Genomic DNA, 1,126,950 nt, shown 5'->3' with positions numbered 1-1,126,950 from the left:
CAAACTAACCATTTTGGGATATTACATTTCTAGTAAAGTGATAGTAAAATTCAGACCAGTATATTTTACTCAAGTAGATCAGGAAAATTCTATCAATGGAATTAGAGACAATAACTTCTTAACCTCTTGGATTGTCTACAGCCAGCTGAAAGGACTCTCCAAATGCAGCACACATGTTAAATAACATGGAGGAAATCTGAGCGTATATGCAAATGATCATAGTACAGAAGCACACATTGGCAAGGTCTGGACCTAACCACATGTGGGAAGCACATTTCAAAGATGTGTTCTCAGAAAAGATTGTGCATATTTCTCTACTCCGGTTTGTGAAGTGTTAAGACAGCTCACACCCCAAGCTGGCTCACAACTCTAACAAGCCTATATTTTATATATATTGTAGTAGCACATTCTGCATAAAATAACACCCCTTCACAACAGAAAACAGTGTGTTTGAATCAACTGATGGGTACTGAGGGTATTAAATAGCCAGAGACATAGTTTGAAGATGAAAGTGTTGTTCTTAAAAGTACCCATTTCTAGGATTGACAAACTCTGTGTTGTCTCTTTTAAACAATATACACACACATGTAACATGTTTAAAGCTTACCTGTAAAACAAAAAGCAGAACCACTTACACACAGAAAGAGAAAGCAAGTTATAAGTAACATTCAACACAGAAATCTAATAATTTACCATTAAAAAAAGAGAGTGAGCTTCTCACAAGGTCTGCTGCCATAGAAGGCCTAAAATGATGCATTTGGGGCCATAAGAAACACCAGAAAAAGCAATTGCTACATGATCACTAACCAGAGGGCCTCAGATGAGCCAGCAGGAACAGCCCTTGTGAGAACTAAACAATTTTTTCTAAACATACGTTTAAATGATTTCTGCACAAACTGGCAAGCGAGGAGACACACCCAACATGTTTCTGTGTTTAACTCCAAATGAATTTGTACTTGGAAGACCATCTTTAAGCTTGACTGAAAGGCGACAGAAGAGACATTTTATAATGTGTTTCACCATCTACTTACCTTTAGATTAATGGTGGAACTCACCAAATATATTTAATAAATAATTATTTCTGCTATTCAACTGGCCCCAATAGTAAGTTACTTTGAAAGAGACAATGACAATATGTTACAATTGAATACACTACAGAACAGACAACTTACAGCTGTTTTGTTTCTTTAAACTGCACGGGCCATGGCTTGGGAGAGAAGAGCAGAGCATGGGTGCATAGGTATTTTTCATGTGAATTAGTTGGGTGTAAGGTACATTTTTCAAGTCATGCAAATGTCATGTAAACATACACAGGCTCCACACAACCTCTAATTGTAGTGGTTTACCTATTTCAGCTAGCAGAACCTCTGCCGTGTGCCTATGAGCTGTTCCTTGATATACCAGGCCGATTCCTATCACAGCCGCCACCTGTACGTTATGAGGGACGTCCAGCTCTGTTGAAGTTGGTGGTAAGAGAGCAGGTATGTGGATGCTAAGGAGCCGCGTAATAGCCATATCCATTGTGCCTAGCTTGGCAGCAGAAACACCAAGCAGCAGCCCAATACTTGTCATCTCATGGCCCTGAAATGGGGAACAAAGACAGTGATCAAAGAGCAGTGAGAACATTAAACATAAGTGTGCTTATCTCAGCTGAAATCAAAGTCTTGAGGTCACACACTCGCAGTAGTACATGAAGGGACAAGGAGAAGATCATTTCTATGTAGTTTTGACGAGCTGTGGTTAAACACTCTCTTGGGTTGCCTCTCACTAACGGCTAAATGAGTAAAATTCTCTTCTGAGTTTACAATCACGTTACAGATTGAAATCTCCTTCAATATATCAAAGTAAAATCCTTTCGTAAATCAAATATTAAACATTGTTAGATTGAGATTTTTGGCTCCAAGTTCTATCATGGCATTGTTTTTAAAATAAATACCCTAGGTTCCCAGGTTAGCTGACTGGATATTTATAATACAAATTAGAGCAGCCCTACACTGGAAAACATTACTCTAAAGTGGTGGTTTTCGACCTGGGGTCCGCAGACCCCTGGGGGTCTGCAGGCTATGTCTAAGATTTCCAAAGGGATCTGCACCTCCATTCAAAATTATTTAGGGGTCCACAAATGAAAACCACTGCTCTAAAGGTTTCTGACAAAGAACCAAGCCTTCCATTTATCATCAGCATCTTGATCTAGGTGAGTCTAATCACATTTTTACTACTTTTTTTAATCTAAGGCTGGGTTTAAGGAATCATAGAATCATAGGGTTGGAAGGGACCTCAGGAGGTCATCTAGTCCAACCCCTTGCTCAAAGCAGGACCGATCCCAGACTAAATCATCCCAGCCAGGGCTTTGTCAAGCCTGACCTTAAAAACTTCTAGGGAAGGAGATTCCACCACCTCAAATACATTTGATTCTCTCTACCTTTTCATAGTTGCTTAAGAAAACATTGGGCACTTAGCCAACAGACATGCTCTAAGTGTGTTACATAAAAGAGAAGCATTAAACCACAATGTGTCATTCTGAAGGCTTTCTGAAATAAAAATTAAAATAATCTTAACAGACACTAATTTTATGGTCTTAAATCCAAGAGGAACATTATTCCGTACCTAACAATGCAAAAGCGAAGATCAGCAAAAGGAGCCACTTCATTAGGAATGGCCAGAACCAGCCCAAGACAATCCCACGTCGTACCCATCTGATCATCTAGGCAATGCAGAAGAACCCAGCAATCCATAGCATTTAATGCTGCCCATAACTTACCCCATGGGGCACCACAGGCCTCCACTAGTCATTGTAGTAAGCCAATCATCTTGACCAAACACCTCGCTCAGAACTATGCCCACCTTGAAACTAGATTAAAATATATGCCAATCATTGTTGTTCATGTTCCTACAGCTGTCTCACTGTCATAGAAAAGGCTAGGCCCCTTTCCATGGCTACACAGGACAGCCAGGATGTTCCAGGTGCACCAAGAAATATGTATGTCCCATACAGTGAAGTGAAACTGAACCTGTTTGTTCCTATTTAGAGAACAGAGGCAGCTTTTGACATTTGTATTTCAAGGACAGAACTGTTGGAACTAGGCTGGGGAAAAGCAAGCTCCTAAAGTATATGGCTGACAAGGGTTTCCTCAGACAAAGGAAGCCTGTAGAGACAACCCAGTGCTCCAGATAATTCATTATTAAAATGATGTGCATTTGTCACAGGAGATAAAGGGATAACAGTTATGGAACAGTGGGGAAGGTCTGAGACAGCCAAACAACTGTGCCAGCAATTAGCAGGATGAGTGATGAAAGCACTGGCCATTCCCTCACACTAAGAAATTCTCAGTCAAATATTTTAAAAGAAAAAAAAAAGTCACTTCCCCCTCTCGCTTTTGAATGAAGGTCTCACCTTGGTCAAGTAGTCGTGTATGTTGAGTGTGGCAAGCTTTGTGAGGTGTCCGTTCAGACCCAGTGCCATGAGGAAGCCAGCGTATTCATTGGCGAGTTCTGCATTTTTGGGTTTGTTATAGACAATCCAAGCTGAGTCTATCTGGGAAGCAGGTGCTATCTTCAGTCCAGCAGCCACTCCGTTGTGAAAACTGGCCCAGCATGCCATATTTGGAGGGACATCAATGTTCCCACTATTCAGGTCCACAGTAGTGTTCCTAGGCGGAGCACGGCCTGCCCAGAAGAGAATCGTTACAAAATGTACGATGACAAAAGTTAGCTCACATTTAAAATGGCTTTTTTTAGCAGAGTCTTCATCAGCTGTCAGAGAAAAAATGTGATGCTAAGCTATGTGTCACCAATTAACGTATATCAGAAATTGCTCTCACAGTGAGCACCTCACATTTAAGAGTTACTGTACCTGAAAACCTGTGGTAGCAACACAGTAAAAAATGCTCATTGTGAAGACAAGGCCATGCGTGTCAAAAGATTTGTTAGGGTACAGCAGCATGGTACAGCAGATAAAGCAATGAAGTGGAAGTCAGAGTGCCTCAGATCTAATCCTGGCTTTGACATTGCCCTGCTCTGTGACATTGGGCAAGTCATTTCACCTCTTCTGTTCTCCCAATATGCCTGTCATAATGTATCAGAGCACCATGGCATCTCTAGGCTTCCGTTCCCCATCAGTAATAAGGAGATTAATGATATTTACCTTCCTTTGCAAAGCACTTTGAGATCTAAGGATGAAAAGTGCTATAAAAGCTAAGTATTGCGACAGTTTCATCATTGACAGAAACTACCACAACTGTTAGTCATTCAAGAATCATAAAAACATAACTGTACCCAGTAGTAAGTGATCAACTAAAAACCCAGGCTTCATCGAGAAAACACTAGTCAGCCTGGAAACGCTGCCTTTCTTACTCAAAACAATAACATCTGCTTCTGGATAAATATTTATTGTACCGAACTTCCAAAAAAGCATAGTAACCTTTTGGTAAGTGTGCATGGACACAAAGACCTCACTGTTATTTTATTTCAATTAAATTAAAAGGTTCCTCATGATACAGAGGCAAGAAAACTAAAGACAGCTGTTACCTCTGAGACTTGCAAAAAATGTGACCACAACACAACTAAAAATTGTTATAAGCCCAATATTTCAATCTGGAAAAGAAATCTGAACATTCAGTGGGAGTGAGTGGATACTGTCAGTTGCTGGACCTAATGTATAAAGAGCTAGAAGAACTAATAACCTCAGTTGGAACAATTTTTTAAAAAGATCAGTCACAAAATTCTGCAGGTACAATGCCTGCATCATTAATGATAATGTAGAGTTAAAAATATCTGATTATTTTCAGATAATGTTCACTCTTCCCTGTGTTTTTTCCATAATGCTGATTAGAGGGTGCAAAAATTCCTCAAATTCAATTGGACATTAAACCAAAAGTTGAGAGTCTTTTGTTTCCCCAATAGGGCAAAGGTTAAAGAGTGCCTAGGTGACATAGGAACCTAAATACCATTGGGGACAAAAAAATCAACAGGACTTCAGCTCCTAAGTTACCAAGACACTTTTGAAAGTTTGACCACAGTTAGGCCCCCTTCCAATCAGTGACTGCGTCGGCAGAACCCTGCACCCACCTGGAGTCATTTGCAGGATAAAGGACCTTAGTGGTAAGAGACTGTATTTGGTCCCTGTTGTAGGATATTTAAATTAATGATATACAGCATCAGGATGAAATCCTGGCCCTTCTGCTGCCAATGGCAAAACTCCCATTGACTTCACTGGGGCCAGGATTTCACCCTCCAAATGTTAAAGCACAAACCCTATTCAGAGGTCTCCAAACTCACTGAATTTGTTTTAGGCTTCTTGGATTAGAAGGTAGAATAATTCTCCATCTGGCGGCAGTTCCCTTATTTTATTGATCAGCTGGGAATTTTGGAACACTATATATCTTCTGCTTTATTAACAATAATGCATAGCTGCAGTTAACAAAACACAATAATCTGCTTTAAGGTCCAATCCTGCCAACATTGCTAAGCATAGAGCTTACTACCATGAGCAGTTCTACTGACTTTATATTGGACCCTGGGAAAGCTGAGACATGCTGCATTATCTGGCGATGATGAAAAAGACACAAAGCCAAACAAAATTAACCCCGCAAGTGCTGGTTTGTGCTTCTGGTTTGAATAAATGTTACAATGCAAAGTGAAATATATATCCAGTGCACAGTGACAGCTTTTACTTTGCAGTTGGCAACTTACCGTCTGAGCAGATTTTACATCTTATCTAGCATTTCAATCTATTTGTAATTGGTGAGAACTCCTGTGTGTAGAATTGTTACTTATGATCCATTTCAAGAATCTTTACAAGTAATTATTTTGCTCATAACTTATATTTTTAATTGTAACTTTATTTTGTTTTTCTAATGATAGTTTCGTGTCTGCCACTTAATTAAAGAACACAGCTAACTGAAACTGCCTGGCCTGTCTGGAAACACCAATGTGCTAAACGTCTGGTGAGGAGAACACAAGAGCATACAGAGGAAGTATAGTAGGCTCAGGAATTCCCCCCACAGCAGAGAATATTCTTCAGTAATTGCCGAAGTCTATGAGAAACATACCTTACAAGGCATATAAAATGCTTCCTGGAGCAGTCATAGCAACTACTCCTCCTCATAAATTTGAATTTGTTTTCTACACATTCATCCTGTACATTAACCCTGGTTTAGTACACACACCAGACCTTGCTTAAAGTGGACACTGCACATAATGAAGACAATTGGGAGCACCTAAGTGGGAGTAAAGGACTAAAACCAATTTTTCCTGCGAGCTCCAATTTCGCTCAAGTCCCAGTAGCTCTTAAAGATATTAAGTCCCAACTCTGCAGAGACGTATGCCCATGCTTCACTGGACACAGTGAGCCGTGCCGCTGACTACAACGGCACTACCGAAGCACGTCTTGCGGGCTCACGGCATTCTGTGGCTAGCAAATCTAGGTCATTTTAGCTTGTATCATTTTTAACTCAAGGAAGTCAAATCATGGGGAAAATGCTGAACAACATACCAGTTAGATTCAGTTTAGGAATAGGCAACGGTTCTGTTGGCACTGGATGATATGAGAACAGAGTAAACATTCCTCGGCCTAAGGGGAGCGCCATAGTCCGTTGACACAACTGTAATAACCTGTAAAGGAAATCAAAGACAGAAAACAAAACGCTTACCATAACCATGTTCACAACATAGGATATAGGCAGATACCAGTCATAAATGGTATGATGGGACAATCCTCTCTCAGAATGAGAGTAAATAGCTCTTTTGCCAAGCCAATATTATAAACACAAACCTAACCAGAAGAGGAGGGCAAACTTAAGAAATCGACAAATCTCCGTTTCCAGGAATTAACAAGAACATCTGAGGAACGGGGGGGGAGGGAGAAGAGGAATAAACAAGGGGAAATAGTTTCACTTAGTATAATGACTCAACCACTCCCAGTCTCTATTCAAGCCTAAGTTAATTGTATCTAATTTGCAAATTAATTCCAATTCAGCAGTCTCTCTGAGTCTGTTTTCGAAGTTTTTTTGTTGAAGGATAGTCACTTAGAGATCAGAAATCGAGTGACCAGAGAGATTGAAGTGTTCTCCGACTGGTTTATGAATGTTATAATTCTTGACATCTGTTTTGTGTCCATTTATTCTTTTACGTAGAGACTGTCCAGTTTGACCAATGTACATGGCAGAGGGGCATTGCTGGCACATGATGGCATAGATCACATTGGTAGATGTGCAGGTGAACGAGCCTCTGATAGTGTGGCTGGAAATGTGCTGGAAATGGCCCACCTTGATTATCACTTCAAAAGGTTCTCTCTCCCCCACCCCACTCTCCTGCTGGTAATAGGTCATCTTAAGTGATCACTCTCCTTACAATGTATATTTTTTCATGGTCTGTGTGTATATATAAAATCTCCTCACTGTACTTTCCACTTTATGCCTCCGATGAAGTGAGCTGTAGCTCACGAAAGCTCATGCTCAAATAAATTGGTTAGTCTCTAAGGTGCCACAAGTCCTCCTTTTCTTTTTCCGGATACAGACTAACACGGCTGCTACTCCAGAACTTCTTGTGTGAACTGTTCACACAAAGGCACCTCTGTCATTGTGCTGGATTTGCTGCTGTCCGGTTAGTTAACAACGATGGTAAGATATACTGTTGTATGTGGTTACACTCATTTAAATCTAAGCCACTAAAAGCATTTGCATGGTGCGTACTACTGTACTACCCAATCACAGAGTCACCATGTTAATAGGGCACACACACTCTACCTCCCAGCCCTTCCTACTCCGTAGAAGTGCTTCATTCTCACAACAGAAGCCGCAGCATTCTAGAATCTGTCCCAAAATGCCCTCGTAGGATACCATGTCTATATTCAGCGAAGTAAAATGGAGGAAAACGTAACTTCAAGGACTAGGTCTTCCAATCTACAATGACTTTTTTTTTTTTTTTTCAAATGCACCATATAGTTTCATGACACATTTTATTACAGAAACACTCCCCAGAGGCATTTCAAATGTTGAGGTTTACAAAAATTCCCACCTAAACGAGACGTTAATGAACAGCTGCTAGAAACTTGGAGCGTTTACCGGTTTTCTTTTTCTTCTATGTATTCATGGTCACTGACTTCTGGCATCTGTACTACACTAACACGTACAGGACGGGCACTTTGAAGGAGTCTGCGCACTTCCTGCACTCTCAAATCCTCACTCCATATGAGTGACATCACTTCCTGGTTCATATCATTCATACCATCGTCATCTTCTTCTGCCTCAGCTCCTGAAGGCCCATCAGACGATAGCACCTGGGCAACAGACTAATTGAGAGGGGAAAAAACAGAGGAAGAGGGAGGGAATAATTTCTAAAAAGGCAGATTTCGAACATTTAGCTTTATTAAGCCAACCAGACACTAGCACTTTAACGTGAACATTCGAGGTGTCGCTGTCACCTGCAGCGAGGGTGCTCTGAGAATGGAGTTCACAGAGATCCCTGGGACTTCCCGACTGGGAATCAACTACAGTCATCCGCAAAGGCAGGATAAACAACTCCCAAAGATGAGAGAAAATGGTTTCTTTGGCTTCCAAAGTGAAGCAAAGGAAGTTTAATGACTAACTCCTAGAGCAAACTGACAAGTAAGGGACTATGGGGGAGAGAGAAGTGTGAGTAGCTGACTGCCAAAGCATTGCAATCTACCTTCCCAAATGAGCTCTTACTGCAGATGTGGTAGATCCTTTCAATCTTTCCCTAAATCCATCACCGCCCAATTCCCGCACACAGAGCTATTAAAGAAGCACATGTAATTGTCCTGCAAGTTGTTTATTCCCCAAGCTAAGAAATAGAAAACAGAGACCTGGACCAATTTTTTTTTTTTAAGACATAGGAGCCAAAAGTTAGGTGCTCAAATCTATAGTTAGGTTTCTTAGCAAGTGGCCTGTCTTTCAGAAGTGCTGTGCACACACTGACTTTGGGCCCATGGAATCACAGAAATGTAGGGCTGGGAGGGACCTCAAGAGGTCATCTAGCCCACCACACCCCCATGCTGAGGCAGGACCAAGTATACCTAGACTATATGCTCAAGTGTATTCCTATTCAAGCACATGCTTAAGAGCTATCCTGCATAGGGATGTTTTTCTGAAAGAGGGCCTTCATTGGGAGCTGAAGGTGCTCAGCACTTCTGAAAATCAGGCCATTTATTCAGGAGCCTAACTTTAGGTACCCATATTTTACAGGTTAGCTCCCACGGCATTTAATTCCATTGTTCATTAGCATCTAGGCAGTTGGTTACATTTTTCCAGGCTCCTCCTCTAGGTTTCCCCTCACCGTGGTATCAAAGTGCCTTCAGAGTTCACACACCAGTACCACCATATGCCTCCGAAATACGGACATTCCAGACGTTCAAGCTCAATTGTTTTCTTGAAAACTTTGTCAAATTCTCAGTTGAGTCTAGCTGTCTCCTGCTAGTCTCTAGGTGTCCACATCACCAAAGCACAACACAGTTTAGCAGCACGGGCAGGCTCAACTTAAAAATAAACCCAAGCACAAGACTTACTGGGACCATGTAGCACAGGACAGGAATGTGCTGACGGAGCAGTGTAGGTCAGCTTGCCCAGCACTTGCCTACACCATGCTTGGTTCAAACCAACCTCTCACTTTCGTGAGCACTAAATTAACTTAAAACGTAGAAAAAAAGTTCTGCAGAGGCTCTTTGCAGACCAGAAATTCTGACAAGTTCCTCACAGCCTGAAAAAATGATTTAGAAAGCATACTTCCCTTTCTCCTCTAGCTTCTGCTGTACAGAATCTGATTTAATAAATAAAGAGGTAACTGAAAAGACAAGCAGCGCAGTGTGATATAATCTAGGGGCAAACAAAACGAGAGAACCTCTAACGCAGCGCTTCTCCCCGCCCAAGTTCACTAAAATGTTGTATGATACATTAAATATCAGAAAGGGTCTTTATCCATCACAGGATCTCTCTCAGTTCCCAGCATATGACGATATGAGTAAAAATGCAGTTGATGAATGAAAAACAATTTATTTTGATCAGAAAATGTTAATATCTACCAGCACCACCCATCTAGCCAGTGCCTGCTTTGAAACAGGAAACTCCACCCTGCCCCTCTGAAAGAGGGGAAACAATTTGGCTTTTGTAGACTATTTTATCCTTTTAAGGTAACATTTATTACAATACCTCAAATAAGTCAAGTGATAAAAGTCAGATTTGATATCATTTGGAGCACAGTTACAAAAATCCCACTTGGGGTGAAAAGGTCACTGGTAAGAGCTAAAATGAATCTGTAATGAATGGTGGCTAAGGCGATGTAGGTTTGTTAGTTTGCTTAATTTCATTCAGAAGAAAAAACTGTAATTTAGATTTTTTTTTTTTTGATATGCTGTTATGAGACACCTGGGTAAAACCCAAAGCTGCTTAAGAACATTCTAAAAACCCAAGACAGCACTAAATACTTAGTGAGGAAGGATCTTTGCCAGGCTGTGCAGAGAGCAGGAACTCTTTCTTCCTGGCCTCTTGGAACAATGCACACTGCCATTAAGCAGTTTCATGCAAGCCACTGACAAACTCTCACCCTATCAAGCAGTGTTTTGGCTTGGTACAAAGGCCTCGAAAGAATGCTCAAAGGGACTGTCAACATGTGAGCCGCTGGTGATTCCAGCAATCAGATGAGAGTGTTTTTTTTAAAAAAGGAATTACTCAAAAATGCTCTAGGACTCACAGAATAGAAACATCCTTAAGGGGGAAAGAAGAAAAATATGTAGAAAAAAAACCCAGTGTGCTTTTGAAAATTGTCGCATTTCCCACAATGGACAGGAAGAGTACACTCATGTCAAGCAAAACGAGTGTCATACTAGGAAATACCTGCTTTCCTTTGCTCTGGTGTAACTTTTGTTGCCACATGCTGAGGGCAGAACACTGAAACTTCTCACTCATCTCTGAAAGTCATATCTTCTTTGGAATGCAGATACAGTTATAGAGGAAACCATGTCGAGATTTGTACTTAAAGGATTAAAACCCATCTGTTTTACACTCTAACAATTCAATTTAGTCTGCATATTTAAACAGACTCACTCTTCTGGCACCAGATGTGTTTTTTCTGTTAAAAACCTTGAATGTTTGTAAAACATATGCCGCTCTGGCTCACCGATCTGGAGTCCTACATACCATATCTCCCACACATAATGAGCTGTTTTGGCAGCTATGAAGTCAAGAGATCCTAGCTCAACTTTTTAAGCATTTAAGCACTCCCAGCTGAGCATTCAATATGATATTGATATCTGCCTTTCTGAAATCCCACTTTTATGTTGATACTCACAGATTTACCCTTTGCCAGGTTCCCTTCACATGCCTGTTTGGAAAGATCTTGACGCCCAATCAAGAGACAGACAGCTTCTGGCCAATCAGAGGCAGGCTGCTCTCGGCAGTGATATACAGCATCTCTGATAGGAAGCGCAACCCCAAAGGGGAGAGACTCCAAATCTCTTAAGGTGAAACCTTAAAATTAGAAAGCAAAAACTTACAAGGGTTTTAAAAAAATTAATATTTCTAAGCCCAGCCAAAGTGACTGCTCAAACATAAGACCATTACATAAGGCTATCGTAAGTGTGCAAAATAGTAAAAGCTTTCCTTACCCACACTAGTCATCCAGATAACCAGCTTTTCAGCTAGGTTGGAAACAGATGTGCTGTGTCTGAAACTATATCTACAAAACAATGGGAAAGCAGACCCCAAGTGAATCAGAAACATAGCAGTATCTGAGTGCAAATTCATAATGTATCAACATTAAATTTACCGATTATCATCTTGTTCTGTTTGCTGTTTTCGTTGCCCTAAAATGGAAAAAGATGATATCTTTTTGCCAGTTGAATGCAGGAACAATGTGAACTAGTGTTTACAAGCATATTCTCGTATCACCAGAATGCCTATTACAGTCCACTTACCTGAAGTTATCCTAAACAAATAATGTGATGCTTCGTTTGAAACAGCACTCTCATCGCCAAGTATGTACAGTGCAACACACTGCATAAGAGAAAGAAATTTTACATTACTATATAAATGGCTAATTAAATGACCAATAACTATCCATTTAAGCCAGCAGAAAGAAATATATTGTAAGTGATGACTTAAACAGGCTCTAAGCTCATTGTGAAGACATCAGTAGTGACTCCTCCATTGAGAGTACATTAAAATGTAAAACAAGAAGTTTTTAGTCCTCTAAGTGCAAATTTCAATGATTAATATTAGTCTCCAAATTTGGCATAATAACTCTTACAAACTAAATTTTCTGTACAAACTTTTCAAAGAAATACTTATTTAAAATGCTCCCACCTTGCATTTCCCACATTTCATTGGGTTCCTCTAGCTAAATCACATTTTCCACAAACACCAAACTTCTCTCTCAGACAAACACACCCCCGATAGCATTTCAGTCACAGGCCACTTTGTAAATGCTCTACAGAAACAAAGCTATTTCTCAGTTCACATGAACCTCACTGAGTTTCACCACGGTTAGCCAGTGCAACTGCCCTGATCTAGCAGCCACTTCCACTTTCAGACACTGCCAGCCTAGCTGACTCACAGGAGGCAAAATTTCATCTGAAAAGAATATTTGAATTTGTTTTCATCGCAAGTTTCCGAGCAGCTGTATGCCTGACTCATCCACAAGGTTTTGCACATGTTCCTGGCATGGCAGGGAGCCAGGCTAGGCAGAAGGGAACACGGAGCTGGGCTCTGGAGAGACACTGGGGTGCATACAGTGATGCAAGGGACAAGCTAACCAGGTTGGCGAGAGCACGGCTTCTTTCCAATTAACCACAGGCAGGTTGCCAGAGCAGAGCCCCTATTCCCTACACTTGTCCTCCATAACCAGCTGAAGTCCTGCATCTCTGTTCACCATCCTATACACCCCAATGGCCCTAGGCCCCACACAGATTTTCCCCCAAGGGAGAGGGTCGAGGCTCATCAGGAGGGCACAAAGGATAGCACTGAGAACTAGCCATGCAAGTAACTATAAATGTTCATATGTATTTGCTAAAAAGCTGGGAAATTCCCTCACAAGTCGAACTCTGTTAACTTTGAGTTACACTGCTCGTCTGTTTAGCCCACCAGCACAAACAGTAAAAAGCAAGGACAAAAGCAGGTAAGCCAGGAAGCACCCCACCTACACGGCACTCATCAGTTCTCCTACTCAAACCCCTCTCTTCCACCTCCTGCAGCTCAGATCTCTCCAGTCTCACTTCGCAGAAGCTTTGCACTTAAAAATACAAGAAACATAAAGCAGACCAAATAAAGATAAGCAAGGAGGAGAAACTGGGGATTTTTCCCATTTGCTAACTGCATTGTTTTTAACACTTCTATGTTCTAGTAACCTAACTTTTGGGATTAAATTGTATTCTTGGTTACGGATTTGGATCCCAGTTCTCAAAACATTTGTGTACGTGCTTAGCTTTCCACACCTGAGTAGCCCCATTAGTCAGTGGAACTATTCACACATGCATACATCTAAGCACTTGGAGGCAAGCATTTGCAGCATCAGCACCTTACTGGTGATATGCCGGTATAAAATCTGTGGTCACTACATGCGCTTTCTTCCTACAGTACATACCAGCACGACTAGTTTGCTCCTTTCACAGATTCCTGGTAAGTAAGGATAAGGCAGGGCTCCTTCTCCCTTCAAACAGGAACTCAGCCACTGAAAGATACTGGGAGGCTCAGCAGAAAAAAACGAGGGATGGTGCATGAAACCTGTTTGGGCTTAATCAGATTAACAGTAATTGTACTGAGCACATGGAAAACAAAGACACCAAGATTGCTCCACTATCCCCAAAGTACAGATCAAACCCTACAGTACATTGCTATTATTTTTTAAGTAAGCAGGTGTCGTACGTTGAACATTTCCCCAAACAATTCAATGTCTATAACCTCCAGACAGATGGAGGTCTGCAAAAGAACCTTAACATTTCAAGTATGAGACGACAATGAGCCTTTCAACAAATAATGTTATCTATCGATCCAAGGATCCCAAGAAATCTGACTGATTCTCAAACTGCACTGCTTAAAAAGCCCTGTAATGCAAGCAGCTTATATTAACCTGCTTTGGTAAGAGAGAACAACCTAGTTTGATTTCTTTTGCCTTTCCTGTTTGCAAACACCTGGTAGAAGTTTCAAAAGCCTCTTCTTGACTGGTGTTTTTGGAGGCCTTTGAATTGACCAGAGGCAGCAGCATCTTTTGCATAACTGCCTCCTGCATTTCATTTGCATTCCTGTGGGTGGAAGGGTGGACAACCAGAAATGCAAAAATCTAGGCCCTCATTTACCCTTTTTTTAAATTTCCAGATTTAAAAAAAAATACCCACAAAACGTAGTTCTTGTGAAAAGTGGATTGCCTGCCCGACAGATCATAGGCATGTCACCGCAAAACGTGGCAGCAGGACGGGTTCCTGCGCAGCCCACGCCTGAAAGGACAATATAGGGAAGAGAAGGTAATTCAGTCCCAAGTCTTTGAGCCCTCTGCTAGACCACAAGGGTGCCAGCCAGTGTCCACTGTGGCAGAGCTCTGGTGATATGGTCCATTGGTCACTGGCCTGAAATTGTCAGTCATCAACTGGTTGTAATTTCAACTCACTACCACGCTGAGGCAGGCAGAAATACTGACAAAATGGGGCTGTGAAGGCACCAACACAACAAACATCAGTAGTGAGCACACAAGGGTAAAAAAAAAAAATCAGAATATTTGGACTGATATTTACCTCATATCTGTCTCCAGTCCCTCTAACAAATCAGAACAAAATACAACTGCAAGGCACTTGACAAGCACTGGAAAACTGAAATGCTCTGGTTTTGCATTATATGAGTAATGTCACTTTCAGTTGTGGTAAGAACGGTTACCAGAAGTAATTGTACAGTTTACAGAGACACTTCTCTCATTTACACGTGACTCCTCAGTAATCACCCTGAAACTCACCTTGATCGATTATGCATGTCTGCCTGGAGGTCTTTACAAGTGCAGGATACTCTCTGTAGTAATAATCTATATATGCTTCTAATTTTAAGTCCCTAAAGTGAAAGAGATGAGAAAAGGCAGCTAGAAGATGAAAAACATTGCTTGTGCCTCCGATTTATGAACTTCGACTGTTGAGTGTTTTCTTGTTGAACGTGTCTGGGATGAGTAGACTGGGCATGAGGAGCAATGTGCTCTCTTTCCTTTCCTATCTAACCATTCCCCTGACACACATCTCCCCTTCCCCCACACACCAACTTGGGATTTTAGGCTTTTCTGAATGAGATTCTGTGGCCATGGGCTGCTCTTCCCCACAATCTTCACCACCAAGACTAATCTCAGTGGCCTAACTCCTCTGTCCCTGCAGCTTATGCTAAGTATTACTGGCAATTAGTTGTTAAGGCCAAACACACTGGGCTTGGCTCTCTGTACAAAATTCAGACAGTTTTTCCCCTGTGGGATTTGTTGGGTTGTGGGATGAGCTTGGACTATTTTTTGGGTTGCAGACCAACGACATTTGAGAACCATTAATCTAGAGAGAAGAATGGTTTAAACAGAGAACTGGAATCCAAGAACCTCTGAGTTCCATCCTGGTTGTGAGATGGACCCCTTTCTGGGGCTTTGGACAAGTCATTTAAGAACGCTTCCTCAGTTTCCCCCATTCTGTAAAATGGGACTAATGGGGTGTATCTGAATGCTAGCTCTAAGAGGCATTCACTGCAGCTAAACATTTTTTGACCCAGGAAGTTCTTGGACACGAACACACTTTCTCTGCTTGCTGAAATTTGTGAAGTTTGCTTAGTAAGGAGAAGGTTTAGGGCTGACTTGATCACAGTCCGTAAGTACCTACAAGGGGAACAAATATTTAATAATGGGCTCTTCAATTTAGCAGACAAAGATATAACACCCTCCAATGGCTGGAAGTTCAAGCTAGACAAATTCACAACGGAAGTAAGGCACCAACTTCTAATGGTGAGAGTAATTGGCACAATTTATCAAGGGTCGTGGTAGACTCTGCATCACTGAAAAGTTTTACCTCAAGATTAGATGTTTTTCCTAAAAGCTCTGCTCTAGGAATTGCTCTGGGGCAGTTCTCTGGCCTGTGTTATGAGGAGGTCAGACTAGATGATCGCAGTGGTCCCTTCTGGCCTTGGAATCTATGAATTTATGCTCCACTTTAAAGCTTATTCCCAAATTCACTCTCAAAAATAAGGTATGCATGTCATACTGTGCAGTATACGACAGCTTGAGTTAATTTCTGTGACTTATTACTGGAAGTACCTTGCCAGCTGAACGAGCAGTACAACAAGTGAACGAATGCCTTCTCCCATCAGACTGTTCAATTTAAGCTCCTCATAGATCAGATGAAGCACAAAGAAAATAGCAGGAATGTGGGTGAAGAGAAGAGTTGAGGAATCCAAGCTGAGGCTGGGTGAAAAGTCATCTTTTGGAAATGAGGTTTCCAATGGATCCAACCGCAAGGCTCTGGCCAGAGGGTGAGATTCAAGGTTTCTATGGTAGTCCGAATTGAGCAGATACTCCCAGTCCTTAGACAAACAAAGAGAGAATGATGTATAGGTCCCTAAATATATCCTCTCTCTCCAAGAGTCCTGAACTGTGATTGATTTCACTGGATATTGGCAGGGGTGGGGAGGGACTCATGTAAAATACATCAATTTACAACAGAACTGTTCAAAGTGACATGATCTATAGCAAACATGAACGACCATCATGAACACGCCAAGCTACTTGGCAGAGAGACGCACACGTAATTCCGAATTGTTGAAGAGGCTGGCAATTCTCCCAGTGAGCTGGGACCTACGGACCACCCAGCTCTCAGTCATTTCTGCGATTAATTACAAAAGCTACTAACAGTTCTCAGGCTCTACTATAGAAAATCCACTCGCTGCTACATTCTCTGCGCCATACAGTACATCATGACGTAATGCTGCAAAAGGTAGAATAGCATGCAAGGCGCCACTATCCACCCTGAAAAGTCTGTCCAAAGACAATAATCAGAAAAATCCAGATGTCAGCGTTTGGATTCTCTCTCTTCCCTATTCCAACACTTGGTTATTTTAATTAACAGATCTAGAGTAATCAGATTCCCCCTGTCCCCCATCCACCATTCTGCCCAACAACAGTGCCAGCCTTGATGTCTCATTTGTCCCACTTTCTTCCGCACTGTCCCTAGATATGGACCATGCTTCCTGAGCTGGTCCACAAAACTACTCCCTTCTATTTTAAACTCCTCTTGAAGGTCCACTTCTCCAGTAGACCTATGAGAAATTTGCCAATTATGCCTTCTGCCAATAAAATAAAAAATAAAATACAGCGTCTTTGCTCCAACACACTCTGCACAAGCCTTTACCAACTGCTTATCTTACTGATATGGCATCATCCTTCAGTGCCTACCCCCTCAGCTGCCTTATTACATCACTCATGGTGTCAAAGGTCACTCAGTTAGGTCCCTGATCCTGCAGTTTGTACTATGCAGGCAGAACATTGTACCCACATGGACCCTCAATGAAATAGTTAGGACTTTATCCAACGGCACAGAACATGTTACAGGATTGAGGCCTTAGTTTGTACACTTCTTGGCATGTTTTCCTTCTGTGCTGGAAGGTGCCCAGGACACCTTTGGCTGATGATTAAATAATAATAAAAGCAGCTGAGGCGTTAGGCTGTAAAGAACTTTTGTTTCTGTTTCGGCAGAAACTAGCTGCTTCAGCCTGAACTCTTTACCAAAATCCACAACAATACGTTCAGTTTATGAGCTGGGGAATTTTATACTGCTGGCTTGTTAAAATGTACTGAGCAGACAGGGATGGGATAGACTATTAGTAAAGGAACAGCGCATCTTGGGAAGATTTCACATGTGCTTGGGAGCAATATTTGGGCTTGCTGCTGGAATGAAGTGTGAATCAAATATGAACTACTACTTATATGTTGGTACGTCTGAGATGATTCACCCTAGTCAGGGACACACTGTGCTAGACACTGCACAGACAGCTGATGACAGTGCTTCCTCCAAAAACTTACAATCCCATGCAAACCCCAGTTGAAAGTAGCCAGAGTTTGCTTCCTCTGATCTGCCTGCATTTTAAAGGTATGATCTTTTATTCAATTGGTAACCTGCTTTTATTTTTAGTAAATGCTGACTCCATCTCTTACTTCGTCTGATCCTGTCTCAGAAGGTCTAGCCTTCTTGGGAGCAATGACAGGGGAAAGGGAACCTTCCAAATCAAGCTGCAAGAAATAAAAGGGAAAAATTAACTATTGTAAAACCCCTGAAATTACATACATGAATCACCAACAAGAACTGAAGGTGAAACGTAATGTCTGCACCAAAGTTAAGTATTGTTTCTTGGCATAGCATTAAAAATTACATCCTTTACTTTCCCATAAAATCACGTACAACAAAGAAGGGAGGCCAATTATCTACGTACAGAAGTCACAAGTGCATTTGGTTTGCGAATTTCATATTCTGACTGGCTAATTTTTAGTGTTTTGGAAGGAAAGAGAAATGCTGATATTAGTGATGGGCAAATGCATGGCTGTGGTGTGTGCCCCTGGAGTTTGCTTTCCGTAAACATACTAGCAAATGAATGTTCTGGCAGGAAGGTCCACTGACACGGAAAGCTAGCGGAATGCTCCCAAGTATTACAAGAATCTGCACCACAAATCCTGTTTTTAAAGGTGTAGGCATCCACTTGGAGAACGGAACTATGAAGTGTCACCTGTGTATTCTATCAAAACAGCATGAATATTAGCTACTCGCAAAGGAGAACTGTCACACTTTGAAAGCAGCAGCATCAGTGGTGAAAGGGAGCCTATTACCCTCATAGGCTATTGTTTATATGTGGCCTAGGTACCAGCATGATGGGCACACAATAAAAGTCACAGACACAAAATACAGTAAGAATGTTTATGTTTTTAAAAAAAGGTACATTTGGAAAAGTTCATTTTATAATTCAGAGATGCCTTGTTTAAAATAGATTAAGGCATGCCTGCTGCTGAACTGAATGTATTTGGATAAACATCTTGAACTTTGTGAAATGATTAAGTATGCAAACAATTAACTAATACTAATATAAGCCTAGAAAACAAACTACAAAGTTGTGCGTTTACTTACATTACGCGTCCATGCCAATCTGTCAGTATTGTAACCCATCATATTCATGAGGCAAGTTACAAATAAACTCCACTCAGAGTGATAACTTGGTCCTCCAGGAGCATTGTAAGCATTATACCACTTGACAAGCATTTGTACAGCAATTTCTTTGGGCAGGATAGACTTAATTCCTTGTAAACATCTTTTCACTGTTTTGGGGGGAAAAGAAAATGTTTATACTATTTTGTCACATCCACGCTTGTAGAATGGAGCCATGTCCATGACTCCACAATTACTGTTGTAAACCCATTTCAAGCCCTACTTTTGGCCCTCTGATAACTCTGTCAAAAAAAAGACCCACACACAGTTCAGCTCCCCCCCATCTATTGGCCTGAAAATTCCCATGCATAGGAAAGGAAAACTTGCTTCAAACTGCAAAGCAATCAGCCACTGTTCAGTTTTAGGACACTGGAAATGTAATTCTAAAAATTTTTTTTGCAACTTCCCTTTTTGCCCACTCCTAAAGCTGTGTTAACAGATCAAATTTCTCATGCTTTTATTCCTTAAATAACAGTGCACACACTTCTTTTAGGCCAGTTTGTCCCCAATTTACCAGAGAATACTACTGGTTCTGAATCAGTGAACCTACAGAGCATAGCTAGATATAGGTCAGCAAGTCTGCAGCTGATCACATGAACTTACAGCATTAGGTGCCGCATCATCAGGGCTCAAATATCAAACTTCACAGCTGTATAATGAAGTGTGCAGTTATGCTTTATGGGTTGGATTCTGTTCCTTACCTAGCTCTGAGGTGGCAATTTCAGGAATGGTAATCCTAACCATCGAGCTATTGCTGAGTTCCTGATAAAAAAAATAAATAAAATTGAAGTTAAATTGTGAGGGGCATCTTCAGATAAAACCAAGATCATAGTCCATCTATACAGGAAGCTTTGTACATTAAAAACTTATCCATAACACAGAGCTTTTTACTAAGCTTGAGACTTTCAAAGTCTGTGGGAGAGAACTGTTGGGCTTATAGGTACTCAAATTCCTGTAAGTGATAAGCAGCAATTTTCCTGAAAAGGACATTCTATAGGGTATGGGTGTGCACTGAACCTGTGGAAGTGCAACATCTGTGAGTCAGAAGCTCTTTGGAGAGCTTACTACATGGGAGAAACCAGGGCTCATTACACTTGGCTCGCCCTGTTTCAGAAACAATCCACAGGAAAATACCTACCAGAGTTACTCTGTTGTGAACAGGGTCTCGCACAGAGTGAATGAAAGTTCCAAGTTGTTGGAAAGTACAATCATCAATGTAAGAGGAGTCATGAAGTTTGGAAGAATCCCTCAACTCTGGAACTGGAGACAATAGCACTCCCTGCAAAGTGATAAAACAATAGTTAAAAGCTGAAATTGTGGGTGGGTGAGTTAGTAAGTCTGGGCTCTGCATATTCTGAAACCAATCCTCATCCTTCAATTTTAGGGTTTCCAGTAAGACATTAATGACTAGGTGTGACGCTAGCAGACCAAGCGCCAGCTCATGCCTGTCTCACTTGAACACTGACTAACACATAGCTGGAATCCATCTGGCTCACCTGTCTGTTAGAATTGTTTAAAACAGATATTAGAATTATAAGAATGTGTGTCGTGTTCAGATTCTATTGAATGCTTGTGAGTTGCTGCCAGCATTAATCTCACTTATAACATCTGTATCCCATATTGTAAGGTAATATTTAAGTGAGCCTCTCTGACTCTGTAAATATCCCGGCAGATGAGAGACATTGATTAGTGTGAAAGGCTGATCTTCAAAAGAAGGTGTTATACACTTCCCAACAGGGAAAATCCATTGACACTAGATGGACTATTGTGGGATGTTAAAGAGAGCAAAAGATATTTGTTGTGGATTATAGAGGCCTCTATTACCTTTTGAAGCTTAAGATTTTAATTTGTGTATCTATCTTTACCCTGTAAATCTCTAAAGTCCTTTTCCTATTTAATAAATCTGTACATAGTTTACTATAGGATTGGCTATAAGCATTGACTTCAGTGTGAGATCTACAGTGCAATTGACCTGGGGTTGGTGACTGGTCCTTTGGGATTGAGAGTAACCTGAATGCTGTGATCCTTGGCATAAGGGACCATCTAACACACAGGTAGGCTCACTTGGGTGGCGAGCCAGATCGAAGTACCCAAGGGGACCGTGTCTGACTCCATGTTAAGGCTATTATAGTGCCTGAGGAGTCTATGCTTATTAACTGTCTAGTGAAATCTAGGAACAGAACTCACAGCCAATTTGGGGTTTGTGCCCTGCTTCCTACGAATGGGTGCTCATGCTTCTGAATCACTGCAGACTGCATTACACTAGGTTTTGAGAGAGACATGAGTTTTAAATGACATTGTCAGCTACTGAAAGAGAGTCATGCCACATGCCACATACTGAAAGAGAGTCGTGCCCTCGTCTCCTACACTACCACACAACACGCATCTCCATTTTGATCGATTTACACGGACACGCATCAGCAGTGACAAGCTGAATGTGGCAGAGGAGTAAGGGACCACATGAGTGAGCCGAGCACACTGAAGAGTGAGGGCTAGCAGAGTTAGGTGTCAAGGGCAAAGGATGAAAGTGGGGATTGAGCTGCAGGAGATGGATGGGAGAAGATGAGCAGCAAGGAGTCCCTCTGAGACAAGCTGTCAGAGGCTCCTCAGAACAGAGATCTTCTCTGACACACCACGAGGGGTTCAGCCCAGTGGCTCTTCTCTCTTCCCCCACAAGCATAAAACCCATTTCCTCCCCATGCTCTCAGGGGGAGGGTGATTCGGCAGGGGGCTTCAGTGGGTTGCAGCTATAGGAATTGTGGCGAGGGGCTGGGGGAGTAAGTGGAGTTTAAGCTGGGGGGACTGAGTGGGAGAAGCACAATCACAGGCTCAATCTCCCTGTTCTCACGACATCCCCATTCACTCCCCAGCAGCACTCACAGCCCACCTCACACCCAGCCTGTGGCCCTGTCTGGACTACAGAGTTCCTTCCTTTGCCTAGCTCTGTCGGTCAGGGGTGTGGAGAGATCTGATCCCTGACCGACAGAGCTAAGGTGGCAGAGGCCCTAACGCAGACGCAGGTATGCCAGCAGAACTGCACTGTTATGGGTATGGCTTGTTTCGTTGGAGGGGGCGGGGAGATGCAGGGAATGGAGCTATACCCAAAAACATTTAATGGGGCCTAGTCCAGCAGAAAAAAGACTCCGGCGCTCAGCGACATCATGGCTTTTGAAAGCCTATAACAAACTCTTTCAATAAAACAGTTTGCTTCTCTCACCTCCTCTAAGGGCCCTAGGTGCTTATTCAAAGGCTTGGAAGGAGTATTCAGGCTATCCAGAGGGGTGCTCGGCCGAGGCATTTGGTTCGACATTGTCAGTGACGGTGCTGGCAGGCCAGGAATAAAAACCTTCCCTACCTTTTTATGAAAAGAAATGGTGAGTTTTAACATGCAGACTCCTCTAACACACATAGGTCAATGGCAGAAGCAGCAGCAGTTATTAATACTTCAAAGAAAAAGGTTAAGAAAATTGGGTATATGGTGAAATTCAAACAAACATCAACAGGCAAGTCTAAAGTTGTCCCATTTTAGCTCCTTTTTCCCCAAGCTTTGACACGTTACAGTATTTTCCAGTCCTACTTCTATACATTTCCACATGCTTGCATCATTGCTGCACATTTAAGTCAACTTAAAGTTAGGACAGTTTCAATTTAAAAAGTCTACTTTTAAACGGTATAAAAATATCTAGAAAAATCTGGTTTACGCAGTTTCCAAAGATAAAGCAAAAAGCACATTGTCTTTCTTAACTTAAAAATAGCTAACCCTATTTTAACTATAAAAGTGCAAATAAGAAAGTCCAACGTAACAATAGTCTTTTGCAAAGTAACAAGTTTTGATATTTAAAACCCATTGACACCTCATGAGAGACTGAAAGCTTTTAGCTTTGGAGAACTTCTGCTTATTTCTCATATTTTTAGGATTCTCTTTGTTCTTAACTCAAAAGCTGGACATGAAAACCACACATCAAGCAACATTATCTCCAAACCTAATGCTTTTCAAACTGTTCTGTGGTGTCAATAACTCAAGAGCAACATTTCCAGCACTGCAAAAGGCAAATCAGACAGCAGCTCCTGCTTTTGATTAGGTTTGATCCGAGGACCTGCCCACCTCCCCAGGAAGTTGATGTCAGAAGTCTCCTAAAATGGCCTAAAGCAGTAACTGTTGTAGCAGCTTACTACATATCAAACACACTTGACATGACACTGGTAACAGAAGTTACAATAGCCCTGTTGTGACATAGGAAATTTCAAACGTGTTTACCTTGGGGTACTAATAATTTTAACTTGACTACATGACGGTACGTACCCGAACCACTCCAGTATACAGCACTAAGTTTCCATTGCCTTCCAGAACCAGCAATGTGTCAATGCTCTATAAATACCAAACAGTGCGTTAAAACATCTCATATTTTAGTAAACACTATATTTAGAAACTGAAAGTACACCAAGGTTCTATATTTAACATACACACTTACCTCTACAGGGGCTGCGTCCTTTGCCTGTATATTGGTAACAGAACCAAAGATCAACTGTGACTTATCGTTACTCTCTTGAAACTTTACACAGCTAAATATTTGGGAGGGGGAAAAAAAAAAAAGATTCAACCAAAAACGTTATATACCAGAGACTCTCTCCTATGTGGCGTTATGACAGAGGGAGAGGATAGTAAACCAGTGATGTATGGGAACTAATTTTCACAGTGGTATCATTCCCTCCTTTTCAACACAAGATAATACTGTTTCTACAGAATCTCTAATATGAGGAATGCTGGTTTTTCTGCTGCTAATTAACATCATTCAAAGTAAAAATCTTTGTTCAATTACCGAGAACACTTCCAAGGGTCTAGGGTAGGAAAAACAAGCATACCATTGGCAGTACAATGAATTCTTTTTTAATCTTAGTTTTCTTCAAATGCGCAAACTTGTATAGGCTATAGTTGCAAACATTCATGGGACAGAGAGACACATACATCGCATTAATGTAACAGATTTCACTATCCCATATCTAGCTAGTTTATTTATTCAGCAATTCACAGGTACCCAGAAAAACCCACACATGCTTACCGCAACTGGAGCTGGGATTCCACTAAAAAGCACAAGAACTTTTGTCCACAAAGGTCAGTTGTAATAAACACTTTTGAGGCTTGGGAATTCTTCTCTCTGTCAATATTGAAACAAGAGGCAGTGATCAGCATAGTGCTTTGGCTCACTGCTCTAGGGTCAGTGGAAGAGTGTTACTGAAGAGAATATTAGGCACAGCAAGCTGCAACACATGGCTGGACATCAGCCGAACAGTGGACTGGACAGCCAGAGTTTGCCCACCCCAATGTGTGTCACTATTCTAGAAATTAGCATTCCTAGATCCCAACCTGCATGCTCCCTAGTTTTAGGCACTCAGGGCTCAGGCTTTACAGGCCAACCCTAGTGTCAGATTTGTTTTATCCTTACTTTACTGTTTGATTCCAAATGTTACTGCTCTACTTAGGTTTCTACCTTTGGGTCATATTTTCTCAAAGGCAGCTGTCCCCCACCAAAAGCCTGCAGTATCTGCATGAAGTCCTCTTTGAAGTGAACAGCACCAATTTCAATCACTTAATAGCATTAGAATTTGTATAGTGACCTCAACAGTAGCGTTGGCATTTGGTGTCAAGCTGGCTAAAGGACTTTAGGAGATGATCATAATGAAGGATAGTGCTGGTTTCAAAGGGAGGAAAGTTGCCTGGTCAGCAACTTTCGGGTAAAGTTTTCACCTATTACAATGTAAGCGCTGCTGCTACAGTATCTTGCACATGCCCAGCTGACTCCCTGGTGATCCTAGCACTGATCACTTCTCATGCGGGCTGGAATAAGCTCCCAGCCACCAGCTGGGCACATGTGCCCCACCACAAACTGTCGATGAATGTCATCCCTCCGAACTGGTGCTGATGGCAAAGGCAATAAGATCCATACGCTGATTTTGCTCAAGCAGGAACTGGTCCTGCACTGCCTCTCTTGCACGAGCTGTGATCCAACCCTCTAGAACAGGGGCGGGCAAACTTTTTGGCCCGAGGGCCACATCGGGTTTCCGAAATTGTATGGAGGGATGAGAGTAACAGCCGTGTTAGTCTGTATTCGCAAAAAGAAAAGGAGTACTTGTGGCACCTTAGAGACTAACTTGGTTAGTCTCTAAGGTGCCACAAGTACTCCTTTTCTTTTTATGGAGGGATGGTTAGGGGAGGCTGTGCCTCCCCAAACAGCTGGGCGTGGCACAGCCTCCACACCCTATCCAACCCCCCCGTGCTTCTCGTCCCCTGACGCCCCCCCAGGGACCCCTGCCCATCCACACACACACCCCGCTCTCTGTCCCCTAACTGCCCCCTGCCGCCCCATGCAACCCGTCCTCTCAGTCCTGACTGCCCCCCCCCAGGACCCCTGCTCCCATTCAACCCCTCTGTTCCCAGTCATCTGACCGCCCTGACCCCTATCCACACCCCCAACCACAACCCCAAACTCCCCTGCCCTCTATCTAACCCCCCCGCCCCCTTACCGTGCTGCCTGGAGCACCGGTGGCTGGTGGCGTGGCTGCACCAGGACAGGCAGCTGTGCAGCACAGAGCACCAGGTCAGGCCGGGCTCTGCAGCTGTGCTGCCCAGGAGCTCACAGTGAGCTGAGGCTGTGTGTGGAGGGGGGAGGCTAGCCTCCCAGGCCAGGCGCTCCGGGGCCGGGCAGGAGGGTCCCGCGGGCAGTAGCTTGCCCACCTCTGCTCTAGAACCACAGGATCCCCTCAGGCAGAAAGCTTCAGCCCATGGCTTGGCATTGGCTGCAATGATACCACCATTGGTAATATCTCCACTTCGGGCAGCTCACTCGGTATTCTGCCAAGTGCAACCGCAGCAGCACTCAAAGCCGCTCATGATGATGCTGTGACTTTAGCTACTTTCTTTATTTAGCATCTTCACTAATGCTCTAGGAGAAAAAGAGCATGCTAATTACATTCACAGACGATACTGAGAGGCACTGTAAACACCAGAGACAGGAAAATAATAAGAACGTGCCAAGAGACGACAATTATGGTCAGATACTAACAAAATGACATCATTTTATCACTGAGGCATGACTGCCAATAGGAAGGACTAGCTCGCACTCGACCCAATTGGAACATAACTCTCTCGGATGGGTTGCGAGCAGCAGGGATTTGAAACCAGGTCTCTATTTCCCCACGCAGGAGACAGTCATGCCTTCAGATCCAGAGCTCTTGTTCTACTGCTGATAACCCAGCCAGGGTGTCCTGTTACCAGTGGTGGCGCGTAGAGAGATTTCAGCTGCAGCACATCTCAAGCACTTGGGATGAGCTTCCCAGCCGGGGGAGCATGTAACTCACATTTACGCAGCTAGGATCTCTGTCCCCAGACTAGTGGCTGGATCAGATAATGATCAATGACCCAGCTACAGCTTTTGTGCTGACAGACCTGACTCTGAGCTGAAAGACAGTAGAGGCTCATGCTTTTAGGTTCCAGGTTCAATCCCTTTGGCTGATGACCCATCCATGAGCATTTGCATTATACAACTACCGTTACCCTTAAGGACCACAAAACTAAGGTCAAGATGTTCCACCTACCACATCAGATGGAGCCGAGACTCCAGAGTTGGAATCCTAGCGGACGCTATCTGTAAAAACTGACGATCTACTACCCCTGTTACCATATACTCAAGATCTATGGTGCCACTCCCATGCACATAGGAATTTACTCATAGTTGGGAGGGAATGCAGCGGCTATTTAACAGCAGACTACAGCTTGGGAGAAAAGTGAAGAATATTTCATCCCCTTCCAACAGGAAGAAGAATTTAGATAGGCAGAATGTAATCACCCAAATCAGAGTTTGGCTAAGACATTGTGGTTAATATGATAACTTGTTTAAAAGAGCCATGGGACCTTTAATGTCTCCAGATGGTAAAGATACAGTTTGATAGCTCATCAAACAGACAACATCTTCAAAAACAGAGTGCCCCATAACCCATGCCAACGCACTGGTTCAAATACTGACCTCCTGCGAAGAGGGATACCTACTGAACCACCCACACCACTTCTGCAGCACACTGCTACTTGAAGGTCTCACATCAAAGCAGCAATCAGACACAACCCTGCTCAGCTCATTAGATCCAGTGGGACAATAATCCAGTTCAGAAGGCTACAGGATAGAGAGGTTAACATTGAAAAGTGCCCAGTCCCATTTTCAAAAGTGAGCTGGGCACTTGGGGTAGGTCTATACTTGCAATTGCACATCTGTGGCCGGCCCATGTCAGCTGACTCTGGCTCTGGCTTGCAGGGCTTGGGCTAAGGGGCTGTTTAACCGCGGGGTAGACATTGCCCGAGCCCAAATGTCTACAGCACAGTTAAACAGCCCCCTGAGCCTGGGTCCCGGGAGCCGGAGTCTGCTGACACACGCACGCCCTGAGGTTTTAATTGTAGTGTAGACGTGGCTTGGGAGCCTGACTGTCACTGAGTCTTAGTCTCTGAAGTAGTTTTTGACAGAGGGACTTAGACACTTTTGAAAAGGTTACCCAACAATACTAAACGATCCTTCGTTATGAAACATTATGGTGTACTCAGTAGTACACACACCTGCTGTAAGAGGCAACGGCTTGCAAAAAGTTTGTACTGAGGACAATTTCACTTTAGTCTTTGTCAGTGGAAATGCAGGTCTACTTAACCCAAATATAAGCTTCCAAACCTCATGGTCATGATGGTCTCTGTCCACAGATGGTCTATGCACAGCTCTGGAACAATTGGCTCAGTTTCTGGAGCAAGGAAGGAGTCACTGGAAGCACTGTTTGGAGAATGGCTCGCACTGTGCCTCCGTGGCGACTGGGTGTTACTGGAGAAATTGAATCTCTGCACTCCGGAGAAAGATTGCACCCCTAAGGCAGGAGAGTGAGAACGGCTGCAAAGACAGACAAGGGCCATGACTGAAAACAGATCATAAAGTCGGGCATGCTCAGGTGTGGGGAGCAGAACACTTTTCCACAAGGGGAGCCAGGGAGCTTGCACACTAGCACGGAATTTTTTCTCACAGTTGCTAATTCAATACCAGCCCACTTGCTCAAAGGAACACACCAACCCTCCAAATACTTCGCTAAATACTTCTGGCAGAGGCTTCAAAAGGAGGGGGAAAATTAAAAAAAAAAAAAAAATCTCCATAATGCACAATCTGGTTAGTGAAAACCTATCCTCAGCCTGCCCAGTATGAATATTACCGACTATAAATGCGGTTCTGTGTTTATGCTAAAAGCTCTATCTTGAGCTGTGCTGCAAGTGGAGGGCCCGACCTCCATGCACGGGACTTATCTAAAGTGCAAGTGGATGATTTTTGAAGGAAATCAAGCTCTCTGGGGCTTCCTGAGGGAGACGTAAGAAAGTGGGTAACAAGACAGTAAAGCGCACAGAGGATGTTGAGCTTTTGCTCCAGAAAAATGCGGCAGAATGGCTGCTGAAGGCATATGGTGGGCATGGAGAGGACGGAATGACCTAAGGTGCATCACTCTGTGTTTCTAAAATACTTCAGGATCCCTACCAAGGCCCACAGGGCGCTGTGCGAGATATTTAAACACAATACAACTAGTTTTAAGAAGTCAGCATAAACTCAAAATGAACACAACTGACTGAGGGGAAGGGAAGGAGATCAACCACGTGAAGAGGGTTAGAAAAGAGACTGCAGGGAAGTTAGAGATGAGAACCACTGACGGGCAAGATAAAAACATATGAAAAAAGTTGAGGCAGTTACACACAAAAAACAAGAGAGAGAAATGAACCAGTGATATTGGGGGAGCAAATTCCATACCCTTGGACTAACTTCAGCAAAGGTGCCAAGCTGTGCTGCAACAGCAGGATCTCAAGGAGAAGGCTGTGATTGTAGATGGGGTCTACACCTTTACAGTACAGTTCTACTCTAAAAAAGCAACTATGTTTAAATGGCACCTTCATAGTCAGCTATCTACATGTGTCAGATCTGCTGACTTAGTGACAAAAAAATATGGCTTTGCTGCTTTTTACTCCTGAAAATCCTGTGGAGCCTACACAACCGAGATTTGATTCCAGTTTGCAACCCAGAGTTGTTTACTCAACTCCATTCAGTGACACATGTGTAGCCCGCTGAAGGCAAGGGGGCTGCAAGGAAGGACCAAATTTGGTCTGCAGAACACTTATTACTGGTGATGATGCACATAATGGAAAGAACCCAGCTTGACGCAAAGAGCACAGACTGAGTGTGCAGGGCTGGCCAGCACTCCAACACCAAGAGGAGGTTTTTCGCTTGTTTTTTTAAATGGGGTGGGCTGCTCTCTGGTCGCCCTTTCAAAGGCAAGAGCAGCAAAAATATACCATATTTATAGGCAAATATCACCAGTAATCTGGCTGAGGGAGACACTACCCAGAGAATAAAATTCTAACTACCCTAATTTTGAGATTTGTTTTTAATCCTTTGTGAAACCCTCCCTGTTAACTGGAGATATTCCAGCATGTGACAGCACAAATACCAGAGGCTTATGCAACATACTGAAGGCGGCAAGGTACAACGCATACCGATGCCAGAAACACCCAACATAGATACATTTATGTTTCTTACATGGTTCAGTATTGTCAATTCACACTTCAAATCCTTTCAGCTTGTTCCATAAAGTAAAGTCAGCCATTATCCCCTGAAGCCAGAACCTTTATTTGCAATGGCTGACAATTTGGGACAATTTTATCCCAATGGTAAAGATAAAAACATGTCAAGAATTATAAAATAAGACTTGACAATCAGCAGAACATAGGGAGAAAGCAGCGGACTCCTGAACTTTGACTGGAAGAGCTGCCACGCTGCCACTTTGGCCTGTCTACAGCACGGCGATGTGGCCAGCTTTCTCACTGAGTTAATCAGGCACCATTGCAATGATCAGCTGGAAAAATCAACAGAAAAAGGAGTGTTCAGGAGTCAAGAAGACTGTCTCCCACGCCTCAGTACTGCCATGCATATGAATTTCAATACCCGCTCCGAGGCAGCGCAGGTGAGAGGGTGGATAGCCCAGTGGCACTGGGACTCAGGAGACCGGCATTCTGCTCCCAGCTACACCACAGATTCTCTTTCTGACCTGGGACAAGTCACTTGGTCTCTCTCTGCCCCAGCTCCCCAGCTATAACATGGAGATAATAGCATCGCCCTATCTCACAGGGACACTGAGAGAAACAATACATGGAAGACTGAAAGGCACTTGGACACTGATAACGGAAGCCAAGTAAGTGAGATAGATCGGTACTGTTTTAGATGTTGTATTGAGTCTATTGCTCACCCTGCATCAGATGTGCTCATCTTTTACACTACTAGTTAACACATAATCCCATTAGCACCCACCTAAGAGCCGCCATGTTGGATATGGAAGGGGAGCGGGAGTGCACGCTGGGCGACGACAACGACCTACTCTGGCTGTGAAGAGAGGAATAATTCTGGAAAGGGGAAGCCATGGGGGAGTCTCCTTTCGAGAGACTCCTGAGGTGGGCGGTCAAAGAGCTGCTGGTGGCCATGTGTTGAGGCGTCCCCGCCTGCTCAGAGAACTTTAGGACTGTGTTTTGCTCCTGGAAGAGACAAAAGAAGCTGTACGTCATAAGGAACATGAGTGGGTCATAGCAGCCCGAGTGCCCTGGGGTCACTGACCAGCTGTTTACTTAGTCAGCGCAACTCAAGTTAGATGTCACACGCTCAGACGCATTTGCTGCTAGACTTCTCAACCCTTTAGTCTAGTCAGTAACGCTGCAGCAGATTCTGAAGATATGATCATTCTCCAGGGACACAGTCCTTTCAGTCAAGCCCTAAGTGGGGTAGCTCTCATGCAGTAGCCACACAGAATGGTGGGGAGGGCGTCTGCCTCTCCCCTAGGACTCCTGCATGGAGCAGGGAGAGGAAGACAGTAAGCAGCAAGGCTAGGTAGATTCTCCCTTTATTGGCTTTTAAAAAAAAAAATGAAGAAAATAACGCAGGAAAGGTTCAACAGGGCCACTAGACCCACAGTGGAAGGAGCACAAGGGCCATGGGGTAAACTCCTGGGACCCCTACCCGTGGCCTAGAGAGAAGCAGGTGGGGATGAAGGAAGGCAGGCAAGGGGTCAGCACTCCCTGACTCCCTTCATCTGTTTGTCTCTTTCCCACAAGTTTTCCACCTGGCTCTTAATGGCAGCCAGTTGTTTGTTGCCTTTGTTTTAAACAACAGCTGTTTGAAAGCTGAAAGGTTTGGCAGATCTTCAGTCACCAGATTGCCAGGATGACAGCCAAAGGGGCATGATGACAAATGTCGTTTCTCACCCATCATTTATGTGGCAGGTATATCTATGCCCACCCAGACACCCCAGAAACAGCCACCATTGCTTAAGGCATTTAAACATCAACAAGCATTTGGGAAACCCGGCATCCTTAATTCTGGAATGGAGAGAGAATTGAAAGAGGAATTGCTCCTCAGAAGCTCCATTGTTTTTATCAGTTTAACACTATCCATTATACGGACCGGACTGCAGGTATTATGCATTTTCACACACACACAAACCTCCATCTTTAAGTCAGCAATTATTTCTTACCTCTGGTTTTACTCTACGAAGGGCCCAGACAGCATGCAAACTCTGAACGGTGTCATAGGTCATCACAATGGAAGGCTCCTCATTGAGGAACACGATGCGCAGTGTGTAATCAGCAACATACTGTACTCTAGCCGAGCCAAACACACCTGCTAGAGAAGTAGCGCTCAGGTTAACCCCATCTAAATCAGAAGGACAGTTTCTGTAATAGTGTTATTAATTACACAAAGCTACCATTTCATGCCCCATTTCTGTTGCAACTTTGGTTCTTCCCGTATAGATTCCCACTCTGGGAGCGTTTGGCAGTTAAGGGTATATAGCTACGCAGTCAGACCCAATGGAAAAGGCCACAGTTTGTTGTACCCAAGTCATTTCAAAGTAGTGTAAATAAGAGGCATTACCACCTAATGGCTAAGGCACTGGCCTGGGACTCAGGAGACCTGGGTTCTATCTAGCCGGGAACACAGTCTAACTCAATCCAAAGGCTAGAAGTTGAAGCTAGACAAATTTAGATTGGAAATAAGGCATACATTTGTAAGTGTAACAATTAGCCATTGGAACAGCTTTACCAAGGGCAGTGGTGCATTCTCCACCACTGACAATTTTTAAATCAAGATTGGATGTTTTTCTAAAAGCTCTGCTCTAGGAATTGCTCTGGGGCAGGTCTCTGGCCTGTGTTATACAGGAGGTCAGACCAGACGATGACAATGGTCTTTCTGGCCTTGGAATCTATTAATCTTTTCCCAGCTCTGTCAATGGTTTGCTGGGTGACCTTGGACATGTCCCCGATCTCTTCCTCAGTTTCCCCTTCTGTTAAACAGGGATAATGATGCTGACTTCCTTTGTAGAGTGCTTTGAGCTATACAGCTGAAAAGCACATCACTATATCTCCATGGGGTTCCTGGCCCTCCCCAGTGCTGGGGTTTTGCTACTGGCCCATCCCTTTCCTGCCCCCTCCCTTTTTGTGGGACACAGCTCGCTCTGGCCTCTAGCTGTTACCATGAGAGATGGTGCTGTGAATGGGAGGCATCTCCTCCTACACCCCCCACTGTCCTGCCTGGAATAGAGGAGAGGGAATAGGCTGGGGATGCAACTTCAAATGGGAGTTGAATGTTGGGATGACAGGCACCCCCTCCCCACATTTCTCCCTACCACCAACCTCCCACATCCCCCACTCTGACAACTTCCTCCTGGCCTGAACCCCCTGCAAACCCCTTTCCCCTCCCTGTCCAGGGTAGGCCAGAACTCACAGTGCATGGCTGCTCAGGGATGTCTAAGGCACGGACAAACTGGGCACCTGTTCAGGACCCCCTGCAGAAAGGGAGCCCCGGCGGTGAGGTGTTTAAAAATAAAATTATCTAGTCTTGACACACATTGAACCCCATGTGCTTCAGGAAACTGAACTTTCAGATGTCATTCGCGACTTTGTGCCCACAAATCCAGACAGTGATGTTTCTAAAGCAGCCAAACACATGTAAAACTTTTTCTATTACCATTATGTTGTGTTTAAGGCAAGAATTCCTGTTTATTTCCTACCGTAATATGGTGGAGGCCCCAATTAAGATGGCCCCATGGATGCTCAAACCACCCCAAATGTAGACCACTATCCCACCCCAAGTCCCCCAAGAGGACTTGCAGCTTTCAAGGCAATCCAAGTAAGCATGTGGATTTTAAAGCACTTAGAATAATTAACCTTTGAACAACAAGCAAAACTCAATCTTAACTATAGCTACAACTCCACTATAATTTCAAGAAGGATGTAGTTAGCATGGGGAGTCAGCTGCAATGTGCGTATCATGACTCCAGACCAAGTAACATGCGGGTCAATCACCACAGCTCAATGACAGCAAGGTTTCAAATGTAACCAAGCAAGATAGCAACTCTCTCTTTCCTTTATAGAATCCCTCCTCGGTGGCCAGCCATTCAAAGAGGTCTTTTTAGATACCTTAAATATCCTAACTGACATGAAATCCTAAATTAATTAACTTAATATAAATTAATTTAATTAACATGGCTACAACAACACTGCATACATGAAATCCTAACAGATAAGCAGCTAAAATAATCCATTTCTAAATTCTTAAAAGAGATATTTGAACATTCATTAGATTGTAATTATAGACTATAAAGACAGGGAAGGTAAACAGTCAATTCTGTATTCAATAATATTGCAGCTGAATGACTCATTTCTATTTATGGATTTTCATTTTTTATATTTTTTTTTTAATTAAAAAAGATAACCTACCTCCAGACTTACAGACAAGAGGTGTTATCTCATCTAAAGGATGTAGCATACTGAACATAGTGGGCAAAGGTTCTCTGGAAAGGAAATGGAAAAATATATTTAAAAATCAAGTGTTAACAAGCTGTAAAATCTAACAGATGGATCACAAACACCCACTGCAAGTTTAACAGTCAACTCCTCAAAAACAAACAAGTGACATATATGTTCCATTAACTATAGATTGTGTGGCTCATCAATAAAACCCCCCAAGCTTTGTTTCTCTAGTACACTTTATCTCTGAGCATCTTAGAAAACTTAAACTGATATTACTATATAACTTGGAACACTTCACCCTCCACTGACATGATGCAGCTATTTAACAGCACAGAGCAATGCTTAACAGTTCAGAATAGGAAATGAGGAATCCAACAGAAATTGCAAGGGAAATTTAGACAGACATGGAGTTACCAGATAAAAATGTGGCAGAACACAAAGACTGAAGAGCCAAGAGATCCCTACTGACCACAACTAACATGAATGTCAGTTTGAAATCTCATTTGAAAGCTGAAACATTTTGTGTACGATTGCCTTTTTACTACAAAGTGTAAGGCAGGACTAGATTTCAAGTGGTGGTGTGCGTGCTCCAAAGTGCAGTTCTAAACTCTACTATTTTTGAGCTTTTTCCACCAGAAAGACTCCTCTTACACTTAGCACATGCCACAGGGGAAGTTTTCTAAAAAAACATCAATAGGATTAGAGAAAAAGGTTTTCTATTCTTATGGACTTTGATAGCCAGTAACCAAAAAGCAGCTCAGTTTTGTATGTTCAAACTGGATTAGACATGCAGTCCTTATGGAGAACACATGACTTTCACAAGTCAGAAAAAAGTGGAAGTTCTTAATTTAAAACTTTCGAAATGCAGACTGCTAAATGATGGGTCACTCCCTAGCTATTTAGAGAACACTTCTCACTGTGGTATCTCAGCATGGTTAAAAATAAGAACCCATACTCTGGGATGGATGCACACAGCTCCAAGGCAGCTAAGCAAGCCACTCCCTAGGTCCAACCAATGCCGTAACCTGGCTTTATGCCAATGTCAATCATGATTTAAACGGGCGTGCAGGAAACATTGATTTAAATAATTTATTTTAATCCTGCTTTGCATTTGGACTTCTTGTTTTTCCTAAAGAAAAGGTTGAGTCTCATTGATTGGTAATCACTAAAATAAGTTGATTGACAAGTATGATTATAGCCTTTACATGACATTCAGTATTTTTTTTGCTAAACAGGAAGGTTCACTATGTCTATACACATTTATTTAAGCAATTATGCAGCTTAACCATACATTTATTCAGATTCTTGATTTTTACTTTTTTTATGATGTTGGGAAATGGTGAACACCAGGTTTCTTACTGTGACCGGGTGCACATGGCCCTGGAAGGCCCCCTGCTGGAGGCCCCATGATACTACCACACTTTACCCCACTCCACCCAACAAAAGGAGCAGTGAAGGTCGGTTTTAGAGAGGCTGGACTAAAGCAGCCAATTCGATAAAAGGATCAGATAAAAGGAGCTGCTAGGCCTGAGCAGGTCAGTTCCTGGCTGGGACTAGAGGAGTGAGGAAGGGTGCTCCTTGCTGGTCAGAGGAGCTCGAGAGAGAACCAGGTGGCATTGGCATTCAGTGAGGAGGAAGAGGATCTGAGAACTTCTGCCCCAAGGTAAGAGGGAAGAGAAGAGGGCTACATGGGAGAAGGCCCAGGGAATAGCATTAACTAATTAAAGGCAGCAGTATGTGGATGGTGTTTATAGGGTTCCTAGGTTTGGACCTGGAACAATGGGCAGGCCCAGGTTACCCCACCGGCCACTGGGGAAGTGACCTAAGCCCTGAGAAGAGGGCAAGGCTCTGTTGGAAAGCCTAAGTGAAGAACAGGATTTAAAGGGCCCAGAGACAGGGCTGAAGACTCTAACAAGGGCACACCGATAGTCCTCGTTGGACCTTTGTTACCCCAGAAGGGGTTCATCCATTTGACTGTGTGACTTGGCCAGAGGGCTGAGCCACTGAAGACCTGCCTAGCGAAATCAGCAACCTACAAGGGACACATAGGAGTGGGAAAGCTTGCAGTACCACACCTAGCCATTAGGAGGCACCTGAGATGAGTGCCCCCACCACGCTTATTTACAAGAATGTTTTTTTATTCTTGATTTGAATCAAGCTGCATTTGGATGGAAATTTGAATTCAATTAAAACAGCACAAAAACAGCATTTTACAATTATTTTTATTAAATAAACCTACCCTAAAAGTCCTGGATACCAGCTTATTTTTTTACCATCCAAACATGTTTTGCATTTAAAACTGGTTCTTTAAATAAAAGTCGTATTACCTGTAGTTAGCGAATTGAATGGACTGTTCTGGTCACCATGTTTTTCAAGATTTTAGAACCAGATGATCTCACTCTCTCATTCAGAGATGGAAAAAGGAAAACAAGCTTCCTTGTTTTTTTAAACTCCCAATTGGTTTCTCAACTTTGAATGAGCTCGTTGAATAAAGTGAAAGGAAGAAACTATTTTCTCTGCACCTGCAGAAGAGGCAACTACTGTCAAAAGCTGTTCAGCACTTCAACAAACTCTGGTCCTGGGTGCTTAGCCAGTGACTTCCACCAGTTCAGTGGTTTGACTTCCTTTAAAAGTTCAGTAGCAAACATGTGCTACTTGAATATGGATCTTTAATCGACTATAAATGACTTTAATATACTGTAGTAAGCTTAGGCCTTAACACGGGCTATCAATTTAAAACTTAATTTTAAACAGGTTTATTTTTAGAAAGAAAAATGTATTTAATTAAAATTTAAAAATCCATTTTTTTTATTTCTGATAATTATCCGGCCTGCTTTACACCTATTGATTGGGGGCAGAATCCTAATCCATCCCTGGCTGTGTTGACGGAGGAAAGCACACACTGAGGTCAGAGAAGGGGTTCTCAGGCTGATCCCCAGTGTCTTGGAGTTAGGGAAGGAGCCAGCTGCTCTTTCTTCGTCTATTCCTGACTGAATTTCCCAACCACCACCATTACTGTGACCGCAGTCCCAGGGCAAAAGATCACAGAACCTCGTAATAATAAGGTCTGGTAAAATATTACTCTGCCTCCCCTGAAGCTATGCGAAAAGAGGCTCGGACCTTTGTCAGGCCGCAGGATCATCCCCAGCCTCTACAAGCCTCTCCCTTCAAATTCTTGATATTCCACCCAGCTTCCAAGCCCTTCTGACCAACTCCCCAAAAGCCCTGACCCCTTTCAGATGCTTAAACCCCACCTCCTGTACTGCCAAATGTCCTAATAAATAGGGTGCAGAGGCCTAAGCAGTGGTGAGAGTCCAGAAATGGTGCACAACTGGGAATGGAGAGTTGCCAGGGAGATGTATCCAGTTTACATATATGTATCCAAGGTAAATAAATGTAAGACTGTGCTGACACGTCCCATGGCATGTAGGGTACACGAAACTACACACTGCAGTGAAGGGCCCTACCATCTACATGCTATTTATACCCATGCTAGTTGTGTGTCCATTGTCTGCACCCTGCACATCGCTGTAAATGTCAATGGAACCCAAGACAGCCTTAACACCTTCGCCTGCATTTGCTTAACAGTGCTACAGTAATTGGAGCTGTACAAAACAGCTTTATCAACATTTTTATTCCCCTCACCCACCCCCGCAAGCCTTAACATGTAGCCAGATACATAGCAGTGCAGCCCTAGCCACCAGACTAAGTCATGCAGCAAGTTATCTGTGGGAGTTTTCCTTATAGACACAAGGTGGATGAAGTAATCCATTTACAATTTTTAACACCTACTTTATACACTAACATTTTTAATGCACAATTAAAGTGGAGATTTAAATATAAAGAGGCAAGAAGTGCTCGACCTTACCTCAACAAAACTACCATACCCCTACGTTCCTGCTGGCTGCTCTCTCTCCACACACACAGACCACAGACACCTTCCCATTGCCAAATAAACTCTTCCCTTGTGGTATGTGCATTACAACATAGGCTTTAATTTCATAACAGAGCCCACACTGACATGTCACCAAGGAGGGTCTCGCACCAGGAGATCAGAAGCAGAGCAAAGTCTCCAGCTCATGTAAGGAGGGATATTGCCTCCAGAAGCTGAAAGTCTAATACTGTGTTTGACGCGTGCAAAGGAGCTTGATGGCAGAGTTCAGACCAAAGTGGGCACAGTAACCGAGAATGTCTTTACTCTTTCCACACTTCCATACTAAATCTTACTTGTGCATGGAACGGGGACATAACTCAACATGTCCCAATGCCCTGATGCATTTCGTCATCACTTTGGTAGAGAGCAACACTTGTACTAAAAGGACAGTTAAAATTTTATCTCACTGCTTTAGATTAGACAACTTATTCCACAGCACAACAAAGACACTCAGCAACCACTCTCACTACATACCTGGGTGGACTCAGAGGGACTTCGTGTGAAGTGCTGCTGCGTTCAAACAACAAGCCATATTTTGTTGGCCAGACATTTGCTACCTACAAAAGACAAATATTTTAAAAACTGAATGGCTCATATTTAAAATGCTCCTGCACTTGAGCATCCAGTTACTGTAAAACCAAAACATTTAACCATTGTTTCGGGCAGAATGCAATGTTATATATGTAATACAAAATACCTTCTCAAAATACGATGACAATGTATCTGTGCTTTACCACATCCTACTTCTGAACACAACCAATATACAAATCTGACAACATACCAAGAACAAGAGTATAGCTCATTTGATTAGTGTTAGACTGACAGCTGCTCAGAAGAAATATGCAAAAAAGCCATATTTTCTGACCCATATGAAAATGTTGGCCTCCATCTATCTAAAGGTTTTGTACTGTGACCCATCATTGCAGTATCCGAGTATCTTCCATGTAAAATAGACTGGCAATAACATTGTTCATAGTGGGCTTCACAGAGTCTGGCTTTTTTTTTTTTTTTTCTTCCAGGTTAGAATAAGGAATAGAAAAAAGTCTTCCAAGTCTCAATCCAACACCCAATCCACTAAGCCATACCCACTTCTGCTTTGTCACACCCTCACTTGTTAGTACAATTATTAAAAATTCACACCAAGGATTACTAGATTATAGCTATGTTTCAAGCACCATCCACACCAAAAGACAAATGAGGAACAATTACTACAACACACACAACAACGACATGCACATTAAAATAAATGAGAACATTTAGAAAAGAAAATACTTACCTGAAAAGGTAAGGAAGCAATGTAATCCTTTCCTTCTATACTATGAACATTTATGCAGGAGCTTTGCAATATGCAGATACATTTTTCTACTATTTCCTCACTATCTGAAATTGGGGAAGAACACAAAAATAATTTTTAGCTCTACCATCAAGTTTCTCTATACACAAAGTAGGGACTTTTGTTATTAGCTGTGCAATTCTAAAATGGTTGGTTAGCTTCTGTTGTGATAAGTGGGCCTACAAATTTACCCAAATTGTGAGCGTAACTGTAAAAAGTATGTAATAGTTCATAAGACCTTACAATAACCTCTAACAATAAATGTTGATAGGAAAAAGTAAGAAGAGAGATAGAATAATTGAATTAGTCTAAACAAAAAACTCAAGTTAATAAGATTCAAGGACTGAAGTTATGCTTTTTAAAAACAGGAGATGTGGAGCCAGACGTTAATGAGTCAAACTGGTATGTTAGATATTAGATTTAATTGGTGACCAAATAATGAGAAGATGGGCTATTCCACCCATGACTCCCCTTTGGGTCCTTACGTGAAAGAGATTTTGGGGGGAAAGTATGGGGAAAAAAACCCCACAAGAACAAAAAGAAGAACAGACAGAGGCTACTGGAGTGAGCTACACCATCATAGCTATCACCCCTCCACCATTTTCTGGGACACCAGGCCTTCATCATCCTGATCCTGAGTGGTCACCTGACCAGAATGGGCCAGAGAGAGAGCGGGACCCAGACAACACTGTAACCCCTACCAGCTCCAGCTGAATCCCAAAATGCTAATTGGGATGACAGTTATAACTATCTCTGATACCGTCTAAGAGACTGTCAGACAAGGGGCTTTTCCTTCTAAAAATCGATCTACAGCCAAAGGGAAAGGAAACAAGGGATGTTGGTACAATGAAAGCCTTACTTAATACTTTACATTTCAAATGCTTTAACTGTTTTTCCCTCTTTTCTGTATCTTTAATAAAAGGATTTTAAAAGGTGTGTTTGCCATGGTGTCAAGCAGCCTGAAGTCTCCATATCAAGCCCCAGACCTTGTTTAACACCTTTGGCCCATATATCCCATCTCAATTACTACAACACTTCCCAAGTCAAGAAAATTAAACTCAGATAAAATAGTACTTTGGCAGTAAAGTAAAATATGAATGAAACTTACTGTCAACTTTCTCAGATTTTTCCTGTGGTACAGTGAAATCACACCACAAAGCCTAAAAACCAAAAATATTATGCAGTTACTTATGAAAGACAAGCTGGTATTAATACCAAATTCTCTTTTTTAATTTTATGTTGTAACGGAATATCCTCCTGCTCCAAGAGAGGTTTTAAGCCACATTTCAGTTGACTAGTATTGATTAGCTCAGTGGTTCCCAAACTCATTCTGCCGCTTGTGCAGGGAAAGCCCCTGACGGGCCGGGCTGGTTTCTTTACCTGCTGCGTCCGCATGTTCAGCCGATCGCGGCTCACAGTGGCCGCGGTTCACTGCTCCAGGCCAATGGGAGGTGCTGGAAGCGGCAGCCAGTACGTCCCTCGGCCCCCGCAGATTCCCACAGCTCCCATTGGCCTGGAGCAGCGAACCGCGGACGAACCTGCGGATCAGCCGAACCTGCGGACACGGCAGGTAAACAAACCGGCCTGGCCCGCCAGGGGCTTTCCCTGCACTAGCGGCAGAACAAGTTTGGGAACCACTGGATTAACTAATATGCAGCCATTCAATGGCTAGAATTTCAGAGTTCATACCTGTAGAACAGGGCTGTCAACAGTGAAAGCCTTATAAACAGCAGATGCTTGGCTTTTACTTCCTTTGCTCCAAATGACCATATTGCCAGCCATATACAGTTCTTCATCATATTCCACTTCTTCCCCAACATCACTGACACCTCTCCTTAAAAGCCAAGTTTCCTGAAAACCAAGAGGATTAAAAAAAGTCACAACTTCCTCTCAGTGGTGGGCTGACAGACTCAAAGCTAGTGTGATCTGAAAGGGTGGCATAACTTTATATTTTATAAATTAATCAAATCAAGATTTGGGGCGACATTGCAGAGCAGATTTTTGTTTCAACTTCTAGTTTTCCCCGTTTTAAAAAAATATTCCACACACAGAGAAAAATCTGAACTCACAACCGGATACGAGATCATATCTAGTGTGCCAGACAGAGAACACAGACAACCTTCTGTTTATCGGGGAGTGCTGTGTCTACTATCCTTGCTCCACACTACCAGAAAATCCAACCAGGAAGACACTTCAGGAACCTTCTGTCAGGAAATCCACTCAATTTTCCTGCTTTGTTCATGGTGTGCTTGGGCTGTCTTTGCATGGCTTTTTTTTTTTTTTTTTTTTTTTTTTTTTAAAGTGAGCAGGAGGGAAGTCTGCAGTCCTCAATGCATTTGCCTGAATCCTGATCAGAGTAGAACATCAATCATATCACAAACCTGTCACACAAACAATTTTTCCTGATTTGTGTGTGTGCGCTGTGACAGGATTTGAGCGGGGCTGGAACAAGCCTGGCAATGATGTGAGAAGCTCCAGTCCTCACGTGAATTAGCAGCTTAGAGCCTTACCTGGGTGGAACCCCTCTGACTGGCTGCCTTCCCCACATCCTAGGGCAGAATCACGAGAGCTGCTGATTGAAAAGCTCCCTCCCCTGCAACCTGACGCCATTTCACAGGAGGACATGGGGGAGCAGAAAAAGCCTGCAGCTCAGCCTCCTGTGAGCAACAAGGAAGGCTCCTCTGTTCCTCCCTGCAACACCCAGCCTAGGGACAGGGTGGGGTGAAGAGCCCCTGAATATGCTCCCCCTGCCTGCAAGGCTGAACAGGAACCCCAGTGCAGCACCTCCCAGACCTGGGTGAGGAGCCTCAGGAGTAAACGTGAACCTGGGGGGCTGAAGGAGGGACTGAACCGAGGTGGAGGCTGGGGGTCAGAATTGATTTGGAGGTTGAGGAGCAGAATTAGCTTCTGGGTAGGAGATGGGAAGATGTGACAGAGTTTTGTTTTTTCGGCCAATCCATGATTTTTGGGGTCTGAATCACGAATCTTGATCTCTTGAGGCTGGCAATACTGCAATGGGACTACACAGCTGCTTATAGTTAGGCAGGCATTTAACCATTTTGCTGACGTGGGGCATATAATAGCAAGTCAAAATATCAATACCTTTTTATACCCACAGAAATAGTGCATTAGAGTGTGCTCTCTCTTTTTAATTCATAAACTGCTTGAATACAATCCACTATTCCATTTTTCTCTTGGAGAGGATTGCATAAGTCTAGCATTGCCTCATTTCAGGACATATTGTGCACATAGTTTACTAAAGACATTTTGGTCCAGCTCTTTTTCTAATATTCTAATAATAAGTGTCTGTTTTAATGACTAAAATAAATGCTGAATCAGGACACACAACTTTACCTTCTGTTTTTCATGGATTGTAACCTCCTGAAGGGATCCCACCAAACCAGCAGCTCCATCAGAGGACCATAGCTCAGAGGCTGGCTGCAGCTGCCGAAGTTGAAGGTTCAGGGCATTAGGGTGGTGCTTGCAGTGGTCACGGCCAAAAGGAACAAACTCCTGCAAATCCCCTGCTGCTATCATCGTTACCCTCTCTTCATAGTTGTTCGACATGGGTTCCAAATATCAACATTATTTCTGAAGCAAAAACAGAACACTGGTCTGTCTCAATGGCCATGTATAAGCTGTAAAGCATGCAACTTACCCTTATTACATATTGCAATCAAACTTTTCTGTATAAAACTTAATTTTCATTAAAAACAAATAAATAAATATAATGGTTCAAAGTCTTTTATTGCTTGTAGTGTGTAATTCTAATAGGTAATGTTATCAGTTATTTCTATTTTAACTTGCATCTCCTTTATAATGCCAAAACTCAGTCTACTAATATTAAGGGGTGAGGACAAGAAAAGGAAAACAATGATGATTTCAGCTGATTTTAATTCTAGGGCTAGCTATGTTTCTAAGGCCTGGTCTACACTAGGAAATTAGGTCAGTGGAACTATGTCATTCAGGATGTGACAAATCCACACCCCTGAGGAACACAGTTAGCTGACCTCCCCCCGGTGTAGACAGCGCTAGGTCAACAGGAGAAAGCTACCACCTCTTGGGGAGGTGGAGTACCTACACCGAGGGGTAGACATAGGTAGTGTCCTCACTGAAGTGCTGTTGCATTTTAAGTGAAGACAAGCCCTATGTATAAGGCCCCTATCACTGCGGCATCTGAAGGCCTCTGCAAATTCCTACCCAATGATCTTGTGTTTTGCTACGTGCAGGTATTTTAAAAGCTGTGAGGTATGTAAAGTCATAGGCAAGCAACTATTCGAACACAGAAACATTCATTGGCCTAATTTTATTTTAGCTTCAGTAATGACTGAGTGTAACGTCTCCATAATTAAAGCTAGAAGGTAATTTCCATTATAAGCCAGGATTTTTGGCCCGTGCCTTTTTTCAAAGGTCTTTCTCCATTGTATTTTTCACACCAGAACTAGTTATGAGGCTTTGCAGAATGGAGTGCTTTTCTGCTTTTCAGATAAAGCGACAACACCCTTGGCCCATGCACACGCAAGTCAAAGTGACGTCTTCCAACAATTTCAGACTTGACTTAGATGGCTAATTCTCACGGAGAACTAGCACACAGGAACAAGGCTTGAGAAGTCCGTAAGGCACCTACCCAGCAGTATTCCCCCCTTACCTCTACACTAAAAGGGGAACAGTGCCAGTAAGAAGCCCAGCCCCATCTTCCCGCAGTTGCTGGGATTCCTACCAAGATGCAGTGCCTGGTTCTAGTTTGGAGGCACCATCTTTTATAGGAGACTCGGATTAATAAATATCGGGTGTGTTGTAAGCTTTCTGGGACAGGAACCACATTTTCACGTAGGTTTGTGCGGCACCTAACACAACAAGAGCCCCAAGCTACCATCCTCTTCTCCTGCAAATAGTTCCAGGGTCTGCCTCTGCTGATGCGCTGAAGGTTTCCCTCACAGCAGCAGAACGAAAGTGACACAAGTCTGATCAGGTTCGCTGCTGCTCACAGAGATAAAATATACCTTTAAAATATTCAGCAACAGCTATGAGAGTTTTTTAAAAACATGCAGGGCACAGTCTCACTCAGGGCAGGGGGGGGCACACGCGGGGCACGGTCGGTCTCTCTCGGTGGGGCAGAGTCAGTCCCTCGGGGATGGGGGGGCACGCATGGGGCACAGTCGGTCTATCTCTCTCGGGACAGGGGGGCACGGTCGCTGTCTCTCGGGACAGGGGGGGGCACGGTCGGTCTATCTCTCTCGGGGCGGGGGGGGCACGGTCGGTCTATCTCTCTCGGGGCGGGGGGGGCACGGTCGGTCTATCTCTCTCGGGGCGGGGGGGGCACGGTCGGTCTATCTCTCTCGGGGCGGGGGGGGCACGGTCGGTCTATCTCTCTCGGGGCGGGGGGGGCACGGTCGGTCTATCTCTCTCAGGACAGGGGGGCACGGTCGCTGTCTCTCGGGGCGGGGGGGGCACGGTCGGTCTATCTCTCTCAGGACAGGGGGGCACGGTCGCTGTCTCTCGGGGCGGGGGGGCACGGTCGCTGTCTCTCGGGGGGGCCGGGGGTGGGTCTGCCCCGTCTGGCTGGCAGGTCCCGGCGGGGGGGGGCACGAACCTGCGTGGCACGGGAAGGGCGGGCGGGCGGGCGGCGGCGAGTCCGGCTCCTGCGGCTCTTCCCCGTGTGTCTCCGGCAGCGCAGCGCGACGGCCCAGCAGCTCCTCACACGGGCGCGGCCATTTTGGAACTCCCATCACCCCCCGCGGCGCCCGGGCGGGCGGCCCGGCTCACGGCGGGGGGCGGGGGTAGGAGGAGCGGGTGCCGCCCCCATGGCGGCGGGGAGCTGGCCGGGGGCGGGGTTAGAATTCTGGTGCCGCCCCCATGGCGGCGGGGAGCTGGCCGGGGGCGGGGTTAGAATTCTGGTGCCGCCCCCATGGCGGCGGGGAGCCGGCCGGGGGCGGGGTTAGAATTCTGGTGGCGTCCCCATGGCAGCGGGGATGCTGCGGTCCCCATGGCGGCGGGGGTGCTGCGGTCCCCATGGCGGCGGGGAGCTGGCCGGGGGCGGGGTTAGAATTCTGGTGGCGTCCCCATGGCGGCGGGGAGCTGGCCGGGGGCGGGGTTAGAATTCTGGTGGCGTCCCCATGGCAGCGGGGATGCTGCGGTCCCCATGGCGGCGGGGATGCTGCGGTCCCCATGGCGGCGGGGATGCTGCGGTCCCCATGGCGGCGGGGGTGCTGCGGTCCCCATGGCGGCGGGGATGCTGCGGTCCCCATGGCGGCGGGGATGCTGCGGTCCCCATGGCGGCGGGGATGCTGCGGTCCCCATGGCGGCGGGGATGCTGCGGTCCCCATGGCGGCGGGGGTGCTGCGGTCCCCATGGCGGCGGGGATGCTGCGGTTCCCATGGCGGCGAGGAGCTGGCGGGGGCCGGGCGGGACCTGGACGGGCGGTGGGGAGTTCCAGGGCACAAGGGAACCTGGGCCGGCACGTCCCGCAGCAGCTCCGTGGGGACGGCGTGGGAGCTGCTGAAGCAGTCGCTGGAGATTTCCCGCGGCAGAAGGCGGTTTCCTCCCGTCACCGCCACCGGCCGTGTCTACGTACCGCGGACCAGGCTTCTGGAGCAGAGATTTGGCGTGCTGCACCACGGTCATGCCCCCAGACGGTCCCTCAGCAGGAATCTGACGGGTGGGGCTCGCGCTCCTGTCGCAAGATTTCCCTCAGATTTCACCTGTTGGTCCTGAAACCAGTGTTTCCCCCAGTTTTTGAAAGCTGATTCCCCACCCTCAGAAAAATGAAATCCATCACACACGCCCTCTAACCCCCCAGGAGTTGTGAAAGGGTTCCCTAAAATGAGCAGATACTCGCAGTAAGTCTGTCCATCTCCATGGGACTCTGCCTCTCCTTCTTCATGTGTTTTGATGGGCAGTGAAATAATTCTTTACGCTGACATTTAGAGTATCCTCACTGTCATCCGATTTAGCCCTCATTACAATGAGCAGGGCAATTCACACTCAGAGCTGTCCTCCCAGGCTCTCTCCAAACTCGCACCCGTTACACTGGATCACATTTTCCCGGTTTTTTCTGGGGCCGAAATAGCTAGCGCCGGTGCTGCCAACTCTCGGTTTTATTGTGAGTCTCATCATGCTTTGTGGTTTTCTTAAAGCCCCAGCTCCTGGAGTTCTGTGATTACAGGAGAAACTCATCTGTCATTTGAAAATAAATACAGAAGTTTCTTGCCCTCATGGCTGACAGCAGGAGGCAAATAAAAGGAATCCAAAGTTTTGTTGTTGTTTTTAAAACTCATGATTTTTTAACCCCTGTGGTCAGTAATACTGAGACACTCACTTCTTTTTTAATTGAAAGCAGGAGACTCTGAAGAACCACAGAGAGGCTTTTTCCCCTCATGTGCATTAGCACTTCTCAAAGAGGAGTCCAGACCACTGCCGCAAGGGCAGCAGCAGCAGGTCAGGATATGAGTTACGCCCCATTGGTCGCGCTGTGTGCCACCCAGGACTGCGTCTGCTGCCCGTGGATCCTTCAAATCAACTCCTTCCTGACTGCTATCAGCTGAAGGAGCTCCCCAAAGGAGCTATACCTCGCTAGCCCTCACTCAGTGTCTCACTTGCTTTGAGTATCCTTCTCCATTTGTTTCCTTCCCTGCCTTCTACAGAGCTCCTGTTCTGACTGTTTAGTTGATGTCCTCTGCCTTTCAATTGCCACTGCCCTGGGAGCACTGCTGAGGTGCTGTTCTCTGAACTCTGGAGGCCTCCAATGAAATCTGCTCCTGTGGCCAAGGCTTTATTTCTTTTGCTTTGGCATTTCTGCATCCCTTTGTTTCAGTTCATTGCCTCAAGGCATCAGCTCTCTCTGCACTTCGTTCATCTTTGAAGCTTCCTGCTTTGAGCTTTGTTTTTTGAGCAGATAAAAATGGTCAGACCATATCATAACAGGGGTCTGTCTCGTGCCATGTCTTGTCTTTGATGGGGCCAGAAGTTGTTTCAGAGCTGTCCTTGGACCACAGCCCAGACTGGGATGATAACTTTAGATAAATACATTTTCATTTCCTTGAAGATTTCTCCTCTGTTTCCTACAGTCTCAATTCCAGTCTGCTACATTAGTGTCTCCAATCTCAGTTCCCCTGTAATGTTCAAATCACTGAAAGTCTCATGAGTGTCACGATCCCTTATCACAGCCATATTGAACTACTCCTCTGTCATGCCTTTTAGGATTTCATTCATCTTCAACAGGACAAGTTGTTTTCATCAAGTGATTGATCCACAGAGTCATGATTGTGCATTCTGAACTGCTGTGTAATAGTGCCCTACATGACAACAATCATACAGTGTGCAGCCAATAAGTTCATATGCCAAGAAACAGCCACTACAAGGACTGTCTCAAATGCTGTTCCCTAGCGGCAGAAGTGGAAGCGAAGCATCTGAAGAGAAAATTTATAAGAAATCCCTGTTAAGCAAAGATCCTTCTCTAAGTTTTCCAGTTTGTTTGCCTAGTTCTCTTTCAGGCAAGCCAGCAACGTTTTCATCCATATTCCTGTCAGGCAGCTCTACAATTAAACTCCAGATAAGCAATAGCCAATCAAAAATACAATATAAACAAGGCCATTCTTATGTGTCCTGTACTTTCCACACAATAGACTCATGCCTTTCCTTGTCATGAGTGTAACCTGATCCCTTTTTAAGGTGCTGAGCCCAGCTGGACTCAGTACTATAGCTTACAGAGGCACTGCCAGCTGGGGCTCTGAAATGTCTGCTGGGATTTCAAAGAGAGAGGCAAGGTGGGTGAAGTAATAGCTTTTATTGGACCAGCTTCTGCTAATGAGAGAGACAAACTTTCAAGCTTTCACAGAGCTCTTCATACGGCTACAACAATCCTGCATACAACAATGGGACCTGAAATAACATAGTTAACTTACAAATCATACTTCTTTCTACAATTGTTTTTACCTCTAATTGCTAAAACTGACCCCTAAATTACTATAAGAGAGAGGTTTCAGAGGGGTAGCCGTGTTAGGCTGTATCAGCAAAAAAAAACCAAGGAGTCCTTGTGGCACCTTAGAGACTAACAAATTTATTTGGGGATAAGCTTTCTTGGGCTAAAACCCACTTCATCGGATGCATGCAGTGGAAAATACAGTAGAAAGATATGTTCTCTGTATATGTATATCTTTCTACTGTATTTTCCACTGCATGCATCTGATGAAGTGGGTTTTAGCCCACGAAAGCTTATGGCCAAATAAATTTGTTAGTTTCTAAGGTGCCACAAGTACTCCTCATTTGTTTTATAGGAGAGAGGTTAGAGAAATGGATTTTCTTTATTTTTCCCATTGGTTTACTTTTAGCATTTGACAGCACATTGTGTATAGTCAGTTTCATTGTCTCCCCTGTGCAGTCAGCTCAGCCTCAGAACTGCAAACAGCACTACTGAACTCTCATGTCTACACTGCAACGTAAGCCCATGGTTCGAACTCAGGCTCAGGCCTAACCCCCCTTCCATCTACACACAAATCGCATGGACCCAGAGTTCCAGGACCCACCAGGGTGGAGGGTCTAAGCCTGAGTCAGGCCAGGACCCGGATTCCAGCCCTATTGCTTTGCAGTGTGGACGCAGCCTCACTGGACTCTGCTCTGGGTGTCTGCCAACATATCCCATAATCCCACAGGCCGACTTTCATTGTCCTCTGGACAGTCAAGTGTGGTGGACAGTCCAGTTTTCCCACACTGCCCCACGAACAAAGGGCTAGAGCAGCCACATTTTGTGGGGCGCTAGGAACTCTGGGAGATGGGTGATTGGCCCCGGGCCTGCATAATACAGTGCAGATGCAGAAGCTCCAGGTTGGGACCCAGGGTTCAACAATTCCTAACTTGGGGTTACAAATGAGCGTAGACGCTCAAGTCCTAGGTTAACAAACCCAAGGTTTGCTAACTTGAGTTCTACTACCCCTGGGCTTACATTGCAGTGTAGACAAAGCCTATGGGACTAAGTCACCTGAGTATATTTCCACACTTCTGCAACAAGCTTTGTGGCGGGGGGGGGTGCTGGTGGCAGCACAGAGCCCCATTAATTGCAGCATGGCTCCGTGCATGTGCAGAAGTCCACCCATGAGAAGCTCAGCCCTGGATTGGGGCCACAGTCAGGTTCTCCCAATTGTGTGGGTCTTTTACCCTGCAATGTAGGAAGGAAAAACATTTTCCAAACAGGAAAATGTACTTGCAAATTGGCAGGGGAATTCAGAGACAGGTCTAGGACCAAAACTACTCTTACCACTTTTTTTAAAAATCTGACTAGACTTGCAGTCAAACAGAACCCCTTCAAACCGCACACACCACTATCTGGCTTCGTGGGGCTTTCCTCCATGCCCACCTCCCCAGGGCACCACTGGGGCAAGGTGACACAGGGCTGCAGGAGGCCTCCCAAACAGTGTACACCCATCAGACTCCTCTGCCAGGCAGGGGAGAACGGTAGCGTTTTCAAAGCATTTTAATGATATTCCCTAGAAGAAGCACAACACATGTCAAGAATCTCACATGCTGTAAATTAGCAAAATTCCATTGACGTCTGAGCTACTCCGATTTACACAAGTTGAAAATGTAGCCCACTATCTGGGACTAGAGATGGCTAGTCTCTTGGGTTTGGTGGGTTCTGTATTGCGTACTGAAAATTCTTCTGACTATGCACGGAGGTCTCCCGTGACCTTTCAGAAGAATAATGCTCGGAATAGTGACAACCTGATTGCATCTCCAGCTCCCAGCACTAGATGTCAGGCAGCTAACATCAGCCGCTATTCTGATGAAACTAGTCATTGTTCCAGTGAGCTCTTGGAGAATGATAGAATGGTGTGCAATTGTACTTAATTAAATGTCACAAACGCCTGCGTGTAGCACCATCCCTTCCCAAATATAGTCTTTTTCCTCTGTCTCCCCCAAAGTAGCAACCCTTAAAATCCATCCTCTCAGCACCTGTGCAAAGGGAGGAGGGAAACTGAGCTGGAATGAACTGCACTGCATTACATTTTGGTTAGGCGGGAAAGAATTGTCCACGATGCTCTTACTCGATCCCTTGCAGTGATTCTTGTGAGCACTATGCCGATGGCACTATGAAACACATGTACATTTCAGCAGTCAGACAAAGCCCAAGGGTTGCTTCTAAACCAATTTTTAACGTCTTCACTTCCAGACCTGTGTGCGCACACACCGGCATCTAACTGGAGTCCGCATTTAATGATGCAGTGACATTTCCCCCACCCATGCTCAGTATGTCATTTACAAATGTTACTGTCTTCAGGGGGTCTGTCACAGAGCGCAAAGCAAGCAGGATTGGGGCTTGTGGCCCTGACCCTGCAAACACTTACACACGAGAGCCGTCCCATGGCTTACACAGGGGAAACAGGGGAACTGATTACGCACTAAGGGTAAAAGTTTCAAAAGTACCAAGTGACTTAGGAGCCTAAGTCCCATTTTCAAAAATGATTTAGGCATTTAGGGCCAGATTAGTAAAGTATTTAAGAGCCTAAAGATCAGATAAGTGTAGGAGAGAGAACCTGGAGCGCAGGGCCTGGTGCAAGATCTGAGGCCCGAACCAGAGGCTGTGAACCAAAGTCAGGCCATGGATTAAAGCAGATGTTTATAAGTTCACTGTCCGACACATGACTTAGGCAAAAGTATTGCTAGCATAGCTAAAACACAGGCACTTCTAAGCAGCAACAGATACTGGGTGTACGTGAGAACACACTCCAGAAGATTAGCCCAGGGACATCCTGAGCTAACACTAGATAAGAGGATGTTTTGTGCAAGACACCTGGAGCATAATGCAAAGGGAGGTAATAAGCAGGTGTCCTGAAACACGTGCGGAAGTTGTTTGTCTCAGTCTATAAATATTGGGGTGCCTCACCTTAACCATTTGTGCACCTGAGGGGTCAGCAGAAATTTCTATTGCTGGCTACGCCTCTCCTTACCACTGGGCACTGATGTGTTACAGGGCCTGTAACTCCTATGGTGTGCTAGGACTGTCTTGAGGGCAATAAACCTGGCCGAGTGCCTTTGTCACCGAACTGTGCCAGTGGTCATTCTTTATGAATAACATTTAGGTCTGTTGAATTAGCAAGCTGCATTCTATGCTTTTGTTAACAACATTGGCATCTCGGACACAAGTGCGGAGCAGCTGGAAAAACTCAAAGCAGCCCCTGGACTGCGTTACCATGGCAGCAACATTCCAGCCTTCGGCACTTAACAACAGTAAGCACCTAGTGGGATTTCCAAAGCACCTAGGCACCCAGCTCTGGTTGATTTCAATGGGAATGAGGTGCCTAGGCACTTTTGAAAATCTCACAATGTGCCTATCTGCACCCTAAGGCTGCTCAATACCTTTAAAAATCTGGTCCTGAGGATCCTGAGTCCTGTTGAACTTGGCACAAAAAGTGGGAGTGTGCAAATAAAATTTGTAGATGGTGCAAAGGTGGGAGGTATGGTCAGTATGGAGGAGGACCAGATTACACAAGAAGATCTGGCTGACCTTGAAATTGGAGTAGTAGAAATGGGATGAAATTTAATAGTGCAAAGTCCAAGGTCATGCACTTAGGGACTAATGCCAAGAAGTTTTGCTATAAGCTGGGGATGTGTCAGTTGGAAGCATTTATTGGCTGACCAGACAAGACTATGAGCTGCCAATGTGATGCGACCATGAAAAAAAGTCTAATGCAGTCCTCAGGTGCATCAGGCAAGGTATTTCCAGTGGGGACAGGAAAGTGTTCGTACCATCATACAAGGCCCAGGTGAGACCTCACCTGGAATACTGTGTGAAGTTCTGGTCTCTCAAGTTTGAGAAAGATTAATTCAAATTGGAACAGGTGCAGAGAAGAGCTACTAGGATGATCAGAGCAATTGAAAACCTACCTTACAGAAGGTGATTCAAGGAACTTGACTTGTTCAGCCTAACCAAACAAAGGCTGTGGGAGATATGATTGCCAAGGAACTTGGCTTGTTCAGCCTAACCAAACAAAGGCTGTGGGAGATATGATTGCTCTCTCTAAATACAGCGGAGAGACAAACACCAGGAATGGAGAGGAGTTATGTAAGTTAATGGCCAATGCTGGCACAAGAACACATGGACATAAACCGGTCATCAACAAGTTTAGGCTTGAAATTAGATGAAGGTTTCTAACCAGCAGAGGAATGAAGTTGTGGAATAGCCTTCCAAGGGGAGTAGTGGGGGCAAAAACTCTAACTTATTAAGTTTATGGAGGCCATCATATGATCAGATTGCCTACAATGGCATGTGGCCCATCTATGACAGCCAGTAGCAAGTATCCCCAGTGACCAGAAATGGGACATTAGATGGGGAGGGCTCAGAGTTACTACCGTGAATTCTTTCCCAGGTGTCTGGCTGGTGGGTCTTGCCCGCATGCTCAGGGTCTAACTGATCACCATATTTGGGGCTGGGAAGGAATTTTCCCCAAGGTCAGATTGACAGAGACCCTGGGGTTTTTCACCTTCCTCAGCAGCATGCGGCACTTGTCAGGTGCCCAGAGAACGAGGAATTAGTGATCACCTGTGAAAAGTCTGGTTTAGGTGACCTGCCCAACATCACATAGGAACTGAATGGCAGACGCAGGGATAGAATCCAAATTTTCAGGGTAACATTCAAATTATTTAACCACAAGACCACCCTTTCTTTTCCCACAGTCCCATCTCATTCACTATACATCTTCCAACTTCTGCAACGAACTAAGGTAGAGAGAGGTCCTGTAGATTCCTTCTTCACTACAAACCCCTGATTCATCCCCAAAGAAGGTCCATCCTGTGCACCAAATGAGGTAAGGGTATTGTTGCAAAAATAGTACATGGTCATCTAATTACAAACAAACAAGGGGGCAAAGTTAAGGTTGCATGGGCAATCTTATCATGGCATTTCCTAACTCTTGGGTGCCTGAATTTGCAACCTCAATAATGTTCTTTTAACTTAGCTTTTTGTGTGTTTAAAAAAGCAAACTGAAAAAAAATAGAAATTCCATTATGTGGCATCATATTGAGACCCACCTAGGGCAGCCGTAGGGCTGGATCAGCAGTAGGGCTGGATCAGCAGTAGGCCTTTAGATCCATGGCATAGCCGCTGTCACTTGAGCTAACAGAATAACTGATAGCAATAGTAGGTTGTCATCCTCTCTATGAACCAGCACTGGAGGGGGATGACACACACTTTGCCCGTGGGTATCACAGATATTTGCTGACAGCAGAGACTCAGGGATCTTGGGTTCCCTTTCTGTAGTGCATTAAGCAATGTAACTAACATCTGTCACAGGTTCCATTGTTTATGGCACTTGCTGTTCAGGGTTCCATTCCAGACTCTGAAGGGGAGCATGCTCGAGTGGGGATGCAATTGTCTGCCCCATCCCCTCCAGCCTGTCTGAGTCCTGTCTCTTTCCCACTCCTGGCTCCATGTCTGAGTCCCATCCTCCACAGCTTGCCAGTCCCAGTCTCTACTCCTTGGACTTCTCATCCCAGTCCTAGTCTCCTTGCCCAGTCAGCTCCAGTTCCCACCTCACAATTCCCCATCTGATCTTTCGCTGCTTCCCCTCCCATGGCCTCCTGTCACTGCACACCCATGTTTCCCATCCCCCCTGCCCCACAGTCCCTGTCTTCCTGCCCAGGCTCCTTGTCCATTCTCAATACTCCCCCCAACTCTTTGTCCCAGTCTTCCTTCCCAGCCAGTCCCAGCCCCCCTGCACCTGACTTCTCATCCAATCTCAGTCTCTCCCACCCAAACACTCCGAGTCCTCCCCATTTGCCTGTATGGCTCCTAGTCACCTTGCCCAGTCAGTCCCAGTCTCCTCTGTGCATCTCCCACCCCTGGCTCCCAGTCCCTTTGTCCAACCAGTCCCAGTCTTCCCCCACCCTCCAGGTTCCATGGCACAACCTACTCCCCACCTTTCAACCCCGCTCTACCCCAGGTCTTGTTCTTTCCTCCTCTGCATTCAGGTCAGATAGCTTCCTCCTCCACTTTGCTTCAGTCCCGTGGTGGGGAGAGGTCACTGAGAGTACAGGAGAAACAGGCTCCCGGCTGTCAGTTCCACATATGCCCCACCCTGTCCTGGAGCAGCCTAGAACTGCAAACGCAGGGAAAGTCCTGCATGGAGCATGCTCAGTGTTGATGGAATTAAGCTGTGAAGCTCTAGTAAATCTCTCCCAAGTATGTGCAAACTGTGATTTTTTTTTTCTTAGAGGCTTATAACCTGGCCAAATTTGGTCAGATTTTCTGGGGACAGCAAAACAAACATCCCCGATACAAAGGCTAGCCCTTTGCAACATGTCCAGATCCTGCTCCAAAGATTGGGGGTACCAGCATTTTTTAACATGGGTAACATAATGTATTTCTCCCCGAATTCCCTCCTGGAGACACCTAACCCATTTTGCCTGAAATGTATGGGTTGCTTTATTTTAATCAGCCTGAAGCAGACACCCAGGATGGAAAATTTGAGCCCTGGCAACTGAAATAGGGCCCTACAATGGGAAGCATCAGGCATCCTTAACTGTAGGTGATGGGATCAGCCCCATCTATAATGAGCATGTCTTTCATTTTTAAATTGCCACGCACACGTATGCACCTCATAAATAAATAATGCTGAGATGAGAAAATCATGACGGCAGCGCAAAAGATGAGGATAAAAGCAGCATGTGCATGAGCATATTTATGTGTAATGTTACATAGGGGTGGTTGTTTGGGATGTGGGAGAGAGGCCGTAATTTTACATCTCTGCTTCCTTTGGCTGGTGAAGTGAGAGATCTTTTCATGTTTCCTGTGGCAACGGCCGGTGGCTGGTTAGCACAAATATTCCAGACATGCACAGGAAATGCCCAGGACAGCAACAGCGACTATGGGAACTGCAAGACTGAAAAGTGCAGCTGGGCCCCTTAAATTCACTGTATAGACAGTGAAGGTCAGCGTGGCGGATTCTGCTCTCCATTTACATCCACATAAATCCAGAGTGACTCCAGTGCAGTCAGTGACAAATTTCAGAGGCCACAGTTACACCAGTGTGGGTGAGATTAAAATTCAACCTATTTGGGTAAATGACCCAAATTCGCCAACTTAAAACCAATAGTTATCAAGGCCGCCTTTAAGCGCCCAGTGAATTTTCTTCCCTTTGACAGAAATTGGCCCTGCCTCTCTCCTAAGACAAATTAGAACTCATACAACAGCAGCAGCAGGAAGTGAAGTGAGCAGAAGCTGCACCCCTGCAGTAAAGCCGAACTGAAGACCACAGGCTTCCAATAGTAGTTTCCAGTAGCAGCCCTAAGATGACTGGAGGGAGCCGGGCTCTCTGTCTTGGTTATTCAGTGGGTTGAGATACAGTGGGAGAAACACCCCCAAAATCTCTGGGAAGCTGGAGTGCTGTGGGGATGCAGGAGGGGAAGCTGGTCCCATGGAGTAGATAAAAGATTATCAGCTTTCTTGCAATAGTTGTGTTACATTTTTCTCATTTTCTTTATTCTGGGCTGTGGGGGGACACGTGCCCTTTCTTAGCTGTTGATTATTTCAAGATGCTAGAGGTTGAACTGGACTACAAGCGAGAGAGACTGAAATTGGATCTCTGCCACTAATGGATCAGAAACTCCACTGAACAAGCTGATCCCAAAAGCAAAGACGTCTGGAATTGATTTGTTCACTTTTTTATTGAACTTTTGAATTTTCTCCTGGTTATTTTTTAAACTTTCCACTTGGAAAACATTTCAGACTAGATTACATATAGTTCTTGCCTTGGTAGTGAATTAGGTAATTTACTGTTTTTATAAGCACCTTTATAAATGGTCATACAAGACAATTGGACTGGATTTTTAGGGCTTGTCTACACCTACCGGGGGTTCGATGTGGTGATCGATGTATTGGCGGTCGATTTAGAGGGTCTTGACTAGACCTGCAAAATCGACCACAGATCGCTCTCCTGTCAACTCTTGTACTCCACTGGATCGAGAAGTGCAAGGGGAGTCGATGGGAAAGCATCTCCCATCGATATCGCGTAGTGTGGACCCTGCGGTAAGTAGATCTAAGCTACATCTACTTGAGTTATGCTATTCATGTAACACAAATTGTGTAGCTTAGATCGACTTTTCCCTGTAGTGTAGACAAGGCCTTACTGTATGACTCTTACCTGCCTAGCTCAAAAGTGCCCTGATCCTTGATTGCTTCAATATAATTAATAATCTCTTTCAGTGACTTGATTCTTCTTCAAAATTTTGGTAAACCACTGGGAAACTATGAATCCAAGAGTTTTGAAGGAGCTGGCTGAGGAGTTCACTGGACCATTAATGCTGATTTTCAGTAAGTTTCTGAACATTGGAGAAGTTCCAAATGACTGGAAGGAAGCTAATGTTGTGCCAATATTTGAAAAGGGTAGACACATGACACAAGTCATTATAGGCCTATCAGTCTGACATTGATCACGGGCAAGGTAATGGAATGGCTAATATGGGACTCAATTAACACAAAATTAAATGACAGTAATATATTTAATGCCAATCACATGGGTCTAAGGAAAACAGGTCCTGTCAAACTAACTTGGTATTTTTTTTTATGAGATTACAAGTTTAGTAAAGGGAATAGTGTTGATAATAAATTGTTATTAATAAATTTCTGTAAGGCATTTGACTTGGTACCGCATGACATTTTTATAAAGAACTAGGAAGATATAAAATTGCCATAACATACATTAAAAGGATTAAAAACTGGCTAACTAATAGGTCTCAAAATGTACTTGTAAATGGGCAGGTATGTTTCTAGAGGGATCCCACAAGAACGAGTCCTTGGCCCTGCACTATTTAACATTTATATTAACATAAAATCATCACGATGACACTGTGCAAATGACACAGACATTGGAGGGGTGGGTAAATAATGAAGAAGACAGGTCATTGACACCAATCACTTGGCAAACGGGATACCAGCAAACAATATGTGTTTTAATATGGCTAACTGTAAATGCGCCACACTTCCAGGATGGGGGACTCTATCCTGGGGAGCAGGGACTCTGAAAAAGATTTCGGTGCTGTGGATTTCATCACCTGTGCATGAGCTCCCCATGAAATGCCATGGCCAAAAGAGCTAATGTGATTCCCCATGAACAGGGGAATCTCAAGTAGGAGCAGAGAGGTTATTATACCTCTTAATTTGGAACTGGTGCAACCGCTACTGGAATTCTGTATCCAGTTCTGGTGGCCACAGTTCAAGGACTCACACGGCCAGGATGGCTCATCATGTTTTCACTGCTGGCGCCCAGGAATGGGATAGGGCAGCAGCGCACATTGGAGCTGGAGGGCATGGCTGGGCACGGACATATTTACCGTCAGCTTTCCCCACAAGGAAGGGAGCGTATCAATCTTCCCCTCACTCAAGTGGGCACAGCCGAGAGCTGGGAATAAAGTCTGTTCCCTAGATCCACGGGATTTACCATCCCTGAAGTGTTGCTGGGGCTGGATGATGCAATAGTCTGGGGCGGGCTCTGCCCTCCCCCACATCCCATGGCTGTCCCAGGTTCTGGGCACCAGGTGCCCCCGAGCTACCCTGCAGGTACCGATTCCACCTGGCAGTGGCTGGGCACCAGGAAGCCCAGAAGCCCCTGCCCCGCAAAGCCCTGTGCCTGGAACCCAGTGCCCTGCACAGGGGTGCCCAGCAGCCCCTGCTCACACGGTCCCATGCCCAGAGTCCCTGCCCGGAGCCCGCTGCCCTGCACGGCCCCGCTCCCAGAGCCCCCTGCCCCACAGAGCCCCCCGACCGGAGCCCCTACCCCGCACAGCCCCGCTCCCGGAGCCCCTACCCCGCACAGCCCCCCGACCGGAGCCCCTACCCCGCACAGCCCCCCGACCGGAGCTCCTGCCCCGCACAGCCCCTTAACCCGCACAACCCCCCGCCCCGCACAGCCCCCCGACCGGAGCTCCTGCCCCGCACAGCCCCCCGACCTGCACAACCCCCGGCCCCGCACAGCCCCTTAACCCGCACAACCCCCCGCCCCGCACAGCCCCCCAACCCGCACAAACCCCAGCCCCGCACAACCCCGCTCCCGGAGCCCCTGCCCCGCACAGCCCCGCTCCTGGAGCCCCCTGCCCCGCACAGCCCCTTAACCCGCACAACCCCCCGCCCCGCACAGCCCCCCGACCCCCACAACCCCCGGCCCCGCACAGCCCCTTAACCCGCACAAACCCCAGCCCCGCACAACCCCGCTCCCGGAGCCCCTGCCCCGCACAGCCCCGCTCCTGGAGCCCCCGCCCCGCACAGCTCCTTAACCCGCACAACCCCCCGCCCCGCACAGCCCCGCTCCTGGAGCCCCCGGCCCCGCACAGCCCCGCCCCCGGAGGGCGCTCGGCCGCAGCCGCGGGGCCGGACCAGGAGGCGGAGCCGCCCGGCCCCGCCCCGCCCCGGAGCGGAGTCTGGAGCGGCGGCGGCGGCTCGGGTCTGGCGGCGGCGGGGCAGGGGGATCCCGGCACCGCGCGGCTGCCATGGGCCGGGACCTGCTGCTGCTGCTGCTGCTCGCGGCGCTGGGTGAGTCCCGGGGCGGGGGACGTGTGTGTGTGTGTGTGTGTGTGTGTGTGTGTGTTGCGGGGGGGGCAGCGTGTGTGTGTTGCGGGGGGGCAGTGTGTGTGTGTGCGCGCTGGGGGCGCGGGGCGGTGTGAGTGTGCGTGTTGTCCGGGGGGCTCAGTGTGCGCGGGGGGGACAGTATGTTTGCGTGGGGGGGGCTGCAGTGGATGCACGGGGGGTGCAGTGTGTGTGTGTGTTGCGGGGGGTGCAGTGTGTGTGTGTGTGTTGCGGGGGGTGCAGTGTGTTTGTGTGTGTTGCGGGGGGTGCAGTGTGTTTGTGTGTGTTGCGGGGGGTGCAGTGTGTGTGTGTGTGTGCGTTGCGGGGGGGGCAGCGTATGTGTGTGCGTTGCGGGGGGGCAGTGTGCGTTGCGGGGGGGCAGTGTGTTTGTGTGCGTTGCGGGGGGGCAGTGTGTGTGTGTGCGCGCTGGGGGCGCTGGGCAGTGTGTGTGCGTGTTGTCCGGGGGGCTCAGTGTGCGCGGGGGGGACAGTATGTTTGCGTGGGGGGGGCTGCAGTGGATGCACGGGGGGGCAGCGTGTTTGTGTGTGTGTGTTGCGGGGGGGGCAGCGTGTTTGTGTGTGTGTGTTGCGGGGGGGGGGCAGCGTGTGTGTGTTGTCCGGGGGGGCAGTATGTTTGCGTGGGGGGGGCTGCAGTGGGTGCACGGGGGGTGCAGTGTGGGTGTGGGCGGGCCGGGGGGCTGTGAGTGTGCGCACAGGGCTCCCCAGCCTGTGGGGAGGGCACGGTGTGGGTGCGCGCATGGGGGGCGTAGTGGGTGTCCAGGGGGGCTGTGAGCGTGCGCACAGGGCTCCCCAGCCTGTGTGGCGGGCGCAGTGGGTGCCCAGCAGGCTGTGGGGCACAGTGTGGGGTCCCTGCGCAGCGCTGCCCTGGCAGGGCCCGGTCCCCACACACTGGCGGGTATCTGTGTGGCCTCTTGGGCAGCGGAGCCTGCCCCCCGCCCAGTGCATCTCTGGGGTAGAGGACCCACTGCAAGCCCAGGCCTGCTGTCTGCAGGGTTTAGCCTCCTGCTGCGGCCCATGGGGCCGTCTGGTCAGTGGGATGGGTGAGGGACGCTCTCGCCCCTTTAGAACAGAGTTGTCCAAGGCTCCTGGGTGGGGGGGGAGCCCGCTCCCCCGGCCCTGTTAAAGTTCTTACAGCCACCAGCCCAGCCGGAGCACCGCCTGCCGCTATCTGAGATGAGTTAGACCACGATGCTGGGATAAGCTCCCGTGTGCAGTTTTCAAATGGGCTAGTGTCTATGTTCTGGCCCCCTATCGGACATGCCAGCCTTGCTGGCCATTTCAGCACAGGCCATGGGCTCAATGGGCTGGGGTGCCTGAATTGCCCGCCCGTTCCTGGAGCAAATCCAAGAGCACTCAGGTGCAGCAGCTGGGTGAGAACAGCGGGGTCATTGCACTGTTCTGCAGATAGAGGACTTCTCTTAGTCTGCGGCCACGAATGTGCTGACCCGTCCCTCTCGAACACTAGGCTGTTTTGATCTAAGGGCTCACACGAGGGTGACCGCAGTCTCTTCCTCATATTCTGTTGTAAGCTGCTGGGAATTCTGTTCCCCCATGTGGATCAGGAGCTAGTCCTAAGTAGATGGGTCACCACTGGTTGTAACCCGTTGAAGATTCATGGTGAATACAGTGGGGTAAAAGTGTGGTACCTATAAGCCTGCAGAGAATTTGTGGAAACGTTCCTGGATTTACAACAGTGATCTGGTAATGGCTTGGCCCTCAGAAGTGAGAAAGTTACCGAAGAGACTGGATTCTTTCTGGTGTCTCTGTTCTGTTACCTGAGATGCATTCCCATGAAGCGATTTAGAAAACCGTCTTTTGGGATGGAGAGACTGAAGCTGTTGATGAGATGTAAGCTCTCTTGATGGATCCGTGTGACCCTCAATGTGAGGAACGGAGATGTGTCAACAACACGTGGGAGGGGAAAGACCCATTTGTAAACACGGCTTTTGGCCCTTAATGAGGAATATAGGGTTAGTGAAGTCATGAATTCTAATTGAATTCAGATAGCTCCTTACTAGAACTGGAGTAGAGAAGTATCATTTCAAGTGTGGGATGGCTTTCCCCATTTCCTTTTAAACCTTTGGTGAAATTTCTTGCATGTGTTAATAGACAAATATTCTTGTTTATGGCTTTATTCCCCAGTCTGGTAACCAGAAAGGAAACGGCCAAGCCCTCTGAGAGCATGGAGAGCTGGTTTGATATCTTTGGGTTTTTTCGGTCATATCTGCTTTTTTTATGGCTAGTTAGCTGGTCAGTCCGTTACACTGTAGACCACTGCGTCATTGTCTTTTGAAATGTATGAATAACAACAAAACAAAAGGTCTAAGAATAAATTGTAGCTGGCTGGGTTGTGTCAGGAAGGTTCAGTTTCAGAGGTGCTTAGCAAGCAGACAAGAAAGTTTTCTCTGAGCAATCTGTTACAGAGCTGTTAAGGCATTTTTCCTCGGATCACTTGGTCACTGGGTTTTAGTACCATGTAAGCAAACAACAAGTAGCATAGGGAAGGTTCAGCAGCGGTCACATGCTCTTTGTTTGTGTTATGGTTAAGATTATTGTGCAGACTTAAAAAGCTTAGCTATTCTTTCAGCTTAAGACAGTTGTTTTGCATCTTGAACCGGGAGAGCATTTCTGTTTACTCTGTAAGAACAGACGAGACTGGGAACCAATTTTGTGACTTTGCAAATTTCTGTCTAAAAGTATCATTTTTCATGAGTAAAAATAGCAATCACCTTAGCAAAGAAATGTATCCAGCCTCAAACTTAGGTCCTGTTTGCTGGCTCTCTCTAACGTCCCCTCGAATTGTCTGTGCTCAGCTAGTCACAATGGGGAAATTAATGAGGTAGTAAAATCTTTGAGGTGTTTGATATTCAGGAGTACCAACCAGCTAAAAACTGGACTCAGTTAAGGCATATTGAATGTTCTTGTTGGGTAAACAGGTCACAACTTTCTACTCATTCTTTGATTTACTTTATAACCGGTGAATATATTTTTGAAAGCAACAGGTTAATCAAGATGGATCAAATTCATGGTGTGACTGAAATATTGGTATAGAGGGGTGTAGAAAGAACAGGCAGGATTAAAAGGGAGGAGGTGTGGCATTATACATCATTTGTTCTGAGATCCAGAAGGAGGCCAGATGCAGACCAGCTGAGAGTCTCTGGGTAAAGGTAAAAGGGGTGAAAAAACAGGGGTGATGTGGTCAGGGTCCAGTATAGCCCACCAAATCAGGAAGAGGAGGTGGATGAGGCATTTCTGGAACAAATAACAGAAATATCCAGAACACAAGACCTGGTAGGAATGTGGGACTTTAAAACCCCCGACATCTGCTGGGAAAGTAACATGGCAAAACACAACATTTCCAGTAAGTTCTTAGAATGTATTCGGGACAGCTTTTTGTTTCAGAAAGTGGAAGAAGTAATTAGGAGGACAGCCATTTTAGAATTGATTCTGACCAAGAGGGAGGAATTGGCATCGCATCTGAAGGTGCGTGAAAGCGATCACAGAATCATGAAGTCGATTAGTTCAAGGAAAGGAAGGCATGAGAGCAGCAGAATAAGGACAATGGACTTCAAAAAAGCAGAGTTTAACATACATGGAGAACGGGTAGCTAAGGTCCCACGGGAAGAAAATCTAAGGGGAAAAGGAGTTCAGGAGAGCCAGCAGTTTCTTAAGGAGCCAGTATTAAAGGCACAACTGCAAACTATCCGAGCACAAAGGAAAGATAGGAAGACTAGTCAGAAGCCAATGTGGCAGCATCAGGAGCTCCTTACTGACCTGAAAGTCAAACAGGAATCCTACAAAAAGTGGCTACATGGGCGAATTGCAAAGGAGGCGTACAAAAGAACAGCACAAGCATGTAGGGACAAAATCAGAAAGGCAAAGGCACCCAACAAGGAACATAAAAGGCAATGAGAAGAGGTTCTTTAAATACATTAGGAGCAAGAGAAAGACAGAGGGAAGCATGGGTGCTCTACTTAGCAGGGAAGGAGAGCTACTACCTGATGAAATCAAGAAGACTGAGATGTTTGATGCCTATTTTGCTTCAATCTTCACTGAACAGGTTAATGATGACCAGATACTCAACACAATTAGTATTAACAACAAGGGGGAAGCCAAAGTTAGATGTATTCAAGTTGGCAGAGTCTGATGAAGGGTACTTGCGGATCCAGCTGCAGCAATCTATGAACCTTTAGTAGTTGTCTTCGAGAATTCCTGGAGGATATCTGGAGTCTTAGAGGACTGGAGAAAGGCAAACGTAGTACTTTTCTTTAACAAGGGGAACAAAGAGAACCCCGGGGAATTATAAACCAGTCAGCCTAACATTGATCCTTGGAAAGATACTGGAACAAATTATTAAACAATCAATGTGTAAGCACCTAGAGGATAATAGGATTGTAAGGAATAGCCGGCATGGATTTGTCAAGAACAAATCATGCTAAAGCAACCTATTTTCCTTCTTTGACAGTTACAGGCCTTACAGATGGGGGGCAAGCAGTAGACATGATTAGTTTTAGTAAGTCTTTTGACACCATTCCATGTGACACTCTCATAGGCACACTAGGGAAATGTGGTCTAGATGAATTTAACATAAGGTGGGTGCACAACTGTCTGAAAGACCCGTACTCAGAGAGTATTTATCAGTGGTTCAGTGTCAAACTGGGAGGGTGTATCTAGTGGGGGCCAGCAGGGGGTCAGTCCTGGGTCTGGTACTATTCAATTAATTTTCGTTAATGACTTGGATGATGGAGTAGAGAGTATGCCTATAACATTTGCAGATGACACCAAGCTGGAGGGGTTTCAAACACTTTGGAGGACAGGTTTAGAGTTCAAAACAGTTGTGACAAATTGGAGAATTGGTTTGAAATCAACAAGATGAAATTCAATAAAGACAGGTGCAAAGTACTTCCCTTAGGACGGAAAAATCAAATGCACAGCTACAAAATGGGGGATAACTGGCTAGGCAGTGGTATTGCTGAAAAGGATCGAGGGGTTATAGTGGATCACAAATTGAATATGAGTCAATAATGTGATGTGAAAAAGGCTAATATCATTGGGTGTATTAACAGAAGTATCATTTGTAAGACATGAGAGGTTATTGTGTCCAAATCTGGGCATCACACTTTAGGAAAGTGTGGACAAATTGGAGAGAGTCCAGAGGAGAAGCAACAAAAACGATCAAAGGTTTTAAAAAAACCTGACTCACTGAAGGTAGGGCAAGAAGCAATGGGCTTAATCTGTAGCAAGGGAGATTTAGGTTAGATAGGAGGAAAAACTTTCTAACTACAAGTGTAGATAAGTTCTGGAATAGGCTGCCAAGGGAGGCTGTGGAATCCCCACCATTGGAGGTGTTTAAGAACAGGTTGGACAAACACCTGCCAGGATGGTCTCGGGGTTACTTGGTCCTGTCTTAGTGCAGGGGGCTACTTGATGACCTCTTGGGATCCCTTCCAGCCCTGCCTTTCCATGACTTGGTGGTAAGCAGCCATAACTGTATTGCCATCAACACAGCAGATTGATCCAGCCAACAGTGTATTTTGCCTATCAAATCCAATAGAAGTTTTTAAAAATAATCTAGTAAAATGATTTGTGTGGGGAATATTCTCCAGATCTAGAATCTTAAAATACCCAACTTTGTTTCTGAGAAATTATTTTAAAATGCTACTTTTAGTTTGATGCAAGATTGGCCTCGGGAGTGCCATCAATCTAGGGAAAACTCAAATGAATAGCTCCAAAGGAGAAGTACCATGTAAGGATGGAGGGAAATGAAACCTTTATAGGAGGTTGCTATTAGCTTTCCTTGGGAAAATGTTTGAAAATCTAGTCTGGTTGATGGAATGTGCAGCTGGGAAAGACTAAACTAATTGGGTGGTCTGATTTAAATCAAGGTGATTCAAAACAGTGATTTAAATCACAAATTTTAAGCAACTTTTCCATTTGTACATGTTATTTTCTAAAGAAAGGTGCATTCTCATGGGTTGACATAACCATTAAAACATGCTTATTTACAACTCAATAGAGCCTTTACACTAGATTTGGTACATTGTTTTGCTACCCAGGAGGGTGCACTATAATTATATAAATTTGTTTAAGCAATTATATAGCTTAATAACTTCAGATTCCTATTAATTGTATATTTTTAGTATGTTAGAAAAAGGTGAATGATTGCTTATTTACTAAATAAGAAGAACAGGAGAACTTGTGGCCCCTTAGAGACTAACAAATTTATTTGAGCATAAGCTTTCGTGAGCTACAGCTCACTTCATCGGATGCATAGAACGGAACATATAGTAAGAAGATAGATATATACGCCCACATACAGAGAACATGAAAAGGTGGACTAAGAGGCTAATTAATTAAGATGCTCTGTTATCAGCAGGAGAACAAAAGTTTTGTAGTGATAGTCAAGATGGCCCATTTAGACAGTTGATAAGAAGGTGGGAGGATACTTAGCTTAGGGAAATAGATTTCAGAGGAACAGCCGTGTTAGTCTGTATTCGCAAAAAGAAAAGGAGGACTTGTGGCACCTTAGAGACTAACCAATTTATTTGAGCATGAGCTTTCGTGAGCTACAGCTCACTTCATGAAGTGAGCTGTAGCTCACGAAAGCTCATGCTCAAATAAATTGGTTAGTCTCTAAGGTGCCACAAGTCCTCCTTTTCTTTTAGGGAAATAGATTCACTATGTGTAATGACCCAGTCGCTCCCAGTCTCTGTTCAAACTCAACTTAACGGGATCTAGTTTGCATTAGGATGGTAACTGGAATTACACACAACAGCAAATACAATTTATTTTTATGAAACAAAATGACCTTAAATGTTTTGGATACATAAACTTCTCCTATCAAAACATGATTTGTATTTACACCTAAATGATTTCTTAAAGAAACAGAGGGATTTACTGTAGTCAGTGAATTAAGCTGATTATTTTAGGTCAGCCTGAGCAAATTTTCAAATACGCCTAAGTGAAAGTGACTGGCACTTAAATTCCTACTCCTGTAAGTCTCTTAAAAATGAGACAGTCTCTTAAATTTACTTACATTGACCTACGGAGCTATTTTTATAAAGCTTGACCTCAGAAGTTCCATGTTTCTCCCCCAGTTCTTTCTTTATATGGAAAAGCAGCCTTTAACTCAGAGTTTTTGATAGAGGCTCATGGATTTCCATATTTATTATTTCTGTAAAAGTTTTAAGAGATTATAAATGTAGGTGTTAACATATTTTGTATTAAATTTAGACTGTATGTTAAACAGGTTTATTTTTAAAAAGAAAAACTTAGTATAACAAACGAAATTTAAAAAATCCTATTTTAAAAAAAAATTAAAAATGGTTTTTGAAATCACCCTGAATTTTAGTAGGCGTTTACAGGCAATTCTTCATCCTAATCTTCAGTTTTTTTCTCATAAAAGGAGCTCAGGTAAGGCAGCTTTAAGTAGCAGTCAATTGTGCTGCAATTACACTGCAGTTAGCGCCCCCCCAACCCCCCAGGGGCTTGGGCTGAGGGGCTGTTTAATTGCCCTGTAATTGTCAGGACTCAAGCTCTGGGACCCTCCCTCCTCACGGGGTCCTAGAGCCCAGGCTCCAGGCCGAGCCTGAACATCTGCACTGCAATTAAACAGCTCCTTACCCCGAGTCAGCTGGCGTCTAACTGGGGTGCAGACCTACCCTGAGGTTACAAAATAGGGATTGGAATGTGCGGGCAGCATGGTTGGTCGGTGAAGGCACATGGTGAACATCACACGCGAGGTTAACTCCAGGTTAAGGGAAGTGTGTGTTTGTTTGGTCTGGGAGCTCCCATATTTCTGTGAGTGGGGGATTGGCGTTCCCACCCTGCACTGACCACTCTGGTAACACTGGACCCTGTCAGCTCCCCCATGCCCGGCTAGGGGTTTGGCTTCTGTAGCAAAGAAATGCATACCAGCAGAACAAAATCCAGCAAATACAGTCAATACCAACAAACACCAACAAAACACATTTCTGCCTGTGCTTGGCTATTCCTGGGATCTCTCCTGGTAACATTACACTGTCCCAGACCCTAGATCCCTCCCCCCACTGCACTTTATATCCCGTCTGGGATTTAGAGGCTGAACTCGCCACAAGTCAACAGGAATGAATTTGTAGCCCCTGTAGGATTCTAACCCCTGCCGAGGGGTAGCTCAGCAGAAGAACCCTGACGAAGTGCCTTCCAACCACAGATCTCTCAACCCTTTGTGATCATTAACCACTTGTGTGAGGTCTGATTTATAAAAGGGGATAAATAAGGGTACTGAGGCACACAGGCCAAAGGACTTACAGACCCCAGGTCTCAACTCCCACTCATGGGCTTTAGCCGCAAGTCCATCCTCAGTGTTGTGGTTCTCTCTGTGGCTCTACCAGAGAACTGCGGCGTCACCCTGCAGAAGTCATGGAGTTTACGATGCTGCAAGTCCTTGGGCAACTCGCAGCAGCAAGTGCAAGGCTGTCACACAAGGGTGAGCCTAGGCTATGCAGGGACCAAAGTTCATGTCAGCCCGAGGGATATGTAATCAGGTAGCATTCCCACCCTATTGCTAGCACAGTGTGCGCTCGCTCTCGTTGGTCCAAACTTCTCTACTTCCTGGGGTTTGCCTTTATTGTGAACTTAGCAACTGCAAAACGTTCACCTCAGCCCAAATGTTTTCCTGAGTTTCGCTCTCTTCCTAGGGGCTTTCACTGAAATCGCCCTGTACTGAATTCTTTCTGCCTGGGGACACTCAGATCCCTGAATGCTCCCAAACTGGAGCTCCTAGAGCCCACCTGAGCTGACCGGGTGGCTCAGTGGCAGAAATCGATTTCTCCCACCTGGCGTCAGAGAGTCCTTGTGTCCTTGAGCCTGCCATCCGGTCACGGCTAGAGCTGGGCGAAGAAATGATTTTTTTCTCCCGTTTTGGTCAGCAAACTGAAACACCAGAAAAAATCTCCAGTTCTGTTCTGAACACTTTTGGAATTTGGCAGCAAATCGGAAAAGTCTGTTTTGGGTCCTCAGGAACATTTCATTCCAGTCCTGTACAGAAAGGGGTGCGTGGTTCTGCCCGTTAGCCCGCTGGGTAGGGCAGTGCCTGGGAGACCCAGTCTGACCTCTCCATTCAGAGGAGGGATTTGCATCACATCCCCTCTCGTCCAGGTGAGTGCCTCGATCACCAGGCTGCCATTTTTTCTCTCTGGCCCAGTGAATATTTGTGTCTATACAAAGTATAACAGCTTCAGCTGGAGGGATTGACCCATCCCAGAACAACCTAGCGCCTGGTGACTAGGATGCTCACCTGGGAAAGAGAAAATTGAGGCCAAGTCCCTGCTCCAGAGTGGGGATTCAAACCTGCATCTCCCGCACCTTAAGCCAGTGCCCTAATGTTACTGGGCTAACCCCCACCCCCCTCCATGGGCATGGTTTCCGAAGCTGGCCCTGCAAAGCATTTTCCCAGCTGAAACTAATCGGGTCAAGTTGGTGGAAAGTTTCGGGTCAATTGAAGCTGCATTTTTGAGCGGCTAACCTCTTCGTCCAAAAGATGGAGCCCAGCTCTGGTGATAGCATAATCCTCTGCGCCGAGCACTAACATGCGCGGGGCAGGGTGTGGGTGGAGGAGACCTGGGTGTAAATCCTAGCAGGGCACACGTTTCCCCGTAGACCTTCCTTCTGCTACGAGGCAGGCATGACGTGGGGGCTGTACAACAGTGCTCTCAGCACTGTGGGGTCAGATCCTCTCTCTCCCACTCCTGGCTTTTTTGATCTTCCACTTAGTGCCCAGCACTCTACCCCAGGACCATGCAGGTTCAACCTTCAGTCCGTCCGTGCTTCCCCATCATTTGACATTTCTGTGGCAGAGGCACCAGAGGCCCCCCTCAGAATCACACCCCAGCTGTGTCGGGCCCTGTACAAACACCCAGGAGATGGGGTCCCTGCCTCAAGGAGCTCGAATCCATCCTGGGGCAAACTCCTGCACCGAGCCCCACTGACTTCCATGGTGCTGCGTGGTTACAAAGGCCTTGTGAGACAGGCAGGGCATAGCTCATGTCTGCAGTGCTTTGAGGCACTCTAATGGGATGTTTCAGAGTAACAGCCGTGTTAGTCTGTATTCGCAAAAAGAAAAGGAGTACTTGTGGCACCTTAGAGACTAACCAATTTATTTGAGCATAAGCTTTCGTGAGCTACAGCTCACTTCATCGGATGCGTACTGTGGAAACTGCAGAAGACGTCTTCTGCAGTAGCTCACTTCATCGGATGCGTACTGTGGAAACTGCAGAAGACATGTCTTCTGCAGTTTCCACAGTACGCATCCGATGAAGTGAGCTGTAGCTCACGAAAGCTCATGCTCAAATAAATTGGTTAGTCTCTAAGGTGCCACAAGTCCTCCTTTTCTTTTTTTTAGTGGGATGGCGTTCTGCAAAGCCAGGATCAATCGAGTGCAGCGTGATGTCTACGGCCAGGGAAATACCAGTTTTGTCTTCATTGCGGGTGTGTTGGAATCAGTACGTAGGAGATGCGGAGCCTCATGTTAATGGCAGCATCTCGGTCGGTGGGTGCTGGGAAGAGGGCCGTCCGGATGTCAGGAACATGACTCGTTGTCTAGATGACACGTGTGCATGTGGCTGTCTTTGGCTTTTTGGTGTGCGTGGACTGTTTTGGGTCAGGTTTTGTTCCGCAGTGAAGGAGACATTTGGGGACACTAGCGGGGTGTGGACAGGACTGACCATAACATCTGGGCCAGACACATCCCCCCTGTGGAAAACACCTGGGAGTATGGCGGGGGGCGAGAACGCTGAACCTCGCCTTTACAGCGCTCTCTTTGCGCCGCCCTCCTGGGGGAGGGCTTCGGGGGCACCAAGTTGTCAGGGGGTGAGGCCTTACACCCCACCAGATCTAGGGGCTGCGTGGGGAGGAGCACCCACAGATCCACAAAGGGAGGAGCCATCACTTATGGAGGCCGGTCCCTTCACACAGCTGTGCCCCTTCCCCCCCGCCCCCCAACTTGCGGTGCTCTCATTGCCTGAGCAAGGGGCTGGGCTCGGCAGTATCGGTGAAGGGGGTCTCTGTGGCCGTGGATGGTATTTCAGGCCAGTTGGTGGAGCTTCACCAGCCGAGGGTCTGGCTCATGAACACATGCTGCATAGAGACTGGGGGTCTCTGCGGAGACGCCCTGCTAGTATTGGGTCTGCTCCACTGTGGGGATGGGGTGTGCCTGGGTCCACCGTGCCCGGGGTGAGGCCGTGGAGAATAGAAGCGTTGGGACTTCGGGGCTGCTGAGATGCACAGAACGCCGAATACCGCGGCGGGCTCGCTGCTGGCAATGAACAGGGACATAAACCTGGGTCTTATTTTGCAGAGAACACTGAGGGAAAGCAGGAGAGGAGGATGTCCCACCTGTCGCCATCCACGCAAGCATTGTCGGTGGACTGGCCGGCTGCGCCTCGACACCCCCGCTCCCTTCTAACCACGATGCATGATACCCCCAAAGCCGAAGCACGAACACCCCCCACGGAGCCATATCCTGACCAGGCCAATGCATCTCTCTTGGACGGAGCCTCTGCGGCCCACTCTCTACAGCTAATTAAATTCAATCCCACAGTAGGCCATGTAGTAATTAATGAGCATAAAGATTTCACGTTTAACTGCTCAATTAAGGTACCTCATTTCTTATTCAACCAAGACTCTTCTGTCATTTCCTTGTGGAAAGACGGGAAGGAGCCGCAGGAGCCTGGCCGCATGTCCACTCGACATTACCAGGTCATGGACGATGGCGAAATAACTATGATCTCTACCTTCAGGTAAACTAGCCAGCTGTTTAAAAGGTGGTTTGCCAAGTGCCATCTTCAGTTCAAGATGCAGCTAAAAAACTCTCGCCCAGCCCAGTAGCTTAGATCTCTGCACGCAGATCCCTGCAGAACAACTGCGAAGAGTGCCCCTGGAGCTCCGCCAGCAGGGTCAGGCCCGGGATAGATTTCTACTTGGGGGGCTGTGGTGTTTGCTGATCAGTTAGGTGTTTGTGAACCAACCCTGTGGCTAGGGTAACAGTCGGGGGCTGGTGGAAGTTTGGCTGTTCCAGTCTTTGATAACAGCACAGGCTATTCATACCCTTCCTGACTTGTCAGGCAGGTAAAACTGCAGACCTGAAAAGCTAGTTTAAACCCTTTCTTGCCTGATGGAAAATAGGAATCCGGTGATGACAGAAAACACAGGCTCACCCACATGCCCTTTGCTTTAAGTCAGCTTCCCAAAGCAAACCCAGGACCCCGATCTCCCACCCCCCTGCATGACAGACCAAGGAACAGAGCGGGTGGGAGATAGAGCTCCCAGATGGTCCGGCATGAAGCAGGGGCTGGGATTGATGTAATCTGAGCCCCCAGTCATGGCTTTTTTTTAAAGAAGGCAGATCCTCAGTCCTGCTGTGGTCAGGACGGCTGGACAAGGAGGCAAGGTTTGGCTCTCAGATGGGACAGAGCTCCTCTCTGTCCTAGGGTCAGATCCACTGGTGATGGCATTCAGCAAGGACTCACACCCAGGACCATGGCATAACCTTCACTAGGCAGGAATCGGCTGCATGAAACCCACAGTGTAGGGAGGAAAAGGAAAGGAAGATCCACTAAGCCAAACATAGGTTTCAGAGTAACAGCCGTGTTAGTCTGTATTCGCAAAAAGAAAAGGAGGACTTGTGGCACCTTAGAGACTAACCCATTTATTTGAGCATGAGCTTTCGTGAGCTACAGCCCACTTCATTGGATGCATCTAGCTCACGAAAGCTTCTGCTCAAATAAATGGGTTAGTCTCTAAGGTGCCACAAGTACTCCTTTTCTTTAAGCCAAACATAGACTCCCACAGATACTGTCCCCTCCCGCACTCCTCCTCCCACACAGCTTCTGAGTCCATGGAAAAACCCAGCTTGTCCATGACTGTCATTTACAAGAGGGCCCCAGAGCTGTGTTTTTCACCATTGTGGTTTGTAACAGGACAGCTGTGAGACAATCCTGAAACAAACACATATGCTGTTCTCAAAGCAAACGTCCCAGCATGCATCAGGTTCTTCTCTTTCAAAAGCCCCTAAAGTCACCTAAGAGTACCCATTGTGAGGGGATGAGGTTATGCCCCTAAAGTGCTTTGGAAAATGTTATCCCTAGGCCTTTCCATCCCCATGCCATAGGGAGAGACTGAGACTAGGAGCTGGGAGGGTGGCGGGGGGGAATCTGCTGCATGGTTCTTGTGCAGGGGGGTCACTAAGTGTGTGTTCCTCGTTAACCAGGTGCCTGACTTGAGACCTTGGGGACTGATGTAAAAAGTGCTGAGGTTTCAGAGCACGACTGAAGTCCCCGGGAGCTGGGTTTGGAATGTATATAATGCTAAGCCCTCTGCAAAATCAGGTCCTGGGTGTCTCAAATTGTGCTCCCAGAATTAGTGGGCACTTGTGACTGTAACCTGTCTGTGCATCAGTTCCCCTCCTGTCCTGTGGGGATAATAGTGCCGTGAGAAAATAAACGTTAAGAAATGTGTGAAGCACTTAACGATGGCAGCGTGCCGATGCGCACCATAGAGAAGCCTAGAAGGACGTTAATAATTCTGTTTTCAGAGCAGGGTTTGAATAGTGGCAACCACAGACCCACACATTAAATCCTGAGGATAAAACAATCTATTCGGCAGCTGCTCAGTAAGTGAGCACCAGCCACCCTGTGGACTGAATGAAGCAGGGTCTTCTGGGGAAAAAGCAGGTGATCCAGTAATTATGGTGGGTCTTGCCCACATGCTCAGGGTCTAACTGATCACCATGTTTGGGATCAGGAAGGAATTTTCCCCTGAGTGGGTGTTTCGCCTTCTTCCACAGTATGGGACACAGGTCGTTTCCAGGTTTAAACTAGTGTAAATGGTGGATTCTCTGTAACTTGAAGTCTTTAAATCATGATTTGAGGACTTCAGAACTCAGCCAAAGGTTAGGGGTCTGTTACAGGAGTGGGTGGGTGAGGGTCGGTGGCTTGCAATGTGCAGGAGGTCAGACTGGATGATCATGACCGGCCCTTCTGGCCTTAAAGTCTTTGAGTCCAGTCAAAGACTGTATCATAATGCATATACACAAGAAGGTTGCATCTTTTGAGTGCTTGACTTTGCAACCGTAACATTCTTTTAATGCCATTTTTGTGGGTAATACCTCCTGAGATCCAGCGTAAAAGTGTTCCAGCATTTCTCGTCTTTGGTGCCAGTGCACGGAAGCTGTTGCTGTGATAAGTCTCGAGGTGAATCCTTTCCTCTCCCCTGACAGCATAACCAATGCTCAGCGCTCTGATAATGGGTCCTACAGCTGCAAACTGAAAATCCACAATGAGGAAATTGAGTCAGACCCCATCTTTGTCCAGATGGAAGGTAAGACGGGGCCTGAAAGAGGCATTTAGTAACAATGCCAGCGCACTGGCAGGAGAGCTCGTGGCAGGGGTTGTGCACGGGGCTGGGCAGTGGGGAGCGGGAGTTGGACGGGAGTGGGAATGAGCAGTCCAGGAGCAGGAGATGGTGGAGCAGGCTGGGCTACCCAGTGTGGGAGGCAGGTGCCAGGGCACACAATGCCTGTGCTGAGAGCCACCGTTGCCCTGGCAGCGATGCTGGCAGGCCTGGACCTTATTGACTAGTAGTATTATTGTTGCAAGTGTTTTTAAGGTGCCCGTCTCCTTGTCTTTCTGCGTAGGGCTCCCCCACTTCCTTTGGCAGCCCCAGAGGCTGAACGTTACCAGGAACAGACCGTTCAACCTCACATGCCAGGCCGTGGGGCCCCCGGAGCCCGTGCAGATTTACTGGTTTTGGAACAGCAGCAGGGTGAATGACCAGCCGTACATTTCCCCCTCGGTCCTGACTCTGCCAGGTGAGTGTCGCCCGGGGGCAGTTTCAGCGCACGGGGGGCCGTTGCCGCAACAGGAGCGTGGTAAGCTCCACGGCTGCCCGGCTTGGCTGGCTGGCATTCGCCGACTGAACTCACTGCCGGGCGGTTGGCTGGCTGCGCCTGGCTAATGGCTGGCACGCAGAAGCAGCCAGGAACACGGTGGCCCTTGCCTTCAGCCATCCTGCTCTGCAATAGACGTGATCTCCTCTCGCTGCAGGGCTCACTCCCGTGTCGAATTGACGGTTACATCCTTGCACTGATAGACAAAGAGTCAAACCCTGCCCTGACGGACACGTTGGCCTAACGGGGATCGTGCCACGCCCCATTCCTCCGTACCACCTTAGAATGCAGAACCTGAACTGTGACCCCCACCAGGGGCTGATGCTGCAGTGATTGTTTGCGGGCCTCTGGCGGTCAAGGCTGTGCTGATCCCGGCTGGCCTCGAAGTCTATAAATCGAGGGCTCTTCCCGCGTCATACCCTTCCCTGGTGCAGGGCTGTCTAGCAGACCGGTGAGGTGATGCCGCTGAGGTCAGGGTTCATGCTTTGTTACACGGTGGTGGTGGGGAATGTGGGGCGTACATTGTGTTACTCTGCCCATTGGAGTGCGTGGGACCTGGCTCTAGAACCCATCAGTGAAAGTGAGGAACATGGTGTGTTAAATGAGGAGCCTTAGCTGGCTGTGGAGGGTTTGTCTGGGTGCGTGCTGCCCATAAGGGTATGTCTTCATTGCAGAGTTAACCCAGGCTCTTTCTGGGGTGTCTCTCCAACCCCTGACCCATCCACACACACTGGCTGAGTGTGATGCTGTTTTCAACCTGGGCTCTCTGGCCTGTCTGGGGCTATAGGCTAGAGCCTCTGTGAGGCTGGTAACCCGCCCGCTTGGCAGCAAGGACACAGGCTAAACTCTTCCAGTGCTGGTAGTCCTCCAGTGCCCGCCTACAACACCTTCTCCCCCGACCCCCCATGTGCCCAGAAGAACAGACGAGTTTTCCCACCGTTCTCACACGAGAGCAGCTCAGCACAAAGAACCGTGGGATAAGGCCCGAGGAGTCCTGGTTAGCCCAGTGACCTGAACTGGCTTTAACCTCGGAGCACGGCATGGTTTAGTATGGGGGGGTTGTGAGCGCAGGTATATTACAGCACTTGTTAGGGATCTCCTCCCAAATTTGAACAGTGAAACCACTTCAGCTCAGCTAACTCTCTGACTCGAATGAGCTGGACCATGAATTATTTGGGAGGTAACAGGATTTTGCACATCCCTGTGAACTGGGCCTCTTGCATGGCAGCACAATGCTTTACGCTTGGAGTGAGCGCATGGAGAGGGTGTGAAGTGAGCCCTAACTCAGCTGAACTGATTGTTCCTGAGGTGAAAGTCCCTGCTTTGCCTTCCCCTCCAGGCTCAGTATGGTGAGGGTGAAAACAAAGTCATTGCTCAGGCTTGTCTGACAGTGCAGCTTGCTGCGGGCCCAGGGACCTGCGTGGGTCAGCAGACTCGATCCCCGTTCCTGAGTCAGGCAGGAACACGGAGCCGCGGAGCTGAGGCTTGCGAAGTGGAATGGACGGGGACACTCGTCATACCCCAAGTAGCTCCCAAAGGGGGGCAGAGGCTATGTCTCCCCACTGGGAGATACAGATCGGCTTTGGTCACGTGAAGCTAAAGGGCTGGTTTTGGGGCTTCGAGCCGGTTTCAGTTTAGGGTTGGAAATTTCTTCTGACGAGGAAGTTTGCAATCAAACTCCCTTCCCCGCACCTAGAAACAGACCTTTCCAGCCAGCAGCCCCAGGGAACTGCGAGCACCAAGTCTATGGAGGAGGCTGTTTCTGATAAGAAGATGCACGTCTTGGTGCAGAGAGCCCAGAATTGCAAGGGAAGTCAGCAGGTGGCTCTAGCTTTGCTATGGTGCTTCTGAGGGTCGGGTCCCCTGCCAGCCCATGCAGCAGTCCCCTTAGGGTGTGTCTACATGCCAATTAACACTGCCCCCCCTCCCCCCGCAGCTGGGCCGTGTCAGCTGACTCAGGCTCACGGGGCTGTAAAACTGCTGTGTAGGCCTCTGAGCTGGGGCGGGAGGAAATGAAGTGAAATGAGGAAGTGAAAGCGGCATTTACTGCATTGTAGCTGGGTCCTCTCCATGGCTGGGTCATTGCGTGTATTTCCTTTCCTCTAAGGGCTGGATCCTCGGGACTCCTGCTGTGAGCGTCCGTGAGAACAGGCAGGGCTGGGCGGGAGGTGGGCTCTCGGGGGGCACACGTGGGAGCTGGATGAGGTGCATTCAGTCCATCCGTGTATTGAGTGATCTGAGAGGGTTATAGTAAGTGCAGGATCCCTGGGGCTCCTGGGCTGGATTTTCCCCTGAGGCCACTGGCCGCAAATGTAGGTCAGAGCAGCTATGGGACTGCAACTCCTCTGAATTGCACCGAGCACTCCTAGGCTGGAGCCAAGGATCAGGGCCCTTGGTCGTCCCCCCTGGTTTTAGCTTTCTCCCCAGACTCATCGCTCCGTGGGGTTGAGCGTTAGCACGTGGTTTCCCGAGAGGTGCCTGCTGAGTTTCACTCTGGCCTACAGCCTGGCGTGACCCTGGTGTGAGTGTTGCTGAGATCGCACCTGGTTACGCTCTGTTGCTGCTGCCAGGGGACCCCAGGAGGGAGAACAGATGGGGATGTAGAAGAGCTTTGGATGTGCATGGAGGGTAGGGAGGGGAATGAGGCCTGGCAAACCAGGATGAGTAAGGGAGAGAGACACGCACTCTCTGCAACAGACCTTATTCCCACTGTGATGTAAAATCCAGGAGGATTTTGCCATAAAAGATCAAAGAGGGGAATTTGCTTGATTCACTTCCAGCTGTACATGTGGTATGCTATAGCTGGCATGTTTTGGGTTCCAGAGCGAGATTTTAAAAGGCAGCGAAAGCTGGAAGATCTGACTCATCCCTTCTGCATTTTCTGTCTGTTTAGCAAACTCTAGGTCGGATGGTTGGAGCAGTTTTTCTTGCACAAGTCGCCCTATTGGCGTCAAAGGGACAACTTGCATGAGCAAGGGCTGTTCGGTTGAGCAAAGGATTCAGTGTAAGACCCTGACCCCCGTGATTATGGCCTAGAAAATTAGAAGGTAAAAATAAATCCTCTTTCCAAAAGCGTTTTGAAACCATTGGAAAGAACGCTGGGAAATCCCAGCTCTGCCAGGCAGATAGGACTGAAATACAAGGATTGCCTTGTTTTTATGGGATTTTTAATTGAAAACGGGAAAACTTCAGAGATATGTAAAAGGAAGGAAGGAAGCCCGTGAATAACCCCTGCTCCCCATTAAACAATTCTGGGTTATTGTGCCAAGCGTTTCTTATCACTGTGAGAACAGGAGCGTGAATAAGGACTCGTCCATAACATCGCATCAGCTGAAAAATATATCCCCAGGAGAGAACGTTGGAAACGAAACTTGCAAAAACATGCAAAAAGCCGATTGCAAATGGTTAAGTCCCATTAGTAAAAGTCAGTGGCTAGGAAGTGAAGGCAGTTAGTTTTGACAAACACCACTGTGCAAAAGGCTTGGGAGCACTATTAGAGCTAGTCGGACCTGTCATTAATTTCAGTAGGAGGTGGGCATACTTTGTTGTCATTTAGGTGCATGCGTGCTCTCTCCGTGCGCTCTCCCAGCTCTGTGCAAACAGTTGGTTCAGCAGACCTCGACAGCACTACCAGAAAGAACAACCACTGGCATAGTTCAGTGACAAAGGCACTCGGCCAGGTTTATTGCCCTGGCTCCATGGCTACAGGTATGCTAAAACACGAGTACGCTGTGGCAAGGACTCAGCCCAGTCTGCAGCAGGACTTTCTGATGCCCCCTTGGCCACACAAAGGGTTAAGGTGAGGTACCCCAGTCTTTACAGACTGAGACAAACATCTTCCATGCCACCTCACATGTTCCAGGACACCTGCTTGTTGCCTCCCTTTGTATTATGCTCCAAGTGTCTTGGGCAAAACATCCTCTTATCTGGTGTTAGCTCAGGATGACCCTGAGCTAATCTTCTGGAGTGTGTTCTCACGTACACCCAGTATCTGTTGCTTCTTAGAAGTACCTGTGTTTTAGCCACGCTGGCAATACTTTTGCCAAGGGCGCATATCAGACGGCGCGCTTGTAAACATCTGCTTTAATCCATGGCCTGATTTTGGTTCATGGCCTCTGGTTCAGGCCTTGAATCTTGCACCAAGCCCAGTGCTCCAGGCTCTCTCTCTCCTACATACTTTATAATACTTCTAGGATAATTAAAGAGTAGCTATACTGTAGTTACAGCCCAGTTCTAATTACTGATAGCTGTCATTACCATTAATTCATATAACCAAAAGGTGTCCTTCATGTCTGCTTTACTCAGCTTTGCCCAATTGGTCTCCTGCCGAATTCCTGTCTGTCTTTTAGAATCCTGGTACATTAACTCCATGGTAACCACCCTGTAATTATTGGGAGTGAGGAAACTCCACATTTCCACCTCAGATATTTAACTTTAAGAGAAGCAGTCGGATGCTGAGAAGCATTATGAAAATCTGAATGGAAACTAGGAATTCCTCAGAAACCTGCAACATGTTTCATTTCAGACTTCTCAAGCTCTTCCCTCTGGAGATACCAGGCACAGTGCTAGAATTGGTGGTAATTAGTCTTATCAAAAGTTAGAACAGTTCTGTAACTACACGCTAGTTAATGATGTTGTAATATGATGTATATCTAATGAGAGTAATACTCCTACAATCATTTCTTGCTTGTATAATCGTAAAGGGGATCCAAGTGTGGATGAAATCTTGATATCCATCATCAAAATGTCCTTTTGAGCATTGCTCGTTTTTATTTTACATTCTGCCTCCTAGTCTGATGGGAGCGGAAACTGAATGAGCCCTTGTTTACTGAATGGATTCAATGTGTGGAACGTATATTGGGGTGTGGCGGGAATAAGGGATAATAGTGATAAATAATACAGAGAGGTTGGAAAAGGGGCGATCTGTGGATTTGGGCAGCTTGGAAGATGAGCCAGCGCTCCGGAAGATGTAAAGTGAACCAAGTTCTAACAACTCACTGGTTTGTTTCACTGTTTGCCAGACTCTGGGAAAGGGCAACAGGGGATAGATCACGTGCTAATTGCCCTGTTCTGTTCATTCCCTCTGGGGCACTTGGCACTGGCCACTGTCAGAAGACAGGATACGGGGCTGGATGGACCATTGGTCTGACCCAGTAAGGCCGCTCTTATGTGCTTATGTTCCTTACTGTACCCTTTAGCTTTGGAACCCATTGGCCCTTCTGCAGTAGTCTAGGCTCTGAATATGAATAATTCACAACATGTTAGGTCTGATTTATTAGCCCACTACACAATCGTCTACTTACAAAGGGCCAAGCTGATGGCAAAGCGTCCATTCACTTTAAAGGGTCAGGATTTGACCCATAACAAGCGCTTGTGTTTCAATGCTGCAGCAGCCTCTGGACCGAGAGACCATTTTCCCTACCTCCGGTGCGCGTCTCTGGGCAGGTGATTGATCATGGCAGTAGCAGTGCTGGGCCTGCAATAGGGCTTGTTGGCAGCTGCCGCCCCGGGAGTCCGTCTGAGAGCAGAACGCACCAGCAGTGCGATGGGAAGATTCCTTTCCCCAGCTCTCCTACTGACCAGCAAGGGCTATAGCTTCCCACCCCATCCTTGGAGTGGGCAGCAGGGGCCCTGTAAGTAGGAAAATATACCCCTCCCACTCAAATACCCTGCGGTGGACAGGGACACGGCGCCTCCAAATCGCTGCCTTAGACACAGATTGTCCATTGGCAAAAAATGTGTAGGTGGGCGGCTCTGCCCCGCTGCAGAGGGGCTGCTGGGCTCCTCCCCTCGCCGGCAGAGGTGGCTTAAAGAATTGCTGCCCCCTGGTTACTTCAAGTGAGGCACTTAAGTTTGGGCGCCCTCCCCAAACTCCTTAGGAGAGCCCTGGTCTCAGTGGCCTGTCTCTGTGTCCTGCACGCCAAGGAACAGTGTGTCCCCGGCGTCAGCGTGTAGGATCGTGCCGAGGAGGAAGTGGGCTGGGAAAGGGGACACCCAGACTCTGAGTCTGCTGTGGTACCCAGAGGATCCCACAACATGTTGTGTACATACTTTTCCTTTCCTCTTGGATTCTGGAAGCACTGCCCGGTATTCTGGCCTCTGTCCCACTGGGTAAGCCGCCCTTTCAGATAAGGGCACTGCCGACATTCCTTTGTGATCAGCAAAGGCCAACACAAAGCATAAGCAATGCCTTCATCCTAGTGTTTTAGCTAGAAGCCAGTCAGCCTTAGATTGTCTGTCCCCGCTGGAGCGCACCAGACCCCTCAGTCCAGATCCTTTCCCAGCAGGGGTCTCTCAAATCCCTTCCCTGTCGACCCCAGCATGGACCTGGGCAGGTTGAGCGGTTTCATTGGCAGGGAGAGGGCCGGAATTCTGGGCCCTTCCAAACTAGCGCTAAAATATTTGTATGAGATTTAAACTTCCCTGGCCTGACTTAAGGGCAAGTAGGGGACTAAAAACTCCCAGGATGGCCAGAGACTGAGGTCCATCTATAAAAGCCCAGGGCCGAGACCGCAGCTGGTGCGTCTCAGCAGAGCCTGTTGACTGCAGTGTACTACGTCACGTCACCCCAGCTGAGCATCTAAGCCACGGTGTTCCTCTTTGGGAGTGAGGGTACTGGCAGACAGAGGTGGACCCGATCTAAAAGTCCCGCCTGGAGATTACCATCAAAGTTCCCCTGCCTTTAGGAACAGGTGCTGCACAGGACTCGGGGGGCTTTGGTCCTGTGCCCACAGAACAGGCAGAGGGGTGGGCTAGCCAGCTCTTGTCATTGTAGGACGTGTCTTGCTCTTTGTGCCTAGGAAATGCAAAAGAAGGGAGCTCTTCAAGTGGCTCTTTAAACTGCCAGGGCAGCCACCTCTGCTGCATGTTTAGGAGGGAGCAGTGTGAGCCTCACGCAGCACAACCCCAGTGGCCACAGCAGCTGGCAGCACCAGCAGGTCCTGGGGGGAGGGGGGGTGTTAGGTCCATCCTGCGACATTCCCCAGAACGCACAGTCCCCTTGCAGCGGTCCAGGATGCTCCTTTCTGCACAAGGCTCACGTTCCCGTTGGTAAGAAGTGAGGTTTTGGGTGAGGCACAGTTATCCGGATGGGGGTCACATCTGGACCCCGGGGGGTTCCGCTGCTGTTATCACACTTGGATGACGTGAGCAATCTTTAAAAACAAACCAAAGGATGAAAGGCTATTCTCATGGGTTCTTCCTCTTTCTGCCTCTCCATTTCTCAAATGGGGCAACAGCTGCTACTGTGGGCTACAGAAGTGGGTCTTCCTCCTTGGTTTCACACTCTTACATTCTCTGCTTCTTAGTTAAAGTATTTGGGTGAAATCCTGACCCTACTGAAGTCAGCAGGAGTTCTACATAGGTTTTTATACCGCGCTCATCATGATAGTATCTGGGTGCCTGGCTTCACTGGGACCAGGGTGTCACCTTTCTCCTCCCCTGTTTCCTGGGCTGCATGTGCAGAAATGCAGCCTACGGCAAATTTGAAGTGGTTAGGGCAAAAATGGGTTATTCATGTTCATGGGGGAAAAAATAACTTTTTAAAAATAAAAGAACATAAGAACGGCCATACTGGACCAGACGAAAGGTCCATCTAGCCCAGTGTCCTGTCTTCCGACAGTGGCCAGTGCCAGGTGCCCCAGAGGGAATGAACAGAACAGGTGATCATCAAGTGACCCATCCCCTGTCACCCATTCCCAGCTTCTGACAAACAGAGGTTAGGGACACTGTTCCTGCCCATCCTGGCTAATAGCCATTGATGGACCTATCCTCCATGAATGTATCTAGTTCTTTTTTTAACCCTGTTATGGTTTTGGCCTGCACAACATCCTCTGGCAAGGAGTTTCACAGGTTGACTGTGCATTGTGTGACGAAATACTTCCTTTCATTTGTTTTAAACCTCCTGCCTATTAATTTCATTTGGTGACCCCTAGTTCTTTTGTTATGAGAAGTGGTAAACAACACTTCCTTATCTACTTTCTCTACACCAGTCGTGATTTTATAGATCTCAATCATATCTCCCCTTAGCCGTCTCTTTTCCAAGATGAAGAGTCCCAGTCTTATTAATCTCTCCTCATACGAAAGCTGCTCTGTTGCCCCTTTCTGAACCTTTTCCAATTCCAATACATCTTTTTTTGAGATGCGGTTACCACATCTGCACACAGTATTCAAGGTGTGAGCGTACCGTGGATTTATAGAGAGGCAACATGATATTTTCTGTTCTATTATCTATCCCTTTCTTAATTATTCCAAGCATTCTGTTCACTTTTTCGACTGCCGCTGCACATTGAGTGGATGTTTTCAGAGAACTATCCACAATGACTCCAAGATCTTTCTTGAGTGGTAACAACTAATTTAGACTCCATCATTTTATATGTATAGTTGGGATTATGCTTTCCAATGTGCTATGTTGCAGTTATCAACCTTGAATTTAATCTGCCATTTTGTTGCCCAGTCACCCAGTTTTGAGAGATCCTTTTGTAGCTCTTTGCAGTTTGCCTGGGTTTTAACTATCTTTAGTAATTTTATATCATCTGCAAATTTTGCCATCTCACTATTTACCCCTTTTCCCAGATCATTTATGAACATGTTGAATAGGAATGGTCCCAGAACAGACCCCTGGGGGACACCACTGTTTACCTCTCTCCATTCTGAAAACTTACCATTTATACCTACCCTTTGTTTCCTATCTTTCAACCAGTTACCAATCCATGAGAGCACCTTCCCTCTTATCCCATGGCAGCTTACTTTGCGTAAGAGCCTTTGGTGAGGGACCTTGTCAAAGGCTTTCTGAAAATCTAAGTACACTATATCCACTGGATCCCCTTGGTCCACATGCTTGTTGACCCCCTCAAAGAATTCTAGTAGGTTGGTGAGACATGATTTCCTTTTGCAAAAACCATGTTGACTTCTTCCACCAACAAATTACGTTCATCTATTTGTCTGACAATTTTCTTCTTTACTGTGGTTTCAACCAGTTTGCCTGGTACTGAAGTCAGGATTACAGGCCTGTAATTGCCAGGATCACCTCTGGAGCCCTTTTTTAAAAATTGGCGTCACATTCCTGCTTCTGATGTACTTAAAAAAATGTTTGCTGTTACTTTTTGAGTCTTTGGCTAACTGTTCCTCAAATTCTTTTTTGGCCTTCCAAATTGTATTTTTACACTTCATTTGCCAGTGTTTATGCTCCTTTCTATTTTCCTCACTAGGGTTTAACTTCCACTTTTTTGCCTCTCACTGCTTCTTTTACTTTGTTGTTTAGCCACGGTGGCTCTTTTTTGGTTCTCTTACTATGTTTTTTAATTTGGGGTATTTAAGTTGAGCCTTTATTATGGAGTCTTTAAAAAGTTTCCACGCAGCTTGCAGAGATTTCACTTTTGGCGCCGTACCCTTTAATTTCTGTTTGTTTAACCTCCTCATTTCTGTGTAGTTCCCCTTTCTGAAATTAAATGCTACCGTGTTGTGCCGCTGTGGTGGTTTTCCTGCCACAGGGATATTAAATTTAATTATATTGTGGTCACTATTACCAAGCGGTCCAGCTATATTCACCTCTTGGACCAGATCCTGTGCTCCACTTAGGACTAAATCAAGAATTGCCTCTCCTCTTGTGGGTTCCAGGACCAGCTGCTCCAAGAAGCAGTCATTTAAGGTCTCAAGAAACTTTATCTCTGCATCTCTTCCTGAGGTGACATGTACGCAGTCAATATGGGGATAATAGAAATTCCCCATTATTATTATTAATTTTTTAATTTTAATAGCCTCTCTAATCTCCCTGAGCATTTCACAGAAACTGCAAACTCTCCCCTTAAATTCTCTTCCTCATGTGTGAAGGAGTGTTGATGATCAGGCATGGTTCATAGCTAGCTGAACACCTGGGAATTAGTATCTTTGTGTGGCGAATGAAATTAAATGAGCTTGAAAGAAATGCAGGGTGGTGAAAGGACTTCCCTTTGTCCTGCTAACATTCACCACCGCCTGGCCATTGTCCTGTTATAGTGTACTCTATGTATCGTATGACTTTTAAAAAACTAACTTTGTGTTTGTGGATAATCTTAGCACTATACCCAGATGTACAGACACTCTTTTCCAATCTATGTATTATATAATTTTTTTTTAACATTAGCTTTAATAAAATCTTTAAATCTGTTTATTTTATCCGACTGCAGGTCTTAGCGAAACTGCAGTGTTCAGCTGTGAAGCTCACAATAGGAAAGGACTAACTGCATCGAATGAAGTGAAAATCAATATAAAAGGTAAGTGATGAACATGAAATCTGTCTCACTACTTCTGCCAAGGTCTCTGCCTAGTAGACTGTGTGTGGCTCCTACCTGAGCCCGCATGGCAGTGAGACCATGGAATGAGGTTATTGCTAAAGCTGGTCGGGAATTTTTGGACAACAAATTTTGCAGTAGAAGATGCCGATTCATCAAAACCAAGACTGTACGCGGAAAGGGTCAGTTTCAATCTGTTTTGGAAAAACCTTGAAAAACAAAGTTTCAGAATCATCCAATGTCCCATTTTGACATTTTACAAAACAAAGTGTGGTTGTTCAGGTCAAAATGACACTATGTCTTAAAATTTAAAATTAGATTTTTCGTTTTTAAAAAAAAAACTCTGCAAACAAAAAAATGTCAGCGTAGAAAGAATCCTTTAGAAATGATCTTAGTGTTTCACTTGACCCAATCTGATATTTTTGCATTTTTGGGTGGTGAACAGTTTCAAGACTTCAAGTTTTCATCCCAATTCGGGGTCGGAAAATATTTTCAAAAATCTCAGAAAATTCTTGCCGGACAGGAGAACTGTTTCCTGCCCAGCTCTAGTTATTGCACTGGAAGCTATGCTCCAAAGCCTGGTCTCAGAGCTCACCCAGGCCACGCAGAGATTCCTGCAGCTTGTATTGTTGGGGAGAGCAGGTATTGCCCCTAGCCCAGAGGACAAGACGCACCAAACCCACAGGTGCTCTAAGATTCTTGGAGAAGCCCCAGAGATCCTAAGGGACTGGAGAGTTGGATGGAGGCACAGCATTTCTGTGCTTTGGTCTGTCTCTCTCCCCTCCACAGCAGAGCAGGCTGCCTTCCGCTCCCTTGCTGGCCACTGCAACAACAAAACCCCCTGAGGAGTATGGCCACAAGGCGGATGCCAGTTCAGCCCGAGGGTCCCCTGCCAGGATTCTGCTAGCTGGAAAGCTGGGCGTCAGCAGGGCTGTGACTGAGGGAGGAAGCACCCGAGAGTTCGCGTGAAAGCAGAGCTGTGAAACTGAGGGGAGTTTCAGAAAGGCTGTGCCATTCCCTCCCTTCCTTCCTTCATGGTCCGAGCCAGCCTCAGTGTTTCCATGGGAAGTGCCGGGAATTCCAGGAATTCCCGAGCGGGAGTCGCCCGGCGGCCAAGGGCGTGTTTTCCCTGAGCCCACGCGCTCCCAGCCGAGGCAGAGCGCTGCTTTCAGCTCACGGGCGCAGAGTGGGTGCAGACAGCTCCAGGAAAGGTGAAGACGGTCTGTTGCGTTCTGGTTTCCACATGGAGTTTGTGTCCGGTGCTCCTGAACGAGTCCCCGCTCCCACCCCCAGCCTCTCTCGGTTTCTCTCGTCCCCGCCGGCGTGTTTAGAGTAGCCGCCCTGATCCGACCCACAAGGCTGTGAACAGCCACAGTCACTCCCTTAGGGCTTTGCCAGCAGCCTGGCTGAGCTCTTGGTGCTGCTGGCCCCACACACACACGATCGGGCTCGGCTGCCTAGCCGTGTACCTCAAAGAAGAGTGCCCGGGTGGCCTGTATTTTTAACAGTCTGCCCCATACATTAGGGCTGTAAAGGGGGCACCTGACTAACTCACCCATTTGGTGTTCGGCTCCCTGTGCTCCTCCATCCCAGCGAGGGATGGTGCTGAAGGCTCTGGGAAGTCATTTCCCCCAGTCCCAGCACCTCAGGGTGCCACATCCAGGGCCCAGATGGCAGCAACACCCAGGCTGGGGGGAACAGGGCTCAGCAGCAGCAGCTGTCCCGGAGGCCAGGGAAGGGGAGAGTGCAGGGATCAGGTATCCCGCATGGAGAGTCAGAGACCTCGTTTCTTCCTTTGGGTAACCTGGCCCCTCAAGGGACATTTAAAGAATGAGCAGGTGCTGGTCCCAGTCCGCTGCTCACCGTAGGCACAGGGGAGGCACCTGGAGACAGCAATAAACTGATGCTATGTATTGTTACATAAACATAATGGTGAGTCCTGAGCTTTGCCTCTGACCTGTCCTGTAGCATCTCCTGGGCAGCTGGGATGGGCTCAGGGAGGCAGTCCGCGGTCTAGCTGCATCGCCCTCCAAGCTCCCTCAGCAGGCAGCTTTCTCCTGGCCTTCACACACAGCACTGTGTCCCCCTTCTCTGAGAGAGCCTTCCGTTAACCCCTTTGGCACCCCTGCCCCCTCTCCCCTGCCCCGTAAGACCATCCTGTCACCCACTTCTGAGCGCCGGGCTCGTGAAAGGAGACACAGTTCTGACCCTCACAGAGGGTACGTCTGCCCAGCGCACGGCAGCCAGACTCCTGACTTGGGCTCACAGGGCTGCGGCCACTGCTCTGCTGATAGCTGTCTGCCCGGGGTTCTGACTGGCGCTCGGCTCAACCCAGCTGGGTTCCTGCCGTTCAGAGTGGGCAGTGGCCAGGGGCAGGTGATCCTTGGCCAGGGAGAGCAGCTCTCTGGGGCGAAGGGACAGAGCATGGCGTGTGAAATCAGTGCCGCCCATTGGAGACTCTCGTGCTGAGCACACGCTGCTCCTCACGGCCCGGCGGGGTCCGAGCGCACCCGAGCTCACGACCGTGCTGCGGAGAGGAGCGTGGCCCTAGGACTAGTCTGCATGGGACGGCCACGCACAGCACGGGGTGGTTTCTAACGCACGCTCACCTGCAGCACAGCAGTTACTCCGTGGAGAGGCTGCTGGTGCACACTGGAAGTTCCCGATCTGCAGGTTCGAATGGCACGAGCCTTCCAGGCAAGCTCCCAGCCCCGGGGGGCAGCCCCGGGGACCCCCACGTGCCATTGCTCCCTACCTCTCTATGTCAGGCCACTGCTTGAATATGCCTTCCACGGTGGTGCTGCTTCCCCTGGCCCCAGACAGCAGCCCTGGGACGGACCAGCTTATTTCTCTTGGGGAGGCTTCGCCCCCTCCACAGCACTGAGTTCAGTGTTCAGGTGTTTCTCCTCCAGAGCTTGCACATGCGTGTTTTTGCACCGCAGCCGGCTGGCAGCCTGCATTGTGTTCACACACATTAGTGCTGACCAGGCCTGGCTTTCTCATGTAGGAACTCCAGCCGCACCGACTGACGTGCATGTCCTGAATAGAACAGCGCACAGCCTGGTGGTGTCCTGGGTGCCAGGCTTCGACGGCTATTCGCCTCTGCACGGCTGCCGCCTCCAGGTAAGCCTTGGCGTTGTGGTTCGAGCCGCTTGTGTTTGCTGCGGCATGGTGCTTGCAGGGAGGCTGCAGGCAGCTAGTCAGCCATGCTGGGCCTGTCTCTCCTCGCGCATGCACCAGCAGAAGCTGGGGGAGCCCCATTGACGCTCGGGTAAATCACTTGGTCCACGCTGGTGGAAGAGAGAGGATATTCGGGCCGTCTCTGTATTCGAGAAATAAGAACACAGGCTGCTGTTCCCTCTGCGGGTGGGGAGGCACTGCCGGACCAGCCAAAAGATATTGGTTGTGTCTGTGCGGAGCAGCTTGCAGGCCGTGTGCTTTCAGCACGTTGCTGGTCTCTTGCTGGGCTGGTGGTCTGGGGTCTCAGAAGGGTCAAGACCCTCATGGGGTTAGGATGTCAAAGCCATGAGGTCCCTTCTGGCCAGACATCTGCAGGCTGGCAACAGGCAGTGCCAGCTTCCCCGTGGGTGCTGGGGTTGGGGGCATCTCGGATTTGAATCCTGGAGGAAGTAGAAGAAACCGCTTTTAAGATGCCTTCAGGGTGCTTGATTAGCTCTCCCCTGGTCCCAGCACCCAGCTCAGCTGTTTGGCTGGGACGCTGGGCAGAGGAAGGGTGTTGGCACCAGTAACCACTTTCACAGCGCCCCCAGGGAGACTCAAAGATACAGGACACCTCTCCACGCTCAGCATTCTGCTGGCCATCAGAAGGAAGTTGGCTTCCTGATAAATGATTGAGCAAGTGCAGATATTCGTTTCTTTATCGGTGCTTTGGGGCCAGTCCTGCAGGCAGCTCTCCCGTAGCTCTAACCTGGGAAGGCAGGGGGTGCTCCAAGGCCCAGGGCCTTTTTCTGCTCTTCGGTGATTTCGTGACTGTTTATAACGGGTTCGTTTTTACCGTAATCGGCATAATAGCTAGTTTTGCTGAATACGGACCAGCTGAGGGTAACTGAACACCACTCTGTGCCATGGCTCATTCAGAACAGCAGTACTTTCCAGCCCCGTCGTTATTAACCTGTTATTTAGTCTGCAGACGAGAAGAACGAGGGGGGATTTGATAGCTGCTCTCAACAACCTGAAAGGGGGTTCCAAAGAGGATGGCTCTAGACTGTTCTCAGTGGTAGCAGATGACAGAACAAGGAGCAATGGTCTCAAGTTGCAGTGGGGGAGGTTTAGATTGGATATTAGGAAAAACTTTTTCACTATGAGGGTGAAACTGGAATGCGTTACCTAGGGAGGTGGTAGAATCTCCTTCCTTAGAGGTTTTTAAGGTCAGGCTTGACAAAGCCCTGGCTGGGATGATTTAACTGGGAATTGGTCCTGCTTCGAGCAGGGGGTTGGACTAGATGACCTTCTGGGGTCCCTTCCAACCCTGATATTCTATGATTCTATGAACCCTTTCAGTCGGGTGCGTACATCTTAGGGCGCTCCTTTCAAAGGTTGCATCTGGTTTCAGGGAAAATGTCCTTTGGCTTAAAAGTATTGTGGTGGCAGAAATCTGCATCTTAAAAGTCGCCCGGCACAGCTGAGGGAGTACGCTAGGGTCTGGATGGCAGCAGGAGGAATGCCTGGGGCCTGGATGGAATCCGAGAGGGGTCAGGCCACATCTTTAGCGTTCCATGGCACCCCCATGAGTCACGGCTCTGATAGCACCTGGCCTGTGAATGAAGTAAAATCTTGGACAATTTACATAATAAAAATAGTGAGTGAGACCTGGCTTCCTTCCGTTTGCCCTCAGTCACATCCACTGTGTCTGCATCTGAATGACTCCTCCTCTGACACTTCCATAACCCTCGATGGATTGCATCCGCAGAGACCTTTCACTTTCACCATCCCTCATCCAATCTAATGTGAGCGTGGCCTTTAACGTTCCATTCTTACTCAAGCTCAGGAAGTAGGGTGGAGGGACAAAGAATTTCCTGTGACTTAATGTACATGACCCGTCACTAGGAAATAGCCTTTTAAATCCGAAAACACGATGTGATTCCTGGCAAGAACAACTGCAGTGACTCAGCCAGCAGTTCAGCCTGGCTCCGGTGATGCCGCCTTGCCAAAGGTAGTTAGTTTTGACCCTGTAAGTGATGATAGCGAGTGCTCTCCTGGCCCCAGCTAGCAGGAACCGAGCCCTGTGTTCCAGTTCTGAATGATCCGTGTCTGACTGCCCCTCTCTGGAAAGGTTTCAGAGTAACAGCCGTGTTAGTCTGTATTCGCAAAAAGAAAAGGAGGACTTGTGGCACCTTAGAGACTAACCAATTTATTTGAGCATGAGCTTTCGTAAGCTACAGCTCACTGTCGCTCACGAAAGCTTATGCTCAAATAAATTGGTTAGTCTCTAAGGTGCCACAAGTCCTCCTTTCCTCTCTGGAAAGAATCTACAAGGCTCAGAGGGATTTAGAATTCGTAATTGTGACCAATCCACCTGCATTTTAGGAATCCATTTGCATGTCCGGTCGCTGATCGTACGTTCTAGATATACGTATCTCAGCCTTATTCGGAGTAACATTGCTAAGGTTTTGCTTAGGATTTTGTGAACCAAATTCTACCCCTAGGCATGCACAGCCACCTCCTGCTGAGGTCAGGAGGTGTTAGGGACTTGTATCAAAGGCAGCACTGGGCCCTCTGTATTTAGCACGTGTTCACCGCTCAACAAGACGATGTAAATCACATCACTCAACCCCCTTTTAGCGATCAGTCCCTGGAAAGTGCCATGCATCGCCTTGACCAGTACTGATGGGGGGCCCCCGGTGAGCCGTCTGCAGGAAGCTAATAATAGAATATCAGTGTTGGAAGGGACCTTAGGAGGTCATCTAGTCCAACCCCCTTGCTCAAAGCAGGACCAATCCCCAATTTTTGCTATCCCTCCTCCCATGGTAACATCACTGCAGGGAGAGCACTCTGAGGGAAGATGCTGTGGGATGCAGGGTTTCCCCAAGAATATTCAGAGAATTGGGTGTCTGTCAGTGTCTGGATGCAGGGTGTCTCAGGGGATGTTCTTTCCTCCCCCTGCCATCTACTTAAAAAAGATCTGACTTGTGGTCATGCAGGTGCTTTTCAAAGATCATGTTTCTCTCTGTCACCTCCTCCCTTGACTCTTACTGTGATCTAACAGTAACGGGGCTGACTTCCGGAGGTGCTGATTGGACAAAGCCAGCAAGGGCTCAGGGCATGCAGCACCCCTGGGAATCGGGTCCATCACCGCCGGTGTTTTCTTTTGCCCCTTTGACTCTTCATAGCACATTTGACCACGTAGGGCTGAGACAAGGGGATACAGCAGCTGGAAACATACTACGATATCATGACAATACATGAGCCAGTATCAGCAGCAGATGGTTTTGGTCACTGTTCTAAACATTCTTGCCAAAGCGTCTAGCAGCATCTGATGATCTTCTGACCCTGCATTTCTGTCTGGTTTGGGAATCTGACATGAATTGTCCTCATCTCTGCTTATGAATGTTGCCCCCTGGCCACATAGTGAGCCAGTGTCAATGCTGACTCCGGGGCCCTTGTCTCCTGGTCCTGTGTACTAAGCACTAGACATGGTGGCCTTCTCTTTGTTGAATGCAGACCGGTGCTACTGGCTGTCCTGCAACAACCTATGTGGAGCACAAGGCCTCAAACTCAAGCTGAGTTGGGAACTTCCTATGCAGGTTCACTCTAAAATAGAGTGGGGAAGAGAAGAAATTGCATGCTTGCCTGAAGCTAGGAAATAGTCTCCTGGGGGAGCCATTCAAGACGAGGTCGTTCTAGTGATGATAGAACTCCAGTACTGTTGGCAAGGTTGGTGGATAGCTTGAGTTTTCTGCTGGTTAATTGCTGGTTAGATTACTTCTTCTGGTTCCTCTCATTCTTACACCCTTCAGAGGTCCTCCCACAACTCCAGCCCGTGCTGCATACGGGGTGAGAGTTTTGTTCTGTACTAGGATCTCGCTCTGCTGAATGTGTAAAGGAGGAAAGGTGGAGCGCGCATGGAGGGCTGCATAACATCCATCCCTCTTCCAGGTGTGGTTGACTGCGTTGCTGGCTTTCCATACAGCAGCGCCAGGCCCGGGGGTGGTTTTGGTGAAATCCATGCCCACGCTTTCAGACCGGACGTGTCTAAACTCTTCTTCCGTTTAAAAAGCTGCAGTCCCGGGCATGGGAATTCTGAAGCAAAGCGTGATGCATAGTGTGCTGAAGTGCTGGTTTTTAATCTCGGGGCACTAACTAGAAGATTTGGGGTACTCTGTGTGTGCAGTCTGCTCTGTATGTCAAAATTCTGGAAGACTTTTCACATTTTTAACTCTGATACTTTTCACTGGGCGGTTTCCCATCTCGTAAAAGGCAGAGCATTTTAATTCAGCTAAGGGGATAACTCACTAGCAGATTCCAGAGTGTTAATTGGCTTCATGCTTTGTTCTTCTTCAGCAGCAGCAGCATGGGGCAGCTGTTAGGAGTGCACAGTGAGAGGTGACATTTCATACGGTGTGAGGTTTGGGTTTGTTGCAAGAGTCCATCATAGACCTCACGAAGGAGCGTTCAGCCGGAGGTGGGACCCCGAAAGTCCAAGTCAGAATAGAGCTGAGTCAAATCCTTGTAGGGTCAAGATAAGATCCTGATCTTTCTGTGACTCCCATCTAATCTCACTGCATCTAGTTCTTGTTATGACTGGCTGCTTCGTCCCTTGTCATGCCTTTCACCTGACAATGTATTTTGGTTCTGAGTAATTCAGTGCAAGGAAAACGACGTGTTAAATACATTGACCTGCCACCTTCCATGGTCTTTTTCCCTCATGCTGCAGAATCCTCCTTGTTTAGGGTCTGTGTGGTTTTGGGAGATTTGTCAGTAACAAAGAAGTTTCTCGGAATAGAGCCTTGCTGAGCTTTTAGAGTGGGAATTCAGGACCAGGAGCGACGACTTCCAAGTCCTTGCATCTGCGTTACGCTTTGTGTTTATTCCTCCGTTGACATCAGGGCGCACGCAGCAGAGCAGCTGGGCATTTTACCATAGATATTTTGTGTCCTCCTCTAAAATGAGAACATGGGCAACCCCATGCTCTGGGAGTCCCTCGCCACTGTCTGCCAGAAGCTGGGAATGGGTGTCGGGATGGATCACTTGATGATGGCCTGTTCTGTTCATTCCCTCTGGGTCACCTGGCATTGGTCGCTGTTGGAAGACAGGACACTGGGCTGGATGGACCATTGGTCTGACCCAGCGTGGCCATTCTTATGGTAGGCTGTGTTTATTAGAAGTTTTAGCCTTGCTGCCTACCATGAAACTTTCCCCCCAGTCTTCTCCCCGTAAGAGTTAAGAGAGCGTGGAGGGAAGAGCAGAGGAAGGACAGAATTCTGGATCCTGTTTACAGACTTCAAATTCTTCACGTGCCTCTGGCATGGCAGATTCTTACTGACTCATCCGTGTCCCTGTTTGATTTCCGATGAAGGTCAGGGAAGCAGCTCCACTGAGCAACGGCTCATTTCTGATCTGGAACACCTCCGTGCCGCCTCACCTGTACCGAGTCCAGCAGCTGCAGCCCATGACAGAGTATAGCATCCGTGTTTCCTGCGGGAATGAAGTCGGCTGGTCTTCGTTCAGCCCCTGGATTCTGGCCAGCACAACTGAGGGAGGTAGGACGAGACGGTCCTTTGGGGGCCTGTCTGTGCTTTGGGGGCTCTCTGCTGCACTCTGGTGAGGGGTTCAGTTTGCCGAGAGGGCACTGACCGCTCCATGCCGAGGCCCAAGGGATGGGTCACCAGGAGCTCCTTCACCAGCACTGCGTGGTCGCTGGCAGTGGGAAGTGCAGGCCGGCGGGTGCATGGGCCAGCTGGCCCTCACTGCCGTATTTCCTCCGCTCTGGGGGAGGCGGCTCCCCCGTCGCTTCCATTGCCCTCAGCGTCCAGCCAGGCCTGGGGCGGCTGGGGGGAGCTGGGGGCCATGGTTGGGAGGAGTATTTGGGCTCCATTCGGTGCAGTGACTTGCACGCTTCCACACTGGTCTGTTAGCGTGTGACACCCCTGCCCCCCCCCCAACACCCGCGCTCCGCTCCCTGACTGCAGCAGGCACAGGGCTGGGGGAATCAGCCCTAGGCCAGCTGGGCTCGGGCTCTCTCCTGATCCATGGGAATCGGGGTGCAGGATGGGCCCCTTAGAGAGAAGCACTGCACCTGCCAGCCAGCGCCTGACTGTGCCCCCGACCGTGCAGATCCTGGCTCTTTGGGGCTGTGAAAGCCCAGCCGGCAGGGCAGTAGGGCACCCCCGGTGCTTGCTGTCAGGCCTGAGGGAGGGACCCAGGTGCATGAGCTGAGGGTGAGGAAAGAGGCTCCTCACACACTCTGCCCTCCCGCACCGTGCGGCTGGCTCTGGCCCTTTCCATGCCAAGCACAGCCCCCTCGGGCTGGGACCATGCTGGGCCAGCAGCGCCCGCTGCGTAGGAGAGGAGCGTCTCGGTTCACGCTGCGGGGGCCTTTGTAGGGAGACATGGCCTGGGAGTTCGCCCCCTCCCGCGTCCACGTCTTGTCTGCAGGAAATCCCAGCTAAAGCAGCCGCTGGTGTCAGCTGGTGGCTGGCATTCTGGGTCATGGGTCGCCTGGGGGTTATGAAATACGGCTGCTCCCTGCTCTCGGGGTGGGGAAGTGCGGGGTGGGGGAAGCGAGCCAGGGTCCCCCCGAAAGAGGAGAGTGTGCAGCTTCAAGATGAGGGGTTTTTCCTATTCAGTCGCTCCCCTGCCCATCCCCACAGCCGTCTGGCACGTGCGCGTGGCAGCTATTGCAGTGCCGAAAACAGCAGCTGGACGTGTGAGACTCGGGGCCTGGAAAGCCACCCTCTCCCTATGGCTCTCCTGCCACGGGGTGCGCTCAGGGAATCGGAACAATATGGCCGGTTGGACAGAGTGACTTAGAGAGGGGGTTATTTAAAGAACTAGCCTTGATCCTTCCATGAGCTCCACGTGAGTGCCAAAGTCCCTGCAGGATCAGGGCCTCCATCTGTGAGACACAGAAGGTCCCACGTTCAGCTCCGTGACCCAGGAGCCCTGCCACATCCACATGGGTTGCTGATGGGCATGTTTGCCTGGTTGTCTTAGCTCTGTATGTGATTCTGTTTGTGTCTTGTAGCCCCAACTACTCCACCTCTGAATGTCACAGTGTTCTTCAATGAGTCCAGCTCCTCCCTGGAAGTCAGATGGGTAAAGCCCCACCTTGGGCGAAAGCATGGAGAACTGCAGGCCTACAGGCTACTGCACACCTGGCAGAACTCGGAGATAACGGTGAGTATGAAAAGAAATATAAGAACTAAATGTAACGTGATGGCCACAAAAATCTCGGCAATGGCCAGGCAGCTGCGACGCTGTCTTTCTTGCTGATAGGTGTCCTCTCAATGATCCCTGATGGTCCCCCATCTGTCTGTAGCTACCAACGCTGTCTATAGCCATACACAGCGTTTATAAACTCTTTGGGGCAGCGACTGGCTCCGTGGTGTGTGTGTGTGTGTGTACAGTGCTGCCCTGGCTTACCAAATACAGTTCATAACGAAGAATATTAGCCAGTGCTGTTGTGCCACTTCTTGTCTTAAAGGGGAGCTGCAAAGCAAGAAAAAGTGTGTGTTCATTATCGCTTCTTTATGGGGTTTCTTTAAAAAAACAAATAAGATGTTGTTTGCATGTGACGTGTTAGTATTTTGAGGGGCTCTTCCCTGTGCTGGAGGGTTTGTTAAGATCTCTGGAGCAGGAATTTGGATTCGGTAGCTTTTACAGATGGAAATGGCGAGGAGGTACATGGCCGGGGAGAATCTGGCTCTTGGGTTCCAAGCTGGATCTCGTTTGCGTGGGATTTATCCCAGTGTTGCCGGCACCCAGTGCCGAGAGGCTGAACAACAGCTTGAGTGGTTCGTTACCTGGTGTGCTACACCCAATAATTACAACGGGGTGGAGAAGCAGAAAAGTTTATTTGAAGCTTCAAATAGGTACAGGGAGATTTGAATTTCAAATCCTGTACCCAGAGCAGGAAGTCACACAGGCTGCTTTATATATATATATATAAGCAAGCATATTTATTTAATAGCAAGCTGCTCTAAGTATTTATATAGTCAGCCAATTTAGTTTTCATCTAGTTTTTTGTTTTTTTTTTGTATTATTTGTTAAACTATATATAAAGCTGCTTTATTTAGCCATACCCAGAAATGCCCTGAGCCGCTTACGGTTACTTGGGGTAGGAACTTGACAGATAGCTTCCTTTTTTTTGCTTGAAAGCTGATGCTCTCCTTGCCATATGTGAAACCCGAGGTATCGTACCTCTGGGAGGGCAATTTGAGCCTTACTCCATGCTACCTGATATCTCCGGAGTCCAATAAAATTCAGGAGGCTCACGGTGGCTTTAAGGCAGGGTGTTTGACCCACAGTGGCAAATAACAAATAACAAAATTATTTACATACTGCAGAAGGAGCGCCTTCTCATTATCCTACTCCTCTAGGTCCCTGGCCAGAGCCTGGCCAAAGAGGATGGGGGAGTTTTTAAATCCCTGGGCCAACACTGTCCAGCAAAGTTGCTTTTTAACCCTTTTTTGGTCCTCCCACTCGAAGGAGAAGATCTCCTGTGACGGGATGGCAACTGGGATGGTAAAGCATCTTTCAGATCAAGGACTGAAAAATGGGTATACTGTCCCCGTATAGAAGCCAAAAAGGTATACGGGTTAGGGACAAGAGGGTGCAGAGTCTTAACCCATTCATTGACTGCCTTTAGGTCCTGTACTAGCCGATACGTGCCATCAGGCTTCTGTATGGGTAGAATGGGAGTGTTCCAGGCTGACTGACATTCCCGGAGAATACCATACATTAGGAATCGATTTATAGTTTCCTGTAAACCTTTTTTGACTTTCCTTTTGATTTGGATACTGTTTTACTTGCACTGGGCCTTTCCCTGGTATGAGCTGAATAGTAATGGGGGTCTGGTGGGTGGCCTTTCCTGGAATCCCTGATGCCCACACGAGGGGGTACACCTGGTCTTCCCATGGGCTCCATTCTGGGGCTTGCATGGCTGCGGGCTCAACTGCAAGGGTCATGATCCATGCATTTTCAGGGGGTAAGGTAAGGGTTATTTTGTCCTCAGTAAAATGCAGGGTGGCACCGAGGCGACAAAGCAGATCCCGTCCCAGCAGAGATGTTGGACACTCAGGGAGGTATACCAGCTTGTGGGATATAGTCCTGTTTCCCAAAGCGCATTCCGCTGGGCCATTCACTGGGCACTTGGTGTCCCTGCCTGTGGCTCCCACCACAGTGAGGGAATCTGCTACTGGCAACTAAAGAGGCCGATTTACGCCAGTTTGGGCCACTCCAGAGTCCACTAAAAAATCTATTTCTGAGCTTCCCACCCGCATCTTTACTCAGGGTTCCGGGGGTAGAGTGGTCCGTCTCCCCTGACACCCCTATTCCTGCTCCGCCATTGCCATCATAGGGGAACCCCCCTTTTCTTTCCTCTTTGGGCACTCATTTTTCCAGTGTCCCTCCTGTCGACACAGGGCACACTGGTTGCGACCCAGTCGTCTCTCCTGCGGGCCCGGACGGTCGCGTCCACGGCCCCTTCCTCCCCCACCACTTCTCTTAGTGCCGGCCTGTACCGCTGTTACCATCAATCTCACTTGCTTTTTTTTTTTTTCTCTGTCTCTCTCAGACTATAAGCTCGGTTTGCAGTCTTTAAAATTTGTGCCATGGTCATGCCCATTAAATCCTCCTTTTTTTGTAACTTTCTCTTAATATCAGGGGCTGCTCTGCTCGTAAAAATTTTCTTAATAATTGACTTAGTTGCCTGATTATCGGGGTCTGCATTAGTGTTCTGTAGAATGGTGTCCCAAATACGCTGTAGAAAGGCCCCTGGGCGTTCTTTTAAATCCTGCATTACTTCATATGGCTTTGCCCAATTATTATGTCGGACAGCCGAGTGACGGAGTCCATGCAAAAGCAACTCCTTATAGGAGGTAAGGCGGGTCATATCCCTTTGATCATTTGGATCCACCTGGGGTCTGCTCGGGGGACTTACAAGGTGTGGGTGTAGGGGCCGAAGGGGACACCGGCTCTGCCATTACAGTCCGGGTGGGGGTCTGGGGACTAACATTAGCTGCTACCGAACCAGTCGGAGTCAGATTACAGTGCTGTAAAATATCTGGTCGAGTACATAAAGTCAGAAACAAATGTGCATACATATGTTCATTCCATTTACCCGTTCACTGACAAAACAAAACTAATTGGAGGATCGTGTTGTAATTAATTGACTCTCCTGGTGGCCACCACTCCTGGTCCTCTAGTTGATATTGAGGCCAGTCAACTGTACAGAATCGTTTTAATTGGCTCTTAGTCATCGGATCCGCACCAAATACCTTCCAGTTTGCTAGAATGCACTCTAGGGGCGTACACAATGCCCTGAGCTCTGTATCTGTCCCATACCTACAAGGTAACTCTGGGCGTCCCCAGGTTCCAACAGAGCATACAATCCGGATTTTAAAAGGTTCCTACCTTATCCAAGGGACCGGTTCTTCACCGTGGCCTGCAGCTGCTCCTCCCCCATGTCTAAGGGACCGGTTGTTCACCGCTGTCCACAACTGCTTCTCCACTATATGAGTGCGTTGCACCATTGTGCCCTCCGGGGTCGATCAAATCGCATCTCCTCCGAGGCCCCGGTGAACTCACCGGTGCGCACTGGGCGTCGGTTCTCACCGCAATCTTCGACCTCCAGGAAGGGTCTGGGCAAGGCTAAATTGCAGCCTCGTCGCTCACCCAGGGACGCCAAAAGCTGTTGCTGACACCCAGTGCCAAGAGGCTAAACAACAGCTGAAATTGGTTCGTTACCCGGTGTGCTGCACCCAATAATCACAACGGGGTGGAGAAGCAGAAAAGTTTATTTGAAGCTTCAAATAGGTACAGGGAGATTTGAATCTCAAATCCTGTACCCAGAGCAGGAAGTCACACAGGCTTTTATATATATATATTTTTTAGCATATTTATTTAATAGCAAGCTGCCCCAAGTATCCATATAGCCAGCCAATCCAGTTCCCAGCTAGTTCCCTGGTTCTCTGTATTATTGGTTAAATTATACATAAAGCTGCTTTATTCAGCATTGTTTTTTTATATTTGCCCTGTTTGGCCTTGCTTAGTTTCAGGCAGTCTGACTCTGCAGCATATTGTTGCAGATCCTTAGCATAACTGCTGTGTGCGCCTCCAGGCGGGGGGGCCAAGGACACTTGGGCCTAGTACGCAGAGCTGCTGCGAGTGCCTCCAGGTGGGAGTGGGGGCCAAGGACACCTGGGCCTAGTGTGAGGGGGCTTCATCGACACTCGTGGTCTTCCATCCCCTCGAGTTACCTAGTGGCCATGCCCCAGGGTCCCCAACACCAGTGTGACTCCGTGGATCTCTCCCGAGTGTATGCAGGAGGGGAGTCTCTTCATTTGCAGGGCAGAATGAAGGGAGCATTTGGGATCTTGGGTAGAAGAACTTGGCAAAATAATGCAGTGAAACTTTTTTTTTTGTTGGAAAATTTCCTTTCGTCCTAACAGAAACGTTTGGAGGAAACGTGCCGATTTTGACACCGTTTCCCTAGGGACAGTTTCTCAGGTCCAGGCTGGAATTTCAGAGGATAAGTGAGGGACCCAGCAGACAGAAGAGCCTGGTGGTGAGGACACTCCCCAAGCATGTGGGAGATCAGGGTTGAAGTCCCTGCTCCAAATCTCTCTGATTTTCATGAAAGATTTCCAAAGGTCTCAGTCTTGCTCCATAGCCGAATGGAAACAAATTCCGAAGTCTCACCATTTTTTGTGGAACAGAATTATTTTCCGGCCAGCCCTAATCCTGAGCTTAAAATTCTGACTTTTTTGTTGTTGTTTTTGCTTGTTTTCTTCGGGCTACAGCAATGCCAGTTACAAAAGCCTTCAAGACCCAGAGCTACTAGCCTCTTCTTCAAGCCAGACTAGCCTGAGCTGTCCGGCTGCTCCTGGATCACCGCTGATGATGGGCAGAACAGCATGTGACCTTGGAGCGATTGCATTGTGGGAAATCCCTGCACGGGAATGAAGGGAGTTGCATAACAAATGTGAAGCAAATGGAGCCATTATAGACCAGACAAAAGGAAGCCGGCAAGCCGGACACATGTTCCCGTCCAGAAGTTGCCTGCTTACCTGCATACTTTGCTGGGCTGTTTCTTGCCCTCTGAATAATCCAAAGTTTAGAACACAAAGAGGCGCTGAATGCGTACATTTTTGAAATCTGCATGGAAATGATTCACACTCTTTTTGTAAGACACTGCGATTTCTGTTCCCCTTTAATCCTTGCACAGACATCTATATGGCCCACGCACAATGAAATTGGGAAAACAATATTATGATCTTGTGACTAACACTGGAAAAAGATGCTGACACGTTTATCTTCTCACAAGCCCGGGGAGAAGGGACTTTTTTTATTATTCTTTTTTTTGTGAATTTCCAACGTAAGACTTTTAAGCAATAAAAAAGGTGTTCTGCTTAAGGATAACTACACACCATAGCTGCTTACTGTTCCTAAGTGATCTGTATTCAGTGTGGAAAACCTGATGAGCTGAAGGAAGATATAAAACCTCTGCTAGTGGGTGAGTGGCTCCTGACTGTAGGAGATCTTGGCGAGGTGCATAAGAATGGGACTTTGCCAGACAGGGCAAAAGCTCTTTGCAGAATTGGGACTGAAGACTATTTTTGTGGTTTATGGTTGATTCGTTCCATCTACTTACAGCATTCATTGCAGGGCAAAACATCATGTTGCTGACTGTCATGTAATGCCGCAGGGTTAGAATGCAGGCAGCCCAGAACACACATTTCCTACATACACATCCCTACAAATATCCAAATGTCGGTATTCGCAAGCCGGCTTCCAGGGCGCGCACACATCAGATCAAAACCCAACCGAGCCTTGTAATCACAGAGAGTGGCGACCTGTCCCAAGCTGTCCTAGCAATCCTTGCTTTGGCCAACATTTCTCAGGCGAGGGTGGAATCATGGGGAGGGCGTTCTCAATATGCAGAGGACACCCCGTTTTACCTCTTTCTTGCCCACCCTGAACAAAGGGGTCAGGTGCCTTCTCTTGCTGGCCAGAACTGGGGCATGGATGCAAGGACCCGCAACACCTTGCAAATCAAGCCACCAAGGTAGATGTCTAAAAGTGGATGTAGGATCCCAACTTCATTCAGGACCTGTTCTGGAAAATCTTGACCATAGGGTTATCCAAATGAAGTCTCAGTCAGTCCGGACACTTCCTCCAGGCTCTGGATCAGGGACTTCAATGAACCAAGAGGGTAGGGTCAGATGAGATGGAAATAGCGGCCCCGATTCAGCAAGGTACGTAAGCATGTGTCTGGCTCACTTCAAGCATGTGAGTAGCCCATTGAAGCCAGTGGGATTCATCGTGTGCTTAAAGTTAGGTACGTGCTGAAGCACTGTGCTGGCCTGGGGCTGTGGAGCAGAGAGATACTAAATCACATATGCAGATACCTGGGCTCGCACAGGCCGTTGGCTGAGGGAACGGCTACCTGCCTGCTGGCTGGCCCACAGAGCCCTGTTTGTTTACAGCTTTTACTGTGACATGGCAGCTCTGAGCTGAGGTTTTCTTGGTTATTAAATCCAGCGGATCAGAGCCAGACGAGCTGCCTTTCTCCCTCCCCTCCCCCAACGCTGGGGCTGGGTGCAGCCTGGGGGCTGCTCTAAGTTATGCCGGTAGTCATGGAGCCCTACGGATCTCTCCAGCAGCCAAGTTATGCTGAAACCTCTCCCCTCACTAACACTCCTCCAAAAATGCAAGGGCAGGAAAGGGATCTTGCAGAGGTGGCTCTGCCCATTTTATGCCACTTGGCAACTTCCCTATGCCAGGGGATTCTCCGCTGTCCTGTTAAGTCAGCCTGAAGGGGACCAGAGGATCTGACCCAGTGGGTGTCTCACATGAGCTGAGAAGGCTTCACTTGGTGCATGTGTTGTACACGCCCAGCTGAATATCCCTCCAGGCTGAGTCCTCACATGGTGCAGCACAGCTCCACGAGCGATTAAAGAGTTCAGACGTCCTTTGCATTGACTGATACTCAGCCCCAGAAACACCGCCTTGCAGACATCCCTTTGCCCCAGGGCGCCAGGAAGCAAAGCAGGAGAAACCCGGGTATGTTGCAAAAGAGCAGGAAAGTATCCCTCTATTCATGTGCATAACTGGAGGCCAAACCTTCTTCAGTGATGTGCCATAGGACAGAGCTATTTTAGCAGCACCTACATCCATGAGGCCTGTAAGTGTGTGTGTGTTAATAAAGCAGTTTCATTTCCATTCTGGGGGTTCTTTTGTCTAATTGCAAATCAGATTTGGTTCCTGCTGACCTCGCACTTCACCTAGTTTCCTGTTGTTGCTGTATCATGGCCACGCTGTGTCTGAAAACGGTCCACAGATGTTGTAGTCAGCATTTCAGTCTGCCAGCTGTATGATCTGTCACAGAACGGTTGTTTTTCAGTAACAGGCTGTCATGGAGCAATGCCAGTCACTTTCTCAGCTGTCCAGCTGGCTCACAAGAAATGCAGGAAATAACCATGAGTTTGTGGGAAAGGGAATCACTTGTACAGTTGATCAAGAAAAACATCTGTGATAACACTGAAAGAAATCTAACGTGGTGATGGGGCCATGAAAGGAAACACAGGGTAAAACTAGAAATGTCATTAGCATGACATGAAGCCACATTGGTAGGAAACAATCGGCTACAAAGTCTGCCTTCCCCTGCTTCATTATGGTTGCACTTTGTGCATGGAAAAATGAGAGAGGCCAAATTCTCGGTGGGTGTAGATGGTCCCCGTTTCACTGACCTCGGTAGAGTTTTGCTAATTTACCCGGGCGGGGAAATTGGCTGGAGAACTCTGGCAGCGACAATGAGCCCTAAAACGAGAAGGAACAGAAGCAAGGTATCCGTGAGAGGGGAGAGAAAGCAGGCCGTGTGTGTGGCAGGCCGTATCTGAGCAGGGCAGCAGGGAGAGAGACGCCTCTCGGTCGAAAGGAGCGATAATCAGAAAACAAATCCCAAGGTGCTTCACTGCGTATTGGCATGAGGCGATGTGCCTGGGTTCCTCTAAGAAGCCCCTTCCTGACTGAGAGCTTCACGTCTGGAGTTCAGCTAGGGTGCTATGGAGGGGCCAACCTGCCCTGTGGGGAAAGCCTATTCCTCTTTGCTGGAGAGAGGAGCAGCCTAGTGAGGAAGACCAGCCCCACGCAGCACGCTCCCAGAGAGCCTGTCCCTCCCCCAGCAAGGTCAGTTTGTGGTAACATGGTCACAGGTGGGGCCAATAGGAGCCTTTGCAGCCAAACTGGTCGCCCTGCCGGGGCCAAAGTGCAGGACGCCATGTGTGACAAACCTGGTGCGAGGTGCCCAAAAAATGGTTCATGCAGAAAACTTAGACTGCTGCTGGGTTCTCTTCCCCCCCCCCCCCGCACGGTCTGGGCTAGGAGCAAAGGTGCAATAAGCTCTTTGAACTAGCAGGCCGGTGACCAGCGTGTGGCCAGATGCAGGTCCTGGCACCGTGCAGAACGCTGGGCAGGTGGCTTTGGGGGGGGTGGAATTTGCCTTCGCCCTTTCAGCATGGAGTAAAGTCTACGCTAGACTTTTCAGCCCTGGCAGCTAATACCATTAAACCCTCATCTAGACAAGGCCTCACTGTGACCAGCTCCATATGTAATTTCTGCTCGGTGAGTCTGTTTCTTGGTTGTAGGTAACTTCAACAATACAAGTAAGGGGCTACAAATCTGTGTAGGAGGTAGACTCCTTTGGCTGGGCAGAGAGTGTAGTGGGGAGCTGGGGGAGTGTTGGAGTCACTTCTGCAAGCCCTGTGGCCCCAGCAGGGGCAGATGATAGCCTGAGGACAAGAAATAGAGACCCATGAACTATATCCCTCTCCCCACCGGCCCCGTTGCATGGCTCCCTACTGCTTAGTGACTGTATTTTCTCTTGTGTAGGTTTCCCTGGCTCCTCCGGTAGGGTATTTCACCTTGCCAAGGAGGCTGCATGACGATGGCGTTGAATCATGCCTCGATCAGTGAAGTGGTTTCAAAAGGAAATCCTGTTCAGCTACTTTGTTTTCATCCGGTTCTTGAAGAACAATTATTCGCTATAAATAGCTCCCAGTCACATTACGCAGGGTCATAACTCCTGCTGGCTATTAAGGGTCGGCAACCAGAAAATTTAATCGGGAAAGAATGTTAGATTAAAATAAATCTTGAGTTTTCATTCTTTGGCGGGTCCAGCGAAAACAAGCTGTTCTTCTCCACGGTGCTAGCGTCTTTCTTTCTCTTTCTTTTCATTTTCAGCAGAATCGTTCTTCTGAAGCCCAGCAGGACGCCACCATTGCCACCATCGCGATCGTCGTCACTAACGCCACGTGTGCTGTGCGCGTAGCCGCCATCACCAAGGGGGGGACCGGGCCCTTCAGCGACCCAGTGGTAGTTTTCATTCCAGGGGACGGTGAGAACAAATAGTATGGTCGTGTCATTAAAGAGGCATTTCATTTCAAAGAGCCCACTTTGTTTGTGGCATTGCCTGGCTTTGGAACCTGGACAACTTCCTTGTAATGTACATGTTTGACGTGGAGAATCTGCCTAGCTAGCTAAATGTGTAGTTCACACACACGGCTCTGTTTGATTACCTCTGCCCCGGCAAGTCGGTGTGGAATTCGCCCCACTGCAGCTCCCGCAACGGTAGCAGTTGATCGGAACCGTAGTGTGGACAGGCTACGTGCGTTTTTCACCACCGTGTCCTCGTTAGCTTGCCCACGCCCATGTCTGCACAAAGCTTCCGTTGCTGGAGCCCTCCCCGCAAGCCAGAGCGTGCATCAGCCTCTACTTGCTCTGGTCGCTGCAACCAGCTAAAGATCAGACCTGAGGGGGTGGGGGCCTTGTGCCCCTGGCAGAGGGGCCCGTTCTCCAAGCCAGCCGCCTCTGGGAGAGGGACCAGCTTCGAGGTTTTATGAGCTTCCGAAGCCTTCTCCAAGTGGGCCCTGGCTCTGCGAAGGCCCCAGCTCGGTGGCGGTGGGGATGAGGGGCACGCGTCTCAGCTGTGATCCTCCACAGCTGGCCCTCCCTTCAGGTCCTGGCAGCTCACGCAGCTCCAGCCGGATTGCCTCTTTCCCAGAGGCCCTTGTTGCTCTTCCACAGGCCTGGCTGCTCCTCCTAATACAGCCACCCCCCTGCTCCAGCTCTTCACCCAGCCCAGTCTCCAGGCCTGGGTTCTCCCCAGCCTGCCACCACCTGGGATTCTGTTGGGGGGCAGGGTCAGAGGTCATCCAGATGCTGGTCGCTGGCGCACACACAGAGAGCCTCTCTGGGGCCCAGTCCAAAGCCCTCTGGATGCCTCCCCACCACTTCCGTGGGTTTCGGCCCAGGCTCCAGAGGGCTTCTGGGCGGGATGTGCCTGGCAGAGCCTCTCCCAGCACTCCTGTAGGGGCTGGTGACTAGCCAGAGCAGAGGGCGGGTGCAGAGCGTCCGAGGGGGGCTGCCTTCTGCGCTCGGGTCTTTCCATGCCCTGTGCAGATTGGCTGTTTGCCCCAACCCTCCCCCTGCAGCACAGTCTCTCCACCTGCCCCTCTTCGCTTCCTCTGCCCCTCACCCACTCACCTTGTCATTCCCCTCTGAACAACCCCCCTGCCCAACAGATTTCACCCGCCCACCCTGGCAGAAAACAGCCGTGCTGCTCGCAGCCGCCCCCTGCTCTGGCTACGTGTGTGGAACAGCATTTCCCCTGTCCTGTGGCTGCCTGGCAAGCTGCCCCAGGCAGGTCTCCTATTCTGTGTCTGGGCAGCACCTGGCCCAACGGGGCCCTGATCTCGGTTGGCCCCTGGTTGCTTCGGTAATAGAAATAACATGCCCAGCATTGGGAAAACACATCCCCAAATCCCCGTACACCTGGGTTTGTTGTTCAAGTAAAGCCATGCAGTGATGTATTCCATCCCCATGCAATGTTTTCCTAGTGCTTCTGTATTTCTTTCATGCCTTCTGTGGTTTGAATGCATTGTTGGCTTTTAGTTGTTTAAAAGCCCTCCACGTGTTGTTTATGTTCTTTACTTTGGGCTGTTTTAGTAGGTTTGACAGCCTCCGCGCCTTCCTCGACTCCAGCGCCGGGAAACAGCCACTCCTTTGCCATAGTCCTTGGCTTTCTCCTTGGGATCGTCGCCATTGGGTTAATCCTGTATTTCTCAGTGATGGTCAGGAAAAGACGGATGGAAACCAAGTTTGGGTAAGTCGCAGAAATAACGGCTGCGGTAGCACTGAGCGCTGGCCAAAGGGAACGCCTTGCGTGGGGCTAGCTGGTGGCCCTGGGGTGGGGCAGAAGTGGGCTGACCAAGGGGAGCAGCGGGAGGCATTCTACCTCTGGTTTTAAATAAACCTTCACCTCTCCTATTCGCCCCAGTAGCTGCCAGCGCACACAGCCTCGGCTCTGAGGGGCACGGCCAGATCTTCGTGTTGTAAGGAATGTGACATATACTCTGCTCAAGGCAAGGGTCCTATCACCACCTGCCCTGTACCTTGCGGGGCCTTTAGCTGGCTCAGCATCCCTCTGTCTGGGTGCTCATGGAAGTTACTCAGTTCCCTGGCTCCAAAGAGAACACATTGGCCTGACAGCGCTGAGATGGTTTGGGAAGAAAACAAGAATAAGGTGCATAATGAAGAACATGGGAGGGAAGTGATTTCCACAAGAGCAAGAGAGGCATCAAAGGGTTCCAAACCAACGTGCTTTCTAGTGTCCAAAATGTAATTCTAGCACAAGGTGGCCTTGCCTAGCACCGTTTCTTATTCACACCACACTGACCGTGTGCTTCAGCCCGTCTGGTGGGAGGACCACCTATTACAGACACCAAGCGCTGGCTGCTTTGTTCTCCCAGGGGGTACCAATCAGGTTTTCTCCCCTTCTTTTTATAGTCCAGTAATCCTTGGAAATGGATTATTTCAAAAGTAAGCCACTGTGAGGGCACACGGTCTGTCACTAGGGAGAAGGGGCTGCCTGGCAGGTAATCCCTGAGGATGTCCACAGCCCGCTTGCTTGCCAGAGCCGCCTTCTCAGTAACCGAATACGCTCTCTCCCTGGGGACCAGCTTTCTGCTCAGACGTGACCCTGGTGCTCCTCACCTGCAGAGCCTGCTCCCAGCCAGCGTTGCCTCAGTTCCGGGGCCAGCACCTTCAACAAAGCCCCACTGTTCTTCAGCAGCTGAATTTTCCCCACTCGTTACCCAGCACCACTGAAAAGGACAAGCCAAAAAAATAAAGGCTAAATACACTGGGTCAAATGTATCCTCGCGGTGACTCCATGGAAGGCCTGGGATGCCACCTAAGATACATCGGATCCATTTTGCCCTATGCCGCATCCCTGAGGTGGACAGAACTCCCTCTGAGGTAGTTGGGAGTCTTTCACAAGAGTGGAAGGGCCGAAACGTCCATCTCCTTCCTCAGCGTTTCTCTTTTCGTTCAAGGTTCTTTTCCTTGCTTTGGAACAGCCTGGAAGGAAAGTCGCCCCGGGGAGCCTAGTCTCTCACTGGCCCTTCAGCTCTCTCAGCTTCAGCTCAGTAGCAAGAGAGAGAATATTCAGCAGCAAGCAAAGTTTTGCAAATGGACGATGAAAGCCCCTGGCTCATCTCCTACAGCACCCATGTAACAATCTCCTAACCCTTGAGCAGCATAAGTAACTTCAGTATGTGATTGTCAACTATTATTATGCAAATATCGTTTTCTTTGCTATTTACGTTGCATCATCAGTATTGGAAATTTCTTTATAAACCCAGCATTAAGGGGCTCTGGCTAGCTACCGAGATCTAACCATGAAGAAAAGTTCTATACATCGATAAAAATGAATCAAGATTGTTTTAGCTCACTTAAAAAACAGCAAACCTAGGGATTTGGTTTGGTTATTTTGTAGGAGGAGAGGGGGGATTTTTGTGCATCTCTAAAAACCAGCTGCATTTTACATCAGAATTTGGCCTGCATATGCTCAGTGCTGTGGAATAGCGCTCTTCGCTGCATTGAAAATACTTACACTGTGAAGGAAGAATTTTGTTGTTACAAAGGCAGAGGAATACGGCCGTACTGCGGAAGAGTGAGACTAGTTCTGCCTCACGTCAGGGTTTGTGGGCTGTGCCGTTTTCTTGTGCAGCCCTGCTGCTGATACTCTTCTAGTACACTTGTTCTAATCCTTAGCCTATCTGAGCAGAGTGCCTGCCAGCACTGCATTGTGTGGTGGCTTTTAATATCGTGGACAATGGTCCCTTATTAACAGCACGCATTCTCCCTTGTGACCTTCTAAGCTGGGTTTCAAAGTAGGCCAACCCCTGCACTTTTTGTTCATAAACAATTTGATTCTTTCTAGTCAAAAACTTTTTAAATAACCAGCTCTTTACGCATGTGCAAAAACATGCTTCTGGGAATTCAGCCCCACGGGAATCTTGATGTAACGGCTGTTGTTTGTCTTCGCACGTCTGCAGTCGTGGTAAAAGCTCCTCCCCCCTGGGAATGGTCACTGCAGCTTTCAATACTGAAACCCAACTTGGGTTCCTGTGGGCGCAGAGCACTGGAGTAAAGGAGTTTGCAAAAATGGATACATGAATCCTAACTGCTCTGGCTTTCCCAAGGAGTTACACTGGATCCCAGTCTGGCAATGGGTGGTGTATCTGGATCCCATCCGCCTACTGGGCGAACATCCTGTAAATGTCTCTTCCCGCACACGTCTGTTTGGCTAACACGTGTTAAAGTCGGCACGTTGGTTTTCCCTGACGCTGCCTTCCTGCAAAAGGCCCTGTCGAGTTCAGTGTCTGCTACAGTCAAGTCAGAAAGGTTCCAGAGCACATTTCAGTCTCAGGCCTGCAGCATTTTGAGCTCTGGGATTCGCTGCTTGTTTGGCCGTAATCCACTTTTGTCTCTGAAAGAGGAAGGGGCTGAAGTTTTGAGATGACTGGCTAACGCTGAGAATGGGAATCGGCTCTGCTGACAATAGAGAAGCTCTTGGTTTCTTTGTGAGACGTGACAGTGTGGGTAAACAAATACCCAGTACACCAATATTTCACAGTGGGCTCTTCAGTCTAGCAGAGAAAGGTCTAAGACCACCCATGGCTAGTCGGTGAAACTAGACAAATTCAGACTGGAAATAAGGCATCAATTCACAGTGAGGGCAATTAGTATTGGAACAGTTTATCAAGGGTTGTGGTGAATCCTCCATCACTGACCATTTTAAAATCAAGATTGGGTGTTTTTCTTAAAAGATCTGCTCCAGGAATAATTTGCAGGTCTCTGGCTTATGTTACACAGGAGGTCAGACTAGATGATCACAATGGGGCCGTCCGGCTTTAAAATCTATGAAAGGACAGTGATCGCAGGGCAATATTATTATCAATACACACTCTGCTGTGTGATTAGGAAAATGAGCCATTCATGTGGATGAAGTGGTGTTTTTCCCCCACCATCCTTTATAGAGCGGCGTAGGACTGGTGGGCACTGCAAAGTTACATCGGCATAGCTGTGTTTCTCCGGGGTGTGAAAAATCCACATCCCTGCGAGACGTAGCTCCACCGACCTAACCCTGTTTACGCAGCGCTGGGTGGAATGCCTTCAGCCATCGGAGAACCCCTCCCATCATTGTAGTAAGTGGCTGCACCGAACCACTGGCTGTATCAAGTGTAGACGTAGCAAATGGCGATTTTGACAAGACCTTGTGAACAAGGGGATGGTAGCATGCAGCAGGAGGGAAAGGTATTGGGTGCGAGAGAAGGTGTGGTTCCTTTTCACCGTAGCCATCTCAGGGAGGCGAATGTACTAGCCTGGGCAGCTGCGGCCCTACGCTCCAGGAAGAGAGAGGAAAAGTCCTTCCCCTGGCACACGTTCTGTTTCTGTCCCCTTAGGGATGCTTTCCACAGCGATGATTCAGAGCATGCCGTCAGCTACACGGCAAAGCAGTCCTACAGCCGGAGAGCCATTGAACTGACACGTAAGCTCCGATGGATGCCGTTGTACGGGCTGTTGTGGAGAGGGCGGTGGAATACGTGGGGATTTGGGCAGAGGGTTGATGGTGAAACAGGACCACAGGGAAAGAGCCTGTGTGTGTGCGTGCAACCAAACGAGGCATCAATTAACCACAAGGGACCTGATCCTGGCCCCGCTGGAGCCTCCTTGTGCTGGTCCAACACACAAAACCGTCACAAAAATGGAGTAACTGGCTACCTGGGGATTCTCCTGGCCTCCTTGGGCCTCCCCCATTCCAGCATGCACCGGGGCTGGACCAGGCTCACACGGAGGGGCTGAGCACCTTCACGTGCCATGGGCCTCAATGGGAGCTGGGGGCTGGTACGTTGGGGGGCAGCTTGTCCCTGGAGCGCTGTGGAGAGAGCGGTTCTGCCCTCCCCCACAGGCACCAGGGCAGGATTTAGCCCTAAAGGTGCCTCTGATGTTTTGTCCACCTGTGGCGACCATCCTGGGTTTGCAGCATCCGGAGCACGTGCTGAGCTCCCCAGCTCACCAAGGGCCTCTCTTGCAGTGGCCAGCCTGGGTGTCAGCGAGGAGCTGCAGCAGAAGCTCCAGGACGTCGTGATTGACAGGGATTCCCTCACCCTGGGGAAGATTCTGGGAGAGGGTGAGTGGTGCTGAATGTCCGGAGTGCCATGGGGGGTTGGACGCAGTGCTGAATCTGCATGGTGTTAGCTGGCACCGTTGCCTCTGCCCATGTGCGGGTTTCCCTGCATCCTCCCAAGACGCAGGGCCTGGTGGGGAGGCAGGGTGGCCTAGAGGACAAGGCACTGGGCTGAGACCCACGAGACCTGGGTTCTCTTCTTGGCTCTGCCACTGACTTTGGGCAAATCCCTTCATGGCTCTGTGCCTCAGTTTCCCCTCCCACCCTTGTCTGAGTTGTGAGCCCTTTGGCACAGGGACGGCCTTTCGCTGTGTGTCTATTCGGCCCCCAGCACAAAGGGCCCTGATCTCTAGGACTATTGTAGTAGACGGGAGAACACGGAGGGCCAGTGTGTGCTCAGAATGCCTGCCCCAGACCCTCACTGCACAGGGAGCCGGACTGCTACTACATAGATAGCACACTGCCCTGCCAGGGAAGCATGGCCCCGTCTCTTCCCCATCCCCACGGGGATGATGTGTGATCCCAGCAGCTGCAGGCTGTAGCTGGGCATGGGGGTGTGGAAGACTCCAGCCCCTCCCCTTGCTAAGCACCTTGTTATTACCTAGCCCTGCTCTGCCAGAGCCGAGGCCCTGCCGCTATCCCCAGCTGCTACGTCCTTTACTCTCTGGGCTGGCCAGCACCACACTGCCTGTGTGAGTGGAGCAGAGCTGCAGTCTGACTGGTGCTTAGCCTGTCCGTGCTCCAGCCCCGTGTGCGAGTCCATCGTCCCCCCGGGCTGGGGACAGCCGGTCGCAGCAGCTGTGGTGTGTCCAGCGCAATGCACCGTCTCTCCTCTGTGTGTGGTGTGAGCCAGGCACGGCATGGGCCAGACGTGCTCTGCCCTACCAGCATCCCTGCGACAGCCTTTGGGTCTCTCGTGCAGAGGCTGGGTGTGGCTGGGTGGTGCCGTGGGGCTGTGGACAAAGGAGACTGTTCCTTCTCTCTCATGGTACAGGAGAGTTCGGGTCAGTGATGGAAGGGCACCTCAGCCAGCCCAGTGGCACTGTGCAGAAAGTCGCCGTGAAAACCATGAAGTGTAAGTAGCGGTGACGGTTGTGAGATCTAGTGCTGTTTGGGTTTTTTCACAAGATTTGCCCAGCTCGCCCAAGGCCAGGGATGAGAGTGCTTGGCGCTGCGGGTGAATGCCAGCCCAGCCCATGGGACCATTAACGTGGCTTGTTCTAGAGACTGCGTTGTCAGGCAGGGGATTGTCAGCCATAGCTAAGCAATAGCTGCTTGGATACAAGGTATTTCATGGGGATCAATGAATAACTAGGAGGAGGAGATAAGGACCCTCCTCCCCAATAATCCCCAGGAAAGGGCCCCTGGGGTCAGTGTCAGGTGATCGAATTGAGGGTAAGGGAAGACCTAGGGGAGACATCTGCTGTGCGGTGTCGCTGTGTGTGTCCATCCCTTTCTAGAGAACAATACCCGTAGCCAGATCAGCCAGTCCGATTTCTGGAAAGCGCGCTCAGTGCTCAGCCCAGAATTGCAAATCCTGAAAAATGAAAACGAAGCAAAAGGATCTGTTCTCTCTGGGGGCAGGGAGCTGCTGGATGGCGACGGGGTTTCTTCTTACCTTTCTCTATTGAGTGGAGAATTTGCTCGCTGTTCTCCAGATTTCATCGAGTTATTATTGATTATCTGCGTTACTGTAACGTCCCCCGTGTGTCTCTCTTGTTTGCTGCCCCAGACAGTTCATTCCCCAGGCACTTTGCTTTTCTGCAGAATTTTAGGTGAGTGTTTGCTCCCCACCCAAGGGAAATGTCAAAACCCACCTCGTGCTGGACCTGCTGCGCTTGCAGAATCTGCCGTGGACGTGGTGGTGTGGCCATCTCATAAAGCATTTCTGGTGTGTGCTGTGGGCAAGAATGCTGGAAAATGTCATTGGATGGGCTGCATGGTGCTGCTTCTCTTTCCAGGTCTCCTCCCCAGAGCCAACCCCTGGGCTCACGTCTGTTGTAGGTAAATTGTCCCTCCCCACATCAACAAAGGAAAGCGCAAATTGCCAGCGTTTTTATAAGCAGTGCTGTAAACTAAAGGGACCCAGTCTGGGCTGTGTGCCGCAGGATTTACAGTAGATGTCGCACACCGCCCTGGGAGAGCACCCCCTGCTGGACGCTCACCAGGCTGCTGTGTTTGGGTCCCACACTCCAGACCTTTGTGGAGTTGAACTCTTCAGGGATCCGTGCTGCTTGAAGCAGACAGACAAGCAGCTAGACTTTGCAAAGGTTTCTAAGCACATGTACTCTTTGCTTAGATAGCACAGAAGATAGACAGATCCAGACAGACCCTATAAACTGTTCCCTGACTCTGTTTCCCCACCGCTCTGGAGCGCTGTCTGGCTTAGGTCAGAGTCCACTAGGGGGTGGAGTTTCCTCCAAGGCACAGAAAAACTGGCCACTCATGCAAGAGTTGAAGAGATTCAAGGGTGGAGCTAGGGCGCTGCTTCCTGATTAGCTGGTGTCTGCTCCGGCATGCTGCATGCATGCAGAGCAGGACCAGGGTGCTGAATGGACCCTTGGGCGGCTGCGGTGCACGTCGAGCTGTGACATGCATGGCCAGCGTTACCAGATTGCTGCACACGCGGCCACCCATGTAGATAGCCAGAAATACCCAGCAACAGCAAAACACCTGGCAAACAACGTCTTTGGACCGGCAACCAACAAAGCAGTAGAAAAACCAGCCAGGCCAGTCAAAAACCAGCCAGGTGGCAACCCCATTAGGGAGTCAAGGATTCTCCTCTTGGTCATGGAGTTTCGCTCCCTCTACTTTGTGGCCAGCTTTCTTCTTTCTCGGCTGGTCCTGCAGTTAAATCAAGACCATCACACACTCTCCCACTATGAAAGCATGCCCCCTCTCCTGCCCACCTTCCCTGTGTGTCTGTGAGTCCACTGTGTTTCTCAGTTTCTCAGCCTGGGTGTTTTGAAAAAGCTGGCCCAACACCTGGTTTCTTTGTTCTGTTGTTCTGGAGATTTTCCACTCTCTTGAATTCAGGCTCCTGCAGACAACTGAGAGAAACCAGCTTCTCCCAGCTTTCAACCATCTGTCTGGGTCAACATGCCCTTAATGATTGGCTCTTTCAAAGAGACCAGGTCGGGGAGGGAATACCTTTTACTGGACCACCTTCTGTTGGGGAGGAAGACAAGCTTTCAAACTACACAGAGCTCTTCTTCAGCTTGTCTTCTGACTCGAAGAGCTGTGCGTAAGCTTGAAAGCTTGCCTCCTTCACCAGCAGAAGTTGGTCCCATAAAAGGTTTTACCTCCCCTGCCATTTCTCTCTAGGTTGTACATGGACAGCTTCCCCAAATGCCCAGAGTAGACCAGGGAGACAGAACGCAGATCAGCATTTTACAGCGGCGGGACTGGAAAAACCAGGCAGAGTTTAGAAGAGAAACTGTCTTCCTGGGCTCTCTCTGCAGCACCTGCAGATAAACTGAGCACCCCTCAGGCACTCCAAGCAGGAGTTCCACCCAGCCCTAGAGCGATGATACAGGTGATCCAGGAAATGTAATAGACAAGGTGCCCAGAGATCACACAGACCTTCATGCCTGGGCCCGGGCACGGATCTCTTCTGCTGGAGCTCAGGGTAGCCAAAGCTTTGCTGCACTCGGCTGGTGCACCGAGACAGCGGCACGCTGCATTAACACAGCCCACACCGTGCACTCTGTGGGAAGCAGGCCATGCACAAACCCTCCCACCCAGCTGTGTGAGCGCTGGACGCGATATTCCCTGCTCGCTTATGAACCCTAAACCGGAATAACCCTTTCCTCTTCCGTCACCCTCCCCCTGCTCCGACTGCTGCCCAGGAATAAAATGAAAGCCATGCAAAGCCCACGCTCGCTGCAGCAAACATCCTGATGCAGGCCTGCTACCCATCTCTTGCTTTCTGCCTGGTAATATCGTTCCTTTCTCCCTCGCCTAGGAGGGGGCTTTTCTGACAACTACCCAGAGTAGGAAGTCCTGGCAATAAGACCCATCACAACAGAAATGATTTGGGGAGTTTAATCTTTTTTTGTTTTAAGTGACCTCCCTTTTCTGGTGTTTTCAGTGGAGAACTTTTCCCAGCGAGAGATTGAAGAGTTCCTCAGCGAAGCAGCGTGCATGAAGGACTTCAATCACCTAAATGTCATCAAACTCCTAGGTACGTGGACAGCCCCCAGGGGGGAGGTAACTTTTCCATCACAAGGGAATTTTGCCATTAGCAAAAGCATAGGGTGATGCTCCTCTCCGATCTACATTGCCCATCTGCTTCCAATATTTTCCTCTCCCGAAATGCACAGGTTTCTGACTAGTGCATGTTAAATTTGACAGCACGTCTACATTCCAGCAGAGAGCAGCAGTCCAGATCCGAAGACGATTCCTGTAGGGAAAGGGCCTGGTGGTGGCAGCTGGGGAACAGTTCTGGGTTGGTGCTGTGTATTGCACCTTTACCTTTCTAGGCCTCTGCTCTCGGCAGCAGCCACTCTGTAGCTCAGAGCCTGCTCAGGGCGGGGTGACGCTGGGCTCTCGTACGGAAATCTGGCTTGGGTTCTTTCCGTCAGACTGACTGACAGTGACTGCTGCTTGCAGCTGGGTACGCCCAGCACAGGGACCCCAGGATAGTGGAGCTGAGACCTGCTGGCCCAGCATTGCCAGAGCACGTGGACACCCCTGCCCTGATGTTCCCCTGTACCCAGTGAAGGGGACAGACAGGAGTGGGTATTGAAGAGCCAGCTACATTAGCTCTACGGGACCCACAGATTGCCCAGCCAAGGGCAAGCCCCAGCTTTCTCACCAAGCCTTCCCAGGACTCAGATCCAGGATGGGTGTCAGTCTAGGCAATGGCCTGGCCTGGTGTGCGACGCTCCTCTTCCATTTGTTCCAGGTGTGTGCATAGAGCTGAGCTCCCGGCAGATCCCGAAGCCCATGGTGGTTCTCCCGTTCATGAAATACGGCGACCTGCACAGCTTCCTGCTGCGCTCGCGGTTTGAAACAGGCCCCCAGGTAACGAACTCAGCTGTTGCAAAGCACTGGCGCGCTTAACCAACAAGGCTGCTAGGAGGAGCTGATGCCAGGTTGTATTCAGCATTAATTATCAACTCAGAGCCAGATCTTCCAGTGCCTTACGTTGAACTGTGAAAAAACTCTGGCTTTATTTTTCTGAAACATAAAAAGGACTCAGGTTTCAGAGGGGTAGCTGTGTAAGTCTGTATCAGCAAAAAGAACAGGAGTACTTGTGGCACCTTAGAGACTAACCAATTTATTTGGGCATAAGCTTTCATGGGCTAAAACCCACTTCATCAGATGTATAGAATGGAACATATAGTAAGAAGATATTTATACATACAGAGTACATGAAACAATGGGTGTTGCCGTACCAACTCTTAACAGACCAATCGATTAAGGTGGGCTATTATCAGCAGGAGAAAAAAACCTTTTGTAGTGATAATCAGGATGGCCCATTTCCAACAGTTGACAAAAAGGTGTGAGTAACCGTTGGGAGGGGGGGAATTAGCATGGGGAAATAGTTTTGCTTTGTGTAATGACCCATCCACTCTCAGTCTTTATTCAAGCCTAATTTAATGGTGTCCAGTTTGCAAATTAATTCCAATTCAGCAGTCTCCTGTCTTTGCAAAACACCAGGGAAGAAATCCCACCCCAACTGAAATCAGTGGAGTTTTGCCATTCACTTCACAGGGGCCAGGACTTTGCCCTGGAGATAAAGATGGCAAAGTGTTTTTACACTCCCTTCGTACAGCTGAGAAACTGACGCATGCAGCGGCTGAGTGACTTGGCCCAGGGAGTGTCTGAGCTTTTCATGGTTTGTGAAGAATAAAACCGAGCTGCGCTTCTCCATAAGAAAAAGCAAAGGGAGGCGGGATAACGAACATCCACTGTTAGTGCAACACGGTTACATTGGCTCTTGGCTCTTCAGCCTCTGGGTCACCCTTTCCACTACTCACAACACTACCAAATAGAACAGGAGTGTTTTGCAGTCACATTGCCTGGGTGGGAACACCTGCCCCAGGGTAGGGCAATGGGGAATTGGGCCCTCCATGTCTGGCTCGCTGAGAACCAGCTTGTGAGGTGCTGCCGTGGTTTAAAGCTCAGAGATGTGTCTGTTTCTAAAAAGGGGGAATTCCTGTTTAAATTTTTTATCTATAAAATTCATTAGATGCTGACAAACGAATGAGATAAATGCCTTCGAGAGAAGAGGACAGGCACCCAAAGTGTGTCTGGAGACTATTCTGGCAATAAGATTAGTCTAAGTGCATAAGAATGCAAAAAATAGTCTGTCGGGTGCTTGTGAGGTTGTCCCATCCCCTCAGCGAGAAGGCCCTGATCCTGCCCCGCTGCAGTCAGCAGGAGCTTTGCCATGGGCTTCAGTGAGTGTAACTTCAAGCCCCGTACGAGGGAAAGCACGAGAGATCCACCTCCCAGAAGCTTTGTTAATGCCGAGTTCAGTGCCCAGACACCCCTGGTGTCCGGGGTCGCATTGCGGGGCTGGGAACGGTGGTTTGGTTTTCGTTCAGCAGAGCAGCCAGCAGTGGTATTCCGTTTCGTTGCAGTAGCCATGGTGGTAGCCTGGCAGATAATGCCTCCCATTGTTTCTACACTGCCATGCCTGGCACAGATTGTTTCCGTATCTTCCTAACTAAATAGACCCTGTTGTTTTGGTGAGTTAACCCCCGGCGGAGCACCAGTAAGACGCCACACGATGCTGAGAATCATGCAGCTGTGAGCAAGCGGAGTTGCTTGTGCTGTTCCTATTGGGCCGTGCTGAAATTGTTTCATTTACTCCTTGTGTCTGACAAAGAAGAGCTCTACACTAAACTGATATGGTTTACCAGGCCGCCCTGAACAATGAAGTATTTCAGTGCTCCCACCGCAAACAGGTCTGCCTGGGCTATGAACCACGGGAAAGCTCGCTGGTAGCTTGGCATGTAACTATGCACTAATCAAAGAGAGCCTTGTCCGACTGGCCGCTGTGTAGAAATGGAAAATGTGTTTTCTCGTTTCCCTGGGGCCCTGGCCTGTGAGTGTCTCTGCTGAGGTTTTCAAGTGGCCTTAACTCTTGTTGGGCTACATAGGAGTTGCTGGGGTCCACTTGCAGCAGTGTTTGCCGATAACGTTCCAGCCTTCGCATGCTTCCTGTACATGCTAACCTCCTCCCTCTCTTCCCAGCACGTATCACTGCAGACCTTGCTGAAGTTCATGGTCGATATTGCGCTCGGAATGGAGTACCTCAGCGCTCGGCAATTTCTCCATCGAGATTTAGCTGCTCGAAACTGCATGTGAGTTTGGTTTCTCTGTTTCATTGCAGATAGTCAAATGCCAGCCTGTGCAGGCTCTTCGTGGTGTTTCTGATGCACTCACTTTAGAAAGAAACCTTTCACTTTCCTATCAAATCTCCTCGGTCTTGAGAAACAGCCAAGTGAAAACAGCTCATGTTTTAACTCAGAACGTGGTTTGTCAGACTTTCTCTTTCACTTAGTTTTCACGGGAACGGTAGTAGGCAAAAGGAAGTCCTGTGGCCTGTGCTATGCAGGAGGTCAGACTCGATGATCACAGAGGTCCCGTCCTTAACATTTGTGATGAAGGGTGGGCAGTAGGAATAAGACCTTTGCCAGCTGTTCCACTTTAAATCTTGGCATGTTTACCCTATTAAGAAATAACATGGGGGGAGAGGTGCTTGGAGGCCCTGATCCTGGAGAAGTGTGAGTAACTTTACACCTGTGAGCAAGTAAACATAGTCTTGTTCGGCATTCATTTTAACATTTCCTTGTAAACACGGACAGGTTACGGGACGACATGACTGTGTGTGTGGCAGACTTTGGCTTGTCGAAGAAGATCTATAGCGGCGATTATTACCGTCAGGGGCGCATTGCTAAAATGCCTGTCAAGTGGATTGCAATTGAGAGCCTGGCTGATCGGGTGTACACGACCAAGAGCGACGTGGTATGTACACCAGGTGCAGGGTCCCCGACCCTACCGTCAGAACTCCAGTCCATGGTAGAAGCATGTAATACAGCCAGTCGTTGGAAATGTTGATCGCTGCGGGTGTTTCTTAGCCCTCTGATTTTCATATTTGGATTGTTTTAATCGGCCTGTGTTGTTTTTGGGGTGTCGCCTACATTAGCTTCATTTGTTTTTGTATCCTGAAAATGGAAAAGCCAAATAAATGAAAGCATGAGGATTTGACAGTAAACAGAGCCACATTGATGAGTGGTGCACAGATCTCTCTTTGCTTGTAAAGGCTCCTGGAATAGGTTTATTGAGTGAGCCACTGAGCTATTGTAGGACATAGCATGTTATTTCCAGCTTGGAAACATATTCACACTATGCATATAATTATCCACATTATGCAAGATCCTGATGGGCTTTAGGAAATGACCTTTCCCCATGAAATGACTCATTCAGTCCTTCTGGAAATGTCATCTTAATAGGCTTTCCCTTTGTTCTTTGTAGTGGGCGTTTGGGGTTACAATGTGGGAGATAGCCACTCGAGGGATGACTCCGTACCCAGGAGTGCAGAACCATGAAATCTATGACTACCTCCTTCACGGTCACAGGCTGAAACAGCCAGAGGACTGCTTGGATGAGCTGTGAGTATTGATGTGGTACATTCATACATGTGGACTCACTTTATCCACAGGAACATGTTTGCACTTGTCAATCTCAACTGTTTCAATAACACCCAGACTGTCAGCATTTACCCTCGCTCAGTGGCAGAGTCCTTGCTACGCGTCATTCTTCACGCTCTTCCCATGGTTTTGTGGCTCACTGTAGCTAATTGGACACAGCAACTAACGGCTGTCATGGATGTGTGGCTTAGCTTTCAAACGTGAACTTGGCTGAAACTTGGGGAATAAAAAGCTCTGGCTGAAAGCTTATTGACACAAATTACTTCCATCCGTTTCTCCTTTACAAAATGGCAAAAGAAACATTTGGGGCCAGACTTTCAGACATTGTAAATTGAGGTAGGCCCACTGATTTCAGTGGGATTGCACTGATTCCCACAAGCTGAAGGCCAGAGCCCACTGTCTGCAGTGGCGCTCCATGGAGTCGCACCAGCTGAGGATCCGGCCCTCTGTTTTTAGGGTTTCTGATGATTTCGGCATCCACCTCAGACAAAAATGTTTAAAAATTTGAGTTTTAAAAATTGGAAACCATGAGCCTTTAATTGTGCAGGGGTTTAGTGAACAGCTGCTTTAGAGGGACACGAGGAATGTATTATAAATTAATGTAGAGTTAATCGGCATATCAAGTCAGTCTGTAACTTAACTCTTTTAAAATTTTGCTTCAGCTTGAGGGTGTTCTGGCTGCTAACTACCTCAGGCTGGAGTTGCCAAGAACTTTGTAAAGCCCAGTCTGGGGGTGTGCACTTGGAGTTTGGCTCTCAGGAGCTGAGCTGCTGCCACGTGTAGGGCTTACCTAGCATTCCCGAAGGAGCTGCTCCTGGAGGGGATCTTCAGGGGGCGTGCTGGGTGATACTGTTCACGTGCGAAATCCTATTGCTTTAAAAGGAAACTTGGATGATAAGGGGCCAGTTCTGCTCTCGAGCTCTTGTGCACAACCCCACTGAGGCCCAAAGAGATGCTCAGCATGGGCCCTTCTGTCCTTAACATCTGTAAATCTATGGAGAAGAGACCTTACAATGTGGGTGAGCTCTGAAGGCGTTTTAAATGTCTGGGCAGCTCACAGAGGGGTTTGTATTAAAAGTTGGCTGAACTGCCAGAGTCTCTGAAGAATTCTTGTGTGCAGCTCAAAATGTTTAAAACCCACACAGGCCAAGGGGAAACCATGTCAATAAACAGGCCTCTGGAAGTTGTATAATAACCGTCCCTAAAAGGGAAGCGCTCAAAGATAGTGGCCAAAAGCCCCGACCTCGCTAAACAGGCATTCCCTTTGCAAAGGTCTCTCCTGCTCTCTCCCCTTCTCTGTGCTGCTGCAGCTTGGTAGAGAAAAGCAGCCCGTCTGCGAACTCTGCCTGGCACACAGCTAGAGCCTCCTCTCATGCTCTGGCTCTGGGCGCGCTTGTTTGAATTTAGTCGCAAGAGTAAACTGGACTGTTTCCCCACCGCTTTCAGTGCCGTTGTAACAATTGTTCGGCAAAAGAGCTGCATGGAAAGTGTGATTGCTGCCAGGTTATGGCATCTTGGCATAAATTCAAGCCCTGAAGTCGTGGTTTTGTGGGTGTGCTATTTTAAATGCCCTTCCCTGAAGCGAGTCATGAATAAACCGTTGATTTGGATCAACCTCTTAGATGGCAGATGAGGGCGAATGTCCAAGGATTAATGGTTGTAATGTGTCACTGTTAATTTCCAATTAGTTATACCCTCCAGCATAAACAAAAGGAACCTGCAACACTGTTTCTCATCAGGAGCAGATCCAGCAAAGTGCTACGTGCCCTCAACTCCCAAAGACCAGTTGGCCTGTAGCTTGGCCTGGATCGCTGCACTCTCGCTTGTGGCATCCGGCAGTACCGTTTTTAGTATTGTATTTGGGGCACTGAGGTCAGTAAGCGTCAAGTCTTAACAAACATGATATCTTCCACTGTTGTTTGCAGCTTCGCTGCAGCCATGTTGGTCCCAGGATATTGGAGGAGTGAGGTGGATGAGGGTTTCTTCACCCAGCAGGTCTTAAAAGAAACAAACGTCAACTAATAATCAATTAATGATACAGAAATCCATGTAATTGGGCCCCTGAGTGTAGTTCTCTATAAAATTTAGAGAGAGAGAAGGTGGATGAGGTAATATCTTTTACTGGACCAACTTTTGCTGAGGTACAAGCTTTTGAGCTACAAAGAGGTCGTCTTCCGCCTGGGGAAGGCAGCAGAGTGACTGAGGTAAATACAGGTTGGGGCAGATTGTTAAGCAGAAGGGGTAACGCACGTTGGTGGCAGTCATTTGAAATGAGGTGGGCAGTTGCGGGTTACGTAGCTGTGTCTAAAGGGTTTGAGCGGGACAATGCTGGCAGTGTTGTAGCTGTGTTGGGCCTGGGAAATGAGAGAGGGTGTATCTCGAAAGCTTGTCTCTTCCACCAGCCTCGCCCACCTTGTCTCTCTCAAATTTAGAGGCAGCCTGGAAAATTGTTGGTTTGGTTTGTTTTTTTTAAAGGAAAAATGACCCATAGTTAAACTTTAAGTTGTTTTCAGCTGATCAGGGAGAGAAACGAGGGTTGATTAACACACTCTTCACATTCTAGTTTATACCGAAAGAGTGAAGAGAAATGTGCAGAGCATCAGATGACCATAAAGAAGCAGAGGCATATCTTTGCTTTCGAAAAGACACCTGTCTTAGGCCCTGCCATAAGGTACTAGCTGGCAGTGTGCTGTCACTTCTGATGTCCTGGGTTCAAATCCCTCTGCCAGCCCAAAGGGGTCCGTTTCAGTTGCACTGAATGTAAAGATGTCTTCCCACCACCCCAGTGAAGGAGTTAGCTTCATTTTACAGACGGGGAGAACTGAGCTATAGAAAGGTTACAGGTCACCAGCTCAAGGCCACCCAGTGAGTTGGTGTCCGAGCTAGGATTAGACCTTCACAATTCCTGGCTCCCAGTGTTGTCCTAGACTATTCTGCTTTTCCTACCGCTGTCAACTTCTGCGACTGACCGTGCTCAAGTGGCCAGTCAGTGATTTCTCTGTGAGCAACAGAGCGCATGGCAATAGTGAATGTGACAACAGCTGCCTTTCCTTTCCAGCCCGGAGTCAGCTTTTGTTGGTCACTGTAGGTGGTGGTACCGGAAAGTCTACGCTTGCCTGTCACCTCTGAGGTAGAAGAGTTTATCTAGATTCCTCCTCAGAACACTTTACTCGGAGGACATTCCCGTCCCCATCAAGCAACAAATACTCTGCTGCCCCTGGGACTCGAGGGCGATAAGAAAGGAACTCCAGTTGCAGGAGAAAGATCTATTTATAGATGTTGGTCAGGTGCTGGGCAGAGCTCCCTAGTTGAGGTTTGCTGTTAAATTATGGAATCGACCTCTGTTGACATGTGAAGAATGCAGCGTATCTTCCCCCAAGTGACACCATTTGCTATCGGAATAGCGATGGAATATTCTGAGAATTTACAAGTAAAATAAAGTTAAAATTAATATCACAAGGACTGTTTAAGGGCTGTGTCACCTTGAACCAGATCCTTTTTGTCCTGTGTGGGCTCAGCTGAGGCATTTTCTAGCTACCCCAAAGTTGGTGACTCTGGAGTACACCTTGTCTCTCTCATAGTCTGGGCCCACGACAATACTGCATAGGCCTATAGCAGTAATTTTGGAAGATAAATGGTTAGGAGCAATGGTCATTTTTCTCATAAAGGAAAGCCTCTCCTTCAGCAGAGCCAGAAGGATGAAAGTATGTTCTCTTTCAACCACGGCTGTCCTGTGTGTCGTTCAGCACCGTTTAGTGAACAGTGCAGCTTCCTGAAGAACTGTTCTATTTCCTTGTGCTTTCAGGTATGAAGTGATGTACTCCTGCTGGAGAGCAGACCCCCGGGAGCGACCTGCATTCCCAGAGCTAAAACTCCACTTGGAGAAGCTATTGGAAAGTTTGCCCAAAGTGAGTGGGTCTGAAGACGTCATTTATATCAACACAAGCTTGCCGGAGGAGAGCGAGGAGCTGATGGAAGAGTCCGAATTCCCTCAGACAGACGTGGCTCTCAATCCCAGTTACGTAACTGTGTCCCTTTCCCCCAAGCCAGATACCACGGTTGTCACTGCAGATGTCCATGAAAGTGATCAGCAGGAGGAAAGGTATATCTTAAAGGGGGAGACAGACGAACAGACTGGCAGCACCCTGACTCTGGAACAGGGGCACGCCCCTCTTCTGCAGGGCACTGTCGCCCGGAACGGGGCCATGTGGTGTCCAGCCAGCCTGATGCTGGGCAGCTTGTTAGGAGATGAACTGCTGTATGCAGATGACTCTTCTGAGGACTCTGAAGTTCTGCTGTGAAACGAGAACTGAGCTATTCGGAGGCCAGACGTTTGCAGCAAATGTTTCACTTGGCGTATTTGTGTCTTACAGAAATAGCATTGTAAGGTGACTGGGCCATTCCAGCCGTCTAGCGAGTGGCCAAGGCAACACAAGCGATCTGAGTTTGTACAAAGTGATGTCTCTGTCGATCGACACCAGAGAGTTGGCAGGATTATGTTTTAATAAATCACAACCTGTGGTGGTCTATTTTATTTCTTCTTCCATTGCTGTCTTGGAATTGGAGTCTTTCCCTCCCCTGCAGCCATTCCCTACGTTATAGCTCAGTGTTAAAACCCTGGTGTTCATGCTCTTCTCTTTTTTATTAAATGGAGTAAGTGATAGTTCAGTCTTGGGATGTTTCTGCTGTTTAAAAACTGCATGAACAGGGGCTAACAGTGTCAGAGCTGTAGTTACACTGTCCCCTTATACACAATCTGCCCTGCCCATGGGATAGAGCTGTAGAACTGAGCTCAGGGTTTGGTATTTGGCAGGTGACTGGTGAAAGGGCTGCATTAACAGGTTACAGCCCTGGCAATGCTGTACGATGCCAGATCGGTTCACTCATGCGCCCCCTTACCTCCTGCACAAGCGCCAGGCAATGCAGGGGCTTCTCCCGCGTAGCATTTCCCTTGTAGGAGACAGCCCAAGGCGGCAGGGGTGGAGGCAGGCCGTAGCGAAGGATGTAATGTGCACCGTCCAAAGGGATTGTGTGGCAAGCTCATTCCCTGCTTGTAGGTTGCTACGGATTCCGAGGAGCCTCCCAAGTGTAGCGTTCAGTCCCGTCCTGGAGCTCATGCCATTAGAAACCCCCTGATCCCTGCCGCACCCCCAGAGCTGCTGGGTCAGAAGCAACAGAGAGCGACTGAGCAGTGCACCTTCGTGGGCTATGATCAGATGGACGTGGGACAGACTGACCTACGCTGCCCTTCGCCCCTCAGAGACAGTCAGTTGATATGTTTCTGGTAGAACGTTTGAACCGTGCCGAGGAGCCGTCCTGCTGACAACATGAGAACAGCTGAGCCGGGACCTGGGGCAACTGGAGTGGGTATTTTTCATTTATTTTTAATTTTTTTATTTTAGAGCACATAGCTAAAATTTCAAACCTGGAAATCTAGTTTGGCTCCTAAATCCATATTCAGGCACTGGAATAAGTGGCCAGTTTTCAGGCGCCCAGAGCACCTGCAGCTCCGCTCGCAGGTGGCCTGGAGTATCAGCACGTCAACAAGGGGAGTAGGGCACCCCCCGAAAAACAGGGCATTTATTTTGCATCAACCTGGGTCTGGGAGCCAGCCTAACTTCAGGCGAGTGCTGATGGTGTTGGCTGCCAGTTTTGGCCCCCGGTTCAGCAAAGCACTGTGCCATGTGCTTAATGAAAGTCCCATGCTGAGCCTCCGTGGAAATCAATAGACCTTAAACACGGGCTTAACTGCTTTGCCGAATTGGAGCCCGCACTGGTGTGGACCCAGTTCAACAAGGCCCTTTAGCATGTGCCCAACTTTACGCAGGTGAGTAGTAGCATTCATGTTACTAGGACTTCTCACTTAATCACAGTTAAGCATATGCTGAAATGCCTTGCTGCACTAGGGTCTCCGTGAGCGTCGTTCATGCTTCCTTCCCAATCTAAATTATACGTATTAGTACCAATGTCACCACAAACTTGCAATCACAGCAACATCTGTCCAGTTTCTAGAGAGTTGTTAAAGCAGAGAAAGGGATCACAGGTTTTGACGAGAATCAAAGGTCTCTTCTTTAATAAAATGCCAGCAGTGATGTTTGTTCCCTAGATTTGTCCCCAGCTGTGGAGTCATGCTCTTTGTAAATCACTAGGAGTGCTTGCCTCTGCAGGGCCAGGGTGGAGTCTGACCCAAAGTGTGAAAAAGGTGGAACTTAGGTTGGAATCTTTGCGGTGTTGCCTCCTGGTCATATTGAAACTGTACAGATGCCAGGGGGCTATTTTTAGAGCACTCTTTGTTCCTTGTTAGGAATTTGTTTGCAGCTTTGGCCTAGGTTGTCTCAGAGTGAAAGCCATCCAGATGCGTAACTCAGTACACCCTTTGAAGATGTACATTTTCACAGTTCAGCCGAAAGTCAGAGTTTACCCAGTCGCACTACCCGAGACAGTACCGTTATTTGCAGCTCCTGTGGCATCTTGGCTAGCCCAGGCTAGGAGCGCTTGGGGAATGCTGCCATGTCGCTAGCGGGGTGAGGCCGACTGGTGCAGTTCTGAGGAAGCTTTAATAGTTTTGTGCCATGCTGTATGACTTGCTGTATATACTGTATTAAACTAGGCCAGCTCCGTTATCAGAATCACTGGACTCCGAGGCACGGTGCCAACATCTGTCACCCTGCCTGCCTGGAAAAAAGGAAGAGTCCATGGGAGACTCCTAGCCCCTAGGGAGCTGTGCAGTCCTATGGATCTGTGGCGGGCAGACCTTTGACGTCCACACATGTATCCAGGTCCCAAAGCCGGCTGGCTGGCTTGCTCTAGAAGGCCAAATGGGACCCCCGCTCCTGAGTCTGACGAGAAGAGGAGCTTCACAAAGGAAGCAGAGAGTGTGTCAATTCGTTCAGCCCCGCACCCGGGTCTGCGCTTCCCTCTCCTTCCCTCATCCTGCTGGGCACCTGTCAGCCTGCAGGTGGCACTGCACTCACTCCGCACTGCCCCACTGGGTTGGGGGCAGACTGGCAGACATGCCCCCCACAGTTGCTTGAGCCTCAGAGCTAATATTCAAGGGTTGGTTCATGGCCGAAGCCGTGTGGACCAAACTGCAGTCCTGACTTCAGGAGCCGCACCACAAAGCAAAGCCCCAGGCTGTGCACAGCTGGTTGAGACGACGCTCAAAACCCTAGTGCGGCAAACTGGGGGTAGCAATTGTTGGTTATTTCCGATAGTAGCTGCCTTTTGCTGCTTCCTGGGTAAACTCCCCAAGGTGCTGTGTGGCTCTGGGCACAGCCAGATGCTCGTCACATGTGTCCGCATGGCGCCTGCCTGGACAAGGTGCGGACAGGAAACTGAAACCTCTGTGTGTCATCAGTATATCACAGGCCTGGGGGAGCTCCTGGGCGGGACACTTACTGGCTAGTGTGCTACGGTCCTGTGTGCTCTTAAGCTCCCCTTGGTCTGGGTAGGGTCCAGCGTTGTCCTTTTCTTTGGCCTCTGTGGCACACTTCCTGGACACAGACTCTCCTTGTGTTCCCCCATGGGAGTGGGACCTCCTCATGGTCCAGCTGCCCTAGGCCCCCAGGGCCAGCGCTGACTCCCCAGTACATCCCAGTAAGCTAAGCACACCCTTTCCCAGGGCTCCACCCTTGTGGGCATTCTGGCTTAAAGTTTCCCCCTCCAGGTCCAGTGTCTTGAAAGCTGTACCACATTTACAAGCTGTCACTTGAAATGTGTAGGGGGATTCCTGGTCCTGCTTGCAGGCAAGGGAGCTGTGTAGAGAAATGTGCGAGCTGCGGCTTTTGCAGTTACTCTGCAGAAGCCATCCTAGGCTAAGATGGGTGAGTTGTGCCTCTCTGCTTTACTCTCTGCTCTGTTTTGTCTTTCTGTGTTTTGGGTTATTGTGTGTTATCAATCTGAATTCAAAGCAATAGTGCAGTATTGCATTGCAACTTTCCAGCAAGAGTATTTTGTGTTTTTATCTAACTTCTTTGCCATGAATATAACACCAGGGACTCGTGATAGTTGAAGCACATAACACACGGGCTTGTGAAGGTTTCCAGCACAATCACTCTTTCTTTATTTTAGATAGCTGAAGAGAGAGACAGGTCCAGACAAATCAATGAAACACCTGTATGCATTTCCCTGCTAGGGTTTCTTCACTGCTCATGAGCATTCTCTGGGCTCAGGTCAGAATCCTGTAGGGTGTCCAGGGTCCCTCTCTAATACATGGCTTTTCTCCTAACACATGGCATCTCCTCTCCTTCCTTCAGCCAGCTTCCTTCTGCTCCTGGGCTCTTCTCCCTCTCTCTGAAATGGTCACCAGGAGCCCCTGGCTTTTATAACCTCCAGTCCCTTTTGTCAGGTGACTCTATGAGCAGCCTCATAAAATAATCAAGGTCCCCCCACCAGGTGATCCATAGCTTAGTTACCAGCCCGCCTGGGCAGACTGGTTCTTCTGGGCAGTAGCCAACTCTTTGTCCAAGGGGACTTCTCTGTGACTAGAGGGCCATCCAGGTTTAATGACCCTCCCCTGTTAGCCTGTCCCACTCCTTGTGACTTTCTGTCCAACATAGAGGTAAAAAGACAGCACAGGAGACCGGTGAGGCCCATGTTTGCCTGTAGTTTGACAAAGATACAGATATATTGAGAGTTCATAATTGCAAACTGTCATTCTTAAGCTGTCCATGGACAGATTCCCCAGATCGTCACAGGCGTGTATGTAACCCTTCTGCCCGTCAGCGTTGGCAGCAACAAGGGCCGGGTTCAATATCTAGGGGATCCATTCCAATAACACAATGCAAACCGGCTCGAGCCCCCACCCCGTGACCTGGGACAAATATATACCACCCCCGCTGGGCGCCTCCAAGAGGCAATACTTCCCCTCTTGCAAGCACCTAGTCTGAGTGTAGCAAAAAGCCTTTTAATAACCGAGAGAAACAATGTGGCATTATGTTGGGGAAACACCACCAACAGGATTCATAACACAACCCATGAGTAAAAAAAACCCACCCCAAGCAAATTGGGGCATGCCCTTTTCCCTTTGGTTCTTGAGTCCAGCAACCCCAAATCACCCAAAGTCCCAAAAGTCCAGTGACCCAAAAGTCTCTGTCCCTGGTCAGGGCAGCCCCAGAGTTCGAAAGTTTATCGGCGGAGCTTTACCTCCCAACCTGGGTGGAGATGGTGGGGGGGGGGGGAAGAGAGAGGTAAGGGCACCTTACATGATCTGAAGCTGACCACCCCACAGCTCCATAGGCCTTCGCTCTGCTCTGCCAGCCGCCCCCACGAAGTGCTTTGCTCCGCATCCCACAAGCAGCTCCGCAGTCCTGTGAACGGCTCCACCAGCCTGTCCCCGAGGCACTCCAGCCCTCCCACAAACTGCTCCACACTAGATCTTCAGGCTCCCCCACTGCTTAACACAACGCTCAGTGATTTCAGCTCTTAGTCCGTTCAGCTCTTCGGTGAATTCAGCTTGTAGTAGAGGAGCCCCAGTGCTGGTGCACCAAAGTGAGCTCAGCAGCCCACAACTAGACTTCTAATGGAATCAAAATTAGCTCTGATATTCCACAGTGGAGAGAGGAGGAAGTGCAATTAGCATGTAAGGCCCTCACCAAGAGGCCCATGCTGCCAAGTATTAATACTTGTCCCCAGCCTCTCTCCATTCACAGAGTTTTGGAACCCATGACCCTTGCCTAGCGAGTGCTGCTTAGTTGATGGTGAATCCCTCCATCATAACAAAAGGCTACGTGCAGTTCCCAGCACAGTTCCCATAATCAGGGTAATAACAATTTATTCTTCCTGCCCCAATAACAGAGACACTGGGGATCCCACAGCAGCCAAAGTGACCATTTGGGCAGCTGTGGCCTCATTCTAGGTGGGGTGGGTGTACCTATGCAAATGAGATTGGCCCCTGAAGTTCTTTTCCACAACTTGCCACACCGCACCACCAGATGTCAGGGTGGAGCTCATCCTGACACTGCTTACATCTATAAGAAACTGAAACCTATTGGGTCACTATTGGTCAACGGTTCAGAAATCTGAGGCCTGTAGCTCTCCAGACCTGCTGTGTCAGCAGGGAAATAATGTACATCAAGCGTAACTGCTGGGAAGTGCAAAGTGGACCAGCTAGGAGAGGCCTTTTCTTCTGTGAGTAGAACATGTTTGTTTTCTGTAAAGAGAGCCAGCGACTGGTCAGTCTTCTCGGCACACACTCGCTCTGCACCTGCCAGGAATGAAGTACCATTTACAAGGTCAGCATTAGCTTCTTCTGTTTGGTCGCTTCGTCACTGAGCCCAAAGCTGCAAAGGGAATAACAAAGCCTCTGGCTGGCTCTGAGATGCACCGAGCAAGCCAGGCCAGTCACTGACTGATTTATAGAAAACAGAAGCATAGTCCCCTCAATGCAAAGGGGAAAGTCCTTTCCCCAGCTTGTGTTTGCCAAGCAGTGTCCAGCAGTCAGGTTAGAGAGCTGATCCTATAGTGGGCTGCTCTCAGTTGTGCTGGGAATGCTCTGCGGGTTGGGGTGAGCAGGGCTGTAAAGTCGGCTGTGCCATCTGCTGAGGAATCCTGGGCAGCTCGGAGTCCCCTTGGCTGGAGCAGCACAAGGGACAGTCAGTGACAGGCAAGGATCAGGCCAAGAGCGAGAGAGTCCATAGCCTCTTCTGATTCCAGCTGTGTCTAGGGGCTGGACTTTGAGCAGCCCCCTCCAGCATGGCCCATGGGGCAGGAGGCATAATCCTGTTCCTGAGCTGAGGACTCTGTTGTCTTGCTTTTCTAAGGAGAGATTTACTGAGTCTGCTTGTGCATTAAACCGGGTGTTGCCCACGCACCCGGGGCCGGGAAACAGATCGGGATGGAAAATTCCTGAACTGTGACATGTTCCGAACTGCAAGTCATAGTATTTGGCTCAGAAATGTCATTGCAAAAGGTATTTCCCCATTTATTTCACATGGGCCCATGTCTGAGCAGACCCCAGTAACCCCAGGCAAATAGAAGACAGGGAAATATAAATTTTACTGGGCATGGCTTTGGGCAGTCAGCGGGTGCTCATGTCACTGCTCATAAGGAATCTGGACTCCAGGGTTTGCCTTCTGGTTAAATACAAAAAAGCCCCAGGCGTGTAATGTGGAATGTGACCCTGTTCGTTCCCCATGCAGAGACATGCACTGGACCTCATCTATGCTAGCACCAAGACCCTGGCTCCAAACCCCAGCCCCAGATGAAAACTCCAGCTCCTCATCATAAGCAGAACCCAGCTCCCAGATCTCAACACACCTGAAACACAGAATCATAGGCCTGGAAGGGACCTCGAGAGGTCATCTAATCCAGTCACCTGCACTCACAGCGGGACTAAATATTATCTAGACCATCCCTGACAGGTGTTCGTCTAACCTGCTCTTAAAAATCCCCAATGATGGAGATTCCACCACCTCCCTGGGCAATTTATTCCAGTGCTTAACCACCCTGATAGTTAGGAAGTTTTCTCGTGTCCAACCTAAACCACCCTTGCTGCAATTTAAACCTATTGCTTCTTGTGCTATGCTCAGAGGTTAAGGAGAATAATTTTTCTCCCTCCTCCTTGTAACAACCTTTTATGTATTGTAAAACTGTTCTCATGTCCCCTCTCAGCCTTGTCTTCTCCAGACTAAACAAACCCACTTTTTTTGTTTTAAACATGGCAGCCAGAGCTGGACACAATTCTGCAGTTGAGGCCTAATCAGTGCGGAGTAGAGCGGAAGATTTCTCCTGTCTTGCTTACCGCACGCCTGCTAATACAGCCCAGAACTACATTTCTTTCCCCCAGCAGTGTTACACTGTTAATACAGCGTTCCTTGCTGAGACATGGCACTCAAGTGGCTGCAATGGACACTGGCTTCCGGGAGCTGAGTGGCACCGAGGGCTGTGCCCACAGGTGGGAGCATGCAGAGAGCAAACATTTACTCTGGTCTGGGCAGTAAACACTTGGCATGGACCGAGCTATGGAATCTCCCAGCTTGCGTCAAAGGGGATGATAGCAGCTGGTGCCACCAGGCTAATGACAAGTTAAAGATGAGGAAACAGAAGGGATGCCCATTACTATCCATTTATTTTCTTTCGGATGCAAAGGAACTGTGCGCTCAGTTGTGAGAAACAGGCACCAAAACCGGGGAGTGTAAGGCAAACTTTTCAAACTCTCAGGTCTCCCTTCAGATCTCAGCCTGAGCCTGGCAGGACAGGTTTGGCCCCAGTTTCCCCTCGTCAGTGGATTGTATCACAACTCTTGCACTTTGGTGTATCAGGCCCGCGGTCAGGTCTGCTCGGGCCAGGTAGCTGAGGATCACTTTGAAAGAAGTGGTTCAATCATACCAATAGGGTCTCAATGAACCAGCTCTCCTGTGTGTTGGCCCATCACCATAGTTTGGTTAATAAGGCTGGGAAATGGAAGTTTCATGGCCTGGGCTACACAGGTCAGACTACAATGATCCCAGGGTTCCCTTTTGACCTTAGAATCCATGAATCTGAGCATTGGTGCCTAACTGTCTTGAGCAGGCTGGAGTCTCCTGGTCAGATCTAGACACATACTATGCTGCCATCCAGTTAGGGACCATGTTCCCTTGGAAATTGGGTTCTCCAGCCAGTCACTGGGTAGAAACAGAACATGGTTTGTGGGGGTGGGAATTCTTCTGCAGCTTTACGGACTGACAAGCATAAGACTGTACCACTCTCCCCCCTACAATAGCCGTGACGCACTCTTCACCGAAATGGGGATAGGTGCCAGATTTAAAGTGAGAAGTAGTTGATACCCCGTTACATTCATTGGGTCTCATACTTCCCTCATCATTTATGTGGAAGGGAAAAGATAATGGGATCTGATGATAGACATACATTCCTCCTGTCCCTCACAGGGAGGAACACACATGGAACCTGCCAGCCTTTCTTCTGCTCCACTGTTCTCTGACGAGGCGTCTTCTCATTCAGCCTCAAGTTATGTTGTCAGGACTAGAGACCCCACTGGTACAGAGCAAACCCTGTTTTGAAGTCAGCAAGCTCAGAACATTGTGGAAAGATTGTAGAAAGGAAATTTCTTGGTCGTCTTAGCCTGGCACAGAGAGTTAATGATTTAATAGGAAGAGCTATCACCTTCTGAGTTGGAGGGATGGAATTCCATAATTTGCCAGGGCTCCCTGAGCCTGTTATGATGGCCGCATAAGAGCGGAGCACAGAAGTACCAGGCGCCAGGGAAAATGAGCAAGATGTCTAGTTCATAGATTCCAAGTCCAGAAGGGACCATTGTCATCATCTAGTCTGACCTCCTGTATCGCACAGGACAGAGAACTGTCCCAAATAATTCCTGGAGCAGAGCTTTTAGAAGCACGTCCAATCTTGGTTTAAAACTTGTCAGTGATGGAGAATTTATCAGAACCCTTGGTAAGTTGTTCCAAAAGCTAGTTACTCTCACTGTTAAAAATTTACACCTCATTTCCACTCTGAATTTGTCTAGCTTCAACTTCCAGCCATTGGATGGTGTTAGGCCTTTCTTTGCTACGCTGAAGAACCCATTATTAAATATTCCTTATGTAGATACTTATAGACTGTAATCAAGTCATCCCTTAACCTTCTCTTTGCTAGACTCAAGGAGCTCAATCTATGTAATTTATTACTCTAAGGTATGTTTTCTAATCCTTTAATCATTCTCATGGCTCTTCTCTGACCCTGCTGCAATTTATCAGCATCCTCTTGTATTGTGAGCAGCAGAACTGGACACAGTATTCCACAAGCGGTTGCACCAGTGCCAAACACAGAGGTAAAATAACCTCTCTGGTCCGACTCAGGATTCCCCTGTTCAGTTGTTGTTGTTGACAGATGTTAGAGGCACTTGGAACAGGAAACACAGTTTCATGTTATCCCGTCCTGCCCAAACTGGCTGCCTTACCAGTCACTTGTTCTGTATCACTTTCAAAAACATCACTGCCCTCCCCTCCAGAGTTCTCCAACTCAAGGGGTTTGATCTGGGAGCAACATAGCAAGGAGGAGTACTCAAGAGGAGTCGAGCGAGGGTGCTGCTCTCAATCCTCGAGGCATGTGTGAGTGTGACATCCTTTTTTCCCACACTGGCAGAGGCCCGGGGATTATTAGAGGCGACAGCTATAAGAAACCAATATATTATTCAAGGGACATCGGAAGCCGATGGTGAGCCCTGAGTGGTTAGGCCCCACAGGGCTGATGGAGTCAGAGCCTTAGCAGGATTCTCGGCTCAGCCCCCAGGCACAGCCGCCGGTTCTCTAAGAATTCTGCCCTACGATATTTGCACTCTGCATTGCTGTCACTTTAGCAGTAAATCACGGGCTTGTTCTTAAAAGCTGCTGACTGCCAGATTCCCTGCCACGAGACATGCAAGGAAGTGTCTCTAACTTCCCATTCTGGAGATGGGCTAATCTGTGACAGTCCCATGTCGTTCTCTAACACCATGTACTCAAGGCTGTCTGTAATGGTGATCCGACAGCTCTGGCACATATATTCCTCTTCTGCTTTGCGTCCCTTCTTTGTAATGTGGGAACGTTTCCTATAGATATCGGGGAAGAGGGAAGCATGTTTATCAGATTTTGACATGTCTGAAAAGGTCAGATTTTGTTCTCGGGGGTCCATGGGGACAGAGCTGCAGTGGGAGTAACTCAGTAATCGGTGACTCCATGGACTCCAACACAGCGAAGTCCATTTGCACCAGCAGTGGGGAGATCAGCCTGTTCTCTTCCGAGGCACACGGCATGTGCGGAAAGCAGAATCTGCCTCAGCCGTTTTGTACTTTTCTCCATTCCTTCCTGGACTCTCCCTGTGCTGTTTCTGCTCTGTGCTGTTGCGAATGGGACTGAGCAGACGAAATCCCATAACTAAATAATAATTGGAAAAATATGATTTCCCAGAGATGAGGAGCCCAATTGCCCTTCTCCTACTGCTGTGAGGAGAGCTGCCCACCTGGCAGCTCGGAAGGAGCTGTGCTGGATTTCTGGGCCTGGATTCCGGCGGTTAGTGAGACGGAACCTGCAGAGCGCCCCAATGGCAGATACGCGGATTGTGTTGCTGGGTTTGTGCCCTGAGAATGGTTCTTGCAGAAAGGACTGGATGTTTATACAGATACTGAGAATCTCCATGTCATTATAATGAACAGCAACAAAAACCCCAGAAGGGCTATTAAACCTTGTTAGGGCTTCAGCCAGGCTCTAATTATTAGAGCTCATGGAGACCATTAATGTGCGGGCAGAATATCAGCTTCCTCTGCAGCGCCTGGTGCTGGGCACGGTGTGAGACCGACACGGGAGTGGGTGGACCCCAGGTCTGATCCAGTCTGGCAGTTCCGATGGGAACAAAACACAGGCCTGATAGTTTCCCTGGGCACATCATTGCTGTGTTCTGAGAGAGAATGATAGAGGCTGAGCAGAGGATTCAGAAAGCAAGCACACTGGGGCTCTGGGAGCTTTGAGTGGGCTGCCCAGCGTGGGAAACGGGCAGGCACGGGGCAACATGCTGGGTCTATGTAAAGCCTCCGGAAGACGCTGCTCACCCACGGGCCGGCTCCCCAGCGGTAGACGGAGCCATCAGGGCCAGCATTGGGATTCAGCGGGACGAGATTCCAGTTATGTGCACCCTCCCCAGGCCAGGGCTGACCATGCGTCTTGCTTTCTGCATCTCCTGCCCTCTGCCCTCAGTGTGAGACTCCGTTTCTATGCGGGAAACCTGGGAAATGCCCGGCCGTGGCACGGGCCCGGGAGGTTGAGATCCAGATTTGCTGGTTCTTAGAACAGCAGCTGAGCGGCCCATGTCAGAACACGGGGCTTGGGAGTGGGGGAGGGGGTTGCAATGGGGCTGTCCTTGGATGGGGTTAGTTACGTCCCGTGAGCACCACCTGCTGGATCAGATAATACAGTGCAGCGAGGTGGCTGGCTACCCTTCTTCCTCTCCTGTTTAGTGTGGGTGAAGTGTGGATGCTCCTGTCTCCTGCTGTTGATCTCACTGTGCTGCGGGGACACACATGGCTTTCCAAGAACCATCGGCGTGTTCCCGTGGTGTGGCATGCACACTGCAATTCGGGTGGGCTCCACTCCGCTGCAGAAGGCCCCAGAGCCAGCCCCGCTATGCGGCTTGTGCAGGCAGATGACGCTACTGAAACAGCTGCCCCCAGACTTACCACTTCCGCTGCTGCCCCGTGAGCATGGAGCATGGAGAGGAGTCCCATGGGGTACAGGCTGCCCAGGCCTGTATGGCCGCTCGGCATGCCAGCCCCCGGCATGACGCCATGCACACCTGGCTCTGGGAGTGCTAGAAACAGCTGCCTAAACAGATCCAATGAAGGAGAGAAGAGGGGCACCACGGAGCCAGGCACACCCTAAGCTGTTGGCCACCCTGCACACCAGGTCTGCTAGCAGGGTAACTGGGAACAGCCCCTTTGAGGCATGCGCAGCTGACGTGTGATCTTAGCAGCATGCCCTTTACACCAAGGTCTAGCAGCAACAGCCCCACCTGTGGCTCTAAGCACAGAAGAACGTGGGGGATGTGACCGGGTAGACAAACCCTGCCCTGGTCTGGCAGGTGTGGACATGCAGCCAGATGCTCTGTTAGTACCCCCCACCCCACCCCCGGTGCACCTGGACTGGCTGCTAGGCCTAGCTGCAGGACTCCAGAGTCCAGGACTGCAGAGTCCAGCAAAGGGCAACAAAAATTATTAGGGGGCTTGAGCACATGACTTACGAGGAGAGGCTGAGGGAAGTGGGCTGCTTTAGTCTGCAGAAGAGAAGAACGAGGGGGGATTTGATAGCTGCTCTCAACAACCTGAAAGGGGGTTCCAAAGAGGATGGCTCTAGACTGTTCTCAATGGTAGCAGATGACAGAACAAGGAGCAATGGTCTCAAGTTGCAGTGGGGGAGGTTTAGGTTGAATATTAGGAAAAACTTTTTCACTAGGAGGGTGGCGAAGCACTGGAATGCGTTACATGGGGAGGTGGTGGAATCTCCTTCCTTTTGAAGTTTTTAAGGTCAGGCTTGACAAAGCCCTGGCTGGGATGATTTAGTTGGGGATTGGTCCTGCTTTGAGCAGGGGGTTGGACGAGGTGACCTCCTGAGGTCCCTTTCAACCCTGATATTCTATGATTCTATGACTTAAAAGGAAGGAAGCCCAGCATTTGGGAGAGGAAGGTGAGAAGGGCAGAGAGCCTCTCTGGAAACCTGACTGGAGGCCAGGGCCCTGGGGCACTGTGGTCTGCCTGAAGCCCCCCGGCAAGCTGAGCTGTGGGCTTCAATAAGGCACAGCAGCCTCAGGTGAGCTGGGGGAATGTCATAGCGGAGGCTCTCCTGGGATGATGTTGCTGCCAGCTGAAGGTTTGGTTGTTTGTACATTTCTGTTGGACTTTGGTAAATGACTCCATGGTCCCAGTAGGGTCTGGACTCTGCACCGTGGTCTGGCTGCAAGGCCAGGACACTCCTGTGGCTGGAGTAGGCCAAAGGATGGTAGGGGAAACTGAGGCAGGGTTGGTCCAGCACTACATCTGGTCACCAGGGGGTGTATTGCAGTAGCAACTTTGCTACAGGGGTAGGACAAAGCTTCCGGGCGACTCCTGCTTCCTGCCTGTTGGGGGAAAGGTGCCAAGGTGCCATCACAGACGGAGGCAGCCCAGAGGGCACCGGGGGCTTTCTGCTGGAATGCTCACACAAAGAGAGAGGGAGCCACGCAGTTCGGGAGTAGCTGGGCTAGTCCCAAAGAGGGGTGCCCCTGACATGGCCAGTTGAGATGGGCCCACTTGAATTGCCGGAGGGGGGAGTGCCCCTTGCAATGGTTGATTGGGACGGGCACTAATTGGTTGAAGTGGGCCCACTCCAGGCAGATGAATCAACGTTGGGAACAAGGCCCTGAGCGAATGAGAGGCAGAGTAATTTTTAAAACTGCAAGCAGCTGGAAAAGGCCAGGTGGTGGTCATGCCTGGGCATGCTGCCAGGGGCAGTGGGCACAGGTACGGGTCTTTAAATCTGGAGCAGGACCAGGCTGGGGACATTTGTAGGCCGAATTTGTCCAGCCAAGAAAAAAGCGAGAGAGGGACGTTTTCGAGATAATACCCTTTCCCATGTTCTATAAAGCTCCTGGTCCGGTGTCCGAAGTGCATAAATGTAAGACGGGCTGCCTGGTGTTTCTTCTGCAAATCTCTCCCAGCTGGATGACACCTTCCAGAGAACCTAGCTGGGGTTAGCTCAGAGGATGCAGATGAAGCAGCCCAAGGTGCTTTTCCCCTCCTGGAGGCAAGTTGCTCAAGATGACGCCCAGAGAGAAGATGAGAGTGGCTGTAAGGAGGTCACTGCACATAGCACTATCTGAGCCTGCTTCCCGTTGAGAGCAGAGAAGAGTTATGCATGGTCTATCGTCCGTGTTTTTGTTCACATTACCCTTAAGCACTGTCGCAGGGAGAAGCTTTTTGAAGATTGCGATTGTGTTATAGACAGGCCAGGCCCCCAGGATCATGACGGCGTGAACTGGACCTCAGTGGATATAAACCGCGAATTTCCAGCCGTGCATGTCCACCTATGTCCGGAAAGTTTATTAAATGCTGTTATTGCCTTAGATTGTTCTATGTGATGTCTGTGCTCAACTCAGTTTAGCCGAGGGGGTGGCCTTGCGAAATGCTGTTCAAAGTACTCAAGACCCTGACAGTGTGTTAAACAAAATTACCTAACCGAAGATTAACTTGCTTAATGGTTTCTATTCCCGCCTGCCCCAGGCAAGAAATTACAAAACTCCTATGGTGTAAAATAAAATAAAATAACATGGTGTCTGTAAATAAAATATCTATCAGAAAGATGTTCGTGTCTATCTGTGTGTCTGTTACAAGGCCTTTGTGGGCCCTCGCTGAAAGAGGAAGTTTGATGGGACCCCACTGTTGCTTACATGGGGCTGGATCACTTTTCAATAAAATAGCATGTGAAAAGCCTGTTGTGTCTTTAAGAAAAGAGCCGCGTCTTACCGCAAACAGCTGAAGTGCTTGTAGTGGAATCCTTGTACCAGATACAAACGCCTTTTTCATAGCTATTTTATTTACAGATACCAAGTTTTTGTTCTATTTTACACCATAGGGTTGTCCCCTCGTCATGCTCTGTAAAAAATCTAAAAGATTTAAGTTAAACTGTCTTTTCCGTAAGCCGGGTTTAGTAACTGGATTGGAGCAGGTGGGCAACACACACCATGACCCGGTCAGCCTTCGGGCGGGTCACTTTGTTTGGCAAAGTTTGCGCAGCGTTTCGCAAGGCCACCCCCTCAGCTAAACTGAGTTGAGCCCAGACAGCGCATTGACTAATCTAAGGCAAGAACAGCATTTAATAAGCTTTCCAGACAAAGATCAACATAAAGGGCCAGAAATTCACAGTTTATAGCCACTGAGGTCCAGTTCACAGCCATGATGTCAGTGGCCTGGCGCATCTATAACACACCCCTCACAATCTTCAAAAAGCTACTCCCTGTGACAATGTTTATGGGTACTGTGACATGACGCAGACTCAGATAGCTCTATTCCTAGTGAGCTCCTTATAACTACTTGTGGCAGTTGAACCAGGCCCTGAGGCCCCCTGCTAGAGGCCTCATGGCCCTGCCACACCAGCCCCAGAAAAGGGCAATGGAGAGGGTCCTCCAAGCTGCTTAGAGTGGCTGTGTGGGATGCAGCCAATCAGAACGAGGCTGCAGGGAGCAGCCAATCAGGGCCCAGCAGGCCCATATAAATGGAGCTGCAGTGCAGCGTTCAGTTCCTTGCAGGAGCTGGAGGAGCGTGGAGGGTGTGCCTGGCTGGCTGAGGAAGCTACAGGACCTTGGACAGAGCAGTGCTGGCAGAGACCAGTAGGAGCAAGAGGGACCTCCAGATTGGCCGCTGGGACTCAACCAGGACAGGGCCCTGAGGTAAGGGTGATGAACTTGCTGGTGCCACAGGGAAGTGGCCTAGGGATTCATAGCAGCAACTCAGTTTAGTTAAAGGGACACAGTGGGTGGCTGCTATCTTTAGAGTCCCTGGGCTGGGATCCAGATTAGAGAGTGGGCCCAGGTCCCCCACCCCACTAGCCACTAGGAAAGTGGCCTGGACTTTTATGCACCCCAGAAGGAGAGCTGGGACCCAAAAGGCCCAGAGAGGGTGAAGGCATTGCCTCCAGGGAGGGAGCCCTGGAGTACGGCTCAATACCAGGGCCGAGGCCATATTGAAGACTGCTGGACTAATTAAGGCCCTGAGCACAGGGAGGGCTTTAGGGAAAGAAAGGCCAAATGAGGGGTACTGGGAGAGGCCCCCATGTCAGACTGTTTCCCCCAGAGGGGTTTTTATTTCACATACAGATAGTGTGACTTGACAGGAGGGCTGAGACACTGAAGACCCACCACAAATGGAGAGGGTGCGGGCACACACGCGCGGACAAGGGGTGCTCACGAGACGCAAGTGCAACCCCATTACACTATTCTCATCCTCGGCGTCCTCTCAAACAGCTTGTCTTGGGGAGGGGAAAAGCACTTCAGGCCTGTGTCCTCTGTTCTAAGGCCGTCCAGGTTCTCCCGGTTCTCTAGAAGATGTTGTACAGCTTTTGAGAGATTTTCCCTAAAGAATCACTGGTGAGCACCCGCTTTACATTTACACAGTCATGGTCAGTTCCTACACCCTCGCACTTCCAGCCCCTTGGTATTTTATGTCCTATTTATCTATGACTCAGCTCCGTGGCTCAAATTGTTTGAGGGAGACTCCCCAGCCTTGAATGAGGCATTGTCCTCCATAGGTTCAGACAACAGGCAGGCATCATGTATGTCCGGTGGCCTCACAATCACTCAGGTCTCCCGGTCAGGTTCCAGAGTCCCCAGCAGCAGCTGGGTCAGAGAGACCCCCTCAGTCTCCCCATGCCCCACTTCATGACTGCCACTGTTGTAGAGCTTTTCCTGCGAGTGCTCGAGCATGGTTGGAGTCCAAACACATTTGTCATTCTCACGGGGGTTGGTGAAGGAGTCCAAGTTTCCTCTCCACGTTTCCACAATTTCTGAAAATGGGCTCTTTAAACAAGATACCCTCTTTCATACGTCGAGGGCTGGTGGGTTTCCGGACTGGTGCTATCAAACAGGCAATGGCTAAGTACTAATATGTCCAGCCTAGGTACCCTCTCTGGTTGGGCTGGGCCTCAGACACCCCACCGACCCCAAGGCTCCACTGATTGGCTCTTGCTCCCACTCAGGCCTACATGGAGGCCTAGATTGAGACTGACTGTTGGAGGGGAATGTGAGCAGGCTGCAGTCAGGGTTATGGGGGCTAACTCACCCCCCAGAAGCAAAGACAAACACTCATGTTACATGCCCCTTGGGTGTGGTCTGGGGAGACACAGAAGGATAGGATTTCCCGACCCATCTCTCCGCTGACTGGTTAAGAGCAGAGGAGGCATCACCACTGGAAGTCCTGTCTGTGCCTCACATCCCATGCTTCGATTTTTAAAAAAGGCTCCAGAGTCAATCCTCGCAATTATAGGCCAGTAAGCTTGACTTCAGTACAGGGCAAACTGCTTGAAACTATAGAAAAGAACAGAATTATCAGACACAGATGAACAGGATTTGTTGGGCAAGAGTCAACACAGATTTTGTAAAGGGAAATCATGCCTCACCAGTCTACTAGAATTCTTTGAGGGGATCAACCAACATGTGGACAAGAGTGATCCTATGGACATAGTGTACTGGGACTTTCAGAAAGCCTTTGACAAGGTCCCTCGCCAAAGGCTCTTAAGGAAAGTAAGCAGTCATGGGATAAGAGGGAAGGTCCCCTCAGAGATCAGTAACTGGTTAAAAGACAGGAAACAAAGGGTAGGAAGAAATGGTCAGTTTTCACCATGGAAAGTGATATATAATGGGGTTCTCCAAGGATTTGTCCTGAGGCCAGGGCTGTTCAACATATTCATAAATGATCTGGGAAAGGGGATAAATAGTGAGGTGGCAAAGTTTGCAGAAGATAAAAAATTATTCAAGTTAGTTAAGTCCAAAGTTGACTGTGAACAGTTACAAAGGGATCTCACTAAACTAAACTCGGTGACTGGGCAACAAAATGGCAGATGAAATTCAATGTTGATAAATTCAAAGTAATGCACATTGGAAACCATAATCCCCACTATACAATGGGGTCTAAATTAGCTGTTACCACTCAAGAAAGAGATTTTGGAGTCACTGTGGATAGTTCTCTGAAAACATCCACTCAATGTGCAGCGGCCGTCAAGAAAGCTAATAGAATGTTGGAAACCATTAGGAATGGGATAGATAAGAAGACAGAAAATATCATAATGCCGCTAAAAAAAATCCAGGGTCTGCCCACACCTTGAATACTGCATGTAGTTCTGGTCACCCTATCTCAAAAAAAGATACATTAGAATTGGAAAAAGTACAGCAAAGGGCAGCAAAAATGATTAGGGGTATGGAACAACTTCCGAGTGAAGAGAGATTAAAAAGTCTGGGGCTGATGAGCTTGGAAAAGAGACAACTAAGGGGGAGGGGGGGAATGATGAAGTTCTACAAAATCATGACTGGGGTGGAGAAAGTGAATAGGGAAGTGCTCTTTACCTCTTCACATAACACAAGAATCAGGGGTCACCCATGAAATTAATATGCAGCAGGTTTAAAACAAACAAAAGGAAGTACTTCATGCAACACGCAGACATCCTGCAGAACTTGTTGCAAGGCATGTTATGCAGACCAAAAATAAGTCCCTGGTGGTCGGATAGGTCCATCAACGACTATTAGCCAAGATGGTCAGACACCTAATCCCATACACTGGGTGTCCCTAAACCTCTGACTGCCAGAAGCTGGGACTGGACGACAGGGGATGGATCACTCGATAATTGCCCTGTGCTGTTCATTCCTTCTGAAGCACCTGGCACTGGCCACTGTCGGAAGACAAGATATTGGGCTAGATGGTCCAGATCTGACCCAGTATGGCCATTTCTCTGTTCTTTAGGTAATTCCAGTGGGAGCGACCAGTTCATATCAAGGGGAGCCCACCACCGCATCAAGGTTTGCATCAGGACCAGCACAGTCTTTATTATTTAACATTTAGAGGGGGTTAGTGCCAAAAGACCTCCCTCAGGTGGCAGCCCATTGTGCTGGCCCTGTACAAGCTTATGATCAATGTCAGCTCTTGCCCCAAAGAGCTCACGTTCCCAGGTTTGGGTCCCCACCAGTCTATGTAGGACTCTCACATTTCCATATTGTCCGGTAGATGGCAGCAGAGCTCAGCAGACGTCTAGCTGCTGTTTAGAATTCTGTTGGAGAAACACCTAGTCTGGAGAAATTTTTTACCGGGCCCCGGATTGTCTGGGACACAGGTGCTGGAGGAGCTGCTGCACCCCCTGGCTTGAAGTGGTTTCCATCAAACACAGGGTTTACAGTTTGGTTCAATGGCTCTCAGGACCCCCATTATAAAAATTGTTCCAGCACCCCTAGTCTGGGACCATTGTTCTGATCATTCTGTCCATAAACGTACAACGATTGGATTGAGAGACGTGCATGGCATTACAGGAACATGGCCCTACAGCGCGAAGCACATGCAGGTAAACACTGCCGTCTTTAGAGCTGTCGTCCCAAGGTCTAGTTCAGTAAAGTCTGGTTGTACTGCCTTGGGTAACGGACGTTCTGATAGTCCTTGTCCAAAAAGAAATCTTTGGGGCAGATTCTCCACTGCCCCTCCCACTCCCCCAAATCACTGGAGCGGGCAAGTTTAATGTTTCACCACGTACCAGTAGATTGTGCATCTCACTTAGGGCATTTAAAATGACTGTTGTTCAAATTGCCGTATCCCTGTACTGTATGAATGAACATATGAATGAACACGTTTGTAACACCGCAGCATGTGTGGAGCACAGAGAGGTGAGAAAGGCACGACTCCTACACTGAGGAGTGTATGATCAAGACATTAGACATGGAACATAAGGACAACCAGGGCAGGGTTCTTCAACCTTCTTTTTTTTTATTTGCGGCCCCCTACGAGTTTTGAATGGCGGTGCAGACCACTCCAGAAATCTTAGCATGGTCTCCTGACCCCCAGGTGTCCATGGACCACACTGTTCTACGGTAACAACAACCTTTTGTGGATCCCTTAGACATAGTCTAAGAAGAGCCCCAGGCATCTGTGGGCCACCGGTTATAAACCTCTGGACTAGGGGAAGCTGGTGGGGATAAAACAAATACAAATATCAGAATGTCTACGATTGGCTCACAATATGATAGGACGTTTATGGTTTTTAATTAGTGTGAGTTTAGACACCAGCAGAGGAGCACAAGTAAATGCTGAGTGCAGACTACTGCTGTGGGATGTGGGTAAATACATATATCTTTGTCCTGTGACAAAGCTCCCCCACCTACTTGGTCCACATTTCTGCTGCTGGCATTGTTTCCCGTGGTATATTTGACAGTGATTTGTCCAGTCTAGTCTCAGTCGCGGGGCTTCCCCCACTTCCCAGGGGTGATCCCAACACAGCTCCACTTTCCTTTGCTTAATGTCCCCACATCACTCCTAGTTCTACTCCCGGGCTGCAGGTGAGCCTAGAGATGGAGAAGGGAGAGGGGACCAGCAGCCACTAGGGGAAGGGGTTGGATTGGGAGGGGGCATTCAGAGCCAGCCGTTCCATTAATCAGCCATCGGTGCAGCCCCACCTATTCACCCCAAATCAATCACAAAGCTATAGGATTTGTAATGCATCAAGGTGGACGGGGAGAGTAAATGATCCCCACTGTGTCTGTAAAGAGGCCTCCGGCTGGCTCGATCAAAGAGTCTGAAGACCACTATATTCAAGTGGCTGTTTTTCAGCGTCAAACGCGGTGCGTTGGCCATCGTGTGTCCAAGGTGGAGCTGTTGCTAGCAGGCTGCACAGTGAGGGAACCCCCGACGGTGGCTTGCAGAGAAGCTTTTCGAGATCAGCTGCCAGGTATTGCATGACAAGACCCAATCTCTCTAGGAAGGGAGCTCTCCAGCTGAGTGCACCCTGACATTCTCACTGGCTCTGCCTTTGGATATACACCCGTGTATGGGTCCACAGGCTTCAGTGGGAGCTGAAGGCAGAAGTGTGGTGACGTGCACCTGAACCCTGTGTTCCCAGGATAGCGCCCTAGAAGGCCGGGCAAGGGAGGGATGAACCTCCACCCAAATCCTCCTCTCTCCAATTGCTTTGCAGCAGATCAGCGTTGCACATGGGGCCGTTCTTCTCCATCCGAGAAGGAAGCAAGGCTAATGGAAATCAATTCAATCCTAAAGGAGTGCTCCTTTCTCAGGGGCCTTCTGGGGAAATACAGTCCCAACCTCTCCTAGAAGACAAACGGGATGAGTCTCCCCCACTTTGGCCGCTGCCCAGTGTGCGGGCTACAAGGAGATATCCACTTGGCAAGTGTTTCTCCCCTGAGACCAACACCTACTGCTAGGACCCCGCTAGCCAGCCAGCCTTCCACTGCTACCTTGAGTGGGAGGGAGAAACTAAACCCCAGCCAGACCCACACAGCTTAGGTGTTGGATTGTAAGAGCTCACACAGGCAGCAGCAGTGGCTGATTGCAGCAGCAGCAGCAGCTGTGAGGGCAGCCGGCAGATGAGGACTTGAAAACTGAGTGGTTTTCTTCAACCCTTCCGTGAGAGGAGCTGCCAGGTTGGTGCTGGCAAGCGGGAGTCAGCTGTCCCTCGGCTGCATTCCAGGCATTCCCAGGGACTTCTAAGGCAGGTTGAGAAAACACTCAGGAGGGGAAAGCATTCGAAAATAATCCGAGAAGAGATTTTACCTTGAAACTAGGACCATGGTTTCTGGATTTCAGTACAGCCTCTTTCTGTTCCTGTACTTCACAGCATGCCAGGGATCTCCAGCTTCCCAGGTAAGCCTCCGTCTCTATCATATAATTACAGTATCTGCAGCATAGAAGGTGGCTGTCTCCTGTCTCTTACCCCCTATAACCCCCACTGTCTCTTATGTCTTCCCATGGCATTTGGAGAGTCTTCCTATCCGCGGCCAGGTGTAAAAGACAAACAATGGATGTGTGGATTTTACAGGCAAATCCATGTAATGTAGGTGGGAGACTGCATGATCCCCAGTGCATAAGTAGCTTGTGAGTGCTAACCAGCTTTCTGTCACAGAACTAACTAAGCAACAACAGTTGTGCATTTGCAGGAAATTGTGGTGCTAAAAATTGGTTTATGGAACAGAATAGTTTGCACAGAACAGGACTTTATTGCTCTTCAGCTTGTTCTTTTCATGGACTCGTGATATTCCTTTCTAGACCCATCCTGTGAATAAACTTACTGGAAAACGACCCATCGCAGGCCGTTACTTCTGACTATCCTCTGTCATTGACACTTTTCTCTTTCAAAGGAAAGGTAATAGTTAAAAGTCACATTCATGAAAATACAGGTGCTGTAGTCTTCATAATTTCACCCTGCGTCATTTTCAAAATCATCTTCTTCACCACACACGGTCCAAGGTATTGGACATTTTGGACCTGTGTCCCCGGCGTAATGCTCTTCCCTTCAGCTTTTACTTGTAATATAACCTTTCTCACAGTAACACGCTGGCAGTGATTTTGGATCCTTGCATAGATGTCACTAAGTATCTGAACTCTGCAGTCCTGTGACAACCCAGTGACCGTAATGCAGTTTATAATTATCAGGGGAATCACAAAGGGTATGCACAAGCCTTTTCTCATTAGACAATAGTATGGTTAATACTTAGGTCTTTCGGTTACATACTGAATACAATGGACATGCTTAATCATGTTGACAGACTGTGCTGGCCTGTTAGGGACAAAGACTAGAACCAATTTTCTGAGAGCAGTTCCATCGTGCTGTTTATTCTGGTTACCATAAGCTAGCTGCAGTATGTCTGGTGGTTCACATTAAAAATAGCCTTTTAACAAAGACCTTGTTATAAAAGTAAACTACGTGCCAGGATTCAACTCACTTTTCTTTTCTTTTTTCAGATTTCTGTTTACCACATCCAGCTGCTATAATTTTTTACGACAGTGTTGGACAACAAATGGTCGCTGGAATAGATATCTACAGAGATATTCCATACAAAGGAAAGAACATTGGGGTTGCAAAGTTAAGTGTTCAAAAGTTAGTTGCCTATGCAACTTCAGTTCAGTCCCTGGGCGCACGTGCCTTATGATGCAGCCTTGAATTACCTATTCCTCTTTCCACCTGACCCAGCCTCTCTCAGGGCATAGGGTAGACAGGGCTTCAGTGAATGAGGCAGTTCAATAGCTGTTTTATCCCCCTCGTTCACTGGGTGGCCTTGTCCCGTATTTACTGCCCACCAGCCTAAGCCTACTCATCTGAACCCATCCCAGAAGTTAATGAACTTACCCTTATAACACCCCGGCGAGGTAACTTCATGTTATTCCAGTTTTCCGGGTGGGAAACTGCAACATGGAGGAATAAAAGGCAAAACTGGCAACTCTGGCCTCTGAAGCCTGTGATTTAAATACCTTGTCCAGCTTTACAAAAGAAGTCTGTAGCAGAAACAGGGATGCCTAGATCTCAAGGCCAGAAGGGACCATTGTGATCATCTAGTCTGACCTCCTGTATCACACAGGCCCAAGAACTGCCCCACAATAATTCCTGGAGCAGAGCTTTAGAAAAACATCCAATTTTAATTTTAAAATTGTCAGTGACGGAGAATCCACCACGACTCTTCGTTAATTGTTCCACTGCTTAATTACTCGCTGTTAAAAGTTTGCACCTTATTTCCAGTCTGAATTTGTCTAACTTCAACTTCCAGCCACTGGATGGTGTTAGACCTGTCTCTGCTAGATTGAAGATCCCATTATTAAATATTTGTTCGATACTTATAGACTGTGATCAAGTCACCCCTTAACCTTCTTTATTTAAGCTAAGATAGGACCCAGTTCTCTTGAATGCTAGGCGAGTGCCTCAATCACAAGGCAATATTTCACTTTTTACACACTCCCGCTTCATTCACTGTCTGCCCTGGGCAGCAGTCCTGTAGAACAAATAGGAGGGTATCATGAAATTAAAGACTGTTAGGTAATCTGAATCTGACTTTTCCTAACTTCTGAGTGCTTGAATTGCAACCTTAATGTTCTGTTAATATAGGGTTTTTGTTTTTTTAATGGAATCACCTAGGTTTTAAAAAAAGATTAAAAAAAAAAAAGACATTATCTTATGTACCACTGTAGTGACCCTTCTCTTGGGTCACTAGCAGGTTTTGAATGCTAGATTTTCAGCGCAGACCTCTACCAATTGAGCTAAAGAAGTGAAGTGACTGGCAGCAGTAGAAAGCTGTTATCCTCCTTGCCTGTGGGGGCAGCCCCTAGAGAGAGCTGTAAGATGCATTTTGCTAGTGGGTTACACTGCTATTTGCTGTCCAGCAGTGGAATGTAAGGAGTCAGGAGTCCTGGGTTCCATTTCTGGCTCTGGAAGAGGAGTGTGGTCTAAGGGTTAGAGCAGCAGCCTGCGGGTGAGGACTTGGTGTTCTCTGTTTATCAGTGACGCTCTGCATTGGCTTGGTGCTCATTCACGCTCTGGGAAGGAGGGTCTGCAGGAATAGCTCTGTTTGACAGGCCCTGTAACAGGGTGGCCTGCTCCTATAAGGACCAGGAGGTCTGGGTTAGCCAGCCTCTGGTCAGTTAGCCCTGGCCTGCCACAGCTGCAAGGTGTGGGACTTAAAATGGGAGGAAGCCGAGCCGCTGAGGATCAGCTGGGAAGGGACAGCCCTAGGAGTGGAGCTAGTTCTGATGGCAGGCCCTGGGGCGAGGCTAGGCTCCAGGGGGGCTGTGCTGGGCCTGGTGTTGCTGAGGAGAAGCCCCAGAGGGACGGGAGGTCTGAGCTTGCAGCAGGGCTGCGGTGGTGGCAGGTTTGTAGTGCTGAGCTCTCCTGGAGAAGTCCAGGGCCCAGCGACTCCGAAAGGAAGAGCAGGATTAGTGCAAAAGATGAGGTCGTGTGAGGAAAGACTGTTGCTGGCTCAGGTGGAGCAGGGGCCTTTGAAGAGGCCAGCTGGGGAAGCCCGCTTAGGGCCTGACCACATACCCTGCGAGGGGACTGAGCTTTTAAGTGTGACCTGGCCGGAGTCACCGATCCCGACCACTGTAGGGTCCCGCCCCGGCCGTCAGCCCTGCACCCAGCCACATGGTGGCGCTGACTGGTGAGTCGCTTCTCTGGGTGTGGGGCTTGCTGTGGGGCAGGACGCTCTGAGAGACACCAGGGGCAAAGCCCTCGGGCGTGGCAGGGCACAAGCGCGAGGTAACAAGTGCTGCGAAGGCCAGGGGACAGACGGCCCCTGGTCCTTCGCTAATAAGAGCATTGCTTCCTGGCTCCTGCCAAGTCCCGGGAGTAAGGGTGTGATGCTGTGCGGGCGTAAGCAGCTCCCCTCAGACACCCTCGCTATAGCCTGCCTCACAACTACAAACCGGGGTGAACGTGCAATAGGGGACGGAGGGATGGGGGCAGGATTAAAGCTTCACTGCCCCCCCCCCCGAGTTCTTTCTTGTGTGAAGAGACTTTTAAGAGGCGACTGGAGCTTGGCCTGTCTGTACTTTCAGCAATGGTGGAAGTGGAGGGGGGGCTAGCGCGCCCACAATGGAAATATTGGAGGGTGGGGGGCTAATGCATGTTCCCACCCCCACAATGTTTCTGCCCCTGCACATGTGTGTGGGGAGCAGAGACGAGAGCAGGACCTGGAGGAGAGGCTGGAGCAGCCTCCGTGGTGCACCAGGTCGGGCCAGTCTCTGGGGAATGGGTAGGAAACCCCCAGCCCTGGGGAAGGGAAGAACTTTGGAGCAAGGGCACCGGCATGCCGAGCTGGGGGGCTCTGAACCTGAGTAGCCCCCCGAGCCGTTCCCTCTACCCTTTCCTAGTCACAGTGAGCTTTTCCTCCCTGCCCAGAGCACCTAGATGCGGAGAAGATTTCTCACAACGAACAGAGGGCTCTTTACTCTAGCAGATGAAGGCGCGGTGAGCTCTAATGGCAGGAAGTGGAAGCTAGACACATTCAGACTGAAAAGCAGGGGCAGATCGTTAAACGGGGAGGGGAATCGAGTCTTGGAACAAAGTAATTTGGGATGTGATGGCGTCTCCATCACTTGGAATCTGTAAATCCAGGCTGGATGTCTTTCAAAGAGATTTACTGTCATTCAACCAGAAGGCAGGGACTCCAGGCAGGAATCCCAGGATGAAATTCTCTGCCCAGAGCTAGGCAGGAGGGTCAGAGAGGAGGTGATCACAATGGCTCCTTCTGGCCTTGGAGTCTCTGCAAACGTCATGCTGAGCAGCGCCAAGGCAGTGTCAAAGAGACGTTTCCCGTCTGCTGGTCCCAGCTGCCTGTGTTTGTCGGAGAGCCCGGTGTGTGCCTGGAGGCAGGGGTTTGTGTTTGAACGCTGGCCCGTGCGAACTTTCCCACCATGGTGCGCAGCATTGCCCACATTCCTGGAACCCCTCTGTCAAATGGCTCCGGGCTGCGCCCTGGTGGGAAATCCCATGTCCAAGCAGCTTCTGCGGGTGGCCCCTGGCTGCCTCAGTGAGGTGTTGGAGCGGTAGATGCAGGGGAAAGACCTTCTTTCAGATATGTTCTGTCTGTTACCTGTGATTACAGCTAGTCAAAAAACAGGATAAAACTCCCCTTCCCCTTCACCCCCAAATAATCTCTCCTTTTTGGTCAAAATTAAAAATTTCTCCCAAAATTTGAGGGTTGAAATGTTGGATTCTTAATTGTTCTGCCCTCCCTTGCCTGTGATCGAGCTGGGACACCTCATCTTCCAGACGTAGCCATCTATATTTTGTGCCTGAATTTTTGTTCCCCGCTTCTTTCAAAGAGGTGGGGGAACAGCACAGATCTTGCTGGTGCTGCTTGTCCATCTAGAAGGAAACGCCCGTGAGCTTTCTAAAGACTGAATGGCTCGTCGTGAGTCAGTCTACTCAGCAGCATGGTAGGAAATAGAATAGGTTCCCCCACCCACCCCTTACGCTTCATGGCCTCCCCAGACTTGGCTTGCCCCATTCTCAACCCTACCCCAAGAGCAGATGGCCGGGGAGTGGAGGAATGGGCAGAGCCTTGGCACATAGACGTAGAAATTCCCTGCTAGTAAGGGCCAGTAGCAAATTCCTGTCCCCGCTGGGGCAAGGGGGGCACAGCTGCCCCACAAATAGCACTTGGGATAAATCCGTAATCTAGGCCCAAAAGCAATACTCCATTGGGGGACGAAAGGAACGTGGGTCACTTCCTACCATGCTGTGGCTCTGGGCATACAGCACTGCTCCAGGGCAGCTGGTTGGAGGGTTATCAGTTGCAAGTGTATTCATAGGAAGGAAAAGGGTGGGCAGACCTGGCGGCAAGGAAGGGTCTCTTATTAATCATAACAGTCATGAGCAGGTTATTTTAAACCACGAGTGGCTGCTTAGACAGTAAAAGTAACTGGAACTGCTTCACAAGGGGGCTAGGAAAAGACTGGTGGGCCTATGGTCGGACGTTTCCCAAAAGGTCAGGTCAGTGTCATCATGATCTATTGTTTACTAGCCTTCTCTCAGGCTTGCAGCTCTGCAAATGTGTAACAGGAATTTGTATGAAATGCTGGCAGGTTCCCACTCTGTGAAATACCCTAGCAAAACTGTACAGCGATTGAAGAGGGAGCGTGGCCTGGATGGGGGGTGGGGGAAGGAGAGTCTAGTGGTCAGTGCACAGGATGGGGAGCCCAGGGTTCTGGGTATGACTCCCATCTGTCTGTCACTCACACTGCTGGGCAAACTGTTGAACTTCCCCATGCCTTCGTTGGTCCATCGTGGGACTAGGTATAAGATGCACAGCTGCTAGTGAACATCTGGCTTGTACTGCAACCCTCTGTGGAAGGGGCTATCGACGTGCACAGGATCCTTTTGTTGTTTATTTAATGACTACTCAGATAGGCTCCATTTCTCCCCTTCCCCCTCCTCTTCTCGGGCATGAGAAAGAAGTCAGGCTAGGTGATTGCACTCCACTAGGCAGACAGGTCTCTGAGAGCTGGGCTCTGCATGGGTTCCAGCCATAGGGGCGCATGAGGGTAGGGATGGGTCCAGCCAAAGATCCACAGCTAGCTGACCCATCAGCACATGCACACGCCCATCCTGCCTGTGTGGGAGGAGGCCCCGTGACCACAGAGGCCCTAGAGCATGCCCGGAGTGGAAGGAGGATTCCAGCTCCTCCTCCCTCTTGAGCTCCTCCAGAGGGTTTGGCATGCTGCGCCCCTTACTCTGCTCTTCATTGAGGTTTCTCGGGATGATTGCAGCACCGGTTGTTTATCCGGATGATCTCGCTCCCTTTGACGAAGAAGCCTCTTGAATGAATGAAACAGAATTTCCAGGCTGGATTCAATGGCACGTTGGAATGATGCCCACCACTGTTCGTTGTGCTCTTCAGTGACTAACGAATGTGCCCTTGGCAGTGATGAGTTTGCAGTTGCTAACCATGTGCTGATTATAAAATCTCCCTGAAGTCAGGGGATCTTGTTGAAAAGTTCCTTGAAGATTTCAGAAACCTTCCCTCGGTTTTCCCTGTTTAAACTGAAATTAAGTTGGGCCATTTCCCGCTTATCTGCTTCAAAGTAACCATGTGTTGGCAGCAGGACTAGTCACCTAGCAAGAATGACCATCATAGATAAACCAGCAAATGCAGCTGCTGTCCAGAGAAGTCTATGGAACAGGCTACAAGTACCAGCAGCTTTGCACAATCCTCATGATACAGTGACAGGAGATGGAGGTGCACGACTTCTACCGTGCTAGAGCAGGGCTGAAGGGGAGTTTCCACCCACCCTCTGCTGGGCTCTTCACCCAGAGACCTGGAAAAGGAAGAGGATGCCTGGTCTGAGTCTCCAAGCTGTCTCTGCTCCTTTGTCCAAGGCCATTCCTGTTGGTTCTTTCCAGGGTTCTCTGCTCAGCCCCTTGGCTTCATCCTTCTCTTAGTGCCTCCACTTGCCTGTGTCTGGATCTCCAGCCAGACTAAACCACCCCTCCGCAGGGTACCTTCCCATGGCACAATTATCCACTTAGGCTGGGTCGTTCACTCCTCTCTCTGACTCCACAGGGTTTATAGCAAAATCAGAAAGCTCCTTTCCCTTTCTCTCCCAGCATAGCGAGCTCTCTGCCGCAGTCCTGGCTCACAGACGCCCGACCAAGGCACCCTTTCTCAGCCATCTGCCTGCCTCACAGAGGTGCCAGCAAAGAAGCCTAGGACAGTTCCTGCCCCTTCCCAGGCTTGGGCCGGGGGCCTCTTTGCTCTGTGGACCCTGCAAACAGGGAGAAGTGAAGTTGCCATGCAAGTCACCCTTTGGCCCAGCAGTAGATCTGGAGCCTTGCAGGCTGGTTTCCTGTTGCAGGAGAAATCAGTGGCGTGGATCTGGGGATGTTCTTGGTGTAACTTGTTCCTTTCATCCACCAGTCCCTGAACAGAGCTGGTCCCAAATGGCATGCGGGCAAGGCCCTTTTCCAGGGAGCTCGGCCCGAACACCAGTGCCTGGCTCCCAGCAAGGGACTCTGCCCCAAGAACTGCCTCTAATTACTGAAATTAACGCAGAGAGCAAATTCTTTTGTTGATTGTATCAGCTTCCCCAAGGAATCTGCACCACACTACAGCGCCATCCGGTGATCACTCCATAACACTAGCTGGACAGGGCTTTTGGAACCCCCAGAAATAGCTCGGGGTCTAACATTGTTCCTCAGAGAGAGAGCCATGGAGAGGGTGCAGCTTACTTCCCTGCTCTCACCTAGCCAGTTACAGACAGAGATTGTAGCAGAACCAGGCTTAGAGCCCATTTCTTCTGTGTCCCGAGCTAATGCCTTAAGCACCCAAGACTATCATTCTCTTCCTTCACTGTTTGGTCTGTGCACTGACTGAAGCAGAGGCCAAGTTAAGAAAATGCTGTGTGAGCAGGTAGCTAAAGACTGTAGGACAATTCCTATGCGCCCAGTGGTCCTTCTGAAACGCTCTTGACAAGAGGCAGGAACCATATCTTCTCTCTGTTCCCATTGACAAGGGGCATTTCCCAATAGAACAGAAGTTGCTTATTTATGGGGGAAACTGAGTTTTGGTGAGCTACAGAATTGCCTGTTTGGTTCAGGCTTGTTTGGTTTTAAGTTAGTTCTGCTGCATGCTGTCACAAAGATGCATGCCTCCCGGGTGAATCAGTCCCTCCGGCTTCAAACCAGAACTGTTAGCTTCCAGACATAAATCTCACAAGTGTTCCTGGCACCCTAAGAAAGCACAAGACATCTGTTTTCCTATTATTTTGTAAAACTGAAGTGGAATATAGCTCTGGTTCCAAAAGGACTTAACATGAGCTATGGAATCCCTCCCAGGATTTCCAAAGTAATCACAGCCCTTGCTTGTCATACTCCGCATTGAATTATTCTCTTACAAGTAGTTCACAGAAAGCCATCCTTGAAGTAAGAATTTCTTTATTAGGATGAAGGACTCAAGAGTCTGGTCACATGAAAAGCAAAATCTGCAGAAAGTCTTGATCTGCACCGGACAGATCTTACAAAGAATGTTCCACCAAAGCCACTGGGAGGTTTGTCTGGAAGCAGCATCAAGGCTCAAATCTGGAGCCAGATTCAACCCGTAAGCCCAATGCTGGGCTAAGCAGGAACACATTCAATCAGCGTGAATCCCAGTAAAACTCATTTCTTTAAGTTCATGAAGATTTTTATCAAGAACTGGGAGTGCAATGTAGCTAGTAGGGTTGATTTTTAGTGTCTGCCCATTGTAATTAGAGGGCAGTGCTAACCAATGAGGACTAAAATATTGGAAAAGGAAGAAAACATGAGTGACTTCCAGCTACAACAGGAAGACTTCTTGTTCAGCTTTGTGTGAGCATGGAAAATAACTCTCCTACGACCAAGATTCCTGATCAGCAGAACAGGATCTCCAGTCTGTCCCCCAAAACACTCTCTCTGAGGAGATATTTTTTTCCACAGTAATAACCCAACCAGGAGAGACAGTTTAACAAATCAAAGGCAATCGGAACGGATTTGGGTCTGGCAGAATGAAACATCGTAACAAGTGATTGCGCAATACTCTGCAAAATACAGAATGACTCCTTTTGGGGAGGTTTGTGTCTTCTACGCCAACATGTGTTTACTGGAAAGGAGTTCTATGAGACAAGAAATTTCCACTTTGAACTCCTCTCGCACACTTAACAGGTAGATTTATTGATCACTATTGTACAGAGCATCTCCATGGAATGGTACTGGCAGGTTTGAGATCTACTGATGAAAAGTGCTACAGGTGGTATTACCCAGGTGCCGTTGCCTGTGATGAGATGATGGCTAGTACCTGTAGCCGGATTCCCAGACAGAGCAGTGTTTAATGAGCATTGCCGTGGGTCAGTATTCTGGTTGTCATTGCCTTGACTAGGAGTCAAGATAATGCCCATATTTGGAGGGCCTAATGTAGAAGTATCTCAAATGGCACACTCTTCCCTCTATGCAGCACCCATTGATGGGAACTGGGGTGGCTTTTCACCTTCTCTGCAGACACCAGGTGATCGTAGCCACCTTGTGCTCTTAAGGGGATAGCTAGCGGCCCCACTCCCCAACATCCTGCCTCTTTGCTGGCCCTCTAAATTCCCAGGGTCCAAACTCTGAAAGCTCCCACTGATTACAATGCCTCAGCACCTCTCAGGATATGGATCTGGCCAAGTTGCTACTAGCATGCAGAGGGTACTAAGTGCTAGACTGAGATGGCTGATATTCATGTGGTTCATACCTCTGAGTACACTTGGATCCCCTTTGGTTTCTTTTTCATGTGGACTGATGCACATAAGCAGTGTGCAGGGAATATGGAAGTTAGTAGCATTGAGATTCAGATGGACAAATCCCTGTTCATTGATCTGAAAATCTGCACCACCTGTCTATTCTCTAGGCTTATTCCCCAGAAATGGTCAGCTATCATCTTCACTAGTCAGTTTTTGGTGTGAGCCCATTTGGATAAAATGAGAATCGCTCTGGAACCTCAGGAACTGAACTTTTCACAAGATCTGAAATAATTGGGGTGACTTCAGTTTCCATCTTTGCAGACCCCTGCTCACCTGGGTTGTGGAAGGGAAAGCTCTTGAATCTCATAAGAGAGCCTGAGACAAGGTGGGTGAGGTAATATCTTACATTGGACCAACTTCTGTTGTACGTGACCAAACACACCAAGAAATCTCTTCTGTACAGCCAGGCAATCAGATACCACAGAATTTGCTTCAAAGAGAAAGTCCGGGAGATACATCTAAACACACATCTAACTCCCTTCACCAAACAAGAACACCCAACCAGAATAGTAGATCGCATCATGCAATGGCCCACCCAAATACCCTGAGAGAACCTTCTTTAATACAGAAATAAAACCCCCTCCAACAGCACACCCCTAGTTGTTACCTACCACCCCAAACTGGAACCTATATGGGGTATCCTCAAACAACTACAACCCATATTCAGTGGGGACCCCATCCCAAAAGAAATCTTTCCCAGTTCCGTCTTCTGGCCTTCAAACACCCCCCTGCCCCCGCAACCTCTCCAAGCTCATCTGAAGCAAGCCCCCCCACGGACCAGGACACACCAACTCAAAGCAGCACCAGACCCTGCCAGAGCAACAGATCCAAAACCCGTGGACATATTTCCACTGCCATGATGCTCAACACACCTTTCAAGATCCATGGATCCTGCACATACCTATCACAACATGTGGTGTACCTCATCCAGTGCACTAAATGCCCCCATAACAACTATGTGGGTAACACCAGACAATCACTATGTGCTCAAATGAAGTGACACAAACATGATAAAAGATAAAAACACCTTATCACCTCTGGAAACTGAATATAGTTGAGAAACCATCTTGAACAACATCTGTACCTTGCTAGATTGTTGTAGACTTTTAGATGCGCATTTTCACACTTATTTGCTTGCCACCCTTTCCAACTTTATTCCTTTTGTTTGGCATCCTTTAACCTGTGCCCTATTGTTACTACAGTTGTTTTATCTTTACTATAAACCAGCTCATGCTGTGTTTAAATAGAAGGGTGTATTTACCCCAGTTAAGTTAGTAAGCTGTGATGTGCTTTTGTCTCTTTAGAGGAACAAACAAACCTTTTTAGTTCTCTGAATTGTCCAGGAGAAGACTGGACATTGCAACGCATGTGGTTTTGGGAAAATTTGGGATGGGGAGTGTGTTGGGGTCACCTTTCTTGTTATAACCCAGGCTGGTGGAAGCCACAATAGGGTTGTGGGGCTGTACGCAGGTAGCTGGGGTCAGAATTGCAAGACCAGGGCTGTGGCTATACACAGACACCCAGGATGTGACCTGCAGGAGCCCAGGCTGAGAGCTACAGCAGCAAAGCATTGTGAGACCCCCCAGGGGTGCATGACAAGTGGTGACATAATACGTCACAGGTCAGGGCATGGCTTTTCTGCCATTTCTTTCTATAAGTTGAATTTGATACATCCTCGGCCACCTCACAAATTCACCTGGCAATTGTCTTTGCTTAGGAAAGGCTCCAGCAATGGGGTGACTGCTGGCCTAGTGCTAGATTGGCAGCGTAACGTAGCACTGGCAGTTAGCCATGCGACAATGTGCCTGGAACTTGCTGGTGATGCCACATTGACTCGGTCTTTCTGAGGGACTAAACTTCACCGGATCCCCCTTGTGTGTAAATAAAACAGGGTTACAAAATGCTGGGGACACGGGGGGATGAGGGTGGGTGAAGGGGTTGCTGATTTTGGCTGGACTTATTCCTGGAGGTTTAGTCACATGACATAATATTTAATTAACTATTAATATCTAATTCCTGGAGACTCCAGGATAGTCCCGGAGGGTTGGCAAGGAAGGGGGCACTAGGCGCATCGCTGAGCTGGGGCTGCAGGGAGGAATTGCAGAATGGGACAATGCTGGAGGGGTTGAACTTCTGTTGCTACAGTTAAAAATATGAGTGGATTTTCACAAGCTCATTGAGATTAGTGCGGCACCTCTGGCTGCTCACTCTGGTTATTGTGTTGCAGTTATTTGACAGCGTATACCTGAAAAGGCCTGGGTGTGCCAACGAAACTGCTCAGAACTGCCCTGAACATACATAGACCATGTACATAGGAGGGGAAGTGGGCGCTGGAATAATTGCTCGCTAATTGTGCTTAATGAGTGGTCCCTCCGTTGCTGGCAGCTGCAGATAAAGGGAGCTAACGCACCGTTGCGTGACGTGCATGCTCAGCGCTGAAACAGCTGTCTCTTTCTTTTTCACAGAACTGTCTCAACAAACAGCAGCTCCTGGCTGCCATCCGCCAAATGCAGCAGTTCTTAAAGGGGCAGGAAACGCGATTTGCAGAGGGAGTGCGCGTCATGAAGAACCGGCTGATAACTCTGCAGAACTCGGTGACAAAAGCTGCCCCAGACCCACAATCCGGTAAAAACCCACAGCTGGCCTTTCAGCAACAAGAGCAGCCATAGAGCATCCGGCTGTGGTGTACACTAGTACCGACAGGCTGCTTGCCCCCCACCCCCAGGCCCCGGCAGGGAGAGCGAGGGCCTGGCAAGCTAGCTCTTGGCACATCCCGCTGCCCACCATGTCACACTGAACTATGGACTGCCAAGACCTAGGGATGCGCTGCCCCCTCTCTTTCCCCCCCCCCTCATTTTTGGAAGAGAAGGGGAACATGTGTCCCACCCAAATGGCTCCATACATTGTGGGACAGCCCCAATATGCCTTTTCTCCCCAAACCAGTCCATCAGTCTCATCCCATGGTTGTACACGGCACTTTGCACACAGATCGGTAGGTCAGGAATCTGCCCCAAAGTAACTACAGTCGATCATATTCAGTGCGACATGCTCTTCCCACACAACCAACTCAAGCCTTATGACCGTATAGTAGCCCATGGTCTTAATTTTAGATCTTAAAATTAGGTCAGTATATTTATAGTGCTCTCCCGCTAAATCCTCTTTCCTGTTTCTCTCTCGGGGGGATGCTTGGTCTTCATATACAGTGGAGACACATGTAGTAATAAATATGTCTCTCCATGGTCTAGAATGATACTCAGTTTTCTCAGCACACGATAAGCAGAAAGCATATTTCATGTGGAAAACAATGGCGACTAAAAGCTTTACTTCTCATGCATGGTTTGCAGTGTCACAACACTGTAGAAACTGAAGACTTGTCTACACGGGCACTGTACAGCACTGCAACTTTCTTGCTCAGGGGTGTGAAAAACACGCCCCTGAGCGCTGCAAGTTTCAGCACTGTAAAGCGCCCGTGTAGACCGTGCACCAGCTGACAGTGCAGACGGCGCTGGGAGCTACGCCCCTCATGGAGGTGATTTTTGAAGAGCGCTGGGAGACTTCTCTCCCAGCGCTCTGCCATGACTACACAAGCCATGTTAAAGCCCTGCCACGGCTGCGCTTTAACCTTGCCAGTGTAGACAAGCCCTGAGAGATGTCAGGTGATATTTATAGAAGCATCTTAGGAAAACAAGTCCCATTGAAATTTAAGTCACTTAGGGTCTTTTGAGCCCCCGTCATTCTTACTTAATTCTCTTACGTCTATTGAAAGGAAGGTAGTTTACATATTGACTCTCAAGTTTCCAGGCCTTTTCACTGAGACACTGCGTATCATTTTACATTGCTGGCATCTAAAATTAAAAAAGTCATAGAGGAGCTTTTAAACTAAGGGGTGGGGGGAAAGCTGACAGGTACAGAGGAGAACGCAGTTTGGCTGGAGACATCCCTTAGGGGAGGAGTAAAGGGATACTCAATATACTAGTGAAGAGGAGAGGATAGAAGTTGATTAAGTACGGGTCGGAATTGAAGAGAAACAGTCAAATGAAAAAGAGTCCCATTCAATTACATCACAAGAAGGCAGACAACCAAACGCTGACAAATTTTATACGTCCTTATATACAAATGCTAGAAGTCTAAATATTAAGATGGTGAATTTGAGTGTCTGGTATTAAATGAGGATAGTGATATAATAGGTATCACAGAAATTTGGTGGAACAATTGATAATCAATGGGACACAGTAATACCAGGGTACAAAATGCATTGGAATGACAGAATAGGTCATGCTGGTGTGGGAGAGGCCCTACATGTGAAAGAGAGCATCTTAAGTGAATCAAACTGTACCATAGAATCTCTATGGAGAGAAATTCCATGCTTGAACAATAAGAGTATAGCAGTAGGAATATACTACCAACCATCTGACCAGTATGATAACGGTGATTGTGAAATGCTCAGGGAGACTAGAGAGACTACAAAACCAGAAAACCCAATAATAATGGGGAATTTCAACTATCCCGATATTGATTGGGAACATGTCGCCTCAGGACGGATGCAGAGAAAATTTCTGGACACCATTAAATGACTGCTTCTTGGAGCATTTTGTCCTGCTACCCACAAGGAGAGAGGCAATTCTTGATTTAGTCCTAACTGATGCATAGGATCGTGTCCAAGAGATGAATACAGAAACCCACTGCGATAGCATTTAACTTCAAAAAGGAGAACGACACAAAAATGAGGAAATGAGTTAAACAGAAATTAAAAGGAAGAGTCACAAGAGTGAAATGCCTGCAAGCGTCATGGAAACTACTAAAAAAACACCATAATAGAGGCTCAAACTACAGATATACCCCAAATTAAAAAAAAAGTATGATAAAAAAAGCCACCATAGCTAAACAGGTTTCAGAAGGGTAGCCATCTTAGTCTGTATCCGTAAAAACAACGAGGAGTCCTTGTGGCACCTTAAAGACTAACAAATTTATTTGGGCATAAGCTTTTGTGGGATATAGCCCATTTCATCAGATGCATGGAGTGGAACATACAGTAAGCAGGTATAAATATACAGCACATGAAAAGATGGGAGTTGCCTTACCAAGTGGGGGGTCAGTGCTAACGACGCCAATTCAGTTAGGGTTGATGTGGCCCATTCTCAACAGTTGACAAGAAGGGGTGAATATCAACAGAGGGAAAATTACTTTTTGTAGTGCTAATGAGGCCAGTTCAATCAAAGTGGATGTGGCCCATTCCCAGCCGTTGACAAGAAGATGTGAGTATCAACAGAGGGAAAATTATTTTTTGTCGTGACCCAGCCACTTACAGTCTTTATTCAGACCTAATTTGATGGTGTCAAGTTTGCAAATTATTTCCCGTTCTGCAGTTTCTCATTGGAGTCTGTTCATAGCTAAACAGCAGAGGAAGACTCAGAGGCAAAAAGGCATCCCCTAGAAATTGGAAGTCAAATCCTACTGAGGACAATAGAAAGAGGCATAAACTCTGGCAAGTTGACTATAAAAGTATAGTTAGGCAGGCCAAAAAAGAATTTGAAGAGCAACTAATTTTTGTGTCTTTTGCTAACAACAAAATTGTCTATAAGTACATCAGAAGCAAGAAGCCTGCCCAGTAGTCAGTGGAGCCACTGGATCGTCAAGGTGCTAAGGGCGCACTCATAGAAGACAAGGCTGCTGTGGAGAAGCTGAATGAATTCTTTGCATCGCTCTTCATTGCAGAAGATGTGCGGGAGATTCCCACACCTGAGCCATTCTTTTTAGGTGACAAATGTGAGGAACTGTCCCAGATTGAAGTGTCAGTAAAGGAAGTTTGGAACAAATTGATATATTAAATGGTAATAAGTCACCAGGACCAGATGCGATTCACCCCAGAGTTCTAATGGGACTCAGATATGAAATTGCAGAAAAACTAACTGTGGTATGTAACGTATTACTTAAATCAGTCTCTGTATCAGATAACTGGAGGGTAGCTAATGTACTGCCGAGTTTAAAAAAAAAAGTTCCCAAAGTAATCCCGGCAATTACAGCTCGGTAAGCCTAACTTCAGTACCAGGCAAATTAGTTGATACTATAGTAAGAAATAGAATTATAAGACACATAGATGAACACAATATGTAGGGGAAGAGTCAACACAGCTGCACCAATCTATTAGAATTCTTTGAGGGTGTCAGAAAGCATGTGGACAAGGGTGATTCAGTTGATATAATGTACTGAACTTTCAGAAAGCCTTTGACAAGGTCCCTCACCAAAGGCTCTTCAGCAAAGTAAGCTGTCATGGGATAAGAGGGAGGTCATATCATGGAACAGTAACTGTTTGAAAGTTAGGAAACAAAGGGTAGAAATAAATGATCAGTTTTCACAATGGAAAGTGGTAAATAGCAGGATCCCCCCGGGATCAGTACTGGGACCAGGGCTGTTCAACATATTCATAGATGATCTGGAAAAAGGGTGAACAGTGAGGTGGCAAAATTTGCAGATACAAAATTATTCAAGTCAAATCCAAAGCTGACTGCAAAGAATTACAAAGGGCTCTCACTAAACTGGTGACTAGGCAACAAAATGGCAGATGAAATTCAATGTGGATAAATGCAAAGTAATGCAAATTGGAAAACATAATCCCCACTATACATAGAAAATGATGGGGTCTAAATTAGCTGTACCCAGTCAAGAAAGAGATCTTGGAGACATTATGAATAGTTCTCTGAAAACATCCAGTCAATGTGCAGTGGCAGTCAAAAATGCTGATTAGGAAAGGGATAGATAATAAAACAAAAATATCAAACATCACTTGATATATCCATGGTATGCCCACACTTGAATACTGCATATAGCTTTGGTCACCCCATTGCAAAACTAAGAAGCTATACTTGAATTAGAAAAAGTACACAGAAGTGCAGCAAAAATGATGAGGGGCATGGAAGAGCTTCCATATAAGAAGCGATTAATAAGACTGGGACTGTTCACCTTAGAAAAGAGAGGAATAAGGGGGGATAGGATAGAGGTGTATTAAAATCATGAACCGGGTGGCACAAGTAATATAGGAGTGTTATTTTCCTCTTCACATAAAACCCAAACGTGGGCTCACCCAATGGAATTAGTAGATAGCAGGTTTAAAACAAACATATGGAAATACTTCTTCACACAGCACACAGTCAACCTGTGGAAGGAACTCGTTGTTGTGAAGGCCAAAAGGATAATTGAGTTAAAAGAGAATTAGATAAGTTCATGGAGGATAGGTCCATCAATGGCTATTAGCCAAGATGATCAGGGACGGAAGGTCATGCTCTGGGTGTCCCTAAACCTTTGACTGCAAGAAGCTGGGACTGGATGACAGGTGATGGATCACTCACTAATTGCCCTGTTCAGTTTGTTCCCTCTGAGCATCTGGCACTGGCCACTGTTGGAGGATGGGATACTGGGCTAGATGGACCATTGGTCTGACCCAGCATGTCTGTTCTTTTGTTCACATTCTTTTGTTATTACTTGATCTTCATGGTTGTGACTTACATCCATCCAACAAGACCTAATGGCTGGAGCTCAAGCTAAATTAAATGCGGCTAGAGATAAGGTACACATTTTTAACACAGAATGGGAATTAACCACAGGAACAACTTACGTCACCTGCAGTATGTAAATCAAACCTGGATGTCTGTCTAAAAAAATCACTGTAGCTCAGACTCAAGTTATTGGGCTGGATGCAGGAGTCACTGGGCAAACTTCTCTGGCCTGGGCGATGCTGGAGGTCAGAGTAGATTATCATAATGGACCTTCCTACCTTGAAATCTATGAGGTGCCTTGCACCTCATTTGCACAGTGCAAATGTCTCCCCAAGGAGCTAGGGAGTGGAGAATCAGGTCCTTCCAATGCAGTCTCATATGATTAAACTTTCTAGGGAAGCGTGTACAACAATTGTTCTGAGCCAGGAGACTTAGGTTCTTTTCCTAACTCACGACAATGAGATGGAATTGGAAGCTACCCTGCTACCGGATGAATAGCCTGTACCTTTTGCGTCAAAGTCTCTTTCACCTACAGAGCAGCAGTATGCACAGAATGAAAGTCTCTCACAACGGCATTTCCATGAGAGACGTGATCTGTACATGTATGGTCAAAATGTGGTCATTTTATCAACTCAGCCAACAAGCTGCTTTCAGAAGCCCTTATGGTGAGCTCTGAAACAACTCCAACATAGCACTAATTCTGATCTCCCAGACATCCATGGAAAGTCTCACATTAGGTTCAATCCAGCTCGCACTGAAATTAAACTGTCAAAGGATGTTCCTGGCAAATGTTACCCCTCTGTTCTAACTTTTGCCAGTCACTGTCCATCTCTCTTCCACTGCAGGGTTCTTTTCTGGGTGTTGTTTGGCCCAGGCACGAGCAGACAGGGCATGTCATCTATTGTAAGTAGAATGCACATCCAAATGGCAAGGTGTAAATGAAAAGCCCTATGGTTTCCTTTTCAGTTTCATGGTATCGTTTGGATGTTACTGATTCACTTTCTTATCTGACATTGCTGTAATGTAACAGAATTGATAGTGCACTAAATGGCATACCCAGAACCAAGAGCTTTGACTTAGCAGAAGTGCCTTTGGCCAAACAGCTTCACAACGCAGGTGAAGATTCGGATAGCTGGCCTTATCTCCGAGAGCTGGCTGAGTGTTATCTGGGAGCTTTGCCACTGCGGGTGAAGAGTGTCTGAGAACATTTCTGAGAATGCCGAATACAATTCACTGCTGCCCTGTGATGCTAATAAAACAATGGAACAGTGAACGAAGTCAAACTGACGGGCTGGAACGCACACTCAAGAAATCCCAGTAGCCTTTCTCCAGAGCTGACTCGCCTCTGGGAGCCTGCAAACCCCGCCCCACTCAGGTTCCCCCACCCTCTGCTCTGCTGATGGTACAACAATAGACCTTTCATTCACAGACCGCTTTACCTTCTGCGCTGCTGCCCCTCTGCCTGGAATGGCCTCCCAATGCCTGTCACCCGGCTGGGGTGGCGCCCTTGGAGAACCCCACTCCGCAGGTGCTGGGTGAGCCTTCGAAACCATCTCACCTTTTACCAGCCGTTTGAAACATTAACGGCGGTGACACAAACCAGCCCCTGCCACAGTCCCTCTTGCTGCTGCCCTGGACTTGCAACAGGGAGGCATTCAAGGGGGGGCACGTTTACATAAAGCACCGGAGCTAGGGCACTGGAATATTGAGCCGCTCCATGGGGGCTGGCGCTGTTGGCATCACCATGCATTCGGGTACGGCCCTTCATTATGGGCTCACACACTGGATCCCTGCCTCGTTCAGTGGGCAGGTTGGACACACAAGGAGGCTGAATGAAGCTTGCATGGGCCTCCGTAGATCTGACACTTGTGACTGTTGATTGCTTGACATGGCAACCTAAACTTTTCACACAGTTTGTGCAGGTGTGAGATCCCCTGCCTATTGGAGTCAGTGGCAGGAAGCATTACACCCTGTAGCGTTGGCAGGATCAGGTCCTCAAAAGTATAGGCCGCAGAGCCAGAGGGGCCTCTCAGGCCATGGGCCAACCGCTTTTTGGGCAGGCCGCATCTGAGTGGTGCTGCGACCCTGCGCTGTCATGACAGCAGTGCCGGCAGGCCAAAGTTAAGAGAGTGAGGTTGCGACCTGGCACGCAGGGTGGCAGCACCACGCGGATTTGGAGGGGGTGGGTGTAGGGCTCATGGGCCGGGGGAGTCAGACCGCTGGGGAAGAGGCACGTGAAACAGCAAGGGGAGGGTTGGGGGGAATCTCTGCCCCACCACGCTACGTGGCGCTCTACAGCCCCTGCTTAAGAGGTGCTTTTTTGGCATCTAGCAAGGGGGCGTTTTACTCACCGCACAGACGCGTTTCTCACTCTGGGGAAAGTGAAGCAGCTTCATGTAAAACAGAAAGATGGCCAGATTTGCTGCTGCTCTAAACTGACTTCAAGGGTGCGGCACCGGTTTACTCCAGCAGAAGATTTGGCCCAGAGTGTGTAACCATAAGGCAATTTTTACAATTGCGTGTTATCAAATGCTTCATCCAGCCAATGGCTACTCAGAGCAGGGACCTCCCAGACAGTACAAGTAGGGATGTCATGGAGTCTTCCGTTGCGAGGTATCAGCTCATTCTTTCTTTCCTTTCCTACATGACTAACCGTCGGGGCACTAAGATAATTCTGTCATGAAATAGGCCAGCGGGCTCTGAACGCCAATCTATTATTGATGTGCTGATTTTCTTTGCTGAGGACAGAGCATTCTTTAATGGTACAGCTATTTCACTCTCCTCGTGTGGTTTGTGGATTTTTTGTAAATGTCAATACTTCACTTTTCTTTTTTGCTTTCAGTCAGAAGACAGCATCTGGAGGAGTGGGCTCTGCCAGCTGATGTTTCATACACTTTTTCTCTGTTGATTATTTCATACCTAATGTAAAATAAACTGTGTATTTTGGGGGCAGATTCTGAGGGCCTTTGTCTAGTTGAATAATGCCTTACTTTGAGAGTAACCCTACTGAAGTCAATGGAACCACTTCCAGCCTCAAATATCGCTCGCTATGAATAAAGGTCTTAGTATCTGGCCTGTTCTTCATAAAATTCTCCTTTGTGAGGATCCATGTCAGATTCTAGGTCTTTCACTATTTAAACACAGGAGGCATGCCATGGCTTGACCAACACCCCAGGGTAACAACTACCTCAGTGATATCTCTGTTGATCCTGAAAAAGGCATCTTGCCTAACTAATCTAGAAACTATGCTGTAGGTTTCCACAATTGCTCAGGCTGTCCGAGGTGGTCGCTTTGTTACTCCATGGGAACAATACTGAGCTGAGAGGCAGAAGACTGTAAGCCAGCTGGCTGTCCGAGTACTCCAGGGGTGGTTAGCATACTGAGTATTTAACGTCAGCATTTCCCACTGTGCTTTTGCAGTGTCCTGCCCTGCACTGGATGCCCCTGTGGATGGCAGAAGATTTGGTACCAAGTACTTTGTGGACCATGAAGTCCATTTCACCTGTGAACCTGGTTTTCAGCTCACTGGTTCCAGCACCCGAGTGTGTCAGGCAAATGGCAGCTGGACTGGAGAAGCACCGCGGTGCAAAGGTACTTTGCCTTTTCATGCCCTTGGTTTGAGTGTGTGAGCCCATCTTCATGTCACTGCACAGGCCCATGCATGCCATGGTTAGAGAACAAAACCAGTATAGCTACCCTACTGTAAAGTGTCATAACTCGTTAGTGTGGATGGTTGGTGTGCAGGAAAGACTAATGCATAGCCTGGGTTCTCTTTGATGCTATTGCTTCCCCTTGGCTTGTCAGTTATCTCCCCAACTTCAGCTTCTTGCATAGTAAGAGTGGTAATGAGGGGGGGAGGGGTTGTTTTATCCATTAAGGATTCTTCTCCTGAATCTTAGCAACCTTACGCTCTTTACGGGCTGGTCCTGTGACCTCGGCATTTAGCTTAGTGATGTTCTGTTCTTTACAAATACCAACTCCCCAGGGACAGGAGATGTGGAGATGCCACAGCTGGTCCTCTCCTGCCTGCAGAACTCACAGCTGGCCTTTGCAGGTCTCAGCAAGCCCATGCATTTGGAGCTGTGCTTGGACAGTCTCCACTGAGCTGGAAAAGTCATTCAGTGTGTCCCCCTCTTCAGCATTGAATAATAATGGTTGGGGACGTTGCGTTGTGTACGAGTAGTTCGGCTGGTTTCCAGCTCTGCGTAACAGGGGTCCCAGGCTCTAACAGTGAACCTCGCATCTGTTCCACTTTTCTCGTCCTGAGTCCATGTGAGTTTCATTTATTGTGCTCAGGGCTGAAGCTCTGAGCACAAAACCAACTCCTTAATAGACAGTTTATTTCATAACAATAAATATAAGGGTCTGAAGCAGCTGGCGCATCACATTCATAATAATTCCCCTCAGATGCTTATTTGGACGGCTGCCTTTCTGTCCAACATGTGATTGATTCGAATTGGCAAACAAGAAAATTATATCTAATTACCTCTATTAAAAATAATTTCCTGGGCAGAAATATGTTTCGTGGTGGTTAGCAGGCATTTGGTTTAATGCGGTTGCACAAAAAAGGATTTTTTGTTTTTTTTTTCAAAGTATGTTTTCCAAAACCACAAGACTGATTGAAACTAGTATTCAAAGCCTACAGCGCCCACTGTGGCGCTCTGACCACCGAAGTAACTCAGCAGAAATACAATCCCCACAAATTGCCATGCAGCGCAAAGAAAGACTTTGCCCCGATGCAGCACTCCTGCGCTCAGGGGCACTGTTCTTAGTGTGGGGTCGCAGGTTCTGTTCCCAGCTCTCTGCCACTCAGTCATTTTGTGACTCTGTGCAGCTCGTTTAACGTCTCTATGGCTCTGTTCCCTCCTCTATATAATGGGGAGATGACACACCCACAGGGAGAGCCTCAGCTGAAAGACCCTCTCTACGTGCAATGGCTGGAGAATACATTTACTTTGAAACTGTTGCTCTCCCATGTATATTTCTAATTCACAGATACGTTATTGTAACGACATCTGAGCTTTCTACCAGCAGGATCCATGCTCTCGTCTTCCTTTTGAGCCAAATTCTGATCCAATTTACACCCGTTTAAAATTGGCATAATGCATTGTCATGTAACATGTCTCTCATTTCAAGGATACTGGTTATTCTTCCTGTTAAAACACTGTGTATTTCAGGGATGTGGCACAGGTGGGAGGCGCTAGTTTGCAAGGGCACTTTTATACCAGTTTGTCCTCTGGCACCAAGTGTTTTTCAAGATTGACCCTCCAAAGTAGCACGCGTGAGCCCGTGGAGCCAGGGCTGTTTGCCAGGTGGGAATGGAGAATCACTGTGGCGCTGGGGAAGGCCCACATGTAATTTATGCAAGGGCTCCTCCACTGCAGAGAACCAGATGCTCCCCTGGTTAGGGAGAAAAATTTGGAAATGCCTCCCAAGTGTCCCCCGAAGGCTCGGAAACTAGAGGTTAAATAAAAAGAACCCAAAATGTATTAGGGATTTTTTTTTTAACCTCATGATTTTTTAAACCACTCTTATGATTTTTGAAGCCCTAACTCACGATTTTTGACCACTTGGGGCACTGGGAAACACATCTCACCATCACATGCTTTGCATTGGGAAAGGCCCAGATCGCACCAAAAGGCAGCTCTTTTAAAAACCTTTCCCCTGAGGAAGATACCCAGGATTGCTCAGTGCCTCATGCATATTTCTTCTCAGCACTGCTCAGACTCTGGCACGTCAGCCTGATCACAGAGAAAGAGGGAACATTTCGGAGGGGTTCTTTGTTAAAATATTGGCAGCTCTTCACAGTAACCCACCCTGGAATCCCTCCTGAAGCAGTCAACATCGCTCCCTTGCGAGGGTGACCAGATAGCAACTGTGAAAAACTGGGTTGGGGGTAATAGGCGCCTATATAAGAAAAAGTCCCAAAAAACGGGACCGTCCCTATAAAAACGGAACATCTGGTCACCCTATCCCTTGCCCTTGTCATTCCCAGAGCTGCGCTGGGCTTTGTTCCCTTTGGAATGCAACATTTTGAATCATTCCAAAGAAACGCTGTTGAACAGCATTTCTAGAAACTGTGCACGAGTCGATCACAAGACACTGACATCTGCTTTCACTTAATGCACATGGACCTGCCAAAGATTCCCCATTAAGAAACACCTATGGGAGAAGAATGATTTATGCTAGATAAACCTCCCACTGAACCACTCCTAACATGGATGCTTCAGCCAGGAAGCCAATGAACTTACATTGGCTGCTCTATATTCAGAGTTTTAACCTAGAATGGCAGAAACATGCTTGCCCTGATTTGGATATTTCCATCTTTATACAAGGCAGCATTGCCTAATGGTTAGAGCACTGGGCTGTGACTCAGAGGACCTGCTGTTTTACTTCCAGCTCCGCCACTGACTGGCTGAGTCAATGTGGGCGAGTCACTGCATCGCCCTCTGCCTTGGTTTCCCTATCTGTAAAATGGGAATAATTATACTGATTTCCTTTGTAAAGTGTTTTGAAATCTACTGATGAGAAGTTCCAGAGAAGCACTAAGTATTACTAGTAATTATGCTCTTTTAGGCATGGGCTTAAGAGTTCTTAAAAAAAATGAAAACCCAAAACCCAAGCTCCCCAGGAACCCCAAAGATAAGCTGAGAAAGAGAGCAGAGCCTCACAGGCCTGCTAAAACCAAACTCTTGGCCAAGCGTAAAGTAAATGATCCTGATAATAAACTATCTTTAAAGCAACATGAACTGTTTAAAGTTGGAGGGCTGTGAACATGGGCACCTGCTTTGCTTATAAAGTGTTCACTGGTTTTAAAACAATCCTACAAGGCTATACACAATCAGAAGATGAATTACGGCCCAGCAACACCTATAAGCAAACACTTCAGAATCACAAAGTCACTATGACTGCACTGCTCCCCCAGCTGATCTTTAGGGATCTTTGGTGCCTCCCACTGAGAAATCTGTGTTCTCCTTTTGCTAAGAGAGCGAGCCATCTCGTATCATATAGAGCCTTTGATTTTGTCATTAAGCTTATAAGGAGTTTGTCCACCTCAGAAACTTCCCACAGAACTCACCCCGGCTGGCATGTGGAGTGGCTCGCTGGGGGAGCTCAAGCTCAGAGCAGAGTCATGGGAGAGAGTTTGAAAAATAACCCCTGCCACCTGCTATGCGTGAGTCTTTTTAGTACCAGCCCTTCCATGCCTGGCAATTCGCAGGGAAGGATTGAATTTGAGTGTTAATTTAAAGTCAGGCGTGTATTTAGGTTTGATGCCACGTGAGACACATCATGTATTTGTTCTGGATAAAGCCTATGTTTGTATCAGTCTTTTGGATCCTAAAATGGTCCCCTATGGCCAATATACTTTTTATAGCCTGGGTAGTTGACATTCACGCAATGGGGCTCACAAGGTTTAAATAGCTTGGAGCTCTGCAGGTTGAAAGTGTTGTTTGTTTAAGGAAATTCCACCACATTGTCTAAAATGCTAATGGACTATTAAGCTCCCAACATATACCCCCTGCATTGCTGAAATCACAGAGTGCTGTAGCAGTCTATTATGAAGTGTCTAAAGAGATGAACTCAGCCATACTAGATAAGCTGACAGCCTGGACTGTCTGTAGAAAGAGAATAGAATGAGCTGGGGATAAGGACAGAGAGCCATTTAATCTTCCCAGGCTTGGTATGTAGATGAGAAATAAAGGAGGCTTTATGTAGCCTTCCTTGACATGAAAATGCTTGGCAACCAATGAAACCCTGCATTCCTTTGCTGAACACCTGTGCAGCGACTGTCGTGCATTCCACTTCGGGACATGTTGTCTCCCCCCGCAGCTTGTAGGCCAGGTATTAGTGCGGCCCACTGCACACAATCACTGCAGAGAGCAAGCGAGATGAGAAATTTGGATCTCTGCTGGCAGCAAATTCAAGGAAGAGGTCGGTTAATGCTCTCTCACGTCTTGGTCAATAACTTCACGCTCTAGCAGTCCTGAAATATTTAGAATATGCTATTGATGACCAAGCAAGCTCGGCTGTTGGCATGTGCTTAGGAATTGCTAGCCATGCGGCATTCATCGCCTGCTTCTTCACTGCCACTCCTTTGAACTAATGAGTTAGGAAGAGAATATGCTGGGCAGGGATGAAAATATGGCTTAGGTGAACAGGACTTTGGGAGTATTCAGACCAAACTCAGTAAGTACTTCAGGCTGCATCTGTCCTGTTGAACTCTTTGTTGTTTCCAAAGCTGGGGGTTGTCCCAACTTAGGCCAACATGATCCTGGGGTGGAGGTGTGACTAACTGCGCGGGGTTCTGTGGTCTGTGTTGTTTGACCGTTTACGATAGCTTTTAGACTGATTCTGCAAAAGATGGGGCCAGTCATAGCAAAGGGGTTGCTTGCTAATAAAAATGATTTGAAAAGATCCTTTGGGAGGTTTCTTACTTTGGAGATACAGTTAGACAAGCTGCACCGGCAGAAATACACCTCCTGACCTGAAACAGCCGAACAAACAGAATGGTCACGGCGCTAAAGCCATCAAGCTACTCTGTGGGTAGTCATGTGGGGCACTCACAATGTGGCTTGGCAAGGAAAGGCGTGCTTAAAAATTAAGGCCAAGATTTTAAAAAATGGTGGGGGGAACCTCAACTTAAGCTCCTAAATCCCTGTTCTAGGCTCCTAAATCCTTCCTTTTCAAAAGCGCTTATCACCCAGCACCCCCCATTAACATTTATGGAGATCTTCGGAGCCTAAATGTCAGCACCCATTTTTAAAATCCTGATTCAAATGTATTATTATTATAGTTCATGCATTATTAAAATTATGGGCTTGATCGTGCAGTCCTTACTCAGGCAAAGCTCCCACTGACATCCATTGAAGGACAGCAAGGTCACGCCTTACATTAGGAAAGATAGAGCCAGTGTAGTTTGTTTTTTAAAAATGTTTTTTCCCCTTAGTGATCAGCAAATGCTCGAGCAATCCCTGCCAGAATGGTGGAACTTGTGTGGATGGAATAAACCAGTACAAGTGCATTTGTTCTCAAGGGTGGACTGGTGAGAACTGCCAGTACCAGTCACAAACAGGTATGTAACCTGGTGAGGTGTGAAAGAGAAAGAGACTCGAGCAAGGCAGACAACGAATTACAAGGCAGAAGCCCCTGCCCATTCTCAGATATCAGCCTTCCAATGTGGTAGCACTGAGAGGCCCACTCCCATTGTTCAGGGCGCTGTACAAACACTGAACAAAAGGAGAGTCCTTGCACCTGCGTTTCCAAAGACTGTGCACTTTCAAAAATCTGACCCTATCTCATCAAGGAGGAGAAAAAATGTCAAAGTATAATTCCCAGTGATTTTCAATAAGACTTAAGCTCCTCGGGGCGAGATTTTTAAAAGTATTTGGGTGCCAAAAGATGCATAGAGGCATCTAGTGGAATTTTCAAAAGGGCCTTTAAAGATCTAGGCCTAAGTGCTTAAGTTGCATTTGAAAATGGGACTGAGACTCCTAAGTGATTTAGGTACTTTTGAAAACGTTACTGCAGGCCTGTGAGCCAGGTGTCCAAGAAGCACTTTAAAGTTTCCTGTCTTCTCTCTTTTAGCCCCACCTGCATGGAGTGTTACAAACGACCCAGCTTTCAGTCGCAAGCCACGCTGTGCCAAAATCGACAGGACCCAACACTGCAGCTGCGAAGCCGGCTTCCACATGAGCGGCACGGCCGACAACAGCATATGTCAGGGTAGGAGATGAGCAGAAATATCCACCGGCAGCTTTCACCAATCTGCTGCCCAATGCACACACAGCACATCTAAGCAGCTGAATATTCATTAGCTGCAGCAGCTTTTATGGATGATTGCCATGGAGAGGGCTGCTTGGAAGAGGCTAAGGCTTTGTCTACGCTGGACTTTCGTCAGCAAAACGTTTGTCGTTTAGGAGTGTGAAAAAACACCCCCCACAAACGACAAAAGTTTTGCCGACGAAAAGCGCCTGCTTGAACAGCGCTGTGTCAGCAGGAGGGCGCTCCTGCCGACAAAGCTACTTCTGCTCTCGGGGGGTGGAAGGTTTCTGTCGGCGGGAGAGCTCTCTCCCGCTGACAAACAGCGGCTACACTGCGTGCCTGCTAGCGGCACGGCTGTCGCAGCACAGCTGTGTCGCTAAAAGGTGTGTTGTGTCGACATGGCCTGACTGTTCTGTTTGCTGATGGCTGGTATCTAGCTGGTATTGAACTGGCCTTATTGACTCTAGTTGCTCAACAGAGCTGCCTTTTTCCTTTAACTGTATAGATTGCATCATGGCAAGAATATGGCACAAGACTCTGTACATTTCTATTCAGCGCCTTATGGTAGGGGAGGAACCCATCCCTGGACCTCCTAGAAGCTCTAGAATGTCACTAGCCAGTATTCAGACGTGACTGGTGATTTGGGGTGCCTCCCTGGGGGGGTGCTGCACTCGAGACACCTTTGAGGGCCCTGGTGTTCGGAGGGCAGGTGCTCCAGCGTGTTCTGCACATCAGGCTCCTTTAAGGTGTCTCAAGATGGGTACCCAAAAATGGAGGCTCCTCCAATCCCTAGTCACTTCTGAAAGTCCTGGGTGATCTGGCTTAACAACATGTGGGCTGGATGGGCTCCATTCCCCAGTGCCTCCAGATATCCCGGCGGTGCTCTTTCACATGGCGGGAACATTTTCCCTCCTTTCTTTTTGCTCGGAGACATCTCTTTTGCCTTATTTCTATTTTTTTTTTAACATTGCACTGAGCTATGTGCTGAAGCTATGATCTCCACCTAGGTCTGTGCTCTGGTCTCATTTCATAAATGAAGGTGCTTGGAGACAGTACTTGGACAGGAGACCGCTGAGGAGAATCCAGGCGCTTCAGGAGATGACATTTTCCCTCTGAGTCAGTATGGGACCAGTGTCCCAACATGCTGTTCAGAGACTCTGTGCTTCTGGTGGTGCCATCTTTTGGCTCAGACACACAATCAAGGTCTTTGTAGCCATTTAAGATCTCCTGGCATTTTTTTGCAAGCAGAGTGGAAATTACAGTGCATTCTACCTACTGTAAATCACTGCATTGCCATTTCAATTGGCTAAGGCATGGACACCCAAACTGGGGACAGCCAGAACCTCCTGGAAACTCACCAGGAACCCAAAATACATTTTTGAGATCAAAAATAAATTACCATCGCCCTACTATTTGCTTAGAATCTGTAAATCAGTGCGTTGTGGTCTGTGGATAAAAGGGACTGGATAAATGCCAAGCATTTTAAACCCAGCTAATCTAGTTATGACTATTGCAATTGGGGGCATCCCAAGAACTCCATAACTTGCAAAACCCAGCACACTGGCCCTTTTGTTAAGGAAATACTAGTCCAGTTTGCGTGCACATTTTGCATGGCCCGTGGCCTGCGTACTGCTCGCTCGTATTGTCGTATAGTGTGGGCTAGAATCAAGCCAGCCGGCCCCAAAGCAGGGGTGAGTCAGATTTCATCCCACACACCACTAAGCACAGAAATATCTTTGCTTGGTAACATTGTGCCTTTGCAGTTTCACTAGGTTCTCCATGGTGGTCCACTCCTGGCCACTCTTGGGAGGAAACAAGCAGTTTGCTGCTATTCCCGGGTGCTCTTGTCCTGGCAAAGAGCAAAATGATTGTCAGCAGGAATTCTTTGCTGGGATGGACCCTTTTGTTCAGGGTCTGCGTTGTATGGGACAGTGTGTTTCCTCTGCAGATGTAAATGAGTGTGAGGTTTACAAGCTGGAGGGAGCCCCACGTCTGTGCATGCACGCCTGTGTCAACGTTCCTGGCTCTTACCGCTGCTCCTGCCCCAGTGGATACAAGCTCCTCGGAGACGGGAAAAGCTGTGAAGGTGAGCCAGCGCTCTCGGATAGCTAGGCATGGCAGTCCGTGGCCTGCTGCAGGAAACGAAAGTACGTTTGCAGAAGCTGTATTATTTTCTGATTTCATGTGTAACTTCCTGTCTCAAAGACCTGCTGGGTCCAGCCGAATGTGTGCAGAGATTTTATAGATAGGAAGACTCCCATTGACTTCACTGGGCTGAAATCTTCACATGGTGTAGTTGACTCCAGGATTTTACCCTGTCTGTATCCATTGTTAGAGCTGGGTGGAGAGTGGTAATTCCAGGCTGCCAAGGATCAGTGAGCCTGGGAGCTGGGGCTTCAGCCTCCAAGGCCGACTGGTGAGGAGCCAGCAGGTGAGCTGCCAGGAAACCAGGTGGAATTTCGTCAAAATGGACGCATTCCTGAATCTTGTGGAAGGTGTGTCTTTAATAAAGCTGGTCAAAAAACGTCCTTTTCGCTTCCATTTTTTACCTTTTTCTACCCTTTCCCAATGGAAAAAAGTGGGGGAGAGAGGTAAAAGGGAGTGGCAGTGGGATTTTCCCCACTCAAACTGTGCTTTGTTGAGTCAAGGCCTTGGTGCTTCCAGCTCTCCCGATTTTATCATGAGTCTTGCAATATTAGGCGTTTTTCTGAAAGCCCCAGCTCCAGGCATCAGGTGGCTTGGTGAGAATCCCCGCTGCTCTTTACACAGAAGTCAGGGTCTGGCCCTCCTTGCTGTGGAGAAAAGCGAGGGAAGCGTGATTCTAATAGCTCAAAACCCAGGAGGGTCATAAAAAGAAACCAAGTTCAAAGGAGTATTTTTGTGGTCTGGCTCATGATTTTTCAATGCTCCGGGGCCTAAGCACCGACTCTGAGGGTGCTCCAGGGCCAGAGCATCCATGGAAAAAAACAAGTGGGTGCTTAGCACCCACCGGCAGCCAAGCTGCCCTCCTCCCCTGCCAGCGCCTCCCATCTGCCGGTAGCTCCCCCGGTTAACTCCTGCCCCTCCCTCCCAGCCCCTGCCAGGACCAGCTGTTCATCCCATCACAGCAGTTGGCAGGTCAAGTGAAAGGGCTTCGCTCCACTTGAAACCCTGTAGTGTAGACGCAGCTGGTGCCGACGGGAAGGGTTCTCCCATCTGCATAGTTAACCCACCTGCCCGAGAGGAGGTAGCTAGATTGAAAGAAGGATTCTTCCATCAACCTAGCACTGTCTACACTGGGCTATAACCCCTCCTTCCAATTTCCAGCCTATATTTATTCATGGCCAGTTTATCCCCATTTGTTCTTGTGCCAACATTTTCCTTTAGCTTAAATTGCTCCTCACCCTCCCTAGTATTTACCCCCCTGGATGTGCTTATAGCGAGAGTGATCAGAACCCCTCTCAGACTCCAATTTGCTTGGCTACGTTCTTTCTGCCTCCTCTCATAAAACAGGCCCTCCATTCCACTGATCATCCACGTAGCCCTTCTCTGCACCTGTTCCAATTTGAATTCACAAGAGAAAAACATGGCTGGTTATTTTAAAAGATTTGACTCGACCTGGTTGAAATTGTTTGTGTGAACAGAGTTTCCTCAAAGAATAGCCTTTTTTCAAAAATTTATTCTGAAAAAGCATCAGTTTTGTCAAAACGTGGTGTTTTTTTGTGAAAAATTTAGTGCCTTTTAATTTTTTTTGGGGAGGGGGGAGGAGCAGTTACTGAAAACATACAATTTTTGATACTGCTTTGGTAAGATTTTCAATTAAGATATTCTATCCATATTTTTAAAAACAAAACAAAAATAGGTCAGTTTCAAACCACTCTGTAATTTTGAAATTTGTCGCAAAAATAGATTTTAATTTTTCTGCTCTAGTTTAGACCTTTCATTGATTTTCCTGGGCTAGCAAGGATTAACCTATCTACGGACAGAGGTTATAGTACAAAAAGCATCCCATGATGTGCCAGAAGAACAGAAGAAAGGAAGAGATGGAGAATGCTAGTGTTTCCATCAAGTCTGATTTTCATTAGATTTTTTTTTTAAACTCACTTTGCTGGAGACGGGGGATGTGTATTTAGAAGGTGCTGACTGCGAGGTAAAGAGAGGAAGAGGGATCAGGTGAAAATTGCTACTATCATGTTTTCTTCCTTATATTTAACCATTTAACCACTTTAGAAGCTGTTCTGATGGTAATAGGCTAAAAGGAGACAAGAGCAGCCTCTGAGCCAAAAACTCAAATCTCCCCAGTAACGAGATGAAATGTAGGTGGACAAGAGTGAGTGATAATGGAGTAAATCAGTGTTAACCCTTCCAGCTCAGTAAAACAACATTTAACGTTCATTACAATTGTTTCTAATGAGGCAGATCTAACGCGAGGGGAGTTGGAATGTCTCTGACCACGCAAACAGGGCGGAGTCGCACTGCTGCGGGAAGTCTTCCAAGGGCAAATTTACTCTAAAAAAATGACCCCTTCTTTCTCTTCGTAAAAGGGAGCATGTTTTATAGGAGTCGCTGAAGGTCGGCGGCCATGTTAGGCCCTCAGTGCCAACCGATGGTCACTTTTCTGCACTTCGAGTGGTTTCCTCTGGCGCTTTCTGTTCGAATCTCGCTGTTTTGCAGATATAGACGAATGCAGCCTGTCCCAGCACAACTGCACCAGGGGCATGACGTGCATTAACACAGGAGGAGGCTTCCAGTGCGTCAGCGCCGAGTGCCCTCGGCCCAGCGGCAATGCCAGCTATGTGAAAACGTCGCCATTGTGAGTAGTAGGGGACTGCAAGAGAATCGACCCCCTGGCAACGCCAGAGAAAACAGCCCATGGCTGAAAAGCTCGACGGGGTATTTACCTTTTTGAACGACAGTGTTAAAACAGGCCTGCTTTGGGGAGATCACTGTCACCACCGAGGACAGGGCTCCTCTGAGGAGAAAAACTCCCTTCCCAGGTTGTTCGGCTGGAAGTTAGTTCAATTCTTCATTTGGCTAAATCCAAAATTGGGGAGCATCTTGCAGAGGGGTGCACTAGTTCAAACAGGAATTCATTCAGGGAGATCCTATGGCCTGTGCTAGACAAGAAGACAACCTAGATGGTCACTCACAATGGCTCCTTCGGGCCATATCATCAATGAATATAGGGTTAAATACCATTCTCCAGGTGAAATCTTGGCCCTGCTGATGTCAATGGCAAAATTCCCATTGATTTCCCTGGTTTCCACCCTCAGCTTCACCTAGCAGATCTCAGCAGCAATACCCAGCCCTTCTTAATGCCTTGGTCTCCTCCAGGCGTGACTGAGAGATCTGTGTGTGACCCACTGGCCAACATGGGTTTCATGTCCCCTGCCGTGTCTGAGCCACACCGGATGGCTGCTACAGCCCCAGCTACAGAGCCTGGCGTTCTATCTCCCACTCTCTTCAGCTCTGTCTAAGCTACAGCTGGGAACGGGCCTCGCGCCTGGGGAGACAGACTCCTGCTAGCTCTGCTCAAGCTGGCGCACTCAGAATAGCAGCATGGCTATCGTGGTGCAAGCCTGGGCTACTCCCTGGAGCTCAGTCCCAGCAGGCAGGATGGGGGGGGCCTAAGCTCAGGTGGCTAGCCTGAGCCTCTGCTAGTACCACAATGTCCACACACCTAGCCCAAGCCCCACTAGTACAATCTGCCTCCCCAGGCTGGGAGGCTGGCTCCCACCTCTCGTGTAGACATACCCGGAGAGGCTCGTGCTTCTAGGCTGGGGGGCCCTAGTTCAGTGGCTGGCGGGCCAGTTTCTGTCTGTTACAGAGGTATAAATCCAAACTCATTTCATTGACTTCAGTGGAGATCCCATAGACTTACATTGGTGTAACTAAGAACAGAATTTGGCCCCTGGTCTGCTACTTTTCAGGAATCCAAGCCATGAAGGTGCTGCCTCAGATCACTAGGGCCGTGAGTCTCCTGGGGCTTGCGGGGTTCGTATGTGAGCGCTGCTTTATCACCAGGCTACTTTGGGGAAGGTGCTTTAGGAAATGGGTGGGCAATAAACGTGACAGTTCTTCCCATGATCGTTAATGGCGCATCAGAAACAGAACAGAACACAATGGCCCAACCACAACAACTTAAGTGCACAGGCTTTTCCCGCTTCCAGGATTACCTTAACCCTTGTTCTTTCTTTCATTGCTAGCCAATGTGAACGCAACCCCTGCCCAATGGACAGCAGATTGTGCCATCATGCCCCGAAGTCCATCTCCTTCCATTATCTCCCTCTGCCTTCCAACCTAATAACCCCCACCCCTCTCTTCCGCATGGCAACTGCCTCCGCCCCAGGACGGCCTGGGCCTGACAGCCTGCGCTTTGGGATTATTGGGGGCAACAACCGAGGGCATTTCGTGATGCAGCGCTCCGACCGTCAGACAGGAGAACTGATCCTTGTGCAAAGCCTTAAAGGACCCCAGACCATCGAGGTGGAGGTGGACATGTCTGAGTATCTGGATCGCACCTTCCAGGCGAAGCATGTCTCCAAGATCACAGTGTTCGTGTCTCCCTATGAGTTTTAAAGAGACACAATTTCTGCAAGTCAGCAAATAAACAGCCGCAAGGACTGTTCCTGTTCATCTCTCGCTTTCTTTCAGCACTGACTCGAACGAAATTCCTTCCTTTCGAAATGATGAAAGGCCACGGCACTGCAGCAGTTCTACAAAACAGGACCTTAAAAGCCCAGTGCTGAGAGACAAGACAAACCACATTACTCTGGCAATGCCAGGATGGGGCTTGCAATAATCTCAGACTCACTTGTTCTTGGGAAGTTTTGACTCCGGACACTTCTGACTTTGCTTCTCAACATCTTCTGTAGCACATGCCTCCAGGAACCCTAATCACAGTAACAGAGATGTAGCAATGAAATCCAGATTATAGCCTATATAAACCTCCATAGGGTAAATATCCTTCCATCAGATTTCAGGTTGATTTGTCCGCTCCGTCTCCTGGCTGGTTTTACACTCACGGACATGGAAAGCAGCCAGTGAAGTGTGAATGACATCATATGCGCTCCAGCAGCTGCGCCCGCCCAGAAAGCCGCCCCGCCCTGCCGTCAGACTAGCAGCAGGCCGCGTGCCCCGCAGCCATCAGTGACACCTCCCCACCAATTGAAAACCGGGCTAGTGTGACATCTTTGAACAAAGGGATGTTGCTTATTACTCCTTTGTCCTCATCCAATCCCCTTAAAAAGGCCTCCCGAAGCATTTGCCCCAATAAAGGGTTGAAGTCTGTAGATGTCAGTTAACTAAGGCCACAAACATTTTTTAGAAAACTCAGTTGAATCAGTTTGCTGAATAGGAGCGTACATAAGTACAAAGAGACAACAGCACAGGCTGGGCTTGGTACCCAGCACTGTAAGATTCTCTGCAAGACAGCTCCGGGCAAGTGGCTCCAGTTCTCCTGTCGGTCTAGTTCTGTGTGTTGCTACCGAGCGCAGTCTACCAAGGGCATGATCATGCTCCCATTCAAATCAGGGTGGGAAGCTGCCCTCAGTGCAGCGGTGTGGGATGAAGTTCCTTGAGTTCTGAATTGCACAACAATGTGTGGGAGTTCTGTGGTGTGGCTGGATCTCCAGGGGAGTAGACTAAGATGGCCAATTGCTTTCACTGGTAACATAACCAGAGTTAGAATCCAAGTCTCATGTTTGGCACAGTGTAACATGGCACCAAAATAATCCACATCAATAGCCCAACATGCTACAATTACAGATTACAGTCAGTAGGTAATAGTACCTTGACTCCCTCCCCGAAAGGGCTAAGGTATTTGTGGCTTTATTAACAGAAAACACCCATCACAGATAGCATGGAGATACCATTTGTCCTTTAAAAAAATATAAAAAGTCAAGGTCTGTTCTACTCTCTGTCATGAGCTATTTGCCTTCTTAAAGAAACATTTCAGAGTAAGAGTATTTGTTAAAATATATATTTATGAGAAAGCAATTAAGGTTCAAATTCCTCTTATGAAAATACCCTTTGAATTGTAATAGATGCTAAGCTTTCTAAATTTTGATCTCTCCCATAGAGTTTGATGGAGCCCCCAATCCCCCCCCCCCTTTTAATGGAGCCCTGCTATAGAATTCTCTTGGATGGTTCTAAAAACTATTGGAAGAAGATCATTCTGTATTAAATTCTAGGGGCCAGATCCTGAGCTAGTGTGAATCAGCATAGTTCCATTGATTTCAGTGGAGTTACTCCAGATGTGTACTGAGCTCACAATTTAGACCCAAACCGCCTCTTTTTATACATTTTTTTTCCCCCTGCGCTCACATCAGACAATGAAAATGGCCGGTTTTGTGACATCACCCCACGTCTTGCATTTGGAATGCAGAATAGCGGGTGCTATCTTACAGTGCTTGGGACACATTCTGCTCCCAGTTTCACTCCTGCAGCCCTAGAGAAGCACATAGGTCAAATTCGCCCCGGGGGTAAATCAATGGCGTTAATCCTGGGAAGAATTTGGCTCAGTGGGTTGATAAACAATGGAGCTGGCAGCAGAATGCGGTGTGTATTCAGCTGCCATCCAGCTAGGGATTTGGGTTTTTTGTTGGTTTGTTCATTTTTTAAGCCTGCTCTCATCACCTGGGTACCTCAGCACGTTACTCCAAGGGCTGCTTCTCAAGCTTCCTTCATCAACAAGACGAAATGTGTCTGTTTCTTTCCAGCATCTGCACTCTGTGGTGAGAGGTTCATGCTCCTTCCTTTTATGCTACAGTATCATCAGACAGAGGAAGGAGACTAGAGGCCATGCTCACATGTCTACATAGGAGGGTCTGACACATACCACCTACTCGTGCTGACGGCAGTTCCCCAAGGAAACCTCTTCTGCACATTCATGGGCGACTCGGACTCACAGACGTTCCCCCAAGTGGGGCTTGAGCTAATACCACTGAGGGCAATGGGAATCTTGCCTTTGGGTTCAGTGGGCTTTGGATCAGATCTCTGGTGCACAGCCCCACAAATAACCCTGTAGTGGCGTGGTTAGTATTGGACCCTGGGCATTTCTTTTCCCTGGCAAGTGGTACCAATATTGGGCTAGATTCTTCACTGGTGTAGTTGGGAGGTAGCTCCATTGAGACGCTCGCCTGCACCAGCGAAGACTCTGGCCCATTATCTTTGCGTAATCCTGAAGCAATTTACATCTGGAGTTTGCAATCCACTTGTTGTTTAAATACACATGCACTTGGGACGTTGCTTTGTAGGCTTTCTACCAGTCCGATAACATCTCTCAGGCTTAGCCCTATGCAGCTGTGTTACAGCCGGATGCAACCACCCCAGAGACAGACGACAGGCTCTCTCTCCTGTCCGTTCAAGCACAGATATCTGCAGCCAATGGGGCAGACATGCACTTCCCCTGGGGGCTCCAGGAGCACTCCAGCACAGAGAGGCCGGGAACCAGAGAACACACTGGTGCCCTGTTGCTGTGCAGGGGTATGAGGGAGCCCCTGGCGCCTCAGCCCCTGATTGACCTTTCACACCCCTTGAGCAGTAAAGCACAGCCTGGCCCTCTACAACGCCTTGTGGGCAATCATAATACCCAGTTTTCATAGTACTTTTCATCAGTGGATCTCAAAGTGCTTTACTCCCATTTTACAGATGGGGAAACTAAGTCATGGAGAGGTGAAGGGGCTTCCCCAAGATCACCCAGCAGGCCAGTGGCTGATTATCTCCTGAGTCCCAGTCTAGTGCTCTAGGCACTTCCCCTTCAAGAACTGAGTTGTGTCACATCTTCAAACCAATTCTGTGGCATTGGAGGGAGTTCATTGACTTGTCAAGTAAATGAAACTGCAGAGACAAAACAGCGCTGCTTCCCCCCACCCCCCCGGCAATCAGTGTTGCTGGATATGGAGGTCACAGATGAGCTCTCCGAAATGTTCTTAATTTACTGTACGTGTCCCATCCTGGTTCCCACTGCTGGTCAGAAGGCCACTGTCTCTCAGCTCTGTGCTGAGCAATGAATGAGGGAGAAAGAAGAAGATAAACATGTTTCCTATCAGCGCTCAGTGTGACCCTGCTGGCCAGGGCATGTGAGCTTAATCAATCAAATGCAGCCGAACCCCTCGCCCGCCTTTCAGTAAAAGACCAGTTCCCCAGAGCTACTCAGTTGTAAGTACTGTCGGCTGGACTGGGCGAACAAATGCCCTGTGGCTAAACTGGATTTCATAAACACGCTGCTTCTTTTGGCCGCTTCCCCTCAATATCCTGGTACAGCTTTTCCAGTCACTCAAACGAAATAAAACCAAGAGGCGCTCAGATTGCTGGGTGCCAATAGGAGAACCTGCATATAGAGAGGGATCCCTCCTGGCTAAGCAGCAGTCCATACAGCTCTGGGTTTAAGAGTGGCCTTGGGCTTGATTTTGAGACCTAGTCCATGACAGAAGTGAGCTGGTTGGCCCGCCCTTGGAGGACTGGGAGATTTAAACTGTGCAGCCATGTGAGCAGCCTAGAGCAGCTCTAGGACAGGCATGGCCAATGCCCGCAGCCATAGCTGGCGCACTAGGATGGCCATCAGAAGCTAGGTGGGGGGGAGGGGAAACAAGTGACAGCTTCAGAAAGAAACAGGGGAGGAGAATTGAGGTCAATGTTTCAACCAGAATTTGGATCAGGGTCAGGCCGGGGGCAGAGACACCCATGCTCAGAGGCCCATGGGCTGCTACTGCCAGGAACTTGAAAATGAATGAAACGAGCAAGCCAGAAGGTGCTGGAATGGAAATGAGATCAGCAGCACAAGCTTCTCCCGCACAGCAATAGATAAGGGGGCTGCATCAGAGCAACGGGCCAGTCTTCACACTGTAAAAAGATTCAGGCAGACAAGGGAACCACAGGACAGAATGAAAAGGCTCCCCAGAAACCCTGAAGCCTAGTGCCAGCCTGCAGCATCTGATCTCCTTCCTGCTGATCCAGGGTAGGGTCTGGAGCATCTTTAGCATTCTCAGCTCTGGGACAATAAGGAAGAGAATGCAGCCTAGAGCAGATGGTAGTAAGTTATACAGGATGGCAGCCTCAGATCCAGACTTCAGTGGCTCAGAGTCAGCCCTTTGTAGCTCAGCCACTGGGAAACTGAATTTCTGAGCTTTATAAAGTGACAACATTCAAATCATTATTGTTCTGAGGTTGTTTATCCTAGGGCCAGAGAGAGACTGGGCAGGGGAAACAGTTCTGACTGTTTAGAGTGTGTGCGTTAATTAAAATGGTTTCTAGTAAGAATGGCTAGTGACAGTTGTTGTCATCATCTTGCCCCGCAATGATCATATCAGGCCGTGAAGTTTGAGAATGAATTGGGAGACTCACACGGGGTCCTCTGGAAGGGTGTTTGATCTGAAAAGCTTCACTTTCCTTGCAATATTACATCAAACAGTGTGGGAAAGTGTTAAAGCATGCTCTGGACACAGCTTGCACAGCGGATATATCTTGGTCCCTTCTCTGTTGATTTTCATTCCTGCAGTATGCCCTATTTGCAATCTCACAAGAGCAGATGTTATTTCCCAAGTTGCTTTGTCACAAATGAGGCGATCCTGGCAAGTTGCAGCCTTGCACCAGCAGAGAACAAGATGACTGCAATGGTGAGATCATGTCCAATGTGCAGAAGAAGGTACCCTTCTGCAGAAGGTTTAAAGAGCTGAGGCTGAAGGATGTAGAGCATGAGGTCAGCCACAAATGAGCTTGGAAGATGCCATTTTTGAGGGGTTTAAGAAGCCTAAGTCCTCCCATACTGACTTGTCTTCTTTCAGCTGATATAGCAACATTTACAAGTTAATACAAAGATTAGAAATCCATTCGAGGGCTTCAGGAGATGCAGAGTGCACCTTTGCTAGACCTCCTGGGAATGAAAAGATGGGGCACTTCTTCACAATATGTTTGATGCTTTGGAGGTTTCCACATTCACACTGTGGTGAATCGTTGATTCTCCATTTGTGCACCAGGTGCACGTATCTTCCATGTGACATCCTCATATGGTTGATGGTCATCCACTGTCTTCGATGGAGAAGGAACCAGGTGGTTCAATGGTGGGATCATCTATGAGGAGCTTGTTGTTTACATCAGAGCCTGTATCCACCAGGTGTCTTCTGGGTTGAAGTTGGATGACAGAAAAGCTTCTCCAGGTGCCCTGAATGGACAGCAAGACTTACAGCGAGTGTGAGGTGTGTGAACCAGGTTGTCATGGAGTGGGAGCCTTTGGTTAGTGAGAGCTTTCTTGTACTTGTGCAACGTTGCCATCTCTCGCCAGATGGCTGGAGGAAGGATGTTTGCGAAGACTGGAAGCCAGCACAGTGGAATGGATTTCAGGGTGCCTGTTATATGTCTTCTAACCACATTTAGCTGGATATTAGTGAGGTCCATGTGTGAGCTCCTTCCCCAAACAGGTGCGCATTACTCGGCCATGGAATAAACTCAAGCTGGCGTCCTCATTTCTCACATTCGAGCATCACAACCCCAGCTAGAACCTGCTAGCTTTTGGATGATATGGATGCAAATCTTCATCGTAGGATCTTTCATCTTTTGACCATTTCAGCTAATATTTCCCTTGATAGGAAATCAGTATTCTCAATTGTTGTCACTCCAACCTGATTTTCCAGTCTTCCAGTTTGGGGCCAGATCATCAGCCACCTCACTCCCGTATGAACCAAATGGGTGATGGAATTCATTGAAAAGTCAATGTATGCCTCGCTTTCTGATCCTCCAAGTCGCCTTCTGAATTGCATTGTTGATAGCATTCTGATTTCTTAAGGAATCAAAGATCTCCACCAGTGCGTCAACAATAGTGACCGTTTCCCTTGACACCCATTACACTAGTTGACCATTTAGCAAAGACACAGAACAATTCAACCATAGCTTGTTTTAATCTACACCATATACATTTCCTACCACTGCATCATTTAGGTCATTTTTTTTAAATGCATTAACTGCTCTTTTTATCCTAACAGGTGAGTCCTAAAGAAAAACTCCATGGGACTATTAGAACAAAAATACTTTGTAGTCACTATGAATTTTATCCCTTATTGGGAAAATATATCTTGATAGTGTTTAGGGCTTGAGCGAAGGGAACGTGAGATGTGAATATTTTATTTTTGATAAACCACTGCCTAGGCTCTTAGTTCTGTTTATGCAGTTGTAGAAGGCAGCAATTCTGATTCCAAAATGTCTGCATTGTTTGCATATGTAGATATAATACTTACACATACACAGGACAGTTACAAGTTATCACTGCTTCCATTGTTAGGCACCTGTTTCTCAATTTCAGTGTGTCCAGATGTTCGCCACAAAACACTATATTGTGCATGCTTCTTTAATACACCTGCTTAATGTGGTTAAACAATGACGTAGTCTTTGGCTGCAAGAAAAGAATAAAACACTTCACCCCTTTTGGAAATTTTGGTTGAGATTTATTCCCCAAAAGGGCACGTGTGGCAGCATGAACGAGAATATTAAATCTCTTCGGGGAGTTGTGAAAGGTTGCAGTGATTGGCATTCAGACCCTGGGCCAGATCACCCAACGAGTAAAACTGTGCAAACAGGACCGAATAACCAAGCTATATCCAAGGTGTCATTCACTCTGATTGGCTTCTTCTTTAGCATGGGCCCCTCTGTGTTTCCATCGGCCTGTTTATTTGCCCGAGGAACAAGGCTGAAGCTGAAAACTGGATACGTTTATGTAAATGAGGGGCATGACCAAGGCTCCCAGGAAACACCAGGCCCTGCGTCCAAATCCAGAGCAATTTGCAGAGTAAGTCAGCCAGTAATGCCAGGCATCTCTGAGCTGCCTTAAGACTAGTCTCCACTACAGACCTAGGTCAGTATAACTATGTCACTCAGGGGTGGAAAATCCACCCCCCTACGTGATGTGGTTATACCGAGCTAACCCCCAGTGTAGACAGCGCTGTGTCGAGGGGAGGGCTTCTCCCGTCACCATAGCTACCGCCTCTTGGGGAGGTGGAGACGCTACGCCGAGAGAAGTTCTCCTGTCGGCGTAGGGAGCAAGCTCACGAAGGGAGCATGCTCAGCGCTGTAAGTGTAGACAAGCCCTTAGCCTCACAGGAAGGGGAGCTCTGCAAGCAGCACCCAAAACAACCTGTTACTGCAGCTTCTGCCCTGCTGTGCCCTGCTTCTGCTTTGACCGTGCTCAGACAAATGTCCTTATCCTTGGGAGGGGTTCAAGCAAACCCACCAACATTTGCAAACAAACAGCCAGTAGATTCTCATTGGGAGACCTGTGGCTTGTTTGTCCTACTCAGACGCACTCCATGCTTCTCAGCCAGCATTCCATCCCCTCTTACTGTCCCTCCCTCCTCGCTTTCCACCCATATGCTCAGTACAAGCACGTTCCTCCCCACGCCAAGTGCCCCACTCATTCCACCCTCGCTGCACTCCCACACTGCACACGGAGAGCCACTCATTCTGCATGCACGCTCTCACACACACACACACACACACACCGAGCCACTCGTGCACAAGCATCCCCACATTCCACACCCGCCTGTTCTGTGTGCACCCAGCCATTCATCTCCATCCAGCCACGCTGTACACATCACCCCTGCCCTCCACCCCCACTCATTCTGAGCTCTGATCCCATCACCCCCAGAGGCAGTCAGGCAGCGGTCTCCACCACGCCCACCCCCAGGCTACCCCGGGGGAGGGAAAGCACAGCCATAAGCCATATCGTTGTAGCCCACACCCAGGGGAAGATGGGGTCTATAGTCAAGGGGTTGGGTCTCCCCAATCCCAGGTGAGCGCCTGAACCACTGGGCTGAAGCTTTTAAGGGAGGCAGCAAGGGAAATAGTTCCTCCTCCTCGGCTGGTTGGGGACTCTAGTCGTCTGTTCCCTAGTTTTGGTGAAAATGGCTGCAAAGCCAAATGAAATTTTGCCTAACCAAATGAAACCTTTACACTGGACATTTACCGAAACACTTCAACTTTTCCCATTGGGTCTGAGCACCAAACCACAAATCCTTTGCATTTTCGGCAAATAAGCTATTCATCTGAAACATTTCACCCAGCTCTGCTTACGATGATCGATGCCCTTAAAACCAGAGCGAAATGAGTGTGTCACTGACAAGGGGAAGGAGGGGCAAGGAGAGCAGGGTGACGGTTATAGAATCATGAAACTACATACTTGCCTGAACAAGGAGTGTGGGGCTGGGCCCAACATTCCATGCTGAAAATGTTGCATTCCTTGGGATTATTAATAGTTTGGTGTTGCATCTGGTTTCATGGCTCCTTACAAAGCGGAGGGCGGGAGGGCTTCCATTCTTTTCAGAAATGATCTGAAAACTGAAATATTGAAGTCTTTAATTATGAAAAGCAGAAGCCCTAACGCTTCAGAAATGGCATGCCAGTCAGACTGGGCAGGAAACTGGTTGAGCTTCCTTTTCTCTTCCAGAAATCTGCAGGGAGTTATCAACCATAGGAAATCAAAAACACACCAGTTCTTTCTCCCTGCTCCACTTTTTCCAAATGGGCTGTGGGAGACAACAAAAGTCACTCTTTGTCAGAAACTAGAGTGAAACAATATCTTCATAAATAGGCCCATTAATCACGACAAGGCATAGAGCTTCAATTCAAACGGGGTGAAACACTGGAGTGGAGTTAAACTCAACCCAAGAACATTCCACTCTTAGCAAGACCAGGAGGTTTGGATGCTTCTTTAACAGACACTGTGCTCATTATTTATTGTCAATTCACAAAAAATACGTATTGTGAGGCAACATGTGTTATTTCTCTTCTTTGGGCACTGGGGATTTGTAATTAATATCAAGAAATGACACCTTAAACCCTTTCAAAGGATAGAACCTTGTGGTTTATCTGGAATTCAACCCAAAATACTAGGAATTCCATTATCCGGGAGAGAGGGAACCTTTATTTGCCAAAAGGGGGAAAAAGTAAACAACCCTATTAGACAGACCGCCTTCCAGGTGGAAAGGGTAAGCTGGCCTCTAGGTTTCCTAGTAGCCTTTCCTTAGATTAGTCTCTGTTAAATAAATTTACAGCTCTGTCTCTGGAAAGAAAATCAGTACTTACCGGATGAGTCAAATTTGGTTCCTCTCTCATGTCACCGCCATCAAAGCTTTCCCACGGGAGCAAATTCCTCGCCACTCTTCTCCGACACGCTTGTCTCAGAATGTGACTTGAAGGCTCCCCAGCTGCCATGAAAGGCTGTATGGAACCGAAATACCACAGTTCAGCACACATGGGACAGGAGTCAGTGATGTGGGGCACAGTAGGAAGAAAAGTGAATTTCCCTCCAAATTAGGCCTGACAGCAATGGAATGTGAGCTTAAATCAGACACAGAGAACGGACAGAACCTCAGCTGCAGCTTCTCGGAGCTGTTCAGCAGAGTTGGTAAATCTAGCCAAGCAAGCATTCAAATGCTTCCACTTCAGTCTGCAGGCCGCCCTTCTCCCAGTGGGTTCGGTCTCGCCTGGCATCCTGAAGGCAGCCATTATTGGGCTCACTGTAAAGAGCAAAGCCTTGACGGAAGCTGGAAATCCCACCCCTGAGCTGGAGAGGAGGGAATCAGACATTCCCCCAACCGGCGCCACCAAAGGTGCTGAGGGGCCAGGGAACATTCGGAACCAGGTCACTCCAGGAGAGTGTGACACAAGGAGCTCGCTGGGCCTGGTGTGGAGAGCCGTACAAAAGGTGTCCCAAGGAATGGGAAAGCTGTGGTCAGGCTGTGTGTCAGCCTAGGGCTGGGTCAGCTGGGCGTCAATGCAGCTGCATGCCAGCGTAACTCCACTGAAGTCACTGGCCCCTGCCTGGGGGTAAACAGGTGTAATGGGGTGGAGAATCAGAGCCTGGGTGTTCATGCCCGCATGTGTGCTCTGGGTCTGCATGTGGTGCTGTGCCCTGGGTGGGCTGTTGGCAGTAGGGACTGAACTCGGGATCCCTAGAGCTGAAAGCATGAGCCGCTCCTGCCTGAGGTAAAAGGCTCAGCTATGTTAGCACAAAGACTGTGACAGACTCATAACCTCTCCGGCCCAGCCACTAGATGGGATAGAGAGCTCTGGGTAAGCGTAAGGGACATGTGCACGGACATGCATGTTACAGACTTGTGCTACCTTAAATAGAACGTGTCCAAATATTATTACTTGTTGGTTGTTGCTAGGCAGGCTGGTCTTATGGCAGGGGCCCTGGCTTGGGACTCAGAACTGAGGTCTATTCCTGGCTAGGCCACTGACTCGCTATGTGGCTTCAGGTCTAGCGGGAAGGATAACACGCCCCGTTTCCCACCCTTTGCCCGTCATGTCCTTTTAGGTGGTGAGCTCTTTGGGGCAGGGACAGTTGTGCGTTCCAAGGCCGTCTCACCCACATCTCCCTCGGCTCGGCTCTTCAATTCCTGGAGGCTGCACGTGGCAGCAGGGGGCTGGCCACAAAAACCTTCCTCCCATCTCTGTCTTGATTGCTGTTAGTAGCCTAGCTCCTTTGGAATCCCGGGGCATCTCCAACCGATTTACACCAACACGGATCTTGTGAGTCAACAACACGTTTGACCTAAACGCTGGTCAGGGCAGCCTCATGGGCCTTCATGTAGGAGCCGAGGCTTCGTTACAGTGGGGCACCCTTTGCTCTCGGGTTATCCTTCGCTGGGACTCTAGTCGGTTCCTGTCCCAGCTGTGCCTAGCACCGTGATGTCCCAATCCCAACCTTTGGTTCACAGGGGGCCCTTTAAGGGACACACATCAAGTGACAGTTTGATTCAACGTGTTTGCCGTGCTTTAGACAACACACCAACCAAACCCAGGACAGTATCTCGGGAGTGGAGGCGGTCAAGGCATCAGTCCACTTGTCGTTGCCTGGCCTGAAATGAAATGAAAATCAAAGGAGGAAGAGATTGAGACTCATAAAGGAAAAGGCGTGAGAGAGGAGAAAGAGGCCAGGTGAGAGGAGGAGAGAGTACCAAGTGGGAGTGCGCCAGCTTGTGAGATGTGGGCCCACGCTAAGATGTGATCTCAAAGGGACTTTGATAACTTGTGTATGTCTTGCTACATCTCCCAGGACTGGGATCGGAGCTCAAAGCTGCCTTGACTGTTCTTATTGATCAGGATACTCATAGATTTTTAGTGCCAGAAGGGACCATTATGATCAGCTAGTCTGACCTGCATAGCACCAGCTTTAGAACTAATTGCTGCCTCAAGCCCAGAACCTGTGGCCATGCTAGCGTCTCTTTGAGCAAGACAAGCAATCTCGCTTTAATGACTCCAAGTGATGGAGAATTTACCACCTTCCTAGGTAAGCTGGCCCACTGATTGATTTTCTTCTGTTAAACATACGCACCTTATTTCCAGTCTGAACTCTGCTGTCTTCATCTTCAGCCACTGGATCTCATTCTGCTTTTGCCTGCTGCATTAAAAAGCCCTCTGCTACCAGATATCACTTCCCTGTGTAGGTACAGGAATGCTTTGTTTGTAGTCAGGGTAAACAGCTAGTTAATAGATAAGGTGCTAGTGGCTGGTGCTCAGGAATACATAGCATAGCTCCTGGTTTTTGTTATGCACTGCAAACAGCTTCCTGCTGGGATCAAGTTGCCTCCTAGCTGTCTACTTAAGGATGTGTCTACACTGCAATGATAACCCCATGGCACCCAGTCACAGAGCCTGGGTCAGCTGACTTGGATTCACGGGGCTCAGGCTGCAGGGTAGACATTCAGCTGCAGGTTCTGAGGTCCCCTGAGGGAGGAAGGTCTCAGAGCCCAAACTCCAGCCCAAGTCTGAATGTCTACACTGCAATTTTATAGCCCTGCAAGCCCAAATCAGCTGACCCTGGCCCGCTGCAGCCATGGTGTGGGTCTTTTATCACAGTGTAGCTGTACCCTGCTGCTCTCATTGGAAAGCAGAATATCCAGGCCCGAAGTCATTCTTGTGACCCTCATCTGAACCCTCACTAATTTTTCAATATCTTTTTTAAAGTAGGGACACAGTACTGGACACAGCGCCTAGTAATGGTCTTACCATTGTGGTATAGTGTAACCGTGCCTTCGTGGGTCACAACTGAGAATACTAAATTCAGGACAAACTGCTGAGAAGTAGGGCAGACACACCCCAAAACTGGAGGTTATTCTCCCATGACAGGTTTTGTTGCTGGTTTGGTGTATCCATGAGATACACCAAACCAGCAACAAAAGTAAACTTCTGTTTCACCACACTGGCTAACAAGAAGTCAGAAAAGCAGTTTTCTTAGATAGTCCAGTCCTTGTATCCACCAAAAACCCTAGACTTAGAGATGAGTGGTTCTTTAAAACCAATCTCCTCAAATAAAAGGTTCTTCTGATCTCAAAGGACCAGCCACACACCCAGGTCAATATATAACTCAGAACTTACCCCAAAATCACACTCTTACCCATCCTTTAGTATCTAAAATCTAAAGGTTTATGCAGAAAAAGAAAGAAAAAAAGATGAGAGTTAAAACTGGTTAAAGGAATAAAATACATACAATAAATGCAAAGTTCTTGGTTCAGGCTTGTAGCAGTGATGGAATAAACTGCTGGCTTGATAAGTCTCTCGTTGCTTCCAAATCATCAGAAGGACCTCAGACCATTGGTTAGAATGCTCCCATTAGTAAAAGTCCATAGTGCAGAGGCTTGAGCAGGAAAGAGGCAAAATGGAGGTGTTGCCAGGAGCTTTTATATCTTCTGCTATGTGGAGGGAAGAAAGGAGCAGTGAAGGTGAATCCTCCATGCATGTCTAGAAAGTCTGTACAGCAGCAGCCAATCAGAGCCCAGCAGGCTCAGATAAAAGGAACAGCAGAGGCTGACCAAAGCAGTCCCTGGCTGGGACCAGAGGAGTGGTCATGATCTGCTGTAGCCACATGAGTTTGCCTGGCTGCATTTACTGGATGTGGGGGAGTGGGGACCCCTAGCTAAGGGGTGAAAATAAAGGGGCTAGGTGGGAAGAGGCTTAGGAAAAATAGCAACAACTAATTAAAGGGAGCAGTACATGCCTGCTGTTTATAGGGTCCCTGGGCTCGAACCTGGAGCAGTGGCAGGCTCTGAGAAAATGGCCTAAACCCCAAGAAGGGTACAAGGCTTGTTTAGAAGCCAAACAAAGGGCTCAGAGATGGGACTGCAGACCCCGGTGGGGCTGACAGTTTGTTGAACCCTTTGCTACTCTGGAAGGGGGTTCTCCATTTTGAGTGTGTGACTTGGCCGGAGGACCGAGGCAGCGAAGACCGGCCTAGTGAGGCTGACAACCTCCAGGGAATGTCAGGAGCAGGGAAAGGCCTGCAGTACCAGATGCAGCCGCAAGAGGCATTCACGAGAGGTGAGTGTTCCCTTGTTACAGATACTTTTTGACAATGCTACTGTGGTGGGTTTCTTTGGTATCCCCCCATGCACACAAGGATGTTAAATGTAATTACATTATGGTTGCAGTTACCTAGCAGTTCAGCTATAGTCCTCTCTTGGACCAGACCCGGTGTGCTGTGTAGGACTAAATCAAGAATTTCATCTCCCCTTGTGGGGTCCAGTACTAGCGGCTCCATGAAGCACTCCTTTATGGTGCCTAGAAATCTTCTCTGTACATGCTGTCTTGATGTGACATGTTCCCAGTCAATAGGCAGGTAGCCGAATCCCCCTTTATTATTGTTGGGTTTTCTGGTTTTGTAGCTTCTCCAATCTCCCGGAGCATTTCACAGTTGCTGTCACCGTCCTGGTCAGGTGGTCGGCAGTTAATCCCTACTGCTATATTCTTATTGGTCAGGCATGGAATTTCTATCCAGAGAGATTCTATGGGACAGTTGGATTCATTTAAGATTTGTACTGTATTTGAGACTCTGCTTTCTGTCACACATAGTTCCACTCCCCCACCAGCATGACCAACTGTGTCATTCCTGCATATTTTGTACACTGGTATTCCCATGTCCCACTGATTATCATTGTTCCACCAGGTTTCTGCGATGCCTTTTATATCACTATCCTCATTTAATACCAGGCACTCAAGTTCACTCATCTTAGTATTTAGATTTCTAGCATTTGTATGCAAGTACTTATAAAACTTCTCAATATTTAGTCATGTGATGTAGCTGAATACAACTCTCTTTTTTTCTTTTTCTTTTTTTTTTTATTTGACTGTTTCTCTTCAGTTCCCACCTGTATTTTATCAACTTTTTCGCAGGAGTGGGTGGGTGAAATTCTGTGGCCTGCGTTGTGCAGGAGGTCAAACTAAATGATCATAATGGTCCCTTCTGACCTTAGTATCTATGAATTTATAAACTTCTATCCTCCCCTCTTCTGTAGGATATAGAGAATCTCCATTAACAGATCCTCCCCTAAGGGATGGCTCCCTCCGAACCGTGTGCTCCTCCACACCTGTTGGCTTTCTCCCAGCCCTTTGTTTAAAAACTCCTGTGACCTTTTTAATTTGACAGGCCAGCTATCTGGTTCTGTTTTGGTTTAGCTGGAGCTCATCCTCCCAGTGTTGGCTCCTCCTTTCCCAAAAGGTTTCCCAGTTCCTACTAAACCTAAACCCTCCTCCCTACACCATCGTCTCATCCACGCACTGAGACCCGCAGTCCTGCCTGTAAAACTGGCCCTGTGTGTGGAACTGGAAGCATTTCAGACAATGCTACCATGGAGGTCCTGAACTTTTATCTCTCACCTAGCAGCCTAAATTTGGCATCGAGGACCTTTCTTCTACCTTTCTCTGTAACACTGGTACCTACACAAACCACAAGCACGAGCTCATCCCCAGCACTCATATAAGCTTAACTAAATGTCTTAGGAGATCTGCAACCTGTGCACCCAGTGGGCAATTCACCAGGCAGTTCTCCCAGTCATCACAAACCCAGCTATCTGTATTTCTAATGATGGAATCCCCCATAAATATTACCTCTCTGTCTCTTCCTAATAACTGGGGTTCCCTCCCCGAGAGGGGTATCCTCAATGCTTGCGGATACCATGGCGTCATCTGGAGGGAGGGTCCCAACTATGGGATTGTTTCTCGTCACTCCAGACCGATGTTCTCCTTCCACGAGACTTTCATCATCCTCAACAGCACAGAGGCTGTCAGACCGGGGGTGGGACCGCTCTGCTGCGTCCTGGGAAGTCTCCTCTATGTACCTCTCTCTGTCTCCCTGTGCTCCTCCAGTTCGGCCTTTCTGCCCCCAAGAGCCAGTACTGGGTCTCCGAGGGCCATGAGCTACTTATACTGAATGCACACACCTGCCATCTGTCCACAAGGCAGGTAACCTTTGCCCATGCTGCATTCAGTGCAATAAACTAGATAGCCCCTATTCTGCTGCTGCTGGACTTCTGCCTGCATTCTTCTTATTCTTGCAGGGGTTTTCTGTTTGTACTTTGTTTGAGGGGGAGGATTATAGGCATAAATTTAGAGAATGTTCATTAGGTGTATCTGACTTCCTCGCAAAACTTCTCTGGTCCCTTAGGAGCTGGCTTTTTAACCCCCTGTTCTCCCTGAGTTAGCATGCCACATCGTGGCATGGACTCCAGCGCAGGCTAGGAAAGCGAGTATGTACCAAAGGCTCAAGGTGGGTTTGTACACCCCACGCTGCACCCGCATTGCTGTGTCCATTTTTAGCCATGCTCATTCGGTTAAAGCGAGCGTGGGTGTGCCCACCCAAGCTGCAATTACACCTCTGATTGCAGTGCAGCCAGACTCTGGGATTAATGAATATGGACCTAATGCAGAAAGCTAGACCCCATCCATGGAAGTCGTGGCTTTTAAAAGAAGTTGTCAGCATTTTATGGTCATTTAACCGGCAGAGATTTCCGAGGTTTCCAGTGGAGTAAATGGAGAGCGCAGGAGCTGAGTGGGAAATCACTCGGTGTCTCTGCACCTGATTTCCATGGGGGTTATCCCATGGCCTCCCCCTGGACTCGGAATTGAAAAGGGAGCTCTTCATTGCAGCACAAGGAGGGACATTCAGTCTCCGAGACAATAAAGAATTCACAAGGCGTACGCGTTCCTCTTCCATGTGCTGAAATGGCTATTTTATGTGTATTTGGCTTAAATAAGGAGCGTTACTGTTGATTCAGGGCTTACCTTGCTGAGTTCAGATACATCAGGAAGTTTGGATTGGCTGGAACTCCCCCGGCGTCTCTGAGGGTGAAAGGAGCTGGTTTGTAAATCGTGCTCGAGCCTGAATCTCAAACATATTCATGGCACTAAGCGGAACATTCATTTTACCCCATTATGTCGCCAAATAGCTGCCAGCTGACACATTAGGCCAAATAAATCTTAAATATACGTGTATCGGATGCAAGAATGGGCATTACAAAGCCGGGAATTGTTTAACAAGGATGTTAAAGATTAGCAGGCTCGCTTTCCATTGAAATTCTTTCTTTAAAAAAATGCTTTTCTGGAGTGAACTTTCTTCCTCTTGAAAGAAGAGGCTAGTGGAACTGGCCCCAGCAAAAGTGGCCTGCAATACCCTACAATATTGCCCCCTAGCTCTCCTGTAGCACTTCACATCAGTTGATCTCCAGGTCCTTTACAAAGGAGGTCAGTATCCTTCTCCCCACTTTACAGATTGGAAAACACAGCCATGGAGACTTGCCTCCTAACTGGCCGGTGGCAGACCCAGGAATAGAACCCAGGTCTGCAGAGACTGATTACTGTATTCGCCTGCTTGCCCTGCCCCATCAGTGAAATTGCTGAGGGTTACATTTAAGGGGGCAGTGTCCTTCCTTTCCAACAGAAGCCGCTTTTTGATGCTTCCCCCAATACAGTATTGGATTTCCAACTAGCCTGGAGATGATGGGCCCAGTTCTCCTCCTTGTGATGCTTGCTGGATGCTGGTGTAGCTTGTAAACTTGGTGTAACAGCATGACGAATAAGACTTGATGCCATATTAGACCTCCCTACAGGGCACTACGTCCACACTGGTATGACTCTTTTGTCTCGGGTTGAGTCACTTCTGGTTAATACTGGCGTAGCAGTTGGGAGCTTGAGTTGCATTGTGCCACCCCTAGATGTACAGCAGTCTGTACTGCAGGGCTTGAATTCTTTAGCTCTTTGTTCTATTTAGCATGCCAAACTGGGCCTTGCCTGCGAGCCTGGAGGATGCCAGGCCAATGGTTCATGCGCACAAACAGAGCCTGGCACCAGGATTCAGTGCCCTGCCCACTCCTCTTGTTGTTCAGAGCTGCCTTCTGGTGGCACATTGTGTCCTTGTCAGCTTTCACATTTATAAGGGTCTGAGTTTCTCACTCTGACCCCCACGTACACTGATATTTGCTACAGGACTCTCAGATCCACAGGTGAAGCAGAAAAAAAATTGACCTTGATACACGAGCAGACCCCATTAGAGAAGGGAAGTAAAATCTACCGATGTACTAGGGAGCATGTCAAGGGAAAAAAGTGAAAGTAGGCAGTGCTTGGTAATGTTCCGTGTTTATGCTCCTGGTACAACTTTTGGGTTTTCCCTTGTACAGTTCTAAAAATTTTAAATTATCCCTCTTAACTGAGAAGCAGAGGCAAACCAAGACATCATAGCCTAGCCGGACTACTGCACTACTTAACTTGTCTGCAGTGTTGTTGCAGCTGTGTCGGTCCCAGGTCATTAGAGGGACCCCATTGGTGAGGGAATATCTTTTATTGGACCAGCTTCTGGGAAACTAGTTTAAGCTTTAAAGCTTGTCTCTCTCACCAACAGAAGCTGGTCCAATAAAAGAGATTACCTCACCCGTCTGGTCTCCCTAGCCAGAATCCAATTGCCTATGTTTTCTTAGAACAATTTTTTGAGGAGTGCAAAAAAACCAGCTTTTCTGTTATATAAGGGATCTTACACAAGAGAAGGAAGGCAGTGTTATGTAGGTAAGTAGCAAGAAAAGCATTTTGGATTACTCCAGTAACTGACCCTGTGGTGGATGTTGTTAATTTCTTAAATCACAGGTCCCCAAGCAGTGGGGATACTGCACAAATTTGAAACTATAAAATACATGGCACCCAGTGGCCCTGAAAAGCAGCCACTACCTCAAACAAAGGAAAATGGTCCTAGAGAGAACCCCTGATAAAGTCCATGAGCAGGTGGAGAGCTGCATGAATAATTGATGGTTTGGTTCAGTGGTTGAACCAAAAAGTATTCAATTAGGGTCAAATCCAAATAATCGTTTTTAGTTTTTCTCACCCAAAATGGGAGGAAAAATATTTGGGGGTAGAACAAAATGTTTTGTTTGACCCAAAATGATTTGGTTTTCATTTTGTTTTACTTTTTTTTTAAATTTCAACAAGCCTACCGAAATTTCAGACCAAAACATTGTTTCAAAACTGAAAGTCGCAATATTTCATTTAAAATATGTCAGAACAAATGTGGCTCCAACATGGGCCTCAGCTGGTGTAGAAAGCCTTCCACCCAGTGGGGAAGGAGAGGAACTAGAGAATCTATCCCTTTTTTTTTTTTTGGACCATATACATGCAAGTCCTTTCTCAAAATCCCATCTAAGGAGGGAGGCAACACCTCTTCAGATAAATGTACAGCCCATGCCCAGCATTGGAAATGTCTACCCTGCTACTTTGTGCTTTGTGGTCAGCATACACAAGGCAGTTCTCTAGCACAGACTGTCACCAGAGCTGTGGGTGCGTGCACTTGTTTTGCGTAGCTTTGCAGACCTGCCATAGGACACTGGGGGGGTATGTTCCCCGGGAATCTCTTTAAAATACCTCCAACCTGATGCATTCCAAAGGCAAAAAATAGCTCTTTAGAGGCATGTGTGTTTAGCTCAGGGAATAAGTTACTTCTGGCAGCATCCAAAGGGTGGGTGAATGCCACCAGAACCAGGGAAGTCATCCCAAGCCTCATGTCTAGCACTGAGAGTGTCTTGTGGTGACACAGAATCTGCTCTGATCAATGGGGTGGCGTCCCCAGGAGATCGGTCCTTGCTGACGTGACAGATCTATGATGCCTGGATACTGTTGATTACTGCATACTGGTGGCTGGGCTGTGGTTTCTGGTGGACAGAACTGCTCTTCAGGGGATGAGCTCACTCTTGTGAAGGTGGTAGTGGGTTCCCAGGTCTCTAGCTCTTTTTCTCTCCAGTGCAGACCCCTCTGGTGGCATTTATACAGTTGTCATCTCTGGCTTAGATAGGCGTCATTTGACGCTCCGTGCTTGCAGCTGACCAGAAGTTGCCACCATTGGCTACTGTGGCTGCCACTCTGCTCCTTGATAGACCGGTAAGGAACCAAATACCTATCTTGTGCAATATGCACTATGTGCTTGTAAGCCAATGAATTCAGTTCAAGGTCTTGAGGGTTTGGTAATTCCTTAACAATCTAGGTGAGAGCTAGGAGTGACTGGCTCCCTCTCCTGGGCATGTGTATGTGGCAAGGAAATTTACAATACAGCAGCCTGCCGGACAGTAACTCACTGCCCTCATCCCCCTTCCCTCACACGCTCCTGCCTCATCTCCACGGACTCAGTTGTTGACTTCACTCTCTCCTCCATCTTTGACTTCTTTACTCCTTTTTCCCATCACTAAATCCATCCCAGTAACTCCCACAACACCGTATGCCTCTGGGAAAAGTCCTGAGACCATGTAGGTTCCACACAATACAAAATGGTCCTGTCCTCTCCAATTCTGGCATATTCCTTGCCAAGCAGCCATGCTTCTCAACCCTGAGACCAGGGGCACCTTGGTTTTTTACCCATGAAAGCTTATGCCCAAATAAATCTGTTAGTCTTTAAGGTGCCACCGGACTCCTTGTTGTTTTTGTGGATACAGACTAACACGGCTACCCCTCTGATACTCAACCCTGAGTGAGTCCTACACCTTCAACCCTGCCTCCTGGACCAAGCCACCAACTCAGGAACTCGGTCTTCCCGGCTAGATGGATTTCCAGTATTTAGGGTTTGCTTTGGATTCTGTTTGTTTCCCGGTGAGGGAAGGGGGATGAGGACAGTGAGGAACCTGGGATGGTGATGGATGGAACAGTATGGAAGTGTTGGGAGGAAGGCTTGGGATTGGGGCGGGAGCAGAGTTAAAGGAAATAGGATGGGAGATGGAGAGTGAACTGTATTTACCCTCATACGCCCTGGGGAGGAAGGGCAGGGCTGTTATTCCCACTGTACAGGTGGGGGCTGAGGCTCAGAGGGCTAAATCCACAAGGGAGGCTTGAAGTCAGCGTTGCAATGCCTACCTTGAGGCACCCTGGAGCCTAGTGAATCCACACCCCCATGTTGGTCACCTGGACGACATGTGGGGAGAGACAGGCCCCTAAGAATGGGATTCACAGACGCCAGCATGATGCGCAAGGAGCTGATCTCCTACTAAACTTGCCAATAGGAGATGCTGAGGAGAAGGGCCAGAATTAAGCCCCGCCCTTCAAAGGGAGTTAGGAGCTTAACGGGAGGTGCTTCCTCGGCTCAGGAGGGACAGCCGGGAACCCTCTCTGGAAGTCAGGTGCCAAGGCAGGTCAGCTCTTTCTTACGAAGAGCTCAGGAGCTGGTCACACCCACTGGCACCCAATAGCCCAGGAATTGGCATGCTCACCCAGGAGGTGGGAGATCTGGGTTCCAATCTCTCCTTTGCCTAATGGGAGCAAGCACTTAAATCCAGGTTCCCCCATAGCCTAAGAGAGCCCCCAACCCTGGGGCTATACGATATGCCGGGGGGGAGGGCCTCTCGTAATCTCTCCTGCTCAACCTGTTTTACTTTTGATAAAATAGCTAAACAGTCATTGGAGAAGGGCCTTGAACATAGGTGCCAACTGAGCACCCCCCAGCAACCCCCCCCAGCAGCACCTCCCTGTCCCTCCCAGCGCCTCCTGCCCGCCACGATCAGCTGTTCCATGGTGTGCAGGAGGTGCTGGTTGGGGGAGGAGCAAGGGCAGGCGTGCTCAGGGGAAGGGGCAGGAAGAGACAGGGCAGGGGTGGGGCCTCGGGGGAAGGGGTGGAGTGGGGGCGGAGCCGGGGAGAGCACCACCCGGCACATTTGAAAGTCGGCACCTCTGGCCTTGAACTTGGGGATCCCCCAGCCCAGGTGAGTGGCTCAACTGACAGGCTACAGACTGAGCCTCTCTCTCTCTCTTTTTAAGATAATCTCAGCGTTCACCAGGGCGTGACTTGTGCTTTTGGCGAGCTTGGCACTGGCAATGCTGAACACCTCTCAGAAGACTGTATCCTAGCAGCAGTGGTTCTGTGGCCTGCTCTACAAGTGGTGCTTGGCTTGGCGAAATGATTTCTTAGGGCCTGTTCCAGTGGGCGCGCCGACACGTGGGTCTGTAAATTCTAGCTCCGTGCTGCTACAAATATCAGGGGCACTGAAGCTGTTCACACACGATGGTCAACACGGTTACCAGAGCTTGGACCCCGTGATCACCAGGGTCCCTTCTGGCGTTGGAACCTACGAAAGGGGCTGAGGTTTTGTGCTGTGTGACCGTTTCAGGAGCGGGGACACCACCTCGGAAGGCGCAAACGAAGCTATGGAATTTCCAGCTGCGTGATGCACGAAGGAAGAGAACTGCCTTCTGTGACATGGAGGCTTTGCCAAAAGCTCAGCAGGCTACACCCCATTCTGGCTGGTGTCACAGTCTCCAGAGATGATGGACTGTTAGCAACAATTTGTCCCACCTCCACGAGTAAAATAAACTTAGAACCAGCTGCCAGATTTAATGTGTAAACAAGAAAACCATAGTCTGCATGCATTTTTCCTGGGGTGTGGTTTTACAGGGGATGATGATAGTCCTGCTTTGCACAGTGTAGTATATTTTCATCTAGTGATTCAAGTTTTTTAGTCTGTTGCACCTGGATTCATTAAAACAGAAGAGGCTTGCTTTGTTCCTACCGGCTTTGAAGACCCAGTCTGACTCCCATTAAATCTAATCAACGGCTTCATATTGTTTCAGTGGGAGTTGGCTCTGAAGTGACTGAGAAGGGACCAACATCCCCCACACCTAAACACCCCCCTGCATTGGGAAAGTTCAGCTCTGGATCTAAACTTTGCAGCTCAGGCCTACTTGTAACAATGTAGCCTGCATCTGTGTTTAATTAGCCTGGAACCAGAGCTATGCTGGAAAGCTCCTAATAAAGAGCTTTTTTGGATGCTGGTTACACTTCTATCTTTGCCCCTCTTGCTCCTTGGAAAATGTTTTCTTTGTTAAATAAAAGTTAAGCTTCTTGTTTAGGGAATCCAGAGGGGTGACTTTTGTTTCTGCAGTTGTAGTCTCCAGGGTTTCATTGCACTGTTTATAAAACCAGAGTTGGGAATGCCAATGTTCGGGCCAATTTCCAATGTAGGTAAATACATTCTGTCTCTTGCGGCCAAATTCCCCCCAGTACTTTCCCTCAGAGATGGCATTAAAGAAGAATCAAAGTGACGTCTGGTTCTGCCGCGTAGGCTCTGAACAATGGGTGTTAGGGCAATATTTCAGTCCCTGTGCAACCTGATTGCACAGTGCTGGTGCTTGGTACTGCCAAAGAAATGCACCAGAATCCCCATCTAACCCTGTCCTTGTAGTTAGCAACAAGTGTTTGAGTCAGGTTACTGTTGGGTGTCCCTCAACGAAATGTTCAAGAAGCTCTGATATTTGTATGCATGCTCCGGGATCTCACCCATCACAACAGTCAGCCTAGACTCTTCTGCAGTCTGCTGCACTGAGTCCGTGACCTGAGAATTCCATCCAGACAGCTGGGCTCAATCGTCCGTAACTGTGTGCGTGGAGCCCCTGTTGTCTTTCATGTCTCCAGCATCTAGATTTACAATTCAGCAATTAACCGATTGAATCGTTACCTAACTACCAACGTGTGCAGAGTCAGACGTTAAGGATTTTCAGGTTAATGGATCACTAAGGAATTGTTTTTAATGCAGATGATTTGCCCTTGAAAAAATTGAGAAAACCAAGCAAAGGAAACTTAAATATACTACAAAAAACACTGGGGCCAAATGCTGCTTTTTCCCCTTTATTTCCACACCAGGATAGAGCTAGCCTGCACTGGCAAAGCCATTCTGGACAAGATGAGGGACCAGTCCAGGTCCTCAGCTACAAGCCCACCCTTCCTCCTAGAAGAGATGACATGAGCCTTTGAAGCATTTGAATTTTGAAGACACCCGTATAAAAGTATTTCAGCTTCAGGAAGCTGAGGTCTATGTTTTTCTTGGAATAATTGCTCCCCCGGATGTGTTAGTAAAAGAAAAAGCAGGTTTTAGCAGCCGCAATCACATCTGCAGTGATGGTGAGCCAAGAGCATGGGGCACTGGCAGAGGACTCGGCAACCCACATCTTACTTCTCTCCGATCCTCAAGCCATAAATAGCCCGCTGCACATATTTGCACAATAAAGTAAGTTAGAGCATAAAAATTAAAGCAGTGAAAGCCTCAGGACTGGGACCCGGGCTGTGACTGTGGGCAGCAGAAGCAAATATCCAACTGGTTTGGACGGGACACCGAGGCTGGTTTAGATCTCACCGGACTGGAATTTCTTGGAGTTCACTGTGACCTGATGGAGTCATTGCATCCATATCCTACTGCTACAGATGTGCTTTTTGTAAATGGACTAAAGTAGGTAACCCAGGAGAACTCGGGGTGCCTCTATGGTGCAGGATTCTTTCGGCAGCGCGCAATGTCCAGACAGATGTTACTCTGCCCCACTGGCGTGGGTATAAATAGCAGTGTAGACAGTGAGGCGTGGATTAAGCCTGAAGCATGTGAGTAAGTACCCTACTGGCCTGGGCCATGCCGCCTGACTACACTGCTAGTTTTAGCTGTGTCGTGTCCTGCTGCCCTGCTACTGCAGCCATTCCCTTCCGCAGGAAAAGACTCCAGCACGCCAGGGGACGGGACCGTGGGAAAGGCTACCAGCTCCCCACTGCTGGAGCCCTTCTCCACTGCAGTGAAAGACTCTGCTAGTGGGAAGGCAGCAGAGAGAGTCTACCACCCCTCTGCCAGACACTTTCCTTGCCTCCGTGAAAAGCTCCAGCAATGGCAGCCGCTTAAGTCTCTCCCCTCTGCCAGAGCCTTTCACTGAGATGTGTAGCTACACACTGCAGCGTGGACTCAGTGCGCTTCCCACTGCGGACATCCCTCACCAAACGTGTGTCTAGTGTAGACATAGCCTTAGCAGGGCTGCGAGTGTGCCTCTTTTATATTCACGTCGTGTAGACAGAGACGTTAGATATATAATCTTGTTGGAAGACTGCAGTATAAGACACTTTATTTCTTAGACTTTAGAATGATGACACACCAAACCCAAAAACCGAGAGAAAACAACCTGCTCCCTAAGGCAGAGAGAAAGGCACAACTCACCCCATCTTGCTTTAAGAATAACCTTAACTGGAAAGACCCCCAAACTAAAAATAAACACCTTCAGGGTGAGGTATGGAAATTCTTAGCTAAGACAGACAAACAACCTTAACTCTGCCCTACAGTGGCAGTATGCAATAACCATGCAATCATGACAAATGCATTTCAATACATGTGGTCCCAAATTAGATTAAACTGATTTTTAAAGGCCCCCTTTGAATTTTTTTTCATATCTTTTCCTCATGGTCTCACTACAAGACAGAGGTAAGGCAGTTTCTTTTAAAAAAACTACTCATTGTGTCAGATCTACTGAAGACTTTACTTCTCGGCCAATTTTTGCGTAGATATATAGTGCCTGAGATCATTTCAGACCAAAAATTAAGTCTGACATCAGCTGTTAAATTTCTTAAAGCACCCACTTCTTAGTTCAGTTTTCATTCATAAACCAATTAACAGTTCCTTGTAAATTCTCAGAAAATTTGTTCTATCCTCAAAGTGATTGAATTCCTGTTTTAAGGGTGAAACTGAACTCAAACATAACATGAAGTTGTGACCAACACTTCCATAATTTAAAAAAAACAAACAACTTTTTCATACAAACTCACTGACATACCCTAAAGGGCAAGTTTTACCCACACTTGAATCATTTATGACTAAGTTTAAACCCCTTAATACTGGGCTTATAATGGAAATAAAATATATAAAATAATATTTTATTAAGGGTATGAATTTGCTCTCCATCCCAATGTAACCATTGACCTCTGTGCTCAGTAAAATCAGGTAGTGAGCTATGAAGTGTTTCTTCAATCACTTAGAAAGCTTACTTGAAATATACATCAAACAAATGGGATTAGTATTTAAATTCTTCAATTTGTCTGCATACCTAGCTGCTCCTTTAGAAGACATTTTGCTTAGTGGTGGTTTCTGCATTCCCCAGACACGCCCGTGAGACCAATATTCACCAGGACTAGTTTAGTGTTAACCTTCACGAAAGGTGATGCTGCTGACTGCGGATATTAATAAGGGGTGTACCAAATTAATAAGCACAAAATAATCCTGTTCACCTTGCCAGACGCTGGATCTTCTGGGAATAACACTCCAGTCCAAATGAGGGGCACTAGCTGTTCCCACTTGTGCATTGCAGAAACTCAATCAGTATGCTTTCCCCACGAAACCTTGACTGCCTAACTGTGGGCGTGTCTACACGGCAGTCAGAGGTGTGACAGTAGCACCTGTAACCATACCTGAGCTAGCTTTGATCAAGCCAGCTCCAAGAACAATAGCAGGGAAGCCATGGCAGCATAGGCAGACACTCAGGGTCCTGGGTGGGCTTGGACAACCCAGGCGGCTGCCCTTGCTACTGCAGCTTTACTGCTGCTGTTCTTGGCAGTAGCTAGGTCAAAGCTAGCTGGGGGGGCGTCAACGTGTGCTGAGTTCACATTGCTGACTGCAGCACAGCTCCAAGGAGCCCCTTAGGCGGGGAAGATCAGCCAGAGATACCCCAGAAGAGCAGATAACGGCCACATGGCCTCTCTGAAGCTGGCTAGATCCCAGCTAGTGCAAGAAGATCCCCTTCCTTGGTCCTCCTCCTGCCATTGACAATATCACACCCACAAGGCAGGGCTGAATCTGCCTGCAGACCTCAAAGGAATGTGTAATTTTTGTTTCGATATAAGTGAGCCCAATTCGGGCAAAATCAATCCAAGCAAACTATCCAGTGACATCATGAGCTAACTGATGTGGGGATTGGTACTGGCACCTCTCCACCTCCTGGCCCGGATCAGCCGTGAGTATAAGTCATCGTTCTGTGAAGGCTGGCCGGTGGCCTTTGTGAAATGAGTTGGATGATCTCAGTCTCGTGCGCTTGTGTCCAAGTCACTCAGAACACCCCCCTGACTGGCCTTCTTCATGGCATTCTCAGCAGCAGAGGTCAAGGGAGCTCTGGAGACGGAACGATTTCTAGAAGCGGCTGCTCCAGGTCAGGACTGAGACACACTGGCCAGGCATCATGTGACATTTGCACCGTCGCTGTCCAAGACGCACTGATGCTATGGATTAGCACAATAACTCACCACCTGGCCTCTGCTATCAATCTGAACTTTCCTGAGCGCTAAATTCAGTGTTAAGCACACAGCCAAGCTGTGGTCCTCATTTATAAAGTGGTTTCTTTTGCAAGCTTCCCAAGGTTGTCATTATTTATTATGTGTTAAGCACAAACAGTGTGTTCCATGGTGCACAAAAAGGACACTGCAGCCGCTCTGCTGAAACGGAGTATCAAACGTAAGAGCCTTCCCTTCCTAATCACACACCACTGCTCAGGTTAAAACACAATAATATGAGGGAGTTTCCCTCAGCTCTGGGGCTAAAGATTTCTAGACTGAAGGGCTGCTGTGGCCAGTGGCTGCTTTGTCTGTAACAGAAGAAAGGTCTTAAGAGCTGAGAAACTTGACAGCAATGTAGGAAACAGGGAGATATGACAACACCACAATCTGGACACACTAGTGAAGCCTGGGTGGTTGGTTTTTCCCCCTGTTCTTCTCCATGGTTGCACGGACCCCAGAGACCTCCATACATGCTAAAAATAGTCCTTTTCAAAGTGCACTGGAGAAACAGGGTCATAGCTGGCAAATCTCTTATTCAAAATACTTTACACACAAACGTAGACTCCCCTGAACCTACCCGTTGAGTGCTGGGCAACCCATTTATGGCTGGGGTGTTACCTGTGTTGTGTCTAAGCTACCTACCCCCTGAGTAGCTAAGCTTCAGACAAAAATCATCAAAATGTAGGGCTGGAACGAACCTCAAGCACTGAGGCCTGACCAAGTAAACCCAGACCATCCCTGGCAGGGGTTTGTCCAACCTGTTCTTTAAAACCTCCAGTGGTGGGGATTCCACGGCCTCCCTTGGAAGCCTGTTCCAGAGCTTAACTACACTTCTCATTATGTTCAAGATTAGGAAAATCTTTCTAAGTCTCCCATGCTGCAGATTGTCCTACTTTCAGTGGACATGGAGAACAACCGATCACTGTCCTCTTTATAAGAGCCCAGTCTTCAGATATCAGATCCTCCCTCAGTCTTCTTTTCTCAAGACTAAATGTGTCCAGTTTTTTTAACGTTTCCTCACAGCTCAAGTTTTCTAAACCTTTGATCATTTTTGTTACTCTTCTCTGGACTTTCTCCAATTTATCCACACCTTTCCAGTGTGGAGTGGTGCCCAGAACTGGACACAGCACTCCAGCTGAGGCCTAACCAGGGCCGAGTAGAGAGGGACAGTTACCGCCCGTGTCTTACATGCAACACTCCTGTTAACGCACGCTAGGATGATATTAGCCTTTTTTTGCAGCTGCAGCACAATGTTGACTCCTATTTAATTTGTGAGCCACTGTAACCCCACAGATCCTCTCAGCAGTACTGCTGCCTAGCCAGCTAGTCCCTGCTTTGTAGCTGTGCATTTGATTTTTCCTCTCTGAGTTAATTAATCGAAGACCACAGAGGATTATGGGGCTACAGATGGGTACCACTGTTTCCCAGCAAGAATTACTGAACTTCAAACCCTCACTGGGACCATGCAGGGCCAGATTTTCACGAGCACTTAGCACTCAGCCTCTCCCATTGAGAGCAACAGGGAGCACTGAGCTCCTGGGGAAATCTCACCCATGAATGCGACGGGAATACGCTGCTGGTGACGGCTATCTGGGCACTGCTAAGCTCTCTCTGCCTGCTCTCTTCCTTGCCACGAGGTGTCTCCTGCCTCAGGTACCTACAAGTCCCTTCTCCAAAGCCATATGCTGCTGGGAGTGTAGATTCATAATTTTCAAGGCCAGAAGGGCCCATTGTGATCATCCAGTCTGATCTTCTTGCACGGCCCGGGGCAGAGAACTCCATGCAGAGATTCCTACCTCCTCCGTATCTGCTCATAGGCAGAACACGCGTCTAACCTCAAAACACGTTCTGCTTGCTTGCTCCAGCACCAGCTCTCACCCTCATCTAGACACGCACCAAGGGCTGTGCAGAAAGGAAGTGAAAGCGTGAAAGCCCAGCAAGAGACTTTGCCGCCAGCTGGCACCAGGTGTGCGCAGCTGGTGAGTGAAGGGCAGGCTCGAGTTCCATGCCAAGCGGCCAACAAGCTCTGTCTGTCTTAATCTCAGCTGTTTGGCTAATTGACCAGATATAGAAACTCATCAGTGCAATTGTGCTCGACTATCCCATGGGACTGACTCAGTACCGTAAGGTAAATTAAACTGCCCGGGCTGTTCTTTGAGACTGGTAACCGTTAGACTCTTTGTTAATTGCACCAAGACAACAACTCCAGTTTAAACCTCCCTGTTTAGTTCAGGAAAAAAAGATACATTATGCTTGAGAGTTAAGCCACTGTATCTGTCCAATTACTACATTACAGATGAAGGTAACACACCAATGCCATCAGCTGTAGCCTTGGGAGCTGTGGTTGTACTTATGTGCACTTGGAAATTAAGATAAAAAATAACTCATGGAAAATAACAGAGCCATAAATACTCTGGATTTATTTACTGAGCATGATGTGCATCAGTTAGTTGCTCTAGCAGAAATGATTACTGTAAGCTCATCTCTATCTTCCCAATATCAGCCTCATGTGTGAATGGCTTCCATATGTGCGGCAACCAACAAGCAGCTCGCAACTGGAACTAGTCTTTCTCTGGGATCCAAATTTTATAAATGCAAAACTAAAATAATAAACAAATGTCATCTAGTAGTTTTTGGGGGATGTGGCAAGAGTACGATAAATCAGGGCTTTCATAACATACTTGGTACTTTTTGGAAGTGTATTTAAATCCATTTTATGTATTTATTTATTTATTTAGATGTTCCATTTATACAGTGCACATGTATCTCTGTAATTCCAGGAACACAAAAATAGCTTTAATAACACTCATCATAATAATGCTGTGTTACCCCTTTTAACCCAGGCCAGCAGCCAATATGCAGGGCCTTGTGGGTTGTTTCTGTTTAGAGGAGAGACTGCTGGTGGAGTCAGGTATCTCTTTGAGGCAATCCAGGGCATTCACAAAGAACATACACAGTACTGTTTCCTGGAATGCAGCAGGCATCAAACAGGAGATAGTTTCTTTCCTTGCAGTTCCAAGCCTCTGTCCAGCCAAAAGCTCTCTGTCTGTCTTAGCTTTTTTCTCGGGGTCGTGCTACCAATGCTTCTCTGGTTGTCTCTAAGGCTTCCTTGCTGCCTTCTCTGTCTGCTTCTGTGGAGTTTTGCCCCTTCTCTCTCACACCCAGCCCCCTGTGTTTGTATTCAGGCTTGAGGGGAAAACCCCTCAGACCACATGGTTCAGCTCCCACTCCAGCCTTGCATGTGGCCTGTGTCTTGGATGGTGGCTCCTATAGCTTCAGCTATTTATTCCATAAAGGAGCAAAATTTTTTCCGACATTTATCCGGAATCACAGGTGACTGGCATGCCCACCAGTTTCCACAAGGTTCCTCCCAGCCCCTCGGATAACGCCTGCATCTCCAGTGATTAGGTCTAAGCTTCCTAGTTTGGCCTTAGATAACTTCACCTCAGTATCTGCAGTACTTCTGTAGTCTGAGTCCTGCAAATACTGAAGTAACTATCTCTAGCTCCTCCACATTTCCCCAGCCACATTTACCCTGTCCTAGCCATAGAATCATAGAATATCAGGGTTGGAAGGGACCCCAGAAGGTCATCTAGTCCAACCCCCTGCTCAAAGCAGGACCAATTCCCAGTTAAATCATCCCAGCCAGGGCTTTGTCAAGCCTGACCTTAAAAACCTCTAAGGAAGGAGATTCTACCACCTCCCTAGGTAACGCATTCCAGTGTTTCACCACCCTCTTAGTGAAAAAGTTTTTCCTAATATCCAATCTAAACCTCCCCCACTGCAACTTGAGACCATTACTCCTCGTTCTGTCATCTGCTACCATTGAGAACAGTCTAGAGCCATCCTCTTTGGAACCCCCTTTCAGGTAGTTGAAAGCAGCTATCAAATCCCCCCTCATTCTTCTCTTCTGCAGACTAAACAATCCCAGCTCCCTCAGCCTCTCCTCATAACTCATGTGTTCCAGTCCCTTAATCATTTTTGTTGCCCTTCGCTGGACTCTCTCCAATTTATCCACATCCTTCTTGAAGTGTGGGGCCCAAAACTGGACACAGTACTCCAGATGAGGCCTCACCAATGTCGAATAGAGGGGAACGATCACGTCCCTCGATCTGCTCGCTATGCCCCTACTTATACATCCCAAAATGCCATTGGCCTTCTTGGCAACAAGGGCACACTGCTGACTCATATCCAGCTTCTCGTCCACTGTCACCCCTAGGTCCTTTTCCGCAGAACTGCTGCCTAGCCATTCGGTCCCTAGTCTGTAGCTGTGCATTGGGTTCTTCCGTCCTAAGTGCAGGACCCTGCACTTATCCTTATTGAACTTCATCAGATTCCTTTTGGCCCAATCTTCCAATTGGTCTAGGTCCTTCTGTATCCTATCCCTCCCCTCCAGCGTATCTACCACTCCTCCCAGTTTAGTATCATCCGCAAATTTGCTGAGAGTGCAATCCACACCATCCTCCAGATCATTTATGAAGATATTGAATAAAACCGGCCCCAGGACCGACCCTTGGGGCACTCCACTTGATACCGGCTGCCAACTAGACATGGAGCCATTGATCACTACCCGTTGAGCCCGACAATCTAGCCAGCTTTCTACCCACCTTATAGTGCATTCATCCAGCCCATACTTCCTTAACTTGCTGACAAGAATACTATGGGAGACCGTGTCAAAAGCTTTGCTAAAGCCAGGCTGAGTTAAAGCCAGCTAGCTGTCTTCCAAACCCCAATCTGAACCAGACCCCTGGAAAGCCACATGACAGGAGCATCTGGGTCCGATCAAACGGAGCTGTAGCACGAGTGCAGCATTACGATGGTGGCATTGGATCCCGGCCTGCTTCGCAGAGCACACAGCGTTTGGTCTGGCAGGCCAGAACCTAGGGGCACCCTGCACAAAAGAACCTTGGGGCAGATGAGAGACCACCCAGAGGTACTGTGAGGATCCACTCCGAGAGAAAAGAAAACCACCATTTATCCTGCAACACAGCAACAGCAACACGGGGACAGCAGAGATCTAAAGTCGCCATGGATGCTTGTAGCCCGATTCTCCATTGTTACCATGGCTTTAGGATGGTGTGACTCCATTGGCTTGGGAAATTGAGGAGACAACCCAGTCCTTGGTATTTGTGCATCACCAGGAACATCAGCCGGTGACGCTGGTAATCTCTGCAACATGCCCCGGCTTAACACCAGGCTGAAAAGGGTCCATGGAAGCTACCTCCTCACAACTCCCTCAGGAAGGGCTAGTTCGAGAGAAGACAATAACAGGTTGTGAGGGTCAAGAGATGGAAGGACACGTTCTCAGCTAGTGAGCGTTAGCACAGCTCCGCTAACTTCAGTGGAGTTGCTCCACTTTGCACCCGCTGCAAATCTGATCTGGCTCTTGGAGCAAGGGCATTCAGTTGCTTTACAATGCTTTCTACCCTTGTCTGTCCTCTTATCACACCCCTTTCTTGCCACCCCATTCATCATGTCCTTCCTTCTCTTTTCCTCCTGCTCTGTTCCTGGTCCCTTCTCTACCTCTCTTGTCAGTTTCTTTCTCCAGCATATTCTCAATGTTGCCTCTCTCCTCCTTTCACTGCTGCCTGCTACAACTCTTCCTCATCCAACTCCTCCACCTCTTACTCCCCATTACCAGTTCTGTTCCTCTTGTCCCCATTGTAGACAGATACCACCCCCACCCTCCCTTGATGTCCAGGACATTAAATCATCCATTCTCCTCTGCAATACTGCTGCCTTCATCCCTCCTTTAGGAACCTTTTCTCCTTCACTTCCGTTGTCTGTCTCTCTGACTCACATGACTTCAAGTCCCTTCAATTCCTTGCCTCCCCTTTGGATGGACACCATTGTATCTATTCAAATGCAGTCATTCTTGACTCTTTCCACTGCCCTTGTCTATTACTCTTTCCTCTGCACGCCACTAATCAGCGCGTCTTTTAAAATCCGATTGGCTATCTGTCAATGAGTGAGCTAAGGAGGGGGAGGGGATATCTTTTATTGGATTAACTTCTGTCGGGGAGAGAGACAAGCTTCTGAGCCACACAGAGCTCTTCTTCAGAGCTGGGCAAGCTACTCAGAGTGTCACAGCTAAATGCAAGGTGGAACAGATAGTGAAGCATAAGTAGTTAGCACATATTATAAGAGACCGTGCAAGGGGAAGTGGCCCCATAACACATCTGCAGTCACAGGACAACAAAGGGGAGTTAGCAGGTTACAGATTGTTGTAATAAACCATAAATCCAGCGTCTTTGTTAAGTCGATGATTTGTAAAGTCTAGCAAAGTTATGAATTTTGAAAGTGTTGTCTTTTGTCTTGTCTTTTGAAAGTGTTGTTCAGGTTTCCTTTGAGGATGAGGACTAAGAAGTCAGATTTGGAGTGATCCTGCTGTGAAAAGTGTTTGCCCACAGGTGGTTTTGTCTTTTATCATTTTTTTCTATGACTTCTTTCCAGAGCGCAGTGATTGTCTGGTTTTCCCCACATAGTTGTTATTGGGGCATTTAGAGGACTGGATGAGGTACAGCACTGATAGGCTTGTGTTGGCATCTTGGAAGATGTGTTGTGGGGTGTATTGATCATTGTATCAGGAGAGGTATGTCTATAGGTTTTCATCTGTTGCTCTGGCAGGGCCTGGTGCCGCTTTGAGTTAGTGCGTCCTGGTCTGAGAGGAGCTTGCTTCTGATGATGAGCTTGGAGAGGGTGGGGGGAGTTGTTTGAAGGCCAGAAGAGTGAGCTGTCACTCAAACATTCCCTTCCTACCGACAGCCAGCATTTCCAATGAAATTCACACCCAAGTATCCAAATCTCAAGCATCTGCACTCACCCTCCAAAAAATAATCATAAGATTGGCTTTAAAATCATGAGGTTATTTAACAAAATAACTTGCACTGTTGGAGGGTCCTGGTGTATGTGTCTTCTCATGTTTGAGCCATTGGGGAGAGCGGGTCACCCCCAATTAGAGTGTGCTCACTTCAGGTTCAAAATTCCAACTTACACATACACAAAACGCACACGCAAAAATGCTGCATCTCTACTGGCTGCTAGGCTCAGCCTTCCACTTGCCCTCTCCTAATCCCCTCTGCCATTCTGCCCTTCATTCCCCAAGTCTCATGCACTCTCCATGCTCTTTCACAGTCGCTTGTCTCTCACTTGCCCCTAACTTCACCTGCCCCTTTATTTCCCCTCCTTTCCTCTGACACTTCCCTGGGCTGCACCCATCCCTCTCCTGGACCCCATATTCCCCTCAAGCTCATCAGTATTCCTTCTGCAAATCCCAGTTCTCCTGTCCCCTCACAGTGTCCTATCCAGTTTCCCAACCATGGAGCTTAGAGGGCAGCCATCTTCCTTGAGGGCAGCCTGGCTTCAGTCCCCATGGAAATAATGGAAGATAGTGGCCATCTTTACTAGGAGAGCTTTACGGTCACCTCCAAATACTGTTGTGAAATATTGATCACCTCAGTGAAAGCAGCCTGTGGCTCCAGCCCTATGGAAAGCCATGGACGATGGAAGGCATTATGAGGTAGGGGGAATATTGCGAGAGAAGCCCCCAAATCATGAATGTCTTTAAAATGAAAACTTCCTGTCACGCGACATGTGTGTTGAAGGCTGTGTGGGTCTCTTTTGGATTTTGTACTTTTTCTTTGTATTTTGTGATTATTTAAAAACTTTTCAACAGAACATACGGAGGCCCCAGAAGGAAACCTACAAAAATGCATGCGTCCCTTCGAGGGGGCTGGACACCAGTGAGCTAGCGGGGTAACCAGACGTAGAGAGAGTGTGAACGATGCTTCTGCCACGGTGTTCAGGGCAGCACTAGGTTCTAGTCCATGTAACGTACCTGTTGAGCATCCCTTTGGGTTCCCATGTGCAGAATGTGACCAAAGCAGGCACATTCTCCCAGAGCAGAGAGCTCCCTGACTGTCTTTGTCTGACCGCTTGAAAACGTCTAGCCAGAGCACAAGCCATGTGAAGCCTTCTAGCTCTCCTGAAAAGGTGACACACTGTTAATGATAAACTCATTACGCCTTCTACTCCCATCCATATATATGGCCCCAGATCTCAGGAATCTCTTTGTTTTACTGGAGTGAGTTTAAAAGCAAGCATAGTTAACTAGCCATTGTCATCCAGGAGGCAGAAGTCATCAGTAGTCTATTAACTCGGACTAAAGGGCAGAATAACTTGTATCAAACTCCTCTGTGTCCCCGTGTCCCCCCCCCCCCGTGAAAGAGGGTTATAGTCTTGTGCAGCCTGTGGGACGGACCCCAGCCACTGCAGCTGCTGCTACCGATGGTCTGGCAACAAGAGAGCTCTTCTGGGGAATATTGTGTGTACACGGTGGCTGTGCTTTGGAGTCAGCAAGTCTGGAATCCCAGCAGCCGGAGGAAGTCATTCCCACTCCTTCGGGGAAGTCAGCATCACAGCTGTGCAGAGCTAGTCTGCTGTTTGTCTGGAGAACTGAACATGTGAACTGCTCTATAAATATTAGTCGTGGTGTTGATTTTTCCTGGACGGGAAGAAGAGAAAAGCTGCCTGAGGACAGAAGGAAGCAACACAGACTAGAGCTGTTCTGAGCCCAGGTGTCTGATCAGAAAGTAGAGACAGCTCTTCATGTGAGAGAGGAGAGAAGGTTGATGAAAGAAACCAAGGAAATCAAAAATGAGAGAGCTAAGCTGCCGAGATGCTGGAGAAAGGGACGGGGGGATGCGCTTGGGACTGAGCTGAAAAGCATCCAGGTTAATTCAAGGAAAAGAGAGACACTTTGGGCCAGGACCTGCCAGCAACGTGACATCCCTACACAGTGCTCTCAAGCCAGTGGATCCAGTGGATGATTCCCCTGGCTTAAGGGGATGCTCCAGAGGCAGCTCCTGTAGTGGCTACATTCCCGTCCTGCCCTTTCCCAGCCCTGACGCACCTTCCCCCATCTTTGCTGTGGAGGCACAAAAGGCACAGAGCTGGATTCCTCAGCTGTTAAAGGGCTCGTTAAAGTCCCTTTGGGCCACTGTGGCATTGCAAAGGGACCTTAACCAGAACCCAGGATCTGGTTCTTTTTATTGACACTGGGGAAAGGACCCTTAAAAGAGTTTCTTTCACTCATCTTAGAAACTTGAAAGGGAATAGGAACTGCCCAAGGTCCTTTCCACCCTGTTCCTGTTAAGTAAACCCAACACATTTCAGTACACTTCCACGAGCCAAGTAAAACAGATTTTAAAAATTCCACATGACACCATGCAGGAAGAGAGTTTATAGAACAGCACATTTCCCTGAAGGGCTCATAATTAGACTAATAAATGACATGATTTTATTGACCTGAGTCCTTCTATGTGCTGCATTAACGTGTCAGCAGTAGCCACTCTGGAATTTGTCCATTTTAACTCCATTTTTTACACAAATAAGTAAGTGCAGAGTAAAAGGCAGGATTCATAGACTAGAATCAGAGAATCATATGACTGGAAGGGACCTCAAGAGGTCTTCTAGTCCAGTCCCTGGCACTGAAGGTACAGGAATGGTTTGCATAGCAGACAGTTTGAAATGCTCATGCAAAATACTGATAACAATATTTTAAACAATAAACAGCCCATGATTAATGGAGGAAGTTCCTTTGCCTAGAAACCTGGACCCTGCAGGCCCCACATACACACAACTTTTACTGAACTCAGTGGGAATTCCACATGCTGAGGTCATGCAAGACTGGGCCACCAGTGATTATTAACTCAGTTTCTAAAACAACAAGCACTGACAATAGCTAACTGTGCGCAGAGCACAGAGCATGCCATGCTTCAAGTGTTTACCTTACAAAAGTGGAAAATAGCAAATCTAAATCAACCAAATGGAGAGAGAACAGATCCTGTCACTTAATCTTTAGAACCTCCTGTATTCTATGTCTCGTTTGTGATGCGTATTACTGCTGGGATAAATTAAAACAAGTCCAAGATATAAACAATGGGGTTTCCTTTGATAGTTGTTTAGTGCAAAAATGTTCAAGACCAAGGAAAGGAAAGGAAGAGAAGAGATCCCGTAATTGTACAATTACAATAGTTCAAGAAAATTCTGTTTGTTTGACAGAAAGAATGACACACTGGATTAGATTCATCCCTGGTGCAATTCCACTGAAGTCAACGAAACTACATCAGAGAAGAATTCGGCCCCTTATTTTTATGGCCTTTCCTCAACAGCCCCCGTCGGGGAGGGAACTCACATGGATGCAGGTCCTGATCGCAGAGGAATTTGAATCCTTCCTCTATATAAGGAGCATATTTCCTGCCAACAGATAATTTTGAACCAGACACATAAATGAAACCAAGATTAATGTGCCTGTGAAAATAACACATTTAAATAGTCATAGGTGCAAAATCATCTAAAAAATAACTGACCGATCTGACACAAACCTTGGGCTCGTGGGGTTTGAGCATTTTAGAAGACAGAGAATTAAGACACATGCAAGTTTAATGTAGCTCCTCTCCTGCTTGACTTTACCTCTACAGAGCCTCATGATAGCTCATGTGTACTGAGTAATATGGCCATGGACCCTTTCAGTGCCGTGATGGTGGGGCACACACATTTCCCACAAGCCCTTATTGCTCTGGGCCCAGGGTATAAACAGCCTTTCCCTACAAACAATTCCCAGCTTCTCTCTTTCCACCAGACATGGCAGGCTAGGAACTGCTCCCCTCTTTCTCTGTGCAGGGCAGTGTGTGCCGCCATTTTCCTATGCACAGCTACTGCATATAGGTAGTGTCACGTGGCCTTCGTTTTGTTTTCTTACAACGTCACCTTGACATGTAGATTATGCCTGTTCTGACCTTCTGGCAGACCTGACACTGAAAATGCAAGAGTTGAAGGAGGCAGAGTGAAAGGAGTTGGTCTCTCGCTATTCTTTTAGTGTGTTTGCCACACACTTCCCAGTCCAAGCTGAGTAGCACTGGGCAAAGAGACACGCCAGCCACCAGCTCCATTTCGGATGTTGGTAGAAGATTTTTTCTGCAAACGTTAGATGCCAGCCAAACTTTAACGGCCCCAAGTGAGTCACATTTTGCTTCAGAGGTTTGGCTGAGCAGGACACTGTGGCTAGCAAGCTAAGCCCTTGGATTGTGGTTCTTTCGGGGGAAACCAGAGCCAATGCAGAGAGATCGTTTCTGCAGCGGCAGAATCGTTTCCATCTGACGCTTTCATAGGCCAAAAAGTGTTAAAGGTTAGGATTTGAAAGGAAATTTTCTTCCCAGCACAGTCCTAGTTCCTGCGATGTGTTGAGCAGTTCAGGCAAATTTCTTGATCTGACAAAAACTTCCCAAGTTCTCCAGCCAGAATGAAGTGATTCCCCTGGTCTGGTGAGACAAGACAGCATGGCGCTTTCGTTTCCCCATAGCTGCACCTGGGTGCCCTGCGATAGCCGGAACCTGCTTACAACTCTCCAGGATGGGGACCCTTATGCTAGTCCTGGGGAGTCTCTGACAAGTCCAATAGCCTGCTTGCCCTCGGGAAACCAAAGGATGCACCTCAGCCAAATTTAGAGGCCGCAGGTCCAGGCTCAGTGTTCCACTTTGGAAGCATAGAGGGGCCATGTAAGTGATGGAACCAGCCCCAAAGAAGAATCTGATCTCCCCTCCTAGCGTGGGTTTGTTTTCGATCTCCTGGCAGATCAGGCAATGTTTACGGTTAGCTCTCCAGGGGAGAACCTCTGGTCTGGGAGAGATGATTAAAATGGACATTAGCCCATGTAGAAGCAACTCCACAGTCTAACAAACATCCCTCAGGCTAGACTGTGGAACTAGTAACTTCTCTGGAGGCTGTAAACATCCCATCGGCTAAGGATGACCACATTTTAAAACCAAAGCAATAGCTAATGGTGGGTCTGAATCTGCCACCCTTGCTCATGCTGATCACAAGCAGCCCCACTGATTTTAATGGGACTGTTTGTGGAGTAAGGTATCACCGCCTAAGGGCCAAATTCTCTGCTGGTGTAATTCAGCACAGCTCCATTGACCTCACTGGTGTTACTTCAGCTGTCCAACTTCTGAGAATCTGGCCCACTGTGAGCCAGAGTGGCAGAATCAGGCCCTAAAATAGCAAATGAACACGGGCAAAAGCCACAGCTTTCAAGCGATATCGCTCCTGAGAGAGCCCTGAAGATGGGACAGCTGTAGAAAATGTTGCTCTGGTCTCTTGGCTAGTGTGATTGGGCAAGTGGCCGTGTCTTCCATTGGGGAGGCCCTGGCTGGGGAGAGGAGTTGGACATGACTCTCCCCGTGAGGAGGAGACAGTGTCCTCAGAGCTGGCTGGAGTCTTAGTCTGTCCATGAGACCAGGGGTTCCAGTGAACATCTGTCATTAAAAACCCCACGGTTTTCAGGTCTGGGTGCTAGTTTGTGCCGGTTCCCCATTTTCTGATGAATGCTGAGAAAATACGTGGCCTACCATGCAACAGGCATTTGGATTGGCATCAGTTAATTTGCGCTAGTGTTGTCTGACAGCGGGGATGTCGGTCAGGATGCCACCGTCATCATGTCTTCACCAGTCCCAACAGTTACCCAAAATATTTGTTAATAGGGTTAGTCGCTCGGTACCACGGACCCCTCCTTTTCTTCTTCCCTCCAAACACACACATGCAATTCATGTGACCTGAGCTGTTCCTGGAGATTTCAGACTGTGGTCTTCTGAGCTACAGGTGAGTTCTTGTTGCTCTGGAACTCCTGTTGCATTGGATAGTCTGCTTGCCTCAGTGAGGCCTCAGATTGGAGTTTAAGAAAGCATCACACCACACTCTGCATTCAGCGGCATATTAACGCCAAGGCCGACAAGGCCTAGGCCTAGCGTGGCAAATTTGCAGGAGCAGCAAATTTATAATAGCAGCCAGAGGCTGCTTTCCCCCGTGCCGGTTTGTGCCCTCCACTCCCGGCCCTGCCCCAACTCCACCCCTTCCCCACCCCCTCCCTGCCCCTATTGGTCCCCTTCCCCAAACCCCCACCCTAGCCCCGCCTCCTCTCCTGAGCGTGTTGCATTCCCCCCTTCCCCTCTCCTTCGCGAAGCTGTTTCGCACACCAGCACTGGCAGGAAGTGGGGAGAAGCAGGACCCGGCAGCGCGCTCAGGGGAAGAGGCGGAGGTGAGCGGGCAGAGGTGAGCGGGTGGGGGTGGGGGGCGCGGCAATGATTTCTGGGCCTAGGGGCAGCAAAATCATTAATCCGCCACTGTCCGCATTCTGCAAAGGGCAGGAGTTTCACTACGTCCCCCACATTAAGCCATACAGGATCTTTAACGGGCCCATTCATTGTATGTTTACTGGAGATCAGACCTCTTTTATCGACAATATTTTTCATGAGCTCCTTTCCACTGCTGTCCAGTGCTCTGAACTGAGTAACGACTTATCTGCCAGGATGGGAGCCCAGTGCCCTGTGGAACCAGAGCAGAAGGAGCTTAAGGAGAAAAACAGTCATTGCAAGTCTTACCAGGAGCTCTAGAATCCTATGCAGTTTGAACCAGCTACAGAGACTTCCAGGATCTCACTCTGCTGAGCCAGGTTGGGTCGGTAACAAAAGGGCTGTGGATCTGCTACTGGCCCAGTGCCTGTTATAACACAGATAGGGTAACCATTAAACTAACAGTGGTACTTTCTGTTCCATCCGGGTCCTTACACTGCACCCGTTACCAGAGTAGCTGAGCACTTCCAGAAGAAGATTATCAGCATGATTAGCATCTGCAAGGCCTGGGTCACTCCTTTGCCCTTCCTCTTTCCAGGGAAATAATTACGTGAGATTTGTTCTCTATTTTATTTATTGTTTATTTTTTGCCTGCTGTGCTCTGAGGTTTGATTAGCAAAGGCAGGTGGAAGAACAGTGCTTTGGGGTTGGAATGGCAGGTGGTGAGGTTTGAGGTCATTCATAGATCCTGCAGGGTTTGCTCTTCAGCCTTAGCATGACCCCATGGAAAGCTTTGTCTCCTGCACAAGTGTGGCACTTATGTCAGTCAGGCCCTCGTCCTCAGTGGGAGTAAGTCAGTGTAACTCCATTAATCCAGATACAACAATTCACACCAACTGAGAGTTGGCCCTCGGAGTTTAGAAAGGGCCTTGTGCTGATTTAGGGGAAAACACAAAATTATAAACAAAAGCAAACCTCTAGTAACAGTCCATAAATGCAAGTGAAATGGCTCTCCACTACTCAGAAATTGGAGTCACTGTTTATATTGAAAATGGGATCCCTCTGTGTTAGTACCATGGGCATGATCCAAAAGCCATTACAATCAATGGAGAGACTCCTGGTAACTTGAGCAGGCTTTATACTGGACTCAGGACCTCACTTGTGGGTGTTTTCTAAGGGATGCTGTAAAATCACAAACTCCTTTAAGTCACATTCCAATTTTAAATAATAGGCTTTGGGTCTATCTGGGAGCCCTTGGATCTGACTGCAGTCCAATGGCAGCATTAGTTGTTCCTGTGTATACAGCACCCAGAGACAGCCAGTAGGGCTTTTGTTAGGTGTATTTCACAGGAAATATCCTTTCTTAAGCCTGTTAGTTTATTTTTATTGTAAAGCTTTTCAGCAACTTCATGGTGTACCTCTTGGCTGAATCACAAAATAGTAATTCCATGGAGACCAAGAAGATCTCATAGACTTACAAAGGGACTTAATAAAAGGAGATAAAGCCAAAACGCTTTCAAACACATGCTTTGGTGCTTGGAAAGAAATGTTCTCCATTGTTTCTTACCCTCTGAGGCTATAGCCAGTATTAAGAAGAATCTGTGGGCACCTGTGATGGTTAGTGATAACAAGCTTGTTTTTAATTCCTGTGTCATGAAAGAAAACGAATAGGTGTGCTAAGTGGCTCCTAATTAATGGATTGAGGTAGACAGGAACACAGTGAAAACCCATGTTTTTCCATGAAATCGTGTTAATGAATACTAGAGTATCTGGATAGCCCAGCAACTCACTACATTAGCTGTTGCCTGATCTATTGGTTAGGGATTATTTAGAGTTTCCAACGTTACATTCCGTGGTTTGGCAGGATTCATTTGTCTCAAGATGAGCCACAGTATTACAGCTAGTTTGGGAGAGAGGCCCCCAGTGTATGCAGGAGAGAGAGACGCGCTTAAGGGAGACCTTTTGAATGTGCAGTGGTTTTATTAGCGCAGTTAGCAGTATCACAAACACTACAACGCAGCGAAGCAGAGATAATCCAGGCATCCAGAACTTGTGTATACACACTGTCCCATGGCGGGAGCCCCATAACAGGCAAGATGATCCACAAGTGGTCCTTGGCCTTACAGGTTCCAGGAAATCTCCCAGGAGTGTGTGGGCCAAGTGCCACCTATAATCAGAGGTCAGCTAATGACCACTATGCCTAATGCATATACTGTAGGGAGTTCAGCCCCTTTTCCTTATGTGTATTTCCTCACTCAGGGTGTCCTTCTCCCACCGGCTAATAGGCATCTTTACTTCAAGCTTATTAGCATATACATAAATTAGTTACCATGGCATTCTTTTGTTTGGACATCTGCTAATGCACCTAACTTAAAATATCTAAAGCTGGTACAAACTGGCATCTTGCAGTTACCTGTCAGCAGTTTGGTAACACTTGCTTATAACACCATTCTGTCTTGTGTTATGTGACCATTTACTTGTTAGTTGCTTATGTTAAGTCTTTAGGCCTTGGGCCTTAGTTAGTTTTGCTAAACTATTATCTTTACAGGTTGAGACCCGTAGGCTTTTGCATTACTGCGTTAATAAATACCTATACTTTATTTAGCATATACCCATATATCTGTAGCAACATAGCAAGTTACATAGCCCACCAGGATCTTGAGCTGAATGTTCTTCGGTAAATGGAATTATTATTTATTCTTAATTACTGTTCATTCTTAATTATTCTTATTATTAATTCTTAACTACTGCTAGTAGTCGTATTATGGTCTTGTCCAAGAGTGTCTATACGGAAATGTAAACCCTGGGTTAGTGGGACTTGACTCTGCAGACCCTGGGTTTGGATGGGATCAAGCATCCATCATCATTGGAGACCCGAGGTTTACAATTTCTCCAGCATCCACACCACAGTACACAAACCCAAGTCAAACCACCATATCCCCAGCTTCCTAGCACCCACCTGTTGTAGTTATTGGATCTACAAAGTTACCCTAAGCTCAATTGTAAAAAGTATGTGAAAGATAATAAGATGTTACAATAACCATGAAAAATAGGTCAAGTTGTTTATGAAGATGAATGTTGTAATAAGTCCATGAAAACCCAAAAAAGAAGCGATATTAGTCCAAACAAAATGGCCTGCTAATGTAAGTCAAGGACTGTTGCGCGGTCATATTTGGTAAACAAGAAAATATGGGAACAAAGTTACCTCTGCCAAGTTTGGCTTTATGGAAATGGATTTAATTGGAAGACAAAATAATGAGGATAAAATGTCACCCATTTTTCCTCCTTTTGGGGGTTCTTAAAAAGAGACTTGGGGGAAAAAATCATCCTCCCCGCAGCTCATCCCCTGGGCCTGCCAGCCCTGCAACTCATCTTGATTCATCAAAAGGACTTTCTTCCTGACAGGAAGGCTGGCTGGCCTTGCTCTTCTACTGTGCTTTCATCTGTGAGGGGTGAAAGTCATCCCATTATCATGACATCCAGTCCTCAGCCTGTCAGTGGATGTAGCTAATTGCCATCACCACAAAGGCACATAAGATCCTGGGTTGTAGGCCCTTCTCTTGTTGTGGTATTTTCTGCCCCACTGTTTCTTTCCTCCTATCCTCGTTCTCTTGGCTTTTCATTGAATCGTGAAGTCAACTGCATGGCATTCATCCAAACCTGCTATGTCTAAGGAGAGAGAATCCAAGCCGATGACAGCCCTGACCAGACCATAACTAACCAGAGTCTAAATAGCACATGTCATGGTTGACTTGCCAGCCAAAGCATCCACTCATAACTAACCAGCAGTCCCGTGCTTCGGAAACATCAACAAAAGCCTCATTTCACACGTCTTCTCTTTCCTGTCTCTCCTCCGCTTTGGGTCTGTCTGTTTCTGAAAAACAAGAGATGTGAAAGCCCTTCACTCCAAGACTCAGAGTACAATTAACCTTCTGATGAAAAGGAAAAACGTTGTTCTGCAAATAAGATTCTGACATTTTGACTCCAGAAGGAGAAAGACTTTGATAAAGCCTGACTGTTTTGCATCATCACTCAACCACAGTTTCAATACAAATGTTTGTCTTCATGTCTTGTGTTTAATCTGTAAACTTCCAATTTAAATAAATGCTTTCGAGTGTTTGCCACGTAACGGAATAAAAATGAAAAGCTCTGTTTAAAAATAACCCCAAGCCCATCTCTTATTGTTTAATGTTAGACAGTAAAAGAGTTTATAAACACTTGAACTCTTTAAGCCTTTGAGGCTATATCTACACTGGGATAAAAAACCCACAGCACCGTGTCTTAGAGGTCAACTGACTCAGACCTGCAGGGCTCAGGCTACGGGGGCTAAACATAGCAGTGTAGACGTTCAGGCTCGGGCTGGAGCTTAGGGTCTGAGACCCTCCGGCTTGTGGGGGCCCTGAGAGCCTGGCTCCAGCCTGAGCCCAAACATCTACACTGCAACTTTATAGCCCTGTAGCTTGAGCCCTGTGAACCTCGGGCAGCCGCAGCCATGCCAGGGGTGTTGTGTTGCAAAGTAGCCGCACCCTAAGATCAATGTCTTTACCACACCTCCCAACTGCGGCCGCTCTAGCCCCTGGTTCATGGGGCGTCGGGGTACAACTTGACTGTCAACCCCGACCCGTTTCAGGAAGTTGTCACAGCCCACCAAGTTCCCAACACAACTCGCCGAGCTGTCTTTTGGGTCTGCGCGCTCCCGGCAACATACAGGAGTCACCAGTTCAAGAGCTTCTCTTGCTTACGCTTTCACTCCTCTTTCAGCAAACGGGCAGCGCAGCCAGGAGATGTTGGTGGACATTCTGGTGGCATTTTCTGACCTACCAAAGGTGCCTCATGGAGGAGGAGGACAACGATACAGACCTGGCAGACTCAGACTGGCTCGTGCTGTTCACGACTCTCAGTTTAGCCACCGGGGCCCCCTACATCAACCGGCATCTCTGAGCAGGTGCACAAGCACAGACTGGTGGGAGCAGATCATCACACAGACCTGCAGTGACCAGCAGTGGCTCCAGAACATTTGCAGAAAGAAACCGATGTTTCTGGAGCTTTGTGAGCAGCTTGCCCCAGCCCTGCAGTGTCAAGACATGCAAATGAATCCAGCCCACCCAGTTCAGAAGGCGGTTGCTACAGCCCTCCGGAAGCTGCCCACCCCTGACTGCTACTGCTCCGTTGCTAACCAGCTTGGTGTTGGAAAGCCAACAGTGGGTAAAAGGGTGATGGAGGTTTCTGAGGCAATCGGGTGTGTGGCTTATCCCCAGGCAGCAGGCATGAACAATAACCCTGCAGCACCTGCTGGTTTTGAGAGAGGGGAGTTTTTCCAAACTGTACCAGGGCCATTGATGGGACTCGTGCCCATGGTTTGCCCTCTTCAAGGAGCATGTGAGTATATAGACCCCAAAGGGCACTGTGACACTGTTATGCAGTCCCTCGTGGATCACAAAGGCTGATTTATGGACACCAGCGTGGTCTGCACTGGAAAAGTTCATGGTGCCAGGGTTGCAATGTTTCAGGGAGTGTCCAAAGCCTGCGATAGATGCTTCTATCCCTGAGCTGGCAGCGATGCCATTAGCTCCTAATTATAATCCCTCCCTCCTATATAGCACTTTCCATCAGCAGATCTCCAAACGCATTGCAAAAGAAGTTAAACATCGTTGTCCCCATTTTAATGATGGGGAAACAGAGGTATGGAGCAGTCATAAATACGGAGAGAAGGGTAGCATAAAATCCCTCCTTGGCAACTGTACTGAATCCCCTTACCTGTAATGAGTTAAGTAGCTCAAATAACCTAGTTGGCATCTGACCAAAATGACCAATGAGGAAAGAAGATACTTTAAAATCTGGGGGCGGTAGGATTTGTTTGTGCCTCTCTTTGTTGTTCCCTCTCCAGACGGAGGGAGAGACCAAGCACGTACAACATCTCCTGAAAATATACCTGGAATAATAGATCTAAAACCACAGAAATTGTAAGTAGGCAAGGAAATGCATTAGGTTATCTTTTGTTTTAGCTTGTGAATTTTCCTATGCTACAGAGGTAGTTTTATTCCTGAGCTAGAGGGGAATCCTCTGTGTTTTAAATCTTTTTATTTACCCTGTAAAGTTACCTTCTGTTCTGATTTTTCAGATGTGATTCTTTTACTTTTTCTTTATAAATAAAGTTATTTTAAGAACCTGATTGATTTTCAGTGTCCTGAAGACAAAGGGTCTGGTCTGTGCTCACATTGCTAACCAATTGGCTGGTATATTGTTCTCAAGCCTCCCCAAGAAAGGGGATGAAGGGGTTTGGGGGGATATTTTGGGGGGATAGGGATTCCAAGTGACCCGTCCCTGAATTTTTGTGTAAATCACTTGATGGTGGCAGCAATACCATCCAAGGACAAGGAAAGGAATTTGTGCCTTGGGGAAGTTTTAACCTAAGCTGGTAGAATATAAGCTTGTGGGGCCCCACATGAAAACCCCCCTATCTGTAACCCAGCGTTCAGAGTAGGGGGGGGAATCCTGATTGGTGCAGTCAAGTGATTTGCTCACGGTCACACAGCAGGCAGGTGACAGAGCCAGGAAGGGAACCCAGGTCTCCTGAGACCCAGTCCAGTGTTCTGTCCACTAGACAACACTGCCTCCCTCCATTGGCTAGCTGAGATCAAGGACTCATTGCACAACATATTATACAAACGCCTAGTCAGAAAGTCCTGGCCTTGCAATCTACATGGATAAAACCAAGAAAGGAATGGTTATTACTACCATTTTACATGGTGGGGGCGAGATTAAGTGACTACTACAGGGCAGGAATTGAAGCCCCAGCTCCTGAAAGGCCAGCGAGTGCATTAACCCGAAACCCGGTCTTCCCACTCATGCAGCCTCACTGAAGCAACTGCCCTGGCTGTTAGTTATCAGAAAGTGCTTCTTGTAAAAACAAGAGGCTCATCTGTCACCTGCTACCTGATTCATCATTTTAAACCCCTGGTCACAGTACACCCCTACCCTACTTGAATATGTGGTGGGGTAACTGCTTGCCAGAGCTGGGGGAGTGGAGGTGGAATCCCGAGCCAGATGCAAAGATGACGTGCTGTAAATTCTAGAATATCAGGGTTAGAAGGGACCTCAGGCGGTCATCTAGTCCAACCCCCTGCTCAAAGCAGGACCAATCCCCACCTCAAGGACCGGGCCCACCTCAAGGACTGAACTCGCAACCCTGGGTTTAGTAGGCCAATGCTCAAACCCCTGAGCTATCCTCCCCCCGCACTGTTTGCAAAGTCTCGCACTTCCTCTTTTCAATGGACTCCCAATAAAAAAAATTGCTCCTGAGGCTTAGAACTGACTGCTGGGTGCTGTTCCGAAAATGCTGTCCGAAGGAAACGCCTTCATTGGATTTTGGAACCTACAGCCCCAATCTTGCAAATAGTAATGCACGTGCTTAACTTATGCTCAATGCTTGAAAGATCAGGGCCTAAACTATTAAAGCCTGGGGCATCTGCTAAGGTGTGATGGGAGATAGAAACCCCGCACTGGTGCTGAAAGGGTTACGGGGAGGCCGAGAGCTCCGTTATTGCAGCTGGTGTCATCTGGAGGGTGCCTCAGTTTCAATTAAGGTGGGGACCGAGCTCTATGTGGCTGATTTAAGGGGGGGCCAACTGAGGCATTCAGAGTCCTGGTATCTTCTCTTAGGGAAGCTGGTCCAGGGGAGACTAGGCCTTGGGGTTTTTTCCTCAGCCAGGTGCTTTGGCAAAGGATCCAGGAACTGGAAAGCCTTGGTAAGGTTCTAGGAGGGAGTTTGCACCCTGGAACGGGTGAGAAGGGCAGCAGGGGTGAAGGAGACTCCTGTAGCCGGCCTGGGAGAAGAGAGCCTCTAAGGAAGAAGCCCCTGTGGGTCGGAGGCTTAGGAGGAGCTGGGAAAGCCCTGGGCGGAGCACTCTGCAGGACAGCAGGATGGAACGTGGCAGACCCTGGGAGAGCGGTGGTGAGTAAGCGAGGGCTGGGCCCCGGAAGCGTTTGTTTCTTTGCATTTAGTTTGGGCGTTGGGTGCCCCAGAAGGGGTGGGGCTACACGTCACCTGGCTGGAGGGCCAAGCCCCGAGAAGTGGGCCTCGCACAGGCCTGTATGGCGTCTGGGGGAGGCGACTGATGAGAAGGCCCTGCAATGCCATGCCCAGCCCCAGGGGGTAGATGTGCCAGTTGGTGACATGCTCGTCGGCATCAGGCTCGCACTCAGAGTACAAACCCCCTAATCCAGCCGCGGCCAAAAGCTGCCGGTTAACACTGTTAACACCTGGTGGGGTCAGTTGCTTCTGTAAACTAGTTCGGTGATCTCAGCGCGGGTCCCAGTGAGCGTGACCCCGCTGGCATTTAACACTGCCCGACAAGCCTCAGTAGACGGGCCAGCATGGCTGTGTCTTCACTGGCACGCAGGAATTGGGGGCTGGACTAAAGCGAGCTAGCTAAAATCCTCGACTGAGCCAGCGCCCTTGGAGCGTTGGCTGTGAGGGCAGCAGCATTGTACCCACGACCTGAGCTGACCTCTCGTACTTCACATGGCAGTGCAACCAAAGTACCCTGTTTCTACAGTGTATATACAGTGGTAGCGAGACCGCATTAGTTATCCCATGGTAAAACACCCCGTTTCTGGTCCGTGAAGACACAGCCTACGTGTGCCATGCAGACTAAGTTACCCTCTCCTTTCTGGTGGCCTTTCCCGCATCTGCTGATGAAAGCACATCCGAAGGACAGCGTGAGAAGCATTCACTGAGACTGCCGAACAGAGAGCTCACGGATTACCGTTATGGCACTTCGAATGAAAACTAAATTGAAACAGAAATGTTGAGTAAAAAAACTACTCTTAACAATTTTGCTAACACAGTGAAACATCAGGGGAGTTGAGTTTACAAGCGCATTCTGTCACTATAAATGAACAGACAAATGACTGCCCTAGAAGAAGGAATTTGCAGAGATGAGCTGTATTTAAGGATAACAAAGTGCCATTTCCTTTTGGAAATCAACTCTTTATTAGGTTATAAATAGTAGTTTGGGGTGACTGCTTTCCTGCTCCAATGGAAATGGATGTTGGATGGATGGAAATCATTTCCTCTTTTCTAACTCTTGCCCTTCTGACCTGGAAAGTGGATCTGGAAAAGCTGCCAGGAGAACTCTTACGTTGGGATTTGAGTGGCTCTCTGGCTTCTGAGATCTACTTGAACTCATTCCAAATACTAGCTCCATGCCGTAGCAATTCCTGGCTCGTTCAGCAGGGGTGGAGAAAGAAACATTAATGAAAAAATAGGAGGAGCAACATTTTTATTCTTTCCTGGGTTGGTGGTTTCTCTGAAAGGAAGTGGACTAACAAACTCCCATCAGCGCAGTTATGCCAGACACCCAAGCAGCCAGAAGCTTTGCCGGTCAGTCTGAGTTAGGGTGACCAGATGTCCCGATTTTATAGGGACAGTCCCAATTTTGGGGTCTTTTTCTTATATAGGCTCCTATTACCTCCCACCCCATCCCGATTTTTCACACTTGCTGTCTGGTCACCCTAGTCTGAGTCCTCCTTTCCTATTGCCCTAACATAACCAAGCTGCATGTTTCCCCCTCTCTTAGTTATATTTGCGTACCTGCTGATACTTCAGTCAGTCTTTGAAGAGTGGAGATAGCATCCATCCCTTTTCCAGTAAACATCCTGCAGGGGAGGTGGAATATATACTAGTATCTTCCACTCAGACATCAGGTACTGTAATTTTTCAATGAAATAGACCTTGAGACTTGGCATTTCAAATGGGTTTATGGTTTAGTCCTGTCACAGGCTGGCTGAATCTTTAAAACGAGTTGAGCTCAGCCACACCTGCACCAGATTAGCTCCCTCCTCTTCCCCAGCTGGTGCTGATCAGCTGGGTGATTTCTTTAAAAGGGCGGAGAGAACTGAAATTGAGAGAGTAACCACAGGGAGCAAGTTGGGCGTCTGGGAAAGGCCCTGAAGCCGTGTCTGGAAGGACTCCAGGGAAGGAGCCGAGTCAGTCCTCTATCTCAGAGAAGAGAGAATAGTAGGCAGCTGAGACTGCGAGGGGACTCCATGGAAGGAGCCTGGGAATCAGGACTCTACCCCAGAGCAGAGAAACTTAAAGGTAGCCCAGAACGGGCGGGGAACTGAGTACAGAGGGTGGAGCGAGGAGCCAATGAGGTGACAGTACTCGTTTGCTTGGACCTTTGTTACCCAGAGAGGGGACTGAACTTCGAGTGCAGCCCAAACTTCACTGCAAACAGCTTAAATTCATACCCACTAAACTATAAGCATTACTATGTTGGGTAGACAACATCTAGCAAAATCACCTGCTTAGCCGTAGCATCTTCTGGTAGACTATCTCCAGAAAGTGAGAGTCATAGTCTAGGACAAGTGTATAGTATTTTCCAGCCAACAGAAATAAATCTAGGCCTACTTTGCTCCAGGGGGCCAGTTCTTCCTCAAATTGATAATAGGATCTGGGAAGACCCTGTGCTCATAGCCTTCATCACTTTCTGCAGGCTCTCATTCTAAACCGTAACTGCAGCAGTCACAGGCCACATTTCATCTGAGGGGATACAGGACTTTTCTCCACTGCACTTATATCAAATGTTCTAGCGTGTATGTCTGCAACCACCCAATCTCTCCCAGGCTTATATTCAAAATCCAGTCTTTGTCAGCAGTTCATAGGATTTTATGGGACTAGTAGATCATCCAGCCTGACCTCCTATATATCACAGGCCAGAGAATTTCACCCAGTGACTGCTGCATCATACCCATACCCATGTCTGAACTTGTTTATGTTCTGTGATCTAAAGACAAAATTTCTCTGGTTGACATCTCAACCTCAGATTGCTGTTCCTACCTCTGATTCACAGATTGACAGCTTTTCCACACCTTGGAATAACTTTATCTGTGAGAGGGTTGCTCTGTTATACCTCGAGAGCTGATTGGGGTAGTTACTTTGCTGAGAGAGCTGCAGAAAAATACACTAAGTGAAGATGCCATTCTTTATAGCTCAGATGGTTTGAGATACAAGACTATCTCCTTTGAGTTGCATTCTTACAGAACAGGTGGTGCTGTCCACATCTCCACCCTGTCTAAGATGCCTGGGCTTTCCATTTCACTCAGACCACTAGAATGTCTGCATGTCCCTCCCCTCATTTATCTGCCCCCACCCCTCGAATGTATCAGACTCCTCATATTCAAAGAACTTTGCCATTTTTTTTATATGGGACCAAAGCTTATTGACAAGTCCCCCAAACAACTGGAGAGATGGAGTGGACGAGAGGAGCCGGTCCGTTATGGTCCAAAGGCTGTCCAAGGAATGCACAAAGTTTCACAGTTATCAGGGCTTCAACCTCCTGGAATTGTCTGTTCTTATCCCAGACAAAGGCAGCATCTGTCTGGATCGCACCTTGTTGCAGGATTGAGACTGCAGCAACGTGTGTCTTTTTCTGTCGTTCAGATTCGTATGGGGAGATTGGTTACCTCTTTTCACTCCTGACTTGGCATCTGGAGCTGATGCCTGTTTGGAAGTACTTGCTCATCTAGAACTCCGCAGCGCACCGTCCAGGGGTTGGACTGCTCACTAAGCTCTCACAAAGGGGAATATGCAGAGGCAACTCAAAGAAGAAATGATTCCTTACCTGTTACCAGAGTTCTTTGAGATTAGCCTCTTCCCCATTTCTTCCGAAGTCTCAGGTTAGGAATTCCTGAATTTGTGGAAGGTACTGAAGGGTGGTTTGGGCCTTGCCCCCTTTGATACCCTCTAAACCCACGAGGATGAGAGAAGACAGGAGGGGCAAGGGGCCTCAGTGAACACTGCTCTATAGAAAGCTCCAGAAGCTCACATGCCGGTGCCTTGATCCCCCCAAGTGTGACTATGCAGAGGCCACTCAAAGAATTCCAGTTGCTGGTAAGTTACCTTCATTTCTAGGCAAATCACAGACAGGATATTGTGATATTCATTAGCTTCTAATTTAGTCAAATCCAACTAGATTTCCATGTAGCCAGCTAAAGGCATTTCTCTTATCCCAGGACTATTTCCCTAAGAAATTTCAGTCATGATGCAAAGCATGCGGGTCTCAGAGAGCTTCAAAAAAGGGTCACAAGAATCATTTATGCTGGACAGTGTTCGGCAATGTTAATGAGGGGTCACTGCCTCCTTCCACCCACCCCCTATAATATAAAACTCTAATGCCATTTGTTGTAAAATACGTAAATAAACATTTAGACTAACCATAGCTGCTTTGTCTTAAACAAAAGAACAGCAATGCCTTTGTTTAGTAACAACTTCAGTTACCTGACTGAGGGGGGGAAAGATTAAATATGTAAGCAAAATTAATCAAACAAATTAATCTTGAACTGCACACTAACAAGTACATGTTGTTAATTTAATAAAGAAGCCGGCATCTTTTTAAAAATAATTATTCTCTCAGCATGGTACATGCATTAATTTTATGTTGTCTCCTCACTTTAAATAAATTCATATCACAGTTAAAGATGTTTACTAGATCCAGTAAGCAAGCACACATTCCAAAACACTTATTAATCCTGTTACAGGCTTTAATGAAACAGTGACCCATAATATTTTTATTTGTTATGGTTGCTAGGTATGTTGCTAAGCTATACACATCTTACACTGCCTCCAAGTATATTTGTGATATTTGAGAGCATATACTGGGGAATTTGTTTAGCTGATTTTTCCAAATTTAGTTATACTTTGAAAACGATGGAAGAAGAACCAGGAATATATCCTTTTTTCCTTGACAACACAAACACATGTAAATATATTTAAACAAACAGTTGAACAGCACATGTTCTTGGCACACTTTTCTGTTACTTTAGAGTTTTGTCATTGCAGAGAAAAACATGATTATACATGTGGATTTGCAGAATAGACTGACAAGGTAAAAAAGTAATCTATCTGGTACATAGTGCTTTCACAATATAAACAAAGACACCTTGGAAGCAGAATTCATAATGATGTTGAACCCCCAGGTATCAATACTCAATCCCGTGCTTTGAAGAGCAGAATAAATGTTCCACGCACCCACCTAGACAAGTAAAAGATCCATAGTGAAAAAGATAGGTTTCAGAGTAACAGCCGTGTTAGTCTGTATTCGCAAAAAGAAAAGGAGTACTTGTGGCACCTTAGAGACTAACCAATTTATTGAGCTCATGCTCAAATAAATTGGTTAGTCTCTAAGGTGCCACAAGTACTCCTTCTCTTTTTAGTGAAAAAGATGTGATGGGACATGTAAAGGAAGTCAGAATTCAGCCACCTTTCAGGTTAACATGGACTCCCCTGTGTTTCCCTTCTGAGTCATTTGTTGTGTTATAATATTACCTCTGTTTAAATGTCTTGTTTTGCACAAATGGGATTAAAATAAGGTTGAATGATGCTTTACATATGAGAGCAATGTACTTCAGTGGAGCTACTATGGATTTACCCCAGCTGAGCTGAACCTGGCCTGTTGCATCCATTGTAATGTAATCAATTCACTGATAAATGTTCTTAGCTATCCCCCTTTCTGCCCTCATATTCTACCAACAGAAGTGTCAGTGAACAATCATCTGTCAGACAATGAGTTTGACTTTTTTAATAATGAAACAAATAAATCCTGACCTGTTGCCACTGAACTCCATGATAGACAACAGACACTCATTAGTAGTTAGTTGAATAATGAGACATTTCACATCTTAGTTGTCTAAGCAGTTCCCAGAGTCTCAGTTTTAATGGTAGAAAAATGGTCTTTTTCTTCATTGCTTGAAGACGTAGAATCTGATCATGCATTCCTTGTGCATCCAGAATTTCCAGTGATTTCCATTTGGGTGCAGAGGGAATGCAGGATCGAGCCCAAATGTTGAACTGAAGTATGGCATTAAGCCATAGTCTTGTACTGGAGGTGTTGGTTTTTGTGTGCGAACATCACTATTATACTGTATGCTACATACAAAGTAGTAATTCTTACCAAGTGGAATTTTAATGATACACTGCACAGGGAGTCTGCAAACTCTTTTACGAGGCTAAGAGAGAAAATATTGTGACTATACAGGCAAAAGAAGAAGTATTCGATGCTCAGTAATAGCTGTCATTGGAATAGTTGATCTGTGGCTCTTTTTTAATGTAAATTACATGTAGGTTTTGAAAATGGGTGTTCTGACAATAGAACTGCAGTAGATTTGCAGTGAGTCAAATGCACAAAAGGGGTTTTAGCTTGGTATCCCCTGCTAAGTCATAGAGAAGCTCACCGTACACACCTAGAGTGCACTAGGATTCTCCATGCTCAGAAATATAAGACATTTGGCACTTCAATTATACAGAAAATATTTGGAAGCAAAAAACTGTCCTCAAAAGTCCTTGTATGATGTGCTCTGGTCTCCAGGAGGGCAGAGATTCCATACTAGCTGATTCAGCAGTGCACTGAAGCACATGCGGGTGCACTGCAGTCAATGGGACTGTTCACGTGCTTAAAGTTATGCATGTGCTTAAGCGTCTTGCTGAATCAGGATTTAAATGGGTAAAGAGGGTGTGTAAACCAAAAGATGTATTAACTGGCTCAGAGCAGATCTCTATTGGATGTGGCCTGATGAACTGTTTCATCGGGAGCAAACGAGTCGTGTTTTCACGTGCCAGTCAAGTCCCAGTGGCTGATCAGAGGCACACAAGACAGCCCTTGGAATATAGAGTGCTGCACAGTGCTCTGGGCTCCACCACGCTAAAGGCCATGGCTGAGATTGTCAAATGGGCCTGCGGGAATTTAGGTGCCCAAATACCAAACTCCCTTAGCTCCAGCCCCAATTCACACTGAAGACACTGCTGGAGCACGCTGTCCTTAGGACTCTGTGGCTCACCCAGGCTCTGGGGCTACTGAGGCAAACCAGCTCCTCCTGAGGCCTTGTCTCACTTGCTCTGAGGATACCCACACCTGACCCTTGCTAAATATGCAGCGAGGGCATGGGGGGAATGATGTCAGGGAGATGGATGAGAATGAATGGGCCAAGTACCTCAAGTAAACAGCTCCACTTTGGAGGTATCACCTGGGAGATACTATGCCTCATCTGGCTTCAAATCAACCACAAGGGTGATGTGGGAGAGACAGGGATAGGTGTTTTCTCAAGCTTGCTAATGAGGATGAACCCTGATAGCTAAGAAAAAAATCTCTTTTCAAAATTTCTCCAGACCTTTGTTTTCTTGCAAAGTAGATCCATGAGGATACTACTTTGCTTTGTAATTATTCACAGTGTTACTGTTTTTATATCACTGAGAAGTGTGTGAGTTACAAGGATATTTACTGCTGCTGTTTAAGTTGCCATCACCACCTCAGGGTATTCACAACTACTGAAAGTCTGCTGAGCATGGATAGTTCACAGATGCCACCTGATGGGCACAAAATGAATGTCAAGCAACGAGCAAATTCTGCCATGCAACCGTAGCACTACAGGAGAGATGCACAGATAAACTCTTTTTTACTGGAGTCTTAACGTACCATAGTCACAGTCATGTTGTAATGTAGCTTTCCAGGTTGTTGGGAAAGAATTGCAATGTGTTTGGTGTGGAGAAAAAAACTTTTGTCTGATGCTGGATCACAGGAGTTGGAGGGCTTTCCCAAAGATGAATCAAAATTTACCCGTTTTCTGCTTGTGTTTGCCAGCACCAGAAAACACCTACTCACATACCCATGATAGCTTTGGAAGCATTTGGGGCTGCTATATAACAAGAATAGGTTGACCAAATTAATTTGGATTTTCAAATAGCCTTTGACAAAGTCCTGCACAATAGGCTATTTAAGAAATAGTGGTAATGTAGCTACAACTCTCAGATAAATTTCTGTCCTGGACTAGAAACAGGCTCAAAGACAGAAAACAGATGAGGAATAAATGGTCAGTTTTTCAACATGTAAAAGCTTAACAAGTGAGGTATCCCATGGATCTGTGCTAGGATCAGTGAGGTGGTTAGGCAGAGGGATATAAATTTTAAAGAAAAGGAGGTGAGCAATGAGGTGGCAACATTTGCAGATGACACTCAATTATTTCATTCAGTCAAGAAGACTAACCTAAAATTAAGGTTCTTAATCAAAATTAAGATGATTGTGAGGAACCTCAAAGGAACCTTTCTAAGTTATGTGATATGGCAACATGGTGGCAGATGAAATCCATGGTTGAAAATGCAGAATAATGTGCACTGGAAGAAATCATTTGAACTACTCAGACACATTACTGGCTTACAAATTAACTGGAACATAGCATCTGCCAGACTGGATGAGACTTGAGGTCCATCTTGTCCTGTATCCTGTCTTGAATGATGGCCAACATGAGATACTTCAGAGGAAGGTATTAAAAACCCCCTCGGTAGCAGATGTTGGATAATCTACGCCCCACATTGGATCTCATCCTGACCTCTAATCATTAGTGATAACCTTTAAGCCCTGAAGCAGGAGGTTTAATATCCCTTGTCATCACTAATTATCATAACTCTGAATATTCTTGTTATCCATATAAATGTTCTATCTTGTTAAGTTTTTGGCCTTAGCAGTTTTCTGTAGCAGTAAGGTCCTTTTTTCAGATTTGAATTTCCCACCTTTTAATTTGATTGACTGAAAGTCCCCTTGTTCTTGTGTTGCCAGACAGAGAGAACAGATGTTTCTGATCTTCCTTCTCTAAACCAGTCATTATATTGTAGACTTTTATCATGTCCCCCTTACTCCTCTTCTTTTTCAGGTAACAATCCCAATCTTTTCAATCTCTCTTCACAGGTGATTTTCTCCAGGACCCTCTTTTCAGCTCCTCTAGATCTGCAATTTCCTGTTTGAGATGGGATGCCCCGTACTGCACACAGCATCTGGGTGAGGCATTAGAATATTGTCTGAATTATACACCATCTCTTTCCTTATGCATCCAAACCTCTTGTTTGCTTTTTTGCTCGCAGTCCCTTTCTGGAATTCATACAGTTAGCTTAAGACCTTGTAAGATGTATGAGTAGTTTAAATTTTACCCTACAATGTGCATTACTTTGCATTTATTGACATTGGATTTCATTTGCCATCATGTGGCACATTCTCCTAGCTCGTGTTGGTTTTTCTGAAATTCCACACAGTCCTCTCTGGTCCTGACTAATCTAAATAATTTTTTGTCATCTGCAGATTTTGCTCTCTCCCCTTTCCAGATCATTAATAAATATATCAAACAACATGGGACCTAGTTTGGATCCTTGAGACCCTGTTGTTCATCTTTTGCCATGATGTCAATTGACCATTTAATCCTACTCTTTGCTTTCTGTCTCCGAGCCAGGTGTGGATCCAGGACAATACTTTGCCTCTCACTCTATTACTGTTTAGCTGCTTAAGTAGCCTCTCGTGCGGGACCTTGCTGAAGGCTTTCAGGAAGTCTAAATAAACTATGTCAACCCATTCTCTTTATCCACTACTTTATTGACATGCTCAAATAATTCTGAGATTAGTGAGACACGATTTTTCTTTTCTTATATCCCCGTCTGAGGAGAGATTGATAAGACTGGGACTTTTCAGCTTGGAAAAGAGACGACTAAGGGGGGGATAGGATTGAGGTCTATAAAATCATGACTGGGGTGGAGAAAGTAAATAAAGAAGTGTTATTTACTTCTTCTCATAACACAAGAACTAGGGGCCACCAAATGAAATTAATAGGCAGCAGGTTTAAAACAAACAAAAGGAAGTATTTTTTCACACAACACACAGTCAACCTGTGGAACTCCTTGCCAGAGGATGTTGTGAAGGCCAAGACTATAACAGGGTTCAAAAAAGAACTAGATAAATTCATGGAGGATAGGCCCATCAATGGCTGTTAGCAGGATGGGCAGGAATGGTGTCCCTAGCCTCTGTTTGCCAAAAGCTGGGAATGGGTGACAGGGGATGGATCACTTGATGATTACCTGTTCTGTTCATTCCCTCTGGGGCACCTGGCACTGGTCACTGTTGGAAGACAGGATACTGGGCTAGATGGACCTTTGGTCTGACCCAGTATAGCCGTTTTTATGTTCTCATTATGTTCTCACTCTGTTGCCTTCTCAGTCTGGGCTCTCTCCTTGGTCTAGAGCCAATCAGGAGGTTCTGAAACTGTAACCAATCAGAAAAGAGATGAGCATCACTGTGGACAGCTCAATGTTTTTTTTTTAAAGGAAAGATGTATGTAAAGAATGTAATATAAAATAGCATTGTAATATTTCTATACTAATCTATAAATTGATGCTACACCCTCACCGGGAATGTGGGCACCCCATCTGGAAAGAGATGTGGCAGAAACAGAAGGGGTCCAGAAATGTACATAATACTTAGCTTTATATAGCTAGATATAGATATCCCATTCCCACTTTATAGATCCAGCTAAGTCTGTACTCTATACCTTTATATAATTACCTTTATTTACACCTATTTTCAAAATGGTATAAAATAAGAGGAAATAGATCTACTAAGAAAATAGCAAAACAAAATAATTAGTTTAGTATAGAAGTTGTCAGAAGCTAAGGGAGTTTGGTATTTGGCACCTAAATTCCCTCAGGCCTATTTGTCAGTTTGAAACATATTTCAAATGGAACTTACTTTTAGTAGCAAGCTAAATTCAAAGGACAGGTCTCAAACTACATTTCTTCCTGTTAAAGAATTCTCTTTCTCCTTAAAAACAGAACGTGGAAGATTGGCTGGACTATTGTGTCTATAAATGTGAGGCAACTCTTCTAAGAATTGACATGAGTTGCAAATCTCTTCTTGACCTTAGTTTCCACAGTTCTGGTTCCATAAGTAATTATTTCCTGGAGATGATCTGATGACATGGCGTAAGAGAGCAAGTTAAAGAAATAAAGAGGCCACTAAAGAGGGCCACTAAAAATTAAAGTTCTAAGAGTAAACCTCTCAAAGGCCAGGTTTACATTAATATCACCACTTTTCTCTTGTAAATAGTCTGATGCTCAAAGATGGGAAGATCAGCAAGATTTTTATTTTAAACATTTGTTTCTCCTATGAAATGTAACCTATTTAAATCAGATTCCCTCTCTTACAGCAGAACAAGCCTGAGAATTTTATTTTGGCAACTATTTTACCAAAATTCCAAGTGTTGTCTAGGGAAAAAGTTGTCTGTGTAAAATCTGTATTGTGGTTTTGTAACATCTTGTTCAGGGCCCCCACAAGTGTGAGCCGCTGTGTGATCCTCTGGCTTAGCAATAGTGGGAGTTTTGCTGCTGCTAAGCTGTGTCAGTTCCCTGGCACACCAACCTGTGGGCCATGCTAACAAACTCCTTGAGACTCTGCCAGTCTAAACCTTGCAGGGAACAATCAGTGAACCCCGTTCCTGAGTTCCCCAGAGCAGTGTCTCTGCAATGTCCAAAGAGACACTGCCTCCAAAGAGACTGAGCACACATCAGCCTGTTAGTTTGGCTGAAGACTCACACTTCACTTTAATATACAGCACTGGAATGGTTTTGTAATAAAACCAGAAAAAGTATGTTTAACAAAGAACAGAGATTTAAGTGGTGCTAAGCAAGGATAAAACAGACAGGTATGGTTACAAATAAAACAAAATAAAACATACTTTTTGGTAACTAAAATTAATTTTAGTAAATTGCAATCTTTGTCTAAGCAGTTTTCTTACTTACTTCCAAGTAACAGCATCCATAGCTCTCTAGATGAGGGATCCAACTTTCACAGGCTCAGAGCATTCTGTAGCCTATACGTCCCCTTAGTGATGGATCACTAAGAGGTCTTTTTGCTCCATTTATATTACTCAAAGACCATTGTATCAGCCTCAAGAACCAGGAAGGCTTCCTGGGATGCAGACTCTGTCCCCCAACATGCTTATTAAATGGTCTTCTCCCTCTCTTGTTTAGCTTGATTGCTTTGTTTATCTTCTATGTAAATGTACTTTCACTGTCCTCTGTAACCAAGCTGGTCAGAGAGGTAAATCCACATTTCTTTGTCTAGGGCAGGCTGGGTTCACATGCTGCCTTCCAAACACATTTTAAGAATGTATTTGTAGCACACATCCATAACTCTTTGTACAGAACCCATATATACATTACGCAATGATTTTGAGACCAGCGTGTCACCACTTCTCATATGATACCTTATATGACACCTTTGAGATATATAATATGACAACAGTGTGTTGGGACAACCGAGTGTGTCAGGCCTGATGTGAGTTACAGTATGGGGTGCCCTCAGTTGGCACTGAGGAGCTCCTGGCGTCTGTTTTATAGTGTTCTCAAGTCTAGTAGCACCAATAAACTCTAGGACAATTAAATCCATAGACAATCTAGTTCAATCTAGCTCTTACAGTTAATGAATATTTCATCTATTATTAAGGAAAAATACATACAGGAAGGAATTAGTGAGGGAGGGAGAAAGAGGAAAGTCATTACAGTTGGAAGCAAGATCAAAGGAAAACTACTTACAATCCCAAAAGCAAATAAAAAAGGAGGCTACGCTGAAAATATACGTATAAAGCCCCAAATCAGAAGAAGCCAAAACAACAGACAGGAGATCAAAGAAATAAGAAAATGCTGCAGGACATATTGTGCCTTTTTGTAGGAAAAATTGCAAAACCTGAAAATACTGCCAGAGTTCTGAATGCTATAAAGGTAGCTTGACTATTGTGAGATTCTGCCCTTTCGTAAGTGTAAATTTCACACTGACTGCCAGTACCAGCAATTTGCACTACACTTCAGAAATGCATTGTTAGCCTTCTGCCAACGGCAAGCACTGAATCTGGGGTATGGGTTCTTTCCTGTTAATTTAAGGTGCCGTGTTATGCTTCCAAGCATTATAGAGGCCTCCCTAATTTTGTTCCTTGAAAGTACACTGATCCTCCCTGATACTATCTAACGTAAATGTATGTTTCTGCTAAAAGGCCAGAGTTATGACACATCATCTGAAAGATTATTCCAGAATGGATTATCCTGGGAATGCTTAGCAAAAATGCCACATATCAGAGACGTGAACAGCTGGATCTTTACACTGATACCATTTGGATTATACTGCATTTATTTTTAGGAACCAATGTTTTCACAGCCATCCTCCATTTTTTAGGCCCTATTCACTTACTATTAAAATCAACTTGCTTCATTTTCCACGTTGAAATACCCTGCTACATGACAGGGTCACACTTACTGCATCATTATTCTGCAGAAATCCACTTTTAACTCATTCTGGCTGTGAGTTTTCCCTTTAACTAGAAAAGTAATTTAAAACCCTTCTTTCACTGTCAGCATATAACCATTAATCAATTCTTTATTCTCATGCTCTCTTCTGGAAACTGACTTTATGTAAAATGTCCCCTGATACTGTTCGGATAGAAATAGAATTTTTGATGCACGGTTTGCATCAGAGGGCTGGTATCGTCTTCCCTTCTGAGATCTTGTCAGTTCTTTGAGGGTTGGTAAAGGGAGAGTGCCCTCTAGATGATTAGAAGACTTTCTTGGCACACTGGAAGCCTGGCTGGAGAGGACAATACTGTAGGAAGAAGCGCTCTCTACCGTTGGTCAATTTCAGATATAAATCGTTTCTCTTTGTGCAAAGGCTTTTAAAATAAATGATCTCACTTCAGAGCCCAGACACTGAAGGTCTAGTTCAGACAGTTTAGCATACCAAGGACAAGAGCCACCTTGCGCTTTATCTCACTGAAAAACAAAGTTCGCAGAAAAGAAGCAGCCGCTGCTACCGAACCATTCATTCCTGAGACACAACATTCTCAGCGTGTATGTATCTGTTGCTCAGTGGTCTTCAGGGGAGCTTCCCCAGCTGAGAATCTGGGCCAATATTTGTACGTTTCTGAAAAGCCGGCCAGTATCCTTCTCTAGTTACCAAACAGTCCAAAATAATTCCATGCCACTGACAATGACAGCATGGAACTAACCTTCTGTTAGTTAGTAAGATGATGATTTAATTCGTTGTATTTTAGAAATTTGAAGAAATCAATAAAATCAACAAAGTTAACATATGACACAGTGAACTCTTCACATGGAGGGGGAGTGAGGGGGAAAGTACATAAGAACGGCCATACTGGGTCGGACCAAATCCTGTCTTCCAACAGTAGCCAATGCCAGGTGCTTCAGAGGGAATGGACAGAGCAGGTAATCATCAAGCACCTGAAAAAAAACAAGCACCTAACTCCAGTTAAGCAGTCTGCTCAGAGGCTGGGAGTGGGACGGGTCTGGGCCTATATAACCCAGACCCATCTCATTCCAAGGGAGGAGCAAATGAAGGTGTACTCTGGGAGGCCCAGGCAGTACCTAGGAAACAAAACAGCTGCAGAAAGGGGCAGGAGAAGAGACAAATACCAGCTGGGGGAAAGGTTCTGGATTTGGGGAGAGAAGGGCACAGGCTGGGGCCCACCTCCCAGGAAACTGTGGTCTTGATGAGAAATAAGATAAGAGGACTAGAGCCTGGGATGTAGATGATAAATTTCATACTGCTTCCCCCCTTTTATTAGAATTAGTGCATTAATGACTGTCTGCTGAACCCCAGGGGGCTGGTGAGAATCTGCCAGTTCATATAACATTTGTATTGGAGCATAAGAAGACTATATTTGTGAAGGGACAAGGTCTATATCAATTTTAGACAATACTCATTGTTCTCCTGAGTGACTCAGGAATCTTTTAAGTACTTAATAGAGCTTGTGCAGCAAGGTCTACACAGCAGATATGCAGGGTGTATCTTGAGGACATCCAGGAAAGCTTCACTGACCATCTCCATCACCCGTATGTGCGCACACAGAAAGTAAAAGACTGTCTGGGACCAATGGTCATGTCCATTTCAGCTACACATACACCAACTGTGGCTTTCATAGGTCAGTGTATGTGAAGCTGTGATTGTCTTTAACGTCCCCCAGGGTGGAGTGGTGGGGATAGTGCAGTGACCCCTGATGCCATGTAGAACGTTGAGGGGGGTATAGGAAGGTCCCAATATTGAGTTCTCAGTGGGCTGCAGAGGGAGGTGAGCCCAGGACTGTTGAACTTGCAGGTCCACCAGAACCTGCAACATCTGTGTTTTCTGCCTGACAAGACCCATTACATCCTGGTGCATCTCCCTCTCCTTTTCCTGCTGGGACTCCCGGGCCTTTCTCCTCTCCACTCTTTCCTTCTCCAGTCTGCCCTCAGCATTCATCCTCCAGGCCCTGTGCGCACTGTCCGATGCAACGTTGGCTTTCAGGATCTCATTGAACATGTCATTCCAAGTCCTCTTTTTTCTCCTTATCTGGCACAGGCGTTCTCTGGATCAGTAGGGAGAGACCCTGAAGGCCACGGTGGCAGCAGCTGCAGATAAAACACACAGAGGTACCACTGTCAGTCTATTCACTACAGAAAACGAAAGTTAAGATGCGAAACTCTCTCCTCTTGCTCCCTGAAGTTTTAAGCACTACGTTCTTACTTCTGCTTGGCATTGCTTGTGCACTGAGTCAGTCACAGTACCAGCCATGGGGAGTATGGCCTGCCAAAGGTGAGGGAAATGAGGGAATTGCTCAGTTGCATGAATGTAGTGGTATAGAGCATTGGCACTGAATACTGGCACTGTTTTCCACAGGCGGGGGTGATTTTAGATGATCTCTCACTCCAGAGGGTAACAAAGGCAGAGAGATCCCAGCTGCTGCTGGCGTCCCATATGCTGCTGGGGCTGTATGCTGCTAGCCTGTGTACTGCAATGGTGCAAGCCGAAGTGATCGCTGACTGACGTGGGAAAGTGTACTACTGCAGAGGAAGAAATAAGGCTGCCATCCCTGGAGACCTTTGGCAGAAGACTGCTGAGTGCCTTGAACCTCCATGAAAGTGTCATCGAGAGGAGGTCGGACTAGATGATCATAATGGTCCCTTCTGACCTTAGTATCTATGAATCTATGTCTCAGGAGGATTCAAGGGACATCCCTGTGCACATAAACAAACTGCTCCACATGGTCCCTCCTGCCTCTGAAAAGCAGATAAAAACCACCTGAATAAAATAAAATAGGGGGAGAATGACTGGGTGCTGAGTGCAGGAGAATATTGTGTGCAGGAATGAGACCTAGGGGACAGAGAATATCGAGAGTAAGAGATGGAGCAATAGGGATAGCAGAGAAAGACTATGTGAGGGGTAGGAGGCTTTGAGGAGAAAAGAAGGTAAACATGGGGGCAAGTGAATGTAGGGGACAGGTGGAGGACAGGAGACTCATGCGGAGCATAGAAGGAGAATAAGAGTGGAAAGACACTTCGGGCTGTATCAACAAAGAAATGTAGGCTCCGAACTGCCACTTTAGGTGCCAAAATCCCAAAATTTAGATTCTCAACCCCTCTGCTCAGCTCACCTAAGTGTATGTAGTTGTAGCCATGTTGGTCCCAGGATATTAGAGAGGCAAGGTGGGTGAGATCATATCTTCTGTTGGACCAACTTCTGTTACCTCACCCACCTTGCCTCACCCTGTTGGCACCTAAATTCCCTAGGTGCCTACGTTTCTACCAGTGAAGTCCCCTTGGCGCCTAAATTTCTGCCACTGGGCATGCCCAAAGTTGCCTAAGTCCTGACACCCAGCCCTGAGCTCACGCTGAAGCCCTGGCATGATCCTCATATGAAGGTGTGCATTCCCCTGTCTCCCACATCCTGTGTGGGTGCTCTAACCACTGAGTTATAGCATATGGGGCGGGCACCAAATCCTCCTCCTCCACTTTGGTTTTGTTGTGCAAAAAGGGCTGACGTGATCGGGGTGACTAACTCTAGGGGATGAGGTTCATGGCTGTGAAACTCAAGCAGAGAAAATCGCCTCCTTCCAGCCTAAATCTCTCTAAGGGGCGTGGCTTAGACCACACCCCTCTCCCAGATTGGCCGGGGTTGTAGCCAGTCTGGTGATGATGGGAGATGCTCCAGCCCACTAACAAATTTCAGTCCTACTGGAGGGAAAACCCCTCTGATTGGCTGCTTTCCCCACTGCCCCACCTCCTGGGGAAGAGCAGCCAATCAGGGCTGCTACAGGAAGCAGGCAGAACTCTTCCTCCCTCTCCTCATGAAGGGGAGGAGACAGGATGGGAGAGGGCAGAAAGAGCCCAGCAGCTCAGGGCATCCCTACCCCTTGCTCTGAGCAAGGTCCCCTCTGCACCTCCCCCGCTCCTGTGAGTAGGGTTGCCAACTGTCTAATCACACAAACCCAAACACCCGTGCCCCCCTGCCCTGCTCCTTCTCCGAGGCCACGCCCACTCCCCTCCCCTCCTTCCATCGCTCGCTCTCCCCCACCCTTAATCACTTTCACTGGGCTGGGGCGGGGGTTTGGGTGTGGGCTCTGGGCTGGGGCCGAGGGGTGGGGATGGAGTGTGGGAGGGTGCTCCGAGTTGAGCCTGGGACAGGAGTTTGGGGTGCAGGAGGGGGTGTGGGTTGCAAGCTCTGAAAGGGAGTTTGGATGCAGGAAGGGGTCTCAGGGCTGGGGCAGGGGGTTGGGCTGCAGGAGGGTGTAAGGGGTGCGGGCTCTGGGAGGGAGTTTGGGTGTAGGAGGGGGCTCCGGGCTGGGGTAGCAGGTTGGGGTGCAGGAGGAGGTGCGGGGTGCAGGCTCAAGTCAGGAGGCGCTTACTGCGGGCAGCTCTCAGGCGCCAGCGCAGTGGGGGTAAGGCAGGCTCCCTGCCTGCCCTGGCCCCACGCCGCTCCCAGAAGCAGCCTCCATGTCTGGCTCCTGGAAAAGGGGGCAGGGGGCTCTGCATGCTGCTTGCACCTGCAAGCGCTGGCCCTAGTTCCCGGCCAATAGGAGCTGAGGAGTTGGTGCTTGGGATACTGGCAGTGCGCGGAGACCCCTGTGCCACCCCCCAACAGGCCGAAGGGACTTGCTGGATGCTTCTGGGAGCAGCGTGGGGCCAGAGCAGGCAGGGAGCCTGCCTTAGCCCCGCTGCACTGCCAGAGTTTTAGCACCTAAAATCTCCCAGTTTGGCTTCAGTAGCCTCTGGGAGATAGGACCTGATTCCAGGAGACTCCTGGCAAAACCAGGAGGGTTGGTAACCCTACCTGTGAGCTCCCTGCACCCCAGGGCCTGGGAAAGGGCAGCAGGGGTAAAGAAACCCTGGAGCTGCCCCCACACCTGGAAGGAGGAGAGGACCCCACTGCTGCCCTCCCCAGGCCTCGGAGAGGAGCTAAAGAGCCTCAGAAAGAGCAGAGTTGGGGCTGGGGTGGCAAAACTGGTGTGTGTGGGCATAATTTAGGAGCAGCTGGTTGGGGGCTGAACTGATGGAGAGATTGGGGGCTGAACAGATGTGGGGGCTAGGGGTCAGGCAGAACTGATGTGGGGACAGAACCAATGTTGGGCCTGGGTGGGAGTGAGAACTGATGTAGGGACTGAAAAGACAGGGTTGATTTGTGGGTAGAAATAGTTGTTGGACAGAGGACGGGGAGACATGGGGTGAGAGCTCCTGCAGCAGGGTCCAAAATGGCCTTACCCAATACGTATTTGGGTGTCTGGGCAACACTCCCTGTCACCCCAATGGGCGTGGGCCAGTGCCATGATTTTGGAAGCCCTGGGGTCGGCAGGACAGGGCTATGGGAGGCTGGGGAGGGGCAGAGAGCCACAGCAGAGGAGAGGATGACCGGCCTTCCCCTTCAAGCAGCCAGCCCGAGCCCACGTCGCCATGCGCTCTGCCACAGCAGGCTGGGCTGTGGACCTGAGGGGGGCGCTCGTGCGTGGGGGCAGGTGGCTCCCCGGAGGGTCAAACGCCAGGTGCTAGTGGGTTTGTTACCGCCCCTGGGTTTGTTATTTATCTGCTGGGGTACGGGCACCACCCAGGGCTGCTGGGCACTGGCAATAAGGGGTCTGCCCCTCCCCAGCCCTGGGCCAGACCCTGCGCCCTGCCACAGGCTCGGTTCCGCCCCTCCTCCCCCTTTCGCGCCTTGAAAGGCACGTGACACGGACGGACTTTTTTTCTTCTCCCTGCCCTCAGCTATCCCTGCGCCGCGGAGGAGAACGCTATTCCTTGCCGAGACGGTCAATCTGACTGAGGGGAGGGCGGTGATCGGTAAGGCCCGCCTCCTCGTTCCAGCGATTGGCAGCGAGTTCTCCCAATCGCCGGCTTTCCGCTCCGTGACGCTAGCCGCGCGGCCCAATGGGAGCGCAGGGGCGGGGGCGCCGCGACGGCAGTGCGACGCCATCGCCCCCCGACTCCTCCTGGCGCGGAAGGAGCTGTTGTTGTTGGCCGAGGCGCTGAGCGCGTTCGGGCCGCGCCGCCGCCGCCATTTTGTGCGAGTGTCTCGGGCGGGCGGGCGCCATGTTTGTAAGGAAGAAATAACCGGGCATCTCCGGCCACCAGCACTCCCTACCCCCCGTGTGTCCTCCTCCTCCTGTGCCCCGGGCCTGCTCCTCCGGGCCGCGCCGCCGCCGCGCCGCCGGCCCCGCCTGCCCGCGCGGACTGCCAGAGCGGGCAGCGGGGCGGCCGGGCTCACCCTGTGCAGCCTCCTGCACAGAGTGACTGTTAGTGTCTCACTAAGTAACCGTGAGTGAAACCTTCATCATCTCTCCTCGCTGAGGGACCGACCCTCCTCCTCCTCCTCCTCCTGCGCCGCCGAGCGCGCGCCGCCTCCTCCTCCTCCTCACCACCACCACGGGCAGCAGCAGTGTCCTGCCTTCCTCCTCCACCTCCCTCCTCCTCCTCCTCCGCTCACCCCAGGGCCCGCACCATGGCCTTTGAAAGCCTGTTCGCCAACCCCCCAAACCCAGTCCTTGACCCAAACATGCCCGACTCTGACAGGCACCATGCGGGGGACGAAAGGTCGAGTAACATTCTTCTCTCTCCGCGTCTCATAACGGTGATGCTGTGGGTTAATGTGCCTAGCGGGGTAAGGGGGTGCGGGGCTGGGGGCCAGGTCACCTCCAGGCTGCGAAGTGGGGGGTTAATACGGCGGGGGGAGGGAAGGGGGTGGCGGGACTCCTGAGTACAGGGGCATTTTCTTGCATGCATTTGACATCTCATTTTTTGGTTCCATCTCTTTCCATACGATGCACTGTGCAGCGGGTGTCTGTTGACTGTCACCGTTGTGTTTGTTACCCCCCAACCCCGTGCTGCCCGTCAGGTGGAAGAGAATGTTTTAATCTATGCAGGGAGCCTCGCACTAGGGCCATATTTAACCTCATTTTCTCGCCAGATTACACCCGCCACATTTAACTGGATCTTTTTTTATGCAGATTAAGGTCTGACTGACGTTATGTTTGCCACCTCTCAATCCCCATGCGCGGCAAACCAGAGTCCTTTTCCTGATGTAAGGAGCTCTCTTCCGGCTCTCTCCCTTTCTTTTCTGCAGCTGTTGGTTGGCAGTCCAGATCCTATCCTCAGACAGCTCTGGCCTTCCTAGGCACTGCCCCAAAATTCTCTTCTAGCCTCACCACTCCCCGTCATTCAGGGCACGTGGACAGAAAGCACATGAGTGCCCTTGTAATGGTGATTTTCAACAGCTGCCCAACCTTCTGCAGACTTCCCCAACCATTTACAGTGCTCTTATCAGATGACTGAAAAACATGACACAACCTCTAAGTAAACCTCAAAACACCCCTGTGGGGTAAGAATTATTAATCCTATTTTTTTACTGGTAGGGAAACTGAGGCCTACATAGGTTAAATGTCTTTCCCAAAACACACAGTGAATCCCTGATCTGGAATAGCCTCTGGATCCTCTAACTTTTAGTCTCACGATTATCCCTCCCATCTTTAATTTTTAAAGTAATCTCAGTGCTACTGCATATAATAGTTAATGATGGAGAAGGCTACCTTTAAATAAATTTGAAGGGTTAAAGGGAAGACACAGTATTTTTACTTTTTAATGTATCACTAGTCTTGAACTGTTTCAGAGGAACAGCCGTGTTAGTCTGTATTCGCAAAAAGAAAAGGAGTACTTGTGGCACCTTAGAGACTAACCAATTTATTTGAGCATGAGCTTTCGTGAGCTACAGCTCACTTCATCAGATTTGCCCAAAAAACTTGCTTAAAGTATACACTTGCATACCAGTCACATATTGATGGAACATGCTCTTTTTACCATAGAACATTGTTTCAGGTTTTGTAACTGTTTGGCTCACATTTTCGTTCAAGTATTGGTGGTGATGCCGGGACCCAAGAATTCTTTCCCATTGTTTCACTAAAGACTAGTATTTCTAATTTGAAATTCTTCAGTATCAGTATTATAGCTTAAATTGTTACATGTAAAGTGCCTTTCAAAAATTATGCTCACTAGTATACTTATTCCTACACTGGGAAAACTGTTAAATTCTTATTTTATAGCTTTGTTTAAATATCTTCAATTTAATAGGTTAATTGTACTGTTAAACTTATTACATTTCTTAACATCTATTTATACTATTTTTAAATTCTGGAAGAACATGATGCCCTAACAATAAACAAATTAAGCATGCCTTATAAATAATACATTTTATAGACAATCCTACTGACTGTCTGAATTACCCCTATTAATAGTTCATAGCAAGGTGTGTTCACCATAAACTTACCATAATGAAAAGAAAAACAATAGAGATAAAATATATGCCTTCTCATTTTACAGTAGATATGCAAATTCAACCCAGTCAAAATGCATTATACATTTTAGGAAGTTTACAAATTTTCCTTATGGGTTGATTACTCTGAAACAGGCACAAACTCATCTAAACAAAAAAAAAAAATCACAGAAAACATGATTAACACTTAAGGGGTGTGGATTTCAGTTTGAACATCTTTAGGTGAAAATAGTTTTGATTGAATTGTCCCTTGTATTATCTTGTTGAAAAGAAAAATGCAGTGTTTTTAGGTTGATAGTTTGGATAAAATCTGAGTAACTGATCAGTATCCATTCCAAATTGAAGACGTTAATAGAAGCATTACTACAATATAATTTTTTTTAGTAGCATAAAATTATAGTGTGTGTAGTCTGAGCCAATTCTGCCTTGCATTCAGTGTTTTGCTACATAAGTAGATCAGTAGTATGACTTTACTATGGCAGTAGTCCCATAGATCAGTAAGGGTGGCAATATAGTAGGTAAGCAGTACACAAAAGGTTGCAGATCCTGATTTTATGTAAATCAGTGACACTTCTGTTAACATTTTAGCAATCTTGGCATTAATCTAATCTTTAGAATTACAAGAATTAAATTTTCATTACAGCTATAGATAGTTGCAAATTACCTTTCACAGTTACCCCAGTTTAATCTTGTTTGTTTTTAAGAGGAAAGTATTGCTTTGGGCTGTAACTTTTCACGGTCTTACTTTAAAGATTAATTTTTTAAAAATGAAGAAAATTAATTTAACTCTTTTGACTGAGTGAGGAAAATACTTTTCTCCCCAAAAAGCTATGTAGGACTTCTTTTTACATGCACAGATAACTAAATAGAAAAAGCTCAACTTTCACATGAAGTTAGTTCTCCTGAAGGATTACTCACAGTGTGCATTTTTTAAAAATATGGAAAAATAGAAACAACCCCTTCCTTACATAGACAAGAAACAAACAAATTGAGACTACAGCAAATAAACACTAAACACAAAAATACAGCCCTATTTACATATACAAAGAACCACAACATTTCTGCAATAAAGCAGGTGTCTTAAGAGGATTAGTGAAGAGAACAGTCTGTGAGCTCAAATAAATACATAAAAATGGGCCCTGATCTTGCAACGCATGGTGTGGACAGTTTCCTGGACTTCCCCCAAGAGCCCCACTGAAGTCAGTGAGGCTTGGCATGGGTGCAGCAGTCTACTGGTGCTCCTATCAGTTGCAGGATCAGAGCCTTGCTTTTAAACTGATCCGCAGGCATGCATATTGTTAAATCACACAGTAGATGATTTTACTAGCTATATCCCTGCATGTCTGGCATAGGAATTGAATACTTAGCTTTTACAGATACAAAAGAATATGGCACCAGTACAACTCTGACTACTTTGGTCTCCTGAATAATACTGAACTACAAGCATAAAGGGGCTTGATTGCAATAAGTAGGGCCATGTTTGAACTAGTGCCATGTTTACCGCAGCAGGAAAGTTTAAAAATATAGCTCTTTCCATGATTTGGGATGAATATTTTTATTTGAAAGTTCAGATCAGGTACTGGTTCCATTTTTGCTGTTTTGCACCTCTCTAAATATATAGTCAGACTGTAAGATTTATTTTATACCAATAACTATTGTAAAAAAATAATAATAATGACCTAATATAAGTCAGAATGGTTAGGCATTAATTATGGAGGGTTTACTAGTGATTCTTTAAGTAATTTTGTGTTTTGATATCAATTTAAAGCATGACTAAAATATACTACCTCTGTTTTATATGCTGAAGATTTAATTTAGTCTTCAAATCTGACAAAATAACTCTCCAGTGGGACAACTGAACTTCTTATGTAACTTTAGCAGTGAAATTTTACTAATTTTTGCAGAGGAAACATTTGAAAATTGTTTCTTTTTTGAAAAATTGGCTTGTTTCATGTTTTTGGTAACTTTTGCTAACAACCGCAAATCCCAGTCATCACACAAGTACGCATTCTGATATCCTATGCACATTCTGATAGTATCTTTGAGGTAGAAAATTTCTGACATTTTAAAATTAAACACACAAGATAGCCTATTTGACTGAGGTTAGCCGATGGAACAGCTCATTCTGCTACTACCATTTTCTGAAGCTGCCCCGCCTGTCTCAGCTCACCAGCTATCATCTGCGTATATCCAGGTGAGCCAGATAGGCTCATGGCTGCCCAGCCTGTCTGTCTCACAGGTTTTCTGCCTTTCCTGTTCTTTGTGGCTCCTCCAGCTATCCCAGGAATTTCCTGGTCCCTTCTGGCACCCCAGTTCCTTGGCACTTCTTCATCCACACCCTGGCAAGCATAACTTCAAGGTCTGCTACTGAAATAGTACTTGTCTGACAAACTTCCTGTGGTTTACCAGAGTGGTGCTCTGCTCTGATAAGTCATAAGGCCAGTGGGTGCTAGAGAGTAGGGATTGTGGTGGGAGAAATAGAGCTGGGGTTAGGTAGGCTGAGCAACAGTAAGCTTAAATCAGCATACAGTCTCTATCATTCTCTGCTCCACTGTAGTTTGCAAGTTTCTCGCCCCCAGCCTACTTGGGTCTCGCTGGCTCCCCAGTTGCATGGAACACTGGAGTATTTTAGTTCAGGGGAGTCAGGGAGCAAGAAAGTTGGAAAGATACCGAGCTGGAGAGCCAAAGCACGTAAAAGCTGAGGGGGCTTGAGAGGTACAGCACAAGACATCCTGCTATCCAGCATACCTGTCCTCCTAGTCCCTCTTCTCTGCTTTCTTGCTCCTCTATTCATTCATCCTGGCTCCATGTTGTTCTGTCTAATTGCTCTTCTTTTCCAGGCCCTCACTCTATACCTCTTGCAGGCCACTGCCCTCTCTCCATACACCCTCTTTTTACTCATGAGTGTTCAAAGTCTCTTCTCCCTATTGAATATGCAAATATTTGCCATGACCAGTTACTTTGAAAATTTTAAAATATGTAAATATTTATTCACCAGAGAAAAAAAATAATTAAGGTGGAGTTAAGTTTGTGGCCACATAACGTTGCCTAGGGGTAGTCATACCTTTCCTGGACATGAGTTTAAATGTCCAAGTTCAAATATTAGAAAATCAAAATGCAGAGTTAAATTCCTCCACGTGTCTCTTACTGTAAAGGAATGGCAAATGCTAGAAAACTGGGAAGTAGGGAACTAAGGTGACAGCATGCAAGATTAACTACTCAAGATAGTGTCTTGTGGCTGAAATCTTAACTCCATCTTAGCAAAGTCTTTTTTCTGCTGAATTTCCTTCATTATTTTAAATAATGATAAAATGAGACTTGAGAGCAGTGGAACCTGGGGTTATGGGGAGAGGTCCCTTCTTTTTCCCTAGCAGCTTGTCGTTGCCCTTCCTGGCAGAAACCCACTCCCATCATGTCCCCATAGCCTGTTTGACGGTAGGTTTCCCAGTGCCTTTTACCTACAAAAGGCAGACTAGAACCCAGCCAGCTCCGTGTGGCAGGAGAGCAGCAACCCTTCCACAGATGATTTCTCTGCCTGCCCTTTGATTTGAAAATCAGTGGCCAAAACTAATGGACACCTGAAAATCCTGATAAGGTACTTGCCCTGCATCACATAGGAAGTCTTTAGCATAGCTAGTTCTCCCGAGTCCTATCACCTTAACTACAACAGTGTTCAGTCAGAAGGTCTATCATGTGTGGTTATTAGCGAGGGCAAGTTTATCTGTATGTATGTTAGTTGGTTGCAGGCTTGGCTGTGTTGTGTGGACAGCTTGGCCGAGCATGTAGATTTGACCTGATCTTTGTGAGAGGTAGCATGGCTTAGTGGATGAAACTTGGCTCTGCAATAGGCTTGGCACAATTTGATTTTTATTTTTTTATAATCTCAATGGATAATATCAGTGTTCATTTTCAAGCATTTTCCCCATTTTTATTGATTTAAACTTCCATGATTGTGCAAAATTATCTGCTTCAAGTATTTTTTTTTATTGATTTACATTTTTATTGACTTACGTTTTCACAGTTGTGGGAAATAATGGGGAGTTCAGACATGGGGTCAGACAATAATTATTTAATGAAGGTAGACATTGAGATTTAAAAAGTTAAAGCTTTATAACCATTAAAACACATTGTCAACATTGTGTGTCAAAATATAAAAGTAAATATCCTTAAATCAAACTCTTAAGTTCTCAGGAAGCATTTTTCTTATTTTGCCTGTCTGTACACTTGATTATTATTGATGGTAGTATTTTTTCATCAGTTTGTGTGTGTGTGTATAGTGACATTTATATAATGGTCCTCAGTCCTCCTATCTGTAACTGTAAAAGGGGATGAATACTTGCATCCTTTCTAGTTTAAATGTATATGATGCTTTTCTCCGTGTGAGTTGCAAAGGGATTTATTAATGCCAGTTAGTGGAAGAAAGAAGTGTAGAATTATTGGCTTCCAGTGGAGTGCTTGTGTAGCAAGGGATATTGCTACACAAAAAGGGATATTTTTATGAGGGCAAGTAAGACACTCTGAACCAGCAAGTTTATGTCATGTCTCTCTCTTTACCCTATGTAAGAATAATGCAACCAGGTAAAAGAGTTATTCTGTTACATCATGTAATAGATGTCTGCTTTGTGATGTTAGAGGTCTTTGGTACAAATCCCTGCAGAGAAGCGTTTTTCCTGTCCCCTATTTGTTCTCTTTTACGTTCAAAGGGGAGCTGGTGTTGAAGCTGTGTCAGGAGTTCCATCAAAGAGTGTATGTTCCATGCTAGTAATCCATAAGAGAATTGCCAGCTCTGCCTCATCTCACTCTGTAGTTCCCAAAAGGTCTGTTAACTTCATGTTTACAATTATGGACCTTCTTTTTTGGTACCATGCACCAGATCTTGGCTACGAAAGTTGAGTGATATACATTGTATTCAGTTCTTGCCCTGTTTCTTCCATAGGTGTATATAAAAAAACACTAGGACTTGTCTACATAGGGAAATTTTCCAGCACAGCTGTACTGGTATAATTATTCTGCTACAGCTATGCCAATATAACTTCTCCAAAAGGCATGCTCTTTTGGGATTTAGAGTACCTTTTTCAGTTTAACTTGTATTGCTCTTTGGAAGTGATTTAAGCTAAAGTGAAAAAAAGGCACTCTGAAAAAGAGCATGTGCATGGGGAGTTATGCCAGCGTAGTTACAGTGGTATAATTATACTGATGTAGTTATGTCAGTAAATTTCCCTATGTAGATATCCCCTTAAAAAGCTTTTTGCAACTTTGGAAAAAGCTCATTTTAGGGTGCCCTGTCTTGGGAACCCTCTTGTTCAAATGATTTGGATTTTACCCTCCAGGTCTGCCTTGGCCCTCGACCCAACAGACCAGTTTTCGGGTTGATCTGACTTTTCTTTGGAATTTTATAGAGTGTACAAAATTTGCTTAAAAAATATAGCTTCTCCTCAGTTAAGTTGCAGTTGTATTTATCGTTTCTCCATAACTGGTGACAGTGTGAACATAAGTGAAGGAGGGATAAAAGTCCATGGAGCCATACACCTTCTGCCTGGCACTGTGCCTTCCAGGGCACATGTGGGCATGAAAGATGGGTGTGTGAAAGAAGCTTTAGGGGAGAGGGAACCCTGAATGGAAAGGTTGGGGGAGAAGGGTATTTTGGAGGACTGTTTGAAAGGGAGAGAGAGAGCACAACTTGAAGGAATGTAGAAGGCAGTTACAAGGGATGTTGACAGACATGAAAAGGGGACAGATGGGGGAGGAGGTAGTCATGGAAACAGGAAGTGTATTCACCATGTTAAACTTGACTGGTTTAAAACATTTGATATGTTCAACATTGATAAAATTTCCCATCTAAAATGCCCCCAATTGGTATTCTACCAGTTATAACCTTCCACCCTACATCCAAATGCACACACTCCGCTACATATGTCCAGACGTCTGCAGAAGGTGAGCCTAGTGCATGCTCGCTGCATTGAGTCTCTCATGACCAATTAGAGCACTGTTGTGTTCCTGCAGAATTTATATAAAAATAATTTTGTTTTCTTGCCAATTAAAAACTAGGGAAATTCCCACATGCAAATTAAGGCTAATCAAGTATATTTCCCATCAATACAATCAATAAAAACAAAGAAATCACCAGCTAAGCCAACATTTTCATCCACACCAATCACAACTCTCATACAATACTACCCAAATATACACAATCCACACATTTCAGTTCCAGCATAGAGCACTCACTATGCTGATATCCAGTTCTTCAGAGTCACATTGAAATGCAAAACCTAAACTCTGACCCCAGGCAGATAGATATCTTTCCAGTAGAATAGCTGTAACACTAAAGTCTAGATGTCATTTATACATGAGAAAATTAGGTAAATATTTATCTTTTGTGTTTGAGTGTAATTATGAGGAATTGGACATCTGCATTTGGAGTGGCTCTGTTAGAATTACAAGTGAGTTTCGTATGAAGTTGCAGAATTTGTGACTGGCAGTAAAGTTGAGACAGTAGAGATATATATGTGAATGTTGGCTTTAATTGGTGATTAACATGATATATTTTTATTATTGTGCTTGTAGGAGATGGACTTGAGCAATTTTTTAGTACAAAGTTAGCAAAGTTTTTTGTGGGGTCGGGAGGGTATTACATAAAGGGACGTCAGGAAAATGTTTAACAGTTGGCTTGAATCTTTCACTTCGTTATTGCAGGGAGTGCTTACTAATAAACTGGCTGTTCCTTGTCTGTAGCCCCCGTCCTGATCATATTGGTTAGCCTTTGCCAGTCTTGTGTAGTGGCCTGTTTTCCGTTTTTAGGTCTAATTATTTCTCTGCTGGACTTTTTGGTAAATTAAGTACTTATCACCTCCATTGCCCAGTCTGTTTTATTGCTCTTGTAAGTGGTCTGTATGATTTTAGTAACCACAACTTCTTGTCACACAAAAAGGTCCAATGTCTACAAAATATACATGTGTAAGAACTAATCTTTCCTAACAGAAAACCTCCTTTTACTCTCAACTGAAGTTTCAGATAATAGGCAAGACTGATGTTTCAACACCGAATTCTAATTTAGGAAGAAAAGGATTCAGTTTTGTTGAATGGACATATACTGGTATTACCATAATAGCTAGGTTTCTGAAATTTTATAAGAAATTGCTTAAATTGTAGGAGTTCCGTTCATGCAGTCTGTACAGATTAAGAAAGCAAGTTTGAGTAGTAAAAGCATTACTGTGTAAGGTTTTCAATTTTGTCATCTTTTTATCTTTTCCTTTTTTGATTACACATCTCTGTAAGTGATAAGTTAGATGTACAGTTTTGCAGCTTGTTAACTTGTATGTACTTGATACTTTTTCTAGTCTTAGTAATGTCCTGCAAACTATTGGTGACTGTTTCTCTTTAAGGCTTCCTCTCACTTTAAAGTTGTAAGTGGCAGCATCCTATTTTAAAGCAAAATCCTTGATAATTTGTGAATGGACTGTCTCTTTATTTCACACCACATCAGTCAAAGATGTGTTTAAACAGAGGGCACAGATGTCTATTAATAAAAAATTGATTAAAAGTTTAATAATAAAATAAAAAGGATGTGTGTGCACTGTGGTGGGTTCATGATGAAGTAATGGATGCTGGTATAGTTCACTACAAATGCTGGGAAAATGTCTGCACTCCCACAGGGAAACCGCCTTCTTTGAGAAGATACAGCCATGTATTCCACATTGGTGCGCTGGGCGTGTACACACCTGATCCAGAGAATTTTGCCTAGCAGTGCCCATACAATGGCAGTGCTTGCGACTCATGGCCATAGCCCATCCCCTTGCTACATGAGGCAGCAACACTGCTACATCTCTCAGTTCCTTCTTACCAATCCTGGCTGAAGTTGGACCTCTTTGTGGTTTTCATCTCACAGTCCCTCTATTTTTAGTGACTTTTCTAGTTGTATATAGCTATTTATTACCCTTAGTATAGTGTTAATTTAGTGTTAGTTAGGTGTAGTTTAAGTATTTCCCTGGTGATGCCTTCACAAAGGTTTAAACATTGTTCCTCATGTAGAGGAGCAGTCCCCAGCAACAATCCCAATACAGGATGCTGCCTGTGCCTGGGCGAAACCCACATCAAGGAGCAGTGTTCAGTTTGCAGATCATTCACCAAATGGACCCAAGTGCCAAGGGAGCTTCATCTGAAGCAGCATTTGTTGAACAGGCCATGCATCTGCTTCGGCACCAAGGGTCTTGTCAAATTGGAGGTTGCCCTTGAGTTCTGAGTGCTGCTGCTTCGTGTGCTGGAGTTGGTACCTCTCCGAAGAGATGGAGGAGTTCCCTTTTGAGTGCACAAAGGAAAAGGTTACATAAGATCAATTGAGGCCACTCCAGGTCATGTGGTGACTCCTCTTCTTTGTCCAGATGGAGTGTGGATCAGCACGGTGAATACCATTTTCATGGGATGGAGCAGGTCCTATCAACTGCTCCCTGGTATCAGTCAAGGAGGTCGGAGATCCTGTACCATTGACTCTGTTTCTGGCTCCAGGGCGTCTGTTGATTCTGGTACTGATAAGGGTGATGCCTGCACCAGCTGTTTCTGCACTGGCATGTGTCAGGCAGCAACATAACCTCGTCTGCCTTTCTGTCCCAACCACACCCTTGGTCCAGGACTTTGCCAGGGCTGTGTCTTTTATAGCTCCATTGGCTGTGCAGGCCGCTGAACCTGTGAGTCCGTCAGCACTGTACCCCGATGTTTCCCTTTCATAGTCAGTAGAACTGGGGCCGGTGCCAGGCTCAGCACAAGGGACCTCTCCGGTACCAGGATCATCTTTGGCACATCTGTGACCACTGTCAGCGATATTACTATGGCGGCATTCCCTGCCTTCCACTTTGGCACCATCAGTTACCTTAGTGCACTGCTGACTTCGGGGTCGACACTGCTTCCAACACTGTAAACAGCAGAGGCATATTCAGTGCTGCTGATACCGTTTCCACCATCTCCCTTGTCATTCTGGGCTACAGAAAAGTCAGTGTGGTTGCTCGCACTCTCAGGGCTGGCTTCATCTTTATCCTCTGCAGCCTGAGACTCTTCGGCATCCACAGTGGGATCTTCCTCCTCTCATTCTCCATTGCTTGACCCGCGTCAGAGGCCATTCTTGGAGCGTTCTGGGTAACAGGATTGGTGCTCGTCTTGTGGTTGGCATGTGGGTCCCTGGCCTGGCATCTACTAGCCATCAATGCCCTATCCATACCAGTGGTATCTGTGGAACACTCCTCGGTCGCAGAGGTCCCACTCCTCATCTCGCTCAAGGGTGAGATCATGAACCAGGTGTGTGGTGGTGACTATCAAGTCATCACAGGCCAGGCATTGGTGAGCCTTCCCCTAATGGAGCCTCCAGAGTCCTCATATCCAGGCCCATCAGTCCTGGACTAGGATCCAGCTCTGGCACAGTTAACCGCTTCATCCTTTTTCTCCAGACAATTCCGTGGAGTCTGGCTCTTTCTTCCCTTTGGTACTGGAGGATTTCAAGGTGTGCCTGAACTTTTGTGGTGCTTGACTGTTTCCCGAAGTACTCAAGCTGAGTTCTTGTAGGAGAACACCCATGAGTTAGTGGATACCCAGCAGCCATCTGCCCCTGGGAGAGTTGCCCTTCCTGTTCACAATGTGCTCCTTGAGCCTGCTACAGTCCTCTGCAGCATGTTGGCTTCAGAACGGCCTGTAGCAAAGCACTACTTCATTTTGGTGCAGGGATTTGCGGGTTTTTACTCCCATCTGGCCCCAGATACCCTACTTGTAATCATGGTGAATGATAGAGCCAGGCAGGGCAGGTTTAAGTCCACTCCCAAGGATAGGGACTCTAAACAAATAGACCTGTTGGACGGGAAGATTTACATCTCCTCTTCTTTGTGGATGTGGATTGCTAACCGGCAGATATTACTATCCAAGTACAACTTTGTGAACTGAACAACTATGTCTGAATTTGCAGACCAGCTGCCCAAAGCCTTGAGAGAAGAATTTCGGGCATTTGTTACCAAAGGCTGATTGGTGGCTAAGACTTCATTGCAGTCTGCACTGGACGTTGTGCATACTTTGCGCAGAGGGATGGCCTCGGCTGTGACCATGAGAAGGGCTTCCTTGCTGCAGAATTTGGATAGTGCACCCAATGCGCAGCAGCACATAGAGGATTTGCCCTTCAGTGGCCAAACACTCTTTTTGGATGAGACTCTGCACTCCTTCAAGGACTCAAAGGCTACCCTATGTTCCTTGGAGGCATACGCGCCAGTGGTGCAGAGGTGATCAACAGCAGCGGCACTAATGTCCACAGTGCACATCTAGGCAGCCTTTCCCTCCCACAGCAGGACTACCCCAGAAAAGGGCATACATTCTATAGGAGGAGGCAGTCAGATTCAGGGTTTTGCCAGCTCACATGCCCTTCCCTGGCAACCCCAAGGGACCATTTTGACTCATTAGTCCAGAGCAGTGTTCCAGTCATCGCTCCTGTTCTCCCCATTCCCTCTGTTTGGGGACAAGCTGGCTCACTTTCACAATGGCTGGGGCTTTATCACCACCGATATCTGGGTCCTAAGCACCATCAGATCGGGCTATGCCATCCATCTTTCCCCTCCACCGTCCCTCTTCAGGGACCCCTCTCATGAGAAACTGCTCCTTGAGCAGATTCTCCCTCTACTGGCTTTGAAGTGGTAGAGGAGGAGGTTCCGCCAGAACACCAGGGTCATGGATTCTATTTCTATACTTTCTGGTGCCCAAATCCAAAGAAGGGGTAAGACCTCTTCTTGATCTTTGCAGCCTCAACAAAGGTGGATCAGGCTAAGCTCATTCTCTTTGTACTTGCATGGCCCAACGCAGTGCTGGTTCTCGAATCTTCTCGTGTTGTCAGTTCAGCCTCTTGTGCTGCTTCCTCTCCATCCCAACCTAATCACTTAGAATCACGGCTGCACCTTGTGTCCCACGCTTAGTCCCGTGCATCTCACAGTGTGGCTGCTTCATGGCTAAATGAAAAGGAAGTGTGGTGTTCTGCAGCTGTTCAACAGGTCCTATTCAACAGTACAAAGTCCTCTTATTAGAATGGCCTATTCAGTAAAATGAAAGTGATTTTGGTGTGGTCAATGGCCTGTGGAATTCAGCTGACACTGGCTTGTATCCTGGACAACTCAGAATACTTGCTGCATCTTAAATTATCAGGACTTGCGCGTAGGTCATTGAGAGTGCAGTTGGCAGTGCTACCAGCATTTCATCCCCCCATTCAGGGAAGATCTGTCTTCTCCAGTACCATGATAGCAAGATTTTTTAAAGGGCTTCTTCATCTCCATCCTCTGGTCTGAGACCTGGTTCCTTTGTGGGACCTTAACACAGTCCTAGCGGCTTTAGTGGGACCACTGGTGGTGCAGTCATGAAAAAGGCAAATGTAATCCTAGGATGTATCAGGCAAGGTATTTCCAGTATTACAGTATTTCCAGAGATAGACAAGTATTAATGACACTGTGCAAGGCACTGGTAAAACCTCATCTGCAACAGTGTATGATTCTGGTAACCCATGTTCAAGAAAGATTAATTTAAAATGGAACAGATGCAGAGAAGGCCTATTAGGATGATTGGGGAATGGAGACCTTGTCTTATGAGAGGAGAGTAAAAGAAGTTGGCTTGTTTTTTAGCTTAGTAAAACTGGTTGAGAGGAAATCTGATTGTTGTCTATAAATACCCTGTAGGGTAGACATCCAGGAGAGAGAAGAGCTATTTAAGCTAAAGGATAAGGTTTGTACAAGAACAAATGGGCAATGGCCATGAATAAATTTAGACTGGAAGTTAAAAGGTTTCTAATCAGAGGAGTGAGATTCTGAAACAGGTTTACCCCCCACTCCTTCTGTTGGAAGGCTATCTAGTTCTAAGATGGAGCTTGATAAATTTATGAATGGGTTTATATGATGATGATGCCAGCAGGGGACTGGACTGGATCCATAAGATCCATTCCAGTTCTAAGTCCTATCTTCCTATTTTCTTGGGATGAGTTTTCTGAAGACCCGTGGTGGGCCCCTCAGGAAGGGACAACCTCCTTTTTGTCAGTTCAAGAACTTTATGCACAGCTCTAGGAAAGCATCTTTTAAAATCTCCTCTTTGTTCTGAAACCACTTCTTTAGTTTCCTATTCTTGGCTGGAGGCATAGATATTATTTTGGTTTTCCTACTGTTCCATTTGATCAAAACCTTGTCTTTACAGGCTACCATCATTTTTGACTTGCAATGAAACAAGACTTTCTGAAGCAGAGTTATGATCTTTTCTTCAGAAAGCCTGAAAATTTAATTCTCTTTCTTTAAAATGCATTTTAATATTTATAACCAAGAATAGTGTTGAATTCATTCTCTTTGCATTTGAAATGTAACTAGATAGGGAAATCTGATTTCCCTATCGTGTTAAGGACTGTTTTCAGAGTAGCAGCCGTGTTAATCTGTATTCGCAAAAAGATCTAAGGTGCCACAAGTACTCCTTTTCTTGTTAAGGACTGTGTTTTTCTTGTTTTTTAAGAGCTATCAAGACCTATTGTAGCTAGCTGCTCACGCCTGTGGTTTCTGGCAGAGTGGACAAGTACAGATCTCAAATTTTGTGTGATCTTGCATTTGAAAAATTAAGAAGTATTATCACACAATTGAACAATTTAAATTTAGTGGTAATTTTGTCTCCCCAAATCAACACAGATTGCATTCCAGGGATGGTAAGAAGCAGGCTTAAAAGTTTTATTTAGCTTATGCTGAGGGCTTCAGAAAGTCTAAAGATGTTCATCAGTTTTCATAAGGGAGAAGCTTCTAAAAACCATCCTTTCACTGATGGCTTAAAGACTACAGTCTATTATCCGACAGACAGCTTGAGCAGTTTTTTCTCATTGAATGGTATTCTGCTAGGGAGATACCCACGCCCTTAAACTAATTGAAATAACGAATAAAAAATATTTACGATTTTTCAGCTTAATTTTATAGAAATAATTTTTGAACAAACAGCTTTGTGTTTTACATTTTCTGTCAAGTATTGCGGTGAGTCGAATATAGAAATATCAATTATTGTTTCCAAACCTTGAGGGGCCAGTCCAGACTAGTTGAGGAGATGGGGGAAAGTGAACAACATTGGGGGTAGAAAGAAAAGGAGTACTTGTGGCATCTTAGAGACTAACAAATTTATTTGAGCATAAGCTTTCGTGAGCTACAGCTCACTTCAGATGCATATAGTGGAAAATACAGTGGGGAGATTTTATATACACAGAGAACATGAAACAATGGGTGTTACCATACACACTGTAACAAGAGTGATCAGGTAAGGTGAGCTATTACCAGCAGGAGAGAAACTTGCAGGACCCCAAATCTTATCTTTACAAATGCAAATGTGTTACAGCAGTTGGAGGTGAAGAAGTGCCCCTTAACGAACTAATGCTGCAGGAGTAGGTCAGATGCACAAGACTGCAGGCTTGAATAGTAACCTCCAGGCCAAAACTTCTGTGTTCTGTTCCCAGTGCATTCAGTTCAGCTGCAAGAGTTGGTTTTGGTTTTATGGAGTTATCAATTATTGCCCCTATCCAAGTAGCGTATAGTCCTGCTTAATGGGAAACAGAGAAGGCTTGCCACAAAACAAGAGAACATAAAATAACAAAAACTAGAAAATAAATGCAGTTGAAGAGAAAACCAAAGGACAAAGGCAGAAAAGAAAATGAACAGAAAATATGACAAACTGTGCCAGGGCAGGAGCATGGGCAGTGTGTGTGTATAATATCCCATCTCAAAGTAATTTTGCCTCAGAAGATTGGAGAACCAACAATGGATAGATACAGAAGATGTCTCAATTGGTCACTAATCCTGTACCTGAGGTAGCGCCAGTATTGAGCTATGAACTGAAGTCTTCTCAACCTGCTCCACCAAATGGTTGTAGGATTTCCACTGGGTTGTGGATGCCATAGTCCAATCTTAGTATTTTGATATGAGATGATTTAACATACCTAGGAGGAGTGAATTGTAGTAATTTTTAAAGTCTCTAGTTAATTCCAAATGTGAAGTTTTGAAATAGTAGATGTATTTTGAACTTGATATTGATAAGCACTGTCTTGAGACAGGTTTATTTGGCGATATTTCTTAACACTTTGGAATTAGGGCTTGTGTATGGAGTGGAGACTATTCTTAGAACTATGGATGAGTCTGGTATCTCTGTATATTTCAGAACCTCAATAGATTGAATTGCCTTTATTTTATATGTTTAATACATCTATTTTATGAAAAATAATCATTCTTTTAAATTTTCTCTTCCACAATTCCACATTTATAATATTTTGTTTTCTTATGTGGACTTTTTTCCAATTTTTATGTCCTTTGTAAGATCAGGTCACTAACATTAAATCCAGTATTCAAAATGAGGATTTAGCCTTGTTTTAAATAGCATATATTCCATATTGTTTGCTATCCCCTTCTTACTACGTCATAATGCCTTATTTGATTTTGACCTTTGCTGCATATTAAGAGGATGTCCTACTGAGCTGTCCATGATAATACCTAGATCTTTTCATTAAAATGTGGGGTGATATTTTCAAAAGATGCCCAACTTCCAGTGACTTTCAGTGTCTAATTCCCTTAAGCACTGCCCATCAGTGAGAGCAATTAAATTTAAATGGGTCCCTTTAGTATAGATTATTTTAATTTGTCTAGATTAAATTTGATCTATTTTCATATTGCCCAATTTTGTTCTTTTAGAGTTCCTCACAAGCCTTCCTGCTTCTCCATTCACTTCTGTTTCCTCCCTCTGCTGAGAAAAACAAGATCTTGCTCATCTTTCTATGAAGATTTTGGTCTCATTGCCTCTTCTATAGTGGTGGAACATACTCCTCTATTTCACTACAGTTAGGCTAGCAGGCCTGCTGCCTTGTGCAGAATTACTCTGGGCTCTTACACAATTTGTACCTGTCCTTGGTTTTCCATGCAGTGCTGCTCCACCTTCTGGCTCCTAACTCAAGAGACATTGGGAATGGATGGCATCTGGCAGGTCCTCTCAGGAGTAGAGGCTGCGAGGAGGGCGGAGTTTGGATGTGTGTTTGCAGTGTAGGGCATAAAGGAGAGGCAAGGGAGGTTGTGGTTTTCTCTCTGAGATTCCCGTTCACAGAGTAGTCAGCAACTGGCATCAGACTGGGTTGATAATACAGTGTGAAAGTAGGCTCAAGGTGGATGTTTCCAGCAGAAATGACAGGGCCAGTTGCTCTACCTGTCAGTGACTAAAACCACCTTTTCCTGCTATAATACTCCCAAGTGGGCCCTAAACAGAGATGAAGAACTGACCTGTCCTTAAAGTGCTTAATACCTGGGGATTAGATGATGTCCAGAGAATTAATTCTTTTGTTCCGAAGTCCAAACAAATTATCTCTTCCCTTTTTGTTTCCTTCTACTGTTTTACTGAGACTCCTCAAATAATGCTGGTATTAGAAAGGCATGATTTTCATTTCCAAATTCTTATTAATTTAATAGCTTGATAATGTCGTGATTGTTGAGCTCCATCCAGAATTCACCTGCAAACTGAAAAATCTTAAGAAATCACAAAAATTATATGTTATATAAAAAGGGTGCATTTTATTATACAGACAATAATGGATACATTGCACATTATTTGTTTTATGGTGTAGTATACGCTTTTACAACTTAAATAGTAAAACAATATGGTTAATTAGAAAAATTGAATTATGAATCCTTTTTATGTGCAATGTGACTAAATTAATGTTGGTGTTGAAAACTTAATTTTTGCATTTCCTTACATTTTATGATTTTTAATTGCAATTTTAAAGTTGTAGTAAAATCTACTTCTGCTTTATTTATTTCCAGTTAGACTTTGAAGCTTGCACTTCACTGAAGTGAATGAGATGAGTTACCATGTTAACTTCTGCTGTTTGGTTAGAAACAATTCTCTGCAAGATTGAGTCAACAGTGCAGATGCACTTCTGTTTAAGTTGGGATGTATCTTTGTAATGAAAATGTGATAGTGAAACTTTTTTTCAAATTTGCAGAACAGTGGAGAATACAAAAATATTGTGGAGATCCTAAAATTGTTAGATCTCCAATTTTTAACACTGTTTTCTTCTGAAAAAGCCGACGGGTGCGGAGGAGCACACGGTTCGGACAGAGACATCCCTTAGGGGAGGATCTATTAATGAGGATTCTCTATATCCTTGTAAGGAGGAGAGCATGGAAGATGATAAAGTACAGGTAGGATCTGTCAAGAAACAATCAAATAAAAGAATCCCATTCAATTACATCACATAGAGGCAGACAGCTAAAAAGTGACAAATTTTATAAGTGCTTATATACAAATGCTAGAAATCTAAATACTAAGATGGGTAAACTTGAATGCGTGGTATTAAATGAGGATATTAATAGGCATCACAGAAACTTGGTGGAATGATAATCAGTGGGACAAGGTAATACCAGGGTATAAAATATATAGGAATGACAGAATAGGTTGGGCTGGTGGGGGAGTGGCATTATATATGAAAGAAAGCATAGACTAAAATATAGTAAAAATCTTAAATGAACCAAACTGTACCATAGAATCCCTGTTTAAAATTCCATGCTTGAATAATAAGAATATAGCAGTAGGGATATACTACCGACTACCTGACCAGAATGGTGACTGTGAAATGCATGCTCAGAGAGATTAGAAATGCTATAAAAATAGAAAACTCAATAATAATGGGGGGTTTTAGCTATCCCCACCATGACTGGGTACATGTCACCTGAGGACGGGATGCAGAGAGTTTCTTGACACCGTAAATGAGTACTTCTTGGAACAGCTAGTCCTGGAACCCACAAGAGAGGCAGTTCTTGATTTAGTCCTCAGTGGAGCACATGATCTTATCCAAAAGGTGAATATAGCTGAACTGCTTGGTAATAGCAACCATAATATAATAAAATTTAACATCCTGGGGGTGGGGGGGGACACACCAAAGAAGCCCACCACAGTAGCATTCAACTTCAAAAATGGGAACTACACAAAAATGGGGCCATTAGTTAAACAGAAATTAAAAGGTACAGTCCCAAAAGTGAAATGCCTGCAAGCTGCATGGAAACTTTGTAAAAACACCGTAATAGAGGCTCAAATTAAATGAATGCCCCAAATTAAAAAACACAGTAAGAGGACCAAAAATGTGCCATCATGGCTAAACAACAAAGTAAAAGAAGCAGTTAAAGGCAAAAAGGCATCCTTCAAAAATTTGAAGTAAAATCCTACTGAGGAAAATAGAAAGGAGCATAAACTTTGGCAAGTCAAGTGTAAATGTATAATTAGGCAGGCCAAAAAAGAATATTAAGAGCAACTAGCCAGAGGCTCAAACTAACAGCAACAAATTTTTTTAAGTGCATCAGAAGCAGGAAGCCTGCTAAATAATCACTGGGGCCACTGAACAGTCAAGGTGGTAAAGGAGCACTCAAGGAAAATACCACTGTTGCAGGGCAGCTGAATGAATTCTTTGCACCAGTCTTCACTGCAGAGGATGTGAGGGAGGTTCACACAGCTGAGCCATTCTTTTTAGGTGACAAATCTGAGGAGCTGTCCCAGATTGAGGTGTCATTAAAGGAGGTTTTAGAACAAATTGATAAACAGTGATAAGTTGCCAGGATCAGATAGGATTCACCCAAGAGTTCTGAAGGATCTCAAATGGGAAATTGCAGAACTACTAACTGTGGTATGTAACCTATCATTTAAATCAGCTTCTGTACCGGATGACTGGAGGATAGCTAATGTGATGCCAGTTTTTTTAAAAAGGCTCCAGAGGCAATCCTGGCAATTACAGGCCAGTAAACCTAACTTCAGTAACAGGCAGATTGGTTGAAACTGTAGTAAAGAACAGAATTATCAGGCACATAGATGAACATGATTTGTTGAGGAAGAGTCAGTGTAGCTTTTGTAAAGGGAAATCATGCTTCACCAATCAATGAGAATTCTTTGAGGGGATCAACCAACGTGGAGACCAAGGTAATCCAGTGTACAGGGACTTTTGGAAAGCCTTTTGCAAGGTCTCTCACGAAAGGCTCTTAAGCAAAGTCATGAGATAAGAGGGAAGGTCCTCTCACAGATCAGTAACTGGTTAAAAGATAGTAAACAAAGCATAGGAACAAATGGTCTGCTTTCAGAATGGACTGACGTAAACAGTGGTGTCCCCAGGGGTCTGTGATGCAACCAGTGCTGTTCAACATACTCATAAATGATCTGGAAAAAGAGGTAAACAGGTAGCAAAATTTGTGGACGATACAAAATTACTCGAGATAGTTAAGTCCAAAGCAAACTGCGAAGACTTACAAAGGAATCTCACTAAACTGGGTGACTGGCAACAAAATGGCAAATGAAATTCAATGTTGATAAATGCAAACTAATGCACATTGGAAACCATAATCCCAACTATACATACAAAACGATGGGGTCTAAATTAGCTGTTACCACTCAAGAAAGAGATCTTGGAGTCATTATGGATAGTTCTCTGAAAATATCTGCTCAGTGTGCAGCAGCAGTCAAAAAAGCTAACAATGTTAGAAACCATCAGGAAAGGAATAGATAATAAGACAGAAAATGCTTTATATAAATTCAGTACTCCCACATCTTGACTACTGCCTGCAGATCTGATCGCCCCATCTCAGGAAAGATTTATTAGAATTGGAAAAGGTACAGAGACGGGCAACTAAAATGATTAGGGGTATGAAACAGTTTTTGTATGAGGAGAGATTAGAAAGACCTGGGCTGTTCATCTTGGAAAAGAGACTACTAAGAGGGGATGTGATAGAAGTCTATAAAATATTGACTGCTGTGGAGAAAGTGAATAAGGAAATGTTATTTACTCCTTCACATAACACGAGAACTAGGGGTCACTCAAATTAATAGGCAGCAGGTTTAAAATAAACAAAAGGAAGTACATCATCAGACAATGCACAGTTAACCTGTGGAACTAGTTGTCGGGATGTTGTGAAGGCCAAAACTATAACAGGGTTCAAAAACGAACTAGAAAAGTTCTTGGAGGATAGGTCTGTCAATGGTTATTAGCCAGAATGGTCAGGGATGCAATACCACGAACTGAATGTCCCTAGCCTTTGATTGCCAGACGCTGGGAGTGTATGATAGGGGATGGATCACTAGGGGTATGTCTAACTACGAAATTAGGTCAAATTTATCGAAGTCGATTTTTTAGAAAGCGATTTTATACAGTCGATTGTGTGTGTCCCCACTTAAGACTATTAAGTTGGTGGAGTGCATCCACAGTACCGAGGCTAGTGTCGACTTCCGGAGCGTTGCACTGTTGGTAGCTATCCTACAGTTCCCGCAGTCTCTGCCGCCCATTGGAATTCTGGGTTGAGATCCCAATGCCTGATGGGGCAAAAAACATTGTTGCTGGGTGGTTCTGGGTACGTCGTCAGGCCCCCGCCCGACCGCCCCGCCACCCCCATGAAAGCAACGGCAGACAATCATTTCATGCCTTTTTTGCTGGGTTACCCGTGCAGACGCTATACCACAGCAAGCATGGAGCCCGCTCAGCTCGTCACCATATGTCTCCTGAGTGCTGGCAGACATGGGACTGCATTGCTACACAGCAGCGGCTCATTGCCTTGTGGTAGCAGATGGTGCAGTACAACTGGTATCCATCCTCGTCATTTCCTGGGTGCTCTTGGCCGGCCTCGGTGAGATCGGTCGAGGTGCCTTGGCAGACATGGGTGCTCCTGGCAGACCTCGATGAGGACATAAATGGGAGTGACTCAGATCATTCTCTTCTTTAAGTTTTGTCTAATGGAGATTCTGTCCTGCTTGGAATATTGGCAGAGGGATAGTTCAGTGGTTTGAGCATTGGCCTGCTAAACCCAGGGTTGTGAGTTCAATCCTTGAGGGGGCCATTCTGCCTCAGGCTGCTCTCCCAGCCAGCAGCATGATGACCGCTAGCAGTCGTACTGCACCATCTGCTGCCAGCCTACCCCTTGCTTCCCCCTCCCTCCGTGAAAGCAACGGCCAACAATCGTTTCGTGCCTTTTTCCATGCAGGCGCCATATTGCTGTCAGCGTTGTCATCCACCCACCACTTCCACTGGCACTCTGCTCTCCTGTTCACGCCATACCATAGCAAGCATGGAGCCCACTCAAATCACCACGGCAGTTGTGACCACTCTAAAAGTCATGCTCATTATCCAGCAGTATATGCAGAACCAGAACCTGCAAAAGTAGGCGAGTAGGCGACGGCAGCGTGGTGAGGAGAGTGATGAGGACATGGACACAGACTTCTCTCAAAGTACAGGCCCCGGCAGTTTGGCCATCCTGGTGGCAATGGGGCAGGCTCATGCCATGGAATGCCTATTCTGGGCCTGGGAAACAAGCACAGACTGGTGGGACCGAATAGTGTTGCCGGTCTGGGACGATTTCCAATGGTTGCGAAACTTTTGCATGCGTAAGGGCACTTCCATGGAACTTTGTAACTTGCTTTTCTCTGCCCTGAAGCACCAGAATACCAAGATGAGAGCAGTCCTCACAATCCACAAGCGAGTGGCGATAGCCCTCTGGAAGCTTGCAACGTCAGACAGCTACCGATCAGTCGGGAATCAATTTGGAGTGGGCAAATCTACTGTGGGGGCTGCTGTGATCCAAGTAGCCAACATGATCACTGACCTGCTGCTATCAAGGGTCATGACTCTGGGAAATGTGCGGGTCATAGTGGATGGCTTTGCTGCAATGGGATTCCCTAACTGTGGTGGGGCGATAGACAGAACGCATATTGCTATCTTGGGACCGGACCACCAAGGCAGCCAGTACATAAACCAAAAGGGAGGGGTACTTTTCAATGGTGCTGCAAGCAGTGGTGGATCACAAGGGACGTTTCACCAACATCAGTGTGGGATGGCCGGGAAAGATACATGACGCTCGCATCTTTAGGAACTCTGGTCTGTGGGAATGGCTGCAGCAAGGGACTTACTTTCCAGACCAGAAAATAACTGTTGGGGATGTTGAAATGCCTATAGTTATCCTTGGGGACCCAGCCTTCCCCTTAATGCCATGGCTCTTGAAGCTATATGCAGGCACCCTGGACAGTAGTCAGGAGCTGTTCAACTACAGGTTGAGCAAGTGCAGAATGGTGGTAGAAAGTGCATTTGGATGTTTAAAAGCACGCTGGCGCAGATTACTGACTCGGTTAGACCTCAGCGAAACCAATATTCCCCTTGTTATTACTGCTGGCTGTGTGCTCCACAATATCTGTGAGAGTAAGGGGGAGACGTTTATGGCAGGGTGGGAGGTTGAGGCAAATCACCTGGCCACTGATTACGTGCAGCCAGACGCCAGGGCAGTTACAATAGCATAGCAGGGCACACTGTGCATCAGAGAAGCTTTAGTTTCATGACTGGCCAGGCTACAGTGTGAAAGTTCTGTTTGTTTCTCCTTGATGAAAATCCGCCCCCTTGGTTCACTCTACTTCCCTGTAAGCCAACGGCCCTCCCCTCCCCCCTTTGATCACGGCTTGCAGAGACAATAAAGTCATTGTTTCAAATTAATGCATTCTTTATTAATTCGTCACACAAATGGAGGAATAACTGTGAAGGTAGCCTGGGAGGGGTGGGGTAGGAGAGGAGGATGGAAGGAAAGGGCCACAGTGCACTTGAAAATTTATTGAATGCCAGCTTTCTGTTGCTTGGGCAGTCCTCTGGGGTGGAGTGGTTGGGTGCCAGGAGGCCCCCACACAGCATTCTTGGGCATCTGGTCGAGGAGGCGATGGAACTTGGGGAGGAGGGCGGTTGGTTACGCAGGGGCTGCAGCGGCGGTCTGTGCTCCTGCTGCCTTTCCTGCACCTCAGCCATACACCGGAGCATATCAGTTTGATCCTCCAGTAGCCTCAGCATTGCATCCTGCCTTCTCATTATGCTGATGCCACCTCTCCTCTCGCTTGTCCCTCCTCTCCTCGTGTTCATTTTGTGCTTTCCTGGACTCTTATATTGTCTCCCTCCATGCATTGTGCTGGGCTCTTTCAGTGTGGGAGGACTGCATGAGTTCAGAGAACATTTCATCTCGAGTGCTTTTTTTTTCGCCTTCTAATCTTTGATAGCCTCTGGGACGGAGATAATACGTGGAGCGATGAAACCATTTGCAGCTGTGGGAGGGAAAAAAGGGAGATTAGTCTTGAAAAAGAGACATTTTAGAGAACAATGGGTAGACTCTTTCACGGTGAACAAAGCTGTTAATATTACATAGCACTTATGCTTTCTCTACAAGGTCGCATTTTGCCTCTTATATCGAGGGCCTGCCGATATGGTGTGAGAAATCACACACGCAGGGCCAGCAGGCAACAGAATTTGGCTTGCAGGTAGACATGGTAAGCCACATGGCTTCTTTAACCTTCCTAACATGTGGGAATGGTTTCAAACAGCAGTGCCGTCATTTCACATACCAAGCACCTGTTGGCTTGGCCCTTTAAAATGGGTTGGCCATTTAAAAAGAGGTGCCGTGGTTTTTAGGTTAACATGCAGCACAAATCTAGCTAACCACCCCCTGCCACACCCCCCCCCCCAATTCTCTGGGATGATTGCTTCACCCCTCCCCCCACTGCGTGGCTAACAGCAGGGATGATTTCTGTTCAGCCACAGGAAAACAGCCCAGCAGGAACCTCTGAATGTTCCCTTAATAAAATTCCCCTATTTCAACCAGGTGACCACGAATTATATCACTCTCCTGAGCATAACACAGAGAGGTAAAGAACGGATGTTGCTTGAATGCCAGCAAATACTGGGACCATACGCTGCCATGCTTTGTTATGCAATGATTCCAGACTATGTGCTGCTGGCCTGCCATGGTAAAGTGTCCTACCATGGAGGACGGAATAAGGCTGCCCTCCCCAGAAACCTTTTGCAAAGGCTTTGGGAGTACATCCAGCAGAGCTTCATTGAGATGTCCCTGGAGGATTTCTGCTCCATCCCCATACATGTTAACAGACTTTTCCAGTAGCCGTACTGGCCGCGAATGCATCCCAAGTCTTCAGGGCAAATTAATCATTAAACACGCTTGCTTTTAAAGCGTGTATTATATTTACAAAGGTACACTCACCAGAGGTCCCTTCTCCGCCTTCTAGGTTCAGGAGCCTGCCTTCGGTGGGTTGGGAGGGTACTAGATCCAAGGTGAAAAACAGTTCCTGGCTGTCGGGGAAAAACGGTTTCTCCGTTTGCTTGCTGTGCTTCAGCCTCCTCCTCATCTTCCTCGTCTCCAAAATCCACATCCCTGTTGCATGAGAGTCCATTGACGGAGTCCACGCATAGGGCTGGGGTAGTTGTAGGGGCACCACCTAGAGTGGCATGCAGCTCATCATAGAAGCGGCATGTCTGGGGCTGTGACCCGGAGCGGCCGTTTGCCTCTGTGGTTCTTTGGTAAGCTTGTCTGAGCTCCTTAAGTTTCACGTGGCACTGCTGCTGGTCCTTGTGATAGCCTCTGTCCTTCATGCCCTTGGAGATATTTTCAAATATTTTGGCATTTCGTGTTTTTGAACGGAGTTCTGATAGCACGGATTGGTCTCCCCAGACAGTGATCAGGTCCAGTACCTTCCATTTGGTCCATGCTGTTCAGATCCAGTACCTTCCATTTGGTCCATGCTGGAGCTCTTTTGCGATTCTGGGATGCATGGTCACCTGTGCTGATCAGTTCGCCACTCTGGCCAAACAGGAAATGAAATTCAAAAGTTCGTGGGGCTTTTCCTGTCTACTTGGCCAGTGCATCTGAGTTGAGAGTGCTGTCCAGAGCGGTCACACTAGAGCACTCTGGGATAGCTCCCAGAGGCCAATACTGTCAAATTGCATCCACACTACCCCACACTGGACCCAGCAAGGTCGATTTCAGCACTAATCCACTCTTCGGGGAGGAGTACAGAAACTGGTTTTAAGAGCCCTTAAAGTCAGAAAAAATGGCTTTGCAGAGTGGGCAGGTGCAGGGCTAAATCGATCTAACACTGCTAAATCCGACTTAAACTCGTAGTGTAGACCAGGGCTTGGTGATTGCCTGTTCTGTTCATTCCCTCTGAAGCACCTGGCTTTGGCCGCTGTCAGAAGACAAGATACTGGGCTAGATGGACCATTGGTCTGACCCAGTATAGCCTATGTTGTCCCTGGTATTAAGCAAGTGCTTTTTATTTTAATTAAGAAAGATTTTATGTATTTTTTTTACATTTATTTTCCTCATATATATTGCTCTATCAGTAGCTCCTCTTATCTGTTAAGATGGTGAGAGAGAGCGTGCAATGATATCACGGGGGCACAGGGGCAAGGTTTTATTAGCACATGCCCTGTGGATATCCATTGGATTTTTTGCAGTCACTTATAACTTACTTTTCCCTTCCAAAACATTTTATTTACTCCTCAATGGGGACAGCAGTATATCCATACAAAGTTTCATGTTTTAAACTTGGGCTGTTGTTGCTGTAACCAATTTATTTTAAACAAAAGTGGTTAGATATTTTACTGAATTGGAAAAATGTATCTTTCACTCTCTCATAACTCAATAACAACTAAAAGGATTTTTCTTAGTCTTCCCAAAAAAAAATCATCTCTGGACAGAAACCAAGTACATGAGAATTTCAACTTCAAGGGTAAAGGTCTCAGAAAGTTATCTACATGTTACGAGAGGTTATAATACATTCCAGTCTTGGATCATTTCTCATGTTTGACCTACTATCTTGCATTAATCTTGATTTTTATTTTTTCTCTGTTCACTTTTAAAAATCTCTCTGGAAGAATATACTCAGGATCGACTGCTTCAGTCATTTCTTTAAATTGTTCATTTTGTGCTACATAGAGGAGTTGATGTGGGCATAAAAGAAGGTTGCATCTTCCTTATCAAGTTCGTCTTTGAATTTTCAGTTATTTTTATAGCCTATCTGCTGATCTTTTTATAAATCTATTTTTGTTGATTTTAATATGCAGAACAATCTTGTACAATGCCAATAACAAGTCAGAAAATCAAAAACAATCAGAAAAGATGGTGTATGTCTCTTGAGTAATTATACTATCTTTTTTTTTTTAACTTACGTATTCTGGAACAAGTTTTTTCAGTATAAAGTGCTTTAATTTAACGTTCAAAATTGTATGATCATATCCCTTTTCTTCTCAGATACTGAGTAATATACATTACTATATACATACAGTACATTAATCTGACAAGTTTTCTCCAGTTGGGCTGTTGGCTGAATTGTCCCAAAAATATAAAACTTTTCTTCATGGAGGACTTTGGAAAAAAATATTATAGCCTTAACAAACACACTCTAATCTTCTGTTTGAGGGGAAGAAATTATTTGTAGCTGTCTGGGCTATGTAATATAGATTCATGTCTGGGAATATAAAGTTTTCTCATAATGGACATCCGCTGGTCTGGAAACTATTCATGGATTAGACCTCCTCATTTCACCACAGTGAAGGCAGTTTAGGCTTGTTTTATTCCATTCATCCTTTGAGTTCAGACTCTCTGCTGGACTATTTAAGCATGACATTCCAGTCTTGTTTTATTCAGTCTCCATCTGAGCAGCTTTAGGCTCATTGCTGTTAAGAAACAGCATTTGAATGTGGGAATTTTATCTCACAAGACTGCTGAATTTCAGATTATGTGTATTTTTCAGTAATCCTAACCAGTTGACTTTCCTTTTAGAGCAGGCTGAGGATCCAGTGTGTTTAATCTTCATTCCTTCTGGTTCCCTTTCCTCAGAATGTGTCTCACAGTGGCCTAACCCTGCCTGCCATTATAGCACACATACTGTTCCAAAAATTTCTGTGGAAAAATATGTATATTTACAACAGTAATCAGCTCCTTAAAAATAGTTTGAGTTCTTGATTAAAGTGGCTGGGTGCAAATTAAAATGTCCTGCATCACCTCTGCAAAGTTACCTTGATCCAAAGTTCACCAATAAAAAGAGAAATTAAGATCCTTCACACAAATCCCATGTGTATTATGCTGTCCTTTTCAGTGGAACTAAGTTATTTGGACAGTCCCTTAGAAAGCTCTCTTGGGGTTCAGTCCAATCTGAACAACCTGCTTTCTCAGTATTGCTTTTTAATCAGGGATGAAAAAACATTGTAACGAAAATATAGATGAGCTCCTTATGGAATATGCAGTCATTCCCACCATCATGTTTTACTGAAGTTAGAAAGTATTTTTCCAGCATTACAGGATGGGAGGTCACCATAGATCTTCCTTCCTTTCTTCAACTCAAAAATTAATCTACTTGGGAATCTTAAAGCTTAAACATTTGACTTTCTCTTCTGGACCAATTCCACCTCAGATGCATTCTGTGTCATACAGAAATTGGGTATCTTGTAAAATTTAAAGAGAGTGCCCCTCTTTACCATATATGCTATATAAAATCTAGACATAAAAGCCAAAATCCCAATGTCGCCCTCAAAACATCATCCTGATATTTTTTCACATCATTTGTGGTCCCAATGAAAATAGATGAAGTCTATCTGTTTTTGACATATATCTGTAATGGAAGCAAGATTCAAAATGGAAAATATTCCATAACTCATTCAAGAAATGGCTTCACTCTATTCTTCTGTTCCATAGATCTGAAGAAATTAACTTTTGTTTTCCCATCTAATCTCATCCCCATCAGTCTCATTTCCTGTATTTAAAGGAAAATACCTGTTCATGTCCATGTTATTTGGTATTTTGTCTTTTCCTGTGATGTGCAAGGTGATGTAGCTCATTAAGATAGCATTTACATCTGTTACTTGAATGATCTGCTGCTGAAAATGTACTTAAAGGCAACTTTTCTTCATATAGTCAATTCATTATTAAACAGAATTCTTTTTGTGCATACCCTCTGGACCTTACCCATATTGGGGCTCATTTTTAAGACCATTCAACTGGGAAATCTCCCTTTATTCGAATTTCTACTCCAGATTTTAACCCTTCTCTTCCAGTGTTCTGTAGTTTCCTCCTAATATCTGCACTTAATACTCGTGTTGGCATTGTGCATATAAAAAACCTGTGGACAACACAGCATCCCTAATGTCTTCAGTTTTTCCTTTTAAACAAATGACACTAACTTATCTTAGCCTGATGTTGCCTTTAAAGCAATCATCAGTGCTATTGGAGCCCTCCATAAAATTCACAGGACCATCTCATCTCATTTCATATCAGGAGCAACAGATGAACAAACATGGCTTACATAAACTGCCAGGGAAGAATAAAAAGTATAAATCTGAACCATGTGGCCTTTCATTCATGAAGAGGCAGAGTTCATCTGTCTAATGGAGCAGTAAGCTAGCTCAGTTGCCCAAGGGTGGCAACAGACAAGTTGGGAGTCTTTGATTCATATATTCAGCAAGCCATTTTCTCTCATTAGAACTTATTTGCATCTGAGAACAACAGGAATTGTACTTGTATTTTGCTTTTGACAATGGCATCCCTAGGTATGTTACATGGATACTTTCTCCTTTCAGTGGATAGATATACTCATTGTGGCTAATTGCCAGCACTACTATGATGGGTCTCGTGCTTTCTCTTCTTGGGGGGGTTCAGGGCACCGTTCCTTGCCCCTGAACTGGGGTATTAATTGCCCCACTAGTGTCCTAGAGAAGGGGAGTGGAGAGGGAGGGACCCGGGCCCACCCTCTACTCCGGGTCCCAGCCCAGGAGCCCTAGGGATAGCAGTAAACCACTTGAACTAGCGGTTCCTTCCCTTGGGCTGCTTCCCTCTCCTGCCCTTCAGCTTGTGGGGCTTCCTGCCCTCCCTTTGCACAAACCAGGTGTCCCTTTACATAGGGGCTTGGTTGTCTTAGCCCACCGCAGCACTTCTCCAAACTCTCCTCTGCTTCCCTCCAAACTGCTCTTTGCTCCAACACCAATCCACTCTGCTTCAACTCTTCCTCTTGTCTGATTGAAGCGGGGGGGGGGGGGTTATCAGGTGACTGGCTTCAGGTGCTTTAATTAATCTATAGCAAACTTTCTTCCCTCTACAGGGAATAAGGCTCCCTTCTAACACTCTCCTGCCACCGTCTGGCCATGCTGTGTCACACTCATGTATTGACTTACCTCAGTTTCGTCTTATTTGAGAAGATAAGACTGATCATCTGTAATCAGATATAATCTATTTGTTTCATAGATCTCAGTTTTGTAGACTTATAAAGATGGCAGTCTGCTATATTTGGAAGCTTCTGGTTTTTCGCCAACCATGTTCACCTTCCCCACCATTTCCCCAGTCAGCCTCAGAATCTGCTCCTTCAACAACCTGATTATTGAGAATTTGTCAACTTTGTATTAAAATATCAGAAGTCTTCCTTACCAAGAACATACAAGACTTGGAAGACTTGTTGACCTGATTCATAAACCTGAGCCTAAATATGTTCATATTGTTTGTTAGAGACATCCTGGCCTTCGTAAGAAATTATGCTGTAGGTACTTAGGGATACAGCTACATAGTCCACAGAAGCAAGCCTCCGAGCCTGAGTTTACAGATGTGGGACTCATTGCTAGTACTCTAAAAATAGCTTTGTAGAAGTGCTTTGAAGTTGCAGCTCAGCTCTGAAGCCTAGGGATGCGGGTGGGCTTCAGAGCTCAAGCTCCAGCCCAAACTGCAACTTCAGAGTGCTGTCTACACAGCTGTTTTTAGAGCACTATCACAAGCTCCTCAAACCCAAGTCTGTTGACCTGGGCTGGGAGGTTTGCTGCTGCTGGCTGTGTAGACCTACCTACTATGTTCAATCCACTGTCCCCAAGATTCCTAGTATCAGCCTTATCCCATTTCTTCCTGGCTGGTGAACAAGAGAGACTCCAAGTGGAACTATAACACTTCAACCTCATTTTCTTAATCCTGTAGTGGAGGGCTCACTGTTTATTTCATTTTCATTCTTTATAGCAGTGTTGTAGCGGTACAGCAGAGGGTATTTGAAATCAAAGGGGGAGGGTAGGGAAAAAGCTTCCATGGTGGTGGAATGAGCAGGTCCAACCCATGAATAGTGTCCAGCCCACTGTATGCCCTCTATAATGAAACATTAAAAATTACAGGTAATGAAACGTTATTTCTTTTTGTTGCTTCGATAAATGATGTCACCTGCTATTTCAGCTGCTTTAAGGATTCTGAGTTTGTCTTTAGTATTAGTTAAGACTTTATGGATGGTGTTGCCAATGTTGTCCCTTTCAAGATTTGCACATAGGTATCCTGTAGCAAAAAAGGGTCTTGGTTGTATCAGTTTTAGGTGACTTGAAAAAGAACCTAGAAATAGAAAATTATGAGCTCTCATCTAGTTTTCTGGTTTGTGCTGTCTCTTTTTCTGTTTGGGAGTTCTTTTTCATTAAACATTTTGAGAGCCTGGACATTTCACTTCCTGCTTCTTTTTTTTGGTGGTCATCTGAGTCCACATAACTCACATGGACAATGACAAAAAATGGCTAGAGTCCATGGTTGATTATTTTCCCTGACAGACTCAACTTTTTCCTTAACTGAGGACATAGACTTTTAGAGAACATGTAAAGCTGAAATCATCTTTGTCTCTTGTAGAAAAGGTAGTGTGGGTATCCCCACTGCATAACATAGTGTTGGTATGTGAAAGTCATCCCCATCAAGTTTTGCTGTGTTCTTCCATATTTGTTTCCATTGTAACTGACCACAAGGTTCCCGAACAGGCTGACATCCCTCCCTCCCCCCATCAGAACAAAAAAGAGTGTTGCATTAATCAGATAGTAGGAATTTACAACTTCTCAGAACCAAAATTACCGTGGCCACCACCCCAAATAGATTGAATAAAGAGAATGTTGAGGAACTGCTAGAATGCCTGCAACTGGGATTTGAATTATACTATCTTTGATGTTTCAGTGGCATTAGTAGCATTAAAAATGTCTTGCCTACAGGGTCATCAGACTCATTAATGCACTTCAGTAAACAAAGTCTCATTTAGTGGTTCACTTGATCGTGAAGAGTCTGATTTTTCTGCACTGTTTGAGATAAGCATACACCCTTTCCATCTTGCTACTGTACGTTTTGAGAGAGTTGCTTATATTTTACTTTAGGAGAATTATTTATGTTCATTGTCTATTAAATCATTTGTTTCCTGCTGCTCCAACTTAGGGCATGTTGAGTCAGAAATTCATACAGTGAAGTTTGATATCACTCCATTTGCAGTATTGATTAGCAGCTTTCACCTTTACTACAGTTGAGAAACCACCACTTATTGAATTCAACACTGTGAAGACTAAAAACAAGATGAAATAGCCAGCTTCATATAGAACTGTACCCACCTCCCAAAAGTTTCTAGACTAGCACATCAAGTCCCTTAACAGTTCAGAACTTGCACGCTCTCTCTCTCTCACTCTCTCAAACACACACACACTTTTCTCAAGAACCACTGATAAATGATCCAGCCAGACACTTCTCTGAAATCACCAGTGTCTTCACTCGTCCTCTAGCTTTTGGAGAAGTTCTCTAACTTTCTTATCTCTAACTATCTTATATTTTCTTACAGGCATAACAAGTACCTTGATATTTTCATGACTTTCATTTTTTGTGAATAGTTCGTTCTTTTCCAAGTCCAGGTCCCCATGGTTATTCACTGTGCCCTGGACCAGTAATGCTTCTGTAGCAGTTACTGTTGGTCCATGCCTGCACCTCCTCATGCTCCCAAGTAAGGGCCTAAGCCGTATGGATGGACTGCCTCTCCAGTTCTTTTTCTACCTCTCGTGGTCTGGGATGGAACCTCCTGTGTCTATTTCTGCTCTTTAGCATTCTGCTTCTTCAAGTCTGTAAACAGTTGTTACATTTGGATAGTTTCGATTTTTAGTGCTACTTAATTAGTTGGTGATTGGGGGGACCCCTAGCTCCTCTACCATTTCAGGCACCTATTATGCCCAATGTTCTAGGCTTCAAGCCTTGCCCGGCCTGGCCTGCCCCGGGTCTTCCCGGTGAGCAACCCATACAAAACCTGCCTGTATTTTCTCAAAGAATCTCACATCCTTTCAAAGTACAGCATCTGCCTGTATGTGGGAGGAAAGCATGGCAATCTCGTGAATTCTGACTCCAGACACACCTTATGGAGCTCTTCATGAGGCCCATTTGGATCCTGGGCCCTCCTGCTGCACATTCACCCATCCCAGACAGTGTCCCTCCAGAGTCCAGACCTAACGGATCAAAGTCCTCAAGGACACAGAGGTACTTCATGAGGCAGAAATACAAAGAAGACAAGGGCAAACACCCCCACAAGAAGAGGGACCGGTTTCCTCTGAAAAGAAGTTCTTCTTGCCACCTGAGACTCCATGCCCCAGAATGGTTGCTCCTGGAGCTCACAGGAAGGAGTAGGAGCAGATGATACTGGGAGCTCCCAGTGCTCCAAAACCATGCACTGAAAGGATGGTGGTAGCATCTGCATGGCAGAAGGAATTGTTCTCTCTCTGTTTGACATTACTGCCCTTGCACAGGTTATCTTAGGTAGGACCTCAGTCTGCTCTTCTGGAGGGCCTATCTATACGACCTGAAATTTCAAATTTTCTCAGAACTGATCCTGCTGCAGGAAGTCCCAATGTCATCCACTTGGCATTTGCTGGTACAGGAGCCCAGCCATGTAGTGGTGGGTCAGGCTTAGTCACTGTGCCACCCAGCTGCTCCCATTACTGGTCGGTAGGGATCAGATCCCATGGCACCTTCAGCCCCATCATTGGATCTTGAAGACTCTCTTTCATCAGACAAGAATGAGCCAGTACCAACAGTCCCCCCACAGCTACCTAACTGAGAACTGTCAGTTCAGACAGGACTTCCAGATCCATTCTCTTGCTCTCATATCCTCACCAACAACATTTCTGGCCTACTGACCAATGGTACCTACTGTGAGTTCCACCTCCATACTCTTACGATTCTACTCATTGATCTTACTGGGGCCCTTGGGACCTATACTTTCAAGCCGCTGAGTACAAGTTCTCTGTATAATAAACCTAGCTGTGGCCACCACGGGGTGAAGAACCGCAATCTCCACAGGAACAGCTGGTACTCCCAAAACCTCTGGATCTGCCAGTGGCACTTTCTCTGTCCTCTCCAGATGAGGCAGTATCACCAGCCTTTCCCAAACCTCCAGATGATTTTGAGTGGTACTAGAACCTTCTCAGGAGAATTGTGGACTTTATCCAGATTCTGCTAAAGGAGGTTCAGGATCCAACCCACAAGCTCCGGACATTTTGCTAGCTATGGCTTCCTCTAAAGTAGCACTCCTGATTAATGAGGCCATTATGGAACCTACTAAAGTGGTTTGGCACCCACCTGCTGTATGTGCCCCAACCCCAAAGATGACTGAGAAATGTTACTTCATTCCTCCAAAGGAGCAAAATTTTTGTTTTTCATACCTGAGCCCAAGATGTCACAGAGTGGAGCCCAAGCCCACTCTGCTGGACAAAGGTGCCAACTGGTTAGACCTCTTTGGAAGGAAGACTTCTTTTTTTTTTGGCCAGTTTAGCATTCCAAATAGTGCATTACCAAGCACTGATGTCAAAATCTGACTTCTTGAAATACAAGTCCCTTTCGTTCTCGCACCATCTGCAAAGACACTCGCCACATGTTTCCTTACTGGGATGGGGAGCGCATCACAACCAGACAGCCCACAGCACTAGGCTCCCACACAGCAGTCCAAGCTACATATCAACCTATTTGAGTTCCTAGCAGTTCACAAAGCATGCAAGATGTTTTTACCCATCATTTGGTCCACACAAATTCAGGTCAGTTTGACCACCGTCTACTATATAAACAAGCAGGGAGGAGCAAGATCTATCCCACTCTGCAGAGAAGTGGTCCACCTCTGGAATTGGTGCATTAGACACCAGAACACCTCTCAGCACTACATCACCTTTTCAACTGTTTGCATTCCATGGGTAACGAATTCCCTGGCAGACATCTTCACCAGGCTTTCCCACACAGATCATGAGTGGGAACTCCACTCGTCAATAGTACAGCATATCTTTTAGCCGCGATGTTCCTGTCTTGGGATCTTTTTGCAACCTAGTGGAAAAGAACTGACTAGCATGCTGCTCCCAAGCCACCCATGGCCTCCGTTCCGGAGCAGATGCCTTCCTGGTGTAATGGTCGGATCCACTGACAGATACCTTCCCTCCCATTTTCCTCTTTCTTTGCATGCTTAGGAAGATCAAGCTCTACAGAGTGACAGTAATCCTGATAGCAGCATGCAGGCCAGGGCATTTTTGGTTCACCACCATCCTACAGCCAGCTTCCCATTTATGAATTCACCTACAACCATTATCGGGTGTGCTGTCCCAGAACAAGGGCAGGATGAGCCATCCCAACCTACCTTTTCTGCATCAGGTAGCGTGGTTTTTGGATGGTCAATTTACATAAAGACGAGCACATGCTCTCAGAGAGGTTTACTCCATCCTGAATAACAGCAGGAGATCCTCGACACAGAAATGTGGTGCCGCTAAATGGAAACAATTCTCCTTGGTATCAGCAGCACCACTTACCTCCTAAGGCATCAGGAACCCTCCTCATGCTGGAGTATCTTCTCTCAATGAAGATGTTGGGCTTGTCTCTCAGCTCCCTATGGGGACATTTTGCAGCCATCAATGCTTTCCACCCCCCAGTGGAGGTATGTTTAGTCTTTACCCATTCCCACTACTGCAAAGTTACTAAAGGGCATTATGAAGACGTTCCCTCCAGTCTCAAAACTGGTCCCGATCTGGGATCTAGCCCTCATCCTTTCTGCCCTCACAAGACCACCGTGTGTACCCTAGGTCTCCTGTTCCCTCCTGCACTTTTCTTTGAAAGTCGACTTCTTTACAGCTGTTACCTCTGCTACAAGGATACGGAAGCTTGTAGCTTTTATGTATACAGTTTTTCACAAGGACAAGGTTTCTTTTCAGCTGTATCCAAAATGCATACCTAAAGTGCCTTGTGAGTTTCACTTTAACCGAACTATTCGCCTTCTGCTGTTTTACCCTAAACCTCACCACAGCATGGAGGAGGCAAAACTCTATTCCCTAGGCATGCACCAGGCTCTAGCCTTGGACCTGCACAAAACAGCACCCTTTTGAAAGCCTCCAGGGTTGTTTATTACTACTGTATTGCCAGAAGATAAGTAGATTTCCTCCTGCATCCTCCTTTGCTAGGAACTTATAAAAACCCCTCCTCAAACTATAACAGAGATATGCAGAGCAGCCACTTGGGGCTTCATTCATACCTTCACCACACATTACTGTCTGGTTCAGGCTTTGGCTGGGGATGCCTCCTTTGGGCTTAGTGGTCCTCCACTCTGTAGTACAGCATATTTACTTTCACCCTCCTCTTCAACAAGCACTGTTTGGAAGTCACAGTGAATAGCCCTGGGAACCAGGACTCAAGAAAGGAATCTCTGAAACAAGAAAGGAAGGTTACTTACCTTTTAGGAACTGGACTTTTTTGAAATATGTGGTCTATATGGGTATTCACAACCCGCCCTTCTTCCCCTGTGCTCAGCTCATCATGTGATTCACGGTAGAGTCAGAACTGGAAAGGCGGTTAGTCCACACCACCCTTTCTGCCCTCACTTGGGAGCACAGGGTGGCATAGACACCCAGAGCACATGTGCACTGACAGTGAATACCCATAAGGACCATGCATCTTGAAAAAATTCAGTTACTAGAAGGTAAGTAACTTGTCCTTTTTCATTCACAGATTGAAATTACAGTTTCATGTTTCTGGGGTCAAACAGCTTTCAAATATAGCTTGTGAAAGTATTGAAGAGTGACACATTTAAAAAAAAACAAAAAACCCACAACCCTTGATAAAACCTGAAAAGAACCACTAAATTAGGGGTTTTTGCGGGGGGAGGAAAAGCAGACAGGTTTTTACACAACCACAAAATGATGTACATGACCTAGTTTATACAGTAGCCATCAATACATTCTGTGTTTTGATTCAAAACAGATTTATAACTTCATATATAGTTTGCTGCTTCAACAAAGAAGCTCTTTATTTTCTACCTATTGTAATTTGGCTGTGTATAATGTTCACCACTAGCATACCTATTAATTTATTTGGTATATGATCATAGAAATGCACACACAGAATAAATTTCCAGTAGTTGGAATTACCAAGTCAGTAGCATAGATGGCCTACAAAGTTTGAGTTTATTTAGATAGTTTTTGCATCTTTAGCAAGTTGCTAACAGTAATTTTTGTTTAAGTATATCAGAAGCAGGAAGCCTGCCAAACATGCCATGGGGCCACTAGAGACAACCAAGGTGTTAAATGAGTACTCAGGGAACACAAGGCCATTGCAGAGAAGCTAAATGAATTCTTTGCATCAATCTTCACAGCAGAGAGGTGGGGGAGATCCATCAGAGCTATTCTTTTGGCATGGCAGACCTGAAGTACTGTCACATGTTGATGTGTCAATAGAAGAGGTTTTAGAACAAATTGATAAACTAAACACTAATAAGTCACCAGAACCAAATGGTATTCATCCAAGAGTTCTGAAGGAACTCAGGTATGAAATTGCAGAACTACTAACTAGTATGTTAGATATACTAGAAATAAGCCTCTGTATCAGGTGATGGGAACGTAGCTAATGTAACACCAGTTTTTTAAAGGGGCTCCAGGGGCGATCCTGGCAATTACAGGCTGGTGAATCTAACTTCAGTATTGGATAAATTCGTATAAACGTAGTAAAGAACAAAATTATCAAACATAAATAAACATGATTTTTTGGGGAAGAGTCAATCTGGGTTTTGTAAAGGGAAAGCATGCTTTAGCAATCTATTAGACTATTTTGAGGGGAGCAACAAACGTGGACAAAGGTGATCCAGTGTACTTGGACTTTCAGAAAGTTTTTTGACAAGATCCCTCACCAAAGGCTCTTAAGAAAACTATGTAGTTGTGAGATAAGAGGGAAGATCCTCTTTCATGGATTGGTAACTGGTTAAAAGATGATAAACAAAGGGTAAGGATAATTGGCCGGTTTTCACAGTGGAGAGAGGTAAATAGTGGAGTTCTCCCAGGGTCTGTACTGGGATCTATGCTGTTCAACGTATTCATTAATCTGGAAATGGGAGTGGACAATGAAGTGGCAAAATTTAGAGATGATGCAAAATTATTAAAGTTAGGCCAAAGCTGCCTGCAAAGCTTTACAAAGGGGTCTCACTAGACTGGGTGATTTGGCAACAAAATGGCAGATGAAATTCCATGTTGATAAGTGCAAAGTAATGCATGTTGGGGAAAAAAAAAATACCAAAGAATAAAGTAAATTTGGTTTTAATTATAAAGTTTTACAAGATCTGAAAGACACAAACTACAAAGCATATATAAAATGACTGATTCTAAATGAGCTGTTACCACTCAAAAAAGAGATCTTGAGTCAGTCATCAGGGCTTGTTCTCTGAAAACTTCAGCTCAATGCACAGCAATAATCAAAAAGGCTAACCGAATGTTAGGAACTATTAGGAAAAGGATAGAAAATACTATAATGCCACTATATTAACCCATGGTGTGCTCTTGAATACTGTGTCCAGTTCTGGTTGCCCCATCTCAAAAAGGATATAGTGGAACTGGAAAAGGTTCAGAGAAGGGGAACAAAGATGGTCACGGGTATGGAATGGCTTTTATATGAGGAGAGACTAAAGATTAGGGCTATTCGTCTGACAAAAAAGATGATTAAGGGGAAATATGATAGAAATATGATAAAGTCTATAAAATCATGAATGGTATGGAAAAAGTGAACAGAGAAGAGTTATTTACCCTTTCCCACAGTACAGATGCCAGGAGGAGAAAATGGGGTGGATCGCTCCATAATTATCCTGTACTGTACATTCTCCCTGAAGCTTTGGTGCTGGCCACTGATGAAGAAAGGCTACTACATAAGAATGGCCATACTGGATCAGACTAGTTGTCCATGTAGCCCAGTATCCTGTCCGACAGTGGCCAATGCCAGGTGCCCCAGAGGGAATGTACAGAACAGGGAATCATCAAGTGATCCATCCCCTGTTGCCCATTCCCAGCTTCTGGCAAACAGTGGCTAGGGATGCTTCAGAGCATGGTTTTGCATCCCTGCTCATCCTGGCTTATACTGCCCATTGGTCTGACCCAGTATGGCAGTTCTTCAGTTTTTATGTCACAGTAGTTTTCTTTTTCTAACCTAGATAGTTAATATAGTGGAATGTATGAAATTAGTCCACCTTTAGTTGCTTTGTTTAGGACTGTTAAAACCAGCTTGCTTCTTTGAATTGCTGCTTTAACATCAGAGTTATAGGGAAAGTTCCTATAATCCTTACTTGTGAAACAGTTCCTTTTTTTTAAGGGGGATTTTTCACATGGGGTAAGCATTGCAAATCTGCTACTGTTATGGGCCCAATCTCAGTTTTATGATAAATTTTGTTCCTAAAATGAAGAAAATTCATTCATAATGAAGTGTAGTGTTTTATAAGGGTGGAAGCACTTCCACGTTTATTGTACAGTCTCACTTACTACTCAGCTTTCTAAGAGCCTGACTCATATTTAATTTATGCCCTGTCTACGCTACATACACAACACAATTAGGGCTCCTAGTAGTAATACTGTTGTTCTGTAATTCAGTGGAAAACATGATTATAGTTTGTAATGTAAACTGGACCTTAACTCTCTTTGATGATCTGGTGAAAGCTGTGGTCCAACCAAGGCTTTAGCCTGGTTATGAAAAGTAGACCCATTGTACACTACAAATCGAAACTGTAACCAAGCTAGGACACACTATGAAGTTGCTAGTGACCTGATGTGGCTGTATTTCTAATGTAGAGAGGACCTTAGTTATGAGTGGTTTAAAATTTATTATAATTTTTATTTGTATATAAACTGGTCTTGGCCTCAGTACCAGAAGTAATTTATGAATTGCATACACTATTTAAACTATGGGAAAAAACCATCGTAACTCCTTGGGTGAATGTTTAAAGATTTATTGTTTAATACATTTAGTTGAAGGAAAGAGAGAGACTTGGTAGTAAAAAGAAAAAAATTCTTTATTGGCTTTTGTTGAAAATGGGCAAATGAGCAGTTTTGTACTACCTGCCTTTAATTTAGGAAATTCATATTTAATCTAAATCATACCTTTCCCATACAGGGAAGATGGTGAGCTAGAAGATGGTGAAATAGATGATGCAGGATTTGAAGAAGTTCAGGAAGAACAGGATGCAAAAGGGGAAGATAAACAGAAAAATGAAAAAGCACATAGAAAATCACGAAAGAAACGCAAAAAAGAGAAGGAAAAGAAAAAATCAAAAAGGAGAAGACGGGATAAACATAAGGTTAGAAAATGCAAACCAAAATATTGGATATGATTACTGTACCTGCACAGTTTACTTTTTCTCATCCAGGAAATTGGACAACATATCTGAAAGTTGTTTTTTCCCTCAGCACCTAGCACTTCTTTGGACACTATATGAATGATAGAAAAAATTGAGCCACTGTATGAAAGGCCCCTCAAAAAATTTTTATCATGGAATTTTGATTTAAAATATTGGGTTGTATTCGTTCTTTATATAAACAAGTGTAACTCCACTGACTTCAGTGACAGTGAATTTGTCCAGGACAAGAGATGGTAAATCAACAATTTCTCTGGCTACTGCACTGCAAAAGTCACAGTTTCAGAAACTCAGCAGCTAGCTTTTTATAAACTCCAAATTATGAATAGAAGTATTTCAGGTAGTTCACTTTCATTATGTTACTACTATATTAGTCCCTGTTCAGGTTTAGGTGAGTTATAAATTGTTAAAAATCTCCATTTTTCTTCTATTGGTTGTGCATAGTAGGTAAACTTTGGCAGCATTCCAAAATAATAACTGAAAACAAATATTCTAAAAAGTAGGCCACTAGCTGCCAGAGCCACAGCATTCACTGGGCCTGGAAGCTGTCAGTGCAGCTGTTGCAGAAGATTGTGGTGGAACTGGGCTGGGCTCTGCTTCTCCCACACACTGCCTTTAACCACACATTCTGGACCTAGCACATGGGGACCCAGTGTCCCATCTCTCCTCTGGAGGCACCACATAGGGCACAAGCTATCCCATATCTTGGCATAAAAACTCATTGTGAGCAGAGTTAGTTGACGTGGTGATTAAATGCTGGCTGCTACCTGGAGCCTTAGGGGCGAAATCCTGGCTGACCAGCGGGACCAGGATTTCACACTAGAGCTCCCATGCTTGCTACCACTAGTGCCGCTGAACCAGTGGTAGCAATGGTGGGAAATCTTTAGTGAAAATATCTAGTGCAGGCATCCCTGAATATGCATATTACATCCACATACCACTGCAATTTAACACTGAATAACACAGAAACAAGTGGAGGCAGTGTAAACATGCCTATCCGCTCAGGACTTATTAATATTTTCATGAGCTAGAGATGGGAACATTTGAGATTGCGTAATGTTTTATTATCCATGTAAATTACAAAGATATCATAGGAGTTATATTTTATTTAATAAGTGATATGGTATTGACTGTACTTTGCACTTAATCTGGTGTAGTCATCAGAGTATAAAAGGTTGGAAAGTATACCCATTTAATAGAGGTGGAGAAGGGGGTTAAATGACTTGCTCAAGGTCATTCAGAGACAGGAGCAGAGCTGGAAACAGAGCCTAGATTTTCTGACTCCAACTCTCCTGCTTATAACTATAAGATAGCATTTCCAGCTTCACTTTATTTTATTCCTTACCTTTTTGCTTCATTTAGCAGAAGAATTTCAGGACTCTAAAGAATAAAGTAAATTTGGTTTTAATTATAAAGTTTTACAAGATCTGAAAGACACAAATTCTATTTGTGTGTTTAAAAAACAGGACTAAAACTACAAAGCAAGCCTTCCCTGACCACTATCTACACGCAGCACAGGGCACAAGAAGCATATCATCCTCACCCGTCTGCGATAAAATAGCCTTCTTCTGCTGCAACTGTGTATAGTAGAACTTGTTTTTTTTCCCCTTTAAACAACAACTAGGAAACCACATACTTCTTTGTATGTTAAATGAAAGTTACGTAGTTTGAAAAGTCAAGCACTTGAAAGTTAGAAAATGCCAGACTTACAGTTGCCTGTGTAAACTTAGTTCTGCCTCCTTATACAATATGCAGTATTATTCAGTCTTTAATTACGCAATCATACGCTATTTTTTCCGTAGGACCCCACTATATTTCACAGGTGGGATGCATGGGGGGGGGCAGAGTTAAGTTTGCATAGGCAACTGTAAATCTGTCATTTCCTAACTTTCAGGTGCTTGATTTTGCAACCTAATAACTAAATGTGATCCAGGGATGCGTAAACAGGGAAATCTCAAGTAGCAGTAGAGGTTATTTTACCTCTGTATTGGTAGTGGTGTGGATGCTGGTGGAATACTGTGTCCAGTCCTGGTGTCTACAATTTAAGAAGGATGTTGATAAATTGGAGAGGGATCAGAGAAGTACCACAAGAATGATTTTAGCTGTCCCCATTCCCTGCCTACAAGCAGGACTCCAGCAATGTCTCCCTGACTCTACTGCCTGGCTTCATGGAACAGTGTAGTTAGCATGCACTGTAGTCCCATTTAACTGCTTTTGTGTGAAGGAAACTGGAGAGAGGGGCATTTGCAGATAGGTCCCAGCTGGGTAGAGAGAGAAAACAAAATGTGAGGCACCTGTCTACAGCAGGATGATGAATTTGATGATAAAAATTCTGAATTACACGGCCTCTTGGAAAATGCTAGATGCCATGGTTGTGCAATTCCAGATTCCACAGTACCCTGATTGAAATTAATAGGATAGATTGCACGACTTGGAGTTATTATTTCAGGCTCTCTGCAGACTAAGGCATCAATTGTTTTCAGTATTGTATCATTAACCGTTAGGACAAGAAGATGAATTTAGAAATGAAACCAGAGATTCTGAAGCCAGTTATTAGAAATCTTTGATGGGGCTGCTCAAACAAAATAAATTCTCTCTTTAGTCTTCTAAATCAGTCTAAACACATACAGGTCAGCACATGAAGAGGGAACGCTGTCTTGTGTTGTCATATCCCTCACATATAAGGTTCTAGCCATAACTCAGATTTCTGTTAGTCTCCAGCAGACGGAGGACACATTCTTTTCCTGTAATAATAACCTTCTTAGGGGACAAAGAAGCAGACACTTATAAGAAGGTGTAGTGATCAATTGCCACAGCAGCACATGTGAGGCACTTTCAATGCCTGGGACTTTCAATCCCATAAGCAGCAGAGGACCCAGTACCGTCCCCTTCCCATGTGCTCCCAACCTCCTTACCAGGTTTCCAAAATGGCTGAGAAGGCGCAAGGGTCAGAATCATCCTAGCATTACCAGACATTTCTGCCTCAAGTGTAGGGGCAGCTTAGACTCAAAAGGAAAAGTTAGGGAAGAGTGTCCCCTCAGAAATCCTTTATAGGGAGGAAGCTCTGTGAAGAACACTTTCCCTCCTCCTGCCAGGGATTCAGCCTCTGTAGAGTAGGAGGGAATTCTGGAACTACCCAAATGGATTACTACCTCAGAGTCCAGCAACCTCCCTCGAGGGCAGCAGCTGCAGCCCCCAGAATAAAGGGGTGGTTATAATTCAGTTGCAGTCTCAGTTCTGCCCCTGCCCTTAGGAAAGGCATTGGTACAGGGAAGGAACACAGGGAAGACCCTCCTTCATTGATCTAAGCACCCTGGTCTGATCTGCAGTTTAAGTTCATCTCACCCCACAATCCACCCTCCTCCAGGAGGCAAGAGCAGCTCTGACAACAGAGGGTTCTCCATGGAAAGGATTCATCCTCAATGAGCAATCAGGAAGCCAGAAAAAGTACAGACTGTTCAAGCAGCAGCAGCAGCAGCACTGAGAATAAGTACCCCTGCAGTCCTCCCACCTTGAAGAGTGGAGAAGCTGCTTCAGCTCTTCTGGCAGCCCATGTAGAATGCAGCACTCCAGCCCCCTAAAAATCATGGGGGAGATTCAAGGGCATTTTATTGGATTTAGCTCTGCCTAGAGATCCTTACCAAGCATGATCAAATCTGATCCCTCATCTTCTGTTAAGACAAGGAAGAGGATTAGTGGCAATAAACCATATACCTTTCTAGGTTGCCCCTGAAAGCAGGGAGAGATAGTAGATAGTCTGATTTGATATCATGAGCTAATATTTTTATATTATATACTAATTAATATATACAGTCCTTTGTATAAGAACATTATAGAAGTAACATAGGTTTTCTCTTTCAGCATAATTCCCCCTCCAGTGATGACAGTTCAGACTATAGCCTGGATTCTGATATTGAACGTACAGAAAGACCACATAAGAAGGGAGTTGGTTTGTACAGAGATTATGATAGCTCATTCCTTCAGGTATAACTTATAAAACTGATTTTTCATTTCTTTCATTTATCCACAATTTTTAAATACTGTTCTATTTATAAATCCATATGTCCCTAATCCATGCTTAACAAAGATTTCATTCTGGCAATATATTTAGGTCTCATTTCTGTGGGGTAAGTTTCCAGATGTACTACTGTATTACTTTTTTAATGAACCTATACAATTATAGAATAACTCTGATTTTACAGTTTAACATTTCCTGAGCATGAGTCCCAATAGTACAGGCAATTGGAATGGTACAGGCAATTGGGAGTATCTTTTCCTCTGTCAGAAAAGAAGGTGCCAATGGGAATTAAATAACTTTTATTTCTGCCCATTTCCGATCCTTGTAGGCATTTTTTTTTCAGGGAGTAGTTGTAAGAGACTCCCTTCTATCCCTCCATAGTTAATATGGTGGAAATGGGCTGTGCTTCTGTGGATATGGCAGTAGTTCTCTCTAAAAGCTACCAATAAAAATATACAGCTTGCATGCTATTTTGGGGGATTTTTAGGGTAATTTGTCCTGGGTTTTTCAGTTCAGACCATCAAGTATCCTTTTAGAAGCCAATGGAAGAAATTGACTCTGCCTTTTCCCTGAAGGAGGGACAGAGGAGCTGAGGCACTGAATCTCTGACTAAGAAACTGGAGAAGGATAGAAGACTTTCATCAAGACTTGAGTCCAAACCTCTTCAAAAACCTTTTGGATAGCCTAATTTATTTATATCTCTAGTAGTCTAGTCATCAAACTCAAGAGCCTGCCTGCAGAAAGTGGGAAAAGGGTGGAACTGAGCATGCTTCATTCTAATTGGCATCACCTTGTCTGATTAACTGAGAGACAGACACACTCACTTGTTTGTATCGATATCATCATGCTATGGGAAAACATTAAGAAAGTTAAGAAATATGATTTTACTTGAATTTTCTAGATTTTTACTGTAGACACAATTCCTATTAACAATTTTTATTGGAATATCACATTTCTCCTTTTCCATCAGATTCTAAAATACATCTATAAGTATTATTTTAAATTATTATTTTATTTAGATGTTAGTTTCAGTCGTATCAGTAGCTGAAAAAAGTATGTTTTTTACTTTCTATGAATCTAATGTTTGTTTATTGATCAGTAGCCAAGACAACCTATCACTTCTCCCATGCTTCTACTGCTTTGGTAATTACAACTAAAATTCAAAGAAATATTTACATAACTGTTTCATTTTAATTCAGTGTCACAAAAAAATCTGTTAATTTATCAGAAATAGGCCAGAGCCTTTCTTTTTTTAAATACATTTGATGATCATCTCTGTGTAACTTATTTTTCAAGTAGATTGATCAATAGTAAAAAATATGATATGCTAGCAAATTTTGTATTATACAAATAAATTTAAAGTATATTTGAGCTAGGTGAAAGGTACATCGCCAAACCAGTTTAGGTATTAAATTTTTGTTTTGTGAACAGCTTTTTTTCAAAACTGAACATCAACAGACATATTTCCATGACTTTTAACTTATTTTTAAAGGAATAACATTCCCGATAGTGTGATATTACAAAGGAATTGTGGTAGCAGATCAGAGTAATGTCCATTTAGTCCATTTTTCAGTCTCAGACAGAGATTTGTATCAGAAGTCCTGAGGAAGGTGTAAAAGCTACATAATGGACAATTATAATGTAATCATTTTGTTACTGAATAATTAAATTGAACTTTACAACAATGAGGTTTGCTTGTGCAATTCGTGGAAATCATGGAAATAATGAAACACTTGACAGTAAAACAATTGTGTAGAAATAACCATCTTAATAAAGTGAGGGCAAGGGGGAGTTTGGGAGGGTGAGATGTTAAATTGCTTCTAATTGCCACTACCCCTTTCATGCAGCATGGACATTTATCAGGAAACTACATGGCTTCCCAAAAGGCACAACATAATAAAAAATTAAAAAACAAGGAATATGATGAATACACTAATTACAGTGATGACAACTTTGGTAACTATAATGAGGAAGAAAAGGAGGAGGATTTTGCTGATCAGTTAAAACAATACAGAAAAGCTAAAGAAACTTCAAATACTGATTTAGGATCTCCATTTCCTAAAGAACCAGTGAAAAAACAGGGGATGAAAGGAATCCAGAAAGGTAAGGTTTGGTTTAATAGCTAATTTAGTTCATTTCAGAAACTTTCAGAATGGGATGGTGTCCTACAAATGGTGGGGGGTGGAATTTAGACAAGGTAGGTTAGGTAATATCTTTAACCAGCTTGTCTCTTTCATCAACAGAAGTTGGGCCAATGAAAGATATTACCTCATCTACCTTGTCTCTCTCATGTCCGAGGACCAATACAGCTACAACAACACTTCAAAATTATACGTCACGCCCAATTTTTCAGTAGTTTCTCTTAGTTTGAGTCCAGTATTTCAGAAGTCTCCTATAACTCTTGCTGGTTTCTGACACCTGAACTGTTTTTCTGGTGACAGCATTTCTTATCTATAGCTGATAGGATCCATTTTTTTTTGTTTTATCTTCTCTGTTTTTTTGGTCTTCGTCTTGATGTCTGTGGGTTGTTTTTTCTTGTCTTGCTTCTCCCCTCAGTGCATCTTGCCTCTACTATCCAACTGTCGGAGCTGTACAAACAGTAGATGGGTGCTGGTAGTTTTTCTACCAGATGACATCTATGGAGGGTCATGCTAGTAATTAAATTGAAAGTGCTGATAATAACTCTCCTCTTCTTATAAACAGCTAGCAAACTCGTATCAGCAAGTATCATACTTTATCATCAAAATAAAAATTACAGTCACAGATCAGTGCTGAATATCCAGATTAATGTTCCGTGTTCTGCAATGAATAGTGTAATTTTTTTAATAAGTTAAATCTTTCCAATTGTTGTCAATTGTATAAGTATTTGAGTAGTAATACTGCTTCAGAATTATTTTCAATATGATGTACTCTATGAAAGTGTCATACGTAGAGCTGGGTGGGAAAAATTGCAAATATGTGACTTATAAAGTATATTTTGATTTAGGGCCAGGTTTGTAAAGGTATTTAAGCACCTAAACATGCAGATGGGTACCTAATGGGATTTTCAAAAGTGCTTAAGATGCCTAACTTCCATAGGCATCTAAATACATTTAAAAATCTGGTCCTTAGCCATGTTCAAGCCACTTTTTGTTCATTTTTTCATACATTTTCGTATGTTCAAAATTTTGTTGAATGCTCATGGAAAATAAATATTGAAACCATATCTGAAACAACGTACTTTATAAATTAATTATGTATGATATTGGTACAATGTAGCGTCCATTTAAGAAATTAATCTCGGGGTTTTGAGAGAGAAGGAGGGAGGGAGTAAGGTAGTTATGGAGAGAGAGGTAGGTGGAGGGGAGAGGATGACTAGCCTGAGAAGATCCATTCCTCACTAGAGGGGCCTCTGTTTCAGAAGTGTTGCGAGGGACAAGATGGTAATGAAAATAACCTCATTCTAAAGGATGGGTATCATCTAATTCATAACATTATTTTTTCACTGTTGTTGCAATTGTTTCACTGGGGGTTATTTTTAGTTTAAAATAGGTATAAAGTGTCTGTCCATAGGCTTTGATTGATCTGTCAGTTATTTAAAATCACAAAATACAAAACCAAAATGCAATTTTTTGAATTCTCTATGTAAAGTTTTTCAAGTTTCACAAAATTTCAGGAATTGGTAGTAATGGTACCTCCAATATGGTTCCCTTGACTAGCAGGTTATGGTCACTTGAGTCACGGGGTTTTGTTGATGTCATAAACAATTCTTCTTACCCAACTAAATAGGAAGTACAGTGGTTAAATTAAATGAAAAAAATATTGGATTTACCATTTTATCTTACCCAAGACTGATATTTTTTCCATCATACAGGTTGTGTTTCTAAAAATTGGACAGTTCTTGTTTTATTTCCATTGGCATAAACATGCATGACAATTTTACTGACAGGCTGGTAACTTGTCTGTATTTCCACAAGGTCTTTTACATACTTGTTACAACTCACCAGGTGTTCATTCACCTGCATAAATCAAAAGGTGTTCAATAGAATCTGAAGACAGCATATATCACAGGCCTTCAGGATTTGGGTTTTTTATAGAAGTTACAAAGCTGTTGTTTGAAGCTAGATAAGTACTTGAAGCAAGTGCTTGTCTCTCACTGGTGGGGTCTGATTTGGGGGAGTGAAATTATGAGTACTTCTAATACCTTCTTGAACTGTCATCCAGAACTGTTACTCGTTTTGGCAGTTTTGGGGTCTTTGTTCACCTAGAACTCTTCAGATCACCTTCTGGAGGTTGTACTGTTCATTAATCTCTCACAAATGGGAATATGCAGAGGACACTAGATAAAGAAAGAGAGGTTATTTACCATAGAATCATAGAATATCAGGGTTGGAAGGGACCCCTGAAGGTCATCTAGTCCAACCCCCTGCTCGAAGCAGGACCAATTCCCAGTTAAATCATCCCAGCCAGGGCTTTGTCAAGCCTGACCTTAAAAACCTCTAAGGAAGGAGATTCCACCACCTCCCTAGGTAACGCATTCCAGTGTTTCACCACCCTCTTAGTGAAAAAGTTTTTCCTAATATCCAATCTAAACCTCCCCCACTGCAACTTGAGACCATTACTCCTCGTTCTGTCATCTGCTACCATTGAGAACAGTCTAGAGCCATCCTCTTTGGAACCCCCTTTCAGGTAGTTGAAAGCAGCTATCAAATCCCCCCTCATTCTTCTCTTCTGCAGGCTAAACAATCCCAGCTCCCTCAGCCTCTCCTCATAAATCATGTGTTCTAGACCCCTAATCATTTTTGTTGCCCTTCGCTGGACTCTCTCCAATTTATCCACATCCTTCTTGTAGTGTGGGGCCCAAAACTGGACACAGTACTCCAGATGAGGCCTCACCAATGTCGAATAGAGGGGAACGATCACGTCCCTCGATCTGCTCGCTATGCCCCTACTTATACATCCCAAAATGCCATTGGCCTTCTTGGCAACAAGGGCACACTGCTGACTCATATCCAGCTTCTCGTCCACTGTCACCCCTAGGTCCTTTTCCGCAGAACTGCTGCCTAGCCATTCGATCCCTAGTCTGTAGCGGTGCATTGGATTCTTCCATCCTAAGTGGAGGACCCTGCACTTATCCTTATTGAACCTCATCAGATTTCTTTTGGCCCAATCCTCCAATTTGTCTAGGTCCTTCTGTATCCTATCCCTCCCCTCCAGCGTATCTACCACTCCTCCCAGTTTAGTATCATCCGCAAATTTGCTGAGAGTGCAATCCACACCATCCTCCAGATCATTTATGAAGATATTGAACAAAACCGGCCCCAGGACCAACCCTTGGGGCACTCCACTTGATTTACCAGTAACTGTTGTTCTTCCAAGAATGTCACCTCTGCATATTCACACTGCCTACCTACCTTCCCTACTACTTCAGAGTTTCGAGTAAAGAATTCTGAAATTAGGAAAGTAACTGAAGGGCAGCTAAGCCAGTCTAACTTTTATATCCATGGAATGCTCCACAAGAATGTGAGGATGGTGGCAATTGTTCCTAACAGACATAACTCTCTAGAATCTTCAGAGCTCAGTGCCAGGAGTGCCAACTAGTTTCTTGTTATGCCTTTTAAGAAACAATAAAAATTATAAAGCTGTCTAGAAGCCTAGAGAGAAATGGAATGGAGTAGAATTATTGATAGTTGAGAGGCGAGCATAGTAAGCGGTTGCAGTAGACTGGACGTTGGAGACTGTTAGTGGGGGGCGGAAACAGCAGTGGATTTAAACTAAAATATAGGAAACTAGATAAAAGAGAACTAGATAGCCATTAATGGACTTAATCTCCATGAAGTTATTAGCCAGAATGGGTAAGGAATGGTGTCCCTAGCCTCTGTTTGTCAGAGGGTGGAGATTCATAGATACTAAGGTCAGAAGGGACCATTATGATCATCTAGTCTGACCTCCTGCACAACGCAGGCCACAGAATTTCACCCACCCACTTCTGCGAAAAACCTCTCACCTATGTCTGAGCTATTGAAGTCCTCAAATCGTGGTTTAAAGACTTCAAGCAGCAGAGAATCCTCCAGCAAGTGAACCGTGCCCCATGCTGCAGAGGAAGGTGAAAAACCTCCAGGGCCTCTTCCAATCTGCCCTGGAGGAAAATTCCTTCCCGACCCCAAATATGGCGATCAGCTAAACCCTGAGCATATGGGCAAGATTCACCAGCCAGAGATGGATGGCAAGAGAGAGATCACTTGATCATTATCTATTAGGCTAACTCTTTCATTGGCCACTGTCGGTAGACAGGATACTGGGCTGGATGGACGTTTGGTCTGACCCAGTATGGCCGTTCTTAAGTTCTTATGTTAAACTTCAGGAAGGTGGGCAAGGCTTCTGATAACAGAGTTCCATAAAAACCAAACTAATAGGATACTTCTCAGTTTTCACACGTTGAATTTACTAGATGAGGGTTTCTCAGTCTAGCTGTAGTAAGATTGAAAGTTGTTGAGCAATATTACCTGTGGGTGATTTAATATTTGGTGAATGCCAATTTGCCATTATCAGTACGTGTTTCTCACTCAACATGTCTGAAGGTAAAGGAAGTGGTATGAAACAAGCAATTGAATAGGCTGAAATAATGAAAACAGGTAATTATTTTTATTAAAATATAAACATAGTCAGCAGTTACTGAGTAGCAAGATAAAAGCAGGCAGATACGGCCAAAAGATAAAAAGGGTTAATGCTCATTGATAAAGGTATATTTTCCTTTCAGAGTTAACCCAGGCTCTTACTCAGGTGTTGCTATGACCAGACTTCCATTAATACACAAACCTCTGACCACTTCTCACTTTCAGACACATTAAGCTATAGGTTCTCTCTCTTAATCACTGAACTGTATTGCTTATGAGTGCACAACCAAAATTTTTAAGTAGAACAGCATCTTGTCCAACTGTGCAACAAGATCCTGCTGTCCCTATGCCACAAGGTATGCATGTCTGCTGGTGTTTGCAGTGTTGGCCCTCCTTGGCCCAGTGCATTATTTTAAGGCTACTTCTTGCGTCTATACATGCTGTGCCGTGCTGTGGTCTGGGATCATAATTCACCTCCCATTCCTAGTATATATTGTGCACATCCTGCCTCTGTCTCATAAATATAAAATAGATGCACATATTTTGCACCATCTTTCAGCTGTACCCTTCTTCACTACCCTCATGCTTTACCTCCTATTTCCTCCTTTACTCTCCTTCACCTCAGTCTCTGTGCATCTGTATATTTGGTTTTTGTGTGTATAGTGAAATTGAAGTTTATTGACATTTACCAGTAAAAATCTAATCCTTACAAGCCTATTTATGATTATAGAGATTGCATCACATGTAGAAGAGAGAGATATGTGGGTGCAGAAAATAGTATTTTGTCATGTGCATATAAAGGTAGCATCAATATTTCTATGATTTTTATATGTACTCTTTAAATATTAAGGGTATTTAAAGGGAATTGATGTTATACATGGTATGTTAAGGAATTTAAAGCTGAAATATAGTATTATTTGTAGATCACCAAATCTTAAATACTTCAAACATTTGCATTCCTCACAAATACAATATACCTGCACTACAAGTTATAAAAGGCTACTTTTCACAGAATAAATTATATACTCATTTTACCAATCTATTATTCACTTTAAAAGTCACAGGTAATTTCAAAATTCTGATTGGCTGATGAAGCCAGTCATGTCAGTATATGACTCAAGATATTTAGGGATTCATTCACCCATCAATATACAGAGAGGTAAACGTAATTTCCATTACCATTCTCTTCATTTTCTGCTTGCTGACTATATCTACTCTTCCTTCTAGTTTCTCATGCAGGTTAAAGAGGAGGCCATGTTAAAGAGCTTTTTGCTTCTGAAGAATAGTTATTTTTCTTTATGAGGCATCTGAAATATATTCTAATATTTTTCAGGTATTGCACAAAGGGGTTTTGGTGTTGGTCGAGGGCGTGGAATTCAGAAGAAGTTGAAGCGTAAAGATCGTGGAAGGGGAAGAGGAGCCAATAAAGGACCTGATGGCTTTCAAGAGGTACATGGAATTGAAGTTAAAAACACATACATGTATTTGCTAATACCTGGATACTCCTTGTTAACAGAGATGTAGACAGAATTGCCTAATTATGTTTTCTGCCAATTTTGTTCTGTTCTCCAGAGATTAAGCTAACTCTTTTCTAAGAAAGGAAGTTCCTAGCCCATCCAGTTGAGAAAATAGTCTTGTTTAGTCTGCACCCAGAAAGACTGAAACAATACTAGCAAGAGAATTATAAGCTTCACTTTTTAATGGAATGTTAACTTTGAAGATTTAATATCATCTTAATTGAGGATAAATTCAGTTCTGAGGAATTGCCTTAACTGCTGGCACCAAATCACTGGGGTTTTTTTTAGCCAGCATAATTAAATTGGGAGACTTGATTCAGTTCCTAGCTGCCTACTCCTGTTGATCTTCCTCACAAGTTTTACTCATTTTCATCTAAAAGAAAATGTTAGGCTTTAGTCAGTGTCAGCTATTCATCTTCTCAGCTGTCAGGCCTCTCTTATTCTATTCTTTAGACAGCCTAAACTGTGGTTCCTTTTCAGGTGATGGTCCTTATGTATTTTCCATGTATACGCACTGTACACCTGAGTCTGGAATTTTTTAGTAAGCCGTGTCCATTGGTTCATACATGCACTATAGTCCTGCTCATGCTCTGAACTGAGGGCATAAGGGATGATGCGGACCAGTGACTACAGTTTCTTCTTACCAATGCATGGTCTGAGTCAGAGTCTTCTGCGTCCTCAGCACCTTCTGCTACTGCGTCATTTCTGTAAATACATTGAGTTTGATTTTAGTATTCTTCTTCTTTTTTAGACTCTGGTTCTACAGAACCCCATTCAACCTGGTTCTATAGATAGAATAATGAAAGGAGCATGTACTATAATCCAGTTAACTCTCCCTTGTAGAGAAGGATGCAGACAGGCCCTAGCAGGACAGGAAGAAAAAAAAGAGGAGGGAGACCCATTCTTGATCTACATCAGCTAAATTACTTTATTTGCAAATCAAAAGGAGAAAGGCACATGGTTCACATCTCTCAGTATGAAAGATGGTTGCTTTCATGTGGACATTCATTCATCCTACAGAAGGTTCGTCAGATTTCTGGTAGGACCAGAGTACTGCCAGTTCAGAGTACTTCGGTTTGGACTACTACCAGCATCCAGAGTTCTCAGGAAGGTCCTCTCTGTGACGGTGGCCCAGATGAAATGAAACAGCTATACCATCTTCCCATCTCTGGTCGATTGGCTCCTAATAGGCAGATCCAACCAGGCGGTCCAGTTGGCTGCCCTATCCTTATTCCGTCTTCTGGCATCCTTGGGGATCTGTGTAAACAGAGAGAGGTCTACTTTGGCTCCCACAAAAACCTGTATAGGAGCAACCCTAGGCTCAACCTCAGCAAAGGCCTGTCTCCATATGGACAGAGCCCAGGCCATGAATAGCCTGGTAACACAAGTCACCCTCAGACCTTGTCTCTCTTTCCCTCCTCGGTCACATGGCCTCATGTACCTATGTAACACCATTCACCAGGCTTCCCCTCCATTGCCTACAGGGCTGGGTCCAGTCTGTTTATTCACCAGAGACAACATGAATACCAAGGTAACAATCCCTGGCTTCTCTTGTATGATGGACAAACCTTCAACAGCTGCCTGCCTTTCCTTCCAACCACGTCTGACACAGCCATTATCACAGAGGCATGTATCATAGGATGGGGAGCCCATCTGAGCAGTTACACTGTGCAAGGCACATGGATTCCTCAAAAGGCTGGGATGCATATCTGTCTCCTACAGTCAGCCTAGCTTGCAATGCATTCCTTTCACTTATACTGTCCCATCATATCCAGATAATACCAGACAACTTGGTGACCATTTTCTATCTAAACAATCAGTGTGGAGCGAAATCTCTTTCTGTATAGAGGCAGTCAGTTTATGGAACTGGTGCATCAGGAACCACATATCACACTCTGCATATATCTACCAGATGTTCAGAACTCTATGGCGGACAATCTGGCACTTCACCACAGACCACGAGTGGGAGATACATAATTCATCCCTGAACAAAATCTTCATTGAGTGGGGAAAACATCATGGGACCTGTTTGCTTCCCAAGATGAACAAGAAGTTCAGTCTGTACTACTCCAGAGCAGCATTGGCCGGGATACTGGGCGCGATGCCTTTCTGTTACCCTGGACAAACCACCTGAGATGCACCTTTTCTCCCATCCCACCACTACCACATGTTCTGTAAAAGATTTGGCATAACAGAGCTCAAATCATTTTCTTTGCATCCAGTTGGGCCCAGACAGTTCTGGTTTCCGACCTTTTACAATGTCAGCCAGTCCTCCCATCAGCATCTGACCCTTCCTGGATCTGTTAACTCAGGAGAACTGCAAGATCAGACATCCCAACCCAGACCCTCTTCACCTTATGGTCTGTTATTTGGATGGGCGTCAAACCAAGAGCATTTATGTTCAGAGACTGTTCAAACTATTCTCAATCACAGTAGAAAAACTCCACCAGAAAATGCTGTGTAGCTAAATGATGGCATTTCTCTGCCTGGACTCAAGAGAAGTGTCTATCTCTGGAAGATGAAGATACTCCTGCCTTTTTTAATTACCTCCTGACCCTGAATTCATCAGGACTTGTCATTCGTTTGCTGCAAGTCCACCTACCACAGCACTCTGTGCCTTCTGTCCTCCCATAGAAGGCTCACCCAACAGTCAGATACCTAAAAGGTCTCATTAGGACCTTCCCACTGTTAGGACCTCGGTCTCGTACTCTCAATACCTACCAGACCACCCTTTGAACCTTCTCCTTAAAACATGTGACGCACGAGTCAGCCATAAACGCTGCCCCGTTCACTTACCCGTCTGGCTAATGTGATGGCGACAAATAAAGTATCCTTCATGGATAGGGACATCCTTGCACCATCCTCCTGTTTGAATACTACTTACCAATCATCCACATGTAGAATACACACAGGAACCAGTACTCAAAGAAGAAAGGGAGGTTACTTATATGTAACAGGAGATTCTTGGAGATGTGTGGTCCCTATCTGTATTCCACTATCTGCTCTCCTTCTCCTCTGCTTTGGATCATGACTGGATTTGCAGTAAGAAGAGGCATTAGAGGTGTCAGAGATTGCTGCCGCTTACACTCCTGGTACAGAGCACTGGGTTGGGGGGTGCATGCAACTGCACAGGCATGAACTTGCTGGAAATCTCTAGTCTCAGGCACGTGGAGCACATGAGTACTTATGTGTAAGTTCAAGAACTGGCTCTGGTATGGACTTTCTGTCTAACCTTGGGCAGGTCACTTTATCTCTGCGCAGCAGTTCCCCACTTGTAAAATGTAGGTGGTAATATTTCCCTTTTTCTGTTTTGTCTATTCAGATGTAAACTTTCTGGGGCAACAACATTCTTCTTCTGTTTGTACCGCACTTAACGCAGTGGGGCCCCAGTTTCAGTTGGAGCCCCCAGATGCTACTGTAATGTACTTTTTTTGTCCATTTGAACTCTGGAAGTGTGAGAGAGGTTGGGGGGTGACGTAAGGGGGTGTGCATTTATGTGGGTCTTGGGCTGTTGGTGCAGAAGCTAGGTGGAAAGCTCAGAGCTGATGCAGCAAGTTGTTGGCACTTCAAGTTTTCCCCCACCACCAGGAACAGCCCTTGATGTGGTGTGCTTAGCTGTCACCCCTTCTAGGCTCTGCCTAGTTCTCCTCACGCAGCCCTGTTTGTGCCCTTCCCTCCCACATGTGTTGGGGGATCCCTTTTTCTGTGGACATCCGTGGACCTCTTCCTGCTCATCAGTTGGGTGGAGGCAAACAGTTCTATAGTGGACCTGGTTGATTATTCTCAATCTGAGTTGGGAAGTAAAGTCCCAGCCAGAGGAGCATCCTCTCCTGAGAGGAGGGTGCTGAGACTGGGAAAGTGACTGAAGAGGGTGGTGAAGACGCCATCAGGAGCATTCTGTTGTCTTCTTTCTGATTTTCTTCCTTAAAAGTTTACTTTAAAATATATAATGGAAGGAGACGTCATATCAGGGTTAAGAGTTGACTCACGTTGCTTGGCTATTAACTGTTAGTATTCTGGCATTCCTGAGGGAACTCCTAGTTGCTGTATTTGGGCCCTCAGCTGGTGACTAATCTAACTGTAACGTTATTGTCTTGAGATCATTGAATATATGAAGTATTAGTTACTGTGTCCCATATAACAGAGGTACATTTCATTTTTTTCCTGTATACATTTGCAAAACTCAGATGTACAAATCTTTATAAAAAGAAAAGGAGTACTTGTGGCACCTTAGAGACTAACAAATTTATTTGAGCATAAGCTTTCGTGAGCTACAGCTCACTTCATCGGATGCATCCGATGAAATAAATTTGTTAGTCTCTAAGGTGCCACAAGTACTCCTTTTCTTTTTGTGGATACAGACTAACACGGCTGCTACTCTGAAACAAATCTTTATGGTAGCTGAAAGAAGATTCTAAATTTGTTGCATTTATAACAGAAAGCTTGCTATTTTCACAGAAGAATTTTACTTTACTTAGTCTTACAGAACAATATTAGAACATCCAAGAAAATGTATAATGCATATTTGGTTTTACTTTATATTTTGAGATAGAATAGCCTTTCTGTGAACTGTGTACAGAGAACACTCAAACACTCTGAAAACACTCAGGTCATGATTTACTGTCATTTTATTTTGAAATTTTATTCCACTTTCAGATAACTACTGCTTTGAATGCTGTAATTGTTGTTTTTAAATATATTTAAAATAGTAACTACACATACATAATAGTAAACACATACATTTAAAATATTTTTTTCCTTTTATATAGGAAGGCAAACCAGTGAAGAAATGGGTGAATATGAGTCAGGAATTCATAAATCAACATACAGTGGAACATAAAGGAAAACAAATTTGTAAATATTTTCTTGAGGGAAGATGTATTAAGGTAAATATATACTTTATATGCATGTATGTATCTCTAGCAGGAGTCGGGGAAAGAGTGGGCATTCTATTTCAATTTAGCTAATATAAGGAAAACTTGTTTTATGTAACTTTGTTTTTTGCCTTAGTATTTTTTGGCAAGAAGTATAAATTAAAATAAATGCAAGAGAAAATTTTGGGGGAAAACTATCAAACTACATATCCTTTCACTGTGCAATGTAAATTATATAAAAAGATATACTGTTGATCACTTATTTTATTAGCAGGTACAGTATGATAAATACACTTGTGTCCAGCAATATTAGAATCTGAAATTAATGTAATATGTCATCTGTATTTTTTTATATTTAATTTTGGACATATGTAGGGTGATTTAGTAGGTAGATTTAGTGATTCATTTCTATTTTAAAAATAATCTTTTATTGGATATTATAGATTTTGAGACACAGTGAAATGAAAAACACTGCTTTAATTATTCACGAAGAGTACTTCTCTCTCCAGCCTAAGAAAGGAAGAAAATATGCTTTCCCAAACATCCAAGAAAGGCAGACATGAAAAACCTCAGCAGCTTGGAGGGGTTGGGAAGCAGGAAGAAGAGAAATTGAATTAGAATATTAGAGCCAGACATAATCCATGGCATGCATGATAGCCTGCCATTATGTAGATTCTGGTATTGCATCATGCTGAAACAAATAATACAATGCAGCTTAATTCTCTGGTATCAAAGTTAATCTTTTAATCAATTATAAAATATAATATAGAAATTTGAAATAAATTATGAAAAATTTACATATTTGCTCTTAATCTGATGGTGTATGTCAAAAATGTTTATTATGTCACTTATTCCTAGTTCCACTGTGACTTCGGTGGTACACAATTTTCTGTCTTTTCATGATTAACAACTTTTTTTCTTCATTATTTACTTGCAAAGTAAAAATAAAATGTAATTAGGCTCTTTTGAAATTCCTGGTGGAAATATAAGGTAATAGCCATAAAATAGTCTTGAATATTTTCATGGCTTTGTCTGTTATGGTATTTAAATCCCCTGGTTCCCAATATGATGAGTATTTAGTGCCACCTACCGTTATAAAACAGCCGTAAGATAACTATTTTTTTAAAGTACTTTCAAAAATTATTGTTTTGTAAAACTTTTGATGGAACTAGTCATAATGTAAAGTAATACAGTTTATATGTTTTTTTGTATTGTCTAAATGGGCAGCTCCTATATAATAGTTTCTAATACTTTTTCATAGCATAAACAACCTTCCCCTTGCATTTGTGATCACATAATTTTCTTGCAACAACTACAGCATTTGCTTAAATTGAAAGATAATATTAGGAAGGTATTTAATGTTTCTTTGAGTAGTGTCCCTATGGGTGCTCCACTTCAAGTGCACATGCACCTCAAAGTGGAACACCCGTAAGGGGATACATCTCGAAGTTACTCCAATTACTGCATAAGGTGAATAACCTCTCCATTTTTAGCTTCTTTTAATGCCATTTACCAGATGGAATCAAGGGGGAAAAACAGTGCCATGTGACCAGCCTACTCTCCATGGACCACCAGCATATACTCTGTGGATCCTAGTCTGAGAATGTGCTAAAATGTTCTTTGTCTCCACTTCTTTTTGGAATCTCAAGAAAATTGACTCACTTGTTAAATACTTGTATTGTCAATAGAGAGAAAAGTTCAAAACTGGATAAACAGGATGAAAGCATCATTGTTAAAATATGAAGTTGAATAAATTCAGCATTTAGAATTAATAATCTCTTTGTCTCTCCTTTTCTGTCATATTTACAGGGAGACCAGTGTAAATTTGATCATGATGCAGAGATAGAGAAAAAAAAGGAAATCTGCAAGTTTTACATACAGGGTTATTGTACCAAAGGAGACAACTGCATTTATTTGCATAATATCCTTTGGAAAAAACTATATTTGAATTAAAATCCGAGTTAAGGTTTTTATATTTTAGTATAATTTGATTTTTCTTTAGACACTTCATAAACACACTGACTGATTGTGTTTTATTGTGAAATATCATTTGCAAAGTTTGTGCAATTGGTATATGGTGATATGTGCATGAAACTGAGAAGCTTTTCAAATTATAGTTAGGTACTTTCCATGGATTCTTTATAATTTTTCTTTTGAGGTTTATAACCTGATTATATATATTAAAAAAATCTAAACATTACAGTTGGTTCACAAGCTTTTATCCCATGGATTTGTTTTTATGAAGGCAACATTGGCAAGATAAAATTATAGAGTATACAATTTTTTTCATCTTTTTTACTATTGGGGTATTATTGGAAGATTAAAACTGAGAACTCTTAGAAATTAGTTTTCTTTTTACCATGTATTTTGTGTGTCTGACATCCCATAAAGACATAGATTAGGGAGTCTATAACATCATAGCCCTCTCTTGATTCCTTCAGTGGAAATAGTAAACACTGCAGCCAGCTCTCTCTGTGGTAAGAATGAGATATGACAACTTCAAGATCTCCATGTCCTTCCAGTCTGGAGCAGAAGGTGCAGTTAATTACCATTCTATACCTCCTTAGCACAGGGAGCTGGTGTACATCATTATTTGGTCATATTTCTAAATGACGGGGTGGGACAGTGGTTTGTGTGGGAGGAGAAGAGCTGGATGGGGACAGGGTGGCTTTCCCCAACACACACAAAAAACACTTTTTGGAGTTGGAGAGGGGGAATGGATTACTTGCACCTGTGTAAAATGAGTATAAAGTACTTCTTATTGAATAGCATTGTACACCTACTTTGCTCACATATTGCACTGATGTAAATGACTGCACAACTCAGTCTTCAGTCTTGAATTGTTAAAATAGCACTTGTTGTGGATTGTGCATGGTTGTACAAAGCCACAGAGTTGGTACAACTATTTCATGAACAACTATTAGGCATTAGTTTTTATGTGCGGTTGTGTGATGGATGGTTAACATTGATTTGTATTTTGTATTCGCTGGAGTTGTTTTAACTGTGCAAGCAGAGTTAATTTTTCCCTGACCTGCAATCAAACTTTTCTACTGAATTTGGATGGTGAGGGTTTTGTGTATGAGAGAGAGAACTGGATGGTATGGTTGCTGTCAATTATGTAATCTTATCTGGATTGCTTTAGTATGTGTGATGTTTTTAGGGATGCAAATAATGGCATGTCTTGTTTTGAAATGCCCTTACCAATCTAAAATAAAGTTAAAGATTTTGGGGTGGGAATTCAGAGTCAGATTAGCTTGCTTTAAAGAATAAATTAATTTTACTGCTCTTTATTCCATTTAGCAACACAACTAAGAGAGAGAAAGCAGCAGTCTCTTCTTTCATTGCTTCCTCAACAGAATTGTTTACTGAGTTTTAATCAGCTCTGCTTGTGCAAATCCTACTGAAGGCAGCTGGGTTGCATGAGTGTCACTAAGGGTATAGAGTAACAGCCGTGTTAGTCTGTATTCACAAAAAGAAAAGGAGTACTTGTGGCATCTTAGAGACTAACCAATTTATTTGAGCATAAGCTTTCGTGAGCTACAGCTTACTTCATCGGATGTATACTGTGGAAACTGCACAAGACATTATATACACAGAGACCATGAAACAATACCTCCTCCCATCCCACTCTCCTGCTGGTAATAGCTTATCTCTCCAGTGATCACTTTAGATAAGCTATTACCAGCAGGAGCGTGGGATGGGAGGAGATATTGTTTCATGGTCTCTGTGTATATAATGTCTTCTGCAGTTTCCACAGTATGCATCCGATGAAGTGAGCTGTAGCTCACGAAAGCTTATGCTCAAATAAATGGGTTAGTCTCTAAGGTGCCACAGGTACTCCTTTTCTTTTTACTAAGGGTATAATTTGTCCTGAGAGCTTTTCTACTGATGGTCCATGACAAGGAAAGATCATAGTTTAACTTTGAAAACCTAGATTAAGTTTGAAATCTGGCAGTTAGAAAAAATTTTTATTTGCAAACTGAATATATTTCAAATGTTACATGCAAACCTGGAACCTGACAGTAACGCTTGATCATTTTTTAGAGCAGAACCACACTTTATAAAGCTAAGAATATGTGTGTGTGTACACATTTTATATACACACACGCATTATACACAAACACACACATACATACACATACAGTAAAAGCTTTGTTATCTGGCAGAATGCGAGGTGCCGGTTAATCAAAAATTCCGGTTAAACATACAGTAAAAGCTTTGTTATCTGGCATGATGGGAGAATGGGGTGTGCCGGTTAATCAAAAATTCCAGTTAACTAAGAGTTATATTTACCAATGGAATACCAATTTTCAAAGAGTTAGAATACAATAAAATGAATAAAATATATTAAATAGCGTACAGGTACTCACCAATCCAGTAGTAGTCCTGCACTGCAGAGTGGTTGGTTTCTTGCAGCATGTAGGTGTATACAGGTAAAGTTTTCTATACAGTAGGTTATCTTATGACACTACATATCACTATGGGCAGCGCAATACACCCAAATCACTAAAAATACACTTAACACTAAAACTATACTGAACATAATTTAATCTTTCTTTGATGGTTCAGAAGGCACTTCAGGATCTTGCAGTGCCTCAGGGTCATTATTATTAACATCAATTATCATTGTAGATGTAGACGGTGTAGGAGCTTGGGCTGAATCTGTAATGACCCTATGACACACTCTGGAAGCTGCTTTTTCTTTTTAATAAATCCCTTGCTTGCTGATAATAATATCAGCTTGCTTACTTGTCTTCTGCCTCTTTTGAATAAAAGTAGAGGACAGAATGTGCAATTGCATAATCTCCTGGGCAGTATACTAGTCCCAGTTACTAGATTGAAGATTTGTATTGGGAGATATCAGAAAAGCCAGTTAATAGAGCTTTCCGGCTGATAAAGTGCCAGATAACATAGCTTTTACTGTATATAAAAAAACCCAAGAGCTGCTGTTTCAACCATTCCCCCCCACACACTTCAGTGAAGATTCCCTTTTCTTACACATAATCTGTCCCTAAATTTCATGGACCCGTATATGGTTTTTAATACAAATAACAGGTTTTGATTGATTTGATACTAAAATTGTACAAATTTTAATTTAAACAGATAAATACCTGGAAATTTAAAGTCCAGGATAAAACTTCATATTTAATCTCTGTTGTAAGTAATACATCATTTAAAGGATTAAATTTCCCTTGCTTCAAGAAGAGACTATACCTAATGATATATAACTTCACTATTTTGAGATGCTTACAGTAGGAAAAATTAGATAATCTAAGGATAAAAATTAGATAATCTAAGGAGGGAACTTCATCTTTTTCTGAAATTATTGGCTTTAGTTTGACAGATTATTAGGTTATTTCATATATTAAAAGATTAATAAAGACTTGAAGTTAGACTTTAGTAAGGGGCTATAGGGGGTGTGGTTTTTTGTTTGTTTTGGGGGGAGCAGGTTAAATGCATATAGTCAGTCTAGCACTGTGTCAAATAGGATTAAACAGTGAATTGCTTATTAGTCTTGTTATTAACCTTATTAATGCTTAAAATATGATTCTAGAAATGGTAAGTGTTTAGGAGCAGTGGAAGTCTAACTGAAAATTACTTTGTGAAACTGTTCCAAACTATGCAAATTAAATGTTGCTACCTGTTAGAGTCCTTAATATTTTTGCTGCTACATGAATTTCCTTGCAAGTTCTATCATACAGGAGCAAAATGTTACCAAGGGGATAAGTGCAAGTTTTCTCATGCTCCACTAACTAAAGAAACAAAAGAACTGCTAGATAAGGTGAGTAATGCTTATAGTGGTACAGTCAGTGAACATTATTTATGAGTGGCAAGCTAGTCAAGTGGAATAAATATAGGACGTGATCTTTCAAGGAGCCTAAGGGAGATAGTCACCTATCTCCCAGTGATGTTTAACATCCTAGCTCCCTGAGAAAATCTCAGCCCTGGAGTTTGGCTCTATGACCACATGCTACACAATGAATTCTCTTTTCCTTCTCTCTTATTCCAACTTCCTTATTCTTTCATTTTTACATGTATACTCATATGGCATAAAATATATTATATGTATTTTAGAACATGTTACTGCTTTCTGAAGTTACTGATCAGAGGACATGGACCTTCTAAAATCGTATGTTCCATATTGCAGAAATAGTTAAATTCCTGGCTGACCTAGAAGAAATTTTAATGGGGGATTTAGAATTCTTCTGAGTTTGATGTTAATGGCAGGAAATATATAATAGACATACTATTACAGAGCAGTTTAATTCTTTTAACATATAAAATGAAGACCTACAATGAAATGTTAAGTTCAGTGCAAATTTAGTACAAGAACTTTCACTGCGTTGCTTTGTTTTAGGTTTTGAATACTGAAGAGGAGCCACAAAATGAAGATGAAAAAGAACTGGAGGAACTCAGAAAGCGTGGCATAGTTCCTCTTCCTAAGCCACCTCCAGGAGTTGGACTTCTGCCAACGCCACCTGAGCAATTTTCATTTTCTGAGTCTGATACAGAAAATTTTCAAGATCCTTCTGGTGAATTCAAGAAAATTCCATCTCTGTTTGAGATAGTTGTGAAACCGACTGTGGATTTAGCACACAAGATTGGAAAAAAGTAGGTTTTAGATTGAAATATGGCTTTATAAACACTTGAGAAATGGACCACACTACATTTTTAGAAGAAATTGATAGCCTTGAGGATTTCCAGTGTTTGCTATCTAACAGGGGGCGGGAGGAGAATTTCCACTGTTTGCCATCATAATTATAGTATCTTTTGCATATCTAATACCCTGTACATAGGATTACTATTCTTGGGTCTTGACCTTCCCAGAAGAAACAGGCAAGGAATTCACTCCCTTCGGTGTGTTTTTCCAGTCCTCTGAGTGACTATGAACCCACCTTCCTTTGCATGGTGAACAAACCTCCCTCTCCCTCTAATCTCCCTGATAGTCAGCTCTTTCTTGACTTCAGTCAATGAAGGAACTCCCGATGAAATGGTGTGTGGGGTCTTCGTTGCTACTATTCCAGCTCTGCCGGACGTCACTACCTTTACCTGAGCTGTTCCTCTTACCCAGTTACTTCCCGTAAAACTTAAACCTAATTGTTAGATACGAAGTTTTATCTGGTCCTGTTGAGTTGGATTTTTTTCAAAGCTCTTTGAGTTCAGGTCTTGGTTGGTCGTGGGATGTTTTAAACTGTAATTTGGGCAGGTGTTGTGCAAACCTGCACATGCAGTTCTGCCAATACACCTTGCTGTTGACTGCAAAAACTGTTCTGCTGCTCCACTCTTGGGCTCCTCATGATTGCCATTTGTGATGGATTTGTGGCACACAATGTGATGTGTTTGTAATGTGGACAGACATTTACTATAAGAATTAGTTTGCCACTGCCAACCTCAGATCTACTTGGCACCAAAAAGATTTGAACAGATATCCCCAAAGGAATTTGGAATCTAAACAGCTTTTTTCTAACTCCCCCACTGCTTTTAGGCAAAAAAAGTGTTGTTTGCAGTGTTTTTCTATCCATGTTCATCCCAGGATATTAGAGAGACATGGTGGGTAAGGTAATATCTTATATTGAACCAACTTTTGTTGGTGAAAGAGACAAGCTTCCAAGCTACACAGAGCTCTTCTTCAGGGAAAAAATGGTAAGGGAAACCATTACAGTATGGAAAAACTGTAATCATTCCCTGATGGTCTAAAGAACAACTCGACTAAGAAAATACAGTTCCTAGTGCTGTTCACATCCATACATCAGTAATACTTGTGCAGGTTAAAGTCAACAGAAGATATCTTGCAGTATTAAGTGCAGTGTTTACCTTAGACCTTAGTTTCTCCTGTACAGCTGACACATCAGGTAGTCCAGTTCCTTCACTGATTACAGTTGCTTGCGAGTTGTGATACTTTGTCTCAGATGGTGCTAGTGCAGTCAATATCCTTCGTTTACTGTCTTCTTCCTTGGCCTTCCTAACTTTCTCTTTCCTTCTTCAGGTACCCAGTTCAGTGTTTGTCTAGCATGTCTCCCACCCTCCATATGGTTTACATGTCCCAATCACATGAGCTTGCTTTCTTTAATATTTTCTAACATGTTCTGCTCTGTCAGCTCCCACAATCTTGCATTTGTTACTTTATCTTTCCATGAATTATGTAATGTTTTCCTCTGCCATCTCTGATCAGCCTCCTCCAATCTCTTTTTGTTACCCACTGTCATCAGCCAAGTCTCCGCTGTGTACACTAGCATGCTCAATACAATTGCTTGATATAATCTGACCTTTAGTTTGGTGTAGAGATCTCTGTTGACCAGTTGTTGTTCATCCTTCTGAAAGTAATGTTTGCTTTTCCTCATCTCATGTGGATATCTTTATCACAGCTACGTTCAAGTGTTGTCATGTTCCCCAGAGAGCACAACTCTTCTACCTGTTCAGTTTATTTTCCATCCACGTACACATTTGCATGTATTGTCCAGTTTCCTACATTTATAATCTTTGTTTTCTCTGATTTACTTTCAATCCAATTTTTGCTGCTTCCTGTTCTTCCTCTGATGTAAAGCCAATTATTCTGTTCCACATCATGCTTAGTAAAGCAGTGACTTGTTTGCCATAGGGACAGGGTAAAATGTTGTGGAAAACAGATGTCATTCCAAACTTCTAGAAAGGTATGGCAAGGAGAGGAAAGTTGTATTTTTTAAAATGTTGCCTTTTTAAAATGTGTAAATTATATGTACTGCGATCTGGTTTTGTGTAGCATGTATGTGTGCTTGTTTTTTACTTGTCAATTTTCTACCTACAGGCCACCAACTTTCTATAACAGCACATCACCACCAAGACCACAGTTTCAGGGAAATGACCCACATCCTCAGCATATGTATAATCCAGGGTCAAGTCCAGGACCTGGTCCCAGCATACCACAAGGACATAATGGACCAGTAATGCACCCAGGTTCTCCTGGGCATCACCAATGTACAGGACCCCAAGGTCCAGCAATGCCACACAGCCCTCCTTTGCAGCCTGTTCCACCAGGCTTTTTAGGACCACAAGGTCAAACTGGCATACCGATTCAAGCACAAGCTGGTCCACCTTTAACACCACCAGGCATTGGTGCACCATACAACACTCCAGGAGTTCAAGGACATATGATGAATATGCCCAGAGAGAATCATTGCCCACCAGGCCCACTGTATCAGCAGATTCCTGGTGAACGACAGCAGAACATCAATTATGAATCTATTCAGAACCCAGCTGATTTCTATGACAATTACTATTCACATCAAGCTGTACATAGCTTTCAGCCAACTAATAACACAGGAGGTAAGTCTGTGTTCAGAATTGTTTTTGTTCCTTGGTGAGACATGTTTCTGTTTTCTGAAGTATTACTGCACCTCTAGAAGAATTGAGAGAAATATTAGAATAATTAGCCTGTTTTGAGATAATCTTTAAAGAATATTATGAAACAACCTTCTTTTAAAAAAGAAAAAAGCTATTCTAGAACTTTCAAAAAAAGAGAAGAAATCTAGCAGAGAGCCATTCTGTAGAGCTGACTGAAGTAAAGACACTAGGACTAGTACTTGTAAATTTAGCATTTACAAGAATTCTAATGCATCAGGCTAAACAAGCCAGTCAGTTTTCTTCCCTCTGACTCCTTTAGCTCTTTGTTCTATACTCACCATATGTAGTGTAGTTGTAGCTATGATGGTCCCAATGATATAAGAGGGACAAGGAGGGCGAGGTGATAACTTTTATTGGACCAACTTCTGTTGGTCAGAGAGACACGGTTTTGAGCTACATAGAGCTTTTCCTCTGGTCAGCTGGAAAGCTTGTCTCACCAACAGAAGTTGGTCCAGTAAAAGATATTACCTCACATCTTGTCTTCCCCATATAACTTTATTCATACAGGAAAAATTTGTAACAGATTTTGGAAGTATTGAATGCAGATTGTAAATCAGATGTCTAGTTCAATGATACTCAGGTGGTGGCTCTTCAGTGTGTCTCCTGCGGCTCTTTGCAGCACATGATATTAAAACACTGGTTTAATTATTAACCAATCAGGAGGCTTTTACTATGTTATTAACCAATGGTAGTTGATAAAATAATATTTGATCAATCACTAACCAATCGCCCACATGTAGAATACAGATAGGGACCAGCACTTGAAGAAGAAATAGAGGCTACTTACCTGTAACAGATTCTCCAGGATGTATTGTCCCTATCTGTATTCCACTACTTGTCCTCCGTCCCCTCTGCTCCAAATCATGACTAGATGCACAATAAAAAGGAGGAACTAGAGAGGTGTCAGTCCACACTGCCCCTTACTCTCTTGGTTCAGAACATGAGGAGAACAACTGTGCACGTGCAGGCCAGTGGATGCTACTTGCTAGACATCTCTGATCTCGGGTGCATGGTGTGTATGTAGAATACAGATAGGGATCACACGTCTCGAGGAACCTCCTGTTACAGATAAGTAACCTCACTTTCTTTGCTAGGATCAAGGTACAGTCTAACTTTTAGCCTGAAACTAGATGAATCTTTGAGAGCTTGTTTATCCTGAACAGCTGGTGGTTGTCCTTGTTCTCCTTCAGACCAACAAGTCATCTTGCATAAAAACCCTCCTATTTGGAAGATATTCAGGGTCTGGCTGTCTGAATGTAAAACTTCAAAAAGATTCAGGAGCCTCATTTTCAGTTGACTCGACACAAGGAGCCTAAATACCACTCTTTCAGTTTTACTCATAGTCTCAATGCGAACACAGCCTCCGTTAAGATATGCTTTTTCTGTTTACTGTATCTGAGTGACTGCCTTGGCACCTTATGGGTCCAATATGGCTGTTTTGTGAACCTTTCAGGTATCGTCTAGTAAAATCTGGCTTCTCACCCTCAATCTTCCTGATTTATCAAGGCAGTAGAGAAGCTCTGTCCACCTCTCAAAATTTGCAGAATTTAGTGTTACCATTTTTTTTCTATCACGCAGTTATACTCACAAAGAGACATAATTAAAGTTGCAGTGCTAACCTTAATTCTGATGTTTCCTAACTTTTTGAGTGCTAATCTTTGCAATTTTAAAAATATTTTTAATGTAACTTTTCTCCCTGTGTGTAGATACAGATAGTCCCTTTAAAAAAACAGTTCTATTCACAATAGATTTGATAAAATCCTTTCTTACTGGTGTTCTAGCCAAGGGGAGAGTATCATTTTATCGTTTATTTTAGCACACTATGTGTGCAAATCGGTGAAAAATCATCTGAAAGCTTGAGAATTGTCAGATTTTTGTTACAATTTAGGATTATTATTTTTTTGCAAATTAAACAGTTCTTTTCAATTGGGGAAAAAATCAGAGTTGACTTTGCAGTTTGTATGTCATGTTTCAGCCTGTTTCAATATGAATTAGTTGAAAGATTAACCTTTATACAGTGGGATTTATAAATATTTTCAAATTTATTTCAATTAATATTGCCTTGTAAAGTCTTCTCTGGCTATTTGTTAGCAGTAAATTAGCTGATTCTTTTTTAATATTATATATGCAGATGGAACATGGCATGGAGAATTTACTGATCACCAGGCTCACCTCATTGTTCAAGATTCACATAAGAGTGGAAATGAGTCAGATCGCGTCAGTAAAACAGGCCATAAACCTGCTATTAATGTACCGGATTTTCTTCCAGCAATGCAGAAAGCCCTTTTTGTAAGACTTAGTCAAAAACAGCAAGAAGATGGAGAACCAATCAGCAGTCAGTCTCAGAGGGCAATGAGCAAGGAAGAAGGTAATGTTGACTCTTACATTCTAAGAAAAAATTCTTTTATATTGTGTCAGGATAATAATCCCATTTTTATTTTGTGACTATTCCCATTAATTACACTATGCCTATATAAGTTCCTCCTTTAATTTCAACGGAATAACTTATTCCTTGCTTCTTTTCCTAACCTGTTTTGTAGTTTTTCTGTGGGCTCTTTAATACAGTAGAACCTCAGAGTTAGGAAAACCTCGGGAATGGAGGTTGTTCGTAACTCTGAAATGTTCCTAACTCTGAACAAATTATGGTTATTTGTTGCAAAAGTTTATAACTGAATGTTGACATAATACAGCTTTGAAACTTTACTGTGCAGAAGAAAAATGCTGCTTTTAATCCTCTTAATGTAAATGAAACAAGCACAGAAACAGTTTCCTTACCTTGTCAAATCTCTTTTTAAACTTTCCCTTTTAGTAATTTACGTTTAACACATTTTCGTTGTTGTTGTCTCTGCTGCTGCCTGATGGCATACTTATGGTTTCCAGTTAGGTATGTGGTTGACCAGTCAGTTCACAACTGGTGTTCATAACTCTGAGGTTCTACTGTATTAGTCTTGGTACCAGTCTTATTCATTATTTTTATTAATAACCATGAGACAGAAGTACAACTGTGCTAATGAAGTGTGCTGCTGATACAAAGTTGGGAGGCATCCTCAATACAGAAGGAGGATCAGAGTATTATACAGGAAGGTCTGGACGACCTTGACAACTGGAGTGACAGAAATAGGATGAAATTCAATAGTACAGAGTTCAAGGTCATGAACGTAGGGTCTAATAATAAGAATTTCAGCTACCTGCTGGGGCATGGATGGCCAATCTTATGAGAGGAGACTGAGCGTATGTCTGCACTGCAGTTAAAAACCTGCAGCTGGCGGGGCTCTAGCTGCAAGGCTGTTTCATTGCAATGTAGACTTCCAGGCTCAGGCAGCAGCCCATGCTCTGGGACCCTCCCACCTCACCGGGTCCCAGAGCTTGGGCTGCAGCCTGAACTCGGAAGTCTACACTGCAGTGAAACTGTCCCACAGCCTGAGCCCCGTGAGCTTGAGTCATCTGGCATGGGCCAGCCACGAGTTTTCATCTGCAGTGGAGACATTCCCTGAAAGGGCTTGGCTTATTTAGCCTAGCAAAAAGAAATCTGAGAAGGGGATATGATTGCTGTCTATAAATACATTAGGGGGCATACATCAGGGAGGGAGAAGGGCTATTTAAGCTAAATGACAGTGCTAGCACAAGAAAAAATTGGTATAAAGTGGCTGGAAATTGGAGCTGGAAATTAGAAGGAGGTTTCTAGCCATCAAAGCGGTGAGGTTATGGAATAGCCTCCCAAAAGGAGTTGCATGAGAAAACAGTTTAATCAAATTTGAGAGAGAGCTGCACAAATTTATGAGTGCAGTTGTATGAAGTGGTTGCTTGTCATGTTGAGGAGCAGAGCTTAGCAACCCACCCCCTCCCAGTATATTCAGGGTGGGGGAGGGTTGGTCTCCTTCCTTGGAAGCATCAGAGATGGCTGCGGTTGGAGATGGGACACTGAACGGTGTGGGCCAGTGCTCTGAGGTGACACCAAGCATTCAGATGCTTGGCTGGTTGGTTCTTGCTCACTTGCTCAGGGCCTAACTGATCGCCATATGTGGTGTTAGGAAGATATTTCCCCCCAGATCGGATGGACAGCGATCTTGGGGTTTTTTCATTTTCTGCTTCAGAGTATTGGTGCTAGTCAGTTGACAGAAATTATCTGGGTATTGCTCACTTAATCATTTCCCTACCTCAGGCATTCCTGTTCTCTCTCTGCAGTCTAGTGTCCTCTGGTCTGTAATATTTTGATCCAGTTTCGGTTGTTGGGTTTAGTGTGTGGATACTGAGTGGTATTGGTGGCCTGTGACCTACAGCAGATCAGACTAAATGATCTGGTCGTCCCTTCTGGCCCTAAATTCTGACTGTTGCTTCCTTGAAGGGAGGGCAGATTACCTGTTTCTGTTAAAGAAGGATCAGTACAGCCACTGCCCAGGAAATCATTGGCAGATGCTGACAATCTGGCCAGCTAACACCCTGTGTCCTGTCTTCCAGTTCTGTTCAAGATTATCAAAAAGGCTGTGGCAAGACAACTCTTGTAGTATCTAGTGATCTCAGACCTCCATGAGAATCTGGGTATGATCCTGGGTCTGGGACATAGACTGCATTGGTAGAGTCTCTTCCTGGCAATGGATGAAGATAGTGTGCATGCTGGCATTATTAAATCTATCAGCTGTCTTCAGTGCTGTTGATCATGAGGTGTTGCTGACTCACCTTCAAATCACAGCAGTGGCAGATGGGTTGCTTTAGCGTGACTCAGGTCTTTCCTTGTAGAGCATACTCAGGTGGTGGTAGTAGTAGTAGGAAAGTGCTCCTCCTCTCTTAAGGTGCTTACACATGGAACATCTGACTGGTCCAAAACAGTCAGTGATCATAGTCAGTGTCTGGGTGAGACTGGGGCATGGATTGAAAGTGAGTTGGTTGAAACTTAAGCTAGACGTGACTGAGGTGATGTTGATGGACTGGGAGATGATACTACAATTACAGGGCTTCCCACTAACTGCAGTAGTGGTTGATAATTTATCCTCAGTAATCTAATATTGTTTAAATACCTTCCCTTATTTCCCTTTCTGGAACCTGATTTCTCCCTGAATCCCTTACATCTTGGATTTCAAATATGAAAGGGAAATAGAGTAGCAGTTCAGCATTTCCACCTTGTCCATTTAAGACAGCAGCAAGCCATGTCTTTCCCCCTCAACCAACAATAAAGCCACTTACATCAGGATTCATGGGTTTAAAAATACATCTTTTTATGAAATTTAAATTAAACAGAATTGTTGACAGGAATAGTTATTTTCTTACACAAAAATATTGGAAGAGGTATACAAGAGAAGAGAAAGCAGCAGTTGAGTGTTTATTCTTAAGTTGTTATAACTAGTTTTTTTTACTCCCATTAACTGATTTCTGTGATCCTAATTTATAGTTGCTATTACCTTATTTTGCTAAGTCTTAACATCGGACGAAAGCCAGTTATTAAGAAATTATACTTAGATCAAAGTCTGTTGAATTTCCAATGATCATTTGTTTGACTAATCTTTGTTTTCTTTCAGATGATAATGTAAACTGGTACTCCAGTAGTGAAGAAGAAGAGGGAAGCAGTGTTAAATCAATATTAAAAACCTTAAAGAAACAAACTGAGAATATTAGGAATCGGCAACAACATTCCACAGAACAACATATGGTCGTTGTTCCTACTGACCCAAGACTTGCTAAAGAGAAATGTACAGGAAACCAGGCTGTTGATCCAAGACTGAGATCCACTCCTAGATCAAATACTAGGAAACCTACAGAGTCATCATCTTTTGACCCAAGGCTTGCACGGGATCCCAGAATGTTAAAGGTTAATGAAAGTGGGCTTGCAAGTTCTTCTGTTGGTGGTACAAAGTTAGATTTACATCATGCACCCACTGGAGTTAAGGTCAAGCAAAAAGGAATGGATGATGATGAAGAGGATGCAGAACGAGAATTAAGAGAGAGAGCTTTTCTAATACCTTTGGAACCTTTACCTGGTGTAACATTAAGGGATCCAAGATCTCAGCTTCGACAGTTTAGCCACATTAAAATGGATATTATCCTGACCAAACCAAACTTTGCTAAACATATTGTATGGGCTCCTGAAGATCTACTTCCAATACCCTTGCCTAAACCTGACCCGGTGTCTTCAATTAATTTACCTCTTCCTCCACTTATAGCTGACCAGAGGCTTAATAAATTACGTAATTTAAAAAGTGATCCCCATCCAAATGCAATGCCAGCTGACCCAAGACTGGCAGCAAAAGCAAAAAATAATATAACAAGCAGAAGTGGTTCTTTGGATCAATCTGCAGATTTGCATGCCAGTAGTTCAAGCAAATTAGGAGATCCTCGCTTACAAAAAAATGTTGATCCCAGACTCCACAGACTGTCTAGTACAGAAACTCATCATGGAATCACAAAGGATTCTCATCCTCCAAAATTTGACCCTCGTCTAGCCAGATCTGGTATTGGTTCATCCCAGCCCTCAGAAGCTGTCATTTGTAAATCTGACCCAGACGTTCTGCCTCCTTATGCACCCAAACTATCATCAACAGGTGTTAGATTGGGAACTCCAAGCTCGATACTTAGTGGTATAAGTTTGTATGATCCAAGAGACCAGAGCTCATCTTCATTAGACCCAGCTCCAGTTAATTCAGGAGAGAATGGAGAGAACCAGAAAAAAAGTATTTTGAAAAATACTAGCAAAAATGAATCTACTCTGTCAGAAGACATGTTGCCACAGAAGTCTGTCCCAAATATGGATAAAAGTACAGAAGGATCAGCAGAGGCCAATTCAGAAAAAGCAAATAGCATCAGTAAATCTCAGGCTAAGCACTCCAGTACTGCACCAGCAGTGCATAATCTTCCTATCCAAGCTTTATCAGGATTGATCAGACCACAGTACAGTGATCCAAGGCAAGTTAGACAGCCTGGACAGGTAAATCAAATGCAAGATAACGATCCAAGTGGGGAATCTGATGATAAGTCACTAAAAGATGTTTTCAAGACTTTTGATCCAACTGCTTCACCATTTTGTTAGCAATTGATTTATTAAGTCTTTTTACGGTTGTGAATATTGCAGTTTTCTGCTGTTTTGTAACTGGTTTACCTATTTGCTTTATTTATTTTTAAATTATAATTATCAACACTTTTCAGCTGCTAATCTCAGAACCACATGCAGTTTCACAGTATGCTATAGTGTTTGCAAAGCTGTGGTATTTTCTATATAATACTTTTCCAATTTCAGGGAGACTAATAATTGACATGTAGAAAAGACCCTCTATCATGTTAGATCTGATAAAAGCACTTTCATTGTAAATAAGTCATTAAGAATTCAACTCGGAAGACCTGTATATGTGTAAGCTGTCTCTTTCATAATCAACATTTAGATATAATGATTGCCACTTTTGTATGATTGTATAGATTCAAGCAATATGATGTACATTACTGTGAGAGAGACTATTTAAGACAAGGATTGTCTTACTTATCAAGCCAAACCTACTAACTGAAATATACATAAATGAAGTAAAAGGAAAATGTTGATCCTCCTTTTCAGAGCAGTTGATGTAAGGCATTGTTTTTATTCATGCAGTCAATATTCTTAGTGTAAAAGATACCTATCACATATTGAGGAGTTAAAATGTCATATCTTTTTAAAGTATTTTATTCTATACTGTATATAGAAGAAATTGTGAAGTACATAACTAGAAGAACATTACTGTTAAAGTGGAGAATACCTAAGTTGTCTAATACAAAAAAGTTTTATTTAATTTTTCATGCATACACAATTCTGAATTAGTGTGATAGCTTACATTTTGGTGTTCATGTATTTCAATGTATTTTTGTATTCAGCTGCTTAATTTGTATTGCTTTTTTTGTATTGATGTAACTGCAGTACTTGTATTCATTGTGTCTTTATGACATTTTTAACAAAAAATTAAAAGATACAATCAAAGTCTGGTAGTCGCTGTTAAATTGCAAAATACCAGATAGTTACACACATGGAAAACAGTAATGGAGCAAGTCTGAAGCAGAGATGATGATTAAATTTGCTGTATTATACTCAGTTGCCACACAAACTTGTGTCCCAATTCTGCAGTCCTTTAGTAGGCAAAACTCTCATTAATTACAAAGGGAGTGTTAGCTCCATCATGGCTTCAGGGTCGGACTTTTAGTAAGAGAGAAAGGTTGGGGTTTTTTGTGAGGTGGAGTTGGTTTGTTTATATAAACTAAAAATATCTAGATGGTTACTCACAATGACACACTCCATATGGAGTGTCCAGCAGTATCATGGCTCTCCTTTGAGCTCTCATGGAGTAGCAGGCTCAGATCACAGCTGTCCTCATTGTCTTCTTTGTTCATCTCTTTGGGCTGTTTTTGTATATAGTTCAGTTGTTATATAGCTAGTTGGATTGTTTTTTGTTTTATTTAAAAAACTAGATTTTGATGCCTGCTCTGCTGCAGGACTCGTGGCTCCAGCCCACTTGGGTTACTCCCTTTCATTATATCTCCTCTTAGTTGGGCTTTTTTTCCTTTTCCCTTTAGTGTGGTGTTTGACTAGGACATGTCATGCCTGAGATAGCACCTTAATGTTGGTCACAGATGACTATTTTAAGTGTCTGTTGTACGTATGTGAAAGCAGTATTCCATACAGTTGCTATAGCTAGCTATCTTTCCTTCATGAACAGAACCCAGAAGAATCAGGAGGGCAATCTGATAATAAATATTACATTTGTGCTATGTAGCAGAGTTAACATTGCTTATAGGAACTTCACTTTTCAATTTGACTTCCTGGTTAATTTCTGAATCTTAATGCTGTATGAATAAAGTAACACTGGAATGCGTTACCTAGGGAGGTGGTGGAATCTCCTTCCTTAGAAGTTTTTAAGGTCAGGCTTGACAAAGCCCTGGCTGGGATGATTTAATTGGGGATTGGTCCTGCTTTGAGCAGGGGGTTGGACTCGATGACCTCCTGAGGTCCCTTCCAACCCTGATATTCTATGATTCACTATTCAAAATCAAAATGGCACATATTAAATGGATAAAAAGCTGGCTTTCTCATAGATCTGAAAACAGTTGTTAATTCAGAGTTATCAACTAGTGGGGTCCTACAAGGATTGTTTGTTGGCCAAGTGCTGTTCAATACCTAATTATCTGGAAAAAAATATAAATAATACAAACTTATAAAGTTTGCAGGTGACACAAAGATTGGTGGGGTAGTTAAAAATAATTACTTGGACTGGTGAGTGACCTGGAGTTTTTGGTAAGCTCAGGGCAGTCAAGCAGTATGCATATTAATACAACCAAATGCAAGGCTTTACATCTAGGAACAAAGAATATAGGTCACACCACCTGATGGGGGCTGTATTCTGGAAAGTTATGACTCTGAAAAGAACTTATGAGTTATTGTAGGTAACTGACTGCATATGAACTTGCAGTGTAAGGCTGTAGTAAAATGGGCTAACACTATACTTGGAGAATATCTAGCAGGAATCAGGAGGTGATATTACCTCTGTGTGTGGTATTAATGAGACCATTACTGGAGTACTGTGTCCAGTTCTAGTGTCCACAGTTTTTAAAAGATGTTGAAAAACTAGAGAGGATTCAGAGAAGAGCTTCCAAAATGATTTGAGAAAAGTGCCTTAAAGTGAGAGACTTTTAAGGACCTGAGCCTATTTAACTTATTAGAGATTTAGCCATGGCTATAAATACCTCCACATGGAAAAGATATCTGATGGTTCTTTAATACCAGATAAAGGCATATCAAGAGCCAATGGCTTGAATTTGAAGATGGCAAAGTTCAAACTGGAAATAAGATGAAAAAAATGTAATGGCAAGTGTAACTAACCATCAGAACAGCTCACCTAGCAATGTGGTGGATTCGCCATCACTTGTGGTATTTAAATCAGCCAATCAGATTTGTGTTGTTTTTTTTTTAATGGAATTGTGGGTTTTGTGATAAAAGCATGAATTTTGCCACGGTTTTAGGGCATGACCTAATAAAGGTTTTCAGATATGGGGTCATTGCCAACTCTTAAAATGTCTGCCAGAGCCAACATAACATTGTCATAATTGGCAAATAATATTGCTTTACAGTTGAACATACAAAGGGTGTATTCTTGAGTTTGCTTCAACATGACCTTAAAATTGGTGGACACATTTTTTACTAATTTTGATTGTCATTGTGGTCTTAACAGAATTTAATCACATCTCCCTTTTTTCTTTCAGATGCTACCTTGGTTGTGTGAAAGCTGCTTGGTGATTGGATAATACTAACTTTACATGGTAGCTAAAAGATATTAGATTACTATTGGCTATTACTAGTGCTTCAAACATGTTAAAAAGATATACGCTTGCTCGAGAGCCAGCTCCATCACAAGAGACATCTCATGCCTCTACTGACTGTGGCAAGTATGTGTTATGCCAGAAAGAGACAGATGCAGAGTTGATTAATCCAGCAGAATCAAAAGGAGAGCATGCTGGAACTGGCTATCAAACTCTAGAAGAAAATACCAGATGTTTCCAAAAGCTGAATGCATTTCTTGTATGCATACACATATACAGATTAGATTATGCTGATGGTATTGAAAAAATACTTTGAACAAAACAAAATGGATGTTGGCACAAATCTTGCTACATGAAGTTTAACGGGACCAAATTTAAAAGGGCTGGAGGGGGGGGAACTGAGAAAGCTGTGGATCAAACTGAAAAACTGAAGAGGAAATACACATGTTGAAGAGATCAACAGGAAAAAAAAAGGCATCCTTTGTGAAATAAACATACTCTCAGAAGACCTCCATGAAGTCTGTGCCCTTGGCATTGATAGTCGGGCTAGTTGCAAGTATGTACTTCAGCTGCAAGATCAGTGCTTGTTTGCAAAACTAAGTGCAGCAGACTTAACGGCTCAAGAGGCAAAATATCATGCAACGTGTGTCTCTCTGCAACAAAGTCAGGGAGAAGAAAACCAAGCAAAGCAACACAGAGAATATGTTGCATAGAATTGCCTTTGTTGAACTGATAGCGTACTTTGAAGAGACAAGGCTGAATGAAGATGTGGCTGAAATCTTTAAATTAGCAGACCTCACAAGGTTCTGTAGAGCTAGTTTAGAACAGCTGGGGGTGACACTGGCTGGGCAGATTCACAGCTCTGAACTAAAATCCCATAGCCTTTCATGCATTGCAGATCTCTAAGCACACACAGAAGTATATGATGTGCATCATGCCTTCAGCCAGAATATTGGACAACCACTCTGAAAAGCATGTGAGGAAGACTGTGACGAAGAAGCACTTCACCTGTCCCAAACAGCAAAAATTATTCAAAGGGACATGTTTCAAATGAAAACAGTTTACTGAATCATTCGACTTAGGATGTCAAGCAAAATCTGTGCCTGAGTGATTATTGGCACTGATGTCCATGATATTGGATGGTCCAAACATTTAAAACTCAGAACAAGTTTCCAATCATCCAGCTACCCTTTTTTTGGCACAACTAGTGCAGTACAACAGCAACATCCATTGCCACAAAGGAATAGAAACTCTGTACCACAACAAAGTGGTAGAGAGACAAAGTGGATGAGCTGATATTTTATTTGGACCAACTTTTCTGTTGGTGAGAGAAACAAGGATTTGAGCTACACAAAGCTCTTCCTCAGGTCAGCTGTTGTCTCACCAACAGAAGTTGGTCCAGTAAAAGGTATTACCTTACCTACCTCATCTCTCTTAACCAGTCTACATTGGTTTTACACTTCATGCACAGCCATGAATAAGTCATCTAGTAGCTACCTTCTTTAAACTTGGATTGTCCATCTCCTAGATATCGGCCTCTTTTACCAGCATGGCAAATAGTGCATGTCAACACTTCAAGGATGAGAATGTAGTCTGTCCTCTAAAGCTTCATGATGGTCTGTTCACTACTTCTGCCACAGACAGCACAGACCACAATCCAGGCTCCACCACAGCAACAGGCTCCTCACACGGAACTGGGGGATATCACTTTTTTGAGCATCCCAGTACTCCAGTTGAGGCAATTGTCCATGGAATTCCCACCCCAGACTTTGAGACTGCAGCATCAGAGAAGAAGGTTATCTCATCACTTCCTGAGTCTCACACAGTTGTTCATTCATCTTAAAGAAACCCAATGCTTTCATCCCTGCCAAAAATGTTGAAATCAAGACTGAATGCCAACTGATTATCCAAGCCCTGCAAGAAGAGTGTAAGTGGCTTGAACAAATACGGCAAGCAGCAAATGTGGTTACCTTCAGTGGAGATCAAGACATTTCCTGGGCCACTTACCATGCTAGCAAACAGTCAGTGCCAGAGTTCACCCCAGCCATCACTGCTCATCATCCCTGTTTTTCAGATGATTCCAAGTCAGTGGCAATGATTTGTCATGCTGTAGATGTGATAAGGAATGCTGTACACCACCTAAACACATGCCAAGTTTCAGTGATCATTGTGGATCAACCCCTTTTCACCATAACCATGCAGATGCAGTGGACCTGGTCTGTTGGGTATGAAGAGGACAAACCACTTCTCATTATTCTGGGTGGACTTTACCTGGAAATGGCAAATCTAAAGCTGATTGGAGATAGTAAATGGTCAGAAAGGCCATTCTTCAGACCAAACTGGCCTCTCCAGGAATGGTTGACTCTTTCTTGAAAATCTCTCATGTCATACGTAGTAGGCATGCCTCAAGTAACAGCCACTAACCTGTACATCTTGCTCCAAAACACATAGACCACAGTATACCTAAGGTCTCAGGAAAGATGAGGCCCCCATGAGGTATGATAAATGGTGTGACGAAAGCTAGAAAAGCCAATGTTCCACTTCTGGCATACCACACTTCATCTGGAGCTTCTTGTATTGATCTATGTTTTGTCAATCCACCTGTTGTTCAAGGTGGAGCCTGGCATGCACACAGGCTTGCTTGTGTACTGGTGGTGAGGACTGTTATAATCATCAAAGTGGCCAGTGTGAATCCATATGAGTCTGCTACTGTAGATGGTTCAGGTTTAGATATGTAGCATTCAGCAAATATGTTGAAAAAGGCTAGACACATGTATACTGTCATACTGCCCATTGCTGAGGAGTGTTAGTGTTTTGCTAACGTGATGGTGTGCAATAGTATACCTGGCTTCTGTTATAATGAATACTTAAAATTTTTGTGTCAATGAATAATTATGCATTTATCAATACAAAGCACAAGGCTAACGCTCTTTAAGTAATGAGCCATGTTAATTTGTGTCAGACCATTTGTACGGGTTGAATTTTTCTTTTAAAATAGTGATAATTTGTGTCAAAGAAATCTTTTGCATTACTAAAATTTGTCTTAAAATAAATTAAACCCCATTTTATTGGTCATTTTTTCTTTCAAACTTAGCTTGACAACTTAAGTACATTTTTGTAGCCTTTTCACTTGCACAAAAGGTTGTTTTGACATGGGTACAAAAATCTTGCATTGGAATACCTTGCTACCCCTTTACAACACCACATCCACCCTAGATAAGTATCTAAGGAACACTTCTATTAAAATAACCTAGTTGTTGCTTTTTGTACAGGGGCTGCTTCATTGCCAAGAATTGACAGCCTGGGCCTCCAGATTATATATGCTAATGTCACTTATTTGTGAAGCTGTCTCTTGCTCCTGGACAGCATTGTTGGCTTCTAAGGAGGTAAGTGGCATTATTATCCCTCCCCATCAGTGATGTCATTTCCTGCAAGAGTTAGGGATCAATGACAGGGGCCCCTTCCTACTCCTGGGCAGCACCAGCCATCATGGTTGGTGGTTGAACGGGTTTGGAATTTGGGGTGGGGGAGATAGGTCTTAATTCTGAGACAGAATTTTATGGTTCCTGAACCATAGCTGTAAGGGTGGGTTCACGCCCTGCACGTGCTCTGCGAAGTCCGAATTCATCCCTATCTGGGTTTAAAGCTTCTTTGACTCTGTGCCTCAACAGCTTTTTCTTCCATTGCATACAAAAGGCAGCTGCCTCTGCTTCTTCTGAGTCAGGATCTGGCTTTCGCAAACCCTGTTTGAAGGAAGCAAAATAATTACCCACATTAATATACGTGGATAGACATGGGAGTTTAAAATTTCTTACAGTACAAAGGGGCCTAAACACACCACCTCTAGATGCCTACATGTGGGAACCAAGTTAACTTTTGGTTAGCCTGACACCTCTCCTAGCCTAAACAATGGAACAGCTGGCACAGGACTGTCAGTAAAGAGTTAAAGGATGGAAATATAATAAAAGCCAGTCCGTATGGTTTTATGGAAAAGAGGCACTTGACTTAGTATAGTGTGACATTCTGATTAACAAGCTGGTACTCTGCAAAATCATTGTCCATATTAAATAGATCAGAAGCAGGCTAAATGATAGATCTGAAAACACAGTTGTTAATGGGGAATCAGCTAGTGAGGCCCCCAGGGATTTATTTTTAGCCCAGTGCAATTCAGTATCTTCATCAATTCATTGGAAGAAAAGAAAATCATTGCTGAAAATAATTGGTAGATGACTAAGATCTGTGGGCTGGTAAATAACGAAGACAGGTCACTGATACAGAGCAAGCTGGATTGCTTAGTAAATGGGGGATAGCCAGGTAGCTGCATTTGTTTTAATGCAGCCAAATGCAAAGTCATAATCTTGGAACCAAAAATACCTGTGTCCTGGAAATCAGTGATTGAAGAGGGTTTACAGGTTATTGTAGAACATGCATTCCCAGCATGATGCTGTGGGGACAAAAGCCAGTACGATCCTTGCATGTACAAATAGGGCAATATGTAGCAAGTGTGGAGAGGTGATACTGTCTCTTCATACTGCATTGGTGAGACTGTGTCCAGTTCTGCTCTCCACACTTTGTAAAAGTATAGTTATGAGCTGGGTAAAACCTTGTTGGTTAGGTTAAACCTCATTTAAATTGCTGGGTGTGAATGTGCCCTACATTTGAGATAGCTATAAGAGACAAGTTAAGTTCCTAAATAAGGCATAGTGGAGTCTACTCAGAAACTAGCAGCACCATGTTGGCAAGGTTCAACTGGGTATTGTTTTGGGGTGAGGGGGTTGGTTTTATTTGGGGGTGGGGGGACAAGCTGGTGTGCAGACAACAAACAGACTCAGGGAAGGAAAGCCAAGCAGCAGCCTGTAAGCATGGTGTGGCCCTGGGAGAAGCTAGGGAGAGATCAGGGATGCTGGCTGAAAGAAGCTTTGGCCTGCAAGATAAGAAACTTTTAAATTTTGGTTCTTCCTGCATTTGGAAAAGCAGGACTATGTACTTAGAATCATAGAATCATAGAATATCAGGGTTGGAAGGGACCCCAGAAGGTCATCTAGTCCAACCCCCTGCTCAAAGCAGGACCAATTCCCAGTTAAATCATCCCAGCCAGGGCTTTGTCAAGCCTGACCTTAAAAACCTCTAAGGAAGGAGATTCTACCACCTCCCTAGGTAACGCATTCCAGTGTTTCACCACCCTCTTAGTGGTGAAACTTACTTCCTTGTCAATACACAATACTGCATCAAAGAATGTATCAGTCTCCATCATAAATTTCTACTCCCAACTGGAATGCCCCCAGGGCCCCAAAACGTTGATTAACCACTTGGGTTGACAAGGAGTAACGTGTTGGGAAAATGGAAAACAATTCAGAGAAGAGCTGCAAGAATGGATTTATGGTCTGGAAAAAGCACCTTATAATGAGAGACTAAAGGAACTCAATCCATTTAGTTTATCAAAGAGAGAGAGAGCCTATAAGCACCTAAATGGGAATGATTTCTGTTAGTAGAAGGCTCCTTAAACTAGTAGACCAAAGACTGGAAGTTGAAGTCAGCAAATTCAAACTGGAAACAAAATGCACATTTTTTAAGAGTGCCGATGATAACCATTGCCATTGAAACATTTTCCCTGGGGATGTGGTGGATTCCCTGTCACCTGGAGTCCTTATATCAAGGTGGATCTCTTTCTGGAAGATGCACTGTAGCTGAACCAGAAGTTACGAGTTTCTTGTGTTATACAGGTCAGGCTAGATATTCACAGTGGTCTCTTCTGGCCTTAATATTTACAACTTTTCAGAAATTATAGGTCATATCAGCAGAGCCTGGTTGAAAGAGTGCCTGTTTTCTGAGCGCGCTCAGTTAAAGATTGCTCTATTCAATTATTTAAGGTATTTAGTTATTTCTTGCTGTCATCATTAGGAAGCCCTTGGGAGTTTTAATGGAAACTTAACTGAGCCAAGACAAAGCCTAAGAGACACTTCACCTGTCTCTAAAGCCCCAGCTGAAAATCTACTTCCACGGCAGTGTGTTTCTTTTGTCTATCTGCCTTTCTGTCCAAAATCAAAAGCTGAAGGCACTTTGATGAACTTACATGGCTTTGCCTTATAGATATGGCCCAGTACTTACTGGGCAGTCCTCATCTCAGAGGGCAACTTGGAATTTGTGACAGTGAAGGTCCATTATTTGGAGGGATGATTCAATACGGTAAATACAGGGCAGGAGCAAAGGTTGCAGATCCAGGAAGCAGTTGTCTCCATTATAAGAGACTTGACCACAATAGTCACGTTGTGTGAGAAATTCTAATTATGGGTTTGCAGAACACAACAAATCCAGGCTAAGGAACATTTATGGTTCCCCCAGGAAGACAAAACTCCAGTGCAATCAGCTGCCAGGGAATGTCTGTGCTACAATTGGTACCTGGTCACCTTTGAGAGGCAAACACAGATTACAGATGGGATTTGCAGAGGCTCTTCAGGGAGTGAGTTAAGTGCCCAACTTCCAGTGAGATTTGAACACTGAACTCCCTTAAAATTCTCTGAAAGTTACAGCCTGAATCCAGAAGTGTTGGGGGTAAAAATGTGAATATATTTGAACTCACCTTCTGAAAGAATCTTGACCTATACCAATGCACACTTACTTTGACGCACGCGGTCTCTGCTGCCTTCAAGGACTGTAGGACCACTTGAAACAGATTCTGTGCATTGTTCACCAATAGTTCAGCAGAGCACTTACTCCCTGCTGTTGCTGCTTTTACCCTTAAAATATTTAAAAATGTAAAGAGAAAGCATTACACAACTTGCTAAGTGACTATACACTGTCACTCTAGAGTCACGGCTGGCTGAGGGCTTCCTGGAACTAGGAAGGTCACAGAACAAGCTGATACGTGTGGAAGGAAAGTGTTCCAATACTGCTGGCCCTTGCTCATTAAACAATTTTGACCACAGAAGAGATTTTCAGCTTAAAAAAGGCATTGTAAGGAGAGCAAAAGAATAAAAGCAGGAGCAGTAGTAGCTAAAATGGACAAGTAGCAAACGCCATGTTGAAACCTGCTGTAGCCTGAATGCCCAACAATACTGCTGCCAGTGCCTAGTTACAGACCTTTCCCTCAGTCAGCCAGCGTGAGCTGGTCCAGCAGTGGTCATTCTGGCCGAAGGGGGACAAAGGAAACCTATTGCTGCTATTTGGACTTAGCCGGTGTGCTCAGAATGTTGAGATGTGGGTGACATAAGCACTGAGACTGTGGCAAGGAGAAAGGGGGAGATGCCTCTGAGCTCTGTTTAACTAGTACAGAGAGCTATGCAGAGATATTCAGGACCCCAGAAAGCCACCAACACTCATTGGTCAAGGAGCCCAAGGGACACAGGTGCCCAACTCACACTGGGTTTCAGGGTGTCAATAGAAAATTAACCGCAAGGAGCCAGAGAATCTCCAGGCAGACGCAGCATGGCTGGAAGCCTGAAAGTGCGAGAGGTGACATAAGTGCCTCCTAGCACAAGTAGCATTAGCTCTGGAGAAAGCTGTGCAAACATTAGCTCAACGCTTATTCTAGGCTCAGCATTGCCTGCCTGGGAGCAGGATCGGGCTTTCAGGCAGGCAGAGTTTACCACTGGGCTATTTTAGAATTGGAAAGATACGAGAGCGGAACCTTCTGCACAGCAGCAAATAACACTGCATGAGGGGTTCAGATGTGCAGCTCATGAGAGGCTCCCTATTGTCTGCTATAGGAGTCGTTTCTATAGACACACCTCATGCACATGCACTGATTTTAAAGGGACACTGCTGCGGACTGTGGACCCCACCATCCCCTGTGCTGAAAAGTGGAAGTCGGTGAGGAATCTTCATGAATAGAAATATGTAACTATTTTAAAAAATCCGTAATTCAGAAACAAACTTCAAATAGGATACTTATAGTGATCTCAATGGGACTTTGGTTAAAATGCCTTCACCCTGCTGACTTGGCAGCGGCAGCCAGTAGCAGGGATCACCCTAACCAAGGATGTGGGAACAAACACCAGGGGATAAGTTGTTTTTCAGCTTGTAAGAAGATAAAACAAAGAGGAAAACTCTTAACGGCAGAAACAGTCTTCAGCCCAATAACTAAATGCCTACCACTAGCACCGTATGCAAATACGAACAAGAAAGATAGTTAGCAGTGTCCTTTAAAAATCCCTTTTTAAGAAGGAGTGAACACACACACCAGACTTGAGAGAGAATATCCTTTGAACCTGTGGCTTACCTGGAAATAATTCTGAGCTGGTTGCTGATTGTTTGGATTTGCTCGGTGACACACAGCAGTTCAGTTGCACATCTTTCATCTAGGCAGTTCTTTGCAATCAGGTGGCCAAATCTGACAAACACTTGCCCATTGGAAGCCATTTGACTAGCACAGGCAATGAGCTGCTCTTTGGTCTAAAATTAAATCAAAAGAAGTCGGGAGGGATTGGGGGTGTTTGCTCTAAAACAGATGTAAAACCTACTGCTGCCTCATTAGCCCTAGCGCATATTAGCACAACGGGACCTTTATCAGAGCCTGGCTGAGGACACTGACTGCCCAGCTGTGTCGGATTTGATGATGTCACATGCATGTATCAACGCCCAAGGGGGGCAAAGCTGGGCCTTCACAACAGGAACACCCACAAACTTCCCGATGCCCCTTATGTGAGGCCTGGAGTGGGGATATTAATGGACAAACAGACATCCTAAAGACACTTTGTGGGAATGGATGGTTCAGAGGCTGATGGAGAAAACAGGACAGGTTTAAAGTGCTTTCAACAGCCGAATTGCAGCCGCTGCAGCAGCAGGTCATGGCTCATTCCGCCACTTCTAACCTGCTCTGTGAAAGCTACATTGGGAACGGTTTGATATGCCAAACTCCGTCACAGAACAGAAGTCGCAAATAGACTTTGGGCCCCAAACTGCAGCAGCCAGCAGGCCTGTGGGGAGAAGAGGGAGGGGAATAGTTCCGAGAGCCAATAAATCGATTGAAATAGCCGGGGAAAGGGGTTGAAGAATCTCCCTTGCCTTCCTCTTCTCCTTTTTGGAGGAAATTCTTTCCAGAGCATTGCAGATACACTCACACTAATGCTATTACACCTGTTTTAAATGAAACGGACATTGATTGAGTCTTCCCGGGGGGCGGGTGTGTGCGCGCAGGGCACTAGTGGATTCTTGTGGCAGGAGTTAGTGTGTGTTCAGCCTTGTCATCATGATAACACCCCCTTTCTGACTTATTGAGGCATAGTCCTCTCTCCGCAATGTTGCTCAGACATTTGTGATGGCCACAAATGGGTGCTCGGGGGATTGAGCTGACCCTGGTCACTGAGCAAAATATTTCCTCCCATCCTATAACAACACTGGCAATACCGTTATCGGTCCCTTCCTCTTTAGAAACCGTGCCATGTGAGACATCCCAGTGGCCATTTCCTTGGTGACTTGGGGCATTTTTTTGCTGTCGTCCTGCCACTGTCCAGCATCCTCTGGCAGGGCAGCAGGAGCTGCTCCCTTACCCTGCTCGCTGCTAGTGGAATGGGAGTCGTTAGGAGAGTCACTCAGGAGCTGTGAAGACAGTGAAACAGATTCACCTCAAACAACCAACCTTCCCTTTTACCATCTCTGCATTACTGACGTCCATGGGAAAGTGCAGTCATGAAGAGGGTTGAGACGGTCTCTTTTTGACAGAAATACTTTTTTTAATGTAGGAAATGGGTAGGTTTTGGATTTTTACACACACGTGTTCTTGGGATTGTTCCACAGGCTTATTCAGTGAGCCATTTCTACTAAGCAAAACAAACAGAAACACTGCCTAGATCCATCCCACCCAGTAAGCAAGCCTCAGTCCTTGCTTTCTACTGGACTGAGTCTACCTAGCCCAGGGGCATTGTTAAACCCATATGTCCCTTTAAACAATCTCCTCGTATTATCCCCTGACTCGCTCCCCAAAGACCATCCTCATTGGAGCTGACAGCTCTAGGACAGTTAGTTGTGAGCTAAAACAATTGTATCTTGTTTATCTTGAAATGTGTGAAGGCCTGCTGCAACTGAAAGCAATAGTTTTCAGAAGCCAAAAAGGCAACAGAACCTCCCACATGGTGCCTGACTAATGCATCATATTGGTTTCACTAGCAGCAAGGTGATCGGGTGGTTTAGAAGTACTGCCGCGGCACCCAGGCCCCGTCCAATCCTCCCTCCTGCCCAAACAACTACAAACGCTCAGCAGGGCACTTGGTGGAATATTGCAGTACAAGAGAAAATGAGAGTTGATTAGCGAGTATAGGGGGTAGCAGATGTAACTGAAAGAAACCCTGCCACATAAAGAGCTGGAGAGAGAGTTCCCACAGCTGGGCAGGGATAGCCACGGGAATCCCACAGCTGTGCCCAGGTATCAGACTCTCCTTTTGTCGTATCTACAAAGGCTGAAGATTGGAAGATTTATGCAAATGACTTGATGTTCAAATTTACATGTTTTGCAGAAATGGCAGCAACCATCCTGCTTACCAGCATAGCAAGCTCCATGGTGCAGGATTCTCTGCGTACATTTATTTCACTGAAATTCAAACCGCTATTATTCAAACCATGCACAGCACCCAGCTGTCCTTTGTGAAGCCTAAAGGAAATCCTAGTCAGCTCTGCAAGACCTTCCGTATTCTTCAGAAACTGTACGTGGCCACAAGCTAATTCTAGATGCCCCTCCTGTCTTCCTGGACAGGGATTTTAAAAGCAGCTGCTGGGAGTCAGACTCCCAGCCCCTGCTGACATTCAGTGCGACTCGTGCCTAACTCCCTTGAGCCCCTTTGAAATCCCTAGCGCTCCCCCCCCCTTTTTTTTTCTTTTTACTTGACACAAGGAGGAAAATATACAAGTGGAGCTTCTGCTCTGGTAAATTCAGGCCCTCTCTTCCCCACTTCCCTCAAAGGAAAAAAAAGTCTGATCTGTACCACTGAGGTAGCCTCCAATTTCATTCTGCAAATCTGTATGTTCTCAGTAGCTCCAGTCACTAGGCATCCCCTGTGCAATTCAAAAGATCTGGCTATTTCAGCTGGAGAAGAACATGCTAGCCACTCACTAAAGGCAGGTCTACATTACCGCTTAAGTTGATCTAACTTACGTCGCTCAGGGGTGTGGAAAAGACACCTTCTGAGCAACACAAGTTACAGCAACCTAAGTGCTGTCTACACCAGTGCTGTCGGTGGGAGAGTGTCTTCACCAGATGTACAGCTGCACCGATGTCGCGCTTTTAGGGTAGACTTGCCCTAAGTGCACCAGCCTTGGCACTTTGCAGTGAATGCTGAAGTACATATTTTGCTAATTGCAATTATCTCCGTTTCAGGAAAAAGGTCTGCAAAATGTTTACATTGTGCCTAACCTCTCAGAGCTAGCTGGAAATACTGACCGATGACTAGGTGCTGATACCTTTTGTATTTGGTTTATTTTAAATGTACTCACCCATCAAAAGTGACCGCTATAAAATCTGGTTTCCAGTGAACTCCAGCTTCCAGCACAACTTTGCAGCAGAGTTAAGTAAGGCACAAGGCAATCAGCCGGTTTGCCTCGTTAACCCAGCGACTGTGGTTCTACTGCATCTAGGTAATCTTGAGCCCTGCCACAGGGGACACTCACTGCATGTGGTTCTGCGGCTCGTAGGATATGGAGGCAACATGGGCAGTGAGGAAGGGAGGAAGATGGTTCTGTGCAGCCACAACTCTAAGCCCTTTTGCATAATTTGATTTAAAAAAACCTAAAGCAATCTGAAATGATCAAGACACGGGACTGTTGGACAAGCAATGAAATGCAGTTAGCACGGTTTAGAGATTACACAGTTTAGCATTAAATAGCTAAGATCTACTATACCATGATTTCAAATGCATCCCTGGCAGCTAAGCCTTTCGATTCACTCATGGTAGGCCAGGGGTCTGCTGAAGTGGCTTGGTGTGTGTGATTCTGGTGTTTGGTGCTGGGTATCTTGGCAGGGGAGAGCTCTGTTTTGCCATGACATTGGTTTGCAACAGCATGTGACTTGCTGTTTTGTAAACACTGCTTAACGAGCTCCAAGGCGGCCTTATCAATGTCCTTCACTGATTGAAGCTGCGTCACCACATAGTGAGCATTAGCAGACCACTCCCATGCAATGTAGTCTAGCTGGACCAGCTCCTTGTCCTGATGGCTTTGAAGCTGCTCACCAGCTCTTCCTAGCAGCTCAGCAGTAAGGAGGAGAAGGTGGTCTGTCAGGGAGAGCAGGCTTTCCCGCATTTTTAGATGAGCTGTGTTCTCCAAAGTGTCTTCTATGATGGTTTTGACCAGCTGGACATTTGCCATTATCTGACCTGCCTGTTTAATCATCCCTCTATCACCTCCCTGGGCACGCGCAGGAGGCCAGGCCAGTCTGAGGATGTTTTGGATGACCCTTGTGTACTCCTGATTGGTACTGGTCAGGAGGAGCAGAAGTGCTTTCACTCTAACAGCAAGCTCTCGTTGGAGCAGCTCAGCACGAATGGACAAGTTTGTAGCAGGCACTGGGGAGACAGACAGAACATCCGCCACTTGCAGGAGAGCTTCAGTTAGTACCTTTACCTCCTCCCGGAGCGCTAGGATGTCACACTGCACACTGCGTTCAGCACAGGCGAGATAGGACAGTCGGGCTGCCTCCTGTATTCTCAAAGAGCTCTCGGATACAGCTGCCAGGACATCCTGCAAGCAAAGCTTGTGCTTCATTGTATTCCTTAATTCACCTAAGAACAAAACATCCCGTCCTATGAGCTGATCCACAGCACTCAGGAGCACCTGTATGCTGACAGACCAGAGAAGGCAGATCCCCTCGAGATGGTCCTGGTGAGAATGGAAGCAATCAGAAGACAAGGCCTTTTCAAGTAAATGCTTTGTATTAGTCTGAGCACCTGTGAATTTTGCTTGGACCCGTACAAACCTTTCCTGAATCTTAGGAACTATCGTGAGCTCCTCTTCACAATCTGTACGTGCAACATCAGCCGCTAGCTGAACAACTCTTGCTAAAGTCTGCATTATCTCATCCAAAGTTTGTTTGCTCTTCAGAAAGTCAGCTGGAGCTACTGTGCAGAATAACTGCTGGACTAGACTGTACCAAGAGCCTGCCACAGCCACCAGGCATTGGTTAGTTTCACAAATCTTCTCCGATAACAAAACAGCTGTTGGAAGAAGTCTATCTGCTCTGGAAACTGGGTTTGGACCTATCTCCCTAGCTAAGCTAATAATAGATGGTGTTAATAGAACTATCTTTCTGTAGTGGGTCAGCTTTTCCAGCAGTGGTGACTTGACAATTGGTAAGGCTTCCTGAGCTGCATCTACACAACAGTTGGAAAGTTCAAGTAAACCAAAGCAAGCAGTGTTTACAGCAGTAATGTCATGTTTCTTTGTTGCAGTGATGAGTTCATTGATCACAGGATGTACATCCACTCTTCCCGGGTGTAAGTTACCTGCTCTTGGAAGCTTCTCAAGAGGAGAGGTGGCTGATGGAAGCCGTTCACTTAAAAATTCTTCCACTAATTCGGTATTGTCAGTAGTGCTTTGTTTTATGTCATCTGGTGGTCTGAGCTCTATATGGTCATGGGCTGAAAAGTATCCCAGCTCTTTTGGAATGTCAAGGCTCCGAATTCGTTCCCGAAGTGGACTGAGAATATCTGGATGGTTAGACTCATGCAGTCCCTCTCTGACATTTCGAGTGGAGTCCATCAGATGCTTTACTCTCTTTAAAAATGCATTTCTAGATTGTAGAAAAGAGATGCCTCCTAAACAGTGGCTAGTAGCAGTTTTCACTTCCAGAATGGAGATTTCCAATTGCTTAACTAAAACTAACAAACCGTTCTTGAAAATAGGATCTCTGATTTTATCCACAAATCTGTTAGTAACTTGGATCACGCGAGCCGCTCGGCTGGTCATATGAGTGGCATGCCATGAAAACCTTCCAGAGTTCTGACTCTCTAGTTCTTGTTCACAACACTCTCTGTGATCGGCCATTTCCTGAATAGACAGATCAAGGAATTCAGGCAAGTTGATTGTTTCATCAACACATGCTAACAAGCTTTCTGTTGTCCAAGCCCATCTTTGATAGAAGGTTTGTAGTTGTTCCTGGATGTGAATCTTATTAGGATCTTTGCTCATTTCTGTAAGGAGTAGAGGCATCGTGGCAAGGAGTCTATTTAAACAGTCTACACGATCTTCAATTTCTTTAATGATTTTGACGTTGGTGCAGCTGGCCAGAACAAAATTTGCCACTTTGAGCATCTGATGAGCATGACCAAAGAAGGCAGTAATAAGGGGCTGAAGTTTTCTTAGAAATCCATCCTCTCCTGCAAGAGAATATTGCCCAGTAGTAGGTTCCAGTGCAGCCTCCATTAACCTTCTCAAGGGTTCGTTAATGTCTGTGAAAGTGTCCAGAATCTGACACAAAACAGCAGTGAGCACTGTTTGATCAAGAATCTCCACCTCAACTCTCATCGCATGACGTTTCTCTTCTAGGTTGCATTCTAGTTGGCTTTGTGCTGGCAATTCCTCCATTATGCTTCCATGGTTGGAAATGCTTTTCCTGAGCATTAGGAGATGATGGCAGTGCTTTATCAACTGCAACTTAATACTTGGCCTGGATGAGTTAGCTAAAAGCATGCAGTGGAAGACCAGTGTTTCCACAAGAAAACTGAATTCGCCCTCAGCTAGGTGAGCAGGGTTTGTGTTGGACAGGAGGCCCAGCAGCTGGCTCACGTGCTGGGAAAAGAGCCCATTTCTCTCCAGTAGTTCCTTGTTTCTGGTGGTGTTTGTCAGTAAGGAAATCAGTTCCTTTATGGTGCTATCCATCAAATTGAAAATGTAGTTTTTGGAACCATTCACATGCTGGTCCTGGGGGTGCTTCAGGTGACTGTGTTTTGCAGCATGCAACATCGGGACACACTTCCTAAGGATCTGCAGCGTCTGGGCCAAATACTTCTGAGGAGGAGAATCTCTGAGCTCTTGGATGCGTCTTTCTGTCAAATTGTTCAGCAGGAGCAAGGACTCTGAAAAGTCACGGAAAGCAGCCAGCAGAGCTGGTACGTCTCCTGCGAACTCAAGTGTGGTCAGGCAATCCCAAAGCCAATGAGCGGCCTGGATAATCCTCGTCACTACAGCGTCATCTTCAAGCTGGAGGATCTAGTTGATAAATCAGAACAAAGGTCACAAAAAAGGAACCACTGAACATTTCCCAATGTGTTGTTCTTTTTGCTACGAACGTACTTGTCATTTTCAACTTGTTGGCTTTGTTTTTAAAATGTGTGTGCATTGACAACATCTGTCATGGGGAATTAGAAAATAAAAGTTCTGCTGGTGAGCGATACCGGATCGATCGTGCTGAAACCCGAGGGTACAGAATTCTCATGACATTACGAAAAACACCCACAGAGTATCTCAGCACTTCATGAGCAGTGATGGTCACAGCTTCTCCACGCTATTGAAAGCGAGGGGAGTGTTACTAACCGCATTTTACACATGAAATTGGGGCACAGAGAGGTTAAGTGACTTGTCCAAGGTCACACCAGATTCCCAGAGTCATGCCTGAACCACGACCCCAAACTACTTCTCTTCCTTGGCTTTTATACCTCTTTATCCAGAGAGACGTGGAGCAAAGTTCTCTTATTTTCAGTTGGTTTGGGGAAAAAAGGTTAAAAGCAATGTGACGATTCAAACTGTATTACTGCTCATAGGGTGGCCCTAAACCCCCAAGCAACTGGGCACCAAATTTTGCTCTTAGTTCTGGCTGGGGGCGGGGTACAGCGTAGCTGAGGGGCTAGCACACTGGATCAAGACCTATCCCTGACCTGCTGTGGAACCGTGGGCGAATCACTTCACCTCATTGGCTCAGCTGTAGAATGGAGGTACCAACACGGGCCTTCTTTTGTAGAGTGCTCTGGGGTTTGCAGATGAAAAGGACGATATAAGAGCTACAACATACTTTGTGTGTGGCAAGTCAGAGCCCCGTTGTGCTGCACACTCATGTAACAGGACAGTCCCACCTCCAAAGAGCTTGTAATTTAAGGGCTTGTCTACACTGACGCTTAGAGCGTGGCCAGCGGGGCGGTACATCTAGAGTGCACTAGACTGCCATGCTCCACCCACTAAAAATTCTGTCATAAGCACCATTGCAGAACTTCTGGTGCACAGTAGTGGGATCCACACAGCCAGTTAATGTACTGGAGCTTCACTCTGCACCCTTTGCCACACACTCACTCTGTGTAGACAAGCTCTCAGTATCCACCTGTAACGTGGGGGTACTAGCAGTGCCTTGCCTCCCAAGAGCACGTGAGGCTATCTTTATTTATTATTTCTCCGACGCTTAGGGTTGCCAATTTTGACTGGATATATTCCTGGAGGTTTCATCACACCACATAATCTTTAATTCCTGGAGACTCCAAGCCAATCCTGGAGGTTTGGCAACCCTACCGACGCTCCTGGGTGGGCAGGGAAAACTTGTCCAGCAGCTGATCTTTATTCCCCACCATGACCTCGTCTTCCACACACTCCCCACTCTGGGAAACAGGGGCCTAGGGAATTAGCCACTGTGCAGATCTCCTCCCCTGAGAAGGCAGAACTGCTGGGAGGGAATGAAGAGTTACTGGAGGAGGAGTTACAGCAAATAACACAGCTGTATTACACTCACCTTTACAGTCTCCATTAAGACTCTCTCTGCTGAATCAATCAGTTCCTCCTGATGACTCTGAACATCTGGCTGAATATGAAGTTTCTGGGCCACCAGTAAGATGCTCTTCCCAGATGTGAGGAGCGATTCGGCAGCAGGCAGCATCTCCCCAGTCAGCAGCTCATCGTTGTACTCATGAGCCACTCTGGCGGAAGAATGCTGATCTCAGGTACACAAGGTCACGCACACGCCTTTAGTGAAACGCATCACCGTAAGCCAGCACCAGCATGGGTCTGGGAATGCTGACTCCAGGGAGGAGCCAGACGACCTGAACAGGCACAGGATACAACCAGCTCCTAAATGAACAGAACTCCGTGGAGGGTAAGCAGATGTAGATCAGGGAAGGAGGGGGCGGGGTTGTGCTTTCCCTTAATTAAATGTTCTGGTTTTTAAACAGCAGCTGCATGTAAGACGGTCACATGAGTGTGTGGTTGCGGGTAGAATGGATCTTCTGCCCAATCCGAGTAAGAGGGGAACCCCCCTCACTTGCCTGCACCCCATCCCATACTAACTCTATTACTCTGGCCTCCACTATGTGGTCAAACAACCATGAAGGTATCTCTGTGGCTAGTAAAGGAGGGGCCTGAAATTACAGCTGTACTGCAGGAGAGGAGTTAAAAATCAGAGACATCTTCCAGAAAAGCAACAGACTAGAGTTAAGCAACAGCATGGACACAGATAAAAAATAAAACCTATAACACCCGTATCCCAGTGTGTGAGGCACTTTAAATCAAAACGAAGGGAACCAGAATGCGTGGAACAGACGGATAAATTAAAAAGCAACAAGAGAAATGTGGTCTATAGGTGTCCCTGCCTGCTCCACCTATAATACATGTATGTACACACACACACAAATTAATTTTGCCCTCTTTAAAACTCAGCGTTACCTTCTTGCAACATAAGCAAGTTCTTGGGTAGCTTTGGCTAATTCTTCAGCAGCTTTCTCTAAATCAGCGAGGCGCTCGTTATTCACCCCTTCCCACTCAGCTGCGATCATTAAATGACAAAGTTGAGCTGCCATGGGTGCAATAATTCTCTCAATGGTTTTGTTGCAGGTTACAGCCCTGATGTCATACAGATAAAAAGGCTCCATGGCTTCTCGGCTACACACAGGAGAGAGACAATACAAGATTTATCTCTACAATACAGTAATATTAACTAAGAACAGAATGCACCAACCCTGCACCTTCCATCCAAACATCTCAAAGAATCTGGGGAATATTAATGAATTTAGCCTCACAACACCCTGACATTATCCCCAATTTTGCTGCAAGCTGTTTCTACAGTCAGAGATGGGGTGTGCACCCTACACTGGCTCTGGAGGGGTTAATACAGGCAAGAGAGGCCAGTTAGCTGCAGGCTGTGCCTCGAGGGGAGCTAGGACACAGTGAGGCTGAACTGGGGATGAAGCTCACCTGGGCTGGGGGGGAAAGGAGCAATGTCTATAAAGCCAAGAACTGGCAGCAGGGGGGCCGCAGTGAGGAAGCTGCAGACACACTCCCTGGTATAAGGGGGAAGTGCAAGAGCCTGTCCCAGGCATGTGTGGAGCAGTCCAAGGAAGGAGGAGTAAAGGCTGGGAGAGGAAAGACCTGAGCTGCTGGGAAAGGGTCCCAGATGGATAACATCCCAGGATGGGGGGGTCTTGATTGTGACTTGACCAGAGGGTTAAGCCACCGAGAGGAAAGCACTGCAGCTCCCAGAGCACGAGAGTGGCGGGACGAGCAACCACAGGAAGGGGTGTCAGAGCATGTGGTGAGCTAATCCCCAGATGGACCACTAGGAAGTGCCAGAGTGGTAAGAGTGCCCCCTATTGCAGGCATGGCTCTGGTATGTGGCATAATGAAGTGGTTGGGGGTCTGAAGCACGCCATTGAGGTCAGTACACATTTACACCAGTAGTGAATTTGGCCCAGCATGTTACCGTCAGCTCCTCATTAGTCAAAATGGCTCAGATGACACAAGGCAACTTGCTCCACCACTCAAAATTCAAACTAACCCCAACCAACCCTTTGAATTTGTACTATTTCCCCTTGATCAGTTTTCACTTTCTTGTGCTGCTGCACTTCCTACTCACAGACAAGTCTAGAAGCAGAAAAGATCAAACATTTCACAGCTGCTCCTGCAGTCTGACCAGACACAAGCACGCCAAAAAGCTTGTGGGAAAACCCTAGCTAGGCTCAGAAGAGCTCCAGCTTAATTCTGCAGCCTCAGGTTTCTACTCCACCTAATCTTCTCATCACAAACCACGCAAATCATGCTAGTGCATAGCAGTGAAATGCTCCAGCAAGTGGCTAAAGTTAGAGTTTGCACTAAGACCCTTACAATTAGCTAAGATAAATGGGGGAAATATTCATCAGCTGCCTGTCTCATTGTTTCAGACCACCTCAAACTCACCTCCAAAACTGTACTCACTAATTTTGCATACACTGGTTGCACACAGGCAAGCATTTGCACATGACAGTTCAGATGTTCATCTACCCAATCTGTATGTGCAAAGGTTAGTTTTGAATGCAGCTGTAGGTGATCATTTTAAAAATCTGACTCTTGGAGTCAGTTACAATTATTTTATTTCTATTGAATCTTCTAGTTTAAATAGAGAATATTCAGAATCAACCCTTTCCCTTTTTTTAAAAAAAATAACAGTACTACATGTGCCTTAAATAACTGAATAGCAAAGTGAAATTTACAGGGGATTAGAAATGTCATTTTTAAAATAAACGTTGTGGAGAATGAGCTTGTTACCTCTGCCCAGTGCAGACTCTCAGGTTGATGATCGTGCATAATACACAAAACCAGCTTGAGTGACAATCAAGTTAATCAATAAAAAAACCCAAGTGTTTTATTCTAGTAACACCGTTACAGTGGCGACGGACAGTCTTTGATAGTGATCTACCAGGTACTATACCGTTAAAATGTTTTTAATACAGCTTAGTGCAATTTTACTTTGCTTATCTCAGGTGATCTTATCATTTGAACAGCTTTCCGCTGTAAATTATAAATACAAAAAAGCTATGATAATTGCAAGAACCACATCAAGAACAATACCCACCTGAAAGCACTCTCTACAATCAACAGTAAAGGTTACTAGACACCTGTGAGACCTTATTATTAGCCAGCCACACAACTCCTAACACATAATTGACAGAAAATCTTCAATGTCATTTTACCTTGTGGTGAAATGTTTCCACTGGTTTTCCAACTGCAGGTTAATTAAGATAATAAGCTCAAATTCAATACATGGTGTATGCTTGTTTACAAGTAACAAGAAGCTCGCATTACTGTGTGGTCTCATAGCTATGGGCAGTCAGCTGATGGAGGTGCTGACATCAGAGGCAGTAGTGTTAACTAGCCCTCCTATCGATTTTAAGCACGGAGCTAGTAGAAACTCCACAGCCCCCTGCAATGAGCACAGCACTGGCCAGAGAGCTGCTATGGTGGGGAATATCTCGTGTTCTAATTTCACTCCCCTCCTCTCCATGAGAGAACCATGTTTCTAAATGCAGGGGGAACAATGCCCCCGTTTATAAATTCAACCCAATTCCTATTGTAGCTGACATGAAAAATGAAGCAGGCACCTGTTCAGCAACGGGGACGCTCCCGATAGCCATTGGTCGTGGCCAGATTGGGCCTGGCCCTGATGCAGACTTGCCAGGGAATAAGCCCCCCGCAGTAAACACCCACCCTCCTAGCACACGGGGGGAGAGCTCCCCTGACTTTGGTTCCAGAGATGGGGGGAGCTCAGGGGCTGTGTACCTGCTTTTATCCCACCCAGCTAGGTGGAGAGGATGGGGCAGTGAGGCTGAGCAGCGCTGGCAGCACCAGAGACGGGTGCTGTAGAGGGTGGTCTGGGAGATCAGAGACCTGCTGCAAGGGAACAAGAGAGAGCCACAAAGATCCCAGTGAAAGAAAGTGCATGGAGCAGCAGGGAGGGGCTGAGCTGTGGGAGCCCAGTAACCCCCCTACTGTGCTGCTCTGAGACCAGCCATGCAGGGAGCTGTCACTAGCCCCAGCCTGGGGGAATTCGTGCCAGCCCATGTCCAGGGAGGAGGTGGAGAGCCCTGAGGGGTGATGGCTGCCTGTCTGCCAAAGCGTTCCCAGGCCAGTCCTGAGGACAAAGCCCTGTCTGAGCTGTGCACAACCCCAGACTAGGCCACCCCACCTCACAGCAGCCAGTGGAGGGCTGAACTCAGACAAGGCCAGGGGTTATTCTTTTCTCTTTCCTTTTCAGTTGACCCTTGACTACAGGCAGCTGAGAGGCCCATTTCCCTCCATTCCCCCTGCCATACTCGACTGGTGCATTCACGCACTTGGGAGATGGGTCTTCATTCTCTAAAGCCTCTTGGGAAACAACATCCAGTGGCCTTTTGAACCAGGGCCTCTGTTGTAGGGGAAGATTTGGGGCTTGTATAAAAAGGTGGGGGGGGAGGGTGTGGACACGGCTGGGATAATTGTGTGTGGCACTCTGACACCATCACTCAGCGGGCAGGGCAGTATCCTAATCACACCCGCTGTCTGGGGCTATCAAACAGAAGAGCCTGGCTTCACCGCCCCCAAGAAGCAACTATTTAGAGTGGGGGTTTGTATGTATACGTAGCAAGGAAATAGGTCCGTATATTTTCAAACCTTTCAACTGTTCAGCATATTTCAAAACCTTCTCACAAGTTTTCAGGCTGTTCCTGAGAGAGAGAAATCGGTTTGGTTTGGTGTTGTGTGTGTGCCTTTTTTAACAGTGTAACTCAAGATGCAGCTTGGACCCTGGTTAGGGTGTTAATTGTTTCTGACTCTATCTAATGGGGGTGGGGGAGCACTCTACCTCAGAGACGGATCTGATATGGGCAAGAGCAGCAGCTGGGGAGGAGTACTGGGACAAGGGCCCATGGCAATTTGGAAGTTCCTTCACCCTTGTCTCCAGGTGAATCTTACCCTGGGTATCCCATACCCTTCTCTCCCTCAGAAGCAGCGTAGCTCGCAGAGCAGAGTGAGAGTTTGGAAAACCCAAGTCTCTGGTAGGTATTTGCCCAGCCCTTTCCCAGTTCTCTCTCTAACCTTTCTGAGCAGGAATATCAGGTGCGCAACTATTCCTTAATCAATCATGTCTTTTGTAGCCCATCTCACAGGGGGATTTTGTTTGCAGGGGGCCAGGATACCCTACGAGGGGGAGAGCTTTATGCTTATAGCTGAGTGGAAAGCGTGGGGCACAGCCAGTGACCGTGCTACATTTGAAGCCGCATTGATTTTTAGGGTTTCTTCCCGTTTTTGGATGCCTGAACTTCCCCGGGCCGGCGGGCACGCAGGGCAGGAGGAACACCAGGCGCCAGTCTCGGGGCGGGTCGCTCGCAGGGTAACTGGGGCGCTGCCCAGGACGGGCCGCGCCCGGAGCGAGGCGTCCCGCCACTTTCAGCGCGGCCGCAACCCGCCGGCGGCAGCGCTGGGCGAGGCAGGACCGAGAGGCCGGAGGGGTCGGACCCGAGCCCCGGGGCGTCTCCTAGCCAGGGGCGGGCGAGGGCACTGACGGCTCTGAGAGCGGCTCCCCGGCCGGGCAGGCCAGCGCCGCGGCGGGAGGCCTTCGGGGGCTCGCTGGGGGCGGCGCCCCGCGGGTTCTCCGGCCGCTGTCCCGGGCCCGGCTTCCTCCGGCCTCCCCCGCACGTCTCCGAGCAGCGGGGCCCGAGTCCTCTCCGCGCCCGGCCCGGCCCGGCCCGGCGCCGCGCGCTTACCACGGGGCTCCGCCGGGTCCCCCCCGCTGCGGCCTCGCGCCCGGGGGAGCTGGGGCCGGTCCCGCGAGGCGCGGGGGGGGGGGGGGCGTGGAGAACCGGCGGCTCCCCACCCACAAGCGTCACTTCCGGCCGCGCGGCCTGGAGGAAACCCTTCCGGATCCGGGGGCCCGGCTCGCGGCCGCAGCGCGCGCGCGCGCGGGGCCGGTCGGGTCACGCGCCGCAGCGACGCGCCGCAGCGACACCCCCCCTCCCCCCACACACACAGCGCGCGCGCTGCCGACGTGCCCCGCCAACTGGGCCCGGCCGGCAGCTGAGTGCCAGCGCCCCTCCCCCCCCACCGGGCACCTTGTGCAGCGCCGAGCACAGCCGGAGCCTGCGGGCGCCGCCACCCCCACTTCGCACCCCCGCCCCTCAGCGCCCCCCCGCGGCTGCTGCCGCGGCCCCGCGCCGGAGCCGGGCCTGGGGGCCGGCGGGGGCGTCCCCCCCCCCGGGGAGCGCGGCCCCGGGCTGGGCGCTGGTCCCCCCGAAACTCGCCCCTCGGGGCTCCGGCCCGCCCCCGGGCCCGCGAGCTGCGCCGCCAAGCGCGGGGGCGGAGCTCGCCAGGGGCATGGCCGGGCTCGCTGCTCCCGTGCCGCTCCCTTGCCCGTGAGCCGGGCGGGGGCCGGGAAGGTCCCGGGGCGGGCCTGGCTCTGCCTGATCCCGGGGACCAGGGAGGCGGCGCTGGCGGGTTCGGGGAGCGCCCCAGGCTCTGCCCGGCGGCGGCTGGCCCACGTCCACCGCCGCAGAAGGGAGCTCGCCGGCGGCTGGGGCAGGCCCGTGCTCCCCTATGGGCTTGCCTGGGGGTCCGTGTTTTGATCTTCCCGAGCGGATTGTAACCCTGAGCCTGGAGGCGCCTGGCCGAGAGGCAGGCCTTGCGGCGCCGGTGTCCTTCTCTGACTCCTGCGGCTTGGGCGGTGGCCGGGGTCGAGGAGACCCGCGTTAGCTCGCTGCAAACCGCGCTGCCTCCCGGCTCGGGCCTGAGGCCGCTCGTGTCGCGTGGAACCATGTACACCTTCGTGGCACGAGATGAAAACAGCAGCATCTATGCTGAAGTGTCCAAAATACTCCTGTCCACCGGCCAGTGGAAGAGGCTGAAAAGAGACAACCCCAGATTTAACCTGATGCTGGGGGAGAGGAACAGGCTGCCCTTCGGGAGACTGGGTAAGAGGAAGAGCGGCACTGGCAGGACAAGGCCAATGAGCAACCCACCAAGACAGCTGGTTTTTATCGGCCAGTGTTCAATGCCACATGCTAATGCTTGTTTGTGTGGAGGGGGCCGGAACCTGTGCTTTTTATTGTCTAATCACTAGTGCGCAGTAATTCCTTTCCGTTAGGGGATGTTCTCTGATGTTTCTGGGGATGTACGTTTATGTGCTTTTGCATACTGGGAAATGTAAACTAATATCAAAAAGAAAAGGAGGCCTTGTGGCACCTTAGAGACTAACCAATTTATTTGAGCATGAGCTTTCGTGAGCTACAGCTCACTTCATCAGATGCATACCGTGGAAACTGCAGCAGACTTTATATACACACAGAAATCATGAAACAATACCTCCTCCCACCCCACTGATTCATGATTTCTGTGTGTATATAAAGTCTGCTGCAGTTTCCACGGTAAACATCCGATGAAGTGAGCTGTAGCTCACGAAAGCTCATGCTCAAATAAATTGGTTAGTCTCTAAGGTGCCACAAGTCCTCCTTTTCTTTTTGCGAATACAGACTAACACGGCTGTTCCTCTGAAACCTGTAAACTAATATGTGACTAGCGTGTGCTGCAGAGTAATGTGGCTTTGGGTGTTGTCTGCTGCAACAGGGGAGGGACTTGGCCATTGGCATGGCAGCGGCAGGAGCAGGGGGGTCGCCGTCGGGAAGTACAACAGCATAGCTGAAGAGATATTATGGTGATGGCTCTTATTTTTAAAGTTAGCCTTCCTTAAAATATAGCATTTTTATGACCTAAAGGTTAACTTGCCCAATTGTAGAAAGAAAAGGAGGACTTGTGGCGCCTTAGAGACTAACCAATTTATTTGAGCATGAGCATACATGAGCTCACTTCATCGGATGCATACAGTATGCATCCGATGAAGTGAGCTGTAGCTCACGAAAGCTCACGCTCAAATAAATAGGTTAGTCTCTGAGGTGCCACAAGTCCTCCTGTTGTTTTTGCGAATACAGACTAACACGGCTGTTGTTCTGAAACCAATTGTAGAAATTAGTTATTTGGGGCTGTGTTAACGTTTTTGGTCACATCGATGTTGCATTAAACATTTTAGTTTTTACGGTTCTGTTCCATTATACTGTGGAATCTTAGAGGAATTTTAGAACTGCTGTCTGCTTATAGCAGTACCTTATATTAGAAAACAGGAACAAAGGAATGCTTCGAATCAGAGACCTCAGCAACATGATGCTATATTATGAGAGAGCTGCAATTTTCAGCTGGAGACGAGTATTTTAAATTCAACCAGTATTTTAAATTAAAATTGGTATTTGAAATATTACCTAGTCTGATATGGAAGTAAGGCCAACTAGCTCTTACAAAATGTAACCCCCCTTTCTTGAATGATTTCAGGGGGCCCCTTGCCCCAGCCCCCAAAGTGTGAAAGGGTGGAGACCCTCACTCTGCTTTTATCTTTAATCCCCACATGTTCCCTTCTCCAGGAAGCCCTCTGACCCTTAAAGAAATAGCTAACATTTCTTTATCTTGAGGTGTTTTTCACCTGTTTGAACTTCCATGGTTGGTATCGTTTGGTGAGAACTTCTTCACCCTTTTCTGAAATCTTGACAGTGGGGCTGGGATCAGGATTGACTCAAACATGGCTCAAGGGGGGGGAAATTTAACATAAAATGTAACTCTCTCTGCTTGTATGACAAACCTATGCCCATAGTTTATCATTCAACTCCCCATATGATCACAAGTTTTCTCACAGGAGAAAATGAGTTCTGTTTAGTTGTGGGAGAAAAGTAATTTAATAATGTACAGTGGTATCAAAATGGGATCTGCAGTGTATTTTGTTGAGGATTTATTTTATATATATATATATATCCTAATGTAAAAAAGATGAGTCATTTGTAAAGGGGGACACTGGGAAATTCTCTAAGTGGTACTAAGTGGTTTGATCCGTTTTTAGATCCTCTTATACATTAGATTTGGGCAGATTGTTATATGAAAGTTTGTCCCTTTATTATTGCTGTTTGAGTTAATTTATGATTTTGCATGAATTTATTTTGAAATTAGCCCAATGAACAGAGAGATGACTCATTGTAAAACTTCTATGTGGAATTTGGCATGGTTGTCTGCTTCTTTTCAGGAGATGGTCAGAATTGAATTAAGCCAGCCAGGATGTATTCAGATACAAGTATCTTGCTCTCAGAAGGTCTGGTTCATCCAGGGCTGCCCTTTGTGTTTGCTAACAGCACTAGAAGAATACTGTAACACTCTGCAGAAAACACTGCCTGGGATCAAAGAGAACTAAGGGACTGACTCAGTGAAGACAGCTAAAACAGGGTTGTGTAAGCATTGGGGAAACGGAAAGAATCAAACTTCTCACTTTGGTGTGAACCAAAGAAATAAAGGCCCTTAAACACTTCTCACTCAGAACTGGCCTTTCAGAGTCTATCGGCTGGCTGATGTGGAACTCAGCGGTGCTCCTGTGGAAAACTTTCCATAACTTTTTCTTGAGCGGGCGACAGATCTGTGCTTGCTTTGTTTAGTGCCCAGGCTCATGTACTCCATCCATTAATGTGAGAGGCAGGAAAATAAACACCATGGAAATTGGCCTGGGGACATAATAGCTCTGTGACAGGCTGCCCCTTGGCCCCCAAGTCCATGTGGTTTTGCTCTGCAGGTCTAGAAATGGACATGCTAAGGGAGGGAGGTGGTGGGGCCTGTGGGAGGGCTGCTCCTCACTCCCTCAAGCTCTCACCTACTGGGAGGTTTATTTTTTTTTTTTGTTTATTGAAAGCGGATTGTTGTTTGATTTTATTTAACGCATCCTTAGTGGTGACCCAAACTGTGGTAAGCTGCGCTGTTACTCTGTAAGCTGGTGCAGCACATCTACACTAGGTGCAAATAGATAAGCTTTAACACCATTGACAAAATTCTCCTAGGAGATTTACCAACCTGGGTACAAAATGTAGGCACCCACCCTTTACCATGAGGGCTTGTGGCAAGGTCACAGCTAATTATAGTTACTGGCCAACTGCAGTCTAAACTCCCCTTGAGCTGTTGTGGCAATTAGAATTGTGCTGGGATGATCTACAGAATTATTGGTAATACAAGTTAAAAAAATATGTTTTACCAAACTAGAATCTGTAACCTGATGGTGTCCCATTTTAAAAAGAAATGGAGACTGATTTGTGGTGTTTGATATTGGTAGTCATACACCTGATAGGACATATTACTATGTTTCACTAATATGTATCCACCAGCATAAGCCCCCAAAATGACAATTTTAGATACAGAAGGGGGAGGGGGATTTTTACAAATTTGAAGAAAATGTTGAAATTGCCAAAATTGTTGAGGAAGTCACCTTTGATTGCATAGCAATAGAATTATGAGCTGGGAGAATACAGCAAAACTGAGGCAGTGTGTAGGCTACTACCAAACTCACGGGGTGGATGGTTTATTTTTAACCAGTTTGTCTTACTTGCTGTGTTTTTCCTCTGAGAGTTCAGTTGTTAATGCAGTGCTCGCAGTAGGTCATTCTTTTATTTTTGCCAGCCACGTTTCTATAGGAGCTATTTGTTTTGCAGTCATATGGGCAGATCTGTCTTCGTCCATGTGCCACCACTCCCATTCTCTGTCCCCCTCCCCCCGGAAAACTAGGTGGGGAGCAAACTCCACAAGCTTCTTACAGATTTCCTGTAGACTAGGGTTCATCACCTCTCCCTCTCTAGATCTCAGGGGATCTTCTGAAGATAACAGGGTCATCTGCATGGAGGTCCTTTGCATCTGCACCAGCTCAAGGCCTCCCTACCCTCTCTTACAGCCTTGCATTTCTGCCAGGGACCCATGCTACTGCCCCTAGAACTTCCTTCCCCTCTTGAAGGGGGTCATTCCGTAGCACAGAGGGAGTGTTCCACTGAAAAATAATCATTACCTACATGGAGTGAAGATATCTGATAGTAGAGGGCTCTTTAATATAGCAGGCAAAGGCTGAAACTAGCCAGAATCAGAGGGACATATTAGTAAATGATGGTACAATTTACCAAGGCAAGTGGTAGATTTTCAGTTATCTGGAGTCTTGAAATTAAGATTGGCCTCTCTACAAATATGCTCTAGCTCCACCGCAAGTCATTGAGCTGGATGCAGGAATCAGTGGGTGAAATTCTCTGGCCTGTGTTAAGCAGGAGGTCAGACTGGATGATCTCAGAGATCCCTTCTGGCCTTAAAACTACAGGGGAGAGGGAGGGAAATTATGGCAGACCTAGGCTGCATTCACTGTTGTACGGGATCCCTGGGGAGGTTGAAGAACCATGAGAACAGTTTGCAGTGTCATTGCTGATCCTGTGGAGAGCCTTCTACTGGGGAGAGCAGCACACAGAAGTTGAGAGATCTGCATGTGCTTGGTGAGAAGGATCTGTCCCATTGCAATGAAATGTGTTTCCTGGCTGCCGTCAGGAGGATTATTCTGCACTGGAATCTCTCTTTCATTTCAGTAAATCGTGACAGCTCCCTAATCCTGTAATAAGAATGTGGGGCTCTGTTCCTGAAATAGCTCCTGCGTCTGTTCCCTACCAGTAGGACTAGTTCCCCTTGCCATGACATTCCCGCCAGCATGTTGCTGTGTATTTTCCTCTTTCCCCCACCACTTTTTTGCCTGTATCTGTTCTTTTAACTGAAGGATCTTAAAGTGTGTATGTATAAATACAGTGGCAAAAAAAGAATACTAGAATAACCTCTTCTAGTAGTAACACAATAAAATGTGCATAATGGAGTCCTCTTTTCAAGAAAATACAGTAATAAGATTAGAACATAATATCCAGTTCTTCCAACAGTAGCTCCTATTGAATGACCATCCAACAGAGCCAATATCCCAGGCATTCACTTTTCCTTTTCTATTATTTTTTGCTGCAGGGCAACCAGTTAGTAAAGATTAAAAAGCTACTCATGTATGTCAGTCACTCATTGGTTTTTCGGATGGCCATTAGAACAACTAGAGTGTGGCCTGCAGACCCCTGGCGGTCCGCAGACAGTCTCTAATATTTCCAAAGGGATCCGCACCTCCATTGGAAGTTTTTCAGGGTCCGGCAAATGAAAAAAGGTTGAAAACTGTGGAATTAGAGTAACCAGTAAACCAGTATTTCCCTTTCTTATTTTGCGAGTGCTGTGTGAGTTTGTCTAGTTCCCATGCATGGAACTAACGTGCGTCTTATACTCTTCCTTTTAAAGCACATCCAGCTGGAGTGTGCCTCATGGTTTTTATTGAATTACCTGCCCACCCCTGCCCCTTCCCAATCTCTCCTCGTCCATCCAGCTGGTTTGGGTGCCATTTCTGTTCAGGACAGTCTCTAATTTGTGGAGTAACTTAGGGGCAAACCCTTAGCCCAGTCTGGTCGGGTGTGCTATGTGGGTGGAATCTGTGCCCTGCCCCTGGAGCCAGTTTGGATTCTGTTCCAGTCCAATGGCTACTAGCCCTGAAGTAACAGCCCCTTCCCCACAGGGTTGGGTTGGAGGAAGATGGAAGTGTCTGTGTAACAACTGATCCTGTGCTTCTGCTCCCAGCCCCTGCGCCCTGTCATAGGGAGCTTATGCGGAGCAGGCCACTGCCAGTGGGTGACCTGCTGTCTGTCTGGCCACCCAAAATCCATCCCTTGCCCCTTCTGTGTGCAGCAGATTCTTCTTTTTCTGAATCAGATAGAAAAGGTGCCAACAAAGAGCGGTCTTCAGTGCAGGGAGCCTCTCTTCAGCTGTATCCGCTGTGGGTTGGGCACCCTTGAGTCATGATGACAGGGCAGCAATGGGGAAAGGGCACGCTTCCACTGAATCTGGGCATTTTCAATATTTCAGCTTTGTCCTGAGCTCTCAGGCTGGCTCTCGTGCCGGGAGAGGAGTCAGGGGCATCTGTGGGCTTTTGAGGATGGGTTCAGCCACCTGAGAAAGACTTTTGGCTGGGTGGTTTCTTGTGGAAGAGGGGACAAGTTTAGAAGCTGGGGTGGGCAATTAGATTCTTAGATGGTAGATTGTAAACTGTTCAGGACAGACTGTTGGCTACCCTGTGTTTGTACAGTGTCTCTCACAATGAGGCCCTGTCCTTGGTTGGTCCATAGGCACTGCCCTAATAAACATGATGGATTAATAATGTGTAGTCATTTGGTGACTGTTTGACACTGAATCTGCCTTCGACCCTTGTCATTGTTCATCACCTCTTTACTTCTAGCCAAGACAGATAAAGCAAGGTTGCCTAGCCAATAAATGAAAGATTCTGCACATTTCTTAGAAGTAATCATTTGACATTTGATTTCAATTGTCAAGACACACAAGGTAGAGTTGCTGCATTATTTCTTGAGTCCAAATGCTCAAACAATGTCTCCCACCATCTGTGGCCAGGAGGGAGGTGGATAATGCTTACAGACACTTGTCTAGCTAGTGAACCTCAGGGGACTAAGGATTTTTAGGTATTCTAAGCAAATAGCACATCGCTACTCTCTGTCGTAAGAACGAGGTGGGGTCACATTGGGGGGAGATTTGGTTCGTTGCAGATATTTGAGTAATAGGCCTATTTGTGGAATACTAAGTATGTACGAATGACAACCAGCACTAGAATATGGAAGTATATAAGGCATATATGACTTACCACCACAAATAGTAAAACCTAACTTAGAATGGTCAAGCCTAAGAAAGGTGCTCTTCAGGATGCAACCTGGGCCCAATATCGGCATCATGCAGTTGACTGTATAACAGAGAAGTCTAATTTTTCTCCTTTTTCCTAGGATTCTTTAGCAATCTGTCCCCTCTTCCCCCCCCCTTTTTTTTTAATTGATAAGTTTTGTTTCTTAACTCTCCCTTTCCTCTTGTAGGTCATGAACCTGGACTTGTGCAGCTGGTAAATTACTACAGGGGAGCTGACAAGCTTTGTCGCAAAGCTTCGTTAGTGAAGTAAGGATTCCATTTAAACCTTTTAGTGTGTTTGAAGAAATGTTTTTTCTAATGCAACTAAATATTAAGTGTGTTTTGTATGATGCTTGAGAAAAAGCACCAAAATTTGCCTTTAAAGGCCTTCTGTTCAGGGGCCCTTCAGCAATCTTCAGAAGCTGCATCTGCTTTTTTTCTTCACAATCATTTGTGTGCCCAAATAGCATTTCAGTTTCTAGATACTGGACCTGATTTTCATAGGCAAGCAGCATTTGTATGTGTAATTCTGTTGTTTGCGCTTGCAAATGGTGCTGCATGTCAAGTTGGGAATGCAAGAGCAGCAGATGTTGTTGTTTCCTAAAATGTGGACCTAAAGAAACAACCACTACAACATTATCTGTTTCTCCTGGTAGATATATTTTTAAAGCTTGGTTCCACTCTGCTATTTCTGTTGTTCATTTTTATAGAGACTTGCAGTACTAATGTGCTTCTAGCTAAGCAGATCCTTTGGTCAAGTGAATGCCAGGAGACATCTCTTTCACAAGAGATGACTCAGAGATGGAGTTTCATAATAATCAGCAATGCCAATGTCTCCTGCAAGGAGTGGTGCATGTGCTTCTATTTGTTAAAGAGATGGAGTATTGAGTTGGTTTATTAAAATATGACTTGGGACTGAACTCTGCTTCTGTTAGAGCGTGTTCATTTCAAAGCTGCTGGTCTGGCCAAACTGTTTTAAGACATCACTGTCATACAACAAGAGACAGGCTGCAGGGCCTACATTAACTTACATAATGTATAGTATCATTCTGTAGCCCGCCCATCGTAGTCATTTGTATACAATAGTGCACCTTGGGCCTGCATGGCTTACGTTCCTTAAAAAATCCCTTCTAGAAATCCCAGGCCCTTCTATGTAGATATGATGTAAACAATCACCCAGTGCCAGAGAGCAGATTACTTAAGACCATTCATTGAGATTCACAAAATTATTTCTATGTAGCTTGTACTTTGGGGTCAGTGCCTGTCTTTTCTAAAGCTGTAGCTGCCTTTCCCTTTTAATCCCGGGGGTCACCAACACTACTAATTGCTTAAAAATCCCCTGAGACTCTGAATAAAGCCATTTTGACAAAGGACCTGATCCAAAGCCCACTGAAGTCAATGGGAAATTTCCCTTTAATATCAGTGGGTTTGGCTTGGATACATAGCTCCCATTTGGAGACAATTACGTTTCTGAATAGCCTAGTTCACCATTCTGTTCCCCTCATCTTTCCCAATCAAGTTCCACCGCACAGCAACTTTTGCAGGGGCTTCAGTGTTAGCACACAGGATTCCCAATGAAAAGTCTTTGCTGGTTTCTCAGAAAGCTTTGTGTGGATGCTGTGCAATATCTAGCTATGTGGAACCATTTGTTTATTGATCATTTCAGAATATTTGACTCCAGTTCATGATAAAAGGCAAAAATATTAAAGACAAAATAGAAAGATCTAGATCAATTATTTGTAACAATGTTTATTTAGAAAGGTAAGTGCTCAAAAACATCTTTAGGGGAGAGAGGAATTTACCCAATTCTCAGTCTTATAGTATTACAATATTTGCTGGTTTTTAAAAAATATTTTGTCCTACTGTTTTTTTCCTCTAGCAGCTTTAAAGAGAAGACTGTTTTCAGCAAGTTAATAGAAATGTATACAGTACAGTATTATTATTGTTGAATATGCATTAACCATATTCACTAGCAGGAAAAAGGCTCATGTTAATGATAACCTGCATTTAATACGTATAAATTATTTTGGGAGCTGGCATGTTCTAGGATTAGCAAGGCTAATGGGCTGATTTATCTTCTCCAACTAGGCTAATCAAGACGAGCCCTGAGTTATCAGAATCTTGCACATGGTTCCCAGAATCATATATGATTTATCCAACTAACCTAAAGACTCCAGTGGCTCCAGCGCAGAATGGAATTCGCCATCTTATAAACAACTCCAGGACGGATGAAAGGGAAGTGTTCCTGGCCTCCTACAACAAGAGGAAGGAGAATGGGGAGGGGAACGTGTGGATAGCTAAATCCTCGGCCGGTGCCAAAGGTTTGTTTCCTGCTGAGATGCTCCAACTCTTTTCTGTTCTTGTTGTTTGATTTTTGTTATTTAAAAAAAATAGAAGGATGATTATTTTCTCTGCATCGTGTCTAGCCGTGGTTGCAATATGCCTGTTTAATAGCAGTGTGTGCTCTGCACTGCAGGCCTTTACATAAGTACCACATAGAACTCTGTTCTCTCAACCGACTGGGGTATTTTATGGTCTCCTCTCTGCTCCTAGGGAACCGTCAGCACTGATTAAAAGTACAAACCTTCACACTCTGTCTGATATTTGGGGGGATGAATAAGTGACCAGCAATGATCGACCCTGACGCCATAAACACCCAGTTCTGCTCCCCAGCAGAGCTCTTTGTGTGGGGAAGACCCCAGCAAGAGACAAGGCACAAGAGGTGTGTCCTGTAACAAAGCCAGTGCAATGTGGGGTGCGGCGATGAGGGAATGTGGGGGGCAGGGGGAGAGTGATGGGGGTGGAAATGTGCGGGGGAGTAGGAGAGGTGCAGGGAAATATGAGTGGCGGGGAAAATAAGGGTTACAGAGAGGACAGATGATCATAGGGGCAGGTGGAGGACAGGAGACTGGGGAGAATGTGAGTTGAACCAGAAGGGAGGCAGGATAGTGATAGGGTCTGTTGTACTGCTGTCTCTCAGGCCAGTGATACGGAAGGTGGAAGGAGAGGAATCGACTGGTAGCTTCCCATTCCAGAGGATTTGGGAGGATAATGGGGCAGAGGGGTCGCCCTCCAAGCAGCCACTGGGGAGGCACCTGTATTCCTGGTTGAACTTTGAACCTGAAACGAACATACAGGGAGTTCCCTGCAAGGCTCAGACACTGGAAGGCAGCTCTCTCCCCACCGGCTCGTGATGTCTGGGTGCTCATGGCTGGCAATAGGGGATGCTGGAGCGCAGACCAAAGGGAGGCAAGAACAGAAACAAGGAAAGGAGAGAGGACAGAGACTGAAATCACGTACAGGAGGGGAAGGAGAAAAGAAGAGGGACGCAGACGCTCTCAGACGTGCGTGTGCTGGAGTAGGAGACATGAAACCAAGTCCTCCCCCTCCTTAAAATCACTACGGCTTGTGTTTAGAGGGAAGCTAAAAATCTCAGCCCTTGTGGTTCCCTGGGGGACCCGCTCACCTCGGGTACAGAGCTGGCCAGACTGTCAGCTGATGTCAGTCAGTCCGTAACACCATCAAACAGTGCAGTTATGCCAACTCATGGCATCCCGGGTCCAGCCCAGAGGCCTTTCGGCCACCCACAATAGCCAGCCACTTCGTTTTGCAGAAATCCCCATCACAAAAATCAAGTCTGAGGAAAATCTCAGTACTTTAAATAAAAATCATATTGATTGACTGTTAATAAAGACAAGTAATTACTCTGGACAATCATAATTTGTCACGTACAAGACCTCAAATGATTTTTGATCCAGTATTAGGAAAAAAGCTATCAAGTAATGCTACAAGGAAGCTTTAAAACTGTATACATTCCAGCGCAAGGTGTCTGTAAAATATATTCTTATTAATGGACAGTGAAATTCCAAAGTATATCAAAACATCTCGCTGAAAATCAGTGTGGATGCATTCTTCCAGAAGATTGTCCTTTAGACCATCTGTTCCCCTATCACTATGTCCTGTCATTCATATCCCTCAGACGTGACCTAAGAGAAGGCTTGGTTTCATCAAAATGAAATAAAAGGACATGTTTCTTCCCATCTAATCTTTGTAGGAAAAAGTACTCCTGTAGTCTCACTAGCTGATTTTAAAACTCTGATTTAAGCAATAACTAAATCGTCTCCTGTATCCGGGGAGTAGCTATGACAGGGAAAATTATAAAGCTTTTTACTTAAATATGATACATTTTTCCTGCTACAGACATGACCCCATCTTGTCAGTTATTGCAACAAATGTAATTGTAAGTGTTTGACGCACAGAAGCAGAACCCAGAGCAGAAAATTAAAACGGAATACAGAGCACTCTTATAATCTTCAAAAATGGTTCATATCTTCTCCCAGAATTGTTCTATACAATAAAAGAAAGTTTATCACAGAGATCATAGTCCTCTAAATGCTTAGGAAAACCCAATCTCCTAACATTACGCAATTTAAGAAGAAGAAGAAACGTAGTATTTAATAACTAATTTAATAACCTCAGTCTCCTATTATTAAAAGGAAAATTGCTGTTTTAAAAACCCAAACAAAACCAGAAAATACTAAATTTAGAGCAAACATTTGGGATTTTTTTTCAAGAACAATGGATATGGACAGTTAAAGGGATCCCAAGGAGCCTTACTTCTGTCCTGCTTAATCCCCACCTAGCTCAGCCACAATGCAGGTGACAAGTTCAGCTAACCACCTGCCTTGTTTACCATCCATCCTGTGCACTCAGTGGAGCAGGAGTCCTGGGGGGGAATAGCATGGGATCATGTAATTAAAGACTAGCATAATGCATATGGACCAGGGAACCAAATTAAGATTACACAGGCAATCGTAAATCTGGCATTTTCTAACTTTTCAGTGCTTGACTTAGCAACGTTGCCCTTATTTTAATAGGGGTTATTTTGCATGGAATTTCCTTGATCTTTTTTAAAAGAAAAATGAAAAAAAAAAAAAAAAGTTCCATTATGTATAATCATATTGCTCCTCTCCACTCTCTCCAAAGGCTAAGTTTGAATCTAGAACCTCAGCACATATCTCTGCCCCTTGAGCTAAGAAAGTAACAGTAGTAGGCCGCTACTCTGTTTGAACGAGTCACTAGGTGGGGATGTGATAGCACATTGCTACTAGTGGGTGGTGGTGATTGATTATAATTTGTATTGCTGTAGTGTTTAAGGATCCCAGTCATAAATCAGGACCCCCACTGTGTGAGGTAATGTACAAACATATAACAAAAAGTCATTCCTTGCCCTGAGAGGCTTACAACGTACGTAAACTGCACAGCGATTTGCTAGACAGCAATGGAATGCTGTGGATCAGGGTTCCTGGGTTCTGTTCCTGGCTCTGGGCAAGGAGTGTTGTCTGGTTGGTTAGAGCAGTGGATTCAGACAACCTAACCAAACACATAAATTCAGCAAATTCATTCTGAAAAGCAGTGCAGGTAAGATTCTCATCTACCATATTGAAGAAATCCCAGTTCTGCTAGAAGTGATCCTGTGCAAACTTTTACTGTATCTGTAAAACGAGAGGAATTATATTTCTTTTCCTCCTGGCATAATGCGGCCTGGCTCAATAGTAAGCATTGTGCATTGCACAGAAGTAAATATCAGTCACTGAAAGAGGTGAGTCTGGAACTCATGGTCTCCTGGCTTTCAGCCCAATATACTTTTCCCCCGATGCAAGGGTATTTTTGGTGGAGGAAGGCTTGCAAACACAGGAAGTTTGGCAGAGCCTGGGAGTTTGCTCAGTATAATTGGGAAATAGGTGAAACGAGTATAGAAAAAATCCTACCGTGGATGTGCTAATGGGGACTTTAAAAGCTTATAACTCAGCTAGAACTGGGGGGATTTTCATGGGGAAAGCAAAAGGAACCTCCCTGACTGCAAGCCTACCCCCTCCACTGAATCTCAGACTTCTGCTCCAAATCATGGAGCTGTTGAAAATAGTAGTCTGGAATTTTTGTTAGCCGTGGCAAAACTACCTGTTTTCCCCTAGCCTCCTCCTTGGAAATGGCTGCCCTGCGCTCAGATTTTTCAAAAATTCAATGCGAGACAGAGACCAAAACAGAGAAGATTTCAGCTGGAAGAGTTAAAGTTTGGCAAAGCTTAAAACAACCAAGAATCAGGGGTTCTCTGGGGAGTGTTAGGCAACTGTAACTGTGAGTGTTGCTTCCCAGTAATGCCAAATTCTGGAAAGACTGTGTTCTGTTTCCAATACTCTGCCACTGCAAGTGGACGTTTGTATTGAAATTATATGGGGGAAGGGATAATTGCCAACTTCAACCGTAAATTGGAGGGAATTTGAAGATAGATTTGAACTTTCTCAATGGGGGACTTTCATACCAGGGAAAATATTGATATTAGCCTTATCCTTTTTTATAACCATTTCTTTTTGCACTCTTGCTAATTTAGCAATGACTTTCACATTGAACTAAATGGGACTGCAATGAATAAAGTTACTCCTGTGACTGTTTGTAGAATTATGTTTGTCAGAAGAAGAAGCTGGAACAAAAACCTTACTAGAAGAAATAGCTTCAATAAACTGAGGAGCCACATAGAAAATATGGGCAACTTGAATTGCTTCATGTTTAAATTCAAAGTCACCTGGTGGAAGGTGTGTCATTGTGCTGTTTCTGTGCCATCTTTCAGATGAGACATAAACCAAAAGAGGAAAGTTGCTTAGTTAAAACACTCAAGTGGGACTAAGATCTGGGTTTCAGTCCCGGATATTCCGTAGACTCTGCATGTGACTTGGGCAAGCCACATATTCCCTCCTTGCTTCAGTTTCCCATCTGTAAAACGGAGATTATCGTCTACCTCACAGGTGTTAGGAGGTTAAATTCATTAATGTGTGATACGCACCCAGATGGTACAGTGCAGGGAACAGTATCTTACTGTCTTAGACAGATTTATGGTACTTCACTGGGGGCAAATACTGAACCGAAACAGACTATGGGAGAAAACTAGTTATACAGCCCCGCTGTGGAAAGAGACGTGGCACGTTAAACATGGGTGTGTGGGCTGAGTTGGGAGGAGATAATTATTACTCTCTGATGTCTTTTCTGAAATGAACAGGATGATGATTCCTCTTTGTTCGGTCTTAGACCACAACTTGCTCCAAGAAATGACATTGATCAAGCAGCAGAGCGTCTAAAAGTAACTGTCAAAATGATTTAAAGTGTTAGAGAGCATGTCCTATAAGAGGAGACTGGATAAGATGAAAAAGACCTAAATATCTATAAAAAGCCAAAGAGGATTTATTTTTAGGGTTACAGGATTACATAAAATAAGGAGTAATGTTTTAAAGCAGGGGCGGGGAGGGGCCTGTCCTGCAGATATTTACATACATAACCTAACTCATGCATGTAGCACTCCTGCACTCAGTGTGACTACATCTGAGTAAAGGTATTCAGGTGTGCAGGATAGGCCCGCTAGATGATAGGAAAATAATTGGGGGTAGGGGAGACCAGTCAGGCAATGGAATAATCGCCATCAGGAAGTAGTGACATGATTGCAAGAAGTATTTGAAAAATCTCTAACTGGATTCAACACAAAAAGCCTGGAGGTCACATCAGGCCTGACATTTCTAACTACATGATGATGATGTGTTCCTGTGATTCTTGTGTATTGGAGGTTCCCTGATAAGTGTGTTGTAGAGTTGAAGTTCCCATCTCTCTGCTCCATAGAAATGTCTTAATTACTGTCAATTGGAATGGTGTATTGCATCTGAGAAAAGTTCTCTGAAACACACCAAAAGTACATGATAAACATCTTTTGTTTGTTAATTTGTCTCTTGGAATAATTCTATGTGGTAGTTAAAGAACTTGAGGAAAAACAGTAGAAGCCACAAAGCACAAATTTTAGACAAGACTCAGCCACACAGACAATCCGGACTCTTAAGTACATAGATGTCCCAAGATCTAAATGTGTATTTTCAATTGTAACTCTTATAGCTGAAACTCTTCCTTTGTCTTGATGCCTAGACATCTCTGAGAACCTTAGCCAGAGAGGTTTTTACCTCCATATTCTCAAGCATGGTCATAATGCCAAATCTGCTGCAATAAGAGACCCAATAACATATGCCATTACATATATTTTGGTGTACTTCAAAATCCTTTTAAAAAAAAAAATAATTTCCATCGATCATATCTGTGAAATCTGCTATATTTTACCTTTGTTTTTTTCATGTTAGGTGAAGGAATTCTTATTTCTTCAGAGGCTACTGAACTTCTGAACTTTATAGATGATCAAGGACAAGTGCATGTGATTCAGAAATACCTTGAAAAGCCTATGCTATTAGAGCCAGGCCATCGCAAGTTTGATATTAGGTAATGTTTTCTATTGATTGCCTGTCAATTCTTACTCAAAAAGATTAGAGAAAATGCATTGGGGTGAGCGAAGTGTTGTTAATAAATCTGATTACATGCATATGCTGGCTTAAAAAACAAAACAAAAAACCCTATTTAGTGTTCTTCTAATTTTCAGAAGCTGGGTTCTAGTGGATCACCAATATAATATCTACCTCTACAGAGAAGGCGTTCTGCGGACCTCTTCAGAACCATACAATAGTGCTAATTTCCAAGACAAAACCTGCCATTTGACCAATCACTGCATACAGAAGGAATATTCTAAAAACTATGGGAAGTATGAAGAAGGGAATGAAATGTTTTTTGAGGAGTTCAATCAGTATCTGATGAGTTCTTTGAACATTACACTGGAAAGTAGCCTGTTATTGCAGATCAAACAAATAATAAGGTAACTTGTTGATCATTATTTGTGTTACAGTAGCACCCAGAGGCACCAACCAGAACTGGGGACCCATTGTGGTAGGGACTGTACATTCACACAATACGGGACAGACCTTGCTCCAAAGAGCTCGCAGTCTAAACAGACGAGACAGACAAAAGTATCAATATTCCCATGTTACAGACAAGGAACTGAGGCTCAAAGAAGTTAGGTGACTTGCCCAAGGTCACATAGGAAGTGTGGGGCAAAGCACAAAATTGACCCTATGGGCTTGTCTAGTCTAGGGAATTTCCACAAGGTGAATGGAGCTACTTTTGTTTCTTGTTCAACATATTAATAGATGTACATATATTTATAGAGATATGTAAGCCAAAATTCACCAAAGTTTCCACTAATTTCAGGTGTCTTACTGATTAGGTAAACGCATGAGACAAGTGGGGCCTGATTTTCAGAGGTGCTGAGCATTCACAACTCACAGATATCATCAGGAGCTACAGGTGCTAAGCACTTCTGTTAATAGGGTGGAGATGATGCAAAGAACTAACAAAGAGTTGCTTCGTTCACTCAGTGCTCTATCCTGTGTACTGAATGAAACAGGGTCCTGTGGGAAAAATGTGATCATGTTAATTACAGACTGTATTGTAGAATCATAGAAGATTAGGGTTGGAAGAGACCTCAGGAGGTCATCTAGTCCAACCCCCTGCTCAAAGCAGGACCAACCCCAACTAAATCATCCCAGCCAGGGCTTTGTCAAGCCGGGCCTTAAAACCTCTAAGGATGGAGATTCCACCACCTCCCCAGAACCCATTCCAGTGCTTCACCACCCTCCTAGTGAAATAGTTTTTCCTAATATCCAACCTAGACCTCCCCCATTGCAACTTGAAACCATTGCTCCTTGTTCTATCATCTGCCACCACTGAGAACAGCTGAGCTCCATCCTCTTTGGAACCCCCCTTTAGGTAGTTGAAGGCTGCTATCAAATCTCCCCCTCACTCTTCTCTTCTCTTCTTCAGACTAAATAAACCCAGTTCCCTCAGCCTCTCCTCATAAGTCATGTGCCCCAACCCCATAATAATTTTTGTTGCCCTCCACTGGACTTTCTCTCTCCACAGCCTATCTGTAATGTGGGGGGCCCAAAACTGGATGCAATACTCCAGATGTGGCCTCACCAGTGCTGAATAGAGAGGAATAATAACTTCCCTCAATCTGCTGGAAACACTCCTACTAAAGCGGCCCAATATGCCGTTAGCCTTCTTGGCAACAAGGGCAAACTGGTGCCTCATATCCAGGTTCTCGTCCACTGTATTCCCCAGGTCCTTTTCTGCAGAACTGCTGCTTATCCAGTCGGTCCCCAGCCTGTAGCAGTGCATGGGATTCTTCCGTCCTAAGTGCAGGACTCTGCATTTGTCCTGTTGAACCTCATCAGATTTCTTTTAGTCCAGTCCTCCAATTCGTCTAGGTCGCTCTGGACCCTATCCCTACTGTCTGGCATATCTACCTCTCCCCCCATCTTAGTGTCATCCACAAACTTGTTGAGGGTGCAATCTGTCCCATCATCCAGATCATTAATGAAGATGTTGAACAAAACCAGCCCCAGGACAGACCTCTGGGGCACTCCACTTGCTACCAGCTGCTAATTAGACATTGAGCCATTGATCACTGCTCGTTGAGCCAACGATCTAGTTAGCTTTCTATCCACCTTATAGTCCATTCATCCAATCCATACTTTTTTAACTTGCTGGCAAGAATACTGTGGGAGACGCTATCAAAAGCTTTGCTAAAGTCAAGGTACATCATGTCCACTGCTTTCCCCATATCCACAGAGCCAGTTATCAGGTTGGTCAGGCATGACTTGCCCTTGATGAATCCATGTTGATTGTTCCTGATCATGTGCACAGGAGGGCTGAATGAGGGTTGCATGGGCAACCTTAATATTGGCATTTCCTAACTTTTGAGGGTTTCACATTGCAAATGGAGTGTCCTTTTGACTAGTTTTTTTAAATGGATGTAATATTGGCTTATTGGTGGATTCCCCTCGTTACATCATTGCTGGCCCCAGGTTATTCCATAATTTGCTCAAAATGTGGTTTCTTGCCCCTTTCTCCAGAGAAGCTGGTCCTGGACTTCCTAAGCCTGTGTGCTCTCAGAGGAACAAAGATACAACAGAAGGGTTGGGATGATGTCATAGCCGGGAAGGAAAGTCATTCCAACTGGAAGCAGAAGGCTGTACTGTGATCTCAGGCTTTTATATTGATTTTGTAATCTAAAATGTTTCACTGTTTAGAACGCTCCAGTAATGTGCCTAGGAATAAGGATGCAGGCTCATTATAACATCCTATTTAAACCCATTCCCTCAGAAATGATAGGAGCTATTTCAAGACATTCCTCTCTGTATGGTTTCCTGTTACAACAAGTTGGTTCCTGTCCTACAGCTGCTGAACCATGGCATGACATTCCATCGTGAGCTGACATTTCTGGACACCTGCTCAAGCGGATAATCAGCTGAGCTCTTTCAAACTGCTGCATTTCTGTGGGCTGGTTCACCCTTCGCTCTGTTTCAGTGCTCTTAGACTGATTTGTGAAGCCATGTGTTGTACACTTGGGTTGGATTCACTATGACTTGGCACTAAGGTGCAAGTCTGTAGCCCAGCAGCTGGAGTAGGGTCTGCAGTGCTTTCTGCATTTGTTCCATCCCATGGGGAGAGGAGATGCACAGAGCTGGATCTCCCAACTTGTCTACGTGCTGTCCTTGCACATTGCTGTGCATGGGAATCCTAGGGAGCTGAAATCTTGGTAGGAGCTGTGCATACCTCTTGCACAGCCAGCTGACAACACACTCCCCTTTTATACATCAGACCCACCCCAGTCCTCTGCCATGAGAGCCTCCGCTGACTCTGGGTACTAACTGGCTGGAACTGGCTCTGCAGCAGTGAGGTACAGTAGAAAGGAATGAGGTAGATAACAGGCACTTCCCCCATCCTTACCTCTTTGTGCTGCTTATGTGGACAAAGGGGCTAGAATCTGGCCCTAACTTTCCTTGGTGGGGGAAGCTCTCAGTGGCACAAAGCTGTCCTAGTCCGCTCCTGCGTCACCTGCCCCTCCCGCCAGCATTGGGGTGGGCTGAGCGTAGCTGTGCTCCCCCAGTTCTCAGTTGGCATGTGATCTCGTGTCCCTAGGCAGCTCTAACGTCCAGGCTGAAGGACTTGTGACTTGTGGATCAGGGAACTGTAACTGGCCCCCTCATACCTCCTTTCTTTCTTGAAATGGGGGCATCGCTCTAGAGAAGCACTTGAGCCAATGTGTGATATTGCATCAGGCATGCTTCTCCCCCAGCTGATGCAGCTAGTCCTGGTCCCACAAATCCTTGCTCAAACGAGTAGCCTTGGAGAGCAGCCCAGTGGAAGTCATTGGGACTGCTCAATTGTAAGGGTTTACAGTATTGGCTCCAGTTTTGTTGCATATATTGGGCCCTGCTTCCTTCAGACCTAATGTAAACTTTAATTAGATTTATGGCAATTTAACAATACCACCCTCATTGATGTTAGTTGGGGCCCCCTGCATTGCTGACTTATGCCACACTTACAAAATATGCTTTTGCTTTGCCTTGATGAAAACCCAGAATGCTTATCATGTGCACAATGTTTATTCTTTAGTCAAGAAATGCAGGTGTGTGTGGAGTTTATGTATACATACACATATACTGGGTAGGTACATATATACATATATTTGTATTCTCTACACTTGATAGTTTGTCAAAGCATCCTGTGTGGTGAATAATAATCGTGATTGTCTACTTGAAAGAGAAATCCTGTTTTAATGGATAAAGGTTGTTAATTAGGTCACACCCATGTTGCTGGGAGGTCACTCTTGCATGTCTAGTGTCCATAGTCGTTCTGTTGTTCTAAATGCAGATAACAAGAGAGCACGTCTCGGGCTCGTGATTAGTAGTCTGTTGTGCATCATTCCTTGAACCAATTTTGGCTTTATGCCATTCCGTGTTGTTGGAGAACACAGAAAACGTGTTGAATGTCACAGGAACACGTTGAGCTGCTTCAGAGATGTGCTAAATGATAGATTTTGTAAAGAGTTGTTTTAAAATCTTCTTTGTGCTCTTGTGCATTTCTTTCTTGTTCTAAAGCCTGTGGTATTATGATGTGTCCCTGCCATATTCAATCCTGGTCCAACTCTCAATAAAATCAGTGGTACGGCTTCAATGGGGTTTGGATCAGGCCTTTAGTTAGTGCAATCAGATATATTTTTGCATGAGTCAGATTTTTTTTACTATCTCTTTTTATTTTTGACTGGGCACAATAGCAAAAAGTAATAATAGTATGAGGAACAAGTCTGTTCCTGATCCACTTTTTCCATTTGCTTTTCCCACTGCACAGTGCCCTTCTGATCGCTGTGCTGTGTGTCTGCCTGCTCCAGGAATCTAGAATTATTGCTCTTACATGTTTATTGGCTGCTAAGTCAGATTTTGCATTTTTTCCTTTCCGCAGAAGCTGCCTTATGTGTATAGAGCCTGCAATCAGCACCAAACACCTTCACTACCAGAGTTTCCAGCTCTTCGGCTTTGACTTCATGGTAGATGAGGAACTGAAGGTCTGGCTAATCGAAGTCAATGGGGCCCCTGCCTGTGCCCAGTGAGCATCCTCTTCCTGTAATAAAATGGTAGCTCCCGTGTACCAACAGCACGGCACACCTGGTCTCTTGCTGCTGTAGTTCTGAAGAAGGTGTTGGCTTTCCTCTCTGCTTGGTGGAAAGCTATCATTCCTGAAACTGAGACCAGATACTTGCCTCCAACACGTAGCCTGCTGCTCCGTAAGCTTGGCGATCTAGGTGACCCTGCCTTGAATGTGCTCCAGAAGGAGGCCCCTCGCTCTTGTGTGGGGCTGGAGAAAGCTCTCCCTGGCTGCAGTGCTCCAGTAGCTACAGCCACATGGCACGCCAGAGTTTTGCCTCTGTGCCAGAAGGCACATTTCCGCTCAGCTGAATTTCTGTAACTTACACTATTTCTCAGCAGGAATTTGTCGTTATCCCTCTCTCCAAGCCCAGCAGCAGCATGGTCAGGGGAGGGACTTACTGGGAGAGGCCCTTCGTACCGGTGGCTTTTCCCCAGCAGTAGTGTGGGCCAGTCCAAAGGCTGAGATGCCCACTCCTGGACTTGTCATATGAAAAAAGCTCTGCTGTTCAAGTATCTAGCTCCAGTTTCAATCTGTGAATGAAAACTCTATTTGTGAAAATGTAAATGGAACTGAGAAGAGTTTTTTTGGTTCTTTTTATACCTGTGGGAAACAGGCAGAAATTGTGGAACTGAAGATTAGTGGGGGAAGGGGAATGGGCAGAGTCATTGGTGATTAAGACGGGTGTGGCTAGTGGGTGGTACTGACTGCCTCTGGATGGTGGAGAGGTTAGTGGATGGAGATGTAAATAGAGACTTGGTTTACTAAGGACTGGCCTTGACTTTCAAGTTAGGTCAACATAGATACGGTGCTCAGGGGTGTGAAAAATCTACACCCCTGAGCACCATAGCTATGCACACCTAGCCCCAGGTGTAGAGACAAGTAGGTCAATGGAAGACTGCCTCTGTTGACCTAGCTACCATTGCTTGTGGAGGTGGAGTTCCCACAGCAACGCAAAAACCCCTTCCATCACTGTAGGAAGCACATACACCGTGGCACTACAGTGTCACAGCTACAATGCCATAGTTTGCCCCAGTAGTGCCCTGGTCTAGATGTGGCATAAATCTAGGAACTTCTGGAAGGTTGGCAGAGCATCTGATAACCTGGCTTTATATAAAAGCTGGCTAGCTTTTCAGCTGTTTGTCAGCTTTACCAGCCTTGTTTGTAGTGTGCAGTAGGTGGTGGTTTCTCATTTCAGCTATAACAAGTGTGAAAGCTGCTGGTCAATACTACGAATGCGGTGATTAGAATTTACTGAGTTCACGCACTGATACTTGGTATATATCCAACTTAAGATGTATAATGTTGAAAGAGGTGGTAGGGAAACAATCAATTGAATGAATTGAAATAATAAGAACAGATTATTCTTCTAAAGCAAAATATTAACATTGTCAACAATTGTGAAGTAGAAGGATAGAAATCATTTGTGCTCATCTCTAACCATGCAGAAAATCAGTTTCTTCAGACTCTTCAAGAGCAAATGTACCATTGAATGAAACTTTGTCTGTTGAAGTGTAAGAGAGGAACACCGATGAGTATGATCCTGGAAGTGAGACTTTTTTGATGCTGTCACCAAAAGGTAGGTGCAGTGATCATTTAAGTCTCTGTCCCAGGCCTTCCAGCAGCTCTTCACTATTGGTTCCGTTCAGGAGCAATTTCTCCTCTTCTGACAGCCAATAAATAGCAAAGAGCAATTGATGGTTGTGCATTAAAAACAACCTGAAATGCAAATACTTTAACTTGATAAGAAGGCAGGATGCTTCCTTCATGCCAATAACAGAATCCCCTTCAGTGGTGCACAACATGAGCACTTTACTTAAATTCTAACAAACTGAATTCCTTTATTGAGCATGTGCCAGAGGAACATCATGACCAGTTTAAAGGCTCTATTTAAGAGGGTCAGCTTCTAGCAAAGAAAATGCTCCAGGCCTCCTCAGACGTGGCAGCCACTGCAGAATGGTCTAGTTCCACTGCGGTGGTCATGAGAAGAGTGTCTTGGCTGCAGATGTTGGGCTTTCCGAGAGAGGTTCAGAGTGCCATTGAAGAACTCCCCTTTGACCGTTGTAAACCCTTTGTGGATTTGACAGATGCTTCTCTACACAATTTAAAGAAGTCGAGAGCCCCACTGAGATCTCTTGGAATTTATACTACTGAAAATAAGAGGAGATTTAGTAGGTCTCTATCACAGACCATCTGAACCTCTGGCCAAGAGACCAAGATACTCAATAAAGAAACCTCCGTCAGCTATGATTACATCTTCCCAGCCATTCACTTCTTCTAAGCAACAGTGCTGATGGCTCAGTCAAGAGTCTCAAGCATCCAGTCAATAGGTATTTACAGCTGCAAAGAAAAAAACAAATAATATTGTGTCCATGTGGGTGAAGATGCCATCCAAGGAAGGGGTGAAATATGGGAGAGAAATCTTTGCCATTTCCTTGGACTGAGCATAAAAAGATGATAATTTTCAGAGATGCAGTCATCCTAAACTTCTTATGTACAGTGTGGGCATTCAGCACACTGCTTATACCTCACTGAGAAAGAAGTAAGGCCCAACACAGTTCTAGTGCATATTGTGGTTCAAATCTTCTTCCACAGACACCATTATCCTCTTGGTTGGTTGAAAAAGGAGGATGGATGCAATAGTAGTGGAACAATCAGGAAGACTGTATCTCTACACGTGCATCCAACTCCTAAAAGTGTTGGAACTTGAAAATGAGAAGAACTTTGATCAAAATACAGCTTGGCTTCTGCACCACAAGGGTTCTACAAAGAGGCATTAAACTTACAAAAGCAATTGAGGATTGTTTTGAAAGGACTTGACAGATTACAGGTTGCTGACACTGTCATGGTATCCTGGGAAATTTGGTTTGACCTAATTTAACAAAGAACGGCAATCACACGAGGACCAGATTTTAAAATGATTCAGAGAAGCTACAGAATCAGTCATGCTGGCTAAGCAATAGACAGATCTCAAACACAAGGGCATAGGTGGAGCCCAGAACAGGAAGAAGTGCCTGCATCATGCTGGTTGGAATATAATCCTGAGTTCCTTCCCTGTCGCATTTTAAGATGAAGATCCAGATTTCTACCCCAAATATGTTTGTGAAGGAGGATTTGCTCCATAGTTCATTCCACCATTTTGATGCAAAAACTGTAGAAGCAAAATCACAGATGACAGAACAGTCAGCTTTTAAAGGACCTGAATCAAATCAGCAACAATTGAATGTCTGTTTAATCCTATAAAAGAAAAGGAGTACTTGTGGCACCTTAGAGACTAACCAATTTATTTTGAGCTGTAGCTCACAAAAGCTTATGCTCAAATAAATTGTTTAGTCTCTAAGGTGCCACAAGTACTCCTTTTCTTTTTGCGAATACAGACTAACACGGCTGTTAATCTGAAACCTGTTTAATCCTATGGGACTGGTTTGGTCATAAGTGTAACAGGCTAAGTGCTGGAAAAGCAAACAATTTGGGGAAATGTATTGGCTTCTGCAGAAAGCTGCAAAATCGTTGTGGGCCTACCTAGTAGACTAGGGACAGACTCAATGATTGTTCTTACATTTTGGTGAATTATAGAATTGGAAGGGTGGGGTATTTTTGGACAATAGCTGAGGGTTTATATTCAAATAATACACGTGCTTTGGTTTCATTTCATAAAACCTTTCCTGGGTTTTTTCACTGGTGTGTTTTGTGTTTGAGAGAAATTGCTAAAACTTAAAATCCAATGGCAGGTTTCAGAGTAACAGCCGTGTTAGTCTGTATTCGCAAAAAGAAAAGGAGGACTTGTGGCACCTTAGCGACTAACCAATTTATTTGAGCGTAAGCTTTCGTGAGCTACAGCTCAAAATAAATTGGTTAGTCTCTAAGGTGCCACGAGTACTCCTTTTTTTAAAATCCAATGTTTGTTTTTAAAAAAAAAAAGAGAGAGAGAGAGAAACTTGGGTAAAAGGCACTTTTGGGTGACATTCTATTGTCCAAGTAATTTAACTATCCAAATATTAAGCAATATATTTCATGAACAAATCAGCAATCTCTGTCAGTGGAACAGTGGATAGGAACAGGTTTAATTTAATGTTGCGTAGAGAACTCTATCACCTCACTCTGCTCCCAGTGGTGCTTCTGGAGCACCTGCCCATTCCCTGTTGTTGCTGCAGCTGTATGCTCTTGACCTTTTGGTCCCAGTGCTCAAAAACAAGTGTTGCATGCCAAGATGAGGAAAATCCAATTGTAAACCTTCAAAAGAGTGTGTTGCTGATGCAGTAGGCCTGCAAATGCTAGCAGTTGCTCTGTGGGAATGTGGTTTTGAAGAGCAATTTAAAGAATGTGTTCTTCATACTTCAGACAAGACAGTGTATTTCACCCCTACCCTGCTGTACTATGAACAAAATATAGGGGAGCCTAAACCCATGTAAATGTGGGATTGGTTTATCATTGGCTATAATAAATATCTCAAATAGACCTGGAAAGTATATAATTTGTGTAGAGCTGCATCTCAGATTTTGAAGACAGATCCATGTTGCATCAATGCCTGCAAAGGTGTTCAAGAACCATTCACCCTAGTGAAAAGATGCCCTTGTAATGCCACCAACTAGATCTGCCAGGAGTTGGTTGAACTTGCGCACGTGAGTTTCTGGAAAGAAGTGTAAATATTTTGCATGTGAGGAGTGTGGCCTGGCGTGGTGGTAGAGGAGCAGCTGTGTTGGGCTCCTGACTTAGGCGCTCTCCTTCAGAAACTGCCTGTGACAGGCTGCCCAGCTCTTGGGTGGCCCCTGGGCAGCCTCGCTCTGGTGGTGACTCTGGAGGAAAGCTCACTGAGCCAGACAACAGCCTGTGGCTTTGGGAGTGAATTCCCTGCCGGGGCTCAGAGGCAGCTCAGGAAAGCACACTCCAATGGAAACTAGGTGCAGATGGGGAGCTTATTTAGACTCAACGTTGTATCAGAGAGGTGTGTTACTCCCAGAGCAGGGGGAGAGAGAAGGAGTTTAGGCTGACCAGGGCAGGGAGCTCTGGGGAAACAAGTTCAGTTTATTCAGTGCATTCCATCTATGCACTCTGAGACTCTTTGGCGAGTTGGTGTCAAATTGGCTTAAATTAGAAGCCCTATGATAAAACCCTAATGGAGAGGGTGATCTGGGTTCAAACATGAACCTCTGGAGAATCTCTCTTGTCATTGCACCCAACTGCAGAACCCTTTCCAAGGAAGTTCATCTTTCCTTTCTGGTTTGAGAGGCCATATCCAGAAAGGAGCAGCGCAACTAGGGTTTGGCGGTCAGCCTTTTCACTTGCTAAGGGCTTCTGTTTTTGCTGATAGCACTGCATAAGGCCCAGCCACAGAGACAGGTTTACAGGAAATGATTCTTGACAGCTAAGGAAATCAACACAAAGGTCCCCCAACTAGAGACAACACTGGGCATTCTGCATTAAAACAGAGAACTTGTATTAATATTGACAGGTTTCAGAGTAACAGCCGTGTTAGTCTGTATTCGCAAAAAGAAAAGGAGGACTTGTGGCACCTTAGAGACTAACCAATTTATTAGAGCATGAGCTTTCGTGAGCTACAGCTCACTTCCTCAGATGCATATCGTGGAAACTGCAGCAGGCTTTATATATACACAGAGAATATGAAACAATACCTATTCCCACCCCACTGTCCTGCTGGTAATAGCTTATCTAAAGTGATTTCCAGCACAAATCCAGGTTTTCTCACCCTCCACCCCCCCACACAAATTCACTCTCCTGCTGGTGATAGCCCATCCAAAGTGACAACTCTTTACACAATGTGCATGACAATCAAGCTGGGCTATTTCCTGCATAAATCCAGGTTCTCACATCCCCCCCACCCCCATACACACACAAACTCACTCTCCTGCTGGTAATAGCTCATCCAAACTGACCACTCTTCAAGTTAAAATCCAAGTTAAACCAGAACATCTGGGGGGGGGGGTAGGAAAAAACAAGAGGAAACAGGCTACCTTGCATAATGACTTAGCCACTCCAAGTCTCTATTTAAGCCTAAATTAATAGTATCCAATTTGCAAATGAATTCCAATTCAGCAGTTTCTCGCTGGAGTCTGGATTTGAAGTTTTTTTGTTTTAAGATAGCGACCTTCATGTCTGTGATCGCGTGACCAGAGAGATTGAAGTGTTCTCCGACTGGTTTATGAATGTTATAATTCTTGACATCTGATTTGTGTCCATTTATTCTTTTACGTAGAGACTGTCCAGTTTGACCAATGTACATGGCAGAGGGGCATTGCTGGCACATGATGGCATATATCACATTGGTGGATGTGCAGGTGAACGAGCCTCTGATAGTGTGGCTGATGTTATTAGGCCCTGTGATGGTGTCCCCTGAATAGATATGTGGGCACAGTTGGCAACGGGCTTTGTTGCAAGGATAAGTTCCTGGGTTAGTGGTTCTGTTGTGTGGTATGTGGTTGTTGGTGAGTATTTGCTTCAGGTTGCGGGGCTGTCTGTAGGCAAGGACTGGCCTGTCTCCCAAGATTTGTGAGAGTGTTGGGTCATCCTTTAGGATAGGTTGTAGATCCTTAATAATGCGTTGGAGGGGTTTTAGTTGGGGGCTGAAGGTGACGGCTAGTGGCGTTCTGTTATTTTCTTTGTTAGGCCTGTCCTGTAGTAGGTAACTTCTGGGAACTCTTCTGGCTCTATCAATCTGTTTCTTTACTTCTGCAGGTGGGTATTGTAGTTGTAAGAAAGCTTGACAGAGATCTTGTAGGTGTTTGTCTCTGTCTGAGGGGTTGGAGCAAATGCGGTTGTATCGCAGAGCTTGGCTGTAGATGATGGATCGTGTGGTGTGGTCAGGGTGAAAGCTGGAGGCATGCAGGTAGGAATAGCGGTCAGTAGGTTTCCGGTATAGGGTGGTGTTTATGTGACCATTGTTTATTAGCACTGTAGTGTCCAGGAAGTGGATCTCTTGTGTGGACTGGACCAGGCTGAGGTTGGTGGTGGGATGGAAATTGTTGAAATCATGGTGGAATTCCTCAAGGGCTTCTTTTCCATGGGTCCAGATGATGAAGATGTCATCAATATAGCGCAAGTAGAGTAGGGGCTTTAGGGGACGAGAGCTGAGGAAGCGTTGTTCTAAATCAGCCATAAAAATGTTGGCATACTGTGGGGCCATGCGGGTACCCATAGCAGTGCCGCTGATCTGAAGGTATACATTGTCCCCAAATGTGAAGTAGTTATGGGTAAGGACAAAGTCACAAAGTTCAGCCACCAGGTTAGCCGTGACATTATCGGGGATAGTGTTCTTGACGGCTTGTAGTCCATCTTTGTGTGGAATGTTGGTGTAGAGGGCTTCTACATCCATAGTGGCCAGGATGGTGTTATCAGGAAGATCACCGATGGATTGTAGTTTCCTCAGGAAGTCAGTGGTGTCTCGAAGGTAGCTGGGAGTGCTGGTAGCGTAGGGCCTGAGGAGGGAGTCTACATAGCCAGACAATCCTGCTGTCAGGGTGCCAATGCCTGAGATGATGGGGCGCCCAGGATTTCCAGGTTTATGGATCTTGGGTAGTAGATAGAATATCCCAGGTCGGGGTTCCAGGGGTGTGTCTGTGCGGATTTGATCTTGTGCTTTTTCAGGAAGTTTCTTGAGCAAATGCTGTAGTTGCTTTTGGTAACTCTCAGTGGGATCAGAGGGTAATGGCTTGTAGAAACTCGTGTTGGAGAGCTGCCGAGCAGCCTCTTGTTCATATTCCGACCTATTCATGACGACAACAGCACCTCCTTTGTCAGCCTTTTTGATTATGATGTCAGAGTTGTTTCTGAGGCTGTGGATGGCATTGCGTTCCGCATGGCTGAGGTTATGGGGCAAGTGATGCTGCTTTTCCACAATTTCAGCCCGTGCACGTCGGCGGAAGCACTCTATGTAGAAGTCCAGTCTGCTGTTTCGACCTTCAGGAGGAGTCCACCTAGAATCCCTCTTTCTGTAGTGTTGGTAGGGAGACCTCTGTGGATTAGTATGCTGTTCAGAGGTATTTTGGAAATATTCCTTGAGTCGGAGACGTCGAAAATAGGATTCTAGGTCACCACAGAACTGTATCATGTTCGTGGGGGTGGAGGGGCAGAAGGAGAGGCCCCGAGATAGAACAGCTGCTTCTGCTGGGCTGAGAGTATAGTTGGATAGGTTAACAATATTGCTAGGTGGGTTGAGGGAACCATTGCTGTGGCCCCTTGTAGCATGTAGTAGTTTAGAAAGTTTAGTGTCTTTTTTCTTTTGTAGAGAAGCAAAGTGTGCGTTGTAAATGGCTTGTCTAGTTTTAGTAAAATCCAGCCACGAGGAAGTTTGTGTGGAAGGTTGGTTTTTTATGAGAGTATCCATTTTTGGGAGCTCATTCTTAATCTTTCCCTGTTTGCTGTAGAGGATGTTGATCAGGTGATTCCGCAGTTTCTTTGAGAGCGTGTGGCACAAGCTGTCAGCATAGTCTGTGTGGTATGTAGATTGTAATGGATTTTTTACCTTCAGTCCTTTTGGTACGATGTCCATCTGTTTGCATTTGGAAAGGAAGATGATGTCTGTCTGTGTCTGTACAAGTTTTTTCATGCAGTTGATAGATTTCCACTCCATACGGCTAAATGCAGTGCCTTGCATAATGACAGGTTTCAGAGTAACAGCCGTGTTAGTCTGTATTCGCAAAAAGAAAAGGAGGACTTGTGGCACCTTAGAGACTAACCAATTTATTAGAGCATGAGCTTTCGTGAGCTACAGCTCACTTCCTCAGATGCATATCGTGGAAGAACCGATGCTATTCAGAAACGGATGCAGGACGTGGAATTGACACAGAAGCCAAAAAAGTGAGAGAATGTACAGGTGTGGGGTGTGGAACCTTTAATTTAAAAAATGAAATACTTAACCAAAGGCATGTTTTGTGTTTTAATTTACAACTATCAAGATGACTTAAAAAGGAGAATGTTCTCTTCTCCTAGCATTCTTTAAAAACTGGTACCCGGAGGTCTAAGGATCCATTAGAAATGAAAGAGAACACAGAATGCTTGCCAGACATCCATCTAACACCATGGTTGGGAGAAAGACACTGACTTTCATAAATTGTCAGATTTGATACAGAAATAGTCTACTGAAAGCAGTGCAGGAGAAACCTTCAGCTTCCAGATCCTATGCTGAGACAGTTGCACAGGTGAAAAGACCTTGTTAATCCTGGTAAAGAAGGCCTTGGTAGGGAAAAAACATATCCGCCTCTGTTATCTCCAGCCCCATTACAGTACATCTTCAACAGAAATTGCCTTGTTTGTTTTAGGACAGTGACAGTCACCAGAGATGAAGAAGAACATCTGCATCATTGAAACAGATAATATTCCATCAACATGGAACTCGTTCGTCAGTCCTTGTATGCAATCTATAAAATCCAGGAATGTCACTCTGTCACCCTGAAGCCTGTTATCTTTGTAGAGTCAGTGTGAAGCGATGGGCACAGCTACAAGCATGGATGAGAGCTCTTTTTGTTCAGAATATAACCAGGTTCCGTCGTCACCGGATTTTGCAGTCTATCACTGTCCAATTTTTATGTTCTCAGACACTCTCTGCTTTTTTACACATGCGACTTTACGAATTACACCCATCCAGCAGCCCAGACTTTCAGCTACTAATATTGTGACTCACTGACACTACATGTATTGATAGTGCCATACCATCCCATGTCAGTAAATGTAGGAAGGTCTAGAGTTGTCTAAGCTGGGCAGTCTTAGCTGTGTAGCTCTTGCTGAGTTAAAATACCTTATCAAATATTGATGCTGTTTACTAGACTGAAGTTTGTCTGGTCGTTCTGTCTCACGTTGCCCCACAAATAAGGCTTCTCCTCTCATCAGAAGGTAGGCCTAGTTGAACAAAGTCCATTGTTGCTATGCCAGAGATTAATTTGTCCCTTCTTTAATTTTTGTGTGTGTAAAAACATCAAAACACTGCTCAGAATATCATTGATTTTGAGTTTGATGCTTGGAGAAATTGTGTGTGTTTCATAACCTGTGTGTGTGTGTGAGAGAGAGAGAACGAACAATTATACTAGACTGATCTTAGGTTGATTTGTTTTTCCATTATTGTCTAGCCCCTTTGGAATGAGCCTACCTTGATCTCTGTTGACAGTGCCCCTTGGCTGGTGCTGATAATACCAGCTTCATGAAACTTACTGTGATGAAGCACAATTAACTCTGCCAAACCATTGAAATCCCTGTGCAGTGCCACACAAGCAAACCTCATTTGCTGTTGCATCCTACTGCCGTGTTTCTTTGCAATACTGAAGCATCAAAATTACATGACTGCGATGGGGGGGAGGCGCACCTGCTGTGGACTCTTCCACAAATGTGCTAAGTATCTTCTGCAGCATTGACATGGTCCCTGAATTGGGGTTTCCATTTGGCAGCAGAGATCTCCACCAAGTTGGCTTTACTCTTCTCTGCCCATTTTGTATCAGATAAGGAAACCTGAATGCATATGACATGGAGCTCTTTTTGCTAGGTTTTCTTACTACTGCAGAATTAGTGGAGTCTACGCATCTCATGATTTAGGGTGGAATTCCGCTCTCAGGTGAACATGAGAAAGTTCACTGGCTTCAATTTGAGCTGCACGTCTGTATCTAAGTCCAGGATTAATACCTACCATAGGAATGGTTTGGTAGGAACGTTTTCTATTATAAATAGGATTAATTCAGTGTGCTAAACAGTAATTTGAATCTCACGTAATTGTGAAGATCAGAAATTTTCTTTTTTTCCCCAAAAAATGTCTTGTGCTTCAGTTTAATGTTTCAAGTTAAGTCCCTACTGCTTTTGTTCTATAATCTGTTCTGACAGTAAATAAATGTAGAACTACCCACTGTGATCTTGTAGTCCATTGCAATAGCTACTAGAAGGCATGGATTTACGATTCCATCTTTGCTTAGATGGAGAGAGAAATATAGTAAAAGGGATGAGCAGCCTCCCGGGTAGTGAGAGAAGAAGCTAGAAGGGAAAGGGGTATTTATACTAATGCCAAGATAGTATAACTGCTGCTAGGAAAACTTGAATGAGGGTAAAGAATGTTCAGTGTGTCTCTCTTTTCCTGTTAAAATATCTCATTCTGATTTTTCTCTCTTTTCTTCTAGGAAACTTTATGCAGAGCTTTGCCAAGGTATAGTGGATGTAGCCATCTCTAGTGTCTTTCCCCTCAGTGACATAGTGCAAAAGCAGAGCCAGCCATCAATATTTATGAAGCTGTGATGACAAGACCATCTTAGCGAGACACATGGGAGAGTTGCCATCTGTCGATTCTGAGGGAAGGCTGTTGGATCATTGACTTTAGTATCATGCCAAAAAGGAGGAAAGAGAGACAACTTTTTGGAAATTCACGAGGAAAATATAAATAAAAGAAGGCTTCCAAGGAGAGTCCAGGATGAGCCAAAGTTGTTCAGACAACTCTGCCTGTGTTTCACCAAACTATGCTTTGGAAACAGCTCATGTGACTTTAATAACTGAAGCAAATCTCTCTGGGAGAACAGCAAAATAATGTTTAAAAAAAACAGGAATACAATAATATTGTATTATCTCGTCCTTTTCTAAAAAGAAACCTTTTTTCCTTTTTTTTAAATAAGGCAATTTAATGAAGAGTACCATTGATGTGGGTTTCTTGGTTCATCACCTGCTGCAGTTTTAGTGCCTTAGCTCAGTCCCCAATAGGTAACCCCTTTTTGTTCCTGCTCCATTTGTGTAGAGGTGAAAAGCGGTCTTGTTTTGTGGGATGTGTAAAAGAAGAAAAAGTTAATTTTAAGTCTGTTTTAAAATCAGCTAGCGGAACACCCAGTAACGATATGGCAAAGGTGGCACCACTGAGGGTACTGTATCTAATGTGATGAAGTAGCCTAGGGGTTTAAGGAGGTTTTATTTACTTGTATCCATTGTCTAATGAGATTTGAATCGGTTGTCTGTCAGTCTGATGCAGTTGGAACCCCTAGAAAACAAGTACTCAGCCCCTCCCTCACCAATCTGCAGTTTTTAGGGAGCCTAGGTTGACATTCTTGTTGAGAGCGTTGCTGTAACAGTCTGACTTTCCTGGAAGGCTTGTTCAGAGGGGCATTCAAATTATCTTAGTTCAGCTCTTCTTTCAGTTTTTATGCTTTTAATACCTTCGTTTTTGTTAACCAAAACAACACCAAGGGACCCTGGCAGCCTCTTTAAGATGCATCTGAGGCTTGAAAAAAGAATCCTTTCAACCCCACCAGTTGTTTCCCTTTCAACCCAACCAATTTTATCTCTCTCCATTGGACAAACATTGCATTTTTTAGCACTTACAAGTCAGCACCACCGAAACATGGCTGTGCTTTGTGCCCCAAGCATCATCAGTCAGTAGAAATAGGCTCACCTCTTGGGGAAAGCATTTGATGATCAGCTGGTGCTGCTGTAGAACAGCAAGGAAACTCTTGTTCCATATTGTGTTATATTGTGATAACCTTTTAAAAAAAAAAATGTTAGGTCAGTGAATGTAGAAACTCACATTTTTTAAGTATAACCTAAATAGATATATGAAATCCTGGGAACATTCCCCACATCATAAACAGCCCTTTTAAGTTACAATTTTTAACCTAAATAGGTTGGCTGTGTTTCTTTGTAGAACACAGTGGGGTCCCTAATAGCAAACTGGGTACTATAGATCATAAGTGTGTTCCGTATTGCAATGCAATGTGTTGGAAATTTTCAGTAGGAATAGAGAGGTGGAATTTTAGATTTAATCTTAGTGTTTAAGAAGTAATAATCTGTGTCTGCAAATGACTAATACTAACAAGATCCCCTTTTTCAAGGAAACCAGTAAGATTTCTATAAGCTATTACGCGTTTTCAATACTGAGCTGCTGCAGTTCTCCTACATGCATTGCATGTTGCATCCTAGCATATTTTAGTTCTATGATTAGATTTTTTTTTCTACATATTTTAAAAGGTCAGTGAAATGAGGCAGCTTCCTACCAAACAAGTGTGCATGACTGAATGAGAAGCAGAGTCTGATACAGAAAAGCATGAGAGACTTGTTTAGAAGAAGGATCTCTCTTGTGTGGTGCACAATCCCCATAGGATGCTGTTGCGGAACACTGACATCTGCACCTGAATCAAATCCAGCAAGAGTTCTGGCTCTGCTGGTCGGATCAGAACTACATTCTGTTGTCTCTGACAGTTGCTTTGGGTTGAGGATACTTACATTAAGGGTGACCCAAGCAAAAGAAAAGTGGCTCCTGCTACCAAAAAAAAAACACATTTAGGAGGTTCCAAGCTTCTGATTGGCTGAGTTTAATAAGCATTGAGTTACGTAGTCTAATTTTTCCCTCCAGTGAAATGTCTGAGCACTCTTACACACTTACCTCGACTTAGGGTTGAGATTTCCCATCTCTGAATTGTTACCAGGGTAGAGCTCTGTGAATGAATGAAACTGTCACACTTTGCCAGGTCACTGGTGTTCATAAATCTTGGCTCTATAGCAAAGGGAGAGACAGAAGCATTTCTGAGAGGTGTACGGAACTTTAAATCTCATTGCTGGGGCGCACTGGGGGAGTTTCTGTTCCATACCTAATTATTTCGATCCAGAACAGCTAGATTTGGGGACGGACTCAGCCACTCATCTTAAAAGTCTGTCTATTTGAAAACTTTGGCCAGGTGGCTATCAGATTGTCACTTCTGCCAAAGCGCTTCATACTCTTGCTGGCTTCATTTATTTACAGCAAGTAAATAACTTACTTCACAACTCTTCACACCATTGCTGCTTTTCTGCAGATCTCTGGGATCTAGCATTGAAGCTGCAGAGGTCGTTCCATTGGTGTGAGTTTTCTGCTGTAACGCCAGTTGAACATCATCTGTACATCAAGCCAGACTGCAGGTGAGACAGGAAACATCAGTGAAGCAGGTTAAGATTCCTTAGCTGACTAGCATTCTTTCCTTATATCAGATGGCAAAGAACAGGCCTTATTCTAGGGCTTGTATGGGGCTGCCTGAGCTCACTGTCAAGAGCCCAATTACCTTGCTTGGCAGAGGGGCAGTGTAAGGCCAGGAATTTTGTTTTGCAAAGGGAGTAGCCAGTTGGTTTTCACGGCTGCAGGGAAAAAAAAGGAAAACTAATTTTAAAAATTAACTTGAAGTCTCCATTACTGTGGAGGCCAGGAAGCCTATGAGGGGGACAGACGGGGTTTGTACTGAAATGAACCCACAGAAAGCCTCAGTGGGGAATGTTGGATAATCCTAACTCATGTGACTACAAGCCTAATAAGGACACGGGCGCTATCATTAAAACATCAGTCAATATTTGAAGCGTATGCCCCCTTTAGTGTAATCTGTCATGAATTCCCAGGTACTGGAGTTATATATAGGGCTGTCAAAATCCAATGGCTAGCAGATTGCCACCATCACCATAAGAGGCTGCCCCTCTGATACTTGATAACATAAGTGTGTTGCTGCTGTGCAAACTTAAGCAGTAAGTGTGAAATGAGCTCAAGTATTGTATATAAATATCTGTGAAAATTTGATGGCAGATGTAACGTGCATTTGAACTATAAAGTGGTTGAAATATTGTATTCCAGAAGTTGACAAGACAGACTGCTCTCACTGTGTGTACAGTGAGCTCACGTGTGAATGGTGGGGTAGAAGTTCCAAAAATTGATGTCTAAGTTAGGGTCCTGTGTCCATAAGGGGCCTGATTTTTCAATAGAGCTGAGCTCCCAACAGCTCTCATTGATTTCATGAAGAAGCAAAAAAAGGCACAAGCCCAAATTTAAAAAAATTCTTTTTAGGTCACCTTTTATTTCCATTTCACTGATAGCAGTAGTAGCTAGATAGTGAAGTGCAAATGAAAAGCCATCTGGCTAATACCAGTCAGTCAAATGGAAATCAAAGGTGACTTTAATTGAAAGTGATGAATTTAAAACCTGGGTTTGCCCCCCTGGTTTCTTCCTGATGTGTATGAAGTGAGCCTGGAACCTGTGGTGAGGTTTGGCTTTGCACATATTTTTACCTTTAGAAGTAGCAGGAATGTCAGTCTGGTCTCATTGGTCTTGCTGGATGTTGGAGGACGTGTATTGTGAGCTCTCATTCATTTAACTCATTACTGGAAGAGGGAAGGTGGTGTGGACTATTTAAGGCCATGGCTACAGTAGAAAAAAGGTGGGGAAGTGATAAGCTCATGTTAGCTACCCTGTGTTAAAATCCTAGTACAGACAAAGTAAGTTGTAGCTTTACCACATGTTAGCTGGTCAGAGTAACCCCCAGGTTACCCCCCCGAATTTACCTGACCAGAATGTATTAAAACCACACCGTGCTTTGCCTGCACTCAGATTTTAATGTGTTAGCTAACATGTTTCAACACCCTTTTTCCCGGTGAAGACAAGGGCTGGCAAAGATGTCCTTTATTGAGAATGTGTATCAGACATGGAAGTAAAATAGGTATGAACCAAAAAAAGAGTTTAAACTAAAACTCTCTCCCCTCTCAGCTTTCGCTCTTGTGATACCCTCATTTTACTAGCTGGTTAGCCAGTTAAGACTGGGCTGGAATGTGTAAAATAAATTAGGGGAGGGGGGGATCTTAAAGGTCTTAGGCCTTTTTTACCTCATAAAGAAGTGAAGAAAAGGCACAAGCCCTGAGGCAGTTGACATTTTCTTCCTTTGCAGGTCGCCTTTAAGAATTAATAAAGGTTCAGCAGCTGTTCCTCTAGTGTGTTCAGTGTGTCCCTATAGGGAACTTGTTGTATAGGATAGAGAGAGAGGAGAACATCTGCTTAGTGTGAGTCCAGCTACGTGGGGCAGTAGAACCCTTCTCCAAACATGCTCTTGTAAGCATCTTGTTTGTGTGCTGTGCTCCTAGGGGAGACTGATAGAGCAAAGCCGTTAGCATAGTGTGCGAGATGGATCATGCTTAAGTGACTCCAGGCAGCCTCCTCCCACCCTGGTTTGATGGTCCCTGGATGAGCCTTGCAATCCTGTAACAGTAATCATGGGACTATTGTCATTCAGGTGTGGGAAAGTCAGAGAGAGAGATCTTACTTGTTCTCAGGATGTGCAATTTCAGTGGAGTGACCTGCTGAGCAGGTAGGGACTGTCATCTGTGCCCATCATTTTACAGTGGGAGGAAAGCCACACAGACTCCCCCGCTGTCAAGCTACCTGACAGAACCATCCCAGTGCAGTTAGCTGGGATGCGATTGGGATAATCTTAATCCTTGACAGCCCCAGTGTTTATTGGAGAGATTAACTGAACGAACAGGCCACACACACACATACACAAACAAATGAAGAACTGCTCCCCCTTGTTATACAGTAATGACCAAGTACTGCATTTACAATGGCACTGTACGGCAGTGTTCTGGACCATTTCTGTATCAGTCTGTAGTCCTGTCATTGATAGGTACTGGGTGATGACAAGCTCCCTTGTTTATGTTCTCACTGCACAGATTCCCTGTCTTGGAAAGATGACCAATTGATGTTATTTGATGGTATTGACAAACTTCAGTCTATCAGCCCACCTCACCTTGAATGTTACCGTTGACCTTGTCCTGTTTTCAAGTTAGGCTCCTTAGATTTCTTGAGTCTAGGAGGAAATAAAAGTTGGAACATATGTTGCAGTGTACGTAATGCCCTGCCATTTTAGAGCACCTGCTTGCTGCCTTTGGGACAAATTCTGCCACTGTAGAGCCACAATTAACTCTGGACATCAGAATGGGGAGCCCCGCATTTACAGTAAAATCTGCACCAACTTTTGTTTTAAGCAACCAATTTAATGTATTCATGTGTAGAGTTTCAGGTACATGTTTGTTTGACCTTGAGGTTGGTTATAATAGACCTCCAGTTGATGATCTCTTGCATCATCAATCAAAAGTCTTTAAACTAAGGCGTTTCACTGTATTCCAAACTAACTGAATTCTGTTTAGTAAGGATCTGATTATTCGCACAATACCTGTTTAACTTTTCTCACCATTTTTAAAGATGTTTATCAGGTTGTCAAATTACTGGCTTCTTTGCCATATTCTTCGAAAGGCCTTTTCTCAGAATTCTACAAGGTTAATTGACAATAATACTTGGAGGGAAGAGGGGGGAAGGCATTTGTTACAGCAGAAGAGCAGTGTGTAACCAATTTCCCCATCCTTTATACCCTACTTATATCTGAAATATAAAATATTTTTCTGTCTTCCACGGTGGTAGTCATTGCCAAGAGAAAACATCAGAAAGGTAACTGTGGTTTCTAAAATTCTGGGTGCTCACACTAAGGAAAATGAGTTTTGTCCAATTACCAAAATGTCTTTATCTGTAAGGGACTTGTTTTTGATTGAAGAGTTAGAATATTGTATGCTTGTGTGTAATTTTAAGTTAAGATCATGAACTTTTTTAAAGAAATTGCAAAAATAACATTTTCTAACTGAAGTCCTATAAAAGTTTAATTGAAAAGGCCTTACTCGTTAATGAGCTCTTGAAAGAGATGGATGCTGCTTTTCAAGAAGACGCATATCATCCTACAGAATGTGATTGGTGTCTAGGCTGATACATTGTATCCTTTTTTGTGTCTGTCATTGAGAAGGATTTCAGACATGGGCTCTCTGAATAAGGGCCTCATGGAACTGGAATCCTGGAAGTCCCGTTTTCAGTTTGTCTGTGGCTTGTCTCATACAGGATAGGGGGAAATCCTATTTTAAAATTCATTGTGATTTTTGTGCTGCAACTGTAATGTGCTCCCAGTCCATTTCAGAGGCTGACCACAACAGCCAAACAATTATGAAAATGCTGATGCTGTCTAAGAAACCAGCTTTGTTAAGGAGGTCAGTCTTCTGTATCGCATTGTAATCAAGACCCTTCAGGACTGCATGCATGTGTATGGTCAATGCATTTCTTGTTCTCTAAGCATTGTTCTCTGCTAAGAGGAAAACACTGTGCAATAAGTAAGATTTAATAATAATGTTTCATTATCAATGTCAGCTAAAAGTGTCTGTGGAAAACAGTAATGTTGAAAGGATCTGAAATGATCACTGTAGCGTACATAAAGAGCTCTTGAAGTTACATCCTATAGATCTTTAGTTTGTGTTTTCAAATTACTATCATGATGTGAGTGTGTATGTATGTGTCTCACAGGATTTGTGAGCAGTGCATGGTTCTCTGACATTTGTATTCATCTCTGTCCTGAATAACAATTAAAGAGAGAAAATCTTATTACCTGTTGTCTTTTTCTTTGTGAATAACTATACAAAGAGGCAACCACAGATGGGCGGGGAGTCTAGCTAAGCAAGCTGCTCGCCTTTACATTCACAAGTAAGCTTTTCAAGTCTTCCAAGTGGATATTGTGTCGAGGGGTAAATAGAGGGGAAACACATCAAAATAGATATGCTCACTAGCAGCTCTACTGCTGCTGGGAAATAGCCTAGCCAAGGGCACAAAGCCTTGGAGGGTAACATTTTCCAAAGCCTCTTGGGGATTTTGATGTTGGGGGGAGCCCTCAATCTCTCCTGGTGAAGCTGTGCTGCTCTGTATAAATAAATGGAGCGGGGGCCTGGACCTTGGGGGTCTCCCACCTCCCAGAGGGGTACCCATACCACCAGGCTATAGTCATGCTCTTGCTAGCCTGTCTTTTTATTTATACAGTGGTGTCTGCACGGGTGGGGGGTGTTCTGAGGGCCATGCCATGGAGTGGGTCTGAGTGTGGGGGAGAGGGGGGAGATGGGTGTTGCTCTGAGGGCCATGTGTGTGGATAGGGAGGTTCTTTTGAGGGCCCTGTGGGCCTGGGTGGCTGGGGATTGCTCTGAAGGTGGGAATGGATAGGGGGTGGGGAGGGGTTACGCTGAGGGCCCTGTGGGGGGTGGATGGAGCTTATGGGGAGGCTGCACTGAGAGCTCTGTGGGGGCCTGGGGGCGTTGCGCTGAAGCAGTTCGCCTGTGGCTGGGGGATGGCAAGGCGGGGCTGCTCTGAGAGCCGGTGGGGGGGGTCGTGCTGAAGACCCTGGGGGTGGTGGATGGAGGTGGGGGGGAGGGGGGTTGCACTGAAGCCCCTGCGGCAGGGAGATGGCAAAGCGGGGTTGCTCTGAGGGCAGAGGGGGCATTGCACTGAGCATCCTGTCGGGGGTGGATGGAGGTGGGAGCTCCGAGACCTCGGGGGGGAAGGGCGAGGAGGGGTTGCTCTGAGGGCCCTGTGGGGGGGTGGACAGAGGTGGTGAGGGGTCGCGCTGAGGGCCCTGGGAGGGTGGACGGAGGTGGAGAGGGGTCGCACGGAGGGCCCGGGGGGGGGCAGTGGACGGGAGGAGAAGGGGGGTCGCGCTGAGGGCCCGGGGGGGGGGGCAGTGGATGGGAGGAGGAGGGGGGTCGCGCTGAGGGCCCGGGGGGGGGGCAGTGGACGGGAGGAGGAGGGGGGTCGCGCTGAGGGCCCGGGGGGGGCAGAGGACGGAAGGACGGGAGGAGGGGGTCGCGCTGAGGGCCCGGGGGGGGCAGTGGACGGGAGGAGGAGGGGGTCACGCTGAGGGCCCGGGGGGGGCAGTGGACGGGAGGAGCGGAGGAGGGGGGTCGCGCTGAGGGCCCGGGGGGGGGGCCAGAGGACGGGAGGAGGAGGGGCGTCGCGCTGAGGGCCCGGGGGGGGGGCAGAGGACGGGAGGAGGAGGGGCGTCGCGCTGAGGGCCCGGGGGGGGGGCAGTGGACGGGAGGAGGGGGGTCGCGCTGAGGGCCCGGGGGGGGGCAGTGGACTGGAGGAGGGGGGTCGCGCTGAGGGCCCGGGGGGGGCACTGAGGGCCGGGGGGGCAGTGGACCGGAGGAGCGGAGGAGGGGGGTCATGCTGAGGGCCTGGGGGGGGGGCAGTGGACGGGAGGAGCAGAGGAGGGGGGTCGCGCTGAGGGCCCGGGGGGGGGCAGTGGACGGGAGGAGGGGGGTCGCGCTGAGGGCCCGGGGGGGGCAGTGGACGGGAGGAGGGGGGTCGCGCTGAGGGCCCGGGGGGGGGCAGAGGACGGGAGGAGGGGGTCGCGCTGAGGGCCCGGGGGGGGGCAGTGGACGGGAGGAGGGGGTCGCGCTGAGGGCCCGGGGGGGGGCAGTGGACGGGAGGAGGGGGTCCGCGCTGAGGGCCCGGGGGGGGGCAGAGTACGGGAGGAGGGGGGTCGCGCTGAGGGCCCGGGGGGGGGCAGAGGACGGGAGGAGGAGGGGGGTCGCGCTGAGGGCCCGGGGGGGGGGGGCAGAGGACGGGAGGAGGGGGTCGCGCTGAGGGCCCGGGGGGGGCAGTGGACAGGAGGAGGGGGGTCGCGCTGAGGGCCCGGGGGGGGGCAGAGGACGGGAGGAGGGGGGTCGCGCTGAGGGCCCGGGGGGGGGCAGAGGACGGGAGGAGGGGGTCGCGCTGAGGGCCCGGGGGGGGCAGTGGACGGGAGGAGGGGGGTCGCGCTGAGGGCCCGGGGGGGGGCAGAGGACGGGAGGAGGGGGGGGGCAGAGGACGGGAGGAGGGGGGTCGCGCTGAGGGCCCGGGGTGGGGGGCAGAGGACGGGAGGAGGGGGGTCGCGTTGAGGGCCCGGGGGGGGCAGTGGACGGGAGGAGGGGGGTCGCGTTGAGGGCCCGGGGGGGGGGCAGTGGACGGGAGGAGGGGGGTCGCGCTGAGGGCCGGGGGGGGGGGCAGTGGACGGGAGGATGGGGGTCGCGCTGAGGGCCCGGGGGGGGGGCAGAGGACGGGAGGAGGAGGGGGTCGCGCTGAGGGCCCGGGGGGGGGCAGTGGACGGGAGGAGGAGGGGGTCGCGCTGAGGGCCCGGGGGGGGGCAGTGGACGGGAGGAGGAGGGGGTCGCGCTGAGGGCCCGGGGGGGGGCAGTGGACGGGAGATGGGGGGTCGCGTTGAGGGCCCGGGGGGGGGCAGTGGACGGGAGGAGGGGGGTCGCGTTGAGGGCCCGGGGGGGGGCAGTGGACGGGAGGAGGGGGTCGCGCTGAGGGCCCGGGGGGGGGCAGTGGACGGGAGGAGGGGGTCGCGCTGAGGGCCCGGGGGGGGGGCAGTGGACGGGAGGAGGGGGGTCGCGCTGAGGGCCCGGGGGGGGGCAGTGGACGGGAGGAGGAGGGGGTCGCGTTGAGGGCCCGGGGGGGGGGCAGTGGACGGGAGGAGGGGGTCGCGCTGAGGGCCCGGGGGGGGGGCAGTGGACGGGAGGAGGGGGGTCGCGCTGAGGGCCCGGGGGGGGCAGTGGACGGGAGGAGGAGGGGGTCGCGCTGAGGGCCCGGGGGGGGGCAGAGGACGGGAGGAGGGGGTCGCGCTGAGGGCCCGGGGGGGGGGCAGTGGACGGGAGGAGGGGGTCGCGCTGAGGGCCCGGGGGGGGGGCAGAGGACGGGAGGAGGGGGGTCGCGCTGAGGACGGGAGGAGCGGAGGAGGGGGGTCGCGCTGAGGGCCCGGGGGGGGGCAGAGGACGGGAGGAGGGGGGTCGCACTGAGGGCCCGGGGGGGGGCAGTGGACGGGAGGAGGAGGGTCGCGCTGAGGGCCCGGGGGGGGGGCAGAGGACGGGAGGAGGGGGGTCGCGCTGAGGGCCCGGGGGGGGGCAGAGGACGGGAGGAGGAGGGGGGTCGCGCTGAGGGCCCGGGGGGGGCAGAGGACGGGAGGAGGAGGGGGTCGCGCTGAGGGCCCGGGGGGGGGCAGTGGACGGGAGGAGGAGGGGGTCGCGCTGAGGGCCCGGGGGGGGGGCAGTGGACGGGAGGAGGGGGGTCGCGTTGAGGGCCCGGGGGGGGGGCAGTGGACGGGAGGAGGGGGTCGCGCTGAGGGCCCGGGGGGGGGGCAGTGGACGGGAGGAGGGGGGTCGCGCTGAGGGCCCGGGGGGGGGCAGTGGACGGGAGGAGGAGGGGGTCGTGCTGAGGGCCCGGGGGGGGGGCAGAGGACGGGAGGAGGGGGTCGCGCTGAGGGCCCGGGGGGGGGGCAGAGGACGGGAGGAGGGGGGTCGCGCTGAGGGCCCGGGGGGGGGCAGAAGACGGGAGGAGGGGGGTCGCGCTGAGGGCCCGGGGGGGGGCAGTGGACGGGAGGAGCGGAGGAGGGGGGTCGCGCTGAGGGCCCGGGGGGGGGGCAGAGGACGGGAGGAGGGGGGTCGCGCTGAGGGCCCGGGGGGGGGCAGTGGACGGGAGGAGGGGGTCGCGCTGAGGGCCCGGGGGGGGGCAGAGGACGGGAGGAGGAGGGGGTCGCGCTGAGGGCCCGGGGGGGGGGGCAGTGGACGGGAGGAGGGGGGTCGCGCTGAGGGCCCGGGGGGGGGCAGAGGACGGGAGGAGCGGAGGAGGGGGGTCGCGCTGAGGGCCCGGGGGGGGCGGAGGACGGGAGGAGGGGGGTCGCGCTGAGGGCCCGGGGGGGGGCAGTGGACGGGAGGAGGGGGTCGCGCTGAGGGCCCGGGGGGGGGCAGAGGACGGGAGGAGGAGGGGGTCGCGCTGAGGGCCCGGGGGGGGGGCAGAGGACGGGAGGAGGGGGGTCGCGCTGAGGGCCCGGGGGGGGGCAGAGGACGGGAGGAGGAGGGGGTCGCGCTGAGGGCCCGGGGGGGGGGCAGAGGACGGGAGGAGGAGGGGGTCGCGCTGAGGGCCCGGGGGGGGGGGGCAGAGGACGGGAGGAGGGGGGTCGCGCTGAGGGCCCGGGGGGGGGCAGAGGACGGGAGGAGGCGGGTCGCGCTGAGGGCCCGGGGGGGGGGCAGAGGACGGGAGGAGGAGGGGGGTCGCGCTGAGGGCCCGGGGGGGGGCAGAGGACGGGAGGAGGAGGGGGGTCGCGCTGAGGGCCGGGGGGGGGGGCAGTGGACGGGAGGAGGGGGTCGCGCTGAGGGCCCGGGGGGGGGCAGTGGACGGGAGGAGGAGGGGGGTCGCGCTGAGGGCCCGGGGGGGGGCAGAGGACGGGAGGAGGAGGGGGGTCGCGCTGAGGGCCCGGGGGGGGGCAGAGGACGGGAGGAGGGGGTCGCGCTGAGGGCCCGGGGGGGGGCAGAGGACGGGAGGAGGAGGGGGGTCGCGCTGAGGGCCGGGGGGGGGGGCAGTGGACGGGAGGAGGGGGTCGCGCTGAGGGCCCGGGGGGGGGCAGTGGACGGGAGGAGGGGGTCGCGCTGAGGGCCCGGGGGGGGGCAGAGGACGGGAGGAGGAGGGGGGTCGCGCTGAGGGCCCGGGGGGGGGGCAGAGGACGGGAGGAGGGGGTCGCGCTGAGGGCCCGGGGGGGGGCAGAGGACGGGAGGAGGGGGTCGCGCTGAGGGCCCGGGGGGGGGGGCAGTGGACGGGAGGAGGGGGTCGCGCTGAGGGCCCGGGGGGGGGCAGAGGACGGGAGGAGGGGGGTCGCGCTGAGGGCCCGGGGGGGGGGCAGAGGACGGGAGGAGGGGGTCGCGCTGAGGGCCCGGGGGGGGGCAGTGGACGGGAGGAGGAGGGGGGTCGCGCTGAGGGCCCGGGGGGGGCAGTGGACGGGAGGAGGGGGGTCGCGCGGCGGACAGGGGGTGGTTCCGCGGCGCGCGCGGCCCGGGGGGCGGGGCCGGGTTCCGGAAGCGGCGAGCGCGTGGAGCGGCCGGGTCGGTTGGGCCGCGCGGGGCACGCCGGGAGCTGTCGGAGCCGCGCGGCGCAGCATGGAGGCGGCGGCGGCGGCGGCGAGGTGGCGGGGCCTGCCCGAGCGGCCCAACCTCGCGCCCCTGACGGCGCCGGGCTATGGGCGGCCCCGCGAGCGGCAGCACCCGGCCCTGCAGGAGCTGACCCGGGCCCACGTCGAGTCCTTCAACCTGGCCGTGGGCGAGGGGCTGCACCGGGCCGTGCAGGTGGGGAGAGAGCGGAGGGGCGCGGGGGGGAGTGCAGGGGGGGCGCGGGAGAGAGCGGGGGGGCGCGGGCGGGAGCGGAGGGGTTGCGGGGGGGTGCGGGAGAGAGCGGGGGGGCGCGGGGGGGAGTGCAGGGGGGGCGTGGGAGAGAGCGGGGGGGCGCGGGGGGGAGTGCAGGGGGGGCGCGGGAGAGAGCGGAGGGGTTGTGGGGGGGGTGCGGGAGAGAGCGGGGGGGAGTACGGGGGGGGCGCGGGAGAGAGCGGGGGGAGTACGGGGGGGGCGCGGGAGAGAGCGGGGGGGAGTACGGGGGGGGCGCGGGAGAGAGCGGGGGGAGTGCAGGGGGGGCGCGGGAGAGAGCGGGGGGGAGTGCAGGGGGGCGCGGGAGAGAGCGGGGGGGGAGTGCAGGGGGGCGCGGGAGAGAGCGGGGGGAGTGCAGGGGGGGCGTGGGAGAGAGCCGAGGGGTTGCGGGGGGGGTGCGGGAGAGAGCGGGGAATTCCTCAAGGGCTTCTTTTCCATGGGTCCAGATGATGAAGATGTCATCAACGTAGCGCAAGTAGAGTAGGGGCGTTAGGGGACGAGAGCTGAGGAAGCGTTGTTCTAAGTCAGCCATAAAAATGTCGGCATCCTGTGGGGCCAGGCGGGTACCCATAGCAGTGCCGCTGATCTGAAGGTATACATTGTCCCCAAATGTGAAGTAGTTATGGGTAAGGACAAAGTCACAAAGTTCAGCCACCGGGTTGGCCGTGACATTATCGGGGATCGTGTTCCTGACGGCTTGGAGTCCATCTGTGTGTGGAATGTTGGTGTAGAGGGCTTCTACAGCCATAGTGGCCAGGATCCATCGGTGATCTTCCTGATAACACCATCCTGGTTATAACACCATGGAAAAGAAGCCCTTGAGGAATTCCACCATGATTTCAACAACTTCCATCCCACCACCAACCTCAGCCTGGTCCAGTCCACACAAGAGATCCACTTCCTGGACACTACAGTGCTAATAAACAATGGTCACATAAACACCACCCTATACCGGAAACCTACTGACCGCTATTCCTACCTACATGCCTCCAGCTTTCACCCTGACCACACCACACGATCCATCGTCTACAGCCAAGCTCTGCGATACAACCGCATTTGCTCCAACCCCTCAGACAGAGACAAACACCTAGCTTGACAGAGATCTTGTTTCTTACAACTACAGTACCCACCTGCGGAAGTGAAGAAACAGATTGATAGAGCCAGAAGAGTTCCCAGAAGTCACCTACTACAGGATAGGCCTAACAAAGAAAATAACAGAACGCCACTAGCCGTCACCTTCAGCCCCCAACTAAAACCCCTCCAACGCATTATTAAGGATCTACAACCTATCCTGAAGGATGACCCAACACTCTCACAAATCTTGGGAGACAGGCCACTCCTTGCCTACAGACAGCCCCCCAACCTGAAGCAAATACTCACCAACAACCACATACCACACAACAGAACCACTAACCCAGGAACCTATCCTTGCAACAAAGCCCGTTGCCAACTGTGCCCACATATCTATTCAGGGGACACCATCACAGGGCCTAATCACATCAGCCACGCTATCAGAGGCTCATTCACCTGCACATCCACCAATGTGATATATGCCATCATGTGCCAGCAATGCCCCTCTGCCATGTACATTGGTCAAACTGGACAGTCTCTACGTAAAAGAATAAATGGACACAAATCAGATGTCAAGAATTATAACATTCATAAACCAGTCGGAGAACACTTCAATCTCTCTGGTCATGCAATCACAGACATGAAGGTCGCTCTCTTAAAACAAAAAAACTTCAAATCCAGACTCCAGTGGGAAACTGCTGAATTGGAATTCATTTGCAAATTGGATACTATTAATTTAGGCTTAAATAGAGACTGGGAGTGGCTAAGTCATTATGCAAGGTAGCCTATTTCCCCTTGTTTTTTCCTACCCCCCCCCCCAGACGTTCTGGTTAAACTTGGATTTAAACTTGGAGAGTGGTCAGTTTGGATGAGCTATTGCCAGCAGGAGAGTGAGTTTGTGTGTGTGTGTGTGTGTGTGTCCCTGGGAAAAGGGGGGGGGTGAGAGAGCCTGGATTTGTGCTGGACATGGCCCACCTTGATTACCATGCACATTGTAGGGAGAGTGGTCAGTTTGGATGAGCTATTGCCAGCAGGAGAGTGAGTTTGTGTGTGTGTGTGTGTGTGTGTCCCTGGGAAAAGGGGGGGGGGTGAGAGAGCCTGGATTTGTGCTGGACATGGCCCACCTTGATTACCATGCACATTGTAGGGAGAGTGGTCACTTTGGATGAGCTATTACCAGCAGGAGAGTGAGTTTGTGTGTGTATGGGGGTGGGGGGGTGAGAAAACCTGGATTTGTGCTGGAAATGGCCCACCTTGATTATCATGCACATTGTAGGGAGAATGGTCACTTTGGATGAGCTATTACCAGCAGAAGAGTGAATTTGTGTGTGTATGGGGGTGGGGGGGTGAGAAAACCTGGATTTGTGCTGGAAATGGCCAACCTTGATTATCATGCACATTGTGTAGAGAGTTGTCACTTTGGATGGACTATTACCAGCAGGAGAGTGAGTTTGTGCATGGGGGGGTGGAGGGTGAAAAAACCTGGATTTGTGCTGGAAATGGCCCAACTTGATGATCACTTTAGATAAGGTATTACCAGCAGGACAGTGGGGTGGGAGGAGGTATTGTTTCATGATCTCTGTGTGTATATAAAGTCTGCTGCAGTTTCCACGGTATGCATCCGATTAAGTGAGCTGTAGCTCATGAAAGCTCATGCTCAAATAAATTGGTTAGTCTGTAAGGTGCCAGAAGTACTCCTTTTCTTTCTCCAGTCATAGGAACTGGGGTAAAGCTGGAGGTGAGGCACAGTTAATGGGTTATATAGATTGTTGTAATAAGCCATAAATCCAGTGTTCCTGTTCAGTCCATGATTTTTAGTGTCTGGCAATGTTATGACTTTAGGCTCCCACAGTCGTCTTTTGAAAGCGTTGTGCAGATTTCCTTTGAGGATGACGACTGAGAGGTCAGGTATAGAGTGATCGTTGTGAAAAGTATTCACCCACAGGTGATGTGGAGTTGTCGTCTTTTGTCATTTTTCTGAGTAAGTTCATTTGAGAGCGTAGTGATTCTCATTTCACCTGCAAGAACCCAGTTCAATATAGAAATAATCTCCCTTGACCGTACACCCCTAGTTGTCACCTACTATCCCACACTGGAACCCGTATGGAGTATCATCAAACAGATACAACCCATACTCTGGTTGTATGGGGACCACATCCTGAAATAAATCTTTCCTGAACCCCCTCTTCTAGCTTTCAAACAACCCCCCAACCTCTCCCAAGTTCATCAGAATCAAGATCCACACAGATCAGGACACTAGCTCAAAGTGGCACCAGATCCTGCCAGAACAACAGGTGCAAAACCTATGATCTACCTGCACTACCACAATGATCAACAACCCTCACAACACACCTTTCAAGATCCATGATTCCTACACACACCTATCACAACAAGTGGTGTACCTCATCCAGTGCACTAAATGCCCCAATAATAAATATGTGGGTGAAACACAGAACTGACCCCTGCAGGACCCTACTAGATATGCCCTCCCAGTTTGACAGTGAGTCATTCATACTATGTTTGCCCTTCTACAGTTGTCTAGGACCTCACCTGTCCTCCATAAGTGCTTGAATCGCTAATGGGTCTGAGATTACTTCCACTAGTTCCTTAAACACCCTAGTATGAATTTCATCAGGCTCTGCTGGCTTGAATACATCTACCTGAGTTAAATATTCTTTAGCCTGTTCTTTCCCTATTTTGGCTTATATTCTTTGCTGTTAATTTGAATTGTGTTGAGTATCTGGCCGTTATTAACCTTTTCAGTGAAGACTGAAGCAAATTAGGCATTAAACACTGTCTTCTTGATGCCATCAGGTATTAGTTCTCCTTCCCTGCTAAGTAGAAGACCTACACTTTCCTTTCTTTCTTTTGCTCATAATGTATTTAAAGAACCTCTATTGCCTTTTATATCCTTTGCTAGGTGTAACTCTTTTTGTGGCTTAGCTTTTCTGACTTTTGTCCCTACATACCTGTGCTATTCTTTTGTACTTCTCCTTAGCAATTCATCCATGTTTCTGCTTTTTGTAGGATTCCTTTCTGATTTTCAGGTCATTAAAGAGCTCCTGGTGGAACCATATTGGCCTCTTACTATTCTTCCTTTCTTTCATTCATATGGGAATAGTTGGTAGTTGTGCATTTAATATTGTCTCCTTGAGAAACTACCTTGTCTCCCGAATTCTTTTATCCCTTGGAGTTTATTCCCATAAGAGCTTACCTGCCAGTTCCCTTTGTTTATTAAAGTGTGCTTCTTGAAATACATTGTCCTTATTCTGCTGCTCTCACTCCTTTCTTGCCTTACAATCATGATATCTATCATTTCATGATCACTTTCACCTAAATTGCTTTCCACTTTTAGATTCTCAACCAATTCCTCTTTGTTGGTCAGAATCAAATCTAAAATGGCTGCCCCAGGTCACTTCTTCCTCTTTCTGAAACAATAGGTTGTCCCCAGTACATTCCAGGAACTTATTGGAAACATTGTATTTTGCCATATTACCGTATATACTTGTTCATAAGCCGAATATTTTTGGTAAAAAAGTGACACATCAAAGAGTGGGGGTCGGCTTATAAACAGGTCTACACCAAAATTTGATGATTTTAAACTCTATGAAATCATTGAATTGAATATCTAATACATTGTCGTTTTGTTTACCCAGAGTGTCTGCAGGCATGGAGCCCCTCAGCCCCCTGCGGCCGCGGTTCGCCGTTCCAGACAATGTATAAACAAAATGTCCCAACCCGGCTTACCCTGACCGGCCGGGAGCCAAAGTTTGCCGACCCATTTATTGATGTCAATACTGCAGCCTTTTAAAGTTGCAAAGGCTTTGTTTAGTGGACTAGTTTGGCTTGAAAGGAATACTAAAAGAGCAGTGCTGCAGATCTGCATGACATTTGACCCATGCAGTTCACAAAATATAACGTGCAGAATCGATGGACTCTCTAATAAAATTGAAATAGCCTGTTATCCCCACAGAAATGCCAATCTACAGGGCTGCTTTGAAATAAAAAAAGAACAATAATAATTTGCCAGTGATAAAGCAGGTGACATTCCTATATAAAGTCCTACAAAATTTGTAACTACAATAATAATAATAATCTATTTTCATACTAGTATTTAAAATGAACAACAGTAAAATCAAAAGCAAAAGGTCTGCTTATCACACAGCATTCAAACTTAAAGTTGTTGAATATGCAGAAGCAAACAATAAATGCGCCGCTGCTCGTGAATTCTGTATCAATGAGAAGCAAGTAAGAGAATGGCAAAAAAATAAAACAACACTAAAAGACATGCCAAGAAGCAAAAAAAAATGTCCAATGAGGTGTGCTTCATTTCCTGAGCTGGAGAAAGATGTCAATAATTGGGTTGTTGAATGTCGACAAAATGGGTACGTTGTCACTAGAACTGGAATTCGTCTGCGTGCTCTGCAAATGTCGAAAGATGACAAATACAAGTCAGTAAAGCCATCAATGTTTGTCGCATCAGCGGGTTGGTATACTCGCTTCATGAACCGTCATAGTCTCTGTCTTCGTCAGCAAACAAAGCGCAAAAGCTGCCGAGAGATCTGGAAGAAAAAATTGAATCTTTCCAAAGGTTTATTATAAAATGTCAGAAGGAATATGCATTTGAACTGTCACAAATAGGAAATATGGAAGAAACACTGATGACATTCGATCTCCAGAGCAAGCAACAGAATGGTAACCGGCATTGGTGGAAAAAACAGTTTTAATTAAAATCAATGGCCATGAAAAAATCCATTTTAGGGTGGTTTTATCATGTTTGGCAAATGGATCAAAGCTTTTTCTTGTTGTTGTTTTTAAAAGAAAAACCTTACCGAAAAACATGAAATTTCCTGCTGGTGTCATCGAAAAGGGATGGATGGATGAAAGTGGGACTATTGAATGACTGGAAAAAGTGTGAAATAAGAGACCAGGAGCACTTATCAAGGGACCTGCTGTGCTCGTTTGGGACATGTTCAGAGCACACAAGACAGATGAGGTGAAAAATGTGGCCAAAAATAGGACAACTACTTTGGCTGTAATACCTTGAGGCTTAACTTCAGTTCTACAACCACCTGATGTCTACCTGAACAAACCCTTTAAAGACTGGCTACGTAAAATGTGGTCTGAATGGATGTGCTCAGGCATGGTGAAGTTGACAAAAGGCAAGAATCTTATGAAGCCCGAAATCCATCTGGTCACCCAGTGGATCAAGGACGTGTGGGTGTCCATTCGCTCAGAAATTATAGAAAAATCGTTTAGGAATTGCTGTATCAGCAATGCACTCAACAGGTCAGAAATTATAGAAAAATCATTTAGGAATTGCTGTATCAGCAATGCACTCAACAGGTCAGAAGATGATGCCATATTTGATGATGACACAGCAGAGGCTGATGATGAGAAGGAATCTGAGTCTGAAGACAAAACTGCCGAAATCGACGATGACAATGCAGGTGCAGCTGTGACTGAAGCTGAGTTTAATTAACTGTTTGGTGAATCAGAGATTGATTCAGACTTTGAAGGATTTTAAGACTTTTTAAAGTCTCATATTGTTCTAAGTTACTTGTTTTAAATATCCATTTACTGATTTCAAATACTGACTGTAATTTTGAAGATGAATACATTTGTTCAATGATTATTATAACAGGTTTTTCGTTAGATTACATTAAAATAATTCTAGCAAAACTTTTGAGTGTTTCTTGTGACGCCAGCTTTTAAAATATAGCAGGGGTTGGCAAACTTTGGCTCCCCGCCTGTCAGGGTAAGTCGCTGGCAGGTCGGGACGTTTTGTTTACTTAGAGCGTCTGCAGGCACAGGCTGGGAATGGCAAACGGCGGCCACTGGGAGCTGAGGGGCTCCTTGCCTGCGAATGCTCCAGGTAAACAAAATGTCCCAACCCGCCAGCGGCTTACCCTGACGAGCTGGGAGCCAAAGTTTGCCAACCCCTGAAATATAGTGTCGGCTTATGAAAGGGTCATACAGTTTTTACTGTTTTTCCCTATTCATCTTGGGGGGTCGGCTTATAAACGAATGGGCTAATGAATGAGTATATATGGTACTTTTTCTACCGATAACTGGATAGATCAAGTCTCCTGTTACTGTTGTTTGTATATGTACACATACAGAGTTTCTTTTGGGTTTCAGGCTGTTCCTGCTCTGGAGTTTGCTTTCAAAAATGAACGCATCACTCTGGCAGTTGTGGGCGCTGTCATCAGTCCTCCTATGGTACCAAAAGGGAGTATCTGTAAAGAGCTGAAAGTATACCCAGCAGAATGTAGAGGACGCAGAAGCACCTATCGTGGGAAACTGACTGTAAGTAGTAATGGCTAGAATAGTACTTTCAGGGAATGAAAACTCCACTTTTCCACTGTCTGGTATGTGCTATATTTGCTTATAAACCATTAGCTTGTAAATAAATACCTTTTCCCACATGTTCTCCAGCTGTTCTGTGGATCACCAGTAGTACTTGAAATGAAACATTTTGGGAACCACACTGTGGGGAACTGGGATGTTAGTAGAAGAGGTACATCCACGAGAAGATCTTTCTTTTACAAAATGGCCTACAGAATGGAAAAAGTTGGAGGACCATTGCCTTATGCTGCTGGAAAGTCATGAGTCTCACCTTTGCAATGATGTCTGGCATTTGTTTCTACACTTGAAAACGCCAGAGATATTGATAGCCATTAAAGAAATATTTGTATATGTCACAATTCAGGGTAACTGTACCCATATTTCCCCTTCATTGTCCCTCAAGGACACCCACCCTAGGATCTTGGCTCTTCATCCCTCACCTCTCTTTGGCAGAGACCCATGTCACTCTCCCTCCTGACCTGGGTTTTTCCAGGCTGTGCAGATGCCTGCCTACCCTGTGATATCTCAGCAAGCCAGACCACATAAAATGGCCAGTATCTGCACTTTACTGAAATCTGAGATTTTTTTCTTCACTTTATTGGTATGCTTTAGCTTCTTTACGTTACAGGAGCAGGAATTCCATTATGACTTTGACGGTAGTAAGAGACTTGAACAGGCAATCTGGTTTTGCTGGGAGAGGGAGCCATCGCATTAATACAAAATAATTCTTCAATTTTTTGTGAAACTGTTCTGAAGTTTTACATAGTTAACATTGCATAACAGATTAAAAATACCAGTACTCCAATGCTGTGAAGTCTATTATTCTGCCTCCTGCCAGGCTATAAACATCATAAGCACTAATACTCAATTTGGGGCTTCGAGGGGGGGTTGTAAATAACAGTAGGACTTAGTTCTCACTGAAATATCAAACTACTTCAGTTGTTGTGTAAGAGAAAAAATAATTTTAATTCCACCATTGTAAGAGTTTTGTTCATCCTTGCATAACTTTTGTAATTTTGTTTAAACTTTCCAAAGAAAAACAACCCCAAAGCCATAATCCTTCCTTCAGGCAGAGATGAAACATAGGAAATTTTTATTCACATTATAATTGAATAAAAATGGAATTATAAAGAAAGTCCCAATATAACCTGAACTACAGTAGATGTGACCATGCATCCACTATAATATATTTGTTTGTCTTTATTCTTATAATTGATGTATAATAAATTGTAACTAATTGCTGCTGTTTTTCTTTGCAGACAGTATAATTTTTTTGCTATTTATGGTTTTGTATTGAATATACAATGCTGTAACGTAGCTCATTCTCTAACGAGAGCATGCTATATTTATTGTTGTCTGTTATTTTAACTTTCCTAATAATTTGATGTATTTGTTTCTCTATAGGCTGACATCAGCTGGTCAGTGAATGGCATTCCTAAAGGGATTATTAAACAGTCCCTGGGATATGTTCCAATCATGGTGAAATCTAAACTTTGCAATTTACATAGTCTTCCTCCCAGAGCTCTGATTGAACACCATGAGGAAGAAGAGGTAACAGTAGATTTTGGTGGGACAAGAATATCTTCTTTACCATGTGACAAGGGAAGTGGGTTTTACATTAGCTTGAAGGATTTGGCACCTCTATTTAGAAGCACAATGTGGCATATTTTCTGAGTTTACACCTTTCTTAAAGCTTCTGTGTGGTTTCTCTGGGGTCATAAGTCTCAGCTCTCGAGGTGGCTTCAGGTTACTTGCCCTTCAGAATACCTATAGCCCTCATCTTGAGAAGGTAAGAGCTCATGGGGTACCTCATGTTCATGCAGGCAGTGACCATTACTGGTACTAGATGTTACTTTCCAGATGTGCAGCTGCCTCCGGAAAACTATCCTTCCCCTCCTCTGGAGGCATGCAGGGCTGCTTCTGTTCTCGGTGTTAGAGTTTAAGGCTTGAGCACACTCTGCCCCCGGCTGCCAGCTACTGCTAAGCCATGGTACTGGGGCTCCTGGCTGATGGTGAGACTCATACAGTACGGCTCTTTGGACGTGATACATATCCCCTTCATAGCCATAGATTTTACTTCTCAATTACTTTTGGGTTCACTTTTGCTGTTTTGGCTTTTTTATCTGCTCTGTCTGATAACAAGTTGAATATGTGAATACAGAGTCATATAGTGCTATCATTTTTCATTAAAAGTGTAATAATTTCTTTTCAGTTTACAAAGTAAATAACCAATTAGTCTGCTTTCAGTCCGTGTAATCTGCAATGATACTCTCTTATTGCCAGGCCCATAGCCACGTATCATGCATCTTTATAATTAACTTTGATTGCACACTCGTAATTTGAACAAACATGTAAAGGTGAAGAAAATTTTCTCTGGAATTAATTTTTGTATTGGATGTTAGCACCACACACATGCTAAATTGCAAAGCCATGCAATAAATGTGCATGTATCATGTGTATTTGGCCACTTTACGTGTACTTTGCACACTAATGCATCTCACCCGAGGCTTTGTCTAGTATTTCAGATGGCTTCAAAGAGCGGCCATTTTTAAAAAAATCAGTTGGAGACACAGTCATGTTCTTTTCTCCAAGTGTGGAATAGAGCTTTTCTTCCTCCCAGTTTTCTACGCAGAGACCTCGTGTGGGGAGAGGGAACATTCAGATCAGTGAAAAGTTTTAAATCCAATATTTTATATCACTCAAAACAGGAACTTTACTCTTGGAAAGGGGAGCTTCTTAGTAGATAGTACTTGCTAGTAGCTCTGAAAGGGCCCAAGGTATGGTATTTTAAAGTTGTGATATTTCTATGTATACTAAAGTTATTATAGGTCATTTTAGAGGTTTCTTTAGTTTTCAGTCTTGTCTTCTCATTTTCTCTGCATCTTCTACAGTTGGACTTAGTGTAACTAGTGCGCCTGGCTTTACACGTGGACGGATACAAAAAATAGTCCCAATAACTCCTTTAAACACCACTAAAATAGTTATTTTTGTAAAATGCATGGAATTATACAGAGCGTATAATAGTATAGCAGGTTTATTGGCACTTGTTTGGGATGACCTCCATAATGCACTCTTACCTGTTGTGTGAGTAATGCATGCATCCCAAGCACATGCCAATGCAACTTGCCATGTATTCCATACATATAAAAAAGATGGTGTGTATTTTATTGTCCAGTAAGAGCTAATTTTTCTCACTTCCATTTTGTTTCTTGTATAATAGATACTCTGTTCAGATCTTTGAACTCTGGTGTATTAATTTTTAAAGCACTTCTTTCTCTTGTCAGGAAATGGGAGGCTATTTTATAGTTAACGGTATAGAAAAAGTTATCAGAATGCTGATTATGCCTAGACGAAACTTCCCCATTGCAATGATAAGACCCAAATGGAAAAGCCGAGGCCCTGGTTACACAGAGTATGGTAAGTGTAGTGATTTCATTAGGGGCATCACCTTAGTAAGACAGTTGTTTGAGAATAAACAAAAGAAAAAGAGCAGGTGACTTACTGTATTTAGTTATTGCTTTCTGTTTTGTTCATGCACTTGTGCTATACCATAAACATGGCAGCCTGCTCAGATGAGGGGAAATTCAATTCTTTGAAAAGGGAGAAGCCCAGTGCTGGAAAAAGCAATTCTTTTAACATTTGGATGAATTTTAGTGCTTGTGAAAATAAAAGGCTAATTACATTATAAAAGGCATAAGAAAGGTTGATGGCTTTTGATTGTTGTAATCTGAACCATCAATATCAGGTGATACTGGATTGTATTCTGTCTGATTCTGGGTGATCCATCTTACATTGTGAGCAGGGTGTGATGGAAACGAACCTGAGTCCATCAATCCAATAGCCACAGAAGTCTGTTGATGCTGTAGGCAACACTGAATTTCCTTTCCCTACACTAAGTTAAGGTAGTAAAGAGATTTATCCACAGTTAAAATAGAATCTACACTACCTCCATCGTAAGGCTCAGTGTCATAATTGGTAATGGCTCTCCTTTGAATCCTGCCTGTTACTTATATTAAAACTCACTATCAGCGCTCCCTGTTTTTAATGAAAATCCTGTCGGTGCATTGTGTTCTGCCTCATTAAAAATGCATTGTTTATATTTATTCACAGAACAGGTACGTTTTTGACAGTGAGCTTGAAGCTGCTGTGTAAGACACACAATATACTCCTTGTTCCATATGATCTAGAAGGATGGTGGTACAGGATCTGCGTTTGTTTCCCTAATTTGTCCCACCAGTGTATCTGAACTCCTTTTGTCATGCTGCTACATCTAGTAATAAAAGAATAGTTCAGTCACCATGGGCCTGATTCCCCACTGCCTGACACATTGCAGAGTCATGTACACTGTACAGTGAGTCTAAAATGATATCAGATCACAACAATAGCATTTTGCACCCACTTTGCACTAGTGTAAAAGGTAATGACCTGATTCAGCACGTGCTTAATTTTAAGATCGTGGATAGCCCGTGAAGTCAGTGGGACGACTAATGCTGAAATACCTTGCAAATCAGACCGAAGGCAGTGGCGAATCAGACCCTGTTTTTGATTAATCCTTGATCTCTCTCTTGAGACTGCTAGCAAGCGGGCCAGCTGTGATCTCAATACCCATCCTGTGGGAACTGAAGTGAGACCTCTAATTAATTTCTAAGCAGTTATCTACAAGTGTGACATGGTGTCTCAGTACGACGCCTTTGAGCATACAGTGCCCCGACCCAAGGAAATCTAACCTGTATCCAGAGCAATCGAGAACAATGCTTGTTTTGTAGTGCCGATAGAATGCAGTCAATAGTTTCTATGTTGTAGAAGTGAATCTTTGCTTATGTTCGTTTTGGCAGGTATATCGATGCACTGTGTTAGGGATGAGCACACTGCTATAAACATGAACCTTCACTACCTGGAGAATGGTACAGTGATGCTGAACTTCATTTTTCAGAAAGAGTTGTTCTTCCTCCCACTGGGATTTGCACTGAAGGTAAACTATCATCTAGTCTTAGGTTTTCTGGTGAATGGAAGGTTGATTGAAGAATTGCTGTGGAAAGTGTAGCAGCCTGTTTCTTGCTTGGAAAAATGACTTACTCAATAACTAATTCCACATGAAGTATTTCATTAAATGATACTTGTCATCTTGATTATCAAGGATTGTAGTCCAAGCCAGACCTGCCTATGTCGGTAGTATCATATTTAGGGCTGAAGTATGAGAATGTGTACACAGCTGAAGAAGGTGAAATAAGGTTTTGTATAAAAGTTTCTTGGCTTTTTGCTATAAGACAGTACTGATGAGATGTTTTTAAAAGGTAATGGTGGGGAGTTTTCCATCTGAACTCAAGGATAAAACTGTTTTAAAACAAAACTTGTTGTGCAGAATACATCCTCCAGCACAATATTGGCAGAATGTTTTCAGTCCGTATCCCAGTTATTGGCAGTATTGTCCAGTGAAAGATTTTGGGAGCACGTGAATCTTTGTTCTCCTCAGATAAGTCATGTCATCCCAATTGAAAATCAAGCAAAATAGTATAAAAACAAAATGCTGCTTCTGTACAGAACTTTCCTGGATAAACAATGTTAGAAGTGGTTGCAAAAATACAGGGTTTTTTTTAAAGTGATTGTGAAACCACCAATGTGTGCAGTGTTGTACAGGACACAAAGGAAGTCAGCCCTTTGCCCCATCGGGCTTAAAATATGAGGGCCCAATCCTGTAAACCTCCGTAGGTGTAATAGTTATTACCATGACCTGTCCTGTTGCTCACCAATCTTACAGAAGGGTCCTTGGCGCCTTTGGGATTTTGCTGTCTTCCAAGTCTTCCTTCCTGGTGGTTACCTTTGCTGCCAGGAGGATCTCAAAGACACAGACACTGATGCACTGTCGTCCATGATAAAAGTGTCTGCCCGTTCTCCTCCCTAGATTACAGAGACATTTGGGGAAGAGGAGGCTACCCATGTTGAACTGGAGAGCTGCTAGTTGTTGTTTAGACAGGACCAATTTCTTAGGAAATCTTCTGGTGGTGAACTTTGGGCAAAAAGTCCAAAGCCCTGACATCCTGTCTCAAAGGCATTTCGAATGAATTCGACTGTGCATCCAAACCTGATTTCACCTACAGTACCTTATAGCCCTGCTCCAGAACCTCTTAGAGCTCATTCCCTATAGGGGGATGGCAACAGCCATGGTGTCTGTCTGTAACATGGCCTCAAGGGAACGCTGTGGTGCTGCTATCCTGAGCTCAGCCCGCACCTTCAGATGCTGGGTTCAGGAGGGTGGCGTTTCAGCCTTGAACTAGCAGGGTTCCTTAGCTGACCCCTACAGCAAGGCCACTGCCAGCTATTCTCCTACAGTGGGCTCTGTGGAGGCAGATTCATGAAGGAAGACCTGGGGGGGTTACTATCGTAACTCCAGTTCTTGTTATGTTGCTTCCACAGAACCACCCTGCCCCATTTGCTCCCTTCTGCTTCCGAGCCGAGCTCCTTTTCACATTTACTGTGGTAGAGAGGAGACGGTTAGAGGGTCCAAGGGTGGTTATGTCCTCAGCCCAAAGGTGGAAGTCTGTTCAAGGGACATGCGCAGGCCCCCAACTGACACCAATCTAAACAGTTCTATGACCACTGCCTCAGGTATGCAACTCCTACCATGTGAGTGCGTCTTCGTAGCACAGTTAACTTGAATTATAACTTGAGCATTACTGCAACTAGAGTTCCCTCCATGACCACAAATATTTAGCTTCGGTTAAATGGTGCTTTAAATTCAAGCTAACTGGGGTGGACGGGCTGTTTGAAGGACAGGGATGCTGATGCTCGAGCTCATAATGCTGTGGGATTGCAACAGCACAAGGTACCCCCTACTCAACAGCAGCTAATCCATTCATTCTGTGCTGCAAATCAAATAACTGTGTAACTCTAGTGTTGTTTTGAAGTGTGGTTGCTCTCACTTGAGCTGGGCTAACTCCGGTGTGCTAACTCGAGCTAACTGGTGCTGTGAGGATAAGCCCAGTGCCTCTATAGAGGCAATGAGTGCATTTAGAGAGCACAAGTTACGGAAGGCAAGCAACAACTGGATAATGAACTTTCAAAAAAGCTCATAACTCTAGAATACAATTTAGTAAGCACAGTGCATGAATTTTGCTAAGCAAGACAGTGGAAGTTTTCAAAATATCTGTCTCTGGACAGAATAGAATGATTTAAATTGTGCTTTAAATAGGTAGTAGTAAAGACTTGACTTCAATTAATTATTTTCATCTTTCTTTTCCTGAAAAGAAAGCACATTCTTTCTGGTAGTAATGTCAGACTGCTTTTGTAATCTAGTTGATGTATTTGATTTATCAACCCACCAGGATGTGTCCATTGTCAGACGACATGCACATGCTTTGTTGAAATGGCAGCTTAGTTTGACAAATTACATTTCTTCACAGGCTTTATTTTTGTTTTAGTAAACAAGTGAAAGTTATTTCTGATTTTTCTATTTATAAAACCTCAGTCTGTGTGAGCTGTTTTGTTTAAATACGATCACTGCCCAGTTTAGAATGTTGGATTTAAATCTAGGGATTGCAAACTTGAGCATTGTGGCTGAACTCAGGGTACACTACAGCTGCAACAGCGGCCCAGCTATGGCACTGCAATTATGTTGCTAGAGCACCATATTCTAGATGCTTCCTACAGCAATGGAAGGGCTTTTTCCATCAGTGTAGTTAAAGCACCTCTCGCGGTGGATGAATTCTTCCATTGATCTAGCTGCGTCTCTTCAGGGATTAGGTCAATCTAACTACGTCGCACAGGGTGTGAAATTTTTCACAGTCCTATGCAACATAGCTAAATCAATCTAATTTTTAAGCCATCCATTCCATTATAAAAACCACTTATTTTCAATTTACTTAAATGTCAATAATTAGTGATTTGAGACAAATTGGGAATTAAATTTATATTGTAAGCAAGGTCTGTCTATAAAAATATAAAAAAATCTTATTTAAATGAAGAAAAACTATTTTTATTCATCATTGTCTGTATTAACCCAGCTTTTGCTTTTCCAGGGGCTTCATTAGGGGTATTAGTGGTGATCATCAGATTGTGTATACCCAGGGTCTTTCTCCACAGCTAATCGAACCTCAGAAAACTGTTTTCATTTTAGGGGAAGGGTATTAGGACACAAGAGCATAAACCAGCATAAGTGACTGGAGTGACCTGGTCCCATTCTATAATTTAATTAGACATGGTGATTTATTACTCTTGGTTTTTCTTTGTTCTCTGATCTGGTGCCTTTCTCTCCTCCAGGCATTAGCTGGTTTCTCAGATTACCAGATTTTTCAAGAGTTGATCAAAGGAAGAGAAAACAACTCCTTCTATAAGAACTGCATCTCTCAGATGCTGAGAATGGTAATGGAGGAGGGCTGTGCCACGCAGAAGCAGGTCCTTAACTACATTGGGAAATGCTTCCGAGTGAAACTCAACCTTCCTGAGTGGTACCCAAATGAGCAAGCTGCAGAATTCCTTTTGGAGTACGTATTCCTATAGCAATATATAAGTAAATGATTGAACTACAGAGGTTGTCACATTTCACTGCCTGACCTTACTGTATCATGACCAGCCTTTCAGTAAACTCAGGGACAAAAATTTAGAGAGACATCCACCCCCGAATAACATTATGGGGACAGTTTTCAGCTAGTTTCTGGAAACTTTGCATTTACCTTAATCTGTCTGCAAATACATATCCACCAAATATGTGAGCATGATTTCGGAGGATAGCTGCAGACTTGGTCCTTCGTGCATTTTGCCATATGGCTTTGTAGTGGGTTTTATAAAAGATCTAAATATCCTCAACACTGAGAGATAGATGTTAGGAAATTGAACAGTGAGCACTGCCTTAACTCTGAATCTACTGTACCACAGCCTGCTTGGCATTTAACCCATTGTTTGAAGTCCTTTGCACTTGAGCATAACAGGGTGAGTGAAGTTTACCTTAAAAGGTTTTTGGGCAGTATATCTTTAGGTAGAGGAGAGAAAATAAATGCTTCCTCCGTGGAATAACATAGGACACCGCATTCCATTCCAGTTTTTACTTTGAATATTTTTAAGGGGTGGGGGGGAAGGAGGAAGTGGTATTAGGGAATCCCTGGTTCATGATACAGGTGTTTTGAGTTGAGGAGCTCTTGCTGCTAGCCCTTGAAAGGAACTGATTAGAAGGCTCCAGAGTCCTTGAGATACCTGTAGTTAGAGCATGGTCAGTGCGGTAGAGACCTCAAGCCAGCCTACTGGTGACTCAAAGGGTTAAAAATGTTAAGAGTCAGAGTCATCTGGAAGGACAAGAGTCAGGAGTAAGAATCCTTCATGATGATCTTCAAAGAATCGGAATTTCAAGGTTAAACTATCTATTTTTTTCCTTTCAAAATATCCTGGGGCTCTTCGTCCATATGGACTAAACTGAACATTTTGTTCATCAGAAAGAGTTTTCAGTTGAAGTGGGAGTTGAGACAGGAGGAAGCTGAAGGCACTAGATACGGTGTGCACGTCGTTCAATTGGGCTTTGGTAATTATAACTTGCATATTTTGAAAAAGAATTTTCCTGCCAAGTTTTGGCCCAGAGTGGACCTTTATAGTTGAGTCATAAACACTTGAATACAAGGGAGGACAGAATGGAAACAATCATGGCAATGCTAAGATAAGCAAGGGCGATAGGTGCTACCTAATCATGGCACTTGCCTCTGGGAAAGTAAGCTTGTAGCTGATCTGCTTTGACAGGAATTTAGGAAGTCTGTACTTCGTCTTGCCCATGTTAAGCTGTATTCAGACCAAAATTTTATAACCGAGTGCTCTGCTGGGACATGATAGGAGGTTTGATTGTGATGTTGCATGGCAGTAACAGAGTGTTAGTGAGTACATTTTCTATTTACCATTTATTTAGAGGGAGACAAAGTAGGTGAGGTAATACCTTTTATTGAACCAGCTTCTGTTGCTGGAAGGGACAAGTTCGAAAGCTGTGTCCCTTCACCAACAGAAGCTGATCAAGTAAAAGATATAACCTTTCCTACCGTGTCTCTCTCCTATCCTGGGACCAGCATGGGTACGGTAGCACTGAAAACATTTATTTTGAGTGCATTTTGTGTTTACTATTTCTCTGTGGAACAGAGTTAGTGATGCACATATATGATTGCATCACATTTTATCTGAAATCCGTGTACGAAATTTAGCCTTCATGTGGATCTGTCTCAAAATAATTTTGTGCTTTTAAGTCAATTTGGTGCTTAAAAAGGTGTAGAATTAACATTCCAGGAGTCTCTCTTCATCCAAATAACAGGCACAGTACTGGGAGCAGCAGTGCGGGCTCATCTGCTTATGTGCCTCAGTCATGTTCTGGAAGATTTGCATCTCTAAGGATGATGAGAGGGATGTCTCTCAACCCTTTCAGGCCGTGGTCTGCGTTGAAATTTTTGAAAAACCCCCAGACGTGTGTGGGGGAAACTGTTATGCAGCTTAACTTTTGAGTTAGTGAATAAGAGTTTGGTCAAGGGCTGTTCAGGCGGGAGCTTGGACCATAAATTCTGTTAGAGATGGAGTTAATTGGCCCTTTTTCTTCCTATTCCTACAGTCAGTGCATCTGTATACACTTGAAAACCAAAACTGAGAAGTTCTACTTGCTTTGTCTGATGACCCGGAAGCTGTTTGCTTTTGCCAAAGAAGAGTGCATGGAGGAGAATCCAGATAGCCTTATGAATCAGGAGGTGCTTACCCCAGGGCAGCTTTACCTCATGTTCTTAAAGGTAATGCCTTAAAGTGTTTAAAGCTGTGAGTGGCAGGAGAACCTCTAGATATTCAGAAAAGAGAGCAAATCTGAATCCAGCATGTGGCGTATTTGAATGGCTCGTATAAGAGGAGTTTGTGAGGAGGCAGCTGGGCTCTGGTGGATCATGCTGAGGATTGAGATTCAAAAGATCTAGATGGTGTTTCTGACTCTGCCCCTGGTTTGCTGTGTGACCTTGGATATGTCACTTAACCTTTCTGTGCCTGCTAGCCTGTCTGTGGAATAGGGATGGTGCTTTTTGCTCATCCTCGTTTGTTAGAGCACTATAACATCTACAGCGAGAGCGAAGTATTATCCACTAAGCACTCCACACACAGGATTCTCACTCCTGAATTAGCATCTCAGCTTCTCAGTATAAAGCTGGCATCACTCCCTCAGTCAACACTGTGCCGAATGCTGTCGACAGACCCCTGTGCGGAATGCTGTTGGCAGACCCCCAGCTCAGGCCTGCACTCTGAGGATTTCACTTTTGAGTCACTCCAGGCCAACCTTGTGTCAGCTGTAGGACAGCAGGTATGTTCTTCATTTCCCAAGTGTTCAGGGAGACATCTGTAGGCAGGTTTCACACCCATGTACATCACATGAGACACTCAAGCAGCACTGACCTTGGCTATGACCATTTGTACAGGACATCTTTCTACCACAAGCCTGCTTCATCCTTCTTCAAAACCATCTCTAGAAAGGAAAGGTCAGAAACCCCTAAGTATGCTAAGATGCATGGAGGCACCAGGCATCATAGGACACTGAGTAGGATGTGCTGAGATAAGTCCTCTGAGGTGGAGCAGCTAAGAGTGTATTTGGCTGCGTTGATACAGTGCAGCTGATCTAATGCACCAAAGATAACAAGGAAGAGTTTGCGTCAGGGTTGCAGTAAAGTGCACCGAATGATTGGAGAGCAAATGACTGCACCAGGGGCCCGAACTGCTGCCAGTTCTGGGAAGCAAGCGCCAAAGGGTGCCGTGATGTCTGAACATGTTGGGAGAGTGCTTTGAGATACTGTTTGAATCAAGTGACCAAAGCACCAATGGATGGCGTTTTGGGACAAGAGTATTAAGACACCAGGTCCAAGACAGACAAATTTTTATTTGTTTTTTTTTTAAGTTTGATTGGCAAGGAAGGGTTAGAAATATCAGAAAGGATATACTTTGGGTAGATCTGTAGGGAACACCTTCCCCGAACTAGATAAAGAAGGAATTGGCTTGGAATGCATGGGCAGCAATACAAGAGTGAGTGTCTTGGCATAGGACACCCACTGGGGGTTGTGATAGAGGGAGTTCTGCGGGCTTCATGCTCAGGGACACTGACCCAGGAGTGAGAACCCTCTGTGGGGAAGTCTTTAGAGAAGCAGGATAACTTTGTTCCTACTGAGGAAACGGTCTCAATACAGTTGTAGTGAAGCATCAGGAAGACCTTTTTGTTCAACTGCCCCGTGTTAGTTCTTTTTTTCCATTATAGAGGGAGCTGGTCACAACCCCTCTATTTAGATTGGCTAACACTTTGCTTTATGAAAGATCCTTATAACCTTTTCGGAGAAACTGATACCTTCATTGTTTGTAGCGTCTAGGTATAAAGTTGAAAGAACAAGGAGTACTTGTGCTACCATAGAGACTAACAAATTTATTTGAGCATAAGCTTTCGTGGGCTAAAGCCCACTTCATCAGATGCATACAGGGAAAATTCAGTAGGAAGATATAGATAGATATAGATATATGCACAGAGAACATGAAAAAATGGGGGTTGCCATACCAACTCTTAACAGACCAATCGATTAAGGTGGGCTATTATCAGCAAGAGGAAAAAAAAACTTTTGTGATGATAATCAGGATGGCCCATTTCAAACAATTGACAAGAAGGTGTGAGTAACAGTAGGGGGAAAATTAGAATGGGGAAATAGTTTTGTTAGTGTAATGACTCATCCACTCCCAGTCTTTATTCAAGCCTAATTTAATAGTGTCCAGTTTGCAGATTAATTCCAGTTCTGTTGTTTCTCATTGGAGTCTGTTTTTGAAGTTTTTTTGTTGAATAATTGCGACTTTTAGGTCTGTAATTGAGTGTCCAGGGAGGTTGAAGTGTTTCTCTGGCTGGTTTTTGAATGTTACAATTCTTAAACATCTGATTTGTGTCCATTTATTCTTTTGCATAGAGTCTATCCGGTTTAGCCAATGTACATGGCAGAGGGGCATTGTTAATTGATCAGTTTAGTCCCTTAAATCTCCATGATGCTCTGGTTTGCTGCCTGTCACATGGTGCATTGCCTGGCTTATGAATCTTGAATGCAAAAGAGGGAGGAAAGCTGTTGTGGCTCATATATACTAACCTGAACTTGGCCCCAGTCTTATTTGGACAGCATGTAACTTTGTGCTGCTGTCCTCATCCTGTCCCTTAGCTAGCCATGGGCCTTTGTGCTGAGAATGCACAGTCAGGGGGCACAACAAAGCTCATTCCTTGCTTGTGCTAGGAAAGCCATTCTTTTCAGGTCTGCCCATTGGTGCCTGAGCTGAAGTGCTTTCAGTAACCACAACTGTAGGAGTTGCAGATGGCAGAAGCTATGCGTGCATTTGCTCAACACTAATAATCACTGGGGATTGCAAATTAGAATAACTGTAGCTGCAAATACTCATTTTGTGCCTTTCTCTTGTATAGGATGTGGTTCTCAACCAGGGGTCCGAGCCCCCTGGGGGCCCGCAAGCAAGTTTCAGGGGGTCGGCCAAGCAGGGCCAGCATTAGATTTGCTGGGGCCCAAGGCAGAAAGCCGAAGCCCCACTACCTGAGGCTGAAGCCAAAGCCTGAGCAACTTAGCCTCACGGGGCCCTCTGTGGAGTGGGGCCTGCTTGCTACCACCTAACACTGGCCCTGGCTTTTATATGCAGAAAAACAGTTTTTGTGGCACAGACGGGCCATGGAATTTTTATAGCATGTTGGGGGGGTGGGGGGAGGGTCTCAGAAAGAGAAAGGTTGAGAGCCCCTAGTATAGGAGATCTTTGTGCTATGTCTGTTCAGAGCCCTGTACTCCAAAAGACTAAGCTAGAACTGAGGCATTTGTAATACTGGTCTGCGTTCTGAAACAAAGACTATCAGTTTAAATGTTAATGAGCTAGTTCAGAAAGGAGTAGCAACACAGTGCATCACGACAAGGAGTAAAATTTTCACAAATTGTGATCGTTGGTCTCTTTTAAAAGACAAGGAAGGGAAGGGCTTGTGGTTAAGGCATTGTGCTGGGACTTGGGAGATCTGGGCTCAATTTCTGGTTTTGCCACTGATTTCCTATGTGACCTTGATTTGTCATTTAATATCTCTGCACCTTGATTTTCCAATCAGTAAAATACACCTCACATCGTGTGGCTCTAATGTCAGGTTTAGTGCCCCACTCTATCTACCAGCACAACTGATACCAATAATTCATAAAATTGGTTAAACTGAAGATTCAAATTAGTCTAGCTTTGTATTTTATTTCTGTAGTGCTTTTTATGTGATCTCAGAGCATTTTAGGGAACAATTAAGTATGTGAAGAAGCAACAGCATTCTGGCAAATTTAGTCGTAATTTTAGAATCTTCACGTGTGCTGTTGAATAACAGATGTAAATTAACAGAGATGGAATTGGATATATGTCACCAGGCTGGTGTCATCTGGGAGCAAGATTTGCCTAAAACAGCAGTTGGTTCACTTACTCTTTTTTCATATTTTTTATGCCCTTCTTGCAATGATGATTCAGAAATAAAAAACGAATCTTGACTATCTGCATAGGAGTAAAATATCAACAGTAATTAAGGAAATCAAGTCAAAATAAAATGCATTAATTTTTGGAGCCGTTTACAGACTTAATAGGAGTAAATCAGTTCAGGGTGGGGAAAAATCCTCCATTACTATAAATCATTTAGTTATCAAGGGCAGCAATGAAGTCAGGTAAGAGCCTTTTCAGACTCTTTAGGTTAGGCAAGGAGTTCTCTTGTGCTGCTGAGTTCACCTGGAGACAATCCAACGAGCATACTGACATCCTTCACTTCAAGCTCAGTCTCTGGCTTCTTAGATATACCATCTTCCTTTCCAAAAAGCGTTATTTCTCAGTAATCAGTTACAGTGTACCATCAAACCCTGCAGACTTTTGTACCTTCAATTCTCTCCTGAAACCCTGCTTCACCACACTTATTTGTGCACGAGATCTGACTAACAGCTTCATCAACAAAACTAATGGAGGATTTGTGGCACCTTAGAGACTAACACATTTATTTGAGCATAAGCTTTTGTGAGCTACAGCTCACTTCATCGGATGCATTCAGTGAAAAATACAGTGGGGAGATTTATATACACAGAGAACATGAAACAATGGGTATTACCATACACACTGTAACGAGAGTGGTCAGGTAAGGTGAGCTATTACCAGCAGGAGAGTGGGCGGGGGGGGGGGGGGCCTTTTGTAGTGATAATCAAGGAGGGCGGGCGGGGGGGATAAACATGGGGAAATACATTTACTTTGTGTAATGACCCATCCACTCCCAGTCTTTATTCAAGCCTAAATTAATTGTATCCAGTTTGCAAATTAATTCCGATTCAGCAGTCTCTCGTTGGAGTCTGTTTTTGAATTTTTTTTGTTGAATTGCCACTTTTAGGTCTGTAATCAAGTGACCAAAGAGATTGAACTGGGGTTCCAGGAGTGTGTCTGTGTGGATTTGTTCTCGTGCTTTTTCAGGGAGTTTCTTGAGCAAATGCTGTAGTTTCTTTTGGTAGCCCTCAGTGGGATCAGAGGGTAATGGCTTGTAGAAAGTGGTGTTGGAGAGCTGCCTAGCAGGATTGTCTGGCTATGTAGACTCCCTCCTCAGGCCTAATCACATCAGCCACACTATCAGAGCCTCATTCACCTGCGCATCTACCAATGTGACATATGCCAGCAGTGCCCCTCTGCCATGTACATTGGCCAAACTGGACAGTCTCTATGTAAAAGAATAAATGGACACAAATCAGATGTCAAGAATTATAACATTCAATAACCAGTTGGAGAACACTTTAATCTCTTTGGTCACTCAATTACAGACATAAAAGTGGCAATTCTTCAACAAAAAAAATTCAGAAACAGACTCCAACGAGAGACTGCTGAATCGGAATTAATTTGCAAACTGGATACAATTAATTTAGGCTTGAATAAAGACTGGGAGTGGATGGGTCATTACACAAAGTAAATGTATTTCCCCATGTTTATCCCCCCCCGCCCGCCCTCCTTGATTATCACTACAAAAGGCCCCCCCCCCCCCGCCCACTCTCCTGCTGGTAATAGCTCACCTTACCTGACCACTCTCTTTACAGTGTGTATGGTAACACCCATTGTTTCATGTTCTTTCTGTATATAAATCTCCCCACTGTATTTTCCACTGAATGCATCCGATGAAGTGAGCTGTAGCTCACGAAAGCTTATGCTCAAATAAATTTGTTAGTCTCTAAGGTGCCACAAGTCCTCCTGTTCTTTTTGCGGTTACAGACTAACATGGCTGCTACTCTGAAACCTATCAACAAAACTGACATTCTCCAGCAATACATGTCCTCAGTTTTAACATGTCTCGTTTTTAAATCTTAGGAGAGGATGGAAGCTTGGTTGCTTTCTGTTAAAGTAGCCTTGGACAAAAGATCTCAAAAGACCAATATAACCATAAATTCAGAAAATATGATGAAGCTATTCAGCATGGGAATTGATGTTACAAGGCCATTTGAATATCTCCTTGCTACTGGTAACCTGCGCTCTAAAACAGGTAAATTTTATCTTGCACCTCATTCCATTCCTGCGATACAATTTTAGCCCTCCACAGAGAGGTGCTGATGGATATAAATTTTTAAACCTCTTCTCTTAAAGTATCATTTTGTCTACTGAATATTTGCTCAAGTTGAATTCATGAAGCTCCATATGAACAAGAAGCTTTTTCACAAAAGGATTAGATTTTTCCTCAGACTTTGGATCATATGTATATTAAAATATATACATTATTTATATTCAGATACAGGATTATATATCTTTACATTTAGCATTGCTAAAAGAAGCCGCATTGATTGCTTTGAAAATAATGTCCGTTCTGGAAAAGGCATAGCATGGTGTATGGAAGTGCTGGCTACTTCTCTGTACTCCCTCCCCTCTGAGTTAAACTATCCAAGTGCAGTAGTTTCTATCATCAGAGCCCATTCAATCTTTGGCCTGTGCACTGAGGCTACAAACATCATGTCTAATATGATACTGTTTTATGTCCACTGGAGACTGGGCTGAGCCTACAATAGACGACTGGAAATTTTCTGAAGTGAAACTTCAATGAAAAATAGGGAAACAAATTGATAAAATTTTCATGGAACAAACTTAGTTTTGCAGTCAGCTTTGAGACTGTTAACTCATTTCACATAGAGCGCCGAACAGATGTGAGTAACTTTTGGTTGCTACCAATTTGAGCTGGATTTGATCCAGTGACCTTGAGTGTAAAGGCTGTATAGCCCATTACCAGTCCACTGAACCCCTCAAATGTAGAGATAGCTTAATAAGCTGAGAATCTCTCCTTTGATGTCAGTCTTTTAGAATTCTATGCATGAGTCTAATGAAGATGATTTATAGAATTGTATTTTGCAAATGTCCTTCATTAATATCAGCTCACACATTAAATCTGGCTTTTGTTTTTTAAAGGTCTGGGTATGCTACAAGATTCTGGTCTGTGTGTGGTGGCAGACAAGCTGAATTTTATTCGTTACCTGTCCCATTTTCGCTGCGTACACAGAGGTGCTGCATTTGCCAAGATGAGAACCACCACAGTGCGCAAACTGCTGCCAGAATCCTGGGGCTTCCTGTGCCCTGTGCACACCCCCGACGGAGAGCCCTGTGGGCTGATGAACCATATTACGACTGTCTGCGAAATAGTGACGAAGTCAGCCTACACCTTGTCCCTGCCACCTTTGCTCTGCTCCTTAGGTAGGTTCCGTTGAGTTAATAACTTAAGAAAAACTTACAGAGAAAACAGCTGATGATGTTCTCGGCAGGACCCCGCAGACCCGTGTCTTCACTGGATATCATTAAAACAAAAACACTTCAATGTGGCTAAACCTGCATTTTGGTTAATGACCAAAAATACTGTATCGCGTACACAGCACTGATGTTTTTAAAATGTTGATTGAGTATCAATACAATTAATTGGGGGTACTGATCTAATAAAAGCTGCATACTGTAGAATGAGCAGGTTCATGTGTACAGAGAGATAAATGCATAGAAATGTCTCCAAAAAGCATCATTATTTGTGCCTTTATAAGGTCACCAATGACTATTTAGTAAAAGAACTCAGCTAAGAGTTTTATTTTCTTGTGGTCATCAGACCACTTTTTATTGTTTTAAATCTGGATATAATTCAGGCAGCATATGGAAAAATAGTGTATACTTGATATTTAGATTCTTAATATATGTAGTGGGCAAAGCAAATATAAAGCATTTCCTATATGCTGCTCTAGAATGTTTCTAAGATCCTGAAGAATGATTGGTGTGGATCACTACTTTTGGCATTAATGACTTCCTTGGTTCTTTCCCAGGTGTCACTCCAGTTGATGGGACTCCAAGCCAACCCTATGCAGAGTGTTACCCAGTTACACTGGATGGCTCGTTAGTGGGCTGGGTAGAAAAAGATATGGCTCCTAGGATTGCAGATACTCTCCGGCACTTTAAGGTTGCCTTGTTTGATGTGATGTGACTTAAAAGAAGCAGTCTGAATCTACTGTGCTAGACAATATGCAATGTGGTGCACCTTGAGGCTTGCCTCAGATTCTGAAATAATTTTTAACACTTCCCAAACGTTTCCTCCCTTCATTTTTGTGTCTGACCATTCATTTGGTTTTATTTGAATTTTATCATGTTTTTATTTAATTTTATGCCTATTTATCAGGCATTGCCACCAAAGCATTGCAGCATCAAGGTGTGTGTTGGTCGTAGCAATTTAAAATGCAATTGTTTTTCTCCAGTTCTGTAGAGATTTTGATGCAAATATTTTTTTTTTTAAATATATGAAACAGTGAATTTGTGTAGCTACTTATGTGACTAAGATTTTCATTTGCAGGGGAAAATAGGCTATTGGATGCAAAAAAATCTTCATTTATTACAAGTTTTCTAACTGACTTTTTTTCTGTATATGTGAGAACAGGTAATGCAAGAAAAGAAAATTCCAGCCTGGACTGAGGTAGTCCTTATTCCAATGACAGGAAAACCCAGTCTGTATCCAGGATTATTCATTTTTACTACCCCTTGCAGGATGGTTCGGCCTGTGAGAAATTTGGCCTTGGGAAAGGAAGAATTGATCGGTACTCTGGAACAGGTACTGTGCATGGGTCTGTCTAACGTGTTTGTTTATTACAAAGCAGTGGCCATTAGAGAAAAGTCTTTGATCCAAAAATAACACACACCTTACAAAAATATCTATGAAAGGAACAATGAAGGGGAGTGGGAAGCTGATGTTGTCAACGGGGCAATTAAGTTTGCTTGGGTGACCTTAGAGTTTTCTAGCTTTTTACTGGTGTGTACTTTGATAACCACTTTGTGCTTCTAAGGGTTTTTACCCTTCAATTACTGATATGTGCTCTCAATATTAACTGTGCCTGAATGAAGGCTTTTGTGTGGATTACTTCCTTGTGTTCACCTACCCTGTCTTCTGGCATGACACTTAGCTTTCAGAAAGAATGCTTACGTAGTGACTTAAAACCATGGAAAGGCTGGAGTGACGTTCCCCTTCCCAGTTTTACTTCCCCTCCTCAGGGCTGGGAATGTGGTGTATGAGAAGGGTCGTTTACATCTACACTGGGGGTGGGGGTGACGGGTGACGACTCCCAGCTCACACTACAACAGTGGGGTCGCTCTGGTGGCAATGACGGCACCATGCTAGCCGTCCCAAATACAATGAACCTGAACCCTGTGGGCACGTCCTTGGGGCTGCTAGCACATGCTGCCGCTGCTTGTGGTACTGCAACCACGTTACTGTGTGTAGTACGCTAGCGCAGATGAGAACTAGCGTGAATATGTCTACGCAAGCTGAGAATCACATCCCTAGCTCAGGGTAGAAGTAGCCATAGTTGTGTTTGGTTTTTGCATAGTCCTCTTTACACACTAATACACTAAGTTACCAAATAGAGCAGCTGGAGCTATGTAAGAGAATGAAAGTGATTGGAGACAGCTTTATTTACCCTTAAAAAGATCAGTTTGGTAATTAAATTGGACTTTGCTTATCTCAGGTGTTCATGAACATTGCTGTCCTTGAGGATGAAATTGTGCCTGGCGTGACCACTCACCAGGAGCTCTTTCCTCATAGCATGCTGAGTGTGGTGGCCAACTTCATTCCGTTCTCTGATCACAACCAGAGTCCCAGAAACATGTACCAATGCCAGATGGGTAAGTACTGTGCTAAATATTGCCATCAAACAATGCCCCAAGTTTCCACATGCAAGAGGAAGGAAAAAAATCAGATCCAAGACTCCTTCATTCCCCTTTCCTTTGTATCCTCATGTGCTTTGCAGGAGGGGAGAACCTCCAACAAACCTTAGAGGGGACTGTTGGTTCCCCTCACAACCCCATGGGACTTGGGAGGCTCATCAGTATCCCTTGCAAGCCTTTCAAAGGAAAAGTTGTCCGCCCCCCCTCCCTCCCCCATGACAAACTTCCCCAGCAGTCAGGCTCAGTTACTGCTCAAGAGAAAGGGCTTAAGAGTCCTCGTTTCTCATGTGCAGTGCTGAGCTCTCTGGAGCAGTCGTTCTCTAACATGAATTTTTGGTAGAGGAAGTTACTGTTTCAAAGTATGGTCAAAGGCACAGGACCTCAGCAGAATTCAAGGAAATTGGGTTTATTTCTTTTTTTGCCAATAAGTGGCAAATAAGTTGAGTGTTGAGAGTGTGTGGGTCTGCCTGCCTGCTGTATTTTCAGGGATCCTAATTCAAGAACCCATCCTCCACTTCACTTCAAATTTTGAAGAAAATGTCTACAAAGAAATGTCTTAACCCCATCAGATAGAAGCGACTCATGCCTGAAAGCATGAGAATTTATATCCTTTCTAAACATTGGGGGTTTATTACTGTCTGATGAAATTGTGTATGTTCTCATTAAACTATGCAAATTCCTAACCCTTTTCTAATCCTACTAAGTTCTTGGTCTCTGTGATATCTATTGGCAATGAGTTCTAAAGCTGAGTGATGCTTGATATGTCTATGCGCACCTCCAAGGCTAAGTGGCTAAGCTCCAGGGATGGCACATGAATGGCCATACTGGACTTGTGCCCCCCAGCTGTCCTCAAGGTACGGTTCTCGCAGTATCTAGTGACCTTAGAGTGGTATCCTTGCTGATGGTATTAGCTCTATTAACCACCTTTGATACCATTGACCATGAGGTGTGTGGACTTGTTTCTGATCCATGGCAAGGATGGGTGGGATGCTCTGAATGGTCCTGGTCTTGCCTTGCTGACTGCTCTCAAAGCATGGTGTGGGGTAACTACTCCTCCCTGAGGCGCTCTTTTGTTAAACAAGCAGGGTGATATGTATGTGAGGCCATTGGGAGGCTTAGTGATGAGGCATGGGTTCCAGTATGCGGCTAACAGACAGCTCTACATCTCCATATCCATTGACCTGGCCAGAGCTGTCCATTGTGGTGCTCCGTGTCTGGGGGAGACTGGCACAGCTATGAGGGCGAACTGGCTGAGACTCCATCCCAGACAAGATGGAGGTGGTGCAGATTGGTTGGGGGAAGCAATCGGAAGATATAACAGGAATAATATTGGCCATCTTGAGGTGTGTCGGCGCCATCTGTGGATCAGGTTTTCAGTCTGGGCTCCGGTAACACTCAAATGCTATTAGAAGAGCAGGTAGCTGCCACAGCAAGATCACCTCTTTCCCCCTCCCCAAAGCTTCACATGGCTAAGAGATTTGAATCCATTTCCTTTGGATGCAGACCATGCAACTGTCATCCATACCTTTGTCACTTTGCAGGGTGCTCACTGGGAGGCTATATCTTAAATCTATCTGGAAACCGCATCTGGTACAGAACTTAGCCACCTCTGTGTTAAGCAGTATGTATTTCATGGTCATATTAAACTGGATCTCCATGATCTGCAAGGTTGGCCTGTTGGTTTCTGGGTTGACTTTGTGTTGATTTAGACCTATCAAGCCCTAAAATGGCCTGTCTTTTCTTCAAGGCCCCTTCTCTCCCCGTGACATACTACCACAGTTGTGGTTAGTGAAGACACTTGAGCTGAAGTGTCAATGGTATAAAAGAGAGAGTGCAGCTGGCAGATGTTGAGCGAAGAGTGAGGCTGGGGACTCTAGGGTGGCTTTTGTTGGTGGAGTTTATTAAATGTTTGTTAAATCCCTGTTGCTGCTGGCACAGTGCTATTGATGGGTGATTGCCAGAGTCCGTACGGTGTGTATTTTAAGAGTTTACCAAGGGCACTTACTCCTTGGAATGGGTGCTCTTTTCCATACAACCCTAAGTGAAACCCTAATACACCCTAAGTGAAAAAGTGCTTCAAGAGCTCAGAATTCCACCTTACTCCTGCTAGGAAGCAAAGACCAAGGAGTAGAGAATCCTATTGGAAAGGTTTTGAAGGAGCAGATTTGTAGTTCAGTCATTTTCCCATGGTTGTCTGAAAATAGTAAACTGAATAAAATAGCAACCCATTGTTCAGAAGTTGTATCGCTTATCAATATTCAGACCAGGAGTTAAAAAATATTTTATAGTATGAAAATGTAGGACAGAAGAGACATAAGTGAAATATCACATACAGAAAACCTTGATTTTAATTTTTTATGGTAAGTATGAAAGTGACATTCCATCTGTATATTTTAGAATTACTGTAAGAGGGAGAATATTAAAAATAAACCTTATTAAATGATAGGAATGAATTACTACAGGAGTTTAAGTAGTAGTTTGCAATTTGTGATTGAGGAGCAGGAAGGGAAGTTCTTATCTGCATCAGTGCTGTCTTAAAGTGAAAGCTTAGGAGAACTTTTTGGATTTGGGGAAAACATCAACTTTTTCTCTATACACAAGAAGAGACTCTGCAGGCTGGATCAGTTTTATCCCTATCAAAGCTATGACAGAACATTGTGATTTTTTTGCCACTGGTTTTAATCCATCTCTACTTTGTTCTAGGCAAGCAAACTATGGGCTTTCCACTTCTGACTTATAAGGAACGCTCAGATAATAAACTGTACCGACTTCAGACCCCGCAAAGCCCCTTGGTGCGGCCATCCATGTATGATTACTATGACATGGACAACTATCCAATTGGCACCAATGCAATCGTTGCTGTCATCTCCTACACTGGCTATGACATGGAAGATGCAATGGTAAGTTATTGAAAAGGAAATGGAATATACTGCCTTGACTGTGTCACATGAGGAACTGGCTATGTTGATTCCCAGTTAAGTCATGAATTAAACATGTTTGAGTAATTGGCAAAAAAAACCCAAACAATCTTAGTTTGCCACACAGCGGGTGTGCGCACAAAAGCAAGGAAATGAAAAGCCACCTAACAGTATGTGCCTTCTACTTTTCCACCTGTTTACAGGCTGCACCCCACAGCTTAGACTCTGCTGTGGAGTGTCTGGGGAGCAGATCTCCCCCATGATGTGCTCTCCTCTGCCATTCCCTCCCTGGCTCTGCTGTCCAGTCTGCCTTCCTACTTGTCTGGGGAATGCTGAGAGAGAGGCTGTGCAGCGGGGCCAGAGGGCAACATCAAAGGATGGAAGTAGCAGTTGGTAAGAGTTTACTTGCCTGCTTTTGCTGGCGCACAAATTTCCCCGTCTGATAAAGAAGGGGGAAATAAATCACTTCTCACATTTCTGATCTGTATTGCTGTAGCACACTGGGACCTGCGACTGGCAATCGGCCCCATTGTGCTGGGTGCTGGACTTGCAACATTTGAGAAGTGGGTCATGTCAGTGGGAAGTGTGGTGTTTATGGGATTGTGATTATTTTGGCAGGGGTGTGATTATTTAGCTAGAGGGATGTTTTTTAAAAAAAAAAAAGTGAGTCACAGTAATATGTACATTTTTTTCTCTGCCGAGGTTCAGAAAGCATTTGTGGGCAGAGGAAGGGGAATATAGAAGCCTAGGGAGAGTGAATGTGTAAAATGGAGAGACTGAAATCAGACAAGAAGTGATTTCATCTTGTTTAAAAACTATTGTTTTGGGTAAATCAGCTTTGAAGAAGCCTTGCTGAAGGGACTCTTCTAAGATTCTGGTTTATTGGGTTTTTTTGTTCAGATTGTAAGTAAGGCTTCGTGGGAGAGAGGATTTGCACATGGCAGCGTTTACAAGACGGAGAGCATAGATCTTGCTGAAAAAATCAAACAAGGAGATGACAGTCTGGTGTTTGGAGTCAAGCCTGGTGATCCAAGGGTTATACAGAATCTAGACGCTGACGGACTGCCGCACATTGGATCCATACTGCAGTATGGGGATCCTTACTACAGCTACCTGAACCTCAGTACCGGGGAGAGTTTCATAACCTATTACAAGTGAGTTCAGAGCTCAGCTGTTCTAGTTACTGTCTCAAATGCAGAGTTCTGAAAAATCCTCTGATGTGCAGACAGCCCTGTAGGGTTTAGGAGTCCTTTATTCATTCCCTGATGATTCCAGAGAATGAAAGCATCTGTGTATCTTTTTATAAAGCATCTCTCACTGGATGCATGCACTCTAGGGAAGAGTAATTAATATTGCAGATGGATTTCACACCTGTATGTTGGCTTTCCTCTGAGCCCTGCAAGTGTTGAAAAGCTGCAGATGCTTCTTCACAAAGCCAGGGAAAGACACACACAAAAGGTGGGCTTATCACAAAGTAAAACTGGAGACAGTTCTGGTGAGAAGAGCTTGTGCATATGAGATTCCTCCCCTCCCATTCTCCACTACTCCTGAACTTCAGCTCATCTTTGTTCCGCTCCCCTTCCCCTGCAGCCATTCCGTGTGGTGTACCACACTGCTTTCGTACTCTATAGCTTCTTTCACAAGGATTTCTTAAGGCACTCTGGGTAAAATTTTTACAGGTGCTTAAGCAACTGAGGAGCCTAAGTTCTGGTGACTTCCAGTGAGAGGTGTGTAGGACCTAAGTCACTTTGGAAAATGGGAGCTAGGCTTCTACATCGCTCAGGCAGTTTGAAAATTGTACCCATTATGAACAAACGTTACCCCGTTGCTGGGAGGTAGGCGGTATCCCTGTCTTACTCGCGGAGAAACCAAGGCACAGGGTCTGCGGCGGAACGAGGAATAGAACCCACTTGTCAGGATACCTTGTCAGTGCACTAGCTAGACAAGCACACCCCTCTCCATGTCGGATCAGTGACCTTCCTCTGGGTGGGTGGGGGGTGGCCGCCTCCATCTGCTGATCTTCAGGCCCAGAATGTTAAAGATGACACGAAAAGGATATTTTAAAAATTGGGCTTATAAAGAAAGGCCTAATGGTTGGTGGTTTTGGGGGGACTGGGCTGGTTCTGCTGTTTTTATTATACATTAGAACGGGGTGGCCAACTTGAGCCTGAGAAGGAGCCAGAACTTAGCAATGTACATTGCCAAAGAGCCACAGTAATACATCAGCAGCCCCCCATCAGCTCCCCAACCCTGTTTCCAGAGCCTCCCATCCACCAGCAGCCCTGCCGATCAGCGCCTCCCGCTCCCTCCCAATCAGCTGTGGCGTGCAGGAAGCTCTGGGGGGGAGAGGGAGGAGCGAGGGCACTGCAGGTTCAGGGGGTGGGAAGGGGTGGAGTGGGGGCAGGGCCTGTGGCAGAGCCGGGGGGGAGCAGTGAGCACCCCCTAGCACATTGGAAAGTTGGCGCCTGTCGCTCCAGCCCCGGAGTTGGGGCCTAGACAAGGAGCCGCATATTAACTCCTGAAGGGCCGCATGTGGCTCCGGAGCCACAGGCTGGCCACCACGCCTGCCTTAGAAATATCAGGAATCTCAAGGTTTGTCTTTCTTTTTTTCCCCCTGGAGGATCCCAGAGATATCTGTGAGATTTGACACCTTAAACTAAGAGGACAAAGATGGTGAATCTTTTACCAACAAGAGCAACCTTCCTTTTACTAAAGTATTAGTTGCTGACAATAAGTAGGCATTAACAAAAACATTTTTGAATATTCTGACTAAAAATTCCTACCCCTTTCAGATCATCAGCTCTCTCTCTCTGTGGGCACTTGTGATCTCACTGTTTCACTAATTCTCTAGTCCTCTTAGTCTGCAGTCAAGACTAGACATGAATTTCTAATGGAAAGGGGAAGAGAGGGTAAAAGGAAAAGCCTTTTTTTAAAAAACACACACAACTTTCAGGTCGTCTATATAGCTCATGATGATTTAAATAAAAATTAAAAAGGGGGCACAAGTCCACTTTTTCTTGTTTGCAGGTCACATTTAAAGTGTAAAGAAACTTACCAGATATTGAAACTCGGCTTGACCATCAATTCCCAGAGTGCAAAGATTAATCAGTTTTAATTGCTTCTTACTCTACATTGTTCATGGTGCATAAATCAAAAATCTTTTAGAAATCATAGTTTTGATTATTGTATTAGAAATGACTCCAGCAGCCTTTGAGGAACCCGTTTTTCAAGCGTAATGCTTTCTAAAACCAACCTGAATGTAGTTTTGATCTCCATGCTTACAAAATGGCTTCTTCCTTGAGGAAATGCTGAGTTTCCCAAGACAACCAGTTCATTTCACATAGCTTGGCTGTACTACTTATAAAGTCTCTTTCTAAAAGCAGTCTGAGATTATATCTCTTTCCAGACAAAAGTTCCTGGCACAAAGCTGCCAAGTTAACGACTCTGAAACTTTCATTGACTTTCTTTATTTTCCCCTTCCCAGGAGTAAGGAAAGTTGCATTGTGGATAACATCAAAGTGTGCAGCAATGACAGTGGAAATGGAAAATTTAAAAGTGTTTGCATCACTATGAGAATCCCTCGTAATCCAACTATTGGGGACAAATTTGCCAGCCGACATGGACAGAAGGGTATTTTGAGCAGACTCTGGCCAGTTGAGGACATGCCATTTACAGAGAGTGGAATGGTTCCCGATATTCTCTTCAATCCTCATGGCTTTCCATCCCGAATGACCATTGGAATGCTGATTGAGAGCATGGCAGGGAAGTCTGCAGCGTTGCATGGCCTCTGCCACGATGCCACCCCCTTCACGTTTTCAGAGGAGAACTCTGCCTTGGAATACTTTGGCAAGATGTTGAAGGCTGCTGGCTATAACCACTATGGAACGGAGAGGATGTACAGCGGAATCAGTGGGGTGGAACTGGAGGCAGATATCTTTATTGGACTTGTATACTACCAACGCCTGCGCCACATGGTCTCGGACAAGTTCCAAGTGAGGACGACAGGAGCCAGAGATAAAGTCACCAACCAGCCCATCGGTGGGAGGAATGTCCAGGGCGGGATTCGCTTTGGAGAGATGGAACGCGATGCCTTGTTGGCTCACGGCACGTCCTTCTTGCTGCATGACCGTCTCTTCAACTGTTCCGATCGGTCTGTGGCCCACGTCTGTGTCAAGTGTGGCAGTTTGCTTTCTCCTTTGTTGGAGAAGCCTCCGCCTTCCTGGTCCACCACGCGCAATAGGAAATGCTACTGTACTGTGTGCAATCAGAGCGACACAATCGACACGGTTTCTGTGCCTTATGTCTTCCGGTATTTTGTGGCTGAGTTGGCAGCCATGAACATAAAAGTGAAACTCGATGTGAACTAACTGTGGACGTGAACAGCCAGTCAACTACTCTGGAAAAACTAATTTTTAAATGCCCAGATTTTTCTGTTGAAGGATTTAAAAGGACTATTAACTCATAGCTTAAAATCCTGCAACAGCTGTGGGATTAGTTTGATTTGTGTACTTAAAGTGGGGAGATAATCTGCTAAATTACTTAGCAATCAAATGGAGAAGAGGTGCAGACCCCTTAATAGTCACTGTTAGCTCTGTAACAATCCTCTGCATTTGTTTCATATTCGCCAAAAATCGCTTTAGACCGGGGTGGGCAAACTTTTTTTGGCCTGAGGGCCACGTCAGGCTGTGCCTCCCCAAATAGCCTGGCTTTCGCCCCCTCCCACTTCCCGCCCCCTGACTGCCCCCCTCAGAATCCCTGACCCATCCAACCCCCCCAGCTCCTTGTGCCCTGACCACCCCCTCCTAGAACTCCACCCCCTATCCAACCCCCGCCCGCTCCCTGTCCTCTGACTGCCCCACCCCCTATCCAAACCCCCGCCTCCTGACAGGCCCCCCCAGGACTCCCATGCCTATCCAACCCCCCCATCCCCTGACTGCCCCCCCCAACCTCCATCCCATCCAACTGTCCCCTACCCATCCCCCGACCCCCCTGCCCCTTATCCAACCCCCTTGCTCCCCACCCCCTTACATGCCACTCAGATCAGCAGGACTGGCAGCTGGGCCGCCCAGCTGGAGCCAGCTGCGCAGCCCAGAGGGCTGGCGGCACAACAAGCTGAGGCTGCGGGAGAGGGGGACAGCAGGGGAGGGGCCGGGGGCTAGGCTCCCTGGCCGGGCGCTGAAGGGCCGGGCAGGACAGTCCCACAGGCCGTAGTTTGCCCACCGCTGCTTTCGACAGTCGGGTATGAAAACTAAGCAGTGCCAATGATTTACTGGACGAGTGGGCTGGGAATTAAAGCGTTAACTCCTTTCCCCAGGTACTGCGTCTTGTAACTGTGCGATGACTGTTCCAGGTGGTGGATGCACTGCAGTCGTGCTGAAGAGATTAAATAAAGGGGAATGTCCTTTGAACACTGGAAGACCACCAAAAGTCTCTTTGTAAAAGAATCAAACCTAATGCCTTAATGGTTGGCACAGTGTCACTGTCATGTGCAGCCAGCCAGGAAAAATCATGTCTTTGCCGATGTGAGAAATACATCTGTGATGATTAAAAGGGGAAAACGCTTGTGGTGATCTGAAGGCACAGCCCGAAGTCAGGACATGGTAGAGTGGCTCTGCTCAAGGAGGAGCTCTGGAAAGAGCCTGCCTCAGAGAGGCACAGTCTGTCATAAGGGCCAACAGTCTGCCCCATTCCTTGGGGGGAGCAGATTGCTGCTTCCACTGTGTCAGCCCCATTCTGCCAGCTGGCTGTTAGCCCCAGGGCAGCAGCACAACTGGGATGGAGGGGGCAAAGTTCTTGCTCACCCTGCAGCAGCCTCTTGGGCCATTCACAATCTCGGCTTTAAGTCTAATGACTTCCTGCTATCTGTGCTTCTCTGTGTGTGAACAATTAACACAGACTAGTTACTGTCAGGTTCTAGTCAGTGTCACTTCCTGGCATAATCTGGGCTGCAAACACTGCAGCAGCAACATTTACGTCATATCCCTTGTTTAATTTTATATTTTATTCCATGGAAACGTGACTCTGGTTTTGTAAAAGTTCATTTTTAACTAACTTAAACTTGTGGCAAAATAAATCTTTTTATATTACGGATGAGAGAAATAGAACTTTATTCAGATTTTGGAAAAACAGCATGATACCCTGTGGTATTAAATATAAGTAATAACAAACAAATGAGGTGTTTTAGATAAATATTGAGCAGTGCTTCAAAAATGTTGATCAGTTGCAAGTCCACGATGTATTTCTAGCAATTATAAAACTAAAGATGGAAAAATCATTAGTTATAGTTGCAACATGGTTTCTGTTTAAAGCTGAAATTTGTGACCTCTCTAAAATCCAAGTCCATCATTAGATGGACTTGGAAACTGGCATGCCAATTCAGGGCCCAGGGCAGAATATGCTGCACCCTGGCGGACATTTGATCAAAGGGTTCCTGAAACACTGGTTGCCTTCCCCGAATGATAGGTTTTCAGAATTCCACAATTTTTAACTCTCATCTCTGCACAAAAAAGGTGGATTTTTTTTTGAATGGGGGCAAGCTCCACCAGACAGCAGAGATACCAGCCCTCCCTGATTTTGCATAATCCTCCCAGTGTTTAAATGTAATTATGACATTGCTTAAATCTACACATTTTGCAATTACATTTTAAAAACCAGAATGACTGTGTGTGTTGTGTGTCACCACCTCTCAGGACTTCTCCACTGGTGCCCCTGTGCAGATCAGTGTCGCCTGCAGCCCAGCCCTGTACATGGTGTGTACTATTTTGTCAGCCACCTGGAGGAGGCTCACAGGGTGGGGCTCCTGAGTCACACTGGTGAGATCCCCTGATGGGGATCCCATCCCAGGCTGGTGCACCTAGTTGGGGCCTGAACACATGGCTGGCTGCCACTGACTAAATGATCCAGATACACCAAAAAACCACATGAAGTGGTTTCAGAAGTGTGTGCACACAAGTGAGGATGTGGCCGAAGTCATGGTCAGACCTGGTCATGGCTAATGATGTTACTAAATAGAAAAGGAGGACTTGTGGCACCTTAGAGACTAACCAATTTATTTGAGCATAAAATTGGTTAGTCTCTAAGGTGCCCCAAGAACTCCTTTTCTTTTTGCGAATACAGACTAACACGGCTGTTACTCTGAAACCTGATGTTACTAAATGTTACTTCAGCTTATTACCACTGTTATTACTGTAACACACACAGAAGTGAATCTGAAATGCACCACAAGTGTTTAAGGCGCTACCCCAGACTCTCTCTCTGTATTTAAATGGCTTTGCACTTTTCCCACTACTCCAAGCTGCCTCCCTATAAGTCTCAGAGGAAGGTCAATATCTCTGGCGCTATGATTGCCAGGACCCCTCTCTGAGATCTAGTGTCTGGCACCAAGAACAAGCTCCAAAACCTAATTATTACAAAGTTACTCAATTCTGGGGATCCCGAAACAGAAGGCCAGCGCTGTGCACAGTCTCCAGAGACAGCAAGAGCAATCTTCCCCAATAAAATTCCCTGGAGTCAAGTAGGGTGCTCAGGGCAACAAGCCAGGAGACTGAGTTAAAGTTCCCTCTTCCACTAACTGAGATTTTCGTGCTCTTGACAAACCATATCAATGGCCAAGGCCTCTTACCCCTACCCATCAGGGAGGCAGCGTAGCCTAGTATAGCGTACAGGCCTGGGACGTGGAAAACTTCCAACAGAGTCCGAAATAGAATCCTATTATCTCTTCTAACAGAACTACCTTTTGCTACTTAGCCACTTTCCTTCTGAGAAAAATTAGGTCAAATCCATGTACTTGAGTGTGCTGTTTGTACAATGGGCTTCTTCCTGCACCCCACCACTTCAGAGCTCTGCAGCTCATGGCTGAATTGGCCCAGCAAATAGCAGCACCTGCAGCGTCTGTATAGTGAGTGCTGGAAGGGAAGGTACTGGGGTTAAGGTCTGAGCCAGGAGAATTGAGTGAAGCAGTGTGGGGCAATGCAATCAGGAACTGCCATCTGCAAATATCCGTGCCTACACACAGCACGGTGGTTTCTAGCCTCCCCCAGTCTGCACAGAACCCAGGGAGACTACCCCTGAAATGGTGGCTCTGTCATTTAACAGCGCCAGTGTGGACATAGGTATACGGTGTTACACCCACATCCTGCACTGTATAATGTAGAGACACTGTGTGGGCAAGGGGAATATGCACAAGCACAGACACAGTTCAGTACTTGTATATGCATGCCACTACAGACCTAACCTAAAGCTCTAATCCCTCCCTCCCTGGAGCCACAATCTGACCTGGTTCCTGGCACTCCCCTCCTGGGGCCAGGATCCCACACACAGCTTCCCCGTCTCTTATCGCTGCCTCCCGGCCGTGTGCTGTACTTGGGCTGACGTTTTGTCACCCTGGTAAAAAGGATCATGGAGAATTCAGGGATCTCCTAACTTTGCTGGGAATGATGGTGCATTGCATTGAGCTTTTCCCTTGCACCCCCAGTGAATAAGGGAATGGCATCATTTTCTACTCAGAGTGGAGCCAGAGCCACTCCTGTACAGAAGATACAGTTTCAATACCCAAATCAGTCTTAGATTCCATCCATTTAGGAATGAATATTCCAAGGGAGGTTCTATCCGGAAGTACTGCTCATGAGTCCCCCAGCCTTCTTCCCATGAGATGGTGGCTCTTCAGAGCTGTTGTATGCAGGTCCCTCTGTGAGCAGCTACGCGTACCTGTTCCCCAGGTCTTTCGGTGTCCTGAAAGAGACAGAGCCTTTTAATTCCTGTATCTAGTCTCTGGTTTCTCTCACCAGATAAAATTTGGCAGCCAGTAGATGGCATTATTGAGATTAAGATTTGACACACAAACACAAAAAGACCCAACAAATCTCTCTCTGAGCGGAGCAGGTTTGGGCAAGTGCCACTTACAGCTAAAGAACTGAAAAGCAGGTCAGTGACCTTCAGCTGTCATGATCCCAGCTGCTTAAGGAGGAACTGGCAGCCCGCGAAGGTTAGCTCTGTTTGCTACTACATAGATCAAAGTTAAACTGTTCTACTTTGTGGCTGGCTTTACTTGCCAAAGTTTGTTTAGTGATCTCTTACGCCACACGCAAAATTACAGTAAGATGTGGCTTCTATTTTATTCAGCAATAGAAAATTAATTTACTAGGAAAACAGATGAACTTGTAGGCTCTAAATAACTGAATTAGCTTTCTTTTACCTTGTAATTTTTTGCACTCTTATAGAAAAATTCAGTATCAGTAAAAACAATGCCGAGCCATCTGCTGCTTAGTATTGACTCTGAAGAATGGCTGAACTCCATCCAGCTCTTACTGAAGTCAGTGAGACTTGCAGTTAGCAGGATCAAGCTGCCTTCTACTAATGCTGAGAAGTTAAGGGCCAAACCCTGAGAGGTGCTGAGCACCTTCAACTGCTATTGGCTTCAATAAGTGGCACGGGCCCAGCCCCCTTCAGAATCTAGTCCTAATTTATTATTTTTAAACATAACTTCTTTGTACGTTTCGTTTTGTCAGTCTTAATTCAGAACTGTTCAACTCTGCTTACCCCTTCCTAAATGGCATAGCAGAAAGGCTACAGAGAAGAGCAGCAACCATTCCCGGTAGCAGGCAGGGCCAATGGCTAACTGATAGGTCTCAAAATTGGAGACAAGGTGGGTGAGGAAATATCTTTTATTGGACCAACTTTTGTTGGTGAAAAAGCCAAACTTCCGAGCCACATAGAGCTCTTGGTCAGCTCCAAAGCTTGTGTCTCACCAACAGAAGTTGGTCCAACAGTAAATGTACCCACCTTGTCATATCCTGGGACCAACAGGGCTACAGCTATACTGCAAACAACAATGGAAGTTATCCATCCTAGGTACTTATCTGGTCCCCGTTACTGTAATATCTAATCACCTCACAATCTCTAAGGCTGTGGTTCTCGACCAGGGGTCTGCGGCCCCTTGCGGGGGGGCCGCAAGCAGGCTTCAGGGGGTCTGCCAAAATAAACCAGAGACCAGGGCCAGCATTAAACTCGCAGAAAGGGCGCAGGGCAGAAAGACAAAGCTCGAGCCCCACCGCACTGGGGCGGGTAAGGTGGGCTGTGGCCGAGCAGGTTGTCCAGCCAGCTGGCTGGTGGAGAGGGTGGAGCTGTGCAGGTTGGCCGTGACATCAATTAACACATGGCACCAAGCCAGGATTAACACTCACCATGACACGTGCATGTGCTTGTCAAAGACACCCCCACGTCTGGACAGAATTGTTGATCAGCAACAAGTTTCACACTGAGTAAGGAAAACAAAAATAATCAGTTTATTTTTGTACCTGTATTTCCTTTTGTGTATTACAGGTGTGTGTGTGTGTTTAGCTGTATAACTACCCATTTAATACAACTTTTCATCTACTGGCTATCCAGAAAACCAGTTGTGGCACAGGTGGGCTGTGGCATCTTTATAGCATATTGTGGGGGCTCAGAAAGAAAGGTTGAGAACCCCCGCTCTAATGCATTTATCCTCTAAACCCCCTGTGAGGCAGGGCAGGGCTGTTATGTCCCCACTGGACAGATGGGGCATTAAGGGGGACAGGAACACCCCGGAAGCGTGTCTGAATCACTGCCACCGTGGGTTGATTTGGGGGAGGATTCTAGCTTGTAAGTGACTGGTGGAACGTAGGTCCCTGACGCTCCATCCCCTGTGGTGTTCCCTGCACACCTAGAGGAGAGTCTCTGGGGAGGGAGAAGCCTGTTTAGTTTGTGGTGGTTTGACCAAGAACCCTCCACCGATGCTGCCGGTCAGCCATTTCACTTGGGTGTGAATGTCCCCATCTGCTGCTAGAGCCAGTTGAGACAGGTCCTGTTGTATCATTTCAGGCAATGAGCAGTACCTTACAAGGCCTCTCTGCTCTAGCTGGCCCCTTCTCCACAGTCAGAATAGGCTTTAGTCTGAGTGGGGGTCTGCCTTCCCCAGCCCGACACCCAGCGGCTTCTTATTAGGCACCTTCTGCCCCAACAAAGGGGTGCTGCTGTGAGGGGGGGCGAGAGGCCATTAGCCTGTCAGGTTCTTCCCTTAAAAAAACAAACCCGAGAGGCCTGGGTGACAGGCCTGGGTGACAAGGAGCAGCAGGGCCGAACAGCCGCTCCTCGTCTGTGGTTGCAGCCAAAGCAGGCTGCGCACCCGTTCGGCTACCCTGACCAGGGGCACGGCAAGCCGGGCTCCCTGCGGGGTGCAGCCGGCTGGGGCACGAATGCTGTGTGCCGGCGAGGCCGAGGGGCGCTGCCCCCCGAGAGCCAGCTCGCCGCCCCTCGGGAGAGTAGCTCGCTGTCCTTACAGCTGTTTCTAGACTCTACTGAGCAAGGGCCGCTGCCACACCCCACTGTCCCCGGGTTTCCTGGGAACTGCTTCACTGTTTGTCATTTCTCCCAACTGCCCTCTCTCGCAGGGCGCTGCTTATTACCGGCTGGGCGCGGCTCGGGAGGGACGGGGCGCGGCTCGGGGTGGACGGGGCGGCCGGGGCGCGGCTCGGGGTGGACGGGGCGGCCGGGGCGCGGCTCGGGGTGGACGGGGCAGCCGGGGCTCGGCTCGGGAGGGCCGGGGCGCGGCTCGGGAGGGCCGGGGCTCGGGGTGGACGGGGCGCGGCTCGGGGTGGACGGGGCGCGGCTCGGGGTGGACGGGGCGGCCGGGGCGCGGCTCGGGAGGGCCGGGGCGCGGCTCGGGGTGGACGGGGCGGCCGGGGCGCGGCTCGGGAGGGCCGGGGCGCGGCTCGGGAGGGACGGGGCGGACGGGGCGCGGCTCGGGAGGGACGGGGCGGACGGGGCGCGGCTCGGGGTGGACGGGGCTCGGCTCGGGAGGGCCGGGGCTCGGCTCGGGAGGGCCGGGGCGGCCGGGGCGCGGCACGTTTCGAGGGAGCGGTGAGGGACCTGCGCCCAGGGCCGGCTTCCACGGCACCGCTGGGCCTCCGCCTCCTCGCCGGGCCCTCGGGCTGCGCCCGGCCGGCTGCAGGCCGGTCCCATGCGGCCCTGTAACGCCCGCCGCAGGTCGCCCCTCCCGCGGCTCCAGCCCGGCCAGGCGCCCCGCACGAGGCCGAGGCCGGAGAGCTCCGCTCCCGCCGGGCTCGCGTCAGGGCTGCGGGGGCTCGGCCGGGCGCGCCCCCTCCCAGGGCTTGGGCCTGCGGGCCAGGCGCGAGGGGGTGGGGCTCGCCAGGCTCGCCGCGACGTGGGGCCTGTGGAGGCCGGGCAGCTCCCGGCCGCTCCGCACCAGGCGGAGGATCTCGGAGAAGGAGGCCGGGGGCGCCGGGGCCGGGCCGGGGCCCCCCTGGCTCCGCGGCTCCGCGCCGGGCTCCATGGGCGGCGAGGGGCAGGCTCGGGCCCCGCCCGGCAGCGGCCGGTACCACTCCAGGCGCACGGGGGGGGGCGGCTGGGAGGTACCACCTCAGCCGGGGGACCGCTGGCTCGGCTGCTGTGACCAGTCTGTGCACTGCGCGGGCCACGGCGCCGCCCCCGGCCGCCCCCCTGCACCGGACTGCGCGGGCCACGGCGCCGCCCCGGCCGCCCCCCTGGCCATAGCCCTGCACTCAGCTATCACATACAGAGCCTGGAGCAAATGGGCTCCGTCCCCCACGTCCCGCACCTTGGCCTCTGGTGGGGCGGGGAGGTTGTCCCAGTGATTGCCCCACATACACACCATGGCAGCGACTCTCCCCTACACACCCCACGAGCTGCAGGGGAACCTCACAGCAATTCCCCCTACGCACCATGAGCCCTGGAGAGAGCCTCACGGTGACACCCCCGACCTACACACAACCCCCTCCCCAGAGGGAGCCTTGCAGAGACTCCCCCACCCAGAAGTGACCTGAGTCTGCACCCTGGATTCACAGCCACAAGGAGGCAAACGGTGCAGCTCCTGCTTGCACCCATCACTGAGACCCCTGCCCAGGCACACTCTGTGCCAAGCCACCCAGCCCCATCCATGGGACCCTTTGGCACACTGCATGGCCATTTGTCATGTTCCCCTCCCCTCAGCCGGGTACCGGATAAGAACAGGGAAAGGCTCTCCTCTCCTGTTCTCGCCTCCCTCCAGCCCTGGGCCTGAGTCTCCCTCAGGACTGATGTCAGCAGGGGGTGCTCACCGCCAGCAGGGGCAGGATCCAGCACCTGGCTGCCTGGAGGGGCCAGCAGGGGTCATAGACTCCAGGCTGTAGGCACTGGCTGCCCAGCACTGCAGGCAAGGGGAAATGGAGTTTACCCAGTTTATAGCATTTAGGTTAGATTAGCTGACCCAGTTCTTTTACCACCACTATATCACTGGGGCAACCTCTGGATGCCCCCTCCCCAATGCCACACCCGCATGCCAGCCAGTGTTGGGGGCACTCCTCCACTCAGCCCCATGCTCTCTGGGCCTGATCCCCACAGCCTGCCCCCCTTTGCACCAGGTAAATCCAGTGCCATGTGGTGTGTAGCACTGCCCAGACCCAGCGGGTGGGTATGACCCCCCAAGGAGCAGGGAATGGCTGACCCTGGTCTTGCCGTTGCCTTGGCTCATGGAAACCTGCTGGGGCATCTCCACAAGAGCCATCTGCTGTGCCCCGTGGAACTGCAAACTGGGGTCTCTGTACTCCCCTTTGCCTGTGGGATTCTGCAGTTGGGGGGACCCAGTCAGGTCAGTTTGTGCTCCCACAGGGCTGGGCTCAGGGCCATTAGGGTGGTTTTAGGCTCTCACTGCCTATAGCCATGTGAGCAAGCAAACGGTTAAAAGGTGCATGGGTTTGTTTGCCAGGAAGCACAGCAGCTGGTTAGGCAGCTGGCAAGAGACCGTTAGAAAGGGGCAGGGACAGCAGAGGGGAGGGAAAGGTGCTGAGAGACAGGCTGGGGTCCTTCTGCCTGCTGCGTTGTTCATCCCTGGCTCAGATGCTGCAGCTTCTCACCATGGGCCTGCCCTTGTGGCTGCTTGGACAGCTCCTGGCCCCCACAGTACTTCAGCTTCTGAGCTGTGAGTATGCCTGTCCCCTTGGGCAGGTGCCTCTTGCTTCACTCAGCTCCACACTCTCCTCCTTGGCAGCACGCTTGCCTGCTCCCCAGGGTGGGCTGCATCCTCCCCCCGCCCTGACACCCAGGAGAACCATGCTGGGCCGGGTGGGTTCTGCAGGCAGCGTGTAGCTAGAGGCCCAAGACTGTAGATACCGTGGGAGGGGAGGAAAGGAGTGGCCAGTGAGTACCCCTGTTAAAGGGTTAGCTACACCCTGCAAAGGAGCAGCAAGGCCTGGGGGTTTTGTTCCAACAAACAGTGGTGGGGCTGGGGCAGCCAGACAAGGACCCAACCCCCAGTTGGGCACTCGTAGCTGGCCAAGCAGAGATACTCGCTCCACAAGGCAATCCTTCCCGAGAGGTTGGAAACCAGCTTTAGCCTTGCTGCTCCTGGTCAACAGGGCTCCAGGGTCAGCGAGGCCTTGTGGCTGAGACCTGCCCTGTGCATTGCTAACTGGCTGTCTGTTCTCCCGCCAGGCAGCACTGCAGCCCCTTTCCCTACCTTGGCGCCCCCACTTACCATGGTCGTGAACGGCGAGAGGAAGACCCTAGTGGTTTGTGTGGTGAACGACCTCTCCCAGGACATGGCAGATGCTATCTGGTTTTCAAATCAGAATGGGAGTGCTCTGGACTCCTTCACCTACGGAGTTTCCAGGGAGGAAGACGGCACATTCAGCACAGTCTCTCACCTCTCCGTCCACACCGCAGAACTGGAGTCCTGGGAATCCCTCGCCTGCCACGTGAGACAGAACAGAACTGCCCAGGTGTGGAGTGCCAGGTCCCTGCTGATCTCTGGTAGGTACCGAGCGAAGAGAATATCCAACACACAAACCCCATGTCTTTTCTGTCACTTCCCTGCCCCCATCTCCCTCCACCTCCAGTCCCCTGGGAGCCCCACATTCCTCTCCATTTCCCTGTGACTCCTTCCTCCCCTCAGTCACATTGTGTTAGCCCTGAATGACCTGGGCGAGAAAGTGAGGGTGCAGTGGCAGCTGCAGTGGCTCCCACTGCCCATTTGCAACAATGCAGACAAAGTACAAATGCCAGACAGTTCATTCAAATGCAACACCCCAGGGAAAAATAAAGGGTGACACTGTCACCCAAGGGGAGCTTAATTAATAGCAAATATGGCACAAAAGTGTCAAGAAGGCTCTAGCCTCAACAGACCTGGCAGGGCTGACATAATTCCTGCAACTATGGAATAGAGATGTAGGAGAGTGGAGACTCATGGGAAGGAGACACACACACAGCTCTCTGCATTGAAGAGATCTCTACAGGGAAATAAATGCACCATGGTCAGGTTGAAGCTAACCTTCCAGTATAAGCCCAATTTTGACACATAAACACCTTCTCTCAAAACTAAACCAGCTGCATTTTCATAAATAAGCATGGGCTCCAAATCTTTCTTCAAAGGTTGAGGGAAACTGGATCAAGTGTTTGAGAGCCAATACTTTGAAACAACATTTGCAAAAATATGGATGAGGCAAAAAGCTGTGTTGAGCTAAGATTCTAAATATGCTTCAATTACATAAGGGGAAAACTTGAGAACACTGTAGTTGCTTTTCCTCAGGCATGTAGCTATTAATTACTTAACTCCAGTTTGCTGATGCGTTTTGCCTGGATCTAACACAGTACATATATAGCCGTGACTCTTTAATGCCTGGGCTTGCCACTTTTCTATATAAAGATAAGATCAGATTCCTGATACTCCATATGTCTGGGAAATTGTTTTGTTCAGCAATGTTTTTATATGGTGGTTTTCAGTCTAATGAATATAAGTGCACAGATGCAATGTGATGGCTGCACAGTTAAATATCACAAAGGCGGGAAATGAACAAGTCAGTTGTAGCCACAACCTTAGCATCCATATTTTACCCATCCTGCAGGATTTGGGTATTGGGGGTAAGAGGACTTTCAAAGGCTCAAAGAGGGGTCAGGCACCTGACTCCCATGGAGAGTCAATGTGAGTTGGGCAGCTACCTCCCAGCTCTTGTTTGTGCCTTGGAAAATCATCTCCGCAGTTGCTTAGCTCAATGTGTTACCCCCACCACAAAATGCATTTATGTTGCTTTTGTTTTGCCCAACTTTTAGTGGCATGCCTGTGCAGCGATGCAATTTTCTGCATTTAATATCCTAGTACCATGACTATTTTAAGACAAAGCGCGAAGCCGGTGTGTGACCTTTCCAAGCTTTGTCAAGTTCACCAGCAGAGCTTGTGAGCTAACTGATCCAGAGGCACTTGGTGTGTGCATCCCTTCTATCAGCTAGTTGCACATCTATAGGTATACCCCCAATAAAATGTTTTCAGCTAAATTAATTTATTATGCATGCTCAGTCCCACTTCTCCTGTCTCATTTTAAAACTTGGCAAAGTAGAGAATCTTTATGAAGAGGCATTTACACATAAAATGTGAAGTTTTTAAAGTTGAGTTGTTTGCATTATCAGTGCAAAAATAAAAGGGAGGGGTGGGGGGTAGCTTGTTTTAAAGCAGGAAAAGTATGTATTTTACATAATTATCTCAGAAAACCCTCATGAGAATGCACTCAGGCTTTCCAAAACTCCACCCCTTTGAGCAGAGACCAAGAAAGATATCAACCCAAAAGGTGAATGAATTGGTAAGTTATGAGAACGGTGTTAGAAGGAGGTTATGGTGGGAACCGTTCTGAGCTTTAACCATGCAGTCAGTACTGTTACAACTAGTATAATTCCTCCTACTAATAGTTATAACTCTGTCTTGTAGAAGACCATGTGGAAGAGCCCTGTCTGGATGAAGACCGAAGTGGTAAGCAATAACTCTGCATTCCTCCCAGCACATTCATACTGCCTATTTGAATCCAACTGATTCTTTGAGGAAACAGAAGGGCTGTGGAAAGAAGCATGTGGATACCACCTCCAGTTTAAGCCTTTTCTGAAAATGAACATCAGAAGAAACGGGGATAAATTCTGGCCTCACTTACACAGGTCCAAGTCTAGAGTAGTAAAGTTATTCCAGATTTGCAGCAGTGTAAATTAAAGCAGAATTTTGCCCACTGTTTCCAAGAGCTTTAGTCATTGGATGAAAGATGCAGGTCATGAATTGACTAACCTTTTCCACCTAGACATCTGTATGTCAGAGGTTATATCTTAGCCTCAAAGAAAGAAGCTGTCAGCAGCATTGCTCTTAGAGCCTTTCTGCTATGCAACCCCTGGATCTGCGCTGGCAGCAGCAGACATCCGTGCAGGATCTCCACATCGCCACTCAAAGGCAAACAGCCACAGAGCTGGCTCTTGTGAATTTGACCTGGTCTGGAAGAGCAGTTGATCTCAGAGTTGAGAAGTCAGCTCCCCCATAGAGCAGGTCAGGAATTTTGCAATGAAACATTATTTTATCTAAAAATGTCGATTCCTCAAAATTAAAATCACTTGCAGACCAGGGTCGGTTTTCACGAATCTCCTGACCTGAAACGTTTTTGAAAAAAAAAGTTTCGAAGTTGGCAAAACATTGTGTTCTGATGTTTTCTAAACACTAAATGTTGGTTGTGTGGTTTGAAACAGCTTTTCATTTTGAAATTTAAGTTAACTGGGGGAAAAAGTCAAGGAAAGAGGTTGAAATCAAAAGGAAATGTTTTGAAAATATTGCAACAAAATGTTTCAATTGATCTGAACTGAAAATGTTTTGGTTTGTGAAAATTTTAATTGACTTTTTGTCCTGATTCAGGACAAGGAAAAAAAATGGAACTCTCAGAACTATTTGCGGGATGGGAAAACCATTTATGGATGTGGTCCTTGAGGCTATAAAATGCCACAAAACAAGATGCTAAACCCGCACTTCACTGTGAGATGCTGTTCAGTGCAGGGGCTGGAGAGAGATCCTCCAATATTACCTATGAACACTACAAAGTTCCAGTGATGCTGTCCTGGCCCTAGTGTCAAGAAAGGAACAACTCCATAAACACTTATTACCTATACAATGTGGCTTGCCAGGATCATCTGGGAATATCTCACTTTAATCCATTTCCTTGCCACTGCAGGGACCTGGGGCACATCAGTCCCTCCTAGTCTCTGCCAGTGGCACATAATAGTCTAGTCTCCTGTGAGCTGTAATACTTTGGTCTAATTTCAGTTGTTGAGCTTAATGTGCAGGTGCTGGGTGTGGTTAATGGCCTGTGATCTACAGGCAGTCAGGCTAGAATTCTGGTGGTTCCTTTTGGCCTTAAACTCTATCTCCTCTGTCTGTTACATAGACATTAATAGGCGGGTGGGGTGGGGTGACAGGATAACAAATGGAATAGGAGGTGTGTGATTCTTAGCAATGGTCCCAGCACACCACCTGTCCAGCCATTATCACAGTGTAGTTTGTGATGTACATCATGGCAAAAGTGAGTCTGGGGAAGGGACATGGAAGAGGATACAATGGTGGCTTTACGGATTTCAACTGAGAGCTTTTCCCCCTGGTAAGGGACAGCGTAGGACAGAGTGTCAGAATGCTTGTCAGAGATGGGGGTGATCAAAACGGGCACTGGTGGAATGAAGGGCAGAACTGACTGTGCATACAGTAACAGACTGGATAGGTGGGGAGGGCTAAATTATGGAAGGTTTTGTAAGTACGGACAAGAAGTATGTGTTTGTGATGGGAGAAGGTGAGCCAGTGGATGGACTTTAAAAGGGGAGTGATATAGTCAGAACATGGAAGATGATCTTGGCAGCTGCGTTTTGAATGGGTTTGAGAAGGAGAGGGGGCAAGTACTGAGCCAGAGAGAAGGAGGAAAGAGCAGTGGTCAATGCATGAGACGATTAAGGCTCAGAAAACGGTTTCGGCTGTGTGGGCAGAGAGGGAAGGACAGATGTTGTACAGGAAGAAGTGGTTAGATTTAGGCACAGCTTGGATATAGGGGTGAAAAGAGACAGTGAAATCCAAGATGAAGCCACATCTACCATTTTACAGAAGGGGAAATTGAGGCACAGAGTCAGCAACAAATTATTTATATAATAGCATAAGAGTATGGTCTGAAGTAAGTACTCCACTTTGGAAGAAACAATCAATTGCACATACAAAATGGGAAAGGACTGCCTAGGAAGGAGTACTGTGGAAAGGGATCTGGCTGTCACAGTGTAACACTGTTGCAAAAAAGCAAATATAATTCTGGGATATTTCAGCAGGAGTGTTGTACACAAGAAGTAACTCTTCCACTCTAGTCCATGCAGATTTAAGCCTCGGCTGGAGTACTGTGTCCAGTTCTGGGTGTCATATTTCAGGAAAGATGTGGACAAATTGGAGAAAGTCTAGAGCATCAAAAATTATGAAAGGTCTAGAAAACATGACCTATGAGGGAAGACTGAAAAGAACTGGGTTTCTTTAGTCTGGAAAAGAACAGACCATGGGGCGGGGGGCGGGGAGGGAAGAGGAGAACAGTTTTCCAATACATAAAAGGTTGTTACAAGAAGGAAGGTGATAAATGGTTCTCCATAACCTCTGAGGATAGGACAAAAAGCAACAGGCTTAAATTGCAGCAAGGGAGCTTTAGGTTGGACATTAGGAAGCACTTCCTATCAGGGTAGTTAAGCACTGGAACAAAACTGCCTAGGGAGGTTGTGGAATCCCCATCATTGGAGGTTTTTAAGAACAGGTTAGACAAACACCTGTAAGGAATGGTCCAGTTATTAGGAGTCCTGTCTTGAGTGCAGGGGACTGGACTAGCTGACCTACTGAGGTCCCTTCCAGTCCTACACTTTTATAATTCTGTGACTTGCCCAAGGTCACACTGAGTGGGTGGCAGAGCTGATAAGTCACCAGAGTTCCAAGCGCCCAACTCAGAGCTGCATCCTCTAGGCCAATTGTTCTTGTACCATTGGACATAGGAGGGGTAGAAGTACAATAGCAGTAAGATTTCATTATAACGACACTGATGATAGCAACGAATGTGCTACACTAAGTACCTGAGTTCTAGAGGAGGTGCATTAGGTCTTTCAGACTGACTCCTATTGCTCAGGCCAAGGGTGCCCAACCTCCAGCCCACCAGAGCATTTCATACGACCCGTGGCCTGCCTCAACACAATTTACTAATGGCAGATTTATTAGCATTTTGGCATCATGTTTACATCTTTTTAGTTTACACGAGAGTGTGAATAGACAATACCGTACATAGAAACAACCTATCTAAATATATATGAAACAAGAGAACTTAAAAAAATATAAATCAATACAGGTTACTTTAAATCTTATTAAAATATGTGGAAGCTGTTTGGCCCGAACAAGGTTGTGCTTAGGTTTATGTGGCCCTCTTGTGTAATAAGGTTGGGCACTGCGGCCATACACAGTCCCAATAGGGACCACTGGTAATTTTTCTGTGTGGCACCCCAGGTTCTGATCAGGTACATGATCCCATCTGTTTCAGCTCTGCCCGTCCATTCACAAATCCTGCTTCTCTTGGCCATCAGAGTGTTGTTGCTGAAGTTCCTCCTGTTTGACATACTGATCACCTGCAGCTTCCTCTTCAAAGGGTAAGACTCCATAATGCAGGGAAACTGTGGAGCACAAGGGGTTTCTAGTCATGGCATCTAGTCGCTAGGAAGCTGAAATAACTTCAGAAGTTATTAAACTGTCAACGACAATTAATAAAAATAATGAAGTGACTTAGAAGGCCGCCATTTTGCAGAACACCATTCTGGGAATGCAACTCCGAGCTGAATGTATGGGTAAGGAAGAGACTTTCAGAGATGTGCTTTGGGTTCATTCAGAAACTGGTTTGATCGCTGCTAGGTCCTGGTTCCTATTCTGACTTTCCTTTAATCTTGGAATGGCTCCTTCCCCTGGAGTAGGAATTGCACCAACCTGGGTCTCCAGGTGGGAAGTACCAATAAAATGGGCAAGATGCTAGAAGGAGAAAAACAGGCAGAGGCAGAGCTGGTCAGGATGTGTGAATTGCCTCAGGGAGGCCAGTCCCTCCACAAGATCTTCTGCAGCCTCAGTCACTGCATCACCTCCATAACTACATGGACATGCTGGTCCGCACTAGTTAATTCCCCTTCCTCCTTCACCCCCCACCTGTCTCCAGCTTCCCTTCACCCAACCCAGCTCTCCTCCTGTCTCCATCTTCTGTCTCTTCTTCCCAATCTTTGTCTGCCCCTCCTCCTTGTATGCAGTGTAGATGTAGCTGTGTAGGTCCTAGGATATTAGAGAGACAAGGTGAGTAAAGTTTTAGATCTTTGAGGTGCTATACCCCATTTGGTGGAACTTAATGCAGCATTGGATCGGAACTGTTGTCCCCTAGAAGTCAGAGGAGGGTTGCTGGGCAACCACTTCTCTCAGAAGACATAGGGGATGCTGTTGCCAGAGCTGCTCCGAGCTCACTAGCGGAACCAGGGGCTGCCGTATGTGCCTGCAGCATTGATTGCACTGCAGTTTCCACACTCCAGCACTGGCTCTGCACCCAGTGGTTATGAATGCTAATTTATTAGCCAATCCCACAAACCACAGAGAGCCTGATTTGCAGAGGTGCTGAGCCCACAACAGGGTTTGTGGGTGCTCTGCACATCTAAAAGCCAAGTCATCCTGTGCATTATCCTCTTGCTAGGGTGAGAGCTCTCTGCTGAATGTTGTAGCTTGGCAAGACATCATCCATCCTGGGCAGTGATGATTTGCTGCTGCTCTCCACAGCACATTCTCAGGTCAGCCAGCCTTATAAAGCAGCAGACCTGAGAAGAGCAAGTAAAGACTGGAAAGCAGAGACACGATGGAAAGTGTTCCCTGCCCTCTACTATCCTCACCTCCTCACACCGTTTCATCTCCTTTCAGGGGACGCCAAGCCCTACCGCTGAATTCTGCAAATAGTTCATCTGCTCAGGCTTGGTTCAGCAACGGAGAATCAGCCTCGCTTGTCAGCATGGAGAGCAGACCGAGGCAGAGACTGAGTTGGACAGAGTTAGTGACTGGAGCCAGCCATCCCAGGGGTAGCAGAGACAGAGCTTCCCACACCATTTCCTTCCACCTTCCACCCATCTGAGCTAGAGCAAATCAAATGACCCACTAGCAACTGTCCGCACAGTGGGACTTGGGGCAGTTTACAAGGTGTTGCGCTTGGTTTGCTCACCTCTCTGTCCGCTATGCTGATGTCAGCCAGGACACGACCCATGATAGGCATGTACCATGTGCAGAACAGATGGTCCCAAGCTGGACCAAAGTGTAGAACAGAAGACAACAAACCTAGGCTAATGGCATACCAGCCCAAGTGTTGAGTTGGGCGTGGACCCAGGTTTCCCTCTTGGTCACCTGTTCTAATTTTTATTTGTTTGTTTTTTATTGATGTCTTACTGGGTAAACTGCACAGTTTGCAGAGGAGTATGGCGTTCACAGGCTGCAGCAATGTACTTCATCTACTAGCAACAGTGATACAGGGCTCATCTCCAGCACCCTACTTGTGAGCGCCAGGAAACACCTTGTTGGTAAAGAAAATCCTTTTCTGGGCAAAGAGATCAGTTTGCTCTCAGAGTCAGCACCCAGGGAAATTCACTTCAGAAGAAGTCCTGTGGCTTTTTGGGTCTACAATTTTTTTAAAAAACAGAACATTTTGACTTTTGACATTTTTTTAAACCAGATAAACTATTTGTTGAATTCAGCCTGAATTCAGCAAATAGTTTTGGACCCCCAAAAATGCATTTTGTGGTGAAAAAACAGTATGTTGAAAAAAAATGTGCCCAGCTCTACCCTTCACACAGAACTAAAATCAGATCATGACCAGAACCACATACAGTCTGAAACTCTTCCAATCCCGGAGTGGAGTTGTTTCTCTCTAGATCAGCAACTTCTTCCTGCGCGGTTTCCTTTTTTGTATCCGAGTGAAGCTGCTCCAGTTCCAACACCTGAGGGAGCTGCTCAAAGGCTCCCCCTTCTCAGGTAGGCACTGCCTATTTTTATAAGGGAAATCAGAACTTGGGAAAACCCTTTTGGGTCCAAAGGGATCTATTCTGCCTGTTGAAGAGGAATTTGCTCAGCATGTAGAGGAATGAGGAGAAAGAAAACCCTAGCCTATTTTATAAACAATTATAATAAATTCAAACCCATACAGTATGGCCTCATGTATGTGTGTCTGAGTGTTTCTGTAGGTGTGTGCACAGACTGCAGTGACAGCACACCCCAACCCAGCCCTCTGTCCATAACTCTTGCAGCCAGCATTTCTGGCTCTCTCAGGCACTTTTGGGCACTGAAAAGAGAATAATACATTCACAGGCTCCGGCAGCCCCAGAGAAGGGTGCCTTGGGCATGGAATGAGGTTGAGGACTGGACATGGAGAGGGCAGGGGCAAAAGGTGTGGAGAGGGGAATGAGATGGGGAGGAAGAGGGGCAGATGGCTCAAGCACTCAGGCCACTCAGAAGCCACCTACAACCTTTTAAGGTTGAATGGACAGAAAGCTGGAATTGTTATGCAAATTTAATAATTGCATATTTAATTGGTATAATTTGCATACATGAGACCAAGCACTATATTTGCAAATAAAAGAACTGCACAGACTATCCCCACTACCTCCTAGATCATTCTAGGAGAGAGGTGGATAGGAGCAGAGGGTTGGGCAGGCTGTCTAGGGTCAGGGCAGATAGGAGCAGAGGTGTGGGGGTGGGGTGTCAAGATGGATGGGCAGAAGGGACAGGGGCTGGGCAAAGGGGTGGACTGGGCAGGCTGCGGGGGTGGGGGGGAAGGGTTGTACCCACTGTGCTCTCTTGCCTCTACACTGGACATGCCCTAGGCTCTGTGAGTCCCAACTGGCTAGTCTGTGACTATCCTAGGGCAGTGGTTTATAAATTTTCTAGGTTATGTACCCCCTTTCCAAATAATGTAGTCTATCACGTACCGCTATCTGAGATAGGGTCATAATATACTTATGAAAACAGAAAAAAGTCTGTAAGGGATAACATGATGCAAAAATGCACAAGCCCTGGAGTGTGTTGTCCCGGATAAAATTGTTCGTTATAATAACTGTATCATATATACCTTCACTTTGGATCAAAGTAGTCCCTCAAACAAGTTTCTAGTTGTTCTAAACATTAAACTGGAAGTTTCCATGGTCATTTTATTGTAATTAATTAAAATTAATGAAGCCTCCATGCTGGTCTCAATCACTCAGACATAACCCATGTTAGCCTGTTTGTGACTAAGCATTTAAAAATGCCAATCATGTATTTTTGTTGATAATAAAAAGATACAGAAAAGGAGGCAAAGAAAAGTTCACTATCCATACATTTCTACAGCTAACCTCAATAATACGAAAATATATTATTGGCATTTTTAAATTCTTGATGACTAATGTACAGTACTTATTGATGTTAAGAAAAAAAAATATAATGCTTACCTATCAGTGTGATGGATGTCCTTGCTTTTTATCACACAAATCACTGATGGCAGGGAAAATTGGAGAGAGCTTCACTCACAAGTCATTTTCAGCATTTAATCTCTGAGGATACTTTGTCTCGATCGCTATGAGGGCAGAGAATCCAGTCTCACAAAAGTATGTTGTGGAGAAGGGCATCAGAAACTTGACAGCTCGTTTTGACAGGTATGGGTAATCTTTCATCCTTTGCACCCAGAAGTCTGCCAAAGGTTTGCATGCAAATTCTAATTTAAGACCACTGTCACGAGAGATCTAAAAGTTTCTCCTGCTCATGCACTGGCAGAGGAGGAACTGGGAGAGATTCAGGCACCTTAAAGGGATTGCATATCCAGGAATTTGCATTGTCCATTTTGGGGAAATACTTTCTTAGTTGTTTGGTAAGTTGTTGCAAGTGTTCCATAATGTCAGCTTTCACACTCTCATGTAACAGCATATTGTAATTTGTTGCAAGAAATTCTTGCAGTGTTGGAAAGCAGTCAATCACATTTCTCTTTAAGCAACTATCCCAAAATAGTAGTTTCTTAATCATGGATTCGATTTTGTCTTGTGTTTAGAAAATAGTGGTGCTTAAGCCCTGAAGGCCAAAATTGAGCTCGTTGAGGCAAGAAAAAATGTCTGCCAAGTAGGCTAATCGCTGAAGCCAGGCAGCATCTTCCAAACAAGATGACAGTGCAAAGGGGTAGTGATCAGTGAAAAAAAATTGAAGCTCGCTGTGCAGCTCAAAGAGTCATGTCAGCACTTTGCCACACGACAGCCAGCGAAGCTCAGTGTGCATTAGTAGCGGCAAATGGTCATTTCCCGTTTTCATTACAGGGTAGCAAAAATTCTTGAATTTAGACACTGACCCTTAATGAAGTTAACCATTTTGACAGCATCAGACAACACTGACATTAAGTTTTCAGGCATTTTTTGGGAAGCTAGGGCCTCTCTATGGATGCTGCAGTGCACCCATGTGGCTTCTGTTGCTACAGCCTTGATGTGAACCACGACTCCACTGTGCTTTCCTATAATTGATTTTGTCCCATCAGTAGAAATCCCTACACAGTGGGACCAGTCAATTCTATTCTCACTCATGAAGTTATCAAGCAGTAGAAAAAATCTCTTCTCCTGTTGTTTGGATAGGCAGGGAATGACAAAAGAGAAAGTCTTCATGTATGGTACTTTCATACATATAAGGAACATAAAGCAAAAGATTAGCTAGGCTGTCTAAATCCGTGGACTTGTCTAATTGCAAAGAATAATAGTCACTGTTCCTAACCCAATTCACAAGCTGAGAAAGAACATTTTCAGCCATATCGGCAATGCAGTGTGACAGTGTCATTGGAGAGGGGTATGGAATCAAGCTTTTTTTTTTTCTGCTTTTTCACTGAGCATGCACTTCCCCACGGCCTTCACAGCAGGTATAAGGAAATCTTCTGTAATAGCGTGTGGTTCTCCAGTTTTAGCCACTCTGTAACTCATGAAGTGTGAAGCTCGAAGTGCATTCACATTTTCCACGCAAGAATTCGATGGCAGGATTTTATTGCTTTTTAGCGCTTCCAGTTTGCGATTGAAAAACTGAGCTGGTTTGTCTTTAAATTGATTGTGTTTAGTCTCTAGATGCTGGCGAAGAAGGGACGGTTTAAGAGTGCTGTTTGCACCGCACAGGACACGCTGTGGCTGAGGATATCCAGCGGCCCCAGTCCACGTAAATCCAAGGTCAACGTAGCTTTCATCAAACTTGCATTTTTTGACGCCCTTTCTGTGCCCTGCTCTTGCTTCCCAGGCTGCACTTGTACCTCACGCCTGGCCTGCGTGGGCACAGCCAACAGCCGTGGGGGAATCAGCTGAAACTGCGGTGGCGCGGGGCTGGTGCCGGTGTGTTGCCCGTTTTGCTGGTGTCCCAGGCGTGGGCCAGCGAGCCACGTTTTCTCTCGGAACCGGGAGCCTCACACCCCGGCCTCGGCCCCCCGAGGGCGGCCCCAGCGGGTGAGGAGGCGGCCAAGGCGGCGTGCCTGGCGCTACCCAGGCAGGAAGGACCTGCGTGCCAGGGCGGCTGCCGGTTCAGCGGGCAGGAGAGTAAAGAAAACAGAACAGGAGGCCTCGCGGCACCTCGGAGACGAACACTTTTATTTGAGCATCAGCTTTCGTGGGCTACAGCCCGCTTCGTGGGCGACTAAAGCTGCCCGAGCGGGCTCAGTGAAACGCGCTGCCCGCCATTACAGGGGTTTCCTCCTCCTCCACCCCCTGACTGGAGCTGGGGGTACACAGCCCGAGACGCCATTTCGGGAGAGCGGGGGAGGGGCACCCTGGAGCCCCCCCCTCACCGGCCCGGAGCCCGCCCCCGCCCGGAAGTCGCCCCGCCCCGCCCCGCCCCGCCCCGGCGCGGACCCCGGTCCGCAGCTCTGAGGAGACCGCGACGCTCTGACTCCCGCCGCTCCTGGAGACAGAGACGCCGAAGCAGTTAGAAGCCTCCTCATTGGTTGAGCTGGCAGCGGAGCTTCCTGCCTCCCCCATTGGCTGGCCGAACCCGGGCTGGTCGCTCCTCGCCTGGCCATTGGCCGGACTTTGACACGCTCGGCGCTGTGATTGGGCGCGCTGCTGTCGTTATAGTGACGCTATGCGGGGGGGGGGGAGAAAGGAACGTTCGCGGAAGTGAGTGTGGCGGGGCCGCCTGTCCAAAGCGCGCGCGCGTCCCTCGTGGGGCTCCCCCAGCGCGGCTGCCCCCCCCCGCCCCGCCGCCATGGCCGAGGCGGGCCCCGCCGCCTGCCTGCTGCTGCTGCTGCTCCCGCTGCTGCTGAGCCCGGCCCCGGCCGCTGGGGCCGCCGCCGACGACACCGAGTGGGTCCGGCTGCCCAGCAAGTGCGAGGGTGAGAGACTGGCGGGGGGGGTGGAAGGAGGTCGGGGGCGCTGACGGCGGAGGTGCGGGAAGTCGGGGGGTCTGGGGGAGGTCAGGGGGCTGAGGGTGGGGGAAGTCACGGGCACTGAGGGGTCTGGGAGGGGGTTGAGGAGGAGAGTGGGGCACTGAGGGGTCTGGGGGAGGTCGGGGGGGTCTGGGGGAGGTCAGGGGGCTGAGGGTGGGGGAAGTCGGGGGGGTCTGGGGGAGGTCGGGGGGCTGAGGGTGGGGGAAGTCGGGGGGGTCTGGGGGAGGTCGGGGGCACTGAGGGGTCTGGGAGGGGGTTGAGGAGGAGAGTGGGGCACTGAGGGGTCTGGGGGAGGTCAGGGGGCTGAGGGTGGGGGAAGTCGGGGGGTCTGGGGGAGGTCGGGGGGCTGAGGGTGGGGGAAGTCGGGGGGGTCTGGGGGAGGTCGGGGGCACTGAGGGGTCTGGGAGGGGGTTGAGGAGGAGAGTGGGGCACTGAGGACTCTGGGGGAGGTAAGGGGGCTGAGGGTGGGGGAAGTCGGGGGGGTCTGGGGGAGGTCGGGGGCACTGAGGGGTCTGGGAGGGGGTGAGGAGGAGAGTGGGGCACTGAGGGGTCTGGGAGGGGGTCAGGGGGCTGAGGGTGGGGGAAGTCGGGGGGGTCTGGGGAGGTCAGGGGGCTGAGGGTGGGGGAAGTCGGGGGGGTCTGGGGAGGTCAGGGGGCTGAGGGTGGGGGAAGTCGGGGGGTCTGGGGGAGGTCGGGGGCACTGAGGGGTCTGGGAGGGTGTTGAGGGGGAGGAGGAGAGTGAGGTACTGAGGGCTCTGGGGGAGGTCAGGGGGCTGAGGGTGGGGGAAGTCGGGGGGGTCTGGGGGAGGTCGGGGGGCTGAGGGTGGGGGAAGTCGGGGGGGTCTGGGGGAGGTCGGGGGCACTGAGGGGTCTGGGAGGGGGTCAGGGGGCTGAGGGTGGGGGAAGTCGGGGGGGTCTGGGGAGGTCAGGGGGCTGAGGGTGGGGGAAGTCGGGGGGTCTGGGGGAGGTCGGGGGCACTGAGGGGTCTGGGAGGGTGTTGAGGGGGAGGAGGAGAGTGAGGTACTGAGGGCTCTGGGGGAGGTCAGGGGGCTGAGGGTGGGGGAAGTCGGGGGGGGTCTGGGGGAGGTCGGGGGCACTGAGGGGTCTGGGAGGGGGTGAGGAGGAGAGTGGGGCACTGAGGGGTCTGGGAGGGGGGTGAGGAGGAGAGTGGGGTACTGAGGGGTCTGGGGGAGGTCAGGGGGCTGAGGGTGGGGGAAGTCGGGGGGGTCTGGGGGAGGTCGGGGGCACTGAGGGGTCTGGGAGGGGGTGAGGAGGAGAGTGGGGCACTGAGGGGTCTGGGAGGGGGGTCAGGGGGCTGAGGGTGGGGGAAGTCGGGGGGGTCTGGGGAGGTCAGGGGGCTGAGGGTGGGGGAAGTCGGGGGGGTCTGGGGAGGTCAGGGGGCTGAGGGTGGGGGAAGTCGGGGGGTCTGGGGGAGGTCGGGGGCACTGAGGGGTCTGGGAGGGTGTTGAGGGGGAGGAGGAGAGTGAGGTACTGAGGGCTCTGGGGGAGGTCAGGGGGCTGAGGGTGGGGGAAGTCGGGGGGGGTCTGGGGGAGGTCGGGGGCACTGAGGGGTCTGGGAGGGGGTGAGGAGGAGAGTGGGGCACTGAGGGGTCTGGGAGGGGGGTGAGGAGGAGAGTGGGGTACTGAGGGGTCTGGGGGAGGTCAGGGGGCTGAGGGTGGGGGAAGTCGGGGGCACGGAGGGATCTGGGAGGGGGCTTAGGGGTGTGGTGCTGAGGGGGAGGAGGGTGGGGGGGCTGAGGGGCACTGGGGGGACTGGGGGAGGTCGGGGGGCTGAGAATGGGGGAAGTCACGGGCACTGAGGGGTCTGGGAGGGGGTTGAGGGGGAGGAGGAGAGTGGGGTACTGAAGGGTCTGGGGGAAGTCGGGGGCACGGAGGGATGGGGTGTTGAGTGGGACCGAAGGGTCTGGGGGAGGTTGGGGTGCTGACGGTGGGGATGGGGAAGTCTGGGCATCTGGGGGGTGGAGGAGGTTGAGGGATCTGGGGGAGGTCAGGGAAGGAGGGTGGGAGAAGTTGGGGACACTGAGGGATCTGGGAGGGGGTGCTGAGGGATCTGGGGGAGGTCAGGGGGCTGAGGGGTGGGGTGCTCAGGAGGAGGCTAAGGGTGGGGCTGGGGGAGGCAGGGCGAGTGATAGGAGGTAGCAGAGCACGGATAATGGACCCATGTAGATGCTGTAGAGGCAGGACAAGCAATCTGATAGGGTGAAGGGGTCCATGGTATCCCAGGCAGCCCTGGAGGAAAGGAGGACAGCAGTTTCCATGCTGACAGTTGTGGCTTCTGGTGATTTCTCCAAGTTTCTCTCACTGTGGTTCATAGAGGCACGTTTCCTGTGGTGGGTGGGGAGAAGGCCCAGTGAGAAAAGGGAACTGCTACTTCTTGTTCCAGTGGTCATGGCTCACATTGTCAGATGTTTGGGGGCGGGGGGGTGTTCTACCATGCAAGGCATTTAAGCAAGAAAGTAAAGGAGAGACCTAACTATTGAAAAAATCCCATGCCTCTGCTGGTGATTGAGGAGAGGGACAAATAGGAATAATAGATTCTGGGGGGTAAGTGTGTGGGGGAGAAGCAGGCCAAAGTATGTATGGTGATGGGGGAAGCAGTGGAGGATGTGGTGTGAAATATCTAGAGATGGGTGAACTGCTTGCTCTGGGTGATGCAGCAGTTCTGGTGCCCCCACTGACTTGAGTGTCTCTTGGTTAGTAGTTGCACAATAGTTCACTAATTTCTCAACCAAAAAACTCTGGAATAAAAACTCCTTCTCCCAAATACAGTAGCTGGGGTGTCTGGTTTTGTGTGTTGTCTTGTCTATTAAATAATTATAGCGTGTGTTCCCTGAAAACAAGCTCCACGAGGACCCTTTAGTTAGTCATACTTAACTCCAAGCATCTGCTTTTAAAATAGCCCTGCTTGCTGGAAATGGCCTATTCATACCTAAAGCAGGCAAGACCCTTAGGAGGGCAGTACAGTTCAGTGCACCCACTAACCTGCTTCTCTTCTCCAGTGTGCAAGTATGTGGCAGTAGAACTGAAATCTGCCTTTGAGGAAACCGGGAAGACAAAGGAGGTGATTGACACACAGTATGGCTTTTTGGGCGGAAAGGGGTCTGGAATCAAGTACACGCAATCGTAAGTGAATCAATCAGTGACATCCGCTCAGTGGCCCTCTTTGCTGCTCCTCTGGATTAATAAATATCTCCACAAAGAGCACTCACAAGCAGGGGGTGACCTGGCCACCTACCACACTTGGGGGCAAAGGTTGCTTATCCCTTCTCCAGAGTTATTCGTGTTGGCAAGATATGATGGATGTTGAGTCCCTAGCAGGGTTTGATGCAGTGGTACCGCTCCACTAGTTACCAAGAATTGCAGATCCAAAGCGAAGTCACGGGGGGTGGTTTGAGCGTAGCCTTGCTGCCCAGTCCTAACTCGGGACCTCTGTCACCTGCAGCAAGCTGTACGGAGATTCTGCTTCTAGCTTTCTCCAGCACTCTGACAATTCTGTGGCAGCTTCATTTACATTTTGAAAGTAGGTTTTTAATTAATTTTAATACATGTATCAGTCCAATGAGCTTGGGTCACTGCTGCTAAATTCCATTTATCTTGTGCTCTCCCAACACGCTCAGTTGTCAGTGCGCCTCAGATATCTGCATTGTAGAAATTGTCATACAAAAGTGGGGTTTCTGTAAGCTGAGGAGGGGACAATTGTGGCTTTGGGCACCTGGGATTGTAGGATAACCATATGAGCTGGATTTTTTTGCTATTGTGGTCAAGGATGAAGTAGTAGCCTAAATTGGAATTTAAATAATTGTCATTCAACTCCAGAGTTAACATGTCACCGTGAGATCAGTGGTGTGCTCCCTTAGACCTGCTTCAGACTCTGCCCGCTTGGGCAAACCTCACTGCACCAGTTACATTCAGTTCACGTTTTCAAGTTTTTCTAGCCCTCACAGTTGAGAAGGAAAGAGAGCCTTTCATGGACCCTCTTCTGTCAGAGGTAGGGCGGTGCCAGTCATCATTGCTGTTAATCTCAATTTTTGTCAAGGCAGTTAGCTCCTCTTGGGGCTGTGCACAGAGACAGTTTGAGTTGAGGCTTAAGCAAGATATCTGCCTGCTTCTTAGGTGTTGTGCACAGGGAACCCACTACGCTGCTGCTCAGGGATCTGTACTGGCTGGCAGTATGTTTCTGGGTGTGGTTCAAAGTAGTGACTCTAACCTACAGAGCCCTGAATGACGTGGGCCACCTGTCTCACCCTCTGTGACCTTGTTGTGCCACAATCAGCAGACATGGAACCCCTGAAGTGTAAATGGGGAAGAGGCTCTTCAAAGGATGCTCTCTGAGGGCCTGTTGACTTTGGAAATAGCTTCCCCACAGCCTGGCTTTGTGAACTTCCAGTCATGCTGCAAAACCCACCTGTCTCGGAGGGGGTGGGGATGCTGATAAATGGACCGGGTTTGTCCAATGTGGGCAGTCATTGCTTCAGGATCACTTGGCAGCTTATATTCCTGTTGGAGGAGGCAGTTCAATTAGTGTGGGAAGGTATTCATTTTTTAATTGAATGTAATTGTTTTTCAAGACACAGTTAGCTCAATCTAGTCACTTTAAGAACTCCAGGGACATTACCTGCCCCTGAAGTATGTCTGCATTGGAGCTAACTCTGATCAAGCTAGCGTGCTAAAAACAGCTGCCCCAAAGATGATCCTGTCCGAGACCCTAGGTGTGTACTCAGGGCAGCTAGCCTGCCGCTGCCATCATGGCTACACTTCTATTTTTACTATGCTAGCTCAATCAGAGCTATCGAGCTTGACATTACATTTCCAGCTGCAGTACAGACAGACCCTGAATCCCCCTTGCCTACTTCTGATGGTTTTACAACTGCACTCTTCTCTTTAAATGTTTTTCTCCCTGGCCATTATGAGGAAATACAGACACAAAGAGAAGAAACTGGCTATGGTGAAACAGTAAGGCTGCTGTGTACACATGGTGTGTGCTGCACACAAAGGAAACAGTTTTCATTTGCCCTGGTTACAGGTTTTACAAATAACAATAGTGGGTAAACAACTTCAGGCACCAGTGAGATATTGTAAGTTGATGGGGCCCTTTAATTTGTGTCTGGTACCTAGAGTATAAGATTAGGGATGTACGTTAAGTTTGAGCCCTCAAGATTGCAAAGATGATCTGCCAAACATGAATTGCTTGAGTCTACAGCAGGCAGCTCCAGCCTGTTGCTCAGAGCTTTCCCGTGCACTGGATGAGACACTGGTGGTTTCACAGCTACTATTCAGACCTTTGATGGCAAAAATGCCCCTTCTAATGTTAGTTCCGTTCTGCTGCTGCTTGGCAAAGCTCTGGGCAGGAGTAGAGGCTGGCGCTAGCAACATGGGATATGGACCAGAAAGTGAAGGCTGTGATGGGGGTTATGCAGCAGACACACCTTCTCCCCGCACCTCCCTTGCAGTAGCCAGGAGTCTCGGGGAGAGGAGTGAAGTAGTGTAGACCCCTTGCAGTTGCCAGGAAGCCGTGATGGAGGAGCCCATCCCTCTTTCAATAGCCAGGTGGAGGTAGGGGGAGCTCAGGGGTGGAGCCCCCACCCCTTTACAGTAGCCAGGGGCTGTGGAGGTAAGAGGCGGCATCTTTTCCCTTCTGGCACTTGGAGGGAGGCAGGCAGTGGAGTTCCAGTTGATTAGACACCTATCCTCAAGAGGCTGATACCTTCTGAAAGGTGGGGCCTCTAAGCTGGCCCAGGGTCAGCAAGCTGGTGGAAATCCCAGCAGCTGCAGAGACTAGCCATTGCCCCAGCCCCTTCATCTTGTTCCCATCTCTAGCCAGTGGGCTTAGTCCTCGAACTAGAATTTTTCTAGCCCTGTTAATGGACTGTAGCCTTTCTCAGGGAGCAGTACTAAATCCTTCCCCGTTTCACCAGCTTCTCCTCTGGGCAGGGATATCCGATTGATCGAGGTGACAGAGACCATCTGCAAGAGGCTGTTGGACTATAACCTGCACAAAGAGAGAACTGGCAGTAACAGGTTTGCAAAGGTTTGTACTGTTGCTTGTTCCCTTTCACTGGAGCTTTAGTCAGATGCCCCTAGGCCTTGCCTTGCCAAGAGCATCCATGTTTGCGTCCTTGGTCTGCATCTGCAAAACAGACTTCCCAGGTATAGAAGTAGCCTCTCTCCCTCCCTCAACTTGTTAGTGTAACCTTCTCTCCATGGCCTTGCTGGTGGGTTGCATGCAACCCAGAATCCTGGTGGGGAGGTGTAGCAGACCTGTTCTCATGGGTGGAGTGGGGAGGTGCTCAGGAAGCCTCCTAGTGTAATGGGTATGTACTGAGTGGCTTCTTCCGCCTCTGGTTTGGGATCAGGTACAGATTAACAATTCCATTTTAAAAGTGTAGGTCGAGATCGCTAACTGCCCAGGTAAACGTGCTGCTCCAGTAATGTTAAAGCTAAGGATAGTCCCATCCTCTTGACTGCCCCTTGTGTGTTTGCGTTGTGGCTTTGCACCTGCCACGGTTTCAAGGGAAACAGTGTGATCTGCTATCAGTGTGGCAGGGAAAGCTGTGAAACCATGACTCTTGGAAGGTCTGTGCACAAGGGGGCAGAGCGTCCCAGAGAACCCTTTGGGTTTGGTTGAGTTTGCCTTTCACAAAGACACTTTGTGCAGTCTCAGGGCTGGGCCCAGGGATCATGCCTGTGATGGAAGAGGCAGGGTTCTGTAGAGACTATATCAGTCCAGAGAATGAGCTGGGGCTTTAGCAATGGGAAAGCAAGGCTTCCCTTTCCAAAGGACTGTGGTACTGCTATGCCCTAGAGTCAATCCCCACTGTGACTTTAGGCGTTTACAGTCAGGCCTGTCCCTTTAGCGTTCCCCTCTCCCTCTCCGCTCACATCTGAGTCCTGCTACTGCTTCCTCTGGAACGCTGCTGGAATCCAGCCTTTTCTGCCTATTCGGACAGCCAAGCCTCATCATGGGCTGCCATGGACTGCATCCTCCTTGCTACCCACATTGCACCAGCCATTTGAAACAGGGCTGCTTGGACCATCTTCCCTGGCCATCACTCACACTGTCACCCTTCTATGAGTCCCTCCCCTGACTCCACATCAAGAGCAAGCTGCTTGACCCTTTAGGCCCTCCCACCTCCACTTCGCCAGGGATGTGGCCTCTTCCTCTGGCTTGTCTGCTCCTCATGCATAGAATGCCCTCCCCAAACTGAACCAGACAGCCACTGTCCTCTCCTCCTTCAAGTCCTGCATCTAGAACCACTCGCACCAGGACGCTGACAAGGAATCCGCCACCGTGTTTGGCGCCTCGGGGGCAGATGAGGAAAGTCCATGTTCATTCAGTCATGGAAGCACAAACTTTGAACAAGTATCATAGCCTTCCCCCTGCCCACCTCCTCCTCAGGCTGGTCATCTTTGGTGGCATGTTCTTCATGGCCGGGACTGTCTGTCAAGCAACAAGCGTGTTGGGGTCCCAGTCCAGCTGGAGCTGCTGGATGCCATAGAGAGGGATGTGCGGGGGGCAGCAGATAAGGCCAGGCTTTCACACCCTCCTGAGAAGTGAGCAGGCTGCTCAGCCACTTGCCCCTGAGGCTTCTCCCTTCATGCTGCCCTGGTGCCATGACTCCTGGTGCTGCACCCCCTCTTCTGCAGGGCTCTGAGCTGGCTCCCATGTAGGGGAGCTGTATGAGAGTTCCCCTCTCTCCCTGAGTACAAGCGTCGTGCGTGTGGAACTGGGATTCTGCCTCTTCCCGAAGGTGGGATCACTCACATTACTGTGTCTCCTTAGGGAATGTCGGAGACGTTTGAAACCCTGCACAACCTGGTGCACAAGGGGGTGAAAGTGGTGATGGACATCCCCTATGAGCTGTGGAACGAGACCTCTGCTGAAGTGGCTGACCTCAAGAAGCAGGTACTGCCCGTGCGGTAGCACAATGTCGCTGGGGGCACTAGCGTGGAGGGCAGTAATGGCTGGGAGGCCTGGGATGCAGAGTGGGGGAGATCTGGGAAGACTGGCTCAGGCTGGGTGTGGGTATCGTACTCCAAGAGTTCACTGCAGAGTATGAGCTGCCCCTCTTTGGCAAGCTCGTCCTGGAGCTGCGCTTGCTCCTCATGTTGGAAGGGGCCCTGGGAGTGGGGTTAGTAGGGAAGGTCTCCTGGTGCTGGACTGTGCTTTCTCTCTGCACTAGTGTGATGTGCTGGTGGAGGAATTCGAAGACGTGATCGAGGACTGGTACAGGCATCACCAGAAGGAGGACCTGGCTCAGTTTCTCTGTGCGAACCATGTGCTGAAAGGGAAAGACACAAGTGAGTTTGACCTCTGCTTGGAGGCCAATGCCCCCTTGTATTTGCTGAGGCAGCACACGTGCTCCAGTGCCAGAGTGATGGGTGCAGCAGAGGAGCATTGAAATGCCGTCTCTGTGTGAGCAGGAAGGGGGCGTGGGGTGGGGAGAGGAAACCTGACCGCCTCACTGCTCCCTTTTCTCCATGATGTCATACCTGCAGGCTGCCTGGCAGAGCAGTGGGCCAGCAAGAAGGGAGATGTAGCAACCACAGGGGAGAATAAGACAAAGAAAAAGGGTGGCAAGAACAAGAAGGCAGCAGAGAAGAAAAAGAAAAACAAGGAGAAGGTCGAGGAAGCAAAAAGCCACCTGGCCCCAAATGTTCAAAGGAGCCCTGAGGAGGAGGGGGATATCCAGCCAAAGGCTCCCCTTGCGCACAGCCCAGCTGATGAGCTATAGTCTCTCGGACTCTGCATGCCAATTTGCAGCCCATGGTAGGGACAGCGGACGCTCTGGACAGGTGGGATATTGGATGCGCTCTGGGCATTGCAACAGCCAGTTGCCTCACAAGATGGTGACCCCTTATTTACTGAAGGGAAATAAATGAGAACTCTTCCAACTTATTGCTCCAAGGGCAGCAGCCTGTTCCTGCTGGGTGGAGATCTCAGCCAGTCACGCCGTAGCTAGTCAGCATTACCATGAGCAGTGGTACCACGTGGATCACAGCAGCTGGCAGAGACCCCTGCACACGCAGGGCAGCTGGGCTGGACAGGAGATGCCTCCTGAGTACATGGAGCTTGTTAAACTCCCCTTAGTGCTCCCTAGACAATACAGATCCTGCCTTCAGCGGGAGAGACCTGCTGCCTCTTGCCCAGCGTGGTATGGAAGTGGGAGAAAGGAGGCTGGTTTGCTCACAGAGGAGCCTCTGGCTTTTGCCTACAGCTGCCCTTGGGGCAGGGAACTTGGCAGTGGCTTGGAAGGAGAGTGGCTTCTGCGTGGCCAGCCTGGTGGGTTTCCCACTGAGCGTGCTGGGGTCCCACAATGAGTTATCCTCCTGCTCTGCAAGCGTGCTGTCCACTCCTCTCCTGTAATACCATTCCACTCAGGAGCAGCCACTCCAGCTTCCTGGAAGCCTGTGGCTCCTGCTGTTGCTGCAGAGAGGACCCTTCCCCCCTCTGCTAATGTCCTGTTTCATTTGGTCTAGCGTGTGCTCTCTGTACTAGCTTTCACTCTCCCTGCTGCACTGTGGACAGCAGCTCCTTGCTTTGCAAGGAGAGGATCACTTGTATTTTATGCAGTTCTTTGCTACCTGTTGGTGGTTTCTCTTAAAGTGCCAGTAGATATTAACACTCTCCCTGTGGGGTGCGGGAGCAAGACCCACTACGGCCTGCAGTGACACCCGGATAACTCTGAATGCAGTCTTCGTTCCTCTTGCACGTGCCCAAGAGCCTCCCATCAGCTCTAACACTCATCAAAGCATGTGGGGACCCCAGCCTGGGAGTGGGGTTAGGTCTGGTCCAGTCCAGCCGGGCTGACCTGTGATCTCGGCACTGCAGCTCAGTGAGTCAGATGTCAGTGCACTGAGGTGGCTGCTCTGCTAGAATTAGGTATGTTCCTGAGTGCTCTTTCGTCTCACCGGCTCCGTCATGTGTCATGGAATATTCCTAGGTAGTGAGAGACTCATCGGTCTTACGTTGCTTTTCAGGCTAGTGAGCAACTGTTGGTTCCCCAGGCAGGTCACCATACTCCAGGCACCAGCAATTCCAACTCTTGCCACTTTATCACAGGTCTCCTGGTATTTGTGTGTGTGTGTGTTTTGTGTTTTGTATTTTTTTTACAACCTCCGCTCGTGGCGTCATGGGATTATGTGAGAATCTCAGCTTTAGAATGAAGCTGTTTCTAGCCCTCTTGGCTACAGGGGACAGCTTGAAAGTGTCACCAGAGTGTTACCTAAAAGGCTCAGAAGTCAGAGAGAACCCCAAATGTGTGGTTTAAAAAAAAAATAAATAAATTCTTGTGGGGCTGTTGGGGGCTAGACCCTGGGTTCTGAATGTAGGGGGTTGGCCCTGCCATTTAGACGCAGCACAAGAGGCACAATTGGAAGGAAGCTTAGAATTATTTTTAAGCAAGGCAGTTTTACACCACTTCCTGCTGTGGAGTAATGCAATAGAGTGACTTCAGTGGGAGGGGGGTGGGTCGGTATGACTGGGCATGGGTGACGGAGAGGAATGAATGAGACTATCTGGCGTGACAAGTTTTTGTCCTTTCAGTTTTGTTCTATTGTAACTGCTGGAGTTGCCGCAACTATACGTTGGAATCTTTGTTACTGCAAGCAAGGGACTTGGCATTTTTGGCATTCCAGTTAGCGAAACTGGCCTGAAGCAGCTAAGAGCCTCATGGCCTCCAGCCCTTGCTCTTCTGGAAGGTTATCCTCTGATCACCTTTGTCCTTCTCTCTTCCCCATACAGTCCTCCTTTACAGGTAGTAATGAGCTCTGCAATGGCAGAACCTCTGCCTTTCACCTACTGGGACAGCTGCTACGCCTGTTAATGCTGCCCCTACCAGGCCTACACTAGACGCTTCCAGCACCGACTTCAGCTCTGGGAGTGCTAGCAGAGGCTAGAGCCCTCCTGGAGATGGGCCCAAGGCGGCCAGTGGCCTTGATTAGACTTTCTGAGCAGGCTTAGACAGGGCATTATGTGACAGTGTTAAAAACACCAGCGGGCTATCAACATGAGGGCTCCTAACCCCTGTGGAATCTGTCCTGAGTGTAAACAGCTCCTTGGAGACAGGAGCACCTCCCAGATCACCAGCACCATTCCTCCAGCACAGCGAGAGGGGCTGGGTATGCCATACAGACCCCGGCATGTACACAGCAGTGAGATGCGGCAAAGCAACCCTTGCCTCTACATTTCCCAGCTCTTCTCCCACTCCGTGGCAATGTAAGACAGTGAAGTGCAGCACCCACGCAGTGAGAAGCAGAGAGATCAGAAGAAAATGCTCTGTGGGCCTTCAGTAGATACAACCCTCCAGTAAAGCTGCTGCTGGAACATCCTAACAAGAGACTCCAGCTCTTCCACAGATACTGGCTTATTGCTTTGTTTCTGACCCAAGCCTTTCACCCCTGTGTTCTAGGTACTTGTCTGGCCTTGAGCCCAGTTCCAGGTGAGGTTGCTGAGCCCAAGGTGAGGCTCCTGGTGTTTGTTTGCACATTGTGTTTGATTCCCCTAGTGCTTTGCACTGGAAGGAGTGTTTGCTGCTTTGGCCAAGATACAGCAGAAGTCTAGTGTTCTTCCCTGCCTGCTGCTTAGCAGGGGTGATCGACCAGTTCTGCTCTGCTGCTGTTGTTCCTGAGTCCACATAGTTGTTTACGTAATTGCAGCTGAAGCCTTTCTGTATGGGTTTGTGCCAATGAGTGTGGCGCAATAGGGCAGGCCCTTGCCAGGTGCAGCTCAATGACCCAATGACTGAGGGGGAGACAAAGCCCAGGTCCAAGCCAGAGTGACTGCAACCATTGAGATGTCCAGAGATTGCATGCAGAGGTCTGGAATAGGAGCATGGGAGTTTCTCAAATGAACAGGAATATTAAGACTCCTTATCAAGAGCACTGCAGTAGACTGGGTCTGCCCCAGGAACGATGCAGAGATAGCATCTAGCTGACTTCAGAGCAAACCCCAAGGAATACAAACCCCTGTGCTGAACAGAGGGAACCTGCCTTTGACAGAGACCCAAATCCGTCTGTTACACGGTGGCAGCATTGAGATAGCTCAGAGAGGCTGCAGGGTTTCCATATGTGGGCATGGCAGTGAGCTGGTGCATGCACAGGGCAGGGAAGGTGCAGAAGCTTTTTTATGTCCTACCCGACACAGGACAGTCAGGCCCTATTTGCAGTTGAGAACAGTGAGGTGCTGAGCCAAAGAGGGTGATGGTACCATCCTAGTCCTCTCCGGGCTGGGCTGGATTACAGAACCCAGCCAGTGGGGACAGAGCAGTAGCTGATAGCCCTTCCCTATGGTGCTCTTATTAACCTCTCATTTTTCTTCCCTGCCTCCCCAGAGGGCTAGGTTTTAGATGAGCAGTTGTATCTTAAATGTCTAGGGCCCTGTTGGCTCAATAGCCAATGGTCTTGTGTAGACAGTGGCCTGTGATCCTATGTGAATCTGGTTAATGGTCACATAGTTTCACCCTGAATTCACTCTTGTGTGCTATTTGCAGTTATTTTTTAAATAAACTCCAAGTCTGTTAACGGTTTGTTTGTCCTGTTTCCTAAGTATATTAACCCATCCCACCTTCTCTTTCTCTCTCCTCCCAGCTGGAATTTAACCTTAATCCATGTTTATCTCAAACATTAGGCAGCTACAGTTGTGATGCCAAGAGAACAAAGGTCTGAACTTCAGGTCAGAAAGGGGCACCTACTCTGAATTATGGGGATGAAGAGGTGCAGTGGTCAGATGCCAGAATCCTCTGTGTTTCTGGAGTCAAACCCCTTCTTTCTAGATCTGTGGACAGTAGCATTGTGTATAGGAATCTGACTCGTAGTTTCCTGTGGGGTGTACGAATTGACACTGATCTAGCGAATTGATTGTAGGGTCAGTGTGAGATACTTGCTAAATCTTCCCCTCATACAACATAATGAAGAACGCTAATGTGAATTGGACAACTGGGAGATAATGTGCAAACAGAAGTTTCCAGAAGTGGGACTCTCTGAAGTGTGAGTCTGAGTTGGCTGAAAGCTGTAAACACAAAGAATGGCAAATTAAAAGGGAAAAGCAAAATTGACCAGCCCTCCTCCTGATGATCTATATCTCAGGGGAGTAACCCCTGTGTACTTCACACCTTGCTACAGTGGGCCAAGAAATGGAAATCTCTTCCCAGGGGAAATGGTATTTTGGGAGAAAAGTCTGAAATAGGGACACAAAGTTCCTCCCCCCGTGTGTGTGACACCCTGTATAGCACACACACACCCTGTATTCCCCTCCACTTGTTCCCGGTCCCTTGGCTGTTGTCAGGTCTAAATCATGCCCCTGCGTTCCCTAGCAGAGTGTTAATTAACTTGTCTTCACTCCCTCCCTGCCCCTGACAGCGAGGGCCTGGACTGAGCTGGACACAGCTGGAGGAACTGGGCAGCGAGGGGCCCGGGGGCTCACGCTTGCCCGTGCAGCGTCGGGTAGCTGCCACCAGTCCCAGCTTGGCTCAGCTGCCTGTGACAACCCAGGCCCGGGAAATTTCCAGCCCCCGTCCTGGGAGTGAGAACTTGCCCTTTTCTGGGTCCTTCATGGCTCCTTCGCTACGGAGACGAGCCCAGCCAGCCGAGGAGGGAATCCCGGTGCTCGGAGAGCCGTGAGCAGGCTGCTGGCTTCATACCCCCCCCAGCCCGCGCCCTGCCAGGGGTCTCCGGGGCGGGGCCCGGGGGCGGGGACGGGGCGGCCCGGGGGCGGGAGCCGGGGGCGGGGCGGCCCCGGGGCCCGGGGCGGGAGCCGGCGGGGCCCGGCAGAGCGCGGGCAGGCGGCGGCATGGTGGACAGCATCTACCGGACGCGCTCGCTGGGGGTGGCGGCCGAGGGGCTGCCGGACCAGTACGCGGACGGGCGGGCGGCCCGCGTCTGGCAGCTCTACATCGGGGACACGCGGGGCCGCACGGCCGAGTACCGCAGCTGGCTCCTGGCGCTGCTCCGCCGCCACCGCTGCCGCGCCGTGCTCGACGTGGCCTGCGGCACCGGGTGAGCGGCCGGGGAGCGGGGCCGGGGCCGGGGAGCGGGGGGCCGGGGAGCCCGGAACGCCCACCCGCTCTAGGGGGGGGTGTGTGAGAGAGAGAGAGACACCCCCCGTGTGAGAGACACCCTGTGCGGCCCCCCCCGTGTGTGACACCCCGTACGCCCCCCCCCGTGTCCCCCGTGTGTGAGAGACACCCTGTGCAGGCCCCCCCGTGTGTGGTACAGCCCCCCCTGTGTGTGTGACACCCCGTACGGCCCCACCGTGTGTGTGACACCCCGTACGGCCCCACCGTGTGTGTGACACCCCGTACAGTCCCCCCCGTGTGTGAGAGACACCCTGTGCAGGCCCCCACCGTGTGTGTGACACCCCGTACAGCCCCCCATGTGTGGTACAGCCCCCCCTGTGTGTGTGACACCCCGTACGGCCCCCCCTGTGTGTGAGAGACACCCTGTGCGGCCCCCCCCGTGTGAGAGACACCCTGTGCTGCCCCCCCCCGTGTGTGAGAGACACCCTGTGCAGGCCCCCCCGTGTGTGGTACAGCCCCCCCTGTGTGTGTGACACCCCGTACGGCCCCCCCGTGTGTGAGAGACACCCTGTGCAGGCCCCCCCGTGTGTGTGACACCCCGTACAGCCCCCCCATGTGTGACACCCCGTACAGGCCCCCACCGTGTGTGAGAGACACCCTGTACAGCCCCCCTGTGTGTGACACCCCGTACAGTCCCCCCCCGTGTGTGAGAGACACCCTGTGCAGGCCCCCCCGTGTGTGAGAGACACCCCGTTCAGCCCCCCCCATGTGAGAGACACCCTGTGCAGGCCCCCCCCATGTGTGACACCCCGTTCAGCCCCCCCCCGTGTGAGAGACACCCTGTACAGGCCCCCCCATGTGTGTGACACCCTGTACAGCCCCCCCCCATGTGTGAGAGACACCCCGTACGGCCCCCCCGTGTGTGTCACACCCCCTGTACAGCCCCCACTGTGTGTGTGTCACACCACATACAGCCCCCCCGTGTCTGAGACCCCCCCGTCTGTGAAATCCCCGTACAGCCCCACTGTGTGTTTGTGTGTGTGTCACATCCCCGAAGAGCCCCCAGTCTGTCGGATCCCCCTGTGTCTGAGACCCCCCCCCCAGTCTGTGCAATCCCCATACAGCCCCCTGTGTCTGAGACACCCCTGTGAGTGAGATCCTTAACCCCCCCGCCCCTGTGTGTGGGAGCCGCCCATCCCACTCTGTGAGAGAGCCCCGTACAGAGGGGGAACCCGCAACATGTGTGTGTGAAATTGCTGTATAGCCCCACCATGTGTGTGACCCCCCTACCTGTGTGTGTGAACCCTCCCCTACCCTGTAGGTGTGACCCTCCCACCCCCACCCTTCCCTCCATTGTGTGTTTGTAGGAACTCCCCCTACCCTGTGTGTGTGAGATTCCCCATACAGCCCCATCCCTGTGTGCGCCCCCCCCATACATCCCTGTGGTATGTGTGGGAAAACCCCTCCCCACACACATGCAGGAACCCCTACTGCCCCATGTGTGTGTGTGAGACCCCCCCCATACAGCCTCCATCCTGTGTGTGAGTGGAAACCCCTGCCTTGTGTGTGTGACCCCCCCTGTACAGCCCCACCCCATGTGTGTATGAACCCCTGAGATCGAGGGGACCCCCCCCCCCGGTGCATGTGAGACCCCTCTTCAACCCCCCAGGGCCTGAGGGGAACCTCTACACCCATGGAGCCTTATGGGATACCCCGTCTCACGCCATCTGTGTGATGCCCCCAGCTCTGGCGCGCACCCAGGCACCCCGCTCATGTGCCCTGCGGGTGTGTGTCACACTCTTCCTGCCCTCGGCAGGGTGGACTCCATCATGCTGGTGGAGGACGGGTTCAGCGTGACCAGCGTTGATGCCAGTGACAAGATGCTCAAGTACGCCCTGAAGGAGCGGTGGAACCGGCGGAAGGAAGAGGCCTTTGACAATTGGGGTAGGCACAGTGCCCCGGGGGCGCACACTTGGCCACATGCCATGGAGCAGTGTGCCTGCCCCTGGATTGCCTTGGCGGGGGGAGGCCCCAGGTCCTGTCTTTTAGCCCGATGCAACATGTACGCCTTTGATTTCCCCTTGGCAATGAGCCGCTCAGGCTCTGAACCCTTCCTGCTTTGTCTCTGGCTGGCAATGAGCGCGGTTGGGGCTGAACAGGAGAACAGCTTCCTGCTGGCACTGAGGGTGATGATGCCTCTGTAGGGGGAGCTCAGAATCCACGGGACTCCTGCTGCTGCTCATCCCGGCATTGAAACGCCTACTGCCGGCTCTGCCAGGCTTCCCCTGCCCCAGGGGATCAACGTCCAGTCCCCAGGTGCTGTCAGCTGCATGTCCAAGGCAGACCCCCCTCATGGTACCCTGTCTCTCAGAGACCTACTGGAACGTTTCCCTGGCATAGGGTCATCAGCAAGTGTAACAACGTGCTCTGTGCCCCTCTTCCCTGGAAGTCATTAAGGAAGACACTTGGATATCACACCCCGTTCGCCCGCCTCGCATGGTGCAGCGCTAGCTTCCCTGGGCCTGGCTTTGAAATGGGAATGATGCCCCGTCCCGCCTCCCCAGGGTAGTGAGTGTCTGAGTGTTGCGGCTGTTGTCTTTGGCCATGGCAGTGCCTCTCTGAGCCGAGCTGGTCAGTTAGCACCACTCTGTGTGGTGCGTGCTGGGGGTCGGCAGTGCTTTCTGGGATGCAGTGGAAATGGGTGCTGAGGCAGGAGGAGTGGGGATCTGTGTGCAGGAGGGAAGGCCCCCTAGCCCAGGGAAGGCAAGGCACGCGTGTGTGTGTGTGTAACCAGCTCTCGTGTGGTGCAGTCATTGAGGAGGCCAACTGGCTCACCCTGGACAAGGACCTGCAGAAGCCTGGAGATGGGTTTGATGCTGTCATCTGCCTGGGAAACTCCTTTGCGCATCTGCCCGATTTCAAAGGTGAGCCTGGTGAACGGGGTCTGCTTCCGGGGACCAGCCCTGCAGCCAGAGCCCTGAGGGCCGGGGGCAGGTGCGCACGCAGGGTTCTCATCTCCAAAGCACCAGCCCTCGGCAGCTGCCAGGCGAGACAGGCCCACCGTCCCATTTACTGCTGCAGGGGGTTGCTGAGACTTGCTCCAGCCCACGCTGGGATGGCAGCAGGATTCGAACTCCCAGCCCATGCTCAGTCCGTGTCCAGAATACAACCAAGGTCCCAACTCCCTGTGTGGTGCAGGAATGAGGGAGAGAAGAGAAGGTTGCTCGGCTCCACCTAGGAGCGTCCTGGATTCTGGGGCTGCTCTAACTTACACTGTGCTGCAGCGGCTCTGTATGAGCTGTCTGTGCAGTGCACACCAGCCGCCCTGTCCTACCCTAGCCCCTCTCCCTGCCCTGAGGGCACTGGGCTGGTCCTCTGGCTGTACCTGCTCCAGGGGCCCTCTAATGCTAGGGCGTTCCTGGATGGCCAGTGTGGGCCATGCTAGGGCCTGCTTATCTCCAGCCAGGAAATGGGGCTCTTGGGGAGGCAGACTAGCTGGCTGTGGCCAGTAAAGCATTGCTTAGCTGAGGCCCGCAGGGCCCCAGAGCCCCCTACATGTCCTCTGCTCTCTGTCAGCGCCACTGTAGGACAGAGCGAGATGCCGTGGGCAGCTGGGGTGGGGGATGGGCTCTGGTGTGTTGCAGACGGGGGTAGCTGAATCCCACCCCTTTGCCTAGGTGACCAGAGTGACCATAAACTGGCCCTTAAGAACATTGCGAGCATGGTGCGACCAGGCGGCCTCATGGTCATCGACCATCGCAACTATGACTACATCCTGGCCACGGGCTGCGCCCCCCCTGGCAAGAACATCTACTACAAGGTCACTGCCCTTCAGGCCTCCCTGGTGGAGGGGGAGGTCACTGGGGGGGGGAGGGGAGGGAGCTGCTCTGTTTGTCTTGTCCCATTGCGGGATAGGGAGAGAGCTGACTGACACTCAGTGATGGAGAGATAGAATCCTCCCGCCACCCCACACGTCCTCCCTGGCCACACGACCTGGCTCTGGCAGTCCCCCAGCCATGCCATGGGCTCTGATGCCCTGGTGGCATGAATCCTCAGCTGGCCTGATAGGAGGGGGCAGCTCTGGCTAATGATGGACAGGGCTTAGGGAGGTAATGGGGGAGCCTGAACCGACTGGAGTCACAGGTGAGGACGGAGCAGAGGAAGGAGAGTGTAGCAGCCCCCTATGTGCCCTCGGGGGTAGCCGTGGCCAGAGGCATCACTGGGTGCTGTGCAGACCACACCAGGAGAGCAGGCTGTGTTGGGGGTTGGGATTGGAGCATTGGGCAGGCTCCATCCCAGAACGAGCAGGCAGGGGGAGGCAAATGCCACCCCAGCAGACCTGGGGCAACTCCCCCCATTGTGCCTGGGGGCTGACTCATGGGAGGGGAGGAGGTAACAGGAAGCTCTTGGCCTTGTGCCCCTTCCAGAGTGACCTGACGAAGGACATCACCACATCCGTGCTGCTAGTGAACAACAAAGCCCATATGGTGACCCTGGACTACACCCTGCAGGTCCCAGCCCAGGAGCCAGAGGAAGCCACGGAACTGAGGTATGTGCTGGCCGGCACAGTCACTGGTGGTGAGAGCAGGGGTGGGCCCCAATCCACATGCACACGAGGTGTCTGGACACAGGGCGCACGCCACAGGGGCCTGTCCTGCTTTGCCCAGCTGGGGACTCCTGCAGGCTGAAGAGAAGCACAAGCCCTGGGCGGCTTGGCTGCATCCCTGCCAGCCCGACTCCCCCACTCACGGCAGGCTCCTGGCAGGGTCACGTTGGCACAGGCCAGAGGCCCCCCCACCCCAGGCGCCTGCCCCAGCCCCTCACTGTGGTCTCTCTCCTGTGTTCCAGCAAATTCCGTCTCTCCTACTACCCTCACTGCCTGGAGGCCTTCACGGAGCTGCTGAAGAACGCCTTCCATGGGCAGTGTCAGCACAGTGTCCTGGGTGACTTCCAGCCCTACCAGCCCGGCCAGGCCTACACCCCCTGCTACTTCATCCACGTGGTGAAGAAGACTGGCTGAGGCACCGCCTGGCGTTGCTGGCTGGACTGCGCCCCCGGCCCTGTGGCAACGGACGAGGACGTGGAACGCTTCTCCATCTTCCTGTCTGAACAGCTCTGCTTGGGCGGCTGATGGGACGCTCCACCATCCGGCCGCTTCAGGGGAAGGCCCCAGGCTTTGCCTGTGAGGCCTCCGTAAGGCTATGTGGCTGGCTAGACTGGCCTGTATGGCTGCTGCTTGTCCCTCTCTGCTTCTCGCATTTGCCAGGCTGCACCGGGGTGGGGGGCGTTTGTCCAGATCTCAGGGCTGTCGAGGGCTCTCCAGAAGGCTGTTGCGGGGAAAGTGAAACAACGCTCATGGAGAGTTACCAGTGCACGTGGTCCTGCGTGTCTGTTCTGCGCCTGGGCTGGGGATGCAACGCTCCGAGGAGGCTGGAGTTGGTGTGAGCAGGACTCTGCTGGTGCCGGTCATGGGGATCTCTCTGCACCCACGAGGGGGGGCAGTGCCTTTGTGCCCTTTGTACGGATGAGTGACAGGGCCGGCTCACGCTGGTTGCTGCGGGTAAGGCCCAGGCCCACTGGCTCGGGTACTCGTAGCGGCGGCAGCTGGAGAACATCCCCAGCCAGTGGCCTGGCTGCAGTGTCAGCAGCTGTCGAACTCCCCAGCTGGACTAAGCTGCCAAGGCTCCAGCCCGGAGGGGCCCGAGCAAGGGTTGCTGAGCGCGGCCCAGGACCGGCGGGGTGCAGCTGGTGGCCTGCTGCCCGGTAGCAGCAGCGTGAGCCTGACCCGAGGGCAAGGAAAGGAGTTGAGAGAGAAAAGCAGGTGGCACAAGCCTCGCAGCAGGGAAAACCACTGCCAGCTGGTGCAGCTGCTCAAGGCTGGGAGTGGGGGGCAGAGGTCCTCGTCTTGTCTGCCAACAGCTAGTACCCGCCTCCCTCCCAGCGCAGGGCGCAACCTGGCTGGGGAAGGTGGCTGCTGTCCAGAGCCAGGCTCCTGGCCCTGAGCTAGCTTCCTCCAGGTGTTGTCAGCATTCAGCCGGTGAGCGGGGGCTAAGCACCTAGCTGCATGGCCGAGGGTGCAGGGAGAGCGACGAAGGGGTAGACCAGCCAGGCTGGAGGCACTTGGCAGCACTGGGAGGGGTCAGCCCCAGCGCCCTGCTGCTGAAAAGGGCAGCGAGAACGAGAAGGTGCTCGTGGGGGCTGGCAAGGCGAGGTGGCTGCTCGAGGCAGCAGCAGGTCTCTCTGGCCCCAGAGGGGAGGTGGCAGCCTAACCCCGAAAGGCTGGGGGGTGCAACACAGCCAACCACTAGTGGGGCAGCTTCGGGGCCTGTGCTCAGAAGCGCTGTGCCTAGCACTGGTGCCCGTGCCTCAGCCCAGCTCCGGGCCAGCATCCTACTCAGCACCTCCTCACCCACCCCCCATCAGCGTGCCCATTGCTGGGCTGCTCTCCCAGCAGCAGAGGAGGGTAAGTGTCCATTGGTGGCTGGAAAGAGGCACTCTGCTGCTCCAGCCGGCTCAGTCCCTCCCCGGGGGAGAATGCCAGGCGTGACCACAGGCTGCGAGAACTGCTACTAATCGCTGGCACTGCTGAGGACAGGCTGTTGCGATTCCCCTGGGAGAGGAAGCTGGGGCCAGGCAATGCGAGAGAAAAGCTGAAGCCAGTATCACTGACCAAGTCTTACTGCCCCACAGTGTCTCCTTGTCCCCAAAGAGCCAGCCACACAGATAGGGGCCAGGGCACTGCTACAGCCCAGGCAGCCTTTGCAGGCTCAGCACTGCTGGGCACAGCTGCCTGGCATAGACCCAAACTCCCTGCCAGGCTCACGTGAGGCCCCAGCTGGCTCAGCTCCGCCCCTGCAAGCCCCCCGACAGAAGCTGGTAAGTGGGTACAATGACACCAAGCCAGGCTTGACAGGAGCCCACACTCTGCTTCTTGCGACCTGCGCGCCTGGTGAGTCAATGCCCCTCTGTGTGCTCAGACTGTAATGACCTCTGGCAGCTCTCTGTGAATGCCTGACCCCAGATGAAGCCAGAAGCTGCAGAGGGGGCAATAAATCCCCAGACACAGCCAAAAACTAGACCAGAAACTCCCCCTTTATTGAGAAAGCCTATGTACAGTACATACCCCTGCCCCCAGCCCGTGCAGCCAGCCGCATCCTCACACAAGTCAGGTGCTCCGGGCCTCTTCCCTGTGTACTGCCCATGTGCTAGGAGCTGGCCAGGGGGATTCAGAAACTTCTCAGGTGACCCACGCTTCCTCCCTGCCGCTTTGGCGCCCCTCCTGTCTTGATGGTGGCTGCCTGAGTGATCAGAAGCACCATCCCTAGCTGAGGTGCATAAGCCAGGAGGGAAAGCAGCAGGGGACCCTCCCACCACAGGTGGCTAAAGCTCCACCAGGAAGTTCTCTCTCATTCAGGATGAGATTCCCCTCCATGCCAAGGGCCAGCACGAGACCACCCTTCAGTGGTGCCAGGTTTTATGCTAGCCCTGTACCCAGGGAGAAGAGTTGTGGGTGTGAATTCCCCTCTCGCCAGGAGAAAAGTCCGAGACCTACTCCCAGAGCCCCCAGCTGTCTACAACCACCCTGGCCCCGTTCCTTGGCACAGCACCATGATAGCTTTGGAGAATCAGACATATCTGCTTGAAACAGTGCATTTCTGACACTTACAAATCTGCACCAACCCCCATTCCTACCTCACCTCCTCCCAGAACTGTCTTGCTCTCAGGGTCTCCCCCGCTACACCCCCTGTCACCTGAGCTGGGACAGTGCCCCGCTGCATCCCCCAGCTATGGAACTGCCGAGAGAAGCTCTCCTTTAATTTAGTGAAACAGACCAAGCCCAGTTTCTCTCCAACTCAGATCTCAGCGCACAGAGACTGACCCTGCCATGCTGCACCATGGCACACAGCGCGGGAGAAGCAGCTGCTGTGCTTCCTGGCAGCCCATCAGAGAGATGAGAAGGAGCCCTAGAAGGGCATGAGTTGGAGCTTATCCACAGCATGGAACGCAGCCCCCAGCCCAGCAGTAGGGAAGCCATTTCCTGCACTGACCACAACACTGATCCCGAGAAGGCGGCGTCTGCTAATTCACTCACATCCCAGGGAGGTTGTGGGAGGGGGAAGAGACAATCCACCCCCAAGCCCAGGATCTCTGCTTACTCCAGGGGGAAGGCACAGGGTCATGGGACATCCATGACTAGTGCAGGGTCTCACAGGGGCTTTGGTTGCACTCCTTTCCCTTGAGATCCACAACTCAGCTTAAAGCCCCTTCCTCACACACCAGGTCATGAGGGCGGGATGGCGGCTGTGGGAGTTGGGTGCACCACAGCCTGGCCATAAGACGTGAGGTTGGAGGAGGGGGCCTGGGACAGAAGAGGAACATGAACCCCAGCTGTGCTGCCCAAAGCCTGAGATCCACCCCACGTCCATGAACGGTGGCCAGGCTTGGCCAGGAGTCAGCAGGTGATGACACCTCCACCTCTCCACATCACCAGCCCACACAGCTGTCCCGAATCCTCTTGGACTTCTCTGTATTAGTGCTTCGTGAGCACCTTCCCTTCCCTTTCCACTGCAGGCTAGCAGGCAGCAAACTTCCGCTGGATCACTCTGTATTTAAGCAGCTCCTGCTCCGAAACGGATGGCTGCAGCCTTGCAGCAGCTTGTTCAAAATCCTCCATGCTCAGAACTAGAGCTGAACTCTCCGTGTCCAGCCCTGGGGGAAAGAGTTACACAGGCACCTGAATGCACATGGCACAGGGAGTTGGTCTTCCCCACCCCCAGTCCAGGAATCTGCCCCCAGCCAGGCAAGACTTGACAGCCCCCACTCTAGACTCTGCATGAGTTTTTGAACAGCCACATGAGGCTCTGATTTCACCCTGCCCCCACCCCCTGCCTCCAGCCCCTCCTCTGACATTCTCTCGCATTCAGAATCATGGCTTAACAAAAGCTGCCCAAGCCTAGGCAAATAAGAACCTGCCTTGTGGGAAGGCAGATGCGTGAACTCAATTTGGGCAGAATGGCTGGGCTTGGCGAACGCCTCCACGCCAGCTCCCCAGAGGGCGAAGGGCACCCTGCCGCGTCTTGCAGTGGAGAATGTTCTTTAGCCCCATATTCTAGAATCGTGATTACGGGTGACTCTCAGCTCTTGGTTTTGTAATGAAGTTTCTAACCATCATGGTTGCGGAGAAAAGCTTGAAACCGTGGTCCAGGTGCCACCTAAGAGCTCCAAAATCAGAAATGAAAGAGAACCCACAGTCTATTCTCTTCTTAAATCCCAGGACTTTAGGGGTCCTGCTTGGTGACTGTGGAATGTTCTGGGCTGGCAAACCTCTAAACCCCGCTCTGCCTCGTGCACATGGGAGCTGTCTGCCTGTCAGTGACCAGAGGGGACAGCTCATGCCTTTCTCCGCAGCCACTCCCTTTCCCTTTAACCTTTCACGGAGAGAAGCTGCAGAGCAGCTGGTGAGAAGAAGAAAGGGGGGCAACAACAGAGAGCAGAGGAGACCTCCTTGCTCCAGCAGCGAGCGTGCCTACAGACTTTTTGGGGTTACACCGGGGCGGGGGGGTGGGGATCGTAGTCCCTGAGCCAAGCTGCACGTACTCGGCACTCAGACTCTCCCCTCCTGTGTCAACCTCACCAGCCCTTGGTCACTTTTGGGCCGTGAGGCTCCCTGCTCAGATCAGATTGAACAAGCCCTGGTGGGACTGTTCTCAGAGCCTGGTGCCAGACCCATCACTATGCAGCTGCCTTGTGCCGAGAGCAGGGGGACAAACAACCCAGCTGGAAGTGGCTGACCGCCAGGATGGCAGAGCAGAGTCCACTTCAAGCCCATTTATATAATGTTTGTTTACCTAGCTTAAGGCACATGTACAAGAGAGAGTGGCTGGAGCGAGAAAAGGTTGCCACACCACTTGGTGACCAAACACAGCCAATGACAAGTCCCCTTTCAGTCGCTGTTCACTACCCCAGCTTTGGCCAGGCAGGAAGGCTGGGTCCCAGGGCTCTCCCTGCTGCCTGACACATGGTTCACTCGTCCCTGGACAGAGCATTTTTTAAGTCTGACTCTCCATTTATTTTGCCTCGCTCGGACCCTTCTTAATACTGCAAAATTAGACAGCATGCTGAGGAGCCAAACCCGGAGAGGGAAGCCAGGATCATGACCCTATTCTACAGATGGGGAGCTCCGTACAGAGACATACCAATGCCCATCACACAGGCTGATTCATGCAGACGGACCCCACCGTGCGGAGCCTCAAAGAGCCCCGTGACAGAGCTAGGACTTGGACAGTGGGGTTCCTAGCTCCAGCCCACCGCTCTAACTAACGGACAATGCTGCCTCTCCATTGCTTTCATCTGCCTTCATGTGTGCATGCCTCCCAGTTTAGTTACAATCCCTTGTGAATGTTCCCAAAATGCCCAGATCATTGGTGAACATGACCTGACCTAGCCTGAATCCCCATGGTAATCCCCGGAGGAGCCTCCTCCCGACTTGGCTTGGCCACTTGGCATTCCCCTTTGTCCCAACCCCCAACAGAGTCTAGTCCAAGCCAGTGTGAATTGATGAGGGAAGATTTCACAAGACACTGTATCAAATGCTTCACTAAAACCCAATTCACTGCCCTTAAACCCTATCAGGGGAAACCCCCATGTCTGCCTGGCGTAATTTGTTCTGCATCACTCCCCTCCCAGTAGCTGGGGGTCCAGCTTGTCTCTAGAGATTTTAACCTCTGCACAGTGCACAAGGGGAAAGGGCTGGGCTCCTACCTTCCTCAATCCAATCCACCTTCCTTTTGACGGCACACATCATGGCGTCTGCACAGAGCGCATACAGATCTGCTCCCGTCAGCTGTGCAGGGCACTGATCCAGGACACTGTTGAGGCTCACTGAAGGGTCCAGTTTGAACCTGCCAGGAAGGGAAATGCTAGATCCACAGACAGCTGGAGACTGAATCCAGCCACACAGAATTCAGCCAGAAGGCTGTGGGCAGGAGGACTCGGATCCCCAGGTCAGCTCCTCCCTGTGCAGCCCCCCTGGGCTCTGCACTTGGTTCTCCATAATCACAGGCTCCACCACTTGATTAACCTACTCGTTCATTTCCCTCCTCCAAGAACACTGCTGGCCCGCATCACAAGTGGAGTCTCACTCCCGCAGGGTAGATTCAAAGGCAATTCAGATCTGTCAATCAGGGAAGACCAGACGTCTGCAGGTCTGGCTCCTGGCTGCAGACTCCTCCCAGAAGAGAGCTTCCGTACCTACCTATATCAAAGTGGTCTCGATATCAAAAATTCCTGTGCAAACCCCACACCCCAGAGGTTCGGTCTCCCCTAACAGGAAGGGCTCTGGCAGACGAGCCAGCCACACAGCCAGACCGGAGAGCATACGACACAGATTTCAGCAACGCACATGTTCATTTCTCCAACCAGGATATGCCTGGCCTGAGCTGGAAGAAACAGCAGTGATCGTCCACAAGCCAGATGGGGAAACTAAACCACCTCCAAACAGGTTAAAGCACAGCTGTACACCATGGATAATCCCTAGGACAGGGATGGGAGACTCCCTGGGGCCCTGCAGTGTGGGCAGGGTAAAAACACTGGCAGATCACAATGGGACCCCTGGCACCACAACCTCTATAGTGCAGGGCCAGCTCCTCAGCTGGTGTCAAGCAACAGTGACTTCAACAAAGCAGCACATAACTCCCCTGCTGAGGGTCTGTCCCCTTGTGTGCAGACACAGCTCTGTTACAGCGCTCCACATCTCTTTGGCTGAGGCCAGGCCTCTTGCAGCCCAGGAAGGGCCTGTGGGTGTGAAGGTCGAGCCCGGAGCTGAAGAGGTGGTGTGAGCTCATGTAGGCCTGGAGGGAGCCCGGTACAGCCCTGCTCCTGCCCACAGCTGCAGGGCTTTCCTTCTCTCCTGGGCAGCAGGCCTGTCTGCCTGGCCTGACACCTCACACACCCTGCTGCCAGCCAGCATGGCCAGAACAAATCCCCAGGCCAGGACAGAGTCTAGGGAGCAGTGCTGCGGCAGCGAGGCCTGCACACCAATGCTACCTCCAGCTCCGAGCTAGGGGCAGCCCACAGAGCTCTGGGCACCATGACCGGCACCTCTGAACTGCCTTCCACTCTGCCAGCCGCCCCCACCCATGCTTAGCCCAGCCCCCGAGCCACACGGCGCATGCACAGCTAAGCAAGAAAGCGGCTTGTTCGGAGCTAGGCATCTGGGCAAACACTCACTTCCTGGTGATGGCGCTCAGCACCCGCAGCTGAGACTCACGGTCCTCATTCATGCCGACGTAGACCAGCTTGTCAAACCTGGCAGTGGAGAGAAAGAGCCAGTCAAGGACAGATCAAGAAAAACCTGCTTCAACAGGCAAGTCACATGCTCCCAGCGTCAGCACAACAGCCCTGCCCCCAGCACCAGGGCAGTTGGTGGCTCCCTGGCACCCGCGTTACCAGGCTCCACTCTCACGCTGAGCCCAGGGACTGGGGAGACAGAGGTGGCCTCACGTCACCCGATTCTCAGCCTGTCCCACCCCAGGGTAAATCAGAGGAGCATGAGGGCTGCTCTAGCTTATGTTCGGGTTGCAATGATCCCCACAGGCTGAGGGCCAGCCCGGGTAGCCAGAATCAACATGTTTCAGCCCTGCCTCAGCCCTCCTCCAGCTCATGCCCGACGAGAGGCGCTGAGTGGGAAGCCAGCACAGACCCTTTGCAGGAGCTCTGCAGAGGCTGGGGAGCCCCGTACACCAGGGCTAATGCCCAGGACTGTTTCCGTTCCCAGTACGCCGCCAGACTGGAATAAAGAGGCTGGAGGGCAACAGGAAATCCATCGCCCCCATTGTCTCCACTGTGGTAGCTTTCAAAGGCTGCAATCAGCACCAGGGCTGTGTCACGCTCTGTCCTGCACACAAACATAGGCAGAGACGGGCCCAGCCCAGAAAAGCTTGCAGGGTAAAAGAGACGAGTGAACATACCACACCACAGGAGGGAAAGGGGACTGGGGTGGGCAAAGTGATAAGGTAACATGGTGATGCAGGCTGCACTGGGCACAACGTGATCTCTTTGAAGCCCGACAGCCACTTGCCCCGTGGGCCCAGAGGCCGAGGCACTGCCCAAGGAGCCTCTCCCCACATATGGACAAGAACAGTACCCATGTGCCCAAGCAAGCCCAGAGCAGCGAGCAATGTACCTGCCAGGCCGGAGCAGTGCTGGGTCCAGGAGGTCAGGTCTGTTGGTGGCACCGATCACAAACACGTCTCTGGTGGAATGAAGTCCATCAAGCTCTGCTAGCAGCTGGGAGACAACTCTACCAAGGGCAAGAGAGGAACGACAAAGGTACGGACCCTCTGGAGTTACTGCTAATCCAACCTTAAGCTGTGAACAAACCCACTCCCCAGATCCATAGACACTTAGCAGTATTATCATCACCAGATCACCCACAAGCCCCAGCTCAGACCAGGGCCCCATTGTACCGGGCATGGTGGAGACACACCATAAGAGACAGTCACTACCCCAAGCAGCTTATAAGCTCAACAGACAAGACCAAGAAATAGAGAGGGAGACAGAGTGTGTGTGTGTGGAGCATCTTGGCTCACTCAGCAGGTCACAAGACCCAAGTCTTTTGACTTCCTGTCCAGTCCCCAGTCCCTGAGACCATGCCACCCACAGCACGCCTACACACACACCCCGCCCCCCCGAAAAGCACTTCACACACACACAGCCCTTGAGACCCATAGGCCTCTCTAACAGGGAACTACATGGGCACAGCCCAAGACCCCTGCCTTGGGACAAGAACACAAATGGCCTTGTGGTTAAGGCAAGTTCCCAGCTCTGCCAGACTCTCTGTGTGATCTCAGGCAAGCCCGTTCATCTCCGAGGCTCCGTTCCCAACGCTGCCCTGCCCCCCCGGCACCTGATGAGGATACACACACTAATGTCTGAGAAGCGCTCCGATGCTCTGGTGACAGGAACCATATATAGACAGACACACATCTCTGTGGATCATGTTCCCTACAGAGACATTTGCTAACCACAGCTCAGACCTGGAAAAAAGTAATGTCGTGCCAACATTTAAAAAGGGTAAACACGATGACCTGGGTAATTATAGGCCTGTCAGTCTGACATCGATCCTGGCCAAGACAGTGGAGTGGCTGATATGGGATTCCATTAATAAAGAATTAAAGCAGGGTAAGATAATTCACGCCAATCAACATGGCTTTATGGAAAATAGATTCTGTCACACTAATTTGGTTTTGATGAGATTATAAATTTGATAAAAATAATAACGTTGATGTAATATACTTAGACTTCTGTAAGGGATTTCACTTGGTACCACAGGACATTTTGATTAACAAGCTAGAATGATATAACATTACCATGGCACTCATTAAATGGATTAAAAGCTGGCTAACTGATAGGTCTCACAATGTAATTGTAAATGGGGAATCATCATCGAGTGGGTGTGTTTCCAGTGGGGTCCCGCAGGGATTGGTTTTTGGCCCTAGGCTATTTAAAATTTTTATCAATGACCTGGAAGAAAACATAAAATCATCCCTGATAAAGTTTGCAAACATAAAAATTGGGGGAGTGCTAAATAACGAAGACGACAGATCACTGATACAAAGCAATCTGGATCACTTGGTGAACTGGGAGCAAGCAAACGGTATACATTTTAAATTGGCTAAACGTAAATGTGTACATCTGGGAACAAAGGCGGCAGGCCAAACTTACAGGATGAGGGACTCTATGCTGGGAAGCAGTGACTCTGAAAAAGATTTTGGGGGTTGTAGTGGATAATCAGCTGAACGCCATGCGACACCGTGACCAGAAGAGCGGACGTGACCCTGGGATGTGTGAACAGGGGAAGCTCCAGTAGGAACAGAGAGGTTGTTTTACCTCTGCATGGGGCACTGGTCCGACTGCTGCTGGAATCCTGCAGCCAGGTGTGGGGTCCAAAATTCAAGAAGGATGTTGATAAATCGGAGAGAGGTCAGAGAAGAGACACAAGAATGATTAAAGGATTAGAAAACCTGCCTTAGAGTGGTAGACTCCAGGAGCTCAATGTGTTTAGCTTTCCAAAGAGAAAGTTAAAGGGTGAACTGATCACAGTTTACAAATATCTACTTGTGGAACAATTATGTAATAATGGGCTCTTCAACCTCGGAGAGAAAGGTCGAACATGATCCAGTGGCTGGAAGTTGAAGCTGGCCAAATCCAGACGGGAAATAAGGCATAAATTTAACAATGAGAGTAATTAACCATTGGAACAACTTACCCAGGGCCATGGTGGATTCTCCATCACTGACAATTTTTAAACCAAGACTGGATGTGTTTCTAAAAGCTCTGCTCCAGGAATTACTTTGGGGCAGTCTCTGGCCTGGGCTATACAGCAGGTCAGACTAGACGACCATAATGCACCCTTCTGGCCGTGGAATCTAGGAACCTGCCCCGTAGTGTACTCTTGCGTAACGAGCTCACCTGCAAGGCACTGCTGGCAGTCAGACCGGTGTGCACCCTCTGCACCCAACAGCCACCCCACAGGGAGTCAGGTGAACTGTGAATGGCAGACACTGCAGCGTCAGGCCTCTGGATACCCTGCTGTGTCTAGTCTAGTCAACAGACTCTATTCCTAGGCCCACAAACACGAGAAGCTACCCTCAAGCCTGTGGATGCCTTGTCAGGCTCAGCCGAGCACAGCCACACCACCTTCATAACGCTTCAGGTTACAACTCACTGTGCTCAGCTGAGCCTTGCACATAGTCACCGTCAGAGGCATGTGCTCCCAAAAATCCCACCTACAGGCCGGCTGGGCTGCAGGAACGTGACTGAGATTCTGCTGACACGTGAAAGGTGTGCGGTGCTTCACACAGCACTCCCTGCCCTGAAGCGCTTCCCAGCCGACAGAGGGAAAGAAACAAGACATGGGTTATGATTTCAGCAGTGATGGCTCTTCGTGGGCAAGGACTGTGTCTTCATATACGTTTGCACAGCAGCCTGAATGCTGATCCTGACCGAGGCCTCTCCGGTCATTTTCGTAAGTGTTTGCCCCACGCCCAGCAACAGGAGGGCCTGATCTCAGCCAGAGGCCCTTAGGACTTACTACAGTCAGCAACAGATAATGACAACGCCCCACGTGTGAGGCAGTGCGAAAGCAGGTGTCAAGCCCACTGCAGCAAAGGAGAGGACTGGGAGGAGCAGGGAGGCAATGAGGGAAGAACTAGGGTGAGATTCTGCCACCAACCTATGTGTGCCTGGCCCTGCCATGCAATCTCACACATGCCTGGCGTGTATCAAATCACCCAGAATCCTAATGTAGCTGCCAAAACAGAAGGGCGCAGCAAGCACTCACCTGTCCATAACTCCACCTGAGTCTCCGCTCCGTCCACGGTTGGGTGCCAAGGAATCCAGTTCATCGAAGAAGATAATGCAGGGGGCAGCTGCCCTGGCTCTGGTAAACACTGGGAGGAAAGACACACGCAGAGCATGGGCACCCAAGAAAGGGCTGCACAGAGAGAGCTGGCACAGTGGGGAGCCCCCATCGAGCAAGCAGTCCAGAGTGGGAGGAAAAGAGAGTTCTCTCTTCCATAACTGGTGTTCTTCGAGACGTGTTGCTCAAGTCCAGTCAAGGGGGCGCCGGAGCCAGTCCCCTGCGGATACTGCTGAGGGGAAAAACTACTGGCACCATGCATGTGGCGAGCACACATGTAAGTTGAATGGACATGAGCAATCACCAGAAAATGACTGGGTCCTGCTTTGCAGACACATACTCCTCAGCCCAGAGCTCTGCCATCTCTCCTGGGACGTGACAGAACATGCCCACAGCTGTTCAGGGAGGAGGCTGCTTGGCAGACAGGAACAGGGCATGTACTCCAGGCACAGGGGTGCATGAGGCAAGGCAGAAAGCACAAAGAAGAGGGCGGCTATGCAGGTGGCATCCTGGGACGGCTACTCACCATTACTGTTATTTATTGGGTGTATTACGGTAGCATCTAGCAGCCCACCGTGGAGCAGCCCCACTGCGCTAGGTGCTGTACAAACACAAGACAGAGAGACAGCCCCTGCCCCAAGGCGCTTACAGTCAAAGTATAAGACACGAGACAACAGATGGGGACAGACAGGGGCATGCAAGGAAACAATGAGGCACGATTGTGTAAATAGATGACACAGACACGGGGAAGGGGGGATGCAGTAGCACCCACAGGCAGAGTGACCAATGGGATGGCAGCAGATGGCACGTTAGCGCCATGATTTTTTGTTCTTTTCTCTTTTTTTGGTGGGTTTAGTTAGCAGGGGATCAGCTAAACGGGAGCGGGAGAGGGCCGGGGAGTAGGAGCAGTGCGGTGTGAAGCCATGCCCCAGCCCTCCCTCACACAGCCATTCAGCACAGGGTGGAGAAAGTCAGAGAAATCTCAGCCCTTTTGCCTGGACTGTCCAGAGGGCCCTGCTTTGCCAGCTCTCATCCCCACCGGCTGGAGTCACTAGCTGTCTCCAGGGGGGAAAGGAGGCACCATCTGTCTGCTACAGCAAAAAGGCTCCTTTCACCACTCCCTCAGCCACCCCTGTTTGTCCATTTTGTCCACCTGTTGGGTCTTATCATAGAGCCAGTCTGCGAGCTCTGCAGCAGCGACTGGCTTCCCATGACATGTCTGGACACACCCAGACACTGGGGCCCTGAGCCTGGTCTGTGGCCCGAAGGGACGGACGTAACACAAACAGCAGCAATAACGGCGAAGGACCTGGAAAGAGCATGGAGCACAGTAGGGGAGAGATGCAGCTGGGTGTGATTACAGAGGTGTGACAATCAGAGTCCAGACCACCCAAAGGGAGAACAGCAGAATGAGCAATTGAAGCAACTGGTCGTATACAATATGACAGATATGGCAAGTCAGGTCTTTTTTGAAACCTTGTGATGTTCATAACTTGATGGTCATTATGAGATATGTCGGCAGATGGTGGTTATGAATCTATGTCTTTAAGTATATAAAAAACGTGCTCATAACCTGTACTACAATTCAGATCCACCTCACAGCAGGGAGGGGTGCTGGCCATGAAATGCTGGATCCCCTCTATGATGGGGGTACACAAGGGAACTGTTCAGGAAATACCTTATCTTAGAAAAGGGAACTGAGCTAATAGAGAAGTGTGAAACCTGCAGTGGCGTCTTTATGTTTATTTTCTGTGTCTTGTGTGTGTGTTTACTTTCCCTATTTCACCTTCCAATCGGTGGCTTTCCCATTAATTCAACCTTGTTTATTTTTAGCCCATGCAGGTCTCTGGCATGCAAACAGCATGGAATATGCATGCCAAAGTGAGCTGATAACTGGGGGCAGGTTCCACTCCTTCAGGGGTGACAAACCAGGGGTGAAAAGTCCAAGTGTCTGGTAGTTAAGAACATGGGGGAGAGGGACTTCGGGAAACTGGGGACCAGAAGGGTTGTTGGGGTCACCCTGCCAGGAGTAACGAGGCTGGTGGAATCTTGGGTGAGACTTTTGTGCTTGTGGGCTGGCTCCTGGTGTCCACGCTCTGAGCCAGAGCAACACAGCATTAAGGCCCCCAAAGTTACAAGGCAGGCGGCAACGGAATCCCTCACTGGTCTGGGTGATCCCCAAACAGCATAGGAGGGCTCTGCAAAGGATGTTGTGATAATTGGGCCAACAAATTTACCCTAGTGTGAGCTCAACTTGTAGTGAGTGAAAATTCACAGAGCATGATAATAACCTGTAATAGTCCATGTTGATGGAAAAAGGTGCCAAAGGAAGACAGAAAGAACAAAAAGTCCTACTGATAAAATTCAAGGACTGTGTTCAAATCATGCCAGGTAAACAAGAGAAGTGTGGGACCAGCAATCAATGGCCCAAAATTGGTGTGTTGGAAGTGAGACCCGATAGGTGGACAAAATTATGTGGGAGGGCTACTCCCCTTTGGGGGCCTTAAAAAGAGACTTGGGGGTGAAAATTAGCAGAGGCGAAGCAAACTCAACAAGTGCTGACGGGAAAAAAAGTAGCAGCTGTCTGCCAACAGCTGCTCCGAAAAGCTTCACCATCATAATTCAGAGGGGTAACCGTGTTAGTCTGTATCCACAAAAACAACAAGGAGTCTGGTGGCACCTTAAAGACTAACAGATTTATTTGGGCATAAGCTCTCGTGGGTAAAAAACCACTTTTGTGCCACCGGGCTCCGTGTTGTTTTTGTACCATCATGATTGCCATCCCAGACTGTCTCCTGGGACTCCAGGATCCAGCATGACACTGCGGTGCCTCCTTTGTCCTAATCCTGAGATGTCCTGATCAGACCAGGCTAGAGAGAGGGAGCCAGATGACATCACCATCTCCACTGGCTCTGACTAGATCTCAAACACCACCTGGGATGTGAGACTGTCACCCCCCCCACTCCCCTTGTGTGTTCTTTTCCTTCCCCACCTTATTTCTTCTCTTTCCTATCTCTCTCCTTTGCCATCTGCCTAAGGAGCATCTGGCTTAGTTGGCCAAGTGTTGCTGCATATTTTGCAACACTTCAGCAAGCCCGTGACCAGAAAGAGGCAGCTAAAAGCAATGCCCTAAACAGCTCAATGCTGATCAGACCAGGTGCTGGGCCTGAGTTTTTCCAGCAGCAAGGCTGCAAGTGAGAGTCAGCACCAGAGACAGAAGCTGCATTTTCTGTATTTGCTGCTCTTTTCCCTCCCCTCTTGGGTGCGTGTCTTGTTTTGTCTTCTAGGAAACGGGATCAGACTTTAACCATTACAGCACCAGTGCATCTCAACAAACTGGTTCTGTTTTCCCCAAGGACAGTGAGACAGCCAAACAAGGGAGACACTCTCTCTCCAGCCAAAGGGAAGGGGAACAAGGTACGTCGTTAAAACGAGAGCCTGACTTAATACTTGACATTTCAAATGCTTGAACGTTTTTCCATCTTTTCTGTCTCTTTAATAGATGGTCATAAGGCTGTTTGATGGTGTGTTTGCCGTGGCACTAAGCAGGCGGAGGTCTCTGTATGCCAAAGCCCTGACCTTGTTTAGTGTGGCTTAACACTGGACAGTTTCAGGGTCACGTTAGCACCTTTGACTCTCTGGGTCCATTTAGTCCACATGAATTAATACAGCAGGGACGTCAGGCAGCTGGGAGCAGGAGCAGGCATGGAGCCAATGGAGGGATTCAAGGAAGAGATGTGATGACTGCAGCGGCAGATTAGAGGAGAGGCAAGGAGCAGGGAGGCCCAGACAAGAGCCATTATGGGCCTCAAGGCTAGAGATGGCCACAGTATGGAGCTGGGACAATGAAGAGAGAGCAGACGGGAAGAGAGGGAGAAGTGGGGTGTTGCACAGAGGATTTAGTAAACCTGATACAGGGGGGACGAGGGAGGCTGAGCCAGTTGGCCCAGGACACAGGCCAGATTGGTCCACTGTCCCCAGCAGCCTCGCTGTGAGCAGAAGTTTGTTGGACGAGCAATAGGGTCAAATTCTATCCCCTTCCTCCTACGCCAAGGAGGAGAAGAAGACTCCCGGGGCGCACAGCCATCCTGCCAGCCACGCTCACAACTATGAGCCAAAAGCGCACAGAGCCCCAGGAGCCAGAGCTGCTACTCACCTTCACGCACATTCCCTTCACTCTGCCCCACGTACATGTTAATGAGCTCCGGCCCTTTCACACTGCAATGGAGAGAGCAGGGACCCAGTTATACCAACCCTGCGCAAAGGAGCCCTGCACACACAGCACAGGACCAGCACCCCACCCCAAGAAAGGCCAACCCCTCCTCACCTGAGGAAAGTCATGGTGCACTCAGTGGCCACAGCTTTGGCAAGCAAGGTCTTTCCTGTCCCAGGAGGCCCGTAGAGCAAAAGGCCAGAGCGGCACAGCCCCACAGACAGCAGCTCCGGGTGCTCCAGAGGCAGCTGGATGGTGTCCAGGATCTCCTTCTTCACTTCCTGGAGCCCGCCGATGTCCTGCCAGGTGACCGTGGGGATCTGCAGCGAGACCAACAGCCCAGTCACCCACTTCGTCCCCAGCCCAGAGCAGGTTTGCTCCAGTCCCCAGCTCCAAGACTGACTGGCAGCTGCGCGAATAGGGCACTCTGACACCCCCGCTCCATGTGCTCCCTGCCCAGTGTGTATGTTGTACATCCCTGATCTGATTGCACCCCCTTCTCTCACACCTTCCCTGCCCCCAAACTCCAGCCCATCATCTCAGACTCCTCCGCAGCTCTCAGCCCCCTCCTCAAAGGTCACACCGCCCTCCTTCACACAGAGTGCCTTCTCTGCTGCTCTGCCTTGTCCTCGAAAACCCAGCCTCCCACACCAGTCTCACGGCCAAACCCGGGGCACGGGGTGTCTGAATGGCAAGCTCCCAGAGACAGGGGCCGTTCTGCACAGTGCCAAGCACGCTGCCTGCTTTCCATACACACAGCTGGAACAGTAACTGGAGGGAGAGAACTTTGGGGATGGGACCAAAATGTTGCATGACAAACACATCAATAATGGGCATGGCTGCAGGAACGACTGCCTATTCCCATCAGGGTCTGCAGTGTCCTTGTAGCTTTGTTGGTCCCAGGAGATTAGAGAGACAAGGTGAGGGAGGTAATATCTTGTACTGGACCAACTTCTGTCGGTGAGAGAGACAAGCTTTCGAGCTTACACTGAGCTCTTGTTCTGGTCTGGGAAACTAACTCAGAGTGTCACTGCTAAACTCAAGGTGGAACAGATTGTTTAGTATAAGTGGTTAACATAAATTTCAAGAGACCATTCAAGGTGAAGTGGCCCATTAACACTCCTCCAGTCACATAGGAGAAGTAGTAGGTTATAGATTGTTGTAATAGGCCATAAGCCCAGTGGCTCTGCTCAATCCATGGTTTTTAGTGCCTAGCAAAGTTACATATTTAAGCTCCCAAGCCCCTCTTTGGAAGGTGTTGTGCAGATTTCCTTTGAGGATGAGGACTGGGAGGTCGGGTATAGAGCGATCCCTCTGTGAAAAGTGTTCATCCACCGGTGAGAGGGAGTTTTTGTCACTTTCCTGCGTGAGTTCATTCGAGAGCGTACACTCCAGGCAGTCAGGGAGTGGAAATCCCAGCATGGCACCCAGCCTGCTGGTCTCTGAGTGGGGAGTGCCGTGAGGGACAGACCCCCGCGTGGCTGTTGCTAATCAAATGTTTTTCAGACGTCCGGCTCTGCGAGTGACCATCAGGTGCCTATCTACTGTAGTGTGGCTTCATGTCCTGAGGGATGGGGTGAGGGCCATTCAAACGGACCTGGCAAGTGGCACAGATACCGGAGCCTTGTATCCTTCCTCCCCGCTCAGTGGTTCATACCTTTGGGGCTCCAACTGCCTGCGAATGAGCCTCATGCAGCTGATCCAAAGCAACGTTAAAATCCTCCGCGAGAACAGGGAACCCAGCAGCACAAAAATCTCTTTCCTCGTCCTCACTCAGCCCCCCTGGGAAACTGGCCACAGAGAAGGAGAAAAGTCTAAGTCTGTTCTCTTCACACGCTCAATTCACCACCAACAGCACATCTCTCCCTGAGCCGTCCCCACCACCCCTGCCCCTTTCTGCTAGCCCCTGCACGGTCCCCACTGCCCCAGACCTGGCACTGTCCCAGCCTCACTCCTGCTAGTCACTGCATCTCCCTCACTGTGCTGTCTCAACCATGGCCACAATCACTGCACATAGTCACTGCATCTCCCTCGCTGCACTTTGTCCCCACCGCCATGTAGTCTTTGCCATGTCTCCACCATGGGTTTGTCTGGATCACAGCCACATTCACTGCATGTGCTCCCACCTCCCACAGAAAAGAGGATGAAATACTGTATCTTTCCACCCGCGGAAATGGAGCTTTTCATTCCCAGTAATTAATGTTCTGGATACAAGCAGGCACTCTGCAAGTCCATGGATGATCACTCACAGGCCCATCTACTTACCTTGAGGTTAAGATCCTGGTGCAAGCTGCCTGGCCTCCTTGGGCCAGCAAAGCACAGAAATCTCCCAGCACAAACCCCTGTGAACACAGAAACAAAACCCATGTCCAATGGTGAAGAGCATCCGTGCCACTGTGCACACTGGAACCAAGCGCAGCCTCCTTCTCAGACAAGGAGGGTAGAGGTACCTGCACAGATGTGTTGTGTGCAACTGGGTGCTTAGCCTGACCTAGGTAATCACCCCATTTCCTCACACCAATCACACCTAACAAGCCAGGTGAGCACACATCTTTAGTGCCCGCAAAGGCAAGTCTGGGTGCACAATTCTGCAAGCACCTCTGCACGGCAGTCTACAAACATCCCCCTCTGAAAGTTTGCCCCAGAGAGATTTAATATAAAAAACCCAAATGACTGCAACACTGAAGCTGCATGGTTAAAAACTGCAAACATGAATGACAGGCCAAGGACATTCAGGCTCCAGGAGCAACACAGACCCAGCCATGCTGCACAGCCTGCATGCTACACGGACAGACTGCTCCCATAATGCAGCACCCCGACCCACAAGCCAGTGCATGGGGTGGGGCCTGCCTCCTCCCCAGCTGTCCTCACCCCTGTGTGGGCGATCTGCCTGCCTGCCGGGGGGAGAAGGGCAGCTCCTGCCCAGGCCCCATGACATGTGGGGAGACCTCCCCCGCAGAGGCTACTCTATCAAGGCTTCCTGAGGACCATCACCTATGTCCATTTTCAAGGCTCAAGCTGCCGTCATTTTTGCAGCGTAGTAACTGAAGGACTAGTCAGAGGGGCTCAGAACAGCCTCCTTTGCCTAGTCACACGACAGGGCTGCCACCCCCTCCCCGGGCCACAGGCAGGCTGCACTCACCGCACTTCTCCGCGCTAGTTTGGCCAAGCTCACTTCCTTGCCCAATGGAAGGCTGGCAGTGAGCGTGCTCAGAATGGCCTTCCGCTGCTCTTCCGATGGGGCTTGGACTGTCACCTCGTGGAGGAAAGCTGTCTGCACGTCAGCCAGGACGTCCTGAGGCTTGCACGTGGTGGCAACCACCAGGACTGGGTAACCGCTGAGACACAAACACACCAGAGAAACAAGAGCTGTCAGGCACACAGCAGAGAACCTGCAAACAACATCCATGGCGGCCACACGGCCACCATCCCCACACAAAACTCCTCTGCCATGCACTGGCATGTTTGCATGTCAGCACAATCGGCTGCAAGAGGTGCTGGGCAGAGCTGCAGTTCCGAGAGCAGCTTGGGAGACTATCCCTACTCCACCTGCCCTGTTCAATCCTACGCCACTCTGCCCCCAGGCGCCTGCAAGCTCGCCCCACAAGCCACAGGGACCCCCACCAGTGACATCACATCTTCCCTCCCCATGTCTCCCAGCCCTCTGTTCTTGTGTCATCCCCACAGCTCCTGTTACCTGCTGTCAATCTCACAAGTATGCCATTGCTCCTGCTTTCCATGATATCCTGCAGCTCAGCCTCACCCCAGATATGCTACATCTGCTTTAATGTCTCATCGGAGCCAACCCAGGGAACTAAAACAAGAATCCTCTCGGCCCCAGAGGCCAAATCTTCTAATTCCCCACACTTCAGGGCTGCTCTGCTGGCAAACCCCGGAGGCTTTTTGAAATAAACTGAGCAAGCCTGGAAAATTACTCCAAAGCCCAATGGGATGCTCTGGAAGCTAATGCCTAGACTCTACAGTGATTGTTGCCCTAGGGATTCCCGAGACAGAGAAGGGAAGGGCCTCAGGTGCAAGCTGGCAGTGTCCAGGGAGGGTCCATACCTAGATCCAGCATCTCGGTCCAGGAGGAGTTGCCTTAGTGTAGCAGTGACTCTGGAGTCCTCTCCCAGCCCGTCCCGGTCTCGTCCCAACAGCTCGATGTCCTTCAGCAGGAGCACACATGGCCGGAAGAGCTCAGCCCGCACAAAGGCAGACTGCAGCTTCATCTCTGTAGCTCCACTCGTGTCTCCACACAAACTAACGCAATCCACCTGCAGGAAACCAACCAAGAACACAGAGACTTTAGGGGTTGCTCTGCTGAGGCGAGGGGGGCAGACCCTGCAGAGAGGAACAAAGGGGCAAACACGAGTTCTCCATACGAAATTCACAGTGAGGCGCCGACAGAGCTGGATGCTCGCAGGGTAAGCCCAGGGCCAGCCCCAGAGAGAAGGGGCAGCAGCTGGGACACAGAGCGGCCACTGAGGCCAAGGCAGAAGATGTGCGGAGGGGAGAGCTGTGGGGGAGGCCCAGGAGGGTGGAGAAACATGGCAGCTGGGAGAGGCAGTAAGAAGAGCAAAGGGAAAGGCACCCAGAGCCATTTGGCCAACACGCCCACAACCGGTCGGGGGAAAGGAGAAGGAGCAGGCAGAAAAGACAAGAGGTGTACAGAGGCCCAGCCACTGACCCAGCGGCAAACCCTGAAAGGAGCCGCCAGGGAGGGAGAGGAAACCAGTGACCTCGGTGCGGGACTCTAAGGTCTGAGACCTTTTTCAGCAGTAAGCAGTAGCAGCCAGATTAGGGAAGCAGCAGTCATGAGCTAAGAAAGAGTCACATCCTCACATTCCCTCTAAATTGCATCAAAACAGTGTCATATCGGGCAGCTACAAAGGGTCCTGTCCTAACTGCACCCACCATCACCAGATAAAGGAACCGGGGCTTAAGATGGTTAAAGAAAACTTCATTTGACAGCATTCTGCCTGGCAAGGAACCACTTATCAACCCCTGTGATTGTGAAATCTCTACGTCTCTTGTTTGGCCTTTACGGTCCCCAGGTCTCTATGGTTTAGCTGTAGGGTCTGTGCAGTTCTTTAATTGTTTCTGTCTGTTGTGTAACTAATTCTACAAGATTTAAATCAACTAAGATGATGGGATGTGATTGGTTGAAGGATTGTTTCATAATAGGCTAGGACTGGTGAAAAATACTGTACTTTAGTTTACAATGGCTGGTGACGGTAGAGTTAAGCGGGACCCAAATTTAATGATATGAACTGGGGTCCAAAGGGAAGTTCTTTGGCACCAACTCCAGGACACAGCCCAAGATCAGAGCTGCCAGACCTCAACACCCTGCCAATCACACAGTGCAGAAACTGGAGCCCAGGACGACCTGATCCTGACTGGCCACCAGGAAAGGTTCATCTGCCTTATTGGGAGTGGTGCATATTGTACACTTAGCATGTGTATTCTGTCTGGTAACTGTTAATAGAGATTAAGGATATTACTGTGTAAGGCTCGTTCACTGGTAAAAGGCCCTGCAAACTCGCAAAAGATTACGCCCTGAGCCCTAAGAACTGGATGAGAGTGGCGCTGAGCCTTAGGAACTAGGAAAGGGTAGGGGTGCCTAAATTTACGGGGTTATGCCTTGAGCCCACGGAAGGGTAAAGGTGGAGTGCCCTAGAGTGTGCAGGTAACAGCTTCACAGTGGGAAATGCAGCTTGAAGGTGCCAAGAGAAAGGGTGCGCAAGAAGGACCCAGCATGCCCTGAAGAATACTGGAAATTTCCACTAACCCTATTCACATCGGAAAAAACAGTGTAAGTGAAGGATATTCAACAGATCTCCTGGGACCTGGGAAAAAGCTGAAGAAGGAGGCTGATTCAGGCGATCCTCTCAGACCTCGTTCTCCATTCGTGAGTGGAACCCAGCTGCTCGTGTTGGGAGCAGGGGGTCCAATTCATGCAGCATAGAAGAAACTCAACAGATCAGGCAGTCTCCACTTACAGAGATTGGGTTATGCAAGTCTGGGTTCAGCGCTAACAGGCTGCAGTTCTGAGTGCTGGGCAGGCTCCGGGTAGGGACAGGGGAGCTTCCATTTAACGCAAGTTACCTGGGACGTACTTCCCATTTAAAGAGAAAATGGAGCTGTTCTGCAAGAGAAGAGGCGGACTAGGGGTGTGTGGAGGGGTACGACACAGAAATGCACTACAGATCGTGGAGGAGAAATTATTGTTGCTAAATTACTGTGATTATGGCCAAGTGGGCGTAACTGAATTCCACTGGGATGACTCAGAACTGGAGTGTCAGTGTAAAGGGGTGCATTCTCTCTAGGAGAGAGAAGGGAGGAAGCGGGGGGGTAACTAAGCTGACTTTGTACAATGGGGCAGTGAAGGAGGTGCTGGTGAAACCCTGGGTGACAAGGAGAGAGATCAAACCCTCCCTGCACCAGCTGTCTTTGAACGTGGAGTACTCCCACAATCTGACTCGTGGGACAGGGAGAGCACAAATCTAGGCCTAATCACATTGCCTGGGTAGTGCCAGGAGGCACCTGAGTCCCACCACTACATTCTACAGTTTCTGGACCAAGAGCTCTGAAGCACTGTGCACCAGACTCGGGGTCTAGGACATTTCAATCTAATTTGCCAGAGAAACTGCAGAACCCTAGCCCAGGTTGCTTCGTCTGTGCACGTGGGGTGTGTGTCCCGTTATCTCCCTCCCAGCCTCTTCGCCAGCACTGCTTCCAAGGACAGGCCTCTGCCTGCACTTCTCCCAGAGAACTGCACAAGTCACCCTGCTTTAGATTGGATCACCAGACTACACCAACCCATTTCACCATGGTTACAGGGCGGGCTGTGCCTCAGGCCCTTCACTGTGAAAAGCAGCATTTTCTTATGCATAGTAAAGTTTCAAAGCTGTATGAAGTCAATGTTCAGTTGTAAACTTTTAAAAGAACCAGAACGTTTTATTCAGTTACAAACATTTCAGAGTTACAAACAACCTTCATTCCCGAGCCATTCGTAACTCTGAGGTTCTACTGTTCTATGAAAATATACCGAGTAAGGTCTTCCATGAAAGCTTGCAATGTTTTGAACTTGATGGTCATTACAAGATACATATACGGACTGGGGTTATGAATGTATGTGTTTGTGTATATAGAAAACTGTACTCAAATTGCAGAACGACTTCAGCATCACCTCACAACAGGGCGGTGAAGCAGACAGCAGGGTGGGCTACCACCCCAACCAGGGGAGACTGGCTATGAGCAAGCAGCCATTGTGCATGCCAGGAAAAAATGAGGAACCATCAAAACGATGGGAACAGCTTGAAACTGAAAAGAAAAACCCCAGTCTTCGAAAACTAAGGAAGGAGAGAGTTTTCCCTGCTTTGACTATCTACAGTGACTGAAAAAAAAATTGTAACTCCATTTAAAATGGAAGGCGTTTGAACTTAAGTTTATCCAGAAGTAGTGGATGGTCTCGAGGCAGAGAGAGAAGAGAGAGCAAGATTAATAAAATGTTCAGGCACCTAGAGTTTGGAACAGGAGCTTTTACCAACACAAAATAAAACACAAATTTTGGTGACATACCAAACTCAGCCAAATTACAATGGAAACTTTGTTGCAATCTCAGTTCCAGAGATGAAGTGGGGCGAGGGTGATGGGCACACATCCATGGAGTGGGGGGTAGGGCACAAAGGAAACCAGCTGCGCAGGAAATAGAGAGAAGGGAGATAAAGTGGGGTGGAGTTGCTAGAACCAAGGGCAGAGGAGACAGCCTTTGGGGGAGAGGAAGTAGCTCTTTGGTGTTATTTCACTTGCTTATTCGTAGTTCAACACCTGTGTTGGAGAAAACTCCTGGAATTCTCTACACATGGTAAGTCCCCCAACCAAGTGATCCCCAACATGCAACTCAACTAAAGGAATTACCTTGAACAAGTGGAGATTGAGGCAGCTACATACAGCTCTGACTGCCGTCAGTTTCCCCCCACCACTGGGTCCCGCCAGTAGAATGCTGCCTGTTCCACGTAGCGCGGTCCCCCTGGAACACAAAGGTAGCTATCCTCATCACCATGGAGCGCGTGGGCCCCCACTCACTCACTGGCACCTTACTATCACTGCAGTGAGACTCCAGCACCAGAGAGAGTCTATGCCAAGCTCCAGCACCTCTCCAAGCAAAGACCCCTCAGAAATCATGGAATCCAAACACCTGCAGCTCTTGCCAAAGACAACCAGTGTCCTGGGTAACGCCGCAGAGCAAAAACCAACCCACAACACAAAACAGCCCCATGCTACACCTTCCTCATAGCAGATGGAACCCCCCAGTACAAGGGGGCTGTATCAGTGTGACCTTACCTACTGTTCAGATGAGGCCGGAGAGCATCACAGAGCTGCTTCACCACATCAGAGAGCCCGGCGGGAGACAGACTGCTCCAAAACCCATGGCCACCACGGCTTGGGGAAGATGGCACAGCGCTGTTTGTTGAACCCATCTGCAAGGCAGGAAATAACTCTTTCCAACCATACCTCAGAAGGGACATCTTCTCAAGTCACCCTGCATCCCCTAAAGCAGCGGTTCTCACACTTCATTGCACCGTGACCCTCTTCTGACAACAAAAATTACTACCCGACCCCAGGAGCGGGGACTGAAGCCTTAGCCTGCCAAAGCCCCACCGCCCCAGATGGGGGGGCCAAAGCCGAACCCCATGGGCTTCAGTCCCAGCTAGGAGGCCTGTACCCTGAGCCGCGCCACCCTGGGCAGAGGGTCTCGGGCTTCAGCTTCAGTCCTGGGCCCCAGCAGGTCTAACTCCAGCCCTGGTGACCCCATTAAAACAAGGTCCCAACCCAAAGTTTGAGAACAGCTTCCCTAAAGCACCTATCTTGGGTGTAGAGCCATGAACCTCTTCCATACCAATTCAGTGTTCCTATGTCATAGAATCATAGAGTATCAGAGTTGGAAGGGACCTCAGGAGGTCATCTAGTCCAACCCCCTGCTCAAAGCAGGATCAATCCCCAATTTTTGCCCCAGATCCCTAAACGGCCCTCTCAAGGATTGAACTCACAACCCTGGGTTTAGCAGGACGATGCTCAAACCACTGAGCTATCCCTCCCCCTCCATCCTGGCCAAGCGATCTTAGCCTCACACATCTCCTATACACCCTCTTCGGCCTCCCGCTGACACCTTACCAGATACAGAGACGTGTTCTGGATGTCAGCCAGGTACCCCACAGACTGCTCTCCTTCCACCACTCCTACAATCGTCTTCACCTTGAAGTACAGCTCTGGCCAGCTGCAGGAACAGAAGCAACCTGAATCCCAGCAGCCGAGGCCTCAGAAGCAAGTTGAGCTTTTCCTCACCAGGAGGCAATTGGGGCCTCTAGGCCCACTGGTTACACACATCATAAACCAGAACAGGAGGGGGCATGATGAGACTGTGCCCCCTCCCCTCCCAGCTGGCAGACAGTGAGAAAGTATCTGTCCGTAAGTGTTTTGTATTATTTTTGAGCCTTTTGCACATTCTGTTGCTTAATAATCCCGCTGTCAACATGGGGGTTAGGTTGGTATAACTACATTGCTCCGGGGTGTGGCTATTTCACACCCCTGAGTGACGCAGTTATACTGATATAGGTGTGCAGTGTAGACCAGACCTGAGAAACAACTCTGCTCCGAGAATATGTATCTTTTGCATAAAAAACCCCACCAAAGACTTGTTTTGTTTTGTCCACATTTTAAAAAAAATGTCTTTTGGCTGGCCTGAAAAGCACTCCACCACACCCACACAAACAATCAACTGTAACTGTAGTCAGAACCACCTTCTCTGCACAAAACTGTGTACGTGCTAAGGCAACGAAGGCTGTGGTAACCCATGCACTCTCGACAGAGAGTGTGATGAGCAAGATGATAACGATGCTGTCAGCAACACTATGACATTTCAGTGATATCTGTACCCATTTATTACCAGATTTTGTTTTACCTGTTAGATAGTTGTGATGCTTTGAAGTCAAAAAGAAATCCATCTTTATGTCTTGAAATAATATACAGAGTCACTAAACTAACACAAACTAATGCAAATATTTCCAAGTGGTCATTTTAATGTTTTGATGATGGCATTGTTTATCCCTGTTTCTATGGTAACAGAACCATTTGAGCGCTTCACATCAGACTTCATCTTAAAGTAGACATAATAATGCTTTCAAACGTGCTATAATGTGCATATGTATAGACAGGATACATTTAGTCAAACAAATTGGTATCTGCCACTCAGCTATATAAATTAAACCCCCTAAAAGGCCCTCTTACAGCAGAATAAGAATGTTCACGTGGGGAAATATACCAGTATAACTCCAGAGGTTTAAATTCACACCTTAGTTTATACCATTATAACATTCCCACTTAGACAAGGCCAAACATCTACTTTAATCTGCTTTTCTGTCATTGAACAGCTGCAGTGCACTCCTCCCTCTCCTTCACTTCTCTCCCTCTTGCCTTCTCTTTTCCCCACCAATTTCTCTCTGAGGGCTGCTTTGCTGAACTGATGTGCAACTGCATACCCACCTAAAATCCAACACAAACATTTAATCCAAAAAAACCCCAAGCCCCACAACAGACCAACTCTGAGCTCCAGGGATGGATCAGAAAAGACTATAACCTGGCTTCAACTGGGCCAGAAGGGAAAAGTAGCTCTTTTAACAGCTACCTGAAAAAGCACAGGATGATCACCGCATACCTAAGAAATTTCTCTGAATTTCCTTCCAAGAACTCAGGATGTCCAGCTGTTGGAATACACAGGATATCACCCTCCTGGACCAACCTGCAACAAAGCAATAGTCATGGTGAATGATCCACTCTCTTAGGTTGTACAGTCATCCACATCCTCAGAATATTAAACCAGTGAGAAACAGTAAATCAATCCATCAGCTTTACCTCAGCAAGAGGGGGGAAAGCCATTCAAACCCCTCAAGTGCGTCTCTGTGCTCTAAAAGTTCAGACAACTTGTTTAAAACGCTAGATTTCGCACTCCCAGGTTCCTGAGTGGACAGCAAATGGCCAGACACATCTGGACTCCTGTACGGGGAATGGAGCTTTACCATGTTTGAAGAATTTGGTGTGGAAATAGAGATATTGTTGGTATTTTAAGAACAGGTTAGACAAACATATGTCCGGGATGATCTACATAAACTTAATCCTGCCTCAGAGCAGAGGGCTGGACGAGATGACCTCCTGAAGTCTCTTTCAGCCTGACATTTCTATGATTCTATTTTTTTTTATTCAGCATCATAGGGGTGCATAGCACCTTACAGATAAAGTGAGAGCTCCTGCCCTCATGAACTTACAGTCTAACATAGACATCCTATAACAGGGCATGATGACAAAGTTACGGATCGGGGGGAGGGAAGTGTTACGTAAGAGAAAGAGCATGAGAGATCATGAGAGCTAGTGAACAGAGCAGCAAACAGGGAAGTATTATGAGGGAGTTCTCCAGATACACAGAGAGACTACTGGGACCTGTGCTGTTCAACATATTCATAAATGATCTGGAAAAGGGAGTGACTAGTGAGGTGGCAAAATCTGCAGATGATACAAATTACTACAGATAGTTAAGTCCAAAGCTGGCTGTGAAGAGTTACAAAGAGGTCTCATTAAACTGGGTGACTGGGCAACAAAATAGCAGATGAAATTCAATGCTGATAAGTGCAAAGTAATGCACATCAGAAATCACAATCCCAACTATACATACAAAATGATGGGTCTAAATTAGCTGTTCCCACTCAAGAAAGAGATCTTGGCATCATTGTGGATAGCTCTCTGAAAACATCCACTCAATGTGCAGCAGCCATCAAAAACACTAACAACGTTAGACACCAATAATGGATAACTAATAAAACAGAAAATATCATAATGCCACTATGCAAACCCATGGTACATCCATATCTTGAATACTGCATGTAGTGCTGGTTGCCGCATCTCATAAAAGAGATATTAGAATTGAAAAAGATTCAGAGAAGGGCCACAAAACTGATCTAGGGTATAGAACAGTGTCCATATGAAGAGAGATTACAGAGGCTGGGACTGTTCAGTCTTAGAAAAGGGACAGCTAAAGGGGAATATGTTAGAGGTCTATACAATCATGAATGGGGAAGAGAAAATGAACAGAGAAGCATTATTTACCCTTTTGCATAACACAAGAACCAGAGATCATGTGATGAAATTAACAGGCAGCATGTTTAAAATAAACATAAAGAAGTACTTGTTCATACAATGCACAGTCAACTTGTGGAACTTGTTGCCAAAGGATGCTGTGAAGGTCAAAAGTATAACCAGGTTCAAAAAAGAATTCATGGAAGATATGTCCATCAACGGCTATTAGTTAAAATGGTCAGAGACAGAACCCCATGGTCTGGGTATCCCTAAATCTTTGACTGCCAGAAGCTCGGACTGGACAAGAAGGGATGAATCACTCCATAACTGCCCTGTTCTACTCATTGCATCCAAAGCACCTGGCACTGGCCACATCCAGAAGACAGGATACTGGGCCATTCTGATAACAAACTCTGTTACTCATCAGATTTTTTTTAAATTAAGTTTAATACTGGTTTTACAAACAGTGCCCAGAATGAAGATGTTTGGAAAGGGCCAGCAATGGAAGTTTCTACCTTCAGTGGACATGGAGAACAATCAATAACAGCCCTTAGCATATTTGAAGACTGTTATCAGGTTCCCATTCAGTCTTCTTTTCTCAAGACCAGACATGCCCAATTTTTTTTTAACCTTTCCTCATTTCATTTTTGTTGCTCTTCTCTGGACTCTCTCCAGTACGTTCACATCTTTCCTAAAGGGTGGTGCCCAGAACTGGACACAGGACTCCAGCTACGGCCTCACCAGTGCCCAGCAGAGTGGGACAATGACCTCCCATGTATTACAGACAACACTCCAGCCAAAGGGAGTACTGAGGAATGATCTGGAGGAGGAGATTGAGGAAGCTTAGCACAAGGTTAGGGGATATCCCAGGGGGAGGAGGTAGGGTGGATCCATAGTGCAAAACAGTTCTCAGTATGTGCCCTAAGCTATTTTGCTGAGTTAAGCAGGCACCGCAGTGGGATGTCCCAAATATCCCGAAGTTAGTTTGTGATCATTCTCAGTGAGTATTAATGGGTTTAGTCAACTGTGCTATGGGTACTTTGGAGGTGCATTGCTCATTGTGTACTTAAGAAGCAGCGACGAAGCATGGCATTGAGATGCTCCCTTCTTCCTAGGGCTATGAAAGAAACAAAAATAACATGTCATCATTATCAAAAGGCTAACCTGGGAGTTTGGAAGTGTTGGTGGAGAATACTGTCATAGACTCCTCTGGTACTGTAGGCTGGTGAGGAGACAATCTCGATGTGCAGTTCCTTCGCAAAGGGTGGTGTGAATAGCAAGGAACGACTTCCTTGTCTCTCTTCCATACCAGAAGCTTCCCCACACCTCTGCAAAGGAAATAATGGTCCTATAGAGCCTTAATGGAGCTGTATCACCACTAGGAAGTTATGACCCACTTGTCCTCAACTTCCAGATGGCAACAACCTACAGAGCAAGCCCTCTTCCCCCCAACACACTGCTGAAAACCTGCTCTACCTTCTCCATTGAGGGGGAGGAAGACAACAGCAGCTCCTCCCCAAGGCAGCTGGGCTGGTGCCACTGCCCGCCTTGCCCAGGGCTTCCCCAGCGAGCCAGCCGCCAGCTCATTCCTTTCCCACAGAGGTACCTCGTCTTCCTCCGCCCTCCCAAACGCTTCTCCATCAATGCCATCCCTGGGAGATCTCTGGCCACCAACCCCCGCCTCGGGCCAGCCGCCTCCACCCAACACGCGGGCGGAGGCCTCTCCCCCACCCCGCTGGCCCCCCGGGGATCCCCCTGGCCCCCCGGGGATCCCCCTGGCCCCCCATCTCCGCCAAGCCCCGGAGGGCGAGGCCCAGCGCGGTACCTGGATGAGCAGGTGGCTCCCGCCCAGCGGGTCGCAGGCCAGGTTGAAGGCCAGCGCGGCCGGGAGGACGGCCGCGCCCTCCGGGGGCTGCCGGGGCTCCTGCGGGAAGTCCCAGCGGGGATGCAGGGCCAGCACGGCCGCCAGGTGCGCCCCGCCGGGCCCGGCCTCGCCCTCCCGCCGCAGCCGCACCCACTCGCCCTGGAAGAGGCCGAGGCCGCGCAGGCAGCGCCGGGTCACCCACAGCGCCGCGCCCGCCCCGGCCCCGGCCCCGGCCCCGGCCGCCTGCCCCCAGGGCGCCGGGTCCCCGCGCAGCGCCCGCAGCCGGGCCGGGGCCCCCGCCCCCCGCGCGAACCGGGACACCAGCGGCGGCGGCGGCGGCCCCGGCCCGGGGGCCCCGCGCTCCGGCCGCAGCTCGGTCAGCGCCAGCCGCGTCCCCGCGCCCAGCAGCCCCTGCAGCGCCGGCCGCGCCTCCAGCACCAGCGGCCCCGCGCCCGGCAGCGCCTCGCCCCGCCGCGCCAGCCCCGGCCCCGGCGGCCCCGGCCCCGCAGCGCCCAGCAGCGCCCAGCCCAGCGCCGGCGGCCGCCGCACCGGCCACAGCGCCACCCGCCGCCCCGCCGCCAGCCCCAGCCGCCGCCGCCAGCCGCCGCGCAGCCACAGCTCGGCGCCGCGGCCCGGCCCGCCCGCCACCGCCGCGCTCAGCAGCGCCGGCTGGGCCCCGGGCCGGCCCGCGGGCCGCACCGCCAGCACCAGCGCCGGCCCGCCCGCCCCGCGCAGCCGCGCCGCCAGCGGGGCCGGGGCCAGCAGCACCGCCACGCCCGGGGGCAGCTCCGCGGGCAGGGCCTCCAGCGGCCGCACCACCGCCAGCGCCATAGAGCCCGCCCAGAGCGGCGCCTCGGCACCACAGAGAGCGAGCGCAGAGCGGCCCCTCAGAGCCAGGACCATAGAGGAGGAGCGCAGAGCGGCGCCTCGCACCATAGAGAGCGAGCGCAGAGCGGCGCCTCGGCACCACAGAGAGCGAGCGCAGAGCGCCCCGCCAGAGCCAGGACCATAGAGGAAGAGCGTAGAGCGGCGCCTCGCACCATAGAGAGCGAGCGCAAAACGGCCCTTCAGAGCCAGGACCAGGGAGAGCGACCCGTTATCTACCATAGAGAGCGAGCGCAGAGCGGCCCCTCGGCACCACAGAGAGCGAGCTCAGAGCGCCCCGCCAGAGCCAGGACCATAGAGGAGGAGCGTAGAGCGGCGCCTCGCACCATAGAGAGCGAGCGCAGAGCGGCCCTTCAGAGCCAGGACCATGGCGGGTGAGTGCAGAGCGGGGCACCATAGAGAGCAAACGCAGAGTGCCCCGCCAGACCCCAGACAACGGCGAGCGACCACCGAGCGGCCCCTGTGTACCATAGAGAGGGAGCACAGAGCGGCCCCTCTCTACCATAGAGAGCAAGAGCAGAGCGCCCTGCCAGATCCAGGACAATGGAGAACGAGCGCAGAGCAACCCGTTATCTACCATAGGGAGCGAGCGCTGAGCGGCCCTTCAGAGCCACGACCATAGAGACCAAGTGCAGAGCGGCGCCCCGGCACCATGGAGAGCCAGCGCAGAGCGGCGCATTGGGGCCATAGAGAGCGAGCGCAGAGCGCCGCGCCAGACCCAAGATGATGGCGAGCAATCACAGAGCGGCCCTTCTCTACCATAGAGAGCGAGCACAGAGCGCCCTACCATACCCAGGACCATGGAGAGCGAGCACAGAGTGGTGCCTTAACACTGTAGAGAGCGAGCGCAGAGCGGCGCGCCAGAGCCGGGACATGGAGAGCGAGCGCAGAGCGGTGCCTCTCTACCATGGAGAGCGAGCGCAGAGCGCCTCGCTAGAGCCAGGACCATAGAGAGCGAGCGCAGAGCGGTGTCTCTGTACCATAGAGAGCGAGCGCAGAGCGCCTCGCTAGAGCCAGGACCATAGAGAGCGAGCGCAGAGCGGTGCCTCTCTACCATAGAGAGCGAGCGCAGAGCGCCTCGCTAGAGCCAGGACCATAGAGAGCGAGCGCAGAGCGGTGCCTCTCTACCATAGAGAGCGAGCTCAGAGCGCCTCGCTAGAGCCAGGACCATAGAGAGCGAGCGCAGAGCGGTGCCTCTCTACCATAGAGAGCGAGCGCAGAGCAGTGCTTCTCTACCATAGAGAGCGAGCGCAGAGCGCCGCGCCAGGGCCGGGAGCACGGAGAGCGAGCGGAGCCAGAGCCAGGACCATGGAGAGCGCGTGCAGAGCGCTGCCTCGGCACCATAGAGAGCGAGAGCAGGGCGGCCCTTCAGAGCCAGGATCACGAAGAGCGAGCACAGAGCGGCGCCTGTCTACCGTAGAGAGCGAGCGCAGAGCATGTCAGCAGTGTCTGGTCAGGGACCAGGGCCCCATTGCGCTAGGCGCTGCACAGACACAGGGCAAAGACACAGGTCCCATTGCGCTAGGCGCTGCACAGACACAGGGCAAAGACACAGGTCCCATTGCGCTAGGCGCTGCACAGACACAGAGGGAAGACACAGGTCCCATTGCGCTAGGCGCTGCACAGACGCTGGATGAAGACACAGGTCCCATTGCGCTAGGCGCTGCACAGACACAGAGGGAAGACACAGGTTCCGTTGCGCTAGGCGCTGCACAGACACAGAGGGAAGACACAGGTTCCGTTGCGCTAGGCGCTGCACAGACGCTGGACGAAGACACAGGCCCCATTGCGCTAGGCGCTGCACAGACACAGAGGGAAGACACAGGTTCCGTTGCGCTAGGCGCTGCACAGACACAGGGCAAAGACACGAGCCCCATTGCGCTAGGCGCTGCACAGACACTGGACGAAGACACAGGCCCCATTGCGCTAGGCGCTGCACAGACACAGAGGGAAGACACAGGTTCCGTTGCGCTAGGCGCTGCACAGATGCTGGACGAAGACACAGGCCCCATTGCGCTAGGCGCTGCACAGACACAGAGGGAAGACAGGTTCCGTTGCGCTAGGCGCTGCACAGACGCTGGACGAAGACACAGGTCCCATTGCGCTAGGCGCTGCACAGACACAGAGGGAAGACACAGGTCCCGTTGCGCTAGGCGCTGCACAGACACAGAGGGAAGACACAGGTTCCGTTGCGCTAGGCGCTGCACAGACGCTGGACGAAGACACAGGCCCCATTGCGCTAGGCGCTGCACAGACGCTGGACGAAGACACAGGCCCCATTGCGCTAGGCGCTGCACAGACACAGAGGGAAGACACAGGTCCCGTTGCGCTAGGCGCTGGACAGACACAGAGGGAAGACACAGGTTCCGTTGCGCTAGGCGCTGCACAGACGCTGGACGAAGACACAGGCCCCATTGCGCTAGGCGCTGCACAGACGCTGGACGAAGACACAGGCCCCATTGCGCTAGGCGCTGCACAGACACAGAGGGAAGACACAGGTTCCGTTGCGCTAGGCGCTGCACAGACGCTGGACGAAGACACAGGTCCCGTTGTGCTGTGCGTGGCCCTAACACAGCAGCCAGTCTAGTGGGAATCAGGATGACAGAGGGATGTAATAGACACATGGGGTGAGTCAGTGGAAGGAAATAGTGAGGCATAAGAAGCAGCTGTCCCAACTCACTAGCTGCCAAGCCGGTTACGCCTTTGTCTGTAGCACCAACTGCAGAAAAGAGTTTGAATGAGGAGGCCTTGTGCAAGTGATGGGGTGCTAAGCTAGGCTTTATAATGGAAGCTAGTTGCTATCCTATTTATGCTAGGTGCATGCAGAGAATCTTTCTCCTCTGCCAGCCACCCTGATAGGTGAGACGTACTGGTTCTCTGACTCCTGCAGAGTGAGACCGCATTTTCATGGGTTTCCTTCTCCGCCCTAGCACTCCAACATCCCCAAATCTGTTTACTCATCGTCACTGCCTGCTCTTTCAGATTAAGTAGCTGCTTGGCTTCCCAAGCTGGCCTCAAGCAGATGTGATGCAGCACTGGCCAGTGGCTGCTTGTGTCCAGGGGGAGAGATGCCTGTGGAACCCAAAGCATCTCTTCTTTGTTTTGGAGAAAGTAATCAGAGACTGATATGGTGGGGTCAGCAGTTTGCCTGAAACACCCACCCAATTAGCAGATATTGGTCCAACTGGGCATTGTTAAGTGGGTTCTGCTGATTCCCTGAGACAGGGGGACTCATTAACCCACAAAGATATAAAGGGGAAGGGTGTGGCTCTGTTAACCTCCCCCAAATATTTTCCCTCCCTTCTCTTCAGTCAGCCAGCCTCATACTCCCCTTCTCTCTTTGTGAAAAGTGTTCTTCCATGAGTGATAGGGTGTTTGTGTCTTTTATCACTTTTCTGTGTGAGTTAATTCAAGGGCATACTATCTGAGTGAAACCAGACAACCACTACGCTCACCAATGAACTCACACAGAAAATAGTTCTTTATTATAAAATATTTTAATGAATTGAGCAGTTGTTGCTGTGTCTTTAGTGCTGAACAGCGGCAACACCTGAATTAAAGCATTCCTACAGATCTGCATGATCAGATGCTGTTTTGCCTGCAATTTAGTTTCTTTATGGCCTAGAATTCCTGAATAATTTGCTGCTGCCTGCCTTTCCATAAGGAAATCTATATGGTCAGTAATCCTGACACAACCAACTCATATACCAAACATTCCATGGACATCAGATTCTCTCTCAAGACATTAAAGCCCTGTCTTCACTAAGGAAAAAAGTTAAGTTTTTACTACATGCTAGCATGCTACATGCTACATGGTAATTGACACATGGAAAAATCCTAGAGAATTCAAGCCAGTGGTAGGTTTTGTGGTTTGCTTGTTTTACTAATTATTTAGGAAATGTTAATGGATTTTAAAATAAACTTTTGTTTCAAGAAACATTATACTGTAATATAATCATGAGGTCTCTCTGTTTAACAGGGTGTTACCATATTACAAAGTGAGCATCTTTACACTTCACATAACATGTTGTTTCTGGGGATTTTATTAATTCAAGTGAAATCCCTGATTGCACTCATTTAACAAATCAGGCATGTCTATCAGATATTAATACTAAAAAAGATTGGACAGGTGTGTTTTTGGGGCAGGTGAATGTACGGCAATTGTAGCTTTAACATGTTAGCAAATCAAAATTCCTAGTCTTTACCTCAATCTGCTAATGTGTGTTAAAGCCACAGCTGCCTTGATTTCACTAGGATTGTACTTGTATTAGTTAATACGTGGTTTTAAAAAAACCACCTTTCCTTCATGCAGCAGGAGACTACCAGTGCGATCCTACTTGTGATGGACATTGGTGGGCAGCTAAATGGACATATAAAGGTGCCCTCTTACAGCAGTAAAAACAAGTCAAAATGTATCTGATTCAGAATAAAGGTAGGTGAGGTTACCCAGCCTGTCTTGGGGGAGCCTGTCAGATGTGGATGACTATTCTAGGGAAAAAGGTGAGTTTGGAACAAGTGTTGGCAAACATACATGACAATCCTAGTGTGGATAAGGCCAGCTGTGGCTTTCACACATTTGCTGCTCAAGGTAAACATGGAGGCCAGTGATCCTGCGGCACCAAGGTATAAGTCACCTAATGCTGCTGGCTCGTGATCCCACACCGGCAGCTGAGCCCCTGTCTGCACTACCAACATATGTGGGGATAACCGTGGGAAAATCCACCTCCCTGAGCAATGCAGTGACAGTGACCTAACCACCGGTGTGGACAGCACCAGGTGGATGGGAGAGCTTCCCCCATGGACCCAACCACAGACCCGTGGGGAGGGGGAGCACCTAGCTGGTAGGTAGCTTTCAGAGTAGCAGCCGTCTTAGTCTGTATCCGCAAAAAGAACAGGAGGACGTGTGGCACCTTAGAGATTAACCCATTTATTTGAGCATAAGCTGTCATGACCTACAGCTACAGCTCACGACAGCTTATGGTCAAGTAAATGGGTTAGTCTCTAAGGTGCCACACGTCTTCCTCGCGTAGGTAGCGTGGTCACTCAGCCCTGCCAAGGGTCAGCAGCCATGTGGCGGGCAGAATAGGCTGGGGCTGCAAAGGGGGCCGTGCTGTGCCCTGCCAGCGCCCCCCTGCCTCCTGGAGGTCTGTCCCTGCCACCTGGGTAGAGCCAGGCCTGCTCGCCTGGGAGAGCCTGTCCCCTTCCCTGCGGGCCCAGCCACAGATCTGTTCCCCTCCCGCCCGCTAGGCGGCGCGGCTGGGCGCCTCCTCCCATGGCGCCACGTGGCCCAGCCCGGGAGGTGTGGCGGGCTGTTCTGGGCCCCTCTCCGTGCCCCGGCCCCGCCCTTCCAGCGCCAGGGAGGGGGGGCCAGGATGGGCCCGCGGGGGGCGGGGTCGCGCTCCAGCCAATCGGCCGCGGCGGCTGCTGGCGTAGGCAGCGCGGCAGAGGACCAATGAGGAAATTCCGTGCCGGCGGCGCCGGCCAGTGACGCGCAGCCGGCGAGGCTGTTGCTAGGCAGGTTTGGGCCGGGGAGGCGGCTGGGCCCGGCTGAGGCGGCGGCGGCGAGCGGGCCGAGCGGAGCCGGGATGCCCTACAAGCTGAAGAAGGAGAAGGTGGGGCTGGCGGGCAGCGCGACTCCCTCCCTCCAGGCCCCCCGCGGCCTGCCCCCGGCCCGGCCTCCCGCCAGGACAGGGAAAGGGGCCGGCCGTGCGCCGGGGCCTGGGCTGCAGCCTCCGGGGGCGGAGGGGCACGGGCTGTGGGGCTGGAGGGGCACGGGGGCTATGGGGCACGGGCTGTGGGGCTGGAGGGGCACGGGGGCTATGGGGCACGGGCTGTGGGGCTATGGGGCACGGGCTGTGGGGCTGGAGGGGCACGGGGGCTATGGGGCACGGGCTGTGGGGCTGGAGGGGCACGGGGGCTATGGGGCACGGGCTGTGGGGCTGGAGGGGCACGGGGGCTATGGGGCACGGGCTGTGGGGCTGGAGGGGCACGGGGGCGGAGGGGCACGGGCTGTGGGGCTGGAGGGGCACGGGGGCGGAGGGGCACGGGCTGTGGGGCTGGAGGGGCACGGGGGCTATGGGGCACGGGCTGTGGGGCTGGAGGGGCACGGGGGCGGAGGGGCACGGGCTGTGGGGCTGGAGGGGCACGGGGGCTATGGGGCACGGGCTGTGGGGCTGGAGGGGCACGGGGGCGGAGGGGCACGGGCTGTGGGGCTGGAGGGGCACGGGGGCGGAGGGGCACGGGCTGTGGGGCTGGAGGGGCACGGGGGCGGAGGGGCACGGGCTGTGGGGCTGGAGGGGCACGGGGGCGGAGGGGCACGGGCTGTGGGGGCGGAGGGGCACGGGGGCTATGGGGCACGGGCTGTGGGGCTGGAGGGGCACGGGGGCGGAGGGGCACGGGCTGTGGGGGCGGAGGGGCATGGGGGCTATGGGGCATGGGCTGGAGGGGGCTATGGGGCTGGGGGCGGAGGGGCGCATGGGCTGTGGGGGGCTATTGGGCAGAGGGGTGGAGAGTGTGGGGGCAGAGGAGCCTGTGGGGCGGGTAGGTGGAGGTGCCAGGGCGGAGGGGCACGGGGGTTATGGGGTATGAGTTGTGTGGCTGGAGGGGACTATGGGGTGAAGGGGCACGGGGTTTATGGGGCATGGGCTATGGGGGGCTATGGAGTAGAAGGGTGGAGAATGTGGGAGCAGAGGGGCCTATGGAGCAGGTAGGCAGAGGGGGTGGAGGGGCACGGGCTGTGGGGCTGGAGGGGGCTATGGGGCCGAGGAGTGGAGAATGCGGGGGCAGAGGGGCCTATGGGGCTGTGGGACAGAGGTCCCAGGGGCAGAGGGGTCTGTGGGGCTGGAGCCTGGAGTGAGCTATGGGGTAGGAGGGTGGAGAGTGCCGGGGCAGAGGGGTCTGTGGGTAAAGAAGTATGGAGGCTGTAGTCCAGGGAGAAGAGAGGGTGGGGGGCAGTGGGTCCCGCAGTGCTGCCCCGACAGGGGGTCAGTAACAAGGTGCCATGGTGCGGGGGGGGGCAGCGGTGCCCCAGGCAGGAGTACGTGGGCAATAGCATAGCACTATGGCGCAGACATGAGGGGCCCCAGGCCTGCAGTGCAGGTATAAATCAGCACCTGCCTGTGAACTCTGACACAGTCCAGGCACATTTGGTGCAAAAAGAGGCAACAGCTCCAGCGGCATGGTGCAATTCCTGCATCGTGCAAACACACACGTGGCCTCGATGCTAGTGGTGACAAGGCTCAGGCACTTGTCGGGCTGCAGCATTGCATGCAGTGCCATAGCAAGCAGTGTGTGGGCAGGACATGTTCGGTGAACATGTTGCCGTAACCCAGGGTTATATCACCCACACCGTGCTCACTCACAGGTCATGGTGTGGAAACCCACCTGGAACATGCTGCCATGGCCTGTGCATACACGATGCATCTGATACATACATTGCCATGGACCACAGCACAGATTGGTCACACACAGTGAAAACACTGTCCATGCATGTTGCACTGGTGTCTGCAGGCAGCAGGCTAGAGTGCTGCACTCTAAGCCCGTCCTCTGGGTGCACTAGCCTCGCTCACATTCCTGGCTGCTGCACGTCTGTTGTTTATCTGGCTCTGGCTTCTCTCTCCCCCCTACTTCCTGTTTCTCCCACTTCTCTCCAACCCCAGCTCTCCCACCTCTTTTCCTGTCCCCCACCCTCTTCTCCCCAGTGCTCTGTTTCTTCCCCCACAAGCACTCTTTAGTCCCTTTCCTTCCCATTGTACCTGGTGCGCTCATGGCTTAATTGCAACCCTTTTGTGAGTCCCGTGTTGACTAATTCTTTGTACCTTTTTTGCTGTTAGATGCCCTCTCGTAGGGCTGGTGTTTTAGCCACATGTTGTATCAGGAACGTTTGTTCTGTAACCATCTAAACTAATTCCCCAGCTGCTGTCCTGTCCTGGCATTGCATTCCCCATCATCCATCTGTGGTGGGCCATGGACAGGCCCCAGGTCTTCTGAGGGAATCTTTGGGAGTGTGATAGCATTCTTGTAGCCTGATTCTGTTTGGGAGGTTAACTGCCAGCTTTCCACACTGCAGGGGGTGGGTTACCGAGTCAAATTGGCTGGGAAGAGGATATGATGTATGTAATGGTTGGACAGTTGGGATGCCCCAGCCTTAGTTGGGTGCAGAGTTCTCCAATGTGAAGGGGAGGAAGTATCTCTGGGAGCCCCCATTTTAAGAACATGGATCATTGCTGGGGTGGTGTCTCCGTGGCAGTCTGTGAAAGAGTGAAGCAGATATAGGCAATATCTACACTGCCCTGCCGTTCAGACTGTGGGAGTGTGAATAGCAGTGCCTTGTGCACTGAAGTACTGCGCTATAGCTCTTCTGTGTGGATGTAGCAGGTGCAAATTAAGAGGTTCCTAGTTCGCCTTAACGTAGCCCTGTTTGAAGAGGACTATGTTAAAGTGAACTAGGAACCTTTTAGTTTGCCCCCGCAAAGTCCATGCAGGGGATTTATAGGGCAGCACTTTGGTGCACAAGACACTGCTCTTTGCACCCCTGTGGTCTGAACAGTGGGGCAGTGTAGCCAAGCCCACAGAAACTTGTGTCTAACTGAACAGAATTAAATCTTTTCCAAGCCCAGTGCAACTGAATATGCTCTCTTCTCATTGTCCCAGGAGCCTCCAAAGTCTGCTAAAAGCACCACAAAGCCCAGCAGCAGCAGTGGTGGTGGGAAGGATGGCGGGGCAGAGAATTCAGAGGAGGTAAGGCATTCATCTTGCAAAGCATCACACCTATACAACTCTCTCTTGTATGGCATCTTTCTTTCAAATTGTCTCTTCAACAGCTTTTCTGAATAAGGAACTTAATGCGCTTAAACGTGGTAGTGAATGTCAAAGGTAAAGAGAGGCTGATTGAGGTGGGAAGGTAGTTGGAAAAGACAGAGGGTGAGAACTGAACCCTGTGGCGCTCTGTAGAAATAGAGACTTGAGGGGGAGCGCAGTTAGATATGCCAGAGCCACCTATGCAGATGGGCTAGATTACACTAGTGAAGCCTGCATTGAGAGCAAGGACAGTGGAGAGGAGAAGACATAGCTAGCAGAAAGAAGGAAGCCTGAATGGAACAGAAGTTTCCTTGGCATGGTCCAAAATGTTATTAAGAGGTGAACTGAGTGGTGGAAGAGAGCTTGCAGTTTGCCTGGGGGAGAGAGGCAAGAGCTGGGATAAATTGACATTGGAGTTCAATTAAGCATGGGGAGAAGAGTGGTGGATTTGAGAGATATGGAGAAGGTACTAGAGGAAGTTTGAGTTTCTCACTATTGTAACACCTTTACTGGCAGCAGGGGAAGATCTAACATATGCAAACACACATTCTATATTAAAAGTGCTACTCAGAGCGTCCTTTGCCCTGGGTGCTGGTGCTGCTAAGAAAGACACATCTGGAGTAGTGTCAATACAGAGTAACTTGCTATAACAAATAATGTAGCATATTAACACACAGTGTTTCTGGAATGAGCAGGAACTCAGGCAGATATGAATGTTTTGGTAAGACTGATCTCATTCGGTGTTCAAACAGTGTGGTTGTCTTGGGCTCTGGAGATAGAGATTCAGCCTCCAGGAAGCATTTTACTTGCCGTCTAAGGAGGCATGCTTATTTTTTCCATTAATTTACTTTTTCAGGCAAGACTCTCCCCACTTCCATCTCAATCTAATACAGTCTGATTAGGAGAGTGTGTGCTTAAGTCTTTGCTATGTGCTGTTCTTGAGAAAATTGAAATGTGTTGTACTATAGCTCTAGCCTGGGAATTAGAGGTTGTTAACTTGTTTAAAGTTAGAGAGAGGAGGAAGGGTAAAAAGTCAGCAATTCAGTGGGGCAGTATGTCATCAAAACAGAGTATTAATTTATAAGCTTCCCCACCCCCAAAGATAAACACATTAAATTTATAAACGGCTCAAGCAACATCTGTACTGATAGTAGTTGTTCTTTCTGAAGACCCCGTGTTACCACTACTTATGCCTAAACGAAGGTGTAATTGAAACAGAGTCTGAAGCTGGAGTAGTCTGAAGCTGGGAGCCTTGGGGACTCCCATTTAGTGATCCGTGGACTCCACTCCATTTTAGTCTCAGCCTGTTGGTCCCCACTCCTTTCCCATGCTGGATTTTCCCCCTTTTTTGGTGTGTTCAGTTTTAAAAATAATTTCCCACCTTAGTTCCTCCTGGCTAGAAGGAAGCAAGGGGACACCAACACCAGTCACATGAGTTAATCATTGCCTCTTGTACAGCAGTCTTGATCCTTGGATCCCACAGTGCTGTACAGAAGAACACAAGTCTCATGTCTTCAAACACAAAGGTGGCCATCAACAATCGGAAGCAACCAAATTAATATTGAGCAGTTCCCCAGTCAGGTTGGTGAGAAGCTGCAGTCCTGCATTCCTAGGACCAAGTGATGAAGTATGAGAGCATAAATAGCATCGCTCGCAAGCTTCCTTCAGTGACCCAAAATGGCAAATAATGTTGGTTGCTACGGATGTAGAAGAAACCTAGAATGGTTTTAAAAAAACAACAAAACAAACCCCAAACAACCACCCCGCTCCTTGTTGAGGTAGAACGTCAGCTCTCTTTTGGTGATACAGCCAGGAGGAGGGAGAAGCCAGCTCTACAATGTGCTCTCTACTGTGTGTTTCTTCTCCTTCTTTCCCATTAGGGTTACCTGTAAGGCTCTGTTCAAGGCTGTTCTTCCTCTTGTGCTCTCTCCCCCTTAGTGGTGGACCGCTCTGTTATGGAATGGATGAGTACATCCATTCTTGCCACGTAACCATTTTTTTTCTTAATTTGGATTAAATTCTTCCAGGAGACAAAGTGACTAATCGTAATGCTCAGAAACATTCATACAGAACTATCAGCAGACATACTTGTAAGTCAGCAATCCATCACATGTTGTTACTACCTGAATATTTGGAGGATGGATTAGTTGGTGAATGGAACAAGAGACGTGCATTGTGTGTGATCCTTTTTGTGGAAGGCAAAAGAGAGTTTGGGTTAGTGATGCATCCATGAATGTGTTTGAGGGGTAAGGCGTGTAGGCTGAAGTTGGACTGGATTCGAATGTTGCCCTAACTGGGGATTTCATAGTTTGTCACTGATTGCTTTGAGAGAGGTGAGGTTGCTCAGGTGCATTTCTTAAGAGAAGTTTTGTTTCCTCTGGGGGGTTTTTTGGTGGGGGGGGAGAGAGTTTTCCTGTTTTGAAGTTATCAATAGATATTTAAATGAGTACTGTATAGAGCAAGAGGGCAACCCTGCTCCAGCACATCTCCCTGTTCCCTCCCACCACATCACAGGAAGAAGCAGGCGACTTGCAGCCAAACTTGCCTCTCAAACAGAGTTTCAAATTCTGCTTCCAGAACAAAGCACTTTTCCAATGGGCTAAGGCTCTCCATAGAGAAGCCCTGCTCTGGCAGACTTTACAGGTGCAGCAGATTGGGACTTCTTTCTGTGAATTTTAGCAGGTCTACAGGCGGGTGAGGCGATAAATCAGAGTGAGTGTGAAGCAGGTGAGGGGCTGGGCAGCAGGCTTGGGAACCTGCAGTAAGCCCTTAGTTTCAGCACTTTGATGCCTGTGCTGTAAGCTAGTGGTGAATTCCGCTATTGTGGACGAGCAAATAAAAATACCATGCAAGCCAATCATGGATCTGTACTGGAGAAAGGAAACCTTTAAATCCATGCGCGAGTGCAGAGACCCGCCAGCCCTTCAAAACATTCAGCAATGCCAGTGATGGGGGAAAGCGGAGGATGCAGGATTAATGCCTATAAGATGTACACTCATTTCTACCTGGTCAAGAGGTCCCTGAGCTAAGGTGAAAGTATCAACGGTCAAGTGGCAGCAGCATCTCGTAGCTAGGCACGGGGCTTTTAAGGTACCTACTTTGCTCCAGAAGAGAAGTTACCAGTGCTAGGAATCTCAGGAGTAAATCTGTGGAGATGGGGGAGAAAGGGACCTCTGGGGAAGTGGTTTCCTTAAGAAACTGGATGATAATGGAAGAAGTGTCAGTGTAGATCTTGGAGGAGGAGATGCTGCTGCAAATCATTTCAGTATTAGCTGGGGGAATGAGGAGGAGGAGAGTTACTCATCTCTAGCCAGAGAGAGACTGGGAGGGGCAGGTGAAGTGGGTGGGTGGAAGAGAGTTAATGGCCTGGAAGAGGGAGTGAGGCTTGCCAGCACATGGGGAGGGAGGAAGGGTGGAGAAGTTGCTCTGCAGTCTGGAAAGTGGATCAGGAGAGGCAGGGATGAGACTCCCAACTCATGGGGGATAGGGACATGCCTGTTGTTCTTTGAGTTGCTGTCTCATGGGCAGCATTTCTTGGGACTTGTCACTTCAGTATACTGGGATGTCTGCAGGTGATTGAACTAGGGTTGCTTCAGGTGTGGGGAGGTGTATTTTAATAGAGGCAGTTGGCTAGAGGCGGTAGAAGAGACACTTACATGTATCGGCTCCAGGGGCTGGAGAAGAAGAGTCAGCAAAGAAGGGGCTGACAGCAAATCTGGGCTGAAAAGCCTGGTGAGCTTAGGAGCTTGAGACAGCAGTGAGGCAGGACTGTGAGGCAGCGGAGAGAGCATTCAGCCACAAATAGGAGTGGCTGGAATATGTGAGAGCACAGAGAGGAGAACCTGTGAGCTCAAGGGTATGTGTGGAAGAATGACACACAGGCTCTGGGAGTCCAGGATGAAGAGTAGGTCAAGGGCCTGGGGCTTATCTGAGGACACAGCGAAGTCCCCAGGGAGGAGGAGGAGAGTGTCTGGCTATGGGGAGGAAGAGTCTGTGAGAGTGGAGAACCAGAACTTAGCTTTGGTAGTGGCTGGCATGTCCTCTGGGCCTGAGCAAGGGGGCTGCTCCAGGAGGAGGTAGCTTCCACACTCCTTGTGCATCAAATGTTGACATTAGTTTTTAAAGCAGCCTCTTTCAGAGGGGAATAGTGTAGCAGCCTCCCTGAGCTGCCTTGCCTTGGCATAGTGTGAAGGCGTCTAAGTCTGTCTTATCCGGATAGGAGATGAGTGCCCAGCCTCATTCTTCTCAGAGACCAGCCAGCCGCTGAGCAGTGTTAATCTGGAGAGAAGGGCTTTTAAGGTGGACATCTCTGTGCATTAAGTGACAAGCTTTCAGCTTCAGTGATCCATTTATGTCTGCTGCATTTTCAAGGCTAGAAACTCTTTAGAAGAAAATGCAAAATCGTCTTCTGAGTTTGCATTTCTCCCCTCGCCCAGTCAGGAGTGGGTGGGGGACCCCAATGGGCTGGCTCTGCCAGCAAACCTGTGGGACAACAAACCTACCACGGGTAGTGCATGATGAGAGTAAGAAGTCCGCCTGGTACCAGTTTCCACTAAAATCTTTCGGAGCACAGCAGTGTGAAGGAATAATTATAAACCCCCCATCCCTAGCCTGAGCTGGGAGTGTACAGAGCCCCTCCCTGTGCAGAGAGGAGTTCTGTGTTATCAGGATTTCTCTGTTGGGCTTTTCTCTAGCCAGCAAATCTTCGCTATTCTTTTGACTCTCCAGCTGTTAAAACTTTACACAGTGCTTCCGTCCGTCTACAGCAGCTATTCAAGGCTCTTCAAAAACAGGAGTAGTAAAGTACCAAGGCCCTTCCCAGACTCCCAGTGAAGTGCCTGCAGCCAGACCCTGTTAGTATGCAGCGTGGTCTCTGAGCTGGTAGAGTTCCCTGTCACCTCTCCAGGTGAGAAGGGGGGACCAGGAGAAGGGAGATCTCATCAGTTTCAGATGTCTTTTGAAAGTATTGTTTCCTGCCATGCTTCCCGCAGGGTGTTTCCAGGTTTAAGGCCATCTGAGTTCCTCCTTGTTTCTGGCTGTAACGTCTCTCCCTCAGGCTGGCCCGTCCTGTGGACTCTCTGCCTTTTCTTTTGCCCTGTGCGAAGGGCATAAACTAGCTCGGAGAGCTCCCTTCTTTTTAAGTTCCTTAGCGGTGTTTGAACAAACCTGTCAGTTGCTAAGGATATTCCAAAGGCTGAATAGTCAGGGGAGGAACAGAACTTTGAGACTCTAGAAAGTGTCCAGTGGAAATCCTGCCAAATGGAGTCAGTGGCCTAAGGCATCAAATGAGAGATCAATATTCAGGAATACCCTAGTACTGGAATAGCATCCCCAGTAGCTTCATAGCACCTGTTGCAAGTGTCTTATCTCCAGCCTTCATCATTACATGGGCCAGCTCACCTCCCACAAGCAAACAAGCAGCCACTGAGACAGCTACAGCAATGGCCTATGTGGAAATCTGTTAGGAAAGTAACATTTTCACTGACTTGAAATGTAATTTATCAGGTAGGAGTGAAGGGGAAGTGCTGGTGTCTTGTGAGCCGCCACTGGCCTACATGAGCATCCTGTTTAGTAATTCTTTCCCCTGCCCACTCACCCCATGTGTCCGCTACGACTCCCCTGCACCACTGAGTGCCTGGGAAGGCCTCTTTGGCGAGACCTCTGTTCTTCGCCCTCTTCCTTGCTAAACGGCTCAGCCTCTCCTTGCTGAACACCTCCTGTGCCTTGTGTGGATCATCTCTTCTCTGCTGCTGGCTTACCTCTGCCCTGCAACACACTGACATTGTCAGGAAGTCTAGCCAGCTTGTGCTGTGTGCCCACCTGGCATCTGTCCCTCCCTCCCTCAGGCTCAGTCTTCAAGGGCCTCTCTAACCTTTAATCCTCTGGCATGTCCCCTGCACCCTTCCCTTCTGCTACTCCCACTATCTCCGACACCCATTCCTCTCTCTCTCTCTCTCTCTCTCATAGGATTTGTTTTCTTGAGCAGTCAGGTGTGCCCTGGTCTCCAAACCTTCCTTTTACCTCTACCTGCATCTCATCTCCCTCCTCCCCTTTGCTCCAAGCTTCTGGAGGATGCAGGTGATTCCTGTCTCTGCAGTTATTCTTTCAGGATCTCCTTTTGGCTACTTCTCCACCATGTTTCTCTTCCATCTACATCTTATTCCTAGGATTTCATCTGCTATGGGGGAGGGAGGTCAGTTACCGCCTTTGCCCCGATGACTCTCAGATCTTCCTTGTTCAGCCTTGCACCCAAGTGCCTCTAAAATCTTTCCCTGGATGTCCTGCTGTTAGCTCTTCTTCGTTCCCCTTGTCCTTTCTCCAGCACTTCCTCTGTCACCCACCTCTCCTCTCCCTGTAGCTAGGTTGCCAGCCCTCACTCAGGAATCTCCTATAACCAGGCTGGAAAGGATGGGTTTTAAGAGCCTTTGTGCTCTGGTCATCTCCCACTCCAGTTACTGCCATTGCTTCCTCGTGGGTGCCTGCTTTCCACCTACATTGCTGACATCCCACTGCTCTGATCATGTCAGTCCCCCAGCTCCCTCCATTAGTTTCCTTTCTCCTTCCACTAAAACTCATGGTCCCTGTTCTGCACAACTCTACCTTGTCCTGCATCTCTGCTGTCATTTCATCCTGCTTCACTGCTCCCCACAAACTTCTTGCATACCTGCCCCCTTTGTATCCTCCCTTCTCATGGCTGAGCTGTGGAAATGGTATATCCTCGCTCTTCTCTTTTCTCTTTCTTCAGGCTATCCCTCCCTGTGCCAAGTGCACCCCTCTAAACCTCATTCTTGAAAGGTCTTTTGACATTAATCCACCAAAGAAACAAGTCTGAAAAAGAGTTGCCACACCGTTTCTGAGCTGAGCCTTTCTCTGCATGGGCAGCGCCATACACATCTGCTCTGTGGTGCGTGAGAGCTGCTTGGACAGCCGTGCTCTGTGCATTGCCAGACAGCCCCCAATATATGAGAGTCCAGTGGCAAGTTAACATTAGGCCTGCGTTCTCTGTGCTCATTGCATAGCTGTCCCAGGCAGACCAGTCTCCATTGCCTTTGAGGGCTGGTTAGTCCCAGGGTTGTGTCCCTGGTGGAGTTCTAAAGCCTGGTGTCCTGTTCTGTGTCAACTTCAGGAATCCTGTGTTTTCCATCCCTTGCTCCCACGCACGGAGACTTAAACTTCACTGTGGAAAGAGGTTAATGATGGGGTACCCCACATCCAGCCTGGCCTGCCTCACACCCTCTGCCCCTTGAGTCCACGTGCTGGGCAGCACCTCTGAGCATCAGGGATGGGGTAGCTTACTGGGGCCTCAGGGGACAAGGACTCACAGGAGAGGCAGAAGTGGTGTGATGGAGGTTTGGTGCGGTGGAGCAGCTCCTCATCCTGGCACATCCTCTGGTGCTATTGCATGTGATGTTGTGCTCGGTAGATACTGTAGATGGCCGGGGTCTCCCTAGGCGGGGGGGCTGGAACAATGTGTATAGTGGGGGGGCTGAGAGCCATTGAACCAAACTGTAAACCCTAGATATGATGGAAACTACTTCAAACCAGGGGGTGCTGCACCATCTTCTGCACCCCTAGTTCCAGCACTTATGTCCCTAGGTGCTTCCAGCAGGCCCTAGTGGAGTAGGGGGCAGAAGATGGAGAGGGGTGTACAGGTGGCTTGCACAGAATGAGGCTCTCAGCTGCAAGGCCGGCCATGGAAGAGGGCACAAAGAGCAAAGCTGCGGAAGAGAGCAGTGTCTGGGTTGGGCAGAGTGAGGCCAAGTAGGCAATGACTGTACAGCATGGAGGAATGGCTGCTGGCTCGGGGGCAGTTCCTTTGCTCTCACAACAAAGGAGCAGAACAAAGCAGGTTTTAGATTGACCCGGTCTCCATCCCATTCTGTCTCTGGAGCATTCGCCTTGGTATCCAGGCCGCTCTGTACCACCTTTTGGGCTCCTTCTCCAAGTCCCTTCACACTGTCTCCCCAGCTACCATCTCATGGTTCTAAGGGGTTCCTTGTGCTGTCATGCACACAGGACTCTGGCAATAGCTGGGTGATTGCTACTGGTGGCACAGAAAGTTCTCGTGCCCCCTCTCTGACAAGATACAAGAGACATAAACCTAGGCTGTGAGCTCTGCAGCAGAGGCTGCTATCCCGTGGTATGTCTGGACACACCCAGCGAGTGAGTTTTATTTTGCATGGGTGCTGTAAATACAACACACTGGCCGGGAGGGATGCAGGGATTTGTAGGATGTGCTCAAGAGCAGGGACAACAGAGAAATCTCAGTGCTCGAATTACAGGGGGCTGGGCTGGCCTTGCGATGTTTAGGGGCTACCTCACTTGTGCCTGATTCAAAGGCACCGGTGGCGGGGAGGTGTTTTGGCTGCCCTCTTACAAGTGTTCCATTTACCACACATGTCACACACTGTGCCTCTCCCCCGGAGCGGGCGCTGCCAGGGCCAGGCTGGTGACTCAGGCTGGGCAGGGCTGAGTGGCTGCTGTGAGGGTGGGAGTGGGACACAGAGGAGCTGGAGTGGCCACTGCAGTGCCTGCGATTGGGCCAGGGAGAAAGTAGGAACTGCGGGGATCAGGCAGAGACTGAGAGCAGCAGCCTCTGGGGAGAGAGGCACGAATGGCCAGGACCCCTCTTCCCAGCCTGGACCCAGCTGCTCCTCCCCACTCCCCATGCAGGGCACCCACCCTGCCCCCCTTCTATCCCTGACACCCCAACCTCCCCCCGTTCCTCATGCAGGGCACCCACCCTGCCCCCCTTCTATCCCTGACACCCTGACCTCACCCTGCCCCATTCTAGCCCTGACACCTCGACCTCCCGCCGCTCCCCATGCAGGGCACCCACCCTGCCCCCTTGTAGCCCTGACCTCCTCTTGCTCCCCATGCAGAGCACCCAACCCCTTATATCCCTGACCTCCCCCCCACTCTCCATGCAGAGCACCCACCCTGTCCCCTCTATCCCTGACCCCTTCTAGCCCTGACACCCTGACCTTACCCTGCTCCTTCTATCCATGACACCCAGACCTCCCCCCGTTCTCCATGCAGGGCACCCACCCTGCCCGCACTGTCCCTGGCCCCCAACTGTCCCTGCTCCCCTGCAGAGCACCCATTCTGCCTCCTTCTATCCCTGACACCCCGGCCTCCCCCCAGTCCTCATGCAGAGCACCCACCCTGATGCCCCCTCTTCTCCCTGGGGTGGCATTGTTTGGCCCCCCTCGAGTGGAGTCCTGTCCTCCTGCAGGGGTCCAACCCCTGTCTGTGTCCTTCCTCCTCCTGGCTCACCTGGACTGGGTTCAGTCTGGGATGTGGGGGGTGGCGGCGAGCCCAGTGTTGGGAGCAAGACAGTGAGAGAAAGCACCCCACAAACAACTGTGGGGGTGACCAGACAGGTTGCTTTTATGCAGTTAGGGCATCAGCATAAGAGCCTGAGGTTGGAGTTGGAGTAAAGGCATACAGAGGCATACAGAGGGCCTGATCCTGACACAAGTAGTCCTTACCCACCCAGTCCCCTCACTGCAGTCAGTGGCAATACTCAGGTGAGGAAGAGTTTTCAGGATTGGGCTCAGGAATAGAAAAATGAGGAAAATGCATTCCAGGGTCAGGTGCATGTAAATGAGGGCAGAACCTGGACCACAGTGGGCCAGATTTTCCTAAAAGATAAGCTCTTAAATGAAGTGTCCAGAGTCCCATTGAGCACTCCTGGGTTCTGAGCTCTTTGGAAAATCTGGTCCCTTCCCTTAGGTGCTTCAATGGTAGGGGTTGGGCACTGGCTCTTGGAAAATCTGGGCCAGAATATTCATCAGGAGGGGAAACCCATTGCACTCTTTTTGACGTTTGTTTTGTGACATCAAAAATGTGGACACTTCAGAACTGAAATAACCCACACCCCGTCAGCTGGTGGGGGAAATGAGTTACAAAAGTTTATGCAAGCAGGGAGAGGAGACAGAAGAAAGTTAGCTATTAATGACAAGTCAGGATTGATAAAATACAGAGGGTAGCACGATTTGGTTTCTGACTCCTCCTCCCCCTGCAATTTACACTGCTAGTTTTGATTTTACTGCTAGAAATGTACAAAGGAATGTCAGAAAGAGGCATCCTCCAGATCGTGAATACTGCAGAAATTAATCACTGACTGTAGCTCTGCCTGCAGTTCAGTGTGGGGCAGCTTTAACTCTTTATTTTCTAAATGAATTCAGAATAGATTAATTGGAAAAGTAGGACATGCTGCACTTTAAAATTAGACATGGAAATGTTAAGGGAAAAAGAAGCACTCCAAGATTAGAATTGTCGACTGAATGCTCCCAGCGGCAGATATCAAGAGGGACATTCAACGCAGAATTGACGCAAACTTGCTGTAGTTGCCATGCATACGTGGCATGGTTGCTGGACCCTGCCCTGAGTTATTGTGTAGGCCCCCCTGTTTCTTCCCCATAATTCGAGCTGCTAGATTCTTCAGTTCAAGAGGAGGCTGACAGTGTCTTGTCTTGGTAAACAACCTGTGAAACTGTAGCCCACCACATGCTTGTGTATCAGGTTACTAGAGCTGAGATCTGGGGTTCTGGATTGTCCTATTCTCTTCTTGATCTCCCCTGTCAGGTCCAGCAGCAGCAGCCGCCACCACCGACTTCAAATAAGCGCCCCAGTAACAGCACCCCACCACCAACGCAGCTGAATAAGATCAAGTATTCTGGAGGACCCCAGATTGTAAAGAAGGAGCGACGGCACAGCTCCTCCCGCTTCAACCTGAGCAAAAACAGGGAACTGCAAAAGCTCCCTGCACTCAAAGGTAAGGACAGGGGGTTGGACTAGATGACCTCCTGAGGTCCCTTCCAACCCTGATATTCTATGACATGGCAGGTTTGTGGGTGTGTATGTCTGCTAAGTCTCAGGTCTGCCCGGCTCACTGGAACCCGTCTCGAGGCAGAACAGCCACAGTCCAGTCGTCACTTTGGAGACAGCCCAGCAATAGTCATGCTAGCCTTGATGCCTACAGTACCATAGTGAAAGCAGCTGCCACTTCCTCAGCCATTGGGGGCTGAGAGCTTCCAGTGAGGAGCCACAACTGAGGTTCCAGGGTTCCTTGCCCATTGCTGTCTGGCTGCAGCTATGTCCTTACGCTGCTTCAGTCCCCCTCTGGTGATAGGGTAGCTTGTTGTTTGTATTCCCATAGGGCCTAGGGCCCTCCCTGTGCTAGGTGCTGTACAAACACAGAACAAAAAGAGAGTCCCTGCCCCAGGACAAGAGACGACAAATGGGAAGTACAAGCAAACAATGAGACAATACTGGTCGGTGTGATAGGCGGTAGCTGAGCCCTGCAACCACAGTAAGAGCCCTCCCCTTTCAGAGTAAGCAAAAGGAACCCCGTGAGTGTTCTCCCAGTGGGACAGGGGCTCCAGCAGGTCCAGCCACAGCCCTCTCTTTAGCATCAGTGTGCGAGTGCTGCTTCTCCCAGGAGTTTTCAGAGCATTTCCCCTTGGTACTAGGTGTTTACAGAGCTCCTCCCCTGGACTGTGGGGCATATCTACATTCCCCCTTCAAAGGTGGTACAGCTGAGGAGTAGGACAGTCTACGTCCTAACTCTACCCTGGGGTCCAAACCTGGGCCCCTATGCAGCAAAAGGGCTGACCACTCTAGCCTCCACATTCTATCCGGTTGTTCCTCCAGAGCTGCTTCCCAGCCTGGCTCACCTGCTTTCTCAGCTCCCTCTCAACTGGGAACCCCAGTGTAGAGACCACCCAGACCACCTCTTGCTCATCCCTCACCCTGCAGCGGGCTGTTGTACTCTCCAGATCCCGCTGCTTATTGGGGAGCAGGGACCTGCCTTTTATTTCCTGCTTGCTGCCTCGCTCACAGCCACTAGTTGCATGTTCTGAGAAGAACACAGATGCAGGTAAGAGGTGAGTTCAGTTCACGTTGTGACGTGGGACTATCACAGGGCGTGTCTATGTTGCAATCCCAGGGGGTGATTGTGACTCGAGTGGACATACTGAGCTGGCTTTAATCTAACTATCTCAGGGACCAGCGCAGCGAAGTCGTGGCAGTACGTGCTTCAGTGTAGGCTGGCCGAGCCTGCCAGAATCCTGGTAATTAGTCATGGGGCTAGCTCGTGGCAGTCCTGCAGCTAGCTAGATTAAAGCCAGCTCAGTGTGTCTACTTGAGGTGCAGTCACACCCCTTGATAGCCGTATAGACATATCCTAAGAGGAGGTGAAAGCTACACAGACTACAGTAAATGAGAGCCCTCATGTGGACACTCTTATTCCAATATAAGAGAGCCTCTTTTCAGTTTAAATTACATTGCTTGGGAAGCCACTCATATACCAGAATACAAGTGTCTGCTCTGTGTGTGTGTGTATAACTAGATCTGTATAACTGGTAACACTTTCCAGGGTAGACAAAGCCTTAATCTGTCTGCCTCAGTTCCCCATCTGTATAAAGGGGATAACAGCATTTCCCTGCCTCCCGTGAGGATAAATACAGTTACACATTGACGCTCTTGAATACCACAGTACTGGAGGCCGTGTAAGTACCATAGTTAAGAGTTGTTAGCATAGGAGTGGAACGTGCTTTGCTGTCCCTGCCAGATGCTCCTGCTCATGAACGAGAAGAGCTCTTCATACAGAAGCTGCGACAATGCTGTGTTCTCTTTGACTTCATCTCCGACCCGCTCAGTGACTTGAAGTTCAAGGAGGTGAAGCGAGCTGGTCTCAATGAGATGGTGGAGTACATCACGCACAACCGGGATGTCGTCACCGAGGCCATCTACCCTGAAGCTGTCATCATGGTAGGACTAGCAGGGCTATGGCCGGTTTTCTGTGATCACCCCCCAGCAGGTGCCAGGGCAGTCAGGACTGGAAGAGGCTTCTGTCTGCATGCCTAGAAATTGGACGTAGTGAGAGGCATAAATGGGGGCAGCTGGAGAGAGGAAGAACAACTTGCTTGGGAGGAACATGACTGTGACATCTTTAAACCCTTATTAGCCATCCAGAGAATGACTGGGGTGTGTGCGTGAAGGATCGGGGAATAGGTCGGGTATAGGGCAGCGTAAAGCATTTGTCCGCAGCACAGACACCCCTGGAGGTGTTTGACGTCAGCATGGCAGCTGTAACCCTTTGGCCTCCAGAGCGGGAGGTGTTTGGGAACAGTTATAAAGAGCCTCAGCTCTCGGCACTGCAAGAATGTCAGTCCATGGGCCAAAGGGAAGGCGTGGAAAGGTCACTCATCTGCCTTCTCACTTCAGTTTTCAGTGAACCTCTTCCGGACCCTCCCCCCCTCGTCCAATCCAACAGGAGCAGAGTTTGACCCCGAGGAGGATGAACCCACACTAGAAGCTGCCTGGCCACATCTCCAGGTAAGAGAGTCTGCCAGCCTCATCTCCAGGTCATGGTGGGTGAATGGAGTGCAAGGGGCCGCCTGGCCAGGTGACAGACACCAAGAGGTAGGAGTGGGAAGGAAGGTACTGAGTTTTCAAAGCACAGATTTCAAATATCTTCTCTCTGTGGATACTTTTACTTTTCTTTGGGGGTCAGCACAGGAAATGAGGCCTTGGATTCTGCAGCCTCCCAGAAGCGAGTGTTGCTTAGCCCCAGGGATGTTGGTGCGGACTGGGAATGAATGGCTAGTCTAAGGAGCTTAGGGCGTCTTGTGTTTTTGAAGTTAGGACCCTTAGGACTCCCCCCTTTATTTTTTCTCTCTCTCTCAGAAGCCCCAAGCCTCTGCTCCCCTGCCTCTGGCCCAGGAGGGTGAGAGAGAGCTCCCATGAGAGGAACCAGTGCTGCTGCTGCTTCTTCCCTCTGGCACAAAGCCTGCTGGCCAGGAGCCTCAGGCCCTCCACAGTGGGTGGGGCCTATTAGGTCCCCATAAGAGCCGTACTTGGACACCCAGACCATTTACTTCACACTTTAACCGGCAAAAATAATTATGTGCAAAACTGATAGGGAGCAAACATTTCAGCAGAGACGTGTGAGCACAAACTGGGAGGTGCTCAAGGACTCCCTTCTACATGCACACAGAGCCACTGTTCCTCAGGCATGGACACAGATAGGAATTGAAAACTGAGTAGCATTCTGGGGAAAGGGGGATGTTGTGGAAGCAGCAAAAAAAAAAAAATAAATCAATCAATCTAGGGACAGAGCTCTGAGAGAAGGTTAAGAAAACTTGATCAGATCAGGTTCTGCAAGTACCTACGCACAGAGATGGTATCTGTTAGCAGAGGGCTGTTTGATCTAGCAGACAAAGGCAGAAGATGAGCCAGTGGCTGCAAGCTGAAGTGAGAAATACAGTGGAAATGAGATACAATTTTGTAACCATGTGGGGTAATTACCCGTTGGTGCAGCGTACCTAGGGATGTATGTTGTGTTGGTAAAGGGGGTGCGGCTCGGGTCAGATGCTAACAAAACTCTTCTCAACTGTTAATTATTTCCTGGCACATTAGCGCTGGTGACGCCTGCTGTAACAAGCCACCATTAAAAATCTTTAGCCTTTTACTAATCAGATGGGAAAAGGAACATTGTTGACGCGTGTAAAGCATGAAGAATTAAGTAAAGCTTTTCTTTTTTTAAAAAGCCCCCTCTTGCTCTCCTCAGCTGGTGTACGAATTCTTCCTGCGGTTTCTGGAGTCGCCCGACTTTCAGCCAAATATAGCCAAGAAATACATTGACCAGAAGTTTGTATTGTCAGTAAGTAGTTCCAGCTTCCCCCCACCTCAGACCCCTGTGAAGGGGTGCTTAGCAGGCACCCTGCATATCACTACCCAAGCAGCCCCCATAGCTTCCTCAGAGAGGATGGGTAATAGGCTCAGTTCAGAGAAGGACAACAAAAATGATTAGGGGTATGGAACTGGTGCCAGATGAGGGGAGATTAGTAAGACTGGGACTTTTCAGCTTGAAAAAGAAATGACTAAGGGGGGATATGATAGAGAACTATAAAATCATGACTGGTGTGGAGAAAGTAAATGAGGAAGTGTTGTTTACTCCTCAAAACACAAGAACTAGGGGTCACCGAATGAAATTAATAGGCAGCAGGTTTAAAACAAACAAAGGAAGTATTTTTTTTCACACAACGCACAGTCAACCTGTGGAACTCTTTGCCAGAGGATGTTGTGAAGGCCAAGACTTAACAGGGTTCAAAAAAGAACTAGATAAATTCATGGAGGATAGGTCCTTCAATGGCTATTAGCCAGGAATGGTGTCCCTAGCCTCTGTTTGCCAGAAGCTGGAATGGGAGACAGGAAATAGATCTCTTGAGGATTCCCTGTTCTGTTCATTCCCTCTGAAGCACCAGGCATTGGCCACTGTCGGAAGACAGAATACTGGGCTTGATGGACCTTTGGTCTGACCCAGGAGGGCCGTTCTTAGGCAGTGCCTGGGCAGCTCCACCTTCCTTCATGCCCTCACTGGAGGAGCTCTTGGGGATGCTCAGTGCTGGGGGAACCTGCAGGGTTGCCACCATTGAAACTCACTCTAGAAGCTGCTTCCAAAGAGAAGGTCCCTGATGAACTGGGAGAGCAGCAAGGGTTTCCCTGCCCTAGAGCTGGGCTGCGTAAGGAGAGGTGGACTCAGGACTCGGGAGCCTGCACTGGCATAGCCTTTGCTCTGCTACAGGAGTCTGAGCAGCTGCTAGCGACAATAGACATGGCTGACCGTGCGGAGGCAGCAGTGTGCACTGCGTGCAGAGGGGTGTGCTCCAAACTGGAACATACTTACACTGATGAGCAGAAGCTTTCCCCTGTGCAATCAGCAGCCCATGTCCAGGGGAGAGAGCCTCAGGACTAACTGAATCCCTCTTTCCACAGCTGCTGGATTTGTTCGACAGTGAAGATCCCAGAGAGCGAGACTTCCTGAAGACCATCTTACACCGAATTTACGGGAAGTTCCTGGGCCTGCGAGCGTATGTGAGGCGGCAGATCAACAACATATTTTACAGGTGAGGGGCTCTGCCAGGCCCAGCAATGCTGGGAACGGGCTGGAGGACCTGGGGAAAGCAAAGCCGGAGCATTCCTTCTGTTCCCAGCCCCGCCAGTGACTGGGCTAGTCAGGTCATGTCTCTGGACAGGGGAATAGTACTTGCCTGTGCTACAGGGATATTGAGGATTCAGTAGTGCAGAATGCCTCTGACTAATGTGGGAAGTGGTAGGGCTTTCTTCCCCCTGCCATGCCCCACAGCAGCCCTCTGCTGATCTGGGAGCCTGGGCTGATCCCTTACCCACTCTTGTGTAGCACGTCCTGGAGTGCGGACAATACTGTCTCTTCCTGAATCCTCTGTCATCTCTTTCTGGGAGGATTCTCCTTACTGAGCTGTGTCCTGTGCTTGGCAATGACTCCTCTCCTCTCCTCTCCCATCCCCAACCCTTCTTCTCAGGTTTATCTATGAAACAGAGCATCACAATGGGATTGCAGAGCTGCTGGAGATCTTGGGCAGGTAAGGGCATTTCTCCCTTTCTATGTTTCTTCTGCCACATCTAGGAGCTCCAGGGCTTCTGAGCCAGGTGGGACCTCACGGCCTAGTGTATTGTGTGGTGTAGCAGGGATCTACCAATCTGCTTTCAGGCCCATCTGCCTCAGTTTCCCCTCAGACATGTTGATCCTCTCAGCCTTCCAGCACAGTTGGGTTGCTGAGCTGACTTAGCTCTCCAGCTTATTTACAAAAGTCTTCTCCTTCTCGGGTATCAGAGTCCAAACACACGCACAAGTAAAGAGTGCCCCTCCCCAGTCTGGGCACAGCCCTTCCTTCCCAAGGGCCTGTCGTCTCATCCCCAGGCACTCTTCTGCTGGGCTCTGCACAGTCTCTCCATATCCCTTCTGTTTAGAGGTCACTGCATCCCCACGCCAAGTGGCAGCATAGGAGGGACCCACACCTGCCCACCTATGTGGAATCCCAGCCCAGGAACTCTGAACAGCTGGGCTTTCTGCCCCATAGCCTCAACCACGCTCTGCATCTCCTTCCCAGGGTCTCTTCCAACACTCCAGTCCTCCTACTCTTCTGTAGAGCATAACTGCCAGGGCTTCTCACCCCGGAGTCCATCTCGGTTCGGTTCCCCAGCAGGCCTGGCTTAATCATGTGATCCTTGACATATTACTGCAGAACTCCTCTCTTCCACCTGGAGCTAAGTGTGGCATGGGGGCAGCTGAGCCCCAACCCTCTTAAAGGACCAGCTCACCCTGTGGTGTGGGGTTTCCCACCCTGCATGTGATGGGGCCTTCATTGGAGGGAATGTGCTTTTCAGGACACATTTTCAGGATCCCCTGGGGCTGGGGCCTTAGTGACTGCAGCCCTGAAGCCAGGTGCTTCCTGGAGATGTTAATATGGTATGGTAGGGCTTGGGGCTGGTTTTATACTGTGATTGTTCTGGTACATACTCAGTAATACCTGACCCCGTAATGCCTCTCTCCCTTCTCCTACTCAGTATAATCAATGGGTTCGCTTTGCCTCTGAAGGAAGAGCACAAGATGTTCCTCATTCGGGTCTTGCTACCTTTGCACAAGGTGAAATCGCTGAGTGTCTACCACCCACAGGTGAGAGGCTCTGTCAGTTACCGGAGAGGTCAAACAGTCAGGCTTATTTACAGGCACCACCAGGCTTTACTTATCAAAATCTTGCTGCAGGGGTTCTCGCCTCTGTACGTTCACCCCCTCTGACGCCTGACTGTACCGCTCATCCCTCAGCATGTGCTTTGAGCTGTCAGTCCCCAGCCTCCTTCACCCTTGTCTGTTAACTTGCTTCCTCTTGCTCCTGGGCAGTGTGAGAATGTTCCATTGTCCTCTGCTGGTTTGAACGTCAGGCCGACTCATCCTCGACTCAACGCTGAGTGCAGAACGCCTAACTACCTGTAACTATTTGGGCCTTATCCTTAAATATCTGCTACTCACTGCTTCCCTTGTATTCAGAGAGTTGAAGTCCCTGAGTTCCATTGCCCAGCCCCTGTGTGTGTGTGCTGTGTACTTAGACAGATATGGAGACAAGGTCCTTACCTATGTAGCAATTGATCTAGGGAGAAGATGGGACAAAAGCCCGGATCTGAATGGTGAAGCTCTCTTGCATCCTGTTACTTCCCTGACCATGAGAGGGGGAGGGCTTTTCAGTTGCCCAATTTGTCACTGGCAATTTTTAAATGGAGATGGGATGTTTTTCTAAGAAATCTGCTCGAGTTCACCCAGGAATTAATTCTGGGAAGTCCTGTGGCCTGTGTTATACAGGAGGTCAGACTAAATGATCACAGTGGTCCCTTCCAGCCCTAGAATCTATTAATCTACCTGTCTGTAGCCACAGATTCGCTAGTGTGCTGCCTGCTTGTTGTGAACATGTGGCCACAAACGACACCTAGTGCAACATGAGGGACAGAACTCTGGGCTTCTGGCTCCCAAAGCCCAGGGTTCTTCTGCTTGGCCTAACGGAGACAAGCTCACCATTTGCTATGAGTCACTGGGGCTTATACACTCTTTGAGCTGCTGCAGGTTGTCAGGCACACCAGCTGGAGCAGGTCTGACCTGGCACGCAGCCAAGGGCCGTGGTAAGTGCTGATGCCTTGTGTGCTTGTTGCTTGCCGTCTGCTTAGCCAAGAGAGGAGCTCTAACTGGGCTGTGTTTTCCTTGCAGTTGGCATACTGTGTTGTGCAGTTCTTGGAGAAAGACAGCAGCCTGACAGAACCGGTGAGTGCCCTTGCTTGGCTTTGTCATGTCAGCCATGGCCCCAGTTCACAACACAAGATCATTTCTGGACACTTCAGCAGCTAAGTTACTCTGACCCCACTCCAGAGAGACCTGGCATAAGTTGGATTTGTTCGCTCACTGGAACTGGCCTGCAGAGGAGTATTGGTCATCTGACATGTCACAAGCACAGGGCAGGACTAGATAGTCTCATCATGCACAGCCAGGCAGGCTTTGGGGGTCTGAGCAGGCTCAGTTTGGAAACGAGACATGAGCAAGTGTAGCACAGCTTGGAGTGAGTCTGTCTTGTGTGATTCCAGTCCTGCTATAGCAGAATGCAGAGCATGCAAAGACCCTCTCTCCCGTGGCAGCTCCCCTTCTGGCTACACAGCTTCTGCCATGAGAAGATGGTTGGGAATTGGACATCCGAAGAAACCAGCAAGAGTTGATAGAGAAGTGCAGGTGTTTGAGATCTCAATCCAAACCCCCTAGAGCTGGTCGGAAGACTACGGGCGAGGGTGTGGAAACTGGAGACCAGAAAGGTCTGTTTAGCCTGGGTGAGCTGTCCCTTGTGGAGGGGCTGGGCTTTGTTTTACTGAACTGTTGGAGCCTCAGTATCATATCCCCTCCAGCCAGTTCACCTCCGGGACATTGAATCCTGACAGCTGTGTTTGCCGTCAAGTTGTAATGCTGCTGAAGACTAAATTTTCACAAGATGGTGCTCTAGTGCAAACAGGGCCCAGATGTGTTTCCTGCATTGTGGCTCTGCAGACCCAAACTAAGTAACACTAAGCAGAACAATGCTGGCGGGACAGAGGGCGTGAGAGGACGATCAAGGGCTCCACTCCTCAGGGCAGAGTGCGGAGAAATGCCTCACATGGGTCTGTTCTACACAGGCTCAGCTCTGGCAGACAGCTACTGGCTCATGCATGGAAATGGCATTTTAATTACTAATATTTACAACTTGGGTTGTTTTGCACCTGAGCTGGCAAAGCTGCACACTGACAATGAGCCTGTCTGTGTTCAACCATTTGCACATTCTAGCTCCAGCATTCCCATACTGCATGTTCTGGAAATAGGCCTCCTCCTGCCCTCCCACTCACTCCCCCAAGTCATCCATATTCTCATTGCCAGGCGAATCATATGTCTCCTGTGCCAGGTAATTCACCGCCCTGCTGATCCCAGGCAAGAGAGATCTAGCTGAGCCTGCCACTCAAAGTATTGGAGCTGCTGAGATGGGGGAGGGAAGCAGAGAATTTCTGCAGGGTTTTCGCTGTGCATTCACACAGCGAAGCTCGGTAGATCCTTACCGATGACTCAAACACTCATTACTGAATTTTGCAAATCAGTGAGCAGAGGCCTGATTCAGTGCCCGTGGTAGGACTCCCACTCACTGCAAGGTGCATTGTATCAGGCACTGACCAAACAGATTCTGTGAAGACAAGGCAGCGTCCTCACAGAACGCACTGTGTTTGTGTGAAAGTGTCCAAGCCTTAGTAACCAGGGGCCTCGTGGTGCTTGTTTGCTTGATCCCTGCCTTGTTTGTCCTTCGTTCAGCCATAATGCAAGAGCTGCCATACCAAATCTTGCTGAATAAAACATGCTCCAGAATGGCAGTATTAGTGATAACCAAACAAAGCAAAGACCAGCTCCTGTGCATCTCGCCCAACCTTAGCTCTAGGGAAAACTGTCTTTGGAGTCGCTGAAACGAATTATTGATTGCATGGCAAAACTACCAGTGCTGTGGACACCGAGCTGTCCCTGCATAGCTGACCCCTTGGAATGGTGGAAACATCATGCAAGCAGCCTTCCTCTTGCTGCTGCTTCTGTGCCCACTACTGTTCCCTCCGGCTGCTTGCCTGGGCTACGCTCAGCATTTCAGGCTTCTCCTAGGAATTGCTGAAAGACTGGTGTTTCCAAAATGTTTTCAGTTGTGCAGCACCAACCAGGCACTGCAGCCATGAGTGTTGTGTTCAGCTTTAACCAGTGCTATCTGAACAGCCTGTAAGCTCTCTCTGAACATCCACTGACACTTCGGCTTCATAACCCCGGTTGTTGAACTACAAACAATGTTAGTTAGGAGAACTGCTCTTGCAAAGCATTCTGTTTGAAGCCAGCATGTACAGTTTTCATGCAATGCATCTCTCCCAAATCAGTGTTCAAATTGCAGACTCTGCAGCGTGTGGCTGTATCTGTTTCAGAAAGAGATTTGATTTGGAAGTGACTGGCTAAAACTTTCACTCAGTGTATTCTGGATTCTGACTTTAAAGGTACCAAGTGTTGGTATTTGGCATTCAATGGATTTGTCACATCCCTCTTGGGACAATAGGTTAGCCAGATCATGGTACGTTGAGTCCAGTATCCCTCCCCTGCCAATACCTGATGCCTCAGGTGACAGTGGACACCACCCCTGCCCCTCCCCTCCCCCCATATTACACTCAGTAAATGGTACACTCCTGCATGTGGAAGAGAACTTCCGTTCTGACCCCATGGTGATTAGTTTACACCCAGAAGCATCAGTTTGGATCATCCGAGTCTCAGCATCCCTATAACAAACATGACTGTTTGTAAAAGTCTCCAGTCCCTGTCATGAGTCTCCTGCAGCCGTGAGCACCACATGGCAGCTGCATTCCCCTGGAAGCAGAATTTCTCTCTGTTGCTCTCTATTCACCAGCATGTCACTTTGAGTAGCCCCTTGTTTTCATGGGGACAGAGTGAAAAGCAGGTGATGATCACTTTTCCCTGTATAGTCTGAACCCTTAGGACATGGGCTAGTCCCAAAATGGGTAAAGCTGGGGTCAGAAGGAACTTTTTAGTCCAAATTACCAGAAAACCCACTCATTACCCATGCAGCTTTCCTCTGGGAAGGAGCAGGGGACGGGGGAAGTAGTCTCCCTGCTTAGTGCCCTAGCTTGAGAAGGCTGTCAGCCGCCACGCTGGTGGGAATGATGAGAAGCTGAGCAGAACAAAGAGGGTGTAGCCAGGGAAGAAGGATCTATGGCTGCTGCTAGGTGGCACTCCTGGTCACAGCCAGCATCTATGCACTCCACCTCTCTGTGCAGCCAGATCCTGTCCAGGCTGCCTGCAGGGAAACGTGGGGATAGGCACCGGATGGTATAGGTGCCTTCAGCTTCTGGGTCTGCAGCCCAGAGGATCCGTGTGCTGGAGAGGTAGTCAGTGGCTCTGGCAAGGTAGGGAGAGGAGAGAGGAGCAGCAAGGGAAGCTGTGCTCCTTCCGAGTTGAGGAGGAGAGTCCAGAAGAGAGTTCACCCAGTGCCTGTCCTGTCTCGTATAGTTCAAAGGACTGCCCTGGACACTGGTATTCTGAGGGACAAATACCTTGATGGAGCCCTCTTTAGTGCCTCCTAAGGTCTGGGAGGACAGAGCAGTTCGAGACCTCTGTGCTGGTGGAGGCTCTCTGGATGCAGAGCTATGTGGGAGGGGGTGGGGTTCAGAGGCATGAAGGAGCTGGTGTTTTGTGTGCCTAACCTGAATGAGTCAGAGACTGAGTCCATATGTACAGGCACTGCGTGCTGCGTCTGCTGCTGTGTGTGGGACGTGGCTGTGCTGGGTTTCTGTGGTCGGGGGTGCTAGACAGTACTGCCAGTAGGTTTGCACTCTGCTCCTAAGCTCCTTTCTTTACCTGCTCAGGTGATCGTGGGCTTGCTGAAGTTTTGGCCGAAAACGCACAGTCCCAAGGAGGTGATGTTTCTGAATGAGCTGGAGGAAATACTGGATGTGATCGAGCCCTCCGAGTTTGTGAAGGTCATGGAGCCCCTGTTCAGGCAGCTGGCCAAGTGTGTGTCCAGCCCACACTTCCAGGTAGGTTCCAGGCTCAGCAAGACCATCTGGCTTTGCTTTGCACTCAGGTCCTGTTTTTAGGGTGAATCTGAGACTCTGGAGCATGTTTCTGTGATCACTGCTGCCACAAAATTTACCATAGACTCCTCTAGTGATCAGGATAACTCCTGAGGATGGCACAAAATTAGGAGGCATTAGTGAGCCACCAGACCAATAGTTTAGGAAAAGTAGGACTATGAATGTCATCCCAAGCTACCGATCGTGTTTTCCCCAGCTCTGAGTGTTACAATGTTGAGGAGCTAACGCAGGTATGTTGTGCTGCCTCTTGTAAGTGGCCGATCTGATGCGGGGGGTGGGGAGATGGGCCCCATTCAGCTTCCTCATGTCCTTGAGTACTGTGCCCAGGCCCTTTTGAGATCAAATTATCTACTTGTCTACCGCACTGGAGGATGATCAGCCAATGAGACTCTCTGTTCTTATGAGTGTTCCCAGTGTTGCACGCCCGCAGAAAGGATACCTTGCACTGCACTGGCCTGGTTCTGGGGGCAGCAGATCATCCATTGTGGAGATCGAAGAGGGAGAGAGCAGAAAGGATGGAAGATCTTCATGGTCACTTGATGGTTCCATTTTAGGGACACCCAAGGGGAGCTGGGGAAGGTGGAAATGTTAACACCATGATACAGTGCTGAGAGGCAGGCCTGGTATTTTTGGGATAGAGCCATTCAGCAGCTGCTCCTCTCCACACCCTTCCGCTGCATTGCCTCTTGTTGTTTATCAGTGTGACATGTGGTTCACAGATACATACAAAGTGGTGGTCTGTTCCCCACACAACTCACAGTGTAGGTAGACACCACACAAAAGAAGGCATGCATCAAGAAAGTCAGGAATTAAAGGATGGCAAAATAATGCCTATCAACATGGGTTTTGTGGAAAATAGGTCTTCTTGAATTAATGTGATACAGGGTTTTTTTTATGATATTACAAGTTTAGTTGACAAAGGTAATTGTGTTGACATAAATTGCTTAGATATTTGTGAGACATTTGATTTAGTCCCACATGATCATCTGAAGATTGACACAGTACAAAGTCACTGTGGCCCATGTTAAATGGATTAAAAATTGGCTAACTGATAGATCTCGACAAGCAATTGTAAATGGAATCATCAGCTGGGGTTCCACACCAGTCAGTTCTCTTCCCAGTGCTATTCAACATCTTTATCAACAATCTGGAAGAAAACATAAAATCATTTCTGGTAAAGCTGGCTGGTGACCTAAAAATTGGTGGGGTGGTAACTAAAGAAAAGGACAGGTCAATTGTATAGAATGATCTGGACCAGTTGGTCACCTGAATAACATGCATTTTAATACAGCCAAATGCTGGGTACAAAGACTGTAGGCCACACTGACAGGATGGGGCCTGTATCCTGGAAAGCATGGACTCTGAAAAGGACTTAGGGACATGATGGAAATCCATCTGAACATGGGCTTCCAGTGCAGTGCTGTGGGCTAAGAGGGGTAATACAATTCTCGGCTGTATTAGCAGGGGATATTGAGGAGGGGTAGGAAGGTGGTTTTACCTCTGCATATGGACAGAATTAGTGAGACCATTCCAGGATATAGTGTCCCATTCTGGTGTCCAGTAATATTGAAAAAATGAAGAGGGCTCAGAAAAGAACTATGAAAATAAAGATCTGTGAGGAAAACACTGCCTTACAGCGAGAGACTACCTTATCAGAGAGTTTGAGGTGACTTGGTCATAGTCTAGTGCCTCTGTGGGGAAGAGGTGTCTGATAGCTGGCTTGTTAATCTATCAGACAAAGGCATAACAAGATATAATGGCTCAAAAGTGAAGTTGGATAAATTCAGATCAGAAATAAGGCTCTTTTTTTTCTTCTTTTCTTTCTCTCTTTTTTTTTTTTAACTGTGAGGGTAATTAACCATTGGAACAACTTACCTAAGGGTGTGGTAGATTCCTCATCATTTGGAGTCTTAAGGCTAGATGTCTTTCTAAAAGATATACTCCAGCTCAACCACAGAGCAGGAATTACTGGATGCTATGGCCTGTATTCTACAGGAGGTCAGGCCCAATGATCACAATGTTGCCTTTTGGCCTTAAATCTATGATGCTGCAGCTGAGCAGGGACGTGCAGGGAGAATGGGCAGGGACCTGGCGTGATAGAGCCACAGGCTTGCTTTGTTTTTCATTTGGGGTTTTTTGAGAGAGAAGGTTTCTTCTCTCTTCCCTGAAGGAAGGGTGAGGACTGTTGCTGAAGTGCCCTCATAGGATAAATTTTTACTGCACAGTTAACCCAGGCCCTTATGTGACTTTTAGCCCAGAGTCCCCATACAGCCACACAGGGTTTGGAGGTGCTTTAACCCTGGGCTTAGCTTACCCACCTCCGGGGGGGGTTAGAACCTGAGCTCTGCTTTAACTCAAGCTGGAACATAGTCCTCCAGTCCATTCCCACAGTCCCACTGAAGGACCAACAGGTTCTCCCACAGTTGACAGAATCATAGAGTGTCTCCGATAAAGAACCATGGGATATCTCCCCAGACACACACGGGCGAGTGCAGAAATAATGGGGACACAGTAACACAGATGGGCCTTTGCAGTGGGGATCCTCAGACTCAGGGTAGGCTAACCAAGTGCTGAGACCTAAGTGCCAGTCACCAGGGTTAAGTGTGCAGTAAAGGCATAGCATAAGGGGGAGAGGGTAAAGGAACTGGAGAGCGGGTCAGGGAGGAGTCTTAGCCTCGGGAGCTATATGGAAGGTGGTCCGGGGAGCAGAGAGAGACAAGAACATTAAGGTGGGAGCCAATTTGTGCAAGAACCCAAAGGTGAAGACAAGGGACTTGAGTTTTGTACGGAGAGCAAAGGGGAGTCTTGGGAGAGATTTGCGGAAGGGTCTTATGTGGTCAGAGAAGCAGGCAGGGGAAAAGGTTTTGACAGCATTTTTGGTTGAAGAGAGTGAGGTTGAAGGGAAGGAAGTTGCCGTGAGGGAGGTGAAACATGGTGAGGACAAGAAGTTGGGGACAGACAGTAGTGGAGAGAAACTGACCAGGCTTAGCAGTGATGTCAGTTTGGAGGGTCAGGAGGAAGAGGGAACACAGAGGGATGCCCCTGTTGGACGGGGAGGGGAGGGGAGATTCCAGGGAGGAAAGAACTCCATTTTTAGCCCTTGTTGAGCTTTGGCTGGAGGCTGGACAGTATGAGGAAGAGTTGTTGGAGATGTGACTGAAAAGAGAGTCATCAATATAACAATAGTAGCTGAAGTCATGTGACCAAATGAGGCTACCCAAGGCATAGCCCTGAGGACCCGACCTGCACACGGAGAGGAGGAGCTCTTGGTGTAAATGCAGCAGAATGTAAACTAGGAAAGACCAGAAACCAAGGGATGGGTCTCTCCAGGCAGAGGACCATTGCCAGAGGTGGCAAAGACAAGCTCCTCAGCCGGAGCACTGTCGAGTCTGATTTCTTGGCTGGGTAATGCCAGAACTTTTGCCTGGTTGGTGATGAGTGGAATTCTCACATGCACCCTATGACCTGTCTGCAAGGAGCCGGTACAGAGATCTGCTTCCCTCCTCCTGCAGGTGGCAGAGCGAGCGCTGTACTACTGGAACAACGAGTACATCATGAGCCTGATCAGCGACAACGCAGCCAAAATTCTCCCGATCATGTTCCCGGCACTCTACAAGAATTCCAAGAGTCACTGGAACAAGTAAGTCCTTTCTGTGTGTCCGGGGGCCATTAGGAATGAGTGAGTGGGCATCCAGGATCGCGCAAGCCTGCTGCTGGCTGCAGGGGTGCTGTTAGCACACGGCTGCGGTGGCACGTTGTGGTGCTGCCGATGGCTTTGGGACAGAGAGGAGGCGTGGAGCTCAGATACCACGGGGACGGGTAGACTAGATCTGAAAGACCCAAGGAGACGACAGCAGCCTGGGCCTGAACATGTCATTTTGGGTGGCTGTTCAGCCAACCCAGTCCGTTAGATGACTGATATCTCTAGCCCTTGGAGTCTGACTGGTAGGTGTGTCGGGATTGTCTAGCCCAGTTTCACAAGCCACGGAGCGCTGCGGCCTGCAGGGCTGAACAGAGGCACTGGTGAATGTGCTGGTCTGGTGTCTCCAGCTGCCAGGTAACAGAGAGAGCACTAAGACAGCACAACCCGCAGGACAGTTGTACTGCTGCAAATGTCTTCACACTGGTGCTTGGCACCAGATCCTCATGTGACCCTCCCACCACTCAGCTCTTCCTCCAACTGTTGTTAGCTGTTTCAGTTAAATAGGGGTTAAGAGAGTTAAAAGACTGAACCCCCTGTTGCTTGGGTGAATGACTTAGGAAGCTCACACCACACATCTGAGACCCCTGAGGGTACGTTTGCAGGGCCAGCAGAAACTTGCGGCAGCAAGTCTCAGAGCTTAGGCTTGCCCTACAGCGCTTAAAATAGCTGTGCAAATGTTCAGGCTTGGGCTCTGAAGCCTGGGGAGGGGGCATTTCCTGATATTTCTGTGGGGGGAGAGAAGGCAGGAAAGCCCTCCCTCCCCCTGCCCCTGGGCCTTCTCTGTACACTGGAAAGAGGCAAAACTGGGGAACTTTTAATACAATTTAGGGGGAGCTTGATGGAGCTGGAATTCAGTGTGTCTGTAATACAGAGAAATTGGCTGCAGAATAAAAACTGTTTGCAAACTATTGCACCATTGTCTGTTTCTGCTTTTGCTCGCCTCTTCACCATAAAGAATCAGAAAGAGGTACAAACCTAACTGTTCCCTTTGCAGCTCACCTTAAGGGGCAGGGTAAATGTTAAGCTCACCAACAGGAAAGGAAATAGTAACTGTGGCCTTGGTTTTCACACCAGTACTTCTCACGCATGCACTTCTTCATGTAGTTTGGCCCACCTTTCTCCCATCATGATTCAGAAATGTGCTTTGCACCACTTGACAGAGCCATTTCCAGGGGTTCTGAGGTTTCTTTTCTCATTTGTCTAATCTTCCCCCTCCTTTGTCTGCCTTTCTCTCCTGGTACTTTCCCAGGAGCAGCACAGGACAGCTCTTGTACTTTTTCTGCCTCTTTCCAGTTTGTGATGGTATTTTTCTACTAGTCCTGCTTTCTCTCAGAGCTTTCTCACTGCCACCCTTGCTTTCCCGGAATGGGCTGAGGGACCCAGAAGTTCTCCCCTTCCTTCCCCCAACTCAGTCACTTTGTGTGTCAAAAAATAACACTGAGGAGCTATCCCTTTATTGCACTCTGTTCCCAAAGGCAATTAGCATCCTGAGTCCTCTTTCCTGGCTGAGGAGGGAGCACAGAGAGGTGAGGTGAGGTGACTTACAGGAGCCAGACTGCATCCCTTGTGTTACTAGCCCATGCTGCTTCTGGGCATGATTCCAATCTGTGTTCTGATTTCCCAGCACCATAAACAGGCAGGGCACTTTCAGACAAGACACAGTCCCTGCCCCAGGAGCTTACGGTGTAGTGTGAATAAGGCGTGACACAATGCAAGCATCGTTGACACCAGAGGAGGAGGTGGCTTGCTCTCTCAGTGCACAGAGCACTAGTTCCCGGTTCCAAATTGCTATTAAGTACCCCTCCTTCAGAGGTGGTGTACGTTCCAGTTTGCTGCAGCAGCTGCTGTACACAGTAACTGAGCTAATGGAGTGAAGCCATGTGGGGAAATCAAACAATCCGGCTGGTACGTTGCAAACCCCCGTCACATGCAGCTTTAAAACTGTGTTGAACAAAGCCCTGTAGGGAAAATCCCCAAGCTGTCCCCCAGCTTCTTCCATCTCTAGCTACTTCGACTATGTGATGCCCAATAGGAAAGGCCCTGGAGGCTTGAATGCTGATTTCTTGCTGACATCTGTGTTGGGAACTACCAACGCAGCAGCATTACTAGTTACGGCTCCATTGAACTGAGCCCCAGTCACTGTGACGAGAGGTCCCTCGCCCTGTGGAATAATCAAATGGATTCAGGTCTCAGTTCTTTTCACACTGAGTACAGGGACCACAGGAAGGGCTCTGGTCAAGCTCTCACAAGCAGAAGTGATGTCTGTCTCCCTCCCAACAGGATAAGGGACAGGCACCTTGATGTTACCTGTGACCCAGTATCCCTCTTCCATCTTTGCAGGACGATCCATGGCTTGATCTACAATGCCCTGAAGCTGTTCATGGAGATGAACCAGAAGCTGTTTGATGACTGCACGCAGCAATACAAGGCAGAGAAGCAGAAGTGAGTAGCTTGGGCAGGTGCCTCCCCACAGCTGATTTAAACTAATATCTGAGTCTCCTTGACCATGTGGTGAAAGTCCTGGAGGCAAGTTAAAAGCCAGTACGGTTAGCAGTCAGGTTTAAGTGGTTGCTCAGGTCAAACAGGGACTGTTCAGAATCTAGGGAAGCCAAAGGGAAGGAGTATAAATGAAAGCAGGAAAAACAAGATGGAAATTAGGATGGCAGAGCAAAAAGCTAAAAACAACTGAGAAATCCTGTCAGTCTATCAGAAGCAGGAAGCCTGTGGCAGAACTGGTGGGTTTGCTGGGCCATCACAGAACAAAGGGATAAGTGGAGGAGGAGAAGGACGCTGCAGAGAAACGAAGGCCCTGATTCGGCAGTGCATTTAAGCACCTTCTCGTCTCCCATTGACTTCAATGGAACCTAAGCACATGCTTAAAAATTAAGTCTCTGCTTAAGCGTTTTGCTGAATTGGGGCCATAATGATTTCTTTGCAGCCTTCCCTACAGAGGACGTTTGGGGAGGTATCTGCTGTTCTCATATTATAAAGAATTGTCTGGGATTAGTTGTCAAAAAAGGAGGTGCTGGAATAAATTGATCAGTTAAAGGGGCTCTGGTCCCCAGCCCCTAGTGATACATCCAAGAGTTGTGAAGGAATGTAGGAATGAAGTGGCTGAGCTGCTAATACGTACATGCTTGTTAAAGTCAGGTACTGTACCAAGGACTGGAGGGTAACAAATATTGTACCTATTTTTAAAATGTCTCTGGGGGTAGTTACAGCCCTGCGAGCCTTACTTTGGTACTTGGTAAGTAGGTTGAAACTAGAATAAAAAATACCTAGTAAAACAGGATAGGCTGAGGAAAGGCCTGCATGGCATCTGCCAAGGAAAGTTCTTCCTCACTGACCTAGCAGAGCCCTTTGAAGGTATCAGAAGAACAGTGGATAAAGAACAGGATGGCATCATTTATTTTGCGTTTCAAGTCGCTCACAGGAGGCTAGTAAGGAAACAAAGTAGCCCTGGGCTGAGAGGTAAAGTTCCGTCATGGATCAGAAAGTGGTTAAGAGAGAGAAAACGAAGAGCTGGGATAAATGAACTTTGTCACACTGAAAGCTGATGACAGTGAGGGTTTCCCAAGGGTCCATACTAGGGCTGTTGCTGTAAGAAGGAATATATCTGTAATGTAGGTGGGGTTGCCCAGCACTTTGCATTAAGGGTATGTCTGCACTGCAGCTGGGAGGTGCTTTCCAGTGCAGATAGACAGACTTGTTTGCTCTGCTCCAGCTAGTAACTCAAAACAGCAGCGTGGCCGCAGCTCAGGCAAGCCACCCAAGTACAAACCCGCCCAGCCACCTGCATGGAGGTACTTGGGTGGGAGTCTGAGCTGCAGTAGTAGACATACCCTAAAACACCTTGTTTTCATTAACTTATGACTTTTCCACACTTTAACTGTTCCAGCTGACATTTTCCATGCAGGGGGTCTGGCTCTGACTGCATGGTTTTAGAAAATTTCAGCCAAAATTGGTCAGAGAACATAAAATGTATGGAAGCATGGAACTACGTTGTTTTGCTCATGTTAAAAATTTCTGACAGCCTGGTCTGTGAAAAGCTGTATTCTTCTGCCCCCCCCCCCCCCCCCGAACCTCCCGCTTTGGAGCAGTGATTTGAAATGTGGCAGGAGGTGACTTTTGTGGCAGGGATATGCCTCTTGAGATCCCATGTGAAAATCTGCCCAAATTTTACCCAGTAGAGATGTGCGAGAGTTTCGCAGCTAAATTCCCCAAGGATTCGATCTACACTGGGCATGCTTCAGCCCAGGGCTGAGCAGGACTTTCCCTGCAGTTGCAGCTCTGGGCTGTGCTGGGTCCAGGCACTGGTCTGAGAGCAGGGAGATTCTTTCCTGTGCTCTTAATGATCCCCTGGCTGCTGGGCCCAGGCAGTGTGGAGATGAGAGCTGGCTGACTCCAATGCAGAAGGGACAAGAGCCAGACCAGCAAAGTAGTGGGGAGAGTAGATTGGGACAAGGAGCCTGAGGGGGAGGCTGGGACTGGAGCCTGGCAGGGGTGGGGAGAGGGACACTGGGCCTGGAAGTTAGGGTGAGGGAAACTGGGGCTGGCTGGGCAAGGAGACCAGTACTTAGAGCCGGGGAAGACTGGCACTGGGATTCTGGGAAGCAGTATCAGGGGGGATTGAGACTGAATGAGGAACCAGGGGGAGACTGGGGCTGAGGACCCATGAGGGAGTTGGAGCAGAGAGAGACCTGACAAAGAGCCGGGCTGCAAGGGGAGAACTGGCACTAGCTGGGCAAAGAGATTGGGACAAAGAGACAAGGCAACGGACACGGGGGACACTGAAATTGGAGCCCAGGGAAGAAGATTGGGACTGTGAGTGAGTGGGGAAGGAGCCTGGATGAGGAGCCAGGAGGAAGGAGAACCGGGATATGCTGGGCTAGGAGACTGGGACTGGTTGTGGGGGAACCTGGGATGGAGAGTCCAGAGGGGTGAAACTCGGACTGGTTAGGTGAGGCATACAGGGACCAGGGCATGGGCAGTCATGCCTAATGGTTAGAGTCAGGTGCCTAGAACTGGAACCAGGACCAGAGCCAGGCACCAAGCCAGGGGCCAGGGCTAGATCTGGAGCCAGGTGCCAAGCTGAGGGCTGGAGCCGGAGTCAGCATCAGCGGTAGAGTCTAGGAACAGGGACCTGGAGTGAGGTAGGAAAGCAGGAACGGGGAGCAGATGGGAACTTGGATAAAGAGGGCAGAAATCAGGAACAGGCTGGGAGGCAGGAAGACAGGGCTCAGGAATCAGGCAAGTAGACAGTGTCCATAGTACAGTAGTAGCCAGCCCAGGATTTACCTTGGACAACCTCCTATGCCTCTTTTGGGTTTAAGTAGTGCCTCCCAGCCAATGAATGAGGCTGGATATTCTCCCCAGTTAGGAGCTTTGTGGAGGGGACTTTGTGAACTAGAGCTTTGCTAGCACCCTTCTCTACTGGTTTGGGTTTTCCGCTGGGTGGTAGCTACGGCAGAGCACTGTCTGCGGGCCTCGGTTCAAGACCTGTGATTCTTCACAAGGAGAATGGGACTGGGATGAAGAGCTGAGGTAGGGAAGAAACAGGACTGGGGCCAAGCAGGTTGTAGGGGACAGGGCAGAAGAGTCTGTGCCCATTAGAAATACTCCCCTCCAGAGCCTGAAACGGAGTCCACGATTCCTGAGACTCACCGTTCCTCTGCTGTCAGTAAATACCTGTGAAATCGACTGGGGAAGTGTGTGTCTCATTCTCTAGTGCTGGCCCACATAGAGGAGGATAATCTACTAATGCTGTCAGTTATTCTGTTAGCTCAAGTTGCAGAGGTCAGTGGGGTGGTTCTAAAATTTCCAACCCAGCTGATGACCATTTGGGGGTCAATTTGATGCCACATGATGGAATTTGTGTGTTTTCAGCTTGCTTTTTTCAAAGTTAGCAAGTTACATGCACAAAACTGTGTTCAAAGAACATTATTAACATTGCAAAGTCAAGCGCTTAGAAGATAGGAAATGCCAGTGTAAAGGTTGCCTGTGCAATATTAATTCGTCCCTCTTGTGCATATGTATTATAATAGTGTCTGTAATTACATGATCACGTGCTGTTTTTTCCATAGGACCCTGCCCCATTCAGTGAGAGACTGAGGAGAGGAGAGATTGAGAAGGATGAGGACTGTTTAGGTTAGAAAGAAGAGGGCACATAGGAGGTATACAAAATAATTACAGGGATAGGGAAGGTATGTTGGATGTTCCTGTTCACCTTGTGTCATAGCACAAGAACAAGGGGTTGTCGCATAAGGCTGATAGCCAACCAATGTGCAACGGATAAAAAGAAACTTATTTTTACACCAGGCATAGTTAGCCGTGGAACTCACTGCCACAAGGTATCACTGAGGCCAAGAGTTTAGGACGATTCAAAAAAGGATTAGACATTTTTCCCCCAGGGCAGATTGGCAGAAGCCCTGGTGGTTTTTCACCTTCCTCTGCAGCATGGGGCGCAGGTCACTTACTGTAGGAGTCTCTGCACCTTGGAGTCTTTAAGCCATGATTTGAGGACTTCAGTAGCTCAGACATAAGTTAGGGGTTTGTTACAGGAGTTGGTGGGTGAGATTCCATGGCCTGCGTTGTGCAGGAGGTCAGACTAGATGATCATAATGGTCCCTTCTGACCTTAAAGTCTATGATTTAAATGGTTAATGACCACCCACAGTGCCTGCCTCTGCAGAACTGATCACTTCCCGCACCTTGCAGCCGTGCAGCCACACAACCTTTGTGAGCAGCACTGGGCAGTTCAAGGCATGCCCATTTCCCCTGGGCCATACACTGAGTGAGTTGATAGCAATGCTGGTATCCTTTTCTAGAGCCCCATAGCCCTTCGGGAGAAATGAGGCCATGCACCTTGATGTCCAAAGAGCGATTAGTTACTCCTTAAACAGGGTTAAGCTGCTCAGAAGGCCAGACCTTTGGAGAAAAATCAGAAGGTCAAGCCCTATAAGATGGTGCATCTGGTCCTCCTATGAACTAGCTGATCGTCTGTACCTCAGTAGCTTGGGCCTGGTGCATCTATAGGGATGGCAGGCTCAGGAGCATGTGTCCACACTGCCTTGTGTGAAAGCTGAGGGGCGGCTGGGTGGAGTTGTGGACACGCCTTCATGATCACTGTCTGGAGCCTCTCGCAACTGTGAGTGCCAACCTCAGGGCAGATGGTGAGAAAACAGGGCCAACACCCCAAGTTGGTAGTGTGTTCTACAATTAGATTTCACCAAGCCAGTAGCAAATGTGAACTCCTGGATCACTGTACCAGTCTTACCATGAAGTCACAGGCAGTCCCCTTAGACCAGAGGTGGGCAAACTACAGCCCGCGGGACCCTCCTGCCCGGCCCCTGAGCTCCTGGCCCAGGAGGCTAGTCCCCCGCCCCTCCCCGTTGTTCCCCCTCCCCCGCAGCCTCAGCACACCGCGGGCACAATGCTTTGGGCGGCAGGGCTGCAGGCTCCTGGGGCACCACAGTTGCAGAGCCCGACCTGACCCGGTGCTCTGTGCTGTGTGGTTGTAGCACCGCCAGCCACCGGTGCTCCAGGCAGCGCGGTAAGGGGGCGGGGGGTTGGATAGAGGGCAGGGAAGTTCGAGGGGGTGGTCAGGGGCTGGGGGTGTGGAAAGGGGGCGGGGCGGTCAGAGAGCTGGAAACATGGGTTGAATGGGGCCAGGGGTCCCGGGAGGGCAGTCAGGAAGGAGAGGGGGGTTGGATGGGGCAGCGGGGGGCAGTTACGGGTGGTGGATGGGGCAGGAGTCCCGGGGTGGCCGTCAGGCGGCGAGAAGCAGGTGGGGTCGGGGGCCGGGCCACGCCTGGCTGTTTGGGGAGGCACAGCCTCCCCTAACTGACCCTCCATACAATTTTGGAAACCTGATGTGGCCCTCAGGCCAAAAAGTTTGCCTGCCCCTGCCTTAGACTCTCAATCTATCTTGCCACGCAGGCAAACTGAACTTAGTGATAATGGTCACCTAAACCAAAAATCACACATCAGATTGCTCCCAGTCCCAAGAGACCAGATCTTACCCCAAAGACTACACTGGCAACCAATTCTACAGTAAACTAAGTACAGGTTTATTAGCTCACTCTTGTAGCTGGTTGTGGAGCGGAGGGAACTGAGGGGGTAGGGTATCTCTACCCTCCGTTTGTAGAACGCAGGGCTTTCCCAGCCACCGACTGCTCAGAAAGGCTTTGTGCATTCTGGCTGGGCAGGCCACTCCCACAGTGTGTCTGTACAGGCAATATAGTGGGAGAGTGAGTAAAGGCTGGTACGTGGCCTCTTGTAACATCAGATGGAATTAAAAAATGTCCTGCTGCAGGGCATAAAACCAGTCTCTGACTGATGGGAGTAGGAAGAAACTTCCCTTATGGAATGGCGTTGCACATGTATATCATAGGACTGTAATGCCAGTCAGCGTGGGTTTATGGGAAATAGGTCTGGGTAAAGAATCGCAATTTTGTTCTTTGGTGAGATTACAAATTGGTCAATAAAGGCATCTGCATAGATGTAACCTACCGAGACTTTTGTCAGCATTTGACTTAGTTGCGCACTGTACAATATCGGCAAGAGCGCACATTAAGTGAATTAACTAGCTAACTGACAGGTGTCAGAAAGTAGCCCTCAACGGGGAATCATCATAGAACAAGGGTATTTGTAGTGGGGTCCTGCAGTGATTGGTACTAGGGAGGCACTAGTCAGCATTTTCAAGCGTGATGTGGTAGTAAGGATGAAATTACTGCTGACGCAAAGAATGATGGAGTAGTAAATAACACTGAGGAAAGGGCTCAGTGACACACAGCAATCAGGATCTCTTGGTAATCTGGGCCCAGTCAAACAAAATGCATTTTAATGAAGCCCAAATGCAAGGTCATACATCTTGGAACAAGAAATGCTGCCAGTCCCTTCAGAATGGGAGACTGTATCCTGGAAAGTAGGGACTGAAAAAAAAATACAGGGGTTCCATTCTGGATAATCAACTGAACGTGAGCTCCCAATATAATCCTGTGGCAAACAGGGCTAATACGGTCCTTGGATGTAGAAATAGGGGAATAGTGAGTAGGAGCAGGGAGGAGTGATTTTTACCTCTGCGTACTGCATTGGTGATCCCAATATTGGAATATTGCTGTGACAGGTTCGGTCACAGAGATTCCCTTGGGACTGTCACCTGACGTTCTGAAATTACCTCTGAGTCCATTTTCCCTGCCAGCTTAGGACTCCAGAACCCTGCCTTGTTGAGCCAGACATGCCAGCCTGCTGCAACACAGACCCAGGTCTGGTCCATGCCCACAAAGCTACAGACTTAACTGAAAACAGCTCAGCAGGTTACCTATCTCCAGCACCCAGACACCCAGTTCCCAATGGGATCCAAACCCCAAATAAATCCGTTTTACTCTGTGTATAAAGCATACACAGGGTAAATTCATAAATGGTCCACCCTCTATATCACTGATAGAGAGAGATGCAGAGCTGCTTGCTCCCCCAGGTATTAATCACTTACTCTGGGTTTGTTAATAAACAAAAGTGATTTTATTAAGTATAAAAAGTAGGATTTAAGTGGTTTCAAGTAATAATAGACAGAACAAAGTAAGTCATAAAGCAAAAACACACAAGTCTAAGCCTAATACATTAAGAAACTGATTACAGGAAATATCTCACCCTCAGAGATGTTCCAATAAGCTTCTTTCACAGACTAGACTCCTTCCTAGTCTGGAGCCAATCCTTTCCCCTGGTACAGTCCTTGTTAGTTCCAGCAGACATGTTAGGTGATAACTAGGCGTTTTCTCATGACTGGCAGCCCCTTTTGTCCTGCTCCACCCCCTTTTCTAGCTTTGGCACAAGGCAGGAATCTTTTGTCTCTCTGGGTCCCCACCCCTCCTTCTAAATGGAAAAGTCCCAGATTTAAGATGGATTCCAGTATCAGGTGACATGGTCACATGTCCTGAGACACCCCAGCCTCCATTCTTCCTGGGCTGGCCCACACGTACACAGGAAGGCCTGCAGATAAACAGAGCCACGTACAGGTCACTGATTCTGAAGCACCCTTAATGGCTTCCACTTAATATGTTTACTTCAGTAAGAGCCATTTACATCTTATTCTCCTAACTCCAGACATAGAAATAACACATGCGACCAATCGGGTGAACACACTCAATAAATTTAAACTTTGTTATGATACCTTACAAGAGACCTTTTGCATAAAGCCTACATCATAGTCACATTTATAAGCATCTTTTCATAAAGCATATGGAGTGCAACTTCACAAGTGCTTCCAGTTGTGGTGTCCACATGTTAAAAAGGATGTTGTAAATTTGAAGAAGATGCAGAAAAGAGCCACAAGCTGGAGAAAACTCCGTGGAGTGAGGGACTCAAAAGAGCTCGATCTGTTCAGTTTATCAGAAGAAGATTGAGAGGTGACTTGATTACAGTATGTACATGCCTTCATGGGGAGAAAGTACAAGGTACTAAAGGGCTCTTTAGTCTAGCAGGGATGGGCAGACCAACAACCAGCACCTGGAAGCTGAAGCCAGACAAAATGTATTTAGAAATAAGGTGCAGATTTTTATCAGTGAGGGTGATTAGCCCTCGGAACAAACTCCCATGGGCACTGGTGAATTCTCCATCTCTTGATGCCTTCAGGCCCAGCCTGGAGCCTTTCTGGAAGATCTGCCAAACCCAAGTTGTTTGGCTCAATGCAGAGGTAACTGGGTGACATTCTCTGGCCTGTGTTATACAGGAGATCAGACTAGATGATCAGATGGTCCCTTCTGGACTTAAACTGTATGAAAAATCTGTGATTTGCTCACCTGAGGCTTTCTTGTGCCATCCTCTGAAGCTTCTGGTCCTGGCCAGTGTTGGAGAGGGACCTTGAGTTAGATGGACCCTCGCTTGGATCTGGTAGGGCAGTTGCAGTGTTCCTGTGCCTTGCCTGGGGAACGAGAGTGGTAACTCCAAACTAGCCTCAGTATGAAATCCTGGGGACAGATCCACATGCTTCCCTCCTCCAAACTCAAACACATGAACTGATCATTCAGACAACCCACTTCCAAGTGCTTTACCCTCCAACTATCCCCCAGCTAGCAATCTGATACCCCCCAAAGACAGACAGCCATTCTGTGCGCACCCAAAATCTTCCCAGGCACACTGAATGGAATGCATCCTCCTCCAGCTGCCAGGTGTTCCCAGTTTCCAGGTGTTACCCTCACCCAGAAATTGTTTTGTTGTAAAGGACAAAATTAGTGACCCCCTTTTCACTTCCCCTCCCCCCAAGTCTCCTGCTGTCTCCAGGCCCCCCATCGGATTTCCATCTCTGCCACGTTTCCCTAGAGTTTAACTTCTTCCCTTTCTCGGCAGAGGGAGGTTCAGGCTGAGGGAGCGAGAAGAGATGTGGCACAAGGTTGAGGAGCTGGCCCGGCAGAACCCCCAGGTAATGTCGTCACTCGGAATGGGATGGACGGGAGAGAGCATTGGGGTTCCAAACGCCTGCTGCCTTGGCCTGCAAAGAGCAGAACCTGTCACTGGGCTCCTCCTCGCAGAAGGTCCTGACCAGCCATGGAGCCCCAGTGGCAGCCTGAGTCTCAGTCCCCTATTGTTGTCATGAAATGCAGTTACCTGAGGATGTTGCCAAGCTAGTGGAGATTCTTCCAGTCTCCCAGCTGGCCTCTTACTTCAGTGGCATTGACCATCTGATACGGGAGGAGCAACTGTCCCCTGGAAAGCCTAGGTGTGTTCCAGGTTATCAAGTAGGGAGTGTGCCAGTGGCCGGCACTCTCCTGCTGTGCCAGCCTAGGCATTGTGCATGGCACACCACCACTGCTCAGCAGGCAGAGTGGGAACAGCGAAGGGCAGGAGTCTCCCTGGCTCAGGAATACTGTCTAACCCCTTTGTGCTGGCTTGAGGTGTAGAAGGTGCTTTGCAGTATTAGGTTGGGAGCATGTGAAATTCCCCTGGGGCCCAGCCAGACATGGGGGATTCTGGTGCGGGAGTGCTGTGTGCCTGCATGCTGAACTAACCTCCCGGATTGTTCGGATTGTCTGCAGTACCCCATGTATTACGCGCCCCCACCTTTGCCTCCTGTTTACTGCATGGAGACAGAGACCCCAACTGCCGAGGACATTCAGCTACTGAAGAAAACAGTGGAAACAGAGGCTGTGCAGGTGAGTCATGGTCCAGCACCCTAGGCAGAGTTCCTCAGAGGCCGTCCCTCCACTATAGGTGGTTCCATTAGAACAAAGATATTGCCAGTCCAGTATCCAGGGGCCAGCACCAGATGCTTCAGAGGAAACGTTAAAAACTCCACAGTAGGAAGAGGTGAGACAGTTAGAGATTCTTAAACCCTGAAGGAGGAGGATTTATCGCCCTTCAAAAATTTAGCATTGGCTGTTATACTTCTGCATAGTCTTGCGCTCCATATGAATGTCCAGCTCCCCTTTGAGTCGTGCTGAGGTCACATGTGAGCCCAGGAGTGTGCCTATAGTTAGGACCCTACCAAATTCACGCCCATGAAAAACGTGTCACAGACCGTGAAATCTGGTGTTTTGTGTGCTTTTACCTGATACTATACAGATTTCATGGGGGAGACCAGCGAAATCAGGAGTCCTGACCCAAAAGGGAATTGCAGGAGGTCACAAGGTTATTTTAGGTGGGTTGTAGTATTGTCACCCTTACTTCTGCGCTGCCTTCAGAGCTGGGCAAGCGGAGAGTGGCGCTCTGACAGGCTAGGGAGCTGCCCTGGGAGGCCTGGCCCCCATTCCCTCCCCCCAGCTCTGAAGGCAGCACCCTGCCAGGAGCAGTGCAGAAGTAAGGGTGGCAAGACCACACCATGCCGTCCTGACTTCTGCATTGCTGCCTTCCAAGCCGAGTGGCCGGAGAGTGGCCGCTGCTGACTGAGGTCCCAGCTCTGCAGGCAGCAGCGCAGAAGGGTAGCAACACCATACCAAGCCATCCTTACAGCAGCTCTGCCTTCAGAGCTGGGTCCCGGCCAGCTGCCCAGCTCCGAAGGCAGCGCCGCCACCAGCAGCCGTGCAGAAGTAAGGATGGCCGTACTGCAGCCCCCTCACTCCCACAATAACCTTGTGACCCCCCCCCCCCCTTTCGGGTCAGGATCCTAAAATTACAAGACCCTGACATTTCAGATTTAAATAGCTGAAATCATGAAATTTGTGATTTTCAAAATCCTATGACTGTGAAATTGACCAAAATGGACCATGAATTTGGTAGGGCCGCGTGTGGCTTTGGGTAGTAGGCAGAATCCCTCCCCAGCCAGCGGGGCCTCCTTAAACATAGGCAGCTGGGTGGAGCCCTGCTGTTACTGCTCAGCTTTGTTTCTTCTCACAGGGTGAGGCAAGGGGCACATGAGCAAGAGCCTCCTCTGTTCCCTCTGGGCTCGGGGAAGGGGAGATGATCAAAGTTGATCTGGGTGAGAGTGAGGGGCATGGGGCTCTCGCTGGGTGGGAGGTTAGTTCATCTCCAGAAGCTGAGCGCTGACCATGGACTTTATCTCTAGATGCTGAAAGACATCAAGAAGGAGAAGGTTTTGCTGCGTCGGAAATCTGAGCTTCCTCAGGATGTCTACACTATAAAAGCCCTGGAGGCCCACAAGAGAGCAGAAGAATTCCTCACCTCAAGCCAAGAGGCGCTCTGACGGGTTAGGGAGCTGCCCTGGGAGGCCTGGCCCCCATTCCCTCCCCACCAGGGGTACCCAGAAATGCACTTGGTTCTAATGTATAACTAGGGAATGAACATGGTGAGCTGTGCCTGTCCACGCCATTCTCATTCTTTCAGGGTAGATTTGGTTTTACATTGTACCTCGTATCTCATTGCATTGTCACATCCTCCTGCTTTTTCCTTTAACGCTGTTTTGTGTGTGCGTTTGCAAAGGGAGCCCAACCAGTCCATTTCTGCATCATTCCAGGCAGGATTCATTCCATTCCCTGCTGCTTACTGACGCAGGACCAAAGCCTCCCGAATGCTCAGTGTCTGGATGGGATTTCTCAGCCAGAGACTACATCACATGGTTCTGCACACAGCCCAAGGCCCTGTGCATGGACCATCCTCCACACCCACACCCTGCTCCATCTGTGCATCAGAGAACTGTAGCCATAACAGCGGAGAGAGGCTCAGCTGGTTGAATCAAGTCCATCCACAGGGCAGGTTTGTTCACTACAGTGAATTCTCAAGGGCCTTTTCCAGTCGAATTGTAACTGTTCTTGATGGGAGGTGATTCCACTGGTTAATAATCTGGCTTGGCAGGAAAACAGATATTTACCTTAACTTTTTCTTTACTTAATTGAATCTCCCCAGTCTGTTCTCTCCTCCTCTCCCCCCCTCCCCCCATAAGGTGGGCTAATCCTTTGCTGGGTGAAGTGCTCTGCAGTCTCTGAATGTAAGCCCATTATTACTTGTATTCCTTTGTACCACCCTCAACTAATTACCCTCTCCCTTCTTCGTTTAGCATGATTTCCCCCCCCCCACCCCCGAAAGGTTTTTATTGGCCAAGCTCTAATGAGGAAAGATTGTCACTTCCTCCAACCATTGTTGCTCCTGTCTTGAGTTCCCTCAAACTTGTCACTGTATTTCCAGTAATGAAGTGCCCGAATTCAACATGCTATTTCAGGGGCACGTGACCAATGTGTCCCTGCTCTGTGATGTGTCTGCATACTCAACCCGAAGTTGTGCTAGCCGTGGTTTGTTGCCATATCACGGGGGCATCTGCTGCTCCATCGCTACACCCGCTGTCGTGTCCAGGAAGCTTGTGCGGATAGCCTCACTCCTGTAAGCCACTGGCAGTAAAGTGATAGGCGTGTCTTGGTCCACTTTAAGTTTGGGAGCATTCTGTTGCCTCTGCATTTTGGAATCTGTAGCTGCTGCAGGCGTTGAGTGAGGCTCGCCTTATGCTGGCCATGTAGGAGGCTAGTTCTCTTGTCTGTTGTGCAGCTGTTAGTTCTCTTGTAGCATAGAAGGGATAGTTATACTACTTCATCATTAGGAATGTATTTGTCAGTAGCCCAGGGCCTTCATCCTGGCAGGTAATCTGTGGGTGCTATTGGCCGGGGTGCTGCAGTGTTTTGGTGGTTCTCTCCTGAACACTATTTTGTATCACAGCTCTCCCAGTTGTCACCCTGGGGAGACTAGTTTTTAAAGGGCATGAGTGGGTTCGCTATTCTATGCTACCTTTAAACAAATACTGGCCTCACTCATAACACAGATTGACAGCACTGACCAACCCACTCAAGCCCTAACTGCATTTCCAAATCATGGAAAATTACAAAAGGAAAAGCCCTAGAGTATCAGGTCTGCTCTTCATATCTAAGGGTATTCCCTGCTCCATCTCTGTGTTGTCTGTCTTCTGGGGTTTCCTCTTGGGAGACAGTGCTCTAGCCTCATACTTCTCACTCCTGACCTTCAGCCTGTTTTCTCTTCCTTAACTTCACCCCCTTGCCCCTACTTTTAATTCTGACCCCTAACTCATATTAAATTCCTCTCCTTGTTTAGACCCTTCACAGATATCTCCTTTCCCCTGCCCATCCCTTCCCCCTCCCCGTTTACCTTTTTCCTAAGTCATTCCTTCTACACCCTGGCTCATTCATGTTCTTTTGAATTCCCTCATGCTAGATGTGCCTGTCTCCCCCAGCAGAGGTGGGGGGGATGGTAATTTACATAGTAGGTTCTTTAATCCTTTGGAGATCTTTCTCTCTTCCCTCCCAGCCCCAAACAGAATGGCCTCTCTATCTGCTTCACCCTGTGGGCTACTTAAAGTCTCTTCTGGATCCATGAATCACAGATTGGGGCAATGACTGCTTATTTTGAATGTGATTGTTAGCATGGAGCCAGGTGCTAAACACTTACCGCATGCCTGGCCCAGCACCTCCATTGGCTACATAGCAGCTGTTATCCTGGAGTAGGGGCAAGGAAGGTATGCAGGAGTCTGTGGGGATGGGTTCCTGAGCCCTTTGTAACACAGGTGGAGCAGAAAGGGGCACTGGGCTGAGGAAATGGAAGGGGTTTGCAAGGGAATGGGAAGAACGAAGAAGTGATTTGGCCTTAGGGTTGTAACACACATTAGCAAGAGCCTTCAATGAAGCAAGCTGCCTGTCAGCCCACCTCTGAAATGCTCCAGAAGGTTCCAGGGAGCAGGCACCTGCCCCAGTGGAGAGTGCACAGGGAGTAGATGGCCTGAATCCTGTAGAGAAGTGGTTTGGCAGTAGAAGAGATGGAGGATGTAGCTGCATTTCAGGCTGGGATTTTCCTGGGGGGCCGGCTCTGGGGCCTGTCCTGAAGGGAGTAGCAGTGAAACTTTCCGCCTCCATTTCTAACCAGGCCAGCACTACTACCTGGTCGGGTTGCACACTGCAGCATAGTGATGGAGCATTGTGGGCTGGATGACATGGATGTATACAGAGCCCTCTTTTTAATCTTCTTGTGGGGCAGGGAATTTTGTGTTTAGTACTTTAAATTTTGTTTGCTGCCTATTCATTCCCATGTCCTAGATATGTAAGGTGGGGCAGTGTGAGAAAGGGGTGAGTGCGTGTGGCACCTCTGCAGAATTATCATCCAACAGAATTACAGCTAGTACTTGGCCGCTGGTAACTGTCTGCTATGCCACAGTTGTCTTCTGTACAAAATTTATTTCCTAGCGTTCTGCCTGTGCCCTCCCCACTCACACAGACAGAGATGGAGCTGCCTCTGCCACTTCTCACCTAGCCCCTCCCCTCATGAGGGAAAAGCAAAACTAAACAATGCAGTCACCCCCTGGACACAAGTATTAAACTGCTTACAGGTCATATGTACATATGGTGTACTTTATTTTCAGTAGAGCATTATAGTATGAAAGTGTTGGATTTTGTACAGATGTCCCTGTATGTACAGAACTAAATAAAATGGATCTCTTGAAAAGACAACACCCTGGACTCCACCTCCTGTGACATAGTATAGCACAGCTGTTTGCCCTCAACAGCACATGCATGGGTGAGGAGGGAAATACCCTTTCCCTCATTGTGATCCATGGCACCTAGTGCAGATCTGTTGTTCCTCACAGACAGACCTGGCTAGAGCCAATAAACGCTCTGCCCTTGGAGGTTACGAAGGCAGTCTGGTTCCTTAGGGGCGGAGAACTACTACTGGGCTAGCATGAGGACACCACAATAACTGACATCAAGCTATCCAAGAGCTGGGAGTGGGAAAGGAAGAGACAAGGAAACAGATTTCCTCAGTGGGAGACAAACTGAACATCTTAGCGCTTCAGCACCGTGGGGAGGTATAGTCACATTGTTGACCCGTCCAGAGAAGGATGGCAGTGGTCGACCTCCCATACATAACCGGAGATTAAAGTGCACAGGGTAACACTTTCAGGAGAGCTGATGTAGCTGAGTACAGAGGGACCTGACCCTGGCTCTGCACTTCATTTCCATTCCGGCTTAGAGGTGCTGAGACTCTGCCTGGCCTGCAGCGTTCGCTGCACCATAGCCGTCCACTGATCATCTGAGATCTCGCTGGCCCACGTGGGGATTCCCAGGGTCGGGAGCTTCACACCAGCCATTGTCTTTTTCACCAACTCCACATGTGCTAGAGCCAAACAAAGTCAGAGCATGATACCAAATGCTGCTGCTGAGACAGCACCCAGGCCCAAAGCCTTCAGACAGACAGACAGACTCTGGGAGCTCTGCTCCACCTCCAAGCAGCCAGGTACTGGTGTTGATACCACGCCCAGCATGAGAGACCTGCCTCTTTCTCTAGCCCCAACAAATGCCACTTCAGTCTAGAATAGAGGGAAGGGGATTCTCTTACCTGGATCCATAGGGATGGAACTTCGGCTGCTCTGAGCTGCAGCTCCGTCGTCCTCCTCCTCCTCGCTATCCACAGGGGGGTCTGGCAGATGCAGCCTCAGCATCTGCAGTGCACAACAAAATCCTCATAAGTTTCAGCAAAGCCTGGGGCAGAAACATAGTCTCCCTCTGCATCCATCCTCCTGTACAGCCCCTCATTACACTTCTGCCTCAGCATGCTCCCCAGTGTTGCCAACCCAAAGAGTCATGAGTCAGATCCCCCAAAATCATGAGATTTAATACAAGACTAGGTCAGGATTTTTGGTCTGTCTTAATTTAACTTCCCCTCCTCCCTCACTCAGTGTACCACAAGCAGTGCTGCCAACGCTGACAAATTTAGAGTGCGTAATGCATTTCTGGGCCCTGTTGAAAGAGCTGTCACTGAAGAACACAACTGAGCTCAGGGCCCCATAAGAGACAGGCCTGGCTCTGAAAAGCCTTGAAACTAGTGCAAGCATAATAATGTGTCTGTAACACACTCCTCCCCCCCCCCCCCACACACATCTTATCTATACACTAAACAAACATCCATTAGATGGGAACTTTTAACACTTGCAATTTCCAGAAAGCCTTTGACAAGGTCCCTCACCAAAGGCTCTTACATAAATTAAGTTGTCATGGCATAAGAGGGAAGATCCTTTCATGGATTAAGAACTGGTTAAAAGACAGGGAACAAAGGGGAGGAATAAATGGTACATTTTCAGAATGGAGAGGGGTAACTAGTGGTGATCCTTAAGGGTCAGTCCCTAGGACCAATCCTATTCAATTTATTCATAAATGATCTGGAGAAAGTGGTAAACAGTGAAGTGGCAAAGTTTGCAGATGATACTAAACTGCTCACAATAGTTAAGACCAAAGCAGACTGTGAAGAACTTCAAAAAGATCTCACAAAACTAAGTGATTGGGCAACAAAATTTAATGTGGATAGATGTAAAGTAATGCACAATGGAAAAGATAACCCCAACTATACATACAATATGATGGGGGCTAATTTAGCTACAACTAATCAGGAGAAAGATCTTGGAGTCATCATGGATAGTTCTCTGAAGACGTCCACACAGCGTGCAGCGGCAGTCAAAAAAGCAAACGGGATGTTAGGAATCATTAAAAAAGGGATAGAGAATATCTTATTGCCCTTATATAAATTCATGGTACGCCCACATCTTGAATACTGCATACAGATGTGGTCCCCTCATGGCATTAGAAAAGGTTCAGAAAAGGGCAACAAATGATTAGGGGTTTGGAACAGGTCCCATATGAGGAGAGATTAAAGAGACTAGGACTTTTCATCTTGGAAAAGAGGAGACTAAGGGTGGGGATGTGATAGAGATCTATGAGATCATGTGATAAGAGGTCTATAAAATCATGTGCAAAGAACAAGCTCTCTTAGCATGGAGCCATAAACATCTATGGGGCCCAGCTGCTAAAAGGTGACTGAGCCATACTGTGACAGGGTGGGTCACAGACTATTATTTCTGAAAGACAGGGTGAAGGAGACACACAAAGTATATAAAGTAACAGAGCCAAGTTGCAGAGATCTGAGCTCTACTTCCAGCTTTGCCAGAAGGGACTTTGTATAAGCTCTCATTTACTCTGTCTGTGGAAAGGGTGATCGATATGTTAGCCCCCAAGGCAGCAGTATGAGCCTCTGGCTGATACGAGATGTGAAGTGCAAGGAATAGTTACAGCAGTTAGTGGAAGAGCTGGGACTAGGACTCATGATCTCCAGTGATGCAGTTTAGTGCCCCTAGGCTTACAGGGCATTGTGAGGGGAGTCAGGTGCTTTCAAATTCTGCTTCCGCAAAAACACGTGAGGGACAGAGCTCCTCGTGTCATCGTGAGACAGCGCCCAGCAAGGGCCTAAATCACTTTACTCACAATAAGTTCACAAGATGGCAGCAGAGCACCCCATCTGCCCTGCGCACTCCCCCCACATGCCAGACACCCCCACGTGACCTGCAATCGCTCCTGGATGCCAGGGGCTGTCTCTGCAGGGGCTGTCTCAGCTGCCAGCGAACCCGTGTCCCACGACCCCAGCTCTGGATCCTGGCTCAGGGGCTGGTAGAAGTAGCCATCGCCGCCCTCCTCCTCCTCCTCCTCCGGCTCCTCACTGCTCCAGTCTCCAGGGGGGTCCAGGGCTCCCTCAGGCACCTCCTGCGGCCCCAGCTCCTCATGCTCGTTGGGACAGATCCGTTCAGGGCCCATTGTCCGTGCAGCCACCAGCTCCGCAGCCATGCACCAGCGCCTCAGCCTATGGGGAACCGGGTCAAAGAAGCTCCAGCCCCCACGCAGACTTCCAGCAGTGGGCCTCACCCCCCATGCCAACCAGCCTCCCCTCCGCATCCCTCGAACTGGCCCCCGCTCCACACCCCCACCCCGCGCTGGGCTCCCCCCGCCCTCGAACCGGCCCCCGCTCCACGCCCCCACCCCGCGCTGGGCTCCCCCCGCCCTCGAACCGGCCCCCGCTCCACGCCCCCACCCCGTGCTGGGCTCCCCCCCCCCTCCCGAACCGGCCCCCGCTCCACACCCCCACCCCGTGCTGGGCTCCCCCCCCCGCCCTCGAACCGGCCCCCGCTCCACACCCCCACCCCGCGCTGGGCTCCCCCCGCCCTCGAACCGGCCCCCGCTCCACGCCCCCACCCCGTGCAGGGCTCCCCCCCCCCGTCCTCGAACCGGCCCCCGCTCCACACCCCCACCCCGCGCTGGGCTCCCCCCGCCCTCGAACCGGCCCCCGCTCCACGCCCCCACCCCGTGCAGGGCTCCCCCCCCCGTCCTCGAACCGGCCCCCGCTCCACGCCCCCACCCCGTGCAGGGCTCCCCCCCCCGTCCTCGAACCGGCCCCCGCTCCACACCCCCACCCCGCGCTGGGCTCCCCCCGCCCTCGAACCGGCCCCCGCTCCACACCCCCACCCCGCGCTGGGCTCCCCCCCCCGCCCTCGAACCGGCCCCCGCTCCACACCCCCACCCCGCGCTGGGCTCCCCCCCCCGCCCTCGAACCGGCCCCCGCTCCACGCCCCCACCCCGTGCAGGGCTCCCCCCCCCGTCCTCGAACCGGCCCCCGCTCCACACCCCCACCCCGCGCTGGGCTCCCCCCCCCGCCCTCGAACCGGCCCCCGCTCCACACCCCCACCCCGCGCTGGGCTCCCCCCCCCGCCCTCGAACCGGCCCCCGCTCCACACCCCCACCCCGCGCTGGGCTCCCCCCGCCCTTGAACCGGCCCCCGCTCCACGCCCCCACCCCGTGCAGGGCTCCCCCCCCCCGTCCTCGAACCGGCCCCCGCTCCACACCCCCACCCCGCGCTGGGCTCCCCCCCCCCGCCCTCGAACCGGCCCCCGCTCCACACCCCCACCCCGCGCTGGGCTCCCCCCCCCCGCCCTCGAACCGGCCCCCGCTCCACACCCCCACCCCGTGCAGGGCTCCCCCCCCCCGTCCTCGAACCGGCCCCCGCTCCACACCCCCACCCCGCGCTGGGCTCCCCCCGCCCTCGAACCGGCCCCCGCTCCACGCCCCCACCCCGTGCAGGGCTCCCCCCCCCGTCCTCGAACCGGCCCCCGCTCCACGCCCCCACCCCGTGCAGGGCTCCCCCCCCCGTCCTCGAACCGGCCCCCGCTCCACACCCCCACCCCGCGCTGGGCTCCCCCCGCCCTCGAACCGGCCCCCGCTCCACACCCCCACCCCGCGCTGGGCTCCCCCCCCCGCCCTCGAACCGGCCCCCGCTCCACGCCCCCACCCCGTGCAGGGCTCCCCCCCCCGTCCTCGAACCGGCCCCCGCTCCACACCCCCACCCCGCGCTGGGCTCCCCCCCCCTCCCGAACCGGCCCCCGCTCCACACCCCCACCCCGTGCTGGGCTCCCCCCCCCGCCCTCGAACCGGCCCCCGCTCCACACCCCCACCCCGCGCTGGGCTCCCCCCGCCCTTGAACCGGCCCCCGCTCCACGCCCCCACCCCGTGCAGGGCTCCCCCCCCCCGTCCTCGAACCGGCCCCCGCTCCACACCCCCACCCCGCGCTGGGCTCCCCCCCCCCGCCCTCGAACCGGCCCCCGCTCCACACCCCCACCCCGCGCTGGGCTCCCCCCCCCGCCCCCGAACCGGCCCCCGCTCCACACCCCCACCCCGCGCTGGGCTCCCCCCGCCCTCGAACCGGCCCCCGCTCCACGCCCCCACCCCGCGCTGGGCTCCCCCCCCCCGCTCCCGAACCGGCCCCCGCTCCACACCCCCACCCCGCGCTGGGCTCCCCCCCCCCGCCCTCGAACCGGCCCCCGCTCCACACCCCCACCCCGCGCTGGGCTCCCCCCCCCGCCCCCGAACCGGCCCCCGCTCCACACCCCCACCCCGCGCTGGGCTCCCCCCGCCCTCGAACCGGCCCCCGCTCCACACCCCCACCCCGCGCTGGGCTCCCCCCCCCGCCCTCGAACCGGCCCCCGCTCCACGCCCCCACCCCGCGCTGGGCTCCCCCCGCCCTCGAACCGGCCCCCGCTCCACGCCCCCACCCCGCGCTGGGCTCCCCCCCCCCCGCCCTCGAACCGGCCCCCGCTCCACACCCCCACCCCGCGCTGGGCTCCCCCCCCCGCCCTCGAACCGGCCCCCGCTCCACGCCCCCACCCCGCGCTGGGCTCCCCCCGCCCTCGAACCGGCCCCCGCTCCACGCCCCCACCCCGCGCTGGGCTCCCCCCCCCGCCCCCGAACCGGCCCCCGCTCCACACCCCCACCCCGCGCTGGGCTCCCCCCCCCCGCCCTCGAACCGGCCCCCGCTCCACACCCCCACCCCGCGCTGGGCTCCCCCCCCGCCCTCGAACCGGCCCCCGCTCCACACCCCCACCCCGCGCTGGGCTGCCCCCTCGAACCGGCCCCCTTTGCCTGCAGGGGCAGCTCACCAAATCCGGGCCCGGGTCTCTCCCGGTCTCCAGGCAGGAGCGAGATTTCCTGCTTTAGCTCCCGGACGCGGAAATTCGTATTTGGCCAATGGGGATGACGTCACAGACAGGCCTTATGGGTATTGTAGTTACATTGTCACTCCCAGCCCCCCTCGCCCATGGCCCCCCCCCCCCATGCCACCCCCCTCAGAGCCCCCTGGACCCGACCCTCCCCATATCTCCTCCTAGGAGCTCCTATAGCCCCTCCCTTCTCCCCCTGAAATCCCCAGAGCCCTCGCCCACAGCCCCCTCAACGCCCCCCATGGCCCCTCCCTCCTCCCCCCTGTCACCACCCCCAGAGCCTCCTGGCTCTTCCTCCTCCCCAAATCACCCCGCTTAGAGCCCCCCCTGGCCTCTCCTCATCATCATCCTCCCTTCAGAGCCCCCATGGCCCTTTCTCTTCGTCATCCCCTCAGAGTCCTCCATTGGCCTCCCTGCCCCTTATGGCACCCCCACCAGAACCCATGAAATATGCTGCAGTGGTGGTTATGGAACAACTTGATCCCAGTGAGCGTTTCCTTCTGAAGTCAGAGTTTGGCATGTACTCTGAAGCAGCAGTGTGTATGTATATTGCTACCAAAACTTTTGCTTTTAATATTTATTGTGAGATGGCAGCATATTCTTCTTCACAGATTTGTAGATTTTAGGAATGGAAAGGGTCCCATATGATCAGTCTGGTCTTCACAGCACAGGCCAGAGAATGTCACCCAGTGATTCCTTTATTTTACTACATAATTTTTAAATTGGGTTTAAAAAAAGAACTAGATGAGTTCCTGGAGGATAGGTCCATCAATGGCTATTGGCCAAGATGGTCAGGGATGCAACCCAATGCGCCAGGTGCCCAAAAACCTCTAACTGCCAGAAGCTGTGATTGGGTGATGGGATGGAAAATTGTCCTGTTCTGTTCATTCCTGCTGAAGCATCTGGCACTGGCCACTGTCAGAGACCGTTGGTCTGATATGGTATGGCCATTCTTATGAGCCCATTCCTGCTGAGTGGGAGTGTCTTTCTTAGAAACATGTCTAGTCTTGATATAAGGACTTCAAGTGACAGAGGATCCACCACATCCTTAGATAAATTGTTCCAATGGTTAATTACCCTTTGTTCAAAATTTGCTTCCTATCTCCAGTTTCACCTTCCAGCCATTGGATATTGCTGTATTTTTGTGTGCTAGATTAAAGACCCCATGGCTATCAGAAATCTTTTCCCAAACTAGATACTTATGGACTGTGATAACTGATAAGCCACCACTTAAACTGCTCTTGTGGAAATAAAATAGGTTGAACTTCTTTGGTCTCTCACCCTAAGGCAGGTTTTCCCGACTGTGAAACACTCTTGTGGTTCTTTTCTGAATCCTTTCCAATTTGTCAGCATCTTTGCAAAGTGTGGACATATACATTGGACACAGTATTCCCGTAATGGGCTCTGTTTGCCCTGTACAGTGGTAATAACACCTCCCCTGCTTATATATCCAAGGATAATATTTGCTCTCTGACCTACCACATCACATCTAGGAGCTCAGGTTCAGCTGATTTTCCACTATGATCTTTGTGTCCTTTTCTGAGTCACCCCAGGATATGGTCCCCTACTCTGTAAGGGTGACCTTTGGGGGGAGGGATAGTTCAGTGGTTTGAGCATTGGCCTGCTAAACCCAGGGTTGTGCATTCAATTCTTGAGGGGGGCCCTTTAGGGATCTGGGGCAAAAATTGGGGACTGGTCCTGCTTTGAGCAGGGGGTTGGACTAGATGACCTCCTGAGGTCCCTTCCAACCCTGATATTCTATGACCTACAGTCATTGTTCCTAACTGTATGACCTTGTGTTTAGCTGTACTAAATCTTGAGTTGTTCAAGTGAGCACAGCTCATTAAGCTACCCAGATCACTACATAGAACCAGCCTGTCCTTAACATTATTTACCTCTTCACCATTTTTGTTATGTGCAAACTTTACCGGAAATGCTTTTATTTATTTATTTTATTTATTTTCTTCTAAATCATTGACACAGACATTAACTAGCACAGAGACAAGAACAGACCCCCCTGGGTTCGCACTAGAAACACACCATTGGATGCTGATTCCCTGTTTACAATTACTTTTTGGAGATCTTTTGGTCTGTATTTAACCCATTAAACAGGTGCTACACTGAGTTGTGTAACACTGATTTTTTAATCAGAATATCATGTGGTATTAAATCATATGCCATACAGAAAAATAAATATATTATGTCGTCACAGTAAACCTTTGTCAACCACACTTGTAATCTCACCAGTAAAAAAGTATCCAGTCCTCTTCCTAACCCTGTGCAATGTTGTGCATGTCCGAGGGCGTGGGGGGGGGGGGGTGGGAGGACAGTGTGGTGTATGGGGGGGGTGCCAAGTGTGGGCACAGGAGGAGGTGGGCCGGCGTATGGGGCAGTACGCTGGAAGATACTGTGCGTAAAGTCGAGGGGAGGAAGGGGGCATTGGTGGCGGGATGAATGGGGTGGGACTGGGGGAAGTGAGGGGAGGGGCATACGGTGGGGTGGGGGGTAGGGCTGGGGGGCAGATGCATTAGCGGGGTGGGAGCAGGGGAGGAGCAGTGGGGGGGCAGCCTGCACTGAGCCGAGCGGGGGAGGACCCTCTACCGAGCTCGCTCTCTCTCCCCCACACTCGCAGGGAGGGCGGCTCACGGGACTACAAGTCCCAGGCTGCCGCGCGGCGTGCGCTCTGCGCACGCGCACTAGGCCCGAGCCCCTGCGTGCGGTGCTGCTGGCTCTTGGCAGGTGGCAGCTCGGCCGTTAAACCGGAGCCGCGCGAAGCAGCCCCGCCCCCGTGCGTCGCGGGCCGCGCCGGCCCGGCAGGTAGAGTGGGGGCGGGGCGGGGCGGGGCTGGGAGGAGCTGGTGCCCGCTGGGTGTGAGCGCTGAGGGAGAAGGTGTCGGGCGGACGGGGAGCCGGTGCCCTGTGTATGTCTGTGGGGGAGCCAGTGTCCTGGGGGGGGGGGCAGGCGCCCTGTGGGGGGGGCAGGCGGGGAGCCAGTGCCCTGGGGGGGGGCAGGTGCCCTGTGGGGGGGGCGGGCAGGCGGGGAGCCAGTGCCCTGGGGGGGGCAGGTGCCCTGGGGGGGCGGGCGGGCGGGGAGCCGGTGCCCTGTGTATGTCTGTGGGGGAGCCAGTGTCCTGGGGGGGGGGGCAGGCGCCCTGTGGGGGGGGCAGGCGGGGAGCCAGTGCCCTGTGGGGGGGGCAGGTGCCCTGTGGGGGGGGGCAGGCGGGGAGCCAGTGCCCTGTGGGGGGGGCAGGTGCCCTGTGGGGGGGGGCAGGCGGGGAGCCAGTGCCCTGTGGGGGGGGCAGGTGCCCTGTGGGGGGGGCGGGCAGGCGGGGAGCCAGTGCCCTGGGGGGGGCAGGTGCCCTGGGGGGGCGGGCGGGCGGGGAGCCGGTGCCCTGTGTATGTCTGTGGGGGAGCCAGTGTCCTGGTGCCCTGTGGGGACGGCAGGCGGGGAGCCAGTGCCCTGTGTGGGGGGGCAGGTGCCCTGTGGGGGGGGCAGGCGGGGAGCCAGTGCCCTTTGGGGGGGGCGGGCAGGCAGGGAGCCAGTTCCTTGGGGGGGGCAGGTGCCCTGTGGGGGGGGCGGGCAGGCAGGGAGCCAGTTCCCTGGGGGGGGCAGGTGCCCTGGGGGGGCGGGGGGGCAGGGAGCCAGTGCCCTGGGGGGGGCAGGTGCCCTGGGGGGGGCGGGCGGGCGGGGAGCCAGTGCCCTGGGGCGGGCGGGCGGGGAGCCAGTTCCCGGGGGAGGGGCAGGTGCCCTGGGGGGGAGGGGAGCCGGTGCCCTGCGTGGGGCGGGTGGCCCTTGGGGGATTGGGGTGGAGAGCTGGTGCCTTGCTGCAGGAGAGGGGCAGGCAGAGAGCCGGTTCCTCTGTGCCATGTGTCTGCTGCATTGCAATTCAGAGCAGAGCAAGTGTCTGTGTAGTGCCAGGCAGGCTGGATTGCTCTGGAGCAGCTTTCGTTCTCCATTCTGATGTAGCTTGTCACTGGGCTCTTGGTGATGGCAGCAAACATTGGTATGCCTGGCCTTGGGGCATGGTAATGGCTGGTGGGTGTGTGGCAGAGGTTATGGTGTGGCAGGGAATGGTGAGCTTGTCCGGTGGGCAGTAGGAGCTGGTCTGGGGAAGTGGCTCATCTCATACGTGGTATCTAACCTGAGAAGGGCCTATAGAGGTCTGGGTTGGAAAATTAAACACAAGTCTATGTAAATGATGCCCATAGGGAGTGACTTATTTTCAAAAGCCCCTAAGTGATTGTGTTTAGTTTCAGGGTCTTGTGCTCCTTGGTCACTTGGGTATTTCTGAAAATTGCGTCCTTAGTTACTAGAATGGATAAACCTCTCTCTCCAGTTCGTGGGTTTTACTTATTTGATGACCCTCTGTAGGGTAAAGGTGTGGCCTGGGGTTTTGTTTCTTGACAATGAAAGAATCCAATTTGACTTCCATGGCTGGCTTCAGCAAGTGCCCAGACCCTCTGACTTCGTCTTTCCTGTTGGTTTCAGAGGGAAAATCGTCCCACTTCTGAAATCCATGGCTGTGATGGTGACACTGGTGTTTCTGATGGAGACATTCAAAATGCCTGTAACTCATGGGGATCGGCCTTTCATTTCAGTTTCTGTTACCAAGGTTTGTTCTTCACTTCACCTCGGTCAGTATTTATCTCCTGGATCATAAATTCTTAATATGTGCCTCAGTGGAGGTCAGTGTCTCCTCGCTGTGTGCCCTGTCCTGAAATGAGAAGTGCATGTGCCTTGGCAAATGGATTGAAAGGTCTTCTGATTGGTGCTTATGGAAGCTCTTTTGTACGGTTTGTAACAAAACTTGGTGGACCCCAGTAGCTGGGCCTCTTGTAGCAACAGGACTTGGGGGGTGGGGCAAGGTATTACCTTCCTCTTCCCTAATGGAAAACACACATTGCTGCCACACCGGGACATAATGTTCCTCTTCACCCCTTCTAGTGGAGCTTTATCTGAAAGGGCAGAGCCAAGAAATTACTATTTAACTTGAATTTCTGTTCTTAGAATCGTAGGGTTAGAAAGGACTGCCAGGGTCATCTACTCTAGTCTAGCCCGCTGCCAAGGTGCTGGAGTTGTTGTGTCTAAACCTTCCAAGACAGATGGCTCCAGCCTCCTTTTGAAAACCTCCAGGGATGGAGCTTCCACAATCTCCCTAGGCAGTCTGTTCTTACAGTTAGTGTTTTCTGAGATTTAATCTAAATCTGTTTGAACCCATTGCTTCTTGTCTTGCCCTCTGTGGCAAGAGAGAACAGCTTTTCTCCATCTTTTTTTTCTTTTTCCCCCATGTCAGCCTTTCAAGTATTTCATGTCTCCCCCTTAATCTCCTCTCTTCCAAACTAAACATCTTTCTTCATCTTTGATGGCTCCCACTTTCAGAGGCATCCAGAAGGGTCCTCAGTCTGTCCTTACACAGACATCTCATAGGCAAGGTAGTATATGTCATAGGCTCCTAGCAGGTTGCTTGTTCCTGGCAATGTGGATTGAATCTCAAGAAACAAATGTGGGCTGAATCTCAGGAAAGACTTCTGGAGAGTGAGGGCTGTTCTACACTACAGCTGTAAATCGACCTAAGTTACACTACTTCAGTTACGTAAGTTACACAACTGAAGTTGATGTAACTTAGGTCGACTTACACACAGCATGGTGTAGACACTGCTGTATGGGAGACGCTCTCCCGCTGACTTACCTTACTCTTCTCCAGGAGCTGAAGTACAGGAGTTGATGGGAGAGCACTCTGCCATTGACTTAGTGGGTCTTCACCTGATCTGCTAAATCGACACCACTGCATCGGTTGCAGAAGTGCCGATCTAGCCGTAAGTATAGACAAGTCTGAGATGTATCTGACTGGAGAACAGTCTCCTAAGGAAAGTGGAGGTAACCCCATCACTTAAAACTAGGACTAAGTACATACTTCCATAGGGACCGGTCCTGCACTGGCCCCCATGGGGTGGACTGACATAAGGCTTATATGGAAAACTCCATGAACATCTGAGTCTAGCCTTCTCAGAATAGCTTCCTGAGCTTGTGTGGCAGATGTATTAGTCACCATGTAGGGAGGTTGTGGGGGTTTCTCTTCATGGCAGGGCCTACCCAATGCTGAGGGATTTACTTTCCACTCTAAAAGCACGTGGTTGCTGCTATCTTGCAGTAAGACCCCATCCTGACCTTTGGCCTCTGCCAGGCTACTGATAGAAAACTTTCTGCAAAGACTCTGTGGTAGCTGATAATTTCAGGTCTCTTTCCAGGTGATAGTCCAGCATTTGCACTAATAACATTCTAGTGTAATCAGTTTGTTTATAGGAACAACAGATCACAACAACTGAATTGCATTCCACCCTTCCTCTAATTTCCTATATTTTCTAGCTCCTGAAACACCTCCCCTTCTAGAAATATTCAGCATCCCAATAAAGTTAATATCAGTGGTTAAAGATACACATGTATCACATAAAGGTTATGTTTAAACGGCTTGGTGGTGAGGGGGAAGGGAAAGGGTGGTGATTAAAATAAAATAATGTATGGTCAATATACAATGTGCTGCTAAATGTTGTTAGGTATAAGTATGTACCTTATTATGATCAGACACTCGTTGAAATGTTTTAGTGTCAGTGACCTGAAACATCAAATAAAATCGCCCCCCACCTCCACAAAAAACTCAATTCTGATGAATCCCGGGGGATTAAGTGCAACCTCCCCTGCTCCCCACCTCACTGTTGCCCGGATGTCTTCACTGGGGTTCTGTGATTAATTTTTCCAGTTGGATCCTCTCACTCAGGCTGAGTGGGGAAGCCCCCGCAGCGAGACCTAGTGATCCTGTTTCTCTATATGTTGCTAAGTACTAGTTGTGTGTAGGGGAGTGAGTTATAATTATGGATTTAGTGAGGTTTTGGGAGGTGAATGGGGTGCACTGAGATTGAACAGGTGTTTGGCAAACCCTCACTTCTAGTCACTCTGGTTAGACATGTCTTTGGTTTGAGAGAGGTGGTTTTTTTCCTCCAGAGCAGTTCAGTTGCCTTGTGTGGTATCATGATTTCTGTTTATAGCAGGTTTCTTTGGGAGTCCTGAGTATCTTTTGTATGTCACAGCTGCCCTCAGAGATTCCCTGAGAGCTCTGAACAAACAGCAAATAAGACTTCATGGGGTATCCTGGGAATCTGGGGGAGGGGACTTATGTCCTCTATGTGGTAACCTCTTCTGATGGTTGCTGGAGATACTGGAAAAGGGAAGGAATTACATAGGGAAGTTTGTAATGAGATGGGCAGAAAAGCTGGGGTGTAGCCTGCATTGTGCAGGAGGTTCGGTATCTGTTCAGGAGGCTGTGGAGATGGCGTAATGTCTGTGGTCATTATTCAGGGGATACTGGTATAACTGTAACTTTAGTACTAATCCCGAAAGCACTTCATAACCATTAACTCTCTCAGCCCCCACTCCATGGGGAAGGTCAGTATTGTTCCATTTTATAGAAGGGAAAATGGATGCAGAGAAGAAGGGACGTGCCCAAGGGCTCTCAGGGAATCACTGTCAGAGCTGTGATTTGGAACTCAGCATCTTCAGGCTCCCAGTACTTTGTCCAGATCACAAGATGATGCTGTCTGGAGATACTTGGATGATCTGCCTGCAGAGGGTGTGGCGAGGTGTGTACCCAGTATTAGCTGCTGAAATCTTTCATCCAAGTTGAAGTTAATCCAACTAAAATACTTGTTTTTAAATCTCCTGCTGTCGCTTCTCTAGCCCAGGTAAGGTGACCCAAAGGTTATGTGGTGACCTTTGTTGTAGCAACATTTTTAGGCATGCGTTGTGTCTTACAGAGAATAAGGAAATAGTCTCTCCTGAAGATTTGACAATCGGGATGAAGTGTGACATGACATGATACAGGGAGAGAGGACTTCAGGTGGGAGGAAGGGAGGTTTGCATAAAATGGTGAATGAGGCTGCTTGTTTTCCCAGGGTGCACCTTGTGTGTGTCCTCTGTTTGAGGTCTACTTATGTAGATCTTAAGTTGGTGTGAGAGAGTGACTGTGCTGCAGAGACTGGGGAAGAACTGGGTTTTTGGGGAGAGGGAATTTGTGTGATGTGGAAAGTTGGAAGACGTTCTAGGCATAAGGGGATCCTGGAAGAAAGTGCAGATGCATTTGTGGGACAAAGCGAAGAAAGAAGCATCATGGGAATTGATATTATCTGGCACAAAAGCTAAACAGAATAATGGCAGGAGATGGGAAATGAGATATAAACAGGGGCAGTGCTGATATCTGCCTGAAGGTAAACCTGGGTGAGTTTCTGCTCTCTGAAGTGATGAGCTTCAAGAGGTACTTGGTGTCTTGAACAAGCCTCAAGGCTTGTATTTGTGTTAGCAAATTTAGTGGCTGTTTAGCAGTACCATTGTAACCAAATCTAGTGTAACTGGGTTTGTGCTGAAAAGCCAGTAAATACACTTATGTAGACACAGACCCTGTCTTTCCTGCTGCCTTGGAACAAATAGCCAAAGCAGTGCGTAAATGTCAGGAGCGAGTGTAGAAGCTGGATTACTCTGTGGCTGGATCTAACTGTAAGTTGGATGTGCCTGAAATAGAACAGTCTATATGGACTGCTTCAAGCTGGCTGGGGCTATTTTAAGTGCTATTAAACCTTGTGGCTGGCACATCTCGGGACACGGAGTGCTGAGGACTAAGGCAGTAGCACGGTAGGGACTTTCTCTCCTCCAGGCACTTTAACAGAGACAGCCGGTGCAGATTCCCTGCTGCTTGGGGAGTCCTTAGCAGGGTAGGGCTTGGGAAATCCAGACTGCTTCTTGCTGGGTCTTCCCATCTGGTTTGGGGATTAAGGGGGGAAGAGCTGGATCGGTGCAATCAGACAAATCTGAGCACTTGCTAGAAATGGCTTTAGCATCCATTTCCTTGGCGCACAGGTTGGCGAGCCAGCTCAGCAGCATGCTCTCATTCCAGCAATGAAAACATGAAATTTCTTATTTTTGCAAAAAGTGCAGCCATTTTTCTTCACTCCTAATAACACCAGTTTTATAGAGTCAAACTTGAGAACTGGTGCATGGGCTAATTGTGACCAATTTGGTCAAATAGCTATTGCTGTTTCAGAACATACTTTTCTGATGTAATTTATAGCTGTAATTGTAGTCCTGTGCAAGGACACACAACTTTGCTAGGCTGTCACAACTTGATTGAGGACTGGTTCTCTGAGTTATGCATATGCTTTAAACAGCTCTATAGTCAGGGATGGTAGAAATAGCTATACACGTTCTGTATTCTAAGGATTAAAGACTCTTATTTTCTACAGAATGTAGCTTTTCTTTGGGGGGGAGTGGAATCTTGTAACCCTTCTAGTCACAAGTTACTATCTAAATGTTACTGGCTCTCAGGAGTGAGTTGTCCCATTCTTCTCCATTCTTCTCAATGATGAGTATCTAAATACTATCATTTTCTCTGCTGATTGTCCTTAGAGAAACTTCCATTATGGCTGAGTGCCATGCCCACCTGCCACCCTGGCGGTGATGATGGGCTCTTTGCATACTGTCATTGGGCTGCCCCTTGCTACTCTTGCATCAAATAACTAACACTTGTATCCCTTCAGCAATTAAAGTAAAACCTATGTGGCCAGTGTGTCAGCTCCAAAGAGCTTCTGTGGGACAGAAGAAGGATTTTGTGCATTTTCATTAAATACCAGCAGTTCATTCTTACTAATCTTTTATTAACTCTTTTGAATTAATCTCCTTGTCCCTTACAAAGAACTAGGAATATGACCAAGGAGAGCTTAAATTACACAGAACATTTTAATTGCCATGCCGAATCAGATCATTATCACTCTGTGGTAGGACACCACCAGTGGTCAGTGTGAGGAGCTTCAGAGGAAGAGGAAAGGAGTGCTGCAGTAGCAGTTTATGGAATAACCTGCTCATAGGAAAGTATCTGACCTCTTGGCAGTGAGTGACTGGTTTAAGCCCTGATGCTCCAGGGCTGGTATGCCTTCCAAACTTTATCCTTGTTTAATCCTTAGTGTTGTAATTCAGGATAGTCTCATTAGCTATACAAAAGTTAATCCATTTTTGAATCCTCCTAAGCTTTTGGCCTCAGTGATAGCTAGTGGAGCTCACTGCCAGAAAATTAACTTGCACTGTGTGGAAAAGTATTTCCTTTGCTCAGTTTTGAATTTGCGACCTTTTAACTTCACAGTTGTATTAGAGTGGAAGAATAGGGCAAATAGAATAGCCTGATCTACCTTATCTATACCATTAATTTTTCTAGATCTTCTATGTACCTTCTTAGTTGTCTCATCTTTAAAGTAAATAGCTGTCAATATGTCCACGTGGAAGAAGTTTCATACTGCTAATTGTTTTGCTGCCAGTCTCTAATGAAAGATCCCCGAGGAAGTCTGTATATAATTCTGTACATTTTGGAAAACTTATGGGCAGGTGTTTTTGATATACGTCTCCTTAGCCAGGTATTTCCATTGTTCTACCAATAAAATGAAAACCAGCAGGATCTTACTAAAGGGGAAAAGGCAAAATGCCACATTTATTGTGAATACAGAAAGAATTATAGTAAGCAGTTAGTTATAGCTATAACATTCCATTCAATTTCATATTTATTCACTCATTCATTCATACAGACACACGCACAGGTTCTGCAAGGTTGTTGTCATAGTTACCAGCCTTAGAGTTGCTCATGCCAAGCCACTGGCCAGGTGGCCTAGACGTGAGGAGGGAGCAGGGTCTTGTCAGATGGTCATCTGATGCTCCTGGAAGTTGGTTTGCAGAATCAGACCCCAAAGTTCTCACTTTCTAGAGTCCATTTTTATAGGAATTTCTTCCGATGCCAGTCTGGGAATTGCTTCATCATGCTGTTGCTGAATCAATCAGCAGATGGCACATTCCTGATGGCTTCGTGCTGCCAGATGTTATCTTGTTCTTTGGTTCTCCCATTCTTGAGGCTGTTGAGTGGATTCCAGTCTGCCCTCTGGGAGTCCTCTCGTTATTTCCACTTCAGGCCTTCTTCAGCTGATGGACACTGGATTCTTAGGCTGGCACCTCCCTGATCATTCAGTTATTATCCTCACCAAGCATCCATCCACATACATCCTCTATCTCTATTTTAATCACAATTGTTAACAGAGCAAGAAGAATGCAGGGAGTCTCTGGGTGCTGTTTCTGTTGTTACAGAGTATTGCTTTGAGAACAGACTCTGTCTTAGAATGAACTAATACAATTAGCAGCTTGCAAGTTTCACACATAGAGGGAGAGAAACAGTACCAAAAACCAAGAGACCTCTTAATTATTAATACCCTGGAATTTAAACTATGGGGAATCAGTCATTTGTGATTTTAATACAGAATTTCTTTAATATGATCCAACACCATAAAGAAACCAAGCATTCATTGCAATGGCATCCAGTCAATGTTTCTCCCTCCCAAAGACAGGGAATCTGTTAAACTGTGGAGTGATGATGGTGTACTGTGTCTAAGCAATTCAAATGACCAAAAAGTGATTCAACCCTAACAAAATATGAAAGAGAAGGTTTAGTGAAAGTTAGAAATTGTGACCTCTTAATGCTCTCTGAAAAATTCTTAACACTTAAAGCTATATGTCTGAGAATTTTTTTTATTAATATTAAGATTGTGAACTTATTCCTTCATGTGAAATACCTTCACAGGAACAGTGGAATCTGAATGACTTAGAAAATCTCTTGAAAGGTGGTATAAATATTATTCCTAACTAAAATATTTTAACTAGTAACTTAATACTAGAAACTAAAACTTAGAAATGGAACTTTACCTTGGCCCCTCTTTATTGCAATATTACCCATGAAGTAACAGGTACCTGTGAAGTTTGCTGCTACATGTGCAAACCTATGAGAGGCCAAGTGCCTGCTCCAAACCACTGAATTTGATTCCCATGCGTAGGCTATATGGGGAGGAGAGCCAGTCAGATAAAAGATGGTGAGGGGGATCTGGATGGGAGGCAGCACACGAGAAGTGGGTTTTAAGGAGGCATATGAGGTGAAAGAGGATGCTTGGAGGACAAGAAATATTAGAGGTTCAAGCATAAAAGAAGGTAGGGAAGCAGAGAGCAGGTGGAGGAGATCAAGGGAGGAGTAGGTAATGAGAGGAAGGGATGAGGTTATGCCCCACATGGAAGGGGAGGCCAAGCAGTTTGAATACAGTGTGGCAAAAGACAGGCAGCCACTGAGGGATCTAGAAGGGAGTGATGGAGACAGTGGAAGAAAAGGAAGATGGGTTTTGCAACAGCTCTTTGGCTGGCCTGGAGGTGAAGGTGAGAGTGGAGATAATCCCCTGGTTCATTCCTTGCTCTTCATTGTACTTTTATGAATGTTGATTATGCAAATTAGAAGCCATGTTGTGTATTGCTAACAGTATAATTGTTTAATCTTCTATGTTGAGGTCTTGAAAAGATCTTGTATTTAATAGAAATGGACATGTAAAGAGGTGAGAGGCTTGAAAATGAATTAATACTTAACCATGATATGTACGCTTGGTTCTGTTTGTAAAGATATAAAGTACAGATAATGTTTCATTGTCATTCATATTGTGTGTTAATAGTTATTATATTTTTGTTACAAACTTAGATGAACACTTTCAAATATGGGTGCCTAAAGTTAGTCACGTAATCCAAAAGGCCTGATTTCTTTTCAAAGGTGATGAACACCCAACTCTTATTGACTTTGCTTTGATGTAGGTCTCTACTTTTTAGGGATGTGTTTGAAAACTTTGTCCTGTGTGACTTGAAACTTGCATCAGGATGAGTTAGGGCTTCACATATAAATAGTGTAGGTGGGATTTTCAAAAGCAGTTTGTAGTGGCCTAATTCTACTCCCTGATTGGGTCTGTCTAGGACAGAATCCTCCCAACCACCACCCACTACGCAAACTTTTTTTAAATTCATGTGCCAGAAAATGCAACTGCAATTTGCTGGAATCATCAGTCCTCTAAAAGACTGAAAATGTTCTTCTACTGAAAGCTTCTGTGTCTGCAATAGAACCCACTTTTAAAATGCCATATGTTTCATTATTCAAAAAGGTTCAAAGTGCAACTGTATGTTGAATGATTAACAAACCTGACAAAATATAAAACTTTACAAGCAACAGCAAGACTTGCTATGGCCTTGTAAGGGATAAAGAATTAACAAATGCTGTAGATTGGTGCTTACTGCTTAATATGGCTTTAAGAATCCATTACCAATCAGCTGTGCTTAACAAAACAACAAGCTTTAGGGCTGTGGGTGTATGGAGAACATACTGCGCTGTCAAATGCAGCTCCAGAAGCCATCCTCTTTCTGCCTTTGCTACTGTACAATGTGTCAGGCAGGCTGAGGAGAGTTCAGTAGCTTCACTTGCAGCCTAATATGGTCTCTGTAAGGGCATACTTTTCATACATTCTTGGCTGCAGCACATGTGCTGTGGCAGGCTTGTGTGTCTAGGTTATCTACCCCTCTTGCATTTACCTTACTTTTTAAAGGAAAAAAGGAGAAATCTGTGAGGCGGAGCCTCTTTGCGCAGAAGCATAACTAAGGTCCATCTACCCGCCCCCCATTGGCAGCAAGTCTCAGAGCCTGGGTTGGCTGACTTGTGCTGAAGGGCTGAAAATAGCAGTGTAGACATTCAGGCTCAGTCTGGAGCCCAGTCTTTGAAACCTCAGTGGGTTTCAAAGCCTGGGCTGCAGCCTGAGTGGGAATGTCTACGCTGCTATCTGGAGCCCCGTCGTGCGAATCCCCCAGTCAGGGGTGGCTCTACCAATTTTGCCACCCCAAGCAGTCACCACCGAATTGCCGCTGCCGCAACGGTGGTGGAGCTGCCGCCGAAAGCCGCTGCGGCGGGAAGAGCGGCGGAGCTGCCCCTGAATTGCCACCGCGGGACACGGCCTGCCGCCCCATTCAAAATGCCGCCCCAAGCACCTGCTTGGAAAGCTGGGGCCTGGAGCTGGCCCTGCCCCTAGTGAGTTGACCAGGGCTCTGACTCTCTGCCATGGGGATGTGTTGGGGGTGGGGCGTTAATGTATCTGTACCACAAGATTAAAGTGACAGGTGCTTCTCTTCCTTTTTCACTTAACCGTGGGTGTGCTTTTGCACCGAATCCTGCCTGCTGGCATATCCTGGTTTAACTGTAGCAGCTCAGCTCACAGTTGTTTTCTTAAGATTTTGGGCTGTGTGAAAGCATTCACTGTGCTCTCCCATGAAATTATCACCAGATTACTGAAACCAGAGACGGTTGAGTCTGAGGCTCTCCTTTCTACAGCACCGGACAGCATGTCTCCGCATAAGTGCGAACACAGACTTTACTCTTTTAATACTTTCAATGAGGAAGAGTCACATTGTTTAGGAGGCTACCAACTGACTGAGAAGCTTGAAACAGCTGCTTTGGTGATGGGTCGGGGGGGGGAGCCAAAGAGTTCTTAAAGCAGAAAGTGTGTTCCCCATCCCCATGTACTCGGCTAACTCAGATGGCTCCATTGAATCTGTTCAACCTGTCCAACCTCAGCCCAGTTCGGATCCAGTTGCAAGGAGAACGTTCCGAAGGTGTTATGAGTACCTCAGGAGAGGAGGTTTACATGTTTGCTGCTAATAAGTGGGTCCCTGCCTTGCATGTCAACCGGGCTATAATATCCAATGGGAGAATTCAGATTTCCCTGCTTTTGGAACTTATCTTTTCCCACCTTTCTTCTGCTTAGCTGAGAGAGATGCAAGAGCCTGCTCCCAGCAGCAGGGAGACATGAGGCTTTCTCTCTTTAGCCAGGCACAAGATGGTTATGGGTGCATGTCCTGCAGCAACTGACCTGTTAAATCCTTGGCTTCTAATAAGGTCAATCCAATTGTGACATGGCTTCAGTCCCCTAGGAAGTGGGCTAAGCCACTCTCAGCTCTGTGACTGTTGAATGTCTAGACTTGAAATCACCAACTAGTCTAACGGTGACCCTAGCAGTCACCATGACAGCTCCCTGAGGGATGTTCTGTAGCTTTTGTGGGGAGCTTATACAATGGGAGTTGGCTGGTGAGAAGAAAAACTGTTGATGTAGGTGAAGTTTGGAATTGTTCCAGAAATGGCTTGGAGTGTTGCCTATGGCTTGGAGTGTTGCCTACAGCTTGGGTTCAGGTGGAGAACTAGTTCTCAGACTGCTGCTCTGCTGGGGAAATACTCTGGAGTGAATTCTGTTGGCTTATTAACTTGTGGAGGGCCAAGTTACCAGCAATAACCGGAAGAGAAAAATGGCTAAAGTCTCTAACTACTATTGGTGTTAATTTAATGGTGGTGGTTATTGCTCTTCTTGCTTTTCTTGTGTAGCATTCTCGTGCCTTTGTGTAATAGCTGACTGTTAGCTCCCACTGTGCTTAAGGTTATGGAGCAGTTTCCAATGTATTACTGTTCAAACTTTCTGAAAACATCTTGTGGCTGAAACTTTCTATGCTTTCTCTTGTCAAACTTCAAAAGTCACCCTCAAGCAGAGTCCCTTCTGCCTCGCTTTTGTTAAGACAGAATGAGGTGGAAGTAGGGTTTCTAGTCACTATTAAACAGGGCTACAAAAGTGGCTGAAGTTGGAAACCTAGCCTGTTTCAATCCTCAAACTGCCACACACCACCTGTGACTTAAAAAGGTTAAACAGCTTTCCCAGAGCCTCCATTCCCTGGTCATAAAACAGAGGATAGTTCCACTTTCCTACTTCATGGGGTGTTGAGAATAAACTATGTGATACTCGCCTATGATGGTGGTGGGGACCATATAAATGCAAGAGCTGGTGCATTTGCTCAATTTGAAGAGGAAGAAAATAAAGTGAATGGAAAAATTGTCTCTGTGTGCGCTTCTTGGGGGTTTGCCAAACACTTCTGACGTGTGCTGTACAAATTCATAGCATGCTCTGACTTGTTGTAGAAGGGCCATGGGCTGCTGCTTTAACTTACTGTGGTTCTCCTAGCAGTGAGTACCAGGCTGGTTGGAGAGGGAAGTAAATGCTATTTGTAATTCTCTCTTCCTCCCCTGCCTTCCTTTTCCCCATTGTAGCCTTGGGCTCAGTGTGAGTGAAAATATGAGCTAATCAAAAGATACCATCAGAAATTCCCAATACAGGTTGAGCAAGGACCTCCCATGGGGCTTCTCTGCTCCTTGAGTCTCTCCCACTGCACTGTGATCAGGAGAGGGAAGGGGCTGCCAGTCTGGCAAATACATAGCTTAAAACACCTTGTGAGCCCAAGAGGTTATGAACAATCCACACTGCATCGTGTGGTGGAGTTAAGGGCTTAGTTCTTTACATTTTCTGCCTCTTGGTGACTTTTTTTTTTACTGCAGTTAATTTGTACATACTGTGCTACTCACTCTGTGTGCTTTGGGTAAGGGGAAGAAGGTGCTGTAGTGACAGAGGCATGTAGTCTGTTCTGGGCAGGCTTCAAGATGCACTGACTAAGAGGAGGAAGTCGGGGAAATAAACTTTGCCACCAGCATGCACTGTTACTTCCTTGGGCAATGTAATCTTTAGAGGAACCATCCAGCACATATTGTGGATTGGGCCCGGTACTTGTGGGAGACCTCACGTTGGTTGGTATCCTGGTTTTGGACTAGGGACCACAGAGGAAAGGTTCTGCATCCCCTGAGCTATCTAGACCCCTGGTGTCACTGAGGCTGACATGATGAACTGTCCTGCTTTTGCCACATTCTGTAGTGTCTGAAATAGCCCCATCCTGCCCCAGGTTCCTTTTTCCAGAAGCAGCTGGCCTGCAGGCTCCCTTTAAGATCCCCTCAAAGTAGATACAGCCGACGTAGTCACAAATACCCCCATACCAAGCAAGGGTGGGAAGACCCTTTGTATGCATGTTCTAAACAGATATTTAAAATCTTCTCCAGTGGGAAAGCTGTTGGCTTGAGAGAAGTGTTTCCTTCGTAGCGGGCATACACAGAGGATGGAGAGACATGGAGAGTGGGGATCTATCTTCTGAGCATTGCATTCTGTCTCTGTTGCAGAATTAAATGGCTTCAGCCCAGCCCTATGGGCATGAGGCTGTAGCGCCCTCTAGCTTTGAAGGATAGATCATTCACAGAAGGGAATGTTACGGTGGACTGTGCACTTGGAAGGTGGGCCTCGGAGAGTGAACCACGCTGCTGTGGCTGTTGGCCATAAAGTATATTCCTTTGGCGGGTATTGTTCTGGTGAAGACTATGAGACTCTGCGGCAGATTGATGTCCACGTATTTAATGCAGGTAAGAGCGCTCCATCCTTGCGGCTGCCGTGGGCTGGCAGAGGCTGGAATTCCCATGCCTCAGTTATCAGGTTATATTGTCAAACTCTCATTTCTCTTGACGGTAGCTGCAGTATGCAGGTCAAATATGAGACGTGCACACCACTGGTGCTCAGCTTGGAGAGCACTGATCCTCGTGAATTGCAGTCTTCTCCCCTATAAAACACACAGCCCTGAAGCAAGAGGGTTCTTAACCCTTTCTATATAAAAATCCAAACCCTTTTATCCTGTCTAATGGAATATGGATGTTTTCATTATTCATATACGTGTCTGGTTTTTTAACTCCTGCTCAGCTCTTGACCTCAATGACCCCTTGTGGCAATGAGTGCCACAGGCTAAGTGGGTGCTATGTAAAAATATTTCCTTGTAGCAATTTTCTAAATATATTGCTTTGTTGCCTTTCAATTTCACTGAACGTCCCCTTGTTTTCCTCTTATTATGAAAAGGTAGATAGCAGCGCCTGGTTTCCTTTTTCCTATGCCATTTGTTGTTTTGGATGTTGTCACATCTTGTACATTATTTGCTTCCTTTCTAAACAATCCCAATCTTAGGAATCTCTCTTCATGTGAAAGTGTTTGTGTCTCTAATCACTTTCCTTATCAATGTCTAACCTCCCCTCCACTGAGAACAGAACTGAAAACAGTATGCTAGGAGATGGTAGGCTGTGGCATTGATTTATATGGTGGCATTATAATCTGTTACTTTCTGTTTCATTCCTTATGCATCCTGACATCTTGTCTGCTCTTCTGGTTGTTGCACATAGCATAGAGATTTTGATTGACCCACAACTTAGAACCAGTAATGTCCAAGAGTAGTTCAAATTATTCCTTCCAATGACTATTACCTTGCATTTGCCTTCAGTGAATTTTATGCTGCCCGTTCACCTAGTTTTGTTGGGTCCATCTGAGGTTCCTTACAAATGTCTCTAGCCTTGACTTATCTAAAGAATTGTGGTCTCCATATGTTGTCATGTCACTTCTCTCCCCCTCTTGCTGCTCATGGTAATTCTATATCTAATAATTTCACCTAATAGACCAGTGAATCTAGCCTCAGTAACAGGTAAAATTCCAAGGAACTCCGCTAAACGTAGGTACAGTAACTTCATTCTTAAATTCCTTCAGAATCCTTGAATATACCATCTGATTCGAGGGGCTATGCTGTTCTTCAACTGATTAGTCTCTCCAGACCTTACTCTCTGACATCTGTCTGATAGTGTCACGCGTCTATTACCTGAATAGAATTGGCTGGAGTAGCTGTCTCCTCTGACACCCTGTGTGATGAAATCTGATGCAGAGAAATCGCTCAGCTTCTCTGCAGTGTCCTCGGATACTCCCTGGTGGGCCAGCAGACCCACCAGTATCTACAGAGGATTTCATATTAGTGTTATCTGTAGCTACTGCTGTTCAAATTCAATTAAGGCTTTTTACTTGCTTACCAGAGTACCCCCACAATGAGCTGCAGAATAACTGCAAGTGGTTCTATCCACATATATGCATGCTCACTCCGTGGGTTCACTTATGTGGCAGCCTGACACCTGGTGTGAACTGGGCAAGCCAGCAAAGTAACAATCTGGGGCTTCTGCTTTCAGTGTCTCTACGCTGGACCAAGCTGCCACCAGTGTGGACAAACAGCCGGGACCACGTGAGGGAGGTGCCCTATATGAGGTATGGGCACTCAGCTGTGCTGATTGACGATACCATCTACATATGGGGAGGCCGTAACGACACTGAGGGAGCCTGCAATGTTCTCTACGCCTTTGATGTCAGTAAGTGCCAGAATTTCGCCCTTCCCTACCTTGAGTGCTCTTGGAGACGATACCCCCTCCCCATGGTTTCATGGCAGTAGTGTTGTGCTCCCCCACTAGGTGTCCCCATGAAGTGATGGCTGCGGTTTGCTCTTTAGAGAAACACTGCAAGAGGCTGGGAAACTGCCTTTTACTGGGAGCATGTGAGAGATGGGATCTCTGGCTAGCTTAGCAGCATTGGATGTATTCGCATGTTTGACTCTGTGTTGCTTTTGAACTAGGAATGACAGCTATTTAGCTCTTTTCTAATGGGAAATTAGAATTAATTAGACTCTTGAATGCTTTGAGTTCCCTTTTGTCTTAACTAAAATCACAGTTCTTCCTTCTTGTGAAAAACAACTCTGCATAACAATTGCTGGAAAAAGTTTGAGGGCGAGTGAGCTCTTGAAGAGGGTGGATGCTCCAGGAGAGGGAAGCTGTTCTTCTGTGCAGCCCTTAATGCCATGTGGGAGCAAAGACAAAAGCAGAAACAGGATACAGAAGTTGTAGTGAGTAAGAGGGGGGGCGGCAGTAAGCAGGTCTGGTCAGAGCTGGGTGGAGCCTGGAAGGTAAGGAGGAGGCACTTCAGCACAGTGAGGAAGCAATGAAGGGGTCTGAGTGGGCTTGATGGGTGTCAGGTGACTTGCAGCTGGTGGGGCAGATCAGAACTAGTGCATCAGGGAATAGGTGAAGAGAGATTTCAGAAGAATGGCAAAGGGGATGTGGAGGCAAGTAGGATTCATGGACTGAAGAGAAATAGGCTCTCAGGGTGAAATTAGAGGGATATTAGTTGCTTACCCCTTTTGAGATCTGGAGGGAATGGCTTGCTGCATGGGCTCTTCACTCAGGCTGCTGTTGGAGCTCTCTCTCTTCTGACAAGCCCAGCTGGAGAGGGCAGCCCTAGCAAACCACTGCAGACACAAAGGGCCTGAGGCAGCTGGCTCTATGCAGCTGCTGGCTAAAGCCGTTTAGGAGTAGTGTTAAGTGAAAACTGATGGAAAGGCCCCAGGCTTCTGTCCTAGTCCAAAACCCTGCCCAGTCTTCCATGCACATGTGCCAGTTCCTCTCCAAGCCTGGAAAGTGAGCACTGCTAATCCTGCTTCACGCGGAGGAAATGATGGAAGCCCCATTGGGTGAGTCACTTTAGATTGCACAAAGCCCTGAGGACTGCTGCAGGGTATAGGCCTGCTCTGACGAGTGGGGGTGCAGGTGTGGACTAGAACAGGTGTCCTAAGTGTCTCTATCTCTGATTTCTGATATTGTTCTTGGCTGGGCTTTTTATGATAGCGCATGACTGGCTTTGGAAGTGGCCCCAAGCATGGCAGGAATTCTGGTGGGAGCAATGCTCACTTTCCCTTTCTGCTTACTGTCTCCGTAGTGCTTTGACCTTCCAGCAGGCCCCTTCATTCAGCTCCAGATGGAGTCTGGGCAGATAACTATGGCTGGAGGCCAAGTTCAGAGAAGTTCTTGTTTCTTGGAGAATGTTGAGCAGATCCCAATTTTGCTACTTCCTGAAATAAGCACTGCTGCTGGCTGCTAGCAGCACTGAGGGGATCTCCTGCTGCTCCAAGGCTTATCTGTGCTTGTCAGTGGGGTCCCGGGACAGGTGCCTGCATGAGATTGGCAGTGACTCTCACTGGCTCCGTTTCACATTGCTCTGCATGGAGAATGTGTTTAACTGGGCATGGAGACTCCCCTGAATGGAGTCAGTCCCCAAAGCTTGCAGACCAAGGAGCACTTCACAGAGAGAGAGCTGAATAAAATGACTGGGGCAGGTGGACTTGTGGAAAGGAGAACAGAGGGGCAGCAAGGTGGAAACTCTGGAGGGATGGGAAAAGGTGCAGGTGAGGTGGGGTGAACAGGAGTGGGACAAGTACTGTAATGATGGAAAGAGCAGATAATTCAGGGAGAGGGGCTCCCTTGCTCATGTCAGTGGCTCTTGGAGTAAATCCACTGATGCAAGCAAGTGGGAAATGCCTTTGACCCTCTGAGAAGGTTCTAGAGTGCTGCATACTTCAGCCACCTAAGGCAGCCAGCATCTCAAATGCTGCCCCCACGCTTACTGTCACTACAAAGTTCTGTGCAGCCTGGTGACTGAAAATATGCAACTGCACAACTGAGGAGCTGCTCAAATGAGCTTTACATCAATAGAAAATTAAAGGCTCCCTAAGGGGTTCTGTGCTGACTGGGGGTACTCGGGTTTGTTAAAAACATATTCGGAATGGCTGCAGAATTCAGCATCACTGTCACAGGAATCAGCAGGCCTTGTCACAGAATTTAGGTCCCACAAGGCCCCTGTCTGTGGAAGCCCTGGCAGGTGGCCTGGCCTTAGAGAGCTTCCCACCAGCACTCATAGCGGATGGCCCATGTACAATATCAACAGTTCCAGTCTTTGGCATGGACGTAGGGGGAAGGGGATGGCTTCCTCCTTTGGGAGGTGGTGGCCTTTATTTCCTTGGAAGGATGTCCTCCTGAGAACTGTTCCCATTCAGTCTCCCATCCCCAAGTCTGCTGTTTGGTGTCTGCTCTTGACATCCATTGTCTCTGTATTTTAGACAATCACAAATGGTTCACGCCCAAGGTCTCTGGAATGGTCCCAGGAGCGAGAGATGGGCACTCGGCTTGTGTCCTCGGAAAGACCATGTATATCTTCGGAGGCTATGAGCAGCTGGTAGGTGGTCTCTGGCATAACGTGTGTGTCTGTCTGTCTGTCTGGAGAAGTCTGGTAACACCTGAGGAACCCTACTCTCTAACAGCTTGTCCTGGTAACCAGAATACTACTATTGGCACAACAAAGGAACACCCATATTTAAGACTGCTGAACCATAAGCGTGAGAAGTAGGGGTGTGCTGCAGCACCCCCAAATTTTATGCGGGGGCACTGGCCCCACTCCCCAGCCACTGGCTCTGTGCGTAAAACCTGGGGGTGCTTCGTGCGCCTATGCCCTGATCCCGGGCCTCTGCCCATACTCCATTCCCCAGCCCCTCACCTCATCTCACCTGGGGCTCAGGTCCCAGCTGCTGGCTTCATGCCTGGGGTCCTGCTCCCTAGCTGCTGGCCCCATGCCTGGCTCCCCGCTCAGTAGGGGCTCCACTCCCAGGGCCTGGCCCCAGGGCTGGGGGTCTGCTCTTGGCCCACATGTGGGGTCCCGGCTGCCGGCCCCTGCCCAGGGCTCTGCTCCTGGCCCCATGCCTGCCCCCACCTGTGACCTCGGCCCCCTTACCGCTCTCCGGGTCCCCTGCTCCCAGTGTCAGTGTGGAGGCGGGGCGGGAGTACAGGGGTAAGGGAGCTGACTTTCAGCACCTCCACTGCTACAAATGTTCCAGCACCACTGTGCTGAACACTTTCCAGCATAATCCCCTTGTTTTAGTTCCTGATAACTTGGCCAAATTTCAGGAGTTACAGCTGAAATGTTTTAGGCTCTGCGTCATGTGGAATATTTTGGGGTGTGGGGGGGAAATAAGCAAAAACAATTAGCTTGTTCTTGACAACAAATCGAGCGCCTCAAAGATTTGGAGCCAAGTCTCTAAATTGACATCTGTTCTAGGGTCAAAGGGAAAGATACCCTGTGAAAATCCACCTCGATTTGGCCAAGCTACGAGCCATGGAAAATTGCCATTTGTATTTGTACAGTAGAACTTATTCTGTGCTTCTTAACTCTCTGAACATTCTGTCTGCCACAGATATGCCCCAAGCCTTGCTGAGTTCCCCAGGAGAATATCGAAGTACTGTTAGCCTAAGGGCAGTTGTGCAGGTCCCCTGGCTCCTAGACCAGCACAATTGTATTCATCTTGTTTTGGCTAACAGTAGTTCTGTCCTTGTTTAGCAAGTTCTCATACTTCTACCCTTGGAGGTAGGCAAGTGTGATTCTCCCCTTGGCCCCTCCCTCATTTTACAGAAGAGATTGTACGAGCTCACTTCTGGCAGAACTGGAAATAGCAACTAGGTATTTCATGTTGGACACAAGTCTTGATTACTTACTCATTCTGAGCAGCAGCGTGTCTATGCCAACTGTATATGCTTGGCTATGTGTAATGCTAGCAAATGTGTTTTCTTCCCCCACTGTAAAGGCTGGCCAGTTAGATAACAGCTTGCTACTGCTACTAGCTAGCAGAGTTAGTCCAGCCCTTTGAGCTAGAGGATTATGCAGTGGATCTGATGATCCTGGATTCAAACCGGCTAATGATCTATGTGTAGGGGGTCACTACAGTTGCATATGGAACTTGTGGGTCTCTGTTTATAAAACTCCTAAGAAATTACATACAAAGCCCGTTAGTGTCATGAAGTTAAGCACTTACATTAGGAATTGCCAGAATTAATGTTGCCTGGGCTATTTTGGTTCTGCCCGTTTGTGCATGTGCATTATGATGCAGTCTTTAACTATGTGATCACTTACTATCTCTTGTCTGCAGGACCTTTTCCTCCTCATTGCACAGGATGGACAGTGAATGAGCCTATTGTCTTAAAATCCTTGCCTCACTTGTAGCAAAAGTTAGAATGTGATACTGAATGAGCTATGGAGTTGCAGGAAGAGCTAGGATAGCCTTGTACTTAAGGAACTGGTCTGGGACCCAGGAGAAACAAGCTTTGCCACAGATTTCCCATGTGGCAATGGACATATTGCTCTCTCTAGGATTTTCACAGACAGTGGGGACCTGACTTTCAGAAGTGCTGAGCACTCAAAACTGCCATTTGAACTGTGTGGGAGCTGTGGGTGCTCAGCGTCTCTGAAAAATCGAGCGGTAGGCATTTCGAGCTGGGCACCCAAAAGTAGTGAATAGTTGTGCAGCTATTGACTGGAGACTCTCTGGTTTGCAAAGCACTCTGATATTATGGTGATGAGCACCAGAGAAAAGCCCAGGAGGCAATTAATAGTTATTCCAAATCCAGTATGGGCTGTGGATGATGTCCAGTAAACAAGGCCTGGGTCCACCTGCTGAATGATAGGGGATAAGAAATCCTGGGCAGTTGCCTCATTCCCAAAAGCTGTCCATCCTGTGCACCGAATGAGTTTTACATCAGATGTGAGTCAGTGGACTTCCAGTTTCCAGAGGATATTCCAGGTCTCTAGGCCATGTTAGTGTCCTGAAGGCCATGAGGTCCTGGTCTGCCTAACGATTGGGTAATTGGGCTCTCTTCCAGGCTGACTGCTTCTCAAATGACATCCACAAGTTGGATACCAGCAACATGATGTGGACTCTAATCTCAGCAAAGGTCAGTGTCTGTTTATCCCTTTGGCCCATGTAGAACCCTTCACCTCTGCTACCCTTCAGGGATATTGCATATACCTGCTGTGTCACTTCTGTCTCACTTGGTTGGAACCTGCAGGAGCGTAAGTTCTCTGTGGGCTGGCTGCTCATCTCTAAACTGGGCCACCCAATCCCAGTTAAATCATCTCCTGGGGTAATCTGCATTTTCACTGGCTTTACTTACTAGCAGCCTGTGTTGTTCCAGGGCACACCAGCTCGCTGGAGAGACTTCCACTCGGCCACCATCATTGGGACAAAGATGTATGTATTTGGTGGCAGAGCAGATCGCTTTGGGCCCTTTCACTCCAACAATGAGATCTACTGTAACCGAATTAAAGTGTTTGACACTGAAACAAACTCCTGGCTGGACTCCCCTCCTACTCCATTGCTCCCTGAAGGCAGGAGGAGCCACTCGGCATGTGAGTTGTCTCACTCCAGGGAACATGGGGAAAGGAAGGGCTTAGGACTCCTTAGGCCAAATGGGAAGAAGGAGAGGTGTGCGCAGCCTTCCTGGTCTGCTAGGAGAGTGAAAGGAGTGTCTAGTTCTCTGGGTAGAAGCGGGGGATGGCAGGGGATGCACAATGACACATGTGTCCTGCTGGAAAGCAGATGCATGATGTAATCCTGTGCAGGTGAAGAACCGCGCATGCTGCCTCAAACGTGAAGACGGCATGTTGGAAGGGAAGTAACTGGGACCTCTTTCCTTTGTATTTGTGGCTGTTGGGAGGCTGGCACAAACTTGGTTCTGTCTTGTGTGTGCTGATGTTTCTCCTTGCTCCCTGCAGTTGGCTACAATGGGGAGTTATATATATTTGGTGGCTACAATGCACGTTTGAACAGACATTTCCATGATCTCTGGAAATTTGATCCAGGTATTTAGACTCAAACTTTTCTCACTTTATTTGTAGTGTGGTAGTGCCCTGGGTTGTGATCAGAGCCCCCTTATGCTGGATGTGATACACTCATCCCGGAGGACGCTGTCCAGGCCCCAAAGAGCTTGTGAATACCCACACACAAATACATAGATACACACGATCAATGATCTGGCAGTGAAATGCCATTCTTTGACATTGCTAGTGTAAATCAGCTTGTGACTTTTTCATAGTGCTGGCTTCAAATCGCTTTGCTGGAAACAAGTGAAGTAATGCAGACATGCATTTCCAGCTAGAAAAGAGAAGTCCGATTCATCCTCTGTGGCAGTACGCTGCACTCTGTCCAGAAACTAGATAATCTAAAGAAGGAAACTTCAGCAAGGAAGCTAAGGAAAAGTGGTGGGTTCCCCTAGAGAGTGTGGAACATGGGGGAGATCCTGGCTTCAGCAGGGGGAAGCCATTCACTTTGAACTCTAGCCTGACCCCTCCTAACACCCTAGCCCCCTGCTACTTTGATACCAAAAGACTTAATTCTGCAGACCAAGAGGAAGAGAGCCAGGAAGTAGTGGTCAGCCCATGACTATGGGCAAATCTCTGCAGTGTGTCTCAGGTCCCCCATCTGTAGAAAAGGATGATGCTGTCCTACCTCCTGGGGAGTCATGAGGCTGGATTAATATTTGCTAAGTGCTTGGAGCACTTGAAGGCCTATAGAAGTGCTAAGTGCTTGTCTGGGGGATAGTAACGCTCAGTCTGCTTTCCTCAGAGATAGATCTGTGGGCTAATGAGTGTGCTGCTGAACAGGGTTAATATCTGCAATTTCCTGAATGGGTTTGACATTTTCAGGAGCCCCAGCAAAACATCCATTCAAAGCTGTTTGTCCTTGCTATCCTATTAAATGGGGACTCTGCAGCCTTCAGTCTCCTGTTCAGCAGTCCCTTGTCACAGCTGCCCTCTCTTCAAATGGGCATATGTGTCACTCTTTGGGAATGGCTCTGCACTCAGGGCAGCTGTCAGCAGGTGGCAGTGCATCCATGTGCACACTTCAAGAGAAGATGCTGAAGAGTTGTGTTTCAGGAGAATGATGGACAGGGAAGGGATGGTGGTCAGTCTCTTGCTCATGATCATCTTCCCACCCCCGTTTCCAAATGCAGCCGGAGTCTGTTCTCTGGCAAACCTGAACCAAGCCCATCCCTGCAGTTCTGAACCAAAACAGCTTAGGCCTGTGTAGAGAGACTGGCTTTGTTTCTGCTGGATATAGCATTCTGTTGCTTCACATGGGAGGGGGAAGGGGCTGAAAGTTGTTTTTCCTGCCTGAATCACCAAAGGTGAGTTTGGCAGGCTGGGTGGATAAGCTCAGATCTTCCTCGGGTCCAGTACTGATGGAGAGCATGTACGTGACTTTGATGCACTATCCTCAAGAGACTCCACAATGCTGGTCACGCTGGGCTGACTCCCATAAATTGTGTTTGAGCTCAATGAGAACCTTCCCTCTGCACCTGGAATAAAGGCCTTCTGAATGCAGTGTCCACAGAGGAATGCTCCTCTTTTCGTGGTGGGAGGGGGAATGGGGAGGCTGCTCTTTACATCTGGTAGAGTTCTGGGACCAGCATGGCAGATCCCTGTGTTTGATGCTCTGAATTGTTTAACACTTGGTAGTCTGCCTAAGACTTGGGCTTGTAAATATTTGTAACTCGGGCTATTCGGGGTTTGCTCAGTCTCCATGCTGAGACCTGGGCCCGGTCTCCTTTTCCTGTGACAGACTTGTGGGTTTTTCCTCAGTATCTTTTTCCTGGAAGAAGATCGACCCCAAGGGGAAAGGGCCATGCCCTCGCCGCAGGCAGTGCTGCTGTAGAGTGGGGGACAAGATCATCCTATTTGGGGGCACCAGGTGAGTACTGGGTCAGGGGCACCCTGGTGGAGGGTTCCTGCTTTGAGTTGTTTCCCCTGAATTCCCTTCACTCCCAGGCTGCAGTTAGTTCCTCTTTCTTCACATAAAAGGGATTAAATGAACCCATCCTCCTTCCTAGCCCCATGGGGATTGCACACCTCAGGCAGATAACTCAGGACTTTTGAACAGAGGCAAAAGGTAGGTTGTCTTCAGTCACTGTTGGTGTTAAGGTTCAGATGCCTTGAGGAGGCTGACAAGAGGTGGTTTATCAGACTGGGGCATTGTCTGGGAGGAGACTGAATGAGGAGAATGTGAGTAGAGGTGGCATAGGTGGCCCTCCAAACCTCTCCTGTATCCCTGGACAACTGAGCGTCCCCTTCATTTCCACACCCCACCTGCCTGTGACTGCTCTCTGGTCTCAAGCAGGGGTTGTTAATGTATGTGTTGTGGGGTTCTGGGCCTGGGCAAAGAAGATCTCTGTGCTGACACACATCTTTGGCTCATCACACCAAGATTCTGTTTGAACTTTGAGCCACAGATGGCTTATCAGAATGGAGATCTTCTCTACCTGCTAGGATCTTCCCTGTCTCCCCCTCATACACTCCCTCCCTGCTCACCCCTCCTCCACATAGTCACACCCCATATTACACTGCCCTATGACATAAACAAGTACTCTTCTACCAACAAACACTGTGAAATCAGTTTGCTTGCTTGCGTGCCAACCTGCCCAGTTACATCCTTAAAAGCAAGGAATTGGGCAGTTAAGTGAACCACCTTTTTAACTTCTTATCCCCCATGTGACTCTCGCTGACCAAGCACCTCTGCAAGGAGCTTCTTTGTATCTGCCAGTGTTTAAAACCCACCCGATTCCTCTAACTCCTACTAAGGCACCAGCACTGTGCTATCCCCCATGGAACCCCTCAGCTAGCACTGTGCTATTATTCCCGCCCCCCGCCATACTCAGGTGCCCTCAAGGTAGATCTGTCTGGCCAAAGCACCAAGAGGCTCTGTAGCCTTTAGTGGAAGGATGTGGACTGAATCCTCATCAGTATGTGCCAAGCCCTGACTCCTCCCTCCCCACTAGTATCTATTGGATCAGTTCATGTGAGACTTTCTGCCCTTGGCACTGTGCAGATGATATCCCAGTACTGCATTCTTGCTGGATCTGGCCTTGGCAACATGCACTTGGAACCAAGAAAAGCAGATTCCTTCCCATTCTGCTGCAACTGCAAAGTTGAAATTGCCCCCAAGGTTTCCTCCATGTGGGTACAGGGCACCTTGGTGCCCTGTGGTCATTGTCTCTGTGTTAATGGCCTCTCATAGACTTTAGGGCCAGAAGGGACCACCATGATCATCTAGTCTGACCTCTCTGGGAAGTGGTGACAAGTTCCAGGTCATCTCCTTCTCCAAAGAGGGGAGAAGAAATTCTAAGCATCTTTGTACATCACCCAGAAGCAAAAGGACACACTTTCTCCCTTTATCCGCTCTCAAAGCATGGTCTAGTGGTCAGCAGAGTACTGGAAGTCACAACTTCTGGGTCCTAGTACAGGCCTGTCACTGACTCACTCTTACCTCACCTTGCCTCCATTTCTTCAGTAAAATAAGGGTAATGAACTAACCTTTTGGGAAGGCAGGTGGTGTGCACCACAGCTGTAAAGCACAGGAGAGCCCTGAGTGAAAGGGGTTATGGGAGGAAAGGTGATGTTGTAAACTGTTGCTGTGGAACCCAGTCTGTCCATCTGTTGTAAACCTCCAAGACCTAAGTATCCCTTGCTGAGCACGTCACTTCTGCCCCTCCTTGCCCCTGCTGCTGAAGGTTGCGGCCCATCTATTAGCAGGGAATGAATATGGAACTCCTGGTCACTAGAGCTGCTTGTGAACCCCTCCATGTGATCACAATGGCTGTATGGCGGGGCAGTGAACTACAGCTGGGTGGCAATTCCTGTGCAGCCCTTGCAAAAGTGCATCTGGCTGAAGTTTTCATTTGCTAATGGGGGGCCCGGAGTTAGGGATTTAGTTGTCAAACACTGGCAGTGACCCCATCAGGATGCAGAGCAGCTGGATCTGGCCAAGAGACTTAGCAGCTGCTAAAAGCAAGGAAATGCCCCAGCACCTCCTCAGACCTTCTGCTCTCTGAACTCTTGGCAGTGACAGATTATGGCTGTGTAGCCTGTTTGCAAATCTGCTCCAAGTGTCAACCATATGTTAGTTCAGATGCTTGAAACGCCTTTTATCCTTTCATCAGCCTGAAGTGGATCAAACACCTCTGGGCTGGGGCTCTCCCAGGGCCCTTGGCATGGCTTGCTGAGAGCCCTTGGGCACTGATGGGTGGCGGAGACCAGGCAAGGACTTCAGTGTCAGTCTGTACAGGCTTTGGTGTAACCCTTGGGATAGGTGTGGGGCTGGAGGATGGGTCTTAGCCTCAGGTGAAAGTTCCTGAAGGATTCCAGTTGAACTCCAAACTGCCACAGTTGGAGAGTGGGAAACGGTGACACTGGGGGTGCTTTTCAAAGCAATGGTCCGGGATTAGCAAGTCCACTGAGAGCTGAATGAGCAGGTTGGGTAGGGGTAGAAAGTCTGCTTGGTGCCTCCTGTAGGCAGCAAGGCTCTTCTCTGAAGGCGCTTGGCTTCGGCAGAAGGGCCAGCCTAACAGCATGGATTCCTGCAGTCTTGTCTCCATTGTCACAGTTTATGTTGAACAGATTGGAAGCTGCTGTCTTAAGACGCATTGAGAATCAACCATTTCACATTCTCTCAAGCAACACGGGTTCTTCAAATCAACCATTTCACATTGCTTGCAAGCAACACGGGTTCTTCAAACTGAACTTTGGTAGCGAGTAGGAGCTGCTGCAGATCAGGATTGCTGGGCCTCTCTCAGAGCTGGGGAGGGGGCTAGCTAGCCTGGGAGGGGCTGGTTCACTTCCTGCAGGCAGTTATCAGGTGTGTTCTGGAGCTGGCTGGCTGGCTTGATAAGAAGTTTTCCAGGAAGTCCTTGTAAATGGAGAGCTCCCTATAGTCTGGATTGTCTGCTGGAGGCTGCAGGTCACCAGGAAGTGGGGAGAAAGAGCAGAGATAAAATTTCAGCACAGAGGAAGGGATTAAAGAGGAGAACTGAAACAATAACAGCAGGCAGCCCCTGGCCAGCTGCGTGGCAGAAGCGGCTGGCTCCTGGTGAAGGGAAAGTGAGGCCCCCCTCTATTCTGCCTGTCCCATCCAAAGGAACGGTTTTCTCCCTGCTGTGGCAGCTGCCTCATTGTCTAAGTGCTAAATGGCTCTTGGAGGAGTCCTTTAGAAGCTGGGCCAGGCAGTCTGTGTATCTGGTGCAATGTGGTCCAAATGCATTCCTACACTCCATCCAGAGACCTTCAGTCTGTGCCCTTTCCAACCCAGCCTGCCCCAAACGCTACATGGCAATGCAGTGTCCCCCCAGATCTCAGACATGTCTCACCCACATAAATCAATTCCCTCCCATACTGCATTCATCAGAGTCCTAGCTGTAGCCTGCCTTGAGGCTTGTGGGGCTCGGATCCTGGGGCAGAGAGGATGGACCAGGCTGTGAGTCTTTCTTCTCTGCATCTCCCAGCCCTGCCACTGGCAGATGAGGCTCCTAAGTCTGAGCCAGCATGTGCGTTTCTACCTACCCCAGGGCTGCCACACATGATCCCATGGCATTCCTGCCTGAAGCCAGCTCTGCACACTGCAGCCACAGCACTAATACTTTTAACCAGGGACTTTCCAAGTAAAATGTGTCAGTGTAGTATTGTGGCTACCCCATGAACAGTGCAGAGCTCAGGCACAGTTCCCTCTTAGCTCTGCCTCTGGGTCACAGGGATTACAATATGGCCAGATCAGATTCCCTCCAATATAACGTTACAGCACGCCAAGGACCTTGGAGGTGAGTGGAGGGGTGGTCTTCCATAAATGTTCCGTTACAGGGTGCTTATGTGTACCTAAGGGGGACAGGAGAACTCTGCTGGACCCTTCAAAGGGGGAAGCATCCTTGTCTTAGGCTGTGTGTTTCCTGACTCTCGTGTGTTTAGGAGTGAGATCTCTTTCGTGTGGAATATACAATGTGTAACTTGAAAAGAAATCTGGTAAGGAACCCAGGGCTTCCAAATGGGCTTGGATGCCCCTGCTTTTCCATCCAAGAGCCCCCTCTCAACCAGCTACTGCTGTTGCCTCAGAGCCCTCCCTTTCTGCAGCCTCCGCTCTCTGCCCAATCTGTCCAAGCGTGTTGGAAGCAGCTCAGAGTGCTGGCCCTGTGGGAGATGGGGCCTGAAGCAGGAAGCTTTGCTGGTGTCTGGCTGATAGTGGATGAGGATGTGTCCTGAGACTCCCTTTCCTGGGAGCTGTTCACACTGACTCTCATCCCTTAGCTGCTCTCCTGGCCTTGAACTCGGGCTTCCCTTAGCCCCCTCAGTGTGTGGTGATAATTCAGCAGACATGGGGCCTGCTGGCTGTCCCTCTGAAAGATAAGGGATGCATTAGGGTTTCCTGTGACGTGGATGTGAGATAAGATTAGATTATCCTGGCTATGAAACCGCTACACCGTGGTGGGATTAAAGGGCTCTTTCCTGAGCTAAGACAGATGGGACCCATCAGCAACAGGTACTGTCTCTGCCAGTGTGGCCGCTGCACTGATCACTCATGGCAGCAGTGTGGTAAGGCTGACCCCTGGTGCTGGAGTAAGGACTGGGGAGGTTGTCTGCCTGCACATTCTGTGTCCCCTCTGCCTTGGGTCCCTTACCAGCCCTCTGATCCTCATGCACAAAGGCTTGAAACGGGCAGAACCCGAGTGAGAAGTCGCCACTGATGCGTCTGCCAGCTGAGATCTGAAAGTTCCATCTGTGTCACTTTAAACTATCCCATCCCATGCTAGAGTGGAACTTGTGAACTCAGACTCTTATGTACAATTTTTAACATCTGATAATAGCTTTCCACCATGGAGATGGTGCTGTACTTATTCAGAGGACAGATTGGCAGGGACAGTGTGTCCTGCATTAATGTGCCTCTTGCCAGTTGGGAGAAGAGATTCAAGTCATTCTGGCTCATGTAGGTCTTGGCTTCTCTACTGGGAATGCACCAGAGGGTGCCAGCCTGCTAGGAGCTAGCCTGAAATTGGAACTCCTTTCACAGGTCACAGAACAGCCATCAGATGGCAACAACTTCAGGTTCCAAATTAGTTGGGACTGGCTTGAAAGGAGTGGTACAGAGATCACTTGGTACCATTCCTTTAACCAGTCAGGCCTCTGAACTTGTTGAGCTGTGTCCGTTTTAGAATGGAGATGAAGTATTTCTAACTGACGCTTACAGTGCCCCCCTGGTTAAGGCTGTATGAGCATTTCCAGCCTAATTACCTTTTGTCAGTTTCTTATAACTTTGTCCAGCTTCCCCCTTTTGGGATATGAATGGAGCAGCAGAAATGCATCTTGAAATAGTTTGTAACCAGAAAGAGAAGCTATTTAACACCCAGAAAGTGATAAAGGCACTATAAAAGTGACTCGCTAAGAGCGGCCAGGGAATCTTGGGAAGGGCAGCAGGGCCCTGCTTATGCACGTTTCAGTATGCTGCAAACCTTCATCGCAAATGTGCCTTCATGTTTTCTGCTGAAGAACTTGGGGAGGTTCTGAGCTGAAGCCAAGCAATGCCGTTCCTGGGGAGGAGAGGGCCAGGCCAAGGGCTGATCTCTGCATGAGGAGCATTGGCACCTAGCTACTTAAGCAGGGGTGTCACACATTTCACTAGAGTCTGCAGAATCTAGCTTTTCGTTTTTAAGCATTTTCCCTAAGATGATGGGCACTAGCAATTGGTAGCTACAGAATTGCAGTGGGAGGGGCAGCCCTCTCATGGGCTCTGCAGAAGTCCTGGTAGCTACTAGCTCAGCAACTGCTCTTTTCACTGGCCTGTAGCAATCTGGAGCCTTTGTCTTGCACCAAAAACACTTTTCTTTGGGGAGAATATTAGGGAGCTGTGTTTGAGAGTGCTACAGGAGCAGCACTTCTACCTCTGAAATTGTCTGGCTCTCTGCATGTGCTGGTTTCATCCCCAGGAGGGTCAGTGCTCTCTGTCCTGTGACCTGCAGGAAAAGAAAATGTTGTTTACTTGTTACCTGCAAAGTCTCTGCAGCTCAAGGAATGGAAATGGAGACCCAGTGACTCAGCTGCACACCACAAACAAGCAGCAAGCTTATGAAGTCTCCCAGTTCTCCAGTTGATTGTGTATGTTCCAAAAACGTGGCAGGCCCTCAAGACATCTAAGACAGGACCCTCCCTGAAGAGTATGTGAGGGTTGGGTACTAGCCCTTGTAGGTACGTGGGGTGGTGGAAGAATGCCCCAATGTTCTCCCTGAAAGGTGTTTCCCAGCCCTTGATGATCAGCATCTGTTAATTTTTCCTAGTCTAGGTTAGTTTTGACCTTCGCCTCTCCTTTTAAATTTTACTCTTACTGCTTTTTCTTTCCCCAGCCCTTGCCCATTTCCTCACTGCTGTAGCTGAGTGAGCAGCAGCTCTGCTAAGGTTGCGTCTGTTTAAAGGACCACTGTTCTAAGTGCTTTAATGACGTGTACTTGGACTGTCTTGAAATGTGCTGTGCCTCATGGAAAGGGAGTAAATAATCCTGTCCTAGAGCCAGTGTGACTGGCACTTCCTTCTTGCTTCTCACTGCACTCCATTCCAGTACCTGTTCTGTTCCTTCACTCTACATCCGCTCACTTGACTGGGATGGGAGCAGGCCCGTGGTCTGTGAAGGGCTGGCCTATGCAGCACCAACTACTCCCACCATTGTTCTGCTCTGGGGTTAAGCAGAGGCTGGCTGGTCTCCTCAGTGTGGCCTTTTAAAATTCCTGGCTGCTTAACTGTTCTTCCAGAGAAACCTGTGTTGGAGGCCTGCCTCCCACAGCAGCAATGTCTCCTTAAAGCTGCCACTACTTAAGTTTCCCAGCGCACTTTGTCTGCAGAGAAGGCCCTAGAAATGCTGCTGCTCTTGAGTGACCTGACATCAGCCCCGGATTCCATTCTTTCTGTCTTGCTCCCGAGTCAGCTGCCTGCTAGGTGTCTCTGGCCTTCTGTGGTAATGAGTTTTCCAGCTGGGGCTGGAACATCCGGCCCCGCCTGCTGTGGGGGCAGCACAGGGAGCCTGGCTTGTTAGGGAAGGGGAGAAGCTGAAGAAGGCTGGGCAGATGCTTGTGCACACAAATCTGTATTCTATGCCAGCCCAGTGTCCCCTTCCCAGCATGCTTGGGTTTCTCCTCCCTCAGGTGAGAGCTGCCTGGTCTCCAGCAGCTTGAAGGTGGCTCCTGTCCTGGGCCATTATGGGGCACAGGCTTGTGTGTGTTTGCTCTGAGCTCTAGAGTGTGGCAACTTGCAAAGGGCCAGCCATGTTCACAGCACTGTGTAAGAACAGGCTCCTGCCAGATCCTCTTGCACTTGAAATGAGAGAGGGCTCTGCATGTGGATGCGCAAGGATGAGGCCTCTGATCTGGGGTTGTGGGGGAAGCAGGAGTGACTTTGTTACAGACACATCTTTCTCATGCACCTTAAATCTCTGTTAGGAGTCCGGTTCTAACTGGAGGAAGTGGAGGGGAGGTCCATGCAATGGGGTGAGAGCAGGGTAGTGGGGGAGTTGTAGGCAGGAGCAGAGCTCTGAGGGCAGGAAATGAGGAGTTTGAATGATGCAGACTGAGGCCAGTGCAGGCCTGGGAGAATGATAAGCTAGAAATAGTGAATGGAGAAGATGATTCTCCCTGCAGTTCTTGGGCCAGACTTGAAAGGGAGCTGGGAGGCCAGAGAGGAGAGGGCTACAGCAGATGACAAAGCCTGGGCAAGGGGGAAGCGGGCCAGATTTCCAAGATGAGCTGGAGGAAGAACCAGCAGGATCTGGCACTCGGCCTGAATAACTGAGCAGTCTAATGTGAGCTGGAGGCTGGAAGCCTCCTATTAACTGGGAGGGGGTAGCGTTCTTGGCTGTGATGGGGAGAGGAAGAACAGGTTTCTAGGAAAGAGGTGTTGCTTTTTTGCCTGGCTGATTGAGTGGGCAGCCAGCCAGCTAAAAGATAATTGCAGGTACAGGACTGAATGGAGCAGGGAGAGGCATAGGTGTCATTGGCACAGAGGGGATGGGAATCCAGGTGGTCACCCGAAGAAGGTGGGAGGGGAGGGCTACTAAGGATGAAACCTTCAGGGCCCCTAATGTGGGAGAAGGAGGCAAAGCTGTCTTAGGGGAACCTCTGAGATAGAAATGGGAAGGGAGCCAGTTGAGCCCTAATCAGAAGCCATGGGGACGGAATGACTGTTGAAGGGGGTGGAGGCAATCCAGAAGGCTGGGGGCAGAGAGCGTGGTGCCAGGATATGGCTCCCCTCAGTAGAGTGGCGGTGATGGAAGCTAACTGCCAAGGACCTGTGGGGAAGGCTGTAGGGGCTGAGCCCAGGCTCCTGGTAGCTCAGCTCAGCTCTGCTGTGCAGTCCCTCGTATCTTGGTTGGACCCAGGGTCCCTCCCTAACCCCCAGAATCAGAGCAACATCAAGCCCACATAAGGAGCATGGCTGCAGTGACTGACTGTTCTGATTGGCTCCCACAGCCCATCTCCGGAGGAGGGAATGGGGGACGAATTTGACCTGATGGATCACTCGGACCTCTACATCCTGGACTTCAGTACGTGAGCATCTCCTCACCATGGCTGTGTCCTCCTGCCCCAGGGCTACCCTCTGGCCAGGTCTCTCAACCCTGGGACCTGAAGGCTAGCTCCTATGGCCAGATTGAGGCCCCTAAATAAGTGGCCTGACTTCAAAAGTGCAGTGCTTCCTACAGCTCCCGCTGGAGTCACAGGGGGCTCTGCACTCCAGAAACCTTCCTCCTACTTCTAGCAGCCTAAATACAGACATAGGAGCTGACCTGCAGGTGCTCAGTCTTAAAAGTCCAGGCCCAGGAGCAAGGCTGCAGCTGCTCTGTCTCTAGCTATACTGGTTCACACCAAGCAGGCCCTCCTCCATGCAGGTGCAGCCTCTGGTTTGCCTGCCTCAGGCTGCACAAATAGCCTAAGAGATCTTTGCCGTCCACACCCATGTGGCTGCTGCCCATGGTAGTTTATCTGGACTCTGAGCTGGTGCCTGCCCTTTCCCCCTTCCCCCAAGCAAGAGCAATTCCATCTCTCTCCTGGATGTTGGCGGGACTAACACCTGGCGTGCCCTTCTCTCCATAGGCCCTAGTCTGAAGACACTGTGTAAGCTGGCAGTGATTCAGCACAGCCTGGACCAGTCCTGCCTCCCACATGACATCAGGTAGGGATGCTGCTCCTCCAGCTCTCTGACAGCTGGCCTCTCAGCATTCCTGTCCCAGGTTCCCAGACCCAAGCAGCTGTAGGTAGAAGCTGGTCAGGGAGCCTCACCCATGGGGTCTGCTAGCTGGGCAATAGCACTGTTGGGAGGGCTCTGGGAAGGTGTCACACACACTGATGGGGGTGGACACTCTGCCCTCAGATCCTTGGGCCACACTCCCACCCAGGCCCCTAATGCCCCACCTCCCCCTCTCTGCCCACCTCTTGGCTTGCCAAACACACTCCTGATGGCGATTCTTGGAGCCCCCCACGCCCAGCTCCCTCATTCAGCAGTTTGCGCACACACCCATGAACAACCCCAGCACACTAAGGTGTAATCCCCCAACTGGTCACGTTTGGGGCCCCTCCATCCACATACGGGTAGAGTGGGGTTTGGGTGCTTCTTAGCGCTGGTGAAGGGGAACTGCTTTTCTATCCTGCAGGCCAGCAGTGAGACTGACTTGGGATTTGGGCTACTATATGCATCTATTGCTGTTCCACCAGGGCCAAACTGAGGGGGCACGCAATGCCCAGGACACAGACCTGGTGGGGATGAGGGCTGGCACCAGATGAGGAAGCTGGAAACCTTGGTCTCTTTCTAAGGCATCTTGTTTTTTGCAGATGGGAGCTTACGGCAATGACGACAAACAGCAACATCAGCCGCCCCATCCTTTCCTCCCACGGATAATCCTGCCACCCGGTCCCCTCTCTGCCTGTCCTTGCCCTCTGCCCCGCTTTGCAGACCTAGCTGCCATCTCAATGTGTCTGCATGGATTTTTAGCCTCTTCAGGGAAGGGCCTTGTGCTCCAAGTTCTTCCCCAAAGGATTTGTTCCTCCTGTCACCTGCCTCCTTGTGCCCTCATCATACTGTTCTCACCTATGTCCCTGGCAGGAACTTGGCACAGGTCAGTGTGCAGGCAGAAGGGGGTAGCAGGCTCCAAGGAGGAAGAAGCCAATTGTTTCTACTCTCATTGCTGGCAACAGCAGCCTGTTTCTCTCTGCTGCACCTCCCTGTGCAGCCCCACCGGATTCACAAATGCTCAGTACTAGCTGGCTGCAGGAGCAGCGTGTGCTTCACCTCTCCAGGATTACTAGCTGGAGCAGCACAAACTCTGCATGGCTCTACTGTCCTCCCTGCCCAGCCACTCTCAGTGCCCTTATCACCAACCCCAGTGGCTGAACTGACTGTTTCTAGGCCAGCTTCTCTTGCACAACCCACTATGGCCGCTGCTGGCATGTGGGCCTGGTCCTGCACACTCCAAACTTGGCAGGGTTCACCCTCCACAGGGAATGTCCAGAGAGACCCCTGGGACCTACATCTGCTAGTCCATCAATGCCTTATGGTGGCAGGGACTCCTGCTGGTGCCATGGTCTCAGCTGGAAGAGGGGTGCTGAGAATGAAGATCCCAACCTGTCAGGGCAGGCAGAGAGGGGCTTCTCCACATTTTACATTTGCACACAAGCTTGAGTGGAATAGACTGATCTGTGCCTGACGGGAGGGGGGCTGGCCTCGGGGTTGGGGTGCCACAGCCCAACTCCAGGTGTAAAACAGCAGTTTTGATTTCTATAAATATTTAAAACAAGCTCAACCCTGCATTGTCTGGTATGTCTGGGCAGAACCACTCTTTGGGGAAGGGACTGCTGGGGCCATTGCAGTCCCTGGGGTGAGGGGGTGGGGAGTAATTCTTGAGCTGGCATGATATGAGGTAAGACACAGCACACTGAAAGGCCTTTGTGGCCAGTAAAGAATCTGCCTTAATGAGGCTGCTGATCAGTGAAGAGAGGACTACAAGCAAGTGTAAGGTTTTCAGGTAGACTTGAAGAGTGAGGAGGGACAAAGGAGCTGATCCACATGGCAGGAGCTGCAGAGAAAGCTCTCCCAGTGAGAAGATGAGGGGCAGAGAAGAGGTCTGTGCTAGATGGCTTGGGGAAGGAGATGAGGCCTTTAAAAATTACTTTGCACTATCCTCTGATAGGAGTGGGGTGGGGAAAGGATTTGCTAGGGGGAGGGGTGCTTCTACATACACATGAGAAGGTAGCAATAGTAGCATCCTTAGGCTGCCATAGAGAAGGGAGTTGTCATAGTGAAGGCAAGAGGGGAGCAGCAAAGGTGGGGCTGAGGCCCTGGCTTATGGGAGTTGTGTTAAGGATGAGAAGTCTGTAGACCCAGGAGGAGTATGAAGAAAGAGTTCAGGATCAGGACTGGACCAGGAGTTGGGGTTGGCGAAGGCAAACAGAAGGGAACTGGAGAGAGGGGGCTGTCAAGATTCAGCTGAGGGGATCTGGCTGAGGTCACAAGCTGACTTGGTCACTACAGGCAGAGGAGTCCCTGCGGTCCTGCTGATGCTAGTAGCATGTGTGTGAAAGTGGTGGTGAACATTACAGGGGAAGAGAAGCTGCTCTTTCCTTTCCACCTTCTGTCACTGCACTGAGGTCATCCAGTCCCTTAAGGAAACAACTTCCCAACATGAAGGAGAAAGCAGCCACAAAGAGGAGTGCCTCTTGGACCTGTGAGCAAAAGAAGGAAGCAGTCCCATTAGCTGGGCTGGCGAAAGAGTGGGCAGGTGGAGAAGAGTGAATAGGCTGGTGAGGGAGGAGAAGTCGGACTTCAGCCTGGAGGGCAGTGCAGGAGCGTCCTGGATGAGATTTCCAGCTCTGCAGGGAGGATATGTCCATAAGCCTGGACTGTGCTTGCTGTGTCCTGGGCAAGGACTCCCAGCAGCCCTCATCTGTGAGGGAGCATATGGTGAGCAAAGGGACTGCCGCTGTGACTTTAGCAGCTTGGAGCCAAAGCTGGAGGTGATTGTCAAGGTCATTAACCATTGGGGCAGCTGAGGAAGGCACCTCTACATTCTCCATCACTTGCCGTCTTTAAATGGAGATGTGATGTCTGGTTAAAAGACACACCAGACTCAACCATGCATTAGTGGGCTTGAGGCAGGTGTCACTCTGTGAGGTTTTCTGGCCTGTGTTATGGAGGTGATCAGACTAGATGACTCTGATGATCCCTTCTGGTCCTGCTTCAGAGGGGTAGCCGTGTTTGCCGCTTTTACAGATCCAGACCAAGAGTCCTGTGGCACCTTATAGACCAATAGATGTATTGGAGCATGAGCTTTCGTGGGTGAATACCCACTTTGTCGGTATCTGATGAAGTGGGTATTCACCCACGAAAGCTCATGCTCCAATACGTCTGTTAGTCTATAAGGTTCCCCAGGACTCTTTGCCACTTCTCGTCCTGAAATCTGTAAAGATCCTGCCAGGCCAAGTGTGAGCAAAGCTGGATGCTGGAGCCCAGCTGTTGGTATAAGGAGGACAGGGCTGGAGCCAGGGTGCTCTGCAGGAAGAAATACCATGATCCAGCAGTTCCCACTTATGGAGACACAGCTACCACCCATCTGGGTTCAATGCTGACAGGACTTGGTGGGCAGATTTGGGGTAGGGAGAGGAGCTTTCATTCAGATAGTGGTGATGCCTCACAGTGGAAGGGGAGCAGTATTCCGTACTGAAGTAACTGAATACAAAGCCTGGTGGGATGTCTCTCAGAAGAAGAGTGTAGACGGGTGCATTTGCTATGGGGGAGAGAAGAGGAGGATGGAGCCTGGCATCTCAAAGTATCTTGCCAAGCCAGTGAAATACAATGTGTGGTGGTAACGCTTTGGGTTTGTTTCTAAGGAAGGACCATGGGAGAAGCTAGCCTGGCATCCTCACCAATAGCATAGTGGGTCTCAGTTGCTTTGCCAGAGTCCTTCCTAATAGACTGGCAAGCAGGTGCAGTTCTTTCCATCCTGTTTGCTGCTCATTCTGCCCTGGCACATCTTACTGCCTCTCCTTTCCCTGTTCATTTCATTTCCTCTCCTCTCTCATTTGCCCTCGGGGCAGTTTGCTCCTCCTCCCCGCCAGGTGCACTCTGTGTGACTCAGAGTGGGCATCTGGTGGGGGCTCCATCAGCTCGAGCTGCACATGTTCTTGTATTGGAGCTGGCTGGCTGCAGCCCGGAGTTTCTCCCACTGCTAGATGAACTGGGGCTATCTAGTCTGGGAGTGAGGAAATGGGGCTGGCTTTCTAGCAGATGCTGACGGGGGATGTGATAAGTCACTTAAAGGGTCTAGATGCCAAGGAGAGGGAGAAACTGGTCAGGGGAGTGTTGGGGGAAGGAGGAGTAACTAGGAACAATGGCACAGAAGAGAGGGCATCCTTTAACCTGCACAGTAAGAGACTTGCTGCTAGTGAGCTGTGAAATCAACTGCAGGGAAGGAGGGACCCACCACAGGAGACCCTTAACATTATACTGCCTGGCTGCACAAGGCTCTAGAACCTAGACGGTAGGAGCAATCCTGCTCTGCCCCTGCCACTCCCTTTAACCCCTGCTCCAAGTAGCTTGAGGCGGGCACTAAAGGGTCTGTTCCTAATGGCCAGGGCTAGAATGCCACAGGGCTGGGGTGTTGCTGCAGTTTTGGGCTCCAGAATCTGTGTCTATTTTAAATATAAGTTTCTGGCCTCTATGCTGTGAAGAGAACATCATGAAAGTGACCTGAGTGTAACCACTGCAGCACTGCCTGCCTGAGTCTGCAGAGAGCCTGAGACAGCAGCTCTGAGAGGTGTGAACTGGCACTTGCATCTCACTCGGGGTCCCGGCGGCACAGACACCATCTCTGGGGAATTAGGCATTTCCCCAAGATGTCCCAGAATTCAGCATTTCACCCTGAAAACCCTAGTTCTTGGCTTGAGGCACTGGCCCTTTGCTTCCCATCTTTCCTGCCCTCCTGGGGCCTGCCTGCACCCATTCCCCAGCTTCTCCCTGAGGAAAGTCAACTGGATTCCAGCACATGCTGCTGCGCTGCTCCACGGGGTTGGGGAGCCAGTGCTGGGGTGTGGCTTGGAGCCAGGGCACAGGGTGGCCCAGATGTGATGGCTGCCTGGAGAACAGCACAGCAACTGCAATGCACACAGCTGGGGAGATGAGCCCCTGGAGCTGGCCCCAGGGTACACTCTTCTCTGGGACACATGGCGGGGAAGGAGGCCCAGAGCCAGGTGCCTCAAGAACAGCAGGATAGACAAAGCCTGGGGAGAGGAGCTGGCCTCCAGTGCAGAGAAAACCCCACAAACACATTTCCTCTCCCCCTGGCTGGCATTACAGGAATGGGGATTTCAAGCACAGTAGTTCATGGCAATACGTCTCCCCCTCTTGCAGACCCTGTCTCCCTCACCCACCCATCTTCATTTCATCCTCCCCATCTTGCTCCAGAGGAGGCGAGTCAAGGTAGATCTCTACCTTTCTAAGGCATGGTGGGTGCCATGGCAACAGGCACTTCAAACATACCAGAGCCAGACTAGCCTAAAACCAGCTGTTAGTGCCGGCTTTCGAAGGGGCACATGGCTAAGGCTCAATAAATGGTGGTGTTTCCCAAATGCACCCAGACCTCTTCCGGCTCTGATCTGATCAGCTCTCCCACAGGGCAGGACTGGTTCAGTACATGCATGGGAGACCTAGGGAACATCCAGGGGATGGTGACTAAGACTTTCCTGAAGTCAGTGCTGCAGAAAGCTGCAAGGGTGCTGTCTATCCCATGAAATATAAAGCTGAGGCCCTGAGCATGCCTAGCTAGTAAAGATCCCATGGGACTTTGTAAGTGTTGAGGAGTTAATCTAGGTGTCCTGGCCAGATTTCAACTCAAGTATGTCCCCCTGTAGTTACAACTGAATTTGGGCTCATCCTTCTCTTCATGTCCTAAGCCCTGGTGCGGTGCTGCCGTGTACTGTTAATAACGTCTGGGTGCCACGCTTGAGGTGGTGAGGCGGTTCCAGCCTGTGAATTACATAGAGTGGTGGGATCACAGAGACTGTCAATGGTTCTGGCAATTACTGTCTTCAGCCTGCTCCGATAAGCCCCGTATCATAAGCTCCTGTGCCATTATCTCTGCAGCCAGGGATGTACCGTAGTGTCTCCATCATTGACTTAAGTCTCCCAGTGTGCTGGAATATGGGTCAGTGCCCTTTGTGAGCATCTTGCAAGGGCAGAGCTGGGTGTGGGCATGGGGCAGTGGGAGCTAAAAATCGTATATTTTATCACCTTCATTCTCTGCCACAAACCGGTTTGGAGTGATGCCTTTTAGCCCCTGCTTTCAGCTGGCACTAGCCACTGGGTACCCTGGGGCCTGTGCTGCAGTTGACAGGGTGTAGGAGCCTGATTCCTTTGCCCTGTGCAGTGCCACAGAGCAAAGCTGTCAGGCAGCCAGTGCTCTGGGAACATTTCTGAGCTGTTTTGGCACCTATTTCTCTGGGTGATTGTTGGGGGGCGGGTGCCATTGCTACCAGTGGCAGATCTGTTCTCTACTGGGGAAGTGGTGAGTGACAACCCACAATGGGAGTACGGGCCAGCAGAAAGGCTCCAGACACAGGTGTCAATTCTCCAGCAGGAGATGATGCAGCTGCTGCTGGTTCCCCAATGGGAGAGACACTGGGACAAAGGGGACAGCCTTACACTGCAGACCAGCTTACCCCAAACTGGGAACAGCAAGGGACAGCTGAATTAAACCCCAAGCAGGGGGCTGCAGCTGGCATGCCAGAGTCTGCTCCCACAGCGATCCCCAGGCTTAGTGATCCCCATCTCACACATTTTGCAGATGCCAATGAAGTGTATTGGGCTGAATTGACTGGCTGGGCCCATCTTGGGTCTTATGTATGGTGGGTCCAGATGAGACAGATGACAGGGGAGACTGCCTGCAAAGCCTTCGACACACCAGGACAGCAGCGGGGGGGGGGGGGGGGGGAGAGAGAGAGAGAGAGAGAGAGTGTGTGTGTTGGCAACTGACTGACCTCTCTTTCCAGTGCCCCACCCTTCCCTCTCCTGCTGAGCTGACAGGTTTGTTTTAAAGAGCCAGGCTTCCTTTTATTGCTTCCCCTATCAGATTGCAGCCAGGCTGTGGAGGGTTATTTTTAGAAGTCTGCTTTCTAAAAATAGCCCAGAGCTGTTTAGAATTGCGTCACAAGAGGTAATTTTATCCTGTTTGGCCTGGCTCAGGCCCCCATTCGCCCCAGGAGGGGGAATACAAAAGGAGGACCAGTGTAGGAGGGGGTCAGCGGGTTCAGACTGAGCCAGAGGGGAAGGAGGTAAGAGGCACTTTGCCAGATTCGGACATCCCATTAGTGGGGCTCTGAGACCCAGTTATGTGTGCAGGAGTTTTGCCTCCCCTTATCCCATGGGGTCCTGCCAGAGCCCAGGCCTCTCCCTACACCCAGTGGGGAGCTGGTGTGTCAGTGACCCCCTAAAAGTAGAGCCAGCTCTGGGGCAGCTTCCTGCTGCATGGGGGAATGTCTCCTGCTGTTGGATCCTTCCATGCCATCTGGAGCCAGGCTTCAGGGAAAGAGACCAAAAAGGGCTGCTCCTTCCCCCCAACTGCAACCCAGGCGTTGCTTCTCTCCCCAGTGCTGCTCTCCAGAGGGAGCAGACTGTCCCCAGCCCTGCTCCTCTGATGTGACCATGTCTTCATGCAGGCCAGGACAATGACTATCTTCTGCGACCACTGCAGCAGGCCGCTGAGGAAAGAGATGAGCCACCCCCGAGGGAGGAGTGGGATGGAGTCCAGCGCTTCAAAGCCATTCAGGTTAGAGACCATCCTGCTCCCTCTTCTCTCCTTTGCCTGGATGGACGTGCTGTCCCATTACACACTGTGGGTCTGGATGTTGGCACTCTTTACTGCACTCTCTGATCCTCTAGACTCAAGGGGCATCACCCTTGGCCAGCTTCCTCCTGCCCTGCTCCCTTAGCCCTACATGTGACCCAGGGGGATGTGAGTGAAGGGCTGGAGAGAGCTTGGGGCTATGAAATGAGGCTTGGACTGTATCTGAGCTCAGGCACAGAGAACTAGGGTGTTAACAGTTAGGTGAAGAAGGGCTTGAGGAGAGCAGTGAGGGGGCTGGGGAGGCAAGTAGGAGTTATGGACTGAAGAGAGACTGACTCTCTGTGGGCTAAGTTAAAGGGCATTAGTTGTTGTGCCTGGCCCCAGTGTCCTGCCCCTTTGGAGTCTCGAGGGAAGGTCTCGCTGCTTGAGCTCTTTCCCCAGGTTGTAGATGGATCTTTCTCTCCTCTTTCATACCCATATGGAGAGGGCAGAGCTACCAAACCATTCATGACACAAAGGTCCTGCGGCAGACTATGGCTCTATTTGTGTTCCTAGAACCAAAGCCAACCTCCCTGTATCTAGAGAATTGTGTCCCCATCTCCCCCGCAATCTCCTACTTGCTTCTCCAGAATGTTCTGCCAAGTGTATTGTTCCTCTGTGTCCAGCGTAGCCAGGCAGGCTTGGCCTGGGAGCTCCTCCTCAAGCTGGCTTGCTCTGAGCCACGCTCCTCTTAGGACAGGACTAAACTAGAGGCTTTTGCTGGGGCAGCAGTGGTGGTTAGGGGTGGGATTTTTTGTGGCAACATTTCTACGCTGGGCAAAGCCCTGGTATAAACACAGTGGCATAAAACTCCTTCGACTGGGGGCTTATCTACACTAGCACTTCACAGCACTGCAACTGTCTCGCTCAGGGGTGTGAAAAAACACCCCCCTGAGCGCTGCAAGTTTCAGCGCTGTAAAGTGCCCATGTAGACAGTGCACCAGCGCTGGGAGCTACGCCCCTCGTGGAGGTGGTTTTTTTAGAGTGCTGGGAGAGCTCTCTCCCAGCGCTGTGCTGTGACTACACAAGCCATGTTAAAGCCCTTCCATTGAAGACATGCCCTGGGATAGCTCACTTTACTCGGAAAACCAGACTAAGCTATGTGACAAAAGCCCTTTGCCACTAGAAGCTCGGACAGTTTGTCGGGAATAGCAATACCAGCAAACTTTTCCCAGTATCGATTAGTTTTAGCCCTTCTCTCCAAGGGCAGGGATTGGTGTGGGGATCTGAATCAGGAGGGGAACTGGCTTGTATTGAGCACCCCTCAATTTATTTTGGGGCCAGGTAATCACGGGGCATCCCAGTGAATGGAGGGGTCAATGGTTCATAACACCGTTCCAGGCTCAGACTGTTCAAATGCTTTTGTAAAGCAATTGCTTTATCTGCTGGGGCAGAGCTACAGACATGAGATGAAATGCACGGCAAGGCACAGCTGAAACATAGAATATCAGGTTGGAAGGGACCTCAGGAGGTCATCTCGTCCAACCCCCTGCTCAAAGCAGGACCAATCCCCAATTTTTGCCCCAGATCCCAAAATGGCCCCCCTCAAGGATTAAACTCACATCCCTGGGTTTAGCAGGCCAATGCTCAAACCACTGAGCTACCCCTCCCCCCATGACTTCATCGCCTGCCACAGGCTGGCCCATGAGTGAGGTGGTGATATGGCTGGAGCCCACCGCTCAGCAGGGAGATGAACCCAGGCCCAGGGACATGCACCATGCCCGCACTGCAGGCAGCACTGTGGCCCCAGAAAGCAGGGAACTTGCAGGAAGGCCCCACTGAGTGGCTGCTGCCTTTCCTGCTTCAGACCCCCTGCCTCTAAACTCTCCTTTCCTCGGGCTGGTGATTCAAGCCGTACCACAGCCTGGTATCACGAATCTCCCTGCTCCTGTTCCCATCTGGAGCCTTCATGTGGTTCTAGGGCTGCATGTGGCTGGGATGCCACCTCGTGGCCATTTGCTGCAGTGCTCACCTTGGGGGAAGGCAGTGGGGCTAAAGGGGATGTGCTCTGGGCAGGTTCGTAGTATCTGCCTGTAGTCCACACTTAGTAAAGGAATCATCTCGTCATTTGCTTTGCATTAAATGCAAAAATCAGAGTTAGTGCATCCTAAATTCTGAAAAAAGAAAAGGAGTACTAGTGGCACCTTAGAGACTCAATTCTGAGTTGGTAGAAGCCTGGATCCAGAGGGGACCTTTGGTTGCCACAGCAGTGATCCCTTGCACAACTTGATGCTTTGTCCTGAGCAACTGCTTATGGTTGTCATGGGAACCATGGCTTAGAATTCCCTGACTTGTGTGCATATCAGATACTCAGAATGGGGCATTGTGTGTTATATCAGGCGATGGGAATGTCCAAGTCCAACCTGATGCAGATTTTCCCATCACCTGGTAGCTTTTCAATGGAAGTCAGAGAGTGGAAACTGCTGCAATTTTCCTCTTCAGCTGGGGTAACATCTGCGTTGGGAAACAAATGAATTATACCCTTTTCCCTTCCCCAGGGCACCTCCCCTGGAGCAGGGACTCCCACCTTTCTCACAATTTCTAACAGACTCTGCTTCTCTGCAGGTCGACAAAGGGTGCTTCTAAGGCTCGTCGGGATCAGATCAATGCTGAGCTACAGACCCTGCGCTCCCTGCTGCCCATCTCAGCACAGGAGAAGGAGCGGCTGTCGTACCTCCACACCATGGCTTTGGTCTGTCTCCAAATCCGTGGGACACAGCTCTTTCCTCCAGGTAAATATCCAGCCCTGCAGCTATCCTATTCACAGCCAGGCAGAAGTAGTCCCTGCTGTTGAGTTTCTGCACTCCCAGTTGGTTGCAGAGCTGATCTCTAGCTCCCAGAGACTCCCACTTCATTAGGTCTCATACCTGCTTCAGGTAGGCAAAGCCATACTGTGCATAACAGCTGCTCCCCATACCACACTCTGGACATGGAGATTGCTCCCACAAACCATGGCACACCCCTTGTCAAACTGCTTTCTGGTTCCCATCTCTTCTTTTCCAAGGGCTACATTTGCAGAGTCATCACATTGCAGAGCAAGCAAGATGACTGTGCCTCTTGCTCTGGCATGACTACACCAGGAATAGCATGTTCAGTTCTGAGCCCCTCATTGCCAGAAAGGTTCCCTCAGTTTGAGGGTGGCTTTCTTCAGACAAGTGCAACAAAAGCCACGGTGTAACAGCCACAGGTGTTTAAAGGCTGGACATCTCAAGGAGGGTGGGCTTTAAGGGGGGCAACCAGGGTCCATGGAATACAATGTCAGGAAAGGCTTCTGCAGCCTGATGGGTCTGGCCACCCGGAGCAGCCTCCTATGGAAAGTGGGGAACCCTGGCACTCAGGACATTCACACCATCAGAGGTGCTTCCATCACCGTTACTTGTTACCTGTCCCTCCCTGTTTGCATTACACCCACTCTGCCTGTCTTCAGGGCACAGACTGCGTCTAACTCTGTGTGCACATGCAGCACCCAGCGCTACAAGGCCCTGCTGCTGACTGGGGACTCTGGGCACTACCATAATAGACATAACGACACTAGTCTGGCAAAAGGCCTGGAAGCCGCAAAGCATGTGAAAGGAACTGAGTTCCCTTGGCGACCCAACAGGTGGCACCTCTCTCTTGGCGAGTTGGTGTTCTTGCCCCTCCCCCTCAGAAGGAGCTGCTGTGGAAGCTCTATGCTGCTCTTTTGGTTTTGCAGGCTCAGCTGAACATGCTCCTGCCACAATGCCAGATCTGGAGCTGCTGTCCTCGTTGCCGGGGTTCATCATTGCTCTCTCTGCAGATGGCAAACTGGCCTACATCTCTGAGAATGTGGCCCATCTCCTGGGCTTCTCTGTGGTAAGCTCACGTTGTTGCAGGTATAAGGCACCAGCCCACTCTGTTCCCACTCCCCAGTGGCAGGTTAGCAAGTCCTCTGCACAGCTACAGACTGCGGGGGTGGCTGCTCCCATCACAAGGCTGTTACTGTTCATGTGCAGCGCCACACCACATACCAGGACACACCAACTGGCTTGGCTTTTGTTCAGGGCTGGTTTAGGATAATGAGAACCTGGGCCAGTGGTGATCAACGCTAACTGGCTAACAGCACAATTACCCTGATAGTGACAATCCACAACATGGTTACAGGTGCTAGGCACCCACTGCTCCACCTGGAATCTCTCCATCTGGGCTCTGTTGCCTGCCCCATCCCCATCATCCTTGCTGGCTGTTAATGGCTGAAGCCAAGGACTCTGGCAGCAGCTGTTTTTGCTTATGAGCTGCATGCGTTGAGGTGGCAGCTCCATCTGCTGCATAGGTGTGGTGACTGCTCCTCTGCTTCAGCTTAGCTGCTGTCTGGTTTTCTTTATACATCCAGCTGATCTATTTGCGTTAGTCTCTGGGGGTTCCCTGGTTTTAGTAGTGGGAGAGTGAGGGTGAGGTAAGGAATGAATGAGTGAGAGGCTGTGCTTATGAACTCAGCAGTCATTCACTGCTCTCATTCACAAAGGGAATGTCAGACCCATCCCTTCTCCCTGTTCTGTTTCTCAACATCAGCTGTAGTTGTCTCCTACCTGTGTTGGTTGGCAGAACCTGTTTTTATTTATTTATTTTTTTTAACGGAAACTTGCTTCGTAGCATATGCTCTAGGGACATTGTTAATGAGACATTGTCTGCTGCTGAAAGTCTGGCCCATGCTCTGATCCTCTTTCACATGAAGTCTTGAAATAGCTTCCCGCTGAGATCTCTGCTCCTCTGTCCACTTCTTACAGGGCACTCAAAACCACTGTGCCCATGGTCTAGTGGCCCAAGGACAGGACTGGGGGACAGGAGCTCTAGAGTTCTAATCTTGGCTGTGACTATGGTATTAGATATGTGATACATAAATAAGTACCCCAGTGGCACCAGGCCCAGTGTGAGCCAGTCTGTGTCTGTACTAATAAAGTCTCTTTTTGCCCTTTCCTACCAGGTGGAGCTGCTAGCCCAAGGAGACTCAATCTTCGACCTACTAGATGGCTCAGCACACGAGGCTGTGCAGGAGAAGCTCCACTCCGCTCAGGAGCAGCCAGGCACTGGTACGTGCACTCAGGACTCAAATCAGGATATACATGGCATGGGGGACAGCTGGGTTATTCATGGGGCTCGAGGCAGGAGTGTACATAACGCTGTGTGGTGGGGGATTAGTCCGTGCACCAGCCTGTGCTCTGGTGACTTATGTGAAAACCCCCTTCCGAAGGACAGTCTTTAAACAGATAAATCAATCCAAATAATTGCCACCCAGGCCTGGAGATGCTGGAGTGAAGGTCGCAGGCCCGAGTACATTTTATCTGCCAAGAATACTGGGGTAGGTCCACTCTTGAACCAGAATTCACGTGTCTTACTGTGTCCATGCTGAATCATTTTTAAAATCCTTGCACATCCACTGTGTACCCACATCAAGGCTGCTCTAAACCATTTCAGCTGCACTGCCTTCTGGCTACTTATCCCACAATACAGCTCCCGCTAGCAGTTCCTTGTGGGTGATTTCAAAGGTCTTGTTTGGGTACTTCATGGTTTCCTTGGAGAATTATGGAAGGAGAGATCAATCTCCCATAAGTCACTGGGAAATGACCAAGAGACTCCTATAAGATCCCTGGGGTCAGTGCCATTTCTAAACTGCTTTCACATGCAGGTGAGGCAGAATGCTTAGTTTACAATCCTGCCTAGGGAGGGAGAGGACAGGAAGCATGTCTTACCCAGGGTTCATCCCATATGAGTACTGACTGAGGCAGTACATCTAGACTGCACATTACTGAGATATGTGGTACGATTACTCCCGATTCAGTTTCTTGCTGCCAGGAGTAACTTCTCCAGGGATGGGTAGGGCTTCCCCTCCAAGCTCCCCCACTACAAAGTCAGTGTGGTATATTGGGTAGTTTCCTCACCAGAGGTAGACCCGGATCAAGCAGTTTGTCCCATCGATCTAGCAGCTGTTCACTTCCTAGGAGAAGATGTTGACAATTTACACAATGACTTTTTGTTGCTGCAGAAATTGTGTTTGTCAGTGAAATGCGCACATCCAGGTCCTTCCGAGTGAGATATGGAGGGAATCGGGCTGTGGCTGTGAGGGGCCGATTCCTCGCTCTGGATGGGATGACCTCCTCCTCCAGCTTAACATTCCTTGGCTTTTGCACTCCCATCATGCAACTGTCTGACTACGGGGATGGCATTTCTTATGATGCCCCGTTCCAGAGCCAGCACACACTGGATATGAAGGTCACTGATGTCACAGAGAGGTGAGGAATGGCTGCTCTTAGCATGGTCTTGACTGAATCCCTGGGAGAGCAAGAAAGTTCAGATTACAATTGCACTCCAGAGCACTGTTGCCAGCCACAATCCATGCTCCGGAGTGCTGGAGCCAGGTCTCACTCACTGGGATGCTCACTGCCAGCCCACCAAACAGATATGCAAGCATTGCAAGTATAGACACCCCACATCCCTGCATGCCTCTTCCCCTAACCCAGTACCACTGGGGAGAGGGTCTGTTGCCACTTGCTCCTTCCTGCCCCCACCAGCAACAAGGAAAGGACCAGATTATCCCTCTGTGTACCCCAAAACACTGGGAGTGGGCAAGTTTTCCCCACCTCTTTCCCTTTATCCTCACATCAGAGAGCCTGTCCTTTCCCCTAGCCAACACCCTCTACCTGTCCCTTCCCCATATGAGAAGCATCTCCAAGAAATCTGTTGTCTCAGATGCTGCTCCTTTCTGTTCTTCCTCAGTGTCATTTATCATCTTGGCTATCGGAGGGAGGAGCTGATTGGTCAGTCTTGGTACAGCCTCTTACATCCTGCAGATGTTGCATCAGCAGCTGCCCAACATGAGAGCCTGAGTAAGTGCCAAGCCTCTATGTATGGGGGGGAATGAGAGAGATTCTTTAGCAGGTTCTGAAAAGCAGCAGAGTTCACCCTGTTTTATGTTGCAACTAACATTGACCTAATCTTCCGAGCCCCTCCCATGGAGCGCTCTCCTTGAGCCTGTCAGCAAGGCCACTGCTCTCTGCCATCAAATCCCTCTTCAAAATCCACTTCTGTGATTCTTACCAGAAATGAGCGAAGGAAGGAGCAGCCATTGGGTTCTGGGCCAGCAGCTTGCTCTGCTCTCACATAATGAGTGCATTTGACTCATATGCTGTTAGGGCTCTTTCTTTGGGCCAAACCAAGCTCCTTCTCAAGTACTCAGAAGCCCTGCTTGGCTCTGTCCACTACATTCCCGCGCTTGGGGATGACATTGGGGCCTGTGACCCTGCCAGGGGAACAGGACATGGTGCTGTGTACTGCCATCGTGGGAACCCTGATCACTCTGTGTTTGTGATTTCAGTGTGTGACACTGGGAGGTGCAATCAGCGCTTAGTGGTTCGCCTGCTCTGCAAAGACCTGAGCTGGGCATGGGTGCAAATCATAGCATCAAAGGAGTATGAGAGAGGAAAAGAGATAATCACCTGCACCAACTTCAGCCTCAGGTACAACCCCTTGTCCTTCCTGGGATATTCCCTAAGGAGATACCACCTGCTCCTGACTTGTTTAAGGCTCAGTGTGCTGGGCACTTAACAGAACATAGAGCAGAACCAAACCCTGCCCTATAGAGCTGGTAGATTGAGCATGATGAGTGCAGTGGAAATCAGATTAATGTTACTGTCAGACAGAAGATGCTCACCAGATACCTCAAAGATTAAATTCATGGTGAGTGTGGGATAATGGAGAAGGGCAGAGATCTGGAGGGCAGACTGGAGTTATAGATGGAGGGAAGAGCATGAGAGTGTGACAGAAACAACTAGATTAAGCATGGTGACTGCTACAGGCCAAAATCAGTATCAGTAACGTTGTATTAGTGTCATGGTCCTGATAGTGGTGGCTGCCAGCTGGAGGGGTTTCTGAGGGCAGGGGCCATTAGACTGCCCTGGAAGCTCCTCCTTTCTGGGTAAGCTGCTGGAAGGCTGATGCTGGGCCTCCAGAACCCTACAGGGATAGACTGCATCCTCAGGGACTGGTACTTCACCAAGAGGTGGGCAGTTGTTAGGACTCCTGACCCACATGGTCCTAAGACCTTGTTGACCCCCTTCAGGCTGCAGGTGAATAGGGAGGTCTCTTTCAATGCTTACTTCAGTCCCTGACACATTTTTTGTTTTCTGCAGTGAGGAAGAAGCTCAGTATCTCCAGGGCCAGAATCCATGGCATGGAGCCATCTCTGCAGCTGCCCTGAGTCCAAGGCACTATGCCAGAGAAAAAGAGCACAAGACACTGCCAAGAACGCTAAATCCCTTTCCACAGGAGGCAGTAATGCCTAACCATGGAGTACCCAACTATAGTCCCTGCCAGTTCCCTAATGCCCATCAGGAGATGCTGCCAGCTTCCCTACAACCTTCCTTCACCACCTGCTTCCCTGCTCCCACTGTAGGGGCTGGGTTACCCTCCCAGGAGACTAGGTGCTCTATCCTACCCGATGGGCAGAGGAATCTGTCCTGCCCCTTCAGTGTTTACAAGTCACCCTACAGCCAGCCCTTCTCCAATCCTTGTGTGCTCTGTTCCCCAGAAGTTCCCCTTTCTCCTGGCAGCAGCCCTTCTATTCATGCTTGTCCGGTCCCTGTAGGAGGGCAGTCCCCAGGCATGTCCCCTGCAGCGTTCCAGTCCTCTGAGACAGAGAGATGGGCAATCAGTGTGTTGGCTGAGCAGATCCACTCCCTGGCTGAAAGCCTATCTCAATACACAAAGCAAGTGCAACCAGAGACTCCTAATGTCCCACTGTGGTCTGAGCGACCCATTGCTGACAGCCAACTGGGGTCAGGACAGGGCTGGGGCAACTCTGGAACAGTGGCTTGCCTAGCAGAACCCTGTTTAGATGAAGACATCATTACCAGTATTTTAAACAATCTGCTGGAAAATGGGGGTCCAAACTCACCCACCACTGCACTGGGGTCATCACCCACTATCTTGCCTTCAGACTCTGACTCACAGGGTGGCCCTCCTTTCCAGATACCCATGTCTCCAACAGTCACCTGTCCAGATCAGTGCCTCTTCCTACAGCCTTTGACCACCTCTGCGTCATTTGACTCCTGTGCACCAGTGTCCCTATGGGATGGAGATCTCAATGAGACTCCATGGTGCACTGCAGCAAAATAAGGAGGCCCTGGGCTGCGTTTCAATGCCAGAGGTGGAAACCCGTCTCCGCACCCTCTTCTGCTCTCCAGTTGCGTTGCAGACTCGGCTTCTTCTGCACCTTCTCTCAGAAGTAGCACTGGAGGTGGAGGAGAGAAGACAGTGTTATCTGTCTTTCCCATTTCACTGTGATGTAGTTTCTTCCCTTCATTCTGTGGAGGGGGATAAGTGGAAGAAAAGCTATGACTTAACGAGGAAAAAAAACCTCCGTTCTCTGAACCAAACATGGCCCTTGTCTCTACCGCCTGGAGAACAGCCAATGGATGGGTGTAGCATCACGTTCACCGGCCCTGTTCTCACACACAGTGGGGCAGGACCTCAGGGAACCAGACTGGACTCGTGGCAGATGAGGGCCGTACATTCCCGCCAGAGGCTCCTCAGCGCCAGCTCCACCATGAGGCCTTCAGCAGTCGCAGGAGCCACCTCCATTGGTCGCCATGGCAGGGAAGCGATGGACCCTCTCGTCCCTGGGGTTGTGCATCATCCTGCCAATGGCGAGCGCTCCCTGAAGGCGTCAGCCATTGTCCGCAGCCGGGGGGGGGGGGAGGAGGGGACGTGGAAGGAGACCTCCACGGCTGGCTGCCTCCTGGCGCACGGGGGGGGCTGGCCCTGGCCCTGGCCCAGCTCAGAGCCCCGCCCGTCACTGCCGTGGTGCTGCGGGGTCTGTACGTGGAGCCCAGCGCTGTGAATAAAGCCCGAGATCCCGGCCTGAGTGTGGCTGTGTGTGCGCGGGGGGGGGGGGGAGGGGAGGGGAGGGCGGGAAAGGACGTGCCTGAGGGGGCCGCCACGGTGGGGGGGGGCACACAACGGGCCTCGCAACACGCGCCGCTCCCTCGCGCCTCTCCCGCCCACGCGTCGCGCCCCGCACGCGCACGCGCACCTGCCCGACGCCAGGCTCCCTGCCCGCGCATGCGCGAAGCCGTCTCGCTCGCCGCCCTCTGTGACGCCACGCCGGGGCCGGTTGCCTGGAGGCGAGGCGGGGCCTGGTCCGGCCGCGTGGAGCCTAGCTAGCGTGCGGAGGCGCCGGGCGTTCGGGAGCCTCCTGGGGTGAGTTTGGGCCGGGGTTACTGTCCCCGAGAGCGAGCGCCCTCCCCACCCCCGCCCGGTGGTCGGGGCGCTCGTGCCGGGCCCTGAGCGCGCTCCGGGAGCGGGAGCCGTTCGGTGCCGCAGCAGAGCCCCGGCCGGTCGGGCTCCTCCCGCACGCCACGGGCCGGCCCCTGCAGCGTGCTCGGGGCCTGTCCCGAGCCGGCGGGAGGGCGGCTGCTGGTCGGCTGGCCGGCCGCGGCCCTTGATGGGCGGCCGCGTCGCCGCCACCGAGCTGCGGGCGGTCCGCAGTGCGCCTTCCGCTCGTCCTCGGCGGCCGCCGGAGCCGCTGCGGGGGCATCCCCCAAGGGCCGCGTGCGGGGCGGCCGATCAGCGGCACTGTCTGGCAGAGAGGCAAGGGGGCGTGGGGGGCGGTGTTATTTGTCATGTAAGCTGGTCCGGTAAAAGATGCGATCTCACCTTGCTTCTGTAATGCCCTGGGAACAGCAGGGCAACAACAACAGCACTGTGACGAGCGTAATTAGTTGGGGGGAAAAGCCAGCATGGTTTTTGCAAAAGGAAATCACGCCTCACCAGCCTCCTAGAATTCTTTGAGGGGGTCAACAGGCACGTGGACAAGGGGGAATCCAGGGGATATAGTGTCCTTAGATTTTTCAGAAAGCCTTTGACGAAGTCCCTCACCAAAGGCTCTGAAGCAAAGTCAGCTGTCATAGGATAAGAGGGAAGGTCCTCTCATGGATCAGTAACTGCTTAAAAGATAGGAAACAAAGGGTAGGAATAAACGGTCAGTTTTCAGAATGGAGAGAGGTAAATAGTGGTGTCCCCCAGGGGTCTGTACTGGGACCAGTCCTATTCAACATGTTCATAAATGATCTGGAAAAAGGGGTAAACAGTGAGGTGGCAAAATTTGCAGATCATACAAAACTACTCAAGATAATTAAGCCCCAGGCAGACTGCGAAGAGCTACAACAGGATCTCGCAAAACTGGGTGACAGGGCAACAAAATGGCAGATGAAATTCAATGTTGATAAATGCAAAGTAATGTGCATTGGAAAACATAATCTCAAATATATATTATCTAAGTTAGCAGTTACCTCTCAAGAAAGAGATCTTGGAGTCACTGTGGATAGGTCTCTGAAAACATCCATTCAGTGTGCAGCAGCAGTCAAAAAAGCAAACAGCATGTTGTGCATCATTAAGAAAGGAATAGATAAGACAGAAAATATCGTATTGCCTCTATATAAATCCATGGTACACCCACATCTTAAATACTGCGTGCAGAAGTGGTTGCCCCATCTCAAAAAAGCTCTATTGGAATTGGAAAAGGTTCAGAAAAGGGCAACAAAAATGATTAAGGGTATAGAACGGTTTCCGTATGAGGAGAGATTAATAAAACTGTGACTTTTCATCTTAGAAAAGAGACGACTAAGGGGGGATATGATTGAAGTCTATAAAATCATGACTGGTGTGGAGAAAGTAAATGGGGAAGTGTTATTTACTCCTCATAACACAAACTAGGGGTCACCAAATGAAATTAATTAGCAGCAGATTTAAAACAAAAGGAAGTATTTCTTCACACAATGCACAGTCAACCTGTGGAACTCTTTGCCAGAGGATGTTGTGAAGGCCAAGACTTAACAGGGTTCAAAAAAGAACTGATAAGTTCATGGAGGATAGGTCTCCATCAATGGCTATTAGCCAGGATGGGTAGGGATGGTGTCCCTAGCCTCTGTTTGCGAGACGCTGGGATTGGGCAACGGGGGATTGATCACTTGAGGATTCCCTGTTCTGTTCATTCCTTCTGGGGCACATGGCATTGGCTGCTGTTGGAAGACAGGATGCTGGGCTAGATGGATCTTTGGTCTTACCCAGTAGGGCTGCTCTTATGTTTTTTTGTAAAACTGATTGTTTATTGCAGTTGGAGGCTGTGTGGAAGCAGTGAAAGCCTCATGATGTGGCCACGCCAGGACAGGCCTGGGAACAGCCCCAGAAAGAATGTTTCCTCCTTTGGAAAAGGAGTGTCTCGGGGGATGCAAGGCAAAAGGAAAGCACCAGCCATAGAGACTGTGGAAGAAAGCACTCAAGACACCATCCTTGATGCTAAGCTTGTCACTGCTCAGAAGCAACTACTGGAGAGTTCAAGTAGCATAGCGGGCATTTCTGGAGAGTGCAATCATGACACTAAAAAGCCTCGGCTTCTGCAAGGAGAGAGTGCCACTGACCAAGGAGCTGTCAGTGAGGACTCTGAGGACAGTGATAGCGATTACAGTGATCTAGAGGACTTCTCAGGGGATGATGATGATGACAAGACAGGTAGCAGAACCTCTGGCAGCAGTGATGAAGAGCCACGTGCTGGAGGAAAAGACAGCTCAAAATGCAAAACTGCCCCAGAGAGTGATACGAAGAGAGGTAAACACTGATAATGGGAAGTGTTTAATAAACTGTGTTTCAGTGTGACCCATCAGCGGTTCTGAGATCTTCTTTCCATGCTGACTCCTGCTTTTCTCTTTGACGTGCTCCTATCTCACAAGTACAGCTACAATGGTTCAGGGCACTCATACAGCTATATTTTTGTTGGCATAATTTCATGTTAGCCTGTTGCCGCTTTGCACCTTGCCAGGTACATGCGTTTCATGCTGCCTCACCAACTGGTGCCTGGGTAGAGGATGTGGATGTGTTTTCAGTTGCTGTATGGTATATTGAGATGTCCTTGGGAACAGAGACCTGGGAAATAGGATGACTGGCTAATCCAATTGCACAGAGCTGGTCAGACCAGCCTGTCTACAGTAGACACTTCTTGTTACAACCCAGTTATAGCCTGACAGGCACGTTACAACCCAGCTCCCCAGCATGGTCAAACTGTGGAGTAAACTGTTACAACCTGGTTATAAACTTGGTAAAAATCTGTAGAATGGATAAACCATTAGGCTGGATACCAGGACCTATGTCCTAATGGTGTAGAATCTTTAAGGATGTAGCCTAAGGGAAACATTGGAAACCTTATTATCTGAGTCACTTAAAACTGGACAAAACCTTGGAGAGTCTTTTGTAGAGAATCTTGCCACATTGACCTGAGGATGGATTGGAGCTTAAATAATAAGCAGTTTGATAGTCGTGTGCAATGTGTGAGCTCCTAATTCACTATTTGTCTTTCCTCCCCACCTACACCAACCTCATGAGTTGAATTTGGGATGGGGGGATGGCTTATGATTTTATCTGAGCTCTTTAGATAGAGCTCAGATAAATCTGTAGAATGAAACACCCAAAGATTTCTGCATTTATTTAATTGCCATGTGCGGTCAGTTTGTCAGGGACATGGGACAGTAGCTGACGTTCTGCCACCATGTGCCTGAGAACCATAGTTGATGTCTGTGAAGTCTTCCAGTGTGGATTAGCTAATGAACTGTGAAAACTAGGATGGTTCCAAAGGATTGGGGTGGTGTATGCAAATATGATCTCAGCCTTCAAAAAGGCTCCTGGCAAATGCCACCCATATATCTAATTTAAGTCTTGAGTGAAATAATGGAACAAATAGTAAAGGAAAATAACCTGTAAAACGTGGGTCAGTGGTGTCAAACAGAGAGCCCCCATGATGTACTTGGGGCTGCATGGTATATTTAGATTGTGAAGAATAAGTTTTAATTAAAAAAACAAAAGAAAGCTTGGAGCCTGCTCAGTTTTGATAATAACCTTCCAAATGTGAATCCAGGGATAAGCAGATGCAATTTTGTCTTCCTGAGCCTGAAACAGTAGCTTTGTGATTTGTGAACATCTCTGTTGCCCATTTATTTAATTGGCGTGTTAACACTAAAGCTTGACAATAGGCCTCTATAAGGTCTGCTCTAGGAATTATTTTGGGGGAGTTCTATGGCTTGCGTTATACAGGAGATCAGACTGTATGATCCTGATGGTCCCTTCTGGCCTTGGAATCTATGAACCTAGGAAATGTCAGCATTAACTGTTCTGTTACTGATCATTTTAGTAGATGCAGTGAAGAGAATAGGAGGGGAGCAAAGCCAGTGGGGTTGTGGAATTGTGAAGAATTGTGCTGCAGGGAAGAAGATGTAGAAGGCAGAAGGGACATAAAGAGGAATTAGAAAGGAAGGTGGGGAGGGTGGGAGTGTTGGTACTAAAGATGAACATATTTTCTTCTGCGTGATGCTGAATGCAACAAGAACCAAACAGACAACAAATATAGATAGCTAAGTTTACTTTTGACAAAAGGCAAATTCTACTCTTCATGTCTGCACCAAGTTCTGCATCTTGGCAGGGAGTCACTAGATGACCATTGTGGTCCCTTCTAGCCCTAAGATTCTATGAAGTTCCCATTGACATCAGCAGAATTCTCACTGTGAATTGAGGGTAGTATTTAGTCTTGAATGTATACCCCTGCCAACAAGTAAAAATGGAATTAGCCTTTCTCACAGAATGCTTGACACCCCTGATTCAGGGTATCATAGAGCTGTGAGCAAGAAGCAGCATGGAGGATTTATAAAGAAAAAATAATACCTGACAGACTTTTTTTTATTTACTAAATTAGTGGGCAGTAGGAATGATACAGATGTGATATCTGATATTTGTATTCAGAACCAAATTTTCTAAAGCAGCTGCTTAAATTTGCATCTGAGTTACTGCCATGTATCTGAGTGTCTGCCTGAATGCACAATTATAGGATTTGCATCCTCATGAAATCAAACCCCCGAAAATGACATTGGATAAGGCCCGACGCTATTGCATGGATTAAAAGCTAGCTGATTCACCACAAACCAAGCTTAATTGTACATAGTAACATACTGAGTTAGGGAGGTGTTTAATGAGTTCTGCAGGGACAGGTGTTAGGTTTTATTAAACATGTTTATTAATGAATCTGAAGGAGGGAATGGAGAGCACATAAATGAAATTCAGATGATATTGAACTAGGAGGTGGTATGAACATAGTGAAGATAAATAATAGAGAGGGCTCTAGAGAGATTAAAAGGTGGCCAAAAGAAAAGGGATGTGAACACACAGATGTTCAGTGCAAGGTAGAAACCTGGAAAGCAGTGATGTCAAGATATTTAGGGGTGTCAGTGAACAGCAAGTAGCCAAAATCAGAATGACCACTTCATCTCTCACCTTCCAGCTGAAATGTAAAATACACTTCTTCCACCTAACCTCCCAAAACCAGATCTACTGAAATACAACAAATACTGAAAACACCTTCTTGGCTGGGAGTGGGTGGGGGAGAGGCAGATTGTCAGGTGTCCTAGAATTTGTAAGGCAGTGAGATGATAGAAGAACTGGTGTAATAGAACTGTAATGATGGTTAGATATGAGAAGTAACGGCTTAAAAAGGCTTTGTGGTGCTTGAGTGCACAGAACACAATGGGAGTTTATGAACTTATATAGAGTTATGGTCACTCCTAAGGAGAATGGCCATACTGGGTGAGACCAGTGACCATCTAGCCCAGTATCCTGTCTTCTGACAGTGGTCGGTGGGAGTGAACAGAACAGGGAAAATATATCGAGTGATCCATATAGTGTCATCCAGTCCCAGCTTTTAGAAGTCAGAGATTTAGGGATACCTGGAGCATGGGATTGTATCCCTGACCATCTTGGCTAATAGCCACTAATGGACCTACCCTCCAGGAATGTGTCTAATTCTTTTTTAAAAACCCAGTTATACCCTGCTAGGAGTCCCAGAACCTTCACCTTTCCCAGCAACTGGATCTGTGTGTTGTAGTTGGCGTCTAACTTGGGTATTGCTCTTGGATAATGAGGCCATTCCTTTGAGGACAAATTGCTAAGGGACATAGCGAAAAACAATTCAAGGTGGTGATTGTCACAGAACAGCTGCAGATGGTGGAGCGCTGCTTTTGGGCACAAGGAACAAGCACTAACTGGTGAGATTGCATCGTAATGCAGGATTGGGATGACAAGCAGTGGCTACAAAACCTTTGGATGCAAAAGGCCACATTCCTGCATCTGGTTGCCGTGGTTGCCCCAACCATCCAGTGCAGTAACATCAGAATGAAAGCTAAACTGACAGCTGAGAAGCAAGTGGTGATCACATTCTGGAAGCTTCCAATGCCAGGTTGCTTACTGGTCAGGAGGAAATCATTTTGGAGTTTGAAACCCACAGTGCGGGCCAGAGTCTTGCAAGTATGTAGGGCCATGAATCATTTCCTGCTATGCAGGACAGTGACTCTGGACAATGGACAGGATGTAGTGGATGGCTTTGTAGAAAGGGGGTTCCCAAATTGCAGTAGGATGAAAGACGGCATGCTCATTCCTATTTTGGCCCCAGCCCTCCTTTCCATAGAGTACATCAACAGAAAGGCCTGCTTTCCTGTGGTTATGCAAATGTTGGTGGATCACTAGAGATGCTTCACCAATATCCATGTGGGCTGGTCGGGGAAGGTACATGCCCCTGACATCTTTTAAGAACACGGGATTGTTCAGAAAGTTACAAGCAGCGGGATTCTTTCCCAACCATCAGGCTACTATTGACAATATGGAAATACCAGTAGTGATTTTGTGGTTCCCAGCCTACCACTTACTCCCCGGCTCAGAAGCCGTACACTGGCCACCTCAGCAGCACCAAAGAAAGATTCAGCTACTGGCTGAGCAGATGCAGAATGACTGATAAATGTGCTTTCGGTAGATTGAAAGGACACTGGCATTTGTTTATTCACTAGATTGGACTTCAGCGAGAGAAAAAAATGCGAAGGTTATAGCTGCCTGTTGTGTCCTGCATAATATCTGTGGTGCAGAGGCGGAGAAGCTGCCAGCAGGGTGAAGGGCTGAGGTGGAGCAGCTGTCTAAGTTTGAACAGCCGGATACAAGTGCTGTTGTGAGAGCTCAGTGTGGAAGTGTGTGGTTGAGGGAGGCTTTGAAAGATCATTTTAACCGTCAGCCATATTAGTGTTCTGGACTGGACTGTTCTGTGGGCCTGAAGCTTTGGGTGCTGCTAGGAATTGTGTAGTACTTGGTGTCCATGTGTAACTGTGACGCTGTGTGTACTGAAGCTATGAATTAAGAGGTGCTTGTCATACATTTTATAAATGACTGCTGATTTATAAGTATGGTGTGCTTTAAATACCATTGTGCATCCAGTGATGTGTGTTGTGAACTAATAAAGATAATTTTATTTAAAAAAACAGAAATGTATTGAGTGGCATAATCAGGGCAGGAAAACCTGTGCAAAAAACCAGGCAATGCAGTATAAACTTTAAACATAAATTAACAGAATGGGACTGTGAAATTGGAAAGGTAGCAAACATTTCTATCTGTTTCAGTGCACAAACGTAGTTCATTGTGGCTACTGATTCACCTGCCATGGTTCTCTCAGGTCAGTGCATGAGAATCTGTGTTTTTGCTTGCAGCCTCCTGGCATGGAGTGGCAGTGGTATGGTGCGGCCCATGAAGCCACGTGGAATGCTGGGGGGAGCATGCAGGGAACTGCTAGCATGGAGTTCTTTAAGGACTGCAAAGGGCTGGGAGTCTGGCAGGTTTGGACAAGTAGGTTGGACAGGATCTGCAACAATTGTTTTCTGTCTGAGAAGACCCATTATGTCCTGGTGCATTTCCCACTCCCACTGCACGGCTCTACTGCGTGGTATGTTATAACTGGGAAATTACACTGTTTATAGCCTCTGAGGAGAAAGCAAAGCAGGAGGTCTGACTTCCTGGGGAACTCCTGTGCAACCTGGAAAACCTCTGGTTAGGTGGGGAAGGGAGGTGGGTCTCTGCTGAAGGGAAGTGACTGCTGAGGGGCTGAGAGCCTGGAGTGGATGCCCTTGCAGGATTATGACAGAGAAATACATGTGCAGTTGCCCTGAACTTTGACTAGGTAAAGAAATTCTACTTCAATAAAAAGAACAAGAGTACTTGTGGCACCTTAAAGACTAACAAATTTATTTGTGCATAAGCTTTTGTGGGCGACAGCCCACTTCATCGGATGCATAGAATGGAACATATAGTAAGAAGATATTTATACATACAGAGAACATGAAACAATGGGTGTTACCATATACACTATAACGAGAGTGATCAATTAAGATGAGCTATTACCAGCAGGAGAGAAGAAGAAGAAGGGAAAAAAAACCTTTTGTAGTGATAAGATAAACTTCAATAAAGACACTTAAAGTAATTGAATCTTCTGTGTCAGGGCGTCCTCTGTTAATGGGGTCAGGCAGGAATTTGCATGCAGTTGACCAGCTTTGTTAGGTTTTTTTTGTTTCTGAAGCAGAAGGTGGTTGCCAAGGGCAGGATAACTGACGTGATGGACCAATGGTCTGATCGAATGTGACAATCTGGGCATGGAATATATTGTTTGGGCTGCATGTTCAGAGGCTTCGTGTCATGCGCAGGGAGGTGATTGCACTGGCCAGATCACATCAGGAATATTGTTCGTTCCAGACACTTAATATCATGAAGAATTCAAGGGGCTGTATATGTCTAGTACTACTAAGGGGAGGGTAAATGTCTTGACTATTTTAAAGGTGTAAACAGGAGGAAGAGGAACTGTTTTGGGGGTGTAACTAGAGGTAATGGGCTAACAGTCATACCATCTATTGAAATTCAACATATCTGTCTGAAAGTTTTACATGCTGTGGTTGCAAGTAACATGTAAAATCACTGCCACTGAAGGATACTAGAGAGAGATTTGTGTTTTTTCTTGGTTTTGTTTTCATACTGTGTGCATTTACGTGCAGTCTAGTCATTTTTGAAGTTTCCCTTGTTTGTGTGGGTCTCTTATACAGCAGCTGGGGGAAGAGAGAGAAACATGTTATAAGATAGAAAATGTGTTCGTAAAAACACACTGAATGGGTATCTGGTAGGGGTAGGACCTGAAATCATGACTCTTTTTTTTTTTTTTTTTTTTTAAATAAACCAGAGTTCGTGTTATATCCCTAGAAGAAAGGGGACATTAGGGCTAAGTATCAGGAGAACACGTCTCAGTGCGGTGTGTTAGCCTCTGGAATATTGTGAGGCTACGTCACCTGGGACACTTAAACCTATAGCAGAAGTCATCCTAGAAAATGAGCAATAGGGAGCGTGGTCTTGATATGGGGGTGACTGGGTGGTGTCTGGTGGGCTGTGATAGATAGGAGGTCAGACTAGGTGATGTATTGGTCTTTTCTGGCCTTAAACTCTATGACTCTGAGATGAAATGAACTTGACAGCTTTTCCCTAACCCTTCTGAGCAATCTTTGGATGCAAAGGTGAATAATTTCCTGTGTAAAAAGACTCCAGAGCAGTGTGAGAAATGAGCTGCGTGTAACCCTGCAAGGAGGGAACTAGGATTTGGGGAGTCTCACTGCAGCCAGGGTCAGGATGGGGTGGTTGACACGTCAGAGGCTGGCAATGCAGTTAATACGGAGCCCACTGGAAGAGAGTCTGAATGCCTCTTGTGTGCTTTGATGACCAGGTGAAAACCTTGGAGTGGCCTCCTGGGCCCTCTGATGATCTGGCAGGGAGAAGCTAAGGAGGGGGTCTTCACAGTCTCTGCACTGGGAGGGAATGGTAATGCTTCATGGGGCAGCTGTGAGGGAGAAACCAAGGAATACAGTCTGACTTGCTGGCTGTCCCTGTGCTCGGGGGGGAAGTGTTTTGTGAGTGGAGGCACCTCAGCTGCCCCCGTATCCCTTTTACGGGGGGATTCCAGCACATTGGGTGTAAACGCAGAAGTGTGTGTCTGGCAATTGAGAGATTGAGAGTCCCTTTTTGTTTTCTCTTTCCCAGAACTATCCTTACTGTCTTTCGAGGAACTTCTGCAGCTGCGGAGCAGTGTTGGAACCAAAGCATATCGGCAGATGACTAGTGGGAAGAAGCCAGTGAACCATACAAAACCTAGGACAAAGCAACGGCCCAGCAAACAGGGGTAAAGATGTTCCAGAGCCCTTTCTCTGCAGACAGAAGTGTATGTATGTGCTGCCTCATCTAGTGCAAGCATGATGAGCGCCCCTCAGAGCGTCTTCTGTGCCAGGCGGGTAGATCAGACCCTCTAGCATGGCACACAACAGAGATCCTTTGTCATAATGTTTCCTTTGGGAATGGTCCATCCCTTTGCCGCTTGCCATCCATGACTTTGAATTTCCAAAGTGCCACTAAGCAAAAGCGTTTAGGATAGCTCTTAGTTCATAACCAACACTTCCTGCTGAGACGCTCCTCCTGCCTTCATCTTTGCTATAATTACTGCAGGTGCTTTGCAACCCCTCAGATTGAGAGATGCTTTTAACACTTCCCACACACACCTTTTGTTGTCTCTTCTGAGCTGTCCATAGTTCTCTTTAAATCTTAACTTAGTCCCTCTGGTCACTGAACCATTCTCCTTATGGTTTTCTGAACTCCTTCCAGCTTGCCAATATCTTTCTGGTAATGAGGTGCCCACAGCTGAGCACATTATTCCAACTACAGTTAGAGCTATCTAAAGAGGGGCTATCCCTCCTGCTCTGTGGCCAGATGTAGCCGAAAATTGCTTTTTCCTCTCTGCAGCCTCTCACAGCTGCATTTTTTCCAAGTTGAATTTCCTCTTGTTAATTTCTGTCCATATTTGTCAGCACTTGTATTCACAGTTCCGCCCAGTTGAATATATTCTGGGGTGTCATCAATATGATGATTAATGGAGATATGAAATAAGACAAGACCTACACAGATTGCTACAGTCCCTCACCAGACATCTCGCCCCAGCTTTATACATTGCCATGTGTCATTACCCTTTATTCGTGGTCCTGAAGCCAATTTTCAGTCCGCGTAAGTGTCATTTCCAAGATGATTCAAACAGACTGCCTCCCCGCTCTGTTTTATCAGCATTCTTTCATCTAGTTCTAAACCTCAGATGAAAAGGTCTCTTCCCACTTACAGGGATGGTGAGAATATTTTGTATTTCTGTTTTGCCTTCTACCTGAGGATCTTGGAGCTTTAAAGACAATCCAGTACCCCTCATAAAACATCTGTGCCTCTGCTATTATGGGGTATTTATCGCTAGTTATTGCTAACTCTCGAAAGCCTTTTGAGGAATGCTTCATACAAAAGCCCCCAGGCTGCTAAAGTCCCTTGGTATGTTTGTTTTGAAAGGAACCTTCCTAAGGTTCCCTAAGGTGTTGCCAGGGAAATCCATCAGAGGTCTGTTGATTTCAGTGGAGCACTGTACAATGAAGTGTTGCGCGCTTGTTCAAAGGGCAGCAGCCCCTGCCAAATTACCTGTCACGGAAATACAAAGAAATGCACTGAGCAGGGCTTGAAAAATGTGTAGTAGAGAGAAAGGGTGGGATCTCCAGGGAGCTGCTGGGGCAACACCATGGTGAGGAGCCCAGCTGCTGGATGTGGGGATAGTTAGCTGGTGCTCCTAGTAGGGTACTGTCATGGGACTGTGCGTGCGGGCTTCCTCTCTTGTATTGCCTATGGCTAGGGAATGTCTGAATTTGATAGATGCCAGATGGGGGATGTCCTTCTCTCTTCCAGCAGGGAGATCATTTACTCTGTCCTCTCCCTCCCCCCCCCACATGCCTGTAAGCCTCCTGTCTGTCCAGGGCTGCAGGGACTCCTACTCTTTTCTTCTTGCATCCCCCATTATTTGCATCCTCTCTTCTTGTGAATACTCCAAATCCTGCCTCTGCTTTTTGAGAGAAAGTACTGTCTGAGCTGCAGCAAAGCAAAATTGACCTGACTTGTTAGTTTCACTGCTGAATGTTGTCATGTTTGGATTTCAGGAAAGCATTTGATGCAGTGTCTCAAAATCTGACCTTACTGTGGCATGCAACGATTGTTTACACTCTTTCCAATTTCTGTCAAAGGATAATGGTACATGTCAATGTATGAATTGAGGGGAGGTGTCCAGTGAGAGATGCTGCAGGGATTGGGAAATGTCCAGTCTAATTTACAAACATCTTCAGAGAGACTAAACAGCACTCATGTCGCTTGCTGATGTTACTGAATTGGGGAGAACCTCAAATACCAGTGAGGACAGAAGTGATACAGAAGGAGCAAACGTGACTTGAAAAACTACAGTAACTCCTCACTTAACATTGTAGTTATGTTCCTGAAAAATGTGACTTTAAGTGAAACCATGTTAAGCGAATCCAGTTTCCTCATAAGAATTAATGTAAATAGGGGGGTTAGGTTCCAGGGAATTTTTTTTTGCCAGACAAAAAGCATTATATACATTTTAAACCATTTTAAACAAGCAATTTAATGCTACAATCATCATTGCTGAGTATGAAGCTTGGTTGAGGTGGTGGAGTCAGAGGGTGGATTGTCCGGCTGCTCCTCTTGCTGAGCTTTCTGAACTCGAAAAAACACATCTAGAGATTGTTGTTTTGCTTTCCTTTTTTTTTCTTGGTAAATTTTTTTATAGCAAGTCAAGCATTGGCCTGCTAAACCCAGGGTTGTGAGTTCAATCCTTGAGGGGGCCATTTAGGGTCTGGGGAAAAAATTGGGAATTGGTCCTGCTTTGAGCAGGGGGTTGGACTAGATGACCTCCTGAGGTCCCTTCCAACCCTGATATTCTATGATATTAGATGATCAACTCCCCTAATCACTTTGGAGCTGCATTCCCTCTCAGGATCGTCATCACTCAGGATTTGCAAGCCAGCTTCAATCATTTGTTGGGAGGTGCCCCTGCCTTACCCTACACAGGCACAGCCCACTGGCACTGGAGATGAGGCAGGCAAGGAGGCTGAAGGTGCTGTAGGCTAGAAGCACGTTGGGCAGCAGCAGTGGCAGCTTCCCCTACTCTGCAAGCACCAGGGGCGGAGGGCTCAACCCTCAGCCCGCCCACTCCACCCCTTCCCCCAAGCCCCCATCCTTGACCCACCTCTTCTCCCCCCCACCTCATCCCCCTGTACTTCGCAGGCTCCTTCCCCCTCCCTTTTGCCCAGGGCAATCAGCTGGTTTGTGGTGTTCAGGAGACGGGAAGGAGGGGGAACCTGCCTGCTGAGTCCTAGCTCCTCTCCTGACTCCTAAAGACTGCAAGCCAGCTGATTGCAGCCGGCAGGAGGCAGTGGGATGGAGGGGGCGGGGGAAGGCGCTGATCTGCGGGGTCTGGGCGGGCAGGAGGTGCTGTGGGGAGTGGGGGGGAGGCGTAGGGAGGCTGCCAGCTGTGGAGAAAGCAGGCAGCCACACAACGTAATAGTGGAGCATTGCACAACTTTAAACGAGCATGTTCCCTAATTGATCAGAAACGTAACAATGTTAACCGGGAACACTTTAAGTGAGGAGTTACTGTATCAGAAAACATCAAAATGTGATTGATTTTGGAAAAGATAATCCAAAATCCCTGGTAAGCAGTAATGAGGAAAATGTGTTGGGGTGATAGTGCATGGCTAATGAGACATGACCGTTTAACATGGTATGGCAGCAAAATCAGCCACTGTGGTTTTGGACTGCATACGCAAAGGTGAGTAGCAGGGAAAATAAAAGAATGGCCATAGTGGGTCCTTGCAGCCCAGTATCCTGTGATCTGGCATAGGTGCCAGGTGTTTCAGAGGGAATGAACAGAATAAGGCAATTTATTGGGTGATCCGCCCCTGGCAGTTTCTGGCAGTCAGAGATTTATAGATACCTAGAGCATGTGGTTGCATCTCTGACCATCTTGGCTAATAGCTATTGATGAAGCTGTCCTCCATGAATATATCTAATTCTTTTTTGAATCCAGTTATACTGGGTGGGAGGCAGTGGTCCTCTCTACAGTTCTGGTGGCATTTAGAATATCTAATACAGTTCTAGGCACTTCATTACCAGAAAGATGGGAATTTAGAGGAAAGCAATAGAAATGGTGAGAGTCTGGAGGAATGTATTTATGAACACTGGTTATAGCAGCTGTGTGTGCTTAAATTAATATCTGGTCAATTAAGGCTAAGGGAGCGGGGGACCACAAGTCTACAAATATTTTTATAAATGCTCAGACAAAAAGGGACCATTATTATAATCTAGTCTGACGTGTATAGCACAGGCCAGAGAACCTCACCCAATGATTCTTGTATCAGGGCCATAACTTATGATTGAGCTAGAGCATGTTGTTTTAGAAAGACATTTGGTCTTGTTTTAAAGACTTCAAGTGATGGAGATTCTATCACATCTCTTAGTAAGTTGTTCCAGTGGTAGCTTACCCTCCCTGTTAAAAATGCACCTTATTTCTAGTCTGGATTTATCTAGCTACAGTCTTGAGCTACTGGATCTTGTTCTGCCTTTGTCTGCTAGGTTAAAAAACCCTATACTATCAACTCTTCTTTCCATATAGGTTCTTGCAGATTGTGATCAAGTCACCTCTTAGCTAAATAGATTGAGCTCCTTTAGTTTCTAACTATAGGGCAGGTTTTCCAGACTTTGATGCATCCTTGTGGCTTTTTTCTGAACCCTCTCTGATTTAACATCCTTTTTAAGGTGTGGACTCCAGAACTGGACACAGTATCCAATAACAGTCTCATCAATGGTAATACTACCACTCCCTGCTTCTACTCTGTATTCCCCTGTTTTCCATCCAAGGATTGTGATAGCACTTTTAGCCACGGCATCGCACAGGGAGTTCGTGTTCAGTTTCCACCATGGCTCCTAAATCCTTTTCAGAGTCTCTTTCCAGGATACAGACCTTCATCCTGGAAGTATGACATACTCCCATGGTTCCTAAATGTCTGACCTTGCATTTGGCTGTATTAAAAAGGCATGATCTAGTGAGCCCAGCTGTCCAAGCCTTCCAGATGGCTTTGTAGAACTGACCTATCTGTCTCTATTTACTACTCCACCGATTTGTCTGTTATCTGCGAACTTTACCAGCAGTGATTTTTGTAATTATCTTCATTGATAAATATTGAATAGTATTGGGCCGAGAACACCAGGAAGGGAGAGGGATTATTTAATGTGTGTACAGGTATAATGGGATGAAATTAAGCAAAGGAGACTGTCAGGTGATTGAATAATAAATTATTCCGCATTGTTCCTCGGGAAGCTATAAAAACTCCATTACTTAAGAAATATTTTAAAACTAGCCTGGACAAAGCTCTGGAAAACGTAGTGTGGGGAGTTCTCCTGCCCTGGCTCACAGGATGGTGGTCTCAAGGCATGTGTCTGTGAGAGGTACGGGTGGTGAATGGACTGCACAGAGCAGACCTCCCCACTTTTTGGTGATTGTTCTGGGTGGCTGGAGAAGCAGTGGTCTTTCTGTGTGCTGAGTGGTAGCAAACTGTCAGCAGTCAGAGTCTGACCTGGCCAGTCCTGTCTCCTCCTTTCTCTAACATATGTTTTTCTCTCAGGCCATTGGAGATTTCTGCCAAGAAACCGGTCCCCTTTCTACGACAAGTGGTCTCTGTTAAAAAGATGGTAAGTGCAGGTTCCCAGGTTCCCAGGTTAGCAGTCGGTTCCTTTGGAGGCTGATGAGGAACACAAGATGCGTGTGGCAGAGACCGTATAAATGGACTGTTGAAGGGAATGAGACCCAGATGGCAGTCTGGGGGAAAGGTATGGACCCTCAGATTTTTGAGGCAGTCAAGGAGCAGGCTGTGAGGAGCGACCCTGTGTGAATACAGAAGAGTTTGGTGCTGCCAGTGGATATATGGTGGAAATGGTGCTGCTCCAGCTAGTCCTAGATTTATAGATTCCAAGGCCAGAAGGGACCACTGATCATCTAATCTGACCTCATGCACTAGGCCATAGGATTGCCCTGGATGAATTCCTGTTTGAACTAGAGCTGGTCATTTGGAAAAACATCCAATCGTGATTTTAAAATTGCCAGTGATGGAGACTCTGACTGACTGACAGGTCTCAAAATATAATTGAGAGCAGGGAATCGAGTGGCTGTGTTTCTAGTGGGGTCCCACAGGGATTGATTCTTGGCCCTAGGCTATTTAAAATCTTTATTAATGACCTGGAAGAAAACATAAAGTCACCACTGATAAAGTTTGCAGACGACACAGAAATTGGGGCAGTTGTAAATAATGAAGAGGACGGGTCACTGATTCAGAGTGATCTGGATTGCTTGGTAAACTGGGCACAAGCAAACTATGCATTTTAATGTGGCTAACTTATACATCTAGGAACACAGAACATAGGGCATACTTAGAGGATCCCCATCCTCTATCCTGGGAAGCTGTGACTCTGAAAAAGATGTGGGGATCTTGGTGGGTAATCAGCTGAACGTGAGCTCCCTGTGTGATGCAGTGACCAAAAGGACTAAAGGGATCCTGGGTTGCACAAATGGGAATTTTGAGTGGAACCAGAGGTAATTTTATCTCTGTGTTTGGCACTGGTGTGACCGCTTTTGGAATACTGTGTTCAGTTCTGGTGCCCCCAGTTCAGTAAGGATGTTGACAAATTGAAGAGGGGTCAGAGAAGAGCCACAAGAATGATTAGAAAACATGCCTTATAGTGATAGGCTCCAGGAGCTCAATCTATTTCATTTAACAAAGAGAAGCTTTATCCTTTAAACATTCTCGTGGCTGTTCTCTGACCCCTCTCCAGTTTATCAACATTCTTCTTGAACTGTGGGCACCAGAACTGGACACGGGATTCCAGCAGTGGTTGCACCAGTGCCAAACACAGAGGTAAAATAAACTGTCTGCTCCTACTCAGATTCTCCTGTTTATACATCCCAGGATTGTGTTAGCCCCTTTGACCACAATGTTGCACTGGGAGCTCAGAGTTTAAGGCCAGAAGGGATCACCAAATCATCTCATCTGATCTCCTGTCTATCACAGGCCTCCTACACTGTGAAACACACCCATGCTAAACCCAACAACTGAAATTGGACCAAAGTGTTACAGCCCACAGGAGACTAGACTATTAGGTGCCGCAGGCAGAGAACAGGAGGGTCTGAGGTACCCCAGTGCCTGAAGCCCCCGTAATGGTAGGAAAATGGTAAGTAAGATACACCCGGATAGTCCTAGCAAGTGACCCACACCCTACACTGCAGAGACAGGTGAAAACCCCGAAGGTCACTGTCAATCTGTGCTGGGGGGAAATTCCTTCCTGACCACAGGTATAGCGATCAGTTAGACCCTGAGGATATGAGCAAGAACCAACCAGCCAAGCAACTGAGAGAGAGAATGCTTGGAGCCACCTCAGAGCACTAGCTCATTGCATCCTGTGTCCCATCTCCAGCTGTGGTCTTCTCTGATGCTGCAGTGGAAGGAGACAAAAAGACTGAAAAAAAGTGAGAGTAGAGAAAAATCTCTTTCTGCCCGCTGCAGGTGACCAGCTGAAGCCCTGAAGCATGGGATTTTAGGAGAATCAGAACGGACCCCCAGGGCTGCCAAGCCTCTCCCCCACCCCCCAACAATCACAAGCAACCCCCTTATACAATCACACTCCTAAATTTGTCTCGCTCTCTTAAATCTAACTAAGTAGTTTGCCCTATCAGTTCTTATTGGGATGCTGTTCCGGAACCTCACTCTACTGATGGTTCGAAATCTAATTTCTAGCCTGAACTTGTTCATGACTAGTTTATCCCCATTTGTGCGTGTGCCAATACGTTTTTTAGCTTAAATAGCTCTTCACTTCCCTGATGTATTTATAGAGGGTAATCCTATCCCTTGTCTCCTTTCGCAAGACAGGCCCTTCATTCCCGATCATCCTAGTAGCTCTTCTCCTCACCTGCCGCAGTTTGAATTCATCTTTCTTGAATGTGGGTGACCAGAATTCCAAATGAGGTCTGACCAATGCCTTGTACTATGGCATTAATACTTCTCTATCTCTATATGGGAAATGCCTCACCTGATTCATCCTAGGATTGCGTTTGCCACAGCTGATTATCTGTCCATGACCCCCAACTCATTTTCAGAGTCACTACTTTAGAGGCCCCCATCCTGTAGGTATGGCCTGCATTCTTTGTTGCTAGATGTATGACTTTACATTTGGCCATATTAAAATATACGTTGTTTGCTTGTTCCCAGCTTATAAAGTGATCCAGATTGCTTTGTAACAGTGATCTGCCGTCTTCATTATTTACCACTTCCCTAATTTTTGTATCTGCAAACTTTATCATTGATTTTTGTTTTCTTCCAGATTATTGATGAAAATGTTAAATAGTGTGCGACAAGAGCCCTAGATACAGGAGATAGGACTAGGCTGAGTTAGGGAGAACAACCAAGCAGCATTCAGGCATTAGTTCTGCTCTTGGCTCTAATCCCCCCTCTTCCCCCTCCATTCTATGCAGGTGCAGAGAGACCCCCGCTTTGATGACCTGTCTGGGGAGTACAATCCAGAAATATTTGAGAAGACATACAGTTTCCTGAACGGTCTCAAGAAGAGGGAAAAAGAGGTGACACTGTCCTTTGCTCATGTTGGGTCAGAAAAGCCTGCTTCAGTGAGGCATCTTCTGCAGGGCCCCATCATGCTGGCCTCAGAGGGAAAAAATGACATGCAGTGGGACTCACTGAGTATTGCTCTCTCCTGTAGATAGTTCAGAAGCAGTTGAAGAAAAGCCAGAATGTGGAGCAGCGGGAGAAACTGCAGCAGCTCCTAAAGCGCATGGTGAGTTAGTGTCTTGGGTACCAGCTTCAGCTCACTGCTCCCATGGGAGGGAGACAGCTGAGACTGGCCAACATGTAAGACTCCAGTGTGGCTAATGAGACAGGAGGTCTGCCCTGAGCATGGTCTAGACCAGGGATCTCAAACTCAAATGATCACAAAGGCCACGTGAGGACTAGTGCATTGGCCTGAGGGCTGCATCACTGACACGCCCCCCACCTTACTGCCCCCAATCCACCCCTTCCATGAGGCCCCACCCCTGCCCTGCCTCTTCCCATCCCTTCCCTGCCCCCATTCCAACCCCTTCCCCAAAGTCCCCACCCCAACTCTGCCCCCAGGGAGGGGTGTGGGATGCGGCAGGGGGCTTAGGGCAGGGAGTTTGGGTGCAGGAGGGGTGCAGGCTCCGGCCCGGCGCCACTTACCTAGAGCGGCTCCCGGGTGGCAGCAGCACGCATTGGGGCCAGGGCAGGCTCCCTGCCTGCCCTGGCCCTGGCCCTGCTCTGCTCTGCTCTGGGAAGCAGCCAGAACCACATCCCTGCTGCTCCTGGGGGAGGGGGGGCACAGGGCTGCGTGTGCTCTTTTTGCCGCTCCTCCAGGTACCTCCCCCAAAGCTCCCATTGGCTGCGGTTCCCCGTTCCCGGCCAATGGGAGCTGTGGGGGGCAGTGCCTGGAAGAAATGCACGGAGCCCTCTGCACACCCCCGCCCCCGGGGTGTGGTGCTGGAAGCAGCGCAGGGCTCACAGTGCCAGAGGGGGCAATCTCGGCCACCCCTGGCCCAGAGGTAGGTGGGGCGGGAGGCAGCGTGGCACTGAGCTTGGCGGGCCGCAGGAAATAGCCCCATGGGCCTTGTGTTTCAGACCCCTGGCCTAGACGGTCCATGACATGTTCCTGTTTTTGCTTCCCAGACACAGCAGGAGGAGGCTCAGAAGGAACGGCAGAGGCAGAGAGAGAAGGAGCTGGCCTTGAAGAGAGCACTGAGGGAGCAGGCCCAGCTAGGAAGGAAGCCCTTCTATCTAAAGAAATGTAAGTTTAGGATGATGCTGCTCTGTTTATACCAGGAAATGGACCTGTTGCTGACAGTTTGCTATTAGTGTGTGGTCCCTGCACCTATAATGAGCAGATTGAAATACCTCATTCAATAAATAGCCATCACACCAGATCCCCCAACACTGGTGGGGGCAATAGCGTAGGTGGGGCAAATCTGTCAGCAGCTAGAACAAGCGTTCTCCTTCGAGTGATTGCTCATGTCCAGTCAACTTCGGTGTGTGTGTTCACCACATGCACCGGTGCTGGAAGTTTTTCCCTCAGCAGTATCCGAAGAGGACTGGCGCCGTTGGCCCCCTCCACCCTCCATTCCTTCTTGCTGCCAGTGACGGTGTATGGAACTGCTGCTGCTTCAGCTAGCGCTGTTGCTTCTCGTTTGTTCAAACCCAATTACCTTTTGTATATTATTGTATATAATTTCTCTCTAGTTTTAGTTTCCCTATTTGTTAGAGACTTAGTAGGTCCCGAACGGGGCATGCCCTGGTCCCCACGCTTTAAGCCCTGTGATTGCTGTAAAAGGCCCATGCCCCATTCGCAATCCACATAACAGTTGTTTACGGTGCTTGGGCAAAGGTCACATTAGTGATACATGCAGAATCTGTAAGTCCTTCGAGCCTAGGACGAAGAAGGAACTTGACATTCACTTGAAAACGTTCCTTGTGGAGTCTGCCCTTATCCTAATGCCGGAGCAGCGCTCCGATTTGGCCTCAAGCACCGAGACCTCAGTGCTTAGCGCCCTGCCAGTACTGTCTGCGAGTCGGCACCGGTCCTCTTCCATGGCTCCAGCCAAGAAGCCTAGGAAGACGGGGCGACAAAGGTCTCCAGCTCCCCACAAGGGAAAGGACAAGTCTGGGGTGGACCAAGGCCCTGTCTTGGGCACCTCTTCACCCCCTTGGGGATCCTGGACCCCAGCTCTGGTTGAGCAGTGTAGCCCAGCCTGCTCCCCTCCGGCTACCCCAGACTGCGAAAGGTCCTCGTCAGCTCCAGGTGCTGTCCATGCCGGAGGCCCTGCAAGCAGTGCAAGAGATGATGTTTCTCCCAGTGCCACCCATTCCGGCCCCTGCAGGGTCCCAGGGTAAACCCGTGTTGGGACCACCACAGTTTCCACCTTTCCAGCTGTGCTCCCCATCGCAGGGAATGTCCCGCCAACGGTCACCCTCTCGCAGCCGACATGCTTCTGGCTGCAATAGGTAGAAGCTTTGCAGTCCCATCCGGACCTCGGCCAAGGGCAGAGAGGCTCGAGGCACGGCTCGTGTAATCTCTGTGGCACCGGTACTGCTCCAGGGACAGGTCAAGAGACTGACGGTACCGTTCTCCGGACCATCACCGATCCCTCAGGGGAGTATCACCGCATGCGGCTGCATCTTTGACGCCACGCCCGCTCTAGTTCCCAGTCCCACTCCACATCCCAGTCCCACTCATCAAGCGTGAGGTGTAGATTGCCGATCACCGAGGCACCAATCCAGGCAGTTGCTGAGGTCAGCCAGATCCAACTCCTGGAGGAGCAGCCGTTACCGATGAGGACAGAATCACCACTCAGCACAGTCTTGGTCAGAGGGGAGTGACTGCTTGGGCTCTAGTTTGGTTTCAGAGTGAGGTTCCCTAGCTGCGGGACAAGCTCCGATACCTATGGTGCAGACTACATCTATGGCACCCAGCCAGCCCCATGGCCTCAGACTCCCATGGCTGGCACAGTGGTACTCTTGGGGGTTCACTCAGCCCTCGGTATCCGGAGCTTCAGAGAGACCAGCTACCTCCCTCCTGCCTCCCTTCAGTTCAAGAGGCCTCGGCTGCAGACACACCACAGGCACAGGAGGAAGTGAGTGAGCAAGCCGTCGGACCACCTCTGATTGGACCCCTTGGTACTGGCTTCCTCTTCCTTGTCACCAGATGAGGCTATAGTGGGGGCCCCCTCCACCAGTTCCCCAGGATGATGCTAAGGCGCATCAGGAGCTGTTAGAGGGTTGCCACCAACCTGGGCCTCCAGGCAGAGGCATTAGAGGAGCCCACAGACTCACTCTTTGATGTTCTCTGCCCTGCAGCCCCACCCAGGGTAGCTTTGCCCCTACATGAGGAGGTCGCGGAAATTAGCAAACCCCCTCCTCCTTGCCTCTGATCCCCAAGAGGGCGGAGTGCAAGTACTTTCTGCTATCCAAGGTTCACGAGTACCTTTATTTCCACCCTGCTCCCAATTCTCTAGTGGTAGAGGGTGTCAACCACAGGGAGAGACTGGATCAACCGGGGGCTATCCCCAAGAATAAAGACTCAAGGAGACTAGAATTGTTTGGGCGTAAAGTTTATTCGTCCTCCAGTCTACATTTGTGGGTGGCCAACCATCAGGCCCTCCTAGGCCGCTATGATTTTAATATGTGGCAGGCCATGACCAAGTTCGAGAGTGCCCTTCCTGAGGCTTCTAGGAAGGCGTTCTGGACGATCTTGGATGAAGGCTTGGTAGCAGCCAGAGCAGCTCTCCAGGCAGCATTGGATGCTGCGGACACCGGCGCCCATACCATGGCATTGGCCATCTTGTTGCGCAGGGCTTCTTGGCTGCTCCTCTCTGGTCTTTCCTTGGAGGCTCAGCAGTCAATGCAAGATCTCCCTTTCCACGGGCACGCCCTGTTCGCAGAACAGACGGACATTAAACTCCAGGGCCTGAAAGATTCCCGCACGACCCTAAGAACACTGGGCCTGTACGTTCCTGGCCCTCCCACAAGCGATTTAAGCCGCAGCAGCCTCAGAGCCAGGGGAGCCACCCTCGTGAGGTAGCCCCTGGATCTTTTGTGGGGGGGCTCAAGAGGCGCCCTGGCCACCAACCCCAGTCTACATCCCAGGCGGGCTCGACCTGCAGTAAGCAGATGGGCAGGCACCCATTTTGAGGGTACACCTGAGAGCGACCTACCAGACTGTTCTCTGGATCCTTCCTTCCGTTTGCCAACCGCCTTTCTTCTTTCCTCCCTGTGTGGGCATCTATAACATCAGAACAATGGGTCCTCAATTCAGTGGCGCAGGGTTACACCCTTCAGTTACTTTCTACCCCCTTCCCGCCACTCTCCCCGTCCCTCTTCAGGGACCCCTCTCATGAGAGTCTTCTCGTGCAGGAGCTAGAGGGTCTACTACAGCTGGGTGCGGTGGAGGTAGTTCCTGTGGAGTACAAGAACAGGGGGTTCTATTCCCGTTATTTTTTAATCGCCAAGGGCGGTCTGCGGCCCATATGAGACCTGCGGGGCTTGAACCACTACTTGGCGAAAATGAATTTCCGCATGGTCTCCCTGGCCTCCATCGTCCCCTCCCTGGATCCGGGAGATTGTTACGCCGCCCTCGATCTGAAAGATGTGTACTTTCACATCGCCATCTTTGAGAGAGACAGACGCTTCCTCCGCTTCACGGTAGGTCTGTTTGGCCTAGCAACAGCACCGTGGGTATTTACCAAGTGCACGTCGGTGGTGGCAGCTTATCTCAGATGTCGGGGTATCCAGATCTATCCGTACCTCAACGACTGGCTCATCAAGGGCATCTCCAGGTCCAAGGAGACGTTACGGTGCTGCTGGCCACGTGCAGTCGCCTCAGCCTATTGGTGAACAACAGAAAATCCACGTTAGTTCCAGTACAGAGAATGGAGTTCATCGGAGTGGTGCTCGACTCAACCTCTGCCACAGCGTTCCTGCCACTGGAGAAGTTCAGGGCAATAGCCGACCTCATCGCAGAAGTCGCCACGTTTCCCCTGACTATAGCCAGGGTTTGTCTGCGCCTCCTAGGTCACATGGCAGCGTGCACATGTGTCTTGTGCAATGCCAGGCTCTGGATGCAACCCCTGCAGCAATGGCTGGCGAATGTCTATTCCCAGTCCAGGCACCATCTGGAAAAGGTCGTCACCATTCCCGCAACGATACTCACCTCACTCCAATGGTGGTCTGACCCTGGGAATGTCCTGGAAGGAATCCCCTTCGATAGCACTCCCCACTTGGTCGAGTTTGTCTCGGATGCCTCAGATCTCAGTTGGGGGGTGCACCTCGTGGTCCCCAGAAGAGATGATGTTACACACAAACGTCAAAGAGCTCAGGGCGGTCTGCAGGGCATGCGTGGTCTTCCTTCCTCACCTGTCGGGCAGAGTGGTCAGAGTCCTCACGGACAACACAGCCTTGATGGTCTATATCAACAGACGGGGGAGCTCAGTCCTCGGCCCTGTGCTAACAGGCACTCCGTCTTTGGGACTTCTTCATCGACCACAGACTCCATCAAATGGTGTGTCACCTCCCAGGGGTCAAGAACACGTTAGTGGATCACCTAAGCAGGGACTTCTCCTCTCAACACAAGTGGGCACTCCACCCAGAGGTAGCCTGCGCGATCTTCCAGAGGTGGGGAATCTCCCAAAGTGGATCTGTTCACCACCAGGCAGAACAGGAAGTGCCACCGTTTCTGCTCCAGATGGGGTCTGGGCAAGGGCTTCCTCTCCGATGCCTTCCTCCTGTCCTGGGCGAGAAGCCTGATGTGTGTGTTCTCCCTGATCCCGCTCGTCAGCAGGGTCTTGGCGAAAGTCAAGAGAGACAGGACCCAAGTTGTTATGATTGCACTAGCGTGGCCGCACCAACATTGGTTCGGCACACTGTTGAGCTTGGAAGTGGTCCCACCGTGGCTTCTGCCGGACTGAGAAGACCTGCTGTCACAGGACCAAGGTCGCCTCTTGCACCCCAACCACAAGTCCCTCCACTTCATGGTGTGGATGCTGCATGGCTGAACCCTGAGGAAAGGGCCTGTTCAGAAGGGGTACAGGAGGTCGTCCTCGAGAGTAGAAAGCCCTCGACTAGACAGTTACCTGGCAAAGTGGACAAGGTTCTCCCACTGGGCAGCTGAACGGGGCATTTCCCCCTCGCATTCTTCGATGCAGTCGATCTTAGACTACCTGTTTCACTTGAGGAATCAGGGCCTGGCACACTTCTCTGTCAGGGTGCATCTGGCAGCCATCTCTGCCTTTTATCTGCCTGTCCAGGGGCAGACGGTGTTCTCCCATGACATGACAGTCAGAGGTCTCGAGAGACTTTTTCCTCAAGTTTGGTCCCCGGCCCCTCAGTGGGATCTCAACTTGGTTCTGTCCAGGCTCACCGGCCCGCCCTTTGAGTTCTTGAACTCATGCTCCCTGTCTCACCTATCGTGGAAGGTCACTCTCCTGGTGGCAGTGCTGTCAGCGAGGGGAGTCTCGAGGCTGCAAGTCCTGACCTCAGAACCGCAGTACACAGTCTTTTATAAGGGCAAGGTCCAGCTCTGGCCCCACCCGGCTTTCCTTCCCAAGGTGGTGCCTACTTTTCCAATATGAGCCAGGACATCTTCCTTCCGGTATTCTGCCCTAAGCCCCATGAGACGAGTGAAGAGAGGCGCCTCCACGCTTTCAACATAAGTGTCCTGGCTTTCTACTGAGATCGGACAAAGCCTTTCCGTAAGTCGACTCGACTTTTCATCTCTACAGCTGATAGGGTGAAGGGCCTCCCCATGTCCATGCAGAGGTTTTCTAACTGGATTACCTCTTGCATAAGGGCTTGTTACGAGCTAGCAGGAGCCCCGCTGCCACTGATTGTCAGAGCTCACTCAACGAGAGCACAGGCATCCTCAGCGACCTTCCTGGCACGCTTCCCGATCAAGGACATCTGTCGAGCCGCTACATCCTTGGTGCACATGTTCACGGCCCACTACGCCATCACTCAGCCAGGGACGGCGGTGGGTTCGGCAGAGCTGTGTTGCAATGTACATGTCCGTGAACCCCTCCCCTGCCTCCATGGGTGCTGCTTGGAGTCACCTAAGTTGAATGGACGTGAGCAATCACTCGAAGAAGAAAAGACAGTTACCTCTTCCATAACTGGTGTTCTTAGAGATGTGTTGCTCATGTCCATTCCACAACCTGCCCTCCTTCCCCACTGTTGGAGTTTCTGGCAAGAAGGAACTGAGGGTGGAGGGGGGCCAGCAGCGCCCTATAAGCCGTGGCATATGTGCGCTGCTCCAGGGGGCGCCAGAGCCGGTCTCCTATGGATACTGCTGAGAGAAAAACTTCCAGCACCGGTGCATGTGGAAAGCATGCCCACAGCTAAGTTGAATGGACATGAGCAACACATCTCAAAGAACCCCAGTTACAGAAAAAGATAACTGTCTTTTGGCCTTCCCTAGCACTCCCCTTGTGCTAAGCATGTTAGACAGGGGAAGACCAATGGGTGAACCCTTCCAAAGTGACCGAGACACTTAAGAGCCTGAACCTCATTCCAAGTCAGTGGGGCATAAGGTGCTTTTAAAAATGTTATTCACAGTTCCTGAACCAGAGGCCTGAGAGAGGAAGGCAGAGCTCATAGATGAGGCCCTTGACTGGGATTCAGGAGGCCTGGCTCAGCTCCCTGCTCTGTCACTGACTGCATGTGCTTCTTCATGTCGCTGTGCCTCAATTCCCCACCTGTCCCATGGGGCTAGTAGTCATCTATTCAGATGGCGAGCTCTTTGGGGCAGGGCCTGTCTTTGTTTGTGTATGTACAGTGCCTGGCACAGTGGGGCCCTGGTGTCAGCTGGGGCATCTGGGCATAATTGTAGTATTACTAAGAACAGTGTAAGCCCAAGCGGGTGGGAGGAGAGTGGTGGCCAAGTGGGGGTAGCACCTTGCTGCTGGATTTTGCATGTGTCCAGCACTGTTGTGTATAGATGGAGTGGCAGGCGGACCATGGGCTGCCTGGAAGAAGCATGTTGTCACAAGGGAGGTGGAAGACGAGAGGGTGGAGCCATTGGCCAGGGTTAGGGAATGGGCTGCAGGCGGATAGGGCAGAGCAGAAGCAGGTCCTGAGAGGGTTGTGCTGGTTTGGAGTATAAACCTCCTTGTTCTTTGGCATTGCACAGCTGAGAAGTGGAAATTGGAGCTGGCTGAGAAGTACAAAGCGCTGAAGGGGAGCGGGAAACTGGAGAGCTTCCTAAGCAAGAAGCGGAAGAGGAACGCCATTAAGGACAAGCGCAGACTGCCCTTCCGGAAGGACATGTGACTTCTGGTGGGTGGGGCCAGCAACCAGCTCTTTGAGTGGTGGATATCTGATGGTGGGATTTTAGCCACTTCCGATGGGGAGCTGGGCCTTGGATTGTGGCCACAGCCAGCAGCCCCACTTCCTGACTGGCTCAAGTCTGTCCTGCATCTCTTTAGCATCGGAACCAAGGACCTTGTCCATCCATCTAGACAGTCAGAGTCTGAGCAAAATAAAATTCTGACCCATTCCTGTACAAGGCCACCTCGAATCTTCCATAAGGGTCAAACCTTATCTATAATTCTGTGTCCGTACATCAGGGGAGTCCAGTAAGGGGAGCTCTGTGCTTCAGACAAGCACGCCTCCACTTTGCAGTAGACATAATCAGTAGAATTGGAGGGGGCTTTGCAGGGACACAAGGGGAAAAACCAGAATGAAGAATCATGCCGATCATGATCAATTGATCCTGCTTTACTTATGCACCCCAGAGCTGGTGCTCTTTCCTGTGGTCGTCGTTGACTTCTGTAACACCACCACATTGTCTTAATGTAACTTCAGCCAGTAGGGAGAAAATGGTAAGTCACAAATTCTAATGGAACACTTATTACAGGGTGGAAAAAATCAACTGGGCTACGGCAAAATTGCAAGTACAGTCTCACTTCATAGCAAGCTTATGAAATCATGAATGAAGTGGAGAAAGTGAATAAGGAAGTGTTATTTACACATGAACCAGGGGTCACCCAATGAAATTAATAGGCAGCAGGTTTAAAACAAACAAGGAAGTAGTTCACTCAGTGCACAGTCACCCTGTGGAACTCGTTGCCAGGGGATGTTGTAAAGACCAAAAGTATTACTGGGTTTAAAAAAAGAATTAGATTACGTTACAGAGGCTAGGTCTATCAGTGGCTAGTAGCCAAGATGGTCAGAGATACAACGCCCTGCTCTGGGTGTTGCTAAACCTCTGACAGCAAGAAGCTGGGACTGGATGACAGGAGATGAATGAGTTGAAAATTGCCCTGATCTGTTCATTGACTGAAGCATTTGGCATGGGCCACAGCCAGAGACAGGATACAGGCTAGCTGGACCATTGGTTTGACCCTGTATGGTTGTCTTTATGGCCTGAATCCTGCACCAAACTCCCCCTGCATTCCACAGGACTTGAGTGAAAGATGGTGGAGATTCTGTGGCAGCTTCAGCTACCTTCAGGACCCCTCCAGCTTTCTGTGCATCGCTAGTGTTGCTGAAACTATCTACATCACATAAGTTAAAAATGAGTTGCCACCTCCTAAGGTTGTGCTGTAAGTCACGTGCCCTACATCCCAGAGCCCTGGATGGAACCTGGCTGTCCTGGGTCCCAGGCCATTTCCTTAAGTATGGCACCATCCCTTCTCTAGCGGCAGTGCCCTTCCGCCTTTGCTACACAGAAATTCCATCGTAGGCTACTGGTTGCTTGGCCAGGCCAGCTGGGTCTCAGCAGGGGGTAGACGTGGTGCTGGAGCAGCCCTGTTGCACCGCCAGCGTTGCCAAGCACAGAGAGGTGGCCCACTCTTTCAGCGTGGCGAAGGGTTGGTGTTGGTACGTGGGGGGAACTGGGTTCTATTGCTGGCTTTGCCAGAGGTGACGTTGGCTCAGGCCCATGACATAAGAAGTGCCAGTACAATCTGACTTTGGGGGGGGTCGAGTTTGGAGAGGATGCAGAATTCTATTTTAAACAAATTTCGCTTTAACTTTCAAAATACTGGTAAAACCAACGTTTTGTTTCATGGAACCATAACAGCCTACTTCCCTGCATCAGCAGTGGGGATTGCGTGCACCCACACCGGCACGCAGTTAGGCTACAGCCCTCTACCCTTCGAGTGAACACACCTTTAACAATTGGGTACACAGTGGTTTTCTAGACAGCAGGGGAATAGTGGGAATCGCGACTCCTTTGATCTATTCCTGACATGGGGGGCATAGTGTGGTCTAGTGATTACAGACAGGCTGCCCAAGCACTCTGCACATTCAGTCTGAAAAGTAGTGTAAGTGGATGAGTCTTGGATTTTAGTCCTAGCTGTGGTGATCTTGTGCAACCTCTGTTACCCTCTCTGTCAGATAAGAGGAAGGGTAGTTGTCTCCTCCAGGGTATGAGGCCTTGGTCAATAATAAGGACTGACGGGTACATAGAAGCACCAGCAGCCAGTGGAAGAGGCGAGCTGAATTCAGGGTCACCTGGTTTACAGTCCAGTGCACTTTCCCCAAGGCTAAATGGCATTTTGAGTGTCACCCCTCCTTCACCCCCCCCCCCCCCCCGGAGCCATAGGAGAATGTACCACAGTGTAGACCCAAAAGAATGGTCTAGGCTGCACATTTGAAATATTTGACTACTGCTGGACACTAGAAGGCACCAAGGCCTTCCCAGTAATACCAGTTCTAAGGTAAGAAGCCTCAGGCTGTCCAGTAATCCAGCCTTCCACCTCTCCCTTCCAGCTGTGAGCAAAACAGCATGAGGACACTCCCATTTATAAAAACAGCTTCACAGTTCCAGTCTGAATTTGTCTGGCTGCAGCTCCCAGACATTGATCGTATGCTGCCTTTGCCATAGTAAAGAGCCCCTTGCTACCAGAAATCTTTCCCCAGGTCAGCGCTTAGACTGTGATCAAATCACCTCAGCATTCTCTGGGGCAAACTAAATTAGTCTCTTACTAGGAGGCCGGTTTTCCATATCTCAAGTCATCCTGGTTGCTCTTATGAACTTGGTTCAGTTCCTCAATGCCCTTTTTGACGTATGGACTCTGAAACTGGGAATCTCAGTCCTGATGAGCTCCAATCTTATCCTCCCCTGCCCCACACTCTTCCTCAGCCCCTGTTTCTAGCCAGGGTGACTAGGTATGTAGATTTTAGAAAGAATACAAACAAACCTTTTTGCCCCTTAGCAGGGGTGTAACTACAGCTGCACCATGAGTATTGCTTATTCACTGCCTGCCCATTACCTCCAGTGTCACCCAGTGAGAAAATACACTGGTCTTTGGGGATCACTGCTCTTCCTGGTGTTTCTCGCCCCCTCCTCTGTCTTTGTTCGTCTCCCTTGTGCGTTTCCTTAGCTGCAGTCACTGCAAGTTCCTCCACTCCGAGCCCTTGGCCCTGTTCCTTTAGCTGAAATGATCAGGTAGTTCATGCTGATGTTTAAAGTCCCATCATAAGATTTGAAGTTGCCACCCTAGGAGCTCAAGTGGGGAGACCAAGTTCAGCGTGCTAGTACGTGTTTTCAGTGTGATCTTCACAAGCTTGAGGGCTGGAAGCTGAGGGTCTGTATGATCTGACTGCCCCCGAAGGCAGATGTGTAAACCTTTAATTCCAAAGAGCCAGCCATGGTACCAATGCAGGAGTGAAACCCTGAGTGGTTCTCCTGCTGTGATACCTACTGCAGTGCGAGGGGAGGCATGGCCAGAGATCGGCTGCCCCTCTCCTCTCTACAGAGTCTGCAGTTCCTGGCCACAGGAATGCCCCTAACCCTGAGCCCAGGGCCATTCCAGCTGCCACTTCCATGCCTAACCTCCTGCCGCCAGTGTTTAATCCCAACTACACTGGCCCTGCTTGATAACCCCCCCCACACACACACACACGTTTAACCCTCACTGCCCTGGCACCCCAACCCCCTCCACAGGCATTAAACTTCCACTGCCCAAGCACTGTGCAACACCCCCGCCCACCCCTGGGCATTTAACCCCTGCTGCCCTGGTACTATCTGATATTCCTCCTGGGCATTGAACTCCCTCGGTGCGGGCACTGCTGCTTCCTTCCCCTGATGTGCGTAACCCCTGTTCTCCTGGCACAGCAGAACCCCCACACGCTTGGGTGCTTAACCCTGCTGCCCTGGGGCTGCCTGACTCCCGCTTCCAGCTGTCTTTTCTCACAATCCTTTCTGAATTTTACTGACTAAACACACTTCCTGTCCTCCGGAACTTTACTGGCTCTGCCCTGCCCCCTCCAGCTAATCATGTGTCCTGGGGATCCCAGCGCCTCTCCCCCCATCAGGAAGGTCTCCCCACGTCTATTGCTCCTAACGTTTTGCCCATGTGGTTTGGGGCCAGGGGTGGGTTTGGAGGCAGGATAGGAGGGGACGTGAACAAGTGGCTTCTGAGATTTAAGACTGTGGACAATGGCTGCATGAAGCAGGTTTAATTCATTTCTCAACATTGTTCTAATGCTCTGCTGGCAGGCCACAGCTGGGGGGAGCTGGCCTAGAAACCTCACAGGGGGGGTTGGTTGAGATATACTGCACTAAGGCACTAAGTCTGCAGTGCAGAATATTTGACTGCTTGGGCAGGTCGGGGAGTGCTGGCCCAGTTGTAAATCCCATTTGATGGACTGCTCAGCTTCAGTGGCTACAACATTCACGCCAGCAGGTTTGAGTGGCATCAGGGGTTGTCTTGTTTCCCACTGACTGACATGGCTGTAACTACAGCAAATGAAAGTACGGGCTACCCGAGCATTAAAATTAGCAATTGGAGGCCGTTCAAACAGAGGCATGTTTAATTGCTTCCTAACAAAAGTCCTAGCCAGAAAACAACCTGCATTTGTGCTTTTCCAAATGACACAACGCAGGTTTTGTGTTTGTGTCGCGCACTCTCCAGAGCAAACCTGCTCAGCTTACAGGAAAAAGAGAGGGTTTTTCTAACCACCAGCCACAGAAACACCACCTGAAATGTGACAGCACCGCTGGGTTCTTTTTGACCCACCCTCCCCCCGAGCAGAGAGGTTCTGCAATCTGTGGATGGTGCACCAGCTAGAAAAGAGAGTCAAAGCCTCTCTTGCAGAGCTAAGGGTATCTTCGGTACATGTAATCATGACTACATTACATTTATAATGTGCCTATAGAATAAAGGCCAAACCGGTAATATAGATACATGGTGCTTTAAAAGGGCCAGGTTCACCCATGCAGTCATGAGCCAAATCAGCGGGCAGGAAGGTCTAACGCACATCACACACATTCTTTGGTCCCTGCGGTAGCCTGGGCTAGCAGCAAACCCAGCATAGTGCAAGACTGGGAAGAAAGAAACTACCTACCTGGGCTATGCTTTAGGGAAGTCCAAGCCCTCAAAGCATGCCTTTGCCCACCATAAAGAAGCAAGTCAGACAGGTTTGGGGGCTCACAGACAGTGAAATAACTCCTGGGTAAAGAGCCTGTCCTGAGCAGTCCCAGCTCCACAGGAGAATTCATTTTACAGAGCAATGCTTCAGCCATGGGACTGGGTGCTGTCTTGTCCCAGGACGCAAACGGAGAGGAACACCCACTACTCTCCTCGAGCCGCATGGGAACAGGCATAGTCCATCATAAAAAAGGCAGGTCTCACTGTGAAATGGGCCGTGGGCGCTCTCTGATATTACTTCCTGGGGAACCTATTCAAGCTTCTTACCTACTGCACCCCCTTGAGGTGGTTGAACGCCATGACGGACACAGCCCCCGGCTTATGTGCAGGTACCGGTCTCTCCAGCCATATACCTTCCAAATTCAGCAGAGCCAGAAAAGCTCACCAAAATGCTGACCTTTGCTCCAGGGAGTGGGGGGAGCAATTGGATCATCCTGGCTCCCCGGGTTCTATCTTGGGGGGGCTGCAGGAGTTGCTCTGGGCTCAGCCCTGCCCCACCGCACTTGCAGGAGATGTACTGGCTGGAGGAGGAGTTCAAAGGGAGCAGAGCAGCTCACCTGTGGGCAGGCCAATGAAGACAAAGGTTCTGCAACTCACATACCTGAGAAAAGGGCTGAGGGAAGGCAGGATCTCCCCTATCCACAGCTGCCCAAAGGTCCCTCCTCGGACCAATGTCTCATGTACCTGTGTGGGAGGCATTGCCCCCTCTCTCCTACTCCCCCAGTCAGTGCTGATTCCCCAGCTGTGGTTAGGACTGGCCCTGAAGGGGAGAGACTGGGAAATGACCTGGCCGAAGGCCCAAGGCCCAAGAGGAGGCAGCCATCGCCCCAAGAGGGAGAGAGCTACCACACCATCCCTGGCCACAAAGAGGTGCCATGTGGTGAGTTGACGCCCCTCTGCTGTTGGACTGGGAACTTCGGGCAATAGTAGGGTGGTACGAAGTGGCAGGCTTCATGACCAAAACTGCCCCTCACCCTACCCCCTGTATGTTGAAGGGACTAAGCCCCTGACCACTAGGCAATGCTCCCTATGGGCAAAGACCATCACAGAGCTACAGCCATAAAAGTAAGTGTCCCAATAGGGATCCCAAGGGCACGGTTGAGGGCCGAGCCCTGGGCTGTCCCCAGGAGGCTAATGCGTGAGCCTCACACAGCTCCCTTAATGCGCCACAGGCCTGACCTGCCCAGCACTGCACTCTTCCACTCCTGCAGCCCTGATCTGAAGCCCTACATCCAGCCTCATGCAGCCGCTTCTTAGTGACATGCACCCCAGCAGCGTTTGCCAGCTCAGCCAGTCATGAAGGGCCGGGGTGGGGAAGCAGGACGGGTCGGGTGAGGGGCTGCCCTCTTTATTCCAGCTGAGGGAGAGCCCCTTCTTTCCTGCACCAGCTCCTTTCCCTGCTAAATGAGGCCTGACTAATTCAATCTGCCCCCGCCTATTTCCTTCCTTCCAGCCCTTGAGGGATCCCTTCTCCAGCTGAAAGGTCCTACCCTGGCAGGCAGTGTGCCAGACACCTGTGGCCCTTTGCCCTCTTGGCTGCTGTGCCTCCAGCAGAGTCGGCTGGGCCAGGCCCCCGGTCCAATGGGTGGTGCAGTTCCAGCTGCAGAGGGGATTTGGGTTTTGCTTTGGTCACATGCCGTTGGCATCCCTAAGAATGCCAGATGCCTGAGCGAGCCCCAGCTAGCTGGAGCTGGCCTTCAGTGTCAGGAGATGTGAAAGCACGGTAAATTGGGGGCTTTGATTTGCCTTCTGGTTTGGAGCGTGTTGGGGAGGGAGGAAGGGGAGGATGGTTTCAAGCTTTCCTTCCCAGCTAGGAGGGCTAGAAACAGACTCCTCCTTTTCAATGAAAGCTGCGGTTCTGAGGGTACCCAGAGTTGGCATGCATCACTGCCGCCTGGGGGCATGTCCATCGTCGAGGGCCTGGACCAGCACCGCATCACCAGCAGCACTAGGCTGGAGCGGGGACAGCTCTGTGGGAGTTGGGCGCTGTGCCCAGGGGCAGGGGATGGCGGCACGGCTGGCTGAGCAGGGGAACAGCTGGGCTGAAAGCTGCCCCTGAGGAGCCCCTGCCCAGAGCAGCAGTGCGAGTCCCTTCCGAGCTCTTGGAAGGTCTGCTAGTGCAATGCGTATGCAGATTCAAAAGGGCCTGTTCTGCCCCAGCTGCAGAGCAGCTGGTGTGGGGGTTGTGTGCATCCATTTCACTAGTGAATTACCAGTGGGCAGCCCCCTTGCATGCACTCTGCCACATGCCTCCCCTCTGCAGTGAGGACAGAGGTGGGCTGCTCCACACGTGCCAGGGATAGGGTTAACAGCACCGAGGCTGGGCTCCCCCATCACTCTGTCAGTGTGCAGCCACGCTGTGCTTTGTATTCCACTCACGAGTGAGTGGCTAATTGGTGAGATGGATGAATCTCGTGTGGCTCTGCCTCGGGCACCTGCTGCTGCTTCTCTCTGTTTGCGCTCCAGCCCTGCCAGCCTGGAGAGACGAGGGCTGGCCTGAGCTGCAAGCCAGGGGTGCAATGCCTCCTACTCAGGCTGGCTCTGATCCTCCTGCAGTACAGACCTAGAGATCTCAGGCTAGATGGCTGCATGAGAGAGAGAACTGGGTCTCCTGCTAACCAGACTGCATCTCCATGGAAACAACTAACCAGGGAACAAGCAGCCCAGGGGTATGAGAGCTCAGCAGACCCAGTGGTCAGCAGAAGATGGGTAGGGTGAGAGGGGGGAAGGCTCTGGGACTGAGCCATGGGCTGCAGGGAATGGTACTTCAGTGAGTGGCAATTCATGTTACTGAGCATCTCCCCAAGGCCTGGCCCAGCTCGAAGCTGGAGTCTGGCAGGATCTTCCCAGGATGTGGCAGGGAGCCAGTGGAAGAGCTGTGGAGGCTGCATTTCCAGCTCCTGTGACCTGTGTCTCTGGGGCTTGGGACCAGCCCAGAGCCCTGGCGGGAGGTTGGGCAGCGATAGCAAAGCTGCTGATGAGATGACTTATGGGTGTGTAAATACTGGACACTGCACAAAGGGTTAATGCTGACACCTGGCCCAAGGGGGCTTTGGTAAAGTGGGAATATTTTTATGAGTTCTGTTTGTGCCCCCGTTTCCCTTATATGCCACACTGTTACACAGTGGTGGGAAGGGGCTGTTTGCTCCCAGCGCAGGCTGAGACATGGGGATAGGTGTCACCTAGCTGTCTGGGGCTTGGTCCCCAGATCAATGGAGCATTTGAAAAGACAACAGCAAATCCAATTGCCCAGACATTGACACTCCTCAACCAGTGACCCAGAAGGATTTGGATCTCCCCACCGCTCAGCAGGGAGGCTGAGCAATAATCCTGAGCTGTAGCGCAAGGAGTGGGAAGGTGTGAGGTGGGGGACAAGAGATGGCTGCCGGAAGGAGTCAGGGCTTTCGCCTGGAGTCTGATAGAGGAGGTCGGAGGTCAGACAGAGGGACGGACATAGCTTGAGCCAGGGGCTCCCGGAGGAGCTCGGCTGAGCTCTGGGCTAACCAGAATGACCTATGCTTTAGCCTTTGCTTCTCTGGACTACCCTAAGGACTTCCTATGCTATGTTCCAGTTAACAAATAAACCCGACAGTTTTGACAATGCTGCGTGAGTCTCACCAGAAATGCTTGGTGAGATGCATGAATCCCTGCAGAGCGGACACGTCTCCCTCAGGGTCTGTCTCAGCTGGTCTTGCTGAATGGAGCTCATGCTGTGAAGCAGGGTGCTGTAGGCCCGGTGGTCTTGTCTAAGGAGGAGGTAAAGCCACGTGGCTTACCTGGAGGAAGAGTGAGACCCTAGTGGGTCTGGCACACCGCAGGGGTTCCTCCTAGAGACTGTTCCAAAGCTGGGGCCGTAGCACCGATGCTGCGGATCCATGACAACAGCCCAGATGGGGATGGTTGTTCATGGGATGATGGAGGATTTAGCAGAGAACTAGCAGAGAAGCTGCCTTCAGTGGGCACTGGCTCTGAAGCCCCTTGGCATTGTAGAGCATCTGGCCCCGAGGAGGGTTAATGGCAAGGAACTGGGCCATGCCATCCAGGCCTGGTGGGCTAAGCAGTTCCCCAGGGAATGGACAGGGCCCAGCCGGCAGAGAAAAATGGAGTGTGCTGAGCAGGTAGCAGAGACCCCCGAGAGAGGTGGACTTGGTGGGATCCTAGCTGGGCTTCTTGCACGTCATATGGCTGAGGCCCCGGGCTGTGTGGGCATGCCGTGCCGACACTGAAAATACCCTGGGTGTGTCACAAGGAAACTGAACCACATCAAACCTGCTACCACCCTGCAACCTCTGAGAGCAGCCCCCTCCCACAGCCAGTGCCCCTCCCAGAGCCAGCACCCTGACAGCATCGCTGCCCCACAGCCAACACCCCACACGCCATCCCCTCCCAGAGCCAGCTCCCCTTGATCCATGGGTTGCTGAAGACCCCAAGGCTCTAGCCCTGGGAGCTTTGATGAGCTGCACCGTTTGAAGTCTCGGGAGTGGTTAATCACTCCCTGGTGGTGAGAGGCGGAGCTGAGCTCAGCTAAGCAGCAAAGACTGGGTATAAAAAGTCACTTGTGAGGTGAACTCAAGAGCCACAAACAGAGGCAGCTAACGGGAGATACTGAGGGCGTTTGGCGTGGGAGAGGCTTTCTTTCCAGGTTCAGCTCTACGTGCGATAAAAAGATAGCCAGCAATGGAACAGTGGTGGTGACCTGCAGTGAAAGTGCCATGTTCTCTTTCCTGCCTGAAGCCAGGAGGGTTTTCCTGGGCATGAAGTGCAAGTTGGTGACCATGCCGGAGCAGAAGATTCTTGGACTGGAGGGGCAAGCTGAGACACTGCTAAGAATCAGAGAGCTTCTAGAGGAGCTTCTAGACAATCAGATTTAGGAAACACCAGTACCCCAAGTTCAATGAAGAATTGAGCTGACCACCAAGAAATGGGTGAGCTAGGGAGTTAGACAGGAGGCCTGGCAGTTTGTAACTGGCAGAGGAAGAGGTCACAGTGGCTTTCTGTACAGATGGAGAAAGGTGAGGATGGGCAAACTGGGGCCAGCAGAGAGAAGAGAAGCAAGAGGAATTCCACACAGCTAGGAGTTTCAAACAATATCGGGTTTCAAAGTGGAAACTATGGAAGATGCCTCTCAAGATCCAGCAGGTCCAAGGGAACAAAGAGATGTACAGGTCACGTATGCAGATGGCAGCTCAGCCCAATGTGTAAGAAAAGCAAGCTTACCCGCAAAGAATTCTCCAACCATCCATGGAAGACAGACAATTCTTGTTGGAGATTCCATACTCAGAAGAATGGAAAGAACATTCTGCAAATGACAGGCAGACAACAGGACAGTATGCCTCCTTCTCAGAGCCAGGACACAAGCTGTCACTCTAAGACTGGATAGGCTCATGAAGTGTACAGGCAAGGATCCATTAGTGATGGTTCATATTGGCCCAGCAGAAACAATCGAGGGCAGAACGGGTGCCCCTTTGGCACCATTAGACTGTGCAGGGAGTGCATGAAGATTGTGTCCCCCCGGGACATTCCCAGCAGGCCCACCACAGAGCCATCGCGCCGCGACACCCTTGCAATTGAAGGAATACAGGGAAGCAACCCTGTTGCCTGGCACTGCCTGTTCCCCTTTGGCAGCCTCTCCACAAGGCCCGCAAGTTGGCCTTGGGGGCTGGCTACCATTGGCTATGGTGCCAAGGCCCTGTTCTATGCCATGCTGCCCCGGAAGTGACCGTTCCCCAGCCCCGTGCTCAGTGAGGACGTGGCTGGTCAGTTTGTCCGTGCAAAGCAAGGATGGGTCGCTCACAGACTGCCTGGAGGAACCAGCCCTGGGCGGGAACTCGGCAGGTGCCAGTACTCTGCCATTGTTAGGCTCCAGTCTGCGGTGCCCGCCTCAGGTCACGTGTTCCCCTGGCCCAGAGCCTTGGGGCCGGGCATCTGGTTCTGGGATTTCAGCAGCTGCAGGGCAGGCTGGGGCTGGGGTGTGGAGCTGTGCTGGGGCTCAGCGCTGAGCCCGGGCTCAGCGCTGAGCCCTGCTGGCATGTTGCGCAGCTGCTTCCGGTACTGCACAAACATACAGAGCTTCAGCGCGACGGCCAGCACGTTCTTGCCCATGAAGATGCCCGAGACCCGGGCGTCCCTGAAGAAGACCATGTTGCTCCCCCTGATGAAGAGGGTGGCGATGTTGACAGTGAGCAGGCTCAGTATAGGGTAGAGCATCATCCGGTGCGGGACGATGCTGAATCCTTGCATGCTGATCTCGCACAGGGACACGCAAGGGAGAGTCAAGAGCAAAATGTAGCAGTAGAAGAACATGAGGCCCTCGGCCCAGAGGGGCAGTCCTTTCTTCTGGGGCTCCCACAGGTTGGCCTGGATGTCCAGCACGTCCAGCATGTCAATGATGACCCAGAAGAGGCGGTTGCGGAGGTCCTCCTTCTTCTTGAAGGTCCGGACGTAGTCCATATGCTCAGTGGCTACCAGCAGCACATAGAGGGCTGGGATGCAGACAGACAACAGCAGGGTCAGGGCTTTGCGTGCCAGAAGGTCCAGGGTCTTCCGGTCAGCCTTGTAGTTCTGGTAGACAAAGTAGACCTTGATCTCCAACACAAAGACGTAAAGGAACCAAAGGATCATGGCGTAGCCGCGCTTGGCTGTCCTCACCTCGGCCCCGACCCAGACCGCCATGTACCGGAGCACCAGCAGGAAGCAGAGGTCACCCACCGAGACCATGAGGCAGATGCCCAGTTTCCGGGAGCCCTGGTTCTGCTCCACCAGGTAAGCATCCATCAGCACCAAGCTGCTCATGATGAGGATGGTGGAGAGGCAGACATGGGGCTTGTTGACAGGCGGTGGGGGAACCATCCTGGAAGGAGGAACACATGGGTCAGTCAGGCAGCTACTTTGCTGTAGGGCTCTTTCTGCTCTGTTCAAATCTCCCCGGCCTTGGTGGGCAGCACGTTCCTCCCTGCCACCTCTTTCCCAGTCAGCTGTGGGCAGCAGGGGGTGGGGTGCTGCTTTGCATTGCTGAGGTCTGCCTCCCCACCCAGCATGCCTGTGCCAGGTCCCCCTCTGCCCCCCCAAACAGTATCCCTGCGCCAGGCCTCTCGTGCCCCCCATTATACCCCTGCCAACCCACAGTGCAATTAAAACTGCTATTAATCATGACTAATTTTTAAAATCTAGTTAATTTATTTTGCGTTAATTGCTTGCATTAACTGCAATTAATTGACAGCCCTAATTGCCAGTGACAGAGAATCCACCATGACCCTTGGTAAATTGCGCCAATGGTTAATTACCCTCATGGTTAAAATGTAATCTTATTTCCAGTCTGAATTTGTCTAGTTTCAATTTCCAGCCATTGCATCTTGTTAGACTTTTGTCTGCTACAATGAAGAGCCCATCATCAAATTTTTGTTCAAGTCGAGACTGTGATTACAAAATGGCAAATTGGTTTTCAATGTCTCTGTATGTGAACTTTGGAGATGATGCAAAACTCTGCTTTAAACAAACCCTGTGACACCCTTCGTGCCGATGCAGCTGTTACCACTCCAGGTTTCTGTGTCCCCGCTGACCCTCGTAGGGGCACCTTTCACTAGTCTGTAACACGCGGGAATGTGAAGGGGCGAGGTCCCATTATTTGATAAATGTCTTGTAGTGTCACTTTGCCTTGTGCCATCCAAGGGCCTCGATTTGATAAATTTCTCCTGTGCCCAGACCTCTCACGCTGTGCACAGAGAAACCTAGAGCAAGGACTCAAACAGCCAGGGCACCAACCCTCACATCCAGGGTGTTGCGATCTGGGCGCTGTGTTTTAGCTTAGTGCTCTGGATTCCTCAAGTGCTGGGGCAGGGAAGTGTTGCCTGATATGCCCCCCTCCTCCGTCCGTGCAGAGTAGTGTCCTCCCCAGGTACCAGGGAGAATGCCACCACTCTGGTTCTGTCTCTCTTTCTGGCCTGGGCATGGCACGGGTGCAGCTGCTGCGGCTTGCTGCATGGGGAAAAGAGGAGGAGCAGAGCCAGGATCCTGACTGCTGCTGCTCCACAGCTGCCCTGGAGAGAAGCCAGCACCAGGGCTGAGACTGGAGGAGGAGGAGGGGAGTGTGTTTGTCCCAGTGGAGGCACGGAAGCCCCCTGCTAACCAACATGGCTGGCGGCTAAGCCTGGAGCAGTCTGAGGCTATGGGCATAGCATGCTGAGCCGCACTCCGCCCTGGCTGTGCCCTGAAGGTCCCAAGTTAAAATCCTGCTGAGCACCTGTGCCCAGAGAAAAATAGCATGTGATCATGCCGGTAAAGGCGGTGGCCTAATGCATGTACCCAAGGGGCACAGTCCAGATTGCAGAGGTAAACGAACATCCCCCAGTGCATGGGCTGGGTTGGGGGGGACCCAGCAGGGGCCTGGGCTTGGTCCACACTGATTTAGTATTTTCACCTGTGATCTGGAAGTGAGCGGTGAGCAGCAGGTAACACTTAATTGGGAGCTGTGATCAACAATGAAGACAGAACAAAAGAGCCCGAGGGACCCAGCAGGGGCAGAAATGACCAAGCTGAGACGCAGCTGGGATGGATGGAGCTACCCCAGCTGGGGAGAACAAGCTAAACCACCCCCCGTCATGGGGAGAAACCAACCTAGGAGACAGTGCGGCTGAGAGAGCCGAAGCCCTTGCTTACACTAGTGTCTCCCCTTATACTTTCCCTTCATTCTCACTGCTGGGGCAGCCCCCCCGGCCTCCTGCATGGGGGCCACGGTGCCACGCAGGCCTGCTCCCAGCCGGGTTAGCCGAGACGTGGTTAAACACCAGCAGCTGCGACTGGAAGGGCTGAACCCGGCGGCGCAGCAAGGGCGGGGAAGAGCCAGGCAAAGGCAGAGCCCTGGGGCCACAGTGGACGTCAGCCGGAAATGCAACGTGGCAGCGAAAATGGGCAATGCGACTGAGGGCTGCAGGCCCAGAGGCAGCACCTTGCTGAGCAGGGGGTGGCCCCTGAATGCGCAGCTGGGCCAGGCCCAGCGCCCTCCATTGCGGGCACCACATTACCAGAAAAACGCTGACAGCCGGAGGGAATTCGGAGAAGAGCCACAACATGGTCAGGGACTAAAGCGTTAAGAGTTCAGTGAGTCCAGCTCAGCTCAGCAAGGGCAGCTATGCTGTGGCTGTGAGAGGAGGAGAAATAGAGTCCCTGCCCCAGAGAGGCTTTCTCCTGGGGAATTGACTTCCCAGGGATAGGGCCAGGAGCCCTCAAGTGCCTGGGCCATTGCAAACCTGCCTGGCCCCAGCCCTGGAGAATGGCCCATAGGGCCTGTCCTACACTGTCCAGCTCTAATATATGTCACTTGATCCTCTGACTCTCCTCTGGCCATGGCCACACTCCTGCCCCCGCTGGCCCCCGCCTGCCCGGCCACAGCAGCACTCCAGACCCCCACGGGTCGGGCAGAGCTCCTGGAGCACCAGCCCGCCTCTCTGGCCTGGGCTCCGTAGCCCACCAGCTCCTGGGCCCGCACTGCTGGCGCAGACTGGCCAGGGCACAAGCTCCCAGCCCCTTGCAGCCAGCCGGCATCTCACTCGCTGCCGCCAACACCACCAGGCCCAGGACTGGCCTGGCCAGGAGAGACACGGCTGTGCCGGTGCCAAGTAGCCCGGGTGGGACAAGACGTCATACAACCCCCTATTCCCCCCAGGCGTGTGCGTGTGCCCTCTGCCTGCCCTCCTCGGTGTCGCCAGCCCAGCCGGGCAGTGCCAGCCAGGCCCACCAACGCAGCTGGCTCCCTGGGGCACCCTGGGGAGACGGCTGCCGAGCCACCAGGGCCCCCCCGGCTCCCTGTCTCCAGGGCCCCGTTCCTCTGCCCTGTGCAGGGGGCAGGCTAGGGACTCTCTGCCCTGCCAGGCCACGGCAGCAGGTTCAGGTCTGCCCCAGCCCCGGGTCACTCGCCCTCCTGCGTGGGGGGCGAGTCCCAGCCGGCCCCGGCCGCTGGGAAGGGGCAGCCGAGCGCGGAGCGGGGCTTTACCTCGCGCCGGTCTCTGCCGAGATGCTGCTTCCCCTACGCGGCCGGCGCCTGCTCCCGGGCTGGGCGGCCGGGGCCGGGCGCTCCCCGCTGCTCCGGGCCCCTGCGAGCCGCTGGAGGCCGGGCGCGGGCGGGCAGCTGCCGGCGGCTCCCGGGCTCTCCCTGCAGCGGGACCCCCGGGCGGGCGGCGAGCCGGGGCTGGGAGAGCGGCCGCGGCGCTGCCAGGTCCATGCCCGGCCCCGGTGCTGCGGCTGCAGCGCGGCCCGGCCCGGCGGCGCCCTCCCCGGCTGCCTGCGCGCTGGCCCCGCGGAGCTCAGCGCCCGGGCTCGCCGCCGTCCCAGGCGCCCCTCGCTGGGCCCCGCAGCGCGGCCCCTGCCGGGCTCCGCTCCCGTCCTGTCCGCAGGCTGCGGGGAGGCCGCGGCGGGTGGGAAGCAGGGAGGCGGCGCGGCGCAGCGGGCGGGTGGCGCCGTGGTCGCTGCCGCTGGGCGGAGGGTCACCGGGCAGCTGTTCCCGCGTGGGGCCACAGGGTCTGGCGGCAGCTGCCCGGCTCCCCGTTGGCCGCCAGGACAGACACATGCTCCTGTGGACACAGCCAGGGACGTTCAGAGCGGTGAGCTGGGTCCCAGGGTAGCAGAGAGACAAGGTGGAGGAGGGAATAGCTTCTACTGGACCAACTTCTGCTGGAAAGAGAGACAGGCTTTGGAGCGTGCCCAGAGCTCATGCTCAGGGCGGGGAGAGGTCGCTGCTAAATACAAGGTGGAGCAGCTTCTTGGGCATAAGTAGTTAGCGCATATTTCAAGGGACCTTTCAAGGGGAAGTGGCTGGTTTACACCCCTCCTGCCACAGCGGTCCAGGAGAAAAAAAAAGCGGGGGTGTTTAGTGCCTTACAGATTGTTGTAAGCCATTCCTCCGGTGTCCCTGTTCAGTCCACGGTTGTTAGTGGCTAGCAAAGTTAGGAATGTGAGCTCCCAGGCTTGTCATTTGAAGGTGTTGTGCAGGGTTCCTTTGGAGGATGAAGACTGAGAGGTCAGGTCTAGAGTGAGGCCTCTGTGAAAAGTGTTCACCATACCGGTGAGAGAGTGTTTTTGTCTTTTTATCATTTTTCTGTGTGACTTCTTTGGAGAGCGCAGCAATTGTCTGGTTTCACCCACATACAGCGGATGAAACCAGAGAGCAGTTGTTGCTGGGACATTTCGTGCACTGGATGAAGTACACGACATGTTGTGATAGGCTTGTGTAGGGCGCCATGGACCACTCTAGTTCTCTGGTAGAAGCTTCTCTGATAATGTTTCAGCAAGACGATTGAGTAAAATATCAGCAAGGATTTACCATCTACAGAGAGCAGGGAGATACACAGTCAGATCTGTTGCCTTTATTTGTGTATAGTGTAACTATGATTGCATCTTTGACATCCAGGAGAATGTTCTCAGTTTCCCAGATATCTTTAATAAGTTAATACGGATAGTTAACCGTTTGGGGGCCTGCAAGTTGAAAAATTTCCACTGGCATGTTGTCTTTGCCTGGCAATTTCCTGACTTCATTTGTTTGATAACTTTTTGCACTTCCTCAACAGTAGGTGAGGAGGCAATTTCTTCATGTGTGGGGTGCTGGCTTAGCTCCTCTAGCATCTGAGAGTTGACACTAGAGGGACAGTGGAATAGCTCGGCAAAGTGCTGCCCCCCATCTTTTCGAGATGCCATTTTTGTCTTTGAATTAAGTGGATGCCTCTGAACTCTTCAGCGGAGCTGGTCCCAAAATAACGGTGTGGTGTTCATATCAGCGTAAGCCTGTATTTCTTCTGCTTTCTTTCCTCACTAGTTCCTCGCTCTGGGAGAACATAAAGCTGTAACAGCTAAGCCTAATCGCTAGGACATCACAATTGCTTGCAAGACTACTGTTGGTGTGTTCTGTTCATGCCTAGAACATTGGTTGTGTCTACAGTTGGTTGAAGAGGTGTTGATTGTCTACTAATGTGATTCTGGGTGAATTAATACATTGATTGTTAAGAATAAAAAAATGTCCTGGTTTAAGAAATATTGTCTAAGATAAAAGTTGACCTGAAAAGAACCTGGCCAACTTTTTAAAGACTCTTGGGTGCAAGTTATCCAGGCCTTCTGATAATGGGCTGGAAAGAACTTCATCAGCCTCATGGGATTAGAGTACATTATCCTGTTTTTTTCCAGATACAGAACAGAAATATTTATTGAATACTTCTTCGTTTTCTGCATCATTATTAACAATATTACCATCTCCATCTAGTAATGGGACTATACCATTGCTTGGAGTTCCGTTGTTCCTAAGATACTTAAAAATTCCTTCTTATGGCCCTTAGCCCTGCAAGCCATGGATTTTTGCCTGATGGCTTTAGTTTCCCTTATCAATTTTCTACACTTCATAACTTCTAATTTATACTGATTACTATCTATTTACCCCTTTTCCCATTTGTTATGTATTCCTTTTTAATTTATAATTCCTGCCTTCACTTTTGCACTTACTCAGGATGGGCTTTTAGCCAGAATTATGCTCTTTCTTGACTGTAGAATCGTGGCTTTTTGGCCACTTAATGGTCTCCACTTCAAGAAGTCCCAATTTTAATTCGCATTTTTCTGCCTGATGTTTCACTCATCATTTTCCTCAGCTCTGGGAAATTAGCCCTTTGAAGTACCCAGCATGTGTATTACTGGTTGGCACTGTCCCTTGTTTGGCATAGTGAATGTAATCAGGTCATGATCACTGGTTCCTAGGCACACCAACTTCCAGCCCAGTGATTAATTCATCTTTATCTGTCATAATTAGGTCCACAATAGAGTAACCTTGTGTTGGGTGCAATACCTTTTGTGTCAGGAAATTATCATCCATACTTTTTAGAAACTCACTGTTTTATTGAGACCTCCCGTATATGTCTCCCAACTGAAATCCCCCATAACAACACAGCTTTTCCTTCCAGATATTAAAGACCATTGCTGAAGGAATAAGTAATTCTGCTCTCTGGTGCGATTCAGAGGTCTGCAATGGATCCCCACCAGCACCCCTACCTGGACTTTGTACATTAGCACATTGACCCATGTGCATTCAAGATCCTGTGGTTCTGAGTTATCAATAACTTTAAAGCAGGTAATGATGCCTTCAGTGTAGAATGTCTCCCCCACCCCCTCCCGTCCTTCCTGAGCAGTTTACACCCAGTGATTGTAACATTCCAGTCATGCCAGTTGTCCCCAGGTTTCAGTGGTGTGAGCTGTATCAGATTTCTTCTCATCAGTGAGAATTTCCAGTTCCTCTTGCTCGTTACCCAGATGCCCAGCATTGGGATGGAAGCAATTGAAAAACTTCTCTTCACGTTCTTTGTCACGTCAGTTGAATGAGGTTTTGAGGCCCTGAGTATGAGTTTGTACTGCCTTTGCCTCCAGAGCACTCTCTAGATTGGAGCTAGCAAAGAGGCCCAGCAAACGGGAGTTTGCAAGGGAGGTTAGAGAGGGAGCAAGAGAGCCAGACACACCTGATTAACATTCTCTAAGGCCAATAAACACCCCCTCCAAAAATCCCCCGAACAAACCAGCCCAACAAAGAAAGCTGCAGGAGTAAAAGGAATGCAGGCAGAAGTCCAGCAGCAGAGTGGGGCTAGCCAGTCAATTGCACTGAGCGCAGCGTGGATTATGGGCAGGTGGTGTGTGTGTGCATTCGGTGCGAGGAGTTCATACCCTTCGGAGACTCTGCCCAAGCTCTGGAGACCAGAGGGGCTGAACTGGAGGAGCACAGGGAGACAGAGAGAGGTACATAGAGGAGACTTTCCAGGACACAGCAAAGCGGTCCCACTCCTGCTCTGACAGCCTCTGTGCTGTCCAGGAGGATGAAAGTCTCGGGGAAGGGGAACATCAAGCTGGAGCAGAGGGAAACAATCCCATATTTGGGACCCTCCTTCCAGACGATGTCATGGTATCTGCTGGCACTGAGGATACCCCTCTCGGGGGGAGGGAACCCCAGTTATTAGGAAGAGAGAGGTAATATTTAGGGGGGATTCAATTATTAGAAATACAGATAGCTGGGATTGTGGTGACTGGGAGAACCGCCGGGTAAATTGCCTGCTGGGTGTAAAGGTTGCAGACCACTTGAGACAATGGGATTGTGTGTAGTGCTGGGGAGGAGCCAGTCGTCGTGGTACGTGTAGGTACCAGTGACATAGGGAAAGGTAAGAGAATTGCTGGAGGCCAAATTTCAGCTGCTAGGTAAGAGATTACAGTCCAGGACCCCCGTGGTAGCATTGTCTGAAATTCATCCAGTTCCACCCACAGGGCCAGTTAGACAGGCAGAACTGCGGGGTCTCAGTGTGTGGATGAGACGATGGTGTAGGGAGGAGGGGTTTAGGTTTAGTAGGAACTGGGGAACCTTTTTGGAAAGGGGGAGCCTGTACAGGAGGGATGGGCTCCACCTAAACCAAAACGGGCCTTTGTCTCCCTGATCCCGAGATGTGCAGGGACCCAGCCAACACTGCCACTTCCATTGGTGCCATCCGAGCCCCGACCACCACCTGGGGATGTGAGACTGTGTCTCACCCCTCGAGTCCTTTTCCTTCCCCACCTTCTTTATCGTCTTTCCTATTTCTTTCTGTCCAATGAGAATCTGTCCCATCTCTCTTCGCCAGTCAAGACCGTATATTTTGCATCAGTGCCATAAGCCTGGGAGCAGAGAAAGGCAACTGCGTGCAGTGCTGTACAGAGCCAGATGCTGGTACCAATTTGCAGGTCGCACAGTGTGGTGGGCCTGTGCAGAAGCGAGGTTGCAAGTTAGCATCAACACCAGACACAGATGCTGCATTTTCTAGTTTTGCTGTTCTTTTGTCCCCCCTTTTGTGTGCGTTTGCCTTGTTTTGTCTTCTAGGAAACAGGGTGAGAGTCTCAAAACAACAGCTCCAGCCCATCTCAACAAAACTTCTCTTTTCCCTGAAAGGGACAGTTTTCCCATTTCAATATGATCTAAGAGACTGTCAAACGGGGGAGGGAGGTGGGTCCTTGTGAAACCTCTCTCCAGCCAGAGGGAGAGGGGACAAGGGACAGCATGAAAATGAGAGCTTGACTTAATACTTGACATTTCAAAGGATTTAACAGCCTTTCCTTCTTTTCTGTATCTTTCATAAAAGGTTAACAGGATGTTTAATGGGGAGTTTGCCACGGCTCTAAGCAGGCTGAGGTCTTTGTATGGCAAATGCCAAACCTTAACACTGTTTAATGTGGGACAGCAACAGGGTTGTGTTAAGACCTTCGGGCCCACATATTCCATCAAAATTAATACAACAGCCCCCAGGTTGAAATCTCCCATGGCCATGGTTTTCCTTCCTCCACATTATGGACAAAGGCCTAAGGAGCAGATCATCCTGTTCCCTAGTGAGGTGGTCTGTGACAGACACCTGCCAGCACAGGAGATTAGTGAACCCATTACTGGAGCGGTCTGTACAGTTCTGGGATCAACACTTAAAAAGCGATGTTGACCAACTGGAAAGAGACACAAGTTCGGGAAAACCTCCCTTGCAGTGAGAGACTGAAGAAGTGCAATTTAGGTAGCTTACTGGAGAGAGGATTAAGAAGCGATTTGATCACCTACTTGGGGACAAGCTTTCTGATAGGAGAGGTCTCTTTAGCAGACCAGGCAGAATGAGATCCAGCAGCTGGAAGCTGAAGCCAGACCCAGTCAGACTAGAAATAAAGTACAAATTGTTAAGTGAGAGGAATTCATCATTGGAACAATTTACCCTGGGGATGTGATAGATCATCCAGCCCATGGAGCCTTTACATCCAAATTGGGGGTCTAATTTTCAAAAGTGTCTGAGTGATTTAGGAGTTGTGCCGGCCAGGCTCTATGTCATGAGACCTGGCACCGTCACCCAGAGGTGCAGGGGCTGCCTGTGACCAAGGACACACAGAGAGAGACACTGACCGTTGCCCAAACCAGCCACTGGGTGTCACTGCAGCTCCACAGGGCAGCTGCTGCTCACTCTGCTCAGGATGGACAGGGAGATGCTTGCTTCCACAAGGCCGACTCAGGACCCTTCTTGCATGGATTCTGCCCACCGTGACTTTACCACCCACCTGGGGTCCAGAGCACGCCCCAAATCCCTGGATCTCCACATGCAGCCCTGGGGTCTAAAGCATCCCCAAATCCCTGGGTGCCCCTCTGCCCCTTTGGTATTTAGACCACCTGCAAATCAACAGGTCTCCTCCCCCACCAGAATCTGGGGCTCCTGCTGTGTCGTGCCCCCAGGGTTTGTGGTGCCTGCCAGCGTTCTGTGCTGCATGGACCCCGGAGTAGGGATGAGCTTGGGCAACGTGTTGTGCCTCCTTCTGGCCAAAGCTCATGGGGATCTTCCAGGGGAAAACTTGGAGAGAAACACAAAGTGAGTTTGGTTGAATTTTTCCTGGAAGTGGCTGTGTGTCTCCGTTAAGCTGGGAGTGGAGCTGCAGTTCTCAGGGAACAGTCACTCGACAACAAAGGCCAGAATTTCCAGCTGCTCCGCTCCCAGGAGCCTGCTCTGAGCAGCCAGAGTGGGGCTAGTTCCCTATTCCTGGGGCCCTGCAGGCAAGTAAAGCAGCTGGGTGACCTGCTTGGTGATTTATACCTGCAGGGAAGGAAGCAGCTCTGCCCCAGGCCTGCCACACCAGGCTGGGACTAGCGATGCTTGTAAAGGATCGATTGGTGTGATCAGAGCCATGTGTCGGGGGAGTCAAGGTGTTGGCTGAGACAGTCCTACCGTGTGCAGGGCTGCAGGAAGGTGCCCAGGTGGCTGCCGTTCCTGGGTGTACTGCTGGGGTAGCTGTGCTGGCCCAGCCATGGGGGGACATTAGGCAAATCCAGGGAGGTCAGACTCATCTGGAAGGAGGAAGCTGGCCCAGATTTTGCCAGGCCTGCCCAGAGAGACCTTGCTCAGGAATCCTCTGGTGAGGGCAGGAGGGGTCTGCCTGCCAGCTGACACCAGGTACCCACCCACTCACTTCCTATAAAGTGGTGCGTGCGAGCTCTGTCTGACGCTGAGGTGGAAACCTTGGGGGGTCTCTGTTCCGTAGACACTTGTGTGGATTGAGCAGGATTTCCACAGAGAGGAGAATGCTTCCCACTTCACTTAGAGCATCCTTCTGAAGGGTGTGTTCAGCAGGACTCCATTGTTTTACTAGAACTCACCTGGCATGGAATTGCATACCCCGGAGTGCAGCATATTGCTCCCCGTGGACTCCCCTGTTGTGGGTGAAACCCTAGCAGGGGAGACCGGGAACAGAATCTGGCTTATCTGGTGCAATTACAAAGGGACCGGGGCAGTGAGTCTGCCCCAAGCTCTTTCAGTTGGGGTGGTGTGTGTAAACTGTCCGTGCCCTGACCGGAGTGGCCGTCTCCACTAGCTTGCCCTGAAAGGAGAGCCTCCGGGATTCTGTGCCATCCAGCAGCGCTCAGCTGGACTTCATAGGATCTCTGAGCCCTGAAGAGCGTGGCCCAGAGGGTTAGAGCTCTGCTGGCTGCTGCAGAATCGTAAGCCCCGAAATGCATGACTCACAGGAATGATAAAGGCTAGCAGCTTATCAGAGAAGCTTTCCATGAAGGACTCCGAAGTGTTATACCCGAAAGCACAAGAGCTGTTGCTATGGAGCAGAGATAGTTGGCTGAGCAAGCAGGGCCCCAAGGGGGAGAGATGGCAGGAGATGGGAAAGTGGGGACCTGGGGCCGGGGGAGTGGAATGGGGAGGGAAAAGCAGGGATTAGGACAGTAAGGACCCTGGGGACGGGGGGCACACAGAGAACCTGGAATGCAGTGGGGGCACACTGTCCCAGGCATGGGGGCAAAGGAGAAATGTGGGTACATACAGAGCCTCTGCCATGGGAGGCAAGGGGATGTCACACAGTCCACCTGCCATGGAGTGGGGCAAATGGAGGACAATGGTACAGAAGATATACAGAGCCCCTGGGGAACGGGATACACACAGAGCCCCTGGCATGAGGGGAGAGTGGTGGGAGTTGCGGATGGTCCATCCCTGAAATAGAGAAACAGGAGAGGGTGTCACACAGAGAGCTTGGAGGGAGGAGAATGGTGGGTGCAGCACGCTCAGCTGACACACGGTACACAATGTGATCCATGAGTCCTGGCCTCAGTATGGACTGGTCATCACGATAGCTTGGCTGAGTGCTTGCTACAGCACCCCAGGGATCCGGCCACATGCCGTCTTGCTTCCAGCAGTGAAATCACAGTCAGGTTATCTAGGGGTTTGCTTTCCCCTGGGTGTTCCAGGAGTATCAAATCACTACGAGGAGAAGTAACAGTAGAAGACATAGCTTGACAGCTGCACTGTACAGATCTCCTACCTAAACTACACTGGGCATGGCCGTGAAGCCTCCGTGTGATGGGCTGGGCTACTCAAAGGGCTTCTGGAGAGAGAAAACAATGACTAGGGCCTGGCAAATCATCCACTGGAGGAAAGAGTGAGACAATGGGGACTGTTCAGCATCGAGGAGACCTGAAGAAAAGGACACGACAGAGTTCTTGCCTACATTAGAATATAGTAGGGACTGGGTTTAATAGTACCGGTTGAACTAGGCACTGAAAGACATTCTTAATCCCACGCAAGCATGGCATACAAGGGGGTTGCACCCATTTCACTAAATGTTCCTCAACCAGTTTAGTGCCCTTGGATCAATTTTCTTGTGTGGGCACAGATATAGAAAATAAGGGGAGGGGCAGGGAAGGTAAAGTGGATACTCCTACTGGGCCTTTCTCATAGTTCATGAAGAAGGAGCCCTCCACTGAAACTGAAAGGCAGCAAATTTAAAACTAATCAAAAGAAATACTTTGTACATAATGCACAATTACCCTTTGGAACTCTGTCACAGGATATCATTGTGGCCAAGAGCTTAGCAGGACCCAAAAGGATTGGACACATATATGGAAAAGAACATCTAGACGTTCATTAGATAAACAAATTACAGGGCTATATACACCTTCATGCTTCAGATTGCCTCAGGCCAACTTTAACCCTGGCCAGTTAGTTACACTATAGGGTTTCTTGCTTCTTCCTCTGAAGCAGCTGGTGCTGGTCCCTGTTGAAGATAGAATCCTAGAGCCCTTGTCCAATCCAGTCTATGTAAAGACATGGTTCTTGTAAACCAACTCAGGTTTGAGCTATGCTGTTCCAAAGATGTACCTAATGGTCTGAAATGCCTAAAAACCTTCCCTCCCAAATGCCCCCCATCTCAAAAATACTTTGTCTAACATTATGTTTGTTGAACATAAACTTTACTTAAAAAAATCCTCCTCTAAGTCCCTGTACAGGCCAAATTTCAGATAGACAGTATCGTTTGGGTATTTTGTAGAGCCAGCAGGGAGTAAAACAATCAGACTTGAATGGAAACTCTTTCTTGTCTCACTGAATGTACACATTCTGGAGACTTGCATCTTGCTTCTAAATTCCACCAGGCTCTTGAAAAGCTTAACACTATTTGCCAAGCTCCCAGAGGTTCCAAGCTATCATAATAAGTCCCATGCTAAGGAACAAGGGACAAACGGATTTGAAATGTTTAGATCAATCCATTTTTGAGAGCTGACCTGGCAAAATATCATTAGACACTTTTTCTAAAATGAAAACTCACCAATTTCAGTGTCTCATAAATGCAGATCATCTCCTCCTATTCACTTCAGGCTTCCCGCACCTCCGCCTCTATGACTGAACATGGGATAGTTCAGTCAAAAAAGACCTTTTTCAAGGAAGTCAGCTTTTGGGTGAGGTTGGGGTGCGTGCCTGTCAAAATTCATCTGCACCCTCAGCTCTGCGGTCACCCCCTTGACTCGGGAATCGTAAATAGCATCCAGAATGGCCCTGGTTCTAGTCTGCAACTGCTGTGTGGGGAGTTCCGGTCTAAACAGAGTACTTGTTTGCTGATGTAGAGGTGCAGGGTTTCTCTTGGGGTTTCACCCCATTCCCTATACACTGTAGCTGGGCCCACCTTGCTCCCCTGGGTAGGATTATGCTGTGAAATAGTTGTAGCAGCCGGTGGTATCTGGGAAGGAGGGCATTTAAACGGGTCTAGTGCTTTTTATGGGAGAGAGGCCACAGGGCTGGCCGGAGTTCCCTGATGCAGGGTTTCGGAGGCCAAGTGCTATTGTTAAGTGTGTGGTCCATTTCTGTTCAGAAAATAAAGTTTGGGGCTAGTCCCCCCTGAACCTTCAGCCTGTTTGAGCCACCAGGCAGCGGCCCTGCTGGGATCTCGGCCTTGGTTGCCCCTTGCACGGGTGCCTTCGAGGAGGAGGAGGAGAAAGAATGTGTGTGCTAGGACCCCTGGGTTCCATCCCGGCGGGGCTGCGTCCATGGAGGGGGGTGGGTGGGCTGGGACTCCTGGGTTCCATCCCGGCGGGGCTGGGTCTGCCTGGGGCGGGGACCGGTCTAGGACCCCTGGGTTCCATCCCGGCGGGGCTGCGCCCATGGGGGGGGGTGGGCCGGGACTCCTGGGTTCCATCCCGGCGGGGCTGCGCCCATGGGGGGGCGTGGCCGGGACTCCTGGGTTCCATCCCGGCGGCGCCGCGTCCATGGGGGGGCGTGGCCGGGACTCCTGGGTTCCATCCCGGCGGGGCTGGGTCTGCCTGGGGCGGGGACCGGTCCAGGACTCCTGGGTTCCATCCCGGCGGGGCTGCGTCCGCCGGGGGGCGGGGCCAGGACTCCTGGGTTCCATCCCGGCGGGGCTGCGTCCGCCGGGGGGCGGGGCCAGGACTCCTGGGTTCCATCCCGGCGGGGGGGTCTGGGCTCCAGGGGAAGGGGATCCCGGGGCTCAGCGGGACCCCCCCCAGCTCACGAGCTGCCTCCCCCCCCCCAGAGCAGCGGCCCCTGCCATCTCCTCACGTCACCACGCCCAGCAAAGCCCCGCCCACCAACATGACCCTCCGTGCTCCGATTGGCTGTTTCCCCCACGGCTGGCCACGCCCCTCCTCCCTGGTTGGGCGCGGCTCCCGCGGCTCCCGCCCCTTCCCCTCCGATTGGCTGCAGCCGGCGGCCGGCCCGCCCGCCCGGCGCTGGGGCGGAGGCTGGGCTGAGCCGCGGGTCTGGGGCTCCCGCCGCCCCCTCCAGCGTCGGCTCCGGGGCGGCGGCGGCGGCATCGGGATGGCGGCGGCGGGCGCGCTGGGGGCGGCTCCCGGGGCGGGCGGCGCGGCCGGGCCCCCGGCGGGTCCGTGCGGGGCGGCGGGGTCCGGGCCGGTCCCGGTGCCCATGAACCTGTTCGCCACCTGGGAGATCGACCGCTCGGCGCCCAGCTGCGTGCCCCGGTGAGCGGCGGGGCGGGGCGGGGCTGTGTGTGTAGGGGGCTGTGGGGCGCCGGGGGTCCGTCGGGGGGAGCGTGGGGGGGCTGTGGGGAGCCGTCGGGGGGCGTGGGGGGGGCGTCGGCGGGGTGGGGGGAGCCGCCGGGGAGCGTGGGGGGGCTGTGGGGAGCCGTCGGGGGGCGTGGGGGGGCGTCGGCGGGCTGGGGGGCGTGGGGGGAGCCGCCGGGGAGCGTGGGGGGGCTGTGGGGAGCCGTCAGGGGGCGTGGGGGGGGCGTCGGCGGGGTGGGGGGAGCCGCCGGGGAGCGTGGGGGGGCTGTGGGGAGCCGTCGGGGGGCGTGGGGGGGGGCGTCGGCGGGCCGTCGGGGGGGGCTGTGGGGGGGCGTCGGCGGGCCGTCGGGGGCCTGTGGGGCGTGGGGGAGCCGCCGGGGGGCCGTCGGGGGGGGCTGTGGGGAGCCGTCGGGGGGACGTAGGGGAGCGTGGGGGGAGCCTGGGGGGGTGTAGGGTGGGTGTAGGGGGGCTGGGAGGAGTCGGAGGCTGTGGGGTAGCCGTCGGGGCGTGGGGTACCATCGGGGGTGTGTGGGGGCTGTGGGGCGTGGGGAGCTGTCAGGGTGTGTGGGGGGGCTGTGGGGAGTCATTGGGGGTGTAGGGGGGGCTGTGGGGCATGGGGAGCAGGGTGTGTGTGGGGGGTAGAAGTGGGGGTGGGGTAGGCAGTGGGCTGTGGGGAGTTTATGGGGGTTAGTGTGGGGGAAGGTGGGGGGCAGGGGCATGTTGTAGGGGATATGGAGCTTCTGTGCGTGGGGGGGTGGGCTTATGGGGCACGGTTAGTTGGGGGGCTCCTCCTTCAGCAATGGGTGCTATGCAGAGGGTGTGCGGAGGTATCTGGGGGGCAGGAGGGGTCTGTGTGGTGTATGCAGCCCAGTGTGAGGTGGGGAGGTGCTTTGGAAATCCCTTTACATCCTGGCTGGGGGGACGGGTATCAGAGCCTGTCCAGCAGTGGGTCTGAGCGGGGATGGATGTAGGAACCCCTGGCGGGAGGGCTGTGGTGGGGCGGGTGCTTGTTCTGGTGGGTTTTATAGAAAACTCTCTGGGTTTTGTGGGGTTGGAGGGAGCGGTGGGTTTGAAGGACCTGAGAGCAGAGTGATTTGGGTTGTGGGTGAAGAGCGTTCGTGGTGAGGCTCTTTGGGACTGACGGAGAAAGGTGAGTAGGTTTGGGCCACAGTATATGGCCTGGTTTTCACGGACATTTAGGGCGTTCATCGTGTAACCGGTTCTCTGGTCTTGGGGGAGTTGGAGTGTCACAGCTTGGTCTCAGTCTGCTTCCCCCACCCCCACATCACACCTGGTTAGCCTGCTCTGGGGATGCCTTTCCAAACGGAGTATCAGGAATGGAAGAAGAGTGGCTTGAGTGCCTAGCGGGAGCTCACTTTCCATAGCTTCACTCTCGCACCTGGGGCAGGTGCCTCCCAGAACTCCCTTGTGCTGCTCCCATCTTCTGTGCTGCTCTCATCCCTGCTTTTGGTAGCTAGAGACACAACCCCTCTCTCTGCCGCCATGTGGGAGGCACTTTCTAACCAGAGAAGACGACACAATCCCTGACCTGAGGTGCTCACGATCTAAAGGCAGGCAGTGTAGGATGATGGGGTGTAACTGAGGTCCGCCTGTCAACAACACTTTTAAAATAGGATATGTAAATGATTCCCAAATTGCTTTTTGTCCTCATTGGTCAGCGAGATTCCCATAGGACTCCTGGTAGGAGTGGATGTGGAGAGGGTAGTAGCCTCATGTGGGTCTTGGGGTGGAGGGATGACATAGTGAAGAAGGCATGGAGAGTGAGTTGACATACAGGTAGATGAGGCTCTGCAGTGGAAAATGAGGCAAGGGTGGATAAAAGCGAGGTGGGCCGAGCTATGCAGGGTTCTGAATATTAAGGCAAACAGCTTGAATTCTGTGCAGTGGAGGACATGGTCACTCTGATGGACACTGAAGATGATTCTACCAGCAACGTATTTTGTATGGAGTGGAGGAAAGCAGTGTACCAGAAGGCAGTGTACCAGAGGGGCCAGGATAAAGAAATTGCAGTAATCTGGGTGGAAATGAGGGGCCAGATGAGTTTTCACTGGAGGATTCAGAGAAAAGACCAGACCTGAGAGGTTATAGGGGAGGAAGTGGCCATATTTGGATGTTGCTTAAAATTTGGACCTGTCTTGCTTAGTTCTTTAAACAGCCTAATTATGACTGGCTAGATGAATCTTAGCTTAGCGGAAAAACTGACACAAATGAACACACTTTTCTTGTTCAGAGGGGAGAGAATTGTGCTTGTGACAGACTTTTAAATGAGATTGCTGGACATCAGAGTTGGCTTTTAGAAACAAGTGTCACTCTTCTTATTTCTTTGCCTACTTTGTGAAGGCAAATGTACCTCAAATGCTGTGTTGTCTGACTTATTTATCAAACTTTTTTACATTTTCTTCCTCAATGCTGTCTGTCTATGTAAGATCTTGTATTGATGCCCTCCCCATAGCGCATGACTGCAGAAGCACCTGTTTCTCTTCTCCGGAGTGCTCAAGTTACTGGAATGATAGATAGCAATAGCATTTGAAGATATTTTTGAGCTGTAATTCCTTTGGCTAATGTATTCTCTTGGCCTGAGCAAGGGAACTGAAACTTAGCCTTCTGCACCTCCGTCCTGGCACTATTTGCCTCATCTCATGAGCGAAGCTCTTCCTTGAAGAGCGTACTGTTGCCCCTGGTGCCAGCTGCAGCAAAGTGTTTAGAAATGCCTTTGGCATCAGTGAATTCACTGAAGCCTGGATTCTAGCAAGAGAAGCAGCAAGAAGTGTTGTTTCCATTACTGAGCCATGCTGGCCCAACTTTTATCTGATGCTCAGGTGGCTATATCTGCTCAAGTGTAGATGGCTTTTTTGTTGTTGACAGTGCCTGGCTGGATTAGACCAAGACCAGATGTGGACACGCCATATTCAAGAACTTGATTTTCAAATATGGATTTTGCGTGGTAGTGAAAACCCTTTTGCTCTAAATCTCAGACTGATTTGTACGCCAAGATCTTTAGTGCAATGCAGGTGCTCATAGTTGATCCTAGGATGTTGTTGAAAAGACCCACTGGTGTAATCATGAACATTTGCGTTGGGCGCTAACCTTATGGATGGATGATGGCATGTCTGGATTTAATAGACCTGCTTATGACAGGTGAAGAACAAGAACAAAAAAATTCCTGTAGCAACTCTTGAGGCTCTGGAAGCCAGAGGGCACTGGAGATCTTAATTAACCTGGTGTCTTTTGGTTGACAAATCCATGCAGAGAGGCCCTTTGGTTACTTAGATGATAACTTAAACAGGAAAAGCGTTAGAGTCAAAATGGCTTCTTCTCCGTTTATCTTCATGTCTGTCAACGTGGTATGTAAATTTGCACAAAACTTAGGCAGACTGAAAACCCAGAACAAAAGTGTCTCTCTCTCCATTCTTCTGGGTCTGGCGAATGTGTAGGGTTTTTAAGAGCATCTCTGTACTGATGGGGAGGAATTAAGTGAAAATAAAAGAATATTAAGGAAACTATCGGTGACTGAGCAACTTGAATGAGCTAAAATATTCTGAATAAACTATAAATTGGCAGCAGAAACCTGGATAGCAGTGACGCTGAAAGAGACCTTGGGTGAGAGGACAGGATCTTGGATAGGAACTCGGAATGTGATATGTCTGCAAAAAAGCCAGTGCAATTTGGGGCTACATACTCATATTCCGAGGCTGAATCACAACACGGAGCAGGGAAGTAGTAGTTTCTCTCTACAGCTCTGGGTGACTTAGACTGTTATGCTTGCTTCTGAGCATGTTACCAGCTGGGTATTGACAAAGTAGAGTTCAAAGAAGAACAACAATGATCAGGGGACTAAAGAGAGGGATTTATGCAGAATGAGTAAAGATGCTATCTATCTATCAGCTGAGTTCAGTGGCAAGATGTGTGCGTGTGCACACAACCTACAAGAAAGAGAAGACTACACACCAAGGAGGGAAGAAATGTTTTTGGGGTGGTAAAAGGCAAATAAGTAGAAGTAAAGGGATGACTCTTAGAGAGGTGAAAATATTGGAAGAAGTTTGTACGGTAGGTTTGAGATGGGATTTAAGGGGGATGTAAAGGGAATAGGAAGTGGGTTGGCTGCTACTTTGAAGAGCACTTCTTGTAGTGGCTCCCCATAGAATGGGAATCCTGTGGCTGACCCCAAGGACTGGTCACTAGGTCTCTGGTGTGTAAGGAATGAGAGGGGGTTAATTTATTTTGAGGCCAGAAGGGACTATCATCTAGTCTGACTTCTTGTACAACTCGGGCCAGAGAATTTCACCCAGGAATTCCTGTGGTGATCACATCCACTGTATCCCTAGATAAATTCTTCCTATTGCTAATTTCCCTCTGGGTTTAAAGATTTGCACTCTGTCTTCATCCTTAATTTATCTAACTTCAGTTTCCGGTCATTGGAGCTTGTTGTGTCTTTGGTTTGAAAAGCTCTCTGCTATCAGAAATTTTCTCCCCATATAGCTAACGTATAGCTACATACAGACCATGGTCAAGTCTCTCTTAACTTTCTCTTTAATAAACATGATAAGCTGAGCTTCCTAAACTTTCCCTCTATGGGAGGTTTTCCAGGTCTTGAATCATTCTTGTGAGCCCTTTGTAGTTTGTCAACATCCTTTTAGGAATGTAGACGTCAGAACTGCAGACAGTAACCAGTAATGATCTGATCCAGCTGTTCTCAAACTGTGGGTCGGGACCCCAAAGTGGGTCATGACCCTGTTCTAATGGGGTTGTCAAGGTTGGCTTAGACTTGCTGAGGCCTGGGGCTATTGCCAAAGCCCAAGCCCCACTGCCTGGGGCTGAAGCCCAAGGGCTTCACCCCTGGGTGGCAGGGCTCAAGTTACAGGCCCCCTGCCTGGGGCTGAAGCCCTTGGGCTTCAGCCTTTGTGCCCCCCGTTCCACTCCCCGGGGGGGGGCAGTGGGGCTTGGGCTCCACAGGTTAGTGCCACCCAGGCAAATGGCTAGTGAGGCTAGAGAGTTGTCACTTTGGATGGGCTATTACCAGCAGGAGAGTGAATTTGTGTGTGGGGGGCTGGAGGGTGAGAAAACCTGGATTTGTGCTGGAAATGGCCCAACTTGATGATCACTTTAGATAAGCTATTACCAGCAGGACAGTGGGGTGGGAGGAGGTATTGGTTCATATTCTCTGTGTATATATAAAGTCTGCTGCAGTTTCCATGGTATGCATCCGATGAAGTGAGCTGTAGCTCACGAAAGCTCATGCTCAAATAAATTGGTTAGTCTCTAAGGTGCCACAAGTACTCCTGTTCTTTTTGCGAATACAGACTAACACGGCTGTTACTCTGAAACCTGGCTAGTGAGGATTGCTTGTATCATGATTTTATTTTTTAAAACCAAATCTTTGACTTCAGGCAGGCTAATCATCTATGTCCCTAGGTGCCTATGTGTTTGTCACTAGTCCTCCTCTTCTTGCTGGTTGTTACACCCACTTGTTGTCATGTCTTAATTAGATTATGAACTCTTCAGGGTCGGAACTGTTTTGCTCTATGGCTTGGGGCCCAGATCCTGTTTGAGGCTCTTGGGCACTCCCATAATAAAGTGTAATATAACCTCACTATCGGAAGCCTTCTTGGAACGGACCTTTCTGTGTGTTACAAGTGTAGTCTTAATACTCAAAGTCCTAATCAAATCTGGGACTCTTTGCACTGACCTTAGACACTGACAAGTATTGGTAGTAACTAGCCTTGATGCCCCGTTGGACTTGTTCCCAGCTGCTGCTAGAAATGACATAATGAAAGGCCCCCTGGCTGATAGCTGCTTCAGATGCCACCTTTAAGGTAGATGCCCGCTGGAACAGCATGTATGTGAAACCGTGAACAATGAAATTAAATGGTCCACATCTCATGGCTTCACTGAGATTACAGGGTTTATACTGAATCGTAGAAGAATAGTTATGGAAGCTAGCTACTGTGCCTGGCAGGATGTCTTCCTGTGGGGCCCCAGAGCGATTGGCTAAATCAAGAAAGGCTCAAATGGATTTAGAATTTATTTTTAAAAAGCCTCTTTCCAGGCTGACCAACAATATACTTAAGTTTCATTCCAGAGCAGATGTGTCATCCTTCCTGACTTGGATTAAATTTGTCAGCTTTCAGGGGTTGTGGGACTTCTGCTACTTGCCCACTCCACCCTCTGAACACACTGCTCTGAATTGGGAAAGCCAGGGCTGGCACTTTCTGGCTCTGGGAGCACTCAAACACAGTGAACCAAGCTGGATTTCCCTGGCAATGGGCTGTTGTGCAGATATGTAGAAGGAGTTGAGTACCTGGAAGCCCAGTGTCCTGTTCTCTGATCATGCAATTAAAGCCACCCAGCTGTGCAGGAGTGATTGGCTTCCCAGCTGTGCCTCACATGCTGGGGAGCCCCGCTGCTTGGTTTCCATCCTTTGTGCCTGAGGCCCCAGCTGCACGCAAACTTGCCTTAAAATAACTCAAATCAGCTTTAATTCACACCTTTAGTTATAGCGGTGCAAGTCCCTGTGTGGACGTTCGATGTGGGAATAAGTGTCCCATTCTGGTTTAGTTTAAGGAAAGTCCCCTGGAATGCTGTCAGTATGTCTTTGGTATGTGGAAAGCATGAATCGTGAACCAGCCACTTTAACTTAAAGGAGTTTGAGAAAAGTTGCACTGAACTTTCTAAAAGCTCCCACTTTAACATTAATTTGGACTCTTACCAAGTAATATTTCATTGACATTTCTAGGGATTTTCAGTACTTCAGTATTTTTATTCACTGTGCTGTAAATTTGGGTGATATGCACAAGATACATTCAGTCAATATAAAGAGGATGGGACCATTCCTTTAAATGAGAAACTGAACCCGTAGAGGCATTACTGCACCTCTAATGTTAAATGGGAAAAAACGAGCAATAACATACATGCTGTGAAATCAAGCTTTGAAAAGTTAGGAAATTCCAGGACATTACATACTCTTACAGTGGTCCCTTCTTCCTTGACAGATCTGCTCCAGGTTTGTGTTCAGTATCATAACTGCTTGCTTTAGTGATGAATAAGTCCTTGCACCTCTAGTTAAGGTGAGGAGAAGGATTCCATTGTGGTAGGCCCATCAGCAGAATTATTGAAGTCTGTTTGTAGAATGGAACTCTACCTTCACAACTGTGCAGCCACAGTGTCTTGGGAGCAAAACAAGGCTGAATTTGACCTGATGAATTTTTTATGGTGATGATGCATGAGCTGGAAGGAGCCCACCTTTCTTTGAACATCCCAGATGGATTTTGTGGTGCTGATAGTTATGGGGAAAAAACCCTTTTGTCTTTAGATACTGATCCTGTCTGATCCAGAGTCTTTGGGGAACAATCAATAGGAAACCCAATGGTGCTATCTTTAGCAAATCTCTTGTGAGTTCGTCTGCATTGTTAATTGAAGTCCCCCTCCGCCCTCATGCATGTGTTGGAAAGTTATAGGCTCATGAAAACATGGTTGGAAGACAAATGGTGCCATAACTGTAACTACAGCAGCAGAATCTTAAAATAGGGGCTCCTTAGGTGCTAGCCGCAGCCACCCTCTGCTTGACCAGGCGACTGCGGGTCCCACGCATGTAGTGCGACCACCAGGCTGCTTGGATCCAGGTGGAGGCACCTCAGTTTAGACAGATCAGCAGCCTCCTTCATTCTGCGCAAGGGATAGATCTTCTGTTCACAGGGCAGTTTGCCAGCGTGACCTTTTGCCAAAGGTCTGAGTAGCTATGTCCTAAAAACATAGTGCAGTGTGGAGAAATGGCTCCAGCCCTAGTTCTGGTGGCGGTGCTGTGCTTGGTCAGCAGCTGCTCTCACAGCCCTGTGAAGCTGAGCTTCGTAATGCATCAGTTACAGGACTTCATTCCAGAAAAGGAAATAGGAAGGCTGAATTCAGTCTGGCTCTGTTGCAACTCAGTCTTGTGCTTCCTGAATGTTTGCACTCTCGGAGGCTGTTGTATTGCATGATGGGGGTCTGAAAACTGGGCGTTCGTTTATTCCAGCTGGAATATCTTTATTTCTTAATATGCATATTAGACTGCCTAATAAATACTCATAGTATTGTATGACTAAATCAGATGTATTGACTCTAAAGAGGACCTGCCTTTAAATTTCCAGTGACACTTTCCATTTGAATAAGATGGCCTGAGCACAACTCTGGGAGTGCTGATTGAGTCCGGATTGTCCTTTTAAGGAACATATTGATGCTCTTGCGAGTGAGGGAAGCTCCAGACTGGGAGTACTGTGAAGTGGTCCAGTTGCTTGCATGGAAACAATATCCTTTGTAACTTGTCCTGTTTGCCTTGGTTTGACTATGGTTGTCTTTTAGCCCCAGATAAAAAATAAAATGTTCCAAACCAACATCTCATCATTGTCCGCTGTTGGTTCTCCTTTGTGACTACTGCTTTTAAGCATCTCTCATCCACCGAAGACCTGAATACACTTGGAGTTATTTTTCTCCAGGTCTGTTAAATTGTATTTCTCCACGATGACTCATTTGTTTGATGCCTTTGTGGTGTTCTCCATCCTTCTTTGTCTTTGCTGCACTTCTAACTTGGTATCCCTGGCAACTTAATTGACATGCTCTGATGTACTTATGCCTTCTTCCAGGTCATTAATGACATGCTAAATAAAACTGAGCCTAACACCAATCCCTGCAACACCCCACCTGCTAGATGTGCCTTGCAATTCAGTACCACTTCACCCTTTAGCCAGTTTTCAATCATGATGAGTATTCAGATCTAAACAAATCTGAGTTATATTGGTCAGTAAGAGAGTCTGAGATTACCAAATGCTTGCCTAAGTTTGTCTTGCTCACCAACAAAAGTTGGTCCAATAAGCTATTACCTTACCCATCTTTGTCTCTGCCTAAAAGCCAGACATTTTCCCATGTGTTGTCTCTCCAACTGCTAACTTTGTATTCTAAATGGATCGAAGATTGGTCTGAATTACTGTTGTAATTAAGGGGCAAAGAGTCCTGTGACACCTTATAGCCTAACAGGTGTATTGGAGCATAAGCTTTTGTGGGTGAATACCCACTTCGTCAGATGAATGTAGTGGAAAATTACAGTTGTAATTAAGATTGGTTTCTAACAAGGGTTTGAGATGGAGTGAGTGACATTTTATGCTGCAGCAGTTCTGCTATCAAAGCAGCTAGGTAGTAACCTGTCTGTTTTCATACCGTATCTGTTACGGTGGCATCTGTTGTTTTCTGGCACGTCTCGCTAGCATACGTAAACGAACCGTGACTGCTTGCTAGGCTCTTAGGTGCAGCACGTATTTGTGGCTGTATTAGTGCAATCTTGCTGCTGCTTGTCCTGGGACCTGGCTAAAATGGAGCTCAGCTGATCATCTTAATTTATAAACCGATTCGATGAGTTATGGCTGTTACCACCTTTTCGGGGATACCGCTTCTCTGCAGCCTCCTCTTCTGTCAAGTTTCCTGTCTGCCGAAGGAGTGGGTGGCTGGGCAGCAATAATCAGAGGCAGCTGCTGGAGCGGATTAAGTTTTTGCTGAAGTCTGGGCTGCTCGCACTGTGTTTTTCTCCGCGTGTGGAATGATCCCAGCTGGAGGCCATGGTATCAAAGTGCTTTAGAAGAAATGACGTAGTGGAAGGTAGAGATGAAAAAGATCTGTCAGATCATGCAGCCCATCTCCTGGGGACCAGTGCGTGGCTGTTCCCTGTTTGTATGTGCTCTAGTAGGCTTTGTCTACTCCTAGCTTTTTAATTTATTATTTATATCCCTCTGGTGCCTGGGAGCCCTCGTCATGGATCAGGACCCCAGTGTGCTAGGCGCTGTACAGACAGAACAAAGAGAGAGTCCCTGCCCCAGGAGCCTCACGGCCTAAGAAAACAGGGGACAGACTTATGAAGAAAAACAAGCGAGGGAGTACCAGGAAACGCAGAGGTGACATTGGTCAGCATGATAGGCAGGTGGTGGTATCAGCACACCAGCAGCCTGGGGTGTGTTTTTTTGGGGTTTTGTTTTTTTTTCAGGTAGGTATCAGGCAAAGGAGGTGTGGAGGAGGGACCAGACCCGGACAATGAGGTGGCTTTGCAGATGTGTATGGGGAGCTCCTCCCAAGCTGGAGGGCAGCATGGCGGTGCTTGTTTGAAAATGTAACAAATGGGTAATGGTGGCTGATCAGAGGCGAGAGTCGAATGAGAGATGGTAGGTGGGGATAGACCTGTCAGGGCCTGGAAAGTGAAGACAAGTAGTTGGTTTATGCAGTAGAGGAGGGGGAGCCAGGGAAGGGGTGCAAAGAGAGGGGGGCATGGTCAAAGGGACTGGCTAGGAACAGGATTTTGGCAGCGACATTCTGAACGGATGCGAGTGGAGCGAGATGGCCTCGAGGCCAGAGGGAAGGGTGCTGCAGGAACAGAGGTGCCAGGTGAGAGCCTGGACACAAGTTCTAGCTGTGTGGCTGTGTCTTGGAGACATGCCCAAGAGTCCATGTGATTTAGACACAGCGTGGGTGTGAGGACCTAGCGTGTTGACGAAAATGCCCCCCCTACATCAGCCCTGCCAGCCTCCCTCCCTTGGTTTTTGTACTACTCCGAATTCCAGCTTGTGACCGTTTGTTTAATTGGCTGGGTCGCAAGTGGGTGTGGTTAGACAGCGCAGGGCAATAGAAGGGGAAATGATGTGTTATTTGGGGGTGCTGTCCTCTGCTGTAGGGGAGGCAGGCCATTGTGAAAGGGCTGTGGGTGGACTGAAGAGTGCTGGATCTCTCTGACAATATGGTCTTGCCTTATTTATTTGAATCCCCCCCGATGCTACAGTAGATTTCTGCCAGCAGAATGCAGTGTTCCAGGCGCCATCACGTGGCGCTACACAGAGAATCTATTAATTGCCGGCTCCAGGATGTGATCACCCTCCACAGATGAAGCCTGAAATTATATTGGCCTTTTTGCCACCCTGTTGCCTTGCAAACCTCCTGTAAGACTAGACCAAAGACCGAGTGCTTATGGTGTTCTCTGCTAGACGCTTCCCCAAATTTGATGCCCTGCCTATTATGGCTTCTTTGTATTTTTAACCAGTTTTCAGTCCACCTGGTAGCATTCCTAGCTACACGATTCTGAATTTTTCAATATCTGATTTTGAGACAATATCAAAAGCGCTGTTAAAATTCATGTGTGTATATTACAGCTGCTGAGTTCCTGTCAGCCATTTGCTTTTCACTTCTTTCTAAAATCAATCACATTTGATTGACAAGTGCTCTTTATAACCTGCAGTCATGCTGCCTATTGCTCATAGTTCTGTGACTCCATTTTTTTCTCTTAATACCTTGTTCCATTGGATTAGTCGGGGTAGAGGCAGGATTTCCAGGGCCATAATTTCCAGGATAATGCACTTCTTAAAAAATGGTTCTGCGTTTGTTTTTTTGCCTGTCTCTTGGAATTCCCGTTTCCAGTGGTGGTTCAAAGATAGGTGCAGCAAAGTCCCTCGGTTCCTGAGTGCATGTCACTCAGATCAGCTGACTTCTATTTTTACAAGATCTTTCTTACCCATGTTCAAAGATCTTTTCTGTATTTTTTGATGCTTTTTAAAAAGCAGTTCAGTCATTTTTGAGTAATCCATTAATTCTGCCTCCCGCACTTATTAACGAACCTACTTTCTTCCTACTGCCACTTGCCCTTTGTTCTGAAAGCCCTTCATATTCTCTTTGACATCTTTGACACTACTGACTTACTGCTTTTCCCCCCTGCTCCTGTCTTTCCCTGCAAGCCTCAGTGAATGATTCTTCTTGTCTGTTGATGTCTCTGCTTTTCCATTTTCAGGACAGGTTTGCGAGTGTCCCCAGATCTTTGAGTCAGTTCCTTGTGGAGCCGCACTGGCCAAATTTTATTCCTTGCATTCTTTTTCAGAGGCTCCGTGATTTGTTGTGCTTTCAGGGGTTCCGAGAATTTTCTTTTGCTATACTCGTGAATTTCCATGTTTCCTCCCATTTCACTTGGATATTTTCTGAATTGCCCCAAATGTGCTTTTCTGAAAGGTCATACCTTGATGGTTGCTGCTTTGACGCTCTCACCCTTTATTGCACCGTAGATCCTGGTTCCAACCATTGCAGTTTTTTTCATCTGCTCGTTCCCTGCCCCTCAGAAGCCGAGTCCGGGTAGCTACTTTAGTTGAAATCCCAACTTTCCAGAACATAATGTATGTGCCTAGAGTAAATCCTGTAATTTAGGAATTTTCTTCCTGATACCTGTTAAGTCGTATCCCATTGCTGGGGGATTTTCTGTAGTTTTAGATTACTGTGGGAGCTGGTCCAAGAAGCTTTCATTTCCCTCTCCTGGAGACGTGTAGCAAATACCCATATTCATGTCTTCTGTTCCTGTTCCTTGTATCCTTTCCTGTAGAATGTCACCACCACACTCTTGTTCTTCAAATTGTAACTAGCTAGCATGGTGGCTTGATGGAAATCATTTTGAATCTGTTTTTGCAATTTGTACTCTTTCCTGAAGAGAGGTTGATTCTCATTGGTTGGGAACCATTAAAACATGTTGATTTGCAACTAAATAGAGCCTCTAGGCTACATTTGGGATTTAAGGCCCTCACCTGGGAGGTAGGAGATGTGGATTCACATCTGCTGTCTGTCCAGAGGCTGCTCAAGGCAATCTGAGACCCTAGGCAAAATTTCAGCATGCCACGCCCCCTCCTCATAGGCCTAGCTTGGCAGGTTTGTCCCAGCTGCCCCTCCATCATGGCCCCTATAACTAGGGCGGCCTCTGTCTGATGCAGAGGAGATATTTGAACCCATATCTCCTGGGTGAGTGCCTTAACCACCAAGCTAGACAGTCATTCTCACACTGTCTCTCTGACCCAATGACTATTTAAATATTTACACAAAGTGGAACAACTTCAGCTGGAGAAACTGAGAGCAGACCATCCCAGAATAGCTATAGCTGGGTGGTTAGGATGCTCCCTTGGGAGTGGGAACCTCTGACTTCAAGTCCCTGTTCAGAGTGGGGGTTCAAACCTGGGTCTCCTACATCCCAGGCAAATGCCCTAATCCCTGGCTGTAAAGCCACTTCCCTCCCCTCCGCCCCCCAAGCTGGCCCAACGTGGACTTTTCCTGTTTGCTGGAACCAAACAGAATATTTTCCCAGTTGGTTTTTGGCTTGCTGGCCAATCCTGGGACTTGTCCTGGCTGCACTGGGGTTTTAAAAGCATATTTATGGGAAAAGGTGCTTTGCTAACAAATTCTAGTCTATTTAAGGCCATAAATGGTCCAGTTGTATTCACTTTTCATGCTTTGACATGTTAGCTCATTAAGACATCATGCTTTTGCCCGTGGAAACAGTGGCGCCATCATTTAGCAACAGGTGCCACATCAGTCTGTTAGCTCTCTAGCTTTCCAGAGGCAGAGCTCTGTTTTCACGTCCTTCTGTGCTCTTTTGTGCTGGGAAAAGTGGAATCCACCTACTGAGTCATACAAATAAGAACTGTGCTGAGTGTACTTGTTAAAATTCCCTCAAAGAACAGCAATGGATTTGGGGGCCGCTGGTGGAGAAATGTGACTTCCTTCAGATCTGGGGGGAGGAGAAGGGGGAAATGTTGAAATTAAAACAACTTGTGCGTTAGCTATGCTGGTCTAATCCCTGTAGTATGCTGCACTTATCTCTATAAAAGTGCTTCTCCTGGGGAGAGTAGCTATCCCAGCGTGATGACGACGTCCAGAGTAGGAATTGTACTGGCAGAACTATTTCAGCTTTAAAAACTTGCAGCCCTGCCTGAAATGTCTATATGGAGACAAATCTGTGTAGACCGAGCCTTACAGCTTTATTAGACACACACTGAATGATGAATTTTTATTGAATGAGAGAAGACAGTATATAAGCTCCATCACCTCTTTCCCCGCACCCTTTGGATGTTACCTTGGAATACCAGCTGTTCAGGGCAGGTGCGCTCTTCCTCTATCTGGACACCATCTAGCATGTCGAGTGTCAACAGAATACAAATATCTGATCTGTACTGGATGGGTTTATGATGTGGGAATTGTTATGATGGTATTACAGTAGGACCTAGAGGCCCCAGCTGAGATCAGGACCCCAGGGGTGCTGGATAGTGCACCTCTATCCTTGCCCTGAAGAGCTTACAGTGTAGATGGATAAGCCGAGGGATGGTGCAGGAAACAGAGACACAAGAGAAATGAAGTGACTTGCTCAAGGTCCCATAGCAGGCCAATGGCAGAGAACCCATGTATCCTGATTCCCAGTCCACTGGACCCTCCCTACCTTTCCTTGGTTGAGTGTATGGCCTTTATGTGTTGGCTGTTCTGTGTCTTGCTTTTGAAGTGCTTGGGATTTGTAAATGATGTAATAAGAAAGTCTATTGTCCTTTAGTGACCTCAGTGTGTTGGGAATTTCTGGGGGGCGGGGTTTGTGTGTGTGGAGATTACATTTCTTCTTGTGAAAGCAAGTGGAAGTATAGTTCTAAGGCTGGGATTTTCTAATGTACCGAAGGGTGTTAGGCACCCACTGCCCAGTGACTTTCAATAGGTGTTGGCCATCTTACTACCTTAAGGGTCTGGGGTTCCCACCACAAAACTTTCAATACCTAGGACGGCTGGATCGCAATATTATTAATGTGAAGACGTGGAGGATACTGGCCAAGCTGCCAGGCTGCTGAGGAGCCCCATCTCATTCAGTGTCCACCTGACCAAGTACACACGTGCTGTATAGCTAGGTTAGCCAGACACCCTGCCTGTGCTCCAAATGCTGCTGAGAAGTCCTCGGTCGTGACAGGCTGTTAGCCCCTACATTAGAACTTGGTTGGCTCGCTTGCTTTCACAGCCAGTGCCTAACCCCCAGGACACTGCCTACCAACCAAGTTACTGAACCTCTGTGCCTTAACTGCAATCCCTTTGAAAAAGCTGGCCCATAAGAATGCTTATCCAAGGGATGTCAGCGTTCTCTCCACCTGACCGCTGGCCCAATGATGGGTGGCTTTGTCTGAGTCACTGTGATATTGGGGCAGGGCCTGGGACACCTGCTTCCCATCAGGCTCATTTGCCTCCTCTTGAAATTGAGCATGTGCATTTGCCCCTTTGATCTGTAGGGGAATTTTGGTGGGGAATTTTACCAGATCCTGGTATTTTACTTTCACTTGTGAAAAGTAACCCTGACTGGTTTGGGGAGACAGGCTGTCTTCCTCGTCTGGGGCTGCTTTTATTTCTCCTCTGGTTTTCGCTAACAGAATTGTAAACTGTTTTAGAAAACTAGGCACCTCTTGTCCTTGAAAACTGTTTCTTGCATGTGAGCCAGTGTAAAAAGGATTTTATGGTTTTATGTGACAATTTGTGTGGCTATCTGCCCAGTTACTATTAAATTGCTTGTAAAAATGTCAAAAGGGGCCGTTTTAAAATGTTAACGTAAAAGCACTTGTTCGGTTTGATGGATTTTCAGGGCTCTGGTCCAGCCCTCAGTGAGCTAGAACCGTGAAAGGCTGAAGACATGCTGATTTTTTTCCTTTCCCTTATTAAAAGGGAGATCAAAACCAAGCCCTCCTTAGTCGCATTGTGGCTAAAAGGTTCTCGTCGGGAAGGCTTTCCACTTTCCCGAATAAACCATGTAACATGGCAGTGCTGGAGCGAGAAACCTGGGTTTGACAGTGCCCGAAATGCAGGACTCTGCTAACTGAGCTCAAGGCACATCTGTTTATCTGCCTGAGAAGGACCTTTGTTTTCTCTAAGCTTCAACCATCCAAAAGGCCGTGGCACATTCACCTTGTGTCCAATCCTGATGCAACTGCAGACAATGGCAAAAAACCTCCTATTGACATCAATAGAAGTAGGATTGGGGTCCCAAATCATACAAAAATTAATGACTTTGCTTAATTACAACCCATTTCCCCAAAGACAGGCATGGCCAATGAGTTTTCAAGGAGACTTAGCCGAATGAAATGTTTAGAGGGCAGGAACTGTGTTTGAGCTAGGAGGAAACCAACAGTTAAATCAGTTTAAAAAATTACCCTGCGTGTTAAAGACCTGTTACGCATGTAGTTTCTTTCAGCTGTGTCTGAAAAAAAAACGTGTTAATCTTTGCCTTCAGAGCAAATCTGATAGCTTAAAGCCGAACGAATTTTCTAAGCCACAATGATAGGAAAGTTAAATTAGGGCTTTTGAGTTCCTAACTCCATGAGGTACGCTGGGAAATCCCACGCTGGGAAATCCCACACCGTTCACCAGCCTCCTGAGCTGAGATCAGACACCCCCGCCCACAGCCGGCTGATGCTCAGTTTCCTGGACCAATACAACCCAGGTGATTTGGAGCAGAGCACACTCAGTCTCTGCTCAGAACCAAACAGTGCAGCTAGAATGTACCTTGCCTGCATGAGGTGAGCAAATACACACAGCACTGCTGCTGTTCCCTGTCGTGTCTCTTCACCTGCATCCCTTGCACTGTCTGCTTCTAGCTAGCTCTGCTGCACCCCGCTCTTAGGAATGTAAATGAGCCACTCTCTGCAAGGGTTTATCTGAACTAAACCGAGGTAACCTGTGCTGAAAATGCTCATGTAGTTTGTGGAGTCAGTGTACTACAATTAATTGTACTTTTATCGCCTACTGTGGAGTCCTCTTTCAAAGTCGACTTACTTTGCTCTGAAGTGAGTTAGTCCGGGCGGTTGTTCTTGTGCTTCGAATACTGCTGCAGACTACTTTGGCACTTGTCCAGTGGCTATCCCACACTGCTTTGCAGATGACTGTTACTGACCTGGTTATGTGTGTGCCCTCCCTTGCTCTGGAGGCAAGTGGACTGGACGGCCCCTACCCCCACTTATCCACTGGCCCCTGGATTCCAGCTTATCACACTTGCTGTGACATTACTCCAGAAGTCCTGCAGCTTGCGGCTGGGAGCGCTGCTGAGACCCTGGGTCTCTTTGCTGTCTGGGGAGGAGCGTTGGTGCAGGAAACGCTTGTGGCCAGCCCCTGGAATAAAGACCTTTAAGTGCACATTGCTAGGCACAGTGCTAAAGTCTCTTTCTTAGAAGCCAGCGGCTCCTATTCAAAGGTCACTAACGCAATAACAGTGGCCAAAATCCTCAAACCTGGAGGCCTAAGTGAGGCTCAAAATAAACGAGGCCTGACTTTCAAAATGCTCAGTTCCCCATCCCCATGCCCAGTTCGAGTGACCACCTTTTCAAAAGGCAAAAGTAGGACACAGGCAGGAGCCCTGTGAGTAGCCCCTGGCCCGTGTCCCCACCCCCAAGGGCAGATGGAGGGCCTGGGGCTCCCCACAGCACTGCGGGGTCCCTACGTGGCTCTTAGCATGGCCCAGCTCCGGCTTGGCCAAGGGTGGGGTTTTTGGGGGGAAGAGGAGCAGGGGCAGAGTCTCATAGCAAGGGGGGCTGGGCCCACTTCAGCCTCCTCTCCCCCCCAAAAGAGCCTGGCACCACCCCGAGCCTCTGGCAGGCTTGGAGCGGTGCTGCAGGGAATCCGGGATACTTGCTGTTCCGGAGTCATTCAGCCCGGGACCAGGACTTGTACTCTGCATTTCAGGACTGTCCTGCCCAATTCGGGATGAGTGGTCATCCTACTCCCAGGGATGAAACAGAGTTGGCCTCTTGCAAATTTCCTGCTTCCCAGAAATAAATTTCCTTCCAGGGGAAATTCTGAGTACAGAGGGCAGGGCCCAACTTACTCCCTGCCAGACACTGCAGGTTTGTCCAGGTCACCCAAAGCAAAAAGTACTATCCAGTAAAAGAGAGAGAGAAAGAACCCCCTCCCACCACCACCAGACACACACTGATAGCGGCTCCATTTCGTGTCCTGGGAACCTAAGAGGACAGGTGGGCAGTTATAGACATGACATTTACAGACAGCCTTCCAATTCCAAACTTGCCAGCTATTTTTCATCTGCACAGCACCCCCAGCAGGGTGTGTCACCGGATCCCCAGCTACTTTGGGACAGCCAGCTGGCGCCGAATACAGCAGCTGGCCTCCTAAACACCAGCTCAGCCAGAGAGCCCATTACAGCTGTGCTCCTGGATCTGCACTGGCTGAGGACTGGTTTGCAGGTAGAGTGAGGTGCTGGTTTGGACCTGCCAAGCCGAGTGTTTTTTGTCCTAGCTGCCTGAGCGACCTACCTCACTTCCTCTGCAGTGCCACAATGGTGACTATCAGACCTGCTTGCCCCAACATCTCCGCACTGGCCCATTTAAATACAGCCTTCCCATAGTGAGAGAGGTGCTGCACAATGGGGAAGCCATACATATAGGGTGCTTGCTGCAGGCTCCTGAAAAATATACCAAATACAATGAGAGGACAGCAAGTGTTCGCCTTGGGTCACCTGAAACGGGGAAGGAGTTAAGAGTTTCCAGAGCATGTCTGGCCTTTGATGTAGTCTGGCCCACTTCCAAGGCTTTTCGTTCTTCAGAAGCATTTGTAGGAGCCCAGGAGAGAAATCACCCCTGCAAGAGAGGACTGAACGGCATCCAGAAAGGGGGCAACTCCGCTAGAGGTTGGGAAACAGCCACGACACTCCACCTCTCCTCAGCTGGACACCAGAAATCGTGTGGTTCCAGGCTCGAAATGGCCCTCGGGGGCGGGACACGGAAGTGATGGAGGGAGAAGCGTGGACACACAAAGGAAGTTTGGAATGTGATGTTTTGGAAAGCTCACTTCACTCCCTTCTCAGACAGCTTGTTTCATTTGTCTAACCATTTCACCATCAGGGGTTATTAGCAGCCGTTCTCCGAGACAAACGGGCCAAGCACAGACCTGCTACTCAATAAGCGGTTTCTTTGATGCTGACGCATAGCAAGTGTTGTAAGAAACGGCCCGGCCACTCAAGAACCAGAGCATGAGGCACCAAAAGGGAGATAACCCGTCTCTTCTACCACACTCTGTCCATCTATTTAGACTGTAAACTCATCTGGACTGGGGCTGCCTCCCACTGTATGTTTGTACCACGTCCAACGCAACAGCCCTCGCAGTGTCACTGCAATGCTTAGAGCACCATGAAGGGGAGGGAATGATGATCTGGCAGAGGCTGTGGGGGGTGCTCTCAGCCACCGGGCCCCACAAACGCCTTGTGAATAGAGGGTTGGGGAAGGACTGTGGACAGGAAAGGGATTCAACTGCAAGTTAGGATGTTTGACGTTGCTAGCTAAGGGCTGTTTCTCCTGTGTTGTATTGATTCAATGATAACAAAGGGCCCTGGGCTCAAGGGAGAGTGGAAGAAGGTGATCGCTGGGTGCCCCCCCCCCAGCCACATAGCACCAGCAAGCAGTTGTAAATTTAATCTCTACACGGGGACAGGATGGTTCAATCGACAGCTTTTTGCAGTGTGTTTGGTGATGCACGTTGTATGAGGCCCCCCGGATAGCGTGCCCATGGGACAGCCTGTCCTCTGTCAACGCGTACCCTTGTGTTAGCACAACCGCGGTTTTTCTGGGCACTGAGGACGTGGCATTCGCCGAGGCTATCCCGTGTTCCTTTGCGTTGCTACCGGGCAGTGAACGTTCTGGGATTTTCCTGGCTGTGCCCTGTGGCATGCAGAGTGGAAGGCATGCTTTTTAAAGAATTCCATGCTTCATCTGTCGCTGCCCCGCGCTTCCTTCAGGGGCGGGCTAGCACCATCTTCCAATGGTAGGTGGCCCACATGGACCCAGCATGCTGCTCAGGCTGCATCCTGCACTCGGAGCTGGACAAGTTCGGCTCAGGACTCTGCCAGCTGCACTGCGGAGCAGACGATGTGGTGGTGGCGGCAGCAGCAGCTCCTCCCAAAGCAGGAGGATCTTCAGTGGCAGTGGAGCTGGGGCCCAGGCAAGGGAGATGCCAAGTCGCTGACAGTAGAGGGCAGTTCCCAGAGCAGCTTCTTAGGGCGCAGCGCCATTTCTGGGCTTGGAAAGCCAGAGCAGACTGGGCTGGGGGGGAGAAGGATTTTTCTGCAGACTTGGGATGACCAGCAGTGGCAAGGGAATTTCAGGATGGCGACGACATATTCGTGGGATCAACACTGCCCTCTGAAAGCTGGCACCCCCAATGCTACTGGTCCATAGCCAACCAATTTGGTGTGGGAAGATTGACCGTTGGGGCCACTGTCATGCAGGCATGTGGTGCCAGGAACAAGGGACTGCTGCACCAGGGTGCAAAGCTGAGTAATGTCCAGGATGTTATTGATGGCTTTGCACACAGTGGGTTCCCAAACTGTACTGGGGCAACTGATGGAATCCATGTGCCTATTCTTCCCCCCACGCCCATCAGGGCTCAGAATTCACAAAAAAGGGGTATTTCTCCAAGGCTTGTCACCCACCGTGGCAGGTTTACACGACACAAAGGTTGGTGGTCTGGAAGGGTCCACACAATGCTAGGATCTTTCAGAATTCAGGTTGGTTTAAATTAATGGAGAAAGGACTGCTGCCCCCAGGAACGCTCTGGACATCAATCGTTATCTTGGGATACCCGGCTTATCCTCTGCTTCTCTAGTTAACGAAGCCATTCACAGGCCACTTGGACAGAACTATTTCACAATCGCCTCCATAGCGGCTGCGCGGCCAGTGGAGTGCGCACTTGGCCATTTGCAGAGGAGACGATGCTGATGGTGGAATAGGTTGGAGGCAGCAGGGGGAAAAAAAAACCAAACATACCAAAAATTTCAGCAGCATGTTCCATTTTGCAAAAAGGTTTTGAAAGTAAAGGTGAACGCCCTAATGATGGGTGGCAGGCCGAGCCATCCGAGCAGCCAGCATGGCACCCAAAGCAAAACGCAAAACAGTCTGGTCAGCAATTCCTGATGCTTGTTTTGAATGTCAGGCTTGAAATAGTGCATCTGTACATCCAGCTGTTAGGCAGTGAGGAGGGGGACAGCGGGGGGGCTCTGTAGTTCAGTGTTTATATGGGTGGTGGATGTGCAACATTCTGGCAACCCGTGTGTGTGTGTTTGTAAAGCCTTCTCAATTGGTGCAAATGTAATGATTTTCTACGTAAAATGAACTGTCAACTCCTTAGGAAGGATATTTTAAAATGTTTTTATTTTGCTTTAGCTCCCTTGCAAATACGTTGAAAGTGCAGAGAAAACGAGATCGTGCTGCATCCCAGCCATGGCCCTTTGTGGACATCTGCCTAGCAATGTGCACTTAAAGGTCTATCTTCCAGTGGCTGGCCACAAGAGCTTCCTGCATCAACGCTCTGGGGGGTGGGGACACGGGCCAGGGGCTGCTCGCAGCCTGCCTGTGTCCTACTTTTGCCTTTTGAAAAGGTGGTCACTCGAACTGGGCATGGGGACGGGGAACTGAGCATTTTGAAAGTCAGGCCTCGTTTATTTTGAGCCTCACTTAAGCCTCCAGGTTTGAGGATTTTGGCCACTGTTATTGCGTTAGTGACCTTTGAATGGGAGCCATTAGCCTCTACGAAGGAGATTCTAGTCTGTTTTAGGACTTGCAGAGTTTCTTGCCCTCTGCGTTGGCTAGCAGAGCTTGTTTTGCTAGACTAATGGCTCCTGGATCTGGGGTCACTCACTGTGTTGCTTAAACAGGATCAGGTCTCGTTCCATATAAATGTGCTGTTTGCGTCTCGCTGTTTGTAATCTGCATCAAGAGGAAAACAAAGATGAGTTTGAGAGACCAATCTAGAGGGTCAGATTACTGGAGCAAGGACTCCTGGGTATGAGGGACAGAACTGGTTATTACATTCCCACTCCCTCTACAGGGACTGCTGGCGAGGTATTGGATGGATGCTATGGTATAGGGCAGGATGGATGTCTGGGCAGAGGGGTGACACCTAACTCAAGCTGGGAGTTCATCCAGCTAGAGGCAGCCGAATTGCTACACTGTCTGTCTGCTGTCGCTCGCTGCTCCTATGTCGAACTCAATGGAAGGAGGAGAGTCTTGTTAGAATAGTAGAACTGTCGGCCTGGAAGGGATCTCGAATTCACCAAGTCCAGCCCCCTGCGCTGAGGCAGGACCAAGTAAAGCTAGACCATCCCTGACATATATTTATCCAACCTCTTCTTAAAAACCACAACCTCCCTTGGAAGCCTGTTCCAGAGCTTAGCTACCCTGAGGGCATGTCTACACTACGAAATTAGGTCGAATTTATAGAAGTTGGTTTTTTAGAAATTTGTTTTATATATTCGAGTGTGTGTGTCCCCACAGAAAATGCTCTAAGTGCATTAAGTGCATTCACTCGGCGGAGTGCTTCCACAGTACCGAGGCAAGCGTCGACTTCCGGAGTGTTGCACTGTGGGTGGCTATCCCACAGTTCCCGCAGTCTCCGCTGCCCATTGGAATTCTGGGTTGAGATCCCAATGCCTGATGGGGCTAAAACATTGTTGCGGGTGGTTCTGGGTACATATCGTCAGGCCCCCGTTCCCTCCCTCCCTCTGTGAAAGCAGCAGCAGACAATCGTTTTGCGCCTTTTTTCTTGAGTTACCTGTGCAGACGCCATACCACGGCAAGCATGGAACCCGCTCAGTTAACCGTCACCGTATGTCTCCTGGGTGCTGGCAGACATAGTACTGCATTGCTACACAGCAGCAGCAACCCCTTGCCTTGTGGCAGCAGACGGTGCAATAGGACTGGTAGCCGTCATCGTCATGTCCGAGGTGCTCCTGGCAACCATGAGATGTGGATGGCTTGCAGTCCTTCTGCACCGTCTGCTGCCAGCCAAAGATGTAAAAGATAGATGGAGTGGATCAAAACAAGAAATAAACCAGATTTGTTTTGTACTCATTTGCTTTCCCCCCCTCCCCCGTCTAGGGGACTCATTCCTCTAGGTCACACTGCAGTCACTCACAGAGAAGGTGCAGCGAGGTAAATCTAGCCATGTATCAATCAGAGGCCAGACCAACCTGCTTGTTCCACTAAGAACAATTACTTAGGTGCACCATTTCTCCGTGAAGTCCTGCCTGAAATACTCATTGATGTAAAGCCACCCTCTTCGTTGATTTTAATTCCCTGTAAGCCATGTCGTCAGTCACCCCTCCCTCCGTCAGAGCAATGGCAGACAATCGTTCCGCGCCTTTTTTCTGTGCTGACGCCATACTACGGCAAGCATGGAGGCCGCTCAGCTCACTTTGGCAATTAGGAGCACATTAAACACCACACACATTATTCAGCAGTATATGCAGCACCAGAACCTGGCAGAGCAATACCGGGTGAGGAGGCGACGTCAGCGCGGTCCCGTGAGTGATCAGGACATGGACACAGATTTCTCTGAAAGCATGGGCCCTGCCAATGCATGCATCATGGTGCTAATGGGGCTGGTTCATGCTGTGGAACGCCAATTCTGGGCTCAGGAAACAAGCACAGACTGGTGGGACCGCATAGTGTTGCAGGTCTGGGATGATTCCCAGTGGCTGCGAAACTTTCGCATGCATAAGGGCACTTTCATGGAACTTTGTGACTTGCTTTCCCCTGCCCTGAAGCGCATGAATACCAAGATGAGAGCAGCCCTCACAGTTGAGAAGTGAGTGGCGATAGCCCTGTGGAAGCTTGCAACGCCGGACAGCTACCAGTCAGTTGGGAATCAATTTGGAGTGGGCAGATCTACTGTGGGGGCTGCTGTGATGCAAGTAGCCCACGCAATCAAAGATCTGCTGATATCAAGGGTAGTGACCCTGGGAAATGTGCAGGTCATAGTAGATGGCTTTGCTGCAATGGGATTCCCTAACTGTGGTGGGGCCATAGACGGAACCCATATCCCTATCTTGGCACCGGAGCACCAAGCCAGCTAGTACATAAACCGCAAGGGGTACTTTTCAATAGTGCTGCAAGCACTGGTGGATCACAAGGGACGTTTCACCAACATCAACGTGGGATGGCCGGGAAAGGTACATGACGCTTGCATCTTCAGGAACTCTGGTCTGTTTCAAAAACTGCAGGAAGGGACTTTATTCCCAGACCAGAAAATAACTGTTGGGGATGTTGAAATGCCTATAGTTATCCTTGGGGACCCAGCCTACCCCTTAATGCCATGGCTCATGAAGCCGTACACAGGCAGCCTGGACAGTAGTCAGTAGCTGTTCAACTACAGGCTGAGCAAGTGCAGAATGGTGGTAGAATGTGCATTTGGATGTTTAAAGGCGCGCTGGCGCAGTTTACTGACTCACTTAGACCTCAGCGAAACCAATATTCCCACTGTTATTACTGCTTGCTGTGCGCTCCACAATATCTGTGAGAGTAAGGGGGAGATGTTTATGGCGGGGTGGGAGGTTGAGGCAAATCCCCTGGCTGCTGGTTACGCGCAGCCAGACACCAGGGCGGTTAGAAGAGCACAGGAGGGCGCAGTACGCATCAGAGAAGCTTTGAAAACCAGTTTCATGACTGGCCAGGCTACGGTGTGAAAGTTCTGTTTGTTTCTCCTTGATGAAACCCCCCGCCCCTTGGTTCACTCTACTTCCCTGTAAGCTAAACACCCTCCCCTCCTCCCTTCGATCACTGCTTGCAGAGGCAATAAAGTCATTGTTGCTTCACATTCATACATTCTTTATTCATTCATCACACAAACACGGGGATGACTACCAAGGTAGCCCAGAAGGGGTGGTGGAGGAGGGAAGGAAAATGCCACACAGCACTTTAAAAGTTTACAACTTTAAAATTTATTGAATGCCAGCCTTCTGTTTTTGGGCAATCCTCTGTGGTGGAGTGACTGGTTGGCCGGAGGGGGGCCCCCCCCCACCGCATTCTTGGGCGTCTGGGTGTGGAGGCTATGGAACTTGGGGAGGAGGGCGGTTGGTTACACAGGGGCTGTAGTGGCAGTCTGTGCTCCAGCTGCCTTTGCTGCAGCTCAGCCATACACTGGAGCATACTGGTTTGATCCTCCAGCAGCCTCAGCATTGAATCCCGCCTCCTCTCATCATGCTGCTGCCACATTTGAGCTTCAGCCCTCTCATCAGCCTGCCACCTCTCCTCCCGGTCATTTTGTGCTTTCCTGCACTCTGACATTATTTGCCTCCACGCATTCGTCTGTGCTCTGTCAGTGTGGGAGGACAGCATGAGCTCAGAACATTTCATCACGAGTGCGTTTTTTTTTCCTTTCTAATCTTCACTAGCCTCTGGGAAGGAGAAGATCCTGTGATCGTTGAAACACCTGCAGCTGGTGGAGAAAAAAAAAGGGACCGTGGTATTTAAAAAGACACATTTTATAAAACAGTGGCTACACTTTCAGGGTAAACCTTGCTGTTAACATTACATACATAGCACATGTGCTTTCGTTACAAGGTCGCATTTTGCCTCCCCCCACCGTGTGGCTACCCCCTCAACCCTCCCCCCTCCCCGTGGCTAACAGCGGGGAACATTTCTGTTCAGCCACAGGCAAACAGCCCAGCAGGAACAGGCACCTCTGAGTGTCCCTGAAGAAAAGCACCCTATTTCAACCAGGTGACCATGAATGATATCTCACTCTCCTGAGGATAACAGAGAGAGATAAAGAATGGATGTTGTTTGACTGCCAGCAAACATACACTGCAATGCTTTGTTGTACAATGATTCCTGAGTACGTGTTACTGGCCTGGAGTGGTAAAGTGTCCTACCATGGAGGACGCAATAAGGCTGCCCTCCCCAGAAACCTTTTGCAAAGGCTTTGGGAGTACATCCAGGAGAGCAGCGAATGCCAGGGCAAATTAATCCTTTCACATGCTTGCTTTTAAACCATGTATAGTATTTTAAAAGGTACACTCACTGGAGGTCCCTTCTCTGCCTGCCGGGTCCAGGAGGCAGCCTTGGGTGGGTTCGGGGGGTACTGGCTCCAGGTCCAGGGTGAGAAACAGTTCCTGGCTGTCGGGAAAACCGGTTTCTCCGCTTGCTTGCTGTGAGCTATCTACAACCTCCTCCTCCTCCTCATCTTCTTCGTCCCCAAAACCTACTTCCATGTTGCCTCCATCTCTATTGAAGGAGTCAAACAACACGGCTGGGGTAGTGGTGGCTGAACCCCCTAAAAAGGCATGCAGCTCATCATAGAAGCGGCATGTTTGGGGCTCTGACCCGGAGCGGCTGTTTGCCTCTCTGGTTTTCTGGTAGGCTTGCCTCAGCTCCTTAATTTTCACGCGACATTGCTTTGGGTCCCTGTTATGGCCTCTGTCCTTCATGCCCTGGGAGATTTTGACAAAGGTTTTGGCATTTTGAAAACTGGAACGGAGTTCTGATAGCACGGATTCCTCTCCCCAAACAGCGATCAGATCCCGTACCTCCAGTTCGGTCTGTGCTGGAGCTCTTTTGCGATTCTGGGACTCCATCACGGTCAGCTCTGCTGATGAGCTCTGCATGGTCACCTGCAGCTTGCCACGCTGGCAAAAAATGAGATTCAAAAGTTCGCGGTTCTTTTCCTGTCTACCTGGCCAGTGCATCTGAGTTGAGAGTGCTGTCCAGAGCGGTCACAATGGAGCACTCTGGGATAGCTCCCGGAGGCCAATACCATCGAATTGTATCCACAGTACCCCAAATTCGACCTGGCAAGGCCGATTTAAGCGCTAATCCACTTGTCAGGGGTGGAGTAAGGAAATCGATTTTAAGAGCACTTTAAGTCGAAATAAAGGGCTTAATCGTGTAGACGAGTGCAGGTTTACATTGATTTAACGCTGCTAAATTCGACCTAAAGTCCTAGTGTAGACCAGGGCTGAGAATTAGAAAGTGTTTGCTAATATCACACCTAACTCTCCCTTGCTGCAGATCAAACCCATTACTACTTGTCCTACCTTCCGTGGACATGGAGAACAATTGATCACTATCCTCTTTATAACAGCCCTTCGCATAACTGAAGACTGGTATCAGGTCCCCAGTAGTCGTCTCTTCTCAAGACTACACATGCCAGGTGTTTTTAACCTTCTCTCGTAGGTCAGGTTTTCTTAAGCTTTGGTCGTTTTGTTGCTCTCCTCTGGCCTCTCTCTCCAGTTTGTCTACATCTTTCCTAAAACATGATGCCCAGATATGGAAGCAGTACCCTAGCTGACGCCTTACCAGTGCAGGATAGAGCAGAACAGTTACCTCCTGTGTCTTACACGCGACAGTCCTGTTAACACACCCTGGAATATTAACCTTTTTTGCAACTGCATCACAATGTTGTCTCGTTCAATTTGTGATCCGCTACACTCCCCAGATCATTTTCAGCAGTACTCCTGCTTAGCTAGCTAGTTCCCAGTTTGGAGCTGTGCATTTGATTTTTTCCTTCCTAAATGAAGTACTTTGCATTTCTCTATACTGAATTTCATCTTAGATTTCAGACCAATTTTCCAATTTGTTCAAGGTAGCTTTGATTTCTAATCCTGTCTTCTAAAGTGTTTGCAACGCGTGCCCACTTGGTGTCCTTTGCAAACTTTATAAGCATACTCTTCACTCTGTTATCCAAGTCATGAATAAAAATACTGAATGATACCAGACCCAGCACTGACCCCTGAGGGCTCCCACTAGATAGGCCCTCCCAGCTTGACACTGATAACTACTCTCTGAGTAAGGGTCTTTCAGCCAGTTGTGCACTCACTTTATAATAACTTCATCTAGACCACATTTCCCTAGTTTGCTTATGAGACTATCATGTGGGACTGTGTTAAACACTTTAGTAAAATCAAGCTATATCGCATCTTCTGCTCCTGCCCCCTGTCCACTATGCCAGTAATTTAAGACTTCAGACCTGTTACGTTTTTTCCCCTACTCTGTCTGCTGAAGAGACCTCCTCTTAATCTTTCCAAGCCTGTACCCACTGCTGTAGCATCACCTACAAAGTGTGTGTGTGTGCTTTATTAAGTAATATACTGACACCTGCAAGCATTTGTCTGTTCTGATCCTATTTCCTGCCTGGTATATGTCACGTGCCCCTCATTTAGATCATAAGCTCCTGGAGGGAGAGATCAGTGTTTGTTTTTGGTGAAGCTCCTAGTAAACTTGTAGGTGCTATTGAAAATAAATGAAAGGGGAGTTGGGGAAGAGGACTGGACTCCACTAGCCCACCAAGCCCTGCTAGAAAGAAATCCTCAAAAGGAGGAGCCCAACGGGGTCCTAATTTCTTGCTGATGTGGATGCCAAATCAAAACAGGAAAACTTGCTGGCTTGGTTGTTGTGGCCATTGCATTGTACAGCAGACGCAGACCCAGAGAATGATGTCCAGTAGTTGGGATGCATAGTGATATTTGAGAATGGTAATACAAATAGAACATAAAAGCCGACCAGGTGTTCCTGGAAATGCCATGTCCCTGAGTCATGATATAAAATATAGCAAGCTGTGGAATAATCTCCTGGAGAAAGGATGGCACTTGACAAAATGCTTGAAAAGGACATATGTTGGAGAAGTTTTTTGATAGTAGAAGGCTCAGTAACAGACAAAGGCATTACAAGAGTCAATGGGTGGAAGCTGAAGCTAGACAAATTCAGAGTGGAATTAAGGCTGACGGTTTAAACAGTGGTGGTAATTAATCATTGGAATAAACCAGGGGTATGGTGGATTCTCTCTCACTGGAAGGCTTCAGCTCGAGAGTGGATGTGTGTCAAAAAGCCAGAGGTTATGGGCTTAATTCAGGAATCACTGGGTGAAATTCTCTGGCCTGTTATGCAGCTGGTCAGTCTAGATGATCACATCGGCCCCTTCTCGCCCTAAAATACATGGTTGGAAGCAACTGTGTGCTGACTCTTGAGAGATGATCTCCTAATAGGTCTTAGTACTGCATGATCTTCACATAGGTCTCTTCCATCTTCAGCATCCAAGCAGGCGGGTTTAAGAAAATGAACGTGATCGGGATTTTTAGTTTCTTGGCCAAAACGTAGCTAAGGCACCTGTGACCCTCGCTCTTATGTGAGCCTAATATAGTGTTGTCCATAGAGAAATCTGCAGAAAATTGCAAGCCTCGGCAGTGTAAAAGAAACTCCCGAGTAAATACAAAGCCTGCTGTCCTCACTGTATTCTTAATTTTCACATGCAATTCAGTAAATACGTACCTTTGTCAGATTTCCATGGAGCTGAGCTGCAGAATTGCCAGGGTGCCACAGAATTTAAGTCCAACTTGCCACAGCGGGTGGGGGCCGCAATTGCTTTGACTCAAGTGAGCACGTATTCAGGGGCGAAAAAATGTCATGCCAAAGAGGATCTCAGAGTAACAGCCGTGTTAGTCTGTATTCGCAAAAAGAAAAGGAGGACTTGTGGCACCTTAGAGACTAACCAATTTATTAGAGCATAAGCTTTCGTGAGCTACAGCTCACTTCATCGGATGCATACCGTGGAAACTGCAGAAGACATAATATACACAGAGACCATGAAACAATACCTCTTCCCACCCCACTCTCCTGCTGGTAATAGCTTATCTAAAGTGATCATCAAGTTGGGCCATTTCCAGCCCAAATCCAGGTTTTCTCACCCCCCCCCCCACGCACACACAAAGAGGATCTGTTCTGCCTGCTCTTGCTCCACCTGAAGCATGGAGCTCCCCTGAAAAGGTCTTGCTGGATAGGCAGCTGATGACAGCTTTCAGCAGGAACTCTGCAAAAGCAAAAATAACGGCCAGAAAATCCAGTGTAGATCTTTCTAAAATAACCCCAGCCTTGCTCAACAGCTGAGACTGCAGAGGCTGTTTCTTCCCCTGGCTGGTCTAACTAAACAGTTTTGAAGCAGAGAAATTGATTACAATTGCAATCTTGCTGGGGTTCAGTGCTTATATGTAGGGTATTGCAAACAGAGCAGTGCAGCCACATCTGTTCCGTCCATATTTCAAAACTTGCCTTCTTGTAGGAAAGGCATTTTGCAATCTGTCGCTCAAGGAGACTTGTATTCCTGCAGGTTCTCAGCTGTAAAGTTCCTGCGTGGAGAGAGGCCAGAGCTGGGGTTGGTATAGAATGGGTTGGGGCATTACGGGGGGGGCAAGGCTGTTCTAGCAGTAGGGGGTACAAATGCAGGCCCTTGGGAAAAGTCCAGTGGTCCAGGTTTATCTGTAGCATTCTGTGTAACCGCTACAAGAGGTTTGAGAATTTAGTGGGAGTCATTGAAGTAGCTTTACTGCTATCTGCTAATATCACAATCTGGAGCTTCACAGACTGGGTCTTGCAGTCTGACTGGGGCTTAAACCTGGCCAAAAGGAACTGGTTTAAGTTTCAAGCTTTGAGGGTCGCTATAAACAAGGAGTTAAAAAAAATGCTTTTAAAGACTGTGCACGTTTTTTGTTCTTTCTTGGGCTTGGGGAAAATACAGGCAGCTACCTGCTCTCTGGCCGGTTACATACGCTATAAACTGGGGAAGTCTTACTCCAGTTAATAATAATACAATCCTACATATTTCTTGCCCCTTCCATCCTGAAGGATCCCAAAGCACTTTACCAGTTCCCGTCAGAGGAGTCACTTCCCTGATCACAAAAGTGCAGCTGTTTCTGTGGTGGAATGCCCCAGTGGTTTGACTGCATACAACACTATGCATGCTGCTCTGAAACTCTGATTTTGTCCAGAACACACATCTCAAATACTCCCCTCCTCTGACACTCATACAGCTGTGAAAGGTGCTAAGGGATTGTTCGTGACCACAGATTTAAACATCCACACCACAGCACCTTCCATAGCATGGTTCTCCCAATGCTCTGCAGGAGCTTTGGCTCAGTACTGACTCAGAGAGCCCCCCTCCTGCCCCCACTTTCTGCAGTTGCCTCCCTGTTCCTTGGAGATCTCCGCTCCATATATTGACCCTTCTTAATCTTACTTGGTTTGTGTGATCCTGCGGCAGGCAGGTGGGATAACCAGGGATAAGCAGCTGTCAGCCAGGTGCTGGAAAGGCTTTTTCTGTCTGGATTCTTTGTATGCCGCGTGGTGGTCTCTGGTGACATGGATGTGCTGGGTTGCCGTGGCAACCAACATTCTTTCCCTCAGGCACCACATCCTTGTTACTGAGTTTCCTATCAGCTGTGCCGTTCATCACGTTTGCATTGGGGCTGGGTTAGACCCCGGCAAGGCAGCTCTCTGGCCATGCTGGAATAGGTCACTAACGTGTGGGGGTGGTGAGCATGCACCGTGTTTATAAAGACAAGTAGGAGTCTGTTGTTCTTTGCCATCCTTTTAGTGCGTGCAGGTTAGCTAGAGCCACTGGCCTCCCTTCAGCACCTGCTGAATGTGAGCTCTCCAAGGTTACCAAGTTGGGCAGCAGTGTCGGTTGAGGTGTTTGAAGTGTGTGTGTTGTAGTTTGTCCACGTGGAGCGATTTAAGTCAAGGGGGTCTAAATCGTTGCTTTAAATCAGGTTATCAATGTTGAGAAATGCAAAGTAACACACTGGAAAACATAATCCCAACTATACATACAAAATGATGGGGTCTAAATTAGCTGTTACTGCTCAAGAAACAGATCTTGAGTCATGGTGGATAGTGCTCTGAAAACATCTGCTCAGTGTGCAGCGGCAGTCAAAAAAGCGAATAGAATTGTTAGGAACCATTAGGAAAGGGATAGAGAATAAAATAGAAAATATCATAATGCAACTATATAAATCCATGGTACACTCACAGCTTGAATATTGTGTGCAGCTCTGCTCGCTCCATCTCAAAAAAAGAAAGTGTGTTAGACATGAAAAAGTTACAGAGAAGGGCAACAAAAACGATTAAGGGGATGGAAGAGCTTCCACATGAGGCGAGATGAAAAAGACTAGGACTATTTAGTTTGGAAAAGAGACAACAAGGAGAGGATATGGTAGAGGTCTATAAAATTATGACTGGGGTGGAGAAAGTGAATAGGGAAGTGTTCTTTATCCCCTCACATAACACAAGAACCAGGGGTCACCCAGTAAAATTAATAGGCCCCAGGTTTAAACAAATAAAAGGAAATACATCTTCAACCAACGCATAGTCAGCCTGTGAAACTCACTGCTAGGGGATGCTGTGAAGGCCAAAACTGTAACTGGATTGAGAAAACAATTAGATAAATTACTGGAGGTTAGGCCCATCAGTGGCTATTAGCCAAGATGGTTGGGGATGTGAGCTCATGTGCCAGGTGTCACTGAGTCTCTGACTGCCAGATGCTGGGACTGGACGATGGGATGGATCACTTGATAATTGCCCTCTTTTCTTCATTCTCTCTGAAGCATCTGGCATTGGCCACTGTCGGAAGACAAGGACACTGGGCTAGATGGACCATTGGTCTGTCCCAATATGGTCATTCTTTTATTCTTTTTAAAACTAAATGTGAAAATGTGTACTGTTGAAACCTTAGATTAAAATGTATAATAAGTAAATGATAAATACCGCTTTTGTAAAGTGTGGTAAGAGATCTTACTGGAACTTCACAGACTTCTACATGCAAAAAGCAAACTGTTGAAACGATCCTGCTGCTCTGATTCTGCAGCCTCTTAACCAGGTGCATAATTCATGTGACCAGCACTGGAGTGAAGCGTGTGCAGAAGTGTTTGTAGCATCAGGGGCTAAAATTGTATTTTTTATTAACTTTTCTTTTAGTGGCCTTAAAACCTTTGTCACTTCCAAACAAAACTACTTCAGGGTTAACTGTGAAAAGTTAGGTTGATTTTTCAATACATATAAAAAGTTCCTAATAACTTTATTAATCCTCAGGCCAAAAGTTTCCAAAATGAGAGCCTCAGTTAGGCACCTAAGGGTGGGATTTTCAAAAGTATGTAGGTGACTTAAGAACACAAGTCTCAAACTGCAATCCCCTGTGCCGTGTAGCATGGGCAAAGCATTTCAGCTTTCCTGATCTGTGGAAGTTCAGTATATGGGAAGGTTGGTTGCAAGTATATCACGGACTATTTGCTTCTCAGTTTTGTGTTTACAGTTGTGGTGTTTGCACAGTGATGTTTATGGGCACATCTGCACTGCAAACAAACAAACAAACAAAAAAAACCCACCAGCAGCAGTTCTCAGAGCCTGGGTCAGCTGACTCAGGCTTGGGGGGGCTCACACCACAGGGCTAAAATAGTAGTGTAAATGTTCCTTCCCGGCCTGGATCCCCGGGCTCTGAGACCCATCCCCTCACCCGGTCTCCATGCCCAGGCTCCAGCCCAAGTGGGAATGTCTACACCACTATTTTCAGCCCTGCAGCATGAGCTCGATTCAGTGGACTCAGGCTCTCAGACGCTCGGATGCGTTTTTTTTCCCAGCGTAGACATACCCATTGAGGCCCTGAACTTGTCGTCTTCGTCAGCATTGGCGAGCATTGTAAGTGTGAAACCTTGTGGGGCGAAAAGAAGTCTGCATGTAAAATCTGGAATTCCACTTTTAAATCTCTAGAATAAAGAGAGAGGGAGAGAAAAGAACCAGCAACATGTAAATAAAAAAAAATCCTTTAAACAAAAAATTCCTGATTTTTAAATTTTAAAAAATCCTTATATTTATCCACCCTGGCTTGTGCCCAACTCTGGAGACCCTTCTCGCTCCCTGCCACTGAGTGTATTCACTGTCTGAACTAAAAGTCACCCATTTTGTGTGCGTTATCCTGGATTTCATATTCCCCTAGGGAGGTGCTCTGTTCTTCTGCGCACTTGCCTTTTCAGGCAAAGTGTGCATGCCCTGATTGAAAAGCTGTGCTCTCATCTTATTACTGAGCCTCTGAGGGGATCCGCACACTCTGTGTGTCTCTCGTATCTGCCCCTCGACTTAGCGGAGGCTGTGCCAATTGTTTCTCCGGTGACATTCTGCTTCGGCAGGCCTGCAGCTGGCGTCCGTGAAATCCCTCCGGAGGTCACCCCTTGGAGTCCCGTGCCATGTTGGATAGATCTCTGCGCCAGTTAAGAGGCGGCCTTGTGCTATTAAATATGCAGATGGGGTCGTGACTACATCCCTTTAGAGGTGATGGATTACATCCATTGTGCAGAGAGATGTGCAGGCTCCTCCCCATCCTCGCTCCCCCTTCGCTTCCTGCCTGTCAGCCTGGAACTGCACGTGGCTTCCCAGCGTGTTTGTTTAAAAAGCAAAAAAGTCAGAGACTCTTGATTCTAGAGGCATTCCGCAGGATTCATGCCGGGGCCCTGGTCATTTGGACATTGAAAGGCGTGAAGTATGCTCACACATCTGTGATCAACACCAATACCACATAGCAGGGGTCATCGATTTATATTTTGGCAAGGTCAAAATTTCTTGGTCAAGGTCCAGACTTCAGAGAAAATAATACAAAACCAATAACAATAATGATCCTAAGGAAATAAAAAGCTGCCACAGTCTGTTCCAAAGCATCTGGTGGTCTGGAGTTGGCCCTTGGGCTGCCTGTCAACTACCCTGCCGTATAGCGTCAGTCAGGGGCGGGCCATTCATTTGATCTCCTTACCTAGACTTGCTGTTTCAGTCACCCTTATTGAATGGCCACAGGGCTCTTCTTGGGCCTCAGCGAATGCAGTAGCCTCAGGTTGTTCCTCAGCCTCTGATAGTTTTCCTCCTTGGGATCCTTATAACAAAGATAGACGAAAGAATTGCTGCCTAACTTCACCATCTTGGGAGTTGTCTGGGAGCTCAGAGGGAGACACTGAGGCAGCCGCAAGCGCGCTGGACTGGGGTCAGGAGGCCTGGGTTTTATTCTTGCCTGTCACTAACTTGCTGTGTGACTCTGCATTGAACCTCGCTCTGTGCCTCAGTTTCCCCATCTTTAAAATGGGGATAATGCTGCTGTTTGACCTCCCCTCTTTAAAGCATTTTGCACCGTTTTGATGAGAAGCCTTGTGGAACTGTCAGGTGTTACTTTACGACATCAACTGAGCAGGGATAGCATCTCCCAGTGATGCAAAGGCTTCTCAGGAGCTTATTGGCCATCTGGCTGTTGAATGTCACTTTTTTCTGTTAACAGTTCAGGAGAAAGCTCTCACGTTTTCTGATATATTCTGCATCCCAAGAGGAAAAATGTATCTTGTCACGTCACTGAGTTCTGGTCCCACAGTACCAGAAGTACCAAGAGAAGGTGATTGCTTCATATCCAGATATTAGCAGGTCTTTTAGCTAATTTATTTTTCCTGCACCAAATGCATCGGTAGTGGACAGCCCATGAGTGGACCCAAAATAATTTCTTCTGCTCAGTTAATTTGATCATGTGGGGCAGAAAAGTTTCTTCTTCTGTAGCTGTTTCTGTGAGGCTAGCTAATTACCACACAATTTGTGATACAAGATGTCTCCAGGAATGGATTTTTCTCCCAGGTTTATGCAAACTAGCTCTTAACTCACCAGTGTTCCTGTCTTGAAGCCTCAAATGTTGGAGATATTTTGTGTGTGTAATGAAAAGAAGAAAAGAATCAAATGTGTAGTCACAAGCAATAATCCTTTGGAGATTCTAGAGATCTCAGAAACCAGAGGAGTGAGCATTATTTGCAGTTCCAAATGGCATCTCCTTATATTATGCCGGTGTGTGTGTGTGAGAAACTCTCACGGCGTTTGTTGAAATGGTCTGGTTCATGTTCTGGTGCCTCTGTCTCAACATACCATAGATCAATCGAGAAGGCCTGTGAGTTGGTCTCACGGGGTCAGATTTTCACAGCTAGGCATGTACAGTTGCACACATCTGGCATACATACAGATAACTCATACGTGTGGGTCTGGGTCAGGAGTTTACTTGTGGCCAGTCAGGTGCGTTTCTGGCCATGTGTGTGCACCGATTGTGAGCCAGGGACATGCTGCGTCCCTCATTTTGGTGCTGACAGGACTCGTGTAACAAGGGGACTGCCTGTCTGAGAACCCCCTTGCTTTGCCTGGTGGGGAGCTGCCAAGTGTGTGTGCCCTCTATTTGCGAGGCTAAGCAGCTGCATGGTCTCCCCTGTCTGTCGTGGTATCCGAAAGCTTTTCTTTACAAACAGCTGTTGTGTTGTGTCCTCTGCCTGCATGAGTCTGGTGACAAAGGCTGCTAGACTTGACGGGCAGAGACAAGGATCGTGGAAATAAACCTTCCTCCACGTCTTATCAAATAGGCTGTGTGTTGGGTGTGAATTGGGGACCTGCTGGCAACAGTCTCTCCTCCCTTGCCATCGAACAAGTCCTTTCTGGGATCCGCCTGACCCAGTATGCCCCCGCTCCAGCCCCTCGCCCCCTCCCCCGCCCCTGAGTGCCTCCAGCAGACTGGAGATGGGTCAGGGCTGGCCTGATGAAAGTACTGACCTCCTGGCCGGAGGGATAGGGCAGTCTGGGCTGGAGCTGGCTGTGGTATAGCACGGTCCAGGAGTGACTAGGGTGTACCATTGGGGGCTCTCAGGTGAGCCCTCCCCTGCTGTGGCTGCCATCTCAGAGGAGCTCTCGCTCCCACCCTCTCTGGGGTAACTGCACAGCTACGGTGAGGGGGGAACCAGGCCCCTCTCTCTGGGTGCAGCAGGAGGCCAGCAGCCCCTTCCTGGAACAGATCTGGAGCATTTTCTCATGCACTGGGAGCAGCTGTTGTTGTGGATTCTTTCACTTCACTAGCTGCGGTCCCCTCCTGGCAACCATGCGTTCTCCGCGGACTGATGGCCGAGAGTGGTCTGGGCTGTGTGTGTTTGTTTTGCTGAGCTGCTTGGCTTCGTGGTTGGTTGTTCACCCTGCAGGTTTAGTGCTGCTCCGGTACCGCCATTGCTTTGGATTAAATCCACGCAGGCTCCTTCGGAAGCTTCACTGTTGGTGTATCCTTGAACGCTGGGCTGGCCGAACTGCAGCCGGACCCCTGCTGGTGGCACGGGGGGAGGTCAGGGACTGCTTTACCCCCCCACGGGGCTGGGGTCGGGAGGCTGGGGTTGCTCGGCCCGGGGCTGGGGTTGGCCAGCTGGCATGACTGGGGCTTGGGTCGGTCTCTGCTTCAGGAGAACCAGTTTGAGACCCACGCGCGGGGGGTTAACGGTTAGGGGGGTTAATGGTAGGACTTATACTTACCAGTTAACCGTTCAATGTTTTACACCCCGAGTCTTCGCTGAAGCATTGCAGCTGTGCCGTGTTCTGAGCGTAGACAAGCCCTTATTCTGGTCGGGGCTATCAGAAGCATTTCAGTGGCCCTGGGAAGAAGCTGACTGCCCGTAGCTTCTGGGCCGGTTGGAATCATGGGGCATCTGTCCTGGTCAGATAGCACCGGGTGCCGCTTTTCATGGCCTTTGCAGAACAGGCCAGCCCTGCTCGAAGCGTGGCTGCTCCAGCAGGAGGCGATGGCCACGCAGGGAAGGCGCAGACTAGCTCTTGCACTTGAGAGAGCAGGGTAGAGTTTATAAGCTGCCTTGGAGTGAGGTTTGGGAAGGGAAAGAGGAGAGTGTTCCGGGGCAGAGGGGAAGAGGGCACGAGGTGGGGCTGGGGGTAGTGGGCTCTGTTCTGGGGGTCGCTGGTATTTGGGGCAGGCAGACAGGCGGCTGGCTCTGGGAGAGGTGGAGGGCAGTGCCCATTTACTGCCCTTGGGACACATGCAGATCGGGGCTTGGGTACTGTGGGAACAGGCCCCCTCGCTGTACACGAGCTAGAGAGCGGTGTGTGCAGTACTCTACCACAGCCGGAATCGCCCCAACCTGCCTTTCCCAAGGCTGGGGGGGTGGGGGGGCCAGCGCAGATTCCTTTCCTCCAGGCTGCTGCGGTCTCTCGCTCTCCGGACTGCGGCCCCTGCCCTCTGGTGTGACGTATGCCGAGAGACCTTTTGCTTTCATCTTTGGCAAGGGATGGACAGGGGGACCTAATAGGTCTCCTTAGCTAGGATCTAGGTTTCTATTAAACTTTCTCCTCTTTGAATTAGCACCACTCAGCCCTGGAACTGCGTGTTGGGAGGGAGTAGGGGCCTTGTGAGTTTGCAGGGAGCGTGCTCAGCTAGTGTTCATCAGCTCTGGTGGCTCTGCCCTGTTCTTTGCAAAATCCCAGTGCAGGCTGGCTCCTGCTAGGAAGAACGAGCTACCGCTACAAACAGCAAGAAAACCCCAGGCTCTGCTGGGCAGAGGGAGGTGGGGGCTTCTCTCCAGGATTCAGGGAGCTGTACAGAACGCTGGAGACTGGAAGCAGCTGCTATTTCAGTACCTGCCTGTCTTCCGCTAGATCAGCCACTGGGACAGCAGCTGTTTGCCTAGCTCTGATGGGAGCCTGTGTGTCCAGTGAGAAGAAAAGCAGTGACAGCTGTCAGAAGACTGTAGGACGCTGTGTGTTTGCTAAGACCCTGGCACTCGCCCAGTGCTCCATCAGTAGGTGTTACCATCTGCAGCAGGGGGAGCGGGCTCTGCTGTGGGCCTGGGCCATGAAAGGAACCTGTCTCCCCTCCTGCACTTCGTTCTGGCCTAGTGGAAGTGTAGATACATTGTACAGCGCCAGAGCAAATTAAATAAAGCCCTATAACCGCAGTTACCATCCTCCTAGGAGACTACTCCAAGCACGTCTCCGTCCAATTCCCCAGCTGCGGTTCTGTCCCCAAGCACCTTTGTGCAACCTTGTAATAGTTCTTAAAGATTCCCCGCTGCAAAGCTGGTGATTGCTCCGCTGGGGTCAGCCGGCAGCGCAGACAGAGGAGAGCTGGCAACTCACCGTTCAGAAGTGAGAGGCTCTGAAAGCTTTGCTGTGTGTGCTAATGCCCTGTCCAGAGGGGAGTGTGTAAAAGCATGCTAGCTTTGGTACAAAGCCCTTTGCATCTACTGCCCAGCCTGGCTCGAGTGGAAATCCGTGTCCATCAGCAGGCTGCCGCTAGCAATAGTGAGCTGAGGAGCGCTTGCAGGTGGTTAGTACGGCTCCCGCTGTCCCCTTCACGAGCTGCTGGTGTCGAGAAGAGACGGGAATGTGAGAATACTCCAGCCTCTCTGAACAGCCCTCTGCATGTTCTCCGTGCCCACCAGAGTGCACAGCTTGGTTGCAGACCCTCCCTGTTCTCTGCTCAGAGAGTGTGGGCACCTTGCGGTGCAGGGCTGACTGCAGGAGATGGCCCAGAGGGATTCCTTAGGACACGGGTGAAAAGGGGTTCGGACCTGCAAAGGCTTTGGGGGATGTTCCCCCAATTCATCGTAGTTCTGTGTGCCTGTGCCATGCACTGAATGTGTCTCTTCCCAGCTCTCCGTCCTGGTTTCAGCACTGTGTGCCTGTGGCATGCATCGAGCATGCCTGTTCTCGGTTTGCACCACAGACCTGGTCAGCTACGCCTAGTGCTGCCTGGAGAGCCTCTCCGAGCACGGAATCCATTTGTCCTGGCTGGGACCTTTGCACCAGCCTCTCCGGTGTAATTCTCAGTGTGACAGTAAGTCCCTCCTGTGTCAGCCCAGTCCCACATCATCAGTTGGGCTTCATATCCCTGACAGTTCTGCCCACCAAACTGTCCCAGGGTGGAACTTCCTCAGAACCGAACATGGAGCCCCGCAGCAGCCTCCCATCCCAAGCAAGAGGCAGGTTGAGGGCACTGCCGTACACCGCATGCAGACTTGCCAGGGAGAGGTTCTGAGTGAGTGGTCCGGGGACCCAGAGACAGTGCTGCTCTTCTAAGCCACCTGGTGAGTCTGTTACTGGGTGGGTGTCGTTCAGGAGTTCCTGGGGGAATGATCGTTCGCAGAGGTGCTGATGCTTTTTCAGTACGATAATGTTTCCTGTATTTCTAACCCAGCATCTGGCATGGGGGACTAGCGGTGCTCTGGCCAGGGCAGAACAGTGGGTGTGCATGATGCGAAGTCGAAGAACTGGGTTTTGCACTGAGTTCTGAAGGCAGAGGCCTGTGGTCGCTTCACTCTGGTCAGAGTCTCCAGGAGGCCTTTGAGAATCAGGACAGAGGCCTTGAGCAGGGCTCTGTATTGAGGGGGCAGCCCCCATGAAGAGCAGGCCCTGGTGCGATGTGTTTGCAGTAACCTGTGTTGACAAGGAAACTGGCTTATGCATTTTGCATGGATTGGAGGTTTTTCAGAGTGCATGGCTTCATTCTTGCACGGGAGTGGCCTCGAGCCTAGAAGTTATGAGTGCACAGATCCCTTTGGCTGTGTCTGAACCCAGTAAGGTGGGGCGCAACTTTCTCCCAAGGCACAGATAGAGGGGGATGCTTCCTGCTACCATCACTGTTTGGCTCTCCGGGCTCCAAAGGGAGAGAGAGGCTGAAGACTGACTTACTGGTGCAGTTCGAGGGCAGATGCCTTTGGCCCTCGGAGATGCAATGACAAAGGATAATTCTTTGAAGTTCTTTCCTTTTCCTACCAGCATGACTTCGGTCTTGCCTAGGTGCAGCTTTAGCCAGCTGCTGTTCATCCAAGTTCTTATTTGGCTAAGCACAGGTGAATCTGAGAGATGGTTCGGGGGGCACGCTGAATAGTGTCGTCACCATTACAAGTGTGTGCCCTGTTTTCAGTCTGAATTAGTCTACCTTCAACTTCCAGCCACTGGATCATGCTAGGCCTTTTCCTGCTAGACTGAAGAGCCTATGATTAAATATTTGTTCCCCCTGGAGGGGATGATTCTCCATTTACAGTTACATTGTGAGACCTATCAGTTAGCCAGTTTTTAATCCACAGAATGTGGGCCATGGTAACTTTATATTGTTCTAGTGTGTTAATCAAAATGTCCCGTGTACTAAGTGAAGCCCCTTACAGACGTCTACATCTCTTACAACAACACAGAGCAGGTGGGGTGGTTCGTCAGTGATGAGCATGGAGAGTAAAGGGTTTGTTGGCCATTGATTTTGTGTGGTTCACCATGAGGCTGAGATGCTGCTGATTGTCTGTTTTGGAACTGGTGTGAGGTAGCTGTTGATTGCACTGGATTTGAATCCAGTTGCTCAGAGATTTTTTCTAGGCAATGGCTGGTGTTTCCTCTCTTTGTCTTCCTGCTCTGACTTGCACTGGGGAAGGACACGGGTGGGTGGCCAGCTGAATGGGCAGGGACCGCGACCTAGGGCTGTGCCAGATCCCTGCAGAGTGGCACGACTGCTCAGCTCTCCAGGGGTCTGAGTTAAGGTGAGCTGCCAGTAAAGGAGTGGAGATCCCTCTGTTGCCCAGGATATGGGAGGCATGTTCAACACCCCAGTGCTCTGTGCTTTTGCTAAGCTTGGAGAAGGGAAAGCGGGCAGTGCTCTGCTCTGGAAGTGAGGTTGCAGATGGGAGAGAGGGTTGAATTTTTCGAAAGGCACTGGAAGTAGGCTGAAGGAGATGTGTCTCCAGGAACGCCGATGCTTGGAGGTCACACTAGAACGAGATTCTTTGGCTGCCGTTACAGGATTGAGAGGGAACGTGGAGACTTGGTTGGGGTTTGCTGAAGAGGAAAGTCTTGTGCAGCTGGGCATTCCTCTCCTGTCGGAAAGAATTAATCTAACTCTCTGCTTTGCCAGAGATGTTTCCTGTCATTAAAATCCAACGGACAGTAGAATTAGCCAAACCCTGCAATGGACGGCTGAAAGGTTAGCGAAGCCCATAGGACCAGTCTGAGTGGGGCTTTCTCTCACAAGCTAGTGACCATGCCCTGTGGATCAGGCAGGAGAATTGTCTGCCCTCTCCGAATATGGGCCAATAGTTCACCCCAACCTAAACTGCAAGGAGGCAGCTAGCTCTCTTGGGGCCCCTTCTGTTTCCCAGTCATAAATGGGACCCTGTCAGGGCAGGAAGTGCTGCGTATTCCATCCACCTGAACCGGCAGGGGAGGTCAGGAAGGCATGATAGGGTTCTCAGGTTGGAATTTGGCCAGGTGTGGGGGCTAACACCTTAGCGTGTGTGAAGAGCACCAGGGACTCTTTGCCCATGAGTTGTCAGGAGCTCGGTTCACATCTCGTCCGAAGATGGTGCCCCCAGCACCTCACTGGGGCAGTAGGTTCAGGACAAACCCCAGGGGAAGAGCACTTCCTCCTGAACTACTGGACCTTCCTCACCTCCAAGTGCTGACCTGGCCTGACCCTGCTTAAGTTTTGGAATGAGATGAAATCTCCTCTTTCCCCCGCCCTCTTTGAGCCTTCTCCCATCTTCTCATGGAACGCCCCTGGATTTGGTTCGTGCAGCCACTACTCTGTCCTGCAGAGTCCTCTGTCCCTCCTTGAGAGCCACTTCTACCTCAGTGATTGCAAGAAATCAGCCACCTAATGATGCCTTGAGAGAGGGGCTCTTAGGGACAGCTGACATTTACTATGCAAAACACCCCTTTGAACAATACAGCTGGCATAGCGGTATCCCTCCTTCCTATGTCGTTTTTCTCTTTAGATTGTGAGCTCTTAGGGACCGGATCCTCAGCTTATGTGCTTGGGCAGTGCCTGACCCTCCTGGGTGCTGCTGGAATGCGGCTAATGCTCCTGATAGAGGATGGCATCAGATGGCAGATGGGCAGAAATGTACGGGGCAAGGATTCCTTCTTTCTGCTTTCCTTGGTTGCTAGGGCAGGGTTGCTCAGCTCTGCTGTGTCCATTGCCATTCCTCAAGGGCATTTGCCCCGTTAAATGATGTGCCTTGTTGCTTGGGGAGCTGGGGATGGTGTTTTTCCCATGGCAGAGAAGAAAGTGGTTGTGGCTTCTGGGAGCTCAGTGGAAGGCCATGGCGGCAGGGCCTGTGGGGTCCACAGTGCATAGCGAGTATTTAAGCAGGGGGCAAAGTGCACCAGGACGTCAGCTGTTGTGATTTTATTTTTCTCCGACTGTTTACACCCTTCTAGATGCACCTAGAGGAAGTTGTTGCTCTGTGGAAGTGGATTGACTTGTGGGCTTTTGGGTACATGCTCATGACTTCTGTGTTTAAAAGTGAGCAGAGGACGGGGGAGCCCTCTGGAGCAGGTCTGGCATAGCCTTGCCTTTCTAGGAGATTGGCTAGGAAACCTGGGAGGGCAAGTCTGCATGTTAGCATTCAACCTCCCCGGTTTCTGGGAGCCACGCTGGATCCAATAGCATGTCCAACACAAGCTTCCAGGGGCTGGCACGTTCCTCTTGGTATCTTCCCCTCCCAAGATCAGCAACACAAGAAACTTAAAACAAGGCAACATCAATGCACTCGGCATAAACAGCTGCATGCTCTTTGTGGTTCATCATTTCCAATGGGAATAGCCCCATTCTGTGGATTGGAGATGCTCGGGGGAAGATGTTCCATTTAGAAATGAAGAGGGGGGTATCTTGGGAAGTGGAATAAAATTCTAGCAAATCTACATAAACTTTGGTTTGCCTGGTCATGCCTCTGTTACAGGGTGTGGGGGTCTTACTCTGTTCCTGGCAAACAAGGAGTTAATAGCAACTATGCTCACACCTGGTATGTCTTCACTGCAATGTAAGCCCAGGGTCTGTGGGACATGAGCCCGCAGGTTCGTATTTGTAAGCTCAGGCTTGAGCGTCCACATTGAATATTTGACTCTAGGTTTAGAATTTCTAGATCTGCGTCTTTTACCTGCGCTCAGGCATCTACACGGCACCATGCAGCCCCAAATCAAACCAACCTACCCCAGGCTTCCTAGTGCCCTCCCCAGCGGCAGCCACGCTAGCCCTTTGTTCATGGTACCCTGAGGGAAAACTTGACTGTCCATCCCACGGAACGTTGCAGGAGGCTGTTACAGCCCACCAATGCATCCAGCTGAGCCGTCTTTTGGGTCTGTACTCTCCTGGCAACCAGAGCCAGTTGCATGGAGGAGTCCCCACTGTCAGAACTTGTCCTGCTTGGGATTTCAATCCTGTGTCGGGAGACAGGCAGAGCATCCCTGAGATACTGGTGGACCTTTTGGTGGCGTTTTCTGACCTGCTAAAGGCACCTGTCTGAGGAGGACGATGATACAGACCAGGCAGCCTCTCACTGGCTGATGCTACTCTCCACTCTTGGGGTAGCCACTGATGCCCCCTGTGTAGACCAGTGCTTCTGGAGCAGGGCCACAAGCACAGACTGGTGGGATCACGTCATCATGCAGACCTGCAGTGACCAGCGGTGGCTCCAGAACTTTTGCATGAAGAAAGCAACGTTTCTGCAGCTTTGTGAGCAGCTTGTCCCAGCCCTCCAGCATAAAGATACACTCACGAGGCCAGCTGTGCTGCTCCAGAAGCAGGTTGCTATAGCCCTCTGGAAGCTGCCTGTCCCAGACTGCTTCAGCTCCGTTACTAGCCAGTTTGGTGTTGGAAAGCTAACGGTGGGGAAAGGGGCGGTGGAGGTTTCTGAGGCAATCGGGTGTGTGGCTTACCCCCAGGCGGCGGGCATGAAAAATAACCCTGCAGTACCTGATGATGGTTTTGGGTGGGGGGGGTTGTTTCCAAACTGTACAAGGGCCATTGATGGGACTCGTGCCCATAGTTTGCCCTCCTCAAGGAGCATGTGACTACTTAGATCGCGAAGGGCACCATTGTTATGCAGGTCCTTGTGGACCACAGAAGCTGATTTATAGATGCCAGCATGGGCTGCACTGGAAAAGTTCATGATGCCAGGGTTATCTGCCAGTCGGGAGCCTATGTTCATAGACAGGCTGGGACACACTTCCCATCAAATGACATGCTCATAAATGGAGTTACAGTCCCCATTGTTGTTCTGGGGGACCCCACATACCTCCTTTAGACTTGGCTTATGAAACCGTATCCTGATCTCAGAGGCCCTGGCAAAAGAAGGTTTAATCACACTCCGTAGGTGTAGAATGGTGACTGAATGTGCATTAGGCAGATTGAAATCCTGTTGGAGATGTTTACAGAACCATCTGGATTTCAGTGTCATCGGTGATGTCCATGCCCTTGTGGCTTGCTGGGCTCTTCACAATCTTTCCCAATCCAAAAATGAGCTGTTTGCCACTGAATGAACCTATGGCAGTAATGGGTTGCTGAACCGAGGTACCCAGCCAAAAAGAAAAGGAGGACTTGTGGCACCTTAGAGACTAACAAATTTATTTAAGCATAAGCTTTTGTGAGCTACAGCTCACTTACAATTAGCCTAAGTTAATTGTAAGTGAGCTGTAGCTCACAAAAGCTTACGCTCAAATTTGTTAGTCTCTGAGGTGCCACAAGTACTCCTTTTCTTTCTGCGAATACAGACTAACACGGCTGCTGCTCTGAAACCAGCCAGAAAGTGAACCTGTGTCAGCTGGAGCAGGGTGCACCTGGGTAACGGAAATCAGGGATGCCTTGTGCACCCCCATCATGGACCGGAAGGAAGAGGGGGAATAGCACCTTTATGGGTGCATTTGTACAACACTTTTTTAAAGTAAAATGAAGGACACTTGCTGCGTGCTACAAAGGGGGGATGGATTTTCATGAGTTGTTAATTGTGGATGAGATGACTTCTTATGTAGTGCGGGGGTGAGAGTTTTGCGTGACCTGAATTGTGGCTTTTCACTATGGTTTGATCTGAATAGACGTATTGAGAAATTGCTTTGCAGAGTTAATGATACACCCCGTCCTCAAGCCCCTTTTAAGTATCCGCGGTAGTGTCCAACCCCTTCTCCACTGAACACTCTCAGAAATACCAGGTCTGCTGTCTCCAAGGGAACCATGCACTCACCAGCTTGTATGATTCAACTCGGGATCAGCACTTTGCGTAATACCACAGCACTTAGGTGTATTTATAGTGAAAACAAGGATACGTTTATTATCAGATTCAAGTGATAGTGGGTAAGGATATTGGAAACAAAGGTTACTTATAAAACAAAATCATAACGCACTTTCTAGAAACTCAGTTTAACAGGCTAACTTCCTGTCTAAAGAAGTTTCTCATTCCCGAAGGTCTCTGAGGTGTTTCAACCAAGGTTGATGGTGATCCATTTTCATGATTGTGAACACACGGCCCATTTATTTCCTACGTGCAGGATAAAGTGATCTCTTCTTGGCCTTCTATTTCTGTCTCCCAAATTCATTATCTGTTCTCTCAGGATAACCACCTGTGGCTTATTTTTCCTGTGTGCTGCTCCCCTGTTGATTTCACATCTCTGTTGTTTTCGTATGTAAATGGCTATTCATTGTGTTGGCTTAAAATGTTCAATTGACCTCTCCGCAGGGAGACAGATGAATAAACATTTCTTGTCTGACAGAAAAACTGTTTGTCAGCCCTGCCTTGATACAGACTTAAAAACCTATTTTCAGTGTCTGTACGTTACTCCTTCTGTAGGATTTGGACGTCCATTTCGCAATGTTAATAACCCGCGTGACCTTGCCTTTCGCTCGAGACCTCATGACATGTTTGTACGTACCAGAATTAGGATATTGTAACCGCTGGCTAGTTAGTATTAAGGCGTTCTCGGGTCACGCAGACACACCCCTCTCCCGCCCTTCTGGCTCCTCATCTGGTTCGTCTTCCGGCTTCCAGTTATTCACGCACCCACCACCACTGGCTCCCAGTTCCAGTCTCCCACTCAGATCCCCCCAACTCCTAGTCCTGCCAGTTCCAGGCTCCCTGCCCACCATGGCTCCTTGTCCAGTCTGTTTCCCCTGTCTCCCCAACCCCTGTTTTCCTCCCCCAGCTAGTCCCAGCCTCCAGTCCTAGGCTGCTACTCCTGCCACCCCCCAGGTCCAGCCCTGTCCCCTCTGTGTTCAATTCATGCAGCTTCCTTCTCCACACTGCCTAGGTGCCGGTGGGGGCTGGGGGCTCTGAGTGCACAGGTCCCTGCTATCCGTTCTGGTGCCCGGACCTGGACTCAGCACAGCCTGCAGCAGCCTAGAGCTGCAGTTGCCGCGAAAGTCCTGCTCAGCCCTGGTAGCCTTGGGCTGGAGCCTGCTCAGTGCAGGTGGAATCATCAAAAAATAATTAAGCTGCAAAGGTCTAGTAAGTCCCTACTGAGCACGTGCAAACTGCAATTTTTCAAAGGCTCATAACTTAGCCCAGTTGCGGGGGGGGGGGGGGGGGGATATTAATGCGGATGGCCGAGGCACTTTCCTGACACAAGGGTCACCTCCCACCAAATTTCAAGTGCCTGCTCCATAGCATGGGGACGCTAGAGCATCTCAAAGGAAAGGGGGCCAGAGGTTTTTTTAACACAGGTTAAAGGACACATTTTCTCCTAGCCTCGTTCTAGAGAATGGCTGAACTTGCTTGGCTGAAATTTTCCAGAATAATTCGGCCTCAGGTAGACACCCGGCGTGGAAAATTTCAAATCAAATAGTTGAAGTTTGGCAAAGTGATACGCAACTGGAAACAGAGTATCTTAATAGGAACTGTTACGCAACCTTAATTATAGGCAGTGCCACTATTCCCCCCTATAATACATATCTAATAAAGTGCCCGTGTATGCAGAGAAACCACGTGCGGGGGGTGGGGAGAAGACTTTTAGGCTTGTATATACTTGAGAAGTTACTGAAATAGGCTTCATTGTGTGTGTGTGAGAATGTGAATGCCATTTCTTTAGTTTAATCCAGTGGATGAAGCTAAATTGGAACAGGTCACTCTAATTCTGGAATACGCCTGTCTGCATGGGGAGTTATTCTAGAATAGCTATTTCAGTCAATTTCCCAGCGTGGGCCAGCTCTTGTAGACTGGTCTAGAGTAGCCATGTTACTCATGAGTGGCTTCACTGCACTGGAGCTGTGTAAACTATCCCTAACAAGGGCTGATAGTAGAAAGGTTTTATGCCTGAATGTCATCTTTCCTGTCTTTACCGCGTGTTCCGCAGAGTTTGAGAATGTTACTACTACTCTTAGGTTTCAGAGTAGCAGCCGTGTTAGTCTGTATTTGCAAAAAGAAAAGGAGGACTTGTGGCACCTTAGAGACTAACCCATTTATTTGAGCATAAACTTTCATGTATGCTCAAATAAATTGGTTAGTCTCTAAGGTGCTACAAGTCCTCCTTTTCTTTTTACTACTACTCTTGTATCCCTTTCCAGGTTCCCAGGATCTTCTAGGAGCCCGAATTCACTGTGCAGACTTCATTTTATAACCTCTTTTCTCCCGCCCGCCCTTCACTGATTTGAGACTGCTAACAATAACCTTGAGTGGCCTTGCTAGGCAAAATTGTATGAATTTGAAGTTTAATATCTTGGGATCTTTCAAGAGTGGGCGCATGGGTTGATGTGTCTTGTTGAAAGTTGGAGTCTCCTTTTCCTAATGGTAGAAAGCTCCAATGTCTGTCCCTGAAAGACCATAAGGTATTGGACGTTAGGCATGTCCCTGTTCCAGGACTGAATGTTACCTGTCCTTGGGCCATGGCAGGAGGGGAAAATGCCATAAAGGAGGATACGTTTTCATGGCCAGTTTAGAAGCAGACTCGTCAGAGAGGGTCTAGGAGGGCAGAATGCAGCTATGGCAATCGGGAGCAGTGCTAAGTTTTGGCGATCTCTATGTAACACATTGTCTCTGGTGTGTATTCATACTAATTACTGTGGCAGTCCTGCCCAGAGGCCCCAGGTGGTGCTCAGTGCTGTATAAACCCATATGTGTCTGTGTATGCACTTAGGTGTTTGTGTCCTATGCATGTCTGTATCTGAGAAGTGAGATAATCGGCTTATGTGATTTGAGGGATAAATTTGAGTCTAAAATGAAAGTTGAGATGCTTGCCTAGTATACGGGCCCTGGTGGTTCTGTGTCTAAGAACTGGGTCACGGCAGCAATCAGGAATTGAGCTGGACACATAAAACAGGCATGTGGGTGTTAGGCAGCGATAAGGTACTCGAGCTCTGTGTTCCTTGTGGCCCCCCCTTGGGGGGCAGAGATAAGGGGTGTGTGTGTGGGGGGGTTGGGAAGCGTTGTGGGAATGCTAGGTTTTTTTGGGATCTTTGGGGAAACTTGACTGTCACTTCCTCGTTTCCCGGCATCTGAGTCTGGGGCTCTGCATTCCCACCTCCTGCTGTAGGGCTGATGTCTCAACTCGACCCAACAACGTTCTGCAAGTGAATTAAACCGATCCAGGAGCCTTTGGCAGTGGAGAACGATGGACTCTGGGTCTTGACCTTCTCTCTCTCCACAGACATGGCGGCTGGCCCCCTAACTCTGCCCTCCTGTGAAGCGGGTGGTGGTTCTTGCTGTGGCAGGGAGGCAAAGATAATTGGGAACAGCAAAAATGTATTGTTCCAGATGCTGGGACACTGACGCCTGCTCATCAGCAGTTTGCAGTTCAAACATAGTCTGTGCAATTCACAGTGAGCGTCAAACACTCGGGTCCTTGCTGATGTGTGCTGCTGCGCAGGAATTCTGAACACACAAAACCAAATGCTGACCCATCAGCTGTAGCCCAGGCTTGGCTATCAGGGCTGCAGTGGCCTTTTGGGCCATGCCCCAGGTCTTTGCAGGGCTTTCGGCCACCGGGAGCTCATCCTGCTCTGGGAAGAACCTGGAAACTGAGGAATGGAGACGCGGCGCATACAATGGATTTCACTGATAGAGTCCCCTCCAAGATGGCTTCCGCTGCCTGTGGTCTATATCTATATAATGGACAATACGTCTACACGGAGTTCCCAGAATTTGATGGAAAAGAGGCTTGAGCAACTTGGAAGATGCAGGAAGTGTTTCCAGAAGCAATTTACACCCATTTCATTCCCCTCTCCTCCTCAGCACCCAATCTCCAAGTCCCATCTCAGCCTGGGCGCTGGGGCATGTCTGCCTCGCAAAAGAAAACTTGCAGCACTGAGTTGGAGCCCAGGTCAACCGGCTTGGGCTGCTGGGTTAAAATGAACAGCGTAGACATTTGGCCTCCAAAACCTGGTGAGGGGCAGGGTCTCAGGGCCCAAGCTCCAGCCTAAGCCTGAACATTGTCGCTGCTCGTTTTAGCCTCGCAGCCTGAGCTCTGCAACCCTGAGTCAATTGACCCAGATGCTCAGACTCTGTGCCCATGGGCTTTTCTCTCCAGTGTAGATGTACCCTGAGATTCTTCAGTACAGTGAAGCAGAAGGATGGGCAAACAACAAGGGTTGGGGGATGGCAGGGTGGGGTGAACAACAGGAGTAGGGATGGTGGCGGGAAGAGGCAGGTGAGTGGAGTTGGACAATGGGTGAATGGGAGATGAGGGGGTGGATCACTTGACAATGGCCTGTTCTGTTAGTTCCCTCCGAAGCACCTGGCGCTGGCCACTGTCAGAAAACAGGGTACTGGGCTAGATGGACCCTTGGTCTGATCCAGTTTGGCCCTTCTCATGATGGTGGGGAGAGGTGGGTGGTGGGGAAGCAGTGGGGAGGGTGGGTAACGGCGGAAAACCCTGCAGTGGAAATAGCCACACTGTGCCATGGAGACTGAAAGTGTTGAGATTGTGCCAGTCTGTGAGGCTGCCCCATGGGCACAACAAGGCTGCGCGAGTGGGACTGAACCTGTGGCATAGCTCCTGATCCCTGCCTGGCTCCAGTTCTCCTCAGTTTCTTACTCCTCTGCTTCCCATGAGCCTTCTGATGGTGCCCTCCAGTGCTGCTGGGCCTGTCTGCAGCCAGCCAGCCTGGGATGGGGAGACCCCACTCCTAGCCGGCGGTGCAGCTCTGCAGCCTGGCAGTGCCGGTATGAACTGTGTCACTGATTGCGTTAGCAGAAACCCCCAGCTCGCCAGGGACTGTGGGCAGGGCCCGGGGGAATCTTTGAATGCACAGCACTGCCAGCCCCAACCATTCAAAATCATGGCTCAGCCCCCAAGCAATCACAAGATGTTTTTAGTAAGGCTGTATTGTACATTTGGGTCTCTTGATTGTTGAATTCCCCCAGCTGCCCCCAGTGTGTGGGTGACAATTAACTCTCCCAGATGTGTTGGGTAAGGGGATGTTGGCTCTGGCTCCATCAGTCCACATCTGCCCAGCAATTAATTGCCCCCCCTACTCCCACATCAATTCTGTTGCTCCAGTCCTCAGCTCAGTTCTGCTCCACCTGGCCTCCCCTCTGCTTCCCCTAAGAACATAAGAATGGATACCAGGTCCGCCCAAAGATCCATCTAGCCCAGTATCCTGTCTTCCAACAGTGGCCAATGGCAGTTGCCCCAGAGGGAATGAACAGATCATTGTAATCATCAAGTGATCCTCTCCCTGTCGCTCATTCCCAGCTTCTGGCAAACAGAGGCTAGGGACATCATCCCTACCCATCTGGCTAATAGCCATTGATGGACCTATCCTCCATGAATTTATCGAGTTCTTTTTTGAATGCTGTTATAGTCTTAGCCTTCACAATACCCTCTGGCAAGGAGTTCCACAGAATAACTGTGCGTTGTGTGAAGAAATACTTCCTTGTGTTTGTTTTAAACCTGCTGCCTATTGATTTCATTTGGTGGCCCCTAGTTCTTGTGTTTATGAGAAGAAGTAAATAACACTTCCTTGTTCACTTTCTCCACACGAGTCATGATTTTATCGACCTCTATCCTACCCCCCCTTAGTCGTCTCTTTTCCAAGCTGAAAAGTCCCAGTCTTACTAATCTCTCCTCCTACGGCAGCTGTTCCATACCCCTAATCATTTTTGTTGCCCTTTTCTGAACCTTTTCCAATTCCAATAGAGCTTTTTTGAGATGGGGGGACCAACCACATCTGCAGGCAGTATTCAAGATGTGGGCGTAGCATGGGTTTGTATAGTGGCAATAGGATATTTTCTGTCTTCTTATCGATCCCTTTCTTAATGGTGCCCAACATTCTGTTTGACGGCTGCTGCACACTGAGTGGATGATTTCAGAGAACTATCCACAGTGACTCCAAGATCTCTTTCTTGAGAGGTAACAGCTAATTTAGACCCCATCATTTTATATGTATAGTTGGGATTATGTTTTCCAATGCGCATTACTTTGCATTTATCAACATTGAATTTCATCTGCCATTTTGTTACCCAGTCTTGAGAGATCTTTTTGTAGCTCTTCGCAGTCTGCCTGGGACTTAACTATCTTGAGTAGTTTTGTATCATCTGCAAATTTTGCCACCTCACTGTTTACCCCTTTTTCCAGATCATTTATGAATATGTTGAATTGGACTGGTCCCAGTACAGACCCCTGGGGGACACCACTATTTACATCTCTCCATTCTGAAAACTGACCATTTATTCCTACCCTTTGTTTCCTATCTTTTAACCAGTTATCAATCCATAGGAGGACCTTCCCTCTTATGCCATGGGAGCTTACTTTGCTTAAGAGCCTTTGGTGAGGGACCTCGTCAAAGGCTTTCTGAAAATCTAAGGACACTATATCCACTGGACACCCCCCCCTTTGTCCACATGCTTTTTGACCCCTTCAAAGAATTGTAGTAGGTTGGTGAGACATGATTTCCTTTTGCAAAAACCATGTTGACTTTTTCCACCAACAAGTTATGTTCATCTATGTGTCTGACAATTTTCTTCTTTACTATGGTTTCAACCAGTTTACCTGGTACTTAAGTTAAGCTTACTGGCCTGTAATTGCCAGGATCTCCTCTGGAGCCCTTGTAAAAAATTGGCATCACATTAACTATCCTTCAGGCATCGGGGACAGAAGCTGATTTAAATGATAGGTTACATACCACAGTTAGTAGTTCTTCAATTTCACATTTGAGTTTCTTCAGAACTCTTGGGTGAATCCCATCTAGTCCTGGTGACTTATTACTTAGTTTATCAATTTGCTCCAAAACCACCTCTAATGACCCCTCAATCTGGGACAGTTCCTCAGATTTGTCTCCTAAAAAACTGGCTCAGGTTTGGGAATCTCCCTCACATCCTCAGCCGTGAAGTTCTCCTGGGGCATTCCACCCCCCTCCCCCAGGCCTGGGGGGCTGCAGCAGCAGAGTCCCCCCACTCCTTCCCAGGCCAGGTGTGTGCGCGTGGGGTAGGGGTGGGGATTGGCATAGGAGCTGTCCCATTGCTCTTTCAGTGTCCTGCTCTGAGGAACAGGGCCATACCTGCTTCTTGCTGCAGCTGTGATTGCCTGCTCCACCCAGGAGGTGGGCAAGTGGGGCAGGCAGCCAATCAATCAGAGGGGCTTTGCCCCCAGCAGAACTGAAATTCACTAGCAGGCTAGAGAATCTTGTGTCATTGCCAGGATGGCTCCAGCCCGGGCTGAGATCTCCTCACTGCAAAGAGATCACGAGAATTGGCAAGAGCAGTTGCAAGCTGGTGGGGTCGTGCAGGCATCTGCACGCTGCTGAGGCCCGTCTCCCTCCCGCTGTGCTCAGACACAGAGGAGCAGGAGCACTCTGAGTGTGTTAAACCTCCCCTGGGGAAACCTGTGTCCATGCTACCGGCACAGCCAAAGCCCAGCTCCATCCCACTGTTAACACGGGTATCAGAATGGTGCCCGAGAGCTGTGTAACTTGAGTACACGGGGGCACAGGCTGGTCTCCTGAGGTAACCGGCTCTTGCTGTGCTGGGGTTTGTAGTCCTGGGCACATGCTTCCTTTCCTCCTGGGTGGTTTGTACTCACCCCCGTTCTCAGTGGAGGTGCCGGCTGCCCGGAGCCGAGTTGCCGGGGTGAAGAAGCTGATTGGAATTCAGGTGCAATAGCTCCGTCCTTTCTTCTCCTGGCAAAGTAGGTCAGGGAAATGCATCTACGTGTCAGGGGAGCCAGGGCGAGGGGAGGGGGATTTGAAGAAGGGGATAAGAGCCCAGCACAATCCGTTTTCCATCTGTCTCTCTGGTGAAGGGATTGATGCTTTGAATGTAAATTGTAAGGGCTGGCACAGTGATACCAGTGACTGATGGCAGAGCATTGGCTAGCAGCTTGAGCTGTGGGCTGGTAGCCAGGACTCCCGGACGGTGTACTCCAGCCACTTGCTGTGAGACCTTGCACAGCTTGCTTTGCCTCTTGGCCCGCCCCCTATTGGAAATAGGGATGGAGTGCAGCTAGTGCCAGGAGATATTACTGTCCCCGGCGCTTGGAGATCCTGACAGGCAGGGCTGTAGCCTGGTTAACTGTTCCTGGGGGCTGGGAGACCGCGGCAGGTGTTCGAGCAACTCCACGCTGAGTCTGAACTGACCCTCACTGTGGTAACAAGCCAAGGGAGGAAAGTCTAAGCAAGTGTGTTCCTGCTAACCTTGGGCACTGACTGAATTGTCTCAAGATCACACGAGTGTGTGTGTGTAGGGGTGGCATAGGGGGATGGGGCAGCATGGAAGGCGGGCTGGAGCAATCGGATCTCACAACAGAAACTCGCTCAGAATGCGGCCTTGCCGAGGGGAACGATGGAGCTGGGAAGTTGTCCTGCTGCCTCTCTGGAGCTGAATGCCAGTGGACGAGAGAGCAGATCCTTGGGCCAGGAGTTTGGGGGCCGTGGAAGGCTCTGTGCTTTAGGGTTCAGGTCCTCCTCGCTGTTGACTGTACCCTGCTTTCCCAGCTCCTGAATATATATTCACTTGTAGATATCTGTGTTATGTGGAGAGGTGGAGCAGGCCTCCATCCAAGAGCACAGGGACACAGGGCCTCCAGGCTGGCAAGGATGGGCTGAGGGGCATGCTCAGCTCTTTTTTGGCCATTTGGATTGGCAGGATTAAAAATGGACTGCTATGCAAAGCAGCTGCTGTCAGTGTGTGTCCCCCAGCCCCCATGTCCTCCGCCTCCCCTGGAGTGGACAGTGGGAGTTCAGCTGTGTCACTGGCAAATTAGTTTCTGCTAAAGCACTGGTCTGCAGCGCTGAAGAGAGTTGATGTGCTGACAGGAAGCATGCCCTCGTTGTTAAACCTAGGACTAAGGCCTAGCCCCGCCTCTGCTACTAATTTGCTGTGACCTTGGGCGGGTCCTGCCGGTTGGTGCCTCCACACTCGTCTGCATGACGACTTGGCAAGCCAGGGTGTGAACCCAGAGCACGCGAGCTTGCCGCACGGCAACATCTGGTGCGATCACTGCTGTAACGCACTAGATGCTCCGCTATCACAATGCTCCTGTTTCAAACAGCAGTAAGTCGAAGCATGCGGCGTTTTATTGCGCAGCAGAGTCACACCCTGGCTTGGCGCGCAGTAATATCCCTCAGCTTTCCTTTCTGTACAATAGGGATTATAATATCTTTCTCAGACTTGGATAGAGCCTTATAAATGGTCAAAGTATAAAGTACCGGAAACCTTTCCGAGCATTGGAAGACGCTGAGTTTTCTTTTTGTCTAAGAGTATTGACAAGGAATCTCCAGACGGTTACAAAGATGGACAAACATCTTTATGGTTTCCAAAGATGAGTCAACAGTGTAACACTGTTGCCCCCCCCCAAAAAAAGCGATCATCATTCTGGGATGCATTAGGAGGAGTGTTGTAAGCAAGACACGAGAAGTAATTCTTCCACTCTACTCTGCGCTTACAGCCTCAGCTGGAGTATTGTGTCCAGTTCTGGGCACCACCTTTCAGGGAAGATGTGGACAAATTGGAGAAAGTCCAGAGAAGAGCAACAAAAATGAGTAAGGGCTAGAAAACATGACCCATGAGGGAAGATAGAAAAATTGGGTTTGTTTAGTCTGGAGAAGACAAGGCTGAGAGGGGACATAACCGTTTTCAAGTACATAAAAGGTTGTTATAAGGAGGAGGGAGAAAAATTGTTCTCCTTAATCTCTGAGGAGGACAGGACAAGAAGCAACGGGCTTAAATTGCAACAAGGGCGGTTTAGGTTGGACATTAGGAAAAATTTCCTAACTGTCAGGGTGGTTAAGCACTGGAATAAATTGCCCAGGGAGGTTGTGGAATCTCCATCATTTGGGATTTTTAAGAGCAGGTTGGACAAACACCTGTCAGGGATGGTCTAGATAATACTTAATCCTGCCATGAGTGCAGGGGACTGGACTAGATGACCCTTCTAGTCCTACAAGTTCTGTGATTCTATGAAAGAAACTCTTGAAAGCCGAACATTCCGGAGTTTAAATGATGGATGGTGATTGCTCTTGTGGAGTGTAGGTAGTCAGGATCCAGTGTTATCCATGATTCCAATGCCAGATAATCTGCCATGGACCCCACCCTTTGCTGCAGTTTTGTGCTTCCGAATCTAAGATTTCATTGAAAAAATCAAACCTGTATAGTTGAGAAGAAACCTTTTAAGATGTTGATCCAAGTGTAACCAGTGCAGTGTGGTCTGCTGGAGTCTGCAGCTAGCTTAAACTAATGCACTCGGAAGTGTGAACTTCCTGATTCAGCTCAATGGGATTGTTGACACTGAAACATAATGACAGTAATTGAAATGTCACTATTAGTGGTTTCACGGTCGATCGCTCTGGCAGAAATGTCTAGCTAATTGTGTCCCATAGCCCCCAGCTAACTGCACTGCTGCCCCAGATACCAAAACTTCCAGCTCTGCCCCAACAGTGTCTGTGCTGTGGCTATCCATCGTCAGTACAAAAATCTGTGGCACCCTGTGGACACAGATGGTGCAAAACAAATGGAATTTAATATGGAAATAAAGAGCCCAGGAACAATTCTACTGACTCTTACCCAATTAAACAGGACAGGAAGTAAAACTTCCACATGCAAAATAGATGTGAAGCTGCAGCAAAATCCTGGATCTGCTACTAGGGCCCTTGGTATAGAGGGTCATTGCGGTTAGTTGTGGTGTGCATAGGGCCCTGTGTGTAGATAGCCATCCTAGCAGGTCTCGTACTCACTGTCTGCTCGAGTCACAGCCCTGGCTCTCCGTATGGGACAGGTGAACAGGAGCAAAGGCTTCCTTCCTGAAGCCTGGGTTACTTCCCCAAAGAGCATCAGGGTGTCTGACATGAGCGCTCTTGGAGAAGTGTGTCCGGCAGTGCAGCATATGGACTTACGGAGGGTGGGAGTGTGTCCTGTGTATGCAGTTGCCCTGTGTGTGCACTGAGGCCTTGTGCTTGTGTCCGACCACCCCGGGCTGCATCTGAACGATCCCTGACGTTCTCGCTGGAGAGCTCGGCTGGTTTAGCAGCTGGAGAAACATCAGAAAACCAGCTAAGCAATACACTGAACACGGCGCTCTGCTGTGGCTGTGGTTAGCCCTGCCCTTGGCACCCAGAGAGCCAAGTGAACTGTGTCTGCTCTGCCGTAACCATCCATAGACCTGGCCAGCAGGTCACCTGCCGCGCACCTCCGGGCTGCATTAGAGACACCTGAGCTCTAGCCAAGGCTGGTGCTTCTAGTGTACATTGGGCTGGTTCTGAAATCAGTAAAGCCTCAGTGAAGTAACTAGGTTGTTATGAACAGACTGGACACGTGTGAAATCTGTTACATGTGAAATGAGCAAAACCTTCTAAAACCACCACTTCTCACATGAAAAATGGGTCCAGTCATTTGGTTTCCAGCTTGGAAGCAACGTGTCCCAAGAAACCCGGCCCTTGGTGAAATGCTCCCTCTAGGCTGTTGGGCCGGAAGTCCGAGTCCAGACCACACCCCTTAACTTCTGTGTGTCAAACACCACTGCTGGAAAGAATTGGGGAATCCCAGCAATCCAAAATGGAAATGAGCTATCCACTCCTGTTGTCCATCCCATTCCATGCAGGGCTCTTCCTGCCGGACATTCTCCAGCACTTGTGCGAATGACATTTGGCAGATCTAAGACCAACCTGCTTAGTCGCAAGAAGATCGGGGTTTATTAAGTTTCATACTAATTACATTTGGCTTGGTGTGGCCCTTAATTTTTTTTTTGCCAGCTCCAGTGCAGAGATGTAGATGCCCAGACGAGTAGACTCCAGAGATTCAGATGTTTCTTCTCAGTAGGGACAAAGGGGACCATTGAGTGGGAGTTGGATCCATCGCCTCCTTCAGCAGTGGCAGGGAAATCACTCAGGTGCTGTGTGATCAGATCCATGGGCCCAGTGTCAAACGTGGGTCAGATTCATCCCTGCTGTGAGCCCCGTGAAGTCAGAGGAATCTGAGTATGAAGCCGACTCTGAAAGAAGTCGAAGCCAGCGAACCCTTGGGGGCATGGAGCGTTGCCCTGCGTTTCTACGGTGCCAAATCCTGCCATTTACAATCCCTCCTTGTGACAGAGCAGAGCTCGGTGTTGTCTCCCAGGAACAGCGTTAGGTTACAGAGGTCCTTCCTCTGTAACTCATTCACTGCCCTGCGCTCTCTGGGCAAGATCCTCAGGGAGAAAACCAATCCAGTCCCTTCGCCCCCTCACGCTGTCATCGTCCTCCCGTCAGATGCTGAGACCTCTTCCCTGCTTTCCCTCCTCAGTGCCCTCAACCTTGCTCCTCAGGGTCCGTCCCCTCCCAATACCAGCATGCACTGGTCTCCTCCATCACTTAAACCCAAACCGGCCTTGGCCCCTCCTCCCTCTCAAAGTATTGCCCCATTTCCCTTCTGCAGGCTCTCTGCGGGTGCTGTCTACACTTCCCTCTGCCAGCTCCATTCTCCACCCTCTCCAGGCCAGCTTCTGCCCTCTACGCTCCACTGAACTGGCTCTCCCCAGGCTCCTCTCAGCCAGCGCTCCGTCCTCACCTTTCTCATGCCAGCGGCTGCTTGTGACGCTGACGACCGTGCTCTCGAAATCCGCCCTCGTTCAGCTTTTTTGCCTTGCTCCTCTCCCAGTTCTTCTCCCAGCGGTCAGATTGCTTCTTGAGAGTGTCATTCTGTGGGGTTCCTTCTCCCTTCCCCCTCTGTCCATGGGGATCCCCCATGGTGCCGTCCTTGCTTCCTCCCTCTGCACCTGTCAGTGGGTGATCCTACCCCTGTCTTTACACTGATGACTTGCAATGCACCTCTCCGCCTGGCTGTGTGCCCTGCAATCTGGCTCCCACTGAGCTCATTCAAAATGCTGCTGTTGAGATCTTCCCCCAGCTGTGTCACCTGCTTTCTAAGCCCCTCCAAAGGTTCCCCCGACTCCACTGCATCAAACACATAGCCCTTGACCTTGCCCTTAATGCCCCTTTACTGCTTAGCCAGGCTGTACCTAGCCACCCTGTTGTTCTGACCTCCACCCCCAACTTTGCTGGGCCAGCCAGGCCAGCCTCCATTGCTCTCTGGTGGCGTCCGCCTCTCCCAGCGGGGCAATCCATGCTTTATTCCATGCCACCTCATAGGGATTGCAAACCTCTCCATCCAAATCTACAAAGCTACCCCCCGAACCGCCTTTGAATCCTTCTCCTGAAACTCACCTCTGCAGAACTGCCTTCAGCAAAAGGCTATCTGAGAACAGCTGGGCAGGTGCCCTGTTCCGATTGCCGCTACTGATTGGCTCATTATGCCAACCACTTGTGCATATGGCAGTCTGCAGTGAAATACCCTGTTGTTGTTTCCCCACTCCTCTCTCCCTCCCACCCCCGCTAGTTCATTTCACCCACCAGTTCCCCCTCATCTTTTAGATGAAAGCCGAATACCCCCTGTTGTACACGAGCAACAGTGATTGGATCATCCAGGCATGTCCTGCTTTATTGCTCTTTCCTAATTCTAAAGCTGCCTCTCACCAGTTGTGGTGTTAAGTCAGTTTTTCTGAAACACCAGATCATCTAGACCTGGATTTCCTTCCGGAGATCAATTTCACTTTAACTTGGAATCGGAACAGCCCGGATTGTTATCTCATGCCGCCGGGAGAGGTGGGATTGGAATCGCTGCTCTGCTGAGATCAAGGAAAGGCTGGCTTTACTTTCCTAGCCAGACGCATCCCTGTTGTGGAGGAAGATTGCTACAGAGGAGATCAAATAGGAAAGCTTTCCCAAGTGGTCCTTGCTGCTCTGAGACTGAAGTCTAATGATAAGCCTAACAGAGAGGGGCCAGGCTGACCAGAGAATGACGACGAGCGAGATATTCATCCCAGATGAATAGCCAGCATTGTGTGCCTAGTTGCATGAAAAAAATTGAGATGGCTAGTGAAGAATGCAACTTCTGAGGTCTGCACAGGACCATGTCTGCTCTCATAACAAGGGTCAGCTCAAATCCCAAAAGGTAGAATTGTAACCAGTAGTTGAGTCTGGGATCGGTTTCCTTCATTTGCAAATGAAGGATCTGTTATGAGTTAGTGACCTTCTGGGAAATTACTTTTCTTCAGTGCCTCCGTTTCCCTAGCTGCAAAGTGGGGGAGAATACTGTAACTCACCAGGGTGTTCGGAGGCTTATGTCCTGTCTTTTCTCAAACTTGCACATGTTTGTTTAAACTGGTTCAGCCACACTGGGACAAACCAGTTTGGACACACTCATTTAAGTTTAAGCATGTCTTATCGTGGTTTTGTTTCCACCTATTCCTAAGGCTGTGTCTACAAACATACAGAAATGGCACCATGTAACTTAAATCAGTTTAAAAACTGCTAGCCTGGTGCAAACCCTTGAGTGCACAGTCTTATATTGCTTTAAACCTGGTGCATATCTGGTTAAACAAAACCAGATGTTGTGTCCACAGATGATGATCCACTGGTTTAGCTAAATCCGTTTAAAATGGCCCCCCTGGTTACACCAGGGCAATAGTGTGTGCAGACCAGGCCTGTTCAGTGAAACTAAACCAAAATAGCAACAATGAGGTTTACGCCTGCTTTAAACTGGAATAAATGTGTCCCTGTGCACTGATTTAACCAAATCTGTTTAAATTGCACCTTCAGTTAAACTGGTACAACACTGCATGTAGACAAGCCCAGGTAATGCTTGTGTCGGGCGTCGTTACTCCTATGCCAGGCTGTGGGGAGGAGCTGCTGCTCTTCATTTCCTCAAGGAGAGGGGGACAAAGATGATAATGTTCAGACTGAAAAGGAAATGAGGACACTGACCCTGAATGGGAAGGTTTGGAATTAACCAGCAAATGCCCGGGGAAGGAGGACTCAGCCCCCTGCCCTGGTGCTGCCCCACGTGCCCGGTAACAGAAAGCTGGTCTCCCAGCAGTGCATTTCCACTGGTTTGCGGGTGTGATGTGGCTTGAAAGCAAGGCTGACTTTGTCATGCTGAACTCCGGCAGGGCTCAAAGTCTTCAGGCCCCTAGTTTCTCTGTAATATGCTTGTTAAGGTGCAGTCAGTCTTTAGAGCCCAGGCACTAAACAGTTGTCAGCAGGACGACGGACTTCGCTTGTTTGTCATGAAGCGTCTATCCTCAGCTTGTCATTGAGGGGCCAAAATGGAGAGTGAGGAGACTGCTGTCTGTGCTTGGGTTAGTTGTGATCCGGGCCATGCCAGATAACATGGCGTCATGTGGGTACCAGTATGGGCTCCAGAAGGCAGCACACTTGGGTGACCTCCTGGGTTTGGGGAATCTTATCAGTTGCCAGTGAAGACGTCCGTCCGGTAGAAGGTGAGACCAAGTCTTAACCGAGATGTCCCATTGCAAGATGACTGGGATCTCTCCGCAGGTTGCCAGGATATTGGTGTCATCACTGTCTAATCTGGAGGCTGGGGCGTGGACCATAATTAACTCGCTGGGTATCCAGAATTTGTGCTTTGCAAAGGATGTCCTAATGCCCTGGGGTAACTGCTGTAAGAGGAAAGCTATCAATGTTTTGAGTATCGTCTGCTTAGTCCTTCTGTTGCTCACAGAACTCCCCAAGGGTCTTGCAAGCTGACGAGGAACCATCCGATGCCTTTTTGAGCATGAACTCCGGTTGCCTCAGAAGAGATTAGTGATTTTGTTGATCATTGATAATAGGCTGTACCGATGCCTCAGAAAGGCCAAGTCAGCTGACTCTGCTCATCAGAACCGGCAGTGAAACGAGCAAGGCTGCACAGGTAGTAATGGTCTGCACGCCTCACCTGGGAGGCTCCCAGGGGGAAACCTGCCCTCTTTCATTCCTGACAAAGCTCTGGCTCTGAAAGTCCAGCTGCTCCCTTGAGACAGCTGCCTCCCCTCTGTGTGGCAGCCAGAGCTGCTTCTGCTCTGCTCTCAGACCTTGATGAAATGAACCTTTCTTGACAGGCGTGGCTGCTTTGCTGAAGAGTTGTACGCTAAATAGTGCAGTACACCTCCGTGTGCTGCCTGCAGCCCGGAGCTTACTCGTAGCCCCTCGTGCATGCTTCTTGCTGTCGCTGCTTCTGCTCCGATTGTATGAATTTTGTGGCACCGTCCTTTCCTCGAAGACTCTGCCAGCTCAGGAAGTGTGGGTAGCTTAGAAACCTGTTCTCTGGTTGTATGAGTCTGGAATCTCAAACGGTGCAAGCTGGGTATTCCTGCCAGAAAGGGGCATTGCTGGGGCTGCTGGGATGGAGAGAGCAGTGCATACTGGAGCTCATCTACAGGGGGGCTCACCTCCATGTTAAAGATGAGAGTACATTGCAGCACTTGGTGGGCTGCGCTTCAGCCACCAGGGTCTGAAGTTGACACTCGTGTATAAGGACAGTAACGTGGCGGAGTTCCCAGCGTCCTCCTCCTGGCCACGTTTCAGGATCTTCATTCCATCCTTCTCATCTTTGATCTCTTCATGGGTTTGACACTGTTGGTCACGTTGCCCTGCTTGACATCTTGATCTTCCTTGGCTTTTGACTTTCTCCTCCTGGTTCTTCAGCTCTTCTTTTTCTCTTGCACTTTCTAGGGGCTGGCACGTGGCTTTTATCCCCTCCTCTTTTTCCCTTGCATCTGTTCCACCGGGTGATCTCATCTTCTTACACAGCTGCATTTCCCAGCTTTACACTGCTACCTCTCCGCACCTGACTGCTTTCCCTCTGTGCAGTCCCGCTCCGTTTCAGGCTGTGTCTGAGTTAAGCTAGTGCAAACCCCTGTGTGGGCACACTTCAATCTGTTCACAACTGGCTTATATGGAGTTAGCTTAGTGAGGTAACGGATAACAGGTGGGCAAGGCAGCATGTAATGATCGCTGCTCCTGACTGCTAACAATTGCACATATCTTATTCTTTTTGTTATCCAGTCTCTGGCCAGTTTGTCTCGTTTGCCTGTAATGTCTTCTCCTTTACACTGTAAGATATTTGGGGCAGCTCTTATAGCATAGACACCACTACTCCAATATAAATGTTAAATGATAATACTGAAAGGTAGCAAACTTAAAACTGGTGAAAATATTTGTATACCATGCTTAACTAGCCTGTGGAACCCATTGTCACAAGGTATGCGTGAGACCAGGAGCTGTACACACAAATATTAAGAGACTGTCCCTGCCTGTAGAGCTTATCGCATACCTGTTTTTCCACAATAGCCGAATGTCATAGAAATGTCGGGCTGGACGGGACCTTGAGAGGTCGTCGAGTCCAGCCCCCTGCTCCGAGGCAGGACCAAGTAAACTTAGACCATCCCTAGACCTAGACCATTCTTAAAACCCTCCACAACCTCCCTTGGCATCCTATTGCAGACCTTAAACCACCCTGAGACATAGAAAGTTTTTCCTAATACCTCACCTAAATCTGCCTTGGTGCAGATCAAGCCCATTTCCTCTTGTCCTTCCTTCAGTGCTCGTGGAGGACGATTTATCCCTGTCCTCTCTGTGACTGCTCTTGACGCATGTGAAGACTGTTCTCAGGTCCCCCCTCCACCTTCTTTTCTCAAGACTCAGCACACCCAGGTCTGTAACCTTTCCTCCTAGCTCAGGTGTTCTGAACCTTTGATCATTTTGTTGCTCTCCTCTGGCCTCTCCCCAGTCATGCGCCATAAAATGTGCTACAGCCGCTCCAAACGTGGGGAACAAAGACGCCAGAGTAGGCAGCTAGGCCGAGGTGGCTGAGGTGTCTTTTGTGACAGGCTGAAGGCCCTAACACACTGTGTCTGCACCGCTATGGGACTCCTGCACATGCTGGCCTGACTTGTTACACTAGCAGGAAAACTCCCATTGATTTCAGGGCGAGAGGATCAGGCAAGTAGCAGAAGCCACTGGAAGCAACAGAAAAGCACGTTTCTGGCCTACGGGAGAATATGCTAATATGTTGTGGCTTAAGGCATTTGCTGACCGTGTCACAGAGCTGTATGGGGCAGGCCCAGGGCAGCGAATGCAGAGTCAGAGCCTTTCTGGAGAGATCATGTGGTGGTTTGCTCTAAGCATAACAGCCTGGTAAGGATTTCTGATGATCAGATCAGCTCAATCCCCAAAGAGTGCCTGACCCTCCGGAGAGCTGCTCTGGGATGGCGGTTAGCTGTTGCCAGGCTGCCCAGTTGTGGACACAGCACTGTGCTACTTTAGGAAGAGACCAGAAAAGTGACCGAAAGGGATGCCGTCTTTACTGCATCTCAGTGACCTCAGATCAGGTTGGCTGAGTTCGCACATAAAAGGATATATTTTTTTCTAATTGCCAGCCCTGCTGACCTCCCCAGAACCTGACTCCGGCTGAGTTCTTTCCTTCCCTTGTATCTCCCCCAGTAATAACCATCTTGCTGCTCTGCTTTGGCCTTCAGTTATGCCACTGACTTCAGTGGGAGTTTTGCCCGAGTGAGCACTGAGCAAAAGTCGAGCACTGACGTCTGGATCCGGCCCCAGGGAGCAGAGCTCTGCAGGGAGAGGGGCCTGTTCTTACAGAGTTCGTTTAGACCCAGAAACGAAGCTGTGGGAGAGCTGTTGTACGTCTGTGAATGGGGATGGAATTGGGACAGCTTGTGGCTGTGCCGGTCTGGGGTCTGAGCCCCCAGCAGTTGGAGATGAGTGGGTGGGCTGGCTCTTCTCGAGGAATGACTAGGCTCAGGAAAGAAGTGTGAGCAGCGCAGAGGAAAACTCAATGTGTGCAAAGCTATTTCCCCTGCTGAGCAATGGGACCTCCCTTTACCCTGGTAATCCTAGGTCCGATTCCGGCTCTGGTAGACTGTCCTTCCTCTTGAGCAGAGCTTTCTCGGAGGGTTGTTAGCGCAGAGCAGCATCAGTGCTTGGCAAGCCCTGCCAGCACTAAGAGACGTTAAAATGGGCCATTTCCCTCAGCCGAAGAGCCGGCCTGCCAGCGGAAATGTTTGCTAAGGCCTGGGTGAGAAAGCGGCGCGTTTTGTGGGTGACCTGTAAGTGTTACTTGGAGAGCGAGCCCCTGTGTGGATCAGCGCTGGTAGCACAGGGCAGTGGCTGCCCCATCTGGATCAGGAGAGACTGTCAAGTTTGGTCTGCAGCCTGCACCCTGAAGTTGGGGGCTGCCGCAAGGCTTCTAGCTGGAAAGGGCGGTCAGTTCACTTCCTAGACTCCACACGCTGCTTAGCGAAATGCCAGGGCAATCCTACAGAAATCTGCAAAGTGAACGGCCGGACCTTTCACAACCTGGATGCTGCAGATACCTGCAGATGCTGGTGCTTGCAGACACCTGCTTTGGGACAGGGCTAGTTCAGGAGTGGCTGGAAGGGGGACAGTCATCGCATGGGCTTTTGATGGGTCTCCATTCTGCCTTCTGTTGCTCAGAGGAGGCAGCAGGTGGCATTCTTTTGAGAAGTAATTTGAGTGCACAGATCAGGACAGGCGTTTGCTCATCTGATCAGCTGTATAGAACCCAGAGGGGATGGCTCAGTCTTCAAAGAATTAGATGTGAACTCTAGGCTCAGATCCTGGCAGGATTTGATTTTAGCCCATTATCTTTGCATGAGTCATATGCAGCTGAGTTAGGCTAAGAATGCTGATGTTAGAGCCCGGGGAACTTTTTGTAATTTGGGGTATGTCCTTGGGCAAAACGCGCCCTCCCAAATCTGGGCACTGCACCCCCAGTCCTACCACAGGCTTGAGCTATTCCTGTCGTGTCCTTTGGAGGTGGGGGGAGCAGCGCCGCACAGACCAGGGTGCTCCGTTGCTTTATGTAACGGCATGGCAATTTTCAGCATTGTTCTCTAGCTCATTCATTATGCACCCTGATGTACTCCCTCCTCCCCTGCTGTGACCATTGCTGCGCATGTCAGAGAGGTTTTCGCTCAGCTCTTTGCGCTGATGCTCAGAGCTTTTCCCGGAATGGCTCCAGTTCATTTAGAGCCCAGGAATGTGCATAAGCAGTTCAGATTTTCCTTCCTAGGTGCACTACCCTTTGTTTTCATGGGTGACTTGCCTCTGCTCTTTGCCTAGCCTGTAGGTCCTCTCCAGGGAGGGCAAAGCTTCCTGAGGAGCAGTAATTGCTTCCTGGGGGAGACACCTGCCTTCTGACTCGTGAACCTTTTGCTAATACTCCCTGAGTGCAGCATCACCGCTGTGGCTTGTGCCTTTTCTTATGCCATCCACTACGCTTAGGCCTCATTTAGGCTGGCAGAAACGGTGACGTTTTAAAACGTGTTCTCTAACTGACAAAGCGGGGTGCAAGCCAGAGCAGGGAGGGGCTATGTCACCCACCTGCCCTGCTACCTGGACTGCTGCCAGTCACACCCTGGGTGTCTGTGTTCAGCCACAGCCTGCTCCAGCAGCTCTGACCCCAGCAGCCTGTCAGCAAACACGAGCCGCGCTCTGGCTCCTGCCAGGCTTGGTTACTGCTCCCAGGGTGACCCCAGCACATGCCCAGTCCTGGATTCCCCCCAAAAACGTTTGTTATGCGTGTCCAGCCCTCTCCTGGGCAGCCCCTCTCACGGGATCGGGACACAGCAGTCTGCCTCAGCTCGAGTTACCCACCCAGTTCACAACGCTGGGTTAGTTCTAATTAAAGAATAAAACGAGTGTATTTAATTGCAAGGAGAGAGCTGTTCAGGGTACAAGTAAAGAGGCACGAAAGTCAGAAATGGTTCCAAGAGAAATAAAGATAAATCGCTTCCCAAGCTGGGCTTGGCTCACGGTGAAGTCCGTGAGCACATGTCCAGTAACACTGCTGACCAAACTCTCCGGCCAGGATCTGCTCCCAAAGCCCAATAAGCATTTCTTTCCTGGTCTTAGGTGAACAGGAGAGAGATGGGCGGGGAGAGAGAACCGGGGGGTTGCCCCTCACTTTTATAGTTCAGTCCTCTTTTGAAATGCATTGTCCTGAGGGTGACCCCTAGGTAAAGGTCTTTCCTATGAGACAAGAAGACAAGGAGTCGGAGGTGTGGGGAGAGGTTCCATGCTGTTGTTTGCTGAGATCAGATCTGTTTGTTCCTGCCCCGTCCTTGCCAAAGAATGGCCACTTGGTAGTCGATGGCCCATCAGCTTTGATGGCACCTGCCCGGCTGGGGTGACAACTTGTCCTTTGTCTTTGAGTAGCAGGTTTACCCCCCCAGACTTGCCTGGCAAACGCCCTTCAGTCATGAGTTCAGCTTCTGCTCAGAGCGTTACATAGAATGCTGCTCCAGCCCTGTCCCTGAGATGTCGTTAGCTGTCAGATGACACCTCCCCAGGTGTATCTGTACACAGATTATTGCCATGGTGTGCAGGGTGTGACGGCGGGGGGGGTGTTCCGTCACACTAACACAATCTAACTAGCACGGTTTAAAACTCTACTTCAGCCAGGCAAGTTGTATTTTAACACACATTGGCTACAGCCCAGCTGGCTGACACACGTCCAATACCCTGTCTGCATGCAGGTTTTAAAACGTGTGATAGTGTGTTTGCTAACAGGTTAAAAGTTCCCCTTTCGCCTTGTCTAGCTGAGCCCAGAGTCACTTCCTTGCTCCGGGGTGGAATTCCCCTGTGGGCTCTCAGGGCTGGCATGAGGCAGGGGGCGGATTTAGAGGACAGCGATGCTGCCGAGGCTTTGTTCTGGCCCTCGCCTAGGGCTGAACGTCATCTCCCCTGCTCTTGGCAGTTCACACCCCTGCAGTGGCCTTAGCCCCCTGCGCCAGGAGCTTTTCTTGCTGTGTCGATTGTTCGGCCCTGACTCCACCCACTAATGGCCGGGGGGGCCTGGCTCCGGGTCTTCTCTTTGCATTTCCTCCCCAGGTTCTGCAGGGCAGATGGCTGCTCGCCCTAGAGCCGGCTGTCTGGCGCTGTGGGAGAAGGGGGATGTATTCAGCATGCAGCCTAGACTCCCTTTCCATGCCTGGGTTACTCCAGGTCAGCATGAGAGCACGTCTCTGCTGCTGCTTGCTCTTCCGCTTCAGCCCTGGGTTGGCCCTGCTGGGAGATGCTCAGAAGGAGCTGGAAAGCCCCAGACAGGCAGGCAGAGGTTGTCTGAATACAAACTCAGCCGTGGAGAGCGGGAAAGGCGGAAAGGGGCTGCCACAGCGGGGACCTAGGAGCCCTGTGGGCTCAGCCTCTTCCTGCCTCTCTCAAGCTCGTTTTAGGGGAGCCTGGTTCTTCCCAGCAGGGATCCTTCAAGCTGCCCCGGGGGAAGTGGCAGAGGTGTGTATTTCAGGGGCTCTGAGCCCCTCTCCCCCGGACAGTCGGGGGCAGCAGCAATGCCTCTGTGTGGTTCTCTTCCAAGCCCCTGCCCTGGATTTAATGGGGCCGGCCCCACCCCCTCTGCTCTGTTTCCTTCCCTGTGTACCACAGCCAGAGCCCACTTCCCTGTCTCCGGCAATGCAGCCCTCGTCCCCAAGGGTGTCTGGCTGGCGACAGCTGCTGTCTCTAATCACAGGACTCCCGTGGGCACCGCAAGGAGGCAGCTGCCAGCCGGCGCAGGGACTGGGACAGCGAACGCTAGCTCTGCTTGCTCAGACTGGAGCCACAGGAGCCCAACCGCAACCGCTCGGGCTACTCTCCCTGGGTGGCCCCTTCCAGGGGCGCTGTGTGCCGGGGGGCTTAGGTGCACTGCTCCCCTCTCCTCAGCCTCCTGGTGCTGCAGCGAAGCTCTGAGTGCCCAGGGGTTGGCAGGGGCAGGGCTGGTGCTGCTGTAAAGCTGTTTGGTGCTGGGGAGTGCCAGGGCTCTGGCAGCTGCCTGGCCCCTCGCTGACCTCCGCTTGCAGAGGAATTCATTTGGGGTGTCCCTCCCCCTGGCCTTCTCCCTGTTGTGCATCACCCTGCTGCTGGCCCGCTCTCTGGCTCTGCCTTCCTGACAGCAGGGCACTGCCCTTTCAGAGGGCAGCCCAGGTCCCTTCTTAGCCATGCGTCCCCCCCAAGCTGGAGTCTCTCCTGGACATGTGGGTGTTCTGGAGTCCCAGGCCAGGAGGGCCCATGGGGATCACCTACTTTGACCCCCTAAAGACACAGGCCAGAGACCTGCCCCCCAATCACTCCTGGAGCGGAGTTTTTAGAAAAAGAGCCAGTCTGGACTGAGAAATGGCCGGGGCTGGAGAATCCACCAGGGCCCTGGGTAAATTGTCCCAGTGGTTTATCAGCTGCCAGCCTGACCTGATGGCAGGCTATCCCCCAGAGCACCTGGAGGTGAGTGTCCCACAAGAAGTGTGTGGGGGTAGTGGCTTGCCTGGAATGAATGTGTGCCCATGGGCTGGTGTTTTCCCCTTTCTCTCCAGGGGCACGGGGGGAGGAGGGGCTGAGCTTCTTTTCCTCTGCAGAGCTCGAGCCATGGGTTTCCCTTGCACTCTGACTCTGGCCACAGCCAGGGCTTTTCCAGCCAGCCGGGACCCATTGAAAGGCCTCTCAAGCCTTGTAGAAATCAGACAGAAGGCTCCCATCACTGGTGAGCAATTAAAATCACTCTCTGAGCTGGGACTCCTGCCTTAGGGGTGCAGCAGTTGCCAGACTGGATCAGAGCAGCGGTCTGTCTAGACCTGTCCCTGTTTCTGACCCTGGCCAGTAGCCCCAGCTGTGCCTGCTGCAGAGAAAGGTGTAAGAAACCCTCTAGTGGACGATTGACTTGCCTGCCCGTAAGGCTCCGTCAGGTTCAGGGCTGGCTTCTGCCCAGCTGCAGGAGGATTTACGCGACTTCCAAATGCTTTGCCTCCTCGCAGATGTAGGCAGGGCGTTCTCCTTCGGCAGAGCAGGGGCCAGCCGTTTCTGGATCCTACTCCACCTTTGTCCTCGCTGATAGCTCAAGTTGCTCGGCTGCGGGGTGCTGGGCTCTCTCATTTAGGTCAGTCCGGGAGAGACCAGCTTCAGAGCTGGATCCTGGCTAGAGAACTAGTGCGTGAAAAGTACTAGCAGGAGCAGAGGAAGCAGGAAAGAGGCAGGAGTTAGAGAAGAACTGCTGTTTATAATCTGTCGAGCAAGAATAGAGGTTTGCAACACTGGTGAATAACAGTTGCCTTGTGCAAAGCGTTAATGCTGAGGGCAAGATGTGCAAAGGACCTCCCCAGCAGGCATGCGTCCTGTCCCAGGACAATGAATGTGATACCAAAACTCGGTGAACCTGGCAATCACTGCCTGGGAAGTCCAACTTAAATCTCTGGTAAAATAAAGCCATAACTATGAAGAGGGACAAGTTGCTAACCCCCCGGTGATATGTCCCTTGCGCACTGAGCAGCCTTGGGGTTTGCAGAGAAAATCACACGAGGCAGACTGGAGTCCCTAGAATACAACACGCTACAGTCCCACTGCCAGGGCTGTGCACTAATATCCCCACCCACAATACAACCAACCTTCTTCTGCACCCAGGCATGAACCCAGACCCTGAAAACAGAGCATCCTGCCTTCCGGAGAGACAGCGCAGCAGGGGGAGAGTCCACAGGCAGAAGCTTCGCAGAGCGAATGAGCACAAACTGGAAATAGAATGGGGGGAGAAGGGAGGTCAGGCCTCTAATCAAGATGAAAAAGTTGAAAGGGAAATGGAGAGAGGTTTTCTACAGCACTCTCCAAAATCCCACGGGGTAGGGAAGAAAGAAGCTTCTGTAGCTGCGAGATTTCCTAGCCAGGAGCGCTCAGATGTCTGTGCTTCGTAGATTTAATTGTAAAGCCAGAAGGGACCATTAGATCATCTAGCCTGACCTTGTGTATAACACAGGCCTGTGAATGTCGCCCACTTACTCCTTTATTGGCTAAAACATCTCCCAGAAAGGCTCCAGTCTGGCTCTGAAGATCCCCAGAGATGGAGAATCCACCAGTGCCCTTGGGAGTTTGTTCTGGGGGTTGGTTACTATTAAACATCTGGGCCTTATTTCTAATTGGAGTTTGTCTGGCTTCAGCTTCCAGTCACTGATTCTTGTTCTGCCTGTCGTGGATAGACTAAAAGAGCCCTTTAACACCTGGCATATTCTCCTTCACTGTAATCAAGTCTCCTCTTAATCCTTTTAATAAACCAAACTGTGCTCTTTCCTTCTCTCACAAGAAGGTATTTTCTCCAGCCCTTGAACTATTCTTGTAGTGCTTTCTGGCACCCTCTCCAATTTTTCTACATAAAATACATGGACCCCAAAACTGGACACGGTATTTCTGTATCAGCCTCCCTGGTGCTGCATACAGAGGTAAAAATCACCTCTGTATTCCGACTCACTCCTCCCCTGTTCATACATCCCAGGATCGCATTAGCCCTTTTTGCCACAGAATCGCACAGGGAGCTCACGTTGAGTTGCTTGTCCACAAAGAGAGCCCAGCTCCTTTTCAGAGTCACTGCATACCAGGGGCCAGTCCCCTGTGTTGCAGGGCTGGCCTGCATTCCTTGTTTCCAGATATGTAACTTTGCATTTGACTGTATTAAATCAAATTTTGTTTGAATGGGCCCAGCTTACCAAGTGATCCAGATCACTCTGTATGACTGAGCCTTGTTCTCGTCCATTTTCACCACTCTGCCAATGTGTCATCTGCAAATTTCATCAGCAGCGATTTTTATATTGGCTTCCAGATTATTGATAAAAATATTGGGGAGTACCAGGTCTCATGCTGATCCCTGCAAAACCCACCAGGAACCAGTCTCATGTAAGGATTCCCCATTTATAACTGCTTTGGGGATCGGCCGCTTCTTAAGCCATTTAACAGGGCTTCACTGCTATTGTAGAATGCTAGTACTTTGGTGGAGTGTTGGATGGTGCTAAGTCAAGGGTCTTACCAAAGTCTCAGGATATTACCTATGTGCAACTGCCCTGTCATCGCGTCAAAGAATGAAATGAGCGTTGTTTGCTGATAACTATTTTCCATAAAACCGTGTTGACTGGCATTAATTATTGTCTGAATCCTAGATTAGCTTTAACATTATTTTGCTCAGCGTTGGTGGCAGGCTCACTGACCTCTAGCTACCTGGGTCAGCCTGCTGAGGAAGCCCATGAAGTACATGCCCAGGACAGTGGGTCTGTCACTAAAATGTAAAGCACACAGAGCGTACAGATCTGGGAGAAAGGCAAGAGATGCAGAAAGAACCTCCCAGTATTTATAGCCTGCGCCACCTTCTCTGAAATGGCCAGGGTTCAAAAATGAACTAGATAAGTTTATGGAGGGTAGGTCCATCAATGGCTATTAGCCAGGATGGGTAGGGAGGGTGTCCCTAGCCTCTGTTTGCCAGACACTGGGAATGAGCGACAGGATGGATCACTTGGTGATTCCCTGTTCTGTTCATTCGCTCTGGGGCACCTGGCATTGGCCACAGGGACAGGGATCTCCTAGCAATGAGGGATTTCAGCTCCCTGTTGGTGCTTTAGGGCAGAGCCCCCCACATCCTCCGGGGGTGACAAGTTCATCTCCTTCTGGCCCTATTGAATGCTCTGGTATCTGAGCACAGGACAGACCAGCAGGGCTGAGTTCGCAATGCTCTTGAGCAGTGCAAGGCTGGAAAGCCTGTTCTGCGAGCTCCAGCCCTTCCAGTTGTGGGACCCTGGCTTAGCTGTGTCAAGGGCACTTAGACCTGCCCTGCAGCACCCCCAGCTCTTCATGCGCCCTCTGTTCCAGCCTGTAGCCACTCCTCGGTTCCCTGCCTGGCTCCCCTCTGCTCTGTCTGGCAGATTAGGAAGGGTGCTTTCTGCCAGTGCTGGGAGACCAATTCCACCCAGCCCTGCCGGCCTCTGCTCCACATCGCGTGGCCGGGCCAGCCGAGCGCAGGTGATGGGTGGTTGTTTGCACATCGCTGTGTTTGCAGGCATTTGACTAAGCCGTTGAGTGGCTCAGACGACTCCTCTCCTTGGCGGAGCCTGTGGGTTGGTTCAGGGGCTGGGCCTGTGGGAATAGGCAGTGCCACTTTCTGCCCAGCCTCCTCCCTCCCCCGGCAGGCACACAGCGCACCGGGATGGAGGGTGGGCTCAGGGCAGCCTGCTCTGGCCCAGGGGGTGTTGGGCTGCGATTCCCATGTTTCTGGCTCAGCCAGGCTGGGGAGTATGAAGCTGCCACAGGGAGCGAGCAGAGGCGTAATGTCTGAATGGGAATATTTGTCTTGTTAAGTCCCAGATCAGAGTGGATCTAAGTGCTTTAGTTTATAAATAAACAGCCCTGGTGGCCAAGGTAGCTTTACTGAGGCCTGGCAGCAGCCCTGCTTGGGAAGGATCTGTCCACCACACGGCCTGCGACTTCCTGTTGCACCGTAATCCCTTAATCCTACTTTAGCTCTGTTAATGTTCCTCCTTCCCTTTCTGCTCTGATCCGCTTTCTCGGAGGCGGGGGGTCGGAGGGGGGTGAATCCTGCTGCTCCTCAGCTGAGCGTGTGCCTGTGGTGGGGAGAGGCGGCCGCGGCTCGGCGCCATCCCAGCTACCGTCCAGAGGCCTCGGACCATGCGGCAGGGCCCCGGGGATGGTGGTGCCTGAGTGTGTCCCATTCTCTCTCTCTTACAGACTCTGCAGCCTGCGCCTGAAGAAGCTCACCGTGCTGAGGGAGCTGGACAAGGAGCTGAGCTCGGTGCTCATCGCTGTGAAGATTCAGGTGAGCTGCTGCCCCAGTGCAGCGCTGAGGGGTGGGCAGGCTAGTGCTGAGGGCATTTTCTGCCCCTGTTCCTCTCTCTGTCGAGGCCCCGGGACCGGGGTGAGCTCTGGCGCCAGCGGGACCAGCTCTCGTGGAGATCAGTGGTCGCTGCCCCTGCCCGCTTGCTCTAGTGCTGAATTAGTGGCCAGGCCTGCAGTCCTGTGATGCGGGGCCGGAACCAGTCCTTTCCCCCTCACCCTCTCCCCTTGCCCGAGCATCCGCTCCTGTCCCTTGGAAGGTGGGAAGCAGCACTGTGCGGGCGTTCGTTGGGCTGCTGGAGCCAGTGGCCCCCGGGGAAGGAGGCCCTAAGGGGCTGGGTCTGAGCAGAGGGCCTCTCTTGTCTCCACATGTAGAGAGGGACACCTAGCTGCCAGTGCTCGAGTTCCCCAGGCAGAAACCTCAGACTCCATGTAGATCTTCCCCTGCGTGCTGCAGCCCTGGCTGGTCTCTCCTTCCTGCCGTCTGCCGCACCCTGCACCAGGGATGGATGCAGCATACTGCAGCGCTCTGTTACAGGTCCAGCCAAAACTAGCTAGTGTGGCCCATTGCCTCTCTGTCCCCCGTTGGGCCCTGGAGAGTGATGACATCAGCCTGCCCCCAGCCTGGTCTCTTCCATGAGTATCTGGCTCGGCGCGTCAGTGGGCCCCTCCGTCTGGGTGGGATGCCTGTGATGATGCTGACACTTGACCTGGACCCAAGAGGCTCTGCTCCGCAGCTCCCTGGATAGCATCTGGAGGGCAGCAGGGTGGGAAGCACCCTGGCTGCCTGAACACCTAGGCTCTGCCCTGCTTTGGGGGCCTTCCATCTGGGGCTGTCCAACGTGTTATACTGGGCCTCCCGAGCCCTAGAAGCTCCCTCCTTTCCTGCAGCCACGCTATGCCCTGCAAACGGCTCTGCCCAACCAGCAGGGATGTACAGGGAGGGAAGGAGCTGGAGTGCAGGGGATGTTTTAGGGTGGCGGGATGTAATGACTGGTGCCCAAACACCAGGGGAACGCTCCAGTTCTGGGGAGGAGAAAGCTCCCTTGGGTCTCTCGTGGTGATGAGTGGTTAGGGTAACCTGTCACCAGATCAAGTATGGCTGGTAATGACCACCGGAGTCAAGGGTTTGAACCCCAAACACGGTGTGTAGCCCCGTCTTCCAGCAGACACCCCCGGGTCTGCTTCTCTCTTGCACAGCCTGGCACGCTGATAAAGGCTCGCTGAATGCAACTGATGTGGGGCTTAGTCTCATCCGAAGATCACGACTCTGTGCTCAGCTCGCCTGACCATTCTGACTTAGGAACGCCTCACTCCAGCCTGCGTGAGGAGCAGGAAGAGGACAGGGGGAGCAATGCTGTGTGTGAGAGGGAGAGAGACACCAGCCTGGTGGAGGCGATTTTTCTTCCTCCCTACAAGCCCATGCATGTGTGTGATCTCCCATGCCAGCCTCCCCTTTTTGTTGTCCTGGATGATCCTGCTGCCTTCCCCTGTGAGTGGGAGATCCATCCTACCACCTCTTCTTCCTCACAGGGAACAGGGATCTCTTGCCTCTCGCTGTGTCACACGTGCACAGACCCAGGAGGATGTGTCATTCTGCCCCCTTCCCTCTCCCCAGGGTGTGTGGGGGCCCCGTGATCCTGCTGCCATCCCTAGCAGCAGTCTCGGATAGAAGGGGGCTCTTCTGCGCTCTTGTCAGCTGGTGGAAAGCTGTGGCTGCCATGGGAAGCAGGGTGGGGCGGGGAGGCCAGGGAGCTCTCTGTGCTGCAGGCATTAGGGTTTAAAGCTGGATTAGTGGTGGAAGCCTGGCTATTAATGCTGCTCCAGAAGGGAGGGCTGGTTTTGCCTGCCCCACTTGCCCTCCAGGATCCAGACCAGAGCTGTAGGAAGTATGGGGCACAGGGGGGCCAGACAGCCTCTCCAGTCCTGGCCCCTCCAGTCAGTTCTAGCATCCAGGGTTTTATTCCTGGTCTCTGCAAATACTCGCCTTGTGCCGTCTGAGACTCATCTTGGGAGGTATTGGGGGTTGTTAGCGTCGCTATAAATCCCTACCGAGCCTTCCAGGAGCCGTGAGAGTGCTGCCCAGGGGAATAGCAGAGCTGGGCGGGGGGCTGGTGGCCGGGGGGCGCAGCGCTCACAGGGAGAGGAGCTGAGACGGGGCTAGGCTGCTGCACCAGCACTCCGGTGGTGTGACAGGAGACCTGAGAAAGTGGAGCTGCTGGCGGCGCTGGGCTGGGCCAGGGGCTGAGAGGGGAGGGCAAGGCTCGCGAAGGCTGTAATCCCCTGGGTGGCTAACTGCATGTGACCTCTGTAAGGCTCTCCTGCCCTGGTCGTCTTTGTTACTCTAAGTGCCCCATGGGCCATGAGCCCTCCGTGCTCTGCAGGTTCCCTTTCACTGCATTCCCCAGCCCTCGCCCTCACTATGCCAGAGCCGCAGAGCTGAACCGTTACCCACGAGCCGCCCGGCCCAGTGGGACACCGCTCAGTAGGAGCTGTCTGTATTCTCACATGCTGTTACAGTGGGTCCCGAGCACTGCCCGGTGCTCCCCCTGCCCCTCCAGAAATAGAGCCTCGTGCCCAAAATGTAGACGTTGGCAAGCCAGGGACTGATGGCTGGGACCGAGGCTGTCCTCTACAAGCAGCTCTTCTGTGAGGTCCTTGCTGCTTACCGATACTCAGTCTAAAATGGCATTGCCTCTTGCTGGTTTGGTGAAGAAATCTGTCAGCGATCACGTCCAGGAATGTCTGGGCCCTGCCTTCATTAGTAGCACTTGTCCTCCAATCAGCATCTGGGAAATTAAAGTCTCCCATAATCACACAATTCCCAGTAGCATTTATTTCATTAAAATGTTAAAGAGGTCTCTCTCCATATCCCGGTCGGATCCTGGGAAGGGGGGTGTCGCAGACTCCAGCACCGTCCCATTGGAGCCTCTGTTACCTTTCTTCTCCAATGTGATTTTGGCACAAAGAGGTTCTGTTTGCTCCATTCCATCACTTCTAATTTCTTTACAGTCTAGCACGTCATTAATATACAATGCTACTCCACCCCCTTTACCTTTATTTCTGTCCTTCCGGTGCTCCTGTCATGATTATTATTCCACCATGTTTCCATTGCCCCTACAGCATCTGGCTTCGCTTCCTGCACCAGTGGTTTTACTTCCTCCATTTGTTACCCAGGCTCTTTGCATTAGTGGACAGACAGCGGCTTCCGCATCTGGCCACCTTCGTTTCTTCCCTCCCTTGGGCCACCACCCGGGCTGCCTCTGTAACTGTCACGGCCTTCCTGCCTAAGCTCCTGCCAAGGGAGAAGAAGAACGGTACAGCATGCTAAGAGAGGCAACCTTCCTAGGTCAGCTTGGTTTGCGCCAGGGCCCCCTGGAGAGCTTACTGCATGGAGCCAACGATTTTGGGAGGCACTTTAGCCGACTACAAGCCCGTTCAAATCAGCAGGGGATCGCACTGGTGCCAGTGAAGCCATGTGAGAGTTGGAGCGATCAGGTCGGAGAGCTAGCTGCTAACGGCATTGGGCGTTACGAGTGACAATCAGCAATCCTAGAAGGGCAAGTAGCATTAGTGGGTATTAATTGGCCCTGGTAGCTGACTCCAACAGTGCTTTGAAGCTGGGAACAAGGAATGCTGGGCAGCAGATGCAAGATGCCAGTGAAGAGATGCAGGGTCTGCATTCAGATGTGGGCTGGCCAATCACGCCTCAGGCTCTCTAGGATTGAATTTCATCTGGGTTCTGCCACCCCCTGCCTGCGTGGCAGCCAGTTGCAGTCAGTACCCGGCCCTACCCTTGCCCGCTGAGGCAGAAGAACGAAATAAATCTACAGAGCCCAAAACGATACTGCTTCAGGATAGCTCCCAGTGGCCCTGCAAAGCCAAGGTCCCACAATAGAAGCCTGTGACATGCCTGAACAACGACCACAGTCCATGCCACATGCTGCCCTGGACCCATGAGCAATGGGACAGGGGCCCCGGCTGGAAAAGGCTCCAAGACCGAGGGCACTCAGGGCACAGCAGCAATGATGGACAGTGCTCAGGTTCTGGGGGCGCAATAATAAGACCCCTCTTGCAGTGCCGTCGAGAGCAGACACTGCTTCGCGGCTGCAGATGTTCCCCCTCTGAGAGCGCATCACTGCATTCATCAGCTCCTCCCACTGCCTGAGCTCCCAAGTGTAAACCAGCACCCGCGCTGTGTCGGAGAAAGGGCCCATGCAGCCAGAGCTGCCGAGGAATTGCGATCATCCCTGGGTAATCCTGCCAGGAACTGTGGGACCCCCATTGCCACACGTTTCTCTGCCTGACAGGGCCGGTAAACAGGCCGAGATTGTTCTAACCACCAGTCTGAAAGGGGATCCAGGAAAGAAATTTCCATGGCCTTTGTGCTCTCCCACCAGGAGAACACAGAGAAAAATCCATGGGTGACGCCTCCCTAACCCCCTCGGGATGGAGGAAGCTGCGCTGGGTCCAGGGCCAGCCGCTGCCTTGTTTACCACCTGCATCGCTAACATGCTGCTGCCTCCAGCACAAAGTGCCTCCCAGCATTACAGAATTAGCTGGATGCTGGGAAGAGGGGAAACAGCTCATTAGCTGAATTTGCAGATGATACTTAATGAGGCGTTGTCAGGGGAATGAAATGATCGTACAAAGGGAGCTAGCGCGGCAAGAACTCTGGGCAGAGAGCGCCGCCAGAGTCATCCTTAAAAACCTGCCGCTGATCCATCTGGGGGAAGAGCTGCAAACACAGGCCCTCCCTGGGAGGGAGGGGACCGCGCCACCGTCTCTGGGAGTAAGGAGGCGAGGTAACCAGCAAATAATGCTCTCCCTGTTCAACTATATCCACAGCCTCTGGAGCATGCCCAGAGCCTGACCCTCCGATGGCCGGCTTGGTGCCCAAGCCTCTCCCTGCACAGGCGAGCACCGCCCGCGCTCCCAGGCTGACACCATCCTGCTTTGGCATTGCATCCTCACTTATCGGATGCTCAAGACAGGCTGTTGAACCCCTTTTATTTAAATGACCTTACAGGCAAAAGGGCCCGTCCCAGCTGTGGGCTGCAAGTTAACTGGGTCAATTCTAACCTGTCAGGAGTGACCAAAAGCTGATGGATGGTTAGAGACCTGTGTGATGTGAGCTGGGGGTCTCCTTCCAGGGGTGGCCCTGATCGCCATGGGGCTAGTGTGGACTGCAGAGAGGCTGAGGAGCGACTGGCTCGCTCTGGAGGTGAGTTGAGGTGAGCGGCATCGGTAGGGTACGAGGGGAGGCTGTCCGGCTGCTGTCCATGTTGTATCTGTTCCATGGACAACCAAGGTCTCCTGCGCTGCCTGTCCAGCACCGGAGGTAATGTTTACACGCCCTGGGCAAAGTGCTTTGGATAGCCTCTGGCTAGGTGTTGGCAGGCTCTGGGGAGGCAAGGCTGCTTAGCTGGATGCATCTAACTGTTGTCTTGAAAAGTACAACCTATGCTGCCTCCTTCCCGAGCATCTCCTCCCTCCTGCTGCTTCTATTGTGCCCATTCAGGACCAGTGTTCTCCTGCCCTTTGCCATGCTCTCTGCCTCCCCTCTCACTCCTGCAAGGGGGAGGCATCTCTGGGGAGCTTGGCCTTATCTCCTCCGTTTTTCGTCTGTTGCTGCTTACTATTTCCTCTCTGTCTGGCTGCCAGCATTGCTGGTTTCTGTACGGGCCTCTCCAATCCCTCTGTCCCTTCTGGGTCCATCTGGTCCAATGTCCCCCATCCCAGAAGCCCTAGAAACCAGAACCTCTGCTGCTGCTTGGCGAAGGAGGATTGTGCAGTGGCTAGAGCAGAGCTCTGGGGAGTCGGCTGTTCTTGGGCAAGGCACTTCGGGTATTGGCTCTGTGCTGTCAAGTCAAGCCAGTGCTGCTGGCCTATCTCACTGGATCTCTGGGAAGCACTTTCAGAGCCTCAGCTGCAAGGATGCAGTCGTCATCTTCTCTTGATTCCCCTCTCTTGTGCTGGACCCTGGCCCTGGGGTCTCTCCTAGTTCAGGTATGTTCTGTTCGCCTCTGTGCGGAGGAGCTGCCTGGAGGCCCTCCATGAAAGGGAATGAGGAATAGGCTGATCAGTGACACGTTTACAGCCTCCAAGGGTGATCTGCAAAGGGAAATGTTGGGCTTATGCTTTTCTGCTACTTTGACCAAGCCAGGGGGCTGGAAAGGAGGTTGGGGGTTGAAAGGTTTTTCTGTCGGTGCATGGGCAACGCCAACCCTGTGTGGCCTGGAAAACCAGGACCGCTGCAGGGGCCCAGAAAGCCGGACGGGGGTTGGAGTCACTGCCTTGGCACCCGTTCACCCTGTGACTAAACACCTGGGAGAAGGGAGAGTGCAGACACCTTTCCATGTACAGATGAGAGCTGATGGGGCCTGGCCCAGAGCTGGCCTGAATGGGGGCCTTCAGCAGCACCTGGGGGCCGCTCTACATTCAGACTTTCACTGCAGTAACAAAGCGTGTGACTGAACCCCCCCGAATGATGGGGTGCAGGTCTGCACACAGACCCGTACTTGGGGGGAAAGCAGCCAGCGCCCGTTCGGACAGATGTGCGGCACCGGACAGCTGTGCGGCTCTGCGCACTAGGTCCTGGGGCTGCAGACGTTCCCACAGTGCCACCCAGAGGCCAAGCAGAGGCACAGCCAGTGAGCACTGTGGTGAGTAGGTGCCCCAGAGAGTACCACCCAAGGGAGCCAGAGCGACCGTACCCTGCAGTCCTCTGGTTGGCCCAGTGCCCTGTTTAACCCCAGGGGTTGCCCGGGCAACCGTACAGGGTTGTGGCCTGCTGCGACTTCAGACTTCGCTTGTCGCCTGATCTCCAGTCTCTGATCCCAAAATGACTCTGACTGGCCTGGCTCGGCCTCTGGCCCCGACCCGGCCTCTGGCCTCTGGCCCCGACCCGGCGTCTGGCCCCGACCCGGCCTCTGGCCCCCGACCTCCGGTCTCTGGCCTGGTTCTACTTCTGACCTCCGGTCTCTGACCCTGGCCTGACTCTGACCCCAACTCTTGCTTACTAAACCTGGCTCTTGTGATTCCTCCCACTCCTGCTCAGCGACTATAGTCCCTGATGTGCAGATCCTAGCTGAGTTGTGGTGAACACAAGGCCAGACTGTCTACACATTGATCCCTTACACAAACTGATGTTAGCCACATTCATTCCCAAACAAGGCCTTGGCCACTGGAGAAAGTTGCACTGATTTAAACCAGTTTAGCTAAACCAGTGGAAAAGGCTGTGTGGACATTCTTATTTCAGTTTAAACCAAGCTTGGTTTTGGTTCATCTTAAATCGGATCAGGAGTCAGTTTAAACTACTCTAATGCTGGCATGAGAGCAAGCCCCAGTGTGGCCATGAAATAACTGTTACGTTAAACCATTGCCCCACTCTCCTGTAGATAAGGCCTCTGAGTTGCACCCACAGGCTATGTCTGTGACGAGCTAGAGTTGTGATTCCCCATCTCGTGTACACAGACTTGCACTAGTGCTCAGTATCCTAGTGCAAGTAGAAATCGCTTTGTCGCCGTAGTAGCACAGGGAGCAGCATGAGCACGCATGCACCGGGTGTGTTCTCCGCACGGCTGAGCCATGCCTCCACGGCTGCTGGACTTCTATTTCTACTCGCACGAGCTCGGCCAGGGCTGGGGAATCGCAGTGTGGATGTAGCCATGGAATGGCACCGAAGTCACTAAAGCTGCGAGGTGAAGCCCGTTGAGTTATTGCAGTTCCAGTTTCTGTGTAGACAGGGCCCCCGCTAAGCCAGGACAAGTCTGTGTGCAGACTACGCAGGGCTGCACCTCAGCCTGCAGGACACACGGTTTTCACGTGGGCCGGGGTGTGATATAATTCAAGCAGCACAGCCCCCTAGGGCAGCTGTAGTGGTGTAAAGGTGCGTACAACAATGTGGCCCATCCCCTTCCCTATGGGAAGAGCGGTGGCACCTTTATGCTGGTAGAACTGCATCCACACTCCTTCTGCCTGCGTTTCTATACCCACCAATAAAGCTGTGAGTGGGCAAAGACTGTGTGGAGATTCCAGAGGCAGCATCTCCTACGCCTTGCTGCTGCACTAAGGAACAAGCTGCCCGGGTTTAACTGAAATTGGTTGGAAAGTGGACTTAGTTGAAGTGGTGCAAGCCCCCATGTAGACACGCCGATTTCAGTTTGAGTGGCTTACTTTGGGTTAGTTTAAACTGTAGTTGGTAAGGAATCAATGTATGCTAAGTGGTTACTGGAGTTAGAACCTCCGTGCTGGGCTCTGTCAGAACAGCCCTGTAGTTAAACCAGGGCAAGTTTGTGCGCAGACCAGGCCCTAGTTACTGTGGGCCTGATCCTGAGCCCACTGAAGTTAGTGGGAGCTTTTCCATTGACTGCAGTGAGCTTTGGCTCAAGGCCCTAATTGGGGAGCACTCGCTACCCTGCAGCTCAGGAACGCGGAGAGGTTTCTGCTGCCCTAGCTGGAGCTGGGTGGATGCCACAGGGCTCTTCTGCTGAGCAGGAGGCATGGAACGGGGGCGCTCCTGGGTGTTTGAATGGCACTTCCAGCTCACAATGCAAGCGATTTGCTTTGCAGAAAGGTTCTTTGATACACTCCGTGGATTAATATGATTTAAAAACTAATTAAAAGGTTATTACCAGCAAAGGGGATAAGCGTTTGGACAGGCGTGTATTAGAGCTGCTAATGCCAAGTGTGGAGTCCCTTCCGCTGCACTGATCCACTTGCTTTCACAGCAGAATGAAGCAGGGTGCAGTTAATCTTGCTGGTTGGGGAATTTTTATGAGAAGGGGATCTGTGTAGTATTTGATCTGTGGGACCTGACTCTCATTTATTCTGTAAAGTTTAATAGTTTCAGCTGGGTTTTGCGTCTTCTGTCCTCTTTGCGCTTCCTGCTAGGCTGAAGGGAACCTCTTTGAATTGGGGAGAGCTGGGGGGGCAGGATCTGTTAATGCAGCTAATGGTTGTAAATCAGAAAGACTTCTCTGCAAGTCTTGGCAGCCAGAGAAAGGAATCGGAGCAAACTCCCTGTGTGCGGAAAACTCCAAGCTGGCGCAGACCCTGCCAGCTACATGTGCTGACATCTCCTCCTCCTGGAGGAAAGGACATGAGCCAGCTAGTGTCACCAGCTGTCGGACACTGGTTGAAATAGAGGGCGCAAAGAGGGAAAGAGCCTTTTGTGGTCACTGAGCTGTGCCCAGGCGTTACGGTGCTGGACTCTGGTACAAAGCCCATGGGTGGAGGAAGGGAGAGGAAGCAAGATTTGCAGCTCCAGTATCAGATCAAGGATGGCTGAGCTCAAAATGGCCAAGCCCTGACCAGGGTTACAGACAGCATCTGGGCTTCACCCTGACTGACTTTCAAAAAAACCCTTCTGAGTCAACAAAGCCAGCCCCACCTACAGGATGGGGAGCTGTACTTTGGAAAGCCGTGAAAAAGGCTTACGAGTCACGGTGGAACCATCTAAACATGAACTCAGAGCACAGTGCAGTGGCTGTGCAGGCTAACACGGCCCTTGCCATCCGGATGGATAAACTGAGGAATATCAAGTGGGAGTAAGGAGGTGGCATTCATAACCTCTCTGTATGGCAATACTGAGACCACTGCTGGATACTGTGCCCGGCTCTAGTGATCACACTTCAAAGAGGACATAGACAAATGGGAAAGAGCCACAAGAATGATTCGAGATCTGGAAAACTTGCCTGATGATGAGACTGAAGCGGCTCGATGTATTTGGCTTATTAAAGAGAAGGTTGAGTGGGGGTTTGATCGCAGTCTGTAAGTAGCTGTAAGTAGGGGAAGACATTTCTGATAGCAGCTAGGTTGGCTCTTCAGTCGAGCAGAAAAAAGCCGAACAAGATGGAATGGTAGGAAGCTAAAGCTAAATACATTCAAACTAGAAATAAGGTGCAGATTTTTAAGTGACAATAATTAACCATTGGAACAATTTACCTGGGGATGGGGGAATTCTCCGTTGCTTGGGTATCCTAAAATTGAAACGGGAGATCTTCCTAAAAGACACGTTGCCGCACAACCAGAAGACATGGGCTTGATGCAGAAATTACTGGGTGAGGTGCTGTGGCCTGTGCTATCCAGGAGGTCAAATAAGATGATCACAATGGCCTCGGAATCTATGAATAATCTAGCCTAGGGGTCAAGTTTCTCCTTAACCTTCTCTTTGATGAACGAAATAGACGGAGTCGCTTCAGTCTCTCACTGTAAGGCAGAATTTTTCTTGGGCCTTTCCTCTGCACGCTCTCCGATTTGTAACTGATGGTTTGAAGTGTGGACACCACGGCTGGAAAGTGTCTAATAATGGTCTCACCAGTGCTGTAGACAGAGGAAATATCACCTCCCTACTGTTTCTCAATATTTCCCCACTTGTACGTCCAAGGATCATGTTAGCCCTCTTAGCCACAGCATTGTACTGGGAGCACGTGTTCAGCTGGTTTCCACCATTCATCCCAAGTCCTTTCCAGTTGCTGCTTTCCAGGGTATAGTCCCCCATCCTGTAACTGTGGCCGACACTCGGGGCTCCTAGAGGTGAGACCTTGCACTTGGCTGTATTGAACTGCATCTTTGATTGTGTCCTGCTCACTCATCGATACAGTGCAGTGACCCACCCCCACCCCACCAACCTGGTGTCACGTGCAAACTTCATCACCAAAGATTTTATATTTTTTTCCAAATCGTTGATAGTGTTGGGCTGAGAACTGATCCCTGTGAGACTCCGGTCCCCCGCACCCCAGCTGATAATTCCCTGTTAACAATTAACGTGTTGAGGTCTAGGAGTTGGCCAGTTTCTAATCCGTTTCATTGGTGCTACATCGATTCTGGTGCTAGTTTGTTAATCAGAATGGGCTGCGGTATGAAGTCGGGTCCCCTACAGATGTGCAAGCACTGGGTATGATGTCTGCACCGTTACCCTTATAGGCCAGACTTGTCATTTTCTCTAAGAAAGTTGATCGTAAATTTGCTCAAAGCACCTGCAAAGACGCCGTCTTTCCCCAGCAGATGAGTTACTGGAGCAATCCAGGGTGGATGCTGTGCTCCCAGAGCAGGAAAACTCCCTGACACAGCTGGCTAGAAAAACCCCTCCTTGGCAGTACATCACTGGGGCTGTCTGTCAAAGCTTGGATGGGTTTGGATGTAATCCGAGAGAGGGAGCCTTGCAGGCCAGACAAATAGCACACAGATGTGGAGCCTCATCCACTGCAAAGCTTGCAAACATGGAAGGGGTGGAGGTCTGTGTGTGTCACTTGTCTGGATCTGTTACTGCAGAGGGGCAGGGAAGTCCTCCCTGGCCTTTTGCAATAGAGCCCCCTCAGCGTCCAAAGGCGTTTTGGGGTGGTACGTCCACGACTAGCCTGCCGGAGGCTTGGATGTAGCCTGGCGAAAGGTGCTGGTCAGTTGCACTTGTAAAGAACCTGTCACAGCTTTTGCATCTCAGGGCTCCAGTGACCCCACCTTATGTGAGGATGGAAATGAACTAGTCCTCGTTCCACTCCGTGGAACTTGGTATATTCAGTGTGCAAATCTTCCTGAGGACCCATGTCTGGAAGCAGAGCTGGATCCGTTACACTGATGATGGGCATGCAGGAAATCTTGCATGCCCAACAAGATTAAGGTAATAATAAAATCCTTGTTTACTGTATTACAACACTAAACACATTTGTACAGGTTTGTGTTACGTTTTCGCTGGCAATTACCATTGTAACAACCATCCGTTAAACCTTGTATTAAACACACACAAGAAAAACACAGTCAAAGTATTTGAAACATGAAATTACGTAAGAACTTCATTGTCACAATGTCCATTATTCCCTTCCCCTCTGGTTGTCTGGAGTATTTCTAGGAAAACTCTCCTGCAGGCCAGTCTCTTTAAATAGCGCTGAAGCTGGAGCTCACTGTCCTCTGGGGGAGAAAAGGAAAAGTTCCGGGAGATGTTCGCTTTTGCCACTGTGGAGGATGTTTGCTTTAAGGCAAAAGAAAACTGGCACAAAGGCATAGCACGGAATAACCAAACCAGAGAGGTTTCAGAGGGGCAGCCGTGTTAGTCTGCATCAGCAAAAACAACGAGGAGTCCTTGTGGCATTTTAGAGACTAACAAATGTATTAGGGCATAAGCTTTCATGGGCTACAACCCACTTCATCAGAGGCATGGAGTGGAAAATACAATAGGTTTGTGGAGTGTATTCTTCACACCACAAACCAGAGAAAGCCTTGTCTGTCTGCTGGCCTTTCTTGCTTGCCGGCCTGCTGGGGAATTCCATGCTCAGCACACAGTGTTAATCTTGGCTACTCTGAGCCCTGGTAGATGTCTGCCTATGGCAGGCTGTCAGAGGGACTGCGTTAACTACCTCTCCAGTCTCAGGCTCACCGCAGTGTTGCAGGATTTAGGTGAGCCTGGCAGAGGTTCTCTTCTCTGGTTCTCTTTCTGGCCCCCTCCAGTCAGGTCAGGGCAGCAAAGGCGTTCGGATGGGATGGTGGATCCCAAGGTCATGGTGTGTAGGCCTCCCACTTCCGTGATGGGTGTGTCTGGGATGCTGTCTCTCCAGAGATGGATCTCTGCAAGGGTGCACATTGCTGCATTCATTGGCCTTTGTTACTTCGGGTTATCTCAGCGAATCCTCTCTTCAGGGCATTTCTGATTCCTTCTCCTGGACTCTGCTCAGGTGCCTCTGATGGCAAAGTCCCTGACACGTTATGTGAGCAGTTTGCTGGGTTCAGGGGGTCTGGAGGGAGGCAGCGGCTGCAGCTGAGCTACTGTCAGGAATCAGATGAAGAAGATCTGGCTCTGTCAGGAGGGAGTGCCCATCTCGGTGTGTGCACGAGGGCTGGGGTTCCCAGACAGCACTGTCTTGAGTTTTTCCTGGTGGGCTGCAAGATGATCCACGCTCTGTGGGGACCTTCCCTTGCAAATGGCTGGAGAGCACTGGGACAAACCATTGTCCTGACTGAGAACCCTGTGCCAGCATCATCTCACGTCCCATGCACTACCCTGTCTCCTGGGCCCTCTCTTCCAGCTGCGTCTGTGCTCAGGAGATGCGAGGAGCCAGACAGCGGCGTCTAGGCTTTGATCAGGAAACACCACCAAATTGATAATCAGTGGGAGGGGGATGCCTGGGGGGCGCTCAGAAGAGCTGGAAGAAGCCTCTGTCCTGTGCCTTTGCTAAATGCTGACTCATAAGGGGCGGTGGTGGCTCTGATAGCCAGGAGATGGAAAGGAATTGTTTAGGTTGAAGCTAGGAGTCCAGGAGACTTCCTAGTAGGCTAGGACAGTCTTCCAAGAGAAGTGGTGGAAACTCCATCACTAGACTGGATAAACCCTTCTCCGTGTTCTGCAGGGAATGATCTCTGGTCCCCGAGGAGGCGGACTACATAGGCCCTATTGTCTGTCTCCAACCTTCATGATTCACTGGCGGTGGAGAAACCCTGGGGTTGCACCTGCGTGTTTAGTGTATTGAATGCGTGTCTCCAGCTGAGTGGTTCTGTGCTAGCCGCCTGCCCCTCCACGCCTCTCCTGATCTCGTTGCAGGGTTCAAAGCGAGTCCTGCGATCCAATGAATACGTCCTTCCACCCGGGGGCCTGATGGAGACTGACCTGGAACTGACTTTTTCTTTACAGGTAACGTGCACCTTGCTAGCCTGGATGCAGAGCACCCAGCCTCAGCAGGCTCTGCTGCTCCTCATACCACCCTGGGTCCCTTCCTGACAACAGGGAATTCAGGGAGAACCGAGCAGGAGCCCAGTGATGTTGTCTCTGGGAGCTTTGGTCCGTGCGGGGTGCACGTGTGATGCGGGGAATGCGCAGCTGGGGTCCTGACTGTCAGCACGGGGCTGATTGCATCTCCATGCTGCATGCCAGCTGCTCTGGGCACCTCGCTGTGCCTCGCCCGTGCAGTGTGGGCGGAGGAGATGTGGAGGGTGAAGCAGGTTTGCGTGTGGCCTGGGGGAGGGAGCAAGCTGCTCAGGGTGAGCCATGGCTGGGAGGAGGTTGGGGTGCAGGCTCAGGAGCTGAGAGGGCTGTAGCTGCATGAACATTAGGCCTGGCCTGTGTAGCTCTCCTGCCCTGCCATGGCTGGGTGTTTTCCCTCCCACTGTAGTACCCACACTTCCTGAAGAGAGATGGCAACAAGCTGCAGATTATGCTGCAGCGAAGGAAAAGGTACAAGAACCGCACAATCCTGGGCTACAAGACTCTGGCGGTGGGAATCATTAACATGGCGGAGGTAAGCGGCGCCGGTAGGGGAAGAGATGCAGTGCCTGTGAGCCTGGGTGGCCTGGCCCCGAGTGATGCCTGGGAGCTGCTGCTGCTGGGGGCGGCTGGCCAGGGGTTGCTCTGGCCTAGCAGCATTGCCCAGCCGCTAGCACTGAGTGGCTGGTCAGCGCGTGGAGGCATCCGTGGGGGGCATCGTTGTTGCTGGCTACGTGCTGGCCGGCCGTCACTGGGCTCTGTGTTTGTCTGCTCGCCCAGGTGATGCAGCACCCCACAGATGGAGGGCAGCTTCTGGGCCTCCACAGCAACATGAAGGATGTGAGCATCCAAGTGGCTGAAATCAGCATCTACTCCCTGTCCAGCCAGCCCATTGACCATGAGGATGGCAGCGTCCCCTCTGGCCCCAAAATCAAAGCCTCGGGTAGGTATCTCTCAGCCCAAACAAGATGCGAGCGCTCCTCTCCCCACTCTCAGCGTAGGTTTCTCCAGGCTCTCCCAAGCTACTCTGGGGCAAGGATGTGGGGGACACCCCATATTCCTGGGCATGCTGGGTGTTTCCCGAGGGCGGGGTGGGTGGCTCGGAAGTGGCATCTGCATTTTCTGGTTTCAGATCGCTCTCCAGACATGGATAACTACTCGGAGGAGGACGACGACAGCTTCTCTTCAGAGCAGGAGGCCAGCGATGATGCTGTGCAAGGCCAGGTAAGGGCGGCCTAGCCCTGCTGCTGTGGGGGTCTCAGGTCAGAGTGGGTCCCGCTGCCTGTCCTCAGGGAGAGGGGATGCCTGCAAAGCCCTGGGGCAGGAGGAATGGACTGAGCCTGCAGGTGCCCCCTTGGCCCAGACCCTCTCCTGCCCTGGGAATGAATGCCTGGGTCTCGGGGCTCTGGCTGGCCACAGCGTGCAATAGGTGATGTCTCGGGGTGAAGGCTGTAGGAACTCTCTGGAGCACAGGGCTGCTCTGAGCAGATATCCTCCTTCGTCAAGCCATAGATCCCACAGCCAGAAGGGACCGTTGTGATTATCTAGTCTCATCTCCTGTGTGACGCAGGCCAGAGAGCTGCCCTGAACAAACGCCAACTTGAACTAAAGCATCACTGTTAGAAAAACATCCCAGCTGGATTTAAAAATTGCGAGTACTGGAGAATTCTCTCCAATCCCGGGTCAATGGTTCCAGAGGCTCATTACGCTCACGGTTAAACATCTGCACTATATTTCCGATCGGAACTTATCTAGCTTCAGTTTCCAGCCCTTGGACGGCGGGAGACCTTTCTCGGCTAGACTGAAGAGCCCGTTATTAAATACTGGGCTCCCATGTAGGTACTTTCAGACGGGGGTCGAGTCAGCCCTTAGCCTTCTCCTTGACAAGCTGAACAGCTTGAGCTCTTTGAGTCGATCACTCTGAGTCCTGTATCATCCTCGGGGCTCTTCTCTGACGCCTCTCCAGTTTATCAACATCCTTCCGAAACTGTGGCACCAGACCTGGACGCAGAATTCCAGCAGTGGTTACACCAGGGCTAAACGCCGAGATAAAGGCTGGGTCTACACGACAGAGTTAGGCTGACGAAGGCAGCTCTGTAAGCGTCTTCGCTGCAATGACATCATTGCACCCACTACGCTGACTCAGTGAGGCCACTCGCGAGAGGCGTAGCACTTACACTGATGTGGCTAGGTCAGCACAGTCTCAGTGTAGACGCCACGTTGCTTACAGTGACTCCTGCTACCTTTCAGAACCCATCCCGCAATGCCCCCACGGGCAGCTCAGACACACACTGCCGGCACGGGCATAGTGTGGACATGTGAAACCGATTTGAGGACTGGGTGGCTGTATGTTGACATAACTTAGGTCAACTTAATTTTGTAGTGTAGACTTGCCCATAGTAACCTCTCTGTTCCTGCTCCCGGAGTCGCCTGGCTATGATGCCAGGCTGGCATTAGCCTTTTCAGCTGCAGAGTTGCATTGGGAGCTTGTGTTCAACTGCGTATTCATGACCCCGCCTCCAAGTGTGTGGCTGAGGAGTGTCCTGGGGGAGCTGCTGTTCGTGACACCCAGGCTTCATCCCGGGAAAGGAGCATGGTTTAGTTGTGGGCCCCACCTTGAGCTGCCCCCCCACAAGGCCCTGGCCATCTGCTCCAGTACCCTGCTCTGGGGTGGCCCACGTTTCCCTTCTCATGGGTGTGGCAGGCTCTGCAGTGACAATGGGTCAGGTGAACTCCAGCGGGCCGCACACCAGCTGGCTCCTGGAAGCCTTGGTCTGTTCTTCCCCCATCCCCTGGGTTGGGTCACTGGCAGCTCAGACTCTAAGCAGTGTGGGGCAGGACACGTGTGGGTCTCAGGTGCTGCATGATCAAGGTAAAAGGGAGTCCCAAGGGAGTGATTCCCCTGCAGTGGCGGGGTGCGCTGTATGGGGCAGTCTGCTGGGGATCGGTCATGGAGTGAAGGGGGGAGCAATCAGTGAGGGCTGACAGGCTGGGAGAAAACAGCCTTGTGCTCCAGCCTGGTCAGCTTCTAGGTGTCATGTCAGAGGGCCCTACGCTGGCTTCCAGGGGGGCCGGGACCCTTCCGGAAAGGCAGGGGTGCCCCCGGCGCACTGTGCCCTTCTGATGTGCTGCCGTCTCTGTCCATTTAGGATCTGTACGACGAAGAGGATGAAGTGAGGAAGCCGAAGAAAGCCCGGAGGAAAATGATCAGAACCACGTCCATGAGCAGAGTAACGTCCGCATTTCTTGTGTCTGCACAGCAGCACGGGGACTGGGACTGGGCCCGGGCCCGGGCCCAATCCCGGTGGGGGAGCCGCCATAGCCTTTCCCCAGCAGGAGGCACTGCAAGCTCTGGCTGTGGCGGAGCTCCCACGAGCTCCGCCCCTTGCCCCGCTCGCCGTGAGCAGCGGTGCAGGGCGCTGTGCCCCCGGGGGAGAGAACACCCCACCGTGCAGTGATCTCGCCCACAGGTCGCGAGCGGTGTGTAGCTCAGGAGAGAGTGACAGCCGTCCTGCACTGGTGCGGGGGGTGCCCATCCCTGGGGGGCCATTGACTTGGTCCTGTCGCTCAGTCCTCTCTGCCCTGCTTCCTGGTGGAGCCTGTGCTGCCATGGGAAGACGGGCGCGAGGCGTGCGGTACGGCCCAGTGCTGTGAGGGCAGCCGCGTCACCTGCACACGTGTCCCCGGCTCAGAGCACATGGAGGTTTGCAGGGTGTGTTCCCCAGCCCTCTGCTCTGCCTATCCACAGAGCTTCTCTGGCCCCCAGCACTGTCGGAGCCCCTCACACCTACCCTAACGTGCCCCAGGAGGCAGGGCCGGGCTGTTCTCCCCATTGAACAGGTGGGGAGCTGAGCCCCAGGGAGCAAAGTGACTGGCCCATGGGCACACAGGACATCTGGCAGAGCGGAGACTCGAACCCAGGTCTCCCAGTCTATTGTTACGGTTGTTGCTACCGAAAGCAAAGGAAATCTGGCTCTCCCTCTCCCCACCGCTGCTGAGCCCTCAAGGTCACGTCTTGTCCGTCGGCCTGCCGATGTGCACACGTACCAGCCAGGCTCAGCACGGGCAGATTCTGCTCCCACATCTCCTAGTCAGTGTCGGAGGGCCAACCCGAACCAGCTAAGAGCTCTGCCTTTGGGATGGGTTTGGGGAGGCCTAGGGAGCAGTGGCTGCTGCTGGCCCGTGTGCTCAGGAGGGGAGGGGGCTGGGGGCTGTGCAAGCCCCCCTAAAAATGGCAGAGAGCCCATAGCACCTCCCAGCCTGCGTGCTGTGGGTCTGGTCTGCACTGGGGAGACCTGCCGTGGTGTGACTGTAACGCTGGTCTTACGCCGGGGCACACTGCTGGGCTTGCTCCAGCTAGTGCTCCTCTCTCTATCAGTCAGGGCCTTAGAGGGGCTGGGTGCTGTGTCTCTGCACGTGGCCTGTCATGGCTGCCTGGATGCTCTGCAGATGTTCCTGGTGTCCTCTGGATACTTCGCTTCTGTGTTGTCCCTTTGCCCTCCATGTGTTGTGACTTTGTCTTCGGGAGCTCTTTGAGTTGGGCCGCGTCTCGCTCTGTGTTTAGCTAATGCCATCGCTGTCAAGACAATAGCTCATAAGCCCGGTGGTGCTGACAGAGCCGCTAGCTTTGAGGCTGTGGAGGGGGCCCACCGCTCCCCATGGAGGGCGCCGTGCGTTCAGCACACGGCACAGTGAAAGCGGGCGGCTGGGGGTAACAGCTCCCTGGGAACCTCACGCCTTTTCCTCTGTCCTTTCCTTCCAGCAACCGAACTTCAAGCAGAAATTCGTTGCTTTGCTGAAGAGATTTAAAGTGATGGATGAGGTGAGAAAGGGTGGGTCCGTCCCTGTCTGACGCATGGCGCCAGCGGGACGAGCGCCTTGGGATCAGTCTGGGGAGCCGGGTGGCCATGGTTCCACCATTTCTTACCAGCCATAAGGGCAAGCGACGGGGCGAGGGGGCAGAGGAGCGAGGGGGGAGTGTTGTGGGGAAGAGGCAGCATGAGAGCAGGGGCTCAGAGAGAAGGGGGGATGGGGACATAGTTCAGGTGCCCGTGGGCCCCCCCACACACACACTTTTAGGAAGCTTCCGCAGCTCCTTAATCAGTCCCTTGGCTCTCTCCTGGCAAACCCTATGTGCAGATGTGTTCGAGCCCAGTGGTGTCCCTTGGGGACGCATTGTCTACCCCATAGAAAGCTCACTCCTGCCCCAGGAGACGAGGGCAGCACACGGACATGAGCCATGAATCCCCAGGGAGGGGCTGGCCGGCTCTTTGTAGCGTGAAGAGAGGGCGCTTGTGGGTAACCGGCTAGGGGAAGAGCCTGTACGTGGCATGGGCAGAGCGTCGGGGTTTCCCACTTTCCAGCCTCCACAGGAGTGCAGCCAGGATGGGTGGGGGAATCTCCTAGTGCTTTCAAGTTCCAAAATCCCAGCATTTGGGTTTCGCGATGTCTGAGAACAAAGTGTGGGGAAATCAGTAGCGTAAATAACCTCAGCCCATCTGTCTATGGTTTGGAAGAGCTCTGGTGCCTCAGGGGCTCGGAACAGCAGCTTAACATTCGACTGGGGGATAGTGCCGGGCCCCGAGAGGTGCCTTTTGCCCTCCCTGTGACCGTCAACCCTGGTTTGGCCAAGTTACAAGACACGGTAAATTGCCTTTGCATGTGCTCAGTTGAGCTTGCTCCAGAAATCTCATTCCACGTGCACTGTGCATGTTCCTCACGCCCCTGAGGCCGCCCCATGATCCAGAGCCACCCTCATGGGGACACCGAGACTGGCTGCTCCTACTGCTCATCAAAATGCCCTTTGGCCTCAGGGAGAAGGTGCACTGGGCTGGGAAGCAGGCATTCCTGAGTTTGACTTCTGCTAAGGGCTGGAGTTACTGGTTCTGGTCCCATCACAGCTCTCATTGCTGAGCACAGCTGCTATCCCTAGAGGGGAGGCAAGTGTCAGCCACCCTGTGGGAGGTACAGGGTCTTTCCTGGCAGAGCTCTTCCATTTGACAGAGCATACCTGCCCCTCAGAAGGAGCCATGGCAGCCAGGGCTGGGCTGGGTTGTCTGTTGAATGAGGCTGTGGCTGTATCTGTAACCACTGCTCGGGGTATTATGCATCCCCCCCGTAGCTGGCCTACGCAGGATAACAACCTACTACTGCTAGTAATGTAGGAACTCCTTCAGCTCAAGTGGCTGAGATCTACATGATAGTGCCAGGGGGCTGGGGCTCAGGCCGGAGGGGAGACATTATGGTTGCACATGACAGAATTTGAATTTTCCTTTTCAACACCTGTGTGGAAGGAGGCTGTCGAGGTTGCCAGGTGTGACGCTTTGCGGGCAGGAAGCGTAGCCCGGTGCCTGCAATGGAGGGTGCTGGGCCTGGCCCGGCTGCACATTCAGGGGCTGTCTCGCTGCTCGGCAAGCTGCTGCCTCTGGGCCTGCAGCCCTCAGTCGCATTGCCCATTTTCGCTGCCACGTTGCATTTCCGGCTGACGTCCACTGTGGCCCCAGGGCTCTGCCTTTGCCTGGCTCTTCCCCGCCCTTGCTGCGCCGCCGGGTTCAGCTCCTCCAGTGGCAGCTGCTGGTGTTTAACCACGTCTTGGCTAACCCGGCTGGGAGCAGGCCTGCGTGGCACCGTGGCCCCCATGCGTGGCCTCTCAGCTGTTCTGGCTCCTTGGTTGGTTCCTCCTGTGTCTTATGTTCTAAAGCTCATGCTTCAGGTTTCCAGCTGGCCCCCAGCGGGGTTAGGAAGGGATTTCCCCCACTGTCACCCCCCAAAAGTATTCTAAGGTGGTTGTTTTTTTTAATCTCCTTCCTCAGAAGCCATCAGGGATGCCCAGCGCTAGAGATGAGACACCTGTCGGGGTGGCGGAGGTGGAACTGAGCATCCTCTTTGAGGTGCTGGGCTGCCTCATGTGGCCAGGGTCTGGCTGATCACCAGATGTGGGGTCAGGAAGAAATTTCGCCCCGAGTCCCGTTGGTAGTGACCTTGAGGATTTTCACCTTCCTCGGCAGCGTGCGGGTGCGGGTCACTTGCCAGGACTATGAGTCTAACTCACTGACTCATTTCCCTGCCATTGAGGGGGGCTGGGTCAGTCCCCCCATTCTAGGCCTGTGGCATGTGACAGTCTAGTCTCCTGAGGGCTGGAGCACTTTGGTCTAATTCCAGTTGGGTTTAGTGTGTGGGTCCTGGGGGGTGGCAGTGGTGGCCTGTGATCTACAGGAGAAGTGGCTGGATGATCTGGTGGTTCCTTCTGGCCTTACGCTCTATAACTGATTTTGGGGTGTCTTAGCTTGTTCTCCCCAGCTGGGGTAGCTGCATTGTCATGGCCAGGTCGGGAGCAGCCAGACCTAGTAGTCAGAGTCTGCAGTCACAAGAAGAAGTCGGCTGGGCCAGGATACCGGGACATCAGAAGCAGGAGACGAACTGGAGATCAGAACCACCAGTCAGGAACCAGAGTCAGGCCAGGTCAGGATACCAGGGGGTCAGAGGCAGGAGACAAATTGAAGATGAGAACCACCAGTCAGATGCCAGGCATTACTCGGGGTTGGGCTGCCAGGAAATCAAGCCAGAGGCAAGCAGTCCAGAACAGGGCAGAGCCCAGTTGTTCAGACAGCTTCCTGTTCCTGCTGCTGCTTAAGTAGGACCAGCGGGCCAATCAGCTGCTCGGGGACTCTGCCAATCGGACTTTAGGGGCGGAGTCTCAAACTGGTGCTGAGCATGGTGGGGACCCGGTAACCAACCATCAGCAGGCTGCCAGGTGGAGGGTTGGAGCATGGCTGCTTCTGTAAATGCTGCTGCGGCCCCCAGGTTGAATCGCTTCTGCCCATAGCAGTAATCTCGCTCGGTCCCTCTGTGTCATTTCTCTCTCTTCACATGGCGATCGCAGCTCCCTCGTTCACATGCTGTTTACCACACGCTTCCTGAGCGCAGGTGAAAAGGCTAAAGCAGTGTGGACCGATCCAAGGTGCCCCAGCTAAACGTCTCCCCAGAGCCCATTCCCTGCCGGGGGTCATCACCTGTTGCTCATGGGCTTGTAGCCCGTGTCCAAGCCCAGAACACGTCAGAGTGAAGGTTGCCATGCGGAGAGGGGGCAGAAATTGACAGGGTGATGTGTCGTCGCAGCGTTTGATTCTCTGCGTTGAGCCGGCCATAGGTAGAACCTGTTGAGGACATTGTGCTGGGTGAGAAGAAGGTGTCCATTGTGTTTTCTGCCACGTAACCTTCCATTTATTTTCAAAAAACTTCAGTGTCCCTGGGCAGCCTCGGCCTGCTGCCCTGCTTAGTACAGAGGGCCTTGGAGGGGGAGTGCTGGAATTGATGGCTCCCAGAGGGTTGTATGGGGTGGAGAGTTAGCTGGCCTGGTCTGCCATGAGCGACAGCAGGGCTCAGTGGAGGACTTCTCAGATACTCTGGCGACCGGTTGTCCCTTTATGAAGCCAGATCTGGTTGGGTGCATGACAACGGGCAGGGTATTCTCCCTTCTGCTAGCGGGTGTTTTGGAGATGACCTTGGTGTCTCCGCTCCATAAGGATACAGTCGGAGAGCTCCCAAAAGGCAGACCAGTTTGTCTGGAAATGACTGTATTGGGGTGGGTCTCAGATGGCTTTGTCCTTCCCGAGTGGTCTCTTGAGCGGAGCAGAAAGTGGCTGGTTTGGTAAGAGTCTAAGCCCTGGGGTTTCCTTGCCGGCACTTCCTGGGGTTTCCTTGCCGGCACTTCCTGGGGTTTCCTTGCCGGCACTTGGTGTCCAGTGAATTTGGATCTCTGCCAGAGAAGGTGGGTTCCAGGCTTCGATTTGGTTTGACTACAAGGTTTGGAGACTCAAGCGTGAGGAGGCTGCGGAGTCCTAGGTGGCTGAAGGACTCTGCCGTGTCTCTTCATGATGAGCATATTAGGGGGAGGTGATCACTCACCCACGAACTCCGTAGCTCATTTTGACTGAAGCCAGCCCGTGCCTGGCTTTTTGCCTTCCTCCCTGCGGGCTGGGTCAGTCCTGGGTGAGCGGGCTGTGCGTGTTAGTCTGGTGGCTTCGGTGCTTGAACAGGGCTGGAGTTAGAGGCTTGGGCCCTCCAGCACTTGGACTCATTTGTCTCACAAGAGTTAGTCCTTCCTCTGAGAGGCAGAGCTCGTACGGTCTGTCTTGGCTGTGGGTTTTAGTGACTCCCTGAGGGTTGATAGGCAGTCTCGTGTACCTTTTGTGGGCTGCATTTGATACTTCCATCTGGGGCAGGAAATTAGCCCACAGTGATGATGAAGCAGGCATGGGGTCGTGCATGCGGGGAGGTGTCTACATTAGGGCAGGCCAGTCTCTAACTGCACGTGGCAGGATGCACGGGGGATTGGCCTCGTTTCCCCCAAGGCCGGCCCAGCTGTGTGAAGTTTGGGAAATGGCAGCATGACCAAGTTCCTGCTCCTGTGGCCCTGGGCGGTGACTGTGAGCAGCTGCGGGGAGCTGTGCTCGGGCCCCCGGCCCTTTCGTTCCTCAGGTGGCTCTGTCCTCGCTGCTGCATGAGGACAGGCAGGCCCCGGTTGGGGGATGGCCTGGAGGTATCTCCAGAATGCTCCGGGGGTCCCAGAACAGGCCGTAGCCTAGAGCGTGCCCTGCCGGTGTCAATGGAGAGAATCCAGGCACCTGGGCCAGGCTGGGACAGATCAGAGCAGAGATCCCCACACTAGGCGAGCGCTGTGCTGACAGGCCTGTGGGGCTGCTCCTCTCCGGAGAGCACGCAGCCAGGGACCTGGGGAGGGAGCGTTGCTGTTACCTGTGCTTCTCTGCCGCAGGTTCTGGACTCCGACCCGGTGGGTCAGACCCGAGAAGTGGAGGAGGATCTGGGGCTGCTGTACGACAGCTTGGAGGAATGCAACAACAGCGACAGTGGCCCTGAGCTGGAGGATAATGAGAGTGTGCACAGCACCCCCAAGCCCACCCTGAGGTGAGAGCTGATAGGAGAAACACAGATGCATCACATGTCCTGCACCGGGTGTCCCACGCCTTGCCCTGTGTGCCCCAAAGGTCAGTTACGCTCTCCTCTGCCCAGCCTAGAGGCCCGGGCGGTGCTTTCCTTTCCCGCAGCGCTCCCGGGTGCCTTGCCAGCACACAGCCAGCATCTGGGAGACCTGGTCCCCGGGCCCTGTCACCCAGTTCGATTCTTGTGCTTGGAAAGGAAGCTTCCCAGGCGAACGCCGCCCAGCGCCGGATGCTGACCTCAGACTGGGCAGGCGGACGGGGAGCTGGGTAACAGCCGGAGCAGCACAGAACCTGGCTGGAAGTCGCTTTGCCTGCGGAGTGCATTTCCTGTGCCTCCCGGAGAGCCAGCCCAGGGCAGGACTGACCGACTCGCTCGCTGCTGGACAGGATGGAGGGAGGGGGCACATGCACTGGCCCCAGGGAGGAAGGAGCCCTGTCGTCTCACGGGAGGCCCTGTCATCCCTCTGTCCTGTGCGGGGGACATGCTCTGTCTACACTGCAGCTGCGAGCGAGCCCCCCAGCCTGGTAGACAGACTGGCACTAGCTCCACTCAAGCTAGCATGCTAAGAATAGCAGTGTGGATGTTGCGGCTCTCCCGCTGGCTCTGATCTTGGGGGCTAGCAATGACCACACCGCTACTGGGAGCGTGCTAGCAGGGGCTGTCTGGGCTGGGAAGCAGGAGACGTACATCTCAGTAGCTGGGGACTTTCTCATTATTCATAGAAATGTCCAGTCCTCCGCTGAACCCCGTTGAGTGCCGAGCCTCACATTGTGGCAGTGAGTTCCACAGGTTAGCTGAGCGTTGTGTGAAGAAGTACGGCCTTGTGTCAGTTGGAAGTGAGCTCCCTTTTGGTGTCAGTGACTGTCCCCGGTTCTGGCCATGCTAGGGAGTGATGGACTTAGCTTCTCTATTCCGTTCACTCTTCCAGGCGCATCTGGCATGCCTCCTGGATGCTATGCAGCCCTGAGCCCTGCCATCTCTGCTGGCCTCCCAGAGATTGACTGCCCATCTCTGAACCCCTCTATTTCTGGGATTACTCCACAGCTGCACTCGCTTTCCAAGGGAGGCCAGCTCAGAGATAGGGTATGGTAAGATTTTATCGAATCACACATCCCCAGGCCAGGGCACACTGGGATCAGAGCACAGGCCAGAGACCGGCCCCCAATCATTCCTGGAGCAGAGCTTTTAGAAAAACAGCCAAACTTGACTGCAGAATTGCCAGTGCTGGGGAATCCAGCATGACCCTGGGTGAGTCGTTCCAAGGGTTCGTTACTCTCTCTGCTAAAAATCGACACCTTACTTCCAGTCTGAGTTTGTCCAGCTTCAGCTTCCAGCCACTGGATGGTGTTAGACCAGAGCCCAGTGCGACGTATCTGTTCCAGCCACTGGATGGTGTTAGACTAGAGCCCAGTACGAAGTATCTGTTCCCCATGTCAGGACCTACAGACTGTCACCAAGTCCCTGCTTCACCCTCTCTTGGCCAAGCTAAATAGCCAGAGCCTCGGGAGTCTGTCCCTGGGAGCCAGGTATTTTCAGTGTTGGTTTTCGACTTGTTCCTCATGCGCCCGACTCGTTTGTTTGCCCCTCTGGCTGCCACAGCCCCTGCCGAGCCCACGATGACACCCAAGGCGCTCTCTGGGGCCGGGTGACAGGTGCCTTTGCCTCTCACCTCATGACTCTGGCTTCCTGAATCACCCCTTGTGGGGGACTCTGCGGCAGGCAAAGCGCTGCCCCCAGGCTATTCCCCTTTCCCTGCTGCGTGCGAGCGCTGTACTTGCCAGGGAGGGGTGATTTCCCTTGGCAGTAGCCGTATGGCTTCGTTCCTACTCCGCTGAGTGCAGCTGGGTTTCTACCCGGGGGGTCGTTCATCGTCTGCAGGACCAGTTTCACCGGGGATTGAACTCCGGCTCCAGGGTCTGCGATTCCCGGGATCGTGCTCCAGGCTTCTGAAAAGAGAGCGGTGACATTTGCTGCTCTCCAGGGCACCGGAGCAGACTCGAATATGGTGCCTCCTTTTTTATTGTCAGTTCATCCGCGCTGTTATTAAGCTCTCGGATTAAGCTGGGGACATTTTGCTCATAAGCTCAGCAGTGCTGCTCTGTCATGTGGAAACAGCGCCCTAGATGTCCCGGGTCACTTTCCGCCTCTTTGAGAGCCACAGGCCAGTGGGTGTTGTCGTTTTTGGACCCCTAACCCTGTGCCCTGGGCTGCTTCTCAGCTTGTTCCAGCCAAGTCTTTAGAGTGGGATGTGTCGCAGCCAGCCCTTTGGCTGCTTGCCACATTCCTGGGCCTCCATCAGGCCCCCGCTTCTCTCCAGATCTGGGACTCCAGATCCCAGCTCCCTTTGCCTGGAGCTCGGACCTCCTCCAGCCAGCCACGTCTTTGTCAGCTGACTGCTGTGGCTTTGGTAGAGGATGGAGCAGACGGTGCTGGGAGCCTCCAGAGAGGGCCTGCCCATGGTTCCTGGCCATTCCTCCCTGTTCACTGGGGAGGTCTTCTCGAGCCAACCAGAGCCACTGGGGGGGCACTGCAGGAAGAGCCTCGTGATCTCGTGGGGTTCGGCCAGCCGGTGCTCTGTACCCACAGTCAGCTAGTCTAGTCTCTCCAGCTGCGGTTTGCAAGGCATCTGCCTGGGGCTTGTCTCCGCTGCAATCATAGGCAATCGTCCAGCTGCTGCGTAGCCCCGGCATGGCTCTGCAGCCGACAGGAGGCCAGTCTGAAACACCCAGCGGTAGAGTGGCTGCAGGAGCCGGGGTGTGAACCTGCCTTGTGAAAGGAGGGCAGGGCTCCAAGTGTCTGACTCGGGTGGTTAAGCTCTGGGCCAGGCTGCCCAGGGAGGCAGTGCAGTCCCCATCACTGGGGGGTCTCTAAGGCCAGGGATGGTCTGGGGTTACTTGGCCCTGCCTCTGTGCAGGGGGCTGGACTCGACGACTCTCTGGGTCCCTTCCAGCCCATGTGTCTGGCTCTGCACTGGTGTAGGTCACTGACCACAGGGGGTGTTGAACTCAGCTGTGCGTTCCCAGCTCTCTGGTGGCGGGGGATGGGGCGGCATTGGAGTGGGGTGATCTCAGCTCACGTTAAACACGGCTCTGTCTGGAAACAGAGAGGTGACCCCGGCACCCCCTGTGTACGGGACTTAACTCTGGCAGCCCCCAAGAGCCCCAGCTGTGGGAAGGAGTCGGACCCCAAAGGCTTTGCGTCATCCACCCTCTGTCCAGCGACATCCCTGAGGTGCCCGACAGCTCTGCTGTGTATGGTGGCTGTGGGGCCGTCCCCCTGCGTCGCTGTAGCAGCCCCCTGCCCCCGGGCTGCCCACCTGCCCGGAAAGCGCCAGTGTCCTGCAGGCCTGCTGGCCCTGCGGTCAGGGCAGTCCCCTGGCATGTTCCCTTCACACCAACATCACCACCTCCTGGGAGCAGCCCGGGCAGGGGCTCTATGCCAGCTCCTCCCGTTAATGATCCTCACCCGTCCCGGGGATCCGCGTTCTGTGCCAGCCAAGAGCCCAGCCAGCCCCTAGGCACCACGGACAGGATGGAACAAGGCACCACGGGGCCCAGGAGATGTGGCACCAGTCTGAGGTGCGAGCAGGCACCAGGCTCCCTCAGACAGTCCCGGTCTGAGCACAGGCGTAAACCTGCCCCAGCTCTCCTAGCAGGGAACTGGCCCGTCCTTGGCTCCCAGCCCTGCGCGCCACCTCCGGGAACCGCAGGTCCCAGACTCAGGCCCAGCCCCTTGGCCAAGTCTCCCCCCACCCCGGCCCAGCATGAGCCTGAGGGTAGGATCCCTTTGCAGCTCAGCTCCTGGCGCTCTCTGGCTCAGCATGCCAAGGGGACAAGCTCCTCTCCCTGCAAGCTTCACCCCCCTACCCCGGGGACGCTGGGCTGGGCTGGTGCCGGAGTGAGTTGGGGGCCTCTCTGTGGCGCTGCAGGCTGAGCGGGGGTCCCGGTGTCCTCGTGTCTGTCTCATCTCGCCCTCTGTCTGTCTCCCTGTGCGTCTCTGTCTCTCCTGCAGGCGTTTCTTTGAGGGCGTCTCTCACTCGGGTTCCCAGACTGAGATTGGTAGTCTGCACGGCCAGAAAGGGCAGGAACAGGAGTCCAGCAGCCCTGTGAGTCACATCCCCGCCTCCTTGTCCTCCCCCAGCAGCCTGTAAGCCTGGGATATCCTGCCGGGAGCCAGGCCTCCCAGGGAGGTGCTTGTCACCTGCGGGGGTCGCTCTGCTCTGCATTTCCTTCTCCTTTTCTCTCTTTCCTGGGCGCGAGCGGCGTCCTGTCCCAGCACAGCCGGACGGAGTAGGAGCGCTCTCGGGGGGACAGAAGTTTGGCGGGAGCTCTGGGGTGCAGGCTGCCCCACACTCGTGCGTCTCCAGAGACAGCCAGAACCACATCCGGCTGCCCTGTGCTGGGGGTCATGCGTGGGGCTGCCGTGGCCCTGCCCTGGGATGCTCTGATCTAGACTCTGGTTCCCTCTCCCCAGGGACAAGCGGAGAAACGCAAGGCCGGAGCTCCGCGGGCCCTGGAGGAGGTGGGCGTGGAGGTGGTGGCCGCGGTGAGTGTCTGTGTGCTGTCAGGCCGGCAGGCGTGGCTGGCTGAGGCTTTTGGAGGGTGCCCAGCGTCTCAGTGTCCAGGGAGCGAGCTGTCCCCTCAGGTGGGGGCGTGGAGGAATGCTGGCAGCCCTGGGGAGGGGGCAGACGCAGGCAGGGAGCTGAGAGGAAGGATAGTCCAGTGGTTAGAGCACTTGGGAGCTTGGCTCTGCTGCAGGCTCCTGGTGGGCCCCTCACAGAGCCTCTGGGCCCCCGTCCAGTGGGGCCGACAGCCCTGCCCTGTGAGGGGCCACACAGTGACGAGCACTCCGGTCCCACAGGGATGGGGCCAGAGACGTGCTGTAGCTAGACGGTGGGACGGGGAGCAGGGCGGAGGCCTGTCTCAAGGAGACTGGCTGTGGGCCCATCAGCCCCTGGGGAGGGGTTCTGGGGCCCTGGTCTCTCTCCTGTGTCCAGTGACTGTGTGTCCCCTCAGGCGCTGGAGCCGGAGGAGCCCTCCCCACGCCCCGGGGCGGCAGAGGCAGCCAGGCGGGAGAGCAGTGTTGACAGGCTGGCCCAGCTGGGCAGCGCCGGCAAGCCCGAGCCCCCAAACGCTGTGTCACCCAGGTAAGGTGGCTCCAGACCGCAGTCCCGGGCTGCACGGCTGGGCTGGGGAGAACACGGCTGGGCCCACCACGCTCTTCCCTGGCAAGGAAAGTGCTGATGGACCAGTCACAATGGGCTGATGGGGGTCTGGCCCGGCCCCGGGGGCGGGGGACGGCGGGGGCCCGGCCCCGGGTGCAGCCAGCTCCCGTGTAGCTGTTGTGATGGTGTGGGGACAGTCCTGGGGACCTGGCTGCCCCAGCCCTGGGGCCAAGGCTGCTGCAGCGTAAGCTCTGACTCCTGGAGATTCTCACCCTGCAGCAAAGCTGAAAGCAGACAGGTGTGGCGGCCCCGCAGCACCTCCATGAAGGACCGGCAGAACCTGAAGGGGCAAAGCGACCGCACCAGCAGCCTGGACAGTGAAAGCTCGCCGGACTCGCGGCACAGCGCCCAGGTCAGGCTGCAGCAGTGTTAGCGTGGGTGGCATTCCTGCCTCTTGCAGGGCAGGGGGCACGGCAGGGCGGTGGGGCTGGGCCCCATTGGCTTGCAGGAGAGGCAGTGGGTGGCCCGGTTTGCTGCCTGCGGGACCCTGGCCCATGTGGGTGGAGAGGCGTTGGAGTGGGACAGTGGCTGGCCTGTGGGAGACCAGGGGATCCCTGTAGTGTTTGATCCTGCCTGGTTGTGCTGTCTTAGGTGCCCCGGAAATCTGTCTATGATCAGCTGAACCAGATCCTGATCTCAGATGAGCAGCTTCCGGAGAGCATCATCCTAGTGAATGTCACCGAGTGGCAAGGGCAGGTGAGGAGGGAGGGGAGCCGGGCTGTACACCAGCTGGGCAGGCTGCCTGCGGAGCCATGGCAGGGGGCAGCCCCAGGAAACAGAGGGTTTCCAGGCTAGGGCCCTATGTCCTTTGTCCTCGCTTGGGGGCAGCCACTGGAGAACAAGACCAGGAATAGCATCAGTGCCTTCGGAACGATGTATTACACGACAGTGCAATAGGCGACCAGGAGAGACGGGCAAAACATTTTGGTTTATTGAGAACCAAGGAGGTCCTGGCTGTGGCACAGGCTCTCCCTCACCCCACCCCCCCGCAGCTGGAGAGGGTAAAATTGTCAATAATGGTGCGGAAAAGGCAGAAGTATTCAGTGACTGTTTCCGGGCTGGAGCTGAAAAGGAGCCAGGGTGATGGGCTCGTGTCACACGTGGAGGACGACATGCTTTCCATTCCAGCAGTCGCCAAGGAGGATTAAACACCATCTGCCAGGGACGAACGATTTTAAAACAGCAGGCCTGGAGAACTTGTATCCAAGAGTCTTAAAAGAGTTGACTGAGGAGATCTCTGATGCTAATTTCGAATAAATCTTGGAATACCAGGGAAATTCCAGAAGCCCGGATGAGGGCTGATGTTGGGCCAATATTCAAAAAGGGCAGGTGGGATTAGCTGGCTAGCTGTGGTCTGGTTAGCCTGACATCAGTCCCATGCAATGTCATGGAAAAGCTGAGATGGGATCCAATTGCTAATGAAGGATAGGTATATAATTAATGCCAGCCAAGGTGGGTTTCTGGCAAGCAGATCTTGTCAAACAGCCCTGATTTCCATCTCTGATGGGATTACAAGTTTGGTTGATAAAGGTAACGGCAGAGATGTAACATACTGAGACTTCGGGAAGGTGTTTGACTCAGCTCCACATGACACACCGGTTCACAGGCCTAGCTCAGCCTCACGAGAGCCCTCGTTAAATGGACTAAGAACGAGCTGCCTGGCAGAGCTCGCAAGGAGTCGTCCCTGGGGACTCCTCGCTGGATGGGCGTGTTTATGGCAGGATTCCTCAGGGCTCAGGAACACTCGCTGCTGTTGTTCCCCAGGGAGCTAGCGAGATGGAGCCGGGAGGCAATTTTACTTCCTTCTCTGGCATTGGCGCGGCCAGTACTGGACGCCGTGGCCAGGTCTGGGGTCTGCCATTGGAAACGGGGCGAGGGGCAGAGAAGAGCCAGTGAAACGATTGGAGGGCTGGAGAAAATGCCTCACAGTGAGACTGACAGCCCAGGCTGCCCAGATGGTTAGAGGGGAGCTAGAGGGGTGACTAGATTACAGTGGGGAAGTGGGGGAGAAAATGCCAGGTCCGAAAGGAACTTCAGGGACCCCTCCCCAAGCTGGGAGAATGGGCAGGCTGTTGGGAGCGATCGGCGAGCCTGTCTGTCCTGGAGACGTTTCTGCCGGGTATGCCTGCCCCCCGCCCCCCCACAAGTGCTGGAAATGCCCTGCCCCCATGGGAACGGAGTCTCTGGGTCCAACCTCCCCCCGCTGTGCAGCACAGCTCCCACGGGGGCCCTGGGGTAGGGGCCTGGCACAGATACCCCCGAGAGAGGGATGCCTCTAGAACTGCTCCTACCCAGTGCTGGGTTCTGGATGAATTGGAGCCACTGGGCGGGAGAGAAGGGACGTGTGCATGGGCTCGGGCTAGCATGGGTCCCACAGGCTGGGCTGTCTGGAGCGGGGCTTCAGCCCCTGCCTTCTCTCTGGCTTTGTCTCAACAGTACTTGAGCGAGCAGCTCCAGGCGCACAAACAACCAGTCGTCTCCACCTGGTCTGTGGCCGACGTCCAGGCTGCCTTCAACACCATCGTCGCCCGCATCCAGAGATAGTGAGTGCAGCTGGGCAGGGTAGGGGGCGGGCCCTGAGCAGGGTGGGGTGGAGACTGGCTCTGGGGGCGGGGGCTGGCCCCATGCAGTGTGGGATGTGGCAGGGGGCTGGCTCTGAGAGGCATGGGGGAGGAGACTGGCTCTGGGGCCAGACCCTGGCCGGGGTGGGGTGGGGTGGGGGAAGGGCCTGGCCCAGATAGCACTGGAGCAGGCTCAGCGACTTGCAGTGAGGGAGGGGTTTGAAGGAGAAGTGCATGGATGCTGGGGGTCTGACTGTGCACCATCGCAGGATTGGGCCCTGAGTGCATGGGCTGGGAGCAGGGATGGGCTGCCCGCATATTTCCCAGCTGGGTGTTGACACTGGACCCTAATGATGGTGGTGTCAGTCTCAACACTGAGAACTCATGGCTGCTCCCCATAAGCCACAGTGGGTCGCTGAGCAGTGAGGCAGGACGCAGCAGACCTGCCCGTGGGGAGCTGTGCCCTTCATCTGGGCTGCGTGGGGGGAGTGTCTTTGTCTCCATGGGTAGCGTCTGTCCTGGCCCCTGCGTGGCTCTGAGTCTCTCAGGGGTTTCTCTTCCCTCTGCAGCTGTAACTGCAACTCTCACATGCCTCCCCCAGTCAAAGTGGCCGTGGCGGGAGACCAGAGCTACCTGAGTGTCGTGCTGCGGTTCTTCGTGGAGCAGCTGGCCAGCAAGACCCCCGACTGGCTGAACTACCTCCGCTTCCTCGTGGTGCCACTGGGTAAGAACCGCCCGCTGGTCACCCCAGTTCCGGGCACAGGGCCCTCTGGGGAAGGGGCTGCAGGGCCCCCCGAAGGCTGCCCACGTGGGGGAGAGGCGGCAGCAGCCCGGGCGTCAGCAAGCTCCGCTCCTGGGAGCAGCCAGGGTCTGTTCTGGCTGTGTCACTGCCTCCGTCTCCTTGGCAGGCTCACACCCGCTGGCCAAGTACCTGGCGTCTGTGGATGGGAGGTACAGCGCGCTCTTCCTGGACACGGCGTGGAGGGAGCTGTTCAGCAGGGCCGAGCCCCCCAGCGCAGGTGAGCAGCAGGGGCGTCCAGGCAGTGCCAGCTCTGGGCTGTGTGGGCAGCTGGCAGTGCGCTCAACTCTGCCCTTTGTTACCAGATTTGCCCATTACTTTGGGTTCACTCATTTATTTAGGATTACTCTTCTGTCGGGGGAAGAGGGGGGTTCTGTAATTCTGTCAATGTCCTGCTTGTGCCACGTGTGTTCTCACACGGAGCTCTGCTTCTCCCTGCTGCAAGTGCCCTCCCAGTGGAGCTGTCCTGCCAGACCAAGGTTCCCCAGGGCTGGGTTCCTCCCGCCCCAGGATCAGACGAACACACACATTAACAGGGCGCGTCTGAGAGGACCGGGTTAATTAGCACTCTCAAGCTGACCCCTTCTATGTCCCTGGACTCAGCAGACACTTTCGAGCTGCTACTCTCATATGGCCCAGGTTCAGCACATCCCTATCCCCACTTTCACGTTACAATTGTTCTGGTCGTAACCCACTTGATGAGCAAACCCCCCAGGATTGTTGGGCGCTGCAGGGACCTTTAGCTTAGGTACAAGGAGCGTTGCTGCAGAGTGAATGGGGAAGCCAAAAAACACCGACATGTGGGGTAGAGAGAAGCAACCAGCTTAATGATGAAAGTTATTTATTGCCAGGTAATAACCAGAGGGGAGCCAAACAAACAAAACAGGGATAATAATAAATCTAACTTCAATTTGATTATAAAAGTCAGGTTTAGAAAACTCTAACTGATCCCACCAGTCAGGGTCAGAAGACTAGACTGAGAGAGAGAGAGAGAGCTAGGTTCTCGCCACTCTGTGAAGCTGGAATCAATGGGGGTCCCAGGTGATGGTGGTAGCTGAGGGTCCGGAGTGCTGGAGCCAGGCCAAGCCCCCAGCAGGATCAAATGAACTTCATCAGGAGAAGATGAGGTCCCAGTGGAACTGCTGCAGAGTTTGGATCCAGGCATCAGAGCACTTCCTTGAGCGTGGGTCTGGGTTTTTGTGGGGAAAGAACAGTGGTTCAAGGGAGAACACTAGGTTTGTTTATGGATAAACTGATGGCTCAAGGGAGGATCCCAAAATTGTTTTGTTCAGGCTAGACAATAGGAACCGCTCATTCCTGGCTGTGGGCGGTGTTCCTTCCAGGGAGCCCACAATGCAGTTAGATAGCTTCAGTATTTTGGGTACCAATAAAGGATTTTTTACTAGAATTGGTCTGATAACGACTGAGCTGGGTGTGTGCAGGCGTGGGTTCGTTAACATCTGGAACAGAGATCCCCCATCATGCAGTGCTTCCCTGCTTTTCTGGTCCCAGAGTTCAGTGCGGTTCTTGCCTTGGAATTTCTGTTCTCCATTCTGTGCGCTAATGGGGATGCCTCCCTGTCCCATCTTCAGGGGGGAGGGATAGCTCAGTGGTTTGAGCATTGGCCTGCTAAACCCAGGGTTGTGAGTTTAATCCTTGAGGGGTTCATTTTGGGATCTGAGGCAAAAATTGGGGATTGGTCCTGCTTTGAGCAGGGGATTGGACTAGATGACCTCCTGAGGTCCCTTCCAACCCTGATATTCTATGATACAAATGAGGTGAGGGGAGTTGCCTTACTCCTGTCACCCTTGTCCAGAGGGGTTTAGGTGCATCTCCGATGGCCTTTTCATAAGTCTGTCTTCTGATCAGCTTTGGTTCAAGCAGAGGCTGGGGGGTGGGGGGGGAAGTCTTCCGTGAGTCAGGCAGGCTGGGTACTGTGCCCTGGTTCCTTGAGAACACAGAGCTGAGAGATAACACCTTGCCTCCCCAGACACCGTGGACGTCCCTGGCCGCATGGTTCAGTTCATTGCAGGAGCCAGCCAGTCTCACCAGCTGCCCATCTCCGAGGCCATGCTAACATACAAACAGAAGAGGTGAGAGCAGGAGTGAGTGCTCAGGCCCCTGCAAAGGGCACGACCAGCTCAGACCCGGGGGCACACGCAGTCTCCCTGGACACCAACCAGTCTTTCTAGCCACTGCCGAGGGCCCTTCCGCAGCCAGATCCGGGGCCTTGGCACTTTGAATCCCAGCTGGGTGGCCCCCAGTTTATACAGTGCCCTAGGGAACTGTCTGAACTAGCCGGGTGGCAGAAGAAAGGCCAGCAGGCCCGGATGGGCAGGGCTGGGGGAGGGGAGGACTGGCCAAGCCCTATGCTGGATGAGCTGGGGTCCCCCAAACCGATGCAGGGTCTCCTGTGCAGTCCCCTTCTCAGCTGGCGCCGCCCCCCCCCCCCAGTGTGTGAGTGGCAGAAGCAGCCACAGGAGCCCTGAGCGGAGATGCCCAGACAAATGCCACGCTATGCCCTTCCTGCCCGGCCTGCCTTTGCCGTATCCCTCGGCGCGGAGTGCGGGGGCCCAGGCAGAGAGCAGGGGTGACCCTTCCCTCTGGGGCCTTGTTTCTGATCAGAGCTCCTCACAGCCCCGTGCACTCCCCCTGCTCCCGGGGGGGCACCGATAGCTCTCGTTCTCTCACGCTGCTGGCCCTTGTGGGGCGTGCCCAGTGCTGGACACAGCAGCGTTCCCCATGTGCAGCAGGTTGGGTATCAGCTGTCTGCTGCCACGGAGCCTCAGGGCTTTCTGGGTCATCTGCCAGGTGGGAGCGTGGCTGGGGACATGGGCAGCCCAGCTGCTTGGATGCTGGCTTCTGGGCTGGGCACTGGGCTCCCCGGCCTTTGCTGGCACACCCAAGGACTTAATCCTGCTACGCAGTGAGGCCAGGAATGTGAGCTGCGGGCGGAAGGCGGAGCAGCGTGGCCAGCTGGGGAAAAGCCCACGGAGCTACCGACTAATCTGCCTCATTCAGAGAAACCCAGGGCTGGGACAGCAGGGGGAGTGGGGGGCACAGGCAGAGCTGGGGGGGGGGGAGCCCAGGGCTGCACTAGCAGGGGGCTGCGGGTTGGGAGTGGGGGGAGCAGGCAGGGGAGCCTAGGATAACAGGCTGCAGTCAGGAGTGAGGGGCACCGTAGAGCTGGGGGGAGCCCAGGCTAGCAGGGGTTGTGGGGGGGGCACAGGCACAGCAGGGGGTGGGGGGAGCCCAGCCTAGCAGGTGGCTGCGGGTCGGGAGTGAGGGGCACAGGCAGAGCTGGGGGGAGCCCAGGCTAGCAGGGGGTTGAGGGGCAATGCTAGCCCCTGGGCAGAGCACTGGGAGATACCAAGGCCATTTTCATGGTTTCTGTCCTGGCAGGGTTCATGCAAATTGTGTCCCCCCGCAGGGGTCAGCCCCCTGAATTGGCCCTGGAGCCGTCTTGCCCCTGGGGGGTGGGCTGTGCGTGGGGGCCGGCTGTTGGCGCGTGTCCCAGCAGCGCGCTCACCTCTCCCTTCTCTTGGTTTGTGGCACCCAAGGAAGAGAAGCCTCTATTTTGATTTTTATATCAGGTACTGGCCCGTGGCTTGCTGCGTTGTTGCCTCATTGTGTGTCCCTCCGTCCCATAGAACCGGTGCCCCCGCCCGCCCCTCGGCTCCCCTCTGCCCTGCGGCCCTGGAGCAGGGCCCGGCCCAGGCTTTGCATGTGAACTCACTTCCCTGCAGTAGCTGAGCGGGGTGTGGGGGGAGCCCCTGCAGCCCCCCTGTGCTGCTCCCTGTTTGTCGCTATCCCCGCTCCTCCCCTGCCCTCCCCACTAGCCTGACCCTGGGCTGCAGCGTCGGGCGGGTGCTGTGCATGTAGGGGACGGGGCAGTGCCGGGGGACACTCCAGCCCCGCAGTGCTCTGCTCCTGCTGGGGTGAACAATTTGGGGGCTCCCCCTGCCAGCCAGGAGGGCCGGGCACTGCCCTGTGTGGCGAACAATTCGGGGGCTGCCCCTGCTAGCGGGGGGGGCTGGGTACTGCCCTATGTGGTGAATGACTAGGGGCTCCCCCTGCCAGCCAGGAGGGCCGGGCATGGCCCTGCAGAAAGCCTTACTCGGCCCGTAGGTGGCAAGGCAGGGTCCTGCCCGGTGGACTGGCGCCCCGAGGGCAGCAGCGTGCTCCGGGCAGCGGGTTTGCCGTCTGACCTTTCCGCTCTTCCCTCGCTTAGCCCAGACGACGACTCCTGCCAGAAGTTTGTGCCATTTGTCGGGGTGAGTGTCTGATGGTAAGGGGGGGTGCAGGCACCGCAGGCCAGCCCTGCCAGGCGCATGGACACTGGGGGGGGGGGGCGGTAGGGCGGGGGGCTGGCCGCAGGGCCAGGGGAGGTGTCTAAGGTCTCTCTGTCTGCAGGTGGTGAAGGTGGGGCTCGTGGAACAGTCCTTCAGCGCCTCAGGTGAGCCCGCCCTGCGTCCCAGAGCCACGGGGCTGGGCAGCTGCCTGGCTGGCTGTGCCCCTCAATGCCAGGCTGCGTGTTTCACTGCTCCTGGCTCTGCCTCTTCCCCACTGAGCAGCCCGGATCCACTGGGGACAGCAGGGACCCCTCTGGTGGGGAACCCCAAGGGGGCCCCCCCTCCCTCCCTCCCCGAGCCCTGCTACAGCCTCGGCTGGCCACGGGAGCTGGGAAGGTCCCATCTACACCCCTCAGGGCCAGAGCACCAGGACTACCCGAAGGGAGACGCACCAGTGGTGAGCCCTGGCTGTGAGTGCCCATCCTGCCCCCCCACAGAGCCACAGGCAATGGGGTGTCATGGCCTTCTGCCCCAGAGCAGCCCCCCTCACCCCTCTAACTTGGCCCTGCCTTTCCCTCACGCTAGTGGACTCTGACGATGCCACGGTCTGCACCAGTTCCCTGCTGAGCTCCACACCTCCAGCCGGCGCAGGGACCCCCCACAGCAAGGAGGCCATGGGCACCCCGCCGCCCTCCCCGTCCGTCAGCAGCAGCCTCTCGGGGGCTGGGTGAGGCTCCGCCAGGGGGACTGGAGGGAGGCCAGCAGAGTTAATGTCCCTGGGGACTGGGCACAGCAGCCTTGTTAACCGTTTCCTTGCGGCTCACTCCAGCAGAGCCAGCCACACTCCTCTGTCCCAGCAGGAGGCAGCGAGAGCCCAGGGCTGGCAGGTTCAGCCTCCTCTGCGTCCCCCCACGCCCTGGCCCAGAAGGGAGGGGGCCCACACGCTGCCAGGCAGTGAGGGGCGGGGGCTGTGCCACACACAGCCAGACCCCCGGGCCCGAGACTCTTCAGCTGTTAAACGAAAGCGGAGATTGCAGGCAATGGGCCCAGGCCCCTTGGGCCACATGGGTGACACCCATGGGGAGGAGGGGCTGGAGCTGGCTGTGGGGCAGCAGGACCCAGAAGGGGGCCAATGGCAGGTGCGAGGTGAGGAGGGGGTGGGAATGGCATGGCGAGGCCCAGCGCTGAGGGGCGGAGTGTGGCCTGGTGCTATGTGGCTGTGGTTGTCGCCCAGGTCCCTAAGCCCCGGCATGGAGGTGATGGGCCTGCAGGTCGACTACTGGACAACCCAGGGGCCGGAGAAGAAGAAGGAGGGAGAGAAGCGGGAGATGGGCTTGAAGAACACGCTGAAGAGCAACTTTCGATCCCTGCAGGTCAGCCGCGTGCCCAGCCCTGGGGAGCTGGTCCCCCCCAGCACCATGGCCATGACTGTGGTCACCAAGGAGAAGAACAAGAAAGGTAACAGCTGGCAAAGGCCCATGCGGCCCCCGGGCAGGGCCCGCACTCCTGTACCAACCCTGGCGGGGGCAGAGAATCCCTGCCTTGCTCCCCTGGCAGGGCTGGGTCGAAGAGTCTTTGCTTTCTTCTCCCAGTGATGTTCCTGAGTAAGAAACCCAAAGAGAAGGACCTGGAGCCCAAAAGCCAAGTCATCGAAGGGATTACGCGCCTGATCTGTACAGCTAAGCACCAGAACACCATGCTCCGAGGTGAGGGCAGCCCAGCACCCTAAATCCCTAGTGCCCAGCTTCTCTGGCACCATGTCAGAGCCCCCCAGGCCAACAGCTCTGCCCCACTGCTCGGACACCGGCAGGCTGCAGCATGCGCTGGGCCACAGGGCTGGCTGAGCTCTGCCCGAGTCTCTCTCTCTCCCCCTGGCCTAGCTGTGCACTCTGAGCCCTGCCTGGCCCTTGCTGAGCCGCGGCGGTGCTCTGAGCACAGTTAACAGAACTCTGGGCACCATTAGGAAAGGGCTAAAGCCTACGACAGGAAATACCCTCTTGCCTCTATAAATCCATGGTACGCCCCCATCTTGGATACTGCGTGCTGTAACAGATTCAGAAAAGGGCAACAAAAATGTTTAGGGGGATGGAATGGCTGCCGTATGAGGAGAGATTAATTAGACAGACTTTTCAGCTTGGAAAAGAGACGACTAAGGGGGGGATAGGATAGAGGTCTATAAAATCATGACTGGTGTGGAGAAAGTGAATGAGGAAGTGTTGTTTACTCCTTCTCATAACACAAGAACTAGAGGCCCCCAAATGAAATTAATAGGCAGCAGGTTTAAAACAAACAAAAATATTTTTTTTCATATAATGCACAGTCAACCTGTGGAACTCCTTGCCAGGGGATGTTGTGAAGGCCAAGACTATAACAGGGCTCAAAAAAGAACGAGATAAGTTCATGGGGGATGGGTCCACCAATGACTATTAGCCAGGATGGGCAGGGATGGTGTCCCTAGCCTCTGTTTGCCAGAAGTTGGGAATGGGCAATAGGGGAGGATCACTTGATGATTCCCTGTTCTGTTCATTCCCTCTGGGGCACCTGGCCACTGTTGGCAGACAGGATACTGGGCTCGATGGACCATTGCTCTGACCCAGTGTGGCCGCTCTTACGTTCTGCACTCTGCTCTCTCCTCTCAGTGTCCATTGATGGCGTGGAGTGGAACGATGTGAAGTTCTTCCAGCTAGCAGCGCAGTGGCCAACACATGTCAAGCATCTCCCCGTGGGCATCTTTGGCTACTCGAAGAGCGTGTGAGCCAGCCGGGCAGCCCGGACTCTGAGTGTGGCAGGAGGAGGCGATGTCCAGGGCCTGTCGCTTCTGCTGAGCACTGGGGGAGGTTCCTGCTGCCCAGCTCCAGGTGCTGTGCCCTGGCCGTTCCCACTCTCTCTCCCCCCATGGGCCTTCTAACATGCACCTAGAACTGGTGCAGCAGGGGGATCCCCATGGTGCCCAAGCCAGCCTCCCACCAGCCAGGGCCAGAGGTCCCACCCTGAGGAAGGGAGGGGGACTGGGAGCAACTGGAGGGAGTCTTACTGGTGCTGTGCCTGTGGGGGCAGAACAGGCTGCTCTGGCTCCTGCCCGGAGGCCAGCTCAGCCAGTCACACCCTGTGGCAAGAGCCTAACTCCGTTGCCCCCTTTCGGAAGCACCAGGGCCCCACTGGCAGCTCCAGGGAGTGAGGGGTCTCTGCCCCACCCTGCCGTTTCGGTTAGGGGCTGTCACCCTTTGCTCAAGGGCCCAGTGAGCCTGGGCTCAGGGCCCTGCAGCACCCCAGAGGCCATGGGGCTGAGCCTGGGCCCAGCTCTTCCCCCCTGCCCCACCCCACCCCCCCATGCTAGGGAACACTGGACCAGCTGAGGCTCACCTAGAGCTGCATCGAGGAAGCCATGAATGTGGCAGGTGGGGGCCTCCTCCACCATCAGCAGTGGGGCCCCAGCCCTAGGAAGAGCAAGGGGGGAGCTGTGCCTGCTGCAGGAACTCAAGGCAGGTGTGCTTGGCAGTGCCCATGCCACCCTGTGCTCCCCAGTGAGGTCCCAGGCACTGGCCTAAGGGGAGCAGAAAGCTGGGCTGGCCCAGCTGTGCCCTCAGTGCCAGGAGTCAGTACCCAGCCAGTCTGAGCTGCAGCCCATTACTACATCAGCCCCCCTGCCCAGAAATGCTAGGGGCAGGCCCACCTGCTGCTCCTGAGAAATGGGGCTCAGGAGGAGGCTGGGCTGCAGATGGGGGGACCCTGGGCACGGCTGTGTCTTTCCATTTACTGCTGGCATGGGGTTCACAGTAGCATGGTAGCTCTGGCACTTGGGCTGATGTCACACTCCTGCCCTCTGCCTGGAAGGCTCCAAGCCCAGCCCCTCGGAGCCCTGGGCGGCCACGGAGCCGAGGAAGCGTTACCCTGTTTTTTTACAAGATTCTATTTTTTTTAAACTTACTGTATGGTTGCTTTTCTGGATTAATTTTAATAAATTAATGCTGGTACCACTGTGACTGGGGTGCAAGGTGCGTGCAGCTGGGCCCTGGGCGGGAAGGTGGTGCAGAGCCCCTCAGCCAGGGCCAATGCTGCTGCCTCCCAGCCAGCTGCGTTGTGGTGGGCACTGGGGGCCTACAAACCATGCATGGCTATGGCTGCTGCAGATGCCAGGCACTGCCCAGTGCACAACCCCCAGGAGACAGCGTGCCAGCCAGTGCGGGCCCAGAATGCCCAGCCCAGCTCCAGGGACCTGCCTTCAACGCTGACCCCCCCCGGGCACATGGAGCCAGGGCACAAGGGGGAATCAGGAGCTGCCAATGGAGCCGGACCTCAGGGAGGGGGACTGCTCCGTTCTGCCCTGGCCCAGCTTTAGGATCTTCAGCCAGCTGCCTGAACCCTAGTGCGGGGTGGTGGCACCAGCTGCACCAAGGCAAGGGAGGGAGTCCCTCTAGCTGTGCCTAAGCTCTGCTGTTCCCTGGTAGGGCCCAGGACTGTGGGCACAGATCAGCACAGCTGTTTTATTTAAATTAAAACCCCCAAGCCCTTGGGAATCGTGTCTCATGCTCCAGGGGCCGTGGCTGGGCCCAGGCCTGGCTGCTCTCCTCGCTCAAGCTCTGGGCACGCCTAGGCCCCCAGCACCGGGCAGCCAATGCCCTGCCTGTGACTGATGGCTCTGGCACTCCCCTGGTGCAGTGTTCGTGCCCACCTGGCCTGCTTACACAGCCCTGCTCCGCTTCTACCTGAAGGTAGAGAAGGTCTGTCTCTTCTCGGTGCAGGCTGCGTTGGGCATAGTCTTGATCTCCACAGTCTGGAAGGTGACTTGGGGCGGGCGCTGCGGGGGCGGGGAGGGCATGGGCTCCGGGGAGACGTACGCCAGCAGCTGGGGGTTCTCCTCCTGGCGCCGCAGGTAGCCCTGGCTCAGCAGGTGCAGGATGCAGGACAGCACGTCCGTGCTGCTGCAGCAAAAGCTGAGGAACTGCAGGGCGGGGCCAGACTCCCATTTCTGACAGGCGTCGATCACCTGGGGGGGAGAGGGCAGAGTTACCCCGACGCTGCCCGGGCACGGAGCCCCGCGGCCGCTCCCCTGCCAGGACCTGTACCCTGAACACCAGGTTATCGATGTGCAGCTCCTTCTCCCCTTTCAGGATCTGGATGATGAGGCAGCAGATGATGTTCCTCTTCCTCTCCAGGGTGCTTCCCTCGTCATCCTCCACGTTCAGGTACGTCTGCTGTGGGAGCAGCCACAGGTGCTGGCCCGCCGCCCGCGCCAGGGCCGCCTCGTTCAGCCGCAGGACGCCTGGGACCGACACAGCCGCGCTCAGCCACGCCCAGGGAGCAGCTCCTCCAGCCCCTCCCATATCCCCCCCAGCCCTGCTTGGGGACCAGCCCCAGCCCCTTCCATCTACCCCCCTTGACCTGCTTGGGGACCAGTCCCAGCCCCTCCCATGTACCCAACCCCCGGCCCTTCTTGGGGACCACCCCCAAACCCCCCACCCCACACACAGACACCAGCCCAGTTCTCTCCTCCCCCCAGCCAGCCCTGCTTGGGGACTGGCTACTCCAGATGCAAACCCCCTTCCGGCTCACAGACAAACCCCTGCTCCCTGGCATCTGCTCTGGGACCAGCCCTACCCGGCCAACCCTCCATACCCCCCAACCAGGCCCAGCGTAGGGGCTCCATCCCCATCTGTGGTCCCCTTGTTCAGGAACCACCCAGGGCCAGGGCTCAACTGCCCCTCCCCAGTCTCCCCATACGCACCCCCCTGCGGCAGGCTCCGGGTCAGGATCCCGGCCTCTCCCATCAGAGATTTCAGCGCGTGGCTCAGCAGGACAGGAGACAGCCCTGTGGCCTGGGCCAGGGTCTCCACAGCAACTTCCTGCGGAGCAAAGGAGACAAGAAGTGAATACGCAGGGGCAGGGCCATGATGATGGGGCGACAGCTCTGGGGGCCAGGACAGGGCAAGTGGGCCAGGTGGCTGGGGGCCACGGCCCAGGGGCTGGGGCAATGGGGCAAGGTCGCTGGGGACCGTGAGGGAGGGGCCGGAGTGAGTGTACTGGGGCGAGGTCCCTGGGGTCCATGTTGATAGGGGAAGGTGCCGGGGCTGTGGCAATGGGGGGGAGGTATCAGAGGCTGTGGTGATAGGGGTTTTGGGGGGGGGGGAGCACCAGCTAAGGGGCTGTGGTACCACATTGGGGGACTGAGGGGCAAAGGGGAGAGAGAACAACACTGATTCCTCTGGCACAAGCCACCCGGGAACACAGCAGCTGCTTTGCAGCGGTTTCTGGGTCACAGGAGGGCAGGGACTGGGCTGTGGAGAAAGGAGTCCAGGGGCTCGGGGGTCACTGCCGGGGGGGGGGGAGGACAGAGGGAAGGGGGGTGTGACGAAGTGGGACTGTTCTTAATGTTTCCTCTGAATAGTGTGGGGGTGCCTCATTTCCCCTATGAAGTTCTTAAGTATCTAGGTGGTACGATAAGGGTGTATGATCACTGCAGAGCCCTAGAGGGCAGGTGTGGGCAGGAGTCTGGACACAGAGAATGGCCGACACCCTGTTTCCTGGCAAATGATGGCCTGGGCCCTTCCCCCTGCAAGGTGAGAGCTGAAGGACTGGAGAACAAAGGAATCCAGTGACCTCCTGGCCCGGGAAAGGAACAAAGCCCAGAGGAGGAGGGGCTGGAGGGAGTTTCAGTTGGGGGCTGGCTGGGACATGGAGTGAAGGGCAGATGTGGTTGTCTGGCTCACTGGCCCCCAGAATGGACCCAGCTGAGGGGTCCTGTTCTCTGCACCTGCAAGCTCTGTTTTAGACCATGTTCCTGTCGTCTAATAAACCTCTGGTTTACTGGCTGGCTGAGAGTCATGTCTGACTGCGAAGTTGGGGTGCAGGACCCTTGGGCTTCCCCAGGAGCCCCGCCTGAGCAGACTTGCTGGGGGAAGCACACGGAAGGGCAGAGGATGCTGAATGCTCCGAGGTCAGACCCAGGAAGGTGGAAGCTGTGCGAGCTGCGTGTCCTGAAGACAGGCTGCTCCCAGAAAGGCGACTGCCCCAGAGTCCTGACTGGCTTCATGGGGAGCAGCTCCAGAGCATCGCCCAGGGACTCCGTGACAGGGGGTATCTGTGCAGGGGGGAGGACAGGGGGTCTCTGCCCCATATGGATGAGCTGGGGGGAAGTTCTCCCTGTGTTGCGAGGACAGGAGGGGTCTGCAGCCAGGTTGGGGGTTCCCACCCCCAGCGGGGAGCTGGGGGCAGCTCCAGGACGCCGGGGGAGGAGAGGGGGGTCCCACCTGGGCGCTGTTGAAGCCCAGCAGAATGTACATCTGCAGGGTGGAGACGTGCAGGGTGGTGCTGCCCGCGAACTGGAGCTCCGCGTGGCCCAGCCACGTCCACTGCAGCCGCCGCGGCTTCGTGTGCTCCAGGCCAAACCGGCTCTGACCTGCAAGAGACACGGCCAGTCCCAGCAGAGCCACCAGAGGGCCAGGCCCCCAGGGTCCTCAGCCAGCCAGGGCTGTGCCCCCCTAGCCACATGCCCCTAGGCAGGGCTGCAGCTTACCCCACTGATTGCCAGCCTGCCCAATTCCAGCCACACACATCCAGGTGGGGCTGGAGCTCACCCCTCGGCTCGCCGGCCTGGCCCCCTTCCCAGCTGCACACCCCCAGGTGGGGCTGGAGCTCACCCCACTGCTCGCCAGCCTGGCCCAGCACTAGCAGCTGCCCCAGGAGTCACGGCCACGGCCAGGGGTTTCACTGCTGCGTCTGACACCCCCCCCCCCAACCTCCAGCCCAGTGCAGTGACTCTAGAGCCCTGCCCCCCATCCCCTGCAAAGTGACCTGAACGGCCCCCCGGTGCTCCCTCTCCTGTCACACACCGCTCTCCACCACCACCATGGGGCACAGGGACAGCCCCCAAGCCCCTGCTCGGCCTAGTCGGCCCCACCCCAGCACCCAGACTCACTGTTGGTGTAGAAGTCGGCAAACCGCGCCAAGTAGCCCCCAAGGGGCCGCGGGAAACATCTGCTGGGATCCTCCAGGTAGCAGAGCGGGGAGACGGTCCAGCAGCGCGGGGACAGGGCCAGCACCTTCACCTCCGGCTCCTCCTCCAGCGTGACCGGCTCCTCCGCCATCGCCTGGGGACAGGAGCAGGGGTGTCAGGGATCAGGCTCCCGCCAGGGGCTCGGCTGCAGCACCCCCTGGGAACGGAGGGGGCACCGTGCAGACCCCACACCACCCTGCTTGGGGGCCCACCGCATTCCCCGGCCCCTTGGGAACAGAGAGGGCACTGGGCAGACCCTGCCCCGCCAGGGCGTTTCACTGCTTCCCCCCACCCCCCTGGGAAGGGAGGGGGCCCCGGGCAGACCCCGCCCCCCTGGGAAGGGAGGGGGCCCCGGGCAGACCCCGCCCCGCCCCGCCCGGGGGCTCACCGCGTCCTCCTGGCCCGCGTCCAGCTCCAGCAGGCGCTTGTCAAGCTGCTGCAGCTGGAAGAGGTGGAATTGCTGCTGCAGCTCCTCCGACTCACTCAGACTCTTCAGCATCTGCTGGGGGAAGCGATTGGGGAAGCAGAGCCCGATCTGCTCCACGACGGCCCGTTCCAGCCACACGTTCCCCTGGGCCAGGAGCCGGTCGCCCAGGTAATACCTGCAACGGCCGCCGGCGTCAGGGCGGGGCCCAGAGCCCGACTGCCTCCCCACAAACCCACCCCGGCCCCTAGGCCTGGAGCCACCCCTAATTCCCGTCCCGGAACCCCCCCGGGACCCTCCCTGCCTTTGCTATGGCCTGGAGCAGGGCTCTGGGGCTGCTGATCGGAGTCTGGCGGGACTTTGGGGAGCCCACGGCCCAAGCCGAGCCAGAGCCCCCATAACAAGCCAGGCACCAGCACTCACAGACGTGGCAGGCCCAAGACAGAGCCCAGGCCGGGGGTGGGGCCCAGCGCCCCACTCCCTCGGCTGGGGCCGCTCACCGGTAGAAGTGCTCGAAGGTGTTGGCGAGCTCCAGGCCGGAGAGGAAGAGGATGGGCTCCAGGCTCTGCTGTAGCCGGTGCAGCGACTCCACGTTGGCTGTGTCCCTCTGGCTCTCCTGGATCCGCTGGTCGATGTAGCGAGCAAACTGCTCACTCACCTGCAGGGGAGAGCGCCAGCTGCCAGGGGCCTTCTCGGGGTGGCTCCCCACGGCAGGGAGTCCCCATGGAGGCTCAGGGGACGCTCCCATGGAGAGGGGTGATGGGGGGGCTCCAGAGGAGGGAACAGTCCTGCAGAGGGGGAGGGGCCACTCCCTAGGAGCTGGGTCATTCCCAGGGGTCACCCCACCCGTGGAGACAGGGAGGCAGAATGGGGGAGGTGGGGCCGTGGGAGCTGCATGTCTGGGCCGTGGGCAAGGGGGCGCGAGGGGCTCGCTCCCTCTCAGGGCCCAGGGCTGTTGGAGCAGGAGCGGACTAGATGGCCTGAATACAGCAGGGGTAACCGGCAGAGACCCCCACGCACCTGGGCCCCCTCACACCTGGCACCAGGCCGACCAGCCTGGCAGCTCTGCTGGGCCCCAGGCTCGTGCCCCAGGGCCAGGCCAGCCCCACGGCAGCCCCCCACTCACGTGCATGGCCGTCAGGAAGGAGAGCTGCAGCAGGCCCCCGGAGAAGCCCTGCCGCAGGGCCAGCGTGAAGGCCGTCTGCTGCCCGAACAGCTCCTCCATGGCACGGCGCAGGCCCAGGTAGAGACGGCAGTACCGCTCCACGAAGTCCGGCCCCTGCCACGACGACTCCAGGAACCGCTTCACCTGTGCGGGGCAGGCAGCCCACGGTTACAGGTCGGCGGGGAGGGCCCTGAGGGAGCCTTGGGGGGAGTACAGGCCGGAACGGGCGTGGGGAGGGACCCAAGGGGGTCCAGGCAGGACTGAGCGCCGGGAGGGGACAGGCTGGGGTGTCCGTGGGGGGCAGGATGGGTGTGCGGGGGGGGGGAGGGATGGGACATGACAGACACAGGGGGTAGAGGGTAGGCCGGGCATGGGGGCAGCCCCGAGGGTGGGGAGGGGCCCAGGGGGACAGGACGGGCCAGGCATGGGGAGGGCCCTTCGCATCTAGTGTCCCAAGGGCTTCATGGGCCTGGGGCAGGAGCCGCAGAGACAGAGGTGGACGGGGCCCTGCTCCCCCCACACAGGGTGGGGTGGGGGACGGGCAGCAGATACACACAGCCCAATGCTCCCCTCACCCCTGCTGCTGCACCAGCCCCCTCCCCCGTCGCCCCCCCGCACACCTGCTGCTGCACCAGCCCCCTCCCCCGTCGCCCCCCCACCTGCTGCTGCACCAGCCCCCTCCCCCCACACCGGCTGCTGCACCAGCCCCCTCCCCCGTCGCCCCCCCGCACACCTGCTGCTGCACCACACCCCTCCCCCCACACCTGCTGCTGCACCAGCCCCCCTCCCCCGTCGCCCCCCCCACCTGCTGCTGCACCAGCCCCCCTCCCCCGTCGCCCCCCCACACCTGCTGCTGCACCAGCCCCCCTCCCCCGTCGCCCCCCCCACCTGCTGCTGCACCAGCCCCCCTCCCCCGTCGCCCCCCCACACCTGCTGCTGCACCAGCCCCCCTCCCCCGTCGCCCCCCCCACCTGCTGCTGCACCAGCCCCCCTCCCCCGTCGCCCCCCCACACCTGCTGCTGCACCAGCCCCCCTCCCCCGTCGCCCCCCCACACCTGCTGCTGCACCACGCCCCTCCAGCACTGCGTAATCCCCGTAAGGCTGCTGGGCTTCTTCCCCGACACCTTGGCGGCCCCGGAGCTCGTCTCCTTGTTCTTCCCGTTCTTCCCATCTGCCAAGGGGGAGCCGACGTGAGGGCAACGCCCGGGGGGCAGGGCGGGGGCAGCACCAGCACGAGCAGCCTCCCCCACCCCAAAGCTGCCTGTGGGGCGTGGGCTGGGCCCGACCCTCCCAGCGCTCCCCCGGAGAGGGCACCTCGCTGGCAGTTGGCAGGGGTGGCTGGGAGCCCCCTGCCCACATGGGCCCGGCTCAGCCCCACATGGTCACTGAGTGTGTGTGTGCGTGGGGGCTGCGGGGGCCAAGCCTGGAGCTCAGGGCGCGTAGCAGCCAGCCAGCCCCGGGCACCCTGGTGCGCAGACCCCAGGGCAGCAGAGTAGCCACCCCCGGCCAGGATCCTGCCCCTTACAACAGGGCTGGCCCCTGCCGGCTCTGCCTGTGGGCACCAGACCCACGGATCTGAGGGCTGGGCTAGGCCCCCACATCTCTGCCTCCTACACCCAGCCGGCTCTGCTGAGCCAGCCGCCCAGGGCCTTGAGGACCAACCTCTGCCGCGCCAGGCCCAGGGGCTGCCCGCCAGCCCCACAGAGCCCTCTCCCACGTCACCCCGCCTGCGGGCACCAGGCATACACAGGGTCGCGCCGAGCTGCAGCACCAGTGCCCGGCCCTGGCAGCAGGACGTGTCAAAGGCAGCCCGGAGAGTCCTTACCCGGAGGGACCCCTCTCCCCACTCAGCCTCGGGCAGCACCCCAGGGCCTCCTCCCCTAGCCCCACCCTGGGACCCGGCCCACTCCCTGCCCGGCCCCAAAGCCCCGCCGAGGGAGGAGCCCTTACTGGCTTTGACCGGGGCTCTCAGCTCCTCGGGCTCCGGGCTGCCGGGGTCCACGTGCACCAGCAGGTGGCTCAGGCGCCGCACGCGGGAATTGAAGATGGTGGCGCGGCTCTTGGCGCGTCGGGCCGTCTCCAGGTTCTCCAGGTACTCGCTCAGGAGCCAGGCCAGGGGGCTGACGCCGCTGGGATCTGCAAGGCCGGAGGGGGAGGCTGAGCCAGTCGGGCTGGGCAGGCTGGGGGCAGCGGGGAACCGGGCAGGGGGAAACGGTACCTGGGCTGGTGATGCTCTGCACCAAGGGATTGATTAGGGCCTCCCAGCAGGTCCTGCCCAGAGCCTGGGCCGCCTCGTCATCGGGAAGGAAGCGATCGGCGAACACCTGCTCGTGCCGCAGGGCGCAGTTCAGCCTGCAACAGCAGAGACACCCGCACCAGTCACTGGCGGGGCCCTGGGGCCTTGCCAGCGCAGGGCGGGCAGATCCTGGGTACAGACACACAGGGCAGGGCACTGCCAAGGGCCATGGCCAGCGCTGGAGGGAGAAGAGGGGTACAGCCCCAGGTACAGCCACACTCAGGGCAGGGCACTGCCCATGGGGGACCCCGGGCACAGACACACGGGGCAGGGCACTGCCCGGGGCTCTGGTCAGCGCTGTGGGGCACCCTGGGCACAGGCCTCACCTGTTGAAGAGCTGCAGCAGCTGCATGCGCTCGTCCGCGATCTCCTGGCACCACGTGTGCGCCTGGGTAGTGTAGAACAGGTAGGTCCGCCGGCACAGCTGCTCCTTGAAGATGGGCCAGAAGGTGGGCTTGGGCCCCAGGATCTCGATGCCACGCACCCGCGTGTCAATACCACCCTGCAGAGGGCACAAACCTCCCTGGTTAGACATGGGCCCGCCGGGCCCGGAGCTGACCGAGCGACTCCCACGGGGTGCCCCTGGGCCAGGCCTCTCGCGGCCCGTAGAGCCCCTGCAGGGGGTGAGGGAGGCCAGGGACCGGCTCGGCTGCACACAGGGACGGGGCTGTGATGTTGCACACCAGGTGCTTTATGGAAATATGCTTGTCAGTGTGACTATGATGTAACTGGGATATGCTTTATGCAAAAGGTCTCTTGTAAGGTATCATAACAAAGATTATAACCTACTGACTATGTTCCTCCTACTTGTATGCACGTATCATTCATGTATCTGAAGCTAGAAATATGAAGTATAACTCTGAGGTCCTATTATAATTATGCAAAGTTGTGGGCCATTAATGGTGGTTTAGAATCGTGATGGCTCCCACTGACTAGGACAATTGGTTGTAAATGGTTTATTTACCTGCAAACCTTCCCGCGTACCTGTGGGCCAGCCCATGGGGAATGGAGACTCGGGGTCTTACAGTGACATGTGACCATGTCACATGATACTGGAATCCATCTTAAATCTGTTGCTTTTCCATTTAGAAGGAGGGGTGGGGAACCAGAGAGACAAAAGATTCCCGCCTTGTGCCAAAGCTAGAAAGGGGGTGGAGCAGGACAAAAGGGGCTGTCAGTCACGAAAAAAACCCTAGTTATCACCTAAGATGTCTGCTGGAATTAACAAGGACTGTACCGGGGAAAGGACTGGGCCCAGACAAGGAAGGAGTCTAGTCTGTGAAATAAGCTTATCGGAACACCTCTGAGGATGAGATATTACCTGTAATCAGTTTCTTAATGTATTAGGCTTAATGTATTAGTACTTAAATCCTACTTTTTATACTTAATAAAATCACTTTTGTTTACTAATAAACCCAGAGTAAGTGATTAATACCTGGGGGAGCAAACAGCCGTACATATCTCTCTATCAGTGATGCAAAGAGCGGACAATTTATGAGATTACCCTGTATAAGCTTTATACAGAGTAAAACGGATTCATTCGGGGTTTCGATCCCATTGGGAGCTGGACATCTGAGTGCTGGAGACAGGAGTACCTGATGCGTGGTTTTCAGTTAAAGCCTGAAGCTTTGGAGGAGTGGTCCAGACCCTGGGTCTGTGGTGCAGCAGGCTAGTGTGTCTGGCTCAACAAGGCAGGGTTCTGGAGTCCCAAGCTGGCAGGGAAAAGGGGCTCAAAGGTAATTTCAGCACATCAGGGGACAGTCCCAAGGGGGTCTCTGTGACCGAACTCATCACAGGGGGCCCGCCAGTACACCCACCTGCTGGCAGCGCTTGATCTTGATTTGGATGATGGGCCAGAAGCGGGTCAGGTTCTCCAGGAGGATCACTCTGCTGGCCGAGGGCATGACAGTCACCTGGGGAGACAGGGAGAGCCGCATTCCTCAGACACGGAAATGGCGAGGCTGTGAGAGATCCCAGCCTGCCCCGCAGGAGAGTTGTCCAGGCCCAGCCCCCAGGGCCACGTGAGGCAAAGCCGTGGGGTTAGTGGCGTGCAGGAACATGGGCCCCAAAAGGGATGGGGCGAGGAGATGACCAGCAGCTGGGACGTAAGTGGCGGCTTCCCAGCGGGGGTTGGACTGGCCAGCAAAGCCTCTGCCACTCCATCAGGCAGCCCCAGGGCCCCGCCCAGCCACACCTGGGCAGATCAGAGAAACCATGGCTCTGCTGGAGCAGCGAGACACGCCAGCCCTCTCCACCACTTCCTGCTGCCCCCTCCCGGCACGGCCACTGGGAGACCAGCCCCTGGGAGCTCCACCGTGCTCAGGAGCTGCCGTCAACCCGCCGGGAGCAGCCGCAGAGACCACAGCCAACGGGGATCGAGGGGTGTCGCCGGGCACGGGAACTGGCTGACAGCCACCGACCAGCGGCCCAGCAAGCCCTGCGGGCACCCGGCACCTAGTGCCAGAGGCGCCCGAGAGAGACGCAGATCTCCCGCTGCGCCCCTTGGGCTCCCAGCCCGAGTGGTGCTACTGAGCCAGCGTCACGCCCCACTCCCAGCGCCCAGATCAGGCTCATCCACCGGTTTGGAGCTGGGGGTGGTGGGGGGGTGTCCCAATTTCCAGCTTTTCTCTGCAGCGGGGCGGGGGGGAGCCTCGCTTGGGAAGCGACAGGCAGGATTCTCAAGGAATCGCCGGCCCCCAGGAGCCACGGCTTGAAGGAACAGACCAGCCGTGCCGAGAGCTGGCATCAGCACCGTCACTGCCAGCACAGGCCCAGCGCCCCACGCAGCCGGCTGGCGCTGGCACGGTGTACATGCTGCTCCCACTGGGAACGCGCAGGGCTGCCTCTCTGCCCCGCCCACCCCACTGACCTCGTGGGACTCAGTGCTGCCCCAGGGGCCAGAAGGCGGCTCCCCAGCTCCTCTCGGTCCCTCTTCTGCTCTACAGCCCCCGGGCAGCGGAGACCCTGGTACACCCTAAGCTAGGCAGACTGCCCGGCCCAGACAGCGCCGCTGGGTTCTGGGGAGAGGTTTCCCAGGGCAGCGCACTCGGGTCTGGGGAAGCAGAGGGCGGGAGGGTCTAGCAGCAGAAACGGGAGCAGCTAGGACACGGCAGGCTGTGCCAGGCCTGCCTGGGGCGGATGAGGAGCAGGACAGGAGGGGAAGCCGGGACTTGGTCACTGGGGTGTCTTGATCCTCCCACTGGAGCAGCTGATCCTGGCCAGCACTGGAGACGGACCCTAAGCTCAGGGCCCTGCCCTGCTCCTCCCCTCCTAGGGGAGCGCTGGTGACGTGCCCGCCAGGATAGGGCCTACAGGCCTGGGGCTGGCGACTCCCTGCGCCTCGGGTGCTGGCTGCCTCCCAATTCCGCGGCAGTCGTCCCCCCGCAGCCTGGGCCAGGCTGCCCCAGCTCCACTGAACAGCAGAGATGGGCGCTGGCAGGTGCGAAGCTCTCAGCCTGCACCCGCCCTGCTAGGGAGCCCCCAAGCCACAGGACCCCCACTCCCTGCAGCTCCCCCTTTTCTGTCCAGGGCGGCCTGGGCCACACTCACTGTATTGAGCTCGGTGCTGATGCTGGCCGGGTTCTCTCCTCCCATGACCACGATCCGGGCTGGCATGTAGCTGGAATCCTCGCTGGCCACCACCACGCTCATCTGCCTGCAGCCAGGGAGAGCCACAGCGTCGGCACTGGCCCATTTCTGGGGTTGTGCTCCAGCCTGAGCCTAGGGTGCCCATCCCGAGGGGCATGTCCGCCAGCAGGCTCAGAGCCTCACATGGCCACCGGTCCTAACGGGAGCCCCTGAGCCCCCAGGCCCAGCTCCTGGGGGCTGTACCTGGCGCTTCATGGCTCTGGGCCCACAGCGCCTCCAGACATTCCAGCAGGGAGCATGGCGCCCGGGGACACAGACAAGTCCCTGCATGGCTGGCTACTGGAAAGGGAACCCACCCCAGCCTGAGCCAGGGAACCGGCATGTGCAGTCCCCCTGTGCTGCCTCGGGCACCCAGCTACCCCTCGCCAAATTGTTACCTGCCCTGTCCACCTGATCCCACCCCCATCCCCGGGACACCCCGGGCAGCCAGCCACCCCCCTACCCACCTGATCCCACCCCCATCCCCGGGACACCGGGCAGCCAGCCACCCCCCTACCCACCTGATCCCACCCCCATCCCCAGGAACACCCCTTTGCCACCCCGGGCACCTTGCCACTCCTCGCCAAATCGTTACCCAGGTCCAACCCCCTCCCATAGCTACCTGATCCCTCCCCCACCACTGGGACACGCTCTTTGCCACCCGGCACACAGAGCCACACCCCCGCCCCGGGGGGCCAGTACCCACAGCCCCCGCCCCACCTGACCACCACGCCGCGGTGCATGTAGATATTGATGTAGTGCGAGCCGGTGCTGCCGTTGGACTCCCAGTAGGTCTTGGGGTTCCTGTCCGTCAGCTTGTTGGCTCGGTGGGGGTTAGAGGAAACCTCCAGCTTCTCCCAGCACTTGTCCTCCTTCACTTCCACGCTGGAGCCTGCAGGGAGAGGGGACAGAGCTGAAGGGACCTGGGGAGCCACCTGGGCGGGGGCACAGGTGGGGCAGAGGGGCCCCGGGCGACCGCCCCAGCACTGACCCTGGCAGAGGTTGCGCAGGAAGACGTCGAAGAAGGGGATGTTGATGGGCTGGTGGCTCCGTCTGTGTTCCTCAATCTGACCCAGTACCATCTGGAAGAGAGGGGGGCGCAAAGCGTCAATGGGGGGAGCCACCTGGCACCCCTTCGCCACTGCCCGATTGCTGGACTCTGGGCAGCAACCAGCCCCCAAGGAATGCAGCCCCACAGGTGGGGTGGGGGAAGCTGAGTGAACTGGGTCCAGAGAGAGCCTCTGCCCCACGGCCACTCCCCCCAAGGCTATCCCCTCCCTGCCCACCCCCTTCCAGAGACCACCAACCCCTCCCCCTGCCTGCAGACCACTCCCTGGTCATCCCTTCCAGATACCACCAACCTCTGTGACACTCTGTACCCCACATGACACCCTGTACTCCATGTTCACCACTTTTATATGGTTATGTTATATTCTGTACAAAGTAAGCCTTGTGAGGTATCATCTGAAGATTCATAAACTGCTGAACATCATTGTGCTGTTAAGATGTGTGTAACAACACTGTGTGTAAAGCTATGAGATTTTACTGCATGATTGTTACTGAACTATGGTACTGTTTTGGGTAATGCTCACAAACTAATTTTTCAGAGACAAAGACACCCTAGCACGCCAGCAAAGTACCAAAGAGCCATTACATACTACATCAGACATTCACCAGCAGGGGCTGGGGGAGGGAAGGGAAACAAGAAAGTTACCATTCATCATGAGGGCAGTTTGGAGCTCACATACACAACAGCACTGCCCAACCCCAGGACCCAGCAAGGATTTTTCCAGCACAAAGGGCGGGAGGATAAGAAGTGGGGAAAACGTCCCTAGCCACCCCTCTCCTCCGTCCGTCTCCGCTCATGACAACGACGACGCACAAGGAACTGAACAAAGGGGGGAGCGGTCCCAGGCTGGGAAAAGACACAGCCTGTGAAACTTATCACAGCTGCTGGTTAGAAAAATTCCCTCTTTTGCTTTTACACCTATTAGTCCTGGTACAGTTTAGGAATTCGCTGGCGTGTTTATCCTTTTATGACCAATTCCGACTGTTATGCCTTCCCACCTGTGATCACTTAAAATCCACCCTTCTCTTGTTAATAAACTTCTTTCGTGGTTCTGCCTAAGCCAGTGTGTTTGACCAACGTGTTTGGGAAACCTCTACCCGAGACGAGAAAGGCGGGCCCATAACCCCTCCCAGGGCTGGAATGACTAGCAAGGAGTTTCCGCTGTCCGGGAGGGCTGGGCGCAGTGCAGGAGGGGAGCAAGGCTGGGGATGGGGCTCTACGGGTGTTACCCTCTACGTAACACATGGACTGCTGGGCACAGCCTCACGTACTCGGCTGCATCCTGGGGGCTGGGAGCGAGCAGAGCCTGGACGGGTCGCTGTTCCCAGCAAAGCGGTGTAAAAGGCACCCCAGGCAGGAGAGCTAAGGGGACTCAGCAGTCCAGGCTGCACCTGGAGGAAAGTCACGCCCTCCCTCCCGCCAGACCAACCTCTGCAAAGACCACCAACCCCTCCCCACAGACAAACAACCTGCCCTCCTCCCTCCCCTCCCTTCAGGGACAGCCAGCCCCCAGCCAGCGCCTGGGACTCCCGGATGGTCTCGACCCGGATCAGCGCCCCGGCATGCTGCAGAGGTTCCTCCCACCCGCCAGGCAGACCGCCCCAGGCGGTGGGGGGAGGCCTCCCCCATGGCAGAACCCCTGCTCACCTGGGCGGGGTCAGGACGCACACCCCACACCGCACACGTGCCCCGGCTCACCTGGATGCAGCCGGCCAGGATGCTGGTCGTCAGCTTCTGATAGAGGCTGGCGTACTTCTCACAGTCGGTCACCAGGTCCCGCAGCTCCGGCCCCAGCAACAGGTTGGAGTTGTGCTTGTCCAGGGCTTTGGACAGGGCCTCCTTGGTGCCCAGACGGCACATCACCACGGCACAGTCCTTGGTGGCGGTGGCCAGGCGGTGGAGGAAGCGAACGAACTCCTGCACGACCTGCAGAGGGAGCAGTGCGGACTGGGGGTTGGGGCACCGGCCTGGGGGCCAGGAGACCTGCTTCTAGTCCTGCCTCTGCTACTGACCTGCCAGGGGGCTGGGGCGAGTCCCCGCTCTCCCTGGGCCAGTCCCCTCCGCCCCCGGCCGCCTGGGGCATGGAGCGCACAGCTCCCTGGGGCAGGGCGGCTCTCAGCTCCTGCCGTGCCTGGGCTGGAGTCTCCAGGCACGGCACGGACAGAACAGAGAGAGGCCCCAGCCCTGGCTGGCGGGGCGCTGGGTAAAGGGGTGATGCCAGGGGGCACAGGTCCATCTTCCCCGGGGCAGGCCTGCAGCAGATCAGGGCTGTTATGAGCCAAGGCACCGGGCAGAGACTTCACCAGCAATTCCTGCCGCGAGCCCATAACTGGGGCTGAGCTAGGAGCCCCTCCCCGCCCCCACCTCCTGCTCCTGGATTCCCCACCCCCGACAGGTAAGCGGGTCCCCCCGTGGCTCCTCACCTCCCGCTCGTTGCTGGGGGCGCTCATGGAGGACAGACAGGGCTCGATGCATTCGTGCCAGGGCAGCCCCTCCTCCTGGTAACTGTCCAGGAGCTTGTTCAAAATCCTGCACAAGAGAAGGGGGAAGGTGGGGCCTGAGGGGAGAGGCCAGCGGCTGCCAGTGCCCCGAGCCCCCCCGTGTGCCCGGCCCTCTGGCCACACAAGCCACCTTCACTGCCATGCCTGCCCCCGCCTCCCATGACAGCCTCTCATCCCAGCCCTCCCCACTGCCTTGGGACAGCCCCCACCCCCACCTCGGGACACCCCAACTGACCACACATATACACACACCTTGGGACAGCCCCAACCAACCCTGACCCCCCAGAAACAGCCACTTCCAGCCCCGGGACAGCCCCAACCAACGCCCCCCAGCACAGTGCCAACAAACCCTGCCTCAATCCACCCCCAGGACAGCCCCAAACAGACACGCCCCCGTGCTGGCTGCCATTCCCATCTGGGACATCCCAGCCACACTCTCGCAGTACAGCGTATGGATCCCCGGCCAAGGTCCCCCACGCCCGGTGACACCCGAGGATCCCCGGCTGCCCCCCTCGCCCAGTGTCACCCGAGGATCCCTGGCAAAGGTCACCCCCTCCCCCCCGTGTCACCGAGGACCCGGCCGCACCCTGCACTCACCGGAGGATCCCCAGCTGCACGGCCTTCTCGGCCCCCAGCTGCTCCAGGCTGCGCAGCAGCAGCAGGAAGTGCTGGCGGTCCCGCAGGGCCTCGGCCCCCTCGCTCTCGGGGCCGGCCTCCTCGCAGAGGCAGCGCTCCAGGGCCAGCACCAGCTCCTTGGAGAGGCTGCCCTCCTGCAGGCGGCCCAGCAGCGTCTGCACGTCCACGTCCTTCAGATCCAGGGCTGAGCCCGCCTCTGCCACAGGGAGAGCGCCGTGGGGCCGGGGCTGGGGCAGGGCACTGCATGCCGCCGGCTGCACGCTCGCTGGGGCGCCAGGTGCCCTGTACCCCCGTCCCCAGGCTCTCAGACGGGGCTGTGGGTGGGGGGCAGGGGCTCCGTACCTACCGTCCCCAGGCTCTCAGACAGGTGGGATGGGGGAGGGAGCTCTGTATGTGGGGCAGAGCTGCGTACGAGCTGTCCCCAGGCTTGTAGGTGGGGTTGGGGGGGCAGGGGCTGTGGGGGTGGGGTGGGCTCCATACCTGCATCTCCCAGCTCTCAGACAGGGGTTGGGTAGGGAGCAAGGACCTCTGTACCTGCTATCCCCACATCCTCAGATGGGGCTGTGGCGGGGGCAAGAGGGTCCATACCTGTCGTCTCCAGGTTCATGGGGAGCTTGTGCTCAGCCAGGCGGCTGAGCGCGATCTGGGCCAGCGTCTCGTTGGCGTGGCTGGGGGCGGCGGGGTCCTGGCCCCCCTGGCAGCAGCTCTGCAGCGCCGAGTGGATGTCACAGCTCGCCAGCTGCTCGGCCAGGCCCCGGTGGCTGTCAATCAGCATGCTGGCCACCAGCAGGCCGTTCTGCACGGCCGACGAGGCCCTGTGGGGCAGAGCGCCAGGGTGAGTGCCCGTGGGCACCAGCCGCTGCTCCTCCCCAACGGGTCTGTGGGGCAATGGCACCTCCTGCCAGCCAGGGGCCCTCCCGCCAGGTACCCCCAGAGCCTCCAGGGAGCTGCCCCTCACCACTGCCCCCACAGCAATGACCCCGCTCAGCCCCCATACCCAGCGGTGCCCTGCATGGTGCGGATGGCGGCAGGGAGGGCGCAGAGCAGGCTGTCCGAGTCCTTGCTGGAGGCGGAGCCGATGCTGGCGAAGATCTCCCACATCACCTGGGCATCGGCGTGGTTCAGGGGACAGGGCTTCTCGCTGGCACCCAGCGGCTCGCAGGTCCCGGCGCCCACCAGCACCTTCAGCGCCTGGGAGGCCAGGGGAGCCGGTCAGGGCGGAGAGCTGGCAGCGCCAGCCCCAGGCCGAGACCACGAGGCTGCCAATGCCCCCTGGCCACCCGGTCCCCGCCCTCTCCCACCCACGATCCCGGCATGCCCCACCCCCGAGCCCACGACAGCCCCCACCTGCCCCGTGAGCTGCACTCACCGCCAGGCCGGCCTGCTGGACCAGCGCCGAGGGGGCGTACTCCTGCATGCAGGCCAGCACGGCACGCACCCCGCCCTCCGTGGCGAAGAGCACGCGCCAGTCGTACTTGGCCATCAGCACACAGAGCAGCCGCAGAGCCAGTACCGCCAGCAGCTTCTCCTTCACCTGGTTGGTGAGCAGTTCCACCAGCATCTTCACTAGCTTCTCCCTGCGGGGAGCAATGGCGGGCGGCTCAGGAGCCGGGCTTGGGCAACCGGGGACTGACCTGCTGCGTGGCTCCAGGTCAGCTCTGGTCCAGAAACCAGATCCCCCGGCCCCCCACGGGCCTCCCACTCCCCAAGCTGTCACAGGAGTCCCAGCAGGGCAGCCAGGTTTGATTTCCAGCTATCCAGAGGTGCAGAATCCAGCCCTGCCCTTGAAGTTTGTTCCAATGGCTCAGCAGATGAAATTCAGTGTTGATAAATGCCAAGCGATGCACATTGGAAAACATCATCCCAACTCTACATATAAAACGATGGGGTCTAAATTAGTTGTTATCACTCAAGAGAGGGATCTTGGAGTCACTGTGGATAGTTCTCTGAAAACATCCATTCAATGTGCAGTGGGAGTCAAAAAAGTGAACAGAACATTGGGAATCATTAAGAAAGGGATAGATAATAAGAGAGAAAATATAAATCCATGGTACGCCCACATCTTGAATACTGTGTGCAGATGTGGTCACCCCATCTTAAAAAAGATCTATTGGAATTGGAAAAGGTTCAGAAAAGGGCAACAAAAATAATCAGAGATATGGAATGGGCTTCCATATGAGGGGAGAGTAATAAGACTGGGACTTTTCAGCTTGGAAAAGAGACGCCTAAAGGGGGATATGATAGAGGTCTATAAAATCATGACAGGTGTGGAGAAAGTAGATAAGGAAGTGTTATTTACTCCTCCTCATAACACATGAACTAGGGGTCACCAAATTAAATTAACAGGCAGCAAGTTTAAAACAAACACAAGGAAGTATTTCTTAACACAACGCAAAGTCAAACTGTGGAACTCCTTGACAGAGGATGTTGTGAAGGCCAAGACTATAACAGGGTTCAAAAACGAACTAGATAAATTCATGGAGGAGAGGTCCATCAATGGCTATTAGCCAGGATGGGCAGGGATGGTGTCCCAAGCCGCTGTTTGCCAGAAGCTGGGAATGGGCGACAGGGGATGGATCACTTGGTGATTCCCTGTTCTGTTCATTCCCTCTGGAGCACCTGGCATTGGCCACTGTCAGCAGACAGGATACTGGGCTAGACGGACCTTTGGTCTGACCCAGTATGACCGTTCCTATGTCCTTATCACCTTCTCTGATGAGCATCTGGGCCTTACGTCTCACAGGGACCTGTCTGGCTTCAGCTCCAGCCACCGGTTCTGGTTCTGCCCATCTCTGCTAGACTAACGGGCCCATTAGCACTCACGTTTTCCCCCCGGGAAGGTCCTTGCGCATCATGAACAAGTCATCCCTTGGTCGTCAGGTGTCCACACAAGGTATTGGGAAACCGGACAGTGGTCAGAAATGAGCTACAAGTATCCAGGGCTGGAAAACCAGCCTCACAGCAAGCGACTAAAGAAGCTGGATCCTGGCAGCTCCTCGGATGAAGGGTGAGGACACCTACTCGCAGTCTGTAGGCACCTGCCCAGGGAGAACGCTGCTGACACGGGGGCTCTTGGGTCCAGCAGGCAGAGGGGGAGGAGAGCCACGGCGAAGCTCAAACGGGAAATCAGAGACCTGTTTACCAGGGAGGGTGACCGGCCATGGGAACAGCGTCCCAGGGATGGGGCAAGTCTTCCAACGCTTGCGGTCACTACGCTGGGAGGGGCCATCTGCCTGAAGCCCACCCTGCAGCTCACCCACCACTGACGGGGCTCCATAGTGCCACTTTCCCAGGAGACTTCAGACCTGTGCAGGAGTCACTGGGTGACGCTCTCTGGCCTGCGCGACACACAGGATCAGACCAGCCAACCACAATGGTCCCTGCTGGCTGTACAACCGGTGACATGTATCTGTCGCCCTCCTGCCCAAATCCTTTGTACGTTGCTGTAGCTAGACCATAAGCGTCTGGAGCCAGGATCGTGAGCACATCTACTCACGACTGGCATCCCCTGGCTCTACTCTAATAGAAACATCACCCAGGAGTAATGCCCGCGCCAGAGACAGACGCTAGCCAGCAGCCGGCCCCTGCAGACAGGAGCAGCTGGTTTTCCTGCCCCGTCTCTCCAGGGAGGCACGGGCCTGCCATCTCCAGGTCTGGGCGCGCCCAGAGGACCCACCAGAGAACTGACCTGATGGTGAGTCCCTCAGGTTTGATGACCTGCCGCTCTCGCCCGGCCTCCTCCTCCAGAGTCTTGATAATGAACCTGAGCCCAGCTAGCTGCAGCCCCACCTCGGAGCTGGACCTCTGGATCAGTTCCACCATCTCTGCAATCCGCTCCAACGAGCTCTTCTTCCCCGACCCCTTCGCGCTGCACAACACTGGCCGGGACCATAACACCAGTCAACCCGAGGCTGCCCCACGAGCCCTCCAGCCAGCCCCTCCCCACGGCACTTCCCCACCCCCCACGGATCGCCCCTCTTCCCGACCTCTCCCCGAGCCAATCGCTGGGTCTCCCCTGCCCAGACCCCCCTTAGCCAGCAGGGACCCGCTTTAGCTAGATTCCAGCACCCAGCCACTGCCATGCATGGCTCCTTCCCCGGCCGGCACGTACCCTTGGCTTTCTCCTCTGCCATCTCCGGGCAGGCTAGCCCCTCCGCTCGCAGCAGCTCGGTGAAGAGCTGGCAGTCGGATTTCTCCGGGGGGGCTGGAGCAGGCACTCTGGCAGCAGGAGGGTCTTTCTTTGGTTTCTTGGACACCAGGGATTCGGCGCACTCCGAGGGGGCTGCGTCCAGCCCCAGGCCGCCCGGCTGCGCCCCCCCTGGGCGGAGGAAGTACTTGCTGTAGACATGGGAGCTGTGCAGGTCACTCAGGGTGCAGCCCTGGCACTGCTTGCTCAGCACCCGCAGCACTTGCTGGGCCAGCTCCACCGGTACCGACAGCTGGATCAGGGCTTCTTCGTCCAGCTCCGACAGCTGGAAATGCAGGGCCTGGGTTAATTCTCAGCAGCCCGATGTCCCCAGGCCAGTCGGAACCGAGCCGACACGGGGAGGTCCCCAGGCCAGCCGGAACCGAGCCAACACTGGGCAAGTCCATCCAGAATATCCCCAGGCCAGCCAGAACCAAACCAACCCTGGGCTAGTCCAAATGGAATATCCTCAGGCCAGCCAGAACCGACCTGAAACTGGACTAGTCCAACCAGGATATCCCCCAGCCAGTCAGAACAGACCCTACACCGGGCTAGTCCGACAGGGATATCCCCAGGCCAGCCAGAACCGAACTGACACCAGGATGTCCCCAGGCCAGCCAGAACCGAACCGACATCGGGCAAGTCCAACCGGGATATCCCCTGGCCAGCCAGAACCGACCCGATACAGGATGTCCCCAGGCCAGCCAGAACCAGACAAACCCATTTCTCGTCCTACAGTCTACATCCCAGTGGTTGCTGACAGCACCTATCCATGCCTGTGACCTTCCCATCCGGAGTCTGCTGGACACAGTTTCTCTACCTGGACCTGGGCCGAGCTGGTCTTCTCTTTCGTTCCCTCCCTCTTTTCCATCCGTACTCCTTGGTCCTCCCCTCACCTGCCCCCCCACCATTCCCCCTTACTCCCCCGGTTCAATCTCTCCTCCCAGTCTGCTCCACTCTACCCAAGGCTCCCCAGTTCCCTGTTCCACTCCCTCCCTGCTTCCGCCCGCAGCTCCATCCATTCCCAATATGTCAGCCCCCAATGACCAGCTCCTCTCAGTTCCCCTCTCTTCTGGTCACACTCCTACACCATGCCTGTCCCAGAACAAGGGAGCTGGACAGGGTACACTAGCCATCCAGGACGCGGTACAAGCCGGAGAGTGACCTGGTTAGAAGTGCTCAGGGCTCCAGGCCAGGGAGGCAGATGTTAACCGGCAGCACTATGCAGCAGCTGAGTCCATCACCTCCAGAACCCAGCTTGGAGCAGTAACAGGAAACGCACGCTCAAAGCAAGGGTCTGGGAGTGGCTGAGCAGCCCAGTGGCTGGATTGCAGAGGGGCTACTCCTCACAGACAACACCGCTAACCCAGGGCAAGTCCGTGTGTTCACTGCCTGCTTAAAGGCACAGAAAGACAGACGCCGGCAGAGACTTTCTTTACCAGAATAGAAGGAGAGTTTGGGGAGCAAATCCAGACTGGTGCCATGAGTTCAGGGCCCGAGAGGGGGACGGTGGGGTACCCAGCAGCACTGAGCGGCTGCTAGCAGGCTGCCCTGGGACAGATAACTACTGTGCCAATAGGCCTGTCCTCTCCGGCCTGTCCTCTCCGGGGATAAACTGCACATGTAGCTGTTGTAAGACACGCTCCGTGACGTGGGTACCCTGCAGCAGCGAAAGGAAAGCTGGGGCTAGCTGCTGTCTGATCTCCCCCAGTCCTGTCCCCCTTTACCTCCTGGTGCTGCCGGATGAGCTGGGCGATCTCCTGCTGCTCGTGCGGTTCTAGCTTCTTCACGAAGAAGAGCAGCTCCCACCACTCGGCCCGGCTCAGGGCCTCCGAGTCCTCGCTCAGCCGGTCCATCAGGTAGGGCAGGGAGTACAGCCCCCCAAGGGGCTTGCAGTAAAACGTCTGGGTCACTGCAGGGGGGCAGAGCAAGGCAGAGAGACTAACCCTGAGCACCTCAGCAGGACAGTTACCCTGCTGCAGAGCCACCTGAGCCAGGAGGGGACAGCTGGCCTGGGCTAGCCAGGCAGCCAAGGGAGTGTGGACCCAACAGGCTGGGAGCATGAGGTAGGGAACTCTTCAGTCACAGAAATCAGCAGAATCATCATTTCAACAGTTTTCAGAGTAGCAGCCGGGTTAGTCTGTATTCGCAAAAAGAAAAGGAGGACTTGTGGCACCTTAGAGACTAACCCATTGATTTGAGCATGAGCTTTCATGAAGTGAGCTGTAGCTCACGAACGCTTATGCTCAAATAAATGGGTTAGTCTCTAAGGTGCCACAAGTCCTCCTTTTCATTTCAACAGTGTCACGCTCTGCAGTGAGGGGGTGAGAGGGGGGACTCTGTATCCCACCAGCTCCCAGCTCCACGTCCTCCATTTGGTGGGAATTTTGACGATACAGTGTCATCAGAAATGGGTCTCGTTGCAAACCATTCAAAAGCCCTTTCCCCCACAGACACAATGGTACCAACCATGGCAAACCTAGAGCAATTATGTAGATGTACAGTGGAGAAAATGTTTCAAAATCCCCTTTTGTTAATTAGACTTTAACACAGGGATGCACGGCTTACATTAAAAAAAAAAAAAAAAAAAGGACATGGATCTCAGCTAATCCTAGAGAAATTGGCCTTGACACATAGGACTAAAACATTTCTTCCTTAAAGTCATCCCCGGTCTCTGCTAGACGGGTCACTGATCCTCGTCCACACCGCACTCACATTTCCGGCCAAGGCAGGCTGTTGGCCAAACATCTGCAACATGGCGAACATGCAGTCTGTGAATGCGAGCATTTGATTATCTAAGGGACGGATTCGGGAGCACATGTTGTTTCACACAGAATGGATGTGATCAGTCCATCCGCCAAGACCCAGTCATTCCTGATAAGGGAGGGTAGTTTTGGACGCACTCTGCTGTTCCAGAGCCCTTCCATTGCTTGAACTGGCCCTCTTGCTAGCCGGTATAAATGCACCCTGCGTCGGTGGCAGTTCTTCTCCGTTTGTTTGCTTCTTGGAAAACACCTACCGATGTCGCTCAGCAAGTGTTGTCATGCTGGACTTTAAATGGTAAACGCCGTATTTATGACCTCATCAAGAATGGTCTCAGTCACTCCGAGTACCTTCAGAGTGAAGCGAGTCTTCGCCAGCTGAATCAAATGCCTGCCTGGAAGATAAGTTGGTCTTTCCAGCCAACCTTCCAGTAGTGTCACACTTCCCAGTCCTTCCTTCTCACTTCCCAGTCTCTTACTTTTATTCTCCTGTTCTTCTTTTATTCTATCACCTCCCCATACCACCTACCCGCTAGCTCAACATCTAGCTTCTTCTCCTTCCGTCCGCCTTCTCCAACAGCTTTTTCCATCTGCCCCCTTTGGGGGGATTGCGAGCCCTCACCCCAGCTCGAGCTGCCCACCCAGTGGCCGTCTCTCTCCGAAGGCCAGCGTTCTGCGCAGCTTCATCACAGCTGCAGCTGGTTCCACGCCCGGGTCAGGGTTACTGCATAAGGTGCCACCGAGCTTTCTGGTTAACTAGCTCCTCAAAGATGCAGCTACTATTCGGTACTCTTTGTCTCCCCACTGATGCCTAACAACGATCAAGACCAAATGAAAACCCAGGATTTTGAAATAAGTTGATCTGGGATTGTAATCAGCTCCGTTATGTGAGGTATGGCACGTAACTACGTGTATGCCATTCGCAGATGGATTCCAGTGATTGCTGGTTGGATGCTGACGTCTTAACCAGTCCCTCATTACAACTTTCAGCATAACAAGGAGACCTGTTAATAATACCACAGAGCTGCTCCTTTTTTGCTGATAATGTCAACTTCCCTTCAAGCACTCCTTCCACTCACAGTAATTTGGAACAGTAACAAAGGGAATCCGGCCTGGGTTCTGAGCACTCACGGATGACAATGCTGCCAGCTCTGGGCCACACTTTAACTTTGCGAGGACGGCACGTCGACATACCCGTGTTAAAGCGTAACTAAAAACCAGCGATTTTTAAATGTTCTCGACTATACAGCTACATCATTGTTCTAGGCTGGTCATATTTGAGCCCACTGTGTTGTTGGGGAAGGGCTTTCGAGAGATCCCCAACTCGACCCATTTCCGATGACACCGTGTTATCAGAATTTCCACCAACTGGAGGACCTGGAGCTGGAAGCAGGGGGGCAGCGAGCCCCTCCCCCGGCCATGCCACAGAGGGTGACATAATTGAAATGATGATTCTGTGCATTTTTACAAATCAAACAACACCTCCCTGGTCTTCCTGTCGTTCATCTACCCACGGAATTACCCCTGCTCCCAGACTGTGAGACAGGTCTGTCCTCAGGCAGGAGTGTGTGCGCGACCCCCTCCCAGCCTTATTGCCTTCTTCATTCGGGGTGCGGGAGGAGGGGAGTGGCGCACACTCCCTGGGCAGAGAGGGAAGGAAGACTTGCCGGGAGGGGACCCCACTGAAATGGGGGATGGGTGCAGAACCTGAATTCCCTTCCTCACGTGACCTGCTCCCCAAAGAGGACCCTCCCAGGCTGCCAGCACAAATGCATGTCTCCAGAGAGGTGCCCACAGGTTCCCAGCACCGGGCGCCTCCCCGGGGCTTTGGGGTGTCATCACTGCACCCTGTGGGGCAAGGGAGTGCCCCTCTCTCTAGACGTAGGGACAGAGGCACAAACGACACGCACTTGTCCAAGGTCACCCACCAGGCCTGTGGCAAGGCCAGATGGCCCGAGCTCTCCACTTCCCAGGAACAGCTTGAGGTCCAGGTAAGACGAGGCCCTGCTAGCCCCAGCCCAGCATGTGCAGAGCAGAGGGCTCAGCCCAGCAAGCCCCCCACACCACACAGTGGCATGCACTCACCAGTGGTCAGTTTCAGGTTCTTCGTCAGGCTGGACACCTTTCCCTGGGCCTCCCGCTCCGCCTGGCTAGACGAACTGACAATCTCCACCATGTGCCAGTGTACCCAGTAGGTGCGGCCCAGTGCCTGCCAGTAAACCTGGGCGGGAGCCCAACAAAGCCGGTTACTGCAGGCAGCTTGCCCACAACCCAGGAGGAGCAGCTGGGCCCACAGAACCCCTCAAGCCAGCAGGAAAGCCGAAGACCTCCTCCAGAACCAGCGGCGCTCTCCATACCCACATAGGGACGGGACGCAGCCAGGCACCAGAAAGCTTCAGGCCAAGAGAGGCTCCCCCCGACACCGGGACAGGTGTCCACCATCCCTGGCCCAGCCCCACCCCTCTGCCAGCGGGAGTACCTGGACGGGCGGCGTGCCATCGTTGCTCTGGCGGAACTCGCCCTCATCCCCAGCGCTGACCTGCTCGTAGTCCTCCAGCATGCGCACCCGCATGCCCCGCACCAAGTTCCCCTGCACGTACTCCACATAGCTGCTGCGGCTCGGGAAGGCAGAGCGCGTCTTGAAGGCACTGGCTTCTTTCTGGGGTGGGCAGGAGGCCACCTGGACAGCGGCGCAGGCGGGAGCCTTGGGCTGGAAGATGGAGCGGACGACCCGCGGCTGCCCCTCCTGCAGGGACAGCAGCTCCATCCTCTGGCTGCGGTCCCAGCCCATCACCCGCACCAGCTCGGAGATGAGATTGGCCATGGCCATGCTGAACTCGAACTCCCGCTGCATGCGGCTCCTCTCCCCGACGTGGGTGCAGGGCACGGCGTAGTCCTGCCGCTCCCCGCCCAGCTCCGTGCTGCTGTTGAGCTTGTCCACGAGAGAGGTGACGCACAGATACCGCTTCACCAGCGAGAACAGCAGCTTCCCGGGGATCTGCAACAGACACGCCAGAGCCACGGTACGAGAGCTCCCCAGCCAGACCCCCGGCCTGCCCTGAGCCACCCACACCCACCCTGGATAGGCCACCTGGCCATGCTGGGGCATTGCTACCCGCTCCTAACAGGCTTCCAGCAGCCTGCCCACCCCGAGCCACCCCCACCCCTGCCTGCCCACCCATCCTGGGGCATCGCCACCTACCCCCTGGCATTCTACCAACCCTCTCCCCCGTCCTGCCCACCCTGAGCCACCCCCACTTGCCCCCCTGTCCTGGATAGGCCGCCTGGCCGTCCTGGGGCATCGCCACCCACCCCCAACAGGCCTCCACCAGCCTGCCCATCCACCCTGAGCCAACCCTCCCCACATTCTGTCCATCCTGAGCCAACCCTCCCCTCCCCCATCCCTAACAGGCCTCTGATCCAACCCTCCCCACAACCTCCCCTCATCCTGCCCACGCTGAGCCATCCTGAGCCATCCCTCCCAACCCCAATAGGCCTCTGAGCTCTATCCTGTCACCACACCGTCCATCTCCATACCAGACAGGCTCCAAGCCTCCACCCAGTGAAGCCCCCTGCTCCTGTGCCCCTCCTCCCAAGCTAGCCAGCCCTGCGGGTACCTGGGGCAGGTGGATCCCCTCGAAGGACATGCAGTGTTCTTCGGAGGACGTGGTCTCCGCAAACAGCTCCAGGAGGGTGTAGCGACTGTCGAAGTCCATGTGTTGCTCAATGCCGTCCTGCTGGCTCAGGGACAGGAGAACGTAGGCCCGACTCCCTGCAGCCGCGACACACACCAGCTGAATGCTTTCCCTCCCACCTACCCCTCAGGAGCATCTCAATCTTCGCAGCACCCGCGCCCCGTCCTCTCTCCATTTCTCCCAGCCCCCCAGTGGAAGCTCCCGGAGAGGAAACCAAGGGCTGGGATCCCAGAGATGTTTCTCAGATGTACCCAACCTGCAGGGTCTCTGGCTCGACCCATATTCCACTGTCTCAAAACCCAGTGCTGCTCATATTGCCCAGGAGAGGCAAGCAGGAGACAATAGCCAGAGACTGCAGTATGCCCCCCTCAGAACAGGGGGCTCATGTACAAAGCCAAGGAGGCACCACTGTACACATGGGCAGGGCCAAACACCAGCTGCCATCCCCTTCCCAGTACACCTGAAGACGACCCAGTTCCATTCCAGCTACAGAGATTGGCCTGAGCTGGGCTGTCCAGGTGAGTGAGATGCTGGCAGACCAGATGCCAGCTCATGCCAAGGCCCCAGCCTCACTGAACACTGACAAATACAGAGCTGGAAACTGGTCTGGCTCTCCTGAGCATTAGCCTTGTTAAGATGAATAGTAGAGTTGTAATTATGTGTTTGATGCCTAGACCTTATGAATCCTGTAGGATGCTGCATGTATTGATTTCACTTACAATCTCTGTAGCCCGTGGTATGACGCTGTATTGAGTGTTCGCATTGCAAACCTCTGTACTTGTGTAACTCATCAAGCAGGAAAGGCAGCAGTAATTCAGGGAAAGTGCTTGTCCTGCACCTGAGGTGGCCCACTGATGGCAAGCGAGGCAGTGTGTACCATCCAAGGACAGAGACCTTGTTAACTGAATGCCTCGCTCCCTCCAGGAAGGGGAGACCTGCGCATGAACTCACCCCATGAGTGTGAATTCTGGGGCAAGGAAAGTGGATAAAAATCCCTGACAAGGAGAAACTGAGATCTTCTTGCTGTCCGGACTCGGAGGGGCAAAGATTCTTAAACATGAGCAAGAGATTCCCATGCCACTTGGCCTGGGTCAGCCGTAAAGGACACACAGAGCTACTTATTACAGAACCTGATAGTACCTTCTTAAATCTAAGACTGTAACTCATTTGTGCGCATGTTTCCTGTTTTATCCTTGAAAATAACCCTCATTTCTCTTCTTAGTTAATAAATCTTTAGTCAGTTTATTACAGGATTGGCTACAGGCACTGTCTTGGGTTTGAAATCTGAGGTACAACTGACCTGGGTAAGGGACTGGTCCTTTGGGACTGGGAATGACCCGAATATTGTGATTTTCAGTGTAAAGTGACTCTCACTCAGCCTAGTTTGCTGGAGTGCCCGAGGGGCCTGTCTGTGACTCCCCAGTAAGACTGTCAGAGTAGCTGAAGAGTTCATGCTTGTTTCTAATTACAGAACATACCGCTGGTCTGGGGCGTCTGCCCTGCTTTCTGACAGTGCCCTGAGGCTGGCACTCTCGGTTGTGAGCCGCTCTAGGCAGCGAGCACAGCTCTGTACTGCACCAGCTGGTACCATCAGACTGCAGGCTCCCGAGGAAGGGGCATCTGGGCATAGCCATCCATGCAGCAAAGTGGAACAGCGTGCATAGTGCCCGCACTCGGGCCAGGACTGCCCAGGGACCTGGTTGGAGGAGGTGGCTCAGTCCCGTACACAGAGGGACTTGACCCCAGTTCCGAGTCCCTTAGCTGTTTGGAAAGGGCCCTACATAAGCTCCAGGATCCCCCCAGTACACCATGCTCAGCAGCTGGGCCTGGCCCAGCCCTTCTCTGGGGCTCCTCGCCAGGAGATCTCACCTGCATCGTGGGAAGCCAGGGCCCTCAGCATCTTGCCGGCACTGCGGCGGATTTGCTTCTCCTCATTACACAGCATCTTCATCAGCAGGTCCAGGGCCCCGGTCTCCTTGAAGACGCCCGTCAGCGAGCCAATGCTGGCGTAGGCGCTCAGCACGTGGATGGTGTTGAGGATGGAGGACTCCGGGCCCGTGGGCCCAGCCATCTGCCGGCCAGCCCGCTGCACCAGGTTCCTGACGTCAGCCTTCATCTCCAGCAGTGAGGCCTCGTCCAGCGTGACGTCCGGAGGGAACGTGCTGGGTGCCTTCTCTTCCTTCACCCGTTGCCCCTCGGGCTTCCTCTTGCCCAGCAGCGTCGGGCAGTTGGCATAAACCTCCTCTGCCGACATCCACATCAGGATGTTCTCCGCTTTGCTCTCCGCCGAAGAGGCATTGGTGCTGCTCCCTGGGGCCTCCTCCAAGCTGAGGATGCTCCAGCGAATCAGGTACTCGGTGTGGCCATCGTGGCCCCAGCGCTGCCGGATCAGCTCCTCGGGGTGGGCCTGCAGCTTGGGCCCCAGGTGCACGAGCAGGTTTCCGTTCCTCCTCTCGCCCACCATGACGGGGAACGTCTGCGCAGAGACAGAGAGAGAGGCAGGAGCAGGTTATGAGCTACCTAGGAACCCCAGTTGAGAGCCCTCCAGGGAAGAGCCTCTGGGACCCAGCTGGTAGGAGAGGGAGCTAGAGATGGAGATCTCTGCATGTCAGGCCTCCTGGCATTCTGCACCCCAGATCAGAGCTCTGTAGGCAACATCCCCGCCAGGAGATGAGCAAGAGCTCCACATGCAAACCTAAACCTCCTATGAACCTGGGGCCCAGCCCTGGGTTACTGGGGGAGCCAGAGGGTGCCAGATCCCTGGCAAAGCCATCCCGGTGGATGGAAAAGCCCAGCTAGCCCATCCCACAGGGAGCAGCACAGTCAAATGGACAGGGCACTGGCCTGAGACTTAGGAGACTGGGTTCTGCCCCCAGCCCTGCCACCGACTCACTGTGTCGCCTTAGGTACGTCACCATCTCTGCATTATTGCCCAAGTGTACCATGGCCAAAGCCTCACCCTCCCATGCAGGAAAGCACAACTATATCACACTCATCATTCACAGCCTCCTCTGCCTCCCCTCTGCTCCCGGCTTTGGTTCAGAACCATCCTCCTGTGTGTAATTCCCTCCAGCCCTCATCCCAGCTGGACTCACAGACCTCAGCTCCCTGTAGTCCTCTCCTCCCTCCCTCATCTTATGCCACTGTCTTCTGCCTCTCCCACTGGTGCAAGAGCCTCGCTCTGCAGCTACTCCAGCCCTACAAACACTTGTGCATGTGAGTACTACCACTGGCTGCTCGCAGCAGGAAAGCTAAGCAGGGCATACACGTCCACAGGATTGAGGCCAAATATTCATTGGGTTATACAGGCTAGAGGCAGGGTCGGTTCACATCTAACAACAGGATATTGGCTGGGGTGGGCCAGGGCTCTGATTTCCAGAGACCTCCATGACATTTTCCGATTCGACCCTGGGGCAGCGGGCGGACCACAGAGTTCCCAGCCACTGTGGGCAGTGGGCTCCAGCTGCTAGCTGCCACAGGTGAACCCCAGAGCTCCCAGCCCCAGACCCTGGAGCTCTGAGCCGTTGCAGGTGGCGGGGAGGATCCCGGGGCTGCAGCAGCGGTGGGCGCTAGACCCCCCCTCCCTCCCCATTTTGTCAGAGTTATTCTTAGTAAAAGCCACGGACAGGTCACAGGCTTCCGTTAATTTTTGGTTTTTTGCCTGTGACTTTTACTTAGCCTTACCTATGAGGGTCAGGAAGGAACATAAGAATGGCCATATGGATCAGACCAATGGTCCATCTAGCCCAGTACCCTGTCGCTGACAGTGATCAGTACTAGAGCTTCAGTATTTCCTCTTGTTTGTATTACACCTGGTGCCTATTAATTTCACCATGTGACCCCTGGTTTTTGTATTGTGGGAAAGGGCAAATTATGCGTCTCTATCCACTGTCTCCACTCCATTCGTGATTTATAGACCTCACATCCCTTCTTGTTTCTTTTCTAAATGGACCAGCCCTCATCTTTTTAGTCTCTCCTTGTACAGAAGCCTTTCCGTATCCTTGATCATCTTTGTTCCCCTTCTCTGAACCTTTTCCAGTTCCACCATATCCTTTTTGAGAGGGGGCGACCAGAACTGGACACGGTATTCAAGGTGGAGGCTTACCATGGATTTATATAGTGTCACTATTATATTTTCTATCCCTTCTCTAATAGTTCCTGATGCTCTGTTAGCCTTTTTGACCGCTGCTGTGCGTTAAGCTGTAGCTTTTAGAGAGCTAGCCATGAGGACTACAAGTTCTCATTGAGTGGTAACAGCTAATTTAGAACCCATCATTTTATAGGTATAGTCGGGATTATTTTTTCCAGTGTGCATTACTTTGCACTTATCAGTGTTGAATTTCATCTGCCATTTCGTTACCCAGTTACCCAGTTTTGTGAGATCCCCCCTGTGAGGCCTTGTCTACATGACACAGTTTTGTCAGCATTAACAGTGGAGGTGTACATATTGAAATGCTCCTCCCGCCAAAGTAAATCCCCTGCTACGCTGACAAAATAAAACCACCTCAACGAACGACACAGAGCCTTTTGTGACATAGTTGGAGCGACGCAGTGTCAGTGTAGACACTGCACTTGCTTATGTCGTCCTAATTGGCCTCTAGGAGGTGTCACAATGCCCAGCATGACCGCTCTGGTCAGCACTTTGAATTCCACTGCCTTGAAGGTACACAGGCATGACCTCCTCCCCCATTTAAAGGGCCGGGAATTTTTGAAATTCCTCTTCCTGTTCGCTCGGCATGGACTGTTCACTCAGCACCTTCCCAGCTGACCATGCCAGCTTTCCGCAACAGACGCGCTGCCGCATGGGCTACCCCGCAGCAGTTGGGTCTGCGGGAGAGGACGCTGTGCAGTCGCAGCCTCGCTCCAGCTGTAGGAACTTTGATAGCTATAGGCAGATTGCTTGTGGCATACAGGAGAAGGGACATGCAGCAATGCTGTGCTAAGATCAAGGCAAGGGAGGCCAACCCTCACTCTGGTGTAGCACCGAAGACATGCTGCTTCTGCAAGAAGCTGCACGCCATCCTTGGTGGCAACACCACTGCCACAACCCCTGGGGATGCTTCGGGGGGACTGGAGGCAACAGCCAGTGAAGTTAGCCCTGAGGAAGAAGTGGTGGATGAGGAAGTGGAGTTGGAGGAGGGTGTGGGACGTGTGACAGGGTCATCTGGTGGCGTGGCAAAGCAGGGCCTATTTTTGACTCCAGAGGGATCTAGCCAGTTCCAGCACTCCGGATCTGGCGTGCATGAAGGATAGGCAAGCTCTGGTAGCAAGCATTTTGCTTTGATACTGCACAATGATAGGAAACATTTACTTTGTTATACGGTAGAAGAGGGATAAGGGGGAGAAATTAACAACAGAGCCTATGCAGCTACACAGTGGGGACCAGTAGAAAAGTTTGTTAATATACACTGGGATGTCCCAGAAATCCTCCATAGAAACCTCTAGGAAACTTTTGAATAGTACTCTGTAATCCTCTGCCAAAGATTGCTTGGTAGAGCTGTCTTGTTTCTTCTCCCACTGTAGGAAACTTTGCCACGCCACCCAGCAATTATTTCTGCACGGACCAAAGCAGCTCACAGGCAACCAGCATACAGAGATGGTCTGAAGCCACACGCATGCAGGAGATGCAACCTTGCCTCCTAGGTTACCCTCAAGAGTGAGATATCGGGTTCGATTACCCCAGCCTGTGGAAAAGGGTGTCAATATTCAGAATTGACACGCGTAGTGACCTAGGCACGCGTAGTGACCCTCTTTGCAAACCACACAGACCCTTTGTACCTTCTTGCCTGTTCTCCCTTCCAAAACTCACCATATTTGGGATTCTCGCCGAGCTGTGTACTAGCCAAGAGACAGTAAGAAAGAGGTGTATGTGACCTTTGTGATTCATAGCTGTGAGTGCACTCACAATACTGTCTCTGTCCAGTGTTTCTTTGGCTTCTTCTGATGTGCCCTTGAGGACCAACTCCGACACACCAGAGGAGCACCTCTGTCAGATAAGGAGGTGAACCAGGAAGAGTAAGGTGGATATGTTTAGAGATGTGCTGCAGTCAATAGACACAGCACTTAGTGAAACTAGAGCATGGCGGTAGACAGTTAATGAAAAACTCAGGCTGGAAAGCCTGGAAAGGAGACAGGAGCAGTAGCAGATGACAGATGGACAGGAGCAAATGATAAAGCTACCGGAGGGTCAGACAGAGATACTCAAGTCCCTCATAGCGCTGCAGTCTGAGCACATCCGTGCACGACCCCTCCTGCAATCAATACAGAACACTGTTCCATGCCCTGCCCAAACTCCCCCAACACATTCCTCGCATGTTCCCATTCCATCGCAGTAACCCTTGCAATCCACCCCTAGAGACTGGTTTTATGGTGAAAGATTGAGTTACACACAGTTGTGAGAGCCTAAACCGAGAGAACATTCCTCATTGTCATGTCCCCTGTTTGCAAAAAAAAAAGTGTTTTATCCTTTAATTAAAGTGTAGTCTTTGAAACAAAATGAGTCTTTATTTGTGTTATGCACATGGTGGTTGCTACTAGAATTCAAACACAGTAGCTATAGGCAGGAACATTTGCTCACTGTAATTAAACCTCAGGAATCAAGAATTACAGGGGTCATTCAAGGTGGCAAGTAAACATTGCATCAATGCATCACATAAAGACACATTACTCGGGCTCATTGTCAAAATGCTCCTTCAAAGCCTCCCTAATTCAAATAGCCCCCCACTGAGCCCCTCTAATTGCCCTGGTACCTGGCTGCTCAAAACCAGCAGCCAGCTGATTCACCTCAGCACTCCACTCTTGGGGAAACTTTTCCCCCCTTCACTTTGCAAATGTACAGCAGGCTGCTATGACTGTGGGAATATTTTCCTCACTGAGGTCTAACCTGCCAAAAAGGCAGGGCCAGCAACCTTTTAATCTGTCAAAGGCACATTTATCCATTATTCGGCACCTGCTGAGCCTGTTGTTGAAGTGCTCCTTGCTGCTGTCTAAGTTGCTGGTGTACGGCTTCATGAGCCACGGGAGCAAAGGGGTAGGTGGGGTCTCCCGCATCACTATGGGCATTTCCACATCCCCCACTGGAATCTTCTGGTCTGAAAAGAAAATCCCAGCGTGCAGCTTTCCATACAGTCCAGTGTTCCTAAACATGCATGCATCATGAACTATCCCTGATCAACCCGCACTCATGTCAGTGAAATGGCCCCAGTGATCCATCAGCACCCTCAAAACTATGGAGAAGTAGCCCTTTCAGTTGATGTACTCCATCACAAGATGATCTGGGGCCAAACTGTGATATCATTTCTGGGGGGAGGGATAGCTCAGTGGTTTGAGCGTTGGCCTGCTAAACCCAGGGTTGTGAGTTCAATCCTTGAGGGGGCCATTTAGGGATTTGGGGCAAAAATTGGGGATTGGTCCTGCTTTGAGCAGGGGGTTGGACTAGATGACCTCCTGAGGTCCCTTCCAACCCTGATATTCTATGATTCTATGATCCGTGCCATCTATCACCCCGCCACAGTTAGGGAATGCCATTGCTGCAAAGCCATAAATTATTTCCTGCACGTTACCCAGAGTCACAATCCTTCATAGCAGGTGGTGATTAATGGCCCTGCACACTTGCATCATCACAAACCCCACAGTGGACCTTCCAACTGCAAACTGATTTGCAACTGACTGGTAGCAGTTTGGATTTGCAATCACCACTCGCTTTTCCATTGTGAGGATGAGCTCCACGCACAGTTCCAGGAAGGTGGCTTGGTGCATCCAAAAGTTTTGCAGCCACTGCTCATCTCATACATTCTTCATGATGCAATCACACCACCCCCTGCTTGTTTCCCGAGCCCAGTACCGATGGTCCACCATGTGCAGCTGCTCCATGAATGCCAGTAGCGATCTTAAATTACTTCCTTACATTGCACACAGCAGGGCAGGAAACAGATTCACTTTCTGTTTCCCAACTCATGAAATACTGCAGGACCAGCCACACTGTGTTCACAATGCTCATCACCAGACTGGTCAGCAGTTCGGCTTTCAGGAAGAGATGGTGAGTGCACAGTTTACCGGGGCTGTTCAAAAATGGCGCAAAACGAAGTCGGAACCCCATGGAATGATGGGACAGAAAGAACTGCATCATGGAACGGTGAGCATGCTGCCATCATGCACTGCGATCCGTTCCCAGATCTCCCAGTGGCAAAGGGTGGTGAATTGCACAGTGGGATAGCTACCCACGATGCAACACTCTCTCTGTCGATGCAAGAGCGCCAACTGTGGATGCACTCTGCCAACACAAGGAGCATTGCGTGTATGTGCACAACCGATGTAATTAAACCGGCATATGACCATCGACATAACTTACGTGGACTTAATTCTATAATGTAGACAAGACCCGACCTAAGTCTTCACAGTCAGCTCTGGACTTAACTATCTTAAGTAATGTTGTATCATCTGTAAACTTTTCCACTTCACCGTTCACTCCGTTTTTCAGATCATTAATTGAACACCACAGGTCCCAGAATAGATCCTTAGGGAACCCTGCGGTTTACTTTTCTCCATTATGAAAAGTGAACACTTATTCCTGCTCTTTGTTTCCTATCTTTTAACCAGCTACTGATCCATGAGAGGACATTCCTTCTTATCCCATGATCCTTACTTTGCTGAAGAGACTTTGGTGAGGGACTGTGTGTGACGACGTGGGAATTTTATGTAATATTTTTATGACCCCTGTGTTTGCCTCAGTTTCCTCTATATGTTGCATTGTTACCCAGCGGAAGGAAAGAACTGTTTGTCTTAGGGGCAAGCTAAGAGATAGAGATGTGGGTGTCAACTAGCTGTCTGGGTCTTAATCCCCGTATCAGTGGAACATCTGAGAAGACAATGGCAAATCCAATCTTCAGGACATTGACACCTAGCAAATAATGACCGGGAGGGATGTGGACTTCCCCGCCTCTCCTTAGGGAAGCTGAACAATCCCCCAGCTTGAGATAAAAGGACAGGAGAGGTATGAGATGGGGAATACAAGTTGGCTCCTGGAAGGAGTCAGAGCTCTCAGCTGGAAGCTGATGAAGGAGATCAGACAGAGGAACAGGCAGAGCTTGCACTAAGCTGTTCACTTCAGCTTGCTCAGGCTCTGGGCTAACCAGAATGGCCTATGCTTGAACCTTCACCTCTCTAGACTACTCTAAGGACCTCCTATGCTGTGTTCCAGTTAACAAATAAAACCCACTGTTTGGACAACGCTGCATGAGTCTCACTGCAAATGCTGGACAAGATCCATGAATCCCTGCAGAGTGGACAAGTCTCCATCAGGAGTCTGTCTCAGCTGGACTTGCTGAAGGGAGCTCAGTGTGAACTCAGTAAGCTGCCTGGCTTACCCTGGAAGAAGAGCAAGACCCCTAGGGATCTGACACACTGAAGGGGTTCCTCCTAGAGATGGTTCCAAAGCTGGGGCCATAGCATCAATCCTGTGGATCTGTGTCACCTTCTCAAAGGCTTTCTGAATATCCAAGAACACTACATCAACCAGATCACCCTTATCCACATGTTTGTTGACACCCTCAAAGAATTCTAACAGATTGGGAGGTATGACTTTCCTTTACAAAAGCTGTGTTGACTCTCCCCCGGCAAGTCTTATTCATCTGTGGGCCTCATAATTCTGTACTTTACTATAGTTTCAACCAGTCTGCCAGGTACTGAACTTAGGCTCATCAGCCTGTAACTGCCAGGATTGCCTCTGGAGCCCTTTTTGAAAATTGGTATTACATTAGCGACCTTCCAGTCATGTGGTAAAATGCTTCTTTCAGTGACAGGTTATGTACTACAGCTACTAGTTTTACAATTTCACATTTGAGTTCCTTCAGAACTCTTAGGTGAATACCATCTCGTCCTGGTGACTTATTACAGGTTAATTTATCAATTCATTCTAAAACTACCTCTTCTGACACAACAGTGTAGGACAGTAGTTCACATTTGCCACCCAAAACTAATAGCTCTGATGTTGGTATTTCCCCCCACCTCCTCTGCAGTGAATTCATTTAGCTTCTCTATGACGGCCTCGTTTTCCTTGAGCACTCCTTTAGCACCTTTGTCGTCTAGGTTACGTTTACAGGAGGATAAAAGCCTCACGGCACAGTCACGGGTGGCCCAGGTCAGCTGACTTGGGCTTGTGGGGCTCAAGCTACGGGGCTAAAAATTGCTGTATAGATTTTTGGGCTCAGGCTGGAGCCCGAGCTCTACAACCCTCCTCTCTTGCAGGGTCCCGGAGCTCAGCTTCCTGCCCAAGCCCAACCATCTACTCAGCAATTTTCAGCCACAAAGCCCAAACTCAAGTCAACTGACCTGAGCCAGATGCGGGCTTTTTATCCCCATGCAGACATAGCCCTAGTGACTCCACTGCCTGTCTGGGCGTTTTCTTGGTTCTGATGTACTTAAAACATTCTTACGGTTAGTTTTTGCATCTTTACCAATTTAGGAATTTCCTCCAGGTCAGATTAGCAGAGACACTGGGGATTTTTCACCTTCCTCTGCAGCATGAGGAGCAAGTCACCTGCTCGTATCACCTGGGCACGTCTCACCTAACCAAGTCCCTGCCACTGGTGCACCTCAGGCCTTCCTGTTCTCTGCCTGGAGCACTCAATAGTTTAGTCTCCTGAGAGCGGTAACACTTTGGTCTAATTTCAGTTGTTGGGTTTAATGTGCGGGTGCTGGGTGCTGTTGGTGGCCTGTGACTTACAGGAGGCCAGACTAGATGATCTGGTGGCCCCTTCTGGCCTTAAACACTATGGGTACGTCTACACAGCATTTTGGAGCAAGCGTCCCAGCCTGGGACACAGACTCTGGCTAACAGGGCTCACCTTAGTGCTCTACAAACAGGAGCGTAGACAGCGCTTTGAAGTTGCAGCTTGGGCTGGAGCGCAGGTGCTGAAGCCCAAGCTCTCCGTCTGGAGCCGCCACCCCACGCCCCAGGCTTCGAAGCCCAACTCCAGCCCATACTGCAACTCCAAAGCGCTGTCCACACTCCTGTTTTTAGAGCACTCGCCCGGCTAGCCTGAGTCTCGACCCAGGGTGGAAGGCTGGCTCGAAACCGCTGTGTGGCCATGCCCTATAGCGCGAAACACGTCCCAGCGAATTCTTAAACGGGGCCGCTGGGAGATCAGAAGTAGCTCAAGCCCCCCGGCTAAAGCCACAGGTCTAGCGGCAGCCACGCATGGGCGGCCGGAGGGAGCCAGGCCCGGGTGTCGAGAACTGGGGTCTTGGGCTGGGGGGCTGGGAGACTGGGCCCCCCCCCAGCTCCTCCCCCGCCCCCGCCAGCCGCAGGCTCCGGAGCCGCCCGGCCCCGCCTCGCCCCAGCGCCCCGAGCAGCCGGGCTGCCCCCCACGCCGGCCCGCAGCGCGCTCGCTGGGTGCGGCGGGGCCGGTTCGCGTCCAGCCCGCCGGGGCCGGGGCCGGGGCCGAGGCCGGACCCCCGGGCCCGGGCGCCTCCCCGCCGCTCCCACGGGTCCCTCCCCGCCGCAGCCGGGCGCCCGGCCCGCTCGGGGACAGCTGGGGGCGGGGCCAGGCGGTTCCCCGGCTGCCCGAGGGCCGGGCCGGGCCTGCCCGTTACCTGCTCCCTCCAGCCGCTCCCGCGCCGCTTCCGGGTCCTCGGCGCGCGCAGCCCGCCCACTACGGCTCCCCGCTCGCGGCAAACCCCGGCAGTCGCGCCCGCGACGGGGAAGAGTCGGGCCGGCCGCCGTGCGCCACGGAGGGGGCGGAGCCTCGCGCCACGGCCCCGCCCCCGGGGCCGGCGGCCCCGAGTCGTGGGCCCTGGGAGAGCCATTCTGCCAGCGCACGTGTGTCCCGGCCGCCTCCCAGGGACAGCCTGCACCCGGGAAGGGGTTTCCGAACTCCTCCTGCCTACGGGGCTAGGGTCACCAGAGGCCCCGGTTTTATAGGGACAGTCCCAATTTTGGGGTCTTTTTCTGCTATCGGCTCCGATTACCCCCCCCCCGTCCCGCTTTTTCACGTTTGCTGTCTGGTCACCCTGTAAAAAGCTGCAGTCCCTGGGGGTGCACCGAGCTGGGAAGCCTGGGCAGGGCTCCGCGCCCAGGGACCAGGGTCTCTCTGAGAACAGCCGCCCACCAAAGCTCTGGTGATAGCGGTGGCCTGGCCTGGATCGTCAGAACCTGGCCTGTGCAGCAACCCTACTTCCCAGAATCAGGGCCCACGTTTTACATAAACTAGCAGGGAGGCCCTGGGTCCCGTCTTCCCGGCTCTTTCCACAGCTCAGCCCAGTCGGCAGACAGGACACTGGGCTAGATGGACCGTTGGTCTGACCCAGTCTGGCCGCTCTGATGTTCTTTTCCTTGAGTGTTTTTCTGTGTTTGTAACACTTGCTTTGGGGGAATACATCATCCTTGTAATAAGAACAGGAGGACTTACGGCACCTTAGAGACTCACAAATTTATTAGCGCATAAGTAAGCTTTCGTGAGCTACAGCTCATTTCATCGGATGCATGCCGTGGAAAATAGAGGGGGGAGATTTTACATACACACAGAGAACATGAAACAATGGTAACACCCAAACACCCATTGTTTCACGTTCTCTATGTATATAAAATCTCCCCACTGTATTTTCCACTGCATGCATCCGATGAAGTGAGCTGTAGCTCACGAAAGCTTATGCTCTAATAAATTTGTTAGTCTCTAAGGTGCCACAACTATTCCTATTCTTTTTGCAGATACAGACTAACACGGCTCCTACTCTGAGATCTATCATCCTTGTAATGTTTTCATCCTTCAATAACAGATACTATCAGCCTGAAACACCATCTTAAAAGAATTTGCAGGTCTTGAAATCTCATTTTTACAGTTTATAAACTGAACTAATTCATTGTCTCCGGTTGGGACCCTTGTAACCTCAGCAGTACCTCAACCAATCATCACCCTTCCACTCAGGCTCATTTGCATGCCATGGTAGAAATGAATCCATGACGGGAGGGGAACTATGCACGTCAAAAGTTTTTACTGGCAGATTCCTTGGTTCACAACCACTGTGCCTCAGGGTTCTGGAGCTGCCTAGTAGCAAACTAAGGGCCAGTTTGCCCTTACATTCCAGCTGTTTTGCATTGCCCTGGTATAGCCCCAAGCAACCAGAGCAAACTGGTCATAGGTTCATCCAAGATTCCTTCTCAAGGTGGCATCAGAGTTCTACCTTCTTGGGCCTGGTATTCTGCCATTATTTTTCCCCCATACCCATCCTGCTAAAGCCTTTCTCCACAAGCCTGCTGTGAAGAGTTCCTCAGTGTTCTGCTTGGAGGGGCTGAAGCCAACACTTTATTTCATTTGACCCCGCCCTCCAGGTAGTGCCGTTACTAACAGAACCGAGCACATTAATTTTTCGGTTCAGTGGTCATGCTAAAAAATAAATAAAAACAACATTCGGGTCATTTTGAACAGAAACTGAATTGTTTTGTTTTTTCTTGCAAAAAACAAAACATCAAAAAAACCAAAAACAAAACAAAAAAACCTTTGTCCGGGTCAAACTCAAGGTTCAAAATGACATTTCATTTAAACAATTTTGGTAAAGTTTGGTTTGAAAATGTCAAACCATAACACTTCAGTGTTTAAAAAAAAAAAAAAAAAATCAGCCAACTTGAATTCATGAATAGTTTTGGCGCCCCCCCAAAATGTACTCTTTGCCAAAAGAAACACCCAGATCTAGTTACTCAGAGGGTATTTCATGGTGCTGTGACTTGGCTGGCCTGACTCTGGAAGGTCATTCTAGGCTCATTCCATTAGAGGCAACTTGCTGAGGTCTGTAAAGCAGTAACACAGCCCTCCCTCTTACAAAACATGACTGCCGGACTCAGCCCCCAAGAAGGAATCCTGTTGTAGACTCAGGTGGGAAGGCCCAACTCCCCCAGTCCAAAAAGTTTTATTTTGGGATCTCTGCATTTCAGGTGGCCAGGTTTTATGCATGGATTTTTCCCTTTTGATTCTGGGTATCACAGTTCTGAGGTTAACTGCTCCTCTGATCCCCTTCCTGGCCTCCTTAAGGGCACCCATTCAGGTCTCAGGCTTCTTAGCCATCACCTCTCTCTCAGGGCACAAACCCATATCCATGTCCCTGTCCCTCTAGGCCAAGGATTTAGGAGTGCAATTCACTGTGCTCATCCCAGCAGGTCTGACCTTAGTCCAGCACCTGAAATTCATTCTCTCCCAGGGACAATGACAAGTTCACCAGGGACAAATCTCTGCTACAATTGAAATTTATTGTGAGAAAGGCCCAGCTGTAGGAGCATGGACCCATGCCAGGCCTCTGTACAAAAGCAGCACCACGTGGCTTTCTAATCCAAGTCCCCCCAAAGGCAGCTTCCCCATAGGAAAGAGAACGAGAGTGGCTATCTCCTCTTCAGAAGGGCAGCCCAGCAGTATGTACCATCCAGCCATAACCCGAAGGAGAATGTTGGGACTGTTCCAACCTTACTGTGGGATATCTAGTAGGTAACTGGATGGCACCCCCATCGTCGCTGCAGGCAACAGGACAGGGGAGTGGTTATGTCCCCAAGTTCAGCCCCTCCAGAGCAGCCATAAGATAGAGAGGGATGCAGATTACTGCAGCATCTCCAGCACCAGGAAGCAAGGTTTTTGGAAAGGGTCCAGTAACTTCAGCAGGGAGGGGGACCTACTGGTAGGCTCTGACCCGTGAGCAGCCCCCAACACCTTCACAGAGAACAGGATCTTTACCATGCTAGGCCCAGGAGGTTAGGTTGAGTTCCCTTGCAGTGGAGAGGGCTCTGGGAAAAGGGGAAGATACACAGACTAGGTTTCCTGCAGATGCTGAAGGGGAGAGAACACAGGGCAAATCCATTTAACACTCCAGTCATTCATTATCCCCCCCCCCCCCCCACCTCTATGGCCCAAGGCTCAGATGAGCCCGGTGGCTGGGAGTCAGCAGCCCCATACCCACACTCTAGGGGGTCTGAATATGCCCGTAGTGCCAAGGCTAGGTTCACAGAAGCAGTACGTGGAGCCTGCCCCCCAGGACACTGATCCCATCAGGGCACTCCTGCAGCTTTGCACAGAGCAGATGCTGTAGGACAAGTGAGAGTTGAGGGGCTGATTTTATTGAGAGCCATTGAGGGGCAGGCACCAGGGCCAGGTGTCAAGCCCGAGCTGCTGCTGAGGGTAGGTTGACGTAGCTCTTCATGGGTGGGAGCGGTTTGATCTTGCGTCCCGCCCAGCCGCCCTTGCGGTGCCATAAGCCACTGCGCGGGCGCTTCCCCAGCCAGCGGTTCCGACCAGCTTTCCCAATGATCCGCTTGTTGTGGTCAATGTTGGAAACTCGCCCCACGGTGGCTATGCAGGTCTCCAGCACCTGCCAGAGGAAGAGAGAGGCTGTGAGCGGGAGCCCACCCGGGGCAGACAGCGCCCAGGATAGGGGTGCCAAGGGAGAGTTCTTGGCCCCTGCTGCCAAGAAGCTGCTTTGCCTGCGCATACAGCCACAGCCCCAACAGCTCAGTGTCCTCTCATGGAACCCCTCCCATGTGTGGGCGGCCTGGCAGGCACTGGTCTACCACCACTGCACCAGAGCAGGTGCCTTCCACTGCTGGACCCTACCCATGGGATGGACCAGGCTAGAGAATACTACTGAGACAAAGACCAGAGGCTAGGGGCCAGCTGGGAAGGGGATTCCCTTAATCTAGGGCAGAGCTGAGAGCCAGGCCTCGTCCCTGGGCACTGGCTGCCCTGCCTGCCTCAGCTCGGTGGCCTGTCCACATTGGGAATACGTATCCAGGGCCACATCTCTGCTCCACAGGTCTAGGCTGCTGCAGAGCCCATACAGCCAGCACAGACCAACCCTCACATTTCATCCTCTGGCTGCTGATGTTGCAGACTCAGCCAGCAGCGACTGCTCAGAGCCCAGGGCAGAGGCGCATCCGCCCGCCACCCTCATCCCCACTCTCCCCCCTCTACCTGCATGTGTCTCTTAGAGGGCAGCTGCACGATGGCCGTTCCATTCACCTTCCTCAGTAACACCCCACAGGTCCCTGTAGCACACAAGGAGAGGGCAGGCTAGTTTCTGGCTTCCCTTAGCAACCGGTCTCTTGCCAGCAACCTCCTCCCTTAGCAAATGGTCCGCTACCAGCAAACCAGCTGAAGCCCTCTGCAGTGCCTCAGAGAGAAGTGGCTCTATCCCAGATGCACAGAGCCCACACCTCTTCCCTTGTCACTGAAGGAGGCTGGGGGAGGGGACAAAGGCACTCGGGATTTTCATACACCACAAGAAGGGAGTGTTCCAGACCCATCAGGTAAGGAACCTCTGCCACCTGGCCTGGGACTGGGGCAAGCAGACAGCTTTGGGAAGGGCTCCATGCCCTGGGAGTGCCCTCCTAGGAGCATGGCTCACCCACTGCGACAAGATATTAACTCCTTCCCCAAGCAGGAGTTGCTGTTTTGGGATGTCAGCCCTCACAGCTGAGGCTAGGGGAGAGTTGTGTAACCAGCAAAGAAATAGGAAATATTCTCCCCATCCTGGGGCAGAGCTGCCAGAGCAGGGACCTTGAACCAAGATGGTGAAGGAGGGCAAAGGCCCAGGATACCAGCCTGGAATCAGCACTGGTTCTCTGGTATCACAACACCCACAGGTCCCCGCCTCCCCGGGACTGGGCAACCCCACCGGCCACCTCCAACCAGCACCTGCAGGTTCCTACATCCCCGTGGCTGGGCTCCACAAGCTGGTCACGTCAGACCAGCACCTGCAGGTCCCCGCCTCCCCGGGGCTGGGCACCCCAAGCCAATCACCTCAGACTGGCACCAAAGCCAGAGGAAGCTGCTCAGTCCCCAACAAGGTGGAGTGAGGGAGAACCTAGGATACAGCCTGCCTAGAGGCAAACCAAACCAATCATCTGGCCTCTACTCAACCCCATCCAGGCTGCTCTCCTTGAACAGAGGAACAAGACCAGACCTGCTCTAACGCTGGTTGTGATCCTGGCGAGGGTCCATCTCACCTGCTGCTCGGATGTACTGTGCTCCTTTCCCAGGGTGGCTTTCCAGGTTATTGATCAGGGTCCCCACAGGCAGAGCTCCCAAAGGGTATGCATCCCCTTCATTGGCAGAAACTGAAAGACAAAGCCCAGTCAGTATGCTAGCACTAAGTCAGCTGATCAGAGCGACTCCAGGGAGGCCTAAATTGGGCTTCTCCAGCTCCCAGTCCCAGCAGAAGGCCCCACAATAACTTCTCACCTGGCCTAACCCCTCGCTCCACAGGGGGGCCAGCGCAGGCTCCAGGGCAATGTCTTAGGTTTGGGATTTTGCCTCATCCTCAGGACAGGCTCTCACACCAGGATGAGAACATCTGAAGTTCCTCCAACTGTCATTCAACATTTCCCCTCTAAGATTGTTCTCCCAACCCCACTGTAGCCCTGAATCAGAGGGTCCTGGCTGGTGTCCCAGAGAGCTGGCTCCCTCCAGCTGACACCGTATCCAAAGCAGTTACAAGTCCCACTGTAGACAGAGTGATGTGGTATGACCCTGAGAGAGGGTCTCTATGGGCATGTGCTGCACTAACAGTGAGCTTGAACAGCTATGCCCCATGCAGGCATGGTCAGCATCTTGCCCCATGACAGATGCTGTTCTGAAGCTTGTGCAGCCCCTGTCAAGGGGAGCCAGGCCCCATGCCCTAGGATTCACCCAGAGCAGGTCGCCCAGGCTCACCTGCCATCCTGCCTATGTGCCCCGAGGTTTTGAGGAGGTCGCCAGGCTGCATGTTTTCTGTCGCAATGATCCAGCGTTTCTGCTTGCCACCAGCCACCAGGGCGATATCAGCCGACCTGACAGAGACAAAGAGGAGCTCAGTGAGGGCACTGGGGTGACTACCAGCCTCACACCTGGCTCCCACAGCGTGAGAAAGCTTTACCGTTTACCATAGGCCCCACAGGGCCTCCCACCCCACACAGAGCAGCCAGGCCTATGCACAGTCCCCCTCACACCCACATGTGGCCCCACACCCCAGAAACGTCCCCAAGCAAAAACCTGATCCACACTCCACACTGCTGCTCACCTGCAGGGGTCATACCGGACCTGGATCACCTTCTCCTCGTAGGGGCCTGACTCAGCCCCAGGTCCGTAGCGCAGCCGCTGGAAGTCAATCATCCGGTAGCGCTGCTTGTGCCCCCCGCCAATCCCATGCACAGTGATACGACCTGCACAGACAGCCAGAGTCAGACAGCCATCCTTGAGCCAGCTCCACCCACCCCTGGGCCCTGACCCAACTCCCCAGAAAGCAACCACCCCTCAACTCCTTCAGGAGATACTGATTCCCACCCATGTGCTGCCTCCTGCATCCATTCACACACTTGCTGTGTTTATGGAAGAAAGCATCTGGCCATACTGGGTCATTCTAACCCCCCATCATAGCTTCCTGCAGCTCACTGTCCCAGCATAGCCTCGATGCTAACAGTGCACCTGGACTGCATGCAGGAAGAGTGGGGTAAACAAACAAGACAGAGCCCTGGAGAGCAGACCCTTCCTAGCTCCACGGCATGGACTTTGGGCCATTAACGTCTCTGCTTCCTCTATTCCCCCCCCCCTCCCCCCGCCGGGTGAATGGGGTCCCTTGAGCGTAACCCTGAAGCCCATTCTCACCCAGTCTGGTGGGTTGCAGGGAATCTGTACTCTAGACATACCTGTGTGATCACGGCCACCTGTCTTTTTCATGCCAATGGGTCTGGTGGTGTATTTGATCCTGCATTTCCACATGGGGTTGTTGGTGGAGAGGGTGGATGAGGTGCTGAATCCATGGCACGCAGGGAGGAGCTTCCCCCCAAGGCAGACCAGCCTGGGATGTTGGGCAATCTGGGAAATCCAAAACAAACATGAAACTCCGAGAACAGAGCCTCCAGTCCCAGGTTGGAAGTGACGGGGACTTACAACTGAAATACCACCCCATAGGGAGAGCGTCACGCACACTGTTACAGTGGGGTGAAGATGGTGGATGCTGAGCGCTGCCCTGTGCTCTCCCTGCCCATCCAGAGACAGAGGAGCCTCAAACCCAAAATGTAAACATTGGCAGACTAGGGAACGCTGGCAGACCAGGGAACGTGCCCATGCCCCCTTTACTCTGCTCCTGTGGGGATGGCAATAAGAACTGGGCACATCACAGCACCTCGCCCCCCTCTAAGGAGACCTGCTATCCTCTCTGTGCCCAGCACAGCTCCAGCTCAGCACCCTATCCACACAGCCCACCAGCCCCTTGCTGTGCTCTGTGCAAGGCTTGCTGCTGCTTGGCACAGAACACCCAGGGCAACAAGGCTGAGGGAGGAGTAACATCCTGCCAGCCCCCGCCAAGGGACACTTGACAATAGGGACCTGAGGGGCAGAATTAAGGTGGGAAGTGTTACCTTAGTTCTGCAGCACCTGTTTTCCAATGGGTGTGTTCTTGCAGCAAGGGGGATGTGAGGGGGCATGTTTGTCAGTGTTTGAATTCTGGGAATTAATTCCCATCGTGAGAGGCTCAGGAGCACAGGGTAGTGCTGAGCACCTCTGACTTTCCCTCCACCCTAACAAAGTTCCTCTTTATATGGGAATTTCCTTGGCTTTTGAAGAAAGTGTGGGTTAAGGTGTCAGCTCCCGCTGCCTCTGCCATGCACTGAGCCTCTCTGTTCTCAGCTGCATGCATATGCAGGTGGGGGCAGAGGTTGTATTTTGGGAACCCCTTCACCAAGTGACCCCACGTACACACCACACTAACTCTGCCACTCATGTGCCACAGCAATTTTCAAGACAATGTGCCTAGGCATCCAGCTTTTAAAGCACTTTTTAACAAATTGCTCTAACGAGAAACCCTGCTGCAACCTCACCTACGGACTTGAGGCTGCTCCTCCATGCTAGATACACAGCTGCAACAGAGACACCTACAGCCCCAAACAGCTCCTGCCTTCAGCCTAGCTTTGGAGCAGCTCAGCCACTCAAGACAAGAGGGGACAAATCAGACAACACTTGCAGTGGCCACATCTGCTGTCCCCCCCAGTTTAAAGGCATTGGCAACTGGCCTCAATTGGGATTCCAGCTCCGCCAGAGGAGAGGAGTGATGAGAAAATCCCACTTGGAGCAGGCACAGCCAGTACCAGGAGTCGGCAGGACTATGGCCCCGGGAAGCCACTGGGGAGGATGCTGATACTGTATAGTACAATCGACAGTTGAGTCAGTTGGCAAAGCTGCATGCGATGCCTCCCTGATAATACACTAGCAAGTACTCCTCTCACTCAGCACAGGGCCCGACACTGGACAAACAGACTGGTTCTGGAAGGCAGGTGGCCGTTCCCCTTCCCTCCACCCCCAACCTCCCCCAGTCTCGGTCACCCCCACCTCCTTCACTCCTAACGCAGAATGGTCATACTGTGCAAACTGGCAACCCAGGTACTGGGAGATCTGCCCACCGCTCCCCTGGGCTCCCCATTTTTTACACTCACTCATGCATCTGTTTCAAACTAGATGATAAGCTCCATGTTGGGCTCCAATCCTGAGTTGTGTCTCGGGGCTCTACTGCAATAATACGTAATCAGTACTAGAGCTGGAAGGAAAGAGTTGGGCTTCACTTGGCTCTGGGACACACTCAGCCCAGCCGCCTGGTTACCAGGTTGGAGACTCTGCTTCAGACACTGAACAGCACAGGGAACAGGGCTCATCTCCAGTCCCGCTCAGCAATCTGGCCAGACTGGGCCTCCTCAGGAGGGCAAGGCCCATCTCAGGGAGGAAGCTGCGGCCGCACAGACACCACACTCCAAGGAGAGAGCAGCAAGGCGGAAGGACAAGGAGGTGGGAGGATCTGCAGGTGACCCCAGCATCGGAGCCCTTGGAGCGGCACAGACAGCTGCAAGGAGCTGCTCACCTGTGAGTCACATGTGGGGCAAGCCCCCCCCAACCCGGCCAGGCTGCATCAGGACCTGTCTTGTGGCACACGCCCGCCCACCCACCCTCTCCCGCCCCTCCTAAGGCTGAAGGGCCGCGGGGCCGGTACCTGCGGGAGGCTGGGGGCAGAAGACAGCAGCAGGGCCCCTAAGGCCCGGGTCAGGTTTGACACAGACATTGTGGCAGCACGGCCGGCTGGCTGGGGAGAGAGCAGAGACAGCCCATCAGCAATGAGCAGGCCCCCCCCCACGCGCGCGCGCCCAGCCCAGGTGGGGGCCCCCCACGCGCGCGCGCGCGCCCAGCCCAGGTGGGGGCCCCCCCACGCGCGCGCGCCCAGCCCAGGTGGGGGCCCCCCACGCGCGCGCGCGCGCCCAGCCCAGGTGGGGGCCCCCCACGCGCGCGCGCGCGCGCAGCCCAGGTGGGGGCCCCCCCGCGCGCGCGCGCGCGCCCAGCCCAGGTGGGGGGGGGCCTTGCCTCACGCTCTCTCCCCCACCCCAGAGCCCGTGGTGGGGTGGTCCCCCTCGCCTCACGCGCCCCCCAACACGGAGCTGGCGGGACCGAACCACTCACTGCACGGCGCCGCCGCCGTCACTGCCCGGGCCCCGGCTGAGCATGCGCGCGCAGCCCGAGGGGGCGGGGCCGGGAGAAGATCCCGCCCCTCTGGCCGTGACCGGCGCGGTCCCGGATGGAGCCGGGCCCCGCCCCCAGCCAGAGAACCCCACTGCGCGCGGGCGGCAGGTGCGCGCGCCGGCCGTCTCTCTTCACACGGCCCCCAGGCAACCGCTGGAACTCGTTGCCAGGGGATGTTGCAAAGGCCAAACGTATAACTGGGTTAAAAAAAGAATTTGATAAGTCGGTGGCGGGCCCTTGGCCCAGACGGTCACAGACGTTCGCCCTAGGCCTGTGGCTGCCAGAAGCTGGGAGTGGGCGGATCACTGAGGGATTGTCCTGTCCGTTCCCTCTGAAGCATCTGGTCGGGGGCCTGGAGCAGTTTGTGTAGCGGGGGTGCTGAGAGCCCTTGAACCAAGCTGTGAGCCCTGTGTATGGTGGAAACTGCTGCCAGCCAGGGGTGCTGCAGCACCCTCAGCACTCCTAGTTCCAGCACGCATGGCATTTGGCACGGACCAGGGGGAAGACAGGCTCCTGGGCTAGATGGGCCAACGGTCTTCCTTTTGCTCCTTGAGTTATTCCAGCCAACAGAACTGTTGCATGCAAATCCGCCATACAGCAAAGGGTAGTGATGGACTGGTTTACCTCTTACCTCGCTTAAGAGTCACCAGAGCAAATGCCCTGAAACTGTGCGTAGGCTAGTATAGACATACTGGTCATGATGCCACAGTTAAGTTCTGTTTTCTACTACTTAAATAATCATAACAACTAGACATAGCACTCAATAATATAGATCAGTTACACAGCCACATTTCTTCAAATATAGCCTGTGTAAAAGATTTCAATCAATTTTGACTTGGGGGGGGGGGGAGGAATAGATCAGTGGTTTGAGCACTGGCCTGCTAAACCCAGGGTTGTGAGTGCAATCCTTGAGGGGGCCATTTAGGGATCCGAGGCAAAAAAAATTGGAGATTGGTCCTGCTTTGAGCAGGGGGTTGGACTAGATGACCTCCTGAGGTCCCTTCCAACCCTGATATTCTATGTATAGAAAGTTTGAAGTGTCTGTGTTAGTCCATTGTTAAGATAAAGAAAAGATACATAATTTCTTAAATTAACTTTTACCTGTACATTTTTAGAAAACTCATTCTGTGCCCCAAGAGTAACTGCTGTAGGTTTGAGGAGGAAATGCTGTGCTTTTCATACAGAATAAAGGAGTTGACTCCCTTCTTTAAGTGCAAATTGGAAGTCAGCCTTGACTATGGAGTCACACCCTCTGTAATTCCCCTAATTGGTATTTTTCTTGCTGTTGGGGTGGGGAGTCTTGCTTGGTCTGGGTCTTGTTATTGCCAGGTATTGTTGGGTTGGGTTGAGTGTCATTTTGCTATTGCGGAGGCCAGAGATGCACTGGGTATAACTGGGCTGGGGCTTGAATCAGGTGTCAGTCCTGAGAGGAGTGTAGGTGGAATTAGGCCTGTGTTTGGCAAGGGGAGCTGGGCTACATTTCCATAACACAGAGTGTGCTTGGTGAGTAGAATTTGGCTGGGTATGTCTGGCATGGCTGAATGGGGACAGGTTTTCTTAGTGCAGAGTATGGTTGGCAAGGGAAATTGGGCAGGTTGCCTTAGCACCAGGTGTGGTTGTTGAGGGGCCAAATTTCATAAATTTTAAGGCCAGAAGGGACCATTATGATCATGTTTTCTGACCTCCTGTGTAACACAGGCAGGAGACTCTCTCACAGTGATTCCAATATCAAGCCAATCACTTCTAGCTGAGCCTTTTAGAAAGAGATCCAGGTTTTATTTCTAGAGTCCAAGTGACAGAGAATCCTCCATGGGTTAGTCATTTTCATGGTCTAAAATATACACCTTATTTCTAGTCTGAATTATAAGATATCTCTTACCCACGTAGGTACTTGTAGACTGGGAATAAGCTTCTTTTGAATAAACTAAGTAGATTGAACTTCTTTAGTGTCTCACTATAAAGCAAGTTATCTAGACCTCAAATCATCCTTTTAGCTCTTTTCAGAACTTTTCCAGTTTCTCAAAAAGTTCTTACTGAAGTGTGGATGGCAGAACAGGACACGGTATCTGGTAATGTGCCCATCAGTGCAGTAAACAGAGGTGATGCCATCACATTTCTACTTAATGTTCTCCTACTTATACATCCAAGGATTGTGTTGGCTCTCTTAGCCACAACATCACACAGGGAGTTCATGCTGAGTTGGTTATCTGTCATAATCCTGAAGTCCTTTTCAGGGTCACTGCTGTGATGTTGCACTCTATATGATTTTATGAAAGTATGCTGGTGAGTGTGAATATAATGTAACTAAAATATGCTTCATGCAAAAAGTCTCTTATAAGGTATCATTACAAAGCTAATAATCTACTGAGTGTGGTAATCCTATTTGTATAAATGTATCACTCTTGTATCTGAAACTAGAAATATAAAATATAACTCTGAGGGCCAATTTTAATTATGCAAAGTGTGGGCCATTAATGGTGGTTTGGAATCTTGATTGCTCCCATCAACCAGGACAATTGACTGTGGATGGCTCTGTTTGCAGGCAGGCCTTCCTGGAAGTCAGACTGGGAGGAATGAAGGCTTGGGGTCTTGTCATCTGAACTGGAATCCATCTTTAACCTGGTGGTTTTCCATTGAGAAGGAGGGGTGGGAACCCAGAGGGACAAAGAATTCCCGCTTTATGCAAAAGATATATAAGTGGGTGGAACAGAACAAGGGGGAGGCAATCATGAGAAATTCCCTAGCTACCACCTGAGCTGGAACAAGAGTTGTACCAGGGGAAAGGATTGTGTCCAGACTAGGAAGCCATCCAGTCTGTGGAAGAAACTTATTGAAACATCTCTAGGGGTGAGATTTTATCTGTATTCAGTATTATTACTGTACTACACATAGACTTGCATGTTTTGTTTTATTTTGCTTGGTAATTCACTTTGTTGTGTCTGTTACTACTTGGAACCACTTAAATCTTACTTTCTGTATTTAATAAAATCACTTTTTACTTATTAATTAACCCAGAGTATGTATGAATGGGGGGGGGGGGGAACAGCTGTGCATATCTCTCTGTCAGTGTTATACAGGGCGGACAATTTATGAGTTTATCCTGTATAAGCTTTATACAGGGTAAAACGGATTTATTTAAGGTTTGGACCCCACTGGGAGTTGGGCATCTGAGTGTCAAGGACAGGAACACTTCCTAAGTTGCTTTCAATTAAGCCTACAGCTGTTAGGGGATGTGGTTCAGACCTGGGTCTGGGTTTGCTGCAGGCTAGCGGGTCTGGCTCAAACCAGGCCGGGCACTGAAGTCCTAAGTTGACAGGGCAGGAAAGCAGGAACAGAAGTAGCCTTGGCACATCAGTAGGCAACCCCTTTCTGTGATCCAACCCGTCACAACTGCATTAAAGATAAAGTCCCCATGTTGTAAGTATGACCTACTTTATTTTTTTCCGCGGCCTCGTATTTGCCTTGTATTAAAACACATGTTGTTTGAGTGGGCCCAAGTTACCAAGTGATCCTGATGACTGACCTGTCCTTATAATTCCATACCATTCTGACAGTATTTGTGTCATCTGCATATTTCATCCGCACTGCTTTTATATTTACTTTCAGATCTTCGATAAAAATATTAAACAGTATTAGGCTAAGAACAGATCTGTGTGGTACCCCCCCCCCCCAGAAACGATTCCTTCGCAATTCCTTTTCGCGATCTGTCAGCCAGCTTTCAGTCTATTAAATATAACCTGCATTCATCACAGATCCTGCTTTACTTTAAACCCGTGCCACGTGGGACTCGACCAGGGGACGCGTTTGGACTTCCGTAAGCGAGGTCCACACCAGCGGTACCGTCCTCCGAGCTGGTCGTCTCTTCAAAAGACCCCCCCCTCGAGTGTGTTTGACGAGGCCTACTTCCCCAAAACTATGTCATGCGGCTGGACGCACCTCCTTCGCCATCAGCCCGGCCGCAGGCGCGCTGGCCCCGCGGGGGCGGCCGCTCCCCCTGGCTGGCAGCGGTTTCCATCAGACGCTGGGGTGACAGTTTGGTTCCAGGGCTCCCAGCACCCCCACGAGACACACAGCTCCAGCGCCCCTGCCCGAGGGCCGCGAGGCCAGGCCTTGCAGGACCCCCTAGGTGGCAGGGAGCTGGCAGCCCCGGCCCGGGCACGAGCCCCACCACCACTGCAAGGGACCAGCGCGTCTCCGCCGCGCGCGCGCGCGCGCGCAGCGCCCGCAGGGAGCGACTCGGCCCCGCCCCCCCCCCCCCGCGCGCGCCCGCCCGCCCGCCCGCCCGCTCGCTCGCACGGCCAACGCTGCGGCGGGGCGCGCGCCCAACGGACGAGCCCGGCTCTCACGCGGCTGCGGGGGACCTGTCAGAGCGGCCGGGCAAGGCCGGGCGGTTGCTAGGCCACGTGACGTGCCGCCCCGCGGGGCATTGTGGGAAGCGGCTGCCGGGCTGAGGCGACCGACTTGGGTTTAAAGGGACCGGGGCCGGCGGCGACGGTCGGAGCCAGGGGACCCCGCCGAGTGAGGGGTGAGTGAGGCGGGCGCCTGGGACTGGCGGCCCGAGCCCCCCCATCCCCGCCCCGAGCGGCTCGCCCCTGCCGGCCGCGGGCCTGGGGCGGTGACAGGCCCGGGGCCAACTCTCTGGCCTGAGCGCCCCGGCGCCGCCGCCAGCCGGCCGGAGCTGGCGCGCCCGGTCCCGCGGAGGCGGCGGCCGCGCCGGGGCCCTAGCCCGCCTGGGGAGCGGGAGTCGGCAGGGGACCCAGCTGGGGAGCGGGTGAGGGCCTGTCTCCGCTGGGCCCGGCTTCCCGGCGGGGCACCGGGCCGCCCGCTGGCAGGGGCCGCTGGTGACAGCCCGTGGCAGGGAAGACGCTCCCGCACTTGGCAGGTTTCTCAATCCAGCGCAGCCGCTCCAGGGAGAGACCTGGGTGCCCTGGTGAGCCCCCCAGGGACAACACCTGCGCCCTAGGCAGCAATGGCCAGAAAGATAAAGACCCTGATTAGGGGGTAAGGCATGCGAGAGCGGGACTAAGCGTGAAAATGGCTATGCCACGGAAAGGGCACTGGGCTGGGACTTCAGAGCTCTGGGCTCTGTTCCCTTCCTAGCCCTGCCACTGGCCTATTGCCTGACCATGGACATGTCCCTCGCTCCTGGGGTGGCAGGGAGGTGGCTGGGCGCGATGGGATGCAGTGAAGGAAAATACAGTGGCTGTGAGGGGTGGCTTCCTGGCAGTCAGGCACTCCAGTGAATGAAGTCCCAAGGGAAGAGGGATCACTCCTGCTTGGAATGCTTAAAACTAGACTGGACCAAGCTCTCAAGAACAGAGACCAGTCCTGCCCCTGGCGATGGACTAGATGGGACCTAACAGGTCTTTTCCATAGCTAGCATCTCAAAGTTTGGCCTGAGGCAGAACTAGTGTTGCAGGGAGAAATCTTCCCAACTTAGGAAAGGGTCTGACTTGAGTAACCAGCTGTCTGCTTGCCCTTGATACGTGGCAAAACCATCTCAGTCAATGCTTTGTGATGACCGGTCCAGGACACGCTGCCCTAAAGTGCAGGGTCTTTCTGCACAGCCTAACTGCAGGGGGCACTTGGCCAGCTCTGTGCTAGGATGGCAAGGAGGGTCTGGCAAAGGCAGGAGAGTAACCAGGCGCTTCACCTGTCCTGCATTCTGTGTGGCTTAGCAGGAGCCCTAATAATCAGTGAAGGCAGAGCTGTGTATGAAACCCATGATGAGAGTCCAGGTCTGGGTAAGAGGCAAAGTCCTGAATTCAAGCTGGGGCAGAGCATTCTGCTGCTGTTGAAGTGGGGTGATCCACGCTCTCTCTCACTGTATGTAGTCTACTTGTCTAAACTAATAATTAGTAGAAAATTTACACAAATTGGACATCCTTGTTTGATTGAAGAGCACTTTGTATCTGCATACAAGTGCCCCTTTGATTGTTGGGAAGGCAGCAATCAGTGTTACCTTACCCCAGATGCTTACAGGGGAAAGAATCCGGGTCAACTGAATCAGTGCAGACTTGGTTGACTGGGAGGCTGGGTGGACACAACATAATGGAACAATCGACATACTCCACTCTGATAGCAGTCAGACAAATCTCTTATTTGCTGGCTGAGAGCCCCTGAAATCAACCCCACCCTCAGGCTCCAGCATGGCAATGCCTTAGCTGGAAGCGAGCTTTGGATAGCTTTCAGGGACTGCAATTTTGCCCTCTTTGTGCGCCATGATATTTCCCAGCCATGTTCCTCCACTTAAGCTACTGCTCCCTTCAGTAAAACCCCTGCTCTGCCCTTCCAGAGATGCTTGTCTACTAAGCTGTACTCCTTCTGCACAGCAGAGGGATGGGGGAACACAGCCAGCACTGAGGAAACTAGAGGCTGCAAAGCTATGGATGGCCTGCTGAGGAGCTGCACAGAAGTCAGGGCTATTCTGGGATGGGCCCATAGTTGAGGAAGCATTTCTGAGATTGGGGAGGGAGCAGCAGAGATGGAATTTAGCTGTCCAAGTAAACTGAACTTAGCTGACTAGAGAGTTGCCTTCTTTGGGTTTGTTGCACTGTAATTCAAGTTAATAGATTGCCAACTAACTGTTGTTAACTAATACCTCTGTTCATGCTGATCCTGGACACTACAAAGTCAGCAGGAGTGTGGTATGGTGCAGCACTTGGCCTTGTGTTCCTGTTTGTGTTTGAATAATTAATCCTATGCATCATGTACTGGGGTGGTGGTGTTTCATTTTGTAAAAACTTTGTGGAGTTCCCCTTTTTCCCATGGAGGGATGGGATGAGGGGGTAAAAATCTCTACAAATCTGTGTAAGATCATACTACAGGCTTTAAAAATTCCCAGCCCTTGGCTCTGGTGCTATGTAGCCATCCAGCTGTCAGGGATGCTCCATCTCTGTCTAGGTCCTCATGCCCCCCTCTGTGTTTTCTGATCATGTTAACCCTGGTCATAAACACAACCTCAGAAGTTCTCTCGACATAACTGACTGCAAATGAAAATACCCACTTTATGACCATGCTGACTCCCTTCTCTCCTCTGTGCAAAGATACCTGCCTGCTTTGAGCAGGGTATTCATCTGTATGCTATGCGTAGAGAGAGGGTTGGTGGAAGGTGTCCTCCCTCTGGAAGGTAAGAACTTCCACTTGCAGTGAGAGGGTGCATAGGAAAGGTGTAGTGGGACTGGGTAGATGTTGTTTCTGGGCAATGTCTGGAGAATGAGTTGTGAAATTATGGTCTTTTGAATGTAGTGGGTAGTTGAGATGGGCATGGTGGAGGCATTTGCTTTGCATGTGGAGGCAAGGTGTTGACATCTGGCTAGTAATGTGCAGGTGAACTGGAGGATGCTCTGTGGCCATGCAAGGTTGGGGTGGGAGATGGCTTGCAGTCCATGCTGGAACATAGGCAGGTGTCAGAGTTCCTGGTCTGAAGATTGAAGAGGGGCAGGCATGTGGTATTAAGCTTGTCTGGGAAATAGTGCAATTTTACATATAAACCTCTATTTCGGAGATTGTATGAACTGAGTTGTACGTGAGTATCCTGTTCCCTGTTAACATCTATATTAGTAAAGGCCTAGGTTTTAAGAGTAATGTTGCTTGCTGTCCACACAGTGAAACAACCTTCATTCTAAGCAGCAGGTGTGTTTGTTCACAGGGACTCTGGACTCTTGTTATCTGCTGGAGCAGCTGCAACTCTCTGGGTAAGGTACAGGGGAGGCCGGACTTGAGCTTCCTTAGAAGCGCAGGGCAGAGTTAATATTTGCTCCCCGAATCAAGGAAAGTTTCCTTTTCCTTGGCAGAGGCGCAATAATAAGACTTGCCTTATACTTTAGAATTTACTAGGTGTTTCATCTCCAGACTGAGTGGAAACCAGCCCCATCTGATGCATGAGTAAAGCTCCTAGCCCCAGAGAGCCAGGCGGATTCCTTACCTTCTGTGTGCATTTTCCCTTTACAAAAGGTAAAGTGCCGGTGGTGGGGCAGCCTGTCCTGAGAGGCAGTGTTTTTGGGGGGTAGAAGCAGTTGTTGTTGTGCAGTGCACTGTACACGGTCACATCCTCAGGCCAGGGATTGACTGTCTAGCTAGGCCATGTCTTTGCTGCCAGAAAAGGTGGTTTTACAGTGAGCTAACTAGTGAACGTTTGCTGTGTTGCCGTGGAGCTGAGATGCTGGAGTGTTTACTGTGATGTAGCAAGGCAAGGTCAGCACTGCACCCCTGCTCCAGTTGCCCTTACTGCGCTACATTGCGGTAAAACTATAGTGGCTTCTCTTTACTATGATTCTGCAGTGAGATGGCAAATGTGCGTTAATTATACCATGGTGAAAACACAATTTTGAGATCAGACACAAGAAGTGTGTATAACAAACATTCAGCAGGAGAGGTTGAATGATAATATCCCTTATTGATACCCTGAAGAAGCGGGGTAAAGAGAGCATTGGGCTGGGCTTCTCCCCTCTTCCCCAGGGACACTATATAGGACAGAGCCAGAACCCTGAAGCTGCAGGCCACGTAGCTGTAGCAGTGGGGTGGCAGAGAGAGCACAGACTAGGGAGCCATTTTAGGGAGTGTTACAATGGCAGCATGTCACTGCTCATTTTGCCCCATGAATGGGGTTGTTTTTGTGCAGGTGGACCAGGCTGAAGGGCAGGCATCTTTGAGCAAGATGGCGGGGAACAAAAACTAACTCCTAACTGCCAAGCTATGTACTTCCTGGCAGTTTGGTGGATGTCAGCCTGTCAGTGATTGTGTGGCCACCTTGTCTAGTCAGATTGTGAACTCTGGGCAGGTTCTGTCTCTCTTGTTCTGGGCATATACAGTGCCTAGTGATGTAGGGCCCTAGGTGCTACTATTATACAAATAGCTGGTAACCCTGCAGCACCAGAGGGTGCTATTGCTAATTTGAGAGTTCCTTAAGCGCCATGTGTTTGGCCTGAGAGTCTGGGGCAGGGCTCACGGAGAACGTGGATGAGTTTGATTCCAATGACTGATGACTGAACGTCTCACTGAAACCCAGCAAATCCTTGGTCACCTGCTGGGGGTAGAGGGAGAAGGTGGTGGCATCAGCACTCTGGGCCAGGTACTGTCTCTAGAATCCCACTCCAGAGAACAGCAAGGCAGGAAGCTTTGGTTGTAACTGTAGGGCAGGACCCTCTTGATGTATGGCGACAGCCTGGCACTGTACTATGCTTGCTGGGATTTCCACTGCCTCCCAGAGGCAGAAGCCTGTGTGGGTTTGGCACGCCATGCTCATGGGTTTTCTCCAGCATTGTTAAGTCTTGATGGTTTCTCTGTAGCCTGGCTGCACCTCCTCCCCAACCCACTGCAGTAGGGGGAGCTTGGTTGCTGAGCTGCCTAATGTCTCGGTCTCCGTGTGAAGGGAGGTCAGAGCAGCAGCAGATGCTATCATCTCTGTGTATGTAACTGCATCCTGCAGTCCTCTGGTATCCACAGCATCCTTGGGAGTAGGAATGCTAATACCTGACAGGCTTCTTCAGGAATCCAGGTATGCTCCTTTCTGGTGCAGGCTGGTGCATGGGGGTGGGATGAGTCACATCCTGGGGAAGGAGGGAGGGCTGGCTCTGTACCTTCCTGTAACAAAGGACTGTATTTGGCCATGCTTTTGCGGTGAGCTAGGCTGGAAGCCTCCTCTTGGGAGGTTCCAAACTAGACTAGGCAATCCTGGTAAATGTACAGTAGGAACACCCCTGTACTAGCCCCCAGCAATGGACTGGGTGGGATATAAGGGGCTTTTCTTTGTCTGTTGGGAAAGATCCGTGTGTCCTTGCTGCAGGACAAAGCAGGAGAGAATGTGCCATGTTTTTGCTTCTCTGTGACAATTTCAGAGCCTGGAAGTCTGTCTGCTTTCTAAAAAGCTTTTCTTTATCCTCTGCCTTTACTTTAAAAATGTCCAGAGTGTCAGGTCTTGTTTTTCTGGAGGGTCCCTGGGGGCAGGGGCTCAGCTGTAGTCAGGAAGCTCTCTCACCACTTAATTAGAGGTGTGGGAAATTTTGTACAAAGAGACCTTTTATCCCAAGTGTTTTGTGTTTGTCTGGGAAAAGAAAATCCTTCCTTTAGACCAGTTAGACTCTGCTTCCCTAGTGTTGGTAATGTCATAACCCTACTATTAACTAGGTGGCCCTCAGGTAAATGAGACCTAAATTATTATTATTAAAATAAACCCTTAAAGCCTCAGTTTACATCTTAAAAAGGGCCCAAGTCTCTCCCTAGGATGAACTTGTCACTTATTCTCAGCTGAAAATCTGTTGTTTTTCTCTTAATGGGTATACAACTAAATTGACTTTCCTTTTCCCCCCCCATTACCTAATCATCTCGTCATGTTACTTGTTCACTAGAATCCATGGCCTCTTTTATGTATAAATGCAGTCCCGGCCCCTCCCCCTCTGCTACCTTATCAAGGGCAGTCACCATTACAATATTTTGCTACTTGCATAGCCAACACTGTTAACCCCCCTATATACTGGGTACCAGAATATCTGGGAAGGCAGTAAAGTGAATGATTTACGAAGGTATTGGTAAATATATTAATGGTGACCACCATCTCTCTCTCTCTCTCTAAATACTGTTATGTCTCCCATCACCATAACATCTGAGCACTCAAGGGTCCCTGTGTCCCATTGCTTTATCTAGTCCTACAGCATCTGAAGTCTTGGAAGTTCAGGATGGAACCAACTATCAGGGCCCATCAAGTGGGAGAAAGTGATATATTACCACTGTATTTGCACCCATTTTAATAATGATTTAAATTTGCAAGCAGGAAATCTTGAGTTAATTCATCAGTCTTTTTAACCTTATTTTGCATTTGTACTTTTTAATTATCTTCCTAAAGAGATTTTGATTCTCATTGGTTGGTAACCATTAAAATATGAACTAAATATAGTCTTTACACTAAATTTCTTTTTGCTAAGATGGAGGATAAGTAAATGTGTATAAATCTAGTCTAAGCAATTATGTGCTTACTTTACATTTATCAGATTTTTTAATTTTTATATTTTTTACTATGGTGTATGATGCATTTCTTATTTACTAGATTAATCTCTTGTTTTGTTTCATGCTCTATTAGATGAAAATTTGAATTAAATAAAAAATGGACAAAAACACTTAAACTTTTTTTATTCGTTAAGTAAACCTACCTTACTTGTGCTGGACACATACAAATTTTTTCAAAGTGTATCAACATATTTTGTTGAAAACTAAGGAGGTGTTTGATTGTTTCTGGTCAACACTGTAGTACGAAAAGAGCCATGAGACTGATTAAAGGATTGAAAGACATGCCTTATAATGGTAGACTCAAGGAGCTGAATCTCTTTAGCTTAACGAAGAGAAAGTAAAGGGGTGACTTAATCAGTTTAGAAGTACCTGCATGAAGAACAAAAAATTGATAATGGGCTCTTCCGTCTAGCAGACAAAGGTCTAACAAGATCCAATAGCTGGAAGTTGAAGTTAGAGAAACTCAGACTGAAAATATGATGCAAAATTGTAAGTGAGGCTAATTAACTATTCAAACAACTTACCTAAGGTCATAATGGATTCTCCATCACTGGTAATTTTAAAATAAAGATTGAATTAGAGCACAGATTTAGAAAAAACATCCAAACACAAAAGAATTCAGGGAAGTCCTATGACCTGTATTGTGCAGGAGGTCAGACTAGTCACTAGATAGTCACAATGGTCCCTTCTGGCCTTAGAATCTATGGATGTTATCTGTCCGCCCTGACTGGGTGCTTTCTAATGCAGTGGCTACTCTGGTTTCAAATGTCCAAGCAATAGGTTTCCTAGCTCTTTCCCCTGAGAAACTCTTACACAGCCTGACATACCGCTGGGGCAGGAAAGTGATAAGCACATCTTCCAGCTTTCTCATTTTGGATCCTAAGCATATGCCTGTACTGCAGTTGGACACCTGCAGCTGGCCTGTGGCAGCTAACTTAAAGTCGGGCTAAGGGGCTGTTTCATTGTGGTGTAGATGTTTGGGCTCGGACTAGATCCTGATCTCTAGGATCCACTCCCACCTTGCAGACTGGAATAAACTCCCCCAAAAACGAAGGACCTGCACAAACCTCACCACTTCCTGCTCCAAGTACAAGGCATGTTTCTTTGACCTGTCTCTTCTAATATAAACACACACGTGAATATATCTGTTGCTAACAACCCTCTTCTCCCTCCCTCCCGAATATCCCTCCACTGCACACTCTTCTCCCTCTGGAGAGAGGATGAGAGAACAAACAGCATGTGACGTGGTCACATTGCTTAATGCACTATTGGAAGCAACTCAGCGAGATGGTGATGGTGTGGTATGGGAACCTGTACTGAATGGGGAGAAGAGAAAATGGGATGGATTAGTGATTCCCTAGCTCCTGATGGAGAAATCCAGAGCATGTGTTGGACAGCTTATTGAGAAAGTCTATGAAAGAGGAAAAGACTATCAGGGTTGGAAGGGACCTCAGGAGTTCATCTAGTCCAACACCCTGCTCAAAGCAGGACCAATCCCCAATTTTTGCCCCAGATCCCTAAATGGCCCCCTCAAGGATTAAACTCACAACCCTGGGTTTAGCAGGCCAATGCTCAAACAGCTGAGCTATCCCTCCCCCACTCTTTGCCCTTCCCTGGCCTAGGGTACCTCTCTGCTAGCAGTGTCTGCTCCAAGCTCAGTGGCAGTGCGTTCACTCCACCTGACAATGGAAAGTGTCAAGCTGAATGCCTGAATCATAGCCCCTTGCTACTGGATAAGGTGAGATTTTTCTCATTAGTTTTTCCCTCCTGGGTCCTCACAGGCTTTTTGCTTTTCAGTGTGTAATGTATCTGATGGGAATGGGGAGAGGGATTCCTAAAGGCCACCAGCCTGGCTCCCTTCTGGCAAAGGGGTGACTGCTCTTATTGTGGTGAGGAATGTGGTATAAGTATTCTAGAGGGATCCCCCACTCTCAGGTCTGCCTGTCCCAAAGAGATGCCCTGCTTGAAGGACTTGAACACTTCCTCTCTGTACTACCACCTCAGGGAGACCCTATAATGCCCCAGCCTAGGTGATCTTGTGAGTGGTGCCAGGAGTAATTCAGAGAAGGTTATTGGAGACCCTGGACTTCCTGCTAATCTCCATTCAGATGGCAGGCCCCTCTTTCTTCTCATGGAGTTGGCATCAATCAGCACCACCCTCAGGAGTTCCTCAGGGGCTGAGCGGTTGCAGATTTCAACAGACTCCTTTGTATGAAAGCCTCCACTAAAGCACCCTCTGCCCTGTCCCCAGGAAGCCTGCCCATGTCTCTTCCTAGCAGAAGGGAAGCCTAGTCTTTAACTCGACCCACTCAGCACATGCTACAGGCACTGTGCTTTTGTCTGCATTAGGCTTCCTGGTTAGCAAGTGTTAGCTAAATTCTAGTGTAGGCAACCCTGGGATTGTTCTGGAATCTCACACCTTAAATGCACTCTTCCCTGTCCCTCCCTCAGCCACTGGGGTGCCTCTGGTCCAAAGCTGCTCAACTGGGGCTCCCTCATCTTGAAGGGTGAGCTCAGATGTCTGCCCTCCTCTTGGAAGCTGCTTTGCCCTCCAAAGGAACCTCGGAAAAGCTTTGCCTGCCCAGACAAAGAGCAGGCACAATGCCCTTATCAGCACTGGGGGTGCAGGGAAGGTTTTCTCTTGAGCTTGCATACAGTGAGCTTGACATTAGCACCCGTTGCCATAGAGCTCCCTTCCTGTCTGAAAGGCTGCGTACCACATGTGGACCTGCCAGCATTGGGAAAGCTGTAAGTGGGGGCTCTCTTGTAACTCCAGGGAAACCCACTGGGGTCAGCATTTTCAAGGAGTAATAAATAAGTGTCTACTGATGTGTGTGGGGCTTCTTCGGAGACAGGCTGCTCCTGTGCCATTAAGAGGGGGTACTCCTTGACTGTGATGACCTCCGGTTCCTTGATCCTGCCTCTCTCCCTGCTACTTAATGCAGCTGGGACTCTACACAGGGACTAGGAGGAGGCAGCCAGAATGCTGCTCCCAGTCCTTGGGACTATGATTCAGGCTGGAGGATTCCCTTTCTTCTCCCTGCTTGAATAGACAAATGGGGAGTTTGAATCCCCTTCTTAAGCAAAAGCCTCCTCTTCCTGTTGGACACAGCTAGGTGCTGAGCAGGTCTTTGGCTAGGCTGTGCCCCCAGTGTTCAGCATTGGGCTTCACTGTAGAGTAGCTAAGTGTGGTGCTGCTGAGAGCTCTCTTCCCCTCCAGCTCAGCCCCAGCATGCCACTGGTGTTCCCTTTGTATGTGCAACTGGAGTTGCTCAGCTAGACAAGCATCAACGTTTGGCATTGACAGACACTTCTAAATAAACAGCACAGCAGCAGAGGTCTGTCTGTGTGTAATGGAATAACGGAGCTGTGTGGAAGGAGGCCAGGTCTGGAATAGCAGGGGCTGCTGTGCAGCTCAGTTGAGGAATAGCAGGAGTTATTGCAAGCCAGGATTGAGGTGCATATACGGAGCTCTGGGGCTCAGGACCGGAAAAGCTGGAAGTGTTGCAGAGCTCTGTATGTTCAGCTCAGGGCTAGAATGCCCAGGGGTGCTCTGGGTCAGGATTCCTTGGCTCTATTCCCAGGTGTGCCCGTGAGACACTTGCCTTGGACAAGTCTCTTACTCTTCTGTGTCTTGTTTTCCCTCTCTAAAATGGGGTCTGAAATGCATTAAGATCCTGTGATGAAAAGGGCTGCAGAAGAGAGAAGTGCTGTTTGTGGGGAGGGTTCCCTTTGTGGATTTGGAAGTCGCCAAGTTTGGTTTTAAACAGCGTGTAGGCCTGGAAATTGACTTTTCAGCTCAAGGGCTGGGGTAGGAGCAGGGAGAAAATCTGAAGTCATTTGAACAAAAGGTGCCTGAGACTGTAAACTTTAGGCTGCTCTAAGTCGCAAATGTCTTGCGATGCTTTTTGCCCACACCTAGGAGAAAAGGAGGTGCAGGAGACCCATGGCATGTATCTCTGGCCACCCCTCACCGACCGAGCACAGCGTGCCAAGCATCAGGTTAACACAGAAACACAAAAAAGTTTGATTTGCCTTTGAAAACTTCAAGGAGGTGGCATGCTGCTAGCCATCCTGGCAGAGCTTCGGCTCTAGCTCCTTGTTGTAGCCCATAGAGCTAGTTTTAGCATTTATTTTATTCAGCAATAATGCAGGGAACCTACAGGCCTATATCCTGTAAGATGTTGGCTTCAACAGTTAGCATAAGGCTTGAGGTCTATGAACTTTGGCACAGATAAATGGCCTAACCCTTAAGTTTTGGGGAACTGGTAATAGAGTGTTTAAGGGGAAAGTTTGTCCATAATGACATCAGCCAACCACAGGAACATGAGCTAACACCAGCTTTTCAATAGGATGGGAACATCTTCAGATGTCTGACCACAAGAGTGCCATGGCAATGATGCATATGATAAGTTGAGATAAATAATATACTAAACTATAGGGGAATGGCACCCCAACATTAGTAGGATAATTAAATATAAATAAGAAAGAGGGGAGAAACCCCTACTGAATAGATATTAGACATAGTGGTGTCAGCATAACATATTACACAAGTTGTATCCCAGCCTGTGAGCTGGAGGAGTAACAGATGTAGCCCTTGGGAGGTGCCAGAATGATGGCCACTGGTGATGGTGATGAGGAAGATAATGGTTAACATTTCAGAACATTTTGTGCCCTGCTAGGGATGGTGTGAGTGTATGGGCGTTCAGATGTACATTCTGTATTATTGCTATCTACCTTGCTGGGTTAGAGTGTTTGATTTTGCTAAATGTAGTAATAAACTAGGAACGCTTCTGTATTTGTAATAAAGTGTGAAGGTTGAGGGCATATCAGGGTTCCCAAATAAACAGTAACTTTAATAATATTGGGCCTGATCTAGGGTCAAGAACCTGTCAAACCTCAGAGTGATAACTGGGACTTCTTAAGTAATCAATATAATTAATATACAATTTATAAATTAGGCTACACCACCCATGCTAAACAGCAACACAGAAGAGAGGGGATTGTTTCTTGTCAGGGATGTGACCTCCCCCAGGACCTCCAGCCCCATGGGGGTGGGAGGCTCCACCACCTGAGCTAAAAGAGTAATGCCTTTACCTCGTAGCAGTAGTACATTCTTATGTGGGCCAGCCCCTACAGTGGAACACACAACATACGCTTACTTATTCAAAGTATCATTGAGCCTGTGCCACAAATGGGGACAGCAGAGACTCCTCAAGGCCACTTCTGGATGAGCCAGGACTAGCAGTCGTATTGCAGAATCATCACATGCTGCTGCCTATCAGAAAGAGTAGGCCAAATCTGTGTGCTTGGCTGTGCTGTCATTGCAATAGGGGTGCTCTGCCACACCACTTCTACCCAGCCGGACTAGCCTAGCAATTAGTTTGCATGTGGTAGACTTCCTGGGTAGCGGAGGAGGTAGAAAGCTGCAGGAAGAGAAGCAATGATCCTGTAGTTAGGCCACTAAACTGGGACCCAGGGAAGCTGGGATCTCTCTTGCTGTGACACAGACTTCCCATGCTATGTTGGGCAAGCCACTTAAGCCAAAATATTGGGAGGTGGTCACTAACTTTATCCGTAACCTCTCTCTGCCTATATTGCGTCTCTGTAAACTGGGATAATTGTAATCACTGGAGCTGGATAAGGAGAAGTGAGGGGTTTGGAGGGGCATGGGGGCATAGCTTTCCCAGGTCTGTGTGGGAGGGCATGCATGGAACCCCTAGAACTGAGTTGGGGGGACTGGGTTAGTTGGGAGGATTGGAACTGTGCTAGGAGTCAGAAGCAGGAGTCTTGCAGAGCAGAGGACTGTGGACAAAGTAGTGTGGGGAGCCTGGAGATAAGAGTGCTCTGCCCTTATTTATAAGGTGTCTATGGAGAGGCTCATTTAGGGTGTGAAAAGCCTTTGAAGGCTGGGAAGAGATTTCGCCTTCCCACTAACTCCTGTTGCAACTGTATGTCTGGGTGTGCACTCACATTGTGGGCTTGAGTGTGCTTTGTGTGACTGTTTTTGTTCTTAATTGAGCATAGGATCAATTAAAAGGTGCCTGGAGCAGCCATTTCCCTGGGTCACAGCACTACCCTCCCTGAGCCACCATCCCTTGTGTCACTCCCCATTCGCTTATCACTGCACCCCAGGGGAGTGGGGGTCTGGGTCCAGGGTGGTGCCTGGGGTAACACATACTAATGGCCAGCAGTGACCAGGCACTTTCCTCTGCTGAGATGGTGGCTCCAATAGCCTGCGTGTGCACAGGCCTTTGCAGTGGGGCTGTTTCTGGAGCACCGTGGGCAGGGGCGATCCCTGGGCCGAGCTCCCTGAGACTCGGAGCAACGTCCAATATTGTTGGCAAAGACTCGCTATCCCGGCCAGAGAGAGTAAACCCCAGAGGGCCCCAGCCAGGCTCGTTCACATGCTGTATAGCAGAAAACATTACTGGGCTGGACATTACTGGGAGGTTGTTGTGCTCAGAGCTGGCATTGCACCACCCCAGACTGGCGTCGGCTCTGGCTCAAGGCTCCTCAAGGTAGGAAACTAGGAAATGCTCAGTGCTGGATGGGATAGCCCTTTCAGGATCCAAAAGGGGGACTCATATTTTTGGTTCCCTTTCCCTCAGTTTATCTAGCAAGGACAGGCTGATCTGCTCATGCAGGGAACAGGGGAAGCTTGGATCCAGAGACTCCTCTCAGAAGCTGCCCCCTTTAACAGAGCCTGCAGTCCAGCAGCCAGTCTAGTAGTAGGGGTGGCTGTTCTTTGCTCTCACAAAAAGGGCTCTTTAAGGAACACGCAAATGGTCTGTTTTACTCCCTTGGGTTGTGAACTCCATTTGACTCACCAGCTGAGGCTCCCACTTAGCACTTAAATCATATAAATGTTACTTCTGAGGGCAGGGCATTCTGTGCCAAAAAATTAAAAATTCTGCTAAAAAAAAAATAAAAATTCTGTGCACAATATTTTAAAATTCTGCCCATTTTATTTGTCAAATAAATGTGGAGGCTTCAGCATGGCATTGGGGACCACAGGCCACTGGCTGCACAGAGGTGGGAGATCACTGTGCAGCTCCCCCTTGGGATACAGATTCAGTGGTTAGGCTGTATCCAACCCTGACACAGCGCAGGGACCAGGCCTGGCCCAGAAACACCCTAGGGCCTTGCCCCTTCATTCCAGGTGTGGGCAGGCAGGCTCAGCAAGGCAGGATCAAAGTGTGGAGGGGCTTAGTGTGGAGGGAATCCAGGTGTGGGTTGTGCAGGTTCTGTGTGGGGCGATCTGGATGCGGGTGGCTCAGTGGGGAATCCGAGTGTTGGGGGAATCTGGATACACAGGGGCTTATTGCGGGGGTTCTAGGTGCAACGGTAATGGGACTCTGCAGGGGGATCCAGGTGAAGGGGGGAGGGGTCTGAGTGTGTGTGTGGGGGACAGAGCTCAGCAGAAGGTGTGGGGGGCTCAATGCGGGGTCCAGATGCTGGGAGAGTGGGGCTTATCGGAGGGGTGAGGCTTGGTGGGAGGGTCTGGGCATGAAGGGGTCTGGATGCACTGGGGTTGGGTGGATTAGGGAGCAGCTCCCTGTACAAGGATCCCACCCCCTGCAGCTGAGGAGTGATGGGTTCAGGAAATAGGGGAGGGAGTTTGCTGCGCTTCCTACAGCTGTGGGAGAAATCTGGGGGTGGATCTGACTCTTACTAGGGGGCTGTGCAGGGGAAGAAGAAGTCCCATCCTCCCCAGCCGGGACTAGCAGCTGAGCTTGGTTGAGGGTAGGAGCCACTAGCCAGGTCTTCCCCAGTCCCAGCCCTTGCCCTACAGTGATTTACCTCTCTGGTGGCTGCCTGGGCACCCGAAACATATTGCTGGGGAGGGTCTCATGACTGCTCTTGTGGCTTCCCCATCAGAAAGTCATTTTTCTGTGGGGGAACAAAGAAATCTGCCGGGGACATAAATTCTGTGCATTTACAGTGGCGCAGAATTCCCCCAGGGGTAAAATATAGGATTGGAAGGTATAGTAAGCGGAGGCCCTGAAACATAAATACTTGTATCAGAGGCCCAGTCTGAGGCCTGAAGCCTGAACTAAAGTAAAGCCTGAACCACAGTACCTCCAGGCAGTGATAAGCAAAGCTGGGCTGTGAGCCAGAGCCAGGGCCCACTCACAGAAATTGTCAGGAAAAGGTTGTTAGAGGCACGTGCACACACACACACATCAGGGCGAATGAGAGAAACTTGTGCCAAGGTGGCGGCAAGACACTCTGTAGACATAACAAGGAACAGGCAGGTGCATCTTAAAGACAGGGTCTAAAGGGCAACGTGATGGATAGATTCGTTTGAACTATGATGAGTAATCGGTCCTGCAACGGTATAAAAGTAGGTCCCGGAGCGCATATCTTTGACCAGCCTAGGGGGCAGTGGAGTGTCCCGCCACTGACTGAGCTGTGTCCATTGCCAGGGAGCACAAATTCGTTGTATACCCTGTAGAGTCTATAGGGAACTATTACTGTGTTTCATTTGACAATAAACCTGGCTCGGGTTCCTTCGTACCTTACTAGAGTCTGTGGTTTTTGGGGGTTCTCTTGGGGTCTGCTGTGTTAGCTATCTGCGCAGAGCTGGGGCAGCACACAGAGGGAACATGCACACAGCCGACTGTTATCATCATCGAACAAGAACGGAGCACCACACTGGTAGCTACCGACAACAGAAGGAACCTTGAGAGGTCATCAAGTCCAGCCCTCTGAGAGCACTGTGGCCTGACCAAGTAAACCTAGACCATCCCTGACATCTGTCCAACCTGTTCTTAAATACCTCCAATGGCCAGGATTACACCACCATCCTGAGAAGCCTTTGGGGGGAAGGGGCGTTCTTCTCACTCCCACAATGGGGGTCTGTGATTCACCTTTCCTGCTTTCCCAGTGTCTGAGCCTGGGCTGAAGTCCTGTGTTTTGTGCCAGAAACTATAACTCCACCTGGGTGACTTAGGCGCAAGGCTGTGGCTAACATGGCTTTAGTGGAGACAGGGCCTGGGAGAGAAAGGCCAAGCTATCTTCAGGTGGCACTGTCCTGCCATTCTTGTGCTTGGGGTGCCCCTTTCTCAGGGTGCCTTCTTCAGATTGGCGGGGCTGGGGGGGGATGGACACTTCTTCCTCTGAGCTCCTGCAGCAGCAGGCCTATCTCTGCTTTATTCCTTCAGGCAGCCGTGTTTCATTGACTGTCTTTCCCCTGAGCTGGAAATCTCAGTGACTCTCCTGAGCTGCCTCCCAAGCTGCAGAGTCTGAGGGCTGGTCTACATTTAACATGCTACAGCTAAAGCGCTTCAGTATAGACTAGTGAGCCCCAAACTGCGGGGCATGTTCGGGAAGGAATTTGCGGAGAATGTTCTGGGGAGTGTGGTGGGGCCTGGGCAGCCCCCAACCTGGCCCACCCTGTCTGGCCCTGCCTCTAGCCTCAGCCCATAGCCCCATTCCTGGCCCCCCAACTCTTGGCCACGGCCCAGCCCCTCTCCTGGCCCCAGCTCTCAACCAGGACTCCCAGGGGGCAGGCACATTGTATTATAGGCAGCCTCCCTCTATCTCACTAGGTCACTGGCTGCCAGTCTCCTCTCTCCCCTTCCACTTACTGTCTCACTGTGGGTGGGCGATCCTCTCCAAGTTCAGTGTGCAACTAGTGTCCCTGGGGCTGTGTCCCTGCCCAGACCACCTCCCCTCTGGGGCACCCCTCCCCAAGGAACTGGAGGGGTGGGCAGTCGGGGCTATCTTGAGCAGCTGCCTCCCTGAGAGAGGAGTGTGCCTGCTGGAGCGGGAGTTCTGTAGAGACTCCATTTGTTCTGACGTCCCTCATGCCACACCTGGAGTGAGATTTCTAGTTATGCTGTAAACACAGGCAGGAGACTGTTGCTGAGCAAAGTGCCCATAACGCACAAAGGTGGGTCCTAACAGCAGAACAAAGGCAAATCTGCTGCCAGCACCCTCCCTTCTTCCCTCCCTCTTCTAGCTGGCGTAATACCCTGGCCACCTGCCACCTTCCTTCCAGTGGGTCATATGAGCCCAGATTGCGCTGTCTGCTTGGTATCTCTCCATGCCTGCAGAGGGCAATGCTGGTGGGCAGACTCCACCAGTTGCTGTTGCATGCCCCAGCACTGGCACTAGGTCCATGCACCTAATCCAGCCCTAGGTAGGGACACTGAGTGAGGTAAGAATTGGATGTGCCTGGGGCAGTGGGTTCAGAGCCTGGAGCCAGGGCATTTGTCTGGCATGGGGGAGGCAGTGGGGATAGTCAGGCTGGAGTGTGAAGGGGCAGATCTTTGGGGGGTATGTCTCTACCATGTACCTTGGAGAGGGGGAACCAGACACCACCTAAAGCAGTAGTGCGTGTGGCGGGGCTGGAGACCAGACCCTATGGGTCTGCCAGGGAGGGACAGCCAGGGCACAGGAGTTCTGTTTGCACAGTGTGTGTTGCTCTCTCTGGACTGCAGTTGTCAAATGTGATGGTGCTTTCCCTGAACATAGTCCGTTCACACTCAGGGCTGCAGAGTGCATGCTGTCCCCGTTGCCCCAGGAACAGCACGGACGGCTCCTGTGCAGGGCTCCAGAAGTAACAATGGCACACTATAAAAACAGTAACTCTCACAGTTCCCCTACAAAGGTTGGTGGGCTCTTATTCTCCCACTGGATATAGAGAATGAGGCATGGGCAGGGGCATGGAGCGGCTTGTGCACAGGAGCCCTGACTCCTAATGCTGTGCTGAGAACAGTCCCTTGGCTGGCAGCAAAGCAAATTACCCAGAAAAAAGGCTACTGTCATTCCAGAGAAGAGCCTCCCTGGGGAGTTCCATGGCATAGCTGTTGTGGTACTGTTATATTGCTGTTGGAATGCAGTAAACTTCCCTGTGTGGAACAGCCTTCAGTAACCTGTCAGTGTCTTCCCTCCTTGCTTGTGCTAAATCCTGTCGGTCACGCTGTACTCCTTTCCCCGACTCAGCCCAATGCATGTCTTTGTTCTGGGGGTGGTGAGCCCTTTAGGTTGGCCGAGGTCAGTGCCTCCCAGCCCTGAGGCAGGTGCTTTCTTAGGGGATTCACTGCTGAGGAAGCAACAGACTTTGGGTTGGATTTTTTCTATCCTCCCTTTGTCCTTTCTTCTTACTCAGCCAAGGTGCCTCATGCCTCTTTGCATTCCTTCCCACTGCTCCCTCTCAGTGACCTCTGGACTGGAGGTGTGTTCACCACAATCCCAGCTGCCAGTTACTTAACTCCGCTCTGAAAGGGCAGCTAAATCAGCTTTCTTAGCTGCCAAAGGTGTGGGGGCGTACAGGAGAGCGTCAGTTCTGATGCTGGCTCTCTGTCTCCTGCCCACACACGCAGTTCCTGCAGGTGACAGACAGCACTCCATGTCCCCCTCCTCTTAGAAGGGGATAGGCCCACAAAGCTCTCCCCTCCTTGAAAGAGACGGGATGAAGAGAGGAGAGGACTTGCAGAGAGGGGTAATCAAAAGCATCTGATCCCTGGTCCCTGGCATCCCCTCTGACTTGTCTGTGGGGGTGGGGCTCTATGTAGCTTCTCTCTTAAGATCTTGCACCCTTGTAGCTCCCCTGGGCAAGGCTCTGACACTCACCAAGGCTCTGCTCTTCTCTCATTGCTAGGCAGGTGTGTAGGTGAAGGACTATGTCCACAATGGTGTACCCAAGGGAGGAGAAGCTGGATAAGCTGAGCCAGGAGGAGATCATCTGCAACACCAAGCTGGTGATGCAGGGGCTGGAGGCCCTCAAGAACGAGCACAACTCCATCCTGCATAGCCTGCTGGAGACCATCAAGTGTCTGAAAAAGGATGAGGAGGCCAACCTGGTGCATGAGAAATCCAATCTGCTCCGCAAGTCGGTGGAGATGATTGAGCTGGGTCTTGGGGAGGCTCAGGTGAGTGACGGGGAGGCATGGTAGCAAGCACATGGTAGGGGTGATCCGGGGGTCTGGGATAGGAGGGCAGACAGTACCGTGCCATCCCCAGGGGCTGCAGAATCCTCTGCCAGATCTGAGCTTGGCAATAACTAATCTCTGTCTGGAGAGGCAGATGGGGCCAGGGTGCAGCGTAGTGGGGCTGTTCTGCGGGGGGGAGGCTGTGCTGGTTCTCCTGCTGGACTACTGATGTTGCCGTTGGCTCTCTTGGCCCAGGTGATGATGGCTCTGTCCAGCCATTTGAATGCAGTGGAGTCAGAGAAGCAGAAGCTGCGTGCCCAGGTGCGGAGACTGTGCCAGGAGAACCAGTGGCTGCGAGATGAGCTGGCCAACACTCAGCAGAAGCTGCAGCGCAGTGAGCAGACGGTGGCCCAGCTGGAGGAGGAGAAGAAGCACCTGGAGTTCATGAACCAGCTGAAGAAATACGATGAGGACGTCTCGCCATCGGTAAAAGTCATTGCTGCAGGGGGCTCTGACTCCCAGAGCCATCCCACAAGGCTGAGCCACGGGATGGACGGGTCCTCCAGGAGTGCCCAGCGTCCATGGCTTGCGCTCTGGACAACTGGCAGCGTGTCACAGTCCTGCCCCCAAGGACTCCTCTAGCCCCAAAAAGGGAGTGCGCTTTCGCCTGCCTGAACCAGGGTCTGTCTGCTAAGGAGCCAGCTGTGATGTGGGACCCTGCTGCCAGGACCGGGAGTGAGACTTGAGGTCGGGGGGTGAGCTCACTGACCACGGGGGGACTGAGCCCATGGGGTGGGGGGAGCACCTGCCTGACCTCAGTGGGGACTGGACCCTGCACAGGGTGAGGTGGGGAGCTATCTTACTGGGGTGCTGGCACTTTACACTGATGGTTCTTCCCCTCCCCCTGCCAGGAGGAGAAGGAAGGGGACTCCACAAAGGACTCTCTGGATGATCTGTTCCCGAATGAAGAAGAGGATCACGGCCCAGGAAGTAAGTGGTTCCAGTACCCCCATCCTGATCCTCCGTCCTTCTCTGTGGTCTGTCTGCTGGGGCCTGTAGTAAGAGCCCTGGCTGGCTTGAGGTGAGTGGGTAGCCCAGCCTGGCTGGTGCTGTGAGCCCAAGCGGTGTGTGGCCTGTGCCCAGTGTCCACCACCAGCCTAATTACTCGTGTGTGTGTTGGCAGTGCCCCACCAGCACAGCAGTGCGGCAGCAGCTGCCCAGCAGGGTGGCTATGAGATCCCAGCACGCCTGCGCACCCTCCACAACCTGGTGATCCAGTATGCCTCGCAGGGGCGCTACGAGGTAGCTGTGCCACTCTGCAAGCAGGCACTGGAGGACCTGGAGAAGACATCAGGCCACGACCACCCCGATGTGGCCACCATGCTCAACATCCTGGCACTGGTGTACAGGTGAGCGTTGGGATGGGGAGCAGAGCCCTGCCACTTCTTCCCCATCTACCAGTGCAGGAGTCTGGCAGATGTGGGCCTCCTGTATCTGGCAGAGTCTCCATTTGGAAACTGCTTTGGGTCAGGTGATGGCCATGAAGCCCAGGCCCCGTTTGCCTGGGGTGGGCTTTGCAGAAAGCCGTGGAAGGGCTGGGATTTGGGGAAAGCTGTAGGGCATGGGGAGGGATGGGAGAGGGCAGGCTGGAATGGGGGTACAGCTGTGGTTGTTGAGGCTAATTGGGAATTGGAAAAGGCTGCAGGATTTCTGGGGGGACTGTTGTTCCAGGCGCCATGTGCTCAGAGTCCCAGCACTTTAGACCTGAACCGTGACTCACTGGCTTTGTGCCGCAGGGATCAGAATAAATACAAAGAGGCAGCCCATCTGCTGAATGACGCACTCTCCATTCGTGAGAAGACGCTGGGGAAAGACCACCCTGCAGTGAGTATCTGCTGCCCTGGCCCTGGGGGCACATGTCCTCTGCTGGCTGGGGAGTGGGGGCCAGGTGGGCAAGAAGCATGTCACGTTCCCCCCCATTCTCCGTGATACACCTGGCTGGGCTGCTCACTGATTGCACAGCAGGCTGCCACGAAAAGCCCCAGGTGGCAGGGAATGGGGCTCAGGCACTGGCCATGGAGCACTCCTTGGCATTCTGCCCCGCTATACCATGCTGGGGGATCAGGTGAGGGCACATGCAGTCCCAGTCCTGACTCCAGCACTTTTGGGAGGAGTTTGGGTTTTACCCTGGGCATCGTGGATAACTCTGTGCTGCTTCCCTAACGTGCCTGGCACCTGCAGCTGGGTACAGGCTGCTCCTCCCTGGCCCGGTTAGCTGGGCAGAGTTGCTGTGTGCTGCCAAGTTGCTGCTGTGCTTCGCCCCAGCGGCTGTAATGGTGAGTCCAAAGAGACCAGGATGGCCTTGCTCCCCACCTCCTCCTCTCCCCCAGCACATTCCTTCTGGTTCCTTCTCACTTCAGTGGGATGGGGCTTGTTCCTGTAGGTGGCAGCGACCCTCAACAATCTGGCTGTTCTTTATGGCAAGAGAGGAAAGTACAAGGAGGCAGAGCCACTGTGCAAGCGAGCCCTGGAGATCCGCGAGAAGGTACCAGCCTGAGCCCTCCCTGAGTGCACGTATACACCCTCACCCCTCCTGATGGGCTGCTCCCCATCCCTGAGATCTGGGAGAAGGTACCAGCATCGCCCTCCCGCAACTCCTCCTAGCAGTCTGCCCGGGGTGGGAGGGTGGGGAGATGAGTTCATGATTTGAGGACTTCAGTATCTCAGCCAGAGGTTATGGGTCTGTTACAGCAGTGGGCAGGTGAGGTTCTGTGGCCTGCAATGTGGAGGAGATCAGGCATGATGGTCTCTTCTGGCCTTAAAGTCTGAGTCCCCAGTGCCCTGAAAAACATCAGGCAGGTCCCTGTAGTTTCCCTCTGCCCCCAGTGCGCTGACCTCTACCACCTGCTCTCCTCCGGCCTCCAGCTTTGTTTTGTAGTGCCAGGGTCTCCATCTCCATTCACTGCCAATGAACCATCTCTCTGAATCTCCCTGGCATTTGGCCACCATGTGGCTACAGGCCATGCTGACTGAGGGACCAGCTGGAGTCTACTTGTTCCCTGCCTTTTAGCTTCAGGGAGTGCTGGGCGAGGGCTGGCATGCTAGAGTGTCCCTCAGTAGAGTAGGGTGTTCCCAGGAGTCCAAGGAGGAGCATCCATGGTGTCCCCATGGGGCCTGCAGTGATCTTGAAGAGGCTGCTGTCTGAGGCCTCCCTTCTCTGGCTTCTCCAGGTTCTAGGCAAAGACCATCCAGACGTGGCCAAGCAGCTGAACAACCTGGCGCTACTGTGCCAGAACCAGGGCAAGTACGAGGAGGTGGAGTACTACTACCGCCGGGCACTGGAGATCTACGAGAGCCGCCTGGGCCATGACGACCCCAACGTGGCCAAGACCAAGAACAACTTGGTGCGTCTGCAGGGAGTGGGGGCTGTCTGGGGGGCATAGGGTGGCATCTGGGTCAGTGAGAGAGGAGCTGGGGGAGCTGACTGGGGGGTATTCATGGTCTCACGTGGCCCAGTGGGGCTTGAAAAACTCTCTCTATTGGCTGCAGGCCTCCTGCTATCTGAAACAAGGCAAATACAAGGATGCTGAGGTGCTGTACAAGGAGATCCTCACCCGTGCCCATGTGAAGGAGTTTGGCTCTGTGGATGGTATGTACAGCTGGAAAGTGTTGCGGGGGAAGTGGGGAGCCTGGCCATAGCTCTCTGGGGAATTGTTCCCCATTCCAGTTGTGGGACTGGCTCTATGCAATGTCTCCTCTGCTGGCAGGACGAGTCCCTGCAAAGCCTGCTGTGCTCTGCACCCTGCCTGGGCTTGTCTCCATGCAGTTCAATGCTCTCAGCCACCTGACTGGGAAGGGAGAGGGCCCCCATTCCTCCTGCAGGGCTGGCACCATGGGATCTAACCAAAGACCTTACAGAGCTCAGTGACTCTGTACATTGTGGCTAACAGCTGTCCTTGCGCCGCCATCCCTGCGCATGGCACCGCCCTGCCCCTCTCCCTCAACCATACAGGATAAGAGGAGCCCCAGAGTGGCTGGAGGCTTTCCCCAGGGCTAAGGGGAAGGTCATTTATGTGTAGAGAGCAGGTCAGTGACTATGGAACCAGCAGGGGATTAGCAGCCCACGAGCAGGGATGCAGCCCCTGCTGGGGTTGGGGAGAGCCCCACAGGCAGGGTCCTGTGGAGAGAGCCGGAGAGGTGCGTTCTGAAGCCAGTGCCCCCGGGATCCTGGCTGGTTTCTAGGTGGGGTGTGGTGCTGCAGCGTGTGGCAGGGTGGAACTCCGGAGCGAGGTTGTGAACAGCACTCTGTTGTGTTTGCCCCACAGATGAGCACAAGCCGATCTGGATGCACGCGGAGGAGAGAGAGGAGATGAGCAAGGTGAGAGCAAGAGGTCAGATCAGCACAGTCTCTGACAGTAGAGACAGCCCAGTGGCTCAGCTTGTATGCCGGGGGTGGGGAAGGTCCTGTCCTGGGAGCTGGAGTCTCTTCTCTTCCCTAGGGGCAGGAGGGGAGTCTCTGCTTTCTGTAACCCCTCTGGAGCAGCAGGTGCTGCAGCTGGTCACAGCCAGCAGGGGGGCAGCTGGGACAGGGCATAGGCATAGGGAAGGAGGCAGGGTGCTGCAGCTGGGCAGGGGCATAGCAGAGGTGGGGGTGCTGCAATTGCTCTCTTGTACCTGTGTGGGAAGGAGGGCTGTGCTCTGGCAGGGGGGAGGCCGCTATGTGTCTCGCTGTGCCTGCATGTTTTCTGTTTGCTTGTAGTGCTCTCCCTAGGACACTCTGGACAGAGGAAGATGGCGGAATGACAGCGTGTTTCTGTGCCAGAGACTTAGCTTCCAGCCCCAAAGGGCCACAAAAGCCCAGCTCACTCCTGGGGTAGCCCATAAGGCTGATCAGGAGAAAGGGAACCTGAGAGGAGAGGCAGACAGGACTGGGAAGAGGCTGCAGTCTGCTGCCTCCATCATCTCCCCAGAGAACCTTCTGCAGTGTGCTACTGGAGCCAGAATGGGACCTAGAGTTCTCCCCGGCACCCTGGTCCTTCCAGTCCAGCTCTGAGCGAGGGCAACGCAAACCATGCCAGCATCTAGAGCCCCAGAGAGCACAGGGCCTTGGGAGCCAGGCTGCCTTCCTCGGGGCAGCAGCCCTGGATCCCTGGCGAATGGGAATTGACCCCAGCAGCTGTGAGAGAGAGGGAGGTGCACTCCTGAGATGGACTGAGCTAAACAGACATACGGAGCAGGTGTCCCTTCTTAGGCAGCAGGCAAGACGCAGGAGCCCCCAGCACACCTCTCTCACCCCTCTCCCTGTGCAAATGCAGCAGGGAGGCCTCTCTCAGGTCTCTCGTCTGTGTGCGCAGACCCTGGACTGGGAGCCGGCAGTCAGGATTGGCAGAGTAGTTGTCTAGATGGCCAGGCTGGAGTTTGAGGGCTTGAATAACTAACTCTGAACGCAGCAGGTGCTCGGCCCTCTGAGATCCCACCCTGTTTCTGGGAGCTGTCCCAGCTTCTATCCTGCACAGTGCAGTCTAGTCTGGAGGTCTCTCTCTTGGCCTTTGTGTGCCCCAAGCTGCAATCTCTTCACCTCCCAGCGTAGCCCACGTAGGACGCTGAGGGCCCCTTGAGAAGCAGAGCACCATGCTGGGCAGGGGGTGCTGCAGGGCACAGGACTGCTGAGACTAGCACGCAAGCTGTAAAGAATCGTTGCTGCTCTAAGCTGGCTCGCCCCTTGGGTGCTCTGTGCTGCTGCACCCACTGCTCCACCTAAGCAGGGGGTGGCCCCTGGGCCGTGCTGCCAAGAGCCTGCTGGGTTGATACCAGCATTTATTGTAAGCCACTGCGTCGATGCTCAGTTCCAGGTCAGCTGGCCGTGCAGGTAGCCTGGGTTAGACAAGGCCTCTGGGAATGAGGAGGGAGTGACATGATAGTTGTCAAGGCAAAATTTCTAGCACCCGATCGCATTCGTGGGGTCTCCTCCAGTGGGGGGTGCCAGTTCTGAGCAGTGAGGAGTTAGTTGTGGAGGAGGAAGAGCCTTTTTGGCTCCAGCTGAGGCCTTTTGTGGGTGACTAAATCAAACGTAGGGCTTGGAGCTCTTGTTGGAGCTTGTTAATGTCTCCCGAAAGGAGGGCTGGTGCCAACCCTTGACACTGGTGGCCGTGCTGAATGTCATCCTGCCTGGACGCAGCCTTGGGAGCTAGGTGATGGAAAAGGTGGTGGTGAGGCAGCCTTGGCATTGCCCGGAGGCCAGGCCTGCTGCAACTTTTCCATCCCTGCCCATCTGTCCTAGTGCTGTGCAGGGCCGTGAGACGATCCAGCCGCGGATGAAGGTCAGGTGACAGTGCTGAGCCCATTAGTTGCCTGTGATGCCATTGCCCATACTGTTCTGTTGACTCCGTTGTGGCCCCTGACTGGGGTGACTGGGCTTGCTCCTGAGGGCTTCTGCACCTGGCTACCTTGTCACCTAGGCTGAGGCCACTGCTGTGCAGAGCTCCCCAGGGTACTGTTGTGCATCCCCTCCTCCGTGTGCAGGTGAGGTTCTGGAGATTGCAGTGCCATCTGCCCAGATGGTGCAGGGTCAGTGCTCTCCCAGGCTGGCTGAGGGCTGGCTGGAGGCTCACCCAGAGAAGGGATGCTGCTGCTCGTGTTTAAGGGGCAGATCTCTAGAGATTGACAGATGACATTTGGCCACCTCTTGTCAGTGGAGCTTGCTGCTCGGCTGCTTTCAGGGTATGTTGCTGTGTGGAGGCCTACCTGCACTGCTAGCCTTGGTGTGTGGGATTGCTGCTCGGAGTGGCTCCGTGTCCTGTTGCTTTCCCTGTGCACCCAGAGCTCCATGGCCAGGTACGCTGTGAGCCCCGGCTCACAGGTTCGGAGATGAGGAGCTGCCAGGATATAAAGGGGTCTGGTGAGCCTGCAGCACCCTTCCTGTCTGCGTGTGCCAGGAGGTTCTGGGGAAGGCCCTTCTTTCAGAAAGGCATGTCCCCCTGCTCTCCGTGGGCCTTAGTGTTGCTTTGACAGATGGGAGCAGCTCCCTTACCAGGGGGACTTGGAGGTGACACAGCAGCTCAGGCTAGTAGACCACTCAGGCCTTTAGTCACCAACATCCCTGTCTGAGCCCTGAGGGTTCACATCTGCTTACCCACCTCTGGGCCCTGCCTGCCCGGCCTTGCGCAGCTCCATACGCACGCAGTCCCAGAGCTGAACTTCTGGCCTGGCGCCTACACTTTTAACTTCGAGCGAGAGAAATGAGCTGGCCCTATGGCTCTCCTGCTGCCACCTCAGGACAAGACTCTGCCACAAGGAGGTTCCACCAGGGTCCTGAAATTGCCTTGGCCTGTGTGGGGCAAGGTGGCTTCTTATGCCTGTACTGCCCCTTCCTGCTCCTAGCCCAGAGCAGCTCTGAACTCCAGCTGGGAAGGAGTGGCTCCAGCACCCAGCTTTTCTGGGTGCTGGGTTTGAGTGGTGTGCTCTCTTATCACGGGCCAGGACTGGGCCTTCTCTCCCCTGTACAGGGCTGAGATGATTTCCAGGCTACTGCTAAGCATAGAGACTGTGGGGGGCTCTGTCTCCTGCTCCACCTCCTCCAGGTGAACTCTAATGGAGGTGGCTTCGTGTGTTGGGCATTCTGCAGTGCAGAAATGCTGGTGCCAGCCGTCCCCCAGGACATACTGTGGTGCCCACCACAAGCTAGCAGCAGTGGGCTGGGTGTAAGGCGAGAGCTGTGTTGTGGCCAGTGGGAGACGTGTGTGCTAGCCTAACCCACAGGTGGTCCCTGTTCCCTTGAGCTGTGCTCTCTTGGTTCTGCGTAGCACTAGCCGAGCCCCTGGGTTGAGGGGTGTTGCTCCCATTCCCTCCCAGGCCTGGAGACCCTCCCCCTGCCATACCTGGTTGCCTGTCTGTTTTCTCCTATTAAAAAGCATCATACCCATTTTGGCAGAGCTTCACTTTCTTTCTCTGTACTTACCATTTCACCGAACATCACGATGGGGCTGAATGCGTGGGTGGGGTGGATTTACTAGCATCCAGGCAGCGGCGGGGGCACATGTGGGGATTGGGCAGGGCCAAGGCAGGAGCTGTGCCCCCTGGGGAGGGAGGGTACTGGGCATGGCAGTGGCAGCTGGAATGGTCCTGGGCTCACGGTTTGGGACATGCCCCCTGGTAGGAATAGCCTCACTTTCCCCGTGATATGGGGGCTGGGAGGGAGCTCTGTGGTGATGCCATCCTGGGGTGCTGCAGCAGATATCCTGGCTGGAGAATCAGCTGGTGTTTAAAGGCAGGGCGAGGAGATACAGTCTGTGCCCCAGCCCTTGTCTCCCGCTGTGAGCGTGCTGTAATTGGGATGCCACCAGAGCCCGGACTGCAGCCCACCCCCGAACATCTACACTGCAATTTCATATTCCCTCAGCCTGAGCCGTGGGAGCCTGAATCAGCTGGCGTGGGCCAGCCCCCGGTGTTTTATTGTATCAAGAGGCAGCACGTAGACCTTACTGGAAATAGCAGGCAGTCAGCGAGAGAAACTCCGTTGCTGGGGTCTTGAAGCATCCAAGCAAACAGTCTGTGGTTCAATACAGCCAAGTGTAAATGTATCATCTAGGAACAAGGAATGTAGACCGTGCCTACGTGATGAGGGTCTCTACCCTGGCAAGCAGTGACTGAAAAAGATGTGAGGGTCATGGTGGATGATTGGCTGAACATCAGCTCCCACTGCATCACTGTGGCCAAAAGCACTAATGCGATCCTGGGACGCATGCACGGGAATCTCGAGTAGGAGTAGAGAGGTTATTTTACCTCTCTGTTTGGCACTGGTGTCAGTGCTGCTGGAGTCTGTCCAGTTCTGGTGCCCACGGTTCAAGAAAGCTGTTGCTAAATTGCAGAGGGGTCAGAGAAGAGCCGCGAGAATGTTTAAAGGATTAGAAAACCTGCCTTAGAGTGATAAGCTAAATAGACTGAACTCTTAGAGTCTAACAAAGAGAAGGTTGAGGGGTGACTTGCAGACAATCTATAAGTACTTACATTGGGAAGGAATATTTCACAATGGGCTCTTCAGTCTAGCAGACAAAGGTCTAACACAACCCATGGTTGAAAGCTGAAGCAGTCAGTGTTTTGTCATTGCCAGGGGCTGAGTGGTGTGCTCCAGGTTGATGGTATGTGTGCAGGGTTGGCCCCAGGCCCCATGGATGGGGTGAGGCCTGTACCCGCTAGGGTTGTTTAGCCTCCCTTTCTCTGTCCGGGGCGGTCTAGCTGTTGACCTCATAACTGTGCCATCCTGTGGCCGAGGTGGTTGTGCTGGGGGCTGGCAGCACCTGCTCTAGCTCCACCAGCCCCAGAGCCCATTATTCTGACTGGCCATGCAGGAAGGAGGAACGGCAGCTAGATGCCCAGCAGGGCACACCTGGGCTCCCATGCAGAGGGAGGGCTGGGTGTAGCCTCTCACTGTCCCCACATCTGACATGGCTGACGTGCTTCCCCTTGTGGTCTTGGAAAGGCTGAGTTAGCCTGGGCTGATCCTCTGGCCAGGCGAGGAAAGCCAGCCTGGAGAGAGAGGGCGTGTCTGAGTGTCCCCGCTGGCTGCCTGCCCTGGGGCTTGGAGTGACAGGCCCAGGGGCTGGAATTCCTCCAAAGGGAGTGGCTCTGCCCTGTGGGAAGGTTCCCTGGGCTCACTCAGGCCAAAATGCTCTCACTGGGGCCTGGACTGGAGTGAGACTCTGAAATGGGAGCGGCCTGATGTGCAGAGCTGTGAGCCCCACTGCCCTCCCTGGGCGCTCCCCCCTCTGGTAGCCAGGACCCTCTGAGCCTAGCTCCGGCCCCTGGGTGAGGATCTGGCCCTTTAAACCAGCCTAAGGACTGAGTTCTGAATTTTTGGGCACTTGGCTGTCTCCTTTGTGCAGTGCTTAATTTGTAATGAAAGAGGTGCCGAGGCTCCAGCAATTTGTTTACATTCATAACCGATGCAGCAAGCCCAGCAGTGCCGGGGCTGTGAACTGCCAAGCCTAGAGATCATGGGGCTCAGGCCTGGCACAAACTAAGCCCTGCCTTTGTGCCCCGGTGACTGTGGGGTCAGAGGGCACTGCCACCCGGGGTGCTCAGAGCCATCTGCCCTGGGCTTAGGTCCGTTTCAGCCCCAGCACTGCTGGCCCCACTCGGGCTGGCGTGGAAACCAGCCACGGTTCTTGTGAAAATCTCCGTGAGCAGTGGCTGGGCAGGAAAGTGCCAAAGTGCCATGCCCCAACAGGAGGATGGGCTCTAGGGATGGGGACTGGGGTGGCTCAGGTGGGCTCTTGGGAGCTCAGGCTGGATGTAGAGGTCCTCTGGGGGGCCCCATAGAATTGGGGGGCAGGGATGGAAAGTGGGATGTTTAAATGTTGAGCTGCTGCTGGCCACAGCAATCAGGGTAGGGCTCAGTCCAGCATGGGGTGGGGCTGTTCTGGGAGCCTGAGGCAGGTGCCATGGGGCTATTCTAGCTAACCTCTCTTCTCCTTCCCTTGCAGAGCAAACAGAGAGATGGTGACCCATATGCAGAGTACGGCAGCTGGTATAAAGCCTGCAAAGTCAGCAGGTAAGGTGGGGCTCGGGGAGCTAGGGGACCATGGCATCAGCCTTGGCAAGCAGCCCCTCTGGAGCCAAGGTGCTGCCCCGCCAAGCCCCCATCGCAGTAATAGCCCCTGCGGTGCTTTCCTTGCATCATGCTGGCTGCCCCGCCCTCTCCAGCACATGTCAAGGGTTGGCCTCTTTAGCTTGATTACTTTATCCTGTATGTAAATTTACTTTCATTGCCCTCTGCCTGTGAGGATCCAAAGAGTGTGCCATGTTGCTGCAGATCTTGGCTCTCTCACCAACAGAAGTTGGTCCAGTAAAAGACATTCCCTCCACCCCCGTGTGTCTCCGTAACCAAGCCAGACGGACAGGGGAATCCCCACATTCCTCTCTCCAGGGCAGGCTGGACATAGGAACCACCTCTCAAACACACGTGAAGAACCTATTTCCAGCAGGTGTCCCTAACTCTGTGCCCACCCCATCCATAGTCACTCGATGATTTTCAGGGCCAGCATGTCACCAGCTGACACGTGCTATCTTACCTGACACTTTAGAGACATAGTCTGATGACAGTGAGTTGGGGCAATGAGTGTCAGGCTGAGCTATGTATGGGGTGCCCTCTGCCAGTTGGCCAGAGCGGCTGTGAGGGCCACAGGTGCTCCTCAAGGGCGTGTAGCGTCTGTGCGTTCACAATGCCTTCAGGGAGAGTTGATGGCTGGGCCCTCCTGTGCAGCGTGGCCCATCCCAGAAGGCCTGGCCAGGCGCCTGGTGGCTCCATTCCCCGCTTTCCCACTCCAGTCTGCCAGAGGGGACCAGCCCAGCTATGGCTCTCCTCTGGAACGCTCTCAGGGACTGCCACAGAGCTGAGTCTTCCTAGCGTGGCAGGGGCACCAGCCACAGCAGAGGAAGGGGTGCCAGCCAGGAGCCGCTGGGAGGATAGATGGCTGCTGCCTGAGCCTCACATTTCCTCTCGCCCCCAGCCCCACGGTGACCACCACCCTGCGGAACCTAGGCGCTTTGTACAGGCGCCAGGGCAAGCTGGAGGCAGCAGAGACGCTGGAGGCATGTGCAGTGCAGTCTCGGCGGCAGGTAACCCCTGGGATGCCCTGGCAACCTGGGCAGTGGGATGGAGCTGAGGGGCGGGAGAGGGGTTGCTCGCTGGCACATCCCCTCAGAGTGGCAACAGGATCTCTTGGAGTGGGGCCCTGTGATGCCTACCCCCGGCCAGGCTCCCTAGGCCCGGTGGGTTTAAATCCATGCAGTCCCATTGGCTCCCCCTGGGGCTGGGGCTGGGGCTTGGGAGAGACGTTCAGGGGTGTCTGTGGTACAGCAAGGAGCTGGAATTCAGGAAATGCTCCTGCCACAGATCTGTTAGACTGGCCGGTAGCTTGGGAGCCATTCATCTGCACCACAGAGGTTGCTGGGGAGAGGGGAATTTTCCGAGACAGAGGCGTGAAGAGCTCAAACTGAAAGTTGGACACGCAAGGTCCCAGGCCTGGCAGTGCAGCTGGGGGCTGGGTGAGCGGAGTGACTGAGCGGCTCACGAATGGGTGACTGCGGGGGCTGGAAGGTAGCAGAGTGTGCACTGGTCTGTTTAGAAGGGCTGCGGCAGAGATCCCGGGAACTGCAGAGCTGGAAGCACGGCTCGTACCCGTGGAGGGTGTTGGAGGGTTAATAAATAGAACACTGAAGCCCCTGGCTGAATGTGAGACGATAGCCTGACTGGCATGGCTTCGGCAAAGGGCACTAGTGCCCCTCGGAGCTGAACACATCAGCAAAACAGCTGCTGAGTGGGAGCGGCTGGACCTTCCACGAGGTCACTCCCAAAAGGCTGCTCGGGAGGGACACCAGGCTGCTAGCTGCAGAGGGGTGTAGGTGATGGCTGGTGGGACTGTGTCCGGTCACTCTGCTGGCCAGAGCCCTCCAGCCAGGCTCTGTGTAATGCTCTAGCCGGCCCATTCAGTGTGGTGAGCTAGGTGGAGGGGGCGCCCTTCTCTCTCCTCTGCCTGCAGCAAGTCTCTCTTGGGCTGTCCCTTCCCTGCTGTGTGTGGTTGGCTTTGCGCTGCCTCCTTCGGGCCCAGCCCCCCGAGAGCGTTCTGGCCCTGGAGATGGGGGCAGGGGGGTGGGCCGTGCCACGTCCTGGGGCAGATGGTGGCACTGGCTCTCAGTAGCAGCGAGGGGCCAGCCCTGACATGCATCCTCTTGTGCTGACCCCTCTGCAGGGCATTGACCCCATTAACCAGACCAAGGTGGTGGAGATTCTGAAGGAGGGAGCCAGCGCGGAGAGGAGGAGGAGCCGTGACAGTCTGGGGGGCAGTGTCAAGTATGAGAGCGCCACAGACGGTAGCGAGGAAGTGAGTATGGGCGTGCAGTGGACCGGGGTAAGTACAAGTCCACCATCAAGAACTGCCTAGGCCAGCCGGGAGAGGCAGGGGGCAGCACTTGCCCAGGGGCCCTGGCCGCAGTGCTGCCCCCTGCAGTCTCAGGAGCTGATGGCCTGTCCTGGCATCCCTGCCTGCCTCATTCATTCCCTGCACCTTGCCCTGCCCTCTCTCGCCATTAGCCAGCCGGGCCAGGTAGAGGAGCGCCTGGCAGTCGCTCCGAGGGTAGACTCCTGCTCTGAGGGGCTGCTGAGCCTGCCGTTGGAAATGTCCAGAATGAAGCAGCCCTGGCTTGCCCCTAACCCAGACTTGGCATCCCCTTTAACACCCTCCTGGCTATGTCTGCATCGCACACGGACTGCCAGCCCTGAGTGGGATTCCTGAGGGAGCCTGGCGGACAGCTCCTGTGCCCTGGGGTGGGCAGCACTCCGAGAGCACCCTGCTGGGGTGGGAGGGGGTGTGTGCGTGTGTGTGTGACTGGGGAGTGGTGAGTGGGTTATAGCTGCAGGCAACTCCCTACCCTCACTACTGCCCCAGGAGGCTGAAAGCCATAAACCCTCCCAGCGTGTGCCCCCTTATGATACATTGCCCCCTAGTGGCGTCAGTCTAAGGGAGGGGTCGAGAGTTAGGGCTCAGTGGGAGCACAGGCAGGGAGGGCAGGAGTGTCTCCAAAAGAGACTGCTCGTGACCCTGGTGGTGGCTTCCATCCGGCTCTGGAGGCCAGGGCAGGCTTGCTCTGAAAGGAGGCAGCCTTTCTGTTTCCATTGCTCAAAGGGGCACCAGCCTCCTGGCCCAGAGGAGTGGGCATGTGAGTCTAGCTCGGGGTGCAGTGCACAGGGTCAGACTCATGAAGGGCAGTGGGGAGAGTGTGGGGCACGTGGTGCTAGGGAGAGGGTGTGTGTTCTGGCTCGGGGGAGCTGTGGCACTGTAGCTAGTTTCTGGGCATATCCGAGCTAAAGGATGAGGGCACGGCCCATAGTGGGGGACGGGCGTGGCCTAGGCTAGGCAACTCCTGACTGCTGTGACCCTGGCTACATTAACACACCCCCCCCCCTCCTCCATCAGCTCACTAACCCCACCCCACATGCACACCCTGCATGAGCCTCTCCTCCATCCCCACTTCTCACCTCCCTTGCCATGACGGCCAGGCAGCACCTTGCCTCTCGCTCTCTTGATTGTGGATTGTACCCAAGTGGAGTAACCTCTATAGGCAATGTGGGGAGTCCCGGGGCTGGGAGCAGAGCTGGCAGGGAGCCCCCGACAGCTGCGAATAGGACTGGCGAGGAGCCCACAGGCTGGGCGCGGGGGAAGAGGGTCTATCCTTCAGGGGCAGCAGAGGTGGGGTTCTCCTTCCAGAGGATGGTGGTGGTCTCCTCTCCAGGCTGCGGTGCAGCTCCTTCTCCCAGGGAATGCAGGCAGCCTGCTGCTCTATGGAGGGAGGAGGCCAGGACAGCTGTCTCCCTGCCTGCCAGGGGAGGGGCTGGAGGACTGCCCCACCTGGATGGGTCTCTGAAGGGGCCTGTCATCCCCCAGAGAGGGTGGATTGGGGGCTGCCGGGCTCTGGGTCCAGAATCCCCTATCCCTGATCTCCTGGCTTGCCTTTCCCTGCGTGGTTCCTCCCATGCTATGTCTGCACTATGGTGCCCTTTTGATCTGCTTTGTTCTGGTGGTGGGCTGGGAGCTCTTTCCCTGAGGGGCTGCCCCAGATCACACCCTTTCTAGAGGCCCAGGCTATGCCACGTCCCAGCCCAAGCTGCTGCCCTAGCTGGGGGAAGGCGGTGCCTGCTGTCGTGTCCTGAGCCAGGGAGGCCTAGCAGTACTTCTCTTGCCTGGCTTGGCAAGCCATGGAATGAGGCCAAATGTAGCTCCAGGGAGGGCTGCAGCTCACAGCTGCCCCAGTTGAGGCTGAGCCCTGAGGAGGGAGGTGGGAGTCCCAGCCTGGTGGCTCAGTGCATTTCCCATTCCCCACAGCTCTGCTGCCTGCGGGCCTGGCTGCATGGCTGGCTTCCCCGCTGTTCTGCTCTGCAGGAGCTCTTACCCTTGGCTACGTGCCCTTTCCAGGGGTAGATGGATTCAGTTAACTTAGGATCTTGTCTCTCATGGGCAGTTGCTCCCTGCTCTCATCTGGAGGATTCAGAAGTTCCACTTGTGGCTCTGATCCTAGCTACCCATCCCCTCGTGCGAACCCCCAGACCTGCCTGTCTAACCCCCTGGGGCCAAAGGTTGTGTAGCTTCCAGTGGTCAAGTCAATGGGCAGAGAAGGCCCTCAAGTGCCAGAGACCTCTGTCCATGAACTGCTGTCCTGCCCTCCCCAGAGCAGCTCCCCATGGCAGCAGGTTTGCCCTGCAGTGGTTTGGGCAGGAAGGTAGCACCGAGACCTCCCAAGGGACGTGCCGCACGTGGGCCCTTTCTGCAGGCCTAGTGCTGGTTAGGGGCTTGAACACTCCGCAGGAGAGGGGACAGGGGGCTCTGCTGGTATTTCATTAGCAACCCCAGCCCTGCCTAGCTACAGAGCCGGTGAAACTGTGGCTGCAGCCCAGCAAGCCAGCCAGGAACGGAGAGGAGGAGGATGGAGGCACTGCTTGTTAGGCACTGAACACCAGGGAGGGCGTAAGAGCTGACTGGGCCTGATCTGGAGCCAGCCTCCAGGGCCTCTCAAACCTTCCCAGGCCTCTGTGTCTGCACACAGGGAGCCTCTGTCCTGCCTGCTGCAGCTCTGCCCACTCACCTCCTTTAACTCCACGCATTTCAGGCCCGTGGCTGAGTCTTCCTGCTCCCCTAGGAATGGCCAGTGGCCAGTTGCAGGGCAGCCGTGTGTTCTGGCTCTGGCCGGGCTGGGGCACAGCCCCCGCCTACCCTCCAGGGTTACCTCCATCCTCACTATGGCCTTGTAAATGATGTCTTTCTCCTCTCTGTGCACTAGGCTTAAATGCCTCCTGAGACTCCCTCTTTCCCTTCCACTACAATCACCTGGATGTATGTGTTGTACCTTCCGACTTTTCCTCCGCACCATCCCTCCTTCCACCGCTCCTGCTTTCCTCGGCAAGGACTCCGCGCCAGTCCCCAGCCTACCTTCCCAGCGCGCGAGGGGCACCACAGCACCCACAGAGGAGCACCTGGCTGCAGGGGGCTCAGCCGCAGTAGTCTGTCAGCCAGCGAGAGAGCAGGAAGAATCTGCATGGAGCTGCCTGCTCCCTCTGGCCAGGGCAGGGCCACTGCAGGGATCCCTCTGGCCCCCGACCTCTGCTTCTGTCCTTATGTCACTGGGGCCTGGCCTGCTGATGGAAAGTGTCCTCGCTTCCTGGGTGTGCACCACACGCCCAAAGGAGCTCGCCTTCCCCCCACACACACTCCCCCATCTTCCCACAGACTGCTCTGTAACACGCACACACCCCGAGCCTGCCAGGCTTCTCCCCTAGCTGCCAGGGCACAGGGAGGCTAGGGGGTACGGTTTGGGGCGTGCAGGCCTGGGCCACGTGGGGATCTGTGCTGGGCTGTGTGTGGGCACTTTGTTCCCTGTAGCCTTGTATCATGTTACAATGGGCCTGTGTCTGGCACCACTAGGCCGTGCTAGGCCAGAGACTGGGGCGAGCAAGGGTGGCTCTGCCCTGTGGGCTCTGAGGCCCTGCTCTGACTCACAGGATGGTAGCGCTGGGCTCTGGCTGGGGCGAGGACTGAAACAGGTGCCAAGGCTGAGGTGAGCAGAGGGCTGCCCAAAGCAAGGGGTCCTGCCCTGCAAGCAGGGGCTGTTGATCCAGACTCCCCGTCAGGGTTGGGGGCAGCAGCGGAAGGGCCTGGGAGAGGCAGGGGCTGCGGGATGCAGACATGGGAGAAGCACGGCTGCGTGTGGCTTGTTCGGTCCTGGCCTCTCTGCTGAGGCCGTAGGGCAGGGTGTCCAGCCTGGGCTCCCTTATGGCCCTGGGGTGACGGCGCTGAGAAACCGGTTCCAAGCCAGCCTGCGTTTCCCCCGTAGCTCCGCTTGTGGGGGACGGGGAGTGGGGTGAAGCAGGGTGTGCTCTGCTGCTCCTTTAAGAGGAAGGGAGCAGGGAATGAAGGTGCAGAGGCTAGAGCCCTGTGTAGCCATAGTGGCAGGGGAAGGGAGCAGGCAGGCCGCAGCCGGAGCTCCCAGCAGAGTGGGACAGCAGGAGGCCCACACGGGATGGGAGCGCTCCACCTGCGGCAGGGTGAATTGCTTTGGGAGGAGCAGTAGGGAGGGCTGAGGGGATGCGGGGGGACGGAGGGAGAGAGGGGCTCAGTTCTGGGAGCTGGCTGTAGGGAGGTAAGGCGGTGGTGGGGGAGGAGACAGAGCAGGGCATGTTTCTGAGGCACAAGATGGGACTTGGACTGGGGAGTCCCCACTTCCTTCTCCCAGCGCAGCTCATACTCGGACAGCAGCTGAGCAGCCTCGACCCAGGCAGGCCTGAGGGACCTGGGCTGGGAGCTGCATTCAGACTCCCAGGTCACTGCCTTGTACTTAGGAGGAGGCTACGGGGAAGGGGGGGCCCTGATTGTGGCCCTGGAAAGGTTGGTTACCCCCCTGCTGCAGACAGAGGGGCTGATGCTGAAGAGGGGTCTGTCTGGGAGCGCCTGAGAAGTGTGCTGAGACCACAGCTCCCTTCAGACAGGGCTCCAAGCAGCCGGCAGCAGGACTGGCTCCCAGTCCAATGGCAGGGGCATAGAGAAGAGAGCTAGGTCGCAGAGGCCATGGGAGCTGGCAGGGCTGCAGCACTCTAGAAGGGGTCTCCTAGGACCCTCTGCACAAGGGGATGCAGTGTGGGGGGCTGCCTTGCCAGGGGGGCATTTGCCTGGTGCTCTGTGCAGTGTGTGTGTCGGGTCACTTGCCCCAGGGCTCGGTGGCCCAGGATGGGTTGCCTTGCAAGAGGGAATGTTAGCCCTGGCACTCTGCGCCCTAGTAGGGGTTGTGGGGCAGGGCTCTGTGTGGCCTGTGAGGAAGCCGACCCTTGCTGCTGGCAGCCCCTCTAGGCCCTGGCATCCAGTGCAGGGGTGGGGGGTGTCTTTACCTCAGGGAGCCAGAGCCCTGTTAATGCCAGATGCACAGCAGCTGCTGCCTTCCTGCCCTGAGTGCAGAGGAGCTCCTGCTGAGTGGTGCTGGGCGCCTAGCTCACTCCCTGGTAGCCCACAGGCCAGTGCCCACATGACCATGCTCCAGCCCGAAGCAAGGCCTGGGCCAGGACACTGTGAGGAAGCCTCTCCTTGGTGGCTGCTCCCAGTACTTCCCCAGAGAGCCGTAAGCCAGCCCCTGCTCCTGCGTCTCTTCCGACCATGCTTTGGGCCCCTGCATGGCTGTACACTCCACGTGCCACCAAGTTATTCAGCGGCCTGCTTCTGGCACTGGGCGTGGGGAGCACCTCTGCCGCGGCACGTCTCTCTGACGTGAACTGGGGCTCCCCGTCGATGCTGTGAACTAACTTACCTCCGATTAAAGGCAGCCAGACCTGAACTGCTGCCCTGTGCTTCTTTCCATGCGACACAGGCCAGGCCCCCCAGCTCTGCCGGTACTTGGACCGACACTGGGTGAAGCAAGCCCACCCCTTCCTTGGGCCCAGGTGTGCTGCAGCTGCCCAGCCCTGGCCCACTCCAGCTTTCCCAACACATTTCCAGGAGGAGGGGAGTGTGTGGGGCCTGTATGTCTGTGTGGGGCAGGCGTCACAGCGTGGTAGGGGAGATGCACCTGAGCACGGCAATACTTAAATGCAAAGGGGAGTGAGTGAGCGAGCCCCTTGAACAGATGGTGGGGGACGGGGGCTCAGACAGCCCATGGTCACGTTTCCCAAAGTGGGGCCCTCAGTAGGTGGCTCAGGGCAGGCTCTGGTTTCCAGAGGTGCTGAGCACTCCCATCAGTGGGAGCACCTCTGGGCAATTAGTCCTGGGCTACCTCAGGCTGGGCACCCCGAGTGAGGGGCCACTCTGGAAAGTGTTGCCCTAAAGGAGTTGTCCATGATCACACAAGGGAACAAACCCAAACTCTCCTGACTCCTGGTCCTGGGGCCTAGCTGCGGCACTCGGCTGCCTCCCTCTGCCTGTGTCTGCAGCCACTGAGGTTCAGTGTCGGTTCCGAGTCACAGCCTGCTGCTGCTGCGGGCAGGCCACTCCCCAATGGACCGCAAGAGACTGCGCAGCAGGGCTGGGAATGAGCTCCCCCAGCAGATACACAACCAGGGGCAGCTCCCAGAGGCCGGAGGGGCTGAGCTCCAGCTTGGCCAAGCACTGACGCGGGGCTGATCAGAGCTACAAGCAGGAATGTTGTAGGGTGGTGGGGGGAGGCGGTGTGAGGGCACCTCAGTACTGACTGTGTGGGAACAGTGCCATTCACATGGCAATTGCCAGCTCAGGGTGGAGCCAGGGCCCACCTCCAATGAGAGCTAGAGCTGGCTGCCCCGCAGCAGGCTGGAAGAAACCCTCCAGCAGTAGCAGTGGGCTAACCAAAGGCCGTTTCCTCCTGACCCTATTAGCTGGAGGCTGGCTCATGCCCTGAGGCAGGCGGGTGTATCCCTGCCCAATCCTTTCTTTAACTCCCCACTGCTGTATCTCTGAATAGCTCAGTAGCCGGATAAATACCCAGTCCTTCACTGAATACTGCTAAGCATTTGGCCTCAACTGAAAAACTGGAGTGGGGGCAGAGAAGAGCCATAAATCGGATTTGAGGGCTGGTCTGCTGGAGAAAATGCCTCCCAGTGAGAGACTGACAGAGTTCAAGCTATTCAGTTTCTCCTGAAAGAGGCTAAGAGGGGACTTGACTGCGGCAGATTACCTTCGGGGGGGGAAATGCCAGGGGCTGAAGGGCTCTTTCATCTAGCCCACGACAGGCAGAACGAGAACCAGTGGCTGGAAGCTGAGGCCCAACCAGTTCAAATCCGAAGTAAAGCCCAGATTTTTACCGGTGAGGGTGATTAGCCCTTGGAATAAACTCTCCAAGGCACTGGTGCATTCTCCATCTCCTGCTGTCTTGAAATCTAGAGGGGACGCTTTTCTGGAAGTCAAACACAAGTGACTGGGCTCAATACAGGGTTCACTGGATGAAATTCTCTGGCTTGTGTTGTACAGGAGGTCAGGCTACATAATCTAGTCTCTTCTGGCCTTAACACCAAGGAAGAATCATTGATCTCTTGTGGCAGTGAGTTCCACATGCCAAGTGTGTATTGTGTGAAAACCTCTTGCCTTTGCTCAGTTGTGAATTGCCACCTTTCAGTTTCATAACTGTCCCCTTGTTGTTGTGTTACGGGAGTGGATGAATAGCCGTGCCTGCCCTTCTCTTTGCCCTTCTGCACGTCGTGTCCCTTTGTCGTGTCCACTCTCGGCACTTGGATTAGGGTGGAGCCCCCCTCGGCCCTGCTGGAGAGGCTGTCTGTCCCATCCACACACAAAAATAACCCCCCTCTTCATACCATCGTCTCCTCCGTGCACGGAGATGCTGAAGCTCCCTCTGTGCATAGATCTGAAAGTTTTATTCCTAGCAATTTAAATGTACCTTCACTTCCTGCTGTCACTGTATCACTGTGTGCCAAGAACGATCTCCTCCCCAGCACTAGCTACAACTCTGTCTAAATGCCTTGCAACATCCTTTGCATAATAGGCAAGTTCCAGTCGTCAGATACTCTGCTCTCTGCATTCCTAGTGACTGAATCCCTCACGGGAACAGGAGATGAGTCAGAGTTTGGAAAGCAAAGGCAGAACAAGATCCAGTGGCTGGAAACTGAGGCAAATTCAGAGTGGAAGTAAGGTGGACATTTTCAACATTGAGGGTAATTACTCACTGGACCAGTTCACCAAGGGATGCAGTGGTTCCTTCATCACTAGGAGTCTTTCAGTTGAGACTGGATGTCTTTCTAAAAGCTCTGCTCTAGCCCAGCCAGAAGGCCGGGCTGGGTTCAGGTGTCACTGGGTGAGGTTCTGGGACCTGCGTTCTACTGGAGGTCAGGTGAGATGCTCACAACACTCCCTTCTGGCTGTGTGTGTGTGTGGAGCGTGAGGAATGTGAGCTGCTTCTGTCTCTGCTAGAGCAGGGGCCCCAGCAAAGAATTTGTATCTCCAGCTCACCCATGTCCCCTCCCATCCCACCACTGGCTTCCCCAGGGGAATATCAGAGCAGCCACTCTGAGGTGGGCTTGCTCCACCCTCTTCCTAGCGGGCATCTCCTCAGCTCCAGCGGTCCAGCCTCCCTCACTGCAGGATGCTGGGTAACATCTCACAAAGGGGCTCAGCTAGGCTAGAGACAGGGCACTGCGGGGTTCGTGAGCCCCCCACACTCAGCTGCCTTGTGGGACTTTCTGGAAGGGACTTGTGGCACTTCCTAAGGAGGGAGACCCCTGTATACAGCAGGCCTCCATTTTACAAACCCTGACGCTTTGCTCCAAGGGTTTATCTGCCGCCCTGTTATTGTGAAGGGCCTTTGGAGGTCGGAGAACACTGGTCCTGCTCTCTCCTGTCTCTCTGGGCACCAGCCTGACTGAGCTCTCCTGTACAGCTTGGGGAGCCCAGCACGCAGAGCCCACGCTGGTTCCGTACGCAGAGCTAGCAAATGCACCAGCAGCCGCTTCTCTCAGCTCCAGCCAGAGGGGCTGCCTGGCACCACAGCAAATAGGACGTTGGTAGCCAACCGTGGTTTTCCCTGCCACTGCCCCGTGGGAGGGCAGAGAGCCAACTGCTGGAGTGAGCGTTGGGGAAGATGGCAGGCTGCTAGATTGGCTGTTAGTGAAGTACTCAAATATCCTGTGGATGAGATAGACCACTGAAATCCTGGCCCTCCACTTAAGGAAAGATAACCTGGTCCCCCATCATCTGCCAGGACACCCACCCCAGGATGCCTGGGCCAAGGGCATGTGGGGGTTCATTTGCAGCCAGTGCAAACAGCCCATTGACCTCAGAGCCCAGGGACAGCATCTTGAGGCTAGAGCTGCTGAACTGGAGGAGCAGCAAGAGCTGAAACTATTCCAGAGGTGATGAAGGGCCGTTGCAGAGCGTGGCGGCCTTTCCCCATCCTCTTGGCCCTGCAGTCAGTCCCGTGGCGGGAGGGGATGTAGGTGCGATGGAGGGTATATCCTCTTAGATAGGACCCACCTTTCAGTAGAGACGGTGGAGGCTGATCAATCCTCATGGACCGAGAAGGTTGCTCCAGGGACTGGGATTGGAGCTAGGAGCTTCCATAGGGGATTTTGATCACTGCACATGGGGAGACTGGGAGAACTGTTGGGTGTTTTCCCTAGGTAGCATAGAGGGAGGGAGAGGTCCTGGAAGCTATATTTCAATCACTATGAAGAATGCCTGGACCAAGGGCCTCTGACAGAGCCTTCTTTGAAATGCTTTTCGCTCCACACACAGGGCTGGCTAGGTCGGGGGCTTCGGGTCAGGGCCAGGTTGAGGTCTCACAGGGAAATGCTGTTATTATCGAACTGGCAGGCCCAGGAGTTAAGAATAGGCATACAGTCAAAAGTAATCCCACCCCACCCCTACAGTGAGAAGCAAAGGCCCAGCCTAGGGAAATTAGAATTCCTAGCCAGGCAAGAGGAGCTTGGAGGTGTGTTGGCTCAGGGTGGAATGATCAACATCCATGGACAAGTGTGAGCTGGGTAGGACCCACCTCTGCAGGGAGGGGGAGGAGTCGTGCCAGAACTGAAAGGTTCAGTGGACCCGAACGGGTGGCATTTCTGAGTGCCAGGGACCACGCAGCACAGCTGGTGTACAGACATACTCCACATCTGAAGAATACAGATCTACCGATAAGAGTTTGTTACCATCAGCCTCCTGGAAAGGGATTGGGAGTGTGCAGTACTGAGGGAGATCAAAGAGGCCACTCCATGTAATGCAACAATAATAATGGGAGACTTCCCACATAGCACCTGGTCAGATGGCATCACAGGACCGCGTTCAGAGAAGCAGTTCACTTCAGTGATTGCTTCTTGGGCCGGTAGCTCCAAAGCACGCCAGGGGAGAATCCCGAGTAGCCCACTGCAGTTGGCTCAAGAAGGGAGAGTAGATGAGCTCTGTTATAGCGACCAAAATGCCAGCAGGCAGCGGAGGACAGTCACCCAAACCTGGCACATTGACACTACCAGTAAGATGGGAATGTAAAGGACGAGGAAGCTGCTCAAAGAGGCAGTAGAGACAAAAATAAAGAAGCCCCAAGCCCCATAGATTTGGATTCTACTGAAGGAAGCAAAGGCGGTCTTGGAGGGCAGGTGTACTTCAGAACAGCAGAGGGAGAGCGAGAAGTCTGGCTACACGGCTGGTTTAAGGGGTTACTCAGGCCCAAGAGGCCCTTCAGAAAGGAGTGAAGTCAGTAGAAAGGAGCATTGGCTACATCAGACAAAACTTGAGGAACCAAGCTGGCTTAAGGTGGAATCTGACAAGCAAGTGCCCAAAAGTATTAAAAATAAACCTGGGGTATGTAAGCAGATCACAAGCAGGGATTCTGTGAGGGAAGTGGTGGGTCCGCTGGACCACCTGGAGTCAAAGGGAGCAAATACAGAAGAGGAGGAGGCTGCTGAGAAGCAAAAGGATTTCTTCGCCGAAGTATTCATGGCTGAGGCTGTTGTGGAAATTCCCACCTTGGAGCTGCTGTAGCAGGGATTGAGGGGTCAGAAGGAAAGATGCTGGATCATACTGATATTAAAGAGCAGTAAGCCTCTGGTATCAGGTGGTGCTGCCAAGAGCTGTAGAGGAGCTTGAGAATACAGTGGCTAGCCAAAACATGCAGGGTAGGGGCCCAGCTAACCCAGGGACCGTCCCTACCAGCGGCCAAGAATGGAGAGTCCGTGAAATCCTCTGGGGGTAACTTGTGCAGAGGAGTCTCCCTAAACCCAGGCCCTTAATGGCTGGATTACCACCACCCACTGAAATAAGGTACTGCACTGGAGGGCTGGAAGATAGGTACATTTTCTCATCACAAAGGCTACAGGAATGATCCTGCAAAGGACAGACCACGGCCTGCACTTCAGGCTCAGCTGACTAGGTTGAAATTATAATTAAAAGTAGAATGAGCTAATTTCTCGATAAATGTTAGCTATGTGGGACTAACCAGCATGGCTTCTGCACAGAATGTTCATAGATTCCAAGGCCAGAAAGGACCATTGTGATGATCTAGTCTGTCCTGTATAGCACAGGCCATAAGACTTCCCCAAAATAATTCCTAGAGCAGAGCTTTCAGAAAAATGTCTGACCTTGATCTGAAAATTTCCAGTGATGGAGAATCCACCGCGATCCCGAGTAAATTGTTCTACTGGTTAATTACTCTCCCTGTTAAAAATTTACATCTTACTTCTGGTCTGAATTTGTCCAGCTTCAACTTTGAGCCATTGGATCATGTTTAGCTTTGTCAAGCCCAGAGAAAGAACTATGAGGGACCTCCTAGGGACCCAGTCAAGCTAGGAGAATGGGCTACATAGTGGTAACAATATTCAATGCTGACAAATCCAAGGTAATGCACTTGGAGAGAATCATCTGACCGACTCCTCCACCTGCCTGGGTTCTGAATTAACTGGAACCACCTGGGAAAGAGACCGGGGCAGCGTTGTCAGCCGTGGAGTGAAATTCTCTGAAATGCAGAGGAATGGAATGGCAAGTCATTCTATTGGCAGTACATAAATCCGTGGCGTGTGGTCATCTGTGGTGCTGCGTGCAGTGTGGGGGCACCCTGGTGAGAAAACCCTAGAGCAGAAATAGCAGGGATTTGGAGATGGGCATGAAAAATTATTAGAGGCCTGGAAAAACTTCTGCAAGTGGAGACTGCAAAGTGTGCCTGATTAGTGAGCGAGGGAATAGGACAGATTCTAGATCAGTGAAAGAGACAGGGACGATCTCGTGAGGCAGGGAGAAGTGAAAGTGGAAAGCAGCAATTGCCACCCTGATGAAAGGAAAAAACTGGTCTGCAAAGGAGTAACCTCCCATTCCTAGGGATGGGGCCATTCGGGTATAGGAGACAGGCTTGGAGTGGGACAGAAACCATAGTGCTTCAGGAACTGACTCTGCCCCTGACTGCCCGGGCTGTGGGAAACATTCCTCTGCACAGGTTATCCCCTGATTGTCCTTTATGGGGTTTCATGGACTCACCTCTGAATTGGCTGCTCCTGGCTGGTGTGAGACACGGGACTCTGGGCCCATGCGCTGATCCGGCCCGGTACTTCCATTTTGAACAGCTCACTGTTCCCAGACCCTAGCACAGGGCAAATACATTCTTATTATGCCTGTCAAGCTCTTTGGAGCAGGGCCTTACCAAATGTTTCTTACCACATGTACAGAGCCTAGCACAGTGGCAGCTGGGGCATCTAGGTGCTGCCTTATACACGTAAGGTTTGTTTACTCTAGAGAGGAGATGGATTAGAGGGGACGTGGCAAAGGGACAAAAAGTATGAAGGGCACAGAAAAGGGTGGGCAGGTGGGCGTGGCTGTTCACCAGCTCCTGTAACACAACAACAAGGGGACAGTCATTGAAACTGAAAGGTGGCAAATTCACAGCTGAGCAAAGGCAAGACTCACACAAAACACAGTTGGTGTGTGGAACTCATTGCCACAAGACAGTGGTGACACTAGGAGCTTAGCAGGATTTGAAAAAGGATTGGACACTTAGCTGGCTTAGGATAACTAAGCTGGAGTCAAAATCATAAGGGTCCTTTACAATCCAAAAGCTTTGGAAGGGATCTAGACCCTGTTTAAGGGGGTCGGGTGGTCACACTGGCCTGGCCTGCTGTACAGTGTAGTCCCATGTCTGAGCAGACGTGAGCAGTGGTGTTGGCTGCCATGATGCTGAACTCAGTTTGTGCTGCTCTCCATTGGTCTCTGCACTGTGGTTAGCATGGGGACAACTCTCCTGCCTGTTCACAGCAGGGTGCGGACGGGGTACCGCTGTGTAGTGCAGGCCAAGCTTAGCCGATGTGGCCTTAATTTGCCCTCTGGGCAGGTTATCCTGTCACTGCCACTGGGGGCTTCTTGCCTCTCCCTCAGGAGCAGCTGGTTCTGGCCAGTGTGGCCCCAATGTGGCCCCAAGATAGCTGAGCTGAGCCCCGTGGTGGCCCTCTCTCTGTTCTGCCCTCTCTCAATCCAAAACATCCATGGGCGAGAGTTTCACAAAGAGCCAGGAGCTGCTAGAACCACTGGTCAGCAGGCTCCAAGAGGAGGAGCCCTGGCAAGTCTGCAGAGCACCCGGTGCTGCCACGTGTGCTAAACAGAGAGCAAACAAGCACTCCTTGCAGCAGCGGTGCCAGCGGGAGTGATCTGTAGCAGGGCAAAGCTGGAGGCAAGCACACCCACTACCCTGAGAGGGAAAGCCCTCCTTGGGGCAGGAGCTCCATGCTCCTCCTCTGAGCACTGAACGGGTCCCTCAGACCCAGCATCCTTAGCACCAGGCCCCTCGTCTCTTAGGAGCCATCCTTTAGCTAGCCCAGCCAGAGCCAGAGGCTTTCAGCACAGCAATCTCCTGCCACTCCAGCAGGTCCTGGGAGAGGGGGAAATGCCAGGGGAGGAGTCAGCCCAGGAGCAGGCGTGATCGAAGGGAAGAAGAGGAGGGAGAGGAGCAGGCATCCCAGCCCCCCTAGGATGAACTGTAAAGCTCCCTTCAGCATACACCAGCCCCAGCTCCGGCCAGCAGGCCCAGGGCACGGCTCCTGCCAGCGGGACCGGCCTGTGCCTGCACCAGGAGCTCACCGGGGGTCCTCGCTGCAAGCCGGGGTGAGGAAGCTGATCAGTCCCAGAGACCCCCTCTGGGGAAGTCTGTGGACTCTGCCTCCCCCTGCGTTTGATCCGCGAAGGGGTTCAGTCTCCACAGAGCGGTGTCCTCGTGTGGGGTGCTCGCTCCACACCATGTGGAGCAATCAGGGAGGGGCTCCCCTGCTAACTGCACCGGGATGGCCGGTCACCTGGAATTCCAGAGGCCGGGGGTCTCCCATGGGCACGTGAGCGAGTGTGGGAATCACGCCACCAGCATCCCACTAGCCTCCCGCCCCGGGAGAGGTCCTACTGCCAATGGCCGGCTAGAGGGGCACCAGGGTTAGTTGGTGATTGGTCTACTGTGTTGATTTCCCTGCGCTGAGTGACACTGGTTGGCATCAGTGCCCGTCTTGTCCGAGGCTTTCCCTGCTCAGTGCTGGCCATGCTTGGCTCTGAGGGCGGAGTTTGTGGGGTGCCGATTCAGTGAGGCTCAGTTCTGTTTGTATGGTGATTTGCCATGTATTTAGATCTTAGTGAGCCTGGGGCATTTGCGCTGGGGTCCTGCTGCAGCCTTCCCTTGGCATGGAGTGCAGTCCCTGTGCTCGTCAGCCGTCTCACTGCCCCCTGCTGGTTGTCTCTCTCTGCAGGACGGCACTGGTGCCCTCCAACGCAGCAGCTCACTGGTGAAGCTTCGGGACGTGATCAGGAGGAGCAGTGAAATGCTAGTCAAGAAGCTGCAGGGGAACGCCCCCCTGGAGCCCAGGAACACGAAGTACGCATCTCCCAAGCGGCCTGCGTGCTCTCACACCCATTGCTGCCTCTCAGGGCAGCGGGAGGGCGCAGCCGGAAATGCAGACTTCATCTGCCAGGGGCTGCCCTTTCCTGAGGCTTTGCCTCTTTGGGAGCAGGGTCCCTGCACAGAGGGGTTTCTGCAGAGCCCTCTGGCCTGGGGTCCTGGTGTCAGCAGCATGGAGGCTGCTACCCGCATTCAGTCACACCAGAGTGACAGCAGGTGGAGCCCAGAGAAAACTGGGGGAGCAAGAGGCTCTCATCCAGCCTGTGTGCGGAGATGGGGACCCACCAAGCTCTAGGAGGGGCTGCAGGGATGGGCCTGGAGGTGGGGCTGGGGCTGGGGCTCTCTGGCCCCAGGGGAGGCAGGGGCTGCCACGGAAATAGCGTATGTCCAAGCTCCTTTCCTCCTGTCCCTGTGCTGTCAGGCGGAGAGGCCAGGCCCAAGGGTGGGAGGGAGGCTGCGCCCCACGGGCAGGGGCAGGGGCTGAGCTCGTGAACTCACCCTTTTTCTTTCTTTTTGTAGCTTGAAACGAGCAGCATCATTAAATTACCTGAATACATCCAGTGATGAGGTAAGAGCTCGGCAGCAAGCACTGCCCCCCGCCCCCCAGCTCAGAGCCCGCAGGGCATGGGAAAGCTGCCTGGTTACGCAGCGATGCACACGGGCCTGCTAGGGCTGCAAAGCTGCCTTTCGGAAATGAAATTCCACCCAGGCAGGATGAGGTGGGAACCCAATAGCCACCAGCAGTGCAGCATCAGGGACACCCCGGGCAAAGGCGAGACAAGGAGTAAGATGCTAATAAACCAGCACATGCCAGGGCAGCTTGGGCTCACCAACTGAGCAGGGCCAGGGCAGGGGACAATTCAGTGAGTGAATCCGACGCCGGGTTGGATTGTACGATTCCATGGATGGGAGGTTTGCTGCAGAACTGTTTGCCGGAGTCTGAGCGTTCATTAAAAACCAAGCCCGTGTTGTTGGAAGAAACCTTACACATGGCAGAAGCGTGACCCCTGCGTGTGCCTGCCTGGGTCTGCTGGCAGCCTGAAAGAGTAGGTCGGAAAGGGCTGAACTGACTCATTACTGTTGATGGACTCGTGACTCTGGAGCCTAGCGATGCCAGTCACATGTCAACAGTAATGTATTCACTGATGATAACTTTAGCAACCCCCCGCCACTGGTTAATGTGCTAAATCCACACTGCCCCCGTCCCCTCTGAGCCTCTCCACAGGTGCCAAAGCCTCCAGCTTCCCCCAGCAGCTCCTGGGATGTTGTTGTTCATGGTCACTGTGAAGATGAGACGTGATGCCATTGAGATGGGGTTGGGGCATGAGCTAAGCTGACTGGTTACTGCTGCGGGTGTCTGGCTGGGGGAGCTCAGAGGACATGGCCCCTCGAGCTCAGCTCAGAGCAGGGCAGCCAGCGCGTTCCCCTGGGCAGGGCAGGGGACTGAGCGGAAGCTGTCCGGGCATGGGCCTGCATGCCGGGGATGCGGGATCCTGGACAGTGTGGTTTGTTTTTCAGGATTCCCCGGGCCTCCTGGCAGAGAGCAGAGGCTTCAGTGTCAGCAGCGTGGATCTGTCCTCTCACAGCTCCCTGCTCACCTCCAACTGACCCGCCTCCGGGCTCCTCTCTGCACCAACTCCTGGCTCCATCTCAGATGCTCCTGCTGCTTGACTGCACCCTGTGGCTCCGGCACCACCTCTAGGATCGCGCACTGCCTGACACTCCAGCTGCTCCAGGCTCCGAGCCGTGTCCTGCTCCTCCACCGCAGCCGGAGCTCCAGCCCCCCGTCTCAGACCCTGCCCCTGGAAGAGGTGTGCCCTTGCCGAGCCTCCCTCTGCCTGCTGCCTGCCTGGGCCTGGTACTTACCAGGGACTAGCGGCCTTGGCGACAGCACTTAGAGCTTTGGTTGCTCAGCGATGAGCTCCAGCAGCACTTACTTGTGGCTTTGGCTATCGGAGCAGAGGGGTGGAGACTCTCCACTCCCTGGGGCTGGTGCCAGCCCTTCCCCCAGGCAGGGGCTGTGTGTGTGCTCCTCTAAAGCAGACCTGCGGGCTCCTTCTGCAGTGAAGGGCTCACCCCGCCTCTGCACTGCCTTCTCCTTAGTTACCAGCTTCTCCTCGACCTCAGCACCACCCAGTGCCCAGGACTGGGGTTCTTCCGATTCAGCTCCCTGGGAACCAGAGAACGAGGCTGGAAGGGTCATGGCGACCTGGCGACCTTCCCGGGGAGTTCACCTATGTGATTCAGCCCAGGCTTCGAGGGCAGGGGCTGACCCCATTGGGAATGTGTCCCAATCCCTACGCCCCCGTCCTAGGAGGCCAGTTCCTGTTCTGGCTGTGTTGCCTACGTCTGCCTTAGCATGGAGAGAGCCGTGCATGGGCACTGGGGGAGCTGGCAGGGTCATTGTTACCCGTGATTTATCTCTGATTGCGGTACTTTATTTTATGAAATAAAAAATCACCGAAGTGACTGTGGTGAGAGCCTCCAAGCCAGTGAGGAGGGAGGGCTGGCTGCACACCAACACATACAGACAGTGGCTCCAAGCTATAGAGCTCAGTGGCTGAACCAAAAAAAAAAGAGTTTGGGTCAAACAAAAATGTTTGGTTTTTGCGGGATTTTACCTTAAAAAAATAATAGAAGGGGAGTAAAATTTGAAACAAAAAGTTGTTTTGAATCAAAAAATCAAACATTTTGACTGTTTCTGAATTTTTGGATCAAAAATTCGGCGAATTGGACACGAATTTGTGAAATGGTTTGGTCGCTCCGAACATGCATTATTTGGTGAAAAAAGTTTTGTCTGAAAAATGTCGGCCCGCTCCACTCCTAACGCCCGGGCCTGCTAGCCACAAGCTCTCGTGTTTCGTCTGTGCCGAGCCCCAGGTGCTGGAGCCTGACCCCTGACTAGGCCTGCCTGCAGACTCAACCGTGCTGCCAAGGGGAGAGGGAAGACTAGGCCTGCCTGCAGATCCCTTGCGCTCAGCTGCTGTCTGTGTTAAACACTTGGGGGTGAAATGCCTGATGGTCTCTCCAGCTTTCCATCCTGAACTGCCCAGGTGCAGGCTGTAGAGTTACAAAAGAAATTCAGCATGCAATACTGGATCCAACTGGGGGGGTCCATCTAGTCTAGTCGCCTGTCTCTGACGGTGGCAGTTGTGGAATACCCTGCCCCAGGGAAAGTTTCTTCCTAACCCTATTAGTTAGAGGTTGGCTTCTGCCATGAAGCATTAGGGTTTATAGTCCTTCCAAAACTCCAGTGGTTTTCGGTATTTATTATTATAACTCTGCATATTATTGTTATCCAATGAATGCCCGTGCCTTTTATGAGTGCTGCTAAATGGGATTTAATAACATCATGTGACAGTGAGTTCCACGGGCTAATTGTGCATTATGTGAAATTCCTCTTACCAGTTTTGAATTTGCTGTCTTTCAACATCGTTGTCACCTTGTTCTTGTGTTAAGAGAAAAGGTGGATAGAAGCTCCCTATCTCCCCTCTCTGTCTAGTCATTACTGTATGGATTTGGATCATGATCCCTCTTGTCTCTTCTCTAAAGTAAACAATCCCAGTCGTTTCAAGCTGTCTCCATATGCGAGCTTGCCCAGTCCTTGCCCTTTTCTCAACCCCTCTAGTTCTGTAATATCCGGTATGAAATGGAGTGCCCTGTGCCGGTGAAATGTCATAGTCATTTCTGATATGGCATCATGACACTCCAATTTATTCTCCAGCCCGCGCCTTCTGCAGCCAAACAGTGTTTGCTTATTTCAGCAGAGCTGCACATGGAGCAGAGGTCTCCACTGAGTGGCTCACGGTGATGCCTAGGTTTGTTTCCGGAACTGATGCAGTTAATTTAGAACCCAGTAACGTCTGAATAGTTCCAATTATTCCCTTCTGTGTTTATTATTTTGGATTTTTCAACACTGACTTTCATTTCCCATCCTGCTGCCCATTCTCCTCGCTGGATTAGTTCCCTGTGATGCTCCTCACAGTCCTCTCTAGTTCTGACTAACCTCGCTGTGTTGCCAACTCCCCTGATTTTACTAAAAGTCTTACGGTGGTTTTTACAAAGCTCTGACTCCTGGAATCATGGGCGTAGAGGAGCAGCTCAGCTTCCTTTGTTCAAAAGAGGGCTTGGCCCTTGTGGCTGTGGAAAAGCTTGACAACGTGACTGAACGGCTCAAACCTAAAGCTTGAATGTGACCTAAAGGCTCAGAGATCAGAAAGCAAATACAAAGAACCCACATTGGTTACTTGTTTCAAAATGTCATGACTTTTAAGCCGCTCTTGGGCCTGACTCATGAGTTTTGATCATTTGGGGCTGGTGACACTGTCTCAGCCACTCTCATGCTGACATCATTACCCTAATGAGCACCATTGCCATGCTCTAATAAACATGGCCAGGCCAGACTGCCACCAACCCCTTCCGGGGGAGGCTCTCCCCGGGACAGGAGGATGGGGGCGGGACAGGACGATGGGGGGCGGGACAATGGGATGGGGGGCAGGACAGGAGGATGGGGCGGGACAATGGGATGGGGCGGGACAGGAGGATGGGGGCGAGACAGGAGGATGGGGGGCGGGACAGGAGGATGGGGGGGCGGGACAATGGGATGGGGGCGAGACAGGAGGATGGGGGCGGGACAGGAGGATGGGGGGGCGGGACAATGGGATGGGGGCGAGACAGGAGGATGGGGGCGGGACAGGAGGATGGGGGGGCGGGACAATGGGATGGGGGCGGGACAGGAGGATGGGAGGCGGGACAGGAGGATGGGGGGCGGGACAGGAGGATGGGGGGGCGGGACAATGGGATGGGGGCGAGACAGGAGGATGGGGGCGGGACAATGGGATGGGGACGGGACAGAGGATGGGGGGCGGGACAATGGGATGGGGGCGGGACAGGAGGATGGGAGGCGGGACAATGGGATGGGGGCGAGACAGGAGGATGGGGGCGGGACAATGGGATGGGGGCGGGACAGGAGGATGGGGGGCGGGACAATGGGATGGGGGCGGGACAGGAGGATGGGAGGCGGGACAATGGGATGGGGGCAGGACAGGAGGATGGGGCGAGAGAATGGGATGGGGGGCGGGACAGGAGAATGGGGGGCGGGACAATGGGATGGGGGCGGGACAGGAGGATGGGAGGCGGGACAATGGGATGGGGGCAGGACAGGAGGATGGGGCGAGAGAATGGGATGGGGGGCGGGACAGGAGGATGGGGGGCGGGACAATGGGATGGGGGCGGGACAGGAGGATGGGAGGCGGGACAATGGGATGGGGGCAGGACAGGAGGATGGGGCGAGAGAATGGGATGGGGGGCGGGACAGGAGAATGGGGGGCGGGACAATGGGATGGGGGCGGGACAGGAGGATGGGGGCGGGACAGGAGGATGGGGGGCGGGACAATGGGATGGGGGGAGCGCCTCTCGGCTATGGCGCTCCCCCCCACCCGGTGATGGCCCCTCCCACTGCCACATGCTCCGCCCCTCTGGAACGGAGGCCCCCGTACTGATCCCGTCAGGTGTGGGCGGGGCCGGAAGTATCCGCTTCGCTTCCGGGGCACCGCGTCACACGTCCGCCCTCTCGTTATGAGAGTTACGTCAGGACGCAGGAATCGTCCCCGGATTTCCGGGCCGGTGACCTCAGGCCGGAGAAGTTCCGGGTCGGGACGTGCCAGGTAACGGGCCCCCTCCCCCCGGCCAGCGGGGTCCTGCCCGGCCCCGGGGGCCTGGCCTCAGCGCCCCGGACTCCTGGGTTCCGGCCCCCCGCGCTGCCTAGGCGTGAATCCGGAGTCCCCGCAGGGCCGGGCAACGAGCCGGGGCCTCTGCCGACGCCTTGTGGGCTGAGCTCCGCAGAGCGTCCTGGGCTCGCCCAGTCGCTGCCCGGGGCCGCGGCAGCCCAGAGGCTCTCCCCGGAGCCAGCGGTTCCGTGCCCGGGCCGGGCCGGGCCGGTCTCGGGTCATCTCACGCGGCTGGTTGCTGCCGAGGAGTGATTCGGCGCTGTACATGCGCGGGAGGCCTTGGGCTGTTCGGTGACAAGGGCCGGCCTTTAAACCCCCTTGCTGTGAGTTTATTAGGCCAAATGTCTAAATAAGTCGCCGTTTGTTTCGGGATCAGCTGCCCTGAGTCCTCGTCCCAGCTCGCGGAGGGGAGCGGGAGCCAGGAGGTCAAGGCTTACTCCGAGAGCCTCCGCCCGCCGCGCTCTGCCTCCGCGCCCCATCTGTTAAATGGGGCACCAGCCTCCGCCCCACAGGAGAGCGGGGAAGGTAAACCTAATGTTTGTGAACTGCTCGGATGCGTCTGTGCCGGAGAGGCAGTAGATGCCTGTTGGCCGCAACACCTTGCAAGAGCGCCCGCCGCTGGCGAGCGACGTTCCGCCTGGGAACGCGTTCCCGACTGTGAATGGTCCACGCGGTAACAGCTGCCGCATTAGAGCGGGGGTTCTCAGTGGGGGTCGGGACCCGTCAGGGGGTCGGGAGGTTATTGCATGGGAGGGTGGGAGTTGTCAGCCTCCGCCCCAAACCCCGCTTTGCCTCCAGCATTTATAATGGTGTTAAAATATAGTAAAAAAAGTGTTTTTTTAATTTCTAAGGGGGGGTCGCACTCAGGGGCTTGCTATGCGAAAGGGGTCACCAGTACAAAAGTTTGAGAGCCACTGCAATGGAGCAACGTTTATGAGATTGTGACGTGTCATCCTCTGCTTGCTTGCATCAGTTTTTTGTGGCAAAAACAGACAAAATGCCAAGCCATTTCTCACTGAAAGAAAAAGGACAGGTTATCCACAACTGCCAAGCTGTGGGGGCTACTCAAAGCCAAGTTGCAGTCAAGTGGGAGTTGCACAGGTTGCTTGTATGCAGAATGTGGAAGCAGAAGGATAAGCTTTTGGCTAAATATGAAGACGGACAATCAAATAGCTGATGTAAGCGTGGGCATGAAGGAAAAGCCTCTGGTGTCGACTAGCTTCCCTTTATATGGCGCAGGGAGTATAACTAGCTGGACCTGAAATCGAGGAAAAACCCCTTCAGCTTGCTGCTTCACTTGGAGTGAATGATTTTAAGGCAAGTGACGGTCTGTTTACCAGATGGAAGAAATCCTTCAATGTTGCTTACAAAAAAGAGCATGGCGAAAAACACCGGACAAACCAGCATTGGCAGTGTGAAAAATTTCTTCACGTTTTCCCAGCTGACATCTACAATGCTGACTAAACAGGACTTTATTTGAAAGGGCTCTGTGACAGAGGACAACATGTAGGAAAAAAATGAAAAGCTAGGAGGAGGGAAAGCTTTAAAGGATAACTGTGCTCGTCTGTGCCAACATGGATGGGAGTGACAAACGCCTGCTGTTCGTGATCGGAAAGTCAAAATGACCCAGATGCTTCTGAAGGATTTCAGTAAACTTCCCTTCAATTATGTCAGTTCAGCGAATCCTGGATGACAGGTGACATTTTCATCAACTGGTTGAAAAAGTGGGATTATCAGCTTTGCTTGCAGAGCTGTAAAATGTGCCTTTTCCTCGATAACTGCTCTGCACAACCCCAAGGAATGGTTCTCACTAACATTCAGCTCAAATTCTTACTCCCTAAGACTACCTTTTTGATGCAACCTATGGCTCACAGTGCGATTAAGAACATGAAGGGACATTACCAATCAAAAATCGCAAACTGGATTATTGTTGCTCCTGATGTGGACCCCAGCACAGATGTTCAGACAGGCCTGAAAACTGTAAATGTGCTAGATTGTATTCATCTTGTTGCTGAAGCCTGGCAAGATGTAAAGCTGACTAACAATTTCCAATTGTTACAGGAAAGGCAAATTTGTTGTGCCAGTGGAAGGTGTGCGAGATGAGTCTATTGAAGACTTTGGCGACCCCCCTGAACGATGTTCCACTTCCAGTCAACGTGGAAAAAGAGGTAGCTCTTAGTAGCTGCTGGGGATGAGGATTTGCTCACATTCAGAGAGCTACCCAATGAGGAATTACTGCGCACTGCAGCGGCTTCAAGGCCAGAGAAACGAGTTTGTGTTGATGAAACATAATTCAGAGGATAATCAAGAGAGTGAGGACGATTTTGATGAAGTTCCACGTCTGACAGACTCCGAGCTGTTCAAGGCTTTGCATGCACTCTGGCGCTTTTCCCAGGTAGCGGGACTTGGTGACAGGGTCTATGGGACGTTGAGTCCCATCTTCCAAACAAAACCGTGTTTGTTTAATTTGCTTGGCTTCTTCTCCATGTTCTTTCACCTGAAATGAGTGAGTTTGTCCATGCTTAATTAACGTACAGATTGATACTCTCTGTATGAATAGAAAACACTCTGATGTGGAATAATACTTTTAGGTTATTACAGTATTACTGTTATTATTTATTAATTTGCTTAGCAGATGTCCTTATCCAGTGACTTACAACGTGTACAAAGTATTACAGTTAAGGGCGAGTACAAAAAATGTTTACAAGACCAAAAGGCTGTTTGTTGTCATGGCTGATGTTTGATCTTAAAACAAAAATAAAACTTGATGCTTTTATAACATTAACTCCATATTGCTTTCTTGGTACAATATTTAAGGCACCATGGAGAACTGAGCATGTGTTTAAAACATACAGGCGGCGTACTACAGTAATACTGTAGCAGCAGTAATTGTTAGTGTGTACTGTAGCTGTTGTACGTATCAGAAAAAGCAGGTCGCCTTTGGTCAGGCGACACCCCCCATAACAGCACCAGCTGCTTAGGAGCAACATAGCAAAAGCGCACCAATAAATTGCTGCTAACCAGTGTTTACTGTACAAGTATCTCAGCAGATATAAACTCAGGACTTCTGGGTTCTGATCACAGCTCCGGGACTCTTAATAATCCCAAGGGCTGTGTCAATATGGTGACCTTAGTTCACCATCCTCCTGGAGTCCCTACCAGCCAGGAAGTCACTGGCACTGCCTGCACCATTTCTACTCCCCCACCTGAGCCACACCAGTCTCTGCTGACTCTCCTATCTGGTCCTCAGCTTCTCAGGTGACTCTTCTTCGGGGGCTGAATGGAGGGCGTAGGGAGGAGAACCTCTGCCAGGCCCTGCCCCCTCTCTTCACCCCAGAATTGTTTGTATTGGTGTGTACCTCTCCAAACCTGCAACTCCCTCACTTCTAGAGCACACACTGCTGCCCCTTTCCATGCGGTGGGCACCAGCTGTGCCCCCTTGCTCTCAGGTTTGCACTAAACACTGCTTCTTTTCTTTTCTCCCCCTGCAGCAGGAACTGTGGTGTTGGCATGGCTCGCATTACCCTGGAGGACCTCAATGGGTTGGACGATGAGTCCCTTGATGAAGATGAGGAGCCAATGGATGGGGAAGAACAGAACAGGCTGTTCTCTCATTGGGAAACAGTGGCCAGCACCCACCAAGTGACCCTTCCTCAAGGTGAGAGCAAGGCTGAGTTCCTTCCCCACCCCCACAATTAGAAATTCCAACACATTTAGTGCCTCAAAGGGAAGCCTTGGCAGAGGTGGAGCCTTCTCCACCAGCAATTCTGTGTGGCCCATTCCTGGCTGCTTCCCTAGGAGGAGCTGACCCTCCAAGGACAGTGTTCCAAGCCCAGTGGCCCAGAAAATATGAAACTAGCAGTTCCTTTATAGGGCTTAACAATGCTGACAGGGTTTCTATGGCCCGAGAGACTGAGCATGCGTGCAAGGAGCTGAGTCCGGTCCCTGGTTTCAGCGGGTCTAGAACCTGGGGCTCTGGGGGCCTGAAGTCTCGGATACTCCCTTATCACCACCAAGGGAGACAGATGAAGCAGCACCTCACTAATCTTCGCAGGTCAGGCCCCCCAGGAAGTCCTATTGGGAGGCCAAGGCCTGGGTTGCCCATTTGGCTTGCACCCATTATTTCAGCCAGGAAGTGACCCAGGTTGGGTTGTCCAAGCAACTCTTATGAAGCGGGATGTAGGTGGTCTTGGCAAACTGTCAGAGCAGGAGTCCAGCATTGGAATCTGGTCAGAGCTGGAGCCGGTGGTCAGGAGTGAAGGTGGAGGGGCAGGACCCAGAGAAGAGGCATGGGTCAGGCACAGAGCAGCACTAAGGCAGGACCTGGGAGCAGAGCAGGAACAGGGCTGGACGCAGATTGAAGGAGACAGGTAAGGAGTGGGGTCCAAGCAACTGTGTAAACTCCCTCTTGGTGGTGCAGCGGATCCCGTTCCTTGCCTGTCTCTTGCGATTGGCATCCGTCCTGGTCCAGGTTCCTGCCTCGGTCCCTTGCCCGGTCCCAGTTCCTGCCTTACTCTAGCTCCGTTCCTGCTGCTTGTGCCATCTCTGGTCCTGCCCCTACACCTTGCTTCTGACCCTTGGCCTGACTCTGCATTGGTTACGTTGACAGTTGCTGGCTTTCAGGAGCCATCCCACAATGCCCCACACTGACAGTACAATTGCTGCAAGTGCTCCTGGTGAGGACGTACACCACTGACACCAGGAGCAAGGTGTGGACACGCATGAGCACTGTAATTACTGTGGTGGCTCTCTGCCCATGTAAGTTAGGTCGACTTAATTTTGTAGAGTAGACCTGCCCTGAGGGCAAGTCAGAGCTGAGCGTGCAGCATCTCTCCCCCAGCAAGAGCCCCGCAAAGGTACGATTCAGAAATAAGTGACGGAGCCTGTCCAGTAACCCCTCAGCAAACAGATGCTTGGTGCCCAATTGAGAGGGGCCGATGACTGTGGCTCACATACGGAGGGGATGGCAGGGCCAATAGAATGGGAATGCACCCTGCCCACCTGTGCTTTATCAACCTTCCTTCCCGCCAGGTAACTCTCCGCTTGCTGAGCGTGCACCCACTGACCTCTGGCCCTGGCGGTTGAGCTCTGTTTAGTACAGCAGCGTAAACAGCCTTTCTAGGACCTTAGAATAAAGGCAAAGCCAGCTGTCGGACTCTTGATCCGAAACGTGCTTCTGGGCCATGGAACGTGGCCGTGGCCTTCCTAGCACCGGAGAGGGGACCATCTGCTACTGCTGTGGCTGGCTACAGCTGAGCTACGCAGAGCAGCTGTAGCGTGGCCCTGCTGGCCCACGTCTTGCATTACAGTGGCAGATTGTGCTGACTGCTAGGTGCTCTGCGGGCAGACCTGGAGCCAGGATTCCTTCCCCAAAGGGCTGCCAGTCTAAACAGACTGGGGGTGGGCCAGGCCCCAGGAGCAGCTGCCTGAGGTGATGGTGAGCATGCAGCAGGCTAGTCCTGTATGTCGGCGATGGTCATTCCTTCGTGTGGGCCCTTCTCGGGGCCGGGGGAGCCCTAGCAAGCGCCTCTGAGCAGGTGTGTTTTTCAGAAGCACCTGGATCCATCCTCAGGGTTACCCCCGAACGGTACCGGGGGCGAGCAAGCTGCAGCTGCTAAGGGAACAGGCCAGCTTGTTTCCTGGGCTGGGGGTGTGTCCAGTCGCCGCCAGGGTGCAGCATTGACGCACTTCCCAGGACTTGGTATTCGGGCTGCGGGGTCCCTGTTGCTCTGAATTGTGCATTTCTCCCTTCCCCATCCCGCGCTGTGCTCGCCGTGCAGGCCCCTTTTCTCCTGTCTGTTTGGTTTTGCAGAAATGGCGGGTCCCATCATGCAGATGACACAGCACAGCCAGGTGCGTGAGCCGGTGCCCTACGTCACCCTGCTGCAGCATGAGAAGGTGAGGACTCTTCCTCTGGGCGTGGACAGATTTCACACCCACAGCCTGTTTCCTGTGGAAGTGTGTGGGGGTGGAGTCCCCTGCTGGCCATGTGTCTCTGTACAGTGCACAGAGCCCTTTCCCTACACACAGCACGCTGGGGTCCCTGGTCTTGCAAACAACCACAGCCCAGATCCTGTCCCTGCCCTGGTCCTGGGCCCTCCTGCTGCTACCCCTCATCTCCAGCGCAGGGCCCCCAGGATCCATAATGCTCCACCGGTGCTTTGCTTCAATCCAAGCTTGCCTCGCTGCACTGGGGGCTCTCACCCCTGAGCGACGCAGCTATCCCCACCTAAGCGCTGGTGTGGACAGCTCCCGCCCCTCGCAGAGCTGGAGTTACCATGGCGACGGGAGAGCTGTCTTCACAGACACGCTGCAAGTTTGTCATGTAGCCCTGCCCGTCTTGTACCCTAATGATGCCCGGTCACAGAGTGAGAGACGGTTCCTGCTCCGCAGAGCTCCAGGTCTAACGGAAGCCAAGACCTAGCAGAGTGTACGAACAGACAGGAAGAGGGGGAGGGAGATGCTGCGAACAGGGTAACATCTTCCTGTCACCTAGGCTGCTGGGGCGGGACTGGAGGAGCCCAGCTCAGGTAAGGGCACCTTGGCATTCGTTCCCTTGCTTCTGGCCCATTGGGTCACCTGACGTTTTAGCTTCTGCCTCTTCCTGCCCCTCTCTGGTCTATGGGAGGGGTGTGGGGTTCACACGCTCCTGCCGTGTGTCCTGCTGACCCACCAGAGCTCCGGGTAGTGTCTCTCCAGTCCTGCGGAGCCTGGTGTCCCGCTGGCCTGAGTCCCCTGAGCATGGCTGCAGGAATTCTCTTCCTTTCCATGCCCCAGCCCCTGCAGCCTGGCACATGTCGAGGGTCACTTCATTCCTGTTGTTCCTGCCCAAAGAAGGCAGGACCACCCTCCTCCTCCCCCCATCCTCTTATCATTCACTATCATTGTACGGGGAGTGTTGGGCAAGCCACCCAGCCCTGTTCTAGCCCCATTAGGTGCTCACTCTGCTCCCCTCGTCATCAGAGACCCTTCCAGCAACCTGCTAACCTCCAGCATTGCCTCCATGCCTGCCTGGGCTTCTCTTTCCGGCTCCTCCCCTCTGCCCCACTCAGGAGGGTGCTGTGTAGTCTCCAGCAGTCAGTGTAGTTTCTGGGGGCTTTTCTGTGTGGGTTGCTTGCTAGCTTCCTGACTCCCGCGGAGAGCCCTGGCCTTCGGGCCAGCCAGCCTGCCCTCCCTCTCACCAGGGCAGGGCTCTGGAAGGGGAGCAGTGGCCCCTTTGGACTGCTGAGGGCGCAGCAGGCTGGGATCGTGCTCTGTCCTTGGTGCTTCCCTGCCGGTGTCCCGTTCTGCCTGTTGGGCTGGCCTGGTTTGGGGCCCGTCAGCTTTCCCAGCCCTGCAGAGGTGGGAAGGCTGCCTAAGCCCCTGCTGATCAGGGCGGCTTTTTATGCCCAGTTAACTAGGGTATAGTTTGTGTAAGTCTAGCAGCACGTGTGGAGCCCCTAGCCACAGCGGCTCCATGCCTAGCAAATGTGCACCAAGGTCCCCAGATTTGCTGGGGTCGACAAGTCAGTGCCAGGGTTCCGGCACCTTGGAGAACCCCTAGTTAGAGTGGCCGTGTGTTCGACCCAAGGGGCACTGAGGACCCTGTACATCTGGGTCTGCAGAGGCCCCAGCACTGCTGACTGCTTCAGTGTCCTCCCGAGCACCCTCACGTGCCTGAGGTCACTCTTCGGTGGCCTGCCTCAGTTACCCCCTTCAAGGGGCTTCTTAAATAAACTGCAGGCTTTTCTATCCAATAATACCCCTTCAGTGAGGTCTAGACTAGTGACATGACATTGACAAGGAAACAAGTCTTCCACCCTAGCCTTACGCTAGGCACAGCGCCTCCGCCCTGGGCACTGTCTGCTGCTGGAGAAGACACCAGGCCTGGTCTGCCTACTTTGCCTCCTTCCCAACAGAAAACCCCAGCTGGAAGGGTTCTTCTATGAGCCACCCGCCCAAGCTTGCCATCTGGATTCTCTCTTCCCCCTGCTCTTTTCGGGGAATCAGATGATCCTCGCTCACCTGTGCCACCTAGAGTTGGCTGACTCCAGGCCTTTACCTCTGAACAGCGCAAGGCCCCCTCTTCCAGTAGCTCTGCCTCAGTGCCCCTGCCCATAGGCCCATGGGAACCCAGTGGAGGGATCATTTTGAAAGAGTTAACCCTTTCAAGGGTTCCGTTGCCATAAGTGGCACTGTGAGCCCAGAACCCCTATAGCCTGACTGAGTCAGGGGCCATGGGCCTGGCCCTGTTAAGTCTGGAGATCCAAGAGCCAAGGTGATTCTGTGCCCAGTGTAAGTAGCATTAAAGTCTGTCTGAGTCAACCAAGGGCGGTGCCAATGGTCATGCCCCATCAACTGGCAGACGTTGCTCACCAAAGTGGCGCAGTGCCCATCATGAGCAGCACTGGGATCTCTAGGGCAGTGGTGCCCAATGCTGAGGCCGAAGCACGTGGCCTAGAGTGCTCCCCATTCCAGCAGGCACAGTGAGATCCAGCAGCTGATGCTGGAGCCAGACTTCTCTCTTGTCCTCATCTGATGTCCCCGTTCCAGGCCAGCTGCACCGTCGAGCCCTTGCTGATTGCCGAGTGCCCCACACAGCTGACAGACACTGCACTGCCTCCTCGTGCCAGGTGGAATCCTGCCGTTCTCCCACACTTAGTCTAGGCCCAGGGTACCTGCCAGCCTTCCTTGGGGGGCTGTGACCAGTAGGGTTTGTTCCCCACAGCAGGACTGGAGCCTACCCAGGGAAAAGGGCCATCACCCAGTGAGTGTCTGTGTGCAGATCTCCTTACCTCGAGCGTAGTGGGCCTGCCTTATCCATGACACCCCCTCTGCACACTGGGGTTCACTGTGCTCCCCAGCAGCCTCTGCGTGCCTCCCTCCCTTGGTCTGTTCTTTGACCACTCCAAAGCTCTTTGGTTCATCTTGGGTTTTACCCTTGACCAGGATCTGCTCTGCCTGGGTCCTGTTCTGGAAGGTCCATCTGACTCCTGTAGCTCTCTGCGCTCCTGACCTGCTGCAGCTAGCATCTGTTTGAGCCAGGAAGGGGGTACCACTGGTTCTGGCACAGGGTGGGCAGCTTGTCACAGTGCTCAGGCTAGCTGCACCTCTCCCACACACCCCTCCAGGTGTCAGCCGCCCGCCCGCCCTCTGGTCGGGGAAACGTTGGTTTCTCTCTCACAGATGGCACTGACACCCAGCACTGAATCAACGGTGCTCACCTTAGGAGGTCTGACTTGGCTGGGTCCTGCAGGTCCTTCCCTCCGGGCAAGGCCAGTGGGAACTAGCAAGCAGCAGCTCCCCGGAAGCAGAGCACTGCTATGTAGAACGAAAGCACTTCAGAGCAAACTGATCGGAAACATTGAAGCATGTGGCCTGCGGCACTAGTTCTTCCCAGCCCTGCGAGGCACCAGCTCGCCACAGCCTCCCCTCCATGAGGGGTTCTCCTCTTCACTCTCCTCTGGGGTGCGCGTTCCCAGCCTGGCAAGACAAGGTTTGCAGCACCTTGGAGACGAGACCCAGGATCTGTGAAGCTGCCAGCTGCCCCATTGGCTTTCCAGTGTGTGCCTTGGCAGTGTGAGCTGGGAAGCCATTGCCTTGCCTTCTGCTGAATTCAAGCATCGGGGTCTAGTGAACATCCCCTAACCTAGTCCAGGTTAGATCAATGCGTTCGTAGTTCTCAGCAACTCCCCATCTCATGTCCATGCCGTCGGACTAGATGAGGGTTATTGGTTAATACAGAGCAGTCCCTGCAGGAGTCCTCTTCTCATTACATACAGCAGCATTTCTGTCACACCACTGTCCCGGGCTGGGGTTGCCAAGACGCCCTCGGCTGCCCAGGGCTGCCTCCGCACCGGGCAGAGGCTGGGCTTGGCCAGTGGCCTTGTGCTGTTGCTGTGATGCTGAGCCCGGCATCAGGGCCAGGGCATCGAAAGATGGTACCATGCCTGCTGCAGATCCTGTAGCACAGTCATGGCATCTGCCCGGGTCTTGGTGCACCCAGCTTGGGGTGACGGTCAGGCTGTCCCAGCTCCCTGAGAAGGGTGGGGAATAGTCTTTCACTCACCAGAATCCGGGCTGCCAGGGAGCAACTGTGGCCACTGGCAGGAGCAGCAGGCTGGAGCCGTCGCGTCCTTCCCTGGGGATAAAGCACCAGTCACCTGGGCTAGGTTTGTAGCCAGGCTGCAGCGCAGGTGAGACCTGCCAGCTACCCAGCTGTGTTGGCATTGACTGGGCTGTACTAGTGCCCTTTGTCAGCGTCCTGCAGGGCACCATAAGACAGAGTAGAGACCTGTGAGCTGTGTGAGCCCAAGACTCCGGTCCACGGCAGGCAGCGTCACGCTGGAGGGGATGCTGCCTGCGTGGCTCAGATCAGCCTGTCCCTGGAGTAACGTTTACAACCCAGAGGACTCTGGATTACCCCGCAGCCTGACCCCTTACAAGCCCCATGTCCTCCAGCAGTGGGACTCCTCAGTTTTAAGGCCCATGCTCCTGGGTGTGCCATCCCGTTGCTTGCATTTGGCCACACACGGCTGGGATGTGTCCCCCTTTCTTTCTGCCAACAGCGCTAGTGGCCAGGGCCCACGGCCCAGAGGAGCTTTCTTTCCCCGCCTGGTGACTGGCAGTAGGGGGTGGGCAGTGACCATGTGATGGGGTGTTGTCATCAGCAGGCAGCCTCCTGCCCTGTTCTTGGCTCTGACTGACTGGTCTCCCTGCCTGTCTCAGTGCGAGGAGCGGCTGTACCCAGCGGGGAAGTGGGCCTGCGTCACCAAGGGGGAGCCGATGTACGAACAGAGCATCTCCATGGGCTTCATGAAACTCATGCGCTACATCTGCAAGGAGAACTCCACAGGTGCGTGCTGGAAGGTGAGGGGCGGGGGGCTGGCTCCACCCCTCGGGCGCCCTCTCACTGCCGGCCTCTGCCTGCCTCCCTGCAGGCCGCTACCTGGGCATGACGGTGCCTGTGGTGAACGAGATCCGCCTGAGCGAGGAGGGCACCGAGTTGCTGCGGGACGTCACCACTACCTATTACCTCCCAGGGGAGTTCCAGCCCGACCCCCCTCTCCCCACAGACCCTGACATCCGCATCGTGGAGAGACAGCCGCTCCGCGTCCTGACCAGGTGAGCCCCACCCCTGCCATTGCTGCAGGCTGCGGGAGGGGGAGAGGAAAGTTTTCTGAGCCCAGCGGGGGAAGGAGCTGAACGGTGTGGGCGGAGGAAACGTCTCTGAGGGAGAGGAGGAGAAGGGTGGGAGGATTGGGGCGTGCTGGGGGTGGGGCTGGCATGGGGGAGATTGCCAGGTGACTGGTCTCCTGTGGCTGTGGCCGCTCCCTTTGTTCCAGGGTGTTCTACGGGGTGACGACAGAGGAGACAATCCTCCGGGAGATCCACCTTCTCTGGGAGCTGCTGGGCTCCACAGACACCGTGCTGCGGGAAAACTACATGGTGGCTGCCTATGAGAACCCCAGCGTCCCTCAGCGGCGCAATGAGATCTGGTTCATCCGGCGAGCAGAATGAGTGCAGCGCAGCCCCACGCTGGACGCCGGGCCGGGCCGGGCCCCGCTTTCGATGGCAGTTCTGACAGAAGGAGATGAATGCACAGCCTGACGCACGGGTCGCCGTAGAAGGGTACCACTGCCCTGGGCCCGAAGAGGAGACCTGCTCTGCACCCAGCCCCGGGAAAACTAGCATGTGCCAGATGGCTGGCCAGGGCCCAGCCCACGCCTGCAGGGGGCAGTGTGGCATCGAGCACTGAGAGCAGCGGGTGTCTGAGTGGGCCCTGCGTGCCCCAGGCGGGAGTGTGGCTGGGCACATGGGGGCTGGCTGGCCAGGCTGGGTGCTTACGCTTGTTGGTGCCAGGGTGCAGGTCTGGGCTCAAGGTGTCAGTCCTGACTTGAGTTTGCAGTGCTGGGCCTGGCATCACGGCCTATGCATGTGGCTGTGGTTGAAAGATCCCTTGGGCGATGGCTGGGGTGGCACTTCCTGGGGCTCTGTCTTCAGTCCCTCCGTGGCACGGAGTATTCCTCCGTGTCCTGCCTGCTGAGCCCGTTCGCCAGCAGCAGGGAGGGTCTGTCCTGCAGCCAGTGGTCGGAGCCTTGGGTCGGGGGGCCTTGCCCTGCTCTGAGCGGGGCTGTGTGTATGCATGCCCAGGAATAGACTGGTGGTGCCTGCAAGCAAAGCTGGGATCCTGTAGGACTCTCCTTCATATCTGCCCAGTCGTGTGCCTGCTGCAGGCAGCCCCTTCCTGTTGGTCAGCGCCAGCCCTGCCGCACCTGCAGCCCCCAGGTGTTAGTCCAGCCCTCTGCCCTGGGCTGAGCAGAGGGGCAGCAGCTGGGTCGCTGTGTGTTGTGTTGTGCATTGATTGGTTGGTTTCACACTCATGCGTGCTGCTGGGGGAGGCTGGCAGCATGAACCTGAAATAAATCCAGCTCAAACCACTGTGTGTGGCAGCTGATTGGCTGGGGGTGGCCACGCTGTGCCCAGAGAAGGGCTGGAGCAGCTGAGGGGGACCCCCAAGGGGGCAGCTGGCAGCTCCCCGGGGGCACTGTAGCCTGCCTGCTCAGATCAAGCGGGAGTATCGTCCAGCTGCACCCCGCTCCCCAGTAATCGCCTGCAGGGGGTGCCTCCCCTTTGAAACAGCGGTTGGGGGCAGGGCGGCTGTGCTGCTTCCTCGTGGCCGCTGCACCCGAGGCCGGGCTTCGTGGCGCTGTTAGCTGTGCCCTGTATGGGTTGTGCCCCGCTGGAGCCAGCTGCTGGTACTGGCACCAGCATGGGCTTGCTCCTGAGGGCAGGGAGTCACCGCTGTGACTGCTAAGAATGGGCCTGGCTGGTCCCACCAGATTCAGAGACCTCCTGGACTATGGCTGGAGGGACTGGGTGGACCCCACAGCCTTCAGCCAGTGTGTGGGGCTGTCCGGCCCATGTGTCCCCTGCCCTGTGTGCCAACAGGTGGGGGTAGCCTGGGCTCTTGCTTGCATTGAGCAGGCTTGGTGGGAGGGTGCCTGCTGCCTGCTCCTCACCCTTGGCTCTTTGCAACTCGTCATGGGGTCCCTGCCCCAGGAGCCTCCCCGACCAACCTGGACACCACCTGAGCTGGCCACGTGACATCCAGGTGTACGGCAAATGCAGCAGGGGTTGGGGGAGTCAAAATCGGAACTTACTGACAGGATGAGTTGGCTGAATGCAGCAGAAGGGCTAGACGCAGGGGCAGCCAGCCAGCCAGCGCCCCACGGCACACGGGGGGCCCAGACAGGACGTGAGGAGCTCAGTCTGGGTGGCTAACCAGAGAGGGTTAAGGGTGACTTGGTCACAGTCTGTTGGTACCTGCATTGGGACCAGAGCTTTGAGGAGGGTTGATGCGAGGCCCATTCAGACTAGAACTAGGGTGCAGATGTTTGACAGCAGGGAAGACCGTGGTGGGAGAGTCACCATCACTGGGAATATTTAAGTCCGCCTGGGCTGTTTTTCTAAAGCTCTGCTCTAGCTCAGGCAGGAATTCAGCTAGGGAAGGCCGATGGCCTGGACTGGGCACTGGCTAACCCCAGTGGGCCCGTCTGGCCCTGCGATCTGTGAGCACGAGCCAGAGCCAATGGGGAGAATCGCGTGGGATGGAGCCTCCCTGCTCCCAGGGCGCTGGAAGGGGGCCACAGATCATGCTAGGCAGAGCTCGGCAAGCACATGGTCAGTCTGTCGGGCTGGCCTGACTTCTCTCCCTGCAGCTGTTAGCTGTCCATGCGTCACGCCGAGGGCTCTCAGGGCCAGTCTGCCGGCGTTCTGCTGTACGCTGGCTTGGGTGTACTATGTGCAGAGACTCTCCCTCTCTCGGTTGCCAAGTCAAGCACTCAGAAGTTAGGACATGCCAGTATTAAGTTACCTGCGCACCCTCAACACGGCCCCTCTGGGCACCTGCATTATGACCATCTGTACATGCTCGTGTGCTGCCTTTTCCCCAGGGCCTGGTCTCTGCCAGCGCGCAGGATGGGTGGCGCTCACCTAATGAGCAGCGAGTCTCATGGTGCAGCGTGTGACCCCAGCCACTGCTCGACCCCTCCGCTGAAGCCAGAATGATTAATTTCCTGATGAGCCTTTCTAGGATGCTCATCACTGAAAAAAATAAATTCCCTTATGTGGAATCGGACTGACCTGCCATGGGTGAGCAGCAGGGCTGGACCCTTCAGATCCACCCCACTGACCTCAGCAACTTGAGCTAACAGTCACTGCTAGCAGTAGTAGGCTGTCATCCTCCATGTGGACCAGCACTAGTGGGGGATTAGACCACTTTTGCTGGTAGCTTTCACAGCTATTTGCTGACAGCAGAGGACTGGTGAGACTCCCAGATGTTCAGTTCCAGGCTGTGGAGGGGGAGTGGTCTGTGCATAGCTTCTTGTACCTGTTCCCCCCACCCTTGCCCCAAAGCCTGGCTCCTGCCCCATCTCCTTCCTGCTCTTTCTTCCCCACCCTTCATTCACTGGCCTAGCCCCATTCTCCTGGCCCAGATGGTCCTAGTCTCCCTCTCCAGGCTTGCTGGCCATTTCCCAATGACCCCCTGTAAGAGGCTGGCTCACCCCACAGGCTGGAGGGCTGGGAATAGACTGCTGGGATTACAGACGAAGGTAGCCTGGGTTGAATCAGGGACTGCCCTACAGCAGGTGGCTGCGATGGAGGGGGAGCTGGGGCAGGTGAGGAATGGCTCTTGCAGGGCAGACCCTGGAATCAGGTGAGCTGTCCCAGGACAAGCAGGGGCGAGACTAGGAAGGCCCAGGAGGGGGAAAAGAAACCATGTGCGGATTTAGGAACTGATACTGACTGGTATTTTGAGGGTTAGTGGCAGTGTGGCTTGTATTACTAAACCCATGCCCCAAGGAGGAGTATTTTTGACCAAGAAAAAATCCTGAATGAAGTTTTATTTTAATGCTCCAAGAGGGGAAACTGAGGCAGGCTACTTGGACCATAATCCTAGGCCATGAGGTGGGCATGGGAGGTGGGTGGCCTACTAAACCCACCCTCGCAGTCTCTCCCCCTCTCCACATCTAGTTCCAATGTCCTTGTGCGGCCAGTCACCGTCCCCCGTCCCGCTCTTTGCCTGCCCCCACGCTGGTTCCCAACCCTAGTATCCAGCCCCGGGATCCTCCTCCAATCTCAGTCTCCCTCCACCACCTCCCAGCCTCTTTGCCCAGCCAGTCCCAGTTCTCCTGCACCCCAGCTTCTTGTCAGATCTCTCTCCTTACCCGAGACCTCGCCGCTGGTTTCTAGTCCCAGGCTCCTTGTACAGTCAAGTCTCCCCCCACGGCTCCCTATCTGATCTCCGTATCAACTCCCAGTATTCCTCCCACCCTCACCCCGTTTTCCTCATGGGTTCCCAGTCTCCTCGCTCAGCCTCCCCCACCTCCCCTCCCAGTCTCCCTCCTTCCCCTCTCCTGGTCTGGCTAGTGTCCCCTCTGCATTGGAATCAGGTGCCTTCCTGCTCCCCACGACCTGGGTGCCAGCAGGGGACGGCACTGAGTGCGCAGGAGAGACCGGCTCGCTGCTCTCAGATCCTGGCCCCCTCCAGCCCAGAGCAGCCACTGCAGGGACACTCCTGCTGAGTGGCCCATAGCCATGGGTAGAGCCAGGGCCAGCTCTAGGTTTTTTGCCGCCCCAAGCAAAAAAAATGTTGGACCCTCCCTCCTTTTTTTGGCTTTTATACAGGTTCGCACTTTGCAATGGCTTTTGGTTGGTTTGGTTTGTTTTGACTGTTTAAAATTAAAAAAAAAATGAAAACAGAGAATTTGTAGTGAGTGAAATAAAGCAATTTCCTACGAGTGTACTCATTTAATTTTAACAAAATTACAAAGAATTTGGGTTCAACGACATGCTAATGAAAAACATTACTGTCTTCCGATGTGCCCGGTTTTGCATGTATTTATAGGACCTGAATTTTTCTGGTTTTCATACTTGTGTCATCTTAATAATTCAGTGAAATCTAAATTGTTTGCAGTGGTACTCTCAATGGAAAGGAATGCGAGTCTGACAAACAATTCTGAGACAGGGTGGACCTCAAATAATGGTTTAGTCAGTTCAGTTCTGAGAAACTGCTCTCGCCAGAAGCCACTGATACGGGTCACGGTAAAAGAACGCGTAACGCTAGAGCTGTGTTTGGAGTGAAAAAATCATTTCTTGCTATAAATTCTAATACTTTTCAAGGAGAAGTTTTAGGACTTATGAGCCCAGGTAAAGCTATTAATTCTTCATACAGTTCTACTCCGTCAATGGCAGCAGCGTTATCAGCACTGAGCGCTAAATGCAGGTCTTGGCAGTGCTTCAGGAGGCCGTCGTTGGGAACCTGCTTTTTAATATTTCCAATATCATACAGGAAATTCAAAAGTTTCACAGTGACCATGCAACTGATAAAATCTGTCTTCAATGGAAGTTCTAGCTCCATCCAAAACCAAAAAACTACATCTTTGGTCTGTGAATACAATAACCACGATCGATTAATTTGTTCCCCATTTTTCATTTTTTTCTTCGTACTGGATGGCATAAATCAACTATTCGACTCATTAAATGGATATTCAAATGTAGGATCTAGTTTTGAAGGACTTTTTTTCACAATAATCTTTAGTATTGCGTCAGTAATTACTGTCGGCCATGTACTTGGATCCGATCCTATGTCAGTGTCTCCACCTTCCAATAATTGTTCTTCAGTTTTAGATTTGGATAACAGTTCTTCGTTTCTGGACTCTTCAGCTGAAGAAGTAAATCTTTGGATGGATTGTGATTGTTCGTCTTTATCAGTTAGCGAAGATAATCTTTGGTCAGATTGTTGTTCATCTTTATCAGTTGATAAAGATAATCTTTGGTTTGATTGGTCTTCATCAGCTGATGAATAATCACTTTCAATGCATTGCTTAGAGCTTTCTCCTTGATTGTCGACTTTTAAAAAATACTTATGAAGTACGAGAGAGTTTTTCTAATTCTTTTTGCCATTTCTCTCTTTGTTGCCGGTAGGCAGCACCGGAAAGTCGTTTTCAGTTTTGTCCCCGCATTTTTGCCCTATAACCACTGGCAACCAACGCAACTCGGAAATTGGCGCAAATGGCGCTGATAGGGCGGCACAGTACACACAAGTAATCGTGATTCCTGATTGAATTAATCAATAACCGTTAACGTTTACACATTTACACATGTTCACACTGAGTGACCGTCACAGCGTGACATGATATTTTCCACGTCACGCTCCTATCGCACTACTGGAGATTTTTTTGATCTTCACGTATTATTTTTTTTTGTACATTGGTGGATTTTTCTGGGGAAAAAAAGGGTGTCCAGAATGCTGCCCCTGGAAATGTACCGCCCCAAGCCCGTGCTTGCTTTGCTGGTGCCTAGAGCTGGTCCTGGGTAAAGCATGGCTGGGAGCTGGGGCATGTGCTGTCTGGGCAGCACTAGGAGCTGCGAGGGGATGGAGCATGCTCAGTGGTGACAGAATCCTTGGGGAGTTTAGCTGCTAAACTCAAGCAAGTTCCTAAGGAGCATGTGTGAACTGGGCTGGTTCGAAGTTTTTTCATAAGGATGGCAAAAGCCTCTTCCCCCCTTCCCTCCAACTTTCAATCCCTGCTCCAAAGCAGAGGGGCACTACAGGTGGTCAAAAAGGCCACCATACGTTTTTAATATGGGCAAAACAAGGTGTTTTTCCCCTTCGCCTCATGCGTGGTAATGCCTGAACTGTTTTGGCTCGTTTGCCAAAAAGACAAATCTTAGCAGGAGGCAGGGACCCAGCGTGGAAAGTTCATCCCAAGTAGTTACCCAGCAATGTGATCAGCACCTGGAAAGAGGGGCTTAGACTGGGAAGGGGTGGGCAGTCCTGTCTGTAAGGAATATTTCAGAGGGGAGCTCAGGACCCCATTCTGCTGGGCAGAGTACATACACGTAGTAAGAGAAAGAGCTTTCAGCCTATTGGATGAGGGGTGGGAGGGGAAACTGAGGCACATGCTGGGGAAGTGACTTGGCCACGGTCCCACAGCAGGCCTGTGCAGAGCTGGGCTCAGAACGCAGGTCTCCTGAGTCCCAGCCCAGTGCGCTCTACCCCGGGTGATGCTGCCTCTCCTGAGCCCTGCCCTTTCCCTGGGCGAGAGGCACTCCTATGGCTCTCATCCATGGAGGAGCCTGGGTTTGTTTTTCCAGCTGTCTGAAGGGCTGAGCCTACCAAAGCTGCTCTGAACCCAAGTCTTTGTTGGGGCCTCAGGCGCAGTGCTGGGTGTGGGGAGAGGGTTTGAGCTCTCGCCAGCTTTGCTCTCAAAGGACTAGTCCTTATTTGAACCTTCCCTCGATGGGGGTGAGGAAGGACGGTCCCTGACCTGTTTTCTAGCAGTCGCTACACCCGGCAGAGCCAGCTGCTGTGTACTGCATGGGCAACGTGTGAGCTTGGGTCCTGACCCCGTCTGGTTACAAGTGCCTGATATCATTCTGAACGGCTCTCCCTTCTGCCGGGGTGCTAGGGGGACTTGGCTCCCTACCCTGGGTTGCATGGCCAGCATGTAGAAATGGACCCTGCCCCAGTAAGTGCCCTGGCGCTCGCTGTGGTTCTTTGGTCCAGGGCTTTCCAAGGTGCCGCCCTCCTCACGGCCATGTCCTGTTTGAACTGTATTTCAATTGGGCAGTGCAGAAATAGAGAGAAAATGGGGTTTTACTCTTCAAAACTCAAACACTGTAAAATGCAGAGTTAAGGTGACGCTTCCCACCCCACCACCTTGACTTGGTCGCTCTGGTCCCTACCCTCAGGTGTCCCTTGGGGGCTGGCAGGACCTTACCCCTCCCTCAGCCTCGTTGCCCTGGGTGTTCTGTGACAAGCAGCAGCAAGCCCTGCATAGAGCACAGCAAGGGGCTGGTGGGCTGTGTGGACAGGGTGTGGAGCTGGAGCTGTGCTGGGCACAGAGAGGATGGCAGGTCTGGTTGGGGTGGGCTAGGTGCTGTGATGTTCCTATTGCCATCCCCACAGGGGCAGAGTTAAGGGGGTGTGGTTGTGTTGTGCAGAGAGAGGGTTGAGAAGTTGCCCTTTTCCCGGCCCAGCGCTCCCCCATCAGGGTAGAACTCAGGGAACACAGCTACTGTGTCTGATATTGGTATTAGATTCATAGACTTTAAGTCCAGAAGGGACCATCATGATCATCTCGTCTGACCTGCACATTACAGGCCACCGACCCTCACCTGCCCGCTCCTGTAATAGACCCCTAACCTCTGGCTGAGTTACTGAAGTCCTCAAATCATGATTTAAATTCACGTTACAGAGAATCCTCCATTTACACAGCTCCCCTTGGAAGACTGTTCCAGAACTTCACTCCTCTGATAGTTAGAAACCTTCACCTAATTTCAAGCCTAAACTTGTTGATGGCCAGTTTATAGCCCCTTGGTTTTGTGTCCACATTTGCCCTTAAGTTAAATAACTCCTCTCCCTCCCTCGCGTTTATCCCTCTGATGTATTTATAGAGAGCAATCGTATCTCCCCTTGGCCTTCGTTTGGTTACAGTAAACAAGCCAAGCTCTTTGAGTCTCCTCTTATAAGGTTAGTTTTCCATTCCTTGATCATCCTAGTAGCCCTTCTCTGCACCTGTTCCAGTTTGAATTTGTCTTTCTTAAACCTGGGAGACCAGAATTGCACAGAGTATTCCAGATGAGGTCTCACCTTGTACAGTGGTACTAACAATTCCCTGTCTCTACTGGAAATATCTCGCCTGACGCATCCTAGGCCTGCATTAGCCTTTTCCACGGCTGCATCACACTGGCAGCTCAGTCATCCTGTGATCAACCCATACACCCAGGTCTTTCTTCTCTGTCACTTCCAGCCGATATGTCCCCAGCTTGTAACAAAAATTCTTGTTGTTAGTCCCTAAGTGCATGACCTTGGACTCTGCACTATTAAATTTCATCCCATTTCTATTACTCCAGTTTTAAAGGTCTTTCAGATCTTTTTGTATGGTATTTCCATCCTCCTCCACATGGGCCATACCTCCCACTTTGTGTCATCTGCAGATTTTTATTAGCGCACTCCCACTTTTTGTGCCAAGGTCATTCATGAAGATATTAAATAAGATTGGTCCCAAGACAGGTCCCTGAGGAACTCCTCTAGTAACCTCCCTCCAGCCTGACAGTTCACCTTTCAGTATGATCATTGTAATCTCCCTTTAACTGGTTCCTTATCTTTTCAATGCTCATATTAATCCCCATCTTCTCTAATGTAACTAATAATTTCCTGTGTGGAACTGTATCCATTGCCTTACTGAAATCCAGGTGGATTAGATCTATTGCATTTCCTTTGTCTAAAAAATCAGTTATCTGCTCAAAGAAAGAGATCAGGTTGGTCAGGCATGATCTACCCTTTGTAAAACCATATTGTGTTTTATTCCGGTTATTATTTACCACTATGACCTTAACTACCTTCTCTTTCAAAATTTGTTCCAAGACATTGCATGCAATTGAGGTCAAACTAACAGGCCTGCAGTTTGGCCCACTACTAGATGGAAATGGTAGAATCATCCAGGATAAGGCAGCAGAGGTGTTCAATAAATATTTCTGTTCTGTATCTGGGAAAAATATGATGTAGACATATCATATGATAATGCTCTTTCTGTTCCACTAGTATCTCAGGAGGTTGTTAAACAGCAGCTATACAGTTAGACATTTTCAAATCAGCAGGTCCAGACAACTTGCATCAAAGAGTTTTAAAGGAGCTGGCTGAGGAGCTTGCTAGACTGTTATTGTTGTTTTGGAACACTAAGGAAGATTCAGAACACTGGAAGAAAGCTAACACGTGGCATTATTTAAAATGGGATTACATTGATCCTGGGCAAGATAATGGAGCGGCTGATAGGGGACTTGATTAATAAAGAATTAAAGGAGCGTAAGATAACTCATGCCAATCAACTGGGGTTTATGGAAAGTAGATCCTGTCAAACTAACTGGATATCTTTTTTGATGAGATTCCAAGCTTGGTTGATAAAGGTAATAGTGTTGATGTAAGCTAGTTAGACTTCTGTAAGGCATTTGACTTGCTGCCGCATGACATTTTGATTGAAACAACTAGAAAGATATACAATTAACAGAGAACACATTAAATGGATTAAAAACTGGCTAACTGGTAGGTTGCAAAATGTAACTGTAAATGGGGAATCATCAGTGAATGGGTCTGTTTCTAGTGGGGTCCTGCAGGGATCGGTTCTTGGCCCTGTGTTATTTAACAATACTATCAATGACTTGGAAGAAAACAAAAATCACCACAGAGGAAGTTTGTAGATGGCCCAAAACTTGGGGCAGTGCTAAAGAATGAAGAGGACAGGTCACGGATTCAGAGTGAACTGGATCACTTGGTAAGCTGGGTGCAAGCGAACAATCTGTGTTTTCATACAGCTAATTGTAAATGTCTACATCTGGGAACAAAGGCTGTTGGTCACACTTGCAGGATGAGGGCCTCTATCCTGGGAAGCAGTGACGGGAAAAAATGTGAGAGTTGTGATGGATAATCAGCTAAACATGAGCTCCCAGTGTGACACTGTAGCCAAAAGGGCTAATGGGATCCTGGGCTGCGTAAACAGGGGATTTGGAGTAGGAGCAGAGAGGATCTATTGCCTTTGTATTTGGCATGGCTGTGATGGCTGCTGTGCAGTCTCTCTGTGACCTTCCCTGCAGAAAGGGAAGGCAGATAGTTAGACATGGTTACTAGTAGAAGTGAAGGGTACAGACATGTTAGCAGCAGCCTGTGGAAGCTGAGACTTGCACTCATATATCTCTGGCTCCCAGCCCGGTGCACCTTCCCCTCGGCTACCTTGTGAGGGAAGGGCTCTCTCTCTCCCCCTCTTTCTGTCTGCTTGCAGCAATCCAGCAAACCAAAAAAAGGATGAGCTCCGGCACTTTTGAGTTCTCCAGTGTCGCACTAAATCTCAGCTGTGGCATCCCAGGAACGTCCCTTTTACAGGGATCTTGCCTATCGCTTTCTCCATTTTTGTGCAAAAAGCATTCTGAGGTTAATATTTTCAAATGCCGTTTTTGGAATGCTGTATCTCAAGAACCCCTTGATTGAGTGGTCCCAGATTTTTCCCATAGACTCTACCCCAGACCGCAAACTGGTATATCCATTTTTAGATAGATCTGACTCTGCCTGTGGATTTTCAAGCCATTTGAAGATTTGTCCTTAAGCAGAAATGCAGATGCAGCCTTCACTTCTGAGTGGCTCTGTGTTGCTCCATAAAACACAATAAGTAAAGGAGAACAGGACAGTGCCGTGTGCTATGAAATGAAGAACAGGGAAATGGGCACAATGACATGAGACTAGCAGGTTATGGCAAGAGGAAAGCTCCCATGCTAACAATCCAGCAAGGAACCCTCCTGCTCTGGGCCCTGGGGGGTGGCCCCACAGCATCTTTCCCAGCTCGATTTTCTAGGCTTTGTTTAAGCTCCCATATTCGTAACCAGACCTGAGGTAGCTTGGGTACTCACTCTGTTTGGGTAGTTAGCTCCGCACCCTCGTAATAAGCCTGTGGCATACTATGCTACTGACAGGTGTGGTATAAAACCCAGCTTAGAGAGGAGATCTAGTTGCTCCATCATGAAGATTGCAACAGCATTTCTCTTCAAAGCCCAATTGTCCAACTTCTCTACGTGCTCAGTCAGATCTGCTTGAAATCTGGCATGCCGGTTGAAGGCCCGTTTGTGGTGAAAAATTGGCAGCATTGGGTCAAAAAGTTCCCGAGATACAAATCCCCCAAATGACTTTTTGTTGTTTACATTTTCAATTGCTTACAGTGGTTTTTGCTCCAACATGGAAAATCTACTTGAAACCTACATCCCTAAGCTGCTCCGACGGAGATCTAGGTCTGGTACGCAGGCGGCGGGTCTAGTACTTTGGTTCTTATCCTCCAGAGCAGTGTCTTGGACGGCTCCCCGCCTTCTCCAACTTCTAGTGCTGGGACTCACAGACGTGATCACGGCAGCTGCCAGTGGTGCCAACTCTCATGATTCTGTCCTGAGTCTCATAATAATTATTGCTTTCCTTAAAGCCCCAGCTCCTGGAGTCAAATGGAGATGTGATGATTTCAACCTTCGTTTTTAAAGAAAAAGTACATTTCTAGCCCTCGTGGCTGTGGAGAAAGCCTCAAAACGTGACCCCCGTGCACCCGAAAGGCTCCAAAAGCAGAAGGCCAATAAAAACACCACCAAAGCTTTTATTTTTACATAATCTCATGCTTTTAAAGCCAACCTCCTGATTTCTGGTGAGCCTGACTCGTGCTTTTTGAACATTTGGGGTTGTCAGTACTGCATCTCTGACTGTCACAGAAAGACGAACAGCAGTTTTAGGAAGAAGATGGGTGCTATAGCCACCAACGAAACAGGCCACCACTGCCCTGCTCCACTGACTGGGGCTGGGGGAGAGGAGTGTGTGGTGCATGGGGCGTACTCTGATACTTCCTCCGAGTTTATAGGAGACAACTAAACTTTGTGTTTACTCTCTTATGTTTGCAGTGATCTCGGACACGCCAGCCAGGCACGAAAGGGTGCCCAAGAGGGCCCAGAGCGGACTGTGGGGAGGAAAGGGTACTATCAGTTGCTGCACTGAGGGGGAAGGTGGGCATGAGGCAGTGAGAGCCAGTGGGGGAGGAGTTGATGGAGGGGCCACAATGAGGTTTTTGCCCCCAGGTGGAATGCCTTTGCACTTTTGTTGGGTGGATGCGTAGGTGCGGGTGGGGGGACAAAGTCAGGAATGGTGTGGAGAAAGTGGGCAATGAGGCAGAGCTGTTCCAGGCTGGGTGCTCAGGTCAAGCACAGTCTTTTGCTCACTGGGAAATCTCTAGGAGGAGGTGAATGGAAATTCACCCCCACAGCTCCCTTGTTATGCAAAAACCAAGCCTTTGGAAGCTATGCCTTGGAGAAGGGACCATTGTCTAGTCCTTACCTGTTCCCACAGTGTAAAGATCAAAGGTCCAAGCTGAATAAAGGAAAGACTAAGTGTGTATATAAAGTCTGCTGCAGTTTCCACGGCATGCATCCGATGAAGTGAGCTGTAGCTCACGAAAGCTCATGCTCAAATAAATTGGTTAGTCTCTAAGGTGCCACAAGTCCTCCTTTTCTTTTTGCGAATACAGACTAACACGGCTGCTACTCTGAAACCTATTCAGGGGTGTACTTGTGCAGTGACCTAGCCCTTGGCTAAGCAATGCCTACTATATGGAGAGGCAGAGACACTGGAGATAACCTTAAATTGTTAAACTTTACAAAGGACACCCCAGAAATTTGGCAAAAACATAAACCATATGAAGTAACATCAACTCTTTCCTTAGGAAAATAATCAACCGTAAATTACCCTCATACAAATGTTACTGTGACACGCTGAGCATCTTTCCCAGCCCTGAAGTAAAGCTCTGTGTGGAAGGAAAGTTTGTCTCTCTCACCAACAGAAGCTGGTCCAATAAAAGATATTCTCTCCCCGACATTGTCTAGCACAATAAAAGAAACCTGTCAACACGGCGTTGTGCCACCCCAAGAAGGAATCAGGTCCTGCTCTCCCTGGCTGCAAAGTCCAGCTTTACACCTGCTGTCCCGCCTTCGTCCTTCTCTGGCCTGCACCTCTGTCCAGCAGTCCCCGCCGTGAGTAACAGCTCCTCACCCGTTCACCGGGCGCCAAAACGGTATTTCCTCTGTCAGTGCCTCAGTGGTGAACCTCCCTGGTGATACGCTTTGTGCTCCTTGCGGCCAGGCTGCATGCACACAGCACTTCACAGCCCAGCTTCCTCTGTCCAAACCCCTTTTTAGCCAGCAGTACCTTCTTTTGCCTCTTTCTGTAACTGCCGTCCAGCTTCCCCTATGGGCAGTTCCTGAGCCTCCCCCCAGCTCCAGCCACCCTCTCGCCTTTCTCTCTCCCCCCGGCAGCATTCTGAGTTGCTGCACTACGGCTGCAGGCCCTGTCACCTACCCCTCTTGGTCACAAGTACAGCAGGGGCTAGTGCTGGGGCCAGGGTAATTAGACTTACTCTGCGCCAAGGTGGTTATGAACGTGCAATCATTGGGAGAACCCCTGTGTGGGGTTTGAAGGACTGACTCCTACGTGAGCCCCTGGGACGTCTGGTAAGTCTTCCACCATAGGCGTCGGTTCTCTGATTGTTTTAATAGGTTTTCCCTGTAATGCTTTCACCGTTCGAATACGTGTGCTTGCTTAGAAAGAGCTAGTTATCACTCACCTATCGGTAACAATGCAGTTCCCAGCCTCGGAGGGGACAGCGGAGTGCAGACCCTGGCCTGCTTAGGCCGTCTGGCTTACTGGGGTATCAGAAGATCTGTGCAGCCTTGACATACCCTGGTCAGGAGGGCACGAGCTGCAGGCCTCTGCACCAGGGAGGTGAAGGCTGGGAGCCAGGAGCCCAGGGTAGGTGCCCTCCAGGGAGCAAGTGGGTGCTGTTGCCCTGCCCGTGGGCATGTGGGGAAGGGGTGGTGGTGGTTGGGGGTGTCGGTGCATCCAGCCAGGGCAGGGTAAGTGGGGGTGTCTGTCACTTAGGGTGGGGCCCGCGGGGAGGTGTCAGTTGCTAAGGGGGGAGCTGGGGGGCAAGTCACTGGGGGCAGGGCCCCATGGGAGGAGGAGGAGTTACTAAGGGGCAGGGCAGGACCCCACTGGGTCAGTCGCTAAGGGGTGGGGCCGGAGGTGAAGCGGGGGGGGGGGGGTCAGTTGCTAGGAGTGGGGCTGGGGAGGGGGTCAATAGCTAAGGGCCAGGGTTGGGGGGCAGGGTCAGTTGCTAGGGGAGGAGCTGGGGCAGGGGCCAGTAGCCAAAGGGCAGGGTTGGGGGGCGGGGTCAGTTGCTAGGGGAGGAGCCGGGGCGGGGGCCAGCAGCCAAAGGGCAGGGTTGGGGGGCGGGGTGAGTTGCTAGGGGAGGAGCCGAGGCTGGGGCCAGCAGCCAAGGGGCAGGGTTGGGGGGCGGGGTCAGTTGCTAGGGGAGGAGCCGGGGCGGGGGCCAGTAGCCAAAGGGCAGGGTTGGGGGGCGGGGTCAGTTGCTAGGGGAGGAGCCGGGGCTGGGGCCAGCAGCCAAGGGGCAGGGTTGGGGGGCGGGGTCAGTTGCTAGGGGAGGAGCCGGGGCTGGGGCCAGCAGCCAAGGGGCAGGGTTGGGGGGCGGGGTCAGTTGCTAGGGGAGGAGCCGGGGCGGGGGCCAGTAGCCAAAGGGCAGGGTTGGGGGGGCGGGGTCAGTTGCTAGGGGAGGAGCCGGGGCTGGGGCCAGCAGCCAAGGGGCAGGGTTGGGGGGCGGGGTCAGTTGCTAGGGGAGGAGCCGGGGAAGGGGGTTGTGTCAGTTGCTAGGGGAGGGACGAGGTCAGTCGCTAAGGGGCGGGGCCGGGGCGGGGCCGAAGGTCCGTTGCTAGGTGACGGCCCCGCGGTGGCAGTGGGGGAGGGGGTCCGCGTTCCAGAGGGGGTCGCGGCGCCTCCCCGGGGTCAGAGGTCGTGGCGCTGCTCAGGGCGGTTTCCGGTGCGGACCCCCCTCCCGCCGGAAGCCCCTCCTGTGTGTGGCGGGGCGGGGCCGGTGGGCGGAGCCGGCGGCCGGGTCGGAGCGCGGCGGCATGGAGTGAGCGCGGCGGCGGCGGGGACCCAGGGGCTGCGATGGAGGCGGCGCGCGGAGTCGGGCTCCTGCTGCTGCTCGGTGAGTGCGGGGCGGCCGGGCCCAGCGCCCCCCGGGGGCCATGGCGCCTGCTCCCCCCCCCCGGCCCGGCGCGCGGGTCACGCGCGCCCCGGAGGAGCTGCGGGGTCCGGGCAGCAGGGGACCGGAGCCCCCCCCCCCGGGCGGGTCTGGACTGATCCCGGGCGGCCCGTTCTCCCCCCCCCCGCCGCCCGGGGCTTCGGAGAGACTCTGAGACCTGCCCGGGACCCGCCTGCGGAGCGCGCCGCCGGGAGCCGGGCCGCCCGAGGGAGGGGTCAGGGATTCCTGGCGGGGAGGGGGGCAGGAAAGACCCTCCCGGTCCGGCCGGCCGGGCCAGAGGGCTCGCCCGGCGGGTCCTGCTGCAGGCTCGGGGGCTGGGGTGGGCCCCCCCCAGGCCTGGGTCGGCTCTTCCCCCGGCTGTGTGCCTCTGTTCCCTTCGGACTGGGAGTGGGGTGGACCTGCCCCCCGGTTTCAGTCCCCGGCCGTCGCTTGTTCCGTTAAAGAACTTTTAATGATCAAGTCGCCTTTGACTTTTCTTTTGGGTAAATGCAGCTGACGGTGCTCTTGAAGTTTCTCATGATGAGGTGTGTTTTCTGGGCTGTGACTCATTCTTGTGGCTCTTTTCAGTTTTTCAGCCTCCTTTTGGAAGTGTGGACACCAGAACTGGACACTGTATTTATTCCAGCCACTTGTTCCCTACCTCATGTACACAGATAACACCTCCCTAGGCTGTTCTTTGTTCCCTGTTAGGTCATGCATGCAGGGATCACCTTAACCCTTTTGGCCACAACACTGCCGGGGGAGCACGAGTTCAGCTGGTTTTCACCAGTCCTTTTCCGTACCAGCTTTCCAAATGATGTACTCCTGCCTGCTCATTTCCCTCTGTCACAGCCCTCCCCATTAATGGGGGATTCCTTCAGGTGAGGAGGAAGCAGTAGGAGGAGCACAGGGCCTGCAAAGCAGTGAGAACCCATGTGCATGGAATGGTCCATAGTAGCACTAGGCTAAAGACTGAAAGGAAGCCTTGTGGCCACTTGTGAAAAAGACTTGCTTTTTATCCACTTCACTGAGTGTTACTACTTGATGCCGGATGGCTGCATGCCCTGTAAACCTTAATGCCCTCTCTAGGGAACACCATCATATGAAGCTGTAACAACTTTAATAATAATCTTTTAGATCTTGCAATTTGGAACTTTGTTCTAAACTAGCAAGGCCTGAAGTGAGAGTAGAGGGAGTTGGGTTTAGCTGGCATGTTTTTAGGATTTGAAATATGTATTATGGTCAGGTAACTCTCCCGGCTTGAATTTTGCCCCCTTGGATCCCTACCCTCTCATGTTCATGAGAGAGATGACAGCATCTTACTTTCCTTTAGTGTCTGTGTAAAGTGTGATCTCTGCAAACCAGCAGCAAGTACTCCCTGGGTCAGAGGTGCTGTGCATAGCTCACTAAGAGTCCGGTTGGCTATGTGAATAGGAGTGCGGTGTTGGACTGGCGTGGGTATAGAGAATGGGGTGGTAAGGTACTGGATATTACCAGGTCCTGTTGCCATTTCCCTGAGGGCAGCAGTAAAGGTGGTGTGATTGTGGTATTTAGGAAGTGTCACCTAGCTCTACGTTTTCTAACAATTTTGGTTTGCTTTTCCTTGTAAGGGGACCTTAACTCAGGGTTTTCCAGCATTTAAGTTTTGGGAAGGAAATTCTAATATTCTGGAAGGGCTTGAGGAGCACAGGGCTGTGTTGACTGGCAGCAAATTTAATTCCACACTGGCTAAGCTTTTTTGCTTGTGACGCTTAGTTATAACTACAACCATAGTTTTGAAAGTGAGGAAATTAGAAGGCTGTTGGCGGGGGGAGGGAATCTAAGAATAAGTCTGGAAATACTTAGTTTTATAAAGCATGTGGGGTTCCTGGCAGAGTATTTCCAGACTCTTCAGTGCTTACGTTATTTGGATGACTCAGACAGCATTTGTTTTTTTAATATCTACAGCGTTCTAATGTGTGAGGTAAGACGTCAAATTATTTATTTTACCATACTGTGACATGTGCATTGGAGAGAAATGTTTCCAATACCAATGATATAACTTATTTGTGCTTTCCAGTGAGGCTTTGGCAGAGTCAATCACAAGAGTCCATTAAGGAAATTAAGTAGTCCCAGGGTGAGAGGCAAGAAGAAACTTCCTCTGTGGACAGGTCATTCCACAGTTACCCAGCTGGAGAGTAGTGTTGTACCTTCCTCTAACTAAAGCATCTGGTAAAGACCACTGTTGGAGACAGGGCAGATGGGCCCTGACAGTGCCTTTTTTTTTTTTTTAAATTAATTGGTAATTAAGATCTGATGAACACTCCATTCTGTAAAAATGGGAGCAACCAGATGTGAGCGGAGAGACCAGAAGCTGGAGCCCTTGGAAATGTCAGGACTCCAGCAACCGCCAGTGCTTTTAAATGCTTAATAGGAAAAGTTTAGTAACCACCTCCTGTTGCTGGTTTTAAATCTTACTTTAAGAGCTGCTATTTACATTCTTCTAGTAAGTAGCTAATACTTAATGCAGCCCCACAATGTATCTGAAATATTTAAATACTATGCTCCTTCTTAAAACAGGAAAGAGTGGCAAGAAGCCGTGCATGCAACAGGATAACTGCTACAAGAGTGTAGTGAAGATTCAGCTGGTATGATTAGTTACATTACAATACAGCAACCTGAGCATTGTGGGTGGAATACCAGAGGCTTCTGAAATAAATGAGCTGTTAAATTGTAAAGCAGCCCTTCTCCCTGCAGGAACTTGTACTGGGTTGAGGCTTGAGTATATTGCCTACTTGTTAGTGCAAATTGCATTCTTTGTGTGGTGGTCCTTTTGTTGTCTGGTAAGGTAGAGCCTGTGTCTTTATTTGATCAGTAAAGCACCCATCACACTTGTGGGCGCTGTACATATAGTAAAAAGGGTGACATTAAACCGTCTGCTGCAGTTACGCACTGAAGCGCTCCCTCTGTAGCTGGCACTTCATGGCTCAAATTTGTATTGATGTATCAAGTTTAGCAGAAGGAATTGAAAAGAGTTACTAAGGATGCATGATAGGCAGGTGCCTAAAACATTGATTAACACAATCCTCCTTGTGCTGTCCCCAAGCCTTGTGCTTTGCAGAGACCTCTGTGTGCTTCAAGAATAAAAGTTACTTCATACATGGGGTCTCAGAAAGCAGCGTCTTCATGTTGCTGGAGAATTTGATTTGTTAGTGAAATGCAAGGCACGCATAATGCAAAAATAGTATCCATGCAATGATAAGATTATGCAGTTAAAATCAGACCGAAAATATGGCAGTTAAGGCAACAGCTGCATTACTTTGATCCCATAAGACATACGGTGTGTTTTCAGGTATGTGTTCCATAGCATAAATAAGAACGTATTTATATATTTAACAAGAAATATAGTAATAGAAATTTCACCTTTGTAGTGGGACCAAGTTAGTGTTACTGGTGGGTCTCTTAACTCTTGCATTTACTGGCTGTTTTGTGACTTACCTGCATGTTTAGCATGATATTACCATGGAGTTTTTTTGCATTTAATTTTGTTTTCATCGATCCTTAAGGCCCGAAGGGGCTATGGTGACCATCTAGTCTGACCTCTTGTGAAATATAGGTCATAGAATTTTATCAAGTGGCTCCCATGGCAAGCCCTGAACTCGTAGTGAAGGCTGGGCTAGAGTTTGCTCTGATTTCAAGCAAGGGTGAGTGTCTGTGGTGCAGACTGTGGCTTTATCTGGCCATACTAGGGGAGTGAACTGGGCTGCAGCTCTGAGGGTGGCTGTCATGGGGGCACATCCCTTGCACAGACAAGGCCTAGCTCTCCGTCCTTGAAATTGGCCCAGTACCAGCCCCTGACTTGAGGCCCTGCTTAGGCTGATGAGGGAGTACTTGTGATGTCAGGAAGAGGAGGAGCTTCACTGGGCTCCGCTAGGTCTTAGCTGAGTGTGTGGAGAGGGTCAGATTCTATTTTTGGTTAGCAGTTACAAACTGTGTAGGGGCGGTACAGGTTGGGGCGGGTCAGGTCCACCTACCCAAGCCTTAACAGCCTGGAAATAACAAGGGGGAAGACTTGTGTGTTCTAGCTTCGTCCAACATGTCCTGTCCAGTAAGGCATTAACCGATCTAAACAGATCAGCACGTCTGACGGTCACGTAGCGTGTGCATTTGGAGAGTTATTCTGCCTTAACGTTGCTGAGGTGACTGTTAAGGTTTTATGTGAGTCTTTACAGCTTCTGCTGAAAAGCCAGGCTCTCAGGTTAAGAGCTGTCAGACTCTCATCCTCTGTGGATTGGTGACAGAGGGGCTCACCACACAGGTACTGACTTAACGCCCAAGGGTTGTGGACGTAACACGCTATGTATTAGTCAGCAGTGGAACAGTGGTGATCATGAACCCTGTCCCTGGTTATGAGAGAGGGCTGTGGGTAATAGTAGCTAGGAATGGGATAATCCAAATGGGCTTAGTCACTCTGGAAGGCATTTGGTGCAGTGGATATGACTGGAATTTGTTGTGTTAGGAAAAACTTTTTAACTCTAAGGATGGTTAGACACTGGAACAGGTTACCATGGACTTGGAGAGCGTGGAATTCCCATCATTGGAGTTGTTTAAGAACAGGTTGGACCAAACACCTGTCAAGGGTTGTCTAGGTTTACTTGGTCCTGTCACAGTGCACAGGGTCTTGTCAAGATGACGTCTTGAGATCTCTTCCAGCCCTGCCTTTGTATGATTCTGTGTTAGAGACCTGGGTTGTGGGCCTGAAGTGATCTTGCACAAGCTCACGGCTAGCTTCCTTTTAAAGTGGTGCTCTGTGGCATTTCTAGTGTGGCCATACCATAGCCTAGTCAGCAGTAAAGGGAGTAAATTGCTTGGGAATTTAAACAGAAGAGGTGAGATTTGAATGCCTGGTTTGATGATGATTGTCCTGCAGCTTGTCATCAGATTCTGCGGGTTTGCTTTGCCTCTGTGTCTAAAAAGTTTCAGAATGCTCTGTAGGTGCTCTTGATGTATGAGTGATATTGTAGGTCTCATTGAACCATCCTGAAAACTTCAAATAATGCTCAGTGTTTATTTCGTGTGATTTGGCTTGTGCCATTAAAAACCTTTTCAATGAAAATCTCATTGAAAGTTGCTGTTAAATTGAACTTTAGGTAACACAACCTTAAGTGTGGAGTTGGGACCAGCGCCTCCATAATCCCATGGACTGGGGTATAAATTTAGGCCTGTGTACGATCTTCAGTCAATCACAGATCCCCACTGTGATGTCAGTGGGAAGTTTGCCCAAACCTCAAGGATAGAATCTGGTCCTTAACTAAAAATGCAGTCAATATGTACCATTATTTATTCAGCACCTGATTGTCTAACTTGGCAGCATCACTGTTCACCTGTCCTTTGCTTGTCCTTTGTCTCCTCTTTTGTTCACTCTGCATCTTCGTATTTTCTTCCTCACGGCCCCTCCCAATTTCTGTCCCTGTTCGTTTTCCTCCCGCTCCCTTCCTGTTTTCATCGGCTCGGGTGCTCAGGGCTTGTGAGATGAATGGGGTGGAGGGAGTTCCTGCCTTAGAGAAGAAGGATGGGGTGCTGGCCAGGGAGTGGGAAGACCTGAGTTTGGTTTCCTGCTCCACAGCAGGCTGCCTGTGTGATCTTGGGAAATCTCTGTGCCTTGGTCCCTGTTCGAGAGATGGGAACGGGACACAGCCCTCCGAGGTTGTGGAGGGTAAATGCATTAAAGGTTGAGATGCTCAGATGCTGTGGTGATGGGGGATGGAGAGATCGTTGCCCTTCTGTGAGCCAGTATTTCAGCCTCTCTATAGATCTGGGAAATCAACGCTGATGTGGGGCACTTGGATCTCGCGTTTTGAAGGCTTTACTTACAACCAGGAGGCACAGAAGCTGACCCTTTGAAATGAAAGCTCAGATTCTGTAGCTCCTGGACACGCCATATGGCTCTCAGATCCGTGAATCCCTCCTTATTTAAATTTTGCTTCTCTGGTGAAGCCATTCAGGGAAAACCCACCACAGATAAACATTTTGGGTAAAAAACAAAAACATAACCCCACTGAAACTTAAATTCTACCCTGTGTTGTTTCAACAGCCAAAAAAATATGTCTACACGGCAAACACAGCTGCTTTGTGACAGCGAGTGTCAGAGCCCAGGTCAGCTGTCTCGGGCTTGCTCTATGGGGCTAAAAATCACAGTGCAGTTGTTCCCACTTGGTCTGGAGCCCAGGCTCTGAGGCCCCCCAACCCCTTAACTGGATTTCAAAGCCCAGGCTCCAGCCCCAGCCCCAAACATCTACACTGTGATTTTTAGCCCCTTAGTGTGAGCCCAAGTCAGTTGATCTGGGCTCTAAGACTTCTGCAGTGTAGACATGCCGTAGACGAGGGTACCTTTTCTATGGGGCTCCCAGTCTGAGCTCAGCCCTGGCAAACCGTAAGGAAGATGTGTGGGGAGTAAGGACAAGGGTCCCAGGATGATAATCATGCAGTCATTCGGGTCAAGGCATGGGGGCGGGGTTTAAAATATAAAAATAAGTCCCAAGTTACAAGTAGTAAAATGATTTTTGTAGCCATCACCACGGATGAGCACTTCAGCAGGGACTTAGCAAGTGAGCTTGGGCCTTTGCCTGTGTGCACCAGTTCTCCTGGCCTCCTGTTGATTTGGATTTGTGTGTCTGCTCTCTGACTTGTCGCTCTCACAGTGAAAGCTCCATGGGATGAGCGTGGGGAGGGCACAGACAGACTGCTTTCCTTACTGGAATGTGCAATGCCTAAGCTAGCTGTTAGCATTGGCCAGTGAGCAGCAATTCCACCCCCAACTCCATCAACAGCTGTCTGCCATCCTGCAACACCCTGCCAACCTGATGGAGCTGGGGGAGGCTGCCCGGAGAAATGCAGCGAAACCGAGAAGCTCAGTAGCACGTTATAAAAGCCTCTGCAATTCACAATGCTGTGAGAAGCCTCCAGTGTTAGGAATTGAAAGCAGGTTTTGTGTCTTTCCCTGGAGGATGCTTGCAGTGCCCACTCCGTGTTTCCCTCTCCCCTTTGGCTGGGCATCTCTTCTCTTGGTGCTGCTCTCTTCTTGAAGCCAATGGAGCCTCCCTTTCCTGTTCCGTTCCCGCCCCACCCCTCCCCCCACCTCTTGAGGGGCCCTCTTGCCATGTCGAGAGCTAAACAGTACCAATCACCTGACTGGTAAGTGCCTCTCTGGGCAGGTCCTGGATAAAGGAGCCACCTAATGACTAGGAGCATGGAGCGCTTCTTACGCCCAGCTGCCTCTTCCTTCCCTACAGGTGCATGATCCCAGGCACCCTTCTTTCCCTCTGCCAGGACGCAATGGGAGTCTGCCCCACCTGCCAGTAGTTCCTGCGGTGGGTGAGCCTGTCGGGCCTACTTCACAAGGCGCCTGTGCATGCACTTTGTGCCGAAGTGTTTTGTTACCCTCTCAAACAGCTCTGAATTTTTGTTGCAAGATAATCAACTCCTTTCAATACTGCCTTTGGGAAATAGGCACTCTGTGGCGCTTTCTTTTCATCTGTTCCTTGAAGAGGAAATACGTTAAGATACGGGAGTCCTGGCCTGTTTATGCTACAGAGCTCAGTGTTTGTGTAAAGCTAAACGTCTCAGAGGCAAGTAACATTGCATGTCTGATGGAATGGTATTCAGCGCTCCAGCTTTACTCTTCACGTGTAAGGAGCTGGGATTGGGCGCTGCTATTGGACTGGAAATAACATCCAGTTTGGAAGCTGTGTGCACAAAATGCAGCTTTTGTTTAACTAATTAGCACCGGAATTGCTGACTGGCTCACAGCATCCTGGGAATCTGGTTTTAGAGCTCAGAACTTGACAAAGCTCTGACTAGTAGCTCTTCATTCTCCTATGTGTATTCTTAAGAACATAAGAACGGCCGTGCTGGGTCAGAACAATGGTCCAGCTAGCTCAGTATCCTGTCTTCCGACAGTGGCCAGTGTCAGATGCTTCACAGGGAATGAACAGAACAGAATTATTGTGTGATCCATCCCCTGTCATCCAGACCCCTATTCTGGCAGTCAGGGGCTTAGGAACACCCAGAGCATGAGGGTGCATCCCTGACAATCTTGACTAATAAGGTCCATCAGTGGCTATCCTCCATGAACTTATCTAATTGTTTTTTGAACACAGTTATACTTTTGTCGCTCCAACATGAGTTGGAGCTTTCCTGGCAAGGAGTTCCACAGAATGACTGTACTTTGTGTGAAGGAGTACTTCCTTTTGTTTGTTTGTTAAACCCGCTGCCTATGAATTTAATTGGGTGGCCCCTGGTTCATGTGTTACATGAAGGAGTAAATATCACTTTCCTATTCACTTTCTCCACATTATTCATGATTTTATAGACCTCTCTCATATGCCCCCTTAGTCGTCTCTCTTCCAAGCTGTGTAGTCCCAGTTTTTTTAATCTCTCTTCATATAGAAGCTGCTCAATACCCCTCATCATTTTTGTTGCCTTTGTACCAGTTCTGATATCTTTTTTTGAGACTGGGTGACGAGAACTGCACGCAGTATTCAAGGTGTGGGTGTACCATGGATTTTTATAGTGGCATTATGATATTTTCTGTCTTATCTGTCCCTTTCCCAATGGTTCCTAACATAGTTAGCTTTTTTGACTGCTGCTACATATTGAGTAGGTGTTTTCAGAAAACTATCCATGATGATTCTAAGATCTTTGAGTGGTAACAGCTATTTTAGACCCCATTGTTTTGTATGTGTAGTTGGGATTATGTTTTCCAGTGTGCATTATTTTGCATTTATCAACACTGAATTTCATTTGCCATTTTGTTGCCCCATCATTTAGTGTTGTGAGATCCCCCTGTAACTCTTCACAGCCTGCTTTGGATTTAACTATCTTGAGTAATTTTGTGTCGTCTGCAAATTTTGCCATCTCACTGTTTACCCCTTTTTCCAGATCATTTATGAATATGTTGAACAGCACTGGTCCCCATACAGATCCCTGGTGGACCCTGCTATTTACCTTTCTCCAGTCTGAAAACTAATAATTTTTTTCCTTCCCTTTTTCCTTCCTTTTAACCAGTTACTGATCCATGAGAGGACCTTCCCTCTCATCCCATGACAGCTTACTTTGCTGAAGAGCCTTTGGTGAGAGACTTTGTCAAAGGCTCTTTGGAAGTCCAAGTACACTATATCGATGTGATATCCTTGTCCACGTGTTTGCTGATCGTCTGCAAACAATTCTAGTAGATTAGTGAGGCATGATTTCTCTTTACAAAAGCCGTGTTGTCTCTTCCCCGACAAACTTGCAAAATGTCTTGTAAACAGGCCTCAGTATTTCATCAACTTGCTCATAAATCTTGTTCTGTTGTAAGCCCAGACCCGCTGCATTTCCAGGTTGGGCTTTTTTTCCCTCATTTTGGGCCAGAGGAGACAATTATTGTTGTTTCTGTGTTACTCTGCTAAAGTTCTGTTTTAAATGTATTCTTTGTATATGTCTGTGCTGCCTGCTCGCTAATTGCAGTATTTGTGAGATTGTCCCATGTGCACACTTGAAGCCATTGTAAATGTAGATCTAAACTTTAACTTTGACTGACCGCTTTAACAGAAAGGTTTCAGAGTAGCAGCCGTGTTAGTCTGTGTCCGCAAAAAGAAAAGGAGTACTTGTCTCTAAGGTGCCACAAGTACTCCTTTTCTTTTTAATAGAAAGGTTGACCTTAAATGTAGAATTTATTTGGTGATCAGTCTCATAGGTCCCAGAGGGAGGGTTTCTCCATTGTTCCTTTCCTGACTGAAGAGCTGTCATCCGACAGCAGTTGAGCGTGCTCAGTAAAATGGGACTGTCGTTTTGGAGGAAGTGTTGTATTGGTCCAATTTACACAGATCATTTCACCTTGCCCTCTTTTAGTTACTGAAGCAACTTGTATCTGACCTGCCAGTCTATCCTCTTTGGTTAGATCTTGTAGTGAAGTTACAGTCTTTCCCACGATGGCAGACTCTGGCATTCCAGATATGCGCTGACCAATATTGAAATACGCAGCTGAAATTACAAAGCAAAGGAATTATGGGCCAAGTCAATTTCTTCTGTAAATTTTCCAGTTTGCATCAGTGTGCAAGTCCTGCTCTTACCTATGTGGTGAATTGTCTGTTTGGTGGTGATGGCACCCTCTAGGTGATTCATCCCACCTATCAGGATCATGGTTTGTCCTCCATTTCACAGGACTTTTCTTGTTCATAGAGTCCTAGGTCATTGAGATCCTATAGTCTGACCTTCTGTATAAAACAGGCCAGAGAACGGCCCTGAATTAATTCCTTGAGCAGATCTTTTAGAAAAACATCCAATATTGATTTTAAAGACATCAGGATGGAGACTCCACCACGACCCTTTTAAATTGTTCCAATGGTTAATTACTCCCACTGTTAAAGTTTCCTTATTTATAGTCTTTATCTAGTTTCAACTTCCAGCCATTGGATTTTACCTTTCTCTGCTAGATTGAGGACCCATCATCAAAGGTGTTCTCTGTGAATGGTACAGACTTTGTACCAACCATTTAAATGTTTTAAGCTGAGCAAAAATCCCTCTGGGCTCTGAATAGCTATTTTGTTCACAACTCAGTTGACGTGAAATTAAAAAATAAATCCACCCCATACTCCTGTGGGCTGCTCTGAACTGATGAGACCCCACTTCTGGCTTTGCAGCAGCACTGAACTGACCACCATCCAAGAGCTGAGTTGTGGATTATACAAACAAGGAATTAAACCAAGCAGCATTAAATCCCTCGTCAAAGGTGAATACCTAGTTTTGCTATGATGAGGAAGAATCAAAACCTGATGATTCATAGAAACCTATCTGAAGAATGGATGTTGGAAGAAATTCACATGCCTACACCTCCTGTAAATAATGGGCTCTTTTTTTTTTAAGGGTTAAACGCAACCCCCCCTGAGTTGAAGAAACATGCTGGGACATGCACTGAAGATACAGTGGGGGGGAAGCGTGTCTGAAGTTGGGAATTATTAATTTTTTCAGGGATTTTAAATCAAATGAACAACTTCCATAATGTTGCATCTCACTCAACCTCTTTTAGCTTTAAATTGTTAGTATTTTCAGGCAATTTTTTTTAAAAACACAAACTAAAAAATATGTAAACCTGCTCATCAAATTGGCTTAATTGTAAACAACTAAGAACCGATTCAGGACACTGCATGTTGCAGCTTTCTAGGAATACACACCCCAATGTGGAGTCATGTCTTCCTCCTAGATCTTGTGCAGCTTGGGTGTGAAGCATTCTGGCACGCTTTGCGTGTGTCTGTTAGCTCAGCCCGGCCTGATCCTTGCAGGATAAAGCAGAGTATATGTAACATCCAGATCTCTGGGGTATTTCTTCAGGCGAATAAAACTCTTCCTTCACTTATCAAAGCAGGCAGGGAGAAGGGTTCTGGCTCTATATAGTATCTGGATCTCTGTACGCTGACTCTACGTAGTACCATGTTCTGCATCCTTGGACCTCGCAGGTCACCAGTGTTTCAGAGCAGAGTGCCCAGTGGGCTTTTTGTGGAGAAGTCTGAATAAAGGCCATAAAACACCCCCCCCCCTTTGCAGGATCTGAATCGGAAACAATTAATTCCTTATCCCCAGCTTGCAGCTCAGTTCTAGGGGCTAGATCCATTTGGTGGCCGTTCTGGTCAACTTGGAGGGTAACTGTGTTTTGTCCTAGCCTGTGTGATGATCTCACCCCCAGAGATGGAGGCTTTGGTGGCCACTAATCTGACCTCCAGGTTTCTGTACGAAAGCCTATTGGCTACTCCCTCCTTTGTTCGGTATTAGGCACCGTCTACACACACAAGTTTCACCGGCATGACGTGCGTTGCTAGAGTTAAACTGACGTGTCTGACTGTATGCCTTGTGCCTCATTTGTGTGATCTGCTTTGCATTTGAGCCCCTGCTTGTAGAACATGGCTGCATGGGTAGGCATCCCAGAGTTCCTGGCACTGCTCTCAGGCTTGCTGAATTTCTCATGCCAGGAGTCCAGAGGAACTGTGGGAAGAAGGGCTGAGACTCCCCCCGCCCCTTGTGCTGTACCACAGAGCTCAGCTAGCTGCTAGTGCCAGTTCCAAACGAATCTCCATCCGTGTGGAGGAGGCCCAGGGGAGCCCTGCCCTGCAGCAGGAATCTTGAGAGTCACTCAAGGACCCAGAGGTGGAATGGGCACAGTCTGCTGAAATGTATGGTGTCGTTCTCTGTGCCCAGTGGTTATGGCATTAGCTTGGCACTCAGAAGACCAGGTTCAAGTTCCAGCTGCACACGGTGTGTGTGGGCAAGTCCCTTAGTGTATGTCTACACTGCATGTAAGCCCAGGCTCAAGCCTCGCCCCCTTCCATTACCCTAAAATCACACTGATTTGAGCCCTGTTGAACAGGTTTGAGCCCTGTTGCTTTGCAGTGTAGACACAATCTCCCCTGACTTGGGTGCTGGGAGTCCTCCAAAAAGTATCCCACAATCCTATGGGCCAACTCCTTTGTCCTTTCTAGCCCAAGAACTTCGCATCTACTCAGCTGAAAATGGCAGCAGCCCTTTCATTGGCTTCTGACCACCAAGCTGCAAATGCACCACCGGAGCCTTCTGTGTTTGCGATGGTGACTGAACAGAACAAGCCTTTTACAAATCGTGCTGCCCCATGGTCAGGGGAGCACAGCCAGAGTTTGGAACATTTCTGGCAGAAGGCCAGCAAAACTGCAGACTTCAGTAAGAGTAACAGGAGTGGCCACACAACCAGCAAATAGCTCAGCAGCTGGCACCTGCAAACTTACTGGACCTGTGACCAGCCCAGACAGTGGGATCAGCAGCTGAATAGCAAGTACTGGAAAACCAGGGACCACGCTGTGGGCAACTTGCCGACATTGTGCCCATTTGATGAGGTGTTTGGCTGCTAACCAAGTGGGGACAACAAAGTCACTCTGTTACTGACGGCAGTCCCAGAGCAGGCTCTGGACCACGGGTCCATGCTTGGAGGAGCTGTTTGGTGCCCCTCCCAGGAACAGGCAGTAGTGGAGCAGGCAGCAGCCACAGAAGGGACAGAAGCCGCCCCTGAGCCTGGTAAGGTTCTGGCTTATTAATATAGGAATGGGAGGGATTTCCGCTCTAGGAACAAATGCAAAAATTATGAGAAGCCCTGGCTAGCGGTGTGTATCTGCTAATGGGGAATTGTATGCCAATGCCTTGGTGTCCTCCCTCTACCTCCCTCACCACCATGTAGAATTCAAAATGGCAACTGAGACATGCAAACAGTAAGGAACACCTTTACAGGGAACTTTTACTGGAAAGGTGCAGATTTTTGCTAGGGCCATTCCTGTTTCTTAAAGACAACCACACATTGCTTATAGGTATGCTGCTCTGTAACCAGTCAGTGGTCTACTGAGCGACCTGGAAACAGTGAACTGTGAGGGGTGGTAATGTGTTCCATTTACAAATCTAGTCCATTTCGGTTCAAGATAGTCCATGCAGTCCACAGGTGACAAAATCACTTGTCCCAAATATGACTGGGGTTTGTAATTTTGCCCAGAATTGTACCATGGGCAGGAAGGAGTTTTGTGTGTTTGCATGCAGCCATAGCAGGGTAAGCCACATGGAAGGTAGTGCTGAGCAGCATCCTGTTGATTCCCTCATGAATTCTGGCCCACTCCTGGGTGCTGATAGCTGCACACTTTTCCTGAAGCAGGTCAGTTATTTTCAACCTTTTTTCATGTGTGGACCCTTTAAAAATTTGGCAGTGCGGACCCCTTTGGAAATTTTAGATAAAGTCTGGGGACCCCCGGGGGTCCACGGATAATAGGTGGAAAACCACTGTTCTATGGTAACAACAATCTTTTGTGAACCCCCAGGGTCTGCGAACCACAGGTTGAAAACCACTGCTCTAGTTAGGTAGTCACATCTCAGGGCACATTCCTTGGTAGCTGACCAGCCCACTCCACTCATTGATGTGCTGCTTAGCCACGTTTGAATACTTCGCAGGTTTCCCATCAGCAGCTTGGCATAACCTCTCTCTTTGCCAGTCAGGCACCACAAGAACTGTTATGTCCTCCAAAATGTGGAAGGCCTGAAATTATAGAAAAAGCTTTTATAGCACAGCCACTGATGGCAGCCCTCCTTTCCCCAAACCCAAGTAGCTTTGCAGTTTTCTCAAATGAAAAATGCAGCTTTGCATGGAATTAACCAGGCTGTGTCCAGGGAGCACCTGTGGTCTGAAGCATCCTCCTCACAATGTACTGAAATTCATTTTGGAGCAGTATCATTTTATGTCCTTGAAATTCCACAAGGATTTTTTCTGTGTTCTTGCAATGAGCTGTTGGACACTATAACTCTCTGGGTCTTGTCCTGTTCCAGGCTCCTTGCTCTCTACTGGCTACAGCACTTACACAGCAGAAGCCTGGACCAACACACCTGCATGGACTGTTCCAGGAGGAATTGTTTCGGTGATGAACTTACAGTTGAAGTTCTGGAGGTCCAGAACCAAAAGAGACAGAGGGACATGCAGCTAGAGAAGAGGCATTCTGCAAGGCAAGAGGAAAGTCTCAGGCTGGCTGCATAGCTTGAGGACAGGGTTTCAGCGCAGGAGCAGTTACTTGCTTCGCAGTCCCCGAAACAGGAACGGCAGCTAAGGAAGGAGGACAGAGCTGAGCGGAAAGAGCTGTTTGAGTGGTTTATATCACTAATGACTGCAAGAATGGAGGCTCGTGCTGCATCACCCAGACCACAACCCGAGTTCCTTGCGCGCTACCCTGAGCTGCAGTCCGGAAGCAGCTTGGAAGACTCCATGGTTAGGTGGCCCATGTAGTTAGGCCCCATGAGTGGCTGGCCAGGGCAACCTTGCTCCATGTAGCCCTCCATACTGACCCCTTTCCACAGTGCCATCTGTGCAGGGAATGAAGGGAGAGGAGACTGGGGGGGCCAGGGCCATGCCTCGGTAGGGGTTTTCTGTCTTGTACATGGTTTCACTGTTTGCACTTGTTCATGCACTTTGTTTTTCTGTAAAGGTCTGATGTTACTGGCGTTTAGGTCTGGTAATGGCAGCTGGCCTGCCTGGCAGTGGGTGAATGTTGTAATATGTTTACAAATAAAGACTTTTTTATTTTATCTGGAAAGTTTATTTCTATCACTGCTTCACATCACATGATGTGTGTTCAAAATAATAAAGGTAAACAACTGATTGTGGACAATTAGGAATTAGTATGCAAAGACTATCCCTCAGTACAGTTATCTATAGCAAGTCACATTTCAGTCCCTTCCTTACGTCAGTCCACAGTGTGAATAACCCCTCTCCCCATTTCAAAAGTATCATGTCCTTCATAAGTACGTTGCCTGAGACTAACATTCCCCACCCCTCTCAGAAGCACATTCACAAAGATACTATATCCCCTCTTCTATTGGGCCATGCATGTCTATTATGGGAGCACACAGCAACCCTGACTCTGTTGCCAGCTCCGGCAGTGGGAGGTGCCCTTTCTGGCTGAGTTTACCGGTTCTGCGACCCCCTTGCAGTCACAGGTCCATTCAGGGGGAAATGACTAACCTCTGGCTTTACAAAGACTGTAAGGGCACAGCAAACGAACAGCATTGATGACACTGGCATCCAAACGGGTCTGTACACACCCCAAGTAGGATTTCAATCTGCCAAAAGCACATTCAGCTACCATTCTGGAGTCGCTGAGAGTGTAATTAAACTGTCTTTTGCCAAGGCATCTGAAATCAGGGTATGGTACGTGGGGTCCCCCAGAATACTGGTGGAGACAGTAACTCCATTTATGACCATGTCATTTGGTGGGAATCGTGTCCCAGCCTGTCTATGAATGTAGATTGCTGATCGGTGGAAAACCCTGGCATCGTGAACTTTCCCAGTGCAACCCATGTTGTCATTCATAAATCTCCCTCTGTGGTGCGCGAGGGCCTGCATAAATGTAGCAGTGTCTTCATGATCTATGTATTCATTGAGGAGGGCAAACTATGAGCACATGACTCCATCAGTGGCCTCAACATAGTTTGGAAACCCCATTCCTTCAAAGCCAGTAGTTTCTTCAGGAATATAAATCTATGGTACGCCCGCATCTTGAATACTGCATGCAGATGTGGTCCCCCCATCTCAAAAAAGGTTCAGAAAAAGGCAACAAAAATGATTAGGGGTATGGAACGGCTGCCATAGGAGGAGAGATTAATAAGACTGGGGCTTTTCAGCTTGGAAGAGAGACGGCTAAGGGGAGATATGGTTGAGGTCTATAAAATCATGACTGGTGCAGAGAGAGTAGATAAGGAAGTGTTATTTACTCCTCCTCATAACACAAGAACTAGGGGTCACCAAATGAAATTAATAGGCAGCAAGTTTAAAACAAACAAAAGGAAGTATTTCTTCACACAATGCACAGTCAACCTGCGGAACTCCTTGCCAAAGGATGTTGTGAAGGCCAGGACCATAATAGGGTTAAAAAAAGAACTAGATAGCCATTGATGGACCTATCCTCCATGTATTTATCAGCCAGGATGGACAGGAATGGTGTCCCTAGCCTATGTTTCCCAGAAGCTGGGAATGGGCGACAGGGGATGGATCACTTGATGATTACCTGTTCTGTTCATTCCCTCTGGAGCACCTGGCACTGGCTACTGTTGGAAGACAGGATACTGGGCTAGACGGACCATTGGTCTGACCCAGTAGGGCCATTCTTATGTAATATCTTTTATGTCCGCTACCTTGGAGCAAATCACACACCTGATTGCCTCAGAAACCTCCACCACTGCCGTCAATGTTTCATCACCAAACTGGTTTGCACCGGACTTGTAGCAGTCTGGGGGTAGCCAGTTTCCAGACCGTAGTAGCAACCTGCTTCTTGATTGGCAAAGGTAGTCTCATGCGTGTATCTTTATGCTGGAGGGAGGGGGCAGACTGCTCAGAAAGCTTCAGCAATGTAAGAGTGCTGGTCATCCGAGGTGTGCATGACTGTGTGATCCTACCAGTCTGTGCTCGTGGCTCTGCTCCAGACATGCTGGGCTACGTAGGGGGCATCCGTGGGTATAGGGAGTGTAATGAGCCGCACCAGCTAGTTCGAGCCTCCATGTCTGGGTACGCCTCTTCTGCTGCTGCCTCCTCCTGCTGATGGGCCAGAAAACACCGCATAAATGTCCACTGGTGTCTCATGGATGCTCTGCCTGTTTCCTGACCCAAGCAAGAGAAGTTCTTCAGAAGGTGCCTCCTCCATGTGGCTGGCTCCGGTAGCTGGGAGCACACACAGCAAAATGGCCACTTGGCGGGATTTGGTGGCAGGCTGTTCGTGACACCTGCCGGGTTGGGCAGTCAGGTTTTCCCACTGTGCACCGCGGTTAGAAGTCTAGCTCGGCCACATTTCAGGTGGACGCAGGGAGTCTGGGGTATGGCTGGTCTGGCTCAGGTCTGCATTCTGCAGTGTTGACACGAGCTGTGGGTTTGAGCCAGGGTTAGAAAATTCTTAACCTAGCGTTAAGAATCCGTGTTGATGCCCAGGCCAGGACTGGCTGATCTGAGTCCCACAGACGTTGCAGGGTAGACATACCCTTTCTCTCTGCCTCAGTTCCCCCACCTGTCCAATGGTGATAAGAATAGTGCCCTGCCCTCTGCTTCACAGATTTGAAGGCCTGAAGGGACCCTTCTGGGGATCTAATCTGACATGCCTAACACAGACATTAGGACTTCCCGGCATTCGGTCCTGTTGGAGCTCGTACTGCAGGCAGCATCCAGTGATGAGTGCACTGCAGTATGTTCTGTAGTATTCTCCATTACCCTTCCTTGATGCCCCTGAACATCTGCTTCCTTGACTGGAGCGGCACATTGCGCTGAGCCCTCCATTAAGCCTAATGGCTGGAATGGAGAGCAATTACGCTGGACCCCAATTACAATTAGGGTCCGTCAGTACGTTCTGGGAGGGCCTGTGGAATTGTAGGCCACAAGAAAAAACACAACTAAGAGCCCTCTTTTCTCTGAGGCAGTAGGAGAAAGTTCAGGGCTCCATCCAGGCATAACTGACAGCACCTTTCTGTAAATTGAGCTGAAAAGCAGCAAGATATCAGTGACAGATATTTAGTGGTGGAGCTGTACATGGCTTTTTCCTACTCGGCTTACAATTCATTTGCTACTTGAATCACCAAGATCAAAGCAGGACTCCACCAAGTACACATGGGCATAAGTAAATACCCTGATCTTTACCTCCAGCCCATGAATAAACACTCCTGCCTCTCTCCAGCCTTTGAAGCCTGGCTCTTGGTGCTGGAATGTGAAATATTTCATGTTAGCTGTGGGCTTGGGCTTTGGGTATTCATAAACTCCACACAGATGCTCATTGAGCAGCAGACAGACCTGGTCACAGATGTGTTCTTTGTTGATACTGAATCTGCCACATGTATTTGTAGAGAAATTCTACTGCAATTTTTGATGGTGTGGCCAGGCTGTTCGTTAGACCCCGAACCAGCTTCTCTTCTAAGAGCTGCCTTGAGTGCTGATGCCAGTCCTGCTGCGTTCTCAGGCGGGGCGAACCTTCAGGCCTCCCCTTGGGCCTTTGGAACTTCTGTAGGATCTTGTCAACTTACTGATGACCCTCAGGAGTGATTTTCAGCTGTGTAGAGGCTTCTGGTCTAGGGGCCATTGCTTTTTTTGTATGCAGCCCCTTCATTTGTTTTATTACTGGTAGCTGGTCACTTGCCGTTCTCAGCCTGTTCCACATGGTGTTTCCGTGTTGGTGGGGAGGAGGGATAGTGTGCATGCAAGATGTTTCTCCTCTTCATAAAAAATATCAGGGTTGGAAGGGACCTCAGGAGGTCATCTAGTCCAACCCCCTGCTCAAAGCAGGACCAATCCCCAATTAAATCATCCCACCCAGGGCTTTCTCAAGCCTGACCTTAAAAACTTCTAAAGGAGGAGATTCTACCACCTCCCTAATGTAACGCATTCCAGTGTTTCACCACCCTCCTAGTGAAAAAGTTTTTCCTAATATCCAACCTAAACCTCCCCTACTGCAACTTGAGACCATTACTCCTTGTCCTGTCCTCTTCTACCACTGAGAATAGTCTAGAACCATCCTCTCTGGAACCACCTCTCAGGTAGTTGAAAGCAGCTATCAAATCCCCCCTCATTCTTTCTCTTGATGAGGAGCAGATTTGGCTGCGTTCATATTTAAAATGGAATTTTTCAATTCATAATTGGTTTGAAACAACCTTCATAGTTTTGCAGTTGGTCTCATTTGACAAGTGACCACTCTCTATTTAAATAGCCTATCAGAATATCTTGACCAGTAATGTATGCCTTTTTGCCATAGTTACACTGTCTGTATGAAACTGAATATAACGATTGGTTTATACATTTCTGAGGGGCGTGGTGATCTGGGCTGGAAATAAGCAAGGTCAGTTCTTCTTTATTCTTGGAGAAAAGGAGGCACAAAACTACCCTGGCTCTTATAGGAGATCGAATAGGGTGTGGTGAAAAGGAGTGGGGGAAAAAATGCAGTGATAAAACCCTGCAGGAGGTTGCTACTAAATAATGGGCTAAGGGATCTTGTAGGCAGAGAAATAGTCACTGAATGTGTCACTCAAACTAACAGCCCAGAGCATGCAGCTGTTTGGAGCTGGGAAGGCAGCTTGTAGGCCAGTCAGTGTCAACAAGAAACTCTGGGAGAAAGGCAGAAGAAAAGTTTGAGTCCTCAAGTCCTCAACTAGGGAAGTATCCAAAGATTGCATTGGAACCATGTGAGCTGGATACCAGCCAGGTGTGCAGGCGTTCCCCAACTGGGGGTCTTGACCCCTTGGGGTCACAGGGTGGTTACATGGGGGTTGTGAGCAGTCTGCTCTGTGGGGCTGACAGCCCCGAGCTCCCATTAAATTAAATGACCCCCCTCCATTTTTAATTTTTAAGGGGGGGGTGTTACACTCAGAGGCTTGCTGTGTGAAAGGGGTCACCTATACGAACAGTTTGAAAATCACTCCACATGTGGAAGCATCTGGGGGCAGGAGGCCGTGTGAAAGAGGAATCCCAAGGCAGGGTGAGATGTGGGCCTCTGACTTGATGTGACTGTGCACATGAAGTGGAAAGTGAACTGGCTACGGAGGGGAAGGCAGGAGTGTAACCCAAGGAAAGCCTGACAGGTGCAAGGCTGAAGATGGGATAGAGCCTGGAAGGTGGAGCGTTACCCAAGGTGATTTAAGAGGCACTGAGAGTTCTACGGTGAGATGGATGTGAGGGGGCTTCAGACTAAAGCTGGGAGGATCTGGCTGAAGATGTGTGATTCTGGTCTTTTTTTAGGCAAGACATTGAAATCTCACTGCTTCTCAGATGGCCCTTAATTGCCATCTGCACATAGGGTTGCCACCTTTCTAATTGCTGGTAATCGAACCCCCGAGTCCCTGTCCGGCACCCTGCCCTGTCTCTTTCCTTGAGGCCCCGCCCCTTCTCCGCCTCTTCCCCCAAGGCCCCAACCCATCTATCACTCCTCTCCCTCTCCCTCTGTTGCTCACTGAATCATCTCCACCTCCCTCCCCACCCCACCCTTCAACTGGGCTCCCTCTGCTCTGGGGCTGGAATGGGAGCTGCTGCAGCCTGACCGGGGCCTGGCTGCAGATAGGAGGTGGCCCCAGTTGAGCAGGGGCTGGCAAGTTAATGGCCTGGAGTCTCCCTGCAGTAGCTGGGCTTTTGATGTCTGGTTAATACATGTGATCGGACCTTCTGGTCGAAAACTGGGCACCTAGCAACTCTAAATGGCACCTGAACACAGAAGCCAAAGACTGGGCTGTCCAGGTAAACCCCGTAGGTAGCAACCCTATTTGCACAACACATCAGAAATGTAAAATAGCTAGTGGGGGTGCACAAACCTAGAGCTTGCCAGCACCGGGCACGTTTTAGCTTAAATCGAGAACCAGGATAGTATAGCTGCTCTGAGTCCACTGCAAGAGCTCTGGACCCTGGTGGTTCCAGTACAGTAGCGTCAGAAGTTGGAGGCTGAGAGCGAAGAGGCGGGATAGGTGAGGATGGGGTAGAAGCAGAGAGTATATGATGGTGATGTGCCACTGGCAGTTAGAAGTGTGGGAGCTTGTCAAGAAGGCAAAGTATAGCTCAGCGCAGGCAAGGACTGGCTTTAACCCCCTCCCCCTTCCCCCCCCAGGTCTGTGTGTCTGAGAGGCTGGGACCTGTGACTGTCTGTTGTATCGTGTGTCGTGGAGTTACTGGTTTGGTGGCACCAGCTTGTTTACTTTTCCAGTTGGCTTAAGGCGTCTGTGGAGCTTACTTAGTACAGTTCTGAGAAGGCTTTCTATAGTGAAGTGCTGCACACTTCAAGCACTCACTAATCTTAAATAAGCAGCCCTTCCCGAGAGGAGAAAGAGGGCAGGATCATGGGGAATGCTTTGTTGAGGAAATGTGTAGCCAAGAGCATGTGAGTTACTATTCCTACTACTTTAAGTCAAGGGGGAAGAGCAGGAAAGTAATTGCAGCCTTCCTCTTAGAGGAGGAATGTCAGGTGGGGCCACTGTCTCGCCTGGGCTGGGGGAGTGCTCTAAAGCAACATGGCAAGTCACCTGGCTTCTCACCAGGAGGTGGAGCAAAGACTAGTCATGTGGCATGTTATCATACTCCCCTGGAGCTGTGCTAAGCAATGTCGGTAGTGCTAGGAGAGGCCACCAAAGCCCAGCGAGCATTTCAGAATTGGGGGTAAACACCGCAACGTTGATTGGGCATTCTGGCCAGCTGCTAATTATGGCGGCCATTGCATCTCATTGGCCTTAACAATCTTAGCTGCTGAAACCAACAGTCTGCCCCTTGTTGTGACCCACCAAGCCGTAGACATTGGGTACGAGAAAGACAGGTGAGACAAGCCTGTCTTATCTGCCGGGGGCCAGTGCAGGTTTGGTCCCTGTGCTGGGCTTCTTTCTCAGCCTTTGTCCAGTATTAGAAGCCCCAAGTGACAGGACGTCTGCCTCTTTCCTTGGGAAGCTGCCCAATGCTCGTGCTGGGCACTGCAGTGGTGAATGCCTCCAGGTCTCCTGCCCGGCTGGCTCTAGTGGATTGGTTTTCACTTTAGTTTCAGGCAGCTTTAAAATAGCCAAATACTGTCTGTTTGTTTTAAACAGTTGTCAGCCTGTTAATCCAGTGCATTGTGGGACTGTCTGGGAAGCAGGGTTCTTGGACCTCCATTTCGTGTATATGGTGATCAAAGTGAGGGATACTTAACTCGTAAAAGCAATGATTTCTCTAAATTGTGGTGGCATCAGACCTGTATGTATCCGTCCCCTTCCCCCCGTCTGCTCTCTGGAGGATCGGCTAGCAACACGTGGCTACAGACACCTTTTTCATAAAGGAAGGATAAATGGGCAGCAGTGGTTGGTTTGTTACTGACACCATCGTTGCTCTGTTCCTCTTTCTCTCCCTGATGAGCAGTACTTAGGGTAAGTGCTGGAGTGGGGGGATGTAAAACCTGTTTTATATCTCATGTCTAAGACTGACACCTAGGGCTTGACTACACTACAAAATTAGGTTGACTTAATTAAGTCCACCTGCAGCCACCACAGCAATTAAATCGGCTGTTGATGTCCACACTGCTCTCCTTCTCGTTGGTGTGCGTCCACACCAGGAGCGCTTGCACCGACTGAAGTGGGGCATTGTGAGGCACTGACAGCTGTGCAGGGCTCACAGCTGGAGCTCCCTTGTCCCCAGGGCTGACAGCGGGAGCCCCAAACTAAATGGGAAATAATAGAAGCCCTGAAACTGACAAGAACGTCAGTTGCACTGCTGTTAGGCTCCCTGCTGTGAAATTGAGCCATGCTTGGGGCTCAGGGCTAGGTTATCAGCTATGGGGCTGAGGGCGGGTTCTCCCTCTGAGCCCTGCATGGGGCTGACAACCAACAGGTGATGTCAGTAACATAGTGTCTACATGGACACTGGTTCACCCTAACTACATCGACCTAAGGGCTACGCCTCTCATGGCTCAGTTATTAAGTTGATGTCATCAGTGACTTACATTGGCGGGAGCAATGTTGTAGTGTAGACACTTAGTTAGGTCGACATTAAATTTACGTTGACCTAACTCCATAGAGTAGTCCAGGCCTTAGATTGTAGCTTTTATTTCACCCCAACTTGGCCATACAAGCCCCCTTTGCTTGGGTCTCTGAACCAGTCTGCAGACCCCTCGGAAGTGGTGAGGATTGAAGAAAAAGGAGGATAAGGGGCCATATTCTTGCATTGATACCAGTGGACATTGTAAACCAATGGCAGTGACTTTTGCGGCTGCTGGCTAAAGCTTGAAAGGAACCACACCATTGCCCATCATCTCAAAGCTGGAGCGTGGCACTTTCTGGCTGGCCATGCAGGAAACACTGCTGTTCCCCTAACCTGGAATGCCCTATTTTGGGTATCCGGTTTATTGAAAACGTTCAGCAGCTGTTTCGCACTGCATCTGTTGAAAACATTGAGCCTTATTTTTGTGGAGCAGCCACTGGAATGTCTATGCCTGGGGCAACCAGCTGTGCTGCAGACGTGCGTGCTGGGTGTTTCTAGGAAAAGGGATTGATTAAGGTTCTCCAGGTTACCCCACTTAGACTAATGGGTAGCCATTTTCTTTGGCTTTAGGATGCTGATTCTACAAGAGAAGGCTATCCATCTGGGTTGGGTACCCAACTGTTGCCCACCATTGGATACAGTGGCAACTCACCAATAGTCTGAGACTTAGCAGTGTCCACACATGGGAATCTGACTCCGGCATGGGCAGTAGCATCTGCAAGTTTCCATCTTGATCAGGGCACCCTTCCCTGAGTGTCTTGGTTTCCCCTACTTTACCATGACACTTGAACGGACACTTGCATTGTGAAGGGTTCTGTAGAAAGCTGCGGGGAGATGTATCTTTGGCAGTCGATGATCTGCTGTTCCCTGTACTTGAGGGTTTTGGTAGGTCCAAAATACTGCCTAGTGCAGCTGAGTAGTAAGGAAGGAGTTGAGAGATACTCAAAGCCAGCCTCGGAAAGCATTTGGAAGTGCATCACTAATATGTCCCTCAGAAACAGGCTGTGTCTACATTGCGGCTGTGTTGCCGGAGCGCCATACTGTAGACGCTTCCTACTTTGGCGAAAGGGTTTTTTCTATCGCTGTAATTAGTCCACCGCTCAGAGGTGGTAGCGAGGTCAATGGAAGGGTTTGTTAACAAAGGCCTTGTCTACACTGCAGCTTATGTCTCCCTGAGCGACATAAGTTTCACTGGCATAAGTGCTTGTGTGCACAGTGCTATGCTGGCAAGAAAGCGTCTCCCACCGACATAGCTACTGCCGGGCGTGGGGGTGGTTTAGTTGTGTTGATGGGAGAGCTCTCTCCCATTGGCTTAGAGCAGCTACATGAGGCATCTTACAGGGGCACAGCTGCATCAGTACCACTGTGCGACTATAAGCTCACTAGTGTGGACATGGCCGAAGTGTCACTTCCCCATTGTAAAGCAGGGAAAACCAAGATGCACGGCAAAGGATGCACTGATCAGGATGGAAACTTGCCGGGTGAGGTTGGCTTAACATAAGAATGGCCCTACTGGGTCAGACCAAACGTCCATCTAGCCCCGTATCCCGTCTTCCGACAGTGGCCAATGCCAGGTACCCCAGAGGGAATGAACAGCACAGGGAATCATCAAGTGATCCATCCCCTGTCACCCATTAACTACATCGCTCAGAGATGGGTGAGTTTTTCACATCCCTGAGAGATGTAGGTAGGTCAGTCTAAATTTGAAGTGTAGACCAACCCATGGATTTCATACAGTCTTACCGTAAGCGGATAACTGTTCATGCACATCTCTAAAATACTCCTATGCGGAATACTGGTCAGTAAACACATGCACTTTACTTATTAGGGTTAGCATGATACAAACCAGTGTGATAGTTCAGAGAGGCACACACCAATTTACGACGACGGTGCTATGGCACTATGAAGTGTGTCATGTATTGGTGTGTTCAGCAGCCACAGCAGCTTTCACGCAAGACTTTTTTCCCCGTTTAACACACAATGGGGCACCTGCTACCTGGAGTCCTCCTCGGTAGGTGTGGAATCATTGCATCCCTACCTAGTCGTGTTTGATTCAACTTCACTATAAGCGGTCAACATGCTTTAAGGATCAGTTTCTCCTGGCTTCTCTTATCTGGAGATGCCGCTGAATCTGTGGCAGGTATTCAGGGATTAAACCCTGTGAGGAGGAGTCTGATAGTATCTTGACCACTTCTTTGTTTTACATAACAGTCCTTGGCAGCAGGGGATAGATGTTCTGCACTGACCTGTAGCTGTCTCTGTTGCCTCACTCCCAGCAGTTTGGGAAGATCTGAGAACACAAGTGGCCTTTGTCACAAAGGCATCAGTTTGAGTTGGCAGTCAAGCCCTGAGTGCATATGCTTTTCATTGAGTGCTCGCCGTTCCAGCTTCATACTTCCACTCCCTGTGCCAGCTTTTTTCTAGGTCTAATGTGAAAAAGTTTTCCCCAAGTTTACGTACAAAAAACAAGAACCCTTTAATTTAGCATTAAACGGATCCCTGAGCCATTATGGAAGTGTTCTCCCGGTCCCTGCACAGGGCAGGCCGATGCTCTCTTCTGTTTGAGAATTGTGTCTTGTGCTGATCAATTAAATTTTTTTTAGCACCTTAGTCATGAGGCTTCAAAAAGCACCATGTATACGAGATCAGTGATTGCTCTGTGTATGCCTACATTGAGGCTTAATCAAACTTATTCTTACAAAAAGGAATGTGGATTATGATCTAAAAACAATCGGTTGGGGTGGATTCTGCCGTGACTTTCAATACTGGTTCTTGAAAATGGTTTTTACTCTTGTGGCTTTGCTGCCTGGTGCTGGCTTGCTTTGATTTGAAAGTGGTCTTCCACCATCATTTTTAAAAAGCTTCCTCGGTCTACACAGGTTTCTCTCTACTAGCAACATGATTTCCTGAAGCTGTTGTCTAGACTGGTCCTTGTAAAACAGTCGGGACCCTGAAATATATTGTGGATGGTACTGAAGTGACACAGCAGCCCTGGCACTGATCTGAATGGAGTATACTGGGAGATGAGCTATGTACGGTAGAGGCGGATAAAGGGGAGCTGAGAGCTCTGTCTAGAACAGAGGTGGGCAAACTACATCCGTCCTGCGGACCGTCCTGCCTGGCCCCTGAGCTCCTGGCCAGAGAGGCCAGGCCTCGGCCCCTCCCCTGTTGTCCCCCCTCCCCCACAGCCTCAGGGGACAAGGAGCAGTGGGGGTTGGATGGGTCAGGGGTTCTGAGGGGGGCAGTCAGGGGCTGGGAAGTGGGAGGGGGCGGATAGGGGCGGGGGGCACAGTCTTTCCTATCTGGCCCTCCATACGGTTTCTCAATGTTGATGTGGCCCTCGGGCCAAAAAGTTTGCTCACCCCTGGTCTAGAAGCTAGGTTTTCCGAATTGCATCAGGAATGTGGCTGTGGAAGGTATAACTGGCATTCCAGTTCATACAGAGGGTGACTGCTCATATTGTGATGGTGAATGAGGAATACTTGTATCTGCAGAATGAAATGTACTGTACTGTGGTCTTTTGGTCATCATAAGAAGTTAGGGCGGAGGAGAGAGGCGACGTTGTCTTACTTCGGAAAGCAAGAAGTGAGTTGTTGGCATCTCTGGCCTATAAAGGGCTGGTGAACTGGAGGGCAGACATTGGGGCATATAGGGGAGTGTGTGGTGTGGGTTGAAAAAGTTGTAGCCCTTGTTGGAGATATATCTCTGAAGGTGGGTTCTGGTGTAAGTGGGCTTTTGGCCTGCCAGCTAGAGAGGGAATGATATTATCATGGCACCTAGGAACCCTTGTCATGGACCAAGATCCCCTTATGCTAGGGGTGGACAAACAGAACCAAAGGATGGTCCATGCCCCAGAGAGCTCACAGTCTAAGTGGGGACTACGTTGCATTGGGAGGTGTGATTGCAGCAATGTGAGTATATACCCAGGGTGGATTTGTACAGCCTGTGCTCAAACCCGGGCTGCCCCATCTTCACCGCTGGTGGTACCTGAGCTAGCCAGATTAAAGCCTACCTGAGCTGCAGTCACACCCTAAGCCAATAGACACAGCAGGCCAATGGGGGAAAACGAGAGACACTTGGTGAGCCTGGTAGGCAGTGGGCTTGGTACACCAGTGGCCTGTTAAGTTTTTATAAGCATCATGGCAGAGGAAAGTTTTAAGGGGCAGGGTGAAGCCTTTTTAACATGCAGTGTGATACTTTACACACTTAAAGAGACTGAACTGTTGAGTGTATTTAAATCTCTCTTTATCTTCACTCGAATTCCAGGTACTAAAGGCTGACTACATTTAACTTGTTTCAGAGTAACAGCCGTGTTAGTCTGTATTCGCAAAAAGAAAAGGAGGACTTGTGGCACCTTAGAGACTAACCAATTTATTTGAGCATGAGCTTTCGTGAGCTACAGCTCATGCTCAAATAAATTGGTTAGTCTCTAAGGTGCCACAAGTCCTCCTTTTCTTTTTACATTTAACTTGGTGGTTTTAAATCTGCAGAACAGAAATGCCCCCAAGCATTTTGCACACAGACTTCAATGCAAAACTGATAGACTGCTGCTTTCAAGATACCTTTAGAGCTAACAAATTGAATAACCATTGGATTAGTTCTGCTCCCTTTGTCATCGCTGCATCAAGTAGTTAGTTGCCCTGGCATTTATGTTCTTAGGTCTGAGTGCGAAGGTGTATATCGAAATTACAAATCCTATTGAGCCTAGAGCTCAAAATAATTAATTGCACAGACTGCTCTAATGGTGCTGGCAAATCAGATCCATTTTTGTCTGCCCAAAGGGGAAAATGAGACATGAATCCAGTTACACTAAGGATATGTCTACACAGCAAACAAAATGTGACTGTAGAACGGGGAAGCCTACCCGCGCCAGCCGTGGTCTATCCACCACTGGTAACACTTGCAGTGAAGACTGCAGCTTGGGGTGGCTGACCAAGTACGGTCAATGCCTGTGCTAGCCCATTGGGGGCCCTAAGCAGGAATATTTTGGGCTCCCCCCACAATGCATACTAATAATTAATAGGGAGGCCCCTTGAGCTGCTCGGGGCCCTAAGCAATTGCTTATGCCTAGCTCTGGCTCTGAGTACAATCCTGCTGGGGACCCTGGTTGTGTACTCTGGTTGCTAGCCTGCCTGCCTGTGCTTAATCACACCTTCATTTACTGGTAGATCTATCCAGAAGAGAAACCCAACCTCCCTAAGCTTCATCAGCTGGGAATCTGCTTGTCATCCTCTAAGCATTGACTCTCTCCTCAAAGGTGAGTGTAGACCAGTTAGCTACTGTATCCACTCTTTCAGTTTGTAATTTGCAGAGTGTTAGTCATTGCTGTTGAAAGCAGAGTTACTGTAAAGCTAATGTGTAAGCCACATACCCTATTATTTAAGATCCATCAGCAAACAGTCCTCTTTGTTAGGGGTTGTTAGTCTCTTAAGAGTACAAATAAATGCTTTGACTTCAAAACAAGCTGCTGTTGTAAGAGATGTCACAGTTTAAAGCCAACCAGGATCTGACTGGCCAGTGTCTTTGTTGCTTTCTACACTGGGTGTGCTGTACCTTCTTTGTGCTTTATGGCTCTCTCTGGGTGTCTCTCCTCTCGGAAAAAAGGGCATGTTCTTAACTTATGTGAAAACTACAAATTGTCTTGTCTTCACGAGGGTGTTACCATGTGCCACCAACACAGGTTAAGGGGACATCCTTTTTGCCTAGTGAAGAGAGACCCTGAAAGACGTGGACTTGCAATACAATCAGCCTTCTGGCATGCTATGAAGAGTGCTCTGTTGAGAGAGCATCTGGGTTTGTTGGAAAGTGAGCATCTCAAACTAGCCCTTGTGCTGCAGGGTGTCCTCTGAGTTCTGGGCGTTCTCTAACCACCGTGAGCGTGGTGTGCACTAAGAGGCATATGAGTTGCATGGTGTTAGAATTAAGCTAGAAAATAGCTTTATGACTTCAGGTTGCTTCAAGGGAGTGATTTTTGTTGCTGAATTATGTACATTTGCTGAGAGCGGAGAAGAGTGAGGACAGCTAAGGCATCCGTATTGATTTTCTGAGTTTCCTGCCTTCAGAACTCATGAAACATTCATGCGAGCAGGATGGGGTTAGCACTGCAGAGGATGGGTCATTCAAATGCTTATTAAACTGCTGACTGCAGTGGAAAGGGGCCAGCTACTAAATATGAAAAATGTTTCCCCCAGCAGTTAAAAAGTTGTGCCAATCAGCTTAGGCCAAAGAAAACAGACGTTTCTAATCAGTTACTTTTTCTTCATTCACATTCCTGCTTTTCCTGTGACTTTTGGAATGGAATCCTGATGAAACAGGCTAGTTACCAGGCTGAGGTGCAGTGTTTAAAGTATCCTGCATGCTCCCAAGTCCTTGGAAGGTATTGATGACGAGAGAGAAGGGGGTTGGGAGTGCTGAAAGGACTCTTCGTGGGTGTGCCTATGCTTAAGTTCCCAGAAACTTTCTGCCAGGCTCTGCGCTTCATCCTGTGGGCCAAGGACAGTGGGCAAGCTGGCTGCAGGGGGACTGAAGACCTGTCTCTGGGATGTACAACAGCACATCTTAGCGAGCTCGTTAGTCTGAGTGTTTCGTCTAGACTGGCTCAGGAAGGGGAGAGTGAGGATCTGTCCTTTGGGAAGGCCTCTCCATAGTCCCACTCTCTCAACAGGTCAGGGGAAGGCACTTTGTTATGGGACTCCTCGCTCAGGAGCTGTGTGGATCTGACACTGGACTGTTGGGCTTTGAGGCTCCTCTGCACAGCATCTGGAACAAGAGGGCTTCAACACATACTGACTGTCAGGCCTTTGTTAGCTCCCATAAGAGTTTTCTAGTACTCTTGCACTCCATGGGGGGAATTATATGCCAGACTCTCCAGGATGTGGCCTTTCTTGCGCTGGTTCTTGAGCCACGTGTGGGGATCCTGGGTAGAACAGAGAGAGATCTCCAGCACCAGAAGAAGCTAGCTAGGAGAGCCAGCTAGTTTCCTGGCACTCCCTGCAAGCTGCACATGGGGCCTCACTCGGCTGTAAGATTCATGACCAGAGACGCATGGCTTCTTCAGTTGGGGGTCTCAACAGAAGCACAAACTAATACTGTGGAGGTGTCCTCAGTGCAGAACCGGAGGCTCTTCCACACATATGAGGAGAAGATGTGCAGTTGCTGGGATCGACAGAAGCTCCCGCAGCTCAGGAGCTTTCCTTTCAACTCAGGATTTGGGTGCCAAGTCAGATCTCTGGCTGCCTCACCCTGCCGTCACGAAGAACTAGTCTTGGCCCCAGCTGCCACAGGCCAGGAGAGAATAAGGGTAAAAAGGCATTGGGTCATCTCTGGTCATTTGTGCTCCAGTCCTTAGATATGACTCATGGAGGCCACAGAACCAGCCTTCAGTTTCCCCTTTCAGCAACCACTTGCTTTGTGGACTGGCCAGTTCCATGCTGGTCCAAAGAGTGTGGGAGTGGTGCTGTGTGTAAAGGGCGGACTCTGGGGAATCTAGTGAGATTAAAACCTGAGTGGAGACAACGATGCAGTTGAATCTAGATGGGGTGAATCCCACAGTGTAGGCATGTGAATGTATTAGCAGACTTACACGCTCAGCCGCCCAAGGAAACTGGGTGCGTGAGGTCAAAGAGGCAGCAAAATCTACCAAAATGATAAGGAGAGACTTCAGCTGTCCACCTAGAAGCTGTCCCATTGGGCTGTCCCACCAGTTGCTAGTTTCAGTTGCTCACTGCTTTTCAGCTTCTTAGAATCGTTATTTCTAGGACACCAAGGAGGAGAGGTTTCAACTTAGCTCCTGTGTGTTGTCTAAGACGAATGCAAGAAGTGACTGTAGCTGAGCCAGTAAGTATCGTAGTAGTGACCACAAGGGTCACCATCCTAGGGGCAGGTGCCTACTAAAAAGTGACACTTGAGAAAGGGTGATTTCAGTAAAATGAAGAGCCTCCTGAAAAAGGCCCTGAGTTAAAAGTAAAAAGCAAAATCCTTTATTATGTGGCTTGAATGCTACTTGAAAAAACAATAATAGTCTCACAAGACCTGCGTCCGACTGAGCTAAAGGGAAACAGGAGGGCAAGGAGTAAGCCAGTATGGTTACATGGCAGGCTCCAGGAGAGGTATTTAAGCCACACAGAAATCATTCAGAACTTGGAAATCTGACTCTAGTGAAGCCAATAAACAGATGCATAAATATAATGTATTATTGCTGAGAAGCTAATGGATTTCTTTGCCTCACTCTTCACTGCTGAGAACATTGGAGAGATTCTTCTGCCAGAACCTCTTGTTCCCGATAACACAGATGAGGTGCTGTGAGGGACTGAGGTGACAGAAGAGGAGGTGCTGGAGCAAATTGATCATTTTAAAGTGCAGTAAGTCACCTGGCCTTCCTGATCCATCCCTGAGCTTTGAAGGAGCTCAAGTGTGAAATATCTGAGCCAACACCAAAAGTGTGCAATCACATTAAGAACAGCCACTGTTCCAGAGGCCTGGAGGGTACCAAATGTACCTTTATTTAAAAAGGGCTCTAGGAATGCTCTGGGGAATTAGACCTGTATGTGGCAGATTGATTGAAATTATAATTAAAAACAGAACAACAAAATACCTGGAAGATGATGATATGATAGGGTCTAACCAATTCTGCAAAAATAGGGCCTCACTAATCTTAAGAGTTCTTTGACTGTGTCAGTTCAGTGCGGGATAAAGCAGAAGAGGCTGTCATAGTTTATTTAGACTTCCTAAAGGTCTAGATAAGTTCCCAGACAAGAACTACTACTTGATAAGTTCCCACACAAGGCTACTAAAGAAGCTAAGCGGTTAACGGAAGAGGCAAAGAATTTTCCAGGATCAATAACTGGGTAAGAGACAGAACGCAATGAGTAGGATTAAATGGTCAGCTTTCATCCCATGGCAAAAAGTTGACACACTAATTCCTCTGTTACTTATTGGTCTGGTAAGGGGAGTGAGAGAGAGAAAAATTTGCAGAGGACATATAGTTTGTTAGTCAGGACCAGAGCACTGTGAGGAACTTCCAAGAGCCCTAACCAACCTGGGTGAATGGGCAGCACAGTGGTAAATGAAATACAATGTCAACAATATGAAGTAATGGATATAAGAGGGAAAATGCAAAGTACTCTTAAACCTGGCAGGGTTCTAAATTTCCTGCATCAACTCACAAAGGGAGCTGGGTGTCACTGGAGACTGCTCAGTGGAGACCCTTGTTCAGTGCCCAGCTGAGATCAAAAAGCAAACATTCTGATGCATAAAGAATGTGATCAGATGCGCCGACTTCCCCAATTTCCCCTGGGTGCTTGACCCCTCCTCTGCCCCCGGCCCCACCCCCACGCCACCCCTTCCGTGCGGCCCCGCCCCCATTCCAACCCCTTCCCCAAAGTCCCTGCCCCAACTCCATCCAACTCCTTCCCCAAATCCCCGCCCTGGCCCCGCCTCTTCTCCTGAGTGCACCAAGTTCCCACTCCTCCCCCTCCCTCCCTCCCAGGGGGAAGCGCTGGGAGGTAGGTGGAGGAGTGGGGACGCGGTGCGCTTAGGGGGTGGGGGGAGGAGGAGGAGGAGGAGGTGGGGCGGGGGATTAGGGGAGCTTGGCTGCCAGTGGGTGCTAATTTTTCCCTGTGGGTGCTCCAGCCCCGGAGCACCCACGGAGTCGGCACCTATGAATGTGATAGCATCATCATGTTCTTTGTACTATTCACTGTTCTATAAGTCAGCTGTGAGGCCTCTTCTGGACACAGTGCAGTACTGACCACCCCATCTCCAAATGGTTATTGCAGAACGAGAGGGATTCAGAGAAAAGCGACAAAAACAATCAGAGGCCTGGAAAGCTCTCCTGTAAAGGCAGATTGAAGAGGCGAACAAGCGGGGGGGAGGACATGCTAAAAGTATCTGAAATTACACACAAACTCCATTGCAAGAACATTATTCAGATTGCAGAGTCAAGCACTCAAAAATAAATACATGGCAGAATTAGGGTTGGCTGTGCAGCCTCCGTCCCCTTGTCCATATGCATAATGATACAGTCTCTAATTACTACAATCAAGTACAGGTTTTCTACAAGCCTGTGCCTCATTCAGTGCGTGGAGTGGATGGTGCTCGCTTGATGAGCAGCCAGTCAATATTTTGTTCTGTTCTTATTGTTCCGTGTGTGATCCCAGCCTTATTTACTGTTACTTTTTAGCCTCTGCTCTGAAGACCGAGTTATTAATTCCCTCATGGGCTTTTCTCTGGTGCTCATCACTCTTACACTGAGTACGTCACAAACATGACTTAGGAGGAGGGGCATTATCCTTGTTTTACAGGTGGGGTACTGAGGTACAGAGCAAAAAAGGCTTATGGAGAAGGGGAGCTGGCAGTCACTTTCAGGTCGGGGCAGGTTGGGCCAACACATTCACAGGAGGGGCAGTAGAAGGAGGGAACAAAGCTGTCCGTGAGCTAGGCTTGTCTTCCTTCTCCCTTCCCTTCTAAGTGCATCTCCTCAGGACCCTGTGGAGGGGTAAATAAGCAAAAGGGAGGGAGGGGCACGGAAGAGAGGAAAAAGCAGGAATGTCGAGAACAAAGCAGCCTTTGGCCAGCTGCTCGCTTGGTGCTGAGACCATTGTGGGTCATTAGAAGTACCTGGCAGGAGTGAGCGGAAGAGGAAGTAGAGAGACAGGGCCCATGGAGTTGGCTGGAGCCAGGACCTGGAGGACGGGGGTTTGGAGCGGGACCCAGAATAAAGGTGGGGAACCAATGGAGATTCGGAGGTGGGAAGGGGTTGTGTTTCTGCTGCTGAGTGTACGTGAGAAGGTGGCAGCACAAGTCTGGAAAGCTGGGACATGGGGAGGCCCCAGAAGGAAGCTGTAATGTTATTTAAACATGTAGGGTCACAGGGAAGTCCCAGCTGGGGTACTGTGAGCCTCAGGCCCCCTCAGAGCTGCCTGTGAGTGGCTCTGGAGACTGGTCACACCTCTGCAGTCTGTTCACCTACCAACAAACTGCGTGTTCTGTCTGTGCACCCATACCTCACCTCCTACCAAATATCGGCAAGGTCCCCTCGTGGCCCCAGTTGTGCTGATCCAGTCTAGGTACTTTTAACCAAATGTGTGTCTGGACCAATCTGGTTGCTTTAATCAGAAGCTTCAGAAGTTGTTCCAGGAATCCTTGAATCTAAGCCAAGAGCTTGGCAATATGCCTAGAGAAAATTACAGGGAGGTCTACAAAGTGTCTGTTCTATGGGAAAGGACAGAGTTATTTCCAGCTGCCAAGAGTTGTCCAAATGCATAACAAATCTCAATACTTCTCCTGCTTGTAAATTAGTGACTGAAATAGAAATGATTAATTCTCCAGATCTCCTGGTGATCAAATGAGCTGATGCTGTAATGAGGGAAGCGCTTGTTTTTCAGGAACACTTGATTTAATGTGCATTTCTATCACTGAGAATCAGTTATTCTCGGTTCTCCTGTTAATTGGTTATTGGGCTCTCTATCAGACTGTACGGAAGTAAACATTCTGCCCACCTATTGATTTGTAAAAGCACTTCAGAAAGTGCCCTGTTTGCATATCCCAACTGCTATCTAATGGCTTTTATCCACTTTTAGAGGGGTGGAAATGCATTAATGTTTAGCAGTAGAGCATCCTTTTATTAAATATTGTATGAGCACACGAAATACTAGCTTCTCTGGCTGTTCACTAATTTTGTGGCTTTTAATATAGATTTTTAAATTTCTATATTAAAACAAACAGATTTGAAATGGCATGTCCCAACTTTCCCCTGTCCCTGTAAGCAATTGATGGATACTAAAGGTAAGTTTTGAAAGTAGAGGCCATTGACTCGCTATCCTGGCATCTGCAAGCCTGCAGAGAGAGCTTACTCCATTTGAGTGGCTGTCTGACAAGTGGCCCAAAGGTGGCCTTTCTGCTTGAGAGTTTAGTCAGCAGCTTGGGCTGGGTTTGAGCTGAGTTACTTGGTGATGCTTTTCTGGACCGTGGGTTTGGGAGCAGGCTATCACTCCCCCGGAGAATGATTTATACTAACCCACTACAAAGATTGTCTAAAGCTGTGGATGCCCTTGGTAATCTGTACACATAATTTATCGAATTATTGTAACACTCCCTCAGTAACTGCCAGATAACAATACACTAGTACAGCATTTTAGAGCTGAAACTCTCTGAAATGCCTTCAGTCTCCGCTTCCCCTTCCTCAGGGGCATGGAGAAGAGGTGGGCCCTTGTGCCCTGTGCTAAAGGCTGGAAATTTGGACTCTTCTGGACCAGCAATGAGTGAATTTCCAAAGCGCAGGACACCTGCCTCTCCTTTCTTTTGTCTGCCTGGGGTTGCTGGGAGTGGCCCAGGGAATTCTGGTCAGGATTAAAACAGAATTTTAAAACCTGGAAGTTCATGATATGATAGGGACAAACTAGCACAGCATCTGCAACGTTTGCGTTGGACTCATTGGCTAGAATCTTTGACTGTCTAGAGAAGAGAGGGGGTAAAGGAGAACTGTCTGACCATTTAATTAGGCTTTCAAAACTACGGTGACAGAGTTCCTTGCAGTAGGCTAAACCCAAAATTGTACTGCTTTAATGAAGGTGTCCTCTTAATCAATTTAAACGGTGCAAGAGCTGTATGTCGAGCAGACCTGAAGAAACAAGGTAGTCCAGGGCCAAAGGACAAAGCAGTGTCATAGATCAGAAACTGGCCAAGGCAAATCAAAAGAGTAGGAGTCATGGATCAGTTTTCATTGTGATAGGATATCACAGGGAGAGGCACTCGGTTAGGGAGGTCCCTGCTTTTAGTCTTTCAGTCTTAAGTCTTTTAGCATTTTAAGGCTTTAAGTCATAGCTAGTACCTTAGGCCTGGGCTACACTGGGGGTGGTGGTTTCGAACTAAGATACGCAACTTCAGCTGTGCTATTCGCGAGCTGAAGTCGAAGTATCTTAGTTCGACTTACCTGGCCGTCCTCACGCCGGCGAGTCGACTGCGGCGGCTCCCCCGTTGACTCCGCTTACTCCTCCTGCCAGGTGGAGTACAGGCGTTGATTCGGGGATCGATTTATCGCGTCTAGATGAGACACGATAAATCGATCCCCGATAGCTTGAGCACTACCCACCCATTCGGCAGGTAGTGAAGATGTACCCTTACACTCCACCTGGAGACCAGCAGGCAGCCAGTGTAGATCTCAAAGCATGGGGGCGTGTGTGATGGCTTCTGTGCCAGCTTCGATCTCCAGAGCCGATGGTGAAAAGCTGTCTTGGTTGGTGCTGTAATATGACCATCCAGCTGCAGCTGGATTCTGGAGTCCTCCAGTTGTGAACTTTGGTGATCAAAGGGATTGCCTCCAGCTGTTTCCTCCTCCCTCCATCCTCATCCCAGTGTAAACTTCAGCCAACTCACTCTTATCTGTGCCCCAATCTCAAGTAGACGCTGGCTGAGGCCTTGAGCCGCCCGCCCGCCCCCCCCCCAGAATCGGAGGAGACGGTACAGCTGGGTGTCAGCATAGTGAAAACCTCACGCCTCCTACTGCCCCCCTATGGGGAACAGCAGGGGGACAGAACAGCTCCCTGCAGAACTCCACACTTGAGAGCTCTGAAGGAAAATGGACAATTGTTATGATCTTTCCAAGGCAAAAAGAACAGTTACTGAAACACAACCCTGTCCACTCCTGCCAAGCTCTGCAGGCACATCGGAGCATCTTGTGATCCATTGTCTCAAAAGCAGCTGATGGAGCTAATAACTTCATGGACACCTGGACTGCATCCGTTGTATTAATGATCTGGAAAAGCCAGTGAACAGTGTGGGGGAAATCTTGCAATTATGTCTAGGGTAGTTTAGACCAGGGAAGATGTGAGGAGCATCAGTGGCCCTCACTAATTTAGCAGCATCATGGTGGATGAAATTCAGTATTGACAAATGCAAAGCAATGCAGATTAGAAATTTGTAAGTTAGCTGTTAGCACTCAAGAAAGAGATCTTGGAGTCATTGTGGATAGTTCTCTGAAAACATCCACTCCATGTGCAGCAGCAGTCAAAAAAGCGAACAGAGCGTTGGGAGTCCTTAAGAAAGGGATAGATAAGAAGACACACTGCCTCTTGGTGGCCCTCTGGTCTTTCCCAGTCTGGCAGTTCCTATGTGCCCTGTGCTACTCTTTCATAGAGTCAGTTGCTAGCTAGAGTGACCAGCAGAGGGGACACCATGTTTGTGCAGCACACTGCACAGTTGGGCCCCAAATCTGCCTGAATCCTTTGGTCACTACCCCAATAGAAATGGTTAATAATGATAAACCCACATTGCCTTGGCCTTATCTGTATGACCCTTAGCCAGCTAGCTCTTATCCAGACCCTGAGCACTGCAAGGGACTGCTCTCAGGGGGCTGGACAGCTGGACTCCTCGTCTCTTCTCTAGCCCTCCCATGCAGCTACACCCCTCAGACAAGAGGGAACCTGGTAGAACCCTGCCTGATAACATGCGGACGCCCTTTAGGAAATCAGCAAGGTACCAGTGGAGAAACCCGTGGGCAGCCCCACATTTACAGAGACCTATCAAAGCTCATCTCACATGTGTGTCCACACTGGAACTCAAGCCTGGTGGTGAATGGACAGCTATTGATCCTCTCCATCACGTACTCGTATGTGGACGTGAGGATAGGTTGAGCGAGAGAATTCCTGTAATCGGGCATCTTTCTTGAACATGGGTGCCCAGATCTGTACACAGTGTTCCAGAGGAGGTCTCACCAGTGCCTTGTTTGGGAGCCTTCCAACATCCTGCTCTGCACATGCTGCCAGCACTCTCTGGTGAGGAGGGATTCCCTCCTCTAGAGCTCAAAGAAAGCCTATCAGTAGTGTTGCTTGGGTGCTTCTGTTTGAATATTGCACTCGATGAGCTGCATCCTGTCAGTCAGAATTGGACATTTCTGCCTCTCCCGTCTCTTTATCAAGTGAAAGCGTGGTCCCAAGTTCCCCCGGGGATTGGGGCAGGTGGCACTGACCGATGAGATCAGGGTCTTCCCAGATTTGTTGTAGAAAGGTTTTGTTTGGTCTCTTGTGCTGTAGGGACTGAGGCCCAGATCCTCAAAGGTATTTAGATGCCTGCCTTCCATAAGGCACCTAAATATCTTTTAGGATCTGAGTCGTAGTCCAAGCAAGGGAAAGAAACCGTGGGGTGGGGGAACCGTGAAAAGTGTAGTGAATTTGTAAAGAGGCGGGTGGCACATTTGGCTGCATCTCTTCCCTCTGTGTCCCAAGCACTTCCCGGGTTCAACTCGAACAGTGTTTCTATCCTCCAGCCTAGCGTCCCATGCTGGAACTGCTTCCGGCATCTCGTGTCTGTTGCAAATGGTGCTTCTTGCTTAAATGTGGGACGTAGACTTTCCGTGGCAAGTGTTGTCATGTGTATCCTGCAAAATAACCAGGGACAGGAAATAGGGCCTGGTAAATACTCAAGAGACTTGCAGGCATCCTGGCCTGGAGTTGAGCAAAGGTCATTCACCAGAACAATATGCACACTGGCAGTTGGTCTCAGAGCTTAGCGAGCATGGCTCTGCAAAACAGCATCCCCACTAGTCAGAGCAGCAACAAGCTGTTCTTAATTGCCTCCCCTAGCCTGGAGTTTTAGAAGCGAGGGCAGTGGGTAAAAGCAGCCAGCTAGTTAATCTGGGAGTTGATCTCCCCTGGATTTTGAGTTTGGTAAGCAGAGAACAGGCAGTTGCTCTCAGCCAAGTGTGATACAGAAGGGCCAGGGAGCAGCGGGAGAGTGCTAGAGGGGAAATATATAAACTCAAGGCTAATTAAGGTGTGGTTCCCTGTAGACTAGGGAAGGTGGCTGCAGGTTAATTGGAGCACCTGCAGTCAATCAAGGCCCTGTCAGAAACCTAATAAAACCTCCTGCTTCAGGCAGACATGGGGGGAGGAGGAAGGAGATCCAAAGAGAGTTTGGAGGCGTGTTGAGAGATTTAGAAGACCTGAGTACTGAAGTAAGGGAGACCCTGCCCCAGCAGGACAGGGAGACTCCCTTCCCCCCAGCATCTAAGGAGCGAGGGTAAAACCCCACCTAAGAGGGATGAGGGTAAGAAACCCGCAGAGGTTGAGAGGGGCTGGGACTCAGAGCGAGGAGCAAACCCAGACCCCTGCCCCGCTTCGCTCCTCTACCACCTTCCCGGGCTAGTAGCGGGGGCCCTCGGCACCCAAGAGCAGGGGCAAGGGGTGGCATCTTAGCTCCCCACCAAAGAAAAGCGCAGGACCCACCAGACTAATGTCCGCCATCTTGTCACACAAGTTACAATAGAGCAGCTGTGTGCAGGAATTCAATGGCGACTCCCTGCAGCTGTCACTGAGATCCAGAAGTCTCCTTTTGGAATCTCTGCAATTGGAAGAGGCTTTTCTCCAAGGCCCTGTAACCCTCTCTGAGGTGCAGCCAGATGGGTCCTTCTGGCTTCATGTTAAATCTGTCTGACCCTAGCAGGACATTTCCAGGCATGTTGTTAAATGAGAGTTACAGTTGTAAATACCTATCCATGACTTCGGGAGGGTGGGGGAGAAAGCCGTAAATAAAATATTCATTTAAAATCTGCGTTTGCGAGGTGGGGAATTGAAAACAAAGGTTACATTTACCACCCCAACCATGGAAGAAGAAAAGGAGTACTTGTGGCACCTTAGAGCCTAACCAATTTATTTGAGCATAAGCTGTAGCTCACGAAAGCTCATGCTCAAATAAATTGGTTAGGCTCTAAGGTGCCACAAGTACTCCTTTTCTTTTTGCGAATACAGACTAACACGGCTGTTACTCTGAAACCAACCATGGAAGAGTTAGCATTGCCCTGGTGTTCTCACCAATCTGGGCCCTCCCTGTTTGACAAGTTTCACAGCTAATTGCCGTGTTTAAATTCTGAATTTCCTTGATGGCTCAACCAGGAACAGCTGGGTTATTTTAAAGGTGAGGTGCCAAATGGGGTAGGGAATTGCCCTTTTCAGCTGCGTTATGATAGCTAGAGAGAGCCTGAATGGGTTGGGGGAGGGGATTCCGCCTGTTTTTTATACTGTACTCTGGCCTTGCCTGCCCTGGAGGTCTTGACTGTAGATCTAGGAAAATGTCATCCTGAGGGTTGTGTGAAAGCTGCGGAAGGGAGTTTACTAGCTATTTAACTCAATAACTGAGTAAACGATGGGCTATTACCAGCAGGAGAGTGAGTTTGTGCGGAGGGTGAGAAAACCTGGATTTGTGCTGGAAATGGCCCAACATGATGATCACTTTAGATAAGCTATTACCAGCAGGACAGTGGGGTGGGAGGGGGTGTTGTTTCATGGTCTCTGTGTGTATATAATGTCTACTGCAGTTTCCACGGTATGCATCCGATGAAGTGAGCTGTAGCTCACGAAAGCTCATGCTCAAATAAATTGGTTAGTCTCTAAGGTGCCACAAATCCTCCTTTTCTTTTTGTTAAACTGATCCCCCTAACAAAACTGATTCTCCAGCAGAACTAGGGAAGAGCACACTTCATTCTTCAGACTTTTCCAGTGAAAACAAGCAGGAGACAGAGAAAGAAGTGAGAATGGGCACACTACTTAAGTGGTTGCTGGCCTCCTTTAACCCTTGTGTGTGCTGGCACTTGCCTACAGTTGCAGACAGCTTAAACTGTTGGGGTAGTTAATGTAAGTATTGGAGATGCAATTGGCATTGCTACAGTATTGCCTAAAGGCACTGGGCACACACGAGACAGCCCCTGCCTCCGAGCGCTTGCAGTGTAAATAGAGGGTGGCAGACTTGTGCTGTGGTAAAGGCTGAATTGCCCTTTCAGTGAGTCTGTGGCTGGGTGTGTAAGTTTCCCTAGCAAGAGGCAGGTATTGCAGCCTTCTCCAAATGCAGGCTGTGCCCCTCGACTGGGTGAAGTTAAATATTGCATTCAAAGCCAGTCAAAGCCTTTTTTTAAAAAAGTACACGCCCTCCCTGACTGTCCATGAACGCAGCTCCCTGTGCATTCCCACTGTGACCAGTCCCCTGCCATCTGTGAGCGTAACCCCTCCAAGTGCCACCCTGCCTTCTGGAGCACTTGGCTTCTCTTTCTCTCACCTTCGTTCCCCTTTGGGCCCTTGTGCGGTGAGGCTATAGGCAAGTCTACACGAGGCGCCGCAGTGTAGACACTTCCTGCCGCAACGGAAGGTGTTATTCCATGGCAGTCGTCAATCCGCCTCCCTGAGCAGCGGTAGCTAGGTTGAGGGGAGAATTCTTCCATTGACCTCACTGCGGCTGCATTGGAGGTTAGGGCGACTTAACGATGGTGCTCCTAAGTGTGCATTTTTCTCCCCTGGGAGTGATGTGGCTAGGTCGACCAAAATGTTAAGTGTAGACCAGGGCTCATGGGGGAGAGGCTGGAAACTTGCATCCTCTTCGAGTCCAGGGAGTGGGCTGTGTGGGGAGCTCACTTGCCTGTGACCAATTATCAGTGAGTGCCCTCCGCAGCTCCTGGCACTGGGGTCTCTGGCCTGCAGAGCAGGCAGCCGGTGGCAGGCCATGTGTTTGACACCTCTGCTCTGAGTAGACAAGGCCAAGGGTGGGGGACGGGATGCAGCTCCCCAGAAGGGGGTAGGCTGCTGGGGTGTGCCTGGTGTGCGTGCACAGAGCTACTGGGGTGTATGTGCAGCGTGCTGGTGGGGAGGATGTGGTGTGGAAGGAAGGCAGAAGGAGATTAGTTAGCAGGCAGGACAAAGCAGCAGCCAGTGAAGGGAGGGTGGGAGCGATGGTGCACAGGGGGCAGGCCAGGCAGAGCACAGCTGATGGTGAGGGGACAAACAGCCACTCCATAGCAGAGGAGAAACAAGAGGGTCCAGGTGTTGGGGGAGGGGTGCCCTGGCTCTAGCTTTGCCCCCTTCCCCCCCAGCACCTGTTGGGCCCCTCCCTGGCTGCTGGGATGGTTCCAACCTGGGAGTTTCTCCTTTCCCTGGGGCCTCTTGGCTGCGGCATCCCCAGAGAAAGAGGCTCTCAGCTGCAAGACACTGTGTTGCGTGGTTTCCGTGGCCTAGGCACACGGGTATACATCCCAGGCCTCTTGGCCATGCTGTTTGCCCTGCTAAATGAGCTGCCTGTTTTACCAAGGGGTAGCGAACGCACATGAACCACCTCAAGGAAAAAGGACAGCAGAGACCAGGCACCTTAGTAAGTTTGTATCATCTGCAGACTTTTTCCACCTCACTTGTTACCCCCTTTTCCAGATCATCTGTGGATATATTGAACAGCACTGGTCCCAGTACAGATCCCTGGGGGACCCTTCCATTGTGAAAACCTGACCATTTATTCTTACCCTCTGTTTCCTGTCTTTTAACCAGTTACTGATCCATGAGTAGACCTTCCCTCTCTTATCCCATGACTGCTTACTTTGCTGAAGAACCTTTGGTGTGAGACCTTGTCAAAGGCTTTCTGAAAGTCCAAGTACATTGTAATGATGGGCTCACCGTTGTCCACATGCTTGTTGACACCCTCAAAGAATTCTAGTAGATTGGTGAGGCGTGATTTCCCTTGACAAAAGCCATGCTGACTCTTCCCCAACATATGGTGTTTATCTATGTGTCTGATAATGCTGTTCTTAACTATAGTTTCAAACAATTCGAATGATGCGTGTGGGGGAAACAGCTCTGTGCTGCTGTGTAGATAAACAGAAGCCTTCTTTCACCAGCATTGTATCCAGGCCATTTTTTAAGTCAGAGTTGACGGTTGTGTGTAAATTAGCCCATTAGATAATTTGCATAGAGGCTCACCTGGAGCTGCCCAAAACTCTGCAGCAGTGCTGAATGGAGATCTCGTTACCTGGGAAGCGCTTGGTTACTACAGTAATGGACATTCTAGAGTGTCTGGTCCATGGGGATGTGGTGCATCGGGGGAGGACTGTTCTTGGGGCAGCTCCCATGGAAATAGATTGAGGGTGACAGTGAATAGTAACAACAGTTGCTTAAAGGTGGGAGAAAGCTGTATGAGACACTGTATCTGGGAAATAGTATGTGATCATGTAATGAAAGACTTGCGTGGTGATGATGTACAACACACCCAGGCGGTGATAGTCTGATGGGCAATCCCCAGGGTAGCACGCCCTGTCTGAGGGTGAACTCTACAGCCTTCCGGTCGTGTTACACGGCAGTGCCATCTCTACTGGAGTTACGGTTGGGTGGACATAGCTAGCCTCTCACCTTTATCGTAGTGCAGAAAGCTGCAGTTCCACTGGGAGATGGGTGAGTGTCAGTCACCCCCATGGGTCATGCTAGGGGCTGAGGATGGACATGGGAATTGCTGGCTGCCCGATCACCCACTCAGCCCATTAGCCTAGGCTGCTTTTCAGTGGCACGGCGTTAAAAGCTGGAGAAGTGCCGCGGATTGGTGAATGATTCTTTTCTAGTAGCTGCTCCCTTCATAGCCCCATTGGCCCGTTTGCTTGTCAGCTCTTTGTGCAGTTGACTTATCTGTGAAGCATGGAACTTGGCATGGTTCCAGACCCAAATCCTAGTACTGGACCCGAGCAGCAGGGGGCTGCTGTGTCGGGGGGCTGCGAACGGACCCAGAGCGAGACTGGAAATGGGATAGTCAGCAGCCTCGTCTCTTCCTGCCTCCTCCTTCCAAGGAGATGCAGCTGCGTGTTTATTTGGTGGTGCTGTGCATGCAGCTAAACCTTCCTTCCCTAATGCACATTATAAGACTCCAGGAAGTTACTGACCTGACAGGAACACAGAGGAAACAGCCCCTTTTAATCAGTGCAAAGCTTTTACAGCAACACACAATGGTCTCAAATTAGGTTATTCTTGGCCTAGTTTCAAATGTGCCTGAGGACCAGCACCGCACTGTATTCCCCAGAAGGCAGAGCTGGTGTAGCTAAATGGGACTGCTGCTCAGTTTGAGAAAGTTGCTGTGTTCAGATTCACTGGTCATGTGCTTTTAGACTAGAGCTCTGGACAAATGTCCTTTTCAGCACGGACAGATTTGCTAGTTATCACATTAAAAGAGTGGCTCAGGGTCCTGGCACAGATGGCTGCTGGTTCCTCTGACCATGCTTGCACTCTGTGCATGCTTTTGGTACATCCGCTCCGCTGCTGGCAGATCACAAGACAGCACAGCCAGCCAGATGAAACAGTTGGATTGATTCACATGCATTGCATTCATGCTTCCTGTCCCCTTTCTCTTCCCTTCTCTTTCCCTTTTGTCTTTACAGCCTTGTAGCAGAAGTTTCCATGCTCCAGCTGGCCACAGTTCTCATTTGCTGGAGGTAACACCTGGGCTGCTTTATTGGCTTGGTTCTGATTTTCCCATTGTCTCCTAGTGAGGCAGTTCTGCATGAACAGGAGAATGTTAAACAATTGGCCAGAACTGTGCAGTTGTGAAATTGTGTGTGTCACTGTCATTCCGTTCTGGGGTGTTCGGACTGTGCAGAGTCCGAGCTGGCTCTGAATAACCGAAAGCGTTTTCAGCGCTCATCCTTTTGTGTGAACTAAAAGGAGACAACTTAATGGGCACGTCCTGGTTTGATGTATGAGGTATTGACCTTGATTCACTTGGGTACAAACCCTGGTTTCTATACAGGCAAGTCATGTAGCTTTACCCCGTAGGCTCTGTGTTTTCTCAGCCGGCTAGGAACACTCCACAGGGAGGTTCCAGGCCAGTAGACTGCCTCACCACCAGAAGGTACATGCCTGCCCCCTCAGGCTGTGGGAGCCTTCTGTGGAGAGTGAAGTGTTCTACTCTCTCTGACTGCCCTTTGTGCAGCATCTTCCTCCACTTCCTCCATTTTCCTTTCTGGTGACTGTTTATTTCCTTAGATCATTGTAAAGTCCTTGTTTAAAACACAGGATATATGCTATCCCATCTGGATCGTTCACTCTTCTTCTGGGGCCCTCACGCAAATTCTGGTTTCACTTGGTATCCTGTCTTGTCTTTTCCTGTCACCGGTTTTTGTCTTGTTTCCTCGTCCCACTTTCAGGCTTATCCACAGCAGAGCTGAAACTGGACAGTGACTTCAGGAATCAGAGAACACAAGCAAAATGACATAAGAACAGCCATATTGGGTCAGATCAAAGGTCCATCTAGCCAAATATCCTGTTTTCTGACAGTGGCCAATGCCAGGTGCTTCAGAGGGAATGAACAGCACAGGTAATCATCAAGTGATCCATCCCGTCTCCCATTCCCAGCTTCTGACAAACAGAGGCTAGGGACACCATTCCTGCCCATCCTGGCTAGTAGCTGTTGATGGACTTATCCACCATGAATTTATCTAGTTCTTTTTTGAACCCTGTTATAGTCTTGGCCTTCACAACATCCTCTGGCAAGGAGTTCCACAGGTTGGCTGTGTGTTGTGTGAAGAAATATTTCCTTTTGTTTGTTTTTAAACCTGTTGCCTATTAATTTCATTCGGTAACCCCTAGTTCGTGTGTTATGAGAAGGAATAAATAACACTTCCTTATTTACTTTCTCCACACCAGTCATGATTTTATAGACCTCTATCATATCCCCCTTAGTTGTCTCTTTTCCAAGCTGAAAAGACCCAGTCTTATTAATCTCTCCTCCTATGGCAGCCATTCCATATGCTTTCTTAATGATGCCCAGCATTCTGTTTGCTTTTTTGACTGCTGCTGCACATTGAGTGGATGTTTTCAGAGAACTATCCACAATGACTCCAAGATCTCTTTCTTGAGAGGTAACAGCTAATTTAAACGCCATCATTTTATACGTATAGTTGGGATTATGTTTTCAGTGTGCATTACTTTGCATTTATCAACATTTAATTTAATCTACCATTTTGTTGTGAGATCCTTTTTTAGCTCTTCACAGTCTGCCTGGGACTTAACTATCTTGAGTAGTTTTGTATCATCTGCAAATTTTGCCACCTCACTGTTTACCCCTTTTTCCAGATCATTTATGAATATGTTGAATAGGACTCTCCCATTACAGACCCCTGGGGACACCACTATTTACCTCTCTCCATTCTGAAAATTGGCCGTTTATTCCTACCCTTTGTTTCCTATCTTTTAACCAGTTACCAATCTATGAGAGAACCTTCCCTCTTGTCCCATGACAGCTTACTTTACTTAAGAGCCTTTCTGAAAATCTAAGTACATTATATCCAATGGATCCCCCTTGTCCACATGCTTGTTGACCCCCTCAAAGAATTCTCGTAGATTGGTGAGGCATGATTTCCCTTTCCAAAAACTATATTGACTATTCCCCAACAAATTATGTTCATCTGCGTGTCTGACAATTTTGTTCTTTACTATAGTTTCAACCAGTTTGCCTGGTACTGAAGTCAGGCTTACCGGCCTATGATTGGTGGGGTCACCTCTGGAGCCCTTTTAAAAAATTGGCGTCACATTAGATTGACGTGCTGGCTGTAAGTTTTGCCTTGGGGAGAGAGGCGCATAGGCTCTCTGGATCTGCAGTGATCTCGTCAGGCTGTCAGGTGCTCAAGGTAGCACGTCTGGCTATACATCACCTTCTCTGCAGCAGCTTGATTTGGTTCACAAGTCAGTGCAGAAGCCCTTGGAGAAGTCCCCTTCTTTTATGCTGGGAGTAGAGCTCAAGTAGCAGAGTCGCGAGGTGTAGCAGAAATCTGCCTTGTAGTGGGGCTGGGGCAATTCCAAAGCAGCCCCTGTTTTGGGAAGGGGCACGTCTCCTGGGACTTTGTGAAGAGTCTGATGAGCTGTCCTCAGTAGCACTCTGTGTGCCCCGTGCATTGAACTGCAAAAGCTTCTTTACTGAACTGAGTCGGCTCAGAACCTCAGACCCCATGTGCGTTGGGTCAGGTGGCTTTGTCACATCCATTTGTTCTTGAGGTTTGTGTTGCAAGAGAGTCCAAGCGTCCAGTGCTTCAGCGGGTGATGTCACTCCCAGGTGCAGTGCAGTAGGTGCGCCTCGCTTGCAGGGTGCTCTGCGTGGGGAGATGTTGTCTGGAGACACTAGGCGAGTACCACCAAGAGCACTTTGAGGAGTCCAGTCCTCCCGAGACTGGAGGTTGGGGGTAGAAAGCCACAAGCCAGCACCTGAAAGACCCACGGCTCCTCATCTTAGTGACATGGAAGTAAATGTTTTAAGAGACTGCAAGGCTTGCAGCCTGGAAATGTTGGTTCTTTCCAGTCTTGCTTTGTTCATCTAAGAATCTAGACCAAATTCTGGAGGGACAGGCCACCCCAATCACTCTTAAGCAGGTAGAGTATAAGTGTCAGCCTCAGAGGGACAAAATTAACACTTTCTCCCAATCTCTCCCCAGGAGATTGGCTGCCAAAGTCCACCGGGCAGATTGTTACTGTCTGGAAGTCGTACGTTATTAAGAATGTATCAGCTACTATCAGCCCTATGTTATTATGTACCTGTACACAGTGATGAGCTGCCAAAATCTTAACAACTGGTTCCCTATAAAAAGTTCTGATTTTAGGGATGTGCCCCAATATGTATTTTTTGTACCAACAGGGTTACCATACATCCGTATTTTCCCGTATTTAAAAATTCCTCCCGGATGGCGATTTAAGAACCAAAAAGCCTGACCTGTCTGGGAAAATACGGGTGTGTGTTAACCCTGCCTAAAGTTCTTTTTTAAAAAGATGGGCCTGAGCTAGAAATGAGCTCCGTTTCACATGTGTGGGGCCCTGCCACGCCCTGGGGGTGTGCTAGGGTGACCAGATGTCCCGATTTTATAGGGACAGTCCCGATTTTGGGGTCTTTTTCTTATATTGGCTCCTATTACTCCCCACCCCCTGACCTGATTTTTCACACTTGCTGTCTGGTCACCCTAGGGTGTGCACATGCGTGGGTCCCAGCTGCTCCCTGCCCCCCTCATTGAAGCAGGTGTGCAGGGTTACTGCCTTGGGAACATGAGGGCACGAGTGGACGTGGGGCCAGCTGCAGACAGGGGCGTGGGGCAGGGCTAGCTGGAGGCAGGGGGTGCAGGGCTGGCTGCGGTCAGGGCAGGGGGTGTGGAGCTGGCTGGAGACTGGAGGGTGCGGGGTTGGCTGGAGGCAAGGGGGTGTGGGGCTAGCTGGAGACAGGGCAGGGGCTGACTGGAGGTAGGGGCTGGCTGGAGACAGAGGCTGGCTGCGGGCAGGGCAGGGGGTGCGGCAGGGGCTGGCTGTGGGCAGGGCAGGGAGTGCGGGGGTGGCTGGAGACGGGCTGGCTGTGTGCAGGGCAGGGGGTGTGTGCGGCAGGGGCTGGCAGTGTGCAGGGCAGGGGGTGTGTGCGGCAGGGGCTGGCTGCGGGCAGGGCAGGGGGTATGTGCGGCAGGGGTTGGCTGGAGACAGGGCAGGGCGTGTGCGCGGCAGGGTCTGGCTGCGAGCAGGGCAGAGGGTGCGGGGGTGGCTGGAGACAGGGTCTGGCTGCAGGCAGGGGGTGCGGCAGGGGCTGGGTCTGGCTGCAGGCAGGGGGTGCGGCAGGGGCTGGTGTGGGCAGGGCAGGGGGTGCTGCAGGGGCTGGCTGCGGGGGTGGCTGGAGACAGGGGCTGGCTGCAGGCAGGGGGTGCGCCAGGGGCTGGGGCTGGCTGCGGGCAGGGCAGGGGGTGCGCCAGGGACTGGCTGCAGGCAGGGGCTGGTGCGGGCAGGGCAGGGGGTGCGCCAGGGGCTGGTGTGGGCAGAACAGGGGGTGCAGGCAGGGCAGCGTCTGGGGGGTGGCTGGAGGCAGGGGCTGGCTGTGGGCAGGGTGGTGGGTGCTCATGGGCAGAGTGGCTCGGAGCAGCCTGGGCCCAGCAGAGCAGCCGGGGACCCACCAGGCAGCAGCGGGAGCCCCAGGGGCAGGGGAGCAGCAGCAGCACCAGGGCTCGTGCCCAGGGCCAGGCGGCAGCCCATGTGGCTCCCGCAGCGCAGCGCCCACCGGTGGCAGGAGGAGGAATTACATCACTTCCCGGCCGGAGCCCATCAAAGCCTCAGCGCCCCGTGCAGGGAAGTGGGCTAACAGCTGGATCTACAACTGCTTCAAAATTTAACAACTGGTTCGCGCGAACCGGCTCCAGCTCACCACTGCCGCTACATCGGTTCTCTGCTTCCGGAAGCCAAACGCACTCGCGCTCCTTCTCTGTAGCGGGTGGGAGTCCTGGCACTCGGTTGAGGTAGAAGGCAGTAATGAGAACAGCTGTCTGGAGGAAGACACTCAGGCCTACATGCTGGAAGTCTTGGGATCTGCCGTGTGACTGAGAACCTTTTGTGGGGAGAGTAAGGCCACCCATGGGTCTCTGCAAGCTCTTAGCCCTTCTCTTGCCTTACCTGGGATGCTGAACCCTTAAGGAAGCTAGTTGTTTATAACTAACTGCTTGTTCAGCAGAGCTCTAGCGGCCTGATTTCCATTTCCATCACTGCCCCTTTACACGGCTCTGCCATTCAATGGCATCCCACTTCTGGGCCTCCCAGCACGCAGGGTGACCGTGCTCAGCTTCCCCAGGAACTGGGTGTTGGAGAAGAAGAGCAGGGTCATGCCTTGGGAATCTCTCTCCATTGCAGACACTCCTGCGCTCGAAGTACTGAAGACACGTATGGCTGAGTGTACCGGAGGTATCTCTGGGAGAACGACGACATCGACATGGGGACGCTTGGCACCTCCTTTCCTGGGTTTGGCTGACTGAGAGAGCATGGAGAGCAGGTTTGGGAGGCAGCCCTGGCCCTGGGGCAGCCCAAGCAGTAGCAGTGACCTACGCGTTCAGGATGGAGGCCAGTTGTTCTGCTTAGGCAGCTCTTCTTCTTGGCTGGTAGATCTGCAGAAGAGTTAGACTCCTGAAGGGATATTTTGCTTAACCCGCCTCTTCTCCCTGCCCCAGCACATGTTTGCAGATGACATGGTAGGGTGAAAACCATGGTTAGCAGTTCAGGCAGAGGATTGTCTGCCTGGAGCCAAGACACTTGTCCCAAGCCTGGGGTAAGATGGCTCTTTGGCTGTGTTTGAAAGAGGGTTGCCTTTTCATGGGATGCGAGCTGTGGCTGTTCTGCTGTGTAGCAGGTCCTTGGCCGTGAAACAAGCTCCCCTGTGCGGCTGGAGGTTTCTCTGGGTGTGGATCTGGGCTGTGAAATAATAATGCATTGCCCGTTAAGATTGTCTGTCTGTCTGCCGGGAGTTAGCAGTGAGCATCCCCAGCAAACGGGATCTCTTCAAGGAGGTTTGTTTAATTAGATGTTAACCCCCTGATGACCTGTTCCTTTGCCTCCCTGCTTGAGGATGCTTGAGGAAACCATCAGGAGGATGTGGGGATTAGTCATCTCTGGTCAGCTTTAGGAATGGTAACAGCGTCACAAACCCTCTGTATATTGTGGCCCTCTCACCTTGTGGGCATCACACTAAGTCCTTGTGTTGGTCCTGCACACTGTCAACGTGGGAAACATTTTCTCTGATCGTTCACACTGTTGTGAGTGGTCAGGGCTCTTGCAACTGTTCTCACCGGGCTGCCAGGCTCCGCTGCCATGCCCAGGCCGCTGCATAGTGCAGTTGCTGGCCAGTTGGTCTGGGAGACACATATGACGTCCCCTCCTTGTCGCCCTTTGGCTTTTCCCTTCGTTATGGCGGATTTGCTGTCATGTTACCTCCATAGCTCTTTGTCCTTAGGGTGCCATCCTATGTTCTGCTGCGCAACATGCATCCAGAGACAGGGAGAGAGTCCCCTGCTCAGCATTTCGTCTTGCAGACAAAGATGAGGTGCGCAGGGAGACCAAGAAATGCTCTTCTGGAAGCAACATGAGATTGAGCCGGGTTAGTCTCTGTGGCTTTTTCAGAGGAAGTGAGTCTGTAGGAGAGATCTGAATGGGGAAGGGGTCAGGGCTTGGCACACTGATTTTGGAGGTCACACCACACATGGGGTGGCATTGTTACCTGCACGCTCTAGGGCACCCCACCTTTACCCTTCCGTAGGCTCAGGGCGTAATCTTCTGCAGGTTTGCAGGGCCTTTTACCAGTGAACAAGCCTGACCCAGTAATATCCTTAACCTCTATTAACAGTTACCAGACAGAATACACATGCTAAGCGTACAATGCACACCACTCCCAATAAGGCAGATGAACCTTTCCTGGTGGCCAGTCAGGATTAGATCGTCCTGGGCTCCTCCAGCTTCTGCACAGTGTGGTTGGCAGGGTGTTGAGGTCTGGCAGCTCTGATCTTGGGGCTGTGTCCTGGAGTTCCTTTTGGACCCCAGTTTATATAGTTAAACTTGGGTCCTGCTTAGCTGTACCGTAACCAATCATTGTAAACTAAAGTCCTACAAAACAGTATTTTTCAACAATCCTAGCCCAGTACAAAGCAATTCTTTAACCAATCACATCCCACCATCTTCGTTGATTTAAATACTGTAAAAAGTTAGTTACACAACAGACAGAACCAATTAAAGAACAAGACAGACCCTACAGAAGTGAGGACCATAAAGGGCAAACAATAGAAGTAGAGATTTCACAATCACAATGGTTAATAAGTGGTTTCTTGCCAGACAGAACGCTATCAGAGTTTTCTTTAAAAATCTTAAGATCTGTCTCTTTACCTGGTGGTGGTGGGTACTATTACTACAGGAGCCTTCCTAACAGCCCAATTTAAATTTTTTATTAAAGCTAATGTTAAAAATTTGTATAGTACACAGGTTAAGAAAAGTGTCTGGACAACTGGGTATAGTGCTTAGAATATCCACAAATACAAAGTTTGTTTTTAAAAGTAATATAATACATATAGTGCATAATCAGCAATAACACAAATTTAGGTGAATAAATTTAAGAATACGTTTAGATATTTGCATCTAAGTATTCGGGTACATCACTCATGGAAAGGTGTACAAAGTGGTTGTGGAAAGGTGTACAAAGTGGTTGTGGAAAGCAAAATATAGCAATGAGTGAAGATTGTCCCCTAGGAATTCAGCATTTAGGGTAGGTTGTCCATTTAGAAAATACAATCTGTGTGGGAAGTATTTCAGTTACTTTTCCCACTGCGCTTCTCATCAGCACTCCAGCTCATCCCTCCTGGTATTGCCAATGTCCGGTGATGTGTTCTAGGTAGATGTCTCTTGACCATCTGATGGCATCCAACACCATGAGTTACCACATCAGCCGAGTGTAGCATTGACCAATTCCGCATTCCCGCAACATTTGCTTGTTATTGGAGTCCCATGTGTCCAGGGCTCCAATGATCAATGCCTCTGTCTGAACCTGGTAACCCTTAGCTCTCAAGGGGTCAGACAGAGGGACATATTTCTCTAGCTTTCGAGCTCGGGTGTTGCAGAAGGCCCAGGTCCTGTTCTCAAAGGGCACTGTGACATCCACCATGATGATTTTCTTCTGGTCCTCGTCGGCGATGACAGTGTCCAGTTGCAGTTGGCTGTCGGTTCTGGGGATGGTGGAGTTCATGGCAACCTTCCCTATGGATGGTGGGATGGCTCTGACCGGGCTATCTTTGATGGCGTCATGTTGCAGCTGCCAGACTCTGGAATGGTGTTTGCAGCTACACAGGATGTGGGGTAGTGTCTCGTTGGCATAGCTGCACTTCCTGCATTGCTTGTCCCAATTCCCATGGCAGGAACAGGGTTTTGATGCAATTTAGATGGAATGTGAGAATGTGACTCTCTGCTTCTTAGCTCATGGTTGCTGGTGCCCTAATGTGACTGCTGCTGCTTACTAAAGAGAAATGCCTCAGCCCTTACAGCATGGAAGATTGCATGGAGAAGGGAGATGAAGCGGGTAACGTTTGCGGGGAGGGAATACTACGGATCAGGTCCTGAGGGGTGACTGGAGCAGAGAGCTCTGCAAGGCAAGCGCCAGTACCTCGGATTGCACTCTCATGGTCCGGGGGGATCAGTGAGGGGGTTTCTGGAGGCTGCAATCCCTGCTCCAAGGTTCCTGCAGGGATTTTGTCTTCAGGTTGCTCTATGTAACAGGATCAGCATTTAAATGCTCTTTGGAGGCAATTGTTACAGTTGGAGGGGGAGACGTAGGAATCGGAGTTACCATGCAGCAGTGAAGGAGAGCATGTGTGAGCAGGGGCTGCCTGCTTTGTGATGTTAACCATGTGCAGTGGAGACTGCCCGTGCTTCCCTGCTGAGTGTGGTATTGAAGGAATTCCTCTAGGAACCCTTTGGGAGGCCAGCTGTTTTCATACATGTTACTGGGTGGGTTGCCTCAGCCTTGTCTTCAGCGATCAGTTTACAGGCCTGAAACTATAATTGCTTTGTTCTCTTTTTGTTGTAATGGGTAGAAATTCAGCTGAAGGCTGCACAGCTGTTCCTCGGTACAGGGCACGAGGAGGTAGAGAGACATGGAAAGCAGTTGGTTACAGCATCTCTTAATGAGCAGCTTGGAAGAGACTGATGGGAACTAAGGGCTTGTCTACACTTAAAATGCGGCTGTGCTTCACTGGACAGGCTCCCTACGCCAACAGGATGGCTTCTCCCGTTCGCGTAGCTACTCCGCTTCCCTGAGACGGGGTAGCCGTGGTGATGGGAGAATTCTCCTGTTGATCTCTCTAAACCAGGGGTTAGGCCGGTTTAACTGTTGCTCAGGGGGGTTGATTTTCACACCCCTGAGCGAAGTTGTTCTCCCGACCTAGCTCCCTGGTATAGACCAGGCCTAAAATTGTTCGGTGGTTGTGGTTTTTGTTTTGAACTCTGGCTTGAAGATGTAGCTGGCTTCTCAGCAGTACATTCGGAGCCTGTTTTTAAAAGACATTGCCCACTGGAGGCCCACAGAGCCAAAGTCTGTGATGGAGATGTCAGCCCTTTGCTCCAGCCCAGCTTCTCCTGCATGCTGCCTTCCTAGGAGGGCTGCTGCTGCGATTGTCAGACCAGCGGAGGGAGCAGAGAGGTGACAGCAGTCTCCTGAGTCTACGTATCCTCTTGGGGGATCCCTGGGACTCTGGCGAACATCTCAGCTAATACATGCAGAGAATACACCTGTTCTAAGTACTTAGAGTTTTACCAGTCCAGCCCGTTGAGAAGGGGGATTGAGTTTCAGGGCCCTCCTTTCTCTCTAGGTAGGATGTGGCCAGCGATTTTAACATTCCAGTTTCGTGACTCCTCTCACCACCTCTCAGCAATACTAGTTATCTCAAATTTCATACATCAGTGAGCATTTCTAATTCCTCTTGTTTAACCAGGCTTCCAGCATTGCTGTACCAGTGATCAAAGAATTTCTTCTGTGTCCCTTGGCACCTCGAGTCTGAGCCACAGGCTTGGGTTTGTCCTGTGTTACCCTGGTCCCCTGCCTCTTCTGTTGCTAGTCTAATGCCCGCCTGGCCTGTCTAGCTAGTCTGTCACCCAGAAGATTGGTTTCCCTACCACTGTGATGGAGCCGTCCACCTGGTGCAGCAGCCATCTCTCCCATGGTAGAGTTGTGTTGTGATCCAGTGATCCCTGGCCATAGACTAGCTAGATCAGTACGTTTCTGGGTGCAGAGAAGATTTTTGTTCCTCTTTTTCCTCCTAAAGTTCTGGTTTGGATGCAGTGTACTCTTAAAAAGTGAGCCTGACGGGCTTTAAAGGAATTTCCAGATGTTGAGGTTGATTAGAACAGGCCAGCCGCATCCAGAAATTCTTCCCTGCCTTTAAAGTAGTTCCATATGGCCTGGATGGTTAAAATGTTTTATTGTCAACTCCACAGGTCTGAGGGGCTTTCTAAACCGGAGACCCTCGCACTGAGCAGCATGGGGGCTGGAAATCATGTTGAGTTTCACATCACTCTCAATGTTTAGTTTGGCTCCTGTCCCTGGACTAGCTGAGCATCTCTCCATCCTGCTAAGCTGTAGCATAGGCCTAGCACAGAGCAGGCTGTCATGCTCTGAGCAGTGTTCTTTATGCGGATGGGGAGACTGCCTTTCGAAGCAAGGATTCGTATTGTACTGGTAAGCATGCCAGGGATCTGCCGAACCTGCTAGCTTTCGGCACTCGCCTCCACAGCTTCCAGTAGTGAAAAACCAGGGACGTGGTTTCACATTTTTCTCAGAGGGGAGCTAGACTCAGGAGTTTTGTGCTGTTCCTTGTCCCATCATGCTGAAAATTAGCAGCAAGAGAAGGAAGTTCATAACATCCCGCTGGCCGGTGCCAGGAAACACATGGCTCACTTGGCCGTGAATGAGAGGTCTGTGGGGGGGGGCTGGGTGTTGGACTTGCTCAGAGGTGTCCGGCGCTCATGAGCCTTACAGTCTGGGAGGGCTGGGCAGAGGTGGAGTCAGGAGGGCTGAAGTGGGGCACAGAAGTCTGCTTAAAACCGGTGGTTGAGACTGAAGAGGGCAGCGCTGAGGGTGAGTGAATGTTTCCTCCAGGCCTTTCCCTCCAGCTCTCCGCGCTGAGTGTGCTGGGCTGGGAGTCACGAGATCCGGGGTTTCGTCTGCTTTGGGCTGGCTGGGTGGCCAGGGCAAGTCACATCAATGCCCTCACCTGGGAAAATGGGGTATCTGTTTGTGGGAAGGTGGAGCAACTAATGTCTGAAGCTCTTCAGCCAGGAGGCACTAGAGAGAAGCGCTTAGTTTTTGGGTTTAGCTGGGCCGAGCCTAGCACCTCTTTTTGTTCCTCGCCGAGGGGGCGGAGGACAGCATCCATTATCTCAGCGTGACCTCTTGGGGCCCCAGGATTGACGTGCCCAGCCCTTCTGGAGGGTGGTTTACAGCACCAGCTCATCCAGCACTCCTACTACCCAACTGGCTCAGGGAGGAGGGGGCTTTGCCTCTGCTGTGCCAGAAAGAGAGCGTCTGTGATCGGGGATGCTGGCACTGTGAGGACGGCTGCTCCAGCGTTGGTTAGTTCATGTGTGTACAGGCCTTAGAGGCTTGTCAGCCATCGGACATGTGCCAAGGAAAGTATTTCCAGGCTGGGCTCTGTTTCTGCGATAGGCTCCTTTCACGTGGTGGTTTTGTTGAGCCCTCCAAGATGACCAGCTAACAGGTTGCGTTGCTGGTCATTTAACTGACAGACCTCTCTTTACCCTGCCAGTGTAACCCAAGCTGGAAACACGGGGTGCTAAAGATGCTGGGGAGAGCGTTTACCGTAAATCAGGTGACTGAATCGTTAACCTAGTTGCTCAGATTACAACCTGCTGCCGCTGTCTCCGCTGTTAGTTGGGGTTATGTAATTAGCAGATGAGCCCAAAGTTGTATTCTGTGCCTCGAAAGGTGTGGAGGTGTCTCTTAATCCTGTTCTTTAAGGATGCAAAGCTGCAAGGAGCACTTTCTATTCCTGCTTATAGGGCATGTCTGCTGCTTCTGTACTAAGTCCTCCAAAGAAAGCATTATGCTTCAGACTACAGCTTGGTGTACTGTGGAAGTGCCTAGGCTCCGGTCAGGACAGGGGCCCTGTTGTGCTGGGCACAACACAAATGACTCTGTCCTTGCCTAAGGAGCTTACAAGCTAATTTGGTCTGTAAGTATTGAAGTGTCCCACCTTTGCTGGGATAAATGGCATTCAGGATCTCTGGGCCAGGGGTAAATGACTGGGTGTGAGGCAGGCCGTGGTGGTACCATGGGTCAGTTCCATGTGGTGGGATCGCACGGAGGCCATGGGCCTGCAGTCGACATTTTGTTTTCCCTGGTGGCTGAAGGCTTGTGCCGCTCTCAGGACTCTAACTGTGACATGGCTTCACAGGCCATTACTGATCCGGAGCTGTTCCTGAGACTGAGATGGGCTGACACTTCGCAATTGTGTGACTCCTGCAAAGATCTGACAGTTTTGAAATCCCTGGGGCTGTTCACTGGTCGTAGATAGCTAAAGCTTTTTGGTGTTGTTTGTAAAACTCAAACACATATCCTGTTTGAGCTGCTGGTTCGCTGTGTGCAAACTGAAAAGGAGTACTTGTGGCACCTTTTCTCCTTTTCTTTTTGCGAATACAGACTAACACGGCTGTTACTCTGAAACCTGTCATTATGTGTGCAAACTGACATTGCACCACGAGATCTGTGCATGCTTCGCAGTGCATCTCCAGAGAGAAGAGTGCCGGGGGCTGGCTCTGTCTGGGGACGACCTGGGGTTCAGTGTTATCAGCTGTCGGGAAAAGTCCAGTCTCAAGAGGAGAGTCTGTCTGTAAATGTATGGGCTGATTCAGGGCCCAGAGCTCTATGGTGTTAGCATCTCTGAAACAAGTTTTCTCTGTTTAAAAACATCTCTTCGCATTTGATGTTCTTTGCCATTCACCTGATTGTATAAAGGAATTGCCCTACTTATGTCTCTTGCACTGTTGCTGTGTAAGACCTTTAGCATGTGCCCAAGGCAGGCACTGAACTTGTTTAAAATGGACCAGGCTGCAGCCAACCTTCTTAGCCCAGCAGGCAATGTGGCTTTGCTCAGGTCACAAAGGATAATCCTAAGCTAGGACCCGTAGTCCCCGCCCTGCTGCACCTCTGGCAGGGCGAATAACAATCCATGGCTTCTTCATTACAAATGAATTTTTAATTTAAATCAGATTTTTAAAATTTAAATATTTTTTTAAAAAGCCTTATTTAACATTAACTTTAAAATTATGACAGCCTTTGTTAAGGCCTTAATTTACTATAGTCTATTAAAATCATTTCAGTTTAAAGCAAATAATTAATTTGCAAGCAATACATATTTTCTGTCTGATGTTTTAAAGATAATCAAACCACTGAACTGCTGGAAGTCACTGGCTCAGCACCTGCAATCCAAGTTTGAATAGCTAACCCAGATTTTGACAGCACTGTGCAAATAGAGATTTTTTTTCATTTCAGTTTATTCAACTAGTTCAGTTCAATGGCTAGTTTATTTCCATGCCTAGTCTATTCCAAGCTAAGAAACTGATTGGGAATTGAAAAAGCAGGAAAGTTTGTTTTCCTCTTCCAATCTATGAATAAGAAGTAGGTGTGAGAGGATGAGATCTGTTAGTTCTAAATTTTTGAAGGATGTGGTGACCAGAACCAATCAGTTAAACTTGTTAACTACAAATAATATTTCCTTTGTTTAATAAATCACTTGGTTTTAACATGTTTTGAAAAACTTACTTATTTGTTCTTATGTATCCAGTACATTTAAGGTTTATTTACTTTAAAATGATGGTTTTGTGCATTTTTATTGAATTTTGAATTTCCATCCAAATAGAGCATGACACAAATCATGAGTCAAAAAATAAAAAATAATCTAGTAAAAAGATTTTTCTAATGTAATAAAAAATGTAAAATTAAGAATCTGAATAAATATGTGTTAAGCTAGATATAATTGCTTAAATACATGTGTATAGCTATAGTATATCCTCCTGGTTAGCAAAATGAAACACCAAATTTAGTGTAAAGGTTATATTTAATTGCAAATCAATGTGTTTTAATGGATATACCAACTGATGAGATTCAACCTTTCTTTAAGAAAATGTACAAATGCAAAACAAGATTAAAATCTGTTATTTAAATCAAGGTTTCTTGCTTGCTGCTTTAACTCATGATGAAAATGGACTGATGATGGGTCGTCGTGGGCCATAGGTGCATTGCTCAGGTAGTTCTACCTCTGACACTTCCAATAGAACAGGGGTTCTCAAACTGGGGGTTGTGACCCCTCAGGGAATAGAGAGGTTATTACATGGGGGGTCGCGAGCTGTCAGCCTTCGCCCCACAGCCCACTTCATCTCCAGCATTTATAATAGTATTAAATATTTTGTAAGTGTTCTTAATTTATAAGGGGGTTTGCTGTGTGAAAAGGGTCACCAGTACAAAAGTTTGAGAACCACTGCAACAGAACATAAGTATCGTTTGCAAGGCAGAACGGCTAGAGCCTGGACTCTGGTGTGTGTCTAGCTGGCGGGACCCCTTGGTGATCTGATGCTCTGTGAGCTTTCCTTGCACTAGAAGAGCTTTTCTTTCTTGCTGGTATTGTCTGTGTCAAATCGGAAAGCAGCCACACTTGCTCGAATTGCTTCCTAAGCCGGGCTTCTGGAGCTAGTCCTGTGACTTTGAGAGGGAACCGTGTATGCTGAGCCCACCGTCTCTGCCGGCAGTAGAGCTCCTTGGAGAACCTGGCTCACATCAGTTTTCTCCATTAACGTCCAGGGTACGTTTATTTATGGAAAAGACATTTGTCTCAATGCTGTGGAGCCAGTTAGTCTCGGTTATTCTCATACTAACTGTGAGGAATTAGCCAGCCACTGTGCCAGCTGCTGAGCTCCTCCTCTGAACCAGAGAATGGAGGGTGCCCCATGCTCTGGGAGGAGACAGGCTTCTGTTGGCTTGTTGTGTCCTCTGCGTTCTGCAGCCTCCACACAATGGTCGTTTTCTAGTGCTTCGGATTTTATCTTCTGCGTTGGGATTGGACTAACGTTAGCTGAACTCTGCACGTGGTCCCACCCTGCCAGGGCGCACTGCGAGCCGGCACGGATTCTCTTCGCTTTGGAAGCGAGCAGCGGGACGGTAACGCTCTGGTGGCTAGGTCCAAGATGGGCTTGGGGCATCCGCTGAGCCTGTCCATTGCAACTAGTGTGTGAAAGACTCTGTACTGTTGTGAACACGCAGCCATGCCCACTTCACCCCAAGGGCTGACTGCCCGGCAGCTGGCTGAGAGACCAAGCTGTCTCATCAGTGAATAAAGCTAACGCCCTCAAGCAGTGCAATGAGCACCAGGAAACGGCAGGTAACTTCCTAACCCTGCCTTGTGGGTCACCCCCCCGGCTTGTCTAATGTGATGTGGGGAGCTATTACATCCTCTCAGCCACTAACGGAAGGAATGGGGTGACTTCCTGCTGCTCCCTTCCACACCTGTCCTGGCGCTCAGAGAGGTGTCTGACTGAGAGTCGTGGTACGGCTGCCGCGGTGCGTGGAGTCACTGCACACCTCTGATTCTGTCGATCTGGGGCACTTCTGAGGCCCCCAGCAGCATAGTGCCTGAGCACCTGGCAGTCGCTCCTGTACCTAACCCCACACCACTGGGGGAGGCAGGGCCAGGCTGTTATCCCCATGGGTAGGGCCCTACCAAAATCACCATCCAGTTTGGTATATTTCAGGGTCATAGGATTTTTAAAATCTTAAATGTCATGGATTCGGATATTTAAATCTGAAATGTCATGGTGTTGTAGCACAGGGGCTCACAGCACCACGTGGGTTTGGCCCGGAGCCCATCTGTGTGCCAGGTCACAATGCAACTCACTCAGATTTGGCTTGGCTGCCCCTTCATCATGACAGGGGCAGTTGGGCCAGGGCTGAATGGTGCTGAGTCTCTGTGTGCCAGGCCACAACGCCTGGGGCTCAGCCCCGCGGGATGCGAACAGCTGCTGCAGGGTAGATGCAGGGGTCCAGCTCACTCTCCAGCCCTCTCACCCCTGGGGTCTCCCATCTGCACCAGACCAGCGACCCATCTAGAACCATTCTGGGTCGCCACCCACAGGCTGGGAAACACTGGGCTAGACTCCCATCTGGCTCACACCACACAGGGTCGGGACTGCTCGGGGCTCAGATCAGAGATGTGCAGGCTGCTCCAGGTGCTGGCTGGGAGTGACAATCCTCTGAATGAGCCCTGAGCTCCATGCTAGGGCTGGGGGAGGTCTCCCGCAGGCCACATGCCTCCCCGGGGGACCTTCCAGGTTTCTTGCTTGCTGATTTAACTCACTGGGGTTTAAATCATCCCTCCTGGTGGGAGGAAGGCCTGAGTCAGCATCCAGACCTGTGCTGGGCTGGGCACTGCACAAACACAAAGGCAGGCATGGTCCCGCATAGTCTGACTAGCGAGAGTGGCTGCTGCTCTCAAATGAAGCTACAGGTCAGCAAAACGTCAGCACACATTCCAACCTGGCGTGTTTCTGGCTCCGCTGAACGGCTGGAGAAATTCCGGCACCACCCTCTGGTTTGCTCTGTGTACGTGGTCACTTTAATAACATTGTACAAGTGGTATTGAAAAGTCCCCATTACTGCATCCTCTGGGGCTACAAACAAAGGCTGGGGCAGTTCCCACACAGCTTAATGTGACACTAAGTGTCTGGAAGGGGCAGCTGATCCTTGAGTGCAGCTGCAATGTCCCCTGCTCCTTCTAGTGAGAAACTGTAGGTGAGGAGGGTCCGTGCGAAGACAAAGGAGAGCCCAAGCTGTGCAGCTGTGTCTGGCTTGTGGTCAGGCTGCATTCCCCAGAGATGTCACTGAGGAAGTGGGAGAGACGGTGATTTTCAGATTGTTTCAAGCTGTTGGCGATTGTTCAGATCAGACGCAGCGGGGGGGTAGGAGAGATGCTGCCCTGCACAGAAAGAGGGTCCCTGGAGCGCCTGCAATGGGAACCCTCGCTCTGCATTTGCCGATTAGCCATGCTGGGGGCAGCCAAGGAGGAGTTAAACAGTGGGTGCAGAAATAAGCATTGCCTCTTATTTTGAGCCTGAGTCTTTTTGTGCTTCTCCTTGTACAGCTGCCATGAGCAGTGCTTCTGGCCTAGCGAGTGTTTCGGAGAAGCTGGCTCTTCCCAGTGCTTACTTCTTGCTTGTTGCCCCGGTACCTGAGCCTCCACTGCCAGCCCCACCTTCTCTCTGGTACCGTGCAGCTGTGAGAGCAGCTGCTAGTGACCCAGCGGGCTGCCCTGGCCGGTGGTGTGGTCAGTGTCTGCCTAAATCGCCTTTTGGCTACTTGGTTCTACTGAACAATTCAAACAACTGCGGCTTTAGGCCCTGCTCCAGCGGCCTTATTAAACGTGGGCACTGCCTGAAGTGATGTCCCGGGGGGTAGCACTGTGACTCGATGGACACATGCAGGCAGGGAAAGCTGGGGTTAAAAGAGAAGAAATGGGCCGTAACGTGTCAGCGTTTTCCTTCCCTTCAGAGGCTCTGGCAGATTCCATGGGGCTCTTCCTTAGTTTCCTTGTGCCCTGCAGTATGGTGAGTCTTTAATACTGCTCCGGTGACGCGGGGGAGAGTGGCCCTGTGAGGGGGAGGACGCTGCTGGGGCTGTAGGCAGAGTAGAGCCTGGAGCAGGAGGCGTGTGGGGCTCTGTGTACATGTGCTGGGATGTTCTGAATACGTGGCGGTGTTTCCCTGTTGGTGCCTCGCAGACTGGTGTTTTGTAAGCCCCCCGGTGCTGGCAGGGGGTGCTCCGGGAGAAGCCATGCGTGCGTGAGCGCCAGGGTTGGAGGAGTTCTCTGGAATGCTTTGTGGTGTCTGTTACTGCAGCACTTAAGTCAGTCGCTTCCCCGCTCCGAGCCGAGCCCTGAACCCTGGCGCCTCGGGCGCTGTCTCCAGGCCCGTGACTGGTGATGACTCGCTCCTGACTACAGCGGAGCGCTGGGTGTTTGGATGCTGAGGGCGGTGTGGATCCAAGTCCTGCTCGCTGCCAGGGGGTACCTGCAGTATCTCCACAGTGCTGGGGGCACCTGCCCTCTTCCTCTAGTGCCCATGCTCAGCTCCCTTCCCTCCTCGCGCTCTCAGGGGCCGTGGGCCAGGACCGCACCTGCTGCAAGGGGAGTCTCTGCAGCCCACTGTTAACACGCAGGCAGGCCCCACTTATCATGGCTGGGGGGCTCTGACCTTCCTCCATGGGGTCATGAGCTCCTGGGCTTCAGTTCAGTAACAGCAGCTCCCTTCTCCTGTCACCAAGGGGCAGTTACAGTGGGAGAGCTGGTGGCTTGGCCTAGGTCACTTGGCAAGTCAGGTCAGTGGCCATCACAGCAACAGAGTCCTGGTCTTCTGACCGGCAGCCTGGTGCCCTCTTCGGAGGGTTAGCACTGGGCAAGCTGCTGCTCCGTTGCCCCAGCTCCTCCTGACTCCTTCCCTGCCCTGCACTCTGCTGCAGCTGGCCATGGGGAGGCCAAGGCGAGTTGCTGCAGCTGCCAGGAGCCCTCTCTTGTCCCCAGCGCCATGCCCTGAGTTATGGGCCCTAGGTTATGGCCAGTTCCAAGGAGCCAAGTCCCTTCACGCTGGCCAGTTTTTTGAGGGCTAAAACAGGCTGCCCTGCTGCACTGTATCCTGCAGCCCGCAGCACCCGAGGAGGCTGGAGGGTTAGGTGCGCTCAGCACTGGCTGCCATTAACTCTGTCTGCAGAGCACACAGATGTGCTTACTTAAGCTCACACTTTTGGGATCTGTCATTACCAACCCGAAGGCCTGGACAGGTTTCCCCTGGAATAAATCCACCCACTGGGTTTGGGGTCACTCCCATCCCATAACTCAGAGGGCATCAGGCCACAATGTTCCTGCTGAGGGGAGCTCGCCAAGGCCACGGCAGCGTGGGTGGGTGGGAGAAAGGAGACCAGGCGTCCTGGGAAGGTGATGGCCATGTGGTTGGCTACTTCCCTCCCTCCTGGGGGAGCCAGGCTGGCACAGCAGATGCAGTTGGCCATTGATTTCTGGGCATGACTGCTGAGATTTCCAAAGGCCCGGAAGGCCTTTTTCCATGTGAGGGAAGTGCTGCTCCCCAGGAACAGCTGAGCCCCCCATTCCCATCTCTGCAGGAGGCTTTTGGCCTTTGCTGTTGGATTTGACTGTGTCCAGATCCCCCCCTCCTCACACCTCACCATGTGCCAGCCTCACTCGGCCAGGTGCTGCTCCTGTGTCACACCAAACAGCGTTAAAGAAATAATTCCCAGCACCAATAAACCAGTGTTATTCCTTGCTAACCCACGTGGTTAGCCAGCAGTCAATATTAGACAGCTTGAGTCCGGGTCTTGCAGTGGTTCTTATTGAGAGCTAATGCACAAGATGTTCCCATAGGAAGCCACCTCCACTGTCTTCTTCTTTCTTGCCACTCTCCTGTTCAGGGTCGGTGGCTTCTATAGACTTTGCTTATGGAGGGGCCTGCTGTTGTCAGGAATGTACCAGGCCTGAAATTGCAGAACTCACCAAGCATGTGGTATAATTTCACTCTGAGCTACCAGCCACAGAACTAGATCTCCTTAACCTCAGCAGGGAGCCGGGGTCCTCCCTCAGCTGTCTCACTGCTGGTGCAGCTGGGTGAATGCTCACTCAGTTGGATACAGCTTGTATCCACACCTGTCTGCAGAAATCTTGTGAGTCCTTTTTTGCCACATGAGAGTGGGGTTTGTATTTCTCTCCTCGCTGTCCCATGGACTGAAGGGACAAGGCCACTCTCCTGGCTGCTCAAGAGTAGAATGGCCCTGGCCCTCAACCTTCGCTAAGTTTCAGAGTAGCAGCCGTGTTAGTCTGTATTCGCAAAAAGAAAAGGAGTACTTGTGGCACCTTAGAGACTAACCAATTTATTTGAGCATGAGCTTTCGTGAGCGATGAAGTGAGCTGTGGCTCACGAAAGCTTATGCTCAAATAAATTGGTTAGTCTCTAAGGTGCCACAAGTACAACCTTTGTTAACTAGCTCAGTTGGAGGCTTGTACCTTTCAGTCAAACGTATTTAAAGTGAAATACCCCCATTTATTTTACAAAGCACCAGAACTTAAGGCTTGCTTCTCTGATCAGTCAGAAACTGTCCCAAAATGCATTCCTCCGGCAAGAGGCCACAGAGAAACAATTCAGGCGAAAACCAGATTTTTGAGTGGTTTTTTTGCATAACACGGGGGTGAGTTATTGTGGTACGCACACATCATAATACTGTGGGGGGAGTGTGTACGCAGGTTTAACAGAGCTGTTTTAGCACTTGTGTCCCTGGTCTTGTGGGCTGCACAGTTACATTTCACTCCTGAAATGCTTTGGAACTCAGCCTCGACTTTTAGGTTAACTCCTAATTAAGTTAATCAGCTTTTTCATGACTGTGTTTTTTCAAGCAGCCCTTTCGGTTGAAGTCAGAACAGTCATGCTATTCATCCCTCAGTTTGCCTTGGAGCTGATGCTCAGCCCCTCTCTGACTTTCTGAGAGTCCCGATTGCCCAGGCCTGCCTTGCCGTCTGGGTTGTGCTGGGGAACAGTCTCCTCAAGTCACTCTGGTGAGTTCACACACTGGGCACTCATGGCAGAGAGCCTGCTGTCCATTGGAAGGGATTCCCCTGGTCTGACATTGGTCAGTGTGGGGACTCAAATGCTGCTTTTCCCCAGTGCAATTATAAAGGGCTTGTCTTGTCTGAGTTGCATTACCCCTGGCCTGCAGGGAATATCCGGGCGTGATTATCTAGACAACCCCTCCTGCGCAGGGTGCTTTACAGAGAGCTGAAACTGACAGCCTGTGGTGCACAGAACATGCAGTCTACCTGACCTACCCCACAAGAGGCAGTGGCCGGAAAAGGGGGGCTGGTGTGGGAGGGGGAGAGATGGAGCATGTGGGATGCAGCTCTGGTACTAGAATTTTTCATTCCACAGGAATCCAAAGCGTCTCTCAGACCGTGTGCCTGGCTCTGCACGTGGGTCGCTGGCCGGCCATTCTGCACCCGCAGCGCTGCAGGCCGGTGAAGGACTACGAGTCAGTTCGGTGAAGTGTAACAGTGCCGTTAGAATGTGAGCAGGACGCTGCCACCTGGCGTCCAGCCGCCTGCTATGGGGTCTTTACTGGCCCGAGGAGTCAGGACTCCACCACCGTGGCACCTCTGGCAGGGCAGTGCCCTAGTGCCACACTGAGGTGTCAAGGGCTGACTTGAGGGAACCAACACCACCTCTGCAGCACCTGTGTTTCCCTACCGAGTCCCCGTTTGAGTGTGAGCCTGGGCTCAGTGGGAGAGGGACCTAAGGTGAGATGTCTGTTGCAGGAGGCCAAGGACTGGTCTCTGCAGTGCTATGCTCTGAAAGCCTCAGAGAAAGTTTCTCTGCGCAGAAACAAGCCCTGTCAAACTCAGTTTACCTTGACATTGATACTGTTGGGTCTCTATGTGGGGAGACAAAACTATTTACTAAGTAGGTGGGCTCTGATGTCCTTTACAGAATGTGATCTGAAACATTTATTTTTCTCTGTGATTAGTCCCACCCCTGCATTATCTCCTTGTATTGCTGTTTATCAGCCACAGGGTAGCAGCCACAAGTATATGGTGTCAGATACAATTGTTCATGAAACTGGAGAAGACAAAGAAATGCCTTTGGGAAGGTTTCAAGTGCTAATTGTGTCACACCAAACTGAGTGCTAAAGAAATTGTTCAAAACACATAAAAAACTAGTGTTACTCCTCCTTAGCCCAAGTGGTTAGCCAGTATTCAGGGTGTTGTAGGTTGCCTCCGCTAGGAAGAGAAATTGATACGGGGATCGTGTATTTCTTTGGTGCAGTCCTGTTTATTTTGTTTCCTTGAACATAGTAGGAATCAAACAGGAGGCTATTTCTTTGCTCACAATTCCAAGCCTCTTTCAGCCAACACTCTGCCCAAAAAGCATTCTCTCTTTACTTTCTCTCATGGCCAGACTACAAGAACTTCTCTTGTCTCCTGATTTTCTGCTTGCTTCTGGCTGACGCAGCTCCATCAGAAAAGACCCAGCCCCGTGTTTGCATTCAGTCTAATCTCTGGGCTGTGGCTTCCATTGTAATTGCTCCCTTGTGTAGTCTGGATGGAAGGTAGCCAGCATGCCCATCAGCTGCAGTGAGGTTTCACTCAGGACTAGATCAAAGCTCATTAGCCAGCTGTTAATGCGTGCCAGCAGGGTCCACAGGGACAGTTAGTCCGTGGTGGGCTAGTGCGGGGTAGAGTCACACCCCAGCTTTCTGTGAACTAAATGTCTGTGTAGGCAAGCCCCAAGTCTGGCTGCTGCTAGTTCACTCTAAAATTCAGACCCTGATGAGTCCTTGCCATGAGCCCTTAGAAAATCTGTTATCCAGCTCCTGGATCCACTCAAGTTCTGGCCCGAAATTCTATCATTGAAGGAGAGCACAAGGGTTGCTGCTCCTGTTGCGTTTCACGCGGCAGGTTCCCAACGCGTCCTGGCGCTAGAGTGCTTAATCCAGCATGTCACTAGGATCTACCATGGCCCAACCAATGTTTGCCTCCATTACCCTCCAAATATACTATAAAAATAGAGGACAAGTGCGTCGTTTCCCCTGGTTCACCAGAGAGGTCCGGCCTCTGACACATCCTGGGCCCTGAGTATGTGTTTGTAAAATCCGTAGCCAGCACCTGGGTCAGGCTGGCCCTAGCTCATTTTTCGCACAGACCCCTTCTGTTCAGACAGCAAGTGTATCCACCCTAGTACGTCAGAGAATCCTGTGCTCCAGAGCGGCCACAGTATCATAGAATCATAGAATATCAGGGTTGGAAGGGACCCCTGAAGGTCATCTAGTCCAACCCCCTGCTTGAAGCAGGACCAATTCCCAGTTAAATCATCCCAGCCAGGGCTTTGTCAAGCCTGACCTTAAAAACCTCTAAGGAAGGAGATTCTACCACCTCCCTAGGTAACGCATTCCAGTGTTTCACCACCCTCTTAGTGAAAAAGTTTTTCCTAATATCCAATCTAAACCTCCCCCACTGCAACTTGAGACCATTACTCCTCGTTCTGTCATCTGCTACCATTGAGAACAGTCTAGAGCCATCCTCTTTGGAACCCCCTTTTAGGTAGTTGAAAGCAGCTATCAAATCCCCCCTCATTCTTCTCTTCTGCAGGCTAAACAATCCCAGCTCCCTCAGCCTCTCCTCATAAGTCATGTGTTCTAGACCCCTAATCATTTTTGTTGCCCTTCGCTGGACTCTCTCCAATTTATCCACATCCTTCTTGTAGTGTGGGGCCCAAAACTGGACACAGTACTCCAGATGAGGCCTCACCAATGTCGAATAGAGGGGAACGATCACGTCCCTCGATCTGCTCGCTATGCCCCTACTTATACATCCCAAAATGCCATTGGCCTTCTTGGCAACAAGGGCACACTGCTGACTCATATCCAGCTTCTCGTCCACTGTCACCCCTAGGTCCTTTTCCGCAGAACTGCTGCCTAACCATTCGGTCCCTAGGCTGTAGCGGTGCATTGGATTCTTCCATCCTAAGTGCAGGACCCTGCACTTATCCTAATTGAACCTCATCAGATTTCTTTTGGCCCAATCCTCCAATTTGTCTAGGTCCTTCTGTATCCTATCCCTCCCCTCCAGCGTATCTACCACTCCTCCCAGTTTAGTATCATCCGCAAATTTGCTGAGGGTGCAATCCACACCATCCTCCAGATCATTTATGAAGATATTGATTCGAGGCCAGGATTGGAAATGGTGGCGTTCTCTTTGGATTGGGCTCCCAGAGCACGGTACCTGGGCAGATTGAGAGTGCTGCATGCTTCTGTGCCGCTTCCAGAGGCGTTGTGAGGAGAGCCAGGCCTCAGCCCAGGGAGCTCAGGATGGCCAAGGGTCTGGTTTGGATGCCTTGTAGTCCCAGCAAGCCAGACATGCAAGAGATTTTCCCCATTGCCTGTCTCAGCAAGGAGCAGCCATTCAGACGTAGAGAACTGCTGTGGGTAGGCAGTTCCACCTGGTGGACGCCCGTTAGCCCTGTGGCCGTCGCAGCGCTCTGCAGAGCAGCCAGCCGCCCTGCGGGCCATCCTAACCAGGCAGTAGGGCTTAGTCTTTAAAAGGTGCTCACCCGGCGTCTGGACATAGAGAATCGTGTTCTAAAGCTCCAGCCATGGCCGGATACGGATGTGACTCGACACTGGGCACCAGGCTTTGTAGTCTTCACAGCCATTGTCCAGGCAGGGTGGGGAGGCTCCTCCTGCCTGCCCTTCAGTTGAGCTAACGAATCCCAGGCTGGGCGGGGCATGGTGGTGCAATGCCCTCTGTCCCCATGGGCTGAGGAGTCTCTTCTGGGGGATTTTCCTCTCCCTGGGCTATGCTGGGTGTTAAGTATGCTGGTGCAGGCCCTGGCAGGCCAGCATGGCCCTTTGGGTGCTCTGGGATGGCGTGGTGACCCAGCAGAGCAGTTCCTCTCATCCCCTGCCCGTGCGAGGCTCACTCCGAGGAGTTTCTGGGAGGCTGAGCTCACTGGTCGAACAGGGCCAGCTGTAGATGAATATGAAAATGTCAAGCTCAAGCATGTGGCCATCAGGGCCTTGAGCTAAGGCGCTCCCTCCACGTTAGTGTCTGTGAAACCTTCTCTACAAGTCGGGTTTGCTTGGGTCTGGAATGTGTTCTGCTGTCTGGCATGTGCCCCCTGCAGCTATGCAGCGGGGCCGGGTGATTGCCCTCGCTGTCTCCGTGAATTCCCCTGCTCCTGGGCAGGATGGCTGCACAGCCATCCCCGCAGCTCCCAGGAAGCTGGGCCACTAGCTGCATGTGGTACGAAGAGCTGTTTGTGCAGATGTTGTGCTCCTTGTGGGGGTCCAGGAGCTCGGAGCTGGGCCTTGTGTTCTGCTCGTGTGGGCTGAGTGCAAGGAGCTGCAGTGTGGGTATCGCATGGTGACGGCGGAAGCAAGCTGTGGGCCCCACGGCTGGGCAGGGCTTGCGGTGGGAATGCAGCTGGGATGGGGCCCTGAGCCATCTCCGCCAAAGGAGTGTCCTACCCATTGTGCGTGGGCGAAGGAGGATCCCCCTGGTCTCCCTGCGGAGCAGCAGTGGGTGGGGCAGGCAGTGTCACGCTCCATCACAGCCCTGGCTTTGGTTCTCCATTTCTGTGGCCCCTTCCGAGGGGTGATCTGCGGCCAGCAGACTTCCTGTGGCCCAGATGCAAGCTGCGCTGTCTGAGGGACCCCTTGTGGGAGACACCTCTCCCGCGTTCGTTGCCTCTTCTCTCAACGCTTGTGGGTGTCCGCTGTGCTGCTTCCTCCAGGCTGGGCGGGCTGGCTGGCTGCGTTTTCTCCCTAGCCCCACCCCAGCGGGTCCCTGACCACCACCTTTAGGTAGGTCTGGAGCTTGTTGCTGGAATACAGGCAGGAATCCTGTTTCTGAAGCCATTCCCCCTGCCGGAGCAGCTGGGGGAACTCGGCATCTTGGGCGCTTCGCCATTCACCTTCGATGTATAAAGTACTCAACATCTGCCTCGAGTTGGACAGCCCCCCAAGCTCTGCGCTGCCTTGGCCTCTCTCCACGTGAGAGCGGGAGGCTGGGAACGGGATCGGGTAGCGAGCAGTAAATGCTGAATTGCCCTTTGTCCGTCTCTCTTCCGATTGCCAGCTGGTAGCCTGAGCGGCGCGTACAGGCAGCTGGCTGCAGACAGGCCAGTTTGCACGCTCCTGGGTGGACAGTTAGACCGACCTTGCTTGGGGGATGTTCAGCAGTGCCTGGCCTGGTCCCGGCCAGTTCTCCAGCCGCGTGGCCCGTGCCTGGCCAGTGCTCTCCTTGAGCTAGGTGGGCTGTGCAGGGGAAGACCTGCTCAGCCTGCATTGCCGGCCCTTGACACGGTCTCCTTTTCCTGTCGCGCGGCTCCAGGTGCCGCGCATTGACGCTCAGCCCCCGCAGCAGCCCCCGTGCGGTTCTGATGGCTGGACCCTGTTCAGGCTGAGAGGGCCCGCTGACTGCATCGCTGGAGGGGTGGGGAGCAGGTGCTGCTAGGCACTGGGATTCCCACAAGCTCCCCTCTAGGGAAGGGGCTTTACAGTGGCCATCCCCCCTGCACCTGTTTGCAGATGGGCTTGGGGGGGAGGGAGTCTCCCAAGCGTTGGAGCAGTGGCTATCATCTGCTGCAGGGATGCTCCCCTCTCCTCCCCCAGATGGGCCGCCACCGCTTGGGCACACCTCAGGCTGGGGTGTCCGCACTGCTTGCCCCACCCTGGCCGAGCCAGGCTGGGGTGAACAGCCCGCAGGAGAGAGCGGAGTCCTTGTTCACGCTGCTTCCCCCGTTCCTGTGTGCCCTCCTGACATGGTACCCGAGGGGCCTAGGCAGTCTCTGAGCTCTGGGACTGTTTGGCAGGGGCAAGGCAGGAGTGCCCCCTTGGTTAGCCCTGAGCAATGGGCTTTGCCCCAGAGCCTCGCAGACCCTCCCTGCTGGGGTGATCCAGCCTCTCACTGGGCCTTCGCCAGTGCTCCTGCTCCACCTCTCCCATAGCTCTGTGCTCATCTCTCTCCTCTGGCCCGCGGCTGCCTGGTGCTGGCTGTGACCTCGCAGGGCTTCAGCTGGGATTTGAACTGGTGCCATGGTGTTTTCTTGCCTAGCTGTGCAGCCAGGTATTTGCCTCTCCTCTGAGGTGCTTTGTTCTCTTCCTGTGGCCAAAGCTCCTGCCGGGTCCTGTCCCTCTGGGCCACTCCTGTTTCAAACCAGGAGTTGTGTTTCTGGGTTAACCCCTTCCTGTCCCAGGCTGTGTCAGGTAGAGATAAAGCCGAGGTGTGGGTTGAAAACTGGCCCTCCGGGTATGTCAGAGAGAGGAGACAGTTTTTCCGAAGTGGGGGATCATTTGGGAAGGGGAGATGCTGGAGCGGAAAGCCCAGGAACAGAGCTGGTAACAGACAGACATGTCTGCTCCTGAAATGTAACCTGTGAAATCTGGGCACTTGGCAAGCAGGTTAGTGCATGCCAGGGCGGTCGGAGCCTCCCAGTGCCCTGTGTGTGGCACGGAGAGGGTGGCCTTCTCCTTTGGCCTAGTTAATGTCCTGACTGCAATTCTGGGCACAGGGCTGCTCCCACGTAGAGATGAGAAAACAACCGTGCCGCCTTTTCAGTGCGGGTTTTTTCTGGAAGTTGAGGCTCTGAGAATTCAGATTGAGGTGCTCGTTTGTAACAGGGAGGGGAGTTAATCACTGGACCAGCTTCCTTAGCGACATGGCGGATTCTCACCACTTGGAGTTGTTAAATCCAGCCTCTAGCTCCAGCGGAAGCAATGGGCTCCGTGAGGGAATCACTAGGTGAGGCTCTGTGGCCTGTGTTAGGCAGGAAGCCAGCCTAGTCCCTTTTGATGGTGAAGTCGGACTCCCCTTGAGCCAGAGCGCTGCTGGCTGTTGCATTGGCCAGGCTGAAAGCTGTTGGCTCCAGGAGCTGGATTCAGAGCCCCGGGCTCACTCCGCAGGAAATAAGCCCCAGGAGGCAACTCAGCGGGTTCTCCAGGAAACAGACACGGGCTCAGTCGCTCTGAGGATGAGGAGGAACCTGCTTGCTGGAAAACTGCAAAGCAGAACACTTCAGAGTCACCGAGAAGGGCCTGAACTCTTCGACGAGCTCCTTGGGAGACCGGGTTGGATATCCCCACCCTTTGGGGCCTTTGAGCACCCGCCCTAACACAGCTAGCCAGCTCCCCCTGCTTTCCCTCCCCAGGGTTCCCATCTTGTTCCTGGGTTGAGCAGACTCCATCCGAGCCCGTCAGCACCTGTGCAGTCCCTGGGGCGCAGCAGCTATGGCTCCCATGGGGAAGTCAAGCTACAGAGGCGGCCGTGGGCCCTTAGTTTCTTTGGCTGGGATTCAGCAGCTGGAAGGGAGAGTTACAGCCTCAGAGACCAGCCCGCTCTGGGTTAGGAGCAGCAGCCCAGACAGAGGAGCTGGTTGGAACGGCCTGGCACTGGCCTTTGATGGTGGAGGAGAAGCCAGCCGCTACCCGGCTGGGCATGTGCCACTCTTCTGGCGCACAGAGCGGCTAGTCCTCAGCTTTGGCATGCTGCCTGCCTCTCCTGCAAACTCCCTCTGGGCCCAGGCTCTGGAGAGACTATGCCAGGGCCCTGACTGCTGCTCCCTTAGGCTCTTTTATTGACCAGATCAAAGCATTATTGATTATCTCCAGTAGGCTTCCTTCAAAGGGCATTGTTTGCTTAATTGCCTTCCCCTCCCCCGCTCAATCCCTGCCTTTGAAAGGGGCTCCCAGTGGGGGAGGATAGCACCATAAGCACAGAGGCACTGCAGGAGAGTTCCTAGTAGGGATACAGTCCCCGGACCCCAGTTGGGGCAGGGCTCCAGACTGAGCTTTGCAGGGGGAGCCATTGCGGGATAGAAGTCAACGTGCCTTCGGGGGGGATTCCAGGCTTCAGAGACTCTGACCCTCCACTCGATGTGGCTCAGAGCTGGGGTGTTCCTTTGTGACTCCTCTCAGCAGCCCAGCCCCGGGCTCTGCCCCTTCTCTGCCAGCGCTCCCCCGAGAGAAGGGAGCTTTTCCAGTTGGCCTGTGTTCAGGACAGGCCATCGGCATGCAGTTCATGGGCTCTGCAGCTTGTGTGCGCTGGGGCACGGCACCCCTAGACTGCCTGGGCGGAGCTGCAGGGAGGGCCATGGATTTGGGCGACAGACGATCCCTCTGGGGCTTCAGATGTAGTAAATCCAGACTGCTCGAAGTCCCAATTCTGAAGGAAATTGAAACCGTCTGGGCGTCTCTTACCAGACCGTGTTTAACCCTTGCTGGGCTGGACTAGATCATGGTGCAGTGGTCCCGAGGGCTGTATGGACGTCTGTAGTGTTGGGCACGGAAAGCGTGTGGGTGTGTATCTCACTTTGCACAGTGAAGCCATTGTAACAGATGTCCCAGTGCACACCGGGGGTTCCCATCACAGCAGTTCCCAGCTCCTGAGCGTTGGGATCAGGACTGTAGCGTTGAAAGTGCAGCCTTGTTCAGCCTCCGGGTTCCACCAGGGCCTGGGTGTTGGCGTCCTGGCCAGGAGGGTTCCCTGCATTCCCCCGTCGGTCAGGCCTGAGCTTGCTGCCTGTCAGCAGGACAGAGAGCAGTCCGGGCAGAAGGCGGACGTGTCCTGCACTGTGTTCCCCAGGCTCAGGCGCTGTGTGGACGGGGAAGAGCAGTGAGAAACGTCGCCTCGGGCAGTGGAGTGGCACACGGAGCTGCGTCCTGGTGCTAGCTGGGAGGCTGCTCAGAGGCTGCTTTTCACTTTGGCCTTCTCTTTTCTGAGCTGGAAGGACTTGTTCTGGCCTGGCACGAGCTAGCGCGGGGAGCCTTAGTGCTGACAGGGCAGTTTGCGGCTTAGCCCGAGCGTTTATCACGCCCTTCCGACTCGCGGGGAAGCTACAGTGTGCCCTGTCGGCACTAGGGCTGCACCCCATGATGGTTGTGGAGCAGATATTGGCTAACGGGGTAAAGTCCTAGGCCGTGTCTTCACTACAGAAGGGCAGGGTTTGCAGTGAGGTGCTTACTGCGCCTTTGCTGGGCTGCTGAGCCGAAGCGCAGACGGGGGCGAGGACAAACCTGGGTGGGGAGGTAGTTCTGACCTGCTTGGGCAGTGAAGTCAAGTCACAGCCTGGTGAGCGGGGGGTCCTGGAGCCGGGCCTAGGCAGAGCTGCCCACAGGGGGCCCCCAGCACCTTTCTCCCCCACCCGTTAACCGAGCCGTTCCCCAGCCGTTCTGCCCCCAGGCCAATCTCTGCGCTCATGGGGCTGAGTCCTCTTGTCAGTCTGGCCCCAGTTGTGGGTGCTGAGCCCTGGGAATGTGGCCTGGAGCTGGGGGGAGCCCCTTGCCTGGAGTGGGAGCACCCCCTCCCTGCCCTGCTGCCCCTTAAGCGTGGCAGCCCTCTCCAGGGCGCTCTGGGTCAGAATGCTCTGAAGCGGGTGTGTAGTGAAAGAAGCAGGCTGTGTTCCCAGTGTCTCTACTGTTACTGCTCCCAGGGTGACCCCAGCACATGCCCAGTCCTGGATTCCCCCCAAAAACGTTTGTTATGCGTGTCCAGCCCTCTCCTGGGCAGCCCAGATGTGTTAGGTGTGTAGCCCCTCTCACGGGATCGGGACACAGCAGTCTGCCTCAGCTCGAGTTACCCACCCAGTTCACAACGCTGGGTTAATTCTAATTAAAGAATAAAACGAGTGTATTTAATTGCAAGGAGAGAGCTGTTCAGGGTACAAGTAAAGAGGCACGAAAGTCAGAAATGGTTCCAAGAGAAATAAAGATAAATCGCTTCCCAAGCTGGGCTTGGCTCACGGTGAAGTCCATGAGCACGTGTCCAGTAACGCTGCTGACCAAACCCTCCGGCCAGGATCTGCTCCCAAAGCCCAATAAGCATTTCTTTCCTGGTCTTAGGTGAACAGGAGAGAGATGGGCAGGGAGAGAGAACCAGGGGGTTGCCCCTCACTTTTATAGTTCAGTCCTCTTTTGAAATGCATTGTCCTGAGGGTGACCCCTAGGTAAAGGTTTTTCTCCCTGAGAGCCAGGAGACAAGGAGTCGGGGGTGCGGGGAGAGGTTCCATGCTGCTGTTTGCTGAGATCAGATCTGTTTGTTCCTGCCCCGTCCTTGCCAACGAATGGCCACTTGGTAGTCGATGGCCCGTCAGCTTTGATGGCACCTGCCTGGCTGGGGCGGCAACTTGTCCTTTGTCTTTGAGAAGCAGGTTTACCTCCCCTCCCCCAGACTTGCCTGGCAAACGCCCTTCAGTCATGAGTTCGGCTTCTGCTCAGAGCGTTACATAGAATGCTGCTCCAGCCCTGTCCCTGAGATGTCCCCAGGCGTATCTGTACACAGATTACTGCCGTGGTGTGCAGGGTGTGGCGGCGGGGGCGTTCTGTCACAGCGGGGCACTCGAGAAATGGGTCTACACTTAGAATTCACATGTCCCTCTCTAGGTGTGGAACTGTTATGCTGACCTAGACCCCGGTGTGGGTGTGGCCAGGACAGCAGCAGGATTCTCCCACCAGACTAGCTATTGCCGCTCAGGGAGGCAGCTTAACTGCAGCCATGGAAAAACCCCTTCAGACGCTGTAGGAAACGTCTCCGCCCCCCAGGCATGGCCTGCATCTCCCCAGGTCCTGCTGGGGCCTGTTTCACGCTGTCTTCCCCTGCTGAGAGCTGAGAGGCTGACCCCTTCCCCTGTACGCTTCCCGTGGGAGGCTGCTCTTGCTTCATCTGAGCTGCACCCCTTCCCCAGGGTACCCCTTGGCCCCACCGGTGACCTCCTTTCCTGCCTTCCTTTCAGCCGTGGGCACTCGGGCGCGGATCCTCTTCACCGAGGAGCCGTCCTCTCAGGACGCCTTGCAGGGCCGCAGCGCCATCCTGCGCTGTGAGGTGGAGGAGCCGAGCGGCGTGGAGTTCGAGTGGCTGCACGATGGGCTCTTCATCCAGGACACCGAGCGCCGCTTCCAGGAGGGCAGCAACCTGAAGTTCACCGCCGTGGATCGGCAGCAGGACGCCGGGGGCTTCCAGTGCGTGGCCAGGAGCACGGTCACGGGAGAGGAGGCCCGAACGGCCAACGCATCTTTCAACATCAAGTGTGAGTACGAGAGCAGGGCCAGTGAGCCTGCCCCAGGCACGCTCCTCCTGACCCAGACTCCTGGGGTGGGCACATGGGAGCGGGTACAGCCCTCCTTCCTGCTGCCTTTTCCTTGCCTAGACATCCCCTCAGCTGGTGTCCGCTTTCCCAGAGCTTGCTAACGGCCTGGCTCCTTCCTTTGATGTATGCTGCGGAGCGGCACGCACCACGGCCACTGGTCTCCAGGCCTGGCCCAGTCACCCCTCCCCTCCGCAGAGAGGCACAGTGACCCAGTGAGTCCTCAGGGATGTGGCCAGGGTGGGACGGGGTGGGGCCAGGTTGTTCTTCCCTTGGAGCTGTCAAAGTGAGTGAAGAGCTGGGCTGTACACAGAGTGGTTCCTACAAGACCCAGCAGATGTGCTGTCTGACTCCTCGGTGGGTAAGTGGGAGCAGAGGGACTGACCAGGTTAGGAGGGGCGATTTCTAGCTGGGAGCTGTGCCAGGCTGTGGGACTATGGGCTGGAGGAGTGGGTGGGAGACCTTGGCACTTTGAGCTGCCAAACTGGACCAAAGCCTAGGCAGGGATCTGCAGTGCCCACCACCCGGAGAATGGGCTGGGAGCTGGGATAGGTCTTTCCTGTGGGCGTTACCCTTCTCCTGCTCTCCGCCTTCCCTCCACCACACCAGGCACAAGCCTTCAGACATGGCTATTAGAAAAGAGCTCCCCTGTTACCATGTGAGGCCAGGCCACCCCCGACCACCTGCCAGCTCGGTGGGGAGCTATGCCCCAGCCTGGCAACACTCCCGCAGTGATGTCGGCATGGAGAGCTGCGAGCTGGAGTCTGTGCAGTGTCTGGAGTAATCTGATGCTGGTCAGTGGCCCTGAGCTCCGCCAGTCCTTAGCCCAACTCCTTTACCTCCAGCAGGCTGTTTGTCTTGGGGTGCTTGTCTCCATCTTTTGCTGACTCTCCTTATGAGTATTTGCTCCAGGCTATGCTGGACTTTTGTCCCCTTGGATGACATTGAGCACAGGCCTCGGCCCAATGTTTAAACCCTTCTCCTGTGCGCCACTCCCTGTCAACATTACAGAACACCAGAACGGCCATGCTGGGTCAGCCCAATGGTCTAGCAAGACCTTATCCAATTCCTTTATAACCTAGTTCTACTTTTGGCCTTCACAATATCCCCTGGCAGTGAGTTCCACAGGTTGACTGTGCGTTGTGTGAAGAAATACTTCCTTCAGTTTGTTTTAAACCTGCTGCCTATTAATTTCATTGGTTGACTCCTGGTTCTTATGTGATGGGATGGGATAAATTACACTTCCGTAGTCCCTTTCTCCCCACCAGTTGTGACTGTATAGCCCGCTAGTGTGTCCCCCTCAGTCCTCTATTTTCCAAGCTGAGACATCCCAGTCCCTTTCATCTCTCCTCAGACGGAAGCTGTTCCATCCCCCTGAAGGTTTTTGTTGCCCCTCTTTGCACAGTTTCCAATTCGAATGGGTCTGTGATGAGCTGGGCGACCCCCGTGGTTTGACTGAGCCCTCTGGGTGCGGCTGATAGGGTTGCCCCTCCCCCACGTTCCCAGCGCAGCCCCCAGGCCAGGCATGGTCAAACTCCCTTTCTTTTTGCAGGGCTCGAAACGGGTGGCGTTGTCCTGAAGCACCCAGCAAGCGTGGCAGAGATCCAGCCCTCTACCTCTGTGACGCTGCGTTGCCACATCGACGGCCATCCGCGGTAAGGAGCTACTCTCGCTTCGCCAGCGTCCGGGCTGGGCTCTGCCTCGCCTTTCACCTGCGCGCTCGCTCTCTCTCTCTCTCTGTCTGTCTCTCCTGTGAAGATCCACCAAAGCCTAGGGGGAAGGTGAGAGGCAGGAGTAAGCATCGGGGGAGAGAGCAAACGGCGGGAGCACAGTAAGGGCGGGCCTAGAGCCCGAGGTCCTGGATCTGCTTGGTGTTGCTGAACGGGGTCACTGTCTGTCATTGGAACGGCTGCATGCCTCATGGCTTCCCGAGCTGTGTCTACGTGTGTCCAGGCCAGCGGGGTGCAACGAAGGGTCAGCCGAGCGGGCCATTTCCCGGCTGCTTTCCTCAGTGCATGTGCTCTCAGGCCCGCTGCTGGCCACCACACTGACATGCCTGTCTGTCTCCTAGCCCAACGGGCCAGTGGTTCCGGGATGGCAGCCAGCTCCTGGATGACCGGAGCAGCTACGGGATCAGCAATAAGGAGCGGACACTAACCCTAAAGAGCGCCAGCCCCGAGGACAACGGCATCTACTACTGCTGTGCTCGCAACGCCGTGGGCATGGTGTGCAGCAGCAACAACTTCACACTGAATATCATCGGTAAGGGGCGCTCTGCCCTCCCGGGCTGCTGGCGCACCCCACAGGCTGGGGGGCCCAGGGAGAGGGCTGGTCAGTGCTGTGTCAACTGCCTTGTCTTTGATGTTGCAGAACATCAATGAGGCTGTGACCTCAGATCTGCCGCAGCTGGGGAAGTGTCAGGCTGGTGTGATTTCCTCCGTCCCCCAGGAGGGAGGGGAAATTGTCATTCACAGGGGCCCTGCCTGAGCTAGGGACTGGAGCAAGCACCCCTCCTGCATGGCCACATTTTAGCCCTGCCTCGTCCCCGAGGCAGGCGCAGACAGTGATGTTTCTAAATACCTGCCGCACGGCCCCAGGGCCCCAGCAGGGAGCTGGCGGGTTTGTCGGCCCCGCTCTGCTCTGCGCACAGTGCTTGTATCGGGCAGCAGGTGCCGTTGTATCCGTGTGTTAAACCCCTTCAGCCCCAGCGCAGTCACACTTATACCGGGATAAAGGTGCCATGTACCGGGTCCACCAATGTAGGCAGCGTGAAAGCAGCATCCACCCAAGGGGCTGGAGTGCTTTCTCCCTCCCAGTCCAGGTGAAGCGATACGCCGTGTGTGTGTGTAGACAAGGCCTTAGCCACCACTCCTGTTCCCAGTCTTGGCTGGTCCTTGCAGAGGGGCTGTAGCTGGCAGAGGGATGGCATGCCCAGAAGGGAGGTTGGGTGAAGGTACATTTCTGCCATGTGGGAAGGGAGCAAGCAGCTTGGTGCCAGACCCTGCTGTGTCGGACAGGCCCCCTCTCCGTGGCTTCTTGGAAGGCTCCCCAGCTCTGCTGGCCCTGCCCATGGCTGGGCTGGGCTGCGGCAGCAGACTGACGCTTGTGGCTCTGGCTGTGCTTTCCAGACTGGTCAGCATTCCCGAAGGGAGCTAGGAGCCAAAAAGCCAGAAGCGAGGACCCGGCAGCCTCCCCAGGAGGCAGGGCTTGTGCCGGGACAGGAGTATAAGCACCTACTGGCGCGAGGGTCCCTGTCCTGGCAGGCTCTTTGCATGCTGCAGCCCAGCCCTGTGCGGGATTCCCGCCAGCCCCTTGGCCAGGCCTCCCTGCGTCTTGTGTCTTGCTGGAGCTGAGCTGGCGTTCGGGGGAGAGGTGGGACTCCAGCCACCCTAATGTTCCTGCGGTCTCCCCTCCCAGACGAGAGCTTCCCTCGCCCGGTGATCATCCCACAGGACCTGATCGTGAGTAAGAATGAAGAGGCCATGTTCCACTGCCGGTTCACAGCAGTGCCTCCTCCCACGCAGGAGTGGGTCTTCGAGGACAACTCTCCCATCACCAACAAGACACGGTAAGTGCCCCCGCCCCCACCGCGCTGGGGAGGGCGAGAGGACCCAAACTGGCAGAGGAAAGGAAACCCGTCTCCCATTTCATCGCGTGCTCCTGAGACCTGCAAGGCTGGAGGAGCCACGAGCCCTGCGAGTGTGAGAGGATCAATCCCGCTTCCCATACTGGTGCCCTCCCTGCCCTTTCCAGCCCCAGTCCAAGGGCCAGGCTCGTTCTGGGTCGGGTCCCAATTCCCATGAGGCGCGGTCTGTGCCGGTCACTTGCCAAGGGCCTGGAAGGCGAGCAGCAGCCTGGGGGCTTGTCTCCCCGGTTGAGAGGCGGGATGAGGGAAAGCAGTCTGATTGCTGGCTAGGTCAGGTCAGGAAGGAATCGGTCGAAGCTGGCTTGACCCAAGTCACTCTTTGCCTGCAGGCAGAGCGTCCGCACTGCGCTTTGCACGGCCTTAACGACATTGGTTTAAAAACACCCCTATAGTTAAACTACTGCCAACCTGCGGGTATGCCAGGCCAGGCCAGGCCTCAGTGTGGCTTGTTACCATCCCCACCCTGTTCTTAGGGCACCTGCCTTGTGAACCGTGATCCCTCTGTTCCCTCTCTCCCCCAAGCTGGCCCAGGCTGTTGCTGCTGGCCCTTGGCCTGGTTCTCTTCTGTCATGTGGCAGCACGCTGGGTTATGGGGCAGCTTGAGAGGGGCAGGGATGGCAGGGAATCACCTGGAAGCCTGGGGTATCTCAGCGCTTGATTCAAGAGCTGAGGACATGGGCAGCCAGCCCCAGAGTGGCCGTGCTCAATGGTACTTAGCACACGCACCGTGACTGAATAGACACGTGCCTGGCCATTGCTCTGTGCCAGCATCTGGAGTGAAGAGCTGAGGGCAAGAGGGAGCCATTTGCAGCACATGGCAACAAGCCTGACCCGCCCTCCAAAGCCTAGGAATGGCACTGGAAGTTCTCGAGCACCCTCTGCTGGGCACATGCCGACAGCTCTGTGTGTTTTGTGGAGCACTGCGGTGACGCTGGGTCTGGCAGGCCTGGGCTGGGGGTGCCCAGCCAGCGCTGGTGCCTGATCCCTTGATTGGGTATCAATGGTATTGATTGCTTAAGAATCGCCAGCTGACAGATTTGCACTGTCTGGTGGGTTCTAGGCCCCAGATCAGGCTGTGGTGTTGGCATTGCTGTTAAATTGGGTATCCCGACTTGCACCTTTGGGAAAAGGCTTCTGAGTTTGCAATAGTTTTAGTAACACCAATAGCAAAATCACAAAAACTCCCACCCAGCAAGGGGGGTAGAGAGAGCGAATACAGAGTGACTGTCTGAGCAGCCATGTACTCGCACCGTTCCCCGTGCGAAAACCCGCAGGGTCAGTCATTGTCCTCACCATCATCCTGCCGTCTCCCAGGGTACACAGGCTGGGATCAGCTTTCCCAGTGTGAGACGCTGGCGCCCCTGTGCCTACTGCATATTCCGTAGGGGTTCAGCCCCTTTTCCTTATTTGAACTTCTGCCCCCCACTAATGTTGGGGTGCCCATCTCCCACAGGTTACCAGGCCTTTTACCTCAAGCTTCTTAGCATGTACGTCAGTTACCGTGGCATTGTGGTGGTCAGACGTCTGCTGATGTTCCGGACCTGGGAGATCTAAGGCTGATATCAGCTGGTATCCTGTGGTTACCTATCAGCATTTCAGTCCTCCTTGCACTACAGCACCCTCGCCTGGGCTAGCTCATGATCCGGGCTTGCTCCTGGCCAACTGCTTATGCCCTAGCCGCTGTTAGTTTAGCTAGTGTCGCCCTGGCCCAGAGGGCGAGGTTTTCGTTGTGTTTCAGTTTGGGTTTTGTTTTATTCCCTGTTATTTCCCATTTGTGAAGACCCCAGGCTCGATCTTTGCAGCCCGGGGCACAGGGGGCTTGCCCAGAATCCCCGCTGGCATTTCACAGACCTGATGGTTCTTGCCTCCAACAGAGCTGAGTGTAGCCGCTGTGGGGCTGTCTGCAGCCAGCCCGGCCCCATGGCTCTGAGGGGTGGAAACCTCCTGGGGGCACTGGCTCCAGGTCCGAGCTGTGACACCAACAGCCCACTGGAGCCCGGGGGCTAGGAAGGGCAGAGGAGACGGCAGTGGAGGGGAAGGCTAAAGCAGTGTGGCGGGGCTTGGGCCGAGCAGGTTTCCTCACTGGGTGGTGCTGAATGTGTCAATGAGGGACCGAGTAGCTTGAGGGTCAGGTACTCACTCAAGGTGCGCTCTCCCTTCATCCCCGAGCCAGCCCCGAACCCCAGTGCCATGCACCGTCCCGAAATGGGGCCCTGCTCTGCGCCCGCTCAGGATGGGCACCCACACTGCCTGCCTCAGGATCCCCTCGCAGGCCTGGGGCCTGTGCGTCCGGGACCATCTCCCCCGGGATTCCCCGCCGGCAGCCCCTGAGCCATCAGAGATGCTCCTGCACAGCGCACATCCTGGGGCAGCAGCAGCTGTGAGCCACCTCCAGCCCTCCTGAGGTGGGCAGCCAGGCCTGCCCCCTGTCCCAGGTGGGGAAGAGAGCCTGCCCCCCAGCCCCTGTATTTCGTGTTCCAGTGCCCAGCAGAGGGGATGCGGGGAGGGAGCGCGTGGCCACTGAGCGTGTTGCTTAGACAGGGCCGTGCTGCGGCTTTGCACGTCTGTCCCTCCTGTCTCAGCCCCTCGCTGATGCTCGGCCACTCACTCCCTTTGTGCAGGATCACGGTGTTTGCCAATGGCTCCCTGCTGATAACCCAGGTGAGAGCGCGCAGCACGGGGATCTACAGGTGCATTGGCCACGGGCAGAGAGGGAAACCCACCGTCCTGGAGGCAAGTCTGCGGCTGGCAGGTAAGGCCCTGGGTGGCTGGCCAGGTACTCGCGTGGCCCTGGCCGTACTCTGAACCAGGCGGGCGCAGCACTGCCTCTGTCCAGTGGTTGGGGATGAGCCGTTCGTTCTCCAGGGCTGCCCGGCCATGGGAGAGCAGTCCTGTCCCACTGCCCAGCCAGGGCCAGGAGCTCTGCTCTGCTCCCTGGATCCCTGCCTGGATCTGCGCTGAGGCCCAGCGCCTGGGGCAGCAAGGCACAGGGCCTCGGGGCACGGCTGGGGGTAAGTCACCTCTCCCCCGCTTTCTCTCAGAGATCGAGGACATGGCGCCGTTCTCCCCGAAGGTTTTCATAGCGAGCCAGGAGCAGCGCGTGGCCTGCCCCGCCCCCCGCGGCATGCCCCAGCCCCGTGTCTGGTGGGAGAGGAACGGCCTCCCGATACCTGCTAGTGGCAGGGTGCACCAGGAGGCCGAGGAGCTGGTGTTCACCAGCGTTACCGGGAGTGATGCTGGCACCTACGTGTGCCACGCGGCAAACAAGGCTGGGGAGAAGAAGCAAGACCTCAGTGTCACCGTAGCCAGTAAGCATTTTCCACTGGGGGCTGGGCAGGGGGCTCTGGAGATGGGCTGTGGGGGGCTGGGCAGGGGGTGGTGGGTGCGGGGTGCTGGGCAGGGGCGGTGGGTTGAGATGGCAGACGGGCAATGCCCCGTGGGTCACTGACTCTGGAGCAAAGGCTGAACGAGGGCAGGCTGCGTAGCAGAGCCTCGCCCAGCAGACCGCCCCAGACGCAGCAGGGAGGAGGCTGTCTTGGTTGTCTTTGGGGTGGCCTCCGGCAGGTCTCCCCAGCCCGGGGGCAGTGCCCAGGTGTCCCCGTGGCTCTGGGAGGAAGTGGGGCCTTTTCCCAAAGGCCCTCTGCCCCACCCCCACATTACAGAGCAGAGCTCCTGTGGCCCCGAACGTCACGTCACCAGCAGTCCACGCTGGGCGGGCGGGTGGTGCAGTACCGCGGGTGCCCGAGCTCTCCAGGCCAGCCAGGGGCACTGCCCGGTGTGGCTGAGGCAAGCACGGCAGGAGCCCAGGTAACGCTGTGCCCTCATCCCCAGCGGTGCCCAGGTGGGTGGAGATGCCCAGGGACAGCCAGCTGGAGGAGGGGAAGCCGGGCTATCTCCACTGCCTCAGCAAGGCCTCCCTGAAACCCACTGTCACCTGGTATCGCAACGGCGTCTCCATCTCCGAGGTGAGTGTGACGCGTGAACCCCAGCCAGCCCGGCCGCAGCTCCCAGCACCCGTGCTCTTCCACCGGCCGGGCAGCCCTGGGGACCGGCTCATTCCCAGCCGCGCTCTCCCTGCTGCCTCTGGGCTGCACGTCGGTCCAGGGCAGCTGCAATCCATGGAACACTGAAATGAACCTTGCCCAGTGCTAGGACCCCCTGCATGTCTCCCCCCGCCTGCCACTGTCAGCTCCCTGGGCCCCAGGCCACTTCCCCTGGCTCTGCCCCACACCTCAGCCCCAGTCTCTACCCCCTGCCCCGCAGCCCCTCCCTGGCCTGCTCCAGTGGGCCAGGTCCCAGCCTGAGCCCTGGCAGGGGAGGTGGCAGAGCCTCAGGGGCGGCCGAGCCAGCCGCTGACTGCCCCTGCAATGGGCCTGCGGGCCAGGGCAGGGCCAGTTCCCCAGGGCCAGCAGCATGCCCGGGCAGGGGAGGGCAGCAGGACTGATGCTGCTGTTCTGGTTGGGCAGGACTCGCGCTTTGAGATCTCGGAGAACGGGACGCTGCGCATAAACAACGTGGAGGTGTACGACGGGACTGTGTATAAGTGTGTGAGCAGCACTCCGGCGGGGAGCATCGAGGGATATGCCCGCGTGCACGTCCTGGGTAGGCCGGGCGGCTGCGTGCCGCTGCGGGGACCCCCCGTGCCCCTCCTCGCCCTGCTTGGGCAGGCGCTGCACTCCTGGGTTGGGACACCAGCTGCTTTGGCCTCTCCCTCCATGGGTCCTTGGCTCTTCCAGCGTGAGCCCTGCTCCTATGTGAGTGTGCAGCAGGGCCGGGTATCCGGGCGGGGCCCCTGCTCCCTGTGTACGTGTGCAGCAGCACCCCCGGGGTCGGTGCAGGTCTCCAGGCACGGCCCCCGATGCCAGTGCGGGTCTCCAGGCTCTTCCCTTGGTGCTGGCGCGGGTCTCTAGGCATGGCCCCCGCTCCCGGCACGGGTCTCCAGGCACGGCCCCTGGTGCTGGGGCGGGTAGGCAGTGGGATCAGTTACACTCAGGGGTCCCTGGGCTGACTGCCCCGTCTGTGTTTGTTCCAGAGAAGCTGAAATTCACGCCCCCCCCGCAGCCCCTGCAGTGCATGGAATTCGACAAGGAGGTCACCGTGTCCTGCTCGGCCACTGGCCGTGAGAAGCCCACCATCCAATGGCTCAAAACAGGTGAGGGGGGGACGTGGTCTATTTCTGGACTGCCTGGGGCTTGACTTCCTGGCGTGGCGGGGGCTGGGCTCGGCACCAGGGATCGTTCTGGCCTAAGGCCTCTGGCCCGGCTGTGTAGCTCGGTGCCCTTCTTGAGCGCCGCAGCAAGGGGGAGCCCAGGCCACAGCCGTGCTGCAGGATACATGCTGCCCATGTCCTGGGCACAGCGCTGGAGCCCGCAGGGCCCAGAGCCTCCTGCTACTTTGTGTGGCTGCAGTGTAACCCCCGTTTCTGCCCTCCAGATGGGAGCAGCCTGCCGGCTCACGTCAGCCTCAACGCTGGCGCCCTGCACTTCCGCAAGGTGAGCCGGAGTGACGCTGGTAACTACACCTGCATCGCCTCCAACAGCCCCCAGGGCGAGATCCGGGCCACGGTGCAGCTCACGGTGGCAGGTGAGTGCTGCGCTCCTCCTGGGTCGGTCCCTGCTCCAGAGGGGCATTTCCTGGGCACCGCCCCTTAAACATCCGTCCTGAGGAAGGAAGCATGCTCTGGCCTCAGGATCCCCAGCACCATGAGCCCTTCGCACCTACTGGTGCTGCAAGTCATGGCCTCCCAGTCAGCTGAGCTGCTGGCAGCGTCTGTTCGTCCATGTGCCGCTGGGTCAGGGCGCGAGTCACCCCAAAACCCCGTCCTGTTTGTGCAGCTCCCTCTCCCGCCCCCAGCTGTGCCAGCCCCCCGCTGCAGCCTGTGGTACTGGGAAAATGCCACCGGCAGGGAGCTGTCCTGCCCCACGCTGACCCCTCGCACAGGCCCTGCTCTGACCTTCCCCCTCGCCGGCCCCAGGACAGGTCCCCCTGGTAGTGCTGGACAAGGGGGACATCTGAGTGCTTACCTCCTGGTTTGAGGGTCCCCCCCCGGGAGCTGGGATGTCCAGGGAGCCTGCGTAGACCTGGCGGGGGAGAGTGGGGAGCGGCAGTAGGAGAAGAGCTCGCATTGGCACTGAGAAGCTGTGACCTCTGTGTTCAGTTTACATCACCTTTAAGCTGGAGCCGGAGCCCACGACGGTGTACCAGGGGCACACAGCCGTGTTGCGGTGCCAGGCAGAGGGCGACCCGGTACCACACATCCAGTGGAAGGGGAAGGAGAGGATTTTAGATCCCAGCAAGCTCTCACCCAGGTACGGAGCCATCTCTCTGCCCCCCTGCCGCTGGAACCTGAGCTCTCCTGCCTTGGGCACGTGTGACGCGTGAGGCTGGCTGCCTCCAACCCATCCTGGAGCAGTGTTGGGGGGCCAGCTGGGGGCACCATCCCCAGCCTTCTGCACTCCTGTGCCAGGCCCCAGACCTGGAGACCAGACCAATCCACGGGGGGATATTAGTCATTGGGCAGTTTCCTGCACTGCTCTGTGAGTGACAGTTGTGACTGGGAATCCCCTGCCTCCAGGAGCTGAGGCTTTAAGGCAAGGCCCAGGTATGGAGGAGGGTACCTTGGGCCCAGGCCGTGATGACTGAGAACGCTGCTCCATCAGAGCTCACCAGCTGAGCCACTGAGGCGCTCAGGAGTGGGGAATCTCCAGGGAGCAGGAGAGTCCGTTCCCTTGCAAGGCCACCACCCAGCAGGCCTGGGAGGCCACTGGAGTCCCCGGGGGAGACCCGCCCAGGCCGGTGTGCTCAGGAGGGCTGTGTGCTCGGTGTTGGTACCAGTAGAGCTGGCCATCAGGTGCTGTTCTCCAGCTGTAGTTATGCCCTAGGACTCAGAGAAAGGTGGCTTCTCCAGGGGTAGGTACAGCCCTTCCCACGCAGCACTGCTCGGGGGCTGCACTGGACCAGTCTAGTTACAGGGCTGAGTGGAGACAGGCCTTCGGTCCGGTTCCCCGAGGGCAGGTGCCCACATCTGACAGGGCAGCGTCACCGCTGGCAGCTACAGCAGAGGGGCTGAGCGCAGGGTGGGCAGGGCGAGCGAGGCCCCGAGCAGGGCTGAGGCTTGAGGAGTGGTGCCTGAGTTCAGACTTTCTGCCTCCTGGCCCCTTTCACCAGCAGCAGATCAGGGAAGTGAGGCAGAGGGGAGAGCGCTGATGGGGGCCGCCAGTGCCCTGCATGCCTGACCCAGCACAGACCTCAGTTACGCCCTTTGCTGGGCCCCTGCCCTCTCCCGCGGGGTGTGCAGGGCGCATGCCTCTCAGCACCCAGCCGGCGGTGAGAACCTCTCCCGTCTCAGCGGGGTCAGTCGCAGTGGGCAGTGCCGGGGGGGTCTTGCCGGGCTGACGGATTCGAGGCCCGAGACAGATGTTCGGCTGGATCAGGTGCATGCACAGGCGTTCTGGGAGCGTGCTGGAAAGCCATGGAGGGGCACTTGCTCTGCACAGAGCCATGCTGTGTTGGGGGGAAGTGCTTTGCAGAGGACTGGGTGGCTGCCAGCTCCGTGCAGGCCAGGAGGCCCCTGGAGGAATATGGGGGTAGCAGAGCTATTTTGAGAAAATATCACAAAGAATTCCCACGGTCTCCCTCCTGCCGTCCCTGGCTGCACGGACCCAACAGGAACACTGGCCCTTGACCCCTGCCGCTTCCCTCTGCTCTGGCCTCACGCACTGTGTCCCGGGAGGGCCTTGCCTGGGGTTAGCGCGGCGCCTAGCACACGGGACACCCCCGAAGTGCTGCCCTGCGGGTGCCTGTCATTACAGGATCCAGATCATGCCCAACGGCTCCTTGGTGATCTACGACGTCACCACGGACGACTCCGGGAGGTACACGTGTATTGCTGGCAACAGCTGCAACATCAAACACCGTGACGCCATCCTCTACGTCGTAGGTAGGATGCGCCCTCGAGCCCTGCTTGGGGACTCGGGCAGGAGCAGCTCAGCCCCCGGCGGGGAGGCCTGGGAACAGCGGCTGGGGAAGGCAGGCGTGTGTTTCCCCTCTGTATAGGCACCTCTGTGCAGTCGAGGGAGGGTCTCCTGTTCCTATAGCACCGTTTGGCCATGCCAGCAGGCCACCATCGTTGCACACGGTGCCATGAGGGCAATGCGGAGACAGCCAGGTGGGGTTTGGAGCTGGACCACTGGGGCTTCAGGGGCTCCCTGTGGCAGCACAACTAAGGAATTGGGGTCAGGACTCACTCAGGGCAAAGAGCACCCCCCACTGAGTGCCCGCCCAGCCAGGGGCTCCCCTGCCACACGCACCCACTCAGCCGCGTCCCGCCCAGCCAGGGGCTCCCCTGCCACACGCACCCACTCAGCCGCGTCCCGCCCAGCCAGGGGCTCCCCTGCACACACACCCACTCAGCCGCGTCCCGCCCAGCCAGGGGCTCCCCTGCCACACGCACCCTCTGAGCCGCGTCCCGCCCAGCCAGGGGCTCCCCTGCCACGCGCACCCTCTGAGCTGCATCCCGCCCAGCCAGGGGCTCCCCTGCCACTCGCACCCTCTGAGCCGCGTCCCGCCCAGCCAGGGGCTCCCCTGCCACACGCACCCACTCAGCCGCGTCCCGCCCAGCCAGGGGCTCCCCTGCCACGCGCACCCTCTGAGCCGCGTCCCGCCCAGCCAGGGGCTCCCCTGCCACGCGCACCCTCTGAGCCGCATCCCGCCCAGCCAGGGGCTCCCCTGCCACGCGCACCCTCTGAGCCGCATCCCGCCCAGCCAGGGGCTCCCCTGCCACGCGCACCCTCTGAGCCGCGTCCCGCCCAGCCAGGGGCTCCCCTGCCACGCGCACCCTCTGAGCCACGTCCCGCCCAGCCAGGGGCTCCCCTGCCACACGCACCCACTCAGCCGCATCCCACCCAGCCAGGGGCTCCCCTGCCACACGCACCCTCTGAGCCATGTCCCGCCCAGCCAGGGGCTCCCCTGCCACACGCACCCACTCAGCCGCGTCCCGCCCAGCCAGGGGCTCCCCTGCCACACGCACCCTCTGAGCCGCGTCCCGCCCAGCCAGGGGCTCCCCTGCCACACGCACCCTATGAGCCGCGTCCCGCCCAGCCAGGGGCTCCCCTGCCACACGCACCCTCTGAGCCGCGTCCCGCCCAGCCAGGGGCTCCCCTGCCACACGCACCCTCTGAGCCGTGTCCCGCCCAGCCAGGGGCTCCCCTGCCACACGCACCCTCTGAGCCGTGTCTGCCCAGACAGGCCACATATTGAGCTGTGCGTTGTGCTGTCATCTCACACTGCGTCATTTGTTCCCCAGACAAGCCGGTTGCAGAAGGGGACGAAGGTCCCAACAGCCACACGCCCTATAAGATGATCCAGACTATCGGGCTGTCGGTCGGGGCGGCCGTCGCCTACATAATCATTGTGCTGGGCCTCATGTTCTACTGCAAGAAGCGGAGGAAGGCCAAGCGGCTGAAGAAGCACCCGGAGGGCGAAGAGCCCGAGATGGAGTGTCTGAATGGTAAGGCCTTAGCTGCCAGCCGGGGCTTGGCACAGGCCTCCCACACAGGCCCCAGTGCGTTGGGAGTGGGGACCGACAGGGGCTGCCTCCGTTTCCATCAGCACAGAGCCCTGTCTACCCCAGGCAGGAGCGTGGGGTGGGTCCCCAGGCTCTCCCAGCAGGCTGCGCTGGAGGTGTTGGCAGGGCAGTGCCAGCAGAGGCTGGCTGGGCTGCCCCATGGCTCAGCTGGCGGTGGCAGGTTGTGCAGTGACCCAGCGAGCGGCACGGAGAGTTCCCCGCAGTGCGTGGATGCAGTGCCCTCTGGTGGGCACGGCAAGGCAGGGCCCGCTCTGTGGCTTTCCCTAGCAGTGGGGAGGGTGAGAACTGACCCCCATGTCAAGGCATTCCCTGCTCCCCCTCCCCCAGCCTGCAGGCTGAGCTCCCTTCAGGGGGCACATGCTGGAGGGCTGCGTTGGGCATGGCATGCTTGCTGGGCCAGCAGCCATGTGCTGTCTGCCCGGGAACTCAGGTGCCGGTTCCTCTGGTGATCGGTAGAGCCCATGCAGTTGGTGTGGTAAAGGAAGGTCTCCCAGGGACCAGGCCATTAGCTGACCGGGGCTTGGAGAAGCCGGTAGCACCCTGCAGCCCATAAGGAGCCTGGTGAGGCTTGCTGTTGTGCAGGGGGACGCTGGGCCACGGGGTGGTTTTGCCCAGCTTTGGTGTCAGGCTCACAGGCCCACGGTCCCTAGCGTCACAGAGGGCTGCTGAGCTCTGACAGTACGTCCAAGTCTTGCTTGGGTCTGAGTGTGGGGAGGGGCTGAGCGCTCGCTTCACACCGTCTCCGAGTCCCATCTGTGGCATTGAACTGAGATCCTGGCCGGGTTCCCTGGCTGCCCGCGCTGGGTATGATGGCCCCTGTTTTCCTCGCAGGTGGCGCTCTGCTGCAAAACGGGCAAACCACGGCCGAGATCCAGGAAGAAGTGGCCTTGACCAATCTGGGCAGTAGCTCCGGCGCTAGCAAGAGGCACAGTGCCACGGACAAGATGCACTTCCCCCGCGCCAATCTGCAGACCATCACGACGCTGGGTATGGGCAGTGGGGCTGCTTCAGACCCGAGTGCTAGGTCCGGAACCAAGGTTCAGCCAGGACGTGACGCTTCCCGGGCTGGGAGCCACCTTCTGCTGCCTGCCCCCAGCCCGAGGGCGTCCTCCTGTGCCAGCTGGGTGTTCGCTCCTGGGTGTCTGCTACTCAAGCACTCTCCTCTGGCTGCACCAGCCCTGCCTTTGCCCTGCAGCCTGCCAGTCCCTGAGTCTCTTCCCAGTGTCCCCCTGTGGTGTCCAGCCCCTGATCATGGGATACCCACAGAAATCCCAGCTCCTCCCTGCCCACATGAACAGGGTACCCCAGCTCCCGGGTTTTACCTTAGACACACACAGTCCTCCAGTGCGGTTCCAGTCAAACAGGAGATTTACTGCAGAAGGAACAGAGATTCAACTAGAAACCAGCGTGAGCAATGGATGCAAATGGTTACATCCGAAACAAATCGTAACGCGCAGTAGGCATCCCCCTGGCCTGTCTGTTAGATTCCACCCCCCAAAGTTCAGTCTTCTGCAACGTCTGCCGGTCCCCCCGCCCCCCCCTCCGCAGGTAGGCACCCAGTCTTGCACGAAGCATTAAATCTCCCCCTGCACACACAGCTTGCAGTGGTGATGGGAATTGAGAAGTTACAAGCTTCCAGCAGAGCCCTCACATGCTCAATGCCCTGGGAGCGGTGCATCAGGTGCAGTGAGTTTGTAAGGTCTGAGACAGGAGTTGCTTGTAAAGACTAGTGAGCCCTTTGCCAGCTGGCACCAGTGGGCCTCTGTCACCCGGGCACGGCTCTCAGTCCCTAGGGGCTGTAACCCCGAAGGGCTGTTTCCCTGTGCCATGTTCTGGGGTCCTGCAATCAGCCGCAGCACCAGCACAATGGAGAAACCTACCTGTGGGGCCTGGAGCACACAAGCGACGGACCAGCCCCATCAGCATGCATGGGGCGTGACCCCCTCTGACAGAACACTGGGGATGAGACCTGTCGCCCTCCCCTACCCCCTGGGCACAGAAATGCCCCCAGCTGGCTGGCCTACAGCCTGTTGCTCCTGATGCACAATCAGACTGTCCCGTCCGGCCCCTGGCAGCGCTGGCTCCGGGAATGCCCACTCGTACAGCGTTCGTGGGCCGAGCCGACTGGGCCCTCTGCGGATCAGCGGACAGGAGCACCCGGCGGAAGGGGGCGTCGGCCGTATCGCCGTAGCTTTACCGCTACCCTGGCTGCTTGCCCTAAACATGGCTGTGACTCGGCCAGCCATACCCTGTGCATGCAAGTAGACGCGCATTGTCCCAGTACGCTGCATGCCGATCTCCCTGCTGGCCAGACTGCCCCAGCGTGCTTACCCCAGAACCGGGGCTTGTGAAAACCCCAGGCTGGGCACAGCCCTTTAATCTGCCATCCAGGGCTGGCCCCTCTTCGTCCAGATGGGACTGCCTAACTGCGGCATCTGGGATGGAGGGGTTAGCTGCCCCCGGTGACGCCTGCGGTCCTCAGGCAGCGATCGCCCCTCCCTGGCCACACAGTGGCAGCCGGGCTGCATGTGCACGGAAGGGATAGAAGGAACGATCGGTGACGCGCTGGGAGTGTCGTGCGTGTGGCTCTCCTCGCACGCTGATCCCCGATTTATTATTTATTTTCTTCCTGGGGAGTTTCCTTCCTTTTGAACGGAAACGAGATGATGACGCCACGGAGCGTCCCGCAGCTCCCCACCCAATGGGTGCCGGAGAGGGAGGGCATGCCCCCGTGGACGTGAGTGCCAGCTGAGCCCATGCCAGGTGGCTTCCGCCCTGGGGACCAGCCGCCTGTCCCGTTGCGTGGCCGCCGTTCCCTGCGCCCGCTGAATGGGCCATTCTCAGAAGCGCCCTACAGGGTGGTGTGGACGGCCCTGTCTGCGTTGTCTGTCCCTCAGCCCCCTCGTTTTGGGGGTGGCAGTCCTGCTGGCTGCTTCGAGAGTAACGCTGGGTCAGCCTTCTCCTCCCAGCTTAGCGCAGGAAACCAGGGCGGCAGCGTGGCCTAGTGGGTAGGGTGCTGGACTGGGTCGCAGGGGACCTGGGGTCTTTCCCAGCTCTGCCCCTGGGCTGCTGGGTGACTGAGGTGAGTCATCCCCTCTCTGGGCTCCAGCTCTCCTGTTTGCAGCAGGGCAGGGGCTCGGGCTGTGCAGAGGTGGTCCTGCACACGCCCTCCGGCCCGCCTCCCGGTGACCCGCTGCCCTCTGCTTCCAGGGAAGGGTGAGTTCGGGGAGGTCTTCCTGGCCAAGGCGAAAGGCCTGGAGGACAGTGAGAGCGAGGTGCTGGTGCTGGTGAAGAGCCTGCAGACGAGAGACGAGCAGCTACAGCTAGACTTCCGGCGCGAGGCAGAGATGTTCGGCAAACTGAGCCACCCCAACGTGGGGCGGCTGGTGGGCCTGTGCCGCGAGGCAGAGCCGCACTACATGGTCCTGGAGTATGTGGATCTGGTAAGGGAGGGGCCCTGCTGGCTAGGGATGGGGCTGTTCTGGGATGAGCGCGGGCTGGGGGTTGCCATGGGGGAGAGACCCTCTAGCGCCCAGGAGAAGAGGAGGGAGGCTGGGTTTGTGGCCAGGCCCTCCCTACCTCTGTCGAGAGGCCATTTGGCCAGCTTTTCCCTGGGGGGTCCAGGCAGGGCTCCTCTCCAGGATGGTCCAGGAGGGAGCAGAGACTCTGTGTGGGTCTGTCTTGGGCAGGGCCCTGGGCTAGTGCCGAGCCGCTAGGCCTCCCCAGTCCAGGGGCGCAGGGCAGGCAGAGCTCTCCGAGGGCCAAGGCGCAGCTGGGGGCCAGCTGGCCATGCCCATGGCTCGAGGAAGGGCTGAGCTGCGTAAGGGGCTCTGTAAGCTGGCCCCCAGCAGCCAAGGGGGAAGGGTCTAACACCTGGGGCTGGGAGGACGCCAGTCTCTCCGGAGCCCTCGCTCCCCAGCGCTGGCAGTGCCAGGGCCCCTTGCTGCCGCTCTCGCCTGCTGCCCAAAGGGCGGGGAGCTCGTGCCTCTGGCAGACAGCCCCTTGCTGTCCTGAGCCGTGCTGACGTGGCGATTTCGGCCTCGCCAGGGGGACCTGAAGCAGTTCCTGAGGATCTCCAGGAGCAAGGATGAGACGCTCAAGCCTCAGCCCCTCAGCAGCAAACACAAGGTAAGTGCGGGAGCACCGGTGACCCCTGGTGGGCTAAAAGGGCCAGTCTGCCCGGCTGAGGGCCCCGATCCTCCCCAGGATGGGCCCTGGAGCCTGCCCCCACAGGCACCGGCCCCGATCCGGCCCAGGCTGAGGGATGGGCCATGCTGAGATGCCCTGTGGCTGGCACTGATGTGTCTTTCGTGGCAGGTGTCTGTCTGCAGCCAGGTGGCCCTGGGGATGGAGCATCTCTCCAACACCAGGTTTGTGCACAAGGACCTGGCCGCCCGGAACTGCCTGATCAGCGCTCAGAGGCAGGTCAAGGTGTCGGCCCTAAGCCTCAGCAAGGACGTGTATCACAGGTACGTCAGGCCAGACCCTGGCTGCCTGCCCGCGGGTCCCCTGGGTGCGGGCGCTCTCCGGCCGGCCTGACCCCCCTGTCTCGCTGTGCAGTGAGTACTACCGCTTCCGCCAAGCCTGGATCCCGCTGCGCTGGATGCCCCCGGAAGCCGTCCTGGAGGACGAGTTCTCCACCAAGTCAGACGTGTGGTCCTTCGGCGTCCTCATGTGGGAGGTCTTCACGCACGGGGAGATGCCCCACACCAAGCTGGCGGACGAGGAGGTGCTAGCAGGTATGTGGGGCACCGCCCGCACCGAGGGCAGGCTGGGCTGGGCAGAGGAGGTCGCTGAGTGGGGGGGATATTCTGGGCTGTTGCCTTCTCTCCCGCTCCTGAAAAGACTGCTGGAGCAGCGGGTCCTGGCCAGTATCTGAGTCGGGCCCAGGGCTGGACAGGCCCCACGGTGACCCCACAGCGATCCCTGTGCCCTCCCTCAGACTGCTCAGTGCCTCGGCCCTGGCTGGCTCTCTAGGCTCCCTGCACACAGGCTTGGCGAGCGGCACGGTGCTGTCATCCGCCCTCCCCCCACGGGCCTTTGGCCAACGCCCCGCCCCGGGGCCTCCTGTCCCTCCCCCACGGGCCTTTGGCCAACGCCCCGCCCCGGGGCCTCCTGTCCCTCCCCCACGGGCCTTTGGCCAACGCCCCGCCCCGGGGCCTCCTGTCCCTCCCCCACGGGCCTTTGGCCAACGCCCCGCCCCGGGGCCTCCTGTCCCTCCCCCCACGGGCCTTTGGCCAACGCCCCGCCCCGGGGCCTCCTGTCCCTCCCCCCACGGGCCTTTGGCCAACGGCCCGCCCTGCCCCGGGGCCTCCTGTCCCTCCCCCCACGGGCCTTTGGCCAACGCCCCGCCCCGGGGCCTCCTGTCCCTCCCCCCACGGGCCTTTGGCCAACGGCCCGCCCTGCCCCGGGGCCTCCTGTCCCTCCCCCCACGGGCCTTTGGCCAACGCCCTGCCCCGGGGCCTCCTGTCCCTCCTCCCACGGGCCTTTGGCCAACGCCCCGCCCCGGGGCCTCCTGTCCCTCCCCCCACGGGCCTTTGGCCAACGGCCCGCCCTGCCCCAGGGCCTCCTGTCCCTCCCCCCACGAGCCTTTGGCCAGCGCCCCGCCCTGCCCAAGGGCTCTCCTGTCTCTCACCCCCACAGACCTTTGGCCAATGCCCCGCCCTCCCCAAGGGCTCTGCTGTCTGTTCCCCCTCTGCTGTCCCTGCAGGGGGCTGACACCCGCCCTGCCCCAGGGCTCTCCTGTCTCTCACCCTGGGCTTTTGCTGTCCCTGCAGGTTTACAGGCTGGGAAGATGAAGCTGCCTCACCCCGAGGGCTGCCCTTCCAAGCTCTACAAGCTGATGCAGCGCTGCTGGGCCCCCAGCCCCAAGGAACGCCCCTCCTTCAGTGAGCTCGCCACCGCGCTGGGCGACAGCCCGTCCGACAGCAGAGCCTGAGCGGGGAGCCAGCCCCTTGCGGGGGGGCGGGGGGAGCCCGGCTCCAGGATCGGACTGGGACGAGTGGGAGCCCAGAGGGACCATGGGTTATCACAGCTGGACTGGGCGCTGGAGGGGGCCTCTCCCCGGCCTGCCGGCATGGTGTCCTCCAGGCCCTACCTCGGCTCCCCACGGTGCTCCAGCCAGCCATTGTGTGCCAGCAGGGAATGCTGGGGGCCCCGGGCCACTTCCACACCCCCGACCAGGGGCTCCTCTGCTGCCCTGAGTCCCCAACACAGCCAGGCCCCGTCCTGGGGGGCTGGGCTCCATGCCCCTTGGCGCTGGGAACCTGGCAGGAAACCCCCATTCGGCTGAGATGCTGTGCAATGCAGCCCTCCCCTCTCCCCTGCGTGCCCCCGCCACCCTCTCCTTTGGGGCAGCCTGGCGCAGAGCTGTGGGCTGTCTCCCTGTGCCACGTCCCTGCCCGCTGTCAGACCAGGGGAGCCATGCACAGCCGACGCAGATCCTCTCTCGGAGTCGCCGACGAACCTGTGTATTTATTCAGAGGTTCTGCTCCCCTGCCCCGCCCGTCCGTGCTAGGCCCCAGCGTGGCCCTGCACAGTGAGCTGAGCGGCAGGACCACCAAGTGCCTGGCATATGAAGGAGATTCTCACTCGCTTTCCTGACTATCCAATGCCTTCTTTTGTATGATTCCCCAGGGCGGCGCCCCTCTGGCCCCAGTGTGTCGCGCTGACCCCTCCCCGCCGAGAGCCCTGGTGTTCGTTTGGTTGCGCGGGGGCTGTGACAGCCAAGAGGTTTTTTACACGCTGCTCTCAATAAAGAATCCCTTTTTGTAGCTGCTGTTGTCAGCCTCCTTCCCCCCTGCAGAGGCTGGGCGGATCCTGCACCGGCTGTCGTCTCAGCCAGCTCTCCAGCGCCTGTACCTCGCACGCACCGGCTGTGGGGTGAGGCAGTGCAGCCCTGCTGGGCGAGGGGCACGCGCGCTGGCTGGCATCCCTGCTGCTGGGACGGCCTCCCGCCTCTCCTGGGAGCAGGGCATGGAGCTGGCTGGGAACCAGGGTGCTCTGCAGGACGTGGGTTTGTCTTTTCCAGGGAACAATTCAGGTTTGGGTTTTTGGTGAAAAGCAGAAAATCAAAAGATTTCCATCCCAGCATGCTGCCACAGAGCCTCCTGGGCGTTCTGGGTCAGGGAGCCAGTCCCCACCTGCAGGCCTCTGCTAGGGTCGCCCTCTCCACTGGCCAGCCCCAAAGCTTGCCCCCCCCCCCATGCCTTGCTCTGCACCCAGAGCCCCCAGTGCTGGAATCGCCCGCAGGGTGCCTGGCAGTCCCTGTGGCAGGTGGCACTGGCCCGGCATGTTCCCAACACCTGGGCGCAGGGGGGAGCGAGGCAGTGCTGTGCCTGTGGGGCCTGAGGTCCAGACTGCAGTGCTAAGAGGAGAGGGGGCACCAGCCCCACGGGGACCTGCAAGGGGCTGAGCTCTTGGGGCTCCCCGCGCTCAGGCATGGAGGCTTTTCCCTGAGTGACGGCAGGGGTAACACCCAGGTGCTGGGACATGGAGCATCCAGGCTGGGCAATTCCTCCTCCCCAAGAGATGGATCTGTGGCCTCTGCCATCTCCCTGCATGGGCCATTCTGCTGCCAAGGCCCTGCGCTGCCTGTACCCCTGCCTGCCAGCCACAGGGCGCAGTGGGGTCTGCTCCTGGTCGCTATGCTCAATACAAACCAGAGAGACTCATAGACTTTAAGGCTAGCAGGGACCATCATGGATATCCAGTCTGAGCTCCTGCATATCACAGGCCACAGAACCTCGCCCACCCCACCCCCTGCTGGAATAGGCCCCTAGCCTCTGGCTGAGTGACAGCCTCAGAGGCAGGCGAATCTCTCCCCCAACTGCCCAGGTCTCTGCCAATCTGCCCTGGGGGAGGATTCCTGCCTGACCCCAAATACGGCGATCAGTTAGACCCTCAGCATGTGGGCAAACTCCACCAGCCAGACACCTGGAAAAGAATTCTCTGTGTAACTCAGAGCCCTCCCCACACTGGGCCATCTCCAGCTGGGAGAGATACTTGCTAACAGCAGTCGATGGGCCACATGCCATTGTAGGCAACATCAGACCATCTCCTCCAGAGACTTCTCAAACTCAGTCCTGGCACCAGTTAGGCTTTGCCCCCACTGCTCCCCGGGGAGCCTGTTTCAGAACTTCACCCCTCTGATTATTAGAAACCTTCGCCTAATTTCAAGCCTAAACTTGTTGATGGCCAGTTTATAGTCATTGGTTCTTGTGTCCGCATTGGCGCTTAACTTAAATAACTCCTCTCTCTCCCTTGCATTTATTCCTCTGATGTATTTACAGAGAGCAATCGTATCTCCCCTCGGCCTTCATTTGGTTACGGTAAACAAGCCAAGCTCTTTGAGTCTCCTCTCATAAGGTTAGTTTTCCATTCCCTGATCATCCCAGTAGCCCTTCTCTGCACCTGTTCCAGTTTGAATTCATCTTTCTTAAACCTGGGAGACCAGAACTGCACACACTATTCCAGATGAGGGCTCACCACTGCCTTGTATAATGGTACTAACACTTCCCTGCCTCTACTGGAAATACCTCCCCTGATCCAGCCTAGGATTACATTAGTCTTTTTCACAGCCGCATTACATTAGCAGCTCATAGTCATCCTGTCATGGCCTAATACACCGAGGTCTCTCTTCCTCTGTCGCTTTCAAATGATACGTCCCCAGCTTATAGCAAATATTCTTGTTGTTAATCCCTAAGTGCTTGACCTTGCACTTTGCATCATTAAATTTCATCCCATTTCTATTACTGCGGTTTTCCAAGTCCTCCAGATCTTGTATGATATTCCGGTCCTCCTCCGTATTGCCCATACTTCCCAACTCCGTGTCCTCCGCAAATTTCATTAGCTCACTCCCACTCTTTGTGCCAAGGTCACTAATGAAAATGTTAAATAAGACTGGTCCCAAGACAGGTCCCTGAGGTCTACTGTATTAATTTACAGGGAAGAGATGGGCCAAGGGTGCTACCTAACCCAGTCGCTGTCCAGCACGGAACAGTGGTAAGGTCTGATCCTGTTTCATCCCAGGGCCTGGTTGGAATTCAGCTGGCGCTGGTATGGGTGGGGATGCCACCTGGGTCCCTCTCTCTGACCTGGTCTTGGCAGGACGGCTCTCAGGATGGGGATGCTGAAGGTCTGGGTTTCCAGGACATGGTCGGGGTGGCAGCCATGGGGGAAGCTTGGGGAGGGGCCAGGGAGCTGGGGCAAGCCAGGGCCAGCGGGTGGCTGGGAAGGGCAGCAGAGCTTGGGCACAGGATGCTCAGGCTGTCGCCTTGCATATGTTTTTCTGCCCCCTTCCACGGCCAGGCAGCCCAGCGGCTGGCATCTGCCCACTCTCCCCCGGCCCAGCCGCCTCCACGTGCTCCATGCTGGGCTCTGCCAGTCTGCAGACGGCTCCGGGCACCAGTGCCAGCCGGGCAGGCCCCTGGGCGGCAGGCATGTTCGGCACTCGTTTCCATGGCAACAACATCCCAGGATGCACCAGGAACTGAGATTAAAGCATAATTTTAGCACCTGCTAAAGTAACAAAATTCTGCCCCCCTTTCCCCCACCCCTCAACCCACCGCTGATCCTGTAGGAACCAGGACTTCAAATTTCCTGATATTCGTGCTCAGAATCAGACCTAGAAAACCAAGGGGCATGGGCTGGTTTGGGGGGTGTGGGGACAGGGAATGGGGCCTTTCCTCTCTAGGGGGCACCGGCTCTGATCCGGCCCCAAGACATGGGACTGGCTGATCGGGAGGGTGGGGTGGGATTGGGGTATTTCCCCTCTAGGGGTGTTGGCTCCATCTGGCCCTAGAGTGGGGAACTGGCTGGTTGGGAGGGTGGGGTGGGAATGGGGCATGGGGCATTTCCTCTCTAGGGGGTGCTGGCTACAATCTGGCCCCAGGGGCACTGAGTTCAGTTCTCTTGTTGGAAATCCCAAGCAAGGCTCCCTGGCGGCAGGGTTGCCTAGAGCCTGAGCAGGGCTCCCCAGGGAATAGAGCCATTTCCGTCCCTCAGCAGTGACAGGTCACCAAGCAGCTACTTCGGGAAGCAAATTCACCAATCCAGCAAGAGCAGCTGACAGAGCAGATATGAACATGTGAAAGAACAGCCACACTGGATCCATCTATCAGTGTCCTGTCTCCAGTGCCAGGTGCTTCAGAGGGAACGAACAGAACAGGGCAATTCTCGAGTGATCCATCCCGTCATCCAGTCCCAGCTTCTGGCAGTCAGAGGTGTAGGGACACCCAGAACATGGGGATGAGTCCCTCACCATCCTGGCTAATAGCCACTGGGGGAGCTATCCTCCAGGAACGTATAGAATTCTTTTTTGAAAGTTATACTTTTGGCCTTCACAACATCCCCAGGCAGTGAGTTCCACACGTTGACTGTGCGTTGTGTGAAGAAGCACTTTTTAAACCTGCTGTCTATTCATTTCATTGGGTGATCCCCTAGTTCTTGTGTTACATGAAGGAGGAAATAAGACTTCTTTATTCACTTGCTCCACACCAGTCATGATTTTCTAGATCTCTAGCATATCCCCCTTAGTCGTCCCTTTTCCAAGCTGAAAAGTCCCAGTCTTATTAATCTCTCCTCAGACGGAAGCTGTTCCATGCCCCCAAGCTTTTTGGTTGCCCTCCTCTGCACCTTTTCCAATTCTGATACCTCTTTTTTGAGACAGAGCAACCAGAACTGCACACAGTATTCCAGGTGTGGGCGTGCCATGGATTTATGGAGTGGCATTCTGTTGTTTTCTATTTTGTTATCTATTCTTTTCCTAATGGTTCCTCGTAATCTGTTCGCTTTTTTGACTGCTGCTGCTCCAGCGCATTGAGCGGATGTTTTCAGAGGCCTGTCCACAATGACTCCAAGATCTTTCTTGCGTGGTCACAGCTAATTTAGACCCCTCGTTTTCTATGGATAGTTGGATTATGTTTTCCAATGTGTGCTTTTGGCACTTAAAACATTGACTTGCATCTGCCAGTCTGTCACCCAGGCACTCCGTTTAGTGAGAGCCCTTGGTAACTCTTTGCATCAAAGTGAAAGTACCACCAACACCCGGAGCCCATCCATGGACAAACCCTGGCAGCCCAAAGCGCACAGGGTAGGAGAAAGAGCAGTAACTGCAGCCTCCCCACAGCAGCCTGGGTCCTGGGCTGTGACAAATGCCTGAGCTCGGATCTCTCAAGGGTTCCACAGGGTCCGTGGAGAAACACCCAGGAGCTGTCAAATTCTTCCATGTGCTGCAATATGTCCTGGTCGGCAAAGGCGTGAGGGGCACCAGGGAATGTGTAGAGGAGATGAGCTACAGCCTGCTATCCCTGCTTCAGCAATTAGCAACAGCCTTCCAGTCCCAACGTCCTTTACGACATGCAATCCAAGAGCGTGTGTCCAGCCACCAGAGGTGGGTCACCAGGCAGGCAGCTCTGCAGGACAGCGACCCCCTCCCCAATCTGCAACCAATCGAATGAAGCACGGGAGTGCTGACCAGACACCCAGAGTGCCTGAGGCCAGTGATGAGCTGCCAAAATCTTAACACCTGGTTCCCTGTAAAAAGTTCTGATTTAAGGGATGTGCCAAGAGGTGGAGGGGGCGGGGGTGTAGTGGCAGGGAAGAGATTGCACAGAGGCAAAAGGGGCTCGTTGCAGGGGTGCAGTGGCAGGGAGGGAGTGGCACAAGAGAGAAGTGAGCAGGAGTGGGTTGTTGCAAGGGGCTGGCAGGCGGGGGGGTGTTTCAGGAGGGCTGCAGTCTCAGTGGCTCGTGCACTCCCTGGGGAGGCAGGAGATCCAGGTCTGACCCCCCTGCTCTGCCAGAAGGGGGAAGAGGTTTGACCAGGGGTCGAGGGAAGTCGAGAGGAGGCTAAGCACGAACCCACCACACTTGTCAGGTTTGCTCTGCCTGGAGAGAGAAAGCTTAGAAGGGGGAAGCCCCGGGCACTAGGGGGCAGGCTGCAGGGACAGCTCAGCCAAGAGGAAGCCAGTTGCATCCCTGAGATAGGGGCAGGCTTCTGAGAGAGCTCAGCTCACCTCTGGTGGGGACTTGTGGGGGCACCCACCACCAAGGGGTTCCAGCCTCTCAGGAGAGGCTTGAAGTGCGGAGCTAGGGGATACGCTGATGGGATGCCCTCAGTTGCCCCTGGGGAAGCTGCTGCCTTGTGACTAAGTAATGAGAGAGCAACTGGAGCAGGGGGAATGGGAGCAGGGTGACCCACCTCCCGGCTGGTTGCCGGAACCACCAGCCCACAGAGTCATTGGCCCAGTGGCTAAACCACTGTTTCCCAGCGGCTAAACACTCACCTCGTCATTGGGCCAGAGCGAGAGAATGCGACGACCGAGTCTAAGTGCAGACGGGGGCCACAGATGCTGTTCCTTGTCTTTGGGTGGGCAAGGTCAGGGATGAACTAATCTGAAGTCTTGACCCTTTGGGGCCAGATCCTAAAGTCCTTACTCAGTCTTTGTTGTATGTCAATAGTCCTGTCTACTAAGTGGCTCCTTTCCTGTCTGGCCAGCCTGACCTGATGACTGATCTTTAGTATCTCCTGGGGTAGGTATCTGTATCTGCAGAAGCCATCTATCTATCTATCTATCACACAGAGGAGTTCTGCTTGCTCAATGGGATCAAATTCCTCATGGACCCCTCTGGGCACACGCCGAGGATTTTATAAGTAAGGGGCTCAGACGTCTTTTGTGGGCTTTTGTGACTCTACAGATCTGGAAAAGAGCGTGCAATGAGGGTTCGATAGAGACCCTCTTGGGGTGGGCGTCCGAGCGATATTTGTGAAATTGCAGTAGCTTGCTTTGCAGATGTTTTGGAGATGCTAGGGGAAGCTTTTGGAAGACGAGTCCAAGGGTTTGTGATCTGTGTCCATGTGGATATGATCACATCCTGGGATATACTGATTGGTCAGACTTGGTGCATGCAAAAATAATGGCTAGCCGTTCCCTCTCTGTTTGAGTATAGGTTTGCTCTGCTGGAGATCATGTCCAGAAGCAAATGCTACAGGCCAACCATTTGGTGGTAATGCTGCCCCCAATCCGCATTCACTGGCATCACACTGAATAGTGACAGGTTCCTTTATATCATATCTTAGGTCTGGATAATTAGTCACTAACTTTGGGATCTGTTTGAAAGCCTCTTGCGGCTGGAATTTCCAACACTATCCGGCATCCTTATCTGGCAGTCTCCTCAGGGTTCCCTGACCCAGGAGAGGTGTGGGTCAGAGACCCTGGACAGATAGTTAGCGAATCCCCCAAAGGGCTGTGTGTCTTGCTCATTTTTGGGGCAGGGCTTGTCCAGAATTGCTTGAACCTTCTCAGAGTCTGGGTTTAATCCCCCTGCTGCTACAAGGTGTCCAATATATGGCACTGCTGGTCAGATTTGTTCCTTACCCAGTTTGAGATCCCTTCTAGGTGCTCTGTGGAGCAGTGCTATCATGTTACAACCACGATCAGCCATAGGCTCTTGAAGGGCGTCTCCACAACCAAACACACAGAGATGTTTTCAGATTCACTTTCATTTTTTCAGCCTAAATTGCCTTGCGCTGACACACACAAGATTTTTTTTTTAATTACCTGGTGTCTCATTTCCCAATCAGGCCCTCAGTGTCAGAGCACTGCCCACCCTCCCTAGGCCTGTCTGTGAGGTTTTTTTCTACCAGACCCCAGTCACAAGCTGGTCTGTTATCAGTTAGCTCCTCCAAAATTGCAAGATTCGCTCTTCAGCCTTAGCTCAGTGAAACTCTCCTATTCTTTCACCTTCTTTTGGTACTCTGTGTAAAAACATACCATGTGATTCATTTTGACATGGAGAAAAGTTCTCTGCAAATTTCTCTAATACAGTTTCACAGTTAGCCAAACTATTAACCACATCAAGTGCTGCAGAACCAGCTATCGGAAGTTACTGTCGTCATTTTTGCAGGCCCTGTCACTTTTAGATAGAGAGTGAAGATCTCTTTAAATCTTCTCCAGTTGTTTTCCAGTGTTTCAGTTCAGGTGGCGCTTTTACCTGCTCCATTCTTCCACTCAGACACTTTTCTTAGGCCATGGCTACGCTACACATTTTGCTGACGCAAGGTACATTGGCATAAAGCCGTCAAAGTTGGTACATCGCTTGTGCACGTGCATACTTGGCTCCTCGAGTCAGCGCTGCGCATACTCACCAGGAGCGCTTGTATCGATGTGCAGTGCACCATGGGTAGATATCCCAGCATGCAACCCACCCCTATCCAGTGCACTCTTATGGAAAGTTTTGGCAATGCATGGTAGGGCAGAAATGAGTCGCACAGGGGTGACTGGGAGCCAGGGGTCAACTTCCCAGCATACAATTGTCTCCATCCCATAATGTCACCTATATCCATATTTTTCACCTTTTAAAAAACATCACAGGAGCCCTTGTGGCCTCCTCACTATCTGCCATCTCCAACAGAAGCCTGGAGCCTGCGCAGCTCTGCACTATTCTCATACGCATTGCAAGCACAGGGGGTTAGATGACCCTGGCCATCCCTTCTAACCCTCTGGTTCTATGATTCTATGACACACGACCCTCCAGTTTTTGGAGAGCCGCACGAAGAACCGCATGAGGGGGGAACGTGACGATTCCTTGGAGGATGGATTGCTGTGGGACATAGCAAGAACCAAGATACGGTTGCTGGTGGCGTTCATGGAGCAGCTGCAGATGGTGAAGCGCTGCTTCTGGGCCTGAGAAACAGGCACCGGTGGGTGGGATCGTATCACGATGCAGGTTTGGGACGACGAGCAGCAGCTGCAGAAACCCCCCCTTCCTAGATCTGTGAGCCGAGCTTGCCCCAACCTTCCAGCACAGGGACACCAGCACGAGAGCTGCACCGACTGCATCGTGGAGAAGCGAGTGGTGAGTGCACTGTGGAAACTTGCAATGCCGGATTGCTGCTGGTCAGTGGGAAATCAGTTTGGAGTTGGAAAATCCACTGTGGGGTATCGTCATGCAAGTGTGCAGGGCCATTAATCGTCTCCTGCTACGCAGGACTGTGACTCTCGGCAATGTATAAGACATAGTGGGTGAATTTGCAACAGTGGGGCTCCCAAACTGCGGTGGAGCAATAGACAGCACACACGTCCCTATTTTGGCACCAAACCGCTTTGCCACAGAGGGCATCGACAGAAAGAGCTACTTTCTATGGTGGTTCAATTGTTGGTAATCAATGGGGATGCTTCACCCACATCACCATGGGCTGGTCACGGAAGGTGCATGACGCTCGCATCTTTAGGAACACAGGACTTTTCAGAAAGCAGCAAGCAGGGACTTTCTTTCCCAGTCAGCCGATTACCACTGGCGATGTATAAATGCCAATAGTGATTCTGAGGGACCCAGGCTACCCCTGGTTCATGAAGCTGTACACCTGCTAAATTGATAGCACCAAGGAAAGATTCAGCTACCAGCTCAGCAGGTGCCGAATGACAACTGAATTTGGTTTTGGTAGGTTGAAGGGACGCTGATGTGGTTTACTCACAAGACTGGATCTTAGTGAAAAAACATCCCAGTGATTATAGCTGCCTGCTGCGTCCTGCTTAATATCTGTGCAGCAAAGGGGGAAAGTTGCTGCTGGGGTGGAGGTGGAGGGGCCGGCCTGGGTTGGGGCACCTCTCCCCTGGCTGTAGCACGTCCGGGGCAGGGCTAGGGCCAGCGGAGACAGGCGGCAGGTCTGGTACTGGGGGAGAGGCATCTCTCCCTGCCGCAGCCTGAGCATCTCCGCAGCACTTAATAGGTTGCTGCACAGCCAGGCAGCTTAAAGGGAACTTAGCATCACATAGATTCATAGATATTTAGGTCAGAAGGGACCATTATGATCATCCAGTCCGACCTCCTGCACAATGCAGGCCACAGAATTTCACCCACCACTCCTAAAAAAGACCTCACACCTATATCTGTGCTATTGAAGTCCTCAAATTGTAGTTTGAAGACCTCAAGGAGCAGAGAATCCTCCAGCAAGTGACCCGTGCCCCATGCTACAGAGGAAGGCGAAAAACCTCCAGGGCCTTCCAATCTGCCCTGGAGGAAAATTCCTTCCCGACCCCAAATATGGCGATCAGCTAAACCCTGAGCATATGGGCAAGATTCATCAGCCAGATACTACAGAAAATTCTTTCCCGGGTAACTTGGATCTTACCCCATCTAAAAACCCACATGTTCCCCATCCTCTTCCTCCTCCTCCATGTACCCGCTGGCCATGCCAGGGGCCAGTGCCTCAGTCTCCTCGGAGGAATCCCTGGTGGTCGGCAGTCGACAGGGGAGTGATGGGGTCTCCAACTCTGGCACATAGCTCTTTGTCCAAAGCGGCAGGGCTGTAGCTCTGCACCAGATCAACTGTTGGCCTCCTTGGCCTTCTGATAGGCCTGCCACCGTTCCTTGGCTTTCCTCGCACTGCCGCTGGCCCTTGTTGTACCCCATCTCCTGCCCCCCGCCCGGGGAGATGTCCATGTGTCTATGGCTGGTCTGTAGCTGGGCCCGCACAACCGCTTCTCCCCACAGGCCCCGGAGATCCAATATCTCCTGTCTGCTCCAGCTGGAGCGCATCTGGAGCATGGACCCAGCATGGTCAGCTGGGCAGTTGCACACAACAATGGAGAGCTGCTAGGTGTGCTCACCACGCTGGACATTTCCAAAATCTGCAGGGCTTTAAAGGTGCGGCAGTGGGAGACTTCTGATCTCCATGACCCTGGGCAGTGGAGTTCAGACTTGTGACCAGAGCGGTCACTGTCGGGCATTGTGGGACAGCAGCTGGAGAACTGTTAGTGATGACTTAGGTTACGCAGTGTCTGCACTTGTGCTGTCTCGACCTCAACACACTGACCACGGCTCAAGGCTGCTCGGAGAGGCAGCATTACCGTGTCGCTGCAAAGGGGCACTTGCGTGGGTGGGAGAGAATTTTAAGTGAAGACACGTAGGTGGACGCAAGGCAGCTTAAGGCGATAAAACGATACCTCTAGCTTCCTTGGACTTCGCTTCTCCCTGCTGCCTGAGCCACACATTGAGGCAGAGTCTCCATGAAATCGCTCTGTGTCTCAGACCCTGCCACGCCAAGCCATCAATACACACCTCTTCCCCGGCAGGACTGCAGCTAGGGGACCCATCCTCAGGAGAAATGACAGGAACCTCTCCACAGCAATCCTGCCCTGCCCATGAGTCGGACCCTGGGACTGCAGCACCTCGCGACCAGTGTATGGAAGATGGCCGGTGCACCCACAGGCATTACACTTGGTATGTGGAATAGTGCCCTCTGTCTAACGCCAGCACGCCGTCCCCGCGGCTCGGATTGCCAGGCCTGGCCCCGGACCGCACGTTCCCAGCCTGGGAAGCTGTATTATGTCCATCACTCAGAATCGTGAATGGATTGCACAGTCGGAGGCCCCGTCTAGGCTTTCATACCACTCGCACGGGGGTGGTAATGTTACTGCCTGGCAGGGAGGTACCAAGCTATCCTGGTCAGATAGCCCCGGAATGGTTCAGCCCCCTCTCCCTCTCCATCAGCTCCTGCAAGGAGGGAGGTGGGGGCAGGGCACGAGATGGAGTGAGACCGGGACACACGGCAATGGCTGGGGCTGTCCTGCCATGCAGCTCAGCCAGGCCAGCAGCCTGCCCGCCTCCCGAGCCAAGGGAACGTCTTGCACAAGCTACAATGGGCCAGGATTCTGCCTGCAGCTCAGGAATCTGAGCCTCCAGGAGCCTCTGAACAGCCTTGGGCAACTCCTGAGAAAGGCAGGAGTGACTGCACCTTGCTCGGACCCTGTCTGCTGCCCGGAAGGCCGGTGCTCAGCTAGGGAAGGGGCTCTCGGCTCTGCGCTCGGGCAGGCGTCTGCGTCCCAAGGGGTGAGGTGGTGAGCGGTTCACTCCCCTCCAAGCCCATGATGATTTCTCCCACACTGCCCTGCTGCTGTTTCTCCCCAGGGAGTAGAGAGCAGCAGGCCCCCGTCCTCTCCAGTGCCATGAGATCCATGGACTTTCCCACAGCCCTGCCCACTGTGGGCCTTGTCCCAACGCCACTGCAGTCAACGGGCTCTGGGCCAGGATCTCTGCTGGGACGTGAATGCTGACACCAACCCCACAGTCACGTTGAGGCCTCAGTGTCTGGCATTTCCCATGTAACTCCAGGTACAGCCCCACACCTCCACTGGAAGGTCCAGCCCAAATTGACGCTCAAGCCTCAACTTGTGTAAGACAGTGGGGTTCGTTCACCCCTTCTCCTCTGTGGGGCCCTATAAAGGGCTTCCTTGGGTGAGCAGTCCCAAGCAGCGCTGTGCTCCCCAGGGCCGTTTGCACTCATTCCCAAGCATGGCAGAGGGCTCCTTCTCCCCTGTGTCAGAGGGTTGGGTACCAGAAAAGGCCATTCCTACCTGCCTCTCCTGCTGATCAGACAAAGGACCCCTCCGCCCCTTTCCGAGGCTGCTTGGTCCCTTTCTCTTGCACGGGGTGAGGGAAAGGGGAGATTACGGTTAGCAGCGGTGGGAAAAGAACTAGCCTAGAGATGAGAGCCATGCTCCAATAACCCCTCAGCCCCGGCTGGCTGCTCAGCCAGACCCAGGGGCGGTTCTCTCTTTCTCCAGGCAGTGATCTGTGGACTCAAGAGGAGCTCTCGCGTGGCTACCGTGAGGGCTCTGTCCCAGGCTGAGCTAGCCCTTTAAGAGGGTATCTTCAGCCTCACCTGTGCTGGGGTAGCCGGCCTCCCCAGGTGAAGGGAGGGAGACCAGTGCTCCTGTGATGGGAACATGTGACCAAGAACCAGCTCTGCTGGGCGATGTAAGGGGCAGCCTGAGCTCAGGCCAGGAGGGCTGGATGTGTTACTGCTGGCCCAGAGGCCAGCCTTGGCTCTCGGGCAGAGGGCCTGGGGAATGGGAGCCAGCAAAGAAGTCTGGGGGAAGTGTGTGTGTGTCCTGGTGAGTGTGATGGAGCTCAGCCAGCCTCCCTCCGAAAACAAGGGCGGTGGGTGCTGTGATTCCCTCTGATGTTATTGGGGTGGCACCAGCAGGGTCAGATGCTGGAGGAGGTAAGAGCCTGTTACAAGCTCAAACTAGGGAGTCGGATAGTCCATCCTCTCTCTGTGTCCCCCGCCCCCATTGAACTCTCCTGGCCTCTCTTGGGAAGCAGCATCTCTGTTGCAGTCTTTCTTGTATCTGACCTGTTCCCTGTGGCCCACCCCCAGGGGAGGGCTGGCTTGTTCCCTTCCTCTGGTCTCTGTACCCTCTGCAGTCCCAGCCCTTGTCCTTAGAGTGGCTGAGAGTTATCCCACTCCTGCTCCTAGCATGAATGATACGTATGCTGGCTGTCCCCTCCTGCTGGGGCCCCTAGCTTAGGTTCTGTTGTGGAGCTTCCCATCCTATCGCACCTCTCCCTGGGAATACCCCTCCTCTCCCTGCCCCCCTCCCCTGACTGACACTGGGAAGCCAGCCCCTCCTATCCTTCCCCTTCCTGTGCTAGAAAAAGGATGCAATATGGGGGTGACTGGTTCTGCTGAGTGGGGGAGGAATGGGACAGAGAGTTGGGGCCCCTACTTCCCCACCCCAAAGATAGCTGCTATCCTTGAGGATGCTGGGGGAAAGGGAACGGGGCCCCCTTTTTTGCTGTCTTTAGCTGGTTGTAGGGTAACTACTTAAGTCTCAAAGAAATAAAAGGACCTTGTGTGAAACACATGGGACGCGTGGGTTCTAGCTCCCCACCATTTTTAGGCACGATATGAAGCCATACCTTTGTATCTAGCTGTATAAGCCTTGGCATAGGAACTGCCAGGCTGGGTCAGAGCCAGGGCCCAGCTACTCTGATAGCCTGTCTCCACCAGTGGTCAGGATCAGCTGCTTCCCAGGAAGGTGGGAGAACCCTGAGAGTGGACAGCTTCAGAATAAGCTGCCCGCCCGGGGAATTTCTCCCAGCCCCCATCAGTTTGTGGCTGCCTTCTGCCCTGAAATGAGCATTTATGGCCCTTATTTTCATGTTGTCTATGGTGACTGTGGATGTTCCTGTGCATATTTGTGTCCAGTTGCTTGCTGAACCTGTGTATGCTCCTGGCCTTAGTGATATCTTGTGGTACTGAGTTCCACAGGCTAATCAAACGTTAAACCTTGGCATGACTTGGTGAAACAGGGATGTGAGAGGTTGCTGGACAATAGGAAGAGGAGGGCAGTGGCTGCTTTCAGCTCCGCTGATGGGCTCATGGCAGGTCTTTAGTACTGGAAAGTGCCGGCCCAACCCCCTAGGCATCCACTGGGGTGGAGGCAGTGTTTTCCCCAGGAATGGAAATTGGGGGAGGGTGTTCAAATTTACAGGGGGGTGGTCAGGGCCGATGAGGGGTGAGACCGTGAGGGTGAAGATGGGCTGTATGGCACCATAGTAAAAACTGAAAAATGTTTCCTGACCATTTTATTAGATTTTAAAATCATCACACCAATTAAAGTTGGCTACTCAAGCCTTCTATGAAGCACGACATCTTCATCCTTCTTGGTGGTGTTATAATTTTGCACAAGTTGTTAATAAACTTCTTGAATGCAATGCGTTCATCTTTGGTGGCTTCTCGTGTGTCCGGTACTTCCAGTCCTTCAACTGATCTGCCTGATCGTGTGGATGAACTAATGGGCGTAAAACGGCTTCTTTCAAAACACAAAATTCTATTCAATGATGAAAAAGGATGCTCAATTGTAGCTGTTGTGACTGGGAGCAGCGAGAGATGAATTCCTACTTCTGTCAGCCCAGGAAACAGAGCACAAAGATCGGGTCGAGCCACTAGCGATGATAAAAAAAAAGTTGAAGTCAAATCTTCATTCATTCGTCGTATGATATTCCACTCTGAGTTCAAATTCTTTATTCTGGCCCGAGCACACGGCAGCCCCATGGCTGCTCGTGCCTCACTCCACTCAACTGTCAGTGTTTTATAGGACAGGGGTCTGTAAAAGCTACGTAGCGGTTGAGTAGAATCTAGAAGTTGCTGTTGTAGATTTTTAAGAATCAAGTCGGTGTACTTTTTCAGTTGTCTTAACAAACACTTCTTGTCCTCTTCACTTAAGGAGTCAATATAAATGCCTTCATTACTCAATTTCTGGGCTGAAGTCTTTGCTTCTTCCAGTACTTTTTCAATGGATAGCTCTCGGAGTGATCCAAATGTAGCTTCTGGGCAAGCTTTGCTGGACAAAGATCTACTACTGTTGTAGGAGATGCCTGGATGGCATTGTTTAATGACCCAAGTGGTTTCAACAGTAGACTTACAAGAGAGAGAACGGCAATAGTCTTCTCTGAATGTAGTAGCAAAAGTAATCCACCAGCGTCACTACTTAGATCCATCCCATCTTGGTAGATACTTTCCAAAGCCAGTAATAATGGCTGGAGTAATTTTAAGACAACAGCCAAGGATGGCTCATGAGAAAGCCAGAGGGTTGTTCCAGGTAGGACTAATTTGAACTTCAGTCCCAGTGTATCTTCGATGTGTTCGAAGATATTCAGTCTTTTTGGACTCTTTTTGAAAAAAGAACATAATGAAGACATTACATTTATAGCTTTTTAAATGTCTTTTGAAGAGTCTGCAGCTCGTACTAGCGCTAGTTGGCGTAGATGGCCTCTGCAGTGTGTATAGGAGAGAACAGGGTTACACTTTTCTCTGATTTCAGAGTAACAGCCGTGTTAGTCTGTATTCGCAAAAAGAAAAGGAGGACTTGTGGCACCTTAGAGACTAACCAATTTATTTGAGCATGAGCTTTCGTGAGCTACAGCTCACTTCGTCGGATGCATACTCTGAGCAAAGCTTGTGCTCCACCATGTCTTCCAGAGAAGTCTGTAGCTCCATCAAATGCACAAGCAGCCATCTGTTTGGGATCCAACTGACAAGCATTTAACTCTTCTAAGATGTGGGTTGTCACAGATGCAGCCAATCTGTCTTCTATAACTTGAACATTTAGAAATGCATCTATTGGCCTACCCCTGACATCAAGATAACGTACACAATGATTTAGTACTTGATGACCATTTGCATTGGTGCATTCATCAGCCATGTATGCCATTTTTTTGAATGTGGTGAGAGAGTTCTTCACTTTTTCAACTGTTGAGTCTTTCACTGTTGCACCGCATGCATCTAGCCAGTCAGTTGAGTTTCGTGCAGAAAGACAGTGAGCATTTGCTGGTCTTGTTCGGAACCAGTGTTCAACTTCAGGATGAACAAGTGACAATGCACTTAACATTGGCCTCCAGTTCGTAGCGTGTGGTATCTCTTGCTGAAACAGAAAGTAGGATGCCACAGCCATGTTTGTTCGCATGAACTGTGTTGTGGCTCCAGCATTCTTAACAACCCCATTAACACTCACCGGTGTTGTCCTTGGTCAGTGGAGACTCAGAGTTCAGAGGTGCTTTCACGTGAGTTCACCTCCCAGGTGGGGGCAAGAAGGCACCTCGCTCGTTCCTCCAGCTGCTCACTGTTCGCTCTGGCCACTGCTGTTCGTTGTGCCACCGTTCACTCCACTGCTCTGTTGCCAATGGCCCTGCGCCGTCACCTTCGGCTGCCACTGTGACCTCTGTGAGCTGGTCTCTTGAGGCTCTACCCAGCTCTCAGTGATTTCAGCTGAGCTCTCCGTGCGGGAACCACGCTGCGAGTGCAGACTGGGCCGTCTCTGCCACAGAAACCCTGTCCCACAGCAGGTCTAAGCGCTTAGACTTGATTATCAGTGATTTCAGCTGTAGTGGTCACTTAAAACAAAGACTATCTATGGAGCCTAATCAGCTCTGTCTTTAAACAGGGGAGACTCAGGCAGACTATCAAGCAAAACACCCTGTCCCCATCCTCTCTCTTGATGCCCTCAATCAGCAGAGGCTAAGTACAGTTCTACTGCCTTTACTCCAACAATAAGACCAACAACATTTCATTATGCCCCCTCCCCCCCGCATTCAAGTAATTTGTAACCCAACCCCAGCCAAAATCTATCACTTGGGCAACACAGCTCTGTCTGCTGGATACCTAGGTAGATTAGGTGTGAATGTAAATACAGCCTGGCCCTGAAGCCTTTCCAGTCCCTCACTAGCAGTTCGGGAGAGCTCCTTTAGACTTTGCTTACAAATTATAATTTGAAATTATTAGGGTGGCCAACATCACTGAAATGAATGCACTGACATGGTCATAAACAGCGGTACAAGGAAGCTAGTCTATGTTTCAAATCTATGATACTTTTTCAGATACACCTATGTTATCATAGCCCGTATATGCTTTTAAAGTCTGTATTAATGTTTCAATTTCAATTCAAATGTACAAACAATCACTAAATTGGCAACACTGCATGTAACTAGATCACAAAACTGGTGGGGGGTGTTAGGGAAATTTGGGGGGGGGGTTAAACACCCCCATAGTGGGGGTGTAGGGAAATCCCTGGGTGGAAGTGTGAGCGGGGTGGCTCCCAAGGCCAGAAGCCTTCACCAACCACTGGTGAGGCTGGGCAATAAACGGGGCCAAATCCCCTGCTGTCCGGATCCCGGGCCAGGGACTAGGAATAACCCCGGGCAGAGGCCTCCAGCCCCATTGCGCCTGGCCTGAGCTCCCCCCGCCCCCTCCTGCGCGACCCCGGCCTCTCCTCGTTCTGTTTCCGGCTTGGCCCGGCTCTGTCCCGGGCCAGGCCCGCGCTGCCGCCCCGCATGCGTGCATGGGGCTCTGGCCCTTTAAGAGCCTCCCTCTGTCCTCGGCCCCTCCGGCTGACGTCGAGCGTGAGCACAGCTCCCCAGGAATGTATGCAAATCAAGCCCCGCCCCCCTGGGCCAATGGGCGGCGCCGCGCGGTCCCCCCCCCCCCTCGCCCAATGCCGAGCGAGGGCCGCCAGAGGGCGGCCAATGGGCGGGAGGCGCCGGCGCGCGCCATATAAGGAGCGGCTTCGCCATAAAAGGCAACATTGTATCGCTTTATATGGGGGGCCAGCGGCGCGCGGGCGGCGGGCCGGAGCGGATCCCTCTGTAGCGGGAGCGAGCGAGCGAGCGAGCGGGGCCAGGCCGGGCCGGGCGGCGGAGGCGGGGGCCGGGCCGGAGCAGCCGGCGCGGGGCCCATGGCAGCGCCGGCCTGACCCGCCCTCGCGGTCCCCTGCGCGGCTCGCTCTCCGCGGCACCATGTTACCCAGCCAGGCCGGGGCCGGCAACGGCGCGGCCGCCCTGGCCCGCGGCTCCGGCATGGCCCTGGCCCGGGCCGCCTCGGGCCGGCCGGGGGCCGGGGCGCCGCGCGGCGCGAACGGCGGCGGCGGCGGCGGGGCGGGGGGCCGCGGCCCCGGCAACGGCGCGGGGCTGGCGGGGGCCCGCTTCGAGCGGGAGCGGGACCGGGACGCGGCGGCGGCGGCGGGGGCCGGGCCGCTCTACAGCGGCAGCGAGGGCGACTCGGAGTCGGCGGAAGAGGACGAGCTGGGCAGCGGCGAGCGGCGCGGCCTGAAGCGGAGCCTGGGGGACGTGGAGCTGGGGGTGGTGGGGCCCGAGGCGGCGGCGGCGGCGGCCGCGGGCTACGGCGGGGTGAGCGGGGCCGTGAGCGGGGCCAAGCCCGGCAAGAAGACCCGGGGCCGGGTCAAGATCAAGATGGAATTTATCGACAACAAGCTGCGGCGCTACACCACGTTCAGCAAGCGGAAGACCGGCATCATGAAGAAGGTACCGGGCCGGGGGGCTCCGGGGGGCCGGGCTCCGGGGGCTCGGCGGGGCGCGCCCGCAGCTCCCAGGCGGAAGGTGGGGCCGGGCTAGGAGGCCCGGGCCTTTGCGGAAGAGGGGCCCCTGCAGCCGCCGGGGGGCGGGGAGAGGCTGGGGGTGAGGGGGGGGTCCCCTCGTGGGGTCACAGCGGAGGGTGGGGGCGGCTCGGGACACGGCGGGGGGGGGGGCCGTGCGCCCCCTTTCCTGGCGTGCGAAGGCGTGTCTGGAGGAAGGTGGGGGCCCAGAGGGACCCCGCTGCGAGCCCCCAGGCCTGGAGCTGCGGCTTGTAAAGGTGCTGAGGGGGATCCCCTGGGAATATCCCCCACCCCACCACCCCAGGGAGCCAGCCCCCGGGGTCAGATCGGGTTCCGGGCTAGGGAGCCCCTCGGGGAGGAGTGGGAAAGGGGCACTGGGGTGGCTGTCTTCAGTGACAGCTGGGACTTCTCACCTCTCCCCCTTCTGAAGCAGGGGCCAGAAAATGACTTCCCCTCCAAGGCTTTGCTGAGCGGGGTCTGTTGGGCCAGATAAGGTCCTGGCATGGCTTTAAACCTGCGTGGGAGCTAGACTGAGGCTGGCATGCTGGTTGTTGGGGTGGAAGGGGGTGCAGAGTCACCCTTGTGGGATGGAGGCTAAGCCCAGTGTAGGGTTAATAGGAGGGGGTGGCTTTAGTGTGCTGAGATGGGAACACTGAAAATACTGAGAGAGATACTTGGGTGACCAGATATACTGATGAGCCAACTTGGGTGGCCCTTAGGCCCTACTGTAGTCAACATGATTGATGATGATAGTCTCTTGCCTCAAGGAGACCAGTCATATCACAGCTGGGCCAAGTATTGGCCGGGTACTAAACTGCCAACATGCAGCGCCTAGGGAAACGTGTGTTAACTGTTGGTGACGTTTCAGGGCTCTCCCCAGATCATGAGGAAGGAAGATGTTTTTAAAGGTGTCTAAATCCTGTTTACACACAAGGGGCTAAGTAGTATTCAAAACATTGTTCAAGAAGGATTTGCGGACAGGTTGTAAATCCCCACCAATTTTCCTACTCTAGACCGGCTGTACGCATGAGGTTCAGCGCTAACTGAAACCTTCTGAGAAAGGGAGGGTCTGTACCCCGTGAGAGGGGGTATGCTTGCCATACACACCCTAGTGCTCTACCCAATGTAAATGCTGACTGACCCAGCTGGGGAGAGCATTCTAGAGTCCTGACCGTTGCAGAGCTCATCTCGATATTTGGCCCAACTGGTCTCTTAGCATGTCCCTAGGAGTGACCGGATGGAGTTTTGTACTGTCCTAATAGATCCCCTCCCTCTGAGTTCGCACCCCCCAACACACTGAGTTATGCTTTGCTGCCCCCCCAAAGTGTTCGCCTAGCCACACTGGGCACATCTCTAGCTCCCTTCCTTGGAAGTCAGTCCCTCTTGCCCATAAATCCGCTTGCTGGTTTCCAAACTCTTGACATATTTTTGGTACTGAAGTCCAGAACAGAACATGTTGTTCCAGATGCGTTTCTACCAGAGCTGCAGGAGCAGGTCTGTTATTGTCTTGCCTTCACTTGATGCTCTCACATGTGATCTGTCCTACTCAGCAGACTTGCTTCCTAGCCTCGAGATCTTGACTGTAGTGAGACTGGGGAACAACCCAAAAACGCAGTATTGGTACTAAGGCAGTGGCCTGGCCTCTCTTGGAGCGGTACAGGGCAGACTTGGGAAGATGGGCTGTTGCTCTGAACAGAATGGTGTGACCCAAGGGATTCAGGAGCTGTTCATCCAAACTGAGGGGTGAAGCACAGAGTGGGTCCCCCTCCTATCAGCTGTCTAGCATCTCCACTTGTGCTCATGAAGGTGTGGCCAGCCAAGAGTTAGAGAAGCCTTAGGAGCTGGGATGAGAAGCTCTACGCCAACCCTGGTTGGCTAGCGACTCAAGGGCTCTGCCTAATGCAAGTCTGTGGCCAGCCCCGGGAAGGTCGTTGGTGAGCTGGTGTTACTGAATGGGTGTAAGGTATCACCTGAGTATAGGTATCTCAGCCAGTCGGGCAGACAGTGCGCCGAGGGGCTGTGCTCGTCAGGACTGCAGTGTGAATCCCAATTCCCAGACTATACTGGGAAACCTCAGCTTGGATCAAGGGCTCTTTGGCATCATCTCCTCTATCTCAAGGGCTGAGCTGAGCCAGTTGGGGTTTGAACGATTATTGATTTGAGCTGGGAAAGGGGGGTAAGCAGGGATGTCGCAGGTTTGCAGAGGAGACCCAGTTATTTAGGCTAGTCGGGACCAGAGGAGCTTCGGAGAGCCTGAGGCAGGCTGGGAGAATGGGCAAACAGACTCCAGCGTCAGGAAATGCAAAGTACTGGACGTTAGAGGGGGAAACTTGACCTGTTCGTGCAGGTTACTGGGCTCTCCTATCAAATGAGGAACGGGACCTGGGCATCATTGTGGGGAGCTCTCAAAATAATCTAAAAATCGGACCAGATAGCTGAGGAATGGGATGGAAGATGATGCCATTGTACAGGTCATTGGTGCAGCCCCAATGCACCACATGGGGCCCATGTATAGTTCTGCCTTCGTCTCACCCGGGAGGTTACAGAACAAAGCAGTTTAGAGAACGGTCAAGGGCCAGGAGGGCTCCTCTCTGAAGAGTGATTCCTTACTGCAGGAAGACGATGAATTAGAGAGGGTGTGACAAAAGTCGATAAACAATGAGTGGGGCGGAGAAGGGAGACCCTTGGCTTATCCAGGTTCAAAAGGGGACTGGGCATCTCTATGGCTATCGCGAATACCCAGGGTTGTCGCGATAGATCCCTTCCAGAACTTTAAACCTTCTGCCTCAGGGCTTATGCCAGTCTCTGGATGTGACGATTCCCTGCTGTGTGCCGATGTGTCCTGAGAAACGCTGTCTGTGCAGGGCGCCTCTGGGCCAGTACAGTGTGATTTTCCCCCCTGGGTAGAGGGGGAAGCTGCTGGAAGAGGGTCCTGGCAGCGGATGGGGGCAGAGAGCTGCCTGTGAGGGGCTGCTGTGCTGTGCCGTGGGTGTTAGGGGGGTGTCTGGGAAACCTCTGCCGGGCCTGTAACAAACCGGGAAGAATCTGGAGCTGTGGCAGGTTGCCCCTGAGAACAGGGCGGTACCTTGCTGAGTGAGGAGAGTGGCCGGGGGCTGTACCTTTGGAAGCCAGCTGCTTTGATTCTGCAACCCTGAGGCATGCGATGATGATGGTCTGGGGTAGTGCACCTGACCGCGGAGTACCTCTGACAGCACCCCCTTCTCTTCCCTGGCTGTGGCCAGTGCCAGCAGGTGCTCTTCCCTGCATGGTGACATGCAGGGCACACGGGCAGGTGATGCCATCAGAGGGGCAGGGAAGGCGGAGTCGGCAGGCTCAGTGGAAGCAGAGCCAGCTGCTGATGTGACCTCCTTGAAGTGCTGCTGAACGGTGCTTTGCCCCCATGGGTGCCTTGCCGGGACCCCGGCATGGTCTCCTCCGGCTGGGGCTGCTCTGCACGGCTGGGGCTGTGCCGTATGTTGCTCTGTACGCGGCAGCGTCCGGGGCGGGGGGCTGCCTCCTGCAGTACGGTGTTTCTTCCCCGCTAGCCTGGCGTGGCAGTCGTGCCGGTGTAACTGATCTTCCTGGCACGGATTTGTCGCTGCTCCCTGTGAGGCTGCACCAGGGATTGCCCTGATTTGACCTGCTCCGAAGGCTGGGCAGCAGCTGCCTCTGGCTTATGGGCTGGGCTGCCCCCTGGATCCTTGGGTGCTCGTGTGCCTGGCCGTGGGCCTGAGACAGCGCTGCTGCCCCCGGGGCGCTCTGGCGGGGCGGGCAGCTCCCCTCTGCAGGCTGTGGGTGCTGGGGGTGGGACAGGCCCTGTTCCTCTGGCCGGGACTGCGCTGGGGGCTTTCTGTCCCCTTCCCCGCTCTTGCCTGAGTGCTCTGAGCATGGTGGGGAAGGCCAGTGGCTCCCACCGGCTGGGTCCAGGCTAGCGCAAAGGCAGAGCATAGTGCCAGCCACCGCAGTCCCTCTGGGGAAAGCTCTGCCTGCCCGAGTGTTGCCAAAGCACCAGGAGCAGCAATCGGCCAGTTTCACCCAGGGGGTCTGTGTGCCCACTGGACCAGGTGGGCACCTGTCTGGTCCTTGCTCTGCATGCTGGGGCGGTGAGTTGAACTGTCCCTGGTCTGTCTCGCTCACTCTCTTCGGCCACTTCGGAGGCCGCCTGGGGGAGCAGGGGTCAGTGCTGGGCCTGGCCTGACGCTTCTGTGCCCTGGCAGGGTGCTGGTGCCGATAAGATCGACCGGGGAGCTGCAAACCCCAGCTAGGTCAGGGGAGTAACACAGGCCCCTGTCCGCGTGGCTGGGAATGGGGACATGCAGCTAGTGTGTTCGGATGGTGTTCCCTGGATCCTCTGCGGCAGGGAGGTGCTATTGGCCAGGTGACAAGTGCTGTACCCGGAGCAGCTGGGCAGCGAGGGGGCGGTGGCCAGCAAACGACATGGGGCTCTGTGCTGTTTCTGCTCTGGTCTGCTGACCTGGAGGAGGGATGGGCCCCAGCAGCCGTGCCTGGGTTGTGCTGGGTTTGGTGCGACAGTTTCTGCCTATAAGCACTTACTGTCCGGGTTTAGTGTCGGGAGCTCATTTGTGTGTACGCCGATGCACTTGCTCGTGGGACACTAGCTGAGAACTGCTCTGTCCCGCTGGCCCCTCGGCCCGGCCCTTGCCCCGCTGGCTGACTTCCATGGCAGCAGGATTTGAGGTGCAGGGCATGGCGGGAAGTTCTCTCGGCCACAGGGTGGCAGGACTGCATACCTGCTTGCTCTTGGGCCCCTTGTTACCAGAGACGATCCCAGCCTCGGCCAGGAGAGATGCAGGCCAGACCCCCGCAGGTCACTGTAGGCCAGAACCCTGCTCGCCTCCATCCCTGGAGAAGTGAAGGGCAAGAAGATTGATGGCAGACATCCCTGGCAGCCCCGGCCCCGTGCTGTTGGGCTTTGGGAGTTTCCCGGGGAAGTGCAGGGAGCCTGTGCCCCGGTGTGCTGAAAAATCAGACAGGACCCGCACTGGGTGCAGGTCCTGCCCTGGGGGACAAGGGGCTGTCTCTCCCGGGAATGTTGGTGCTGGTCCTCACAGCGGGGCAGCCTGCTTCCTGCCTGAGCGGGGCTGACTGTCTTGCTCCCTCTCTGAGGCTGCCGGAGCTCTGGCTTTGCTGGGCAGGGCGGATCCCCCAGCGGCTGGCTGCAGCAGGAGGATTGGCTGGGGGCACTTGCGGCCTGGGGGGGTCTGGCTGGTTCGCTTGGTGTGGGTGGAGGGTTTGAAGCCAGGCAGCTCTGGTGGAGCCTAGCTCTCTGTTGCTGGGGCTGTGCGCAGCCATGGGCAGGGGGCATTGGCTTGTTGCTGGTTAGGGCTGTGTGGGGGAGCCCAGAGGCCTCATAGGGCTGGTGCTGTTCAAACCCAGGGAGAGACGGGCACTGCCCAAGATCCTGGTAGCAATCTGGCAGTGGGGGAGAAATGGGGGCGAGGTTTGGACGAGCTCTGCCCATGGCCAAGCCTCAGGCTTGGGGGGGGGCATGCAGGACACTGCGAAGGCTTTGGCAGGAGCAGACAAGCAGTCGAGGCTGGTTGGGGACGCTGTGACAAGAGAGATAAGTGTGGTGGGGCGGTGCTGGGAAGGGCCCTGATACAGAGGAAGCCAGTAGGGTGGTTAGGGTGGAACAGCCGGCCTGAGCGATGATTTGGGGGGCAGCACCGACATCCATGTGGCCTGGAGGGGGGCGAGGTGGGGCTGTCCAGCTGAGTTCAGCGGTGTATGGCTCGCAGGCGTGGGAGGAAGCAGTGGGGCAGGCTGGAGTTGGCCAAGGACTGGTCATGGCAGTGAGGACAAAGGGGACATGGCGGAGGGCTCGGGGGGACTTTGGGGGTTTCAGTGGCACCTACAGACCTGGACCCTGGTGGGGACCCCGTTGTGCCAGGTGCCATGCAGGGACATAGCTCCAAGGAGCTGGAAGGGGGCATGGGGATGGAGAGGAAGTGACGTGCCCAAGCTCACCCTGCAGCCCCATGGCTGGGCTGGGTCTCCAGTGTCCCAGTCCTGTGCCCTGCCCATTAGCCGGGCTGCCTGCCTGGGCTCGGGGGAAGCTCTGGGAGAGGGTGAGGGTGCCTCGAAGGGGCAGAGAAGGCCAAGGCGTGGGATGCAGGGGGAAGGCAGAGGCAAGTAACGCTGGCGTCCCCAGTGGGAGCAACGCTAGCCCTGGCCTGTGGCTGTGCCCCACGTCGGGTGTCCATGACTGACCGGTGCTCTCTGCTGCCTTGCAGGCCTATGAGCTCTCCACGCTGACGGGCACTCAGGTACTGCTGCTGGTTGCCAGCGAGACAGGCCACGTGTACACGTTTGCCACGCGGAAGCTGCAGCCCATGATCACCAGCGAGACTGGGAAGGCGCTGATCCAGACGTGCCTGAACTCCCCGGACTCGCCCCCCAGGTCCGATCCCACCACCGACCAGCGCATGAGTGCCACGGGCTTTGAGGAGACCGACCTCACCTACCAGGTGTCGGAGTCCGACAGCAGCGGCGAGACAAAGGTAACCCCCTCTCCTCTGCGCTCGCGGGCAGGGCCTGCCTGTTCTCTGCCCGGCGCGGGGACCACCCTACCGCAGGGGTCAGCTCGAAGGCTCCTCCCCTGCCACCCAGACTGGAGAGCTTGCAGGGCCAACATGGGGCTGCCCGCTAGATCTTGCGGGGGGGCTCACCCCTGCAGTTCCCTGGCGTAGTATCCTGGGCCCTAGTCTGCTGGCCTGGGTGCTGGACCCCCTCCTTCACTCCCTGGCCTGGGCTGCCGCCGGCCCTGCTCCTGTGAGCTGGGTCCCCCTCCCTGTGGTGGGGCTGTGCCTCAGTTTACCTGGGAGCAGGAGCACCAGGCTCCAGAGGATAGTTTCCTGGCCTGGGCTGTGTTAAGCTCAGTGTTGCGGTCCCCTGCCCACATGGGGCTCACTGGCTAGGAGCTACAGAGCCGCTCTCCCCTCAGTGGGGGTGGGGGCAGCTCGGAGAGGGCGGGGGGTGGGTGACAGGTGTCACTGCCCCTGCAGGCCCCCCCCCCCGCTCCCCCTCAGCCCCTCGCCCTGTTATCTCTCCTTCGGCGTCTCCATGCTCTCACTCTCATTGATAAAAATTTGATTCTGCCTCCATGGCCATATAAGGCCTGGTTTCCCTCGCCAGAGTCCCTGGCAGGGCCCCTCACATTCCTTATAAGCTGCAGCTGTCTCTTGCTTTGGTGCCGGTTTGGAAGGGGGCAGGGAGGACATGGGGAATGGAAACATTTGGCTGCCCGGGCTGTTCCTGCCCTGCTGCTGGTGGCGTGCCGAGAACGTGGGGCCGTTGCTTTGCCCCTGGGGGCTCCGAGGGGCCTGCTTGCTGGCTGTCTCCCTCCTGGCTTCACGAGCTCCCCTGTGCCGTCCCCGTCTCCCTGCTGGGAAAGGCTCTGTTGTGGGGGGTTGCAGCACGGGGAGATGAGACATCTGGGGACATAGGCCCCAAGCAAGGGAACACGTGGTGCGAGGGGGGAGGGGGCTGGGCAGGCTGTGGCGGTGGCTGCCAGACCCTGTTGCAGGGAGATTGCCACCCTCTCTTTGGCACCAGTGTCCCCACTCCCCCGGTACTGGTGGGGGTCTCGGGTCTGTGGTATCTCTGCCAGCGGATCAGACCCCAGTGAGACCAGCAGCGGGGCGTTAGTCGCACCGAAATGGCTGCGCCCTGGGCTCGGTGGCCTCCAGCTCCATGGTGGGAAGGAGCAGGCAGACTGTGAGGGCCCAGTGGGGTGCTGCAGATGCCCAGGCTCTTATGCTGAAAGGACCTGGGGGGCGGGGGCGTAGCTACCCCCTGCTGTGCGCTGGCTGAGCCCCAGTGGGGCGGTGGGTTCGGTGGGGAAGCTCTGCGCTGCATTGGGAGACTCCTGGCCCCCTCTCTGTGGCACTGGGGGTTGGGGGCAGCACACAGGGCTCGCTGGCCCCGGAGCCTTGGGCATCCTCTGCTGGGCTGGGAGGGGCAATTGGCACCGTCCTGAGCTGCGGCCACCCTGTTTCCGGCTGTCCCGTCTGCTCCCCTGGAGTCGGTGGCTTCCTGGCTCTACCAGCCACCCATGGGGGGTTCCAGGGCTCTCTGGGCACACTACAGCCTGGAAAGGCGGAGGAATGGGGCAGCAGAAGCGGGGACCCTGCAGCTGAGCCCCTGGCGTGGGTGGCCTGGGCCCTTGCTTGGCTGGCAGGCTGAGGTGGGAAGGAAATCAAGCATCCGCTGGGATCTGCTAGCACTGGCAGTAAGGGGGGGCTGCTGCAGCACCCCGGCTCAGGGGTGGGGCAGTACGCAGCCTGTTGGCGTGCCGACCCACCATCTGCGGCACGGGGCAGCCCCCGCGCGCCCCAGCACTTGCTTCGTCTCACGCCTCGTGTTCTGCAGCCTGGGATCCTTCCCCGCTTGTCTCTCGGCCCTTGCCCCTGCTGGCAGGGTGACGGAGCCGCACAGCGTGCCCAGCCCGACTCCCCAGGAAGCTGAACTGGGACCAGAGTCCTGACGCCCTGCACTGCCACCTCAGGGCTGAGTCTCCATGGCCTTACGGTCCCTCGGCAGCTGAACTGCTGGCGCCAGAGGGGAACTGGCAAGCTGCAGCTGCCCAGCCCTGGAAAAGCAGAAGCGTGTCTGTTGCGAGCACTCACACTGCAGAGCTCGCGCAATTCCGAGAGCCCAAGGCCAGAAGGGCCAATTGTGCTCATCCCTCCTGACCACCTGTAAAGCACAGGCCAGGCAGCCTCCCCCGGCGACTCTGGCGTGCGGCCCAGAACGTCTGTTGGCGCTCGAGCCGGTCTCTGCCGAAGAGATCCAGTCGCAATGTAAAGTCTCCAAGTGTCGGAGAATCCACGTGCCCAGGGTTAATGATCTTCGCTGTTAGAAGTTGACGTCTTTTTTTCCGATCTGAATGTGTCTAGTGTCCGCTTCCAGCTGTGGGATCTTTTCTGCTGGCAGGGTGGTCCAATCCCGCAAACACAGGCATCTCTTCCCCATCTACACACTTGTAGATAAACTACCTAGCTGGGCCTCCTTCAGTCTCTGGCTGTGAGAGGTGTTTTCAGACCATTCTCCTCCATGCGCCGTGCTGCAGAACCCCTTCCAATTTGTCCACATCTTTCTTTTCATTTGACGGGTGGACCCAGCGTCCGGTAACAATCTCCCCAGTGCTGTACATGGTGATGACCCCCATGCTTCCTACTTCTGCTTGATATTCCTCTGCTTTGCAGCCAAGGATCTGTCACCATCTTTCCTACAGTCCTGGCAGTGGGAGCTGGCGTTCAGCCGATTACCAGCCGTGACCCACCCGTAAGTCCCATTCAGAGGCGCTGCGTTCTAGAATAAAAGCCTCCGTCCTGGGGTTTTGCTCCTCTCACGTCTGACCTGGTGTTGGGCTGCATTAACATCCATGTCAATGGAGCCGCTTTACCAAGCGATCCCGAACGCCGAGTATCCCGTTGCCGATTACCACCCACCAAGTTCTGTCGTCTGCCACGTGTTTCCGACAAGGACGTCGGATTTTCTTCCGGACTATTGATAAAGACGTAGAATAGCGCTGAGCTGGGTACAGAGCCCCATGGGTCCCACTGGGAACATCCCCAGCTAGTTATTTTCTGAGCGCTGTCAGGAATCTGGGTCTGTGGGCTGCATGGAGGGTTGCGTTGGCTTCCGCCAGTCGTGTGGCGCTGGGTCTGTGGACGGGATGTTCGCTTATCACCTGGCCTTGTGATCTCGTTGGAAACGACAGCTGGCTTGTTTCCCACGTGATCCTGTTGACTGGCATTCATTAAGTTGCCCCCCTTCAATTCTTTGCTGATTGATCCCAGCTCCAGCTTTTCAAGGAGTTTGCCCAGGATTGATGCCAGGCTAACCAGCTTTATAGAGCCCTGGGTTCACCCAGTTTGCCCTGGTATAATGTTGGCACAACGTTAGGGGGTTTTGGGGCCGATTCTCTGGCACTTGTGAGCGTTCCTGGGTGCAGCGCAGGCCGGCCTCCAGCGGCAAGTGTGTGGGAGATTTGTGTGCTCTTTCAGTCTCCAGCCCCCTCGCTGCCCCCAGCGGTGGGCCAGCCTGAGTGCAGGTCGCAGCGGAGGCTGAGATGCTCCCAGGAGACAGGGGTGCTCTGTGGCAGCCAGCTCCATGCTTGTGGCTACACAGACCCTGGGGGGGCTGATGGAAAGCCCCAGCCTGGAGTGCGTCCTGGGGCTCTCTGCAGTCACAGGCCCTCCAGGGAGCTGGGCTCCTTCTCAGCACCTTTCTGTGCTGTTGCTGGAGGGGCAGCACCTGGGAGTGGCGGTGGGGACGGGCGCTGCAGTACGGTGCCGGGGATGGCTGAGCCCTCGCAAGCACTGGACTGGCGTATTCATGCCAAAGCGAAGCAGGGAGTGGGGTTGGTTAGTGCGGCAGAGGTCGGAAACGGGGGCAGGGGCAGTGCCCTGAGGTGCTCGGGCTGTGGGGAGGGTGCTGGGACTCTTAGCCGGGGGCCGCTCAGGCTGCTCCAGGAGTCTCTGGCTATCGGCTAGCTGACCGGGGAGGCCAGTCTCTGCAGCCTGACCGCTCCCTCCACCGGGTGCCCGGCTGCACTGAGGCGTGGTGGGTCCCTGCTGCTCTCCCCCTTCGCCAGCCTCCATTGCCTCTGGCAGTGGGCAGACTGGAGAGAGTCCACCAGAGAACGGTTAGAAACCCTGAGCAAGGAGGGAAGGTTACCGAACTGAGCATGTACTGAGCCTCGAGAAGAGAAGGCTGCGGGGGGACCTGATAAATCTTCGAAGATGCCAAGCACTGCTACAGACAGGAGGGTGATCTTGTTCTTCCTGCCCACTGAAGGGAGGATGAGCAGTAACCAGCTTCATGCACCACAGGGAGATTTAGGCGGGATATTAGGAAAACTTCTTGTCTGGGTGGTTAAGCTCTGGGCCAGGCTGCCCAGGGAAGCAGTGCAATCCCCGTCACTGGGGGTCTCGAAGCCCAGCATGGGCAACCCCTTGGCAGGCATGATCTGGGGTTACTTGGCCCTGCCTTAGTGCAGTCTCCCAAGCCTCTTCCCGGCCATGGGGAGCATCTGGCCCAGCAGGGGCGTGTGCCCGGGCATGTCTCCAAGCCCTGTGTGCTGGCTAGGACCACACTTCTGTTTAGGGGGAGCAGGGCTTCTGGGTTTAATTCCTACCTGCGTCCCTCGCCTCTCTCCCAGCGCTGCTGTGCATACAGCATGTCCCAGCTGGTGCTGTGGGTTATGTTCTCCTTAGATCTCCTAAATTAAGCCTGATGGGGCCTGGCTGGCGCTTGGCTGGGGAGCGGGGGAGTCGTTCTGCTTGTGTATCTTTTCTACCTGGCTGATCCCTGGGCTGGCCCGTCTGAGAGGCCTGGAGCCAGGCACCGAGCCATGTGCTGCAGCCTGGTGTGCCCCTGGACGCTGTCCGGGCTGCCAGCTGTTTGATGAGGGCTCTGCTGCGTGGGAGCTGCCTGAGAGCAGCTTCCAGAGGGGGGCCGCCAGGCTACTGCTGAGCCCTGGGCGTTTGGGGCTTGGGGCTGCCAGTGCCTGCAGCAGAGAGGGAAGGTCTGGCGTGGGCAGCCCCTTCCCCACCAGGAACACCTAGCCTTAAGCAGCACCATGGGGTTGAGGAGCTCCAGCAGCATGTCAAGTCCCGTCCCTTGTGTCCCGCACCCGGCCACCGCTGCCTGGGGGTGAGCTGAGAGCGCCCGTGCTTTGACTGGGGCAGTGTAAATGCGGCCCTGGCTGTGGGAGGGACTGTGCTAGGCAGCAGGCTGTTAGCGGCTCGCTACCAGCTTCTAGGAACGGTGGCCAGGAGCCAGGCTGTGTCCTGTTTTCCTGGTGTAGAGATACTGGAGTGAGGATTCCCATGGCATTTGGGGGGCTGCGAGCAGGCCTGAGAACCTCCCCCGAGTCCTGCATGCAAACATGTCACGGGTGGCCGTCCAGGAATCCCTGGCCGCAGGTGGGTTGGGAAGTGTCCCCAGGTTAGTTCCCCTGGCTGTTAGCAATGGGCGTCATGTCTCTGGCCTGCTCTCCACTCTGGCATGCAGCCTGTGCCCTGCAGCGACCTGCAGCATGGCATGTGGTGCATGCAGGGGGCAGGTGCTGGGCGGGCTGGACCATCTCTCCTGGGGCACTGTCCAGCATGGTGCCCCAGGCAGAGCATTTGATCCCTGCAGCAGTGGCAGGCAGCTGGTGACCGTGCTGGGGCTCGGCCTGGCCGGGGCGTGGGCGGCCTGGCCGGGTGCTTAGCCCAGCAGGGCCTGCATGGTGAAGCTGCTGAGGTCTGACCTCACACAGACAGCCCTCTGCCAAGGGTGGGAGGCACCTGTGGGGGCCTGCTCCTCACTGATGTGGCCAGAGACCAGCTTGGTGCCTTGAGCTACGCAGGCCCCCGCAGGTGCCTCCCACCCTTGGCAGAGGGCTGTCTGTGCGCAGGTCCTGGTGCAGCTCAGTGGCAGGAGATTTGGCTTGATTCAGCCGCGCCTGATGCCGGCACACCCCACTGCACGGTCACCTGGGGCAGACAGTAGCACTGAGCTCTGCCTTGGCCCTTCTCCTCCCCCCATAGCTCTGTCCCTCTGGGCTTGGCTCAGCTTGCCACGGGGCCCCCCTTCCTCTCCTGCAGCCTGGCGCCCGCCAGCGAGGGCTGCGCTGGGGTATGTGTGGGCAGAAGGCTCCTGGTCACTGCCTGCCCAAGGGAAGGACACTGGCCTAGGGGACAGTACAGCTGCACCGCCAGGGAGGGTAGGCAGCTGGGAGTGGGAGGTGGCGTGAGCCTCCCTGCTCTTGTCACCCCCTGACAGAGCGGGCAGCTGCCGCCAAGGGCAGGGAGGCAGCCCCCCATCCCAGCCAGCCCCCTGCGAGGGCTGGGTCAGCCTGCGGGTTCCCTTAGAGCAGGTGGGAGCTGAGCGCTCTGGCCTGATCCCTCCTGGGCCTGGCAGGGGCAAGCCAGCCGTCTCATGTCTGTCCAGGCCAGGCTGCCAGTACCCCATAACTTCTCTGGGCCTCTAGCCCCACCTGCTCAGTGGGCATGACAGCCCTCTCCTGCCCCACGGGGTTAGGAGGGGAAATAAGGTAACGGTTGTGAGGCCTGATAATTCCCTGCTAGCTAGGGCTCTCCTTCACCCTGCCCTGGGAAAGGGGGCACGGGGGTGGGGGGTGCTGAGCCTACTGCAAATGGGTGTGGGATGTGACCCTCCTTGCCCCGCTGTCCCTGACCTGAGTGCATGTTGCCCCCCGGGGACCCTGCCGCAGACCAGGGCAGGCACACTCCAGCTGGGAGCTCCCGCAGCGCTCCCCGTGCGGGGGTGCCTGGGAGGCTCGCTAGCCATTGCTCCAGGCTCTGTGTCAGCAGCTGGCGGGGCTCCCCTGAGGGATGGGCCTGGCCTGGGAGAGCTGTAAGCTGGCTGTGGAGAGCAAGGGGGCAGAGAAGAGGCCTCTGGGTGAGCCCCAGGGGAGGGAGCTGATGGTTTCCTGGTTCTCTGCTGCTCTGGGGGGAGGTTGGCTCCCTGTGGTGGTGAGTGGGGCCAGGACAGGCCTGGCCCCCTTCCTCCTGCTCTGGCCGGCCAGGCGCCACTTGTGTGCTGACAAAGGGAACAGCTGCAGTGGCCGAGGGGCTGGAATGTGGCTGGGCAGCAGGTGTGGGGGAGAGGCCGGACATCCCGGAAGTGGCATTGGTTTGGGGTGGCCCCTCCCTTGCTTTGCAACTGACCTGGGACTCACATCTCTCACCTGCCGTGTGGGGACGTCAGATCTTGGATCTCCGGCGCCCCTTCTCCGGGACACTTCCAGAGCGCCCTGCTGGCAGGCGGGCCGTGCCCGGCACACGGCTGTGGGAGCCTTCCCGGAGACACAAGGACAAGCTGGCCCCTTCCTCTGTAGCGTGGGGGTTCTGCTCACTTGCCAAAATGACCTGGGTAGAGCTCACTTAGATGTCTCCCCTCCATTTCAGCGGGCAGGGGCCATGGCGCACCTGGGTCCCTCCTGTTCTCTGCCAGGGGCACGTGCCGGGTTCTAGGCAGGTCAGGCTGGCACGAGGAGTTGCTGCTTCCTTCTGGCCTTGGATTCCATGATTCTCCAGTGCGGCAGGGACCTCAGGGTGATTGTGCAGAGCTCTGCCCCCCTCAGAATAACATGGGGCCTGGCCCGTTGCTCATTCATCCCTGGTTGCTCCAAACAGCCCCAGCTGCTGCCCGGTTCCCCTGCTGCGTGGGTTGTTGACGTGCAGCATGCTGCCAGTGGGCCAAGGCGCCCCGCCCAGGTGGAGAGTGAGCCTAGGGCATGGGGGCTGCTCTAACTTGAGCTGTTCTGCTGTGGGCCCCCAGGGGCTGTGCATCTGCTGGGGTAGGTGGCGTGCAGCACATGCCAGCTGTGTGCGCCGGGGACTGCAGCGGGGGTGGAGGAGCCAGGGACGCTCCCCGCAGAAGGTGGCGGGAGGCGCATGGGTTGTGAAGGGAAGGGTTTGGAGTTCGCACCGGAAGTTGATCTGTGTGCACGGGGCTGGAATGCTAGCTGCAGTGGCAGGCTCTTAGCAAAGCAGGGAACCTGCCCCCAGAGCCTTGTATGGCCCCCTACCTCTCTTTGGAAATAAATTTGCTTGGCCCCTGGATTCCCCTGCCCAAGAGGGCTGGGAACCACTGACCTGTGCCCAGCTGGGGTCTCTGCAGAGCTGGCTTTTGGGGGTGGGGGCTGCCTTGGCCCGGATTCCCCTCAATCCCCTGCTGCCCACTGCAGGTGCTGTGTGGGAATGAGGCTGCCCAGGCCAGCCGGGACAGCCCTGCCCCAGGGAGCTGCCAGGCTGGGCAGGGGGACACCTGGGCTTGCCAGCCCCAATGGGTCAAAATCCTGAGGCCAGCCCCTCCTGCTTGAGACTCCAAATAATAAACGTTGAGTTCTCTCACTTTGCCCTCTGGTGGGGGTGTGTGTGTAAGGGAATCAGTGGCATGCTTGCGGGGGGGGGGGGGCACTGGCAGCTCTGTGTGGGCACGCTTGCTGGGGGGGCACTGGCAGGGGGTGGGGGCGCTGGCAGCTCTGTGTGCACGCGTAATGTCTATACACTACCATAAGTCTAGGTTACGAGGACTCGAGTCAGCTGACCCATGTCAGGGAGCCCTGGGCTTGAGCATCTGCCCTGCATTTGAACCCCGGTGAAGGATTTTCTGGCCTGTGCTTGGACCTAGGGCTCCTCGTGTCCACACTGCCGGGCCTGGGCCTGAGTGAAACCCACCGTATCCCCAGTGCCTAGCACCCCCCCATCCCCCGCCCCGTCCACTCCTGCCCTAGGAGTGTGGGGCAGCATGGACAAACTCTGCTCCCCACCCTGGTCCTCGCCCATAGGTGCGGCTGCTGCTCCCACTCTGGAGTCCAGCTGCCGTGTGCCGAGCTGCTCTGGGGGCTGTCGCGGCCGCGGGGCTGTGCTGAGGAGCCCTGGGCTCTGGCCCGCTGGCAGGACCATGTCCAGGGGCTCCATGGGGAGGATAACCAGGACACAAGTCTCCAGGGCCGTCCAACTATTCAAATGAAACTTGGCAACTCTCAGTGTTTTGAAACAAGGGAGGGGCTGGTGGGCTGGGTTTTTTGTTTTGTTTTTGGGTTTTTTGGTCCGTTTGTATCGAAGTTTAGTTTCGGAGAGAAAACACACCTCTTTCCTCTTCTTCCCCGCCCAGCCTTGGGCGCTGCAGAGCGGTGACGTACATCCCCACGGCTTGGGGTGCAGTGTGCCCTGCCTCTGCCGCATCCCAGGAGACAGACGGGTAGGGGATCCCCAGAAGACGGTGGGGGAGTTTTGGGGCTGGCTCCCTCTCACTGCCCTGACAGAGCAGAGTGGGGACCGAGCCCGGGGGGGCTGAGATGTGCCATGGGAACGGGTGGCGGGGCAGCCTACCAGGTGGCGTGAGTTGTGGGCGTTGCTGACAGCGAGCGCCCGGGGGGGTGTGATACCCAGGGTGCACTGCTGTCAGCGTCAGGCAGTGGGGACAGCCCGCCCAGCCAGCTGCTATTGAATCGCTGGCTGATCCCCTGGGAGTATCAGCAGCAGCAGGGTGGGCTGGGTGGCTGGGGTCACTCTCTCTTGCCCTCCCAGTGAGGGGCTGGGGCCAGTGACTTTCCGTGAGTGTCGCGTGCCCCCACTCCCAGCCCCTACACGTGGGGACAGGAGACTGCCGCTGAGATAATGGAAAGTGAATTTGCCTGGCTCCTCTCCGTTATCACATGCTCGTTCTAATTCCGACTGCAGGGAATCTCAGTGCCCTGGCAAGCGGGGATCTGCCACCCAGCCCTCCCCTCCCCTGGGGGAGACAGGCAGGGCGCTCTGGATTGGCTGGGCCTGTCCAAAATGGGCTGCCTTCCCTTTTTTAGCCGTTAGGCAGGCTGTGAATTCCTGCTTTTTGGCAGCATGACAGGCTGGCCGCAGCACGTGGGAGCTCTGGGTCCGCCAGGCTGCCCTCGCTGTGCTGTCCTCCAAACACAAGCTCTGTAATCCTTGGCAGCTGGGTGGCGCTGTCAGCCCGGGGAAGCTGGCGCCCTGAGGGCTGGGGCCCCCACTGGCGTGTGGCTCGCTGCTCCTCCCGACCTGTGCACAGGGTGGTTTGTTCCGGAGCAAGCTGTGACCCATGCTGGGGCCAAGGCAGACAGACAGGATCTCTTTCTGCCCAGCGTGGGCCCCTGTCAGGTCTGGCTAATTTCTGTCCCCATCTTTGGTGCAGCTGATCTCAAGGTTCCTGTGTAGCAGTGATTCCTTTGCCTCCTGCCCAGGGCTGGCCCCCTGTCCGTCCCTTGTACTGAGTGGTCACGCATCTCTGGAACAAGAGCAGGATAGTTGGTGTTTCCTTTGAGTGTGGTTTGGTTGGTGGGTGATATGGCCACTAAGTACCCGGCCATAGAACAAAGCTGGGTGTGGGGGGAGAACCCTGTGCGTGCTGAGGCGGGGTGTGCCCGGAGCCCCGGGGGTATGCCCAGAGCAGCAGGGTGTGGCAGCATAGTGTGGATTTTTGGTTTCAGGGAGTTTGGTCCAATCCCCAGTTCTCACATGGGCCTGCCCCTGGCTCCCAGCAGCTCCCTTTACTTGCTAGCCTGCGTAGCCCCTCACCCAGGGGTTTGGCCGATCCTCAACATCTGGTTGGAGGTGGGGTGTGGATGGGGCTCAAGACCTGGTTTGGTTTGGGGGTTTAGCAGAGCCCTGAGGTCTGATTGGGGGTGAGGCACGGATGGGGCCCAGGACCCGGTTTGGCTCTCCCTCACCTGCCCCTCTCTTGTAGGACTCGCTGAAGCCTGCGTTCACAGTTACCAATTTGCCGGGGACGACGTCGACCATCCAGACCGTGCCCACCACCTCCACGTCCATGCAGGTCAGCAGTGGCCCCTCCTTCCCGATCACCAACTACCTAGCGCCAGTCTCTGCCAGCGTCAGCCCCAACACCGTCACCAGCGCCAATGGGACAGTGCTCAAAACCACGGGCACCAGTGCCGTGGCCTCCGGAGGGCTCATGCAGCTCCCCGGCGGCTTCACTCTCATGCCAGGTGAGTGCACGCCAGGGGTGGGAGGCTCTCGGGGACTGGCACCAGGCTGATGGGTTGTGGGTGAAGTGAACAGGGCTGCCTTGCCCACAGCGATGCTGGCTGGGCCTGCTCTCTGCCCGCTATCCCTGCTGCCAGGCCCTTGCCCCAGGGGCGAGCGGGGATGGGCTCTTGCTGCCTCCATGCCTGTGGTGGGGAGTGCAGGGATCCAAGCTGGGTCCGTGCGGCTGTGTCTAGGCCTGCCCCTGGGAGGAAGCTCAGCACAAGCTCTGGGGCTGGAGGAGGTGAAAAGAGCTGATCGTGATGAAGCCTTTCTTTCCCCCTCCTTTCGGCAGGTGCTTCGCTCCCTCCTGGGACCCCTACCATTCCTCTCACTCAGTTACAGTCGCACTCGCTGGCCCTCTCCAGCCAGCAGGGCCAGGCGGCCGCGGGCACAGCTGGACAGCTGCAGCAGGCACAGCAGACAGTCTTCCGCTTCCCTGCCACAGCCGGAGGGCAGATTGTGTCTCTGACAGGTCAGCGCTCGCTTCTCCTCGGCTTTCTCGTGGGAGGGGGGAGGCATGGCCCATGCCAGGCTGAAGGGCAGTGCTTGCCTGCTGGCTGGCAGGGGGGCAGTAGCCTAGACCAGGGCGGCGCGGGCTGCAGGGACGCTGCAGTCCGTGCTGAATTGATCCGTCCAGCTGGGCTCACACCGCTCTGCAAGGCCTCCCCAGGCAGGGGGCTGGGCACAGCCCCCTAGCTGGAGGGGGGCGTCAGCCTGGCAGACTGTGCATGCTGAGTTTGACCGTGGAGACGGGGCCCTGGCAGCTGTGGAAGTTGGTGCAGGAGGAAGGGTGTCTCGGCAGATTGCTGGCCACCCAGGTGCCTCTCTCCAGCCTTGGCGGCGGAGCTGTGTTGATTTTGGGGAGCTGGGAGCTGTGGAGGGGAAGCCAATTGTCTCACTGGGGTGACTGAACCCTTTTAAAAAGAACAGAGGCAGCTGCCCCAACAAAGCGGTGTTACAGGAGGTGATCTGCTAATAGGGCGTCAGGCTAGAGGCAGTGGAGGGTCCCTGAACTCCTCCCAGCAGGTAATAGAGACGAGGCAGGGTCCGAAGTGGAGCAGGAATATACTGAGGGTTACAGAGCAGTGAGTCCCCAGAGCCCACTGGACATGCATGGAGATTGGTCTCGTTCCAGATCAGCAGCCGAGAGCAGAAGGTTCTGGAACCTACCGGGCAGGGGCAGAAGGAGCTCCCCGGCTGGGCGCTGGAGTTGAGGAGTTCAAACTGGCAATAGGGTTTACTTGTCACCAGCCGGGGGGATTCGCCATTAGGAGTCAAGGTGGGGCGTCCAGCTAAAAGCCATGCTCCAGTGTCCGGGTGGGATGCAGGAATGCCCGGGCGATGTCCTCGGGCCTGGGCTGTGTGTTTACAGTTGTCCTTTGAGCTGGTCTAGCACCTCTGTGCTTTGAAACAGGGACAAGGGAGTAGTCCAGGGGCTGGAGAGGTGCCTTTTGCTGCCCCTGTGACCATTTGCCCAGATTCAGTGGAGTTGTAGTTCTCTGAAAATTCCCCTTTGCACATGCTCCGGACAGATTTGTTAGAGGCTCAGCAGCAACCATCTCCAAACACTCTGTCTGCTCTGAACATGCTCCAGCCCCAGGCCACAGGCTGAGCCGGGCTTTCCCTGGAATTGCTGGGGACCAGACTGAGCAGAGCCGGTCTCTCCTGTGCCCTCAGTGCCCCCCCGCTGGTGCCCGGGAAGTCCGGAGAGGGAAGAGGAAGCAATGGCATTGCATTGACCCACATGCAATTGGGGGAGGATGGGAATAGAGCAGGATAGGAGGAGAAGGGGACATGCGTAGAAATGGTGGGGCAGGGACAGGAAGGGTCTGTGCCCACATGAGCGCACGTCCCTCCAGAGCCTGGTACCGAGCCCAGGATCCCTAAGTCCCATCACTCCTCTGCTGTCAGCCCCGCTGGCAAAGCGTGACTCTCCCTGGCGTAGAAGATAGCTTCAGTTACTCCGTGTGCTGGAGGTCTGTGCTGTGGATCAAAGGTTCTACCCCTGGAGATGACCCAGGCAGGGCTCAGCGAGGTTCCTGTTTGTTTGCTTTTTAAAAACACTGGAAGTCACATAAAACCCGGCGTAAAAAGAATGGGAGCAAAGCAGAGTCGCGCTCTCCAGCCCTGCCGAGTGCACTGCTGCATGTGCTGTGTGGGGCCACACATCGAATGATGAGGACACAAGGAAATCATGAATCGATTCACCCCTTCCCAGGACGCACAAGGGCCGAGTTCAAGTTGCGTAGGCAGCTGGAGAGCTGGCATTTCCCAGCGTCTTGACTTGGCAAGCGGAACGTTCTGCCAGGGTTGGTGTGTGCAAGGGGCCATGTGTGTCCTCATGGTTCCAGGTAGAAGCCAGTTGCTAACTGGCAGGGTTCAGAACATCCATACCTGCCCGTTTTTGGTGTCCTGCCCTCTCTCTGGACTAGCTGGTCCTGGCTCGTGTCAGAGATGGGACCCTGGGCTGCTCTGAGCCGGCCTGGTGACTGCTGTGCTCTGTGTGTATCTTGCACAAACCGCACATGGTTCCTTTGGGGCCCAGCAGGTTAGACTGGAGGCCTTGTGCTGTGTCACACGGCTGCTCCCAAGAGCATCGGGCATCTCCTTTAGCATCCGGAGGAGCTACAGAGAGAGCCGGCTTCGTAGCTCTGTCCGCCTCACGTCCAGGGCTGCAGCGAGCTTCCCCCATTGGAGCGCAGAGAGCCTGGAGGAGGCTGGCTGCGTGAGGCTCGCCTGTGGCCCTCGCCTGGCTTAGATCGGATGTGGCACCTGCATGTTGTTCGGCTAGCATGTCTCTGGGTGGTGGGTTTCGGCTCCAGCTCAGCACACCCCGGGCTGTGGCCCGTGGCAGGAGGTTCCTAGCCCCACCCCAGCTCGTTTCCTGATTGAGGCAGGGGATGGGATTGCTGCCATGGGGGCCTGGACCAGGAGCCTTTGAGGTAGCCTAGTGAGTAGAGTCCCAGTTGAGTTCCAAAGTTGTGAGTTCCAAATCCTGCCAGGGTGGGCATGGCAGGGGGCAGAACACACGGCTCCCCCTTGGCCTCTCTGTTGTCTGGGGTAGGCAAGGGCTGCATGCCAAGTGGGGAGGGCCGTGAAGGAGAGGCCCTGACACACCCCGTCTGCGCGGCTGGCTGCAGGCTGTAATGCCTTGGGGGGTCGCTGACATCAGTCTCCAAGGCTGCTGAGCCCAGCCAGGGAGCGGGCAGAAATCCAGTCAGGAGGTCCGGCCTTTCCTCCAGCGGGCGGGCAGGCGCCATCAGGTGCATGCAGAGAGCAGCCTCTGCCACACCCCGTCTGGGGGCAGGTCTCCTCCCTTTACCGTGTGAACATGCAGCGGGCCACCGAGTGGGGCCTAAATGCTCTGCTCCCCTTTCCTCCTGCCCTGGGCCTGCGGGTGCAGTGGGGCGGGGGTGTGGCGCGGGGCTGGCAGGTCCCTGCGTTGCCTTTGGGTGGCAGCGGGCGGTGAAGGGCTCTCCTCTCTCCTCCCAGGGGGCACCGTGACGCAGCAGGTTCCTGTGCAGGCCATCCAGGTGCATCAGGCCCCACAGCAAACGTCTCCATCCAGCGACAGCAGCACCGACCTTGTCCAGACCTCTTCCAGTGGAACAGGTAACCTGCTCCTCGGCGGCTGGCTCGCTGCCCCCGGCCACTAGGCCTGGCTGTGGCTCCCTAGCCATGGAGGGCTGGTCTGCACCTTTCTCAGGGTGTCAGGAAGTATGTCACAAAAAGTGTTGTAGCCAATACGAGGGAGTTCTTTATTATTCTTTGTCCTAACACAGAGAGGTACTGATCACAGAACTAAAAAGGAAGGGTCTCTTAAGTCCAAGTGATCGTCACTTAATCATATTTATAATGTGCAAGCAGAATAAAATACAGACCAGTAATATATATTCTGGGTGCTTTAAAAGAACCAATTTTACAAAGCTGTTTACGATCCACATCAGCTGGTTGGAAGAATTTTATTGGACCCATGTGAATGATCATTGGGAATCATTTAAGAACATATTACTAGATGCCCAAAAAGTCTCCGTTCTTTTTCAAGTGCTTGTTCATGTCCATTCCAATCAGGTGTGTGCATGCCACATGCACGACAGCTGGAAGATTTTTCCCCTAGCAGCATCCGTAGGGTCGGCCTGGGCGCCCCCTGGAGTCACGCCTTCATGGCGCCCAATATAGGGCCCTGCTGAACCCCCACCCTCTCAGTTCCTTCTTACCACCGGTGACGGCTAGCTGGAATGTCCCTCGCTCTTGTTTCTGCAAGTGCCTTTAGCAGTGAACTATATACAAAATACCACAGTAGTTTTTGTCTTAAGGTAGTAGTAAGCTAAGTTTTCATTTTAGAGGTTTCCCCCACTGCCGGGGCATGCCTCGGTTGCTGGGGTTCAAACTATGTGAAGTCTGCAGAAAGTTGATGCCAAAAAGTGACTCACACACTTCTTGTTTGAAGTGCCTTGGCGAGAGTCCCCGAAAGGACAAGTGCCGCGTTTGTAAAGGGTTTTGGCCAAGGACCCTTAAGGATTGCGAGCAGAGACTGAGGCTTAGCCTCGTGCAGGCAGCCCTCTGCCCGCAATCTGATCTCCGCCCGTGATCGGCGGAGCCTCTGCTCAGCGCGCCGGCTCCTAGAAAGGAGACTAAGGACTCCCGACACCAACACGGTGCTGAACAGAAGACTCTTGGCAGGTGCTGATCTGTATCCCCAATGCCCCAGAAATGAGAGGTGAGGGGTGCTGCCCCCCTTCTAAGCCTAAGGAGACAGTGGCAGGGAGACCTCAGCCTACTTCGGGCCCAGCGCCTCCCAGGGGCTCGTCGACTCCTGCCCCACAAGGGGTCCAGTCGAGTCTGGCCCACTATGTCATGGCTGGGACATTCAACCGCCCTCTACTCCGGAGACTTTTGAGGCGGCACGGGACCTTATTCGCCTGACGGCTTCGCCTTCCCCAAGGAGGGACGAGGCACCGGTGTCAGCCAGGCCACCTGTTCCATCTAGGGGCAAGCCAGCGATGATGTCACGCTGGTCCCCATCTCTGGCGCACCACTCGCCGGCTCCGACCACCCATGGGTGGTGGTGGGGGGAACCACATCAGTCCCCAGAGGCCTGGCACCGCTCTTCGGCACCAGCCAGTATCGCTCCTCCGTGGTCTACTTTTTCGGAGTCTGAGGCAGAGTCCTATCACTCAGACAGGTCCAGCAGCAGGAGGTCTAGATCTAGGTGACCCTGCCAGCCCCCTTCGGCGCCGTGGGCACCTCAATGGCAACCACCAACTCAGTGGCCCTTTCGAACTCCCGGGGCCTATCGTCAGGCCCAGGGTCCAAGCCAGGCATCGAGATCCAGATTGGCATCAATCACAATGGCATCTGTCCCCCCCTTTGCAGCAAATGGCACTGGGTCTATCTCCAGCGACAAATCCCGCACTCCTGCCTGCCACTTTGAGCTCCTCACTGACGATCCCAGCGCCATCGGCACACCAGCCCCACGAGCACTGCGACCCCCTGGGTGACAAGGGCAGTGACCAGGGCCATGGGCCGGTGTTTTCATCCTCGTCCTCCCCAGATGAGGCTGTTGCGGGCATGTCAACGGTCCCAGCCTTGGAGGGCAGTAGGGTCCTGCAACGTTCTGGGCCACCTGCACAACAACCGTGGAGATCCAGACAGAGGAGGTGGTCGGGGATGCGGATCCCATGGTGGACGTCCTCGCCCCCTCTGGACCCTTGCGTATCATGCTGCCACTTATTAAAACTATAAATGAAACCACAAATGCTTTGTGGCAGACTCCAGCCTCCTTGCCTCCCACAGCGAGGAGAAATGAAAAACACTATTTCGTCCCCTCCAAGGGGTATGAGTACTTGTACATTCACCTTCCACCCAACTCCCTGGTGGTGAGTGCTGTGAACCAAAGGGAGCGCCAGGGGTTCCAGGGACCCTCCCCTAAAAACCAGGAGGCCAAAAAGCTTGACTTATTCAGGAGGAAAGTCTACTCCACCAGTGGTCTGCAGCTCCAGATTGCACAATAACAGGCCATTGTAAGCAGATCCTCCTTTTAAAACCTGCGGAGTGATGGCCAAGTCTGTCGAGCTGATGCCACCAGACTCCCGTTCCAAATTTAAGGCCTTGGTGGAGGAAGGCAAATTCATTTCTAGGCCCTCCTTGCAGGCGGCTCTTGAGGGTGTGGATGGTGCTGCCTTTACCATGGCTATGGGGGTGGCCATGAGGAGGTCCTCTTGGCTTCAGGTCTCTGGACTACCTCATGAAGTCCAACAGACCATCCAGGACCTACCCTTTGAAGATCAGGCATTGTTTTCTGAAAAGACAGACTGCACCGTTTAAAAGACTCGAGGGCTACCCTCAAGTCCCTGGGTATACACATCCACCACACAACTCAGGCATTTAAGGATGCAACCTCCTCCATGATTTTATCAGCAAAACTGACAGGATGGCTCCCAGAGGAGGAATAAGAGTGGCAGGAAGAGGCCACACCCATCCTTAGGCCAGGGCTCTGGCCAGACCAAGCCTTCTGGGGGCCAGAAACAGGCCTTTTGGAGGTGCGCACAAGGACAGCTTACCAGATCAAGAACTGGATCTACCCCACCTTACTTTCTCTTCCCGACTATTCCCTTTCTACCGTGCATGGTCCCGTATCACTTCAGACCACTGAGTGCGCCACACAGTAGAAAGGGGATACTCTGTCCAATTCTGTGCCCTCCCACTCTTCCATCCCCCTTCCCTCTTCAGGGACCCCTCTCACGAGCAACTCCTTACACAGGAGGTACACTTACGCCTCTGAGTAGGGGCATTGGAAGAGGTTCCTCAGGACTAGAAGGGTAAGGGCTTCTATTCCCAGTATTTCCTAATACCGAAAGCCAAGGGTGGGCTCAGGCCCATCCTAGGCTTGTGAGAACACAACAAGTTTGTGAAGAAACTCAAACTCGTCGGCCTCCATCATCCCTTCATTGGTATGCCTCCCTCAACTTGAAGGACACGTACTTTCACATAATGATAACTGTCCCACAGAAAATACCTCAGGTTTGTGGTGAACAGCACTCACTATCAGTTCACAGTCCTCCCGACTGGCCTGTCAACGGCACCTCGAGTATTCACCAAGTGCCTGGCAGTCATGGCCGCATTCCTGTGCAGGCAGCAGGTACAGGTGTTTCCGTACCTTGACGACTGGCTGATCCAGGGCTCAGGTAGAGAGGTAAGTTGCCTTCATAAGAGCTTCTTTTGATGAACTGGGACTGCTACTGAATGAGGGGAAATTAAAGCTGTCCCTGGTTCAGAGGATAGGATTTGTAGGGGTGGTACTGGATTCGACACATGCCAGGGCTTTCCTTCCAGAAGCGAGATTTCTAGCCCTGGGTTACATTATTCAAGGTCTCAGACAATTCCCCACCACCACAGCACAGAACTGCCTGAAACTTCTAGGACACATAGCTGCATGTACCTACGTAATACAGTATGCCAGACTCGGACTTTGACCCCTTCAGTCATGGCTAGCGTCAGTGTATCTGCAAGTCTGGGACAGTTTGGACAGGATTGTAACCCTGCCTCGCCCGGTACTCAACTCCCTCCTGTGGTGGCTCGACCCGCAGGTCGTAGGTGCAGGGTCCCCTTCACCAGCCCTCAGCCGTCCCTCTCACTAGTGACAGACGTATCAGACTTGGGCTGGGGGGCACATTTGGGAGACCTCAGAACCCGAGGCCTCTGGTCTCAGGCGGATCTTGCTCCACACATCAGTGTCAGAAAGCTGAGAGCGGCGCACCTGGCATGCCAGACTTTCTGACCCACCTAGCAGAGAGATGTGTATCAGTCAGGACAGACAACCCCCCGGCGATGTTCTAGATCAGTGAACAGGGGGGCGCGCGCTCCTCTCCCCTGTGCCAGGAAGCCCTCGTGCTGTGGGACTTCTGTGTAGAGCACTCGATACACCTGCAAGCATTGTACCTCCCTGGAGTGCTGAACAAGCTGGCAGAGCATCTCAGCAGGGCGTTCCACGGCCACGAGTGGTCCCTTCACCCGGACGTCGTGACCTCAATCTTCCATCGGTGGGGCTTTCCCCCGATAGACCTGTTCGCCACACAACGCAACAGGAAGTGTCAGCGATTCTGCTCCTTCCTAAGTGACAGCCTGGGCTCCGTCGCGAACGCGTTCCTCCTCCCATGGAGAGACCATCTCCTGTATGCGTTTCTGCCTATCCCTCTCATTCACAAGGTGCTCCTCAAGTTTCGGAGGGAAGAAGCTTCAGTTATATTGACAGCTCCAGCTTGGACCCGCCAGCACTAGTACACATCACTCCTGGAAATGTCCGTGAAAACCCCAGTCACCCTGCCGCTCTTCCCGGACTTACTAACTCAGGATCACGGCTGTCTCCAACATCTGAACCTCGAGTCACTCCACCTCACAGCGTGGAAGCTCCATGACTGAACCTGATGGAGCTTTCTTGCTCTGATCAAGGCAGACAAGTTCTCCTTGGCAGCAGGAAACCCTCCAGGAGAGCCACCTACCTTGCCAAGTGGAAGAGATTTTCAATCTGGTTGGTGCAGCACCGTTTGTCCCCGACACTCGCCTTTATGCCACTTTATACTGGATTATCTTCTCCACCTCAAGCAGCAGGGACCGTCTACTTCGTCAATAAGAGTTCACTTGGCCGCCATCTCCGCCTTCCATCCAGGCACAGAGGGACGGTCGGTCTTTGCCTACCCGTTGGTCAGCCGTTTCCCTAAAGGTCTCGACAGGCTATATCTGCAGGTCTGACAGCCAGCCCTGTCTTGGGACCAAATTGAGGTCCCATCCAGACTTATGGGGCCGCCATTAGAGCAGGGAGCATGTCACCAAGGGCTCAATCTCTTATACAAGGTGGCGTTTCTGATAGGGCCCTCCTAGCTGAGGTTATCGCTAACATCAGAACCTCCTTACGCTGTGTTCCATGAGGACAAGGTTTAGCTCAGGCCTCATCCTGCTCTCCTCCCGAAGGTCATCTCCCAGTTTCACATCAACCAAGGACATCATCGTCCTTCCTGTATTTTACCCTAAACCTCATTCCAGTGTCAGGGAGCAGAAGCTTCACTCATTGGTGGTCCGCAGGGCACTAGCCTTCTATATCGAGAGAGTGAAGCCATTCCGAAAGTCCATCCAGTTATTCGTGGCAGTGGTGGACAGAATGAAAGGTCTTCCTGTCTCCTCTCAATGGATTTTGTCATGGATCACGTCCTGCAGCCGGGAGTCCTACAACTTGACGGGGTGCCTGCTCCTTTGATCACTGCACGCTCTACCAGGGCTCAGGCCTCTTCAACTGCGTTCCTGGCACAGGTTCCCACCCAGGAAATCTGCAGAGCAGTGACATGGTTCTCCATACACACTTTCACTGCACATTATGCAATCACCCAGCGGGCCAGAGACGCTGCGACCTTTGGAAGAGCAGTGCTCCAATCGGTGGACGACCCCAGCTCCTGAATTTGGGTTTGGGAGTCAGTCACCTGATTGCATTTGACATGAACAAACCCTTGAAGAAAAACCGGTTACTCACCTTCTCGTAACTGTTGTTCTTCAAGATGTGGTGTTCATGTCCATTCCAGTATCCCCCTTCCTACCCCTCTGTCGGAGTAGCCAGTAAGAAGGAAGTGGGGGGTGGAGGGTCGGCAGGGCCCTATGTGGGGTGCCATGAAGGTGCAACTCTAGGGGGCACCTAGACCGACCCAACAGATGCTGCTAGGGGAAAAATCTTCTGGCTGTCGTGCACACGACATGCACACAACTGATTGGAATGGACATGAACAACACATCTTGAAGAACAACGGTTAAAAGAAGGCGAGTAACCGTTTTTTCCCCAATCGGGGGGAAAGGGCCAGACTGGTTAAAAAAACTGATCTGACTTAGATGGGAATGAAGGCAGCTGGTTTTTTTGTTTTGTTTTTTTAATTATATTTGACACGTTCGGTCACAAAGATCCCCTTGGGACTGTCACCTGATGTGCTGAAATTACTTCTGAGCCCCTTTTCCCTGCCAGCCTGGGACTTCAGTACCCTGCCTGCTGCAACACAGACCCAGGGTCTGGGCCCCCAAAGCTGCAGACTTGAACTAAAAACAGCTCAGCAGGTCACCTATTTTCAGCACCCAGACACCCAGTTCCCAATGGGATCCAAACCCCAAATAAATCCATTTTACTCTGTATAAAGCCTATACAGGGTAAGTTAGTAAATTATCCGTCCTCTATATCACTACTAGAGAGAGATGCACAGCTGTTTGCTCTCCCAGGTATTAATCACTTACTCTTGGTTTATCAATAAACAAAAGTGCTTTAAGTATAAAAAGTAGGATTTAAGTGGTTTCATAGAATATCAGGGTTGCAAGGGACCTCAGGAGATCATTTAGTCCAACCCCCTGCTCAAAGCAGGACCAATCCCCACTTTTTGCCCCAGATCCCTAAATAGCTCCCTCAAGGATTGAACTCATAACCCTGGGTTTAGCAGGCCAATGCTCAAACCACTGAGCTATCCCTTCAAGTAATACCGGACAGAACAAAGTAAGGCACCAAGCAAAATAAAGCAAAAATAAACAAGTCTAAGTCTAGTAAATTTAAAACACTGATTGCAGATAATATCTCACCCTCAAAGATGTTTCAATAAGCTGCTTTCACAGACTAGACTCCTTCCTAGTTTGGGCCCAATCCTTTCCCCTGGTACAGTCTGTTAAATCCAGCAGACATCTTAGGTGGCAAGCAGGGGTTTTCTCATGACTGGTGGCTCCCGTTGTCCTGTTCCACCCCCTTTTATAGCTTTGGCACAAGGCAGGAATCTTTTCTCTCCTGGTCCCCACCCCTCCTGCTAAATGGAAAAGTACCAGATTTAAGATGGATTCTATTAGCCTGTGCCATGGTCACATGTCATTGTAAGACCCTGAGTCTCCATTCCCCATGGGCTGGCCCACAGGTACACAGGAAGGTTTGCAGGTAAATAAACCATTTACAACCAATTGTCCTAGGCAGTGGGAGCCATCACGATTCTAAACCACCATTAATGGCCTACACTTTGCATAATTACAATAGGATCTCAGAGTTATACTTCATATTTCTAGCTTCAGATACATGAATGATACATGCATACAAGTAGGAGGAACATAGTCAGTAGGTTATAACCTTTGTTATGATACCTTACAAGAGACTTTTTGCATAAAGCATATTCCAGTTACATCCTATTTACACTCATCAGCATATTTCCATAAAACATATGGAATGCAACATCATGTGTATATTTTTATTTAGGGGAAGTTGATAGAAATGTATGTAAATTAGGAATTATAAAAAATTGTTAAGGGAAGCAAAGGGCTGCAGAAATCTGTAGCAGAGATAAGGACAATAAGAAGGAGTTTTTAAAATATATTAGAAACAAAAGGAATCCTGATAATGGTATTGGTCCGTTACTAGATGGAAATGGTACAGTTATCAAAAAATAACACAGAAGCCAGAAGTGCTCAATAAATATTTGTTCAGTATTTGGGGAATAAACAGATGATATAGTCTCATCATCTAGGGATAACACACTTTCCATTTCACTGGTATCTCTGGAGGTATTAAATAAAAAAACTACTAAACTCAAGACATTTTGAAATCAGCAGGTCCAGATAACTTGCATTCAAGAGTTTTAAAAGAGCTGGCAGAGAAGCTTGCTGGACCATTAATGTTAATTTCCAATAAGTCTTGCAGCTCTGCGAAATTTGCAGAAGACTGGAAGAAAGTTAATGTTGTGCCAGTTTTTAATAAGGGTAAATGGGATGACCCTGATAATTATAGGCCTGTCAGCCTGACCTCTATTCCAAGCAAGATAATGGAGCAGCTGATATGATTAATAAAGAACTAAAGGAGGGTAATGTGATTAGTGCACATCAGCATGGGTTATGGAAAGTAGATCCTGTCAAACTAACTTGATACCTTTATATATATATATATATATATATATATATATATATATATATATATATATATATATATATAAAAGATTTCAAGTTTGACTGATAAATGTAATCGTGTTGACATAATGTACATAGACTTCTGTCAGGGGGTTGACTTGGTATCACATGGCATTTTGATTAAAAAACAGAGAATGATATAAAATGAACATGGCATACATGACATGGACTAAAAACTGGCTAACTGATAGGTCACAAAAATAACTGTAAACAGGGACTCCTCGAGTGGGTGTGGTTCCAGTGTGGCCCACAGGGATTGGTTCTTGGCCCTAGGTTATTTAACATTTTTATCCATGACCTGGAAGAAAACATAAAATCAGTCCTGATAGAGTCTGCAGATAACACAAAGCTTGGGGGAGGGGTAAATAATGAAAAGGAAGGTCACTGATTCGGCATAATCTGGATCGCTTGGTAAGCTGGGTGGCAGCAAACTGTATGTGTTTTAATACGGCTAATTGTAAATGCATATCTCTGGGAATAAAGAATGCAGGCCACACTTCCAGGATAGGGGCCTCTATTCTGGGAAGCTGCGACTCTGAAAAAGATGTGGGGGTGGGTAGTCAGCTGACCATGAACTCCTTGAGTGACGCTCTGGCCAAAAGAGCAAACGGGAGCCGGGGATGCATAGAGGGGAATCCTGTGTAGGAGCAGAGAGGTTGTTTTATCTCTGTCTGGCACTGGTGTGACCACTGCTGGAATCCGATGTCCAGTTCTGGTGCCTACAGTTCAGTAAGGATTTGATAAATTGGGGAGGGTCAGAGAAGAGCCACAAGAATGATTAAAGGATTAGAAAACCTGCCTTAGAGTGATAGACTCAAGGAGCTCAATCTGTTTAGCTTAAAGAGAAAGTTAAGGGGTGACTTGATGACAATCTACAAGAATCTTCACGGGGAACAAATATTTAACAGTGGGCTCTTCAGCCTAGCAGGCAAAGATCTAACATGATCCGATGGCTGGAAGTTGAAGCTAGACAAATTCAGACTGGAAATGAGGCGAACGACTCACCCAGGGTCGTGCTAGATTCCCCAGCACTGGTGATTCTTCAGTCAAGTTTGGGTGTTTTTCTAAAAGCTCTGCTCCGGGAATGATTGGGGCCGGTCTCTGGCCTGTGCTTTCCAGGGGGTCAGACAAGGTGATCCCAATAGGCCCTCCTGGCCCTGGAATCCAGGATCCCCAAACCCGCAAACACCAAGTGAAGGTCACACATAGAAGAAATCCCAGCCTGGGAACGCCCGACTGATGCACCCAGCCAACCTGCCCTCTGCTCTGGAGTAACAGCAGGAGCAGATTGTGAAGTCTCTTAGAAATCCCTGAAATCTAATGCAGGCAATTCACAGCTGGACATGAATCCTCATGGGCCAGCTACTCCAGGGGTGCGGGGTAGGCCCTGCTGGGGCAGGGGACGTGGGGGCTCTGGGGTGCAGTGCTTGTCCTGCCTAAGGAGTGCTGTGGAGGGACACTGCGGGTGCAGTGCAGTGTGGGGGCCCTGTGGGGACAGTGGGGGGGGGGCTGCAGTTCATGGTCTCCTCTCCCGTTCCGCTGACTAGCGCTTGTTCTGTTTTCCTGCCAGTGACGCTGCCAGCAACGATCATGACTTCGTCTGTGCCAACCACGGTGGGAGGCCACATGATGTACCCCAGCCCTCACGCCGTGATGTATGCGCCCACCTCAGGCCTGGCGGACGGGGGGCTGACCGTCCTCAATGCCTTCTCCCAGGCATCCTCGGCGATGCAGGTCTCCCACGGGCAGGTCCAGGATCAGGGTAAGAGGGTTGCCCCCTGTGGTACGCTCAGCTTCCCTTGTGCATGGCCCCCCACCCCCTCCCCACCGTGCATCCAGCCCCCGCCCTGGGGCACAGAGGGGCGTTCCTGAGAACTTTCTGGGAAATGCGGTCACTTGATTCTGGGTTTAAATGAATTAAAAAGCAGGACCATAAAGCAGCATCTCCGGATGATCCTCTAGGCGGGCATTGTCTGGCTACGTGCGGCTTGGCAGAGCTGGGCAACAGGCGTTTCCTGCAGAGACACATGGACGGTGAATGGGCCGTTTCCTTGTATGCGTCCCAACCAAAGGGTGCCCTGCAGAGACACACCAAGAACTGCCCTTTTTAAAAATGGCCACCTTCCCCATTGCTCCCATGGGGAGGCAGGCTGCCCTTAGCAAACATGGCCCCTGTCTCCATTGCCCTGTTCCTCTCTGCCTGCTGGCAGCAGCGGGATCGCCCTCTTCCCTAGCAGTGGGGCCTGGTTGTGCCAAGAGCCACCTGTGACCCCAGGGCCATTGAGAAGGGTTGGGGAGGGCAGCCATTTTGAAAGAGGGCGGCTGTTGAGTGGGGTTGGGTGAAGATTTTTTTACCTCAGCCTCTGCCGCAGGAGCAACAGCAAAAACTGACCCTCAGCCCTAAGAGACTTTGTCAAAACCGACCCCTTGCCCCAGACCTGCTCACCAAGGATGGGAGGTGGGGGTGGGAACGCGGGGGGCAGGAGCGGGATTTGGGGAGAACATGGGGGGCAGGCAGGAGGGGGAGGGAGACTTGAGGGATGCATGCCGTGGCACAGGAGGAGCATTTGGGGGGGTGCATGTGAGGGCAGGAGGGAGAGGGATTTTGGGGAGCGCATTTGGGGGTGGGAAGGGGATTCAGGGAGGGTGCGCAGTTGACATGGGGAACAGGAAAGGAGGGGGGATTTGGGGGTGCACGTAGGGGGAGGTGAGAAACAGGAGGGAAGAGAGTATGGGGGGGCACAGGCGACTTGGGGTGGACACTGGCTCCTTTGTGTTGCCTTGGCGATGGAGAGCAGCAGGAAGCCCCGCTGAGCTGGCCTGCGTGTTGTGGCCACTTGGTCTGGTGTGGAGCGGGGTGACGCAGCCGGTGCGCGTGGCCGAACCACCTCTCAAAGGCTCGACGGCTGCTATTCCACGTGGCCCAGCCTGCCACGGCATCCTGGGGCGGAGGATCTAAGCGCTGTCTCTGTGTGGCAGGTGCTGTCCCCCAGGTGTTCCTGACGGCCCCATCGGGCACCGTTCAGATTCCGGTCTCAGCCGTCCAGCTTCACCAGGTAGGCACAGAGCAGTTCGGTGGGTACCTCGCCCGCGCCTCCCACCCGGCCTCTCCCCCACACCAGCCCTGCGGATGCGTGCAGGCTGCTTCCCCTCCCCCCTGGCCGCAGGGATCCCCAGGGGTCACTGGTAATGGGGTGTCCCAGCCCTGCCCTGCTGGAGGGAGGACATGAGAGAAGGCACTGTGCCTGGTGAGCTCTGACCCTGGGACGGCAGGTGCTCTGAACGCAGTCAGCCTCTGCTCTGCAGCGCCCCCAGCCTGTGGGGGAGACTGGCCAGGCCGCAGAGGCAGAGGACCGCAGCCTGGGCCGCTTGGTGGCAGCAGGGGTGGGGGAGTTGCTCTTTCTCCCCGCTGTTCGCAGCCAGGGTTCCCCATCCCAGCCCCGAAGCATTGCTCTGCCGACTGGGGAGGCCTGGCATTGGCCCCCTGTGCAGTGGGTGGAGCTGGCAGGCTGGCTCTCCGGGTTGGCCTGTCCCCCAGGGCCCTGGCTGCATTCTGGGGTGGCCCTAGAGCCGCAGGCCCCGTGACGCTCCCCGGTGCTCTCCTCCCTTCTCTCTCCAGATGGCCGTCATTGGCCAGCAGTCCAGCAGCAGCAGCAGTAACTTGACAGAGCTGCAGGTGGTGAACTTGGACACGTCACACAGCGCCAAGAGTGACTGAGAGGCCCTGTGGTGCCCCGGCCTGGGAACTGCGGCAGCTGCTGCCCGCCGGGTGCCGTCTCTGGCCCGTGGGCTGCGGAGCGTCTCGCCGGCCCCAGGATCGGCAGCGATTCCCTCTCGTACGGACTGCGTCACTTATTTATTGTTGCCTTTTCACGTTTCCTTCACACACACACACGCACGCACACACAGGGCACGGGGTGGAACTGAGCCGGGGCTGGGCTGCGTTCGGACGCTGCGTTTCCTGTGCTTTTCTCACTCCAGCCAAAGAAACTCGCCTCTCGAGGGGAGGGCTCGCCCCGCCATGTCAATAAACAGCCTGCTGTCTGCCCCGGCTCCTTGCTGTCCAACCGGGCATCTCCAGCTGCTGTTTGCCGGGAGTATTAGCACCGAGCTGGGCACCGGCCCAGCGACGTGACGGGAGCAGCCCCCACCGAAGGAGCTCTCTTCCCAGGTCCAGTTCTCGCTCCCCTCTGCCCATGTGCCAGGGTGGGGTAGGGCAGGTCTGGGCAGCTTGCCTTCAGCATGGCCCAGCAGCAGGCTCCCTCCTGCAGACGGCAAGCTGCTCCAGGGGGTGCCCCAGGCTGAGCCTGCTCCCCCTGCCAAGAGGGATGCAGGGGCATCAGCATCTTCCCCAGCTGCTCTCCTGCTGGCAGGGTGGGCTGGCCAGGACCTTCTCTGGCCCAGGTGGCAGCCCCAGGCCCAGCCTGCATGGCAGAAAGCCCCCCAGCGGTGACAGTGCCAGGCCGTGGGCAAGATACTGCCCTTGCGTGTAGCCCTGGCACTGCGGGGACACAGGAAAGTGAGCCCTTAGCTCAGTCACTACAGCCCCACCGGCCCCGTGCAGTGCCTCCTTGGCCTGGCGGGGGTCCCCGGGGGCCGGGGCGCTGTCCCAGCACCATCCCCGAGGAGTGGGGCCGGAGGTTGCGTGGGGTTGATGCTGGGAGGAACCGAGCTGGAAGCAAATGGCGGTTTGCATTTCCCATGATAAATGTCTCTTGTTCCACCTGGCCAAGGCAGTTGCTTTTGTGCCCTCTGGACACTAGCGAGCTGCCTGGGAGCAAGGTAACCTGGGCGTGAGTCCCTCCCCTTCCTTCTCAGAAAGCCCTGCAGCCCGTGGACGTAAATCATCTCCGCTGGCTCAGCCGGGGGCCAGCATGTGCTCTCGTTCGGGTGCCAGGGCTGGGAAGACCCAGGGATGTGGCGGCAGGATTGCTGTCTGTGCACCGCAGTGCTGCCTGGCTTCAGCCGGGGGCGCTGTCTGTGGCCGGGCACCGTTCCTGCTGTGGTTAGTGCTTTCCAAAGCACCATTTCAACGGGAGATGGAGAAACCAACTGAAACGTTAAAGGGAAAAACTGCAGGGCCCTGGAGCTGCCGCGCAGCCTGGCCCAGGAGGCAAAAAGGGGGCGGTGTGGATTCCTTCAGGCCTCCAGGAGGGGATATAGGGTGCCCCAGAGGGAGGTGCTTGGGTGGTGTGGACGCCGCAGGAGGGGGGAGGCTTCGCTCGGAGGGAGTGTCCTGTCCTGCTGGGGAGCAGAGAACGTAGGTTGCAGTGAGCGGCTCTTTGGGGCAAGAGGAGGTTGCTGACTCCTTCGGGAACGAAGCCGCTACTGTAACTTTTTTAAATTAAAGACAAGAAGCCTTGAAAAAAAAAAAAGACTTTATTTTTCTAAGTGTTAAACTCAGTATTTATGTAATTCTCCAAGGAATTAAAGTCCAGCTCCTGTACAGTTTTCATGGGGTTTGTACCACGGTGGGGGTGGGGGGTAGGGACAGGAAGGGGCCTTGCTTTTTAATATGTATTGTAACCTTGGACATGGTTCCTCCAGCATTAGCGTTTAAGCTGCCCCCCCCCCCCCGACGTGCCCACAGGTGCTAGGCGTTGAATGGGGGCCAGCTCAGCCATTCCTGCCGGTTCTGAGCGCGCCTGCGTCCTTTGTACCAGTCTGGCCGCGCTACTGCCCTGGCGTGGCCTGCGTGGCGGGCAACAGTCTAGCCTCTGGCCCCCAGGGAGCAGGGAGGGGCTGCCGGGCTGGCTCCTGCTGAGATGGGTGCAGGGGGGTGGGGGAGGATGGGGCAGAGAGTTCACACCCCAGTGGGGGAAAAGGGGAGAGGCTGGTGTGAGGCGCCCCAGCCCTTGAGGGCCCTGTCTGGTGTCGGCTGGGGTATGCCTCGCTGCACAGCTGGATTTGGAACGGTGCCCTCAGAGCTGAGGAGGGGACAGGGCCTAAGGGGCTGTCTGCCCTTGGCACCCCATTCCCTAAAGCTGCTGTCAGTCTGGGAAACAAGTGCCTCCAGCAATGCGTTTTGAGTCCGCTTCGGGAGAAGTTTCCAATGTCCCTGTGAAGCCTTAATTCTCCCTGAGCTGGGCAAGAGGCCAGCACCCAGGCCTGGGGGGGGGGGGGCGAGACGCCGGAGTTTCAGGCTGCTGGCTCTCCTGTGCCCCCGGGGCCGTTCTCTGCCCCTGGCACCCCTCCCGGTAACACTGGCAGATATGGCTCTCTCTCCCTCTCACCTGCCGCTTTGAGGAGTGGGGTCGGCCTCTCGCTAGCTCTCTCCTCGTGCTGTTCCCTGGTGAGCAGGGCAGGTCCCCTGGGGAGTGTGGACATGCTAGGACCAGTCATTCCTCTTAGCGCTGGGGAGCTCCCCGGAGCCTTTCCTCCGAGCCAGCCTCTCCACTCCCCTCTGTCTGCGCAGCTCCTGGTTCCAAGCAGCACCTGACCCATTGTGGGGCCGTGTAATGGGGGGGGGGGGGCGCAGAGCCCAGCCATGGCTTAGGACGATATGCCCAGGTCTCTCTGTGGTACAGGGCCACTTTTCCAGGCAGCAACTTCCCCCTGGTGTTGCTAACCAGGAGTCAGCCCAGGGCAGGGAGGGAGTCTGGAGCTGTTGTCTGGCCTTTCCCCCCTGTTTTTCTCGGGCTGGTGCTGTGAAACTGACCCCCTGGCCAGAGCTGGAATGAGTTGGATTAAAGCCCCCGTGCAAGGTCAGGAAATGCTCCCCCTGTCCTCCAAAGGAAATGCAGGTTAAACGCTAATGTTGCATTTTATTTAAAGTGCGGACTTGTCAGAACACTTGTGTATCAGGGATGAAATGGCATTTATTGTGTGGTGACCTTTTTAGTTCCTTTTATTGATTGTTTTGGGGTTTGTGTGTGCAAGCGTGTGCTTGGTTGTGTGCGTGCGTCCGTGTGTGTGGTGGTTGTGGGTTTTTTTTTGTTTTTGTTTTTTTTAAAACGTTTCCAGGGTTGTGTTTCTGGAAGGATGTGGAAGTAATCACAGTACTATGTACAGAGCTTTCTTTTGTATTAAAAAATACTCTTTCAATAAATGTATCATTTGTGCACAGATTGGGTGGTCGTGAGTCTGCTTCTAGGCACTGGGTGCTTAAAGGAGAACAACCCAGGGGAGGGGCTGAGACGTGCATGGTGTATGTCGTTCCCAGTTGTAAGTGACTTCACACAAGCAGAAATGGCTTGATTATAAGTTAAAGAAACAAACTGGGTGCCCAGGCCAGATGGCAAAGGCTGACTCGCTAACACAGCCCTCTGAAAGCCAATCAGCCAACCACAGATTCAATGCCAGCCTCTTCCACGTGTTCTGCTGCACCTGACCTGACAAGTGAACATCTGGGGGGGAAAAAGGTTTAGGGTTGGTTGCCAATGATTTGAAGGTCTGCTCTATGTCCCTTGAGAGCATGCTCTTGGGGTTTCTTGGGTAGGGCTTGTGTGTGGAATTTTTAATAACAAAGCGAGGACGTTCCAAGACACACAACCTCCTTGAAATGGAGTGAAGGCTGGGCGTATTAGTAACGTAAGAGTAAACCGGGAGGTTGTAATTCATACTAACCCATGCACCCAGGAAACTCAGAGATGAGGCTGCAGTTGAAAGAAATCCTAACTTGTAATGCTCTGGGAAGGCACCCAAACAACCTGGACTCTGCCCCCAAGTCAGGCCATTCAATAACTGCCATTGTGACTAAGCTTTTTTGTGACTGAGGTTCCAGGTTAGACTAAACTGATTTTTATGGTGACAGTAAGGTTTTTTGCCTGCCATGAGATCACTGCAGGGCAGAGTTGTAAATTTGATATTTCCTGACTTTTGAGTGCTGGCCTTTGCTCCACATTCTGAACGGAGCAGTTTTTTGTATATAATTTCCAAGGGTCTTTTAAAAGAAACTCTAACGCCCTCACCCCACCATGATCCTGATTAAACCCAGGCCCTTCAGCGTGGCAGCAGAGCCCCTGCCCACGTGAGTGAAAGATTAGGTGTAGTAGCTGCCGGCGCGTGTCGGCTGTTACTCTCGGTGGCCTAGCCACGGGGGAGCGTCTAGCACGCTGAAACAGCGAGGTACAGCGGCAGGAGGAGCCTTGTTTTAAAGACAGCGAAGCTGGGTCTGTAGCCACACTACCTCTCAGAAAGATGCTGCCACAGCTAAGTGGTTGTCTCGCCCATATTAATCACCTGGGGTCTGTTCCCACCGTGGCCAAGTGTGAGGGCTACGAGCCACAGACGTTACCTCAGGTTTACGCTAGGCCAAGACCACTGAGTAGGAAAGTTCAGGAATAAATAATTACCGATGCAGTCAGAAGACATGAGCTGTGAAACCGTAGTCCCCCGTCTGGTGCACTGTTCCTGAACCCCACGGGTAGCTAAGTGGCTGAGGAGCCATTTTGTCTGTGTCCTGACTGGAAGAGAGCCGTGTGGGCTGGTGCTTGTGAAGTACTCATTGAATGTTCAGGGTTTTTGACAGCAGGCTGCAGTCAGCAAATCACAGATGGGAAATGAGAATTTCCAGCTGCTCCTAATTGCCAGATCTGAACTGAGTTACATGGGGCCGGCAAAAGGCTTTTCCCTGACCCCAGTATGTCCCTCTTGCTGAACTATGGAGTCCTGCCGCATATCGTGGAGGAACTAGAGGTCTTCAAAAAGCAGTCTCAAGAATGGTAATGGAAAGCGTACGGTAACTTAATATAGCAGTCTCTACCATACCACCCTACTGTTCTCTGGGTGGAGAACTAAAACAAATTTCTGAGCGTGGCTTATGGCACAGTGATTACACACACACTTTCTCAGCATGCTAACAGATACGACAATTGCTACTCTCACGTAAAGACCATGGCTCAGACCTCGTGTGTGAAAGTTAGCGTTACATTATGTACATGTGCTAGATGTTAGGTCTTCTGTTTCTAACTGGGTGTGTAGGATTATTTTGTTCATTGGGAAGATTGCTATTTGGATGTGCTTGCACACTACAGTGAGGAATGCAAGACACCGCTCACTGGGTAGCTAGACGGGCTGGATGCTATTTAGAGCCCTGAGGAACCTCTAGAAGAGGAGTGGACAAAAGGCACATGAGGACTGGTCACAAAGGTAAGATGAAAACCAGGAAAGAGGGTATGAAATCAAGGGGTAAATAGAATCGTAGAGAACAATCAAGGGTAGTGGAGAAGTCAAGGTGGATGAGGACAAAGTGAAGGCTCTGAGATTTAGACAAGTCTCTGGAGATTTTGGGAAGAGCAGTTCTGGTGGAGACCTCATTGGCTGGGTCCAAGGGTAAATAGAGGGGAGGAAGGCAATGGCCAGTCCTCTATGCGGCCAGACGGTGGAGGGAGACAGTGGGGTAGGTGGAGAGACAAGCAAGGTTAAGGGTAGGTTTTTCAGGATTGGGGGAAACCGAGCGGACAGAGCTGGACAAGCCAGGGCCCAAGTGGAGGATTGGAAGTGGAGAATAGGCCATTAACCTGTGTCAGATCCTGTCAATAGCCTCTCTGAAGAGCAAGGTCTCCTAAGTGCCCATGAACAGCATGATGCCTTCAGACACTGTTGTCCAAAAACTTTCCACCCATTCCCTATTTACTGTTGTGTTACACTGCCCTGAATCAGGGAGCTCAGTTCAGTCCCCATCCAGGCCCATGGGGACTGAGATGTTAGTGGGAGCCTGAACTGTACACTTCAGTGTTTGCAGGATGGGGGATGACTTACAGAAATAAGGAGATTTAATACATTTTCAATTACAGAAGGGAGTAGGGGAGGGGGGAAATCACATGTTACCAAAAGATCAAACTGAATGCTACAGGAATGTACAAGCATTTTAGGTATAGGATTCTTTGAGAGGGCTGAACCCTAAAGGCTCAGAAACTAACATAGCAAATTAAAAAAAAAAATTTTTTAATGTAATGACTTTTGGGTGAATAACTAATGATTTTTGAATGCTTGTCCTTGTCAGTCTATCTTGGGTTGAATATCTGTATTTAGCAAAAAATTACAGTATGACTTTGTGCCCTTAAGGCCAGTTTTGTTAAAGGTATTAATTTAGGCAGCTAGTGGGATTTCAAAACCACCTAGTTACATTCAACCTTTAATTCCTGTGAGCCCACAGAATAAACTGGTTTCTTTTTTTCATAACAGAGAGCAACCACTGACCACTGGAAAACTAAGTTGTGATAGTACAGAACAACCAGGAAGTGTTACACTAGGAGTGACAGCAAAGGCTGGTGTGCAGTGTGTGGGGGGGGGGTCCTAACGTGTCTCTTGACGTTCCCAGCAACTGTACATGAAACAGCACACCGCCATCCAGCTGCACAGTGTTAACACGGGTCAGTGACGAAGTGCTAAAAGGCATAAAAAGTAAAAGTAAACAACGTAAAGGTGTGAAATGCAGTTACAGTGGCATACCACAAAAAACAAAAAAACAGGCCCAGTCAGGCAGCCAGAATCGCTCCTAAGTCTCAGCGACTTGCTATGAGGCTTCATGCAGCCATACACGCTGACAAGGGATTCTGCATGCATCCCATGCAGTGAGCTGTAGCCCATGACAGCTTATGCTCAAATAAATGTGTTAGCCTCTAAGGTGCCACAAGTCCTCCTGTTCTTTTTGCAGGCAGTGGTGTTGTAACCGGGTCAGTCCCGCGGTATTAGAAAGATGAGGGGAGAGGGAATATATTTTATTGGACCAGCTTCTGCTGGGGAGAGAGACAAGCTTTCCAGCTGACACAGATTCTTTGAAACAGTACAAAGCACAGGTGCTGGAATTAGGGGTGCTTGAGGTGGGCGGCTGCTGCACCCCCCTGGCTTGAAATGGTTTCTATCATACACAGGGTTTACAGTTTGGTTCAATGGCTCTCAGCACCCCACTATAAAAATTGTTCCAGCCCCCCTGCTACAAAAATGAATGACTATGGTAATGGGGGGGGGGCTGTATGGGGAAGATTGGGGTCTGCACAGGAACTGTTGGGGGGCTATAAGAGTGGGGGCTGCACAGGAACTGTTGGGGGCTGTATGGGAAATGGGGGGCTGTATGGGGAAGATTGGGGGCTGTGTGGGGAAGATTGGGGTCTGCATGGGAACTGTTGGGGGGCTATAAGAGTGGGGGCTGCACAGGAACTGCTGGGGGGCTGTATGGGAAATGGGGGGCTGTATGGGGAAGATTGGGGGCTGCATGGGAACTGTTGGGGGGCTATAAGAGTGGGAGCTGCACAGGAACTGTTGGGGGGCTGTATGGGGAAGATGGGGGGCTGCACGGGAACTGCTGGGGGCTGTGTGGGGAAGATGGGGGGCTGCACGGGAACTGCTGGGGGCTGTTCGGGAAAAGGGGGGGTGTACGGGAAGTGTCGGGGGGCTGTATGGGAAATGGGGGCTGTGTGGGGAAGATTGGGGACTACACGGGAAGTGTTGGGGGGCTGTGTGGGGAAGATGGGGGGTGCACGGGAAGTGATGGGGGGCTGTGTGGGGAAGATGGGGGGTGTACAGGAAGTGTTGGGGGCTGTGTGGGAAATGGGGGGCTGTGTGGGGAAGATGGGGGGCTGCACGGGAAGTGTTGGGGGGCTGTGTGGGGAAGATGGGGGGATGCACGGGAAGTGTTGGGGGGCTGTATGGGAAATGGGGGCTGTGTGGGGAAGATGGGGGGCTGCACGGGAAGTGTTGGGGGGCTGTGTGGGGAAGATGGGGGGTGCACGGGAAGTGTTGGGGGGCTGTATGGGAAATGGGGGCTGTGTGGGGAAGATGGGGGGCTGCACGGGAAGTGTTGGGGGGCTGTGTGGGGAAGATGGGGGGTGCACGGGAAGTGTTGGGGGGCTGTATGGGAAATGGGGGCTGTGTGGGGAAGATGGGGGGCTGCACGGGAAGTGTTGGGGGGCTGTGTGGGGAAGATGGGGGGTGCACGGGAAGTGTTGGGGGGCTGTGTGGGGAAGATGGGGGGCTGTGTGGGGAAGATGGGGGGTGCACGGGAAGTGTTGGGGGCTGTGTGGGAAATGGGGGGCTGTGTGGGGAAGATGGGGGGTGCACGGGAAGTGTTGGGGGGCTGTGTGGGGAAGATGGGGGGCTGTGTGGGGAAGATGGGGGGCTGCACGGGAAGTGTTGGGGGGCTGTGTGGGGAAGATGGGGGGTGCACGGGAAGTGTTGGGGGGCTGTGTGGGGAAGATGGGGGGTGCACGGGAAGTGTTGGGGGGCTGTGTGGGGAAGATGGGGGGCTGTGTGGGGAAGATGGGGGGCTGCACGGGAAGTGTTGGGGGGCTGTGTGGGGAAGATGGGGGCTGCACGGGAAGTGTTGGGGGGCTGTGTGGGAAATGGGGGCTGTGTGGGGAAGATGGGGGGCTGCACGGGAAGTGTTGGGGGGCTGTGTGGGGAAGATGGGGGGCTGCACGGGGAAGATTTCTCTGCAGCTGCAGGCACGCAGTCGGCCTGGGGCCGCCCTCCCCGGGCAGAGCACGGCCCCGGGCGGGGCTGGCCCGAGCCGCCCCCTGCAGGCAGCGGGGACCAGCCCCTCGCCGCCCCATCCGCGGCAAGCAGCGGTCCCGGCTACCCAAGCGCCCCCGCGCCCGCCCTGTCCCTCGCTCCGACCCGTAAGCTCGGCGCGCGCCGCGCATGCGCTGCCGTACCCGGAAGCGGGGAGCGGCCGAGGCGAGGACGGGAGCGCGGCGCTGACTGCACAGGTGCCGGGCTCGGGACGCGCCCCTCCCCCCGCGCGGCTGGGTCCGGCCCGAGGGCTGCGGGGGGCGGGTCCGGCCCGAGGGCTGCGGGGGGCGGGTCCGGCCGGGCCGGGCCGCGCGGCGCGGCGCGCTCTGGGGTGTCCGGGCCGGGAGCCCGGCTGCGGCGGGGAGGGGCCGGAGGGAGGCCGGGGCCGTGGCAGCGCCTGGAGCTGGGTGGCGAGCCCGCGGGCGGGGGCGGGGCGGGGGCGAGCCCGCGGGCGGGGGCGCGGCCCCGAGGTGCTTCTCGGCGGGGGCCGCCCCGGGCTTGCCGGGGGTGACTTATCTCCAGGGGGAGACGGGCGGCAGCCGCCGCGCTAGCCGGGCTCCCCGCAGGGAGAAGCCCTGCGCCGCTGCCGCTCGGGAGGGTCCCGGGTGCGGTTCCCAGCTTGCGGGGAGAGGGGCAGGCTGGGCCTCTGAACCGCTCTCCGGCAGGGGTTTCTGTGGGCTCCCTGGTGCGGTGTCGGAAGCACCCTGGAAGGTCTAACTGATTTATTTGGGCATAAGCGTTCGTGGGGATCTGTATGAAGCGGGTTTGTAGCCCAGGGAAGCTCATGCTCAAATACATTGGTTAGTCTCTAAAGTGCCCCAAGTCCGCCTTGTTTTTGCGGGTGCAGACGGACAGGGCTGCCCCTCTGGAACCTGGAAGGTCTGTTGCTGGTCAGTGAACTAAGGGTACTTCAGGAGCGGGGAGGTGGGTGTTAATAGGGACAGTTGGCTAAAGCAGCAGGTGGGAGCGAATTGGTAATGGACTGGGGGGGGCACGGGTCAAATTGGATTGGAACAAATCGGTTGGAGAGTCCAGTGAGCCGAGGGCGCTCGAAAGGGTGGTGTGGCAGGCTTGCTTCCTGAAGGGCGCAGCAGTGTGGCATTGTGCTCTCCACAGCTGCAGAGTCTGCGCTTTGTCTCGGAGCTGGGCTCCGGGTTCTAAGTGCTCATTACAGGAAGAGTCACCGTGTGTTTGTGAAGACATCCTTGCAGGTGCGAACTGAGTGTAACCAATGCAATGGTTTGAGTCCCTAGACAGCCTGAGGAGCTGTCCCATTCATCTCACTGCCCCGTTACTCTGAAACCTCATGGTATTTACTATTTCACTGCTGAGACCTGCAGTAAAACCACTCAGCTATTGAACTTGTCACACAATCCTAAAATGCCTGCTGAGGTGCCTAAACCCCCAGCTGTTCCCTACCCAGCTGCTAAAACATCCAGCTTCACCTGACAACTTTTATGAGGCAGTTACCCATTGCCCGCACAAAACTCGCTGGCACACTGTGAACACTGAAAATGTGAGGACAGTGAAGTGAGTGCAATGTAAGATCAGAGTAAATGACCTGGGAGCTGTTGTGTGTGATTTCTTTCCCTGTTTCATTCAGTTTCTATTCTGTGTAAGCTATTTGGGGCTAGCACCTTCTTTTTGTTGTGTATTTATACAGTATGAGGCACAAGGGGATCCTGGCCCAGGCCTGGAGCTCCTGAGTGCTACCACAATATATGTGTTGAATACGTAGTGTCATCCACTGTTTAATTCAGAGGAAGCACCCACAGAATCCCAGCTCTGCTGTACCAGAGTGCTGTGGAATCCAGGGACCGTGCTACAGGATTTAGGTCTGGCTGTGCCCTCCCTCTACATCTACAGAGGAGTCGTGTCTCAGTGTAGCCCTCCTTTGCATGCAGAGGCCTCCCTCTAGTTGTAGAAAGGATGATCATTTCCTTGTGTGATGTCTGCTTGTTGACAGTGACTCAGAGAACTCAGATCCAGCTTAAGCTGCACAATGTTTCTCCTTATTACCAGCTCCCTTGGCCATGAGGGTAAATGATTCAGGCATCATCTATTCATTTCTCCTCACTGTCTGCCACGTGGACTCCATTAACCACTCTCTCAGTGTAAATAATGTAACTTAATACCATGGGTAGTACAGATAGGTGCTTTACATGCAGCCTAGTCACCAGGGTCTTTGAGAACAGTGCTATGCACAGCGCATGTCCTTAGAACCTCTGTTCATACTGATAGGAAGTTTCCTGCTGACAGGCTGGTCGCTGGCCCCCAGCCATAAATAAGGCTGCAAGCCGGAGAGGAGCTTGAAATGCAGAAATGGCAACAGAAAAGCAAACTGAGTTTCTTGGTCCACATGTGCCAAGGTTTCATGTCCATGGTACCTGCCTCAGTGTGAGGTGATAGTTTCTTAGTCTGGCTCTGGTGAACCTTCCTGTTCAGTACCAGGAAAACTCAGACTGCATGCAGTTTAGGGAATGACTGGGTCAGTGGGAATTTGATTTGTTCAATGAGATTAATTTACTGTATGTGTATTGAACCTAGGAAATTCTGTTAATGACTTTTCCCCTTGGGGAATGATGGCGGATCTTGAGCTATTTGCTGTACAAACACACACTGAGTGGCAATCTCTGCCCTGAAGAACTTACAGTCCAAACGCACAAGACAGATCAAGTGTGGGAGGGAAAACAGAGGTGGTGACTTGCCTAAGGTGACACAGTGAGTCGGTGGCAGGGCTGGGGGCAGAACCCGGTCTCCTAAGTCTCAGGCCAGTGCCCTGTCCATTTGACTGTGCTGCTCCCTGTGGAATGGGCTAGCTGGGCTTTTCCATCCACCGGGATGGCTTTGCCAGGGATCTGGCACCCTCTGGCTCCCTCAGTAAGCCAGGGCTGGGCCCCAGGCTCATAGGAGGTTTAGGTTTGCATGTGGAGCTCTTGCTCATCTCCTGGCGGGGATGTTGCCTACAGAGCTCTGATCTGGGGTGCAGAATGCCAGGAGGCCTGACATGCAGAGATCTCCATCTCTAGCTCCCTCTCCTACCAGCTGGGTCCCAGAGGCTCTTCCCTGGAGGGCTCTCAACTGGGGTTCCTAGGTAGCTCATAACCTGCTCCTGCCTCTCTCTCTGTCTCTGCGCAGACGTTCCCCGTCATGGTGGGCGAGAGGAGGAACGGAAACCTGCTCGTGCACCTGGGGCCCAAGCTGCAGGCCCACCCCGAGGAGCTGATCCGGCAGCGCCGGGGCCACGATGGCCACACCGAGTACCTGATTCGCTGGAGCATCCTCAGCTTGGAGGAGGCCCCAGGGAGCAGCACCAATGCCTCTTCGGCGGAGAGCAAAGCGGAGAACATCCTGATGTGGATGTCGGCAGAGGAGGTTTATGCCAACTGCCCGACGCTGCTGGGCAAGAGGAAGCCCGAGGGGCAACGGGTGAAGGAAGAGAAGGCACCCAGCACGTTCCCTCCGGACGTCACGCTGGACGAGGCCTCGCTGCTGGAGATGAAGGCTGACGTCAGGAACCTGGTGCAGCGGGCTGGCCGGCAGATGGCTGGGCCCACGGGCCCGGAGTCCTCCATCCTCAACACCATCCACGTGCTGAGCGCCTACGCCAGCATTGGCTCGCTGACGGGCGTCTTCAAGGAGACCGGGGCCCTGGACCTGCTGATGAAGATGCTGTGTAATGAGGAGAAGCAAATCCGCCGCAGCGCCGGCAAGATGCTGAGGGCCCTGGCTTCCCACGATGCAGGTGAGATCTCCTGGCAAGGAGCCCCAGAGAAGGGCTGGGCCAGACCCAGCTGCTGAGCATGGTGTACTGGGGGGATCCTGGAGCTCTCCGGGAAGGGGAAAAGATTGGAGCTGGGTTCCCCCAGGCAGCAGGATCTTCTCGGGGACCCTGTTCTCTTCTGGGTGCCTGGGGAGGAGTTGGGACTGGGTACTGTTTCTAGTATGTGGGATCAAGTACTCTGACAATATGACTGGCTGATGAGGGCCTGACTTGCTCATCTCATGGTTGCTCAGCAGAATGTAGAAATCAGAGGCCTGAATGTGTTTCAAGGTGCCTCCTAGGGAGGGAGAAGTCCTGTAATTGATCTCCACACGCTTCCAAGGCCAGCAAACTCAGCAGAATTTCTTGGGAGGAATGAGGCCAAGCAGTGAGCAGAGTGAGATGCTGAGGACAAGGCATTGGGACTGCACTGCTGTGGGAGACCTGGGTTTAGTTCCAGTCTTCTTTCGTCTGCTGGGGGTACTGAAGAGGTCGGACCACAAGCTCATCTACGGTGCTGCCCCGGGCAGACTAGAGCAGCATTCTGGACTCTGAAGCCCACGTTGCTGTGTTATCTGGTGCTCCTTGGAGAATCCCAGTGGAGTTTGGGAGCTTACACAGAATCTTCATTTCCTGCTTGCCATTGTATAGTATTTTATAAGATAAAAACTTGGTGCTAAAAACATTTCCAAGTCTCTTGTTAGCGCGTGGCTCAGGGACGTGGATTTTCTGTGTGCTCCTTGGAAGAGCCTGGTGGTTTCCCATCTGCCCCTCTTCCTTGGAAGGATTTTTTGGCTCATCCTGCCTCCCTTTCCCCAAGGACAGTTGTTCTTGCTGGCAGTGACTAAGGCCAGGTCTACACTGCAGACCTACGTCCACACCCCGGAGCGACTTTATACCGACCTAACCCCCGTGTAGACAGCGTTATGTCGATGGGGCAGCTACTGCCTCTAGGGGAGGTGGATTACACTGACGGGAGCGTTCTCTCCTGTCGGTGTAGAAGAGTCTTCACTTAAACACTGCAGTGGCAGGGCAGCATTGGTGCAGCTGTGCTGATGCAGCATTTTAAGTGCAGACCTGCCCTCGGGCTGTGTGGGATTGTTAACCAATCAGCAGAGCTTCCTTCATGCCCAGCCCCAGCTCTGTCCGAAGAGCTCCGGTGTTCCTAACAAAGCATCAAGCAGCAGAAGAGTTCCCACCCTACGGAGTTCCTTACCTTTCATTCCTCCTTCCTGTTTTCCTTCCCCTTCTTTCCATAGACTTTAATTTTTGTGGCACATTTGGTCTGTCTCTGGGCATGAGAACAGCTAATAAACTGGTCCAATCAAAGATACTATCTCACCCACTTAGCAGCTAATATGTCTGGCTTGGCTCCAGAAGGACTGAGGGAGGAGGTGTCCTTCAGGCCAGGAGATCTTGCAGTCCTGGCTAGAGGGAGAGCTGGGCCCTGTTTCCAGACTTCCTCCCCTCCACTTCTCTTCAGTTCACTTGCAGCCACCCCTATTTTGTCAGGAGATAGCAGAGCCTTCCCATCTGTCCATCCCTACGTCCTCTCAGTGGCTTGCTTGAGCTGCAGTGTGGTACCACCTTTCCAGCCGCAGTCCCTTGAGAACTCAGCCCTGGCAAGTGGACCTGTTCTTGTAGCCACAGCCAGCCTGTCACTGTCTCTCTCTCCCATTCCTCTGTGACCCCTCCAGCCAAGTGGGGGAGACAGCTAGCTCCGTGGGAGGACAGTGTCTGGTCCTGTGCAGTTTGATCTGGCCAGGGTACAGTAATAGTACTGAACAGGCAGGTGGAGAGAGACTCTGCCCCTCTCACACAGGGCTCGCGGGCGATAAGAGCCTAAGCAGCTACACTGCAGCAAAACAAGCCCCTTCTCCTAGTTCTGAGTGATCCTCCCAAGAGGGGAGGGCAGTCTGGTTCTGAGCAGGAGACCCAGGAGAGGCTGCTGCCGCGTGAGGGCTTTGAGCCGAAAGCTCTGGAATTAGACTGAGCAGGGGGAGCCTCCTAGGCTACAAGACAAGTGTTTCCTCAGAGATGCTCGGGCGGAGCTGGTTAAATGGAAATTCCACACGCAGGGCAGGAGTTTAAATAGACCAGCTCTGATGAGTTACCCAAGACAAGCTGCAGTACGTCCAGGTCCTAAAACTAGACAGTCTCTTTCCAAAGGGTCAGGGATGCAAAAGATCAGAGTCTCCAAGCAAAAATTTTGAAGCACTGACCTCATCCATACAAACCTCTCTCTCTTCAGAGCTATCACAGCCTGGTGCAGTGTCATCATGGATGAGCTGAAGTTAAATCCACTGTAAAGTTAAATCCACTGTAAAAACTGTAAAGACAGTTTTCCTAACAGCTCACTGATGGCTGCAGTAAAATTCTCAGTGAGGTCTCTGCCTCCCAATGCTGTAGTTTGAGGCCAACTGTGGCTCTGTGAATGGGAAGGGGGCTCCTACATCAGGTCAGCTGTGACCTCTAAAATCTCAGGGCAATAAACTGTCCGAGGTCATCTTTGTGAGCTGGAGCAGACCTGCAGAGCAGGTGAAATGCCTGCTTCTAGCACCCAAGCCCCCACAAAAGAGAGAGGGCTCCTTTCCCAGAGGGAGTAATTTCTCCTGCCCTACAACTAGTAGTAGGTGTTGTAGGCCCAGGATGGGCAGGGCACCCGTTGACGTGGTATCTGGACACCAGTGCATAGGCACAGAAAAGAGGTAGGTGGCTGGCATGGTAATGTAGCGGGTATTGACAGTACTATTTCAAGGGGATGCTTCAGAACTAGCCAAGGTTTCCCACTTTTGCTTCATCCCAGTCTCCAGCTTCCAGGGGTCCCTGAAGGCAAATGAACATAGTGGGGAGCAATCTTCCACCTACTCCATCTCAGTGCCGGTCAATATATCTGTGAAACTCCATCAGAGCTGTGCCCGATGCTCTAAAGACAATGAAACAGTAAGCGTTCCCTGCCCAATGAGTTTCCAGTCTGATGTGCTGACTAGATGTACAAAGACGTGGCTCTGTGCGGGGCCATGTGTGGTGCGGGTGAGAGCTGCTTGGCTGTGGCTACAAAAATATTGGTACAGATCTATGCAAATTCTGTAGAGCAGCTCTCCAGGATATGCTTGTTTACACCACCACTCCCACTAACCCTACCCTCTTGATATACAGGTCTGTGTCTCGCTTCTGTGTCTGGGAGGCAACCTTGCAGCTGCCTGGTTAGCAGCAGGGAGTGGTGGTGCTCATAGCTGGGACAGAACCGAGTGGACACAGCCTTGATGAGGTTATTCCGGGGCTTGCAACTGCATGACAGGGAACGGGCCTGGTATGGAGAGGCCAAGGGTGGTGAGTGATGGAGTTGGGGAAAAGCCACACGGGTGTCCTTCAGCTCAGTTCAGTGAGAGTTTATTAGCGTAACAAGCTCTGTCAGTGTAAGATATAGCCAGACCCCTCAGATCTAACCTGGCTCCCATTGATATCAGTGGAAACAATTGTGGCTCTTTAATTAGCCACTTTGGGGGGATTTTGCAGTGTGCTTGAATTGGGATCCCCCCTCCGTCCTGCACTATCCAGGGGCAGCGGAGACCCCAGTTGTGCAGGCAGGGAGCTATACTGGTGCTGCATCAGGCCATCTCGAATCCTAACGTCTGCCAAGATGATATCTGGATAGCTTAAACCAGTCTGACTTTTCTACCACGCCAAAGGGGCGACCCCACAGGGGGGTCACACCTGTAATCTGCCTTTGCTGTCTTGGGTTATTAGTGAGAAAAGACAATCTTCATGTGCTGAGCCCTTCCTCACCAGCTGCAGGAAGTGCCAAGCGTGGCACGCGGCAGCTCCAAAGGAGACTGGTCAGAAAGTTACAGGCCCATCAATATAGGGTGATAAAATCCCAACCTCACCTGCAAGGCGACCTGCAAAGGGTTTTAAAAAGTGCTTGTGCCTTTTTGGTTGTGTCTCATGTCAAAAGAGGCCTGAAAGGGCTTTTTCCAAAACCAGGGGTTTCCTGTGGCTTGTTTTATTTTCTCCTTACAATGCGAGGAGTGTACATTTTGTTTTTTCCAGAGGACCTGCTGGAGGTCTGAGAGCTTGTGGAGGGCGAGCTCTCTCAATGGAGAGGCAGGGACGTTGAATCTTTAGCAGGCAGGGTTCTCCACAATGCTCCTCGTCATGCATGTGAAACTTTTCAGGGAGCTTGAATAGCAATGCTGTTTCCCTCTCTCGACCACTCCCGAGTCCCCATTTCACTCATTCTCCAGTCAGCCCCAAAGCTGACAGGGCTGGGCTCTCTCATGCCAAACCCGAGGGGGACAGGCTGTTTTGGGAGAGAGGAGCGGAAGGGTCAGGCTTCTTTCGCTGTCAGAAAGCAGCAAAATAAAAGCCCAAGTTTTTTATTTGACTTGGCAAGGTCACTGGCAGGGTGGGCAGGTGCTCCCGGCTCGTGGGTGCAGTCTCGCTTTTGATGGCTTTTTGTTTCGTTGGTTGTTTCGCTTCGGCGGGTGGGGAGCAGTAAACTCCATGGCTCTCACTGACTCTTCTCCCTGGGTGGGGACTTGGGAAAAGCCTGGGGTACTGCAGGCCTTGAGATCTCTACCGGGCAGTGATAGCCCCACATGTTGGTTGGTTGGTTAGTGGCCACGTAGTGGTTGGAAGGTCCGTGGAGGGTGTAAGATTTGAGTCGTCCAAGGGGGATAGGTGGTCAAGGGGCGTGTTGTTTAGCCTTGCGTGGATGATTCCCCTTTCTGGGGCAGAGACGCTCCTGAGGGGCAGGTGGGAGGGAAAGCATTCAGCTGGTGTGTGTGTCGTGGCTGCAGGGAGTCGGGCCTACGTTCTCCTGTCCCTGAGCCAGCAGGACGGCATTGAGCAGCACATGGACTTCGACAGTCGCTACACCCTCCTGGAGCTGTTTGCGGAGACCACGTCCTCCGAAGAGCACTGCATGTCCTTCGAGGGGATCCACCTGCCCCAGGTACCCACAGGGCTGGCTAGCTTGGGAGGAGGGGCACAGGAGCAGGGGGCTTCACTGGGTGGAGGCTTGGAGCCTGTCTGGTATGGAGATGGACGGTGTGGTGACAGGATAGAGCTCAGAGGCCTATTGGGGATGGGAGGGATGGCTCAGGGTGGGCAGGATGAGGGGAGGTTGTGGGGAGGGTTGGCTCAGAGGCCTGTTAGGGATTGGGGAGGGGAGGGTTGGCTCAGGATGGACAGAATGTGGGGAGGGTTGGCTCAGGGTGGATGGGCAGGCTGGTGGAGGCCTGTTGGGGGTGGGTGGCGATGCCCCAGGACGGCCAGGCGGCCTATCCAGGACAGGGGGGCAAGTGGGGGTGGCTCAGGGTGGGCAGGACGGGGGAGAGGGTTGGTAGAATGCCAGGGGGTAGGTGGCGATGCCCCAGGATGGGTGGGCAGGCAGGGGTGGGGGTGGCTCGGGGTGGGCAGGCTGGTGGAAGCCTGTTAGGAGCGGGTAGCGATGCCCCAGCATGGCCAGGTGGCCTATCCAGGGTGGGTGTGGGTGGCTCAGGGCAGGCCGGGGGTCTGGCTGGGGAGCTCTCATACCGTGGCTCTGACGCCGTATCTGTTGCAGATCCCCGGGAAGCTGCTGTTCTCGCTGGTGAAGCGGTATCTGTGCGTCACCTCTCTCGTGGACAAGCTCAACAGCAGCACGGAGCTGGGCGGGGAGCGGCAGGACTACGCCGTGCCCTGCGCCCACGTCGGGGAGAGGAGCCGCATGCAGCGGGAGTTCGAGTTCAGCATGGCCATGGCCAATCTCATCTCCGAGCTGGTGCGGGTGATGGGCTGGGACCGCAGCCAGAGGATGGAGCTGCTGTCCCTGCAGGAGGGGCAGCCGCGGGTCGTCCGCTCCATCTTCCAGCCCAAGGCTCCCGCCTGCGCCACTGTCCAGGTCCCTCTGGTCACGCCAAAGCCCTCGCCGCGCAAAAAGCAGGGCCCCGGGTTCTTGACTTTGTCCGACTTCTCCAGGCGCAGCAGCTACGTGGAGTACGTTCAGGAGAGCCTCAAGCCGGGGATGATGGTGCGGATGATGGAAGACTATGAGGAGATCAGTGCTGGGGATGAGGGCGAGTTCCGCCAGAGCAATAACGGGATGCCCCCCGTGCAGGTGAGTGCCCAAGGAACGGAGGAGAGTGGGACTGGCAGAGAGGAAGGGAGGAGGGTGAAACACTGCGAGTGGCGTTGGTTCCCATTCTTCCTGGTAAAATGTCCCTGCCCCTGAGAGCTCCGGTCCCAGGTGTGTTTGGCTTGGACTCTCTGTAGCTGGCTTCCTTTGATCCACAACAGGCTGTGCTCCTCTGGCCAGGGGTGAACAGGTTCTTCATCCACACTCTTCCTCTTTAGGAGAGCTGGCCGCAAGTGAGAGTCCGGTCTGAGGGGCTCCCTTCGCACTATGCGTGTGCGGAGCAGCATGGGCTTGGTGCAAGGTCAGAGCTGCAGACAGCCCACCTGGAAGAAGGGCCCATGGCCTGGTTTACCTTCTGCACCGCCAGAGTTGCTTGCTAAATTCCCTCACTGTAACGTACCCTCACTGCCTTCAGCTCCTGCCCTGACACCTGTGCCCGTTCAGCACAGGCTAATCGTGTTGCACAGGAGTCCTTACGGAGGGCGTTGTTTGAAGACAATGGTTGGGTCCCCTGGTTACAGGTCCACCCAGGGGACCTATGACCACAAAGGCCTGTTCCCTTGAGCGGTCGGCTGGGCTGGGCCCACCACCTCTCCTCTTTGGGTGGGCTCAGCCCCCCAGCTCCTTGTCTTCAGCCAGGTCTAAAGGGAGCACTTGGTTCTTCTCTGCTCGCTGCTGAATCTTTGTTTTGAGGGACCTGCTGTTGATACTGCCCCAGCAGAGCGTGGATGGTGGGACAGCAGCAAGGGCCCTCCGGAGTCCCTGTGGGGATGCAGTTGGCAGAGAGACCCCAGAGCGGTGGGTTTTAGAGAACAGCCTATTAGGACGAATGAAAGGACTCTCACCTCTAGAGCCAGGACTGGATTGAGGCATTCCATGGCCATATGCGTATCACGATGTGAGGGGGGAGCAGGGTCAGGCACGGCTCCTCCCCTGCACTGTGGCCCTGTCCTCCAAGTTGAGTAACAAGGAACCCCTTCGTCCCCCTGAAGAGGCAGGGGCAGCAGCACAGGGTCCCTTCTCTCCCTGCCCGCCGGACTGGCAGTTGTGGCAGCTAGGGTGTGTCTGCAGGAGTGGGTGAACTGGGTTCATTGCACTCTGCTTCCCCCTTTGCTTGGAGCTTGCTGTTGGGGGCACGGGGAGAGCAGTGGGGCTGGCGTTTTCCCCCCTTAGGATGTGTGGAGCAAGCTCTCTGCAGATGCAGGCAGGTGTTGCTGCATCAGTCCCATTCAGGTCACGTTTTTAAACTTTGCCTCACATCCATGAAGGCTGGAAAGATTTTAAAAGGAGAGCTGAGGATTGTGCTTTAATCACATCACTCCTGGATCTGGTACCCTCGGCACGAGCTTACAGTGCCTCTGCCTTATTCTGTCCCTGCTTGGAGCTTTTGTTTCAGGCTGTCCCTGCACTGATTACTCAAGCCATGTCTTTGAGCTTTTCTTCCCAACCCCAAGGGCTAGTGCTAACTTTTTTCCAGATCAGGGTTTGACTGTGCTGTCGTTGTGTGGTCCATGAGCCAGGGATCTAGGCACTTGCTTGTTGTGTTTCTGCCTTAATGGAGTCCAGGATTGCACAGCTTATACCTAAGGGCGTAACGGTGGTGATGCATAAATTAGAAATTCTATCTTGGCTGTTGGATGCCCAAGGGAAGAGTGTGGAACTGTCCTTTAGAAAAATAACATATGAACAAACTGAGCACAGTTGATCCTGAAATCAGATGCAAATATGAAGTCTTGGGGCCAGTTTAGTCACTTCAGGTTTGAATGGTCTCTTTGGTCTGGGCTGGACGCATGGGGGCCTTGCCCGCGTGAGGCTCCCTTCTGTAACTGTATAGGCCTCTGGCTGTCTCTGGTCACACAGTCTACAGCCTTTAGGAAATGCCCTTTGTCTGTTACTGTGCCATGGCGTGTTTTAGTGGCTCACGTTACTGAGCTGTCTCCTGAAGCATCCCCATTTACCTCTTCCTATCGTTACAGTTCCCCTGGCCTCCTGGGATCTGACTTACATTTTCTGTAAGTCTTGTCTTGCAGCTTTATGAATGATTTCCTTTTCTGTCAGTAATGATGGTTCCCTCTTTTGTGATGCCCTGAGCTGGATGAGTGAGTTCCAGGTGCTGATGGTTAATCCATCACTTCCTGGATAAAATGGCACCTCATCTGCCCTTGCAGATTCACCCCAAAACTGTCAGTGGCACTGTCATCGGTTTCCCTTCCATGTGCTTTCCGCTATGGCAACTTACGCCAGTTAAGGACAAAACCTTCCCGGTCGCTGTCTTGCCTCTTGTCGCCCAAGGGACTCTGTTGTTGTGCACAGGTGGCTGAAGTGTTTAGTGCTTTGAAGCCTGCTGCAAGGAGGGTCAGTTTGGGGCCTATTCCACAACTTCGTTGTCGCTGTGTAAAGGCCTGATCTGTGCCCTAAGGGAGCTTGCAGTCTGACTTGCACACCTGGGGTCCTTAGTGGATTCCACACCTAGCGTTGGTGGGAGGCTTTGAAAAAGGGTGTTTTGGAAGAGTGTCCAATTCTGAAACCTGCTGTGCGGTTTCTGGTGCTCCTTGTGTCCCTTATAAGCAAGGCTCTGTGCACTCTGGTGCGAGCTGGACACAATCTGTAGTCAGACCTCCGTGCTGTGTGATGCATCGGTGCAGCACGTTGGATGTTCTGTGGCAGCCTCAGAGAAATTCCATCATGAACGGTTTCACTGAATGGAAGATTCACAGATTCAGAGTATCTGCCTTACTTAATTTCCTCTTTGGGGACTGTCACCTTGTTGTGTTGAAGGGGCTTGCATGTTCCAGTGATCCTCAGAGCTAAGTTGTCGGGAGCTTCATGTTCCTGGTAGAGTCTCTCAAGACGAACAGGTCTGAGGGGAGGTCCCAGACAAAGCACAGTCCAATTCCCTAAGTCCTCAATGGTGGATCAGGCGTAAGAGGGTCCTCGGATCTCAACAGGTGTGAAAGCAGATAAAGGCTGCAACAAGTTGGAGATCTCCAGTCATCTCGGACTTTCCCTGCCACTGAGCCCTAGACCTCCAGCTTGTCATGATCATGAGGTTGCTGTAGGCCCACCAGCCTCCCCATGTTAAAAGAAATCACATGCAGGCTTCTATCACGGGAAATAACATCTTTCCAACTTTCCAAGCCCTGCGGTGACGGACTAGTGGTGATGGAGACAGTATTAGTGAATCTGGCAGTCCCTAGCCATGAATCTGCACATAGGCGGTGGTAGTTAAATGGTCGTCTGGCACCTGGACTGAGACGGGTGCAATTCAGCAGCTACTGTCGCGACTGAGCAGTCCTCTTTAGGATCCTCTCTGCTCACTCCGCATGGTTAGAAAAGGTGCCCTAAACTTAGACTGTCTCATACGCTCCTGGCTGGATTACTGCAGCAGGTGGGATCGCTCTGCCTGTGTTCGAAGCTATAAAAAGACAGTGACTTTTTCAACATGGAATGTTCACACCTGGATGGATAACAAAGATAATGTGTGGCCGGAAGAAGAACTGCTATCGTCGCCATGGAACTTGCCAGATATACCATCGACGTCACGGCCCTGAGTGAGACAAGGTGCCCAGGTGAAGGTCAACTGAGAGAAGGTGAAGGCTACACCTTTTCTGGAAAGGGAAATCTGCAGAGGGCAGGCGCATTCATGGTGTCGATTTTGCAGGTAGGAATAAATGTGTCAGTCAGCTTACAGAGTTTCCTGTAGGAATCAATAAATGTCTTGTGACTCTTCGTCTTGAGCTCAGCAACAACCAGTCTGCTGCTGTCATCAGTGCATATGCCCCAACACTTGATTCTATGGAGGATATCAAGGAACAATTCTATACAGATCTTAACAGAGTCTTGACCAGCATTCCCAAGGAGGACAAGATCATTCTCCTCAAAGATTTTAACGCTCGAGTCGGGCGGGGGTCAGATCTTTGGAATGGCACTATCGGAAAAGGAGTAGGAAAGGCTATCTCCAACGGCATCTCTTCCTGAGCAAATGCATAGAACATGGCCTGATCATCACAGACACCCTCTTTAGACAAAGTGAGAAATATAAGACCATCTGAAGACACTCTCGCTCCAGTCATTGGCACCTTCTTGACTATGTTATTGTTACAGCTTGAGATCGGAAGGATGTCCGCATCACAAGTGAAGATATAGTGACTCAGAAGAAACTTAAGCAGTGTCTCCAAGAGAAGTTTGCCACTATGCCTACAGCTGCTGATGATGATGAAAATTTCTGGGGTTCAAGACTGCCATTCTCTCGGCATGTGCTGAGTCCACTGGCTATGTCACCCACCATCACCAAGATTGGTTTGATGAGAGCTAGGCTGAGATTCAGGGCCTGCTTGACGAGAAGAGAAAAGCTCATTGCATGTGGCAAAACGACATATCACACCAGCAGAAGAAATTCATACAAGCAACTCAAGGCTGAAGCTCTAGGAAAATCCATGTAATCAAAAATACATGGTAGTGAGAAAAGGCCAAGGAGATTGAGCTTTACACTGATAAACATGACATGAGGAGTTTTTTCAGGCAGTAAGGGCCATTTATGGTCCATGCTCCCATGGACCCACACCACTCGGAGGCCAAGACGGGTCAACATATTTTAAGGAGAGCAAAGCCATCAAAGCCAAATGGAAGGAGCCTTTTGAGTTACTCCTGAACCATGAGTCAACTGTCTCTGATGCCACTATCGAATCTATACCTCAAAGACATGAAAGAGACTCTCTTGCTGATCCTCCCTCTCCCCCCGAAGAAGTAATATGAGCCATTATGCAAACTAAGAACAATAAGGCAGCAGGGCCTGAAGTCTACAAGTTTGGAGGTGAAGAACTGGTAGGAAAGCTCCACGAACTTTTTCTTCATAAGTGGTATAATGAGAAGAAGACTTGAGAAACGCTAACATTGTTACAATCTTTAAGAAAGGAGATAAGTTGGAGTGTGAAAACTATCGAGGCATTGCCTTGCTATCTACAGCAGGGAAAATTCTTGCCTGTATCTTCTTAAACCCATTACTTTCCCTTGCTGAGGAAATATTGCCAGAATCTCAGTGTGGTTTTAGACCATCCTGCGGGACAACCGACATGATCTTTGTTGCCTGCCAAATCCAGGAAAAGTCTCAAGAGCAAAATCAGAACTTGTACATGGCTTTCATCAATTTGACAAAGGCCTCTGACTCTGTCAATCGCGAAGCCCTGTGAAAGGTGCTGGCCAGATTTCGCTGCCCTCCAAAATTTATTAAGGTTGTAAGGCTTCTCCGTGATCAAACGACTGCCACAGTTCTCTGTTATGGCCTTGAGATGGAACCTTTCGTCATCAAAACTGGGGTTAAGCAAGGTTGCATTATTGCCCCAACCCTGTTCTCCATCTATTTAGCAGTCATTTTGGTTAAAGATCACCTCCCCAATGGAGTTGACATTCAATACAGAATGGACGGGCGGCTCTTTAATCTTCAAGTCTCTGCTCGAAGTCAAAAGTCTTCAGGGCATCCATTACTGATCTTGAGCATGCTGATGACTGTGTCATCCTCACACACACTGAGAATGACCTTCAGTCCATACTGGATTTTCTTGCACAAGCTTACCGAAGCCTAGGACTCTCTCTCACTATCTCACTCAGCCTGCCTCAGGCCTTGCACGTATCCCACCACAAATCACCATTGAGGGACAGACTTTGAAGACAGCTGAGCACTTTTGCTACCTTGGTAGCCCACTTTCTCAAAACTCAAAAATCGACAGTGAGATCCAGCACAGGATCTAGTGTGCAAGTGCTTCCTTTGGGAAATTGCTCCATTGTGTTTTCATGGACCGTGACCTACGTCAGGACACCAAGATCCAGGTCTAGAAGACAATTGTTGTTCCTACACTCCTCTATGGATACAAAACCTGGGTGACCTATCGACAGCACCTCAAGAGCTTGGAGAGGTACCACCAGCAATGCCTCCGGAAGATCCTTCGCATCAAATGGCGAGATCGCTGTACTAACGCCAGCATCCCCACTGAAGCCAATGTCTCCAGCATTGAAGCAATGATCCTCATGTACCAGCTTTCCTGAGCTAGACGTTGTGTGTGGATGCCAGACTCTCGCCTTCCAAAACAAGCCCTCTACTCTCAGCTCGCCCATGATCAGAGATCCCGTGGTGGTCAGAGGAAACGCTACAAAGACACTCTGAAAGCATGTCTTAAGAAAACTGATGTGGATGTCACAAGCTGGGAGGAGCAAGCCACTAACCGATCCCAATGGTGCCATTTCCTCCATCAGGCAGTGGCCCGCTTCGAGGACAAGCGCCTTTCCCTCAAAGCTGAAAAGAGAGAGAAGGAAGGAAAAAGAAATAACTTTCTCCCAGTAGGCAACTGGCCTGCCACGAAATGTCTGTACCTACTGTGGGTGGATTTGCAGGTCCAGGATCAGACTCTCAAGTCATCTCAGGACCCATATTTAATTTCGTGATAGAGATCATCCTTGAATTGAGGGATCACTTACTTAGTTTGTTAGTAAATTCAGTTTATGTGCTGATGCCCTGAAGGAGATAGTGGTTGAGGCAAAGGGGGGGTCAAGGGCGGGGAGTTTAAGGTGGGAGAGACTAAAGCATGCTGGTCCTGGGAGGGGAATGAGCCGGAGGTGAGGGGGATCAGGGTGGGATAGGGTCATGGGGGCTGGGTAGAGGGGCTGTAGGAAGAGAGAAGATGAGCTCTTGGGTTCAGTGATTGGGGCCATGAGAGGGGGTGGTGGTGAGAGGCAGAGGGGGAAGGGAAGTGGGGACTGGGGGGCAGAGGGATGGAGTTCCACTTAGATCTTGTGAGTTTACTTCCCGCAGAAGTTAGGTGACTCCCGGGAGGAGGGGGACGTGAGGGAGGGATTAAGGAGGGAGTTGAAGGTGGCCGGGTGGCACAGTGCTGCTGGCTAGGGGCAGAGCCATAGAAGGAGAGGGGATTTGCAGTGGAGCAAGTCCTCCTGGGGCTGGGACATGTGCTAGAGGCCTTCCACTGTGCAGCAGCAGGAGTTGAGGAAGTGGATGGTGGGGCTTGGGTGGAGTGGGGACCTTTCACCTGGGTGAGTGTGGAGAGTTAGTGACTGTCACCGGAGAGCAGAGAAGTCTGGCAGTGCTGGGGGAAGTCACAGACCGCTGGCAAGGAGAGGGTGCAGCAGGCTTTGTTGGAGCTGAGACACTGGCCAGGCGCAGGGGTCTCAGTGAGGGAAGGACCCGAGGGGAGCAGATCAGGGGGTGGGAGAGCTGATCCTCAGCTGTGGTCAGAGGGGTGGGATTGTGGCACGCAAAGAGGAGGCGCTAGGAGTCCAAGCCAGAAAGGAAGGTGGCTGAAATGTTCCTGTGGGCAGTCCATGCCAGCGCCATGGAGGGAGAGGAGAACAAAGTCAGATGCAGTGTTGGTCTCATTCATTCTCTGTGTTTGAAGAGGGGTGGGGGGTGTTGGGAGAGGAAGGCTGGCGCTCTCGCTGTGCTCCTTAGCGGGGAAGCCGGGCTCTGGGAGTGGGGAAGGAAGGAATGACTGCAGTGTTGCGGGAAGTGCAGGTTTCAGTGAGAGCTGGGAGTTGCAGGGAGACAGGGTCCTGAATGGCTGTGATCTGTCTGGAGATTGACCAGACCGTACCCCTGTTAAATAGGGTACAGAATAGCCGGCACCGTATGCTTTTCCCTTCAGACTGCAGGGGCTGGGGGTGAAGAGGATTTTCACCTGGGCCAGTGGGTGTTGGGAAACTTTGAGCCCTGACCACACCCACTTCCGTTCCATGGTTCTCCATGGATTTCCTTGCCATGCTCCCTACTAGACTCTCCCTTTTCCCTGCCATAGATCGGTCAGCTCTCTCCGCCCTGTGCGATGACTGCCCCGTGGGTTATGTGTTTATTCAGGATGTTCATTGCTCTGCTTGGCATCTGGGGTTTGTTTGAACATTTCATGTGTCTGTCTTGTGCTGTAGCATTGCACGCTCACCTGTCTGCTGGGCAGACCATATTCCCTCACACCCAGTATTGCGTTTACAGCCTAGCCCTCCCTGTCCCAGACTGCACTTGTAATCAATATTCTGTGACCACTCTTCACGCTCCCTTTTCCCATTCAGTTCCGCAGCGGTTTCCTTCTCTGAGGCCACGTCCTCGCTTGGCCTTGGACCATATTTAGGAATAGTGTTTGGATGTGGTTCCAGTTAGCAAGAGTTCACTTGATTTGCCCAGCCCTGTTCCGGTGTTCTGGCTTAGGTCCCAGAGTAGACTAGAATGTGTTGCAAAGCATGGTGTGTCTGCAGCCAAACAGGGTTAGACAGAAGTGCTCAAATGTGCTTTCCACTGTGTTTAGGAACCAAAAGCCATGGTGTCTGGAGTAAATCACGAGTGAGAATAGCAGCCACAGGGCACAAACCCCAAACTGGTTATGAGTTGTGTAATTGGATTTCACCATCCGAGTAACAAGTGTAAACTTCGCAGGTACTGTAATAACCTTACCATGGGGCATTCCAGTCTATCTCGTTACCCAGGCAAGCTTGCCTGTGTGATAGTTACTGGAGGACAGGGCGGCTCTAGTGATCTGGGAGTTCTCCCTCTGCTTTCAGCTAGTTCCTTTCACAGCTGATCGTGAAAATCTTCACTTGTGGGGCCCAGGCCTGTGCTTTGTCAGATGTTGTTTGTGAAGCAGGTTTTTCTGCTCAGGTCTTTAAGAAGTTCCTAGGCTCTGACTCATCCTGCCTTTATCTTTCTTCAGAAGGGTTTTAAGAAGTCTGCAGCCTAGGAGGGCTGATAATATGAGTGTGACGAAGGCCCTGTACTTTCAGAGCTGTGCTCAGACTTGTGGACACGATGCCAGCTTTGTCAAAGCACGATTCTGTGCTTGAAAACTTGGCCGGTACCGATCTCTGTTGAGGGCTAAGGCCTTCTCTTGGCTTGAAAGACTCTGCTACGATGGCAGGTTTCAGAGTAACAGCCGTGTTAGTCTGTATTCGCAAAAAGAAAAGGAGGACTTGTGGCACCTTAGAGACTAACCCATTTATTTGAGCCTGAGCTTTCGTGGGCTACAGCTCACTTCATCGGATGCTTGCGATGGGACAAGCTGGAGAGCGCCTGCAGAGCATGTACAGCAGAAAATGTCCCTAGCTGTGCACTTAGCATTAGGCGTACACGCGCTCTCTCTCACACACAGACACACACACACTCATCTAGTAGACGAGCAGCTTTTAACTTCTATAAGCTGAGGCTGTTTCTACACTGCAGCTGAGAGCATGCTTCCTGGCACTGGTAGACACATGCACGGCCCCTGCTCTAGCTAGCACTAAAAATAGCAAGGTTGCATGGGCAGTGGCTTAGGCTAGGGGGCCGCGATTGTGCCCAGGAGGCTGGGTGGCTTTGCACTCAGCAGCTAAGCTGAGTTGCCGCCCCGCTCTCCCTGGCAATGTTGCTGTTCGTGGTGTCCCGGCTCGAGCAGAGCTGGTGTGAGTCTGTCGACCTATGCTGGGAAGCTCATTCCCAGCTGCAGCGTGGACATACCCTGAATAACTCAAGAGCAAGGAGTTTCTAAGCAGCACAAGCAAAGCTGGTAGAACTTATGTAAGTAGTCCCTGATGCTGTTTTTAAAAAAGAACTTAGGAAACAGATGCAAAAGAACTTGTTAATGCAGTATTAAGTATGCCCGTTTAAAATCAGGAAACGCAAAGGTTCCAGTATCAATATTGACTAAGCCACATTGGGTGTCCTGGGTACCACGGAATGGGCCCTCGTTTATACAGCTTAGTGGGTGAGATGGGTGGTGGGCATATTCCCTTCTCTATTTATAGAACGTGGGCACTGGGGAAGTGGCAGGTCTGATCACACAGGTCTGTTTCCCCCACAGGTTTTGTGGCAATCTACAGGCCGAACTTACTGGGTGCACTGGCACATGGTGGAGATTATTGGTGCTGGAGAGCAGCCTGAAGAAGAAGCTGCCCAGGAAAAGGTATCCAGTCTGACCGAGAACTTGAAACTAACCACAGGTGAGGTTATGTGCACTGTATGTACATGTGCATTCTCTGCCTATTGCTCCCACGCGCTTTGGGGCTGGTCACGTTTCCTTTCCAGTATGGAGTGATTTAAATTTCTTCTAGGGATTTTCCTAAAGAGAAAAGTCATTCTGCGTGTTCTGTATGAGGGGTGACAACTTGTCAGTCAGTGATATGACTTAGAGCTGCATGGGACACATGTTCAAATAACAATAGGTGTAAAATGTCATTTAATACATTGATGTTACTCCAGAATATGCACATAAACTCTAGTTAGAATTAAACTGAACTAGCTGCTACAACCAGCATGTTATGATATTTTGGCACTTGCTGAAAATGAAACCACCTGAAATTTGGTCCATATAAAATCAAGAGGAATGAATAAAACAACGTAGGTTCATACGTTGTAAAAGCACCGATGTGCTTTTTTTGGAGTTTGATAGGCTAAGGTTTTAAAAGCTGTTTAGTAATTTTGGGTGTCTGCATTTCTGGGGGTTCATTTTGAAACACCTTTAAAGGTCTGGTTTTGCAAGCCAGGGTACTCAACAATTTCTGAAAATTACATCCCTTTAAGGTGTCTTAAGTTGAACACCCCAAAATCGAGGCTCCTAAAATTTAGTCACTTTTGAAAATCTTTTTCATAGTTCATCTAGTCTGACCTCCTGCGTAATACAGGACCGAGAATTGCCCCAGTAATTCCTGCATCACACCCAACAACTCATTGAACTAAGATGTATCTTTTAGACAGACATCCAATCTTGATTTAAAGACTCCAAGTGGCAGAGAGTAAGCTGTTTCAGTGGTCAGTCACCCTCTGTGTTAGAAAAGCTTGCTTCTATTTCCCATTTGGCTTTTTCCATCACTGACACCCAGCCACTGGACCTTGTGATGTCTCTATCTGTTAAGCTTTGCCTGAACGCCAGCTTGCTTTGGCTTAATTCAAAACTGGTTTAGTTAAACAGCTGCAAACCCCTGTAGGGATGCTCTTATTTCAATTTACACATAGTTTAATTCAGTTTAGCTTATATCTATTCCTAGTCAAGTTAGTTTACCTGAAATAAACCTGGAGTAAGTGTGTCCCCACAGCTTTGGCAATGGTTTAAATACATTTGTTTAAAATCACACCTTTATCCTGTGCAACTCTACATGTAGGCGAGCCCTTCTGTTACCCCGCTCTCCAGTGCTGAGACCTTCTCCCTGTGTAGGAACTTACGGACAATGATTAGGGCTCCTTTTATCCTTCCTTTCAATAAGCTAAATAGATGCAAGGTATGTCTACACTTGCCATTTAAAGTGGAAAAAGTCCCTTTTTTGTGCAAAAACCGTGGGAGCGTCTACACTTGTTAATGACTTTTTGCAGTGAAACTCAGAAGTTTCACCCCAAAAGGAAAACCACCTCCACGAGAGGCATACAGCTCTTACCGGTGATGTTTTTGCGGTGATGTGTAAGTGAAGACTTGTTTTTCCTGTTTACAGAGCTTTTAGCCTCCGGAGGATATCCCGCAGTGCCTAGGTCAGGGGTTCTCAAAGTGGGGGTCGGGACACCTGAGGGGGTCGTGAGGTTATTATGTGGGGGGTCGCGAGCTGTCAGCCTCCACCCCAAACCCTGCTTTGCCTCCAGCATTTATAATGGTGTCAAATATATAAAATAGTGTTTTTAATTTATACGGGGGGGAAGGAGGGTCGCACTCAGAGACTTTCTATGTGAAAGGGGTCACCAGTACAAAAATTAGAGAATCACTAGCCTAGGTGACCACTTTGACCAGCCCCTCTGCTGCTCCAATGCCAGGTAAACAGACGTCCACCCCTCCTCCTGTAAAGGCTCAGGAAGTTTGAAACTCCCCTTCCTGTTTTCTTGGCAAGTGCTCACTTATCTGGCCAGGTGACAATGGCTGCTCCACAGGGCAAACGATCCCCTGCTTGGAGCAATGCTGAGCTCCTGGAGCTGACCAGTGTTTGGGGAGAGGAGGCTGTGCAGGGACCCAGGACGCCCTGCGATCACCCCCCCACCCTTCCGTCAAGACCTATCGTCAAAACAGAGAGAGCTGCACTGTGGGATAGCTGCCCTCCTGCGCTCTGCTCATTGGGGATGGAAGTGCTGCAAATGTAAACGCAGTCTGACACCTGTGGAAGTGCGTGAGCACACAGACCAGCACTTTACTTTCACACTCCCATGGTTTCACCCGTTCCCTATCACTGGTGAAACTGACAGCGCAAAACCTCTGCAAGTGTAGACATAGCCTAAGCTCTTTAAGAGTCTTGCGTGTTTTCCAGACTGTTGATCATTCTTATGGCTCTTCTCTGACTTCTTTATTTTTGCAACATCCTTCTTAACATGTGAACGCTGGAACTGGACATGGTATTCTAGTAACGCGTCATAGCATTTAAGGGCAGAAGGGAATGACTAGATCATCTAGTCCAGTGGCTCTCAACCTTTCTAGACTACTGGACCCCTTACAGGAGTCTGATTTGCCTTGTGTACCCCCAATTTCACCTCACTTAAAATCGACTTTAGACATAGTGTGCAGTGACACTTTTGTATTTCTATTACTGAAAAATTGCTGACTTTCTCATTTTTACCACAGACTTATTAAAATAAATCAACTGGAATATAAATATTGTCCTTACATTTCAGTGTATAGTAGATTGAGCTGTATAAACAAGTCATTGTATGAAATTTTTGCTTGTACTGACTTTGCTAGAGCTTTTTCTGTAGCCTGTTGTAAAACTAGGCAAATATCTAGATGAGTAGATGTAACCCCTGGAAGACCTCTGCGTTCACCCGGCTGAGAACCACTGCTCTAGTCTGACCTCCTGTGTAACACAGGCCAGAGAATTTCACCAAGTTGACCCCAATATTGAGTTTAATAGATTAGGTTTGGCTAAAGCAACTTCTAGAAAGGGATCTCATCTTGCTTTGAAGAGAGAGAAAATCCACCACTTCCCTTGGTAGTATGATCATCCTCACTGTTCAAAATCTGGGCCTTACTTCTAATCTGAATTTGTCTGGCTTCAGCTTCCAGACGGTGGTTCTTGTTCTGCCTTTCTCTGTGGGATTAAAGAGCCCTTTAGTACACGGTATTTTGTCCCCATGGAGGTATTTATACACCACAATTGAGTCACCCCGCAGTCTCCTTTTTGATCAGCTAAACAGACTGAGCGCTTTAAGTCTCTCACTGTGAGGCATTTTCTCCAAGCCTCTTGTTTTTATGGCTCTTCTCTGTCCCCTGTCCAATTTTTCAACCTTCTTTTTAAAACGTGGACCCCAGAACTGGACGCCATATTCCAGCATCAGTCTCAGTAGGGCTGTATATGGAGTCAAATCACATCCCCGCTCCTGTTCCCTCCTCTCCAGTTTATACCTCCTGGGGTCGCATTAGCCCTTTTTGGAGCTCACCTTGAGTTGTTGGTCCACTGTGACCCCTAAATCCTTTTCAAAGGGGCACTGTGGGGAAAAAAACAGCATGTGGTCACCTAATTAAAGACTGTGTCGTAATGCAAACACACAAGGTGGCTGAGTGAAGGTTGCACTCGTGTTTCCTAACTTCTGAGTGCTTGGCTTTACGATATGTTCTTTCAGTGTAGTTTTGTTGTGTGTAAATTGCTAGGTTTTTAAACCTAGATTGAAAGGTAAGCTGCAAATGCTATTCAGTCTCCTCTAGAATTCACAACTTTGAAAGGGAATTGTTTTGATTTTTAGGTGCTAAATAAAAGATTTACATTGTTATTAATTATTCATAGTATCCAGTGCCGAGGAGCCCAGCTGAGGGGGATCAGTTTTGTCATGATGGTTGCCACAGGGTCTAAACCTTGTCTATACACACAGGTCGTACTGCTTTAACTATACTGACAGAGTTAAATTGCTATGATCCCTGGCGTGGATGCAGTTATACCAGGATAAACATTTGTATACCGATATGGCTTATTCCTGCCTGGGAAGAGGACCACGCTATACCAGTATAAGGCACACTTATACCAGTATAATCGTCTAAACTATATTGGTAGAAATCACCCCCAGTATAAAATCTGGGCCTAAATCAGGCCTACACAAAACTAAGATCTCTGAGTACTCAAACCCCAAGCCACATCTGCTCACTACTGTGACTCTGAGCTCAGGACCCTCACCCCAGTTAATACAACAATGAACAAATGGGGCCTTTTACGGTTGCCGTTTTGGTGTGCGTGAAATCTCTTTACCTAGGTACTTGTATGGCCCCGGGACTAGTTTCTGAGCACCAAAAGCATGTGCTTCTACTGAGCAAATGTTTGTTCTCTTCAGGTCCTTCTTTATTTTTCAATCCTCACTGGCGTTCTCTGCTCCCCCGAGCGGAGCACAGCCTGCTGTTAAGATGCTGCTTACTCCCTTCTTCCAGATGTTAGGGAGGCTGTTAAGTAAGACTTAGCCCTGATCTCCACAGGACCCGCTAGAAGTCCTCCATTTCCAGCCCCCTTTCCTTTGTTGACAGTCCTGTAGACAATGGTCAGTCTTTGTGATGGTGTCGTGTCCCAAAAATGACAATTGTGACTGTAATAATTCTCCCCTTGCTACGCCACGCCGGCCACCAGGCGTCTGTGGATTGAACTGAGCAGCTGGCTCTGACTAGCGAGCTCAGATTTCAGTCGGTTTAAATGGAAATCCTTCTATTTATAATCACTGCTGGAGCGCCCCTCTCCATCGCTTCGCGTCTCTAAGCAGGAAGGTGATGGTTGGTCCTGCAGCCACCTAGTGTTCTCTGCTCTTGCTTCATGCGCTCGCTCTGTTTGCCAGTAGATGGCAGGCTGGGAATCCGGCCAGCCTGTTGAGACTGAATTCCCTTTGAATCCTGGCCTTTGGCTGCCTGGCTAGCCCAGGCCAGCTGTCCCCTCCTGGCTCAGGTGGCTCTGCAGCAGGATAACCGTCTTTCTGAGACGCTCAGGGTTTGTCTCTCTGCCTTGCTGTGCTCCCCTGCAGTGACCCAGACGTTTTACTGCAAGCCCCTTGGAGGGCTGTACTCCCTGCCCTACCTGATGGACCGGCTGAGCGAGGACTCGGAGGCCCTGAGCCGGGCCGAGTGGTGGGAGCTGCTCTTCTTCGTGAAGAAGCTAGAACCGCATGAGCAGCAGGAGATCGCCCAGCTCATCCGGCAGCACCAGGAGGAGCAGGTGTGGGACAGGGGTGGTGCAGGGGAGAGAGAAGGACCTGGGAGGAATAGGGAACTGGGGAAGGTGAGAGATACCATGGAGCGCAGTGGGAGAACAGGTGAGAGGGGAGTGAGGGGAGATGGAAGTGGATGGGGGCAGCAGGGATGGAGTGGAACAGGGAACTGGGGAGCCTTGGGAAGAGCGGGGCAAACTGGGAGGGGAGATTGAACCGGGGAAGTAAGAGGGAATGGTGGGGGTGCAGGTGAGGGGAGGACCAAGGAGTGTGGATGGAACAGAGGGAGGGAACGAAAGAGGAGACCAGCTCAGCCCAGGTAGAGAAACTCTGTCCAACAGACTCTGGATGGGCAGGTCACAGGCATGGGGAGATGCTGTCAGCAGCCACTGAGACATCGATCTGGGACAAGAGAATTGGACGTGTTTGGTTCTGGCTGGCCTGGGGATATCGCAGTTGGACTAGCCCGGTGTCGGCTCGGTTCCGGCTGGCCTGGGGACCTCCCCGTGTCGGCTCGGTTCCGGCTGGCCTGGGGACCTCCCCGTGTCGGCTCGGTTCCGGCTGGCCTGGGGACCTCCCCGTGTCGGCTCGGTTCCGGCTGGCCTGGGGACCTCCCCGTGTCGGCTCGGTTCCGGCTGGCCTGGGGACCTCCCCGTGTCGGCTCGGTTCCGGCTGGCCTGGGGACCTCCCCGTGTCGGCTCGGTTCCGGCTGGCCTGGGGACCTCCCCGTGTCGGCTCGGTTCCGGCTGGCCTGGGGACCTCCCCGTGTCGGCTCGGTTCCGGCTGGCCTGGGGACCTCCCCGTGTCGGCTCGGTTCTGGCTGGCCTGGGGACCTCCCCGTGTCGGCTCGGTTCTGGCTGGCCTGGGGACCTCCCCGTGTCGGCTCGGTTCTGGCTGGCCTGGGGACCTCCCGGTTGGACTAGCCCGGTGTAGGGTCTGTTCTGACTGGCTGGGGGATATCCTGGTTGGACTAGTCCAGTTTCAGGTCGGTTCTGGCTGGCCTGAGGATATTCCGTTTGGACTAGCCCAGGGTTGGTTTGGTTCTGGCTGGCCTGGGGATATTCTGGATGGACTTACCCAGTGTCGGCTCGGTTCCGGCTGGCCTGGGGACATCGGGCTGCTGAGAATTAACCCAGGCCCTGCATTTCCAGCTGTCGGAGCTGGACGAAGAAGCCCTGATCCAGCTGTCGGTACCGGTGGAGCTGGCCCAGCAAGTGCTGCGGGTGCTGAGCAAGCAGTGCCAGGGCTGCACCCTGAGTGACCTGCACAGCTCCCATGTCTACAGCAAGTACTTCCTCCGCCCAGGGGGGGTGCAGCCGGGCGGCCTGGGGCTGGACGCAGCCCCCTCGGAGTGCGCCGAATCCCTGGTGTCCAAGAAACCAAAGAAAGACCCTCCTGCTGCCAGAGTGCCTGCCCCAGCCCCCCCGGAGAAATCCGACTGCCAGCTCTTCACCGAGCTGCTGCGAGCGGAGGGGCTAGCCTGCCCGGAGATGGCAGAGGAGAAAGCCAAGGGTACGTGCCGGCCGGGGAAGGAGCCGTGCGCGGCAGTGGCTGGGTGCTGGGCTCTAGCTAAAGCGGGTCCCTGCTGGCTAAGGGGGGTCTGGGCAGGGGAGACCCAGCGATTGGCTCGGGGAGAGGTCGGGAAGAGGGGCGATCCGTGGGGGGTGGGGAAGTGCCGTGGGGAGGGGCTGGCTGGAGGGCTCGTGGGGCAGCCTCGGGTTGACTGGTGTTATGGTCCCGGCCAGTGTTGTGCAGCGCGAAGGGGTCGGGGAAGAAGAGCTCGTTGGAGCGGATTGCAGAGGTGGTGGAACTGATCCAGAGGTCCAGCTCCGAGGTGGGGCTGCAGCTAGCTGGGCTCAGGTTCATTATCAAGACTCTGGAGGAGGAGGCCGGGCGAGAGCGGCAGGTCATCAAACCTGAGGGACTCACCATCAGGTCAGTTCTCTGGTGGGTCCTCTGGGCGCGCCCAGACTTGGAGATGGCAGGCCCGTGCCTCCCTGGAGAGACGGGGCAGGAAAACCAGCTGCTCCTGTCTGTAGGGGCCGGCTGCTGGCCAGTGTCTGTCTCTGGCGCGGGCATTACCCCTGGGTGATGTTTCTATTAGAGTAGAGCCAGGGGATGCCAGTCGTGAGTAGATGTGCTCACGATCTGGCTCCAGACGCTTATGGTCTAGCTACAGCAACGTACAAAGGATTTGGGCAGGAGGGCGACAGATACATGTCACCGGTTGTACAGCCAGCAGGGACCATTGAGGTTGGCTGGTCTGATCCTGTGTGTCGCGCAGGCCAGAGAGCGTCACCCAGTGACTCCTGCACAGGTCTGAAGTCTTCTGGGAAAGTGGCACCATGGAGCCCCGTCAGTGGTGGGTGAGCTGCAGGGTGGGCTTCAGGCAGATGGCCCCTCCCAGCATAGCGACCGCAAGCGTTGGAAGACTTGCCCCATCTCTGGGACGCTGTTCCCATGGCCGGTCACCCTCCCTGGTAAACAGGTCTCTGATTTCCCGTTTGAGCTTCGCCGTGGCTCTCCTCCCCCTCTGCCTGCTGGACCCAAGAGCCCCCGTGTCAGCAGCGTTCTCCCTGGGCAGGTGCCTACAGACTGCGAGTAGGTGTCCTCACCCTTCATCCGAGGAGCTGCCAGGATCCAGCTTCCTTAGTCACTTGCTGTGAGGCTGGTTTTCCAGCCCTGGATACTTGTAGCTCATTTCTGACCACTGTCCGGTTTCCCAATAGCTTGTGTGGACACCTGGCGACCAAGGGATGACTTGTTCATGATGTGCAAGGACCTTTCTGGGGGGAAAACGTGAGCACTAATGGGCCCGTTAGTCTAGCAGAGATGGGCAGAACCAGAACCGGTGGCTGGAGCTGAAGCCAGACACGTGCCTGTGAGATGTAAGGCCCAGATGTTTACCAGGGAGGGTGATGAGCTGGAACAAACTTCCAGGGCAGGGGTGGATTCTGCACCTCTGGATAGCTGGAAATCAAACCTGGCTGCCCTGCTGGGACTCCTGTGACAGCTTGGGGAGTGGGAGGCCCGTGGGGGGCCGGGGGATCTGGTTTCTGGACCAGAGCTGACCTGGAGCCACGCAGCGGGTCAGTCCCCGGTTGCCCAAGCCCGGCTCCTGAGCCGCCCGCCGTTGCTCCCCGCAGGGAGAAGCTGGTGAAGATGCTGGTGGAACTGCTCACCAACCAGGTGAAGGAGAAGCTGCTGGCGGTACTGGCTCTGCGGCTGCTCTGTGTGCTGATGGCCAAGTACGACTGGCGCGTGCTCTTCGCCACGGAGGGCGGGGTGCGTGCCGTGCTGGCCTGCATGCAGGAGTACGCCCCCTCGGCGCTGGTCCAGCAGGCCGGCCTGGCGGTGAGTGCAGCTCACGGGGCAGGTGGGGGCTGTCGTGGGCTCGGGGGTGGGGCATGCCGGGATCGTGGGTGGGAGAGGGCGGGGACCGGGTGGCCAGTGCCGGGTGGCCAGGGGGCATTGGCAGCCTTGTGGTCTCGGCCTGGGGCTGGCGCTGCCAGCTCTCCGCCCTGACCGGCTCCCCTGGCCTCCCAGGCGCTGAAGGTGCTGGTGGGCGCCGGGACCTGCGAGCCGCTGGGTGCCAGCGAGAAGCCCTGTCCCCTGAACCACGCCGATGCCCAGGTGATGTGGGAGATCTTCGCCAGCATCGGCTCCGCCTCCAGCAAGGACTCGGACAGCCTGCTCTGCGCCCTCCCTGCCGCCATCCGCACCATGCAGGGCACCGCTGGGTATGGGGGCTGAGCGGGGTCATTGCTGTGGGGGCAGTGGTGGGGGGCAGCTCCCTGGAGGCTCTGGGGGTACCTGGCGGGAGGGCCCCTGGCTGGCAGGAGGTGCCATTGCCCCACAGACCCGTTGGGGAGGAGCAGCGGCTGGTGCCCACGGGCACTCACCCTGGCGCTCTGCCCCACAGGGCCTCGTCGGCCGTGCAGAACGGCCTGCTGGTGGCCAGCATGCTGATCGACAGCCACCGGGGCCTGGCCGAGCAGCTGGCGAGCTGTGACATCCACTTGGCGCTGCAGAGCTGCTGCCAGGGGGGCCAGGACCCCGCCGCCCCCAGCCACGCCAACGAGACGCTGGCCCAGATCGCGCTCAGCCGCCTGGCTGAGCACAAGCTCCCCATGAACCTGGAGACGACAGGTATGGACCCTCTTGCCCCCGCCACAGCCCCATCTGAGGATGTGGGGATAGCAGGTACAGAGGTCCTTGCTCCCTACCCAACCCCTGTCTGAGAGCTGGGAGATGCAGGTATGGAGCCCACCCCACCCCCACAGCCCCTGCCCCCCCAACCCCACCTACAAGCCTGGGGACAGCTCGTACGCAGCTCTGCCCCACATACAGAGCTCCCTCCCCCATCCCGCCTGTCTGAGAGCCTGGGGACGGTAGGTACAGAGCCCCTGCCCCCCACCCACAGCCCCGTCTGAGAGCCTGGGGACGGGGGTACAGGGCACCTGGCGCCCCAGCGAGCGTGCAGCCGGCGGCATGTAGTGCCCTGCCTCAGCCCCGGCCCCACGGCGCTCTCCCTGTGGCAGAGGCGGGCTCAGCCCTGGATCTGAAGGACGTGGACGTGCAGACGCTGCTGGGCCGCCTGCAGGAGGGCAGCCTCTCCAAGGAGCTGGTGCTGGCCCTGGAGCGCTGCCTCTGCGAGGAGGCCGGCCCCGAGAGCGAGGGGGCCGAGGCCCTGCGGGACCGCCAGCACTTCCTGCTGCTGCTGCGCAGCCTGGAGCAGCTGGGGGCCGAGAAGGCCGTGCAGCTGGGGATCCTCCGGTGAGTGCAGGGTGCGGCCGGGTCCTCGGTGACACGGGGGGGAGGGGGTGACCTTTGCCAGGGATCCTCGGGTGACACTGGGCGAGGGGGGCAGCCGGGGATCCTCGGGTGTCACCGGGCGTGGGGGACCTTGGCCGGGGATCCATACGCTGTACTGCGAGAGTGTGGCTGGGATGTCCCAGATGGGAATGGCAGCCAGCACGGGGGCGTGTCTGTTTGGGGCTGTCCTGGGGGTGGATTGAGGCAGGGTTTGTTGGCACTGTGCTGGGGGGCGTTGGTTGGGGCTGTCCCGGGGCTGGAAGTGGCTGTTTCTGGGGGGTCAGGGTTGGTTGGGGCTGTCCCAAGGTGTGTGTATATGTGTGGTCAGTTGGGGTGTCCCGAGGTGGGGGTGGGGGCTGTCCCAAGGCAGTGGGGAGGGCTGGGATGAGAGGCTGTCATGGGAGGCGGGGGCAGGCATGGCAGTGAAGGTGGCTTGTGTGGCCAGAGGGCCGGGCACACGGGGGGGCTCGGGGCACTGGCAGCCGCTGGCCTCTCCCCTCAGGCCCCACCTTCCCCCTTCTCTTGTGCAGGATTTTGAACAAGCTCCTGGACAGTTACCAGGAGGAGGGGCTGCCCTGGCACGAATGCATCGAGCCCTGTCTGTCCTCCATGAGCGCCCCCAGCAACGAGCGGGAGGTGAGGAGCCACGGGGGGACCCGCTTACCTGTCGGGGGTGGGGAATCCAGGAGCAGGAGGTGGGGGCGGGGAGGGGCTCCTAGCTCAGCCCCAGTTATGGGCTCGCGGCAGGAATTGCTGGTGAAGTCTCTGCCCGGTGCCTTGGCTCATAACAGCCCTGATCTGCTGCAGGCCTGCCCCGGGGAAGATGGACCTGTGCCCCCTGGCATCACCCCTTTACCCAGCGCCCCGCCAGCCAGGGCTGGGGCCTCTCTCTGTTCTGTCCGTGCCGTGCCTGGAGACTCCAGCCCAGGCACGGCAGGAGCTGAGAGCCGCCCTGCCCCAGGGAGCTGTGCGCTCCATGCCCCAGGCGGCCGGGGGCGGAGGGGACTGGCCCAGGGAGAGCGGGGACTCGCCCCAGCCCCCTGGCAGGTCAGTAGCAGAGGCAGGACTAGAAGCAGGTCTCCTGGCCCCCAGGCCGGTGCCCCAACCCCCAGTCCGCACTGCTCCCTCTGCAGGTCGTGCAGGAGTTCGTTCGCTTCCTCCACCGCCTGGCCACCGCCACCAAGGACTGTGCCGTGGTGATGTGCCGTCTGGGCACCAAGGAGGCCCTGTCCAAAGCCCTGGACAAGCACAACTCCAACCTGTTGCTGGGGCCGGAGCTGCGGGACCTGGTGACCGACTGTGAGAAGTACGCCAGCCTCTATCAGAAGCTGACGACCAGCATCCTGGCCGGCTGCATCCAGGTGAGCCGGGGCACGTGTGCGGTGTGGGGTGTGCGTCCTGACCCCGCCCAGGTGAGCAGGGGTTCTGCCATGGGGGAGGCCTCCCCCCACCGCCTGGGGCGGTCTGCCTGGCGGGTGGGAGGAACCTCTGCAGCATGCCGGGGCGCTGATCCGGGTCGAGACCATCCGGGAGTCCCAGGCGCTGGCTGGGGGCTGGCTGTCCCTGAAGGGAGGGGAGGGAGGAGGGCAGGTTGTTTGTCTGTGGGGAGGGGTTGGTGGTCTTTGCAGAGGTTGGTCTGGCGGGAGGGAGGGCGTGACTTTCCTCCAGGTGCAGCCTGGACTGCTGAGTCCCCTTAGCTCTCCTGCCTGGGGTGCCTTTTACACCGCTTTGCTGGGAACAGCGACCCGTCCAGGCTCTGCTCGCTCCCAGCCCCCAGGATGCAGCCGAGTACGTGAGGCTGTGCCCAGCAGTCCATGTGTTACGTAGAGGGTAACACCCGTAGAGCCCCATCCCCAGCCTTGCTCCCCTCCTGCACTGCGCCCAGCCCTCCCGGACAGCGGAAACTCCTTGCTAGTCATTCCAGCCCTGGGAGGGGTTATGGGCCCGCCTTTCTCGTCTCGGGTAGAGGTTTCCCAAACACGTTGGTCAAACACACTGGCTTAGGCAGAACCACGAAAGAAGTTTATTAACAAGAGAAGGGTGGATTTTAAGTGATCACAGGTGGGAAGGCATAACAGTCGGAATTGGTCATAAAAGGATAAACACGCCAGCGAATTCCTAAACTGTACCAGGACTAATAGGTGTAAAAGCAAAAGAGGGAATTTTTCTAACCAGCAGCTGTGATAAGTTTCACAGGCTGTGTCTTTTCCCAGCCTGGGACCGCTCCCCCCTTTGTTCAGTTCCTTGTGCGTCGTCGTTGTCATGAGCGGAGACGGACGGAGGAGAGGGGTGGCTAGGGACGTTTTCCCCACTTCTTATCCTCCCGCCCTTTGTGCTGGAAAAATCCTTGCTGGGTCCTGGGGTTGGGCAGTGCTGTTGTGTATGTGAGCTCCAAACTGCCCTCATGATGAATGGTAACTTTCTTGTTTCCCTTCCCTCCCCCAGCCCCTGCTGGTGAATGTCTGATGTAGTATGTAATGGCTCTTTGGTACTTTGCTGGCGTGCTAGGGTGTCTTTGTCTCTGAAAAATTAGTTTGTGAGCATTACCCAAAACAGTACCATAGTTCAGTAACAATCATGCAGTAAAATCTCATAGCTTTACACACAGTGTTGTTACACACATCTTAACAGCACAATGATGTTCAGCAGTTTATGAATCTTCAGATGATACCTCACAAGGCTTACTTTGTACAGAATATAACATAACCATATAAAAGTGGTGAACATGGAGTACAGGGTGTCATGTGGGGTACAGAGTGTCACAGAGGTTGGTGGTATCTGGAAGGGATGACCAGGGAGTGGTCTGCAGGCAGGGGGAGGGGTTGGTGGTCTCTGGAAGGGGGTGGGCAGGGAGGGGATAGCCTTGGGGGGAGTGGCCGTGGGGCAGAGGCTCTCTCTGGACCCAGTTCACTCAGCTTCCCCCACCCCACCTGTGGGGCTGCATTCCTTGGGGGCTGGTTGCTGCCCAGAGTCCAGCAATCGGGCAGTGGCGAAGGGGTGCCAGGTGGCTCCCCCCATTGACGCTTTGCGCCCCCCTCTCTTCCAGATGGTACTGGGTCAGATTGAGGAACACAGACGGAGCCACCAGCCCATCAACATCCCCTTCTTCGACGTCTTCCTGCGCAACCTCTGCCAGGGTCAGTGCTGGGGCGGTCGCCCGGGGCCCCTCTGCCCCACCTGTGCCCCCGCCCAGGTGGCTCCCCAGGTCCCTTCAGCTCTGTCCCCTCTCCCTGCAGGCTCCAGCGTGGAAGTGAAGGAGGACAAGTGCTGGGAGAAGCTGGAGGTTTCCTCTAACCCCCACCGAGCCAACAAGCTGACGGACAGGAACCCCAAGACCTACTGGGAGTCCAACGGCAGCACCGGCTCGCACTACATCAATATCTACATGCACCGCGGCGTGGTGGTCAGGTGGGGCGGGGGCTGTGGGTACTGGCCCCCCGGGGCGGGGGTGTGGCTCTGTGTGCCGGGTGGCAAAGAGCGTGTCCCAGTGGTGGGGGAGGGATCAGGTAGCTATGGGAGGGGGTTGGACCTGGGTAACGATTTGGCAAGGAGTGGCAAGGTGCCCGGGGTGGCAAAGGGGTGTTCCCGGGGATGGGGGTGGGATCAGGTGGGTAGGGGGGTGGCTGGCTGCCCGGTGTCCCGGGGATGGGGGTGGGATCAGGTGGGTAGGGGGGTGGCTGGCTGCCCGGTGTCCCGGGGATGGGGGTGGGATCAGGTGGGTAGGGGGGTGGCTGGCTGCCCGGGGTGTCCCGGGGATGGGGGTGGGATCAGGTGGACAGGGCAGGTAACAATTTGGCGAGGGGTAGCTGGGTGCCCGAGGCAGCACAGGGGGACTGCACATGCCGGTTCCCTGGCTCAGGCTGGGGTGGGTTCCCTTTCCAGTAGCCAGCCATGCAGGGACTTGTCTGTGTCCCCGGGCGCCATGCTCCCTGCTGGAATGTCTGGAGGCGCTGTGGGCCCAGAGCCATGAAGCTCCAGGTGCAGCCCCCAGGAGCTGGGCCTGGGGGCTCAGGGGCTCCCGTTAGGACCGGTGGCCATGTGAGGCTCTGAGCCTGCTGGCGGACATGCCCCTCGGGATGGGCACCCTAGGCTCAGGCTGGAGCACAACCCCAGAAATGGGCCAGTGCCGACGCTGTGGCTCTCCCTGGCTGCAGGCAGATGAGCGTGGTGGTGGCCAGCGAGGATTCCAGCTACATGCCAGCCCGGATCGTGGTCATGGGAGGAGAGAACCCGGCCAGCATCAGCACTGAGCTCAATACAGTGAGTGTGGCCCAGGCCGCCCTGGACAGAAAAGGGGGAGCTGCAGGGAGTGGGGGTCCTGTGGCTTGGGGGCTCCCTAGCAGGGCGGGTGCAGGCTGAGAGCTTCGCACCTGCCAGCGCCCATCTCTGCTGTTCAGTGGAGCTGGGGCAGCCTGGCCCAGGCTGCGGGGGGACGACTGCCGCGGAATTGGGAGGCAGCCAGCACCCGAGGCGCAGGGAGTCGCCAGCCCCAGGCCTGTAGGCCCTATCCTGGCGGGCACGTCACCAGCGCTCCCCTAGGAGGGGAGGAGCAGGGCAGGGCCCTGAGCTTAGGGTCCGTCTCCAGTGCTGGCCAGGATCAGCTGCTCCAGTGGGAGGATCAAGACACCCCAGTGACCAAGTCCCGGCTTCCCCTCCTGTCCTGCTCCTCATCCGCCCCAGGCAGGCCTGGCACAGCCTGCCGTGTCCTAGCTGCTCCCGTTTCTGCTGCTAGACCCTCCCGCCCTCTGCTTCCCCAGACCCGAGTGCGCTGCCCTGGGAAACCTCTCCCCAGAACCCAGCGGCGCTGTCTGGGCCGGGCAGTCTGCCTAGCTTAGGGTGTACCAGGGTCTCCGCTGCCCGGGGGCTGTAGAGCAGAAGAGGGACCGAGAGGAGCTGGGGAGCCGCCTTCTGGCCCCTGGGGCAGCACTGAGTCCCACGAGGTCAGTGGGGTGGGCGGGGCAGAGAGGCAGCCCTGCGCGTTCCCAGTGGGAGCAGCATGTACACCGTGCCAGCAGCCAGCCGGCTGCGTGGGGCGCTGGGCCTGTGCTGGCAGTGACGGTGCTGATGCCAGCTCTCGGCACGGCTGGTCTGTTCCTTCAAGCCGTGGCTCCTGGGGGCCGGCGATTCCTTGAGAATCCTGCCTGTCGCTTCCCAAGCGAGGCTCCCCCCCGCCCCGCTGCAGAGAAAAGCTGGAAATTGGGACACCCCACCACCACCCCCAGCTCCAAACCGGTGGATGAGCCTGATCTGGGCGCTGGGAGTGGGGCGTGACGCTGGCTCAGTAGCACCACTCGGGCTGGGAGCCCAAGGGGCGCAGCGGGAGATCTGCGTCTCTCTCGGGCGCCTCTGGCACTAGGTGCCGGGTGCCCACAGGGCTCGCTGGGCCGCTGGTTGGTGGCTGTCAGCCAGTTCCCGTGCCCGGCGACACCCCTCGATCCCCGTTGGCTGTGGTCTCTGCGGCTGCTCCCGGCGGGTTGACGGCAGCTCCTGAGCACGGTGGAGCTCCCAGGGGCTGGTCTCCCAGTGGCCGTGCCGGGAGGGGGCAGCAGGAAGTGGTGGAGAGGGCTGGCGCGTCTCGCTGCTCCAGCAGAGCCATGGTTTCTCTGATCTGCCCAGGTGTGGCTGGGCAGGGCCCTGGGGCTGCCTGATGGAGCGGCAGAGGCTTTGCTGGCCAGTCCAACCCCCGCTGGGAAGCCGCCACTTACGTTCCAGCTGCTGGTCATCTCCTCGCCCCATCCCTTTTGGGGCCCATGTTCCTGCACGCCGCTAACCCCACGGCTTTGCCTCACGTGGCTCTGGGGGCTGGGCCTGGACAACTCTCCTGCGGGGCGGGGTGGGATCTCTCACAGCCTCGCCATTTCCGTGTCTGAGGGATGCGGCTCTCCCTGCCTCCCCAGGTGACTGTCATGCCCTCGGCCAGCAGAGTGATCCTCCTGGAGAACCTGACCCGCTTCTGGCCCATCATCCAAATCAAGATCAAGCGCTGCCAGCAGGTGGGTGTACTGGCGGGCCCCCTGTGATGAGTTCGGTCACAGAGACCCCCTTGGGACTGTCCCCTGATGTGCTGAAATTACCTTTGAGCCCCTTTTCCCTGCCAGCTTGGGACTCCAGAACCCTGCCTTGTTGAGCCAGACACACTAGCCTGCTGCACCACAGACCCAGGGTCTGGACCACTCCTCCAAAGCTTCAGGCTTTAACTGAAAGCCACGCATCAGGTACTCCTGTCTCCAGCACTCAGATGTCCAGCTCCCAATGGGATCGAAACCCCGAATGATCCGTTTTACTCTGTATAAAGCTTATACAGGGTAATCTCATAAATTGTCCGCTCTTTGCATCACTGATAGAGAGATATGTACAGCTGTTTGCTCCCCCAGGTATTAATCACTTACTCTGGGTTTATCAGTAAACAAAAGTGATTTTATTAAGTATAAAAAGTAGGATTTAAGTTCTAATACATTAAGCCTAATACATTAAGAAACTGATTACAGGTAATATCTCATCCTCAGAGGTGTTCCGATAAGCTTCTTTCACAGACTAGACTCCTTCCTTGTCTGGGCCCAGTCCTTTCCCCGGTACAGTCCTTGTTAATTCCAGCAGACATCTTAGGTGATAACTAGGGTTTTTTTTGTGACTGACAGCCCCTTTTGTCCTGCTCCACCCCCTTTCTAGCTTTGGCACAAGGTGGGAATCTTTTGTCTCTCTGGGTCCCCACCCCTCCTTCTAAATGGAAAAGCAACAGATTTAAGATGGATTCCAGTATCATGTGACATGGTCACATGTCACTGTAAGACCCTGAGTCTCCATTCCCCATGGGCTGGCCCACAGGTACACAGGAAGGTTTGCAGGTAAATAAACCATTTACAACCAATTGTCCTAGTCAGTGGGAGCCATCACGATTCTAAACCACCATTAATGGCCCACAACTTTGCATAATTATAATAGGACCTCAGAGTTATACTTCATATTTCTAGCTTCAGATACATGAATGATACGTGCATACAAGTAGGAGGAACATAGTCAGTAGGTTATAATCTTTGTTATGATACCTTACAAGAGACCTTTTGCATAAAGCATATCCCAGTTACATCATAGTCACACTGACAAGCATATTTCCATAAAGCACCTGGTGTGCAACATCACAGCCCCGTCCCTGTGTGCAGCCGAGCCGGTCCCTGGCCTCCCTCACCCCCTGCAGGGGCTCTACGGGCCGCGAGAGGCCTGGCCCAGGGGCACCCCGTGGGAGTCGCTCGGTCAGCTCCGGGCCCGGCGGGCCCATGTCTAACCAGGGAGGTTTGTGCCCTCTGCAGGGTGGTATTGACACGCGGGTGCGTGGCATCGAGATCCTGGGGCCCAAGCCCACCTTCTGGCCCATCTTCAAGGAGCAGCTGTGCCGGCGGACCTACCTGTTCTACACTACCCAGGCGCACACGTGGTGCCAGGAGATCGCGGACGAGCGCATGCAGCTGCTGCAGCTCTTCAACAGGTGAGGCCTGTGCCCAGGGTGCCCCACAGCGCTGACCAGAGCCCCGGGCAGTGCCCTGCCCCGTGTGTCTGTGCCCAGGGTCCCCCATGGGCAGTGCCCTGCCCTGAGTGTGGCTGTACCTGGGGCTGTACCCCTCTTCTCCCTCCAGCGCTGGCCATGGCCCTTGGCAGTGCCCTGCCCTGTGTGTCTGTACCCAGGATCTGCCCGCCCTGCGCTGGCAAGGCCCCAGGGCCCCGCCAGTGACTGGTGCGGGTGTCTCTGCTGTTGCAGGCTGAACTGCGCCCTGCGGCACGAGCAGGTGTTCGCCGATCGCTTCCTTCCCGATGACGAGGCGGCCCAGGCTCTGGGCAGGACCTGCTGGGAGGCCCTAATCAATCCCTTGGTGCAGAGCATCACCAGCCCAGGTACTGTTTCCCCCTGCCCGGTTCCCCGCTGCCCCCAGCCTGCCCGGCCCGACTGGCTCAGCCTCCCCCTCCGGCCTTGCAGATCCCAGCGGCGTCAGCCCCCTGGCCTGGCTCCTGAGCGAGTACCTGGAGAACCTGGAGACGGCCCGACGCGCCAAGAGCCGCGCCACCATCTTCAATTCCCGCGTGCGGCGCCTGAGCCACCTGCTGGTGCACGTGGACCCCGGCAGCCCGGAGCCCGAGGAGCTGAGAGCCCCGGTCAAAGCCAGTAAGGGCCCCTCCCTCGGCGGGGCTTTGGGGCCGGGCAGGGAGTGGGCCGGGTCCCAGGGTGGGGCTAGGGGAGGAGGCCCTGGGGTGCTGCCCGAGGCTGAGTGGGGAGAGGGGTCCCTCCGGGTAAGGACTCTCCGGGCTGCCTTTGACACGTCCTGCTGCCAGGGCCGGGCACTGGTGCTGCAGCTCGGCGCGACCCTGTGTATGCCTGGTGCCCGCAGGCGGGGTGACGTGGGAGAGGGCTCTGTGGGGCTGGCGGGCAGCCCCTGGGCCTGGCGCGGCAGAGGTTGGTCCTCAAGGCCCTGGGCGGCTGGCTCAGCAGAGCCGGCTGGGTGTAGGAGGCAGAGATGTGGGGGCCTAGCCCAGCCCTCAGATCCGTGGGTCTGGTGCCCACAGGCAGAGCCGGCAGGGGCCAGCCCTGTTGTAAGGGGCAGGATCCTGGCCGGGGGTGGCTACTCTGCTGCCCCGGGGTCTGCGCACCAGGGTGCCCGGGGCTGGCTGGCTGCTACGCGCCCTGAGCTCCAGGCTTGGCCCCCGCAGCCCCCGTGCACACACACACTCAGTGACCATGTGGGGCTGAGCCGGGCCCATGTGGGCAGGGGGCTCCCAGCCACCCCTGCCAACTGCCAGCGAGGTGCCCTCTCCGGGGGAGCGCTGGGAGGGTCGGGCCCAGCCCACGCCCCACAGGCAGCTTTGGGGTGGGGGAGGCTGCTCGTGCTGGTGCTGCCCCCGCCCTGCCCCCCGGGCGTTGCCCTCACGTCGGCTCCCCCTTGGCAGATGGGAAGAACGGGAAGAACAAGGAGACGAGCTCCGGGGCCGCCAAGGTGTCGGGGAAGAAGCCCAGCAGCCTTACGGGGATTACGCAGTGCTGGAGGGGCGTGGTGCAGCAGCAGGTGTGGGGGGGCGACGGGGGAGGGGGGCTGGTGCAGCAGCAGGTGTGGGGGGGCGACGGGGGAGGGGGGCTGGTGCAGCAGCAGGTGGGGGGGGGCGACGGGGGAGGGGGGCTGGTGCAGCAGCAGGTGTGCGGGGGGGGCGACGGGGGAGGGGGGCTGGTGCAGCAGCCGGTGTGGGGGGAGGGGGCTGGTGCAGCAGCAGGTGTGCGGGGGGGCGACGGGGGAGGGGGCTGGTGCAGCAGCCGGTGTGGGGGGAGGGGGCTGGTGCAGCAGCAGGTGGGGGGGCGACGGGGGAGGGGGCTGGTGCAGCAGCAGGTGTGGGGGGGGCGACGGGGGAGGGGGCTGGTGCAGCAGCAGGGGTGAGGGGAGCATTGGGCTGTGTGTATCTGCTGCCCGTCCCCCACCCCACCCTGTGTGGGGGGAGCAGGGCCCCGTCCACCTCTGTCTCTGCGGCTCCTGCCCCAGGCCCATGAAGCCCTTGGGACACTAGATGCGAAGGGCCCTCCCCATGCCTGGCCCGTCCTGTCCCCCTGGGCCCCTCCCCACCCTCGGGGCTGCCCCCATGCCCGGCCTACCCTCTACCCCCTGTGTCTGTCATGTCCCATCCCCCCCCCCCCCGCACACCCATTCTGCCCCCCACGGACACCCCAGCCTGTCCCCTCCCGGCGCTCAGTCCTGCCTGGACCCCCTTGGGTCCCTCCCCACGCCCGTTCCGGCCTGTACTCCCCCCAAGGCTCCCTCAGGGCCCTCCCCGCCGACCTGTAACCGTGGGCTGCCTGCCCCGCACAGGTGAAGCGGTTCCTGGAGTCGTCGTGGCAGGGGCCGGACTTCGTGGAGCGGTACTGCCGTCTCTACCTGGGCCTGCGCCGTGCCATGGAGGAGCTGTTCGGGCAGCAGACGGCCTTCACGCTGGCCCTGCGGCAGGGCTTCTCCGGGGGCCTGCTGCAGCTCTCCTTCCTGACGGCCATGCACGTGAGTGGGGGGCTGCCGTGGGGCTGGCCTGGCCCTGGGGCACGAGCCTGGGGCCCAGCAGAGCTGCCAGGCTGGTCGGCCTGGTGCCAGGTGTGAGGGGGCCCAGGTGCGTGGGGGTCTCTGCCGGTTACCCCTGCTGTATTCAGGCCATCTAGTCCGCTCCTGCTCCAACAGCCCTGGGCCCTGAGAGGGAGCGAGCCCCTCGCGCCCCCTTGCCCACGGCCCAGACATGCAGCTCCCACGGCCCCACCTCCCCCATTCTGCCTCCCTGTCTCCACGGGTGGGGTGACCCCTGGGAATGACCCAGCTCCTAGGGAGTGGCCCCTCCCCCTCTGCAGGACTGTTCCCTCCTCTGGAGCCCCCCCATCACCCCTCTCCATGGGAGCGTCCCCTGAGCCTCCATGGGGACTCCCTGCCGTGGGGAGCCACCCCGAGAAGGCCCCTGGCAGCTGGCGCTCTCCCCTGCAGGTGAGTGAGCAGTTTGCTCGCTACATCGACCAGCGGATCCAGGAGAGCCAGAGGGACACGGCCAACGTGGAGTCGCTGCACCGGCTACAGCAGAGCCTGGAGCCCATCCTCTTCCTCTCCGGCCTGGAGCTCGCCAACACCTTCGAGCACTTCTACCGGTGAGCGGCCCCAGCCGAGGGAGTGGGGCGCTGGGCCCCACCCCCGGCCTGGGCTCTGTCTTGGGCCTGCCACGTCTGTGAGTGCTGGTGCCTGGCTTGTTATGGGGGCTCTGGCTCGGCTTGGGCCGTGGGCTCCCCAAAGTCCCGCCAGACTCCGATCAGCAGCCCCAGAGCCCTGCTCCAGGCCATAGCAAAGGCAGGGAGGGTCCCGGGGGGGTTCCGGGACGGGAATTAGGGGTGGCTCCAGGCCTAGGGGCCGGGGTGGGTTTGTGGGGAGGCAGTCGGGGGCTCTGGGCCCCGCCCTGACGCCGGCGGCCGTTGCAGGTATTACCTGGGCGACCGGCTCCTGGCCCAGGGGAACGTGTGGCTGGAACGGGCCGTCGTGGAGCAGATCGGGCTCTGCTTCCCCAATCGCTTCCCCCAGCAGATGCTGAAGAGTCTGAGTGAGTCGGAGGAGCTGCAGCAGCAATTCCACCTCTTCCAGCTGCAGCAGCTTGACAAGCGCCTGCTGGAGCTGGACGCGGGCCAGGAGGACGCGGTGAGCCCCCGGGCGGGGCGGGGCGGGGTCTGCCCGGGGCCCCCTCCCTTCCCAGGGGGGCGGGGTCTGCCCGGGGCCCCCTCCCTTCCCAGGGGGGTGGGGGGAAGCAGTGAAACGCCCTGGCGGGGCAGGGTCTGCCCAGTGCCCTCTCTGTTCCTAAGGGGCCGGGGAATGCGGTGGGCCCCCAAGCAGGGTGGTGTGGGGTCTGCACGGTGCCCCCTCCGTTCCCAGGGGGTGCTGCAGCCGAGCCCCTGGCGGGAGCCTGATCCCTGACACCCCTGCTCCTGTCCCCAGGCGATGGCGGAGGAGCCGGCCACGCTGGAGGAGGAGCCGGAGGTGAAGGTGCTGGCCCTGTCCCCGCGCTGCTGGACCGTCTCCCCGCTCTGCTACCTGGAGGATCCCAGCAGATGTTTCCCGCGGCCCCTTGGGGGCTACTTGGCGCGGTTTGCCGACTTCTACACCAACAGTGAGTCTGGGTGCTGGGGTGGGGCCGACTAGGCCGAGCAGGGGCTTGGGGGCTGTCCCTGTGCCCCATTGTGGTGGTGGAGAGCGGTGTGTGACAGGAGAGGGAGCACCGGGGGGCTGTTCAGGTCACTTTGCAGGGGATGGGGAGCAGGGCTCTAGAGTCACTGCACTGGGCTGGAGGTTGGGGGGGGGGGTGTCAGACGCAGCAGTGAAACCCCTGGCCGTGGCCGTGACTCCTGGGGCAGCTGCTAGTGCTGGGCCAGGCTGGCGAGCAGTGGGGTGAGCTCCAGCCCCACCTGGGGGTGTGCAGCTGGGAAGGGGGCCAGGCCGGCAAGCCGAGGGATGAGCTCCAGCCCCACCTGGATGTGTGTGGCTGGAATTGGGCAGGCTGGCAATCAGTGGGGTAAGCTGCAGCCCTGCCTAGGGTCATGTGGCTAGGGGGGCACAGCCCTGGCTGGCTGAGGACCCCGGGGGCCTGGCCCTCTGGTGGCTCTGCTGGGACTGGCCGCGTCTCTTGCAGGTCAGAGCCGGTTTGGCCTGGAGCACACGAAGCCGCGGCGGCTGCAGTGGACGTGGCTGGGCCACGCAGAGCTCCGGTTCGCGGGCAGCACCACCCTGCACGTCTCCACCCTGCAGATGTACATTCTGCTGGGCTTCAACAGCGCCCAGGTGGGACCCCCCCTCTCCTCCCCCGGCGTCCTGGAGCTGCCCCCAGCTCCCCGCTGGGGGTGGGAACCCCCAACCTGGCTGCAGACCCCTCCTGTCCTCGCAACACAGGGAGAACTTCCCCCCAGCTCATCCATATGGGGCAGAGACCCTCTGTCCTCCCCCCTGCACAGATGCCCCCTTTCCCTCTGTCCCCTCCCCCAGGCAGTGACCCCCGAGTCCCTGGACTCTTTTCTCCACAGCCCGGTCCCTGCCCCCCCGTGACCCAGGAGCCGCTGCAAAGCAGCCGCTGTGTCCGGTGTGGCTTGTGCCAGAGGAATCGGTGCTGTTCTCTCTCCCCTTTGCCCCTCAGTCCCCTAATGCGGTACCACAGCCCCTTGGCTGGCCCCCCCCCACAAATGCCCTATCGCCACAGCCTCTGATGCCCCCCCATTGCCACGGCCCCTCCCCCACAGCCCCTGGCACCTCCCCCGCATCATCCTGGCCCCCAGACACCTCGCCCCAGTGCAATCACTCCGGCCCCATTGCCCCAGCCCCTGGGCCGTGGCTCCAAGACACCTGGCCAACTTGCCCTGTCCTGGCCCCCAGAGCTGTTGCCCCATCACCATGGCCCTGCCTCTGCGTATTCATTTCCTGTCTCCTTTGCTCCGCAGGAAGTTGCTGTGGAGACCCTGGCCCAGGCCACAGGGCTGTCTCCTGTCCTGCTGAGCCACGCGCTGAAACCTCTGACAGGAGAGGCCGGGATCCTGACCCAGAGCCTGCCTCAGGAGGGTGCGTATGGGGAGACTGGGGAGGGGCAGTTGAGCCCTGTCCCTGGGTGGTTCCTGAAGAAGGGGACCACAGATGGGGATGGAGCCCCTACGCTGGGTCTGGTTGGGGGGTATGGAGGGTTGGCCGGGCAGGGCTGGTCCCAGAGCAGATGCCAGGGAGCAGGGGTTTGTCTGTGAGCCGGAAGGGGGTTTGCATCTGGAGTGGCCAGTCCCCAAGCAGGGCTGGCTGGGGGGAGGAGAGAACTGGGCTGGTGTCTGTGTGTGGGGTGGGGGTTTGGGGGTGGTCCCCAAGAAGGGCCGGGGGTTGGGTACATGGGAGGGGCTGGGACTGGTCCCCAAGCAGGTCCAGGGGGGTACGAGGAAGGGGGGTAGATGGAAGGGGCTGGGGCTGGTCCCCAAGCAGGGCTGGGGGGGATATGGGAGGGGCTGGAGGAGCCGCTCCCTGGGCATGGCTGAGCGCGGCTGTGTCGGTCCCAGGCGTCCTGCAGCTGAACGAGGCGGCCCTGGCGCGGGCGGCGGGCCAGCACCTGTGGCTGCTCCCACAGCAGACGTACCTGAACGTGGAGGATGACGAGGGAAGCACCCTGGAGAGGAAGAGGAACATCATCTGCTGCCTCATCATCCAGATCCTGAAAGGGGAGAAGGAGCTGCACATCGATAACCTGGTGTTCAGGGTACGGGTCCTGGCAGGGGAGCGGCCGCGGGGCTCCGTGCCCGGGCAGCGTCGGGGTAACTCTGCCCTCTCCCCCCCAGGTGATCGACGCCTGTCAGAAATGGGAGTCTGGCCCCGCCCTGCAGTTCCTCAGCTTTTGCTGCAGCAGCACGGACGTGCTGTCCTGCATCCTGCACCTGCTGAGCCAGGGCTACCTGCGGCGCCAGGAGGAGAACCCCCAGCTGCTGGCGTACGTCTCCCCGGAGCCCACGACACCTCACCGGGGCCAGGCCCAGGTTGTTTTCCGGAGCACAGAGTGCCGGAGGGGGCAGGACAAGGGCAGCAAGTTCTCCCCATTCAGGTAGGGGAGAGTGTCAGGTGGGGCTGGAGGGGGCCATCAGCGGGAGCTCTCCAGACGGGTGACGGGCGTTTGCTCTCTGCCAGGCTGGATGCCCGTGGAGTCGGCCCAGAGGCGGTCCTGATGGAGACCCTGCTGCTGCCTATGGGGCGCACCATGAGTCCGGAGGAGGTGCAAGCACTCATGAACCAGACGGTGCAGCAGGTCCTGGACACCCTGAGTGTCTCAGCCGATAGAGCCCAGCACCTGCTCATTCACTGCAAGTGGAATGTGGACCTGCTAATCCAGCGCTACACCGAGGACCCCGAGCTGCTGCTGATTTCCTCAGGGCTGCAAGTGCAGAATCCCCAGCCACCCCCGAGCCCTATCACCCACTGTCCGGTGTGCGTGAGCCAGCTGTGCCCGGACGACAGCCCTCCCACCCTCTGCTGCGTGCACTACTGCTGCAAGGTGAGGGTCCTGGGGGCTGGCAGCATCTATGACCGTGAGGGGAGGACCCTGCTCCCAGGAAGGGGGACACAGCTGTCAGGGGAGGGTCCCGGGGGCACATCATCACCCCTCTTTCCCTGGCTTCCTCGTGTTCCTGGGCTCGCTTCCTGTTTTCAGGTGTGCCATGATCCTGGTGCCACTCCACCTGCGAGGCAAATTCCTGAGTTTGTCTGGAGCTGGGAGACGGCCCCTGAGAAAAGGAGGGGGCTCATCAGGAGGTTCTGTGCATTCTCTAGATCTGATCTTTTCTCCCTCCCCAGTCCTGCTGGAATAAATACCTGACGACTTGCATCGAGCAGAACTTGGTTCAGAACTGCACCTGTCCCATCCCTGACTGCCCTGCACAGCCCACCACGGACTTCATCCGCTCCATCATCTCCTCCCAGGAGGTCATTGCCAAGGTGGGTGAGGTCACTGCCGGACGTGGGGCCATGTGTAGTCCACCCTGAGCGGGTGTGTTAGGGAACATGCTTTGTTTCTCGGCCACCGCCTTTCCCTCTTCCTGTCTTGGAGAGTGGTGGGGCTGAGAGCTACCCAGGAGAAACCTGGTGCCTTTGAATGAATGAATCCTCCCCTGTGCCGACTGGCTGTTTTGCTCCCCTGCCCTATCTCACACTCTTCGCACCCCCCTCCCTGCCCTCGTCCCTCCCTTTGCACCCCGCTGCCTCCGTTCCTGTTGCTCTGTGTATCTAATCCCCTTCCAACCCAAACCAGAAACCAGCCACGAGAGAACGATGGCACTCCCTGTGCAGAAACAAAAATAGCTCCTCTTCCCCAGGGCACATCAATCTAAACAGTATGTGGCTAGAGTGTCCCTGTGTTACGAACATGAGCCCCCAGTTCTCAGACCCCCCCCTCTGCCCAGTTTCCTCCCCCCACCTTGGAGAGCCATTGGACAGGAGATACCAAGGTGGCAAAGAGGGAGGAGTCAAGGTCAGGCTCCCAGTGGAAGGCTTGTCTCAATATTAACATCTTTTCAGAACTGGGCTTTCCTTCCTCTTCCGGAAATGACTGGTGGCCTGGTGGGAACCCCTTCCCCATCTACAGAATTATCAAACACCCGCCCACGTCCCTGTTGTCCAGGGAAGTATGGCATGGCTAGATTTGCGGAGAGCTATTTTAGTTTCTGCACAATTTCTGTGGGAGTTCCTGGTGGAGAGCGCCTGGAGGCAAGGGTCGCTGGGCCTGGAGCAGAAAGGGGTGACTAAGGTACTGCTGTTTGAGTCTTAACTGGGGGAAACTTGGGATCTGCTAACTCAGCCCTTTGGGAGGCATTTCTTGCTTGGATTTCCTTTGACATCCGGGCAGCTGCTGTTGGTGGCCCGACTGGTGCCCAGATGTTTCTCTCCATGCTGACTTTCTCTCCGGGAGTGAGTACTGTCCTTGTTATGATTGGGAGCAAGAGAGGAAGTTCCTTATTTGCACGGAGGGAGAGGTTTCTATTCCTGCTACTTCTGGATTCCCAAAAAGAGAGGCGGTCTGTGACCCATTCAGGACTTAAGAATGTTCAAAGAAATGTTGTCAAGAAAACGAAGTTCAGGATGACCACCCTTCTGTTATCCCTTGCCTGGAGGTTGAGGGCAGCATACCATCTTTCATGTGGCAATACAGCTGGACCACAGGAAGCTTTTTTCAATTCATAGTACACAGTATGCACTGCCAGTATACAGTCCTGCACTTGGTCTAGCCTCAGCCCCATGGAGATTCACAAAGCACGTGAAGATAGTTGTGGCCCATCCATGCCATCTTGGAATTCAGATATTTCCTTACCTGAATGATTGGCTATTCCAGGAAGATTGAGGTCACGCATCCAGAACAGCCTTCTTGTCATCAGATATCTGTTCTCTGGTCTAGGTCCAAAACTGGACATAGAAAAATCAATTTTACAGCCTCGAAAGAGAATACATTTCATGGGGATGGGCCTTGCTAACACGTCTGCCATGGCTTATCTTCCAATGAGTATAGTCTCTACAGCTGAGAGTCTCGCGTCCACTCTGCGAACAACAGTGTGTGAGAGTCTGCAGCTCTTGGGACACATGGCCTCATGCACGTACATGCCATGCTTTACTTGAGATGTCTACAAACCTGGTTTCAGTATATCCCCCAAACTGACATTTCCTTGGCATGTGGGTTTGCGTACCTGCATGAGTGCTTCCGTCTCTTAATTGGTGGATAAAGCTTTAGAATGTATGCAGAGGAGTTCCATTCCTGCCATCAGAACCCACTGTGACATCCCTAGACTGGTGAGCTGCGAGGTCGCTCCAGTCCTCGACTCTGGGAGACAGCCTTACCCTGCTCTGCTGTGAGAACCCCCACTCCCGGACTGTTCGTGCACAGCCTCTAGCATGTAAGCTGCTCCCAGTTACGTGAGTGATCACTTTTGGCCAGCCACTGCTTGGATCCGTGCAACCGAATGACACTAGCCATTATCTCCGGTCCCTGACACAACCCTAGGAACCTCCATCTTGCAGTATCCAGTTATCCCTGCTGGACACTGCAAACTTATGAGTTCGTCAATTTAACAAAGAAACTGATATGTACTAGACTTGTTATCCCAAGGGGCGTCTCTGACACGCTTCAAACCAAATGCACTGCTTCAGGTAGACTGAACAAACAAATGTATTAACTACAAAAGACAGATTTTACCTGATTATAAGTTAAAGCATAACAAGTCAGATTTGGTCAAATGAAATAAAAGCAAAACGCATTCTAAACTGAACTTAATACTTTCAGTGTCCTTAAAACTTAGATGCTTCTCATCAGTTGCCCTTCAGCCAGGCCCTCCACTTTGATCAGCGCTTCATTCGCTTGTTGTGTTGTCTGTAGATGTTGGTGGAATAGAGAGAGAACATTGCAAACATCTCTCCCTTTTATCATGTCCTTTCTTTCCTCTTGGCTTTGCGCCCCCCCTTCAGAGTCAGGTGAGCATTACCTCATCATAGTCCCAAACTGACTAAGGGAAGGAGGGTGTCTCACTTGAGAGTCCAGCAGATCCTTTATTGCTGCCTAGGCCAGTGTCCTTTGTTCCTGTGAGGCTGGGCTGGGTTTGTCCCATACATGCCATGATGAGGCGTGAACTGCCCCTCTGCTCTTGGAGAGTTTTTGCCTGAACTTGTTTTAAGCCATGAGGACACATTTTCTGCCTCATAACTATATACATGAAATTACAACCTATAACATTACTATAACAACAATGCTCAGTGCATCATGAGCCTTCTGAAGACACCCGACATGACAAACTTTGCACTGGATATCACACAATCATAAGGATGAACATGGGGGTGCAGGGTGTTCCCCTGAGGTACACCCACCTTAAACAATAGTCTATAAGGACAAAATCTCACTCCAACTACACCAAAATTTCATATAAACCTGTCGGTTCACTTACCTGTGTCTTTCCCAAAGCCGCATGCATCTAGCAAGAAAAGGAGACTTTGTTTGCTTGACATGAGATGAGCCCTGGCATTGTACCTTCCTAGAACAGACCGGAACAGAAAGCCACCTAGATTTACTGCTGCCATAGCAGAATGAGTATGAGGACATGAGTACGAGCTGTATCCTCTCAGAGAATATCGAAGTGGATCTCTGGCTGTATCCTGTTATCAGATGGCACAGCTGGGAGTAAGGGCTCCACGTGGGTGTAAGGACTCCCTCTGCAGGGTCGCAAGCAGCCTCAGCAGCATCACCTCAAGAGGTGCCCCTTGCTATTTGCAGGTGAGCTACATGGAGTTCCATCTACACATTCCTGAGACATATCCCCTTGGTCCAAGGCTCCTCAGCTGACTTCCTTTGGCACTGGGGCTCTCCAAGCAGCTATACCTTCTTCTTGAGTAGTGTCCCAATGGGTGCGCCACTTCAGATGGGCGCGCGTCCTGTGCGCCTTAGATTGGAGATCCCCGCTTTAGGTAGCTGTGCCCATTGGGTCCACACATGCACTCTACTCTGCCTCGTGCTCTGCGCCATGGCTACATAGAGCTCCATGGGCGACCCGCCCTCAGTTCCTTCTTAGCCGAGACTGAGCCTCGGCAGCATCCCAGTGGAGCTGAGCCCAACTGTACTTTTTAGTTTTGTTTTTTCTCCTAGCTTTACTTAGCTTAGTTAGCTACAGTAGTTAAATCGTTACACAACCCGCAAGATTTATTGTAAGGCCCGTTGTCCTTTCAGTTTTTTCCCTGAGGGGAACTTTGGAGTCCTGGGAGGTATGTCCAGCTCTCCGGGTTTTAAATGTTGCCTTTAATGCCAGGATGCTCTCCCAGTGAGCGGCGGGCACTCCTGGTGTGTCTGATGCTGTGGGGAGTCACACCCCCCCACCCCCACAAATGTAATTTTTGCCTGGCTGTAAAACTGAGACAGAAAGGACCAGGAGATTAAATTGCGCCTCCATCTGGCTTCTGACCCAGGCCACTGGACCACCCCCCCATGCACCAGTCTCCAAGCAAGTCTCAACCACATCAGTACCCCGCTCCTCAAGAGCTTCTAAGAGGAACTCAAGAATCCTCTCAAAGAGACACTAGGAAACAGAGCTTGGGTTCCCCCAGTAGGGAATCTATCTCAAAGAAACCCTGATCACCGATCAAGACAACTGCTTCAGCACCCACTGGTTCCCAACTCTGTACCCACGAGGCTGCAGTTTTCTCAGGTACTGTGAGCACCATTAAACCCAAAGAATGTAAGGGTCCCAACTCTGGGAGATGATCAGTACCACTGGTGTTTGAGGTGACAAGAAGACTACTCTAAGTTGGTATCAGTAGAATCAGCCAAGCCGTTGGTACCACCGTAGACCAGACTGTCATCTAGCAGACACTCCTTGGAGCTCATAAAACTTACGGCACTGTCAGCTCCCTGTCCCACAGTAACATCTGCCCAGGCTGCTATCTTGGTACCAACCACTTGGGTACTACACAAGTTTAGATTTTCATGAGACCTTGTGGCAACAGAGATGCCTGACTCCCCTTTGCTTGGTATCAATGTGTTCCAAGACATGCATAGATCCCTGGACATTCAACCAGTACCAACAGGGTACCTTTTTCTACCAGTGCTCTTTCAAGAGACTGTCTAAAGCAGGAAATAGACTCTTTCCTGAACTGAGTTGCACCCCTCTAGGATTCTGTATTGGTGAAGGAACCAAGGACCAGCTTATCTCTTTATGCCCTGGGGTGAGGGGACGTGAGGTCCTTAGGGTGTAGGCATGGCCGCAGCGAACATTGCTGGCTGAAGTACTCTGTTCATCTGAAAGAGCCACCGTTACTGTAAGGGAAATAACATTCCTGCAGGGACTTCGTTTGTTCTAGGTGTGTCAAACAGAAGCCATTCAGCCCTGACACACAAGAGGGTCTCTCCTTGTTTGCAGAAGTAGAACACTGTCCAGCAGTAAGTGCCACTTGCTTTCTGCCTTTGTATCTAGATTCCTGTCTGCCTCACTCTGCCTGGACATTGAGCCAACCCCCCCCCGGGCAGTCCGTAGCCTGTGGCGCCGATGGGTAAAGAGTGGCTGCTGCTGAATGTCTGTTTCATATATCCTGTTTCTTGGTGCTTTGGGTTGTGTTCTCTGTGCATCCCTGCAACTGTCCTCTCTGTGCTGGACCCTGCTCTGCCTCCTGTGCAAAGTCAGAAGCTCACTGAGCCCCTCAGCCGTCGCCCATTCCCCTCTCCAGTTTGCCAACTCCATTTTTCTTTCCCCGAGAGGATTTGACAGGACCATCCCTGTTCTCAAGACAGACAGCTTCTCTCCAGGATGGCATTGTTTAAAAACTCCAGCGTGTTTGGTGCTGGGGAGAGGTGATGGCTTGAAAGCTCTAGGGAATCAAGTCTTCTGGTCTCAGAAGCTGTCCAGCGTGGCCAGTGACATGGCAGGTTTTCCGCACGCTCTGCTCTTCACCAGTTTGCCTCTTCCTAGCCGTGAGAGTGGCTCATTCAACCTGTGGCTCCTCTGCTCAGATGGCCAGGCTGCATCAGCTGGGCAGACGGTTTTGGCGACGTGTCGCATAGGCACTAACTAATGGCCATAGCCTATTCCTTCTGCGCTGGGCTGCCCTAGAGGGGAAACCCATGGCACTTTCCCCTGAGCCAGCCAGCCCTTCGGGGCTCTTTGGGGATCTTCTGCTGGTTTGACCTGCCTGTTGAATTATGCTGAAGCCTTTATTACGCTCCATCCTCCACTCGGCCCTGGGTGCCCTTTCCTCTACACCTGACTCTCAGGCAGTGTCTCTATACTGCTTAATCCTCCTCCTGTATCTGCAGTAAGTGTGTGAATATTGCAAGATCCCTCGGGGCTATATTGTTTCCCACCCTTGTGAACCTAGTTCGCACCATGGTGGGTATTTTGCACGGCCCTTACTCCAGAGAAACCTACCTATCAAGGCAGAATGAGAGCAGAACTGCCGTGTGCTCCATGGCTGCCCCACCAGCAGTCCTAGGGCCTTTGCCAGGAAGCTTGTTGCTTTCTATTTGTATGACGGTAGTGTCAGCCAAAATTGGGTCCCTTTGTGCTAGGCCTAGTGCGAGTCAGGGATGTCCCGGCGAGCTTACGACAATCTAAACAGACATGACAGATGCAGGGTGGGAGAAAGGAAGCATCATCGTCCCTATTTTACGGCTGGGGGCTAAGCCGCAGAGGAGGGATGTGACATGCCCACGGTCACACAGTGAGTTGGTGCCAGGGGTGGGAATTGAACCCACAGCTTGTGAGTCCCAGTACAGTGCCTTAACCACAAGATAATCCTTCCTCCTCCTGCACCTCTGCCCTCATTTCTCTCTCTGCAGTACGAGAAAGCTCTTCTGCGAGGCTACGTGGAGTGCTGCTCCAACTTGACCTGGTGCACTAACCCCCAGGGCTGCGATCAGGTCCTTTGTAAGGAGGGACTTGGCTGCGGAGAGGCCTGCTCCAAGTGCTGCTGGATATCCTGCTTCAACTGCAACTTCCCGGAGGTATGGCTGAGGTTTGCTTGGCCATGGGCCTGTCTTCACGCTGGCTCGCTACTGCCTTCCCGCTCCCCCATGACTCATGTTCTGTCCCTTGCAGGCTCATTACCCGGCCAGCTGCAGCCACATGTCCCAGTGGATGGATGACGGAGGGTACTATGAAGGGATGACGGTGGAAGCCCAGAGCAAACACCTGGCCAAACTCATCTCTAAGCGTTGCCCAAGCTGCCAGGCTCAGATAGAGAAAAACGAGGGCTGTCTACAGTGAGTATCTTTCCCCATTTGGGGGCTGGGCCAGGAGGAGAGGGGAGGGATCCAGGCAGGTTTCTGGGGCACTTAAGAACAGCCTCACTGGGTCAGACCAAAGGTCCATCTAGCCCAATGTCCTGTCTTCCGACAGTGGCCAATGCCAGGTGCCCCAGAGGGAATGAACAGAACAGGGAACCCTCAAATGATCCATCCCCTGTCGCCCATTCCCGGCTTCTGGCAAACAGCAGCTAGAGACACCATTCCTGCCCATCCTGGCTGGTAGCTGTTGATAGACTGATCCTCCATTAATTCCTTGAGTTTCTGTTCTTGCTGGTCCTGGCTTGGCTTCAAGGAGATGAGCTTCTGTGCTGTTGTCTTGTTACCCTGTTGGATGGCTGAGCTGCTCTGGTTCATGGGCTTTGCGAAGCTGGTTTGCTGATCTTAGGTCCTCAATGGCCAGAATGAAATCCCCCCCAATGGCTCTGCAGTGCTGTACGTGATATAAGTTGGTGGGTCTTGGTCTGTTTTTCAGTGGACAGTTGCCCACTTCACCACTACAACTGGGACATGGCCTGGGCTGCATGCTGGAGCACAGGAGATGCTCAGCTCTGCCACTGTTCTGTTCAAGTGACTTGCTCCAGATCACCCGAATTCTGTGCTTGCTTGTCCTTCTGAATGATCGGGAGAGCAGTGTTATGGCAATGGGTGCAAGTGGCTTATACAATAGGGGGGTCATTGACGTCTGAGCAGAGAGGATGAAACTTCCCATGGGAAGAGCGAAAGGTGCCATGTAGTAATGGCACCTGTGAAGGTTGCTGAGGGGTTAAAGCACCCTGTCTGATAGCAGAAGTGCTGAGGATCACCTGTCCAGGCCATGCGATCTCAAGCGAGCAGCCTAGGGCAAGGGGTTTGCAAGGCAGAGTGCTGAGGGCAGACGAGGAGACAGTGAGACTTGTGAGCAACACAGGCCCTAGAGAGCTGCCTCTGTGGACAGGGCAGTGCTTTGAGGTTCTGCAGGATAGAGTTGTTCATGCCATTTTTTCACCACCCCGTCCAAAGCTCTGTGTTCGTCACAAATTACTCAAAGAAAGTGCCCGACTCCACCTCACCCATTTCTGCTCCAAATGGGAAACCAACCCGCAGAGCCTGGAAATCGTCGGCACTACTAGGCACAGGGGCGACTGGTGTTCTCCTTCCAGTACTATCAGTGCAGATCCCGGCTCTGTGCACCACCGAAAGCACGGAGCCCTCTGGAGAGCTTTGACCTTTGGGGACCATGTGGCCTTTGCCTGGAGCTGTGGAGCACTCCTTGGTAAGCTATGTCCCTGCCTCCCTTGGTTCCTTCCCACACCAGACCAGCAAGTTGAAACTTCCTCTGGTTTCTCAACTTCCTACTCGGACACTTCTTATATTTGCGCCTTAATCAGGAGCTAGCTTCAGTGTAAACTGTGTTACAGTGATAGAACTAGAACTAGTGTGTGGCATGGGTATGTTTTAGGAATTCAGTGTTTCTCGATTCTGACTCACTCGCCCTCTCTGGCCTTTTTGAGGTAGTTTTGGTGTTTTTGCTGTAGGGGCAAATAAGGGAAACTCCAGGTTTCAGGACTGATTTTCTTGCAGGGACAAGAAGTCCATAATAGACCCCCCTACTGTTTAATTCTGGGCCCTACGTCTAGGAACAAAGAATAGTAGATCCCCATACAGCATTGGGAGACTGTCTTCTGGAAAGCAGCGAGTCTGGAAAGGACTTGAGGGTCATGGAGGAAATCAACCGTATACAACCCTAGCGTGATGCTGTGGCAAAAAGTCTGTGGGTCCTTCCATGTATAAATGGGAACATGGAGGAGGAGTAGGGAGGTGGCCTCATGTGTGACTAGGGTGCATCGGAGACCATTCCTGGAAGCTGTTCATTGTCCATTTCTGGTGTCCACACTTTAAAAGGAGGTTGACAAAAGAGCTGCCAGAGCTATCTGAGGCCTGGAAAACCTGCCTCCCCGTGAGAGACAAAAGCAGTTCAGTCTGCGTGTAGGGGTTTAGTGGAGGAGAGCGAGAGCCTACAAGTACCTGCCTGCAGAGACGATTTCTGATGCTAGCTGGCTCTTTAATTCAGCAGAAGGCAGCACAAGATCCGGTGGCTGGACGTTGACGCTCAAAGCAAAACATTCAAATGGGAGATAAAAGTATCCTTTTTTGTGGGTAGTTAACCCTTGGGACCAAGGGCTGGATTCTCCATCACTTGGCATCGTGCCATCATGATTGGGAGTCTTCTAGAAGTCATGCTCTAGCTCCACCGCAGTTCAGGGGGCAAAGCTTTTCTTTGAGAGTCTGTGTTCCCACTTACAAGAATGGTTTCCTTGACTCTACAGAGCCCTTTTCAGACATTGTCCGTTGAGCTGCACACTCTCTTCAGTGGGATTGAACATTCAACACCCAACATTACTTGAGCGCATGCAGCCCTCAGCTGCCTCAGTTCCTTCGCAGCCGCTGCAGAGAGCTCAGAAAACCCGTCCCGGATAAATAAACCTGCCAGTCCCCTGGCCTGTGGGTATCTTTTAGTGGCTTTGCCATGGTTCCACACTGAGGGCCGGAACTGAGCCCCCTGAGGGATTCAGAGGACATGCTACTTGTCCAGCCCTTGAAGCTTGATGCACGTGTTGGGAGCCTGGTATGTCCGAGAGAAGTGCACTCCCTGGCATACTCTGTCTGCTGAGCATTCACTTCTGGAGCACTGTGAGATAGTCTCTGGGGCTTCAGCCTTATTGTACCAACAAGGTGTTAAAAGGTCTGGGCTCAAAACAATAGCCAGAACAACCCTCATCAACACCTAGACCCACTGTGACTAAGTGGGCAAAGCTATCGCCTCTGCATTCAGATATGGTCTGCCAAGGCCCATTCCTTCCTCCGGATTCAGCCTGGCTTCAGCTGACAGCCTGGTTATTGAAAGGAAAGCCTTAGCAATGCTCCGTCAATCTGCCAGAGTCATCCAGACTTTGCTAGCACCCGAGAGAGCCTCAACTCAAAAGGTGTACTCCTCCATCTGGTCCAGGTCTAGCGGCTGGTGCCAAGAGCATGGGGCAGACCTCAGGAAACTGGAGATTTCAGCCATTTTGGACATTCTCCAGGAAGGCCTAGACAAGGGCCTTCAATCCAGCACCACAGCTCACCAAGTTTCTGCTTTTAGGAGCATCTTTTTTATGGGGTCTGCGGGATCCTTGGCAGAGAACCCCCAGACCTCCAGGTTCCTCAGAGCAGTCAGGCCAGTTTTCCCAAAATGGGATCTGCCGCAGGTTTTGAAGGCTGTAATAGATCATCCCTTCAAGCCCCTGATTTCAGTGTCCATAAAAATCTATTTTTTTTATCGCTATCGCATCTGCTAGATGGGTATCAGAGCTGGCGTTATTGTCTGTGCAGGCAAAAAGTGGTGCGAAGAACTAGAGTCCTTTCTTCATGAAGTAAATTCTCCCTTCTGTAGTTCCCAAGAAGCTGTCCATCTTAGTTCTGTCTGAAGCCGGAAGATCTGGTAAAGGAGTGGCATATCCCAGAGCTGAGGGAAGTGGTGGACATCTACATCGAGCGCATGGAATCCACAATGAGGTCAGGTGCCCTGTTTGTGTCCTTCCAGCCTAAATGTCAAGGACTCAATTTCCAAGTTGTCTATCGCTAGGCGGCTTTGGCTCTGTATCGTTGAGGCCAACAAGGCATCAGAAACCTGTTTCTGGAGGCTATCAGCACACTTCATGGGAGCTCTATCTGCCTTGTGGGTGGAACGAATGAGATCTTCCACATGGAAGATCTGCAGAGCAGCCACCTGATTGCCGGCCAGCACCTTCATCAGTCACAAGAAGGTGGAGTTTCTGTCCTCAGCAGAGGCTTCCTTCGGCAGGCAGGTGCTGCGGGCGGTGGCCCACAAATGATGTTGCCCTTTAAGCAATTCTTACAAAAAAGGGTGGTCCCCTTTTTTTCCACTTCTGTCTCATTGCTGGATTTCTTGCCTTCCCCTCCCAACCTCCATTCACTGCTTGCTACTTCCCTGACATCTCAGAATTGTGGGAGATGCTGGGCTGCAGAATGGAAGATTTTTTAATTTTCTTCTTCTTTTTTTTTTTACTGTTAACATCCTTTCTGCTGGCAGCATCTCCGACAGTTCCACCCATCCGGGATGGCGTTATGCCAAAGGGTCAGGTATTTTCTGTGTGCTGGATCAGTACGATGCAGGCCATGTGCTGGTTCTCCAGAGCTGCTGTGCTCCCTGGAAGTTGCGGATCTCTTTCTACAAGTTCTGTACAGCTTTGGACTGACTCATCGGGCAGCAAGCAAGAGCAGGGGGGCGGCCAGTGCTTGTGTGGCTGCCGCTTTGGACGGCCTCTGTGAACAGTGGCGCGGAGAGGAGCAGCCTGAGTGTCGCAGAGTTGTGAGAGAGGCTGCTAGCAGAAAGGCGATTATCATAAAGAAATCTTCCAATTCCTTGTCCTCCTTCCCCTTCGCTGCACGCGCTTATTTGTTACTCTTTCGCTTCAGTCTAAACTGTAAACTCTTTGGCACAGGTTCTGTCTCTATTTTTGTACAGCACCCAGCACCCTGGGTTCCCTGGTCTTGTTTGGGGCCTCTGAGCAACCGTGATAGAATAAAAATAATAGTGGTTTGTGTGTGAGGGAAGCGTGCAGAGCTGAGCACGTGAGACACAGCCACCCCCATACGCCAGCCCTGCAGCCACCCAGGGACCGGGCGGGTGTCTGCAGGGATTGGGACTGTTTGCTACTGCACCTTGCATCGGGCCAACTCCAGCTCCCCTTATCTCTTCTTCCTGTGCAGTATGACCTGTGCCAAATGCAACCACGGATTTTGCTGGCGTTGTCTCAAGCCCTGGAAGCCAACGCACAAGGATTATTACAATTGTTCTGCCATGGTGAGTGTTTGCTGCATGTGGGCAGTTTGGATACTCCTTGGGGCGAGGACAAACTTCGGGACTCTGGGGATCTCCTCTCGTGCTAGGCCTTGGTGCGGAGCTGGGCTGTGGCATTTGGTGGTTGTGGGCCATGCATGTTCTGGCCCTCTTGTGTTGACCCCCTTGGAGAGATCTCCGGGTAACTGCTGCCTTTCCTTGCAGGTGAGCAAAGCAGCTCGGCAGGAGAAGCGTTTCCAGGACTACAATGAGAGGTGCACTTTCCATCATCAAGCAAGGGTAAGGGCTGCTCCTGCCACACTCCGGGCACGGACCCTGCTTCCTAATCCCAGGCACCCATGGCAAGCGATTCAGAATCCAGTGGGACTGCAGTTGAGGACTGGGCTGCAGATCTATGTGGTGGAGTTGAGCATGTCACCCTCCCCCGTGGTGTGTGATAAAATTCTCTCGCAGTATGCTCCTCTCTGCCGACTCTGATGGGGAGCCTGGCTTTTGGATTTCACACAGTAAGCGTGGGGATGAGGCTGGTGGGGTGGCAGAGAACAAGTCAGGTCCAATAAGGACTTGTAGACTTCTGTGCAGGCCACTGGTAGGGGATAGAAGCTGCTGGAACTTTGCTGCCACTGCTCCTTGCCAAGAAAAAGACAGGATCGGCCTGGTAGCTGCCTGCCATGGAACAATGTATAAGCTCATGGGGCATTAGCTCTTCATTAGACTTTACCAGCTGTGAGGGGTGGAAGTCAATTTTCCCAGGTGGAGATTCCCCAGCAATTCTACGTGCAGATTCCATCACAGCAGCTGAAATGGAGACGGGTGGTGTCACTGGAGGCACCTTGGTCTCAGCAAGGCACAATCGGTCACAAGCAGACTCAGGTTCGCTCAGCCCAGCTCACCCAATAGAATAGCTGGACTGGAGGTGTGATCGTAGCAGAGGGACGAGGCATGGGGAGCTCAGTCCTTCATAGAGAAGAGGAGGGGAGGTTGAGCCCTTCTGGCTGGGGGAGTGATCTGGAAGCCGGTGGAGGGGGAAGTTGGGAGATGACTTTGCTCTTGGTGGTTGTAGGAATTTGCTATGAACCTGAGAAACAGAGTTTCTGCCATCAGCGAGGTGCCGCAGATTCGGACCTTGACCTTTGTTGTGGATGCCTGCAAAGTCCTGGAACAGGCGCGGAAGGTAAGTGCGTGAGGAGCCGGAGACTGATTGATTGGCTTTATTTCCGGGTATTACAGCAGTGCTCAGCGACCCCAGCCGATGGGGGCCCCATGGTGCTGGGCACCATACAAGCATGTACTAAGAGACCGTCCCTGCCCTAAAGAGCTTGCAGGCCAAATAGCTAAGATGGACACAGGCTTGGAGGGGGAACGGAGGCACAGAGAGGGGAGTGATTGGTCCAGGGTCACGCAGCAGGGTCAGGACTAGAATCCAGGTCTCCCGAATCCTGGTTGGTGTCTTAACCACTAGACCATGCTGCCTCCCCAGGCTGACCTGTCATTGAGCCATAGACACTGGAGAGGGGAAAATCCTATTAAATGACCTAGTCCATGCCCTGGTGTCAGTGCAGGGGTGTACCTAATAACCTTCACCCCTGTCCACTTTGAAATGTCCCAAACGACTTCCCCAACCTCCCTTGGGAGACCTTTCTAGAGGCTAACATGCCTCACTGTCAGGTCGTGTCTCCTGATGTTCAGTCTGTAATTCTCCTTACTTCTTTCTACCTCAGAATTCCTAAATCCACTCCCTCCTTGGTATCCACCTCTCCCATACCTGGGGACTGGTGCCATGTTCTCAGGTTAAACATCAACTATGCCAGACATATGGAGCCCTTTGAATTTTGCCGTGCAATCCCTCTAGCCCCCAGATAATTTCTGTGACTCTTTCTGCACTGCCTCCCGCTGGTTCCTGTAGGTAGGTAATGTGCCCAGAAAAATGCAGCATTCCAGAGGTGTACTCTTACTTCCCTGCTCCATGACATGACACCCCGTCTTGCTGCAAAGCTGTATGTGATTAGCTTTCCTCCATCACCTGTGGGTGTTTCTCGGCTATTCCTGCTTTCCAGGTTTCTCCCTTCCATGGAGTGCCTGGGTTTTGGATGCTTTCCCTAGAGGCAAGCTGCGATGTCTCATACAGAGAACTCTCTCGTTGAGGGAGTAACTTCTGGGTGCACCTGAGACCAGAGGCAGCTGATTGTAAAAGCTCTTGGTGCCAGCACTGCTCACCCTATAGCAATGTGGGAAGTGTCACAATCCTGGTCTGCTGCCTGTGTGTCACAAGAACTACTCCTGGGGGAATTCTGCACCAAAAAAAATGAACAATTCCGCGCACAATATTTTAAAATTATGCAAAATTATACATTTTTATAACACAATATAATTTCACCAGTTTCAATTATTTTTGGTCATTTATTTCAAAATACCTGTCAGCAAGTGTGTCTGTAACACTACAGACAACAAAAAAGATTCAGGAAATGTTTTCTGACAAATAGATTCCTTACTAGGCATGTTAATACAGAACTCTGAGTAATAATTCATTTAAACTACAATATAGAATCATATTTCCCACACCCCTCAGAAGCTTGGGGGAGTCAGGGGTAACGGAGTTTCTAAGGGAGAGGGAAGTAAATTTCTGGGAAATAGCCTAGGTGTGAACTTGGAGGGTTGTTGGGTATAGGTGGGAAAAATATGGAACAGGTTTTTTTGGTGGGGGGGCAGGGAGGGATTGTTAGGGAGCTTCCCTCATGCAGACCCTGGCTGAACCCAAGCCTCTCCCATTCAGTCTTGCACATCTGCCCCTGTCCCCATGTGTCCTTGTACCCCTGTCCACATGTGTCCCTCCACCCCCACTCAGGCACCCACTCCCCCCGTCCCCAGGGGTGTCTGTGCCCCCATCCAGCCACCCCCTGTCCCCATGTAGCTCTGCACCCCGTTCCGCATCACCATGTGGCCCTGCACCTCCACTCCCATTCAGGCCCTGCCCCAGCCTGTCCTCCCCCACTAGCCCTTATGAGCCCCTATCTGACCCCCCCCAGCACCCCACATTGTCTGTCTCCCCATAGCCCCTGTCTCCTAACCTGGCCCACTGCGAAGAAGGCGGTCTCTTTCTCTTCCCTCGCTGGCTTTCTATCACCACAGCACCCTCTGGTGGGCCAAAAGCAGAACTGCAACAACATTTTGGCAGAAGCTTTTTTCTCACAAAAAATGAAAAATATGTGGGGCTCATTAATTATGCATGTGCACAGTAGTGCAGAATTCCCCCAGGAGTAAAGAACATCTCTGTGCATCTCTGCTCTGAGCTCTCAGGAAAGGTAACGGGCCCTGTGGCAGCTCTTCTGTGCTTCTCTTCTTTTTTATTCCATTCCTGCTCTAAAAGTTGGTACCTCTTTTGTTTTCTGCACTTGCCTGGTGCCACCCACATTCTGCATGGTTTTTCAGAAATATTTGAGTGGTTGGTTAGCTGTGTTAGCTATTTCCCGCAGGTCTAAACAGGCTAACGTGTCTGCATTCATGCTTTCCTGATAGAGAAGGCAATTTACCAGGGGTTTTGCTTGGCACCTGAGCCCTTGGGTAGCATCACATTGTCCAAACTTGTCTTGTCTTGTCTGTCACGTGTAAATGGCAGCTGAGTGTATCTGCCATTAATGGTCCTGTTCTTCCTCTCCCTGCTAGTGTGCCTGTCTTCAGTTCTTCTCTCGGGGCCTTAACAGCGCCCTTGAGTATAATGAACTGTGCTTCATGCTGTCATTTGTTATCTATGCATAACAATCCAAGAATGGCTCCTTCTGGCCCCGTCTCCTGGTCAGTGGTTGGAAATGCGTCTCAATCGGTGACTGTATTTTTGATAGTCATTTCATTGGTCAGTGAACCAAGGGGAAAGGAATGTACTCCTGAGATTGGCTGAACAGAGCCAGCATCTGGGCAATGCTCCCTGGGCCTGGGAAATGCCCACAACTTTCAAACCTAAAAGTCACAAAGGGCAGTCTAATGCTGGAGAGAGTGGATTGGAAACCTGGCTGCCTGACATGGACACTTTCCATCACTCCTAGTAAACCATAAACTCCCTGCAAGAGCTACCGCTTTGATCCAGCGTCCTCTGTGGATGGAGGAGTTCTACAGAGATCCTGCTATTCTTAGCTAGACAGGTCCAGAGTTTGGAGCTCTGCAGTTCACTGTCTCCATGGCACATGCAGCCACGTCCCGTCAGAGGAGAGAATGTCTGCTGTTCAGGAACTGGCCTTAGATGTTGTGAGCTGGGTGTGAATATGAGGGCTCATGCTGCTGTTGCTCTCCACCTGGCTTGGCTACCTGGGGGTCTGATGTTTCAGGTGCCGTTCAAGCCCTTCTATCATTCTGTTACATTCCCAGTTCCTGTCCCTCTGTCGTCACTGTAGCATGTGCAGCCACCATAGAAACCAGCTTCTGCGAGTCACACACGTGGAGCTCTCCTGGCCTCAGTGCTTAAGGGGGACCACTGATCGGGTTCTCCTGTGGACGTCTGTGGAACCTGCAAGAGGCGTTTGTGATAGGGAATGCCTGTGGGAACGTGTGTGTGCTGAGATGCTGTGGAACCCCACATAGCCCCACTTGCCCTCTCCCATCTGCTGCTAGGCTGCGTTTTCTTACACTCCCACCTCAGCTAGTTCCCGCCTTGATTTAACTTGGCGCGTCCGTGAATCTCGTGACTGTGCTCACGTCTAGTTTGGGCGTCCCTGCGAGCCTATACGCTTGCCTTGCTCAGCGCCGTTTGTGCCAACCCTGACTGCTGTTTGCTCACCCTGTGGGGCCAGTTCACATGCTGTCCGCACTTTGACGTTGGATGGTTACCCCCGGGTCAGAGCTGGGACTGCCAAAGCCCACCCAGCGCACTGCAGCAGTTGGTGGGTCAGGGTGTTCCCGTTAGTGCCAGGTGAAGTCAGAAATGAACTTCCAGCTTAGAGCCCCCGGCTGTTCCGTCCGTGCTGGCCCTGGGTGCTGACAGCAGGCTCTGTGCTGTTCCAGGTGCTGGCTTACTCCGCCGTCTACAGCTACTACAACCAGGACACCGAGAAGATGGATGTCATGGAGCAGCAGACCGAGAACCTGGAGCTACACACCAATGCTCTGCAGATCCTCCTGGGTGAGGGGATGGCACTGCTGCCTGGGGGTGGGCGGCTGGGCAGTGAGGGAAGCATGCCCACCGACTCCTTAGCTCTGTCCTAGGATTGGGTTGGAGGTGTCCCATCCAGGAGCTGCTCTGGCCTGGGTCTGCTTAGCTTATCTGACTGGATCCAGTCCAAAGGAATCAGATGCAGCTTTTTAACAGGGAGGGTAATTAACCACTGGGACAATTTACTGAGGGTTGTCCTGGATTCTCCATCTGTGCTAATCTTTAACCCGTGGTTGGGTGGGTTTCTAAGTTTGCTGCTCTAGTTCAAACGGGAGTTTGTGCAGGGAAGTTCTGTGCTATACAGGAGGTCTGACTCCATCACAGTGGTTCCTTCTGGCCTTGGAACCTGATCTGGCTGTTGGCAAGCCAAGGCAGAGCAAGAGAGAGTCTCCATCGCTCCCTCCTCCCCAGCCCTGCCGAAAGGAAGGCTGCTGTGAGCAGGCCACCTAGCAAGTGCGCTGTGACTGCGGCCTGGGGGGGATGGACCCATTCACTTGGCCGGCAGCTGCTCTCGCTTCTGGTGACGGGTCCCTGAGTAGGGACGCTGTGTAATGCTGCCTCTCTTATGTTCCAGAGGAGACTCTGCTGCAGTGTCAAGACCTGGCCTCCTCCATTCGGCTACTCAAAGCCGAGCATTTTAACACTGGCCTGGAGCTGGTGCGCAGGATCCAGGAGCGGCTCCTCGCGATCCTGCAGCACTCCACTCAGGTACCAGCTGCAGGAGCCTCGCCATTTCAGCTGGGGGATGTGGTGGGTGGAATGGGAGGGAAGGGCAGACTTTGTCCCCTAGGCTGTGCCATGGATTGTGAGTGGGGGAGGGAAAGGGGTGTGCAGGGGGTGAAGCCTTGTCCAAGTGCCCCACCTCCATCTCTTGTTCTGACTGCTCTTCTGTCCTGGCAGGATTTCCGCGTCGGCTTCCAGGCCCGGCCAGGCTCCGACCAGAGGGAGATGAAGTTGTCAAATGTGCCTAATGCAGCCCCACCTTACAAAGAGTGAGTTTCCTTCCTGGGAGGGACGCTGGGGTGGGGAAGGAGCAGGATGCTAGCGTTTCCGACTGTGCTCACTGAAGTGTACACTGTTGCCACGGGAGAGGAACCAGGCACCCCGGCAGGCAGGGCAGTGCACCTCCTTTCAGTGCGCAGCTGTAATCAAAGCAACCAATAAAGAATGGGAAGGAGAATAACACAATAGATGGTAATGCCACTAGAGAAATCCCTGAGGTAGCCTCCCCTGGAGCCTGCATGTAGTGCTGGCCACCCCATCTCACCCAGGATCGTGCAGAACTAGAGGGGGGCAGAGGAGGGAGACGAGGACGGCCAGGGGCCTGCAAAGCTCTCCTGTGAAGATGGACTGAGAAGCCTGGGACTGTTCACTTTAGAGACGAGACCAAAGGGCAGGTGGTGAAAGTCTGTGAAGTGAAGACGGGCAGGGAAAGCAGCTGAGGTACTTTGGTTCTCCCTGTCTCCTAGCGTGAGAACAAGGGAAATTCAAACCCATCAACATGGGTGAAAGGAAAGCCTCTGTCAGACGTGATCACGCTGCAGACTTGCTGCCACCGCCTGTCTGAGGCCAGAAATGTAGCAGGAGTCAGCAGGGGAATGGCCACATTTTCTGGCTAGCAAGAGGAGAGCTATCGTAGCTGATGGTAGCGACGTTTGGAAGGGATAGCAAAGCTCCTGCTCAGGGCTGGACAGTCTCTAACCAGGAGGGATCAGGAGATCACCAGATGCAGGGGGCCAGTTCTCACCCCTGCCTACTGCCAGGTTTTTACCCCTTTTCCCTGGAGCACTGGCTGCTGGCCCCAATGTCAGAGACAGGAAACTGGCACCCAGGTCTGATCCAGTCTGCTCATTGATGTGGGCCTAGGAACCCAGGCTGGTGGATCTGTGGGCTCAGTGAAAGGCAACCAGAGCGGGTCTCCCCACTCTCCAAGGGCAGGATCTTGAATTCTTTCCAGAGACCTGGCTCTAGGCATTGCCAGAGCTGGTGTGTCAGACTTTGTGATTGGCCTGGCAGGAGATAGGCTGTCCCGGGAGCAGCCTGCGCTGTGCTGATGCAGAGGGCCCTGATCACCTGACTCCTAGGGGATGCTGCAGTCTCTGACTGCGGGCCGGGGTCACGGCTACGGCTGTGGCTGTGGCTGGGGAGCCAGACAATGCCCCTGATGGCCCATGAGTGCGGGTGGAGGGGACGGTCGTCAGGCCGATCTCTGAGCTCAGTTCTGCATCGCAGACCTGCCCGCCTGCCTGAGGCTCGGCTCGGGCAGGAAACACTTGGCGTACGCCGACTCTCTTCGTTGCTTCTATGCAGGCTGAAGTTTGATGGGGCATCCGACTCCCCTGACACAGACGAGGGGGCCAAAGAGGAGGAGGAGGAAGATGAGGAGTACGTCCCGGAGTGGCAGGAGGAGTACGATGATGAAGACCTTGATGATGACAACTTTTCCTATGACGACGAATCGGAGAATCTAGAGCGCGATTCCTTCTTCTTTGACGACGAGGATGAAGCTTATGACTAGAGGTGGCCCCCGTGCCGCTGAGCCCATCTTAGAGCCTAACGTGACACCACCTCTCCTCTGCCAGCCAGCTCTGACACACCACCACGCCCTGCTCTGCCCCAGCCATGGTCGGGGCCCCCCAGACACCAGCCGGGGCTGTTCATTCGTTTCCAATAAAGGGAAGTTTCCTTTTAGGGCTGGTTGCTCCATGACTCTGTTGAACTTCCTTGGCCACGGTCCCTGGGCCCAGGTCCCCCAATGCCCTTACCAGCCCTGGCAAGAGGGGACGACCTGTTACCGCTGCTCCTTTTCCAGCGCTTACCCTCAAGGCATACGGCAGGCCCCAGTGGATCTCAGCAGAGCAGCAGCTGGCAGCCTGCAATCGGGGCAGCTGTTCCTTGAAGGCCTGGCCCCTGGGGAGGGTGGACAGACCCAGTCGGCTGTGTGAAAGGATGTGCTTTGTCCAGCGCCCCATCCCTTCCCCTGTAACAATGTGTTCCCACCTGCCTGGCTCCTGCCATCTCAGCCCAGCGTGCCCGGAAATAGCATCTCCCAGCCTGGGGGAAGGGGGGCGGATCCCACACGCTGACTCCTGGTTCCAGCAGTGCCTCTGGAAGTAATGTGTCTGCCAGGGCCTAGCCCGCTGCCTCTGGCCCTGGGTGAATTCCCTGTCACACTCGGTGAGTGAGAATTTTAGAGTGCGGGGCTTCTCCCATCCGCTGCACTGCATCTTCCAGAATGGTGGCAGGCTTGGCAGGGCAGCGCGCATGGCAGCAGCGGGGTGTGGGGACGGTTCTCAAACTGAGTGTCCAAACTGGAGCCAAAGTGCCCCCCTGGAGCTGCCTGGGGGCTGGGCGTGTTTCAGGCCTGGAGGGGTACGTTGGCTGTAACTGCATTTTTGCTCGTTTGCCATTGGAGCTGTGGCCTTCTCTGGCTTGAAGGGGGGTCCTGCGGGAAGGCAGGCAACTTGCTGGGCCGTATAGATAGTATAAATATATATATATATGTGCAGAAGCTGTCATTGTTCACAGATTATGCTTTATCTTTCTGGAAAAGAAAAACCCTACAGATACAACTTCCGTTTATGAAATAAACGGATTTTCTTCTAGCAATGGCCTCCGTGTCCTCCTGTGGGGCTGGGCGGGGGACCCCCAGAAGAGCCCGGCCCGTCAGGCAGAACAACCTGACATGGCTCTGTTTCTTCACGAAGGTGCCCCATTTTATGGAGAGGCAGTGGCTGGGCCACGGTCATTCAGGGGGTTAGTGGTGGAATGAGGAGAAAAACCATCTCCTGACTGTCTTTTCTCCAG

At 51.0% G+C, this 1,126,950-nt stretch overlaps 25 protein-coding genes and 3 long non-coding RNA genes across 84 annotated transcripts in view; 19 read left to right on the top strand and 9 right to left on the bottom strand.

Annotated features, from left to right (window-relative positions):
• The window catches only part of ANAPC1 (anaphase promoting complex subunit 1), a 65,711-nt gene extending 20,639 nt beyond the window's left edge, over positions 1-45,072 (bottom strand). The window contains exons 1-29 of one of the 5 annotated variants that reach the window (XM_073339909.1): positions 44,913-45,072; positions 42,674-42,910; positions 41,009-41,170; positions 40,428-40,479; positions 39,263-39,366; positions 38,461-38,543; positions 34,020-34,093; positions 31,778-31,956; positions 30,565-30,785; positions 27,907-28,116; positions 24,259-24,354; positions 23,671-23,761; positions 23,502-23,567; positions 22,416-22,553; positions 20,337-20,477; positions 19,900-19,960; positions 19,121-19,308; positions 18,160-18,234; positions 16,267-16,532; positions 14,950-15,041; positions 13,591-13,739; positions 11,927-12,005; positions 11,779-11,815; positions 11,618-11,688; positions 11,302-11,480; positions 8,064-8,290; positions 6,494-6,612; positions 3,395-3,666; positions 1,347-1,581 (exon numbers count right to left, since the gene is read on the bottom strand). In XM_073339909.1, the coding sequence (XP_073196010.1) occupies positions 1,347-1,581; positions 3,395-3,666; positions 6,494-6,612; positions 8,064-8,290; positions 11,302-11,480; positions 11,618-11,688; positions 11,779-11,815; positions 11,927-12,005; positions 13,591-13,739; positions 14,950-15,041; positions 16,267-16,532; positions 18,160-18,234; positions 19,121-19,308; positions 19,900-19,960; positions 20,337-20,477; positions 22,416-22,553; positions 23,502-23,567; positions 23,671-23,761; positions 24,259-24,354; positions 27,907-28,116; positions 30,565-30,785; positions 31,778-31,956; positions 34,020-34,093; positions 38,461-38,543; positions 39,263-39,366; positions 40,428-40,479; positions 41,009-41,170; positions 42,674-42,886 (3,880 nt within the window). In that variant the 5' untranslated portion in view covers positions 42,887-42,910; positions 44,913-45,072. Of the gene's footprint in view, positions 1-1,346; positions 1,582-3,394; positions 3,667-6,493; positions 6,613-8,063; positions 8,291-11,301; positions 11,481-11,617; positions 11,689-11,778; positions 11,816-11,926; positions 12,006-13,590; positions 13,740-14,949; positions 15,042-16,266; positions 16,533-18,159; positions 18,235-19,120; positions 19,309-19,899; positions 19,961-20,336; positions 20,478-22,415; positions 22,554-23,501; positions 23,568-23,670; positions 23,762-24,258; positions 24,355-27,906; positions 28,117-30,564; positions 30,786-31,777; positions 31,957-33,024; positions 33,376-34,019; positions 34,094-38,460; positions 38,544-39,262; positions 39,367-40,427; positions 40,480-41,008; positions 41,171-42,673; positions 42,911-44,912 lie in introns of those variants that run through there. The other 4 variants (XM_073339910.1, XM_073339911.1, XM_073339912.1 and 1 more) reach the window with 4 other exon arrangements.
• Positions 45,073-58,714: 13,642 nt separating this feature from the next.
• Positions 58,715-122,996, top strand: MERTK (MER proto-oncogene, tyrosine kinase). The gene is made up of 19 exons (XM_073339908.1): positions 58,715-58,835; positions 70,224-70,665; positions 73,143-73,243; positions 73,560-73,733; positions 83,978-84,064; positions 87,090-87,205; positions 92,619-92,802; positions 94,287-94,438; positions 103,505-103,658; positions 105,272-105,425; positions 109,072-109,157; positions 109,704-109,799; positions 110,791-110,871; positions 113,887-113,979; positions 114,703-114,821; positions 117,003-117,112; positions 117,617-117,776; positions 118,287-118,423; positions 122,268-122,996. Exons 1-19 carry the CDS (start codon positions 58,793-58,795, stop codon positions 122,761-122,763), a joined length of 2,985 nt encoding a protein of 994 aa, XP_073196009.1. The 5' UTR covers positions 58,715-58,792; the 3' UTR covers positions 122,764-122,996.
• Positions 122,997-143,983: 20,987 nt separating this feature from the next.
• On the top strand, positions 143,984-178,755 carry FBLN7 (fibulin 7). Its single transcript, XM_073339906.1, has 8 exons — positions 143,984-144,302; positions 156,683-156,842; positions 165,131-165,301; positions 170,658-170,783; positions 171,296-171,433; positions 173,421-173,558; positions 176,126-176,264; positions 177,658-178,755. Exons 1-8 carry the CDS (start codon positions 144,228-144,230, stop codon positions 178,028-178,030), a joined length of 1,320 nt encoding a protein of 439 aa, XP_073196007.1. The 5' UTR covers positions 143,984-144,227; the 3' UTR covers positions 178,031-178,755.
• A 66,614-nt stretch (positions 178,756-245,369) lies between these two features.
• Positions 245,370-319,958, top strand: ZC3H6 (zinc finger CCCH-type containing 6). Of its 5 annotated transcripts, XM_073339895.1 has the most exons (13): positions 245,370-245,639; positions 263,451-263,567; positions 285,399-285,582; positions 289,501-289,623; positions 291,505-291,760; positions 297,587-297,702; positions 302,540-302,656; positions 304,454-304,567; positions 308,319-308,426; positions 309,003-309,256; positions 311,430-311,947; positions 314,157-314,393; positions 317,539-319,958. In XM_073339895.1, the coding sequence occupies exons 1-13, from the start codon at positions 245,548-245,550 to the stop codon at positions 319,041-319,043; spliced, it is 3,741 nt and encodes a 1,246-aa protein (XP_073195996.1). In that variant the 5' UTR covers positions 245,370-245,547; the 3' UTR covers positions 319,044-319,958. The 5 variants fall into 5 exon arrangements, with proteins under 5 accessions (XP_073195996.1, XP_073195997.1, XP_073195998.1 ...); XM_073339896.1 differs by lacking the exon at positions 263,451-263,567; XM_073339897.1 differs by lacking the exons at positions 245,370-245,639; positions 263,451-263,567 and adding an exon at positions 246,178-246,423.
• Positions 319,959-325,337: 5,379 nt separating this feature from the next.
• LOC140909787 (uncharacterized) lies at positions 325,338-344,618 on the bottom strand. Of its 5 annotated transcripts, XM_073339891.1 has the most exons (8): positions 342,130-344,614; positions 339,851-340,066; positions 338,925-339,108; positions 334,118-337,420; positions 331,634-331,825; positions 330,507-330,679; positions 328,908-329,025; positions 325,338-326,031 (listed from the first exon to the last, which is right to left on the bottom strand). In XM_073339891.1, the coding sequence occupies exons 1-8, from the start codon at positions 342,252-342,254 to the stop codon at positions 325,846-325,848; spliced, it is 4,497 nt and encodes a 1,498-aa protein (XP_073195992.1). In that variant the 5' UTR covers positions 342,255-344,614; the 3' UTR covers positions 325,338-325,845. The 5 variants fall into 5 exon arrangements, with proteins under 5 accessions (XP_073195992.1, XP_073195991.1, XP_073195993.1 ...); XM_073339890.1 differs by lacking the exon at positions 325,338-326,031 and having other exon boundaries at positions 327,495-329,025; positions 342,130-344,618; XM_073339892.1 differs by lacking the exon at positions 325,338-326,031 and having other exon boundaries at positions 327,495-329,025; positions 342,716-344,617.
• Positions 344,619-344,928: 310 nt separating this feature from the next.
• On the top strand, positions 344,929-384,122 carry TTL (tubulin tyrosine ligase). Of its 5 annotated transcripts, none has more exons than XM_073339901.1 (7): positions 344,929-345,876; positions 352,735-352,813; positions 354,635-354,867; positions 360,718-360,853; positions 361,011-361,280; positions 365,771-365,914; positions 377,065-384,122. In XM_073339901.1, exons 1-7 carry the CDS (start codon positions 345,720-345,722, stop codon positions 377,177-377,179), a joined length of 1,134 nt encoding a protein of 377 aa, XP_073196002.1. In that variant the 5' UTR covers positions 344,929-345,719; the 3' UTR covers positions 377,180-384,122. The 5 variants fall into 5 exon arrangements, with proteins under 5 accessions (XP_073196002.1, XP_073196003.1, XP_073196004.1 ...); XM_073339902.1 differs by having other exon boundaries at positions 345,535-345,876; positions 365,774-365,914; XM_073339903.1 differs by having other exon boundaries at positions 345,535-345,876; positions 365,771-365,942; positions 377,065-377,149.
• Positions 384,123-389,450: 5,328 nt separating this feature from the next.
• Positions 389,451-426,929, top strand: POLR1B (RNA polymerase I subunit B). Of its 2 annotated transcripts, XM_073339883.1 has the most exons (15): positions 389,451-389,656; positions 396,944-397,111; positions 398,555-398,701; positions 400,435-400,567; positions 401,986-402,122; positions 405,407-405,630; positions 407,718-407,889; positions 413,498-413,669; positions 414,581-414,862; positions 415,471-415,604; positions 416,076-416,246; positions 417,157-417,313; positions 420,059-420,255; positions 421,174-421,427; positions 423,758-426,929. In XM_073339883.1, the coding sequence occupies exons 1-15, from the start codon at positions 389,471-389,473 to the stop codon at positions 424,638-424,640; spliced, it is 3,417 nt and encodes a 1,138-aa protein (XP_073195984.1). In that variant the 5' UTR covers positions 389,451-389,470; the 3' UTR covers positions 424,641-426,929. The 2 variants fall into 2 exon arrangements, with proteins under 2 accessions (XP_073195984.1, XP_073195985.1); XM_073339884.1 differs by lacking the exons at positions 389,451-389,656; positions 396,944-397,111; positions 400,435-400,567 and having other exon boundaries at positions 398,616-398,701.
• A 460-nt stretch (positions 426,930-427,389) lies between these two features.
• Positions 427,390-431,888, bottom strand: LOC140909786 (uncharacterized). The gene is made up of 2 exons (XR_012158351.1): positions 430,455-431,888; positions 427,390-429,003 (listed from the first exon to the last, which is right to left on the bottom strand). It is a non-coding gene; the product is annotated as an uncharacterized lncRNA (long non-coding RNA).
• Positions 431,889-432,649: 761 nt separating this feature from the next.
• Positions 432,650-437,076, top strand: PTCRA (pre T cell antigen receptor alpha). The gene is made up of 3 exons (XM_073339889.1): positions 432,650-434,227; positions 434,740-435,057; positions 437,003-437,076. Exons 1-3 carry the CDS (start codon positions 434,146-434,148, stop codon positions 437,053-437,055), a joined length of 453 nt encoding a protein of 150 aa, XP_073195990.1. The 5' UTR covers positions 432,650-434,145; the 3' UTR covers positions 437,056-437,076.
• A 10,156-nt stretch (positions 437,077-447,232) lies between these two features.
• CNPY3 (canopy FGF signaling regulator 3) lies at positions 447,233-460,067 on the top strand. Of its 2 annotated transcripts, none has more exons than XM_073339887.1 (6): positions 447,233-447,473; positions 450,548-450,671; positions 453,480-453,576; positions 455,329-455,451; positions 455,729-455,846; positions 456,045-460,067. In XM_073339887.1, the coding sequence occupies exons 1-6, from the start codon at positions 447,347-447,349 to the stop codon at positions 456,278-456,280; spliced, it is 825 nt and encodes a 274-aa protein (XP_073195988.1). In that variant the 5' UTR covers positions 447,233-447,346; the 3' UTR covers positions 456,281-460,067. The 2 variants fall into 2 exon arrangements, with proteins under 2 accessions (XP_073195988.1, XP_073195989.1); XM_073339888.1 differs by having other exon boundaries at positions 447,389-447,473; positions 453,464-453,576.
• Positions 460,068-461,286: 1,219 nt separating this feature from the next.
• GNMT (glycine N-methyltransferase) lies at positions 461,287-466,931 on the top strand. The gene is made up of 6 exons (XM_073339886.1): positions 461,287-461,540; positions 463,377-463,504; positions 464,371-464,484; positions 465,238-465,380; positions 465,988-466,109; positions 466,409-466,931. Exons 1-6 carry the CDS (start codon positions 461,335-461,337, stop codon positions 466,578-466,580), a joined length of 885 nt encoding a protein of 294 aa, XP_073195987.1. The 5' UTR covers positions 461,287-461,334; the 3' UTR covers positions 466,581-466,931.
• A 1,700-nt stretch (positions 466,932-468,631) lies between these two features.
• PEX6 (peroxisomal biogenesis factor 6) lies at positions 468,632-497,056 on the bottom strand. 3 transcript variants are annotated; one of them, XR_012158349.1, is made up of 18 exons: positions 496,148-497,052; positions 495,487-495,650; positions 492,911-492,994; positions 491,371-491,473; positions 490,540-490,676; positions 490,114-490,225; positions 486,259-486,467; positions 485,336-485,531; positions 484,459-484,535; positions 483,851-483,983; positions 482,308-482,513; positions 482,137-482,198; positions 477,903-478,011; positions 474,744-474,860; positions 473,789-473,866; positions 472,322-472,461; positions 470,534-470,772; positions 470,126-470,269 (listed from the first exon to the last, which is right to left on the bottom strand). XR_012158349.1 is itself a non-coding variant. In XM_073339881.1 (17 exons), the coding sequence occupies exons 1-17, from the start codon at positions 497,015-497,017 to the stop codon at positions 470,133-470,135; spliced, it is 2,934 nt and encodes a 977-aa protein (XP_073195982.1). In that variant the 5' UTR covers positions 497,018-497,047; the 3' UTR covers positions 468,632-470,132. The 3 variants fall into 3 exon arrangements, 2 of the variants coding, with proteins under 2 accessions (XP_073195982.1, XP_073195983.1); XM_073339881.1 differs by lacking the exon at positions 470,534-470,772 and having other exon boundaries at positions 468,632-470,269; positions 496,148-497,047; XM_073339882.1 differs by lacking the exons at positions 470,126-470,269; positions 470,534-470,772; positions 472,322-472,461; positions 473,789-473,866 and adding an exon at positions 476,450-476,486 and having other exon boundaries at positions 474,747-474,860; positions 496,148-497,056.
• Positions 497,021-501,026, top strand: LOC140909781 (uncharacterized). The gene is made up of 2 exons (XR_012158350.1): positions 497,021-499,389; positions 499,435-501,026. It is a non-coding gene; the product is annotated as an uncharacterized lncRNA (long non-coding RNA).
• Positions 501,027-502,576: 1,550 nt separating this feature from the next.
• Positions 502,577-548,979, top strand: PPP2R5D (protein phosphatase 2 regulatory subunit B'delta). 2 transcript variants are annotated; one of them, XM_073339878.1, is made up of 16 exons: positions 502,577-502,683; positions 505,724-505,810; positions 516,461-516,650; positions 518,448-518,647; positions 519,104-519,214; positions 520,449-520,541; positions 521,657-521,787; positions 522,223-522,282; positions 523,268-523,376; positions 524,457-524,510; positions 528,158-528,328; positions 531,898-532,025; positions 534,429-534,530; positions 543,434-543,506; positions 544,120-544,236; positions 545,586-548,979. In XM_073339878.1, exons 1-16 carry the CDS (start codon positions 502,657-502,659, stop codon positions 545,721-545,723), a joined length of 1,791 nt encoding a protein of 596 aa, XP_073195979.1. In that variant the 5' UTR covers positions 502,577-502,656; the 3' UTR covers positions 545,724-548,979. The 2 variants fall into 2 exon arrangements, 1 of the variants encoding a protein (XP_073195979.1); XR_012158346.1 differs by lacking the exons at positions 544,120-544,236; positions 545,586-548,979 and adding an exon at positions 538,172-538,261.
• On the bottom strand, positions 541,610-554,864 carry MEA1 (male-enhanced antigen 1). Of its 4 annotated transcripts, none has more exons than XR_012158347.1 (5): positions 554,778-554,864; positions 551,860-552,154; positions 549,866-549,968; positions 542,887-543,008; positions 541,611-542,600 (listed from the first exon to the last, which is right to left on the bottom strand). XR_012158347.1 is itself a non-coding variant. In XM_073339880.1 (4 exons), the coding sequence occupies exons 2-4, from the start codon at positions 552,136-552,138 to the stop codon at positions 542,953-542,955; spliced, it is 438 nt and encodes a 145-aa protein (XP_073195981.1). In that variant the 5' UTR covers positions 552,139-552,154; positions 554,778-554,864; the 3' UTR covers positions 541,610-542,952. The 4 variants fall into 4 exon arrangements, 2 of the variants coding, with proteins under 2 accessions (XP_073195981.1, XP_073195980.1); XR_012158348.1 differs by having other exon boundaries at positions 541,614-542,077; XM_073339880.1 differs by having other exon boundaries at positions 541,610-543,008.
• Positions 554,865-557,514: 2,650 nt separating this feature from the next.
• KLHDC3 (kelch domain containing 3) lies at positions 557,515-592,769 on the top strand. 5 transcript variants are annotated; one of them, XM_073339876.1, is made up of 11 exons: positions 557,515-557,654; positions 559,326-559,471; positions 573,667-573,843; positions 576,417-576,532; positions 579,004-579,075; positions 579,316-579,529; positions 579,896-579,982; positions 581,762-581,870; positions 590,446-590,519; positions 591,067-591,145; positions 591,802-592,769. In XM_073339876.1, exons 2-11 carry the CDS (start codon positions 559,354-559,356, stop codon positions 591,866-591,868), a joined length of 1,113 nt encoding a protein of 370 aa, XP_073195977.1. In that variant the 5' UTR covers positions 557,515-557,654; positions 559,326-559,353; the 3' UTR covers positions 591,869-592,769. The 5 variants fall into 5 exon arrangements, with proteins under 5 accessions (XP_073195977.1, XP_073195974.1, XP_073195975.1 ...); XM_073339873.1 differs by lacking the exon at positions 559,326-559,471 and adding an exon at positions 571,804-572,040 and having other exon boundaries at positions 557,516-557,654; XM_073339874.1 differs by lacking the exons at positions 557,515-557,654; positions 559,326-559,471 and adding exons at positions 557,708-557,757; positions 571,804-572,040.
• A 5,175-nt stretch (positions 592,770-597,944) lies between these two features.
• LOC140909774 (neuronal PAS domain-containing protein 4-like) lies at positions 597,945-608,530 on the top strand. 2 transcript variants are annotated; one of them, XM_073339869.1, is made up of 8 exons: positions 597,945-598,784; positions 601,407-601,573; positions 602,536-602,675; positions 603,784-603,889; positions 604,843-605,089; positions 605,574-605,683; positions 606,172-606,313; positions 606,986-608,530. In XM_073339869.1, exons 1-8 carry the CDS (start codon positions 598,669-598,671, stop codon positions 607,968-607,970), a joined length of 2,013 nt encoding a protein of 670 aa, XP_073195970.1. In that variant the 5' UTR covers positions 597,945-598,668; the 3' UTR covers positions 607,971-608,530. The 2 variants fall into 2 exon arrangements, with proteins under 2 accessions (XP_073195970.1, XP_073195971.1); XM_073339870.1 differs by lacking the exon at positions 606,986-608,530 and having other exon boundaries at positions 606,172-606,682.
• Positions 608,531-608,921: 391 nt separating this feature from the next.
• On the top strand, positions 608,922-635,777 carry RRP36 (ribosomal RNA processing 36). The gene is made up of 8 exons (XM_073339877.1): positions 608,922-609,053; positions 610,969-611,459; positions 618,777-618,915; positions 624,284-624,350; positions 627,181-627,285; positions 627,423-627,497; positions 628,400-628,517; positions 635,403-635,777. Exons 2-8 carry the CDS (start codon positions 611,000-611,002, stop codon positions 635,540-635,542), a joined length of 1,104 nt encoding a protein of 367 aa, XP_073195978.1. The 5' UTR covers positions 608,922-609,053; positions 610,969-610,999; the 3' UTR covers positions 635,543-635,777.
• Positions 635,778-646,082: 10,305 nt separating this feature from the next.
• LOC140908362 (transmembrane protein 121-like) lies at positions 646,083-650,741 on the bottom strand. Its single transcript, XM_073335332.1, has 2 exons — positions 650,639-650,741; positions 646,083-647,500 (listed from the first exon to the last, which is right to left on the bottom strand). The coding sequence occupies exon 2, from the start codon at positions 647,497-647,499 to the stop codon at positions 646,537-646,539; it is 963 nt and encodes a 320-aa protein (XP_073191433.1). The 5' UTR covers position 647,500; positions 650,639-650,741; the 3' UTR covers positions 646,083-646,536.
• Positions 650,742-661,680: 10,939 nt separating this feature from the next.
• Positions 661,681-775,357, top strand: LOC140909773 (phosphofurin acidic cluster sorting protein 2-like). Of its 5 annotated transcripts, none has more exons than XM_073339862.1 (25): positions 661,681-661,915; positions 734,738-734,825; positions 748,377-748,466; positions 748,945-749,070; positions 749,316-749,478; positions 749,668-749,759; positions 751,685-751,765; positions 753,298-753,357; positions 758,311-758,462; positions 762,510-762,603; positions 762,972-763,043; positions 763,514-763,644; positions 763,942-764,074; positions 764,314-764,418; positions 766,159-766,265; positions 766,853-767,007; positions 767,192-767,302; positions 769,073-769,175; positions 770,643-770,675; positions 771,314-771,356; positions 771,496-771,538; positions 771,960-772,101; positions 772,609-772,832; positions 772,967-773,080; positions 774,014-775,357. In XM_073339862.1, the coding sequence occupies exons 1-25, from the start codon at positions 661,755-661,757 to the stop codon at positions 774,127-774,129; spliced, it is 2,739 nt and encodes a 912-aa protein (XP_073195963.1). In that variant the 5' UTR covers positions 661,681-661,754; the 3' UTR covers positions 774,130-775,357. The 5 variants fall into 5 exon arrangements, with proteins under 5 accessions (XP_073195963.1, XP_073195967.1, XP_073195964.1 ...); XM_073339867.1 differs by lacking the exon at positions 661,681-661,915 and adding an exon at positions 671,299-671,599; XM_073339866.1 differs by lacking the exon at positions 764,314-764,418.
• Positions 686,508-692,687, bottom strand: LOC140908361 (uncharacterized). The gene is made up of 3 exons (XR_012157844.1): positions 692,591-692,687; positions 690,850-691,021; positions 686,508-687,022 (listed from the first exon to the last, which is right to left on the bottom strand). It is a non-coding gene; the product is annotated as an uncharacterized lncRNA (long non-coding RNA).
• A 628-nt stretch (positions 775,358-775,985) lies between the features above and the next one.
• CUL7 (cullin 7) lies at positions 775,986-813,463 on the bottom strand. Of its 2 annotated transcripts, XM_073339860.1 has the most exons (30): positions 813,321-813,463; positions 803,598-804,204; positions 801,651-801,805; positions 800,513-801,031; positions 800,119-800,254; positions 796,999-797,183; positions 795,197-795,557; positions 794,774-794,963; positions 792,455-792,662; positions 792,083-792,276; positions 791,674-791,900; positions 791,047-791,281; positions 790,372-790,477; positions 789,647-789,874; positions 787,871-787,961; positions 787,600-787,771; positions 786,802-786,907; positions 785,070-785,165; positions 783,579-783,754; positions 783,175-783,308; positions 782,907-783,092; positions 782,012-782,127; positions 780,918-781,100; positions 780,292-780,449; positions 779,756-779,969; positions 779,290-779,461; positions 778,622-778,770; positions 777,100-777,217; positions 776,441-776,637; positions 775,986-776,361 (listed from the first exon to the last, which is right to left on the bottom strand). In XM_073339860.1, the coding sequence occupies exons 2-30, from the start codon at positions 804,190-804,192 to the stop codon at positions 776,077-776,079; spliced, it is 5,892 nt and encodes a 1,963-aa protein (XP_073195961.1). In that variant the 5' UTR covers positions 804,193-804,204; positions 813,321-813,463; the 3' UTR covers positions 775,986-776,076. The 2 variants fall into 2 exon arrangements, with proteins under 2 accessions (XP_073195961.1, XP_073195962.1); XM_073339861.1 differs by lacking the exon at positions 813,321-813,463 and having other exon boundaries at positions 801,651-801,770; positions 803,598-803,688.
• A 3,337-nt stretch (positions 813,464-816,800) lies between these two features.
• On the bottom strand, positions 816,801-823,277 carry MRPL2 (mitochondrial ribosomal protein L2). Of its 3 annotated transcripts, none has more exons than XM_073339857.1 (8): positions 823,178-823,277; positions 822,717-822,806; positions 820,384-820,552; positions 819,759-819,900; positions 819,413-819,528; positions 818,707-818,817; positions 817,673-817,746; positions 816,801-817,073 (listed from the first exon to the last, which is right to left on the bottom strand). In XM_073339857.1, the coding sequence occupies exons 2-8, from the start codon at positions 822,783-822,785 to the stop codon at positions 816,861-816,863; spliced, it is 894 nt and encodes a 297-aa protein (XP_073195958.1). In that variant the 5' UTR covers positions 822,786-822,806; positions 823,178-823,277; the 3' UTR covers positions 816,801-816,860. The 3 variants fall into 3 exon arrangements, with proteins under 3 accessions (XP_073195958.1, XP_073195959.1, XP_073195960.1); XM_073339858.1 differs by lacking the exon at positions 823,178-823,277 and adding an exon at positions 823,082-823,169; XM_073339859.1 differs by lacking the exons at positions 822,717-822,806; positions 823,178-823,277 and adding an exon at positions 822,169-822,186.
• A 4,303-nt stretch (positions 823,278-827,580) lies between these two features.
• On the top strand, positions 827,581-877,060 carry KLC4 (kinesin light chain 4). Of its 10 annotated transcripts, XM_073339848.1 has the most exons (17): positions 844,259-844,406; positions 844,739-844,859; positions 845,853-846,123; positions 846,379-846,609; positions 847,035-847,113; positions 847,307-847,532; positions 847,920-848,007; positions 848,567-848,668; positions 849,354-849,527; positions 849,673-849,772; positions 850,449-850,501; positions 856,605-856,672; positions 857,631-857,739; positions 858,873-859,031; positions 873,338-873,462; positions 874,006-874,054; positions 875,005-877,060. In XM_073339848.1, exons 3-17 carry the CDS (start codon positions 845,875-845,877, stop codon positions 875,092-875,094), a joined length of 1,902 nt encoding a protein of 633 aa, XP_073195949.1. In that variant the 5' UTR covers positions 844,259-844,406; positions 844,739-844,859; positions 845,853-845,874; the 3' UTR covers positions 875,095-877,060. The 10 variants fall into 10 exon arrangements, with proteins under 10 accessions (XP_073195948.1, XP_073195952.1, XP_073195947.1 ...); XM_073339847.1 differs by lacking the exons at positions 844,259-844,406; positions 844,739-844,859 and adding an exon at positions 827,581-827,762 and having other exon boundaries at positions 845,857-846,123; XM_073339851.1 differs by lacking the exons at positions 844,259-844,406; positions 844,739-844,859 and adding an exon at positions 827,581-827,762 and having other exon boundaries at positions 858,873-859,004.
• Positions 877,061-879,048: 1,988 nt separating this feature from the next.
• LOC140909769 (heme-binding protein 1-like) lies at positions 879,049-894,997 on the top strand. Of its 5 annotated transcripts, none has more exons than XM_073339842.1 (7): positions 879,133-879,152; positions 881,277-881,610; positions 882,707-882,873; positions 885,028-885,113; positions 889,923-890,049; positions 890,135-890,318; positions 890,540-894,997. In XM_073339842.1, the coding sequence occupies exons 2-7, from the start codon at positions 881,588-881,590 to the stop codon at positions 890,712-890,714; spliced, it is 762 nt and encodes a 253-aa protein (XP_073195943.1). In that variant the 5' UTR covers positions 879,133-879,152; positions 881,277-881,587; the 3' UTR covers positions 890,715-894,997. The 5 variants fall into 5 exon arrangements, with proteins under 5 accessions (XP_073195941.1, XP_073195943.1, XP_073195942.1 ...); XM_073339841.1 differs by lacking the exon at positions 879,133-879,152 and adding an exon at positions 879,159-879,538; XM_073339843.1 differs by lacking the exon at positions 879,133-879,152 and adding an exon at positions 879,579-879,740.
• Positions 894,998-905,626: 10,629 nt separating this feature from the next.
• PTK7 (protein tyrosine kinase 7 (inactive)) lies at positions 905,627-1,001,675 on the top strand. Its single transcript, XM_073339839.1, has 20 exons — positions 905,627-905,836; positions 981,320-981,613; positions 983,223-983,325; positions 983,742-983,932; positions 985,088-985,238; positions 987,938-988,068; positions 988,358-988,624; positions 989,148-989,281; positions 989,783-989,918; positions 990,349-990,468; positions 990,750-990,899; positions 991,474-991,624; positions 993,128-993,255; positions 994,621-994,824; positions 995,734-995,889; positions 998,113-998,345; positions 998,950-999,030; positions 999,220-999,371; positions 999,463-999,641; positions 1,000,680-1,001,675. Exons 1-20 carry the CDS (start codon positions 905,797-905,799, stop codon positions 1,000,838-1,000,840), a joined length of 3,162 nt encoding a protein of 1,053 aa, XP_073195940.1. The 5' UTR covers positions 905,627-905,796; the 3' UTR covers positions 1,000,841-1,001,675.
• A 17,080-nt stretch (positions 1,001,676-1,018,755) lies between these two features.
• On the top strand, positions 1,018,756-1,056,156 carry SRF (serum response factor). 3 transcript variants are annotated; one of them, XM_073339836.1, is made up of 8 exons: positions 1,018,756-1,019,505; positions 1,025,831-1,026,097; positions 1,036,827-1,037,088; positions 1,037,421-1,037,600; positions 1,040,621-1,040,740; positions 1,050,660-1,050,851; positions 1,052,069-1,052,145; positions 1,052,709-1,056,156. In XM_073339836.1, the coding sequence occupies exons 1-8, from the start codon at positions 1,018,981-1,018,983 to the stop codon at positions 1,052,805-1,052,807; spliced, it is 1,722 nt and encodes a 573-aa protein (XP_073195937.1). In that variant the 5' UTR covers positions 1,018,756-1,018,980; the 3' UTR covers positions 1,052,808-1,056,156. The 3 variants fall into 3 exon arrangements, with proteins under 3 accessions (XP_073195937.1, XP_073195939.1, XP_073195938.1); XM_073339838.1 differs by lacking the exon at positions 1,037,421-1,037,600; XM_073339837.1 differs by lacking the exon at positions 1,040,621-1,040,740.
• Positions 1,056,157-1,061,657: 5,501 nt separating this feature from the next.
• LOC140909765 (cullin-9-like) lies at positions 1,061,658-1,125,834 on the top strand. 6 transcript variants are annotated; one of them, XM_073339829.1, is made up of 41 exons: positions 1,061,658-1,061,739; positions 1,064,681-1,065,287; positions 1,070,108-1,070,262; positions 1,070,875-1,071,408; positions 1,081,251-1,081,389; positions 1,086,347-1,086,537; positions 1,087,681-1,088,041; positions 1,088,275-1,088,464; positions 1,089,676-1,089,883; positions 1,090,076-1,090,269; positions 1,090,452-1,090,678; positions 1,091,071-1,091,305; positions 1,091,875-1,091,980; positions 1,092,478-1,092,705; positions 1,094,391-1,094,481; positions 1,094,581-1,094,752; positions 1,095,499-1,095,604; positions 1,097,242-1,097,337; positions 1,098,652-1,098,827; positions 1,099,098-1,099,231; positions 1,099,314-1,099,499; positions 1,100,279-1,100,394; positions 1,101,184-1,101,366; positions 1,101,835-1,101,992; positions 1,102,317-1,102,530; positions 1,102,825-1,102,996; positions 1,103,516-1,103,664; positions 1,104,315-1,104,432; positions 1,104,909-1,105,105; positions 1,105,185-1,105,444; positions 1,105,528-1,105,891; positions 1,106,191-1,106,331; positions 1,112,693-1,112,857; positions 1,112,952-1,113,115; positions 1,117,913-1,118,006; positions 1,118,208-1,118,282; positions 1,119,067-1,119,177; positions 1,122,996-1,123,113; positions 1,123,718-1,123,851; positions 1,124,044-1,124,135; positions 1,125,454-1,125,834. In XM_073339829.1, exons 2-41 carry the CDS (start codon positions 1,064,693-1,064,695, stop codon positions 1,125,659-1,125,661), a joined length of 7,557 nt encoding a protein of 2,518 aa, XP_073195930.1. In that variant the 5' UTR covers positions 1,061,658-1,061,739; positions 1,064,681-1,064,692; the 3' UTR covers positions 1,125,662-1,125,834. The 6 variants fall into 6 exon arrangements, with proteins under 6 accessions (XP_073195930.1, XP_073195936.1, XP_073195934.1 ...); XM_073339830.1 differs by lacking the exon at positions 1,061,658-1,061,739 and adding an exon at positions 1,062,080-1,062,753; XM_073339832.1 differs by lacking the exons at positions 1,061,658-1,061,739; positions 1,064,681-1,065,287 and adding an exon at positions 1,068,173-1,068,248.
• The last annotated feature ends 1,116 nt before the right edge of the window (positions 1,125,835-1,126,950 follow it).

This window comes from Lepidochelys kempii, chromosome 3 (assembly GCF_965140265.1).
Source record: "Lepidochelys kempii isolate rLepKem1 chromosome 3, rLepKem1.hap2, whole genome shotgun sequence".
Taxonomy (NCBI): domain Eukaryota; kingdom Metazoa; phylum Chordata; order Testudines; family Cheloniidae; genus Lepidochelys; species Lepidochelys kempii.
This window is presented reverse-complemented; position numbering and strand designations above follow the sequence as displayed.

Coding starts and splice junctions, on each gene's coding strand:
- PTK7 (XM_073339839.1), top strand. CDS start 905,797: ATGGAGGCGGCGCGCGGAGTCGGGCTCCTGCTGCTGCTCG. Junction 983,326..983,741: donor CACATCGACGGCCATCCGCG/GTAAGGAGCTAC, acceptor TCTGTCTCCTAG/CCCAACGGGCCAGTGGTTCC. Junction 999,031..999,219: donor CCCTCAGCAGCAAACACAAG/GTAAGTGCGGGA, acceptor CTTTCGTGGCAG/GTGTCTGTCTGCAGCCAGGT.
- ZC3H6 (XM_073339895.1), top strand. CDS start 245,548: ATGGCCTTTGAAAGCCTGTTCGCCAACCCCCCAAACCCAGTCCTTGAC. Junction 311,948..314,156: donor GCCAACTAATAACACAGGAG/GTAAGTCTGTGT, acceptor TTATATATGCAG/ATGGAACATGGCATGGAGAA. Junction 314,394..317,538: donor GGCAATGAGCAAGGAAGAAG/GTAATGTTGACT, acceptor GTTTTCTTTCAG/ATGATAATGTAAACTGGTAC.
- GNMT (XM_073339886.1), top strand. CDS start 461,335: ATGGTGGACAGCATCTACCGGACGCGCTCGCTGGGGGTGGCGGCCGAG. Junction 461,541..463,376: donor GACGTGGCCTGCGGCACCGG/GTGAGCGGCCGG, acceptor TGCCCTCGGCAG/GGTGGACTCCATCATGCTGG. Junction 463,505..464,370: donor AGAGGCCTTTGACAATTGGG/GTAGGCACAGTG, acceptor CGTGTGGTGCAG/TCATTGAGGAGGCCAACTGG.
- TTL (XM_073339901.1), top strand. CDS start 345,720: ATGTACACCTTCGTGGCACGAGATGAAAACAGCAGCATCTATGCTGAA. Junction 345,877..352,734: donor GCTGCCCTTCGGGAGACTGG/GTAAGAGGAAGA, acceptor TTCCTCTTGTAG/GTCATGAACCTGGACTTGTG. Junction 360,854..361,010: donor CATCGCAAGTTTGATATTAG/GTAATGTTTTCT, acceptor TCTAATTTTCAG/AAGCTGGGTTCTAGTGGATC.
- MRPL2 (XM_073339857.1), bottom strand. CDS start 822,785: ATGTCTGTGTCAAACCTGACCCGGGCCTTAGGGGCCCTGCTGCTGTCT. Junction 820,553..822,716: donor CTGCCCCCAGCCTCCCGCAG/GTACCGGCCCCG, acceptor TGGATTTCCCAG/ATTGCCCAACATCCCAGGCT. Junction 817,747..818,706: donor ACAGTACATCCGAGCAGCAG/GTGAGATGGACC, acceptor TGTGTGCTACAG/GGACCTGTGGGGTGTTACTG.
- MERTK (XM_073339908.1), top strand. CDS start 58,793: ATGGGCCGGGACCTGCTGCTGCTGCTGCTGCTCGCGGCGCTGG. Junction 87,206..92,618: donor TGCACGGCTGCCGCCTCCAG/GTAAGCCTTGGC, acceptor TTTCCGATGAAG/GTCAGGGAAGCAGCTCCACT. Junction 109,800..110,790: donor GGGGAAGATTCTGGGAGAGG/GTGAGTGGTGCT, acceptor CTCATGGTACAG/GAGAGTTCGGGTCAGTGATG.
- LOC140909765 (XM_073339829.1), top strand. CDS start 1,064,693: ATGGTGGGCGAGAGGAGGAACGGAAACCTGCTCGTGCACCTGGGGCCC. Junction 1,091,306..1,091,874: donor GTGCAGCTGGGGATCCTCCG/GTGAGTGCAGGG, acceptor TCTCTTGTGCAG/GATTTTGAACAAGCTCCTGG. Junction 1,124,136..1,125,453: donor GCAGCCCCACCTTACAAAGA/GTGAGTTTCCTT, acceptor GCTTCTATGCAG/GCTGAAGTTTGATGGGGCAT.
- CUL7 (XM_073339860.1), bottom strand. CDS start 804,192: ATGGTGGGCGAGAGGAGGAACGGAAACCTGCTCGTGCACCTGGGGCCC. Junction 783,309..783,578: donor CTGCTGCAGCTCTTCAACAG/GTGAGGCCTGTG, acceptor CTGCTGTTGCAG/GCTGAACTGCGCCCTGCGGC. Junction 783,093..783,174: donor GCAGAGCATCACCAGCCCAG/GTACCGTTTCCC, acceptor CCGGCCTTGCAG/ATCCCAGCGGCGTCAGCCCC.
- LOC140909773 (XM_073339862.1), top strand. CDS start 661,755: ATGGCGGCGGCGGGCGCGCTGGGGGCGGCTCCCGGGGCGGGCGGCGCG. Junction 749,071..749,315: donor GAATCATTAACATGGCGGAG/GTAAGCGGCGCC, acceptor CTGCTCGCCCAG/GTGATGCAGCACCCCACAGA. Junction 749,479..749,667: donor CCCCAAAATCAAAGCCTCGG/GTAGGTATCTCT, acceptor TTCTGGTTTCAG/ATCGCTCTCCAGACATGGAT.
- SRF (XM_073339836.1), top strand. CDS start 1,018,981: ATGTTACCCAGCCAGGCCGGGGCCGGCAACGGCGCGGCCGCCCTGGCC. Junction 1,040,741..1,050,659: donor GACCTCTTCCAGTGGAACAG/GTAACCTGCTCC, acceptor TTTTCCTGCCAG/TGACGCTGCCAGCAACGATC. Junction 1,050,852..1,052,068: donor CGGGCAGGTCCAGGATCAGG/GTAAGAGGGTTG, acceptor TCTGTGTGGCAG/GTGCTGTCCCCCAGGTGTTC.
- LOC140909774 (XM_073339869.1), top strand. CDS start 598,669: ATGCAGGCCAGGACAATGACTATCTTCTGCGACCACTGCAGCAGGCCG. Junction 598,785..601,406: donor AGCGCTTCAAAGCCATTCAG/GTTAGAGACCAT, acceptor GCTTCTCTGCAG/GTCGACAAAGGGTGCTTCTA. Junction 603,890..604,842: donor TCAGGAGCAGCCAGGCACTG/GTACGTGCACTC, acceptor TTGTTGCTGCAG/AAATTGTGTTTGTCAGTGAA.
- CNPY3 (XM_073339887.1), top strand. CDS start 447,347: ATGGCCGAGGCGGGCCCCGCCGCCTGCCTGCTGCTGCTGCTGCTCCCG. Junction 450,672..453,479: donor GGAATCAAGTACACGCAATC/GTAAGTGAATCA, acceptor TCCTCTGGGCAG/GGATATCCGATTGATCGAGG. Junction 455,452..455,728: donor TGGCTGACCTCAAGAAGCAG/GTACTGCCCGTG, acceptor TCTCTGCACTAG/TGTGATGTGCTGGTGGAGGA.
- LOC140909787 (XM_073339890.1), bottom strand. CDS start 342,254: ATGAGACCACACAGTAATGCGAGCTTCTTGTTACTTGTAAACAAGCAT. Junction 340,067..342,129: donor TGGAAACATTTCACCACAAG/GTAAAATGACAT, acceptor TCCTGTGTGTAG/CCGAGAAGCCATGGAGCCTT. Junction 329,026..330,506: donor CAGCTCAGAATTATTTCCAG/GTAAGCCACAGG, acceptor AAATATTTTAAG/GGTAAAAGCAGCAACAGCAG.
- LOC140908362 (XM_073335332.1), bottom strand. CDS start 647,499: ATGGTTCCCCCACCGCCTGTCAACAAGCCCCATGTCTGCCTCTCCACC.
- PTCRA (XM_073339889.1), top strand. CDS start 434,146: ATGCTGCAGCTTCTCACCATGGGCCTGCCCTTGTGGCTGCTTGGACAG. Junction 434,228..434,739: donor AGTACTTCAGCTTCTGAGCT/GTGAGTATGCCT, acceptor TTCTCCCGCCAG/GCAGCACTGCAGCCCCTTTC. Junction 435,058..437,002: donor CAGGTCCCTGCTGATCTCTG/GTAGGTACCGAG, acceptor TCTGTCTTGTAG/AAGACCATGTGGAAGAGCCC.
- MEA1 (XM_073339879.1), bottom strand. CDS start 552,138: ATGGCTGCGGAGCTGGTGGCTGCACGGACAATGGGCCCTGAACGGATC. Junction 549,969..551,859: donor GCATCCAGGAGCGATTGCAG/GTCACGTGGGGG, acceptor TGTGCACTGCAG/ATGCTGAGGCTGCATCTGCC. Junction 549,644..549,865: donor TTCCATCCCTATGGATCCAG/GTAAGAGAATCC, acceptor GTTTGGCTCTAG/CACATGTGGAGTTGGTGAAA.
- PPP2R5D (XM_073339878.1), top strand. CDS start 502,657: ATGCCCTACAAGCTGAAGAAGGAGAAG. Junction 518,648..519,103: donor ACCCTGAAGCTGTCATCATG/GTAGGACTAGCA, acceptor TTCTCACTTCAG/TTTTCAGTGAACCTCTTCCG. Junction 519,215..520,448: donor CTGCCTGGCCACATCTCCAG/GTAAGAGAGTCT, acceptor TGCTCTCCTCAG/CTGGTGTACGAATTCTTCCT.
- POLR1B (XM_073339883.1), top strand. CDS start 389,471: ATGGAGGCGGCGGCGGCGGCGGCGAGGTGGCGGGGCCTGCCCGAGCGG. Junction 417,314..420,058: donor CATGTACCAATGCCAGATGG/GTAAGTACTGTG, acceptor ACTTTGTTCTAG/GCAAGCAAACTATGGGCTTT. Junction 421,428..423,757: donor AGTTTCATAACCTATTACAA/GTGAGTTCAGAG, acceptor TCCCCTTCCCAG/GAGTAAGGAAAGTTGCATTG.
- KLHDC3 (XM_073339873.1), top strand. CDS start 571,887: ATGTTACGGTGGACTGTGCACTTGGAAGGTGGGCCTCGGAGAGTGAAC. Junction 572,041..573,666: donor TGTCCACGTATTTAATGCAG/GTAAGAGCGCTC, acceptor TTCTGCTTTCAG/TGTCTCTACGCTGGACCAAG. Junction 579,076..579,315: donor GGACTCTAATCTCAGCAAAG/GTCAGTGTCTGT, acceptor GTGTTGTTCCAG/GGCACACCAGCTCGCTGGAG.
- PEX6 (XM_073339881.1), bottom strand. CDS start 497,017: ATGGCGCTGGCGGTGGTGCGGCCGCTGGAGGCCCTGCCCGCGGAGCTG. Junction 490,226..490,539: donor CGGCCTCATCTGAACAGTAG/GTAAGGTCACAC, acceptor TTTGTGTTCCAG/GGGGACCGCGCTACGTGGAA. Junction 478,012..482,136: donor TGAAGGGAATGTGCGTGAAG/GTGAGTAGCAGC, acceptor CTTTCCTCCCAG/TGTTTACCAGAGCCAGGGCA.
- KLC4 (XM_073339847.1), top strand. CDS start 845,875: ATGTCCACAATGGTGTACCCAAGGGAGGAGAAGCTGGATAAGCTGAGC. Junction 848,669..849,353: donor CCCTGGAGATCCGCGAGAAG/GTACCAGCCTGA, acceptor TGGCTTCTCCAG/GTTCTAGGCAAAGACCATCC. Junction 849,773..850,448: donor GGAGTTTGGCTCTGTGGATG/GTATGTACAGCT, acceptor TTTGCCCCACAG/ATGAGCACAAGCCGATCTGG.
- RRP36 (XM_073339877.1), top strand. CDS start 611,000: ATGATGTGGCCACGCCAGGACAGGCCTGGGAACAGCCCCAGAAAGAAT. Junction 624,351..627,180: donor TGGTCTCTGTTAAAAAGATG/GTAAGTGCAGGT, acceptor CATTCTATGCAG/GTGCAGAGAGACCCCCGCTT. Junction 627,498..628,399: donor AGCAGCTCCTAAAGCGCATG/GTGAGTTAGTGT, acceptor TTTGCTTCCCAG/ACACAGCAGGAGGAGGCTCA.
- FBLN7 (XM_073339906.1), top strand. CDS start 144,228: ATGGTTTCTGGATTTCAGTACAGCCTCTTTCTGTTCCTGTACTTCACA. Junction 144,303..156,682: donor AGGGATCTCCAGCTTCCCAG/GTAAGCCTCCGT, acceptor TCTTTTTCACAG/AACTGTCTCAACAAACAGCA. Junction 165,302..170,657: donor AGAAGCACCGCGGTGCAAAG/GTACTTTGCCTT, acceptor TTTTCCCCTTAG/TGATCAGCAAATGCTCGAGC.
- LOC140909769 (XM_073339840.1), top strand. CDS start 879,064: ATGAGAGTTACGTCAGGACGCAGGAATCGTCCCCGGATTTCCGGGCCG. Junction 882,874..885,027: donor CCAAGTGACCCTTCCTCAAG/GTGAGAGCAAGG, acceptor TTGGTTTTGCAG/AAATGGCGGGTCCCATCATG. Junction 890,050..890,134: donor CTGCAAGGAGAACTCCACAG/GTGCGTGCTGGA, acceptor GCCTCCCTGCAG/GCCGCTACCTGGGCATGACG.